Here is a 1153433-nt window from a genome sequence, read left to right on the forward strand (position 1 = left end):
GTGTGTACGCCATTATAGTCTCAGTGTTGCTCTCCATGGTGTGTCTTGCTTCTAGTGCCTATCCTGCCTGATCTCCATGGTCATCTTGCTGCTCCTGCCCTGCCGCCCTGCCGCCTTGCCCCCAACCCCCTGTTTTCATGTGCAGACCCCTATTCCCTCCCTCCTGGCTTGTCTGTTCCACTGTAGTGCCCCTCATCCGTCCCTCATGCCCTTTATGGTCCATTATGCTGCAGCCTTCTCTCCTGTCTGTCCATTCTGGTCAGCTAACTACCATTGCCTCTTTCCCCTCTGTTCTCTCTTGTCCATGTACATGGTCCTGTCCCCTTCCAATTGCTTTCTATGGATTGTGGTGCTGCAATCCTGTTCCGCATGCCCTGTGTGGTGTATTGTGCTGCTGCAAACCCTGATGCCTGCCCTGTAGGGTCAGTTTGGTGCACCTCTCCATGTCCCTCCTGTCCCCTGTTACCCGAGTCCATGTCCCTGACCCAATTCCTACTGCCTTCCAGGATCCAATGTATCATACTTGCTAACATTTTGAACTTGGTAAGGGAGATTTTGAAAAAAAACTGGGGTATTGATTTTCCCCTTTGACTTACATTGAAAAAGAGGAGATTGTAGACAGGAGACAGATCAAATAAAGCCCATTTGGTCTTAAAAACATTGGATGTTTTTTGGCTGAATCGGGTATGTTGGCATATATGGTTGTACTACCACTGCCTCTTCCTTCTGCCCACAATGGTCTATTATATTGCCACAGCCTCTCTTGCCAGTCCTGTATTGTTGGTTTGTTGCCTCTACCCTCCTTTCCACTGCCCTCCATAGTTTGTTGTGCTGCCACTGCCCTTCCTGCCTGCCCAGTGTGGTCAAATTGTTGTCTCTGCAACCTCCTACCTGCCTTGAATTTGCAGATTCCTTGCCCCTGGCCTCTGCCTCTCAACAGTATCCTAATGAACAACTAGATTTCTAAGATTCTATATTTATTACAAAAGTGTGGAACGCCTGATGTCATCTTGATGTAATCAAAACTGTAAATCCTAGAGCATTTCCTTTAGAAATTACATATATGAGAGGGTCTTATTTGCATCAAAATTATGGTTAGTGCTCTAAAAAACTAAAATGAGGACATATTTTCAAACAGCGACAAAGCACTTTTAAATTATTTGTTATCTTTATGTTTTTTATTCAGTTGACCACTTGATTAAACGTTGCACTTAGGGGCGAGGTTGTGGTGTTGCTTCCAGAGCTGCAGACTTTGCAACTGGGGCACCAGGTTGGAGTTTCTGCTTGAGCTCGACATTCTGTGATTCTGGTAAAATCACTTAATCTGCCCATGTCTAAAACCAAAATGAATTTGTTCTTGTGTGATGTAACCAATGCTCATGTAAAGCACTTCAATACCAGACAAGTCTGCACTATATAAACCTGCAAAAACACAAAAAAAAATAGTGTTTTGCACACTTCTGTCATTGGGCTACATGTGGGCTACATCTGGGTGATATTCTACATTTGGGCTCTTTTGTCTCTGGTGGCCAGTTTGGGAGATTTATTTGTTATGAAGTGTCCTAATTTCCTCATTTACTGCAGTCTCTTCAGTAGGAAATGCTTTCAGTTTTTTACTTTGATTCCATCAAGAAGGTATTCAGATATGTCACACATTTGCCATACATTCTGAATGTTAGCACTGTAGTTGCTCATTAGATCAGGATTTGAGAAGTCACTCAAAATGTGCCCTAATTTTACTTTCCTCAGCACTAATCATAATTTCTATGGCAAAATGAACCCCCTCATTGTGGTCTTTTTTACATTAAATGTTTTAAGTGTTACCAGTTTATTCCAATTAAGATTGCTTCAGGTGTGCCATACTTTTGTCATAAGTAAGACAGTAAGCACTCTAGTTATTCTTAAGAACACTCTGGGACATTCTGTCATTGGGCTATACTTGGGCTACATCTGGATGATATTTGTACTACATTTGGGATCTTTGTCTCAGGTGGCCATCTTGGGAGACTTATTTGTTATGAAGTTTTCTAATGTTCTCATTTACTGCAGTCTCTTCAGTAGGAAATACTTTCAATTTTTTACTTTGATCCATCAGAAGGCATTCAGATGTGTCACACATTTGCCATAAATTCAGAATGTTAGCACGCTAGTTGCTTATTAGATCACTGTAGTAAAGCTACTGCTCACCAGGGATGTCTGCTGCTGGTATTGAAAGTGCATGTTTCAGTCTGCATGTCAGAGTTTTTTTAATGAAATAGAAGAGGATTTGAGAAGTCACTCAAAATGTGCCCTATTTTTTCTTTCTGCAGCACTAATCATACTTTCTATGGCAAAATGAACCCCCTCATGTTGTTCCTTTTTAAATTAAATGTTTTAAGAGTTACCACTTTATTGCAATCAAGATGGCTTCAGGTGTGCAATACGTTTGTCGTAAGTGGGACTGTTAGTGCTCTAGTTGTTCTGTAGAACACTCTGGGAAGCTGCAGTAGAACACAAAGGAATCAACTGACAGTCTCTGCCCTTGTTGAATGTACATGTTTTACTGAGAATGTCACACTTCATTCTCACATGACTGAGAAAGATAATGTGAATTTACAGAAAATACGCTCTCACTTTAGCTTATAGATCACCTTCCAAACCTCTGTGGGAAAAGCATGAGAAAATAGTTTTCTCTCAAACATGATTCATGATATCCCAGCAGAAGGATTTTTCACATGGTAAAATCACCTTAGAACACACCACAATTCCTAAAATGATTATGGTACCATCAACAAATGATTTATAATGTAACTAAAGTCATAAAACCTTCTATTAGCTGCAATGCTGAGGTGCTATCATTGGTCCCAAGATGGCTGCCAACACTTCTTGGTTGAAGTGCTAACAGCCAATCAGATCTCACGATGAGATGTGTGGTTAGGCTCCGCCCCGATATATATATTTCTTTTTCCATTAATATTCTAAAAACTACTGAACGGATTTACACCATTTAACAAAAAGGGCTCTTTCTGAACCAAGGGCTACCTTTTGCCAAATTTAGTGTAATTGCGTTCCGCAGTTCGGGCTGTAGCCTTGTCTAAAGTTTCCTATGGATAATTGCATGGAAAAACACGTTTTGGGACCCCCTTTTTTCTCGGCCCTGCTTGCCGAATCACCCCGAAACTATCAAGATAGGAGCAGACCGAAGAGGGCCATTTGTTTTGAATATTTAGCGAAGGTTGGTCAATCGGCGCTAAAGTTATTGGGAATATATGTATCATATATATATATATATATATATATATATATATATATATATATATATATATATATATATATTACCTACTGGCGGTCGCCAGTAGGTAGTTATAGTTAGGATTTTTTTCAATGTTAAATCTCAAAATTCTATTTGGAATAACTTTGGCACCGGTTGACGAATCTGCCTGAAAATTTCCTGAAAATGGCCTCGTCGAGCTCCGGTTCTTCCTTGAAAGTTTGGGGGGGATACGTCAAGCGGGGGCCGAGATAAAAGGGGGGTCCCAAAACGCGTTTTTCCCATGTTACTTTCCATAAGGCGGTCGATTTCACTTTTAGCTCGAACGGCTGAATGGATTTCCATCAAACTTGGCAAAATTGTAGGGACTGGTAGCCCGATGTGCCTTTGCTATGTCTCAAGATATGTGCTCCAGTGGATTTTGAGTAATTTAGGTTCAAAAAAATATATATATCTATAGGCGCTCTCTGGTGCGCGCACCGGAGTGCGCTCCTGGCGCGACACGCGACTTGTGCGCAGAAAGCTGATTGGCTCTTGGGTGTCTGTAAACATTCTAAACAGTCTGGAGCGGCCGCCATCTTGTGTCTCGGTAAAATCGAGACACAAGGGGTTTGAAAAAAAAAGGGGCAAATGACCATAAGGGGGAAGAGTAGACCCCCTCTGACCCCCTAGGTTTGATGTGGGGGCTAAAATAGGGTCCTGCGGGGCATTACATTTTTTTTTTTTTTTCGTTTTGCGCGGGGGAAGCGCATGGTACGCGCACCGGGAAGCGAAGCACGGGGAAAATCCAGGACCATATTTATGAAGGCCTTGCGCTGCCAGTTTTGCGCCGCCTGTGCGTCAATTTTTGTGACGCACCAGTGGTGTAAATAAATGCGCATTGTTACGCTATATTTAAAAAGTGACGCATCTAGGTAGATGGGTCACTTTTTAAATATAGTGCAACGAGGCACATTTTTTTACACTGCTGGTGCGATGCGTCACTTTTCTGTGCGCACTCCTTATGACATTCCAGATGTGTCATATTTAATGTATGACGAATCATGTTGCAGAGAGTTACAGATACGTCAGTATTTCTGACATATCTGTAAACATAAAAGTGACGCGAGGCAGGCGCAAGATTTTGACGCAACAGCATCCTAAAAGTGACGCAGAGAAATCTCATAGATTTCAGTACGTCGTTATTACCAAGCTTTTTGCGGGGGAATGCCCCCTCTGCATACATTATACCTGACGCAGATATAATGTGGCGCAGAGTTTTAAAAAGTGACCCATGTACCTAGATGCGTCACTTTTTAAAAATAGCGTCAGGTATAATGCATGCAGAGGGGGTGTTCCCCCGCAAAAAGCTTGGTAATAACGACGCAGTGAAATCTTTGAGATTTCACTGCGTCACTTTTAGGATGCTGTTGCGTCAAAATCTTGCGCCTGCTTCACAGCAGACCTTTCACATGGTGCTTTTTCCATGTGAAAGGACACATTACTGGAGTTGCGTCACTTTTGTGACGCACTCCAGCAATGCGTTACTTGGAATGTCATAAGGAGTGCGCACAGAAAAGTGACGCATTGCACCAGTGGTGTAAAAAAATGCGCCTCGTTGCGCTATATTTAAAAAGTGACGCATCTAGGTAGATGGGTCACTTTTTAAAATCAAGCGCCACATTATATCTGCGTCAGGTATAATGCATGCAGAGGGGGTGTTCCCCCGCAAAAAGCTTTGTAATAGCGACGCAGTGAAATCTTTGAGATTTCACTGCGTCACTTTTAGGATGCTGTTGCGTCAAAATCTTGCGCCTGCTTCACAGCAGACCTTTCACATGGTGCTTTTTCCATGTGAAAGGACACATTACTGGAGTTGCGTCACTTTTGTGACGCACTCCAGCAATGCGTTACTTTAGTGTTTACAGATACGTCAGAAATACTGACATATCTGTAACTCCTTGCGACATGATTCCTCATACATTAAATATGACATATCTGGAATGTCATAAGGAGTGCGCACAGAAAAGTGACGCATTGTACCAGTGGTGTAAAAAAATGTGCCTCGTTGCGCTATATTTAAAAAGTGACGCATCTAGGTAGATGGGTCACTTTTTAAAATCCTGCGCCACATTATATCTGCGTCAAGTATAATGCATGCAGAGGGGGTGTTCCCCCTCAAAAAGCTTTGTAATAGCGACGCAGTGAAATCTTTGAGATTTCAGTGCGTCACTTTTAGGATGCTGTTGCGTCAAAATCTTGCGCCTGCTTCACAGCAGACCTTTCACATGGTGCTTTTTCCATGTGAAAGGACACATTACTGGAGTTTCGTCACTTTTGTGACGCACTCCAGCAATGCGTTACTTTTGTGTTTACAGATACGTCAGAAATACTGACATATCTGTAACTCCTTGCGAATTGATTAGTCATATATTAAATATGACATATCTGGAATGTCATAAGGAATGCGTCCAGAAAAGTGACGCATCGCTGTTTTCACGTAGCGATGCGTCACTTTTCAGAAATGAGGCCTCCAGTTTATTCACTGTGTCATCTCTACGACCCTTTCTTGCGTCAATACGTCCCTTTTGCATACATTACACCTGACGTAGGAATAATGTGGCACAGGGGTTTACAAAGTGATGTATTTACCAAGAAACGCCACTTTGTAAATATGAATAAATAAGGTGCATTTTTTATTGGAATGTTGTGTCACAAAAAGTGATGCTTTGGTGGCGTTAAAGTGACGCATGGCTTCATAAATGAAGCCTTCTACCTTCAACTCCAGCAATGCATCTTTTCTTATCCTTCAACACTCCTGTTCTTTTTCAACATTTTCATTGAATATCAACATTCCCCATATTCACTCTTCTTCTCATAACTTTCTTTTCTAACACTCACCTTCTTTCATTCCTCCTACTTCACTTCTTTTTTCCTCTCATACCTTTCTGTTCTTTCTTACTCATTCTCCTTTCAATTATCAATGCACTATATTTCACTTACTCTTCATTTTTTTAAGAATATAGCTCTTTGATGAGAATTGGAGGTAGTTCTGAAAAGAACTTTTGGTTTTCTTCTTTTAACTGAACAGGAACAAAAACAGGGAATGGAAACTGCTCAACAGGAGCAAAAAGAAAACAAAAGAAATTAGGGGTGGGAAGGGCAGCGATGGTTCTCCAATGCTCGAACCATGAGCTGGACACTTTGCTCCCCATAGGTGAGGAGTTGATTGCAGTATCTGCATCTGAGGACACCATGGTTAAAAGCAGGTTGTATGTTTGGCACCTGCTCCTGCGATTGCCCTCTCCCAGAAGAAGTTGCTCCTCCGGTTGATGTAGAGGCCCCATCTCTGGGAACCTCTTGTGCCAGAGCCCTGACACTTTCCCGGGCAAAATTCTGGGGGTGCCTCCTCTCCACATGTCGGATCATCGTAAAGTTCCCAAAAGAGTACTTTTTTTTGGGGTCACCCCGTGACAGGACCTGTTTGCAGATCCTGCACTCCACTTTTGGTGCATTCACCTTCTTCTGGTCAGCTGGAATCTTAAAAAATTTCCATATGAAATGTTCCTTCACCTTTGGGGTGGGAGGCTCTTCATTGATGAACTCAGGTTCATCCTCACTGCTGGATTCTCTGGCAGCCATGTTAAATCACAAAAGATCCAGGTGCAAAAAACAGGTCTTTCAGTCACAAAAGTGAAAGAAGAAGTGAAGGAAATGGGTGGGGATTTCATTCATTGTAAAAAAAACTGTTAGCAACCAATGAAAAGTGTTATTTTAGGGTCACGTGACCTGACGCGTTTACGCTGCGCGCTCCGGAGCACTTCCGGGTGCGTTTACGCAGCGCGATCGTAGGCGCTTCCGGGGCGCAAACGTGGCGCGATCGAAGGCGCTTCTGGGTGCTTTTACGCGGCGCGAACGTAGGCGCTTCCGAGGGCACTTACGTTGCGCGCCGAAGTGACGTCATCAAACTTTTACAGAAATGCATAATCATTTTCCTTATAAAAAAAACTGATTTTATTTGTATGGTACGAAATGTTTTGCATTATTTTTAACTTTTCATTCATATTTTTTTTCACGAACGACAGTAGCGCTCTGGGTGCGCTTTCAGGAGAGCTCACCGGAAAGCTTACCGGAGAGCTTAGCTGAAAGCTTCCCTGAGCGCGCACCCAGAGCTCAAAAAAAAAAAAATTATATAAAAAAAATGAATACTTAAAAAAAAACAGCAAATTGTAAAAAAAAAAAAAATGGTTAGAAACTCGATATAGAAAGGAATTAGCATTTAAAAAACCTATGAAATTCACTGAAAAAACCATAGGTTTCACACCAGTTATAGTTAGGAATTAGCATTTAAAAAACCTATTAAATTCACTGAAAAAACCATAGGTTTCACACCAGTTATAGTTAGCTGGAAATTTTACTGATATAAAACCATTGAAATTCCCACGTTATAGTTAGTCGGACTCACTATAACTTGCGCGTGCAATGCACTGCTGATGACATCACATATTACATCACTCATGACATGGTCAGTGACATCACTCATGACATCACTGATGACACCATCCTTGTCACACAGTGACAGACCTCCTTTCACTGTAAAGTAACATTTGAAACACATATTCAAAAATAGAAACTAACATTAACAAAAAAGTGGATATACCCATACCAGTTACAACAACCAATTCAGTAATTTCACCATCTATATACAAATTCACACATTCACCAACAGTTTTATGTATTCACTCATACATATACTCACTCATCATATGTAGTGATACCCCTATTCATTCTGTTACACACCGACAGTCATCAAAAACTTACTCATACATATACTCACACATGCAAATAAACTAATAAACATCCATTTATTTGCATATACAACTATACACACATTAGCACATTACTTCTAAGGAAACTTACACATACTTACTCTCTTAAACAATCACTTATAGAAACACATACTTATTTAAACAGGAACTCTTTCAATCTCTCACTCTCACATATACTTACTTATATACATCAATGCTCATATATACAAGATTAAAACATATGTAGTTACTCATAAAGACACTAGTGAGAGAGGCATTCACTCTCTAACACACACATATACACACTCATCCACCCATACAATCCTACACAAATGCTGTCTTCAAAACACATACAAACAGTGAGTCAGTCATTGATGCATCTATGTGCTAAGTAACAGCCCCACCAAACCATACAGACACTCATACTGATACTAAAAAAACATCTAATAACCCATATACACACACATGTAGCTACTCACCAACCCATGCAGCCACTTATACACAAAGTAAAACACTGATACATATATTTAAATATTTAAACATTACTCGCTAATATATGTATTCACTAAGATACACTTAATAAGCCAGTTAACCAATCAATTTTTTTTAAAAAAACATCCATTTAGACACTTATTTAAACATTTATTCTTCCATCGACCTTAACATATACATATATAAAATATATTTATTTTTCAGAAAGACACACATTCACTGGACGATGTCATCAGTGATGTCATGAGTGATGTCATCAGTGATGTCATGAGTGATGTCACTGACCATGTCATGAGTGATGTAATATGTGATGTCATCAGCAGTGCATTGCACGCGCAAGTTATAGTGAGTCCGACTAACTATAACGTGGGAATTTCAATGGTTTTATATCAGTAAAATTTCCAGCTAACTATAACTGGTGTTAAACCTATGGTTTTTTCAGTGAATTTAATAGGTTTTTTAAATGCTAATTCCTAACTATAACTGGTGTGAAACCTATGGTTTTTTCAGTGAATATATATATATATATATATATGCACTGACACTCCCACAGCGCACCGCACAAGCCAGCACTCTCCAGGAGAAAAACAAAAACCGATTGATTAATAGATGCAGCAGAGTTTTTTTATTTTATTTTCATCGTGTCAAGGGTGCCGCGATCTGACGCGTTTCGGCGAACCTGTCGCCTTGCTCACCAGATACAAGCGTTTGTGAGTGCATGGTTTTTAAACAGTGAAACACCAATCAGAACACATTCTGCCATATATCACGTGACCATCAGTCATAGCTTTCTATGGAGATAGTAAACAGACTCATTTTGCGTCTGCATCTTAACACCAACTGTTGCAATTGAATTTATAACAGTATAAATACATGTAAATTGCACGTGGTCTATTAATGGGAAAAGACAAATTTCACATTGTGATTTCATTGCTAAATTCATATTTAAAACAATAAATACTAAGATCATTATTAAAAAGCATAACAATACATAGCCGTGAAATCAAGTTTTCTTATATCCGCTTAATACAGTATAATAGTTTCCCAATTGATCTATCTCCAATTTATTAATATATATCCAACACGCTATTCGGTCGTGTGTAAAAAGACAAGCATAACGTTTTATCTAAATCCATGAAAGTGCTGTTTGTGCAAAAGAAAGTGCAGTGAAGTGAATAAAGTGCAATGTTATTGTAAAAATCTATAGGGGATCCCAGCCGGGAACCCTGTTCAACGGGTAAATCAGCATTGATGGTAATTAATTCAAGTCATGTATTAGGAAACAAATACATTCAGATTTTACGAGACTAAAGTGGTCAAGTGCATAGCAACCGGGCTTTCATATATTAATAACGGTGCAATCTATATCTGAACAAAATAGCGCCAATAAACAGTATAAAAATCATAAATAAAATTCATGATAATACACACATCACCGGCGATCCATTGAAGACAGAGGCAAAATACTGTTTATAAAACCCAAAACCCAATGTATGCTATATACAATTAGACAAGACGACTACAAATCTCACTGTATCCAAATAATAACTTGATGACGATTGCATATTCAAATTACAAATAGTGATACATGTCTTCGCACATACTTAGACCTTGAGGGCTCTCCGTGTCAAATTCTAGAATGTATTTGGTTTCCAATTGTCGCAGAGCTTTGTCTCTATTCCCTCCTCTTCTGTTTATAGGGACACTGTCAATGACAAAATAGGATAAAACATTCAAATTATTCCCATGTTCTGACTTTACGTGTTGTGCAACGGATATGTTTGATCTGAATTGACAGTTGCTCGCAAATGTTGTAATATGCGGGCTTGTACTGCGAGTTTGGTGCTTCCTACATAACGAAGACCAAAGACACAATTCAACACATAAACTGCATACTCAGTTTTGCAGTTAAAATTGCCCTTGATCTCAATCAACTCATCTGAAAATGCATTCTTGTAGGATTTAGTGTTTACACCAAACTTGCACGCTCTGCAACTGCTACATCTGAAGAAGCCCTTCTTAGTGGAAAACCATATATCTTTATTTAGTAGTTGTGGACTGTTTTTGACCAGATCTGATCTCATCGAATATGCCTTTCGATAAGTGATATTGGGTTTGATAGGCAAGACTCCTTTGAGAACACCATCTGTTAAAACAATGGGCCACTGAGCATTGATAATCTTTCTTATGGCATGTGATTGCTTGTTATAAGTAGTGATAAACCTGCACTGGGAATCGCTATTGCCACTGCTCCTGTCTTCTAATAGCGCTACAGTTGGTTCCACTTCTCTGCTTTGGGGAGTAGTCACTGGTTTTAATAAGGTCGCTCTGTCTTGCAAATTGACTTTTTGTAGAGCCAATTTGATCTTACGTGCCCCATATCCTCTTGCTAACAATCTGGCTTTCGCAATTTCCTGTGAGTCTTTCCAGGCCTTATCAGTACTGCATGCCCTTCTGATTCTCAAAAGTTCTCCATATGGGAGACTTTCTATGGTGTGTCTCGGATGAAAACTGGATGCATGCAACAGCGTGTTGCCAGCCGTGGGTTTTTGATACAGACTAGTTTCAATGACCCCATCAAGTACCGAAACTTCGATGTCAAGAAAATTAGTGATTGTCCTATTGATATTGCTGGTAAAGGTTAAATTAAGATCATTATTGTTGATGTCTAGGACAAATGAATTTGCCTGATCTATATCACCTTTCCATACAATAAAAACATTGTCTATATATCTCCACATATAGGCAATATGTGCATCAAATACAGCCTTGTGTTGCTTTCTGAGGACATGCTCCTCCCACCAGCCTACATGTAAACGTGCATAGCTGGGAGAGAAGCATGCCCCCATAGCAACACCCCTCTTCTGTCTGTAAATTTTAGAATCAAACAGAAACACATTATTCATCAGACATTTGCGTATCATTTCAATAATCATTTTGTTGTGGTGATACATTCCTATCTCTCTTTGGTCGAGATAGTACTTGACTGCTCTTAATCCGCCTTCATGCCTGATGCATGTATATAACGCTGTTATGTCCAGTGTTAAGAACACCAAATCATTGGACCATTGCACAGTCTTTAATTTGTTTAAAAAGTCTTGTGAGTCTTGAAGATAAGTAGGTAAGGTTGTAACAAATTCTTGCAGATAATAATCAACAGATTTAGAGGTGCTTTCAAAACAACTGTTAATAGCGGAGATAATAGGTCTCCCTTGCAGTGGATTCAGTCCTTTATGTATTTTGGGGATAAGGTAAAACAAGCATAAAACCGGATATTCCTAATACAAAAATTTGTTTTCCTCCTTAGTAATTAACCCTTTCCTCTGCCATTTAGATAATTCATTTTTGTAGTCATTATTGATTTTACGGACTGAAATACCATCACTGCGCTCATAACACTCTGCATCCGATAGTTGTCTAAAAGCTTCTGCTCTGTAGAGTTCTTTGTCCCACAGGACTATGTTGCCCCCTTTATCTGCAGTATTGATAACAACCTTTTTATTGTCTTTCAATTTCTTCATAGGTTGAAAATATTCCTTCGTCTTGCCCTTGTACCTAGGTCTCGCTCTGCAGACGTTTCTGTATAATGTTTTAAGTTCGTCAGTTATCGTCTCATGAAAAATGTTTAGGGCATCTCTTGGCATAACGGGCACAAATGTCGATGGTGGCTTGAATGGGCTATTACCCGGTAAGGAAATATTAATGCCTTCATTTTGTGCCACCGATTGTGAACTTTGAGTATCACTACTATCGTCCATCAACGTATGTATAGTAACTAACATTGGTATTGTTCCTGCCGATAGAGTAGATAATATTCTAGGTGTTGAGAGATTATCTTTGCTTGTGGTACTGCCCTGATTTTTGATCATGAAAAACTTGCGTAACTTTAATTTGCGGATAAACTTGTAAACATCCACACGTGTACGTACAAAGCTGAAATTACTTTCTGGACAGAAACTAAGGCCTAGCGTTAACATATATATATATACATATATATATATATAACGCTCCAAATCCCTCCAACTCCTGGAAAAGAATACAACAGCACTCGAGGATGAAGATTATAAACGCGCTAGGTTTTATTTAGCGGAGGGGTGCACACAGACGCGTTTCGGCGGTCTGCCTTCGTCAGTGTGTGATGCACTGTGTTTGCTTCCGACATTGTTATAAACAAATAATAATCACTCCCACTTCCAGTCAGGCATGGACATAAACAAGGGGACTTACACCTCGCAAGGAATAGGTGCGGCCATCTTGTAGTGTATAATATATATATAACACATAATAGCATATTGCGTGGTTAAGCCCACAAATGGGCATTCGCATTATTCCATGCGTGGCGTGTCACAATAGAACGTCATAAGATAGACAAAAAACATACAGCCGTGGATCGGCTAATGTCCCCATATACGATACATAGTCCAAGTCGCCTGTACACAAAAAGGAAATAAGTAACTTCCTAACCAGCAGCCATATGGTAGGCTTAACTTAAAAAGAGAGAAAAAAGTGGGATACATATGAAGTGAGATGCGTCGCATGCAACAACAGAAAGACATGTGTAATTATTCACAACATACAAATCATGTTTCATATAGAAATTATAAGGTGAGTCCATAATGGAACATATGTGATTAAAGTGCACCTTATATACAGTGGAAACTGGATATGCGGGGGACTCCTATAATGTACCCATGCGTTATTCCCAATCAAATTTCAATTCATTCGATCTGAATCACAAAGTATTTACAATGTCTCTTGGATTCATAATAAGAAGTTATAAGACAATGCAGGTACTGTGGGTCAAATAACAATATGAAGAGTCTCTCGCACAATTAATATATACATGACAAAAAGTCAAACAGAAGTTCCAGAGCTGTTATGTGCATTGGTATACAGTTATTCCATATACGATGATGGTAAGAAGTTCTAATTACAGTTTAATAGGATGGACTATCATCTTGGAATAATCTCTACCAGATGTTATTCTCTATTCATTTCCCTAGATGAAAGGCCATCTCCTCCCCACTGTTGAGACCTTTAGGATGTTTCGTACACAGATCAATAATGTATCGGGACTCAAGTCTCCTTAATCTGCGTAACCGGTCACCTCCACGTATGTTCGGGGGTACAATATCGAGGCCGAAATACTGAAGCTTATTCCGGTCTCGATTGTGGGCCTCCGCAAAGTGACGAGCCACCGGATAGGTCTGATCTACTTTATCGATGGCTCGCATGTGCTCTAATATTCTGAGCTTGGTCTCCTTGATCGTGCTCCCGATATAGCGTAAGCCACAGGGGCGCTGCAAGCAATAGACGGCGTACTGTGTACTGCAGGTAATGAATTTGTTTATATACATTTTGCTGCCAGTTTCTGTTATTACATAAGAGAGGACACGTTTACTACCCGCGCACGCTTTGCAGCGGCCGCAGGGGTAAAAGCCTCGTTGCTCCCTTAAAGTATTGGTTCTCAGGGGCACTTTGTCTAGATGGCTGTTCACTAGTATGTCGCCTAATGATCTAGCTTTGCTGAAGGTTAGGAGTGGCTGGGTTGGAAGATCTTCTTTGAGCACACTATCAGTTAAGAGAATATGCCAGTTCTTCCATAGCATTGCTCTGAAGCTTTCCGCTCCTGTTGAATAGGGAGTTATAACTCTGAATTTACCCTTATTGTCACCTGGCAAGCCTCTTCGGTTGACCTGTTCAGAGTTACTGGTCAGAAGGGACTGTCTCTCTATTCTCCTGACTCTATTGAGAGTGTTGTCAAGCATTTTCTCGCCATACCCCCTAGCTCTAAATCGGGATATGCATTCCGAAGCAGCCGCTTCGAAATCAGAGGGTTTGGAACAGTTCCTGCGAAGTCTCAGCAGTTCCCCATAGGGGATACTGTTGATTAGTTGTGGTGGATGGCTACTGCTGGCATGCAGTGTGGAGTTGCCAGCAGTTTGTTTCCTGAAGAGGTTTGTGTGGAGGTGTCTGTCTTCTACATATATTTTGAGGTCCAGATAGTCCGCTGCCACCGGACTCACTGTTCCCGAAAAATGTAGATTAATTTGGTTGTTATTTAGTACATTGATGTACTCCTGAGCTGTTTCAAGGTTGCCTTTCCACACAACGAAAAGGTCATCGATATACCGATGCCAACAGATGACCTTGCCCTCTTTGCCTCCTACCATACAGCTCCTGGGTACCTGCTCCTCCCACCAGCCTACGAACAAGTTCGCGTAGCTGGGGGCAAAGCAGGTACCCATCGCCGTACCAGACTTCTGGATGTATAATTGTTCCTCGAACAGGAAAATGTTATGTTTTAGACAAAATTCTACGAACTCTAGAATCATTAGGTTGTGTCTAGAGAATCGTAGTTGGCGTTGTTCTAGTGCCCATTTCACAGCCTCTAATCCATGATTGTGTTCAATAATTGTGTAGAGGCTAGTGATGTCCAATACCATCAAAAGATAATCCTGTTCCCACACCAAGTTCTGCAATTTCGTCAAAAAGTCTTTCGTCTCTCGCACATACGAGTCCAGAGTAGACACTAGAGGAAATAAGGTGTGGTCCACAAAGCGAGACATATTCTCTGTGAGGCTCCCAATAGAAGAAATGATCGGGCGGCCAGGTGGGCAGTCACGATTTTTGTGAAGTTTTGGGAGGTGGTAAAAAGTAGGAGTCATAGGGCAGTTAGTGTGTAAGAACAGATGTTCATCTCTACTCAGCATACGTTGATTATACCACTTAGAGATAAGTTTGTCATACTCTGTAATACTTTGCTGGTAGGTCTCATTAGTGCATTTGGTGTAAAAGTTCTCATCTGAGAGTTGCCTTAATGCTTCCTTTGTGTAGTATTCACGAGTCATTAAAACCACGTTCCCGCCCTTGCCAGAGGGCTTCACAATAATTTTCGTGTCCGTCGTTAATCCTTTTAGGGCTAGTCTCTGTGAATCCGTGATGTTGTGGTGGGGGTTTTGTTGATTGGTTTTGCGGTACTTCAATAGATCCTCGTTCATGGCTTCCGAGAACACATCTATAGCGTCCCAAGGGGATTGGGGAACAAAGGTGGACACTGGTTTGAATCCACTGCTTTCACTTTCTTGTTCGATACCCTGCATTTCCGCTCTTTGGGCGGTATCAAGGTCTGCAAGATTCTGTGTATATTCCAGTTCCAGGTCACTTAGTATCTCTACTGAGCGTAGATATATATATATATATATTACCTACTGGCGGTCGCCAGTAGGTAGTTATAGTTAGGATTTTTTTCAATGTTAAATCTCAAAATTCTATTTGGAATAACTTTGGCGCCGGTTGACGAATCTGCCTCAAATTTCCTCAAAATGGCCTCGGGGCGTTCCGGTCCTTCCCTGAAAGGTTGGGGGGGACTCGTCAAGCGGGGGCCGAGATAAAAGGGGGGTCCCAAAACGCGTTTTCCCCATGTTAATTTCCATAGGGCGGTCGATTTCACTTTTAGCCCGAACGGCTGAATGGATTTCCACCAAACTTGGCAAAATTGTAGGGACTGGTAGCCCGATGTGCCTTTGCTATGTCTGAAGATATGTGCTCCAGTGGATTTTGAGTAATTAAGGTTAAAAAAAATATATATATCTGTAGCCGCGCACTGGTATGTGCACCGGTACGCGCACCGGGCACGCCACGCGATGTGCGCACGGAAAGCTGATTGGCTCTCGGGTGTCTGTAAACATTCGAAACAGTCTGGAGCGGCCGCCATCTTGTGTCTCGGTAGGATCGAGACACGAGAGGTGGGCAAAACAAAGAGGGAAATGACCATAAGGGGGCAGGGTAGACCCCCCCTTGACCCCCTAGGTTTGATGTGGGGGCTATAAAAGGGCCCCGCGGGGCATTTAAAATATTTTTTTTTTCGTTTTGCGCGGGGGAAGCGCCCGGTACGCGCACCGGAGAGCGGCCCGGGGAGCGTACTATGAGGGAAAAAGATGACAGAGTTTTTAAAAAATTAAGCCTTTATTTAGAAATTGGAGGTAGTTCTAAAAAGAACTTTTTTTTTCTTCTTTTTGTTGTTTTATATTTTTTTTTGTTTTTTGAATATTTTGTACTTTTTTTGGCTTTTCAAAACAGTTTTATATTTTTTTTGTATTTTTTTAGGGGGAGAAACAAAAAAAGGGAATTGAAACTGGCTCAATTGGAGCAAAAAACAAAAAACCCCAAAAATTACTTCTTTTTGGGGCACTTGTGATTATCACCTGCAAGGACGATGAGCTTTATGCTTTTTTCACCATAGGCGATAAGCTTGCCACATGCAGAACAAGTGATTTTAAAATCGGCAAATCTTGGCTGAATACAAGGCATCATCTCTGATGTTTCTGGTCCCGATGAAGTGGGTTGGTTTCTTTGGGAGGTGGTCCTTGACGACTGGGGGAGGTTACTGGCCAGTTCCCTGAGCTCTGCACGAGAGTAGTTGTTTGGGTGCTTTCGGGTCATATGACGAATCATGGTATAGTTACCAAATGAATATTTTTTGTTTGGGTTGCCCCGTGAGAGTTCTTCATTGCAGATTAGGCAAGTTACCTTGGCCGCATTCACTTTTTTCTTGCCCTCTGGGATTGAAAAAAACTCCCATACAATGTGTGGCTTGGGTTTGTATGGGGTATTTTCTTCAGGCAGCCATCTTCTCCTCCCCTCCTCCTCTTCCTCTTCCTCCTCCTCCTTTTCTTGACCACCAATATAATCTGGAGCTGGTCCTGTTGGTGGTGGTGGTGGTGGTGGTGGGGCAGATGCACCAGCTGCTGCTGCTACTGAAGCCATTATTAAGAACAAAAAGGTACAGAGATGTACAAACAGGTCTTCCTCAGTCAAAGGACAAAGTCAGAATAAGGAAAAAAGGTGGGGCCTTTCATCATTTGGAAAAAAAACTGTCCTGAACCAATGAGAAGTGTTATTTTCAGGTCACAAGACCAGGGGCTTCATCATTATGAAACTAAAACTGTTATGAACCAATGAAAAGTGTTATTTTCAGGTCACATGACCCGACGCGCTTACGCTACGTGCCCCCGGGCGCGCCCGGGGGCGCTCCGGGTCGCGTAGCGTAAGCGCATCGGATGTTTACGTTGCGCGATCGTATTCGCTCGAGTACTTCCGGGTGCGCTTACGCCGTGCGTATCACACGGACGCGGCTACGTGATACGTCACGATCATGTTTTCGTTCGCGATATTGGCGCTTACGGGACGCTCCCCGGAGCGCGCCCGGGGCGCTTTATAAAAGTACGCTTTTCGGGGCGCTCCCCGGGAAGCGCACCGGGAGCGCTCCAAAGCAAAAAAAAAAAAAAAAAATTGGGAAAAATTGTAGGGATTGTTAGCCCTATTCTTAAGTGGCTTTTACGAAAATTAACTTTGAAAAAATATATATTGTGCTACATTGGGCTATATATATGCCAAAATGTAGCCCAAATGTAGCCCAATGTAGCCCAATGTAGCCTAAAGATGGCCACCAGAGACCAAAAAATCAAAATGTAGCCCAAATATCAGCTAGATGTAGCCCAACTGTAACCCAATGACAGAATGTACCAGAGTGTTCTAAAGAACAACTAGAGTGCTAACAGTCTTATTTATAAAGTGAGACTTATAGTTAGAAATTAGAATTAAAAAAACGTTTGAAATTCACTGAAAAAAACATAGGTTTCACACCAGTTATAGTTAGGAATTAGCATTTAAAAAAACAATGAAATTCACTGAAAAAACCATAGGTTTCACACCAGTTATAGTTAGGAATTAGCATTTAAAAAACCTATTAAATTCACTAAAAAAACCATAGGTTTCACATCAGTTATAGTTAGCTGGAAATTTTACTGACATAAAACCAATGAAATTCCACGTTATAGTTAGTTGGACTCACTATAACTTGCGCGCCTGCAATGCACTGCTGATGACGTCACATATTACATCACTCATGACATGGTCAGTGACATCACTCATGACATCACTGATGACACCATCCTTGTGACAGACTGATAGACCTCCTTTCGGTGTAATGTAACCATTGAAAACACATATTCAAGCAATAGAAACTAACATTTTCAAAAAAAATGGAGATACCCATACCAGTTACAATAACCAATTCAGTAATTCCACCATCTATATACACATCCACTCATACACCAACAGTTCTATATAGTCACTCATACATATTCTCACTCTTCATATATAGTGATACACATATACATCCTGTTACACACCGACAGTCTTACAAAAGTTACTCACACACATACTCACACATACTCACACATGCAAATAAACTATTGAACATCCATTTATTTGCATATACAGCTATACATACATTAGCACATTACTTCTAAGGAAACTTACACATACTTACTCTCTTAAAAAATCACTTATAGAAACACATACTTATTTAAACAGGAACTCTTTCAATCTCTCACTCTCACATATACTGACTTATATACATCAATGCTCATATATACAAGATTAAAACATATGTAGTTACTCATAAAGACACTAGTGAGACAGGCATTCACTCACTAACACACACATATACATACTCTTCCACCCATACAGTCCTGCACATATGCTGTCTTCTAAACACATACAAACAGTGAGTCAGTCACCAACCCATGCAGCCACTTATACACAAAGTGAAACACTGATACATATATTTAAATATTTAAAAATTACTCGTTAATATATGTATTCATTAAGATACACTTAATAAGGCAGTTAACCAATCAATTCTTTTAAAAAAAAACATCCATTTACACACTTATTTAACCATTTATTCTTCCATCGTCCTTTACAAATACAAATATAAAACATATTTATTTTTCATAAAGACACACATTCACTGGATGGTGTCATCAGTGATGTCATGAGTGATGTCACTGACCATGAAATGAGTGATGTAATATGTGACGTCATCAGCAGTGCATTGCAGGCGCGCAAGTTATAGTGAGTCCAACTAACTATAACGTGGAATTTCATTGGTTTTATGTCAGTAAAATTTCCAGCTAACTATAACTGATGTGAAACCTATGGTTTTTTTAGTGAATTTAATAGGTTTTTTAAATGCTAATTCCTAACTATAACTGGTGTGAAACCTATGGTTTTTTCAGTGAATATATATATATATATATATATATATATTTATTTTTTTTCGCTGAAAAAAACCATAGGTTTCACACATGTTATAGTTAGCTGGACATTTCACTCATACAAAACCATTGAAATTCCCTCGTTATAGTTAGTTCAGCTAACTATAACTCGTGCGCCCGCAATGCACTGCTGATGATGTCCCATATTACATCACTCATTACATGGTCAGTGACATTACTGATGACATCTCAAATGACATCACTGATGACATCACTGATGATATCACTGATGACATCATCCTTGTGAAAGAGTGGCAGACCTCCTCTCACCCTAATATAACCTTTGATACACACATTCAAAAATAGAATATATATATATATATATATATATATATATATACGCTCAAAACTCCTCCTAATTGCACAGGAAGAATGCAGCACTCGCAGTCCAAGAGTCAAGCAAGAAAACTTTAATCAGGGGGAACGGGTAAGCACAGACGCGTTTCGGCGTGAGCCTTCGTCAGTGTGTCACTGGTCAGTATCATGCAACCCATTGAAATAAACAAAGTTTTAAGACATTAACATAAACATAGGACTACACCCTATTGTGGCCGCTGTGGGCACCATATTGGAAGGGTGTTCTTTCCAAGTAGGGAGTTTGTCTAATACATGCGTGATTGTTCTCACGTTTGAAAATAGAGCCGTGGATCGGCTAGTATCCCATGTTATTAAGTACAATGCCTTATTTACAAGTAAACTTACAAACAAACAGTGCAGTTCTCGGCAAAAGTCGCTAGACACATTGTAAGACTGTTGGTACCCTTCATGTAAAAGTCATTCATAGTTCATTATTCGAATTCAGCATGAACATTGAGAGCTATTGTTCCATGGAATGCTAGACAGAAGGGTACTCTTACAAATTAGTGAGTCAGCAAAGGAAAAATTCTGTACAAGGAATATATACATACAAAGGAATCAGAAGAATCAAAGAGAATCAAAAAGAATCAAAACGCAAAGAAGAGGCACCATCCGGTGGGTATGTAAGTAGGTAGTCGTATCAGTCAAAAGGAGTCTCACACAATCTGTCATGATTTGCGTTAGCTGCTCCTATACATATATATGCAAAAATTGCTATCTACATATTTACATATTTCACACCTATGGTAACCTATCATCATCTACAGATGAGAGTCTCAGTTGATATTTTACTTGAAAAAGGAAAGAAGTTCATAGTCAAGATTCAGAGTTACAGGTTTTCAAAATTTCAAAATTTCAGACTTTCAAGGTTCAAGAATCTCGGTCGGCACCAGGATTAGACTTCAAGTAATATGGCAAAGTGTCATACAGAACATTGGGAAAACGTATTCAGACAATGCATTCAATGCAATAGTGGTACAATTAAGGTGCTGTCAGAAGAATGTACTTGTTATGATTGGACTGGCAGCTAATGTACCCTGCCTCCTACAATTTCACTTCTTCCATATATACATAAAAATATATAAATATATATCAAGTCCACAGTTACCGAAAGGTGCGGGGCACACTCCCAGTCAGCACGTTCAATTTGAGGCAAGAAGCAGACATCACCCAATGCCACCAGAGCCTGACGACGCTTCTTTTGACGCTACTCTGCATACTGAGCTACTGCCAACCACAAGACTCCAGTAATCCTCCCATTTTATTATTTCAACAATGAAACTCAGGTGAGTAAAAATAAGCCAATTGCATTCTGGGACCGGTAGTCTTATTCCATGACACCCCAGTGAGCTGGTGGCAGGCATCCAGTAAAATATTCAAAACATCACAGGTGTGTTTGCTGAGTTTCATTTCATTGCTATTTGGATGTTAGGTTGCCACCTCTTCCTCGACTCAGCAGCATTACGAAATCGTATGTGGTTTCCTCCTATAAGGGGTGGGTGAAGAATGCTTAAGACATGTATTTTGCCACTATTCAAAACTAGGCATCAGACACATTGTACTGATAAGCGTAGTCCTTTACTATAAATCCACTTGGCGTAATCCCTGTAACTATCTCTTTTAAATCCTGAATACATTTAAAGTACACAAAGTTAGACCCGTCGCTGTCTCACGTTCCTGCACGTGTGCATCTCTGTGACTGTGGTCGCTTAGCACAAGCTGTGGCTTCTAAACGCCCATCTCTGAGATCCTTTGGGGTCTCAGTGAGTGAGTATGCAGGAAGGAAGGGAGCTGACGTATGAATTTCCACAGTAAAAAAAAAGCCAAAACGCGACCTGCTTGTGTGACTCTAAAGTGAACTTGCTCTGCGCTGGTCTGCACGGCTTCAGCTTCGTGGGCTCTAAAGAGGTACGCTTGATCATTTATTTCTCTCTAAAGTGGATTTTAATCGGTGGGTAAGGTAAAATGATGCACCCTGCACCACCCTGCATAAATGGTGATGGACCCTAAATTGTCCATTGGCCCCGCATAGGCAGAGTCTTACACGCAGCAAGGCAGTCCTTAAGTCGTGCCAGGAGTTGCAGGCGGCGACATTGGCGCCGAACTTTGGGGACAATGATTTGTTTCCTTCATCAGACTGCGAACCAGAGCGAGAAAGACTTAAAAGGGAAGGGAGGGGAAGGGAAGGGGTGAACAGAAAGAACAGCAAAACAATAACAGGGAGAAATCGGGGACGGAAAGGAACCTGCATGAGTGAGATAACGAGGCAGGAAGTTTAGAGCAAAGGGAGAAAGAGCCATGAGATGGAAGCAATTCAAGACTTGGCAGGCATAGTAGTATTTGACGACCCGGCATTCATCACTGCTGGCGGTGCACTCCTAAGGAAAACTGTGGACTCCTGCGTATGTATGTATTTATGTGTTTTACAAATTAACATACATGCCAACATTGTGAAACAAAAAAAGACAGATTTTGAAAAAAAAAGGGGGGGGCATCATTTCCCCCATAAAATAATTTTAGGCGGTCTGTTGGCGTGTATGGTGCATTAAGCACTAGGGGGCGCCCCACATGTGCCTTCGACGGTGTCGTGGAGCCGCCCCACGTTACACGCTGCTGTTCACGCGGCTGGCACACCTGAGAACAAATTTTAAAAAGTGTGTTAGAGAAGGGCATTCATTTGAATCGTCTGACAAGACTCTGACGCAGCATGGATTTGAGAGGCGAAACCTATAATGTTTGTATTTGGCCTGTGTTTTGCTGACTGATTAGTAAAGGTGCCCGTTTCTTGCAGTGTAAACGGGAGAGCGTTATACTCTGGATAATAGCAAGCATTTAAATTCATTAGGGAAAGCTTAATGCTGAAAATATTTGTGTTTAATTAAATATTTCTCTTGCAATTCTAAATGTCTACTAATGTTGTTATGCTGCGTATTTGAGATATGCGCGTTTGCCTCAGACAACCCCCGATATTAGTTTCATATTTCCTGGCAACATTCTTGTTTTATGAGGTCAGGCAGTTTATCTGACTAATCAAGCTGCACAGCACCGGAGCGCATCACATGAGGGGATATTACAGTGGGTATGCTGTGAAGTGAGGAGAGATCCTCCCAATGCTATAATGCAATAACTCCGCCTGTAAAATATCGTTAATACCTCCCCGTGTTAACTGCCTTCACCCCTGTTGTAACTCTCCTCAGGGCCGCCATCTCGCTCTATGCTAGCAGGATGCCATGTGAGCTGGGGCCGGAGAACACTAAGGGGCAGATTTACAAGCCCTGTGCGCCGCCGGTGCATCACGTTGCGTGACGCACCAGTGGTACAGCCTGCTAAGGGATATTTACAAGCACAGGTAAAGTCACTCTGCGTGACTTAACCTGTGCTTGTAAATATCGCCCCTGTTCACGCAGCACTTTGCGTGTTAGGGGCGGGACATGGGTGCTGCTGTGGGTGTTCACACGCAACACCCATGTCGACTGATGCATTTCCAGATTTACGAGAAATCGCACACCTGGAAATTCGTCAGTTTGCTGCACCACTATAAGGGCCATTGCAGCATTGTGATTGGCTTAGGGTAGGGGAGGGAGGCTGCCGGCTTCCTGTGAGGAGCAGAGACACACAGGACGAACCGACACAGGACCGGACTGGGCCGACTAAGGTAAATTAACTTTATTTTTTTCAATCAAATTACACCTCCCCTACCCCCCGAGCGACCCCCGCAAGTCATGCAGGCAGTAACTGGACTGCACCCTATTGCTAGTTGCAGCTGTTGGCAATGTACAGTGGTGGGATCGCGGGGCAGCAGCAGGGGTGCGGAGGAATTAATAATTAAAAAATTTACCTGACACCGACCTGTCGGCCACCTCACACCTCAGTGCTCTTCTGCTCTTCTTGCTCCCAGCAGTCCCATCATTAACCCCCCATCCGATACAGACATTGATCTCATGGAGAGTAGCATGGGGATTGGCCTGAGTGGCTGGTTTAACGCTCGCTCAGACACAGGGAGTCTGTGTTGTTTCTCCACCCGACTTTGAACACAGCTGGGTTGGAGAAACCTACATTCGCTTGTCTGTTTGGCCAGCCTAAGACGTCTGGCCAAACAGACATGCACATTTACAAGTGCCCACCACTTCTCCTCCCAGTCCCTGGCATCAAAGGATTGCCCTGCTAGCCCTAGACTCAGCAGCATCAGCTGCCAGTGAAAAATAAAACAATAATAACGTTGTTTTATTATTGTTTATTTTTCCTTCTGGGCTAAGTGGGGCGAAGCTCTTCTGCTATTACAGAGGAGCCACCACTGCCTATTCCAGGAAAGGGTGCTGAGGCAAATGCAGTGGAAAGGTTCACTGACTGCGCACCACAAATATGTGGTGTACAGTCACTGCATACGAGTGCGAAGAGAGTTCACTAATATACTACCCCTAGGGCAGTCATGAGTTCATAGCATTTGTGGAAAAGGGCACACTATTCTAATCTGACCCATTTTAAGGCGTGGACAGACTGGCAAGCCGGGCAAGTGGGCAATTTCCCAGGAGGCTGGAGCTCCAGGAGGCTGTCGTTAACACTTGGAGGCTGGTTTCAGCCTCCAGGAGTGGTGGTGCACGTAAATGTTTTTTTTTAAAACCTTTATTATATCGTTCAACAAAAAGTACAGAAGTAGCCCTACAACCACAGGGGCCGGTCACCACATGTAAGCGATTCGTATCAGGAGTTCCAATAACACAGCTCTTCAGCCGGCAACCCTGGGGTCCGGCAGCGGTAAAGGATATACGGTGCATTGAAAACATTTCGGATCAAGGATATACATAAAGTTTTTTATTTTACATTTAACTGCCCCCCCCCCCCCCCCCCCCAGAGACAAGATAAAGAAGAAGATACAGGATATCCGGAGCTACACACTCAAAGGTATAATAAATGCGGGTAGGTGTGAGAAGGTAGTCGCGGATCAAGTTAGAGAAACAGTAAAGACGCAAGTGCTAATAAGTTCACTAAGGGTGAAGAACAAAACTACCGATCTCTCATCGTAGCCGCCCACCCCAGACCCCGCCCACTTGTATCCTTCAGGATGAAACCGAAAGTACTGCTACCGGACCCTGCAAGAAGAAAGAAAAAAAGGGGCCATAGAACACAACAAAGGCAAAATAACAAACCCCCCACGCACCCCCACCCTGCACCCCTGCAATGGCTACGGCCCACCCCACTAGCAGCGTGCCTGTCGCCCAGAGGAATACCCTAAAAAGAGAGAGAGAGAAAGAAAAAGGGACCATAGAACAAAACAAAGGCAAAATAACAAACCCCCCCTCCACCCTGCACCCCTGCAATGGCTTCGGCCTAACCCACTAGCAGCGTGCCTGTCGCCCAGAAACGTCCCTAACAGAGAAGAGAAGCGGAGGAGGAGAGACAAAAACACACTCCCGGACTCCCTTACCCCCCACCAGATGCGACCACCCCGAAACAAGATCAAAATAGAATGCAGCAAAATACACAATCAATCCGGGGAAGCATGATACGTACCACCCGACTCCCGCACTTTACAGGTCACAATCCCAGCAGCAGATTAAATTATTTTTCCAAACCCTAAAAAACCCCACAGGTTAACCCTGGCCAGTGCCATTCTTCACTAGAGCACTTATAACCCAGACCACAGCAACAATGAGAGAGGCAAAGCTTTCATAAAAGTTCAAGTCAGTATGAGCAAACCAAATAAAGGATAAAAGTTCACGATATCCACAGAGCAAGCGAGGAGAAGCGTGGAAGGATGATAAAACTCTCCAATAGTCACATGTGATCTTGTTGAGGCACTCGAGGTTGTCCATAGTGATAGTCAGCGGGATATGGCTCAAGCAGGGGACGCTGATAATGTTCACGGGCGCGTGATCTGTCTTGTAGGAATCAGCAGCGCACACGGAATCCAGCTTCCGCTCAGGGTCCTCAAAGTTGAGCATACAATGTTCCGTGGGTAGTGCAGCTGGCTGAGATGATGGCGAAAAGCCACCGTCCAGTCTCCGGCAAAGATCTTCCATTGTTACCGACAGTGCCTGGTAGTTGACGATGATCTGTGAGTGGAGCGCTCTAATGGCCGCCATTACGGGGTGCAGCGGTGGTGTGTCTTCTGCCCCCTCCATCTCCTCTCGCAAAGCGACAGATCAGGATGTGAATCCCGGAGGTCGACTACTCCGGGGTAGCAGGCACAACCAGAGCGGACAACAACAATGGGCGCTCTCACCTCACGATTTCTGCACCTTCGCCGCTGGTCTGGGCTCCCGTCCACATCCCCCGAAAGGCTTACGATGTCTCCCGGCGTCGGATACAGGGCTGCAGCAAATGATGTGTCACGCTACAGCGTGTGCGGTGCAGGCAGGATACGAAATCGCCGTTAAAAACAGGTAAAATGTGTCTCCGTTCGGGAGACCGGACGAAGCCCAAAGTTTACAGCCGATGTTGTTCAACTCCAGCCCGGATGGGTTGGAAATCGAGGCCTCGGTTTCCACGCTGAGATAGGCCGAGAATGAAACACGGCGTATCTTCGTCACCCGATGTGGTAAAAGGTTCGGGATTGCGCCTTCAGAGTCAGTCACTCCTCGTGTACACGGGAGTCCGGTGTGAAAACAAGATAACTTGCAGGATATACGAGCAGCTGGCAGAGGTCGGCGGAGCCGGGAGCTTATGCGGCCATCTTGCTTGCTAGCGTAGCTCCTCCACCAATTTATTTTTTATTTTTTGAAAAACATTTTTATTGGCATTTTCCATTATTACATACATCACATCTAATATTGCCGATGTTTTTGGCATACAATTGACCCCGAACGGGGACGTAAGACTGTGACACACAAGCATATGAATTGAGGCACTTTGAGCCCCATCACTCCGTTCATTACTTAGCAATGACCCTCTCGGGTCTGTGTCCATATATAGGTAACCTTTCCATATGCTGCTCGCCATGTCCCACAGGGGATGCGAGGTGCAGTGTCTCCCCGCATGCGAACATGGCGGGGCTTGGAAAGATCAGCCTTAGTGTCACCGTGAATAAACTTGGGATAAAAAAAAAACTAGGGTGCACTGTGTCTTATGTTGTAGTTGCGCGTAGGGGAGCGCCGGAGGGCTGCACGAATGCGGGAAATCATAACGTTATTGCGCCACAGCGGATTGGGGGAAGGGAGAAGGACAACGCTAGGAGCTGTCTACGTTGGAGTGTGGGGACGGGACTATGTCGGCCATTATGTCTGACCCATTGGGAGTTTGGGCCCTTTGCATACCCTCCCGAGCACCCCCTGGGGCCATAGGGGGCCTAGTGGAACCACCCTCCGGTGTTTCTGCCCCTGTCGCCGTTTCATGTGCGGAGGAGTGAAGCAGCATGGCCCACGGCATGGAGATTGGATGCTTGCGAGTTCCCTGGGCTTCCTCCCTCTTCCGCTGCTCCCCACTTCTTGACTGCGCCTACCAATGCCGCCAGGTGCTTTCCAGTGCATGGTTATGCACCGCTTGGCCAGGAGAAGCACTAAGGAGGCAAAGCGCATTTCGACTTTCATGTGCTTGTGACGCTTACCGATGCCGAGGGCGCTAGCTTCCCACTTGTAAAGGTCCGGGAGACCCGTGACTGCTCCCAAGGTAGCATGGACGGTACCCCAGTAGCTGTGGAGGGACGGACAGTCCCACAGCATGTGCAAAAAGGAGGCAGTGAAGCAGCATGGCCCACGGCATGGAGATTGGATGCTTGCGAGTTCCCTGGGCTTCCTCCCTCTTCCGCTGCTCCCCACTTCTTGACTGCGCCTACCAATGCCGCCAGGTGCTTTCCAGTGCATGGTTATGCACCGCTTGGCCAGGAGAAGCACTAAGGAGGCAAAGCGCATTTCGACTTTCATGTGCTTGTGACGCTTACCGATGCCGAGGGCGCTAGCTTCCCACTTGTAAAGGTCCGGGAGACCCGTGACTGCTCCCAAGGTAGCATGGACGGTACCCCAGTAGCTGTGGAGGGACGGACAGTCCCACAGCATGTGCAAAAAGGAGGCATCGGGCTCCTGACGTCTAGGGCAGGCGAAGGCACCATTGGGGAAATACTTCTGGAGCGTTGAAGGAGTGAGATATGCCCGATGCAGGATATGCAGTTGTATGTTTTTGAAGCAGTAGTTGCGGGATACTTTCTTGGTGTATGCTAGTGCTTTGACCCACTCCCTATCGTGTAAAGCCCTGCGAAAGTCGGCTTCCCATTGTTCCCTGAGGGACACAAGTGTGGGTTGCTTAAGGGATCGTATAGCTTGATATAATCAAGTAACTAGGTGTCGCCCTGGGCCCATCTGTAGAATGGAGTGGAGGACCGGGTGTGTAGGGGGCTCTTCCTCAACTGTGTGCCAATGTTTATGGCAGTCTCTTAGGAGCTGCCTGTACATCAAGAACTGTCCCCTAGGAAGCTCAAAGTCATTCACGAGTACCTCAAACGTCTGCAGTTGTCCGTCAAAATAGCGCTCCCCAACTTCCGTCAGGACGTGTTCCATCCATAAGTGCAGCATGCTCTCTATGTAGTGTGTGCGACCCTTGGGTAGCCCTACCAACGGCTGGAGAGGGGAGTACCGGGGTGCCACACAATTCATTCTATAGATGCGTGCAAGACAGACGTGCGCCATCATCAGCTGGAGTGGCCTTGCCAGGGGGGGGCGCATCTCCTGGTAGTAACATGCGATGGATGGCGGGGGGCGCAACTGCCCAGCTGCAGTGGCCAATTCACTTTGCGCCCGGCCCGCTGTCCAACGGGACACCCATTGTAATTAGGCAGCCAGTAAGTAAGCCTCAAAGGACGGCGAAGCCAGCCCTCCTTGGTCAAGAGATAACTGCAACTTAGCCAGGGTGATGCACCTGTGGCCAGAGCCCCAGATAAGAGCCCCCAGCAGAGCATCTATCTTGCTGAAAAACGAGCGGGGGGAACCACTGAGAGGTTGGAAAAGAGATATAGGAGTCTTGGGACTCGGATCATTTTTGCAATCGCTATCTTACCCGTGATTGCGAGTGGGAGATCCTTCCAGAAGTGTACAGATGATCTAATGCCTGCCATCAGATTTCAATAATTACCCTCGTAGATGTCAAGCGGGGTGTGGTACAGTTGAACTCCCAGGTACCGCACTGCCTGCGGGCTCCATGAAAGATCAACGTCACCCAGCCGCAGCTGTATTGGGGCATTGCCTGTACCAGGGGGTAAACTGTGGACTTGGACCAATTAACTCGTAGTCCTGCCACTCCTTCAAAGTCTTGTAGAATGCGAAGTATAGGTGTGAGGTCTGCTGCAATATCCCGGACATATATGAGAACATCATCACCGTATAATGACACAATATGGATGGAATTGGCAATAGGAATTCCCCACTCCTCACCCTCGGCACGAAGACAGGCAGCCAAGGGCTCCATTGCCATGGGGAAAAGGAGGGAGGAAAGCGGGCAGCCCTGCCTGGTGCCGCGGCGGACCGCAAAAGAGGCGGAGATGAGGGGGCCCAGTCGAACTCTGGAGGTGGGTGCAGTGTATATGAGCCTAGTATATGCCTGAAGGTGAGATCCTATCTCCATATGTTGCAAGACCTGAAATAGGTATGCCCATGAGAGAGTGTCAAAGGCTTTTTCCAGATCCAGGACCAGGCACGAGGGAAACGGTCAAGATCTGGTCCTGTACGTGGAACAGCCGCCGGATATTGGAAGAAGTGTTCCTGCCCGGCACAAATCCATTCTGATCCAGATGGACTAGCTGCGGAAGGACAGTAGCATAGCGATCCTCCAGGATTTTCCCGTAGATTTTATCATCCGCAGGCAATAGGGCTATGGGCCGGTAAGAACTCAGCTGTTGGTCCCTATCCGGTTTAAGAAGAGACTCTATGACCGATTCGCACATGGATTGGGGTAAGGTGCCTTCATCCAGGGCCGCTCGGAATTGCTGCTCCAGCTGGGGACCAGTTGGGATGCAAAGGTGCGATAAAATTCTAGTGGAAGGCCGTCCAATCAGGGGGCCTTGCGGGTAGCTAATGCTTTCATAGCGTGTCTGATTTCTGTCACTCGAATGGGGTCATCAAGATCTCGATGGGTGTCACGGTCTATCTGGGGCAGCTGGTGATGAACCAGGAATTGGCAGAGGGCCTCCCCAGATATTTGAGCAGGACTAGCGTATAACGATGTATAATGTGGACCATGACATTCTTCTCCACCGTGTCGGACAAGCAGGCATCCAGGGCCCTGCACAGGATTGGATCAAGTCCTTCCTTTCTGGCAGAGTGCAAACTGTCCATCTAGGCCCCTTCACTGCGACCCAGGTATCCACCACCTGTGGAGTCCCCCAGGGATCCTCCCTTTCACCCCTCCTTTTTAATTTATACCTCCGCCCGCTAATTCATTCACTCAGTAACTGGAACTGCACTGTCCTCAACTACGCAGATGATATGCAGATCATCTTTCCCTTAGACACCCCGGATGCCGCATCTAACTTCCAGGCAGTAATGCTGCACATCCAACAATGGATGATTTCTAACCAGCTTAAATTAAATCCGGAAAAAACGGAACTTATCCTGCCTGGTACCAGCTCAGCACACTGGGGACCTCAATTCTGGCCAGCTGAGCTGGGCACTGCCCCTATTCCGTCGAGTGCAGTAAAAAGCCTAGGTGTCACCATTGACAGGGACCTCACCCTCAAAACCCACGTCGGAGCTATCATCTCTGCTAGCATGTTCCAGCTACGTAAAATCCGAAAGATCTCTCACCTGCTTTCCCACGAGGCCTTGGTTCAAATCGTCATTTCCCTCGTCCTTTCCCGCCTCGACTTCTCCAACTCCCTCTTCTGGGGCCTATCCAGGTCCCTGCTGCACCGCCTCCAGATGGTGCAGAACCAGGCAGCAAGACTCATTTGTAAAGCCCCCAAATGGCAATCGGCTAGACCCCTCCTGGCCAAGCTGCACTGGCTGCCCATCGAACAAAGGGCTGCCTTCAAAATTGGATGCCTAATCTATAAAGCCCGGCATACCAAATGCCCGGCCTTTCTGAAATCCCTCATTAACCCACACTGCCCCACTCGCAATCTCCGCTCTGCCCATCTTCACCTTCTCACCGTTCCAGCGATCAAGTTAAAAAAACAGGGTGGCCGGAGATTTAGTTTCCTGGCACCCAAGCTGTGGAACTCCATTCCCCTACACATCAAAACCTCTGACACCTTGCTGAGCTTTAGAAAGAGCCTAAAGACCTGGCTCTTCTCGAACTCCCATTAGCTCTCAGCTCTACCTCAATTCCAACCTCAGCGCCAGGAAACCTCCGGTGTCAGTGCGCTCTATAAATTTAGCCTAACATTAACATTAACATTAACAATGTTCTTGAAAGGCGCTCAGGATAGAATCTTAAGAGTACAATAGGGTACCTCGAGTATTGCGAATGACTGTGACGAGTGGAAGGGTCGAGTCCTGCTCAGCCAGCCATGCCAACAACTTACCCGCCCTGTCACCTTCGCTGTGAGCCCGTGCCGCGTATGCCGGAAAGTTATACCTACGCAAGCTAACTAAAGCCTCTTCGTATGCTGTTTTTGCGGCAGCAATTTGGGCAGTCGTGGCTTTGTCTGGGTCAGCTTTTTTTGTTAGAGCGGCTAGTGCCTGCTCTGTTCTTTTTATGTCTCGCTCCAAGACTTGACGGACCCCTGCGACTTGTCGAATACATGTGCCCCGTATAACAACTTTAAAGGCGCCCCATTCTGTTGCACACGTGGTGGCAGTATCAGTGTTCTCTTGAAAGTACTGGCTGGTATGGTCCGCCTGTGTTTGCTTGAAAACCGGGTCGTCGATACATTCCCTGGGTAAACGCCATGTAGGGACCAGGGGGAGTGGCGGGCGCCATCGTATCTTGAGTGTATGTGCGTCATGGTCTGATATGGTCCTGCCCTGGTAGTCTGCATCAGAAATGAGGGACAAGATAGCAGGGGAGCAAAGGAAACTGTCCAAGCGCACTCAGGTCATGAGGCACTGAGTGGAATGAGTAAAGCCTAGCAGTGGGGTTACGCTCACGCCAGGCATCAGCAAGGGACCAATGGCGCGCCCGCCACAAATCGCTTTGCCTGTGCCGCTATGGGAGACGTCGGATGGGGGGATGGGATCTATCCAGTGTTATGTTTGGTACGCAATTGTAGTCCCCTCCTAAGATCCAGGGAACTTGTGCGTATGTGCTCAATAGGTAGAAAGTGTGTCCCAGGACTTACTTTGGTTAATATTGGGGCCCATATATATTCCCCACTAGAACTGCTTGGCCGTCCAGTCGTCCCTGCAAATGAACGTATCGGCCGTCTGGGTCAATGGCACAGGAATGTTCCTGAAATGGAATGCCGGGGCATACCCATATAAGGGTGCCTCGAGCAAAGGCCGAATAAGTAGTAGCGCATATGATTCCCCTCCAACGCCTACGCAATTTTGTCACTTCGCCTACTGTTAGGTGCGTTTCTTGCAAGAACGCGATTTGCGCATGGTAACGCTTGCTATAGGCATAGACTGAGTACCGTTTATGCGCAGTGTGCATTCCACGCACGTTCAGTGTAAGGATGGTGATGGTGCCTGTCTGCGCCATCGGTGTGGATGTATGATATGTAATGTTGTGTGGCCACCCCATTGCTCCGGAAGGCCCTGAGCTTTAGACCGCCCCTCCCACCTCCGCGTTGCTATGGCATCTGTGCTGCTACTCATCGGCACGTTAACGGGGACACAGTGCAGAGTGAGAGTGCTCAGTGGGGGGGGGGGGGGGGGGGGGGGGAACTGGGGTAGGACAAAACGTAGCCCCAATGCAGGGGACCTATCGACAAAAGCGATATGTCCAAACTGGCTCTTAGCAGGTACGAGAGCATCAACATATTGTGGGTTTGGCGGCCTGTGTCTGCAAGGTACCTCAGCTTGTGGGCTATGCTCGCAAGTGAATGGCTGCTCGCTGGTTTGCTTGAGTGGATAACTGGCTAACCAGGCCTAAGATGGGTTGCGGGCACGCGTGCAGTGAGGTCGCTCGTGCTGGTGCCAAAGAGGTATCTCCTCCCCCCCAGTACTTCCTTCAAGTGTCGAAAATCCATTTATATCAAGTCATCAGCAGACCTCGGGGTGATCAAGGGCAGGGCAACTGAGTCCACTCCAGATTACGTTGTTTCACTATCTCCTTCCTCTTCGGAAGTGAATATGTGAGGAGCCCATTCAATGTCCGTCGCTGGGGATGCGGGACGGAGATTCGCCACCGCCTTTAAGGCGCTCCGTCATTCTTGAACTATTTACTCCAGGTCTGGTGACCCCAGGGTGCGCAGTAGCGAGTTGGAGGCTACCTTTCGATTGCGTCGCCATGAGCCTTGTCTTCTGGGTCTTGGCGTTCCTGTGGGCCTCTCATGGGCATGCTCTGTGCGAGGACCCGTGGCATCAAGTTGGTCCATCCAGTCATGCGCCTCCTCCGGGTTCCTGAAGAAATGAGTGGTACCGTCCTGCATGACCTTAAGGCGGGCAGGGAATAGCAGGGAGTATTGTATCTTTTCTGCTCTAAGTCGCCGTTTCACGTCCAAGAAGGACGACCTTTGGTGCTGGACCGTTCGGGAATAGTCAGGGAATATCATGATGACTTTGTTCTCCACCCAAATCGGCCTGGCCTGCCGGGCTGCCCTTAACACTACATCACAGTCTATGAAGTGCAAGAATTTTGCCAGCATGGGGCGCGATGGAGCCCCCAGCCAGGGCAGCGCGCTGGGACCCGATGGGCCCGCTCAATGGAGAAGAACGCTGACCGCTCTGCATCTGGCGTGAATGACTTAGTCCAGGTCTCCATGTACTCCATTGCATCTGCCTTTTCAATTCCCTCTGGCAGGCCAAGGACGTGTATATTGCAGCGCCTCTACCGCCCTTCCAAGTAGTCGATTCGTTCTTCCATGGTAGACATGCGGCCTTTCAACGACTGTATCGTGTCTTGATGGGTCTGCACCATGGGCTGGAGGGAAGTGACAGTTTTTCCAATATCCGAGACCTTGTTGGACAATTTTCGGTGGTCGTCACGGAGGAGGCTAATGTCTGTCGTCAAGGTGCCCAGTTGCTGCTCCATTGAGAGTCTGGATTGCTCTATTGCCAAGAGAACCCTGTCCAATTTGGCAGAGAGGGAGACATCTGTTGATGTGGCATCATCCTTTGGGACCCCGTGGAGTGATTGTGGGCAGTGCTGATGTGGCTCCGTGGGCTGCCCTGTCACCCTTGGCTTGCCCATTCTTGCCGCAGGGATCGCTGAAGCGCGTCTGGCGTTGTCTCCCAGGCGAAGCACTTGGCTCGGCTGACCGTGTGTCTCCCTATGCCGTAAACAGTCGGTGCTACTTGTCGGTGGCATTGCGTCAGGAAAGTGCTGGGATGTAGGTAAGTCTGCGGATGCTAGTAGGCCGCCGTAGTGGAAACTCAACAGGCAGCTGGGACGGTACTTCTAGTTAGACATCATTGTGTAGTTTATTGTAATACTACCGGCTCTGCTTGGCGCCTAACGTGGACCATCACAGCCCTGATGGTGGAGCAACTCGCAACACTCCTTCCCCCGAGTGTCTACTTGGTGTTAAACCCCTCTGGGCGACTAGGATGCTGGCACAGTCACTGGCACCTATTCTACAATCATCGTTGTACACAGCTGTCAGTAGTTTTCGCACAATATGCCACCCTAGAAAGTTGCAATCAGCCTGTGTTCTCACAGTTCTCACTGCCCCTAGGGAGCCAATGGGCAGCCTTCCCTGGTGCTGGCTGGCCGGGTCTCCTCTTACTGTCGCTCATAGGAATGCCCATTAGTGGAGGTCCCTAATCCCTGGTAGACGCTGTTGTAAGCGCTAGCTGTGGGCCTCAGCACCGCGCTCCAATCTGTATCAGCAGCGTGTGTCCTGTGGGCGGCCATTTTAGAGTCAGGCAGGCCGCCTAATGATCGCGGCCTGTACTAGATTCCACCTGACACACCAGGCCTCCCGTCAGCCCTCCAACTTCAGCCACTGGGCTCGCCTGGGCATCACTGTCAAGCCACAAGCGTGGGAGGCTGGCCGCGTGGATCCCCAGCTCCGCCCATCCACGATGAGCTGTCACTGTCGAACGAGCCGGCAACTGCACCCGACGGGCCCTCACTTTCACCAGGCCGTGGGTGCTATCTGGGCGCGTCTCCCTTCGGCCCCAGCAGGTGAGCAGGGTGTCGCGACCGATGTTTGGTGGGAGGCAGGAGGAGGAACTGGTGGTGGGCGGCGGTCACTCCAGGCCTTCATTGCCGGTGTATTGCGGGCACACGGCGCTCACGCCCGCATGTAGCGGTCCACTTCCCCTCCCCCTCCTGTGGCTGCTGCTGTTTTTGCAGGAGCGCTATTAAGGTGCCAGACTTCCTCCTAGGGCCGCCGAAGTGCTACAGGTACTCAGCAGCTCATGCACCCCGACGAGGGCTGTCCAAGACAACGGTCACCATTTTGTGCTCCATACTGTTCCCCCTTCTCGGAGCACGATTTTGGCCACATTAATGCAGCATGGCCATCACAGGTGTCGGTGCTGGATGCCCTGCATGGTCCGGCGCCGCTGGACCCTATCTGCGATCAGCTAGGCTACTTGGAAATGAGGGAGGTGGGAGCCCTCTCCCTGAGCCTCAGCTAGGCACGTCCGCCCTGGTGGCCACACTCCCGGGGTGGTGCACATTATGCAATCCCAGCGGCAAATTGATAGAGTTGCTCCGGTTCTATTCAGCATTAGCACGCCTGCACATGGGGGCTGAATTTATAATTTTTGCCAGGGCTGTTTTAAGTTCCCAGTCCGGCTCAGTTTAATGGTACACCATGGTGCAAATACCGATAGTGAGGCGCATGGGGGACCCCAACCCTTCAACATATCCTCATTCAGCCTAAGATAAATGAATAGCTGTGAGATATGGGAGACTTAGGGGCTCCCTTATCACGTTCTGCGGGAGGGGCATTATTTTTCATAACTCCACCGCAGACAATGGCCCCTAAATATAGTGCAGACCCTGGGCTTTTGTGTTACAAATCATTGGGAGATAGGAGAACTGGTTTCGCACAGTGGTGGCACCGGAGGGGCTTACTCCTTTCTTTACTCTGGAGCGAGCCCACAGGGTGCCTGCTCGCCCACCAGGGCTTGGCCGCCCCCCCCGACCGATGGTGGCGCGGCTCCTCCATTATAAAGACCGGGATCTCCTCATCCAGCGGGCTAGGATGTCGGGCCCGTATGAGGTGGAAAACAGCAAGGTCACGATCTTCCCGGACTACACTCAGGCGGTCCAGAAGAACAGGGCATCGTTCCTAGCGGTGAAGAAGGAGCTCCGGGAGGAAGGCATCCAATATTCCTTGCTCTACCCGGCCAAGCTGCGGATCATACTTGATGGAACTACGCAGTTTTTCCAGACCCCAGACGAAGTTTGGCAATGGCTGGAGTCGTATAGAGCGAGGACGGACAGGTCGCATAAAAGTAGGCGAGATCAGCCTAAGCAGCCCCGGATCAGACAATCGCAGCGCATCAGGTCCCGCAACAGGCGCCAGCGGGAGAAACGGGAGGCTCAAATGGCTGCGGAAAAGAGAGATGCGCTCGCAGCGACGGCGGCCATTACGGGGTCGCAACAGAACAGTGACCGGGTGGAAACGGACTCGGGTGGAGAAGGCAGCAGAACGGGAGAAGACCTCTCAGAGGCGGAAAGCTCGAAGGGGCCGGTGGTGACCCCCCAGACTTCTGATGGAATATTTTGCGGTTGAGACTGTGTTGGGACTTGCTCGAGACCTAATGGTAGGGCGGTATCCTGTTGGAGATGAGTGGGTTGCCGGGGGGGGGGGGGGGGGGGGGGTTGAGCGCGCAGTAGGGGATGAGGGCGCGGGGTGCGGGCTCCGCTAGCTGGGGTCGGCGATAACTCACCCCCCTTGGGCCCTTAAGGCCAGCTGTGGTGGAGACCACAGGGTAGGAACATGGGTAGTTGGTTCGAGGTTTGGATTGGGGCTGACATTGGGTTTGTAGGCTCTGTCCTGGGGAGTGGGGTTTGGGGTGTTGCTTTTTTGTTCAGGTTGTGTTCTGGGGGGGGCATCTGCTTTGGAAGGGATGTGAACTTTTGTTATTTGGATCGGACTGCTCGATGTTGGTATGGGGACATTACCTAACCTGAAATGCCTGACGTGGAATGTCCGGGGGCTGCGAACTATGGTCAAACGCCACAAAGTACACGCATTCCTGGTGCGAAGAGGGGTACAGATTGCTATGCTGCAGGAAACCCATCTGACTAAAAAAGAGTGCGCTGCGTTGCAAAAAAGATGGCGGGCCAGGTGTTCGGCATATGCCAGGGGGGTGCTGATTTGGGTGAGAGCGGGGATACCGTTCCAGGTGCTGAATCAAGTGGTGGACCCTGATGGTAGGTTTGTAGCAGTGGAGGGGAGGTTGTATGGAAGGGATGTGGTTCTCTGCTGTGTGTATGCGCCAAATACTGATCAGGCTCGATATTTTGATGGTCTCTCTGGGTCCTTGGCTTCTTTCCTGGCGGGCCCGATAGTGTTAGGGGGGGACTTCAACTCGATTACGGATGTGGCTCTGGATAGGTCCCATCCCCCCCTAGTAGACTCTCCGGTGCGCAAGTTGACCATGCACAGGAAGGATTGGCAGGACAGATGGGGGTTGCTGGATGTATGGCGGGAGCAGCACAGAGACACCAGGGATTATTCCTTTTACTCTGCTCTCCACGCGCTGCATGTGAGGATAGATTCGGTGCTCTGTAGTGGGTCCCTAGCCCCAGTGATCTCTCATACGGAGTACTTGGCCAGAACCATTTCAGATCATAACCCCCTATTGGTGCACATCCAGTGGCAGCGGGAGCGCTCGGCGATACCAACATGGCGGCTTCGGCCGGAGACGCTAGAGGACTCTGTATTCCATGACGCTGTCCAGCAGGGTATCGGCCGATACTTTGATGAGAATGAGGGCACGGCCACGAGTCGGTCCACTGAATGGGATGCAATGAAAGTGGTGGTGAGAGGGGTGTGTCTGGGTAGGTTTTCGAATGCTTGTACGACTGTGTTGAATGCACGTATGAAAGCGGAAGAGACTTTGAGAGATGTGGAGCGCCGCAGGCCGGCCAGCCCGGACTTACAGACCCAGTTGTTGGAAGCGAAGGAAGTGGTCGCCACCGAGACGGAACGGTTGAGGTGTTACGACTACAGGCAGTACGCCATTAGAGCGCATGCAGAACGGGACAAGGTGGACACACTCTTGGCCAGACTTGCTAACCCGGAACTTAGGGGTTGCCCGATCCTTAGCATTAGCAACGCACAAGGGGAGATGGTGTATTCCCAGGCAGCGGTGTTGGAGTGCTTTCGGGTGTATTATCAGGAATTATATCAGAGTCAGTTGGGAGTGGAGGTCCAGGACATAGCGGAGTACCTAGGGGCGAGGCAGCTTCTGGTCCTAGATGAGGAGGACGCGAAGGAGTTGGGTGGCCCGATCACGCTCACTGAAATACGGGTGGCTATTAAACATATGGCTCGTAATAAAACGCCCGGGGTAGACGGGTTACCAATAGAATTTTATCAGCAGTAGGTCGACAGTTTGGCCCCCAGGCTCCTGGTGGTGTACACGGAGGCTTTTGAGACAGGAAGCTTGCCTGGGTCCATGCGCGAGGCCTTGATTGTCCCGCTCCTGAAGCCTGGTAGGGATGCGACGGACGTGAGGTCCTATCGCCCGCTGTCCATGCTGACGGTGGATTACAAGATCCTGAGCCGGATATTGGCAACCAGACTGGCCCCACACATGACGGGCCTGGTGCACAGGGATCAGGCTGGGTTTATCCCCACGAGGAGTACGGCGCTGTATATTCGCCGCCTGGTGGGGATAATGGGCACCATCCTGGATGGGGACGGGGCCCAAGCGGTCCTGTCCGTGGACATCGAGAAGGCCTTTGACAGCTTGGAATGGACCTTCCTGGATGGAGTGCTGGAGAGGTTTGGCATGGGTGAGGGGTTCCGCCGGTGGACGAAGGTCTTATATGCCTCGGCGACGGCGCGGGTGCGTTTGGGTGGGCTGGTGTCTGCGGCATACCCGGTGGGTAGGGGCACGAGACAGGGGTGCTCCCTTTCCCCCTTGCTGTTTGCCCTGGCGATGGAACCCTTGGCGGTCCATGCGAGGTCGGGTGACAGGTATGCGGGAATAGCCAGCAGCGGGCAGCAACATCATATATCGCTGTATGCGGACGACCTACTTCTGTATCTCGATGATACGGCGCGGGCCCTGAAAGGTGCGATGGACCTGTTGTCGGAGTTTGGCCGGCTGTCGGGACTTAAGGTCAACTGGACGAAGACCTGTGTGTTCCCGCTGAGAGCGGGGTCGCCCAGCCCTGCTCGTGACTTGGGGGTGCTCTGGGAGCCAACTTGCTTCACTTATCTGGGAGTCCGCATCTACCACGCGGCCGCGGACCTATTGGAGGGCAACATCGGTCGGTGCGTTCGGGCACTGAGGGGCAGCATGGCCTTCTGGTCGACCCTCCCACTGACGGTTCTGGGGAGGATAGCTCTTTTAAAAATGGTGGCGCTCCCCCGCTTTCTGTATTACTTCCGGACGTTGCCTATCTGGATTCCTCAGGGGATCTTTAGAGACCTGAGGACGATGATTATTGGGTTCCTGTGGGGGCATGGCCGCCGTAGAGTGGCGCTGAGCACGCTGCTTCGCCCCAAGGTCGAGGGGGGCATGGCTGTACCCGACTTTGAGCTATATTATTTAGCGGCGCAATTGCAGGTCCTCACGCAGAACGTGGCCAGGGTGTTTAGGGGGCCGGAGGCGGACCGAGAGCAGGGGATGCAATGCCATGTGTTGTCCTACATCGTTATGCAGCAGAGACTTGAGTTGCGGGGCCTCACTATGGAGGAACGGACACTCAGGCTGTGCTGGCAGAGGAGCCTTAGGAGAGCGAAGGCGACACGGCCTTATGCGCCGGAGATCCCGATCGGTATGCTGACGGCCTTGCCGCACGGGGGTGACTGGTCCCCATTGCTGGATTGGGAGGAGGCGGGCCTGCAGGTGGTAGGAGACCTGTACATCGATGGGGCCCTGGTACCCTTTGAGGTGCTTCGGGAACAGTTCGGGCTGCCTGATGGGGGGTTTCTCCTACACGCGGCGGTGGTGGCAGCTATACAGAAGCACTGGAAAGGGGGGCTCATGGAACCGACCACGACTATGGCGTGCCAGTATGTGGTGATGGCAGCGGGCACGTTCAAGGCTGTGACATGCCTCCATAATAGGATGCTGAACGAGGGACTGGAACCGCTCCAGGGGCTCAAGGCTAAATGGGAGGAGAGCGTGGGCAGACCCATTCCAGACACGGCGTGGAGTCACATCTTGCGGCGCACGTGGAAGGGCACGAGAAATGCGCGCTTCCAGCAAGTGCATTTCTATGTGCTCCATAGGGCCTACCTGACCCCCGAAAAAATACGGCGGTATTTCCAGGTACAGGACGCTCGGTGCCCGCGGTGTTCGTCTCTAGGAGCCGACATGGATCATTTGCTCTGGGGGTGCTCACATTTGGAGGCCTACTGGGCGGAGGTGGGGGACCTCTTAAACGAGGTGACCGACAGGGAGGTGGAATTTGATATGGCGGCATGCTTGCTGCTCTGGTTCCCGCACACCAAACACACCAAGGTGACGAGCAAATTTATTGATCTGGGTCTGATACTGGCGCAAAGAGAAATATCATGGCATTGGAAGTCCAAGGGCGGGCCGTCACTGCGGAGATGGAAGAACGAATTGCTGCGGTGGTCTGAATGCGAGAGTGTGCTCCGGATGAAGCAGGCTGTCAAGCTTGGTAGTGAGAAGGCTTTGGATGCAGCGCGTGCATGGGAGTTGGTGGTGCAGGCTTTGCGTGATTCTTTGGTGGAGGATGAGGATTGAGGGAATAGGACCAGCGGACACTGCGGGGCAAACGAACACAGAGTTGTCATTGACACTGTAGTGGATCAACCAACACATCAGCACGAAGCACACACCTTTAGCAGTTGCCAGGGTGGGGACATAGGGGGGGTCGTTTAGTGGGAGTTTGGGGTGGGTCGGCAGCCGGGTAGCTGGTTGTCTGCAAGGGCGACTTCGGGTTAAGTGGGTCAGTTAGGCACCGCGCGGAGCTAGAAATGGTGGGGAGGAGCGGCCAGGTATGATAGGCTCCATAGCGCTTGGGGTGGGCCCTGGAACGGACAGTAGCATTGATCACGCAAGCGGAATGGCTGACGAAGGTATTGTTGAGGGTGGGGGGGTAAAATGCGGATACGTAAAACGATCTTTCGACCATGGTCCCTATGGGACGCTCACCGTGATGTTTTCCTACCAAGTAGAGTATAATGCCGCCCGGCCTCCGGGATGCGGGCTGAATGGCTGTGTATGATATACGTTTTACTGTTGATCGGGGGGGATGTCACGAGTGGACTGGTTGACTACTTGTATTCTGTGGTTTCTAACTCTGCAATAAAAACAAATTTAAAAAAAAACAAAAAAAAAAAACAAATCATTGGGAGATATGGCACAAACACATCAGGTTATGTTATGTTAGCCATGATTTCTAGAGCGCACGTACACCCAGAGGTTTCATGGCGCTATGACTGAAGAGATGCGACCCGGATGCCGTTATGCGTAGGCCTGCATCAAAAGCCAAGTTTTCAGCCGTCCCCTAAAGCACAACAGATCTGTACAGCTTCTGATCTCGGTGGGTAATGCGTTCCAGAGTTTAGGAGCCAGAAACGCAAACCTACATCCACCTTGGCGTTTGAGCTTATAAGATGGTACCATCATAGGCTGAAGTTGGGCAGAGCGCAGGGGACGTAAAGGGGTATATCTAGAGACCAACTTGTTAATGAATGCGGGGCTGTTGCAGTATAGTGACTTAAATATCAGGCATCTGAGCAACCAGGAGCCAATGTAACTTCTTCAGGAGGAAGGATGCCGAGTGCCATTTGGGTTGATGGAATATCTACCTTGCCGCTTGGTTCTGGACCAGTTGGAGGCGTTTGGATAGAAAGAGTGGAAGTCCCAGATAGATAGCGTTAGCATAGTCTAAATGGGACAACACAAGTGCAGTCACCACCTGCACCAGTGCTCAGTGAGTGAACATACGGCAAATCTTTCTTATCCTGCGAAGTTGAAAGGAACAGGAGAAAACCACTGTCCCAACCTGTGTTTTCAGGGATAAGTCACTGTCGATGGTTACCCCCAGACTACGTACGTGGGGGGGCGGTTGCGGTGGATTACCCAATTCAGGCGGCCAATAATGAGGGCACCAGAACCTGCTGCTGTTCCCAGTCAGCAACAGTTCGGTCTTGTCTGGGTTCAATTTAAGATGATTCTGATCCATCCACTGACGGATAAACCGCATTGTCTCTTGAAATTGTGAGACTGAACTTGGGGTGCCATCAATCGTAAACAGGAGCTGCAGGTCATCAGCATAGTTGAAGGTGACTGTGTTAATTTCTTTCAATGCCAGGATCAAGGGAAATAGATAAATATTAAAAAGATAAGGTGAGAGAGAGGATCCCTGCGGGACCCCACAAGGAATGGAGGACTTGGCAGCCATAAAGTTCCCTAGTTGAACCGCTTGAGAGCGGCGGTTGAGGAAGGAGCAAATCCAACTGAAGGCCGAGCCCTGGATGCCGGCCTGCCCGACACGGTCGCACAAAATTTTGTGATCGACCGTGTCGAACGCCGCCGACAAATCCAGGAGAACCAGTGCCTGTGGTATACTCAGGTCGGCCTTCTGACGTAGGGAGTCAAGGACTGTCAACATGACCGCCTCTGTACCATGCGCTGGGCAAAAATCCGCTTGATGTGGGTCCAAATAGTGCTCATAAAGGGTTGCTTCAATGAGAAAATACACCCCGGAAACATCATGCTTCAATGAGAAAATACTCCCCCGGAAACATCATCCAGCACATAGCCTTGAAAGCTAAAACCTGCGCCCTCACTAATACAACAACTTCATTAATATCGCCACCCTTAAACCTCCCTGTTCGCACTGCTCTAGACACATGCACTCTGGAAGCAGCTACATTTATTACCAAGGTGCCATGAGCTGTCATCCAGCAAGGATGCATTGTTTGGGTATGACTATTCAAACTGCCAACCTGAAAAAAAGGAGCAAGACTACATCTCACCCAACAATCAACAGAGTAAGGGAACCTCTAACCAGTGAAAATAAACTAAGCATAAAAGAGTTACTCATAGTACTGCAGTTTTCGAGGCAGTCACAGGTTGGTCATCAAATCATATCAAAACCAACGCCCTCTTCTGATGGGCATTTATGGGTGTCGCATTGGGGTTCCATTTGATCCTTACCACGCTACACTGGGGTACTAACTTTCCTTACCTATTCCTCTTTTGAATGGGAACTGCACGCGAGCATCAAATTGACATGTCTGCGTGGACTGAGCATTTGTGTTGTTCTGCATGCTGCTCGTTTTCAATCAGGGTTCATCGCCACTTTTTCTGCATGTGGAATGGAATGTGCCACTGACAGAGAGGTAGTGGTGAGATGCTATTGTCACTCACTGTGCAATTGTGCTTGCTCACCTCCAAATAGTCAGATCTCTGGACCAGACACTCATTGTAAAGATGCCTTACAGGTTTGTGATGCAGAAGAGGATCTGTACTTGCCATAAGACACCTGGGCTTTGAATATGTTAACCAAGGCTTTGAATATGCAAACAAGTTGAGTGACTTATGTGGTCCCCAGAGCAAATGCTTGAAAGCAGTCCATGTTGCGGTTGCATCTGTTCTTCTAGTGATGATGTTGCCATATGCATGAGGCACAGTGAGAGCACGCCTCACAATTTGCACCCAACACCAACACTGCCTAGTTACAGTAAGCTTTTTAAGGTGGAATCTGAGATCATGAAAATGTCAGGACCATCACTTGATTCAGCCTTATAAATCTCACCAACTGCACCTTGGTATCCTTCATCCTAGACATCACTGTGGAAGACACCAATATCCTTAGTCTCTCCAGAGGAGCCTGGCACCTTCATGCTAAATAATTTAGCTTGCTGCAATGAACACACTATAGTCCTTTTCCGGTATGTTTAGAACATTCTAAGACATGCCCCAGACTACAGAGAACCCAAGGGGCTTACGAGGAGTGAGAAACATACCTTTGCAGACCCCACAAATGCTAGTTGTAGCAAGAGCAGTTGTAGTAACTCCTGTGACTCAGCAAACAACCAAACACTGGCCATGGACCAGTTCTCCTCCCCACTGCAAAGTCTTAATCTTTGGCCCTTGAGTCCCAACTCGAGAGAGGCAGTAGAGCAAGTAAGCTCACTCGTACATAAAAGAAGTGGCATGCGCAACTCAGTGTGCACCCTGGATAGTAACCTGGGACACAAAATTGATGACTAAATATAGAAAAAAAACTGACAGCCGTTAGTCTAGATTCTTTATACCTAACTCTACATATATGTCCCTACATAGTGCATACATCTTCAGGGTTCATAGATGTGCAGTTAGGAATAGTAAACCTATACTTCCCTATATGCACTCAACCTTCGATATTGTATTCCTTGATATTCTGTCCTCGATATTTGTGTATCACAATGTTCTCGGGGTCTATATTTAGTAGTACAATACTTCAATTCCTAGTTAGGGCCTAACCAGAGAAGTGATTCACTACAAGCTCTTTAAGACAATCAAATGGGTCATGGGACTATGGCTGGAGGACACAAAGAACTGGTTAGTGTGTTGATGGACAAGACTCTGTCATCTGAATTACTGGCAATATTAAGGACACCAAGCCAATTGATCGGGAGCCTGCAAAAATAAATGTCTGGGATGATATGAGTACTGGATGAAATAAATGAGAAGCTACAGATTCAGACAGCCAAGAAAGCCTCTACTCAGGCAAATTCTGGCAGAAACATTATGCATCCACATGTTTTCTAATGGCAACCAACACTAACCTGGACTAACCTCTGAAGCCGGGACGGGGAATGACAGTCTAGATGGGCCCCTCGTTTGGTCCAGGGAAGAGCCTCCTCACCGCCTGTTTTCATTGACGCCGCTGTGCAGGCCCCCTGACCTCTGGGGACCTGAACTGAGGTCAACCTGTGCTCTGACTGGTAGCGAGCCTGTCGGCGCCAATTTGCACTCTATATTTGCTCTCCTTATGCGCTACTTTGTTCCACATCATGATGTCCTTACTTCAAATGTCTTTTTATTCTTTCATTATCTAAATTGCACTTTACTAGAATTTTATCGCTGCTCGTACCCCAAGTCTTTTATTGTTACCCGATGCCTACCATGTCAATTTAATTTTTGCTTGTCCTTAATATATTGTGCATTCTTTTACCCTTATCCGATGCCTCCCATGTTAATATAATTATTGCCTGTTTTTGCATTTCACCCCAATTCTATCCCGCTATTTCTTGGCTACTGTCTCTCCATTCCCAAATGGTTACTTCCACTTCCTGATTCCATCCCATTATCCCATTTCGGTTCACCTCACACTCCCCCTTCAATTCTCTGTTCTCCATCTTATTTATCACATCCCCCCCCCTTTTTTAACCCAATCTCGTGATCCCCCCACCCGTCCCACCACTTTGTCTCCCTCTCCTCCCCTTTTGTGTTAACTCATTCTATGGTAGCTACCTCTAACTTTTCCTCTGTACTACAACCCTTCTCAATCTTATCCCTCGACAATTCATAATTCTGCCCCAACCTTTGAGCCTATCATCTCAAACTCTCGGACTTTTGTCTCTCCCCCTGCCCTCTCACCCCCTCCATCTTACACCCCAATTTTTCTCCTGCCTGCCCATTTGACCATACCAGCTGTCTTAATATGCCTCCCTCCAATCACACCATCACTCCACCCGACACTTTAATCACTAGGTTTGGCACCAACTCGTGGACCATCCTTTACCCTCCCAATCTCTCTAAAAATGCCAAGAAAAACCAGAAAAATAAACTCTTAATTCGTCACCATGAAACCCTTTTTGTAGATAATTACATTAGCCTTACATCCATTGTCAAAACCAATTACATCTTCTACTCTAAGCGTCCCTCTAAATGGAAAAGTATCTTCCTCCGCCGCCTACCCATAAAGAAATCCATCAAAATCCCATATGGCCTGAAACTATCCACCACTCCATCCCCCACATTCGCTGGAGAAATTGACATCTCCATTTTCAAATCAGGAAATATCCTCATTCAAGCCTCTGAAACCACCTCACCATCTTCGAACGTCACTTCAACCACCTATATGATCTACTATCCTCACCTTCTCATTCTTCCTCAGCCGTGCAAACACACAAAGTCTTCACAATGACACTGCTCCTGACTCCAGCTCCACCCCCGAATCCTTCGATATCTTTGAAATCTCCCAATCCCAGTCCTTGCTTCCCACCGCTAACACTACACCTGCTCCCGCGCTTGTCCCCTTCCCTGCTTATCTGACTCCCACCTCCTCCACTCCCTCGGACTCTCTCTCACCCATCCCCAACCTCTTACCTCTTACCCCTCTTTACACCTCTCCCCTGCTGCCCGATCCTTCTCCTCCTTTCCCCTCTACCCTCTCCAGTCTCTCCACCACCTCCTACCCCCTCACACCCAACCCAAACCTCACCCCTCCTACCTCTCTTTCCTCCTCTCCCTCAATCCCTGTTGCCCCTTCTCCTCCCCTGCAACACACTGAATCCCCTCACTCCTTCTCCATTACTGCGCCACAAAGTCCTCCTATTCCACCCGATCTTCTGGATCCTCAACTGCAAAGACATGATTGCCCCTCTCCTCCCCACCCACCCTTGCCCCCTCCCTTAGCATCCATCAAACCTCTGGGTTACTGGACACTCACACAGCCAGCCTACATCAGGTCGGAATCGGGAACACCCCTCTCATCCCGCCCCCTGGATTCCCCCCTCTCCCTCCGCCTATCCCTCTCCCCCAGATAAACTGGCACAAACCCCCATCCACACGAACCCCCTTTCCTCCTTATCTTCCCCCTTCTTAACTCAATCGCTTTTTAACATTGAACTCCACCTCTCTATCTTATCATTGGAACTCTCCTCCCTCAGGAAAGACTTGATCACCCTCCGTGATACTAAATCTTCCAACCATCCCATCCTTCGATGACACTCCTCCCAACTTTTCTACCCCTCCTCAAAGTTGCACCTCTTCTTATGACATCCTCTAAAATGGATTCCCCCGTAACTGCCTTCCCATCCCTCCTCTTAAGTCTACCTACCCTCCCTCCCTGGACCTAAGGATTTCAAAGAATTCCTACCCACCTACCCCTTTGACCGTTGAATCTCACATACCTCTTCCCTCCTTTTAGTCGTCCCCAGGGATTAACCCCAACCCTACCGCCACCGGCTCGCCCCAGCTCCCTCCATCATCTTCTACGACTACTGATAAGGATATTCCTCACTCCACTATTCCCGTGATCCTGGGAATTAGCCGCACCCCCATCTCCCCTCGTTCACCTAGGCCTCCCCCGCAACGCACCACTGTCTACTCTGAAACTACTCCTGCTTTCAACCCCAAACCCCTTAACTGCATGCTCATCAACTGTCGATCGGCTGCACGTCATGCCACGGAAATCTTGGAGACTATCCTCAGTGAAGCCATTGACATCGCCTTTCTTACGGAAACCTGGCTCAAGGCTCACTCCTCATCTATTCTCGACATGCCCTACCCCCATGTTTACTCCATCCTCAGAAAAGACAGGCCTATCAAAATGGGGTGAGGGGGTCTAGCCATCATCTATAAACATGACCCCACTCTCTCACTTGTCAAGAACTCCGACCAAACCACTTTCGAATATCTGGTAGCCGAACTTATAGTTCAGGGGGCCCCCCCTATTCGGCTCCACAATAGCTATCATCCCCCTGGTGACCCTATTCCGTTTGTAGATGAACTGTCTGACCTACTTTCCCAAGCCTTGATTTCCTACTCCAATAACATTTTTCTTGGAGACTTCAATATTCACTGGAACAATAATAACGACCCCTCGGTTTTAACCCTCAATGATCTCCTTGAGATTACTGACTTGACCCAACTTTGCCATACTCCTACACACGACAAAGGAGCGATGCTAGATGCCATCATCACCAGCAAAGATTTAGCCTCCCTCTCGCACATTGTCCCCTTCGATTGGTCGGACCATCACCTCATCCTCTTCACGATAAACAGATTAACTCCTCCCCCTCCACCTACAAACCTTAAACTTAAGAAACTAACCAGAAACCTTCACCTTATTCCCCCTGGCGTACTAGAATCTTCACTCAAAGCCAAACTTCAACTTCCCCCTCCCTCACAAAATGCTAATGATATCACCGAACACACCAACAAAACAATCACAGAAATGCTTGACCAAATTGCACCAGCCAAATTAAAACCGCAAAAAAACATCCCTTTCAAATCCTGGTTTAATGCTGAACTTAACAATTAAAGACGTGCACTCAGAGTGTCCGAACGCTCTTGGAGACAACACCCCTCTCCCTCCAACCTCGCCCTCCTCAGATCCGCTAGGTACAACTACAAAAAACACATCCTTAGTGAAAAGGCCTACTTCTTCTGCGCTCAACTGGATCGAGCCAAGAATAGACCCAGGGAATTATTTAACATTATCAAAAAACAATCTGCTTCCGCCACCCTCAAGTTGACCGCCACCACGGAAAATTGGGAACTAATTGCGAATTTCTTCTCCGAAAAAATTACCAAGATTGACGCATCCTTTGCTTCAAATCTCCCCCCCCCCCGCAAGGTGTCTCACCCCTTCTGGTCCTCCCACCCTTGACACCTTTCTCACCTTCGCCCCCTCTTGATCCTTTTCCCCCCTCTGATCCTGCACAACGCCCGTTCTCTGCCACCCCCCAAGATCTTTTCCCCCCTAGCGCACAGCCTAAAAACAATGCCTCCTGGCTTAATTTGAGCCCAGTTACAGAGCGAGAAGTTCTCGACATCATCTCCAAGCTCAAGCCCTCCTCTCATACCCTGGACCCTCTCCCTTCCAATATCGTTCAAGACCTAAAGCATGTCATCACTCCTTATTGGACTACCATCATCAACGCATCCCTGGCTACGGGTTGTGTCCCTGTTTCCCTCCAGTTGAGCCAAATTTCACCCATCCTTAAAAACTCTACAGCTGACCCTAACAACCTTAACAATCTTGGCTCCATCTCTAATCTTCCTCTTCTCTCTAAAGCACTCGAAAAATGCGTCCTGCTCCAACTGGACAAACACATTGACTCATTTTCCCTTCTGGAAGTATTTCAGTCAGGTTTCCGAAAGGGTTGTAGCACTGAAACTGCAATGCTCAACATTGTCGATGACATCCATCACTCCCTTGACAAGGGGGAGGCTTCCCTTCTCATCCTTCTTGACCTTTCTGCTGCCTTCGATACTGTCAACCACTCTACCCTACTCAACACCCTCAAAGATCGGTTTGGCCTCAATGGTACCGTTCTTGAATGCACTTCCTTCTTCCAGCACAGATCCCAACAAATCAAAATCAGCAGTTGCCTCTCTAAACCTAAACCTGTCTCCCTGGGTGTTCCCCAGGGGTCTATTCTCTCTCCATCTCTATTTAACCTCACCCTCATTCTAAAGAAAGCAGGTATCAACTACCAACTCTATGCAGATGACACCCAACGTTACTGTAAAATTAAATCCCATTCTGACATTCTGCACCTCAATGACACCCTGACTAAGATCCAACAATGGTTCCATCACAACCACCTGAAACTCAACCCTAAAAAAACTGAAGTCATTCTCTTTGCCCCTAAAAATAACCGGCTCCCCATGCAACACTGGCTCTCTGACCTAAATGCTCTCAACTGCTCCCTTTCCATCTCTAACTCAGTCAAATCTCTCGGAATCAGCATTGACCAAAACATCAGCCTTTCCCCTCATATAAAAAGTGCTGCCAAAGGAGAACTCTTTTCACTTCTTCACATCAAAAAAATCAAACCCTTCATATTTGTTGATGACTTTAAATCTGTCGTACAATCATTAGTAGTCTCCAGACTCGACTACGGCAACGCTTTGCTCTTAGGTACTCCTAAAGTCCATCTAGCCCCAATCAAGTCAGTCTTTAACCTTGCGGCCAGGCTTATCACGGATTTTAAGAGGCGGGATCACATCTCTCCCATCCTCAAAGATCTCCAATGGCTTCCCCTGAATGGCAGATCCATCTACAAGAATGCCTGCATTACGCATAAGGCCTTGCACCCTCAAACCCCACTGGATCTCTCCCAAAAACTTCACAAAGCCGGCTTCTCCAGAGAATTGAGAAGCTCCAATGCCCTCATGCTGGTCCCTCCCTTGGTTAAAAAGAAATCAACTCAAGCACGCTCTTTCTCCTGTAACTCTCCCAACATTTGGAACTCTCCCCCCAAAGATCTACGTTGCAACCCCTCATACTTCAGTTTCAAAAAAGATCTCAAACAACACCTTCTCCTCAAATATTGGGGTCCTTAATCCTGTTTACCTCCCAGGTGTCTCCTAACCTCCCTTTTATATTACCTTTTTCCCCTCTGCTTCTTACCTGACCCTCCAACCCCGCTTTGCTCCCCACATCTTCCTCCTTCCTCCTTCCTCATGTTCACTTCTTCCCACTTCATTCCCCTTCTTGTTCTCTTCTCTCCTTACTTCCTCCATATCCCCACCTCACCCCTATTCCCTCCCCCTTCTACTCTGACCTTTCCCACTTACTCTTTCATCCAATGCCCTGACTGGTTATTAATGTTACTGCCTATGCCTTGATTTATACCTATTGTTTATTTACTTTTTGTTCTCATAACCTGCCTTTCCTTTATGTTTGAGCTGCTTATTATATTCGTTTTTATCTTTTGCCTGTAAAGCGCACTGATACCCTTGGGTCCTGCCAGCGCTATATAAAACTGTTTAAATAAAAAAAATAAAAAAAAGAAAAAAACCTACATATGGTATCATGCAGTAAACCCTCTCTGATCATCACAATTGGTTGTGCAACCTACACGGAATCAAAGGAGATCACTGAGCAAGGTGGGCAGAGCAATAAAGAACAACAGTCAATAGATCTTCAACTGGATGGTAAAGAAAAGTGCATGGGTGGAGGTGGAAAATGCCTGTCATGGGTTTCCCAACCCCAAGCTGGGTAAAAAAGCATCCACCTTGAACTCCAACACTGAAATGCCATCAGTCATGGTCAAGAAGTTATGTTCCCTGGTGGGGGATAAGAGGATCCGAATATCATAAAAATCACCAAAACTACAAAGATTGAGCTGAGGGACGTCCTGCAAGAGTCTGCCATGGCTTAGGGGCAAAGCTGGCTTAAAAGGATCTTAAATGTGAAAGGAGGTTAACCATACCTGAAAGGAGCCCAGATAAGTCTGCATCATGCAGAGTATTGAGAGTGTAATTTGCGAACATGTCTAAAGAAGTGTCAAAGACACCATTGGGTGGTCTTAATCCCTAACTTCTTTTCCAGCTTGGCTCTTTACACCTATCGAAGTTGAGCTGGCTATGCAGTTTTCTAAAAGGTATAAAACCCTCATGCTCGTGAGTCACTCCACAATCTCGTGGCTCCTTTGTAGAGCAAGTTTGAGCTGAATTTCAAGTGTAGAAAAAAACACAGTATTTTTAATTAGAATATTCTAATTCCACACTTAATAGCTTGCTTGTTCTTCAATGCGCGACTCTAAGACAGTCCACAATCAAATGTCCAACTCTCTTTGTCAGGTTAAGATTAATTACTCAGCAGTGTACATTTTTATTGGTTTTATTGTTTTTGGAGCTCTAGTTATACTGACAATAAGCATGTTTTGGTGTATATGTTATGCTTTCCAACGTGTTATCATTTTTGTTGCATTTGAGGAAAACCTATACAATTAGCTTCAGTTGAGGTATTTGCATATTTGTTAGTAACACTAAAGCAAAAACTAGATGCTGGTATTGGAGAGCTTCACTATTGCAGCACAGGGACTGTAAGGAAATGCCTCTTTTTGTATGGTCACCACCAGTTTTTGTTTTTACTGATGCTATTGGTTTTTCGCTAAAAAGACAGTGCCAGTGCCCTGATCCCAAAACGTGTATGCTAAATTGGCTACACCCAATTGGCATGCGCAAACGTACTTGTAAGTCCCTAGTATGTGGTACCCAGGGCTTGTAAGTTACATAGTTACCCCATGAGTCTCCCAGTCTGCCATTGCAGACTGGAAGGTGGAGCTTTGAACTACTAACCCGACTTTGCCATTTAAAGCCATGCCAAACTTTGCCATTTAAAGCCATGGCAAAGTGAAATGCCCCAGTGAAACATGTGTAAGTTACCCCTATGGCAGGCCTACCAAGCCATAAGGCAGGGTGCAGCATATTTCATGGGTAGAACATGTATTTTATGTGTTCTGATGGTAAAAAAGCGAAAACGAATTTTTATTGTGGAGAGACTTGGTCACTCCGTTGGCTAGTGCAGGGTTACACTGTGACTCCTCAACTCCTGAACGATGCAACAAAATGTGATACTCCAAGGTATCACACAACTTGTTACATTAAGCCTGACTTGGTTCTCAAGTCGAAATTAATGTAACAAGCTACAATGTGTAACTTTTTCAAAGTTGCCACTTGGTTGTCTTCAATTTCCTGTGCCCTTAATGGTTGTACATGAAGCTTGTACCTGAGACAGCTTTCTGTCTTCCTAGGGAGATGTGTTAACGACTTCCTGGAAAGGAAACAATATGAGCCTGCTCTGTATAGCAGTGTTACCTCCCTCCTGCAGGAAGGCACACTGGTGTTGGCCCAAAAGGCGAGCTTCAAAGCTGAAGCTGCCTTTGAAGAACAAATTGGGAACACTTGGGAGTGAGGCGGTCCCATTGATTAGGCAGACTAACTGGCAACTGGGAAAGAGTGAGAAATTCTGTTGTCAGACCGTTTTCTTAGGGGCATATAGCCTCGTAGGTAGCCACACCTCTAGGTTGGTCTAGGGAGCTCTGTAAATCAAGAGAGGGGTTCTGCCATGTTGGGAGTGGGCAGAATGGCATCTTGGCATAGCTAAATTCCACACTACCCAGGAAGTGGTCATTAGGAGGGAGGGAACCTGGTAGCCCATTGGGTACCAACTGGATCCTGCTCTGACTGCATTTTCTGAACATAAATAGGACACCCAGAACTCAGATCTTGTTTGGACTGGAAGAAGGACTGCCCTTTTGTACCATGGGACCGGCAAAGGGAGGCTGCAACGGCGTGGACTGTACCTGCTGAACTTGGTGGCTAGCATAGGCTGTGCCTGCTGTGTCCTGCCCGAGGAGATGTCTCCAGAACCCAGCCAAGAGACTCCAAGGGTCAGTTAGCTGGCCTCCTACATACAGCACAGGACAACAACAGCTGAGAATCCTGCTGGGGCAAGTTGGTAGCCCACCACCAACAGCCACTGTGTAGCACCAGAGACCAGGACCCGACACCCGAGTTCATTGAGCCCAAGAGAGTAATCCGAGTGCAGCTCAGTTGCCCAGAAGCTAAGTTATTGCCCAGGGAAGGATTTGACTGTAACCACCATACTGGGTGACAGGTAGTTCAGTAGTAACTGGACTTCTACCAGCACTGAAAACACCTGATGGGACCTCGATGCTGTGACTAGGACCACCTAACCCTCTTTGTGGACCAAGGAGTAGCCACTGGAAGATCTCTGTTGACTGCATCACCTCCACAGCACCCTTGAACCTCTTCAGCAGCCCTCATCCCATGCATCAAGACCACTTCCATAGGAATCCATTTTAAAGGGGATAAAGTGCTTGGAACTGCCACAAGACTACTGCACCTGTAAAGGTAACTGATTCCGAGGACCTTGCTGGTCCTCCTGACTGGCTCCCTACTGGAGTTGGTTGCTAAAAGTGACTCTAAGTAACTACAATACAGCTAGCAAAACATTTTCTTGAACAAGTTTCTAAGTTTCAAACTCTTTGAATTTGCCAGTGCTAATTTGCAGTTGAATTAAATGGTTTGATTTACTATACCTTATAAATTCTATATCTCCGGAATCCACCGGTGGATCTTTTTCATTGTGGTGCCTAAAAATACAAACAAATACAGTCTATTTGTATAAATTGGTGTCGGATTTCTTCCTTTTTGGTTTCTTCTTCGATTGTTTTGGTGCTGTTTAAATGCTTTGCACTTGTTCCTTTGAGTAAGCCTTGCTGCTCAGAGCCACAGCTACTCAACGTCGAACTGAAGGTTTAACAAACAAAACGTATGGGTCCTATTGGGGTTGATAATGGTATTACACAGTGAGGTTGCACAACCACACTATACAATACACCCCTTTTCCTCACAGGGACATACTATCTTTGCATGGAACCAGGGTCAAATTGGAAGCCATAAAGAGTTACTGGATTTTGTTAATACCAATCATGCACTGCTGTAAGCCCAGACCCCTGCATAGGTGCTGGATATGTTCTCCCTCCGAGAACATTGCAATATTTTAGAGTCAACTACTTTACAGAGGAGGGTCTTTTCTCCTTAACACCAAATCTTACATGGGCCTACTTGAAAATTAAGTGTACCGATATTTACACCACATGAATAGCAGTACTTAGTTGATAATGTGAAACCCAATATTAAAAAAATGTTAATTGGAAATGCTATGACAGGAGAAATAACCATCATTATTTCCTTGCAAGTTGTTAGCCCATGAAAATGATGGATCAAATATAAAATATCAGGGTTTTTTTAAATTTGTTTTTATTGGCATTTTATGAAAAGTTGTAGACAATTTCTCAAGTAGAAAAATAACTCCATGACTGTAGCATGAAGTATCATCAAAACAGGAGTAAAAATGATCAGAAAAGACCACTGTGCATCTGTATGAATTTAACAGGGTAATCTATGTGCATCTACATGGGTTGCCCTGCTGACATTGTAATGTGCATAGGAAAGCTGTAAGTGCATCAGCAAGCCATTTATACAATGTCAGGCGCATTAATGCTGTGATACACATCAGGGTAGTTCACATACATGTCTTAGTGTAGTTTAAGTATCCTAGGGCTATGCTAATAATACAATTCATGATGTGCCTGCTTACCAGACAGGCTGCTCAGATATGACCGAGCTGTTCAGATGCCAACCTGTCAAGGGTGATTATTGTTATTGGCAGCTGCTGGCAACAGATAATGGTGGGGCAACGTGGAGGGAAAATAATAATAATAATAAACCCACTTACCTGCCGCTCCCGGTCCCGCTGCCAGCTGCCTCTGTGCTCCTCTGTTCTGGCGGCCACACAGCACAGACTCCCAGACTCCTCACCCAATTCAGAAGCTGCTCTCATGCTATTACCCAGCATGAGAGCAGCGCCGGGATTGGCCTGAATGTACTCGTTTGATGCTCGCTGAGGCACAGGAAGTCTGCGCATTTTCTCCACCCAGCTGTACAACTCAGCTGAGTTGGACAAATCTAAGAGCGCAAGTCCGTTTGCCCGTCCTAAAACGGCCGCAGGCAAACCGACATGGAGAAGTGTGGCTCACTGGTTAGAGCAGGCAGACCCTGAAGCAGAGGTCAGACCCGGGACCAGGGTTCAATTCCCGACGCGGCAGGGTCTTGAGCTCAAATGTCCACGAACTCGATAATTCTCGCTTCGATGCCTGACCTAATCATGGGTTCACACTCTGCAACTCTGGGCGTTAAGCTTGCTTAATCTCCACAACGGCACCCCGCGGCGGGATGCCTGGCTTTCACCTTGGGGATGCCCTGTAGGGGCTATCTCACAGGGAAAAGCCAGGATGGGTTCCCAAGGCAAGCGCTCAGAGACCCCTGGGTGATAAGCGCTATATAAATCCAATATACAATACAATACAATACAATACATTACATGCGCACTTACAGTGCCCCCCACTTCCCCTCCCTGCTATCTATGGAAGATGGCCCAGCCCATCCTGCTATACACTCGCGTCATCGGCTCACCCAGTCAGGGAATTAAAAATAAAATACAATTATTCACTATCATTTTATTTTCAATTTTCTGGCGCTGAGCAGTGGCATGATGCTCAACTGCCATTACGGAGGAGCCGCCGCAGGTTATCTGTATAGGTCATGGCATCTCACTGTTTCAGTAGAGATGTCCAGGGTGCTAGAATTGCTGCATACCGATCATAGTCGCTCAGACATCAGCCAGGTCTGTTTCCAGTTAGGTTAAATACTCTTACTTGACTGCAGTGGCTAAATTGGACTAGTATCGAAACCTAACACTGAGTTCCTATTTCTTCAGTGACTGAGTATGTAAAGCCCCACTGCTATGCCAATTTCCCTCTTTACTTCTAAATTGTTAACGAATTCACATCACATTGCCAGTTTCCGCATTTCCCCCATATATGTAAAAGGACATTGACAAGCCTCTTTCAAAATGGATCCAAGTCTTGGAGGATCTGGGTGTTTGTCAATGTTATACCCAAAACCTTCAAGCAATTTCTGCCATTGGTGGTGTATATAATCACCACTGTGGTAACTTGTCAGGCAGCGTCATCATTAGGTTTTGCTCCTAGGTACTTGCTTACCTAGGTGAGTACCGCCACCACTCGAGGAAAAGTACTGGTCGGATCTGTCTGATGGTGCCTAAAAATACCTCCTGTATTTTCAAGAAAAGTCTTTTAATGGGGTAAAAAGTACAGGTGTAAGATTAAAAAGAAGTGCCAATGTTCTTGGATGAGTTAACTATCTGTGACATTGTACAGGGTGGTCAACATGTTTTGGCCTCTAGTGCCCTATCGCTAAGGATTGTCTGGGGCTGGGCCTTCGACAGGACCTTATTGTAATGTTGCGGGTCCCCTACTAGTTATAGATCCTTATTTTTTAGCTTCTATTTGACCCGTAAGTCATTTACTTATGTCTTCAATCTGATTGTATATTTGGGAAAATAGTCGTCTTCTTATTGGCTATGAATTACAGAAAAAAAGTTTTTTAGTGTTTGTATTGGCGCCCTTGGGTTGCACTTGATTCTTCTTGTCCCATTAATGCGACTCAGTGGTGATTATATACGCCACCAAAAGCAGCGATTGGTTGAGGGTTTGGGGTATAACATTGACAAACACCCTGATCCTACAAGACCTCACTCTGAAAAGCTCGAAATTAGGTGCAAGTGGACCTAAATAGAAACCTGTTTGACAAAATCCCCATAAAAATGGGCTGTAACAGGGATTTGTTTTAGCTGCACTACCTTTTAGTTTGTTATTTTCTGATCTCCCTACCAACCTTTTACTGTCTAAATCTTTCTTCCCTAGAATTGAAGGCTTTCATACTTTCAATCAATCAATCAGTGACACTTATAGAGCGCGCTACATACCCGTAGGGTCTCAAGGCGCTGGGGGGAGGGGGGGGGGTGCCGCTACTGCTCGAACAACAGCCAGGTCTTCAGCTTCTTCCTGAAGGAGAGGTGGTCTTGGGTCAGGCGCAGGTCGGTCGGGAGGGAGTTCCAGGTCTTGGCGGCCAGGTAGGAGAAGGACCTTCCTCCTGTAGTCGCTCTTCGGATGCGGGGGACGGCGGCGAGGGCGTGGTTGGCTGATCGGAGGTGGCGTTTGGGAGCGTAGAAGTTGATCCGGCTGTTGAGGTAGCTCGGGCCTTGGTCGTGTAGGGCTTTGTGTGCGTGGGTGAGGAGGCGGAAGGTAATTCTTTTGTTGACGGGGAGCCAGTGAAGGTCTCTCAGATGTCTGGTCTTCTCGATGACTTTGGCTGGAAACGGGAGGAGCGAGATGGGGCGGAGGTTCTTGAGTTCGGTGGGGTCCGCTGTTGGTTTCTTGAGTAGAGCGCTGAGTTCGGCGTGTTTCCAGCTCTCAGGGAAGGTGGCGGTGTCGAAGGATGTGTTGATGATGTCTCGCAGGTGGGGTGCGATGACAGCGTCGGCCTTGTTGAAGACGTGGTGAGGGCAGGGGTCGGTCGGTGATCCGGAGTGGATGGAGTTCATCGTGCGGATGGTGTCATCGGTGCTGATCGGGGTCCAGGCGTGGAGGGTGGTGGTGGGGGGTGGTTGTTTGGTCATGGTGTGCGTTGGTTGGTTGTTGAAGCTGTTGTGTATGTCCGCGATCTTGTTGTGGAAGTATGAAGCGAGGGAGTTGCAGAGGTCTTGCGATGGGGTGATGTCGTTGTTTCCTGCGCTGGGGTTGGAAAGCTCTTTAACGATGTTGAAGAGTTCCTTGCAGTTTGTGTCACTTGTATGCTAATGATCTTGTCCTCATGAATTACAACCCTGTCGGCCTGCTTGTTTATAACACCATTCCAGGTTTCTCCTAGAAATAGGACTGTATGTACGATGATTTCTTCGGTTTCCTACACCAGGAGGAAGATCTGTTTTGTTTGTCTTACTCCTGAAATTTGTATTAGCAGCTATAATGTTTTTGTGGGTTGAAATATATGTTCTGAAGAGGAGCGTGGAGTGGGCTACATGTTTGAGATGGTAGCCATATCTCAGCCATGTTGGGGACTTTGCTTGGAATCTTTTGGCCAATAGCTAATTAAGAGGATGGGTGTTGCTATGTGTCACAAAGAATAGACTTTTCTGGGGACAGAGTGATGTTTGAGGTGAGATAGTTGGCTAGTGCTTTTTTGGAACTGAAGATTTCTGATCTTCGGAAACTTTCATTTTTATTGATATTCCTACATCTTTTCTTGGATGGTCTTTTCATGTAAATCGTTGTTTCAGCATAGCCTTGGCACTGTCTTTGCTGGGTTGTGTGCGAAATGAAGAGTCTAAGAGGCATCTAGATTTAGAAAACTGATTCCTTTTCATAGATGAGTTAAGGCAGTTTTAAAAAAAAATAGGGGATCTTTTCCAGGATCTATAAATGAGGCGCTTGGTCTAGCTGAATGCCCTCTTCATGGGCTAGTATTTTTTGCTCTACCTTCCATTGGTGTGGACCATAGATCTCCGTCCAGCAGTGTTGTTGCTGAGGATTGAGGTGAGGCGTATAACTTTTTTCAACCGGTGTCATGCCTGTGCCTCATATTTCAGCTCATGGTGTGTATGACTCTTCCTATTTTAGCTTGCCATACAGTTTAATGGGTTTGTGGGTGCACACATTTTGGTAAATTGTGAGATGACCATTGCAGCACCCTTAGCCTTGGCCAGTGTTTCATCAAGATGGTTCTTCCAGGTTAGTGAGTTGAACACAGGCACTGCCAAGTATTTGAATGTTTTTGCTGTGTTGATTGGCTGTTTTCCCAGTGTTATTGGTTTACATAGTGCAGTTTCGGGTCTTGTAACCCAAATCGTTACCTTAAACTCAATAAGATTTATATTGAGATGGTGTTTGTCTCAGTACCTTACCATTGCATTTAGTTTGCCTGGTAGGGCATGCTGCATCATTGCCCAGAGACTGCTATCACTCTAGTTGGTTCTTTTTCATCTATGCTTTCCACACTTGTCACAGTTTTGCTCTCTATCTGCTCCTCGTTTTTCTCCCAAAGTCTGATGATGAAAAATAAGTCCATATCCTCAAAAAAGAGTGCAGCGACCGGTACAGAATGGCCGCTGTGTAGATGATGGACACTGAGCAAAATAAACTTTTAAGCAGCTTTGTTGATCCTGAAGCATGAGTTCCCATAAAATCCAAGATGGGGTCTGGATCCAGACCCCCAACAAGGTTTTTTAAAGGCCACCAAATCTGAGTGCAATCCATTTAAGTAAATGTAACCGTCAGCCTCATTATCACACCTTTAACTTGTATCAGCAGAGGTCCTCTCATTGGTATGTTTTGTCACTCAGTAGACCTCAGCTTGGTCACCAAACATGTTCACAATATACAATATTCTTCCTGGATACAAACAAGTTCAAGGTTGGAGTCCTAAACCTCTAGCTGATCACCTTGAATGCGTGAGGGCAAATGGATGGTTATTGAGACATGGGAATGTCTCTGCCGAGCTCAACTGCTCATACATTTATCGACACCTAAATGTGAACAGTCTTTAGAAGTCACAGATGTTGCTCCATCCAAAAACCCAATTGAAACCTCAGGAGACCTTGAGCTGGACATCTTAATCCCTTATGGTGAGTTATATATGTTGTTGTCACCATGTTGCCAGAGCGTGCTAACACTGCCTTCCTTTTGATAAAACCTGCAAATATCTTGGGAGCTCTGAAGACTTCTGACTGTTCCTTCCAGTTGAATGATCTTTAGCTCTCTAGAATAAGCAAACAATCCTGAAAAGCATTTGATTCCAATGTGTCTCTCCATTTTAGAGCACTGGCATCCATTTTTACTACTACGCAAAGCATGTGTGGAAGATGTAGCGACCATGCCAACCGCGAACAAAAAGTTGACATCAAATAGATAGCAATGATGAATCGTTGAGAAGGAGGATGAGGTCTGGTCACAAAGTACTGTTGGCTCTTTCTCAAATGAGCAGACTACAGAAAACCCTGAAACAACTTACATACGCTGGAGCAACAAAACCCGTCATCTTGAGGTCCTTGGTCGAGCTCAGCCAGAACGAGACACCACAGATATTTATACTGCAAAATACATACATGTGAAGTCAAATATATCTTTTTTCGGTTTATGTCAATACATGATAAAAATTTAAAAGACAGAAAGAAATAAACATCCATATTCACGAAATGGGATAAAATAGTAAAAATGCCAAGTCTGCATGTTAAGAAATAATTGCTAAAATGTAAGTTTTAAGGCTCGGTTCCATTTCCTTCCAGTACATTACAGAAACCTTATTTCAACAATAAAAATAAAACAAAAGGGTGCATAATGAAAGCTTATCACATAGGCCAAATAGGTTAAATGAATTCACCTTCCATGGTATTCAAGTGGTACCTAGCGCACAGTACCTTAGATAAAAACATAGCAACCCGATGGCATACTATTACGTCTCCCAAGTCATACAGATACTGAAAGGCCTTATGATGGTACAAAATATTATTTCTTTAAAACAAAAGTGGTTTAAGGTAAAGTTTTTCTATGTGTCAAAGCGAACCTACAAAAAAGTGCAATATGCTGGTAGACTGCTCCGACATATTATCAGATGAGCATTTCCGAGTGAGGATACCCCACCCTTCCTTCCTAGGAAACGAAACCATACAATGGAAGATAAGGACACGAAAGGAAGTCAGAAGGTATCTATGATGATTATTGTTTGTTAGCAGAAGGTACAATTTACATCCGGGCTGCTCATTCAGTGGTATGCATCTTCCCACTGACGCCTTATGATTATCTGTCTGGGCTCTATTCTCAAGACAAGCTTTGAGTACATACTGCCTTGGGTCTTTTTTGGAGTAACCCGTGATGACCTCCACGAGCACCCAGGGGTCCCTTCTATCTGACCTAGGCCCTCTACTTATGTCTGACGTGCCGTAACCAGGGAATTTTAATGCGGTGATCAAGATCCATACAGTCCTTGATGATTGGCCTGATGAAGTGAATCTCTTCCTTAGACCATATGGATTGACATGTCAAAATTAACAGTTTAAATATTAGCAAATGTAATGAGAACATGATGCTTACATTTTGCTTCAGTGAATGGCCAGCAAAGTTACTTTCATTTTAAATGTCAACTTTTGAAAAAGCTTTATAGTATTTAAAAAGTCATACTTTGGCCAAGTCAGCCTTAAAGCGCTTTTACAGTCAAGAGGTTTTACACTGGGCCACGGCAGAAGGCGTGGCTCTGAGGCGAGAGGAATATGGAGGCCTTCCTAAGAAACCAATCTCGATGGAATGGACTCACTTGCTGGAGCAATTCCGGGCACATATATCTGACACTTAACAGGCGTAGGGAAAAGTTCATTCTCCACACCCAACTGCCATACATTGGGCACATAGCAACACACTACCATACAGAGACCGCTTATAGCCCCCCAGCATGTACACCATAAACCTAAACAGACCACTCAAGCTAGTTTTGGGAGGAAGGGAGGGAGGGAAGGGAGGGAGGGAGGTAAGGGTTGTTTACTCTTTTTGTTTGTGAATGTTTCTCATTTAGTAAAATCACGTACCAGAATATATCAATTGCCCACTGCCTTAACCCTGCCAACTGATATGTTATATCCAGAACGAAGTATAGACTACCACCATATTTGTGATAAATCGGTAATAAGAGCAGAATATATGTGTATATTATCTGGAAACTAGAAATCGATAAAGTATGTTTAAAAAAAACAAAAAAACACTTTTACAGTCACCCTGGTGTTTTGTTTGAAATTATAGGTGTTGTCACTCTTAGCTTGAGTTTTACCTCCTTAGTGGCTCTCTTTTTGTCTCCTATATATTCTTGTCAGTGGTCCCAGTCTGCCACCTATTTTTATTCCTCACACTAGCCATAGCAGACCATTGCCCGCTCATGGGTTTCAGTGTTTTTGCGAGCTATAATACAGATGCTGACAGTTCCAGCAATCAACTGCATCACATGATACTCCTAAGCAGTGCTTCTCAAACTGTGGGTCATGGCCCACTGGTGGGTAGTGGTGAAAGTCCCAGCAATAAATAAAGGTGCTTTTAAACTCTGTATTTATCTTGTCACATTTGCTGCACTTCAAAGACAGAGGTCAACTGTCAGGCTGTGTCTTCTGACAAATTGCTGCTTATGTTTTTAATGGCGATTGGTGTTTACAAACCCCTCTCACTTTGCAGTCAGAGAAAGTAAGGTAAAGTGAATTATGTGACAATGTTGCTATAGTACAAAGAGTGTGGAAGGAAAGGCTGTATAATGGCATTTTTGTAACATTCAACACCATGTAAATGAACTGTACACATTTCAGCAGTTAGGGACGCAAAAATAAAGTACCTTTTGTTTTGTATTTCTGAAATGTAATGGAAGCAAAGATTTTATTAGGATCAAAACAAATCATGACACTTTACTTGATGATGCACAAATGATAATTATTCACAGTAACCTGAATTTCACACATTATCATGTGGGAACAATATAGTTGCAAATGTAGTGGCCATTAAATGGAAAATGGGCTGTCCGTGAATGACAGTGCATTACCACACAATGCTTAGTTACATTAAAATATAGCATGCCTCATGTCCATTATAGCTATGCAGGTACGTCATTCGAAAAATTGGGATGTGGTTTTCCGAAGCATGATTCTTGAGACTACCCTCTATAGAAAAGTGATGCAGCAAGGGTTCCACTGGTCTAACTTCAAGAAAAAAAAATGAATCAATAACACCCTGCTGGGTAGTAATAAAATAAGCCCATAATTAGGGTATGGCGGGTCCCTCATACCCTTGGGCCTCAGTGGCACTGTACCTGCTGTACCAATGATACCTACGCCCCTGAGGTAGATATTTCTGTCTTGCAACTGAAGTTCAGTTACAAATGTCATGAGATGAATTACTCAGTTGTGAATCGGGCCCTTTGTCACTGGTGTAAATTACACCAGTGGTAAAGCTGCCTGATTTACAAATATTTTTGTATGCCACCTGTGATTCCAAAACCTTGACTCATCGAATTGGGATCGGAGACTTATGCCTACAGATGAATCTTAGCTATCAGAAGTAGCGGCCACCACACAATTCCAATGGGGGGCTGAGGTGGGGGGAGATGGAATAAAAATAAAACCTTATTGCGGCCAATGGATTGGTGCTCCTCTTCACTCCGGAGTGTTCTAGTAGACTCTGGGACACCAGCACCAGCACACTCAACCCAGACGCTGATCTGAAAGCATGAGTATTGGCAGGTAAATGTGCCTACAAGGGATTTTCTTACTTTTGCACAATTTAATATCGAATAAGCAAACAATGGTCAGCTCTATCTAGTAGCTCACATTAAGTTATTAAAATAATTGAGTCTCTAATAAAGGGTTTTTAGTGGCCAGGGATTATAGGCGCACTGCTGTATAACGCAAATTATAAATATGCCAAAAGGGTCAGATGGTGCTACTAGGAGAGGGGATGAGCCCTATAACCCCTCAATATTGTGAGGGAAAAAACCCTCACACTTTCTAAATTACTATCTAAACCTAGGCACACATCCAGGTAAATCAACAGTATGTATATTAATTACACAAGCTTAAGTATATTCAAAACAATGATCCATAAACATATAAGTGCGGTGTTGCTTTGTCTTTAATTCGGTTGTCATTAAGCCAAAACAGAAAACTGCCAACACGTGTTTCGTCGCATGTGGAAATAGTTCTGCGACTTCCACATGGTGAGGAAAAAGTATTTGCCATCGCACTGCCGGAGATAATTCCAACCCGGCTGGGCTAATCACTGAAAGTGGTTGAAATTTTTCTTCTATTAATACGTCGCGCTGCCGGTTAAGTTATTCTCCGGCTGGCCCCAACGTAGTCCTGGAGTAATGGACTCAAATGGTAAGATCGCCCTGAGAAAATCTCCGGCTCGCCTAAAAAGTCCTGGAGTGTAGGACTAAAAAGTTTTGAAGAAACCGTGATATAGGTTTATTTCATGATGAAGGCGCCGTGAGGGAGATCCGTGTGAGACGGCTATCTTATTCAGTGTCAGATCTGTAGCGTGAGTGCTCAGAACTCCTCACGGCAGTTCACTGTATTCCGGGTATGGCAGTTGGCGTTCATGAAGCGTGTCAGCCATCCCTCATTATATGAGCATGAGAGCAGCGCCAGGATTGGTCTGAGCATCCTCATTTGACGCTCAGACAGTGCCTTAGTGCCTGTTGCATTTCTCCAACCCGGCTGTGCAACACAGCCGGTTGGCAATACCTAAGTGTGCATGTTTGTTTGGCCGGCCTGAGAAGGCCTGCCAAACAGACACGCGCACTTTACAGTACACTACCCCCTCCTCCCTGGCATGCTCGGCCCCACCCAGGACTCCCTTGCTCAGTCAGTCATCAGGATTTTTTTAAATAATATTGCTAAATTATCATTTTGTTTTCCGCTGACTGACTCAGCAGGGCGATGCTCCTCTGCCATTACGGAGGAGACGGCTCTGGCTTTCAGTTGATCTTAGGCAATTCTAGGTTTAGAGTTAGGAGCCACAAACGGGCTTAAATGAGTGGGGAGGAGAGGGGGGGGGGGGGCGGCACATAACACACGTAAACTAGCTAGGCCCAATTTCCGTTTAATGTGGTACTCCTTCATAGACATTACTTCAGCGATCTGTAATTCCGGGAGGCAATTTTGCTGCAGTATTACAAGTTTATTTTTCCTGTGGAGAGGGAAATGGGATGGAAAATTGGTTTTATCGCACTGGTGTCTGTCAAAATCAGATTACAAGAAACTTGAAATGTGAGTTTTCACAAACATTTAAATAGTGTCACGCCATAAAAAATACTTACCTATTATACAGAAGACAAGAGTAAGTGGGTTTCCAGGGAGGTAGGAGGATGGACACTCAAAGATTGTATGGGTCTAAGGAAAGGGGCATCTTCACAGGAAAAAAATCCCTCCTGTGGAAAAAAAGAAAACAAAATTCAGTGCAGTGCACAGGTTCGCAAACTCACTCCTGCAGATTGTGTCGCATGTGAACAGTTTGCAGCACTAAGTGTAGAGGAGGAAAGCTCACATGTTATGTTATGTTAATTTCGATTTATATAGCGCCAAATCACCGACAGGTCTCTTAGCGCTTGCTTTGGGAACCCGTCCTGGCTTTCCCTGCGAGATAACCCCTACTGGGCATCCCCAAGGTGAAGACCAGGCATCCCATTGCGGTAGGGCCGGAGTGGAGATTAAACGAGCTATTGCCAGAGTTGCAGAGTGTGAACCCATGATTCGAGTTGGCACCGAGGCGAGAATTATCAAGTCCGCGGACATTTTGAGCTCAAGACCCTGCCGCGTCGGGAATTGAACCCTGGTCCCGGGTCTGACCTCTGCATCAGGGTCTGCCTCCTCTAACCAGTGAGCCACACTTCTCCACATGTAAATCTAATTTATGTATTTTTTCTTGCACAGTCTTGCTGATTTTTGGGAATGACTCCCCTGATATTCTTAAGTACACACAAATCCCAGGTGATGCTTTTGAATATTTGGTCTCAGGTTTTCTAAGAAATGTTTGTGACTCTGGCTCAATGTAGCCATTCTCTGACATAAGTACTCAGGATGACGCAGCTTGTACGGGCGTTTATTATTAGTAAATGGATACATTTTCACATTTCAGAGTCCTTTTCAGAAAATAAAATGGCTCAAATAAAGATGCTGGCCTTTAAACTGAGATGGGTAAAAGGATAAGTGATCAGGCAGGTGAAAATATTATATTATTTAACCAATCATTCATCATAGTCTATTCCATTCTATTGCATTCAAGATGTCTTGTATAGTGCACAGCTACCCCAAAAGGCCTCCTGGCGCTGAGAAAGGCACACCTGCAAGGCCTTGGCAAGCCATGCCAGAATTAGAATTGATGATTCTTTAGGAGTTTCCTAAAATATATTTCTGCCCAGGAAGGGCTTTCCACAGCTTAGCAGTCAGAAAAGCGAAGGAGCGGCCACCATATCTAGCCTTTTTGATCTTAGGAACGGTCAACAGAAAGGAGTTCTCAGAACGTAGTGAGATCTTATGCGAGTATGGGCAGAGTAGTCTTCAAATCAGAATGGGGCGTTTTCCGTGCATCGCTCGGTGGGCCATACTTAGGACCTTGAACTGCATCCTCTTTTGTATTGGGAGCCAGTGTAAGGCAGCCAACGCTGGAGTTTCTGAGTGGCGCTTGGGGAGCTTGAAGAGTGAGCGTGCTGCTGCATTCTGAATGATTTGAAGGCATATAAGGACATATTGAGGGCTTCCCAGAAATAGGGAGGTGCCATAATCAAGGAGAGAGTTAATTAATCCTTGTATAACTACTCTTTTGGATGGGTGCATAATGAAAGCTTATCACATAGGCCAAATAGGTTAAATGAATTCACCTTCCATGGTATTCAAGTGGTACCTAGCGCACAGTACCTTAGATAAAAACATAGCAACCCGATGGCATACTATTACGTCTCCCAAGTCATACAGATACTGAAAGGCCTTATGATGGTACAAAATATTATTTCTTTAAAACAAAAGTGGTTTAAGGTAAAGTTTTTCTATGTGTCAAAGCGAACCTACAAAAAAGTGCAATATGCTGGTAGACTGCTCCGACATATTATCAGATGAGCATTTCCGAGTGAGGATACCCCACCCTTCCTTCCTAGGAAACGAAACCATACAATGGAAGATAAGGACACGAAAGGAAGTCAGAAGGTATCTATGATGATTATTGTTTGTTAGCAGAAGGTACAATTTACATCCGGGCTGCTCATTCAGTGGTATGCATCTTCCCACTGACGCCTTATGATTATCTGTCTGGGCTCTATTCTCAAGACAAGCTTTGAGTACATACTGCCTTGGGTCTTTTTTGGAGTAACCCGTGATGACCTCCACGAGCACCCAGGGGTCCCTTCTATCTGACCTAGGCCCTCTACTTATGTCTGACGTGCCGTAACCAGGGAATTTTAATGCGGTGATCAAGATCCATACAGTCCTTGATGATTGGCCTGATGAAGTGAATCTCTTCCTTAGACCATATGGATTGACATGTCAAAATTAACAGTTTAAATATTAGCAAATGTAATGAGAACATGATGCTTACATTTTGCTTCAGTGAATGGCCAGCAAAGTTACTTTCATTTTAAATGTCAACTTTTGAAAAAGCTTTATAGTATTTAAAAAGTCATACTTTGGCCAAGTCAGCCTTAAAGCGCTTTTACAGTCAAGAGGTTTTACACTGGGCCACGGCAGAAGGCGTGGCTCTGAGGCGAGAGGAATATGGAGGCCTTCCTAAGAAACCAATCTCGATGGAATGGACTCACTTGCTGGAGCAATTCCGGGCACATATATCTGACACTTAACAGGCGTAGGGAAAAGTTCATTCTCCACACCCAACTGCCATACATTGGGCACATAGCAACACACTACCATACAGAGACCGCTTATAGCCCCCCAGCATGTACACCATAAACCTAAACAGACCACTCAAGCTAGTTTTGGGAGGAAGGGAGGGAGGGAAGGGAGGGAGGGAGGTAAGGGTTGTTTACTCTTTTTGTTTGTGAATGTTTCTCATTTAGTAAAATCACGTACCAGAATATATCAATTGCCCACTGCCTTAACCCTGCCAACTGATATGTTATATCCAGAACGAAGTATAGACTACCACCATATTTGTGATAAATCGGTAATAAGAGCAGAATATATGTGTATATTATCTGGAAACTAGAAATCGATAAAGTATGTTTAAAAAAAACAAAAAAACACTTTTACAGTCACCCTGGTGTTTTGTTTGAAATTATAGGTGTTGTCACTCTTAGCTTGAGTTTTACCTCCTTAGTGGCTCTCTTTTTGTCTCCTATATATTCTTGTCAGTGGTCCCAGTCTGCCACCTATTTTTATTCCTCACACTAGCCATAGCAGACCATTGCCCGCTCATGGGTTTCAGTGTTTTTGCGAGCTATAATACAGATGCTGACAGTTCCAGCAATCAACTGCATCACATGATACTCCTAAGCAGTGCTTCTCAAACTGTGGGTCATGGCCCACTGGTGGGTAGTGGTGAAAGTCCCAGCAATAAATAAAGGTGCTTTTAAACTCTGTATTTATCTTGTCACATTTGCTGCACTTCAAAGACAGAGGTCAACTGTCAGGCTGTGTCTTCTGACAAATTGCTGCTTATGTTTTTAATGGCGATTGGTGTTTACAAACCCCTCTCACTTTGCAGTCAGAGAAAGTAAGGTAAAGTGAATTATGTGACAATGTTGCTATAGTACAAAGAGTGTGGAAGGAAAGGCTGTATAATGGCATTTTTGTAACATTCAACACCATGTAAATGAACTGTACACATTTCAGCAGTTAGGGACGCAAAAATAAAGTACCTTTTGTTTTGTATTTCTGAAATGTAATGGAAGCAAAGATTTTATTAGGATCAAAACAAATCATGACACTTTACTTGATGATGCACAAATGATAATTATTCACAGTAACCTGAATTTCACACATTATCATGTGGGAACAATATAGTTGCAAATGTAGTGGCCATTAAATGGAAAATGGGCTGTCCGTGAATGACAGTGCATTACCACACAATGCTTAGTTACATTAAAATATAGCATGCTTCATGTCCATTATAGCTATGTACGTACGTCATTCGAAAAATTGGGATGTGGTTTTCCGAAGCATGATTCTTGAGACTACCCTCTATAGAAAAGTGATGCAGCAAGGGTTCCACTGGTCTAACTTCAAGAAAAAAAAATGAATCAATAACACCCTGCTGGGTAGTAATAAAATAAGCCCATAATTAGGGTATGGCGGGTCCCTCATACCCTTGGGCCTCAGTGGCACTGTACCTGCTGTACCAATGATACCTACGCCCCTGAGGTAGATATTTCTGTCTTGCAACTGAAGTTCAGTTACAAATGTCATGAGATGAATTACTCAGTTGTGAATCGGGCCCTTTGTCACTGGTGTAAATTACACCAGTGGTAAAGCTGCCTGATTTACAAATATTTTTGTATGCCACCTGTGATTCCAAAACCTTGACTCATCGAATTGGGATCGGAGACTTATGCCTACAGATGAATCTTAGCTATCAGAAGTAGCGGCCACCACACAATTCCAATGGGGGGCTGAGGTGGGGGGAGATGGAATAAAAATAAAACCTTATTGCGGCCAATGGATTGGTGCTCCTCTTCACTCCGGAGTGTTCTAGTAGACTCTGGGACACCAGCTCTAGCACACTCAACCCAGACGCTGATCTGAAAGCATGAGTATTGGCAGGTAAATGTGCCTACAAGGGATTTTCTTACTTTTGCACAATTTAATATCGAATAAGCAAACAATGGTCAGCTCTATCTAGTAGCTCACATTAAGTTATTAAAATAATTGAGTCTCTAATAAAGGGTTTTTAGTGGCCAGGGATTATAGGCGCACTGCTGTATAACGCAAATTATAAATATGCCAAAAGGGTCAGATGGTGCTACTAGGAGAGGGGATGAGCCCTATAACCCCTCAATATTGTGAGGGAAAAAACCCTCACACTTTCTAAATTACTATCTAAACCTAGGCACACATCCAGGTAAATCAACAGTATGTATATTAATTACACAAGCTTAAGTATATTCAAAACAATGATCCATAAACATATAAGTGCGGTGTTGCTTTGTCTTTAATTCGGTTGTCATTAAGCCAAAACAGAAAACTGCCAACACGTGTTTCGTCGCATGTGGAAATAGTTCTGCGACTTCCACATGGTGAGGAAAAAGTATTTGCCATCGCACTGCCGGAGATAATTCCAACCCGGCTGGGCTAATCACTGAAAGTGGTTGAAATTTTTCTTCTATTAATACGTCGCGCTGCCGGTTAAGTTATTCTCCGGCTGGCCCCAACGTAGTCCTGGAGTAATGGACTCAAATGGTAAGATCGCACTGAGAAAATCTCCGGCTCGCCTAAAAAGTCCTGGAGTGTAGGACTAAAAAGTTTTGAAGAAACCGTGATATAGGTTTATTTCATGATGAAGGTGCCGTGAGGGAGATCCGTGTGAGACGGCTATCTTATTCAGTGTCAGATCTGTAGCGTGAGTGCTCAGAACTCCTCACGGCAGTTCACTGTATTCCGGGTATGGCAGTTGGCGTTCATGAAGCGTGTCAGCCATCCCTCATTATATGAGCATGAGAGCAGCGCCAGGATTGGTCTGAGCATCCTCATTTGACGCTCAGACAGTGCCTTAGTGCCTGTTGCATTTCTCCAACCCGGCTGTGCAACACAGCCGGTTGGCAATACCTAAGTGTGCATGTTTGTTTGGCCGGCCTGAGAAGGCCTGCCAAACAGACACGCGCACTTTACAGTACACTACCCCCTCCTCCCTGGCATGCTCGGCCCCACCCAGGACTCCCTTGCTCAGTCAGTCATCAGGATTTTTTTAAATAATATTGCTAAATTATCATTTTGTTTTCCGCTGACTGACTCAGCAGGGCGATGCTCCTCTGCCATTACGGAGGAGACGGCTCTGGCTTTCATTTGATCTTAGGCAATTCTAGGTTTAGAGTTAGGAGCCACAAACGGGCTTAAATGAGTGGGGAGGAGAGGGGGGGGGCGGCACATAACACACGTAAACTAGCTAGGCCCACTTTCCGTTTAATGTGGTACTCCTTCATAGACATTACTTCAGCGATCTGTAATTCCGGGAGGCAATTTTGCTGCAGTATTACAAGTTTATTTTTCCTGTGGAGAGGGAAATGGGATGGAAAATTGGTTTTATCGCACTGGTGTCTGTCAAAATCAGATTACAAGAAACTTGAAATGTGAGTTTTCACAAACATTTAAATAGTGTCACGCCATAAAAAATACTTACCTATTATACAGAAGACAAGAGTAAGTGGGTTTCCCGGGAGGTAGGAGGATGGACACTCAAAGATTGTATGGGTCTAAGGAAAGGGGCATCTTCACAGGAAAAATATCCCTCCTGTGGAAAAAAAGAAAACAAAATTCAGTGCAGTGCACAGGTTCGCAAACTCACTCCTGCAGATTGTGTCGCATGTGAACAGTTTGCAGCACTAAGTGTAGAGGAGGAAAGCTCACATGTTATGTTATGTTAATTTCGATTTATATAGCGCCAAATCACCGACAGGTCTCTTAGCGCTTGCTTTGGGAACCCGTCCTGGCTTTCCCTGCGAGATAACCCCTACTGGGCATCCCCAAGGTGAAGACCAGGCATCCCATTGCGGTAGGGCCGTAGTGGAGATTAAACAAGCTATTGCCAGAGTTGCAGAGTGTGAACCCATGATTCGAGTTGGCACCGAGGCGAGAATTATCAAGTCCGCGGACATTTTGAGCTCAAGACCCTGCCGCGTCGGGAATTGAACCCTGGTCCCGGGTCTGACCTCTGCATCAGGGTCTGCCTCCTCTAACCAGTGAGCCACACTTCTCCACATGTAAATCTAATTTATGTAATTTTTCTTGCACAGTCTTGCTGATTTTTGGGAATGACTCCCCTGATATTCTTAAGTACACACAAATCCCAGGTGATGCTTTTGAATATTTGGTCTCAGGTTTTCTAAGAAATGTTTGTGACTCTGGCTCAATGTAGCCATTCTCTGACATAAGTACTCAGGATGACGCAGCTTGTACGGGCGTTTATTATTAGTAAATGGATACATTTTCACATTTCAGAGTCCTTTTCAGAAAATAAAATGGCTCAAATAAAGATGCTGGCCTTTAAACTGAGATGGGTAAAAGGATAAGTGATCAGGCAGGTGAAAATATTATATTATTTAACCAATCATTCATCATAGTCTATTCCATTCTATTGCATTCAAGATGTCTTGTATAGTGCACAGCTACCCCAAAAGGCCTCCCGGCGCTGAGAAAGGCAAACCTGCAAGGCCTTGGCAAGCCATGCCAGAATTAGAATTGATGATTCTTTAGGAGTTTCCTAAAAGATATTTCTGGCAGGGAGGGCTTTCCACAGCTTAGCAGTCAGAAAGGCGAAGGAACAGCCACCATATCTAGACTTTTTGATCTTAGGAACGGTAAACAGAAAGGAGTTCTCAGAACGTAGTGAGATCTTATGCGAGTATGGGCAGAGTAGTCTTCAAATCAGAATGGGGCGTTTTCCCTGCATTGCTCGGTGGGCCATACTTAGGACCTTGAACTGGATCCTCTTTTGTATTGGGAGCCAGTGTAAGGCAGCCAACGCTGGAGTTTCTGAGTGGCGCTTGGGGAGCTTGAAGAGTGACCGTGCTGCTGCATTCTGAATGATTTGAAGGCATATTAGGACATATTGAGGGCTTCCCAGAAATAGAGAGGTGCCATAATCAAGGGGAGAGTTAATTAATCCTTGTATAACTACTCTTTTGGGTGAGGGTGGCAGCCACTGTATGACTTTTCTTAATGTTCGCAATAGTCCGCAAAAGGTTGCAGAGAGTTTTTTGGCTTGGGTTTCCACAGTGAGGGCCCGATTCACAGAATGAACTTAAGACTTAATCCTAAACTTACTACTATTTTGGTATTCACAGAATGCACTTACTACTTTTGGCATTCACAGAATGAACTTACTACTTTTGGTATTCACAGAAGTTAGGATTTTGTCTTAAGTCTGTCTTAAGTCTGTTGTCTTAAGACAAACTTAAGACAACATCCTAACTTCTGTGAATACCAAAAGTAGTAAGTTCCTTCTGTGAATGCCAAAAGTAGTAAGTGCATTCTGTGAATACCAAAATAGTAGTAAGTTTAGGATTGAGTCTTAAGTTCATTCTGTGAATCGGGCCCCATGCTTACTGTCCAGCCAAAAAAACAAGACTTTTTACTGCAGTGGAGGGTACTGGTCGCTCCCCAAGGCTTTGAGGCCGAACATTTCTCTCCAACAGAACATGTTATTGCTGACAACCCCTCAGTCTTCCCAGTATTCAGTTTGAGGCTGCTGTCTGACATCCATTTTGTTACTTCCTTAAGGCAGACATTTAAGTCACTGGATGCCTGAGAATCAGGGGTGAGCGTGAGGATCAATTGAGCATCGTCAGCATCCAAGTCATGGGACTGTATTATACTTGCCAGCGGGAGGACATTTACATTAAAGAGAGTTGGGCTTAAAGAAGAGCCCTGTGGAACTCTGCATTCAATGGAATAGGCGGCTGAAAGACAGGGATCGTAGCAGGTCTGAAACCTTCTGTCGTTCAGAAGAGCCTTGAGCAATTTTAGGGATGAGCCAGAAACGTCAGCATTTTCGAGTCTTTGGGCCAGAAAACACTGAGAGACAGTATCGAAAGCAGCACTGAGATCCAGCATGACCATGGCCGCTGTCCCACCTGATCCAGGATAGCTTTCGCTTTTCAGTATTCACTAACAATACGGTCTCAGTGCTGCTTCCCGACCTAAATCCTATCTGAGTGGGATGAAAGACGGACTGATTTTCCAAAAGGTTAGAGAGATGTTTATTAACATGTTTCTCTAAAATGCTACTGGCTTTTGGAAGCAGGGAAATTGCTCTATAATTCTCAAATACCAAAGGGTCTGCATGCGCCTTCTAAAGTAGTGGTTTGGTTATCGCATGTGTCCATGCAGGGGACTGTTTAAAATCTTCATTAGAATTGGCAAAATATTGGTTCCTGCTTTAAATAGGACATCAGGTGTGGCTGTTTGGGTACCAGTTTTTATGGAGAATAGGATGGATCTAATGTCCTCCAAATTTAGAGATGGAAAGAAGGTCAGCTGGGCTGTCATTGTTGGTTCTTCAAGGGGGGTTGGACATGGTGATGTGCATCTAGGGAGGGAATACAGGATATTCCTTACCAGGGGCGGTTTCTGGTGTTGGGCGTTGGGGCTGTGCCCTTCTAGTTTCTGGCATTATGGATGGTAATTGCAAGAAGCAATAACTATCCATTTTCAAATATTAAAATAGGCATATATTGCCTTGGATTGTCTTTTCGGTTCGCTGAAATTAACGTCAAGCAGCAAAGCAGATTTAATCAGGCACATTCACTTTTGCGGCGCATGTGCCTGTTTATATGCTGGCTGGGCAGGTGGTGTATTTCACGCAGTTTACGGGCTGACATGCTGTCAGCCCGGGTCTGCAAAACTTGGGGTCCTCAGGGACTGCCCAATTATGATGCAATCAGGGGCGGCTCTAGGCTCATGGCGGCCCTGGGCAGGGGGTGTAGGTAGGGGGCCCCGGAAGAGGGGGTCTAGGCAGGACGGAGCGCGGAGACCAGTGAAGAGGGGGGGGGTCAGGGTGTTTGGAAGTGGAACAGAGCCGGAGGCCACCAAATCCCTGCCAGGGGCTGCCACGCAAATATGTATCCATCCTCAGAGGATTATTATAGTAAGAATATATATTGGCATGGTGGCCCCTGGGGTTTGATGGCCCTGTGCAGGTGCACAGCTTTCACATGCCTAAGGCTGCCCCTGACGCAATGCAGCATCGTATTTTGAAAGCAGCCCCAGGTGTGTACAGAATCAGCCCTGTACTCCTGGGGCTGCTTGTCAATTACAGAGCTGCCTCCCACCGCCCCAACCCTTTCCCAAACCGTCACCGCGTGACGAGTTGGGAAAGGGAGGGGTTTCACTACAGCCTTATAATCTGCGCATGAGCTGAAGGCATAATGGGCCATATGTATCAACAAACCCTTTTGCGATTCCTAAATAGCGATTTTTAAATAATCGCTATTTAGGAATCGCAAAATGGTATGTATGAAGAAATTCGCTTTTTTTAGCGATTCCTTAATCTTCCTTATTTGCAAATTTGCATTTTGAGAATTCGCAATTAAGGAATAATTTCCAATGCATTCCTATGGGCCAGGAGGCCCATAGGAATGATTGCGAAATAATTCTCAAATTGCGAATTCGCAATTTGCTAATCACAATTTGAGAATTATTTCAAGGGTGCAGGGGTGTCTCAAAGACACCCTGCTGCACCCCTGAAATGTACATGAGTGTGCATATGGCGCACATACATGCCCTGTGGGCATGTGTGTGCATCACATGCCACCTTCAAAAATGCCAAATTGTGCATTTTTTAAAGAATTCGCAAGTTACCATCAACTACAAGTTGGTGGTAATTTGCGAATTCTTAACCATAATTCGCAGCCCAAAAATGCTACATACATAGCATTTAAGGAATCGCAAAATTGCGATTCCTTAAATGCTATGGCAAAAAAAGGAATCTCGAGCTCGGCGGAGAAGGGTAGGTCATGCAGCCAAGGCACAAGAGATTGGAGTTTTGACCCATGGACTCATCCTTGATGCCTTATCCCGCCGACCCCTCTGGTGGCTGGTAGTTCTTAACTGATAGGCATAGGACAACCCCCACAGAGGTAATACACACACCAACTCACACATGACACCAGCATGTTGTAAATCACCTTTTTATAGGTCCTGATGAATCGCGGGTAACTACTGCCCACTGCGAGAAACATGTCGACCGTCTTCACCACTAGCCTCATCTAGGTTCACCTGACCTTACTTGTTGACTCCTAGTGAGCTAGCCCCCTGTTTTTAATTGCAGCCAGGGGACCCCCAGAATAAAGTTAATTCCGGTACCCTTAGCTACATTTTAATATCCCTTTTCACTATCACATACCACCCTGCCCACACACCCACACCTCACCATAAGGCTGTTGGAAAAAAGATCTCCGCCAAAGAGCCCCTCTTTGAGGTGAGCCCGTCGGGGATTGCACCGCCTCCCCGACGAGGAGCAACCGCCGATGATGAAGCATGACACTCTTCTGGGTGTGTGAGGCAAATCCATCCAACAAAATGGATGCCCTAGGGTGTTACACTTACACCTTTGGTCACGCCAATTAGTTCTTCCCTTAGTCACGCATAGGAACAGTCCAGCAACCCCTCCTTGTTGTAATCATTGATACGGGCACACGCTGCGACTGGACCTTCCACTCACTTGAGTGGTAAACGGTGTCAGTTGATCAAGTGATCACTTCTCCTTCCTCCCTCTTTTTGATAAAAAAAAGGAATCGCAAATCTTTGCTATTCCTTATTTTGTCAATATTTCATACATACCAAAACATGCAAAAAGGCCGAAATTGTGATTCGCAAAAGGCTTGATACACATAGCCCAATGTGTTTTCCCTCCGTGCACTGTGGCTGAAGCAGCGCGCACTTCGTCTTTTCTCTGGCTGCCATAAAATATTTGCTAAAGGCTTTATAGTGACTCCCCCTTCTGTCAGCTTAGGAGTTGGAGGAAAGCAAGCATCATAGTCAACTGAGGGGTGAGGTAAAGTTTTTACAGATAGGGTCAGTGTTTGCTGTTTTATATAACGCGAACTCGTTCCAAAGGTATTGAATAATTTTACATCCAATTCAGGTACGGGCTGAATACGTGATTTTGCTAATAATCACCGTATGCTGAGCCTATTCCGTAACTCGAACCTTGTTCAGCTCTTATCACGACATCCGATTGCTTTCTCCTGCTGGGGTATTGAGCTGATTTTTATCAGTAGCACTCGCCAATCAGCAATTTGCGTGTGGTGTGTAAATTGGGCCTGGAGAGGTGTCTGCAGCCCAGTGACTGCTTACAAAAGAAGGGCTATAAATGAACTGATCAAACTGAGGAAGTTAGGCAATTTGTTTGCCATTATATCTTACCACAGGGAAAAAGTGGTTCTTCGTTTGGCAAATGGATTGAGCAAAAGTGAAATTGAGAGGCTAGTGGTAATGGATAAAGCAGTTGTAGTGTGTGTCATCTCCCATTATCTACTAGCTACTTGGATGATAAGGAAAAGGCACATTAAATAATATGTTCTGTCACTCTCCATGGTTAATTAGATGTAATCATATTTATTTTGTAACTTCTTGATGTGGCAGTAAAATGAGATATCCATAAGTACAGTTTTTATGAAAGTGTGTTATTATTGTTTTTGCTTTGCTGTAATATTGGTTTTATGGGTTATAACCAAAAAAAAACAAATTTGACTGACTGACGGATAATTTGCGGGCAGGTCGCAATAAGGGTACCAAAAAAGGCCTCTAAGGAGAGAACTATGAATGAGGCTAAGGAGGTCTGTTCCTCCTTTGCATTTCATCAGTTATCAAGCCCTGGCATGGTGCATGTTACTGGTCCAGTGACCAAGAGATTTCCTCTCTGTGTGTCCGATGATAAGGGACAGCTAGAGCATAGCGTCCTCAGTGCTTGAGAAGAAATGGGGTTTGAACATCTTCCCTTTATATAAAAGCACTTTAGAAGTAACAAACCCTTCTCTGTATTTTCAATATCATACGCATCTCTCACTATTGCAGTTTCAGAAATTGGGTTTATTGAGAGTAGCCTCAGTTTGTAAAGGGATTTCAGTGATGACAAGCTGCAGAACAATTAATGCAAACAATGTGCAGTTAAACACAGCTTTTGGATTTATTTTTTATTATGCGAGACAATTAAAATGAATGGGAACACCTGCATTGGAGTGGCCCCTAAATCAGCAAGGAAGTGCAGGCACCCCTAAGCCTTAATGTCAGGGGCATGACAGACCTGGCATTCAGAAACACTAGAAGATGATGTGTTAGGCCATAGCTGCAGATTTTGGAACTCGAGAACCAGGTTCGAGTCCCTGCATCAGCTCAATTTCCTGTGATTTCTGGGGAAATCACTTAATCTCGCTGTATCTAAAAAAACTGATTTGTGCAAAGTGACTGGTTAGGCACAATCCTGTCAAACTCTCATCTTCCATTGTTTGAACAATACTGCTTTGAAGCATTTATCCAACCCTTTGCCTTTCATGACAAATATGAAGCTGAATTGTGGGGAGACAGAAGTATTAGGATGAACTTAAAGCAGCAGCCTGCAATTCACTCACTTCCTGCAGTTGCTGCCTTGCTCCGAATATCCCAACTGCAGCAGATAGTAGAAAAAATATAGTGAAATTTCCATTTCTACACATTTAAACATTTTTTCTGTGATTACACGAATCTCTCAAAGTGTAGGATTAGGTTCAAAACACAGACACAGCCTTATAAACAAATAATTTTTATTTCAATAAGTTCAGATCACAGCAGGAACAATGCAGGCAAATCATACCTGAAGCAGGTGCAGGTAATGCTTGCAAACCGGCAATACATTGCCAGGTATGTTTGTGCCTTCAATCATTTGTTGTGTTAATAACCAGCAGGCATATGATAATCGTTATGACCAAGCTTAGGCTTGACTAAGTCCTGCCAAAATTCTAGGTCATTAGTGTTAGGTGCGTATATATTCGTGACAAAGAATTCCGTGTTGTCCCTGGCAAGCTTTACTGTGACCCAGCGCCCCTTTTCGTCTGATGAGGAAGACAATAATTCTATCTTGGATCTTTTTGATAATAATATCAGAACCCCATTCTTTTTACCAAGTGCACTTGACCCCACAACCTCCGAATAAAACTTGTTGCACAGAGTATAGAACTGTTTGGCATCTAGTTTGGTCTCCTGCAACAGAACAATGTCCCCTCTGCCTACGCACATAGTCTAATATCTTCTGTTTTTTTATGGGTTGATTCAAACCTTTAACATTCATAGACAGAATTTTCAGTTGGTCAAGTGAGGTCGTCCCAAGCGGAGTGGAGAGTGTTGGATGTGACATTTATACTAGTGCATGTATCATGAGTGCTTTATGAGTCTCAAGAAGTAACGTGCCATGCAGCACTTTATGTGAGGAGCACCCTGCTTTGACCCATATGTGGCAAAACGGACAAAAACCATGAGCAGACGCTTGGGCACCCAGAGATAGAACATGAATGATCTGAGTGTGGGTATACAGATACAACATGTGAATGATACAACTTGTCCAGACAAGAGAAAAGGGATAGGCTAGAAGAGAAAGGAGTAGCAAAGAAAAGAGAAGAGGAATGAGAAGAAGAAAAAATGCAAACCATAACACACAACACACATCCCCCCTCTCCCCCACATCCCCCCACCCCACCTACCCCAACTGTAGTGCAGAAGCATGGCGACGTGAGGAAAACCGCAGTAACCCTCCCGTCTATACTAGTCTTGCATAAACATTGGAACAGCTATGCACAATGCATAATGCATATAACCATTTACGTAAGCAGTGAAACATTGAAATGGTGTGGTGTAACCAATATAGAACCAATAAAGCACCTCCAAAGTGCATTCTTGATAACCTGAAATAATCCGGAATACTCCACTAGATTTATAACAATAGAACGGTAAGTAAAAGCAATATAAAGTACAATACGGACCATTGGAAGGTATTATAGCCTCATATCCTTCATCAAGGGCCCTCAAGGGCTAGTAGACTCTAGGCCTATTCAGTAATGATAAGTAGCATAAGCAAAAGCAATAAATTGCCAGTGAGCATTCACTTAGTCAAAGAATCTCAGCACAGCCGCGGTGAGATCCGACCAACTCCGAAGCACCCTGCCTGTGTGCTGAGGTATGGACACAGTCAGATCCTTACGAATAACATCTCCTCGGTACCCGCAACAGTAGCAATCAAACAAGGCGAGTCAGCTCAAGTCAAAGAGTTTAGATCAGTAACAGCAGATCGATGTAAAATCGATAACGGGAGAAGGAAAGTAAAGAAACTTCCAGGACATTAGTCCGAACCCTTACGCCACATTACAACTCACGGTAGAACTTCCAGTGTCAGAAGGCGTCTGCGAGCTTGGAACCTTACCCTGCAAGTGACAAGCCCACTATGCCTGCAGACCTATCAGGGTAGAGATAGCCTGATGAAAGCACCAACGCCCAGAGATGATCATTTGTATCCTGAAGCTGAGGCCGCCAAATTGTCTGGGTTATTGGTTTCCATGTCACGTTCCATATCGCGTTCTTCCAATTCCTCAAGCATGCGTTTGAGCTTCATAGGGTCCGTGAAGTAGTGAGACGATCCACGTATTGTCACCCTGTACCTCGCCGGGCCCACAAAACCAAATTGATATCCCTTCAAAGACAGTTGTGGTCGTAGGGCTAGGAAGGCCTTCCTCATTTCTACAGTCTCCTTACTGTAGTCTTGAGAAATATAGACCTTGGTGTCCCTCCACAGGATATGATTGTGCTTCCGCACAAAGGCAAGGATTTGCTCCACATGTTGATAGCGTAACGGCTTACAGACGATGGGCCTAGGTCCTTTCTGCGTCTTAGTGATTCTTCCTGGCACTCTATGTGCTCTATCAAATTCAAGAGGGTTGGTAAAAGTCAGGTTTGTGGCTTTAGCAAACCATGATTCCAAGAACCGAGTACACGACCCTTCTGAATCTTCGGACCCTTCCGGAATCCCAAAAATGCGTAGGTTCCCTCTTCTATTTCTGTCTTCCAACTCGGCCAATCGTCTAGTAGTCTGGTCAGAAGAGATGCGTAGGTGTTTCAGAGCCGCCGAGGTTTTAACCTCTATGTCTTCCAGGCGACTGATCCTGGATTCCGTTTCTGTTAAGTGCGCATTAGTGTCTCGGATATCTTGACGGACTGCCACCACTTCCTCTTTAGTGACCTTGGCTAGGTCCTTCACTTCATCTAGCCTATTCAATATCATATCAAGTGCGTCCGGAGTAACTTTCTTTGGTTTATTTGGCGATCCCAGGTTCGAGTGGTCCGATTTAAGGGCCCGATGTAGGTGGCCAATACCGGTCGGAAACGGCCGAATTCGGCCGTTTCCGACCGGTATTTGGCCTTTTGAGATGTAGGGGACCTTTTTTTTCCGATTCGGTATTTTACTGATTCGGTAAAATTACCGAATCGGAAAAATACCGAATCTGTAAGTTTACCGATTTTAAAAAATCGTGATGTAGGCGGGACTACTTTCAGTCCCACAGGCCCTTCAGATTCGGTATTTTAACACCCAATCCAATTGGGTGTTAAAATACCGAATCCAGGTGTGCATGCACATGTGTGCATGCACACCTATGCCATGTGACAAACAGACATGCCCTTAGGGCATGTCTGTGTGCCACATGGCACACAAGCCAGTATTGGGGGTGCTAGAGGGTGTCAAAGTGACACCCCCTGCACCCTTGCAGAAATCGGTAATTACCGAATCGGTAAATACCGATTCGGTAATGCACATTGATTCCTATGGGCTTCAAGGCCCATAGGAATCAATGGGGGATACCGATTCGGTATTTACAGAATCGGTAAATACCGAATCTTACAGATTCGGTATTTACCGATTCTGAAATACCCACATCTCCCCCCCTCCAATTTACCACTTCTTAAATACCGAATCGGTATGATTCGGTATTTAAGAAGTGGTAAATTGGAGTTTACCTACATCGGGCGCTTCGTCTTTTAAGGGTACCCTGGTCTTTGGTATCCATCGTGACTGCTTAGATCCTTTTCTGAATTGCTTAGATCCTTGAGCGATGCCCTGAAAGCCCCCCTTCGGCAAGCACGTGGGGTAGATTAGACAGCACAGATCTATAGAAGAGAGTGGTCAGCCAGATCTCAGTTCACTGGTAGCAATAGCACTTCATCAAATGGGACCTGAGGTACAGGGCGTCACATGCATTCATTCAGGATGTGCACATGGTGCATGTAGTGTCATTGGAAAAATCACAGTGAAGAGATCACTGTCGTTGGAGAGATCACCGTGGATAGATTGCTGTGTCAATAGGGGGAAAACTGTGGTCTGATGTCAGGCCCTCCAGGCACTTACTATCATTGGAGATATCACTGGTGCATTGGGGAGCTCACTGTGGTTTGATGTCAGGCAATCCAGGCGCTCAGCGCAGCAACTTTAAGCCCCCATGACCAGATTGGTAGTCATTGTGGAAAGATCACTGTGTCATTGGGGAACTCATTGTGGTCTGATGTCAGGCAGTCCAGGCACACAGCGCAGCAACATTAAGCCCCCATGGCCAGATTGGGAATAAGCGCCTATTTTCCTCCCCAGGTGTTAGTACATTTGTCAGCATTGCTTGCCTGGCGTTTTATTCAGGCTAATTTGGGCAGAATCAGTGTGGAAAGTCACTTTGTCTCGAACTTTTAGGCATTACCGAGTGGCGGCCGCCATCTTGGTTAAGGCGAAGGAAGCCCCGACATGGCCGATCGCACGTTACTCATGCGATCATTGTCCTCGTCTTGCCGCTCAAATGTACATGTATTTATACACGCTTCAACCTACAACAGTCCCCCTCGTGATGGCAGATTTCACTGCTACGCTGGAGATTACTTCGTGCCTCGTTTCCTCTCCTCTGCTCGCGCTGCTGCCATGAACGTCCGGAGCTTCGCTCGGTGCAGCTCCCGCTCTGCTGCAGCTACGGCCACGTAGGACAGCTCATCGCAGTCAGGGAGTGATCCGGTGCTTTAATCCTCGGTCACATCTAAGCTGCAGGCTCAAAAAAGCGTCCCAAATCTCGATGGAGAAGCTTGTGACGGGAGGAGAGACGCTCTAAACCGCCATCTTCCTCGGCGTCCAAGCCACGCCCCTTCTTTAGGAGTTTCCTCAAAGATATTTCTGCCCAGGAAGGGCTTTCCACAGCTTAGCAGTCAGAAAGGTGAAGGAACGGCCACCATATCTAGCCTTTTTGATCTTAGGTACGGTCAACAGAAAGGAGTTCTCAGAACGTAGTGAGATCTTATGCGAGTATGGGCAGAGTAGTCTTCAAATCAGAATGGGGCGTTTTCTGTGCATCGCTCGGTGAGTTATACATAGGACCTTGAACTGGATCCTCTTTTGTATTGGGAGCCAGTGTAACGCAGCCAACGCTGGAGTTTCTGAGTGGTGCTTAAGGGGCTTGAAGAGTGAGCGTGCTGCAGCATTCTGAATGATTTGAAGGCTTATTAGGACATTTTGAGGGCTTCCCAGAAATAGGGAGGTGCCATAATCAAGGAGAGAGTTAATTAATCCTTCTATAACTACTCTTTTGGATGAGGGTGGCAACCACGGCATGACTTTTCTTAATGTTCGCAATAGTCCGCAAAAGGTTGCGGAGAGTTTTGTGGCTTGGGCTTCCATAGTGAGTTTACTGTCCAGCCAAAAAAACGAGACTTTTTACTGCAATGGAGGGTACTGGTCGCTCCCCAAGGCATTGAGGCCGAACATTTCTCTCCAACAGAACATGTTGTTGCTGACAACACCTCAGTCTTCCCACTGTTCAGTTTGAGGCTGCTGTCTGACATCGATTTTGTTACTTCCTTAACCCCTTGCGTGCTGATGACAGAACGGTTCCGTCATCAGCTACGGGTGAGCTGTGCTGATGACGGAATTGTTCCGTCATGACTCCGCCCGCGCAAGGCGGAGTCAGCACAGGCGGAAAATACGCCCCGCACGCAAGGGGTTAAGGCAGACATTTAAGTCACTGGATGCCTGCTGAGAATCAGGGGTGAGCGTGAGGATCAATTGAGCATGGTCAGCATCCAAGTCATGGGCCTGCACTATACTTGCCAGCGGGAGGACATAGACATTGAAGAGAGTTGTGCATAAAGAAGAGCCCTGTGGAACTCTGCATTCAATGGAATAGGCGGCTGAAAGACAGGGATCGTCGCAGAACTGAAAGCTTCTGAGGTTTAGAAAAGCCTAGAGCAATTTTAGGGATGAGCCAGAAACGTCAGCATTTTCGAGTCTTTGGGCCAGAAAACACTGAGAGACAGTATCGAAAGCAGCACTGAGATCCAGCATGACCATGGCCGCTGCCCCACCTGATCCAGGATAGCTAAAGCTTTTCAGTATCCCCTAACAATGCGGTCTCAGTGCTGCTTCCCGATCTAAATCCTATCTGAGTGGGATGAAAGATGGACTGATTTTCCAAAAGGTTAGAGAGATGTTTATTAACATGTTTCTCTAAAATGCTACTGGCTTTTGGAAGCAGGGAAATTCGTCTGTAATTCTCAAATAGCAAAGGGTCTGCTTGTGCCTTCTTAAGTAGCGGTTTGGTTATCGCATGTTTCCATGCAGGGGACTGTTTAAAATCTTCATTAGAATTGGCAAAATATTGGTTCCTGCTTTAAAGAGGACATCAGGTGTGGCTGTTTGGGTACCAGTTTTTATGGAGAATAGGATGGATCTAATGTCCTCCAAATTTAGAGATGGAAAGAAGGTCAGCTGGGCTGTCATTGTTGGTTCTTCAAGGGGGGTTGGACATGGTGATGTGCATCTAGGGAGGGAATCCAGGATATTCCTTACCAGGGGCGGTTTCTGGTGTTGGGCGTTGGGGCTGCGCCCTTCTAGTTTGTGGCATTATGGATGGTAATTGCAAGAAGCAATAACCATCCATTTTCAAATATTAAAATAGGCATATATTGCCTTGGCTTGTCTTTTCCGTTCCCTGAAATTAACGTCAGGCGGCAAAGCAGATTTAATCAGGCACATGCACTTTTGCGCATGTGCCTGTTTATATGCTGGCTGGGCAGGTGGTGTATTTCACGCAGTTTACTGGCTGACATGCTGTCAGCCCGGGTCTGCAAAACTTGGGGTCCCCAGGGACCGCCCAGTTATGACGCAATCAGGGACGGCTCTAGGCTCATGGCGACCCTGGGCAGGGAGTGTAGGTAGGGGGCCCCGGAAGAGGGGGTCTAGGCGGGACGGAGCGCGGAGACCAGTGAAGAGGGGGGGGGGGGGGTCAGGGTGTTTGGAAGTGGAACAGAGCCGGAGGCCACCAAATCCCTGCCAGGGGCTGCCACGCAAATATGTATCCATCCTCAGAGGATTATTATAGTAAGGATATATATTGGCGTGGTGGCCCCTGGGGTTTGGTGGCCCTGTGCAGGGGCACAGCTTTCACATGCCTGAAGCCGCCCCTGTCGCAATGCAGCATCGTATTTTTAAAGCAGCCCTGGGCATGTACAGAATCAGCCCTGTACTCCTGGGGCTGCTTGTCAATTACAGAGCTGCCTCCCACCAACCCAACCCTTTCCTAAACCGTCACCGCGTGATGAGTTGGGAAAGGGAGGGGTTTCACTACAGCCATAGTTCCCTCTAATCTGCGCATGAGCTGATGGCACAATGGGCCCGATGTAGGAGCCTTAATACCGGTCGGAAACGGCCGATTTCGGCCGTTTCCGACCGGTATTAGGCTTTTTGAGATGTAGGGGACGTTTTATTTAAGAATCGATAATTTTACCGATTCGGTAAATTTACCGATTCAGTAAAATACCGAATCGGTATTTTTACCGAATCGGTAAATTCCACATGTAGGTGGCACTGAAAACAGTGCCACAGGCCTTTAGGAGTCGGTATTTTACCACCCAATCCAATTGGGTGGTAAAATACCGAATCCAGGTGTGCATGCACATCTGTGCATGCACACCTGTGCCATGTGACACACAGACATGCCCTTAGGGCATGTATGTGCGCCACATGGCACACATGCCTGTAATTGGGGTGCCAGAGGGTGTCAAAGTGACACCCCCTGCACCCTTGCAAAATTCGGTATTTACCGATTTGGTAAATACCGATTCGGTAATGCCCATTGATTCCTATGGGCTTCAATGCCCATAGGAATCAATGGGCATTACCGATTCGGTATTTACCGAATCGGTAAATACCGATTCCTTCCGATTCGGTAATTAATTACCTACATCTGCCCTTCTCTTTTTTACCACTTCTTAAATACCGATTCGGTATGAATCGGTATTTAAGAAGTGGTAAAAAAGATTTACCTACATCGGGCCCAATGTGTTTTCCCTCCGTGCACTGTGGCTGAAGCAGCGCGCACTTCGTCTTTTCTCTGGCTGCCATAAAATATTCGCTAAAGGCTTTATAGTGACTCCCCCTTCTGTCAGTTTAGGAGTTGGAGGAAAGCAAGCATCATAGTCAACTGAGGGGTGAGGTAACGTTTTTACAGATAGGGTCAGTGTTTGCTGTTTTATATAACGCGAACTCGTTCCAAAGGTATTGGATAATTTTACATCCAATTCAGGTACGGGCTGAATACGTGATTTTGCTAATAATCACCGTATGCTGAGCCTATTCCGTAACTCGAACCTTGTTCAGCTCTTATCACGACATCCGATTGCTTTCTTCTGCTGGGGTATTGAGCTCATTTTTATCAGTTACACTCACCAATCAGCAATTTGCGTGTGGTGTGTAAATTGGGCCTGCCCTGGGGAGGTGTCTGCAGCCCAGTGACTGCATACAAAAGAAGGGCTATAAATGAACTGATCAAACTGAGGAAGTTAAGCAATTTGTTTGCCATTATATCTTACCACAGGGAAAAAGTGGTTCTTCGTTTGGCAAATGGATTGAGCAAAAGTGAAATTGATAGGCTAGTGGTAATGTATAAAGCAATTGTAGCGTGTGTCATCTCCCATTATCTACTAGCTACTTGGATGATAAGGTAAAGGCATATTAAATAATATGTTCTGTCACTCTCCATGGTTAATTAGATTTAATCACATTTATTTTGTAACTTCTTGATGTGGCAGTAAAAAGATATATCCATAAGTACAGTTTTTATGAAAGTGTGTTATTATTGTTTTTGCTTTGCTGTAATATTGGTTTTATGGGTTATAACCAAAATAAAACAAATTTGACTGACTGACGGATAATTTGCGGGCAGGTCGCAATAAGGGTACCAAAAAAGGCCTCTATAGCAAATAAAGTTCTTGAATCCAGTAAGTAAATGTAGGTTTGATTTATTGTAGATAAATCCAAGTTAAGTAACAATAAAATGATCTATAGATGTAATAATAAAAACCCCACCAGGAGCAGTTCTTCTCTCGCTCAGCCTGCCTGCCTTCAACTGCCTCTACTCAGAGCAGTCAGGTACCAAACATTCTAAGATGTCATCATACATTCTACCAGATGCAGTGGCTAAGCAAGGGAAAATCTATGCAAGTGAAATGCAAGAAATAAGCAAGATGTAACAGCCTCTAAGGAGAGAGCTATGAATGAGGCTAAGGAGGTCTGTTCCTCTTTTGCATTTCATCAGTTATAAAGCCCTGGCATGGTGCATGTTACTGGTCCAGTGACCAAGAGATTTCCTCTCTGTGTGTCCGATGATAAGGGACAGCTAGAGCATAGCGTCCTCAGTGCTTGAGAAGAAATGGGGTTTGCACATCTTCCCTTTATATAAAAGCACTTTAGAAGTAACAAACCCTTCTCTGTATTTTCAATATCATACGCATCTCTCACTATTGCAGTTTCAGAAATTGGGTTTATTGAGAGTAGCCTCAGTTTGTAAAGGGATTTCAGCGATGACAAGCTGCAGCACAATTAATGCAAACAATGTGCAGTTAAACACAGCTTTTGGATTTATTTTTTATTATGCGAGACCATTAAAATGAATGGGAACACCTGCATTGGAGTGGCCCCTAAATCAGCAAGGAAGTGCAGGCACCCCTAAGCCTTAATGTCAGGGGCATGACAGACCTGGCATTCAGAAACACTAGAAGATGATGTGTTAGGCCATAGCTGCAGATTTTGGAACTCGAGAACCAGGTTCGAGTCCCTGCATCAGCTCAATTTCCTGTGATTTCTGGGGAAATCACTTAATCTCGCTGTATCTAAAAAAACTGATTTGTGCAAAGTCACTGGTTAGGCACAATCCTGTCAAACTCTCATCTTCCATTGTTTGAACAATACTGCTTTGAAGCATTTATCCAACCCTTTGCCTTTCATGACAAATATGAAGCTGAATTGTGGGGAGACAGAAGTATTAGGATTGTGATTCGCAAAAGGCTTGATACACATAGCCCAATGTGTTTTCCCTCCGTGCACTGTGGCTGAAGCAGCGTGCACTTCGTCTTTTCTCTGGCTGCCATAAAATATTCGCTAAAGGCTTTATAGTGACTCCCCCTTCTGTCAGCTTAGGAGTTGGAGGAAAGCAAGCATCATAGTCAACTGAGGGGTGAGGTAAAGTTTTTACAGATAGGGTCAGTGTTTGCTGTTTTATATAACGCGAACTCGTTCCAAAGGTATTGAATAATTTTACATCCAATTCAGGTACGGGCTGAATACGTGATTTTGCTAATAATCACCGTATGCTGAGCCTATTCCGTAACTCGAACCTTGTTCAGCTCTTATCACTACATCCGATTCCTTTCTCCTGCTGGGGTATTGAGCTGATTTTTATCAGTAGCACTCGCCAATCAGCAATTTGCGTGTGGTGTGTAAATTGGGCCTGGAGAGGTGTCTGCAGCCCAGTGACTGCTTACAAAAGAAGGGCTATAAATGAACTGATCAAACTGAGGAAGTTAGGCAATTTGTTTGCCATTATATCTTACCACAGGGAAAAAGTGGTTCTTCGTTTGGCAAATGGATTGAGCAAAAGTGAAATTGAGAGGCTAGTGGTAATGTATAAAGCAGTTGTAGTGTGTGTCATCTCCCATTATCTACTAGCTACTTGGATGATAAGGAAAAGGCACATTAAATAATATGTTCTGTCACTCTCCATGGTTAATTAGATGTAATCATATTTATTTTGTAACTTCTTGATGTGGCAGTAAAATGAGATATCCATAAGTACAGTTTTTATGAAAGTGTGTTATTATTGTTTTTGCTTTGCTGTAATATTGGTTTTATGGGTTATAACCAAAAAAAAACAAATTTGACTGACTGACGGATAATTTGCGGGCAGGTGGCAATAAGGGTACCAAAAAAGGCCTCTAAGGAGAGAACTATGAATGTGGCTAAGGAGGTCTTTTCCTCCTTTGCATTTCATCAGTTATCAAGCCCTGGCAAGGTGCATGTTACTGGTCCAGTGAGCAAGAGATTTCCCCTCTGTGTGTCCGATGATAAGGGACAGCTAGAGCATAGCGTCCTCAGTGCTTGAGAAGAAATGGGGTTTGCACATCTTCCCTTTATATAAAAGCACTTTAGAAGTAACAAACTCTTCTCTGTATACTCAATATCATACACATCTCTCACTATTGCAGTTTCAGAAATTGGGTTTATTGAGAGTAGCCTCAGTTTGTAAAGGGATTTCAGTGAGGACAAGCTGCATCACAATTAATGCAAACAATGTGCAGTTTAACACAGCTTTTGGATTTATTTTTTATTATGCGAGACCATTAAAATGAATGGGAACACCTGCATTGGAGTGGCCCCTAAATCAGCAGGGAAGTGCAGGCACCCCTAAGCCTTAATGTTAGGGGCATGACTGACCTGGCATTCATAAACACTAGAAGATGATGTGTTAGGCCATAGCTGCAGATTTTGGAACTCGAGAACCAGGTTCGTGCGTGTCCCTGCATCAGCTCAATTTCCTGTGATTTCTGGGTAAATCACTAACAGCCTGATTCATCAATCATATTTACGCTCGCAAAGGGCCAGATTCTGAGAATCTGGCCCTTTGCGAGTGCAATTTTTGCATTTGGGATTCATCATCCCAAATGCAAAATTCGCTATTTAGAAACTCGCAAATTTGCGAGGAATAGCATTTAAGGAATCTCTACTAGAGATTCCTTAAATGCTATTCTTGAAACATTTTAAAATTGCGAAATCGCAATTTTCGGCCGCAATTTACCGCGAGGTCAACCCTCGTGGTAAATAGCGAAAACTTTGAAAAATGCTTTTAAAAGCATTTTTCTAAGTTGCATGTTACTTTGGACATGTGTGTGCGCAACATCTGTTGAAATGTGCATTTAAGGGGTGCTACAGGGTGTCCTTTGGACACCCCTGGCACCCTTCAAATCGCTATCTTATTTGCGATTAGCAAATTGCTAATCGCAATATAAGGAATACTAGTCCCATTTATTCCTATGGGCCTTTTGGCCCATAGGAATGAATGGGGAGTTATTCCTTATTTGCGATTAGCAATTTGCTAATCGCAAATAAGGAATCTGTAGGAATCGCATTTAATTTTGCGATTCCTACATGAATCCCGTTTTGCGAGTCTGTAATAGCGATTCCTTATGAATCGCTATTTCAGACTCGCAAAACGGGTCTTTCATGAATCTGGCCGTTAATCTCGCTGTATTTAAAAAAACTGATTTGTGCAAAGTGACTGGTAAGGCACAATACTGTCAAACTCTCATCTTCCATTGTTTGAACAATACTGCCTTGAAGCATTTATCCAACCCTTTGCCTTTCATGACAAATCTGAAGCTGGATTGTGGGGAGACAGAAGTATTAGGATGAACTTGAAGCAGCAGCCTGCAATTCACTCACTTCCTGCAGTTGCTGCCTTGCTCGGAATATCCCAACTGTAGCAGATAGTAGAAAAAATATAGTGAAATTTCCATTTCTACACATTTAAACATTTTTCTGTGATTACATGAATCTCTCAAAGTGTAGGATCAGGTTCAAAACACAGACACAGCCTTATAAACAAATAATTTGTATTTCAATAAGTTCAGTTCACAGCAGGAACAATGCAGGCAAATAATATCGGAAGCAGGTGCATGTAATGCTTGCAAACCAGCAATACATTGCCAGGTATGTTTGTGCCTTCAATCATTCGTTGTGTTAATAACCAACAGGCATATGATAATCGTTATGACCAAGCTTAGGCTTCACAAATTAGACATTAAGCTTCCCGCTTTCCTGCATGAAAAGAGTGATTGATCAAAGAGATGCTAAGGAAATTCTCCAGGAGTAGTTTTGCACCATTTATGACAAAAAATAGCACTGAAGATGGCACCACAATGCACCACTTAAAAAACAAATTGGGAGGGGAGAACCCCCGATTACTATCAGGCTCGCACGCAAAAATCCATTTATGACACTTGAGCCTCACCACTTTCAAATCCACCAGCCGCCACTGTTCCTTACTTTATTCATAAAACCAGAGGCAAACATGTTGCATCACTCAATGGAGGGTGGGGGACTGCCACACAAGTAGGATTTGTCATTAGAGAGTTAGCTACTTTGTATATTTGCCTAAATTAATTGCTGGCATTTTCATTAATTGTACTAAAGTAAGAAACTCTGGTCTGTCTTATGGCCTGTTGGTATTTTTTTGTAGCTTGTCTGTAGATTATTTTGTTACCCAAGTAATACACTTTTCTCCAAATTCTTTCCTTTTTCTTTGACTCTTTCCTAAGATTTCCAAACTCCGGAGTATACCATGGAGCTTGGCCACCATTACACATTGGTTTCAGGGATTTTAAAGGGATGAAAGGGTGAAGTGACTCGGTTAGCCATCAATCAAATTTAGTATACATTTCAGACTTATTGACCTCCTTGACTGGAGTGGTTTCTTTCTGGGCTTTTTGCCATTTGCTCAAATCGAGTGTATTCCATAATCTTCTGGTCCCATTCACTCGTGTTGTGGGGAGATTAAGCCAGGAGGAGACAATGAAATGATTAGACTATAAGACAGGACGTGCCTCTTCCGTGGCTAACTGTGAAATGCTAGAAAAGATTGGGTCCAATATATGGCCCTGACAGTGTGTCACAGATCTAGTGATTAATTTTAACTGTAGTGCTGCAATATCTTGTGCTAGTCTGGTTGTGATTCTGTCTTTATCATCCTCAAAGTGTAAGTTGAGGTTGCCCAGCACAGTGAAGTTTTTTCCTCTTTAGGCGGGTTTCAGTCACAATTTCAGGCAGAGCTAGTGCGAATTGAGTTGCTGACCCCAGAGGACGGTACAAAAAGGCTCCCTGAACATGTGAGAAACAAGGCATCTGGGGTTTTAGCAGCAATTAGAGTAAAAATCTCAGTTCTATGTTTAGGGAGCAACCTACAATTAAGCAGCAACCTGCTTATATTATTAACTCTGGGAATAGGTAGCATTGGTTCTTGGCTACTGCCATCCAGATCTTGAAGTCCTATGATGGTTTTACAAAGTTTTCAAGTAGTGGGAACTGCAACGCACCATCAATAGCACCTTCAAACCAGGCACCTTCCCAGACAACTGGAAGTGTGAAGAAGTTAGGCCCCTGCTCAAGAAGTCCACAGCTGACGCCACCAACCTCAAGAACTACCAGTCCATCTCACTCCTCCCCTTCTCTGCCAAGGTTGCAGAGAAAAACAGTCAACAGGGAACTGATACGATTCATTGAAGAGAACGCTGTCCTCAACCTTCCCAATCCAGATTCCGAAGCAAACACAGCACCGAGACCGCCCTACTTGCCGCCACATACGACATCCGCACCCTCCTGGACCAAGGCCACTCCACAGCCCTCATCCTTCTCAACCTGTCTGCGGACTTCGACACCGTCTCTCACAGCACACAAGTCGCCGGACTGCATGACGCCGGCATACAAGGAACAGCCCTGGACTGGATATAATCGTTCCTCACTGGAAGAAGCCAAAGTATCAGAGTACTAACCTTTCTCTCCGATCCCACGAAAATCACCTACGTAGACCCACAGGGATCATCACTAAGCCCAATCTTCTTCAACATCTACATGGCCTCAACATCGTATCCTACGCCAACAACGCCCAGCTCATCCTCTCCCTCACGAGAGACCCCACCACTGCCAAACTCAGCTTCCAGAAAGGAAAGCAAGATGTTGCAGTCTGGATGACCAACAGCTGCCTGAAGCTCAACTCCGAGAAGACAGAAGTCCTCATCTTTGGAGCCACCCCTTCAGCGTGGGACAACACCTGGTGGCCGACCGCTCTCAGAAGCCCACCCACCCACTCAGACCACGCCTAAATCCATGGCATCGTACTCGACTCATCACTCACCATGAACTGACAGGTCAGCCCTGTCACCTCCAGCTGCTTCAACACCCTCCGCATCCTTCGCAAGACCTTCAGATGGGTCCCCCCTGAGTCAAGGAAGACAGTCACCCACACACTCATCACAGAAACGCACTCTACGCCGGCATCAACAAGTCCCTACTCCGCAGACTCCAGACAATACAGAACACCGCCGCCAGACTCGTCCTCTGCATCCCCCGGCACGAACACATCAGCCAACACCTACAAAGATTCCACTGGCTCCCAGCGGAGAAAAGAATCACCTTCAAAATCCTCACTCATGCCTACAAATGCCTACACACCAACGGTCCCAAATACCTCAACAACAGAATTAGCTTCCACATACCCAAAAGAGACCTCCAATTTTCCAACCTTTCACTGGCCGAAACACCGCACATCTACAGAGCCAGAGCTTGCAGAAGATCCTTCTCTCACATTGCAGCCAAGACCTGGAACGAGCTACCAGCAGACATCAGACGCGGCCACTCCCTGAACACCTTCAGGAAAACTCTCAATGCCTGACTCTTTGGCTAAACAGATCTGTGGACCCCACCTCCTCAGCGCCTTGAGACCCTCACGGGAGAGTAGCGAGCTTACAATTCCCCTGATTGATTGATTGATTGGGAAGCCTCCATAGTGTCATAAAATTCAGGAAGATGATGCAAGCCAGTGGATATAATGCTTTCAGTTCTCTCTCAGAATAAGCAATATGCCTAGTTAAAAACTACCAGGGGTTCTGGCCCCTAGCCCCTAGCCCCGGTCGGACGGAGATGGGCTTGCCTTTGGCACGCCCGCTGCGCTTCTGCGCCCCAGATAGGTTTTTATAGGGGTGTACTTAAGCAGGCAGAGAACTAGATTGCTAACTTAAAAATGGTGGGTCTGGTTGAAACAATAGGTAATCTGGAAGTGACGCTGAATATGGCCACTAGGCTCGATCCTAACAAAGATTCAGTCCCTGTTACTGTCCTTCCACAATTAAAACAGTTAAAAATCAACATTATGAAAATTAACCCCTTCCATGCTGATGACGAACCCCAGCCGTCATGCACTACGGTGCTCGTGTGCTGATGACGGCTGGGGTTTGTCACGGCCCGCCCCTGTTCGTGCTGTTTACAGCACACCAGGGGAATCGCGGCCGCATGGAAAGGGTTAAACCCCCTCAAGTAAATAGCAAGTGGGCACTGCCAGGCAAACAAACAGGTAAAATTTCAGCCCCGTTCCCTCTTTGAACTTTTAAAACAGGTAAAAATACTGCATTAAAAGGCCTCAGGCATTTAGCAGCAAAATACAATAGTGACACAGTACATCGCTGAAAAGCAATTACCGGCATGTTTCTCTGCACGTTCATGCCCCAGATAGGCCTTTGTAGGGGTGGACTTAAGCAGGCAGAGAACTAGACTGCTAAATTAAAAATGTTGGTTCTAGTTTAAACAATAAGTAATCCCGAAGTGGCGTTGAACATGGCCACGAGGCTCGATCAAAACAAAGATTTAGCTCCTGTTCCCACTTTTAAACAATTAAAACAGTTAAAAATCAAAATTTAAAAAGTTACCCCCCTCAAGTAAATAGCAACTTGACACCATCAGGCAAAACAAACAGGTAATAGTCCAGCACGTTTCCTCTTTGAACATTTAAAACAGTTCACAATACTGCATTAAAAGCCCTCAGACAGATAGCAGCAAAATACAAAAGTGGCAGAGTAGATAGCCAAAAAGCAATAACAATGATAGAAATAAAAACAACATGTTTTCTAATAGTGCTCCCATTCTGTCTTTTACTTCAACAACATATAGAATTATAGATGAGTAACAGTGAATTACAGGGATGTTCTTTACCAAAGGGTTCTGAGTGACATCAAATGGACAACTTTTTACCCATGTAGAATTTTATGTTATGCATGGCCCCAAAATATCTTACCTGTCATCCTTAATAAAACCCCCATCCCCTTGCCTGTTTTCTTTCTCCTTCCTGAAGCAGTGCTTTCTACTTTCAGTGAAAGCAAACAAAACAGCACTGCTCTGACAGACTGTCAGAAGGCCTTTATGACATAGCACAGTAGGTAAGAGTTTTATTATTAACTATTGCTACCTCATTGCAGTGGATTTAGAAACTGGTGTAACCGATAGAGGATCTGATGGAAATGATACAGGTCTATACGCGAGCCATACATAACATATTGAATTATAGATGGGTAACAGTGAATTACGGGGATGTTTTTCACCAAGGGGTTCTGAGTGGCATCAAATAGATGGGAGCACAGCTTGAGTTGTGTGAGATGTCACTCAGAACCCTGAGGTGAAAAACAACCTAGTAATTCACTTTTGTACCCATCTAAATTTTAAGTTATTGTCAGGGGACTGAGGATGGCCTGGGAGAGGTGGTGCCTTTCTCCCCGATACGCAATAAGACTGAAGTACTGTTACTCCACATACAGGCTACAGATTGTGACTTTAAGTCTTCACTGAGCATCCTCGGGCAGGAGCCCCGTATGACTTACTGGATGACGCCTTCTTCTCGGGCTCTATCAAGAAGAAGCAGCGTAATCAGGGAGGAGGAGAACGCGTTTCGGAAGGAGGAAGCAACCGCAAATACAGGAGGAAATCGGACCCACACCGATCCTGTGGATGAGACCCCGGACATCTGAGGAAGAAGAAGCCCAAGCCAATGTCCAGGAGGACAAGAAGACTCCAGGAGGCCAATGAGACCAAACGTCGCCTCGCCACTCTCAAGGGGGAGAGTGGCTGGACAAGGTACGGTTCCGGCTCCGGGTCTCTCAGGACACTGGGCGGGGAAGGGAACATCGCAAAGAGAGGACACCGTCTCTCTACCTGAATACGAAGCTGGGCTGCACAAGGTGGTGGCAAATGGTGATACTCCCTCACAATCCCAACCCTGAATCTGAGAAGTGTTTTGGTTCCTCATACTGACCCGAGTTTTTTTGTTCTGTTTTATTCTTTACTTTCCGAGACAACAATGGAGTTCCGTGGTCCCCGGTGTGCATCTCTGGACCCTCGGTGAAGATAGGAATATCTCCTAAATCGGGACTCCACTTCAAGCTAAAAAATGAGTGTTACGAATTTTATTTTGTATCCCAAATAAAACGTAAGAAAAAAAGAATACAGTCTCTAGAGCTTCCTTTGAATACCCGTTCCTGAATAGTACCTTCCTGAGTGGAACCCATGCCAGTTATGTATGGCCTCCCGAAAGTCATCTGCCCTCCTTTACACTGCTGCAGTACTTAATATGAGCTGGTGGTTTCCGGTGCTCAGTACCGGTTCTTAATTGGTTTCTGGTGCTCGACACAGGCACTTAATTTTCAACACCACACTTATGACACTCTGCCACATGGTGGCACTGTTCATTTAATTTAGCGAACGGTTGTTTATGAATAGAATATACATTAACAAATACCAGTACCTGCCTCCCCAGCCATTCCTTTAGCTTTGGGAACCTGAAATAATCTGCACTGTCACACTTGCAGGTGAGAGAGATGGTTAGTAGTTGTTTTGGTACTGTCATTATCAGCGATGACGGGACAGTAGGTGGTGCAAGCTGCAGTGGCTTCCTGGTCAGGGTCCTGGCTCTTATTATTTTGCAGTGGCAGAGGAGTAATTGGGAACCCCTACATAACATGGTCTTTGTTAAGTATCCTTGTCCCAAATATAAAAAAATTACTTTAGCTGCAATCGTTGACCAGCCCCAACCATCTTCCCTGGGTGGCGCTGTTGAGCTGTGCAAGCGGCAAAAGCAGCGAGAGGAGCAGGCTGTGAGCAGCGAGCAGCGAATGGAGCGGCGAGTGGAGCGGCGAGAGGAGCCGAGGGAACCTGAACCCTGAACCTGAAACCTGAACCCTGAGCCTGCATAGGAGCCAGAGCCTGAGCGAGGGGGCACCTGAGCATGACCACCCGAGCGTGAGCGAGGTGAGGAGCAGCAAGTGGCAAGGGGGCATGGCGGGCAGCAATAGCGGTGAGGAGCCCGAGGTTTTAGCCAGTCCGTGGCTCACCTGCCACACAACTCCACCGTTACGCTGCGCCCCGCCTTGCTCCTTCTCGTGTGTGCAGTGCCAGTGAAAGTGAGTGGAGGTACCGCAGAAGCAGCAGCATGTCTAGCGCGAGGAGGACGCATATAGGCTGTTCCGAGAGCAGCCTATAGAGGTACATTGGACTCCTCCGCTCGCCCTGTTAAGTAAATTTCACTGCAATGGGTGATAAAGTGCCCTCTGCAGGCTCGGTTGTGTAATTTGAGCACTTCAGAGCTGAGTGAAGCGGAGCAGTGTTCTCTGGATTGCTGGATTAGCGGGAGAAACCCTCGACCCATCTCCCGCCCTGCTGGGTACTCATGTTTTGGTTGAAGTGCAGCTTGTCTCTAGAGCAGTAGTGGATACAGGTGTCCACAGTGTGAGTGGGCTTCTGGTCTGTTGTCTCTTGTGTTGTTGAGTCGCAACCGCTTCAAGTATTCTCTAAAGGCTTTATAGACTTTGTTCTCATTGGCCATTCTGTTGGGAGTCATCAAATGAATTAGTGCTAAATAGTGTCCGGTGCACCGTGTAGCATAAGCGGCACACTAGTGCATCGGCGCTCTGGAGCACCTGGCCTTGGGAGTTACTCTCAAACAAAGCTATGACTGCAAAAAAACTACACTCTGGTAGATTAGTGTATTCAAGAACCTGCACAAAAACCAGAGCAAACCCTCTAAGGAATAACTCACTGCAAATAAACTCTCTGAAATGTTTTAATACCATCGCGTCCTTTTCCCTGCCTTTCTTGCTCCGCCTGCAGCTGTGCTTTCTGCTTTCAGTCTAAACAGACAAGCAACAGACAAACAGTGCTGGCTGACAGGATCTCAGAGAGCCCTGTCAGCCTAGCCTGGAAGGCCTTTGACATAACAACAGTGGATAACCAGTTTTGTTAGCAACTGTTGCTATGTTATAGCAGTAGGTTATGAGATTCAGAAACTAAAATAAAGGATAGACGCTCTCTATGACAGCCATACATAACAAATTACTGACTCACTGAGACATCCTGCCCCTATATCGGTTTTATTTGACAACCATTACTTCAGCTCCTCCAGTATGAAATGCAGTGGTGCAAAATAAAATGGTGGACCCATGCAAAATGTGAAGGGGCGTGGAAGCAAGATGGCGGACTGAAGCCGCCACAGTGAGGACGCTTCTGCTGGACCTCCCGACCTTCATGCTAAGCTGAACCAAACGGCATCAAGAGAGCTAGGAGGATGGAGTAGAGGATAGAGATACGTTTCTTTTTCGTACGATTGTACGATTGTACGATGTATGCAGACGAGCAGATGACTTAAGAGCCTGGGACCCTAAGCAGCTTTAAACTTCTCTTCAGAGACACACTTAACCCGCTAGATAAACTCTTTAAAATTACTTACTTGCTGCTTGCTCGAGAGAGAGAAAAGACGCTGTACAAGCATCACGCTACGTGGAGTCAGCAGCTGCTTGCTCGATAGAGAGAAAAGACGCTGTACAATCATCACGCTACACGGAGTCAGTAGCGGTTAGTAACGGTAGCAGTGGCATGCTGGGAATCCTTGAGACGGCGGCAGCTGCAGCTGTGAGACAAGCAAGGCGGAGTTAGTGGAGCCTCAGCCAACCCGTCAACCCGGCAAGCGCAACTACGCGAAGCAGAGCCACGGTAGAGCGGAGCAGAGCGCTGCGGAGGGGAAAGCGTCAGGTAGGAGCAAGCCAGCGGTTTTCCCAGTTGAGAGCTCAGGGCGGCAGCGAGGGTTAAACGAAAGTGGCGAGGACCAGGAGTAAGAAGAGGCTTGAGAACGGTGCAGCGATGGCCCCTAAACAAGCACCCAAAAACCCCCCTCGCCCGAATAAACTGCAGAAGGAGACTAATGAGGGTAAAGAGACTGTGGTGCCGGCGGGGGTTAAACCAGCAATAGCAGCACCAGAAACTGTAACAGTAATAGCAACAGCAACAGCACTAACACCAATGACTGTTACCAAGCCTGCCTCTTCCCCAAGCGCTCTCACTCCCAGCATACAAGGAAAACAAGTCAGTAAACCAGTAGTAACCCGTCCGTTGGTATTTCTGACCTCAGAGGGGAAAGATACAGCATCAAGTGCTGGAAAGAGTGTAAAAGGAAAGAATGTAAATGTAAATGTAACTGTTAGCAATAAGGGGCTAGCTAGTCCTCTGGTTTCTTCTACTACTGTCCCCATGGCCAATAATCATACAGACGTTGGCTTTACCACCACTAATGGCGTGCCTATAACTACAGACGACACCATTACAATTTCAGTCAACACATGCCAGTCCGAGGCAGATGTGGCGCAGAGCTTCGTCGAAAACTGTCAAGGTCCGGAGGGGACGAGCAGGATGGCTCAGACCCCAGGATCTGATACGGAGAGAGTTAAACTGATCAACGATGTTGTATCTAATCAACCTGATTCACCAGCTAACTCAGACAATGATATTGTGATTACCAATTACATAAACACAAACATAGCAAATGCCTCAAATGGGACTGCAAACGAAATTGGAAAGGGGGAAGATCTAGCCAGAATTGACCTCTCAGCAGCAGAATCTAACGAGGATGAATATGAGGACCTAGGGGTTGGAGAGGGCCTCGAGGGTGAGGAGACTGAAGAGACTGAAGATGATTCTGCGATAGTGTTTAACGGTAAAAACACTGGTCTCTTAAAAAGGAAAGGGAAAGCTAAGACCAAGGTTAAGAAGGGCAGGGGCTTGAACTTTAACACTCTGCCATCGACATTGACATCTGCCAGTGCCCGGGAAAAATTTTTGAAAGATCAGAACCCACTGCGTAAGTGGATACAGGCAAAAGGAGGAGTTAAAACCATTGCTAAACGCCTCTCTGGCAATAATAACATGAATAACTTTAAGACTATATCTGCCAGTAATAATATACCTCCAGACTCTCTGCAGATAGCTTCACAGAATGTAATAGGTAATGGCTCCAGCTCCGCTACTACAGTGGGTGAGAATGCTGACTCCTCGTCTTCCTTTCACGTTGGCAGTGAGTCTCAGTCTACTCAGGCCACTCATACTGCATTAGACCTAGCACCGATACCAACCTCACCCCAACAACAACCATCTCAAGCAACTGCAGCCTCCCCCACGGGAACTTCTTTGGATCTAATTTTGAAGACACTCAGTGCTTAATTTGTAAAATATGAAGTACAGGTGCTCAAATTTTTGTCAGAGGCCACACCTACTTTCCCCCAGCTCCACCCACTTCCTCCACTTGCTTCTTTCTTACTACACCTCTCCTTCTCTACCTCTTTTTCTGTCCCTCTCGCATCTTTCTGTGCCCCTTTCCTAGTATCAACCCACTCTCCCTCACTTTCAAGACGCTCAGGGGCATCCCTCTACTTCTCCCTCTCTCCTTATGAACTTTTTGTATATCACCTCTTACTCTCTACCTCTTTACCTCAACCACTCTCTAGTTTTGTTTCACCTTCAGCTCTCTTTCACTACCTCACCTCTGTCTTTTTGTTTCACCCCTTTTCTCTCAACATCTCCTCTTTCTGCCCTTCATCAATCTTGCTCTACCTTTCTTTCTACCTCTCTTCTATTGAGGGCCACTCTTCTACATGTTCCCTATAATCATAGAATTTGTCCTACGTCGCCTCCAAGGGATTTGTTACAAGTCGAACAATGCCGGACTCCACAGCAAACAAGCTGTGAGGGGGGAACACAGGCAGCAGCCCGCATACACTCACCCACGAGGAGCAACCACTTAACACCTACTGTCAGGAAGAGCAGGCAGTAAGCACAAACTGAGCTCCTCCCCATGTGTACATGGGTAGCTCACTCCATGCTCACGAGTGTGGGCAACTCAGAAAGCATCAACAGGCACCCCCACCTAGGCTCTGAATTCACAATAGCATCACCGAGGCACAAAATGTGAGAGGCGCCGCCCACAGCCCGATGTGGAAACATACAAATGATACCAAGAAAGGGCCCACGGGTGTAAATCAGCACAACAGCCCCAGTAGGGTAGGAGGGCACACAAAGTGAAGTAAAAGGGAAGAGAGTACACTACATAAAGTGTGCTACTTAGCTGGGAGGTCTCTACCATCTAACTGGGTGCACAAATCAAGCAGCCTGTACTATGGGTGAATGTATTGGGAGTATGAGGCTCCATTACAGGAGGGGACACATATATACATATTGCACACCAGGCCGGGAGTGTAGGGGCACAGGGACTGCACTGGAGAAAGAAGGGGGCGCAATATCAAGGGCGCACACAGCTATATGCATATGCCAAGCTGGCGGTATGATGATGGCACATAGTGGGGGAGAAGCATATGCCAAGTTGGCGGTATTAAATGGCGGGGGTTACAGGGGCATAGCTATAATTAGTGCAGCAGGTGCAGTGGCACCTGGCCCCAGGCTCCTAAAGGGCCCGGACCCGGGCTCATGGCTTCATAACTACGGTACTGGGAAGCCGACAAAACCACAGCTGAATACACACTAAGGAGTTAACGTATCCTGGGGCAGGAGGGGTACATAACACAAGGACATGAGGGTCACAGGTACATGTGCACAAACCAACATGTGGCTGGCAGGGCACCGCGGGGGCACACATACAGCTGTCCACCGCTGTAACACACTCGTTGTATACATCACAGTAAAGATCTCTTATACACAGAATAACACATGGCCGGGCAACCTAAGTCAGCACACAGGGTGAAGGCACCAGGGGAACACTCGGAGCACACACAGATGAGATCCTAGAGCCACCGAGCACAGCACCCTGGGTCGGGGGCAGCAGCCTGTGTACAGTGGGAGTCCAGACAGGCAGCAGCCTCGTCCACATCGGGGGCCGCTCGCACAGTGGACCAGAAGGGAAGGGGGCGAGCCTCCCACTGAAGATAGCACCGTCAGTGTTAGGTGCTCTGTTACCGCCGACCGGAAGTCAGATCCAGAATGTTCGGATGTCACCTGTGCCGGGCAGGTCCTTTAAATTAAACTCGGCCAGGCCCTATCTAAAAGTGCTTTTTTTTTTTTACAGTTTTGCACATTTTAAATACATGATTGAACCCTCGCCCGGCTAGGCTGTGGTTCACAGCTCTGGGGCAATTGAACCCTGTGCTGACACAGGCCGCTCCCAACCACCCTGATTAAATGTAAATGAGCCCTTACTCGTGAATTCAGCAATAGCTTTGTCTGTGCTGCACGCGCACACACACTTTAATCTGCCACACTTGTCAGTGGCAAAGTTAGATCAGCGCCTGCCTGCTCTACTGCACATATCAGAGGCCTGGGCCCACAGGGCGGGCATCGTCGATTCATTACGTGGAACCGGAGCTACCACTTTGACCATAGCATCACGTCCCGCCACCCAACTCGCAAAACAAAAGAAAGAAGTAGCGTTAGTTTGGAAATTGCTGCTACACTTACGGTTGGTGGGTGCCCGTGGTGCGGCCGTGCGGGTATGCTGGGGCGGGCGTGCTGAAGCAAAATTAAGGCAGCGAATGCGCGCGCATTCAAATCTGAGCACGCGTCGCTGCCTCTTCCGCGCATTGCCCCAACCCCCGCAGAAGAAGATCAGCCCACGGCAGCAAAGCCCTGCCCAACAACAACTATTACAGTGTCCCGCCCACTGGGGCCTGATCCGCGTCCAGAAGTCTTGAAGACAGAGTGAGGAGGAGGAAATTGAAAATCCGGTCACGTCACCATTTAGACAGTAAGTGTTTAGAATTTATCAGCCACTCAACAACCAGTATGATGCATCGGTAACTTAAACTAAATGACAGCAGCACAGCACTTACAGTACCACAGCAGTAGTGCCAGTGCCACGCATGACTCATAAGTCAATTACTGACGGCAGTGGCAGGTGCACTTAATGGAGCGAGACTGTAGACCCGGCCCTGATAATTAGGTGCCGGTGCTAAGCACCGGCAAGCTCCGGCTCAAATTAAGCCCTGAAGACACTATTAGAACATCGCCAAGAAGTTCAGCTCAGCTTCTCTCAATTAAGGGAGGACAACTGTAAAATGCAGAGCTGTCTGCAGGAGGTTAGAGGTAAACTGCACAATGTCACTGAGGAGATTGTTGAAATACAGCAGAGGATTGTCACAGTTGAGGAAACTCTTGCTACTACTGTAGTATCTTCAGATTGCCAGGATAGAGACATTCTGGTACTTAAGAATAAGGTTGAGGACTTGGAAAATCGCCAAAGGCGCCAGAACCTGCGTTTCTTTGGAATTCCTGAGGGGTCAGAAGGGGCAGACACCCGGGCATATATGGTCAAGTTTCTGCACAAAGCCTTCCCAAATCTATCCGATTGGGATTGGGATTCCCAAATACAAAGAGCTCATAGACTACCTTTGTTCACGAAGAAAAAAGATGGCAGATTTCCTAGACCTATACTGATTTATCTGGGAAATTTCTTATTAAGACAGGCTATTTCCATCAAAGCCAGGCCCAACAAACCGGTGACTGTGGATGATGTTACATTCTTTACGAAGTCAGACCTTAGCAAAGTTACAATGGACAAACGATGGGAGCTGCGAAAATTGATAGACCCTTTAAAATCTATGGGGGCAGTGGTCTATCTCCAGGAGCCCGCCAGGCTTAAAGTTATAAAGGCAGGCCACACCCACATATTCAATGACTTTAAAGATGCTGAACAATATCTTGCCTCATTGGCAACTGATCACTAGCTTAAAAAAATAAAAAAATAAAAAATGATTTTCGATAAAATATAGAGGGTTGGCTCTCTTATTTTATTTCATTTATTTTTTTGTCATTCTCTTTCCGTGTGTTTTTCACACCTTTCTATTTTTCTCTACTCTTCTAATAAGGCATTAAGGTACTCACGTATGATTTAATACGGAGGGAGGGGGTCCTTGAGGAGCTCCCACTGACTGGCTGCCCATCCAGCGGCAGCAGAAGATAGGGGTAGGCTTCTGGGTAGGTACAGGGTGTGGGGAGGGATGTAGGTTGAGGTTAGGGGGAGTTTGTGGGAGGGGTGGGAGGGACCAAGGGGAAACTGAAAAGGGTGATACAAGCAGGCACAATGGCAGGTACAAATTTACAATCTTAGAAGTGTTTTTTTTATTTGAAGCAATTGTTCAAGACATATCTGAATTAAGACATGTGTCAAGTTAGCTGCCTTGCTTGGAATGTTTCAGGGCTTAATAATAAAAGCAAAAGACAACTTGTTTTTGAAGAATTAAAAATGTACAACCCTCACTTTGCACTATTAAATGAAACACATATACGATACCAAGATAGGAAAATATTGGAGCAAGGGGGGTATGAGCTTATAACATGCACACCATTGAATGCCTCTATCCGTGGGGTGGCTATACTCAAGAGAAAGTTATTTAAGGTTGAAGTTAATAGGGTAGCATCGGATAAAGCTGGAAGATGGGTAATTGCTCAAATTACGCTATCTAATTTTAAATATACCCTATGCGCAGTGTACGGGTCTAATCACGATGATGCAGCAATATTCGACCGATTAAACATTGAACTACTAGGCTGGGAAGGGGAGATATTACTTATGGGGGACTTTAACTGTGTTATAAACTACGCAAAAGATACTACTAAGGGCATTCCCTCACAAAGAATGCGCAAGACTAGGGCATCTATTTTAGAACTAGCTCGTATACATACATAAACTGAAAGATATTTGGAGGCACCTTCACCCTATGCTCGCTGGATACACTTATCACTCTATACCACATAAAATGTACTCGCGCATAGATATGGCTTGGGCAACGACCCATATTTTGCAGTGTTGTAAAATGGAGATTTGCCCTAAGGTAACATCTGATCATAACCCCATAATGGTAATCTTCAAGATCGTATCTAAAAAGATAGAACCTAGGCTATTCTCCTTTCCCAGACATTTGATATCTAATCCGAGGTTCACTTCTCTTCTGAAAGAACATATAAAAGAATTTCTAGAGTTTAATATTGATACGGCCAAAATTACCTCAGATTGGGATTGCTGTAAAGCTAGCATCAGAGGCTTTGCCCAACAGTTTATTATACAACAGAATGCCAATCGTAAGGAAGAGATCCGTTTAATCACATCAAGGATAAGGGGGTTAGAAGAACATTTGGCTGAAATTACTAGAAAAGAAGGTGCGGGGGCCTCTCATAACCTAAACAAAGCTAAACTAGAACTCAAGCTGATAACGCTACGATGCAAGACTAAAACATTTTTAAGAGATAAAGTCATCACTAAACTACATAAATATAAATTTTTGCAATATGAGAGCGGCGACAGAATTGGTAAAATCCTCGCTTATAAAATTGCTGAAGACAGAGCCACTTCTTTAATTAAGAGCATAGAAAGTGCAAACAGTATTAATTATACTCGCCCAGATCAGATATTGCAACAATTTGTAGAATACTATACTAAATTGTACACCCTAGAAGGTGTCCCCCCTACGGAGCTAGTGGAAAACTATATCAGAAACAATTGGCGGCTAGAGAAGGATATAGTAGATATGGAAGGACTGGAAAATGACTTTACTCAGGAAGAATTAAAATTAGCTATTTTCTCTCTTCCCTCTGGGAAGGCTGCGGGGGATGACACTTTGCCGATTGAAATTTATAAAATTTGGTGCGAGGAACTACTTCCATTATTTTGTTCAGTCATTAATCAGATAAGTACAACAGATAGGGCCCCGACCTCTTGGAACACTGCAAAAATTATCTTTTTCTTAAAAAAGAACAAACCACCTTCGGAGTGCGGGTCTTACCGCCCAATCTCCTTGATTAATGCCGGTGCCAAGGTATTTGCTAAATTAATTGCCACAAGACTTTCTCCCCTCATGCCTAAGCTGGTTAGTGAACACCAGCATGGCTTTGTATTGGGCAGAGAAACAACTCAACATGTAAACACGGCTATAACCTTGTTTGACATAGCTGCCATTAATCCCTCCCCACTCGGAATGATACTACTCGACGCTGAAAAAGCTTTCGACCGAGTGGGGTGGGATTATCTCTGGGTAATCATTAAAGAAATCGGGTTTAAAACTAAGTTTGTAACGAAAATTCAAGCACTTTATGAGTGTCCTAATGCTGTAATTGGGTATGATTGTTTACTTTCTTCTAAATTTTCAATTTTGAGAGGGACCCGGCAGGGATGCCCGCTATCACCTCTATTATTTGCTCTGGCCATGGAACCTTTTATTAATGCTATACAGGCGCAGGTGATGATTAAACCATTTACATCTGGGACAAACTCGCTTAAAATTACTGCTTACGCGGATGATTTGGCAGTTTATACAACTGATGTGATTGAAGCTATGGCAGGAATTATCAAAGAAGCAGATGCATTTGGCGAAGTTTCAGGATACAAGTTAAATTTAGGCAAGACTCAAATTATAGCCAATTACAAACCACAGATACAGGTAACTGGAATATGCCACTCTGCTACCTATCTAGGTATTAAGATAACATCCAATATCAAGGACATATTGGCATTGAACTATGATGCTTTACTAAAAGAAACTCAGACTCTCCTTAAAAAATGGCATAAGGTGCCTTTAAACCTTATTGGGCGAATCAATCTTATTAAAATGAACATTTTGCCAAAATTTTTATATTTATTTAGATGCATTCCTTTGAAGATAAATAAAATATTTTTTAGGAAACTTGACGGCATATTGGGCAGTTTTATATGGGGCTTTAAAAAGAATAGTAGAGCACTTTCTTCCCTGAAATTACCTTTCATTAAAGGAGGGCTTAATTTTCCAGATTTCAGACTGTACTACTTTGCCTCATTTCTGGGACGGTTACAGAGATTGTTTAATTCTAGCGATCCATATTTTTTCCACCAATTTATGTTAGGATCAAATTCCTTACAATTCTTGGCCAGAAATAATGACCCGAATTACTTTAAAAGAGTTAAGTTCAAGACAGCGAAAGATATAATAAACATATGGAAGACAGTAATGACTCAGAATAAAGCATCATTCTACCATTCTCTTTTAACTCTTTGGAATAACCCGGGATTACCAAGTATTTTTAGCGATTCAGGATGTAAGATATGGGCGAACCGAGGCATAACAAGATTGGGGGACCTATATGGGTCAACAGGATTCCTTGACTTTGATACACTTAGGCTATTATATAAATTACCAGCAAATACTTATTTTAAGTATATACAAATACGCGACTTCCTTATAGGGAAATTAAACCTTAAAGAGATTGTTGACTCAGACTTTTGGCTATGTATGTATCAAGGAGTGGGGAACAAGAAAAATAACATTAGCCAAGGATACAAATGTTTTATTGAATGCAAGATAGATGACGGTCCCAAATTAGCACTGAAATGGGCTTTACGGTTTACTACCGGTATTTGTTCAAATGATATTTCCTCCTTTTTAAACAAAATTGATACATTAGTCCACTCTTCAAGCTTAAAACTACAAGCATATAAAATGATATGTCAACTATACTATACCCCTTTACAAATAAGTAAATGGGCTTCCAACCACTCTTTCAGTGATCGTACTAAATGCCCAAAGTGCCATACTCAGGCTACCGATTTAGAACATATGCTGGTTCTTTGCCCTGTTCTTGCTCCCTTTTGGGACAGTATAGAAAATATTCTGAGATCGAAACACCTAATTGAGGTAACATTATCATCAGATATGATTCTCTTAGGTCTGCAACTCAACACTTTTTTTATTTCAAGATCTAATTTTTATTTTACTAGCATGTGCAAGGCTGGTTATAGCTAGAGCATGGCTAGCAGAACAACCACCTCATGCAAACGAATGATGGTGCTTGGTGACAGAGATTCACCACATGGAACTACTGCTAGCTAGGAAAAGAGGTGCTAAAGCACTGGCCAAAATAGATAGAATATGGGGCTGCTTGTTTCCTACCTGCGAATTGAACTAGTGTGAAACTAAGCCCTGTTTTATCCTACTATTTTGCAATTCTTTTTACTCATTCTATTCTTTTGTCTTCTTTTTATTTTTATTTTTTTTCTCTTTAACTGCTTCTTGTAATATTTACACAGATGATGGAAGTTTTGTTAAATGAAATACTCTGTATGTGCTTCAATTGCTTGTGCCACCTTTAAATAAAAATGTTTAAAAAAAAAAAAAAGCAAAATGTGAAGAGGGGCCGATGTGTCTCCATACATCACACATATTCTCTGGACTTGGGTCTGAATGAGGCCCCCCTGGAAGGGTTGGGAGCCCCTGAAGGAATTCCAACCCCCCTGTGTTGCAGGTGCTAAAGGGCCCATGTTACGGCCCTGGCCAGTCCAGGGCTTCCTCTCGCCTCTCAGATGAGCAGTACTCCATGAAAGACACTCTCTCAGAGCAGCCCCTGCCCACCATTGACATAGGCCTTACAGACTCTGCCTGATAGAGAAACAACTTACCATTCTGTTTCTATTCAGCCTGCACGTAGCTCAGGGCATGCTGCTCAGCTACTTTAGAGAGAAACACACAGAGACACGTTTACTGAACAGACAAGATGGAGGGGGCTACCTTCACACACTTACATATGGGGCTCCTGCACTGTTGGGGCTGTGGGGGTGTCTGCTACTTTCCTGCTCTAATGCAGACTGTTGCTAGCAACATCAAACTGCTTTTTGTATTGACAGTCACAACAAGATGGTCAGTAATTATTTCATCAAGAATTTTCCACAATAATAGTGAACTTTATGGAATACTTTCAAAGTTTTTTGGTAATATGCCAACTTCAGTAAAATAAATATCATATATGATTTCCAGTTGAGATTATTGGGCCCTGATCATAAAGAAAGTGACAATTGTGCTCCTTTAGGGTCACTCCTATGTGTAAGGAACGTTTCTGACTGTCTTGGAATTCACAAACAATTCCAGAAATAGGCCTGGGAAGGTGTGACGGTAACATCTTTGCAAACATTAACATATCCTAAAACGTGGATATGCAAACATTTTTCCATGTGATGAAACTACTTGCAAACGTTTTGTGAATATTTTCTTTTCCTCCTTCGTTTAATGAGGAACTGTCAGATTTCCGTAAGCATTGTAAAAAAAACTTGGAACCTCTTGGAGAAACAATGATCTGTTCCTAGACAAAAAACGAATAAATGACGTTACAACGCAAACAATTACAACGCATGATTTTACAACGCTGTTTTTACATCACAACTACCATTACATCGCATGTTTTTACAACGCAAGCCATAACAAAGCATTTTTTAAAACGACCATTACAAAGCATTCCATTACAACAGATACCATTACAACGCATACCATTCCAATGCATAATACCTTTAGTGCAACATTAGGGTAAGAGTTGGATAGTGTAGCGGTAAAAATTACCATTCCCACTCCAGTGAGTGCAACGGTAGAGAAAGTGTTGGATAGTGTTGTAAAAATTAATATTCCCACTCCAGTGAGTGCAACAGTAGGGAAAGTGTTGGATAGTGTAGTGGTAAAAAATGCTATTACCACTCCAGTGAGTGCAACAGTAAATGTAAATGTACAGGAATTTATATAGCGCAAATCACCGAGCGGTCTCTAAACGCTTGCTTAGGGAACCCGTCCTGGTATTCCCCTGTGAGATAACCCCGGCAGGGTATCCGCAAGGTGAAAGCCAGGCATCCAACCGCGAGGGGCCGTTGTGGAGATTAAGCAAGCTATTGCCCAGAGTTGCAGAGTGTGAACCCATGAATTGAGTAGGCACCGGAGTGAGAATTGTCAAGTCCATGGACATTTTAGTACTCAAGACCCCGCCTAGCCGGGAATTGAACCCTGGTCCCGGGATGACCTCTGCTTCCAGGTCTGTCTCCTCTAACCAGTGAGCCACACTTCTCCACCCGTAGGGAAAGTGTTCGATAGTGTAGGGGTAAAAATGACTATTCCCAAATCCAGTGAGTGCAACAGTAGGGAAAGTGTTGGATAGTGTATGGGTAAAAATTATTATTCCCACTCCAGTGAGTGCATCAGTAGGGAAAGTGTTGGATAGCGTAAGGGTAAAAATTACTATTCCCAACTAACCCAAAACCCATACCAACCCTAAAACTTAAAAATGTCCATTACTTACCTTATAATACAGTGTAAAGGCATGTTTTGTCATGGTATGCGTTGTAATGGCATCCGTTGTAGTGACATGGGTTGTTATGGCATGCGTTGAAATGGCATGCGATGTAAAGGCAGTTGCGTTGTAACATTTGGTTCATAAAAGCAGTGTGATGTAATGACTGCGTTGTAATTGATGTTTCCCCCAAAAACACTATAAAAAAGCATTGAATAACTATCATGGTTGTGTCAAGAAAATTCGAGCTGCCATCTTTGTCAACCAAATTGCTAAATTAGGCAATAAATCTAGAGACTGCTTGAAGATAGTTACGAAAGTTTTTCCACCCTGATGCTCTCTTATAGGGTTTAGACGCATCCCCTAATCTGTGTGAGCAGCTATTTGATTTTTTTTTCTGTAAAATGCATACTATTGTCGAAACACTCAACCTCACAGTTCCCGATGGCTCTTCAGATTTCAGTCTAATGGGGGGTTTCGATTATTAACCTAATTTTGCTCTCTCTGTGAGTTTGCTACCATTTCCTCAGAGGAATCTGAACAAGCCTTGTAAGTATATAAGTCCGGTTCAACAGGACAGCCTTGTCCTCCCCGATTTCTGATTGCCAGTCCTAAGGGGGGAACATCCTTTTCAACGCGGATGTTACCCCTCAGTGCTTTTACGACGCGTCCTTTACAACGCAAGTCGTAACCACAACTTGCGCTGGAGGGCGCTAAAGGATTAAGAATAGTATATTTACTATTCCAACACCTTCCCTACTATCCACGGGGACTGGTGTTAGAATAGTAAATTATACTATTTACTATCCGCGCCCAACAACGCAAGTCGTTGTAACGAATTGTGTTGTTAAAGATGCATTGTAAAGGCACGCGGTGAAACAGTACGCGTTGTACCGTCATACATCCGTCTTAAGGCCATCAATCCTGCCTTTAACCTTCTTTTGAATATCTCCATTCAATCAGCAACTGTATTTAGCTGCTGAAAACAAGCCAAACTGCTACCCTTACGAAAAATGCCATCTGCAGACACATTCCTTTTTACCAATTTTAGGCATATCTCTTTATTGCCTGCATTCTCTAAGATACTGGAGGAGATTATTAATTACCAACTGTCTAACTGGGCAGTTGCTGTACCCGTCTCAGTCAGGCTTCCACCCCCTTCAGTACGGAGTCCACCTTGGTGGATGTCACCGACTCCATTAAGCTGGAGGTAGACCAAGGGAAACAGGTCTGGCTGATACTTATACGCAGCCTTTGATACAGCGCCTCACTCCATCCTCTTACAACGTCTGGAAAATATAGGTGTTGGTGGATCCGCATTCGCTTGGATCTGTTCTTTTCTGACTGACTGAAGTCAATCGGTTTAGATGTCACTGTTTATCTCTGAAACTAAAACATTAAAGTTTGGTATTCCTCAAGGCTCTGCTCTGAGCCCAAATATATATATATATATGTGACCAAGGCCGCAGGGACGGCCGAAACGCGTCATGACAAGCTGTTGGGGTGAATACATTTGCAAAACTACAAAAAGTGGTCCATGCCTTGTTTTTCGCCAGAACGGTGGAGCGCTGCGAGGTATTGCCGATATATATATATATATATATATATATATATATATATATATATATATATATACATTGTCGCTCCAAGGTTGTCCACCTTTGAGTAGCACACGAGAAGCGGATCCCCGTCCTCCCCTACACATAAAGCAAGCGGCTGTCCACCCAAAGGTGGACAACCTAGGAGCGACAATTTATATGTGGCCGTCCAGCCGCGGAGTATGCACCACCCCGTCATCCTTGGGGGTCACAGAAGTGAAACAGCAACCGTACACGGGATCGAGGACGGGCGCACCTGCTGGGTCCATACAGGACTTGATTGTGTGCTTTCCGCACCACACTTCCCATAATATACAGTCTCATTTGAGCCTCCCATTGGTGGGTGTGTCATATGGAAAATGGAGAAGTGGGTTAGCTGTTGCGCACACCACTTCCGTTAAAGCCCCTGAAGAGAAGCATATGGAGCTTTGAAACGCGCCGGGCAGATCCATTACGGAGCGGCATCTACAAGCGGATCCCCGTCCTCCCCTACACATAAATCAAGCTGCTGCTCGTGTTCTACTCAAAGGTGGACAACCTTGGAGTGAATATATATATATATATATATATATATATATATATATATATATATATATATATATATATATATATATATATATATATATATATATATAGATATATATCCATCCCCCTTGGCCTCACTGGTGGAGTCTTTTGGTGCCCAGATTGTGTCATAGGCCGATGATACCCAGATACTCCTTATCCTTGATAGGTACTCGTCCGGTGCCTCCAGCTGGTTCAAGACCTGCTTGACTGCCATTTTCCAATGGATGGGGTACAGTAACCTACAGCGCAATGCTAGCAAAACAGAGATCTTGTTATTTGGTTCTCCACCCTGAACCTGGGAAGATGAATGTTGGCCTAGTCATATCCTGCCCCCGTTGGCTCTGCCTAACGTAGTGAGAAATCTTAGAGTTACTTTTGACAATCAAACTTCCTTTGTCCCTCAGGTGATGGGTGTGGTGGGTTCCTGTTTTTCAATTTTAAAGTCTATAAAGAAATGTCTCAATCTACTTCCGATACAGTTTCAAAAGACAGTTATTTATTCCCTCATTGCTTCCCGTCTTGATTATGCCAAAGCTCTCTACTTGGGTCTTCCGACATATCAGCTGAAGAGACTTCAGCTGGTACAAAATGCTGCCGTCCGGCTACTACTAAAAGTCCCCAGACTGGCACATATTCGCCAACCGTTTAATGAGCTACATTGGTTGCCTATCAAAGAGAGGATATGGTTTAAATGTCTCACATTGGCTCAGAGAGCCTTCTATCAGGTTTCCCCTCTATATATGACCTATAGGCTGACTCCATATCATCTTGCAAGAACTCTCCGCTTTTCTTGCTCAGTACTGGCTGTGGGCCTGTGAATCAAGAGGGGAAGATGGGGTGGCACTTCTTTCTCCTTTCTTGCTACCAGGGCTTGGAATGCCTTCCCCTTGGACTTACGGGCAATGAAGGATGAATGCTGCTTCAGACACAATCTTAAAACTTGTTTTTTTCAATTGAGTTATCAGCAGACTGGCTCTTGTACTTGCTGTCAACTATTCTGTCCAGCACTGAGACTCTCTTCAAGCTACTGTGTATTTAAAAAATCCCTAAAAAATCCACAACCCTGGTAGTTTGTGCGGTTTACCAAATTTGACAGCTGTCAGAACCCTGGACCTCCGCAAACCGCCACCTAAGTGTCAGGTAAGTGTGGACATTGCCATTTGGTCTCTTCAAAAACAGTTCAGAAGATTAAGTTATAATCTGAAATTATTTTTATGATCTATTTGTTATCCTCTATGTTGCACGACTATGATTTTTTATTTATATACAACGCAGTATGGGTATTTGGTGTATGTTTTGTATGATGTAAATGGCCATAAGCAATAACACATATTATTACTTAGAAAAACACATATGAAAAGTTTCTAGATTTAATCTTCCCTGTTTCCCTTCCTCCTAGATATCTTCACATCACTGACGCCATTTCTTCACTACATCGCTGAACAGTACAATTTTGTTGCTAGAAATGTTGATAAGGGACTAAACACTCTGATAGATATTATTGACCGTTCCCTCAGCTTTCATGTTTCTGCCACTCAAATTCTCTCCTCCCTGTCACCCTTTACTTCCACGATGCGTACTTTTGATGCTACCCCCTGTGCTGTTGCTATGCTTGCGTTCCCGCCATTGTACTCTTGCCTCATCATTACGGCAGCCATTGTTGGATTGTTGGTGGGCATACCTCCTCATCCAGTCAGCAAGCTTTGATATTCTTTAACCATCCATGCCAACCCTCCTGATTCAGACAGGAGGCTACTGATTTCAAGGCTAGTCTCACGACTCCTGATTCCTATATTCAAAAGTCTGATTCCTCCGTGGGCTTCTGCTGACTGGGAATGGTCAAGAGACAAGTTGTATTTACTGCCAGTAACCTGCTCCTGCAGGCCAGTACATAGTATTTTTGTCACGTGGCCTCTGCCTGCCATAGCGCTTTCTCTGTGCTTCTGACAGATAAGGAAAAAATGTGTCTGCATTTCTGATATCCATTCCTGCAGCAGCACACTTTCAAGTCCCATACATGACAACGGACCCGATTCATGCCTCAATATAGTCAATGGGAGAAATACATTCTCCTGATTATTTTTCTAAATCTCTCACTTTCCTCTTCTTAATTGTTGGCATGTATGTATAACCACCAGGTTCCCCAGTTCCAAAGTCGGTAGCTCTAGCCTGGGTTATATCTCCTTCACATAATTTAGTTATCAATGAATGAACATAGTTTGACCATGTTTTTTTTTTACCTTAGACTTGCACTTAGCTTCCAGGATTGGACACCAACTTTTGCCCACTGCTTCTAACTTCAATCAACTGAAAGAAATTGAGGGGCCCGCCATGGTTTTATTGGCCTTTTCCTGATATCTCCTTACATCTAATTATGCATTTATTAGTCATTAGCCCACAGTTGCGAGAGGAAATGTATTTTCTTAGTGCCCCACTTTCACACTCTCCTAATAGAAAGATGAATGCCTTCTGCAATTTGTAGTTTGACATCATGGTGTTTTAAACTGATACAGAAAGAACAAACGACAGACCAAGTTCCAGCTCGACCAATCAACAAGTACAGTCAATACTAAGGTGGTGCAACACACTTCCTACACCTGTCGTTTAACGGTGTGAATCACAGTCCCAATGTTCAAGAAAAAGTGGAAGGTGCACTCGTAGAAAGTAGACACGCAAGCAGTGATTCCAAAAAGTACTTTTTTTATTCCGTCAATCTTTAAAAACCAGCACACAGCCAACGTGTTTCGTTCCCAGTTGTGCCAAAAGGGAACTTCGTCAGGGCTCTTTAATAATTTTCCAATAGGCGTAGCAGGTTGGTGATGTAAGACAAACAACGTCTAAAAGGACACAATATGCATGGACCATGGTAGACGAAGATCTCTCTATGTTATAACCAATCGGCGTTACAAAGTAATGTTTGAAACGATAGATCCTGGAATGCACACTGCGCCTGGACCAGAATTGTTAAGTGAAGATACCCCTCTAATATGCTCGGCATAATAGCAATCGTGAGGAATAGTACAGCTGATGGAGTCTTGAGGAGCACAAGATTTTTTTGGATTGAAGTAAATTCTAAATCTTACATTTTATATTGGTGGGAGGAGGGTATCACTAGGTAGGTCCTAAAAGTAGTGCATGATGGCGGTCACAAATAGCGCAAAAGGTCCTGATTAATACTCTCAAGGCAGAATAACAGCTACACGGCATGATAACCGGCACAACATCATGGTGTTTTCGCAAGATTGCAGGCCAGTTAGGTAAAAGAAAGTACAAGTCATATGCACAGTGCAATTGTGCAGTTTTGAATTTTGTGAATCGCAAAGCGACGTGTGAAAGTGGTTGATATACTGTTATTAAGGCAGCAGCCATTATGCTGTTGAAGTATTAATATTTTAAAAAAAGGTGGAGCAAACATTAGAAAACAATGCATTTGCGATACACAATTTTGCATTTATTCGAAAATGTGTTATTGCTTTCAGATCTGCTTGCTATTCAATTGTTAGCAAAAGCTAAAAGTGCACTCACAGGCCCAGGTTTACTATTAGTTCGACTAGCAACTCACGAGACGCAAAACAATGCAAATGCCAGCACAATCCACCATGGATGTCAATTCACCAAAATCCCTGGGGTAGCAGATGTGACAAGACTTGCCCTTTGACCAACCCCAGTTACATCACAGAAAGTGGCATCATGCAACCTTTTCCCCATCATGCAACCTTTCCCCTAATATCATCCTAGGAAGTGATGTCACAAGACATTTTACTCTGATGACACCATGATAAGGGACATCACTGCAGTTACAAATCATGCAATAAGTGCCAAGGCTGACAAAGAGGTTAGGTGCTGTCTTTCTGATCTCCCTCGTACCTGCTTCTCTCATCCAGCTGTTTCTTTCTCATCCATCTGCCTCTTTTTCGAAGCACCCACATCTTCCCCTCAGCTCTGTCTCAACTTGTTCCATTTCTGCTCTCTCCCCTCTCACCGCTGTCTGTCATCTACATCTCACTCTTCAATCCTTGCTACCTCTCTCAGCTATTTGTATCTAAGCATGAGCGAATTTTGCGGATCTCGCGTTCGCGAATTTTGCGGATTTGCGAATTCGCAATCCGCAAAATCCGCGAATTCCCGCGAATTTGCGGATTTTTTTTTTTTGTGTTCGCCCGTGTTTCTGCCAGTTCGCGAGGGTTTTTACAATTTCGCAATTTGCGAACTTACCTGTCGGGTCGCAAGTTTCGCGAACTTGTTGTTTCTACGTGTCCAGCCTGTTTGGGACACTCTTCTTCATCACTGCCACTCTCTGTCACCACTGCCACTCTCTGACTACTCATGCCACCCTCTGGCCCACCCTCTGTTTCATCACCACACCCTCTGGTTGTCCAGTGTACATTATTTTCGGCAAAGCAAAGCACACCTTCCCTGCCTCAAGTGACCTGAATTAATTTGGGGCTGATTAATGTGTCACAGAATATTTTTTTAGCTGGCACCTGCTTCCTTAGTGCGCCCTGATTAGTGATCTTTTGCACTTGCTAAGTGCTTTCATTGTTGCAAAATTAGTTACAACACCTGCCCTGCCCCAACTGACAATAATGAATTAGGGGCTGATTAATGGATTTTAACTTCCAGCCTGGCTCCTGCTTGTCTCCCTTAGCTGTAATTCAGGACCTTTGTGGCATATGTGTAACTATTCTGAGGTTCAGAGCAGGGTCACATAATAGTTGCAACTGGCAACTGAACTCTGGAGGGGCCCCTCAGGAAGCACTACAGGAAATGGCTACTAATGATGAGCCTGAACTTTTGAACCTGGCAAGTAGTTTCAGTTTTGCTAAGATCGTATTTCTGCAATTTAGCACTTATTCGCGGGGCGCGAAGTTGTACTGGGAAGCCGCGAACTCACGAGAACAGTGCGAGCAAAATCCGCTGCTCGCGGATTTGCGGATTTTGCGGGAGATTCGCAAATCTCGCGGATTGCGGATTTCCCGAAAATCCGCAAAATCCGCGAGCGAAACGGATTTTCCGCCCATGCCTATTTGTATCTAAGCTGCTATCTCTTTATCGGCCCTCACCTTCTCACCTGCCTCAATTTCCCTGTTCCCCTTCACCTATCTCATACTATCTCTTTTAACAAAGTCTTTGCCACCTGTCCCTCGATTTTTGCCCTTTCTCTGAATTGTCTTTTTCACCTGTCTCTCTCACCTGATTTCTTATTACTTCTCCCATCTTTCTCACACCTCTCACTCCTTCACCCATTTCCTTCCTTTGCTCGCTCTCTCTATATCTCATCTACCTTGCACCTGTACCTTTGCAAACCTCTCTCTCATCTGCCTTTTACCTCTCTATCACTTCTCTATATTATTTCCTCCCTCTTTTACAGTTCTCTTTATGAATTATTTCTCACCTGTCCATTCCCTCTCCGCTCAGTTGTTTCTGTTCCCTCCCTCTCACCTGTACCACCTCTTTCTCTTTGAGCTCTTTCACAGCAGTCTTTCAATATCGCCTTTATTACACCTGCCTCCTACTCTCCGTCTCTGTCTCTTTCGACTGTCTCCTACTCACCTATCTCTTATCTGTCTCTTAGATGTTTCTTTTTCACCCTGTCACATCTCTGAAGTGTTTTTCTGGCCTGTCTCTTTTTTAGCCCTTTTCTCACGCCTGTCTCCTCTCTGTGTCTCTACTGCGCCTTTCTCATGTATATGCCTGTCACATTTCTGTCTTTCCCACTCTGTCAGGAGTATCTTTTTGGCCCTTGTATTACAACTTATTTCTTGTCTCTCTTTCTCTCACACCTGTCTCTATTGTTCCAACATATATTGCTTCGTCTCGATTGTAACTTTCTCATCTGTATGTCACAACTCTGTCTTTCCCTCTGTCAGCTGTCTCTTTTTCGTCTGTCCGTTTTAAACTTCTCTCTTGTCTCTCTCACACCTGTCTATCGCTATCTCTCAACACATATCTCTTTATCTTTCCATCTCTCTTAGTTGTTGCTTTATTTTTCTTTCTCTCTCTCACACACAGGCTTCTGTATCTCACCTATCTGTTGTGTCTTCTTCCTCTCTTCTGTTCCATCTGTTGCTCCCTCGTTCCTGTCAACACTTCTTTTCTCTCTAATCTCTGCTGTTTTCCCCTCTTCCCTGACTGTCCAGGGCACGGAGGCGCCTTTTGCCGGGCCTACTCAACCAGCAACAATAAATTATGTTGCATAGTTTTTTGTTTTACTTCAGTTTACCACTGTGCTAGGTTTTTGCTGGAGATGCGCACTGCACAAGCAGCTCGGCCGATGTACCACAGGCCATAAATGGTAGCATTTAGTTTTAGTGCAGTTTGGTTTCACGGCTGAATGTTTTTCACGTTAATATTGAACACGAGTTAAAGGAAGAAAGTTCAGGAAGGCCCCGTTTAGCATTCCTGACACTACTTTAGCGAGCTCCTATGAAAGCGATCGCAAGGGTAGTGCCAGGGGTCGCAAGGGGCAAACTAGGGGTCGCAAAATTGACCCCTGGCGACGCCTAAATGACGTCCATAGCGCTGTGATGGTTCATTTTTGTATTTACTATTTTTTCTTTGACAGTTTATGCTTTCCACCATAAGACACCCCACTGTTACTTTTTTATTTCAAATATGTCAGTTTCCATTGCACATACTAGCACAACAGTACATTGCACGCTTGCTAAAGCCACACCAATAGCTCTACTAAAGCTTGCTTGATAATAGTTTGCAGTTCACTCAGACTTGAAAGAATAGCTGGTCTGTGGTCCCCGTCTGCAGTAATTGTCTTTACGTTGACTTTTGAAATCACTACATGTATATTAAAATCAATTGGTAAATTAGGAGGCCTTTTATTTATGGCAGCTTTAAGCATGGCAGATAAAGGGGAATGTCAAACCTTCGTGCGCATGCGTGGATGTCTCGAACCATAGACGTATCATTCGAGAACTGACGCGTATCCCCGGTACCCGAGGAAGAGGCCGACCTCGTTAATACTTGTCACTGCTCGCACATCCTTTCTGAAAGGTCAGACGCCTTTTAATCAATCTGAGGCTCCGATATGTTACAGAAATCGACGTCTTTTCATATACCTTCCACAGAGGTCTTGTGCTTGGAAGCCCGCCCTCTGACCAGAAAAGGTCACAGGTCAGAAGGCACACGAAAGCTGCCGATCAAACTGAACTGGCCGCCTGGAACATTTCGTGCACGGTCGACTGTTTCCAATGTGTTACTACTGCCCAGCGTCCTTTGAAAACTTCTAGTGAAGATAACCTACACGGCGACTTCTTGTACTTAACAGAAAGCACACAGGCACGATTTATATGGCAGAACCATTAGCCGCATGTCTACTTCTGAATATTTCATACAAAGGTAGAAGCTGCCTGCTCGATGTTTTCTCTCTCTCTCTCTCTCTCTCTCTCTCTCTCTCTCTCTCTCTCTCTCTCTCTCTCACACAGTTTATTTCTCTTTCTCCTCCTTCTCTTTCCTGTTTGTTTTGTCAGTGAATTATTGCATGTCCTAACATCCATCCATCTATCTATCTATCTATCTATCTATCTATCTATCTATCTATCTATCTATCTATCTATCTATCTATCTATCTATCTATCTATCTATCTATCTATCTATCCAGGGCTTTAAGTGGGCCGGGTCTCAAGGGGTCTGAGCACCGGCAGTTTTTTAAAGGGGGCCTCGAAACGGGTCTCTATCGGGCTCTGTTTTGAGCCCTGGCACAGGTGGTCCGTGTTTTTTCCCGGACTGCAGTGACAGCAGTCCGGAAAAAAGTGCCAGGGCGCAAAACAGAGCCCGTTAAAGACCAGTTTCGAGACAGCAGGCACGTCATGTGCGCTGCTCACACTGCTCACTCCTCACCAGTGGAGAAGTTACGGCATGACGTCTTGCCAGGTGAGCGCCCTGGGGGAAAGAAATCTTTTAAAGACTAATGTTCTTTATGGATTTCCCTTTTCTTTTTGAAAGAGCAGCAATATTATGGTAGGGTCTCCAGGGCTTTAAGTGGAAGCTTTTTCAATATTATATGTAACAAGCCATAGTTGCAGCTTATTTATCTTATGCAACTAATAACCATTGACAAAGCCAATAGTCCTTACTTGTCGTCAGTATGATGTGACTTGTTTTTATCACATATCTGGATGCACTGACAGAAACTGCAAAATACAATCCGGGTGGCACACTATGCTAAACAGAGATTTCTTGCGTAAGTGTTTTAAAGCCACTCCCTAATTACACTGACCACGCCCCTTTGAGAGACCCCCCAGTTTTTTCATCCCACTTAAAGCCCTGTATCTATCTATCTATCTATCTATCTATCTATCTATCTATCTATCTATCTATCTATCTATCTATCTATCTATCTATCTATCTATCTATCTATCTATCTATCTATCTATCTATCTATCTATCTATCTATCTATCGCCCTCACTCTATTGCCCTCACTCAATCTATCTATCTATCTATCTATCTATCTATCTATCTATCTATCTATCTATCTATCTATCTATCTATCTATCGCCCTCACTCTATCTATCGCCCTCACTCAATCTATCTATCGCCCTCACTCTATCTATCTATCTATCTATCTATCTATCTATCTATCTATCTATCTATCTATCTATCTATCTATCTATTTATCTATCTATCTATCGATCTATCTATCGCCCTCACTCTATCTATCTATCTATCTATCTATCTATCTATCTATCTATCTATCTATCTATCTATCTATCTATCTATCTATCTATCTATCTATCGATCTATCTATCGCCCTCACTCTATCTATCTATCTATCTATCTATCTATCTATCTATCTATCTATCTATCTATCTATCTATCTATCTATCTATCTATCTATCTATCTATCTATCTATCTATCTATCTATCTATCCCTCCGTCCGTCTATCCATCCATTGATCTTTTTTAATCTGTCTGCCCAGGGCCCGCCTTTGGCGTGTGCGGGCTGGTCCCACGCCCAGGGCGTCAACTCCAGAGGGCTGTAGGTGCTTAGTACAGCAATGTCTCTACAACTTAGTGTGTTTAAAAACGTTTTCCCCCCTAAGGTTTGCTGGCGCCCTTGTCTGCTTTTGTCTCTTATTCTTTTCATGACACTTTTGAATCTTGCCTTTGTCAACTTCCTCCTACTTCCCAAATGTTCAGTATATACAGTATATATATTTCAGTATAAACAGTATGTACACAATCAAAGAGGACTGGTTTGCCCAGCTAAGGCCAGTTCAGTGTCAGCTCAGACCGCCCGTCTGTCCGCTCATACCTATATATGACTGTCTATATTTTAAAAGTCTCTTGTGTGTGCTTTTCTACCATCCTGTCTGTACAAAATGCAAAGCACTTTGGCATCCTAGCCATTAAAGCCATTGGAAAAGCTTTCTCAGAGTTTGCAAAGTAAAGTGTGTGTTAGTGAGGCTGAGTGGTGTATTGAATTCTCATAAAACGCCTGCGAGGTCACGTGAACGCGCCTCTCGCTGGATATTCCTGTGCTTGCTTCTGGTGTGCCGAAGAACAAGCTCCAGGTATGCAGGGGACATTCATTTTTTCTTCTTCTCCCAAATGCAGGGGCTGAGGGGATAAAATGACGTCCGCTTCGTGATATTCCTGAAGAAGTCATCATGAATGGGTTTTTCAATCTTCAATCCCTCCCTGAAGCTGTAGTTTGATAATTACACCAGAGAAGCCACCTGGGACCTCACATTGGTCCTTCATTGCAGTCACAGAATCTGACTGGCTGGTGCTTGGAAGCCCGCGTCTCGCGCGCGCGTGGAAGTGATGAGTTTGCTTTGCTGGCCTCCGGAGCCTGTCAGGAGATGGGAAACGGTTTTACCGGCAACCTGGACCACAGCTGAGTGACGGTTTGCCCTCGGTATTCTGGTGCGGCCTAGCAGCTTTCTTGGGGTTGTGCTGGATCTTACGTCACAGAATCGTGATTTGGCGGGAACACTCGAGAACAGCGCGGATTGGCGGCACTTCCGGAAAAAGAGGAAGACACCAGACATGGCGCAGGAATTAAATCTGAACTTCCTCAAGGAAATAGAGCGGGAGAAGGTGTTGGATGTTTTATATCGTGATCAACTGGTGCGACGAGTAGAGGAGGAAAGAATAAGGTACGGTCTGTCTTTTTATCTGACTACACTTTCATAAACGCCCTCTTTTTCAAATTACTCACACTTAAGCGCTTCAACACTTCATCAGAGGTAGGAAGCGCTATATAAATACAAACCCTTCCCTCTTCTATCCCCCCACTATCCTTTTCAATCCAAATAACAGACTAACATATCCAGTGCTCTTATTAGTTTGATTTCTCACTATACTAATTCACCACTAATCCTTTTTGGGTTCCGGAGTAGCGTGCTACTCGCCAAAGAAGCACTTCGAGGCCTCGTCAGGGGTAGTAAGCGCTGTATAAATGCAATTACAATAGAATTCAAATACAAAACTTATAAAGCACTACCCAGCTAAGGGCCTGCATACATGAACAGCCCCATCAGCTTCCACACCCCTGCCAGACATTTTCGCTTCACCAGCCTGCTGCTTTCCCATGTCGCCCACATGGGAAGAGTTAGAGCCGGTGGTTGTGCCTTCCACTACCTAGCTCCTAAATTCTGGTATGGCCCACCCTGCACATTAGAGCTCTCAGCTCAGTGCTAGATTTCAGAAAAAAAACAGAAAACCTGGCTCTTTCAATAGTCCTCAGCCTGGGCAGCACCACTTTACTAGGCGCCAGGATACCTTCCTGGGTGATATGGAGAGCTGGACTGGCCGTAGTGGGCTTCATGCATTTCCCCGGGAGGCTGGAAGGGTAGGAGTGTTTTGTAGCAGTGTGGGCTGGTTTGGTTGCTGGGTGCAAGTTTTGCAGCGGTGCTGCAATATAGGCCCCCAGTAACAATAGTAGCAGTGTCTCACACTTGCACCCCTAACCCCCCACTACCCCCACCCCGATCCGACAAAACTGCCAGGGCTACTTGGGGTTCCCAGTCCGGCCCTGGTGATATGCACGCATTACAAAAATAGATAACTGCTCCCAGTTGTACAACCACTCATATTCTACCACTCCTAGTCCGCCCTTTGTATTCTACCACTATTAGGCTACATGTCGTAGGGCATCACTTAGACAATAACCACTTCCTTACTGATCCTCATACGCTAAAATGATTTTGCAGCACTTCCTGCCCTACTAATCATATGCACCCAGTTATGTACTGCTCTTTTATAGAGTCGTATTTCTCTGGCAGTATTATTTCACTGTTTTGTCATCTTAACTAGGGTTAGGGGATTTTTTTAATCCTGCTGGCGGAATTGGAGAATTTATTAATTCCACATTACTCATGTAACGTGGAATTACTAATAAATTCCATAGTTGTGCAGACGGAATTAATCAGCCCTGTAATTGGTTTTTAAACAAGACTGGAAAGAGAGCATTCCTTCTGTGTTTGAAAACCACTGCAGATTAAACTTTACTCTGCTGTGATTTAAACATAGAGAGACTGCTCCCTCTTCCACCCTGTTTAAACCACTGTACAGGAGTGCACACCCCTTGGTGCCCTTACATAAGTATGTAAGGACGCTGACTGGTATGCAGTGGAGTAACATAACATTACATGTGTATTTGTAAAGCACACGTTCACCCACGGGCATCATGAAAAACCAATTTTTATTTTTACCCAACTCAATGGTACTTATTTTAGCAACCTCTGAAGGATGAAAGGCAGAGTGGACCCACTGTGATTTGAACCTGTGACTATGAGGTCAAACACAAGTTCCTACAATGGACGTATTAGTCCACTAAATCACCTGACCCCCCTCTCGGTGGTCTTACATACTAATGTAAGGGCACTGAGAGGTATGCATTGCACAGCCCACTCTGCACCTTCATGGAATTCCGCAGAATATAACTCCACCAATTCCGCCCACCCCTAATTTAACACACATTAAATATGTCTGGACAAAAAGTAGCCTTATTGGTACCAGTTTAACACATGACTACCGTAAGTCGCAATTAAAAATAACTAATTAACCTTTGCAGAGAGCTTTCTAATGCATTCCACCATGCACTTGTAGCAGTTTTTAGTAAGCCTTGATCTGTTTGAAAGAGAAACTAAATTTAAATTTGTTGAAATTATGCAGCAGATGATGGATTATGTGGTGAATGTGGTAAATCCATAATTATACGGAAAATGCCACAACAGCAAAATCGCATAATTCCTGCCTACCGCTCACATGCTGTCATTTGTAGGCTAACAGGAATATTGTATTATACTATGGTTTCAATTTTATAGTGCTCCATGGCCCATACGAGGATCTGGGCTAATTTCATTCGTTGAATCAGTGCTTAATTTGAGCCAGTGATGTCTAGTGCTCAGCACCAGAACTTAATTGTCAACACCGGAAGTCATGACAGTCTGCCACATGGTGACACTGTTTGCCTAATTTGGAGACAAGCACAACAACAGTTGTTTCTTATTTCAATATACATTAAAAATGACTAACACCTGCCGCCAAAGCCATTCTTATAGCTTTGGGGGCTTGAAATAGTCATAACTGTCACACTTCTACGAGTGTGATGGTTAGTAGTTGTGTGTTTCTGTAATTGGCAGAGTTGACAGCGGCAATGGGCGGTGCTAGTGGAAGTGGCCTTCTGACGAGGGCCCTGGCATGTATTGTTTTATTTACCAAATAAGCACTGTTTTCATATCTCTCTTTGTTTTTTTGTGTTAGGTTAGAGGGGCGTGTGTTTATAGCATAACCTATGTGTAGGCTACCACTCATGCTTTGTCTTCCATAAGTGACTGTTACCTGTACACTGATATCTTAATGGTCACACCCTGCTGCACATATAGGTTACTTCCTATATGAACTTACTTACGACCTACTACTCATAGACTAAAAATCATACTCTTTTCCTTACTTGCTGTCTCTCTGTGCAGAACTTACCTCTCATGGGATGCATCTCATACACTGCCACATATTTGATGTCGCATACACGCTAATGCTCACATGCTAACCCACATCTTCATACATGCCACAGAAGCAAATCAGGTTGAAATCTTTCATTCTAAAAAATTTCACACTATTTACACGCCCTATAATAATATTTCATCTGCTGGCAATCAGGTTGTGAGAGATGAAGCTTGGAAACTGTGGCACTGGATTGAGAGGGGGAATGGTTTCAGTACAGGAGCAAGAGGGTGTAAGTAAAACATGTTGTCCTTACTATAGATGACTGCAGGCCCTGAGCATAAAACTGTTTTGTGTTGAAGAGGAACAAGATGGATCCACCCAAGGGAGATGTTATGGTTTAAGCATCATATACTGGGTCCACGGATTATAGTTTTTGCACTAGTTTTTAATATTGCTAAATAGGAAATGCCACAAACTGATATTGCTCAGTTTTTATGCTCATTACTAATCTGTGCAGAAAACTTCACTCTGTTAAGTTTGTGCATGGTTTGCTATGTTATATTTGTCCATGGTGCTAAAATACACACTATATCAGCATTCCTTACGCATTAAAACGTTCAGAATAACAAAAAAGTAATGTCTGTGTGAAGTCCAGAAAATATTTTACTTGGTGATAAATATTCTGTGTCGCTCTGCTCAGGCTTTTTAACACCATTGCTGTGCAGCAAAGAGCATGTATGTTAGACCCTTGGTATTTAGTAATACAATAAATTAAAAAAGAATAAAAAACAAAAAAGATTGAAAGCTGAAAAGTTCCTTTATGACCTTATAAACAAAAGAATGTAGAGATGCTTTAAAACAAAAAAATCAAAAATTCGGCTTGTTTAATGTTACGAAACTAGATGTGCCAAAACACGAAAAAAAGTTGACTATCTCAGAAAATTAAGCAGGGACAGAGAAAAGACAAAGAAAAAGAAGGGATAATAATGGGTTAATAAAGGAGTGGAGAGGGAAAATGCATCTGCCCCTCCCTTATACTCTAGTATCCAATGGTGTTTCTTAATAAAGGGTGCTGCACTCACGGATATGCCTTTGGAACACGGAGACTCTACTGAAATATTGAGAATGCCAAATATTAGAAATGGGGTCTCTAGTTGGCAGATGCATGCGCCCTATTCAAGTATGGTCCACAATCCTAGTCAGGGTAAGTCAGATACCCACTTAACCTGTGCTCTCCCTCTGGTAGCTTGGCACAGAGCAGTCAGGCTTGGCCTAAGGGGCAATGTGTAAAGTATTTATGCACACTTGGAATACAGTAACACAGTGAGAACACCAAAAAAAGACTCCACATTAAGTTAAACAAAAAAATAGTATATCTTTTACTGTTCAAAACCCCGGGCGGAGCAGGTGTAGTGCCTTTATGTGGAGTTCCACGGAGTTGAAAAGAAACTCAGTCGAACTCCGCTTCGCTTCGCTCCGCTCCTTCCCCCTCCCAAATAATTATATAAAGTAAGAAAAAAGGCACTTACCTGCCATGGCTGCCCCCTCCTCGCCATGGCTGCTCTCCTTCCTCGTCCTCACCGCCCTTCTTCTCTGATAACCCCTACGTTGTACGTCTTGCGAGTGTGTGCACTCTGTATGACATTTCTGCCATTCTATATCTGAAACTGAATTAGTAAAGTGCGGGGTGACACGCCTGGGTTGCACTATACATCAGCTCCTTGATCATTTGGTAGGTGTCCCTTGGTACCATTGTTCTCCCTTGATGCTTATGGGAGTGAGTATACCTCTCCACCATGGGGAAAGATAAGCGACTGCAGCCCTCCATACATGGGAAGATCAATAAATATACCAAACCCACTTCCTGAGCGGAACTCTCGCCCTCACCTGTTGGCACACAGTAGGCTGTTCCCCTGACCTCGGAAGACCCTCCCATCTTGCAAGCTCTCCTGGAACTTTGCACGTCTGTTGAAGGAAAGATTGGGGAGCTTTGTGTGGATCTCTCACTCATCCGCCAAGAGTTACGCAACACAGCTGACAAAGTCGCAGACCACGAGACCAGGTTATCTGTGGTGGAGGGCTCCCTACTAACCCATAAACTGTGGTGACAGCATTGGATTTGCGAAGCACGGTGACCCTGCTGGAGGCACGGGTAGAGTTTGTGAATGGGCACTCCCTGTGGAAAAATATAATTGTGGTTGGCATACCAGAGAGAGCGTAGGGTTCCAATATGACTGCCTTTGTCACTCCTTGGCTCTGGACCTGGGTGCCACTCAATTCAGTATCTCATTGTTTCATTGTAGAGCACGCCTCAGATCCCCAATGTCCGTACCCCCGCTGGATGCCCCTCTGTGGCCCATCATTGCCAACCTGCTGAATTATGCTGATCACGACGCCATCCTGCGAGTCTCTTGCTCAAATGACTAACTACATTGTGATTCAGCTAAAGTAATGGTTTTCCCAGACTATACTGTTAATGTCCAGCAGCAGCGCTGGTCCTTTTGGGGGATGAAACAAGTACTGAGGGTACTGGCAGTACAATACCAGCTACTCTTCCTGGCTCATTTAAAAGTGGTGGGACTGGTAACTATACCTATTAAGCAACACACCCATTCCATCACATTCAGACTTGGCATAACATCCAGGGCTCATATGTTGCCATTTGGAGCCTCCTTAGGGGCAAACCTTTTCCCCTCCTTGATGTGTATGCACCTCCCCACCCCTTGTCGGAGGGGTTCTTGCAAACCATACACACCACAGTTTTGAAGTTCCAGGTGGGTCCCTGGCTGCTTGGGGGGACATGAACTATGTTGCCTACACACAATTGGATCGATCTTCCAGGGGCTATGGGGCTCCCCCAACTCAGACACCCCTGGCGCGATATAGAGACATACTGGATCTACTAGGCACCTGGTGGTTTTATCACCGCCACAGAGAGGGCATACAAATTATTCTTGCGGTATACAGGGCCTTTTCTCTGTATGATTATTTTCTCATGTCTTAAAGCCAGGGTTGTGCGATCAGCGAGTTGCACAACAGACCACTCGGACTGTCGGACTACTAACCGGTTGAGTTGTGGGTAGCAAGAGGAGAGATGGAGACCCACCTTAGTGGTGGCTCCGTGACTGGACCCTGGTAGATGCCCAGTTTAAGTTGGCCTTTCATGACGCCACACGCAAGTATCTTCGCCAAAATGTGGGCTTGGTTGTATTTTCTGGCTCCTATGGGAGGCAATGAAGGCCACGATGCAGGATTTCATCAATAGCTATTGTGTGGCCCACTGAGCCCACACTGACACTGAGGTGTAGGAGTTGGAGGTGAGACTTCTTGAGCTGGAGCCCCAATACTTGGCCTTCCTTGACCCGGCGGTCCTTCAGAATTTGCTGCACACCGTAACTCTCTTACTTCAAACCCTGATGGAGGAGGTGTGTTTGGCATGGACGGTAACCCAGAGTCACATTTACTAATGGTGGGGGAAACATTCAGTAAAACCCTTTATTCGATTTGCTCTGCTGAATTCTTGCAGAACCACATCCCCTGCATCTTCAATGCCCTGTGACTGGCGATCAGCTGATTGCCGGTGCCTTTGCTGATTGCTACAGTGGGCTATTTGCCCCCCAGGATAATGAGAGTCCCTCGGACATGGAATTGTTTGTCTGTGACCTCCCTGCCTGAACTCTCTTGCCACATAACAAGGAATCCTTTGAGTTGTATATTACAGCGGAGGAGCTGGGGCAGCCTTGATGCAGCTTTAATTGGGGAAGTTGCCGGATTCAGACGGTCTTCCGGCTGAATTTTATAGGGCCACTTGGACACTCCTGGGCCCTCAGTGGTTGGGAGTTTTCTGGTGAGGCCCTGAAGATAAAACTGTAGCCTCTGACCATTAGGACTTCAAATATCATAGTTATTCTCAAACCACATCAACCACCGGAGTGTTGCAGGTCTTATCGCCTGATTTCACTTTTAAACTTCGAGGTCAAGCTGTGGGCCAATGCACTGGCTAATAGGCTGATCAAGCTCATATGTACTGTGATCGATCAGGCCAATCAGGTTTCATGCTGGGCCAAGCTACGAGGCATAATGTAGGGCAAGTGTGTAATGCCATCAGTCTCTCGCAGAGTCACCATGCCGAAAGTGCGTTCTTACAGGTGGACTTCTGTAAGGCCTTTGACTCAGTCAGAATGTTGTGGCCCCAATGTATTAGCTATGTGAAACTATTTTATAGAGAGCCATTCACTCTGGTGAGAGTAGGTGGGGCTACGTCCACCACCATTCCGGTTGAGCGGGGAACGAGTCAGGGGTCCCTCCTCTCTCCACTCCCTTTTGCTTTGACCATAGACCCTCTGGCGGGTTGGGCCTGTTTTGACAAGCAGCTGCGGGGTTTTGAGTGGAGGCGAGGGACGTAGGAGAAGATTGCGTTGTATGTCGAGGACGTGATAATCTCCCCGACTGACCACCATAATGCCTGCACTCTAAATACTGGATAGATTTTGGAAATTTTGGGGGCTCAGGGTTCCTCCCTGTAAGCCCTCCGTTTACCCAGTGAGTGCAGGCCTGGTGGTCTGTCCTGGGCATCAGAGCTCCAGGACCTTGCTCAAGGGTTTTGATACTTGGGGGTGCATGTTACTGCGGTCAAGGCCCAGATGTGTGCCCTAAATATACAACTGCAGTTGGACAGACTGACGGTTGATTTGAAGCACTAAGCGACGTTGCCCTTTTCTCTACTTGGCAGATCTGCCATCTTTAAGATGGGGGCCCTTCCCTGGCTTTTGTACCAACTCCAACTTTTCCTGTTTCCCGTACCTGCTACCCTCTTTTGCTGTATTGATTCACGGTAGCAGGGCATTTTATGGGATTCTGACCCTTCCAAAATCACCCTCTCCAATCGCTTTAAATCCTCTTATGAGGGTGGCATTGTCATTCCGGACATACTGTCCTATTATAGCGCTGCGCAGCTGATCGTCCTGCATGACTGGTGGTTTGGGAGCTTAGGTCATAGGTCTTCAAACTTTTGTCAGCCGAGCCTCCCAATCTAAACCTTTTTACAAGTCGAGCCCCCCTCACCGCCACCACCACCTGACAAAAAAGTTCTGGAAGCTGGTACTCTGCATCATTGATGGCCATTCCCTCCTGCAGAGCCCAGGTCATATAGGGCAAATAATATTAAATAAAGGTAGAGTATTTAGTAAATTGAAGTTTTTGTAGTCCATGTGCTTATTCTAAAGTTCAAATGAAAAGTCTCCAAGAAAAAAATTAGCACGAAACATTACATTGGTGCTTTATTTTTCACATAAAACACAAAATTTAGGATAGATTAGCAAAAACACTCCAAAAACACATGTGTGGGAGTGCATGTTTTTCTCCACAGAGACAATGTGTGGTGGGATTCTTGCTCCTGCCATTCTTAGGTTGAGCTCCACTTCCAGTCTTGAGGAGTGATCACAAAATGTTGTAATATATTTTTTGCAGTTTTATATAGTGCGAACATGACCCAAAGGTATTGGAGAGCTTTACAGGAGCATCTTTTACATTACGCAAGCATACATTCATTTTTTGTAAGCACAGGGAAATTAAGTGATTTGTAGTGTAAGCGTAGGAAAAACAGAAATTAAATAATATGCCCTCAAACTCAAGTTGCATAAAATTACACCGACGTTTATACAAATTTTGCACAGGCTGTTTAGATCTTGCTGTACCCTGCTAAGGCACATGCATGTACTGTTATCACACACTTTGTGAATAACAGGGTCCTATAGTAAGACTGACCCAAGGTCCGACAGAAAGCCATCTACTCAAGCTAAGCAAATAATTTAAAAGTCTCCATTTCAATAAATTCTGTACCCAATATCTACCTGTGCTAATTATTCTGGTCTTCTCCCATCCTTATCCGTCATGGTGCCCCTCATCTTGAGACATTCTGTTAAAAGTATAAAAGCAAAGTTTTACTCTGTGTTATTACATTCTGCTCCACCTTTGTGACTGGGATTTGAAGTCATGATCCAAATGTGGGGCAGAACCTAGATTGTCGCATGGCCTAATCAGGGAGGAGTGTTATTCGTAGCATGTGGAAAGATAAACTCCAAAAGCATTATTCACGAAAAATAGACTCCGAAATATAAGATACCCAAGTTTCGACCTTACTACAATTCCACCTACACAAATTTCAACCGTAACCTACTTCACCCTGAAGCACTTGCTTCCAAATACACTAGGATCGAGTTAATGTAATAATTTAACACAGTCGTAAATTGCAATTTACATATATTCAATTGAATTTAGCACTTTAAAACAGCCGCACCGAGTACTTCACAGGTCTTTAAAAGACCATTTCGCGTTAACGAGGCTTTGTTTTTTTCACCCCTACTTAGAGCCCCCTCTGGCCTCTGACCTGTGACTCCAGACACTCTCAGCCGAGCCCCCAGCAGCTGGAGCTGCAAAAGCCCGGGCTGAGACACACTGCTTGTGAAGGTGAAGTGGTGGGGTGAAGTGCGCGCCCCCCCTGAAGGGATGCTGCGCCCCCCCCAGGGGGGCGCGCCCCACAGTTTGAAGACCTATGGCTTAGGTGAACCTGCCTATGGGTCTGTGGGGTGGGCTCTCTCTCTCTCTGAACCTTCCTCATTAAACAGGGTGGCCATCACGGAATGAAGGGTGGCATGGGGGCCCATGGGGTGGGGGAAACGTTACACCAGGGAGACTCCCTTGTGGGCCAGGTGGCCGAGCTGCAGGGGTTTAGACACTGAGATTTAATAGGAATCTCCAGGTGGGGGCATTCTCAGTGGGAATTTGATAACATCTTTTTCTGCATTTTAAGAAGAGTTTCAACTTCATTAGACCCGATTTTATAAATACTTGCAGCTCCACCATGCACTTACACCATATATCCCACACACAGAGCCTAGCAGAATTTAGTTCCTTAGAAGCCAAAATACTATTGACTAACATGCCGCAACACAAGATCTCTACCATATACGGCACTCTGGTGGTCACTTGTCCCGGACACCTTTACCGCCCTCAAGCAGTCGTGGGTTTGTGACCTCGGCCCCCTGGAGAAAGAAAACTGGAGAGAGGCGTTAGTCTCTGCTCATGAGGCACCCAAAACTTCAAAGTACTGCCTCCTTCGGCTGCAGCAGGATCTATTACGCTAGGGAGAGATTGTGGAGGACAGGACTTATTGCACCCGCCAGCTGTCTACGCTGCCTAACTGAGACAGGAGACTTTGTGCATATGGTCAGAAACACACAGATTTCATGAAAGTCTACTGTATATATATATATATATATATATATATATATATATATATATATATAATTGTATGTGTATATCTATATCTATGTCTATATCTATATCTATCTATCTATACTATAATATTATAAAGAGAGAGCCCAAACCTTTGAGGCGGGTAATCTCAGGAACCACAGCACCAATCGCAACACCCAATACAGCATTGGAAAGGGCAGTTGCAGCAGATGGACATAGGCTATACAGCTGGCCACCGTATACATTTGAAGGGTAAAAGAACCTTAGGGGCAAAGTAGTCCCTTGTGGACGTGGACGTTCTGCTCGGAGCGTTCTGCTGGGGGCGTGTGCGTGTGCGTTGTGCTGGGGGCATGGCCAAACAGCGATGGGCGCGGCATTCGCTACGTGTTAGTACTTTCTTGTGGCTGTGTGCGTTGTGCTGGGGGCGTCGCCATACACCAATGGTCGCAGCATTGAAGCGGCATTCGGAAAAATGCTGCGCGGAAATCCGGTAAAACAAGCGTTCACATTCAAGCGGCATTCAGAAAAAATGGTGCGCGGGAATCAGGTAAAACAACTGTTTACAGGGCTCTGTTGTGGGCATGTGGGGGCCTGGCCATACAGCAATTGGCACGGCATTCAACGGGCATTCGGCAAAAATGGGGCGCTGAAATCCTGCAAAACAAGCGTTTACAGGACTCCGTTGTGGGCCTGTGTATACCCGGACAACGTCGAGATGGGCTGCTAGTATATATATAGACCTGGGAAACGGAACTTTCCTTTTGATGGCATTATGTGCACCCAGCGCTTGATGCAGAAGGTGAGACTTCGCCGATATCAGCATTGAAAACCAGTAACGAAGGAATGGAGCAGTTGTGTTGCATTGTGGGTATTGAAGTCCCAGCACAGAGATGTGAACATAATTGATTTCTTTTTGGGTCCACGAATCCCCCAGAAAAAGAATAGATGTTTAAAAGACCTTGCCATTGTGTTGAAATTATCACCTTGAATGAATTGAACTTTAAAAAAATGCGCAACTGTCTCCTTCATAATCTGGATATAATGGACTGAGTCCTTCTTCAATGTCTACAGAGTTCCGTTGTATAAATCTAACGAACCCACCTGTGAGCAGAAACCGGCATTTGAGGAAGAGTCTTGTACTCGAAACGCGTCATGCCCTGAAAATCCTTTTAAATAAAGAAGTAATTTCTTTGCAGTAACGCTGGTGTGGTCTGGCCTACGTGATTTATGTGCACGTGTTTTTGCATACAACTGAAGTGTCTGACACACTTCGAGATCCAGCCCCGGTCCGCTTGGGAGAGGCATCCCCTTTGTCAGACACCTGGAAGGAAGCGAGGAGCTTATCGGGAGCCCCCCGGCTGCGAAAGGCGTGGAAACGATGTGAGATGGAAGGGCCTCTGATGATGGCCCGCCTCGAAACAAAGTAACTGAACTGTTTAGCAGCCAGGATTTGTGGAAGTATTGTACTGAAACACGGCGTACTGAAGACTTTTTCTGCCACGGTGGTCGTGATCTACTTACCTGCGCATCAGACCTGGGAAACGGAACTTTCCTTTTGATGGCATTATGTGCACCCAGCGCTTGATGCAGAAGGTGAGACTTCGCCGATATCAGCATTGAAAACCAGTAACGAAGGAATGGAGCAGTTGTGTTGCATTGTGGGTATTGAAGTCCCAGCACAGAGATGTGAACATAATTGATTTCTTTTTGGGTCCACGAATCCCCCAGAAAAAGAATAGATGTTTAAAAGACCTTGCCATTGTGTTGAAATTATCACCTTGAATGAATTGAACTTTAAAAAAATGCGCAACTGTCTCCTTCATAATCTGGATATAATGGACTGAGTCCTTCTTCAATGTCTACAGAGTTCCGTTGTATAAATCTAACGAACCCACCTGTGAGCAGAAACCGGCATTTGAGGAAGAGTCTTGTACTCGAAACGCGTCATGCCCTGAAAATCCTTTTAAATAAAGAAGTAATTTCTTTGCAGTAACGCTGGTGTGGTCTGGCCTACGTGATTTATGTGCACGTGTTTTTGCATACAACTGAAGTGTCTGACACACTTCGAGATCCAGCCCCGGTCCGCTTGGGAGAGGCATCCCCTTTGTCAGACACCTGGAAGGAAGCGAGGAGCTTATCGGGAGCCCCCCGGCTGCGAAAGGCGTGGAAACGATGTGAGATGGAAGGGCCTCTGATGATGGCCCGCCTCGAAACAAAGTAACTGAACTGTTTAGCAGCCAGGATTTGTGGAAGTATTGTACTGAAACACGGCGTACTGAAGACTTTTTCTGCCACGGTGGTCGTGATCTACTTACCTGCGCATCAGACCTGGGAAACGGAACTTTCCTTTTGATGGCATTATGTGCACCCAGCGCTTGATGCAGAAGGTGAGACTTCGCCGATATCAGCATTGAAAACCAGTAACGAAGGAATGGAGCAGTTGTGTTGCATTGTGGGTATTGAAGTCCCAGCACAGAGATGTGAACATAATTGATTTCTTTTTGGGTCCACGAATCCCCCAGAAAAAGAATAGATGTTTAAAAGACCTTGCCATTGTGTTGAAATTATCACCTTGAATGAATTGAACTTTAAAAAAATGCGCAACTGTCTCCTTCATAATCTGGATATAATGGACTGAGTCCTTCTTCAATGTCTACAGAGTTCCGTTGTATAAATCTAACGAACCCACCTGTGAGCAGAAACCGGCATTTGAGGAAGAGTCTTGTACTCGAAACGCGTCATGCCCTGAAAATCCTTTTAAATAAAGAAGTAATTTCTTTGCAGTAACGCTGGTGTGGTCTGGCCTACGTGATTTATGTGCACGTGTTTTTGCATACAACTGAAGTGTCTGACACACTTCGAGATCCAGCCCCGGTCCGCTTGGGAGAGGCATCCCCTTTGTCAGACACCTGGAAGGAAGCGAGGAGCTTATCGGGAGCCCCCCGGCTGCGAAAGGCGTGGAAACGATGTGAGATGGAAGGGCCTCTGATGATGGCCCGCCTCGAAACAAAGTAACTGAACTGTTTAGCAGCCAGGATTTGTGGAAGTATTGTACTGAAACACGGCGTACTGAAGACTTTTTCTGCCACGGTGGTCGTGATCTACTTACCTGCGCATCAGACCTGGGAAACGGAACTTTCCTTTTGATGGCATTATGTGCACCCAGCGCTTGATGCAGAAGGTGAGACTTCGCCGATATCAGCATTGAAAACCAGTAACGAAGGAATGGAGCAGTTGTGTTGCATTGTGGGTATTGAAGTCCCAGCACAGAGATGTGAACATAATTGATTTCTTTTTGGGTCCACGAATCCCCCAGAAAAAGAATAGATGTTTAAAAGACCTTGCCATTGTGTTGAAATTATCACCTTGAATGAATTGAACTTTAAAAAAATGCGCAACTGTCTCCTTCATAATCTGGATATAATGGACTGAGTCCTTCTTCAATGTCTACAGAGTTCCGTTGTATAAATCTAACGAACCCACCTGTGAGCAGAAACCGGCATTTGAGGAAGAGTCTTGTACTCGAAACGCGTCATGCCCTGAAAATCCTTTTAAATAAAGAAGTAATTTCTTTGCAGTAACGCTGGTGTGGTCTGGCCTACGTGATTTATGTGCACGTGTTTTTGCATACAACTGAAGTGTCTGACACACTTCGAGATCCAGCCCCGGTCCGCTTGGGAGAGGCATCCCCTTTGTCAGACACCTGGAAGGAAGCGAGGAGCTTATCGGGAGCCCCCCGGCTGCGAAAGGCGTGGAAACGATGTGAGATGGAAGGGCCTCTGATGATGGCCCGCCTCGAAACAAAGTAACTGAACTGTTTAGCAGCCAGGATTTGTGGAAGTATTGTACTGAAACACGGCGTACTGAAGACTTTTTCTGCCACGGTGGTCGTGATCTACTTACCTGCGCATCAGACCTGGGAAACGGAACTTTCCTTTTGATGGCATTATGTGCACCCAGCGCTTGATGCAGAAGGTGAGACTTCGCCGATATCAGCATTGAAAACCAGTAACGAAGGAATGGAGCAGTTGTGTTGCATTGTGGGTATTGAAGTCCCAGCACAGAGATGTGAACATAATTGATTTCTTTTTGGGTCCACGAATCCCCCAGAAAAAGAATAGATGTTTAAAAGACCTTGCCATTGTGTTGAAATTATCACCTTGAATGAATTGAACTTTAAAAAAATGCGCAACTGTCTCCTTCATAATCTGGATATAATGGACTGAGTCCTTCTTCAATGTCTACAGAGTTCCGTTGTATAAATCTAACGAACCCACCTGTGAGCAGAAACCGGCATTTGAGGAAGAGTCTTGTACTCGAAACGCGTCATGCCCTGAAAATCCTTTTAAATAAAGAAGTAATTTCTTTGCAGTAACGCTGGTGTGGTCTGGCCTACGTGATTTATGTGCACGTGTTTTTGCATACAACTGAAGTGTCTGACACACTTCGAGATCCAGCCCCGGTCCGCTTGGGAGAGGCATCCCCTTTGTCAGACACCTGGAAGGAAGCGAGGAGCTTATCGGGAGCCCCCCGGCTGCGAAAGGCGTGGAAACGATGTGAGATGGAAGGGCCTCTGATGATGGCCCGCCTCGAAACAAAGTAACTGAACTGTTTAGCAGCCAGGATTTGTGGAAGTATTGTACTGAAACACGGCGTACTGAAGACTTTTTCTGCCACGGTGGTCGTGATCTACTTACCTGCGCATCAGACCTGGGAAACGGAACTTTCCTTTTGATGGCATTATGTGCACCCAGCGCTTGATGCAGAAGGTGAGACTTCGCCGATATCAGCATTGAAAACCAGTAACGAAGGAATGGAGCAGTTGTGTTGCATTGTGGGTATTGAAGTCCCAGCACAGAGATGTGAACATAATTGATTTCTTTTTGGGTCCACGAATCCCCCAGAAAAAGAATAGATGTTTAAAAGACCTTGCCATTGTGTTGAAATTATCACCTTGAATGAATTGAACTTTAAAAAAATGCGCAACTGTCTCCTTCATAATCTGGATATAATGGACTGAGTCCTTCTTCAATGTCTACAGAGTTCCGTTGTATAAATCTAACGAACCCACCTGTGAGCAGAAACCGGCATTTGAGGAAGAGTCTTGTACTCGAAACGCGTCATGCCCTGAAAATCCTTTTAAATAAAGAAGTAATTTCTTTGCAGTAACGCTGGTGTGGTCTGGCCTACGTGATTTATGTGCACGTGTTTTTGCATATATATATATATATATATATATATTGGATTAAAAGATAAACAGCCAGCATGTGTTTCGTCCATTAGACTGCCTCAGGGCTTTCATGTATGAAGCAAGGAAACCATCCAAAAGCTGGAACCCAAAAAGCCGTAATATGATGTAATAACTAATAGATATTATGTATAGTTACTTTTACTATAATATCATGGCACAAGAAAGGACCACTTTAAATTTTAAATTTCATACAACCAGCCGACAAACGCTATTTTAGTCGCAAAAACCAAAGTGGGTAGCGACGTCTTGAATGTCGGAATCCACATGCGCTTTATATTATAACTAATTTTGAATCTTTCTAAAACATATTGTTATAATATCTGAATATTATTATAACTTTTGGTGAGATTTAATCTACATGGTGTGCTGCAGCCAAATTTGAGGTGTCACATTTGCTATTAACAATTTCCATATTCACGCTCCTTAGCAGCAGGAGTGTTGTCCGTTATAGCACCTTTCTCTATTTTATTGTACTCATTTTTTTTATACTGACCCCATTTTGTGGGGGGATTGTGCGGGTACACTGTTCCTGCTGCTGCAAGTTGTGATAGTTGATATAACAGCCATCAGGTATGTTAGTGTAATTAGGTAACTAGAAGCAAATAAATACTAAAATACCCAGACTGCACAATGTTGTCACAGAAAAGCCTAGGATTGGAGAAAATGTCCATGCTGTTGTGGAGCAAGGCAGGGTATGCTCAGACGTGAGTCCCTTGCTCACTTTGTCACTGGATTCAAGCAAGCCGGGCTGAAGACGGCTGGAATGCCAGAAACCGGTCCTCGGAAGCTTGTTTCCGGTCCAGGGAAGACATGGCTTGGCAGTTCGGGCTGAACTGTTCCCATGAGGCACAGGGTCAGACTGATTTGCATATAGCCATGTCTGAACTGGGGTGGCAGAGTGGGCTAAAGAACGGTGATGGATTAAACCCAGATCTTTTGACTGGGTGTGAGTGTTTGATTGGTTCAGATGCTCCGTCCATCACCACCCCCTTTTGTACCGCTTTTGGCCGCCATAAGTGTGGCAGGGTATGCTCAGACGTGAGTCCCTTGCTCACTTTGCCACTGGATTCAAGCAAGCCGGGCTGAAGACGGCTGGAATTCCAGAAACCAGTCTTTGGAAGCTTGTTTCCGGTCCAGGGAAGACATGGCTTGGCAGTTCAGGCTGGACTGTTCCCATGAGGCACAGGGTCAGACTGATTTGCATATAGCCATGTCTGAACTGGGGTGGCAGAGTGGGCTAAACAACAGTGATGGATTAAACCCAGATCTTTTGACTGGGTGTGAGTGTTTGATTGGTTCAGATGCTCCGTCCATCACCACCCCCTTTTGTACCGTGGTGGAGCGAGGTGGCCAGCTTGATTCACAAAGCATCTTCTCTGTAAGTAGTTACATATTTCTCTTGCCCTACATGCTACTCATCCCAACCCTGCTCCTGCTTCTATGATTTCCTAATAAACACTTTCTAGACCCTTCCCTCTTCTATCCCTTCACTATCCTTTGCAGCCCAACTAACAGACTCCCATGTCCACCTATACTAATCCACCACTAATCCTTTTTGGGTTCCGGAGTAGCTTGCTACTCCTGGAACAGCGCTTCAATGCCTCGTCAGGGGAAGTAAGCGCTATATAAGTGCAATTACATGTGCCTACTCGTGAATGTCCAGAGTAAATCACCCTAATTAGTGGAAAAAGCCCATGCGAATCTCCTACCACAAGCCTGTCCTCAGTGGTGTTTAATGTGCATGTATGTTTACATATGTTCACACTGCGGATGAAACTTGAAGCCTCTTGCCCAGTAAAAGCTCACAGGCAAGCAATTGTTTGGTTCCTGAGGAAGTGGCGGAGATAAGCTGGGGCTCATCAGGGAAACTGCTAGGCCATTTGCGAGGGCGTTCACTATAATGTCTTTCTACCATGGCACAGATCAGTTTCACAGTTCCAGCCAGACATTTTAAACGACTGTTTCACAGCAGAACAATTACACAAAATAATGTCACGGTTAAACAGAGATATGTCAAAAATGCAGAACTGTTTAATGGGCTAATATCCGAAAGTAAATTTCGATAATAAACTTTTCGCCTGGGTCTCGACTCCAAAGAGCTTAGGGGTGAATGGGAGGAGCTGCCTGTTCCAAGCTTTAACTACTGTTTTCCACATTTTCCCTCCACTTTCTAAGCATGTTTGCACCTACTGCTCTGTCCCTTATGCCCCTTTTGTTATTCAAGGTTCTTCTTTAATGTTGCGCTAATTCAATCAACTACTGCCATGCTGTTTATTTTATTTCGGATGTTTTTCATTTTTTCTTTTTCCACCCCCTTAATTTGCGGTGGTGGCTCCTCTGCTAAGGCGAGGGGAGCGCCGCCCCACTGCTCCTTGAGAAGTGCAAAATAAAAATAAAATTATAATAACAAGGAGTTATCATAATTTAATTTTTTCTTTGCTCCAGCTAGGTAGGGCGGGGCTGGCTTGCCAAAGAGGGAGCAGGAGGGGTTTGCACACCCTCCCTATGTGCGCATGACGGCTTGAACTGCCCTCCAGGGCCAGCCAAACCGTCATGGGCACTTGGCATGTTCTCCATTGGGCTGTGTTGCACAGCCCTATGGAGAACATACCCAGCCTCCCCAGGCACTGCCTGAGCGGCCAAACAGGCTGCTCAGACCAATCACAACTCTGCACAGGCAGCGTCGTGATTGACTGGGAGAGTCCGGAAGCCTGGGTGCTTCTGGTGCTCCCAGCAGACAGAGGAGAGGCGTGTGGCAGCGGCGGAGAAGGTACGTACCCGCCCCACTACCCTGCCCCACAACCCTGCCTCACTCTTCCGCCCCCCTGCCCCAGTCCCCCGCCCCCTCCTGCCTCACCACCCCTGCCACATCACCCCATTCAGAGGCAGCCGCCACTGTTCATTTGTAGTAAAGGCAGAAGAGAGAGTGAAAGAAACACTGCGAACTTATGAGATGAGGCTTGTGCTGTCCCTTTACTTTTTTAATGACATAGAAGGTAGCAACAACAGGGTAATAACCAGACATAACAAATGCACCATCCATAGGGACAGCCATATAACATAGGGAACAATAGTAAGTACAAAGGGTAATCACTAAATATAAGGTGTAATGGTTAGTACATCGCTCCAAGGCATAATAGCTAGACATCAAAGACTAATATAAGTATATTTCCTAAGGGCCTAAAGCAAAACATGGGGCAAGGGAATAAATCACCTCTGGACATAACAAATATTGGGGGGGTGATAGCTCCATGATTCCAAGGGGTATCAAACTGGCATAGGGACCGCTGCTCTGCACAAATCTTCTAATCTACTAGCCAAATGATATTTTATCATTTTTTGATGGTCTTTTATGTAGCAAAAGACCGCTATTTTGAGTCAAGTTTGTTGCATTCTAGCATCCTGTTGTGACCAGGCCACAGGTGGGTCCGAAAGTCAGCTTCATATACAGTAGCCTTAATGTAGCAGGGTCCTGTATAGATGCACTCTTTTGGCGTATCCAACCCATTTAATACCCTACAAAACAGGACAATAAAAGAAGTTGTGTCAGCAGGAGCGATAGCAAGAAATATGGCAATGGGAGGTAGATCACCCAAACTGATATATCACACCAACGGGGACAATGGCAGGTGCACTGAGTCCACAGGTACAATAACAAGTCATGTTCAGAGAAGAAGGGATAGCATTCCTGGGCTACACTTCCATTAATGGCTTTAGTCAGATTATAAACTGTCTGAACCTATGGGTGGGCAGTAAGGGAGTAGCCCCCACTTTGAAATAAAATCTTTAATGACACAAAGGAAGTGAAGCAACCCCTCTCTAGAAGATCTTCCCTGTCTCTTCCATTCAAGCATCTATCTATTCATCTATGCACCCTCCCTTTCACCCACTGATATCCACTATTTCACATTATATTCTTACATGCATTTATTTTTTCATTCATCATACAATTTTTCCACATTCCATCAATCCATCCATCCTTCCACCATGCCATCCACCAGTCAATCCATCCAGCCATCCATTTCTTCAGGCTGTCATCCTTTCAACTGCCCATCCACCTAATCACCCATCGCTTAACATTGCCAACCTTTCACCTGTCCATCCGCCTATCTCTCCCTTGACTCTTCCATCCTTTCACCATCCTCTGATCCATTCACTCATCCATCCCTTTATTCTGCCATCTTTTCAAATGTTCACCCACCTATATAAACACTCACTCACCCAACCATCCATCCCTTCACTCTGTCATCCTTTCACCTGTCCACCCACCTATTCATTCACTCACTTACTCATCCATTCATATTTCTATTCATCATTCTATCTATCTGCCCAATCACTCATCTCGCCCATCCATCCATCTATTCACTCATTCTTTAGCAATGTCGGAATACAAGGAAAAGCATTAGACTGGATCATCTCGTTTCTGGCCGGAAGAACCCAAAGAGTCCGCCTCCTCCCTTTCAGATCGGAGCCCACCGAAGTCATCTGCGGCGTACCACAAGGATCTTCACTCAGCCCCACCCTCTTCAACGTATACATGAGCCCCCTCGCATCCATCACATGCCAACACAACCTCAACATCATCTCCTACACAGACGACACCCAGCTGATCCTTTCCCTTACCAAAGACCCCGACACCGCCAAAACCAACTTACACGAAGGAATGAAAGAAGTCGCCGAGTGGATGAAGAACAGCCGGCTAAAACTAAACTCTGACAAAACGGAAGTCCTCATCCTAGGCTCATCCCCCTCCGCCTGGGACGACTCATGGTGGCCTCCGGCCCTGGGAACCGCACCTATACCGACGGACCACGCACGTAACCTGGGTTTCATCCTGGACTCCTCCCTCTCGATGAACAGACAAGTCAACGCCGTCTCATCCTCATGCATCAACATCTTATTCCAAGAAATTCTTGCTGTCTTGTTCCTCCATATGAATGAGGTGATGTCACTCTGCATCTTTGCTATCATTTTCTTTTCAAAGTATAGTGGTAAACTGTTGAAAATAAAGGTCAACTTAGGTAAAATTGACATCTTGACCAGATTAGAACGGCCTAGGAGCGTCAATGGAAGATGACTCCAAGAGTTCATTAACCCTTTCGATGCTCATGACGAGCTCAGCTCGTCATGATGCACAGTTGAGCTGTGCTGATGACGAGCTGAGCTCGTCATGAATAGAGCCTAAGTGCAATTTCCAGCACAGGGGGGGAAAACACCTAGCAGCCAAGGTGTTAAGTGCCTACAGTCTTTGGCTGCTAGAGTAAAATTTGTGTGGGCAATCTGGTTGATATCTTGTAAGATTTTTATACCTAAATATCTCATGCTGTCCCGAGTTTGTACTGGGAGTGGCGCATTTATGCTGTTCCATGACATGATCTCAGTCTTTGTGGCATTAATTTCGTAGCCTGAGATGTTGCCGAATTTTTGTGCCAGGTTAATAACTGATGGAAACGCAGTGTTGATGTCCGATGTTAAAATCATGAGATCATCAGCATATAAGGCTACTTTTTGTTCCCAATCTCTATATCTAAATGGAGCGATGTTGATATCTTCACGAATCAATTGTGCGAAAGGCTCCATATAAATATCAAAAAGTAGGGGCGAAAGTGGACAGCCCTGCCGGGTGCCTCTTGTGATGGTAAAAGGTTCAGATAGTCCGCCGTTAACCAAGACCGAGGCTGAAGGTTCATGATTTAATAATTCCACAGCTCGGCAAAAAGCCCGCCCCGCCCCAAATTTTTCCAAGGCCCCCGACAGGTATTTCCAATTAACCCTGTTGAAAGCCTTGGCGGCGTCTAAGGTGAGAATAGCTAAGGGCTGTGATGAGTTAGTTGCCATGTCAATAGCGCCTATCAGGTCATAAATTAACTCGTAGAGTTGACGGCCCTTAACAAAGCCCTTTTGATTAGGATGTAATACTGAAGGACCTACTTGTCCCAATCGTTTGGCTGGTATAGACGCAAAGATCTTATAATCAGCGTTTAAGACTGAAATTGGACGATATGATCCACAGGCGGTGGCTTCTTTGCCTGGTTTCAATATTAGCGTAATAGAAGCTTTACTCCATGATGAGGGAGGTAAATCGCCTTCTACCAGTATTTGGTTAAATAGCTTGGTGAGAAAAGGAGCAATATCTGCTACAATATATTTATATAACTCTGCCGGTAGGCCATCCGGGCCCGCCGCCTTGCCAGATTTACTATTTAATATAGAAAGTGCTACCTCCTCGACCAAAATTGGGGTGTCCAATAAAGCCGCCTGTTCTTTAAAAAGTACTGGTAGGGAAATTCTGTTGAGCCAGTTTTCTACATCAATATAGGTGATGTTGTTATCCTCTCTATAAATAGCCTGAAAAAAATCTTTGAAAACTGACCTTATTTCTGCATCCGAAGATGCTGTACCAGAATCAGAAATTATAGAGCTGATGTTATTGCGTGTTTGGTCTGTTCTAGATTTCCAGGCTAATAATTTGCCTGCCCCTTCACCAAATTCAAAATTGGCTAATTTACTAGCTTCCCACTTCTGCAGGATACGCTGATTCAATACAGAGGCCATTTGCCCTTTAAGTTTTATTAACTCCTCCTGTTTTGCATGTATAACATGATCTGGACAGCAAGAATTTCTTGGAATAAGTTGAGGCGTCGTAGGGAGAAGGGGGGTTTTGCCGGCCCCGATATTCAAATCTATGCCTGGGCATTTCAGCTGACACATGCCCGAATTCGATTTAAAACTCCATCGGATCAGGGAGTCGGCCACATGTTTTCAACACTGCTAAAATGTGAAGGTTTAAATCAGACGGGATTCTTATTTAAGTTTGGAGACCCTACATTTTTTAAGAAAATTAAGTTGAAGACATTGCAGGGCCTGGCAAGAACTTGGTATAATATTAGAACCATAACCAAAATAGGTTATTACTCTTAACAGCTCTCCTATATGGGATCTTCCGGCTCCACCGGAGTGGACTAAAGATGCTCTGACAAGCCCGCTAAAAGACGCTGGGATCTTAACTTGGGGAGATCTGTTTTTTGAGGGGGAAATGCTCTCCTGGGAACATCTAGTGAGTAAGGTAGGCCCCAATCTCTCTAGACTTAAATATCTGCAGATCTCTAGCTGGGCGACTGCACAAAAATCCGGCCCCACTAGCCATCCACAACAATCATTGGGAGACAATAGTCAACTAGAATCTTCTCTACTGGATAGTTCCCTAACAACAAAACAGGTTTCTCACTTTTATAACCTAATTTTAGAGGAAATAGACAGAGTATTACATCTTCCCGATCAACTATGGGGTTCACTATTGCCGGCGGTAAATCTAAAAGAATTATGGAAGACATCCTTCACTGTTCTATGGGACATTATTAAACCAGCCTGGCTGCGAAGAAACCATCTCTTTACCCTTCACAGGGCCTACTATTCTCCTCAGAGGTTGTCCAAATTTTCATCAGGCACACTAGTAGTTTGCCCCCGTTGTGGTCAGGTGGCAACATCTTATTGGCAATCAATAAGCAACAAACTAACATCTTCAACAGGCACTACTGTGAATATAGATCTAAGCCTGGTAATTTTTAGAGTAACAGACAAAAAACGCAGTGCAAACAACAACCTTTTGTTTTACTCAATCCTGGTGGCTCGACTGGAGATTTGTATGTGTTGGAAAGAGGCATCCCCCCCGACACTACAAGACTGGAGTTCCTCCATACTTTCCATATCGAAACTAGATCTTTCTAGAGGAGGCAAACCAGAAAAAAGAGCGTTCTGGCTTAAACACGACTGGTCTCAATAATTAAAAACTGTTTTTTTTTTTCTCCCCAGTTCCAATGATTACGAAGCCATGTCGCACTCCTTTCGCTTATTCATGCTTGTCCTTCATAATTAAGGTCAATCAGTGGTATGAGCAGATGGTGGAATTTGGCTAATGGCAAGCACCATCCTAAGAGTATAAAAGGGTTGGTGTTTTATTGTGAAACTGACTTGGTTGTAGGGTCCTGGCGCATCCTCGTAACGATTGACCCCTACCAGTCCTGCACTGAGACAGCATGTCTATTTCTCAAGTCACACCTTTCCTAGTCCTCGGTACTGATGGACCTGCCATGGTTGAGATGAGGAACAAAAAAAAAAATGCTTCAACATCTTACGCATGCTCAAAAAAATCTTCTGATTGATCCCCACCGAAACAAGAAAGACGGTCACCCACGCACTGGTCACAAGCCGTCTAGATTACGGAAACACCCTTTACGCCAGAACCACAACCAAACTACAGAAAAAACTCCAACGCATCCAAAACGCCTCAGCTAGACTCATACTGGACATCCCCCGTCAAGCTCACATTTCCGGCCACCTGAAAGACCTCCACTGGCTTCCCGTCAACAAGAGAATTATGTTCCGTCTCCTCACCCACGCACACAAAGCCCTCTACAACTTAGGACCCGAATGCCTCAACACGCGACTGTCCTTCTACACCCCCACCCGTCTACTTCGATCATCCAACCAAGCCCTCGCCGCAATTCTTCGCATCCATAGATCAACCATGGGAGGAAGAACCTTCTCCTACTTAGCGGCCAAAACCTGGAATTCTCTCCCCACCCGCCTTCGCCTTTTACAGAACCACCTCTCCTTCAGAAAGCAACTCAAAACTTGGATGTTCGATAAGTAAATATATCCCCCCTCCCCCAAGCGCCTTGAGACCCTCTGGGTGAGTAGTGCGCTATACAAATTTCTGAACTTGAACTTGAACTTGAACTTGAACTTAACCTATCCATCTGTCGCGCTTGACCCCTGAAATAAAGACTCGGGAGTCGGAGCAGTAATATCTACTTCTTACTTTATTGCCTGCCAGCAACTAACTGGCTCACAGACTAAAACTCTTTCCTGTTCCTGTTTCAGGTCGAGTTGCCTGTCCTGTCTGAACCCAGGGTCAGGCACTACGACACTACATCTCCCCCTTTTGTACAGAGTCTTTCATACCTCACATTTCTTCAACTAGGCGTCGGGCCTCCTCGTCATGCGCCTGGGGCGGCTCTCTCGTTCTGTCGCTCGACTGCAGTGAGGATCGGTGTTAGCAACAGTTCGCGGAGGGCTGTGGTTGTCCTGGTCCGCATTGTCACTCTGACTTGGTGACTCACTGGATGCTTGACTCGAGGAAGCTCGCTGGTGATTGTGTGAGCTGCATCTTTTGAAATATGATACGTTTCGTGTTATTTGCTTGTTGTCAGTTTTTGCGGTGGCTATTGTCCCTTTTCTCTTGCTGACCTGCAGGGGAACATCCAGATATCGACTGTCTGCTTTTGCTCGTCGATCCTTTCGGACTATCACCCAGTCTCCTTCTTGTATCTTGGAGTCTTTGGCGTGTCTGCGCCGATCGGCGTATGTCTTCATTTTGAGTTTCTTTTCACGATCTATGTTGACTAGAGTTGTATGGTCAACAGTGATGGTTCGAGGTTGCGAGGTGACGTTTGTCATGGGCAACCGAGTACGGGGAGTTCTCCCTAACATAAGGGTGGCCGGGCACTGATTCGTGGTGTTGTGCGGAGTGGTCCGGTATGCCCTTAGTACTTCATTCAAGGTCTGTTGTATGTCTCGGTGTGTTAATTCAGCTTGCTGGATCGCCTTTTTTAAGGTCCCCATGAATCGCTCCACCATGCCATTGGCTTGAGGCCATAGGGGAGTAATCTTTTGGTGCTTGAAGTTAAGGTGCGTCAAGTCTTGACTATTGAATGGGGGTCCATTATCTGATTTGACTCGGAGGGGAATGCCCCATGCGGCAAAGATTTCATCCAGGATTGGAATGAGTGCCGTGGCTCTTGTCGATGATATCAGGTGTGCGAACGGGAATCTCGAATATTCGTCCATTATGACTACAATATATTGTCCTGATTGTAACGGTCCAAAGAAGTCAACTGCGACTTGCTGCCAGACTCCATCTGGTAGTTCGGACATATGGAGAGGAGCTGGGGGTTCATCTTTGCTGACAAGTTGACAGGTCATACAGTCTCTTAGCATTGTCTCCACCATCTGGTCCAATGTGGGGAACCACACACGTTCCCTCAACGCTTTCTTGGTGACATTTATCCCTCGGTGGCCTTCGTGTGCCAGGTTAAAGACTCCTTGACGTAGCTTGTGTGGGATCACGATCCTTCCCCCTCGCAGAAGAAGACCAGAGTCGCTGATAGAAAGTTCGTCATGAACCCGCTGGAATAGAGCTAGGTCGTGGAGGAGTTGATCTGACTCTTGCGACGTGCTTTTCAGGTGACACCAGGAGTTAGAGCGGACCCGGGTCATGACAGCCTGGATCTGAGGGTCACTGGCGGAAGCATCTTGGATAGCTGCAAGAGGAACTGTGGGTGGACATGCTGCATCGATGACAAAATGGATGTAGTCATCAGCTACTGAGTGAGCTGGGGCCATGGTATCCAGCGGATGGCGAGACATGAAATCAGCCGGGTTCTCGGCTTTGCCAGGTTTGTGGATAATTGTATAAATGTAGTCTTGGAGACGCAGTCCCCAGCGTTCGATGCGAGGTGGCATCTTGGCATTTGGGTTTCCGAAGATCGGGATGAGGGCCTGATGATCCGTGATAATCGTAAAGTGCTTTCCATAGATGAATAAGTGGAAATGTTCGCACGCCCAAACTACAGCTAGGCTCTCCTTCTCCGGCTGGGAGTATGCCTTTTCAATGTCTGTGAGGCTGCGACTCGCATATGCGATGATGTGGCGCTGGTCTGAGTTGTCGCGATACTGGGCTAGGATGGCGCCTAGGCCCACTGGGCTGGCGTCAACGGTGATCTCGGTCCTTTTACTTGTGTCGAAGTAAGCAAGATTGATGGCAGAGCCGACGGCCCGCTTAATTGTGGTGAAGGCTTGTTCGCATGCATCTGTCCTAACAAAGGGCTGACCCTGGCGTGTGAGTTCCCGTAGGGGATAGCTGATTGTAGCATAATCGCGGATGTAGCGTGCACAGTAGCTCGCCATGCCAAGAAAGGAGCGAAGGTCACTGACATCGTGGGGTGTCGGGGTATCAGCAAGTGCGACTACCTTGTCCGGGTCAGGCTTCATCCCTTCTCTGGAGAATATGTGTCCATAGAATTTCAGGGTATCTTTGTGAAATTCACATTTGGCAGCGTTAAGGGTGAGATTGGCGTTTAGCAGAGCATGGCATACTCTGTCCAGGGCTGTGTCGTGTTCTGTTTGGTCTTTCCCGAACACCAATAGGTCGTCACTGTGGTTGAACGCATTTGGTATGCCTTGTATGACCCTCCGGATGGCTTCTTGAAAAATCTCGGCAGCCGACGAGATGCCAAAGTTTAGGCGCTTGTATCGGAAGAGGCCTTGATGGGTGGTGAATGTCGTAATGTATCGGGATTGGTCGTGAAGCTCCAACTGATGGTAGCCTTTGTTAAGGTCAAGTTTGGAGAAAACGGTGGCGCCATTAAGTTTGGTGATCATGTCGCGTATGTGTGGCCCTGGGTGGCGTTCTCGCTCAATGGCGGTGTTGGGGGCACGCATGTCGACGCATAGTCTGACTTTGTTGTCTTGTCCCTTTTTGGGGACGACTACAACTGGGGACACCCATGGGGTGGGTCCCGAGGTACGCTCAATGATGTCGGATTGTAAGAGATCTTGCAGCTCATCGTCCACTGCTTGCTGTAGATGGAAGGGCACTTTCCGGTGGTGCTGAGCAATGGGCGTCACGCGCTCATCGATATGCAATTTCACCTTGAAATGATTTAATTTTCCAAGTCCTGTGAAGAGTTTCGGGAACTTCGCCACGATGTCGGGGGCATCTTCCGTCATATAGAGGAGTTCCACCAATCTCAGTCATTCTGCTGTTGGCAGACTGAGTAGGCAATCTGCTATGTCTGGTCCTTCCACGACGTGGATGTAGGCTTGAATTTTTCTGTCTTTAAATGTCAAGGTTGTAAGGAAACGACCCAGGCACTTGAGGGGTTTCCGTGACATCCATGTGAAGATGCGAACTGCCGCTGGCTCCAGTTTGGGTCTTTGCTTCATGCTGTGGTATTCCAACACACAAATGTAGTTGAGTGAGGCGCCTGAGTCTAGCACAAATTTCGCCGGGTGGTTACCCATCATGATGTCGAGCTTGGGGTATCGTTTCAGGCGATCTGGATCCGAGACCATGCAAATGAATTCATCGCTGTCTTGTGACGTGTGTGTGTGCGAAGAGGAGTCACTGGATGTGGGTCTGTGTGACCTGTGCGAACTCACGGTTTGGTGTCGTGAGCGGTGAGAGCCTGTGATCGATCTCTGGCGTGGTATGGACTCACTGAATGACAGCTGGACCTCGATGAGCTGAATGAGCGGTCTTCTTGTCCTTTTATGGCACGGGCGTGGTGCCTGGTGCCACGGCGCAGGGGCGATGATTTCCGTGTGAATTTTCGGGCTTGGCACGCCACTTCGAAATGGTTATCTCTCCCGCAGCGGTGACATCGTTGTCCGATGGCCGGGCATTGTCCTGAGTGCGGATATTCTTGACCACACCTGTAGCATGCGGGTGATGATTTCGATGGCTTGTCTTGTCTTGAGTCTCGTCGGGATGAAGATTTCCGGGAGTAGTGCTTGGACTTGTGAGAGTCGTGAGAGCTCGTATTGGGGCTGGATGTTTTGTGTGCTTGTATCCGGAGAGCGTGATCTTTCCGGTCCAGCTTGAGAGTTCCCATGCGCTTGGCGTAATTTTCCGCCTGGTCATTGATTCTGGTCAGTTCTTCGATCTCCTCCAGAGAATATGATTTCTTCAGGAGTCTTCGGCGTAGAGATTCTGATGTGCAACCATCAATGATGCGGACGCGTAGCGCGTCTTCCGCTTTGAAGTTGTCGAATTCGCAGTATTTTGCCATCTTTTTAATGCGAATGATGAAGTCGCTCATGCACTCATCTTTCTCTTGAGTTACTTGAAAGAACATGTGTCGTTCGTAATCGACATTGCGTTTGTGGAGGAATCGCCTGTCAAGAATTCCTTTGACTTCTTCATAGGTTGCGGTCGCTGCGTTGGGTAGGTCCTTGATGAATTGTGCTATGTCTTGGCCTATGAGGTTTCTTAGGGCCACCAGTTTTTGTTTTGGATCTTGTACTGACGAGCCAACCATGTAGTCCTCAAAGTCTTCACTCCAATTTTTCCAGGCAGGTCCCATGGTGTTGCCTGGTGTTAGCGTCCGTGGTTGCGGTTGTCGCATGAACGACGCTCCTATGGGCCCATGAGGCGTTGTGGCTGTGGTGGCTTGAGGTGCTGGGTCAGTTGTGGCATTTCCGTCAGTCGTGCTGCTGGTAGGCAGGAGGGACATCACGGCTTTGTAATGACTTTCCGTTAGTTATGATTATTAATGTCTTTAGGTTGTCAGCAGGTTTCTGTTTTGTGTTGCTGACTATCTGTTATGGTGCGTGATTCCTTGGTTTGTGCCTTACTTGCGCCTTCCCACTCTTTATTGTAGAGGTCTAGTAATTTGTAGGTATGTTCTTAGCGCTTTCCTGCTTATTATTGTAGAGGTCTAGTAATTTTAGGTATGTTCTTAGCGCTTTCCCGCTTATTTCTGCAGGCTTCCCGACTGTTTGCAGGGTTTTGCCTGGTTTAAAGATGGCCGCCGTCGTTGTTTCGTGGGTTACCCAATGACCGGCGCCTGACCTAGTAATGGCCGCCGTGTGGGACGCTATGACTCGGGTCTGGGCTTCACCACTTTGCCTTTCAATTTCACTTGCGCGGCCTCTTCAGGACTCACCCCGGCTTTCTGCCGCTCTCGTCGATTTTCGCCTCAGGGTTGGATTTGCTGCGTCTTCAGCGACGCGCTCGCTCAAAGTATGTTTACCGCCGCGTGGACACGCGCGTCATGCGCCTCTTGTGCACGCTCGGTTCTTGCTTCGGTGCCGTGTGTGTTGACGCCTGCTGTTCTGGCTCCTGCTGTTCTGGCTCCTGCAGTCTCGGCGCCGATTTTGAATTTCGCGCTTCTTTCGCGCTCTCGCACGGCAATGGCTGCGGACTCACTGGTCGGGCCGGCTGCTTCCGGCGGGGTAGCGGGACTGTGTGGGGATATTTGCATCCCACCCTCGTCGCCAATGTCGCGCTTGACCCCTGAAATAAAGACTCGGGAGTCGGAGCAGTAATATCTACTTCTTACTTTATTGCCTGCCAGCAACTAACTGGCTCACAGACTAAAACTCTTTCCTGTTCCTGTTTCCGGTCGAGTTGCCTGTCCTGTCTGAACCCAGGGTCAGGCACTACGACACTACACCATCCACTCATTCTTACACCAATCCATCCACTCTCCCATCCTTTCAATTGTCTAGCCACATATCCATTCACTAATGCTTTCATCCATTCATCTATCCATCCCTTTATTCTGCCATGCTTTCACCTGTCTATCCACCTATCCATTTACTAATTTTTCCACCCATTCATTCACCCATCCATCCATCCATTCACCACAGGTCTTACTTTGCTTGTACCACCATGGTAAAAATGGGGAGGGCAACTGACGCAAGTTGCTGTAGGAAGTGCGGCCAACATGGTACTTTCTTTCACATCACTGGGAGCTGCCCCGTGATACAACCCTTTTGGGAATTAGTGGTTGCATGCATGAACGACCTGTGTGGGAGCAACATGGCAACTTCTGCTAAATTGTGCCTGTTGAACATTTGGGATACAACTGACCTAAACCGTATGGAGAAAACCTGGATGACCTGTGACCTGGCAGTAGCAAGACGCAACATTGCTCCACTATGGGGTGTGTCGCAAGCACCACAACTGAGGGACTGGAAGCGGGACATGGACGGATGCATGTTGCTGAGATGGTCATATATGAAAGCCGTGGCTGTCCTCGGATATGGACAAAAATCTGGGGGAAATTGAATGACGACAGAGGGGTCTCTCCGCTCCCCTCATTTGCGCTGGCTCGGGGGTCTTGCCTTCTAACTGCTCCAAACCAAATATCAAATACAAAAAAGAAACTAAAGAATCTGGTGAGACTGTAAAATGCACTTGTGTATTTCAAGAAGACATTTTAAAGTGGGTGAGGTGGGTTTCCAAAGAAAGTGAGAATTGTATCCGATTGTGTACTTAAGTAAAAATTGTCAACACATTTTTCTTCAATCTCAGAAACATGCATTGGAGGATGGTAAAAAGCAAAAGTAGCATAGAGTGGCCTGGTTTTTAACAAATATTGAGAAATACATAAGACTGCTAGTAATTATAGATCAAACTTTAATTTAGGTACTTCTTGTTCATGTTCTCATTGTATACCAAAGAGCATCTAAAGACCAAACACCTTCTAAATCAATAGTCTCCAGGACAGGATACAATCAAATCATCAGGCACTGACTGGAAAAACCTTTTGCAGGTTGCGTTCATCATTTGAAGAGACACCTAAACCTTCCAAATTCAAATACAAATAATTGTGAGAGATCATTTGAGATTTGGTCTGGTATTTTAGTGTACTGGTAATACATGATTTGATAAACTGAGTTTAAAGGGCTGTACCACCTACAGGTGATATCACCGTGAGGTGATTGGGATCTACATCAAATGACTACAATATTGTGTCTAGTTTTAGCTGCACATTAATCAAATTCAAATGTAATATTATTGATTTTAGATCTCATCAGAGATCCACAATATAAAATTATAATATATACAGATAATAGAATTATTCATAGATTTGACATATTTAAAACAGTGGTAGGGGTTTTAGGAAATGTAAACAAATTATAACATACAAATTCACCTGGTGAAACTCTTTTCAGCTCGATCAAATCATTAGCTCTAAAAATTATTATTAAAAATATATTGTGTTTAATACATATATGATTAATAAAACAGCTACGAGCCTCAACCAGAGTTTATTTGGGCAAATGTAAAGTACATGTACCATATCTTGAGCGCCTCATCCACACAGATCACAAGAGCCTGATTTATCAAGTGTGCCGCCCCAATTTTTGGTTTACTCTTTTAATGGAAGAGTCCTTAATTGCAGCATCAAAATGCAATGCCTGACTTTATGTTCTAATGTAAATGTAAATCTAAAATATTTTGACTCACTTTATAGTCACTTTATAGTCTACGCTAGCTATATACCCCTAACAAAGGGATAGCTGTGAGCAATGTGCCTTATCAGAGTCAAAGCTCAATCTCAGGGTAGATATATTCAGGAAAAACTTCAAAGGTACTGGTGACCAAGACTAGTAGCTTAAAAGAGCATTGAAAAGACTCCAAACCAGTCTCTAGGATTTCTTTAAAAGTAATTTCCCCTGAACCAGCCTTAAAAGGTTTCTGGCTTAAAAATGCTCTCAGTGAAGCAGATTATAAGCCCATCTAATAAGGTTTGCCAAGGCTCTTCTGTATACAAACACTATTTCTAAGTCTAGTCGTAGACTAGATTTAGAATGGACCACTTTTTTATAGGAATATTGTAGGAAAGTAGGATCTGCTTTTATGTTTACCCCCACTTTTTGCTGGATGTAATGCTGTTTCTGACTAGTCTGACAGGATCCTGCTAATCAGGACCCCAGTCTCTGTGCTTTCGCCCCTAAATTGGTATGGTAAGTACTTAGGTACATCCTAGATTGGACACTGATGTACAATTATCAGTTCATAGTTATGGTACTAAGGTACCCAGGGCATAGGTTCACCAAGGGTCTCCCATAGGCTGAAGCATGTATTATGCCACCCCTGGGAAACCACTCAATTTGTAACTGCAGTTCTGCCATTGCAGCCTGTGTAAACTGGTGCTAGCTCCACTTATAAAAGATAAAAGTTTCCCTATATCTAAGGTCACTGCACTTAAAACCTATAAGTCACCCCTCAGGCAGGCCTTACAATCCTGAAGACAGAGTCCTCGGTTCTAAGTGAGAGGGTGCTCCTGCATGAGCGGGACACCCCTACAGTCTACGGAGTCCATTCTCCTGGGATGTAAGTGAGACAGCCATATAACATATAGAGGGGCACTGCGTCATTATGCAATGACCACCTTGAAACTTTCTGGAATGAACCCTATCAGGTTTGGTATGGTGTGGGAGGTATGATTACATGTACTGTAAAGCTCCTCCGGGAGGACCTCAGTGTCCCTGGTACCAGTCTTCTTGACCCAGACAGCACAACATGGTTACTGCAGACCAAAGACATGATTCTGCCCTCCTGCGAGTGAGCCAAGCTCAAGAAGGGGAAGGCAGAACAATAGATATTCTTTCACAGGGAAGCGTGACCACCACCATGACAGGGTTAAGTGTATTGGGGCCGGGTGGGAGCACTTGCTAGTGCCACTCAGTCTACTTGAAGGCCACACTTGGTGCCCTCCTAACATAGTCCAGTTCAAACCAGCTCAGGGAGCCTTTAGACAAAGGACATGAGAGTACCCTCCCCACTGTCTGACCCCTCCCCAGGGAGGGAACCCTGAATCATCCCAACCCTTTCCTTAGGGTACTTAAGGAGTTACATGAGGGTGGGTCGCTAGATTTGTTGTGGGGCAAGAATATCTTCAAGACACCATTTCTTCTTCGACCATCTGGGTACTCTGGACTTTGCTGGACTTCGCTCCGGGCATCAAAGCTGCAACTAGGAAGACTCCTGCTGCTCCTGATCTCTTCACCCGGCTCGTCTACTGCAACATCCATGCCTGTGCACCATGCAGGAACCTTCCTAGCCTGTGGGAATCCAAGACACATGAAGGAATCTCCCTTGAAGTGAAGGAGTCACTTCCCTGCATTTACAGGCACCCCAACTAAGCTGACTGGTCTGCTGATCCTGGGATTCCATGGACTCCAAAAGGTTTAGCAACACAGGTGGTAGTTCTTCACATCTCTCGAGGCCAGCCCTGTCCTCTCACCCAGTGTGAGGCCAGTATCTCTTGTCAGAGCCGCAGGAACCAAACCCTTGTGCACAATGTTGACTTGCAGTTGCAAAGTCTTGCTGGATTCCTTCTACCAAGATCTTCAGGCTTCAAGTAGCTCCAACCTCAATTATCTTCTGTGACTAAAATCTTTGTCCTCATCACATCACTTGCATCGTGGGCTTGTATCTTGGGGGAGCTGCTTGAGGCCTTTTCGCGCCTCAAGTGCCTCTGGCCTGTAGGTCCCCTTGAGGGTCATATTTGAATTCTTTGGGCTCCCCTGCTTTCTTGGGGACTGCTCTGACTCCCCTGCTTGTAGTGAGTCACTTGGTCCTGACATTGCACCTTCTTTGCTTTCCACATTGTTTGCAGTTGCCAAGGCTTGTTGGTGCTCCCGACATACACCGACCCCTCAAATCTCGACATCTGACATGGGACAGCTTGTGAATGGCTCCTGGTCTTCCACAGAGTCGCCTGGTCCTCATAGGCGCAGCTCCAAGGTCACCATCCTCTCACCTGCAGCACTCGACATCGGTGGGCATTCGTCTTCCGTGCCTCCTGGTCACTCCTAAGTGGCATAGACTCTGTCTCCTCTGCTTGCAGGTACTTCTCAACTTGAATCCAACTTTGGGTTTCACTGGACACATTCACCTTCCCTAGCAGCGGCACTTTCCTGTAGTCCTCCATTGCGTTCGACAGTGGTTTCCGATGCCACTTCACATCATTGCACCCGGCTTCCCTGGTGTAGGTATCCTGGTTCCTAGGATTTCCACGGGTGGGGTGGCTCTCCAACCTTCTGTCTTCCACTGGGTTTCTTCATGGTCCACTGGGAAGGGTCCTTTTTCTTTAAAATTTCAACTGCGACTTACCCATTGACTTGCATTGATCCCGCGGTCGTGTTTCCACTCTGCACATGGCCTCTGTGGGGCTCCTGGTTACTTACCTTGGGTGGCTCCTTGGTTCCCCAGCACTTCTACGTCTTCTGGGTATAGTCTTGACTCGAGTCGTGGATCGCATTCCACTATTTTAGTATATGGTTTAGTCTCCCTCTGGTGACCACTGTGTATTACGTGCTACTTACCTGTTTCTATTGAAAAGTATTGTGTGCATTGTGTATATCTCTGGCTAGGAGATATCTGTAGGTGTTAGTGAGTGTCTTATAATAAATACATCTTTTTATAAATACACTGTGTGTTTCTTTTTTACTTAATCTATACCTATAAGATTATGTTCTGGTAAAACAAGCTGCTTTACACTCCTTCTGGACTAAGCCTGAAGGCTGCTCCCCACAGCTACCACTTTGAGTGATTTCTAAGGTTGTCTAAGACCACTTTAAAACATCATAAGGGTTGTCTGGATTGGTGCAAGGTGCCCACTTACATAAGTGTACACCATATACTTAGCAATCTTCTCACAAATATGCTCTAACTCTTAAATTAAAATAGGATTGTTAGACCTGGCACCATTGGCGTGGGTCTCCCTTCCAGCTTTCACTTTTTGTCTCCTCTGTGTTTGCTGGTGTTAGATGCTCTGGGCGCAGTGCCACTGCCATTCAGTGCCACAGCGCGAATGCTCCCTATTGTAAATTGACTGCATGAATTGGTATTCTCATAATTAGCTAATTTGGTTTACCTGTTAGTCCCTAGTATAGTGCACCGTGCGTGCCCAGGGCAGGTAGACCGATTGCGGCTGGTGGGCCTGCAGCGCTGATTGCGCCACCCACCGAAGCAGCTTGTGAAGTGGACCGTCAAATTTAGAATGCCTGAGCTCAGAATATTAAAGTATAACTTTTAGTGAGGATTCTTTTTATATTCTGTGTTTGAAAATACCACTTGTAGAAAGTAGGTATTTTCTTGCCTAAGCCTTCCAGCGTGCTCTGCTGTTATGTGTATGGGCTGTCTGGTTTTGGAGGGACAGGGCAGGCTGAACCCGACCTGGAACGTGTTGGAGTATGGGGAGGGGTACCCCTTTGATCTGAGCAGGGCTGTGCCTGGCAAGGTGAATAATGGCTCTACCTCCCACTGTGTGTCTGATGGCAGACCCCCTTTTCCTGAAAGGCAGGATGCAGCCTTGTCAACAAAGTGCTCCAGGACGACACCAAACTGGTTCTGGCTGGGTTCAGGGGTTGTGACTTTTGAGAACAAAGACTTTTTGGGGTATAAGTATCTGTGCAAAAACCACTACATGTGTGATACTTCTGGATGTCAAGACGAACCTCTGTCCATGTAACTAGAGGGAAAGGACTTTGAAACTTTCATCCATCTTGCTGAAGCAACTACCCAAGGGCCTGATTTGAGCTTGCCTCCTGCTGAAGTCTCAGGGACATTAGACTTCACCCATCAGCCGTCTGGATTCCTATTTGAGAGGGATTCTACTCGCAGGTGAGGCCTCTGTTGAGAATTCCAGAGCCTCTGGTTCTACTGTGGGGAACGCGGGCTGAAAGTCATCGTGATCGCTATTGTGGGCCACTGCAGCTGAAGAGCTGTGCCGCTGAGTGCTCGCATTTGCCATCCTACAAGAATCATCGCTATCGCTATTGTGGGCCGCTGCAGCTGAGGAGCTGTGCCTCTGAGTGCCCGCATTTGCTGTCCTATGAGAATCATCGCTATCGCTATTGTGGGCCGCTGCAGCTGAGGAGCTGTGCCGCTGAGTGCCCGCACTAGTCACCACTTCAAGGATCTTGTTACCACCTGCGTGTGCCGCTGAGTGCCCGCCTTTAAGCCCGTTCCAGGATTTTCGTGGGTGCACGCCATGGACCGCTACAGCTGGGAGCTGTGGCCGCTGCGAGTCTGCCTGTCATCAACGCGGCTTCTTTGTGAGGCTGCGTGCCATGCCCCTTTGAATCTCAGTTATATTGTGCATCCCCGGGTTGCGTGGACCCTGGCCTCAAACTAAGTCCGTTCCCCACCCTTTTCGAGTACCTTTATTGCTTTTGAAGTAAATCTGTAATTATGTGCATTGTGGCTCCTTGAGTGCTTTTAGCCTTGTGTTCAGTCTAGATAAAGAGAACTATTTTTCTGTAACTACTTGTGGTGTCCGTTTCTAGCGTCTCTCCTGCGTTATTGTGTATGGTCATAAATGCTTCACACACTGCCTCTGCGATAGGCCTGTCTGCTTGTGCTAAGTTACCACAGGGTTGAGCAAGGGTTAAGCCCCCTTACTCTGACTTAGGAAGAAGGATCCCTAATTGGACCTCAGCACCAACCGCTGCCAACTAGAGATCCTAATTTCTAACAAGTGGTAATCTTAGTGCGATAAATTTCAAGGAGGGCTGTAAAGTTTAGGTTATATATAAAGCTGCCCGGTTTAAAACCAAAGAGGGCTCCTAGTGTATTATAACATCCCTGAAGAAGAAGGGCCTGACTGAGTCAGCTAAACACTCAATTGTCCTCATCAGTTATGAATCCACAGCTCCTAATTGCTGTTTAGACCTGTTAATAACTTAGTTTGATTGAGCACTTGCTTCTTTGCTGGATGAGTCTCTTTTAGATGTGATTAGTCATCAGAAAAATGTCCTCTCTTGAGAACCACTCAGTAGATAGTGATTATTCAGATACCATTCTGACAAGGTTGTTTTCCTTGTATGGCATGCAAACATAGCATTAAAGTATGGGTTTAGGAAATCCGACCAATTAAAAAGGAGAATGTGATCGCCAAACTGCTTAATTGAAACTCAGAATTTGTGATATATTGTCTCGATTGCCCATGTGAGAAATAATATGTAGGAAGCACCTTGCATCCAGTGAAGAAGCGAGTGCTTGAATAAATGAGGGCCATTGCTAATCTCACATATCCGGTTGCAAGGCACCTTGAGACCAAGCATGACAGTATACAGAACCTATTAAGGTTCTTCTGCTTGGGTCAGGTATGAAGAAAGGAGTGGGCAGGATTCACAAACGTAGGCAGCTAGAATATAAGTACATTATTGAGCTGCAAACTAAGACACTAACAGGTCTAAACAGCGATGAAGAGATGTGGGTTCGTATCGGATGGCTACTGGCTAGGTATAGTTAGGTCAGTTGTTCCATAAGAAAAGCGTTTTTTGTGTTGCTAATAACTTTGGCTCCGTTTGATGAATCTCCATTAAACTTTCAAAAAAGGTGCTACTTTTTGACTAATTTGTGCATGGAAAGATTCAGGGTGATTTGTCAAGTGGGGGCCGAGAAAAAGGGGCGTCTCAAACACAAAATCCCCATGCGTTTATCATATTCCTCTTTAGACAGGGGTACAGCAAACACTGCTGAACAGAATCACACCAAATTTGGTAGGAAGCTAGATCTTAGTCCTCAGATTGTGCTATTTGGATTTGGTTTAAATCTGTTCAGTAGTTTTTGAGAAATAAAGGTACACATCTATTTGCATATCTGGATGGTGGGTTCAAGAGTCCCTCGAACACAATTTTAAAAAATAGAGCACTCTTATTAGCCCAAGGAGCTTTTTTTCTTGGGCTATCTTTTATTTATTTATTTTTTATTTTGAAGGTTTTGTATAGCGCAAACAAGACCCTTGCGGGTATCAGAGCTCTTTACAGGCATATATAGGAAACAAACAGTTCAATGAGAGCACACAATAGAAATACAAGTTGAATACAGGGTTCAAGTGAGTTTAGATAAGAGAATAGATTTCACTTCTTTTTTGAAAGAGAGGAAGGACGGATTAAGTCTGATTTCTGTGGGGTTTCTAGTGCTTGCACCACCAGTTTGAAGTCGTTTGAGGGAAGGAAGGGTTGAGTCTTCTCAAGGTGTTCATCTGAAAGTTTGCTCCTTTTCTTGCGGTGCTGATGTGTTTCTGCTTGTTTAGACTTTTATCAAGAGTGACTCCCAACGATTTCGCTGAGTCGATTACGAGGGGTTGGCAGTTGAGTGCTGTTAGGTGTTTCATCCAGTCTTGAATGATGGTCAATTGGTTAGGGGGAGCGATTAGTAGGATTTCGGTTTTAAGAGTGTTTAGTTTCAGATGGTTTTTGGCCAGCCAGGTCTGTGTTTTCTGTAGCGTTAGGTTGAGAGATTTGATGTCCTCTAGTGAGTGGGTTTTCAAATAGATTTGTGTTTCGTCTGCATACTTGTGCTGGTGGACATTAGCGGAGCTGTGAATTTCGGTGAGCTGTTCCATGAATAGGTTGAAGAATGTTGGTGAGAGGGAAGATCCTTATGGGATACCTAAAGTGACTGTGACGGGCCTAGACAATGACTGATTAACCTTGAAACTTCGAGATGTATTTGTAGGAAGGAGCTGAACCAATTTAGAACTGATCCAGATAGTCCCATTCTTTGTTTCAGGAGGTCTAGTAGGTTGTCATGTTTGACGGTGTCAAAGACTGATAGGTCCAGCAAGATTAACAGACAGGCTTCGTTTTGATCAAGGATTTTAAGTGCTTAATCTATTATGTGGATCATAGCTGTTTCAGTACTGTGGCCTGCCCGGAAGCTGGATTGGTATTGGTTAAGAAGATTAAATTTGGTCTATGTGGTTGTTAAGCTGTATGTGAACACATTTTTTAAATAGTTTGGCCAGAGTCGGAATGTTGGAAATTGGGTGGTAATTATTTAAATCCGAAGGGTCAGCCTTTATTTTCTTTAAGATGGGAGACATGTCCAGATTTGAGGATTTCTGGATGATTCCTTGTAGGAGAGAGATATTTATAATCTTGTTCCAAAGGGGCAGAAGAAAGGAATGTACTCTTTTATGCAGTTTGAGGGAAGGGGGTCTGTGAAATGGTTGGAGGGATTGAGAGATGTGAGTGTTTTTAGTATAACTTCTTCGCTGTTGGTGTTAAAGGAGGACCAGGAGGCGTTATTTTTTAGGTCGATCATACTGAAGAAAGATGCAAATTCTTTGCCTGGGTTAACTTGGGGGGATGAGTTGTATCCTTTGATTGAGATTTGATAAGTTCAAATAGTTTTTTGGGGCGATTCTTAGCTTGGTCTAGTTGGCTCCTGAAAAGGTCTGTTTTTGAGCGTCTGATCTTTCTATAGTAGTAGTTTCTCGTGTTTCTTAGGAGTGTGAGGGGTTCGGAGACGGGAGCTGACCTGCAGCATCGTTCAATTAGTCTTATGGATCTTCTGTCCTCATTGAATCTGCCGTCATACCATGGTTTAGAATCTTTTGTGAAGGATCTCTTCAATTGTAAGGGAGTGATTTTGTCTACAACCAAGTTTATGGAATGGAAGTAGTGATTGGTCAGAACTTGAACATCTACTAGGCCTTCAGGAGGGAGCAAGATGTTGGGGCTGGAGTTTGTGACTAGATCTGCGCTGACATTTTTTAGATTTCTCTTCCATATTTTAGTTTGCGTGGGTTGATCAGAGAGTAGTTTTACTGGTTCATTGATGAGGAATGTGATGATGTGGTGGTCAGACCAATCGCATGGGAGGATCGATTTAGTCAGAGTGGCTTCCGCCTTGGAAACAACTGAATCTAGTAATGAGCCTTTCTTGTGTGTGGGGCTGATACAGATTTGGGTGAGGTCAAGGTCCGAGAGGAAGATTTTGAGGCTATTGACCGCTGAGTCATTGAGGTAATTCTAGTAGAGATTGAGGTCTCCGAGGAAATGTGGGCAAGTTGTTTTTGTTGGATGTGGGCAAGTTGTTTTTCTTCGAAGAAGTATTGCGAGTCACGAGGTATAGCAAAGCCTCCTCTTGCTGGTAATGCTCATGGTCATCAGCTACATTGGTAGATTGTTTTCCAGCACGATGGGTGATGATGCAACGTGAAGGTGTGCCTTGTTGATGTGCCCGTGGACTAAGTAGGAACTAATTTGGCGTTTCACTATTCTTGCCTGGAACCCTAGTTTTCTGACGACAGGAACAGATCGGAGATTTAGTGCCAGTGATGTTGCAAATTGCATTGTAATTCTGCCTTCCGTCGCTCAACTAATCATTCTGGCCACGAGTGTTTGACGTTTTGGATTAACTTCAGGATAAATTCCTTTTGGTTGAATTTAATAAAAACAACATTGGATTAGTATCAGGCACACCATAGATGGGTCGTCCTCATTTATTGCTTGGACCCTTGTCTCACATTCTAACCTTGGTACATCCCTGCCCCTCTTCCCCATTGTCCAGTCCTGAAGAAGACCCACAGCAGAGGTGTCAATTTACCCCGTATTGCGCCAGGGTCGAAACGTCAACGGTTTATTCCCCGCCATATTGAGGCCTGCACCTTGTTCCCATGTTCCCTTGTCCTTGTCACCTTCCAGATTCTGCCTTTGTTTAATTGGTCTTTGAACACTGTTTGGGAAGGCCTCTTTTGTAGTTCAACTAGAAGAATTACATTTTAGTTGAGCTCAAATTATCTGAATTTTCCCTTTCAATCCTTTCCTTTTCAATTCACTTGAGCACCTTCTTTTCACAAACTTACTGCATCTGGCAGTTTCTTTCATTTTATTCAATTGTAATTGTGTACATATGTTTTATATATAATGTAAATAAATTGAAATATTGTGAATGATGAAAGGATTTATTCTTTAATAAGGATGTTGGGTACTATGAATGATTAATACATGTATCTGGCTGTTTATTGTCTTTCTATCTCCCCTTATTTTCCAACAGGATTTGTTCCTTTAAGTGTAAATAACAATTCATACATTAATTTGTGTTTTTTGAAATATGTCTAGGACCACCTTGTTTTCTTATACTAATTGATACCCAGGTCCTTTGACGTATAGGGTTAACCACATTTATTGAATGGTGCAACGTGAAGCAAGGCAATGTATAGAGATGGCCATGCGAAAGAGGAAAAAATTATAGTAATGGATACTGCAACGATCATAGGCATCAGGGTAGGATGGTAGGCACATGTGAATTTACAGCCCTACATGCCACGAACAGATGCTTAGAAGGTAAGTAACATTTTCCATTCAAGGCTTGAGTGGCTTTAGATACACATGCCATGCATAAACTGGAAAGTAGTCCTCCCAAAATCCGGTGGCTAGCCTGTGGGTGTTGCAGCAGGCTGAGTGTACGGAGCACTGCTTGACCAACATTAGCTTGTTGGCGGGCTAGCACATCCACACAGTAATGTTTTGTGAAAGTGTATTGTGTGGACCAAGTAGCTGCTTTGCAACTGTCAGCCATTTGGATGTTCCCCACAAGACCATAGAGGCTTCTTTCTTCTTAAGTGGGGCGGCTCTAGCAGGAGTGAACAGAGTCCTCTAAGCTTTTGCCTAGCATGTCTGGGTGAACCTAATGACCCATTTGGCAATGTAAAACTTGGATACAGCCTTCCCTTTGTGGGGTATGGAGAAAGCAACTAAGAGTTGTAATGTCCTTCTAAATGGTTTGGTTCTGTCAATGTAGCACATGAGGGTTTGTTTTACATTCAAAGTATAGAGAGCTCATTCTGCAACTGAATCAAGTTGTGAGAAAAAGACAGCAAGTTCAATGGACTGGTTATGGTGGAAGTGAGAGACAGTGGAAGTGAGAGACCACCTTAGGGAGGAATATGGCGTTGTTGCGAAGGACACCCCATTCCTATGAACTTGGAATACGTGTTCTTCCAGGGTTTAATACCAGTTGCTTGCTGACTCGCCTGAGTGAAGTGATTGCAACCAGAAATGACACCGTCCAGGAAAGGAACTGAAGGGGCCAAGAGTTGAGAGGCTCAAATGGAGGGCTCATGAATCATGTGAGTACAATGACGAGATTCCATGCCAGAGCCGGTGGGACCATAGCAGGAATGATTCTTTTGAAACTCTCCATGAAAGCTTTAATGACCGCAATCCTGAAAAAGAAATGTGATGTCTCTTCTGAAGGAAGGTGCCAAGTGTAGTTGTATGGAGGTGAAGGCTAGAAACTTGCACGTGGAGGAAGTATTAGACAATGTCCTTCAATGTGGCTTTAAAAGGATCAATGGTTTTTGGGTCACAGTAGTACACAAATCTCTTCCACTTGGCCACATAGCAGACCTGAGTGGTATGTCTTCACGCTTCCTTGAGAATGCTCATGCATTCAGTTGGAAGATTAAGGCAGCCAAATTCTATGACCTCAGGAGCTGGATCACAAGGTTGAAAGACCTGGGGTCGGGATGCCTGATTTCTCCATGGTTCTGTGTGAGAAGATCCAGCCTGTTGGGGTGCCTCTCGTTGCGAACTAGGGCTGGCGGGATCATGTAGGAGCCATCAGGATGAGAGTGAGGGATGTATGCAGAAGCCTCCGAACCTCAAAAGGAATGCAAGGGAGAAGCGGAAAAGCATGGGCAAATATCCCTGACCAGTTCATCTATAGTCACCTCAGCTGAACTGTGGGTGTGGGAACTTGGAGGATAAGTTTTTCCGTTTTCTGCCATTGGCAACAGGTCTATTTCGAGGAAGCCCCATCTATGGAAGTAGCAGAGGGGGACTTGTGGGAGGAGTTCACACTATTGGACTTTTTTTCGACCTCCTCAGCAGGATGCAGCAACATCATTGTCCATCCCCGGAAGGTACTTGGCTAGCAAATTAATTTTGCTGGTTCCACCACTACAAAGAGTGACAAGTGCGGGGGCCAATCAACACTAGATCATTCCAATGACCCTCCGCACGAGACCTCTGTTGTGCTAGGCATTCCTGCAACAGACGCTTGAGTAACTTGGCATTGGGTGCTATAGCAATGAAGGAAGCCATCATGCCTAGGAGATGCATGACTGTTCTGACCGTGACCTGTTGATCTGGTTGGAAAAGAGAGAGAAGTGCCTGAAAGAACTGGATCCTGTCAGGGTTTGGATAGGCCATACCTAACTCCAAGCTGAGATTAGTCCCCTTGTAGCATTGGATCTGGAGAGATTGGAGGTGAAATGTTGTGGCGCTGATGGTAAACTAATTTGTGGAGAAGGTCTATTAGGAACTGTGGGTGTTTGAAGTATTGCTGGCGGGTGGCACTTTTGATCAGCCAGTCATCTAGATAAGGAAGGCGTGGACACACTGTCTGCGCAGGTGTGCGGCCATCATTGTAAGGCACTTGGTGAACACCCATGGTGCAGTAGTAACCCCGAAGGGGAGCACGTTGAATTGGTAAGGTTTTCCGCTGACCCCAAGCCTGAGATATTGACAACGGGCCTGCTGTGTGGGTATGTGGAAATAGGCGCCCATCAGGTCAAGCACGGTCATGAAACTGGCTTGCTGGAGAAGCAGGCTGACATCCTGGAGAAAGACCACATGGAAGTGCTCTGAAATGACCCATGCTTTTTTGGGTTTTAGGAAGTACAGAGAGTAAACTCCAGTGTCCTGCTGATGGTAGGAGACGGGTTCTGTAGCACCTTTGAGAAGAAGTGCTTGGACCACATCTCTAAGTAGCCTTTGGCATTCCTGGGAGAATCTGTGTCTGAGAAGTGGAATGGTAAACAACAAATATTTAATTGTAGTTACTCATAAAACCTGTTTGCACTGTGGATAGTCCCAGCATCAAAATGCAGCTATCAGAGATTATATATATATATACATTTCCACTGAAAAAAACATAGGCTTCAGGGACGTTATAGTCTCACTCCAGAGGGAGCGAGCACTCTGATTGGCTATCAGCAACATCAGAAAAATGTTGCTGGCAGCCATTACAGGACTAGAAGACTTAGGGGGCACATGCATGATGGTTTTAAGCGGTCACAGACAGAGAACTGGGACGTTTGTGAAAGCTAAATTGGCTCGTGCAATGTACCGACCCTATTTTGCGAGTTGATAACCTATTGCCGAATCGCAAAATAGGGTTTGCGAGTTGCTAATAGGAAGTGGTGTTTGTTATATCCTGGCTTTGATGATATTCATGTATCTCTTGCTCTGCCAGTGGAATGTTCATCCAGTGATGTGTTTCAGAATGTTGGGAGCCAGAGATGTCAGTTGAGAAGGGCTGAACAGCATTCTGTCTGCTCCTGGTGTGGTCTTATACCGGATTGAACTGGATGACTTGTAACTTACTACAAATAAACATCTAAAGATCCCACGTCTGGACTAAGTTACTACAGTGTGTCAAAGGCTTCCCATCCTAATAGTGAGTTGCAAGAACATGTACGATTGTTTGGTGACCAGAATGCTGTCGCAGAAAATCGCAGTTTACTGCCTACTTCAAGTAGGTGGTAAGCCAGTCCCAAACGGGAAGAGGTCCCCAGGGTACCCCTTCCCCTTTGTGACTGACAATGTTTTTTAAGAGCATAAAGTGATCCCACGGACTACTGCCTACTCTCAAAAATGAAACAGAAACATTTCATTTTTTTTTATGAAACACATTCCATTTTCCTTTAAGGAAAAACCACTGCATAAAAAAAAAAGTTGCTTTACTTAAAAGCAAACACAGACATGGTGGTCTGCTGTCTCCAGCAAGCCCCCATCCCTGTGTTATAGCCCATTCCCGATGGGTCACAAATTGTGACCTACCTCATGAATATTGATGAGGCAAGTCCATTGCGACCCCATTGGGAATCGCTGATGTGTTGGAGATACATTAGTACCTCTCATTTTGAGAGTCTCTAATTGAGAGTCGCAAAAAAAATCACAATTAGAGACTCGTACAATTAAATGGTCGTACATGTGGCCCCTAAACCCCTGTCCTGCAGTTTAAAAAAAACATTATATAAGGGGGAAGGGTAGGGAAGTCCTGTTCCCCCCCAAAACCCACGGGGGCCAAAATTGAAAAAAAACTTGGCGATTTTTGTCATGATCCTGTGGAACTTCTGTGGGATCGACAAAAAGAAACTGAAATGGCAGGCTGGGGCAGCCTGTATTGTTCATTTATGGAGAGTGGGGCACACAGATCCCATCCCCAGGCCATTTTGCACCCCAGGGTCTCCATGCCTCCAAGCTCAATTTATTTATTTATTTTTAAAACCTTTATTGTGCAACAGTAGCATACCGTTACGGGCCTACAACCAGTCTGGCCGGCCTCGAAATCAGTTTGTAGCACGTAAAGCAACCATAAGACAGCTCAGCAGTCCCCAAAGACGAAAAACAGCAAATATTCCAAATATCACTTAAGTTGAACGCGACCACCGAGTACAGGATTAAATAAGGTTCATTTTTAAAATATAAAGTAAGAAGGATCAGACGCCATACAATCCACCGAAGGCAGAGAGTGGGCAATGCACACAGCAGGATGTCAACAAGGCGGAGAATCATAATCGGAAGAGCGGCACAAAAGTACACTTATCAGGATAAAGGAGCATATATTCACATTTCGTACCAGTCATTACGCACCCCATAACCGTGGAACAACCTAAATAATGTTAGCGGTAACACAGAAAACAGAAACGGCAAGCGGCACTACACCTAGCCTCCATGCTGACCCAAAATAAGGAAGAAGAAAGATAAGAAGAACTAAGAAAAGAAGAGAGAAGAAATAAGGGCCCATAGAAACTAAGAAAGGACAAAACAAACCCCCCCACCCTCCACCCTGCACGCATGCAGAGGCTACGGCCTACCCCCCCCTAGCAGTGTGCCTGTCGCCCAGAAAACGAGTACCCGAAATATAGACACAGAAAAGAGAAAGAAGAGAAAGAAAAAAGTTATATAAAACCGGAGAAGGGCCATCCATACAGGCTCCCGGTCTCCCCTTCCACAAATTTATTCTCCACCCCAAGAGCAACAGTCAACAACAGTAATCAATTAATACGATAAGAAATGGGGAGAATTATCACATACTGCGCAACTAGGTGTGTCATAAGAACACGCCAACCCGCTCCCCCTCCAGCCAAATAGATGTCAACCGTTAAAGAGAACCACTTAGCCTTGGCCTGTTCTTGTAAGTCCCCCGAGGCATGCCCGCCGAGTAAATCCTGTCTCAGCCGACACAAGAGAGCAAAATGTCCACGCAAGGTAGAAGAGCAACATGCAAATACAAAATGGACGTCGCCGACCACCGACAGAGTCATCTTCACTTACGGCCATCACCCCCAGTTCCGTCCCATGACACGTATTCCATAGCAAGGATATAAGGGCGAGGAAAGAAGAAGCAGTCACAGGAGCCAACAGTTGCTGAAACAGTGTCTGGGCCATTAGTGGCGATACAATGGACGAGGCCACCGTCCTCTGCTGAGAAAGGAATCCTTCAGTATTGTAGAGGCATACAGACATCTGTCTACAGGTACCAACACAGTCCGGGATCATCCGTTCCCCTCCGCACCCATGTGCAACCACAGTACCCCCCTCAAAGACAGTTAGGGGCAAATCCTCGCGCACCTGGGAGCCATCCGACCGCAATCGCCCCAGTGTGAGCGCAATATCGTCAAGCTTTCTTCCCAACGCTCGGGAACCGTCCTTCCAAACGGACTGTAAGTCACCAAGAGCAGCAAGAATGTCACCGCAAGACAGCGTAGGCTGTATTTCCCACACCACAGCACTACTCGGTGACTCGCACTCCCCATCACACAGTACTTCGATAGGCAGGTTAATGTACTTCTTCTCGTTCAGGCAGCCATCAGGCGTTTCCACCTTGTAGGGAGAATGAAGGTAGGGCAGGGACGAGTCCGGCTCGGGCAGACTACAATTTGAATCACGGGGGCCTTCAAAGCACACGTCTAAGGAGCGGTCTCCGGTAATGGCCATCCTCTCTCCGATTCAGCGCTGGCGGCAAATTCGGGAGCGGCCCGCGAAAACCGGGCGGAATCGAAGACAGAGCCGACACAGCTCACCTTCAGCGCTCCGCAGTTAGACAGTATTTCCACTGAGCCCCCACCTCGAGGATGCACTCCGGCCGCGTCGTGTGACAATCAGAGCTCCCGCAAAAAAAAATTCTCAGTAGTTACTTCGTCCCGGTGGACCGACTCCGCCCAGGCCCAGCTGGCCGCTGTTGATGAGTCAGCACCCGGCCATGTTCGCGGTCGAGGTCCCGGCACCAGGGTCGTTGAGGCCGCCAATCGACGTCGTGGATTTCTCCGGCTATAAGGCCGGCAGAGACTTCGGGATCGTGCGAGCGATGTCTGCGCGCATTCACCGTCACCCCGCTGCAGCACAATCACAGGATCATGAACAGGATTTCCGTGCAGGGCTCGGAGGCTTGCGGAGCCGGGAGCCTACGCTTCCATTCTGATCGCCATCTTGGCTCCTCCCCCTCAATTTATTTATTAAGGGGAAGGGGGTCCTTCAGCCCACATCAAAGCTGTTTTTGGCCCAAGTGACCCCATCTCCTGGGCCCTGATTTAAAAAATGAGAGGAGGCGGGCTGTGCAGCCCCGCTCCCTGAGCCGCATTCGGCGTCAAGGATCGCCTACCCTGAGCCCACAGTATTTTATAAGGGGAGGGGGCCATGAAGCTCCACTCCTGAGCCTTTCAATGGCCGTGGGTACCCCATTCCCAGGACTGTCACTAAACTCTAAAGGAAGGGGGGGGGCGTGTGGGGCCGTCACACTTGCTGTGTCCCGGGGAGCCCACCCAGCACCTGCTCTGGCAGGAAATGTGTTTACTCCCGTCTGGTGGTAGCATTTGAAAAACTCCTACCAAACTAGAGCAGACAAGAAGTCTGCCCCAGTGGGCAGGAGCTTTAAAAATTCTGCCACCTGCTGGGAGCAGACTTGATATCTGTTTCCCTGCCCACACTGATGTGGGCATGGAAACAGATCAAGATACTGCATAAATAGCTGCTCCCTTATGAGCAGGAGCAATGCCAGTTCCCACAACATGTGGGCAGCCAGCTGGTGCCTCAGAGTCCCTGGGATCCTACAGTCACCAACATCTGCATGGTGGGTGCCCTGGGTGGGCACCCACCTATATAAAAAGGAAGCCTCAGGGGAGGGGGTCCTCCAGGCCAAGTTAGGGTTCGGGAGAGGGGCCATGAGGCCCCATCCCCTTTGAATTACATGAGACCCGGGGGGATGGGGTCCCCTAGAGCCTAATGATGCTCAGGAAGTGGAGCATCCGGCTCCCTTTTCCTTTAAAAAAAAAAAAAAAAGAACAGCCCCGGGGGATGGGGTCTGCAGATTCTAATTAGGCTTGGGGAGGGGGGCCACAAGGCCCCCTCTAACCTACATAAGGCCCAGGGGGTCCGTAGGGCCTAATGAGGCTCATGCAGGGGGGCCACGTGGCTCCATCTCCTTTAAATTACATAGGTCCTAGGGGGATGGGGTCCCTAGGGCCTAATGAGGATCGGGGAAGGGGCCAGGCGGCCTCTCCTCTAGGGTCTAATGGTGCCTGGGTAAGTTGTCCAATGCCCTCTTCCCCTCTAAAATACTTAAATCCCTGGGGGATGGGGTCCCCAGGGCCTAATGAGGCTTGGGAGGGGGCCACACAGCCCTCCCCCTTTTTGAAAAATATGGCCCTGGGGGATGGGGTCCCCAGAGCCTAATGAAGCCTTGTCAAGGGGGTCACACGACCCCATCTGCTTTTTTATTGGTTTGACCCTAGCTGTTGGAAATCTTGGGGCCTAATTGGCTTGGGGAGGGGGCTGTGCAGCCCTCTCTCCTTTTTTATTATATTTGCCCCTGGGGTATGTGGTCCCAGGAGCCTAGTAAGGCTCTGGGATGGGGGGCTGCACGCCCTCCTCCCCTGTTTAATTGTTTTGTCCCTGGATGATGGAGTCGCTGGGCCAATTAAGGGTCTAGGAAAGAGCTACATGCCCCCTCCCCTTAATATAAATGTTTTGGTCCCAGGGCATGGGATCCACCGTGTCCGAAGTACAACTCTACACTCGGCACGTCAAAGGCTATGTGTGGCGTTGGCAGCCAGCTGGGGTTTGGGCCACAGGGCCTGGTGGCAGCCCATGCCGTGACCAACTCCCCACTGCACATGGCTGAAGGCTGTGCATAGTATGGGGTTGGCTGCCTGAGGGGAGTTGGAAGGAAGGCCTGAATGCAACACATGCCCTGTGGCTAACCCCCATACCACTCATTAGCAAAGGGCGTGCATGGCGTGGGTATGGCTGCCTCTGGGTGTCTTCCTGCTGGGAGTTGGATGCATGGCCTGGCTGCAGGTTAGGTCCTGCGGCCAACCCCACACTGCACATGAAGAAAGGCAGTGCACAACATGAGGTTGGCTGCCAGTATGTAGGGCACGGTTGTCTGCTTCTGGGTGGACTGGCAAACCCACTGCTGGGCACAACTCCACAGTGCACTGCAGGGGGTTGGCTTTGCGTATGGTAATAAAATATTACTCAACATTAAAAACTAGAAATTAACTGAAAAAGCAAAGGTTAAAATAATTGTACATTTAGGTGTGATAAAAATCTGTATTTGGTTAAAAAAACGTATAAAAACCTGAAACAAACTAAAGGTTAAAGTAACGTTCTAGTTAGGTGAATATGTCAGTGACAACATTAACGTTTTGATTAAAAAAACTCAGAAATTCACCAATTAACTATAACTTGCGTCCCTACCTTGTACTGCTTGTGACCTCACATATTACATCACTCATGACTCATGTTCTATGACATTATTTATGCCATCAATGATAACATCTCAAATTTCCTCATTGATGACATCACTGATGACCTCTGCCAAGCTTCTTTTGAAAACATTGCTCTATAAATTGGTTTGGCATTAGAGCTATGAAAGTAAGTACGAAATAGCTCAGAATAATATGAAGCATCATAACTGATATCATGTATATAATCCCATAGGTGAAGCAAGCTTGTGTTATGTGCAACTTTGACCCTACACCATGTATGTACTTCATGGGCAGCCAAGCTCATGTTGACTATAAACCACAGATGAAAGGGAAACCTGTTCTGCACATGGTGTCCAATCTGTATACAACTGTTCATGGAAAACCAAGTTCCTCCAGATATTTAAGCCCTGTTACATAACTAATGCCCTACTATGGAAAGTCTTGCCTGTGTCAAACCCCTGACAGTCGCTGAACCTACATTAGGAAATTAAGTGGATATGAGCAGAAAAGTGGGTACTGTTAACACTGTTTAATCTATTGGAGAGAGTTTACTCTGTACCATACTGTTTGCAGACAATGAAACTTTAATGAAAAATACACCACAGAGTAATAATAATAATAATAATAATAATAATAATAATAATAATAATAATAATAATTAACTTTATTCGATTTGGTGAACAAATCATGAAAGCATATAAATAGCAAGTCATTCTTAACAAATCTCACAAGGATACATTTCACTAAAACAGGCTGTGGGAGGGTTACCACATACATAATGTAACCACTTAGAGTAGGTATTGCGGGGAATGACAAAAATACTTCAAGACTTCAATCCCCCCTCGTGATTCTTAGCTTTACAGCAGCAGAGTAATAAAAAGTATCTGCTAAGAACAGCATACACGCTCTGCAAAACTTTCCCAAAGAGTGACTAATCACTTAAAATATTCAAAGTATGAAGGTGCCAAAGACCATACTACCTGCAGCCTTCATACTGTGGTGAAAACTTTACAGGTAACCCATCTACTGGAGCATAACAAGCACATGTACATAGGTTAGTCCCTGGTGCACACAGTCTTCTATATTATATAGAAATTGTCATGCTGATATGATTCTGTCTAATAACGCAATGCTGCTTCCAATTCTTAATATGTTTTACGTAGAATATTTGCCCTGTTGGAAATCTTTTCTGCAGGGTCAAAAAACCTGTGGGGAACATGCTGAACACAAGTCTTCAATCGGCACCTGCACACAGAGTTAATCTTCCATACAAAGATTTATAATGTGTACAATATCTCTACACACCTATGTTGCATTAGAAGCACATGCATTTTGTAAACACTTACACCAACTAGCTGAACAGAGGTTGATAAAAATTAGGTAGAAAAGTAATACAGTAGTAAAACAATCCAGCACACTAGTTGGAGGAAGTCATCAGTGATTTCATCAGTGATGTCATTTGAGATGTCATCAGTGATGCCAGAAATGATGTCGTAGATCATGTGGTGAGTGATGTAATATGTGAGGTCATAAGTAGTGCAATGAAGTCTGCTAACTATAACTGGTGAATTCCTGTGTTTTTTTCTATTTCAAAATGTTAATGTTGTCTAACCCTGGGCGAAGTACTACGTTACACTCGCGTAGTTTGCGAAGTTTGCGCTACTTCGCACTACGCGAATTGCACGTAGCACAGTGCAAACACGCGTAGCGGTCATTTTTTGCTTGCTCGCGGTCCTCAATGTCAAATTGGCGACCGCGAGCGAGCAAAATGACATCCCGGTGAGACTTTGTCCTCATTCATGATCAGCAACATCAAGTTGCCAATCACGAGCGTGGAAAATAAACCTCCCGGCGAGATTCTCAACGCGGGGAGGTCAGGTTTCTCATTGTGAGTGGTCGAGCATGCTCCCGACCGCTTGCGATGAGAATCTACCAGTCCGCATTGAGAAAGCTGCCGCTCCAGTAGAAATCTACACAAGCAGCAGAAAATGACCGCTTGCACTGTGCAAGATGCGGTTGGCACAGATTGCCCAGTGCGGATAAGCATCCAGCACTGTGCAATCAGTGCGAACAGCATTTTGCACAGTGCACTACGCAGTTTGCGTAGCTATGCTTAGCTCGCGTAGTGTGAAGTGCACTTCGCGTAGTTATGCGTAGCGCTACTACGCAAACTACGCCCAGGGTTAAATTGTTGTCACTGACATAACAATACTTTAACCTTTGTTTTTTTCAGTGAATACCTAAGGCATTGCTAAAAAAAAAGTATAGATATTTTTATCATACCTATTATGTTACTTTGACCTTTGTTTATTTTGTGAATATAAATATATAAATATGTATATGTATGGATGCATGAATATATATACATACTTACAAATATATATTGTTATATATGAATAGCACACTATCATAATGTGAAAAACAATTAATATGCTATATATAACACAAATATATTCACTCAAGAAAACAAAGGTTAACGTGACTTTATAGTTGGGTCGTTAAATGAGATAAAAACGAATGTTTAAAAAAAATAATCTATTGAAATTTGCTAGGTATAATTTTACAGAGCTAACTATAACTTTTGTGTAGGTGCATAAAATAGAAATAGCATAAGCCCTGGAGGCAAGTGTCATTCAGCATGTAGAAAGGTCCATGGTGCACCATTTAAAACCCAGAGAAGTTTGGGGTGTAAAAATTACTGTTAAACAAGGTAAAATATGAGTTTACCTGATGTGACAAGCAGAGGCATGTTTCAAAATAGCTTATGGCTTAAACCCAGAGGGCCTCATTTACAATATTTTGACGCCTGGCAACAAGCCTTCCTGCTACATTGTTGGGCGCCAAAATAAAAGGGCAGGAATGCGCCGTATCTACATGATACAGTACATTGCTGTGCTTCTCCCCTATTACTGGGCACAAACAGCAGCTGTGCACTAGCACAGACATCCATGCATCATTTTGCAAGGATGCCTGCCTTGAAGGGATGATTGTTTTTGTGCAGGAAAGGACACCTTCCAGCACAAAAACATTCATTAAAAGCATTTTACTCTTCCCATGCATGCTGCAAAATGCAGCACACATAGAAAGAGGAAAAAATGAGGAGAAATTAAAGTATTTCTCCTTGTTGTGCCTCCTTAACCTCCCCTGGGGAGGCGTAGGATTCTGACGCATTCACAGGTTTAAAAAATGTTGTAAATCCGGGAATGCATCAAGTTCCATAGAAGATTCGTGGGAACACCCACAGCAACAAACGGAAACCACTTCCCCTTGCATCATTGGGAACATTATGTATACAAATAACCTGTATATGTTGTATATCTATTTAAAGGAAGAACAAAAATCTTTTTATTGTGTTGTTTAATTAATCATTATGTCAATGAATATTTTCATGACACTTTTATCAAATTTATTAAATTGAATCCTTTGTGCTATTTCAGTGCCTTATTCTTCATTATTATTCTGTTACTTGAACTTTGCCAGCATTTGTGTTTTGCCAGGGTGTGTTTATTTGCCATAAACACCCACAGCAACAGCCATGGAATGCCCCTTTCACATAGAGTATGTGTGAAAGGGAAACATATTCACAAAGCCATGAAAAGTCACGCAGGGTGACTTTACCTGGCCTTATAAATATGGGGAAGCCCATTGTGTTGTCCTGCATCAATAAAAGTGACACACCAGCAGTGCAATGGGGTTGTAAATAAGCCCCTCAGTGTTGCTTGACTCCTTGGGTGCGGCCGCGATTCTGCACCTGTGCGGCGTTTTTCAAAGTGGGCGGGTTCATGACGGCCCCCAGCCGTCATCAGCACACATGCACCGTAATGCATGACGGCTGGGGGCCGTCATCAGCACCGAAGGGGTTAACATCTATTAAAAAAAAGCCAAGCATTCTGTTGACTATAGATTATCGTAAACAAAAAGATTCTATCAATGTGTAGTGGTTTATATTTTTATGGGTGGTGACAATCTAGTAAATAGACTCTCTCTTTGGGTTGCAAAGATGAGAGCACAATGTGCTTTTTAAAATACCCCTCACACACTAAAAAAATCCAGTAGTGTCATGCTTCATCATTGGGGTCTTCCCGTCCCTCTACGGGGCGGGGCGTGCTACGACCTGACCGACTACGCGGGAGCACTAGTATGGTGACAGGACTATGTGACAGTGCAATGTGGGTGATGTCAGTGAAGTGTAGGGACCTAACGATGTGTGGGAATAAAAAAATTTAAAAATCCTCTGGCTAGTAGAAAAAAACAATTTATTCACTTCCCTAGCTGGGGATGTTAAGAAGGGGGTTTTGAGGTGGAGCAATTCGCTACAACCTGGTCTACATGTTTCGTAGGCAGTCCCCTACTGCCTACTCATCAGGACCTTCTAGTGGTCCCTACTAAAACAAAGCTCAGTTACTAAGTGTAATGGGCCTGTCGTCCTAAAAACCAGCAGTAAAAATCCACTGTTGGTTTTAGCTTCTGGGCATGAGCTGGCCCTTAATGCCACTCTTCAGAGCGGCAACGCGGGTAGAAGTAAGGCTTAAGATTATGCGGACAATAGCGCCGCGGTGATTACCTACCGATTGCCAGCTCATGGGGCATATCACATGCGCCACAGGAAGACCACTATCAGGTCATCATTTTTGAAATTTTTGCTTCATTAAGGGCCAGCTCATGCCCAGAAGCTAAAACCAACAGTGGATTTTTACTGCTGGTTTTTAGGACGACAGGCCCATTACACTTAGTAACTGAGCTTTGTTTTAGTAGGGACCACTAGAAGGTCCTGATGAGTAGGCAGTAGGGGACTGCCTACGAAACATGTAGACCAGGTTGTAGCGAATTGCTCCACCTCAAAACCCCCTTCTTAACATCCCCAGCTAGGGAAGTGAATAAATTGTTTTTTTCTACTAGCCAGAGGATTTTTAAATTTTTTTATTCCCACACATCGTTAGGTCCCTACACTTCACTGACATCACCCACATTGCACTGTCACATAGTCCTGTCACCATACTAGTGCTCCCGCGTAGTCGGTCAGGTCGTAGCACGCCCCGCCCCGTAGAGGGACGGGAAGACCCCAATGATGAAGCATGACACTACTGGATTTTTTTAGTGTGTGAGGGGTATTTTAAAAAGCACATTGTGCTCTCATCTTTGCAACCCAAAGAGAGAGTCTATTTACTAGATTGTCACCACCCATAAAAATATAAACCACTACACATTGATAGAATCTTTTTGTTTACGTATATCAGATTGGAGGGTGATTCTGTCAATACCTCTTCACTTCCTCTACTGTTTTGGGACTATAGATTATCGACCAGTGGATGTCTGGGCATGTGTCCAAGTTAAATAGTTGTAATACACTGCTCTAGACAAATTGTATGCAACAAGGATTTTTATGGTGTGGATTTTTATTTACAAAAATGTACTGATGATTTTAAGGCATTGCAGATTGCTGAATAATGTAGATTGTAGGAGTAAGCCCCTTACAGGTGTTTTAACTCACACTGGGGTTGTAAGCGTGGCTCTACGTTTGTGTGCCATTTTCCTCATCTCAGGAACGTGTCTAGTGTATTTTACCAAACAATGGATGGGTGTCCATAGGGCCTGGCAGAAAGTATCTTTTCAGTGGTAAATTCATATCTGCCAACCTTTTGATTTGAAATTGCGGTTCATGTGAAGTCTTTAGGAGAATAGTCATGTTAAGATGAATACTATATACACTCTTTTTGAAGATGTTCAAGGTTTATAAAGTGGTTGGACTTCAGACATCAGCTCTTCAGTGCGCTTCAGGATCTGTGGAAACTCTGCCTGAAAGAAGGACTGCTGTGCTGCTGACAGGACTGCACTTTGCTTGACTGCTGCTCTGAAGGAACTGCTGCCCTGCTGTGCTAAACTGCTGCCTACTGCCCGCTTGTGTAGGGAGATAGAACTGGACCTGCAACTTCATCTTGAACCCAAGGCTCCCAGAGTGACTCCAATGGCTAGTCTGCTGGCCTCCTGATCTGTTCCTCAGGGACATAAAAGGCTCCCTAACATACTGCACCAGCCCCTGGACACAGCTGCAGTGTGTTCCCGACCCCCAAATGATGACTCACATGCCCTGGACCCTTGGTGTGGCTCAGTGAGCTGAAATCCATCATTTGGCCTCTTCGCAACCACAAACGGGCCATTTCCCGCAGAGATTGCGTTACTCGCACCACGATTCAGTACTAAGCTCCGTCAGCCCAACTTTCAATACTCCAGCTTTGAACGCTTATGGATCGCCTGCACAAAGCTTCAGCCACGCCCACCTGTGACACTGACTGGCTCTTCGTGCTATGGCAACACCCTCCCATGATGCTCTCCCTGCTCCTCGCTGCCCTCCATTCATTGCACACGGGACTCTTGACACAGACTTGAGAAGGTAAACTTTGGTGGGCCTAACCTGGTGACTGTATACAACCTGCGCTCTATCGCGGTCAGCCTGAAAGTGTGACTTTGACCCGGTCCAGTGTGACCAGATAGCTGAAGTTGCCACTGTGTGCGATTTGGCACTATTTTTACTAAAATCTTTTAAAAATTCATAACCCGAGTTCTACTGATAGCATTTTTAACATTTTTGTCTTCTTTTATTTATTAACTTTTGCTCTAGTTTTCTAATTTGGTGTGGGATCCTTTTTGTGCTGTGGTTTTCACTTTGTACTCCTTGACGTATTACACAAATACCTTACACATTGCCTCTAAGTTAACCCTGACTGCTCTGTGCCAAGCTACCAGGGTGTTGAGCACAGGTTAATTTGAAGTTTGTTTGTGCCTTCCCCTGGAAAGGATTGTGGTTACTGTTTGACCAAGGCTCTCTCCCCTGTCAACCAGTAACCCAATTTCTCATACTTGCCAAATATGCAATATGCCCAGCATGTGGTCAAATTTTATGCCCATTATCATATTATTGGTGATAGAAAGTTGGGAATAGGTGTGGCATGTTGAATTTTTTAAATCATATTTATACTTGAACATATACGCAACCTCCTTTAGGCAACCTGCAGCCAAAACTTTGGCTCTGCATTGCCAGCGGATGCGTTGGCCGCAGGGATGGCTCCACCCAGGCCCTGCGCTTAACTCCTTGCATCTGCAGAACCCCACTGCAAATGTCTTTTGGCCATGTACAGTGGGTGAGGGTGGCTTCCAACGACCCCCCCCCCCATATGCAGGAAATGACCAGGTCCTGCACCCAACCACCCTGGGGGTAGCCAACCCCCTGGCTGTGCATACCCTTTGGCCAGGTGCGGGGGGAAGAGGGGGTATGCCAGAAGAGATACAGAAAACGTTTTTTTCTCTGGATAGTCAAGGTGCATTTTTCTTATGAAACCGTTAATAAAAAGCCCTAAAGGGATTTGTCACTGCTGAGATGTCACTTTTTAGTAGGTGTTTCTGAACAACTCAAATGATTTGAAAGTGCATGGGTAGGGGTAACAACTGTGGGATACCTTTGTGTAAAAATGACCTCAGTAGTAGGGAAAATTCTTTATTTGCAGAATTTGCATAAATGCATCTTCCATTATTTGTAAATGTTTTTCCGCGTATGAATTTTATTTTCGTAATTTAGAGTGTACACTGCTTTCCTATGCATGTCCTGAGTTCCCTACTAAATGTACTGCACAGAAAATGATAAATTCAATCTAGAGTTGTTAATAAATTTCTGCAGATTGAGTGTGACTGTGGCACAAGCAGGACTCAGGGGCAGTGTGCAATATTTTGTGTATTGCACTTACAATTACAGTTCTTTTGGTCAGAGAGTAAGTGTGTGTATGATGACATAGAATTGACATTATTTAGGAAGTACACTCCTTAATTATGATATTTTTATTTAACTTGATGTTTAAATTGTATCTTTTAAATGTTTTTCATTACGTAAATGAAGAATTTACTTTGTATCTAATTTGATTCACAAACTGTATCTCCTGAATGTCATTCTTGATGTAAATAATAGCTGTAACTCAAAATCTTGTATCTGTTACTTTACCACTATTTTTTTATTGTGGTTCAACTAAAAGGTATTCCTAAATATCTGCCTTTATTCTTAGGAGTTGAGAGCTCTTTGGGTGTTATATATATCAAGCAGATCATACTTTCATTGGGTTGAGACAGTATTTTTAAAAACATTTTTAATCTGTTATCATTTTTAGGGTACTCAAGATATGAAATCCATGTCCTGAGGATGGTCTCCTACACGAAAGAATAGAGACCGAAACGTCGACTATGGCTTTATCTACCATTGAATATTTAATTAATTTTGTGTTAGGTAGAAAAGCTTGAGCAATTGATGTAGCAAGGGCTGTGTGGATTAATGGTTTTACCTTTTTACATCTTTGCTGTTTATCTTGTACCCAACTTTTTAACTTGATTTAAAAAAAGATTAAATACTCTTTGTTTATATACACCCATTTTTCAATCTCTTTTTGCTCTCTCTCCTGACTGATTACTCACAAGTAACAGCTTTGAATATATGTCATTTCTTCTGTTGCATAACCAGCATTAGTGGGTCCAAATCACTAAGCCCACATGATCTCATCCTTTAAGTGATTTCAAAATTCCTGTGTCTATTAAAATCCCTTGAAGGTATCTTTACCCCATCATACTCTTTGCCCAAACCCTCAAGGGTATACTGGGTTGCCCACTATCAATTCTCAGTCACCAGTGCAGCACTTCCATTGACCATGACTTTTGTTTGCTCCTTGTGCAGGAAATTGAAAATGCAACTGCAGCAACTTCGGTGGAAAGGGGCAAAAAATGCCGGGAAGGAATACAAAGAGAGATCGTGTGCTCGGTGCCAGAAATCACTGGGACGGATAATGAACCAGGGCGCGGTGTGCGTAGGGTGCAGCCATCGAGTGTGCTCTGATTGTCGCGTCTGTTTTGGACTCCAAGTTTGGAAATGCACTGTCTGTCATGCAGTGGGGTAAGAAACACGGTTTTGTCAATGCTTTTGTTTACATTCTTGTTTCACCAAGATTATAACACTGCACTATTGAGATGCGATTCAAAGTACATTCAGCCAACAAACAAAATGTATGACTATTTGTAGACCAAAAGGGATATTTATTGATTGTCACACCTCCTCCAGTCTCTAATCCAGTTTTCACTAATTGTTTTATAGTTTATCTTATTTGCACAGTTTTTATAGAGTGTACCAGACCCTTGCGGGTGTCAGAGTGCTTTCTATTTATGATATACTTTATAGTAGTATATGCAGATACGCAAAAAGTGATTGAAACAAATAACTTGGGGAGATGCTTCAAGGAGAGGAAAAGGGAAGAGTCAGTTATAAGGTAAGGCAATATAAATACAGTATTGTTTCAAAGGAGCAAACCGTATTGGCTGACAAGAGAGTCTGAAAGGATCGCAATCTTTTAGAAAGTCAATGTAAAAGTGATGAGATCAACTACAAAACTGTCGGAATACATCTTCAATAAATCACTCAAATACCACTCATTTTGCTGGAAAGGGACCCCATTTACTTCTTAACAGACAACAAAACTGGGGTACCACGGTTGACCTTTGCCATAGACTACTGCTGAAACAGAGGGATCTTAGGGCTCTGGCCAGGGCCGGCTCTAGGCTCATGGTGGCCCTGTGCAGGGAGCGTAGGTGGGGGCCCCGGAAGAGGGGGTCCGGACGGGGCAGAGCTCAGGAAGGTGTTTTAATAATAATACGTCCAGAAAAGTCGTTAGATGATTGACCATACCTGCGGCTGCTCCTACCCTTCCGAATTCGTCTCAGAACGGTACAATTTTGGAGGAGGAGGGCATTGTGACACACGACATGAGGGACTGGGCGCACAGACAGCTGCAGTGCCAGGGCCATGACCCCCCAGAGAAATAATCGGTGGCTCTTTGCCCGGAAACAGTAATATCGATGCCATATCGAATATGGTATAGAAACAACAATGGTCCCTAGCAAGGAGACAGAGGATCGAAAATGAATATAGACTCAGTCAGTTCTATATTAGCGAAGACATGCCCAGCCGGGCAGAGGTCCTCAAAGTTTATATTTAAATCAAAGTTTGCAAGACAAAATAACACCTTCGACAATTCACGTGCGTGGGGCACAAGCCTGTACCCAACCACGACAATACACAGACACAAACAACATACAAAAATAAACTAATGTCTATTTCCCTTCATAATCGCTGCTTTTCCCTTTCATTTTTAGATATCCCAAATAATACGGATAAGTCATCCAATTCTGGTCCTGGTTAAATTATTCATCCCTAAGCTCGCCTGTGAGCTCTCAAACTATATGCCCCTTTGGTGAGCTCAACATTCTTTTTCTTGTAATTTAAGTGTATCACTGCGCCGTCTATCACTGTATCTTTCCTCCTCGCAATTCAATCGCACCACTGTGTCGTTTTTTGCTTGACCATGCTGTCACCCCTTGGTTTTAATCTTGAGAACTATTCACTTACACCCCTCTTAGTTTGTGCATAATAGCTGTATGCCACTCACCAAGTCACCATCAGTATGTGTTTGTTCACTCAGTCACTTGCCTGCTGACACTATAATGTTAATACCACTCGCTGTCTCCGCTTTGGAAAGAAGCGAATTAGTTGCATAACCACTACACAATGTCACCAGCCTTATGCGTGTAGTTAAATTTAATGTAATTTTTGTCCTCCCTTCTTCTCCTTAGGCTAAAGAGGCTTATATTTAAAAAGGCAACCATTGTTTTGTCCTGATGATGGACCCCATCATTTAGTAAGGGGGTCCGAAACGTCGTCGACTCACTGTGTACCATATACTTGCATAATGATTTACTATACAAAACTACGTAATGGTACCTACAAGAAATTCTCTGTCTAAAATTTGAACTTTACAGAGATTGTTGATTTTGCCTTACAAGCCCTTTTTGTATGTTTTTTGTGTCTGTGTATTGTCGTGGTTGGGTACAGGCTTGTGCCCCACACACGTGAATTGTCGAAGGTGTTATTTTGTCTTGCAAACTTTGATTTAAATATAAACTTTGAGGACCTCTGCCCGGCTGGGCATGTCTTCGCTAATATAGAACTGACTGAGTCTATATTCATTTTCGATCATCTGTCTCCTTGCTAGGGACCATTGTTGTTTCTATATGATAAAGCTCCCCGAGGTCCCTCGCTGATACTATTTGGGGTCCCCTTGTTGTTTAAAATAGATATCGAATATGGTGTCTTACGCTTGGCGGATGGCTTTATGGACAAAATGTGTGAAAATAACGAGCGCTAAAATATGGATCTATGTCAGAATGACAACTTCATAGGAAGTCTATGACAAATAAATGAAATGGGAGCGTGGGAGAAAGGGACAGAAAAAAAGAACTTGTGCGTTTTTGAGTGTGAGGCGGAGCGAGGGAGAGACAGAGAGAAAAAGAGAGTGTGAGAGAGAGAGAGAGAGAGAGAGAGAGAGAAAAAGAGAGATAGAGAGAGGAAATGGGAAGATGAATGTAGACGAGGAGACGACGAGGAGCTCGTTTTGTAGGCAGAGTTGCTAACCTAAATACATTCTGTTGCTTTTTTTGGTTTCTGAAATCTCATTCAGCAGATCTTGCAAGATTAGGCACACTGATGTCTCAGAACCTTGTCCTGCAAAAACTTCAAATAATTTGGTAACAGCATATATTTATCAGCTTTAAGAGGTCTGCACATCATCACCATGGACGCTGTGCTTCCTTACACAAACTCAGCTTGAGAAATGCATTCAGTTATCCAAGAGCAGCTATTATAATCCACTTTCTGGAGTACAGGACACACTACACTAGTAACTTGATGCTGGACTACCTTACTAGAGAAAGCACAAGACGCAACGTCCGCCATTTTGCATATCGTAAGGGAATATTTCATATTATCCCTGCATGAAATAAGGTCTGCAGTGGGTTTAGTTTCAGTTGAGAAAACGAGGTTGTTTTAAACGAAGAAATTAAGAAAAACGCGCATGTAGCTAAGGAAAGAGCTTCCAACTATAAAAATATCTGCATCGGAACTGATTGAAAGACTAAGGCAGTGCTTTCCAAACTTTTCATGTTGGTGACACACTTTGTAGACATGCATCATTTCGCGACACAGTAATTTCGTTTAACAAGCAAACTGGAGGTTAAATTTATTGCATTTTTAGACATGCATCATTTCGCGACACAGTAATTCAGTTTTACCAGCTTAATTCAAGCAGCCTATAATATTTAGTTCAGTAGCTTCAATGCCCATAGTGATTGATAAAACATTACTTTAAAATTGTAAAACACGGTATGGTAAATATTAAAAAAGTTGTTTGTAACTTTGAAAAACACATTTAATAAAAATTCTTCTACAATCAAAAAGTCTCTTCGGAGTTTAAGTAGCTGGACTTTTGAAAAGGATAAATGTTATGTATAACTTTTGTCAACTTATACCAACTATATTTAAGTTAATGTACCTGCTGCTGAACTATGCAAGTGTACTGCCGGGATTAGGTTTGAATGTCTGCACCACTGAACTAGAAATATAACATCTTTTTTTAAAGTCTCCAAGAGACAATGTAGTTATCCAGCTACAACCCAGACTTGTAAATTTTATACAAAGTGCACTGCATCCGGTCCAACCTTGCAAAGTTATTTTCCTAAAACCTACGGTTTCACTGTATTATGTCTACCTAGCAATAGCTAGCACATTTATTTTCCTCAAATCTATGGTTTCACTCTTTTATATTAGTGACTGATATCATGGAGTTATTAGCCTACCAGCAAGAACAACTACATATGTTTCATCCAATGGGGCTAGGTTCTGTCACCCAGGCATCCTTCAAGCTAAGTATGCATGATGATTTGAGTTTTAATAGCAGACTAAACATTCAAGTATACCTTGGTGTGCTAGTGCTTGCAACAGCAATAAAGTTCTGTCTCATATGCACGGAAATCAAGCATAGTAGAGTAAACTTTTTTTTAAACTAGCTAAAATAATGCTTTTTTCGAAATTAATGGCTAACATACTTTTTCTTATACTTGGCCTGTTTCCTTGCTTGCCTTCATTGTCTAACAGAAATACGTCCATTAGAAGATACCAGAACAGTAGTTATTCTGTCACTCCTCGTTCTTGTATTAATAAATGCCAGCAGCCCATTCCTGATCTTGCAGAAATATCCTATCAATCCAATAGGTTTCGGGGAACGGTCTTAAACCTCTGGCTGTGCCTGTAACCCAGAACGGGCCCAGAACCCCTGCCTGGCTGTGCCAGTAATGTCCCACTGGAGGGCAGAAGCCAGGCACCCCCATCCCCCAACACCACAAGGCACAATGCCGATTCGGGGAACGGGCCTAGACCTCTAGCTGTGCCTGCGGCGTGACCGGACCACTGAACGGGCCCAGGGTGTGCCCGTAATGGCACAAGCTAACACAGCTCCATCCCCCATCGTAGCAGTATATTATTACTGACAGCCGAGCCTGTGGGAGAACAGCAGCGCAATGCTCCTGCTTGCTTTCCACCTTCTGCAGACACAGAAAAGCCGTTGTCCTTGCTTTTAGAGGTCATGCTAATTATCGGGTGCCTTGCCTAAAATAATTCATTGACTTTGCCTTTGTTAAAGTAGTGTCACTTGCACACAAGTTCACAACCCCTCTTCATCCCGAACGCATGCTGTACATGATCGCCATTCGCCTCATTGTCATACAAAAAAAAAAATCCAATTTGTTTTACATCAGCCTCAGACAAGGGCCTGCCAGCAGTCAGGGAAAATGAATTATTTCAGGTTTCTTTCCAGTTTATCCAATCTTAATTCTATTGGACTCTCAGCGGCATTATTTGAAGGGTCGGGACTAGTCGGACTCGGGGAAGTCGAGATAGTGCCGACTAGTGGTCGGACAGGTGTTCTCTGTCTGTGAATTCGATGATCGTGGCGACAGGACGAGTCCGACGTTTATTAATTGTTCTTTATGAGATTCTCTCAATCTCACACGATGACGATGTGTGACGACGCACCACCACTCACTGACACACTCTCCATCCCTGGCGGAGCTTGACCTGACCACACTGACGCGTCACTGAGCGAGCGGCTAAGAGCTTAATAGTTGTGCGCATTGCGCTTTGCGCACAGCGCACGGGGGCTGTCCCTGGGCCGTCATCACGTCGTCGTAGGGCTAAGATTGACGGCCCTGGGACCCAAACTGCTGCTGGCTGGCTGCCTCCTAGGCAAGCCAAGTGAAACCAAAAACGGTTTACTAAAACAACAACAACGCTCACGCGTCGCTGCCAAATGCCATTGCCCGGCGGAGGCCGCCAAATCCAGGGGGCCGCCAGTGATCCAAGTTCTGATCGATCCTCGTCTGTCGTCGTGGCGGCCCTGTGCAGGTGCACAGCTTGCACATGCCTAGGGCCGGCCCTGCTCTGGCTGAGGGAGAGGCTCGGGCCTACGCTCTAGCCACGCAGCATCGGATCTACGATGTGGATGACAAAGCACTGAAGCTACTGGCTTGGCTAGAGCGCCAGGACAGGGAATGCTCATGGGTGTCCGAGGTTAGGAATGCATCTGGCTCTGTCTGCTCGACCAGCACGGACATAGCGGAGGCCTTTGTGGCTCATTTCGAGCGAATTTACTCCCCGGTCTGCACAAGATCAGAGGAGGACTGTGCGGAATGTATGCGCGACTTTGCCCTTCCCACATTGACCGCGGAGATGAGTGAACGGCTTGAGTCAGATTTTACGGTAGAAGAGATTAGTAGTGCCCTGAACTCCCTGCAGTCAGGGAAAGCCTCCTCGCCCAATGGGCTTTCAATTGAGATCTACAAAAGAAAAGCTATGATTATAACAGTCCCCCTTCTCAAGATGTTCAACGAAGTGCGCAAGCTCAGGGAGCTCCCCCCTGATCAAAGGGAGGCTATGATTGTAGTGATTCATAAGGCAGGGAAACCTGCAGACCAGTGTTCTTCATACCGTCCTATATCCCTTATCAATGTGGAAGCCAAGGTCCTGTCCAAGGTCCTGGCGGATAGGTTGATTTCTGTCATCACGGACTTAGTGCACGTCGACCAATCCGGGTTTATGCCCCGTAGAAGCACCCGCCATAATTTGCGACGACTGTACGGAGGCCTGTACATGACCGAGGATGTGGGGGATACTCAGACGGCATTTATGGCACTGGACGCCTCAATGGTCTTTGATAGTATAGAATGGCCCTATCTGGGGCAGTGTAGAGGGCCCTCTCCCTGCGGAGAGGCATCAGATAGGGTTGCCCCCTGTCTCCTCTCTACTTCGCTCTAGCTCTGGAACCACTGGCTCACTGGATCAGGAGGGATCCCACGATCTGGGGACCGGCGGCAGTGGAAGGGTGGGAAGAGCATATCTCCCTTTACGCTGATGATATCATTCTTTACCTGGCGCGGCCATATCATTTGATAGCCCAAGTGCTCCACATTTTTTAGCTGTTTGGCAGCTACTCTGGCTATACCATTAACTGGTCGAAGTCAGTGGTTTTCCCACTGTCGGTTTCCCCCCTCGGATCCCATCTCGGTGCTCGGCACCAGTGGTTACCAAGGGATTCAAATACATAGGCATCTATGTCACGCGCGACAAGAAGGAGTTTTTCATCTGAAATCTCGAACCCCAACTAAGTCGCCTGAGTGCGACATAAGCCACTGGCGTACCCTCCCACTCTCCCTCATGCGTAGGGTGGCCATCTTTAAAATGCTTACACTACCGAGGCTCCTCTATATTCTACAGAACACACCCTATCCGGTTCCTTTGCATGGTTTTAAACGCACATCACAGGAGGTGCTGACCTTGCTGTGGGACAGAGGGTCCCCGAGGATCGCGATGCACAAGGTCCACCGGGGAAAATACGATGGAGGACTGGTGCTCCCAGTTATCAAACTATACTACGGGGCCTTACAGCTCCAGGTGATTAAAGATTGGGTGTATACGGATAGTAATGAGCCGGCTTACAGGGTGGATAGGATGGTCAAGCCCGGGGGCAATTATGAACCTCTTCTTTACACCCGAAGGCCACGGGCAACGTGGCCGGAGCATACGAGGGTGCTACTGCAATGCTGGAAAGAGGTCAACAAACTCCTCGACTGGGCGGCCATATTAACTGGGAGAACACTTTTATACAGCTGGGAGGGTTTTTAGGTGTTCCAGATGAGGACAGGCGCACAACCGTGTGATCGCAGGGTTATATGGTAGGCTCGAGTAACAGATTCCAGGCAAAGGGGCGGGCGGTAATCCCTCGTGACCGCTCAAGGTGGATAAATCCACACAAGTAGACACAAATAGCAACAAATACCCCTGCTCTAGGAAAAATTGCAGTAAAGTCACAGTAGTTTCTGGTTTTTGGAAACAGTAGTAGAATAAGCACATCAACATAAATCAAAAGTCAGTAGATGGCGGTATGCCAAAAAAGAGGTTTGATAAGAAGTAAAGTTCTTGTTGTGGGAAGCAGTTTATTGTTTCTCTTGTTATGGCCAACACGTGTTTCATCGCAGGGAAACCAGACTGCGAATCTTCAGGGCCTTTTAAATAACAGAAACCGGGATTTGGTAATCAGACCAACGCCCAGAAGGGCGAGTGTATGCCGGACGCGCTGTACACGCGTGGTAGGTTAGCTCCTAATCAGGCTCATCTGGGTAACTATAACCGGGAGGAGAATGGGTCAAAACTGTTACGCTTGAAATGGCTGCAATCAGGCGGGTACACCTGTTGCCATAAGTTCCCCCTCTTGTGGTTCCCGGCGCCGTTTGTCGAAGACCGTCTTCGACAAACGGCGCCGGGAACCACAAGAGGGGGAACTTATGGCAACAGGTGTACCCGCCTGATTGCAGCCATTTCAAGCGTAACAGTTTTGACCCATTCTCCTCCCGGTTATAGTTACCCAGATGAGCCTGATTAGGAGCTAACCTACCACGCGTGTACAGCGCGTCCGGCATACACTCGCCCTTCTGGGCGTTGGTCTGATTACCAAATCCCGGTTTCTGTTATTTAAAAGGCCCTGAAGATTCGCAGTCTGGTTTCCCTGCGATGAAACACGTGTTGGCCATAACAAGAGAAACAATAAACTGCTTCCCACAACAAGAACTTTACTTCTTATCAAACCTCTTTTTTGGCATACCGCCATCTACTGACTTTTGATTTATGTTGATGTGCTTATTCTACTACTGTTTCCAAAAACCAGAAACTACTGTGACTTTACTGCAATTTTTCCTAGAGCAGGGGTAACTGGGAGAACACCTCTGTAGGTAGGTGAGAGGCTGCGTGAAGTTACTACTTTGAGGGGCTTTTGGGGGTGGAGACTGATTGGCATTGAGTACTTAGGGGATGTCTGGAGGGGAGATTCCCCTCGTTCCTTTGAATACCTCCAGAAGGAATACACCCTACACCAGTCACAAAGTTACCATTATCTGCGGCTCATACATGCCCTACTATCCCATATACAGAGGGGAACTACTATTCCGAACTATTCTCCTATGGAGGATAGGCTGTTGCTTGACTCCATAGTGGAAAAGCCCCCATCTACAATCTAAATTAATAAACAACATACCTGACCTTCTGGTCACTCTCAGAGAAGCGTGGGCCAAAGATTTGGGAACTCTAGACAACGACGACTGGCAGGACGCGCTTCAGAGTCCTAGAGAGATTGCAATCCGTTCACGGTTCAGACTAGTGCAGCTTAAAATCCGCACCTACTACCCCCGCACACACCTCTATGCATGGGGCAGGAGTCTATTTGCGTCCTGCGATAGGGGAGGGGAAGAGGAGGGCTCTTTCTTTCATATCTTATGGGAGTGTCTGGAGATCATCCCCTATTGGACGAGAGTCACCGATATCATGTCCAGGGTGGTGGGAGGGACAGTGCCGATGGAGCCAAAGTGGCTATTACTGATGCTCAAGGAAGATACCGACAGGTCTAGATACGTGGAACTCTGGCTGGCCCTAGCAGCAGAGGTGGCGATACAGAATATTGCTAGAGGGTGGGGGGCACAGTCACCCCGCGATGGGGAGACTGGCAGCGTGACTTCGACTGGTGCCAAAGAGCAGAGGAAACAGTGTAGAAAAGTCAGGGTGTACTAAAAAGTCGAAAAAAGTGTTGACACCCTTGCGCAGGTACAGAGAAACTGGTTCAATCATGGAAGGATAGGAAGGTTGGGATTGGATTATCGTCCTTGTTGTTCCCTACTGACAACGGCAATGTCAATGTTGTAATATGTCCCAATGTACTATTTTGCAACTGTGTGGTGCTTTTTAGTCTCATGAGCATTGTTAATAAAAACTATTTAAGAAACAAAAAAAAACTGGGGTACCCTATTCTTTGAACACTGGTGTTATCTGTTTTCCATCAGTTCTACACTAATTTATAATCTGGGCTAAAAGGCTGTATATACCCAGCAAAATGTACACCATTTACTAACGTGAACCTGAGTTGTGGCAGCACAGTTCTAGAACCTTCTCTCCTATCATCACATCCCTCTTAAGTAGGCAACACACTGATGAATACAACCATCTCCATAAAGAAGGTATTACCTGAGTGGACAAAATACCAACCACAAAAATATTGAATGGCAGCTATTTAGACTCCAAAATATCAACAGGTTCAATATGGTCAAAGTGAGCATGCATAGGGGAGTGTGCACTAACACAATATGGTCAAGGTGAGCATGCATAGGGGAGTGTGTACTAATACAATGTGGTCAGGGTGAGCATGCATAGGGGAGTGTGTACTAATACAATGTGGTCAAGGTAAGCTTGCATAGGGGAGTGTGCACTAATACAATATGGTCAATTTACGCATGCATAGGGGAGTGTGCACTAATACAATATGGTCAAGGTGAGCATGCATAGGGGAGTGTGCACTAATACAATATGGTCAAGGTGAGCATGCATAGGGGAGTGTGTACTAATACAATGTGGTCAAGGTAAGCATGCATAGGGGAGTGTGCACTAATACAATATGGTCAATTTAAGCATGCATAGAGGAGTGTGCCTATACTAATAAATTATGGTCAAGGTACGCATGCATGGGGCAGTGTGCACTAATACAATATGGTCAAGGTAAGCATGCTTAGCGGAGTGTGCACTAATACAATATGGTCAAGGTAAGGATGCTTTGGGGAGTGTGCACTAATACTTTACTTTTGAAATCTTTATTTCGGAGTGTTCCATAAAAGAAGGACAAGAGCATATACAAAACAGAATGCATGGATGGCAATTTTATTAAGACATGATGGATTAAAACCATTGCTATAAACCACTGTAGAATTAGAACAATAAAATAATTTGATATAAAACCATGGAATAAAAAGCTTGCAAGATTTCAAAAGAAAACAATATCTTTCAGATCACTATTGCTCAATAATCATAAACTGGCAATTAAGCGCCTTAGCTTGTACCACATGGCTGCCAGAAATCGGGAAAGAGCAAATACAATGGGTCTGCTGATATCTGTTTTTAGTACTCTAAAAGCATGCATACACTGTACAAAACCCAAGTTCTTGCACAGGGTTACAAGCCAGAACCTCCTAGGCCTAGAGTATGCTGGACAAAAAAAGAGAACGTGCAGTTCGCCTTCCATGTCACAGTTACACCCAGGACAATTTTTCAGAGCAGCGGAGGACCATCTGCTGGTAAAGGCTCTCAAGGGTAGAGTACCATTTCTCCACTGTACATACAGTTTCCTTGCTAGAGTAGGATAGATGTCATCCATGAAATGCTCAAAGTAATAAAAATCTTGATTGTTAAAAAAGTGTCTGTTAGAATGCCGGTATGGGAACTAGGCAAAGCAGCAGTAAGTTTACTATCGGTAAATGACCTCGTAAGTGACTTGCGTGTGACCATTTTGCAACCTCTCTCAGGATCAGACCATCGGACAGGTACTCCTAGCCTTGCACATTCATTCTTTATAAACATAAGCCAAGGAATTTTCCCTGCCCTAGGAAGAGTAAGTATTTCTTTAAGTTCCAGCCTATAGTTTAGCAGCTCCGGTGTTACCCAGAGCCTGCGCCAGAACCTAAGAGGTTTGAGCGCTAGCTCCTCATCAATAGGTCTCACCCCCAAATCAAGCCTTAGGGGAAGAAGTGGAGTACTGGAAGGTAGTGCTAACAGCAGCTGTAAGAATTTATTTTCTATCTTAGTAATTTCGGCCCAGCAAGAGTGTGTCCATAATTTTCCGCCGTACATAATAGCACCCCTTGCTTGTGTTTTATATATCTCCAAAGGCGGGCCCACAGGTTTAATAGTCGACTTATTGGATAGCTTGAGGATTCCACCAGCAAGTTGGGCCAATTTCAATTGTGACTTGATTTGCTGGGGGCCCCATGTCATGGTCTCATTAATGGTGACCCCCAGGTAATCAAAAGTCGAGACCCTTTCCAGTCTTATACCTAGACTGGGATTTGTCCGGGTAGTTGCAGGGGGATTAAAGATCATAAATTTAGTTTTAAAAGCATTTATCTCTAGCCCCCGACCTCTGCAGAATTCCTCAAAGCCGTCCAAAATACGCTGCATCCCCATTGGGGACTTCGACAGGAGAAGGGTGTTGTTGGCGAACATGATCGCGGGGACCCTACTGCCCGCCAGCTTTGGAGCATAATTGTTCTGTACTCCATTCAGGTGCGCGATTACCCCGTTGACATAGAGGCAGAACAAGGTAGGTGCGAGTACGCACCCCTGCCTTACCCCCCTGCCAACGGGGAATCTAGATGACAATGCACCATTTTCCCCACATCTGACTTGGGCGAAATTTGCCTCGTGTAGGTTCATTAATATGGTTAAGAGTTGAGTCGATATACCCAACTCGAGAAGCACCGACCAAAGTTTCCCCCGAATAATAATAAAATAAAATACGGTCAAGGTAAGCATGCATGGGGCAGTGTGCACTAATACAATATGGTTAAGGTAAGCATGCTTAGAGGAGTGTGCACTAATACAATATGGTCATGGTAAGCATGCATAGGGGAGTGTGCACTAATACCATATGGTCAAGGTAAGCATGCATAGGGGAGTGTGCACTAATACAATATGGTCAAGGTAAGCATGCTTAGGGGAGTGTGCGTTTACTAATACAATATAGTCAAGGTAAGCATGCATGGGGAGTGAGCACTAATACAATATGGTCAAGGTAAGCATGCATAGGGGAGTGTGCGTTTACTAATACAATATGGTCAAGGTAAACATGCATAGGGGAGTGTGCGTTACTAATACAATATGGTCAAGGTAAGCATGCATAGGGGAGTGTGCACTCATAAAATATAGTCATGGTAAGCATGCTCAGGGGAGTGTGCATTTACTAAAACAATATGGTCAAGGTTAGCATGCATAGGGGAGTATGCGTTTACTAATACCAGATGGTTAAGGTAAGCAGGCATAGGGGAGTGTGCGTTTACGAATACAATACGGTCAAGGAAAGTACACTCAGGAGAGTGTACTTTAACAATTTGGTCAAGGTGAGCACATATAGGGGAGTGTGCATTCTATTACAATATGGTCAAAGTAAGCTTATATAGGGGAGTGTACATTTACTATCACAATAGGATCAAGGTAAGGGCACATAGGGAAGTGTACATTAACTATTACAATATGCTCAAGGTAAGCGTACATAGGGGAGTGTGCATTTACTATTACAATAGGGTCAAGGAAAGCATACATAGGGGAGTATGCATTTACTAATACAATAGGGTCAATGTAAGTGCATATAGGGGAGTGTACACTTAGGGGGTCATTACAATAGCTGGCGGATCGCCACCGCCCTAACGGCGGTGGTGATCCACCCGCCATAATACACTGCAGGCACCGCACTGTCAATAACCCTGCCACATTTAAATGCAAAAACTTAAACGTGAATGCCTGTTTCTTAGCTTTTCATTTCTTTTCCTTTCTGTTTCTGTTACCAGCATGTTTCAGTACTTGCTTTTACCATTCATGTTTGCACCCAACTCATCGATACTTTACTGTCCTCAAAAGATGTCACGCTGAGTTGGCCCTATCATCCTTCAAACCAGTAACTAAAAGACAAGCCCTTCCTGACCCTGACAATTCTCGTCCTCTGATGTTCCCAATCTGTAGGTAGCCCATTTGCTGCAGGAAGAGCCGAGCTGACCCAGCCACCACCTCCCCATTAGTGTGTGGTCCATGCCACACCCGAGCCGTGCTCCTCTATGACCTCTTGACTTAAACACTTGACTTGATGGACCTCTCTGCTCTGCTCTAATCTGAATTCACAGTGCATCTGACAGGAAAGGGCGGGCAACCTGTGTTAGAGTCAATCTGTCCCTAAATAGAGTTCGTACTTCAGCATTGCCAAAGCTGATTGTGAGGTGTCACTCCTACCCCCTCCCCCCTCCAACACACGCTTCCTGAGCCGATAACTTTTGTTATTCACGTACGTTTTTTGGAGTGTTAATTGTAACTGATAGGGCGCGCAGGTCATCCAACTAATTTTATTACCAAATATGCACACTTGGGCCCATAAAATATTTTCCTTTTATACATTAATCAGGTAACCTACACACTATTACCAGCAATTCAGTTCCTTTCTATTTAGTTTCAGTGTACCTGACTTACCAATACTCGTCACAGGTACCTAAGATCACACTGGATGTAGGAGCTAGCTGTGGGACAAATAGACAACACAAATACCATATACACATTGAATAATGTTTATACTCTTTATAATAACCACAAACTCAGGAAGTTTTGAAAACCTTTATCTAATCATCATCATCATTATCATATGCCATGAGCCACAAATTTACACAGACCAAACTGTCTATAACTAGAATTAGAAATATCGTATAACTATGGATGAGGCTAAGAATCATTTAGGAATCGAAAAAAGGGAAGGAGAAATAAGGAACACGCTAATTTAGATTAACAGACTTTCACAATTTCACTAAAGGCGGGTAAAGAAAGGGAACATACTAATCAAGTAACGGTTCAGAGGAAACAAAACTTAGGCTATTTGTTTATCCAGATGTGCTTCTTTTCTATAGGGAGGGTAAGAATGGAACATACTTTATATGTAAACGATTCAATATTTGACTAAAGGTAGGGAGAAAAGTGGAACATGCTAATAGACAAAAATGCATGAAAATCTTATATATAGAGAGACAGGAAAAAGGGACGTAGGCAATTAAGCTTTATTCGAGACGAGAGAGAGAAGTTTAGAAAGACAAACACCCACGTAGAGTTTATATTTACCTAGGACAGAATGAAGACCAACCCTGGCCACGGGTCAGTTGGAAAAGGCGGGAAAGGACCCTCAAGGACTTAGGCTGCCGGTAGGCGAGCAGGTACGGCTCATGGACAGTCAGGACAGGATAACCCCAGGATTCGGATCGGGACAGGGCTCATCAAAGGATACGACCAACACCTGCAGCTTCGGTTGCAACGCCTGCGCTACACCCTCTCTGCAAGGAATCTGCCAATAACCCTGATTGGGTTCTCGAATCTCCCAGCAAAGTGCTTCGCCAGCACTTAAGGTTCCCAAAACCCCGACTGGGTCTGTGGAAAATACGGACAGAGTGCTCCGCAGCTCTCTGTATCAGTCACCTACAGAGTGCGTTGGGTCAGTGACAGGTCAGCTATTCAGACAAGTCGGACAATTTCTCTAGCTAAACCTAGGCTAGTTATACTGATTTCGGGTCAGTGTACCACCCCCCAATGCTGCAAGTGAAAGGATCCCCAAGTTCTGATTGGTTAAAGGAGGAGGTTAGGTCATCACACCACCTAAATGTTAGACTTTCTCATGCTTAATATTCAATTTTCGTACCCACCCCTTAAATTCTAGCTTCCCATGACATATGATTTACAGTGAACAATAGAGTATACAGAAGTTAATACAATTGTATCAAAATTAGGTACAAGTCAGCTTCGTCTTGCTGGGTAACAGGTAGATTCCCAGGAGCATCTTGGCTTCGGCTGCCAGCTGGCTGGGTTCCACTGCTGCAAGGTTCATTTCCCTCATCACATGACAAGTACCATACGGGCTCTTCAAGATGGAGTAGCAAGTGCCTCCCAGGCTCAAAGAATACGATACATGAAAAGCATGCGAAAACAATTTAGAAACACAGAATAAACGATTACACTGTATACCATGAAATGGCGATACTACACCCCTTACTTTATAACAACTATTGCATTTGAATTTGAATTTTGAATTTAAAATATCTTATAGAGCGCACGTATACCTGCGGTTTCTTGGCACTATTACTAACAGGGTCCTACGTTAAAGAGCTGGAGGAACAGGAAGGTTGTTATTCGAAAGATTTCGTGAACAGATAGGTCTTGAGTTGTTTACGGAATTGTGGGTAGAGGGTGATGGTGCGGAGTTCAAGGGGAAGGGAGTTCCAGAGGGTAGGGGCGAGGGTGGCAAATTTGGAGCCTTCCCACTTCTTTCTCCGGTAGCGTGGGATGGTGAGGAGGGACTGGGAGGACGAACGAAGTTCCCTGGTGGGAACATAGGAGACGATCTCAGAAGAGATGAACGTAGGTGCCAGTCCGTGTCGGGCCCGGAAAGTGATGGAAGCAAGTTTGAATTGAATTCTGGCTCGCACAGGGAGCCACTGAAGTGTTTTCAGGAGTGGGGTAGAGTGGTGGAATTTGGGGAGTTTGAAGGCCAGGCGGGCCGCCTGGTTTTGAATCTGTTGTAGGCGACGCAAACTGTAGGCGGGGATGCCGGCATACAGGGCGTTGCCATAGTCCAGGCGGGATACCACCATGGCCAAGATGATGAGCTTTAGAGCAGAGAAAGTGAAGAAACGAGACACCCTGCGTATAATGCGCAGTGAAAGAAAAGAAGAAGATACCACAGAGCTAACCTGGGAGTGAAGGGTGAGTTGAGAATTAAGTTTTATACCAAGTGTTTTAACTGAGGAAGCGGGGGTAGGAGAGGGGCCAAGAGAAGAGGGCCAGAAAAGAGGGGACCAGGGGCTGGATGGACCACCCGTCAACACCAGCTCGGTCTTGTCGGGGTTGAGTTTAAGGTGATTGTGGTTCATCCAGTCCCTGATGTGAAGCATAACAGATTGAAAGTTTAGAACAGAGGAAGGAGAAGATAGATTGAAGACAAGCTGGAGGTCGTCCGCATAGTTAAATACGTCGACCTCCATCTGTTGAAGAGAGAAGATTAGAGGAGCAATATACAGATTGAACAAGAGGGGAGAAAGAGAGGAACCTTGGGGAACCTCGCACTGAACTTTCCGGACGTCCGCCGTGAAGTCGCCCAGGCGAACAGCCTGGGTGCGGTCGCTCAGGAAGGAGGACAACCAGACCAGGGCAGTCCCCCCGATCCCCGCCGCTCCGATACGGGAGAGTAGGATGGTGTGATCCACCGTATCGAAGGCGGCTGAGAGATCGAGGAGCACAAGGGCCTGGTGCTGATTAGTGTCCATGCCCTCCCTGAGGGTGTCCAAGACCGACAGGACAACGGACTCCGTAGAGTGTGCGGGGCGGAAACCGGCTTGACGGGGGGCAAGAGCACCATAATTCTCCACAAAGGAGCTCAGAGCGCAGGTGACGTGGCGCTCGAGCACCTTGGCCAGGAATGGTAGGAGGGAGATAGGACGGAAATTGGCGGGGACAGAAGGATCTGCCCTGGTTTTTTTTAGGATGGGCACAATTACCGCAGATTTCAAGGGTTTAGGAACGATGCCTTGGGCCAGAGAGCTGTTAAGAAGGTGAAGGGGAGGGTCAGGGCAGGAAACAAAGATATGGCGGAGAATGTGAGCGGGGCAGGGGTCTAGTGGAGAGCCGGATTTGACCAGGGGTACCAAGGTAATCAGGCTTTCCCGAGAGATAGGTGGAAGGGCGGTGAGCACGCCCTTGGGGGGGGGGGGGGCATTGGGGGTCAACAAAAGAGGGGGAAGGTGGCGGGATGTTAGCCTTGATGGTAATGATTTTGTGAATGAAATAATTGTTGAGAGAGGAACAGAGTTCTTCGGACGGGGCCGGCTTAAGAGTAGTTCTGTCCGAGAACGCCAGGTTGTGGACGATGGTGAATATCTCCTTGGACTGGTTTTCCGCGGCTAGGATTTTGGAGGAGAAATAAGATGTTTTTGCCTCCAAGATGTCTTTTTTATACTGGATAAGGATGTTAGTATATTCCAGTTTCAAAGTGGGGCAGTAATTTCTCCTCCATGCCCGCTCCGCGCGGCGTACTGTTAATTTGGTGGTCTTAAGCTCTTCGGTGAACCACCGATTGGCGTCCTTGTCGCGTTTGGAGGTAATGCGCTTGAGCGGGGCAACAGAGTCGCGGCCGTGGGAGAGCCACTGATCTATGGCGTCGACCTGGGAGAGGGTGGGAAGACCCTGTAGGGAGGGAAGGGAAGAGGTAAGATGGGAGGAAAGATTCTCCAGGTTGACACGACCCCATGATCGGACCCAGGTGTTTTTAGGCCGGGGGGGCTTAGCTGGAGGGTGGATGGGAAGAAGGAATGAGATTAGGTGGTGATCAGACCAGGAACAAGGGGTAATGGAGAGTGATTCCACAGGGCAGTTCAGGGACCAGATCTGATCGAGTATATGACCTTTGATGTGGGTGGGGGAGTGGACATGGGAAATGAAGTTAAGGGAGTGAAGGGTTTCGGAGAATTCCTTGGAGGATGGGCATTCAGCGGAGTCGGAGGGCCAGAAATTGAAATCGCCAAGGAGCAGAACGGAGGAGTTGTTGACTGTGATGGTGGCCAAGACCTCCAAGAAGTCGGGGAGAAACTGTAAGGGGGACTGAGGGGGACGGTAGGTGAGGAAGCAGGTCAGGGGGGGAGGTGGAGACTGTGCGGATCACCAGGAATTCAGTGGTCGCAATGTCAGGTAAAGATAAAATTTGGAAGGGAAGATTGGTACGTGCGATGACCGCCACGCCACCTCCGGCCCTGCCTGAAGGGCGGTCCGCCCTGAGGGCATAGTAGGTGGCCGGTAGGGTGGATAGTAGGGCAGGGAGGGAGTCATCGCAGAACCATGTCTCGGTTAAAAAAAGAAGGTCGGGAGCATGTAGGGTAAGTGCAGAACCAAACAGTTTGCAAAAGTGGCAATGCAAGCTCGAAGCATATGAGAAAACAAAGCGACCATTTTAGCTGTATTGCGCATGAGCAACAAATTCCCTCCAGAACTGCGAGTGCGTCACATCACATGGGTATGACCGACGCATGCGCAGACTAAATTCCTGCAAAGCAGCGGCTATTTTAAAGGCAAGCGTATTAGTGTTAGTAAACACATAAGCAAGCTTCACTGGGACACCCCGTGTAGTGTAAAATGTGCAATATTAGTAAGACAAAACAGATTGATTACAAAGTTAAAGTTATTTGAGGTTCTTGATACAAGCAAGTCGCGTAACATGCGAATACTTGCTCCATCAATCCCCTCTTTGATGATATTTACTATCATCACTATTAATGGAACCAGATGCCAACTTTTCACATTTCACCCAATTCAATTTCTTCAAACTTTTTATTCAGCCTTTTCCCTGCATCCTTATTAGGATGGAAATTCTTTGCTCTTTTGTAAATTTGATTATTCAGTTCTTCTAATTCGAGTTCATCAACATTCCGTTTCATTCCTCTCTTGTTCACAGCATACTTCTTTTTGTGTTTTCGACATTTGCAGCAAATTATTATGATAAGCACGAATAAACTTATTCCTGCTATTGGCATCAGTATTTTACTCACAAGACTTTTACCTAGGTTAGAAAACCAACTATCTATAGAGGAGAGACCATCAGTTAGTCTCTTTCAGGCACTGTCAACCTCCAGTGGTTTGAGCTCTTTTTCCAAATTAGTTATGTTTCTCACATATTTCTTAATTTCAACTCTTTTGTCAGGAATGTAAGTGCAACAATGTTGCGCCTTCAACATTCTGCAGACTGCGCCCTCTTTTGCTAATAGGGTGTCAAGAGCAAGTCGATTCTGTAAAACCATAGATCTGATCGCAACCATTTCGGTATTGACCAGAAGGAAACCTGCAGCAGTGTGAGTTGATAACCGATCTACTACTGTAGATAATTTACAGATTCTGTGTGTATTCAGAGTCACTCCCACTGCAGGTATTAATGCACTAAATATATCACCCAATATTTCTGCTACACTTTCTCTTTTACTATGCACTAATCCCTTAGTATTTTCATTGCTTCCAGCGACTTCATTCACATGGTATATTTTCGGGAAGACAATTCCAAAATAACAGCTTCCATACCAGTGATCCGGCAATTTGAAATAAGCCTTGTTTCCACATATATAATAAATTCTGGGAAACACAGGTTCTGACCCATTTTTGAAACCCCAACCTCCAATTACCTTGTAATTGTGTTCGCATTCACTGGAACCAATGAATATGTTATTATAATAACTAGTCTTTTCTCTGTGAAGACAAAGCTTCCCTTTCTTTTCGAAATCCAGCAACAAAGCAGGATTAGCTCCACCATTTGAGGTGCTCCCCATGTTTTCTTCCCACTTAGGAGTTTTCTGTCTTTTATCATTCGCTTTTCTTTGGAAACTTTCTCTTCTTTTCTCTGCCATATTTAGAAACATTTTCTCATGTTCATGTAATGAACCGGTTAAGGTATCTCTATGGGCCTCACCTAAATCTATTGTACCTATTGTTAGAAAGTATTCTCCCATATAACGTGTAACATCACTTTTAGTATGTACAGGATTTAGATTTCCACGTATAGGAAGTTCAGAAAAAATTACGTCTGAGTTAGAGTAATAGTACTGTAGCGGTCCTCTTTTATAGAACAAACTAGCTAAAATACTACAGGAAATTCCATATGTTAGTGGTAAATGATGATAAGTCATATCTTCAGCTACTGAAGTAGGTAGCTTCATACAAACGTAACAGACCTCTATTTCCATTGCTCTACGTAGTGTACTAACAGGTTTGCAAATACATTTAAATGAGTTCTATTCTTAATTCTGTGATAGTGTAGTCCTTCCTCATCTGATGCATCTAAGTCCATTCTAGTTTGTCTAAGGCTAAGTGTTTTCTGAGGTCTTTCTACACTTTGTGGTGTCTCTTTCATTTGCAGCTCTTCTGTGTCCTTTGTCACTATCTTCGTAGGGTACAAATTAGTATCTTTACTCATCATGTAAGGAATAGTAATTGTTAGTCCTATCCATAATATCAGTACTAAAGCTATACTACATACACATACTTTGCATTATGTTTTACAACAATTGCGTCTAGGTCTTCCATTCACAGTGGAATCAGACATTTTTGCTTAAAAGAAGTTTTTCAACCCCTCTTTGTAACTTTGCACAGGTTGCTTACACAGGGTAACGTTCAGGTTGGTTCCTCTTCTTCGGAAGTCTGGTCAGCAATCAGTTCTTCATCACTTTCATCACTTATATCAAGATTTTCAAATTCCTCCAACACCAGATAAGTCCATTCAGGATTCTGATACTTATTGTTCAGTCTCTTTATTCGGGCACTTCTTCTCTTAGGTTTTGGTCCAGACTGCTCAGCTTCGCTGGAGTCTTGATTCTCATGCTCAAGTTTTTCTTCTACAGTTTTTAATCTCAGTCTGAGTCTTTTGACAAATCTCGGTTCTCTATTCTTTTTCTTGAATCTTTTAACTGGCACTGTACTTAACTTTGGCCTTCTTCAAATGCTGTTTTATTTTCGTTTAGTTGTGGCACATCTGCTTCAATGTTTTCTTCTTCCCTATCTGTCTGACTAGTTCCAGGTCTTAGGTCAATTTCTTCTGCCTGGTCACTAAGCTGGCCTGGTTCAGGTATATGCTGGTTTTTGCTTTGTTTTGTTTCAATTTCTTCTTCCTGAACACATTTATCTATTTCTATCTGATCCTGTTCAAGCACTTCGAACCTTTGATTTTCTTCCGCTTGAACTTCCACCCTATTTTCTATCTGTCCCTTTTCAGTCTCAGGACTCCTGTCGATAACCTGTTCTGTCCTTATCTGACCTTCCTCCTCATCAGATTTGACATGGATTTTGATGATCTGATTATCTCCTTCTATTCCTGTCTCGTCCTCACTATCCCACTCTCTATCTAAGTAGGTTTGTCTTCTAGTTCTTATTGGATCGAATGTCAGGTCGATTACTGGGACCCAATCATCTTGACTAGTGCTCGGTTGTTCTTCTTCAGCTACTTCAGGACCAGCTTCAGGAGACCCCTCAGCTGCACAACCTTCAGCCTCAGCCTTTTCTTCATCTTCTGTCACCTTTTTCGTATGGCTGGCATGGATCCACCGTGGCATACCCGCACACTTCACCACTGTTGTGGTAACAAGAATCACCTGTCTTTTCTTGCCCCACTTCGGTGCAAGGCAACTCGACCGGGTGTGTTTCTTAAGTACAACCCAATCACCAGGGTTCAGATTATGGGCTGGAGTTGCTGGCCTGGCGACGGCGTCTTCCCCAATCTGGTGAGAGATAGAACGCACTTGGTCACCCAGTTGCTTGCAGTACTCTAGCACCAAATCATCAGAAATGTTTATCAGTTTGTGTCCTGGTACCCATGCTTGCCGCATTACTCTTCCCATCAGAATCTCGTGGAGTCTCAGGCCTGTCTTCCGATCCGGAATACTTCTGAGTCCCATCAAGACAAGGGGCAAAGCATCTATCCATTGCATTCCAGTAGATTCACACATCTTTCCCAATCTGGACTTGATAGTGCCATTCAGTTGTTCTACCACTCGAGAAGCCTCTGGGCGATATGCACAGTGTAGTTTTTGTGTAATTTTGAATGCTTCACAGATTTGGCCTATTATTTCATTCTGAAAATGCCCACCTCTGTCTGATTCAATTGTGACTGGAAAACCGTACCTAGGTATTAGTTCCCTCAGTAACAATTTAGCTACAGTGATGCTATCGTTCTTTCTTGCAGGATAAGCTTCTACCCATTTTGAAAATAGGCAAACAATGACAAGGACATACTTCATTCCTCGACAGGGGGGTAACTGAATAAAGTCAATTTGTAATCTGATAAAAGGACCTTCTGCTTTCCCAATTTTACCTTGTAAAACTACTGTTTTCGTTCCGGGATTCAATTGTTGGCATGTCAAGCACCTCTGGCAGAGTGCCTCTGTTATGTTCCTGAATTTTGAATTGAACCATGTCTGTCTAAAGACGCGGACCATTGCATCTCTTCCTACATGTGCATCTCCATGTATAAACCTAGCCATAGGAGCAAGCAAGCTATCTGGCAACACAGGCATACCATCCGTGTAAACAATGACACCATCCTCATTCCTTTGCTGACAACCAAACTTTCTCCATCTTCTCTTTTCCTTTGGTCCTGCTGCTTTCTGCAAATCTCTTAGTTCTTCCCATGTTTGTATATCTTCAAACACCATAAGTTGGCAGCTGTTTCCGCTTCCCCCCAATTTGATATTGACTGACATTTTATGTTTTGCACAATGTTGGGCCAGTTGGTCAGCATATCGATTACCTGCTGTCACATTGTCATCGCCAGATTTGTGAGCAGCACACTTGACCACTGCCAATTCTTTAGGTAACTGGATTGCTTCCAGTAGTTCTTGTGCAACTTTCCCGTTTCGGATAGGAGTACCCGAAGAAGTCATAAATTCTCTTTGCAGCCACAACTGGCTGAAGTCATGCACAACCCCTTAACCATACTGGCTGTCAGTGTATATGGTTATTCTCTTGCTTTTCCCAAATTTACAGGCTCTTGCCATTGCAACCAATTCGGCTACTTGTGCAGACTTTACTCTAAACAAATAGGATGCTTCTACTGGACGTTCTAATGTACACAGAGCATAGGCAGCGCTTAGGCCTCCATCCTTGTGTCTCAGACATGAGCCATCTACAAACAGCTCAAAATCTTCTACAGGCAGGGGCATTTCCTTGATGTCTGGGCGTGGTTTTGTACTAAACTCAGTCAGATCAATGGAATTATGCTCGACCTCTCCCTTTGCTTATGTTACAAGTGAATTTGGCAATAAGGTAGCTGGATTCAAAATATTACATCGGGTAATGGTTACATTTGCTGCACCTACTAGAATTCTCTCATACTTAGTCAGCCGACTATTTGTGCCCTACTGTGTTTTGGTTCTGGTCAGTAAGATTACAACTGCATGTGGAACATACAGTTACAGGATGTCCCATAATAATGGATTCACTCTGTTCAAGACTCATGCAAGTTGCAGCCACAGCTTTCAGCCATCCGGGTAATCCAGCAGCCACTGAATCCAAAGTAGCAGAAAAATATGCCACTGGACGTCTAGTCAAACCATGCATTTGAGTAAGGACTGAAAGTGCACAATTGTCTCGTGTGTCACAAAACAGTGCAAAGTCTTTCGAGTAGTCAGGCATTCCCAATGCAGGAGCTGTACACAGACATTCTTGTAGCTTTGTAAAGGCTGACATGCTTTCATCATCCCACTCCACTGGGTCTTTTGCTCCTTTCTTTGTCATTTTTATTAATGGTTTGGCTAGGACTGCAAATCCCACAATCCACTGTCTACAGTACCCTACAACTCCAAGAAACATTCTGATTTCTTTCTGAGTATTTGGTAGTCCCATGTTTCGAATTATTCTAATTCTTTCTGTGGTAACCTTCCTGATATCTCTTTCTATCTGGTGCCACAGATATTTTACTGAAGAGGTACAGAACTGTAATTTGTCTGGTGATACTTTATGTCCTCCCTCACCTAAATGGTTCAGTAAGGCAATGGTGTCAACAACACAGTCTTTCCGACTTTTAGACGCCACCAAAAGGTCGTCTATGTATTAGACCAGGACTGATTCTCCAGGTAAGACCAAAGATTCAAGGCATTTTTTCAGAATTTGATTAAAAATCGAAGGACTCTCTGTGTACCCCTGAGGGACACGATTCCAGATGTAAACATGATTGTCGAATTCAAATGAGAAAAGAAATTTGCTGTCTGGATGCAATGGAATTGAAAAGAATGCGTGACATAGGTCAATGACAGTAAACCATCCAGCATTCCATGGGATTTGGTACAAAATCACTGCAGGGTTTGGCGCAATAGGACAGCAAGGAAAGACAATTTTGTTAACCTTGCGCAGGTCCTGCACTACCCTGTACTTACCACTAGGTTTCTTTATTCCAATAATGGGCGAAATACAAGGACTGCTCATTACCTCCTGTAAGATGTTTGCTTCTAACAATCTTTTTATTTCAATAGCAACCCCTGCTTTCACTTCTGCACTCATTTTATACTGTTTAGTATTCGGGTAAACTGCATCTTCTTTTATGGAGATTTTAATTGGGTCAACATTTGCCATTAGTCCTACATCTTTTCCATTAAAATCCCATACCTCTGGTTTCACTGTCTGTTGGAGTTCTTCAGGTAAGTCTTGTATTGTCAGTCTTTTGATTTCTGAGTCAGGTCTTATTAACATTAATTTGTAAGTTCCGTCTTCATCTGGAGTCTGAATTTCAACGCCTTTTGGTGTTCAAAAGATGGTGCAGTTCATTTTGCACAGCAAATCTCGTCCTAGTAAGTTCACAGGACTAGAATCACAGACTACAAATCTGTGCATTTCTTTAAAATTCCCTATTGTGATCTCCATGGGCTCTGTAACTGAGGTACTAATTAATTGATTAGAAGCACTCACTACTTGGATTGCTTCTCCCGAGAGGGGTAGGTTTGGAACGTATGCTGTTCTCACAGTAGAACGGGTAGCACCAGTGTCCAACAGAAAGGTGACGTCATTTCCTTCAACCTTTCCTTCAATGTATGGCCCTGACTGGTCTACCGGCAAGGAGGCGCCAAGCACGCACTCCTCGTCCTCCCCCCTCAGGCACCGTCAGTAAGGTTCATCACAGAAGAATGTGTTATTCAACAAAAATTGCGAAGTTGCGGCATTTCTATCCTCCCTTCCTTCCCGAACCTCTGCTTCCTCACTCTGTTGTGCTTTGCTCCTATAGTTTGGCCTAGGTGCACGAGGCAACTGATTCTGTTTTACCTGTTGCTGTGTCTTCCGTGGTCCCTCATTCTGCGCCTGCGGATTTAAATCATTATTTGGCACATTATCGTTCTGCACAGCCTTACACTCGTCCCTCCAGTGCCCCATTTTCCCGCAACCGTGACAAGGGAATTTCTTGCGTTCCTCTTCTCTGCTCATTTTTACTCTGGGCTTTCCTCCACCCCCAGGGTTCTGATTCTGAGTATTTGTCATTTTGCTCAACTGCTGTTCTTGGTGCTCTGCCAGTTTTACTTGTGCCCACATAACCTTTTCTTTTAATTCTTTTCGTTTATTTTCCAGCTCATCTTCACAATATTTGGCATACCTCAGGACCTCATCAATAGGTTTAGCTTGCCACAGATTTTATTATCTTTGATCCACTTGGAAATTTCAGGTTTTAACCCTAACACAAATCGATAAATGAAGTGGGTCATGTCCTTCATCTCAATGTTATCTAGTCCACTGTACGTTTTGAACACCTGTAACAGCCGTTCATAGTATGAATGTACAGTTTCATCTCTATTCTGGGTAGTTCTATCTATTCGGGTCCAATCTGTTTCCTTTGCAGGCACCTTTCCTTTCAGGTATAATATTACCTGGTCATACTTCCTCATCACTTCAGCTGAAGGAGCTCCTGTCTTTTTGTCTGTGGCATATTCTTCACTTGGCCAATCAACAGCAATTTTACATTCTGTCCACAAATCTACGGGAACTACAATGTCAATGAACCCAGCTAGATCTTACAGGAGACATTTTTGCACTTTAATAAATCTCTCGACCTGTCTGTACCATTCTACAGGTTTCTCTCGTAATTTTGGGAAATCATTTGTAAAGGACACAATATCCTGTCTGGACCATGGAACATGTACATATCCTCCACCTGGCACTTCTCTCATAGGATACAATATTTCTGCCTTGTCAGCTTCTTTTAGGACATATTCAGAAGTCACTTGTCTGGATCTACTGTCTTCCTTTTTCTTTAGCCATCTGGCTTTCCATTTTTCTAGGTCTCCCCATTTCTGTAACAAATTCAATAATTCTCTTATCTGAAACTTTTTCCCTGACACGTTCATGTTTTCTAAATCTTTGTCAGAAAATTCTGCTCTGTAGGGCTTTTGCAACACTTTGGATCTGCTAACGTCTATTCCCATGTTAGCTGCTGTGTCCATTAGTTTCTCATGGAACACTTCGGTGTTTCTGGTAATACTTTTGCAAATGAATAGTAACTCTTCCTCACTAAGGGTGTTCAATCTGTCTAGTCCCACGTTCCCAGCCATCAGTTCTTCTAATTCTATTCTTAATTTGTAAATATCTAATGGTTTTGGCTGAGGATTTATTTTCTCTAATTCTCGGGTCCATCGATCTATTCCTTCCGGAGTCACTACTGTGGCACTTCTAGTACCTGAAGATGACTCGATCTGGACTTCTCTTGCACCAATCTGAGTTTTCTTTCTCTGGGAATTACCTTCTGGTTCCCTTATGGGCAGATCCTTTAGGGAAATTACAGAATTGCATTCACTTGCCTGGTCATCAACTATTAAGGGCTCTCTTCTCGGCTGCACCACAACTGGAGTACTAACTGGAGCCTTTGGACTAGCCTGTTTGTCCCCGTAAAGAGGAACAACTGGGCCAATAGTTACTGGAATTGTCAAAGCCTCAGGACTCGTATCTAACTGTGATATTTTCTGGATAAGTTCAGTTCTCTGTTTAGCTAGGGCTTCTCTTTCTCGGTCCTGTAAAACTTTTTCCATGGAGGTTTCATGTTTTACTTGTGGAATTAAGGGAGGGTAAAGATTCGGGGCAGTTGGAATTGTCATACTTGGTCTCTCACCAGAAGACGGCCTATAATATGGAACAGTTGGATCGGGCATGCTCGACCCCTCATTACCACTAGGCCTATAACCTGGACCTGTCGGATCAGATGCACTGGCCCTTCTATTACTGGAAGGCCTAAAGAATGGATTTCTCGTACTCAAGGACCTGGACTCCTCATCATATGGCGGTGGATTTTTCATTAATAAATCCTCCAGGTATTCATCCTCAGAATCACCAGCAGTCATTAAGTGTCTGGTTTTCTCTGTCCTTTTTCCTCCTGCGGCTTCATCTACAGTACGTACTGGGAACAGCCCTTCTATCATCATGTTCTGTCTCCACTGCTTCATTTTTTTCTCTTTTGCTTCTCCATGCATTTTCGGATACCATTTGCTTATTCCCTTGTCAATTATAGGTCTATCTCGCTCAAAGGCCTCAATCTCCCATTCTTATAAAGCCTCATATTGCGTCAATCTTGGTCTGGGATGTAAGTCATTCATTCAGGTCCTCAAATTAAACAAAATTCTACCATTAAAGGTACCGTCTAAAGGAAATGCTAAAATTCCGTCATCTTTGGTATATTCCACCCAATTTTCGAACCGCACACAGGTATGATACCCTCGGTCAAATAACATAAATGATGCGGGAGTATTAGGTGGAGGAATGATTATACCCTCTCTAGTTTTGATTGGTTTATCCTTTTTGAAATAATTTTTAACTTTGTCTACAAAAGTCATCTTTCTCTTGTTTCCGTACATATTGTAAGGTATACCTTTTAACATCTGTTCTTTCGCAAACCCTGAATATTTCGGATCAGGTAAAAATTCGGTATACTACATATACTTCACACTCCTGTTTAGTATATTCTTCCAATACTAGCGCGTCTTTCAATTTGTCAACAACCAATCAACACTGTGGTTGCAAATAGTTTCGACCAATGGGAGCGCGGCCTTTCCGTGAGACGCATTCACACGCTCCGGCGCTCACCCCTCCTTTACAATACCAGATCCGTTACACACCCGCTGTTTCGACCAATACCAGCGCGGCACAGAGAGACGTCAACGCAGCTCCGCAACTGACTCCCTCCTTCACAAGGTAACAGACACTCTCTTTCTTTCTTAAAGTGCAAGTGCTCTATTTAATTTACAACGTATAACATTCGCCACTGTACTCGAGTGTCTAAAAAGGAAAGACTTGTTTCACTGCAAGTAAACCTTTTCTGTCTACTTTTCATATACTGCAGATAGACCCTTCTGCCTACCCTTCACGCAAGCATTAGAGAACCTGCTACTTCTTTGACTCATCCACTCTTTTCGGGATATATACTAAGTCTAAAGTTTCACTAGCGAATTCTTTTGCTGTCACTCAAGCTCCGACCAACCTACTACTCCTTCTCGTGTGACCCTTACTAGGTTATATCACAACTGAAGCTTCATTACCGAACGCGTTGCTATCATTTATTCAACTATTCATACAGAAAACCCTAAGTAGCGCTTCCAGTTCTGCCTAACCATGCACTAATTTTCCTCAACGTAAGTGACCTCTCTGCGAGGTGGATTCTCCTCACCACCCGCTATTCTGCCCCCGGGGATTCCAGACAACATATAACAATCACTAACAAGTTGTTAATACATAAATCAATATAGCAGCATTTCATCAAAATTATTTCAAAAACATTTCATAACATTTCAAAGCAATATTTTTACATTCGATCGATCGATACTTTTAGCAGCAATAAAAAATGTTAGCAGCAATTTTATTTTACACAGTTATCAGCAAGTAACCTATCTACCTGTCTTAACTAGTCCTTAACCATTCTACTGCTACCAGAAAATTACTGATAGAGCGCGCAGGTCACCCGACTAATTTTATTACCAAATATGCACACTTGGGCCCATAAAATATTTTCCTTTTATACATTAATCAGGTAACCTACACACTATTACCAGCAATTCAGTTCCTTTCTATTTAGTTTCAGTGTACCTCATCACAGGTACCTAAGATCACACTGGATCAAGGAGCTAGCTGTGGGACAAATAGACAACACAAATACCATATACACATTGAATAATGTTTATACTCTTTATAATAACCTCAAACTCAGGAAGTTTTGAAAACCTTTATCTAATCATCATCATCATCATTATCATACGCCATGAGCCACAAATTTACACAGACCAAACTGTCTATAACTCGAATTCGAAATATCGTATAGCTATGGATGAGGATAAGAATCATTTAGGTATCGAAAAAATAAAGGGAAGGAGAAATAAGGAACACGCTAATTTAGATTAACAGACTTTCACAATTTCACTAAAGGCGGGTAAAGAAAGGGAACATACTAATCAAGTAACGGTTCAGAGGAAACGAAACTTAGGCTATTTGTTTATCCAGATGTGCTTCTTTTCTATAGGGAGGGTAAGAATGAAACATACTATATATGTAAACGATTCAGTATTTGGCTAAAGGTAGGGAGAAAAGTGGAACACGCTAATAGACAAAAATGCATGAAAATCTTATTTATAGAGAGACAGGAAAAAGGGACGTAGGCAATTATGCTTTATTCAAGACGAGAGAGAGAAGTTTAGAAAGACAAACACCCACATAGAGTTTATATTTACCTAGGACAGAATGAAGACCAACCCTGGCCACGGGTCAGTTGGAAAAGGCGGGAAAGGACCCTCAAGGACTTAGGCTGCCAGTAGGCGAGCAGGTACGGCTCATGGACAGTCAGGACAGGATAACCCCAGGATTCGGATCGGGACAGGGCTCATCAAAGGGTCCGACCAACACCTGCAGCTTCTGTTGCAACGCCTGCGCTACTCCCTCTCTGCAAGGAATCTGCCAATAACCCAGATTGGGTTCTCGAATCTCCCAGCAAAGTGCTTCGCCAGCACTTAAGGTTCCCAAAACCCCGACTGGGTCTGTGGAAAATACGGACAGAGTGCTCCGCAGCTCTCTGTAACAGTCACCTATAGAGTGCGTTGGGTCAGTGACAGGTCAGCTATTCGGACAAGTCGGACAATTTCTCTAGCTAAACCTAGGCTAGTTATACTGTTTTCGGGTCAGTGTACCACCCCCCAATGTTGCAAGTGAAAGGATCCCCAAGTTCTGATTGGTTAAAGGAGGGGGTTAAGTCATCACACCACCTAAATGTTAGACTTTCTCAGGCTTAATATTCAATTTTCGTACCCACCCCTTAAATTCTAGCTTCCCATGACATATTATTTACAGTGAACAATAGAGTATACAGAAGTTAATACAATTGTATCAATATTAGGTACAAGTCAGCTTTGTCTTGCTGGGTAACAGGTCGATTCCCAGGAGCATCTTGGCTTCGACTGCCAGCTGGCTGGGTTCCACTGCTGCAAGGTTCATTTCCCTCATCACATGACAAGTACCATACGGGCTCTTCAAGATGGAGTAGCAAGCGCCTCCCAGGCCCAAAGAATACGATACATGAAAAGCAAGCGAAAACAATTTAGAAACACAGAATAAAAGATTACACTATATACCATGAAATGGCTATACTACACCCCTTACTTTATAACAACTATTGCATTAGGGTAAGTGCAGAACAAAACAGTTTGCAAAAGCGGCAATGCAAGCTCGGAGCATATGAGAAAACAAAGCAGCCATTTTTGCTTTATTGCGCATGAGCAACAAATTCCCTCCAGAACTGCGAGTGCGTCACATCACATGGGTATGACCGACGCATGCGCAGATTAAATTCCCGCAAAGCAGCGGCCATTTTAAAGGCAAGCATATTAGTGTTAGTAAACACATAAGCAAGCTTCACTGGGACACCCCGTGTAGTGTAAAATGTGCAATATTAGTAAGACAAAACAGATTGATTATAAAGTTAAATTTATTTGAAGTTCTTGATACAAGCAAGTCGCATAACGTGCGAATACTTGCTCCATCATAACCACCTGGTACAATACAAAGAGCGGTTGAGTAGCACACTCAGCTTAAAACATAAACAAATTGACTTGCATTCATCATTAAAATTCTAGAAGTCACTGTTGCAATTGTATGCAGTTAATTCTCAGTAGATTAGATTTATCAATAGTGGCAACACAGTTGCTTCCTCACTTTGAATATATTAGAAACATTTGCCAAAAAGAGCGGTGCTCAGGATGAAAGGATGAAGGGTGGGATAATGGTAGTGATTCAGGAGTGGAGGTAGTGGACAAGGACAGGGTAGTGTGACATATATGCATCAATTATATGGTAATAGTACTGGTTCGGCCTTGGTACAAGGTCAATTGTTCCTACGGTAACACATAGCAGTCAATGGACACTATCACATTCGCTTAGAGTTGTCCTGGCTTGTGAGATGGATGAAAGTCGACGTTTCGACCCCTATTTAGCACACTAGATGAGTCCAACTTAGGGTGGGGTCTTCCGCAGGACTAGCAATGTGAAGAGCACCGGAATATGAGTCATCCAGCATGTTTCATACGAACTGGGAATGTTTGTCGCAATGGGGCTCAGCCGAGCTCTCAATGAAAGGGTAGACGTACGGCCGTACATGTACAGGCGTAATGACAATGCAAGTAAATAAATCCCTGTCGAATTCCAGATGAATCTAATCGTATCTGCCCAGCTCAGTTATTGTGGCATCAATTAATTGTACCCAAGTACTAACTTTTACTCCAAGCCGGTATATTTATTAGTAGCCTTTTTATCAAATTTAGCAACCCCATTAATTTCTCCTGACCTAACATGTCCGTTTGAAAGCAACACTTCAACAATATGCATTCTAAATCAGCCCTGTTCTAAATGAAGGCGGGGTTGATGGCTGAGGTTGGAGGGGGGGGTCGGGGGGAGGTAAAGTGGAGGCAGTTCATTAAGAAGTGATTTTACATAAATTTACCTTTCGCTGTTAAAAGTGCATCACAGGTTGTTTTTTCTTTCATCTTGTTGCCAGTTTACATCTAAGCTCACGAGATGACAATAACCGGAATAGTGGGCTAAACTACTGTCCCCAGGGAGATAGAGGGGAGGGGAAGCCGGAGGAAGTGGCAGAATGAGAAGTGGAAAGCGCAGAGAATGAGACCATCACAGTTTAACAGCTTTTTGTGAAAAAATGGCAGCAGCTGCAAATTCGAATGTGGTATGCTTTTTGCGTGCCATCCACTGTAATTATAATTAAAGACTTCAGAATTGTTCTGGGTGTGCTCCCACGCCGGCTTACCTGCTGCTCTGGTGAAGGTAAGGTGGCAGGCTGTAATGCTGAAAAGGGCAGATGGCCCTGGTCCCGGCAGTTCTATACTGCTTGTGCGACCGGCAAACAGCTGCTCTGCCCTGCCACTCCTAATGCAGCTCCGCACCAGCACCATCCGCACTTGTGACTCTCACAATGAGCGCAGTACCCGTGAGGAAAAGGCAGGGGGTGCATAGACGCCTGGTCACAAGGTACAAGAAGACGCTGATCTGCGTAGGAAGGCGAGGCACGCCATCCTCTTCGGCCCGGCCTGCCCCGCTCCAGCTAAGCTCAAAGCCAAACTGAGCAGCTGCTTTGGGTGAGGGCGGGCAACAGAGCCTGCAAACAACCTAAAAAGCCCAAACAACACTAAACGGGCTACTAAATTCAGTCGCAAGCATCACAAGCTTCTCACAGGGTCTTGGCGAGCTACCAGTAGCTCGCGATCGACCGGTTGGAGACCCCTGGTCTAAGCGATTCGATCTGCCCATACTATCTGTGCAGTCGGAATGTTTCTTATATCACTTTAAAGAACCATACAGAAAGTCAATCTGCTCTATCCCTATCGTAGGTCACGTCTGGGATGAAGGGTTCAAGGTTATGAAGACGCCTGACACAGTCATACCTGTTCTTTCTCATCTAGAAAAAAGGTAAAGGCCCCTGAGGATAACCCAGCTTGTCTTGTCAGCCAGCCTAAACCAGATTCCGTAATTTCTCAAGCGGCCCAGAGAAAGTGTAAAAATCAGGCGGCCCCTCTCACTAGACCTCCGGATAAAGAGGGCAGGCGGTTAGATAATGCCGGGAAGAGGTTATCTTCTAGGTCTAGCCTCCTTGTCAGAGCAGCCAACTCCTTGGCAATTCTCGGAAGGTATAATCGCCAGATGTGGTGTGATTTGTCCCCTTATCTGGACCAGTTCCTGGAAGATTCTAAGGTGGAAGCTAAGAAGATCGTCCAGGAGGGAGAGAGAACATCTTCAGAAATAATTGACTGCGCAATGGATATTGCCACAACAGTTTTCCGTTCCCTGGTGGGGGCAGCAGTCCTTCGGTGCCAAGGATGGCTTTGTGCTACTTGGTTTCGGCCTGAAGTCCAAAATAAGATCTTGGACCTTCCCTTTGATAGTGAGGCTCTCTTTGGGAAGCACATTTATGATGTGCTGCAGGATATAAAAAAGGACATGGAAACGGCAAAATCCCTTGGGACTTTACAATACCGCTAGGTCCCCTTCCGTGGAGCTAGGGGTAGAGGCCTCCCCTTCTAAAGAGGCGGATATCAGCAGCAGCGCTATTCCTCTTATTCGCAGGTTTCTCAATCATACTGGGCGCAATATACTCAACGGCAAGGCCAGTCGTCTTCTTTGTCTCGTTCATCATCTAGAGGACGACAAGGGCGCCAGGGAAGGGATTCCTCTAAGGGCCAGTAGCTGCTTGTTGGCTCTTCCTACTGTTCCTTTGTCCCCTGTAACACCAGTGGGGGGCAGGATATCCCAATACTTCCACAGCGGTTAACTAATAACATCAGATCAATGGGTTCTGAATATAGTTCAGTCGGGCCATACTCTGGAGCACCAACTACTCCTCAAAGGAGTGATAGAACCGGTCCCTCGATCCCAACGAGGAGAAGGATTCTACTCCCAGTTCTTTCTTGTTCAAAAGACTGTAGAAAAATGGCGCCCTATTTTAGATCTGAGGGAGCTAAACACCTATCTCATCAAGCTCTCGTTTTGGACAGTCTCCTTACAGCACATTTATGGCTCCTCAATCCGGGAGATTACATGGCAACTCTGGACCTCGAGGACGCATACTTTCATGTCCCCATCCACCCTGCCCACAGGAAATTCTTACGCTTTACAGTAGCCAAGAGCCACTTTCAATTCAAGGTCCTGCTATTCTGACTCAGACCCGCTCTTCAAATTTCGACAAAGGTCTTAGACCCTGTGGCGGCATTTCTCAGGAAGCAGACGCTCCAGGTCTTGCCTTACCTGGACGACTGGTTGTTAAAAGCTCAGTCTCATCAAGCAACGGAAGAGGCTGTCAGGACATGCACACAGCTCTTGCGTCACTTGGGGCTTCAGCTCAACACATAAAAGTCAGTCCTGTGCCCGTCCAAATCGGCCCGGTTCTTGGGGGCCATTCTGGACACATCTTGCTGCAAAGCGTTTCCTTCAAAGGAAAGACAGACAAAGTTGATTACCGCTGCTCTTCGGTTGCAATGAAGAGGGTCACTTTCAGTTCACCTCAACAAGTCCCTCCTGGGGTCAATCTTGTCCTGCATTCCTTTAGTTCCCCATTGCAGGTTGCGAATGCGCCCCCTCCAAAAGCAACTGGATTTGCAGTGGTCCAGGCGGAAGGCTCTTTCGAAGACAAGATCATAATCACTTAGCCTATGAAAGAGGCTGCAACATGGTGGACAATCAAAGACAATATTTCCCAGGGTCTCACCTTCAGGGTCACTCCAGCTCCTCTAATAATAACAACAGACGGCTCACTAGAAGGCTGGGGAGCGGTCTTACAAGGCCTTCATGTAAGCGGCACTGGCTGCCTCAGCATCGGCTATGTCACATTAATCTGTTGGAGCTCAGGGCGATTCGTCTAGCCTTGCAGGCCTTCCTTCTGCGTCCTGGTCCGTACGGACAACACGACGGCCATGCATTACGTAAATAAGCAGGGAGTAAATAAGGTCTCGTTGATTATCCAAAGAGGCTCAGGAGATTTGGTACTGGGCAATCCAGCGGGAGGTATCGCTCTCAGCGGAGCATCTTCCGGATGCCCTCAACAAGACAGTGGACACACTCAGTCGCCTGAAATGAGTGAGCCACGAGTGGGAGTTACACCGCAACACTCTGGAAGAGATTTTCAGACCGTGGGGCACTCCTCCCATAGATCTCTTTGCCACTCTGAAGAACAAAAAATGCAGACTCTGCGCAAGCAGGCATCACCATCCGGGATCATTGGGGAATGCACTTTCGATGGCCTGTTCAGGTGCCTTTGTTTATGCTTTTCCTCTGATCCTACTAATTCCCAGACTTCTCTGGAAGCTCAAGGCGGAACCCTGCAGAATGATTCTGGTGGCCCCACCAGTTTTGGTTTACGGAGCTTCTTCTACTCTCCCTGGACCGTCCACTTCACCTACAGCCAATTCCTTCCCTGCTGACGATGTCCCAGGGCCAAGTGGTACACCCGAATCCGAGATCTCTTCAGTTATCGGCGTGGCTCCTGAGCACCGAGAATTTCAGGATCTGAAAATCTCGTCAGAATGTAGAGAGGTGCTTGCTGAAGCTCAAGCCCCGAGTACAAATAAGACACATCACTTGAAATGGAAGCGTTTCTGCCTTTGGTGCCGGCAAGAAAAGATTCATCCCGTCTCTTCTGCACCACATCAGATGTTGCTGTACATTCTGGCATTGGCTAAATCAGGTCTCGCTCATTCTTCTATCAAAGTGCACTTTGCGGCCATTTCTATATTCAGACGGACGTCCTCTGGACTTTCCCTCTGGTCGGCAAGGATTGTGAAGCTATTTCTTAAAGGACTTTTTAGGGTTTTCCCACCAGTTTGGCCTCCACCGCCTCTGTGGCAGCTTAACTTGGTTCTTACTCAACTCATGAGGCATACGTTTGAACCGATTCATAGGGCGGACCTTAATTTCCTCTCATGGAAGGTGGCCCTCCTTCTGGTCTTAACATCGGCCAGAAGGGTGGGTGAACTGCAAGCTCTCACTATTCAAGAACTGTTCTTACAGTTTAAAAGAGAGACTTTGATACTAAGAACAAATCCCAAATTTATTCAGAAGGTGCCCTCAGACTTTCACTTGAATGAACCAGTTATTCTCAGATCCTTTTTTCCTTGACCCACTACTCCAGCGGAGAGGGCTCTCCACTCTCTGGACGTTCAAAGATGTCTGAGGTTTTATCCACAGCGTACCAAAGACTTCAGGAGGTCAACACAACTCTTTGTGGCCTTCAGTGCTCCTCGCAAAGGTTTCCCTCTTTCAAAGCAGGGTATTGCTCACTGTATTGCCAGTGCGATCCAATATTGTCACCAAGCAGCTGGTAAGCCCCTTGAGGTGCGGGTCCGGGTGCACTCTGCGAGAGCTATGTCTTCTGCAGTTGCTCTCTTTGCCGGTGTGCCTTTCAAAGACATTTGCAGAGCAGCGACCTGGAGCAGTGCTCATACCTTCACAAGGCATTACTGCTTGGATTCCTCCACGCCTAGTGGCGCTGCAGTGGGACAGGCAGTCCTGAGGAACCTCTTTCAATGAGTGGTGAGCTTTCCCTTCTAACCATCCTTCCTTTTTATTTGCTATTCACACATTTTGCATGTCTAGATGCTTTTATGTTTCTTCTCTAATGACTGATTACTGTTCTATGGCCCATTCACTGTGGGTGATTTTTTTTATTTCTACTGAACACGATGCATCTTGCAATGTTTTATAACACTGTATTGTTTCACAACATGTGCGTTCTGACTGCTAGCTATTCTGATACAAGCAATGGGAATATATGAAAGTTCCGAAACTAGAGTAAGAAAATAAGTTACTTACCTGTAACATTGGTTCTCCAGTATTGGTAACTTTCATAGATTCCTATGTGCCCACCCTCCTCCCCTGGGAAAGCTCAGCCTTCAGCATCTTCTGTTATACTGTTACACAACGGCTATGAAAATCCGAGGCTCTGAGGCTCTCTCAAGAAGGGTCTATGGGGTGAGGCTGTTCTGATTGGCTGTTCATTTTATTTGGTCTCTTTTACAAAAAGAGGTGAATATGCTACAAAACGATATGAGGCATAGGCCTTATTCTTTTTTTGTACCTATTTCTATGGTTATTTTGTATATACCGGGGACTTCCATTTCGACGACGGGGAATGATACAAGCAATGGGAATCTAGGAAAGTTACCAATACTGGAGAACCACAGTTACAGGTATGTAACTTGTTTTCTTATTTATTAATTGGTTGTTAATTATTATTAATTGGTAATTATGTTAATTGTGTTATTTTTTTAGGAGTGGGTTGTGGGTTGATGGGGGAGTAGGGTGGGAAGTAATTTAATTCTAATTAATGAACTAATTAATATTTTTATTAATATTATTTATGTATTTATAATGTTTTATTATTAATTGTGCTAATTAATTTATTATTAATTATTTATTAATTGGTTGTTAATTATTATTAAATAATTGGCTAATTATGTTAATTGTATCATTTTTTTTAGGCGCAGGCTGCGGGTTGTTGGGGAGTAGGGTGGGAAGTAATTTAATTTTATTTTTTTAAAATATTTTTTATATCTTTATTTAATTGTATTTTATAGTGTTGTGTGAATTAATTTATTATTAATTGTTTTTATTTTGCTTATTAATTGTTATCAATTAATTAATTAATTGTTTAATAATTATGTTAATTGTGTCATGTTTTACAACATTGGTGGTGTCATTTATAGGGGAATGTGGTGGGAGGTAAATTATTTATAATTAATTAATTATTTGTTAATTAATGCTAATCAATGTATTAAATATTAAATATGCTAAATGTGGAATAATTTTGATGTGAGTTGTGGGGTTTATAGTTGTAAATGTTGGGAAGAAAGCTTTTAAAAAAACATGTAATTAATGATTTGTTGTTAATTGTTATTGATTTATTAATGTAAAATTAGTTATGGAAATTGTGTAAATATGTTTAGGTGTGTGTTTTGGTGTTAATTGGGGTAGAGGGTGAAAAGTAATTTAGTTTAAATAAATTAATCATTAGTTGATCATTAATATTCATTTATTAATTGATAAATATTTTTGGTAAAAAAAGAAGGGCATCAGTAATAAAAATCTGGGCCCCTCTAGAACGATGGATGGAGGGGGAATTGGGGTAGTGGTTCTTGTGTTATTAATTATAATCCTGCCTGGGGCTGTTTTCCCTCCCTTATGCATAACCCTGACTGGAAAATTTTGTTTTCTTCTTTTATGTACTATTTACACAAGAAATTCTCTCTGCTGTCTCTATGCTGTTTTTTGCTTTAAATATGTTTGCACCCTGACCAACTTGCAATAAAAAAATAAATAAAAAAAAAGATAAATATTTTTGGTAATTGTTTTGTTTTTATTTTGTTTGGGGATTTAGGTTCAATAGCTGTAATCTTTGGTTTTATCCCCTCCGCTATCCAACACTTTCCCCGCTGTTGTACTAATTGGAGTGGGAATAGTCATTTATTCCCCTCCACTATCCAACAATTTCCCTACTGTTGCACTCTCTGGAGTGGGAATCGTAATTTTTTCCCCTTCGCTATCCAACACTTTCCCTACTGTTGCACTCATTGGAGTGGGAATAGTACATTTTCCCCTCCGCTATCCAACACTTTCCCTACTGTTGCACTCGCTGGAGTGGAAATAGTAAATTATTCCCCTCCGCTATCCAACACTTTCCCTACTGTTGCACTCGGTGGAGTGGGAATCGTAATTTATTCACCTCCGCTATCTAACACTTTCCCTACTGTTGTATATATGTATGTATTTATAATTTGTAATATATTTCTAACATTTTACAATATATAAAAAGAATGATTTATTAATTATTATTAAGCAAATATATATTACCTTTTATATATGTATGTTTAATTTATTTTTACATTACATTTATTACTTATAATTGTTAACATTTATATGTATTATTTAGTTTATTTTATATTATTATTTATAAAAAAACAAAATGATATTTTTTACTTCGATATTTTTAACAACTATATATTTTTTCTATATATTTTAGTACTTACCATAATGAAGATAGGATGCCGATATTTTTGACATCAAATATTTATGTCCTGATGTTTTGGGAACACGATATTTTGTCACTCAATATTTTGTCAGTGATCCGCGTTTACTACTACAATATGGTCAAGGGTAAGCTTATATAGGGAAGTGTACATTTACTATTACAAAAATATTAAGGTAAGCAAATGTAACAAAGTGTACGGGTACCAGTACAAATTTTCAAGGTAAGCATACATAGGGGAGAGTAGAGTTTTTTTCTATGCACTTCAAAACCTCCACTTCACTGGTCGATGATGGTACAGTGTTAAAGAAAATACTCAGGGGCATATTCTCAAGGACTTATCGCAGAGTTAGCGGCACTGTATCGCAGTCAAAGTGGTGATAAATGTATCGCCCTATTCACGAGCTGGTGCTAACAGCCGATATCACCAGTTTTCCTGCAATAGCAGCGCAAAAAACATCGCCACACATAACACCGGCAACTAACGCTAATGAGATGCAGAGCAGGCGTTCCCGTGCAAAAAGCCGCTTCAACACCACTTCTCAACATTCTCAACGACCAGCCAGAGCGGCAATAAGATCCCAAAACATGCGATAAGGCACGTTAGCAGCAGGGATTTAACACCTGCTCTTACCTGGTGTTAAGTTGGATGACAACCTGCACCATAAAAGGGAGAACAGCCCAGAGCCACACCTGAAGAACAACAGATGCCATGGAACTACTGATCATGCAGCTCGGAGCCCAAGAAGGCCACAACACCCACTGCCACCACCCCCACGACCGCTATACCCTTTACCCCCACCCCGGACTATCACAGAGGCAGCACAGACAAAGACAGCAGACCTTCATTTAGGAAACGCACCAGCCTCACAGACCTAACACCAGAGGATGTCATTGCCCACTACAGGCCCAAAATGACAACCATCCTCCGCATCCTGACCATCATTGCCCACAGGCTGACGGTACCAACACAACAGACAACCAACATTCCTCTGCAGACAAAGCTGCTGGCTGTGCTGCACCTGTTGGCCTCTGGTTCCAACCAACAACCGCCAGAGTCGGAGGAGTCTCACAGCCAGCCCTATCAAAGTTCCTCACACCTGTCTTGGATGGCATCATCAGCTTGGTACCCCAGCACCTTCACTTCCCCCACACTGCACAGGAACAGCTGGAGACAAAGCAAGGCGTCTACGCCATAGCTGGCTTCCCGCACAAGTTGGGGGCAATCAACTGCACACATGTACTTCTCGTGCCCCCTGCCGCCACTGCACACAATCACCGCAACAGGAAGCACACGCATTCCATCAATGTGCAGGCAATAGTAGACCACCTGAGACTTTTCACCAATGTCATCGCCAACTACCCAGGCAGTGTGCATGATTCCTTCATCTTCCGACAGTCCATCATCAACCAGCGCTTTGAGGCTGGCACCTATGGGAATGCGTTGCTCGTTGGTAAGTACCAAATGAACCCACCGTACACTTCAACTCCACAATCATGCAACTCACAACTCTGGGAATGCACACGTTACAAACTCACATACAACATGCCAAACAACATGCCCACCTACCAGATACAACAGCACAACTGACTGTGGTAACCTGGGCTAGCCATTTGCACAAGCCATCAACGGCATAGCACCTCAGCCACACAATAGCAGAATGTGGGGAGAGGTGGGAAACAGGCATGTGCGAAAGAGGCAAGTGACCCATGAATGAGAATGCACACAATGCCAAGTGTGGCGTGGATGTGCTGGACAGATAGCAGTATGCAGACCACTGACATGTCAATGTCGACATACACTGCTGGTGTCTGGAGTGTAGTGGACAGTGGACGCAACCATGTTACCTCAGCCAGTGGGGAAGATCACGGAAATGTAGCTTGTTACGTCCCCCCTGTAGTTGTGAGCGGAGTGGGCAGGGCCGGTGTGAATAAAAATCATGTTGCTCTGGGTGTGGTTCTCTTCCGGAATGGTCAGAGTGTCTTCCAGGGCGGCGCCTCTCACCCCGCCACCAGGCAAACGCTGTGAACGGTGGTGCCGGGGAACCTGTGCACCGGCTGCACCCCAGGCCGCAAGTCCCGAGTCCCATCTTGGCCGCCCCTGCGCATCCTGGCCTCACTGCTCACCTGCCGACACTGGGGTGTGTCAAAGAGGGCCCACCACGTGCTGGTGTATGCTTCAAGCCCAAGGCCCGTGACCTTGACAGCCTCCTCAGACCATCGCTGACATCCGTGACACAGGCCTGCAGTACTCCTTGCTTGTTGACATACTCCACTGCTGCCTCCGGCCCACACAGCGGTCTAGTGGGTCCCACATTTGCAACTGAGTCTTGATATCATGATGGCAGAGTTCATATGTTAATGGGATGTTTGATATCACTGTACTCCCTTCGATGTGGTGCTACCAACTCTGTGCATTGCATTTCAATGACTTTAGTGGCATCTGAGTATATGGCCTGGGGGTTTTCTTCATATGCATGTAGCTGATACAGACTTGATGTTAAAAATGAGTCTGTAGCATTCATCTCCTCCATATTGCCTGTTTCTGCTTGATTCCGCCCTCTTCATTTTTTTTTTTTTTAGACCAACGGTCCCAGATCTTATTTAATTTCACAAATCAAAACGTAGAACAAGCCAGTAGATCATACAATGTCATATAAACGACAATCATTACCCAGTCGGTAACAGTTTCGACATTTCGGCCGTATATAGGTGAAAATAAACAGTAGCCAGGGAAGATGCATTAGTCCGCAATTCTCAGTCTCAGGAGAAATCTTAGATTGCAGTGCCTGCAGCGTATGTAACTGCAGAAGGGCCAAAGTGTTCATGATAGTCAACAGCAGTTGTTCCAGGCTGTGTTCCCTGGGTGGCACGGACGATGTCAGAGACAGGAATCACATCCCACATTACCATATGGGATACAGGGCTATAGTCGTGTGATCATGGCAGTATTTAATAAACATTGGAGAAAAGTTAAATGGAACGGGAGAAATCAACATCATCATGAGCGCAGCAGAAACAATGCCAACTGCCAATCAAGAGAATAAAGGAGAAAAATAAATAAATAATAGGGAAATAACGGAAGTAGGAGGGAAAACACATCAACAACAATCGGACTAGTGTATGCGTGTAGAGCAGTGTATCAGTGACACTAATGGTTTATGTAACGCTGTATGTGGACAGTGTGGGGACGGGAATGGTCATGGGTTGAGGATCGCTGTGGCCATGTGGCGGTAGGGGGGAATAATAGCAAACAGACTTTGTCGGGCATTACCCCAGCGGCCGGGGGGGGGGGGAGAGGCATGTCGGGGCGGGGGAGGGGAGGGGGGGAAACAACAGGGGGGGAAGGGGTCTGACTCCGGAAATGTAAGGGTGACGGGTCTATCACCGCTCCATAACTAAGCGTTCACGTGATACCAGCCTGGATACAAGCCTGATGGTATGTAGTCAGAGTAGTGTCCCAACCTTGGGCAATTGGGTACATTCGAAGTCCCGCCGTCTCCCCTCTGTGTAATGTCACGCTCTCTGCGCTAGCCCAGTTGGCGAATGAGCGACGCCAGTCCACCGGTCGCGGGGGGGCATTATTCTTCCAGCGTTTCGTGATGAGCCGCTTGGCTGTTATGAGCCCCAGCGTCAGGGGGTGGAAGAGCGTTAGCACCTGAGTCAGGGTCAGGGTAGTGTCTTCCGTGGCCGTGTCCATCAGGTTCCTGCCACTAAGCCAATAGGCAACCCACTGCAGTTGGTCCGCTAGGTAATATAGTTCCTGATTGGGAACCTTCAGGCCTCCAGATTCCGTAGGCGCGTAGAGGGTCCTCAATGCCACCCGGGGGCGCCCTTTATTCCAAATCAGGCGCCTGGTGAGGGCTTCCAATCCCTTGAATATACGCGTCGGCACATACACCAGAAGGTTAGCATAAAAGTAGAGGAGCCTGGGGAGCATTATCATCTTTGTCAACGCTACTCGAGCCGGCACATTCAGTGGGAGGGAGTTCCAGAACGTGACCTGGGCCGACAGCGAGGAGATGGCTCTCACGAGGTTGCCCTCTAGGAGATCAACGGGGTCCCGATATATGAGGATCCCTAAGTACCGGAAGACCGTTGGGTGCCACCGAAGCTCCTCCCCCATCATTCGCACTGCACATTGCGGCATAGTTTCACTGAACGCATAGACCCCTGATTTTGACCAGTTGACCCGGAGCCCGACATATCCCCGAACACCCGAAAGATGTCTGTGAGTGCCGCAGGTATGCAGGTGAGGTCCCTGACATATAACAGCAAGTCATCGGCATATAGAGACACCGAGTGTGTCCCATCCGCCAGTGGGATGCCCCAGGTGGCTCCGGAGGTCCGGAGCAGCGCTGCCAACGGCTCCATCACGAGAGTGAATATCAGGGGAGAGAGGGGACATCCCTGTCTGGTGCCTCTCCCACTCCTTATTCTGTCAGAAAATAGCCGCCTGGTCCGGACTCGCACCTCGGGCGCTTGGTACTTGATTCCGCCCTCTTCATCATGCCCTGGAAGAACACCTTCCACTGTCCCCGAAACACTCCGTGACATTCACCTACGACATTGACAAGGACCCCCTTGGTTCTCGTGGGCCTACCTCAGTTCACCGCAAGTCACCGTCCCATGGCGGTGTGCCTGTACCGGCCGCAGTTCATCCGGGGCCACTGACTCTGTGCAGCTCAAGTCATGGACCCTTGCTGTTTGCACTTTGAACTTCTGATTGTCTGATCACTATTGTTGTTGTTGCCAGCCCCAACCACTCCCTGAGGGCTGGCTTACACTCACCCCACACCGATCCAGCACAGGCGTCACTGGACATGTGACCCTGGCAATAAAAGGGGCCGGCTGCACGTGCCCGTAGCCAGGCCCACAAACTAAGTAAGTTTGTCCCTCTTGACTCCTTGGCCTTCCCCGACCCCGAGCTTGCTGGTCATCTGTGGGGCTTGTGGGGGTTGCGTTGTCCTCTGCACTTGGTCCGGGTGCATCCATGGTGCTACCCAGTTTATTTATTTTTGCCCTTATTTTGTTCTACTTTTATAGTGCCTTTCCCCGCATGTCGCGTGGGAATTGCAGGCCTGTCGCTGGTTATCGCTGATTTTTGTATTGCGATTTGTGGCATCGCAAATTTTTGGGCGTTCGCGTTTCGCATTTTTTCAGCGTCGCATTAATTTTTACGCGGTCGTTTGACGCGTCATTGTGAGACTATCGCATGGTGCCGCCGGGTTGAGAATACAACGCTAGCACCGCATTATTTTCCAGCGAGAGACTGCGATATGCAAAGTTGCATTGAGCTAATTTTACGATAATTATCACACGTTCTGTAGAATATCCCCTCAGATTTTCAATCGAGAAAGAGGAGCGATAGGTAGGTTCAAGTACAACCTGTTTCTATTAAAAACTGTTACCTGAGCAGAATGCACTTTGGCGCGGCAATGTACCAACCTCCAACAGCTATGACAGATGTGTATGGTTTTTACTCAGCTGGACATTCTATCTGCTCAGAGAAAACTTGCAATTCTATTTGCAGATTGAACTTAAAATATACACAAAGCACGGAGGTCAAATAAAGCAAATGTTTTCTTTTTACATGGATGACCAAGATACGGCGGTGTTAAGCATTAATTGCCATAGGTACTCAAAAAATGCAGATGATCCAAAAAGATCTAGGGCCCGGTGAAGCTTCCAGTAAGAAGCGATTGCACAGTTTACAAAGCTGTTCATTTAAAAGGGTCGCAACCAATCGAGAGTGAGCAACGCACCTTGGTGGAAATTGAAACAGTGTTGTGTTCATTGACAATTCTTGGTAAAAGCCATAATGTAGGGTGCATTATACCAAGGTGTTTTGCAGTCACCATCCTGTAAATCACTAAAAACAGGCTTAGAAAATTTAGAACACCCATTTACAATGTACCAAAGCCATTTTAAAAGCGTTCGATGAGCAAAAGGGCTTGTGCACCAATGCTTGTTTTGTTTGTAGCTGGAAGGATTATGTCAGCGACTGAGTCACATATTATGTTTCTTTTCAAGGCCATGCTTGTTTGATGGCATTCCCGAGGGTGTTCTTATCAGTCGGACTGTGTCCTATAATCACTTAGAGTTTTTTTGTCTAAAGGGACCTTGTCACCATGTAATGAATTCCACCATTGAGCACCTTGTGTTTTTTGATGTGGGCTGTCCCCTCATTTTGCCTATGACTTGCAGTTTTCCGCCTGCATTTGTGTGTATTAGCCGTTTGTTCCTCATGTGTAGTAGTGTCTGTTTTGTTTTTAATTCTTCATTGACATGCAGAAGTCAATTTCTGCTGGATAATTACATCATACATAGAGCTATGGATCAACGGTCAAATCCAAAGGAATTCCTCAGGTCTATGTTGGAGGATTCCGATTATTTGCATGCATAAACCAAGTTAAATCTTTTGTCTCTGAAAATTTAGATATTTGAAATGGGAACGTTAGCTGAAATGCCAAGAGTGGTCATTATAAGAAGCCCAAAAACGCAGCTTTAATTTCTGTTCTTCATGCCACCAGCCAGCCAGCATATGATCCTCAGATACACCGGGGCCTATTTGCAAAGGTAAATCTACATGTTTAGATTTACAACTAGTAAATTTACTACTACATTTTGAAGTAACTTTACTACTTTTTCCCAAAATCTGAGTGTAAAATTTCTCAAAAGTGTAAACTTACATGTGTCCAATGCCTGAAAAGGGATCTAGCCAACTTAACACTGTAAAGTGTAAAATGAGCAGTAGTAGGTCCAGCACCACACATGGCCAACTTCTGATACTGCAACACCCTTATCCAGATAATAATGGAGAGAGAGACTTAAAATAGAACTCAATAGAAACAATGCTAAATTTAATTATTTAAAATATTTACACATTGCAATTAATATAATTTAGTAAAACATGTGTTTGTATTTTATTTGACATTTTATTTTTTATCTCATACTGCTCCCTAAGATAAACAGTGGGTAACATCTGGAAAATGTTTTAAACATGAAAAAGTTAGTAAAATTATTTTTATGTTAATAATTAGTTTTCTATATTTATTTGAAATGTAGATCACAATAAAACATGTTACCACTAATAAATACATTTTAAATGAAATATTTGATTTATTTAAAAGTATTACATTAAATTAAAATGATTTTTCTGAAGTTTAAATTGTGAAAGAAATAACACCTACAGTAAAATAAAATGTATTTTTTTATTATTTATTAGTAATTATTACAAATGATGTATACAATTAATTAAAAGTAAAAGTAATTGAATTATATTTTCATTAAATGTTACATTAAATGCTACATTTAAAAAAGTTGTTAAATAGGTTAAAAGAAACAAAATATGTTTTATTGTTAGATTATTTTTTAGCAGTCCACAACCATATGGACATTTCTATACATTGGTAGGATTCACCCTCATGGCGATTTCTATCAATGTTGGAAAAGTATGACGGATGCCCATCAAACACTTCCGAAATTTAAAATTTTTAAAAAACAAGCCCCCACAGCAGGAGTTTATTTTTGAAAAATGTAAAGCCAATGGTACCCACACCAAGTTGTATCCCATGTTGTGGCCATCAGTTTTAATGTTTACTGCCCTCACATCCAGCTTTTACCTGGCAGTGACGGGCAGCAAGAAAAGCTATCCCACCACCCACTATAAATTTGGCGGATGGTCGGAAAGCTTACCTCCGAAGACGTGCACTTTGTTAATCCGTCAAAGAAGTATGTCGGCAACGAAGCCAGAGTTGGGTCTGTCATCAAAATATTGTTGGTCTTCGCAGCCCTATTTCGTGCAGTTGGACCGAGAGTCTGGCAAAGAGGAATCTCCGTCGCAATAGCGATTGAGTGTCCTCTCCACTTCTAAAATGTTTTCTGAGCGACGACTTCATTGCATCAAAATGCCAGGGATTGCGGGAATGACACTGTAGGAAGGTGGACACCTGATTATTGTTACCTCAGATTTTTTGCCTTGTGTTTAGCTAGTTTTCGACTTAGTTGGCCTGGTTTCCTGCTAATCAGGGCCCCAGGCTCTCTGCTCACTCCTTAAAATGGACTCCATGCACCCTAGGTGCATAACCAAATTGGTACTGGACACCTTGTCAGACCCTATACAGTGCACTATAGGTGCCAAGGGCATAGGTGCATCCAAGGCCTACCAGGGGCTGCAACATAGCTTTTGCCACCCCTGGCTGGTTCTTAAATTGACACAACTGGCTGATCACTCAGCTGGGGCAAGGTGGTGTAATCACCCCTTGCTTAGATATAGTAAATCTATATCTACACTTTAAACTGGACACATATATACCTATAAGTCACTCCTATGGCAGACCTTAACAATCCTGGAGGCAGAGTGCTTGGTTTTATGTGAGATGGTGCTCTAGCATGAGCTGAGCCTGTCTGCAGCTGTCGGGACCAACTCCCTTAGCTGTTCCGGGATATTGCCATACCATATACTCTTAAGTGCATTATGATCCATCGCGGTTATGTGCTAACTTTGGTTTGGCTTTATCAAAACATGTTGTGTAAGGTGTCATACGATTTGTAATACTATTCCCTCGACAGTACTGTCGACGGGTATAGCATTCCACCCTTCTACAGGGAGAAGACATGTTACTTTGCTAAAACGCGGTTGATTTCTAAAAGGGCCTCAGCATCACAAAATGGATGCTGCTGCCACCGACACAAGTCTGACCTCCTGCTGCTGACCGAAACTTGGCAGAGGAGGCCTGGACAAAGGGTTTCCTGTCGCAGGGAGGTGCTACACCTCCCCAGACAGGAGCTAGTGTATTGGGGCAGGGTGGGTTGAATGAAACCAGACAGTGCCTGGGGCGTACAAGGCTTCCCCTTGCATAATCCGGTCAAACCGGTTCTGGGGCACACCAGCCCCAGTCCCCGCGCGACCCTGGACAAAGGGAAAGGGGTGTAACCACCCCCTTCCTGGGTCCCACCCATAGGAGGGACCTAGCAGGTAATCCAGCCCCCTAGATTGGTATAAGAATGGGAGCAGTGCTAAAGCATTCAGATTATCCTGACTGAAACTTATGAAACGAAACTCTGGACCCTTCGACATCCTACACGACGTAGAAGACTGAAGAATCTCCCTTGTGGTCAAGGAGTGACCACCCTGTGCAAACAGGAACCATCCAGCACCTCGACGTTTGCTTTGTTGCAGTTCCCGCCGGAACTCGAGCGACAGAGTTCAATAAGACCAAGCGTGCCTGCCTTCTAACAGCCCGATCCACAGTCCCTGCAAAGCTGAGACCCGTGAAGGCGACCGGAAGCGTGGGGCCTGCCATCTTGGAAAGACCACGAGACGCTAACCGTGCAGCCCACGAGTGATCCTCGAAGCTGTGCATTGTGGTTTGAGAAGCCCCAGCCCTGAGCATCTCTTGCACCGAAGCTCACCCCTCTACACTCACCGAGTGCTGGTGGGGCCCTTCTGCATCTTTTGGCTCAACTCGTTGGCCCGGTCACTTGCCCGTTGGTTTGTGGCCCCTGTGCCAACGAACTTTGAAATCTAACTTGTGAGTCTGGTTGCTCTAGACTTGCCCTCGCTCCCCTGAAAAGGAGCACCCGCTCTGACCTTTCTGGTCCGAGTACTAAGCAATCTTCGAATCCTGCGTCGGTTGCGCTTGCCAAGAGTTGTTTGCTCCAATCCAGAAGCCGACACCGCCAACAGCGAGAGCCTGTGTGGGACAGCTCGTGATCCACTCCTGGACGCCCTCAGTGCCCCAGAGTCCACGTGGCAGCGGAGACAAGCTTCCCGTCAACGACCTGATTGCGCCCGACATTGCCTGGTTTCTTCCTGTTTCCACCCTGGTCACTGCTGAGTGACCCAGACTCTGTCCCCTCTGCTTTCAGATCATCTATATCTTCGATCCACCCTTGGATCACACCGGACACTTCTCTTCTCGACGCCTGCAGCATCTTCAGCTCCAAGCACCATTAACCTGCGTGACAAAACCCGACACTACTTCGCACCTGTGCACCCGCTTCCTGTGGGTGAGGTAACTCAGCAACGCCGGTGTTCCCACACTGGTACACAACTCTAGTATATGTGTCTAAAGTTTCATCCTTCTAGGTTAAGCGGAAGTCTCCTTAAACAGTGACTTTATAACTTTTACGCACCATTGACTTTGCATTGGTGCATGCCTGTGCTTTAAGCGCTGCACCCGAATCCCGCGGGCTTTTCCCGACTTCAGCATTGCTAGTCCCGACTTCTCCCAGCGATTACCTAGGCCCTAGGCCTAACCACTGTTCGATTGGTATCTCTTATACCACTTTCTTAATATATGGTTTGCGTGGCCCCTGAGCCTCATCCATAATTGAGCAACTTTCATATGTTTAACTGTGCTTTTGTTTAAACGCTTGTGCCTCTGCACTCATAAAGAGTACAGAGGATTATTCTAGTAATAAATACATGTATTTTTATAATATATAACTTGTGTGGTGTCCTTTCATTTGATATTACAGGATTGTGATTGGTAAAACAGCTTGCTTAACACGACCTCTTGAGTTAAGCCTTTAAGGCTGCTTAGTCCATGCTACCCCTAGGATAGCTTGTCTTTAAGGTTGACTTACAACCATCACCATAAGGGATTGTTTGGACTGATACAAGGTGCCCCCAGAATTGGAGACATCATATATCAGGCCAACTTCTCACAGACACACAACAACTTTTGACACTCAGTGACGTCACAGGCTGACTTCTTGTCCGTCGTGCAGCCTGTTAAAAGTTTCCTTTTTGAAGTTGATTGGTTCTGGGAAGTCAAGGAGGGGGATTCGACAAAGTAAGCACAGCTTTCTAAACTTTCTGTTTCTACCCATGAACGTCAATTCACTAGAATGGCAGGGGTAGAGGAAGTGACTTCGCACGACATGGGACCTTTACTTTGACTCACAGACACATGCTTAAACATACTAACGCATTCACACACTCTCTCGTACATAAACACACTCTCACCCGCAAGGATGCATACAACATACATTTAACAGCATTTTTTGCTAACCTTAGCTTCCAGATAGGGTCATATTCCAGCTAATGTACTCCATTTTGTATTACACTGATAGTGAATAATAATATTCACTATTTGTATAATAAAACATTGACAGAAACCAGGCAAGAGGAGCTCCAACCAGCGTCCATTAGGAAGAGCTGCCCCTGTGTTCCAGGCACTGATTTTACCACGTTTAAGGCCAGGTATCGCAAAAGCAGTACCAGAGGTAGCAAGGGTGTTAGCCGGAGGTCGCAGCTGTGCACCCTAGCACCCCCCTAAATGACTTCCATGTTTCTGCCATTACCCATTACGGACCTTGGGGCGAGCAGTAGCCATTGCAGTTCCAGAGCTACCAATGGGCAAGCCAGTGACGTAGCAAATGATATCCCGGGTGAGCCCTAACCGACGTTCAGGTATCTGAGATTAAACTTAAACTCTGCATGTCCCCAGAAATAAACTTTACATCGCTATCTCCACTGTCTGACTGACAGTGAATTGTTGTTTTTTTTCTTTCCAGGGAAGTGAAAGTGAAAACAGGGGATTGGTTCTTTGAACAGCGGGCAAAGAAATTTCCAAGTGCAGGTATTTAATTTGTTTATATAATTCGATATAGTGCATTGTGCTATATCAACAGTGTCTTATAATAAACTCGATGGAGTGGATGATGGGATAAAGAACGAACAAATTAGAAATATTTCCTATGGGTAGTATTGTTGCCCTTACTAATAGTAATAGTGCTGGGCTAATTCTATGAGTGATACCCCAATGCACTAATAATGCCCCCATAATCGGAAACCATGATATGTAGCACCCATGAAAGTTATTGTTTCTATGTACTTTATTTATTTATTCATTCATTCAATTCGTTATTAATGATTTTTATGCAGTGCGGGTATGAGTCGAAGCTGACAGAGCTCTTTACAAGGTAGCAAATCTGTGTAGTTAATATAAAAAAAATCGTTTAGAAGTGTAGAGCATCTCAAGGTGATATTAACAATCACAAATTCTGTAGCAATTTTCAACACTGAGACAACATCATTAGTCATGTAGAAAAATTAATGAAGTAGTGCTGCATAGCTTACCTAAGATCAATGTCAATAACATTGCCATTTACACCCATAAGGTAAAAACGAGAGCAATATAAAGCTATACCAATATACCAAGTGACCGATGCTACTGACATTAGTGCAAGGCATACAATTGTCCCAGCAATGGGGAATAACATGAGTGATGGTATTTGTTCCAGTTTTGCCCGTATTATCAGTAGCAACTGGCAAGGAATTAGGTTGGTGGTGCACCTCCCTCCCAGCTTCCCCTCATAAGGCGCCAGCTGTGCTGTGAGGAGAGCGACCCTTGACCTTGCTTGGTAGGTCACCCCCCCCCGCTGCAGCTCCTCCAGCGCTTGTGCCAGCATCCTTCTCTCTGCCCTCCTGGGCGCTGTTTTTCCCTTGCCCCCGCCCACTGCTCAATTTCCCGCCGTTGCTGCCCCTGCGGCCCCGCCCCGCGCCCATTCACAGTTCCCTGCCTCCCGCCTCCCAGCTGCTCCTCCCTCCCAGTTCCCCTTCAAATGGCACCAGCTGCGCGGCCGCACAGCTGGCGCGCCTAAGGCAAGCCCGTTTGCGCCCGTCCATGCCTGGACCGTGCCCAGGCCAGAACCCCTGGACCCCGCGAACGCCACAACACCAAACTCTACTACGACGCACGCAGCCTCCACGCACTCAACGCCAGCCGAAACCACACCTGCTTCCAGGCCACCCCGAAACAGACCCACGGACCCTTCTCCTGCCACTCCTGCAGCTTCACCTGCGACATAACCACCAAACCTCCAAGGATTGGACCCAACCACCTCCTCTGCATACTCCTCAACACCCGCTCTGCACGCAAACACGCCGTCGAGCTTTGGGATCTGCTCGACACCTCCGCCCCAGACGTGGCCTTCCTGACCAAAACCTGTTGGAACGACTCCTCGGCGCCAGACATCGCCATAGCCATCCCGGACGGCTACAAGATCACCCGCACGGATCGCACCAACGGAACCGGAGGAGCAATAGCCATCATCCACAAGTCCACCCTCTAAGTCGCCACTTACACACACACCCTCCACACCGCCGAACATCTGCACTTTCGGATCCACACCGACCCAACACCACCCTCAGAGAAACACTCGTCTACAGACCCCCCAGCCCCCGGGTTCAGTTCAGCGACTCCATCGCCGATCTCGCCAGCACCCACGCACTCGCTTCCACGGACTACATCCTCCTCGGGGACCTGAACTTCCACCTCGAGAACAACAACAACGCCAACTCCGCCACCCTGATCGACAACCTTGGGCTCAAAAAACCCGTCACCATACCCACCCACGCCGCCGGCCACACGCTGGACGCCGTGTTCTCCACAGGCACCCACGTCACCTTCCACCACACCACCGAACACCACTGGACCGAGCACTGCTGCATTCATTTTACCTTCAAGAAACCAACCACGCACCACCGCACCCAACAGCTGTCTCGCAGCTGCTGGAGCAAAGTCACCAAAGACCGGCTGATCACCACCCTTGCCCAGAACCCACCCACAGACTTCACCAACCCAGACGCCGCAGCCCGCAACCTCAGACAGTGGATCAACGGCTGCGCTAACACCCTCCCCCGCTCAAGAAACCCTCCAACAACCACGCCAGCAAGAGAGCCACCTGGTTCACCGACGAGCTCCAGACCTCCAAACGCGCATGACGGAAACTGGAGAAAATATGGCTCCACGAACGCACACCGGACAACCACGCAGCCCAGAAGGACACCACCCGCAGACATCACGACCTCATCAGATTAGCAAAGAGATCCTCCTTCAAAGATCGCTTGGACAACAACGCACACGACAGCAAAGAGCTCTTCAGCATCGTAAAGGCACTCTCCAACCCCTGCGCCAACGACATCCCACCTTCACAAGAACTGTGCGACTTACTAGCCATCTTCTTCCACTGCAAGATCGCTGACATCCACGACAGCTTCAACACCACGACCACCCCGACTACGCCAGATTCCACCTACCCTGCGAACACCACCAGCGCCATCCGCCTGACCTCCTGGTCCAACGTCAACGACGACGAGACACGCTAGGTCATGAACTCCATCCACTCAGGATCTCCGTCAGACCCTTGCCCACACCACTTATTCAACAAAGCAGACGCAGCCATCGCACCCCAACTACGGAAGGTCATCGACATCTCCTTCGAAACAGCGACATTCACGGAAAGCTGGAAGCACGCTGAAATCAACGCCTTCCACAAGAAGCCCAAGGCGGACCCCAAGGACCTCAAGAACTTCAGGCCGATCTCCCTGCTCCCGTTCCCGGCAAAAATCATCGAAAAAATCGTCAACAGGCAACTGGTCCGCCACCTGGAAGACAACAACATCTTGGACCCGTCCCAGTCCGGAATCAGATGAAACCACAGCACCGAGACACCTCTCATCGCCGCCACAGACGACATCAGGCGCCAACTAGACAACGACAAAACATCAGCCCTCATCCTCCTGGACCTGTCGGCCGCCTTCGACGCGGTCTGCCATTGCACTCTAAAGAAACGCCTCCTAGAAGCCGGATCCAAGAGAAGGCCTTTGACTGGACCACATCCTTCCTCACCGGCAGAACCCAGAGAGTCCGCCTCCCACCCTTCCAATCCGAAGCCACCGATATCATCTGCGGTGCCCCCCAGGGCTCATCCCTCAGCCCGACGCTGTTCAACATCTACATGGCCCCTCTCGCACAAGTATCCCACCAGCACGATCTCAACATCATCTCCTACGCCGACGACACTCAGCTCATCCTTTCCCTCACCAAGGACCCTCACACCGCCAAAACCAACCTCCACGAGGGAATGAAGGCCGCTGCCGACTGGATGAGGAGCAGCAGTCTGAAGCTGAACTCGGACAAGACAGAAGTACTCATCCTCGGACCCACACCCTAAACCCGTGATGACTCCTGGTGGCCAGCCACACTGGGAACAGCACCAACACCCACCGACCATGTACGCAAACCTAGGATTCATCCTCGACTCCTCCCTCACCATGGCTAAGCAGGTCAGCGCCATCTCCTCCTCCTGCTACAACATCCTCTGCATGCTCCGCAGGATCTACAAGTGGATCCGGACCGAAACAAGAAGAACGGTGAGACAGGCCCTTGTCAGCAGCAGACTGGACTACGGCAACGCACTCTACGCAGGAATCCCAGCCAAACACCTACGACGACTACCACGCATCCAAAACGCCTCCGCCCTACTGATCGTCAACGTCCCCCGCCGCAGCCACATCACCCCCCACCGGATGTATGACGTTACAACGCATGCTTTTACCACGCTTGCTGTTACAACGCCAGTTTTACAACGCAAACCTTTATAACGCATAGTGCTTTGGGGTGCTGGATAGTGAATAGTTTAATTTACTATTCCAACTCCAGTCCCCGTGGACACTAGGGAAGGTGTTGGATAGTAAATTAAATCTATTCCCTATCCTAGAGCACCCCCAGCGCAATGCGTTGTAATGGTTTTCGTTGTAAAACCTGCGTTGTAATAGCACTGCGTTGTAAAAGTTTCGTTGTGAAGGATGTTCCCCCCCCCCCCCCCCCCTGAGAGACCTACACTGGCTCCCCGTCGACAAGAGGATCACCTTCAAGCTCCTCACCCACGCACACAAAGCACTCCACAACGCTGAACCAGCCTACCTTAACAGCAGACTCAGCTTCCACACCCCCACCCGCCATCTCCGCTCTGCCAGCCTCGCCCTAGCCGCTGTGCCCCGCATCCAACGAACGACCTCCGGCGGCAGATCCTTCTCCTACCTCGCCTCCTAGACCTGGAACACCCTCCCTACCCACATACGGCAGACCCAAGACCTACTCGCCTTCAGAAGACTCCTCAGGACCTGGCTCTTCGAGCAGTAGCAGTACCCCCTCCCCTCAGCGCCTTGAGACCCTCACTGGTAAGTAGCGCGCTCTACAAGTACTCTGATTGATTGATTGATTGATAATACTTAACACCAAAAGCTGCATTGCACCCAGCACCAATGTAATAATGCTAGGTATAAGTCTCCATGATGCCACATGATTTATCACTATTTTAGAAATGTACACATGTTTCTTCAAACCTCATTCTATGAGTTCTGAAAATGTGCACATTTTCTTCTCAAATACACTCTCTCCATTTTAGTATGCTTATTATTCCAACCAAGCAAGAGCTTAGTAGGGTGGGCTGCACCCAGGAGTTGGGACGGCTCCTCCGTTGCAGCAGAGGAGCGTTGCCCCACTTAAAATCACCCCCCCATAACCCCAGAGATGTAAAATAAAATGACAATTTATCACTAAACAGAACCTCAGGACGGGGGCAGGCCGCTGCTGAGTGACAGCAGCAGGGAGGAGGTTAGGCTGTCTATGCACTGTTTAAAGTGCACATGTCTTTTTGTCTGGTCGTCTTGCGACAGCCAGTCACACATGCGCACTTTCAACATCTCTAACCCAGCTGTAGAGCAAGTACAGCCCTCCAGAGCGCTGTGGAGCGCAGATTGAGGCTGCTCTCTCCAATCAGGACGCTGCTCTCATGCTGCATGAGAGCAGCATGAGAGCCCCAGCCCATAGATACCAGCCGCCACTGCCCAGGAGAGCTACCTACCAGTAGCTCTCGAGCTACTTATTGTAGAAGGCTGGACCTTAAAGAAACTGTTATATTTCCACACGTTGGTAGGAGTGAGAATGGGTATACAGAAGCTTATGCAAGTAGAATTTTAACAAGTAGTGGATTAAAGCACTGCTGAGTTTTGAGATCCAATGTTTTGTAAAATAGACTGCCAGAATTTTCAAATTCTCGGACTGGAGCAAATTCGTTACTTCCAACTCTAGCTCTTTAGAGTTATCTCTTTTAATGTGTACCCGAGGACATGGTGTCATTGTTTCAAAACCCCCGACGTTTACAAAAAAAATACTAGATGGCACAGTTTAATATAAAACATGAATACAATGGAAAAAACAAAAATTATGACATTTATTTTTTTAAATGTTTCTGTTTATTCAAAAGTTCAAGGGAATTTCAAGTAGTGATGCTGATACACACATTTTAAACGTCGGTTATATCACAGGTGTAACTTCTATGCTAAAAAGACAGCAAGCAAAGACCATAATAACAAGTGACGACCACACAATAAAGAGCTACTGCTCTGTAACCTGCGATCTGATAGGACAAAAGAAGCCAGAACAAATAGAGAAACTAGTACAGGATGCAGGACCCCCATTTGGTTTTCGATGCAATGAGGAGGTTGTAATTAAGGAACATATATGCTGGTAAAATGGAAAACGCAGTATGTGGTGCTACCTAGTGGCATTCCATGTTACCTGCATCACAAAGTGATAGGCCAGGCCTCTATTTTGTTTTGTAAATGTAACAGGAGCACAGGGCCCCCGAGGAGTGTAGGGCAGTGTGAAATGTACTCCACCTGCCCTCCACTTTATCAGCCCTGACGGGATGTAGCATTGCTTGATCAAGTGTAAATCAAATGAGTGAAGCCTAATATTAATATATAATCTTGCAAGCAATTTACTACATTTGTACACATCAGTACATAAAAATCATTGTGGCCCTTCCCATGGGTAGCAATAGCTTTGTAAGTAATGCTGAAATATTCTTAGATATGTTCTTATACATCTAAATATAATATAACAATATTACAATAAATTAAACAGAAAAATAATACTGCCCTTGGATGGAAAATTGGTATTTAATTAAGAAACTAAAGACACATAATAAGAGAAGTGAGACCTTGCTGGATTCTTCTAAATCATTGTTAACATCATAGATTTCAAAATATAGTCATGTTATGAATAAAACACGTGGGCTACCGAGAATGAATTTTTCTTGGTTTTCGTGGACGACAAACTGGAAATCATCAAACACAATGCATTTAAGATCAGCCTTTGATTCTTTTATGGCGTCGCGAGGCACTCAAAGGCAACTGATAGTGCTACGAGGCCTTACTGGTGGCAGAAAATGTGCTATACAAGCGCCAGTAGCATGGCAGATGCCTCGAGCCAAACATCTGGAGACCATTGCTTTAGGATCGGTGCCTGTCATAAAAGCTCTAAGTTGAACCCAAAGTAAGACAGGAATGTATTGTAACATACTTGTGGTTTTCGAACCAAAAATAAATATCCCTTACTGAATTAACATCTGTGTCGGATACTTGGGCCTGGACCCTATCTGAGAAGGCCTGCAATGAGCTGAGTAAGGTACTACGCTTCTTATTAATGGGCCGTCAATAAACTCTCTCCACTCATTGTGTCTAAAAAAGTAAGTTTTCTATCTCATGATTTACACGTGTCCTAATGTCTAATTCTGGCCAGCAACAAGATATTTAGAACATAACCTAGCAACCTTTCGTGGTACTTGACAACCGAAGCTGAGTGTCAATCGGCTGTTGGAAAAGATTCTTTAAGAACTGTGTAAAAGAAGTGAAATGCTGAGCACTGATCATACATCAGACACACAAAAGGTGATGGGAGGAATGCTTGCAATAAGTCTAACCCCTTGCAATTGCTCGGGGTAACACACCGGCCCGGTGTTGTTTTGTCCACCATGCCACCTCAGTTTGTACCCAGCCATATGCAAATCCAGCCCGAGCTGCCAGGCCAGGTCCTCTCTGAACCAGAACACAAGCAACCCAAGACTGGTTTTGCCCTGATTGAGTCTCGTCAGTGGGGTGTAGCTTGGTTCCAGTGGTACAGTGAGCATGGTACTCATGTCTGAGCAAACCAGGGTTGGCTCCTCCGTAAAGGCGGAGGAGCTTTGCCCCACTCGTCAGAGTAAGTCACAGAAAAATTCAATCATAATAAAACAGTATCATTTTATTTTTCTGCTACTGGCTCTGGCTTAGGCATGCGTGTAGGGTGGGGCCGGGCCATGACAGGGAGGTGTGGGCACTTAGAAGTGCGCTTGTCAGTTTGGCAGGCCGTCTGAGGTCGGCCAAACAGGCATGAACACTTCTATTTCTCCAGCCCTTCTTGACTGCACAGCTTGGTTGGAGAAACGCACAGGCTCCCAGGCATTGTCTGAGCGGCAGACCAGGCCTCTCGGACCAATCCTGGTGCTGCTCTCGTAGCATGAGAGCAACAACTGGATTGGATGAGGAGCCTGTGTTTTCCCAGAGACTGTTGAGAGGGAAGCACTGAGGTCACCGTCGGAGTCAGAGGCAGCAAAAGGTACGTTTAAAATGTTTTTATTTTCCCCTAAATTTCCCGTCCGCTACTACCCAATCCCTGCCCCCCCCCCACACACTTTTGTGGTGGCCGCCAAGGGGGCATACCCTTGCCACCCAGGGTCGTTCATCAGTCACACTAAAGGTGGTGGGAGGTAAGCTTGCGATAAGTGTAACCACAGGCAATCGCTTGGAGTAGCTTTCCAACTCATCGTTCTTTTTCTCACTATGTGACCTTAGTTTGGACCCAGCCATATGCAAGTTGGTTGAGGAGGTCCTGGCCTGATAGTTTAATGCCAGACTGCTTGTATTGTAGACGGGTCAAGACTGATTTAAGTGTGGCTGGGTCCAAATTGAGGGGCCAGGGTGGGCAAAATCATAATGCGTTGGGATGCTTCCCCCGAGAGATTGCCATTGGTTAGACTCATTGCAAGCATTCCTCCCATCACCTTTTGTGTGTTTGATGGAGCATTGACCTTACTGCAGAGCTAATCCATGTACACTTCATTTGAGGAGCAAAAGTGAAGGCACACTGGGGCTCTGTACATTTAGATATTCTGCAGCTTTGCTTGGTGTTTTCCACGACATATTACATTTGTGTTCCTAGTTTTTACCCCCTCATTATTTATTTTTGAAGTTTCTTCCGAGAATGCTGTTACCTTTCCTGATGAAAGTAATGACGTATGTTCCAATAGTTCACATTTCATGGACTATTTCTATTTCCTTTTTTAATTGGTTTTATTCGGACTCTCGGAAGTATACATTATTACTACATTAGGAAATCATGCAATATGATTCAATACAAAAAAAGTAATTTGAGTTTAAATAAAGAAGAAAAATAGAATTTCTGTCTACCATCATTCCTAAATTATATTTTAGCACCATGAAAGAGTTTATTAAAAAGAAGAAGAGTCCTGAGCTTGATGATAGTTCTCAAAACACCACGGGGCATATTTACAAGTGGTTATTTCCACCAGAACTGCCTTGTAAATGATGCCCCTATTCATGCAGCACTTAGCGTGAAAGGGAAGGGCAATGGGTGTTGCAGTGGGCGTTCCGCCACAACTCCTATTGATTTTTTTCGCTGCCCCCTATTTACAAGGGTGGCGTAAAACATAATCTTAACCTGGTGCAATGAGGAGAAATGATTCATTTCTCCTAGTTTTTGCTGTTTCTATGTGTGCTTCATTTTCCAACACACACAGAAAGAGCAAATCGCCATTAGTGATTGTTCATGTGCAGGAAGGTGTCCCATCCTGCACATAAACAATCATTATAAAATGATGAGTTGCAAATTCTATATGTGCTGCGTTCTGCACTAGAGTACAAGGATGCCTGCATTGGCGCTAGGCACCTAAATTTAGCACCAGCGCTAGGGGAAACGCAGGGGTGCTCCGTATTATTGCAAATATGGCGCATCGCCACATTTTAAGAATGTCGGAGTATGGAGTTACCAATTGTGGCGTAACACCATGTTCCACCATTCAATTGTAAATATGCCCACCTAGTTTTTTTTTAACCTATAGAATGCGTTCATTCGTTTAAAATATATATTTTTTCAAAGCAAACACCTTTTTAATTTTTTAACCCACAGTTGAAAGTATGGGAGACTTTTGCTGTCCATAGAACTGTAGCTATGGATGTAGTTACTACAATGGCAGTATACCACCACCTCTGCATCCCTACAGGTGATATTTATTAATGACAAAAAATCACAATGATATTAAAACAGCATCAGGATTCAGGCTTTTGCATAAGGAGTTAACTGCATAAGATAAAACCGTTAGTCTGTATTCCTAAAGCAACTGGCAGGTCAATATCACGTGGGTTCCAAGGCCTTATCATATAGGGTGCCAGTCTGAAACATGCTAATTGCATTCATGTAAATACACAGGAGTGAAATAGATCATCCTCTGGGCACACATCTGCGCTTTTTAATTACCTCCCCCCCCAGTGCTCAACATTTTAAATTGCAGAATTGATATGGAACGTTATTTTTTTTTAAATTTATTTTTTATTTTTTTGGAAAACCTTTATTGAAAAATCAAGGCACACAGCTATTTAGCCTTACATCCCGGAGGCTAGGCAGCATGTTTGGAAGAAGGATGTTTAGTGTACACAGTACATGTTATAAAATCGTACCAGGTTTAGTTTTATGTTATAATAACGACAAACCTATGAGGTAACGAATCTAAAGAAACACCAAAAACCAGTGTGAAAAGGCAAGGAAGAAGTATGTAAATGCGACAGTACCCAACGCAGGAGAGGGCAGGGCCATATGCCCACATGGTGTGACTAAAGGGCTCTGGGGTTCTGGAGGTGATTCTTAGAAAATCAAAGACAGACCAGATGGGGAAAGGGGCAGTGATCCAGCTGTCCTCGGCGCCGGAGACTCTTATTTGCCCGGTTGCATGCATGCAGTCTTACATAGCCATCCGTCCAGGGGGAAAGAGTCAGGCTCTGTTCATTCACGAAGGTGGTGAGTGTGTCTCACAGTACCAATTCAAGGCAGTACTGCGGTTGGCCTTAGGAAGTCTGGGACTGGGGGACTCAGGTTACTCGTCCCATTCCTTTAGGATAGGGGCCGCTACTTTGGCAGTAGAGGTGGGGTTGTCATCCAATGCTGTGAAAAGAGTGGGCCGCTGGTCATCCAACTGTTATAGGCGTTATGTTAGGCCTGAATTACTTTGACTTCCATCGGTACCATGCCCATGCTTGACCTTTCTATTTCTTTTCCAATTATTAGTATGCCGAGGAAGGTGGTGTGGGTGTTGGGTCACTCGTTCGTGCGGCGGGCAGCAGTGCGATTGCAACAGCGGCGAGTGCGGAAACCACCTAGTCTGGATGGCATCGAATTCTTGTGGCATGGTGTGGGAGGAATGCGCATCCGGCACCTGCGGCGGCTCGTGGATGACATCCGAGAACGTGAGGGACAGAAGTCCCCTGATTTACTCATCATCCACTTGGGCGGCAATGATATGGTGGACAGAGGACGCCTAGCGGTCAAGGAAGCACTGCTCACTGAATTTGCATGGCTGGGGAGGACCTTCCCGCAGGCCAGGATAGTGTGGTCCTGCATGATCCCACGACAGTGGTGGGGCAAGGATATTCGGGCAAGGACCATCAATGTGTCAGTACGACGTCTAAATGGGGAGCTTGCGAAGTTGTGCTCAGTGAAGGGCCGCTTGCTGCATCTTCCACACAAGATGATCTCAGGACCAATCATGTTTCACCAGGATGGAGTTCACTTATCTGACATTGGCACAGACACTTGGATCAATGGAATATGGTCTTTTGTGCAGAACTTGGCCGGTTGGGGGAAGGGCGACGGACCCTTGGGCCCTAGTCTCCCTTGTGGCGGAGAAGAGACATTTGAACACTAATAGATTGCCAGAATGGACGGGAGTCCGCCTTGCGCACTCCCTATGCCAGCACTGAGGGGAGAGAAGGTAAGCTCTCCGCAGGGGGATGGAGACCACTGGCTGGGGAGGCTAGGGCGACAGGTACGAGCCTCCTACGCAGCCTGGTGGATGAGAGGTGGGGCCCTGGAAATGCCGGACAAGGACCCGAGGGCTGGGGCCCATCGCTCAAGAGACACAGGTGCGCGGCACCTGGTGTGGCCATCTTTCCTGGGGGGAGGCGAACCAGAGGGCCCCTTGGTGCTGGGAGAAAGAAGATGAAGTTATGAGCAATGAGAATTTGAATGATGCTTTAGGCAAGCTGATGAAGATGTTTTTAATAAAGTGATAAATGTTGCTCATAATTTTAATAATTTTAATGTTTGAATAATCTTACGTCATGTTTATGAAATGCTATTAAACATGGCCTTTTTACACCCACCACTTCTCTCAAGGTGAATATTCTTTGGTGGGTGAGCGGGCGTGGAGCATGCTGGGGGATCCGGGTCCTATGCAAAGGGCGAGGCTAGACGAGCCCGCCTCTAGGGCCCGGCCCCCCGGCCCACGCCGCGCCCTCATTGGAGGGAGCTCCTGGACGGTAGCCCTATGGGCGACCGGCCAGGGGAAGTACTTCCGGGTCTTGCAGGTGACGCACGTCCGGTGGGGGCGTGGGGCAGAGGCCATGACCTATTTAGGTCAAGACCACGCTGCCCTCGGCCTCTTTCCCCGCCAGCACCGGACCTGCCCACACCCCCGCGACCCATTGCTGCCAGTCACCTGGCGATTAATTTCTGTATTCTCCCGCCCACCCGTCCCCTTAAGGCAGTAGTTAGAAGAGTGTGTTGCGGAGAAGAGACATTTGAACACTAATAGATTGCCAGAATGGACGGGAGTCCGCCTTGCGCACTCCCTATGCCAGCACTGAGGGGAGAGAAGGTAAGCTCTCCGCAGGGGGATGGAGACCACTGGCTGGGGAGGCTAGGGCGACAGGTACGAGCCTCCTACGCAGCCTGGTGGATGAGAGGTGGGGCCCTGGAAATGCCGGACAAGGACCCGAGGGCTGGGGCCCATCGCTCAAGAGACACAGGTGCGCGGCACCTGGTGTGGCCATCTTTCCTGGGGGGAGGCGAACCAGAGGGCCCCTTGGTGCTGGGAGAAAGAAGATGAAGTTATGAGCAATGAGCATTTGAATGATGCTTTAGGCAAGCTGATGAAGATGTTTTTAATAAAGTGATAAATGTTGCTCATAATTTTAATAATTTTAATGTTTGAATAATCTTACGTCATGTTTATGAAATGCTATTAAACATGGCCTTTTTACACCCACCACTTCTCTCAAGGTGAATATTCTTTGGTGGGTGAGCGGGCGTGGAGCATGCTGGGGGATCCGGGTCCTATGTGACCTTAGTTTGGACCCAGCCATATGCAAGTTGGTTGAGGAGGTCCTGGCCTGATAGTTTAATGCCAGACTGCTTGTATTGTAGACGGGTCAAGACTGATTTAAGTGTGGCTGGGTCCAAATTGAGGGGCCAGGGTGGGCAAAATCATAATGCGTTGGGATGCTTCCCCCGAGAGATTGCCATTGGTTAGACTCATTGCAAGCATTCCTCCCATCACCTTTTGTGTGTTTGATGGAGCATTGACCTTACTGCAGAGCTAATCCATGTACACTTCATTTGAGGAGCAAAAGTGAAGGCACACTGGGGCTCTGTACATTTAGATATTCTGCAGCTTTGCTTGGTGTTTTCCACGACATATTACATTTGTGTTCCTAGTTTTTACCCCCTCATTATTTATTTTTGAAGTTTCTTCCGAGAATGCTGTTACCTTTCCTGATGAAAGTAATGACGTATGTTCCAATAGTTCACATTTCATGGACTATTTCTATTTCCTTTTTTAATTGGTTTTATTCGGACTCTCGGAAGTATACATTATTACTACATTAGGAAATCATGCAATATGATTCAATACAAAAAACGTAATTTGAGTTTAAATAAAGAAGAAAAATAGAATTTCTGTCTACCATCATTCCTAAATTATATTTTAGCACCATGAAAGAGTTTATTAAAAAGAAGAAGAGTCCTGAGCTTGATGATAGTTCTCAAAACACCACGGGGCATATTTACAAGTGGTTATTTCCACCAGAACTGCCTTGTAAATGATGCCCCTATTCATGCAGCACTTAGCGTGAAAGGGAAGGGCAATGGGTGTTGCAGTGGGCGTTCCGCCACAACTCCTATTGATTTTTTTCGCTGCCCCCTATTTACAAGGGTGGCGTAAAACATAATCTTAACCTGGTGCAATGAGGAGAAATGATTCATTTCTCCTAGTTTTTGCTGTTTCTATGTGTGCTTCATTTTCCAACACACACAGAAAGAGCAAATCGCCATTAGTGATTGTTCATGTGCAGGAAGGTGTCCCATCCTGCACATAAACAATCATTATAAAATGATGAGTTGCAAATTCTATATGTGCTGCGTTCTGCACTAGAGTACAAGGATGCCTGCATTGGCGCTAGGCACCTAAATTTAGCACCAGCGCTAGGGGAAACGCAGGGGTGCTCCGTATTATTGCAAATATGGCGCATCGCCACATTTTAAGAATGTCGGAGTATGGAGTTACCAATTGTGGCGTAACACCATGTTCCACCATTCAATTGTAAATATGCCCACCTAGTTTTTTTTTAACCTATAGAATGCGTTCATTCGTTTAAAATATATATTTTTTCAAAGCAAACACCTTTTTAATTTTTTAACCCACAGTTGAAAGTATGGGAGACTTTTGCTGTCCATAGAACTGTAGCTATGGATGTAGTTACTACAATGGCAGTATACCACCACCTCTGCATCCCTACAGGTGATATTTATTAATGACAAAAAATCACAATGATATTAAAACAGCATCAGGATTCAGGCTTTTGCATAAGGAGTTAACTGCATAAGATAAAACCGTTAGTCTGTATTCCTAAAGCAACTGGCAGGTCAATATCACGTGGGTTCCAAGGCCTTATCATATAGGGTGCCAGTCCGAAACATGCTAATTGCATTCATGTAAATACACAGGAGTGAAATAGATCATCCTCTGGGCACACATCTGCGCTTTTTAATTACCTCCCCCCCCAGTGCTCAACATTTTAAATTGCAGAATTGATATGGAACGTTATTTTTTTTTAAATTTATTTTTTATTTTTTTGGAAAACCTTTATTGAAAAATCAAGGCACACAGCTATTTAGCCTTACATCCCGGAGGCTAGGCAGCATGTTTGGAAGAAGGATGTTTAGTGTACACAGTACATGTTATAAAATCGTACCAGGTTTAGTTTTATGTTATAATAACGACAAACCTATGAGGTAACGAATCTAAAGAAACACCAAAAACCAGTGTGAAAAGGCAAGGAAGAAGTATGTAAATGCGACAGTACCCAACGCAGGAGAGGGCAGGGCCGTATGCCCACATGGTGTGACTAAGCAGTACAAATTGAACGACAACGGGGGGAAGAGAACCAGGATGGCAATGAAATGACGAGTAGGTTGGAAATGAGGGCTAGGGGGAAAGTCGTATATCCAATGGGGCGGTGTCGGGAGGTAGACAGATATCACCCCTGTATTCATTCCAGGCCCCCCAGATCGCACTCCATTTCTTGGGCTTGCCCCGGGCCACGTACACCGTTTTCTTGCGAACCATACACCAATCCATGTTGGTCTTCCACAGTTCCACAGAGGGGGGCGACGGAGCGCCCCACTTCTGAGCGATGTCACGTTTGGCCACCATGTTGCCCAGGGTGACCCATTGGGTTTGTGCGTTGTTGTAATCCGTGGGGCCCCACACATTCAGCAAACAACGCCGGGCCTCCGCCAGCAACTCCACACCAGTCACCTCACGCATCACCGCATGAACACGTCTCCAGTATGAGGCTATGGCGTGGCACTCCCAGATAATGTGCATGAATGTGGCCAGTTCACCACATCCGCGCCTACAAAGACCATCCACCGAGAGTCCCATATGAATCAACCGGGGGCCGGTCACATATACTCTATGGAGAATTTTCAGTTGGACCAGGCGTAGTCTAGCTGGAATTGCCACTTCCTTGGGAGAAGACACCGCATACTGCCAATCCTCATCATCCAATCGACTCCATCACGCACCCACTGGTCCCTCACACTCAGCAGAAGATCCGTTCGGACATTGATCAATTTTTTGTAGACCAATGAAATGGCACTGTCCGGCATATGACCATCCAAGACCCTTTCTTCCAACGGGGACGACTCAGGGACTCTCTCACCTTCCGGCAGCACCGCCGTAAGGGCGTGCCGTAGTTGGGCATATCTAAAGAATTCCGTCGCTCCCAGCTGAAACTCCGCTTGTAAAGTGGCGAAAGACTTTATCTCGCCTTTAGCCATCATGTCGTCTACCCTAGAAATGCCAATAAGGTCCCACCGATCAAACCCCTTTGTGTGCCACAGTTTGCCCAGTAGGTCCGAGTCGTAGAGCGGGGTGGCCAACGTAAGCCTCCCCTGCCACCCCTGTGCCTTTGTGATAGCCCTCCATATGTGCACAGCTGTCCTAGTGGGGCCTGTCATTCCTCCATCCAGAGATCTCGAATATAGCGCTCTGTAGTATTTCCCGCCATCGAGGAAACCACCGATCCATGGCGTGCCCCGGACTATCAGCCGGTCCATAGAAACCATGGTTAAGAGCAGCCAAATGGGAGGCCCAGTAGTACCGTCGGATGTCTGGCAGAGCGATGCCGCCATCGTACCCCGGAAGCGTCAGTTTGGTTATAGCAATCCGTGGTCTACCCTCCCAGAGGAGGGTCCGCTGCAGACCTTCGACCTCTCTAAAATACCCAGAGGGGACTGGGTCCTGAGTGTTCTGGAGCGCATACAGGAATCTGGGCAGAGACATCATTTTGAACAATGCCGCACATCCGAGCAGGGAAAGCGGCAGCTTGCGCCACCCCTCCACGTCGCGCCGAAGGCGTGCAAGAGGAGGAAGCAAGTTATTCGTATATCGTGTCCGGGCATCGGTTGAAATATAAATGGCCAGATATTTAATCCCCTGCCTCGCGATCTGTATGGCGCAGCCCCTAGGAAGACGCGGAGTCTCACCATTCAGTACATAAAGGTGAGATTTTGACCAGTTAATAACCAGGCCCGAGTATCTGCCAAAGGTATGCAGCACGTCACAAGCCACAATCAGGGATCTACAAGGAGAGGTGAGGTAGAGCAAAATGTCGTCTGCGTATAAAGACATGCGGTCTTCGAAGCCAGACGACCACTTTATCCCATTGATATCAGGGTGGGCCCGTAACCAAGCAGCAAGGGGTTCAAGCGCCAATGCAAATAGCAGAGGTGACAGGGGGCAACCCTGCCTGGTTCCTCTTCGAAGGGCAAAAGATGCAGACACTCGGCCATTGACCGTGACATTGGCCAATGGGTTAGCGTATAGGATCCTGACCCATCCGATAAATTCAGGGCCAAACCCAAACTTCGCCAGCACCGCCCACAGGTAATTCCATTCAAGGGAATCAAAAGCCATCGTCGCGTCCAGAGACGCCAAGATGGACGGCTCCCGGAGCGTATTGACCCTTGCCATGACCGCATGGAGTCTCCTAAGGTTGAGGGCAGTGTTGCGATGAGGAATAAAGCCAGATTGGTCCGGATGGACCAAATCGCTAATCGCGCCCACCAACCGATTGGCCAATAGTTTAGCCAGGATCTTAGGCTCGGCGTTCAACAAGGAGATTGGGCGATACGACCGGCAGAGGTCTCTGGGTTTCCCGTCCTTGTGGATGACCACTATGGTGGCCAATCATTGGTCCGGGGGGAGCTCACCCATCTCGCGCGCCTCAAGGAACATGTTCCGCAGAGGCGAAGCAATGGTGTCGGCCTTTATTTTATAAAGCTCCACCGGGAGGCCATTAGGGCCGGGAGCCTTGCAAGACCTTAAGGAGCGTATCGCAAGCGCAACCTCGTCCGCCGTTATACCTCTATCCATGTCGTCGCGTTCGGTGTCCGACAGACACGGAAGGTCAACCTCTTCAAGGAGGGCGGCAGAGTCCGCCTCGGTCATGTCAGAAGCCGAGGTATATACGGACTCAAAATAATCGGCGAAGACCGTGACTATAGCGCTGGGGTCGGTGACAGCCAGTCCATCCTCCCCCAGCACCTCGGGAACCACACGGGAGGCCATCTCCTTCTTGTCAAGCCACGCAATAAGCTTGCCCGCCTTATCCCCGACATCGTAGATCCTCCCTTGCTGTTCTCTGCCCATTGCCTTGGCAGCGTCAGTAGCAGTGGCCCGGTACTCCGACTGCTTAAGTGAGAGAGCGTGGAGCAGGGCAGGCGTCGGACCAGTCTCCAATTGAGAATCAAGGTCTCCAATCTCTGATTCCAGCCGCACCACTTCCTCGTCTCTACGTCTGCGTACCTCGGCTATTAAGGAGAAGGCTTCTCCTCTTAGGACAGTTTTAAAGGCCTACCATAGGGACATGGCCGACACTACCGAGCCCGTATTTTCAGAAAAATAAAGCTCAATGGCTTTAGCCAGGAGGTCACGAGTCTTAGGATTACGGAAGTACCACAGATTGACTGGCGCTACTCTCGAGGCCACTACCATGTCAAAGTCAAAAGACACCCAGACCGGGGAATGGTCCGAGATGCCTCTGGCCATTAAACGGGCCTCAGAGACGGCCGACGCGTGGGCAGCCAATGCCAGAACGTAGTCAATCCTGGAGAAGCTACCGTGCGCTCCCGAGTGGAAGGAGTACTGTCGCTGAGCGGGGTGGAGTAGTCTCCAGCAATCGATAAGCCCCATGGTATCCAGGAAATCAGGAAGCCAGGACTGCGCATTTCGAAGATCTCTGGATGGATGACGGTCTAAAGTCCCGGATCCAACTGCATTGAAGTCCCCACCAACTATAAGCAAACCTTCGGGCAAGCCCAAAATGGCGCCCCAAGATCTTGGAACGTAGTCGTTTGCAGACCAGGGGGGACGTAAACAGAAACCAAGACCAGGGTACGCCCCTCCCACCTACCCGTGACGGCGACGTAGCGTCCCCTCTCATCGATCACGCTAGATTCCACCTCAAACGGGAGAGACATGTGCACCATGATCCCCGCCCCACGGGACCCCGAAGAGATCCCTGAGTGTGCCACCATTTTGAAGCCTTTTCTATTGAATGCGTGACACGTATTCCCAATCAGATGTGTTTCTTGTAACAGGATGACATCAGGCATGCATCTTTTAAACATTTGCAGCACCACCCCTCGTTTAATGCGGTCACCCAGCCCATTAACATTCCAACTCAGTACATTTAACTTCTTACCCCCAATCGTCAATGTAGAGGCCCATGCCGCCCCTGCAGGGAGGAGTCGCTACAGCATAATCATCATCAAAATAGTTACCTTGCCATGAAATAGATAAAGGAAAGAAAGAGAGAACACACAAAAACCAAACAACCCATCCACCCCCCACCCTGCACCCCTGCATTAGACTATAGAGCCCCCCCAACTAGCAGTGTGCCTGTCGCCCCAAAAACTACTCTACGAAAAGCCCCTAGAGGAGAAAGGAGGCCACCCTATCCCCCCCGTTTCCCCCATTCATAGATAAAGGATAGCAGCAAAAGTACAGTATTCTGTGACTGACTGCCTGAGCAGACTCATCATCTGAAAATGGCCCAAAGGGTCCTTTTACTCCTGAAGATCGGGGCCACCAGCCGCCCCCCTCCGACTGTTCCTCGGGTGCGCTCCGACGCTGGGGCAAAGTGTCCAACCAGTCCCCTGCCGCTTCTGGCATGTCGAAGAACAATGCACGGCCATCATGTTCGATGCGTAGTTTCGCCAGGAACAGCATGGAGTACTTCATCCCCAGCTCTCGCAGTCTACGTTTCACGCCCGTGAAATTTTGCCGTCGCCTCTACACCGCTTGGGTGAAGTCCGGGAAAAAGTTAATGTCAGCGTTTTGGAACTTCAGCGGCCCACCTCTCCTCCATGCCTTTAGGATAGCGTCCCTATCCCTAAAGTTGAACACCCTGGCGATGATAGGGCGCGGAGGGGCCCCCAGCTTCGGGCGGCCTCTGGGCAGTCTATGAGCTCGCTCCACCGAGAAGAACTTGCTGAGGCCGCCGGGGGTCAGATGGTTCTGGACCAAGTTCTCAACAAAGAGATCGGTGGCGTCCTCCTCGGCCCCCTCCGGGACACCAACAATGCGGACGTTCTGGCGCCTGGCCCGTCCCTCAAAATCATCAAGCCTGCGGGCAAACAGCGAGTTCGTAGCTTTTAGGTCGCGGATCTCTGTTTGCAGGTCCGTTACGTCCGAGGTCAGGCTCGACGATTTTATGTCGAGTGACTTGACCCAGTCATTAGTCTTGCCGAGATCGGCTCTGATCAAATTGATCTCGATGGCCAGCGTGTCGACCTTGTGCGTCAGCACCTCATGTTGCTTGTGCATCTCTACCTTGATGCCACAATGGCGCCCATGACGTCCAGGAGGGTTGGAGCCGAGTCGTCCGGCGACACATCCCGCTGCATGTCTTTAGGCCTCGCGGTGACTCCGGGCGATCCCTTTGGGTGGGCGTAGCGATCGGAGTTGGTGGACTGAGAAAGAGATGTTTTTCTGCTGACCCGGGGTTTCCCTCTGCCTGAGTCGCCTCTGCCAGCCATGTTGGGCAAGAAGCCCACTCAATCGGGAAGACCCCCTGGTCCTCGTCGGGCTCCCAAGTCGGCAGGCGGTAGCATCCGCGTCCACCGCTCAGTCAGTACATCAGTCTCCAGAGTAACCCGGGTGACACCTTGAGGTGAGGCAGTCGTTCACTCCTAGGACCACCACCGTGCAGCAGCCCCACAGTCGCCCATGTAAGCCCGGGCACTGATGGCGTCGTCGTCCCCAATCTTCAACACGGTGTAACTCCACCTGGGGGTCTCGGATCTTCAATCGGAAAACGAGTCCCGCATCAGCAGCAGTTCAACAACATGTTCCCACTTCTGTGAGACAGGATAGACAACAGGATTAATTCGGAGGATCGGAGGGTCTTCGGAGCTCTGAGCTCACGCGGCCATCTTGGTTGCCCGTGAAGCTCCTCCGGAACGTTATTTCTTGCTTCCAATTAACTAATATTTTATTCAACACAGTTTTTTTTAATAAATCGAAGACATTTAGCCCATTGGCCAATTCAATTAATCTCTCACCTTTTTATTTCGGTAGGGCTTATGTTTATGCAGACTCTCCTAAAGGTTTCTTTCTCCGTGTGGACATGTTGAACATGCAACTGTCTAAGTAACTGGGATTGACGAGTATCGAGCAGAAACTAGCTTTGGATTTTGGGATACTTGTGTTTTTATAAGCCAAGCAATTACATATCTTTCCTTACATCTAATCGAACAAATGATTATCAAAAGACTCTTTTCCTTAACTCTAACATGAACTTTTAAATAAGATCCTGTGTACTGAGTATAAGGTTGAAAGGCAGGAAGGGTTGTCGTTTTTCTTTAAGTAGTAATACCTCGGTTTTAGTGATATTTGCTTTCTAACCTTCCAAAACTCAATACAGTTGTAAATTATGTTAAATGCAGGCTTCATATTTAATTCACCTGCAAACCAGAATAATTCCAAATTCTTCGTGTTAAGTTTGGGTCTAGGCCCCTGGCAGTATGTAGGTTTAATGAAATTATGTGCTCTTAAAACAGCTGCTAATAGATCAATAAGTTGTCTAAAGAGCACTGAGGATATTAGACAGACCTAACACTATTTCACAGCGCCTCAAGACCCTAAGATTGATTGTTATGAGACAGACTTAACACAAATCTTTGAAGAGCCTAATATTTAACCCCTTCCCTCGGCTCGTCATGAGGCACAGCGGAGCTGCACTTCGTCATGACCACACCCGTTTTAGAACGTTCAGCACAGCGGGATAATTATCCCTGCGTGCGAACGTTCCAACGGCTGTGAGGAGCTCAGCTTGTTATGAGTGCAGCTCAACCATGCCTCATGACGAGCTGAGCTCATCATGAGCATGCAACAGGTTAATACCAAGGATGCTGAGGCGTTTTCGTAGAGAGAAGCGAGTGACCCCATGAGCTGGGCAGGAAAGACCATTGCTTATAGGGCCTTAAACAAAAATTGCCAGCTCACAAGTTCAAAGGCCTTCTCTGCTTCCAGTAATATAAGGGCCTCTGGCCTACTGGTGGTGGGGATATGATCAGTGCTTCTACCACAAAATAGGTGTTTGTGTGTATTTAGGGAGGGAACAAAGCCATTTTGGATCTTGAGGATCAAAGAGGGGTCTTGGGCGATTATTCACTGGGCTGTCAATTTAGGCCAATTTGTTTGTAATTGGGGTTTAATAAAGTTAGTGGATGGAAAGAGCTAGAGTTGCTGCTTCATTCATGTGAACTGCTAATTTTTGTACTGGAAGCTGATGGTGGCACACAGAAAATGTGGGGAATGTTACTGAAAAATACGTTTGACAACAAATTTATGTTCAAACTATTTTTAAAAGTGTCAAGTTGAGCTATGCTCAGTACATTAACATTTTCTAAAAGTAATTAATCTTATCCAATAATTTAGTCCAATGCGTTGGATTCCTTCCTATGAATTAAGACAGTTAATGTATAGTGGGCGGGAGGCCTATTTGAGTCATATCATATTTGATTGGCCCTGCCAACAGCAGCACTTTATGTGCCATACCCCTTACTCATGCTGGAAATATTTTGAAGCTTAACTAAAAGGGCTTTGTATACCAGTGTTTGTCTTGAACCATATGCATTATTTTAGCAGAAGCCATTGGAGGTCTTGAGGGTACCAGAGCAATGATAAGTTTGGAATTTTATCATCAAAAAGTTCAAAATCTTTTGAAGGGAATGTGGTGTAGTCACCATTTACACAGTTGGAGAGAGGGATGATGGGTCTGAGTTATGCTAAAATACGGATTTCATGCATTGAATTCACCATTGAAGAGGAGGGAGCTTCCCCTAGATGTTGTCATGCTCAGTGTTGCTTCTCTTGTCTCCAGATCTAACTTAGTCCATCGAGGCTATTCCACACGTCCTTCTAGGATCTGAGCTTTGATGGGCTGCAAAGCAGGTCAGTTCTGCTTCCAAGGGCTCCTCAGCTTTTCGACAGGCAAATAAGTGTTCTTTCTTCCACAGGTTCAGCAAGGCAGCTTCACAAGTTTTTTCTGGATTTCGACCCAGACTGTTGGGGTAGTTCCAGGTTCTGGTTGGAGATCCGCCGTCACGTACCTTGACCGAGAGCCATAGCTGGCCGCATTCATCAATAGTTACGAAAACAGGAAAAATAAGCTGCCCCTGACTCTCGGTGGATTGTCTCACGAGCTAATTAGGAATACATCTGAGCATTTATTTCTGAGCCTTTGAAACCGCGCTGAATACCCGACCCTGTTAACAGTGACCGCGCTGAATACCCGACCCTGTTAACAGTGACAATACGGGATTAACATCAAGCCCGCTACAAAGTTACTGTAAAGATCTACAAGGGAACTGATACTTCACTAAACTATGTAATATCACGTCAAAGGAATTCCAACCTTTAAAATATAATTTCTGATTCAAGTTTAAAAGGACGTGTTGCCTTTCTTGCAACCTATTTTAGTGCAATATATGGCCACCTGAAGAAGGCTAGCCAGCCGAAACGCGCGTTGTGAACTACCCTGCCATATTGCATAAATCACTTGTTGTGTCCTATGTTTGTCTGCTAATGGTTTTTAATGTCTATGAATTATAAACAGTTTCACTCTGAATTATGTTATAAAATGAAAAAGATATATTTGTACACAAAGAATATTTTCAAAAAAACGAAAAAAAGAATTTCTTTTGACTAAATAAAAGTATATATTATAATGCTTATACATTAGTGGGTGGTGAGTTCATCTATTAGTAATTATTGGTGTTTATATTGTCTGTGGTTCATTATCTTTGTATTCTCACTTGACTATAGACCTTTACCAAACGGGGTAGTAGTATTTATTCATTTATTTAGAAAGTTTTATATAGCGCGAACATGACCACCGAGGGTATCAGAGCGCTTTACAGTTTATACATCAGGCAGAATACAAGCAATCAACAACATCAACAAAAACAACAGATTAACAGTCTAAAAACTGGCCGAACATTCTTGTGAGCCTAGCAGCTGGGCCCACAAATCTACATTTCTGGCCCCGAATTAGATGGGGAGGCCTGACAGAGGCAAACATTTCTTCATCAGGAGCCCTTTGACCTCTTTTTTGAAGAGGACCGTGGAGGAATTCACCCTGACTTCTGGGGTAAGGTAATTCTTTATCCTCTGTGCCACACCTGAGAAGGCTCTATTGTATGTCTTCTTTTTCTTACATTTTTGTGGTTTGAGTAAAAGGGTGCTGGTGCTTCTGGAGGCTTTTAAATCACATGAGAGCTCCAGTTTCTGAGTGAAGTACAGTGTGGTCTTGAAGTGTATGGTTTTTTGTGCCATGCATGCAATTTTTGACTGTATCCGCGCTTCATAGGGAAGCCAGTGCAGGGTCAGCAAGTCCAGAGAAATATGGATGAATCTGTTAGTGCCCCTTATAAGCCTAGCAGCGGAGTTGAAGGCAACCCTAAGAGTAGCTATCTTTATTCTAGGCAATCCGCAAAGTGGTGTGCTACCATAGTCCAACTTGGAGATCACTAGTGCTTGCACAGCCACCTTTAGGCCCTGAGCCGGTAGATAGAGTTTGAGTTTCCTCAATATACTGAGTTGGTAGTTAGCTCCTTTGGTAAGGTAGCTGGTGTGCTTCTGCATGTTCAGGCTTTTGTCTAGAATGATACTCAGAGAAGAAGCCGAATCAACAAGGAGAGGTCTGCAGTTTAGAGCCGTAAGTTGGTTCAACCATTGTTCCAAGACCAGAGAATGCGTGTAGGGTGAGATTAGTAGGAATTCAGTTTTTAAAGCACTTAACTTCAGGTGGTTACATGTCAGCCAGCTTTGTGTTTCCAGCAAAATTGAATTGAGGGTTTGGATGTCTTCAGGGGAGGCAATCTTCAGGTATAGTCGGGTATCATCCGCATACATGTGATATTAAATGCTGGATGATTTCAGAATTTCTGTCAGAGGCTCCATAAACAGGTTGAAGAGCGTGGGAGACAGTGCTGAACCTTGGGGGATCCCCAGCGTGACCAGTGCAAGATTGGTTCACCTTGAAACTTTGGGATCTATTCTGAAGGAACGAAGAGAACCAGTTAAGTACAGGCCCAGATGGCCCCATCCTGTGTTTCAGGAGGTCAATTAGGTTATCTTGTTTGACAGTATTGAATGCTGATAAGCGGTCAAGAAGGATCAGTAGGCACGACTCATTATGGTCCAATATTCTTAGCGCATCATCAACAATTTGCGTTAATGCGAACTCTGTACTATGACCTGGGTGGAAACCAGATTGATATTGGTCTCGGAGTTGAAAATGTTCAATTTGAGAACAGAGTTGGGCGAGCACACATTTCTCCAGGAGCTTTGCTAAGGTGGGGATATTAGAAATTGGGTGAAAGTTATGAAGGTCAGTGGGTTCCGCGGATGGATTCTTTACAATATTGGCCACTTGACCCGATTTAAGGCAATCAGGAATTGCACCATGCTGAAGTGAGGCATTGACGATCGTAGTCCAGAGTGTTAGTAAGGAGGCTCTAACCTCCAGGAAAAGGTTTGCTGGCAAAGGGTCATTGTAGTGATTGGAAGGTTTCAACATCCCCAGCATTTTGCGAATAGTGTCTTTATCCAGGGTTTTGAACAAGCTCCAGGATGTGTTATTTTTGGGCAGGCAGGGCTGTGCAGGGTCAGTGAAATCCAGGCCTGGGGGATAGAGGGTGATCAGAGGACTAATCGAAAGGTGATCAAAGGCAGAGCGTAATTCAGTCTCAATCTTGATAGTCTTATCCGTGAAGAAGACCGCAGTTCGGCAGAGACCCTTGACCCAGTGACGAGAGATTAGGATGGCTGTTAGCTTGGTACTTGATGAGTTTGAACAGTTTTTTTGACGGTTTTCTGCTTGGTCTAGTTGAGATCTGAAAAAGGTGGCCTTCGAGCCTCTGATGCGTTTATTGTATAGGCTTCGCAGAGATCTCAAATGGTGGAGATGTTAAAGGGAGGGGTTGGATAGCCTTGACCTTTCTGCAAGCCTTAAGTTTCTTCTATCGGAATTGAGACTTATATTAAACCATGATTTGGAGAGTTTAGCGGATATTCTCTTAAGCTGTGGTGGAGCAACGGAGTCTAGTACATTTTGCATTGAGCGGTTATAGTGGGCTGTGAGGTCGTGGACGTCTGACATGTGCAAGGGAGGGGGCAGACTGTTATCGCAGAGAGCAGTCAGATCTTGTGAGTTAATGTTCCGTAGACATCTTTTCTGCTTTTTTGGGTTCTTAGACTGGGATCTATTATTCTTACCCAATCCAAAATGAGGAAGGTGATGCAAAAGTGGTCTGTCCAATCCCACGGGAGAATCGACTCAAGGAGGATTGAGTTGGGCTTACCAATGACAAGATCTAAGGTAGCTCCTTTGATATGAGTCGGGCTGTCACATATTTGGGCTAGGTTGAAGTCAAGTAGGAAGGATTTAAGGCTATTAACCAGCATATCATTTGTATCATTCCATCGGAGGTTGAACTCACCCAAGAAGATCTGCGTACCATGGAAGTCAGCATTAGCAGAGATAATGTCCATGACCTTTTCTGTGAAGGGAAGATTTTCATGTGGGGGTGGTAGAATGTGTGCAGTCTACATGAAATGTTGTTGCCACCAGTCACTTCAATGCAAAGGTATTCACAAGACGGCAGGAGGTCGGCATAAAGAACTTTCACTATTAGATTGCTGCGGTGCAAACATGCTATGCCTCCACCTTGACCACAAGCTCTGTCCAACCTAATGATATCATATTTGGGAGGTATTTAAAGGTCCAGGGAGACAGCAGCTGATTTATTTTGTCAGGTTTCCGTCAACATTACAAGGTCAAGATCCTGGGCAAGGATGATGTCAGCAATGTCCGCTGCATGTTTAACAGCCGATAGGCAGTTTAGGAGTACACATTTGAGTCTTATGTTGGTGTCCATTGGTGCAGGAAGAATGGTGGTGATCCTCCTGAGGTTGTTCACATTTAGAGTTCTGGTGTTTGGCCTAGGTTCTCTGAAGGGATTAGTGGGGAAATTAAAACAAGAATAGGGTGTGAAAAAATCAGTATCAATAGAGAAATCGCTAAAAATCAAGTAGTTGACACTGACGTTTGCCAGTTCTGTTCTACAGTCTTGCCCTAATGATCTTCAATAATAATTAAACAGATTTTTTTTTAATACCAAGGACTGTGAATGTAGTTTGCCTATCATTTATTTTTAATGTGGGTGATGTGTGAGACTAGTAGTCTATTACAGACATTTTGCCGATAAATACTGTTTACGTTTCATGCAACATCCTTAAGAAAGTTCATTTTTGATCAAAACAGTACCACACATATGAAAAATGGGAGGGTGTCACAGAGATTATTTGCATGAATATTAGTGAGCTGCTGTTGTGTTACAATACTGAAAACACACGTCATCCCAATCCATGAATATAATAGAATTTTGGAGGAATGGCTGTGCACTGTCAGTGATCTGGTCAAAGAGGGCATGAAACAGCTGAAACTGGTCTATATATTCAAAGCTGTTCCTAACAGGGGCCCCCTAATTACGTTTGGCACAGGACCCCCAAAATCCGTAAGATGTCCCTGGTGGTGCATGCCAGCAGGGCCTAGCTTCAGAAACATACATTTCTATCTTGTAGATTGAAATCTTCCTGAGGCTAAGAGCATTGGCACACAGGTTGTATGCTTCAAGCAGGTACCTATGTTATCATATGACATCGCTTTATTAATGTAATAACTGTACTTTCTCAATTGCTTTATTAACCTTCTGGCTTTCTCAAATTTGCTTGAACATGCACCATTTGGCCAGTCTTTTGTCAAAATGTTCTCAGTGGGCGAGCCTCCCCTGAACCCTGCTTAGATTTTTGGGGTCGCTTGCTACGCTCTTTCACCACAGTGCACTCAGCAACAAATTTAACGCCCCCCCACTTTCAAATGTCACCAGCCACCTCTGTGTGAAAATATTTCTGTAAATCATCATCACATCATGTGATTTGCACTGTGTGTGAAGTGCCACTAGGCCAGCAGTAACGCTGGGGCCTGTGCAGCCTTCCTGTCCATAGACGGTGGTTTCTGCTGGTTCAGGAGCCCCGGTTTTATGTGTTTCTTAGGTATACAAAACACTGCAAATTGCGTTTACCAAACAGGGACAGCAATAATTCCAGCAACCATTAAAAATTGCCCAGACATTCTTTATTTTGCGACGGGGTTAGAGCCATTGTAGTGGGGGTTGTTTAAATGCCCACGGTAAACATGAACACAATGCTGCCGTTAGTGAAACATGCCTCTCTTCAGCCCATACTCTCACCCCAGCTCTGGGGAGGACCCTCATCATGAAAACAGACTCCACAGGAGGTGGATGGATATTGCCCAATCGTTGGCAAGTGCGAGGTGAAGCAGGCTTTGAGCTCTGATGGTCTCAGAAAGCCGGCCTAACAGCTAGGGTGATGTTTGCCAAGAGAACGAAAATAACACTGTGATTCAGAACTATTTGTTAGCTACACAGCTCGGGGCAAGAAATATACTGCGCTTTCCAATGAAAATGGGGATATCAGTAGACAATCTTCATTTTTTGTTCGTTAAAGTTGTGTAAGACGCTTCACAACTTTTGCATAGAGCATGCTTGAATCTGTGCATTCCCTTTAAAAAAACAGAACTAATGCCTGTCATAGCAGCAAGTGTCTGTGGCATCAATGAAGTAACACCAGTTCTAAGTCTCCCCAGCTCAGCTGCATGGCTTTAAATATACACAAACTCACTTCCTCCAAACAAAAATATGTAATTGTCTGAGAAACACAAGCTGTGCCATAAGGTACAGTTTTCATGTTGGTAAATACTGTATATTCGACTTCCACATTGCATGCTATTTAATCGAGTACACATATGTACTACTCCCTTACAGAACACATTGTTTCCCACAAGCATAGGTATTACCATCAGATGCCAGAGATGGCCACCATAATGCCAAGGACAACACAATAGGCCAATAATGAGTACCATTGCGTGGATGCCACGCTTGTGTCAGGTCTTGACACTATTAATACTATGGATGCCCAAAATATATTAAAAACGGTAATAAGGGTGGCTCCATAAGTTCAAGGATGCCCTCAGTTTGTAAATGGTGGCCACCAATATACAACATGTGGCTACCTCAATTTGACAATGATGCTAATATCCGAACACTGGCCACTACCGTGTCATGGCACCATTATGCCAGGGCTAGGCATTATAATGCATGTGAGTATTGTCTTTTTCATAAATCGGCACTTAAAGCACCGGAATGTTTCACATGTCATTTTTCAAAGCACTAATCATTTTAGCTAATTTATTCCAAAATTGTGCTTTAAATGCACTTTTAATTTGACCTTTTTCATAATGTTCACAGAGCAGGGGAACCTATCAAAACCTTACCCAGAGGAAAGCTCCCTTGCTGAAATTCAGATTGGGTATTACATCTGCCTTTCATCAGTGCCAGTTGAGGATGTGGACAGAGCCAACAGAGAGTGAGTGGCGCAGTGGTGGAAGTGGGTGAAGCCAGGTGAAAGTGGATGTGGCTTCCGACCAATATTTGAGCACCTGGACTTCATATTTTACAAATTAAGCACTGCCCACACCAATGGTGCCAGTTCTAACAGTCAGGTTCACTGAGATTTCTGCAACAGTTTGAATGCCCCACTCGTCTATTATGCATAATGCATAGTGCACATCCATACTATGGACTTCTGCGATATTTTAACACCTACCTCATTTAATTTGCTGTGATAAGCACTAAATTCTGTGTCTTTCACGTGTAACTTGTCTGAAAACAAGCTAAAAGCAGGTTATTCTAAAAGCTACACAATACATCCACAGTTCCCCTCGTGGTTGTGTGCTGAGGGTATTTGCAATAGGGCCCAAAGACAAGATCAACTGGTTTTAAATGCTTGTTTTTGAACTCTAATCACAAAGAACATCTTTTTTGTATTGAATAATTGAAACTAAGTAACACCAGGGGGCGCCCTTGGGAAACATTTCGTTTGTGTCCTTGGCGAGTCTTGTTTACGCGTTGTTTCAACTTTAATTTGCCCGACGTATGAAGTACAAAGAAGCGATTGAACTTTTCATTTGAGGGATCAAACGTTCGTGGCGCCGGAAGGAAATGTTAAATACCATCGTTGTATCTTATATGTGCTCCAAACGAAAAGTAGGAAAACTCTTTCCAAGAACACAGTTTGTGTGCAACTGAGACCATTTTTAGGTCTCGCCTGTCGATGCGCATGCGCATCGAGCAAGGCGAGAGTATTGCGAGTTATCCACTCTTTATCCACACTGCAAGGAATCGTGGCGATTCCTTGCAGTGCCCGTGACTTTTAAGGTCAATGCGCATGCGCATTAAGCTTATGCGCATGCGCATTGACCTTAAAAGCGCGTGCGCGTGCACGTCCGTCTATGTTTACCCGCTCCGCCCCCTCCCGCCGTGTCGCATTTCTCCTCCCCCTCCCCTCTCTTCCTTCCGTCTTCCTGCCGTGTCGCACCTCTCCCCTCTCTGCCCCCTCCCCTGCCCGCCGTGTTACGTGCTCGCCCAGTTCCACCCCCTTCACCCGCTCCCTCTTGCAATCCATCTCTGCCTACATGTTTCTCTCGTTTGCATTTCATTCCCCTCATCTCCTTCCAACTCTACCCCTTGCTTACCGTCGACTGCTCTCCACAGGCCACAGTGTACCGACGAACGCATTTCCCAATAGAGGCAGTCTGAGTAAAACACACTGATAAATCAAGCCCTTAATATGTCACTCTTTATGCCCCAGCCCCTGTTACTCTGCAGTCTCGCTCTGTTCTTCTTTATCTTGGACATGATCTACCCCCCTCCCGCCGTGTCGCATTTCTCCTCCCCCTCCCCTCTCTTCCTTCCGTCTTCCTGCCGTGTCGCACCTCTCCCCTCTCCGCCCCCTCCCCTGCCCGCCGTGTTACGTGCTCGCCCAGTTCCACCCCCTTCACCCGCTCCCTCTTGCAATCCATCTCTGCCTACATGTTTCTCTCGGTTGCATTTCATTCCCCTCATCTCCTTCCAACTCTACCCCTTGCTTACCGTCGACTGCTCTCCACAGGCCACAGTGTACCGACGAACGCATTTCCCAATAGAGGCAGTCTGAGTAAAACACACTGATAAATCAAGCCCTTAATATGTCACTCTTTATGCCCCAGCCCCTGTTACTCTGCAGTCTCGCTCTGTTCTTCTTTATCTTGGACATGATCTACCAGCTTTTCTTTCCTTCATTGTATCTCTCAGTTTACCTCCCTTCCTCCTCCTCTCTCTCTCAGTGTCGCTCTTTGCCTCTCTCTCCCGCTCCATGTCTCTTTCACCACCCCGCGCTTTTTGCAGCCTTGCACTGCCCGCCTTTGCCTCTCTGCCATCACCCGGCTCCCCTTCCTCCACTCGCTCTCTTCCCAAGCAGCTGGTTGTAAATCCGAGGCCTCTCTGGGACTGCGCTCGGCACTCCCGCGCCTTTTCACTCGATTGCTCGTTGTTTACTCCGTGATTATTGTCGATGGAATTAACCTTCATTAACCTTTTATTTCCCTCTCCCAATAAGCTGGAGTTTACAGTATTTCTGTTCCGTTCAGTTAGCCTGAAAGGCATCAGGGCTGCGCGCATGCAGTCTTAGGATGGGTTGACCACCCCTCCCCGCATACTAGCCAATGCCACAGCAAGCCCCCTCCCCCCCAGTTCAAGGGACGCTCGAGAGACCCTCAAGAAAGCTGTCCAACCATCCATCGGCGCTATCCCCAGATGCAATATGCAATGGCTTCTTTCTTCCTAGAGGGCAGCCTGGCCGGAGGTTTTTCAGGCAGCAGGCTCAAACTAAGAAGCCTAACGCAAACTGGCACCTCTCCACCCTACAGAATTGGTCGAGGGACTCCCAAGCCTCCCGTATCTTTAAGATTTATGAGACCGTCCTTGGCTGAATAGGGGTCCCCTGAATGGAGCAAAAATTAAACCAAAACCACCAGCTGGGGCTGTAAAATCACACAACAGCCAGTCATCGGCAAGCAGTCCGGAGCTTCCGTCTTCCCGGTGAGTCTGCCCATACTTTGCATGGCAGTGCATCACAATAGATTACAGTGGGCTCACATGAACACACCACACAGGCCGAGCAAGCAATATATTTCATATGTTGTACTCTGGGTAAATGTGAATTACTTTTATGTTTGGGTTGCTTTGCACTTGAGAGTGTTAGTTATGAAACTTCGGTCAATATTGTATCGTTAAGTCCAGATCAGTCTGCTACACAGTCTTTTCACACAGTTGTTTTTTGCAGTCAAGCTGGATCGATCTGCACAGATTTGCCTCAACCCTCAACCCCTCACCCTCAACCCCTCACCCTCAACCCCTCACCCTCAACACCTCACCCTCAACCCCTCACTCACCCTCACTCACCCTCACTCACCCACCCTCACTCACCCTCACTCACCCTCACTCACCCTCAACCCCTCACTCACCCTCACTCATCCTCACTCACCCTCAACACCTCACCCTCACCCACCCTCAACCCCTCACGCTAACTCACATTCACCCTCACTCACCCTCACCCTCACTCTCACTCACCCTCAACCCCTCACTCACCCTCAACCCCTCACTCACCCTCAACCCCTCACTCACCCTCACTCACCCTCACTCACCCTCACCCTCACTCACCCTCAACCCCTCACCCTCACACAGTGCAATAGGTCTCGGAGGATTTTTAGTTAGAGCTTTTAGAATTGTTTATGGCTTTTTTTATTTGTAATTCTTTAGCATTGGCTACAGGAAACAAAAATGCTAAAGATTTACAACAAAAAACCCATAAACAATTCTAAAAGCACTAACTCTAATGCTGCGAGACCTATTGCATTTCCAATGCTTGTTTTTAGGTCTCGCCTGTCGATGCGCATGCGCATCGAGCAAGGCGAGAGTATTGCGAGTTATCCACTCTTTATCTACACTGCAAGGAATCGTGGCGATTCCTTGCAGTGCCCGTGACTTTTAAGGTCAATGCGCATGCGCATTAAGCTTATGCGCATGCGCATTGACCTTAAAAGTCACGGGCGCGTGCATGTCCGTCTTTGTTTACCCGCTCCGCCCCCTTCCCGCCGTCTCGCATTTCCCCCTGCCGCATCAAAGGCTTTCACGGCCGGCCGGCCATGCTTTCAGTTTCACGACCGGCCGGCCGTGTCAATTACATTTCTCTCCCCGCTCCGCCCCCTGCTGCGGCCGTGTCGCACTTCTCCTCCCCCCCTCCCCACAGCAATGCCCTCCGTCTTGTTTGTTGCAGTCTGTCTTCCTTTTGTCTCTCCCTATCCCTCTTACTTCACCTCATTCTCTCCCCTTCCCTCTGCCTCGCCATCTCTTCTTTCCCTCTCGATTCCCCGTGTTTCCTCCTTTCCCCCGCCTCACTCTCTTCACTATATGTCACATAATTTCCTTTCCTTTCCTTTTAACCTGATTTTCTCCTCTAAATCCATCTTTAAACTCCACACATATGGTATCTGCCAAATGACGTGGGAACAACCCACTGCTGCTGTCTATGAAAGGCTCTATATTGTTTTGCCAATTGCCATTTACATGCTTTGAGTTGTAGGCCGATACGGATAATAGTAAATATGAACTACAAGCCCCGGAATCAAAATGTTCTGGCTAAAAACCCAGGATTACTTGAATGTCACTTTGAGGACTTAGGGTCAGGTGGCAGTTGTCCTCAAAGCCCCCCTCCCCCCCACCAGCAGTTGAACCCCATTGTGAAGGGGCAAACAGAAACTGTTGACCTGCACGTTTTCGGCAAGGAACTTTGCCAGCGCTTGTAGCATTGAACCTGCTGCCTAGGGTTCAACAGCCTCCTCACTGCCGAAGCTTTGCTAATCGTTAACGTGCAAGCACAGTCCTGTCCGGGGAGAGACGGCTGCTGCTGCTGCGTCTCAATGTATGCCTCTCGGCTCCAGCACATTCAGCAACACCTAAGGCACGTAGAGGTAAGTGGGGCCCCCAAGCACCCCTCAGACACCGCCCACGAGGAGGACAAGGCCTCTGCTGCTTTTGAGAGTTTTCAGTGCCTTCATTCCGTGACTTGTTCAGGCTGTCCCCCTCGAACATGCGGCTACAAGTCCCGAGCATGGTAACACTGTTGCCTGAAAACCGGTCTCGCTTCTGTGGCACAGGGCCACTTGGCAGCTGTGTTGCAATCGTTAACTAATTTGTGCAAGGGAGTCGCAGTTCGGTAGTTAATTGTAAATGTACCACACACACAATTCTGTGAATATTTCTACAATAGGTAGGTCCTGGAATTCGTATTTTTTTTGTCGGCGTGTTAAACTCTTCATTTTCTGCACGTAAGAAATTCGAGCTTTCCCACACAATTCAACCCGACGGTCAAGTAAGTAAAACATGATTTTCAGGAAAGCGTGCCTTCCCTTCCGTCCTCTTAAAAGTGCAGCAGATGAGGCTTTGCCTAACGGAAAAGGTTTTTCTTGGGTGTTGTTAGTGAAAGGTAGCCTGTGTCCTGAAATCTGTTGCTTCCAAACTTCGGTTAAACATTTACCCTGCACCCTGACTTATGAACAGATTAAAAAGAGTTATCCGGGGCTAGACAAGCATGGAGCTAGAAGAAACGTAATGCCTGACTGCAGAGTCTGCTCCAGGCCATTAGGATGGAAATATGCTGGACAGCCACTCTAACAATGCTTGCAGTATTCTGCCAAACTGGCAACCACCCTAAAACTTCGTCTTCCCAGAATTGTATTCAATTTTTTACAAACCCAGTAGAACTCATAAAAAAAATAAACCATCTTCTTTCTTGCTCATAAAAAGGCCTCTGAGAGTTGCTGGTGCTGTTTTCCAATTATAAATCACAGATCGTGTGTTTTAGGTCTCTTCATGTGCACATATTATATATTAGAGGGTGACTCCCAGAGGAACAACTTGCACTTGGACCTTAACTTATCCTTAAGGCCTCTTCCAACCAAGCCTCGGATAACAGTTCTAATTTCGGATCAGACACAGGCCATTTTTCTAGTCTCATAACTTGAGGTAATTGACGTGCACCTGAATATTAAGAATCAAAGAAGTGATGTCACTTTTCGCAATCTTACTAGTACATATAAATAATGCTTTGGGTACGGTGTGAAATCCTAATATATACGGATTCTATGCCTTATGAAACAATTAAAATGTGTCTGATTGTACAGTAAATTATATAACCAATACAACTTCTAAAATAAAATGTGCTGTTTGCAGAATTTTTTTTATTTAACTCGAGGGTGGGGAATACCTGAATTGCAGTACGTCTGACCACTGCATGGTTCCCCAATTACTTGAAAGATAAGCTCTGCAGCTTTAAGTAGCCTTAATTTATCATACTTCATTATCACACTTTTTTTAAAAAGAAAGTATGATACTATTAATCTTCAATATATTTATCAGATGCTCACAATATTGGCCAGTCAAGCATGTTATTTGACTGCAAGCTCTAGTCTTAGAATCTTAAAAAAAAAAGTTGGTTGTCAAAAAATGCTGAAGCCCATCAGCTACCACAGGAGTGTTTTAGCGAGAATGAAGGCACCACAACCATATAGCACACCCCCGCTCCGCCCCCTCACTCTCTCTGCCCACCCTCAACGCCTCACCCTCACTCACCCTCACCCTCACCCTCACCCTCACTCTCACTCACCCTCACTCTCACTCTCACACACCCTCACTCTCACCCTCACCCTCACTCTCACTCACCCTCAACACCTCACCCTCAACGCCTCACCCTCAACGCCTCACCCTCAACGCCTCACCCTCACTCACCCTCACCCTCACTCACCCTCACTCACCCTCACTCTCACTCACCCTCACTCTCACTCACCCTCACTCACCCTCACTCTCACTCACCCTCAACACCTCACCCTCAACACCTCACCCTCAACGCCTCACCCTCACTCACCCTCACCCTCACCCTCACCCTCACTCTCACTCACCCTCACCCACCCTCACTCACCCTCACCCTCACTCACCCTCACCCACCCTCACTCACCCTCACTCTCACTCTCACTCTCACTCTCACTCACCCTCACTCTCACTCACCCTCACTCTCACTCACCCTCAACCCCTCACTCACCCTCACTCTCACTCATCCTCACTCACCCTCAACCCCTCACCCTCACTCACCCTCACTCACCCTCAACCCCTCACCCTCACTCACCCTCACCTTCACTCACCCTCAACCCCTCACCCTCACTCACCCTCAACGCCTCACCCTCAATCACCCTCAACCCCTCACCCTCACCCACCTTCACTCACCCTCACTCACCCTCACCCTCACCCTCACTCACCCTCACTCACACTCACCCTCACTCACCCTCACCCACCCTCAACCCCTCATCCTCACTCACCCTCAACCCCTCACCCTCACTCACCCTCAACCCCTCACCCTCACTCACCCCCACTCACCCTCAACCCCTCACCCTCAACCCCTCACCCTCACTCACCCTCAACCCCTCACCCTCAACCCCTCACCCTCAATCCCTCACCCTCACCCACACTCACCCACACTCACCCTCACTCACCCTCACTCACACTCACCCACCCTCACTCACCCTCACCCTCACTCACCCTCACTCACACTCACCCTCACTCACCCTCAACCCCTCACTCACCCTCAACCCCTCACCCACCCTCAACCCCTCACCCTCACTCACCCTCAACCCCTCACCCTCAACCCCTCACTCACCCTCACTCACCCTCACCCTCAACCCCTCAGCCTCACCCTCACTCACCCTCAACCCCTCACCCTCACTCACCCTCACTCACCCTCAACCTCATGCTAAAGATTTACAAAAAAACCCATAAACAATTCTAAAAGCACTAACTCTAATGCTGCGAGACCTATTGCATTTCTAATGCTTGTTTATCTTGTCTTCTCGAAACTTCTCTTAATTTAAGAGTTCTGAAACGTGTGCCCTAACGTAAACAGTTAACTTTACTCACATCACTAGCATTCACTGTTGCTAATATTCTGTGTTATGAGTCAGCGCGCGCCAGTCAGAATGCGTGTCCCCATGACCTCTGTGTGTTCTCTCTCCCTGCACAGGTAAACAAGAATCGACCGGAGCAGCGCTCCTGAAGTCTTATCAAAAACCGAGGTGAGACTCGTGAAAGGGCAAGGTGCCCTGGTGCCGCAAAAGCTCATGAATCTACCGGACAATGATCAATAGTTAACAATTTGGCATTTTTACAGGACTTTTTTAAATTAAATTAAAAAAACAATCCTTTACCTAGAAAGAAAGGCCTGAGGTGGATACTTTTTTCAAGTTGCCTTCTTGTGGTTTCGAACATATATTGCCTAGATTTTTATCATCAGAATAATTGCCTTTTACCTGTTTTACACATAGGCAGTCCTGCTTTTACGTTCATACAGTAAGAAAAAAACTATGTTGTCAAAAGGCTATTGTCAACTTCCCTCATTCTCTTTCAGAATCAGCCCAGTCTTTTACAGGCACATGCATTAATGTTGGCTTTTGCGATTCCTTAATTGCGATTTTTAAGGAATCGCAATTAAAGAATCGCAAAAGCCTATGCATGTAGAAATCGCATAAAAATATCGATTTCTTAACATTCCTTAATTGCGACTCGCAAATTGCGAATCGCAATTAAGAAATACCTCCCCATTTATTCCTATGGGCCATAGGAATGAATGGGAAGACATTCTCAATTTGCGATTCTCAATTAGAGGATCGCAAATTGAGAATGCAATTTCAAGGGTGTCAAAAGGACACCCTGTTGCACCCCTGAAATTGATCTGTGAACATATGTTGCGCACACACATGCACTAAGGGCATGTGTGTGCGCAACGTAAAACTTTGAAAAATACACAAAAGTGCATTTTTCAAAGTTTTTGCAAATTACCATGAAGTTCAACTTCATGGTAATTTGCTACTCCTATTAGCGAAATTGCAATTTTTTTTACTTTGATGTATTGCATTTAAGGAATCTCAATTTGGGATTCCTTAAATGCAATCGCAATTTAAGGAATCTCAATTTAGAGATTCCTTAAATTGCGATTTTTGCATTTGGGATGATGCATCCCAAATGCAAAAATACCGGTCGCAAAGGGGCAGATTCTGAGAACCTGCCCATTTGTGACCGGTTTTTAGCTTGATGCATGTGGCTGTTAGTCCCTAACGAGGGCAATGACCATTGAGCGCTCTTGATGCTAACAGTAATATAACGCAAGCCTAGATCTTCTGTCCTATAATCCATCTCAGGATGTGACTGTGGGGTTTAAGGTTCACTGCCATGAGCCTGGACACAGCATGTACACTGCCCTTTTTTTGAGGAAAGTATGAAATGGAAAAGTGTTATGTTAGCACTAGACTCAGAAGCAAAACCATCAGAGGGAGCTGTGTATACAAGATCACGCCCAGGTCACAGCTCTGGGGTCATAGAGAAGATTGGACATACACATATTTATTCATGGGGTTCGCGGGGCCTATTAAGGCTTGGGAGTCGGGTCCCGGGGGTCTCCCAGAGGCTCGGGAGGTGGGGCCATGAACACCCCTCCCCATAATAGGGTTTTTTGTTCCCCAAGCCATAGCCCACCCCAAGGGGGTATTTCTTTCAGTGGCGCAGGAGCCCATACTTAAAAAAAATTGTTGCAGATTTGGGATCCTCTGCGAATTGTTAGCAAAATGTTTAAAACAAGATTTTGGACCCCAGGTGGAGTCTCTCTGGGATCTCCCCACCATGCCTAGGGGGTCAGTGTATCCCTACTCTGCCCCCTTATGTTATTTTCCTAGGACTCGGCTGAGTCCTAAGATGGCTGATGCCACATTCTTGCATCCGCAGAGTGAAATATACTATGGGCCCGAGTCACAAAGACAATCTGAGACAAAAGTCTAACTTTATGACTTTTGGTATTCACAGAGGTAATTTACGAGTCATTTCTTCACATCTGCAGTCGAGACAGACTCTTCGGCTTGAGCTGGAATCTCCACACCCAGCACAGAATCTCTGGCTCGGGTCGAATAAAGTATAATCAATGGGCGGGAATGCAATTTTTGCAATCAGGAACATTAGGATCATGAGGTAAATCGTAGCGGAGGTCATGAAAATCAGTTTGGGCAGGGAAAAGGGTGTAGCCAGACGCTACATCAAATCCCAGAAAAGTTTGCTCTTTTGCATCATGGTACATGCAGTCCACAATCTGCACTCCCGGAGATTCCGGCCCGACTGCGGACGTAAATATACGACTTGTAAATGACCTCTGTGAATACCAAAAGTTGTAAAGTTAGACTTTTGTCTCAGATTACTCATGTGACTCAGGCCCATTGTTGTTAGCCTTAATTGCTCATAAACTACAGAACTGATTATACACCAAATCAGAAAAAGAACACTTTCTGGACCAAGATCTATCTTTCTGCCAAATTTGGTGTAATTCTGTTCAGCAGTGCTTATTTTTTCTATGTAAAAATAAATTGAAAAAAACTCATTTCGGGGCCCACCTTTTTCATGGCCCCAGCTTAATGGATCACCTCAACACTTTACATGTACATGAAGGAGCTGATGTGGATGGGACTTTTTTGAGGCAAGATTTATGAAGAATCGTTAATAGCACCAAAGTTAAAAGGAAAAAAAATGCTTTTCCTATGGAAACGCACACCTAACTATAACTACAAAGTGTCAACCACCACTGGGTAATGGGAAAGTGGAATAGTGCTTCTGAATTCTGTGGCATGTGTTAAAGTATTAGATTGTTACATGAACTTCTCATCAGAAACCAATATTCTTTGAGTGCCCAATTCACAAATGTATTTTTTCCCCTAATTTAAGTTTAATTTACAAGCATACTCTATTTTCTATTCACAAAACATGAATATACGCTAATAAATACATTTATCCATATGTAATATTACACCAGCATGCTGTAGTATAATTTATGTAGATCGGCTCACAGTGGTGGATTGGGAGTGTCCCATAATGAGGATGCCTGCGTAAGTAGATGATCCCCCAAACCTTGGTAGGTGGGTTTATGGGTATTCAGAAACATTTGTAAGGTATAGTCTCAACCTAGATATGTTCAAAGATTTTCTCTTTCAAGTGTGGGAGGCTCAAGCAAAGGTCTCTTTATTGATGGAAATGCAGCGGGAAAACATTCAAAATTGTTGCAATGTTGGTGGAAGTTACTTGTTGATGAGTCGAAATATTGTCCCTATTGAGAATCAAAAGAAATGTCATCCTGTGCAATTTCACTTGAGCATTAGATTTATATGCTTGTAAATGTACACCTGTCACATTTATGTATGTATAAACAAATCAGCATGCGTATACCCTGGCAAGCAGCAACAGTTACAGCTTCTCATGAGAACTCCTGTAATTATTGAAAAATGCAGTTTATACGCAGACGTAAGCTTATGGGAGTAGATTTCTTCATTTTTGTAAATGAACCTCAAGCTAATATAGATGGAAACGTGCTAACATATCCCATTTAGTTCAATTTATTAAGCGGTGGATTGGTGTGGCTCACTGGTTAGAGGCGGCAGACCCGGAAGCAGAGGACGGCCCGGGACCAGGGTTCAATTCCCAATGCGGCAGGGTCGTGAACCAGGGTCAGCGGACTCGATAATTCTCACCTCGGTACCCACTCTAACCAGGGATCACACTCGGCAACTCTGGGCATTAGCTTGCCTCATCTCCACAACAGCCCTCCACAAACGTCAGGGATGCCTGGTTTCACCTTGGAGATACCCAGGAGGGAACATCTCACAGGGAAAGCCAGGACGGGTTCCCCAGCGGTCTACAGCGCCAGGACACCTCCGGGTAGCAGTGCGCTTTACAAGACACACACATTTACATTTACAATTGTGGTATCTTGCTCAGTCACTTACTAACTCACCTGGTCACAAAAGCTCACACACAGCAAAAAAAGACTGCATGCAAACGTGACATGTTTGATGGAGGCACAGTTGGTTCTCCCTCATTAGTATTCATCTGGCCTTTCGGGGTGCATCGCACTATGGTGTAGTCATGCTAGGTAAATTGTTTTGTTCCAAAAGATGTTTATAAATGTACCATTTTGACTCGTTGGTGGCCCGTTGCTCTAAGGTAAGAGTTTATATGTTGTGAAGAAGCCACAAGATAACAGTGTAATCCCAAGCCTTTTTTGTTTGAAAAGCTTTATTGAAGAAAATTATAAATGAGGAAAGACATTAGCAGAAACAGGAAATATGCTCAAACATAGCATAGAACATTAACAGTGCTAATATCAATGAAGGGGAAGCAAAAAGCATTTTATAGAAATTTTAAAGATAAAGGGAATGGAGAAGAAGGGGAAAAATAGGAAGGGGGAGGGGGAGAAACAATAGTAGTGCAACATATTAGCTAGTAGTCCAGTCAGCTATCCTCTCACGACTGGACTACGCAAACTCTCTACTTGTAGGAGCGAACCAGGCCGAAAAATCCAGACTTCAACGAGTCCAAAATGCAGCGGCTAGAGCATTGACAGGCCTCCCTCGTTGCAAATCTGCGAGTAGCACGCTCATTAAACTTCACTGGCTCCCGGTGGAGAAGAGGATCCATTTTAAAACCTTATGCCTCACATTCAAGGTCTTGAAAACTACCTCGACACCTATGCTGAGCCCTCTATTAACAGCATACTCACCCCGTCGTGCCCTCCGTTCGGAGGGCCAAAACTTGGCAGTCGTCCCCCGTTTCAAGCTGGCCCGTATGGGCGGTCGCTCCTTCCGGCACCTTGCAGCCAGGCTCTGGAATGCTCTACCTTCTCAAATTTCCAGACTCAACGACTTGCTGTCGTTCAGAAAGACCATAAAAACCCACCTTTTCTGCTAAAATTTTCTAGGTGTGTAATCCATGATCTCCTTCCGCTGTTGCTTACTCCCCTTCTTTATGCAAGCGCCGGGACGCCCCTTGGCTGGGGCAGCTGCGCGCTATATAAGATCCCATAACATTAACATATTAAAACTAAGGATACATTTGGCAGTTATGGCAGGTAATCAAATGGTACAAATGATCAATTCAAACTGTACAGCATAAAAAGTGATATTAAAAGAGTAACCTGTAAAAGATAACAAAACAACAAAATAACAAGAAGGAGAGAGTTGAAGTCCTTCATGGAGGCTTAACATTTTCTGAGTTAATATGAGCAGTTTTCTTCAGAGCCAATCGATCCAGGTATGTAGTAAGAGGTAACCAGTAAAGATCAGTAGTACGTATAGGTTTGCAAGAGGAGGCAAATGCGACATCAAGCCTATGAAAATGACGTAAAGTGTTCCACCAACCTTGTATGGATATGTTTGTAAGGGATTTCCAATTGGAAGAAATGTGCTGGAATGCAAGAGCAAGCATGAGATCAAAAAGACCATGTGAGTGTGCAGGGAGTCCCAAAGAATCGAAAAGACTACCCAGAAAGGGAAGAGTGACTGAGTATGGAATGGAAAGTGTAAAAATGCGAGAAAGGTATAGCCAAACTTTTTCCCAAAAAGTAGAAACAACAAGACAGAAAAAGAAGAGATGTAGAAGATCAGCATTTAAATGCCACAGGTCCAGAATTTAGAATCAGAAGAGGGTATGAAACGAGACAAACAAAGAGGAGAAAGATAAAGTCTATTATATAGGTAGAATAAAGATTGAGTGAGAGAAGCAGTACTAGAAATTTTTAAGGATCTACACCAGAGTTTGTCCCAGAGAGCAACAGACCAAGTACAATCAAACTCCGCTTCCCAAGCAAGCTCTAATTTGGTTTTAGCGCGATCTGGAGTAGGAGAAGAGAAACATTTATAAATAAGAGATGCTTTAGGGACGGTAGAGAGGAGTTTAAGAAGAGGAGATTGAGGCATTAATGTTGTTGAAGAAGGAAGAGCATAATAACGGTTAAGAATTATTGCCATGAGAGTAGTACATTTCTGCAAAAAAATTCGGGGACAATGAAATAAAAGTTGAAACTGGGGAAAGGAGCAATGTAATAATCCATCAAAGAGATGGTTAACCCAAATGATACCTTTTAATCTCCAAGAATTCCAAGAGATGGGTCTATTATTTAAAAGGATAAGAGAATTATACCAAATGGGGGTATTTAAAAAAGATTCACGTGTGATGGTAGTCGGGAGAACCAAGGGTTTTAAAAGAGAAGAAGTATGTTTTGAATAAGGGAAGTGAAGTATAGGGAGATTTGGTAGAGAAACGCACCACTTCACCGAAAGAAAAAGGTAATAATAATGTTTGTTCATTGAGGAGCCAAAGCGGAGTAAAATAGGTCGGCTCTAATGAAAGCTAGCGTGAGGCCTGGCGTAAAAAAAAGGATTTGTGGTAGAGACGGAAATCTGGAAATTTAACTCCATCAGGTTTAGACGTACGAAGGTTTGCAAGAGAAATTCTAGCTTTTTTATTTTTCCAAAGAAATTTCGAGAGGGAGGAATCGATACATTTAAAATAAAGGGCAGGAATATGAACAGGTAACATGGAGAAGATATAAATTAGAATAGGGGCTATCGTCATTTTAATTGAGTCCAATCGGCCCCATCAGGAGAGAAAAAGAGGGTTCCAAGTGGAAAACAATTGTTCAATTCGGGACAAAACTGCAGACATATTTAATTTAATTGAAGAAGAAATGGGGTTAGAGAACCAAATACCAAGATATTTAATCTTTGAACTATTCTAGACAAAGCCAGTCAAGGAGAAAAGATGAGGAAGACCGGTTTTGGTCAGAGGGAGGATTTCAGTTTTGTCTGATTTAATCTTATATCCAGAAACCAGAGAGAATGAGTTGAATTCAGATAGTAAAGGGAGAACAGACACTTCTGGATCGGAAATAAACAAAAGGATATTGTCTGCATATGCAGAAAGTTTCAATTGATTGTTGCCATAGGGAAAGCCAGAAATGGAGTTATTGTTACGAAAGGAGGACAAAAATGGTTCAAGAGCTAGGATAAAAAGAAGTGGGGATAAGGGACAGCCCTGACGAACACCCCGCCGAAGAGTAAAGGATGAGGAGAGCTGACCGGTTACAAGCACTGAGGCCTTGGGCGCAGAATATAACAGCGATATAAGGGATATGAATTTGGGACCAAAGTCATGCCAATGTAATGAAGCAAACAAAAATGACCAATCAACCCTGTCAAAAGCCTTTTCCGCATCAACAGAAATAGCAGCCAAAGGAATTGAAAGAGAGGGGGCTTTATTCAAGACATTAAGAAAAAGACGAGAATTATCAGAGGCGAGTCTGCCTTTAACAAAGCCACATTGGTCCTTGCCAATGAGATGTGGCATAAAGGGGTCTAAGCGTAACGCAATTAATTTAGCAAATAATTTATAGTCCACATTAACTAAAGAAATCAGACGATAATTTTTACAAAATTTGGGATTATGACCATCTTTCGGGATAAGACAAATGGTGGCATCCTGAAAGGTGCCTTCTGCCTTACCGGATGAATAGAAAGACTGAAAAAGAGTTAAAAGTTTGGGCAATAAAAGATCAGAAAAGTGTAAGTAAAATTCAACAGGGAAACCATCAGGGCCCGGTGTTTTACCTTTAGTGAGGGATGTCAGAACTACGTAAAGTTCATGTAATGAGAGATCAAGTTCAATGTCTGGAAAGTTTAGATGAGAATTAGGAGAATTAGGAAGTTTCTCACAATAATTCTGAATAAGAGAAAGGGGTTGGTAGGAGATTTTGGGGTATAGAGCTGTTGATAAAATAATTGGAATTGGTCAAGTATTTCCTTGTCCTTATGTAGGAGAGAGTTATCAGAAGAGTAAATAGATTCTATTAGAGTACGTTCTTTACGAGATTTAAGATAATTAGCTAAGAGTTTCCCTGACTTATTACGATCACCATAATAACAAGCACTACTACGAAAGAGAATTGAAGATGCGTTATCAGTAGTAAATTTGTTAAATTCTATTTTTGCTCGTAAAAGATCTGGTGACTTATATTTACCTGAAGAGGGATACAATTGATGCTCCAGAGATTTTATATGCGCTAAGGAGGTTTCCCGTTCGTGAAGATAGTTCTTTTTTTTCCTCGAAAGGAAGTCAATAATGAATCCTCTTGCAGTGGCTTTGAAGGAATCCCAGAGGATATGAGGAGGGGTATTAGGGTCAGAGTTAAATAGAAAGAAATCCATAGTAAAAGAACAAAAAAAAGAAGAAACGTTAGGATCAGTGAGAAGTGCGCTATTAAATCACCAACGAGATGGCTTGGAACGCAGTGGAAGCAAGTCAAGATCTGTTACAATAGGGGCATGGTCCGCAATAACTATAGGTTCAATAGAAGAAGACAGTAAACTTTGAGATAGGGGTTGAGAGAGAAAAATGTAGTCCAGCCGAGAAAAAGATGTGTGAGGAGGAGAAAAAAAGTAGTCCAAAGTATCAGGATGTGAAAGTCGCTAAGAGTCAATAAAACGTGATTGTAAAATGGTGTCAAGAAATTGTTTATGAGTTTTGTGATGTATGAAGCGAACTGTGGATTTACGATCAAGGAATGGGTCAACAATCTGGTTACAGTCACCACCTAAAATAAATATTTCATGTTTATGTTGAATACATTTGCTTGTAATTAAAGGCCAAAAAGAGCAATCAGGTTGAGTAGGGCCATAGACATTAAAAACAGTTAAAGGTATAGAATTATTTAACAGCTAGTATCCATCTACCATCCGGATCATTTTCTTGTGACAAAACTTTACATTTTATGTTCTTATGACATAAAATGGCACCACCATTCTTTTTATTGTCGGAGGGTGAAAATAAAACTGTACCAACCCAACTCCATTTTAATTTAAGGGATTCAATTTCAGCAAGGTGGGTTTCTTGCAGAAGGACTATATCAGGGTTACAGGAAGCTAAATGGGAAAGGACTCTCTGCCGTTTAATGGGATTAATAAAACCTTTTACATTCCAGGAAACAACTTATGAATTTACTAATAGCATAAAATCAATAGGAACAAAAACTGCAAGAATGTGTACATGTAACAGACAGCCGAAAAATGAGAGAAGTAGTAGAAAGAAATGAATATAACAGATAACTTCAAAGAGGGAGCAAGGGTGAAGTGAAGGAAAGAAAAAGATATTCGTAGAAATGTGAAACTGAAGGAGCAAAAAGGAGGGAAAGATGAATGGAGCCAGAGAATCAAAGGTAAGGAAAGGGAAGGAAAAGAGGAAGAAAATACAAGAAGAGACAGTACATATCCAAAAGGATGACTGAGAAGAACATACCTGGGGAAACATACAAGAGGACAATGAGCCAATAGCGGCACTCAGCAAGACGGACCTTCTGAAAAGTGTGAGTCCAAACCACACCAGGACGAAAATGAAGGAAGGTAACCACATGAGTTGAAGGGAGGTGGGCTTACGAACCTACATAAGGGAACATAAAAGACAATTAACAAAGGGAAGTACATTAGAATATTTATGATAAATCAAGAAGCTATGGGAAGACGAAAGTAAGTTAACCTCTTCGCCGCTAATGACAAGGGTAACTCGTCATGGACTTTCCATTGATTTCAATGGAAATTGCAGCAGAGGAGTAATTGTACCTTAGCACTAAAGGGGTTAAGAAACCTCAATATTAAATTAGAGAAAACAACAGGTGAAGAATAAGCAATGAGAGAAACCATATTAAGACTTGTAAACATTTAACTAAAGGAGAACCTGAAAATAAAGGAGAACTTGAAAATAAAACATCATCAGAAGTGCAGTAAGAAAGAAGAACAAGTTTAAACAATCAATCAGCCACTAGAAGGAGTGGAAGTATCCATGCTGCTGTTAGATTGGATGTGAATGAAATTCTTGATTTCTCCGGGGTCTTGAAAAGTCCATGTACGATTTTGATGAGTTACTTTAATGATATATGGATGAAATACACCATAACGAGCACCAAGAGAATGCAGCGGGGCACGCAGGTTTAGAAATTATTTTTGTCTTGCTGCTGTAACGTTGGAGATGTCTTGAGATAAAAACACTCTTTGACCCAACCAAGATACCTGACATTTAGTTCTAGCTGCAGAAAGTACTGAAAGAAGATCTGTGAACTTCAAGAAGAGGATGATGACGACTCGTGGTTTGGCTGAAGCCGAGGAGCGTGGACCAAGTCGGTGAGTTCTTTGGATACTGAGAGATGTAGTAGGTGACATGTCTAGAAGTTTTGGAAGAAAAGATGTAAAAAAGTCACCGGATCATCACCTTCCAGAGATTCCGGCAGACCATAAATACGTAGGTTATTTCTCCTATTCCTGTTTTCTAAATCCTCAGTGTGTTGTTGGAGAGCAAGAACCGACTTTTCAAAAGAAGAAATGCGCTGGGCATTATCTTGTATTCCTGAAACTTGTTGCTCCACAGACGTAAATCTGTTGTCCAGAACTGACCATTTCTCCTCGAGAAATTGCATTCTATTATTAGTTTCTTCTAAAATTGAGAGTAAAGCTCGAATCTCTTCTAAAAGTAGTTCCTTAGAGATGGAGATGACGGTTTATCTAGAGATGGAGGGTCATGTTTTAAGCGTTTAGTAGAGGTTGTTGGAGGCAAAGATTTGCTTGAGTTAGACTGTGTTGAGGAAGAATGATAAGGAGCAGCTCCCGCCATTTGAGATGTGGTGGAGGAAGAATCTAATGTTGAGGAAAGTGAAAGCGTTGTCACCGGGGTATTCTTGAAGGGAACAAAAACAAACTTTGGCGTACGCAGTTTGCCCATAAATACCAATTTCCTTCAAACAATGGATGAAGAGGAACTAATGGTGCAGAAAAAATAGTAATTAACACCTCAAATAGTCACTGCAGGGTAGGCGAGCGGATGGACACCGCACTAAAACACAGTTCCGTGGGCAGTCAAAACGCTCCTCACAAACGCAGAATAAATATGTAACAACAGCGACAAGAACCTTCCAGAGATAAAAAAAAGCATGAAAACCTGCAAGATACAGGTGGCATACGTGTGAACCTGCTGGCGTGAAAAATGTATCCACAATGAAAATGGGAGAAAAAATTAATTTAGTTTATATCTAACGTAGCAACCATTCAGGTAAGACATATCTTCAAACAGTTACATGCTAATCGCTAGTCTGCCACCATGAATGTATATTGTTAGAATGACAGCGAAGTAGGCAATAAACGAAACTTTGACATGTCAGATGTTAAATGTTGACAAGGAGGCTTGACTTATTCAAATAAATAACTGTCAAGCTTAAGCATGAGGTACTACAGAGAGTAGGTGTGGGGCATCACTTCAGAGGTTGCAGTAGCTGGAGAACAATTCCAAGCATAAATAAATGTCCATTTGACTTCACTACAATAAAGGTGAGAGTTTGTCGTATTTGAGGGAAATAGTGCAGGAGAAGGGCAGATTTGCACAGGAATAAAGGCTGCAGCGCACTTGAAGAGTTCCCTGAGGTGAAGTTGAGCGCCGTAAGAGAAACGCGCCTTCTCCAAATGGCGGGCACTGTGACAGGGAAATGCGGCAGCGGCAATAAATCAAAGGGCGCGGGACGGCAAAGTGCAGGAAAGCGCTCACCCGATGCCAGAAACGTTCCGGTTTGTGATTATCTCATTTTTATTAAGGTTGCCGCAGGAAAACTGCAGCAAAGGTCCGGCGTCCATCTTACGCGGCACCGTAGCCATGCCCCCGTAATCCCAAGCCTTAATGACTGATTCTTCCTCGCCGCTGCTGCACAGGTGGCCAGTGGGCCCATATGCAGCACTGGTAGAACCCCTCGAAAATTGGGGGCTCTCGGTTTATTTATTGATTTTTGTTGTAGAAATTAAGCAATAATTGTCACAGGGATTATTGCCCAGTTGCCCCTGAACTCCTCAGGCCCTCGAGAGCTTGCATGACAAAGATCACCAACTTGGCCCAAAGTGAACTGGAGCATTTCAGCAGTAGAACATCCTCTGTCTCAGTCAGTACATCCCTGTATTCAACCGAAATGTGACATCTTCTCTTGAATCTCGCCACTACTGGTCCAGACCCAACCCTCCTTATGCAGCTTTAGCATGCAGGCGTTTTGTTCTCCTTGCTTCGAAATGCTCCTGCGCTGGATTTGAAGGCCCACAAACAGTTACTCTCCTACGATTATCCAACACATGGAATTATCCCTGCCACTCCTTAACTTTAGCAAAAGGAACAAATGGTGGATGGAATGCTGAACAATGAAAACATTCACCCCCAGTCACAAAGAGTTGGGTTTAATCCATTGTTTTTTTGCTCACCACGCCACCCTGATTTGGATCCAGCTGATGAGGGGTGATGCCCCGAAACTGGCCCCCTGATGCATGTTTCCGGTCCAGGGAGGACCTGGCTTGGCAGTTTGGGCTGGACTGTTCACATTATGATTAGGATCAAGACTGATTTGCATATGGCTGGGTCCAAACTGGGGTGGCATGGTGAGTAAAAGAACGATTGATTAAACCCAGATCCTTGGTGACTGGCGGTGAATGTTTGCCTTGTTCAGCGTTCCATCCATCATTTGTTCCTTTTGCTTTTGACTCCTTAACTTTTAAGAATCACACTGAAAGTCTGTGCCAGTGTTAAGAACGGAGGAGCATGCCGGCAATAGTTTACCCAGTACATGACTGAAGCAGGCATACTGGAAATCATGCTGCAGCCAGCCATTTATGGACCTGGACTTAATATGGCTTCTATTCAATGTAATTCACACACTGGCTCGGTAATCTTTGTAGGTTCAGAATCACTGGTTCTAATCCTAGCGAAGTTGTCTTACCATCTGTCCTCTTCAACTGAACAAATACATACCCAATCTAGCAACAATAGCATAGAAGGAACAGTGATGCCCTTCCTCAGTGCAAGCAGGATGAAAGCGGAATTTCATTGCATTAAAAACTCTGGAGTCGCTGTACTGGCTATTGCTGACTTCCCCTCCAGGTTGCTTTCCATTAGCTCAGTTGTGTTTTCCGTTCCAGTGGGCAATTTAAGGATAAACATGTCATCTAGGAATCATGGTTTAGGCACAGGTTGGCTGCAAATCCATCTATCAGGCGAATAGTAGTCCTGTTTCTCTCTTCGTCCATAATCAACATTGATCATACATTGCAGTGATTAATTTTAAGATGATTGCATTGATTTCTGTTTCTTTCTTCGGTTTATAAAAAAAAAGCTTAACATATGAAAACTTCAAACTAGCAATGGCAGTTTACAAGTACAATTTAGTAAATTTGTAGTACAAGTGAGCAATAAACAAATAACACCACTGGGGGCAACACTTGGCCCTGCAAGATGGCGTCTGCTTTTTAGAAGAACCCCTGACTAAGCCCATATCATCCTTGCCAATCCTGTAACTGAGACGCCCTATTCGGTGCCTTGTCCCTATAGATGTACCCTTCAAGCCTTCCTAAACTGCCCAATCCTGTTTGTCTGTTGTTTCTCCATCTCAGGGGGGCTCTCCGACCGGACCAACCATGAGCTGTCTGTAGCCAGGTTTCTGGGCCTGGGCATTCGGTTTAGGATGCAGACACTATCCAGCATTAATCTTGCCTCTGGAGTATATGCTGGTTGATCCCCCGAGCAGAGCGATTGGCCATCCTCGTTTGCTGCTCCATCACCCTGCTGCTGCTTTCCCGCTGACCGGCCTGTCCTGCACCCCACTCGTGGCTTTGCCAATGAGGTGGAATCGTGGACCTGCGAGTGCATGCCTTTCCAGTGTTGTCTACGGCTAGCTGGGGGTTCAGGGCAGTGTTTGAACATTGTCCCACAATGATAAGTGGTGCATATCCTGCCAGCTAGGACTAACTAGTAAGTGGCCAGTCCCTTTCTATGTGGAAGGAAGACAGTGCCTACACATCATGCTGCTATCTCACCTTGCTGGATAACCCCCTGCTCCTGAGGGACACTCAGGGCTTTCTGACACTGCCTTTGAGGTCTACACAGGGTTTGCAGGGCATGCACCTGTTTGATCTTTGACACTCAGCCCTCCTAGTGGATTGACATCTGACCTCTGGCAAAAATCTGCTTCATTTTAGGAAATCTCTGTGATGAGACATGCGCTGATCCTGGGGACTACATATCCTTGTTTCTGATACTGGGGCGTGACGCAGGCCCCTCTTCACACTGCTGCATTTTGTCAGAGCTCTGGAACTACAAAACCTAGTCAGCTTATTGATCTGTCAGTATGGCCTTCCATTTACTCTACTGTAGTAATGGCAATTGTACACTCCCATCTCTGTCACTTGTGCCTTTAGAGGGATCCATTAACACCCTTTGTCGCCTATTACAAAACAACAACTGCAGTGGGACAATACAGCAGGCATTGGAACCCCCCCACAGGTTGTAGACAGTAAATGGACATCTCATGTACTAGAACAGACAGCACTCCTGCTGCATTGAAGTGCAATCATAGATATTGCCCAAAGATAATGCCATATGCAACATCCAATTCAAGTCTGGAGCACAAATCAATTGTCATTGTAACTCGGTGCCACAGCCCTAAAGAGACCCTCCACCTGAAGTGTACAGAGTGCTGCGACCTGGCAGGCGCAGACAGGAGCACCCGCTCTCACAACGAGGCCCTTCCAATGCGCTTATACCGATCCAAGCCCAATTTGAGAGAATTTCGGCCCTGCCGATGGGTTTCCAACTGCATATTTCAACCAATACAATCTACTCTGGTGACTCCAGCTCAGCTTCATCGGGCAAAGACTCACTGTTGAGCGTAAGTGCTTGTTGAGTTCACCAGCTGTGACCTTACTAGTTGTCACTCGACAAACAGCAGATAATAATTATGCATGCACATTATGCTGTTACAGCTCCAATATACATCTCTGAGTCTTCGTATTCATATGTTGCTGACTTTCTTATGCTTATGCAACATTTATATCAAGGATTACTTAAGTTGCCGGTTGTTCCATAGAATATTATTATTATAGTCTTCCACAATGTTCATTTAGGTTGCAAAATGTTCTGTACATTTTTATGCTATCAGGTGCTCTTTCTGATAATGAATAATCAATTAATAATAATGATGTAAAAATGAATAATAAAGCCGGGTCTGGTGGCTCAGTGGACTAATACCTCCACTGCAAGGGCCTGTGTTTAACCTCATGGTCACCGGTTCAAATCCTTGCTGGTCCACTCAGCCTTTTATCCATCTGAGGTCGATAAAATGAGTACCATTGAGTTGGGTAACAAGAAACAACTGTTATTCAGTGCCAAGTTATCTAAGGGAGAACGTGCGCTTTACAAATACTTATGTTATGTTATTATAATACTTGTAAGAGTGGCTCATGAAGTATAGTTCTTGAGACCCCGCTGATAAATGGATGAGAATTAACTTCCTCTGGCATGTACACTGTATTAGTTAACTTCTCCCTTAACAGCTCATACCACTCAGTATACGTGAGGTGTACCAGGTCTATATACGTATCCTGGATACCCCATTACTGTTTTTCTCTAACAGACCTAATTGACCCTACAGGCTTTACAGTTGAACGCAATGGTTAATTTTATTAGTTTCTTTGGTTTTTTTTTTGCTGACCTGGAAAATGATTTGGGAAATGCTCACAACCAACCCTGTTTTTCTTTATCATGAGGAACTACAATGGAGAGACACTAGTTGGAGAATGAGATTGTCCATACTGCTGTCTTTGGTGTGTTGCTTTAATGTTATCTATCATCACCCCTTTTTGCTTCCATTATAGAATGGCTAAGCTAACATTTCTGACATGGGGTGTCCGATGCATTAGCTCTCCCAAGAAACATTATAACATTAACTCCTTCCTTAAACTTAGAGGTATTCATATTGCCCTATAAGAAGAAACACATTTGTCACAAAAGGAAGGGACTAAACTGCAGAAGTGGTGGAGAGGTCAATATTATAGCACAGATTATTCTCACTCCCCCCAAGGCAAATTAATACGGGTAAAGCTTGTGGTTCCTTTTAAACATACCAAAAGGGACATAGATAAATATGTCTTTGTTGAGGGGCTATTAGATGGTGGGTCCATACTCTTGGGTAATGTCTACTTCCCTAACGTGGGTCAAACTGATTTCCTGGCGTGTCTCCCTTGCCTTTTTCTGTGATGGTCTCGCCAACAATAGATTACCAGTAGTGATTATAATAGTGTGCTAGATATCAATTTAGACAACTCTCATCCCCTAGTGCCCCACATGCTTACCCTACATAACACTGAGCAATTGGTGCAAAAGGTTGCAACTGTTGATTTGTGAATGTCTGGAGGGCTTTACACCATACTACACAGGAATATTTATTCTCCAGTATTAGGGGTGTCTTTCATAGATTCACATGCTTGAATATTCCCCGTCGTCGAAGTGGGAGTCCCACGGTAAATAAAATAGCAATAATGCTAATAATATATATATATATATAAATATATAAAGTATCATATAAGTAGTAAAACTGATAAAATATGTACTGAAAAACCTTTACAAAGGTTACTACATAGGAATGCATTAGAGAGAAAAAACTCATTTGCAACATATCAGTGTCATTATGTTAGTCCAAACTGCAGCCAATCAGGCTCAAGCACCCTCTAGAACCTTCTCCTCAGAAGCTCAAGCCCTCAGATTTTCTACCGCACGTCGTGTGAAGGGAGTCTCCCTGAGCTCTGCTCAGTTCTTTTCAAACTTATCTACTCTTCTCAGTTTGTTCACAAAGATGTCAAGTAAGAAGTCTTTATTTAGACCTTGTTCCTCCTGTGGGAAATTACGTTTATTTGAGAAAGACCCTCATGACAAGTGCATTTATTGCTTGTATCCTGATCACAAAGTGGTTGATTGTAGGTTATGTAGAACTTTCAATCCTAAAACCCTTAAGGACAGGGAGGGTCGCCTCCTATTATGGCTTAAGCGCCTTCAAGATAAGGACGCTGTTGTTTCTGACGCAGAAAGCCTTCAGTCAGCTCCTTCTTCTGTGGCTTCTAAGCGTGGCAGTGTTCAGGAGTTGCCATCTCCTTTCCTGAAGAAAAGAAAGCTGGCTTTGACTGTGGCTACAGTTCCACCTACTGCTTCTATGCCTGTTGTAACTACGCCCACGAGATCTGACTCTCAGGCGTCGTTTCCAGCTTCTGTTAAAGTGGTTACACTTCTCACAGCGCGGTCGTCGACGGGCCCGTCGACGACCACTCCGACGACGAGATTGGCTGCTGTGGCCTCGTCTACGACTACAGTCACGACGACATCGGCGTCGTCATCGTCGACGAGAATCTCGACGACGGCTCTCTCGTCGACGAGAGCCTCTGTTTCTTCTATCTCGTCGACGATCCCAATCATATCGTCGACGAAGAAGCCATCGTCGATGAAGAACCCATCGTCGTCAATCCCATCGTCGACGAAGGCCTCGTCGACGAGGCTCCCGTCGACGGCAACGACGAAGCTCCCGTCGACGAAGATTTCGTCGACGAAGGTACCGTCGACGAAGGTACCGTCGACGAAGACACCGTCGACGAAGACACCGTCGACGAAGGCATCGTCGACGAAGACACCGTCGACGAAGGCACCTTCGATGTCTAGGATGCCGCCTGCAATACAGTCACCGTCGACGGCCCAGACGACGTTTCCTGCATCGTCGACGACAGCGTCATCGACGGGCTCGTCGATGAGCAAACCAGCGACAGTGGGTCCTAAGCCTTCTACGTCCACGGAGGCACCTGGAGATTTACCGTCTACGGCGACAGCAACTTCCAGTTCTTCTTCCTATGCCAACATGCCTTTGGTGGCCATGGACACTTCAGTTTCTACTGTTCAGTCCTCATTCAATAAAGAGGAAGATTCCGCATTCCACCTTCAATCCCCTGCTCTACAACCACCACTTCAGTTGTTCGTGTCTGACCATGAGACTGAGTCAGTTCCAGATGACACTGTTTATGGGGATGCACGGAGTCCATCAGAGTTAATCATTAAATGCCAGGACACTTCTTCTGAAGAAGAAGAGGAAGAAGAAGTTGAGCAGGTAGATGAGCACGAAGGCCAATGCGTGCAAATCCCTATGACGTCTATTCCAATGACACTTTTCTCTAACCTCCAACATATGTTGGACGATTATAACAGACGTTTTCCACCTACCCCTCAGGGTACTCCGGTTCATGAGTCTACTGATGTAACACTTTCGCATCAACCACTACATACTCCTCCAAGACAGTCGGCTCCGTCAGTACATTTGAGTGCTCCCCTGTCTACTAATCCACTTACTGATACTGATTCAGAGCCAGAGAGAGAGGAAGGAGAGGTGTGTCAGGACTCAGAGGGTGAGCAGGATCCTTATTTGGCGGAGTTTGATGATTATCGAGTGCAAACACCTTCGCCGCAACAGGGCCCTTCAAGTGATTCACCTCCTGTGGACATTGCTAGTTTTCATAAACTTATGGACAAGGCGGCGGACCGCTTCAAGTTGACAAGGGTCCAACGGGATGAAGACTGTTTTCTGTATGATTTCAAAAATCAGCCGTATAAACAGGTGCATACAATTCCAATTATTGAATTTATTTGGAAGGAAGGGCAGAAGATTATGAAGGCTCCTAACTCCTTGCCGGCCCAGATACCTAGATTGGAGAAAAAGTACAAGGCTCCAACTGGCTCACCTGCTTGTCTGCTCTCTCACCCAAAGCCAGATTCAGTTGTGACTCAAGCAGCACAACGTCGTGCACGTAATCCTACAGCGCCTGTCACTTCCCCTCCCGATGGAGAGGGACGCCGATTGGATGCGATCGGAAAGAAATTTTCATCCATGGCTTCAACTTCAGCCCGTGCTGCGAATGCTCTTGCAATTTTGGGTCGTTTCGACCGACAAATGTGGTCAGACATGTCCATCTTTCTTGCGCAACTTCCTGAGTCATCGAAAGTGGAAGCGCTCCAGGTCCTTCAAGATGGTCAAAGGGCTTCGGAGGAGATTATAGACTGTGCTGTAGATGTGGCAAATACTGCATTCCGTATCCTTGCCAGTGCGGCGGCGCTCAGACGCCAGGGATGGTTAAAGTCTACTTCTTTCAGGCAAGAGGTCCAGTCAATGATAATTGACATGCCATATGATGGCGAATCTTTGTTCGGTTCCCAAATCGATGCTTCTTTGGAAACCATAAAGAAGGATACCGACACAGCGAAGTCGCTTGGGTCATTACAATTTAAGAAACAGCCCTTTCGTGCTGCACGAGGGCGGGGCACCTCGTCCAATTTTAACAGAGGAGGACAGTCTCAGTACCGCCAGTACAATCAAGGAAACCAACGGTACTCGAATCCTCAATCTGCTCGCCAACAACAATCCAGACCCTATAGAGGGAAGTCCAATTATAGAGGTGCCAACAACACCAACAAACGACAATGACTTACCAGTTCAGCAGGATGTTGGAGGTCGAATCTCGCAGTTCTACTCCCAGTGGTCTCAAATAACATCGGACCAATGGGTGTTGGACATTGTGCGCAAGGGTCACGCCTTGGAATTCACAGAGTTTCCTCCTCCATCTTCGCCTTCGGGTCCGCCACCTCCCCATCTCGAAGAACTACAACATCAAGTTCAACTATTACTAACAAAGGGTGCAGTCGAAGTGGTTCCTCTATCACAGCGGGAGAAAGGCTTCTATTCGAGGTTCTTCCTCATTCTAAAGAAGACGGGGGAGTGGCGTCCCATTATGGACTTGAGGTATCTCAACCTCTTCCTGAAACAACAGTCCTTCCGCATGCTAACATTGTCAGAAGTCTTGCGGTTTCTCTGCAGCGGCGATTTTTTGACTACAATAGACCTGCAAGACGCCTATTTTCATGTACCAATCATTCCTCAACATCGAAAGTACTTGAGATTCAAAGTAGGACGCAACCACTATCAATTCAAGGTCCTACCGTTTGGCCTCAGATCAGCTCCCCGTGTGTTCACGAAGGTTCTGGCTCCGGTCATGGCTTACCTGCGTCTTCAAGGAGTCCAGATATTTCCTTACTTGGACGATTGTCTGTTGAAATCCCAATCCGCAAGTCAGCTACATCACGACACACGCTTGTGTCTCACCCTCTTCAACTCCCTAGGGTTGACCATCAATGTAAAGAAGTCACATTTCACTCCTCTACGAAGCAGGACATTCCTCGGAGCTGTTATAGACACGGACGTGTCAAAAGCGTTCATCTCCCCCGAGCGGAGACTGAAGATAGTTCATCTGGTCTCCACCATCAGATCAAGAAAGTCAGTTTCAGTGCGAATGTTAAAGTCATTTCTGGGGATGGCATCATCTTGTATCGCACTGATCCCGAATTGCAGGTTACGTACCCGTCCTATTCAGGAGGAAGTGGACCTACAATGGCGACAGGTGTCGGGGTCGTTCAACGACCAGGTGACAGTCACAGCTGGCATAAAGAGCAGTCTACTCTGGTGGGAGCGACGGACCAATCTGAACCAAGGGGTCTCTTCCTTATCCAGACTCCAGATCTGACATTGACCACGGATGCGTCCATGGACGGATGGGGAGCCCATATCCTGGATCTTTCCATCAAAGGAAAGTGGACGGCGACTCAGAAAACCTGGCATATCAACAGGCTGGAATTGCTGGCGATCTTCCTAGCGCTGAAGGCCTTCTTACCGGTGGTACACGGAGAATCGGTGCTGGTTCAAACGGACAACACCACCAGCATGCACTACATGAACAAGCAGGGAGGCACGAAATCTCAGCCCCTGTCTTGTCTTGCCCAGAGGATTTGGGAATGGGCACTTCGTCATCACATTTCTTTGACAGCAGTCCATTTGCCAGGAGCGTCAAACATACTAGCAGATTCCCTAAGCAGGTCTGCGTCATCCACTCACGAATGGGAGTTACACCAGTCGACTCTGGACCTCGTGTTCCACCAATGGGGTCATCCCAAGATCGACCTATTTGCAACGCCAGTGAATCGAAAATGCCAGGCTTTTGCCAGTTGGCATCCACATCCGGAATCCAGCGGCAATGCCCTACTCATGGACTGGACCGGCCTATTTGCATATGCGTTTCCACCACTCCCACTGGTACCAAGGACGTTATGGAAGATGCGCAGGCAACCCTGCCGCTTGATCTTAATCGCCCCACGTTGGCCCAGACAGGCGTGGTTTTCAGAACTCCTTCTGATGTCCCAATGCAAACCAATTCGCCTCCATCCACGTCCGGATCTTCTGACTATGGACGGCGGACAAGTGTGTCACCCAGATCCGTCAACGCTTCAATTATGGGCTTGGAACCTGAATTCATGGAGTTTGCCTCTTTAAGTATACCTCAGGACTGTAGAGACATTCTAGCGTCAGCTAGAGCTCCATCAACAATCAAAACATATAGGCTAAAGTGGAAGCGCTTCTGTCATTGGTGCGCAGCATCCAACGTACATCCTATCAGTTCCACTCCAGAACAACTGTTACCGTTCTTCTTAAGTCTTGCTCAGTCTGGTCTTTCACATGCCACATTGAGAGTCTTTTTGGCGGCCATCTCACGCTACCGTCATGACGGCTCTACGTCTCTCTGTTCATCCAGAATCATCAGACAGTTCTTTAAAGGACTTTTCAGGAAGTTCCCTCCGTTAAGGCGCCCTCCTCCAGCTTGGCACCTCAACGTGGTGTTATCACAACTTATGAAACCTCCATTTGAGCCAATTCATCGGTCAAACCTCAAGTTTCTGACCTGGAAAGTGGCTTTGCTTTTAGCTTTAACTTCGTCTCGTCGTGTAAGTGACTTACACGCTTTCACCATCAAACCTCCATATTTGCAGTTCAAACCTGATGGAGTGTCACTTCGTACCAATCCTTCTTTTCTCCCTAAAGTACCTACTGACTTCCATTTGAACGAGCCAGTTTTCTTAAAGACTTTTTTCCCGGATCCTAAATCCCCTGCGGAACAGCGACTACATTCTTTAGACATCAAACGGTGTCTAAAATTCTACATTTCTAGGACAGCCCCTTTCCGTAAATCCAATCAGCTATTTATAGCATATGGACTACTGCGCAAAGGACACTCAGTGACTAAACAGACAATAACACGATGGCTCTCTTCAGCCATATCGTTTTGCCATCAGCAGGCTGGCAGGCCTTTACCTACTCCAGTGAGAGCACATTCTACGAGAGCGATGGCGTCGTCCATCGCATTGTTTGCCGGAGTGCCTCTACACCAGATTTGTCGTGCAGCGACATGGTCCAGCAGGCACACCTTTACCAGACATTATTGTTTGGAAGCTGTCAACGAAGCGGATACCGCAGTGGGGCAAGCAGTGCTTCGTCATCTTTTCAAATAAGGTGAGCCTCTTTCCCTCCTCCATTCTTGAGATTGCCTTGCTTTTATGCTATATATTGTTCTTCAATTGTTTGGAATTATTGCAATCTCAGCTCTAGGAGGTTACTGCTATCTATTCTATTCAAGCATGTGAATCTATGAAAGACACCCCTAATACTGGAGAAGAACAATTGTTACTTACCTGTAAACAGGTGGTTCTCCAGTATTGGTGTCTTTCATAGATTCACATGCGACCCACCCATCCTCCCCTCAGAGGCTCATTTCTCCTCATACGCTATTATTACTAGTGCTACGAAAATCTGAGGGCTTGAGCTTCTGAGGAGAAGGTTCTAGAGGGTGCTTGAGCCTGATTGGCTGCAGTTTGGACTAACATAATGACACTGATATGTTGCAAATGAGTTTTTTCTCTCTAATGCATTCCTATGTAGTAACCTTTGTAAAGGTTTTTCAGTACATATTTTATCAGTTTTACTACTTATATGATACTTTATATATTTATATATATATATATTATTAGCATTATTGCTATTTTATTTACCGTGGGACTCCCACTTCGACGACGGGGAATATTCAAGCATGTGAATCTATGAAAGACACCAATACTGGAGAACCACCTGTTTACAGGTAAGTAACAATTGTTCTTTTACTCTCTCCCCTGTCATCACCTCCATGTTTCTCTTGACCACTTCTTGTGCCCAATGTCCATACAACTCCTGTCACTTAAAACTCTATGTATTGGTAGGTACATCTCAGATCACAGCCCTTTATTATTTCAGATAGGCTACGGTAGATATAGACCACCATTCCCAACCTGGAACCTCCAACAATCATCATTGGAGGACACTGCTTTTTGTGGACAGATCAGAGAAACCATTACACATTATTGAGATGAGACACTACCACCACGTGACAGATTCAGTGAGACACTCTCAAGGCGGTCTTGAGAGGGCAATGCATACAATAACTCATTAGAGCACTTCAGACACTAGAAAGGGAATTGGAAAAAATGGAAAATTCACTGAAAGAGTTAGAGCGGGCAACCCAAATCGTCACTGCCACTAAACCTGCACTACGCATGAGCAGATACATCTGAGGATTATTAGCAGGGGTAGCATGGCTCTTTAAACAAGATAAAGCCACTTCCCCAGTTCCTGCAATTCGACTCCTGCCAGATAAATTGGTGTCCTCGCTGGAGGCTATCAATTTTGGGTTTTGTAATCATACAGAGCACTATACAGCCCTGTGACTGGCCTTGACCAGACTCACATTACAGATTTCCTGGAAGGGCTGAACTCATGGCAAATATTAGCAGACCAGCTCCAGCTGTTAGAGGGCCCGATCCCTGAGTAGAAGGTCCCTCATGATATAAGATTTTGCAATATGTAATACCCCTGGGATTGACAGGCTACCAACTGGGCTTTAAGGACCCTATTCTGACCTTTTGGTCTCTAAGTTAACAGAGTTGTATGATGCAGCGATTGAAAAAGGAACCCTAAATCTTACTTTGTATGAGGCCCTTCTGGTCTCCATCTCAAAATCAGGTCATGACCTGCTTGAAGGCACCTCATAAAGACCTCTGGCTATTTTGAACAATGATTACAAAATATTCTGAAAGGTCTTAGCATCGTGCTTATTAGCTCTTCTTCCTATCCTAGTCCAGTCAGACCAAACTGGCTTCATTCGAGGTCGTTCTACGTCTCTTAATATATGTTGATTACTTCAACATATGGAACCAGCTCCACTATACTAGCCATACCCTGCCTGCTTGGTCCTAATTTTGAAAAGGTGTTTGACATGTTAGATTGGGAATACATGTTTACTGTGTTGCATAAAATGGGCCTAGGTCAGAAAAAAATTACGTGGATGATCACGCTACTATACACTAACCCAACAGCGAGAGTGAAGATCAGTCAACTCATTTCTGAACCTATTACCATTAGGAGAGGTACGCGTCAGGTTGCTTAGTCTTCCACCTCCTCTTTCTGCTTATGAAGGAGCCATTAGCAATCCGACTTCGTCAGTTGGGAGATGACTGGGGGAATAAGCTTGATGGAGAGACACATATAACGTCTCTTTATTCTGATGATGTCTTGATGTATATTACAGATATCTGCAAGAACATGTCAATACTGACACAGCTGCTGAGTTCCTTTAAAATGGCCTCCGGGCTTGGAGTGAACTGGACCAAGTCCTGCCTCTTTTCCCTAAGTCCAGAAGGCCCTATACATGATGCTATCATAGACGGTCGCCATATTAAATGGGAAACAACTATTTTCCAATATTCAGTTAATATATACCACTCTACGAAAGGACTTGATAGACGGCAATGTGATGAGAGTAATATCATCACTCAGGTCCCAGATTTTGTTCTGGAGAACACTTCCCCTGTCAATAGCGGGCAGTGTATTTATTTATTTATTCATTTGAAGAGTTTTATATAGCGCTGGCTAGACCCGGAGGTATCAGAGCGCTTTACATAAGGATTAGCGTGTTACATGATTACATCAGTTACTGAGGGGTAGCATTACATAGGACAAAAACAATGTTACATAGTTACACAACAAGACCGGTGGGGCAAAGAAGGTAGTGGGGGAAAGTAAAAGGGTTGGAATGAGGATCGGAACAGGAAGAACAGGCAAGTGTGAAAAAAAAACTTAAAGGGAAACCAGAAAGTCAGCAAAACGGCTAGTGACCCGCAAACAAAAAGTCCAGAGTCTAGCTCAGACTCTGCATCAAATCATCTTGGACATGGAAATGGGTTAGATGGGTGGGGACCAGGCGCAGTCCAGGGGCATTCATTGACCAGTAAATCCATTGAAGCCAGAAAATCCATCGAGGCTCCCGTGATGGTGGATCAAGTTATAGACCCCAGGAACATCATTACAAAATGGCGGTGTTGCGCGAATCAGTTCGGAAAAACCACAAAGGAAAATCGACCACATGGGGCAGGAGTGGACGGGGGAGACGGCCACAAGAACAGGCGGGAGGAAGGCTGGTGAATGCCGATCAATCTCAGGTCGTCATGGGAAAAAAACACTCGGTCTATATGGGCAGCAGTGTTACCGTTCAATATGTTATGATGGTAGGAGAAGTCTGCTCAGGAGCCCATCAGTAGCCCCTGATGGGGGAAGGGGGAGGCTGCGGGGTCAGGAGGGCGCTCTCACAAGTAAATGCAAGGGAAGAAAAATAAGCTCGATTGCATAGGGCAGCAGCGTCACAGCATTCACGCTGTATTCCTCTCCGCAGATCCGGAATGCGAAGCGGGAAGCCAGGCGACCGTGAGCCCGGAAGGCAGGTGACAGCCAGAGGGCTAATCCCCAGCCCATCTTCTCAACAGCTGCCAAGGCAGGTCAGCATCGGCTGTGGTGAGATGGATCCGTAATCGGTGGAGATTCTGTTTAGCATCCGAGGTGCACCGGGCATCAGCTGCGCAGAAATAGGCACCGCCATAGGCTGATCCTCTATGGTTCGATGGAGGGTGGGGAGGGAGAGGACATAGCGGAGAAACGAAGATATTGTGTCCAATGTCCGGCTGGGTAGGTGACAACCGAGGGGAGATCCACAGCCAATCTCCCCCATAGCTGACTGGGAAGCTCCATCGGCCATGATTGCTCGGACTCCGTGGTTGGTAGAATGTTTGTCAAAAGTTGCAGACGCAGGTTTCGAGTTCGATCGTGGGAATAGGAGGATCGAGGGATCGCAAGCCAAGGAAACCCAGGTGAGTTTAAAGGTCCAAAGAGGGGGTGGAATTCAGGGGATTTAAGCCAAAAAGGCAATCCCTGGTGGGGAGCTCTCAGCCGCAGCTCCTCACCTGTCGGCTATCTTGAAATTTTGAAATATTCTAACTCAATAATAATAGAAGCTGACGAGCTCTCCACCGAAAGAAGGTCAGTTAGATCTAAGCCTGAGAAATTCAAAAGCAAAGAAGCCCAGATTCCGCCAGCACAGCCCAATTTTCATGGGAAGGTCTCCAAAAGATCAACTCCCTGTCCACCACACTCGACACGTGACACCTCAAAGGGGAGTAAAATACATCTTTCCACTGGTTCAGGTGAGCGAAAACGAGTTTCAGGGAAGTTTGTGGTGGTTTTTTATAGAGAATCGGCAAGCTCGGAGGATGAAGGGAGGTGCAGTTCCCCAGGAACCAATGACGAGAGTGGGGCTACAGGCTTTGCCCAGGTAGCCGAGGAGGAAATGAAGAGTGATTTTCAGGGCGAAGTCAGGCAAACAAAAGCAGCGTGTAGCTCTCAGCAAAAGGGACAGGCCAGATGGCCCGAGGAAGAGAGGCGTGAATGGAGACTCGAGAGAGAAAGTGCATGCAACCGGGAGTTAGATTCAGTGTACATAACAGCACACACTCCTCATGAGGAAAGAGGGGTAAGGTTCAGGGCACAGTGCTGGGAAGACTTAGAGGTAGAAGAAAGGCTATTGGCAGGGCTCAGAGCCACCTCGGTCGGTCAAAAAATGAAAAGATTGGGTGGATGGTGGCGAACATGTGAGCGAAGGACAGGGAAAAGGCACTGCAACATACATACATCACCCGCACATAGCACAATACCCTTCCGGCCCAACACAGGTCAATTGCTCCTGAATGTACACACAGCTCCCATGCGCACATTTACAAGCAGTCTGTCCCCAGAGCCTGTAATAGAGTTGCATGTTGTGGAGTATTCACCCCTCTTTATGTATACACTCCCCATTCTGACACATGTCTCAGCTTTGTCCTGATGAATACCCCACAGTGAGGACTGAACTAACCCTCTATTTCAGGGGTTGAAACGTTGACAACACACAACTCTAACACAAGCTCCAAGGACAGACCACTCACAAATATGCGCACTAGAGCCATGTGTACACCCAGGAAAAACCAACCTGTGCCAGGCCGGAAAGGTCCCACACCATGTACAAACGATGTAGATATGTCACAACACCTCCTCCCCGTCCCTCACCCACATGTCCACCACCATCCACCCAATGCTTTCCCTTTCTCACCCTATACTGAGAGCACTATGAATGTTTACCACACTTTTATATATTAGAGCAACTGTGTTGCCATTCAACAAATGCTTTGACTTTGAATCGCATTTGATGCTTTTGACTTTGAAATTAAATTTGATTTGAACATTCCAAGAAAAACGTGAGTGGTGAATGCAATTTCTTCCTTCTTGTTAAATAAGTTGCTTCCGTGACCACTATCTTATTGTACTGTAATACTGACCCAGGTCGGGTAGTTTTGGTGGGTTACCCCGTTAAAGCTCAACACACTACTAAAGAAAGGCACAGCGGTAATTATATGCGTGCCAAGGGCACAGATGAACTAAGAGGGGTTGAGGACAAAGTTACCATCACTGTTGGGTGGGGCAAGGAAATAGATAACATGCTTCAAGAAAAACACAGCAGACATCAAACTTGTGAAAGGAGACATTAAGAGTCTGCTAAGCAGTCTAACTGGGGAGCAGACCAACAAGGTGTTCACCCAAGCTTGCATTCCAGCAATCATGCTACCAGATACAATCAATCAATCAATCAATCAATCAAAGCATTTATATAGCGCACTAATCACCCGGAGGGTCTCAAGGCGCTAGGGAAGGGGGGGTCCGCTACTGCTCGAACAGCCAGGTCTTGAGCTGCTTCCTGAAGGCAAGGTGGTCCTGGGTCAGGCGGAGGTGGGTCGGGAGGGAGTTCCAAGTCTTGGCGGCCAGGTAGGAGAAGGACCTTTCTCCTGTGGTGGCTCTTCGGATGCGGGGGACGGCGGCGAGAGCGTGGCTGGTTGATCGCAGCTGGCGGGTGGGGTTGTAGAAGGTCAGGCGGTCGTTGCGGTATCTTGGGCCTTTGTTGTGGAGAGCTTTGTGTGCGTGGGTGAGGAGTCGGAACGTGATTCTCTTGCTGACGGGGAGCCAGTGCAGGTTTCTCAGGTGTGCGGAGATGTGGCTGTGTCGGGGAATGTCCAGGATAAGGCGTGATGAGGTGTTCTGAATGCGCTGGAGTCTTTTCTGGAGTTTTGCTGTGGTTCCGGCGTAGAGGGCGTTGCCGTAGTCCAGTCGGCTGGTGACGAAGGCCTGGGTGACCCTCTTCCTGGTCTCGGTGGGGATCCACCGGAAGATCTTACGTAGCATGCGCAGGATGTTGAAGCACGACGAGGAGACGGCGTTGACTTGCCTGGTCATGGAGAGGGAGGAGTCCAGGATGAAGCCCAGGTTCCGTGCGTGGTCTGTTGGTTTGGGTGCGCTGCCCAGGGCAGGGGGCCACCAGGAGTCGCCCAGATGGAGGGTGAAGATCCCAGGATGAGGACTTCCGTCTTGTCCGAGTTCAGTTTCAGGCGGCTGTTCATCATCCACTTGGCTACGTCTGTCATCCCTTCGTGTAGGTTGGCTCTGGCGGTGGCGGGGTCGTTGGTGAGGGAGAGGATCAGCTGGGTGTGGTCGGCGTAGGAGATGATGTTGAGGTTGTGTTGGCGTGTGATGGCTGCGAGGGGGCTCATGTAGACGTTGAAGAGGGTAGTGCTGAGCGAGGAGCCTTGAGGAACGCCGCAGATGACTTCGGTGGCTTCTGATCTGAACGGGGGGAGGCGGACTCTCTGTGTCCTTCCGGCGAGGAACGAGATGATCCATTCCAGTGCCTTCTCCTGGATTCCGATGTTGCTGAGGCGCCGCACTAGGGTACGGTGGCAGACAGTGTCGAAGGCTGCGGAGAGGTCTAGGAGTCTGAGGGCCGCTGTTTCTCCGATGTCGAGCAGGGCTTGGATGTCATCGGTGGCTGCGATCAGGGCGGTCTCGGTGCTGTGGTTGGCCCGGAAGCCAGACTGCGAGAGGTCGAGGGATCCGTTCGTCTCGAGGAAGGGGGCCAGCTGCTTGTTGACGGTCTTCTCGATGACTTTTGCAGGAAACAGGAGCAGCGAGATGGGGCGGTAGGTCTTGAGGTCGGTGGGGTCGGCTGATGGCTTCTTTAGTAGAGCGCTGAGTTCGGCGTGCTTCCAGCTCTCCGGGAAGGTAGCGGTGTCGAAGGAGGTGTTGATGATGTCCCGCAGGTGGGGTGCGATGACAGCGTCGGCCTTGTTGAAGACGTGGTGAGGGCAGGGGTCGGTCGGAGATCCGGAGTGGATGGAGTTCATCGTGCGGATGGTGTCTTCGGTGCTGATCGGGTTCCAGGCGCGGAGGGTGGTGGTGGGGGGCGGTGGTTCAGTCGTGGCGTGCGTCGGTTGAGTGCTGAAGCTGTTGTGTATGTCCGCGATCTTGTTGTGGAAGTAGGAGCCGAGGGAGTTGCAGAGGTCTTGCGAAGGGGTGATGTCGTTGTTTCCGGCGTTGGGGTTGGAGAGCTCTTTAACGATGTTGAAGAGTTCCTTGCTGTTGTGTGCGTTGTTGTCCAGTCGTTCCTTGAATGCAGTTTTCTTGGTGGCGTGGATCAGTTGGTGGTGTTTTCGGGTGGCGAGCTTGAGGGCAGTCATGTTGTTCGGTGTTGGGTCTCTGCGCCAGGCTTTCTCGAGTGCTCGGCAGTTCTTCTTGGAGCTCTTGAGTTCGTCGGTGAACCAAGGGGCTTTCTTGCTGCTGGGTCTGCTAGGCGGGGTCTTCAGAGGAGCGAGGTCGTCTGCGCAGTTGCTGATCCACTTCGCGAGGTTGGTGGCCGCCTGGCTTGGGTTCGTTGCGCTGGTGGGAGGGTTCATGCTCAGGGAAGTCGCGAGCTGGTCGGCTGTGATCTTGTTCCAGCTTCTGCGTGCAAACTGTTGCTGGTGGTGGTAGATCGTGGTCCTTCTGAGCTGAAGTGGACGCAGCGGTGGTCCGTCCAGTGGAGTCCGGTGGCGTGGCTGAAGGTGATGTCCTTGCTGGATGAGAACACGGGGTCGAGTGTGTGTCCGGCGTTGTGGGTGGGGGTGGTCACCAGCTGCTTGAGACCGAGGTTGGCGAGGTTGTCCAGCAGGGTGGTGGTGTTGCGGTCGTTGTTGTTCTCCAGGTGGAAGTTGAGGTCCCCGAGGAGGATGTAGTCAGCGGAGGGGAGGGCGTGCGGGCTGATGAAGTTGGCGATGTCTTCGCTGAATTGTGTGCGTGGTCCCGGGGGTCTGTAGATGAGGGTGCCTCTGAGGGTCGTCTTGGGGTTGATGTGGATCTGGAAGTGCAGGTGTTCGGCTGGTGTTGGTCGTGATGTAGATGGTGTTCCTGTGGATGATGGCGATGCCTCCCCCTGTCTGGTTGACGCGGTCCCTCCGGATGATCTTGTAGCCGTCCGGGATGGCGATGGCGATGTCGGGTGCTGAGGAGGCGTTCATCCAGGTTTCCGTGAGGAAGGCGACGTCTGGGGCTGTGGTGTCGAGCAGGTTCCAGAGCTCGACGGCGTGTCTGTGGATGGAGCGGGTGTTGAGCAGTATGCACTTGAGGTGGTTGCTGCTGGTGCTCGGCTTGGTCGGTGCTAGTGTAGTGCAGGTCCGGATGCAGGTGAACTTGCAGGAGTGGCAGCAGAAGGGTCCGTGGGTGCGTCTCGGGGTGGCTCGATAGCAGCCCAGGATTCGACCAGCGTTGAGTGCGTAGAGTTCGGTGGCATCGTAGGTCCGGCGGGTGGGCTGGTGTCTGCGGGTGCCAGGGGTCCTGGCACTGGGCGCGGTCCAGGCGCGGACGGGCGCAGACAGGCTTACCTTTGGCGCACCTTCAGCGCTCAATCGGCGCTCCCGCTGCGCGCGTCCGCTGCGCGGTCGCTCTGGGGGCGTCATAAGTAGGGGGACGGGAGGGCGGGTCAGCTGGGTTGGCGGGAGCGGGCGGCCAATGGGCTGATGGTGGGCGGGGCCGCAGGGGGGCAGCGGCGGGAATAACTGGCGGCCGGGCGGCTCAGCTGTGGCTGGGTCGCTCGGGTGCAGGGAGGGCCGTGGCGGCAGGAGCAGGTGTGCGGGAGTCCCAGCAGGATCGGCAGGAGCAGGTAGCGGCAGGAACAAGGGGGGTGACCCGGCCTACTGAAAGGCGCAGTGGTCACTCAGCATGACGGGGCCTCGTTTAATATGCACAGGCACTAGATCTGGACCGCCCTGGGAGAAATATTCCCTGACCGCCCACATGTAGGAGGGCTACTGGCAGAGACCAAATCCACTCTGCGCCTGAGCTGGAGTCTCCTCTGTACTTTAGGTAGCATGATTTAGGTAGCATGATGCATGATTATATATGGAACAATAGCAGACACAGGGTTTCTTGGTGAAATTGAAGCTCCCTATGGATCACGGAGGACTGGGAGCCCCAAATCTTGAACAGTATTATTTGGTGGCACAGGTTCAATTGCCTGTATGTATGAATCTTCTGTGTATTATTTGACATACAATGCTCCTACCTTTGTACAGCAGAAGTCATAAACTGTTTATGATTAATTATCTGTATATGATATCATGATTACTATTCTACTTGTTACCAACAACAATGTAATAAAATGGAGTCGAGCACACGTGCCCGTACCCACTTCAACTATCTATCTATGTCTGTGTATATATTGTGTTTGTAAAATTCTGCTCCACCGCCCTACCACATTATATTGTGCTATAAATAGCGTATGCAACAACCTTACCTGTGTGGGCTATTCCTCCTTTTTTTAGCATATTTATATAGCACAAAATCAACTCAAAACGAATACATTTTCAGGCATGCGTACATGACGTCATTACTCTACAATAACAGGATGTGGACGCTACTCCGATGCTCGAACACTAATTTCCAGCACCAAGTTCCAGTACAGTGTACCTGAATAACCACTCGCTGGCTGAATATATTTCATTTATCTTAGGTGATTAATGAAAACAGACTTGATGATAAAGACAAAATCCAGGAACTATTTATTCTGCTCTTTGTCTTACCTAAGTCATCTAACAGAGTAGTACATATAGCTCATATTAGCTGCCACTGGGCATTGAACTTCTCCCCATGGACTATCCCATATGCCCTTGAATTACCACTGATGAGTATCCATTATTTTAGACGAGAGATTTCTGTAAATACAGCAGAACCTAGGAAAACTCAGGGATTACCTGCCTGGGAGACCTCTTTCAAGACAGCCTTCATATTCTGTCTGAAATGTTATTCAAACAGTTTGGCCTTCCTCCAGAACAATTTCTCCTTTATAAATGTCTTACTCTAACACTCACCTCCACGTAGGCCATTCTAGACACAAAACCTACTCACTCATTGGTGCAGACATTATTTACTGTAGGCACAGAACGTAAGCCTGTATCTTGGTTAGTCAAATCCACTCCAGGTCAGACTGAGGACTCATTGGCATCATTGCGATTTAATTGGGAAACTGATACAGGTCTCTCATATACACCTAGAAAAGGGAGAAACTGCTTGCTCAACCACACATTTTTTTAATGGCAATTTTCAATACATACAACACAAAATGTTGCCATTGTGCCTACTTTTCTCCAGACAGACAGGGTCAAATATACACAAATGCTAGTTCTAACTGCCCCCGCTGTTTCTCCCCTGGAGCATATCAAAAGCATGTGTTCTGGGATTTCTCATGGGCTGCCACCTACTGTAGAGGGGTTTATACTATGTTATCGACCATTACTGGCAATCAAGGACTTTATAACCTAGCTGTATATTGGCACTTTATAGGTGTCCCAAGTTTACTAAATTTGAAAACACATTTTTCGACCTGGCCTTCCTGTAGCTCGTCTCTCCATTACCATAATTGCTACCAGTGGTGCCCTGATGGCTTGCTACTCTATTACACTGAGTTGAAGCAGAATCTACTTCGCTGAGTTTAGAGGAAGCTGGAGGTTTGCAATAGCACTATATTGCCAGTTTATGGGATGATCTACTGTCCTCCTTTAAAGAAAGTCATAGCCACTTAAGTGCTAAGGACAAGATGGTCTCATCCTCCGAGCAGCCAGCACCATTGTTGCTGAAGAAGATGACACCATCTCATCTGTAGCACTCAAAGGCTTTTTAAGTACCATACCAGACCCCCATGAATACACAAGTTGTTCTCTCATGTCAAACAAGTCAAGTCAAGTCAAAAAAGTCTTTATTGCGATTCTTCATCATAAAAGACATTCTAAAACAGTAATTCATGATCCATACAACATAAATAATCATCATATACAAAGGTATTTCTAAATACCAGACTACACTGGCACTTAAATATTAAAACGAGCTAAAAATAGAATTAAATATGCAATATGCAATAGACTTAGACATAATAGTAAACAATCAATTTTAAAAACTCAGTGTGAGCCGCTAAACCTACATTTGTACCCCCCTAATTCCCTCAAACCGATAACCATAACATCAATCACCCTATAAACTAAGCCCCAGTTTTTTTATCCGGAGGACCCATGCCCAGCTCAAAAATTTTGCAATACTAATTACAACTATTTTAGTGGTATCATACCTCAATATTCTACTGGCAACCTGCGCCGAGCTTGTGCCCATAAGCCTACACACAGGTTTTAACCATACCACCAACCTAGGTTGGTGGTACGCGTGGCAAACAAATAGAAAATGATCGATGGATTCGATGTGATCAGAACAAAATACACATTTTTCACTACCATCAGAATTCCATCTACTGGATAGCCATCGTAGAGGTAATGAGCCTATTCTGAACTGATGATACAATTTACGGTCTAACGGCTTTGTAATAAGGTCCCAATACTCTTCCAGGCGGGGATCGTCCTTAATGTCAAGGAAGGTTGCTGTCATAGAACTGCCTAACTGGGACGAGTACCTCTTAGTTTTAATCATATCCCAATACACAGAACTAAAAATCTTTTTGGAGGGGAACACAGCTGTATCCGGATTAGCCCAAAGCTCCCCCATCCCCATACTTGTCAGTAATAATTTAATTTCAGCCAGCCATGAGATCTTATAAGAGCCACCCAGCCCCTTAACTTCCTGCAAAGCTTTGGCATATAAAGAGAGTTCAGGAGTGGTCCATAGACGTCTCCAAAACGCCAGGGGTCTATACCGTGCCACGTCCTCCACTGCCTGGCAACCAAAATCCACAAGTAGGGGAATACACGGCAAGGATTGGGGTAATCCCAAGGCCGACCTCAAAAATGTATTCTGTGCAACCGTGATAGGGGACAGGTTACTAAAACCCCAGAGTTCGGCACCATACAGTATTGCGGGCAGAATCTTAGAGCCATAGATTTTAATAAGTGGGGCTATTGGTTTAGTAAGAGACTGCCTATGCTCTTTTAACAATGCACCTTCTAATTGAGTGTGTTTTAAAGCTAGCATATCAATGTGTGGCTTCCAACTCAGTTTATCACTATAAGTGACTCCCAAATACGTAAAAATTGGTGTCTGCTCCAGCCATGTAGACCCTTGCACTAACCAGCCTAGACCTATGAAGCACCATAAACTCAGTTTTTCCCACGTTAACCTCCAGCTCATTTTCACGGCAGAACACCTCAAAATGAGACAGTGCTAGTTGTAGTCCCTGTCTCGTCTTGGATATAAGCAGGGTGTCATCCGCGAACATGAGCAGTGGGACTTTCATGTCAGCAAGCATAGGTGCGTCAGTCGGGTGGTTGGCAAAATATTTAACCACCCCAATAATAAATGAAGAAAAATGGGTGGGAGCCAACACGCACCCCTGTCTGACTCCTTTACACACTTCAAACCTATTGGTTACCTCCGCAGGTTTACCCCAGCGGACCTGAGCATAGGTACGCTCATAAAGTTTAACTAAAATTGCTACCAACTCCTTAGGCATCCCCTGCCCCAAGAGTACCTCCCATAATTTAGCCCTTGGCACAAGATCAAAAGCGGATCCTAGATCCACAAAGGCCGCAAAAAGCATGCCTCCCCCTAAAAATACCTCTTTCCAGTACAAAAGCACAAATCGGAAGGCCTGATCCAGGGTCCCTATATGTGCCTGAAAACCAGTCGGAACCGGAGTTAAAATGTCTGCTTCAGTCATCCAACACTGTATTCTCCCAAGTACTAGGCGTGCGATTATTTTCTGCAACGCGTCTATTAGGCTAATCGGCCGATAATTGTCCGGAGCAGAGCGATCGCCTTTCTTGTAGATCGGTAGGATCTCTGCTCTGAACCAAGAATCTGGAACTGATGCGCCACTAGCTAAGGCGTTGGCTAATACAGTAATGTATGGGACCCATAAAGCAGGCTCATGCTTAAATAGGTCTGCAGGAATGCAATCGGGCCCTGGGGCTTTGCCACTTGGAATCATTTTCAGCACGGACTCGACCTCACTATGTACAAATACCAGCGGAGCATCACTGCTGGGGGGAAAAACAACCTTGGCGTTCCTATCCAGGATCTTAAACTGGTTTTCAAAATAGCTTACCCATTGCTGGGGCTCAACATGGTTAACAGGTTTCTGTAATTGCGGGCATTTCCCCCATTTAAGTTGGTGCCAAAATTGGGTCATATTGCGACCATCACATGCCTGAAGCAACTCCCTCCAGTGTTCTTCATCCCACACTTTCTTAGCATCAAACTGCGCTGCTTTATAACTTGCCCTACAGCTTTTAATAGTGTCAGGAGATCTAGATTTAATGGCTGCCACAAGGGCTTTTTGGGTCAGCCTACAACTGTTATTAAACCATGAACTGGGCCTCAACACTTTGTCTTTGTTACTTGGAAGGCACTAAATAAAGTACTTTTTGAGGCCCCAAAGAAGGTCATTATGGATTCCCAACATTTTATCATTAATATCCTCTTGTGTTACACAGCCATTGAGTTTTGACATGGAGTCTAAGACAATATTCCGAATATCGCACTGAATCCTTTCATTAGTGGCTATCTTAGGCCTACTAACCCGTCTTTGGTCATTCGAAATAATCACCCTCTCCTGGACTGTTGCTACTTCACTTAGGGGGAGACCACTAAAGCTACTATCTTTGATTGACAAGATCAGGGGGTTATGGTCGCTTTCCGGCCTACTCACCACCACCATATCAGAAATAACGGACCACATCTCCACATTAACTATAATGTAATCAATACGGCTACCTAATCTACCGTTGTTAAACGTTAATTCACCCTGCTTATCAGACTGTGTCCTACCATTAACCGGCCTCATGCTCTTCTCCAGGCACAACCCCTTTAATTGCAGGGCGGCCATGGCCCATCTCCTAATGGGCTTTAAGTCCTGCTGTGGAATACCCCAGTCCAGCTGTGGAATACCCCAGTCCAGCTGTGGAATACCCCATGTCAAACAACTAAAGTACTGATAACTATTGCACCTAACTCAGCCTTCACACATGCGCTGTTGCTCTTCGGCTCGCTACTCTCCCATTGAACATCAGATCAGTTCCCTCACTCTCACAAGTACCTATACTTTTTTATTTCACCATCAGGTCCGTCTTCACTATAACTTTGTTCTGTTCTTAGTTTAATAACGTATGGATCAACATTTCTCACTGTGGTTGAGCAGCATACTGAATATTCAACTCCTTATCAGACAGCTTTAATGATTCTGCCATGCACCTTAATACATATTGTTTACCAAATAATATTGTTGTCTCCAAATACTATCTTTAATATGTATTGTATGTATGTAATATGCTTTATTATAAAAAAAACATTTAAAAGGAAAAACCAATAATACCATTAAAATAACACTGAAGCCAAACATTTCTCAAAGTATCGGAAAAAAGAGAAGGGCACTTCTCATTAGAGCTCTAAAGAGCATGTAGAGCAGTGCCTGGTTGGGATGGTTGCAAGGCTGACAGCAGCTTGATTGGATGTTCTTGAAGAACATTAGCCAATTGTTTGCAGATGACAAGAACTTGGGTGGCATCTCTTGGTCCAAACGACAGAAGCAACAGTGAAGATTTAGACTGCCAGTTCTTCCACTTGCTGATCTTGTCCGTTGTTCAGATATGACCAAACAAATCAAATATGCGTTAAGGACTCAAGTTGATCGAGGGGTGCACATAAGGTGCCTGCATCCGTCGGTCCCCAGAAAGACTCGGTAGCGGGAATGCCACAGGTCAGACTTGCGGACCCCTCCCCCTCTGGCCGTATTTGCTCGTCACCAATAATACAGGCAGGCAGCTTGATCGTTGAGGCAATCTTCTCCCCCAGGGGGCCAGCCGATAGGTCTGCGCTTTGGGTGGAGGGTAGGGGGGTGCGCTACCGGGTGCCTAAGCAGAGACCAGCGGCCTTGCGGCTCACATCTCCTGGTCCCCAGCTTCAGCTCCGAGCAGCCATCATGGTCGCTGGCTCCTCTTCCTCCATACGGTAAAGCTGCATATAGGCGCTACCCCTGTATGTTGACGTCTGTTCCATTCTTTCCACTACTTCATGCCTGGATCCAGAGCTACATCCCTATTTTTGTCTTGTCAGTTCCTAAAAATTCCTATTTTCCAATGTGCAAGGGAATATGCCCGCTCCTAAAAATACAGGGTTTAAACCTTGTAGGGACTAATGCAAGCATTTATCAGTGATAGAATCCCAGGAGATGTGACTCTGGTGTTGAGCTATTACTCCCAATCATGCGAGAAGTGTGCCCTAATGAATCCTATGTGATTCAGGAAAGCTAAAGACAGGATTAGGTCAGGATTGCAATCCGCAATCCTGACCTAATACATGCTAAATAGTCAGATATCTTGTCATTTGTTTTATATCTGGCCCAGCAATGACTTGCAGTGGGCACCATTAACGGGTATTTGTGAACTCTTTCGTCTTTTTGCATTTACTGGACCAGTCATCCTTGTTCAAATCACCTGGTGTGATGAGATTTCTAAAAGGTTTGACTCATTTGTTTCCTCCCAAACTCTTTGTGATGCCACAGTGGGACTTGAATTTGGTCCTCACTTTCCTTACGTGCACACAATATGAACCTATGTCAAGCTGTCCACTATGTCTCCTGACTCTGTTTCTGGTCATAGTGACTTCATCTCATTGAGTAAGTCAGCTCAAAGCTCTCCCGTCTCAGTCACCTTATGCCACTTTTTTCCAAGGGAAAGTGGTGCCGAAGAACACGGTCGCCTTTTTGCCAAAAGTCATGTCTGCTTTTGAAGTTGGGCAGTCCCTCACTCTCCCAACATTCTTGCTCTAAAGAGGGGGAGAGACTTGATTGACGGTACCACAAATGAGCGTTAAACTTTGACATAGATTGCACCAAAAATCTTCGGAGAGGTAGAAGGCCCATTTATCTAGGGCAAAGGCTGCTACCACTGCACTGGAATGTCGAGTGCCAGTTCTTGACACTTGTCGGATGCAATGTGGGTGTCAGTCCATACATTCACAAAGCACCATTGCCTTGGCAACCAGGTCCGACGGGAAGGGCATTTTGGTATGAGCTGTTTCACAGGCCCACCATCTTCTGAGGTACTGCTTTGGTATCCGTTCTAAAGGTGAGGAATCTGCAGTTAGAAGTATCCATCAGAAGAACAAGTTAGTTACCTCAGACAATACTCTTTCTTTTGGATACTTTATCTTACCACACACCCTCCTTTCTGTTCTTTGGAATGCTCTCTTTTATTATCTAAAGAGGTCCCAAGTTGGAGATGTGCAAACTGGTACCTCTGATTCTTTTTGGGCTTTGCGACCAAGGGTGAGGATAGAGGCAACAACGAAACTGAAGTCGACAGGCATGTGGGCTGCTTATATGTTGCTTCATCCTCGCTTCCAGGGCGGAACGAAGTCAGTGCGGAACCATGCAGCGCCACCTACCGGCATGTGGGAGCAATGCTCTTGAAATCTTACAGATCCAGTCTTGTGCCTACGGATATTTTAAAGGTGAAGAATCTGTGGTTAGATAGAGTATCTACCAGGTGAGCGTTACCAAAGGTGAGTAACTTGTTTATCTATTGGAACTGGATTTAGACAACTTGCAAAAAAGCCAAGGTAAAAAAGTGTCACATGCTGTGTGAACGATTGAATGTTGCCAATTTAAGCTAGACTTTATAGCAATAGCCACTTAAGATGTCAGGCTGACTTACTAGCTGATTACTTGCAGGGCTGTTAACTTCCTGAGATCGAGAACTAGGAATCTGCTCCTTATCTGACTCTAAAAAAAAATCAATCAGAGAGTTAGTACAGGAAACCAAATGAATAACCATACATTAAGAGTGAAGCAGTATTAGCTAAATACACTTTAGTCAGAGGGCCTAATGATAAACCCCATGATGCAAATGAAATCTCAATCAGTCAATTTTGTTTATTTTGGTTATTACTCATAAAACATTGCTGTCTTCTCAGTCCTCAAAGTGATGGTTTATAAAGTGAAGAGAGTTCACTAGGGAGGCAGGTGCTTTATATCCTGTACTTCTAAAAGATAAAATTATCTTCTTGTTTTTTTTCTTTACGCATTATTAGAAAGGCATCCCGGTTCTTTTCTCTTTCCGCACTTAAGCTGATTGTCATGGCCATGATCTTATCTAAGATCGATTACGGGAACATCATCTATAACGGTACCCCCGCCTATGCACTTCAACGCCTTCAGATGGTGCAGAACCAGGCCGCTCGACTGGTGTATGGCCTACCTAAATTCCATCACTCCACCCCTCTTCTGATAGCCCTCCATTGGCTTCCTATCAAACAAAGAGCTCTCTTTAAACTTGGTTGCCTTACCTTCAAAGCTCGGGCAGGTACTGCCCCCGCTTTTATCAACTCTGCTATTACTAACTACAGCCCTGCCAGAGACTTACGTTCCTCCTCCAAATCTTTGCTAGTCATCCCCCGGTTCAGAAAAAAACGATCTGGTGGCCAGAAATTCTCGGTACTGGCACCCACCTTCTGGAACTCCCTTCCCCTCCCTCTCAGATCCTCTCCTTCATACATGGAGTTCCGCAAAGCCCTAAAGACTTTTCTGTTTGAGCAAGCTTTTAGCCTCTAGTCCTCTCTTCCCCCAGTTTGAAATCCTATAGCACCAAGAAACTGCTTAGTGAATGTGCGCTCTACAAATTACTCAAAATTCAAAATTCAAATTCTTCTTTCTTTGAAGAAATGTACAGATCTTCTGACTTTCAGGAAAGTCCTGAAAATAATACTTTTTAAGCAATAGCGTTTTCTTCTTTCTCTGTTGAATTTCAAGTTGAATGTATTCTCTCTCAATTATATGGTAAGTGCCCTGCTGCCTATTTAGCTAGGTCCACATAATTTTTTATATACAGAGTTTTATATAGCGCAAACTTAACCCAAAGGTATCGGGTATCAGAGTGCTTTACATGAGCACCAGTTGCTTGGCACCGGAGATTAAGTGATTTGCCCAGAATCACAGGATGTTGAGCGTTATTGCCAAGACTTGAACCCGATTCCCCCGATTTGAGACCGGCCACCCTAGCCATTAGGGTACATCCCCTCCTGAAATATATAAATATAAATATAAAACGATATAAATATTGCTAATAAATAAATACATTCATGCCATTGTTCCCACTTTATGCAGGCAGTTTTGAATTAGTTGTCGGGTGGATTTGTTTCAGCAAACAAATTACTTTTTCTGCTTGTTATGAAGGCAATGCTTGAGTTAATGGCCTCCACAAGCGTGTTCTTGTTGGTAGAAATTTGTGCTGTAGTCACCTAGACTTTTTTTTGTCTAGATGTACCTTTTGGCCACCTAATGGGTTTTACTGAATGGCTCCTTACCTTTCTATCTGTCTTTCCTCAGTTGACTTGCAGTTTGTCACCTACATTTTTGATCAATAGCCACCTACTACTCTTGCTTAGTTGGGCCTGTGTTGGTTTGTGTCTGTACTGACATGCAGAATCCAATTTCAATGGGGAACAATATCAAGTGTAGAGTTATGGCCTAATAGTCAAATCTTCAGGAATTGCACATTTTTCTTAGGGCATTCAGACTGCTTGCATGTTTAAACCTCTTCAAGTCTTTGGTCTCTGCAAAGTAGGTGTTTGAAATGGCAAACATCAGTAGGGGGTTGTATGACATTACAACAAATGTCTTTGCTACGCATGCCTATACCATTCATACCTTACTCCGCAATGCATTTACCACACATTGCATTTACAACAAAATGGTAAGTATATATATATATATATATATATATATATATATATATATATATATATATATATATATATATATATATATATATTTGAAAGGGCTCCCAACCAGAGTTGTTTCCTCCCAGGAACCACACAAACGACTCGCACACCAGGGTCAGTGTTCAAATTGCGTTTATTGGCGATGCATTTCGACCAAACGGTCTTCTTCGAAAGCCAACCACATGTAAACACAATCACCATTTTATACACCTAAAAGTGCTCCAGGAGATAGAGGAAACTGAGGTAGGACTACATTGTAAGTCAAGACTACATTTTTAGGTGAACTACAAACGAGGTAAAAGACAGACTGTGTTGAAAAGAGGTCTCAAATAACAAGTGTAGCCATGATTTCAGGTGCACATTTAAACACAAATGAAATACTTTCAGCTTGAGATAAAATTAAGTTTAAAATTAAACAGAAGCATGGACAATTATACAATCGTTCGATTTGTAATATTAAACAATGCACAGTTCATGTGCATTTCAAATTCATGCCTGAAATTAAATAACACATGTGCACAGGAACATATATTTTTTAAAAAGTTTTTAGAGACCACTTATTACTATCACAGATATCTGTCTAGTTTGTGCCAGCCCCACATCAGGTAAAATAGAACTGAAAAGGGAAATTGGTTGCGCGCGTCACGGCCAAGTGGCCAATTCTTGTTGCTGCAGACCAATTTTATAAATGGTAGTCTAGGAAAGGGTTGAGACTTAACCAATTACAGTTCACAGTCCTCTAAGAAGGGGGGGGGGTTCTCCACAATCAGTGACGGATTTCTCCAATGCCATGTAGGAGCCGTTCTATAAGAAAACTAAAATCAATTTAAAGAAAATAAAAGGTGAAAGGGTGCCGAAATTCTTCTTTCAGCCCCGTGAACTATACAAAAAGTGAACCCTGTGCTGCCTGAGATTTGCCTAGCCAGACAAGCCATAATCAGACACATAGGTGTGATTGTGAAAAATAAAAATTTGTGGAATTTAAAGGAAGTGCCCATAAGGGAACAGGAAAGGTCATTTATCATATTAATAGTGCATAATTGATCCCGTGTCTACCACAGGATGGATTCGGCAGTGATATTAGTTAAGATCTAATATTCAAAGTTGAAATGTGATGATGAAGTTAGCTCACTTGCATCAGAGAGAGCCCACTCTGCGCAGGATTCATATGAGTGAGGGGAAAATGCAAACACAGAAAGCCCAGGTTTAGGGATCTGGGTAAAAGCACTGACTAGGACATGGGTTGAACTGGTGCAGTATAAAGGCAGATCTTCCGGCTTAACATAAGGTTTTTTAGCCAATGTGCACGTACAGTTCCTCATCCTCGTTCAAACCAAAGGGGCTTCTCGAATCCAGGCGAATAATATATTGAGATTCCAGGACACGCAGCTGTTTGAGACGGTTACCCCCTCTGGGGTTCGCTAGGACCCTGTCAATACCAAAAAAGGAAAATTGGTTAACATCCCTGTTGTGGACACGCAACCAATGTCGAGCAGTAGCATAGGACATATCAACATTTTTGATTGCTCTCATATGTTCAAGAATTCGCTTTTTTATCGGGAAAATGGTACTCCCAATATAGAACTTTGAGCATGGACATACAATTACATATACACAGTGATCAGTGTTGCAGTTCATGAATTTACCTATATTCTCACTTTTCCCCGTGGGGAGAGGATAGGACTTAACATTCTTACTGGTAGCACAGGCCTTACATTTGCCCCATTTGTAGAAGCCTTTTTGTTCTTTTAACCAGTTCTTCTTCTTCACTGGGCCCTCAAAATAACTCTTCACCAGCATGTCTTTAAGAGATCGTGCCTTTCTGTAAGTAACCTGAGGTGAGCTGTTGACCAATTTTCCTATAGTGGGATCACTTTTGACAATGTGCCAATGCCTCTTCAAGATTTCTCGTACTCTTCCTGCTTCCACACTGTATGTTGTTATCATCCTGACGTTGCTCGATCCCGGGCTATTGGGATGTTTAGTTATTCTCTTGCTAAGAAGTGACTCCCTATTCCTGGCTTTCACTTTCTCCCTGGCTGTCAGTAATGCCTGGTCTGAGTACCCCCTGACTCTGAATCTCTGAATCATTGTGTCCTGTGCTCTCTCATAGTTATCATTGGAGCTACAGTTTCTCTTGGCTCTTAAAAATTCTCCATACGGAATGCTATCCTTCAAGCTGCTAAGGTGGTGGCTTTTGGCATGTAAGATGCTGTTCCCGGACGTGGGTTTCCTATACAAGTCTGTTTCAATCATCCCCTCCACTACTCTGACCGTGACATGCAGAATCCAATTTCAATGGGGAACAATATCAAGTGTAGAGTTATGGCCTAATAGTCAAATCTTCAGGAATTGCACATTTTTCTTAGGGCATTCAGACTGCTTGCATGTTTAAACCTCTTCAAGTCTTTGGTCTCTGCAAAGTAGGTGTTTGAAATGGCAAACATCAGTAGGGGGTTGTATGACATTACAACAAATGTCTTTGCTACGCATGCCTATACCATTCATACCTTACCCCGCAATGCATTTACCACACATTGCATTTACAACAAAATGGTAAGTATATATATCAGGTAAGTGAAACCTATATATATATATATATATATATATATATATATATATATATATATATATATATATATATATATATATATATATATATATATATATCTTTGCAACAACTCGGCAGGTCCCACCAAGACTTCCACAGCACAGAGAGAATCCACAGCATGGCAGTTTCCTTCAAGGTATTTTTTCTCTGCACCATGTGCAACACAAAGGACGGTTGACGCGTTTCGGCTGATGCCTTCAACTGGACCATAGAGTCCCACCGTCTAAACAGTCTACCTAAAGTGACTAGTGCAATTGATCCCTTGTTTGTTTCCATTAAAAAATAGACTAGACCACTAACCCACTTGCAAGAGTCTATAACTCAGCAATAATTGACTGACATTTTCTAAAACATTCTTAAGCATATTTTCACAATTTAAGACAATTTTGGTGGTGTTCTCAGTAAAGTACTTTTTTCTTTTCAGGAGGTCTTAGAGGGATCATTAAGCAAGCCTGTGATATTTACTAAATGTTATGAGTGTTTTTTAGCGAAGGGCTGGATAAGAAATGGTAAAAAATGATAAAACATGATAAAACATGATAAAATGTGTTAAAAGTGATAAAATGTGATAAAGGATACTGGGTTCACTCTAGATTTTTTCACATAACATGATATTTGTCTGATTATCCTTTGATGAATGTAAGGGTATGTGTCTGAGAAATACACATCCACAAATGTTGGAGAGAGTCATACTGGTCTATGTAAAGTACAGTGCATATATGAACAAAATACCCTGTTCTTGCATTTACTCTAAGACAGACTAAAGGTAGAGTGTGATCAGGTTCCAGGACTTATGTTGAATAGGAATTGCCCCAATTAGTTACAATTTTCATTATTATCAGGAGAATGAACAGTGGCATGTGCTCAGTGCAAAATATGCATTAATAGGTCTTAGAGAAAATCCATTAGTTCAGTGAGTTAATATAATTTGGAGAGTCAGGCAGCAAAGATATTGTTATTCCAAATGCAATAGTGAAGTACGTTGTGCATATTTACATTTCAAAGTCCTATACTCTAAAAGTTGGTAACTATCATGGTATATCTTCCAAGACCAAATACATAAAGTGACTAGTGCATTGTGCAAATATATTGTGCAAATTCGCAATTATCAAAAAATATATATAATTCTTTCTCCAGAGATTCCATTGTTTCTTTAAGGTCAAGAACATGGTGATGAGGGGGCATTTATTCGAATACTTGCCCAGTTCATATTTGGTCCTGGATAGTCTCTCTACCTCTTAAATAAATCAGTGATAGTAGTTTTCTCCTGTGTTCCCAGGTTTACCAGTTCTATGAACCTTGTCACTCATTTCTTCTTTCGCAAATTGTTCAAAAAACATATTTGGTGCATATCCAATGGTTCAGTTGGGTACCATAACAGAAAAGTGTTTTGCTTCTTTTCTTTCTTCTCCACTCTTTTTTATCAGCATCTATTTTCTTGGTTGATTCTGATTCTGAGCAAGTCACAGCAATTAAAGTTCCATGATTCTTAAAGCTGTACGTGTAATTCAACATCCAAATTGTGGCCAAATGGTTTTTCAGTACCAAGAGCCAAAATGAACTTGGACTCTGCTCTTCTGAGTTCCAGGGTTTTATCCCCTCCTCTTTCATTTTGTTTTATAATTTTGGCTCCAAAATATCTCAGTCCTTGAGTATTTCCTTGATTTTTTTCGGAAAAATGCTTGGCCATTGGATATGCCAGATCTTTGTTTTTTATTGCTCGGAGGTGCTGCAGAATCTGTAATTTTAATTTGTTAATGGTACTCCCAACGTAGAGTTGTTTGCAGGGAGATTCTAAGACATATACCACGTGCTTTGATTCACACGTGATATGTGCTGTGATCCATTCCTTTTTTCCATTGGACAGCACATAAGATTGTGTATTTGTCCCATGTTCACAGGCCTTGCATTTGGAACATTTCCAAAATCCAGGAGTTGATAACCAAGTTCCTTTTCCTTTTACCGGTGCTTCCAGATGACTGTGTGTTAGGCTATCGCCTAGTGACGCAGTCTTCCTGTATGTTATTTTAGGAGTCGATGGTAGCTTCCTTTTTAGTGACTCATCAAGCAGTAGTATATTCCAATGCTTTTTCAATATGTTCCTTAAACATATAGGGCCAGATGTAGGAGACCAAATACCGGTCGGTAACGGCCGATTTCGGCCGTTACTGACCGGTATTTGGGTTTTGTAATGTAGGGGGCCTTTGATTTACAGAATCGGTAAATATACCTATTCGGTGAATTTACAGAATCGGTAAAATACCAAATCGGTAAATTTACCGATTATGTAAATCAATATGTAGGGGGCACAGTAAACAGTGCCACAGGCCCTTAAGAATTCGTTATTTACCACCCAATACTATTGGGTGGTAAATAACGAATTCCTGTGTACATGCACATCTGTGCATGTACACCTGTGCCATGTGGCACACATACCTGCCCTAAGGGCATATATGTGTGTCACATGCCACACAAGTCAGAAACAGGGGTGCAACAGGGTGTTAAAGTGACACCCTGTCCCCCTTGGCAATTCGTTATTTTTACCGAATCGGTAATTACCGAATTGGTATTTGCCATTGATTCCTATGGGCTTCAAGGCCCATAGGAATCCATAGCAAATACCGATTCGGTAATTACCAATTCGGTAAATACCGAATCTTACTGAATCGGTATTTGTTACCGAATAATTACCTACATCAGATTTACCGATTCATGAATACCGAATCGGTAAAATTGGGTATTTATGAATCGGTAAATCTGATTTACCTACATCTAGCCCTTATTCTCCACATTGAAATCCAGAATGATTCGAATTGTGTCATCATCTTCCAAATCTACTTGCTCTTCCAATAATTTAGATCTTGGTTTCTCCATTACTTTCTCCTTAGCATCTTCAATTATGTTCAAGGGATAGCTTCTTGCTAAAAATCTAGTACCAGTGTCTTCCAGGTTTTTCTCTATGTTGCTGGTTTCCGAACAGTTCCTCTTGATGCGGAGCATTTCTCCATATGGAATTCTCCACTTCAGATGTTGTGGATGTCCGCTATTTGCATGGAGGATACTGTTGGTAGAGGATGGTTTCCTGTGTATTCTAGTATAGAGTATCTGATTTCGGACAAACACTTCTACATCCAAATAGGTTACTTATGTCTTACTCCAACTGGATGTGAAAGATAGGTTGTAATTGTTTTGGTCCAAGCTCTGGATGAATTCTTCAAGTGCCGGCAAGTCTCCTTCCCATATCACGAATAAATCATCGATATATCTCATCCAAGATTTGATGTTCAACTTGTACCCACTCTGTAAGATGTCCTCTTCACTGACCGCCATAAATAGATTGGCATATGTTGGGGCAAATGATGTCCCCATTGCCGTCCCTTGCTTTTGGAGAAATGTCTCTCCATTAAAAAGAAAGACATTGCGTGATAGGCAGTAGCTCAACATATTAATAATCATTTCTGAATGTTCCAAGTAGCTCAAAGATCGTGTTCCCAGGAATTTATTCACTGTTGCTAGGCCATCCCTGTGAAGGATTGATGTGTATAATGATGTCACATCAATTGTGACCAAGATCTGATTGTTATTCCAATTGGTGGCTTGTAGTCTGTTCAGAAAGGCTGTGGTGTCCTTTAAGTATGAGGGGAGCATCATTACATATTCCATCAGGATAACATCAATGTAATGTGATGTTCTTTCAAGAAGAAAGCCCATGGAGCTGACTAGCGACCTGCCCGGGGGTCTGTAAGTGACTTGTGTACTTTGGGCAAAAAATATATTGTTGATGTCACTGGATTTTCCACCTTGAGGTACATATATTCCTCAAAGTTAATCAGTCCCCTTTCTTTCTAAGTCAGTAGTTGTAAATGATATTCTTCAGTCCATTGTTCCATTGTGTTCTTTTCCAGTTTTTGATAATGGTCCTCATTCCTCAGCTGTCTGTAGGCCTCAGAGATATATTGTTCTCGGTCTTATAGGACAATAATCCCGCCTTTATCGGTAGCCTTCATGATGATTTTCGGATTGCCCCTAAGTTCTTTTAATGCTTTTTGTTCTCTCTGAGTAAGATTCCATGATTGTTTATAGTTTTTCTTTCTAATGGCAAGCTGGTTGATCTCTTCTACCACAATCTCATGAAACAAGTCAACTTTATTCCCTGGGGGTAGTTGGGGACAAAATTTAGACTGCAATTTTAGTCCACTTTCTCCACCATGATGGGTGTTTATGCCTTCTTTTTGGCAGAATGTTACATCATCTTCACTGTTGAAATGTTGACTCCTACTACTCCTACTGTTGTCCTGAGTATTAATCCCTAAGATGGACATTGTTTTTAAAGCAGGTAAGTCATTCCGATTTAATGGGGAAATCTCCATAGGTTTTGGACCAAATTTGCCTCCTACTGTCACTGGCTTTTCTTCAAAGTATTTCTTCAATTTAGCTTTACGGCAACATTTGTACAGGTCAATACGAAAGTTTGGAATGTCCATGCTTGCATAAGGACAAAAGGTCAGTCCTTTATTAAGGAGGCTGATATGATGAGGATTTAAGGTCATACTTGAGATATTAATGACCAGATCTTTATTGAACGACATCTTCTTTATTTTTGCTTTTTCTTGTCTTCGCCTCTTTTGGTCCTTGCTCCTTCTTTTGCTGCGTCTGAATGGGGTGGGTTTTTTCCCCTTCCCCTCCCCCATGTTGTTCCTCTCGCCCGACCTCGCTGTCACGTCTCCATCCGAGCCAATCTAATTTCCCCGCAAAAATCTAATTTGTAGATTTCGGTATCTTCATCCGCCGAGCTCAGGTCAGAGCTATCATACATGCCCTGAGCATCATAGCGAATACATTAATCCATGGCTGCTCTATTTCTCAGGGAGTCATATTTTCTGGGGAACGTATAAATGCGGCCATTAGCATAATCCATACGGTCGCGATTGAATTTACTAGCCTTCCTTTTTTCCATATCAATCTCATGTTTGGTTATCTTTTTCTCCATAGCCTCAATCAGTTCCTTTTTCTCAATATTATTTGGTAATTTCTCTAGTTCCTCCTCCAGGCTTTTGATTTTCTCTATGATCCCTTCCAGTTTTCGTTCAGCATGTAAAATAAGTGTCTTCATCAATCTCAGGGAACATTCATTTGTATCCATTTGCCATTTTTTTATTAGATCCATATCGAGATCATTAAGTGTGGGCATAATTAAGATGCGTAAACCTCTGGGCACCCTTTTGAACTCAATATACTTCTCCAAAGTTGTTTTCTCACACCACTTATTTAGTTCCACTATTTTCGCCTGTTGTAAATCTCTGACAAGGTTTTGGACAGTTTTCCTTCTTCCTTCAGGTTGCGTGCTGCTAGAGCTGGGAGGTTCTTTGGACGCCATCTTATCATTCAGGAGCTCATTAGCTCGCTGAGCCCGGCTCGGATTTCTTTCCGCCATGTCTTGTTTGTTTTGTTCTGAGAATGTTTATTCTTCTTTTTTTGTTGTTTTAATATTTGTATTTATTTATTTTAGTTTTCATTTGTTTTCTTTGTTTCTTTTAGCTAGTGGGATTGAATATATATCCTTTTCCTGGTCGGGTCATTTAAAGACCGAGCCCTTTTGCCAGTTGGTGCATGACGCTGGTTATGCCCGAAAACCGGCAATTTTTATAAATCCAATATTCTTGCAATAATGCACACTTCCATATGTGGCCCGTATATATATATCTATATATATATATATATATATATATATATATATATATATATATATATATATATATATATATATATATATATATATATATATATATATATATCTGGCTCGAGTTTCCCTTCTTAGTGAGGAAAAGAATAGCACTCACGAGGTTTCTTTGGCTCAGCAGCAGTTTATTTCAGACAAACGCGTTTCGGATTACATCCTTCGTCAGTGTCGTAGTTTCCAAAACTTTTTTCAGGCGGCCATTTTTTATTGAAAGAAAACCATGTCACGTGGGGGTAATGGTAAAAAACGGACTTTGTTTGCCCTTAAGTTAAACGGGCGCCATCTTTAAACAGTAAATACAGGATTTATATTCATATCCTTCGTCAGGAATCGGTTTGGTATGCCGATCTAATGACAACGTTTAAACATGTTTTTAAAAACATTACTAAAAACAGTTTCGTTACAAATAATACATTTCATATTATCACACATTAACGTCGTGAATCGGCAATGCAGCCTTGTATTCATAAAGCTGCTCATCTTTGATTACCAAATAGATTACGCCGTGTATCGGCCCCTAAACTCTGGTTTTCACTTATACATTTTATTCTGGTTGTAAGGATCACATTTAATAAATATTTTCATTTTTGCTGTGTTCTGCTTATTTGTTCAGGTGGATTGCCAGTTCCTCCCCACCATTCAACCCATTCGGTATCTTGTTCCCTAAGTCAATAATATAGCGGGATTCAAGTCTTCTTAGTTTGAGGACTTGATCCCCTCCCCTAATATGTGGGGATAAACAATCCAAACAGTAATATTGCAACAGGTCCCTGTTGCTGCTGTGTTTTACTGAAAAATGGTGTGCTACAGGATAACTGAAATCCTTGTTTTTAATAGCGCGCATATGTTCCAGTACTTTAAGTTTTACAATGTTGGTGGTGCTTCCCACGTACTTTAATCCGCAGGGGCACACTAGGCAGTATATTGCAAAAGAGGTTTGACATGTCATAAACGTGTTAATTTGTTTATTATATTCCAGACCATCAATTTTATATGATAGAACTCTTTTGCTTGGTACACAGGCCTTACATTTTCCGCATGGGAAAAATCCTTTCATGTCTTTTAAGGTACCTTGAGTTTTTGGCATGAGTTTATCTAGGTGACTGGATACCAAACTGTCCCTCAGGGAACAAGCTTTCCTGAATGTCATCAGTGGATTTGCAGGGATATCTATTGCTATTATAGCATCAGTTTTTAGAATGTGCCAATTGCTTTTTAAGATATTTCTTATGGTGTTAGATTCATTTGAATAAGTTGTGATCATTCTAAATTTCCCACTCACATCTTTCTTAGATTTATCCTTTTTAGTCAGTAAATCTTTCCGACTGAGATTCTTTACCTTACTGAGAGTATTTTCTAGGAGTTTGGTATCATATCCCCTGGCCTGAAAGCGCTCTATACTTCCCTTTATCGCTTCATCAAAATCACTGTCTTCGGAGCAGTTTCTTTTTATCCTCAGAAATTCCCCGTAGGGGATGCTGTTTTTAAGTTTCTGAGGATGTCGGCTCCATGCGTGTAATGTGCTGTTTCCAGCAGTAGGCTTCCTATACAGGGATATGTTTATTCTTCCATCCTTGATGGCCAGTCTCAAATCTAGATAATTAACTGTTGTCATGCTAACCTCCCCTGAGAAGTGAAGGTTGACCTCATTGGTGTTCAAAATCTGTATATATACCTCAGCCTCATGTTTAGGACCATCCCTAATTAAAAACAGATTGTCAATGTATCTGTACCATGCTACTGTCTTATTGGTCCATTTTTCATTCGCCTTGGACCAGGACACCTGCTCCTCCCACCAACCAACGAACAAGTTCGCGTAGCTGGGGGCGAAGCAGGTGCCCATCGCGGTCCCTGACGTCTGTCTAAATAAGTCCCCATTAAAGGTAAATATGTTGTTTTGCAGACAGAATTCAATGAGTTCAAGTAGCATTGAGTTATGGGTGGCAAATCTTATAGACCTCTTGTCTAAGAAATATTTTACAGCTGTAAGACCAAACACATGGTTAATGCACGTATATACACTCGTGATGTCTAGTACCACCATACAATGTGTGGAAATTCCGAATGCTCTCTTGGTCGGATGTTTGAGTACATATTTCATACCAGTCTGAGTTCTTTAGTTGTCTATATGCTTCATCCTCTTAATATTTCCGTGTCATCAGGACTATATTCCCCCCCCTTTGTCCGAGGGTTTGTATATAATGTCCTTCTCTTCTTGTAGTGTTTTCAATGCTTTTCTTTGATCCGAATACACAATCTTATGTGCACACCTTAATAAAAAAATGGCACGATAAACTAATGCTAGATGGTGACAAATATTTGTTCTTAAGTACTCCAGACCCAACTATACCCACGTTTTACCACCTACCCAAGATACATAAGAATGAGAAGGAGCCCCCGGGTAGACCCATTGTGTCTTCATTAGGAAGTTTAACTGAAAACCTTTCTAAGTTCCTTGACCATTTCCTGTTTGATGCCGTTATAAACTTAAAATCATACATAAGAGACACCACAGACTTTATATGTCGTATTGAACAAATTGAATGGCAACCCACATATTGTATGGTGGTACTAGACATCTCAAGTTTATATACGTGCATTAACCATGTGTTTGGTCTTACAGCTGTAAAATATTTCTTAGACAAGAGGTCTATAAGATTTGCCACCCATAACTCAATGCTACTTGAACTCATTGAATTCTGTCTGCAAAACAACATATTTACCTTTAATGGGGACTTATTTAGACAGACATCAGGGACCGCGATGGGCACCTGCTTCGCCCCCAGCTACGCGAACTTGTTCGTTGGCTGGTGGGAGGAGCAGGTGTCCTGCCTGGTTCAAGGCGAATGAAAAATGGACCAATAAGAGAGTAGCATGGTACAGATACATTGACGATCTGTTTTTAATTTGGGATGGTCCTAAACATGAGGCTGAGGAATATATACAGATTTTGAACACCAATGAGGTCAACCTTCACTTCTCAGGGGAGGTTAGCATGACAACAGTTAATTATCTAGATTTGAGACTGGCCATCAAGGATGGAAGAATAAACATATCCCTATATAGGAAGCCTACTGCTGGAAACAGCACATTACACGCATGGAGCGGACATTCTCAGAAACTTAAAAACAGCATCCCCTACGGGGAATTTCTGAGGATAAAAAGAAACTGCTCCGAAGACAGTGATTTTGATGAAGCGATAAAGGGAAGTATAGAGCGCTTTCAGGCCAGGGGATATGATACCAAACTCTTAGAAAATACTCTCAAGAAGGTAAAGAATCTCAGTCGGAAAGATTTACTGACTAAAAAGGATAAATCTAAGAAAGATGTGAGTGGGAAATTTAGAATAATCACAACTTATTCAAATGAATCTAACACCATAAGAAATATCTTAAAAAGAAATTGGCACATTCTAAAAACTGATGCTATAATAGCAACAGATATCCCTGCAAATCCACTGATGACATTCAGGAAAGCTGAGGGACAGTTTGGTATCCAGTCACCTAGATAAACTCATGCCAAAAACTCAAGGTACCTTAAAAGACATGAAAGGATTTTTCCCATGCGGAAAATGTAAGGCCTGTGTATCAAGCAAAAGAGTTCTATCATATAAAATTGATGGTCTGAAATATAATAAACAAATTAACAAGTTTATGACATGTCCACCACTTTTGCAATATACTGCCTAGTGTGCCCCTGCGGATTAAAGTACGTGGGAAGCACCATCAACATGGTAAAACTTAGGGTACTGGAACATATGCGCGCTATTAAAAACAAGGATTTCAGTTATCCTGTAGCACGCCATTTTTCAGTAAAACACAGCAGCAACAGGGACCTGTTGCAATATTACTGTTTGGATTGTTTACCCCCACATATTAGGGGCGGGGATCGAGTCCTCAAACTAAGAAGACTTGAATCCCGCTATATTATTGACTTAGGGACCAAGATACCGAATGGGTTGAATGGTGGGGAGGAACTGGCAGTCCACCTGAACAAATAAGCAGGACACAGCAAAAATGAAAATATTTATTAAATGTGATCCTTACAACCAGAATAAAATGTATAAGTGAAAACCAGGGTTTAGGGGCCGATACACGGTGTAATCTATTTGGTAATCAAGGATGAGCAGTCTTATGAATACAAGGCTGCATTGCCGATCCACGCGTTAATGTGTGATAATATGAAATGTATTATTTGTAACGAAACTGTTTTTAGTAATGTTTTTAAAAACATGTTTAAACTTTGTCATTAGATCGGCATACCAAACTGATTCCTGACAAAGGATATGAATATAAATCCTGTATTTACTGTTTGAAGATGGTGCCCGTTTAACTTAAGGGCAAATAAAGTCAGTTTTTTACCATTACCCCCATGTGACATGGTTTTCTTTCAATAAAAAATGGCCGCCTGAAAAAAGTTTTGGAAACTACGACTCTGACGAAGGATGTAATCCGAAACGCGTTTGTCTGAAATAAACTGCTGCTGAGCCAGTCAGTCAGTCAAAATACTTTATTGCGATAACTTAATATCATATAAAGACAATGGCAAAGTGCGGGTTATTTAAAGTGCATATACAATAAATACATAGTTTAAAAACAGTTAAGATGCTAAAAAGATAAAAATCATACAACATGTCTATATATATAGTGCAAAATGCGAAGTACTAAAAAGCCCCTGAGTAAGACATATCTAAAATCAGATGTATCCCTGTTACAAGTCCTATTATAGTCACAAAGTGCCTTTTATAATACTCAGTTTTTGCTATTATAGGGGAGTTATTATGTTTTTTAGCCTAATGTTCCTGCTCCTCATAGCACTCACTAGGAAACTAGCCACATAGAACATGATCCTAGGAGTCTGCAGAAGCTGTAAATAAATAAGAGCAGGTTTAACTTGAGTAAATCCAGCCTCCTTTAGGATGGGCACAAGAAACTTCCTCCTCGCCTCTACGTAATGTTCACAGAACATCACTAGGTGCATAGTATTTTGTTCGGAGAAAAGATCACAGGAACATGGTAACACCTTTTCAGGAGTACTCCATACAGGATAAAAACCAAGATTAAAATGTATCACGTTAAAACGAAAACGAGTTAAGATAAACCTGTGGTAAGGGTGGGTCACCATGTTCAGGTAGCTTTCTGGGCCGTCAGGTATAGATAATATTAGACTGACCCTAACACTTGGTTTTTTCAACTCACTCTCTTCTCTTTCCAGGGATAAAAGCTCTCTCATTGCACACTTTGTTAATGCAATATCTTTGGGTGTTATAGACTCCGTTGCTGAGTATAACTCTGGCCTCCCCAACTTGGTAAAGTTTTCCTTGATGTAAGTCAACCACTTAATGTTATTAACTTTATCCAAACACAGACAATCTTTCATGATAGCGTGATTTAGGGGAATTTCTTTGTTGAGCCACATCCTCAGCCAAGCTACTAGAGGTGCTGTTTTTATCAGGTCTGTGATGTAGCCATCCCCAAGTATCAAGTGTGCAGTGTAGGACGGAGTCGACTGTGGAACACCAAGAACAGATCTGAAGAATTTATTTTCCATGATCTGTAGGGAGTCTAGACCCCTGTAACCCCAAATTGAGCTGCCATAAGATGCAACTGAAATACATTTTGCCTTATAAATTTTCATTATGGCTGCAATTGGCCTGGCCCCCAGTTTCTTAGAGAACCCCTGGAGAGCTGAAGATGTTCTTGCTAACAAGATTACTCTGTTCTTTAGCTTCGGTCCCCAGTTGCCCTTTTCATCGAATGTGATCCCTAGGTAAGGGAAGGAAGCTACTCGAGCAAGCTTCTCCCGTCCACAAAAAAAAGTTTTATGACAGTTTTTCCTTGCTGCACTGCCCATAAGCATAATTTGGGACTTCTTCGCGTTTATTTTTAAATCAAGTGAACCCATAAAAGTTTCAAAGGCGTCCAGAAGACGTTGGAGCCCCACCCCGGTACGTGCAAGAAGTACCGCGTCATCCGCGTAAAGGAGAACAGGAATCCCCTGCTCCCCTGCGCGCGGAATTTCGAGGGTCACATCCCTCAGGGCGGGTTCTAGAGCATTCACATATAATGTGAACAGTAGGGGTGCAAGAATGCACCCCTGTCTGACCCCCTTTTCTGAAGCAAAGTCCTCCGTACACCGTCCACCCGTGGTGACTCTAATTTTAGCTGTGATGCCCGAGTGCAAGTCTGCCAGTAAATTAACCAATGTCCTGTCCAAGCCCATTTCTAGCAATATGGACCAAAGCTTTGATCTGTTAACCAGATCAAAAGCAGAGGAGAGGTCCATGAAACCAAGGTACATGGACCCCGCCTTGGCCTTGGTGTATTTCTTTATCAGCAAATGCAAATTGAGACATTGGTCCTGAGTGCTTCTTTTGGGTCTAAAACCATATTGAACATTGGTCAGGATACTTTTCTCAGTTGCCCACTCATTTAGTTTTGCTAATATGACTCTTCCTAAAATTTTAACTGATGAGTCAATCAATGAGATCGGTCTATAACATGCAGGATTCTGCCTATTTCCCTTTTTAAACACAGGGATGATTATTGATGTTTTCCATGACTCTGGTATGTTATCATGGCTTAAGGCATTAAAGACCCTACAAAGTAATCTAGACCAAAACTTAGGGAAACATTTAAAGGCGTCAGCAGGAACTCCATCAGGTCCTGGCGCCTTTTTCTTCAGAGTACAATCAATTGCTTGTAAAACTTCTGTGACCTCAAAGTTCACATGATTTCCATTGGCTATACGGGCAACCGGACCCCCGGGACCTCCACTACTGTGGTCAGAATAAATATCGCTAAAATGTTTTATCCAACCTTCATCAGGTATGTTAGTTTCTAAAGGAGAATTCTCCTCTCCTGTGAATAAAGGTTGGTTAACAATTTTCCAAAATTCCCCACTATTTTTCAATATTGCTGGGTCTGATAGCTGGGACCAAGCTTCGTCTTTGATCTCTTTTTTCCTATCTGCTATGGCTTTTTTATACCGGGCTCTACAGATTGTGATAAAAGCCGGGACTTTTGGGACGGCCTTCAAGGCACTTAACAGCGCACAGTGTGCTTTTGAGCATCTCTTATCAAACCATCTTTTGATGGGCAGTGTCTTGTTTTTTGGACCAGCAAGCAGTCTTTGATTAATCTTGCTGCAGATGCTACCAAAGGCAAGTACCACTTCCCTATTATGAGCCTCACTAGATAAACACACACCAACCTCGTCCTCAGCGTCGGAGAGTACCTCTTGTACAAGGGGTTCTGGAATTATACTATCCCATTTCAATCTGCGGCCCTGGTCTTTAACTTTAAGTGCTAACCTATTATTGCGAGGACCATCTTTTCGCACTATAAGATCAGTAATTGCTAGATCCATGGTGACAGGATTATGATCGCTAAAAACAGAAACCACAGTTTTATACATTAAAACTTTACCTAATAAACATAATGGTATAAATATATAATCAATAATTGAGCCATTGTCTGTACCCTTAAAAGTAGGGACCCTAACCCCCCTCCCCACACCCAGACTCATATAAATTCCATCTTGCTAAAAAGTTTTTTAAACATTCCCCCTGTTTATTATGTTCAAGGTGAATTGGCGAGCAATTAGGGGGGATTCTTCTTCATCGCAAACACACATTAATGTACAAGGGTGGATATTAAAATCCCCCATAAAGATGATTTCAAAAGAATTTACATTTTCACTGTAGACTGACAAAAACTGATCCAATCTATCTAGACTTTGCAAAGTACAGTCAGATGCGTTGGCATTATAAAAATTTATAAATAAAATGTTAGGATGTTCTGCTAAAGAAAGTTCAACAATTAAGCAGTGATCAGAGCCCGAGTCACATTTCTTCAAGCGACCTTTTATGTCTAGTTTAAAAAGACTTAACAGTCCTCCCTTGGCTCTTCCTGCAACACTGGGCATTGCTGGGATACAGTAGTGACTATAGCCATCCAATGAAAAACTATTTTGTGTGTCCCAGGTTTCTTGTAATGCGATAATGTCGAACTTACTGATAATTTCTGACCATGCCAGGTTTCCTGCTTTTGCCTTAATTCCTGCGATGTTCCAAGTAAGTATACTAAATACAGGTACATAATGCCCATCATGGCTGTTTTGTTTGGACGAAAGTCAATCATTTTGGTCCAAAAAGGGTAAAGGGGTATAACGATTAGACAACAAAAGAGGTTGTGCAAAAGGATTTTGATAAACTGGATGATTTGCTGTATTACAGCTTCGGTCTTGGCCCCATCTGTTATTCATATTCCAGTTGTTATCCCACCCAGGTGTGGGGGTCCTTGGGTAGGTAACGTTCTGTTGTTCTCCATAAAAAATTTTTTAGAGTTAATGGGACGACAGTACCCTGTCTACGTTGGGGCGGGAGTAAATTAGTAAGGATTTTTGGCAGGACGCCTGGGTGTGAAAAACTCACTGCCACACAATCCCCTTTGAATTTTTTAGGACGATTTCCTAGCCAGGGAACCCTTTTTGCAGTCTTGATGTCCCGAGCCAGTTGCTGCTTTCCCCCTGGAGCTAACTTCATGTTGTTTGTTAGCCATTGTAATGCCTTGTTTGACAAAGAAGTGGATGATTCGGCTATACCACCTTCTAAGGGGGGAACATTGGCTAATATTAATACAACTGGCGAGGCTTCAACTATAAATTGTAAGGGGTCCGTTGCCTGGGCTTGTACTGGGGGGATATTGACTGTTAGTAAGCCGTCAGTTTTACCTACTATCTGATTAACGTCCGTTATCGGTAACTGCACTGGGGGGTTAGTATGCAACAGTTCATCTGTTCCCTCTCCAGCAACATTCCCCCCTGTGTTGTTGCCCAAGTTAGCAATCAACGTGGTTATATTTTCAACCCCCCCCACTACCTTGTTCTACAGTCCTCCCAGCTTTTTGACCTCAGTTTGCAATTTATCTATTTTAGCTACTAGAGGTTTAATGATAGCTTTGATTTTACATTCAATCAACTCAGCAATTTTTAAAAACAAATCATCATCAACAGTCTATTTTACTTCCCCTCTCCATTGTCCTTTAGTTTTGCCTTTGGGGTAATTGCCCTCTTCCTCTTTGCCCCAGACCGCAGCCCTCCCCGCTTTGGCTGGTTCTTTACACATGAACGTTCTGGCCGAGGGGCGTGATCTGTGGAAGACTGTTCTTCATCAGAAAGACACACCTGTACCTCCTGTTCAGAGTCAGTATCGATATCATTCTCAGGGTCCGCAATGAGTACCTCGGGGGCAAGCACTTCATTCACTTGTAAATCGCTCTTACCCTGATTAGTAAGGAGGCTAAGATGGTCATCGGAATCAGTCTCCGGGGGTGGAATATCATCAGTAAGGGGAAGTATAGTAGGGCTCAGGCAGCGTAGGTCTGGAGATTGGCTCAGCCCCAGAGATTCTCTCCTTTGTATGTTTATTTTTTTCACAGTTTGGACCAAATAATTTTCCATAGTGTTAGATGTAGTAACAACACCTTTTTTCGGCATCGTGCCGCTATACCCAAAAGTCTACCACTTAGAGATTGAAACTAGGGACTTTATCAAGGGCAACTATATCTTACTTGGATGTTGGGACTTTTTCGTCTGTCCGGCAGCGTTTCTGGCCCTGTCCCTGTCGCTTCCTGCCGATGAGGGCCGTAGAGGGCCCGCCCTTTGCCCGGGCTTAGCCCCATGCTTGGTCCCGCACGTGTCCCGCTACGCGGAGGGGGTATTGGTGTCTTATGCGCCACCGGGCGCCTGTTGCGCGTCACTGGGAGCGCCCCCGCAAAGGCTCCTGGGGGTTGAAGTCCCCCCACTCGGCGGCCGCTCTGGTGGTGAAAGGCGGCGGCGGGGGGGACTCTGCTCCTGCTGCTGGTTTCGTTCTGGTCTCCTTCCCCGGTCCTTGCAACTCGGACACAGTGGTGAGAAGTGTGGCAAGTTTGTAGATTGTGGCGTTTGGTCTCCCACAGCGCTCCGGGAGCGCTGCTGTCTTATGCGCCTCCGGGCGCCTGTTGCGCGTCACTGGGAGCGCCCCCGCAAAGGCTCCTGGGGGTTGAAGTCCCCCCACTCGGCGGCCGCTCTGGTGGTGAAAGGCGGCGGCGGGGGGGACTCTGCTCCTGCTGCTGGTTTCGTCCTGGTCTCCTTCCCCGGTCCTTGCAACTCGGACACAGTGGTGAGAAGTGTGGCAAGTTTGTAGATTGTGGCGTTTGGTCTCCCACAGCGCTCCATGAGCGCTGCTGTCTTATGCGCCTCCGGGCGCCTGTTGCGCGTCACTGGGAGCGCCCCCGCAAAGGCTCCTGGGGGTTGAAGTCCCCCCACTCGGCGGCCGCTCTGGTGGTGAAAGGCGGTGGCGGGGGGGACTCTGCTCCTGCTGCTGGTTTCGTCCTGGTCTCCTTCCCCGGTCCTTGCAACTCGGACACAGTGGTGAGAAGTGTGGCAAGTTTGTAGATTGTGGCGTTTGGTCTCCCACAGCGCTCGGGGAGCGCTGCTGTCTTATGCGCCTCCGGGCGCCTGTTGCACGTCACTGGGAGCGCCCCCGCAAAGGCTCCTGGGGGTTGAAGTCCCCCCACTCGGCGGCCGCTCTGGTGGTGAAAGGCGGCGGCGGGGGGGACTCTGCTCCTGCTGCTGGTTTCGTCCTGGTCTCCTTCCCCGGTCCTTGCAACTCAGACACAGTGGTGAGAAGTGTGGCAAGTTTGTAGATTGTGGCGTTTGGTCTCCCCTGCTGAGCCAAAGAAAGCTCGTGAGTGCTATTCTTTTCCTCACTAAGAAGGGACACTCGAGCCAGATATTTATCGCGGAACGCCACCGCGTACTTGCACCCGACCACATAGTGCCCCGCTGATGGCTAACGGAGGAGAAGGATATATAATATATATATATATATATATATATATTACCTACTGGCGGTCGCCAGTAGGTATATATAGTTAGGATTTTTTCTCTATGGGATTTTTGAAAATTCTATGTCTAATAACTTTGGCGTTTGTGGACGGAATTGGCTGAAATTTTCAGGAAAATGGAACATTTTGTTTCTGAGCAGCCCCTGACAATTTGGGGGGGTTTCATCAAGGGGGGGCCGAGAAAAAAGGGGGGTCCCAAAACGCGTTTTTCCCATGTTAATTTCCATAGGGCGGTTGGCCTCACTTTTAGCTCGAACGGCTGAATGGATTTGCACGAAACTTGGCAAAATTGTAGGGACTGTTAGCCCGATGTGCCTTTGCTAGGTCTCAATATATGTGCTCCAGTGGATTTTGAGTAATTTAGGTTCAAAAAAAGATATATATCTGGGCGGAGCCTAACCACACATCTTATCTGATTGGCTGTCAGCACTTCATCCAAGAAGTGTTGGCAGCCATCTTGGGACCAATATACATGATAGCACCTCATTAAAAAGCATTGTAGTTAATAGAGGGTTTTAGGACTTTAGTTACATTATAAATCATTTGTTGATGGTACCATACTCGTTTTAGGAATTGTGGTGGGTTCTAAGGTGATTTTACCATGTGAAAAAACCTTCTGCTGTGATATCATGAATATTGTTTGAAAGAAAACTAATATCTCATGATTTTCCCACAGTGGTTTGGAAGGGGATCTATATGCTAAACTGAAAGCATATTTTCTGTAAATTCACATTATCTTTCTCAGTCATGTGAAAATGAAGTCTGACATTCTCAGTAAAACATGTACATCCAACAAGGACAGAGACTGTCAGTTGATTCCTTTGTGTTCTACTGCAGCCTCCTAGAGTGTTCTAAAGAACAACTAGAGCGCTAACAGTCCTACTTATTACAAAGGTATGGCACACCTGAAGCCATCTTGATTGGAATAAAGTGGTAACTCTTAAAACATTTAATTTAAAAAGAAACAACATGAGGGGGTATATTTTGCCATAGAAAGTATGATTAGTGCTGCAGAATGAAAAATTAGGGCACATTTTGAGTGACTTCTCAAATCCTTTTCTATTTCATTAAAACATTCTGACATGCAGTCTCCCAAAATGGCCACCAGAGACAAAAGAGCCCAAATGTAGCCCAAATATCACCCAGATGTAGCCCAAGTATAGCCCAATGACAGAATGTCCCAGAGTGTTCTAAAGAACAACTAGAGCGCTAACAATCCTACTTATTACAAAGTATAGCACACCTGGAGCCATCGTGATGGGAATAAAGTGGTAACTCTTAAAACATTTAATTTAAAAAGGAACAAAATGAGGGGGTATATTATGCAATAGAAGGTATTATTAGTGCTGCAGAAAGAAAAATTAGGGCACATTTTGAGTGACTTTTCAAATCCTCTTCTATTTCATTAAAAAATTCTGACATGCAGTCTCCCAAAATGGCCACCAGAGACAAAAGAGCCCAAATGTAGCCCAAATATCACCCAGATGTAGCCCAAGTATAGCCCAATGACAGAATGTCCCAGAGTGTTCTAAAGAACAACTAGAGCGCTAACAGTCCTACTTATTACAAAGGTATGGCACACCTGAAGCCATCTTGATTGGAATAAAGTGGTAACTCTTAAAACATTTAATTTAAAAAGGAACAAAATGAGGGGGTATATTTTGCCATATGAATTATGATTAGTGCTGCAGAAAGAAAAATTAGGGCACATTTTGAGTGACTTCTCAAACCCTCTTCAATTTCATTAAAAAATTCTGACATACAGTCTCCCAAGATGGCCACCAGAGACAAAAGAGCCTAAATGTAGCCCAAATATCACCCAGATGTACCCCAAGTATAGCCCAATGACAGAATGTCCCAGAGTGTTCTAAAGAACAACTAGAGCGCTAACAGTCTTACTTATGACAAAAGTATGTCACACCAGAAGCCATCTTGATTGGAATGAAGTGGTAAGTCTGAAAACACTCAATTTAAAAAGGAACAACATGAGGGGGTTAATTTTGCCATAGAAAGTATGATTAGTGCTTCAGAAAGAAAAATTAGGGATCATTTTGAGTGACTTCTCAAATCCTCTTCTATTTCATTAAAAAAATTCTGACATGCAGACTGAAACCTGCACTTTAAATACCAGCAGCAGATGTCCCTGGTGAGCAGTAGCTTTACTACAGTGATCTAATGTGCAACTAGAGTGCTAACATTCAGAATTTATGGCAAATGTGTGACACATCTGAATGCCTTCTTGATGGAACCAAAGTAAACAAGCATTGAAAATGCAATAGATCTCGCCCTCGTTTAAGTTAAAGCCATTCTGTTTGTAATGAGGTGGCTTTTTAGCTTTGCTTTTATTAGTGTTTTTTCAACTTTCATGTAAATAACATGCATCTGTATGCATATAAGTATATGTATGCATGCATTTATGTTTGTATTTATATAGATATACAGATGATATATGTTTATATATGTATGTATATATATATATATTCACTGAAAAAACCATAGGCTATAGACCATATATAGTTAGGAATTAGCATTTACAAAACCTTGAAAATTCACTGAAAAAACCATAGGTTATAGACCATATATAGTTAGGAATTAGCATTTACAAAACCTTGAAAATTCACTGAAAAAACCATAGGTTATAGACCATATATAGTTAGGAATTCGCATTTACAAAACCTTATTTTACTCACACAAAACCATTGAAATTCCATATATAGTTAGTTGCACTAACTATATATCGCGCACCCGCAATCCACTGCTGATGATGTCACATATTACATCATTCATGACATGGTTAGTGACATCACTGATGACATCACTGATGACATCTCAAATGACATCACTGATGACATCACTGATGACAACATCCAGTGACTGTATGTTTCTGTAAAGTTAAAATATGTCTTACATATTGAAGAATGAGTGGATGTATAAGTGTCTGGATGAAGGATTTAGTAGGTGCATGACTGACTGTATGAGTGAGTGATTAAATGTGTCTCACTGAGTGCATGGGTTAGTGACTAAACTGTCTTAATTTGTGCATCATTATGTCTGTTGTTCTGTAAACTGTTGCATGTGTTGATAAGTAGCTATATGAGTAACTATATGGGTTATTGATTGGTTGCCCAAGTATTTGTATGGGAGACTGAGTGTGTGTGTGGGTGGCTGGGAGGTGTATGACTACATATTGAAGAATGAGTGGATGTATAAGTGTCTGGATGAAGGATTTAGTAGGTGCATGACTGACTGTATGAGTGAGTGATTAAATGTGTCTCACTGAGTGCATGGGTTAGTGACTAAACTGTCTTAATGTGTGCATCATTATGTCTGTTGTTCTGTAAACTGTTGCATGTGTTGATAAGTAGCTATATGAGTAACTATATGGGTTATTGATTGGTTGCCCAAGTATTTGTATGGGATACTGAGTGTGTGTGTGGGTGGCTGGGAGGTGTATGACTTTGTGCATAGATGTGTGAGCAGTTGATTCACTAGATGTATGGTTTCAAAAGTGCATGTGGAAACAGCTGTATGGGTGGTTGACTGTGTGCATGAGTGTATTGGTGAGTGAATGGATATCTCAGTGCTACATGTCAAAGTAAGTACATATGTAAAACACAGTACATGTGAGAGTTGACATATATAAATAACTGTGCATAAGAGCCAGTGAATGTGTGAGTGGCTGTATGGATCATTGTGAACTTGTATCAGGGATTGTATAAGAGAGTAAATATGTGTTAGTATATGTTTGAATAAGTAAAGTTTGTATAACTGTATAGTTGAGGAAATGGAGGTGTGATTGATTCTTTGCATGACTGACTAGGTGTGTGAGTAACTCCATGGATGAGTGACAGTCTGTGAGTGTCTGTTTACACTGATTGTATCTAAGGTTATATTAGAGTCTGAAGAGGTTCATCGTATTATCACATGAATGATATGTCATCAGTGATGTCATCAGTGATGTCATTTGAGATGTCATCAGTGATGTCATTTGAGATGTCATCAGTGATGTCATCAGTGATGTCACTGACCATGTCATTAATGATGTAATATGTGACATCATCAGCAGTGGATTGCGGGTGCGCGATATATAGTTAGTGCAACTAACTATATATGGAATTTCAATGGTTTTGTGTGAGTAAAATAAGGTTTTGTAAATGCGAATTCCTAACTATATATGGTCTATAACCTATGGTTTTTTCAGTGAATATATATATATATATATATATATATATATATATGTATTCCAAAGCTATCTTCTTTTTTCAAAGTAGATGAGGCGACACAGCGGGGATTGGGTTACATCCATTTATTAAACTGGCATGACGCGTTTCGGATTGCTTCCTTTTCCAAATGCCTGTTAGTTTAAAAAAAGTTCCACTGGTGCTTGCAGCTTCTCTTGTACGCTCAATCGCTAAAGTAGTGGTTTTTTTTTTAAAACCTTTATTATATCGTTTAACACAAGATACAAAAGTAACCCTGCAGCGGCAGGGGCCGGTACCACATGCATGTAACACGGATCAGTAATGCCAATAACACAGCTCTTCAGCCGACAACCCATGGGTCCGGCAGCGGTAAAGGATAGACGATGTATCGGAAACATTCCGAATCAAGGATATGAATAAGGTTTCATTTTATATTTAACCCCCCCCCCCCCCCCCCCCAGAACGAGATAAAGAAGAAGATACAGGATAGCCGGAGCTACACATTAGGAGGTATAAAATATGCGGGTAGGTGTTAAAAGCAGTCGTGGATCAAAATAGGCCAACAGTAAAAACGCAAGCGCCAGTAAGTTCACTAAGGGTAAAGAACTAAGCTACCTATCTATCATCACAGCCACCCACTCCATACCCCGCCCACTCATATACATCAGGATGAAACCGAAAGTTATCGCGACCGGACCCTGCGAGAAAAAGAAAAAGAAAAGGGGCCATAGAACACAACAAAGGCAAAATAACAAACCCCCCTCACACCCCCCACCCTGCTGCCCTGCAATGGCTACGGCCTACCCCACTAGCAGAGCGCCTGTCGCCCAGAGGAATACCCGAAAGAGAGAAGAGAAGAAAAAAGGGGCCATAGAACAAAAAAAAGGCAAAATAACAAACCCCCCCACCACCCCTGCAATGGCTACGGCCTAACCCACTAGCAGCGTGCCTGTTGCCCAGAAGCATCCCTAAAAGAAGAAAGCAGCGGAGGAGGAGAAGCAAAAACACACACTCCCGGACTCCCCTCCCCCCCACCAGATGCGACCCCCCGGAAACAAATTCAAAAGAAAGGGCTGCGAAATACACAATCAATCCTGGGAAGTACCAAACATACCACCCGACTCCCGCAGTTCACAGGTCACAATCCCAGCAACCGATTACATTATTGTCCCGTGCCCTGGAAAGCCCCACAAGTTAACCCTGGCCAGTACGAGTGTTCACTGGAGCAATTGTAACCCAGGCCACAGCAGCAGTGAGAGCAGTAAAGCTTTCATGGAAATTCAAGTCAGTACGAACAAGCCAATTAAAGGATATAAGTTCACAGTCTACACAAAGCAAGCGAGGAAAAGCGTGGCAGGATGATAAAACTCTCCAATAGTCACAGATGATCTTGTTGAGGCAGTCAAGGTTGTCCATAGTGATGTTCGGCGAGATAGGGCTCAAGCAGGGAACGCTGACAATGTTCACGGGCGCGCGATCTGTATTATAGGAATCCGCAGCGCCAAAGGAATCCGGCTCCTGCACAGGGACCTCGAAGTCGGATATACGATGTTCCGTTGGTAGCACCGCTGGCTGCGATGATGGCAAAAAGCCACTGTCCGGCCTCCGGCAAAGATCGTCCATTGTTACCGACAGTGCCCGGTAGTTGACGATGATCTGTGAGTGGAGCGCTCTAATGGCCGCCATTACGGCGTGCAGCGGTGGCGTGTCTTTTGTCCCCTCCATCTCCTCTCGCAAGCAACAGATCAGGATGCAGACCCCCGGAGGCCGGCTTCTCCGGGGTAGCAGGCAAATCTGGAGCGGACACCAACAACGGGCGCTCTCACCTCACGATGTTACTCCTTCGCCGCTGATCAGGGCTCCCGTCCGCACCCCCACGGCAAGCTTACTGTGTCTCCAGGCATCGGATACGGGGCCAGCAAACGATGTGACACGCCGTAGCGTGTGTGTTGCAGGCAGGATATGAAATCGCCGTCAAGAACCAGGAAGATTATATCTCCGTTCGGGAGACCGGACAAAGCCCAAGGTTCCAGCCGATGTTGTTCAATTCCAGCCCGGATGGGTCGGAAATCGAGGCCCCGGCTTCAGCTCCGGGGTAGGCCAAGAATGAAACACGGCATATCTCTGTCACCCGGTATGATAAAAAGTTTGGGATTGCGCCTTCAGAGTCAGCTACTCCTCACACATACGGGAGTCCGGTGTGAAATCAGGATAACTTGCAGGATATACGAGCTGCTGGCGGAGGTCGGCGGAGCCGGGAGCTTAAGCGGCCATCTTGCTTGCTAGCGTAGCTCCTCCACCCGCTAAAGTAGTGTTGAGGATACCTGTAAGACGTGGCACAAAGTCACTGGTGCTTCCGCTATTCGGACTGCATAACCCAGCATGCAGTGTTTTCAGCTTGCTGGTTGGTGGTCCGTTCCATCAGCGTTTTCATAGTGTTCCAATTTGAAAAGCCGAGTTGCCGCGTGAACAGGATGAAGCTGTGGCACTTGTACGGGGAAATGGACTTCACATTCCTCACTCCCGAGCCTCACAGTCCCTTCAGCAGACAGAGTCGGGGACCTCGGTAAAGTAGCGATTTCCCTCCATACAGTATGGCTTGCCATTGGCAACGTGATCTCTGCTGTCTCCGTTGTGCGAGGCAGTCCGGGTTAACCCATTAACACCCTTCTTCAGACACTTGTGGGAGGGCCATCCTCGCGTGTTAGTGGGAACACGCATTATATTCCAAAGCTATCTTCTTTTTTCAAAGTAGATGAGGCGACACAGCGGGGATTGGGTTACATCCATTTATTAAACTGGCATGACTCGTTTCGGATTGCTTCCTTTTTCAAATGCCTGTTACTTAAAAAAAAAATATATATATATATAAATCCCAAATCCAATATCCTTGCAATAATGCACACTCGGAGTCACAGGTATGCTTAGCAGCCGTATTTAATGTTGCTCATTACGCGTTTCGTCCGTAGACTATCTCAATTATCTAGAACTTGTTCCCTAAGGAACACATAACTAGCGCCCTCGCCATGCATAGTTTTCTTGTCAATAATTTCACTGCAAATCTTGCAGTGATATTATCAATGATGTCATCGAAGATGTTATAAGTGATGTAATATGTGGGGTAATTAGCAGTGCATGGTGAGGGCGCCACTTATCATTATCTTAGAGCACAAGTTATAGTTACTGATGGATTACTTTTTTCACCTAAGATGAAGTGTAAACCAGGAAATCATGGAAAGCATTCTTTTCAAATCCTTTGCTCATGTTTCCATATGATCAGGCGACTGAGGAGATGATGCTGTGGTTAGTGCTTTGTACAGTGAGCATAGTGGCTCCAATCCTCCAACCCTATCAATTATAGATCAAAGATTTTCCCCATTGTAATCTGCTGTTTATTTTTGAGTTATCCAGTTCCTAATTTGGAGTTTGGGTCCTACATTACAACCGCTATTGCTACATTTATCAGAAGAGTGTTTCAGCATGTGTACAAGCAAGATTTATTAACATGCTCCAACCTCCAGTGATTTTAATGCTATCTCTTTGTGGTAAAAGGGTTTGCTAAGTTACTTCCGCTCAACCTATGATTGGACAAAATTACACCATAGACAGCATATATATTTATTAATATTTTTGCATGGCTATTGAATTTTCAACAGGCTAGCATATCAAATATAAATGCATTGGTTGTTTTGATTGGTACTTCAATTGATACAGCTGATGGGAACACAAACAGTAGTGAGTGAAAGGGTGTACATTGTTGTACTGCTCAAGGCTTACACAACGGGAAAGCCACATAAACGCAATTCATAATCCAGGTAGAATGGATGCCCCTTTGTTGGTTGTGTGCTGTGGAGTGCTTTGAGGATGCACCTATCTGTTTATGATTTTTTGATGGAGACTTCAACATAGTTGAAGAGAGTTATTGGTACGCTGTGGTGTAGGAAACTCCCCCCCCCCCCCCCCCCCCCACTTAAGCAGCTTAAGTTGGGGGCTGCACTGGTCTCCAGGGGATGATGAACTGTGTCCCAATAACATTAAATAATTATTAATGCCTGTCTTCTTCCAGCAGGTCTGCAGATAAAGTTCTCAAGAATAATACTGTTAGGCAAGACACAGCAGAGGGTTGTGGTATGGAGGCTGATGCAGAAAGAAAAGTTGTACAGGAGAGAAATGTCAGAAAGTAAGGACGAGATTGAAGATGATTAGCTAGAGGAAAGAATGGGAGAAGTAAGGAAGGGTCATAGGAAGGAAACAAGGAAGAAAATGTAAAAGGTAGGATGGAAGGTTGAACGAGTGAATGAAGGGATGTCGGAAAAGATGGATGGATGAATGAATGAAATTATTGATAATTCAAAGGGTGAATGAATGGAAGGACAAAGAATGGACAAATTGGTAAGCGTGAAAGGGGTGATGGGTGAAAGAATGGATATGTGGTTACAAGAATACAATGATGGGTGGGTTTTTCAACAGATGAATGTATTTATGAAATCTTAGATGTATAGATGGATGGCTGGATGATCAAGAGGTGAAGGTAACTCTCCTAAGGGGGTTGGTTTGCGTGCTTCAGAAACTCATTTGGATTATCGGTATAGGTAAAGTGGGAGTATTTTAATTTTCTTGCTACTCCCTTGTTGGTAGCTACTTAATGACCAAGTTGTAGAACAAGCTGAGGACATTGTGTAGGTTGGTTCTGTGAATGGTGAGCCTGCAAGTGGCTGGCTGGGGGAGGAATGTGATGATTTACCACTATCCAGATGTCAAAGGTAAGCACTTTCTCCAGGGCGAGAAAGCAGCAGCTTGGAAGGCTAGCTACGATACTGTTAGAATAGTGGAGTTTGGTCAAGGATCAGGGAGTTGATCAAGTTATTTGAGGAGCAAAGTTTCAGGTTGTGGTTGATCCCACAGATTTTGAGAAGATGCTAGCAGCATAAATGCTGCAAGAAGCCAAAAGATAACATAATACTGGGAAGGGGTATGGTGCACAGGAAGGAGAACAGACCAACTGGCTGAAAAGTGAGAGAAGGATTGATAGAGCACCCAATGAAGAAGCATGTGCTGTGCTCAAAGTAAGTGGTGAACCACTCAGGTGCTATGCCGTCAACGATTGAGAAGACTGCACCGTTATTAGTCTGTTATGGTTAACCATGTTAAAACTGGGAGAGAGATCGAAGCGGATCAATTCAATGAAACTGCTGCATATGGGCACTCAAAGACCATTTAGCTTTTGTAGTGCAACAAACATAAATGGAAAAAACATATCGATGGCATGGTACTACAGCCGCAAATGTAAATTTAAGGCACAGATTAAGAACCTAGTTTTCAATGTCTTCTTAGTTACTGTGTCTGTATCAGCTGATGAATTTTATTGTATTATTTCTTTATGTTTATTTTTTGTCGATAATAGCCATATAAATTCTGATTACATTAGAAGTACAAATTCTTTTTGATTTTTTTGTTAATTGTGAGGAGACGTTATGATTGATGTATACTTGTTTTTTCGATGTTTTGAGTTGCTAAAGTAATTGATATTTACACGGTTGCTGTGGGAAGGTGGATATCTGACTATGGTTACCCCCAAACTTTTTGCCTGGTGTTTAGCTGGTTTTTGACATAGTTGGCCTGGGATCCTGCTATTCAGGGCCCCAGGCTGATTGCTCTCTCCTTAAAATGGACTCCATGTACCTTAGGTGCATTACGAATTGGAACTGGTTCACCTTATTGGCCCCTGTAACAGTGTACCCTAGGTACCCAGGGCATAGGTGTTTCCAAGGCCTACCAGGGGCTGCAGCATGTATTGTGCCACCCCTGGCCTGGCCTCCATATTTGACACAACTGGCTGATCACTCAGCTGGGGTAAGTTGGTGTAATCGCCTCTTACTTAGGTATAGTATCCCTATATCTAACCTTAAACTGGACACATATGTTCCTATCAGCCACTCCTATGGAAGGCCTCTTCAATCCTGGAGGCAGAGTGCTTGGAAATATGTGAGATGGTGCTCTAGCATGAGCTGAGCCTGTCTGCAGCTGTCGGGAACCACTCCCTTAGCTGTTCTGGGATACTGCCATACCATATACTCTTAAGTGCATTATAATCCTCGCGGTTATATGCTAACTTTGGTTTGGCTTTATCAAAACATGTCGAGTAAGGTGTCATACCAATTGGAATACATCCCCTTGACAGTTCTGTCGACGGGGATAGCATTCCACCCTACTAGAGGGACACGACATGTGTGTAGCCTTAACCCCGGTTAAAGTTAACCAGAGCCTCAGCATCACAAAATGGATGCTGCCACCACAGACACAAGTTTGACCTCCTGCTGCTGGGAGTCCTTCCACCGAGGGAGGCTTGGACAAAGGGTTTCCTGCCTTGGGAGGTGCGAGCACCACCCCAGACAGGGTTTTGTGTATTGGGTAGGACAGGGTTGAATAGATTGAGACATGCCCGGGGCACACAAGGTGTCCCCGTGCATAAGCCAGTCCAAACCGGTCCTGGGACTTTCCAGACCCAGGCCTGGCGAGGAGCTGGACAAAGGAAAGGGGGTGTAACCGCCCCCCTTCCTGGTCCCACCCAGAGGAGGGACCTAGTAGGTGATCCACCCCTCAGATTGGGAATAAGAGTGGGAGCAGTGCCATTGCACAGCAGATCACCCTGAAATCAACTTGAAACTAAGAAGACGACTGGACTTCGACATTCTGCTGCACAGAAGACTGAAGAGCATCTCCCTTGTGGCCTAGGAGTGGCCACCCTGTGAACACAGGTACCAACCAGCGAATCGACGTCTGCTTTGCCGCTGCCTCCCGCCGGAGCCCGAGCCCAGAGCCTGACAAGACCCAGACTCCCAGACTTCTCACAGCCCGATCCACAGTCCCTGCAAAGAAGGGACCCGTGGAGGCACCGAGAGACGTGGGACCGGACATCTTGGAAGACACCCGAAGAGCTGACTGCGCAGCATCAGAGGCATCATCGACATTGTGCTTTGGGGACTGAAAACCCCCACCACCGAGCAGCCCTTGCACCGAAGATCAGCCCCGCAGCATCTCCACGATCTGCGTGGGGCCCTTTTGCATTGTGCCACTCGACGCGCCATCCCGGCCACTAGCCACGTGGTCAGCGGCCATCTTGGCAACGAAACCGAAGAACTACACTGCGGGTCTGATTGCTCCAGACTTGCCCTAGCTCCTGTAAAAAGGAGCACCCGCTCTGACCTTTCTGGCCTGAGTAACAAGCCTTTTTTGACTCCTGCGTGGCTTGCATTAGCCAAGGCCTGTTTGCTTCAATCAAGTTGCCGATACCGCCAACAGCGAGAAGCCGGCGTGGGACAGCTCGTGACCAACTCCTGGACGTCCTCAACCCCCGGTGTCCACGTGGCTGCAGAGAGAAGCTACACGTCAATGCCTGTTTGCACCCGACATCGCCTGGTTCCAATCTGGTTCCACGGTAGTCACTGGCTAGTGACTTTGAACATTGTCCCCTCTGCTTTCAGGTCTTCACATCTTCAGATCCACACTTGGATCCACCGGAACTCTTCACATCGAGCCGCCTGCAGCATCTTCAGCTCCAAGCACCATCGACCAGCGTGACGAAACCCGACACTACTTCGACCCTGTGCACCCGCTTCCTGTGGGTGAGGTAAATCAGCAACGCCGGTGTTCCTACACTGGTACACACCTCTAGGGCCTGTGTCTCAAGTTTCAGCTTTCTAGGTCACTCGGAAGGTTCCGAACTATCTAACTTTGTACTTTTTACGCACCATAGACTTAACATTGGTGAGTGCGTGCACTTTAAACACTGCACCCGAGTCCCGTGGGCCTTTCCCGACTTAGTCACTGCTAGTCCCGAACAGCTCCAGCGATTCCCAAGGCCCTAGGCCTGTTTCCTTTTAGATTGGTATCTCTTATACCACTTTCTTAGTATATGGTTTAAGTGGCCCCTAGGGCTCATCCATATTGTGCAACTTTTGTGTATTTTAAACTGTGTTTTGTTTAACGCTTGTGCTTCTGTGCTCATAAAGAGTTCAGGGGATATTTGTAGTTAATAAATATATATATATTTTCAATATATATCTGTGTGGTGTCCTTTCATTTGGTATTCAAGGGGGTTGTGTGTAGTAATACAGCTGGCTTCACATGCCTTTCAGAGTTTAGCCTAAGACTGCTTTGTCCACGTTACCACTAGGATAACTGGTCTATAAGGTTGACTTACAACCGATCATCATAAGGGTTGCTTGGCATGGTACAAAGTGATCACTAGAATTAATGAGCATTATATACCAGGCCAACTTCTCACAGTTGCAACCAAGAATAAACCATTAAAAAAATAGTTAATATCTCTACCAGTCAACTGCTGTCGGGATATAGAGTAGACTGAAGGCGAATTTTGTTTTTAGCAGGTTGCTATTTCTAGAACACAAATATGGGAAAATACCATTCACCAATATGTTTATGTATTTATTATTGAAACTATGTCATGTGTTCGCTCACTGTTCTTTGTGTTTATTTTTTCTCCACAACTCTAGTGTGATTTCCGTTGAGCCTCCGACTCCACCTCCTTTTTCTGGATCCACATGCGAGAAAAATCCAATGGTAACATACATTTATTTCTTTTTACTTAAAGTTACTTTGTTGGTAAATATTGTTCATAAAAACAAACCATTCTGAAGTAATCGTGATATGATGCATAGACGGCAAAGAGTTTAAACATTGTTGACTCTTACAGCGGAAATCCGGCCAAGAGCAGAATAATTAAAATGGCAGACGGATAGCCTGTGGGGCTTGGCATACCTGTATTTGTTCCTTCAGTTATTTGATCAGGTTGGTGAAGTGCATTGGCTGGATTTGGGAGTCAGGTTGCTAGGTATAAAAAACCAGTTAAAACACACAGTGTCATGCATTCAAGCACATACAAGTGCCATACAGGTACACACAAACAGCTGCTTAGTTTGTAAGCTGTCCCACATCATGTGTGGCACCTTCACCATACCTGTGATTTTGCCCAAATGCATTCTGCATGGTAGGGTTTTTAAGTCCATACCTGTAATCTGAAAAAGCAAAAAAATGCAGCGACTGCAGGCTAAAAAAACATAACTGGTTGAAGGTGTCAGACATAACATGGGCCACCAGGAAGCAACGGTCGTGCTCACCAGGAAGCAAGGGCCATGCGCACAGAGTAGGTGGATGGAAATTATTTTTAAATAGGAACTACTATAAAATAAATGGTTAACTACGATGATCATTTCAAATACTCATTTCGTTATTTTTCTGTGCAATTTTTGGGAAAACTGAGGTAAAAGCTACTGCCACTCTGGAATGTGTTTGTATGATTATCCTTGCTAGTTATATTTTGGGAAGTTCTGCATTTTTTTGAAGATTTTACAAACTTGAGGTTGCTTTAAGACACTATTTTGATCTTGCAGCCTCTAATTGTATTCCTAGGCAACTGACTTTCACTTGGAAGCAAAGGGAGCGCCATTTTGACCCAGAATGTAAAGTAAAGCACAGCACAGTAAGCACATTTTCTGTGCCACACCCAAGGAGAATACACCGCGCAAAGCCATATCTACTGACATTGACCTACTTCTGCTGTCATCCTCTCCACAACCACTCTACATAGATGCCTTGAACCATGTTCAACCACACACCATGGTGCAGATATGAATGCACACTTCCTAGCATAGGATTTATAATGGAAGCGCACAAACTAAGGAAGTTTCTGCATTATTAGATGTGAGCTGTGCACTGCAGCACGTGTGCAATGCATCACCTTCTTTAGAAGCAAATACATTGGCACTTATTCGTTTTTTATGCAATGTTTGGTTTTGCTGTCTTAGTAGGTTGGGCTTTGCATTAAATCCAATGGACGTTTTCGCAGATCCACTTCATTAACACCCCTTTGGCGCGAAGAGACATAACAGTGCAGCACAAAGTAGTTTTGTGCTGAAAAAGGGACATTGCGTCAGCATTGGATAGTAAATACCATACGCTACTTATCATTAATTAGCATCGCTTTGCTTTATGCTGGTGCAAAGTCTTAGCAAATTTGGACCTTAGTGATATGAGCAAATAGGCCGGAATCCATTTTGAGAAGCTTGCTCTTGATCCTGTGTGCAGTATTTAAGTTTGAACTTATTTTAGTCCCATTTAAGTCTCAATCAGTATTGAAGAGCTAAATGATGATCCGCTAATAAGCCTCATTAAGTGCGCAAACCAATAGATAGACAAGCCAACTTGTAAAAGAGTAAAGTTAAGTATAACTTTATTCGGTTTAAGCCAGTAAACCATAAAAGCGCCACATCAATACATAATACAAATTACACAAAAGGATAAACATCCATATTCACAATATAAGATGAAATAATAAAAATGTCAAATCTGACCGGTAAAATACCATTGCTAAAATTTAACAGTTTAGGCGCCTTTTTCTTTCAATGCATTAGAAACAAGTAGGGTACATGATCAGTGCTTATCGCATAGGGTATGTAGGTTAAATGCATTTACTTTCCATGACATTCAAATGGTCCCTAATGCGAAGCACCTTGTATAAAAACAAAGCAACCCAATAGCATACTGTTACATCTTTCAAGTCATACAGATGCTGGAAGGCCTCATGATGATAAAGCATTATTTCTTTTAAAAAGAATGATTTATAGTGAAATGTCCTGTGTACCAAATAGAACCTACAAAAAGTGCAATGTGCTGAGTTGACTGCTTTGACTTATTATCAGATGGGCATTTCAGATAAACGAAACCATACAATGGAATGCAGGGAGACAAAAACGAGTCAGAAGGTATCTGTGATGAGTATTGTATGTTAACTTGGGGTTCTGTTTACATCCGGGTTGTTCGAAGCTTGTAAGAGTCAATAGTAGCTGGGCCATAACTTCGTCATTTCTTTTAGGGTATTTACACGATTAATTAAGTAGGGTGTCCTTTGTGTTTTATAGTATACTAGCAGCCCATCCCAACGTTGTCCGGGTATGAATTGCTGCCGGCCAGTAGTGTATTGTTTTGTCGGATTTCGTTTTGATAGCATTTCTTATCTGTGACAGGCCTGTGAAATGCTCCCATTCACAGTGCACTGCTGATGCACTTAAGAGTGCGCGTTCAGTAGTGTGTGAACTCGAATTTCCCTACTTTATTTTTGCTTGCAATATTATATAGCGCGAACTCGACAACATGGCATGAGCACAATTTACATTACAGAGGAACACATTCATTTGTGGAAGGCTCGGGGAGACAAAGCAATTTGCCTGGAATCACAGGATGTTGAGCTGATGCCGAGATTCGAACGTAGCTCCCCAGCTCTAAAGTTCGCAATTCTAGAACTTGTGGCGGGAGGTGTGTCTAAAAGTGTATGTCGGTGGTGGCCATCAATGAGAGAGCGGGGTACAGCGTGCTGCGACCTACGGAGACGTGGGAGCACTTGTTAGACTATGTGTGCTGTTGGTGAGGGGGTATTTTGAATAAATGTGAGTGTATCACACTTGCATTAACGAGAAACTTTTTTGAGTATGAAGGGACCCTCTTCCTCCAACACCATGGCACCAGTATGGGCAGCACTTTCGTGCCGAGCCTGGCGGGCCTGTATGTCCACCACATGGAGAGCACAAAAATCCTACATACCGACAACCCATACAGACATCACATACACACATGGAGAAGGTACATCGATGATGTGCTTGTGATATGGCATGGGGACCAAGAATCTGTATCTGAGTTTATGGTTTGGTTAAACCAGCAGAACCATTTCTTAAAGTTCACTCATTCAGTGTCAAGAGAAACATTGGTGTTCCTGGATCTTAACATCTTCCCAAAAGACGGGAAACTACATACCAATACCCACTTTAAACCAACGGCGAGGAACTGTCTCCTTCGCTATGACAGCTTTCATCCACGGCACTTACGCACCAATTTGCCGTATGGTCAGTTCCTACGCCTGAGACGTAATTGCACACAAATCCAGGACTACAAGGCACAAGCAAAGGATTTAAAAATCAAATTGCAGAGAAGACAGTACCCAGAGAAGGTCATCAACAACGCGATGAAAAGGGCGAGAAATAACCATCGGGAGGCACTACTGGAAAACAAACCCCAGAGCAATCAGGCATCAGCCAGACCCATCTGCGTGACTACCTATAGCCCCCAAACCAATGAGGTTTCCAAACCTCCGAATAAACATTGGCGCATCCTGACAAGTGGCAAACTAAACATTGAGAAACCCTTATTTGCCCACAAACGAGGCACAAATCTCAAGGACATGCCAGTGCACACACGCCCAAAACTGCAACAAATGCCACAACTCCATCCACAAGGACTGGGAGGCCACTACCCATGTGGTAACTGTGCGAGCTGTCACCTGACTCAGAAAAGTAAGAATCTAACTTTTACTAACGGAACGAGGTGGGAACAACGGAAACTAACCAACTGCAACAGCAAAAATGTCATTTATATGATAACCTGCCCTTGCAATTTGGAGTATATTGCCATGACAAAAAGACCAGTGAAAACACGAATCAGGGAACATAAGAGCAATATCCGTTGTAAGAAGACGACGACAAAAATGGCCACACATTTCAATGAGAATGGACATTGTGTGAATGACATCAGGTGGACAGTAGTTGAACAACTCCCATCTGAACAAGGACTCTTTGAGAAAGAGCAGAGATGGGTTTTTAGACTGGAGACTAACACTACAGGTCTAAATGACAATATCTCCTGGGGTCAGTTAACCTAGATGATGCCCTGATGAATGTCCTCTTCAACGCGTCGTAAATACAATTTATGTAAACAGAGTGTCTCATGAAGATTTCCAGACTTTCCCCACATGAGCATCTACCAGACGAACCATAATATGCCCGGGGGTCTGCATCTTTCGTTCATCCTTAGAATATATATCCACTCATCCTGGTAATATGTATTCTCTGCCCCTTGGCAAATGAAAACAAGCAAACAATGAAACGCAGTATTATGAACAAAGTGGGTGTTTTTTCCAACGAAACGCCATGCACATTGTGTCCGTTAGGAGGAAAAACATCATTCGTATTGTCATAACTAACCATCATGAGATATGAGACAAGCTCAGGATAGCGCATGCGCATAACGTGTAACAAAGACACCCATAACAGCGCATGCGCAGCAGGACAAAACACACCGCATGGACGCATGCGCGAAGGAAAGACGCGAGAAAACAATGACCGCGAGCAAGGAACCGACAATGACCATATATGGCCATAAGGAAACCACAATCATGCAATTAACTAACTAAAACCGACAATGACCATATATGGCCATAAGAAACCAGAATCATGCAATTAACTAACTAAAACCGACAATGACCATATATGGCCATAAGGAAACCTTAGTCATATAATTAACTAATTAACTCCAACCCGGGAAAAGGTATAAAACCCCGGTTTCAAAATTCCTTCTGGCATTCTCACTGGAGCCACGTAGGGATCGATCGGGAGGTATTTCCTCATAGAAATCGTGAGTAGAAAGGTCTGATGATTGTGAGCACTGCCACCACTACATGAATGTAAGTTAAACCAAGACCTGAATATGCCTTTCTTTCTCAAACAGGTGCTAGTTAGCACACCAGATCCTGACGTTTTGGCTCATGAGGTTTATCTACAACTCCAAAACAGTATGTTGTAAATATGTAATGGAATGAAATTGACATTTTTCCTCCTCACTTTACAGGGATATGACACAAACTTTGTCCTTTCCCTCTTTACCAACAATAGTGTTACGACCAGGAAATGATTTGAAAACATCTGATCAAAAATTTCCTCATTAAGTGTGTGTGCTCTATGTTGTGTGTCAGTGAGTCTAGTGTGTTTTTTGTAAGATATTTTTATCCCACTATGAGCACTGGAATACAGCTATAGTATGTCACCTGTAACCACTGGACATTTTACCTATGGATATGGAGAGAGAGACCACCAGACAAAATGTTTTTGTCTTCTTTCCTTTACAGGTTGATCAATAGACAACGTCTTTTTTTGCTAGGTACATTACTTTTACCTGCACTGTAATTTTTCCTCACTTTTATTAGAAAATTCTGGTATGAGTTAGAGAAACGTGAGTAAGGTGGGGATTTGTGCACCCCGTCCTGAAGAAGGTGCTTCTGGCACCGAAACATGTTGACGCACACAAAAAGGAGGTAACCCACATTGTCAGCGTAGTGACCTCCCACCGCCATTTTTAACAGCACCAGCCCGGGGGCTTATTAAATAATTTTTAGTCACCCCACGAGCCAGGTTCTTTTTAACTATCACTATTTCCCAAACCCCACAATACACTCACATTTATTCAAAATACCCCCTCACCAACACCACACATAGTCTAACAAGTGCTCCCACATCTCCGTAGGTCGCAGCACGCCGTACCCCGTAGAGGGGTACGATGACCCCGATGATGAAGCATGACACCAAGGGGCCTGTTGGTGTGTGAGGGGACCTAAAAACATAAAGGTGTTCCCCACTGTGGAGGAGACACCCTTAATCTCAAGGAGTTGATTCTAACTGTTTATTTAAATATGCCCAGGGAGAATGAATCCATTCTGATTTCTCTCTCTCCCCCCTCTGATTGTTAATTACATCAATGAGAGAGACCTGTGCATTTTTCAAATCGATGGTGAAAAAATATGAGTATGTTGCTGGAGATGTGGGCCGCGTGCCACCAATGTACTTACCGGGGGAGGGTAAACACCCATTATTCCGCAACTTTCTTTCCGCATACCATCACTCCGCATACTTTCATTATGAAAGTACCATGACTCCGCAATGCCATTATAAAGCATGGCATTACATTTTATATGCTTTTACCACGCATACATTTACAACGAAATTCGTTGTAAATGCATAATTGGTAAAAGCATGTTTTTTTTAATGTTTGGATAAGGTAAGTATGGGTATAGGGGTGTATGTTTTGGGGTACTGAGGTATATGTTTGGGGTGTTTGGGTATTTTAAGGGTTCAGATATAGTTTTGGGTTATGGTTTACAGGGGTAGTTTTAGGGTTCAGGGCTAGCTATGTTTGGGTTTTGGGGTATAGGGGTATTTTTAGGGTTCAGGGGTAGGTTTGGGTTTTGGGGTACAGGGGTATTTTAAGGGTTCAGGGCTAGGCTTGGGTTTTGGGGTACAGGGGTATTTTTAGGGTTCAGGGGTAGGTTTGGGGTACAGGGGTATTTAAAGGGTTCAGGGCTAGGTTTGGGTTTTGGGGTACAGGGATATTTTAGGGTTCAGGGGTAGGTTTGGGTTTTCGGGTACAGGGGTATTTTTAGGGTTCAGGGCTAGGTTTGTGTTTTGGGTACAGGGGTATTTTTAGGGTTCAGGGGTAGGTTTGGGTTTAGAGGTACAGGGGTATTTATAGGGTTCAGGGCTAGGTTTAGTTTTTGGGATACAGGGGTATTTTTAGGGTTTATGGATAGGTTTGGGTTTTGGGGTACAGGGTATATTTATAGGGTTAAGATGGGTTAGTGTTTAAGGGTGTTGGGGTACTTTAAGGAGTAAGGGTGGGTTATGATTATGGGGTGCAGGGGTATTTAAAGGGAGCAGGGTGGACAACTGGAGCTGGCATGTACAGAACCTGGGAAGAAACAACAATGACATTTTGGGCACAACGCTCGCTTTTTTTCCCCGTAATCCCGCGCCCCGCACACGCCGATGCCCCCAGCACACGCCCACAGCACACTATATGAGACATGGCATGAAGGGCGGAACATACCACACGCCCCCAGCATTTGTCACGCCCCAGCACACGCCCACAGCACAACGCAGACACGCCCACAAGGGACTACTTTGCTGGCACGGTTCTTTTACCTTTTAAATGTATATGGTGGGCGTCTGCATAGCTTATATCCTTCTGCTGCAACTGCCCTGTCCAACGCTGTATGGGGTGTTGTGATTGGTGCTGTGGTTCCTGAGATTACCCGCCTCAATGGTTTGGGCTCTCTCTTTATTATGTTAGTATAGATATACTCTAATGGCATGATTGTTAAGTATTCTCTTACTTATATTCTAAAATGTTTCTGACATAAAGTGAAAGTGCTCTGTCTCCTGACCTTGGGCTCTGGACAGGACACCACCTGACCGGTGGGGGCTCTTAGTGAGAAGTAACATCTCGCCCATGACTATAGTGAAATTTAGAACCCTTCAGTAGACCAGCAGGAATAGTGCACCAACAGCAAGGAGTCTGATGGAGAGTGGCGGCCCTCAACATGGGCATCGACATAGCTGGGTATTTGGATCCTGCATCACGGCTGTGGTCTGGGACGTAGTCCTGCCTAGCCAGCGGTGGACTATGTGTCTACATTTCCTCTCCTGAGTTACTGGGCATTGATGCAGGGGGTGTAATAAATTATTCTAATATGGACCACTTGGGCAAAACAAACAAGATTGCTTTTATGTATCTTGAACCTTGATGTAACATGATACTGTGTTTAACCTCCTTGGCAATGTAATTCAGGTAAAGCTGTTTTTATGTATACAACTGTTTTTAAATACAGCTCTGTGCCATCTATTGGATCTTGTCTCCTCTATATAAAAATAATAATAAATATATAAAAAAATAATGAATGCATAGGTAAATATATACAATCTAAATGCTTATAAATGTCTCCTGGGAGCACCATATTTTCTGCATCTAGTTTGCAGTCAGCACCTCAGAAATTCCACTTGTCTGACATATTTTCCACTATAGTAAGTGCCATTCAGCAAATCCTGATTCAGAGAACCAGAAGGTACACTTTGCACACTCAAGTTGCATGTAAGTGCTTTCTGTATTGACTCCCCTCAGCTCCAGATTGAGAGATCTCTTGAATATCTAGGTCTAGCAGCAGTGGAAATGCAGCAGGCACTGCGCCCCACCTAGGGAAAACAGTATGCACTGCTTCAGAGAGACACATTTTGTTTGTAGTTAGCAAAATCCTTTTGATTTTACAGTTCTATCTTCTATACTAATATGATAGAGAGCCCGAACCTTTGAGGCGGGTAATCTCAGGAACCACAGCACCAATCACAACACTCAATACAGCGTTGGAAAGGACAGTTGAAGCAGAAGGACATAGGCTATGCAGACGCCCACCATATACATTTAAAAGGTAAAAGAACCGTGCCAGCAAAGTAGTCCCTTGTGGGCGTGTCTGCGTTGTGCTGTGGGCGTTTGCTGGGGGCGTGACAAATGCTGAGGGCGTGTGGTACGTTCCGCCCTTCATGCCATGTCTCATATCGTGTGCTGTGGGCCTGTGCTGGGGGCGTGGGCGTGTGCAGGGCGCGGGATTACGGGAAAAAAAAGCGAGCGTTGTGCCCAATATTTCATTGTTTTTTCTTCCCAGGTTCTGTACATTCCAGCTCCGGGTGCCCACCCTGCTCCCTTTAAATACCCCTGCACCCCATAATCATGACCCACCAGTACTCCTTAAAATACCTCAACACCCTTAAACACTAACCCATCTTAACCCAAAAAATATAGCCTGTACCCCAAAACCCAAACTTATCTCTAAACCCTAAAAATACCCCTGTACCCCAAAACCTAAATCTAGCCCTGAACCCTATTAATAACCCTGTACCTCTAAACCCAAACCTACCCCTGAACCCTAAAAATACCCCTGTACCCCAGAACTCAAACCTTGCCCTGAACCCTAAAAATACCCCTGTACCCCAAAACCAAAACCAACCCCTGAACCCTAAAATACCCCTGTACCCCAAAACCCAAACCTAGCCCTGAACCCTTAAAATACCCCTGTACCCCAAAACCCAAACCTACCCCTGAACCCTAAAAAAACCCTGTACCCCAAAACCCAAACCTAGCCCTTAACCATAAAAATAACCCTATACCCCAAAACCCAAACCTACCCCTGAACCCTAAAATACCCCTGCACCCCAAAACCCAAACATAGCCCTGAACCCTAAAAATACCCCTGTACCCCAAAACCCAAACCTAGCCCTGAATCCTTAAAATACCCCTCTACCCCAAAACCCAAACCTAACCCATAAAAATACCCCTATACCCCAAAATCCAAACCTAGCCCTGAACCCTAAAAATACCCATGTACCCCAAAACCCATACCTATCCCTAAACCCTAAAACTACCCCAGTACCCCATAACCCAAAACTATATCTGAACCCTTAAAATACCCAAACACCCCAAAACATATACCTCAGTACCCCAAAACATACACCCCTATACCCATACTTACCTTATCCAAACATTAAAAAAAACATGCTTTTACCAATTATGCATTTACAACGAATTTCGTTGTAAATGTATGCGTGGTAAAAGCATATAAAATGTAATGCCATGCGTTATAATGGCATTGCGGAGTCATGGTACTTTCGTAATGAAAGTATTCGGAGTAATGGTATGGTTTACCCTCCCCTGGTAAGTACATTGGTGGCACGGCGGCCCACATCTCCAGCAACATACTCATATTTTTTCACCACCGATTTGAAAAATGCGCAGGTCTCTCTCATTCATGGCCAGCACCGACATACACTTTGAGACACACCTCCCGCCACAAGTTCTAGAATTGCGAACTTTAGAGCTGGGGAGCTACGTTTGAATCTCGGCATCAGCTCAACATCCTGTGATTACAGGCAAATCGCTTTGTCTCCCCATGCCTTCCACAAATTAATGTGTTCTTCTGTAATGTAAATTGTGCTCATGCCATGTTGTGGAGTTCGTGCTGTAGGAGAGTAAGGTCTGCTTTCCTATAGTCACCCCACTTTTTGCTTTCTGCTTCACTGGTTTTCGACTTAATGTGGCTGTGGGCCTGCTAATCAGACCCACAGCCCAGCTGCTCTCTCTCTAAATTGACTACAATGTACTTTACGTGTATTACCAATTGGATACTGGGTCACCTTATGAGCCCCTGTACAGAGTACTATAGGTACCCAGGGCATAGGTGCATCCAAGGCCTACCAGGGGCTGCAGCATGTATTATGCCACCCCTGGCTGGCCACTTACATTGACACAACTGGCTGATCACTCAGCTGGGGCAAGGTCGTGTAATCACCCCTTGCTTAGATATAGTATTCCTATATCTAACCTTATATCTAGACACATATATACCTATAAGTCACTCCTATGGCAGGCCTTAACAATCCTGGAGGCAGAGTGCTTGGTTTTATGTGAGATGGTGCTCTAGCATGAGCTGAGCCTGTCTGCAGCTTTCGGAACCATGTCCTTATAGCTGTTCTAGGATATTGCCATACCATATACTCTTAAAAGCATTATGAACCTCGCGTTAAATGCTAACTCTGGGTTGGCTTTATCAAAACATGTCGAGTAGGTTGTCATACGATTTGGAATACTACCCCCTCGCCAGTTCTAGCGACGGGGGTAGCATTCCACCCTTCTAGCCGGAGAAGACATGTTGTTCCTACTATTCCCGGTTAAAGTTAACCAGAGCCTCAGCATCACAAAATGGATGCTGCTGCCACAGATACAAGTCTGACCTCCTGCTGCTGGGAGTACTTCCAGCGAGGGAGGCTTGGACAATAGGTTTCCTGTCTTGGGAGGTGCTAGCAACACCCCAGACAGGCTCGTGTGTATTAGGGCAGGGATGGCTGAAAGAAATGAGACACTGCCTGGGGCACACAAGGTGTCCCATGCATAGTCCAGTTCAAACCGGTGCTGGGGCACTCCAGCCCCAGCTCTGGTGCGAAACTGGACAAAGGGAAAGGGGTGTAACCACCCCCTTCCCTGGTCCCACCCATAGTAGGGACCTAGCAGGTAATCCAGCCCCTAGATTTGGTATATAGGTAGGAGCTGAGTCCCAATACTTTAGATTTATCCTGACTGAAACTTTGAGACGAAACTCTGGACCTTCGACGATCTACTTTGCAAGAAGACGACTGTAGAATCTACCTTGTGGTCAAGGAGTTACCACCCTGCACAAGGAGGCACCATCCAGCGATCAAGGCTTGCTTTGTCGACGCTCCCGCCAGAGCCTGAGCAAAGAGCCTGACAAGATCTGGACTTCCAGACTTCCAACAGCCCGAACCACAGTCCCAGCAGAGCTGAGACCTGTGGAGGTGACGAGAGACGTGGGACCGGCCATCCTGAAAAGTCTGCGACTTGCTAATTGTGCAGCACTCGAGACACCCTTAAAGCTGTTCATTGGGGATTGAGAAGCCCCAGCCCGAGCATCATCTGCACCGAAGATCATTCCTGCACACTCCACGAGTTCTGCGTAGGGCCCTTCTGCATTTTCCTGCTCGTCGCGTCTGCCAGGTCACTTGCCCGTTGGCTAGTGGCCATCTTGAAGACGAATCTTTGAATTTCCACCGCTGGTCTGGTTGCTCCAAACTGGCCCTTGCTTCCCTGAAAAGAAGCAGCCCATCAGAACTTGCTAATCTGATTAAGAAGCCAACTTCGTTTCCTGCGTGGGTTGCCTTTGCCAAGGCTTCTTGACTTCAATCCGGAAGCTGACACTGCTGACAGTGAGAGCCTTTGTGGGACAGTCCGTGCCTGACTCCTGGTTGTCGTCGACGCCTCCTGGCCCATGTGGCTGCAGAGACAAGCTTCACGACATCACCTGATTGCTTCGCGACACCGCCTGGTTCCTTCCTGGTCCCTTCCTGGTCACTGGCTAGTGACCCAGACTCTGTCCCCTCTGCTTTCAGGTCCTCTTCATCCTCGCTCCGCCCTTGGATCCAACCGGACACTTCTCTCCTGGTCGCCTGCAGCATCTTTCTTCAAGGCTCCATAGGATTCAGCGACGAAACCCGACACACTTTGACACCTATGCACAAGCATCCTGTGGGTGAGGTAACGCAAGTACTCCAGTGCTCCTGTGGGTATTGACTATCCAACAGTCTAGGTTTCAAGTAACTTTCATCGAGTCCAGTCAGAAGTGCCCTAAAAGAACTAGTTTCCATCTTTTACGCTCCCATTCATTCTTTATGGTAACTCGCGTGTGTGTTTAGACACTGCACACGCATCCCGTGGGCCTCCTGCTTCCTAACTCTTGGTAGTACAGCGTAGCCCCAGTGATTCCCTAGGCCCTAGGCGTATTCACTTTCCGTGTAGTGGTCCTTATACCACTATTTTAGTATATGGTTTAGCGTGCCCCTAGGGCCCTACTGTATTTTGTGCAACTTATTGTATTTTAATTAAGTATCTTGTAATGTGCTTGTGCCTCTGACCTCATAAAGAGCTCAGAGGGTTTGTCTAGAAAGAAATACATATATATTTTATATATATATCCTGTGTGGTGTCCTTTCAATTGGTATTAAAGGGGTTACATATGGTAAAACAGCTGGCTTTACATGCCCTCTTGAGTTTAGCCTAAGACTGCTTTGTCCATGCTACCACTAGGATAGCTGGTCTATAACGTTGACTTTACAACCATCACCATAAGGGTTCTTTGGACTGGTACAAGGTGCTCACTAGAATAGTGAACATCATATACCAGGCCAACTTCTCGCATTGGTGTGCAGCGGTTGGGATTTGAGCTTGCTGTTGTTTTGCCAATTGTAATCTTTGCAATATCATTTGAAAGATCACACAGGTACCTATAGGTACATATAAAACAAGATTAGAATACTTAAGTTCTACTGAACTTAATTGTTGTAGAGCAAAGGGCCTAGCACACCCTGACTACAACTCCTAGAGAGGTTTAGTAGGAAAACACTTAGTGTAGGTAGGTGCATACATCCACACCTCACTAGAGCAATGTCTGGCACAGGAGAGTCCAGTGGACTTCCACCTGTGGAGAGTGACCTTCCAAGGGCACCATCCAAATTTGCTATCCTCAGTTTCAAGGAGCTGAGACACTTGTGTACCACAAGAAGGCTGGAACAAGGGTCTAACCCTACACTTCAGCAACTCCTAGAGCTCTTAGACGAGTCTGAAGCTCTAAAAGCCTCTGACACAGACCCTACAGGGAATGCAGATGAGGTCCTGCCATCTTCAGATGATGCCACTGACCCCCTATCATAGATGATGATGAGGATGGGGTTGAGGAAGAGTCTGAGGAAAAGGTAGACAGCCAGGTACCAGTCAGAAGACTTAGCCAGGCTAACCTAAGCCACTTTGGGGCTGAGAATGGGACAGCCCCATTCTGGCCTTCAAGTGGGCTTAATCAGAGGTATAGGAGGAACAGATCTCGCTCAGGTGACTCTTTTCATTCCAATGCTTCTAGGGATTCTCAGAGGGGAATGACTTCTCCTCAGAGGAGAGAACACCAGGCTAGGATGAGGAAAGTCAATCTCAGAATTGAGAGAGAGCAACTTGCCCTAGCCAAGGAAAAACTTGCTTTTGAGAGAGAAAGGAAGTTAGGTGGGCTAGAGCCCACTGGTGGCAGCAATATCCCTAAGGATAAAGACAGGTCCTATGAAAATAGAAACCTGAGTAAGATTGTGCCCCCCTACATAACTGGGGATGACATCCACAAATGGATAACTGCTTTGGAGAGGGCCTGCAAAGTACAGCAGGTACCCCAAGTCAGTGGGCGGGAATCTTGTGGCTCTCCCTTTCAGAAAACGGTAGAGATAAGCTCCTCACAGTTAGTGGTGAGGATGCTAACAACTACACTGTCCTGAAGAGTGCTCTGATTGATGGGTTTGGCTTAATCACTGAACAGTACAGGTTGATATTCAGAGATACCCAGAAGACACAGACTCAGGACTGGACAGATTTTGTTGATTGTGCCACTAAGGCTCTGGAAGGCTGGTTGTTGGGAAGTAAAGTTAAGGACTATACTGGATTGTATAATTTGATCATGAGAGAGCAAATACTTAACAATTGTCAGAACCAGTTTTTGCATCAACGCCTGATTGACTCAGATCTGACCTCTCCCCAAGAATTGGGAAAGAGGGCAGATAAGTGGGTCAGAACCAGGGTTAAGCAGAAAAACCAGGTCCAAGGTGGTGATCAGAAAAAGGCAGACAAGAAGGGTGGAGATCAGAAACAAAAAGACCAGAAGTCTTCTACAGGGCCTCAAAAGTCCAATGAGGGGGGTCCCAAACGTCCAAGAAGAAGAAGAAAGATGGCCAAAGAAAACCTTGGTGTAATGTATGTAAATCCACTAGTCACTGGACCAGTGACTGCACCAAGAAAGATCCAGCCCCTACCACTGCTGCCCCTAAGGCAACTGCATCCCCTAGTTCAGCTGGCAGTGGTAGGTCCAACCCAAGGCTATAGTAAGGTTAACCCTGGGAACTGAGATGGATTCTGGCCTAGTCAGAATACCAACTCAGGCTGTTCTTGTCTGTGATGGGGACATGGATATGTCCTTTACTGTGAGTCCCAGTACTCTGGGCAAGTACAGGCAAACACCTTTGATAAATGACAAAGTGGCTCAAGCATACAGGGACACATGTGCCAGTGTCACCATGGTGACACCTAACTATGTGGACCCTGGACAGATTGTACTGGGTGATAATTACCTAGTGACCAATGCTAGCAATGTCACTACTACCCATAGTGTGGCAATTGTTCACTTCTCCTGGGGAGGGGTAACTGGCCTCAAAAGAGTTGTAAGTGCAGATCTCCCCGTTGAATGTCTGTTGGGCAATCACCTTGAATCCTCACAATGGTCAGAAGTGGAGTATAGGACTCATGCAGAGATGTTAGGTATAGCATCACATGTCCTTGCTGTGACCAGGTCACAGGCCAAAAAGTGCCTCACTGAACAGGCCTTGGATCCTGAAACTATGGACCAAATGCATCCCTAGAGAAAGAGCAGTAGTGTAAAGGCAGTGCCTTCCCCCCCTGCCTACAAGTGAAGATCAGCCTTCACAGGAAGCTGATTTTGAGACCTCTGAGGGAACTGTCCCAGAAGAGCTTGAACCTGACCAGGTTGAGTTTCTTGGGACAGGGGGACCTTCAAGGGCAGACTTGAGGCAGGCACAGTTAGACTTTTCCTCTCGTGAACCCCTCAGACAGCAAGCTGCTTCTGAGGCTGCTGGGAATGTTACAGGTCCCAACAAAGTGTACTGGGATGAAGGACTCCTTTATTCTGCGGCTAGAGACCCCAAGCCTGGTCCTTCCAGGAGGTTGGTTATACCTCAGTCCTTTAGGGGGTTCCTTCTTACCTTAGCCCTTAATATTCCTTTAGCAGGACACTTGGGCCAGAACAAGACTTGGGACAGGCTTGTCCCTCACCTTCACTGGCCCCATATGTCAGAAGATACTAAGGAGTTTTGTCGTACCTGTGTAACCTGCCAAGCCAGTGGCAAAGCAGGTGGCACCACATAGGCCCCCCTGATACCACTACCTGTGGTGGGGGTACCCTTTGAAAGAGTTGGGATAGACATTGTTGGACCAATGGATCCGCAAACAGCATCTGGGCACAGATTTATTCTGGTGGTAGTGGATCATGCCACCAGGTATCCAGAGGCTATTCCCCTAAGGACCACAACAGCTCCTGTTTTCTCAAGAGTGTGCTTTCCGAAGAAGGTAGTATCCGACAGAGGAGTAAACTTTATGTCAGGATATTTGACTGCAATGTGGACAGCGTGTGGTGTAAATTATAAATTCACTACTCCCTACCATCCACAGTGCAATGGGCTTGTTGAAAGGTTCAACAAGACCTTGAAAGGTATGATCAAGGGTTTACCTGAAAAGCGTAGGCGAAGATGGGACATCTTCTACCCTGCCTTCTGTTTGCTTATAGAGAGGTCCCACAGAAGTGGGTTGGCTACAGCCCTTTTGAACTTTTGTTTGGACATCCTGTAAGGGGACCCCTATGTCTGGTAAAGGAATGATGGGAGTTAACTCTCAAAAAGCCTAAACAAAACATAGTGGACTATGTACTTGGTCTCCGCTCCAGGATGGCTGAGTATATGAGGAAGGCTTCTAAAAACCTTGAGGCTAGCCAAGAACTTCAAAAAGCTTGGCATGACCAAAAGGCTGTGCTGACTGAGTACCAGCCAGGACAGAAGGTGTGAGTGCTGGAGCCAGTGGTCCCAGCAGCACTCCAAGACAAATGGTCTGGACCCCACACCATTGTTGAGAAAAAGGGAGAGGTTACCTACTTGGTGGACCTAGGCACTCCCAGGAGCCCCCACAGGGTGCTCCATGTCAACAGACTCAAAGCATATGTTGACAGGGCAGACATGGGCTTGCTCATGGCTACAGATGAGGGGCAGGAGGAAGAGAGTGACCCTCTCCCAGACCTGCTGTCTCAGAACCCTGACGATGGTTCATTTGATGGTGTGGCCTTAGCTGGCAGCCTCACTGACCAGCAGCAACAGGACTGCAGACAAGTCTTACAGTCCTTCAGACATATGTTTTCATTAACACCTAGTCAGATTAACTGGTGCACCCATGAGGTGGACACCGGTGACAGTCTGTCTGTGAAGAGTAAGATCTACAGGCAACCTGACCATGTCAGGGACTGTATAAAGACTGAGGTGCAGAAAATACTGGAACTGGGAGTAATTGAGCCATCAGAGAGCCCATGGGCCAGCCCAGTAGTCCTTATACCAAAACCTCACACCCAAGATGGTAAGAGAGAGATGAGGTTCTGTGTGGACTACAGAGGTCTCAATGCTATCACTAGGACAGATGCTCACCCAATTCCAAGGGCAGATGAGCTCAATGACAGATTGGCTTCTGCCAAGTTTTTGAGCACATTTGATTTGACAGCTGGCCATTGGCAAATCAGGTTAGCTGAGGATGCCAAGGCCAAAACTGCTTTCTAAACCCCAGGAGGTCATTATCAATTTGTAGTGATGCCCTTTTGTTTGAAGAATGCACATGCCACTTTCCAAAGGTTGGTGAACCAAGTCCTCACCTGGTTGGATGAATTTTGTGCAGCTTATCTAGATGATATTGCTGTCTTCAGCTCCACATGGGAGGATCACCTGATCCACATGAAGAAGGTTTTGGAGGCCCTGCAGAAGGCAGGCCTAACTATCAAGGCAACAAAGTGCCAGATAGGGCAGAGTAAGGTTGTGTACCTGGGCCACCTTGTAGGTGGGGGTCAGGTTCAACCACTGGAGAGTAAGATCCAGACCATCAAGGACTGGGCTCCTCCAACCACCCAGACACAGGTCAGAGCTTTCTTGGGCCTGTCTGGGTACTACAGAAAGTTTGTTAAGAATTATGGGTCCATTGTGACACCACTTAATGACTTGACTTCCAAGAAGATGCCAAAGAAGGTTCAGTGGACAGTAAGCTGTCAAAAGGCATTTGATGACCTGAAGGGGTCTATCCTGCCACCTGGAAAGACACCCTTCTCAAATTTCTTTTGAAAAACCTCACCTCGATGCCGAAGACCCCAAAAACTATAGGCCTATTGCCAGTTTGCCTTATGCAGCAAAACTAGTAGAAAAACTGATGAACATACAACTATCACAGTACATTGAATACCACCTCCTATTAGACGACATCCAGTTTGGCTTTCGTAAACACCACAGCACCGAGACAGCACTTATCAAGGCCACAGACAAGATAAGAACAATCCTAGATCAACGAGGGAAGGCAGTACTTATCCTGCTCGATCTGTCTGCGGGCTTTGACATGGTCGATCATAACATCCTGATCGACCGTGTCAATGCCATAGGTGTTCCGAACAAGGCCAAGGATCTTCTTCTCACCTCCTTTCTCCCCAACCGCACACAAATGGTGCAATTGGGAAATTTCAGCTCTGCCCGGATGACACTTCCCTGTGGTGTCCCCCAAGGCTCATCCCTAAGTCCAACGCTATTTAATGTCTACATGACAGATCTAGCTAGGGTTATCAAGGACTTTGGGATGAGCCTAACATCCTACGCAGATGATACCCAACTGATACTAGCCATAAAAAATAACGGAGATAAAATTGCGGCTAATTTTCAACAAGGAATGATGACTATCAGCAACTGGATGACGACCAACTGTCTTAAGTTAAACTCTAATAAGACGGAGGTAATGATCTTTGGAAATCTGTCCCCCAATTGGCCAGGAACATGGTGGCCCAATGAATTAGGCTCCCCGACTATACCTACTACCAAAGTTAAAAACCTGGGGGTACTACTAGATGACAAATTAAGATTTGCTGCTCATGCAAACTCCATAGTTTCAACTGCTTTCTATAAACTTAAATCTATCAAAAAGATTCTTCCTTTTCTCCCTCCCGACTCAGGTAAAACATTAGTTACGGCTTTTGTTATGTCAACCCTGGACTACTGTAATGGACTTTTCATTAATGCTCAACAGAAAGTCATTCGCAAACTACAGTCTGTGCAAAATGCAGCTGCTAGAATGCTCTCTGGGACCCCAAAATTTAAATCTATCACCCAAGTGATTAAAAATTATCTTTGGTTGACGGTAAACAATCGAATCAAATGTAAGGCACTTTGTATAGCCTATAAAGCCTCCCGTAAGCTAGGGCCTCGCTTTCTCATCAACTCTTTGGCATTCTATGCCCCTAACAGAACACTACGCTCCATGAATGCCCTGTTGATGACTGTGCCCCGAACCAAATCAGCTTCATGGGGTGACCGCCGTTTCATTGTTGCCACATCCAAACTGTGGAACTCACTTGATGCGAACATCAGATCCTGCCCTACTCTTACTCTCTTTAGAAGGAAAATAAAGACCTGGCTTTTTAACCAATAAACCTTTGTTATCTTCCCGTTCTGAGCTGTCATTATCTAGCGCCAAGATGCCTTCGGGCAATTGCCTGCGCTTAACAAATTTCATTAATAAAGAAATAAATAAATAAGAAGGCCATGTGCTCTGCACCTATCTTAAAGAGTCCTGACTACTCCAAAGAGTTCATAGTCCAAAGAGATGCTTCTGAGTTGGGGGTGGGAGCTGTGCTTTCACAACTTAATGTAGATGGTCAAGACCAGTCCATTGCTTTAATTAGCAGAAGCCGGATGTATGACATTACAACGCAGGCTTTTACCACGCATGCCTTTACATCGCAAATTTTACAACGCATGCTTTTACAACGCATAGTGTTGCGGGGGTCCTGGATAGTGAATAGTTTAATTTACTATTCCAACCCCAGTCCCCGTGGATAGTAGGGAAGGTGTTGGATAGTAAATTAAATCTATTCCCTATCCTAGAGCGCCCCCCAGCGCAATGCGTTGTAATGGCATGCATTGTAATAGTTGCGTCGTAAAGGCTCTGCGTGGTAAAAGTTACGTTGTAAAGGATATTCCCCGCAGAAGGCTGACCCCTAGAGAGAAACGTTGATCAGCCATTGAGAGGGAGTCCTTTGCTGTGGTGTGGGCCCTGAAGAAGTTGAGACCATACTTGTTTGGCACTCACTTCAAGATTCAGACCGACCATAAGCCCCTCTTGTGGCTAAATCGGATGAAGGGTGAAAACCCCAAACTGCTCAGGTGGTCCATTTCCCTACAGGGGATGGACTTTACAGTGGAGCACAGACCAGGGACTGACCATGGCAATGCAGATGGTCTCTCCAGGTACTTCCACTTAGAACATGAAGACACAACTGGTAAAGGTTGGTCTAATGTCCCTGCATTTGGGGGGGGGGATTGTGTAGGAGAGTAGGGTCTGCTTTCCTATGGTCACCTCACTTTTTGCTTTTTGCTTCACTGGTTTTCGACTTAATGTGGCTGTGGGCCTGCTAATCAGACCCACAGCCCAGCTGCTCTCTCTCTAAATTGACTACAATGTGCTTTAGGTGCATTACCAATTGGATACTGGGTCACCGTATGAGCTCCTGTACAGAGTACTATATGTACCAAGGGCATAGGTGCATCCAAGGCCTACCAGGGACTGCAGCATGTATTATGCCACCCCTGGCTGGCCACTCAGATTGACACAACTGGCTGACCCCTCAACTGGGGCTAGGTCGTGTATTCACCCCGTGCTTAGATATAGTATTCCTATATCTAACCTTATATCTAGACACATATATACCTATAAGTCACTCCTATGGCAGGCCTTAACAAACCTGGAGGCAGAGTGCTTGGTTTTATGTGAGATGGTGCTCTAGCATGAGCTGAGCCTGTCTGCAGCTTTCGGAACAATGTCCTTAAAGCTGTTCTAGGATATTGCCATACCATATACTCTTAAGTGCATTATGAACCTCGCGGTTAAAGGCTAACTCTGGGTTGGCTTTATCAAAACATGTTGAGTAAGGTGTCATACGATTTGGAATACTACCCCCTCACCAGTTCTGACGACGGGGGTAGCACTCCACCCTTCTATAGGGAGAAGACATGTTGTTCCTACTATTCCCGGTTAAAGTTAACCAGAGCCTCAGCATCACAAAATGGATGCTGATGCCACAGACACAAGTCTGACCTCCTGCTGCTGGGAGTTCTGCCAGTGAGGGAGGCTTAGACAATACGTTTCCTGTCTTGGGAGGTGATAGCACCACCCCAGACAGACTCTTGTGTATTAGGGCAGGGAGGGCTGAAAGAAATGAGACACTGCCTGGGGCACACAAGGTGTCCCATGCATAGTCCAGTTCAAACCGGTGCTGGGTCACTCCAGCCCCAGCTCTGGCGCGAAGCTGGACAAAGGGAAAGGGGTGTAACCACCCCCTTCCCTGGTCCCACCCATAGGAGGGACCTAGTAGGTAATCCAGCCTCTAGATTTGGTATATAGGTAGGAGCTGAGTCCCAAGACTTTAGATTTATCCTGACTGAAACTTTGAGACGAAACTCTGGACCTTCGACGATCTACTTTGCAAGAAGAAGACTGAAGAATCTCCCTTGTTGTCAAGGAGTGACCACCCGGCACAAGCAGGCACCATCCAGCGATCAACGGCTTGCTTTGTCGACGCTCCCGCCGAAGCCCGAGCACAGAGCCTGACAAGAACTGGACTTCCAGACTTGCAACAGCCCGATCCACAGTCCCAGCAGACCTGAGACCCGTGGAGGCGACGAGAGACGCGGGACCGGCCATCTTGAAAAGTCTGCGACTTGCTAATTGTGCAGCACCCGAGACATTCTCGAAGCGGTGCATTGGGGATTGAGAAGCCCCAGCCCCGAGCATCATCTGCACCGAAGATCAGTCCTGCACACTCCACGAGTTCTGCGTGGGGCCCTTCTGCATTTTCCTGCTTGACACGTCTGCCTGGTCACTTGCCCATTGGCTAGTGGCCATCTTGACAACGAATATTTGAATTTCCACCGCTAGTCTGGTTGCTCCAGACTGGCCCTCTCTTCCCTGAAAAGAAGCAGCCCACCAGACCTTGCTGGTCTGATTAAGAAGCCAACTTCGTTTCCTGCCTGGGTTGCCTTTGCCAAGGCTTCTTGACTCCAATCCAGAAGCCGACACCGCTGACAGTGAGAGCCTTTGTGGGACAGTCCGTGCCTGACTCCTGGTTGTCGTCGACGCCTCCTGGTCCACGTGGCTGCAGAGACAAGCTTCACAGCATCACCTGATTGCTTCGCGACACCGCCTGGTTCCTTCCTGGTTCCTTCCTGGTCACTGGCTAGTGACCCAGACTCTGTCCCCTCTGCTTTCAGGTCCTCTTCATCCTTGATTCCCCCTTGGATCCAACCAGACACTTCTCTCCTGGTCGCCTGCAGCATCTTTCTTCAAGGCTCCATAGGATTCAGCGACGAAACCCGATACACTTTGACACTTATGCACCCGCTTCCTGTGGGTGAGGTATCACGAGTACTCCGGTGCTCCTGTGGGGATTGACTATCCAACTGTCTAGGTTTCAAGTAACTTTCATCGAGTCCAGTCAGAAGTGCCCTAAAAGAACTAGTTTCCATCTTTTACGTTCTTATTCATTCTCTATGGTAACTTGCGTGTGTGTTTAGACACTGCACGCACATCCCGTAGGCCTCCTGCTTCCTAACTCTTGGTAGTACAGCGTAGCCCCAGCGATTCCCTAGGCCTATTTACGTTCCGTGTAGTGGTCCTTATACCATTATTTTAGTATATGGTTTAGCGTGCCCCTAGGGCCCTACTGTATTTTTTGCAACTTATTGTATTTTAATTAAGTATCTTGTAATGTGCTTGTGCCTCTGACCTCATAAAGAGTTCAGAGGGTTTGTCTAGAAAGAAATACATATATATTTTATATATATATCTATATTGGTGTCCTTTCAATTGGTTTTAAAGGGGTTACATATGGTAAAACAGCTGGCTTCACATGCCCTCTTGAGTTTAGCCTAAGACTGCTTTGTCCATGCTACCACTAGGATAGCTGGTCTATAAGGTTGACTTTACAACCATCACAATATGGATTGTTTGGACTGGTACAAGGTGCTCACTAGAATAGTGAACATCATATACCAGGCCAACTTCTCACATGCGCTATATAATATTGCAAGGAAAAATAAAGTAGGGAAACTCGAGTTCACACACTACTGAACGCGCACTCTTAAGTGCATCAGCAGTGCACTGTGAATTGGAGCGTTTCACAGGCCTGTCACAGATAAGAAATGCTATCAAAACGAAATCCTACAAAACAATATACTACTGGCCGGCAGCAATTCATACCCGAATAACATCGGGACGGGCTGCTAGTATATAATATACTTGCAGATTGGAATCTTTCAGTCGGCTCTCTACTTCAGTACGTCTGTTGTGTCATTCATACCCACTACAGCATACAGTATGTGTCAGTTGGTCAGCCCATTTTAGCCATTGGCTAACTTCACTGTGAGTGACAGCATTCTGCTCTTTCAAGGAATGAATCCACACAAAAGTAGTTCCCTTCAGTGCTAGGGACCACAATGGCAATGTGTGCTTTTTGAGAGAGTTTTTTAAAAACTTTTGGCCAATACTTCTTTTTATATTGCCATAGACATTACATTACATTACATAGACCAGCCGGTCACAGTAACGTTTTAAAAAACGATGGCAAAATGAAACAAGCATAGACAGAGTGAAAAGGCCAGCAGCAAACACCAGACCTATTGGCTTTGCCAATACTTTTGTACTTTGGCGTAAATATTTTCTACTGTGTATCCAGTTTTCTTTTGCATGCATTATTTCTTGACGGGCAGATAAATATGTTTTGTGCTCTAGTGGAGTATTACTCGTCGGTGTGGTAGTCTGGGTTTAAAATGCTGGATTATTTAACGAGTTCCTCTTCAGAAATGTCCATGGAACCCCTGGCATTTTAACTATTAAAGTAGTGAACATATGCTTTACAAAGTATTTGGGCTGTATCTTTTCATTGTTTCTACATGAGAGAGCAGAGCCCCCCAACTTAAAGCCACCTTTGTTAGGACTCGACTTGTACTTCTGAATCATCTTAGCTAGGAACACATGACTGTCTCCTCCAGAGCCAACTGACTGTATACTTTGGTACGTAGTTGGTATTTGGCTTTGTTACATTTAAACATCTGAGGATTGTTTTCTGTAGGCTCTCTGGTTGTTGAAAGATAGTTAATAGCAGTCTACATTCTCGGCTACTGCTTGCTTCTGAAGATTGTGTAAGTTAATATTGCTTCGGGATTCTTTGGCGGATGGGCACCCTTTTGTTCAGTCACTGGAGGTATAAACATGTAATATATCCAGTTACTATTGAAGGTGGGCTGTCTTTCTGACAAAAGTGTTCTCTAGCTTTACATCTCAGTGACAGCGTCTGGCACAGTGTCCATGTAACACTCGGTTTCTCAACCTGACCAAGCTGGTGTGGTTTCCTGTGCAGGAGGCTTGGACCACGAGTCCCCTTACAAATGCTGTACATGGTGTGTCTGTTGTCTGTCGCTCACCAAAAGAGTACTAGTATTCGTTGGAAACAGCCTTCTGCAGGCCCATCTCTAAAACCTTTTGCCTTCCTCCTCCCCTTTATGCTGACTTCATTTTTGTTGGCCTTAGGACTCTGTGAACTTTACCACTGGTAACAAGGGTTAAAGGGCTTGTGCTCGCTTCTGAAAACATGGTAGAATTGGCTTATACCCAAATGGCTAACTTAATTTAGTAAAGTGGCACTACCTGTGCACAGGACTTGTAAATTGAATGCTAGTAGTGGCCCTGAAGCAGTGATTAGGCCACCGACTCAAGTAGCTCTTTAAACACGCCTCAGGCCTGCTATTACAGAGCCTGTCTGTGCAGTTTTAAGCTGCCATGTCAACCTGGCAAAGTAAACCTTTTTCCAAGCCCAAACCTTCCTTTTTAATACATAAAGTCACCCCTAAGGGAGGCCCTGGACAACCCAGAGGCCTGGGTGCAATGTATTTAAAAAGTTGGACCTGTACTTTTAAGTTTTACATTTTCTGGTAGTAAATCACTTACATTTGTTATTCCCTAGTGCAAACCTATCTTTCCCATTTATTTTATTTATCTAGCGCCTAAGTCGACCCCCGAAGGGTTATCTCTGCGCTTCGGATGGGCAACAGGGAAGTAGAGCTACTATAGCAAAATCAGAGACAGGAAAGAGTAGTCTTAAACTGCTTTCTGAATTGTAGGTGATTGGGGCATTGCCTCAAGTGCGGAGGGAGTTTAATCCAATAGCTGGGGCCGAGATGGGAAAAGGCCTGCCCACCCAGTCTAGCTTTCCTGCCTTGGGGAACCACAAGAAGAGACTTAGATCCAGAGCAAAGAGACCTAGAAGGCAGGTAAGGTATGAATTTCTCCAAAAGATAGGTGGGACCAAGGTTGAATTAAACCTTATGGATTGTACAGCAAACTTTGAACTTTACCCGTTCGCATATTGGAAGCCAGTGAAGCTGACAAAGAAGAGGGCGGGAGGCAGTCCTTGATGGGGCATTGAGGACCAATTGCGCCGCAGTGTTCTGGACTACCCGCAGTCTGCTAAGCGAGACCTCATTGGCGGAGACCAGCAGACCATTGCAATAGTCCAGATGGCTTAATATAAGTGCCTGAGTCAGAGTCTTCCGAGTTGAATTGGGGAGCAAGGGAAAGACTTGGCGGAGTAAGCCCAGTGTATGGAAACAGGAGCCAGCTGTCTGAGCAGCATGTGAGAGCTTGATCCAGACAAATGCCTAAATTCTTCACAAGGGATTTAGGGGCAGGGGGAGCACCAAGATCGGCAGGCCACCATTCAGGAGTCCATAATAGGGGGGCATCTCCGAAGAGCAGAATCTCCATCTTTCCAACATTACATTGGAGGAAGTTGCTCTTCATCCTGTTTGAAATAGCTCTCATGCCAGAGGAGAAGGCTGATTGTACCGATGGGTTCCTATAGGATAACATTGGAGTTGCCTTATTAGTTTATAACTGTAATTTCCAAATAGGAATAGATTCATGGTTCATGTTTGGTGTCTCTGGAATCTTAATTCAAAATCCTAATGTTTGATGAAGTCGGATTTTTAATTATCAGTCTGAAAATGGCACTTTCAGAAAGTTGGCATTATCTTATCTTAGCCATTTGGTGCCTGCAGCCTATCTATGGACGCATGACTAGGTGTAGATGGCAGTTGGGCTTTGTGTATTCCTCTTAGACATCCACACACAATGGGCGCTTTTGTGTGACTGGTAGTGCCATCAATGGCAGGATAGTAGGGAGGAGCTGGGCCACTTGAATAGACTGTGTCCTGTCTCCACACAAAGGGCCTAACAACCCCACATTGTTACTACAGCCAGCTTGGAGCCAGGTCAGGGGAGGTAGGGGATTATGCACTTCAAAGACACTGTCTAGAAGTTTTTCCCACCTTCCAGCACCAGTGTATAAAAAATGACCTCAGCCACCAACTCTGTAGTAGACATCTGGACCTGTGGATACTTTGCCAAGGAAGAAGGACTGTGTGCTGTTGAAAGAACTGTGACTCTGCTGGATTTACACTCTGAAAGATCTCCTGCCTTGATGTGATAACCTGCTACCTTCTTGCCTGAGGAGGAAGAACCGGACCTGCAACTGATCTGAACCAAGGACCCCAGAGTGACTCAAAGGATCTGCCTGCTGGCCTCTGGATCGGAGCCTCAGAGACATAAAAGGCTCCCCAACAGCTCCTGGACAAGTCTTCAATGAGTTCCTGACACCCAATTGATTCCTCTCAAGTCCTTGGCATGGCTCAGGGGTTCTTATAATTAATCTTTTGGGCTCTTCGTGACCAGAAACAGGCCCGTCTGAACCAAAACTGCGCCGCTGTCAGCGCAAATCAGACAAACCGCCACCAGCCCATCTCCTCACACAGCAAGCATTAAATGCTGTGGAGGACCGCCAACGTGAAGCTCCACCCCTCACCTATCTGAGATACCGAGCCTGCTCCTTGCGCCATGCCAACCACAGCCTGTGATGCTTTCATTGCTCCCTGCGGCTCTCTCTAACGCGAACGGGACTCTTGGCATAAAAGTGGAGAAGGTAAACTTTCAGTGGGACTAATCTGGGACTGTATCTGATCCACGCTCCATCGCGGTCAGCCTTACCTTTTGACTTTGACCCAATCCTCCGTAACCAGAGAGCCACGGTTGGTGCTTTAAGATTTTAGTTTCTATATTGCAGTTTATGCTTTAAAAATTAATTACTCAGGTTCTATTGATTGGAATTTTGTCATTTTGGTCTTATTTTATTTATTAAATTAAGCTCTATTTTTCTAACCTGGTGTAAGATATTTTTGTGTGGCGTTTTCACTGTTTTACTGTTTAAAATGTTGCACACTTTACACATTGCATCTGAGTTAATCCTGACTGCTTTGTGACAAGCTCCCTGGGGGTTGAGCATAGGTTGGTTTGGGATTTGATTATGCCTTACCCTGGTTAGGATTGTGGTTGCTGCTTGACCAGGGCTCACACCCATTCAACCAGTAATCCAATTTCTAAGAGTACTAGAATCTGTTAGGTGAATAAAGGTACATCCAAACAGGTACTCCTATTAACATGGGTGACAACTGTCCCCAGGAGGAGGCCATGATGCAATAAGTGGTTGGTGACACCTGATTGAGAGTTGTGAGGTATGGGCCTTTTTAATTGCTCCCCAGTAGGGTATCTGCCTATTGGCTGTCCTGGTGTAAATCTTTGTAGTGTGTCATGATGTGGGGGTGAGCCTTTTCAGGGGCCCACCGGAGCAGGCGTTCGCCCTTCTTTGCACACTGGTCCTTTAGACTGACAAAATAGAGATTGGCACGGAAGCTGTAATATCAAAGAAATTGTTTATTAGGACTCATGAGTGAAACTACATCGATACATAACCCTCAGGCAATGTATGAGGCAGCACATGAAGTACAGAAACCATGGGCCTTTTATACTGTGATAGTTGCAGTGTATGCATGGAGGTTCAAAAAGAGGCAGTACAAGTGTACACACAAATAGCTAGTTACATATAAGGGTACGCAAAAATCGCTTAGTCAACAGAGTGGGAGGAGTTACAGGACTGCAGACATCAGTTAAAATAGCTTGACAGTTAAATCTGTAACAGGTGCATTCTAGCAGCAACAGGTATTTCTGCGCATGCGCAATGCTCAGGCTCAGGGCTGCAGGAGTTAGCTATACATGATGACTCAGACGTAATAGAGAAGCAGGCAACAGCGAAGATGGGGAAGTACATGGCAAACACATGGCTAACTAAAATAGACGCTACAAACAAAATGGCTTCAGCTCATGCTAACAGTGATCTCTGCCAAGTTTCCACAATGATGGGTCACCCTGATTCCCACTGACTGTGTGTGGTGAGCACGAGTAGCCAGGTTAAACTTAGGTTGGAGTCCTTTCTGTGGATACGTAAGGTCTTCGGGTGTTGTGAAGTGTTTCTTGTTAGCCAAAGCTTTTGCTTTCCCTTTGCCCTGCTTGTCCCCTTGCACTGCTCTTTTCCTTCCACCCTGCCTGCAGAACCCACTGTAAAACCAAGTGAATGTGAAGGAAATTGCATCTGTTGTTTGAATGGAGCAGGAATTCCTTTGTGTTCACATTCTCTGGGTCACCATGATTGCAGCAGGCCGGCCTGAGGCCTGAGAAGAGCAGCATCTGAACACAGACTGAGGCTAAGGCATGGACAGGGTTGGACACCTTGGCAAAGAGACATGCCTGCCTGCTCATCTTGTGCATCCTGTGCATTGTCCTAATGAAGAAGCCAGGACCCGGGAACGTTATCATTTTCGGTAGGAGTTGTCCTCTTCAGTCAACAACCTGAGAGTGACAGTTCCCATTCTGGCTAGTTGCCACAGCTCTGTAGTCCACCACAAGGAAATGCACTTTAAACTAGTTGGCTTCCTCCCAAGGTTTGTTGGGAATTTCAAATTTCAGAAGAAAGGAGGCTACCTGCCATAGTACAGTTTTTAACCTGGTCGCTGTGTTTTAGTCGGTGCTCACCTTTTACTTCAAACAGATCGAAAAGAGCTACTCACATCTGTGGAAGAAAGCTGGAACAAGAGGCAGAAACAAAGGGGGGGTCACCTCTACAAGGGTAGAGTAAAATACTGCAGGGCTGAGAAGACTATACTTCAGCAACCCCAGTAAGCAAATATGTTAGACTGACTGACGTAGAGAGGCCTTTTCTTGTATCACATCCTGAGTTCAGCAGCCACCGCATCAGTTTAAGGATCTTGATAGAACATAATCCTATTAGACTGGAGACTTGCAATCACTGCCCTGCCCACTTGCAATCCCTGTGAACGATATTAACCCTAGTCTGAGGGCCGGTGTGCCTCTTACAGCTGTAAGCAACCGCTACCTCAGATGGAGTCCTCTGTATTCATTGATGCCAGGGAGCTTCTTTGATAGACCCTACACCAAAGTGAGGGGCCACATGCCTCTGACTCATCACTGTCCTTATGCCCTGAGCCCTAGCTCATGAGCCTGTGGTCCTCCTCCTGGTGCCACAGCATGCCTTTTTTTCCATCCTCCTTAGCAACACCAACTCATCATGAAGGACCATGGGTCTCAATCACTCCCATTAACTTTCTGATCTTCCATCTTCAGAACTGCAAGGGCTAATTTCTGAGATCATGTGGAAAAAGCCGAAACGATATTGCAGGCGCAGGCTGTGCATGGGATGCGGGCCCTCCCCAGGCACAGCACCACTGTGAGCAATAAGTGTGCTCCATCCATAGAACTGAGTAAGATGCCTGACTGCATGGTGGTGACTACTATTATCTGAAACTTCACTTTGGCTGAAGCATGTAGACTACCCTTTGCTGGTGTATCCCTGCTTTAACTACCAGTAGCACCTGATAAACACAGGAATAGTTACGTAGTAACTGTGATGCTTGCAGAAATAGAGAAGGTGCCATAAGACACTCCTGAAGTTACTGAACATATTTCCTGAATGGTGAGTCTTTTCTTTTTTTCTTTCCGTATTCGAATAACAATGATTGGTATTTTATTTACTGTGAGTAATACATGTACTAGCTGAACAAGATGCTCTACCCTACACCACAGTCCAGAGTAAATCTTTACAGTTAACCTCTCCTACCCTTGTAATACAAAACCCAAAGAGGAGATGCATGTAATTCCTCAAGCTCGCACCAGTACCTGTCTCCTATGGTTCTAAAGGCAATACTACTTGTTAGCCTATGTGACGTAAGGGCAATTATGCAACCCCTGTAGCAAGTTGTTACAGGGGTTGCCTAATTGCCCTTAAGTCACATCGGCCCAGGCACCCAGCTTGCCACTCAGCTTTTTTGATTAAAGTCTGGGGTCTCACATTTACCTCTTCATTTTTGTCTGAAGTAGTTATATATCAATAAATGGATTTCAACTGGAAGATCCATCAATGTCATTGGTTTAGATGTAGCCCCTTACTCCCCCTCTCCATGCTATATAATGTAATCATCTCAGTGTGGCACCATGACATGACAAAACATAACACAGAATAGACCAGCACAGCAGAATATTATAGTAAATGGGGTATCAAAACATACTTTACCACAGCAATATGTTATAAAACAACATAATGTAGCATAATGTAGAAAAACACAATTTGTTAGTGAAAATAAACGTGGCGTAATAAACCATGTATTGTAAACAACACAGATTAATTAATTTACTATTATGGTGTAAAAATCAAATTAAGTGTTACTGTCATAGGGCAGCCATATGAATTAGAGAACTCCCTCCTCCGCATTTTCTAGGGCAGGAGCTTTTGTTTGAGAGAGATATTATATGCAACAAGTGGCTTGGAGCTGGCCATTACTTACCATTCGCAGGCTTCATTGTCACTCTTATTTCTAATCGGTCAACATGCGCCGGCTTCACTTCCTCATCTTTCATGGACCAAGTGCTGATTGCTCCATCTTGATTGCAGTCCTTCCGCACTGCTTCAGCTGTGATTGAGGTACTATTTTTTAATATTTGTTTTCCTTTTTCCCTCCCACCCTCTGTTGTCTGTGTTGCTCTTTCACCCTCCAGCCCCCTCGTCCGTGTTGCTTCTTTCCCTCCCATGCAACCTTCTCCTTTCCCACCCTTCTGTTGTCCTTGTTGCTTCCGACCTCCCACCCACCCCAATTTTGTCGGTGTTGAGAAAAGAAAAAAAAGCGAAATGACACAGCCAGCACCGGCCTTGTCATAGTGATTTTTTTTTACTGTCCCTTTGCCTGTTTACTCCCACCCTTTTCTTGTTTGTGTTGCCCGTTTTCTCCCACCCTCCCTCACGTTGTGCCTGTTGGCCATCCATCCCCACCCGCAATAAGAAACAATGATGCTGCAGGGGTTGAGCACCAATCGCTGCAATTCCTAGAGTATGTTACACACTGCACAGTATAGTTCAACCCTGTTGTACGTATAATGAACACACCATATTACATTGCAAATTATGTACTGTCCCTTGGTGGACTATGCATGCTTTTGCAACGTAGAGGTTAGTGAGCCAACAAATTAACAGGAACAGCCGAGCCAAGGGTATGGCTTGGCTCTTATAGCCAGTGCATGAGCCAACCCCTGAAAATGTTTGCTATGTAAATCGTACAACAAACCACATAAAATATAATAAAGATACTTCAAAATTCAAAAAAGTGTATTTTTTTAACATGTGAAAGCTTGAATTTATTACGCCACATTATAGCACTGCACTGAGTTTTAAAATAAAATGATAATAAAGCAGTTTTATTAACTGCTTTATTATCATTTTATTTTACTTGGGGCGACCCTCCTCTGCCATAACGTAGGAGCCGCCCCTGCCTTTCCACCTCTATTGTAACGTGCATGTCGTTCCCTTGCAGCAGACAAACTCTGACTAAAGCTAAATGCACAAAAAATATGTTTCAAGGTAACTGCAATGTTAGACAAAAGGGAAGGCCAGAATAATTGTAAAATGCACTCAATTAAACTTCTAAACTCAGTGAATCCACAGGCTCGCTTGGATTGAGGGTTACCTGGCACTCTAGACAGGTTGTCACCTGTTCAGTGTCTGATAAAACAGGTGGGAAATGGCAGGCGTAAGGCGTACCGGTATGACTGCAATCTCAGTGGGGATTCCTTTGTCTTTCTTCACAACACACACTGGCCAAAAATGAACCGCACAATCTCCTAGCCCCAGGCTGTGGCCCCAAGTGCATTTACATAACGAGATGACGCAGATCGCTGCGCACAGCCAAGTCACCTTTACTGAAGGTCCAGCGAGACTCCCCAAAGCACTTTAAAGGCAGTAGGCCACTCGCCTCTGAGTCATGCAGAAAACACATATGTACTTACTACAAAATACACTGCAGATTGTGCACATCTGGGAAAGTGGTATCAATTATTTGAGAAAAGCAAACACCTGTGTTTTGTGTGGGCACATTTTTTTAATTTTCCAAAGTCATAGAAAATACTGACGGACCATTGCAGTCCACTTCAATCACTCAAAGCAATTACAACTCAGAAACCATCCACTCAGATTAATGTACAGGTGGATACCATAGCATGCCGTATCACAGTAAACCTCACCGACACATTTAGAGCAGCAGTAAATGGGCTAAACTTTGTTTTATAAGTAGTAACATATGTAAGCGTGAAACAACACTGAACCCGTCAAAATCTCCCTTTTGTTTCAGGACACGATAGTTCAACAAGCATTGGCAAAGCAAATATGTTTAATCTCTGTGAGAGCTATTGCCTTTGTCATTGTTTTTTAGACATGCTGTAGAGCCGGATAGCATGGCTAAAAGTTGAAAAAAGAGCTAAAATGCGGCCAGTGTTGGCCAGTTCATATAATTTTTTTTCTTATGGCGGGTATTACTTCTTTACCCACCCTCTTGTTGTCCGCGCTGCTTCCTCCCTCCTAAAGCCACCCTCCCATTGTCCGTGCTGCCCCCCCACCCATAATAAGAACAAAAAAAAGCACTATGATGTAGCCAGCGCTGACCCGCCATAGTGATTTTTTTTACTGTCCCGATCCCTACTTCTGTTGTTCATGTTGCCTCTTTCCTCCCACCTTCCCACCATGTTCCTGTCTACCACCGCATCATAAGTAAAAAAAGAAGTGCTGGCCATGTCTTAGCGCTTTTCTCACTTTTATTCTTGCTACACTGCAGGCATACTGCTCTACAGCATGGCAAAACACATTTGCAAAGCTAATAGCTATTGCATAAGTAAGACCTATTTGCTTTGCCAAAGCTTCTTTCCATTTTAGAGTCACTTTACAAGGAAAGAATTGGACCATGTCCAGAAGGTCTATTGAGAAGAGGCCCTGGCCAAGGTCAATTACCTTTGTTTATCACTTCTATACATGAAAAACAGTATGCCATAAACCATATATGCATATCAGTTGAGAGTGATATAGTATGTATTACCAATGTTGAGGGTGGGAGGGGAGGGACATGACCCACTCATAGTTTGCGTCTTATGAGTCATGACCCCACACTCAACAATGTAATTAAATAACATATGTAACTACTATGCAAAAAAGAGCAGCATAATTTAGCATTAAATGATATAGCATTACATGATGGTGCATTAAAAAATATAGCGCTGTGTAGCCTTGAAATACACACAAGTACATAATGTAACAGAGCAGTGCAGTGTTGCATAGTGTATTCCCTACTGGCGGTCGCCAGTAGGTAGTTATAGTTAGGACCTATTTTCCATAGGAAATTCGCAACATTCTATTCCCAATAACTTTGGCGCCGATAGACGAATCTTTGTGAAATTATCAGAACTTATGGCCCATTCCGGTCCGCTCCTATCCTGAAAGTTTCAGGGTGATTCGAGAAGCGGGGCCGAGAAAAATAGGGTGGTCCCAAAACATGTTTTCCCCATGCAATTTCCCATAGGAAACTTTAGACTAGGCTACAGCCCGAACTGCTTAACGGAATTACACCAAATTTGGCAAAAAGGTAGCCCTTGGTTCAGAAAGAACCCTTTTTGTTAAATGGTGTAAATCCGTTCAGTAGTTGCTGAGAAAATCAAAAATCTTTATATATCTATAGCCGCAAAGAATCCGTGCACCCTCCCGATCACGAGCTGTATGCTAATTGGCTGTCAACACTCAAAACCAGGAAGTGTTGGCAGCCATCTTGTGCCGAGGCACAAGAAATCAGTCAAACAAGTGCGCAAAAAGGAGGCAGGGTAGAAACACCCTGAACCCCTAGGCCTGCTTAGGGCGTCCCACAAGGACCCCCAGGACCCCCCCAACATTTTTTTTTAAATCGGCTAGATGCGCAACGGATCCATGGATCCGGCAGCGAAAAAAAAAAAATTAAGTGCGGGCTCCAGTGCTTCGTTGCTTTTTAGACCCAGGGTGGGCCAAGTCCCGGGGGCAATATTTTAATTTTAATGGGGGGCCCAGAGGGGCCCCCAGCCCTGGGGACCGCCACCCCCTGGAGCTTCAAAAATAAATGGGCGGGCGGGCTCAAAGGCCCCCCTCAAGCGCCGGGACCGCCACCCCCAGGGCTTTATGAAATTAATTGTGGGAGGCTCAAAGCCCCCCCCCTCAGCCCAGGGGACCGCCACCCACTGGGGCTTCAAAAAAACATGGGTGGGGGGCTCAAAGGCACCCCCAAGCCCTGGGGACCGCCACCCCCCAGGGCTTTAAGACTATATTTGCGGGGGCTCACGGCCCCCCCGCAGCCCAGGGACTGCCACCCCACAGGGCTTAAAAAAACCTGTGTGGGGGTGCTTGAGCCTCCCACAGACCACGGGGACCGCCACATCCCCGGCGCTCTAAATATTAAAATAGGGGGGTCTGTGACGGACCCCCCAACCCCGGGGACCACCACCTCCCCGGGGTTTTAGGAATGTTGGGAGGGGGGCCACGGGCCCCCCTCCTGGAGCCCTGTCATGGCCCTGGGGACCGCCACCCCCCAGGGCCGGCTCCTGCAGTGTCCCGGGGTGCCCACCCCAGGGACACCGTAGTTTGCTATGTCAGGGCGGGAGCCTTGCGACTCTCACCCTGCCATAGCAAACTGCTTTGGTTTTTGGAAGAGAGAGCAAGGAAACCTGCTCTCTTTTCCAAAAACCAAAGACAATTGCTTTTCCACACGGGGAGCTGCATCTTAGCAGCTCCCCATGTGGAAAAGCAATGCCGGCTCCCAAAGGACGCGGGGAGACGACGGGACCATGGGGGGATTGGGATCCCCCCCAGTCCCCAACGGAGAGGGCCAGACCCGGGGATGGGGTCCTCGGGGCTAGAAGTGGCCTGGGAGGGGGGCCAAGGGCCCCCCTCAAATTTAAAAAACAAAGGCCGGCCCCGGGGGATGGGGTCCCAGGGGCCATAAGTGGCCTGAAGAGGGGGGCAACGCAGCCCCCACCAAAACAATTTTTTTTAAAAAGGCCATGCCCCGGGGGATGGGGTCCCAGGGGCAGATCGGGGCGGGAGCCTTGCGACTCTCACCCTGCCATAGCAAACTGCTTTGGTTTTTGGAAGAGAGAGCAAGGAAACCTGCTCTCTTTTCCAAAAACCAAAGACAATTGCTTTTCCACACGGGGAGCTGCATCTTAGCAGCTCCCCATGTGGAAAAGCAATGCCGGCTCCCAAAGGACGCGGGGAGACGACGGGACCATGGGGGGATTGGGGACCCCCCCTTCCCCAACGGAGAGGGCCAGACCCGGGGGATGGGGTCCTCGGGGCTAGAAGTGGCCTGGGAGGGGGGCCAAGGGCCCCCCTCAAATTTAAAAAACAAAGGCCGGCCCCGGGGGATGGGGTCCCAGGGGCCATAAGTGGCCTGAAGAGGGGGGCAACGCAGCCCCCACCAAAACAATTTTTTTTAAAAAGGCCATGCCCCGGGGGATGGGATCCCAAGGGCAGAGTATGGCCTCGGGAGGGGGGCCACGCGGCCCCCTTTCAAATGTTCTTATTTTTTTTAAATAGGGGGCAGGCCCTGGGGGATGGGGTTCCCAGGGCCAAAAAAATAGGAAAAAAAGGGGGGCCACACAGCCTCCCTTCTTACATGTTTTTTTTAAAAAGTCCGGCATTGCGCAGGAGGCCCCTCTCTCTCCTTGCAGCACGCTGCAAACGCGCCCCTTTGTGCATTTGCAGATGGGGAACTAATTCCCCTTGAATACTGGAGGTCCCTGGGGGCCAACTAGCGCACCAGTAACCTCCAGTATGCGCCAGGGAGCTGCGTTGCAGAGAGGTGTTCTGAGGTCACGCCCATTTTTACACCTCTCTGCAACGCAGTTCTGTGGCGCTTAATGGAGGTACCTGGTAGGCTAGTTGCACCCAAGGGACCCTCAGGATTCATGGGAAGTTTATTCCCCAACTTAAAATGTGCGACCGGGCGCGTTTGCACAGTAGTGAAGGTAGGGGCGGGGCCTGAGTTGACATGTGTGCAAACACACCCTGTGGTACGGTTTAAGTTGGGGAACTAATTCCTCCTCCATCCTGAGAGTCCCTGGCGGCCAACTAGCCCACCAGGTACCTCCAATAAGCGCCACGGAGCTGCGTTGCAGAGTGTTGTAAAAAGGGGCGTGGCCTCTGAACACCTCTCTGCAACGCAGCTCTCTGGCGCATATTGGAGGTACCTAGTGGGCTAGTTGGCCCCAGGGACCCTCAGGATTGAAGAGGAATTAATTCCCCAACTTAAAACGCGCCACAGGGCGTGTTTGCACACGTCACCTCAGGCCCGCCCCCTCCCTTCACCGTTGTGCAAACGTGCCCCCTGGCGAGTTGTAAGTTGGGGAATTAATTCCTCTTCAATACTGAGGGTCCCTGAGGGCCAACTAGCTCACCAGGTACCTCCAGTATGCGCCAAGGAGCTGCGTTGCAGAGAGGTGTTCAGAGGCCACGTCCCTTTTTACTCCTCTCTGCAATGTAGCTCTTTGGCGCTTACTGGAGGTACCTAGTAGGCTAGTTTGACCCTAATGACCCTCAGGATTCCAGAGGACTTAATCTCCCAACTTAAAATGGACACAGGGCTCGTTTACACTGGGCCAAAGGGAGGGGACGGGGCCTGAGGTGACGTGTGCAAACACGCCCTGTGGCATGTTTTAAGTTGGCGAAATAATTCCTCTTCAATCCTGAGAGCCCCTGGGGGCCAACTAGCCCACAAGGTGCTTCCAGTAAGCGCCATTGTGCTGCGTTGTAGAGAGGTGGTCCAGGCTGTACCCCTTTTTACACCTCTCCGCAACGGCGCTTAGTGAAGGTACCTAGTGGGCTAGTTTGACCCTAGGGACCTTCAGGATTCAAGGGGACCTAATCTCCTGACTTAAAATGGACACAGGGCGTGTTTACACAGTGGGAAAGGGAGGGGACAGGGCCTGAGGTGATGTGTGCAAACACGCCCTGTGACGCGTTTTGAGTTGGGGAAATAATTCCCCTTCAATCCTGAGAGCCCCTGGGGGCTAACTAGCCCACCAGTTTCTTCCAGTAAGCACCACTTCGCTGCGTTGCAGAGAAGTGGTCCAGGCTGTACCCCTTTTTACACTTCTCTGCAACTCAGCTCTGTGGCGCTTACTGGAGGTACCAAGTGGGCTAGTTGGACCCAAGGAACCCTCAGGATTCAAGGGGACTTATTCTCCCAAATTAAAATGGCCACAGGGCGCGTTTACACAGTGGTGAAGGGAGGGGAGGGGGATTGAGGTGACGTGTGCAAACACGCCCTGTGGCGCGTTTTAAGTTGGGGAAATAATTCCCCTTCAATCCAGAGGGCCCCTAGGGGCCAACTAGCCCACCAGGTGCAACCAGTAAGCAACGCTGTATTGCCGAGAGGTGGTCCAGGCCGTGCCCCTTTTTACACCTCTCTGCAACGCCGCTCTGTGGTGCTAACTGGAGATACCTAGTGGGCTAGTTGTACCCAAGGGACCCTCAGGATTCAAGGGGACTTTATCCACCAAATTAAAACAGCCACAGGGCATGTTTGCACATGTCAGTTTAGCCCCCCCCCCTCCCTTCCCCAGTGTGCAAACGCGCCCTGTGGCGCATTTTAAGAGATAGTTTTAATCCCCCTGCCCTATTATGTACTAGGGTCTTACAGAGGAGGCCATGATTATCACAGGGGTACCCCAACGCATAATGTTTCCTAGTGTATGTAGGTGTTTTAACTGTATTCTAAGGGTCTTTTAGCATAGCACTGGCTCTAGGACTGGTTAGTGAGAGTCAGTTACCACCAATATCCATCTGAAAAAGTTGAGGGTACAGGATGATTTTGCAACAAGGTCTCTTTCTGCTCCTCTGTTTGTTCTTTCTGCACGTCTTCCTTCTTCCTGCACTTTTCTTCATCTTTGAGGACTTCTGTTGCTTCTTTCTGCATTTCTTTTTCTTCTTTCTGTGTGTTTTTTCTTCTTTCTTCACATGTCCTACCTCTGTAGGCATAGTTAGACACTAGCATTTAAAACACCTTAGAATTTAACTGAAAAAACCATAGGTTTCAGGCACGTTATAGTTACAAATTAGCATTTAAAAAACATTAAAATTCACTGAACAAACAATAGGTTTCAGGCACGTTATAGTTAGGAATTAGCATTTAAAAAACAGAAGAAATTCACTGAAAAAACCATAGGTTTCAGGGGCTTTATAGTTAGTTGGACATTTCACTTCACATTTCAGAAAACCATTGAAATTCCCCTGTTATAGTTAGTTCAGCTAACTATAACACACGCGCCCGCAATGCACTGCTGATGACGTCACATATTACATCACTCATGACATGGTCAGTGACATCTTATGACATCACTGATGACATCTCAAATGACATCACTGATTACATCATCCTTGTGATAGAGTGGCAGACCTCCTCTCACCCTAATATAACCTTACATACGCACACTCAAAAATAAAAACTAACATTTTCAAAACAATGGACATACCAATACCACTTACAACACACCTAGTTAGTAATTCCAAGATCTACTCACACATCCACTCCTTCACCAACAGTCCTATACAGTCACTCATACATGTACTCACTCATCATATGTACTCATACACCTATACATCCTGTTACACAATGACACTCATCCATAGAGTTACTCACACACATAGTCACACATGCAAAGTATCAAACATCCATTAAATTGCATATACAGTTATACAGACACCACCACACTTACTGCTACAGAAACTTACACATACTTACTCTCTTAAGAAATCACTTATAGAAACACATACTAATTTATGCAGGAACTCTTCCAATCTCTCACATATACTCACTTATGTACACCACTACTCACATATACTAGTTTAAAACATATGTAGTTACTCATAAAGACACTATTGAGACAGTCATTCATTCACTAACACACTCATCCACCCATACAGTCCTGCACACATGCTGTCTTTAACACATACAAGCAGTGAGTCACTCATTCATGCATCTATGCACTATGTAAGACCCCCCCAATGAACTATACAGACACTCATACTGATACTAAAAAAAATAACCTATATAGACACTCATGTAGCTACTCACCACACACACTCATCCACCCATACAGTCCTGCACACATGCTGTCTTCAACACATACAAACAGTGAGTCACTCAGTCATGCATCTATGCACTACATAAGACCCCCAACGAACCATACAGACACTCTGATACTCAAAAAAACAAATAATAACCTATATAGACACTCATGTAGCTACTCACCAACCCATGCAGCCACTTATACACAAAGTGAGAGGCTGATACAGAAATGTATATATTTAACATTCATCACTAACCCATGTATTCACTAAGATACTCTTAATCAGTCAGTTATACAATCAATTTTTCAAAAGAAAAATCAAAATCATCCATTTAGACACTTATATACCCATTTACTCTTCCATCGACCTTGAGATATAAAACATATTTAATTTTCAGAAAAACACACATTCTCTGGATGATGTCATCAGTGATGTCATGAGTGATGTCACTGACCATGTCATGAGTGATGTAATATGTGACGTCATCAGCAGTGCATTGCGTGCGCATAAGTTATAGTTAGCTGAACTAACTATAACGGGAATTTCAATGGTTTTGTACGAGCGAAATGTCCAACTAACTATATCGCCCCTGAAACCTATGGTTTTTTTCAGTGAATTATCATATGCCTACGTCTTTTTCGAAGGAAACAACCGCAAGGTCTGCCTTTCTTTACCCGGGCTGATATGCTTCTGCTGATTGGTTGTTTATACGTACCATTGTACATGTTTATTGGAGGAGGAAATTATATTTCTATTGATAAGAATTACAATCTACAAGTTATCTGTTCTTTTATGTCTTTTTCAGAATCTCTTTCAGTCAAAAGGGTTCAATAAGTCCATGGAGAACATGTTTCTTTCTCTTTCCACGCATATGAAGAGTAAGTATTCCGCATGGATTCTTCTCCTTAGATTGGTTTATGATGTTTTCCTTTCAAGATAATCTATCCACCTGCACTCAAATGAAGTGGCTTGATTTCCTAATAATCTCTCTACTTGTACAAATGACACTGATTATCTTTAAAATTGAGGCAATTCCCTTACACGTGTTTGAAACTGAGACAAGTGATAATCAGAGAGGCTCATGTACTTGTCCTTTGGTAATGACAAAAGCCCCGATTGCAAGTGACCCACTAACACTGCCCAATAGAACCACACACAATATTATTGATACTGGGTGGTATTACCGTAGGTGATTTTACTGAGCTATTACCACTGGTTACACATCCAATTATGTATAAAATCCTGAAATTGTTGTTACTGCACCTGTTTCCCATGTTTCCAAAATTTTGACCCATTTCTTGGTCACATTTCTACCTACTTTTAGCCGGTGGATATGTGCCAGAAATTCCAAGCCACTTGTAATCCCTTTACGTCTGCAAACTGGATTACCACACCCTTATAGATTGACCCCTAGTTTGTTTCCTGCCTCACATTTTGCCTGAAAAGCATTTTCCAACCTACAATACAAAAAAGCACAATGCAATGAGCCTCATTTACAATATTTTGATGCGTGGCAGCACCGCACGTCTTCCAGTTGCGCTGCCGTGCGTCAAAATAAAAGGGCAGGAATGCGCCATATCTACGATATATGGTACATTCCTCGCCTCTCCTGCGCGGGCGCAGGGGAGAGTAGCAGTGCGCCAGGGCAGACACCCTTGTGTTGTTTTCCAAGGGTACCTGCGCTGAGGGGATGAATGTTTTTGTGCAGGAAGTGCCATTTCACTTTTTTGTACTTCAACATTATTTTTCAAACCAATTGTATGCAAGTGAAAGAAGCCTGGCGTTCTGACAGAAATGGAACATTCCGAAGTTAGAAGGCTTATAAACGTGACCGACTTTAACCGTGGCACTCAATTGTCCCTGCTGAACCACAAATGCTCAAAATCTTCACGATAAACTTGTTTGTCAAAAGCTAGTAACAACTGCGATTTGAATGAACTGTTCAGTAATTGCTTACGGCTTGACGCGAAGATGCCCATCTCAATATCTCTAGAGATCGAAGTTTTAATTGAGGACCTTGTGAGGCTTTGGCCTGCTGTGGTGTCTCCTTACCAGTTTCCTTAGGTTCGCCCTGTATGACTTCACTGCCATTTTGAGTTAGGGTCTTTTGTAGTCTGTAAAAAAGAAAAGCCAACAATAAGTTAGCTGTTTTAGGTTGAGGCTCTCTCTTGGGATCAGACAGTTTATGTACTGCAGGGAAAAAAAGATTTCTTTGTGTTGAGAAACCATGTGTTAGATAAAGGTTTAAATGTGACAAAAAAGTGTGATGACTCCTTGTTCTTTTGAGATCTAACATACCCCCAGATTCATCATGTTCCTCTTTTGCGAGTCTGTAATAGCGAATTTTGCATTTGGGATGATGAATCCCAAATGCAAAAATTGCGCTTGCAAAGGCAGATTCTCAGAATCTGGCCTTTGCGAGCCAATTTCACAATGATGAATCTGGCTGATAGTCCCTTGAGTGTCTCATGCATTACAATGTAGGTACTCCCTAAGAGGCGGAATGATACACAAACCAGCAACCTCCATGATGGTGAGAGAGAAACCCTCTAGAGCTTACTCTATGTGTATACTGTTTACAAAAGCAGATCACTAAAGCCATCAAGCCAAAACTAATTAGTGGTGGAATGTGGACGGGCATGCTGAGGCATGTGGTGAGCAGGGCCTCATTTAGAAGGAGTATGCAGACAGAGATTAGAGGGCATGAGTGGTTCTGAGCCTCTTCCAGTAATTAAATGTTCAGATTAGATTGGACGACTCGAGCTTGGTAGAGATAAACTCTTTCAAGAAAAATAGGGAAGTAGATGAGAAACACACCGACAAAGGTATTTAACAAGGACACAACTCGATCAGAGCTGACACATGAAAAACACAGAACCCTTCTTGTTGGAATGTAGAACTCAAAAAAACAGAGCAGCATAATAATACATAGCTCAACCTTAGTAGAAGGCCTAGCATCAGTCTCAATACTCTGTTGATAAGACTGAGAAATGTTATATTTCAGATAGTGTTGCAGAAAACAGATACTAACATGTCTGACAACACTTAGCAAGATAACAACAGCATTTTCATAATGCTATTTAGAAATCTCAGGTAATCTCTGATAGGGGATAGTTTACGCGTGTTTTACCCTGAAATGGATATAAATGCCTGCATTTCTACAGCTGTTAGGGGGATCACAAATGGAAAAGCACAATATGTGCAGAGGTTCTTGACACTTGTGAGCTAATCACAATGCATACATCAGCAACTTACAAACTATCATCTAAAACACAGAACTAGGCCATGGTTTATGTATGTCTTTCTTACCTGGAACATTGTCAAACATAGATCTGTCATGATGAGGGCAGAGTTTCGCGGAGCATCCTTTTACTAAATATCAGGGGACACATTTAAACCTTTCATGCAAAGCAGTGCAGCAAGGCAACTTGCGGCACAACATTGCGTGAAAAGAAGAGAGCAGAAATGTGCCACGTCTACTAAGATATGGTGCACTTGGTGCACTTCTGGCAGCCTAGCACATAAACAGGCACCCCTACACCATTGGTGCAAGAGGGCCTGTGCTACAAGAATAATTGATTTTGTGCAACGAGAGATACCTTCCTGCACAAAAACAATCCCTTGAGGCATTTTCCTCTTTCTATGTGTGCTGCAATGCGCAGCAGACATACCAGGAGGAAATAACAAGGAGAAAAAACGTTTTTTCTCCTCGTTACATCATCCTCTGGGCGGCATAGCGATTCCACACGATCCCATATTTACAAACCTTTGTGAATCTGGGATTGCGTGAAATCCATGGGTGAATGCACGGGAGCGCCCATGTTCTACCATGGAATGCCTCCCAAAATGATATGTAACGTAATGCAGCGCAAGCCCCTGTACTGATCAAGTCGTACCTTATGTGGCTTTGTAAACATCTACTAGCATTTTACGCCATGGCTGCCCCACAAAAGTGGCACGATCATGATGCAAAATGTTAGTAAGTTTATTCCTGGTACAGCAAGCAAAATAAAATAAAACAAATCATATACCCTCTTTTAGGAAAAAATGAAAGACATTCCAGATATGTGAAGGCTAGGCACTGCATTTCATCATTTGTGCTCTATGTAAAGTGGTATTTTGTCAACCATTGCTTTTGAACACATATGTAAGGCCCACTGTATGCTCTGTATGTTCCCCTTGTTTATGCATATGGACCAATGGTGAGCTCTGCCTATGAAGTATTCATCACTTACAACATGCATTCATAAAGCTAGATTTAGTAAGTAATGTGGTGAAGAAATAATGTTGTACATAACTTTGTCAGTTAGACATGCATTGTTGGGACTCAACAAAAAGCATAAACAAATATTAAAAAAATATATATTTTTAGCAACAAGTGCACAGTGTCTGCTAAACACGTTTGATGTTTTGAAAAAACTTCATATTCCACATGCTCCATCGAAAATGTTTATTGAAACGAAGTGTCATGATCCGTATTCCACTAAAAGCAACCTACATATAAAGGTAAGCATGAGATGAAAGTATTAAGTTCACCATAGAGCAATGGCTCACCTGCTCCCCCTGGGGGTCTAATTCTAGCTGTTGAAAGTTCTTGGGCAAATTCATAAAGTGAGCACTAACACTGTAAGTATTAATTTATGGCATGATATCTGACACCGTTTTTGACTGACTGGCCTTGTGTACCCTGAATAATAATGGGGCTAGTATTGCACTGTATGCAGCATAGAATTATACTTGGAGAACGTTAGGTCCCTAGGCCCTGGCCATTTGTGTGCCAATTGGATTTCATGCGATTGAAGGCTTTTGCTCAATTTTAGTCGTGTGTCATTCACTGTTAAGAGCAGTAGGTTTTCAAAATACTGGATCATCTTACTCTCTCGTGTGTCCCGTGGGGTTTCGTATAATGCTTCTTAGTATCCTCTGAACACTGTGGTGATGCCTGTTTGGGTGTTAACTATATCTCGCTATAAGCACAGAAAGCTCCAACCACCATTCTGGGAATCTCCGCCTTTAGGAGCCACGATAATATCCGTTCTGCCATTTTCACCTCAGCATGCTGTCAGGTGGCGAGTTCCCTCTAGTTTAGGTTGCTCAGGTGTTCCAGACGTATCCGGTATTCTGTCCTGGCGTGTACCAGTTCACACCTGAGGTGTTCCTGTTGACAGAGTTAATCACCAGTGTGCGGATTCCTCTTTCTATATCTCTACTTTCCGGAGAAGAGTCTGTTTCATCCCGGGATTGGTTTGTAGGAAATTACCTCTCATCACCACTTTGAATGTGTCCCATTCCAGTAACCCTATTGTTGCCGTCCTGTCATTGTCAAAGAGGACCCTTGTGGCCCACCAGCTCGGATTTGATCAGAGGGTCATGCGTTAGTGTCGGAGAAAGACACCATGGGCCACAATATAGATGCGGTGCATCTTCCTTCATTGCGCTGGGTGTACCTTTTTAAAAGGTTTCCCTTCATTGCACTGGGCACACCTTTCTAAAAGGTGCGCCCAGCGCAATGAAGGGTAATTTGCCGCATTATGGTGAATGCGCTGCGCTCAGGGCAGCCCCAAACTCACGCTGCCTTGAGGGCAGCGCCATCATGTGAAAACTCGGTGCAGGTGTGTCTGCACCGGCCTGCAAGGGGATGTCTAGGGGGTCCATAGGACCCCCTTTCTCCCTGCCACAGAGCTGCCATCACGGGGTGCACTGACAGTGCGCCACCTTTGAGTTTAAGGGAAGCCCCCATGCAAATGATGGAATGCCCCCTGCAGATAGCGCTAGCCCTTTAAGTGTGCCTGGGTTATCGGTATTACAGAAGGGGACGCAAAAGCATCTGCGGCCCCGTCTGTAATACCAGAGTACCCTGGGGACACACAAAATAGGCATAAATGGCTGATACGCCCCGTGGCACTCCCCATAATACGGCCCCAGGTGGGTACACTAGGAGTTGTTCTACCCCACCTTAGCGTTAGGCTCAGGGGATTATGATTCAACAATGTGTGGCCACAGGTACTCAGAGTCACCCACATTCATGGAAGCGTCTGCAGTACAATAAAATAAATCTATGCGAGTGTGGAGATGGTGAACCCCTGGATAGAATTTGTATTCCCAGGTAAATGGATGCAACACATCCATCACTAGGGAGTCTCTTGTCCATTTTGGTAAATGGCGGGAGGTAGCCACAGATTGGGTGCCTTGTAGCGGTGGGGTTGATCTGTCCAAAACTACATTGGTGTTGGTCTTGATGTCACCTCCCCAAATATATGGGATGTCAACAGTGGAGAGCATGGACCAAGTGCGCAGTGCCAGCAAATCTATCACATTGACTTTTGGAGAGTGTACAGCAACTAAGGACAGCGCCTCCCCATCCAGCAAGCCTTCCAGCCTGCATACCTTTCATCTGGGTAAACTTCGTTTCCTGTGGTCACAAAAGGGACTGATTTGAGGACCCAGCTGAGGAAACTCTGTGCATAACTAGAGTACTATGTCCCTACTATTAACCCTTCCTCTTCTTATGTAGCTTGGTAAGTTCACAGGCCTTTAGGTGTATTCCCCGTTAACATGCGAAGTGAATGTTCCTTTGTTTACAATAGACATGAATGCGATAGCTTTTCACCGGTGTGGCCATTCTCCTAACCGTCCAGGTCAAGACAATAAACTTTCAGGTCCTGGGTCTAGAGTGTGTAACCATCAGGTGTGGTTTGTGGATCGACTAATGCTGGAGTCACCTTAGGACTCGACATATGTTGCACATCAGCAGTTCCCTTGTTGCAACATTAAAAGTTTCTGCAATCGGGCTATCAACTGTGTAATGCCCACCTCCCCTTCACAGGTCAAGGTTTATGGAACTACATTGCCATTGAACCACCACTTCTAGGGTGAATAACATGCAATGTCCAGCTTGGTGATTGTGAGTAAGCGAGGAGACAGGTGTCTGTGGATGTGAGCTCACATGTAAGCAGCCGTACCGCCATAGAGACCCACCAATCCGTCCCCCTTGGTTTTGTCCCCTTCCCCACCCCAATCTCTATTACCATTAACAAAACATAAGCAATTCCTCTGTTATATTGTGTTCGCTGGAAGAGAAAAAGGGTAAATCAGTGAGGTTAAGTGCATATGGTCTGCCGTCATAGGGGGCACAGCAGGCCCTTATCAGAGATCTTGTGCCAGATCTGTCACTTTGTCCATTTCCATCTCTTCCTGTGAGTCAGTGGCACTGTGTATTTGTTCTGTGCTGGAACAGGCTCATTGTTCTAGCACCTCCACCACTAGCGCTCTTTCCCTTACTGCCTGTTCCTGCGAGGGGCGACTGTTCAGTTTACTTTATGTTCATCGACCCTGCCGCTTCCACTGTGGTGTTCCATGATTCCATTCGGACCAGTCCATTATCACATTCTAGCCATAGGCGGGCCTCTGTTGCATTTTTAAAGAAATGGGTTGCATCACCATCGATGACCGGTAAGTTTTCTGGGCATAACAATGAGTAGCGAAAGTTTAATTGGCGCAAGTGATGTTTAACCTCCTGGAAGGAGGCTCTTTGGTTTTGTACCTATGCTGTGTAGTCGGGTTAAATATTCACTGTGCTGTTCTCTACTGTCCATGACCATTTGTTACTGGCATTTTCTACAATGTGATCCGGGTTCCTTTAAATATTTTTATTTATTGCAATGGATTTTATCTTGAGATCAATTAAAAAGCAATAGCCAAGCTACAGCTTGTACAGAATGTGGCTGCAAGACTGATAGTTGAAACCCCTAAATATCAACCAGTCTCTGCAGGGATTTCAAAATTGCATTGGCTACTAGTGAACACACACATTACCTTTAAAGCATTATGAACTGTTCACAGGGCTTTGCAGAATACGAAGCCCAGAAGTCTGAGAATCATGTTCCAGGGGTACAGCCTCTCTAGATAGCTCTGGTTTGCTAGTCATAATCTTGTAGCTGTTCCTAAAATCAGGAAGACCAGGTGGGGAGGCAGAGGCTTCTCTGTGGCTGCAGCAAAACTTTGGAATTTCCTTCCATGCTCTATCAGTAGCCTGCAGGCTCACTATGCTTTTCGAAAAGACTCCAAGACCTGGCTTTTCACCCTTTAATCAATCTGCAGCTTGGTTCCTTTTCTGATCTAAGACATTTTCCTTTTTATGATTCTATCTTCCTTATGGAGCTCTCCCTCTTTAGCACCTTTACACCTTGTGGTATTTGTTGCGCTCTTATACATTTTTGTGATTTTATTTCATATTTACCAAGACAAGCCACTACTCAGCTCGGCAGTGTCCTGAGGGGAGTACATATTCCAGCACTCTACGGGCCCCTTCCGCTGAGCTGTACGTTTACCCGCCAGAACGGTTTCCATCAGCCTGGGGAACTCCCTGTAACAGGGGAAAGCTCTTAGATGTATGTGCGTCTTGTGTAACCTGGAACCCTCTTGACAACAGGAAGGACATCATCTAGCACAGGGACATGCCCCTAACACCACACAACACTAATCTTTGGAGGAGGAGGCCATGGGAGTTGGTGTCAAAAGCTGCACTGAGGTCCAGTAGGATCAGAGCAGCAGTTTGACCTTTGTCTGCGTGCTGTCTTAGGGTTTCCCTAGCCAAGAGGAGGGCTGTCTCTGTAGAATGTGCAGCTCGGAAACCTGATTGTGAGGGGTGCATTAGGTTGTTTCTGTCAATGTGATTGGTCAACTGTATATTCACTACTTTTTATGCTATTTTTGCAAAAGAAATGTAGCAGTGTGATAGGGCTTAGGTTCTGTAGTACCAAATGGTCAATTTTCTTTTTTTTCCTCAAAGGGCATCCAGATTTGATTCCATTAGCTAGCTTCCTCAACTCATCTGGTTCTGGCATCTTAAACTTCTCTAGGGTTTCTCCCTTAAATACTGTGGTCAGAGTGCAATCACTGCTTCTGCCCTGTAAGGACTTGTCTCAAACAAATATCTGTCCCAGAGTCTCATCAGATTTGCCTGTGGTGCCTCTGGTCAAGTCATAATCATAAGGCCTGAAGTGATTGTGCTTTGAAGTACCCAAAGGCAATTGGAGACCACAGTGCCAAACTATACATTGCCAAGCACCAGAAAATTCTGCAACAAGACCAGTCCAGGTCGAACGTTCAGTCCCGTCCTGTTCCAGGTCCTGAAGTCGCAGGAGTCCTTCCAGAGGTCAATCTTCTTCTCAATCAAAGTTGTTGGGTAAGTCAAAGAAAAAGCACAAGAAAGCTAAGCAGTACTCAGGCCCTGCCCGCCACCCATACTCTCCTAAAAAGGTGAGGGGGCACCATACATCTTGATCTCACTCCCAAAGTAGATTAACTTCAGAGCCTATCCCACAACTTGTCCCAGCATAACCCACCGCCACTCTGAACTAGGATTGTGAAGTTCCACGAGGTCACATTCTGACTTTTTGGATTCTTGCCAGCTTCCTCATGTGCACTTTCGGGCTCCACTGAGCTGAGAGGTTCCTAATCTGGAATACCACCAGCGGCTACACCCTCAGCACCTGTTGGACTCTCAGAGACCATCCCGAGGCTGCCTCTGGCTCCAGTTCCAACTCCACCTCCAGCTCTGCAACCACGCTGGTTCCTGGCGTTTCAACGCCATGGTTCAGCTCCATTGACGGCAGAAGACGAGGTAACTATTGTCTTCTCTGAACTCAAAATCTGCACCGGTTCAACCTTGATCAAGGCCATACTCCGCCTTTGTGTAGGCACCACTTCCTCCTCTCAATCTGTCGTCTCCACAAGGGAGAACACATACCCCACATTCCCTGTTCGACTATGATTCAGGATTTGATTATGATGCGGGTGAAGAAATTGACCATCCATATAATGAAGAGAATTGCTATGATGACCTACAGGATGCTAGTAGTACTCTTAATGCCTCCCCTGAGTCAGAGCTTCTCTCAGCCACTGGTCCTGCTACTGAGGAGAGCATTTCTTAAGCCTAGTTGATGCGTAGGGTGGCAGAAGTCCTTGACCTCCAGCTCCCCACCTTGGAGGTCAAGACCAATGTTCTGACTGAAGTCCTTCAGCTGGGGCCATAAACTACTGATCCCCTCTCGTCTATTAATGAGGCACTTACGGATACCCAGTTGGGGGCATGGGCCAAACCATGCTCTGGCCCCTGGTCCAAAGCTAGATCATCAAAAGCCACTGCGCTGCCCCGGGAATTCTGTGTTTTTATCTCTGCACCGTTCCCCTAAAATATTGGTGGTCCAAGCAGGACAAACCCAAACACATTTCAAACTACTCTTCCCAATAGCGAGTAAACACGGGTGGAGATGCTTGGAAAGAGAGTCTTCTTGTCCACCTATTTGGCTCTTAGATCAGTGAAATCCAGCTGTCTCCTGGGGTGCTACTCCCAAGCACTTTGGGATTTGGTGGCTCAAGTCATCCTAGGTTTTCCTGAAGATCTCCGACCTGTCTTCGCCCAGGCTATACAGGACAGTTGTGATGTGGCCAAGTTCACAATGAATTGTGACTTGGACGCAACCAATCCCATTGTGTGGGCCATTGGCATTAGGGTTGTCACTTGGTGCCAGCTTGACTGCAGTCCACTGTTTCATCAGGTGCAATCCAGTCACCCTTCTTGGAAATGCCCTTTGCTGGCACTTGCCTGGGTGGGAACAAGGCAGATTCTGGTCTAGAGTGGTTCAAGGAGAGTAGGGTTACGGTACTACATCTAGGCTTATCTGCCCCTACCAAGTCAACTGCATCAGCCTTATCGCTCCTTATGCTGCTTCGGCAAAGGTATCTCATACCATCAGCCCATCCATCCTCAAGGTGCCCAGCAATTTCACAGTCAAGGCTGTGATGCCCACCATCCCCGTGGTAAAGGCCCATAGGACACCTAGTCCACAGCACCCTCAGAAGCCCCACCTGCCAAATTCCTTTAGCGTGCCTTAAAGGGAGCACTGCCACCCACTGTGAGGCAGGATTGGACAATTCTTGCCAGGTTGGTAGACCATAACATTAAACAGGTGGGGCCTACACCCTCTCAAGGAGTTCCTCCAGGAGGAAAAATTCAAGATGCTTATGCCAGCCTATGTCGAACCTGGAGACTGAATGGTGGCATTGGACCTGCAGGATGCCTTTTCCATATACACGTCCTGCAGGCTCATCGGCGCTACCTGCAGTTCGTAGTGGTGGGACTCTGTGAATCAACCCCTATATTTAGACCACAACATTTTTGTCAGAGTCCTGTGACAGTTGTGCTCCCACTGATCTCTAAAGCATAGGCTAGTGCTGGAGACGGCAGAGGCTTCAAAAGGAGACCAATCCCCCAGTCTCTTTACAAAGCAGTAAATGAGCATGGGAGACCAGATCACCACTTATGGTCACCAGTCCTCGGGTGAAAGAGCCGAGTTTGGATCCAAGAAGTGCATCCATTTGAAGGGTTCCAGCAATTTGGCTAGGCAAACAAAGCATAGTCTTCCCAACAGAAAGTTTTGAACTTGTCCGTCTAAACAAATGACTGTTGGACCCTCCTACTGTATCACATAGTTCGTAATATGTCTCATTGCTTACTGTTTTGCGCCACTCTGTGAAGTAAAATGAGACCCCCTACACCAGAGATTCTTAACCTTTTGACTTCTATGGACGTCCAGTTAATCCTTGCTTCAATTTGAGGACCCTTATGAAGGAAGTGACCCAATGAGGGCCATGCGGGTCACTTGCGAACATCTCTCAGCCATCCTCGCAAATAAAGAGTTGGTCAGACAGTAGAGAATACAAACCAAAGGTATTTATCAGAAGTACACTCGAGTGGAGTCCGCTCTGACCAGCCTCCTTAGATTGCTGCAGAGGGACTGACTTCTGCCAACATAGTAGCACATAATGTACATCTTCAGAACCACTAAAGACATGCCCAGACTGGAAATTTCCAGTTGGTAGCTGGTGAACAACGGAGATACAGATAAAAGAGTTGCAATCCTGGGACCAGGTACATGCTATCTCAGCGTCAAGGTTACTCTGTCTGGGCCCTCCGCTGTAAGGGTGATGACAAAAAAGACAGTCTATTCCTTAGTACAGCGAAGCTCAACCTTGGAGAAATATGAAAAAAATATTGCAGCTGTTTTCTGTTGAGGCATACAGAGTGAGACACAAGTTAATTTCGATCATGGCTCAAAATGACGGCTGAATAAAAAATGGTGCAGCGAATGCCAACTCAAGTCATACAATACATAGAGAACTCGGCTGAAAGAATTTTTATTCCAACACTTATTGTGTCATTATTGGAACCAATGGACCTCGGTCTAAGCAATTTCCATGATTTGACCCTCAAAACAATGCAAAACAATACAGAAACAAGTACACATTAAACAAATACACAAATGTGGAGATGTTTTATTTCATTCACAAAGAAATAAAAAAAAAAATTTAATTTTATGTGAAGGTTGAAGCTTTTCAAAATAATTTTTTTAATTATAAAAGATAAAGCGATATGCTGGATTCTAGTATATCGCTTTGCTTTTTTTGCACCTATTGTATACTTTATTTTTGTTGGGTTATCAGTTGAGGCCACCCATCATTCATATTATATTCTGTTTGCTGTACTTGTGGTGCGCCCATAAATTAGGCTCATGATACCAACTTCATTTTTAACTTTCAAATTCAAATTCCTTCAGATTTACAGAAGGTTTTAAAATGTCAACTGTTTCATTTGTCTTCTTTATGTAAATATACTTTATGAATCAACAAATAAAATTAAATTTTATAAACAGTCCCAGAACCTATGAATAAGCGTAGTGGACCCCCTGGGGTATGCAGACTACAGGTTAAGAACTACTGCCCTAGAAACTCTGCTCTGGAAAGGAGAGGATACCCTGTCCCAAAGGGGAGACATAAACGCAACATAGGGGTAAAAGTGGTGTCTCAGGGAAGAGCGAGGACTAATAGGGCTTGGAGAGAATGTGAATTATTGTGATTGCTTTGGTGTTGTGTGGCTGTGATTCACATACATTCAAATGGCCATGGTGTTCATCCCCAATATCACATTTACTAATTTTAACCTTATTGTCAACAAAAAAGGCCATGTCTTTATGAAGAATGCAATTTCTGTTTAAGGACCCCCAACATGGCACATAGACGTTTAGGTGTAAGTATTTTTTGTTTTGAAAATGGAAGGAGAAATTGATCCTAGGACAGACAATCCAGGTGGAAACACTCTGTTTGTAATTAAAAAAAAGTCTCTTGACCTGTCCCTGCAACTTGCATTACTTATACTAGCTCCCTTATCTTGACTTGCAAACATAGGTAGAATGTCCTCTCCGCTGTATGGTTAGGTATTATTCACTTATAGCAGTTGATACCACAAATAAGTGTGTTTGTTGGAAACAGAAGAAAAAGGGTGTGTATGTGGTAATAATCTTAATTGAATAAATATTCGTCAGGCACACTCATTTTTTTTATCAAAAAATCTGGTTTGGCTTGTAGTATTTGGTCCAACAACAAGCGCAGCACTAGTTATCACAATGGGCCCTATTCACAAAGGTAAACTTACACTTTTGGTGTAAGCTTACTATTTTTTTGCTATTTACTGACTACAAGTGTAGTTTTACATGTAGTATCTTGATGACTGCACATAAAAAGATAGGCCATTCTCTTCAGTCGTAAAGATACTGCATGTAAAACTACAATCGTAGTTTGTGAATAGCAAAATAATTGTAAACTTACCCAAAAAGTTTACGTTTACCTTTGTGAAAAAGACACATTGTGTCTTGATGTTTTCTAGTTCAGCCTTAATGACAACAAACTAAGCCTCAATGGATGACTTCTAGAATCATAGGTGGACAGTCCCTTAGTATAGTATCAGTGCCATCATTACATTACCCCAAAACAGGTAAACATAAGTGCTGGTTATTATTAAATACCCGATAATTACAAAGGTCCAAACTGGCTATGAGGGCTGGCACTATTGGTTTGACTAAAACTGGTTGTGCGTGTAATAGGGATTACCACTAGGAGTGACCCTTATGCCCGGTGTCACTTTATTGTGATCATGAGTAACTTGATTGAAGACCACCTTTTACTGTCTCACATTCCTGGATCAGAGAACTTTGCCAGGTGCCTGAAAATACAATAATACATTATGTGGACCTAATTTTTTCCAATTTTGACAGTGACAGACATTTCTGGCTGTCTAGAAAAAGGTCAATGGCTGATCTGCCTGGGCAAAACACATTGTGTGTGAATATGCCCAAGAAGTGACCCAGTTACTAGTATGATAATAGTTATCGCACATGATAAAAGCGACTCAGGGTGTTTGGAATTTATTGCATGCAATAATCATTCTCAATACAAGTCCTGCCACCAGAATGGGACGTACCATGGATTTGAGTGTTCACCGAACCAAAATCTGCATGTCCGAGCATTTTTCCTTGGTAACTATCGGTAGGTTTGATGAGGGCTGCGGATTTTGGGTGTGATACAGTCCCCCCAACTCAGAATTCTGGTATGTGTAGTAACAAGAACTACCACACTTTCTGGAAATAAACGGGCCATTTGTAATGAGGTTTGTAATCCACGCGTGCTTGAAATTTAAATATGTTCTTTTTGAAAATACCAAAGTGGAGTTGTAACAGGATACAATTATTTTTATAAAATGCTACTTTTATATAATATGTGAGCCTACATGATCATTATTTGAGCGAACTCTCTATAAAAAAGTTCCAAACTATAAATGATGCCCAGGCAATAGATTTAAGGAATGTATTAAAGCCTGATTTAGATCTTGGTGGACGGCTTACTCCGTCACAACAGTAACGGATATCCCATCCGCCGAAATATAAATTCCAACATTTCCTATGAGATTTGTATTTCGGCGGACGAGATATCCGTCATCGTTGTGACAGAGAAACCCATCCGCCAAGATCTAAATCAGGTCCCAAGACTTTACAAACCATTTTAATCTTTCTTAAGTTGATCATTTAAAAAATGCCAACCTAATAATAATAATGGCATATTGTAAGAAAAGGCTCAACCAGCATATATTAATAATCACTCATAATATACTGGAAAACAGTGTGTCTGAAGTGGGCTCCAACTCTTTCGCTACCTGCGCTTTTACCTCTTAGTTTATTTCTACCATCTTTCTCTTGGTCCCTTCCCTTCCATTTTCTCAAGTCCTTCTGTTGTGCTTTCCATCGCTCATACTTTTTATTATTTGATGCAAGATCTTAGCATAACTGTTCTTGGTGCATTTATGGTGCATGAGCACTATAGAAATATGAAAAAACAAATACAGTTAAAAAAAGAGATTGCTTCGAAAAATCAACAAACAGGTTGGCCATTAACCCCTTCACTGCGGGGCTAATTTCCCCGCGGTGCGGGGGGGAGGGGGGCCGCGCACGGCGCTGCTGTGCTCATGACGAGCCCAGGCTCGTCATGCAGCACGGTGCTTGTGTGCTCATAACGAGCCTGGGCTCGTCATGAACCCGCCCGCGCAATGGAACGCTCAGCACAGTGGGGAAATTAGCCCCGCATGTGAGCGTTCCACGGCTCATGACGAGCCCAGGCTCGTCATGAGCACACGAGCACCGTGCTGCATGACGAGCCTGGGCTCGTCATGAGCACTGAAGGGGTTAAATCCCCGAACCCCACACTTATCCGGATTCGAGCCCAAACAGGAGATAAGAGGATTGGAATTACCACATGTGTGGTGATACCACACCTTTTTCCTGGACAAAAAAGTCTTGACAAATATATTGCAAAATTTGGTTTAATGGGAAACAAGCACCCCTAACCAAAAGGTCACTCCCTGCAGGAAAAGTGACTTGCAAAAAAATGTTATCAAGGGAAAGTTATATCACAAAACCTTTTCATTGAGATATTTGCCTGAAGCCGGTGAAGTTTTGCATAGTTGACAAACTTTACAAGTTTATAGTCTCTTGACTGGGTAAAAAATAAAATTCCGCACAGCCATGAAGATATATTACAGGTTTCCTAGAAAGTAACATAAAAACATAGACAAGCCCTTTGTATATCTGAGGAAAGAAAATAGAGGGCGAAAGCACTGTTGCTTCACTAGGAATCACTGGAGTCATGGTTTTATTTGAGAGCATTGTTATTGTGTCAATCAACTGTAGATTTGACTGTGCTTTTCCTCTGAACACCTAATACAGCACAGCTCTACTTAACACTGATTGTCTCTTGCAGAGATATCTAGGTCCCAGAATGACATGACGGACAGGTTTCATCTCACTGCGAATTATGGCCAGAGTGTAGAGCGGCGAAGAGAGAGGCGAAGTCAGTCAGACACCGCCATCAGCATTTCAAGCAGGGTATGTTGTCACCTTACCAAGTATGTCATGATGTCTAACGTGTGGCACTGGTAGTCAAGATTCAGGGCTATATTATCATTGTTGTTGAGTTGTCCTTGTGCCACACAAGGGGGCACAAGAGCGACACAACAACAAAGTCAGATTTATCAAGCCGCGCAAGGCCACCTTGATAAATTCAGAATAACATAACGCAGCGCAAATCACTGAGTTGCATTAATATGCCCCAGGGAGGCATTCCATGGGTGCAGGGTGGGTGTTCTCACACATCCCCCCATGGATTATGGTGTATTCCTAGATTTACCATTACTGGTCAACATGGGAATGCGTCAAAATGCTATGCCTTCCCAAGTGAGGCGTAATGAGGAGAAATATCTTCTTTTCTTCTTGTTGTTTTCTCTTTTTAGCAGCACACATAGAAAGAGTAAAACATCACAGATAATTGTCTTTGTACAGAAAGGTGTCCCTTCCTGCATAAAAACAATCCTGCGCACAACGCTGGCCCTCTGGCAGCATGGTGCCAGGGTGTCTGTGTTGGTGCAAGGCGGCCAAGAGTACGCCAGCACATGGAAAAGACAGAAATGTGCCCTATGATGTTAAATATGGTGCATTCCTGCCCTTTCCCTTAGCATAGTAACTTGGCTTGCTGCACTGCCTGAAAATGTGATAAATGTGCCCCATAATATTTACACTGTTGCATCTACTGATGGTCATTGGTCCCCTGTCACCTTCGAATGATTTGAGGGTTTACTCCCTAGGGTGACTACCACACACTTATGGCCACTGTTGTCAGTCCTGGACCATTGGATGCTAGCCTGATGCATTCTGGGTGTTGTAGTCTTGTTTTGTGGCATGTAAATAATTAAACTAACACTCCTGTAATCAATGATTTGTAGGTGAAAAGTTCAGGTCTGGAGACAGTCCGAAGTGACATGGAGTGAAGTGGTTACCATATTAAAGCCAAATCATGTTTCATTAATTGAATACTGATCTTTATCAACACATTCCTCTGTACTGACGAGGCATTCCTTCAGGAATGCAACCACCTGGCCTCTTACAATATAACGTCACTCTGTCAGCTAATTGGCTCGATCCCCCACGCCCCCAACTCTCCATTTTATATTATGTTGAGCGATAACTAGATTGCAGTTGACTGGAGGAGGAACTGATCTTGTGATCCATTGATGTCTAAACCTACTTGTTTACTGGGATTTATTACGAGGTGATAGGCCAAATATTTACCCCTCCATTGGAATTATTGATCCTGGGGGCATCCCTCACACCCTGAATTGGGCGTGCTGCTGCAAATCACCGAAGACCCTGAGAGGGGAGAGAACCCATTAGAAGTGATATACACATTGTCCACCCATGATCGAGAGGTGAGGGCCACGAGGGCCCGCGCACGCGAGACCTGGTGTATTTTCATGTATGACTGAGACATGTGCTCTGTGCGAGACCCTGCTCTCTGGATGGTCTCGTGGTAAGTGTACATAGGTTAGATGTGATGCCCCCTATGTTGCCAGTACAAATAAATCCACACAACATGACAAAATACCTGTTGCGAAAATTGCCAACAGAACATCTGTCTGCCTTACTTTATGTATTTGGTATATTCATATATAACAATTTGTTCTATTTGAGGGAGGCTACATGACTGCAAGCAAGGCTTCTTATGATGAAATAAAGTAATAAACTTCGGCCCTGTTTATGAGCGCACAGTCTCTGGTTTGAGCAAGGGTTAGAATTCTAAGGTATGCTGAGTTTCCCACATCCGGCAAATACCAGAGGGATAAAGTCTGAGCTCTCTGTTAAATTTGGGTAGGTCAAACCAGCCAGAAATTAAAAGCGAAAAAACAGACAGCAGTTACAGTAACATGCAGATTTTGATTTTGATGAGATAAACTCTAAAATCTTCATTTTGTTGCTGAAAACACTTGACAAGTTCCTAAATCTGGCGAGTCGAATTTAATTCGGTGGCCTAAATAGCATCTTCCCTCCGGGGCACCCTTAATCAGCACCTACCCCCCTGTTTACAAGCGGGGTGGCATATTCCGATATGTGCGGGAAGTTGTGTTATCACACAAATCAGAATTCAGAATACCATAGTACTTACTACTTACCGTACCTACCGTAATTTCCTCTGATAAATTTCGGCAGGAAAAAGGCGAAGAAATGTATCCTTTGAAAGTGATACATGAGGATGTCAGTGCTGAAAGCAGCATTTCACCGTAATGGAGATGAGGCATTTACTGCACCAGATAAATATTTCACCCCATGGTGTTGGTAAATACCAGGTATGGTCAATATCTCAACTCCATCCTGCCCACTTGTAATTGGGGCCTAAATGTTCTTTCTAAACCCCATCCTACCCAGATATTGTGTTGTCTATCAGGAACCTGTACTAATGATCCCTGCTACACCCCAAATGCAAATACATCAGTGGAAATCGCTACACCTGGAAGAATGGGTCACTAAACATTACAAATGAATGTGTGCCTCATGTCTAATAACATATCTGTTGCAGATAGAGAATTCGCCACATCTTCTGCAGCTGGTCAACAGAGCTAAAGAAGAGGAGGCATTTGCAAGGCGACATTCCATTCAGGGCGGAGAATCCAAACCCCACATCAGCACCATATTTTCTGAAGGCGTGAAACATGTAAGTTTTTTATATCATTTAATTAAAAAAAATAAATGAAAAATAAGCAAAGCCCTGATATCCAATGTTATTTAGTTACCAAAGCAGTGCATTGATGGGGGAACTCGGTGGCTGTGTTTACTACTATCCTGCAAAAAAGTTGTATAATGAACTGTGGAAACAAACAAAGCAGGCACGCTCTTGTTTGGTATTTGACGCATACATAGGCAGAAACTGTTTCTTATCTCATCTCACCTAGTAACAAAAAGCATATTTTGAGGTTAAAATGTGGACAAATGGTTGAACTGATTTAGATTGCTATAAGTTTTGTTGGCTCAAAACTAATCGTGGTCACAGATATTAAGGTACAACAGTTTTCTTGTTTCTACTTGGGATTATGCCATTAAACCATTTAGAGGAAGTGTCTCCAACCTCCTTGTTTGTAGGTGGATCCTACCAGACAGTACAAGCTATGTCGATGGAAAAGATATATTGTAGGTTTACCAGGAACATACAGGGGCTTGCAGCCCACCCATTGCTTATCATTGGTTGGCGTTACTGTCACTCTGATTTGTCTACTTCTTATTTGATGGATTTTTATGTCCCAGCTTGTCAAGCTTCTGTTTGTCCCTCCTGTGGATCGTAGCCCATTTACCATCTCTATGAGTTGCTGGCTTCTATGCTTCTATTGCGTGCCTTTTAGGAAACAGTTTTATCGTTTTCAGCACTTCATAAAAATGCATGCGTTTATAGTTGTTGCCCACATGTAGCCCCTCCCCGTGCTCTGTATTGCTCTCGCTCACGTTTATGTTTCTCCCTCAACCCATGCATTGCTCACTGTGTCCTGTGTGTTCCCCGTGCACATTTCGCCTTGCTTCTGTGGTTTTTTCCTCTGTCTCCCAGGCCTCTCTCCCTGCCCTATGAGCCACCCCTGTGCTTTTTTTAACTTCCTACACCCACCGTCCTCTATTGTTACTTTTACGTCCACACCCACGATCCCCAACTCGCTCCTCTGTTGAATCACCAACCCACTTGGTGTTTTCTTTTTAGTAATATATAATATACAATTTGCTGCTGGCCTCCCTCTCTTTAAAAAAACAAAACACTTTCATTCCACTTCTTTTTTTTATGACAACCCATTGTGGATCAGCTAATTAAAAAGTCAGCCACATCATTTGGCTTATACATCATCACACATGAGCGCACCTACAAAATGACACAGCTACTGGAGGCCGCATCTTTGCCTCTTTTTTCCCTTTTGGCCATACTGTATAGCATTAGCCAGAAATACTTTTTTATACAACTTTTTTTTTGTTTTTCTCTTTTGAAGCAAGTAGTACAGTAAACATTAGGCAATCAACAGAAATAGTGTAAGAAAGTAAAATACAATGGGCCTCATTTATGAGACCGTGCGTCACTTTTACGCAGCTCGTGCGTCACTTTTTGTGACGCACCAGCAGCGTAAAAAATGTGCCCTGTTGCACCATATTTACAAAGTGACGCATCTAGGTAGATGCGTCACTTCGTAAACCCCTGTGCGACATTATACCTACGCCAGGTATAATGTATGTAAGGGGGGCGCTTCGATGCAAGAAAGGGTCATAGAAGTGACGCAGTGAAATCTATAAGATATCACTGCGCCACTTCTAGGACACAAATGCGTCAATTTCTTACACCTGCCTCACAGCAGGCATAAGACTGACGTAGGCCTTTTCACATGGGGCTTGCCCCATGTGAAAGGACGCATTGCTGGAGTTGCGTCACTTTTGTGACGCACTCCAGCAATGCTTCACTTTTGCGCCTACAGATACATCAGAAATACTGACGTATCTGTAACTCCTTGCGCCATGATGCGTCATACTGTAAATATGATGCATCATTGGTGTCGCAAGGAAGGGGCAGTGAAAAGTGACACATCGCTGTTTCCACGCAGCGATGCGTCACTTTTCATAAATGAGGCCCAATGAGTCTCCCACGACTCCTATTCAGCATATGGCAAACAACCGTGGTGAATGTTAGTGCCAACCTCCCCTCCGCCAGAGGTGGCTCTGAAGGTACAGGTGTAATTGTTTGTGAAAGTTCAGCTCTGTGATGGTGTTGTCTCTCAGTGGTACGATGGAGTGGAGGATACAGCAGGTTCACGTATTCTGGGCTCCAATTTCAGGGCAGGCGGTGTGCCATAAAGTACTGGAAGCAGTATGTGTAATAAAAGCAAAGCGTAGTATTTTTGATATTTTTTCATTTATTTTAGTGATGGTACTGTGTGGTAAGGTGATGGTTATCCAAATAGTAAATGTATAATTCGTTAACAAAGCAATACATTCGCCAGGATACCCTCCCTGGGAGACTGGAGACTTTTCTATTCAGACTCAGTGAGGCTGGAGTGACCTGTTAAGTACAGGTACTTTTGCCTGCAGCACACACAATTGAAACGCTCAGTTAGCAGGATTAATGAAAAAACTGTGGGAGATCCAATCAAAACTCTTGGGCCACAAGCTGCCACATTTCTTGTGAGAATTGTTAGACATGCGCTGGGAAGGAGAAAGTATACTTGGATTGAATTTTCTTTGGTATGTGATAGAGCGGTTTTATCCCTTGTTGGAAGCGGGTTGTCTGTACAGTTCATTAGTGCCAAAATGGTGGCAACCTTTCTCAAAGAAAAATGCTAGCCATATGCTAAATGTTTGAGAGTATAAAGGGGCCAGGGGCTGGTACATGAATAAAAAAATCCGTAAACCCCTCCCTATCGGTTTTAGCATGGCATTCCCCTCTCCGTATGTTTCTATAATCAATTAGCAATGGTTTAACCAGGTCCCTTTTCTGACATCATACACAAGTGTGCGTATTGGTTTCTCCTGACACCGTTAAGGAATTTTTTTGGATGAATCTATGTGGACCACCCCTGCCATGTTTTCTTTTTTGAGGGTGTCTTTTTTTTACATGGTTACGTAGCATAACAGGTGAATTTTAAGGCTTTTTATGTTTGCTGAATCAATACTAACCCCTAACTGTGCTTTTCCAGTGAATTTCATGAGTATTGTATGATGTACTGCATTCACCTGTCATGCACCTACTATGTACTGTGCATGGTCTTCGGTCAGGCCCTGCGCCCAATCCACTTTGGCCATACACAGCTTGCCTGGCCTTGCACCGGGCGTAGTTTTCTGTTTGTCAAATTTTATCCAGATTTATCAAAAAGTGCCAGAGTTTTTAGTGAAGGAAAATGTAATTGCCTACCCATTTATCGTTGATACCCTTTGCTGTATCTGCTCAAAATATGACACACAAACAGAAAGCTAAACCTGCTAAACATCTACCAAATTTTGTGTGGCTTCACCAACCTGTGACATTTTTCTAAGCAGATGTACACTTTTTTACCCATCCTTTAAATGTGCCCCTTTCACACACCTGCTAAGCCTCTGCCAAATTTCGTGTAGATTTAGGAAACTGCCCCAAAGGTGTTAGTAAATCGAACATGTTTTTTAGGTTTGTCCTCCCTATGGAAGCTGCACGAAACCTCTAGTACCTGTACTTGGAATAACTTTCTCATTGCCTGCCACATTTCATGGAGATTCATCATACAGCAGCCTCCTTTTTGTAAAGGTTTTTATTAACTTGTACAATAAATATTTACCAACTTACTTACTTATTCATACAGCAGCCACGTTATTAGCAAATTAAAATTATTTTGCCCCCTCTATGACTTTCCCTTCCTTCCCCTTGATAGATATTAAAAAAACATGGCATACGCTTAGAGAAATAATTTTTCAAAACTTCTGTCAGATTTTGTTCAGATTGGTCATACGTTATAAGGAAGTCAATAAATCCCTTTTCAAATCTCAATTTATAAAGCATGTATCAAACCTTTCAAGCCCACCTTTCACCCTTTTCTAATGCGAGTGTCTCAAAAACTACACAACAGGTTTCCACTAGTCAGCAAAAGCAGAATTTCTAAGTAAAGTTCTAAATTCATGCCAAATGTGGCATAAATCTAATCAGGGTTTTTTTCTATGGAAGAGGCCAAAATTCCTCATTGAAGATAAAATGGACAAGCATATGTTGTTTGACCGTCTAATTCTTTTTTACCAGCCCGAAGTGGCATGAAAATTGGCACCTTCCTGCACAAAAACAATCCTCAGAGGCATTTTCCTCTTTTGATGTGCGCTACAGACTGCAGCACCCGTAGAAAGAGGAAAAACTGAGGAGGAATACATTTCTCCTCTGTACGCCTCACCTGGGGAGGTGTAGCATTTTGACGCATTCCCAGATCTACCACTAATAGTAAATCTGGAAAATGCACCAAAATCCATGTGTGGATGTGTGGGAACACCGAGGCTCCACCCATGGAACGCCTCCCTGGGGCAGAGTAACGCAAGGGAGCGATTTGTTCTGCCTTCCGTTACTCCAAAATCATGAAGTCATGCAGGGCCTGCAAGGCGGCCTTGGGTGACTTGAAAAATTGTGCTTAGGTTTTGCATCACTGTTGTACCCCCTTGCGTGGAGCAAGGGAAAAGCAAAACCTTGATAAAACTGGCCCTAAGTGAGTACCAAATCTGGTGGTGATCCATTTGTTGTAACGTTGACATAGACAAATGAATACCTGCCTTTTCTAGGGAATGTGTGGTTGAACCTTAACTACATTGGTGACTGTCACTATGTAATATATATTGTTGTGGTTATGTTGATGTGGAGTTAAGAAGAGTAAATCTATATATACCTGTCAGACTTCATTCAAGGGACCACGGGACAGGCAGGGTGGACCACAGATGTCTTGTCTTACTATGGCATTCAATGGTTGTGATGGTGAGTAGTCACAGACGTCTATGGGATGTTAGTGTAGGAATACACAGGCTCAGCACTCAGCAATCACTTAGTAGAACACTGATGTGATGGTCCATCCCAGTGCTTCTCTTTTGGTAAATAGCAAGTACTTTATTCTACAGCAAGGAACAATACTACATGATAATGTCTTAGTGACCTTAGGAAATCCACCCTCCACCTCTACTCTAATGGTCGAAAGCTCAGTGGCATAAGGTCTAGAGCAGGTGCAGTGCTTTGCCCTCCTAGCATACAGTCTTTCCCAGATGGGGAGCCCAAATAGTCTTTCACCCTTCTTTTCCAGTGGTAGTGACCCCGGTAGGCCTTCCTCTTGCAGGCGGGTTCACCTGAGTTGTTCTGGACGGTGGTCACAGTTTGCATCAGACTGCTCAGTTTGGAAGAGAGCAGGCCTCTGGATGAATCCTTGAGGGCAGCGGCAGGAGTGGCTTGCTTTTGGTGCCGGCCCTTTTCTAGGCTACGGTGGTTCTTGGCAGCAGAAGAGCCTTGCAGTCTCGTGGGCCCAATTCCTCCACTTTTTGTGAGTCACAGTGATTGTTGCACTGAGGCATCTCAGGGTTGCAGCAAACTTACAGCCCTTTCCTCTAGCAACCGGGCTCTGATGGAGACATCACAGCACAGTGGCAAAAGTCAGATCAGACGCCTAAACCTTCTGCTCATTTGCCAGGCAATACTTTGGCCTGGAGTTCCTTGTGGCAGCAGCCTTGTGCTTCCAAACAATATAGTCCATTTGGCACCTTGTGGAGCAGTGCTAGGCTAGGCACTCAGACAGGATGGTGGGGTATCCTGGATTGAATACCACAGTTTTGCAGACTTCTACTTTGGGACAGCAGGGATTGCAAGGAATCAGGAGTGCCGCTGTCACACTGACTTCGATCATGGGCATACAGAAGGTGCCATGGGGAAATGTCTATCTTGGCTTCATTTGGGCAAGCTTATTTGGCACACTTAGGCACGTGCCACAGCTCTGATGACAGGGATGACAGTCCAGACCACTTGGGTATCCTTCGGATTGCTGTGGTTCCTCCAAAGAATTCAGGGACTGGCTTCCAATCTCGAGCACACCAGTCAAACAGGTTTTGAGTCTCTTCTAGATGGGCCACAGAACCAAGCCAACATCTTCTTGCCCTCACCACTAGTCACATCCTCCTGCAGGGTTAGATTGTTCTTTCTCTTTACTCAGGCGGAATTCCTTGGCAGGGCTGGACTGAAATTGCAAACCAACCCTGGCAATTACATCCGACTGGCCGGTGGGTGGAGGGGGAGGGGAAGGGGAGGGTGGGATCTGGCGGGAACACTGCTGCTGCTTTTTTGTTACAAGGGGCTGATTTGGGATTGTTCTGTCAAACCGGCAACCAGTGACAAAAACTGCCACACCTGGTGCAAAACTTGCCCCCACCCTTGCGGGCCACCGGGGAAATGCTGTGTGCCCACTATGGCCAGTCCGGCCCTGTTTCTTGGATTCTCAGGACAGGTCAGACAGTTCTTTCACCAGATTGGACACCAAGTGATGTCCCCTCACCTCTGGGAAGCTGGCAGTCAGGCAGACTCCAACCATGGTTGTGCAGTAGTCCTCCGGGTACTCCATGGAGCCCTTCCGCCTTGATCAAAGAGAACTTGTAACTAGAACAACAAGTGAGCCAGCAGCTCCCTCTCTTATACAGGCGTGGCAGAGAGAGGATGGGGATAATCTTTCTGTTTTCTGGAACTGTTTTAGGTTGGTTCTCTTTTCATGTGTCCTTCTCCAGCTGTCTTTTTGCCTCAGCCTTTGTCTCGAGTGATGGTCTTCACAGCAGGTGAGGTTCCGTGATTCTGAACCCATTCCGTAAAGGTCATGGTATCGTTATGATTTTGGTAGTAGCGAACGGCAAATGACGAGTGCGGCAAGTACGAGGGTTTTCGTCATGTCCAATTGATGGATTCACTATGTATTTAGGGATTTCGTTCTGAACCTTCGGGTTCTATTTTGTGTACGGCAGCCATTTTGTGGTTGCCCTCACATAGGCCGATGACTACGGCCGAACAAGTCTTTTGGGACACGTACACCTTTAGCTGACTTTTAGATGACCTGAGCGAACTGACTCTGTTGCCCGAAGCTAACCTTGCTAAGCCAGTTCCTTGTTCGGCAGCTGGTCAAGATAGAAATCAAAGAGCAGAACATTGCTGAGTTTATGGTACACACACACACCCTTCTATCTTGCTACTCATCTGTTTCTGTTCCTTCTTTTATGGCCTATTTATGTTTGGGTTGTGGTCCTTTTATTATGGGTTCGTCCGGCCTGTCCGAGCAAGAATGTTGGGCTTTCCCGTGTAATTGATGTTGGGCTAGACAACTGAAAAGTGGGTTTGTCGTTATATGATACCTTTTGCAATGTCACCTGTGATTGGATAGTTTGTATATAATTGGTGTTTGTCAGGAATGTGATTTTTAGCATAAAAGACGATGTCTCGCAATACAAAAATTGAGCAGTCTCTAGCGAACTACCCGTGTCGTACTTCGTAGACTTCTGTTCCTGGTTGCAGCAAATAAATTTGATCTTTGACGTCACCGAGAAGTATCCTGTGTCTCTGTATTCTAAGACAGGTGAACTCGAAGACTTTGGGCGTGCCCCTGGCGCCGCTGGGTTCTAAAACCCGGTTCTTCACAGGCTCATCTCCGGGGTGAAACACCAACAACAGCGACACAAAGAGGGAGGTGTTAGCAGTCTGTGCTTATCAACAGCCACGCCTAACGGTGATCAGAAAGAGAGACAGAGGGCTGATTTGCGTCGAAAAGAGACTTCACACCCTGACAACAGAAACAACAGTGCCATCCTTCACTCCTACAAAATGGCAGTCTCTGTGTAGCCGGGAGGATCTAATTTAATTTCTACGGGGAAGCTTGCCTCCTCATTCCCTTCTTCAGAGTAGGAGTCTGGGTTCCATCTCTCCAGTCTCAGGAATGTCAGCAGAACAATTCCGCTGTCTGGGAAAGCAACTTCACTTTCATCTTGTGCACATGAACAGGCCAGGAGTTTCCAAAATGGAACCCACGGGCCTGTGTCACTTTGGGTCACGGAGGCACCCATTCAGTGTATCCCTCACTTTAGTAGTGTGTGTCCATTCACACAGGATCTTAATGCTAGGATTCTTGATTCATCGACCAGTGGGCCAGTATGTTCCCATTCATGTAACACAGGTTAAAAGGCCTTGTCACACTAGAATCACTGCATGACACTACCACACTACATGTGTGACCCCATAACAGAGATACTAGTCCTTCTGCCACTAAAGAGGTCTCACTTGGTGCACCACTTTAGGTCCAGAACAGGTCCAGGACCAGTCCCATATCCACATGTTAGTTTAGCATGAGGATGGGACCAAAAATCCAGAAAACAGGGTAACATAAACTCACAGTTGAGCATGCAGGAGACACGATTGTACACCATCGAGAGGACATTTCCGTTCCCACAAGTCTTATATATATATAGCTTTTTGATATTGCGGTAGTCGATATTGAAAAGCTGATATTTTGGCAGGACGATATTTAAAGCTCCATATTGTGGTAGAATGTACGTACGTCACTGATCTCCTTAGCTTACTGAAAGCAAGGCTTACTGCTTTGCACTAAAAGGTACTGAGGGTGACTTGCTTGACATCAGGTTTCTCACGAGGGAGAACACGTCATGAGTTCTGAAAACATTATCTGAAAAAACACAAAAGATAAAATGAACACGCCGGGCGAGCCAAGGTGAACATAATCTACAGCACGCACCAGGCGGCGTCTTTTGTTGTTAAGTCAGACAAGAGATGATTGGGAGAGCAGTGACGTATTTGTTCTGTCGCTGTGAAATGTGTTAGTGCTTTCTGCTGTTAGTCCTGCCTGAGGTACTCCGAACACTGCTGCAGACAATGTCCTGACATTGACTTATTCACACGGAAAGGTTGTCTTCTATGACTGTGTGACCTGAACCAGAAGTGTCAATCCTTGTTGAACTTTACAAGATAGTATGTGAATGCCACAGGGCCTAAAGCCAAATAATGGGCCAGGCAGTGGCTAACTTGTAAAGGAATGAGCGCTGGTGCCCGAAGCTCTGCTCAGAAGCTCAGGCTGGTGCAATCAAATGTCAGTGTTCTGAATACCAAGGCTGCATAGGCTTAATTAAATCCACCTCATATCTCTTTAATCTACTAATAGACACTCCCTACCCCTTTATCTCACTCTTAAAGGTTCCTGCTTTCTTCCTTTGTGACAGTTTTTCTGACTTTCTCTTCTTCTGTCTAAATCGTTTTGTGTGTTTTTCCCTCTTTTGCGCTCAATCAATATCTGATGTGTCAAAATAAGTGCCTGTCCCCAAAAATGAGTGCCCATGGTCCCCACCGGCAACCGCCAGTCCAATGAAGCACTGATGGCCCCTTCCAAATCTGGTTAGGGGTCTCTAAAATATAAAAGAAACTGGCTGCATTACAAATATACAAACATGCATGATATTGACTAAATTATTTATGGGAAGTTTTCATAACTTTGATTCCTGCTTCTTTGTCACAGTAGCTATGTAACTGCCCTTCTGCCCGAGAGCACCTCAGCTGTGGTCCTGGGCCATCGGCTTGGTATCATCAGACTGTCTTGTGGGTGTAGACGACAATTACGGTCCAGCAGGGGATGGGTCATGGAAAGGAGTAGGATAATCAAAAAGGAACAATGTTGTAGAGCAGCGGCGGCCGGCACAGGTAAATGCAGTGAGGCGTTAAGTCGACAGACGATGGTATAGGTATATTTAAATAAATAGATAATACCTGGTCCGTCGTCTATCGACTCCCCACGCCTCGCCCTGCCCTGCCCTGCCCTGCCCTGCTGCGCTTACCTGTGCCGGCCACCACTGTTTTAGAACCATGGACAGACAGTGCCAATCTGGGTAGCTGAGGCTTTATTAGAGTGAGAAATGCATTTTTTTTCCCAGATTTGTAAAGCGCGACTTATCACCCCTAAGGGCATCCAGGCGCTAGGGGCTGTCTGGGAGATTAAGTGAGCTATTGCCAAGAGTCACATGAGGATAGTGATGATAGTTCCACTGACATAATCTCTTGGCTATAGCAATAAACTAATTGATGGATATTAGGGAGCTCATGTGAATCTAAGTAAATTAAGGCATTTGATTCACAGATCCATTCCCCACAACTAGTACTAAGTTAATAGGGTAGAATTTCCCTTATTCTTCTAGGCTGATAATGTATTTATTTTATAGAAGTTTATTATCAGTTTGATTCAAAGTGGGCGAAAAGTTCTAAGGAGGGGAGCAATTATTTGCTAGCAAAGGCATTTATGAAAGTAACAAAAGATGGAAGGCTACGATGGCCATGACACTGAACTTTGCAAACCTACATATCGTCTCACTAGGGACCCCAATTCCTCTGTGGTGGGTTAAATGGAATTTAAAACTCTTTTTTTGCAGTTTTATATAGTGCAAACTCGACCCGTAGATATTGGAGCGCTTTACATGAGCACCAGTTACTACACAAGGACGCGTTAGCTCTTAAGAACTGTGTTTGGTTTATGTAGACTCTAACCTTTGTTTTTTCACAGATTTGTACCTAACTATACCAACCCCATGCTGTACATTGCAGGTGAAGACTGGGATTAGATGCAGGACCTGGCTTGTGGCCAGGCCCTGTGGCAATCCCCCTCAGGCAGCTGACCCTGCACCTCACACGTCCTTTGACTGCAGGGCCTAGCCATCACTGTATAAGCAGGTGTAATTTTAAATAGGCCTGGCTAACACATCATAAGGGGCAGTCATGTTAAATAAGAAAGACCTACTTGCTTTGTCAAAGTTTTAAAACATCAGAAAGGGAAGGCCTGTTGGTTTTGTCAGGCATTCAGAACTTCAATATGTATGGTAAAGAGACAGAATTTTTATGTTTTTTAATGTATGTGTTACATATTTTGCAGTTTATTAATTTTATTTTAATTAAGTTGTGTGTTTTTTAGTTCCATAGCGGGTTGCGGGTTTACAGGGGAATAGGGCGGAAAGTAATTTAATTATAATACATGAATGCATATTTTTTATTTATTAATATTTATTTGATTGAGATATTATCATGTACATTGTGTTTTTAATTTTTTGGGGTAAATTCTAAGTGCGGGTAGTGCGGTTTATACGCGTGAAGGGTGGGAAGTAATTTATTTATAATTAATAATAAATAATTAATTAACATTAATTAATTAAATGCCAATAATTAATTTATGTGCTGGGTGTGGGGTTAATAGGGGTAAAGGGTGAGAAGTTATTTATTTTTAATTAATTAATAATTAGTGATATTTCATATTAATTAATTAAGTGATAATTAATTAGGGTAATTGTTTAATTATTATGTTTTGTGTGTGGTTTTGGGTTTATCCAGTATTATGGGTGTCTTTAATAGATTCACATGCCTGAATCATTCCCCGTCGTCGAGACGGGAGTCTCCGGTATATAGAAAAGTAATGTCCTATAGACATATATAGAGAAAAGTAGGCCTAAGGGCCTTAACTTAGTAGCCTATCTATGTCCTTTAGTAAAAAGGACCAAGCTCTAGAAGAGAGCCAATCGGCTATCACCTCCCTCGAGAACCTTCCTGTCAGGAGCCTCAGTCCCTCAGATTTTCTAGTGCACGTTGTGCTAAGGGAGTCTCCACCTGATTTCCCCTCAGGTTTCTTTCTTCAATCTTATCTCTTCACAATTTTGGATTATTTTAAGGAAAAAGTAGATATGGCTGATCCTCAGAAGAAAGGTCTATTCAGAGCATGTAGTTCTTGTGGTAAAAAGAGGTTACATGTTGAAGACCAGCACAAGACCTGCTTATATTGCCTGTATCCAGACCATTCACCAAAGGATTGCAAAATTTGTAGAACATTTTCTACAAAAACGCTTAAAGACAGAGAAGGACGTCTTTTACTCTGGCTTAGCAGGCTCAAGGACAGAGACAATTTGGAATCTTCAGAAGAAGGTGAGAATTCTTCAGTTTCCTCAAAACTTTCTTTAAAAAGACCAAGGGTGACTTCCCCTAGCCCTCCAGACGCTCCTCCAAAGAAGGCTAAAAAAAAGTCTAAGCTTATAGGGGTGAAGGGTGGGAATAAATTCATTTTAGTTACTTTATAATTAGTTGTTAAATACTTTTAGTTATTTAATTGTTTTTATTTATTGTGTAATTATTTTTTATAGTTTAATTTTAGGTGTGGGTTGTTATGACCATAGGTGGGGACTGAATCCCTGACCGAATCCCAGAGTCCTAAAATAGCTCCCAAACATCTTGACTGATGTTGACGGCATCCATTACACAACAGGAGCATAGAGGGAAAACACGGGTGCAGGTTACCCCCCACTCACATTACTATTATCAACAAAACCTGCCCCTCGTTTGATAGGGTTTTTCAAACAGCACCCACCTCCTTAATTAGTGAGGATATTCAGAGTAGGCAACATGTCAGGGTGTATCTATCTCCTTTCTTAAAAATGCTAGAATCCTAACTCTGTCTGTGTCCCCACAAATTCCAAACACCATCCAAATTATAAAGGTGTTCTAAAAAATGTGTGCAAGGTGGGAAGAAACCTCACGGAAACAACCAACAGTGAACTGCTGACAGGTACTTATCAGTGTGTTCCACTTATCATCATCGGTGCCTTCCCCCCAAAAAATTAATAACGTGTGGATAATGTGTGTAACTTAGCAGTGAAACTAACTACACAAAAAAACACTACAACACGACCCCCCTAGGCTAGAACACCTGAATTCAATGTTCCAAACCACTAAAACTGAGATAGACACCTCTAGCACTATAGTCAACTTTATTTGCTGCTGGGTATCTGCTCACATTAAAAACCACAAGCTACTGTTGAGCTTTGTTTTAACAAATACGAAGCCAACATGTTTCATTGCCTATTAGTCTTTATCGGCAACTACTTCAGGGCTGGGGGTCAGTCCACACCCTGCCATGACTTCACAGCAATAGAACCTGGTGGTTGCCACTCTCTGGCATACCTGCAGCCACCAGTATACAGAACATGTATGCATCCACGTCTGATAGTCACAGTCGCACTCCGTCAACCGGACCTTTAACCAGCGCGTACTCAATTAAACTTCCCGCTCAAGCTAAATCTACCGTTTGCTTCATAATTTGCAAAATTTGTTAAGACAGTTGGCTCCTGGCACAATGGTTCAAAGTTACTAAACAAAAAGTCCCACATGTTTTTGCAAAGGTTAACTGGTCACCTCTTTTAGTTGCTTAATGCCATAGCCACTGTTAAACCAATACTATTGAGGTAAAACATTGGCCCAGACATTATAAAATGAAAAAAGAGCAGAATAATACCTCTACAGAACGTTTTACGTTATGCCAGATATTTGGACTTTTCTTACAGTATAATTTGTCAGCCCCACTGAATAATTTGGCCCTCTATTATTGCATAATTCCAGTGGCCATGCCTAAAAAAGCATACTGTGATACAGATGATAGAGCTGCATCAAATCGCCTATGATTATTTCTCAGCGTCCCCCAACATAACTGAAAGTAGGTTAATTTGGTATGCCACCTTAATATCCACTCTAAATTATCAAAATATCGTTGATAACATTTTTTGAAAGTAAGTATATTTCTTTGCTATATTTCTTTTTTAACTTTGTTACAGTAATATAAAAGTATTGTTTACTATAATGTTGTCTTTTAGTATAATGTTTAGGTGTTTTTTATTATGATTATCTTCCTTTAATTATTTTTGTAGTATTTCGTTTTAATAATTTTTATTTAAATTCTAGTAATTTTAGGTTATTTGGTTTATTATGGGATTGGGTGTGTAGTTTTTGTAAAGTATATAATAATTAATCTTATTGGTTAACATGTCAATTTTGTAATTCTTGAAATTGTTATGTTTAATTATTCCTTTTTAATGTATTTTATTTTCAAGTTGTGCAATTTAGTGGGGACTGGGTAGATGGTATTATATTTAAAATATGTAATAATGTAGATTTTGTGTTATTCACACAATTTATTAAATTGTTACTTGAAGATGGCGGTCACACTCTAGGAGTGCTCCGGACCCCTCTACTATACTAAGCCATCCTGATCCAGCATATCCTAACCAGTGGGGGCACCTCTACCCTTGGGGCTCCCATACCTACAGCACTACTGACTCCCAGAACAAACGCCGGCCAGGATCGTGAGGGGGGCCAAAGGCGATTGGTGGGGAGAGACGGGCTACGACAAAATGGCAGCCGTGTAGCCTGCGGGGGTATCCGGGTGCCCTGTGCAGACCACAGAGGACCTCTGTGAAGTGCTCCGAGAGGTCCAGCTTCAACTACTGCCCGGCTCCTGTGGTGATCCACACCAGCCCTGCAGGTGCCAGGTGAGGTGCTGTGCCAGCACCTGGAGTGAGGAGGGGGTGCCTGCGGAGAGCGGTGGGGGTTGTAGGTCCTGCTTGATTGTGTGCTGCTGGTGGTGGTCCGCTATGTGGACGTCTTCGGCCTGCTGGTGTTGGGTCCCCGGCGAGGCTGGTAGTCAGCTGTGGACCGTCTGCCGGCAGACCGCAGCTCCCTCTGCCTGCCTGACTGAGCCAAGTGGGATTTTGGTTGCCATGGGGTAAGGGAGTCTGTTGCCCCTGGTTAGTAAGCACTGTTTGGCCCGCGACCGGCGGGAGTTTGCTTCCACCCAGGGGGGGCCCTCCACCTTGGACAGACACATCGAGACCGGGGCGGGACCACACCGTGAGTGGACTGCGCCGGGGTATAGGCTGTAGGTCCCAAACTAAGACCCGATAAACTTGAAATCACTCCCAGATACTACTGCACGGCAATGCTGATCCTTCAGGACTCTTCAAGCTTGATAAGGAGACCGCTCTGAGGATCTGGTACCCTAAGATGGTTCGGAAAGGCCCCCTGACCCTCGGTTGGTTCTCACTTAGCTGAAATCTCCTGCAGGGCTACTCTGGAGACTACTATGACGGTCCGTTTTGCAACGCCACCTGTCTCCCTAAAGCCACCCAGCGAACCAGGAGCTTGACTGCGATGCGCACGGCGAGGTTGGGCTGACCCTTCTGGGACTTTGAACAGTCATGGGAAAAGAGGGGCAAAACCAAAGTCAACCCAAACCTGCATGGAACAGTATGCAGTTGGTTGCTCCAGCCACAGCAGGATGGCACCTCCCTCAAATGCCCACCCCGAGGTTGACCTAACTAGCTTCTATCCCACATGACTGGCCTCCTCTAGTGGGCAGAGAATGCAGAAAACCGGTCACATTGGAATAATCTCCGCCTGATGGGCCTGCCTGAGGGGACAGTAGCGGCACAAATGACCACCTGGAGACTGGATAAAAGCCTGGATTCCCTCAAACGCTCTGTCATCGTGGTTTGTCGTGGAGTGGGCCCACTGTGCGCCTGTGCCCAGGCAGCCGCCGGCAGCCCCACACTGACCAATAATCCCAAGGATCCTAAATTTCAGGGACCGCAATGCCATCCTGCAAGAATGCCACTCCCGACCAGAGTTGTTCCACAAAGACAACAAAATTATGATCTTCTCAGACATTACAAAAGAAGTGCAGGTCCAAAGAAGATCTTATATTCACGTAAAACTGAAGCTGCAAGCCCTCAATCTGCTCAATAGACCCCTTTTCCCGGACCGCCTCAGAGTGTTTGTCCACAACAAATCCTACTTTTTCGACACACCGGAGGCAGCATGGACCTGGGTGACTGAGGAGTGCCCCACCTGCCCACTGAAAGGCACCCCCTAGTCAGACCCTTAGAAGGTGCCACGGACGGGTACAAGTGTGGCCCAAGTGGCCCAAGTAATGTACCTGACTGCAATTTCCTTCTCCTGGGCTCCTGTCATTTAGTGCACCTGGGCTTGTCAGACCTCCTGCCTCACACACTGCCAGTCTGCCACAATGCCACAGCCCTATAGCGGGGGTGAACCCCTTAGAGTCCTCACGTGGAACATCAACATACTCTTAGATCAAATTAAACGAATTGCAATTTTAAAGCATGCACAGAGAAATACCCCAGAGGTCCTTCTACTGCAAGAGACGTACTTGCTGGGAACTCAATGCCCCTTTTTAGCACTGCAGGGCTTCGACGGAGTGTAGCACACAGGGTTCTCAAGAGGGGCTCAAGGAATGGAGATCCTTCTGCGGCGCTCCCTTCCCTTCACACCGACCCACACATTTAGCGTTTGTCACCCTCACGGGTACCCTTGGACACACCACTCTCAATGTGATGTGGTTATATGCCCCACTAGCGAATTTGAGTCCACTCTCCGGGGCGCGATAGGGACCATATCCTGCCTCCCCAGGGCCTGACGGTGATTGGGTGGGGACTTCAATGCTGTCCCAGAGCCAGCCAAGGATGCCACGGACATACCATCTTTCCTTAGAAGAATAGGTGCTAAGCGGCTTCGGGATTGGGCCTCTAAGTTGGGCCTCTGCGATGTCTGGTGCACCTGGCACTTTAGAACACTACAATATACACACACATCTGCTGCTCACCATACTCACACTCCCGAATTGACCTTGCCTTTATGCCTGCCCCTGACTTTAGGACAGTTACCGAGGTCCAAATCCTGGCACGAGCCGTCACAGACCACTCCTCGCTCCTTCTACAACTAGAGCGTCTCACAGGAACTCAGTGCCCTATATGGAGGCTTAATGCCTTGTTCCTCCAGGATTGAGGGAGAACTGAAGCACTACTTCCACACTAACGAGGACACTGTCCAATTTCATAGCATACTGTGGTAGGCAGGTAAAGCCACGATCCACGGATACCCCAAGGGGTTCCTTAAACAGAGGCGGCAAGACCAGGCTCGCCATCTCCCCCAACTCAAGGCCAAGCCCTCCACTTAGAGATGGTGGTGGCTAGGGCAGAAGGGAAGGCAGAGCGCCGGCAGACCATAACTAATTCGCAAAGATATCAAGTTCATATCCATCGAATCTGCTAAATTGATATGGTGATCCTCGATGGCCCGGGTCTATGGGTGGGGAGACAAAAACAGCAAGTTGCTTCATTTGTTCACTGCTCATCCCCTGGCCAACTGGATAGTTCCTGAAATTCAAGACCTGCATGGACCAGTCTTCCACACCCCTGCTTAAATCTCGTGGACCTTCGTGAACTATTATGCAGCCCTTAACTCAGCAGATGTTCAATTACGCAGATGATTTTAAGCTTATTTTTTCTGTTAGCAACTCCTCCGAGTCAGTTTATGTTTTTCAGTCCACTATGCTATTCATCAGCCAATGGATGAATGAGAATCAACTTAAACTAAACCCGGATAAAACAGAGCTGGTTCTGACTGGTGGCACCAATAACAATCCTTGGGGGCCCCACTTTTAGCCTAGGGAGTTGGGTCAGCTGCCCACTCCTTCCAGCTCGGCTAAAAGTCTTGGAGTGGTCATCAGTCAAGATCTTACTCTGAAGCCCCAGATTAGATCACTGATGTCCACCTGCTTCTTTCAACTCCGTAAAATAAAAAAGATCTGTAGATTCCTCACCTACGACGCTCAAATTCAGGCGATTTTCGGCTTGGTCATGTCGCATGTCGATTATGCCAACTCACTCTATTTTGGCATCCCTCTCTACCTTTTAAAACGTCTACAGATGGTACAAAATCAGGCTGCCCGCTTCATTGCCCACCAACCCAGGCATCATCACATTACTCCCCTCTTGAAGCAACTTAATTGGCTCTCAGTTGCTCAGTTGTGCGCCTTTAAGATTGGATGTCTCATCTTTAAATCTCTTAATGGAAAGAGCCCGAAATTTGTCAAAAGTATGTTTAACAAATATGTTCCCACACGCAACCTTCCCTCTGCTCATAAAAATCTACTCCTCATTCCCCATTTTAGACTAAAGCGAACCGGTGGTTCCAGATTCTCTATCTTAGCCCCCAACTTCTGTAACTCTATCCCTTCTGAAATCCGCTTTTGTCCCAACCTCCTTGGCTTCATAAAACTTCTGAAAACTTGGCTCTTTCGACAGGCTTTCTAATTCCTCTCTCTGAGTCTGGGATTTCTACCAAACTAGCGCCATGAAACCTCCCCGGTGTACGTGCGCTCTACAAATTCTTATTGACATGAAAGATTACTCACACACGCCTGTCACCAGCTCCCTCTTCCTACAGGGTGTCCCCCTCCCACAACTCTCTGAGAGGGAAATCGAGGCCATAGACAAACCCATAACTATCAAAGAAATTGGTGAAGCAATCTCCTCACTTGCGACTTGTAAGACCCCTGGTCCAGAGGGTCTCCCCGCAGAAAACTACGTGGCATTTTGGGACATCTTAATCTTGCAACTCCACTCCTTGTTTGAGGAAGTTCTAGAATGTGGCGTCTTTCCCTCTGACACAGACACCGCCACAATTGTGGTTATACCCAAAACGAACCCCCCTCCACCTATTGTTCCAACTACCCCCCATCTCCCTGATTAATACTGAGATCAAAATATACGCAATGATTCCTGCCACCGATTTAAAGCATGCGATCCACACCCTTATACACCCAGATAAATTTGGCTTCCTGCTGCACTGCGCCATGAGGCACTGTCTGAGACATCTCCTCGTGGCCCTCGCTTACCGACACCTCCTCCCCCCATACTTAGCCCTGGTCTTACTCGACTTTGGGAAGGCCTTTGATAGAGTCGACTGGCACTATTTGGTGCGAGTGCTTCAGAGGGTGGGCTACGGCCTCTAGTATGGGAAACTGATAGGTGTTCTTTATTCTCATCCATCTGCCAGGGTCCCCATAAATGGGGAACTATAGGAAGCCTTCCCTGTTAGAAGGGGAACTCGACAGGGGTGCCCGCTCTCCCTTCTCTTATTCGCTCTAGCAATAGATCCTTTGGCTTGTCTTATTCAGACCGAAGAGTGGGTCATGGGGTGGCGCAGGCAGGGCTCCCACGAAGACCGGATCACCCTATATGCAGGTTTTCCTTGCTGATCCGGTCCAATCCGGACCAAGCTTCCTCCATTTCCTCCATTCCTTCGAGCGGGCATTGGGCCTGTGCCTTAACCCAGAGAAATCTACATCGGTGTCCCTCCACTCCTCCAGAGAATATTTGAACTGGCAAACAACAATACCCCTGCGACTAATTCCATTCAAATATCTCAGTATATAGGTGGCGCTTCTTCCAGAGCGGACTTAGTCCCTCAATGTCGCCCGTTGCTCAAATGCACAAAAGACAACCTCTGTTGTTGGCAATCCCTCCCCCTCAACCCCGTTGGCAGGATTGCCCTTTTCAAAATGATGATCCTGCTGTGATTCCTGTATGTACTCCAAAACCTTGCACTCCACCTCCCTCACAGTTGGTTCGGGGGACTAGATGGGGTGATCACGATCTTCCTTTCGGTTGGATCGAGACCAAGGCTGGGCCTCCAGTGCTGACAGCGGGCCCCATACGATGGGGGAATGGGGATGAAAAATCCCTTCCTATACTATCTCGCCACCAGTCTCCTGGTGATCCATGACTGGTATAATCGGGGCTGGTTGGATCCGGCCAACTTGCTGCGGCTGGAACGCCTCGAGTTCTCCTGGATCCAGGCCGTGCTCTATGGAGCTCCAATTCCTCACACCCTACTCGCAGTCACTAGCACGGCCCTCCTCGCATGGCGCTCTGAGCTGCAACACACCCAATGGGACACCAAAATTACACTTCAGACACCTCTTTGACAAGGCACCTGGTTGGGACACCGGAGGGCTTCCAGAAATGGGCTTGATAGGAATCACTCACCTGGGGGATGCATGGAGGGGTGAACATTTGTGCTATTTCCAAGAGCTGCAGCACGCATACTCCCTACACTCTAACCAATTCTACAAATACCTCCAATTGCGGCATGCCCTTACCCTCCATGTCCCTGACCGCACAGCTATCCCGGAATTCAGTCAGCTGGAGGCTAAGATCCTTATGGGTAACCTGCGGAAAGGGGGAATATTCCAAATCTATTGTTTTCTATTCAACACTACTCCGTCCACAGTAGACTCTCTTAGGCCCCGTTGGGAGCAATGGGTAGTCCCTCTGGAAGCCCTAGGGTGCTCACTACATCGGCCAGACTTCGCCTCATTCAAACTTACTACCTCCATTGCGAATGTCTGACCCCTGTACAAGTACACAAAGCGGGTTTTCTCCCCACCCCCAGGTACCAGCGGTGCAAGGCAGAGCCAGATGACTTTTACCACATGGTCTAGTCCTGCATCATCATTTCTAACTACTGGGCATCAATTGTGGCTGGACTAAGGCATATCCTGGGCTGGGTAGTCCCCCTTAGTCCTATTGCCCTTCTCCTGGGGGTGGTGGAGGTGTTGGATGGTTCCTCCGAAAGACAGATTGTTCCTGGGGACAGCCAGCTTGGTGGCCAAAAAAGATATTGTGGCGGCCTGGAAGAGCTCGGCATCTCCATCTGTTGCGAAGTGGGGTAATGGTGTGGATTGGTGCCCACTCAGGAAAGAACTATATATGAGGCCATAGGCTGCCCGGCCAAACATGAACGCAAATGGGGTAAGTAGCTGGTGGGCAGGCTCCTGAGGAGCAATATTGTTCTTGACTACTGTATGGCCCTTAAGGTAAAATCTTGAAAGTGTATTCTCCTCTCTTGTAGCATAACAGTGCTGTACTGTTCACTTTATTGTCCATAAAACCAATAAAATTGTGTATAAAAAATAAATTTTTACTTGTTTACATGTTAAATTCATTTTTACTTTTTTACTTTTAGATTGTGTAGTTTATTGGGGGATTGGGAAGGATAGCATGGTAATATATATTATTTGACATCAATGGTTTATTATATCATTCATGTATATATTGTCAAATTGGTAATTATTTACATGGTTATTTATTTTTAAATGATGTATTTTTTCCATTGTTATTCTTTTTTCGTTGTGTGACTTATTAAGGTAAGTTTATATTGAAAACAATTATTAATATTTTTTTAAATACATGTACGTTGATTAAACTATTTATTTGTATAATAAAGGTTAAATCATTATAGCAATTCTTATCAATATTGCACTTTTAACAATATTTTTTTAATTTGAGTTAGAAATGTAAATCTGACCCATCCCCAACAAATGCACTTTCCCCAATAGTTATTGCACTAAAGTTAGAATAATAAATCTACCCCCCTAAATATATGCAGGTTCTCCTATGTTAGTTGGACTGGGGTGAAGACAGTATATTCCCTCCGCCCCCTTCAATATATGCATAGTTTTCAATTAAAATGGTAAATCAGATCCTTCACATATATGCACTATCCTCAGTGTTTATTTGACTGGAGTTAGAATAGTAAATCTGACCTCCTATAGATGCACTTTCCCACGGTGTTAGTTGGACTGGAGTTTGAAAATGAAGTGCTTGGTTAAGAGTTTGGCAGATGGATGACTCGGTCACAAACATGATGGATATATTGTCTGCCTTATTACAATTACATTATTCTTATGGCACTTATAATATGGTGGACGGGATATCTTCCCATTTCTAACAGAGTATCCCAATGCCAAACTCCTAATTATGGCCTAAATCTGACCTTCGGAATATATGGACTTTTCCCAATGTTTGTTGGACTGCTTTACAATAGTAAATCTGAGCCCTCGAAATATATGCTCTTTGAGTTATGTTAGACTTGAGTTTGAATAGCAAATCTAACTCCCCACCCCCAAATCAAGGCACTTTCCTCAATGTTAGATGGATTGGGGTTAAATTGGTAAATGCCACCCTGTATATAGGCACTTTACCAATGTTTGTTTGGACTGGATTTAGAACATTAAACACGCCCCCCCCCTTCCCCCGGAATATATGCACTTTCCCTAATGTTAGTTTGACTGGATTACAACAGGTAATCTGACCGCCATACATATATGCACTTTCTACATGGTTAGACTAGAATTAGAATAGTAAATACAACCCTACCATCCATAGTAAGCAATGTTTGTTGGATTGGAACATGCCCCCCTCCAATGAAAGCACTTTCTCTTGTGTTTGTGAGACTGGAGTTAGAATAGTAAATCTGACACTCTAATGTATGCTCTTTCCTCAATGTTTGTTAGATTTGAGTCAGAATAGTAAATCCTACGCCCGTCCCCAACCTATGCACTTCCCCAATATTTGTTAGACTTAAGTTCGAATACTACATATGACCCCCTCCCAGAGTATGTACTTGAGTTAGTTGGATTGGCGCTAGAATGGTAAATCTGCCCCCCGCCCCGTTTGCCATAATGCACATTCCTCAATGATTGTTAGACTGGAGCCAGAATAGTAAATATGACCACCCCTATCCCCTCCCAGTGTGTGCACTTTCTCTGATATTTGTTATACAGGAGTTAAAATAGTAAATCGGACCCACAAAATATAGCTATTTCTTGAATGTAAGATGGCCTGGAGTTAGAATCATAATTTTGACCACCCTACATATAAAGACTTTCCCCAGTGTTAGTTGGACTGGAACTAGAATAGTAAATATTAAGTCCTCCCCAAATAAATGCACTTTCCCCAATGTGAGTTGGACTAGAGTTAGTTTAGAATTAGAATCCCCCCCCCTCATGGATCTATTTTGCTTAATGTTTTTGTATTAGAGCCATTGTAGTACATTTCAAATATTTTGGATTTATACTATTTTTATTATACATTTTAGATTGGAGTTAGATTAGTATATAGTGCTCACTCTTTACTTTACAAATTTTCTGCATGTTCAATGTAAATGCATATTTTTAAATATGTGTTTCTTTTTCATATTTTTCAGTTGTTTTTTAATTATTCATATTTTTAAATGGTTTTAAGGATTTTAGAAATACTCGTTTTTCTGTTCTATTTCTTTAATTTTTCTTTTAATAGTTTAACAATTGTGAAAATATGGGCCCTATTAACCAAGGTAGGTTTGCATGTGAGATCTTCTCTTGTGCGGATCTACAGTTGCACATAAGTGTAAATCACCTCATGGATGGAACGTATCTTTTCCTCATGTAGACTTACTACTAGATGTATGAGCCTCCACCCCTCCATACAATGGAGTGGAGACTTTCAGTACTAGGTTTATGGCAGTAGAGTTACTACTAGTAACTTTATCCTCGTATTTTATCAGCCTCCAGTTTAGGGAGATCTCTGGCACCGGAGCAGACATCTATACCAACGAGCAGATATTTCCACCAACCTGTGGGCACCACCCAGTGGAACTGAACAGAGAAACAGTCTAAACCTGAACTAAATCACATACATCTGATACACATTTGCACAGCAAACCCATACATCCATCCTGTATGTTAGAATCTACCCTTTTAACTCTCGCTTGCTTCACTACGAGGACCCAAAACTTCATAACGCATCCAGCCCCACTCAAGAAGAAGAGGAACTTCATTGAGGGGGTAACAGGTCTTGCACTTAATTTTGTTTTTAATTACCACAGGTCTACCACGGTCTGCCTCCAGACAACTAAAGTGGAGCAGAGAGGGCAGCCTTGTCCAGGAATAGTTGACTCGGTTTGATGAACTGAGGGAGGATACATGAGAAGAAATGGCAGAATGAGTGGAGGTGGGCGAAGGAGAAGTTCACCAGGATGTGGAAAGTAAAGGCTATTTCTGGAGGTGAACCTGTGTCCAGTCCCTGACTGAGCACCCTTGAGGACGGTGTCACATGCATCCTGACCGGCTATATGGTATCCCTGTTCCTGAGATCCCCAACATCAGACCAGGTAAGAAATCTACACACCTCTACTGAAACCATTTCTCATTTAACTACTCATGCTACTTTGTAATGTTCCTACCCTACACAGATAGCCTCATATCACATGCATATCCCTCAAAAAGAGGCAATTAGGTCCCCACTCTTAAGCAGTAAACTGCATTAATCTTCACACATTCTTTCTTTCTCTTATATAGCCACGTAACAAGTGTTTTGGTTGATACAGCAGGGGCAATAGTAGTTCTTTTCATTTCTAGACAAAAACATATTTCAGGCTTGTAAACACATCCATACCAGACACACAGAGGTATGTTATTGAGCTATGGGGTAGTACTAAAATATATCTTCTGATAGAACATTTTTGCAACATATAAAATAAAATGTCAGATAATCTCTTGGATGTTTTAATGTTTGAAAAATAAGGCAACCACACCTTTTATTGTTAAGTAATGTAACTAATAAATATTTGAATATTATTTTTCTTACTCTACTTTCCAGGCCCTGTGTTGTCCTCCCCTCCACCACCTTTCATCTTATTTACTTCTGCTCCAAGCACTGTACCATCACATAGACTGGCCGCAGACAGATGGCAGGAACTGGTAAGTCTCCCACTTGCTCATTTGTGTTTGGTATAACCATATCTCTATATATGTGTTGTGATATGTGAGTCCCACATTAATGTAACATAATGTGGACAACACATTCTTCATGTTTCAATAAGTTATCTAATGGACAGTGCAACAGTAACCATGTCTGTTTACTCATGTCAGCATATGTATCTGTCGGTTTTCTACCTTCAGGTGCAAGGGTATGTTCATGTCTCCTTTCATAAAACCCAATATCCACTCATGTCCTTGTTGTGCTCAATGATTTAATGTGTTTTTCTTTGTCATTGTATGTAGTCATTGACATGCCATTGCAGTGTTGGCACAATAATATAATCTTAATTCCAGCTGTTGGTGATGAATTTGTTGTTAAGGTTATGTATATCTAACTATCATAATGTTCATGTTTGATGCCGCATTTCTCTGTATATACCTCTATTGTCAGCTACAGTGAGACAACAATCCCTAGTGTCCATGCTGCAACCAACACCACAGATGACATCAGGGGACACTTAGACAGCAGCAATTTGTAACTCTACCATTCGTTTGTCGTGTACAGTTATGAACTTACACTACTCTATGTTCTATTTTCATCTTTCTCAACACTTGACTCATGTTCATCTACTTGCATTGACGTCATTTGTGTCAATTCTACCTGTACTTAGTTCCATTCTCCTATAACTATATTACTCTTCCCTGCAGCTGCTTTATCAGGGGAGATAGTACCACCACTGGGACACTGAGCCTGACAATGGTGCTGCACCATCCACAAGTAGAGGACAGCAAGCAATCCCAGGAGAAAAACCTATACTGCTCCATAACTATCCTAGGGGTCAACACTGAAGAGAAGGCATGTTTGGAGGAAGAGGACATTGTTGACCCCACCCAGAAATCATCATCAAAGACAACCTCAGGGTCAGCCAGTAGTCCTCATCAATGACTCTCTGGAGAATTACTATTCCCTTGCCACCTGCTGAAAATTCTTGGATGCTTGTCCCGAATATGCAGAACTCACTTCCACATAGCACTAAACTTACTAGTACTTCAGTTAACTCACCTATAAACTCCTGTTATGCAAGTGCAACTCCAGTCTTCCCTAAGTCCTCTGAGGAATTGGACAACCTTTTGAGGAGCAACTCTCCCCTACACATCAACCCCCCCACCCAACATCCCGGATGTCAACGCTCTACGTGATGGGCGACTTGCCTCCCATGTTTGATAGACACACATAGTAGGTCGATATGGTTGAATTCTATTCTCTGGAAAGATTGATTTTTTTCGGAGAGCAGTCAACTATGTGGGGACAGATTTGTGACATTGGTGTCACGCTGGGTAAGATTGCAGACTATCTTAGAAGAAGCCCTCGGGTGTTTGACATACAAATTTGTGCCTTGGAGAATGTTAAAAAATAATACTGAGACATGGTAAAGCTGTATTGTGAAGGGGAGAGTGCCAGGTAACATGTAGTCACCATGGAGAAGTTAAAGGCAATATCAAAGAAGTGTCAGTGTCAGACTTCAGGGCCAAGGTATGCACAGGACTCAACTGAGGCACCCCAAAAAAAACCTCATGTCCCCACACCCACGACCACAAATACAACCACAAACTCAAATGCACCATATTTTGTATAGCTAGAGATGTGGACGACTCCCTCATTATTTTAATAACATTCTTCAAATTGCAATAATTCGCTCAGTACACCATACTCACTTAAACACGTGTTATTGTACTTTTGTAAGTGTCATTCACTAATCCTTTATTCTGTATAGGGCTTAACCTCCACTTATGTGTACTTTGATGTGTGTGCAGTTAAGTAATTGCTAGTGTAAGTTACTAATGCACACTAATGTCATACAGTTGCACACAACTACATGCACACCAGCATTCTCAGAAAAGAAAATGTAATCATCCAAGATAATTATTTTTGTATATAAATTATGGAAAAAAGTATTATTCTTTGTTAAACTAAACATGTTGGTAATAGTCTTTGTATCTAAGTAAAATGAAATTAAATAAAATCTTTAAACAGATGGGTAAATATACGTTTGAAAGTGTGAAGGCAAGTCTTATACACATGTCAAGAAATAAATCTATATACAAAAAAAAGAAAACATTATTAAAAATGAAGTCTAACCTAAACTGCCCTAATAAACAGCAAATAAACTTAAATTTGATAACAAAGTTAGTTGCCCAAATTTGTTTTTAAATGTCACCCCTCCAAACCAGATGGCGCATGTTCACATGGGCGCTGTGTTGGGTTGAAAAGTGCCTGTCCAGCTTCGGGTTCTAGCTTCTCCATAACATTCATCTCCTTCTCTGTTGCAGACACAGGGCGGCTGGGGCAGGATGGGACACTACATGTGAATTTTGATAAACAGGGGTACTATTTGGACATAACAACAGGAGGTGGGGAAGGTATTGGAGGCAGATGAGACATAATGCATGCAATCAAGGATTGAACATTGCTTTCTATGTTGTTCAGATATTGTCTCTCGACTGGCCCTAATTTTGCAAGTCATCGCCTGCACCTTCAGAGGAAGTGCTAACTGACACCCAGCTATGCTGCTCATGGCCTCCTTGCGGGCAGCTATTTTTACATATTGATGGGTTTAACACATGAGGGCTCAGGGCTTTCTGAAGAGAATTCCTCCATCTGCAGCTGTTGTTCCTGGCAGGCACCTGGAGTAAGAGATGGAGCAGGGGGAGGCAGTTAAAGACCCCCTTGTTATGAGGATCTCTGGAGAGCTGGAAGGGGTTGCAAATGACGGTGAGACCTGCTCCTGTGATACCAATGTTTGTTCTTCCGCTTGGTCAACCAGAATGCCATTTTCCAACTCTTCCTGTGGAGAAGTGTGGCTCACTGGTTAGAAGCGGCAGACCCTGAAGCGGAGATCAGGCCTGGGACCAGGGTTCAATTCCCGACGCGGCAGGGTCTTGGGCTTAATGTCCGCGGACTCGATAATTTCTCTCGCCTCGGCGCCTACTCTAATCATGGGTCCCACGCTGCAACTCTGGGCAATAGCTTGCTTAATCTCCACAACGGCCCCTACAACGCTGGATTGCCTGCCTTCACCTTGGGGGTGCCCAGGAGGGGCATCTCACAGGGAGAGCCAGGAAGGGTTCCACAGCGTTATACAGCGCCGGGACGCCCCGTTGCTGGGGCAGCTGTGTGCTTTACAAGTATAATACATTTACATTTACATTTCCTGTCATGTGTTGTGCATTTCTTTCACCCCTCTTTGGTATCTACATTTGCTGCCTGAAATCCTTTTGGAACGGAGCGAGTTTTTCTCAGGGAGGGGGGCACTCTCTCTGCTGTTGGAAGAAACCTTCTTTTCACTGTTTGTAGAAAGTTCACAGACACGCCTAACACCCAAGGATCTTGTCGTTCTTTGCCCTGGGTGCTGCTGCTCTGATGCTTGACCAGCTTTGTCTGCTTAAAAGGAATGTAGACAAAACAAGTATATAATGAGTGCTGACTTCCAAAATGTATTAGACATACAATACCTTTTCAAGAATAAAGTAACTTAAAATAAGGCAATGCATTGACATTGTTAATCATTGAACTACCCTTTTCCATGATATCATCCTACAAAAATACAATTTTTTTCTCATATAAATTACGTTTTTCATTAGTTAGGAGTAGGCCTTCAATGTAGGACATCTTAGACGCACATAGATATGGTGGGTTATTGTATCCATCCCACCTCAGGGAACTGTCTCCCTAGCATGCTTGCTATCATGGTAATGTTTGGGAGAAAATATTGGGAGTGTGGTTTAGTTTTTTTGAATGGAAAATGAATATACGCCTTAAGGACAACTTATGGTAACCCTATAAATGTTATTAGAAAATATTTCCGAGGTGGCCAAATAATACCATTTCTGATGTTATAGATGAATAACTTATACTATGTCCTACTTGTATAATCTTATATTGTCAAAAAATAACTGTAAAATTACATCAGAGGATGCAAATATATTTATGTTTTGAAAACATTTGGTTTGATAATGTAAGTGACAATTTAAAGTTATGTAATTCATAATGACTATCGTGAGTATCACGCTATGTCAAAAGGCAGTGAAATTACAAAGTACATCTGTATGAAGTGAGGTTTTTGAATCCCATTTGTAGCACAATAATTAGTATTACTTTACATACTCAAAAATAGCTATTGGAAAGAAGACTATATGTGTTTACATGATTGTTATTAAATTTGGATAAAGTATGCCTATGTTGATGTTTATTTTTTTTTTAATCTTTTAATAATATGCTTGTCAATATAAAAATAATTTCTATTTTTATAAAAAAAATTATATATGCATTAAAATGTAAATATTTATTTTATTATTTGTTAAAACAATTTAGTAATATATTTATTTAAATACAATCATTTTTCCTGTTTGCTTGTTTGAGTTATATATATTTTAAATGTATACAATTATAATATAATTTGTTTTTGAATAATTTACTATATATTTTACATTTTCTTTAATTGTTTTTACAAATAAATATCTAAAACATGTTTTTATTGGCAACTGATTGGACGGTAAGGCACTCAGACAGAGCAGGGGCAGCATGGACCCTCGCAGGACGACCACGTGCCTGGCGCATCATTCAATAGACTACAGAATGATCAAGGAATTAAATACACAATATTAGCAATACACCAACAAATACAACTGATACACAGAAATTGTACACTAAACTAAACAGCAGCTTAAAAATAAAATTGCGGCATGTCACAATGTAAGAGATTGTCCCGTGTATCTCTCCTAGACACAGTGGGGAGAAGCGAAGAGAGAAAGGTTCGAACAAGTCTACAGAGGTAGACGAAGGGCAGGAGGGGGGCAGGGGAAATCAATATGGGGGACAAGGGGGAGTGCAGGCAGGTTCAGCACCCCCCATACACCATCACCCATCCTACGAAGCCTGTATAGGTAGGGACTCATCCAATCTAGAAGTTGACACAGCCCTGAGCCAGTGGTGCTTGGTGCCCCCTGTTCCTGCCACTTCCAAAATAGGGGGGGGGAAGCTCGCATTAGCAAATCAACCTTCAACAGGCCATTCAGCATATCCTTCACCATTTCTACATTCTGCTCGCAGATGTCTCTCTTCTGCCACACCCCACTCTTGCACATCAGCCAGCCATTAACCACTTGTCGTAGCTGCCGGTTGTTTACAGTGTACGGCCCCCCTCTGTTTAGCCAACACCAGACCGAAGAGAGAGAATCTATAGCGTATTCGGGCTCTACATTTAGGTGTCGAGAGTACCTCAAGCAAGATGTGTTCCATGGAGACCTCAACTGACACCTGTGTGACTTCCCGTAATGTTCTCAGCACTTCCTCCCAGTACCCTCGTAAAGCGCCACAATCCCAAGTCATATGAAGAAAGGTCACTGGAGTTACACTACAGCGTGGGTAATCTTCAGAGCGTGCACTATTAACCCTGTGTAAGTGCAGTGAGCTCAGGTAGGCTCGGTGTAAGTAATAAAACTGTATAAGTTTAAACTGCGCATTGCTTGATACTTCCCTAACTTGGGTAAGTGCTCTCTTCCATGCTCCCTCTGTGAGGGGCACCATCAGTGCCAGGTGCACCGCCAGTGCCCCGCCCACCTATGACGAACCGCTGCCATGTCGGTATGGCAATCCTCCTTAAGGGCTCTATAAAAACGCGAGACGAGGCCTTGGGTTGACCCCCGGTTCCAGTATTATCTGTAGAGTCTGAGACTCTGCATGCTCGGAGGGGAAAGTCAGCCAGGTCCTCGAATTGGACGGGATACCAGGTGTATTGTAGGAACTGACCTTGGTGAAGGTTCAACACATCTTGAGCTACCGCCATCGTCCGGAATATACTAAGAACGTGTAGGTCGCCAACGGTGTTGCAACCGCCTGTAAACCATTGCTTTAGGTCCATTACCAATTGAATTTCATGTATGGGATTCAGCCAATGCAGGGAAACGGTCTAGCATAGGGGGTCCGACGCAACACTTGCGCTACCATATGCTCCCACGTCACAGCCACTTGCCTGACAATAAAGGGGTGGTCATTGAGGACACCCACTCCCAGCATAAAGCAGTGCGCGAGGTCTGCCCCAGCACCCCACAGTCCCAACAGATCCGTCTCCATGTTCAGGCCATCAGAACACCACTGAGCAGCATATTGCAAAAGACTCACAAAGTAGTAGAGTCTGAGGACCAGTAGACCCAGACCCTCCAGGTCTGTGTCCAACTTCAGAAGATCCAGCTGAACACTGCTGCACTTACCCACCCACACTAGGGACACTAAGAGTTTTTTGAGTTTAGTATAGGTAGATGGCGGGCTTAGAGACAGCGGGCATAAGAACAATATTGCTCAACGTGACCCTGCCCATCGCTGACAGTGGTAGGCATACCCAGAAACTGATCGAGTCCTCCAGTCCCCAAAGGAATTTGCCCATGTCAAGGTTATAGCAGGCTACCAGAGTAGTTCCTATCTGGATCATAGATACCGGAAGTGGTCCCTCTCTCAATAAATCTCAATGATGGGAGCTCAGCTGATCGCATCCTTGCCAGCCGGCCATTGGGAACAGTACCGTCTTCTGTTTATTGGTCTGAAGGCCCAACGCCATGCTGAATTCAGACATGATGCACAGCCGTATCTGCACTGACTGCCCTTGGTGGGAGATATACACTAGCTCGCCGTCTGCATAGAGCGAGAAAACGTGGGTGATACCCCCAACCTCAACCCCCAAGTCAGCCATGTTGTGGCAAAGTCGTATCACCATCGACTCAATCGCTAAAGTGAAGAGGACTGATGGCAGAGGACATCACTGTCTTGTACCCCTCTCGATAGGGATCATTTTTAACCCCACGGGGACTGTTCAAATCCTTGCAACTGGACCAGTATAGAGTAGCTTCACTCAGGACAGAATTACTGGTTCAAGCCCCATTCTCCAGAGAACCTGCCAGAGGTACCCTAAATCGAGGATGTTGAATGCTTTTTTGACATCTTAAGCAATACACGCCGCTTCTATGTCACTATCAGCGACTGAGTGCATGACATGGGACAACCACCGCCGATTCATGTGGACCCGCCCCCCCGGCATAAAGCCACAATGGTCCGCGTGTAGCAGGATAGTGACAATGCCTCACAGTCTCATGGCAAAAGCCTTCACAAGAACTCACAGCATGGATAGTTGGCGATAGGAACTAGAAACTAAAGAGTCCTTACCTGGTTTAGGGAACATAACTATCTGAGCTTCACACATGGTCTGCAGCAATATTCCTCACTACCGCACCTTTAGGGGCGTTTCTAGTAAGTGGGAGAGGAGTATCTCCTAATATGTTTGGTAATACTCCACCGGCAACGCATCCGGGCCCGGTGCCTTACAAACGGCCATCTCCTGAATCGCCTCACCTAACTTCTCCATCAAGAGCTCTCCCTCGAAACTTTCATTCTGTTTGGCCATGAGGCAAGGGAGTGGCAATAGATCCAGGAGGTTGCGTGCCCTCTCCAATCTGGCAACTCCTTGTGCGCCGCAAACTGATGCAAGATGGTTCCGCAGAAGGAGATTAACTGCAGCCTGTGACTCTGCAAGAGTGCCCTTGTGGTGTCTCGAAGGAAAAATCACAGAAGAGGGAAGATTCCCAGATTAAGTAACCACGGCAGTAGGCGTCCCGATATATCACCTCACTGTGTAGTAACTGGTGATAGTCTTGTAGAACCAGCCTGTCCAGCCTATCCCAGGTCTCCTCCACTGTTCTCGGGGCTATCAACAGCAGCCCTCGCTGGACTTCCATCAATGAGGGTCCCGCTAGAGCAGAGGTCTTCAACCTTTTGTAGGTTGAGACCCCCAGCTGATTTTTTTTAGATGTTGGCCCCCCCCCACCTCACAAATTTCTGGAATCGACCGCCACGCGCACATTCCGGGCATATCCAGCAAATGTTCAATACAATAAGAGTGTTTAGTAAACTGCAGGTTGTGAGTGAGTGTGGTGAAATGACAGAGGCTTATTACACAGCGCAAAACACCACTTTCCAAGATAAAATGTTCACAAATTGTTTTTACTAAGATGCTTTGTTTTACACAAGACATGGATTGATAATAACACCACCAACATAAATGTGACAGGTGTGCTTTTCAGAGACGGTCAATCTGTGGATGGATTTTTGCTACTGCCATCCCCAGGTTGTGCTCTACATCCAGTCTTGAACAGTACTTAGTCTTTAATATTGCAAGTGCTGAGAACCCAATCTCACATAAATAGGATGAGCTGAAAGACAAGAGAGTTTTGAAAGCAGTTTCTCCCAAAGCTGAAAATTCTGCAGACATTTTCAGTCAAGAGAGGGACTGTAAGGGAGACAGTGTTGTCAGATTTTTCGAGCACTCCCTAGCTCAGAGCTGGTACACGAGAAACAAATCTTCTCTAGAAATCATTAACAAACGTTTTAGGCAGCATTATAATGGGATAATTGCCCACCAACCAGTTATGGATCCGAAGACAGTTGAAAGCCCACACAAAAGGTGCTGAACAAAAACCTAATTGAGAATTTCTTAGTGGTACGATAAGTTGCTTGCCTGAAGCAGTGGGGGACACGTCAGGCTTATGTTTAAAAAAAATAGAACTAATAATAAATGAATGATGTTGTCTAGTTTACTTCAGAGTAATGTTGTCTGACAGATTTTGGGATGGCAGGGACATGTTAGGGATTTTGGGTGCCCTGGGACAAAACTATTTTGGGGGCCCCTGTTTCGTACAGCTTTGAGTTTAAATTATTTACTTTCAGCTCTGCCATACCCTTTTTAGCCAGGCTACTGACGGTGCACAGGCACTATAGGTGGAATTCTAAAAACGTTTACATCTAATATTCAGAGATAGTGATATGTTTTCACTGTTGTAACAAAGCAGCAGCCCACTAATTATACAGTGAATAATATCTGTGATATCCTCCAGTTTCTCATATGTGATAATCCGCTTGGATCTAACTTTTTTATGGTTAACTTTTTTTATGGTTGTTGCATGAAACAAACATATTTCTCTGCAAATACTTAGAGACTCCCTCAAATCAATTACATTAAAAAGAAATTAAACAAAACTGTATTTGTAAGAATCTGTTTAGGAATTATTCCAGTCCATCGGTGCAAAAACAGAACTGTCTCTATCAAGGGGCCCCTGGAAGGCTGGATTGCAGTGCATTTAGATGTCTCCTTTTGTAATTTAGGATGAAAACCTTAATGGGGCACGACATGCCCATACTTGTGTACAGGGGTGGGTGAGGTGACCCTATGAATTTGGGTGCGCATGTTAGTGCAGAGTGGGACGAATGAATGTATGGTTAGTGGTGGGCTTATTTGAGTGAGATTGCAGATTGAGCAGTGAGGGGGACAGGTGAGTAAAGTGTCATGAGTGCAGGTTGAGTGGTGTGCTCTTGAGACTGCGGGGTGAGGTACAGAGTAAACAGCGCTGGTGCATTGTGAGTGCAGAGTGATCAAGGTGTAGTGTAGTTCCTAGTTTCCCACTAGGCCCTGCGCATTGGAATAACATAAACAGTAGTATCGACGTGGAACTGCGGATATTCCAGGCCTCCACTGACTATGCTAAACTTAATTGGGTTGTGTTACCAACTAGCTCAGAGGTCACTGGAAACTTTCTTCTCTGCATAGGAAGTGATCAGCTTCCTTGGCACAGACAAGAAGGGATTCAGTTTTCCAACAACCGTGCAACATGACAACTTTGCTCCTCAGATCAAGAGTCGATCTCTAGGGTCGTGTGAAACAATAGACATAGATTTCACTCAGTCAGTCTAGTGCAGTTTACTTTCACAGTATGTAGAGAATAAAGAGACGGGCGTGTATCAATAAAGGGTTAACATTTATTGAACAGTCTTTCTTCTCGTACAAGAGAAATGTATTGCCACAATTGCAATAACTGTTATTATAAAAAGTACGTACAGTAAGATAAGTATTGCGAAATAGAACTGTAAAAGCATTGATATGGTTTCTTAGCCATACAATGGTTTGAAAGTAATAAAACATATATACAGTCATATATACATTAGGCTAACATACTCAACTGGTGCTTCTAACTAAGCCTACCCCAGTGTGCCTGACCTAAGCCTAACACGTGAAAGGGGGAGTAAGTAAGTAGCTTAAGTTAAGTTGGTTTTGCCAAGGTTTGTTTCAAGAATTCTCTTCTAAGGGTTTAGTCAACACCATACCTCTGAATAGAATGATGGAGGATTGGTATCTCCTTCAGGGGTCTCTCTCGATATCCCAGTCACCTGCGAGGGTAAACTGGAAGCGCCGGGACTGGATTTCTCTGCACGAGAAAGGCAGCGGCTTCTCTCAGCACGTCGAGGAAGGAGGGGTGACAGCGTCCGCGGGCAGCTGGGCTGGATGTCTTCGCAGAGGACGGCTGCACGGCTCCTCAAGCGTACTGCACCATAGGTCGCGCTGTAGCGGCGATAATGGTAATCAGCAGCTTCACCACCACAGGATAGCAGGCTGCAGCGACAGAGTGCTAGTTTTTACCAACACAGGGTCATGCAGGCAGCTGGCATCAGCAACAGGTTCGCTCACTGCTTAAGGCAACGTTGGTAATATTTATACCTGACAGGTGCCGGGTTTGACGCAAGTTTGCTGGACATAAGACGTCAATTAAAGATGTCACTAGGAAGTGACAGTTATCAGTTGCTCATTAGAGTTCCATTACTAATCAAAACATAGCAAGCGGGGATTTCCAGGTTTGCTAAGTTTTTATCTTGTTGAAGAACTCGGAGTGTTATCTAGGAATATCAGATAGTGACTGCTGCTCTGTCATTGCACTAATTGGTCGCAAAGGAAGTAGCAGAGAGTCATGCTGGAATGTGGCTCTGTTCGTGTGAGGCCAGAGATGACTTTTCAGAAAATCGCACTTGAACGGTTATGCCAATATAGGGAATAAATGGATTTATAGCCGAATAGGGGCATAAGGTCACAGTATCGATCAGGAACCTAGATAAGCACGCAACACCCACTCCACGTATACATGTCCATCAAAATTACTAAAACTAAGCAATTAGATGCATGTGTAACATTGCCCACCCCAAAATACATAAATGCATTCGAAATAGGCGTACTTGTAATACATGGAATTTAGGTACTGTACGTTTTTTAAAGCATAGTAATCATTCAAAAAATTATTGCATATGAAGTCAATGAACGATTATGCAAAAAGAATTACACATGAAGTATCTCTGACAGAAGAAAGGCGAGATAAATCATCACATAAAATGCATTGTAATAACATGTGTGCTAGAGGCTGGTGTTATGTTGTTATGTCTCTAGATGTGCTTAGAAATGGAAGTGTGAAGCTTCTGTTCTCTAAGAATAGTTTTTACGTTAAGCAAAGAATTGTTCGTGCCAAAAAGAGAGGGTCAATATTTAAAAAAATTGTCCAATTCAAAGAAAAATATATTTCCAAAGCACTTGGCAGTTTTTTGTTGATCAAAACTGAAGGCCGAATTCAGAGTTCATGGGAACGCTGTGTGTCGGAAAGCTTTTCAAAAGTTATTGTTTCTCTATGGGTGAGAACATCGTATCAGACAGGCTCGCAAAGAATTGGTCTACAAAATCAGGTGATAGTTCAACCAAATTAGATAGCGCTGTAACTTGGCAGGTGTGAGAATGATTGCTGTCATCGAAGGCAGGACCAGCAATGCTCACAGAACGTTGTACCTGGATGATGTTGCTTTTGTCACTCGCTCCACTGTTACCACTTGGCTGTAGTACAGGAGTCTCCACGAATGCCGTCATCAGGATTGGTAGCCGCTGGGGACAACACAATGCGTGAGCCGTTATTGGACTTAGCAAAGTATCGACGTCCATTGGTACTGCTGATGGAAGTGAAAGACAGATGTCCAACACGCATTCCTCGCCGCAAAGCATACACCGTAGCACAGGTAAAATGCAATTTTGCCATATCGGTCTGAATGAAAGGAACCAGGTCATGTTTAGATCTCTCAGCCTGGCCAATCCGAGGACGTTAGTTATCCTGTCCCTGTAGCGCATTGCTAGGATTGTCTCTTCCATTCCCATGGGAGCTATGTCTGAGCCGAGGCTTGCCATAACGTAGCAGGATGGTCAAAAATAGAATCCCTGCGATAAGTCCCAAAAATAGTGGTATACCACCAAAAATGGAGTGCACAAAATTAGGAAAGATTCCCAAAATTGCCTGGAAGGGTGTTAGCAGTCCCGTAAAGACTGTCTTAAATATGCCTGGGATGCTTGTTGCACTAGACATGTTAAGGAGTTGGCTGAACATTTCTACGAAATGCACGGGGCAATTTGTTGATAAAAGGTCATGGACTTCAGTAGCCGTCCTTGCGACTAGAAGATCATACGTCTCTTTAGATGACGTTATAGGCACGGTTGTCTGTAAAAGCACAGATTTCATTTTGCTTAATGTATCAATTCGTATAGAATAGAGATTCAGACGAGGCCAGAGGGGAGTCACTATGTCTGGAGGCCCGCTCGGGAACAATGCTTGCATACAACATTTGACCATGGACGTTACTTGTACTAGATAACTTTTCCCTGGCGCGAGGCCGCAGCACCTGTGATCCGTTCTAAGAATGTAACTCCCGTTTGCGAGTTGCATAAAGAAGGGCTCTATCTGAGTTGCAGGTGTGACTAGCTGGTGGCATGAGAGGTTGTTTGAATTTCCATCACATGCTCCGTGTAAATTAATACCCTGACACAAAAGTATACCGCTTAGTGAGTGTTTACAGTTGTCACCACTAAGAAATACATTTTTGTCGCTGTCACTATAGCAAGAATGAGTGTATGGTAATTTCCATTCGGATTTTACATATCCCTTACCCAATTGTTCATACTGGCCAGCAGGTATGTACTCAAGGCATTTATGAAATCGGAAAGTTGTTATCGGAATTGTGATAATTCCGTGTATTATCCATTCAATGACAGGTCTCTCTGACATTGTCAATGGTAATCTCTCGATTTCTCCAAATTAATACGATCAATTTCTCGTATTTTTTCAGCAGTTTCAATTTGCTTTACTTTCCAAGCCTCGTTGTAAGCAGCATAGATACTGGTCGCTATGAAACGCTTTTGACGCTGTTTGCGTGGTCCAAGAATGAAGTGGCGCAAATCAGCACCATCTTTTAATAAAGACAAGTGTTGCTTAATTTCTGCCAGTGTGGATGTAGTTAGCCATTCTAGGCAGAGTTTCCCTACACTGTATGTTGTTATAATCCCTGGATGTTGTCTCTGGGAATATCTTGAGTCTAATCTGGTCATTTTTAAACCCTGTGTTTTATTCAGGAATCTATCTTGACAGCTATTTGTGTCTGTAGGCCAGATTAACCACTTTTTCCAATCAGGATGTGTTCTGTTGAAATTTAAAATGTGTGACACGTCTAACTCAATATCAGCTGTTGCATTTTCAGGTATTGGCTTTGGTATAGACGGTGTTTTCATTTCTTTGATCTTAGCTAGGCCAAGACAAGATGTTTGGTGTACAGTGTCATTTAAAAATAACATTTGTTCTGGTATCATGCAGGTTCTAAATAGTGCTTCTATGCCTTGCACCTGCCAATCTTTTGTACCCCAAATTGTTTTCGTTTCAATATTATTTTTCCAATAATCAAAACCAAATGTCATCATTTTGTCATAAAATGCTTCTGAATATATCAATTTAGAATTTGTCAGCATTGTTTTCATTCCTGTTTTATCTAACAGTTTATAATAAAACGTTTCTGCATCACTGGTGTTAAACCCTGAAAAATATTTGAATTTCTCAAAAAATGCTTTAGAACTGCTTTTAGGTGGTGTAGAACAATGTTCCCATTGATTATACATAAAAACATTTCTAGGCTGTGCAGATTTATGCAAGTAATGATCCCCATAGTGGGTGTAACAGAATAACTGCTCATAACTAGATGAACCTTGTAAATAATCATGATCTGTGAATCTAGCTGACATTACTAAATCAGTCATCATGTCATTAATACTGTTAAAGTCCCAATCATCAGAGAATGTACTTGGTGTCACAAAGTCACTTAAGGAAACCTTTAGTTGATGAGGATACTTCAGGATTTCGACCGGACCATAGATCTCATAGTCTGTTTTCTCCCATACTACCCCACCAGGTATTGGAATTGCTGTGACATTTACAGTTGACAGTTCTCTTTTCTTCACGTGGGATGATCTGTGTGGTTTCAGGACTAGGTTGATGTTCTGACTTGCTGTGTCCATTGTAATATATTTTCCTTCAATGAATTTTCCCAAACACAGTACCATGATGAGCCAAAGCAGGAGGAAAAATACACCTAGACCGAACCAGAACTCTAGCCAAGGGGAAATTAGGTAGATTTCCTTCAGTTGATGAAAGAGTTCCGTTGCTTTTTCTTTAAAAGACTTTTTTGTTTCTGGCATCACTTCGGGGTCGTTTAAATCTTCAGAGAAGTTGTCGAAGTTGATAAAATAACCAGAGGCAGTTCTGTCAATTGATGGGATTGTTCTTTCAATCTGTCTCTCGGTAGCATTTTCTGATGCCACATTAGTGTAGACTGGTGTTGTTTCTTGACGAACTGTTTCAATCTGTGTTTCAAGAGGCACGAGTTCCATGGCTGTATTGCATAGTCCTCCATTGTGCACTGCAGGCTGATCGAATGTGATTAGTCTTTCAGTTTGAACCTCTTGGATTGTTGCAAGTTTGGGTATTCTGTTGTTTCTTGGGAGTCCACTGGGCCTACTGTTGATTATAGGCCACATGCTTGTGGTTTTACCAGATCGATAGACACGACTCTGTTCTCCTTTTTACCAGCAAGGGGCGGTAGCACAACTGATCTTGTTTCGGTGACTGCCAAGACAGGTACTGCTTTTCTGTAAGAAGGCCCAAATTCCTTCTTCACCGCGATCTTTTCTCTGACTAGATCCCCAATCTTTGGAATCCAGACAGACCTTGCTGGGGCTGTTGCGGGTGGTGCCTCGTCAGTGGTACTTGGCTGTTGCTTTAACTTTATGTTGCTTAATGATTTTCTTGTTTCATTCAGTTCCTGTAAAACAGCCAAACGGTCTTTTACATCAAACTGCGTTTTTTCTTCTTGTACCACTGACATCTGACTATCGAGGTCCTGAATGTTCATTCTAATTCCGAACAATAGTTCGTATGGGCTGAAACCTTTTAGAGAATTTCTTGGCATGTTGTTAAGACTAGTCCGGACACTTATTAAATGTTTGACCCACCCAGCGCCTGAACCTAATACCTTCGCTGTTATAGATTGCTTTATGTCCCGGTTTTTTCTTTCTACCACACTATTCCCTTCGGGATGCGACGGACAAGAATACCGCAACCCAATTCCCATGCCGGCCATGGCCTCCTTATAAGCTTGAGAGCTGAAAGCAGGACCCTGGTCAGAATGGAACGTGGTAATTGCGTATGTGCCGATATGGACTCGCAAATCTTTTATAACCGTTCTGGCGTCAGCCGAGCGCTGGAGACCTCATTTTTTAAGTGCTTTTCGTCTTAACTATTAATAGGACGCAGGATGGGGTGTAGGCAGCGTGACGCTCTTTCTGATTGGTAGCCGGTAGCAAGGTTCGCTACTGCGATCCCTATTACAGTTTTCACAGTTGTTTGCATATATTTGGTGTTCTACACTCATTCCCGGCCACCAGAATACTGATTGTAATTCAGTCAGTGATTCCTTGATCTCTCTGTGCCTTAGACCCAAACCCATGTGTGCGTCTGCTATTAAAAATATTCTCCTGTTCATGTTTGGAATTACTCTATCCCCCACTCCAGGGATTCGAGCAAAAGGAACGGAGTTTGCATCGATGATGTATGCATAATTGAGTGGATAGTTTACGGGTAGTGCTGCACAGTCGCCTTTTACGGTCGTTTTTACTGCCAGCATGGTTTCCCCGTCTATGTACTTATCTGTACGCTTTTTTGTGGCTACGGAAGCCGGTTTAGTTGCTTCCGCGGTGGCTGTATTAGCCAATGAATTCCCTGCAACGTGAACGCCATCACGCTGAAGACTCTGTGCGTGAATCACGTGAGTCTTTTGTAGTTCTTTGTGTAAAAGACCTACCTCGTTCCAGAGCAATTTATGCTTTATTGTGGCACCTGTGTCATCTTTGTAGTCGTTTTCGATCCAACTCTGCAGTTTATTGTTGTAAGAGTTGACGCAAAAATGAGAATCGCACACTATAAGTGTGGGGAATTCGCGTTCTGCATTTTCGAGCGCCATCTTTAAAGATCTGATTTCAGTTCTCTGAACCGAACAGTTTCTTACAGATTCAGTTTTTGTTACTTTCGGTCTGAATTTACCGCACAGCCAACGACCTTTAATGATCGCACATGCTGCATCGTAGGATTTTCTCTCTACGTTGAAATGCTGTACAAAGCTATCTGTATAGATTATACATGCGTATTGTGGGAGAGGCAGGATTTCGATTGGCAGAGGATATTCTTCTTCATATTCCAAATCATTCAGTTCTTTGTATTGCGGGGCGAAATAGTATTTCACGTCTTCCGCTCCAAGAGAATCTATGTACTGTATCCATTTCGGATCTAGTGACACTGTAGGCAGGTTTACTGGGCTGAATAGCGCCTCGAAGGCGGATTCCGCTATAAGGATATTAATCTGTTTGCCGTGTGCTAGTTCTCGTTCATTTGCTAATGCGATTTGCACTGCGTTCACAGTTCTTTCTGTGGGACTGAATGTTTTTTCTGCTTGTGTGTACAAGTGAGATTTAATTGAAATTGGTACCTTTTCTCCCTCATTAGAGGTTAGGTACGTGAATCCGCATCTTCCTGGGATGACTCGGATTACAAGATCGATCGTGTTGTCACGTGTATCTAATTTTGTTTTTGCTAACATGTCTGTTTGCAATGATCTCAAAATTTCTGTGTGTTTTTGAGTCCAATTGATTTGTTTCAAATCAGGTTTAATTAGTTCGTAGAGAGGTTTAACCCTCTCTGCGTAATTTAGAATGTATGTTCTTCCGAAATTCAGAAAACCTAGTATTGATTGTAAATTCTTCAGCGTTTTTGGAGCTTGGAGTACAGCGCACTTCTCTAAGAAGTTGTCCGCTAGGCTTTTCCCTTCACTTGATAATTCGTACCCTAAGAACAGTACTGTCAGATGGGCAATTCGGGACTTTTTAAAGTTGAATTTGTAACCCTCTGCTGCAAACCCAAGTATAATGGTGTTCACTCTTTTCAAGTGAGTATCCAAGTCGTCGTCTGTGAGATAAATATCATCTACGTAAGATAATGCTTCATCATCATAGATTTGTAGTAACTCTGTTACCCTAGCTGAGAATAATCCTGGGCTGTTCTTGAACCCCTGTGGGAGTCGACAGAATTTTTTCTGTGACCCAAATGCGGAGAAAGCGGTCAAGTATCTGCTTTCTGGTGCAATGTTTTGACAAAAGAAACCATTAGAAATGTCTAATGTCGTTTTATATTTTTTCCTAACTATGTTATTCATTAGGGCTGCACTATGCGAGTTTTGTACTGCAAAAGTTTTGCAACATGTATTAAGATGTCTGTAGTCCAAAACTAGACGATATGAATTGTCTGGCTTGGAGACAGGAAACAAAGGATTGTTCATTTGAGAGGTGCATGCTTCAATCACCCCCTGGTACTCAAGTTGATCTAAGATCTCCCTGACCTGTTTTTTAGCTTCTTGCTTTATGGGATACTGCCGTTGGGCAGTTGGTTCACTTTTTAGTTGGATTTTGTGAGGCGTTGAATCCTCATCCCATCCTACATGATTTTTATATAATGCAGGTGCCTGGGCTACTGCCCATTTCCTTGCATATGTGTATTTTTTATGAATCGGTATGTGATTCGAGAAGGCAGGCATAATCACTTCTTCGCCACGAGGGCACTCCCTGACAAACTCCGGGGGCCAATCTTTTTCAGCTAACAGAATATCATAGCCTTTTGAGAGCTTATCCCAAAATAGACCCTTAATTTTCCTAGTTTTATCACCCTCCATACGCAATGTTATTTCGTATATTTTATGGGGCTTGCTAAGTCTGGCGTCGGCAGTTTCAACCTGAATGTATTCATTCGTGTCCACTGTCTCCAGATGACTCATCAAGATCTTGCGTGCTATACTGATTTCTGCTGCACTGTCCAACATTGTCAATGCCCACTTCCCGTTTTTCAACTGTGTCCTCAGTATTCTCGGCATGGTTGATTACTCTAATACTGGCTACCTTCTTTTTAGGAAATTGAGATTTCTTATTTTGAGCAGGTTCCTTGTCTTTGGACTTGGTGTGCTCTCCTGGGTCTGACCGTCCTCTTCTTTCCGAATTCTGTGGAAAAGATCGAGAGGGACGTGTATCAATACTTTGATATCTATCAGGTTTTTTTATATTATCCCTATTTCTAAGGTTATATCTTTTCTCAGAGGGCTCCCGTTGGGGAGACTGGCGTTCTCGAGTCGGAGTTCTTTCCCTCCGTCGAGGAGACCTTCCTCTGGACTGGAAAACTTTTTCCTTAGGACTGGATTGTTTATTTCCATCCCAGCTCTTTTTAGGAGTATTTGAATTATTTTTAATAAATAATTTTTCAGGATTTTCGAGCAGTTGGGGCTTAACTGGTTTTCCACCCAAGCTGTCTCTACCTAATTCTTCATAGCATTTTTCTATGATTTTTGCTAGCTCAACAGGATCTTTTATATCTGTTTCCCTCAACTTCTGGCGAATCGCCACAGATGCTGCTTCTCCCTTTATGTTGGCTAATAATATAGCCGTGACCTGCTTGAAGTCTTTCAGTAATTTCATACCTAGATTTAAAGCGGGTTCTGGACCGAATTCATTTTGAATCTGTTTTAGCACTTCTGGTATTACCGCCATAGACGGAACACCGTGTGTTTTTGTGTAAATGGAAGCAAAGACTGTACCCCAAGTGTCACAGTCCTCCACGTGTGGTGCGATTCCCATAGGAAGGCAGATGGTCAAGATTCTGTGTTTCTCAATAGGGGTAGTATCAGGAAATACTGCCTCTATTTGAGTGATTTTCTGGGCTAACCAGAAAGGAATTTGTTCCAGTTTTACGGGTGTTTTACCAAGACATGACTGTATGTTCTGTGGTGTAATTTTATTTGTGTTCCCCTGATGAGGGGTCAGCTGTGGTGTATTAACAGCTGGCTGGACTGTTGCAGTCCGTATTACATATTGGACTAATTGCCTATGTATTTTTATTAATGTGTTTAGCTGTGCTAACAGCTCTTCTCTAGACATTCTTGCAATGTCAGGATGTGGTGTGTAGCTGGCTAGAACCGGCCACGTGGCTCCTGGTCTACCTAGTGGACCGAGCCTGGTTATGTGATCATTGTGTTTTAGGGCGCCATTAAACCAGAGCAGGTGCTCTTGAAATTTAAGTGGAATTTCAACCTCCTCGAAAGGAGCGTACTCATCCGGAGGTTCCTCTATTTTGTAATAGTGAAACTCTTGTGTTATAGCGTTTACCGCTGGAAAGTTTATCCATGAATAGAATACCTCTGTCTGCCGATACTCGTGAGCCTCTATCACGAAAATTACTGTACCACCTTGAGGTGTCAGTCCGTGTTCTATAAGTTTTAAAGTTATAGATCTTCTTAACTGGACCGGGATGATAATAGCACCCGGGTCTGTGTATTCGGGACCTTGCTGAGTCGCATCTGCTGCGGCCCCAGAGGTTCCGTTTTCTGGCATTGTAACAATGCGAGGTTTGCAGAGTAGGTCTCCAAGGAGACAAAGATTAGATGCACAATATTTTGGAACACTGTATCCTTCAACGTTGAATAAACCAGAGCTTTACATAGGAATCTCTTCCTACTAAGGTCGGGCGGATTTTAACCTTTCACCCACTCCAGACGTCTATTGGAGTATTTACGGGAGAAAGGGGTGTGAAATATGCACGACTGAGTTACTCTACAAGTCTTGCGTTAGTTTATCGCCTTACCAAACGTTTGGTCGCCATGTAGTGTAGTTCCTAGTTTCCCACTAGGCCCTGCGCATTGGAATAACATAAACAGTAGTATCGACGTGGAACTGCGGATATTCCAGGCCTCCACTGACTATGCTAAACTTAATTGGGTTGTGTTACCAACTAGCTCAGAGGTCACTGGAAACTTTCTTCTCTGCATAGGAAGTGATCAGCTTCCTTGGCACAGACAAGAAGGGATTCAGTTTTCCAACAACCGTGCAACATGACAACTTTGCTCCTCAGATCAAGAGTCGATCTCTAGGGTCGTGTGAAACAATAGACATAGATTTCACTCAGTCAGTCTAGTGCAGTTTACTTTCACAGTATGTAGAGAATAAAGAGACGGGCGTGTATCAATAAAGGGTTAACATTTATTGAACAGTCTTTCTTCTCGTACAAGAGAAATGTATTGCCACAATTGCAATAACTGTTATTATAAAAAGTACGTACAGTAAGATAAGTATTGCGAAATAGAACTGTAAAAGCATTGATATGGTTTCTTAGCCATACAATGGTTTGAAAGTAATAAAACATATATACAGTCATATATACATTAGGCTAACATACTCAACTGGTGCTTCTAACTAAGCCTACCCCAGTGTGCCTGACCTAAGCCTAACACGTGAAAGGGGGAGTAAGTAAGTAGCTTAAGTTAAGTTGGTTTTGCCAAGGTTTGTTTCAAGAATTCTCTTCTAAGGGTTTAGTCAACACCATACCTCTGAATAGAATGATGGAGGATTGGTATCTCCTTCAGGGGTCTCTCTCGATATCCCAGTCACCTGCGAGGGTAAACTGGAAGCGCCGGGACTGGATTTCTCTGCACGAGAAAGGCAGCGGCTTCTCTCAGCGCGTCGAGGAAGGAGGGGTGACAGCGTCCGCGGGCAGCTGGGCTGGATGTCTTCGCAGAGGACGGCTGCACGGCTCCTCAAGCGTACTGCACCATAGGTCGCGCTGTAGCGGCGATAATGGTAATCAGCAGCTTCACCACCACAGGATAGCAGGCTGCAGCGACATAGTGCTAGTTTTTACCAACACAGGGTCATGCAGGCAGCTGGCATCAGCAACAGGTTCGCTCACTGCTTAAGGCAACGTTGATAATATTTATACCTGACAGGTGCCGGGTTTGACGCAAGTTTGCTGGACATAAGACGTCAATTAAAGATGTCACTAGGAAGTGACAGTTATCAGTTGCTCATTAGAGTTCCATTACTAATCAAAACATAGCAAGCGGGGATTTCCAGGTTTGCTAAGTTTTTATCTTGTTGAAGAACTCGGAGTGTTATCTAGGAATATCAGATAGTGACTGCTGCTCTGTCATTGCACTAATTGGTCGCAAAGGAAGTAGCAGAGAGTCATGCTGGAATGTGGCTCTGTTCGTGTGAGGCCAGAGATGACTTTTCAGAAAATCGCACTTGAACGGTTATGCCAATATAGGGAATAAATGGATTTATAGCCGAATAGGGGCATAAGGTCACAGTATCGATCAGGAACCTAGATAAGCACGCAACAAAGGTGAGTGGAGGGTAATTGAGTGAATGGTGTGAGTGCATGGTGATCAGTGTGATTGCAGGGTGAGCGGGTGAATGGTGTGCGTGCATGGTGATCAGGGTGGGCGCATTGTCATTACTGTGAGTGCTGAGTGATCACTGTGAGTGGAGGGTAAGTGGGTGAATGGTGTGAGTGCAGGGTGATCAGTGTGAGTGCTGGGTGAGGGTGAGGGTGAAAGTGAAGGGCGAGAATGAGGAGTGAGTGGTCTGAATACAGGGTGCATTACCAGACACATGAAGTAACTAAGCATGTTATTGGTGGCAGCGTAGTGTTTCAAATGTGTTAAACTATTGCTATTATGGCAGTAACCAGGGATCAGGGTGGAGGAAATAATATGCTGATCCCTCAACAAACTTCTAGTCTTATGATTAGGGTTGCCAGCTCATTACTTTGATGTCACAGATGGTATAAAAATAAGCAGTCACCTAAAGCTGTATTTTCAGCACTTGTCTGAGCATACTTTGACCAGCAAATATAAATAGAAAGAACTTTTAATTGTTTTCTAGAGCTGCCTAAATGATCCATGACTGATAATCTATACTACTATTATAAAGGAAGAACTTTAAGGCTTTGAGGCGGGTAAACTCGGGAACTACAGCGCCAATCCACACACCCGATACATCGTTGGAATCCTCATGGTGTGCAAGTTAAAAAAGACGTTATATTTAAAAAAATTACATTATAAAAAAAGTAGTCCCCTCGAAGTAGCGCCAGCCGCGACTTGCGTGCTGACGTCAGGAGCACGGAGAGGAGCGGCGTCCAGGACCGGCGGACATGGCACGGGGAGGACCAGTGACGAGCGGCGAGGAGCGGTGGACTGAGGAGCGGCGGCTGAGGTAAGGCAGCGGGGGTCGGGGTGATGTAAGGCTCCAAACTACCACGATCACGCTCATTAGTTTTACCTCAAACACAGCTCAGGAAGTTGAACTGCAGAGCGCCAGCGTTTCAGCTCTAAGGGTTTAGGTTGACACGCGGGCATTGTGTTACCATGCTGGAATCTCGGCACGCCGAGCTCCGTCAAGGGTAAACTCCGCTCAAAGAGACCACACAGGCGAAAGTGATCCATCAACCTCGGAGCCGTGTTTAAATGTGCCCTCTTTTCGTGGTACTTTTCATGTGGACGGGGAAAGCAAACAGCCCGAAGCGCACTACTGTGACTATCATATGTCGCCTTTTTAAGGCTCCGGGGGACAATGTCGGTGCAGGCGGGGGTCGGGGCAGGCGGGGGACAGGGCGGGCGGGGACGGGGAAAGCAAGCAGCCTGAAGGAAAGCCAGGAAATCTGGTTCAGGTTATCCCCACTCTAAACACATGGAAATGGTAATTTCCAGGCAAAGGCTGGAGTAATAGCTGAATTACAGTAGGACGGTTTTACATTATAATGCACTGCTGTGACTATCATATGTTGCCTTTTTAAGGCTCCGGGGGACAATGTCAGGGCAGGCGGGGGTCGGGACAGGGCGGGCGGGGTCCCGAAATGCTGGACAATGTCGGGGCAGGCGGGGGGTCGGGGAAGCCTGATTGCTCCCGGACAAGGTCGGGACAGGCTGCTAGTAAAAGGGAATAAAGACAGAAAAGTAACATTAAAAATGAATACATACTTCATATTTATAACCATATTTAGCAATTTGCAGGCTGTTTAAACAACACATGGCTGGCTGGCATTTTGCGCCCTTGCCAATTTAATTTTAAAAGAAACTTTCAGGGACGTTATAGGGATTTTGGGGGCTCTGGGCCAAAGTTATTTTGCGGGCCCCTGTTCGGACCAGCTTTGATTTTATGATCCAGTCTCCGCTCTTTCATGCCTTCTTTGGTCAAATACTAATGTGTGTACATTGGATATTCAGGGATAGTGATGTGTGTTTTCAGTAGGAAACACAACAGCAGTTCACTAATATTACTGCAAATAATCTGTCACACCCTCCCATTTCTCATATGTGAGGTCCTGTATTGAGCGAAAATAAACTTTTTTAATGGATGTTGCATGACACAAACACATTTTGTCTGCAAAATGTCTGTAATGTTAAAAATGAATAATAGTAAAACGCTTTTTACAACATTGTGTTTAAAAATGATTCAAGGTAATGAGTGCAAGAGCTGGCTCTTTCAACGCCCCCCCCCCCCCAACCTCCCACCCCCTTTGAAAATGAAAAGCTGGGGTCCTGGCCCAGAGCCCGCTTTGCCCATGCCTTAAAACTTCTATGGAAACTTTGTCTCCTTTCTGGGAAGATAACTCTCCCAGGAGGGGGTTAATTCATACAGCTGAAATGCTTCAGTTGCAGTGGGCGGCAAGGGGTCTTGTCTGCTAAAACTGAAAGCGTGTCTGTTTCTTTTCTTTCGGTTTTAGCAGAGGAGTCATCCTGCCTCCCACTGCAGCTCAAGCATGTCAGCTACGAATTAACAGTCCTGCCAAGTATCACGCATCAGGCGTGATACTAACACATTTCGGTGTGGTGATCAGCATCACCGCACTGAAATGCATTGTCACGCATTTGCATACTCAGCAGCCCTGGCACTGCCTAAATATCATGGAGTCAGTAAAAGTGTGCCAGCTGGCAGCAGGCCGTTCCTGACGAGCGTGCGCTGTTCCCCATGCAGGCTCGAGTCTTGCAGAGAGTGTTGAGGCTGCTGTAAGGCTGGCTAACTGTACAATGCAACAATGTTTCAGGTGATTTCCGCTGCGCCGCGCGGCTTTCATGCAACCTGAAGTCAACAGTGGTCTAGTTTTAGTCTGGCGCCGAGTGGTTGGGAGATGTTAATTCCTGGTTGCAAGGCGGGGAGTTTGTTTTGGGAGGAAACGGTTTTGGCTGGCTAAAGGTGCGCAGGCGCCGACGCATTCTTGGCGTTCGCAGCACTGCCTGCTGCTCACCTGCCCAGGCCGCCATTGCGTGCTGTACCACCACGGTGAATCAGGACTTTCATTTGACCCGAACCCTGGCGTGACCATAGCTGCCAAGGTTTCAGATTGCTAAGTGTGACATTTTCAAAATGTCAGTGCAATTATGAGTGACATTTCAACGACTAGGAGTGACACTTTCTCACAAGCAAAATCAAGCAATGAAGATGAGGGAAACATATAAATATCAGAAATTAAACCCACTTGGGCAACAAGAAACTCCAAGAAAAAGTGCTGCAAAGCATTAGAAATGGTCTCTATCCACATGGGACCTGGCCGAACAGGAAGGATTGTGAGGCTCCAATATGAACAAGTTATCCACAAAGCCAAGTGTCACACTGCCTCAGCTGACACATGCACAGACAGACCATTCTGCATTATCTTCACAGGTAGGTGCAATAATCTCCCATACAACATAGATGATAGCTTATTGCTGTCAGAAACCTGTTTTAAATTACCCCCTGCAGTTTCGAGAAATAAACCGCAAATTTAAAGGAAGGCACAGAAACGCACACTTGGTTACGGCTATTATTGTATTTTTCAGCAGAAGGCAAACAGCCTTGAGGCTTCTAGATCAGCTGCTGGCAATTCTAGGCCTGTGGCAACCCAGGGACCTGAGTGCAGCCTGATCGGCTCTGTGCTTGCGAGATAGGAGAGCTCGGGGACAGGTCGGAAGGTACAGAGAGGTCTTCCCACTGAGCTCCCCCCCGTGTGAGCAGGGGACCAACGCTTCAGGCTCCCCCCCCGTCGTGTGTGTCAGCCCGGGCTGATACAGCTTCCCGGGCAGACACAAGCCGCACCCAAGTACTTCACAGGTCTTTAAAAGACCATTTGCTTCTTAATGAGGCCTTGTTGTTTGTCAGCCCTTCTTGGAGCCCTTGCATCTCGACTCTGCCTCTTTCTGGAAGAATCACCCCCCCACCCTCCACCCTCCCCTCAATTTGGATCTAGTTGCGCCTCTGGGTGTGAACAGTCGTGGAGCAGAGTAAAATTAAGGTTATTTACACAGTGAAGGGTTTCAACATCTTTGCCATAACATCAGCGCATTACATTTTTCACTCCTACGTTTGTAATCGAAAGAGGCCCACTTCACCTTTCATCCCAATTAGGCAGACAAGAATAGTTTCAAACAGGGTAAATAAATGCTAAATAAATTAGCAATAGTGCAACATGCAGCCATGCTAGGACACTACAAAACTTCTGTGAGAGTTGCAGTGAGTTATGTACACGACAGGCACCCACTGTGGCAGCTACCGATGATCGCATGCTCTCTGAAGGAATAATTTAATAATCACACGCACATAGTCCGGTGGCTGCATTGCAGCTCTGCTCTCTCACTTACTTCTCTAAGTTGCAGGAGCTCGAGCCACCACAGCATTTACCGATTGCCGCGTCACGTGCCTCCTCAGAGACAGTCTTCTGGGTCTTATTAACCCCCTCCTGGGAGAGTTATCAAAACAAAAGAACAGGTCGCGACGGACGCAGGAAACAAAGATAAGATTGGTGTGGAGTGCTTGCCCCCCCTGGGATGGTGTCGAGCCCCCCCCAGGGGTGCGCGCCCCACAGATTGAAGAACTCTGCGCTAGAGGACCGTCAGCTGCCTTTCCTTCCCAAGCAATTGCGCCTCCAAGCGACTCCTGTAGCCTTGCCCAACATATTTAACAAGTGGAGAGGTAGACCAAAAATATGAACTGCCTAAGACTAGTGCATGCAAATAAGTCTAATAAAGGCCGTCTTCTGCGCCTTTGGGAAAAGATCAAATCAAATAAAACAAACTTGTAGAGCGCTCTACTCACCCGTAAGGGTCTCAAGGCGCTAGGAGGGGGGGGGGGGTCGCTACTGCTCGAACAGCCAGGTCTTGAGTTGTTTCCTGAAGGAGAGATGGTCCTGGGTCAGCCATAGGTGGGTGGGGAGGAAGTTCCAAGTCTTGGCCGCCAGGTAGGAGAAGGATCTTCCTCCGGCGGTGGCTTTGTGAATTTGTGGGACGGTGGTGAGGGCGAGGCTGGCGGATCAGAGCTGGCGGGTGGGTGTGTAGAATGTGAGGCCGCTGTTGAGGTATTTGGGGCCCATGTCGTGGAGAGCCTTGTGTGCGTCGGTGAGGAGTCTGAACCTGATCCTCTTGCTGACGGGGAGCCAGTGCAGGTCTTTCAGATGGGCGGAGCTGTGGCTGTGACGGGGGATGTTCAGGATGAGTCGTGTCGAGGCGTTCTGTATGCGTTGGAGTCTTTTCTGGAGTTTAGCTGTGGTTCCAGCGTAGAGGGGGTTCCCGTAGTCCAGACGGCTGGTGACGAGGGCCTAGGTAACCGTCTTCCTGGGTTCGGTGGGGATCCACCGGAAGATCTTTCGGAGTATTCGCAGGGTATTGAAGCAGGATGACGAGACGACGTTGACTTGCTTGGTCATCGTGAGGGAGGAGTCCAGGATGACGCCCAGGTTGCGTGCATGATCCGTTGGCTTGGCTGGGGTGCCCAGGGCAGGGGGCCACCAGGAGTCGTCCCAGGCAGAAGGGGATGGTCCCAGGATGAGGACTTCCATCTTGTCTGAGTTCAGTTTCAGACGGCTGAGCTTCATCCATTCCGCGACGTCTTTCATTCCTTCCTGGAGGCTGGCTCTGGCGGTGGCGGGGTCTTTGGGGAGGGAGAGGATCAGCTGGGTGTCGTTGGCGTAGGTGATGATGTTAAGGTTGTGTTGGCGTGTGATGGCTGCGAGGGGACTCATGTAGACGTTGAAGAGGGTGGGGTTGAGCGAGGATCCTTGCGGGACGCCGCAGATGACTTCGGTGGCCGCGGATCGGAACAGTGGGAGGCGGACTCTCTGGGTTCTTCCTGCGAGGAAAGAGATGATCCACTCCAAGGCCGTTCCTTGGATTCCGGTGTTGCTGAGGCGCTGTATCAGGGTGCGGTGGCATACAGTGTCAAAGGCTGCTGAGAGGTCCAGGAGGATGAGGGGAGCTGTTTCCCCGTTGTCGAGCAGGGACCTGATGTTGTCGGTTGCTGCGATGAGGGCGGTCTCGGTGTTGTGGTTTGCTCGGAAACCGGACTGCGAGGGGTCGAGGGAACCGTTTGTCTCGAGGAAGGCGGAGAGTTGTTTGTTGACAGTCTTCTTGATGACTTTGGCAGGAAAAGGGATGAGCGAGATGGGGCGGAAGTACTTGAGGTCCGTGGGGTCCGTGGTGGGTTTCTTCAGGAGGGCGCTGAGCTCGGCATGTTTCCAGCTCTCCGGGAAGGTGGCGGATGCAAAGGAGCTGTTGATGATGTCCCGGAGTTGGGGTGCGATGATGGAGTCGGCTTTTTTAAAGATGTGGTGTGGGCATGGGTCGGTAGGGGAGCCGGAGTGGATGGTGTTCATCGTGCGGGTGGTGTCTTCGGTGCTGACCGAGGTCCAGGTGCAGAGGGTGGTGGTTGGGTGTGCTGGTTCGGTGGTTGGGTACGTGGTCTGTGCGCCAAAGCTGTTGTGTATGTCGGCGATCTTGCGGTGGAAGAACGAGGCGAGTGAGTCGCAGAGGTCTTGTGAGAATGTGATGTCGTTGTTGCAGGCGCTGGGGTTGGTGAGTTCTTTGACGATGCTGAAGAGTTCCTTGCTGTTGTGGGTGTTGTTGTCCAATCGTTCTTTGAATGTTGTCCTTTTGGTGGTGCGGATCAGCTGGTGGTGTTTGCAGGTGGCGTTCTTGAGGGCTGTCATGTTTTCTGTTGTTTGGTTGTGGCGCCAGACTTTCTCGAGGGTGCGGCAGGTTTTCTTGGAGTTTTTGAGGTCGTTGGTGAACCATGAGGCTTTTTTGCTGCCGGGTCTGCTGGGTGGGTTCTTCAGTGGTGCGAGGTCGTCGTCGCAGTTGGTGAGCCACTGTGTGAGGTTGTGGGCTGCTTCGTTGGGGTGGTGGGAGGGTTCTGGCTGAGGGAGGTGGTGAGCTGGTCGGCTGTGATCTTGCTCCAGCTTCTGCGGGGAACCTGTTGCGGGTGGTGGTGGGTCGTGGTTCTCCTTAAGTCGAAGTGGACGCAGCTGTGGTCTGTCCAGTGTAGTCCGGTGGAGTGGCTGAAGGAGATGTGCTTGCTGGAGGAGAAGATGGGGTCAAGCGTGTGGCCAGCGTAGTGGGTTGGGGTGTTCACCAGTTGCTTGAGTCCGAGGTTGCGAGGTTATCCAGCAGGGTGGTGGTGTTGCTGTCATTGTTGTTCTCCAGGTGGAAGTTGAGGTCCCCTAGGAGAATGTAGTCTGGGGAGGTTAGGGCGTGCGGGCTGACGAAGTCTGCGATGGCTTCGCTGAATTGTGTGCGTGGTCCCGGGGTCTGTAGATGAGAGTGCCTCTGAGGGTAGTCCTGGGGTCGGTGTGTATCTGGAAGTGAAGGTGCTCGGCGGCGGTGAGGGTGTCGTCGGAGTTGGTTGTGATTCGGATGGTGTTTCTGTGGACGATGGCGACGCCTCCTCCGGTTTAGTTAGCGCGGTCCCTCCGGGTGATCTTGTAGCCATCCGGGATGGCTATGGCGATGTCGGGGGCTGAGGAGGCGTTCATCCAGGTTTCTGTGAGGAAGAGAGCAATTGAGTTGGACATTCAGACTTAATGGGGTGGGAGGGAGAGTGGAAATCCAAATTTGGTCACTATGTGGAAAGGCTAGTCCTGCTTAGATGCTTCAGCAATATCTGTACAGGCCTGACATATTGAAGTCACCAGCAGGTTTTACGCTTCTGACTGACCTGATAACTTGGTCTGAAGGCAGTGGGCATTCAAATAATCACGAGAAAGCAAGACTACCCATGTGCCAGGTTGAAGACGTTTTTTATTGACTTTCTGAATTTACAGAACTCATTTTTCAGTTTCCATGTAACTGAATCTTACACTGAGTTTCTTGCCAATTTTTGCTCATATGAGGTTAGTCCATGACTACTGTCTTGGGCTTTTGTGTGGTAAGAAAGGGTTAAACATCTTGGGTAGGTACCCCAAGGAGCTGCCTTGTACCAGTTTTTGGAAGAGGCAGAGAGCTTTGGCCCTCATTCTTTCTTCAACAATGAATAATGAAAGCGATTTCAACACTGGCATACTATGGCCATGACTCTCAGGACAACTAGGAGGCAAACAACTTGGGTCTGAACTTGGAGTTTAGTAAGCAAATTGGTTGGGGCACCTGTAAGATATTGTTACAATACTCCAGGTGGCATGTAGCTATAGTAAGAATTTGGTCAATTTTCTAATAGAGATGCAGGAATGTTAAGATTCCACAAACCGTGCATAAGTAATTTAAGCCTGATTTTTAAAAGGTGTTTATTTGTGGAGATCAGTGTGAAAATACTCACCCAGATTATTGACTTTATCTACTGGGACAGAAGAATCTTCAGAGACTCAGGCAAGTTATAGGCACTAAAAATGGGTTGACAGGGCCTATGAGCAAAATGACAGTGGGTTCCACATTGAAGAGGCAACAGTTTTTCTGCATCCATTGAGGCACTATCCTCAGGAACATTAGGTAGGTTATCAGAATCATCTTGTAACTTCAAATGAAACTGAGGGGCATATGTATAAGAAAGTGGTGGAGCGCGGGTTAGCTCCAAACTTGCTAACACTGTGCTACGTCACTTTAGAAATGCAGTTGTGTGCGTATTTACAATAATATGGTGCACCCCTGCGTTTCTCTCTGCAGTGGCACTAGATTTAGCTGCCTAGCACCAACGCAGGTACCGTTGCACCATAGTGCAAGGGTGCCTGCATTGAGGGAATAATTGTTTATGTTCAGGAAGGTGTTCCTTTCTGCACATAAACAATCCAGAATGGTGATTTGTAACTTCTATGTGTGCTGCATTGTGCAGCACACATAGAAGTTGCAAATCATCATTTGTTAAAAGATTTTTTATGTGCAGAAAGGGACACCTTCCTGCACTTAAAAACAACCCTCCATGGCAAATTGCTCTTTCTGCACAATGCAGCGCACATAGAAACAGCAAAAACAATGAGAAATAAAGCATTTGTACTTGTTTCGCTATGTTAAGACTAGGTTTTTCTTTGTCTTAATTTTGGTGCTGCCTCCTATTTACACCTCTCTTGTAAATAGGGGGCAGCATCAAAATCAATGGCGGAACGCCCACCACAACACCCATTGTACACCCCTTTCATGCTAAGTGTAGCGTTTGAGGGGGCATTATTTACAAAGCAGCGTTAAGACAAGTTAAGTGGCTTAACGCCACCTAGTAAATAAGGCGAAGGGTTTATCGCAACAGGAACATCACTAAAAGGCAAACGAGGGTCCTCTGGCAAACAAGGGTCACCAATTTTGTCCTGCATTAGGGCAATGCGCCGATTGGTGCAGCAGCTGTCTCCTCACACCTCGCTAAGAGAGGCCACTGGACTTGCTCCCCACTGGACCTCACTTCCTCCAACGCTCTCCTCTTCCTCACAGGGTGTACTTGTCTTAGCAAGCAGGCAATTCCTGGTGCTCCAGGCTCTAGAGGTAGGTGGTCTTAGATTCCCTAGCCGATATCCCCTCACCTAGCAAGGAGACAGGCATGCCTTGACCCCAAGTTGGGGTCAAAGGCAGAAGTCTTGCAGAGATTCCCCTTCCCACATAACCAATCTGTCTGCTTGACTGATTTTGGTGTTTCACGCTCCCCTTCTTAAAGTTCATTTTCAGACTCCAAATATGATTTAGAGTCTGAATCTTTGAAGTTTATGTTGGGAGTAGGCCTGGGCAGTAAATTCCGTTCCACTGGCGGAATTTGCCGAATTTGGGTAATTTCACGTTCCGCAGAGAATGCGGAATTGCCAAAAATTCCGCAATGAGCTGCTTCGCTGAATTTTTTGCTTGTTCCGCTTTCAAAATGCGTGTTCACAAGATATTTCCCCCGAGCATGCAAACAGCGTTCGCAAACAGGAAAAAAGCGTCGCGAACGGGCGGAACAACCAATTCTGCGTGTTCACGGAACTCTGCATGCTTGCAGAGATTTTTTACCATTTCCTGGAGCTTTGCGTTGCGCGACTTCGCCAATTCCACCCACCCCTATTTGAGAGTCTGCTTCCTTTGAAATGCCCACTCTTCTATCCTCTCTTCTTCTTGAAAGCAATGTGCCACAGCAGGAATGACTCGAAAGCTGAAAGCCCCCCAAGACTGGACATGGGAGTGACTAGAGTTCACACTGGATGTCAGCCAAAGTGATGTGTAACAAAAGGTTATCCAGGCCCCATACCTACACCTTATGATTCTCTTTTCTGCCCCAACTCCTTCCTAAGATGTTCCCAGGCCTCTTCCTTCTGACCTCTCACTAAATCAAGGAACACCATGTTAAGTGTTATGGGGAAGCCTGAGCTCTCCCCTCTCCAGTGTGTGGCCCACCAGCTTTCAGAAATGAAGCTATACACAAATCTGTCTGAGAGGATTTCTCTACCCCTCGCCATGTTTCACCATGCAGGCCTGGGTCTCCAAAAATAGAACCCAGTGTCCTCCATGTATAGTACTATTCCCAGGCACACATACAGCCAGTGCATGTATATAGCATACACACACTGCACAGCACCTTATCCCTACGGTACCACTCATAGGCACACATAGATCCAACCCATGCAGTTGCCATGCATGCACTGTACAGCACTACATCCTTTATGTATTGTAAATGTACCACTCTTAGGCACACACACACATTTCCATGCATGCGATGCACAATGCTACAACCTTCATGAATTGTACCCCTCATAGGCACACATACATCCAGCACATGCATTCAGCATGTACATACTGCATTATTCCTGTATTGTACCCTTCCTTCATCAGTACACATCTCTAAATTAGTGGCCCGTATTAGATATAATATTCATCATTAAATTTTTTGCAGAGGACGGCAAGCCAGAGGCGACAGACTTTGCTGTCCATATTTCTCAAATACCGGTTACACTACATAATGAGTATTATATTTGATTTCAACTAGTAAGTCAAACTTGGTTCAGCCTTCTTAACTGTGTGGCTATTCTGTTAGATATCTAACTTTAATAATCTTGTGAGCATGACATGTATGAAATTCTGCAAATTAATTTTCGCTTTTGTGTCACCTTTTTAGACATGTCTGTGCATGGCATGATGTGGTGTTTTCTGGGATACTTTTCTATCTTTTCTGCCTCTTTCACATTTCTGAAATTTCCTGGGTGAGCAATCTGCCAGGAACCAGGTTATATTATTCTTGCATGGAGCACTTACGGAGGTACAGTCTTGAATGGGCAATTTCTCTTGTGTTCTTTTTCTTCTTTCGTCCTTTAACAATAATATGGTCTGGTCAATTGTTTAGAGTAATCCTTATACTAAGTATGGGTTGATAAAAAATATGTATTGTTGTTATTCTCTAGGCACCCCCACTTTGAATTGTTTTGGCGACACTATTTTATTTAGGTGAAGTCCTGATGAAGGTGGTTAATGGTTTTGCTACCCCACCGAAAAGCGCGTAGACCATGTGCGCCCAGACCTTTTGGCTTTTGTCATCGAATATATATATTGGAAACATTTTACATCTTTGTGTTCCTTATACCCAAATGTGCATAGGTGTCTTGTATGACTGTGAGTGTCTGTGAGGATTGTATGTGTCTGACCTTTGGTTTATTTACCTGTTGGGGATTGTCATAGTTATTTCACACTGTATATAATAAGGTGTATTTATCTTTGTACCACAAAATAATTTTTTTTTAAATGTGTTTTTTTAATGAACAGAAAGATATAAAATAATATGTACTGATAAACAATAGATCAACACTTATAAGAATCAAAAATAAAATTAATTTCTATAAAAAACAGAACATGTACATGTGTATTTGAATGTCAAAATAATGTAAAGTTAGATTTGTATCTCAACCCATACGAGATTTAATCTTTGGTAAAGAAATATAGGTTTTAGGGGAGCTGTTTTTGTTTCAGTTGTACCTTTCCCAGACACACATACACCCAGTGTAGATACACCACTCATGTGCTGTGCATCTCTACACATTAACCCGATGTAAGCCAAGGGTGACGCTCATAGCAGTGGAACATTAACCGAATGAGCCTGTAGGCCTCACTCCAGTGATGCAGGCTAAAAAGGACTTTCTCACTCCTACTAATCACTACACAGTATGCTGCCACCACCATGCTTGTGCTGCTTAACTCCTGGTGAAGGCAGTAGCCTTCCATCACAATGAGGGTAGTGATTGGACACCCCACTCTGTCCATTAAGGCCGCTATCCGTGGGACAGGCCTATTTCATGGCACACGTGCATGATTCCTGTTTGCCTGTGACAAAAAATTAGCCTTAGGGATTCAGACAAAAGAGAAGTTTGGAACTCAGGGCAGAAGTGCACGACTTTAACCATTCAAAGGACTTTCCGTCCTGACAGACTCCCCTTCCAGAACACCCCGTACCAAATCCTAACCTTTAGAGGTTGGTGGTAAGATCTGTAAAACCAGCAGGAAAATCAGTCAGTATTCCTGTGGCTCAATCAGGCTCCGGGCTCTACTGTAAAGTCTAACCCTTGCAAAGAAATAGACAATCTCAGCTTCTTGGGATTCTCTCCTTAAATAGCCATCAACCATTTCAGTGGCTTATGATCTGTTTGCACCACAATTAAATATGGACGGAAATTATGCAAAGCCACCACACTGTGGCAAATAACTACTTCTCAATGGCCACCCAGTCTGCTCTCTCTGTATTAATCTCCTACTAATAATGACTACCGGATGATCTCTACCTTTATCATCCTGTTGAGTTAACTCCGCTCTAACTCCTTTGTCAGAGGCATCCATATGTACAATGAAATGCTGGCTGTAGTCAGGCGCTTTCAGTACTGATGCACACCGTAGTGCCTACTTCAGTCCATATTACCTTCTTGGGCTGCTCCCTAGTGGTGAGAGCAGTCAATCGGCAACTATACTTCCAAAGTTGGCCACAAAATTCCTGTAATACCGGTGAGTCCTAAAAAGGCCCTCACTTCAGTGTGTATAGTAGGTACCTCCCACTCCAAAACAGACTGAATTATGCATCCATCTGGTGAATCATCCCTTAACTCACCTCATGCCTAAGGAGAGTACAGAGGACTGTCCCACCCAGCACTTAAATTAGCTTCCTGTAACCTAACAAACACCTGTTCAGGTGCCTCAGGTGGTCCTTCCATGAATTGCTGAACACTGAAATATCATCCAAGTAGGCCACATAGAACTCTTCCAACACTGCAAGACCATGGTTCACCAAGAGCATTCTTCAGCCCAGAGAGCATCACCTTAAACTGATGGAGCCTATCTGGTGTACAAAATGCCACTTTTCCTTAGCATTTGGTGCCAAAATGATCTACCAATATCCACTGGTCGGATCCAAGGTGCTCAAGTACTTTTCAGCACCTAACCAATTCACAGGCTCACCCTCTATGGGGTTTGGATTGGAATTGGATTTGTTTAGCACAGGTAGTCAGCACAGAACCTCAAGTCAGTAGACCCTTGCCTTGGCACCAGAACCACAGAACTAGACCAAGGACTATGGGATCTCTAAATCATTCCCAGGTTCAATATTTTTGCAAATTTGCCTTAAAGCATCTCTGACCACAGTCAGGCATTCTGTACATGTGTAAACCCTGGAGTCAGCACGAAGAGGTTGGCAAACTGTTCCATAACCTCTCTACATTCTCACTTCTACTCAGGCATTTACTTAAGACTTGCTAACTGAGTTCCTTCTTCAGTGCCATCCTTCGTGTCACTATGCAGCAAGTCAGAAAGAGGCAAACTGTGTGGTATCTAACTCTCATTTATGTTTAGTCCTTTCTCTGTATTCTGTGCCCTGCTGCTCAGCCACTGTGTGAGTGATGTCATAGAGTGTTCCTGTGTGTCCGATTGAGTGAATTGTCTGTTGGTGTATGTGTGCTGAGCAGCTGGGATGTTGCTCCCGGTGGGGCTGATACTACTACAACTATCATATCATCTTATGTTCCTGTCCTTATTGAACTGAAGAATAAATCTACCTTTTGGATGTAACATCATCCCAGCATGCTTTCTTTCTTGCTTTTCACACACTGCCTTACTCAACTTCCTCTGCCATCCTTGACATTCACTGTGTAGTCTAGTCAAAGGTGAGGCTTCAGCCAGTTCACAACAAACACCCTCTTGGATTTTCTTGTGGCACCTATGTCCACAAAGTAGTTTAACATAGACACTTTCTACACTACTTTGTATGGCCCACACCAGTTACCCTCCACAATCCTTCAACAAATATTCTTTAGCATCAACACCTCCTGGGCTTCCTGATACCCGGTCCACATAGCTTTCTGGTTGTACCATTCCTCCATCCATGCCTGACTAGCCTGAATGTTTTCCCTTGCATGACCTATGTATTGGACCACCAACTTCCTCACATAGTCTACCACATCATTCTGTGGAGACCCTGAGGTTCCTTCCCACCCTTTTCTAACTAAGGCGAGTATACCCCACACCGGGTGTCCATTAGAAGTTCAAAGGGACTGAAACATGCCATCCCTTCTTTGAAATCTCTTGCTAGGCAAACAAGAGGCATTGCAGGAGGAGATCTGACTTTCTCCTGAGGTTCCATCATACTGTTCAGTGTTTTGTTAAACCACTCCACCAAACCATTGGTTTGTAGGTGGTATGCCATGGACAAGGACAAGTGGTATGCCACACCAGCTTGCTCTCACATCTCCCCATGTAAGAAAGTTGAAGTTGGTTCCCTGTCAGAAATTACCATCCTTGGAAATCTGATCCTAGAAAAAATCCCGAGGAGCGCTTTTGCTACCTGTCACTCTCCTCTGTGGTACATCATCAGGCAAGAACAAGTAATCCTGAAAGTACTCTTAATGTCTCTCCACCCTATTTGCAGAAATAATGATTCCTCTTTGTTTCTAGTAATGGCCTTTTCTCCAATGTAGGTCCTTTTCTGCTTATCGCCAGTGTGAAAGGCATGATACACCAGAACCAAGATATACTTGTTGCCAGACAGTGAGGGGGAGGGCCAAAGGGACCAACTATGTCTATTCCCACCCGCTCAAATGGAACTCCTACAGGTGATAAAGGCACCAACAGTGCCTTAGTTTTCCCTCCTGTCTTACCATTCATCTGGCAAGTTCTACAAAACCTCTCTCTGTCTCTGTTCATCCCTGGCCAACCGAGGGTTCAACCTAGGTTTTTCTAATCTCTAAGTTTCCTGCTAAGTGCACTTCTTGGCCAGTGGCAACAGGAAGTACCTGTGACCTAATGAAGACACTAGCCTCTTGCTAGTTTCTGGCTCAGGATGTACCGGTTCACTATAAAGTAGACCATCCTTCTAGCCAACATAGTGTTTTCTGAACACTACTTCGCTGATATGTTCCTGGGCTTCCTTCCGAAGTCCCTCAAGCATAGGAAACTCCTCCTATGCCTTGCAGATACCTTCCCAGGTATACCCTCTGGCATCTAACAAACCGTGCACCTCAGAAAGCAACCCAGACTCCAGCAGATGGTCTGCTTCAGGAACCTCATCCTCCTGTCCCTCTGGTTCAGAAGTGTTGTCCTCCAAGGTCACTGACTTCCCAGAGTCTCCACTTTCCTGAAGACTACATAGTCCTGGCCCTTGCAAATCAGAGATGTTTCCAGCCTCTTTCTGAGAGTGATGTGTAGCCTCTGCTCTGTTCAACACAGCTGCTGTTGTCCAAGCCATAAAGGCTTCTGGTCCTGGCACCAAGCTTCGGGCAATCAAATCATTGCCCAAGAGACATCTGGCTCCCTGCTTTTCCCTTTCCTCAACATCAATCATGGCTGCCTTGTCATTAAGCTCACTCACAGCCCTAGTAAGTGGATGCTGCATGCCCTTAACACTGGCTGCCAATCCTGTATCATTGGTTCTAGTATCTCCTCAGCAGCGGAGGTTTCTCTGCTATGGTGGATGAGCGCCCACCCCACCCGCTGCCAGCAGCCTCAAAACTTGAAAAATGAAACGATAATAAAACAGATTTTTTGTCATTTTATTTTTCAAGTTCTATGGGTCGGGCCATGTCTTGGGGGAGGGGCCATTGTTGGGGCAGTCACGAGGGGGAGTGGTTGGCAATGCTATCAGTGGGCAAGTCGATTTGGCAGGCCATCTCAGGACAGCCAAACTGAAATGTGCACTGAGCTGTCTCCAACTTGGGAGCTCTGGGAGCTCAAATCCATGGCGCTCAGGCCAATCCTGATGCTGTTCTCATGCATCAGAGCAACGTCTGGATTGGCCACAGGGAAGACTGGTAACCTGTGCTGCAGTGAGTAGCAGAAAAGCGGCAATGTGGCGGGTAGCGGGTAAGTTCTTGTTTATGATTATTTTTTTTGTATTGTCGTCTCTGTCTCATCCCTGCCACTCTGCCCTGATACCAGCCACTACGGCTCCTTAGGCCTAAGGTTCTACCTCGCAAACATAGTGCAGAAGGCTCCAGTATCCCTCAGGGCAGGCACTTTCTTCCCATTGATACTAACTTCCTGCACAAATCCCATTGTTTTAGGATGAATTTGCTTCCGAGCATTTGGTTCCCTTTCCCAAATGTCCATAGTTACTACGTTGAGCGCAACTGATCCCACTCAAGTACCTTCACCCACTTGAACATGCTTGCTAACATGGGTGTTACCAATGCAAGTTTCTTCTCTTGACAATCTCTATTACAGTGTTCCACCTTGTGGCACTTAGAACAAGACACCACCTTGGACTTGGAAGGGCTTCCTTGACTTCCCTTCTCATGATGCTTCTTCCCAGATACACCATTACCATTACCATGTTTCCTGGGCCCTCCTCAAGTCCCTTGAGTATTACCCTGGTCCTTACCCCCCGGTTTGAAACCAGTCTGTGGAGAGTTCTTCTCCCACTTTGACTTATACCTATGCTGCTCCAACCCTTTGTCAAACCTGTTAGCCAAAGACTCATCAGCTAACATTACAAGCTTTGTTGGATGCCGCTCTGTCAGATCAGACAGGTATTGCCTAAGTAGGGCAGATCACTCCTGCTTGAGTCGCTGCGTCACTATCAAGCGGTTAGGGGACTGAAACTACTTGGTCTCCATCACTTTTACCCACTCATTCCAATCACGCAATACACCACAAATCCAAGTTTCAAATGGAATACCATCCACTCTTTTGCAGTCATGGAATCTATGCAGGTATTGAGCTGGCTTTTTCCTAAGCTTTAAAATGAGAGCTTCCTTCATTCGCGCATAGACCATTTGGGACTGTATCACAGTAAATGTGCATTTTCTTTGTTTAAACCGGGTGCACCTTTAAAAAGGTGCGCCGGGCGCTAGCAGTGAAAATGTATTGTATTACCATGAATGCACTGCCCCCAGGGCAGCCGCAAACTCGAGCTGCCCCAGAGGCAGCGCATTCCTGTGATAAATGGAGTGGCTGCTTTACAGTCGCCCTTAAGGCAGCTCTTAAGGCAGCTGCCTTAGACACTTCTTTTAAGGCCTACTCCTTGTAACAACTTCAAAGCTCACAAACTATTCCAACATATTGTGACCTTCCACTTACACATGATATTTTGGAACCCTGGCCACAACCTGGCCTGAACTGGATGCAGAGTCACTCATCCCAGATGAAGTTGTCATTGCTGCAATCCTAAATTTCTCTCTCGCAAGGGCTGACTTCTCCTTTTCCAGCTCTCTTTCCTAACAAACAGGATAAGGACTTGTGAGCGCCCGCAGAGAGGGCACTCGCTGCATCTGTACCTACGGAGAGGGAAAGACTAGAACTGGGCCTGCAAGACTTTTGAGTAAATCCTTAAGAGTCAAAAGGGAACTCTTGAGTACTCCCTATTAGTGGGCATTTCAAGGATGCAGCTACTAGTAAACAGGGAATAACCCTAACCATATTTTAAGGAAGAGGGTGGACAAGGGTTTGCATGACAACGTCTAGAGACCCGACCTCAAGGGATTGTGTTGCTGCTCACGAATGTCGGTATTCCTTTTAATGTGTAAAGTTAGAACTAAAAATACTTATTTTTCTTATAAAAGGAAGGATTTGACTGGATAATGATTTATTGTTTGTATTGTGTGCACTTTGAGTTATGAGTCATGATCACTGGCCTGTATCCACACTTCCCCTTTGAGGGAGTCTTTAACTGCTCATCCTCAGCTACCACTGAAACTCAAGTGCAGAAGTGGTACTTGGCTGAGTTGCTCGGGATCCATAGTAGGTAGGTATGGGGCCATCAGAAGTAGAAGGCCTCAACACTACAGTTGGGCCAGTAGCCCCTGTTGCACCATAGCCCTATGAAAGGGGCTCGGACATTGGCAGTAAATGGTGGAGCGCTTAACAATCAGAAGCCAAAGATACAGCGGTGGCATTGGCCATTTCCAGTTTGCGCATGTACTGCTATAAATCTAGTTTCTTTTTCTTCTATTTTTTTTTTTTTTTTTTTGAAATATATTTTTATTGCAGGAATCAGTAAAAAGTTACAAAGTGGACCAGCATTATAAGTTCAATCGAAAATAATAGAACACATTCCCTCCCCTCTCAGTAAGACATCCCGTTACACGGCCATTCAGCCCACAACCCGAGGGTCGGGCGGCGAGTACCAGTGAGGGCCCGCTAGGGGGGCAAGGCCGGTCCGGATGATCTATAATCCGTCATCTGCTTTTCTAAACCATCCTACAAAAAAGGGAAGCAAAAGGAAAACCCCCCCAAAACTCTATGAACTAAGCAGAACCCTCCCCAACCCCGCCATCAGTGTATGGTAAGAGATGTAGAAGGGATCATGGGAGAGTCTCCCGGGAACTCTACAGACATAGAAAGTATAACTGTCTATCGGGACTCGGGACGAGCTGCATCCTCACTTTCAGAGTCGCTGGAAGCGCAATAATCCCTGAGGGCCTGCACTAATGTCTCCCATTCTAGCGCTGCCTCCTGCGCCTTCTCGTTGTGTTGCCTCCTAGCTAGCTGGTATCGCAGCGTGCTTTCCCCTGGCGCCCACTTCAAAAGTTCGCTGTGCCACCGGGCCCACGTAGGGCCAACTCTTGCCTTCCAGTTCCTGGTCACCTCCCGCTTAGCAAGGAGAAGCCCTAGATCGATGAATTTACTAGAAATTTTATTTTTGGGGGTATGTGGAAACCAGTGCAGGAGTCCCACTGCCGCATCAACCGATAAGGACCTCCCCGTCACCCTCTTCAGGGTGTCGCCCACCTCGAGCCAATAGGAGGACAATCCCGGGCAGGACCACAGCATGTGGAGGAGGTCTGCCCCAGGCGCGCGGCACCTGGGGCAGTCCGCAGAGTCCGTGGCAAAGTATTGTTGGATCTTCGCCGGGGTCAAATATGCTCTGTGGAGTACATAGAAGTGGACCAATTGAAAACGGGCGTGGCGCGTGCCCTTCCAGGCCCGCCTCATGAGTTGTGACCAGGTCGTCTCCGGTATCTCTTTCCCTACGTCCGCCTCCCAGCGGGTTCTTAAGGTGGTGAGGGGGGTTAACCCCTCGTTGACCAGTCTGTTATACAGGCATGTGACCGCCTTGACCGTACCCGCGGACATCATGACATACTGGCATACCGGGGATGTAGGAGGTTCTTCCACTCCGTTCTTCCAGTGCGCTTGAATCGCTCGGACCAGGGCTGTGTGCAGAAGAAAGTCGCCACGAGGAACATCGAAGCGGTCAATGAGCTCCTGAAAGGGCAGTAGCGCCCCATCCTCGTAAAGGTCACCCACCAGCTGCAGACCCGCGTCTTCCCAATCCGCTAGTCGTGACTAATCACCGCCGTGAGGCAGGGCCGTCAACATACCCAGAGGTATTTCGGGTGCGTACGGCAGCCGCAACCGTCCCCGGGCGCGGTTCCAGCATAGTCGAATGGTCTTTTCCTCGAGCGTCAGGTCCTGCAAGGCCAGACGTTGACGCAGCGCAATGAAGGAGATAACATGCCTAGCCATCCCTGTGCCCCTCTCGGTCTCTGGGCCTCGGAATTCCCTGGCGACTTCCTGAGTGAAGGTCTGTAGCTGCGCTGCCAAGTAATATTTCTCAAAGTCCGGTACCGCTAGACCACCCTCAGCTTTCGGCCTTGTCAGGGTCTTGAGGGCCACTCTCCGGCGGCCCGAGCCCCAGAGGAATCCCACCACCATTGATCGTAGCAGACGAAAGGTGGCCGGCGGGATCCAAACCGGCAGCGCACGGAAATAGTACAGCAGCCGAGGGAGCGCCACCATTTTTAGCAGAGCGATTCGCCCCGCCACCGAGAGCGGCAGGGTAGCCCAGAAATCCATGCTACCCCGCAGTGCGCGAATGCTGCGAGCTATGTTCCCATCCAGGAGGTCAGTCGGGTCGTGGTAGATGTACACCCCCAGGTACTTGAAGCAGTCAGGTTCCCATCTAATCTCCCTACTGATATCGGGGCTGGGCGTGCCCCTGCGAACCGGGAACAGACAGGTCTTGGCCCAATTCACCCGAAGGCCCGAGATCTCCCCAAATGCCGTGAGCGCCAATGCAGCCCCATTCAAGGCATCAATTGGGTCCTCAAGGAAGAGCAACAGGTCATCAGCGTACAGCGAGACATAATGTGGGCCCGACGGTGTCCGCAAACCGCCAAAGTGGGCTCCGGATCGGAACAGCAGCGCCAGTGGCTCCACCGCTAGCGCGAAGAGAAGCGGGGACAGTGAACAACCCTGCCTCGTGCCTCTCTCTACCGGGTATTGTGAGGAAATCAGCGGGCCTGCGCGTACCCTGGCCGATGCCGAGGCATACAGTACCGTAGTCCACCTGACGAAGCCCTCACCGAGGCCGAACCGCAGTAGGACACTGCGCAGGTAGTCCCATTCTAGGCTGTCAAAGGCCTTTTCCAAATCCACCGAAAGGACCACCGGGCACGGGGCGTCAACAAGCGGTTCTCCCAGCAAACGGAACAGCCTGCGGATGTTCATAGTCGTGTTTCGCTTGGGAATGAATCCGGCCTGGTCCTCGTGCACCAGAGTGCGCATGTGACTGAGCAGCCTCAACGCCAATATGCTGCTCAGTATCTTGTAATCGACCGTCAACATGGATAAAGGACGGTAGGACGCCGGGTCGGATGAATCCCTGCCCGGTTTGAGAAGGGGAACCACTAAGGCCTCACACATCGAGCCGGGGAGTCGACCCAGCCGCTTTGCCTCTCTGTAAACTATCAGCAGCCTCGGCGCCAGGAGGTCAACGTAGGCGGAATAAAATTCAATCGGAAGGCCGTCTAGGCCCGGGGTCTTCTTCCTCGCCATCTTTTTAATGGCGCTGCGGATTTCACCCAGTTCGATATCGGAGCCCAGAGCTTTCGCTACGTCCGGCTCCACCGCTGGGAGCTCCAGGGGTCGCAGGTAGTCCTCAATCAGGGAGGGGTCCCTGGTTGAGCAGCTGCGGTACAAGCGTTCATAGTAGCGCAGGTAACAACTCAAGATCTCAGGTTGAGTGTGCACTTCGGCCCCTTCCGCCGTGCGCATGGACGTCGTTAGGGAAGTTTGGCGTGTGGGGTTAGCTAACCACGCCAGCAATGCGCCCGATCTGTCCCCCTCCGCAAGCGACCTAGCAGTATAGGCCTTATAGTCGAAGCAGCGCAACCGCTCGACCTCCGCCGCCACCGCCTCTTTCGCCGCCGCCGTGCGCTCCTGAAGTTCCGGTCGCCCGGGGCGGCGGAGTTCCAATTTACGGAGCTTCCAATCCGCCACAGCCAAGTCATCAAGGATGACTCGCCGCATGCCCACCTTTTTAGCAATGCAGTAGCCCTTGACCACCACCTTAAAGGCGTCCCATTCCAGCACCCTCGATCCCGCAGTACCCCCATTGGACGCGAAATATTCCGAGATTTTATCTTCTAGGTCCGCCTTAAAAACTATGTCCTCCAAGATCTCCCGTCGCATTTTCCAGGTGGGCACAGCGGGAACCCCGGGAAACCAGCGAAGGTCCAGCAAGAGAGGGTTATGGTCTGAGATAGTCCTGGTCAAATATTCAGACCGGACCGCTGATGAAGTCAACTCCACCGAGCCCAGAAACCCGTCCAATCGGACGTGCAATTCGTGCAGGCCCGAGAAGTAGGAGTAGTCTCTAGTATCGGGGTGCTGTGCCCTCCAGATGTCCGTGAGCCCCCAGTGCGTCTGCCATTCTCTCCTACCTTTAGCCACACGGTGAACCGGAGAGTCAGGGAGGGGGGGGTGCGAGCGGTCGGCCTCCACGTCCACTATTGAATTGAAATCCCCTCCGAGCAGGAGGGGCCCAGAGAAGAAGTGGGCCAACGAGCCCGATAACCTGGAGAGGAAGGCGAGTTGGTCCACATTAGGCGCATAAACACAGCAAACGTTCAGGTCCCTCCCCCCCAGTGTGCCTGAGATGGCTACGTAGCGACCCTCCGGGTCCACCACGGATTTCGTAACCTGGAATGGAACCCCAGCCCTGATCCAAATCAGCGCCCCCCTGGCATACGCTGAATACGAAGTACAGAAGACCTGCCCCCTCCATCTACGCTGTAGCGCCGCCCCTTCCGCCTTGTTGAGATGGGTCTCCTGCAGCAGCGCCATCTGCACCCCTCTACGCACTAAATAAGCGTGGACTTTGTGGCGTCTAGACATAGTGTGAAGCCCTCGTACGTTCCAAGTAATGCATTTCACATTAGCAACATCAGCCATTGTCCCATATCGTTCGTTCCGGGTCTCTCCACCCCGGACCCAACAAAGAAAGAGCAACAATCAACCCAACACTGATGGCGGCCATTTTCCCCAACCAAAAAAACAACAACCCCCGTTCGGAACAAATCCCTGCCCACCCTCCCCAGAACAGGACCCAAATAGTACCATCTAGTTCCCATCCAAACCATACCCCTAACAATCCCACAATCCCCGACTAATCCTGCGGTCGCCACCGCAGGAAGGCCTTAAGGGCTAGGTGCGGGCTGGGCGCCGGTAATGGGCCCTCGACTCTCGGGCTACCGAGACCAAAGTGAGCCCAAAACAAAAGCTATGTCACGAGCAGGGCACCCCTCCCCTATTCACATCGGAGTTCATGGGTAATCGCCTACCCCTACCACCCCCGCTGCAGACCCCCACCCAAATGGAAGTAGCTCACCCCATCACCCCTGTCCATCCAAAAGGTCCTCAACCGAGTTAGGAGTGATCACCGGCAAGTGGACACTGTCGGTCACCGATTCCTCCGAGTCCGTTGGCGCCCCCTCGTCTCCAGGGTCCGTTTCCTCAATAATGGGGCCTTCTCGCGAACCAGACAGCGTAGACAACATCTCCAACACTCCCTTCCGTTCCGCCGATGTCTCCACGGTCGAAGGTCTGCCCGTCTGGCCGCGGCGACTCCGAAGCCTTTTGGACCGCCGTCGCTGTCCAGGTACTGTTGCCAGCTGAGATGACGAGCTGAAACCATCTTTACCAGCCCTATAGAGTTCGAGCCAGTTGCAGACTTCCTCCGGGGAATCGAAGAACTGAGTCTTGTCATCAACGATTATGCGGAGCCTGGCGGGAAACAGGAGCGAGTATTGGATGCCCTCGCTCCGGAGCTCGCGCTTGATCGCCAGGAAAGAGGACCGTCTGCGCTGGGTCTCATACGTGTAGTCCGGAAAAATGTTCACCTGGCTATTCTCCACCTTGTAAGGGCCATTATGTCTGGTGGCATTAAGGATGAGGTCTCTGTCCCTAAAATGCAGCAAACGTGCCACCACCGGCCGTGGGGCGCGGCCCTGCTGCGGCAGCCTCGCTGGCACCCTGTGTGCTCGCTCCAGGGTGTAGAAGGAGGACAGGCCTTCCGGAGCCACCGTGTCCCGGAGCCAGGCTTCCAAGTAGGCCACCATATCGCCATCTTCAATCTTTTCCGGCAGGCCCACCACTCGAATGTTGTTTCGCCTATTACGTCCCTCCGCATCCTCCGCTCGCCGCTCCAGGGCCTCAATTCGGGATAGGGCATCCTTCATCGTCGCGGCCAGGGTCTTCTGCGCGGGCTCCAAGGTCTTCACCGAGCCTTCCACTTCCTTGACTCTATCTGAGAGCTTGCCATGGTCCGCTCTAAGGAGGCCCAGGCTCGTCGCAACCTGGGCAATGTCCTGCTGGAGGGCCGAGCGCGTGGTCGCTATTGCTTCCAAGACCCGGTCAAATTGTTGTTGCAAGTGAGGGCCTCCAGAGCTCTCCGGGTCCCCACGATCATCTTTGTCCGGCGCCTCCGAATCCGAGGCAGCTGGAGTGGTCCCTTTGGGTCCTCTCGGTTTTCCCATGGCGCTGGAGTCCCACGGTGGAAAATCAGCCAGAGGCACCACCGAGCGCGGGCGTCGACTATGCCCCTCCCGGCAAATTGTCGTGGAGCCGAGGGTCATCGATCTCTGTCTCCAGGGCCTATTGGTCTTCCGCAACCCCGGGCCGCGCCACCACCGTGTCGTCGGAGGGCACCGAGAAGGAGGCGGGGACAATCGGCGCCAGGACGGGTAGGCCCGCTTGGCCGATGAGGATCTAGAACGAGAGTCACCAACGCCGCCGGAGACTCTGTGGCGCCAAGGCGCCGTGCTGCCCATGAAGTTCAGTCACTCGGCGGGGTGCAGCCGGGTGCGGCACAGGGGGTCGGTTCCACACACAGGGTCGCCAGACGTCCGTGTTCCAAAGTCAACGATAGTCCGGACCTCAGACCGTCCGGGATCGGTCACCGTGCTCAGAGTCTGAGTAAAGCAACACCCAGACCATCACATCATAGGGAGATAGGAGGCGGAGGGTGCGCCGTGCCCAACGATGCTCCTCCGGATTAAGGGTCCCGGCCAAGGAGTCGAGAAGGTCCGGGCGCCATCTTGGGTCGCACTCCGCGGGTCCCCAAACTTCGATTTTCCGTCGGATCAACCGGTTTTCAAGTTTCACCGGGTGTCCCAGTGGGTCCCAATCAGTCCGATCGTCGGTTTGCGGGGACTAGGGTGCCTCATGGACTCCGATCTGCAGGGATCAATGCGGGCTCAGTCCCGGAGCCGAGCTCTCAGGCGACCATCGCCATCGGCGTCCAAGCCACGCCCCGTTTCTTTTTCTTCTATGCACCAAGGTGACACGCATAAGCAATTGGGGCAGCGCATTCCTGTGATAAATGGAGTGGCTGCTTTACAGTCGCCCCATGTTTTGTTGCCTGCGCTTTTGAAGGAGTTTAGAGATGCCCTTTCAGGTGGGTGCAGTCAGTGACTGCACCAACCTACAAGTGGATGTCTGGGGGGTCCATGGGACCCCCTTTCCCCCTCCAGAGGGCTACAATTAGGATGTGCACTGACAGTGAACCACCTTTTAGATGGCTCAGTGTGCCACCTGAGGGCTTCTTTACCACTGCGTCCGCGTCTGTAATACGGCACACCCCCATGCAAATGAGGGAATGTCCCCTGCAGATAGTGTTGGCGATTTATGTGCACCAGCGCTTTTGGTATTACAGAAAGGGCCGCACAAGAATCTACAACCCCTTCTGTAATACCGAAGTGTCCCGGGGGTACACAAAGCGGGTGCAAACACCTGTTGTACCCCCGGGGGACTTATGTAATATGGTCCTGGTCAGCCACAGGTATCCTTCCAATGATGACTGTCCCTTCCAATACCAGGTGCTCTCTTAAGGCAGCTGCCTTAGACACTTCTTTTAAGGCCTACTCCTTGTAACAACTTCAAAGCTCACAAACGATTCCAACATATTGTGACCTTCCACTTACACATGATATTTTGGAACCCTGGCCACAACCTGGCCTGAACTGGATGCAGAGTCACTCATCCCAGATGAAGTTGTCATTGCTGCAATCCTAAATTTCTCTCTCGCAAGGGCTGTCTTCTCCCTTTCCAGCTCTCTTTCCTAACAAACAGGATAAGGACTTGTGAGCGCCGGCAGAGAGGGCACACGCTGCATCTGTACCTACGTAGAGGGAAAGACTAGAACTGGGCCTGCAAGACTTTTGAGTAAATCCTTAAGAGTCAAAAGAGAACTCTTGAGTACTCCCTGTTAGTGGGCATTTCATGGATGCAGCTACTAGTAAACAGGGAATAACCCTAACCATATTTTAAGGAAGAAGGTGGGACAAGGGTTTGCATGACAACTTCTAGAGACCCGACCTCAAGGGATTGTGTTGCTGCTCACGAATATCGGTATTCCTTTTAATGTGTAAAGTTAGAACTAAAAATACTTATTTTTCTTACAAAAGGAAGTATTTGACTGGATAATGATTTATTGTTTGTATTGTGTGCACTTTGAGTTATGAGTCATGATCACTGGCCTGTATCCACACTTCCCCTTTGAGGGAGTCTTTAACTGCTCATCCTCAGCTACCACTGAAACTCAAGTGCAGAAGTGGTACTTGGCTGAGTTGCTCGGGATCCATAGTAGGTAGGTATGAGGACATCAGAAGTAGAAGGCCTCAACACTACAGTTGGGCCAGTAGCCCCTATTGCACCATAGCCCTATAAAAGGGGCTCGGACATTGGCAGTAAATGGTGGAGCGCTTAACATTCAGAAGCCAAAGATACAGTGGTGGCATTGGCCATTTCCAGTTTGCGCATGTACTGCCATAAATCTAGTTTCTTTTTCTTCTATGCACCAAGGTGACACGCATAAGCAATGCAGGAACACAGTGTTGGGAATTGACCTCAGCACCATGTCCATAGATCCAATGAAGTACTGATGATGAGACAAGAGTGGAGGATGTCCAGGAGTATAGACAGAGATGTCCTTGCTCATTTCATATGGGACCAGTTTTGGATACTGGCTAAAAGGGATGAGGTTGTAGTTGACTCTGGGGAAGGATCCATTGTAGCAACCGAAGAAGAGAGCACTGTGGATTCAGGCTCTAGGATCCGCTTAGCACAGATATATCCCAGACACCCGCCATTACAGATGCACCTAACATTTACAGCACCTAACCTATCAACAAGCTCATCCGCTCTGAGGAGTGGATGGGTATCAGTTTTGGTTACCTCCTTGAAGGCTCTGATTTAAGTGAGGCTTAGAGAGGGGAAGCTTGCAACATAAACTAATTTTAAATGTAGCTAACTCATGTAGTTCTGTGTTCCCATTTTTAAGCCATGCTGACTGACTGAAGTAAACCTCCCACAGCTGTCACTCAAAACAGTCACCTCATAATAAATTGTGATTCTCAATCTCTGCAAAAATAAAGCTATTTTCCCAACTGCAGTAATACTTCGGCAGACAGTGTAGCATAGTGGAGAGACTACAACAGCAAAGCTCTCAGACAACTCTAAACACCCTGTAATTCAATAGGGCTACCCCCCTGTGCAGTTTGAAGACCCAGACCATGGAAGACCTTTGTCCTCCATATCTGTTCCGAGTCCACCTCCTTACCCATACGAAAGATGTCTCTCTTGTCTGACTTGTTATAAAGCTGTACTAGAACTAAGGGGCATATTACCAACAACTAGCGAAAATTATCGCTAAATAGGCTTAGCGACAATTTTTCTATCGCCAAGCATCTCCAGATTTTATGGCTGAGATAACGTGCTATTAGCAATGTTTATCTCAAAAGTGATAAAATACCTGGCGATAGCGGCGAAATGCGTGAATATCGCTGAGAATACAGCGATATTCACGCATTAGCGCCGAAATGCTCTTAGCCATGTTATCCACCTCCCATTGGATAACATGGCTAAGAACTAGTCTGGGCAGGTGTTAGTATTTGGAGATATTCGCGCTTAGCGCGAATATTTCCATCGCTAGGTCTGCCTTGATAATAGGCGATAGCGATGTTAGCGACTGCTTTCAGTCGCTAATAGGTTGGGTACGCCCACTTTGCATGTCATTAGCAATAAATATCGCTGACATGCAAAGCGGGCCCCAAACCGCTCGCTATCGCCTACAAGCTGTCGCTAACTGCTGTTAGCGACAGCTTGCTAATAGCTTGCTAATAGGACGATAGACAATTTTCGCCGCTTTAGCGGCCGTTTTCGGCCGCTAAGCGGCGAAAATTCTATCGCCCACCTTGATAATATGCCCCCCAAAAGCTATCGGGTGCTGAAGACATGAAACCAGAAGACAGGGGGAAACAGAACACCAAGTCGCAGTACCAAAATGAAAATGTCTTCGGTCAAACAGGAGTTAATCATTTCGAGCTGTGAGTGCGTTCTTTTTCAAAGCCTACGATACAGCACTAGCTCCTTGTCTAGGGCGCATCAAAAATGCAATTTCATTTGCAGAATCGTCCTTCTCACCAGGGGCGGCTGGTGACATTTGAAAGTAGTGGGGCGTAAAATTACTGTCATACTTCACCTTAGCGAGCGAGCGTAGCGAGCGAAGCCTGAACAACCTATGGAGGGTTCGGGGGGAAAATTTTGAAAAAAGAGTGGACAAATGATGCATTTTCAAGCAAATTTGAGAAAGCAGGAAGGTTAATAAAGCAATTGTGAAAGTGCAGGTATTACATTAATAACGAGATGTCATATAACATAGGTAGTTTATTCAGTATAGGCAGCTACTTATTCAGTATAACCACAGATCTTCATAACAGACTTCGAGATACAATGCATTTCTGAGTACCTCACAGATGTTTTTTATTTAACAAACAACTAAACATCTAAACATCATGTGCAGTTTGTGATCTGCAACAGGTACAGGTTCTTTGCAGCAAGCACATTAACCTTCTGCACTACCTTTCCATGAGTCAAAACTTCCACTAGACAAAACTCTGATCTCTCTCTAGGATAAAGATTAACCATCAGTGTTATCATGACATCTTTATTATTTCTGTCAATACAATCAATCTAGCCACTTTGCAAACACTCTGACTTGCTTTATTTTGTTTTTTATTTATTTTTCATTGTTTGAACCTTTTATTCACAAAATGCACTGTGAAAACAAAAATGTTGACCTCCCCCTTCCTACTTCAAGGAGACTGAGGCCTGTTGCTATATAACAGCGTTATAGAAACAGCTCTCTTTCATAAATGAGCTCTTTAAACTAATCACAACCAAAATAAAATAAAATCAACCTCATACTTCCCACTGACACCACCCTGTTAAGAAACGCGCATACCGGGTTAACTATATCTTCTGATTGGAAAACTTCTGAAGTGCCACATATAACCCCAGCTAAAGACCTCCTTGTGAAGCTTAGAGTCCAAATTCAAGCTTCAAAAGGCTCAAAGGTTCTGAAATGCACTTCCATACATTTTCCTCCCTAATTAATATCCCATCACCCCAGTCGGTGAGTCAGAGTGCTGTGAGCTCAACCGTGGCAGAGCTAACACTGATTGGTGTAACACTGTACAGCAAAGCACAGGCTGCTGGCCATTCCTGTATAAATCAATAGGGCGCAGTACAGTGCAGCAAGGCAAGTAAAACACCACAAAGTATAGTGTAGCAAAGCACAACACAGTCCAGCAAGCCTCAGAACTGTGGAGCAAACATAAGACTGGTATAGAAAGCACAATGCACAATGTTACCGCACAATACAGTACAGAAAACTATAGCATACAACAGTGCAATACAGTGCAACATAGCACACGACAAAAGCACAAATCCTGACATCCGATTCAATACGGGAAACCCCTTGGTGCTCGATTAGAGCAGTGAACATCAAAGCAGAATATAATACAACACAACAATACACAGCACATTAAAGTACAGCGCTGTACGCAATGCAATGCAAAACAGCAGAGCTTAATAGAGCACATCCTTATTGAACCCTTCCACAATATGTAAATGCCTTTAGGCCTATTGCCCCGGAAAGCGATGGAGAGAGAGCGAAAGTGATGGAGAGAGACAGAAATAAAGGGAGAGAGAGAGCGAAAGTGATGGGGAGAGAGACAGACAGAGAGAGAGAACGAACAAAAGTGAGAGAGAGAGACAGGAAGAGAGGGAGAGAGAGAGACAGGAAGAGAGGGGGAGAGAGAGAACGAAAGTGAGAGAGAGAGAGGCAGCGAGGGAGGGAGAAAACGAAACCAGAGAAAGGGAGAAATGAGGAAAGATGGGAAAGGGAAGAGAGAGCGATGGATGGAAATGGAGAGGGGATGGAGGGGGAGATAAAGATGGAGAAATATCGAGTGGGCCAGGTGGATGAGAGAGGGAGAAGGGAGAAGCTTATGAAGAAAAAGAGAGACAAACAGGAGTGACAGAGAGAGATAGAAGAGAGGGCAAGAGGTGGAGAGAGGCGAGAAAGAGTGACAAAGGCAAAGAAGGAGAAAGGGGGAGAGGAGCACATAATGAGTAAGAGAGAACCAGATAAAGGTGTGAGAGGGAGGAAGAAAGGGAAGAGATGAGAATGGAACGGGGAGACTGAGAGAAAATGTGAGAGAGCACAAGAGGTCGAGAAATGGGGAGGGAGCGAGGGCGCGAAAAAGAGGAGATGAGGAGCGAGAGAGACAGAGTGAGAGGGGTAGAGGATGCGAGAATGGAAAAGAAACAGAGAGATCAAAGAAATGAGAGATAATATAAAACAGGGTGCTGCACCCGTCACCGATTTTATAACATCATTCCGAAGTCATGTTTTATCAAATGATGATTTCTAAAGCTTAAGGGAAAAATACCCAGCATATAATCTTGAGAAATGATATCTTTATCTATCACATTTTGAGTTAGGTGGATTTTGAGCGAACAGAAGTGCCTAGTTCTTCCTTCGAGGGTTTGTGATTATGAAATCTATAAACACTTGGGTTAACCGAATAAAGGTTTATCCTCTGGAAACTGAATTATTTATTTTTCAAAAATACAAACTGATTTCCACGTCTGTCTATGCTGCAGCGCCCCCTGTTCACTCTGGGTACAATCAATAGTTTCTATGGATCTCTCAGACTCCAAAGCCCCCCATCTAGTAGGTCAGCGATCGCAGCCTGTCTCCTGCGCACTGGTCTCGTTTCCTGCGCACGCTTTTCATCCTGCCTAGAGGTCTTACTTACTTTGTCTCCTATGAAATTGTCAGGTTCTCCTAAAGTGCTGTCTGCAGGTTGAGCAAAGGCCACTGTCTCTTATGCCACTCTCTTCTTCCCGTCTCATCCTCAGCGCTTCCCCCTTGCCAGTGAGAGAGCGCAATTTGAAAAAAAATATATATGTACCATATTCACAAGCATATAACGCAAACGTGGAATCTATAACGTGAAGTTAACACTTGTAGCGTACAATTAGCCGATGTAACCAATGTAATAGGAAATGTATCTGTATCTGCTCTATAAAGTATTAGAATTAGAAAGGCCCGTATACATAGTGGACTAATATAGAAATGTATAGAAATGCTTAAGGACAGTAGAACGTGCAAAACTGAATATACGTGTGTAATTATTAAACGGAGAAAGAAGACGAAACGTAAAGCGAAGAAATGTGCAGAGTATATATAGCACTATGTAAGCACGAGAATAAATGTTGTGTTATATGTAAAATGCATTCGCGTATAATCACCGATTTGCTAAATTCGATTATATATAAATGTGTGTTAAAGGTTATACTGTGTAGAAGAGTTTGTAGGAATGTTAGAAAGGTTTGGTCATGTGTGATTTTAACCTAACTGACCAAGAGTTCGCAGGAGTGTAGTCCGCTGTATGTAATTTAGTGGGCTCACAGGAACAGGGGATAGCCTTGATCTGAATGTGCGAGACAAGAGTCAAAGGTCTTGCTAGATTTAAGGTGACAATGTTGAACGAAGTTTATGGCCTAAGTGAGATAAGAGACGCTTGGAATTTGGGTCTTGTTTAGAAATGACCGTTCACAGGACCAAATGAGGTTACGAATACAGTCGAAAAGACTAAAGGTCTGTTGAGGTGATAGACTTTGCTCTGAAAGTGTCAATTGGAATGTCAATGAAGTCACCAGCAAGAAGATGAAGATGGTGCCTACGAAGCAAGGTCAACTTAACGGACGACGCGAAGAGATGAAGCTATGGAAAGAGCTAGAAATGACATCATGTGAATGTGTACGTGGTGGGCGTCAAGGGGCGTTCCACCCATACTGAGATTGTGTATTTAGGGACAGCACCCTGGGGAGGAGAGGTTAGGAGCGCAGAACAGAAGAACAGAGCGCGAGAGAGCAGTAGGCCGAGGACCCTTAGAGAGCGGATGGGTAGGCAGAGAGGGTACTGCTTCTCGATATAAGTTACCATTAGAGGCTAAGAGAGTTTGAACTTCTTTGGAAGTCAAACTGCTGACACCTTTTTAGGTAAGGAACTTGCGAAGTAGGGATGTCACCTAGTATAGAGTAGGGACAGAATTAACTTGTTTATTCTTTTTGTAGATGACGCAACGGAACCACTTTGTGTCTATGCTTTTTAATCTGTTGATTCTTGAATTGATTTTAATTGTATTCTTTTGTAGACTGAGGTTCTTTAGGGAATTTATGTTCCTTCTAGTTCCTGTATACTGGTTGAATCTTATCCTGAGAGGATTGTATATGCAACTTATTCTGATTTTATATTAAACTTTTAAAACTTCATCAGTCGTAAGTGGTTCTTCAGAGTTGCGTCAGTTAATGGGGTTTATTTAACCTATGCGGGGTTTGTCTTTTACTCAATGACAGAAAATAATCGATCCAAATAGAAGAATGAGATAGGTATCAAAGTGATCAGAAAAGGTATCAAAATCTCATTCCCCGCAGTTGGTAGCAGAGAAAGATGGTTTTCTTCTTGAGGAAGACAACCTAGGTCAGGTCTAGATTACCCCAAGGTCCCTAGTCATCGGCGGCCAGAAGAAGAATCCCTGCTGAAGAAGGTGCTGACGGTGTGTCGAGAGAAAAGCAGCAGAGTCGGTCGAGAGTGAGTATAAGGGTCATGCGTTGCCAGATTGCGGTGTTTTATGTTGTACCTGTGTTGTAATGTCAAGCGGAGTTGAATGCCTGTAGTGTGATTGAGGGAAGGTTGTGAGCGCGCGCAACCGGATAAAATCTTAAGTTCAAGGAGAGCTTAAGTGGTTCGGGTGTATCGAACACCCAGAGTAATTGTCTACCATTGTAAAGGGGGTCATGAGGTACCATTGATCGACCGCAGGACCGATGATAGGGGGAGTGACAGAGTGAGTGTATGAGTAACGGACGCTGGTCGGACGTTTACTGTGTGTAAGTAACCTATCAGTTAAGGCGAGCGTCTGACCGTGAGAGGAAAGACGTCTCGTCAGTTGAGGTGACAATTACAGTTAGACTGTGGACGTACAGTCAAGAAAAGTGATCGCTTGGACGGAAGTAGTCATTTTTCGGCGTATGAATGAAAACGCATGCAAGACCGTGAAACGAGTTGAGAAAGGAGGGGAACTGCTGCAGAGGGGACGAGTGACGTCAGCGTAGAGCCGCGCTGAGATTGGTCGGTCAGTGTAGAACCGCGCTGGGATAGGCCGATTAGCGAGAGCCGCGTAGGGATTGGGTGGTTTGTCATCAGGACGTAAACAAGGAAGAGAATTAAGGAAAATCGTAGATTCTTGAAAATGAAGTGTTTTAAACGTTTAAGGGCGATCTTTAGGAGAGATAGAGGAAACTTGTATGCAGGAGAAGAAGCTCCACCAGAGGGCACACCAGCTTACCATATGGCAGTGAATGTAGGCTTACACTCAATACTATGGATCTCTGAGTGGAATAAGCTAACAGAAGGGAATAAGGAACTGACGTTCCCGAGATACGGGACGTTTAAGCTAGAAGTATTAAACCAACTGAAAGCAGTAATGCTTGCAACGAGACCTCTACCGAGGCCAACACAATTCGAAGCCCTTAGTGCATGGTTTAGAGCGGCACACGAAAAGAGCTTGAATAGGCGCCAAGAAAGAGTGAGACGATCGGTAAAAGCAGTGCAGGATGCTAAATGGGATGATGAAGCTAAAAAGTGGAGGGTGCAAAAGATAGAAGCAGACAAACTGTTCACAATGCTAGAGACTACGGGAGAAAAGAAACCCCTAGAGGAAGATGAGGATAGCGAGCCAGATGAGGATCTGATAGATAGGCTACTATTAGATAGACCACCTCCGTACAACAGAGAAGCCGAAAGTCCCGAACTACAGCAAGGGGACGGAGCTAGATGGGGGGAATATAAACCGCTCCCAGTAACAGAGTGGGATCCCAAGAAAGGTGAGGAAGTACCTCAATCTAGTCCCGTACAGAGAGTAGTAGGAAGATTCGTGGTCCAGAAGGTGCCAGAAACGCAGCATGCAAGGTCGTATCAATTGCCAGATGCTCTACAAGTACCCGTTACCATAGGTCCTATAGTGTCAATCTACAACCCAGAGGGAGTCCAGCAGGAGGAACAGGCACGATGGGACAGGGAAAGGGCAGAGATGGAGAGTAGGAATAATACGATCAATTCCCAAAGGCAGTTGCTAGGACCAAGGAGTCGGAGTACCCCATTGGATTCAGCAACGGGTCCCTGGATAGAACAGAGGGAGAGAGGACAGATGGATTTGAGGGGACCGAAACCGAAATCCTTTAAGGAATTAAGGGAGTACTTGAGAGAATGGGATGCTGCCGAAGAGACTCAGAATAAAAAGTTAGAAACAGAAGCAGAATGGAGAGATCAGGATAACAGGATCCTCTCTCACTGCGGAGCTGACGAAAGCAGCCCTGAGTGGGAGAGAGGGAGTCAAGGAAGCAAGGGAGATACTTGCCATACCACTAGCGGCAGTAGACAAATGTGCGACGACAGGAGTGCAGGGTGTGGGGGAGTGCCTCGCCTCATTCTTAGTGAGGGAGAATGAAAGACGCAGGAGTACCGAGATAGCTTCAGGTGCACTCACCATGCCCCGGGAGAAAACGTGCGACATTGGAGTCACGAGAATATAGAGAGTCGCGAAAGGTCTCGCCATACATCCAGTGATCACGGACGGGATCGCGGGAACATGGAGGACCGTGAAGGACCTTTCCATTTATTAAGTGACACCAGACAGCAAGGAAGTTGCAGTGATGTGGAACAGAACGGAAGATCCTATCTCGCATCTAGAGAGACCGAGCCGAAAAGACAGAATGTAGTAATGGGGAATAGATCAATGTTCCACCATACCCCAAGGGAGGATGGGAGAGCTTGGGATCTAGAGAGGTGGGAACAAAGAGAAACAAGAAGGACGCCTCATAACTCACCTGCACCGATACGTAGGGCTCGTAGTGGGGGTGAGAGGGATGTAAGCGAACCACCTAGGACTGAGGTACTGAAAGCTGAGATAAAGGCAAAACGGCTCGATGTAATGAGTTTAAAATCAGACTTGGATGAAATAATAGACGGCACATTGCCAATGGAAAGGATAGAGCTGTATGATCATGATGAAATACTGTTTATGTCTAAGGACGTTACTCGAAAAGCGAGGTCAGTTCATGAAAAATTATCTGAGTTGGCGGACAGGTATATGATAGACATGTCACGAACTAAAGCGTTACAGGGTAACCATAGGCTAAATTGCACGGATCAAGATCTGGATGATCGTAGGACGATTGGGCTGAAAGTACACATAAAGGAATTGATCCTGAGTATCAGAGTATGGAGGGATTTGGATAAATGGGAGGAAAGATGGTCTAAGAGGGGATCCGTCAGAAGGAGTACACTTGCGAGGTCCCAAGATGGAGAGCTAATGCGAATGGAAGCTTTTTCTGTGCGAGAAATCGCGAACGGAAGCTACGTGCATGTGCCCTGGAGTAGGGGGGATTTAGCGGCATTTACCAATTCCTTTCCAAAGCTCAGGGAGAACCCCGTCGAGTGGTATAAGCAGGTAGAGAGGTTCGTGAAGATCTCTAAGGTACTGTGGATCGATTTGAACACTCTGTTTGATATCGTAGTACCCGGAGATTTGTGGACGGCATGCAAACTTAGTATTGAATGGCCCGCTTGTGAACCCCCGAGGGATGCCCAGACAAACGGTCCATCAGAGAGAGTAATGGAAAAGTACGAGAGGGTAATTGCATGGTTAAAAGAGAAAGTACCGGTGCAGGACATAGACTGGGTTAAGATAGATCGAACAACTCAGGAACCTAAAGAGACCGTTCACGAGTTCTATGAGAGATTGCTGAAAGCATTCAAACAGTACAGTGGGTTGGATGTGATGGACCCCAAAGACATAGGACAGTTTGTGTCGAAGTTTGTCCTAGGATTGAGGCCAGACATAAGCCTGATGATTCAACAGCATTTGATTTGTTGGCAGAACAAACCTTTAGATGAGATTCTGAGGTATGCAAGGTACTGTAGCGATGAAATAGACTCAAAAGCAAAGAAACTTAAGGAAAAGCTGATGTTGGTGCAGATGCAATCAGCTGGAAAGGGTGGACAGCGGCAACAGGGAACAGGAACACCAGTAAAGAAACAGAATAATCAAAGCAGAGATGAGGAAGAAAGACCGAGACCGAGGGTAGATATCGCGACACTGAAAAAGACAACGAGGTGCCATCAGTGTAACGAGGTAGGACATTGGAGACGCGAGTGTCCCTATAATGTCGAGACGGGGGAAATAGAACAGGAGGAGGATGAGGTTCAAACCAGCATGGTTAAGGGAGCAGCAGTCCCGAAGGAAAAGTTTATCAAAGGGGGGACTCAGACTCCTCGAGCACCGTTCCCTCAACCGCCTCGCATTGCAAATGGAGGAAAAACCTATAGACAACTGCCACTGTTCGTAGGAGGAGAAGAATGCTACTACGTTGATCCTCTTACGGGGCAACGAGTGAATAGGGAAGAAGACTGTACTCTAGGAGCAGCCCTGGAGATAGACCAGAGAGGACCATACGTAGAAGCTGAGGTGGCTGGACGTCCTACGACCTTTTTGGTAGACACGGGGGCCACTCGATCCACTTTGAGATCGGCGGTAGTCCCAGGTTTGCCAATGTCGGGAGAGACGATTCAGGTGGTAGGAGTCGCAAATAGGAGAATGACAAACCCTCTGACAGAACCAGTGTCAGTGAAGATAGGAAATTACAGTGATGAACATCAGTTTGTGATTTGTGATTCTAGCCCTGTGTGTCTGTTAGGAAGAGATCTGTTGTGTAAACTAAATTGCACCATATATTGCACGCCTGAAGGAGTAGAAGTGCAGACTAACGATGATGATGCTGATTTTAAGGTTGTAAACTCGCAGGAATGCGTGGAACTATATCCTACCCTAACGGTGGAGGAGCTTCCACAAGACTTGAAGGAGACAGTGTCAGCTGAAGTGTGGGATTTTACCGGAGAAGAAATAGGACTGATAAAAGGGGTAGAACCGGTAAAGATCATGGTAAAACCCAATGCTGAGTATCCAAGAACACCCCAATATAAGTTGACACCGGAGACAATTGCAGGAATAAAGCCTGTGATCGAATCCATGATTAAACAGGGAATACTGAAGGAGATCGTGGGAAGTCCATGTAACTCCCCGATCATGGGTTTGCAGAAGCCTAGTGGCAAATACAGAATAGTGCAGGACCTTCGAAAGATTAATAATATCGTTGTTTCATGTTGTCCAGTGGTACCGAATCCATCAGTAATATTGTTTCAGATACCGTTCCAAGCTGAATGGTTCACAGTGATAGACTTGTGCCAGGCTTTCTTTTCGATTCCTTTAGATGAGGAGAGCCAGTATCTTTTCGCTTTTAAGCTGGAAAATCGCGTTTTAACATGGTGTCGTATTCCCCAGGGGTATACAGAAAGCCCATCGATTTTCAACCAGCTGCTGAAGAAAAATCTTGAAAGTCTAGTATTGCCCAAGAACTCGGTTCTAGTCCAGTACATAGACGACCTCCTAGTGGCGTCAGAAACTGAGGAAGCTTGTAAGGTAGACACCATCACCTTACTAAATCACTTGGCCGAGAACGGACACAAGGTGTCTCCAAGTAAATTGCAGTATTGTCTCACCGAAGTGCAATACTTGGGCCACAGAATTGAAAAGGGAAAACGGAAGGTGTCTCCAGACAGAATAGAGGCGATCATGAAAATGAACGCGCCTAAAACACAGAGAGAAGTCAGGATGTTTCTAGGCATGGTCGGTTATTGTCGGCAGTGGATAGCCAACTTTTCACTGAAGGCAAAACCTTTACTACAACTGAGGCACAAAGGAGTAAGTGATCCGGTACCATGGGACAAAGATTGTTTGATGGCATTTTTGCAGCTGAGGGAGGACTTGTGTCGTGCCCCGGCTTTAAGAATGCCTGATTACGAAAAGCCATTCTTGCTTTACTGCTGCGAAAGAGAAGGTTGTGCTTTAGCAGTTTTGGCCCAGATACACGGCAATGCGCGTAGGCCAGTTGCTTACTTTTCGGCTACATTAGATCCGGTAGCCGCAGCGTTGCCCGGATGTCTCAAATCCGTAGCTGCAACGGGTGTCAGCTTTGAAAGATGTGAAAATGTGGTCATGGGACATCAGTTAGTGGTGTGCGTACCGCATTCTGTGGAATTGTTAATGACCAGGACTAAGACTCAGCATCTGACGAATAGCAGGCTCACACGCTACGAGCAAGTCATATTGGCTGCTGAGAATGTGACCCTAAAGAGATGCTCCGTCTTGAATCCTGCTACTTTGATGCCACTTCCAAATGAGATTGATGATGAAATTTGTACAGATCATGACTGCCTTGATGTGACTGAACTATGCACCAAACCGAGACCAGATATCGTAGATGAGCCATTGACTGACCCTGATGAAATATTCTTTGTTGATGGTTCATGCGTAAGAGACGATATCGGTCAGCTGAGAGCAGCTTATGCAGTTTGTACAATTACCAGAGTTGTGGAAGCCGCTTGCCTGGAAGGAGTACATTCCGCTCAGGTAGCTGAAATTATTGCTTTGACCCGTGCCTGTTTAGCAGGTAACAAAATTCGAGTCACCATATACACCGATAGCCAGTATGGTTTCGGGGTAGTTCACGATTACGGGCAGTTATGGTCTCAAAGAGGTTACATGACCTCCTCGGGTTCTCCTATTAGGAATGGAGAATTCGTGAAATTATTGTTAGAGGCATTACAAGGTCCGACAGCCATAGCGGTTGTCAAATGCGCCGCGCACACGAAGAATACTGACTTTGTGTCGCAAGGCAACAGATACGCAGACGAAGTTGCACGTTATTGTGCAGAACAAGGTTATTCTCACACCAATGTAGAAGTGGGGGGAATACAGGAAAGAACTGAGTTGACTATGTTGTTAGACACTGTAGATACGTGGGACGAGTTAAAGTGTGTTCAGGAAAATGCACCAGATGATGAGAAAAAGGGCTGGGAAACAGCTGGATGTACTAAAAGTGAAATGAATTTTTGGATTTCTGCAGATGGGAGAGCAGTTTTACCAAACGAACTTGTTAGTCCAATGGCAAGGAAATTGCATGGATCAGCACACATAGGTAGAGATGCTATGGTGAGAGTATTCAGACAAACGTGGTTTAATCCGAAGTTTAGAGTAGCGGCAGAAGCAGTATGTCAGCGTTGTGCGATCTGTCAGCAACTAAACGTAGGAAAGAGAACACCAGTTACTTTGAGTCACATAGGGAGGTCTGGGGGGCCTTTCAATAGAATACAGCTGGATTTTATTGAAATGCCCAAGTGCAATCGACTCAGATATGTCTTAGTGATTGTCTGTATATTTTCTAGATGGGTTGAAGCTTACCCGACACGTAGGTGCGATACACTTACAGTAGCAAAATTGTTGCTTAGAGAGTTGATACCGAGGTTCGGGGTGCCATCCTCTTTGGAATCGGACAGAGGAACTCATTTCAACAGCGAAATAGTGAAGATGCTATGTTCAGCTTTGAGTAGCGATCAGAAGCTCCATTGCAGTTATCGACCAGAAGCTTCAGGGATCGTAGAGCAAATTAACAGTACGATAAAATCCAGACTTGCCAAAGTTTGTTCATCGACATCTCTGAGTTGGCCTGATGCACTTCCATTGGTTCTTATGAGCATACGTAGCACACCAGATAGAAGAACAGGTCTCTCTCCACACGAGGTGCTAATGGGAAGAGCTATGAGATTGCCATCGGTTCCGACTGCAGCGTTGTTAAACATCACAGACGATTTGATCTTGGACTACTGCAAGGGACTATCTGATGCCATTCATTCTGTGTCCCTCCAGGTCCAGGCTGCAGAGGTTCCATCAGCACAAGACTTGTGCCATGACTTGTGTCCGGGGGACTGGGTCCTGGTGAAGAAGCATGTCAGGAAAAATTGTCTAGACGTGCGCTGGCGAGGACCGTTCCAAGTCATACTAGTTACGAACACTGCAGTAAAGTGTGGAGGCTTGCCCAACTGGATACACGCCTCACACACCCGAAGAGTGCCAACACCTCTGGAAGAAACAGCTCCTCTCTCGGATGAGAATCCAGCAGAAAGCGGAGAAGCCACAGAGGGGGAAAGCCAAGCTGTAGAGGTGATCGAAGAGGCTGAGCCTGTGTCGGAGCAGGCTGACGACGGTCAGGACACCAGTGAGACCGAAGTCGTCTCAGAAGAAGAGAGTACCTGGGTGTTCGAATCAGATACCGAACAAGCTGTGAGTGATCAAGAAACAAGTCCAAGGACAAGGAGTAGGAGGACAAGGAGTGACGAAGCTAGTTGGCCAGAGAGAAGGAGAAGGCCAAGCTTAAAGGCAAATCAAGAGAGAACCCTTGTCCCGATTTCTGAAGGGTCGGATCAAGAAGAAGAAACTACGGATTCAGGCTCTGAGAGTCCAAGAAGATCAAGAAGGGTACGTGTGCCCTGCAGAAGGTACGCCACCCCAGAGTGGACTTATCTAGCAGATGTCTTGGGGACAGAAATCTGGGAGAGTGAAAGAAGTGAAAGTGATCAATCTCGATCCATTTGTGGCAGTGGAGATATGGATGTTGACGCCTGGACTCGAGACTGAGGGGTTACTGACTTTCACACTTCCCATACCCCCTTACTTGAGTCGGATCCGAGATCTAGTACTAAATCGATTAGAGTTTCCGACTTTTGGTCATCAAATACCAGAACAAGAAGAAAAAGTCATTCGTTTAGAATTATTGGAACATGTTATTAGAGCTGCAGGTACGAGAATCATTATAGATGCATAAAGACTTTTGTATTTAAGCTATAAAGAAGAAGATAACCTAGCGCCGAGTGGAAAGAAGAATAAAATTAGGGATTACATTTAGAGGACGGAGAAGGGTTAGGGTTGTCTATTGCTGAAGAGAAAAAGACATTGTTGTGAAAAGAGACTTTTTGTTGCTAAAGAGCACTTTACAGACTGAGAAAGCAAATAAAGCAAGACAAAGACTTGAAAAGAAAACTTTTCTTCGTAAAGGGAAGAGCTACGCTGTTTTGATAACATGGAGAATGGCAACCCAAACCGAAAAGCCAAATGCATAATAGGTACACTAATAGCAGTAGTAATTTTTCTTATTATTACAGTAGTTACCACATCATACATGGTAGGACATACAAGCGTAAAGGAGACAACAGATGTAAAGCCTGTAACGACTTTGAAACCTGCTCTTGTTGGGAAGAAGGAGGAGAGCAATGTCATCCGTGAAAATACGTTACTGGCAAATGAAGCTCGTAGGTTACACGTAGACGAGTCACAGGGGAATTTTAGGTCAAATGCATATGCCAAGTTATTGTATGAGTATATTGATGCCATGGAGGCCAAAGAATGTTATGTATGTATGCAATTGCCGGCTTCCGTAGATGAAGGCATCAGATATCATCATCTCCCACTGACTTATGGGATAACATGTAGTTTATTGCTCAGTATATTTTATGGTAGAGAAGGGTTCGAGTACTACTTTTCAAATTATGATTCGGTACTGCCTGAAGTCCCTAATTATAAACAAATGAATAAGTGGGACTATTATAAAAAGGAAGACAGATTAACAAAGTTCTTTCTTCCTTGGGATACATTAGATACTTCATATGCACGCAGAAATAATCTGACTTGCAAAGTGTCAGAAGTTGAGAAAAAGTTCATAGGACAAGTAGATGACCGATACAGAAGGCAGAAGATTCTAAAAATGTCAGGACAATGGAAAACAGATTGGACCGAAGAAGAAAAAGCACACAAGAAGAAGGGTAGCAATGGTCCAATAGCTTTGGATAGAACGCAGAAAGGAAAGTTATGTTTAACTCGAAGCAAGACGTATTATGAGAGTGTATTTGTAGGTGAAGTAAATTGCGAACATGCTTTTAGGTTAGAGTACTATACGAAAGATTTCATGAAAGGGATGCAAGCGATTCCTAATGTATATTTTGTATGTGGAAGAAATGCCTATGTAAAACTGCCTGACAATTGGTATGGTTCGTGTTACTTGGCAATTGTCTTCCCCAAAATATATCATGCAAAGGATTTAGCGATCATAGAAGGAAAGGCTTCGACAAGAACGAAAAGGGAAATAGGAGATGCTGAAGTAGTTGGAGACATATTTGGAGCGATGTTTCCTCTGTTAGGTTTAATACTTAACGATGTTAAGATCAGGAGACTAGCTACAGTTGTAGATAGATTATCTGCAAGTACTGCAAGGTCATTGATGCTAGTAGAAGGAGAGATGCAGTCGATTAGAGCAATGGTTCTTCAGAACCGTCTTGCTTTAGATGTACTGCTAGCAAAAGAGGGCGGAGTCTGCAAGGCTTTGAAGGTCCAAGAATGTTGTACTTACATACCAGATAATTCAAAACCACTTGAGAAAGTCATACAAAACATTACAGAGATACATAAAGAAATCGAAGATTTAACAAAAGTAAATGTTTGGGAAAAAGTAGGTCATGGAGTAGGAAAGGTTGGAAGTTGGTTTGCCAACCTTGGTAAAAGCATTGTGTGGTACATATTAAAACCTGTATTAATAGTATTGATTTGCATAATCACATTGTTAGGGTTAGTGAAATTGTATAAATGGTATAGGTCGAACCGGTTACAAAGATCCATGAGAGAGCAAGAAAGGAGATTAGCTGCTTTACAAGATCAACAGTACAAAAGTTTAAGAGCTCTCGAAACGATAAAAAGAGGGAATCTTGTAACTAGTTCTGTGTAAGGTGTTATCCAAATTGCATTTAGTGATGACTCCTAGAGGTCATCAAAGGGGGGAACTGAGAGAGCGCAATTTGAATAAAAAGTATATATGTACCATATTCACAAGCATATAACGCAAACGTGGAATCTATAACGTGAAGTTAACACTTGTAGCGTAAAATTAGCCGATGTAACCAATGTAATAGGAAATGTATCTGTATCTGCTCTATAAAGTATTAGAATTAGAAAGGCCCGTATACATAGTGGACTAATATAGAAATGTATAGAAATGCTTAAGGACAGTAGAACGTGCAAAACTGAATATATGTGTGTAATTATTAAACGGAGAAAGAAGACGAAACGTAAAGCGAAGAAATGTGCAGAGTATATATAGCACTATGTAAGCACGAGAATAAATGTTGTGTTATATGTAAAATGCATTCGCGTATAATCACCAATTTGCTAAATTTGATTATATATAAATGTGTGTTAAAGGTTATACTGTGTAGAAGAGTTTGTAGGAATGTTAGAAAGGTTTGGTCATGTGTGATTTTAACCTAACTGACCAAGAGTTCGCAGGAGTGTAGTCCGCTGTATGTAATTTAGTGGGCTCACAGGAACAGGGGATAGCCTTGATCTGAATGTGCGAGACAAGAGTCAAAGGTCTTGCTAGATTTAAGGTGACAATGTTGAACGAAGTTTATGGCCTAAGTGAGATAAGAGACGCTTGGAATTTGGGTCTTGTTTAGAAATGACCGTTCACAGGACCAAATGAGGTTACGAATACAGTCGTAAAGACTAAAGGTCTGTTGAGGTGATAGACTTTGCTCTGAAAGTGTCAATTGGAATGTCAATGAAGTCACCAGCAAGAAGATGAAGATGGTGCCTACGAAGCAAGGTCAACTTAACGGACGACGCGAAGAGATGAAGCTATGGAAAGAGCTAGAAATGACATCATGTGAATGTGTACGTGGTGGGCGTCAAGGGGCGTTCCACCCATACTGAGATTGTGTATTTAGGGACAGCACCCTGGGGAGGAGAGGTTAGGAGCGCAGAACAGAAGAACAGAGCGCGAGAGAGCAGTAGGCCGAGGACCCTTAGAGAGCGGATGGGTAGGCAGAGAGGGTACTGCTTCTCGATATAAGTTACCATTAGAGGCTAAGAGAGTTTGAACTTCTTTGGAAGTCAAACTGCTGACACCTTTTTAGGTAAGGAACTTGCGAAGTAGGGATGTCACCTAGTATAGAGTAGGGACAGAATTAACTTGTTTATTCTTTTTGTAGATGACGCAACGGAACCACTTTGTGTCTATGCTTTTTAATCTGTTGATTCTTGAATTGATTTTAATTGTATTCTTTTGTAGACTGAGGTTCTTTAGGGAATTTATGTTCCTTCTAGTTCCTGTATACTGGTTGAATCTTATCCTGAGAGGATTGTATATGCAACTTATTCTGATTTTATATTAAACTTTTAAAACTTCATCAGTCGTAAGTGGTTCTTCAGAGTTGCGTCAGTTAATGGGGTTTATTTAACCTATGCGGGGTTTGTCTTTTACTCAATGACAGAAAATAATCGATCCAAATAGAAGAATGAGATAGGTATCAAAGTGATCAGAAAAGGTATCAAAATCTCATTCCCCGCACCAGCAAGGACAACATGACTGTGACTTCTGTTTGAGTTTCCTATTCCTCGTGCACAGTGAAAGTGCCTGGAAGTCAGGGAAAGGAGACATGTGTGGGAGAGGGACGGAAGTGAAGGTGGCGCGGGGGAGTCCTGAGGGATGCGGACCAAGCCTCAACTGTAGGAGACAGTGAGCTGGGCCCAGACTCTCCACGGGGCATACCGCAAGACATCTGTGGGCGGATATCAGAGGGAGAATTCATCTCCGTGCCTACCTACAGCCCAACACGTGTGCACACTGCAATAACGTTTTGCCCTCAACTCAACTACACATTACTACTGGAGGACACACCTTCTGCCTGACCGGATTAAATAGGCCTACGGTAAATTTGCATCACGTGTCTTATTAAGTGGCATAACGGTAACCTCCCCCTCCAGAGGCCCTACGAGATGTACAGATACGGTGTCTGGTGGTGATTTTTACCTCACTGTCCTGTAACACATTTAATGCAGTGCTGTTTGAAATGGAAACGTAGTGGTGCTGATACTCGCTAAGTCGCTATCCCAGACCCAGAATCTCTTTGAAAAAATGAAGGCACGCACTACTGTACCGGTCCCTCCCGCGCATTTTAAAGGCACAGAGGAAAAGTAATATAGGGTGGTTGAAATTGAAAAGAAGGCTATCCTACCAGTGCCACAGAGTCAGACACCTTTCTCTTATTAGTACTTCCGAAACACTGTCCAGTTCTGCCAGGGAATGGAGAGTGAGTGTCTGAACAGTCACGTGGTGAGTCGGACTGCACTGCACACAAGTCCTAACGATACCGACCTGGCTATACACACTGCTAGTACAGCAGCCAGCCAGCGGCGCGCGCATCGCCAAATGGCCAATCACTGCATGGCTTCACATGAAGTCACACAGTGATTGGTTTAAGTGCGGCTGTGCGCCAGGACCAGCCAATCCTGCGCTGCATGCAGCGCCAGGATTGGCTGGGGGGGCACAGTCACTACTCGCCCTTTGAAACCCCGAGGGCTGCGGGCTGCTGTGAGAAGCAGCACCCCCCTGGTCCATCTCTAAGGGGAAGGTAGTAGAGGGCTGAACCGCGCATGCTCGGGCAAGTTACAGCCCAAAATTTCACATGCGTAGACTGTTGCAGCTGAGTGTGGACTGTCACTCAAGCTGCAGCAGCCCAGCCCCACCCCCATGCGCACTCCAGATTGCCTCGGGTGTGTCCCGAATTCCCGGCCATACTAGCTATGCTGCGCTTACATTCTTTGCCACCAATGAGGCCTTTAAATATTTTTAGTGTGCAGTGCTTGACGACGGTGCATCCAGGATTAGTGGGGCTACGCCCCTACGCCCCAATGGACGCACCGCGGCTGCTTCTCACTCAAACCAGTTCATAAGAATTTAGAAATTAGTCTAAATGTTCTAAATACTAGACAGGCCACATGCTGACCTGTCATACCAGCCCTTCTAGCACTGCTGGATTGCCCTAGGGGCTACACACTAATTATACTTACATTAATGTAATTAACAGAAAACCATATGTAAAGTCTGAGTGAATGCATTAGGGACAGAAACCTCTCAGGGCAGGGCAATGAAGGAGCATGTTTTTGATAGATGATTCCTGGATATCACATCTCCCGCACTCATCAGTGCAAGCTAGCTGTTTTCTATTTAACTGGGTGCCATGTGGCATGATAAGGATAGAACTATAATGACTAAGTTGTTGACATTTACTTTGAACATTTAAAAATGAATTCCATGTGGTGTAATTGACATTACCTTGAAGCATACGCTACATAGAGCGGCTTCAGATTAGCCAAGGTTTTGGTTGAGATGTATGGGTTCTTACAAAGGATGGGCGTAATTCCATTCGAATTTTACGGAATTCCGTGGCAGTTCGGAGTGGGCACCCTCACATCAAAGAATGGGTGTGAGGATGCATTTGTGCTAGGAAAATAGTGCAGCCGAATGCCACTCAGCGCTAAGCATGGGCGAATTTTGCGAATCTCGCGTTCGCGAATTTTGCGGATTTGCGAACTCGCAATCCGCAAAATCCGCGAATTCCCGCGAATTTGCGGATTTTTTTTTTTGTGTTCGCGCGTGTTTCTGCCAGTTTGCGAGGGTTTTTACAATTTCGCAATTTGCGAACTTACCTGTCGGGTCGCAAGTTTTGCGAACTTGTTGTTTCTACGTGTCCAGCCTGTTTGGGACACTCTTCTTCATCACTGCCACTCTCTGTCACCACTGCCACTCTCTGACTACTCATGCCACCCTCTGGCCCACCCATGCCACCCTCTGTTTCATCACCACACCCTCTGGTTGTCCAGTGTACATTATTTTCGGCAAAGCAAAGCACACCTTCCCTGCCTCAAGTGACCTGAATTAATTTGGGGCTGATTAATGTGTCACAGAATATTTTTTTAGCTGGCACCTGCTTCCTTAGTGCTTCCTGATTAGTGATCTTTTGCACTTGCTAAGTGCTTTCATTGTTGCAAAATTAGTTACAACACCTGCCCTGCCCCAACTGACAATAATGAATTAGGGGCTGATTAATGGATTTTAACTTCCAGCCTGGCTCCTGCTTGTCTCCCTTAGCTGTAATTCAGGACCTTTGTGGCATATGTGTAACTATTCTGAGGTTCAGAGCAGGGTCACATAATAGTTGCAACTGGCAACTGAACTCTGGAGGGGCCCCTCAGGAAGCACTACAGGAAATGGCTACTAATGATGAGCCTGAACTTTTGAACCTGGTAAGTAGTTTCAGTTTTGCTAAGATCGTATTTCTGCAATTTAGCACTTACTCGCGGGGTGCGAAGTTGTACTGGCAAGCCGCGAACTCACGCGAACAGTGCGAGCAAGCCATAAAATCCGCTGCTTGCGGATTTGCGGATTTTGCGGGAGATTCGCGGATCTCGCGGATTGCGAATTTACCGAAAATCCGCAAAATCCGCGAGCGAAATGGATTTTCCGCCCATGCTTACTCAGCGCCCTTACATGCACTACAGTGATTACTGCAGAGTATGTAAGGGTGCCACTGCAGAGTGGTATGCAGTGGTTCCTAAACTCTAAAAACCACTGCATATCACTCTGTTGTGCATACCTCTCGGTGGGTAGACAACTAGACACTGCAGTGATTTAAACAGGGCGGGAAGAGTGAGCAGCCCCTCTATGTTTTAAAATCCCTGCAGTGGTCTTTAAACATAAAGGGACTGCTCCCCCTTCCCGCCCTGTTTAAAAATCACTACAGTGCACACCCCTTTGCACCCTTACATACTCTGCAGTAGTTTCTGCAGAGATTGTTAGGGCCCTGTAGGTTGTGCCTGCAGTGGTTGCTTGTTTCAAAACAAGGCTGCAAGAGGGAGCAGTTCTTCTATGTTTAAAAAGCACTGCAGAATATACTTTAATCTGCAATGATTTATAGATATAGAAGGACTGCACCCTCTAAGAAACAAATAATTACTGTAGATACATTTTGTTGGCAGAACGGTGGAATTTAAAAGTAATTCCAAGTTACAAGATATTCATTCCACTGGCGGAATGAATTATTCTGCCTAGGCCTAGTTTTTACAGAAATAGAGAACATGAAATCTTGCCACTCAGTTGTTCGGGAATATGATCACTTTATTTGACTTGTTTTGGTTAATTTGCTTGCTCTTGAGAAAAAATTCTGCTGACTTCTGCACTGTAGTGTAGAACTTAAATTTTCACTTTGAATTCTTATTGTAGATAGGAGAAAAGAATCAGGTGTTCATCAGAAAAAATACCCTATTTCATTTTAATGAGGCCACATTTCATTGATTATTTCCAGTTCCAGTTTTTCTTAGCTATGTTTATCTTTATTTTCCCGTTAACCAGATGAAAAAGTTGATCAACTTGGAAGAATCATTTCAACTAGCCTCAACCATCAATATCAATCAGTGCCTAATGTTGATATTACTTGCATTGTGCATATTGTTTTTGGCCAATTTTTATCAAGCCTGCCCTTTGTGTGTATGTTTTTTGATTGAGGATGCTAATGATGAATTAATGTAAAGTTATAGGCAGTTTTGCCCAATTATATTATATGTATAACATGTATATGCTTTTACATCCTCTAAATATTTTTGATATATTTATCTAATAATAAATGAAAGAACATCATTTTTGAAAAAAACTTCAACTTTCCTTTTCGTCACGTACACTCTGTGCCTAGTTTCCTCACAATTGTTCTAAAATGAATTCTCATTGCATTGATTGTGTGGATTTTTAGTATATACTCAAGAGTAGCCCTAGGTTGTTCTGCATTAAAGTTGATGAAACTATCATCAGATATATTATTACCTTTCATCAAATCTTGCACGGTTTGCTTGGTAAAATACGCCACTTTTGTAGCACAGACTTCCGATTACATTGCTTATGAGCAAATGCAGGAAGTGTGAATGAATTGGCCTATCTGCACCGAGTGTGACTGATGATGGAAGAAGGTTTGATCACCAATGCAATACCACACTGATGATGGTTGACATGTAAAGAGTTTAATAAAGACGTGCATTACAGTTGAAAGGTATGGAAATAACACTCTATGGATATGTAATACATTTCAAGTTCATCCACGAAAACCCTGGCCTATTACCTGAGCAGAACAATTTCATAAGGGTTTTATTAATATCCAGAGATGTTTTAAGGCATGGGCAAAGTGGGCAATCGCCCTAGTCCCCCACCTTCCAAGGGGTTCCCGAGAAAGTTAACGTTCTTCCTTGCTCCCATCTATCTTTTTCTCGATCTCTAACTTTAAAGTATTATTCAATATTTTTTGACATCATGGGGCTTGCATTAGCAGAAAATGGGTAAAGAATTTTAAAATTGTTCTAAACAGGGGCCCTTAAAATATAACTTGCCTGGGGCCACTAAACTCCTTAAGATGATACTGTTAATATCTCTGAAGAATTTTGTAGGTTCAGGTAGATGAAGCACCAAAAGAAGGGACACAATTCTCAGCACTGCTACCAAACAGCAAGGACCATCTCTGACGGCCAGGCTTGAAGAAGAACCTATCACATGTCAGCATTACCGCTGTCATGACTGAGCATTAGTTAGTCACACGCCAGTATCCACTGTGAACAACTAGTAGAACTAGTAGAACAAGATGAGGGGAATTGGGAGCAGAATTACTGAATCCTCTGGCCATTCCTCAATCCTGAGACACAGTCAGAGTACACCTCTTTATACTTGGCAATACCCCCCGACCCCCAGAGTTACCTAAGCATCACTGTAGATAATCCAAGGGAATTTGGGAGGGGGAAGTTCTGGGTTCTTCTCCAGAACACAATCAATGTTCTTTTGCATCTGGTTTAAATTACTTTCAAGTGTTTTATTAGGGTGGAAACCTGAGTGAAATTTGAGACCATAAAGTGTTTAGGGAATCTTTTAAACAATAGTTGACAAGTGAAATGATTTCAGGGTGTGCCACGAGTTTCTGACCAGAAGCTCGAGTAACACCATGAATTTCTTAGAGTTGTTTGAATCGAAGTACTGGATTCGATATTTCTCAGTGTGATGTTTATGAATTTTGAACAGTACAAATAAGTAATTTCTCATGTTTCCACACTGGAGGCTTCGTCTTCTGAATTTAAAAGGCTACAACATCAAATACTCCGTATTTCTTTCTTTTTTTTCTTTCATTATTTCTTTATTTAAACAGCACTAGCATTTCAATTAAAAAAATCACAATACGTAGCTCAATGAGGGTGAGGTGGTTAACAGAAAAAATGAAATTCAACATTTACAGTATCACTCAATCATTTAATCAAGAATTTATGAAGCACACGCTGGTACTCATCATAGTGTCATGGCTCTAAATAAACTGCAACAATGGAATAACATGGAATATAGAATAATGTTGCTGTTATTGGTGTGGAAGAGATAACTGCAGAATACAGTCTTATCAAATATGACATTTTTATGTATAATTAACCGTTCAGGTATGAAATATGCATATTTCATTAGCATGGTGAGCGTGGAGTACTCAACTTGCATCTTTCAAGGAGTAAGTAATAGGTGTCCTTTCAGTTCAGTATTAACATAAAGTTAACATCTTGATGAAGAGTAGAAAAAATGTTTTTACAGAATGCTCTTAAATTATATTAGAATTTTGATTTTCTAGTTTTATAATGCAAAGTTTGGATTTTTTATGTTTTCTCCCCCTTTTCAGGGCAGTGAATGCAGTATCTCCAGCACATGTAGCGATGGAGGAAACTTTGACAACACCGTCGTCACTGGAGAAATAGAACTGTCAATCAAATTCAACTTCAAAACCAGTAATTTAGAAATCTGCATTAAGGCATGCAAGAATCTAGCATATGGTGACGAGAAAAAGAAAAGATGTAACCCGTAAGTATGTCAAAAACAGAATCTAAATCAAAAATGCCTAGATTTCTATAGTTTGCCCTTTATATCAGGATTTGCGGAATGGAGGTAAAATAGGCGTAAAAGACCAAGGACCTTATAATGAATTTGGCAGGTTAGATACTCTGTTAAAATGTGGTTAATATCCTGTTCACTATATTACAAATTCTATTGGCTATATTGAACTTGTAATACAGCTGTCGGGACATCCACCATTTTTGTGACAGAGTATCTTGTCCACCAAACACTAAATAAGCCACTAAGTTGATTTTTGTTTTATGAGGTGCATATTTTTAAACCTTTATCCCTTATTCACATGCGTTGCAAGCATGAAATTAGCTTTTGTCAGGAGGAAGGAGAATGCAGTGAAGAAAAAAGTGAATGTGAAATTCTCCAAATGTGATCCATGTCTCTGCCCTGATCTAAGATATATATATATATATATATATATATATATATATATATATATATATATATATATATATATATATATATATATATATATATATATATATATATATATATATATATTTTCCACAGCTCCCTCACAGGAAACAAATGGGTCGCACTCCACGGGTTATCTTTTGCAGTTTTTTATTTTTCCATTACATTCCACAGGCAGATGTTCCGATCTACGCATTTCGGTATTTCAAATACCTTGCTCACGATCAACCGCTCACTAGACTCCCCCTTCAAGATATACTGCAGTACATTGTATTCAATACATCACTTCCTGTTAGGGGTATGTCAGTGCCTCTAAGCTTTATGGGACATGTAGTTTTTTTACCAAAGTGTTAACATTACTCCATGTTTGCCCAATTTTTACCACATTTTGCATCTCATTGATTGCGATTAAAAGTATTGTGACATACTGGTGATACTAGGATCCCTCTGGTGGGATTAGTTAACAGTATTTTGTGTTGTGTATGGTAACTAATTTAGCTCCATTCATACATAAGCAGCTGCAATATCTACTCCTGATATTTTCCCTCTAGTGGGATGACATTATATGTTTGGGAATCATGTTTTAGAACCAGTACAATTGGTATCACTAATTATTCAGGTATAATTTTGTATTTTCACTTAATGTAATGCTTTCTAGGTACCACGCATTCACCATAATGCTTTATTCTCGGTTCATATCATAGTGTTATCGCCCGCTTAAGTAATTTGACCATTGGTAGTTTTACATTTTCATCATTGCTTTCTTTCTCTGCTCATATTATCACCAGTCACGAAAGTGTGGGTATATATTGGGCACCAAACAATTTATCAAAGCGAAACTCTCACAAATGTATGTAAAGCTCTTCAGATTGATTCAGCCCATAGGGCGTTAAGGTTCGTAGGTTTAGGATATGGCGGGATTCCTTTTGTCTTAAGATCCTTTCTCTGTCTCCCCCTCTTTCTTTCTTGGGGACACTTTCCAAACCAAAGAATTTTAATTGGCTCCAGTCACTTCGATGATACAGTTCCATGTGCTTGGCTATTGCATTAGCCTTGTCTTTGTGGGTGGTAGCACGCACGTGTTCAAGTATACGTTTTTTCAGTTCACACACTGTGCTGCCCACATACCTCATGGGGCATGGGCACTCAACGACATAAACAACATGTGTTGTTTTACACGTAATCAATTCCTTTATCTCCCAATTCTTTTTGTTTGACATTTGTACTTGTTTAGTTGGTTTGGCAATCTGACACACCTTACAGGCATAACACTTCACGAACCCCGTTGTTTTTAGCCAATCATCTTTTTTTGTTTTCTTAAAGTGGCTGTGGATCAGGTGATCCTTGAGGTTCTTTGCCCTTCTGTAGGTGATCGTTGGATGTGATCCTACCATGTCTTTCACAGTTTCATCCAATTGAAGTATTTTCCAATTGCGTTTGAGGATGTCTGCAATTCTTTTGCTCTCATTAGAATAGTCCATTATCATGCGTATTGGTTCTGATTCCTCTGTTAATTTTTTGGGTTTTCTTTGGAGACATTCCTCTCTGCTTTTTTGGTCTGTTCTTTCCCAGCATTTTTTCACAATGCCATTGTTGTATTTGCGTTTTTCGAATCTCTTCGAGGTTGCAGTGCTGTGTTTTTCCCACTCTTCGTTTTCGCTGCAAATCCTTCGGATTCTCAAAAATTCCCCATATGGGATACTGCTAATCAGGGATTGCTGGTGGAAGCTGGTTGCTTCTAATGTAGAGTTGGTGGCAGTACATTTACGATGCAATGTTGTATGAATTTGGTGCTCTCGTATGTAGATCTCTGTGCCCAGAAATACAATCCTCTCATTGCTGATAACATAGCTAAATTTAAGGTTTGGTATGCTATTATTCATGATGTCAAAGTATCTCTGGAATTCTTCTTTGCTGCCATCCCAAATGATGAGTAAATCATCTATATATCGAGTCCAGCTTATTACTTTGTTCAGTGCTGTTTCATTGCTGTTGCTCCAAGCGATTTCCTTCTCCCACCATCCCATCGCTAAGCAGGCATAGCTGGGACTGAAGGAAAATCCCATCGCCGTCCCGCTGTTTTGGGAATATAGTTCATCCCCGAACATGAAGATGTTTCTGGTCAGGCAAATCTGGATCATATCCAAGATCATTTGGTTGTGGTTTGCAAATTCCATTTTTCTTTCTTTGAGGAAATAGTTGCACGCTGTTAGGCCCATGTCATTCCCTATGTTGGTATAAAGGGAGATGACGTCCATGGATACCAGATTGTACGTGTCTTGCCATGGGGTATTTTCAAGTTTCCTGAGCAGATCACTCGTGTCTTGTATATAGGAATCCAGGTCTAATACAAACGGATTTAGAAAGTGATCGATATAGTTGGCAATGGGTTCCAGGAGTGAGCCTTTAGCAGATAGGATAGGGCGTCCCGGGGGCATTTTCGGGTGTTTGTGCAGTTTAGGTAAGAAATATATGGTTGCGGTTACTGGATGCGCCACCGTTAGATATTTTCTTTCTTCTTCGTCAATTAAGCCCTTTTCTGACCACTCTAACAGTCTTGCATCCACCATTTCCTTTACTTCCATGGTGGGGTTTTTTCTCAATTTGTCATAATACTTTGTGTCTCTTAATTGACGGTGCGCTTCCGTGATGTATGCTGTTTTCTCCAGTATTACCACATTTCCGCCTTTATCGGCCATTTTTATTTCAATTTGATTGTCTGCAGCGAGCTCCACGAGCGCCTTCCTCTCCAATTCTGTTAAATTGTCTTTGTATTTAGTGTTCTTGAGTTTGTATAAGTCTTGGGTTACAGCCTCCTGAAAAAGATCAATTTTGTTTCCAGGGGCCAATTGAGGATAAAACTTGGATTTGGGTTTCATCCCGCTCAGTCCCGCACCTGTTTGTTTGCAAGCTTCTTCCAGGGCGATGTCATGATTCACATCATCATTTAAGTTTATCAGGGTCAGCAAGGCTTCCGAGTCTTTAACTGATAAGGCTGTGTCCCTTTCCTGTGTGGGAACTTTGTTGGTCCTTCCAGTTTTCTGCTTTTCCGCGAAGTATTTGGCTAGCTTTATTTTCCTGATGTAAAGGTAAAAATCTATCCGGACTTGGGCTAAGTTCATTTTTCTCTTTGGACAGAAGTTGATTCCCTTTTTCAGAAGTTGTTCTTCTGTTGTCGATATTGCCCTTTTGGATAGATTGACCACCTGTAGTTCGTCCTCTATAGGTTCATCTTCCTGCGCATGCTGCGCGTTTCTGTCCCCACTTTTGTTCCTTCGTTGCTTTTTGCTCCTTTTTCCTCTCCTTTTTGGTCTTTTTGGGGCCATCTGCGTCCTCTCCCTCTCCCTCTTTGTTGTTGGCGAGGGGGTAGATTCTGCTCCCACTGTTTTTGGTGCAGTACCAGTCGCATGTCCCCTAAAAAAGGCTGTTGTCCTATAGCGGCCGATGTTCCAGGCTCTCCTTCGTTGTTCTCCGATATCAAGGAAGATGCGCTGCTTGATAGACTTATGGAGCTGGTGCTCAATACTTGTTGTCTCATTTGGTCAAACTTTTTTGAAAATGAGAAGATTCGACCTTCTGCGTAATCTGTTGCATCCCTGATAAATTTCTGATGCTTGCGTTCTCTCACAGTATCTTCATGCTTTTCAATTTGTAGTTCTAGTTCTTCCTTGAACTTTGTCATATCGGCATTTAGCTTTAATGTTGCAAGCTCTTTCTCCATTTCATGCAGTTGTTCTTTCACTTTTTGTAGGCCGATTTCAATATGCTTGACTAGAATTGCTACTAGTCCCAAGGATGACTGTAAGATGAACTCTCCCCATTCTTGTAATAACTCGTTAGAACTGTCTTGGTGACTCGGCATGAGCATGATCCTTAATCCTCTGGGTACCCGTTTTACCTCTAGGTATTCCTTTAAGGTGATCAATTTCCAAGACTTATTAATTTCCTTTCTGCTCAGTTTCTCCCAGTTTTTTAGTTTCGATTTGATGTCCGTTTTAACTTGCACACTTGCCCCGCCAATTTCCTTTTCCACAGAACCCTTCTCAAACATTTGGCGTAATAAGTCATTACGTTTCGCTTCCCTTTTCTCCATCTTGCTGCCTGTCCGATTTCTCAATTATTTGTCGTGTTGGTGTTTTCTACTGCACACCCGTGTACTCCCTTAGCAACATATATATATATATCCAGTCACAGAATTTTAAAAGTGGTACATTTCACTCAACAAGTTTTAGTATTGATGCCCAACAATAAATTATCACCGAAGCATCCAGTCACTGTATTGTTTACAATGCAATTTCTGTTACTTATTCCAACTTCAACAGCAGAAAGCTAGCGTGCGGCTGTTTCCATCTTTTTCCCTCCTCCTCACTTATATGAAACATTTCAAGAGCAAGAGAAGCCTGTGATACTTTGTTATTTTATGTAATTCCACAGACATGAGTGCTCCCATAAAGTAACAATGTAACACATGCCTCCTCCACTTGAAAAATGAAAGAGAAAAGCAGAGAGAGAGAGAGAGAGAGAGAGAAAGAAAGATTGTGACTGCCATCTGCTATTTTTCTGCTGTTAATGTCGAGAAAAATAACAGAAATTACATTTTAAAAATATAACGAATTACATTTTTGGGGGAATTTTGAATTACGGGCCGTTCAATGCACAAAACATATTTTGAGGGGCACTTTCTCTTTAAAAACCTATATTGTAAGTCAGCATATAGTATGTTTTTTGTTTATTACTGACAAATGGTTTGCTGGATACACAAGTGTATACAATTGCATTGTCTGCTCAGCAATGTGAAAGTGTGCTGAGAGAAAAAATCTATTTCCTTGGTTGGGCTTGACAGAAAACACAATCACAATCAGTGTATGTGTAGGGGACAGAGCTTCTCAAAAAGTTGGCAACTGTCCTTTTTTTAAATTACCTAAATATACATTAGGTAGATATATGCATGTGTTACTGTCTATGCTTGTGAGTCCTGAAAAACTGAGACTGCGGCATCTTCCAATGAGTATTCTGGAATTCTTTGACTTATAAAAAAAATCGTATATCTATCTGTACAGCGGTCTACTTAGTTGTAAGTGCACAGGTGTAGACTGACAACGTTTTGCTGAACCACGCCCTTATTGCCCACAGAGCAATATCCATCAAACATTTTCAGTTACACAATTGCTGAGAAATATGAGATCTCATCCCCCTTGGCCCAGCTAATAAAAGGTGGGTGGCGTGGAGCCTACCCACGTCACCCACTGTGTGTTTGTTGCCCCCCCCCCAATAACCCAGCATCATATACATACACACACAGTCAGAGCATTGTGAAGGGCATGCACTGAGATGCAATAATTGCCTTATTGCATTGAATATGTGTGCTGTCCCCACACGTTTTGCTTCTTCCATGCAGACTTTCGCATGTAAGTGTGTGGTACCAGCAGCGTTTTGCGGGTGATAACGGTCATATATTTATGTGATACAATGTGGAATCAGTGTATATACACATCAGAACTACTGTATTAGAAATGTTAAATATGTCACACGTGCATAATTTTGTTTCCACACATTTTCAACCTTTTCGAGGTACTGTACAAACATGGCGGAAATGATGAAAAAGTCTGTGGGCATGATTCACAAAGTTTTTTCTATGTCTGCGTCATATTATTAATTTAGGTGTGATTGAAACTTGAGGTTCTAGGACTTGGAGCACTTATTCATGAACCATAGTTGTTGAAGCGTTAGTTTAATTGCCAGAGTGGTCGTGGTTTGAATCCCCAACCACTGGCGTAACGAAACTTGAGGGGGACACCCTGCCAGGGACGTTGAGGGACCGCCTCCGGACTCAATCAGGGGCTTCTGGCCAGAGAAATCTGTTGCAGGGTCCCCCTGGAACTCCCCCCTCCCCCCTCTGCACCATGGGGGCTGCAGGGGGCCTGTGTTACGACATGGTCCTCAACTTTTGTCAGCTTGAGCTTTTATTCATCAGTAATAGTAATTTGTTGTACCAAAGTCTACATCCTTTCAGCATGTGTTTGGACTACCATCCGTAAATCCATGCAAGCTGTATGTGCTTTAATGCTCTAACAATTGTGAGGCTAAGCGCTTTGCAGCATGAAAGTTGCTGATCACTGAGAATGGCTCAATTTGCACCCCCAAAAGCTTTCCGCAAAAGAATACCTGCCTGGCGTACATACTAACTACTGTGAAATTGTATGCCACAACATAACACAATCACAAAATAGTAAAAGCTACACTAGGGGCGGTTAATGCTAGTTTCAAGACATGGTTTGCTGTGAGAGCTTGATAAAACTGACAGACTACTGCGTTTGTTGACATTCACAAACTTCTCGTATGATCCTTTCCCACACTGGAACTGGTTGGAGATTTACTTCACCAAAGAGTGATGCCCCTTCCAGGGTGAAAATAGGAATAAACCATACCTAACTTTTGCAGGGGTCTCTGGGAGTTCCAGGCATACTATCGAGAATGTGTGTAAATTCCCAAAAGATGTACCTTTGCCCTTGTGCATAGGAGTACATATACTTGTGCAAAAGTACACTTTTTTTGTGACTCATGTCCTCAAAGTCCAGGAGGGAAGCGGATGGCTGTTGGAGCTGCCAAGGTGGTTGGAATCCACAGAGAGGTACACAGTCTGTGATCTGGTAGATGTTGCTGAGCAGCTCCACCTTGGTTGCTTTTTCTTATTGCTTGTGTACTTTCAATAAGTTTATTGCTCTTCTCCTGGTCCTCATGTCGTATTACAAATCTCCAGCCTGACAAAATGTGTGGATTGTCCAGAGATCACTGTTGTAAGCAATAGTTTGGAGGAAATGGAGTTCAGATTGATATGAGATGCTATACAGTTTCTGGGAAAAAAATAAAAATAAAATGTACTGTGTATGTGTGTAGTTTTTGTAACTGTTTGTCAAAGTATCTGTGTTAGATCAATGGATCCCTACATTATATGAAAGGTGCATCTAGTCAGCCATGTCTTGGTGTGCTGTAGGACATGAAGACATATATTTAGTTATCAAATGCATTGTATAATCCCAACATCTAATAATTGTATCCCTCTACCTCCCTCAATCTGTCTCTTTCGCTTGCTCTCGCACCCTTTTCATGTCGTTCTCTTTTTCTCCCTCCTTCTTTCTCTGTTTCACACTCTTTCTCATTCTCTCTGTCTCGGTCTCTCTCTCTCATGCTCACCTTCCTAGGTATGTAAAGATATACTTGCTTCCTGACAAATCTCCCCAGAGTAAACAGAAGACAAGTCTCAAAAAGAACACAGTGGACCCATCCTTCTATGAAATCTTAAAGGTACACATCCAGAGTTGGATTATGTGAGTACTTTCTGGGATAGAACGGTTGAATGACACAATCCTATTTCTAAGAAATGACTTGAAGCCGAAACATTTCTTATGAAACCACCACATTGGCCAAGGACAAAACACATGTATTTTTCTTTAGCTTGACACATTGGTCACTTTCTTTCACGTCAATCTATAAGGGAAGGTCAAGTGATTCTGTTGGCACATCTTTTCTTTGTAATTATGGATTTACCACACTAGACATATAATCCATTATCTGCGACATGGTTTGCAGAGACTAACTGGTCACTTGTCAGTCGGTGATTGCTTTATTCGGGCATTAAAATGGTACGAAGTAGGTGAAACCTCTTGACCAGACAGTATTTATGTGTGTAATAGTGACTTAATATGGTATTAATTCTGCCACAGAATGTTTCCTATTATAGCACAAACTATCCCTTTTCTTACTAATTAATTTAGTAAACACTGGCATATAATTCCGTTCTCCAGTACCGCATAATTTGAGTGGCCCTGGCTCTGGATCGGTTAAGGAGCTTGTTTTCTGTTTGCTGACTCTACCCATGCCTCTGAGAGTCACGCGTTAAGAGAAGGACCAAGGAAGTCGAGTCCCACCTGGCTCTGCTCCCACCATGTTGCAGGATGGAGCCAGTTTGCACACATCTACACAGTCACTACTTGAGTTCCCCATTCCAAGGGTGAGAAGCCTCGTTGAGGTCAGAGGGGCGGAAACATTTTGTCTTCCACTCCTGGTGTTCTTTGTCCCCTTTGACTCACTTCAGCAGACAGAGTGAAGGGCATCTTGAACCCAGGGTGAAGAGGTGTGGTTCCCACCATCAAGGAATCTTCCGAGCTCCACATCGAGTCCATAGATCAAAAGATAGCACTGTAACCCCTGGTTCCCAGGTTGGCACAGTGTGGGCATCGTACACCATCAGTGTTAGGAGCTTGCCTGGCCATCAAGGTGAGAAGATACCCCAACATCTTCTGTTGGCCATGCAAGTCAGCGAGGGGGCAGTGACACACTCATGGAGCAATATGTACTTCTTCTGCACCAGACCTGCTAAGAAGACTCCAATTTGGATTCAGGGCAGCTCGTGCTTAATCTTTTTAGGAAGGGACACAGCAGCTTTTCAAGGTGGTGGTCTGCTTTGGTTGTCTCTCAACTTTTCACCTCATCTTAATCTTGAACATGTGGAAATGGCATTGTGTGTTCTGGAATGATCCTCCTTGCTATGTCACCCTCCGGACATCACCAAAACACTAGTCTTCCCAGAAGACAGGGGCTCCCTGTAGTAAACTTGGTAACCACTGTTCCCAGCTTCTCTTTATTCACAGGGATAGGCTGTCTCCTCTGGGGAAAAATCCTTTACCATGCAGTCTAAACAACACTGTGCCTTTTTAATGTGGGCACTACAACGAACACGTCATTACCCTGTGTTTCTTCAGCACGCAAGTCATTACAATGACTTGCTTTAGGGAATGTGTTGTTGGACTGGTGTTGGATGTGAAGTCCAACACCTTCACTACTGTTTCACAGACTGGAGTTGGAATAGTAAATTATACTATTCCAAAGTCCAGCGCTTCCCTAAGGCAAGTTGTTGTAACGACTTGTGTGCTAAAGTAACGTGTGGTAGTTATGCGTTCGTTGTAATACCTGCATTGTAAAGGCATGCATGGGTCCATCATTCAACCTCTCCTCTGACATTCTGGGAATAGGAGAGCCTAAAGGATCAAACATTCTTGTTTTTTCTGCACTTTAAATTGCAGGGGACCAGGTTTCTTCATACCCAATCTGTGCCACTGATGCCTGCAGCCATGCATCTTCAAGGTATTCAATTCTACTGAAATAAAGCTCTGTTGGCCCTAAAAAAGAGGAAAAGATAATCCATCCTAGGGGCACTCCATCCGATCTCTGAGGAAGAACTAGAGCTGTTGCTTAAGAACGTTGACTTTTGAAGGAGTTACTGTGCTCAAATTGTGATTACTTCTTTTCCCTGACCTTGGCTCTCACCCCCTGCCATCTTCAGGAGATCAGCAAGCAATATCTCACTAGAGACACTGCATGGTTGTCAATCTACATAAGGAGCCCCTCAAACCTCTTTTCACCCATTCTTTTGAAAGTGCTGCCTCTCTATCCTCCAGCCAGTACACAGTCTTAACATCTCACCCAGCATAAACTGTTTTTGGATTTCTAGGGATCCGACAGACTTACATCCCTGTGTGATACAATCATGAACCTCAAACAATCTATTTATCACTGTATCTCCTGTGGCACTCCACAAGTTGGTCTTTGCTTAGCCTGTTTCTTCCAGGCACAGGAAATATTCCTGTGCTGGATTACTTATTTTTTGCTCAGTATGTGTGTTGCACATAATTCTTTTTGCTTGCTCACTGAACCTGTAGGCGACATACACTCACCTACATACATCCACACATCTCAACTGGAGACACTTGCAGTGGATCCTGTCTTTCTAGGCTGAACTCAGGTTGCCTGCTTTTCACTAGGCTCGTCAAGCTCAGGCAGGACTGAGCCAAGGAAATGCATTATCACTAGGCGGCTGATCAAGGTAGTACCAATCACAAGCATCAATCAAAGATAACTTTATTTCACCAACCAAAATGGTGGCATAAAAAGTATTCGACAACATTTACAAGAATACAACACGCTAAGATTACAAGTTTTACACATAGTACACATTAAAAAGCGAAAACTCAAATATGCAGAAAATTAGTTACACTGTTGATTTTTTTGATCCATAAGGTAGATGGCAGATTGAGAAATTGCTCTTCTCTTCTTTATATCAGACAGAAAAAAAGACACCAATGAAAAACATGTAAAAGGATCAGGTAATAACTGTAGATAAAAAAGGGCCACACAACACTGATTAAATTTCAACTTGGCATAAGAGGGAATATGAACCTTTTTCTTTGTTCATGATAACATTTACAAAAAAATAAAACATTAAAATCATTCTTAAGAGATTGACAATCACATGTTCAAAGAGGCAGTTCAGAGATTACATAGGTTTTAGCAGGAAGACCTAACATCAGGGAGATATAGCTTAACCGAAATCTCGCAAATATGTATCTGTGTTGCAAGCTGGTAACAAGTGATAAATAGCTTGCATTCGCATCCATTGACATAGAATAGAATAGAATATCTTTATTCGATTGTTTTCATGAGACAATCATAAAAGAGCATTTCATACAAGTTAATCCGTACAGTAATAATAAAATAGGAAGAGTAGTATTACAACAAGACATTCACAAGCATATACACAATAATATGGTTAAAAAGAATAAAAGACATTAGAAGTAGGGGTACAATCAGCAGCTGAGTTAGTTACCCTTCCATGCTTTTTCTGTGTTTAACTGCGAGTTTTAAGAAGCTACATACAAACATGGTACATTCACTATTTAACATTTGAAGGTGACACAGTGCAGGTCTGTATTGTACAAAATTCAGGTGCCTAAGTAAAGGTTTTAAAAACAAGTTACGGGGGAGTGTATAAAATTGACAGAAAAATAAAAAGTGTGCCAGATCTTGCGGAGACTTATTGTCGCAGCCGCAAGCTGGCAACACTTGTCCTCTGTGCGCTCCACTAGGTACAGCTAATAAAAGATGGAACATGTTAAATCGGAACCTTGTTAATAAAAAACGGTCATAACCGGACATGGGCCAGGACAGGTAGGGTTCCATGTATAAACAGGTTTTGGTTAAGGCATACTGTCTCACACTGCTTTTCTTGTATTCGTTTTCCTCCCGTATCATACACCTGGACAACGTAAAAGTGTTCCTAACAAAGGTTACATCAGTTTTGGTTATTGTTTCGGGGGATAAAAATAAATCTGGTCGACCTAGTTCAAAAAGCCACATTCTTACGTATTTTAACCATGGGATCTTAAGTCTACCATCCCACTGTAGTGCCTCTTGAAGAATGTTTCTGGTGAGAGGTATGGCTGTGTTTAGCCAGCTATTCAGCCAGCATAACAAAGGATTCACGGCCAGCTTATCACTTAGATGTGGGATGCCAAGTTCCTCGTGTACCGGGAAGTTGGCCGTCCCCCTGGGTAACCTTAGGACCTGTTTTAAAAAGTTATTCTCAGTGACTTCAAGGGCACCTAGTGATTCTGATCCCCATATTTCACTTCCATAGCGTGCAATTGCGGTGCTTTTGGCTTGATATAATTTCAAGACAGCAGCCACCGGACTATTGCCCATTTTTCTAGTGAATTCCAGTATTGCTGCGTTGGCCCGCACTACCTCGCCCTTTTTCTTTTGTATTGCTGGTGCCCAAGTTAATTTGTGGTCAAAAAGAACACCAAGGTACGAGAAAGTCTTTGTAGTGGGTATTTTATCTCCATTTACAAAGTGAGGATATACTTTTTTTGGAGATACGCCTGTCGTCATTGTAAAGGATTTCGAGTTATTAATGCTCAGGCCACGGGAGTTCATGAAGTCATTAAAAGAATCTAGCAAGATTTGGAGACCGAGCGCCGTTCTAGATATTAAAACGGCGTCGTCCGCATATAATAGGACCGGTAAGCCCTTCTTGCCAATGTAAGGAAAGTCTGTACCAGTTTTTAGTAGGTGCTCCTCCAGCTCATTAATATAAAGATTAAAAAGAAAAGGGGCAAGGATGCACCCTTGTCTGACACCTCGAGTTATTCTAAAATCTCTGGTTACCTTCAAGTCATGGGTGTAACGGACGTTTGCTCTAGTGTCCGAGTGGAGGTCAACAAGAAGGTTGACCAGGTTTTGTTCCACCCCCATTTTTAACAGCACCTCCCATAGCCTGCCTCTGTCTACACAGTCAAACGCGGACGATAAATCCATAAAGGCCATATGGATCGTCCCTTTTCTTGCTAGGGTGTATTTACTGTTTATTAAATATAGATTCAGACATTGGGTTATCGTGGAGTGGCCTGGTCTGAATCCATATTGTATTGGAGACAGTATGTTATTGTCGTTGGCCCAGGCTGTTAATCTGTTTAGGATAATACCCCCCACCACCTTTGTGACTGAGTTGATCAGGGATATGGGTCTGTAACATGTAACACTACCACGATCACCCTTCTTAAAAACAGGGACAATGGTGGAGGACCCCCAGGCTTTTGGGCAACCAGCCAGAATACCTGCATTTACAACTGCGGTGATAACTGGTGCCCATAGGTGAATGTTTGATTTAAATAGGTCGGGTGGTATACCATCGGGGCCAGGTGCTTTGTTACAGGTTAATCCTTGTATCCCCTTTTCTACCTCCCCCACTGTGAAACACAACACATTTTCATCAGAAGATTTAAAAACAAAGTCTGCTTGCAAATTATCACTTTTAAAAATTGTGCTGTAATGTAACATCCACTCTTCCTCCGGTATATTGGTCCCGACAATAGAATTTAAGGGGACGTCAAACAAAGGTTTGTTTACGATGCTCCAGAACTTGGAGCTATTACCCAGAATTGCAGGATCGCATAGCTTCTCCCAAACACCGGCTTTTACTTCTTTTTTTCCGGGCTGCCAGCACTGTCTTGTAGTTAGATCGCAATGACTTAATAAGAACAGGGTCTCTTGGGGTAGCCTTAAGTGCTTTTTTTAGGTCTTGTCCGGCCTTTGAGCAGGCTTGGTCAAACCACCCTGGTTGGTGTTCATGTCGTCCCTTTGTTGGTATTGACAGCATTTGGCCAATTTTCTCAACAACAGCAGCAAAGGCAATCAGAGTCGCTTCGGGCAAAGTAGATGGAGAAACACAAAGATCTAGGTCATTACCGCAACTAGTGGTAATTGAGTCATACAGAGAATCGCTGTTAACCTTTGACCACTTCAGACGACGATTTCCGTTGATGGGTTTTAAGACACCGTGATCAGGTAGGGGCTTCCTATGATCAAAAAGGTCACCTCCGATCCTGATCGACAAAGGGTTATGGTCGCTGTAGATGTTTGTTAGAATTTCAAAGTCAGTGGCTAAATCAACTGGATCTCTTGAGAGGAATATGTGGTCTATGTAGGAGCCTTTACCGTGGCCTTTGTACGTGGGGACGTTAAACTGGTGTGAGTCCTCCAGTGTGGTCATGGCGCCGGTTAGATTCCTTCCATCTATTAAGTTATTAATACTGGTGCCTCGGGGCGAGTGATCAAAATGAAAGCCAGACCTCCTGTTGCAGCCTAAGAGGCCAATAGGTGTCGTTTCAGGGTTGCCACAGGGGTAGGCGTTAAAGTCTCCAGCGATAATGATATTTCGAGGTAGACTGTCCGCTTTTATTTCTAAAAAGTTTTGTAATTTGAGAATGTTACACTCCTTGTTTAATAACACGGCATTATAAAAATTAATAAGTGTCAGTGCCTTTTTACCATTCCTGAGCACTAAGGTTTGAATATGTTTGTTGTCCGATGCTCTGATTGTGACCTGGCAGCTGAGTGCAAGGCTTATGTAAGTTGCCAGGCCCCCTTTAGATCTTCCGCTATTTGATGGGGTTGCTGGTAAGAAGAAACTTTGAAAGCCCTCAATGTATGCATTTTCATCTGCTAGCCAGGTTTCTTGAAAACATAGAATGGTATAATTTTTTACATAGGCTAACCACACAGGATCATTAACCTTAACGGCTAAGCCGGCTATGTTCCAGGATAAAAGATGTATGGAGCGTTGTTCGGTGAGGCCCAAGCCTGCTATCAGGGCCTGATCTGCGGGGGGAGAGATTGCTTGGGCCCCATGATCCATTATTAAGTGTTCTTGCGATACATTGCTAATGGTTACTATGCGTTGAGTTAAATTGGTGGAACCTGGGTGGCTGCGCCCATTCGCGTTCAATGTGTTTACTTGGAGTTGTACTGAAGGGGCTGCCCTAGGCGCTTCACTGGCCTCCGGGGAGGAAACACTTATGCACTCTGGACAGGTGCTTGATGCTCTATAAAGGGGAGCTACCTTAGTTGGGGGCTCAACAGGGATAGGGTAGGAGGATGGAGATACGGTTTGTCAATCGATCTCGTCTAAGTAGTCGATATTATAAAAAGCATCAAACCTATTAGAAATAGGAACCCCATATTGTGTGTCTAAATATTGGGGATGTGAGAAAAGCTGCTGCTGGGGACGAGTAAAAAGCTCGCTTCTCTCCTGATATCTGCTAGGATGGTTGCTAGGTCTGCTCTGCCATGGCTGTTCATGCCTATAGTCGATGTGATTTGTTCGAGTATATGGGCCAATAGGCAGTGTATGGGCCCCTGATTGGTTATCAACTATTGGCTCAAGCAGCCCCTCCTGTCCGTAGGTTGACTGCACTTGTGTGCGACGATGACCACGGTTATTTGGATAAAAGTAACTTAGAGCCATGGTACGGATCAAGCTATTTGTCACTCCGCTTTTCCAGCTACTTATAAAGCTGGCAGCACGGCTATCCCCAAAGGTTACCACTATACAATCACCCTCGGTCGATTTAAATCTGTTTCCTACCCAGTCTACTCTTCTTACCTGTGCAATATGACCATTAATATGTTTAGGGATCGGTCTATGAGTTGTGAGCCAATGGCTCACCTTATTTTTTAGGTCCCCATGTGTTTCTACCCTGTCCCCCGTTAGTTTAGGTACACCAATCATTACAATGGTGTACGGGCTACATTCAGGCGGGAGGTTAACATGAGGTGGGCTCTTTACTACCACCGATTTTGTCGTGTTTGCACCTGATTGATTTGAAGATATGCCCTGTTTGGGGTTTTTGGTTGGTCTTGTTTGTTCTACCTGGGTAGTTGCTATTTTGATTGGGGAACTTTCAGCGGCCCATTCACAATCTTCTGTCTCTGCATCATGTAAGGTTTGAGAGCTACTTGGTATGGCTGCCACTGGGTGGGATATGATGGTACCTCTATCTTGAGTTGTCGCTGGGGTGGTTAGAGGAGTCTTTGGCTGATTTTGTTTACTAGCAAGGGTAGGGTTAGCTATGGCTTTTTTTACCCTGGGATTTTTATTGCTAATCAAAGTAAGGGAATTACTGGCTGGCGTGAAGGTAGAAATTGGTTGTGATACCTTCAATGTTTTAAGCAGGGTGGATGTTGCGTCATTTTGGGCACTTTCAAACTTCCCTAAGGCATTCTCAATGTTAAAGACTCTCTCACTGATAGGTAACAGAAGGGACTTGATCAAGCTCTCAAGGTCACTCAGAAGTGATTTTGTATTTATCATTGTATGATCAGCCCTTCCTGTGGTGTGTATAGACGTGTTTGTGGGTGCTGTCGTCTCTTTATTCAAGAACAGGTCTGGGTTTTGACTGCTTATGAAGGGACATAAGGTCGCCTTTTCTGGGGCAGGTTTAGCCAGTCTAAATGTAGACCAAATATCTTTAGCTGAGCTGAGGTGTTTGGCCTTGAGGTGAGATTTTTGTTTTTTTACAATAGATGACTTGGGTTTGCCTCGTGTGCCAGTAGACCTAGTTTTGCTCTTTATCAAGCGACTGACTTTAGTAACCGGTTTCGTAGTTGTAGATGTAAAGCCACCCGAGGAAGGGGCTACTGAGTGTAAGTGAGCTATAGGTGACATATGGGTGCTGCTACTGCTTTCACCGGTGGGTGCAAGACTATTGTTCCTGCTGTTGCCTGAGGGTGAAATAAGCAAGGCTGTTTGCGTGTTGTCTCTTGTTTGGGGGCTAGGAAGCCCTGTAAATGACAACGTTAGAATAGACTCCTCAGAGTTTATAGTGTTATCCAGAATGTTTATGTTACCTGTGGTGTGTAAAGAGAGGTCGGGGAAACATAAATCTGGAGTAAGTGAAAGGCGTCTTTCGGAGTCCTGAATAGCATCCGCCACGACATTGATCGTTTTTTGTAGCATTAAGTCTATGGCGGTTATTGTGGGAAGAGGGCTGTTGGTGACATCTTTCAATCTGGTAGCTGATCTTGTGGTCACGGGGGTATTTCGACTTTTACTCATCCTCGCAAAGTTATTTTCAGTTGTAGGCAATATTGCTGAATAAAGAGGTAATAGCTTGCGAGTGCAGATGATTTAGATTAGCATTGGGCGTTTACCTTAGTTGGTGTCAGCTGGGCAGGATCTCAGGGGGGTGGCCCCGTCCCGGGCTCCTCGGTCCCCGGAGGGCCACAGAGGGCCCGCCCTTTGCCCGGGCTTAGCCCGGCGCTGCCCCGCGCGCTCCCGCGACGCGGGAGTTGAAAGCTGCTTTTAAGCGCCTCCTGGCGCGCTCTGCCTCAACGCGACTTCCGGTCGCGGAGGCTGCTGGGAAGTGTAGTCTTTCCCTCACCCCCACTCGGCGGCAGCGCTGTTGTTGTGAGGCTGCGGCGGGGGGGGGAGGTACTCGACGGTGGAGCTGCAGCAAGGTTGGCGGTAATGGTGCTCCTGGGACGGCTCCGCTGGCTGGGATGGCGACTCTGCTCCTGGTCAGTTTCTGGCGTTTTGGATATTACCCACTCCTTTGAGGTTTGAAGGCTGCTTTTAAGCGCCTCCTGGCGCGCTCCACCTCAACGCGACTTCCGGTCGCGGAGGCTGCTGGGAAGTGTAGTCTTTCCCTCACCCCCACTCGGCGGCAGCGCTGTTGTTGTGAGGCTGCGGCGGGGGGGGGAGGTATTCGACGGTGGAGCTGCAGCAAGGTCGGCGGTAATGGTGCTCCTGGGACGGCTCCGCTGGCTGGGATGGCGACTCTGCTCCTGGTCAGTTTCTGGCGTTTTGGATATTACCCACTCCTTTGAGGTTTGAAGGCTGCTTTTAAGTGCCTCCTGGCGCGCTCCGCCTCAACGCGACTTCCGGTCGCGGAGGCTGCTGGGAAGTGTAGTCTTTCCCTCACCCCCACTCGGCGGCAGCGCTGTTGTTGTGAGGCTGCGGCGGGGGGGGGAGGTACTCGACGGTGGAGCTGCAGCAAGGTCGGCGGTAATGGTGCTCCTGGGACGGCTCCGCTGGCTGGGATGGCGACTCTGCTCCTGGTCAGTTTCTGGCGTTTTGGATATTACCCACTCCTTTGAGGTTTGAAGGCTGCTTTTAAGCGCCTCCTGGCGCGCTCCGCCTCAACGCGACTTCCGGTCGCGGAGGCTGCTGGGAAGTGTAGTCTTTCCCTCACCCCCACTCGGCGGCAGCGCTGTTGTTGTGAGGCTGCGGCGGGCGGGGGGAGGTACTCGACGGTGGAGCTGCAGCAAGGTCGGCGGTAATGGTGCTCCTGGGACGGCTCCGCTGGCTGGGATGGCGACTCTGCTCCTGGTCAGTTTCTGGCGTTTTGGATATTACCCACTCCTTTGAGGTTTGAAGGCTGCTTTTAAGCGCCTCCTGGCGCGCTCCGCCTCAACGCGACTTCCGGTCGCGGAGGCTGCTGGGAAGTGTAGTCTTTCCCTCACCCCCACTCGGCGGCAGCGCTGTTGTTGTGAGGCTGCGGCGGGGGGGGAGGTACTCGACGGTGGAGCTGCAGCAAGGTCGGCGGTAATGGTGCTCCTGGGACGGCTCCGCTGGCTGGGATGGCGACTCTGCTCCTGGTCAGTTTCTGGCGTTTTGGATATTACCATGGTACTTGGGACGGCGAGGAATGCCCTACCTGTTGTTAATCTAATGTTAGAATTCTTCCTCCTTTCTTTTAATCTAGAGAGTAAATGATTTTTCGGATCTTTTTTTGAGATAGACCAACATGACGATGGATCTACAAAGAGATGATGTAACCCAGCTGCCTTAAGCATAGATTCCACATTGTTTAGCTAGCTGATCTTTCTCTCATCATCTAACTTCAAGACATGATTAATTATATCTCTAGTTAACTAGAGAGTTTCCTTTCTCCAAACCGAATGCCACATTAGGATAGGTAAAAATTCTAATTTTATCAATGATGTAAGGGACCCCCAGTTCTATATGGCAATTAAAATTAGAGCATGGAAACTAACTTTTTCAAAAAAGTCTCTTCAGTGCTTTGAAGTTTAGGGCAGTCCACAATGCCCCACACCGCTGCTCCATACATGGCTGCGGATACACTTTTGACCTCATAGATTTTCTTTATTACTTCAATGGGTTTTAGTCCAATCTTTTTTACAAATTTAAAAAGAGCCCCGATATTATTTTCCATCTGTGAACCCCTGTTAGAGATCACACATATCCAGTTACTTAGTTTGTCAAACATGATCCCTAAATATTTAAAACAATCTAAAACTCCCAGCTTGCCCCCTTCAGTATGGATATAAGGCTGTTTCCTCTGCTTTGCACCTGTCACTAAAACAAAGGACTTGGAGTAGTTGATTTTCATATCCAGATCATTTATGAATTTAGTATACTCTGTTACAAGCCTACGCAGTGCATTACCAGTGCGAGCTAGAATCACTATCTGAAAGAAAACGGTTAGTATTAGATTCCTTACCTTAGAATATCATCAGGCGTCAGTCTGGATCCGGAAAACTTTTGCGTAGCAGTACCCTTGCGCGTCGGTAGGAGTCGTCTGCGGCTCCGCGACTGTCATCTGCGTTGTTGGCGCTGGGATGACGTCGCCGGAGTACTTAGACGCCGCCCTTGCACGCTGACGACAGTTCTTCTTTTTTCCGCGCCAGCAGCGCAGTGAAGAACCGGGTTTTAAACCCAGCGGCGCCAGGGGCACGCCCAAAGTCATCGGATTCACCTGTCTTGGTATACAGAGATACGGAATAATTCTGGGTGGCGTCAAAGACCAAATTTATTAGCTGCAGCTAGTAACAGAAATCCTAGAAATACAGCATAGCGTATATTCTCAGGAGACTGCTCAATTTTGTAAGGCGAAATATCCCTTTTTATACCCAATATTCACATTATAAATGCACGTCCACTGCACAAAATTTTAGCCAATAAGGTACATTATCAAACAAAGTATCACATGACAGAAAACTCAGTTTGCAGTAACCCAACCCAAAGTTAATTATTAGGAACGTCCCAAATTCAATCTCCACAAGCCGGACAAACCCATAATTGAAAGCACAATGCATGTAATGAAGAAACATAGAAAGGAAACAATGACAGATAACGAGCAAGATAAGGCATGTGTAAAGAAACTAAAAGTTAACGATGTCCTGAACATTGATTGGCAATCTCAGACAACGATCAACCAAGGAAATTGGCTTAGCAAGGTCAGTTTCAGATGAAGGGGTCGGTTCCTTACAATTCACCTTAGAGTCAAGAAGAACCTAGTTAATGTATACCAATACGAGAAGGCCAGGTCCCTTTATTCGTTCGACCACATTCATCGGCCTACGTGATGGCAACACAAAATGGAGGCACGGACAAAATGGAACCCATATTCGAGACAAAGTCTCTGAATACGTAATGAACTCGCTAGTTAACGTGACGAATTCACTCCATATTAGCCGTACTTACTAGATACGGTACAACATCACCAAAATCGTGACGGAACCATAACCTCACAGGACAAGACAGAATTTACAGAACCTCAGACGCTCCTTTTGCCATTACGTAGGCAATAACCCAAACTCATGTTAATCTGAATCTAGATCTATATCAATATTCATCAGATCATCAAGGTGTTGCTGGAGCATCATCCTACTACTCTCCACTTCTCTCGAGACTGGTCTCGGCACACACAAGGTAGCACAAAGACTACAAATGGCGGGACCACACTGGATGCAAAGACAGCAAGAGAAAAGGATAGCTAAAACCATACCAAATAATGTCAGAATCTTCCATCCCCATTTAGACAGTAGTCCCCAAAACCATCCAGTCAACGACCAGTCTCCTTCGTCCACAGGAATAGACTCAGAAATCTTATGCAGTCTAGAGATGGCTTGGTATACTGTAGGGGCATTATCTGGTATGAAAACACAGCAACTAGATTGTATCAATTTACATACCCCTCCTCGATCTGCAAGTATGATGTCTAACACCATACGATTCTGCAACGTCATAAGACGATCCGCTTGAAGCTCAGTGGTAACATTACTAAGGGCACCTGCAGTTTCATTTATAGAGGCCTCAACCACTCTCGTAAGTTGTTGTATATTCCTGCTTTTGGCCATAGGACCCCAAAATGGTAGGGAACCCTTGAAAAAGTCTCCTACTTCCTGTGCTGCCGTATCTTCCTGATCGAAGACACCTCTACCATATCTTGTCCTATGATAGTCTGGAGTTGTAGTGTATGTAGGGGGAAGCAAAAATGCCACATAACAAGTTCCCGAAAAATCAGGCGGCAACCATGTATAGGCTCTGTTGTGACAAACAAAATATGTGCCTTTAGCTGGCATGAACAGAGGAGAAGTCTGAGATGAATAGACATAGGTTTGAACACACACACTATTGCCTAGCTGAGCTCTCGGATTTCGACCACTACCTTGCAAACAAAAGTGGCCTCGATGGGGTACAATCCAAATCAGGGGAGACCTTTTTCGTCTCTCCTTCTCTGTCAAACTGGTACTGTATCCAGTCACGTTCCAACCAACGTAAGCCTGCACCTCATCCTTAGGGATAGCATTATATGCATCAATATCTCGGATCATATCTACTATTCCCTTTATCAAGGCACTATTACTCGGATTGTCTTTCATGGAACGTAAGGGATATACCTCATTTACATAGATGAACATAGTCTGAAAAGCCCATACAGACCCCTTGAAAGAAAAAGGCAAAACCAAATAAGGCATACCTCTATCTGTCGTATGAGGCATAAGACCACAGACCCAGCAATTAGTGGTATTTACTACCAACTGATGTTGATGCAACAGCTGTATAAACAAATTGTTAACAAATTCTGACCTCCTTGTCTGTTCATGTTCAGGCAACGTGTAAAATTGGTGCAAAGTAACAGTAGTAAAGGAAAGCATAGGTTGGGAAGTGGGTGCAGATTTCAGTGGTGTAGCATAAACAATCCAACCCACACAAGCTAATGTGATACTTAAAAACATAAAAGAACACCATATGATAAAACATTTGCTACGTATTAATGTATAAAATCTTGTCTTAAAATCCATTTCCTCAACAACTCTTTCAGTTACCAAAAACTCCATCCTCTAACGTGCCGCTCACGGCAATTTTCCTTCTTCACTTAAGTGTGCGTCTAGGCCTCCTAGACGTCCCTAGAACCGCAGACCTTTCGTCAATACGCGGGTCACCCCTTAAGAACTTATACCGTGACCCTGCAGCTGAGCTCGGATTGTGGCTCGAAAAAGAAAAATAGAACAAAAAAGTTTCTTGTCTGAAAGAGTATAATTCTCAAAAAGATTCAAATGTATTTGTCCATTTTAGACCGCAGATTATAGCGTTCTATACCAGGCACCGTCTGATCCTGGAAAAGTGTATCTGGTTGCGTAGTGCCAAGTGTCAAATGCGATGGCACAGCTTCTTGCAGAACTTCGTCATCCGCACCTTCCGACTGAGTCCATTTCAAACGTGCGTCAGTAAAAGACACAAATCTCAGAACCCTTTCAGTCTCAGAATCAGCAATACCGTCCTTGACCCACTGATCGTATGGTAAGGGTAAGGGTACCCTTTTACAATGGGTGCCGTGCACCCAGTTTTTCTTGCCGCAAACCTCGACGGCAGTCCCAGTCGCCAATAATACTTGATATGGGCCTGTCCACCTCGGTTCCAGATTCTTTGTCCTTTTGAAAGTTTCCACTCGCCAGGTTGAATCGAGTGACCTGCATCCACAGAGGCTGAAGGTAAAGTATCATGCACCTGTTGGTGAAGAACACGCAATTTCGCAGTCAAGTCATGTAAGTAGTCAACCAACATAGGGTATTCGATGTCACTGTATTTATTCGGCCTCGGCACACCCCAAACATTTGCCTGGCGTCCAAAAACAATCTCGTATGGGCTAAGTCTCACACGAGAATGTACTGTTGTTCTAGTGGACAAAAGTGCCAACGGTAAAGCCTCAGGCCATGTAAGGCCAGTGCTTGCTTGTATCTTGGCCAATTTAAGTTTAAGAGTGCCATTGTAGCACTCGACCAAACCAGCTGACTGAGGGTGATTCGCAGCGTGGAATTTCTGCCTGATTCCCAAACCCGCACACACTTTCTTCATAATCTGACCCACGAATTCACTTCCGTTGTAACTCCATACCATGCTCGGCAAACCATACCTCGGGAAATACTCTTTGAGCAAAACCTTGGCTGTAGATAAAGCAGTATTATCCTTGAGGGGGTAGGCCTCTATCCATCTGGAAAAGACACAAACAACCACAAGGACATACTTCAGGTTATTGCATATTTCCATGTGAATAAAGTCTAGCTGTAGCACCTCACACGGATACGTTGGAGGAGCAAAATGACCCGCTGGAGTTGGGGTTCCCTTGCCAGGATTATGCATCAAGCAAATCATGCAGTTTTTAACCAGATTCTCAGCACATTTAGGAATTCCAGCATTCTGCCATACCGGAGCCAACAACTTACATATCCTTTTTGAACTGATATGAGCCAATCCATGAGCCATTGTAACCACTGGAAGCACATACGCATCAGGCAACAACCATCGCTGGTGCTCCGACAACTCAACCCAACAGCCAGTCAAATCCAACATTCCCGTAGTCTCTCTCCACACACTCAATTCTTTCTCAGTAGCTTCTGCCTGAATCGATTTCACACTTTCTATTGTATCTTCACACATTCCTTCTCTCATAACCCATCTAGCAGGACCTGCAATATACATACGACTCGTCACATCTTTCGCCATTTCTCTCGCTACTTCATCCGCAAACGCATTGCCACGACCAACATCAACCGTAACTTTCCTATGTGCACTGCATTTTACAATCGCAACTTGTGTCGGCAAAGTAAGTGACTCAAGAAGTTCATTCACTAATTGTCCATGCTGAATTTTCATACCATGGGAAGTAAGAAATTCTCTCTCTCTCCACAAACGTCCAAAACTATGAGCCACGCCAAATGCATATTGGCTATCAGTATACACATTCACTCTCTTTCCTTTCGACAACACACACGCTCTCGTCAGTGCAATCAACTCTGCTGCTTGAGCTGAATTCTGTGCAATACGTGCAATTTCTACAATCGTGTGCAAAGTCGTAACCACATACGCTGCAGTCGTATCGCCATTCGGAAGCTTAAAGCATGAACCATCTACCCATAGGGTACCATCTGGATTCGAAAGAGGAGTATCTTTCAGATCAACTCTACCTTTCGTTTCCTCCTCTGTCCGGAGAAAACAATCATGCTGTTCCTGAGCATCTGTCTCTAAAGAAATCGGCAACAATGTAGCTGGATTCAATGTGTTGCACCGCTTAATGTGCACATGACTAGCCAAAAGCGTCAACTCAAGACCTGACAAACGCGCACTAGTAAGATGCTGAGTCCTCGTTCTATTCAATAAGGTATCCACTGCATGTGGGACCATCACAATCAATGCATTATCCAATACCAAACCAGCAGACTGTCGGATAGAAACAGCCGCTGCCGCTGTAGCTCTCAAACAACTAGGCAATGCCCTAGCTCCCGGATCTAAAGTAGCTGAAAAATACGCACATGGGCGCTGCTTGTCTCCAAATTGTTGCGTCAACACTGACAACGCACAACCTTCTCTCTCGTGTACGTAGAGTGTAAAAGGCTTACTGTAGTCAGGAGTACCCAACACCGGAGCAGAACACAACGCATCACGCAATTCAGAAAAACTCTTCTGACATTCGGCAGACCAAGGAAGAGGGTTTGGTGTGTCCTTAAGAGTAAGTGCCAACAAAGGTTTCGCTAACAAAGAAAAATTTGGAATCCAATGTCTACAATACGAGGTGATACCCAAAAAGGCACGCACCTCTCTCTGTGTGGATGGCACAGTCATTTGAGCAATCGCTTGAATACGCTCTGGGGTCAATCGTCTTCCCTCCTTCGACAAGAGATGACCTAAGTAGGTCACTTCTTGGCGGCAATACTGCAACTTCGAAGGTGATACTATATAGTGAAGGTCAGACAAATGTTGCAACAAAGAAAGTGTAACTGCTTTACAAATCTCTTCATCATCAGCAGCAACCAACAGATCATCAACATACTGTATAAGAGTAGCACCAGAAGGCAAGACAAAAGCATCAAGCTGAGTTTTCAAAGCCTGACTATAGATGGAGGGACTCTCACAATATCCTTGAGGAGCGCGCTTAAACCTGAAACTTCGGCCTCCTAAAGAGAAGCCAAAAATATCCCTACTTTCTTCGGCAATTGGAATACTAAAGAAAGCATTCTTCAGATCGATAACAGAAAACCAAGCAGCTGTAGCAGGGATCATAGTCAGTAAGGCAGTAATGTCCGTAACAACAGGAAACTCTGGCACAACAATCTAATTGACCTCTCGAAGGTCGATCACAAACCGATACACAGGTGGCTGGGAAGAGTTAGTACGCTTAAGAACAGGCAGAACAGGACTATTACACACATTACCTCTCGTTTCTTCAATCACACCTTTCTCAACCAAATCATAGATAATCGCTAAAAGAGCTCTTTCACCATCACTAGAGATCTTGTATTGAGGAATGCGAGGTAGCTTAGCATTCGACTTGAGGGTAACAACATAGGGTGGAACCTGCAAGAGGCCAACATCATTGGGACCTGTAGCCCAGAGAGTATCAGGGAGCGTACACAATTCCAGTGGAAGCCGATCTTTAGACAAGTACATCGAAGAAATCACTTTCTTACCCAACGTAAGATGTACTCCCGAAGGAGAACAATGTAATGTCGCATGCAACATTTTTAATAAATCCAAACCCAACAGATTCTCACCACAACCTGTCGTTAGAATAAGGGGTGCTTGCAATTCACAAGGCCCAATAGAAAGAGGCAAAGGACAAGAAACCGGATTACGAACTGGGGCGCCAGAAAATCCTACTGAGACATTCATCAAGCCAGACAAAGGTGCGCCAGGGAGTTTAGAGTGCATGATAGAACTCTTAGCCGCACCAGTATCCAAAAGAAAAGGCTCTGCCACACCTGATGTAATTACTTCAACATAAGGTCCACTCTGGTCTACTGGAACTGACACTACTCCCTCCCTTTGTCCATGGCTGTCCTAGCTATCATTAAAACCAGCACTCTCGCTTCAACATAATAGTCAACCGTGTGGTACTGAATAGACTGAACAATCGGAACATTCTGTTGATCAAAATAATTCATAGAATTCTGAGGGGGAAAGGATCGTTCATTCTGAGGAATAGTACCACGTCCTCTACCCCTAGGTGCTTGTTGAAAACCACCACGACCTCTCAGATCAGACATACCATTCGTACGTTGTAGCAAAATCGGACAACTATTCTTGAAATGACCTTCTTCCCTACAATAAGCACACTGATTAGGGCCTAGCGGAGGAAAAGACTCAGGCTTCTGCAACATTCTCTGAAACTGTGGGGGCTGCTGAAACTGGGAATGTTGCTGCCCCTGATTAGGGCGAGGTGGATACGCCTGTTGTAGAAGAACCTTTGTTTTTAATTCTTTAGTCTTCTTCTCTGCTTTATCCTTCTCATCTTTATCTCTATTCTCGTAGTATTGTGCAGTAGCCAATATCTGGGCCGAGGAAGAAACAGCCCATGAACTCTCGGAGTCCTTTAACTTATTAGAAAGCTCAGGGAGAAAATTAAAAACAAATTTATCTACGAACAACCTTTGACCACCTTCTGTACTCATGTCCTGACCACTGTGATCAATAAATGTTTCCTCAAACCTAGTGAAGAAATCAGACACACTCTTGTCTTTCTTTTGTTTGCATGCTGCTAACTTGTCCCAATTCACCCGCATAGGAGGCATCAACGTTTTCATTAAATTAATATTCCTACTGGGTAATTCTGCAACTAAGGGTTCAGGTTTGGCAGCTCCTACCTGTCGACCATCTGCAGCAACAATATTAACCCACGTATCTCCTAACTCTGCCGCATGATCCTCGTGACAGATCTTCGCCCACAAGGGTTGAGGAACTACATTACCCAACAACATATCCACGTCAGTTAAATTCATAACACACGCATCAACTGTCTGAGACAACTCCTTGTAGTAACCAGCAGGATTTTTACGGGGGTCAGGCAAAGTCTGTTTAAGAGCCAGGACCTCAGCTCTCTTCCAAGGAACATATACCCACACTCGCTGAAAATGAGCCGGTACAGCCACAATACCCTGATTAATATTAGCCACAACTTCCTCTCTCCATACAGGGGGAACCTCTCTCATCGGGTACTGCTTCACTTTCCTCCTAACAGAAGGGTCAGGTTCAAACAACGACTGAGAAGGAAGTCTACACCTAAACTCAAGAAGCGTCTGTACCGCTTCCTCAACATCGGGACCCACTATCGTCCCTTTAGCAAATTCGGACTGAACATCAAGCACTTCCTGCGGAATCGGACCCAACTCATTATTTTCCCATTCTCCACGAAGGAAAGTACACATTACATAAAAAACATACCTTTGCTTAGGCGGATCCCACTGTAAGAAAACATCCATAACTGCTTGTAAATTATACCTAGAAACATTTAAAACCCATCTACGAGCCAAAAGATCCAACACTGCCCGCTCTTCGGGACCAGGAAGCTGACTACGACTCTGCTTAGTTCCGAAACCGGGGTCATATTCAGTGACCCAAAGAGTGGAGACAAAAGACTAGCAACAGTCTCAGTCATTCGCTTTCGCGCAGAAGGAGAAGAAGTTGACATGAGGACAGGAGACAAAGTGTTTTGAGGTGACAGAGACGTAGGGTCAGTAGCAAAGGAAGTCGAAGGTAAAGGAGAGGAAAGCAAAGGAGTTTGAGGCAGAACTGTTAGCAAAGTTGGCGGCCCTAAAGAAGGCTGCGCCAATGGAGGAAGAACTAACTGTGGAGGGACGGGTGGCTGGACAACACCAGGGGGTTGAACAACTGGGGGTCGCGGAGGTGCCGTAGCACTCTGCACATAAGGGGGTGGTAATCTCAACAAATGCGATATCAAAGGATCCTTTTCACGGTCATTTGTCGCATTCGGAAAAAGAGGTGGCAAAGCCGGATAACATTTGTCAATGGCCATGCAATGTTGTCTATCTGATACCTCAATTGCACGATCTTCTTCATCTTCCTTAAACTGCCTAGCAGCTTGTAGTATCGATATATTCTTTTCTTTCCTATCTCTCTTAGCTTGTTTAATTTCTCGCTGTTTGGCTTCCTTACGCCAGAGGCAGAAAGAGTCAAAAATCGCCGGCCGGGCTTTCTTCTTAAATAGCGCAACTTCTAGGTTATCTAAAACCTCTGATTCGAAACTACCATGTTGGGGCCATCGTAAGACACCATCTTTCTTTGTATAGCGGATCCATACTTCATTAAAAGTAATTGGACCCATGCCATGCTTTGAATAGAGCTCATAAGTTGGAGTTCCAACCGGAGGTATCGGACACGAGTCCTCCAATCGGGAATCCCTGTTACAACTATAACAAAACCATTTCCTAAATTTGCTAAGACCAGGTATCTTATAGCTCACTAATCTAGCTTCAAACTTCAAGGGGTTATCAAAAAACGATATACTCGCAAATATACGAGCCCCTCTGCTTTGGTAATTGCAATAACCAAATCAAAACCAAGAAACCAAACAAAGTCGTGGGAGCGACCCACTTGTACTTAACCAAAATGTCTGTCATGCCACCAGAAGACCGTCTAACGTCTCGCCTTACAAATCATCCCAAGAGGGTCCAAGACAGGGCGACAGTCAGGGCAGCAGTCCTTCGTAGCCGTCGGAAAGGGGGAAGCCTCGCAGTAAAAACCTTCGGTCCACAGTCGACATACAGGGGCCGATGAAGTGGGGGCCCTCCTCCAGTATTTCCTCACGAAGCTCCTCACAATCTTCGGGCTTGGACCGGTACCGCTGAAGTCGCCCCACATTGGGCGCCAGTTGAAGAACAGGGTTTTAAACCCAGCCGCGCCAGGGGTACGCCCAAAGTCTTCGGATTCACCTGTCTTGGTATACAGAGACACAGAATACTTCTGGGTGACACAAAGACCAAATTTATTAGCTGCAGCTAGTAACAGAGATCCTAGAAATACAGCATATCGTATATTCTCAGGAGACTGCTCAATTTTTTAAGGCGAAACATCCCTTTTTATACCCAATATTCACATTATAAATGCACGCCCACTGCACAACATTCTAGCCAATAAGGTACATTTTCAAACAAAGTATCACATGACAGAAAACTCAGTTTGCCGTAACCCAACCCAAAGTTAATTATTAGGAACATCCCAAATTCAATCTCCACAAGCCGGACAAACCCATAATTGAAAGCACAATGCATGTAATGAAGAAACATAGAAAGGAAACAATGACAGATAAGGAGCAAGATAAGGCATGTGTAAAGAAATTGGCTTAGCAAGGTCAGTTTCAGGTGAAGGTGTCAGTTCCTTACAATTCACCTTAGAGTCAAGAAGAACCTAGTTAGTGTATACCGATACGAGAAGGCCAGGCCGCTTTATTCGTTCGACCACATTCATCGGCCTACATGATGGCAACACAAAATGGAGGCACGGACAAAATGGAACCCATATTCAAGACAAAGTCTCTGAATACGTAATGAACTCGCTAGTTAACGTGACAAATTCACTCCATATTAGCCGTACTTACTAGATACGGTACAACATCACCAAAATCATGACGGAACCATAACCTCACAGGACAAGACAGAATTTACAGAACCTCAGCAGATCCGGAAAAAGTGGTACCCATAGTCAATTTTTTACTAACTCTTTCGATCCTTTTTGATCATTTTTCGAAGTCTTCTCGACTCCGAACGGGGCCAGTAGGGATGCCTGGATTTGAACCCTGTGAGGACTGCGACCGACTGATGTCAGTTACCGACCCTCACCGCCGGTGCCTTCACTGTCTCGGCTTCGACCACGACGACAGGGCCTGCCCCGACTGCCGAGCCCTGACGTCGAAATCTAGGCGGGAGCTGTCCCGCAAGTGGCTCGAGCTCCGGCAGTCGGCCCCGCGCCGTGAGAGGTCCCGGTCCGGACAGAGGTCGAGGGACCGGTCGCGGGGTCGGAGCCATCATAGTTTCGGGAGTCACCATCAGTCTTCGGGCTGGAAGTCGTCAGGTAAGCACAAGAAGTCGAAGAGACGTCATCGCTCTTCCCACTCCCCCCGACGCTCGCGCGTTCAGGTGACACCACCCACGCGGCTCCGTTGGAGTCGCAGGTGTCGCGGCCTGCTTCATACCCTCCGGTCCCTGGGCAGGACACGATGCCGGAGGAGATCGAGCGTTTCCTCATGGCCATGAAGTCGCTCTCTCCTCCGACGGGCTCTGCGGCGCCTTCGAGCCCAGAACTGACGTCAGCGCGCAAGGGCGGCGTCTAAGTACTCCAGCAACGTCATCCCGGCGCCAACGACGCCGAGGACGGACGCGGACCTGCAGACGACGTCTACCGACGCGCAAGGGTACTGCTACGCAAAAGTTCCCGGATCCAGACTGACGTCTGGGGATATTCTAAGATAAGGAATCTAATACTAACTACTGTTTCTTACATATATATCGTTACCGAAGGTAAGTAACTTGTTCGCTTCGTCCGCATAGAGAAGTAACAGTACCTGCAAGGAATTAATATAAGGCACATCTGGCATAATACCCACTAGAGCGGATTCAACAGCATTAGTGTACAACGAAAATAGAAAGGGGCGAGAACGCACCTCTGCCTTACACCTCTAGCAATCACTAGCACATTTATTTTCTTACTGGAAGCCACACTGAACTATCAATGGATCTGAGAGTCAGTAAAGGTGGGCCAAGATTGACTATATGGATCACAGGAAAGTAGACCACAGCTCAGACATGAGAGGCATCTCAGCATGAAGTTTCAGGACCCAATTTCTGCAAACACTAGAATCCCTCACGTATGTGGTTGCCACTTTTCAGGAATTCAGACAGCAGAGACTCCTAATACAAGTCATGGATCCCGAGAAGCTGGCAAACCTCTTTTGGGTGGAAGCTGAAAGTTCTCTTGCATTCCCCGGCTGTAGACACAGGAAGATTCATTACCACTTTGGGAGCATCAAGTCTATCTTTATTTAATTCTCTGCATAAACAGAACCATGTAGAATTTCTGTAATCATTACTATGCCTGTGTGTGAGAGGTTATTTTTTTACTTATCTGAATCAGTCAAATAATTTTAATTGTTTTTTGTATCCTCTCTTCCAAACGTTTTTCTTTGCATTTTTGTATAGTGTCTTTTAGGAAGTATGTTATGGCAGAATGAATACAAGTAGATAGGTTTGAATGTTATGTATGTTCATTTCATGATTGAAACTTTTGTACAAGGTAAAAATCGATTTATAATTGTATCTGAAGACAGTGTTCATTCCTTATATATCTCGATTTTCTATTTATCTATATCACTCATATTGTACACAAAACCCATCCAACCTCGTTCTTTTCATCAGGACTACATCCGCTCCAGTTCTAAGATCATTTTTGGAGGACACCACTCTTGCATCACACCACATGCAACAGCGCATGGCTACAGCTGCCTCTTAACTGACTTCCAGTTGGAGCCTCCCTCAGAGACTGAGCGGTGCTAATTTACCTTTTATCATATTCTTTTGGGAGTTCATTGTCCTTTCACACCAAACAATTGATTCGGACCAGAGTGAGACGTAGCACACATGCCTCAATATTTGCCACACTGACGGACAACATGCAGTCATTAAACACAGTGAGGGATCACAAACCTCTAAATCTTCAGTGTGCATGCATAATACCTGTAAGATATATCACATCACTACGAGAGACTGAACATATGCCAATCCCTAAGATGCTCATTCAAGCTGTAACTGTAACAGGCATGCCTTTCCTGCGGTCTGGTGACCACGACAGAGACTGCGACCACATTCTCTTGCTCTTTTTAACTCTCTTCATCATCTTGTCTTTCTATCTGACGTTGACGTGGACTGTCCTAGTTCAGTATACAGCATGGGGAATACAGTAGCCCATTGGGGAATGCCTTGTGTTTATTATCTGTTTTATTCAATTCCCTGTGATCTTACAGTACAGTATCGATTATTGCTTGCTGGAGACTCGAATGCTGCAGGTCTCTGTGTGGCACGCAGGGACACTGAGGCGTAAAGTCTTCCTTGGAGAGGTGCTGATCCCGCTGGAGTCTTGGAACTTTGAAGACAATTCCTCACAGTCCTTCAGCTGGTACCAGCTGAAAGCACAGGCAAGTGCATAGCACAGGTTCATTTTGTTTCCAATGGTTTGACATTCACCCAGCCACATGCATATTTATATATTGTAATGATGTGTAGCTTGGCAATGAACATTACATGCTTGTCGTTCTTACTGAACTTTCCTACTTGTTAATAACCCAGAAACCTATATGTGTGTTAGCCAGCATTGTTTCTTTCTCATTCAGTAGTAAGCTGTTTTTTTCCGCTCAGTTTTATTTTTTATTGCGACCATGAAGGAATAGTGTTTTCCGTGCAGTTCCTTTTTAGGTCGAGCTGGAGAAAGCAATGCGAAGCATTGCGTCCAGCGAATTATTTAATGTTGCCCGTCTCCTGGGAATCTGAGACAGGGGTCGGGCACGCGCGGAGATTGGTGTTTGTGGACACGCACGTCCAGGCCGGCGCCGTGCACATCTCCTGTCTCAGATTCCCTGAAGTGCGCAAACACACACATACACACATGCACACACACACACACGCAGGCAGGCACACACACGCACGCACGCGCGCACACACACGCGCACACGCACACAGACAGACGCACACACACACGCGCGCGCACGCACCCCCCGCTCCCCCACACTTACCGGGGTCTTTCCGCGTGTCCCTGTCTCCCTCGGCAGCCAGCGGGTCAGTCTCGGCAACAGGCGGGGCTCTCCACGACCACGGGAGCCCCGCTAGCTCACACGCAAATCTTCCGGCTGGCTACAGGAGCGCGGGGTAGGCTCCCGTCTGCTTCCTATTTGCGGCCCGCCCCCGTCCCAAAACAGGTTGCCTGGCTTCCTTTCCAATCCGGGCTGCGGCGGTGAGTTTTTTTCAATACGTGACTTGTTTTGCTTGTCATCCATGTGTGGAAAATCAGCATACTCCGAGCCTACAGGAAAAGCGTTATAGCCACAACCTATGAAATACATGGTTCCTGTTCCATCGCAATGGTGTGCGCTCTGCAAAACAAAACACGAAGCAAATACTGTGATTCGAAGATCATGGTTGGTTTAGAATGATTTGCTTTATTTTTCTAAATGCAGTTTCAGATCTAGGATACATAGCAAGAAAATCAATCGGAGAACTGTACAGATGCTCTTGTTGCCTTTTGGGTAGGTCTGCACAATACCGCAAACATACATACAAGAATATAGAAAATTCCACCAACGTTCTGTTGGGTTCAAAATATGCAGACCTGTTAGGTGCATCAATCCGGCATGTCCTAATTGCTGGACATAGGGCGGAGTAAAGTTATATCTCCGAAACAAAGGTGGTTGAGTTTAATATAACAATTTCTAAGGCTTTTGACTGAATCTGCAGTAGCAGTCATTGATAGTCCAAACATTAAAACAATGTTGTGGGCTATATGTCCTCACGACCTATAGTGGGTAGGGAAATCTTGTAGGTAGCTAAACACTAGCTTATTCGTATTAAGATGCATTTTGCAAGGTGACTGCAATCAATAAATCAGCTGATCCAGGAAGAGCAATGTCTGTTTTCATAAGTGTCTCTTTTCATAAGTGCCTCTTCTACCGTGATGTAGATAAAACAGGAGTAGGGTACCCGTCAACCGTGTTGGGATTGGGGCGTAATAGTATAAAAAACAACAATGTCCCAACTGGTATTAGTTAAAGACAATTAGTAAAGATATGTAAATACATTATCTGAAAGGAAAGCAAGGAGTCTCTCTCCTTGTAATTCTGACAGGTGCTAAAAGCATCATTTTATGTATAAAAGATTTTTTGAAAAAGGAACAAAATTATAATTAACAGTTATAGCAGCACTGCAGTATATAAATCACAACAACTGAAAAAACAACCCAAATTGTACGTGGTGCTCTAGGTGTCCACCATCCATTCCCGCGTTACCCTCCCCCTGTCCAACACTGCTCTCTTTGTCCTCTTGCAGCACTGCCCACGACCCAGTCCTGATGAAGATCCTATAGTAATCTGGATCGAAACGCCGTCGACCTTTCAGTGCAAATATTGGCGCGAAATACGAAGAGGTTGAACATTTGAATACTTGTAAAATGAATTTCTAATCCATCTGGAACCGCCGTATACTCAGGAATACACTGTATATTTATTCACCAGTCACCTTGTGCCATTCACGCTGTTGCACATTGTCACCTGCGTCGCTATATTGGTTTTCACTGTCACACCTAGAGCACCACGTACAATTTGTGTTGTTTTTTCAGTTGTTGTGATTTATATACTGCAGTGCTGCTATAACTGTTAATTATAATTTTGTTCCTTTTTCAAAAAATCTTTTATACATAAAATGATGCTTTTAGCACCTGTCAGAATTACATAGAGACTCCTTGCTTTCCTTTCAGATAATGTATTTACATATCTTTACTAATTGTCTTTAACTAATACCAGTTGGGACATTGTTGTTTTTTATAATATTCTTCTACCGTGAGGCAGCTGCTCCCAACCCTTCAGTATAAACCAATACATTTCAATCGTCTTCTAACTTACCACTCCATCTGACTCCACCACATTCTGTATTCCTTGTAGTTGCTCCAATAATACCATACATTGTCCCCTTTATAATTCCAAAAACATTCGACAATAACAAAGGGAGTTACATTTTACCATCGTTCCCATTAGCCTCTCATGATGTGAAATTGTTTTTTGTGGGGCTGCAACATTTTGGCCGATCAAACAGCTCTCTTCTGGGTCACTAACCAGTGAGGAACATATCAGTCACCAGATGCACTTGACAGTCCACCAACTGAAGCACTTGTCCTGTGGGTAGGTTGTCTCATATTTACTACTGCAGGTACCACAATACTCTCACATACTCCCTCAGTGGGAACCAGTGCTTCTTCAACTTTGATTACAGAAGCCACTGAAGAGCCTGAAATCTCACATTTCCTTATAATGCCAAAATAATGCAAGAGATAATTAGCCTAAATAACCTGTGGACTCCTTTCTTATTCAAACATCGGAATATTCTTTACTACTTCTCTCTTTCTGGACACTAAAAATTGTTTTTAAAGTGTATTACTGAACCGCTAAATTGACTTTTTTTGCTGTTTTTGTAGAACGAAGCCTAGCTCAAAAGCATGAGTACGGTACACGTTTTTCCCTTTTTAGGCACAGGGAGATTTAGCCATTTGCCCAGGATCAAAAAATGGTGACCAAGACATTCAAATGCGGTTCCCCATATTCCAATGCCAAACATTTTAGCCACTAGGCCCATTCCCAACACTTGCAACATACACAGTCTTGCAAAGTAATACAATTCCCTTTTTTTCCAACCTGTAGGGTTAGATTCGTGATAAGGACGCTATCTCACTACTTTTAATTGGTAAAGACACTTCAATAAATATCAAAATCACCTTGTGTGAACCGCTAAAAAATGAGATATGAAGTCCTATCAATTGTGAAGTTTATAAGATATTTTATAGGTGTTTACACGGCGCAAACAACTAGGAGAGCGGCAGAGAACTGTACAGATCACAGTGTTTACAATGGTTAATTTAAACATGTTTAGTTGGCTTCAGATGACATAACTGTGGCCTACTCTGCATCTACTGACATTAAGTTTACAGTAACAGGAACAATAAATAAATTCAAACTACATCAAAGAGTTCTCTTCAACCACGTATCTCTTCTGCGCATTTCAATTTTTTGTTGCACAATTGTCATGTGCTTTCCCAAGTTGCCCAAGTACACCATTCTATAATTATGCACACATGTAGGTGCTCCTAAATGTTCCTTATTTGACGTATCATAATGTCTTGAAAAGTAATAGGTTTATGTATATTTAACTTTATTAGTGCAGCCTTATTATGTCAGATCCCGCCATGTCGAACGTGTGGCTTTCACTGGCTAAAACCTATAAAACGTGCCCTTTTTGGTAGAAAAACCTGCACCTTAGTTTACTGATTTATACTTTGACTCTTCTCGACTTCAAACTGAGCAGATTCTGTGCTTGTCCTGTCGTTGTTAAAAAATACTATAGTTCTCGCTATATAATTCCTGTGTAAATCACTTTATGTAGAGCCTCTTGCATGTGCATGATTTGCTGTTTTATTGATGCTGAATTGAACTTGACTAACTCCTTTTTGCAACCTGTACTGATTCTTAAATTTGAATAAACCTTTATGATTTTCAATTTGAATTCTGTCCTCAGAAGGTTTTGAAATGCAGCCCTATAGGATTTATTAACTGAAAGGGTTAACAATAGACACAGCGATTGCACTAACACAGCACAATAAACAGCTGATGGTAAACACAGAATAAGGGGCCGATTATGATCGCGGACGGACTTGAGTCCGTCCGCGACCCCTGAGGAGGAGGGAATGTCCGCTGGGGCTGCGGCGTTCCCTCCGAGCAGATTAGGATGTGACCGCCAGGGTGGCGGTCACATCCTCTATCTTTAACATTGCGGCGGGTGGAGCTTCAAGCTGCACCCGCCGCAATGTTAAAAATGCATGCATCTCATTTGCATGCACAAAGCGTCAGGCACCGCGCAGTGCCTGCTGCTTTGTGCACGCAAATGCATGGTACCCCCATGTGCCTTTTAAATTTGGTTGGACTTCAATAAATGCTGCTCATTGAAGATCTTAATAAACGCACACAACACATGCCGTAACTCACTGCGCCCACCATGTTGTTCTTCTGTTATTTGTTTTTGTGTGTCTGTGCTATTGGCAAACTGGTGTTTTGTGCATAGCAGATGCCATGAATTATGGCGCGTGTTATGTGTGTTCATGACTGTAACTGGTGAATTTCAGTCGTTTTACACATTTGAGCCAGAACATCACCCAGTTTGCCCAAACCCGGCTGTACAATGTCAGCTGCAGGCCCTGCTCCCAAACCTCATTACACATGGCTGAAGGTCATGCACAGAGGGTATAAGGCTTGCCCTGAGACCAGGTCCTGTGCAAACCCTCCTGCCATTCAATCAATTCAAGGCCAGACAATTTAGGTGGCTTTGCTTATGTTTTGATTTGACACTGCCCGGAACTTGAAAATACATTTACCTTGCCGCTGGGTCCCGCATCTTCGCTCCAGCTCTCCTCTGTCTCGGACTCCACACAGCCAGGCACCACTGACCAATCACAATGCTGGATCCGTGATTGGTAAGCACACAGGCTCCCCTGACCAATCACAATGCTGCAAAGCAGCGTTGTGATTGGTCTGAGCGCCATGGTTCGGCGTTCAGCCAGGAACTGGGGGCCTGGGCATGTTCTCCATACAGGCTGTAATGCAGTCTGCATCTGCATGGAGAACAGGGAAAGTGCGCATGATTGGTTTGGGTGGCCCGAGAGGGCTGTCCAAACAGTCATTGTGCAATTAGGAGGGTTGTACCACTCCTACCCTGCTCTGCAGCCCCGCCCCATCACACAAAGCTCTGCAACAGGAGGACAAAATAAAATGACAATCCCATTACGTTATTATCATTTCATTATTTTGGTGCCTCAAGGCAGTAGGGCGACGCACTTCCGCATCAGGGGAGGAGCCACGACTGGTGTGGAGTGGTTAGTCCCAAGATTTTACCAATTTGTAATTACTTATCAGGTTCCTTTTTGATTTCCTGTCTAGTACTGTAATATATAACTCCATAAAATGTCTTATTTTTTTTTCTCAGAAGCACACTAGAATCACTTCCCAATCAAATCTTTACCCGCCACAAATAATGATTCTTGGTAATGAGTAACTTTATACATCAGTGTGCATCAAGGAATGTCATAGCATCATCAGATGAACCTGAGGTTGTAGAGCTTCATATCCACCCTTGGCATTAACTCATGTTCCCATCACACTATTATAGTATTACTTTTTTTATTGGTGTTGTTATTAATGATTTCTTTTATTAACTGTGCTGTTACTTAAAATCTTTACAGTATAAAACACATGAACAGCGCCCCCCCACCAACCACCCTTCCCCCAGGAACAACCCGGTATTCAGCTTTAAAATAGCACTGTGGCTACAAGGGCTCTATTTACTACTTTATGTCCATTTAAAACTTCAATTAAAAAAAGAGTTAAAATATTGGGTTACCACCCTTTCGCATTTTTACTCCTATAGGGATCAATGGCTATATAAAAATCCAACAGGGTCATTCCCTTTGTGAAATTACTTGTCATTAAAAAAAATTCTTAGCATGCCCCCTGATGGGCCCCAAGTTTAATTTATGATTCCAGTGACCTTGCGAAAAACCCCTGGTTTAGGTGACAACCAACAGGGTTAGGACACCAGATGATTTTCATTACAAAATGACAGGAACCCTGAGTTCTGCTGCCTTTTGATGGGAATCAAGTGCAATTCTAATTTGATGGATAAACTTGCCAACTCTGGCAAGTAAGCAAGTTGTGGTTTCTGAAAAGCACCAGTCCGAGGCCTCACTGCAAGTTCTGAAGCCCATGTCCCTTAGGGCCAGGCGCAGCAAACGACGACGATCGCTGGCCAGCTTTGGGTAGCAGCATAAGAGATGTAGCCAGAATTCTCTGTGGTAATTGCATAACCGGCAGGAGATGAGGCTGTCAGTACGTGCCCATTTTGGGTTAAAATCCGAAATCTTGAGGGCCGTGAGGAGCAAGTACAGAATTTTCTTTCTTGCTGGGGCTGAAAGTGAGTCTCGCAAATACAGTTGAGCTTTCCCAGGAGTATATGACTTATCCAGGACCAGTGTGAGGGCGTTGTACCGGAGTGATGAACGATCCAGTTCAGACGAGATGGTCTGGACTTGGCGCTTCACAGCTTTGGTCCAGGCAGAATAAGGAATTTCGTGAAGGGGCATGCTCTTTGCCTCGATTTTCAGTTGGTCCATTGCTTGTTTCAACTTGGAGTGCCATGGGAAACCCGCTTCCCTGAAAATAAATTTTAGGAAATATTTAAGATTGTTTTCAGGGGCTTTAAGTACTCTGATGTAATATTTTAATATGTCCTCCTGTAGTGCCAAGTCTGGTCTGTTTAATCCTATTTCCAGCCTTAGCCTGGTGGTCCTTTCTTGCATAGGAGCTTGTAGCATGGTCTTGTAAGCTTTTATCTGGGCTGCATTGATGACTATCTCAAGTGCCCCTGGGAAGGCTAAGTGACTGTAAGTGATTGCGGGAATTAGTTTTGCCCTAAGTACAGTCAGCATGGGTTCTATAGATGGACTTACTAGGCGATGGCTTAGACGTCTGAGAGACAGAATTATTTTAGTAATTCTCTGTGTTAACTCCTTTATGTGTTTGGCTGCTGTGGCCCTCTCCGACACCCATACCCCCAAATAATTGTAGGATGAAGCTGTCCTGATTCGGTGCTCACCCAAAGACCATGTTGCTTGTTTTTTGTGAGGGTATTTACCAAAGATTACTATCTTGGTCTTTCTCACATTGATCTGTAGGCTATTTTCCTTGTTGTATACTGCAAGACTATTTAATGCTTTTTGGAGACCCACCCTGGTGTGGTCCATGACCACTGTATCGTCCGCAAACTGGAGAGTCCCAAGGCCAAATTCCCCAATCTTGGAGGTACTAGGCTGGCGTCTTTCAAGGCTGGCCCCAAGTCTGCCGTGTACAAGTTGAATAGTAGGGGGGCCAAAACACAGCCTTGCTTTAGTCCGGTGTTATTTTCAATTCTTGGTGTTATGATTGTTGGACTTTGTTTGACCCGGACCCATGTCCCCTCGTTAAGGGCTTTTTTTGCTTTTAGCAGGGTTTCCGGGATTCCCCAAGTCTTCGATTGACTTGGTCGAAGGCTGTGGAGTAGTCTATGAAGCAGCAAAACAGAGGCAGCTTATTACTCAATAAGGCTTGCTTCGAGAGGTGTGAGAACGCTAAGATGTTGTCCATGGTGGAACTATTTGCCCTGAAGCCAGTCTGAAAAGGCGGGAGGATACCGTTCTTGTCCACCAAGCCTCTAGGTCCCTTAGTAATAGGCGGGTATAAACCTTTGCTTCTATGTCAAGCAGTGCTATGAGCCTATAATTAGCGGGGTTCGAGTGGTCTCCCTTTTTGTGTTTTGGAAATAAGACCGAGCCTTTCCAGGATGTTGGTAAAATTTCTGTGAATAATGAATGATTGTATAGCGAAGTAAGTATGGATGCAAAAAAGGCAGGAGCTGCTTCAAAGACTTGGGAGGAATGCTATTTGGGCCAGGACCCCAGCTGTTCTTATCGCCCTAATGTACCTTACAGTCTCCTCCATTGTATAAGTGACGGGCTGACTGGGCTCTGTAATTTCTTTCTGCGCGCTCTGAGTTTTAATGGTTACAGCTGCCACCTGCGATCGCTCTGAGCTGAGAGAGCCCATCTTGATTGCTCCACTAGTGTACAGACCCTTCACGTTCTGTTCCCACACGTTGCCTGCAACACTATTGTCTTTGCGCTGGCTTCCAGAGCTCAGACTATTGATATATTGATATGTTGTCTTTTTCTTTAATTAGTGAGAACCCTTTAGGCCAGTTCTTTTCTGTCAACTGTCTTTTCAACTCTTATATAAGGCACTCAAGGCAGGGATGGAGGTCATCTGTGACAAGTAGATACCTTTCTTTGTTGCCTTAATTGCCTTATTAAGGTCGCGTTTACTTTGTGTCAGGCACCTCAGTTTTTTTCGTTCCGGCAAGGATTGATTTGAGTGTGGGCTGCTTCTCGGTTGGTTGGTGTTACCAATTTCTTCTGCAAATCCGTTATCAGTGTTTCCCAAAAATATGTGATGTTCTTTATATCTTGTGTCTTTAGTTCCGTCTCCCTTTTGGCTACATACTCCAACAGGCTATGACTAAGGCTGGCCGTTCATTTTATTATTTTGAGGGCTAGATGATGTTCATCGCCTGTGTTTGCGCCAATTGTTTTCCTTGGCTTCCTTCAGTTCCCGGGCGAGATTAAAGGAGGCACAGAGAGGTCTGTGGTCGCTTTCATCTCTGTCGTCCACAGTGAAGTCACATAGTTTGTGAGCCTGCCCTTCATTGACGAAAATATAGTCTATGGTGGAAACATTCCTGAAGGTCAACTTAGGGATCCAAGAGGGAAGGCTGATTTTTTTTACTCCATGAGTGGAATGTAGGTTAAAATTGGTGAGGAGTGAGATCAATGGGCCAGACTTCTTCCCATTGCTGGGTGCGGCAGGGATCTGACCCAGACCTCTCGTATTGAAGTCTCCCGCAATTATCACATTATGATGCTCAAAACTAATGAGTATGTCTTGCAGGATGCTGGTTAAGGATTCCATGGCCTGTTGCGTTTGAAGTTTAGTTGGGTTAATGTAACAATTAATTAGTAGCAGGGGATGAGGCTGTTGACCCCTTTTCAGCCCCTCAATTGTAATGGGTTGGAGGTCAGATGATTCTACTTTTATTTCTGTGATTTAAAATTTGCAAGCGTGACTTAGAAAAATGTATAAACCCCCAGACGGCCAAAGATGGTCTTTTTGGTTACTGATGTGTGATGTTCATAGAAGCCACCAATTGGAGTGGTTGACTAGGCCCAGGTCTCCTGAAAGCATAATATGTCCCCCTTTGCTAGATAGTCTAGTGTGGCTTTATCTCTAAAGATGTTACTTAACCCAGCAATATTCCATGAAATGAAGGTTAGCTTACGATCTTGGCCACTAGTTGAGGTTGAGTATCCTCTGTATTAATTGCTGTATATTTGATTAGGGACACTCTTGCCATATATCCTCCTAATGGGCCAGCACTTGCTGGAGCGACTGCACTCTACGCTGCGTATCTCTGTGCGATATATTGGTATTTAGCAGGGTTCTCAGTCTCCCTGGTTTCTCTCTCCCACTTAGACTTTTTTTCATTGTACCTTTGAGGATTGATGTAGGTTCATGTTGATCATAATTGGGTATAAGAACGTGTGGATATTTCGGCTCACTGAGGGCAGTAACCTCAATACCCCATTGTGCGAGATGTGAAGCTTTGCTGAGAACGGCTGTTTTATGGATCCGACCAGGGTGGAATAACCGTGGGTGTCCCTCTCCAGACTTCTAAATTGTACCCACTCTATGTTATCTGAAGTGATCTGTGCCGAGGGTTCAATCTGGCCAAAGTGGCGGACGATGGTGGAACTGTTCAGAATGTCGAAAGAGCCTTTGGCTGTATATCTGGGCGTGAGCATCACCTCATGGATTACTGATTGACTATTATGCTTGGAGGTGCGGAGTGTCTGTCCATCGCCCCAGGCGGTTTACCTCTGGAAATTCAGGTTTGGTGAGTTTTTATGGACATCTCCTGCCTGGTGTCTATTTGTTCTTCTTGCTGCTCTTCTTAGTTGCGTTTAAGATATATAGCCATCCTGTGTTGGGGCTCCCGGTCTGGAGAGCTAAAGGCCCTAAATTGGATGCTGGCGGCCTCCTGTAGTGTGCGCTGCCGAACTACTGAGGTAATATTTGCCCAACTATTTGTGAGCCCTCCCACTGAGTTTTCTGATGACTTCGATCCTCCCCTGATACTGAATTTTCTTCTCTTGTCGTCTTGGCCTTGCTTACCTGTTTGAAGTTGAAAATGGGGAAAAGTGGCTTTGAATTGTTGTTGTTCTCTCTAGCTCCAGAATTTGGTAGTGCTGGTAATATTGGTCTTCTTTTAGCTTTGGATTTCTTCAGTTGTTTCTTCAGCTTTTTTTGGCCTTCCTTGACAGCGGGGCTTCTGCCCCTGCTTCTGCTTCATCCACCTTCTCTGCCGGGGATGCATTACCCTCTGAAACGTCGATAGTGGGGACAAGTGGTCGGGCCTCAGAGTTCCTGTTCCCTTGTGCTTCTGGGATGTTCTTATTGCTTGGACGTTCCTGCGGCTCCTTGGATGCACGGCCATCTGCTGGGAGAAAGTTGATATTTTCTGGTGGCGTCGTCTTCACTGCTAATGCCTTTTGGATTAATTGTTCTAGTGGGAGCATCTCCCTCTGTCCTTTGGCTAGTGCCAGCATGTCCTTTAGTACTTCTGGTAGCCCTGACCATTTTTCTATGATGGTGGCACAGGAGCTCATGTGATCTTCCATGTGTCATTCTTTAATCCAGTTCACAAATGCCCGAGACTTGCAGCAACTCCTCTGCTTTTAGTGCTGAATGAACATACTGAATACAGGGTGTAAGATATTTTGGATTTGGTGAGGGTGCGGTGATGGGTGAAATACCTGGTGTCCTCAAATAGTTAGTTGCTGTGCTCTAGGACAGAACATGGCAATCAGTTAGCCACATCCATGGACCTAACCAGGAACAGCCACTGCTTCCAGGCTGTTTCCTCATGACCTTCTCGCGGACCAGTCCGGATGGGGTTTTTAGACATTCACCAGGGAGTGTGCTCTTGATTGTCTTGCTGGTAACTTCATTGATCCTGTGAAAACACCCTTTCTCACAAAATTACCTCAAATCCCTCAGGAGCAGTAGTCATCTTAGTTACTCTTTCTGCAATTTGGTCTTGTTCATTGGTACGTTTTGGGGAGACTAGCAGCTTCATCCTGTGATTTTTTCTATACATACACCTTTGATGTCATTTTTTGGAGGCTGGTTTACTGTAAGTGCTGAACAACATGAACAGTAATGTGCACTTGTCCTGACTGAACCTGCTTTAAAAGCTGAACTTTGTATTGTAGCCATTTGTATTGTAGCCATTTAGTTTAGCCCTAAGACCATCTTTTTACTTTGTCGTGCTCTGCCTACAGAGGAAAAGAGAGCACCAGAGGCAGGACTCTTGACTGTCTCGTCTGAAGGAGTAGCAAACATTCCTGAGATCTGAGAAAAAGACAAGCTGTTCTTCAGACTTGGAAAAAAAAGGATGTTGACAGCCTGGTACGCTGACAATCAGCCTTCTTAAGCTTCGAAGACCCAAATACCCTTTGTACCTAAATGATGATTGAAACCTGTGAAGAATTGACAAAGATAGTACCTATCCCAAGCCAAAGATGGTGATTTACTTAAACGGAGCTCTCTCCGATCTCTCCACATCTCCCTCAGATGTGGACAGAGTCATCATGAAACCCAACTACCGGGTGAGTAAAGGAGGAGCGTAAGATCCTACAGGCACAATGTTGTTGAATACACAGGCTGCCTGCAGTACTCTTCGCCCTTCTTGACAATGGTTTGTTCTGTGCTCATTGATCACAGTCTTTTCCTCTTTTGACTTTCCCTTGTAGCTCATGGGGCTATTTACTGAGTGCAACGGTTGCACTGGATCTGTTCCTGAACAGCTACTTTGCTAGAGGTGTTCATTCACAGTTACATTCTTTCTTAGCCGCGACAGCCACTTCTCCTGCAGTATGCTACCTCAAACATCACCTTGGTGATCAACCGTGAATGACGGCTCAGGTCAAGGATGCTTTCAAACTGGATTTTTCTCCAGTAGTCAGTAAGACTTAGCTGTTCATTGAACTGGATGCTCTGTCGTACTTGAACAGACCAGATGCTGCACTTAGGGAGCATCGCACAACTAGAGCAGCAGCTGCCCTGATAAATGTGTGGATATGTGGAGGGCAACCAGAGTGATCCCTGCAAATTTAGTCAGAAACTAAAATTAGCACTGTAAGCTTACAGAGCGATATAATATCACTAGGCAATAGATTAAACAAAAATAAAAGTTGTATCTTATTTCTAAAGAATCAACACTCACTGGACATCACAGTTACTCCAGAATTGGAGCTTTCATAGATTCACATACCTGAATCATTTCCCGTCGTCGAGACGAGATTCTCCGGTACATAAAAAAGCAATGGTTAGCAGTATAGCTAACTGAAAAAGGCCTAGGCCCATTTCCCTTTTGCAACCCATAACCTTTGTTATGTAAAAAAAGGACCAAACTTTTCTCTTAACCAATCATAGCCACTAACCCTCTAGAACCCTCCTGAGCGAACCATCATCTACGGCGACGACCAAGGTACAAGAGCTACCATTAATTGTATTGGAGCCAGCGTCGACGGGAGCGTTGACGGAACGTCAACGACGAGAGTGTCGACGACGGGAGAGTCGACGACGAGAGTGTCGACGATGGGAGCGTCGACGACGGGAGTGTCGACGACGAGAGAGTCGACAGAGTGTCGACGACGGGAGCGCCGACGACAACAGCGTCGACAACTGGAGCGTCAACGACAATGTCGAGGGCGGTGAGAATGATGACGGCGGTGTAGACAACGAGATCGTCGTCGACGGTGATGACAATGAGGTCATCGACGGGAACATCGACGACGATTACTATGTCGTCAGCGAGAAATGGATCTACTGCACTGACAACAGCTTCGTCAACGGTGGTATCGACGACGATCTCGTCGACGAGCTCGTCGACGAGACTAACTCCGGAAAAGAACAGTAAGAAGATCACGCCAGCAGTGACTTCCCCAAGTAAAATTACTCCATTGGTCCCGTCGCACCTTTTGGAGGAGGAAGAGTCAGATGATGAGGAGAATGATGGGCCCTTTGGGTATGCCACAAGCCCATCTGAGCTCCATGTAAAATGGCAAGAAGATGATGAAGAAGAAGGTTATGAAGATTATCACACCATCTCATACCACCGCTATCAACAAGAGCCTCAGGAAGAGACACTTTGAAGGTGTTGTCGCCGCGAGTGCACACCATTCTATCCCGGTTCTAGGCTTTTCGAATACTAAACCAACACGGAGATTTATAGACAGATGCCATCGTACAAGACATTTTGAAGGTGCTGCCGCCACGAGCGCGCACCACTTTCTCCTTGTTTCAGGCTTTTCAAAAACTTAAACAACACGGAGGTTTGTAGACAGACGCCACCAAATAAGATTGATACACACTATCGGTTGAGGTCGTTTCAATCTAAGTTTCATTTCTGCATGTAACGCCAAGCTAAAACTAGCTCTAGGCGCAAGTGTCACGCTGTTTCATGACTGCTGCATATGCCGTCACCTTCATCCTGGTATTCATATAGAGGGTCCACTTGGAACACCTCTTTCATGAAGGCACAAGAATATGATCTATCCGCTTAATTGGGCAATTATTGATATAATCTCCATCGCCCCCTTTTTCAGGTTTATCCTGGAAAAATTAATCATGGCTTCCTAATGAAGGCTGTAAGCCGAAACACGCTTAGGATCAATCATATTGTTTAGCCATGAAACTGTTTGTCTTTTGTGTTTATTGAGAAACTATATTTTTATGATTAAATGAACTGTATAAAAATCAATGTCCAAAGAGTAACATATAATACTATATCAAATTAAATAATCAATAAAAGAAAATATTTTGAAATTCTTCAAATATATTCTTCTTGATATTTATATGAATTGTTGGATTGCTATCTGCTTAGGACCGTGATGATATCTTCTTTCCTAAATGTATTTTTTCGCAGAGATGGTAGAAATGCCATCATCCATGTTGATGGATTTGCAATCCATGTAAACGGATTATAAAAAGAGGTTTCCTACATCAGAGGTTCCTCAGGATGTTCCGCCTTCACGTCCTCGTTCAATTCCGGCCAGTCCAGTCCGCAGTAGGGAGAGCCTGATAGACACTGCTCCGCTGACACCTCAGGTCCAACAGCTGCAGGATCCTGGGACCACAGATGATGAAGACCACGAAGAAGGTGAGCTAACGGAGCCTCACTGAGAATGGGATGATTACCTGATCCCAGCTCCACCATCACCCACCCAAGTACCGGCGGATTCTCCACCAGTGGATATTGGTGGATTCCACAACTTAATGGAGAGAGCGGCAAAAAGATTTCAGCTAACAATGAAAACTCAAGCAGAATGTTTTCTGTATGACTTTAAGGAGCCCTATCAGAAATCAGTTAGGTCTATACCAATTATTGACCACATATGGAAATAAGGATTACAGGTCATGACAACTCCAGCAATGGTTACACTGGTACTGGCGAGGCTGGACAAAATTTATAAGGCGCCAGGGGACGCCCCGGCGTGTTTACTGGGCCATCCTAAACCGGACTCAATCATCTTGCAGGCAGCGTAGCAAAAGTCAAAGAATCGAGCAGCACCTATTGCAGCACCTCCGGACAGGGAGGGACGGCGTTTAGATAACGCAGGTAAACGATTCCCCTCCATGTCAGCGCTCCTGGTCAGAGCTGCTAATGCCCTTGCCATCCTGGGTAGATATGACAGACAAATGTGGTGCGGTATAGCACCCTATGTCGACCTCCTCCCGGAAGACTCTAAGCAGGAGGCGAAGAAAGTTCTGCAGAAAGGGGAGAGAACTTCGGCTGAAGTTATTGATTGCGCTATGGACATAGCTACCATGGCCTTTCGTTCCCTCGGAGGAGCAGCAGTTTTGAGGCGCCAAGGGTGGCTGAGTACCACTTCCTTTAGGCCAGAAGTCCAAAATAAAATTCTGGCCTACCCTTTGATGGGGAGGATCTTTTTGAGCGCCTGGTGGATGAGAACCTTCAAAGTATAAAAAAAGACAACGGATACAGCGAAATCCTTGGGTGCGTTACAGTACCGAAGGGTACCTTTGAGCCGCCTGTGGAAGAGAACAACCCTCGTATAGAGGTGGCTACCAGCAGGGAAGATACACATCCTACTCTTCCTCTTCGCAGCCCTATTGGCAGCAATATGGACAGAAAAATTCTGGGGGCTACTCTAAGTCCACTCCCAGAGGACGAGGAGCTCGTCTGGGAAAGATAATCATAGAAGACAATGACAACCTACAGATTGCAGATCCTTTCCCTTCAATCTTTTCAAATATTCTCCTGGGTGGAAGAGTGACTTATTATTTATTTTTTTTTTTTGTTTATTGCTTTTCATTAAAGAGTACAAACTACAATCATATTGCAAACAGTAACTCAGACCATTACATTTCCGCATTCATTATCCATGTGAAGACATTATATGCACATTTTCTTGATCAATATAGTAAAGGTGATCATTGCTGCCCATCGTCTGTGCATTCAGTGAGCGACAGTTGTGGAATTACAGTACCTCATCCATATCAATGGTGCCTATATAGTCTGTAAAGAAACACCAGTAATCTTTCGGTCTAGATCTGGTTGGCAGTTCCTCTTCAAACGTCAATAGACGATCCCTACAAGAAGACATATCTCGAAACCATTGGATCACCTTTGATGCTTTTGTGCTCGCCAACATTGAGCAATTTGACGCTTTGCTAAAAGTAATGCTATGGCACAGAACTTGCGCTGTTCCGCTTTTACAGTTGGCAATATACCTAGCAAACAGCATTTTATCGTGCATGTTATTTCAGTTCCTACCATCTTAGTTATGTTTGTGGACACTTCCTCCCAGAACTCCCGTACTCTCTCACAGTTCCATGCTAGGTGAAGGAAATCAGCTCCATCTGCTCCGCACCTTTTGCATGTCGCCTCTTCTTGTAGGCCATATCTACGTAGTTTAACCGGTGTGTAATATGTTTGGTGGACATATCTGAAGTGTATGATGCGTAGGTTGGCATTAGGCGTGAGTAATTTTACTAATGCACATGTCGTTTGCCATTGCTTCTCAGTTAAGGGGTCAGTCAGCCATGCATCCCATCTCGACTTGGCCTTATCAGTAGTGTACGGGATTTCCGCCTGTGCTGTTTTATAGAGTCCCAATACCAAATGTGTAGTGTTTGAGGTCGTCAATATAAGTTGGAGTGTATTTAAACTTACTGGTTCAGCTGGGTAATCTGGATATAACTTCTGTATCGCCCTCTGTAGTCTATAGTAAGTGAATTTGAGCATTAAGGTTTGGTTTTGAATGTATGTTAGGTCCAGAGCCTGCCGGAATTGCCCCTCATGAAACAAATCTCCCATTGTGTCGAATCCTACCTGCCTCAATAAATCCATACCGACAGCCTCCTCAGTCACCGATAATTCCGGATGGAGTGTAGAGGCAAAGCCGGTGCATACAACGGCACTTTATGCGCTAGATGTCCCAGCTTCTGCCATGCTTTCACCGTAGTGTCGATAGTGTTTATGTCTTCCTCATGTAACGGTGGACATGTATGCGTTATTATGGCTGTGAGTGGCACCGGTAGTGCATCTCCCTCCTCTACTGCAGTGTGTGTGAGATGTGGTATTTTGTGGTACCAGTAAATTGCAAAATGCGCTTGAGCGCATAAGTAATATAGTAAGAAGTCTGGGACACAGAAACCTCCTTTCTCATAGGGTAACGTTAGCGTTCTAAGTTCTACGCGTGCCTGTTTTCCCGCCCATATTAATTTAAGTATCAAAGACTGTATGCTTTTAAAAACTGCACTCGGGAGAGGTATAGGTATATTATTAAAAAGGTATAGGAATTTAGGTAGGATATTCAATTTCACTATCCCAATCCGATCTGCGAGTGAGAGCGGTAGCTGTATCCAGCGGTCTATTCTATCTTCTAGGGTAGAATTAACCCTGCCGTAATTCGTGCGGATTACCACTTCAGGATCTGTATGGTACCAGACCCCTAGATACCTTATCGGCTCGGTCTGCCATTCCAAGGGAAATTCAGTGTCGTGTGGCGTAGTCGTGTTCGTTAAGGGGATTATTGTTGACTTGGCCCAGTTTATTGTAAGGCCAGAATGTCCACCAAATGTTATGTTTTTCCTCAATAGCGGTGCCAAGTTTTGAGTGGGGTCCCGGACGTATAAGAGCATATCATCCGCGTATAATGAGATATGCAGTGGTCTTGAAGGGAACTGTAGCGCCGACTATATGTGTTTCTGCCTGACCAGGCAAGCCAATGGCTCCAAGGCCAACGCGAATAATAAGAGGGCACCCTTGTCGTGTCCCCATCTCGACAATAAACATGTCTGAGATATACCCATTGATCCTCACCCTCGCCACCGGCTTCGTGTATAATAACGTCACCCACTGTATGAACATCGATGGGAATCCCATTCTCCGTAGTATCGTTATTATGTACTGCCATTCCATTGAATCAAATGCCTTGGCGGCATCCAACATAACCGCCACCGCTTTGGTAGAGAGTACTAAATAGTGAGACAAGGCAAATAGAGTTCTAGTATTATGGGAGGTCGCTCTACTGGGTATAAAACCTGCCTGATCCGGCAGAACCAGATTCGTCATCAATGGCTGCAACCTGAATGCAAGGATCTTAGCTAATATCTTGGAGTCTACGTTTATCAGCGACAAAGGCCTATATGATTCGCATATCTCTGGGTCCTTTGCTGGTTTTAGGAGGGCTGTAAGTGTTGGGGGTAGTACTGATTAATATATAAGCTCAAATACATACATACATACATACATGATTGATCGAAGGCCTTCCCATACATCGCTACTAGGTGGGGGGCTAATATATCCACATATGATTTATAAAATTTGCACGTGAATCCATCTGGGCCCGGCGCTTTCCCATTGGGCAATAACTGTATCACCTCTGTCACTTCTTCCACAGTTATAGGTAGTGACAAATATTCCCTTTGATTATCTGACAGCCACGCAATTGCCACATCTTCCAGATAGCTCACAACTTCTGAGGGAGGTGCTGTGTGTTTTGATTTGTATAAAGCGCTATAATTATTCACAAAGCATTGTAAAATGACCTCCATATGTGTTATTAGAGTGCCATCCTCTGCTTTTACTTGTAAGATTGTCTGTGGACTTCTCCCTTCACATATCTTGGCTGCCAGTATTCTGCTTGGTCATCCCCCTTCCCCAAAGCTCCTAGCTGTTTGTCTTTTTGTGATATACTTGAGCTCATCTTCGAGAAAGGTTTGGTGTTCAGTGTGTGTTTGTCTCAAATCTCCCAGCAGTGCCGTGTCATGTGTGTTTTCATATAATGCCTCTAGCTCTGTCATGTGAGATTCACACCTCTGGATCTGTCTTCTTATGTCACGTAATATCCCCACCGATGTGCTAATACATACTCCACGTATAGTGGCTTTAAACGCCTCCCACAAAACACCCGGGTCTTCTACTGTAGATTAGTTTAATTGAAAAGAATCCCTTATTGCCTGTAGGATAGTGTCAGCGTAGACTGTGTCCTTGATGGCCTTGGCATTGAATCTCCACGAGAATGGAGGCGGGGTTTAATATGGTATCTTGAGTGCAAGCAATATTGGGTTATGATCTGAAAGCATCCTAGGTAGAGTGCGCAATTCCTTCATCCATAATAAGGTGTTATCCGATGTCAGCCAATAGTCAATGCGGGACCAGCTATTATGAGCCATGTTTATATGTGTTGCTCCTATAGTAGCCGGGTATCTTTGCCTCCATATATCTCTCAGAGGTACATCTGCCATAATATCTAGTATTTTCGCTCTGGCTTTCTTGTGCGGTTCTATAGAGTTCGCAGAACGATCTACTTGATCCACCAGTGCCACATTGAAGTCCCCTCCCCACAATATTTGCGTATCGCGCATCTTGTGCATATGGTTCCATAACTCTTGGAAGAATTCCGGTGTGTCTACATTGGGCCCGTATACATTAACTAGTGTTATCTTTTGCCCCCTTAACAACCCTGTTAGTATGACGTACCTCCCATGCTCCCATTTGGAACCAATATCACCTCACTCGTTTTGAAATTCGTTCCCTTCCGTATTAATGTTATGACCCCTCGTGAATATGAGGAATAATTAGATGAGTGAGTTGATTCCGCCCATTTCGCACCAATAGTTTTATGTGTGTTAGGCGCAATATGGGTCTCCTGCAGGAATGCTATATCTATTCTTCACCTATTTAAACATGCAAATATCTGCCTAATTTTTTTCAGGTTCGTGAAGCCCCGTACGTTCCATGTTATGAGGTTCAGATGTGCGTTCCTATCAACTTTCATTGTCTGAGCCATTCCAGAATTTGTGGCACTCCAATAGCCTTTTTGACATTATAGTGTCTATGTTCAGCACCTACACGTCCTCTAGACAGCACATCACCCTTTACAGGCAATCTTCTAACAACATGAATGTCAGCAATGCATCTTAAATGCTTTGGTCTTTGAACTTGAACAATACCCCTTCCCTACCCATCCCCACCCACTTCAGCAACCCAATCCTGCCGAAGCCGCTGCCCCCATTTAACAACCCTTGATAACATAACTTGTACGGGGATCACCCATGTGGAGGTCCGCCAAGGGTACACTGCACCATCCAACTTAATGGGTGGGGGCAGATCCTCACTGTGTTAAGTAAACGTTTCCATTGGGAATTAGGCCCGTAAGCTATCATATCACAACAGTACCTGTGTTTTAACAATATGACAATAACACGCAGCTGTGCCACTCTATTACTACATGTAATAACTAGCAATAAACAACCCCCTTACTTCATTATTTTAAACATTAGGCTTGTAGTGCAGATCCGATGTATGACTAGTATCAACAAGTTACATTCATCAGACTTGTGAGTTCAATCTCCGCGTGCAGTCCCATATCTGCAACACAGTTAACAAGCCTGTCAGCATGCGCCATTATACATGTAACATTTAAACAGTTCCAGGTGTGCTCAAGAACTCTCAGACAATGTTCTGCACAGTGTTGTAATACTAATCCTGCGCTTCGCATATGTTTTGCAGTCTGTTCATATCTATATGGTTGAGTTCATTACCTAGTGTCCTATGCATGCTCGCTGTTCCAACTGGGCAGTCCAGAGCACAACTCAGGCCTTCAGTTTGGCTACACACTTACCACTTCCTTCACCATCATCTCCATCAATGTCTTACCCCGGTGAAGCTTACCCAAGTCACATATCGTTAATTCTGCTGGTCGGCCATCACTGCTTACATTCACCATTGTAGCACCAGTCCATTAGTCCGAGTCTTGCCTCCGTTCTCTGCTTTCCGCAGATTTATTCTGTTTTGACCCCTTCTTTATAAAATCTTGAGCTGCTTTGGGACTGGAGAGAATAGTCGACTTCTCTTCCCACGTTACCTTCAAACGAGCAGGATAGAGCATTGCATAGTGTATCTGCATTGTTCGTAATTTGGCTTTCGCCGCCACGAATTCTCTTCGTGCTTGCTGTACTGCTATAGTGTGGTCAGGATAAAACTCCAGCTTGTTCCCTTGATGACTTATTGGCCCTTTCTCACGTGCAAGTCGTAGAATAGTATCTCGATCCCTATAGTTTAGCACACGAGCCACGATTGGCCGTGGTGCAGCGCCCGGAGGTTGTTTTGGCGCGAGCGACCTGTGCGCCCTTTCGATAATAAAGATCGACGATAATGCTTCCGCTCCAAAGATGTCTTTACATAGCTGCTCGATGTAGGTCTCCATGCGGCCTGTATTTGTCGATTCTGGTAGTCGTGCTATCCTAACGTTATAACGTCTGGAACAAGCTTCCAACTCCTCGGCCTTGGCTTGAATCACGTCGAGGACTTTTTCCATACCATTACACTTGCTCGTCGTAGCTTGTGATTCGTCCTCGACCGCCCAGATACGCGTTTCAGCCGTGTCTAGTCGCTCCCCCTGTTTTTCCATGGTCGCCGCCATGCTGTCCATTCTACATGTTAAGTGGTCCAGCTTTCCGTTGATTTCTTGCAGATTTGACTGTATGGCTTTGAGAATGGCTTCCATATTACTTTCTGCCTGCACATCCGAAGGTCGACCGCCCTCCGCCCTCTCTCCAGCTCCCTTCGGTGTCTTTTTGGCTTCAAAAGTGATCTTGGGTTGCTGCCTGTCTGGCCTCACCATCGTGAATTGGTACGCGACCTCGTCTATTTGGATGGGTCGTTCCTACGTCGTGCGCAGCGCTATGTAAACCACTGCGAAGGCCGCTTGTGCTCGTAAACAGCACCCCGTTTATACTTAAGATGGCGGGGTTGAACGTTATAGCGTCACGATATGCGCCTCCTACGCAGGAAGTTGGCTTTTATGTATACGATTCTGGGCTGATAACGACCAGTCTCACTTAGCCCACCACTTCATGTTTTTCCACCTTTCGTTGGGACCTCGTCATTGTGTGTTCAATCAGTGGGGTTCCCAGGGCAGGTGACTGGGAATCCGACCATTAACTTTACCCACATTTCCCCCTGGGCCACCTCTAGCTCTATTAGTCAGAAGGTACTGGTGGTGTTCTCTATGTGATACCGAATCTCCTTCATCGGTCACCAGCATGTGAAGAATTACGCTTGTGCACGCACCTGTTTGTCCCTTGTTTGTGTAAAGGTGTAAGGTTTATGCCCAGGATTCTGATAGTTAAGCTTTGTGCCTCCGATTACTGCCGGTATTGACTCTGGTGGGGCGTTCCATGGCCGCCATTTTGTAGTCCCAGCCGACCTAGTGTTCAAATGGGGTTGCGTTGCCCACTGCGCGCTGTCCTCTTACACGCTCGTTTAATGACCCAAATGTTCCACAACTGCTGTCCCTATACATGCCATACTATGTGGAGAGTGTAAATTGCGCAGTCTTAGACTCACATCACCATCATAATCGTGTTGTCTCTGTGTCTATGGGCGCCGCCATTTTAGGTCTCGCTGCCCTTACAGTCCTGTTTTCTGCGCTTCCACATTTAGCATATATGCGCCTTACCGCCACTTCGCAGTTTTCCTCGCATATATCCGATGTTTGATGTCCCGGTCAGTGGCCAGGTAGTTGCAGTAGTCGTTTCACCTTACGATGTCAGGAGAGCGTTCCGAACCTTGCCTTGCTGGCGGCCGCCATCTTAGCCTCCGAACGCTATCGGCTGAAATCTCCGATTTCTCCTTGAAGCGCGGTCCTTCAGTTACGCAAAGTATTTTGTCCTAGTCCCGGCAGCTTCCCATTTCGTTTTTTATGCTTGATACCTTATAGACCTGACATTTAGTGCTCAAACTCCCGCAATGTTGGTGCCTGCCCGGCGGAGCTGTCACGTCAAACAGCCATTCCGCTGTGCGCCCCCTAGCGCCTCTCAGAGTGACTTATTATTTACCAAAGTGGCACAAGATAACATCGGACAAATGGGTCCTCCACATAATACACTTTCCTCCTCTCACGCCACCTACATATCAAGAAGCAAAACACCTACCTCAAATGCGTCTGGAGATTCGAGCAATGCTCCGAAAGGGAGCAATAGAACTGGTGCCGAACTCCCAAAGAGGACGAGGATTTTATTCCCGTTTCTTCTTGATCAGAAAATATGCTCTCAGGTGGCGTCCAATCTTGGACCTAAGATCCCTAAATGCCTATCTCAAGAAACAGTCATTCAGATATTCTGCTACTCTTATACCCAGGAGATCAGATGACCTCCCTAGATTTACAGGATGCATATTTTCATATCCCCATCCATCCGTCCCACAGAAAGTTCCTTCGTTTTACAGTGGCCAAAGACCATTACCAATTCAAGGTGCTACCATTCGGCCTAAAATCGGCACAGAGAATATTTACAAAATGTCTGGCGCCAGGGCTGCCTATCTAAGAAGACAAAAACACCAAATATTTCCATACCTGGACGACTGGTTTGTAAAGGCACCATCGCAGGAGCTAGCTCAAGCTTCAACTGCGGCTTGCATGGAGTTATTTGCGGACCTGGGCCTGACCTTAAATGTGAAAAAATCATCTCTACAGCCATCCAGGACGATCAAGTTTCTAGGTACAATCCTGGATACATCACAAAACAAAACATTCCCATCCATAGAGACACAATTGGGACTCGTTTCTCTAGCCAAGGAATTCAGCAAAAGAAAGTCTCTTTTAGTCCGAAGATACAAATTGCTTCTGGGGACAATGTCCTCATGCATACCACTCATTCCCCTGTGTCGCTTACGGATGCAGCCATTACAAGAAGAGATAGACCTTTAGTGGTGCCAAGCAAAGGAATCCTTCGAGGACAAGATAAAAATCACGCATCCAATGTTGCAGGTAGCAAAGTGGTGGACTCGCAGGAACAACATCTCGGTGGATCTCTCCTATCTGATCGAACCAGCTCCATTGGCAGTTACCACGGATGCCTCTCTCGAAGGATGGGGAGCAGTCCTACAGGAGTTACAGGTCAGTGGCGGATGGAACAAACAGGAACAACACCTTCACATAAACCTATTGGAATTAAGGACAATAGGATTGGCATTGTTGGCCTTCCTGCCAAGAATAGAAGGGAGATCAGAACTGCAATGCACTACCTGAACAAACAGGGAGGCACAAGATCTCTCTCTCTGTCAAGAGAAGCTCAGAAAATATAGAAATGAGCAATAGATCTCTGTGTGATTCTGAAGGCCATACATCTTCCAGTGGATCAAAATATAACAGCGGACACTCTCAGCAGGCAGAAGTCGACCTGTCACGAGTGGGAGCTAGATCAGGGCACACTGATGACCTTCTTTGCCAAATGGGGAATACCAACGATGGATCTGTTTGCCACAGCCCGGAACAAGAAATGCCGATTCTTTGCAAGCTGGCGTCACCAAAGGGGATCATGGGGGAATGCGTTTTCGTTGGCATGGTCAGGCGTCTTTGCCTACGCCTTTCCGCCGATTCCCCTCCTGCCACGAGTACTCCCGAAAATGAAGAAAGAACTGTGCAGGATAATACTGATGGCCCCTTGGTGGCCCTGGCAGCATTGGCTCACAGAGCTGCTCCTTTTATCAGAGACTGAGCCAATACGTCTTCGGCCAATACCAGCACTGCTAACTATGGAGAAGGGACAAGTGCGGCATGCAGACCCGACATCATTGCAATTAGCGTCCTGGCTTCTGACTATGGAGAATTTCATCACTTTAAAATTCCAGCAGAATGCAGAGAAATCCTGGCAAAGGCAAGAGCAGAAAGCACTGATAGGACATACAGGATGAAATGGAAAGATTCTGCTTCTGGTGTCAGGAGAATGACTTGCATCCTCTGAGGGCAGAGGCGCATCAGATCATCCCATATTTACTGAGGCTAGCGAAATCTGGATTAGCCCATGCCTCTATTAAAGTGCATTTGGCGGCGATTTCAAGATACAGAAGAAATTCAGCACGTCCTTCTCTGTGGTCGGAAAGAATTGTGAAGCAATTCATGAAGGGGTTTACCCACCCATCAGGCCTCCACCACCTTTATGGCAGCTGAACATTGTCTTATCACAACTGATGAAACCACCATTTGAGCCACTACACAAAGCTGATCTGAAATTCCTATCCTGGAAGGTGGCTCTATTAATAGCTCTAACATCAGCCAGAAGGGTGGAAGAAATACAAGCCCTTATGACGCAAGAGCCTTTTCTCAAAATTAGAAAAGACAGATTAGTCCTCAGAACGAATCCAAGATTCATCCCGAAAGTACCAACAGACTTCCATTTAAATGAGCCCTTAATCCTAAAAAGATTCTTTCCTCAACCATCGAAAGGACTCTCCACACTCTAGATGTCCAGCGTTGCCTAAAGTTTTATTTGCAAAGGACAAGACCTTTTAGAAAATTTACACAGTTGTTTGTGGCTTTTAGTCCCCCCAGGAAGGGTTTTCCGTTATCAAAACGGGGAATCGCACGATGGATTTCAAGTGCCATTCAGTTTTGTCATCAAGCAGCGGGAAAACCATTGACAGCACGTGCTCGTGCACATTCCACGAGAGCGGTATCAACCTCAACTGCTCTATTTTCAGGCGACTCCATTCAGGACATCTGCAGAGCAGCCACCTGGAGGAGTACGCATATCTTCACCAGGCATTACTGCCTAGATGCTCATGCAAGAAGCGATGTAGCAGTGGGACAAGCAGTACTGCGGAACCTTTTCCAATGACGGTGAGCCTCTTTCTCATCCCTCCTTCCTTTGTTTGGTAAGAAAAGCACATTTTATTGTTGATTGATATTGGATATGTCTTGGAGGAGCAATATGTCTATGTATATATCGATATGGTTACTACTATGTGCAAGTATCATGGATTGCATATTTGTGAAAGGAAGGTGACAAAAAATGTGCTATCATTTACTGCTCGCTATTCTGATTCAGGTATGTGAATCTATGAAAGCTCCAATACTGGAGTTTGAAAACAAGTTACTTACCTGTAACTGTAGTTCTCCAGTATTGGAAGCTTTCATAGATTCACATACGCCCACCCTCCTCCTCTGAGAGGCTCACCTCGGATTTGGCACGAAAAGTATTATAGCACAAGTGCCCGAATATCTGAGGGGCAAAAGGTTTCCTCAGTAGGGTTCTAATGGGTGAGTGGCTCTGATTGGCTAAGGGAAAAGTTTGGTCCTTTTTTACATAACAAAGGTTATGGGTTGCAAAAGGGAAATGGGCCTACGCCTTTTTAGGTCGAGGTACTATCCGGTTCGGCAGAACCGGAAGTAGCAAGATCTTATGTTTCTTAGAGGGGCTCTTTATCCCACCTCTGATTTTGGCTCTCTCCCATTGGCTGGCTTCCTAAACGGAGGCCAGCCATTGGAGGAGAGAGCCGTCACTCCAAATAGGCTCCGTCCTTTTCGGATTTGGAGGTGTGTTCGGTGTTCTTCTTTCCACTTTTTGGCCACGCCCCTTTTTGAACACCGAACACGCCCCCAAATCCGAAAAATCTCAGAGCTTTATGCTGCCATTTTGTTTTCTTCCTCGCTGTCCTCTTGTTCTTGTCTTGCCTTCTGCCCGCGCTGTGTCTATTTCCCCCCCTCCCGCTGATGAGGTCGCAGCTCTCACAAGAGCCGGGCACCGGCCTTCTGCTTCATGTGCGCCGATAATAAAGTGGAATGTGGGAGATTAGATGCCTAGCGGGAAAAAACCTGGAAGCTTCTGCCCGTCAGGCACCACAATCAGGATGGGGAGAGTACAGGGGCGGCCGGGCTGCAATCCCTCGTAGAGTGGAGCGCTCTCAAGTCAATCTAGGGAGAGCCTCCTCCACGCAGCTTCCAGGCTCCGAGTCTGGCCCCCGCTAGCCGAGCCCCGGGCAGCCGCAAACGTCTTCAGCAGGCTATGCACACCGGAGCCGGCGCCCCGGGGAACCAGAGCCAGGACCACCAGCACTGCTGCAATCTCTCCTTACCGGCCGATGCAGCCCTCATGGGATCACCCTGGTGCTCAGTCAGGGCCCCACCATGGTCGGCTGGGCTTCGGGATCTCCGGGCACGCGACACGGATAAGCAGCAGCGCTGCGATGCGGGGCCCAGTCAACAGTCACTCCAGCGCAGGGAGAGCCACAGCGCGGGGGAACGTGTGCTGAGTGGGCTGCAGTCCTCCGATCCAGAGTTTCGCACAGACGCCTCACTCCTTCACCCGGTCCCGGTCGGGGCTCTTCGGTCTCCTTGTGCTGCAGACCAGCCGGCTGTTGTCCCGGGGGTGTGGTCTAGGTGGATGGAGTTCTGCTACAGTGCTTTAGATGCGGTGAGGATGGAGCAAGCTAGAGGAGCTAAGAGTGTTCACCCAGTACTTGTTCCACAGGGGCTCGAGCCACTTGCGATCCAAAGACGACTTGAAATATGTGACCACTAAAGCATAATACCTAAAAAAAAACAGAAACGCAGATGATGGGTCATCAATCGTGTCATTGTTCTTGAGGGGAAAAGGTCAATGATAACTGATCGGGTAGAAAAAGGGGTGAGTTTCCAATTTTATTTGCTCAATACACGCTTTTAAGCCAAGCAGGGCTTCTCCATCTCGGGGATAACCTGCGTTCATGCAGCCGCCACCTCTAAGTTAATGATACACCAGTTTCTCTTAGTGTTATGGGACTTTTAGAATGTTCTTAAAATATTCACATTCATTGCCCATTGTTCGTGTTTATTTTTACATGTGTCACACCAGATGTATACCTGATCAATGAGAGAACTGTCATTTTTATTATTATAACCTAGAATAATGCGATGGCCATTCTGAGCGCTTAACCAGCAGGAAACGACTTACCCTGGTATATGTTGTTTATTACATTTTTAATAGTTTGTAATGTAAGATTTGAGGCAGGCAGGTAAGGCTTGATTAGGTGATTATACCCCTCCCAGTAACGCTAAAACGGCACTCGGATCTCCTGAGGCAATTGTTATTAAAAATCTGCTATCACCTGTATTTCACTACTCCAAGCAGCCAGTGGAGTTTGAAAGGATTGGGTGAGATGTCATAATGTAACCGCAGTCTGGTCAAAATTCTTGGTGCTGCATTTTGTACCAACTACACTCCAGTTAAGTCAATTTAGTACAACCTCAAGAACAGTGAGTGGTAGGTGTCACTCAAGGAGATAGCAAATACTTTTGAGGACTATTGTGATATTTTTGAAGTGAGGGGTGAATGTGAGTTAGCCATAAAAGATTTCACTCTGAGATTGTGTGGGCATTTGGTCGTGTGGGAGAGGTGAGAAATAGGTGTTAAAGTCAGTTGAACAGGCATGACTTGAAAAGGCATGACTGAGACACTTTGAAGACCACTACCCCTTCCATGACCCCGACATGTTTAATTTGCAGACTCACAATTTCAGAACTGAAACACTTTCGATATTATTTCGAACAAAATCATGGTTACTCTCCATTGACAAAGCCAAAAGTCCTGTCTGGTTTAAAATGTATGTAAGTTGCTGGGTTATATATCTGGATGCAGACACTTTAACAACTGCTTCTTGCTTTCTCAAATATGCTTGAAAATGCACCATTTGCCCGCTATGTTTTCAAACTTTTCTCAGGGGAAGAACCCACCCCCAAAATCCCTTTATGATGGTGTGCTCACAATGCTCGCTTGCCACCAGGCGCTCACTCAATCTTTTACGCCTCACCACTTTCAAATGTCACCAGCCACCATTGTGTAGCTGTGTGTGTGTGTGTGTGTGTGTGTGGCTCTGTGTGGATAGCTTTTTTGTAGGTGGGTCTATTTTGTTGCAGACTTACAGGACACAATATATTTCCATATAAACATTATATCTCTGCGCTTCAATACATTATTTCCTGTTCAATTCTTTACACAGCCTTTAGGCCCACATCCCGGAGGTCGGGCGGCGATATTTGTAGGTGGCTCTATGTGTGGGTGGCTCTATGTGTGGGTGGATCTGTGTGTGGGGGGCTCTGTGTGTGGATGGCTCTGTGTGTGGATGGCTCTGTGTGTGGGTGGCTCTGTGTGTGGGTGGCTCTGTGTGTGGGTGGCTCTGTGTGAGGGTGGCTCTGTGTGAGGGTGGCTCTGTGTGGGTGGCTGTATATGAATGACTCTGTGTGGGTGGCTCTGTATGTGTGTGTGTGGGTGACTGTGTGTGTGGCTCTGTGTGGGTGTAAATGCAATAGGTCATGCATTTGCGAGCGATTAAGCAATTGGCATTGTAAATGACAATGCCATTTATTTAATGATTACGCTATTGGCAATGTAAATGACGATGCCATTTATTTATGATTTTTTTTTAAAAACACCCCAAAAAAAGTCATGAGCAATGCCAATAGCTCTACCTTTAATAATGCCGAGACCATTGCATTGTAAATGCTTGTTCAGTTAGCTATACTGCTAACCATGGCTTTTTTATGTACCAGAGACTCCTGTCTCAACGACGGGGAAATGATTCAGGTATGTGAATCTATGAAAGCTTCCAATACTGGAGAACTACAGTTACAGGTAAGTAACTTGTTTTCTTATTGATTGTCTCAATTCAAGTTGAAATGAATGTTCTACCCCAGGCCGCCTTACAAAAGCAATTTTTAATTGCTTGAGTAGGCACTGAAGAAATTTCAGTCAATGACGTTATAATTTGCGTAATTTCAGGAATTTTGCATTACCATTGGTGCTGAAAATTCAATTAATTACGCCATGCTTGTGGGAAAATTATAGCACAGGAACAACTCAAACGTTTTCGACACTTCTGTTTTTCGTGTTTTTGCTTTATGCAAAATGCTTCTTTGTGTCCAAAATGAAATGCTTCTTTGTGTCCAAAATGGACACAAGGACACATTTTATACTAAAATATAGCACAAAATGCCAGCTTTACATTTTGTGTAATTCTTGCCAAATTTTACAAAATTATGCGAAAGTAAGTTACATGAATTTCTTTTCTGGTCATCCTCGTAAATTAGAACAAGGCGCTTCTGTTTTTGTGCTTTTGTTTAATGCAAAATACTTCTTTGTTTCAAGTATGGACACAAGGGTGCTTTTTGAACTGAAATATAGCACCAAATGCCAGACTTGCATTTTGTAAAATGTTTCCCAATTTTCACGTTATAATGCAAAAGCAAGTTACACAAATGTATTTTCTAGTCATCCCCGCTGCCTAAAGTCAATGCCTAAACACAGCGTGCTCCCAGTGGTAGCTGGTTCCTGCGGTGCCAAGAACATCAGATAATATTTGTTCTTGGGGTTGCACAGCTGGTCAAGAGAATTGGCCACATAGTAGTGATCTCAAAGCCTACGAAAAAGGCTTTAACTAGAGCCAATCTCAAAAAGACCAACTGCTGGGGAGAGCCTAAATCTGTTGTATTAGACTCTACAGGAAACAAGCTCAAACTCACGCAGTTAAATTCGTGCGGCAGGCCTCGTGACAGCTTGTGAGTCATGTTTATTTTAGCTTCCTTGGTTGATTTTCTTTCTCCTGCCAATTATTTACTGTTATTTCCTTTCTACTTCCGTTGCAAAGCTGCAAATCTGCCAAGATTCAGGCACCTAAATGAAATATGTTGTTAATTGTACTCACTGCAAGTAAAAAAAAATTGAAGGAAGAAAGTGGTGTTTGCCAAATATTTTCCTCCATAGTCCCAACCCAGACAAGTAGGCATATTCATTTGTTTGCACTTTTCGGAGGTAGATGTTGCCTGTAGGTGTAGGAAAGTGCCACTTTTGACACAGTTAGCCCCCAACTTTTTGCCTGATGTCTGATGTAATTTCAAACTGTAAGTGCTAACCAGGTTCCCAGGGCAAGATCTCCTTCCCTAAAAACTGTGCCATGATTGGCACAATTCCTGTTTCCCATGTAAGCCCCAGTAAATGGTACCTTTGGTACCCAGGGCATGGAGACAGAAGAAAATCCCCTTCGGACCCCTCACCCGGATCGGGCAGTGCTGCTATCGCAGGCTGCGTGCCCAGGTGCAGGACAAACCAGAGAGTTGACATGGTACACAGCCCTGTGTTCTATGCCACCATTACCCTGCATATGACATAAGTAAGTCGGCCAGCCTTCCACCATAAGGCAGCGTGCAGTGTATCCTATGTGAGGGCATATTAACAACATCCAGCCCATCCTGGGGGTTGTAAGTGAACAGGGAAGCCATAAAGAGCATATGGGCTGGATACTTGCTCCAGGTGCATCTCAATTCCTTCTGTACCTGAGTCCTGGGCCTCATCCAGCCGGTCAAGAAGACCTCCAACCGTCCCAGGTGCTGTGGTCCTCCGAAACTCCCTGGTGGAGTCCTCCTTCCAGCGACTGCAAGGGTAACTGCATTGGCGGTATTCCACCATCCAAGACTACACCTTAATTTCAGCAACCGTGACCTCTGGGGTTGGTGGTGCTTCCCTAGAACTACGGTGACCTGCTGCCTGCGACCATGACGGTAACTATGTTGGCAGTCGATTGAACTCCATTAAAGCTATACTCATTCTGGGCTTCCTCCACTGAACGCAATGGTAAATATTTGACGGTATCTACTGCCATGTTCCTAGATACTAAAAGTACGGCATACTTTGAACTGGATTGCCTTTTCTTCCTAATACCATAGCCTACAAAGTATTTATTGAAGTATTTTAAAACCTACAAAGTATATCTCCGATTTGAAGTCTTGCTTCTCAAATATGTATAAAGAAACTTGTTATTTTTATACAAAATTGTTCTTGGATTTATTCTTGAGTGCGTGTCTCATTTATTGCCTCTGTGAGCACAACAAATGAATAAACACTGTCCTCTGATAAGCCTAGCTGCTCGCCCACACTACCCAAAAAGAGAGTTCGTATTATCTTCTTGCTGCCTCTGTCTTCCTTTGGGGTTGTCACGCAGTCTCTATATAGTGTACTTCATTTTAGTACACTGTACAGAGAGGCTCTATCTTACAGAAGGCATTGCTTGCACTGTAACAGGCTGCCAATGCAACTAATGACCAATGTTTAATTTGTAAAAAATCGAGTGCCAGCGCATAAGATATTTCACACCAGTCCCCTGCAGCTGGCACCACCCACGTCACTTAAACCACAGACTTAAGTCCCAGTATTTTAACATTTATAAGCTATATTAAAAAATTAAACGTTTCATTAAAGAACTTTGCTCAAAAATACACACAGCACCACAATGTGGTGGATTCTTAGAAAATCGTGCCAGTGTTTACAAAGAAGTGCCAACGCTGAGCACCCGAAAATACTGGCACAAATTAATCACTGATCACGCCTATCTCCCAGAGTGTATAATCTAATTCAAGGATTGAAACAAAGCATCCACTTGAAATAGTATTATGTGTTGATCGATGAATCCTGCTTAGCTCATGTCTCACTCTCTTTCAGGGGCACTTCAATTAAGAAATTGTGCAGCCACAGCATTTTCCACATGGTTATGAATTTACAAAACTTGCCTCATAATCATCTGCTGCAAAATTTATAAATTTCAATTTCAATAATATTTTGCTTCTTACTCAAAAGGATCAAACGTTACAAAAACAAAGTGCCACATATGGTGATATTAAGTAAAAGACATTTTGCAAAGGTTGAATGACCACTTTCAATTTCTGAATGTTGTAAATTCAGGTATTAAACTAGTGCTAATAAGGTGAAATTGTAGGCCCTGATATTATATAGAATTACTATTAAAAAAATATTCATAATAGAACTGTTTGTACGAAAGAGAACGTGTATATTATAAGAATACACAAACCTGTCATTAATTAAATTTTAGGATAAACTTCAAGCTTATCTTATTATTATTTTTTTTCATCTCACTCAGATGTCCTATATGTATGCTTTTCAATTGCCCTTTCACCTTGGCCCTATTTCTTGGGTGTCGTTTTTGAAGCAATGTGTTTGTGTGCTAGCACAGAGCACTTCTGTTAGAATTTATTGAACTCTTCCTGGTTTATAAAGCACTGCACGCAGGTGGAAACTAGCATCACAGCGAATTGGAGATTGAGGTGAGCAAGTTATACAGACACTTAAGGGAAATGTTGGTTGGTGTTGAATTGTCAGACAATTCTCAATCTAACTGACTTTGTATGCAGATGTGGTGGTAACTTAGTAATAGGGCAGCACACCCATGATATTGCTGATTTGTTGTAATTATCTGTGTTGTTCATCCCTTTGTGGAATTTGAGAAGTTTTCACCTTTTAGAACATATCTCTCATGATGACGCTCAGCTTTACCTAAATGTGCTATCTTATAAAGACCTTTTTTTCTGAAAGCAAAAGACACTCAATTGATGGATGGAATGCAGAACAAATCAAAACATTCACCCCCAGTCAAGTGTTCTTTGTTAAATCCATCATTATTTTGCTCACCACACCACCCCAGTTTAGACCTAGCCATATGCAAATCAGTCTTGATCCTGGGCCTCAGAATTCTGCAAAATATGCATGGTGTGTTTGAGAGAATCCTATTTACCTTTTAGTGTTAAATCCTTCTTGAATGTCAAATCCTGCTTTGCAGGTATGCTGGGGTTTATACATATAACACCTGGGGCACACTTCAAAGGCACCTCTCATATCACAGGCAAACCCCCTCAACCAGCAACGCCTTTCTCCCCAAAGCCAAGCAGACTACAATCACAGTGGGCCTATTTTTGACATTACAGTGTCAAGTTCCTGCTTGAGGGTGAGGCTGGGCAAGATGTCTGACAGTACATGAAATCCCGCAGCCCCTGCCAGCCTCCCTGTAATCCTGCTACATCCTGCAGATGCCATTGCCCTTGAGGGGAAAAAATGGCCTGTCAAGTACCTGCTGCACAGCGCTGAGTCCTGAGAGCACCCATTGTGCTGCAGGAGTAGCGGTGCAGAGCGCAGTGGCCCCAGTGTGTGAGGCCTGTGGGACGTAGTCTGGGCCTAAGCTGCAACTCCTAACAAGTGGTGGCGGCTCTGATTGCATTGGCGGGTCACAAGGCCCTAGAGGGTGCAGTCCTATTGTGAGGTGGTCCGACTGGGGCAGCTGTTGCCCCCCAGGGATGAGTGCTGGGTGGTGGATCCCTGGTGTCCTGGCTGACTGGAGCAGGGGTCGCCAGACGGTGGACTCCAGGGGCTTGAGGCAGCATCTGAGCCCTCCAGATGTACTGGAGGAGTGAGGGCTCCCCTGGGTTGAGCCAGGTCAGCTTTAGCGGGGGCGGCCAGGCGGGAAGCAGGCCGCACCGAGTCAAAGAGTGCTGGGCTCCGGAGCATGAGGCTGTCTACAAGCCCTGATGATGGGCTGAGGGAGAGACAGGGCCCACTCAGGCTATTTTGGGGGAAGCTGGGAGTCTGCTCTGCAGAGACGAGACCTGCCGAGCAGACAGGACATCTCAGAGCTGCAGTGAGTGCTGTGTCCCAGCTGATGTGAGGAGGTCTGGACGGGGTAGCAGTTGCCCCCTACTGGAAGTGGAGTGGGGCCTGAGGTCTCTTTCGGCCAGTTGGCTGGAACAGGGGTAGCCATGGCCAGGAGGGCTGGAGGGGGCACACGTGTGCTGGGCCCCAGGGGAATGCCATTGGAGCCCAGGACTGCCAAGACACACAAGAGCCTCCTGTAGTGGGCCTGGAGGGGCCAGGAGAGTGGCCCACACTTTCATAATTGGCTGAGAACTTGCTGGTGTGACTGGAGCTGCACAGATGGAGTGGCCCGAGTGGAGGCTGGTCTCTGCTGTGACTGGAGGTCCTTGGAGCATGTGTGATCCAGTGGTGGCTGGAGTGACCTTGAGGAGCTGCGGTGGTCTGCTGAGAGGCTACTGGAAGAAAGGCGCAGCAGAGCAGAGGAACCCCGGTGGACATATCATGGGGAAAAACCGGCTCTCAAGGGCGGCCGCTAACACCATTACCCAATAAACAACCCCACAGCAGTATTCAATTCGGGCAACTTGCCAGAAGGGGGCGGGATCCATGGCCACATCACTGGAGCATGAGGGGGAGCCCTCTTGGGCCGATCTGCTGGTGGCCATACATGGGTAAATGTAAATGTACAGGAATTTATATAGCGCAAATCACCGAGCGGTTTCTAAGCGCTTGCTTAGGGAACCCGTCCTGGTATTCCCCTGTGAGATAACCCCGGCTGGGTATCCGCAAGGTGAAAGCCAGGCATCCCGCCACGAGGGGCCGTTGTGGAGATTAAGCAAGCTATTGCCCAGAGTCGCAGAGGGTGAACCCGTGAATCGAGTAGGCACCAGAGCGAGAATTGTCGAGTCCATGGACATTTTAGGACTCAAGACCCCGCCGAGCCGGGAGTTGAACCCTGGTCCCGGGCTGACCTCTGCTTCCAGGTCTGCCTCCTCTAACCAGTGAGCCACACTTATCCACAACTCACTGCTCTGGAGCATAATATTGAAACAGTGTCCATTGATGTCAATATGCTCAGGGTGGATCTGCGTAAAACAGCAGAAAAAGTGACCACAGTGGAGGATAACATTGAGACGCTGCATGGGGAGGTGGCAGTTCATAAGCAGCAAATGGCCAGAATAACCACAGTAAAGGGGGATTTGTAGGCTAAGGTAGAGGATGCAGAGGGCCGATCCCACCGCAGCAACATGCGTATCTTGAGCTTTTGGGAATGGGTGGAAGGGATGTCAGTTGAAGGCTTAGTAGAACAGTTGTTCTGGCAGCCCTTGAAACAACAGGGACTCTCAGATATCTTTTTCACTAAACGAGCGCGCCGCGCTCTGGTGACTCCGCCGCCGATGGGTCCCCACCCCCCCGAGCCTTCATAGCAAAGACCCTAAACTACAAGGACAGGGATTGCATCCTTAGGGCTGCAGGAAACAGGCAGTTCCAAAGATTGAAAATTATTTGAACACCATTTTCGCTGTCAACACCAAGAAGGTACAGGAGCAGCGCAAATCATTTTGTGAGGTAAAGCAGAAGCTGCAGAACATGAACTTTAAATACATGCTGCTATATCCTTTCAAGCTCAAAGTCCTAGTCAATGCGAAGGCGCACTTCTTTGAGTACCCTGAGGAGATTTGGGTCTGGTTGGAAGTGTGGAACAAGATCCCTGCCCGGAGTGTGGATACTGGGGCCCGCCCAAAGTCACAGTTCGAACGTGGCACCTCGAGGGGCCTCTTCAGGCAGGACAGATACCAGGGTTCTGCTTTGGATGGGCTGAGGGTCACAATCCAGGAAGATGGTACAATACAGGTGACTGGGTCAGGGGATTCGCAGGTGACTAAGCTGGGCCAACAATTACCCACAACAGAGGCTTGGGTGTCAGATAGTCAATCCACACATGTCAATGCCATATCAGACAAGAACTTCAAAGTAGAATGATACTGCAAAACTCTGTTGGGGTCTGGTTAGGTGGGGCTGCGGTATGCTGACCTTTATGTGGACATGTAGATGGAACTCAGGATCCTTAGCGCAAGATGGCATACGCGATTAGGCGGTGCTGGTTGGGAAGGTGGGGGTTATTATCCTGGTTGGATAGATTGGGGTATATATGCATGGTCCTGGCACATGTGAGGTGGACCTACGTAGAAAAATAGTTACACTATGTGTATTGTTTTATTTCAATTGTTATGGCAGTTTTGGTTATTATTATGAATACATGGTCTGATTGCCACACACAGCACTGCAGGAAAGCATACAGCTTTTGGACGAGGTGCATTTATGAGTGGAGGCCTTAAGATATTGACCTAGAATGTTCAGGGATTAAGCACGTACATAAAAAGACAACAAGTGTTGTTATTTTTGAAGTGCCATGGGGTGTCCATGACTTGCCTCCAAAAAATACACCTCAGCCATGAGGGTGCAGAAGAAATGGAAGGGGTAGGTGTTCCTCACGCCCTATTCTACTTATGCTGGGGGGGTGCTGATAGTGGTCGCCCCAGGACCTCTTTGTGCTTACATAGGTGGATATAGAGGGGAGATATGTGGTCCTGTAGGTAAAACTTGGGACGCTTGTATCCTTGGTAAATCTGTACACACCAAAAGTGGACGATCCCTAATTGTTTTAAAAGCTTCAGGAAGTGACAAGTGTGGGTCTGGAGGGTTCCATATTGTGGTTGGGGGAATGTAATTGTGTCTTGGATGGGAAGGTGGACAGGCTACCCCCTAGACTCAACACGAAGCCTTGTATGTCTAAGACGTTACATGAGGCGATGGATAATCTAGGGCTTTGAGATCCCTGGGGGGCCCACTGGCTGCATGATAAGGGCTTTACCTGCTACTCATTCACACACAAAATCTACAGTAGACTGGATAGCTTCTCATTGGCAGATGTGCAACCAGGGGATTTGCACGGGGTGACTCATTTAGCACAATTTGTGTCTGATAACTCATCTCTGTGCTATGAGCTGGCTCTGGGTGGGTTTGGGGGGTCGGAAAAACAGGCTAGGCTGTGTAAACTCCCAGCTGAACTCCTGACTGACGCAGTGGGCAAGGAAAAACTCTTGCAAGCTTTGACAGACTATCTGGAGGTAACTGCGGGACTGCAGGGTCTCCACAAATCGAATGAGAGGCCGTGAAGAAGGTTTGGAGAGCCCACTCTCTGGGGCTGACTGTTGGGGCTGCGTAGGCAGCCCCAGTGAGACTTGCATCAGGAGAAGAGGGAGCTTGAGTTGTTGCAGTGGCGCGTAGCTCTGGGCTAGGATGCCCAACCAGAAGATTTGTGGCTGTGTATGAGCATTGCAGGCAAATGGGATAGGCTGGGTGTATTTATGCGCACCCACTATAGGCAGTGCTTTGACTGGGTGGGGAACAGGTCTGGTAGACCTTTGGCCTGGCTACTGCGTAGGGAGACTAGTGCTCCATTTGTTCTCCATCTGAGGGATGAGGTGGGTGCGCTTGCGACCCTGTGTGCGGTAGTAGTAGCAGTGTTTCAGCATCACCTGGAGAGGGGGTACCATGGTGGCACCCGCAACAATCTTCTCTGCTCACTATGCCACCCCAGTTTACTTGATTCCAGTTCAGATAGGACCTGGCCTGCGGTTCAGGCTTTACTGTTCCCATGAGGAGCAGGGTCAAGACTGATTTGCATATGGCTGGGTTCAAATTGGGGTGGCATAGTAAGCAAAAGAATAATGGATTAAACCCAGCTCTCATGGCTGGGAGTAAGTGGTTAAAAAGATTCAGCACTCCGTCCATCATCTTGTTGTGTTTGCTATGCTTGCCCTAAATGGCCATGGGTATGCCCAGACGTGAGTCCCATGCTTGATGTGGCACTGGATTCAAGCTAGCCTGGCTGTTGAGGGCTGTTAGCCCAAAACCGGTCCCAGGATGCTTGTTTCCACTCCAGGGAGGACCTGGTCTGGCAGATTGGGCTGGACTGTATCCATGAGGAGCAGGTACAAGACTGATTTGTATATGGCTGGGTCCAAACAGGGATGGCATAATGGGCACAAGAACAATGATTTAGATTAAGAACTCTTGACTGGGGGTGAGTGGTTGAGAAGTTCCAGCACTCCTTTCATCATCTGTGTTTGCTGAATTGCTGAATTGCAAGTATGGTCAGGAATGCATGCAGTAGCTACCACTTGGTAAAGAAAAAGTGTAAAAGCATTAGTCCTTATTTTCAAAATGAGAATATGCTTGTGTATGGACTTGAATCCAGAAAGTGCATTTTGTGTATGAGTGAGAACCTTCTGGTTTACACTGGCAAAAAAGTGATGGAGAATTGCACTGTGCAGGTTTAGCTTGTCTCCGGTACATGCCAAAAAGAGTGAGTGAAGGCTGACCGAAGGCTGACCAGAGCATTTAAATTAACCCACTTATTTAGCAAAAATGCTAGTGATGAAGGAGTGGCTATTAAGAAAGGCAAATGATTGCAACACCCAAAAGAGAAAACGTTTCTTTTGTTCCCAAACTGCCCCTGCTTCAAAGACTACTCAAAACCGTAATTCATCACCAAAACTGGTCTAGTATTTCCAGCCTTTTTCTGTATGGCTAAACATGCCTTGTGCAAATGTTCATATGCAGTGTCTATGAGGACATTTCAGATGTTTTTATAAAAGTGACTGACTAACAGGAGTGATGCTAACTTACTTCACAGGAATGCCATTATCAATAAATCGGACCGATTTCAGTGACTTTGTCTTGTTTTCCTAAGTTGCCCATCTCAAGGGGTTTAAACTGTTTATCTAGTTGACATGTCTTTGTGTGTGTGCTGTTGCCTAGAATCTCTCGGTGCCATATAAAGCTGAAGACTTCTGTGGTGCCATCAATGGAATGTCAAAGCTGGTGCGGATGTGAAAGAGAATGTTTGCACGTCGGGATTGGAGGCAATGAGAGTAGGTGTTAAGAGCTGAAGAGAGAAGGGGTGAAGGATAGGAGTTGCAGACTTTACTAGGGGTGGGCGGGACTCACGGAGTTTCACTCTGCGGAATTCCACAGAGCTACATGAAAACACTGCGAGATTCCACGAATACCACGAAAGGGCGGGAAATTAACTAATCGCACTGATTTTTAGTGCCAGGAGTTTGGTCTGCTCTGCAAAATCTGTGTAAATGGCACAGCGCAGTGCACCGGAAGCTGCTGTTTCTTGGTCCAGCTCGAGTAGATTTTGTACTCGAGCAGCAGCTTTCTAATCACAAATGGTTGTGACTGCCTGCGATGACAAAAAATCTCGCCAGGTGCCCTCCTAGCTGCAGAAAATCAGGCTAGGGGACGGCAATTATCGCTCGTGTGAGAAAAAATTCTGCCACGCGGCAGTTCGCGAAATTTGGCTGGAACTCCACATTACATGCATAACACAGAGAAGCTAAAACCCCGCCAACTTTGCCGGCTGAGCGGAATTTATTGCCCACCCCAAAACTTACTGAGGTAATCCTGAAGATACCCTTGCACTCTGGGAAGTTCATAACTTTGTGAGTCACCCGCATCTCTCCCCAAACTATCATGAGAGAGTTCCCCAGTACCCAAGAGCATAGTTTTACTGTGAACTAAGCTCCAATACTCATTATGGCCCTGATTTGTAGTGCAGGGCTAAAGTCCGATCCCTGTGCAAACAAGAGTATGTACAGGAATGGGAATCATGAGTTCTCTGATAACTATCTCTCCCTCGCAGTTTCCCCTGATAAATTCCAGTTGGTCAAACCTGCCAAAATGTATGTGGGGAAAAGACCTGTAAAAAAAAGCGAAACATGCTGAATTCAAATTGGTTAATACTGGACCATGTTATGTCTCATTTGCAAGTTAAAAAGTCTGAATAGCAGGTATTTAAAACACGTGTGGTAAATACCTCACTCTGGGTAAGGGTATTTTCCATGCGTGGTAACTACTACACCTATTCCACCAAGTTTGTAATGTGGAACTTAACATGAAGCTGGTTGAGAAGTGGGATCAGTATTGAAATATCGAGGGACAAAATATCGAATTATCAAAATATCGATGCCAAAACATCAAGGGACAGAATATAGAATGCCTATCTACAAACAGGTAAGTACTAAAATAACGATTCCAAAATATAGAATGTTAAAATATAGTTAGCTAAAATATCGAATTTTTAAAATGTATTAAAAATTACTACACGTGTAAATAAATAATGAACATAATTAAATAAAACATAATTAAAATAATGTAAAAAAGCTTAAAATGTAAAAATAATAAATGAAATGTTACATATATTTTTTAATATAAATTTACTTAATAATACTATAAAATAATTACTAATCTTAATTATAAAATATTTAGAACATTATTAAAAATATATTGACATACATATATAAATAAACATATTATATAGATATAAAAAATAAATAAAATAAAATAATTAAATTAATTTGAAAAAAAATGGTAATTAATAATGAGTGCAACAGTAGTGAAAGCGTTGGATACCGTAGGCGTAAAAATTCCTATTTCCACTCCAGTGAGTGCAACAGTAGGAAAAGCGTTGGATAGCGTAGGGGTAAAAATTACTATTACCACTCCAGTGAGTGCAACAGTAAGGAAAGCGTTGGATAGCGTAGGGGCAAAAATTACTATTCCCACTCCAGAGAGTGCAACAGTAGGGAAAGCGTTGGATAGCGTAGGGGTAAAAATTACTATTCCCACTTAAGAGAGTGCAACAGTAGGGAAAGCGTTGGATAGCGGGGGGGGGGCGGTAAAAATTACTATTCCCAATCCAGAGAGTGCAACAGTAGGGAAAAAATGATTTAATATTAAAATAAGATTACATTAATTATCAATACCAATAAAAAATTAATTAAAAATAATGACCAATTAATAACAATTAATTACCAATAAAAAATGACTACCAATTAATAAATTAATTACCAATAAATAATTAATTATCAAGTAATTATCAATACATATAAATAAAAATAAATATTAACTTTAGTACAATAAAATTACTTCCCATCCAATTCCCCTATAAGCCCACAACCCGCTCCTAATAATAAAAAATAAAATTAACATAATTATCAACTAATCAATTAATAAAAATTATTTACCAATTTAATAATAATTAATTACCAATTAATAAACATTAACCCCTTTGCTGCTCATGACGAGCTCAGCTCGTCATGAGGCACAGTGGAGCTGTGCTTATGACGAGCTGACCTTGTCATGAACAATGGGGATTGAGGGAATGCAGCACAGGAGGGGAAAACCATTAGCAGCCAAGGTGTTAATGACCAATTAAAAATAATTATCAATTCATTAATTATTAATACATATAAATAAAATGTAATATTTAATTTACTATAATTAAATTACTTCCCACCCTAATCCCCTATAAACCCACAACCCGCTCCTAATAAAAAATACAATTAACAGAATTATCAATTCATCAATTAATAAAAATGACTTACCAATCTATAAAATGTAATTGCGAATTAATAATTAATTATCAATCAATTATTTATCAATACATATAAATTAAAATTAATATTTATTTAATATAATTAAATTACTTCCCACCCTATTCCCGTATAAACCCACAACCCGCTACGGAATTAAATTACGCAAAAATTAAATTACATAACATTCATTACTTTAAAACAATTAAACATACATTAGAAAAATAATACATAATTTTTACACAAATACTACCATACATAACACCAAAAAGAAATCGATATTATGGGAATCTACATTATAAAATTTGATTTTGTGGGAATCTATATTATAAAATTCGATATTGTGGAATTCGATATTTCCTACCCCAATTTCGATATTCTGTCCTATCTATATTTTGATTATTCGATATTCTGTCTATTCTATATTTTTGTATCAATATTCTGGCCATTCGATATTTTGGAATCAATATTTAGGGTGTTCACCTGAGAAGTGGAAACTGAGGTCATTATTATTCAGGTCAACTGTCAACCTTCCAAAATTTAACAACATTGAGGTAAAGGGTTTGTGTTCATGTTGCCTGATCATTTTGAAAGACTGTCATTTGGGCTTCAGAGTGAACAACAGGTGTGCTGAGTGGGTTACAAGCAGCATTAATAGTTAAAATTCTTATTTAGAAATTAGGTAAGGCCTGTATTTAGCTTTTAAAAAGGAACAATGCTCCTCTGGGAGATTTAACACATTGATTAAAGTCAATGATTGAAGTAGGTAGGAAATTCGGAGTGTGTTATTTCTCAAATAAAATTACTTGTAAGACTTGACAGTAGTTGCTTGAAGTGGAATGGTGTGCTTGCATAAGGTAAGAACTACTTAACTAAAATGAAAGATGTAAATGAACAGTTTCTGTGGTATATTTTACTTGTCTGCTAAAGGTAATGCTTTACATTCACTGTGTAGTGTACAGTATTCAATTACTAAGTTGAAGAGCAGTTTACATGTTCTTCAACACTGAGGTTGCTTGTTTTGCATAGTGAAGTTTCGAAATAGTGATTGTTACATATATATATATATATATATATATATATATATATATATATATATATATATATATATATATATATATATTAATACAACAAGTTTTCTTCATCAAAGAAGACGCAGCACACCACTTCAATGCTGTTTGGTTGTATTTATTCTCCTGTAGGTTTCTCCCACCTAAGCATTTCGGACTATACAAGTCACTGGTCACGGTTTACAAACATTAGTCCTTTGTTTGTCTTGCATATTTATACTGAAACTCTCACATGGCAAGTTACGGTGCATTGTGGGAACAGTAGGCAATTGCAGTTGCGTGCTATTTCTCAGCTTTATCGCTGTGTTGCTGGTCTGCAAGTTTACGCTTTGCAAAGGATTTTTGGGTGAGCATAGGTAATGAATTACCAAGAAGATGTGAGGCCTTTGTTTATGACATATAGTATGTAAAGAACCGGTTTAATTTTGTTACAATTCACAATGACAAGTGGAATTGATAATAATATGCTCTCACATTAATGACCAATAGTCATTGGGTATATAATGGCTAATTGCCGTATTTATCCTTTCCCAATTGTGCATGCGTTATTACTTGCAAACCTTACACACTTTGATAAAAAAAAAGGTTTTAACTGTTTTGCTTAAATTACATGTCTTTATAATGTGTCATTTGAAAAATTACTGAAAATACTACATCTTTTACTTTTTAAACAAATTTCTAAATTGTCCAGCTTGGTATAGTTTTTGCTTTCATGTTCATTGTGCCTTATAGTTCATATTTACAGGTGCACATACATCTCATCATCCCCGTTCAATCCCATAGGGGTTCTGGGTTTAAATCTGATTATTAATTTTGATTCGAGACGTCGTAGTTTCGTAATTCGGTCACCACCTCGTTCATTCTCATTAATCACAGCTATGCCTGCATAGGTAATATCCTTCCAGGTTTTACCAGGATGTGTTTTTAAATGTTTGGCAATCGCATAGCTAAAATCATTATTTGTGATTGATCGAATGTGTTAGAGTATTCTCTTTTTGAGAGCACAAGTTGTTGAGCCAATGTACTTTTTCCCACAGAAACATTGAAGTTGGTATACAACGAATTGTGACTCACACGTGGTTTTCTCTTTAATTTCGAATTTTCGTCCTTTAGGGTCTTTTAGGCTTTTGAGGTTTTGACCAATTTTACATGACTTGCATGTTTGACATTTTGTTAATCCATGCTGTCTTTTTTCCAACCACGTCAATGGCTTTATTATTCGGAAGTGGCTGTTGACCACAGTATCTTGTATTGATGGTGCTTTACGAAATCAGCAGTCTTTATCTTATTAGAGATCCAATTTCTGTATCTTTTTTCAGCACACTCCAATATTTGGTCAGGATTTGTCTTATTTTGAAACTCTCTTTAGAATAGGTGAGAATCATTCGTGGTTTGTCATCATCCGTTTTCGATTCTTTGTTTTTTAGTATTAGTGTTTCTGTTCTCGTTTTGTTTCTTGCTCTTTGCTCCCCATGGGCAATGTCTGAGTGTTTATATCCACGGGCAGTGAATCGTTCTTTTGTTTCATTGAACTTTTTTCTATCTCTTCATCCTCAGAACAATTTCGTCTCATGCGGATAAACTCTCCATACGGAATGCTTCGCTTTAAGGAGTTGGGATGAAAGCTAGTACCATGCAGAACACTGTTTGTAGAGGTCTTTTTTCTAAAGACTGTTCTCTCAAGTTTGTTGTTTTTTATGTAGACCTTGGTGTCTACGAAGTCTATTTCATGCTTCTGAATGTTGTAGGTGAATTTCAGTCCTACTTTGTTTTCGTTCAGAGCACCAATGTATTCAATTAGTTTTTGCTTAGGACCTTTCCAGAGGACAAAGAGATCGTCAATAAATCTCAACCATAATACCACATCCGCGGTATACTGTTCATTTTCCTCTCCCCAAGCTATGTTTTTCTCCCACCACCCCATGGTGAAATTGGCATAACTTGGGGAGAAGGAAACGCCCATTGCACAGACACATGTTTGGGCGTATATGTTTTTGTTGAATAGGAAGATCTTATTGGTCAGGCAGAATGTTATCATGTCGATCAACCTGTTTGTGTGTCTGATTTCTGAGATTGGGCGTTGTTGTAAAAAGTATTTAATTGCTTTCAGCCCTACGTCATGTTGTATCGACGTATATAGAGATACAACATCTATTGTTGCCAGCCAATATTCCGGATGCCAGTTAGTGTTCATTATGTTTCTGAGGAAATCCCCAGTGTCCTTTATAAACGAGCTGAGCAATGGGACGATGGGTGCCAGGAAGTAATCAACATAAGATGCAACGTTTTCACATAAAGATCCACAACTAGAAATTATTGGTCGAGCCGGTGGATTGTGTAGAGTCTTGTGGATCTTGGGTAAAAAGTATATTGTAGGTGTTATTGGGTGTAGTACTGTCAAAAAATCTTTCTCTTCCTTGGTTAGTAATCCCTTTTCATACCATTCACTGATATGTTTGTGCAACGTTTGCATCATTTTGACACTTGGATTAGTCTGCAGTAGTTTGTAATTTGCCTCGTCATTAAGTTGCCGATTAGCTTCCTTTACATAGTCTGTTTTATTCTGGATGACTATGTTCCCCCCCTTATCTGCTGGCTTGATTTCAATTAGGGGGTTTAGTTGAAGAGCTTTTAGAGCTGCTTGTTCCTGTTCACTCACATTTTCTTTGCTGTTATTCACATTGATCATCGTTTCAGGTTCTGCCACTATTAGGTCGTGGTATACATCCATATGATTCCCAGGGTGTATTATTGGGCAGAATTTTGATTTTCTTTTGAAGTTGGTTTTGGAATGTGATGCAATAGGGATTCCCATGTCAGTTATTACTTGAGTGTTACTCAGATCTGTCTCGTCTATCTGATGTATAAGTTGATATGCAGTTTCTAGTCTTGCAGCATCCGCTACTGTGAATGTTTCTGGTTGCAGTGTAGTTTGCTCAGTTGTCTCTCTTTTCTTTTTAGCGAAGAATTTCTTCAATTTTATTTTGGGTATATATTTATATACGTCGATTCTCGTTTCAACTTCATCTTGATGCTTATCAGGACAAAATGTTAGTCCTTTGCTTAGAACAGCTGTCTCTGGTTCAGTTAGTTGGTAATCAGATAGATTGACAATAACCTTGGGATCCTTTTTTGGGACTTTAGTTTTGGTTTTTAATACTTCTTCGGTAAAGCTCTGTTGCGCAGTGGGTATCTTCGGCTTCCTGCTTCTCCTGGTTTTCCGCCTTGGCTTGTGTTCACCATTTGTCCTCTTCCTCCTCCTCGTATTGTCTGGTTTCCTCTGCCTCTTCCACCCATTTTACACTGGAGTTGTTATATCGACAATCTCTTTATTGTCTGGAGAGGAACCGAAGAATGAGCTTGAGGTTTTATTAAAAAACTCCAGAACAATTATTTGATTTTGAAATTCACTAGTAATATCAGTGCCACATCATAAAATTTCTTAGACCTAGCAGTGTTTGTCAAAGACTCCAAACTCCATTCAAACATGTATAGGAAACCGACGGCAGGAAACACGCTGCTTCATGCAGCAAGTTTCCATCCGAAGAGTCTGATAAAAAGTATCCCTTATGGGGAGAGTCTAAGAGTCATACGCAACTGCAGGGAATCAGAACTCACTACACTTAGCTCTAGGTTCAAGGAAAGAGGATATACAAATGACAATATACGTAGCTCTATCATCAAAGCAAAGAAAAGAAGCCGGGAAGACATTCTGTTTAATGACAGCAAAGCACAAAACAAACGCAATGGCCCAAATAATCAAGTCAGAATGATCACCACCTACAATCGGAAGCATTGAGAGGTCAGAAGCATTCTAAATAGACACAAGCACTTGATCTATAATGATCCGATATTGCAACCATTAGTACCAAAAAGACCGGCAATAACGTTCAGGAAAGCCAGATCTTTTAAACAGATGGTAGTTTCCAAAATGCTTACACAAAAATCTAACACAGGGGGCTCTACCTGGCTTAAGAGAAAACCGGGGTTTGTGAAATGTTTGAAATGTAAAGCCTGTAGGCAAGGGAAAAACACACAGTCATACACACCGGGCCTATAGAAAAGAGTGAAAAAGATAAGAGGCTGTTTCACGTGCAAAACAGAATATGCCATCTACGTCCTTCAGTGCCCATGTGGCCTGAAGTAAGTGGGTAGCGCAATTCATCCTGCCCACATAAGGATCTTACAACATATGAGGGCAATACGGAATGCAGATAAAGCATACCCAGTCGCTCGCCACTTTGAACTAGAACATAATAAAGATGACTCAGGCTTAAGTTACTTTGTTATAGACAGTGTGCCGCAGAGTATCCGAGGTGGGGACAGGGAGAAAAAAGTAAGATGCCTTGAATCTCGATACATTGTCGAGTTAAACACTAAAGCTCCGACTGGTTTGAACGTAGAAGAGGACCTAATCACTCACCTGTAAGGGTTTCTGTAATAATTTAGCATTTACTAAAATAATGAGAGTATTTATGAAATGGCTAGGGTAGTCACAATAAGTTCGATTTTAAGGTTTTATGTATGATTTTTATGTAATTTTTGCACTTTGTAACAGGGGAGAGATTGGGGGTTCGCTTAACAAAAGAGAGATACAAAAACTGAATAGTAAACAAGCCCACTGGGGTGAGATATACTATAAACAGTAGTTAAACACAAAGTGTAAACAACAGGTGTTTATTTAGCCTATTGGGGCGGTATACTTGTGGTTAATACATAGAAGGGCTTTAAAACACTTAGGCGCACTTGCGCGCATGCCCTATTAAATAATATTAGCATGATTAAAAAGCTAATGTTAGACAGGAATTTGAGACAGGACAAATAAAGTTGCATTTGAAAAAAGCACCTCCTTTTTTAAAAAAAGAGCGAGATAAGTACAAGGATAATGCGAGCTGTGAAATATGTACACAATTGTGTTTGAATTGTATATACAGCAATGCTTAATTCCTGGAGTTTGTCTAAAATGCATGGTCCTGTTTTATCAACATGTCTCGATACGAGTTTGTGTTATGAACTACAAGTCTGTTATCCATGCTACTCTCCTTGTAGTTCTAATGTCACGTGATTGGTTGTTTTTTGCACAACGTTTATATTGGCCGCTATGAGACATAACATTTCGGTTATCAAGCCTGCGGGTCAGGCGAAACGCGTCCGAAGGGCTGACTTTAATAAACTATTGGCCAGCACATGGTGTCGTCAAAGCGTGGTGTTTGCTGCGTGTTCGAGTGTTAATATTTAGGACCTGACTACGGAGGTCTTTTACCCACGACGACACCCACGCTGATAAGGCAGGCGACGGCGTATCCCGTGGTGAGGAGTTGGGGAGGATATATATATATATATGTATGTCACAAAAAAAACCAAAGGTTACAAGGATATTATAGTTAGATTGAAGTTTTACCCACACAAAACCATAGAAATGCAGAAGTTATAGTTATCCTTATAAATATACTTCTGAAAAGAAACTATGACTCTTATATTAAAGTAACTTAATAGCATGAGTTATAGTTTCTTCAGATAAATATAACTATAAATATAACTATAACTTATGAATTTCTATAGTTTTGTATGAGTAAAGCATCAACCTAACTATAACGCCCCTGTAACCTTTTTTTGTGCGTGAATTCCTATGTTTTTTAAACGTAAAGTAAAATATAGTTACTGTGCGTTAATACAATTGCCACTGTGCACGCCTTTGGCTGTGGGCAGCGGGTGTTGGCCGTAGGAAAGATGCTACAGCCAACCGTCCCGCATACACCCAACTCCATGCTGGGCATGGCCTTTGGCAGGGCGTGGGGGGGATTTGTGTGTTAGTAGGTAAGGGTTAATTTTCCCATTGGGCTTTGGACCCGTAGGTTCTTGTGGATCCTCAATTCATGCCCAAAAAGATTTTTGGGGCGATTTCCTGTCATGTGATATTTGTATACTGACCCCATATGTGTTTTGGCACTTTAATTTTCTCTCCCCTGGGCCAAGCCAAAAAAACAAAATGGGAGCTGCAACTTTCTTTCCAGGTTGCAGCCTGCCAATTAGAGCTTTGCTTTTCCCCTGGAACCGCGGGTACCCACAGGTGGATCCGCAAAGTATCTGCGTCCCTAGATATCTATAAATGTCTTTCTTTAATAACTCCCAAATTACTGAACGGATCTACACCAAATAACAAAAAGATCACTTTCTGGACCAAGATCTACCTTTCTGCCAAATTCAGTTCAGCGGTTCGGGCTGCAGCTCTGTGTAAAAATTGCAAAATTCCTACAGACGTTGCATGGGGGAAAAAGCATTTTCGTACCCTCCTTTTCTCAGACCACCCCTTGAGGAATCACCCCAAAACTTTTCAGACAGCAGCTGATGTAAGTGGCAAACTAGTTTTGAAAATTTTGTGAAGATTCATCAAAAGGCTCCAAAGTCATTAGCAAAACAAAAAACACTTTGTCTGTGGGAAAAGTTGGTCCTACCTATAACTACCGACTATCATGATTACCTGTAGGTAGTTATAGTTATGACCTAGTTTCCATAGGAATTTTTGTTTTTCTTCACTAATAACTTTGGTGCCGTTTCAGGAACCTTCACGAAATTTCCAAAACTAGTACAAAATGTTTCGGGGTGATTCATCAAGCAGGGGCCAAGAAAAAGGGGGGTCTCAAAACGTGTTTTCACCATGCATAGAGATTTAAGACATCTACAGCCTGAAAAACTGGTTGGAATTACCCCAAATTTGGCAGAAAGCTAGCTCTTGATCCAAAAAGAGCCCTTTTTGCTATTTGGTGTAAATCTGTTCATCATTTTTTTAATTCTAAAAGGAAAAATAAATTTGTACATCTAGGGACATGAATCCACGCACCAAATCAAGGCCCTGATTGGCTGGCCGCAACTTGAGAGAAAAGTTGTGGCTGCCATTTTGTTTATCGGCTCTGTGCGAGGGGGGCAAAATAAAATTGAAAATCAACATAAGGGTCAGGATATAGGTATCTTGACCCCATAGGATAGATGAAGGGCTCCCAGAGGGACTCCTCATGGGTAAAAAATGTGCTAAACATTTTTGGGGGCTGATCCACGGTTCCGTGGATCCATGTGCTAAAGCAAGGCCGTGATTGGCTGGCCGTAAGTTGAGAGAAAAGTTGTGGCTCCCATTTTGTTTATCGGCACAGAGCGCGGGGAAATAAAACTGAAAAGAGACATAAAGGGTCATGATATAGGTATCCTGACCCCAAAAGACCGATGAGAGACCCCTCACGGGCAAACGTTTGTCCAAAATTCTTTTTTGGGCTGATCCGCAGATCCACCGAGTTCTCAGTGCAGCCTGAGTGGAAATCCGTGACGGATGCGTGGGATGCAGAGCTCAATGAAAAAAAAATACCCACACTCAGTCACCAATCCTGCATGAGGCTGGGTGCATTCAGCCAACCCTCCACCACGCACGACTAAAGGCCTTGCGCGGCAGGGCGTTGGCTGCTTGCAAGGAATTGCCGCAGATCAGGGCCTTCGGGCAACCCCTGCCGTGCAGGGCCAAAGGCCATGCGCGGTGTTCGATTGGCTGCATGCATGGAGTTGGCCCCAGGTCCTGCAGCCAACCCACTGCAGCGTTAAAAAAACCCATAGAAATTCACTGAAAAAGCAAAGGTTACAGGGACGTTAGAGTTAGGAATTACAAATTTGAAAAACCTTAAGAATTCACACAAAAAAACAATGGTTACAGGGATGTTATAGTTAGGTTCAGAATTTACATGCACAATACAATAGAAATTCAGCTGTTAGAGTTATTTCAAGTAACTATAACTCATGCCCTCGCCGTACAATGCTACTTACAACACATATTTCATCACTCATGACATCTTGCATGACATAATTCATATTATCACTGCAACATTTCCACTGAAATTATTGACGATAAAACTGTGCTTGATGGGGGCACGAGTGATAGTTACCTTAGGACACAAATTATACTTACTTGAAATAACTTTAACTATAACAGCTACATTTCTATGATTTTGAGCTTGTAATTTATGAACTGGACTATAATGTCCCTGTAAACCCTTGTTTTTTTATGTTCCCGGTCAGAGTTTAAGTGTATAACAGTTGGATTTGTGTGCATTGTAGGAGTTATAGGACAATGGTTAACTTAGCCTCAGGCAAATTGAGAGTGAAACCCCCATCTCCAGTTCTTACCACATAGCGCCAAGAAGTAAAATGGAAAGGACTCTTCATGTCCTGAACTGGTAGCACGTTTAAAGTCCCAGTAAACTACAGATAGAACCCAGGTAGAATTTCTTTCAGGCACATCATTCTCAACATATAGCTTTGATAGAAGGAAGGAAGTTGCTGCACATGTACAAATTATGCCATGACATTTTCCAGAAATACTTTCTAATTAGCATCTTGACCACGATCAAAATTAGCCCTTTTTAGATATGGCTTGATGAATGCTCCTTCTTGCAACCCTCGTTCAGGTCAATCTTTAGAGGATGCAAAACAATGACAGTTATGCCATGATACGATTTGAATTGCTTTCGTCACAGTGAACATACCTCAGCTGGTCACTGGTGTAATCCGACTGCCTGACTCATAGAACTGTGTATGTGCTTTCCTTTTTCCACAGTAAATCAAATGTGCTTGTCTTAAAAATGCCCATTCAGTATACAAGGATTGGTAGCCATATAGGCTTCAATCTACTTTGAACGCAGGACTTGTTTTACTCTAAAAAGAAATACCCCCCCACCCCCCCAAAAAAAGCCTCAAACAGAAGTTGCTCGTGTTCTGATGATTCGCATTGTTCCTGTGTGCACATGGTGAATGTTTAGTGTGAATAGTTTGTAATTATGCCTAATTGCGTGATGTGGCTCAAAAGCATATTTTTGTGAATTTTGTGTAACAAATGTAACACAAAATTGCTGAAATAGTGTGAAATTAGACTGGTGTGCTAGAAATTTCCTCCAGGCTTATATGAAAGTTGTCTGTGGATGCATATGCATCCCTGTTTGTATATATGGTTTATGTGAATGTGCTTCCTGTTTGCATCAGTGCCTGTATATGTTTTGTCTTTGTGTATGGTGTCTATGTGTGTGTTACCTATGCGCATGTGCCTTCTCAGTGTACAAGAACACCTGGGTGTGTGTTGCCCTTGTACTGAGGCTCCTGTACGAATGCTAGTCTGGATTTGCTTGGAAGTCTCTATGTTAACTTAAAGGTTGGCAAAGGAGAGTGAAGACCGCTGCGGAATAGTAAACTTGGGCATTTGCTTCTTTCCTTAGCGCAATACTTGTGAAGAGGGTATAGAGCAGTACAACGGGGAGCTGGAGATCCAGGCAAAACTAGTGATATCCTCCCTGGATGGAAAGATTCAGTATGTGGCTGAGACATCAGAAGGTAATGTACACTCCATTAAAATGTAGGATTGGGACTGCCCTGTTACAGACGTCCATGTGTGCAGAATTTCTGCTTTTTTAGAAGGAATATGTGATTGTAGGAGTTTGTGTTACTGCAAGATGATGAAACGGAATAGTCTTGTCACCAAAGAAGGATTGTTGAATGTTCATCCAGGATACATTTCTCAGAGCCCGTTTTGTAAGTGGAAGAAGTTCACATGTTGGTTCCTCACTCTGAGTTATTCGGGAAAATTGGGTGTAAAATCTATCCAGGGGAAAAAAACACTGCTATTGCACGGCCTGGGTCGGCTTTTCAAATTCCAAACCGACAATAACGGTCTTTAGGAATGGTATTATGGCATGATATTCCAGCTTTGCACACTGCCTTTACCAGACAACTTCCTCCAAGTGACAACTGGAGGATCTTCCATAGAAGTAAACCAGGATGCTTAATTTGTACAGATCTCAAGATGTGAAATCTTAAAAAAATTCCATTTGCTACAGATTTCGAAGCCACTTCTGCACTCAGAATGAGTGCAGAAGTGGATTGTGGATTGTGAAGAAGACAAATCTGAATAGATGTTGTCCCAAAGGGTATGAGAAGAGGTAAAAAAAAATGAATATGGTGCCTGCCCATCCCCAAGTCATGTGGTCATCTTTGGCAGGAATGTTGAAGCCTAGCAACAAACCTGTAATGGCTGAAAGACTTTATTGGAGAAATGCACATTCGCTGGTAGTATTATGGGGTGTTGCTATCACCACAGAAGTAGAGTCACTGTGAACATTATGGAGTGTTTATTGCCGTGAAATGAAACTGACAGCACCAGTTGTCATATCTGAGCATATTTTCCTTAGGGCAGCACAATGCCTTTGTGAGGGCAGATGGTTCATTACACTAATGCAACATCAGATGTCAACAGCAGTAACATGCAGTATGCAATGATTAAATGAGAATCCTGATGGATGTTGTTTTTCTCCAGGTTGCACACTGTAATTACTTTTTGGACAGAAAAAGGCAATGCTTTATATAAATACTATATTGTAGTTAGATATACACCCATAGGCAGCCACACAATCACTTTCCTTTCCAGCTTAGTTATTAACTTGGGCATTTAGTTGGATTATTGTGTGTTTTTTTCTGGGGCTAATCAAGAAAAGGATCTTCACTTATTTCTAACACTGTCCTCTATCAAACTCTAAATATTTTTTCTAGGCCAGTATGACATGAGGAGGAACTACAATTTGTATTTTGGGTAGACCCGTCACCTTAGTAGTAAGAGCCTTCTCTGGGGTTATCTTGTGTTTTTTTATTGTTTAACAATGATTGAGATACCAGACTGATTACCAGTCCCTAATTGTTTCCCCTGAACAAGACTTCACAAAAAGCTTCACATGTCTCTTCCTTAAGGAGGCCTTATCAGAGAGTATATAGGCTAAGACTTACCGACACACTCTGCCAACATCTTCATTTTTGTGGTCAACTTTTTTACATTTGTAATGAGCGTGTATACTGTTATGCTTTCATAAAAGGCTCTTTTGAAAAACTATGTCTAAAAGTATTTCATTTGAGGAGAGGTATATGAATAACATGCGGTATGGTATATTTTTCTTAGTCTCAAAGAATATTAAAAGGACGGTTTAGCATAGCGTTTTGCAAGTTTTACATTTTATTTCGGCATGTAGAACCACCTCCATACACAGTGCTATTTATCGTGAGTGGAAGGGGATAGGCTTTTGATTTGGGGCTCCTAATTTGGCCTTAAAGAATGCCTCTGATCCTTTGTTGGACACTAGATGTTAACGGAAACATGCTGACCACGTAATAGGACAAGAGGTACAATACAAATCCTTGGTGTCCTCCCTCTGATTTTAATTTTACAGCAGGAAACATTAATAAAAAGTTTAATTGTTCACCTTCAGATCATTTTACGGTATCTTTTGAAGGTCCCCTACTCTTAGCATCACTCCCCAATTTATGGGAAAATGTTTCCTAAAAGATGTACATCAAGAGTTCTAGCATATAGCAGCCCATTGAGATGTGTACCATTAACTTGCCCAACTAGGAGGAATCCCGATGATGAAGCATGCCAGGCAAGCGGAAGATGGTTTCATGCCCTAGATATTAATACTCCTAGAACTTGGAAAATAGAAATGTATCCTCCCACTAAGTTTGGGGGAATATCATACATTGTAGTTTTAAGAACACAGGTGCATTGTGAAATCTAAATAAGAAAGTCTTGCCTAATGCTCTGTCTTTGCCTATCACCCCATTCAATTTACAAATAAGTTTGTAATCTGGTCTGAAACAGCTAGGGAGATACTGGTTTCTAAAGACATTTTAGAGTGACTCATTAAGGAACCATAAATGTAGGAGGACAATTGTAGCATGAAAAAATAAAAGATTGTATGTACCAATAAGATATGTGTAGCATGAGGCCCTGAACAAGGGTTTAAGTAGTGACATAGTTTCACTTTCATGTAGACAATACTTGGGTAAGGAAATCACAAGTATACAGGGCCAAGAGAAGTATTTATATAAGACAAACTTTTGGCAGAAGTTCTATATGTACTATCAATATTGTTACTTATTCCTAAAGAACCTGAGCATACAGTTAACTTAGCTGTTAACATGGACCTGCATCTATCATCGCAAGTACCGCCTTCTCTGAAAACTCATTATAATGCCGGATTACCACCCCATTCATAGTTGGCACAAGTGGTTAAAAAACAACTAGATCAAATTGAACTGTTTTTATTCAACATCTTATCCGCTGTCAGATACACAGATAGAAATAAACAGTACTATTTTTGAGTAATATCTATGAGGTTTCAGCAAAGTTCTTGAGGATAGTTGGTCTGAGTTATGAGCTATGGGTGAAATGGCTTACAAAAGGAGGGTGTAAGAATTGGTTATTACCATGATGTCCTATTTCTGGAGCAAAGGATGTTGTAGTGGGGCTGAGTCTTGCATTCATACAGTGTTAAGTTAGCATGAGCTTATTAGACGTTAAAACGCCATTTTACCTTATCCTTTCTTTTGCACACGGCACACAAGTTAGATATTGTTTCGCGTTAGGCGGAATATTTTGCTTCACATGAGAATAACTTGTTTTTCTACATTACTAGACTTGCTTCGTAAGCTTAGTCTGAACAGTGAGTGCCGAGGCCTTCAAGGTTATCAACACTGTTGCTGTTGTTCGAACTGATCAGCGCACGTTCTAGACATAACATATATTCAGCTGTGGACAGCTCAGATACTGGCGCCTTTAATAATACACTGTGTAGGCATGATTGAACACACTTGGAGAGCATTCGTATGCTGGGAGCTTGTGCAGAACTCGATGTGATTCACTCCTGCTAATCTCTGAGGTATGGAATCGCCTATGCAAGCCCAAGAGACCTTCTTTAGTTATAAAATAACCTAATAGCAAGTGAGGTTAAATATAGGTATATATTTAACCTGTTTCCATTTAGCATTATAACATGCTTTCTCCCTTTGTATTTTATGGAATAGTAACTATGATGACAATCTTATTTCTTATCATATGTCTGCTTGTATTAGCTAAGATGCTGCACCCGAGATCATGCCATTAAAATAAACATTTTAAACTTGCTCGTGTCTCTCTTTACTCCCTGTTCTGGACTGGTATGAGAGTATAACGAAAGAGAGCTCATGTTTCCCAACTTACCTGAGTTATCCTAAGTGGCCTGTTCTGGGTTGTCTAATCATTAGTGAGTTTGCTATAGGATGAAGAGCTAATGAGACACTGATGCTAGTCTGGTAGGGGATGTTGGGTACTAAGGTGAGTTTTTGGTACACCCTAATTCACTGAGGTCCTGAGTCTCTGTGCACAGTTCTGTAACTGAGCAGAATCCCAGCAACATGGCACCCATACGTTGGTGGTCTTATTTCATGACGCTTGAGTAGTGCTTATATCAGTCCTTAACACCTTCACTATTGTTTCCGGTTAACAGTGGTGACGGATAAACCTACATATAGTTAAATAGTTCTTTTCAAGCTTGAATCTTTCAAAACGGGTTCCTTTTGAATTACTAACCAGTTGTGCTACATTGTTTTGCATTGTACCTTTCTTAACTGTGTTGTTATGGCTGATGTTGATATACCGCAGCATAGTCGCATTGAGGTCCACAATCATTTGCAGGTTTATAACGTTGGCTTGGAGGGCATGGCGGTTATTTTAGTGGTGAGTGCTGAGGTAGCTTACCCGTTTGAGATTTTCTACTCATGGGTGACATTTCCAGCTATGGATGCGGCTACTCAGATGTTTCACACTTACACTCACACAGTGGTGCCCGGGGAATATGTTCCTTATAGGACACAGGAAATTACGATTTCTGCATGTCAGCACTGTGTTTTGTTTAATGGCGCCCTTCCCCACAGATTAACGGCGATTAGATTGGGTCCTTTGTCCATTCCAGGCGCTTCTTGGCCTGTTTTGGCTGGATTTACCCTGCATCCTCATGCAGGGGTAGTCCCCGTTGCTGACTTGAGGCCCCTATACAACTCCGGGATTGGAGTTATTAGGGCCTTGGTTCAATATATTACCCGCAATTTCCAGGGTGGGGCTCCTGGTGTTGCTGCGCCCCCAGCTGGACCGAGCAGGATGAAGCTTAGTCCTGTCATGGTTATGCGGTTATGGGCAAGCGTCCCCAGGATAAGGATGATATGCCTTTCTGACCTGCCAAGAAATTTGACCAGCTGGAAGCAGTTTTTCCTAATTTGAGTCCTGTAGAAAAGCACAGGATTGTTACAATTAGTTTGCCCAAGGACTTGGTACCGAAGCCAGTGACTGGGAGTCATGGGGTAGAATCTTTGCTGCAGTGTACACGAGGTGCTTCGACAGGCCGTCAATGGCTGTCCTGCCGACGGTCATTAAACGCGTTCAAGATGAACACGGACCTGAGGCTGCGGTTAAATTGGGAATGAGACTCGTTGGCTCATTTGATGTGCTTCCCGATCTCGTCCTTTCTAATATAAAGGGAGATGCGGTGAACTTCCAAGTGTCTAATGCCTTACGCGAAGTCCCCGGTGCCGATAAACCCCGTCAGTTACCGAGAATTATTATCACAGCTTATAAGACCATAGGCCGTAATAGTTTATGTGTCAAGCCTTTTTCTGCTAAAGATAAAAACAAACTCAGGGATCAAAGTCTGAAAAAGACAATCAGCCCAAAGCTCCAAAGCAAAATTGGAACAAAAACAAAAAACAGGGAAAACAACAACAGAAACAGGAGTTCCGTCCAGCATCACCCGCGTCTACTGAGCGCTCTTATGACTTGCGCGACCGCGCTACGATTAAGTCACATGATCGATTTCAGGTTCCTGAACAACGTTCTCCTCATTCTTTACAGGACACATCGGCCTCATTGTCCGGTGGTGGAGGAGGCGGCAGAGGAAGGGATGGCCAGCAGAGTCGCGACCAGCCTCGCCCGAAAGACGGACAAAGCAAGCAGGACGATTCCTCCCAGAAAAGACCTTAGTTTCAGAAAAAGAAAGTTTCCGCTTCAACAGCAAGATATGCACAGATAGTGAGAACGCAGCTTCGGAATCAGACGTGGGTGCTGAAGCTGTTGGACAGCGCGGCGGAGATTACCATAATGCGAGAGGCCCTGCGTCCACTACTGAAGGTGACAGCGACTGACAAATTTGTTGTTGTTGAGACAGCTGATACTAGAGTAGCTCCCCTTGATAGGTTATTTGAAATCAGCCTATTAATTGAAGGTAACATACAACATACCATAAAAGGGGTATTTTGGGAAAATCTTACAACTACGTACGACATATTGTTAGCGGAGGTTGACTGGCCCCAACCTTTTGTTCTCGCAGCTCAGAGAGGGAAGGAGGGGATCCTCCCTAGTTTCGCGCACACAATGTCAAAGGAGCATGGGCTGAATTTTGCAGAAGAGTGGGCTAAGACCCTTGCGCCTGCTTTGTACCGTACTCACTGTGGTTGGGATAAATTCTCCCCCAACATGATATTCCCTTGCGGTCTATACCACAGCCTTAACCTCAATATCCCATGCGGCGTGAAGCGAAAGCTTCAGTCGCAGAGATCCTTGAACAATTGCAATATCAAGGTGTGAATGAAACTTGTGTGTCTCCGATAAATATCCCTTTTTTTACTGTGACCAAGCCTGATGGTTCTTACTGTTTGGTAATGGATTACCGGCATCTAAACTCGCATTGCCGTACCTGTGCAGTACAGAATACCCACGGCTCTGCCCTAGTGGATGGTCTTGTGCGTAAATGGTTTAAAACCACATTTGACATATCCAATGTTTTTTTTGCCCACAATCTTTCCGATTTAAGTTGTCAATGTACCGCTTTCACCAGTGGTGGCACACAGAAAAAAATCTAGCGTTTGGCAATGGGCTGTAAGAATAGTCCAGGTGTGTTTGCTGTCCATATAGTTTCTCTTTTAGAGAGAATCGACCCAGGTGCAATTTTGCGGACTTCGAGTACAAATAACTTTACTTTGCTAAATCTCACATTGCAGAGTACTCAGTGTTGTTCCTGGGCTATGACCTCAACAATGAAGGTCGAGGATTGGCTCCTCATTTCTTGGAGAAATGGGCACAACTGCGCGCTCCTACAACACTGAAAAAATTGCGGGCATATTACCAACAAATAGCGATAATTATCGCTATGTTGGCTTAGCGGCGATATTTTTATCGCCGAGCTGCGGCGATTTTTATTGCTTAGGAACCTTGCTATTATCAAGGTATATCTCCTAAGCGGAAAAAAACGGCAAAAATGCAAGAATATCGCTGAAAAGTCCGCGATATTCATGCATTACCGAGCTAATGCTCTTAGCCATGTTATCCACCTACCATTGGATAACATGGCTAAGAACTGCTATGGGGCAGGTGTTAGCTTTTGGAGATATTCGCGCTTAGCGCGAATATCTCCAAAAGTTGGTATTAGGAGATAGCGATGTTAGCGACTGTTTCCAGTCGCTAACAGCTTGGCACGCCCACTTTGCATGTCATTAGTGATAAATATCACTGACATGCAAAGCGGGGCCCAAGATGGTCGCTATCTCCTACTAGCTGTCGCTAACTGGTGTTAGCGACAGCTAGGTAATAGGGAGATAATTTTATCTCCGCTTTCTTGGCTTTTAAAGCCAAAAAAGCGGAGATAAACCCACTTGATAATATGCCCCTTTAATCCTTGCTGGGATTTTTACATTTTTGGGCGTACTTACATTCCCGAATATGCCCAGTATATCAAGCCATTATATGCTTTGATACAACCAACTTTTACCAAATCGTGCTTGCTGCCTGAACATTCAGCCATTTTGCAATCTTTGCAGACTGATCTTCTGGAATCTAAATTCTTAATGGCTAGTGATAACCACACCAACCTGGTGATAAGAATCGACCCTGGGGCGGTGGGTTTCACATACCTTACTTTTAACGAAGGTGACACAGTACCTATCGCTTACAAGTCACACTTGTACACTTCGGCTGAACTGCAGTTTTCCACTGCGGAAAAAGTTTTGACAGAAGTGCAAATGGCCATTCTGAAGGAGCACGCACTGTCGCAGGGAAAACGCATGTTGGTTGTTACTCCGTATCCTGCCTTGGAGGCAGTGACGAAAGCCAGTGTACCTAATTCCAAAGCTTTGCACCCACAGTGGTTACAATAGGCAACATCATTGACGTCTCCGGATGTCACGTTTATTTTTGATGCCTCCTTACGGTCGCAGGAGTATTTGCAGGATGAATTTGTTCATTCTGCTCCTTTGACTATGCGCCCTTTGGAGGATTTCCATTGTATTATTTAAACTGACGGTTCTGCGCAAGTTGCGCATGGGTTAAGCACGCATATGTCTCAGCTTGCGCTATTGTGGTTGGTACCATGGTGGATGGAGAATTCAAGACCGATGTCGTGCATACACAGACATTTGAGGAATATACCGCCCAGTTAGCAGAGCTCCGTGCTCTGATGCTTGCATTGGAGTACGCAGACCCTGGTGTGACTACTCTTATTGTGAGTGACTCTTACTACTGTGTCCAGTCTTACAATGACAATCTGTTCTTTTGGACTCAGAACGACTATCGTGACTCCAAAGGTAGCACAATAAAACACAAAATGATCTGGGTTCGAGTGGCTGAACTTAAAGAGTAACTGCCACTCGTGTATGTAATTCATACTCTTGGTCATCAGCGTGTGGGAGTTCGCACTGTTGGCAATAGTTTGACCGATGAGGCCGCGAAGACAGCAGTTTCGACGTATTTGGTTGCAGCAGTACATGTTCCAAAAGTAAGATTGATGATGACATCTTGGCAGCAATTGACGCTACTGAGAAGGGAAGTAAATATCCTACTGGATTTCCTTCAAAGTATTCTTATCATTTAAGTCCTGATAAAGTTCCTTATGTGAAAATACCAGACGTTGGTGAGAGATTGATTCCCAATGCGGACCGCAGGTCAGCGCTGATTACAGCTGCCCACGAGGGTGTTGCGTCTGCACATGCGGGCGTTTCGGCTTCTGTATCTAAGCTACAACTTCGCTTTTGGTGGCAGGGACTGTATGAACAGACGCGTGATTATGTCCTTCAATGTGACATTTGTCAGCAAATCAAGCCTTCGTCTGCTGCACGTCCGCCTCAAACACAGTTGTACATTTCCAATAAACCACTTGGTTGTGTTTATTTGGATCACTGCGGCTGTCCTGTTTCCTCTGATACTGCGTATAAATACATCTTAGTTGCAGTGGATTCTTGCACGCGCTATGTATGGATGTGGCCCCACCGAAGTACTGATTCACGAACTGTCATAAGAGATTTGCGTGTCTTTGTGGGATTTTTTGCGTGTAGATGAACATTGTAATGTTTTACAGAATATGCAATAGACAGTCTTGCAAAGGAACACTTGCCCTTCACATCTGAACCTGTGTTGCAGATTCCGGTAGTTGGCTGGCTACCCTGAGGTGGAGAACTGGTCCGAGAGAAGAGCGAGAACAAGAAAGAATTTGGTCTCTCAGGGCACAAGAACAGTCATTTTACCTCCACTTCCAGGTCAAAAGGAAAAAAGGGTTCATCTCCATTGACAATGTCAAATTACACAGAGTGCCGATTCTTCTTAGTATGACGTGGAGAGGTGTGGCTCACTGGTTAGAGGCGGCAGACCTGTAAGCAGAGAACGGCCCGGGACCAGGGTTCAATTCCCGGCGCGGCAGGGTCGTGGACCAGGGGTCAACGGACTCGATAATTCTCGCCTCAGTGCCTACTCTAACCAGGGAACACACTCGGTAACTCTGGGCATTAAGCTTGCCTCATCTCTACAACGGCCCCCCACAGACGCCGGGGATGCCTGGTTTCACCCTGGAGATAACCAGAAAGGGACCATCTCACAGGGAAAACCAGGACGGGTTCCCCAGCGGTCTACAGCGCCAGGACACTCGGGTAGAGTAACAGTGCGCTTTACAAGAATCCCACACATTTACATTTACATGACACCTGCGGTCTCCTGTCCATCGATACTGAGAAATTCTGTTTTTGGCTCCAGCTCCTAACAACAGGCCTGACGGTGCCTTCGAGATGCCTGCAGTTTCTAGTCCCTTGCTGAGTACCCCACCTGATGCTCATCTTGATGAGACTGAGTATACTTACCCCACAGACTTGTCGATGCCCGATTTACAAACCTGTTTGGCCACTGAGTCCAGATTTTCATTTGACACTAACTCTACCAAATTGAAGTCCCCTTCAAAACTTTCTGTTTTTCCCCCTTGGACTTACATTTGGTTGGTGCTTATTTTAATTTTTTTGTTTATGTCGATTGGATTTGTGGTGTATTTTTTCCGTATTGTTAATGGACACTACGTTGAAGAGAGGACAGCTATTCGACATATTAATGGAACATTGGCACCCCATTCCTCATCACACAGATTGAAGAGAGACCTGAGTTTTGTAAACATTACTGCATGGCCCGTTTTATATGGGATTGTATGGGATGCAGTAAAATTTCAAATACATGGTCCCACAGGGGTTATAAACGTCCCAAACATACTAAGAGTTTCTATGGGGGATGTGGTTTAACAAAATATATGCTCTGATGATTGGGATGTTCAAGCCGTAGAGGCTTTGTATACAGATTTGAAGTATTATGGTGCTTTTGATGCTGAGGATTTATATTTAGATTCAGCTAATTATGGTGACTTGTTTTGTTATCAACACAATGGCAATCACTACCTGCATAAGGCTAACACAAGGAGGAATATGGTTAATTATACACAATTGAAACATTGGCCTGCTCCTGTGGAAGGCAGCTCAAATTCTCTTCTAAAGGGATTCACTTATTTTACTGATTTTAATCAGTGAAATCCTAATGCATTTTATTTTAAGATGACCGAAATGTCCTCTTCCAAAGTTAGACTGACCCACACAAAATTATTATATTCCAAGTCCTTACTTGACCAATTGGCTATTGGGGGCTATGAACTGTGGAAATATACTATTGATCTTAAATCTGTTTGGGGTTCTAAAAGTTGGCAAGTGCAAGGCACAGAGGCTTTGCATCATGCATGTCTCATCTCGAAACATATGTTGTTTTTGAATTTGACTATTTCACAAACCACCTGCTTTGGATTGGCTACAACTAAAAAATTACCCCAGTTGGGATAATAATACCAACATTACTATCAGAGAATTACAGACCCTGTTGCTGAATTCTACTTTTAACATATCCAGTTTGTATCCTAAGGGTTAGCTGTTGCGGCAAAGAAGTGCAGATTCTTGCCGACATCGTTTTCTGGGTTTAGCCCCTGGCTACACACAGGTTAGGGTGGATCCCCGTTTTGAGCGTGACCATTCTGTAAATACCCATTCCGTAGGCAAGCAGTGTCAGAATTGGCTCAAACACTCCACTTTAGCATCAGTTAAGCTTCATTTGTCTAAATTGACTGACGATGTTGATCTGAATGACTTTGTCAAGGGCCCTGCTTCTGGCATATCCAAAAGGTGGATATATGCTATTTACAACGAAGTTTGGAAACTGTCCCAAATTGAGGCTGCTTCCGCTTCAGAGCTATAGATCAAGCTAATTTTGAAAAAGTGCTAGCAGTCGTAGATAACAGCATTAACACGCTCTCTTCCCGCATTTACACATTAGATAATATTGTTTTGTCTGTTGTTGATATTATGCAAGAAGATGTCTCTGTTTTGTACCATGGGCAAAATAAATTGCGTTCCATTATGCAGTTTGCATGGACTTTACAAACATTAAAGGTTGGGAAAGTGCCTTGGGATTACATGAACATGTCCTCATTATTTGCCACTTTTAATTTGACTGACAAACAGCAATTTATGTCTATGAAAGATGCAACTTTTTCTATGTTACATATTGAAAAGATAGAACCTTTGCCGTTTTCTGTGGCCGAGACAAATTCTGCTGTGTGGCTCGTACATGGGCTAATAACGTTACCTTTCCCTCTGTTCAAGTTTGAGGCTTGCATGAAGTACTATGCTTTAGGCAGGTTTGACCCTCTGGGTACCGTTTATCTTCATGAAGCTTGGTCACTGCCATTTACCTATAGGTGCCGAAGGGAGGGAAAAGAGGTTTATTTGAATGGTGAAGATTGCAAAACAACACCTGATCACTTGTTAGTGTGTAGGAATATCCAATTGCATGGTTCGCGTCATCAGAATGCGCCTAATTGGACCTGTGTCTTAAAAGGTACACCAACACCTGCTATCACACCCACATTCACACTACTAGCAAACGGTAGTTATTTACTTTTAAATAATGAAGATTGTTGTGGGATGCTGGCAGGAATTCTTTACATCGTTACGGTCTCCCAACGTGTAGTTTGTTGTAAAAGCGCCATGTTTCCTCCTCCACATGGGTAGCTGGATGTTTCCATCTGGCCGTCGATTCCGATCTTGAACGCAGAGTTCAACAAGATGAGTCGAATAGGAGCTATTTTGTCCCAGAAAGAAGTCACTCTTACTTCTGCCCGTGAAACATTTGTCCTTCACGCGGCTAACACCCGCACAGAAGTGCATGCCTCATTAATACCGATCTGCCCCTACATTTTGGGGAGTTCATTCACACTATCTTTAATGCCTCCTCAACAACAGGGCTGGCTCACTTTTTTAAAGTTGTTAGTAGTTGCATTGTGACTTCTTTCCTAACTATATTCGGTGTGTTCCCGGCATTTTTTCATTCGATTTTTTCCAGCCTTTTTGGTGGATTTCCGTGGATGCTCACTCTGGTTGCCGGAGTGCTTCTACTACTTTGTTTATTTCAGAATCAATGCACATCCTGTGCCACAAGACGATTTGCCCCGGCTGTTGCTGCTCCGCAACCAAATACTTAATTTTTATGGAGCGCTGCCTCTTGCTACATTGAGTGCAGTTTATGGATTATCGTTTCGATTTTCCTTTTTCACATGCGTCCAGCCTGTCTTTCATTGCCTGAGCTGCGATTTCGAATGGGCTCTGGATTTGTGTCTCTGCAGTACGGTGTCTCCCAACGTAGATTATGATCAACTGATGAGCCCCTTAGTTGCTCATGAATTGCTTTGTTCTGGCGGCGGGATTATGGCCTTTGCAGCGATGCATGGAGTCCTGGGACGTTGGAATATTTTTGCAGCGGTGCATGAATTCTTGACACGCAGTTATATTGAAGTAAATCCGAGTTGTCCTCTGATTGTACTAGAGGCTCCGGTACATGAGGAACATGTATGTTCATTCTTGTTACTAAATTGAATGGCTGAAATGTTTTCAGTTGCGAACAATGACTTCCTGTTGGAGACTGTTGCAACGTACTGTGCATATACACTATTGGAATGAAGTGCATTTCCTGCTCTCTCTTATTCACAACTGGAGTCACGTGTTGGCCATGCGATTTGTTACTATTTTTTTTGGGCCTATTGGCTTTACTCTACCCAAATGTAATTACTAATTTGGAGTTTTTTCAAAATTCGTAGTTTGCTCCTGTTTTTCCATTATGGCAAATTTGAACTTGATTCTATCTCTCAAACTTGAACTCTGTGTTCCTGCTTTGCCCACATTTCTTATCCGTGCTCTGATCAAGGGAGGGTGTAGTGAGGCAGAGCCTAGCATTCATACAGTGTTAATTTAGCATGAGCTTATTAGAAGTTTAAACGCCATTTTACCTTTTGCTTTCTTTTGCACACGGCACACACGTTAGATATTGTTTTGAGTTAGGCTGAGTGTTTTGCTTCACATGAGAATAACTTGTTTTTCTACATTGCTAGACTTGCTTCGTAAGCTTAGTCTGAACAGTGAGTGCCGAGGCCTTCACGGTTATTAACACTGTTGCTGTTGTTCGAACTGATCATCGCACGTTCTAGACATAATATATATGCAGCTGTGGACAGCTCAGATACAGGCGCCTTTAATAATACATTGTGTAGGCATGATTGAACACACTATCAGCCAGATTCATCAAGCCGAAATCGGCTCGCAAAGGGCCAGATTCTGAGAATCTGGCCCTTTGCGAGCGCTATTTTTGCATTTGGGATTCATCATCCCAAATGCAAAAATCGCAATTCTAGAAATCGCTAAATTGCGATTCATTGCATTTAAGGAATCTCAATTTGAGATTCCTTAAATGCAATTCATGAGCCATTTTAAAATTGCGAATTCGCAATCTGGGGCCGCTATTTACCGCGAAGTCTAACTACGTGGTAAATAGCAAAAACTTTGAAAAATGCACTAAAGTTTCATGTTGCTCACACACATGCCCTAAGGGCATGTGTGTGCGCAACATATGTGCACACATCAATTTCACAGGTGCAACATGGTGTCCTTTGGACACCCCTGCACCCTTGAAATCGCAATCTTAATTTGCGAATCGCTAATTGCGATTAGCAAATTGTGATGGTCTTCCTGTTCATTCCTATGGGCCTTTAGGCCCATAGGAATGAATAGGGAGATATTCCTTAATTGCGACTCGCAATTTGCAAGTCGCAATTAAGGAATTATTAGAAATCGCTATTTTTAAGTGATTTCTTGATGAATAGCATTTTGCTATTCCTTAATAGCTAATCGGTATTTTTCACTATTAAGGAATCGCAAAATGTGTTCTTGATGAGTCTGGGGGATTGAGAACATTCATATGCTGAGATCTTGTGCAGAACTCAATGTGATTCACTCCTGCTAATCTCTGAGGTATGGGGTCGCCTATGCAAGCCTAAGAGACCTTCTTTAGTTATAAAATAACCTAATAGCAAGTGAGGTTAAATATAGGTATATATTTAACCTGTTTCCATTTAGCATTATAACATGCTTTCTCCCTTTGTATTTTATGGAATAGTAACTAAGCTGACAATCTTATTTCTTATCATATGTCTACTTGTATTAGCTAAGATGCTGCACCTGAGATCACGGCGTTAAAATAAACATTTTAAACTTGCTTGTGTCTCCCTTTACTCCCTGTTCTGGACTGGTATGAGAGTATAACGAAAGAGTGCTCATGTTTCCCACCTTACCTGAGTTATCCTAAGTCGCATGTTCTGGGTTGTCTAATCATTGGTGACTTTGCTATAGGACGAAGAGCTAATGAGACACTGATGCTAGTCTGGTAGGGGATGTTGGGTACTAAGGTGAGTTTTTGGTACACCCTAATTCACTGAGGTCCTGAGTCTCTGTGCACAGTTCTGTGACTGAGCAGAATCCCTGCAACAATGCCATGACAGAGTTACAACGGGTTGATTGTAATTTGGGAGAGCATGCTTGACTGCCAGGCACCAGTATTCTTATTCTTTACATCAAAAGTATGGTAAAAACCAGGAGACATGTATTTCCATAGTACATAGCATAAAACAATGCCATCTGAAATAGCTATATTTGTCCTAATTTACTTCAGAGAAGCTTGCACATTATGTAACAACTCTATAGTTTATCGAAAGCTTCTATCAGAATTCAATGGATTCAGTGCATTTCCTCAGCATTTCATCAGCAGAGGCCTACTTAAAATGTACCATGCCGCCCCTCCTTGGTTAAGAACATGTGCAGTTTTCTTACTGAGTATGTTCAATTGCAAGACTCCTAGTGCCTTAATCTTCACTTTAGCCCCAAAATGCTGAGATAGAAAATAGTGTCAGTTTATTAAGTATAGACCATATATATAGGTTCTTTCGGGCAACCCTCTTCATCCATTGGTCTGTTCAGGTATCATTCACATTTTGCTCCTCCCCACCACAGCATCAAGCAAAGTTCAGTGGGCTAGCCTGCTTTAGTTGTTGGTTTTCTTCACTGTGAGTGACGGCAGTTTGCTTGAGAACATGTGAACAGCCACCTAAAGGTAGTCTTCTGTGTCAGGGCTGGCAGGCGAATTTTTGCTTTCATTCAATGTTTCTTTATCATTCATTTTTGTTGTGAGGCATTTTTTACTTATTGTTTTGCAAACATATACATGTCACCTTTAGACAGTGGCGTTTTTACTTTTCCGCCCACATGCATCAAGCATTTTTGGAGTCGCAAACGGTGCGATTCCTTAAAATCGTCCGTTTGCGATTCCAAAAATGATTTTTCAGATGCATCATTATTTTTTGATGAAAATCGCTAATTTTGCGACTTTCCAGAATGCGATTGCATTTAAGGAATCGCAAATTTGCGATTCCTTAAATGCAATGCATCATTCTTAAATCAAATTGAGAACATGTGAACAGCCACCTAAAGGTAGTCTTCTGTGTCAGGGCTGGCAGGCGAATTTTTGCTTTCATTCAATGTTTCTTTATCATTCATTTTTGTTGTGAGGCATTTTTTACTTATTGTTTTGCAAACATATACATGTCACCTTTAGACAGTGGCGTTTTTACTTTTTCGCCCACATGCATCAAGCACTTTTGGAGTCGCAAATGGTGCGATTCCTTAAAATCGGCCGTTTGCGATTCCAAAAATGATTTTTCAGATGCATCATTATTTTTTGATGAAAATCGCTAATTTTGCGACTTTCCAGAATGCGATTGCATTTAAGGAATCGCAAATTTGCGATTCCTTAAATGCAATGCATCATTCTTAAATCAAATTGCGAATTCAAAGTTTGCAAGTGCAAATTACCACGAGGTTGAACCTTGTGGTAATTTGCGAAAAATGTTTAAAATGTTCTAATTTGCATTTTAAACAATGTCATGTTACAGACACACATGTCCTTAGGACATGTGTGTGTGAAACATCCATTTAAAAATACATTTCAGGGGTGCAGGTGGGGGGTCCTTTGGACCCCCCCCCCCTGCACCCATGGAATGCATCAACATTTGCGAATTCAAAATTGTGAATTCGCAATTTCCATTGATTCTTATGGGCCTTTTGGCCCGTAGGAATCAATGGGAATAGCGAATTCGCAATTTTGAATTCGCATAATATTTGCGATTCGGTAAAAATTGCGATTTTTACCGAATCGGAAATATTAAGCACTTTCTATGATGCATCCCGTTTTGCGAATCCTTATTTGCGATTCGGTAAAAATCGCAAATTTGGAAACGCAAAACGGGAGTTTGATGCATGTGGGCATTTGTTTCTTTTACTCTTAATTTTTCTGAAATTTAACAGCATTAAATCAGAGGTTTCAAAGCCAGTGAAAATTTCTGTTAATATCTAGAAAATGGTGACGTTGCTCGTTCCCATCACACTTACTTCTCTCCTGAAATACTCAAGTTAACAAACAGCTTTTAATGTTAGGTTTTGTTTGTCTTTACCCAAAATGTTTAAAAGACTATGTATATAATATACATTTCTAGGGACAGAACGAAAATCATCAACTTCTGTTGGAGAACTTCATATCGTAGTAGACAGCGCCAAGAACTTACCACTAAGGTCTGATGGGACATTAAGTTCATTTGTAAAGGGGTAAGTATGGCAGTCTAGAATCCCTAGAATTTGCATTGTATTTATTTTGTATTAACTTTTCTAATTTTCTTTCACCTAAATGTGTAATGTAGAAACCCACTTAATGAGGAAAACACTGAGTACTAATTGTAACCAGAAGCAGTTACTCCTCTTGCTCACTTAATACACTTGATGTAATACGTTTCCAGTTTTTAGTATATGTTTACTACATTTTATGTTTAAATCTCTTTACTTGAATTTATACACAACAAGAAAATTCAACATAGCAGTTACCAGACAGCAGGCATTATAAGCATTATAAGGCATTACAGAGGGAGCAGATGTTTTTTTTTTTCTTAACGCACATTTATTTACAATATATACATAAATGCTCCATGGTGAACTGTGGAAAATGAACACATGACTGATGCTTTGCTCAGAAATAAAGTCCACATATTAAAAATAAAATCTTCTTCAGTTCATGTTTTCAGCTGCATAAAACAGTAAGTGATGGCTCATTTCGATGGCTCAGAAAATACAAGCTACAAAGGTCATCGTTATACAGGGCCAGTGGGATGCATTGCCGGAGAACAGGCGTATATATCCTAACAGAAGTTGGGCTGGAAGTTATTAATCTGTGCCATAATACCAGCGAGGATCAGGTAGAATGCATCGTGCAGATGTCTGCGGCTGGACTAGCCGGGTGGCCACTGTATCAGAGCCAGCGAAATCTTGGATAGCAAGGATGGGAACAGGTACAGTACTCAAGAGGTCTTAGGGAGGCACACATGTGAGGTGTAGCAAGGCATCTTGTTATTCAATGTTACCGATGAGCTCAATCCAGTTGCATGTAGATCTGGGAGCCTTGGTACTGTGCAGTTCCTCGCTTGAGATTCGCCTAGAGGTAGCATATGCCGGCTATACTTGCCCTGTCTAAAACCATTGGCGCATAATGATGTCTGTGGCGCATACAACTAAGTGACACGGGAAGCCTCAGAACTGCTGGCCTGCAGAGAACAAAGAAAAGAAAAAGAGAAGAGCAGAGGAAGTAACACCTCCCCAATCGGAGGTCAGGTGGAGGAAAGAAGAGAAGGGAGAGTGAAGAGAAGATAAGAGAAGGGGAGAGAGCATAGTGTGTCAGCTCCTTGGACCAGAGGGAGTTCGGGAGGGCCTTACGTGAGGAATATGTGGCCGTATCGTAATGAATGACAAGAGGGGTACGAACTCCCTCCTCTTTCAGCTTGTGTCATCTTCATAGGTTTCCCCCTTGGGAGTATAGGTTCAGCAAAAGTTGATGGGCTCTCAAGCCAGGAGGGACAGATCAAGCGTGTTCCAACCTAGAGAGATGTGAGATCAAGGGCTGCCAGGTGCGTTCAAATTTAGCATCAGTGTGTGCCAATCTGTGGGAAAGAAGTTCCATCGCCATGACATGCCAGAGTTGTGTAAACTAGAGATTAAAATCTTTCATGCACTGGTCAAATGGTTTAAAACTTCCTTTATCAAACAGTTGTTCTATGATACAGCACTCACTGGCAGTTCACGCCGGACAGGATGCTGGGTGCAAGGCCGGTGGAAATTCCGGGTTAATGGTGTATTGGGAGAGGGGAATGCAGTGAGGCCGCGAGGCACCCTGACTCTATCCCAAATTTCCAAAACTGTCTTTGTTGGAATGGCTATATAGGCACTACGATGCTGAGCGCTTCTCTGTAACCAGGCCAAGTACCCCAATGGACGGCAGGCCATGGCCCTATCCATATGGAACCAGTGTTTGTCGCTTTCGTGAACCACCTATTCCGATATGTAGCGTAGGTGTGATGCCCAGTAAAAGACAAGCAAGTCAGGGGGGGCCAATCCTCCCCGGTATCGCGGCAGCAATAGAACCCTCGCAGAGAAGCGTGGTGTACCTCCTACCCAAATGAAGGCAGTAATGTCCCGCTGGAGGCTTAGAATATCCCTATGGGGGATCGGTGTAGGGAGCTCCTGAAAAAGATACAGGACTTTTGGTAAGATTGTCACTTTGACTGCATTAAGGCGATCCAACCAAGAGATGGGGAGCGATTTCCAGCGATGGAATTCAGCACGTATTGAAGCTCTGCAGGCCGACCTGTTCGCCTGTGTCCATGTGTCTAGATTAGCCGAAACATTAATACTGAGATAGCGGATTGAAAGTGGGGCCCATTGGAAGGGATTAACATCCATCAACTCGTCCAATTGCTGGGGGGGGGAGGGTGAGGTTGGGCGATCTTATGTTCGGTCCTGCCATTCCAATGCCCTGGATGTTCTCCGTTTGCCGGATGGCGATCGCCAGGGGTTCCACAACAAGAGCAAAAAGTAGAGATGAGAGCGAGCATGCATGATGCCTGCCCCTACGAATGGAGAAGGATGGGGTAAGGAGAACATTAACACGAATGCGTGCTGAGGGCGCTGCGTATGGGGCCATAATTCGCACAATCATAACCGGCCAAAGACCTATATGCTGAAGGACTGCCTGGAGAAAAGACCAGTCAACCCGGTCAAAGGCCTTCTCAGCATCAAGGGGGAGGAGGAAGGCAAGTATATTGTGGTGTTGAGCCTTTTGTACTAGATGAGCTATTCGGGGAATATTGTCAGCTCCCTGGCTCTCCTGTATGCAGCCTACCTGGTCGGGCTCGATTAAGCCTGGGAGATGGGGAGCAACGTGGCGGGCGAGGATTTTGGTGTACAGCTTGGCATCTACATTCAATAGAGAAATAGGCCTATATGAGGCGCATGTAGTAGGGTCCTTCCCTGGTTTGGGGACAAGCGCAATCTCAGCCTCGGCCATCGTCGGAGTTACAGACCCGGTCTCTGCAAAGGAATTAAAGAGGCTCAGCAAAGGGGCCTGGAGCTCATGAAGAAAGAGGCAATAAAATGCCAGCGTTAGGCCATCGGGGCCTGGGGATTTTCCCACTGGCATGCTCTTCAATGTTTTCTAAAGTTCGGTTGCTGTGATGGGTTCCTCCAGCTGCTGCTTATGAAAGGAAATTAATGGTGGCCACGGACAGGTTGCCAGAAAGGGGTCTATCTGATCCACACAGGTATCTCCCTGGTTATACAGATTGGAAAAGAACGTGCGAAATTCCAGCTGTTTATCTCGTTCTGAAATGGCCCATCCCCATCCAGGCAAGGCAGTCTTAGGGATGTGGCCACGGGCTACCTGAAGACGAAGGCGACACTCCAGCAGAGAACCCACCCTGTTACCCCCTCCATAAAGTCTTTGTTTTAGCGCCAAGAGGGAGTGCTCCGCTTTATTCATGCGAAGAGCTTTGAGCTGGCCCCGGAGCGAGGCAAGCCTCTTACGTGTTGAAAGAGAGGGCAACCTATGGCCTTGCTGCTCCAAAGATGTAATGTTGCGGGTAAGGTTATCTTCTACTAAGCGGGATTACCGCCTGCGGGCTATAGAGATAAAAGTAATGGTACCCCTGATCGTGGCTTTAAAAGCATTTCACAGAATGTGTTTGTGAGTTTATGGGAGGTCATTTGTAGAGAAATATGATTGTATGGCCTGTCGTAATTCAGCCACGTCAACTTGGTCGCGGAGGACGTGCGGGGGTAGGCGCCACCGAGGGATGGAGCTCGGGTGTCTACCCACACCGGACAGGGTGAATTCCAAGTAGTCTGAGATAGATATGTCTGAGATCATCGCAGAGTCCAAGTTGCGAATGAGCGATTGGGATATAAAGAAATAATCAATACTGGAATAAAAGCGGTGGGCATGGGAATAGAAGGTATAATCCTGTGCCACCACTCCCGGAGAGAAGGTTCCGAAATTGGTCACGGAGAAAAGCATTGTGTGCTTGATCAGGCACGTATATATTAAGCAAGTTAAGTGGCTTGCCCTGCAGTAAGATCGCCAGCTTGAGGAACCAACCTTCCTTATCCATTATGGTGCGTGTGATCTGTACGGGAAGACCTGCTTTAAAAAGAACGGCTACCCCCGCCGTCTTAGTATGTCCAGAGGCTCAGAATTGTATAGGAAATTTAGGGTGAGAAATGCATGAAGTATCAGTGCGTAAGAGATTGGTTTCTTGGAGAAAGATGACATCTGGCTCTTGTAATAGTTGGTAGCGCCAGATTTGCCTCCTCTTGTTTGGGGTGTTTAGGCCTTTAACATTCAGAAAGAGACATTTAAGATGAGCTATTGGTCGTTATGGATGAGGACATGCGGTGGCAGGGATGTAGATCAGCACATCTCTCTCCCGCTAGACTCTGGGTCTTAAGTGTAAGCAATAGTTGTAACGGGACGTAGGGGAAGTGTATGAGCCTGCCCCAACAAGGAAGAAGTCGGACTTCCTCATTGGTTCTCATAAGTTCTGGCCAAGGAGCTGAGTTGTCGTGATGAGCGCGGACCCTCTCCCTGGGAGCCCAGGTGGAGAAAAGGAGGAAAGGAGAAAGTATAGTAAAGAGGCAGGCAGAGAGAAAAGAGAATACCAATATACAAAAAGGCCAACTTGGCCAAAAGGGACCCTTCCAGTCCAGGATCGGCCCAATGGTGGGAACGAGGGCGGCTCTGAGGGAGTCACTCCTCTTGGGGACTAAGGAAATGGCAGGGTGGGTCATGGAATTGCACTGGGTAGTCAGTGTCCGTCCTCCAGGGGCTGGCTCACTTTACTAACAGTGCGGAGGTACAGGGGCCTTCTCATGGGTGTTGCCAGGGTCCCTCAACGCGATATGGAGTTAAGCGCCTGAGGTGAGAAAAAGGGTCATGAACTGAAAGTTACAAAACAGGGTAAAGGGAAGCATGAATGTATAGGTCGCTGGAGGAGCGCAACATATTTGAAGTTTCCATAATAACATCCAGCTATGCAAGCATACATTGTAGTTAAACAGGGTATCTTGACATTGCTCGCTAGAGCAAGTAGCCTCGGAAAAGAACAGGTCTACGTCAGTAGGGTAAGGAGGGAATTTCCCTCCTAATTCAATGAAAATACATATAACAGTGAATCAGTCCCTGGCGCCTGAGCCAGTAAAGGAAAGGGGGGCCGACCGGGGACCTCCCCCTGTCGAGGATTGTGAGGCCTCCAATGCTTTTAAGTGGTGGATGAATTCTTGTCTGGCTTGGAGGGCGGATGCATCGGCTTTAGAGGATCTAGTACGGGGGCTGCACCTTCAACCATTCTGGGCGGAGGGAAAACCGGAGTCCGAGTCGGCACGTGTGAGGAAGGAGGGCCAAGAGCCAGGTGAAATGCGAAGCAATTGAAGGGCCTCCTTAACGGATCTCAAGGATCTACATTTCCTTTCCAAGGGGAAAATCAGAGCGAAAGGGTGGCCCCACTGGTATTTAACATTGGATTCTTTCAGTTTATCAGTTACTGGCTTGAAATCCCTACGGCGGCGCAGGGTGAGGAGGGATATATCCTGACAAATTTGAATACTGTGCTCTTCGTATACCTCGTTCCTAGCTGCGCGAGATGCCCAGAGGATTGCCTCCTTCTCCGTAAAGAAAGGAACCCTGGTCATGATGTCAGGGGCCAGGTTGTTGTTTCCACGCGGGGGAGGGGGTGACCCGGTGCACGCGGTCCAAAGTTGGAGAAGAGTCGTCACCCCCCCTGACTGCTTGGAAGAGGTCTGCGACATAGGTCATTATGTCCTGCCCTTCCGCTCCCCGAAACAACCCCTGGATGCGGAGGTTATTCCGGCAGTTTCTGTTTTCTAAGTCCTTCTGCTTAATTTGAAGCTCTATGTGTTGCTCTTCAAGGCTGAGACCCGGCGCCAGAGCTCCTCCTGGTCTTCCGTGCGCGAATTGAGGGTGCGTTCCAGGTCGTCCACTCTAGTGCCAAGATTAGTGACATCGCGGCGAATGTCTGTAAGGCAGGTTTTAACCTTCAGCTTGAGAGAGGAGATCTCAGATTTTATTTCTTGGAGAAAATTGGACATGAACGCCTGTGTGATAGGGTTATGTTCAGCCGCCTCCAGCTTGCTGGCCTTCGCGGTAACCTCCTGTGAGGGCGCTGGGGTGTGTTTATTCCACAAGTTTGTCACCGACGTGTCTTTGGATGTTAATTGTGGTGCGGATTTCCCTGTTCTGGGTTTGGTCATAGCTTTGGTGGAGGGGGGTGCAGCCCGAATGTTCACCTGTGGCCAGGCAGTAGGCTCCTCCGCCCATGCGGTAGTACAGCTCACGGGTAGGGGTTGCAGACCAGAGTACCACCAGGCAGAATCAAGTCCAGTCAAAGCCCAGTGAAGCGCCAAGCAGCCGTTTACTAAGACTTAAGAGGGGAGGTTCTAAAATTGCTGTGTACAAGTCTGGTGGGCTCACCGGAGAGATCAAGAGTCGGTCCGCTAGTTAGCACCAACAGATTAGGTGGTCAGGCCACGCAGGGCTTCGATGGTAATTGGGAACCCCAGGAGTTAGGGAGAGGGGGTGCCCGGGCCCTTCTTCACTCCAGGTCTGGGCACGGACGCCAAGCACAGCAGGGGCCCACGTCCCTCGTCACTCCAGGCCCAGGCCAGGGTACACAACTTTGCAGCTTGCAGGCGTTTTATCCCCCCCCACAGGAGGTGAAGGCCGTGGAGGGCAGCACTGGTGTGGGTTGATGTAGTAGGTCAGGGCAGACAGCTTAAGTGGCGATTCTTAGTCCGGCTTCATGAGTAGCCCAGTCGTAAGAAATTTGAGGCGGGACATGGATGTTGTATAGTCACTGTCGGGGTCAGATTCAACAGTAGGGAGCATTTATTTTCCACCCATCGCCAGAAACAAGCGTGTCGCACCCGCTCGCACGTGGCCCGGGACTTTGGTCACTCCAGGTCCAACCGAACGCGCAGGCCGCGCTCCAAGGGCACCCCATAAAAGGCAGGGAGGCTCCCGAACCCACAAAGCAAGAGGTGACGGGGCAGAAAATGTTCAGGCCTGTCTCCGGCCCAGGGCTCCTGCAGCGTGGAAAGATATATCGTCGTGGCACAACAAGGCTGGATTCACAGGCCTATCTAGGCCTCAGTGCCGGCAGAGTTGCCAGAGGAAGCTATTGGTCCCCCCCACTATCCCGACTGTCCGGGGAGGAGAGGGCAGCAATGAAGCATCACCAAGTACGATGGGGCGCAGGGCCCCGGAGGGTACCAAGGCCGATATAACGTCCCTCGCCCCCTAGGGGCATTTCTCCTCCCCCGGGGCCAGTCGCTCCTCACCTCAATACTCACACCCCCACCCGATCTGGTGGGCGATTAGGGGGTGTCGCAGAGACCAGGCAGGCACCTGATACTGGGGTCCGTGCCAACTGTCCCGGAAGGCTGCCGCCGAACTCTCAGTGCCTCCCAGAGCCCCCAGTGCAGCTCACTGGTAAGAGTGGGGGCCATGGGGTGGGAAGACTTACCCAATAAAACAAGGGGACCCCTGAGAACAGGTGGAGGTGCAGGGGAGAGAAATAAGTACAATAAAACACAAAAACCTCCACCTGTATTGAATCAAAAAGTGGTTTTGAGGTCACTTGATACAAACGGTCTCCCTCCAAGGGCACAATAGATAAACACCAGAACAAAGAATTATGAATACATAAATCAGTTTTAATCAGAATTCATGGGAAAACATGGTTCATTGTGCAAAATTGAATGGCAAAATATAATCAAAACTGAATTAGTAATATCCCACACGACAATAGAGCATTCAAACAATCACAGTCACGCTCACTCATTCATTTGCAGATGTCCAGTTACTGTAAAGGTACATTAATTCAAAGGAACAGAAATTCGGGGGACGATCAAAGGAAAGGGCAAATACCTAAGGGTCGAGTGGTGATCAGACTTACCCCAACAACACCTGCATCCCCGTCGCTCAATGTCGAGCAGGATTCAGGCTCCCAGGCAGGTGGGGATTACTCCTGCGACTCTGGCAAAATGGCGGGCGAAGTCGTTGCGGCCGTCCGCCTCCACAGGGAGCCTCCCAGAACAGCTCAGATTGGCCAGCATGGCTCGCTGTCAGGAGCGAGGACGGCGGGGCAGGAAGATGCACCCCAGCAACACCTGAGTGCTCTGTTCAGGCCTGCCCACAGGCTTGCTGCTGGTGAAGATCGTTCCCTGTGGCCTCTGACAAAATGGCGGGCGGGATCACTGCAGCTGTCCGTCCCCTCCGTCTCCTCCGTCTCGGGATTGACTGCGGTTCCTGAGCCCCCACGTATGGTCCAGAATCTGCAGAGGGCTATGAGCGGATGAGGGGGAGACAAACTGTGCCCCCATGCATGTGAGTGCTTGAAAGAGCCCTAGGCCGACCCTGGAGGACGGAGCTCGAGCTGCGTGCGTCCTACTCCATCGAGGTCTTGTCCACGCGCCATATCATGTTTACTCCATTTTAATTAGACAGGATCCTTCATGATTATACAGCAATCCTTTTCTCTTAGGAGATATCAAAGAAAATCAACTGATTATAGAAACTGCTAATTTTACAGGTCTATTGCTTACATTATGAACACAGTAAAAAGATGATAAATAGAGTAATAGTCAATCAATTACAGTGAAACCCAGATTTCTGTTTTGTGCGATCTTGATGTCTACTTATTGAAGACTGATCTACTACTACCACTCAGAAATCAAGGAAATGCAATTTGCACAATGATTGGTTTGTAAATTAGAATTCAAATTGTTGTTTGAACTATGAATTGATGGGTTTACCTTGCACATTGTTCCTTTACAGGGGTCAGAAAATATCCTGCTTATTGAATATTAATTTGGTAGGTCGATACAAACCTGCTACCCTTAAGGTTTGTCAAAAGGGGTAACCAAAACCAAAATCCTTCCCTATGAAGGTAGTCTGGGATATTGCATGCAACAAAATCACTGACTGCAGGTTTTAGCACAGAGCAAAGATAATACACCTGTAAAACCCTATCGGTTTTAACATATGTGTCACATAGTAAATAAATCAGGCCTACCTCTTTTGTCATAAAGTTTCATGATAGATAGATCAAACCTGTGGCATCTTAAATACCTTTTTCCTAGTGAGCCAATCAGGCCTATAGCCGTTATCATTGAGTGTTCACCATTACCAACTTAGACCTTCTGTATTGAGCTAAAGCTTTCCCACAAGGCAACCATCAGGCATGCAGCCCTAAAATTACAAAAGTACACAAAATTACAGTTGATAAAACAAAATACTTTCTTTCCTAACAGGGTCTAACAAGGATTCTCACAATGCAATACATTTACCTACTACATTGATTCATGCGATTCTGTGTAACAAAATACCTGCCTACAGGCTTTACAGTGTAAAAACAATCCATCCTTGAAAACCTATTGCCTTTAACATATGCTCTTCACAGTAAGTGCCTCAGACCTACAAGTTGTGTTATAAATTTTCTTTATAAACAGATCACATCTAAGTATTCTGACATAAATTTTCAAGGTAAACCAATAAAACCTAAAGCTTTTAACAATAGCAGACTATAACCACCGCAAGCCTACTGAAATACACATAAACTGGCAACCATCATAAATAAAGTTACAAAATTACAAATATATACACAATAACTTTTGGGAAAAATAATATACTATCCTTCTCAACTGAGCCTAACAAGAATCCTAACAGCAAATAGCTTTTACTCTCAGGGTTTGTAAGAGTGGGTGACCAGCACTATAACTCTAGCCTACTATGGTAATTTGTGAGGTTACATGTAAAAGAATACCTGTCAACAGCCTGTAACGTAGGACCTGGTTTAGAGTTTGGCTGATGAACAGTACTCTGTTGGGATGGCGAGAGACATTACCTGTGCCATCCAGAGAGAACTCCACCCCTCAGGATTGACCCCTAAGGTTGTCTGCCAGTCTTATGGACAACTCAGTACATTGACAGGTACCACTTCACAGCAGGACCTGTCACTGTATAAAAAGTTTGAGGATGGTACCATCCATCATGAGGGCTAGCAGTCAAACTTTTCAAGAGTTTTTTGGGAGTTTCTTTTAGAAAAAAAAGGAGGTCCCTCCCAGGGTGTGGGGGCATCATTATGTTTTTTTCCTGTCCCTTACTGCCAGGTTTTTCCGGCAGTGATGGACAGGAAAACAATATTACATGTCCACCATAACTAGTGCATATGGTGTATAGTCCTCTTCCTCTAACGGCCCCTACTCTATTAGACCATCGGAGGAAGTTTTTCGTTGACAGAATACTGACGGTCCTCCTGACTCAAAATAGGGGGGTTGAACTGAGAGCTTGGTGGGCAGGGTACTCCGGTGTGTTCGCGATAGAGAACCCTTTCTGATGAAGACTAAATCAAACTCTTAGTGTGATAACAATTCACTCTTAGAGGCCTATTGTCTTCAACAAATCATTTTCACAATAAATAAGGCAGGCGTACAGCCTTTGTCATATCTTTTCATAATAAACAAACCAGACCTAAGGCATCTGCCATAACTTTTCCAGCTGCACAAATCAGGCTGTAGCTGTTAAAATTGGCTGGTCACCATAACCAACTCAGGCCTAATGTACTCAGCATAAGTGGTCCCAGAAGGTAGACATCGGCATACAGCCTTAAAAGTGCAAATGGATACACCATTATACTTGACAAAGCACAATCCTATCTCTTTTAAAAAGGCCTAAAAAGGATTGTCACAGTGCAAATAGTTTATGCCTACAGTTAGTTTGAGGGGGTAGCTAGTACCATGTACAAAATTACTGTTGTAAAAGCAACATATAACCCCTCCAAAGAAAACCTAATAAAGATTGTGATAGTGCACACCTGCTGCTTACATGGTCTGTTCAGGTTTGTCCCCAAAACCAAAACTTGTTCGTACTACAGTAAGCTATGAGATTTTATGTCACAAAATACCGGCCTAAAACTTTAGCACAGTGTATTAACAATCCATATTTAAATGCCTATTGCATTTAACACAGGCTCATTGCAATAAGTAAGTCAGGCCTGCTGTATTTGTCAGAAAATTAAATATTAAACAGATCAGTCCTATTGAATCTGGCTCAACCGTTGCAATGAACCAAAAAGGCTTACAGCCTTTACCATTGGCTTGATTCCGTGACCAGAACAGGCCTACTCAAGTGCACTTAAACCTACAACCATCATGTAAATAGTTATAAATTAAAAATTTGCAGAAAGAGACAGTTTGCAAAACAATTTAAAACCCCTCTCAACAGGACCTGACAAGAATCATCACAGTGAAAACTTCCAGGTTTGTCTGAGTGGGTAGCCAACACCAAACTCTTGCCTACTGCTGCTATCTGTGACATTATATGTAACAAAACACACAACCTGTCGGAAATGGGGTTACTGGTGGGGGGTTAAACCTTACTCAAGCATCAACCACAATCGCTGAAACACAAGAAAACCTAAAATTAACCTGTTCTTACCCCTCTGGTAGTTTGGCACAAAAGAAGTCAGGCTTAACTTAGAGGCAATGTACAAAGAGTTTATGCAGCTCTTCAAACAGTAATAAAGTGAAAATACAACACAAGAAAATCTCACACTAATTTAGAAAAATAGAGTGAAATTTAATAAATAATTTGACAGAATCCGATCAGTAGAACCAGAAATATGCAATCTCAATGTTTTAAGTAAAAACAGTGTCTATAAGCACAAAGCACCAACTGTGGTTATCTGGTCACACCGACCAGGACAAAGTCACAACTTCAGGCTGACCACAATGGAGTGCAGGATGGATACAGGGACTAAGTTAAGCCCACGGAACAAGGTACTTTAAATCCTGGTTTGCGGATGCATTGCGCAGCGGCAGTTCCCAGGAAGGTGCAGGGCTGCGATGTGGAATCCTGCATCGTCATCAAGGATACCATCGACAAGGGGCACGCGATGCGAAGTCCTTCATCAAAGATGCGTCATTCACCGGTGGTTCCAAAGATGTTGTGGGGCTGCGATGCAAAGTCTTGTGTTGTCAAGGATGCTGTTGACGAGGGGCTTAGGATGTAAAGGCCAGCATCACAGATGCATTGCACACCACTGGTTCTGAGGAGAAGGTGTGCTGAGATGTGAAGTCCGGCGTTGAGGAAGTGCTGTGATGTGTCAGTTCTGATGCAGAACTATAAAGCGATGTGTCGCACTGCATCAGTTCTGCCTACAGGACCACAGATGGGCTGGCAGAGGACCTCAGGCCCACTTCCAAGGGCCCAGGACTGGGATGGCACCACTTGGAGGGTATGACTCACAGCAGGCAGAGTCTAGGCGCTGGGTTCAAGGTGGTTAGAGCCTTTTTCGGTACCTGAGGCTCTGATCAGGAAGCCAGCCAACTAGTCCTTGGAGTCACTCTGGTTGTCCTGGGTTGAAGATGCATGTCCAATCCTTCTCACTCAGGCAGCAGGGCAACAGAGTAGCAGTACGTCTTGCAGAGCAGCACAGTAGTAATTCTGAGTTTTTCACAGATCCTGAGGTGTACTGAAGAGTTAGATTTGAGTGTCCATTATTTATACCTTTGTCCACCTTGAATAGGAGAAGGTTCTGGAGTTTTCCATCCTCAGAGGTGCTTGGATTTTCTTGCCTTCCTACCCTGCCCTGCCCTGGCTGCAACTTGTCCTGAGTAACAAAAGACTAGTTTAAAACCATTTGTGAATGTGCTCAGGCATAACCTTTGTGATGTGCAAGTGTGGTAGGTGACAGCTCCTCACCCTCATCAAGTCAGGGAAGGCCCATCCTGCCAACACCTATTCCTCTTAATCTCACTGTCTGCAATACATAAAGCCCAGCTGCCAGCTACACCTAGTCATGTGGCCCAATACACAGCCTGCAGGCACCAAATGCTTAGGACAACAAAATGTCACATTTCTAAAAGTGTCATTATCTGAACTGTGACTTAAAATCTGACTTTACCATTACCTAGGGTTTTAAAATGGAATTTTCTAGACCCCAAACTTGATACTCTTACTTGCTCCCAGTTAACCTAAAGTTATCCTATGGGAGAGGTAGGACTTGTGGTAGTGAAAAACAAATATAAACGCTTTTTACTACCAGGACATGTAAAAGTACATATCTAACTTTTTAAATACACTGCACCCTGCCCCATGGGCTGTCTAGTGCCTACTCTAGGGGCGACTTACAGGTATTAAAAACTTTGCTAGGTTGAAATGGAAGTTTAAAACTGCAAACAAAGACTACAATGGCAGACCTGAGACATGTTTAAAATGCTATTTAAGTGGGTGGCATAATCAGTGCTGCAGGCCCAGTAGCAGTTTTAATTTACAGGCCCTGGGTACATGCAGTACCACTTTACAAGGGGCTTATAAGTAAATTAAATGTGCCATTGGGTGTAAGCCAGTTTTACCATGCAAAAAAGTCAGATGGAAGGCAAAAAGATGACCGGAAAACCACGTCAAGGATGTCTGGTCCAACATTTGTCCCTCCAGCTGAAAGCAGGGAGAACCGCCCACCAATATGGGAGTTCTCATCGCTAAGGTGGAAAAACCTGGATAGACCATCAGCACTGACATGGTCAGCTCCAGGGCAAGGCTCCACCTTAACGTCCATTTCATGTAAGGAGATGGACCACCTCAACAGTTAAGGCTTCTCCGCCCTCATCTGCATTTGCCCTCTGAGGTGTCTCTGGTTTATCTGAACCAGGAAGTGAGCACCAAACTGGCATGTCTCTACTTCTTCAGTGCCCAGACTACTGCAAATGTTTTCTTCTATTGCACTCCATCTCTGTTCCCTAGGAAGTAGCTTCCTGCTAATGAAGTCTACTGGTTGATCAAGCCCCTCGTCGTTTAACTGTGAGAGCACAGCCGCTATGTCATGCTCTGAGGCATCTGTCTGCACGATGAACTCCTGGGAGAAATCAGGGACCTTGAGCTTGGGTTCTGTGCACATGGCCTTCTTCAAGGTGTCAAAAGCAGTCTGGCATGCCTCCGTCCAGATCACCTGTCTGGGTGCTTCTTCGAAGTCTGCTCTGTCACGTGTGCAACAAGGGTGTCATACACCTTGACAAATCTCCTGTAGTACCCAGGAAGGCCCTTGCCTATGTCTGGGTTTTGTGGGGTTCCCAAGCCAGTATGGCTTGAATCGTGGCCTGGGGGGAGGGCTGCACCTTTCCCCCTCCATCTTGGTAACCCAAGTAGACCACTGAACCCTGCCCTAGTTGGCACTTACTGGCCTTGATAGTCTACAGAGCCTGAATCACCTCTCGGAAGTGGTACAGGTGGTCCTCCCAGCTGGAACTGATGACCGCAATGTTGTCTAGGTAGGTGACACTCAAGTTCTCCAACCCAGCCAGGACCTGGTTGACCAACCTCCGGAAGGTGCCAGGGGCATTCTACAGCCCAAAGGGCATATTATGAACCTGGAAGTGGCCTTCTTGGGTTGAGAACGCAGACCTCTATTTGGCCCCCTCAGTTAAGGCGATCTGCCAGTACCCAGATGTCAGATCAAACATGCTGAAGAACTTAACAATCCCTAACTCTTCAATGAGCTTATCAGTTTGGGAGATGGGGTGAGCGTCAATCGTAAGAACTTCATTAAGCCCCGATAATCTTCCCAGAACCAGAGTTCAGGGGCTGTAGCTGGAGGGGCAGCCTAGGGGACAAGCACCACTGGGCTGGACCAAGGGTTGCTTGAGGGCTCAATTACCCCTAGCTCTAGCATTTTGGTGACTTCTTCCTTTATGCTGGCTCTCACCTTGTCAGATAGCCTGCAGGTCTTATTCTTCACAGACATACTGTCCCCAGTGTCAATATCATGAGTACACTATGTTATGAGCCCTTGGATTAGGAAGAAGCAAGAAGTGAACTGCCCCAACAATTGGCAACAGTCCCTCAGTTGCTCTAGGGTCAGGAGAGGGGAGAGATTGGCACCCTCCACTGATCCATGCTGCTCCTTGGATGAAAGGAGGATGAGGAGAGGCTCACTCTCCTCCTTCACTCCATCATCCATGGGCAGGAGCATAGTAATCTTGGACCTCTCAAAGTGGTGCCTGGGGGTCTTTAGGTCCACCAGATAGGTGACCTCCACCTTTTGCTCTTTCACCTCATAGGGCTCAGACCATCAGTCTTGTAAGACCCTGGGTTGCACAGGCCCAATCACCCACAATGTTTGGCCAGGCTGAAACTCGCCCAGAGTGTCCTTTTGGTTATACCTATTCTCATAACCTCCTGGCTTGTTTCCAGATTCTCCTCTGCCTTTTTATAGAAGCGCTTCATAAGGGTGTTGAGGACCAGCATGTAGCTGGCCATATCATGGGGAACTTTCTTGAGTGCTTGCTCCCATCACTCCTTCACAAGGCTGAGAGGCCCCCTGACAGGGTACCCATACAGAAGATCAAAGGGACTGAATCCAAACCCCTTCTGTGGTACCTCCCTGTACACAAACAACAGCCATGGCAAGAGGACATCCCAGTTTTGCCTCACGGGCTCCCAGAGACCTAAGATCATGCCTTTAAGGGTCTTGTTGAATCTCTCAACAAGCCTATTAGTTTGGTGATGTTAAGGTGAGGAGAACGTCTATGTTAACCCACACTTTTCCCACAGGGACTTCATGTAAGCTGACATGAAGTTGGGATCACAGTCAGATACTACCTCTTGGGGAACCCCACATGGCTAAATATCCCTATCAGTGCCCTGGCCACTGTGGGTGCCGTCACTGTCCTCAGAGGTAAAGCCTGTGGTTACCGGGTGGCATGGTCCACCAAAGAACCTGTTGCCCAGGGCTGTCGTGGAGTCTATAGTCCAACAAAGTCAATGCCTATCCTTTCAAAGGGGAGACTAATGTATGGAAGCCTTGCGCATCCCTCCTGGCTTCCCACTGGCAAGTCAGGTACGACATGAACTGCAGAATTCATCTGAGGCCATCTTCATCTAGGCCAATAAAAGTGGGTGACAAGCTTGCCAAAGGTATTTTTCTTCCCTACATGATCTGCAAGGGGAACATCATGGGCCAGATTCAGTAGGAGGGTTCTGGAGCACTGAGGGACCACCATCACCTGGGTTACACCAGGCTCAGGAACCTTTGGCTCTCTGTATAGGATACCATTCTCCAAGTAACTTATGTGATCACCAGACCTGTCACCAGCTGCTTGGGCCTCAGCACGCTGCCATTGGCCCTCCAGAGTAGGGTACACCGTCTGCACTCTACAGAACTCCTCCCTGGTGGGACTGCCTTACTTCAGCCAATTAGTCAGTGCAGGTAGGTTTTCTAGTGCAGCAATGTTCTCTGTAGGTTCCGGGGTCCTGCCTTCCTTCGGATGGTGGGAGTTTCAGGAGCAGGGGTTCCACACCCCTTGCGCTTTTTCTTTTTGGCTTGTACCTGGGCCATTCTTCCAGACTCCAAGTCCTCCAGACTACCCTCTCTGGTCAGGCACACGGCCTCAGGAAACCCCATCTCCAGGTGGGAACGGAGCTCCTCTATCACTTTTCAGATGGTGTGCTCCAGGTCATTACTGAGCAGACAGACCACAGGCATGGATGGACTCACTTCAACCCTCAAGGAACCTGATCCCCCCATTGAAAGGGAACCAGAGCCACTCAACAGTGAATTACGTGGCTGTCAGCTACTACAGCCTGATGGACTACATAAGGGACTACATGCACTGAGAGCACCAGCAAAAACCTGAAGGTTGTCATGCTAGCTCCTGCTTCTCTCAGAGCGTATACCCACTGCCCATTGATGGTCACCCACTGCCTGTATTTCTTAGCATTGCTAGGCATATGGATTCTTGGCACCATCTGCAACAAAGAGACACTAGTGTAACCTCTTCTCTACCCCCCTAATGTAACTGGGGTAATTTCCTCACCAAGTGCTACACTATACAGCCCCCATGTGGGCCAACCAGAGGGGGGCTGTGCCCTGCTTGGTACAGTTAGTTTGATTTGATGACACTCATAGGACTTAAGGGTTAACTTCCCTAAGGACTTACGGTCAGGGAACATACTCTTTTGCTGTTCCTGTGTGGATAGGGAATCCTGCCCCATGGAACTATTTTGGGGACCTTAAGAGAACTCCCTGTCAGGTCAAACCTAAGCAGCGCAAGCGCTATCCCTTGGAGACATGCTGTATTCACTCTGTGGACTTACAGGCCGCCCATTTCCTTTTTATTCGTCCCTTTGCTTTTCATTCAAAAATGCTTGCTTGCTAGTGGTTAATCCTTCCTCTTTGTCCCTCCTTTTTGTATATGGTTTCCTCCCACATAGACCACTAAATTGCTGTTAACATTATTCTTCTGTATTTATGTGTTTATTTGGGGGACTATTTTTTCTTTGATTCTTGCTCGTGTCACTGTTTACCTTTCTCCGGTGGACAGTCTTCGGCGGCTGTCACTGAATCTCCCAGTCCTGTTCGAATAACGGAATGAAATGTCAGGCATTTCAGAGGCTGTTTTCGAAATTGCCTCTTTAATTTTCTCTGACTTCAAAGTGTGAGAATTTCCCCCAAACTTCTCTCACTTCACTGTTTGTTGTTTTAGCAAGCCTTGATCACCGGACCTACAGCAGCCGAACCTTGCAGGATAGTTAAGGTCAAGACTTGGGCAACTCTAGTCGCATTTTCTCTGACGTTTGTTTATATAATGTGAACCTGAGGAACCCAAAGGTGTTGGCATGCTTTACATGAGCGCTAGTTACGTTACACTATGTCATATTACTTTTTGGGGGCATTTTTAGAGCGTGGGAACTCGACTGACCCAAAGGTATTTAAGAGATTCACAAAGGTTTATTCATTATTTCCTATAAACAGGGAGCTGGGACAGAGGGCGGGGACTTGCTGGTAAACGGACAGTGCATGCAGTGTCTTGAATGAAAAATTCCGGAGAAGGCTGCCTGCTGAATAGAGGCCTTGGGGAGGAAGGATGTGAAGTATCCACCATTAGAAAATGCTTCCCTGCTTTTTTTTCATAGGCTGTTCAATACTGTAGTGATACAGCCGCATACAGAATGTTAGAGAGCTGTTAACTTGCATTGAGGTACTTGTCTTTCTGTCTGTGCATCTAAATGCCTTGAAATTTGCCCATACATGTTTCCTGAGCCAAGCATGTACTCCTGAATCACACTGCATGGCCCGGTGTGTAGTAATTGTATAACTCTTCAAATTCTGGTGGCACAGCACCCAGGATAATGTGCAGCATGGCTAAACCCTTATACGGTCCCAATGGCGAGACCTATTAGCTATCCCAATGCTTATTTTGTATCTTCCCCCTTCTACTTCTGTCAGGGGCCCTGCCCAAACTTGAGGCACATCAAGCCTTTCAGTATAAAACTATTTTTCCGTTGAGAGCAGGCGAAGAGCGGCAGCTACACAAACCATTTTTCAGGTATAATATACCAAGAATACGTGCATTAATTTATGCATCATTTATAACGAAATGTACATAAAATAAGAAAACAGAAGCATACATGTGAATTACCTGCACATAATGGACATAAAATAAGAGTAAATTACTTCTACATTTTCAGATTCTGAGAACCGGCAGATATGGAGATAGTTCCTTTTCAGTGGCAGCAACAAAGCATGGAATGGTCTCCCCTTATCTCTCTGTTCTCAGGTAAATTTATTAAAATGTAGAAAAGTTTTGAAAACACATCTATTTGAAGCCTTCCAATTCTGGGTGTGGCCCATTAATCAGTTTTTTCGGTACTCGGTGCCATGATGTTTCGGCAAGCATGCGCTTTACAAGTATTGTTCCTTAGGCCACATTTCTGAAAGGACATAAAACAAGAATTTGCAATGCAATAGGTATCGCATTTACGCGAGTTTCAGCTATTGGCTTTGCAAATGACAATGCCTTTTATTTATTATTTAAAAACCAAAACATAAATAAAAGACATTTTCATTTACAATACCAATAGCTCAAACACGTGTCAATGCAAGACCCTTTCCATTACAAAGGCTTCTTTTGACTCGCTAAGCTTCGCCCCCTTATGCGAGGGAGAGAGGGTGCCAAAAATAGGAGGCAGGCACAGACTGGCTGAGGGGAGGGAGTGGGCAGCAAAGAAGCCGAAGCTGCTTCTGGTTCAGCGTGGTGTCCCTGAAACCGGTGCAGCCCTTAACATGAAAGTAAAAAAAAAAAAAGAGAGTGCGGCACATGCTTTAGGGACACCGCGCTTAGTATTACAGCTAAAAAACAATGCAACAGAGCGCGGTGTCCCTGAAGCCGGCACTGCACTTAGAATTAAAGTTAGCAAAACAAACAAAAAAACTGCACTGTGTCCCTAAAGCGGGCACTGAGCTCAGCATGCAGATACAAAAAAAAAAGCAGCTGTCATTGTCTCAAGTGTCAATAAATAAAATAGTGCTCAGCCACTTATAAGGCAGACCCTGTAACAAGCCAAGGAAAAGGTCCAGTCGTTATGGGTTGTAACTAAAGGAGAGAAGGCGGTACCAAGGCAGGACTAACAAGCCTTTCTACGAATCAGAAGCCAGCCTTTAATAGGTACAATGACACAAGCCAATGACAAATATGGGCGGGGAGTGGGCGTGGCTTTCACTAGGCTTGACCTAAAAAGATAGGTTTAGATCTAGCAAATGGATTATTTTGCCAAGTAAAAACTGCTGTTTAAAAGTGCACTACAGCCTGCACTGGCAGGCCCAAGACATGCTTTACAGAGCAACTTTAGTACGCAACACAATGAATGCTGAAGCGCACAATATGGCATTTAATTAGCCGGCCCGCCCAAAGAATATGTTGTACCATAAACTAGGGACTTATAATTAAATTAAATGTACCAATCTGCTGTGGGCCTATTTTACCATGTTTTCAGAAGACAGAACAAGCATGTTGCCACTGGGCAGCAAGAAAAAAGTGCAGAGTCCTAAAAGCCAACAAAAGTGGGTTCATGAAAGGACAGCAAAAATCTGGGATGGCCCTGCAGAAAGGACCAGGTCCAACACATGCGATGGACGATTGCTGCACTGGGTGACTGCTTTTATCACACTATATACAGGAGGGGATCTGTCTGCTTACTGTGATAGTTCTTTCTTTCCACATTTGTTGAGATGTCTTGAGCAGAGCTGCTGTCCTCGCATCACCAAAAGGAAAAGATGACCACAGAACTCAGTGATAAAGCAGGCAGGAGTTTTCACCATAAAACTCATAGTGTGGTGTCCCTTGGCCCAGCTCCCTCATTACTGATCACAATAAAACCTCTAAATCAGTTCTATACCACATCAGTCAGATTCCAGCAAGGTTCACCCACAAATTAAGACTCCTTCGTTAACACTGTTCATCGATCTACGCCCAACACATACACTACTACTTTTTAACCCATGAAGTAGTATAGAAAGCATTCATTTTTCCTGTTAATCTTTCACCTCGTTTTCATGCCTAACCACTAGCGAAAGTGTGTCAAACTATCACACATGAAGTATGCAAATCTCTCATATAGGAACACTACAAACATTGAAATGTCATATATAACGATACTGAAAACCTGTCATCTCGATCTAAAACCTTCAGTAAAATCAGACCAGTTGCCCTAGTTTGAGGTTTCCGTAATATCGAGGCGTGAGGAAGTTGAATCGTGCAGCTCCTGATCATTAAGTGAATAATAAGTACACCGTGTATTCCGGTTTGATCTCCCGACCTAGTGGCAGGATTCATACGAACAGTCTGCTGTGGGAAGATTTCTGCCCAGTTAAGCCTTGCAATCACCGGCTGATGGTGCTTGATATAATTGTGCAACTGGTCCTGAGGATGGTCCTATGGAATTAATTAACCGAAGAAGGACCGAAACGTCGACGCTTAACACCGTCTTGCTGATATTGATATAATTTTTTATGTCAAAGAAGAATGTATTATCAGGAGAAATTCTATCATACATGGTATTTTGTATGATCCGTGTGTCTAGTATGAGGTGTTGTATACTACGGATAATTATCAACTGTTGTAGTATTTTTGTTGCCAAGCTTAAATTTTGACGATAAAATATTCTAACAAATTAAGTTGTTGGAAATAAAAAACAGTAAGAAACTGTATCTACCTTGCCTTGGATGAATGATTGATCACTTACAGTAACATTACGAATTATTGAAGAAATGTATAAATTATTCCTTTGAGGACAAATGTTTATCTGTTATTGAACATACCCAGTCCTCATGGGATTAATGGGTGGCTCTGTCTTTCTTGAATACTAGTTTGATGTATGCAACCTTTTCAACGAAATCAAATAAGTCATAAAACATGGGCATTTTAGTCATGAAAATAACTATTAACGTAAGATCCTAGTAACCAATAACTACAAATGTAGGGGCATATTACCAAGCAATAGCGATAATTATCGCTATTGCTTGGTTATAGACAAAAATTTACCGCTGAGCTGCAGCGCTTTTTACCGCAAATAAACCTTGGTATTACCAAGGTTTAACGCAAATGCGATAAAAATCGCCGCAAAGCATGAATATCGCTGAAAAGTCAGTGATATTCATGCATTACCGAGCTAATGCTCTTAGCCATGTTATCCACCTCCCATTGGATAACATGGCTAAGAACTGCTCAGGGCAGGTGTTAGCTTTTGGAGATATTCGCGCTTAGCGCGAATATCTCCAAAAGTTGATAATAGGAGATAGCGATGTTAGCAACTGTTTTCAGTCGCTAACATCTTGGCACGCCCACTTTGCAGGTCATTAGTGATAAATATCACTGACATGCAAAGCGGGGCCCAAGATGGTTGCTATCTCCTACTAGCTGTCGTTAACTGGTGTTAGCGACAGCTGGGTAATAGGGAGATAATTTTATCTCCGCTTTCTTGGCTTTTAAAGCCAGAAAAGCAGACATAAACCCCCTTGATAATATTCCCTGTACTCTCATCTGACCACACCTTCTACTCCTCCCCGTAATCGTGGGCTCTTCCTTAATAAATTAGCACAAGTAAACTACATTCCCTAGCATGCAAACCTCTCCAGGGAACTCCACTTGACTTCTGTCCCGGATTTCCCTACCTGATCCATCCTTAGATATCTCAGGTACCAAACATCCTGTGCATACTGACTGAATGCAAGCAGGGCAGAAGGCGCGGCTGCTGTGGGTGGCCCTTACACAGGCCGCAGCTCTCCACCAACTGCTGGTCAGGGCCCTAGGGGCGTCGCACCCTGGGGGACCCTGCTGAAGCTGTCTGGCAAATGCTTCCTGCTAAGTCTGCACTGCGCCCGCCTCTATTTTCAGTTTGCTAGGGATGCCCTTAATACTGTCTGGAGAATGGCGCGAAAGAACAAAAGAACCACAGCTTGATTAACGGTTATAGCAACGTGTTGTACCCGCAGGATACTAGGAAGAGAAGTCACTGACACCTGTTGAGCATTACCCAATGTGACAACGAGCGCAATATTGCGTTAAACAAGCACTGGCAAAGCCAAAAAGTCAGACATTTACAGCCAGCTTTTTGGCGCTGCCAAGGCTTGTTCTGCTAAGTCACGTTTTTTGTACACCTTTATTATTAAGCTAGTCCCTTACAATTATAAAAGAAGAGGATGTGGTCTCACGGCCAGAGCTGCCGATTTTGGAGCTGGGAAACCAAGGTCTAGCTTCGGGGTCGAGTCCACAACCTGTGATTTCGGGCAAATCACTTAATCTCCCCATACCTACTAAAAAACAAGCCCAATCCTCCATAATACAAAGCCCAAAACCAAACTAACATCCTACTAAAAAAAGCCCAAATGACGGTTGACAGCAAAAATTGCTAAAAGTCTAAAAAATATAACAACGAAGAGGGAGGCATGTCGAAAGAAGTACCCCCAATACAACTGTGGAATTAGGATGAGGTGGGAGGGAGGAAAACTATATTTAAATGTAATCAGCTATGGTACCAAAACTACACACAGGCAAACACACAGGCAAACAGAAAAAGAGCAGGAAACAAAGAAATAAAGTAGTCCCCCAGAGAACAGACAAAGAACTTGTTGGACCCGGCCCTTTAGGCAGGTTCACCTCTAGACTTCTTGCTTTTTCCTAGCCTGTTTATGGAACCTGGTGTTGGTGATTTTAGGCCTCTGCGCACTTTTTCACTGTGGTACAGTGTAAAGTGCTTGAGCTCTCTGTGTATGCGTGGTGAGTGACCTGCCCTCCCATAGGAATGAATGGGGAATATGTATGCCCATGGTAGTTCCTGATGTGTGGGGAGTGCAGGGTCGAGTTTGATATATACAAACTTGTGAGAGTGAAAGCTGCATAATGGTATATGCGGCATGATTGTGTCTAGTCTAGAAGCGCCACTTTTAGAAGTTGGCATATTTGTGTAAGTTGGTTCTGGCGTGTGATTGGCTGGTGAGCCTGGCCCAGAGTGCCTGGGCCTGCTGTGGATTAACTGTCTGGTTTGAGGGTGACAGGAGTTGCAGAGCCCCGGAGGTTGTCTGAGTCAGCCCGTGGATGAAAGGCAGCATCTGCTGCCAGGGAAGTGGGAGGAAATCAATCAATCAGTCGCATCTGATAGTGCAGGGCTGTGCCTGCCTGACCACCCTGCTGGCTCCCCCTCCTGCTGGCCAAATGTCACCTCTGACCCTGATACTGACAGGCTGAAGGAAACCAGAAACATCCCAGTGCTCCAGCAACCCCAGAACTGGTTTAGATCGGGCTCAGGGCCCCCTTGCACAAAGACTTCAAAGGACTTCAAACACTTTTCTGTGTATAAGAAGGGGCTGTGTCCCCTTCCAAAATGTTCTTGTTTCTAACTTGAATCTGCCAGGGGCATGCTGCTGCTGTGGCTCAGGGGAATCCCTGTACCCTGCCCAGCCCCTGGACACCTGATGGACTGATGGAGGACTCTTCCTGACTGTCCCCCTGCTTACTGGACTCCTGAAGGACTTATTGCTGGGACCTGCTGTGTGCTATCCTTACTGGGGGCTGACTGGACTCTGCCCCCTTTGTTCCAGGGGGGACTTTATTGTTGGACGTGCTGTGTCTCTGGGACCCTTCTTGATGCAGGGGTTGTTCCTGTGGGCTTGTCTATGCCCCTAGCGCCTTGAGAGCACTCTTTGCGATATTACGGGTGTTTTTAGCGTCTCACGCCCGATGCGTGAGACTTGGCAGGTGCCTACACTGCCAGGGACCTTGCCGCGATATTGGTTACTTTCCACGAGGGAGCCCACTCCTCCGGAAACGGTGCCTGCGCCTGCCTGTCTAAGGAAAGGGCCGCCGCGCTGCCCGCGCTGCCCGCGCTGCCCGCGGCAACCCGGAAGCGCTTGGCCGGCCGGCCAATCCGGTCGCGGCCGGCCGGAAGTCCCGCCCCCGCCCAGGGACGCGTGGAGCTGCTGCGCCGTGTGGGGGAGAGACCGGAGTGGCGGCGAGGAAGAAGATGGCCGGTGAACAGGGCTCCCGTGTGTCGAGGGAGCCCTGCAACGAGAGGAGAGAGAGCGGAGGGGGCGCGGGGCACATTGTCGGTGCCCGCCCCCGCCGCCGGTGAAGCTGCCGAAGAGCGAGAGGAGCGGCATGAGGAGACGAACGGAGGGGGCACGAGGCACATTGTCGGTGCCTGCCCCCACCGCGAGCGAAGGAGGAGCCCGCCCTTGAGAGCCCGGTGAGTCAGCAGGGCTGGGGGGGGCTCCGTGTGGCTACTGTTGGTGCCGGTCGAGGCACTGAGGAAGGGCGGCCCCGAATGGCAATGGGTCGCCCCACCGTGGTTGCAGAGCCCGCGAGAGGCTCGAGGGCAGGTCTGTTGATGCTCCGCGAGGGAGCAGATGGATTTCGGTGGTGCCGGTGGAGGCACTGTATCAAGAGCGGCCCCGTGTGGCAGTGGGCCGCTCCAACGAGGAGGATGGGTGCTCGGGCCTAGAGGGGCCCACGCCTTGTTAGTTAGGGGAGGATGGTGTCGGGGCACGTTGTCGGTGCCCGCTTCCTCCCTGAGAGAGGCTCATGGGCATTTTTAGTTACTGAAAGCCTGAGAAGCTCCAACGTTTGGGGCATGTGATGCCCAGAGCCTGTTTGGCTCCAGCGCTTGGCAAATTTAGTTAGAGGGGGCGTCGGGGCACATTGCCGGTGCCCGCCCTCTCCTACCTGCGAGGAATGTGTTTTTGGAGCCTGTGTGGCTCCCACAGTGGGTGCAGTTTGCGCCCAAGGGTCAGTGAGGACCCTGTCGCAGTTTCCTTCATGATTCCAGGTGCCCAGCATGTAGTGGGCACCTGCTACGTTTAGGCTTGTTCTTGGACTGGCGCTGCATGGCAGCGCGCCCTGACATTGAGACTCAGGGCGTCTGAGCCCCAACAAGGCCAGTGGCCTAGGGACTGCCACAGGTAGTGGCTTATGTGAGTTTTTGCGCAATTGTATGGTTATTGCACCTCTGAATGTGTTCTCTTGCATCATGTGTTATTACTGCACCTCTGAATGTTTTTAGACATCATGGGATTTTTGCGCTATTGTATTGCTCTGGCACCTCTGAATGTTTTTAGGCATTATGTGTCTTTCTTTTCATGCACGGCACCTCTGAATGTTTTAGGCATCATGTGTCTTCTTGCGCTGCACCCCTGAATGTATTTTATTGCATCATGTGCTTTATTCTTAACACCTCTGAATGTTTTAGGCATCATGTGTTTCGCTTTATTACTCCTCCGAATGTGTTTCATGCATCATGGGTAATGTGTTCTTGTGTATACCCCTAAATGTATTTTATTCTTAGGTGGTTGTTCTTTTTTTAGTACAGGTGGTCCTAGTGAGGTCCTGGTCCCCTGCGTGACATGCTCCTAAGGTGTTTAGGGTTGCGTAGGTGGTACTTACCTGTTACCAGTAGATACTGGCTGTGATTTCTAGCTGTTACATTTTGTGCTACAGTGATTTTATATTCTTTTATTCTAATTTCTGACAGTATTTCATTTCTACTAAGTGCTGATTATGACAGTGGCCCATGTGGCCCTGTCTTGTGAATAATCCCATGTGAATATTGCCCGTGCCAGTTGGCACAATGTATATGTGTGATTTTATCTGATGTATTTTTACAATACAAAAGTTATTTTTATAATAACCTTGTGTGGAGTCTCTTTTGTGGTGTGCCTAGTATGTTGTTGCTGTTGTGCGCTGGCGCAAATGCTTTACACATTGCCTCCGAGTTTAGCCTTACTGCTTGTGCCAAGCTACCAAGGGGGTGAGCAGGGGTTATCTTGGCGTGTGACTTCCATGCCCTGACTAGAATGGTGGTTTCTGCATGGCTTTGGCCTCAGCCTTAGCCTACCAGAAATAGCCAGTTCTAACAGAACTGTATTGTGATGAGACAGTATTTAGTCACTGCTGCATGGGAGGAATAGAAGAGAGAAAGGAGGGACACAGAGGCAGGATTGACCACTGGAAAGCAAGGATTTTTGAAAGATACTGAAACAAACAAATAAAAAGCTGTGGGATGACTTTAACCCAACATAAGAAATTACAATAGGCCTCGAATGCTCAAACTAAAAAGGTCAGCGCACCCATGGGCTTTCTGAGAAGAGGCCAAAGACATGCAATACAAAGTTTAAGAAATGCAATTGGGTACACTTATCCCACACCACACCCAAATGAATCTGGGATAAGTAAAGCAGACAGCGATCTGAGTTAGTGCAATATTTCCATGTTGGGTGTAGCATGGGTGACATGTAAGAGATATATGCTGCACAGTTAAGAAAGAAATGTAAAGAGAAAATAACTATGAAAATTAAATGGTGAATTTTACGAACTCTGCACAAGTGAGATATATGTTAAGACAACCTTAAGCAATCATAGAAGTATGGAAAATCTGGGTAATTCACCACTCTGCATATATTTTGCGAAGTGCATAGGTTATGCAGTGAGTCACTGTGGAATGAATATGTAGCAACTAAAGCCATAACTTACGCATAATATTCCTTTTACTCAGACCTTTGTGATCTGACCCAGAAGTGTTTTCCTTAGTTTTGTGCTAGGTTTTGTATTTGAGAAAGCTTTTTGATTCATCGTCATTCAGTGCTTAATTTGAGCTGATGATTGCCAGTGCTTGGCACCGGCACTTAGTTGTCAACACCGGCATTTATGACAGCTGCTACATGGTGGCCCTGTTTGTGTAATTTAAAGATGAGCAGAACAGTTTAATATTATTTCAATATACATTTAACACAACTAATATCTGCCGCCATATCAATCCTATTACTTTGGAGTCCTTGAACAGTCTGAATTGTTACACTTGTAGCAGTGCGATGTGTGTAGGTGTGTTAATTTTGTGATGGCCAGAGCTGGCAGAGGTAGAGGTTGCTGTAAGCTGTGCTGGCCTACTGTCGCCATTGCACTTTTATCAGATTTACTGATACTGGTGCATGTTCCGAAACAAAAAAGTCTAGAAAAAGTCAATTAAAAACAATGAAAGGAATCTCAAGTACCACAACTTGTAGGGAAATGTTACTGTAGCACAAACACATAGGATCAGCACTATGTGAAAATCAGCAGCGCTACATGGTGTGAAGGTTAAAACCAGTGCTTAATTTGTTAAATAATAACTTCCAGGACTCTCGTTAAAAGGCCACTGCACAATACACCACACATTCTCCCTGCAAGGCTGCTAATGACAGTAACAACACAACTACCAACCATCGCACTCCTACAAGTGTGACAATTCTGACTATTTTAGGCCTCCAAAGCTATAAGAATGGCTTGGGCGGCAGGACATGGTTGTTTTTATTGTATATTATATTAATTTACCTGTTGTTGTGGTCATCTCTAAAGTAGCCAGACAGCGCCACCTAGTGATCAACTGTCAAAAGAGCCGGTGTTGACAATTAAGTGCCGGTGCCGAGCACTGCAAACCACATGCTCAAATTAAGCACTGGGTAAAACAATTGTGCAGCACTATGTTTAGTCAGAGTTACATGCTGATATCATTGGCTTCGCTTGTATTAATAAAAGCTGTTTTAGCTCGACAGTGAGCACTGTGTTATTGCGCAAAAGCGAACCGGTGCTGCTTTGCATAAATTTTTTTCCCATAGTACACATTCCAGTACAAATTTCAACTCCAGATCAACTGTCACAGGGTAAGACATGTAAAATGTGTAAATTTTGCAAAATTATAGGTCACTCCTAAAACTATCATGCAATATTCTGCTTGTTACCTTGAATGCACATGGTTTTCCTTGGTACTAAGTTTTCCTGCAAAGCTAGGTCACGTGATTTTAGTAGGATTGCTCCTTTGCCACCAGTGGTGCTGGAACAGTTTTCTGACTGGGGTTGCTATTCAGGGGCATCAGCTCACTAATATTATATGTGTTAAAAAAATTCCTGGTGTTACTGGACGAGTGAGTGCAACAAACAAGCTAAAAGTTAAAGGGTGTGTTTTTGAGAAGGAAGGAGGTGAATTAGAAGGTTGTCCCAGACATTTTTTAGGAAAATGAGAATCTGATAGAGACTACTAGCCGCAGATTCCTTCACGTAGAATTATCCCCAGGCATGAGACTGGATCCGGAAACTTTTTGCCACAGCATCCCTGCGCGCCGGGCGACATCACATGACTCCGCCCAGGCGTCTTCCGCGCACGTGACGTCAGCGAGGTCACATAAGCCCCACCCCGGCGTGCCTACATCAGTTTTTTCCTTTTCCTCATGCAAAGCAGATCCAGTCTTGCTGCAGGCCCGTTTGGGCCCTTTTTTCTTCACCAATTGTCTTCTCTCTGGTGGAACAGTGTGTGAATGCCTTCAGGCTTCAAAACTTGCACGTCGTGTGGGTGTCTTATGTCGGCGACAGACGCTCATCTCATTTGTATGTGATGTTTGGGGGAGGATCATGGCACCACTGATTGTGAGGCGTGTCAACAGTTGAAGCCGAAGTTGCGGTGGGAGCGCTGCATGAAACTTCTATCGACACGTCTCTCCAGGTCAACCTACTCCCCTCAATCAGCTTCGGCAGATGGCTTCAGATACGGCTGTGGTTGTCGTCCCCGTCCTTCTCCGATGTCGCAAGAGCGTCGCTCCCCGGTGGATAACTGTCGCAGTTTGTCCCCGGGGGCTGGTGTTCGGCCTTCCTGGGGCGTGGACTCCCCACGGTGATGCAACCCCACGTGTCGTCCTCCTAGCCACCGTTTCCCGGTGAGGGGGCGTTGAGAGTCCCGATGGAGACATACATGGTGGCTTTGCAGGCCTTGCTGGCGTCTCCTCCTCCTTCCCTTCCTGGGGCATCGGCGGATCCCTTGCCTCGCGCGCGGCGGCAGCTCCACGCCGACGGTTTCGGATCCAGGCTTGGAGGATGTGGTGCTGTTGGGGTGCGGCCCCTCTGGGGTCCCTCCTTCGCGTCACGGTGCCTTTGCCTTGCCGCAAACTCTCGCAGAGGTCCCTGTGGTGTCGCCGGGGCACCGGTCGCATCCCTGAGCCCCGCTTGGCCCTCTGGGCAGGCAAAGGTCTTGTCCAAGGCTGAGCTGATGCCGTCCAGGCGCTGATGTCTGCTTCGGGCAGCGCCACAAGGGTTGGTGACCTTTTCTCGTCCCGCTCTGGGCCGAGGTGGGGTGGGGACTCCTCGTCCCCCTCTGGGCCTTTCTTGTTCCTCCCCGCAGGCGGCTGCCTTGTCGGAGGGTGAGTGGGAGGTTGAGTCGTCTCTGGCACCACCACATGGGTCATCGGACTGCCTCTGCAACATTCTGGGCCGAGGCTGGGGGCGAATTTCGGGTTACTCCCCCGGTCCCTCTCGTCCCTCCACGAAGGCGACTGCCTTGGCGGAGGTCGAGTCGGTGCCTTTCCGGCAACGCCCTTTGGCCACTTTGACTCAGGCCCCACTCCGGTCCCCAGTCCGGTCCCCGGTGCGGTGTGACTTGGAGGAGCCCTACATGGTCTCTCCTTCGGCGTCGGAGGGTGCTGGCGCCCTACCTCAGGGTGCGGACTCCACGGCTCCACACAGAGGTTGGGCAGCGGATTCGTCTTCGGAAGCTCCCTCTTTTCCAGAGGCTGGCTGCATTTCGGTGTCCTCTTTCCTGGAGACTGGCGGCCGCGTGGTGTCTTTTTCACCAGCGTTGAAGGGTGGCTCCCCGCCCTTTCTGAGGCCGAGGTGCCTGTCGGAGGAGCGGCAGGTACCCCATTCTTCTGTGCCTTCAGGCTTTCAGGTCTGGCCCTGGCCCGTCCCGGTTGGCTTCGGGGATGGCCATCTTAGTCTACAGCCGTCACCCACGAAGGAGCTGATTTCTTCTCCGCAGGGCCCTATGGAGGCGGGTGTGGCCTTCGCACACGCGGGGTCCACAGCTGTGGGCATACTGCGCATGGGGGAACCGATTGCTAATTTTCCGGTGAACCATTTCTTGGAGGTTCTCCACCAGGTCTCTGGTGGGATGGAGATCTTACTCCACTTTGAGGGTTCGCTCCTTTCTTCCCTACAAGGAGCTTGGAGGCATCCAGCTTTGGGAGACCAGTGCCTCAACACCTACTGCATCGTCACCTTCCGGCGCCACGTGACCCGACGTGCCTCTCCCTCCACCCCTCTGCTACCAGTCCACTCTAGAGGACAGATTTTCCCTCCCTGCGGCCACTGTTGACTCCGCCGTCCCGGGAGGCCCGCTGGCTGGACTCTTGGGGGTCGCAACATTTTCGCCTCAACCAGTGCTGCCCTGCGGGCCCTTAACACCTTGTGTGTATTGGCGAGGGTCTCCTCTGGTTTGTGGGACTCAGCTGAGTCTCTGGGATCTGCGGCTTCCCAGCAGACTGATCAGGTGGACTTACGGCATCATGCTTTGGATGGCCGGGAGCTGGCGGCGTATATTCTCTGCTCCGCTCTGGACATCTCGGAGGTGTTGGGCCAGGCCATGACTTCCTCAGTCGCCCTCCATCGCCCTCTGTCGCCATGCTTGGCTTCCGGACGGCGTGTTTCCTGAGCATATTCGGGAGCAGCTCATTGATCATCCGTTTGATGCCAGCTTGTTGTTGCATGCCCCGGCTGATTCTGCCATCCAGAGGTTCCTGGGAGGGCTCCGTCCTCCCCTGCCTACTACTCCTCCTCCTCTGCCTTATTCTCCTCCTCCTCCTTCCCCTCCTCAGTGACTGCTGAGTTGAGCTGGGTTTGGGCTTTTTGGATGCCCTGGCTGCAGATAGTGTTTGCTGGCCATTGAGTCCTCCTTGCTGGGACTTTGGAATTGTTGGCTGCTGTACGGCCCTTGTTGCCTGTGTGTGTGTGTTTTTTGCTGGAATAGTACACAGATTTGGCCCTGAGATTAGGCCTTCAGTTTTTCTTTGGGCTGATGTCAAGCCTTCCGCTGGGCTGATTTTTTTTCCTGTGACGCTTGCTTTTTCCTCTGCTGCGGAAGTTCTTCCAAAGAGGATTCCCGTGTTTTGGGACTTACCGTACCCTATGTGGGGTAGTGGTATCTAATATATAGCTATGCTCTGCTGGGGAGTGCTGCTTGCCTTCGGGTGCCTGTTCTCCTTGGCGATCTGTATGTTGCTATTGCTTCTTGAGCTTGTAGAAATAGGTCCCGCCATTTCCTCACCTTCCTGCTCTTGTGCTGAGAGCTGGGAAGCTTCAGTGTCTTTCATGCTCCTGGCGACTTCTGGTTATAGCTACCTTTCTGGCTGGCCTGTTCTCTTCCCTCTGGGTGGACTCGCCTCTTTCCTTGGTTTCCTTGGACCCTCTGGGCTTCTTCTTCTTGTTCCTCTATCTGTCCTGGCGTTGGGTGGAAGCTCTGTTGCCCTGGGGTGAGGTGAAGTGGGGTGATTCGGCCTCTCCGGCCTTGCCCTAGGTTCCTCTGTTTTGAGTGTGTGGGCCTCCACTCTTCCTACTTCCTCCTACATCCCTTCTGGGGCTGCTAGTGCTTGACTTGTGGGGGTCCTCTCGCCTGGTAGGGACAAGGTTACCTCCCTGGTCCACAGATCTGATCCCCTGTGGGCCTTCTGTTCTGTCCAGTCTGGTGGGGTCCTTTCGCAGATCCTCCTTCCCCGGGGGTATTGCTAGGGTATCTATTCTACGTAAAGGAATCTGAGGTTAGCAGTCTATCAGATGTACGAGTTACTTACCTTCAGTAACGATGTATCTGGTAGAGACAATTCTAGCCGCAGATTCCTTGACAGCCTGCCCTTCCTCCCCGTTCTGCGAGGACCCCGGGCTGGTCCTTGGTACTCGCCTTCTTGTGGGGGGCCATGTCTTCTGTGAGTACCTTCTTTTGCTCTTGATGGGAGCTCTGTCTGGATGCTGTTCTTCCCTCCTCTTGGTTCTGGGAAGGTAGGGTTCTGGGGCTCCTATGCCCCGCTGTTCTGGCTGCTCCAGGTCGGGGAGGTTTGCCTCCAATATCTCCCTTCCCTCCCTTCCTCTTGCTGCTAGGGGCCTGGCCCCTCTACCTCCACTGAGTTGGGGCCCTCTAGTCGTGCCTTACCCTTGTTTCTTGGGGGGTGAATGCCCCCTAGGCTGGGGTGGCTAGAGGTTGGTTGTTCCTGCCTGTTGGGACTGTCTCCCCTTCCTTGTTTCGGGGTGTGATGTAGGCCTGCTACATGTGTCATGCCTTTATGCAGGTTACCTGTCTCCGGGGGTGAGGTGGGGGTTGCTATCTAGGTAATGGCGGGGTGGCTGCTCAGGGCTCTGCTCTGTTCTTCCTCTCTTTCTCTGCCCTTGGATACTGCGGTGTTGCACTGTTCTTATGGGGTTCCTTTTTGTATACTCTTTCGCACACTGTTCCCATGCTCCCACAGTTTTTTGTATGGTGGTTCCAAGTTGTGGTGCGGAAAAGTTCTCTGAGAAACCTGCCGTAGGCGCGCCGGGGTGGGGCTTATGTGACCTTGCTAACGTCACGTGCTCGGACAACGCCTGGGCGGAGTCGTGTGATGTCGCCCTGCCCCCAGCGCGCAGGGATGCTGTGGAAAAATGTTTCCGGATCGAGTTTCACCTCTGGGGATAATTCTACATGAAGGAATATGTGGCTAGAATCTTCTCTACCAGATACATCGTTACCGAAGGTAAGTAACTCATACTTCAATTGTGCATTATGATGCAATATTTTTAAATATATGGATACATTGTGTCACTTTTATTCTAAAGAGGAGTTGCTTAGAAGAGAGTATGAATAAGTCAGAGTGGTTTTATCTAAGGGTGAAATAAATGTGTAGTGGGTTGTTTTCACAATTAAAAGGACCCCGCAAGCTTCAGTTTTATTAATATTTGTAAATTTTAAAACTGAGCAATTTTTACATTGGTGCCTTTCACCTGGCTCATTTATCTCCCATAGACCACCATCACAAGAGTGCAAAGGGTTTGTTAGCTAATGCCATCCATTTAAAGTCACAAAATGTAATCTTAGATGAACCTGACAGGGAAATGTGCAGTGTTTTTCACAAGTTCTTCTCTGGGCTCTCCTTAATTATTTATCAGTGACTTTGAACTGAACTTGAACAAACAGTTCATTCCGTGCAAACAACAAGTGATTGAAAGTGAAGAAAAGTCAATTGCTGTCCTGTTGTATAGCATTTTAGGACCTTAGTGTAATTTTCCCGATTCATGCCCTTATATAGGTATAAATCACCATATCCTTATATAGGCATAGAAATCATAACCATATTCAGACATAGCTCATGCAGTCCAAATACGGCATGGCTACTTCCACTAGTTCCGAAAATCCACAACAATTTCTTGGAAAACTCGACTTCAGCAGCTAGGGACTTCACCTTGCTTGAATATTGATTTGTCCAAGAACTCATGGAGTTTTCAAAGAACTGAGACTCTTTTATGACGTTATTATGTCCACCTTTACATCAAACTCGGCACCTTCAAGGTATAAATATGCCCACACTTGCCTTACCAAACACACAGTGATTTGTAGCAGTTCGACTATCTACTTGCCCAACGCATCCTGCTACAGCACGTGGTGAAGGAAGCCGACCCTCCAGCAGATGCACTGGGAGAGACGCTGTCTTTTCTCCTGGCGAGAAATCCAGCTCCAGTGTTTCCAAGCTACCCTTGCGGGTTGTTGGGAAATCGAGTCCTGAGACTGACCTCCTTCATTCTAAACCAAGGTACGGAGCTGATTAGACCCTAAGAGAAATCTTGGCTAGATTCTTGACAAAGAATACTAAATTTATGCTACACCTCACTTCTTCCCTCGTACTAGACTTAGGTTAGGTACATCGGGGTCGGCGTATTTTAGAAGTACCAGTTGAGTACTTTTTAGCCTTTGTTATTTATGTATGTATTTATCTATGGTCTGGGAACCATACAATGCTTTTACAGTATTATTTTATTCTACTCTTCTTACTGTACGCATTATACTTTGCAACCAGTATCACGATTGTAGCAGTTAATTTCTTCTGCTTGAGAAAGAAGACTGTTCAATAAATACTTTTATTGAAAACGCCTGTCTATCTATTTCTCTGCACCTCTAGTGAAACGAAGCATGCACAAATAACTGAGTAAAATATCTATCTATTGTTTCCACGACTCTCAAGATCAGTTTTATCTTGGGGAAACAAAGTTGTCATGTTTATGCGGTTGCCAGAAACTAAATCCCTTCTTGTGAACTGGAGAAAGTTTCTAGTGACCTCTGAGCTAGCTGGCACTCACAATTAAGTTTAATATATTCGATAGCGACCTAGTAGACATAAGTCCTACGTCACATCTATAGGATATATTATTCCAATGTGCAGAGCCTATTGGGAATATAGGAACTACACTACAGTCCTTTGTGCTGCTGTGCTACAGAAAGCACCGCATGCATGGTGTGAGCGCCCGCTAAGATGTCGTAATTCTGGAACACGGGGCACTCGGATATTTCGGATACAGCAGGGCTTCCAAATATTTGACGCTAGACTCGAAAAAATGGGGAACATTGTCCTTGGCCCGAGAAATGCAGCAAAATCCAACACCCAATGCAGTAAGTATCAGACCCCAGGACAAGTAGCAAAATTTTCGTTTTATCCAAAGGAAAGGGTTGAGGCAAAATAGATGCACCTGCTTTCACCTGTGGCTTGAGAGTAGTGATGATGGTGCTTAGAATCCAAGGAACACAACCCTGTCTGTTCCTTCAAGGGTAAAACCCAAAACGCAATGAGGAATAAGGAATCAGCACCCATCCAAGAAATGTTTCATTCATTAATTTCAAAGGTCCATAATATGTATGAGAGTCCTGTGATAAATGAGTCCGGAATTTAGTAAGATTTTTCTTTTCCAAAGTTCTTTATTTTGACAATACAGGTCAGGAAAAAATCCAAGAACACAAATGGATTCCCTTCTTAGCCGACGCGTTTCGTCTCACACATTGAGACTTCTTCAGGGCTCCAAAAACGAGTAATGGTCAACATTCAGTACATCTTGTTGTCGTTTTCTTCAAAGCAGCAAGTAAAGCTAATTTCTTGGAGGCTGCAGAATAATCTTTATAACTTGAAGATGTGATTCAACAGAAATGTGGTTCATAAAGGTACAGTAGTCCCTGTCTATAACCTCCTCAGGCCTGTGCTGCTGTTCTTGTCGTGCTTGAGCTTGTTAAACAGAGAAGGGCATGGTGGCCAGCGCAGGTTTAAACATCACAGGTAGGACAGCATCTCAATATCGTGACACCTCCTACCTTATGAGGTGAGAGTGGATGGCATAGGGTCGGTGTTATCTAACCACAGAACGCACAAAGTCATGTTTAATCCAGTGGGGTAAACAGGCCCCAACGGCCCTTGCAGTGCAGGGAGCCAAGCTGCAGTCCCTTCCCCCCTCAGCACAGTACTCTTGCTCCAAAGGTACTGATTAAATCGGGCAGCGGCGGCCCATCCATGAACCTTACAGAGGGACCACCTCAAGTTTCGTTATGTTACTGGTTTAATCGCTTGTCCAACAAACTTCTTAACACAGTAGGACATTCAGTAGTTAGGTTACCTTGCTATGAATCTAGACACAAGGTAGTAATATAAATCTCAGCAAGTCTACATGAGCAGCAATCCTGGGTAGCAGGCTAGGAGAAGAAGGTCTGTGCGGAGCATTGTGAGACCACCGGTGGACTGTTTCTGCTGCATTACAGGCATTTCTTTGGTGGTGCGAGGGAAGGCACCCCATAGGGAGATGCAGTGTTGAAGCTGCAAGTTAAAGATAAAGCATGCCGCTCGTGAAGCGCCTACAACACAGAGCAGTATTGTGGCGCTTTACAAATCAAGTGCGTACCTTAATCTCGTACCAAACGTGAGCAGTGTTTCTAATCTAGTCAGGTCCACTTCCTTTCGCTATAAATCATTACAGAACGGAAATATCCAAAGCATTGTTATAGGACGTCACTTCTTGCACTTCTCTCACAAACACCGAAACATGATGTCACATTATCTGGTGGGTAAAATTAAAAATATACGTATATTTATTCTGAGCTTCGAATTAATGAATAAAAGAAAAATAGCTACTGGAGATGCTGGGGATTGAACCCGGGCATCATACATGCAAAGCATGCGCTCTACCACTGAACTACATCCCCTGGCTTACGAAACTCTGTCTTATAGGTTGTGATATAGCAAACAAGTGCCCCATGCTGGGACTGTACATCACTTCCTTTAGGTTAGGTAAAAGTAGATGTACTCCAACTTTATGAAATCAATGCTGTCATTAACCCGGATGTCAACTTGCAAAATAATTAGATTAATTCTTGGATGTTATAAGGATGAGTACTTTGGGTGAAATTCAACTAGGCAGTCTAACTATGCCTGGTGGCCCCTTATCACACACATCTAGGTGTTTTGTGCGATTAAAACCAAACCCTCTTGCACTGCCAAGGCGGAGAGTTATCAGCCTGGCCTTTTTCAAGTTCTGAACTCTTAAACAGCAGCTAGTTGTGATGACTGTCAAAGGACTGTGTAGCTCAGGAAAATAGTTTTCCACATAGATATTTGAATCATTAGGTGAATAGTTGTAGCTCGCAACCCGAAGGTGTGGTCTTAAAGTTATCTGAACAGCAGGGCTGCAGCGTGCCAGAAGTACAGGAGAGGCACCTCTGAAAGTAAGCATCTGTGAGCAGCAGGATGAGAGGGAAGTGTGAGCGATGGAAAATGTGCGGAGGTGGTGTCTGGGGGCTGAGAAGCAGACAGATTCCCCAACTCATACCCCTGAAGGAGAGTAGAAACCATTCCTGCACCACATCTCTTGGCCTGGTATTCACAGTTTCGAAAGACAACTGTTACTTAGGCAATTTTATTAGGTTATGTTCCAGCATATTTCTAAAGCGCACATACACCAAAAAGTGTTCATGATGCTTTAAATGGTTTCTCTCAGTGAAATACTGGAGGCCTGGCTTCCTCCGGCATTATACGCCACTGCGTAGCTACAGAGGATGGAGCAACAGATAGAAACCAGTGCAGGAGTCCAGTTGGCATGGAACCGGCCGAACACAATTGCACGATCCTTGCATCAGAAGTGAACAAAGTCCGACACTCCCGCCCAACCCTAAGTTCTCACCAAGGAGCCCGACCTCACACTCCCGTAACCGCTACAGCGTCTCGGCACCACAAATCCGCCTCCCAGCACCAGCTGCACACAGAAAGCCACTCATGTTATCACAGTGCCAGAAGGCCTACACTCCATGACTAACACCTCCAACAATACGTGCTGGATTTATTGTACACTCAAGAGCATTTTGACTCGTTCATATCACGCATAATTACCCTGACACTTCTGTCACTGGTCACGTCAAGATGCCTAACATGCAGCTTTCAGATTTCAGAATTAAACTACACATTTGCTTTGTGTTTTAGTTAAAGGTGAGATATGTGCCATAAAAAAAAAAATGACGGAACACGCATGATCATACCGGAGCTCGCGGCGCCATACAAAGTACTTCAGAAATATGCCAGCTGCGTTAATGTGCACGAAAAAGTTATCACGTTGATTCAGAAAAAACGCATCAGAAAGCAGGAAATGAAGAACTGTATTACAATGGCTAAAATGAGTCCTTCTCACAAGATGAATAATGAATGTTTCCTCTTTGACAACACCGCTGCTTGTATAAACAAGTGATGCAATATCACTGACACCGGGTAAAATTTATTGAAAGGATAGTTGTAAACATGAATTTGAAAGCAGTGAAGGCCACTTTTTACCAACTGCAATGCCCGAAGTGAATAAGGATGTATGTGTCCGTCTTGTAGCCTAGATGCCCACTGGGACCTTTAGCACAGATAAAGTGAGGCTGTGTCCTTGGACACTATATGGGAGGAGTTGTTGTTGTACATGTACTTCCTAAGTGAATTAGTTCCAGTTTTCTATGTGACTGAGAGCTTCTTAAGGAGCTTTCCCGTATCAATAGCGGGGCAGCAATAGGGAAGCAGCCATGAGGCATAGCACGCCTGGCGTGGTAGTGTGTACGTTAGAGGAAACATTGGCATTAGGGAGCTAGTCTGGCTGCTGATGTGCCCATGTGCCGTCCCTACCCCGTGGCTTCTTAAAGCTGCCAGGTTTGCCCCTTGCTACTCTCCATGCTTTTACATAAGGTAAACGGCATGGTGCCGGCATCGCTTGCACCAACGTTTTAAATAATGGTTACATAGTTGCTGGTAGCAAAATATAGGTAGATAGGGAGCCATTATTTTTAATACAATTGCTAGTTTTCTCACTGTTAACGCCTCTATATTAGCTGTGACCGGGGTAAATGGAAAAAGATCAGGCAGATTGGTGTGCGGCCGCCATGACTATGAGGCTTTGCACACAGCACTTTGTAACCAGCGTTTTCTTTTTGTTAGGGCAGGCGGGGGGAGGGAAGCAATGATGGAGACAATGGGAGAAGGGAGGGCAAATGGTGCAAGCAAGGACAGACAATGGAGGGAGGGAAGGGCTCAAAAAGAGAATGTTTTACCCATGGATGCTGCTCCTCTGACTTCTTTTGTGCTGGCACAGAGACGAGCACTATTAAAAGGACTCTGAGTTGGAAATTAACTGTGTGGGCTCGTGAGTGAACTCTGCCAGGCACGCAAGGGAGGGGAAGAGAGGGGGAAGGGAGGAGAGCACAGAGCACGATAGAGCCTCTAGACAGGGCGAGTCGGCGAACTGCGTGCGTGCGCATTCTGAGATAACAAGCAGGAAGTGGGATAAGGGAGGGGGTGGCAAATGGTGAGCACTTTCGCGGCCGCTTTGATGTTCTCAGTGGCCACGCCCCTCACTGAGAACATCAAAGCGGCCGCAAAAGTGCTCCCAAAGGCTGCATGCTGACAAAGGGTGCGCGCGCAGGCGCACATGCACTGTACCTCATCCGCCTGCAGCCTTTGGGAGCACTTTTGAAAGCCCCTTACTAAACTCTCGCAGAGCAACGCATGCGCGTTGGCTCAGCGAGACCTAAAAATCAGGAAGGACGGGGTGGTGGAAGCAAGAGGTATAAGGTGCAATGAGGACTGGGCAGCCTTGGAATTCAGCAACCCTAGCATTACCTCCTCGTCATTCTACCCGTCCCATTCCTTACCAAGGAGCAGCTTATCTGCTCTAAAGAAACATTTTACCTAACAACGCCAAATACTTCCCCCACTTTGGCGTCGCCTAGCAGGCCAGGCATGCATAAAGGGGGAAGTGCATCACACACACACACTGAGAATACCAAAGAAAACTCAAGAAAAATGAAAAACGCAAATCAATCATCCAAACAGAAACAGGGAGTGGGGGGACTGGTCCAGGAATGGACCGGGAAGACCAGGACTCAGTGTAATGAAGATTACCAGTGAAGAACCAGGCATTCTGCGGTGCTGGTGACGGACTCTTGGTAAACACTTTTGGCCCGTGCTCTTATTTTTGTAACACATCAATCCCTGAGGCATTGGAACTGTATGAATTACCACAAATACTTTGACAACTGCAGTAGGAGAGAAAGAATTGAGTCTCGTGGAAACTAAAGAAGGACGTGCACACAGAGGGCCCTATGTTCCCGCCCAACCAGAATGCTTCGAGACAGGAGCCAGCTCAGTATTGCCAGTTGTTTACAAAAAGGGAACGTTTAGATTTCAGATGGTATCTAGCTACCACATCCATGCATGATATCTTGCACATTGACTGAACATAAAGTGACCTTTATAGAGGAAACAGGAGCCTGTTCTGCAAGTGGGAGTTTTTAGCCGGCACGCACCTCGACAGTCATGAGATCGAATGTCTTGGTGAGTAAGAAGCCTGGAGGGAGAAGGATCTTTGCCACGAGTCCCCGATCAGCTTAGAGACGATCTATTCAAGGGCAGCCGGAAGCATGGGTTTAAATTCCTGAAAACAAGGGATCCCTGCAAGCAAAGGACATATGACAGCTTAACTGCAGGGAAAATGTAAAAATAACGTACTTTCTGCTTCCGCAAACGTGGGAAAAATTAACCGCAAAGATTTGTGAGGATAGAGTTTTGTTACATACATCAGACTTAGAGTGGGTCATGGAGGGTGGGAGCAAGTGAGGGGGGTGAAGAGATGAAAGGCAACAATAGTAGAAACGGAAATGAGGAGCGAGGAAAGACAAGATAGAAGAAGAAGAGAAGAAAACAGAAGATAGAGGAACAAAGAAGTGAAAGAAAAGAGAGGTAGGAGGAGCCAGATGAGAGCAGAGAGTAAATGCAAGCAAGGCAGAGAAGTGAGAAGAGAGACTACCAAGAGTAGGTAAGGAAAATAAGTAGGACAGATGGAAATGATCAAAGTAAAAGAATTGAGGAGGCATACGTTGAGAAAAGAGGAGAGGAGACACGTGAAGAATGATAGAGATCAGTGAGAAGCAAGAAGAGAGGAGAGAGATGTAAGCAGAGTGGAAGAGGATGAGCGAGGAGCAAGGAAGAAGGCAATACAAAATTGTAAACAATTAAACATGGACCAAAATCTAAAAACAAAACAGCTAAAAGAAAGGAGAAGGCACTGGTACGTATGACAGTGAAAGGAAAAAAAAAAGAGAGAAGAGATGAGCAATGGAGATTAGCAAATAAATAGGAAGAGAAAACTGAGGCCCGAGTGAAAAGGGAAGAAAGAGAGAATTATGGAAGGAGAAACCTAAGATGGTGGAGGCTAAGGCAGTGAAGAGCATGGAAAAGGAAAAAAAGAGAAGAGAGATGATCGAAAAAAAAATGAATAGGGCAGGCGATGGCCAAAATAGCTGCAGTGTGATAAAGGGCTACTGGAAAATGATGTCATTATTATAATAAAATCCGTTTTAGGAAGCCCGAGGAGGGTAACATGACCATGTGGTTTCCTGCTGATGGTTTCTTCTACAGACTAACAGTTACAGCAGTAGATGAGCCCTTCATGCCTGCACAGCCCCTGGTGTAACGTTCCTTCAGTTGCAAGCAGGTCGAGATAAAGCAGGAGTCTCTAAGAAGAAAGGCCTTATGACTTGCCCCTGTGCCCACACTCACTGGCACCATGTTGCCCAGGCAGGGCCTGCCTTTAGCATGGGCGAGCTGGGCCCAGTCCCAGGGTGCCAATATTCTGATGGGGTACAAAAGGGGGTGGTGATGGACGGAGCATCTGAATCAGTCAAACACTCACACCCAGTCAAAAGATCTGGGTTTAATCCATCACCGTTCTTTAGCCCACTCTGCCACCCCAGTTCAGACATGGCTATATGCAAATCAGTCTGACCCTGTGCCTCATGGGAACAGTCCAGCCCGAACTGCCAAGCCATGTCTTCCCTGGACCGGAAACAAGCTTCTGAGGACCGGTTTCTGGCATACCAGCCGGCTTGCTTGAATCCAGTGGCAAAGTGAGCAAGGGACTCACGTCTGAGCATACCCTGCCATATTCTGATGGGCGCATGGAGATGTGTGCTCAAAGGTAATGCCAACAGCAGCATCCCATCTTCCTCCAGCCTTGTCTGTTGTCCCTGCGTGCTCGTTTCTATCTTATCTGCCAGTTTAAAGTGTTTTTAATCCTTCACTATCACACCGTGGGCACTGTTTTTTACACCCCATTCCCCCCACCGCCCTCCCTTCACCGTCTCACCACTGCTGACACACACCAACAAAGCCATCACTAGTGTGAGGCAGCTAAGCTGTCGGTGATTAGGTGCGCTGGGGGAGGTCCGGAGATGTTTGTGTTCAGAGGCCAGTCACTGCTCTGCCAGGACATGCCTGTATCGTGAAAGTGGTACCCTACTGCCTCATATAATTTGCTAGCATTAGCAAGGGCGCTGTGCGCCATGCACAAACCTTAGTGCCATAGCGTTAAGGTGCGTGCCTGAGTTTAATATAGGTTTTGTACAGGAAAGGAATCCTTCCTGTACAAAATACTATGCAGTGGCGGCTCCTCCGCTAAGGCTGTAAGCAGTAGTTAAAGAAAACAAATGTTAATAACGCTAACTAGCGTTATTATCATTTTAGTTTTCCTTTCCTGGTGCAGGGCGAGGCGGGGGTGGACTGCCAGAGCAGGGCAGGGGAGGAGTGGCTTGTTCACTCCAAGGCGCGCAATGACGCTTTGACCGGCCCTCTCACGCCGGACAAACCGGCATACTTTGCATGTTCTGCAGCTAGGCTGCATTACAGCCTGTGTGCAGAACATGCCCCAGGCTCCCATTCCCTGCCTAAGCGCCGATCCACAGCGCTCAGACCAATTGCAGCGCGCTGCAATTGGCTAGGGTAGTCAGGAGCCTGGGTGCTTCCTGTTCACAGGAGCCTGAGGCGACGGCAGCGAGCGGACCGAGAGGCAGCGGCCGGTCAGGTGGCTGACCAGAAGGTAAGTGGATTTTTTTTCCATTTACAATCCTCCCCATCTCCTCGCCTCGCTACCCCCGTTAAATAGCGGCCGCCACGTATACTATTCCTAGACAAGTTCAAACACTTTTCCCACTTTGTATGTGTGATTCACAGTGCAGCACACATCCAAAGTAGGAGAAGAAAGGAGAAATGAAAACATTTCTCTTCTTAATGTCTTCTCCTTAGAGAGGGCATTATCGTTTATAGCTAAACCCTGTCTACCATTGTTTGTAGATATGGTTTTGTGTCAAAAGGCATGGGTGGGTGCATGGCAACGCCCATGTACCACCCATGTAACCCTCCCTTAGTGCTAAGTAACACAAAGCACTGCTTTGCTATACTTATAGGGTACTTTCCACTCGCAACAAGTTTTGCCCTGGGAAACAATTGTTAAACAAACATTTTGTGCTGGTTAACGTCACTTTTCTGACGCTAACTCAGCGTGAAATTTTTGAAAATCTAACCCTTGGTGTCTTACTCTTTCATGTTCATTGCCGATAAGAAGAAAAAAAACAGAATCTGTAACGCGAAATGAAACATACCAGAAAGCTGTTCGCAAGTTTGCAAGAAATGTTGCCAAATGTAAGTCAGGTTACAATATGCTGCACACCAGAATGTATAGAAACCTGCAGAGATTCTTTCTTTCCTTTAATGACCTATAGCATTTAAAAATTAAACATATTGCAAAAAAGATCTCCTTTCTGCTGATCGTTTTCTTTTTAGAAAAATATACCAGAAGAAGGAAAGGCCAGTTTCCGTTTTCCTTGTTTAAACTGCAGCTGTAATTATGCTCTGTCACGTGCTTTTAACCCAGTCTGCTGGATCCGGCAGCAGGCTTTGTGACGTCAAAAGTAAACTGTGCAATTGCACAGTTATGTAATTTCTTTATTGCAGATGACTAAAAAACACCACACAACACCTGTAATGAGGAAATTAGAGACAGGCTTTAATACAGAGTTTTCAGTCTCACCTATACCATGGAGAAGTGTGGCTCAATGATTAGAGTTGCAGACCCTGATGCAGAGGTCTAGCCCGGGACCAGGGTTCAATTCCCTGCCTCGGCAGGTCTTGGGCTCAAAAATTCCACGGACCTGATAATTCTCGCCTCGGTGCCTATTCCAATCATGGAGTCCCACTCTGCAACTCTGGGCAATGGCTTGTTTAATCTCCACAACGGACCCCACAACGCTAAGGATGCCTGGCCTCCACCTTAGGAGTGCCCAGGAGTGGACGCCTCACAGGGAAAGCCAGGATGGGTTCCACAGCGGTATTCGTACAAGCGCCTTGAGACCCTTGCGGGTGAGTAGTGCGCTATACAAGTATCAATTTACTATATCATAATCCAGACTAGCCCAGCATGTACAGCATTATCCAAATTAAACTCTGTAGGGACGCCAACTCTTTATACATCTAGTGCCGAAATCAGAAAGCCATTTTTGGTTGTAAAGGTAGGCTTATGCCACAACATGGCTTAATGTACGCGGGACAGATCTCCACAAAAGAACCCAAACAGGCATAACTGCTTTTGCTACTTTGTAGTTATACGCCACAAATGCACACAGTTATCAAGCCAGAAATGACTCAACCGGGGTGGAGACCGGGCAGATCAAGGTGTAGTGTGCCTTGAGTGTTTGTGAACGCCCATATACTTGAGAGTTTGTCGGTGTTCATAAATTTCTCTCTGAACGTTTCCCAGCAATGAAAAAAAGTACTTGCCTGAAAATTTTTAGGAATCCATTTTTGTAGCTGGGTGCTGACGAAGGGAATTGTATGCTTACCACCCACTCCAGAGGACTGAATAACATCCCTGACAATGCATTACAGATAGAAATCCCTCTACACTTGTGCATGAGGTGGAAAAAGACAGAATACATGGTGTTATTTCTGCTTCGAGCTCCATGGAGGGAGTCAGAGGGAATGTCTGCTGGCACACCGTGGGGTGTGGTTCACGCGTGGTTGGGATCAGCAAGCTTCTCACCAGCTGGCAGATCCCAATGAGACAGGTGGATGTTCCCACAGGCACACCCAAGATACAAAAGGGCTGAACTTGTATTGGGTGGTATATGCCCTGTCATGGTGAGCTCATAATGATGACTAGGTATATATTTTGGGCAGTAATTATGGCCAAAATCAGTATCATTGGGGTGCTCTCATGCAAATTAGAATTGGTCTACCCACCTGCCATGCTTGAGTCCTCCACTGACAGGTGATTCTTGTCAGCAGGAGTGCCCGAATGTCGCTGGGGACCTTTCTGTGATGGTGTGTTACACCCCACCTGGCCTTAGTAAAATAACCCTTTCTAGACTCTTCCCCCCTCTAACCCTCCTTGCATCACGTCAAACCTCCTTTACAACTCAGATCTATCAAACAAGCCTTTCTAAATGCTTCCCTCTGACTCTTCCCATTTCCATCCCCCCTTTACTCATCCCAAACCTCCTCCTTCTGCTATGATCTCCATTAAAAAACACACTTTCTGCACACTTCCCTCTTCTATCCCTCCACTATTCTTTTCAATCCACTTAAACTCCCATGTCCATCGCTCAAATTAATTTTATATTTCCCTATACTAATTCCCCACTAATCCTGTTTGGGTTCCGTAGTAGCGTGCTAGCTGCCGAAAAACGCGTTGACACCTCATCAGGGGTAGCAACCACTATATAAATACAATCCCTTCCCTCTTCTATCCCTCCACTTTCCTTTTTCAATCCAAATAATAAAGTCATATGTCCACCGCTCAAATTAATTTCATATCTCCCTATACTAATTCACCACTAATCCTCTTTGCCTCCTCGAGAAGAATTCTACTCACCGCAAAGCACGTTGACGCCTCATCAGGGGTAGTAAGTGCTATACAAATGCGATTACAATTAGTTCTGCCCCCCACTGTGTAAGCAACTGCATTCTCCGGGTTGAAGGTCATGAGTTTTTGCTACTTCCTCAATGCTCTGAGGGGTTGTTACTTTTTATGAAGAAGCGAATGAGAAATTGATCACAACAGGCAAGATCTAAATATTCGAGTGGAGAAAACTGGGCATTTAATATGTGCAGACAGAAAGCTATCAGGGTAAGGAACACTTAAAAGTATTGACGATTGTAGGTGATTGTAATATCCTGCTATTCTCTATGTAATGCCTTTCTACCACCAATGGAATGTTCATTGATGTAACTATCAGAATGTTGGTGTTCTGCCTGAGATGTGACAGTTGGATGGGCTGAGCACCTAGATGGATGCTCCTAGTGGGGTCTCCCTATTGTCTCCTGTTGAGCTTGTACCTGTCTTAACTTAACTGCTCAATAAATCTACCTGAGAACTGTCTACATGTGTGGACTTAATTACTACATTGATATATATGTATATAAGTAACCAGGTTCAATTAAATCTCTGTTTCCAGCTGCCTTATGCTTCCGAACAAGCAGGAATTGCGCGTGAGATGCCCTGTTATAAAGAAACAAGCCTGTCCTCAGTGGAGACATACATTTCTTTTTAACGATGTGACCATCATGGACCTAGAACAGTCGAGTTTGGTTCTTACAGTCTGGGATCAGGCCGCCTTTGGGATCAATGACCGCTTCCTGGGTGGAGTCAGACTCTGCACAAGTAAGTATTTTCCGATATTTACTCAGCTATTAGATAGGTTCAGCAAATTCAGAAAATTCAATATCCTAAAAGATAAGCTGCTGCATACAAAATTAGGCTAAAGGCTAAGAGGTGGAAAATCTGCTTAATACTGGAGATAGCCCCAACCAAGAAAACTACAAACATGGGGCATATTTACAAGTCCCTATCCTCACAGGAATGTCACTTTTAATGCTGTTCCTTTGGTGATAGGGGCTTCACCTTATTTACAAGGCAGTGTTAAGCCACTTAACACTACTTAACGCCTCCTTGTAAATAAGGCCCCCTTTCACGCTACACCTAGCGTGAAAGGGGTGGGCAATGGATGTTCTGCAACTGCACCAATTGATTTTGATGCTGCCCTCTATTTACAAGGGTGGCGTAAATAGCAGGCAGCACCAAAATGAAGACCATGGAAAACCTGGTATTAACACGGCCTAACAAGGAGAAATGCTTTATTTTGTTCTCGTTTTTTGCTGTTTCTATGTGTGTTGCATTGTGCAGCAAACATAGAAACAGCTAAATGTCATAGATTATTGTTTGTGTAGGAAGGTGTCTCTTCCTGCATATATTTAGTTATTTAAAAAATGACAATTTGCCACTTCTATGTGTGCTGCACAATGCAATAGACATAGGAGTTGCAAATCGCCATTCTGGATTGTTTATGTGCAGTAAGGGACACCTTCCTTCACATAAACAACCATTCCCTCAATGCAGGCACCCTTGCACTATGGTGCACTATGGTGCAAGGCATGCCTGCACTGGCGCTAGGCAGTTTTTTTAGTGCCAGCGCAGAAAGAAGCGCTGCTGTGCACCATATTTTTGTAAATACGGCACATCCCTGCATTTTTAAAGTGACGGAACACAGCATTAGCAAATTTGGAGCTAACCCGCACTCCGCCACTTACTTGTAAATATGCCCTCACGATTCAAGTTTTCTCGTGCTTGGCCGAGCACTTTGCCAATGCCGGTTTTGATTCCCAGTCCGGCCCTGACAGCTTCATCTACTCTGCCCACTTCCCTGACTTTTAGCCGATAATCCTTTGCCTGACATTAGCTCTGGCTTCTCCCACAATCTTCCTAGTACGCATTTTTAAATGCACACATGTACCCGAACACCTAACACGGATTGCTGTCAACATTTAGAGTTGTAGCCCCCGAGTTCCGGTTGTTTATGTCTATGGTGCATATGGATGGCCTACCAAATCAGTCACCATTAGTTTGACATACATGGTTGCCGGTGATGGGAGTGTAAATTGCTGCATTAAGATGTCAGTGGTGATCCACACCTTATGATGTGAAGAAATTAGATATATTTAGAACCTTGGTCTTTAAAATGTCTTACTCATATCAAAAGTTCTTATATTCACTACATCGCGCTAAAAAACACATACGTCTAAAATTCATAAAATTTCCCCCGGCAGATAAAACCATCAAAAATCTGCCAACAGCGCAAGTCACCTCTAAAAATGTCACATCATATCAAAATCTTATTGCCTCACAGCTAGAGTTAATCCCATATGTAATAAAAACAGGTTTAAAATGCAGCAGCTCAAATCTAAAATATATGAACAATCACAAAGGGGCTCAGTGACGCTGCATACTCTTAGGCAACAAGAGAGGCCCCTGCCTCATTTAAAAATTACTTCAGTGCCTCACTATAAGTAAATAAGGTATCTAAACCTATCCTGAATCTTAATACAGTTTTTTGTATTATTTCTTTTTGTTTAAATTTGTTTATAGAATGTGTAACATTTTGGTTCAATTTAACAAGCATCTTCACATGCCACATGAATGCCCCCACTGCATAAGAAAGAAATTTAGTACAGTTAACCTACATAGTGAGGGCATGTATGCCATATTGTTTGTGCGCCGCATAATATGTTTCGCATGTGATAATGTATTGATAAACAGGGGAAGTAAGAACTGGGACAGGGTTGTATTGTACCGCTCAACACATGAGCATACAAGGTGGTGGCAGCTCCTTGGCAGTTTTTGGTATCAGAGCTCGTGCAGATTGCGAGGGGCTCCTCCTCTGCACGCTGGAAAGCATTATTGTGTACCTTTTTAAAAATCGTATTTCTACTCTGTTTTAAACGCGCTCTCAATTGAACAATAATTGTTTGCCTAAGACGCTTAAAATACATGCATTAATTTACTGTATTTGTGGACCCCCAGCCCCGTTCCATCGCGGCTTTGTGCCGATTGTGTGGAGGGCAGGGTGAGTTTCAAAATTACAGACCCGCCTCCCCGAGCAGAACGGAGTTAGCGTTCCAGCTGGGGGCGGGGCTGAAAGTATAAATACAAGCGTGATTGAGGGCTCTGACGACTTACAAGGTGGTGGCAGCTCCTTGGCAGTTTTTGGTATCAGAGCTCGTGCAGATTGCGAGGGGCTCCTCCTCTGCACGCTGGAAAGCATTATTGTGTACCTTTTTAAAAATCGTATTTCTACTCTGTTTTAAACGCGCTCTCAATTGAACAATAATTGTTTGCCTAAGACGCTTAAAATACATGCATTAATTTACCGTATTTGTGGACCCCCAGCCCCGTTCCATCGCAGCTTTGTGCCGATTGTGTGGAGGGCAGGGTGAGCTTCAAAATTACAGAGCCGCCTCCCCGAGCAGAACGGAGTTAGCGTTCCAGCTGGGGGCGGGGCTGAAAGTATAAAATGGTCACTCTGAAGTGCAGCGGTCGAGCGCAGCGGGAGCGCCGACACCGCGCCGAAGCCGTGCCAAAGGGGTGCCAGTCTGCGCCAGTCCGCGCTGGGTCCGCGCTGCGCGCCAGACCCCCTGCCTCTTGCAACATCCACAATATTCCTAAGGTAATAACCTACACCCGATCCCAACTTTTGTGTATAGGCAATACTTTAAATGATAAAAGATGTTCCCATTTTTCTGCTGACTCTCTGGCCAATCTGCCTATTAATCCTTGTCCAAATTGCGCTTTTAAATCTACTTCTCCTCACTCTAATGTAGCTGCCCCTAGGTTGCCACTAATCCCTGAAGAATATATACATTGTGTGCTTATAAACGCTCGCTCCCTTGTCAAACATAGGTATGAGGTCGCTGAACTTATAGCCACCCAAAATCTTGACATCCTGTTTATTACAGAGACCTGGGCAGACTCTGCTTCTGGCCCGGATTTTAAGATAGCTACTCCTGATGGCTATTATGTCACCCGACTAGATAGATCCTCTGGAAAAAGAGGGGGTGGTTTAGCTATCATACATTGTGCTAACCTGGCTCTAAAAACTGAGCCAATGATCCACGATTCCATGGAAGCCTTATGTTTCACCTTTACTCTTTCTCCCACTCAAACTTTTAAAGGCACATTACTTTACCGACCTCCCACCTCACGCACATCTTTCCTGGAAGCTCTCAATCCTCTATTAGAACCAGTAGCTGCCTACACAGAATACACAATACTGGGTGATTTTAATTTTCATCTAGAAAATCAGGCTGATAAAGATTCCATCAAGATTATCTCTGATTTTCAAGCAGTAGGCTTAGAACAACGAGTCTCCTCAGCCACCCACCAAGCTGGTCATATCTTGGACGGGCTATTCACTAATAACTCATGCATGAATCATCCTACGGTGATTCCACTCACTTGGACTGATCATTCGGCAGTCGTATTCTCTATACTAATCAGGAAACGTAAATACTGCGTACCATCTGCACGCTCACAGATTAAATGTCGTGATTGGAAAAATATTGACCACCATGTTTTTAATAATGTACTTAAAGCCACTAAATGCAAAGACTCAAATGACCCAGGTGAAGCATCCAATAACTACGTGCGTACGTAACTCTCGCCTATGGTTAAATCCGAACATAGCATCTGCATACACTCGTCAGCGTCAGAAGCTTCTGACGCTGACGAGTGTATGCAGATGCTACGCCGGCAATTCCTTTCATCAATTGAACCTTGAGACTAAGCACAAGGATATTACCTGTTCGGATTTAACCATAGGCGAGATTTGGCGCTCCCTTAAGGCTATGACCCTCTGACATAGAACACCTTCGATTTGGCTGAGTTGCAGCCATCGTCATCCATAGCTTTCTTTGTATGTTTACTAGAAGGGACTTCTACATTGCATAATACTTTTTGTCCTGATGATGGTCTTTGGATACAACCAGTGAGACCGAAACGTCGACACACCAGTCCAAGTCTTCATTCCTTTCTTTGACTTTCTATTTTATTTTTAAAAAGAAGTCAATTTTATATATATCTGTTCAAAGACTGGATTGTTTCTTATGTACCAATGGATTGTTTTGTTTTTTCCACGTACCTAAGATTTACATGCAATTACCTTTGATTATGTACCCTTATATTTGAATGCAAAATATAAATAATAACTTTTCCATGAAATCATATTTGTCCGTGTTGCTTTACATTGTTTTCCACTGTTTGAGTTGGTGAATAATACTACATTGATTGTTTAAAAAATTTTCAACTGTTCAATTCCTATGGGGCTAGTGTGGTAGTCTTTATGGAGTTTTGAAACAGCTCACAATACAACAAGAGCAGTATCTGATTCATTCAGCTTCTAAGTCTCAATAATAGAGACTGTGTCGTACTGCAAAAAGTTATACTTCTAAAAAAAAACCCTTATAGGCATCCTTTCTGTAATATTACGATTGCCCAAGCCCACAAGGGTTTATTGGGTTACCCACCCCCTACAATCAGTGGATCACAATTAGGCATAAAACACATTATGCATAAACCTCCTAAGCATAAGCACATTACGCAATAGGCATCAGAAGCATAAACACAATATGCCACAATCACGTTAGGAAAAAATCAGCAGTGCCCCACAGTAACACTACTACCAGGTGCATACATCACCTTCCAAACTGACCCCAGGCCAACTGGCCTTTCACTGGGGCTCAAAATGCCCTTTGTCCATAATGTCAGGGCTTCATGGGGGCCTTCCAGATGACCCCCTGGCTGCCTCTGCAGCGAAAACACAGTGTGCAGATGTGCTGGGGGGGGGGGGGGAGGAGTGCAACTCACCCCTTCCTCAACGAACTAAATGGCCCCCAAACGTTGCAGCTGCCCGCGCTCTGGTAGTGCAGCTAGGGCAGGCACAACAGGCACCAGGGTGCCTGGGGAGCCCCTCCGTCTCTGGCCTCCTCTCTCTGAAAAATGCCCCCAAACTTAGAGCACACACACAATAAGTGATTCTGTTAATGGCAGCTGCCTTCTGTATGGGCCGTGCCTTCTGAGACACCCACTGGGACTTCTACAAACAATTTGCCCCTCGGTGTAGCTGCCCGTAACTGCGGTGCAGCTAAATAATGAGCTGTGGCACCAACTGTGCCTTGAGAGCGTTCCCCTTCACAAGTCTCACTGCAGCAGGTGAAAGGCACTGGCAATGTGCCTCGGGAGATCCTCTTGCCCTGGGACCACTGCTGACTTCACCCGGTCCCTTTCCTGGGATACCGGACTTTCACGTGGAGCCCGAAAGGCAGCGGATGATCGAGGCTGCTTGCAGGGCTCTCCTCACCAACACCGGAGCCCTGCCTGTGTTGCGCTGCCTCTTCCTCTGCCAGTCACCCGCTTCTGTTTCCCGGCCCCACCCACAGTCTGGCAGCTTGCCTGGCTTCCGGGTCACTCTCAGAGCAGCGATTTTCCTCAGCACAGAACGCAGTGTGGGCTCCCGCTGCAAAGAGCATGCAAATGGGGGGTGGGCACCCGCTCTCAAATAAGCATAGAATGTGGGGTGGACTCCCACTACAAAGAGCACGGAAATGCGGGGTGGGCCTCCGCTCTCAAATAAACACCAGTGCGGGGTGGGTTCCCGCTAATTCCATGGCATAAAAGTAGGGTGGGCTTCCGCTCTTAGATGAGGAGCGTGGAAGCACGGGGGAATCCCTACGCAGGGGTTCCCTCCAGGCACATCGCAGCCTTGTGCTGCAGACACCAGCTCCTCTCTCCTTCTTGGCAATAAGGATATAGCACTCATGAGGCGCTAAGAGTCCTTAAAGTTCAAGGGGCCTAGGCGGGCCCAGGCAGGCCTGCACACAGGGCCCTCCAGTAGGGAGGCAGTCCCTTGTGGGGCTTCCACCTGGGGCCCAGCAGCAGGAAGCCCCACGTCACAAGGAAGCACAGGAACAGCACACTTTCATGGGGTCACAGCCCAAATATTTATACCAACATTTGCATTGTCTGCCCTGGCACAGAGCTTGGGGGAACCAGCCTAAACTGGTTCTGGGGGGTTTTGGAGCACTTTGTTGACAATGCTCCTCTTACGCTTTGTCAGGTGGGGGCTCGTCATCAGACACACCACAGGGGGCCGAGCCAACATTTACCTAGGCAGACACAGACCTATTCAGGGTCAGGGGACTACTCCTCCCACTAATCCAAATGCAGAGCCCCTATTCAGCCTAGCGCTGACTCACCCTGCCCTCCCTGGAGCCACACACACCTCACCAGCCCCTGTCATGCCAAAGCCAGACATGCAATCCACGTCAGACAGGCAGACACATAGCACACAGAAATGCCATCTTCTAAAAGTGGCATTTTTAAAATAGGTATAATAGATCTGCGCACACCATTGCGTAGCATTTATTATCACTATTCCAAATATACCAAACATGACCACGCTGCTCCTCTCATATCAGGAATTACCACTGAAAAACGTATCAGGGAATCCCCAATGCATTCCTATGGGAGGGCAGCCTCACAGCAAATGGCTGTTTGTCACCATCAGGACATGTCACACACTTAAGGTACATGTCCTACCTTTCACCTACAATGCACCCTGCCCATAGGGATAGCTAGGGCCTACCTTAGGGGTGACTGACATGCAGTAAAAGGGGGTTCACAGACTTGTCACACACTTTAGCTGCCACGTCACAGTGACAGTAACACTGTGCGCACAGGCCCTGCAATGGCAGAGGCCTAAGATAGGTTTGAAAGGCAACTTTGGTGGGTGGCGCAATCAGCGCTGCAAGCCCACCAGTAGCATTTAATTTACCAGCCCTGAGTATCTGAGATACCATTTTACAAGGGACTGACAGGTAAATTAAATGTGCCAAACAGGTGAAGACCAATCCTTACCATATTTAACACAGAGAGCACAGGCATTTACACTGAACAGCAGTGCTAAAGTGCCCTGAGTCCTAGAACCACCAACACCATGTCAGAAAAAAGGCTAGGAGGAAGGCAAAAAGTTCAGGGATGACACTGTAAAAAGGGCCAAGTCTAACACAGGTCCTGATATAGGTCTCCCAAGGTCTGTAGCCCTGCAGTCTCCCAGGCTGTGAGCTCTGCAACGGAGGCTGCACGATGTTGTCTTGGCGTGCCAAGTATGGGTAGGAAGAGAGCATATGGGATAGTCCCCTTCATAAGCTTAAGGCTGTGGCAAAACCATTTGTAAGTGACTGACACCAAGAGTTGAACCGAAGTTGCTCCCCTTCTGCCGGGGTGGAACAGGGCCTTGATTTGGGGCTGTGTGTAGCCGGGTTGCTGTGTGGCAGTGCCCACTAAATGTATACCACTGACCCAGGGAGCCACCCATTGTAGCTGCATCGCTAAATACTATTGTTCCATGTTAGGGACGGATAATCCACCCCTATCACTAGGCAGATAAAATGTCGCTAGCGCTACCCTGCTACGCGTAATGTGCCATATAAATTGTCTCAGGTCTCGCTCTAGTGCGTGGAAAAGCGAGGGTCTAATATGTAGTGGTGGGTTTGTAAAACGGTAAAGCAGCCACAAAAGCACCACAATCTTCAGGAGCGCAATGCGGCCCATGGTGGCTAGTTGGAGGGTGCGCCAAAAAGACATCTCCAACCTCACCGCCGCCGTGGCCCACACAAGTTTGCCCTCCAAAATGTCTTCTGATTGGCGGTAAATGCGGATGCCCAGATAGCTAAATGCTGACTGCTGCCAGGGCACTGGTACACCACCCAGCACCAATTCTGGATCACGGGTCGACGAACGGGTACAGGCACGACTTCCCCCAATTTACCTGCAGCCCTGATAAAGAGGCAAACTCCAACAGTGCACTCTTATCCGCCGTGCATGGCCTACGGACATTCTGGAGGTATACCTGCTGTTCGTCAGCATAGAGAGAAACTGCGTGCATGCCATTACCCAAGGGATACCCCACTCCCCATCGGTCTGATGAAGAGACTCAGCTAGTGGCTCGATGGCAAGGGAAAATAGCAGCGGGAAGAGTGGACACCACTGTCTAGTACCAAGTTCGATTGGGATCGCCTTAGGCACATAGGGACCTGTCTTACTTTTGGCTGTGGGTGGCGTGTACAATCCCTTAACCAGCCCCAGGAATTTTTCACCCAGCCTGTATTTGTTAAGGGCAGCGAATAAAAAGTCCCAATCTAGAGTGTCAAACGCTTTCTCCAAGTTGAGAACTAGGCAACCTGAGAGTGCCCAGCTCCCGCAAGTTCTTCGTATTATATAGCTAAGTAGCCTTGCCAAATAAGGGAAAGCCGTAGCTCCTTGCCAAGTTACTCTCATATACATTGTGGATTTCTTTGCTGATACATACACAAATCCCTTTCCTCTAACTCTCTCATGTTTAGTTCCTTTTTGGGAGGCAGCCTAGACACCTCAGTATTAATCGTTTCGAAGTTAAGACATCTTGGCATCATATCTAGGCGCCTCTCTACTTGCCTGGCCTATTCTAGTTCCCTGTCAATAATTTCTTCTATGCAGTAGTTTGAGATTTTTGGATTGTTGGAGATTTTAATTGTTTATTCCAGGAAAGCAAGCATACATTAATTGCTGTAAAGTTCCAGGCTTTCAAATTGACTTCTAATCTTATTGCTCAGAGCATGGCTCATTAGGCAGGCTTAGTAGATTTTTGAGGCAACGCCTTTCAGGAAAAAATCCCAATAAACTTTTGTCCCTAAACGTCTCTAAACACAGACCTTCTGTTCCATAAAATATTTTGGGGGAATCAGTGTATTATATGTAGTTAGCACAGGCTGTAATGATGATTCCCAAAGTCCCTTTTAAATTTCTTTAGCGTTCCTACTATTGAGGCAGCTTGGATTCTTAACCCCTTGCGTGCTGCCGTTGGCCAACGGCCGACGGCAGCACTACCTCCCTAGTGCTGCCATCGGCCATTGCAGCCCTGCCCACTCTTCAGAAAGCCCGCACCGCGGCAGAACTGCCGCGGTTAAGGCGTTAAAGTGTCCAAATGCCTTTTCCACAATAGTTTACTATCAAAGATCATTCCTAAATAATTATACAAGAGAACTTCCTGAACCACTTGGTTCCCGATTGACAATGTAAAGGATTTACTTGTATTCCCTAAGGCTAATATTTTAGTAATATCCACATTAATCACTAAATAATTATTCTCACAATATACTGAACCCTTTAAATTTCTGTTAGAGTTCAAAATTGTCAAATCGTCATTGATCCAGTGCTCTAATGAAAAACTGTCTCACAATCGCTACTCCACAATACTCACCATTAACCACAAATCACTACCTATGCCCATAAACTAAGGAGACAATTTTTGAGCGACTGAATCATGTGACCTAATTAAAACGCTCTATTCATAAACTATTTACAAAATTATATACAACTGCAGTTTATCATATCTAACCATAGTTTTCAATCATATAACATTAATTATGTCACATAGGCGAATGGATCTAATAATGATAACTAGACCATGAATAAACAAGACCAGCTTGTCGATTTCAAAAATCTAATTTATTAACTTTATTTTATTCAAAGTAAGAGCATTCTTTATTCAGAAATCATTATTTTATTAGCAGTTTGAAAGCATCATTCAAGGATAGGCTTATTAGTCTGATATTTCAAAGTAAATCGTTTAGCATGAACTAAAACAAATAAAAGTTCCCATTCCCTAATTCTATTCTCTCTGTCTAAAACCTTCTTCACCTAAAATATTTAATAAAGACTGCTATCCTTACGTGCGCCAAAGAGTCCAACAGCACGTCATTCAGGAATCGGGAAGCAAGAGCCCCCTCCTGCCTGTAAGGCCAGATTTTATACCTTTCTAACTAGCTAATCTTCTCACAAAGTACACTTTTCCTTGCCATCAGAGTTCCCATTGGCTGACGAATGTCAGACCATCCTTATGTCATTCTTTTCCGACGAAGTCCGGGGCACATCATAAGCCGTTATTGTACTTAGATTCCATCCTTCTAGCTTCCTCAGAAAAGAAACATTTGACCGAACATAAAACTTTTACTTCCTAATCTTGGCAGACGATTCAGGCTTTTTGTCCTTGGTGCTCTTCTCCAAGAACACTTACAACTCGACCATAACAGTTCTGCTTATTATTCCATTGTTTAGCAAAAAGCTCTTTTTTCTGCATGTGAGAGAAGGCTTCACTCTGGTCAAGTTTCGCATTTTCCAGCACTGCCAGTCAGCCATTTTCTTAGGCCCACTTCGAGAACTAGTATTTAAACAAACACAAGACAGTAATTAATTAAAGAATTGAAACCCAGTCTGTTACCCACCCCTTTGCTAAATATTAACCCGTTAATTATTTTTTAACCAGCAAAAGCACATAAAGCAGCATGTATATTAACCTTCTTCTTTCAGGTCACTGGGTTTCTCCATGAACCTTTGCCACAGAAAAGACACGACAAAACAAATGCACACAAATATAGCACATGCCATTAATAAAACAGCCGCATTTAATACTGACAATAACAATAGACAAGGTTAGTTTATTATTTTTCACACTCCTGCAAGTGCAACATGAAAGCACATTAATCCCGCGTGTAATGTATGCAATTTTAATCTAGGTTGGTTAATTATTTCAACACATGCTATTAGTACGGTTACATTATTATGGAAGTTTAACTTTGCGAGTTTGAACAAAATTTTATTCAACATCTCGCTCCATCAAATCCCTCATCTGGTGATTTCTAAATCACCAAACAACACCCAAAAATTTTCAGCAAAAATGTTATCTATATTGACCATGTTTTGAACATTCACTGTACTAGTTTTTCTAAAGCTTAGATTCAGCAATTTGTCTACTACTCTCATATTGAGCTCTTCGAAACTCTTCCAGTTCAATTTCTTTCTCCTGTTTTTTTCTGAGCTTATACATCCTTTTCTTTTCTCTCACAAATTTCTTTCTCTTGTGTATCATGCAACTAATTTTTAACAAAAGTATCACTATAGCTATAACTATTACAGGATAAAGTATTTTCCCAATGATTGAACTACCAATCTCTTGGAACCAGTGTCTAATTGCTGTGAATCTTTTAGCCAAGCGCTCTGTAAAACTTTCATCTTCAACAGGTTTAATTTCAGCATGTAATTGTTAAATTCTTTATATACATTTCTATATCCCTACTCTTATCAGGAATAAAGGTACAGCAGTGTTTGACATGTAATATCCCACAAACTCCTCCCTCTTTTGCCAACAAAATGTCCAAAGCAAGACGGTTCTGCATTACTATGGATCTCATGGCAACAAGTTCAGTGTCAACTAATTGAAACCCACTTGCAGTGTCTGTTGACAATCTGTCAACAATTGTAGATACTTTTCTGATTTTATTTGCGTTCAGGGTATTTCCCACCATAGGTATTATTGCACCAAATATATCTCCTATAATTTCTGAAAAGCTTTCTCTTTTAAATCTACTCAGATGATCGCCAATTTCAAATGAACCCTTTGAATTTCTATCTACATGAAATATCTTAGGAAAAACTAAACCAACGAAACAGGTCCCATACCAATGGTCTGGGAGACTGTAGTAAGCCTTATTTCCACAAATGAAATAAATTCCAGGAAAAATTGGATCTTTGACCCCTTTAAATCCCCATCCCCCTATAATACGATAGGTATCTTCACATTGACTTGCACCCACAAAATAATTGTCATATAATGTGTTATCTCTCCTAATGCAAAGCTTTCCTCTATCAGGTTTATCTATGTTAATAGCAACATTTTCATTTCTTCCATTAAGTTTCTCGTCCTCCTTTTGCCAAAACTTAGACTTGGTATGTTTCGTCATCATGTTTCTCTTATAAATTGCTCTTCTCTCTTCCACCATATTTAACAACGTCTTTTCTTCTGTTCTCAACTTACATGTTAGATTATTTCTAAAAGCATACTCATAATTGAGTTCACCAGTCACTAAGAAAAAATCCCTCATCTGCTTCGCAGGTTTTACTTTGTTTAACCCCTTCGCTGTGGCGGGAATTCCACCGCAGCGCTAAGGGGGTGGGGCGGCCGCGCGGCGCTCGCATGCTCGTGACGGAGCCGCTCCGTCACGAGCCGCGGTTGAGCTGTGCTCGTGACCGAGCGGTTCCGTCACGAACGCGCCCGCTCAATGGAACGCGCCGCGCAGGCGCGCCGAGCGGGCCATGATGGAACTGCTCCGTCATGAGTACAGCTCAACCGATGCTCATGACGGAGCGGCTCCGTCATGAGCATAGAAAGGGTTAAACTATTTACAACTTTTAAATTTGCAAAAATGTCATCATAGTCAGAATAATAATATTCCAACCGACTGGTTTCATAAAACAAACTAGGTATTACACTACAAGTAATGCCATAAGTAAGGGGAAGCATATTATACGTAACCCCTTCTGAAACTGAAGCAGGTAATTTCACACAAATGTAACAATCCTTTACATTCATCACTTTGATGTATTCAGAAAGAAGTCTAGAAAAAGTATTACTAGAAAAATCACCAACAGATCTATCTTGGTGGATCTCTGGTTTGTGCTCAATTACTCTATTAGTCTTGCCCACTACATCATTAATAACTTGTTTAGTTTCAAGTTTACTAGTCATATTAGCTTTGTACATTTCTTTGTCAATTCCAAAAGGGAAAATGACAGCTAAAATTAACCAAACCAAAATTATTAAAATCACACAAATAGAAGACATTTTGTAACATCTTCTTAAAATAAAGCATCTCGAATTATTATTAGAATTAGGCATCTTTTACTAGAGACAAGAGCCTTTCAGAAAAAACAAAAATTAAAAATATTAATGATTAATATAATGATTAATATACACCCCCCTTTTAATTATTTTTTTTTAAAAGAATCCACTAACAGCTTTTCTTCGACCTTACGTCTTACAATGTGTTTTTCCAGCTAACACAATTTCTTCGACCTTGTGTCACCTAACACATTTTCTTTGACCTTATGTCACTTACAATTTTAACCTAATAAGAAAAACAGACTCAATCATTGTCACTTGTGTCTTCAATTTCTTCTTGACTACTACTGCTCACTTCTACCACTGGTGGAAAAATTATATATGTCCACTCAGGAGACTTATACTTTTGATTTGGTTTTAACACTCTTTTTGCTCTAATGCTAATCACTTCTATTTACTTTCCTGGTTTATTTTTCTTTACAATTCATTTTTCAAACTCGAAATCTCATTATTTTGTTCTTTTGATTTATTCACTAATTTGAATTTTAGACCTTCATTTTCATTTGGCCAACTATCTCCTTTTCTGAATAATTTCTTCTTTGGCTCAGATTGGTTACATTCAGTTCTCCAAGCTCTTTTTCTGAATTCTCTCACTTTGGATTCTTCATCACTTTCATCAGTTTCACTTTCTGTTTCTGAAATCTGAAATCTTGATTCAGGTACTTCTTTACTCGGCAGCTTCATTCCGTTAGGAACATTATCCTTATAGTTGGCACTTGGTAATTCGTCTTCTTCTTCTTCTTGAATTACTTCTAATCCACCAGTTTCAGAATTTTCGTTCCTTCCTTCAGAGCTTCCAGTCTGCTTTTCAATACCGTCCTGATCTTGATTCACTTCTTTTTCAGACTCTTTTTCTGCTTCCTTTTCTAGCAGATCTGCATCATTTTCAGAGTCTAGTATCACAATTTCTAGATCTTTTTCATTTGACGCTTGATTCACATCTGCATCTTCCAGATCTCGACCTTCTTGTCGATCTTCAGTATCTGGATTTTCAGGTTCTTCTTCAGAGTCTGAATCAGTTGTTGTATCACCTTCTTCGTCAGAATTCTCAGGTGGTGGTACTCGAATTGTATGACTAGCATGTATCCACTTTTTCAGACCTCTACACTTTACTGCATTTGTTGTGATTAATATCACCTGTCTTGCTTTCTGTGACCTGGGTACCAGACAATTTCTTCTTCGATTAACCTTTGTCCTCACCCAATCTCCTGGCAAAAGATCATGAGCCTGTTCTTTTTCTCTTGTCAGTACTTCAGTTCCTACCTGATGGAACACAGAAGTCAGTACGTCAGAATGTTTTTTACAATACTCCATAATTGCACTATCATTAATGCTAAGTACTTTTCCAACTGGTACAAATGCTTGTCTCATTACCCGGTCCATGAGGATATCATGAGGGCTTAAACCAGTTTTTCTATCTGGGGTACTTCTCAGAGACATCAAAACAAGTGGAAGTGCGTCAGTCTACTTCATTCCTGTAGCCAAGCACATTTTGGCAAGTCTATTTTTGATAGTACCATTGACTTGTTCAACAACGCCTGATGCTTCTGGTCTGTAAGCACAGTGTAGCTTTTGTTTTAAACCAAGTGCTTCACATATCATCTGTAACAATCTGTTTTCAAAATGTGTGCCGCAATCAGTTTCAACCGCCACTGGAAATCCATACCTAGGTATGATCTCTCTCAAAAGCAATTTTGCCACAGTAACTGAATCATTGTGACGAGTTGGGAAAGCTTCCACCCATCTTGAAAACAGACAGATTATCACTAGGACATATCTCAATCTGTTGTGTGGAGGCATATCAATGAAATCCATCTGTAACCTGGTAAAAGGACCACCCTCCCGTCCTATGGTTCCCAGGCTTACAACTGTTTTTCTGTTCGGATTAATCTGTTGACAGATCAAGCATCTTTGGCAAAAAGATTCTGCAATGATCCTAAATTTTGGGTTGTACCATGTCTGCCTAAACAACCTAATCTTCGAATCTCTGCCTAAATGACCTGGACCATGATACATGTGTGCCATGTCAGCAATCATGCAGTTTGGCATTACTGGTCTGTCATCTTTGTAAACCCAAATGTCCTCTTCTTCTCGCTGTCTGCACCCTGCTTTTAGCCATGTGTCTTTTTCCTCATCATCTGCCTCATCTTGTAAATCTTTCACTCCTTGCCATGTCTCCACTACAGATATTAGCATAAGTGAGTTCAAAACATGATCATTGTCTTTATCCCGATTAACAGACATATTGTTTTTCGCACAAAATTTGGCGATTTCATCCGCGTATGCATTTCCCTTGGTCAAATAATCATTTCCCTTTTTATGAGCTGTACATTTTACTACAGCAATTTTCTCTGGCAGCTGAATGCCATCGATCAGCCTTTTGATCAATTTTGCATTTCTGATTGGTGTTCCCGCAGAAGTTAAATAACCTCTTTGAGACCAGAACTGACCATAGTCATGGACTACGCCATATCCATACTGACTATCAGTCACTATGGTAATTTTCAATCCTGTTGCTCTTTCACATGCACGAATCAAAGCAATCAATTCTGCTATTTGAGCTGAACGAATTCCTCTGAGACAAGAAGCCTCAACCACATCTGCAACTGTACAGACTGAATATGCTGCACTTAGAACAATTGATCCGTTCTCAAGCAAGAGCCATCAACAAAATAAACAAAATCAGATTCAGGCAATGGAACATCTTTAATGTCCTGCCTTGGTTTGGTGCAATATTCTAAAACATCCAGACATTCATGATCAATGTCATTCTCATTTCTGATTTCTGTCACAACACCATCAGGCAACAATGTGGATGGATTCAAATTCACACATCTTGCAATCGAAACGTTATCTGATCCCAGAATAACTTTTTCATATTTTGTCAATCTGTTACTCGTTAAATGCTGAGTTTTGCTTCTGGTAAGAAGAATCTCAACTGAATGGAGAAAATATACTTTTACAGGAAACCCCATTATTTTTCCTTCACTTTGTTCCAGACTCACACTTGTTGCAGCCACTGCTTTTAAGCAACCTGGTAATGCTTTTGCAACAGGGTCAAGAACTGCTGAGAAGTAAGCAATTGGCTTTCTCAGTTTTCCATGTCTTTGAATCAAAACTGATAATGCACAACCTTCCCTTTCACTGCAATACAGCTCAAATTCCTTTTCATAGTCTGGCATTCCCAATGCTGGTGCTTCACACAAACTTCTTTTTAACTGCTCAAAAGCCTCTAATTCAGTTTCTGTTAGGGTAATCGGGCCTTTTATGTCTGCTTTTGTCAGTCTCTGCAATGGTTTCGCAATTACTGAAAATCCACTAATCCATTGACGACAATAACCTACCATTCCTAGAAACATTCTGATCGGTCTCTGTATTTTTGGAGGTTGCATTGCTTGAATCATTTTTATTCTTTCAATTGTAACTTGTCTGATTCCTTTTGCAATCCTGTGACCAAGATATTTTACTTCTTGTTTGCAAAACTGTAATTTTGCAGGTGAAACTCTATGTCCCTCATCTGCCAAATGATTCAAAAGAATTATTGTATCTGTCACACAGTTGTCTTGTGTTTTTGCAGCTACAAAGAGATCATCAATGTATTGCACTAATGTTGATTTACCAGGCAAATCTAGATTTTCCAGAGATTTCTTTAGCAACTGATTAAAAATAGATGGACTTTCTGTATACCCTTGTGGGATACGACACCATGCTAATATACGCTCTTGGAATCGGAACGCAAAAATTTGTTGGCTCTCTGGATGCAATGGAACAGTAAAGAATGCGTTACAAAGATCTATAACTGTGTACCATTCTGCATCATGCGGAATCTGATAAAGAATTACCGCTTGGTTTGGTACAACCGGGCAACATGGAACAACTATTTGATTAACCTTTCTCAGGTACTGAACAATTCTGTAAGTTCCGTTTGGCTTTTTGATTCCCATAATCGGTGAATTACATGGGCTGCACACAATTTCTTTTAAAACACCTTGTTTGATGAATTTTCAATTACAGGAATAACTCCCTCAATTGTCTCAGCTTTCATTTTATACTGAGGAATATCTGGATAATCTGCTCCTTGTTTTACTGTAATTTGTACTGGGTCTACATGTTTCATCAAACCCATTTCATCTCCAGTTAAATCCCAAATTTGAATATTAACTGTTTATTTTAATTCTTCTGGTAAATAATTTTTGTCAAAAGCAGGAAATAATTTGCTTTCATCCGCCTCAACCATTAACATTGTTAATTTATAAAGGCCATCTTCTTCATCAGGAGTTTGTAACTCAATACCATCAGGTGAGCAATATATTTTACAGTTCATTTTACAAAGGATATCCCTTCCTAACAAGTTTACAGGACTATTATCACAGACTACAAATCTGTGTTTGTCTTTAAATTTGCCAATTTCAACTTTAACTGGTTCTGTCAAATCTGTTTTAATTTGCTGATTAGCTACGCCAACTACTTGGATGGTGTCACCAGAGAGAGGCAGGTTTTCTATTTCCACTGATATAACAGTAGAACGGGTAGCACCTGTGTCCACTAGAAAAGTGATTTCTACATCATTCACTTTACCATTTACAAATGGACCAGCCTGATCTACCTCAAGAGTGGCTCCAAGCACACACTCTTCTTCCTCTCTCAGGCACCGTCATAAGTAATCATCAGACTCACTTCCATCATTCTCTTTCAACCAATATTGTTGAGAAATATTCGACACATTCACTCGTGGTGATCTGTTTACCTGTTCACCTCCGCAGAATCCTGTTTCTGTATTGTATCTCTGCACATTAACACAATTTGGAAGTGGCGGTTGTGGAATCTGACTCTGCTGATTCACTAACTGTCGCTGTAGCTGTTGCTGCTGATTTATTTCGTTTAACTGCCGCTGTAGCTGTTGCTGCTGATTTACCTCATTCTGCATCTGTAGATTTAATGATGTATTTTTGAAATTTCTGGGCGGATTCTTACACTCACGCTTCCAGTGTCCAATTTCGCCGCAATTAAAACATGGGAGTTTCTGCTTTAATTCTTCAATATTACCCATTAATTTTGGCTTATTAAAATTACCCTTAAATTTCCCTTGATTCTGGAAAACATTTTTATTTTCCAAAGTTGCAATTTGTTGTTCAGCTACTTGTGCCCACATTGCTTTTTCTTTCAGCTTCGTTTGGTTAGCGTCTATCTCATCACTGCAGTATTTTGCTTTTCTCAGGATGTCATCAACTGTAAGAGATTGCCAACCAACTATTCCTGATCTAATCATTTCACCAATTTCAGGTCTCAAGCCAGATACAAATCTGGTATATAAAATGGCTCATATCCTTCTCACTCAGTTTTTCATAACCACTGTATTGTTTAAATACCAGCAGTAATCTTTCATAGAAGGAATGTACTGATTCTTTTGGCTCTTGATTTGTTCTATCAATTTTAACCCAATCTACCTCTTTCGGAGGAATTTTATTTTTAAGCCACACAATTACTTTGTCATACAGAGTTATAACATTAGCTGAAGGTGCACCTGTTACTTTATCTTGGATAGGTTCTTCCTTGGGCCAATCTATAGAGATTTTACATTCTGTCCAAAGATCTGAAGGAACAACAATTTCAAAGAATCCATCAAGATCAATCCACAGAACATTTGAAACTTTAACAAGTCTCTCTACCTGACGATACCATTCCACAGGTTTTTCTCTCAATCGGGGAAAATCATTTGTAAACAGCAAAATGTCTTGTCTTGTCCAAGGAACATGAAAATACCCCCCACCAGCTATTTCTCTCATAGGAAACTCATTTGCAATTTCCCCTCTTTCTCTTCTTTCTTCCTCTCTTTTCTTTGTCCATTTCACTCTCCATTTGCTTAATTCACCTATTCTTTTTAGAAACACTATTAATTCTTTTATATGAGCTATCATTCCTGTGGTATTCATGTTTTCAATATCTTTTTCAGAGAAATCTACTCGGTTTTGTTTCTGAAAGTTTTTCTGTCTCATCAAATCTATATCTAATTCACCAGCTATTTCTTCTAACAGATCATATTTATTTTTCGTTTTCCATTGTATACTTTTACAAATGAATAATAATTCATCATCCTGATATAACTTTAAACTGTCAGGACCAATTGTGCCAATAATTAATTCCTCCAAATCTGCTTTCAATTTTGCAACATCAAGTAATTTATATTCTGGGGATTTATTCATACTTCTTTCTGGAGTTCCTGAATCAGATTCTGCAACAAATGGTGATTGACCATTTGAAAATTTTCGATTAAAAGTTAAGCCTGGCATCCTTTTCTCTCGGTGAATTTCTGATAAATCCGAATAAAATTTTTCAGCCACTTTCTGAATTTCTGCATTTAAAGGGACAGTCAAAGCTGAATGTCTAATTTCTTTTTGATCAAAAACTGGAACAACAGGTCCAATTGTTACTGGTACCGTTTTTGATTCCATGCCTTTAGTTAACTGCTGTATTAACTCTTCTTTGATCGAAGATATTCTGAAATATCTGGATTATCCTCAAGTCTTTCTGTTCTCATTTCATTTCTTGGGATCTCATTTCTTTGCATTGGGGTTTCTGGATAATTTCTACTTTCTCCAGATGTACTAGAATTAGTTCTTGTTTCCACTCTTTCAGGAAATTTTGTATTTTTCTGATTTAATCTAAATGGGGTTTCATCAATAATTTCTCTAGGAGGAGCATTTGGAGAAGTTCCTTGAGGAACTCTCGGGGTAGACCATGAACAAACTGGTTGATAAGGTGGCGGTTGTTTTGATTTCGTCATGTAAATCTCTTCTAAAACTGGATCTTCTAATTCACTATCTTCACACATATTATTTTTCTTTGCAGCACTCTTTTGACCTGACTCTTCACTAAATCTTGCTGGGTACAAACCAGTATACATGTCTGCACGTCTCCAACGGCGCATTCTATCTTCATTAGTTTCTCTGTTAATATTCATTCTAGTGCCTCTTGTTACACCTCTGTTCCCCCGTTCTAAATCAAACATCTCATCCTCCCATTCAGCTAAAACCTCAAACTGTGTAGGTCTGGGTTTTGGTACGAGAGTCATCATTTTTTCCCTCAAGTTTTTCAACACCTTAATGTTAAATGACCCATCTTCCGGCCAGGCTAATACACCATCATTCTTGGTATATTCCATCCAATTCTCCATCCAAAGGTAAGTATGATTACCAAATTCACCTTCCATATAGGCTGCAGGTGTTTTATACTTATGAAGTAATTTTCCACCTCACGTTTCAATTTTCTTGTCACTTTTGAAAATATTTTTTAATTTCTGAAACCATGAAGGCTTCTTTTCATCATACATGTAGTAATAACTCATGTTTAAAATCAAATCCACTTACTTCAAAAAGATCGTAAATATTTTCTTGTTGTTCCGCTACTCTAGCCAATCCGTGCGCGAAAGTCACCAAAAAGCCAATCAGGTTAAGACACGTCACTTTCCTGTTCAGCGAATAGAATTGCTGAATTTCTGGATGAACCAATCAGGTACTAGCTTGTCTAGTCACATGAGCCAATCAGTGCGCGAATACTGTGACGTATGCTAGCCAATCACAGCGCGAACCTTGTGGTGTATGCTGCCACTGCAGCTTCGCTGTCTCCGTTCTACTCCTAGAACTGACCCCTCCTTTACAAAATATTTTCACAGCGCCATATTTTTACAAATCTTTCAATGAATTTCAGTTAGTAACTTCACAAATAACAAACCATTTGTCTGTTTCGCTAAAATAAAGAGATAGTTTTCTCAATCGTTCAAGTATCTTTTCGCTTGAAAATAGACAACGCTATTTTCACAAAACTCATACAATCATGCGGAAAGAATCCCTAACCATTCATATATGAAATTTTTGGTAGGACTTTAACCCGCTCCATCATACAGCAAAAATGGAATGTGGAGTCCCCCCTCCTCACGATGTGGTTCTAGAATACTATCTACAACTAAGGATTCAATAAACATAGGCAAAATAAGCATTAGTTTAATACGGCACTTGCTCTTTTGTTGCAGATCTATTGGCCATATTATTGGCTATTTATATTAACTGTTATCACGCAGATTCGCATGGGTCTTTCCCTAATAACTTGGTGTACATTAAAGTATCAAGAGTTCATTTAATATTGATACGTACTGATAACGTAGCCTATCCTTACGTAACAAGAGTCTTTATAGTGTATTCTTTAAAAAAAATATATCTTTTTTATTGCAGTTTTCATGAAATATATCACATAGACGAATATTAGATAACAGACGTGCAGGAAATTCCGAACAACTGCAAGTCTAAAACAATGACAATGCACAACCCCCAACCCTGCCACCCCCTTCCCTTCCCCTCAACATCCGACAAGGCCCTGCAATAGCGTAGTGATAAACTAGCACATCGAACAGCAGGCAAAATATTAACAGACATATACCCAGTGTCTGTTACTATGCCCCCTCTCAGTCTCAGCATTTCTTCTTCCAGTACCTCTTCCAAAGAATAGTATGATATCCACTTACCCCATACTTTCTGGAATTTCTGTGGGCAGCCCCGACTAGAGTTTGTGACCTTCTCAGCTACCATATACATATCCATCCCCCTTTCCAATCCTGTAGTGTATGACATACTCCGATCCCCAGTGGTGAGCCACATCTCTCATTGCTAATACTAAATTGAGGTTGCAGAACAACAATTGGACACGGGGCAAGTTGACATTGTTGTGTTTAGTGTATTCTTATCCTAGTTGTTTTCAAATATGATTACAGTCCCAGATGGGATGCTGTCCCACAAGATGATTACTGGAGCTTATCAGTTAATGTTGTTATACTAGATTGTGAAGAGAAATGTATGACCCTAACTGTAGCGCATTAAAAAGTTAATTGTTTATTCTTATTTGTTGTATGATTGTGATTTTGACATGTGTTTGTCTTCCCTTCTAAAGTGAAACGTTATTTAGAGGATGATGATATTCTTTACAGTAATTGGATGAGGGTGTACTAATTTTTGGAATCATCATACCTTACATGGCTTTACATTGCATGTTGTTTAAAAATTGGTGCTCTCCATGTGTTATAGATATGATAGTATTTTGTTTTCAATGTTTTCAGCCTTCACAAAGTGATTAGAGGGATCAAAAAAACATGTAGGGTGAACTGGTGGCTGAATTGTTTGAATACATAAAAATTAAGTATTAGTATTGGAACACTGTTTAATAAATATACTATTGAAATATAACTTGAAATTATTTGAACATTAATGGAGATTCTGGTGTCTCAACATTTTTTTTTATATTCCTTGTTAAAGTACCTAGAAGTAAAGGTTAATGTAGGAGTGCATTACAGGCACTAGGCTAAAACATTGCTCTATTTCTTATGAGGCACGTCATAATTGTGCACTTCTGTAGTGCTAAATATTGTTTTGTGGCTGTTAGACCTGGCATCCTTTGTGTGGTTTTCCCCTTAACATTTTACCTTTCGACCCTCCAGTTTGCTGACTTCGTTTTTGCTGGCTTTAGGACTCTTCACACTTTACCCCGCTAACCAGAGCTAAAGTGCTTGTGCTCTTTCCTTAAAACATGGTAGAAATGGCTTATACTCAAGTGGCATATTTAATTTACTTGTGCGACCCTGGTAAAGTGGCACTCTGTGTTCAAGGGCCTGTAAATTAAGTGCTGGTAGTGGGCTTGCAGCACTGGTTTAAACATGTCTCAGGGCTGCCAATGCAGCCTGTGTGTGCAGTTTAAACTGCTTTTCAACCTGGAAAAATAAACGTTTTGCCAGGTTTAAACCTTTCTGTTTAGTACTTATAGGTCATCCCTAGCGTAGAACTTGAATAGCCCAGATGACAGGGTGCATTGTATTTAAAAAGTTGTAAATGTACTTTTAAGTTTTAAATTAGTTTTTCTCTACTGCAAAGCCTGACTCTCTCATAAGATAACATTTAAGTTACCTTATTACATTTAACATGTAACAATTTCCAAATGGCAGGATGTAACCAGCTCATGTTTGGTGTCTTTGGAACTGTACTGAAAAATCCTCTTTTATGGTGAAGTCAGATTTTAAATTAGAATTTTGAAAATGCCACTTTTAGGAAGTTAAACCAAAAGGCACGTGCATTGCGCGCCACCCCTTCCCACTGCTAGAAATCCGGGATTGACCCTAATTTGTTTTACCAATATATCATTCTCCATATTAAACTTTTAATACTTCAATACGTAGTCCATTATTAATCCAAACATTTAGTGTAGTCGCTCGAAGACATTCAAAACCACTGCGAGGACAGCTCATTTCTCAAAGGTCTTTTATTATGTAACCTTCAACTGCATTCAGTGTGCCCATCCGGGCCTCAACTAAAGCATGTAGAGATACATAGTTCATACTCTAGAACCGCATAAAATTCCATCCAATGCATTTCGGTCTCTCATAAGTCCTTCGTCAGGGGTAACTACAAAAGACAGAAACAGACATTTCAACCTGTAGTTCAGAACCAAATATATATGAATACAAATAAATCCCTCTATGCGTTATGCCTTCAAATTAACTCAATTTCAGTCATTGCACCCCGCCCAAGTCTCTATGAAAATATGCCCATTAATGTTTTTTCCTTTCTGCGTATGCTTTAAAAGTGCTTAAACTTGTGATAGCAAAGCGAAAATTGTGTCCATTAAAACACCAAATGAATGTCAAGAAAAAAACATTTACTAATGTGTGCATTTTTTAGAGTATGAACTATGTACCTCTACATGCTTTAATTGAGGCCCGGATGGGCACGCTGAATGCAGTTGAAGATTACATAATGAAAGACCTTTGAGAAATAATGCGCTGTCCTCATAGTGGTTTTGAATGTCTTTGAGCGACTACACTAAATGTTTGGATTAATAATGGACTACGTATTGAAGTACTAAAAGTTTAATATGGAGAATGATATATTGGTAAAACGAATTAGGGTCAATCTTGGATTTCTAGCAGTTCTATGGGGTGGCGTGCAATGCACGTGCCTTTTGGTTTAATTTAAGTATCCATGACTGGGATAGGTCACAGCACCTGGACTCGCATGCATCTACTTTGAGACAGATAAATTGGTAAATTAAATAGAAGGAAAGGAGTGGATCTTGTTTCATTTAAACTTTTAGGAAGTTGGCATTTTCCTGCCTTAGCCATTTAGTGCTTGCAGCCTGTCACTGGGTCACACTGCTGGGTGCAGTTGTAAGTTAGGTTGTGTGTATTTGTCCTGGACAGTCACACAAAATAGAGAGCTTAGGTGTGGCTGAACGGGCAATCACAGACAGGATCTGGGCACAGCCCTACTTACACTTGAATAGATTGTGCCCTGCCTCCACACAGATGGCTGCATAACCCCTGTAATTAGTATGGAACAAGAACAAGAGAGGAAGGAAACCTGTACACTTCAAAAGTAAACCTCGAGAAGGTGCTCCCAATTCAAAGAAGGCACCTGGTATAAATAATGGACCTCAGACACCAACTCCTTAGTGCACTTCTGGACCTGTGGAGACTCTGCCAGGAGGAAGGACTGCTGAGCTGCTGAAAGGACTGGCACTCTGCTGGACGGCTGCCCCGCTGAACGAATGCCTTACTGGGCTGGTGCCCACCTGCCTGAGTCAGAGGGTTTTGGACCTGCACCAGAGCCCAGAATTCCCACAGTGACACCAAGGGCTAGTCTGCTGGCCTCCTGTTCAGAGCCACAGGCACAAAACAACATGCTCCCAACCACCAGCACCCAGATCCAGCTGGAGCAAGCCTCTGACCTCCAAGTGGGGCCCTTCAAGTCCTGGACCACTGGTGTGGCCTCAAAGAGCTGAATTTGAGATTTTGGGCTCTTTGAGGCTGCAAATGGTCCTGTTGGTGCCAAAACCTTATAGTTCGCACAGTCGGCCAGCATGATGTTCTGTTAACCCAACTCTTCCCCTACAGCATCAGCTGCTCACGGGGAGAGCCACCGCAAATGTCCAGTCCGCCCACTCATGATGACAACAGGATCTTCACATTACAGTGACGACTGTCCGCAATGCCAGGCCTGCTCTTCATGCTAAAAGTACAACTGTCCGCGATGCATCTCTGCTCCTCGCGGCAAACTCCACCAAGAACAGGATTCTGTGCTGGACTGTGAAGGTAGCTTTTCAGCGGGGCTAACCTGGTCCCTGCATCTGACCCGCACTCCATCGCGGTGGGCCCGGATTTGTGCCTTTCTCTTGGTCTCGCACGACCTGATAGCTTCGAGGGAGTTTTGCACTTTTTGGCTCTATTTTCACTTACATCTTTAAAACTTCTTATCTCTGGTTCTACTGGTTGTATTTTTGTCGTTTTGGTCTTGCTTTATTTATTGCATTTTGCTCTATTTTTCTAAATTGGTGTGGGGTTGTTTGTTGTTCCCTTTATTACGGTTTGAAGTGCTGCATAAAAACTTTAAACATTGACTCTAAGTTAATTAACCCCAACAGTTCTATGTCAAGCTACCAGAGGAATGAGCCCAGGTTAATTTCGGGTTTGCTTGTGACTTGACCATGATTAGAATTGTGGCTGCTGCCGGAGTAGAGTCTTTTCCCCCCTCAACCAGTAACACAATATCTCACTGTGGCCAAATCCCTGCTGTTTAGTAATCTTTTCTAGATTTTTTATAAGAACTGTAGACATCATGCTATGCTTTTCTTTTCTTTCTATCTGATGAAGGCCAAGCTATTTCTCCTCTTCCAGTTAAAACTCCAAAATGTGCCTTTCACTGCTCTAGAGGGGTTGTTGTTCTCACACACTTCTATAAAATCCTCAACATGCACTTGTCTCCTGGATCCATTTTTTGAGCCTCACATTCCACTCATGTGCCAATGACCTCCAGATCCTGGTCAGTATATACAAATCCCCTTGATTTTACTGTAGATGATCTCTACAAGAGCTTTAAGACATTTACCACCTATGCATGAAAGTGGCGTTCATTCAAATACAACACCTTGAAATACCTAAATATCTAACATGCAATGTATGCAAAAAATAGCAAAAGACACAGCAACATAAGATTTATGTGTACATTTATAATGTTTAGCCTCTTGAATGCTCATGACGAGCTGAGCTAGTCATGAGCCACGGCGCTCCGGTGCTCATGACGAGCTCAGCTCGTCATGGCCCGTGGAACGCTCACACGCGGGGATAATTCCCCCGCTGTGCTAAACGTTCCAGGGAGCCAATGCACCTGTGACAAGCTGAGCTCGTCATGAGCACAGGAGCACTGTAGCTCATGATGAGCTCAGCTCGTCATGAGCATGCGGGCGCTGTGCGTGCCCCCTCCTCCCCAGCACAGCGGGGGAATCACCCCCGCAGCGAAGGGGATAAAGCACACCTAGGAAGGTACCCTTGCACAAAAGGCAGCCTAAAGTCAAACTAAGCTCACCAGCAGGCAAGTTAGAGAGACTAGAGCAAAGCTTTCTAGGATTTCCTGAATGGCAAATGTTCCTTGATGGAGGGGAGGGAGCGGGGAGGCTTGTTCCAGAGATGGCAAGCTTGGAAAGAAAAGGATCTTCCCATAGAGCATGGCATCAGAGAAGCACAGCAATAATTTTGGGTGATCCCGAAAAAAAATATTTTACAGATAAGAGGCCTGATCTAAAGAATTGCCTAATGCACAATGTAGAGGGATTTGAAAATGTTCATATTAGGTATTGGAAGCCAATGCAGTTTGTTCAAGGCTTTAGAAGCAGAGGAATACTGTTGGAAGTCTTGCTGAAGCAGTTTGGATCCTATGTAGGCATTTAGGTAGGTAGTCAGAGGATGCCAAATACAGAGAGTTCCTATAGTGCGACCTGCTCAAATGTGTTGACTAGACCACTAGTGGGCATATATTAGTGGGAAGGAGTGCAACAATATTCCATAAGATCTTCAGTAATACTCAACAAGAAGAAGAAATATCGTTGACCTGACTCGTCAAAGATAAATCCTTGTAACAAAGAAATCCAAGGTTTCTCACTGCCAACAAGGCTGTGGGAGCAGCTTGCAGGTCAAGGTCAAGTCTTAAAGGAAGAGAGCATTCAAGGTAAGCCAAGCTGTGATCTTCCACATGCAGATGTGGAAAATCCAAAAAGAAACTGGAGAGTTATGACTGACGGATACGATTAGCTGAGTACCATCCACATAATACATGAAGGTGATGACTCTATGATTGCGTATTCACTGAGTAAGCATCTGAGGTAAATAATAAATAAGGGAGGGGTCAGTGATGAGCTATGCAGTACACCTTGATCAATGGTCCTAAAGTCTATGAAAATGGGGGAATGTGCATGGATTGACACCTATTTTCAGGGTAGGAGTAACAGCAGCTCAGTGCTGAGCCCCTGATTTTTCTTTCTGCCACCATGAAGATCAAGGTTTTATGAGTGACCGTGGCTGACAGATCGAATATTTTCAGGGCCACAAAGTTGCGCTTGTCAAAAGGCATTCGAAGGTCATCCAGAAGCGAGATAAGGACCAATTCAGTACCATGTGAAGCACGGAAATCAGATTGAGCTAGGTCAAGCAGATGGTTGTGCTCCAGAAGTTCTGATAAAATCCTATTTGCAGGTTTTTGTTAGGATTTTTACAGAGAAAGGTAAAAGTGATATGAGCTGAAAATTGCTCAGATTAAAAGGGCCAGCAGTAGGTTTGTTTAGTTGGGGGACTACCATTACCTTTTTTCCTTCTGATGGAACTGTACCGGATGAAAAGTGAAAGGTTACAGATGGAACGTAACAGATCAGTTACTGAGGTGGCAATTTGTTTCCTGATCCTAGGGGTTAAAGGATCGAAAGGCAATCCTAAACAGATGGAGTCAGCAAGTTTCGTAAAAGTTTATGGGTCGATCTGTTTACTGTCAGAAAGCAGAGGTGGAGCTTTCCTAATCTTAAGGGTAGGGACAATAATAGCCACCAAACTTCAGTTGGGAGTAATGCTTGAGTGACACTTTAATAAGGTGAAAATTGTTGTTTCAACTGGCCCGAACTCTTGCTCAAAAAGCAATTTGCAGCATGTAATTCTTAAATGTGTGCGATTTTGAATGGCTCCTATACAAGTCTCTGTAGGAGGGTAGGGTCTGCTTCCTAAGGTCACCCCAACTTTTTGCTGTGATTTTCTGGTTTTTCGACGTTAGTGTGGCTGTGGGCCTGCTAATCAGACCCACAGCCCAGCTGTTCTCTCACTAAATTGATACCATGTACTTTAGGTACATACCTGATTGGGAATTGGGTCACCTTTGTGAGACCCTGTATAGTGTACCATAGGTACCCAGGGCATGGGTGCATCCAAGGCCTACCAGGGGCTGCAGCATGTATTATGCCACCCCTGGCTGGCCATCCAAACGGACACCACAGGCTGATAACTCAGCTTGGGTAAGGTGGTGTAATCACCCCTTACTTAGATATAGTATACCTATATCTACCCTTATATAAAGACACATATATACCTATAAGTCACTCCTATGGCAGGCCTTGACCATCCTGAAGGCAGAGTGCTTGGTTTTATGTGAGAGGGTGCTCTAGCATGAGCTGAACCCTTCTGAAGCTTTCAGAACCATCTCCTTATAGCTGTTCTATGATATAGCCATACCATATACTCTTAAGTGCATTATAATCCTCGCTGTTAATGCTAACTTTGGTTTGGCTTTATCAAAACATGTAGTGTAAGGTGTCAAACACTTTGGAATACTACCCCCCCCCCCCACCCCGCCAGTCCTGGCGGTGGTGGTGGCATTCCACCCTTCTAGAAGGAGAAGACGTGTAGTTACTGCTTTACCTGGTTAAAGTTAAACAGAGCCTCAGCATCACAAAACGGAGGCTGCTGCCACGGACACGAGTCTGACCTCCTGCAGCTGGGGGAAACTCCAGCAAGGGAGGCTTGGACAATAGGTTTCCTGTCGAGGGAGGTGCTAGCACCTCCCCAGACAGCCTGTAGTGTATTGGGGCAGGGTGGGTAGAATGGAAAGATGCTTTTCCAGACACTGCCTGGGGAACACAAGGTGCTCTATGCATAGCCCAGTTCAAACCAGTTGCTGGGGCACTCCAGCTCCACTCTGGCGCGAAACTGGTCAAAGGGAAAGGGGTGTAACCACCCCCTTCTCAGGTCCACCCATAGGAGGGACCTAGCAGGTAATCCAGCCCTTAAAATCAGTATACAGATAGGAGCTGCGTCTAGAGACTTTAGATTAATCCTGGAAGAAACTTTGATACGAACTCTTGGACCTTCGACGTTCTATATTGACTAGAAGACTGAAGACATCTCCCTTGTGGTCAAGGAGTTACCACCCTGTGCAAACAGGCACCACCAGTAACTTGCTGGTCTGCTTTGTTGATGCTCCCACCGGATCGCGAAGACTCTGCGACACAGGAACTGGACTCTCAGACTTCTCTGACTCCGACCCACATCCACAGCAAAGCTGAGACCCGTGGCGGACACGAGAGACGTGGGACCGGACACCCTGGAAATCCTGCATTTTGCTAACAGTGCAACTACTGAGGCACCCTCGCAGTTGTGCATTGGGGTTTGAGAAGCCCCAGACACGAGTGCCATTTGCACCAAAGCTCAGACCTCCACACTCCACGAGTGCCGCCTGGGGCCTGCTCCCGCATTTCAGCTCGACGCGTCTTCCCGGTTGCAAGCCTGTTGGCTAGTTAGCCCCCTGAAGACTTCCTTTTGAATTTACACTGCTGGCTTGGTTGCTCCAGCTTTCCTCCAAAGGAGAAGCTACCCAGACCTTGCTGGTCTGACTCGAAGCCAATCTTCACTTCCTGCATGGATTGCGGTTACCAAGGCTTGTTGGATCCAGTCCGGATCCCGACACCGCAGTCAACTAGATCCTTCATGGGACAGCTTGAATCCAGCTCCTGGTCGTTGACGATGCCTCCTGGTCCTCGTGGCTGCAGAGACAAGCTTCACCTCTTCACCTGAATCAACTCGACATTGCCTGGTTCCTTCCTGGTCACTGGCTAGTGACCCAGACTCTGTCCCCTCTGCTTTCAGGTTCTTCTGATCTCCGATCCACCCAGACACTTTTCCTCTGGTCACCTGCAGCACTTCTTTGCAGATCTCCATAGAAATCATTGACGAAAGCCGACACGAAAAGACACCTATGCACCCGGCTTCCCTGGGTGAGGTAACTCGAGTACTCCGGTGCTCCCGTGGGTGTTGACTCTCGAAGTGTCCTAGTTTAAAGGGGTTTTACCGTAGTCCATCCGTAAGTGTCATTAATCAGTAACTTTGTAACTTCTTCGTTCTCCATTATAAGTCAATGGTAACTCACTACTGTGTTTAGACACTGCACGCGTCTCCCGTGGGTCTCCTACTTCCTAACCTTTGGTTGTCTCGTGTAGCCACAGCGATTCCGTAGGCCCTAGGCCTATTCACTATTCCTGAAGTTGTTTTTATACCACTTACTTAGTATATGGTTTGGGAAGCCCCTAGGGCAGAACTGTATTTGTGCAACTTGTAGTATGCTTAATGAGTAACGTGTGATGTATTTCAATCTCTGACCTAATAAAGAGTTCAGAGGGGTTTTGTTAGAAATAAATACATATATATTTGATATATACCTGGTGTGGTGTCCTTTTATTTGGTACTCAAGGGATTATAATTGGTAAAACAGCTTGCTTTACATGCTCTCTGAAGTTCTAGCCTAAGACTGCTGGTCCATGCTACCACTAGGATAGCTTGTCTATAAGGTTGACTTAACCACCATCAATAAGGGTCGTTTAGAATGGTGCAAGGTGCCCATTAGATTAGTGGACATCATATGCCAGGTTAACTTCTCACACTCTCTCAATACACATCTATGAGCATTGAATGAATAAATGAACGATGGAATTTGTAAAACGCCAGAATCACCTCAAAGGGGTATCTATGCGCTAGAGGTGTGGGAATTCAAGGCCTGAGAGATCAGTTACTGAAAAGTTCTGTTTTCAGGAGTTTCCTTAAAAGGAGGAGATCTGAGCACTCACGTAGATGTCCAGGTAAAGTGTTCCAGTAAAGTGGGGCGAAGTATGAGAAAACGTTGCCCCCCTCACGATGTTTTCTGTAACGGGGGATAACAAGAAGAGCTTTCTCCCCTGAACAAAGTTATTTGCCAGGCTGATAGCAATTACGTTTTTTGCGAGGTAGCTTGGACCTCTGCCCTTAAATTCTTTATGGACAAGACAGCTAATCTTGAACGTACTAATTTGGCTGATGGGTAGCTAGTGAAGATGTCTCAGCAATGGCAGGGAAGCTATTCTGGGGGGCATGTTAAGTGCCAGGCGGGCTGCCATATTCTGAACCACCAGCAGTCTATTCAGCAAGGATTCATTTTCGGCATCTAAAAGGACGCTACAGTAGGTGAGGCGGCTGATTACCAAGGCTTTGATCAGGGTTCCACGAACGAATAGAGAAAGAAGATGGAGCACTCTACGGAGAAGACTCAATGTGTGGAAGCAAGTACCTGCAGTGGCCATTACTTGGTCTCTCCTAGTAAGAGAGTGGTCCAGACAGACGTGCACATTTGTTGCCACTATTTTCGGGGTAGGGGCTCAGCCCAGCTCCAGAGGCCACCAGTCTGCGGATCGTTTGAGCGCCGCAAACAATAACATTTCTGTTTAATCAGTATTAAGCTGCAGAAAGTTTTCCGTCATCCAGCCAGAAATTGATCGCATACTCTCAGCAAAGAGAGATTTTGTTGAAGTCGTACTGTTATCAAATGATAAGAGAAGTTGAATATTGTCCGCATAACAAACAGGAGTGAACCCAGGATCTCTAATGATCTTCGAGAGGGGCCACATACACATTAAACAGGGAGGGGCTATGACAAGAGCCCTGTGGTACCCCCTTCGTGAGCTCCATGATGCGGGAGCGGAAAGGGCCAGGGTTAACAGTTTGGGTGCACTGGTCTAGAAAACTAGCAAGCCATTTTAGCGCAAGTCCATGGATTCCAACTCATTCAATCTTTGAAACAGCTTATAGTGAGACACTGTGTCAAAAGCTGCGGACAAGTCCAACACCACTATCAGCTCAGCCTTATTGTTGTCAAGGGCAAGTATGATGTAGTCAGCGACACCTAGGGTGGATTTAGTGGAATGATTAAGTCTGAAACCAGACTGTGATGAATTGGGGCATCCTTGGGATTCTATGTACTTCATAAGCTTTGTGTTAATGTGCCTTCCAAGAGTTTACTCATAAGCAGAATAAGTGAAATAGGGCAATAATTTGCCACCTCTGGTACGGGTACATGAACCTTCTTAGAAATCGGAAGCACTTGTGCCGCCTTCCATTCATGTGGAAGTTTCCCTTCACTCAGATTTCTTTAATATAGTACAAATGGCGTAGGCTAGTTGCGTAGCTAAAAGGGCAAACAGATTAGCTGGCATAATGTTGAGGGGTGAACCAGATTTGACTGTTTTCAACATCTCTTCCATTTTTTGATACTCGCAAAGCAGGGAACCTCTCTAAGCAGACGTCTCTCTACCTAGGAGATGTAGACAGTAAGGCAGTGATAGCCAGTGATTCAGAGCCTCTGGGAAATTAATCATATATTTTATCATTTGTTTTCCTCAAAATAGTTGGCAATATTGTCACATAAGAGGAGGATGGATCTGGTTAATAAAGGCAGTTGGGTTGGTGAAGGAATTGAGAACTTTAGAGTTCCTTATTAGACTTGCCTATTTGGTTTAGCCTAGAGTTAATATGGGCTTGCATGCTTTTTTAATATTCTTGTGGTAAAGTGCTAAGGTATTTTTATACATTACTTTCTCCTTCACAATTTGTGATTTCCGTCATGTCTTTTCCAATTTTTTTTTTAAATTAGACTTTTTCCTATGAAGTTCATGTGACTGAAACGGTTACTTCAACAAAACTGTCTAATGGGCAGGAGGCAGGATATTCTCATGGAGAGAATGCGAGAAGAGCTTGCATTTGAGGAAATTATGCATAACCAGACTCCTGATTTTCTAAAAGAACACTTGCTTCTGGTTGCCAATATTGAAAGTGAGGCTATGCATTACTACGAGATCCAGGAAATGTACTACCTAAAATAAAATGGCATTAGGCTAAGAAAATCATGACACCAAGCATGCACGCCTGGGGACTTGCCATCCTTGAGCTGGTTGTTTTAACCATTGTTCCAGGCCTGACAATTTCAACACTGGTCAAAACTCTCAACTTCTGCCTGCATGCTAACCTCAGTTTAAGTCCCAAGTTAGCTCAGTGGTTTTCTCTGTATTCTGAAACAAGTTCTCCCTTATCTGTCCCTCCAAAAAGTGACTCAATGCAACATTTATCACTGCTCCCCATCATTCTTCTTTATCAGTAGGCACTAAAGAGTTCTGAATACAGAAGCTCACTTTGCATCACTCTATTACATGTAGTTATTCATGGCGCTGTAAAGTTATAAAGAACAGTCATCATGTATGCATTTTGCAGGAATGAACAATAATATTAATAAAAATGAATTGCCATTAACGAACCAGCAGCATCCTGTGTGCTAGTATATTTTTTTGAATATTTATGTAGCACAAAACCTATCTTTAAAGCAACAGATAGAAGGGGGTACAAAGTGAGGGCAAGAAAGGCTCCTTACAGAAGGAAATGCCGTCTACGTTGTCATTCACGTGGGTTAAGACATCCAAGTGGTTCCTTCAGGACAAGGCATCCATTGAACAGAAGTGTCTTCAGCTTCTTTATGAAGTGAAGGGTGGAGGTGGTTTGTTGGATCTGTGCTTGGATGGGGTACTTGACCCTTTGGGGCATATTTACTAAGAAATCGCGCAGCGCAGCAATCAACCTTGCTGTGCTGCATGATAGAGAAAGGGCAGGAATGCACTGTACTTAACAAGCCAAATTCCTGTCTTTTTCCTGCGCTGGCGCACCCACCATATGCTGCTTAGTTCCAACGCAGGACCCTTTGCACTATGATGCAATAGTAGTGCCTGCGTTATATGCAGCATTGTTTTTGTGCAGGGAATGACATCTTGCTGCACAAAAACAATCCTGAATGCTGGGCATATTGGGCCTCAGCTAAGCAAAAGGTTCTGTGGACAGGGGCAAACTGCTCATGTGTAAGGAATGGGGTGGGAAGACGAACGAGGAGGTAAGGAACAGGCTGAGCGGAAGATAGCACTCATTCAGCACCAGATCTTGCCAAACCTTACAGAATTAAAAAGGTGACAGAGGCATGCATAGGACAGATGAATTCAGGGGATGCAGCGTGTCATTGCTGAGTATTTAGAGAGAATGAACAAGGGGGGCGGGAGTACGGAATTTGGACTAGATGCTAAGCAAATGTGCCCTTATTGTTGGTATTTCCTCAAGATGAAGTCCCTTTCTGAAACTCGGAGCAAAAGAAGGAGGTGATAGTTTAAAAAATCTCGGATTAAAAAAAGAGATAAATGTACAATCGAAATGTATTTGCAGACTATCTTCGGAAGACCACAGTGGAAGTGTTCTTCAAACACATATTATTGTCTTGGAATAAAACAATTGACTTTGCTTAGTTCTAGCATGGGACAACAATTGTCACTGAATCCACATTTATATCCTGTACTGATCAGCTTGTCCTTTTGAACTTATACTCACATCCTGCTTCTCTGTGCTTCTTTTCAGGTGATTCAGCCAGCATGTCCGACTCCTGCCCTCAGACAAACCTGGTCTGGCAGAGGATACTGAGAAAGCCAAACCAATGGACAGAACACACCCTCACCCTGACTTCCAATGTCAAGGCCTCTGAGCTCTAAAGCCAACAATGGAAATCAAACGTTTGCTGTTGTAACCACGGAATCGAGCAGAGCAAACACACTGATGAATGGTCACAGAAGTGGAAAACCCCAAATGGGCACCAATCCCAAGTAAACATGCCAACCAAGAGACGGATCTAATGTTTATTTGCAAATGTACTTCACCTTGACACAAACTGTTAACTCGCTGCTTAATTAACCAGCGAGTGCACTAGGAGTACGGCCTACTTCTATAACCATTTTTTGTTGTTTTCCTTTTGAAAATGTAACTTTGAAAACAGAACTGTAAAGATCTTAAAAACTCATGAAGTGGTATACCATTAAGAATTGTTAAATTGATTAAATGTATCAAAAACAAAAGTATCACATTATTATCATTTATATCATATCTCCATGTATTACCAGCATGCTCTGCTGGACACCTTTCTCAAGTCAAGCTTCTAATTCGTAAATATTAATTTTGTCCACAGCTGCAAGAATTTAGCATAAATCTGTATTCCTTCTAATGAGAGGGTTGCTGTTATCTACAAGGCCACAACTGCTAATTTACATGAGGGCGCTAACTGAAGTCTGACAGGGACTGCTTGCCTCCTATCAGGGGTCAAGAATAAACTTCTTGAGAGCCATCAAATTCGCAGAATATTAATGTTATGAAATTGTGAGTAAAATAAATATGAAAAAGGTATTAGCTGTAATATGGGGCACATACGCAACATTTACTATAATCAAAAGGACTTGCAGCCCCTTCCTGGCACTATTTCCTCGATGTGTTTCGGACCCAACGAATCAGGGCCCAAGCAGAGGCTGGAGTTTCACATAATGATACTGAAGTGTAGTCCAGAGGGCAAGGTTAGGAGGTGTGGCTTGTCGGTCTTGGTTGCCTAATTTAGAACTGGGGAACCAGGATATACCCGGATTTGTCTTAATATCCTGCGATTCTGGGCAGATCACCCCGTGCATATGTATAATAATGTATCTGACTTTAAGTAATGTAATCTGTTGCTGTTCACTCTTCTGATCTCTAACAATAATCGCATTGAATTGGAAACTATAATGCGATCTAATATATTTACAAAGTTTTCAAGATGCAAACCTCTAACAGAAAGCGTTATGTTAATGATAGAACGTTATTTATATTGCTATAACACACATATTACGAAAATACGGTATCCTGAGGTGTTTCTTTTCCATGGATACAGCACACTCTTATTATGGCTGCAACAATTGGTCAATACTGGTAGCTTTACGTCAAACATCAACATACACACAATGTTAAAGTAACGATAAAGGACGCTGAACATACAACGGAATGGGCTAATTAACCAAAATGAACTGAAATACCGAAAATGACCGATCATTTTATTGCCAAACGAAGGGGGGAGGGGGGCAGGGTTCCAGCACTGCCCAAGGTATCAGGAGATTTCAGAAGCACTAGACAAAGCATGTCCCTGAAACATTTGCAAAAACTACATGAAAAAACAGGTCGAAATTACACTTCAGATGCCGAATGGCTTCCTTACAGAACTTTTATTTATGTAAGGTTTTGCAAAGAATTGCACAACATGAAGGGTTTTTTCTTCATAAAGCAGTATACAAGTTGTACAGGATGGAGCTGAAACCGTCAGACTCCGCCAAAATGATTAAAAAAAGTTTAGAAAAATTAAAAGTAATCCAAAGAAACGTGCTTCCTAGAACTGAAAGCAGAAAAGGCTATACAAACAGGATTAAAAAGTCCCTTCATGCTTGGAGTCTGAAATGTTAATAAACATTGCTTAATAAAATTGCTAGAAAACAAATCAGCTGATGCGAGTGTAGAACTCCACGCAAGTATTACATTTCCTTTAAAAGTATTGTAAAAAAACAGATCAACTTTACTTACAAGTTTTCGTTTGTATAGTAGTAATCTTTGCCAAATACTGCTTTTGCAGTACGCCATACTAATTTATTACACAAGAAAATTTTACATAGGTAAATTTATTTAATATTAATCTGTAAATATGTCAAAATATACAAAGCAAACAGCATTTCCCTTTATCTAGTGTAATAACCCATTTATATCACTCATATTTATACATAAATACTACATTTTCTACCTGATCCGTGATTATACTGGCTTATATTACACATAACGTGTCTGGGAGGCTGACAGAATATACACCTAGGTTAGTACTGCAAATAAGGTGCGACAAAGAACTCAGGTAAGTTCTCAGTGATTACCGCAGCAAGTTTACTATCATGGAGGGTACCAAGAAAATCCAGGCCCGGTTTTAATGCATTGACCAACAAGCTCCCTTTAAGCACTGCATGTGTACTTCTTAAGAACCAAGCACGCGCCATGCATGCTCATCTTGCGAACTTGAAATCAACGTTCTCACAGATCTGATAGTCTTCTGGATATGATCCGTGGTGAACGTTTACCAGTAGGTATGGCACAATATGCGGCCAGGAAGTACTTTATTTAACTTTATGTCTGTGGATCCTATTAAAATCATTCTTCGCATACTCGCCTGTGTGACGACTTTACAACTAAGGTTTGAACATACTTAAAAATCGTGCTTGCAAATATGGATATCATAAATTCCTTTAACTCTGAATAAAATAAGGCCTTTTGGCACTAAGACATGAACGGAAGAGTCGAGAGCATATACACTGTTTCGAAAGGGCAAACATAACCGAGAAAGTGGCGGTATCACAAAACTGGAGCGGGTTTCAGAAAGGTGGGGCCGGAGAGGAGCAGGAGCAAGTAAGGTTTAGGGAACAGTGAAGGTTGGATACGAAAAACTCTCTTAAAGTGACCGCTCAAAGTCCACATGTTAAGTTCTGCCTCCCACATGACTCTTGCTTTCATGGCAAATTTACATGGCTTCAAACTCATCGATTCTTTGCTTGGTATTTCCCTGTCTGATCTGCCTCAGTGTCTTGTATTTGTCACGTCCCATTCGCGTGTTTTCATTGTGGAGCATGTCGTTGTGAGTCTTCTTGGTGTCATCTCTGGCCTGGGACAGCTCAGAAGTCAAAGCCTGCAAAGCAAAGGGTAAAAGATGCTCAGGACAGTCATGTCAATAGTTGAGAGGCAGTAAAGTCATAAGAATTTTTCAATCCACATTTCACATTTATTTTATTGCAATATTTATATAGCGCTTCTTACCTAGTATGAACTACATTCGGCTGCCTGACCGTAGAGTGTATGGTATTAATATTAGTGTCAGCCAAGTCGGTTATACATTGTATAGTATTGTAATTAAATTTATATTGTACTAACCTTTGCAAGGAAATATAAAGCTTTAAGTTAGGCAGTACGCAGCTCAAATACCCAAGGTTAGTGGATTTTTCAGTGGATATTGGGACTAATCTTGTTCTCTGAAGGAAGCTATTCCATGCTTTTACTTTAGTTTCAATGTGGAAGATTAAAGTATTCGGAGATAGGTGTGGTCTTTAGGGTAAGAGTGGGTATATAAATTCATACAAATGGTTGGTGGTATTAATATATGAGACTAGTTTTTGTTCAGTTACAAGGGGATGACTATTAAAGGATAGTTAGTGATCTTCGAAAATACGTTTGGACAGTTTGCAAAAATACAATAGGGATTAAGGCAAACATGCATGTGATTTACACTAAACTGTGGTAAAAATAGGAGATGCATAGAGGATGGAAATACACAGGAGGCTTTTTTGTAATGGCATGCAATCTGAAGATGCAAAACTGTCGAAAGAAATAATAATTGCATGTGAGTCCAGTCATAGAATCATGCACACATGCTATTTCCTGAAAGGCTACCGCAAAACCACCACTTCAGTAAGAACAACTGATCGGCTCAATGTAATGTATTCAAAGTGTTTTCCTACTGCAAAATGAGTGCAGCATTGCCCCTGTATGCTCCAAAACTGGTAAAGTACATACTCTCGACATTCACTCTGGAACCCTGGAAGCAAAGTGGGGTAAAAGTAAGGTACATCGCTTCACTAGCTCAGTATCTGTCTAATCACAATTCTCCTGACAACCCAAGAGGTTAGAAAAAAATTAAGGTCATACTTGTAAACTGAGTTGTCACAGGAACTATATGTGCATCATTTGGTCAGACAGTCGCATATCTTAAAACCACAGTTGTTAACCTAATGCACAGCAAAGGGAATCATGAGGATCAGGCACAATGATAGGTATATAGTACAGCTCTTTTCAGAATGCACAAATGTATATCTAGCAGGGGTGGATCTCTGTCAGGAAAATGAAACCTTGTGCCAGTTCTGTAGACCATCTCAAGTCAGAAGGTTCACTTTTGAGACGGTTTTGTTAACCTCATGGGCGCTATTGTAATTACGGCCGTATGCTGAGATTTTTAAAAACCCATGTTACATGACGAGCTGGGCTCGTCATCAGCGTGCGAGGAGGCTACACCATGACGAGCCCAGCTCGTCATGAGCGTGGAAGGGGTTAATGTTCCTCACACCTGCCACGTAGACCAGCAAAGCAGCCAAGACGAGCTTTAGGACTCATACCCTGGCTGCTAATGTTTAAGGAAGGAATGGACCATTGCATGACCTGGTCACTGGTGATGCTTGATGTAGAGTTCACTATGGTAAACTGAATTATTTTATTTCATGCACACTTCACAATCAGAACCAATAGATTTAATTGAACTGGTTTTACCAATGTGATCTAAGTGAACGTGGATGGAAGTTGGTAGAATGTGCTGTGCAAATTGGTTTTTCACCATTCCGCCTGCTTTCCACAATGGCAACATTTTAAATTCAATGTATAGTACATTTAGTTCATTCGTGGGAAAGAACGTGTGGTAAAGAAGGTTTCCTATTGAACACTCAACCTTTGAGATCATGCAGGGACAAAATACACAACCAGGTGATCAGCCTTAAAAAACAGTGCTTGTGGCCCCTTCTGTAACAGGAGGGTTTCCTGGGGGCACAAAAAAAACAGAAGCAAACACCCATTGCTCACCCAGGGAAGCCCTGTGTAATAAGGCCTGAAGAGAAAACAACAAAAAGTACTTTAAGTCTAATTATTTTCTTTATCACCACCATTGCATGTTGCCAGACTTATCCCCTATGGGCGTTCCAATGAACATTTTTAATGAAGGGTACACCAAGAAATGTGTGACAGTCTACAAGAGTGAAGGGCTCTCACCCCAGCCTCCAAATAAAAGTGACACGCTGTTTTCCAAGGGGACTAGTTCTGTTTTTAGTAAAATAACTAAGGGTATCACTGAACCAATATTAGTGTATTATGTTTAAATGATGCTACAGTTCAACTGCAGTTCTGCCCTCGGTGATACCATTTCCTAATAACCGCCAACTGCATGGATGGCCTTTTCCTTATTAAAGTAGACAGAGCTTGTGTGCAGCACGCAAGGAACCTTGCACTCTAGGTCTTGCCCACGTTATTGTTCTGTCATATTCTGTAGTTATTGCTTGGTGTTTTATTTTTTCGTGACACATTTTATTGGATTTTGTTGGCATATTTACATGATGGCCAACATGGCCAAACAAAAGATCACAGTGCAGTAACACTCCGTCACCCACCCTCCACAATACTGATGTATAATTTGCGGGCAGACCGTCCCTACCCTCACAAACAATAGTCTCATGGGCTCTATTCAAGGAATACAACTGTGTGTTAGTATATGCTAGAGGATCACGATCATGACCAACGCCAGGTCAACAAAGTCGTCTCTTTGATGTTTCTAACATTAAAATCATCCACAAAGTACGCACCTTCATCCCCCCCCCCGAAGCAGTAAAACACTAGTGATGGTCCTAGCCATGGCTAGACTGGACTACAGAAATGCCCTATACTTAGGCCTTCAAAAACAGCACATGGTCAAACTTCAGCAAGCACAAAACGCGGCCGCCAAGAATGCTGCCCCAAATTCCAGTCCATCTCAGAAGGCTTGAAAAAAACTCCACTGGCTTTCTATGAAGAAAAGAATAGATTTCAAATCCCTATGGCTGGTGTACAAAGCTGTACAAGGAAATGGACCAGCATTAAGAAACAACACCTCACCTGGTACCATCTCCCTAGACACCTAAGCTCAGCACAGAGCAAACTCCTTCAGACACCAGAATTAAAAAAAAAAGCTTGCTGGGAAGGACAAAGCTTTGTCCTGGGTACAGTGAAACTGTGGAACTCTCTTCCGATAAATATTAAAAGCTGCACAACATTGCTCGGATTCAGAAAGCTACTAATGACAGGACTATTTTCAAACTAACATAATCCATCTTCAACTGGAACGCTGGCATCCTCCTTCGCAGAGTGTCTAGACGCCCCTCTGCATTTGTACGCTATATAAATTCCCACAATCAAATCAAATTTGTTAAATTGTCAAACCTCTGTATCAAGAAGGGAGTCTACTGACGATGTATTGCTTGGTATGTTGAATACCCGTAGTTTTACATTGATTTTCTTTTGCAGTTTCCTTGGATTTTATCCTTTTCCATATTCTTTTGGGCTCTAGTTCTGTCTGCCACGTTACTTTGTTAATAATGAAGCCGTAGCTTCCAAATTACAAATTCACTCTAGACTGCACATTTATGTGATTTTTTATATTCTTTGCTTCTCATCTCTTGTTTTGTATATTAACTCAGTAGTGGTGTGTGTTTACAGACTGCCACACTGAGTCCATCATCTGTAATATCTCGGTTTGTGTTATTTCAACACACCACTAGCTTGTTTTAATTGAAAAGCCCCTATGATTTCACACACCACTTTTCTTAATGGATGCGCATTGGTGCGCTTTTTCATAAACTTCCATTGCACCCATGAGCAAAAAAAATATGTGCATTTTCTATAGAACACAGAGTTCTATGTAACCGCTATAAAATATTTGTATAATTCTTACCATCAGCTGCCTCTGTACGCGTTCATTCTTCTCTGCCTCAGTGATGCGCTGCTCCTCATTGCGGTCGTCTGAGATGTCTTCATTGGTGAATTCTGCGCTGTAGGTGTTGTTGAACTCCATGTCATCATCGTACGAGTTCACATGGAAATTATCCTTCACCGGCTCGTACACTGGTGGCGGTGGTGGTGGCGGCGGTGGGGGCGGTGCGCTCATTACCATATGTAGCTCCTCCCTGGTTTTGACCAGATCATCTTGGGCTTCTCGAGCCTTTAAATAAAAATAAATGTATATAATGAACTCACACGGTTTTTACATGCTCAGTGCTGAAAAACTCTGTCACAATGTACTCTGTGGCTATAAAGGAAGCATTGACGCCTAATAAATACAATAGATCGAGCACACTGGCCTTGTTTAGGAAAATTAAAAATGAAAAGTGATTCGCAGAGAATTTCCTGCGAAAATATTTAACAAAACAGACGTTATTTCTCATATACCCAAAGGTTAGTAAATTAGAAAAAAAAAAAAAACTTAAAGTGTCTTTTCTGATGACATTACACACTCAGGGCCAGCTCAGAGCTTTTATTGTCCTAAGTGAAAAAGCTCAACTGCACCTTGACACAATCAATTTTGACTGTTGTAAATCACATATGTCTCTATAACGCATTGAGGAATAAAGTAGCTTAGAACTCACTCAATTGAAAACATTAAGAAACAAGTCACCTAGTTGGCACAATTAGTGTCACTCAGTAAAAAAAATGAAGGTAAAGGCTTTACATGTAAAAAATAAGGGATGGCATAAATAATTATTACTTTTTTTCCAACAAAAATCATGCCGCACATTTTATTTACTTAGTTACAGCAGGCAGAAAGCTGTTGTTTAGAGTCCTATAAGGGTATTACTTCGCTGTGGTGATATCGCTATAGATGTTCTTTGAGAAGCAGGCAACTTGCAACAGAGCAATAAGTCTGGGATAAAATGATTTTTATTGGATGAAATATTTAACATCTAGGCAGATGTGTGGGTGTGCCATGTTATAGTGCCAGCCCTGTTGACAGATGACTTAAGTGATCACCGTCCGATTACTACACAGTGACTGGTATGGTGGAGAGGGATACAGAACAGTGGTGAGATCATACATCGGAATGATTAGGATGGGGAGGAGATCCAGAAAATCGGATTAAGCAGTGTGAGAATGGAAAACAAGGAATAAGGGCCAGATGCATCAAAGGGTTTTGCCCATTCTGTGTCTATGGGAAATTGTGTTCATCCATATGGCCCAAAATCACCCCGTTGCAAAAGAAACAGAACAGAATGGATAAGGATAGTCAATTACATTGACTAGAACTACATATAATGACGCTTTTAAATGTTTGGTCTATTCATTCTCCTGTTGAAGTTATTCCATTCATTTGAGTTTTACATAGGTTCTCAGTTTTAAACTTAGAGTATTAAAGGAGTGTACGATCTATATACTACAGAGAAGGGATGATGACTGTGGTAACGGTTGAGGTGAAGAATTATTAGCAACATTTGTTTTTCTAGAATACATTTTGAGCACTGTGTACAATTCGATTCATTTTCTTTCGCATAATTAATCAAAATGCTGGAAAATTATGCAAAATTACGAGAAATGCAAATCTGGCATATAGATTTATATTTTTGCAGTGAGTTTGAGGACATATTGTGCGCTAAAAATTAGCACAAAAAAACCCCACAAGTGCCACGAACAACAGATACTCGCGGTCTGTTCATCTGCATCGTTCCTATGATTCCTCTTTAGGTTTTTTTTTTACCCAAACACACTTCAAATTACACAATGGGGTGTAATAGAGTAGTTGCAGGAATTTCGTGTAACAAGTGTAATGCAAAAAGATGGAAATGACTTGGGATTGTGTCATCGTAACAAACAATGTGCCTGGGTTTATTATTGAGCTGGTCAACAAATCTGCACTTAATTTGTCAGAGAACCTGTCTGTTTACATCTGGTGCTTTGGCCCAACATTGTCACTTGTTGGTTATGGGATTCAAATATTAGTTTGAAGGTGTGTACATGAAATCCCATGTTAAATTGTGCTCCTTGCCAGAGCTCATACCACTAAACTGATCTATACCAAAAATGGCTTGAAAACAGATAAGCCATGCCACGACAGGTCCCACTGTGTAAATCTTTTCATTGTTTCTGGGCCATTCACCATAAGCTCTGCACCGAGCCCTCTTGACCCCAGACCCTGCAGTACACCACCTTGGGTCGTGGCCACAGGGCAAAGCCACTCTGGGGCAAATTTATGAAAAAGTGGCGCAGGTCAGTGCAGCAAGTCACCTTGCTGAGCTGAACTGCGTCACTGGGAAAGCGCAGGAATACGCCGTAATTAAGGCATACGGCACATTCCTGACTTTTCACCCTGTGCTGGTACACAATGGGCTGCCTAGCACAAACACAGGTACCCTTGCACCTTGGTGCAAGGGTGAATGTGTTGCGTGAAGGATTGGTTTTGTGCAGGAAGGGACACCTTCCTGCACAAAAACAATCAAAGTGGCTTTGTGTGGCTTCAAAAATCTCACTTAGAGGTTTGCGGCACGAATGTACCACATTCCGTGGTGCAAATGTGACACAAACCTCTCTGTGACCATGTCCCAGAGCCTGCTATGTGCAGCTGAAGGCACTTTCCAGCAAGCTCTACATGCAGACACTTACGCTAGGGCCTTTGAATGCAATTAATGTAATCACCTTTTACTTAGTTCCTTGTGTTTTTGTTCTTCTTATATTAATGATTTTTAAAGTTCAAGAATATTTTTTTTCGTCTCAAACATTATGTAGAGATGTTTTTGTTGGGAGTAAATTGCAGATTCCATGTTTTTGAATTGTTTAATGTTCCCTCAGGGGTTTTAAGGGAAGGCCTGCATACTCTCCCTTGGACTAACCCTGGGCGTTGTTCACGTAGTAGCGCTATGCGTATCTAAGCAAACTGCGTAGTGCACTGTGCAAAATGCTGGATTCTTGTCCACAATGTGCAATCAGTGCAAACCGCATCTTGCACAGTGCAAGCGGTCGTTTTCTGCCGTAAAGTAGATTTGTACTCAAGCTGCAACTTTCTCAACGCAGACTAGTAATTTCTCATTGTGAGCGGTCGCGAGCATACGCGACCACTCGCAATGAGAAACCTGACCTGCCCATGTTGAAAATCTTGCCGGGAGGTTTTTTTTCCGCGCTCGCGATCGGCAACTTGATGTTGCTGATCCTGGGTGATGAGGAGGAAGCGGTCAGTTTCATCTATTGGCTAAACACCCATGACCCTTTCCTGAAATTCTGTCATACTATGAGTAGATCAGAGCTTGTGTTCCTGGATCTAAACATTTTTGCTAAAGATGGTACCTTGAAAACCACGACCCATTTTAAACCCACTGCCAAAAATTGCCTCCTACTGTATAACAGCTTCCATCCGCGCCATTTGAAAGAAAACCTCCCTTTTGGCCAGTTCCTTAGACTGAGAAGGAACTGTTCGGATACCAAAGATTATCACACACAAGCAACAGACCTTGCAAAAAAACTGCAACTACGCCAATATCCAACAAAAACCATTACGAGGGCAAAAAAACGAGCAAGAAATAACCATAGGGACTCCCTACTGGAATCCTTTGATAAGGAAAACAAAGAGGAAGAGAAAAAAAACAATATGTATTGCTACATTCAACATCGCATCAACCCAAGTAGAAACATTTGTGAAAAAACATTGGCAAATAGTCAACAGTGGCAAACTAAACATACCGACTCCTATGTTTTCCCAGAGAGGAGCAAAACAAGACACCCAACAAACTATGAGCACCCTACCAACAGGCCACCACCCATGTGGCAACTGTAGTGTGTGCCACCTTACAAACACTACAAAAAAAGTGGTTTTTAATACAGGTCAATCATGGGAACTGCGAAAATTCACCAATTGTAATACTGTAGGAGTGGTATACCTCATTACCTGCATTTGCAAGTTACACTATTGTGGGAATGACCACCAGAAAGGCTAGTACCAGAATGTGCGAGCATCGCAGCAACATACGATGTCACAGAGCAAGCACAAAGATGGCAGCTCATTTTAATGAGAAAAAGTACACTCCCAATGACTTACGTTGGGTAATTCTGGAAAATATCAAACAATGTGAGAACCTTGAACAAGCCCTCCTAGAGAAGGAACAAAGATGGGTTTTTAAAATTACAGGCAGACAGCATAGGACTGAATGAAAATATACCGTGGGGACAATTCACGAGATAACCCACCCACATCGATGTCTGTGGGACCCAAGAACCTGTTCCACCCCAGCATTCTTTGGGCTATTGTAATTCTCTGTATCTAAGTAATTTTCGGGCTGTAAAATCCTGTTGATAACCGACTATGCTCTACATTCAGAATTTTTGTTCAAAATTAGTAACCTAATTTGGCCGTTTTTAGACCTTTACGAACTTGCCCACCGTGCCCCTACATTGTTCTATAGCCCAATCCGAAATGGCACCCTTTATATGAGAAGAGACCGGGTTCTATTCTCACCCGGTGCTCCTACCCTTTTTTCAAACAATGGGGGTCATTAGGATTGCAGATTTTCCGCATCCTCTGGGCCGGCGGAAGCCACCGCCGGCCCCGAGGATGCGGGAAATCCTTAGCGGACCCACCAAAGACCCACCGACACATTAGGATGGCTGGTGGGTCCTGGTTTCGGTCCGCAGTTTTTCCGCCGCAGCTGGCTTACAACCGCGGTGTAAAAGCTCTAATATGGTGACGGTGTCTGTCATACACCGTCCGCCATATTAGGATGGCCTGTTTCAGATGCTTTTCCGCGGCGGGTTTTCCGCCGTGGAAAAGCATGTGTAACTTCACTGCGGGGGCCCATTGTGGGCCCCCTAGGTGAAGGAGGGGTGGGGGGTGCACATGGGGGGTACCTATGGTACCCTCCTGCATTTGTATGCGCGGTGCCTGCCTCTTTCTGCATACAAAAGCAACACCTGCATTTTTAACATTGCCGCAGGTGCAGCTTGAAGCCGCACCCGCCGCAATGATAAAAATAGAGGATGTGACCGCCAGGGTGGCGGTCACATCCTAATTGCACAGGAGGGAACTCCGCATGACATGCGGAGGTTCCCTCCTGCTCTGGGGTCGCGGACGGACGCAAGTCCGTCCGCGATCCTAATGAGGCCCTAAGTGTGCACAATTCATAACAAACTACAAGTGTGACCACAAACACTTTTGGAAGAATTACTGGAACCCTGGCAAGTGAATGACAATAACAATACGGAGAGGATCACGCGCCGAGTAAAATACAGCGTTTTAGTCGTTTTCTCAGTCTGTGGTTCCCTCCCAAGTGACCCCAGAACGAATCCGGACACACTCATAACTAACCGGCACCGGCTTAACAGTAAGATACCGCCGCCCGAGGTGTGAGTAGGTTGAATCGGTAGGAGGGAAACTGAGTCAATGTAAGTGATCCTAAACCCCCCCCCCCTTTTTTTTTACAGGGAGTACTACCACAAACGATCTCGCGCTTAACAGCGGCCACGCATAGATCGTGAATTTGCCAATTTCAGCAGTCATTTTTTAGCATAAAAATACTCCGTGTTGATCGACTATTTAGAAAAACGAGTCACTGTTTTTTCCACATGTACCTTTCTGTAAAAAGCTTTGGCCATCAAGGATACTTCGAGAGTGATTGTGAGACGCCCCAACCTAATAGTCTTCTTTTTCGACTTTCCAATTTTTCATTTCTGGTACCCTGATCTTCTCCGATTACAGTTTCGCTTTCTATTTAGAATTCCTTACATCTCACTCATAGCGCATTGACATTCGATCATCGTTTGGCATAATTTGTACCAGCTACAAAGTGTATATATATTTTTACTCCCACAGGATATACAGGCCCCTCCACCCAGGCGGACCATGGGGCATATCACTGCTAATAACTAAGTACGTCCACTGAGTGTTCAAACACCCAATGTGGGATGTAATTATATGTTTCTTGTCATGTATTCTGTCTACTGTACTAGTGTGCTAGATGAATGAGTTTACTCAATGTGTACTTACAAATGATTGAAGTGATAGATATATATATATAGATATGTATTTTTTCATCCTCTGTACAGATACTATATGCACAGATACGAATGAAGGATCACCAACCGTCACGTCACTATCTTTTTTTAGGCAAACCACGATACGCACTAAAATTATTTTCACTTTCGAGGTATAGTCCACGAGCAATGACCATTATATTGGAATCAGGCCTGCCCCAGTGGGCAGACCACATGTACTAATGATATCATTTCTTCCCCAATACAGATACTACGGATTCATCAGTAACCGTATGTATATAAGATACACACAATAGGTGTATCTTTACATGTGTTTATTTGAAACCCTAATATAGGTTCACAATCAGAGTGGCACACATTAGGCTGGTCCTCATGCAGTCCTGAAAAAAAGGTGTAGGGGATACCTTGAAACATGTCGACTAGATAGTTTGGTTTTAGACCACATTATAGGATCTAATTCCTACATCTACCCCTTTTTACTATACCGGCTAGAAGCAGGAATAAATGTGTAGGCTTACTAGTTAGGTATTTTTAACTCACACTTAACACCAATCCACCACACACCGCACCACACAGTGTCACTAAAAGTGCTCCTACGTATCCTTCGCAAGTCGCAGCACGCCCCAATCAGTAGATGCTTGGGAAGCCCCAATGATGAAGCATGTCCCCTAAGGGCAACCTCTGGTGAGTGAGGGGACTAAAGAAAAGAATTTTCTTTTCCAAGCAGGTATTCCAATTGGTAAAACCTGCCCTCTTTTTTCAGATAGGCTAATTTTTCGTGACCCGTGAGATATGGGTTACAGTATGATACTTTTATGATCACTCTTGGTCGAATAAAGTTTATGAACGAATGACTGACTGAGTATTTTATGGACATTTTATCTGTTTACATTGATGATGTGCTTGTATGGTTTCTTTTTAAGGCGAATACACATTTATTGAATTAAGAATGGGATAGAGACATTAATAAACATTTGTGATGTACTAAAATTGACTGATGTTGGCAGAACCTTACTGCACAAAGGGTGAAGCCACATTGATCAGAGTGATTTCTCGCTGGTCGAGATTTCACTAGCCACTGAAAAATATTTTGTTTGAAAAAGTTAGTAGGCGTAAAAACCTTAACATTCTGATTGGTGACGTACCTTTGGTTTTCTTTAGCAGAGCAGACAAACATTTATTTTATTGTTTACTTTCATTAAAAAACTTGTGAAGTTGTATGTACGAGAGAAATTTAAATAAGACTGAACTGCTGCAAGGAGTGAGATCATACGTCATAGTGTGCCGCACTGGGACACGTTGGTTGGTGTACTGTTGTGCTGTGATTGTTTGATCAGGAAATAAAGTGTTACACTGTGATAGGTCAATTGCTGTTGTGAATGCTGCATTAGGATTTGTTGAAGATCGTTCAGAATAGAAACTGTGACAGGATAGCAGAAGAATATTTGACGTTTAGAGAACAGAATCAAAACAGTGAGTTGAGCTGCATTTATTTGCAATGGCTATTGCAAAATTTTGCTGAAATCATGAATGGTTAAAAGAATTTAAGAGTTTTGTGAGAGGTAATGTTACCATTCTAGTATGAGCAGGTGAAGAGCCACATTCTGAGGGTACACCTCCACATTACATGACAATTGAATTGGGATTACATACATGTTTAAGGCTTTGCCAATGGTGCAAGATTAATGAAAAAGAGTGTTCACAGAGTTTTCCAAAACATGGTACCTTTGAGCTTAGAATTATTGAGAAATTGAAGGAGAAGCTTTACGACATGAAGCCACCATCTAGACCCACACAATACAAAGCTTTAAATATGTGGGAGAAGGTAGCCCAAGATAAAGAAAGGGAAAAATACCAGAGTAAGACTAAAAGAGCAATGTGTAATTATGCAGATGCTCGATGGAATGAAGCATGGCAGAGATGGAGAAAAGCAATAGTTGAGGGAACTAGATTGTATCCAGCCATTACCACTGACACATCCGAGAAATAAAAAAAAGGATAAGTTATAAAACAGAGAAAAGGGCAAAATGAGGAAAAAGGAGGAGACCAACAGAAATTTCGAAGCTGATATTTTGGAAAAAATGTTAGGAGCATGTCCTTTACCTTATGAAAGCACAACCACCAGTACTAACAATATGGTAACTGAAAGTGTTACAGTGGCTACTGCCCCTGTTGAACTGAGTACAATACAAACTGAAAGACCATTGCAAACCTACTAGATTGCCCACCACCTGTTGTCCCGACACCAACAGTTATCCCATATGTTACCACATCCATAGGGTCTGTTCCAGTACAGTTACCAGATATTGCAACAATCAGACAGTGGCTATACCACTTGCAACTCCCCCTATTGTCACTGCCTCACAAACGACAGCCCCAGTAAATATTGTTACAACTCCAGACGCCCAGGTGGTTGTAGGAGGATAAGATGCAACAGGGTTTATCCCCCCATCCTAGAATTCAAAGATTTTGCCTGGAAGCCAACCCAAATGATTTAGTCATTGAGAGATGGGGGAGGATTGTGTTTACAACAACAATAAAACGTAGAGATACATTTATTTGAGGATGGGATTTTTTTTCCACTATGGTTTGAGGAAGCAGCAGAACTTAGAAAGACACAAAGTACAGAATGACAAGTTACTCCAGATTCAATTCAGTTCTTGAGCAATATATAGATGACCTACTTGTGGCATCTGAGATACAAGAAGCTTGTAAGCATGATACAATTGAACTTCTAAACCACCTTACTGAGAATGGACATAAAGCGTCCCGAGGTAAATTGCAATACTGTCAAAAGAACGTTCAGTATCTGGAACCTGACGTTGAGAAAGAAGCGAGAAAAGTGTCAGAGAGAGTGCAGGCAATTCTTCAAATTAATCCACCTCTTACTCAAAGACAAGTCAGGATGTTTTTGATGATGGTTGGCAACTGTAGACAGTGAATACCACTTCTTTTCCTAGTAGCTAAGCCTTTACAGATGCTGACACACAAAGATGTGCCTGAACCTCTTCCTTGGAACAGTGAATGCATGAAAGCTTTCCTAGAGCTGAGAGAAAGTCTCTGTCCTGCCCCGGCACTACGAATGCCTTGGTACAATGAAGATTTTACTCTATTTTCAGTGAGATGGAGGGCTGTGCTTTTTCAGGGGCTTGCTCAGCTGCTTGCGGGTGTTCAAAAACCTGTGGCCTACTTTTCCATCACCCTTTACCCTGTAGCCGCAGAACTGCCCGGCTGCCTTAATGCGGTTGTTGCAGTGGCTGTGAGTCACAAACAGAGTGAGAGTATTGTAATAGGACACCCTTTAGCTGTAATGGCCCCATACTCTGTAGAAATATTGCTGACTTTTACAAAGACCCAATACATGACCCATAATAGACTTACAAAGTATGAACAGCAGATTCTGGCTGCCGAAAACATTACAGTGAAGTGCTGCCAGATTCTGAGTCCATTTAATCTGTCAACAATAAATGATGATGTTTGGAATGAAGTTGAACATAATTGCCTGAATGTCACAGACTTATGCACAAAGCCAAGACGCTAAATTAAAGATGAACCCCTGTATGAGCCCGATTATATAATATTTGTTGATGGCTCATTTTTGGGAAACATTGAAGGTATCCGGAGAGCAGCTAATTCTGTCTGCACAATCAATGGTGTTGTAGAGCTTTATGGCTTTAAGATATTACCTCAGCTCAAGTTGCAGAATTAATTGCCTCACAGGAGCTTGCATATTGACAGCCCAATTAAAAGTGACTTTATTCACAGAAAAAAATATCAACTAGAGGGGTAGGGATATAGAACACTCCTATTCCCCAATTCAATATTGAAAACAACAAAGGAGTTATACATATGAGAGAAAAAAAGTTCTCCAATGTCCACAACCATAAAGTCTGGAACAAACACCTCTACGAAGTAAGGTGTTAACTATAATACAGGGAAAGTGAAACCATGAAAACAATCATTGTTTGAAAATAAAACCTCACTCACCAACATAGTTGAGGACATGCTTCATCATGGGGTTTTATTACCAAGGAGACCAGATATCTCCTCAGAGTCAGTATGCTACCACGTCTGAATTACAGCAGAGCAAATTTCAAACTAATAAATGAAGTGAAAGTGAATATTAGTGAGTGACTTAAAAATGACGTGCTGTCCTCTAGATACGAAATTTTAATAGAGAGACAGAACATCATTATTAAAATATTGGCGGACATATATGACCTTAATTTTGAGTCCGTTGTGTCCTAAAGGAAAAGGTCAACATGTTTTTGCTTTGGAATTGCTTATTCAGCCAAGCTTTCATCAGGACCAAGAAGTGTTAAAAAAATTCCCAGGCGGTATACGCATCCTAAGGCGTACCCTAACCTTGGGAATGTGTGTGCAAATGTGTTCAACTCACGGTATTACCCGGTTGATGTAAAGACTTTATGGTCGTGGACACTGGAGAACTTTTTTTCTCTCATATGTATAACTCCTTTGTTGTTTTGAATATTTATTCACAGAAAGTCAGTATGGCTTAGGCATTGTTCATGATTTTGGGCAGTGATTGTCACAAAGAGGTTTCATGACCTCATCTGCCACGCCAATGAAAAATGATGAACATGTGAGGAACCTCTTTGACTCTCTCCAATTGCCTGCTGAAATTGCAGTTGTTAAATGTGAAGCACACCGGATTGGCAGGGGTTACATTGCCATTGGTAACAGGTATGCCGATGTAGTAGCACAGTATTGTGCACTAGTGGCCTAATATTTAATGGAACTTTCGCATTTGAATCTGAAGAGGACACTGCCTATTTTAAGTTGATGCTTCAGAAGCAGAACAGCAAGGTTGGACCAGAGCAGGATGTGGGAAAAATGAAAATGACATCTGAATGTCAGCTGATGGTAGACTAGTGTTGTCTGATAGTTTGTTTAAGGAGGGATGCCATGACCCGAATATTCAGATAAAATTGGTTGAATTGGTACACTGAGACACATAGAAAGGCCAGGTGGTCCCTTCAACAGAATGCAGATGGACTGTATCAAGATGCCTGGGTGCAACGGTTTGAGGTATGTCTTGGTCACAGTGTGCTTCTTCTTGAGATGACCAGAAGAAATGGCAATCTCACAGTAGCAAAACTGTTATTACAAGAATTGATTTCCCATTACGGGATGCTGGTTTCTCAGAAATCAGATAGAGGTACCCACTTCAGCAACAAAGTCCTGAATACGATTTGTACTGCACTTTGAAACTGAGCAAAGACTGCACTGTTGCTATTGAACTGAAGCTTCTGGCGTCATCGAGTAGTTGAATGGCACAATTATGTCTCGATTGACCAAGATTTCTGCCTCAACATCACTGAAATGGCCTGATGCTTTGCCTTTGGCGCTGATGAGTATTCAAGGTATCCCAGAGAGAAGAACAAGTTTATCCCCTCATGAGATTCTCATGGGACAGGTTATGAGACTGCCTTCTAACCTGAAAATGCACTTGTGAGCATCACAGATGATATGATACTCAATTACTGCAAGGGATTGAGTGATGTGGTGTGTTCTGTCTCTCACCAGGTTGCAGCTGCCACACAAGACCCACATCAAGAACAATGCCACAACCTCTGTCCAAGAGACTAGGTCATGATCAAGAAGTACGTTCAGAAGACTTGCTTTGAACCTAGATAGAAATGCCCCTTCCAGATTATCTTAGTCGGAAAAACTACTGTTGAATGAGCGGAAGTTTTAAATTGGGTGCATGCTTCTAACACTAGGAGAGTGAGAAAATCTGTATGAAGAAATTGTGTTCTGTGAGCCTGAAAGAAGAGCACCAGTGACTGCACCATCAAAAGATGAGCCTCAGAAAAGAACAGTGATACCAAGATTGCAACAGCAGCAAGAAGAAGAGAGGGTGACTGTAAACTGTTCCACAAAACTAAGTGCCTGTCATCCCACAAGGTGCCATTGAAGTCTCTGATGAAGACGAGCCTTAGCCTCAACTTGAGAGGACTACTAAGACAGCATCAGTAAGAATATAGGGTCCTGCTGAAGGAACAAGCACTGACACTGGAAGAGTCACCCATAAAGTTGAGTGGCCACAAAATAGTAATCAAAGAAAATTGAGAGCAAGTGTGTCAGTTGATCGAATACCACCGACCATCACAGAGAAGACAGAGTCAAGCGGTGGAAGTGACACGGAAGGGGATCAACAGTGACTGAGGAGATCCAAAAGAGCAAGAGTACCTTGCCTGAGGTATTGTCCACCTGAATGGACATACTACGTGAGTAAGGTACTGAATGTATCAGTGGATGAATTGTATGATGTGAAAACTGAACTGCTTGTAACCTCTATGATGTCACACTAAAAACATTTTTGGTTAAACGGTTCGATAAAAAAAAGACCTTTGGAAGGGAAAAATATTTGAAAAACAAAAAAAAAACAGCTTGAAAAGTGCAAAAGGAGACTGAAATGTAATTTTTAAACTTAAGACAATTACCACTGTTGCAGTAGAAGAGTAGGGATAACATTTTAGAAGACACGGAGTAGGGTTAAGGATTGTCTAAATTAAATCTCTGAATAAAAGACTTTCAGAAAAGAATTGAACTCTTGAGCTGCTGTATACTTTGCTTGAAATTATCTGGTCACAGACAAAACGTGTTTTGCCTTAGAAATAAATATTAAATCATCATGTGTTCATTTCATAATATCAGCATTAATGATTATTGTAGTGTTAGTAGAGGTTTATTTCATAATCAAGAAAGCTGTAGGTCTGCAAATGTCACTACCACATTTACACAAACAGCAGATGAAGAGCAATTGAAATCATTGTTTGCCAGAAACATGAAGGATGATTCTACAACAAATATCTTTCTAGGTTAGTATAGGAATAAACACAATCTATGGACGCAAAAAGTATTACATCTGTGCCCACTTACCATCATCTGCAGCTAAAGAAGTCACACATCACCACATGCCACTATCATATGCAATCACATGTAGTATATTGCCTAAATTTGTATATAGATGAGAACACTTTCTTTGATATTTTTACTCAAATTATGACTTTCGGAAGCAAACTTACGCCCATTTACCTGCTGATTGGGAGGGTATTTACTATTTACCAATATAGTTTCCTAAGATGTATCATGTATATGGTATGGTTGCATTAACAATGAAATCTGAACACAGACACACCCATAGTGCGGAAAATGGAATACAGTTAGCAGGAGACTTTTTTGGAGCAATATTCCACCTGTAGAAGTCATAATTAATGACAAAAAGGTTGTTGACAAGCTGGCAACTAGCATTTCTGGAGCTTTATTGGTGATAAACACTGAGCTTGTAACAATTAGATCAATGGTTTTGTAAAATCGTCTCGCTTTCGACATTTTACTTGCAGAAAAAGGTGGAGTCTGGCAGATGATGAAAACTAAGCATTGCTGTTCTTACATTCCTGATGAAAGTGAGAAAATTCAAGAATTTGCAAAAAACATTTCAGCACTGAAACCAGAATTAGACAAGTTGGGGACTACCAGATACTAGGTGTACTAGGTGTATTATAGAAAACTTTGGACAGGGAATATGCACAATTGGAAATTGGTTTTCAACTGCAGGGTAGGGAATCCTAAAAGCTATTTTTCTCCCTATATTAATTATAGGGATTAGCTTACTTACCTTAATTGCATTATTCAAAGGCTGTAGCTATTGCATTAAAAGATTAAATGAAAGAGCAAAGAAATTAGAAAGAGAATGGAAAAGCAATTTGAGAGTTAAATGACCGCCTAAATGACGAATACAAAAATTCATTAAAATTCAAAATTTTGAAAAGAAAGAGACAAGATTCAACTAAGGATGTGAGTGCCCTCTGAACGGACATTACATGTAAATGTTGATGGCTAAGTTAACCATCGGGGGATTGAAAGGGTGTTTTATTACAATATAAAATTAGTATAGTAAAGGAGGCATGTGCAATATTATCATGTAACTTATTTTGTACTGACATGACATTAAAATGTGCAATTTCGTTGTACCCAGATATACCAATTGGTGCAAGGCCTCATGACTTTAAAGCAAACTTCATTATTTTAGCAGCAAAACTGAATGGGCCGAAATGTGCACATTATGCTTAATAGTTGACCTTATTTTGACATACATTTTTTGTTGTTGTAAAGTATCACACGATAGTGCATTGGAGAATATATTTGATTAAGAATAATGTTCTGAAATATTTAATGCTAAAAAACAAAGTCATTGAAAAGAACGGCTTCATATTCTTTCACATGTTTAATACAATGCACGAGTAGAAAATGTTAATAATTTAACCTATTTCTTTCCTGATTTATAATGAAGAAATGTGGTGCTGAATAATGTTCATTGCCAAAGATGTTTTGTTTTACATAAATCTATTGCGTAGTTTAACTTTATTAGAAAGTTAGAATGTGCTCATGCCCATGAGAAAGGAGGTGTAAGAATTGAAAGGCCCCATTCATAGTTCTAGTTTAAAAGTTTGTTTAACATTTCAAAGTGATCCTTTGCAAGGTTGATAAGAAAGAACATGGGAAAGAACAGAACGAGACTGTTCGAGAAGAGTCAACATTTTACTGGCTGGAGAAAATAAGAAGACACAGAAGTGTTGCAAAATGATTTTCAGCTGTTTATATTATTGTGTGTTCCTAGAGTAGGTTACCCCAGATCCTCCCAGGCCCAACTCTTATGGCTTTTGCCATTACTCTTCTTTGAGGCTCCTCTATGCCATTTGCCCGCATTGAAGTTGAATACTAATGGATTTATGTTGATGGCCGAATGCTGATTTACAACCATGTTGTTGATTGCAGACACTACTGCTGCATAGTTATTTTGCTTTGTGAACAACTCTTTATGGGAAGTTCAGCTGATTTTGACGAATTGATCTTGAGTTTTGTGCCCCATCTCACTAACTTGAACTCTTCATGAGTTCTTGATAACACCCATTTTTGCCCCTTTTTATTGATGATTTGTTCTAATCAATAATCTTTTTACCATCAATTCTGAAAATTGATTGATAACTTTAACTAATGAAATCTAAAGTAAAATAAAAACTTTCTAACTTTTTAATGATAATAACACCCTTAAAACTGATCAAAACCTCTCTATTGACTGAACTTTCCAGTATTCTTGTGATTGGTAAATTCAAATGTATAGCTCCTGATCTTCTCAAATCACAGCAGAGGTCTGTCCCAGAGAAGTGAATGGAAACTCATGTGTTTAATTCTAGAGTGGGGATCTACCCTGTTTTGGACTGAGACAGAGATACTAAACCATTTTATTTAAATTAGGTTTCTGCTCTATCACATATGATTGTGAATTCTGCAAATAAGAACCTAAGCACAACACATCAACCATGTGCCTAGATGCAGTTTCATCAACCAACATGAAAGTTATTCGTAAACCATAAAGTCCATTTCCTTTAAACACATCAACCAACATGAAAGTTATTCGTAAACCATAAAGTCCATTTCCTTTAAACACATCTACAAAGTTGCTGTTGTTGACATTTTCCTGACAAGGTCTGGTCAAGGCAGTTGCATTGCTGTTTCATTTCGGAGTACCAACCTAGGTTTGGGTTCTCAAGGAGCAGCCATATTTTTACCAGACCAGAAATTAGTTCTTGTACACATCTGGAAGGCCCTCAAGAGGGTAAAATCATACAATAAAACCGGATTTGTTCTTTTAGAGCAGTGGTCTTCAAACTGTGGGGTGCATCAGTCCGCTTCCTCCCAGTGACAAGCAGAAGTCCCAGAACACACTCACTAATGGTTTTGATTGAAACATTTTGTAGCCTGTTTACATTATTGTGTGTTTTTGGCCTATTTTAAAGGCAGATGAGGTTTTACTGAGAAAGGCTTGGATTCATGTAAGGAAAGGCAGGAGCAGCCTCTGAAAATCATAAGTAGCGAAGGGTGGTCAGAGAGACGGAGCATTGCACATTTTACAATTTCTACTGTCTGGTTTGGAGTCACAAGAGGGGGGCTGGTTTGGGTTTTAAAAAAGACACCCCAGGGGTAGTTTGCAGAAGTGTTTTTTTGGATGGGTATTTGAAGAGGAGTTTTAGATTGGGGTTTTTAGCAGGTCTGGTGGTGCTATGAAAAGGGGCACTGAATGATGTCTTACAAAGTGGGTTCTGTGTGGAGTTTGGTAAAAGATGTCTGAATTGTGCTTTCTAGAAAGGGGCCCGGGTACTGCTTTTACAGGTGTGATCTGTTTAGTGCTTCTCATATAAAATCGAGGTACGGCTTTGCAGAGGGGGTCCATAGTGGGCTTTCTAGAGGACGTCTTGTTAAGAACTCTGGAGAATGAGTCTGGTTGCCCTGTCAAGTACCACGCATGGATGTCATTAAGGGATAGTAGGTTAGCGACCTTCCATTGCTGATGGTTTTCAACAGTTTCTAGACCTTTGCTTAAAACGGCGTAATTTCTGAAATCTAGCACTTTTCATGAACTTCATTGCTTGTTTTTGTTCATGGGAGTGTCTTACTTTAAGTGTCACACACTAGGCCATTGAATGTCACTCCTAAGCACACTGAAACAATGGAAATGTGGCACATAAGTATTCACAAAACTCAGCAGCTAAAGGCCTGTGTGCGAATTTCCAGGGCTTTCAGGATAGGGCATTGTACGCACAGGTCAGGATGGTGCTCTGCAGAGATCTGAATGGGGCTTTTGTTAGAGGACCTGGATGGGTCTTTTGCACAGTGGAAATCTCAATATACTGACGATTTAGTTAGCCTTCTTACCCTTGTCTCGATCGGCCCTTTCATATTTTGAGAGGGGTCTGACCCCAAAACATTTTTGCTCATGGGGGGCTCGGCATACCAAAGTTTGAAGACCACTGTTTTAGAGAGTGCATCATTTGCATGGGAATAACAAGGGTACCAGTGAAAAATTACCAACATTGCACAGGTTTCAAATATCTATCTGAGGGTCAACATTCACAAAATCTTGAAGGCATCCTTAAAGTGTGTCACTTCTCAAGTGCAGATTGCTGGAAAAAGAGCTAGGTGGCATCAAATAATTAATGACTTGCATGGAATGAAACAAGAAGGGAGCAACAAAATTCAGTACGTAGTCACAAGAAACAATACTGGGAACAGGTTGAGAAAGCCCAGAAAAAAAGGTCAAATGGAATCACATTTATTGATCACTGGTTCACACTTATTTATCAGAAAGAAATCTAGTCAGCATCAAGCCCACCAAACCTAAGAGCATTATCACAGATAATCTGATTGGTCTTTAGTAATGGTAAATCAGAGTATCTTGAGCTGTTTGTCATAATTTTGATGGACACCCATTACATTATGGCTGGTTAATAATTGACACTATTATGGTTTTAGTGCTATGTTTATATGAATATGGAGAACCTAAAGTACTATTTTATGGTCTTAGCTTGACTTGAAAATTGTAAGCAAAACCTGTTTCACTGAGAATACGAGGAGCCCAAAGAGTTTAAATATAGTCAAAGTGATAAACCTAAAATAATTACAGTTGCTGCTGCCACACTGGTATCCAAACAGTGCACAGAGAATATAATTCAGGCATTCTTACCCTGTGCTGCCATTCACCAGCCTCTTCTTCTTTACGTCTCTTTGCCTCTTCGAGCAGCGAAATTCTGGCAGTAAATTCTGCAAGCTCAGATGCCTGTTGAAACAGAAGTCAAGACTGGATGTATCTTGTTTCCAAATGACCAACCTAGCGCACACACATTGATAGCAATAACACAGTGGCACGGAATATCAGGGAGGGTCAACTTCCTTAGTCAGAGACAAAAGTGTCCCATTTTACTGAAAAAGAACATCTAAAAATACAATCTTGGTTCTATTATGCCCAATCTTTCCTTTTCTCTATAAAGGCCACAAGTGAAGACAATTAAGTGAAGTATATTGGTTGACAGCTATCAAAATAGGTGACCAAAATCACTGCATTATTGATGGTATGAAGAACCAAAGGTTGCCTTTACCAGCTGCTCCTGGCTCTTCATCTGGTCAGCAGCTTGTCTCTCCAGGTCTTCCTTGGCTCGGATAGCGGCCAGGCGATCAGCCTCCAATCGTTCAGCCTCTAGCTGGGCTCTCTTCCGCTCCTCTTCCAGTTGGATGGCTTTCTGAATCTGCTCAGAGAGCTCTGTGAATTCAGAAAACTTGGTTAGATAAAGGTACGCAAACCAAACTCTTCGATCACACAGCTTTTTCAGAAACATGTCAAGTGCCAATACCTATCAAGAAGGATACCTGGCCAGAACATTAGTATCAAGGGTGTCTAAAGCGTGCTGTTTGCACATATACTTGTTGGGTAAGAAGAAGCTCAAAAGGAAAAATCTGCACCCATGCAATATTACCAATTTGCATTTAATAATGCATATGCAAGGGTCTCCTAACTTTACAGTTAACTGAAAGCTACATAGCACCAAATGATGTAAAAACAGGAGGAGTTCTACTAATAGTGGCTGTTGGACCCGGCCCTTTTGGCAGGTTAGCCCCGAGACTTTTTTCTTTTTCCTAGCCTGTTTCTGTGACCTGGTGGTGGTAATTTTAGGCCTCTGCGCACGTTTTCACTGTGGTAAAGTGTAAAGTGCGTGAGCTCTCTGTGTATGTGTGGTCAGTGACCTGCCCTCCCATAGGAATGAATGGGGAATATGTATGCCCATGGTAGTTCCTGATGTGTGGGGAGTGCAGGGTCGAGTTCAGTATGTTCAAACTCGTGAGATTGAATGCTGCGCAATGGTATATGCGGCATGATTGTGTCTAGTGTAGAAGTGCCATTTCTAGAAGTTGGCATATTTGTGTAATTTGTGTCTGGCGTGTGATTGGCCGAGGCTGGTGAGCCTGGCTCCAAGAGTCTGGGAGGGTCTGCCCCGGTGGTGAATGGAGTGTTTAGCATGCTGATGTGAGGGGAGGAGTGAGCCTGGGCCTGCTTGTGGATTGACCGTCTGGTTTGAGGGTCCTGAATGAGGCTGGGTTCAGGGCCGGCTCTAGGCTCATGGTGGCCCTAGGCAGGGAGCGTAGGTAGGGGGCCCGGAAGAGGGGGTCAGGGCGGGGCGGAGCGCGCAGGCCAGTAAAGAGGGGAGGGGGTCAGGGAGTTTAGAAGTGGAAAAGAGCCGCGGCCGCCAAATCCCTTCCAGGGGCCACCACGCAAATATGTATCCATCCTCAGAGGATTAATATATTAAGGATATATATTGGCGTGGTGGCCCCTGGGGTTTGGTGGCCCTGTGCAGGTGCACACCTTGCACATGCCTAGAGCCGGCCCTGCTGGGTTTCCCCACACAATGCTGGCTCCACCCCCTGGGGTGCGTCTGATGTCCCTAGCCTGGCCAGTGAAAGGAATTCCCTATAACCAGTTCTAGCTGGTTCTCACACTGCCTGCACCCTGCTAGACACAGGATTTCTCTGTATAAAAAGGGGCTGTGTCCCCTTACAAAATGTTCTTGTTTCTACTTGAATCCTGCCAGGGGCGTGCTGCTGCTTGGGCTCAGGGGAAGGCTTGCCTCCCTGGGCCCTGCCCAGCCCCTGGATGCCTGATGGAATTGTCCTGGACCCTTGATGGACTTATCCTGGACCCCTGAAGGACTTTTTGCTGGACCTTGGTTGCCCTAGCGCTGAGAGCGCTTCTTGGGGGTCTGCCTGATGCTTCTAGCGCTTGGGAGCGCTTCATGTGCTGCCTGGGTCCCTATAGCGCTTGAGAGCGCTGTATTTCATTTATCATATAAGCTAAATGTCCAGGTAGGAATCATTCACAGTATAAATTTTTAATCAACAGTGTCATAACTATGATCACTCAATTCAGGAGGGTAACCAAGGGGTTTCAACAACAACAAAAGTGAATAGTATCAAAAATATATTTTTATTTTTTCGTATAGTTTTATATATTTATCACTTTTTGTACAGAAATCCAAAAGTCTGGCAACATTAAACCACCGACGTCAAATATCACAAATCATAGGGTGGTATACAACACCTTTACCACATAATGTGGACACAATGAACAAGCTGTGCATCCACCACAGGGGAAATGCCCGACAATGGGAGCCAGGCCCCATAGGCTAGTTAGGGTATTGATCTTGGGTTCCCTATAGGCTTTGACCAAATGATCACGTAGATTCTTTCCTCTTTTGAAGGCAAATAAATCTCCGTGTACCCTAGGGTTTCACTGATAATGTTATGTAATTATGTTTATATTAGATACCCCTGTGCAACGTTTTTTGTCCTGAAGATGGTCCTCCGGATCTTTGTGACCAACACGGACCGAAACGTCGACGCCTAAACACCTTTTATACAACCATACTGTATATATTCACTTGAAACAACACTGTGTGAATTAGGTTGCACATATAAGATTGTGCATGTGGTCCTTTCATTGTGTCCACATTATGTGGTAAAGGTGTTGTATACCACCCTATGATTTGTGATATTTGACGTCAGTGGTTTAATGTTGCCAGACTTTTGGATTTCTGTACAAAAAGTGATAAATATATAAAACTATACGAAAAAATAAAAATATATTTTTGATACTATTCACTTTTGTTGTTGTTGAAACCCCTTGGTTACCCTCCTGAATTGAGTGATCATAGTTATGACACTGTTGATTAAAAATTTATACTGTGAATGATTCCTACCTGGACATTTAGCTTATATGATTTACATTACCCAGTCCTGGTGGGACTATTGGGTGGCTCTGTTCTAGTAGTATTTCATTTATAGCGCTGAGAGCACTTTTTATCTTGCCCCCCAAGCGCATAGTAGCCTTTCATTGGTATTATCGAGGGTGCCCACCCCTTATGTTGTGCCTCGAGTGGAATCACCGCCGCCGGCCCAGAGATCGTGTGAGGGGGCGCTGTGCCCGCCTCCCTGCCCAGGGCCGCGCTGCCATTGGCGGCCCTCGGCCACAGGAAGCCAGGCACTCTCGGCCAAGACATGGGCGGGGCCGGGAGGAGGTTGTTGCCGCTTCCCCTGGCTGAGGGAAGCCATGCGGCGCCCGTCCGGTCTCCCGTGAGGAGAGGGAGACCGGAGATGCTGTGGTCAAGGGAGAAGTGAGGCCAGGAGCAATCAGGTGAAGTCCGCGGGGCTCCCGTGCTACGGTAGAGCCCCACCTTCTGCCAAGTCCCGCCTGCGGCCATGAAGGAGACGCGTTGCACCGCCGACCCGAGAAGACTGGCGAGAACATGGAGGAACAGCCGGTGAGTGGGGCCAGGGGTCCGTTCCCGAAGAGGAGGGCGTCGGGGCACATTGCAGGTGCCCGCCCCTCCCCTCTAACGTGTGGGGACATTTGGTAGTTCGAGCCTGATAGGCTCCACCGCTGTTTGGCCCCGCCAGTATCTTCAAGCCTGAGAGAGGCTCTTGGGGGCATATCCTTGGTTTCGAGTCCTCCAGAGAGGGACTCCGACCGGCCGCATTCTTGTTTGGGCCATGAGGGCCCCGGGGGCATTGTTGTTGGTTTCCTAGCCCTGAGGGGCTCCGTGGCATTTCTTAGAGCCCCGAGGCTCCAATGAGGGGCATAATTGTTTTAGAAGCCCCGAGAAGCTCCGTGGGGGGTGCAGAACGGTGCCTGTGTAAGCACAGCGTCTGGGGGCATGTTTCTTTTCAGAGCCCCGTGGCTCCCACGATGGCCAGTAGTTGTTGAGTCCCTGTGTGAGGGGCTCCATCGTCGTGAGGAGGCATATGTGTGTTGTTAGAGCCCACGAAGCTCTAAGGGGGCCATATTTGTTTTAAGGAGCCTGAGAGTCTCAAGGGCATGTTTGCCTTAAGGAGCTAGATGGCTCCCTCGCCCCCATTATTTCCCAGAGCCTGGGTGGCTCCAACGTTCTGCGCAATGTGCCACAGTTATGACTGACCCAGCTGCCCAGCAATTAGTGGGCAGCTGCACCGTTTAGGTGCTTGGGATTGTCCTCAGGTGCCCAGCAAGTAGTGGGCACCTGCAACGTTTAGGTTTGCGCCGGTGGCGCACCCCTGACTGGCGCTGCATTGGCAGCGCGCCCTGACATTCTGGACACAGGGCTCTTTAGTCCCTTTATTAGATGGGGGCTGGTATGTGATCTTATTTAGGCGCAATGTGATTATCTATGTGATGGTAATTGCCTAATGTGAGTTTGCACAATGTGATGTGGTGCTAGAAATGTAATGCATTTAATATGATTACGCACCTTGGTCTTACACCTCTGAATTTTTTTATGCATCATGTGTCTTCCTTGTCATTACACCTCTGAATGTGTTGGTTTATGCATCATGTGTTTTTCCTGTGCTGCACCTCTGAATGTGTTTTTGATGCATCATGTGCCTTGTTATTACACCGCTGAATGTATGTTTTATGCATCATGTGTTTTCCTTCCCTACACCTCTGAATGTTGTGAGGCATCATGTGTAATGTGTTCTTGTTTATACCCCTAATTGTATTGTGATACTTAGGTGGTTGTTCTTTCTAGTACAGGTGGACCTAGTGAGGTCCTGGTTCCCTGCGTGACATTCTCCTAAGGTGGTTAGGGTTCCGTAGGTGGTACTTACCTGTTACCAGTAGTTACTGGTTGTGTGCTATATTTGCTAATTTGTGCTACAGTGATTTTATATCCTATACTCTATTTTCTACTAAGTGCTGATTATGACAGTGGCCCACGTGGCCCTGTCCTGTGTAAATAATCCCTTGTGAATATTGCCTGTGCCAGTTGGCACAATGTACATGTGTGATTCTATCTGATGTGTTTTGACAATACAGAAGTTATTTTTATATAACCTTGTGTGGAGTTCCTTTTGTGGTGTGCCTAGGATGTTGTTGCTGTTGTGTGCTGGCGCAAATGCTTTACACATTGCCTCCCGGATAAGCCTGTCTGCTCGTGCCAAGCTACCAAGGGGGTGAGCAGGGGTTATCTTGGCGTGTGACTCCCTTGCCCTGACTAGAATGGTGGTTTCTGCCTAGCTTTGGCGCCAGCCTTAGCCAACCAGAAATAGCCAGTTCTAACAGTGGCGCTATGTGCTGATGCTTGGAAAGGGGGTTATGCAACATATTCTTTCAACCCAATGTCACAACTTACCTCTCTCTGCCCTCTTGGTTTGCTCTTCATACTCCTTTAACCTCAGCATTAAATCCTCTTTCTCTCTCAGCATCTGCTCCTTCTCCTTTTCAATGGCTTCTCTTTTCTTCTTTTCGCCTTCCAACTGTTGTCTGCATGGGACACAAACAAAAATGCACAGGTCAAACAAAAGGTAAGCTTTAAGATGTCAATTCAGCTGCTGGTTGGAGGAGGGGCCCACAGGGACACGTTTTGGGGCACCAGGACCTATGTTTCATCATCAGACTTTGAACAAAAGAGAGAAAAGCTAAAAATGGAGAAGGAGAAAGATGGAAAAAGGGTGACAAAGGGAGAAAGCGGTGATTAAAAGGACCTGCAGGGTTGAGACAATGTGACAGGAAGTATATGGTGGTGGATGAAAGCGGTACAATGAGATGAAACATCTTTGGTATTCAGAAACCCCGACATTTACAGGCAGTCTTCTTAGAAATCCATTGGACCCCAGCAGTTATTAAGTATTTCTTTGCAATTCAGCACAGACAGTAACCTTTTACTAGAAAACCAGGTAAGGCAAAATTTCTTCTTTATTTTGTGCCAATTATGGTAGTGAAAAGGATCTCAAAGCCATTTTGAAAATGCTTTTCTGGGGATTTGTTTTGTTTCTAATTTCGAATCAAAAAATTGCTTCTTCCCCAAGAAAACCGCAAAATGCACCACAAAACCTGGCTTCAGGAAAACAGGTTTGATGCTTTTTTTGTTACCCAAAGAGCAAAAAGATATTTAATGTGAACCTGCTCCATTTGAACAATTATGTCAACATATGCACAGTTCTATAATTGGAAAATTACTATCAGGGGAATTTGTGATGCATCATGTCCCTCCCTCTACTCCCCACCTTAACATTTGGAGCTTTCTATAGACCGTTTCCCCATAGATGGGAACTGCAGACTATTTTGAAATGGCTGACATTATATCTCTGTGACTTAAAGCAAATCGTTAAAATGCCTCATCCCAGCCCCCACTGCTCTCTGTCCCTTGCAGTGTGGCAGTGATCCATACTCACTCCAATGCTATTTAATCTGTACATGGAGCCTTTGGGACAGCTAGGCTACGTAGCCAACAAGACATTAGTGTTTTTTTAATATGCTGATGACATTTACCTTTTTATTCAGTGTAAACCTGCTTTACTGTTTTTACAACTGTTGGAATCCCCTGAAATCATGTTTTGTGTTGCGAGCTTCCTTGCTGCGTCTGTTAGAAGCAGGAGGGTTAGACAGGAAGCTGCACAGGAAATGTACTCCTCTTAATATAATGTCTATGTATACTGATCACTGGCTTTAATCATGGAATTGATTGTTAACAAGTTTTTAAATGCCTTTTATATTGTGTTTTTACCTTGTATATTATATATTTTTTTTTAATATTTTTAACGTTTTGTATATGTATAGCATACTTTTATGATTTTAATTAATTGAATAAAGTGGTTTGACTTGACTTGACATTTACCTTTACATCAGTATCGTCAACATCACAAAGTTCATGTTATGGTGAAACACCATTCTAACAAGGATGACTGTCATTTACTTCAAATGTAAAACAGCTAAGACAATGTTTAAATGGAGGTCGGAATTGACACTCTAAAAGTAAAATTGACACTTGTTCTCTAAAAGTAAGTTTTTTCTTGAGTTTTGAAGACCAATCTAGAGGATGGGGGAAAAGGAATTCTGCTAAAAAACCAGCAGAAGTCCTTCACTGCTCTGCATTCCACTGTCATATGGGGTTAAGGGAAGACAGCTTTCCAAATCAGAGAACTACTGCTTGCTCTGCCATTGGGAACACCGTGTCTACCAGTGCAGACGCTGCAGAAAATGGTGATGGCCCAGCCATCCAGTTTAGGTCAGAAACCATTTTCATTGATGCCTCCTCCTTGCAAAATCACTAAGTGAGCCTTAGCAGCTTTCCATGTCACTGAGGGCCAGTGTCCTTTACAAGCAGGAGATTAATTAAACGTATATCGAAAGTGTTCCGAGTCACACACGCTCAGGCTGTATTTTCTCTACCTGCCTATTGTTATAGCAATTTCACCATGCCACACAGGAATAGGAAAATTGACATCACAGAGTTCTTTCCCTGTGCCTACTCCTACTAGGACATTAGAAACGGTCTTCGGGGATCAGGCATTGTTTACAAAGGGTTGACCAATATTGTCTGGTGAGGAGGTAGTAATTCCTTTGCAGCCAACTCGTAGGTCTAGCTGCCAAATGGTAAAACACTTTAAACTCTTGGAGTAGTTAGGTCACACACACAAGAAATTCAGCTCACCTTTCCATCACTTTCTGGTGTTTCTCTTCACGGGCCTGTGCTTTCATTTGTTGCACTTCAATTGTGTCAGGCTTTCTTCGTCGCATGTACAGCTCGTGGTTTCCCATGCATAGCTGGAGGATGCGCTTGTTGATTCTTAGTCGTGGTGCATAAAATACAAAGTCCTGTAGAGAACACAAGTACACAAAGACAGAATGAACCACACAGGTCAAGAGATTCATTGACTGTGTGTACTATTATGTTACTCAACATTTATAGCACAAGGACCCAAGATAGGCTTCATAACATTTACAATTTAACAATTACTGGAATACGCTCCCACTGTCATTGAGACAATGTTCTAACCATCTTCGTTTCAGAAAGAACCTGAAAACGTTTTTGTTTAGCTCATTTTAGCTAATTTCCCTGTCTTCAGGCTCTGCCCTAAATCAATAAATTTAATTTAATATCTTTGCTACCTCTACAGTTTCTCAGGCCGGATGTCATAAGCGCGGAGATACTCCTCCGGGAGTCTATTCATAGCGCTATAAAAACCAGCAAATAAAAATAAATAAATAAACATTGACATGGAATTGGACCTTCGGTGGTACGTATTTGAGGACCCAACAACCTTCTTTTGAATCTACTCTATCTTTGCAGAACTATAGTCTCCCAGACCTCAAATAGATTATGGAAAGGAGGTCAATAACTTGGTGACTTGCACAAAAAAAGCTCTTCTCTCACTCATGCATTCATAGAATGCACTTCAAATTTACCGGAGTATATTTTGAGAGTGCACAAATAAAGAACAAAATTGACACACAACTTGAAGATATAGGATTCATTGGAGGCCACTTTTAAGGACCCTGTTTCAGCAACTGTTGGCAGCCAAGATCAACTTAAAAGTCCACAAAAAAACGATCACTGAGCCCAATAGGCCAAATTAATTCTGACTTTCAAAATGTATTTGCTGTCGGTTCTGGAATGGAACAGGTTTATTATCACACTAGCAAGCAGGGAGAACATAGCTGCAGTGCCGACATCAAACAAAAAAGAGCCCCATCATACATGGATTTGATTTATTTATTTATTTATGTAATTTTTAAAGCGCAACAATTACCCGTGGGTGTCTCGGCGCTAGGAGCTAGATCTATTACCAGTGTTTCAGAGAACAGATGCAGAGCTCTATATCTGAGGTTGCTAGTTAGTTCATTGAGAAAACAGCCATGTTTTAAGTTGCTTTCTAAAAATAAGCAGTGTGGGGCTAGATTTAATGTTGAGAGGAAGAGAATTCCACAATCTTGCTGCTGCAATGCTAAAACGTCTGTCTCCCCAGTTGACTTTCCTTGCTCTAGAGATTTGAAGCAGGTGGGCGGTGTTGGAACGAAGCGTTCTGGGGGTTGGTAGAGGCTTAAGGGAATTTCTAAGAAATTTGGGTCCCATGTTGTTTATTGCCTTGTATACAATACACAAGGACTTAAACTTAGTGCGGCTCCTCACCGGGAGCCAATGCAGTTGAGCTAATTGTCTTGAGACAGAGGTAAATTTTGGGATACCAAGTAGAACTCTGGCGGAGGCGTTCTGAATCATTTGCAGTTTGGAAATTACTTTTTCTTGAGCGTTGAGGAAAAGGGCATTGCAATAATCAGTACGAGAAAACACTAGGGTTGAAATAAGAGTTTTGCCAGCGGTGGTAGGAAGGTATGGCAAAAGCTTCTTAATTTTTCGCAAGATGTTGAATGACGATGAAACTACAGAGTTCACATGGTGATGGAAATGGAGTTTATCATCGAATATAACACCCAGGTTTCTCACTTTGCTGACTGGTTCAGGTGGAGTGCCCATTTCCTCCGGCCACCATAAGGGAGACCAGGCCGGCTGAACCTTACCAAACAGCATAACTTCGGTCTTAGAAGAGTTCAATTTAAGACAGTTAGAGGCCATCCAGCAGCTGATGGCCCACATGCCGTCTTTGAAGTTAGCCGCTATAGTGGGTCCGTTTTTGTGAATAGATAATACCAGCTGGGTATCATCGGCGTAAGTGGTCAAATTAATATTGTACGCTTTTATTACCCTCGCCAAGTCCGACACGTAAATGTTAAAAAGGGTCGGACTCAGCGAGGAGCCCTGTGGAACACCGCAAGGAAGGGCGAATGTCGGGGAAGTAAATGAGCCCAGCTTAACTGCCTGTTTACGGTCGGCCAGGAAAGATGCTATAAGGTCTTTGGCCTTGTGTTTGATACCGATGGCCTCGACACGGCCGATCAAGGTAGAGTGATCGACTGTGTCGAAAGCCGCCGACAAGTCCAGCAGAATCAAAACAGCCTGTCCATCGTTGTCCATAGTGGTTCTTATTTCGTCAGCGGCCTTAATCAGAGCCGTTTCTGTCCCATGTCCTTGACGAAAACCGAACTGGGTGTCATCTAATAGGTCATTGGCTTGAATGTAGTCAGATAGTTGTTCGTTCATGACCGATTCAAAGATCTTAGCAGGAAATGGCAATGATGCAATGGGACGGTAGCTGGATGACTCAGATGGATCAAGCGATGTTTTTTTTAGGAGTGGTTTGATTATGGTGTTTTTCCAAATGTTGGGATAAATACCTGATGAAAACATAATATTACAAATATGTGTCAATGGTAAAGTGATAGTATCTGGAATGGTATGAAGTATAGAAGGGTGAAAGGGGTCCAGAGGGGAACCTGATTTGATTGACGAAATTAGTTTGTGAATACGACACGAAGGTACCTGGGTGAATTCAGTGAGAGTAACTGAGTTCAGTTTATGTTTTGTATTCGTAAAAGACATCTTGTCAGAGTTGGGAGTAAAGTCCTTAAATATAGATGTGACCTTATCTGAGAAATAGTCAGCTAGTGTATTACATAAAGTTTGTGATGTTTCGGTGGGAGGGTTTGCTGGTTCTGCAAGGTGGTTCACTACTTCAAACAGTGTTTTCATGTTACATTTCGCCTGGTCTATTTGGGTGGTATAATAGATGTTTTTTTCCATAGCTAGTTTGTGCTTGTAGTCCATGAGTGCTGCTTTATATGTAATTTTGTCTGAAGGATTGTAATTTTTTGCTCCAGTGACGTTTTAGATTGCGGCAATGTTGACGCTGTAACCGAAGTTGCTCTGTGAACCATGGGGCTGAAGGAGTTTTCCTATTACGTTTGGAGGTTCTGGAGGGGGCTAACATTTGAAATGTCCTTTCCAGGATAGAAGTATATGTGGTGGCCGCAATGTTTGGGTCCATTTCCCCATCAGTATCCGCAAAGGCATCAGTGAGAATCTGATCTAGATGGTTATGATCTATGTTTCGCCAATCTCTGGTGGTTAAATAGGAATTGTGCAAGATATTTTTATCTATATTTGATCTGGTTTTGATGTCAAATAAAATAGCAGTATGATCACATACTTGATGCTTTGCTCATGATTCATGATCTAGCTTGAGTCAACCTGCTTCACACATAAAGTGCATTTCAAGAACTAGCTAAATATTCAATGGACAATAAAAAACACTTACAGGTGATTTCTTGTCAATGGGTTTGATAATAAACTTTTTGTCGTTGAAAGAGATATTCCGAATTTCGCTCCATGGGAAACCAATCTTTGGAGTCAACCTGCAAAAAGAAAGAAAAAGTGTTACTAGACATAAAGAAGGGTTATAGTTATGAATGCAATTTAAAGGAGGTTGCTATTTGTGGTGTGGATGAGGAATATTTCACACCACCTACTGATTCCGATCACCTTTTATCATGGTCTCCAATACATATTTTCTAGAACAGTGGTTCTTAACCTTATGATTCTATTGACTCTGTCTTAATCATTGCTAGAATCCAGGGACCCTCACTAAGTCAATATTGGAATCCAGGGACCCTCACTGAGTCAAAATTAGAATCCAGGAACCCCGGTTTAAGCTATTTCGATAATTTGAACTGCCAAACAACTCACAAATTTACAGACACAAGCATTCATCAATCAAATCCATATTTTGCTTCTTCATGTAAATACACATTTAGTTAATAGTTAGTTGAGGATGTGTGTGTTTTCGGGAAATGAATATGATACTGACTACAATATTGAATGCTTACTTGTGAAAGCAACTGGGAAAAGATAAAGGTTTCCCACACAGCATAGTTTTGAAGAAAAACGTTATCCGGTCAGGGTTAGGTCAAATTAAAAATCTCTCAGAGTTTTCCGGAAAATCAATGGGAAATGGTTTTCAGAAGGAAATATCATTGTGAAAGAGTATTGTTTTGTGCCATCGATTCGTACTCATCTTAGTAGTAGCTTATTTCTGCCAACACCCAAATTTCTTAGTTTATTATATCAGGTCAGATTTTGTTTTATCCCACTCAACCTGTTATTAGTGTGAGTATTTATATTAGGAGTGCTTGTTAAGTTGTGTTTTTTATTAGTTGTTCTATGGCCACAACAACCCATAAAGAAGTGCATGGCACCGTACATATAATTGAAGCAAATGTCTACAATTCACCTCCTGACAATTCAAACAGGTGGCGTTTCTTCCCATTGTGTCTCAACATTCAAGAAGATGGTCAAAGAATGAATAGTGCTGATGCTTCTTAAGGATAAAAGCTGCCTTAACCCCTTGCCTGCGGTCGGAATTCCGCTCCTGTGCGGCACATTCCGTTCGCGGGCGTGGTCGTGACGGCTCCCCGCCGTCATCAGCACACGAGCACTGTGTGCCATGACGGACGGGAGCCGTCACCAGCATGCAAGGGGTTAACAACACCTAAAACCCTATTACACTAAAGGATTTTTTACCCAAATTGCATCGGTAGCTTTGCAAATCTACCAAAGAGATTCCATCACTTAATCATCAAACAGTGAAGTTTTTGTCATAGGAGCCAATTCATTTTAGTATTTTTCTGCATGGAATTTTTTTTCAAAACACAATTTTTATTGAGTCAGCAGACAGAGTAACCATATTTCTTAGAGGATAATTGCAATAAAAACTGGTCAGTATTGAAGCATAATATCCGATGACTTCTATTATAATAGAGCGACAATTATAATGAAATAATATATAATCGCCAGCCCGCAAAATTGCAACCATTTGTGCTATGTACTTTATAATGAACCATGTACTATTCACATCAAGCCAGTTCACATGTGACTTAGTCCTTTGTATCATTATCATCGCCCAGATTCCTTTATCACATAGCCTCCGCGTCTGCAGTTTGCGGTGGGGGTTTCCAAGCCAAGACCTCTAAAGTCTGCCCATCATTTCCATATTTTGAGGTGCTTCTGTGGGCATCCCGTGCCTTTAATTTAGGTTGTTCCTGACCATGCACCAATCAAGACCTGCCTTCCAGGCTCCAAGCTAGGGTGGAGCCTAGGACTTCCATGCCTTAGCTACGTCTCTTTTTGCCAAGGTGAGGCCCAAGAACAACAAATGCCTTTTATACCGATTACCACCAATTTCTCACCCCAACACTTCAGACAGACAAGTCGTGACTCCCCTCCAAAATCTATTGAGTGCAGTGCATTCCCAAATTGTGTGCATGAATGTGCCCTCTGCACCACCACAGCGCAAACAGGTAGGGGAGGGTATCAGCCGTGCCCTCACAGCGATGTCTGGTAAAATAAGCGTGGTGCAAATACCTAAACTGGATAAGCTTGAAGCTATTGCAACACCCCACGGAGATTCTAGCGCCTTTGTCCAATCGTCGCTATCAAAGCGGTCAAGGTCTGCCTGCCATTTCCCCAGTAGTGAGTCTAATGTGGCGGAGAGATTTGTCACCAAGGATTGATATATCTTTGTAGTCTTGTGGTCTCCTTAGTCCCCATGAATACTTTAGCTTCTATTGGATTAAACTCCGGGAGAGATTTTAAGTACACGATATAAGGGGATGGAGCATGTCGAAATTGCAGGTACTTCTAGAATTGTGAATATGGCATATCGAATTCCTTCATGAGCTCCTGGAAGGAGTTTAGGGAGGTATCATGCATAACAATTCCCAGAGTAGAAATGCCAGTGGCATCCCAGTCTCGAAACCCCGACAGGGTGGACATCTGTGGCAGAAGACCACTTTGCCACAGGAGCGTCTCTCCCGTCAGTCGTCCCCATTACCCCATTTTGTGCAATGAGCCTTTCCATACCCTGCAAAACACATGTGTAGCAGACAGAAGGCATCAAAGCTCCCTTGGTTTACGTAGGAGTAAGTGCGGTAATGTGTCGCTCACCAGCCACTGTTCCACTTGATACGCTGGGTCGCTTCTATTCTCATACCACCAATCGTTCAAAACCAAGAGATGAGATGCTGCATAAAACGATGTCGGGGGTCGCTATCCCCTCGCAGTAGGTGGATTGGAAGCACATTTTCAGCACAACTCTAGCGGCTCAATCAGCCCAAAGGAAGCGACTCAGCCCCGAGTTAATCTGACGGAACCAAGTGGGTGGAATCTGAAAGGGATGATTTTGCAGCTGGTAAAGGAGCCGGGGAGTGACACCATCTTAAACATTGACGATCTCCCAAGAATAGAAAGAGGCAAGCGTGCCCACGACTTCATCTTGTCCAAATGGGGGTCATATTTTCTCCCAAGATATCGATTGACATGATGACAGATGGACCCCAAGATATGTAAACCCAGTCGTGGCTAGCATTACCTCCCCAGCCCAGGCACTCAACTCGGATTCCCCCCGCAGAGGCCACAGTATAGACTTGTGTGTATCCATAAATAGTTCTAAAGTCTCTCCAAACACTTGCATTATGCGGAGCAGCGGTGGTTTTGTCCAATGTGGCTTCAAAAGGAAGAAAAAAAAGAGTACATCGTCCGACTACAGGGCGATCCGGTCAGATACACCTTCAGGCCACTCAAACCCCTTGAACTGTGCTTCAATTCTGACCCATGAGGCCAATGATTCCATGGCCAATGCAAATAGGTACAGGGACAGGGGTCATCCCTGGTGGGTACCGAGCCCTATAGAGAAGGGGTCAGAGACCGCACCCGTCATCCTAACTGAGGCCGTGAGGTCGGTATATAACAAAGTAATATAGGAAATAAATTGCGATCCCATATATAAAATCGGAGTAGAAGGGCAAATATGTATGCCCGGCCAGTGAATCGAATGCCCTATCTATATCAGCTAGTAACAGCGTTGCCGGACCTTCTAAATGTTCAATCGCTGCCACTGCATTGTGGGCGCACTGAATGTTATGGCGAAAGGCTTGATGAGGCATAAATCCGGCCTGGTCTGGATGGACCAGATCTACCATATGGGGAAGAATACAATTGCCAGGGCTTTGGCCATTCAGCAGCGATATTAGGACGATATGATGTTTAATGGTCTGGAGGCCGGCCAGGCTTAAGAAACACAGCAATTTTGGCTTGTGGCCAGTCTGGTGGGAGTGGACCCTCTTTGTCAGCCACATTTACAGCTGCAAGATAGTGGGTAACGAGCTGGGACTGAAATATCTTATAGAGTTCACACTGGAAGCGGTTAGGGCCCAGTGCTTTACCTGTGCACAAATCCATAAGGGCTGCACCCACTTCCTCAACCATCAGAGGGGCATCTAGTTCTGCACGTGCCAAATCTGACAGAGTGTTTGGGGATAGGTCGTTGAGAAAGTCTTCTATCGTGGATTCTGGCCGGGCATCTTTGGAAGTATATAAATCAGCGTAATAGGCTGCAAAGCTGGATGCAATTTGGACTGGGTCTGTGTGTGTTTGGCCATCCGCACCCAGAACACCAGGCGTGGCTGGTGGGTGAAGTGCATGTTGACACAGATGATGTAGGAGAGAGCTCGACTTTTCCCCCAATTTATATATTCCGCTGTGGGAGGCCAGCCATGCTTGCCTGGCTTCATCCAGCAATGAGCTACCGTGTATTTGCTGCAAATGAAGCAATTGATGTCGTATCTGCGTCCCATCCTCCCCCTACTGCGCTGCTCTAAGTCGATTAGCTGTGTTACCGTCCGGAGTAATGTTTCCCGACATTTCTTACATTGGGCAGTACAGAAAGATACATCTACACCCCTGAGGGTTGGCTTCATGGCCTCTCAAATGGTCTCCGCCAAGTTCACCGTTCCAAGGTTATTAGAGAAATAGTAGTAGTAGTAGTAGTAGTAGTAGATGAGCTTTATCCGATAAAAAGTTTATCATAAAAGCATAAGCATATAAAATCCAATTTGTATAGACATGGAACCTTAAAAAACCATCATAATATACATTAAATTCCAAGTGGTTAAAAAAACTACAATATATAAAAGTTAAAAAGATACGCAGTAGAAAAGTGGAAATCCATTTTCGCAAGACTAAAAAAGTAGAATAGCAGTTTTTACATTATTAATCTTTAGGACATTAATTTTGTCATAACTATCGCCCATACATATGTTAGATGTTAGGACTTATTGCATTTTTGCCTGAGAATTTGTTCGTATCAACCAGGCGCATCCCAAATATTTAGCTACTCCACATATCAAGGAAGTATCAGTTTTTAGGATGCGTAATGCAGCACAATAATTCTTAAGGCCTAACGTTTTACAGACTGGCTTGAGCCATTTAGCTCTAGCCTTCCCGTAGGCCGGGCATGTTAGATAAAAGTGGGCAATGGATTCATTGGGATAGGCACAACTTGGGCAAGGGGCTGGTATTGAATTAGGCCCCTTCCATGATGCTATGAGAAATAGTCTGTGATGGCCTGATGAATGTATGTGTTATATTGTGGGTCATGTAGGTGCCACGTCGACAGGCACAATCGGAGGGGGGGGCGACGCCCAGTCACAGTTCCAGCACCACTGGAGAATGATCCGACAGGCCCCTGGGCAGTATGCCAGTTGGCGTGATCCTATAAAAGTGGTTGGGAGGCACAAAGATATAGTCTAGACGCGAGAATGAATCATCAACTGTAGAGGTATATGTGTAGCTTTGTGCAGTCGGGTGTAAATGCCTGCATGAGTCTATCCAACCCATGTCGTGTACCACCGTCTGTAAGAGCATTTCTCGCATCGCTCCCAGCACTTCATTCAGTCTCAAACTATCCTGGGCCGGATCTAACACATCATTCCAGTCGCCACTTATTATGGGGAGGCCTTTCGCTACTTCCAGTATGATCCCAGTCAAGCGTTCTGCAAATGTCTCGGACAATGGGGGGGGGGGGGGGGGTCATAGATACTGCCTATTATAACGTGTTCCCCATATATTGTCCTAGCTACAATAACATATCTTCCCTGGGATCAGACCATGATTTACCATGCATAAACAGGACCCTCCAGTGGATCAGAACTGCTACCCCACGTGAACCCCTGGTAAACCTGAAGTGAAAGACAAGTATGTAACCAAAATGGGAGCGATATGGCGCCTTGGTGCCGAGAAGGTGGGTTAACTATAGTAACAGGACATCTGCTGAGGTGCGCTCGGCCCTTCTCTTTATCTTGTCCAGTGCCCCCGCACATTCCAGCTCAGTATTTTGAGCCTACTACTCGATCTCATCATAGGGCTGGGTTTGGAGCATCATGTCAATGCGTGACTTGATGCGGGCCATGGTGACAACATGTATGGTAGAGTATGACATAGCATATTCAACAAAACTTAACAATCCATTCCCTCCCCTTCCCTCCCCACCCAATACCTCAAAAAAGCTGAAGCATCTGTCGCGGTTGGGGTTTTACTCCTACTCCAACAGGGACAGGGCTCAACCAATGGAACCCCACTGAACTATTCCAAAACTTAAATAAAGTTCTCAGATACTGAGAGGAGAGTTTGGGATGGGGTGGGGGAAAAGCCCCGAAGGCCCCAAGTCTTGGTCTTCAGCCGAACATTGATATTGTCCATTATGATCCTTAGTCTCCATGTTGTGACGGGGTTGAATCGAGGCGATCTTCATCTGCCCAGAAGCTGGATGCACCTTGTGTCTTGGAATGGTCTCTTGAATGCGATGTGTGGTTTGTTTTCCCTTTGAGCTTGACAAGTTTGTTTGTGTGAAGCTTCTCCAGAGGATGACTCCGAGTCGAATAGCAGTAGGGTGTGCGGCTTCAGCTTCTCCCTTTCATCTGTCCAGGCGAATAATTCTTCAGGAGTATCGAAGAAAAGTGAACGTGACTGATAGATAACCCTCAGCCAGGCCGGGAACAGCAGAGCATTTTGGATTTTTAAGTCCCGCAGCCGGGCCTTAGCGACCGTGAATGATTGTCGGCATTGTTACACCATTTCTGTATAATCTGGGAAGATTGAGTTATGTTATGAATCATATTGAAGTTTGCCTGCTAGCCTGGCCTGTGTAAGAATAACATCCCAATTATGGAAATTCAGGAGCCTGGCAATAATGGGTCCCGGCCTTGACCCCAGCGGAGGCGTTTGTATCAAGGCACAGTGCATGCGCTCAATGACAAAACATTGAGACAGAGAATTCTGAGAAATCTATCCTGCTATCCATTTTATAAAGAAACTGTTCCATGTTGCTGCCTGCGCAGCCCTCGGGGAAGCCAACCAATCGAAGATTGTTCCTAGGGGCCCTGCCTTCTGCATCTTCCACCCTGATCGCAAGGCCCTTTGTAATGGATTCCAAAGAGAACACCCTCTTTTGGAGAGATGTGACTGTCTTCCTGGGTTGAGATCCAGGTTTCTACTTCCGTTATCCTGTCTAAAGCCTTACGCAGGTCCTGGCAGATCAGCATGACATTCGACCCAATTGCCCCAATCTCTGCCTCCAATGCTTCTCAAGTTCGGGTTATTGCCGCTATCAATGCTGCATTACCCTAGTCCACTGACTGGGCTCCTGCACCCATATATCCATCCATTGAGCTTTGTTTGGTGCCCTGCAGCTTATCTCGATTCATCTTCAATTGGAGCAATTGGGTCCCCTGGGCCCGGTCTCTCTGCGTTGATGCTAAGACTGTAGGGCCAATGAACCAGCAAGCAGTGTAATCCAACCCGGGTCAGCGGCCGTAATAGTGTTGTTACTTGAGGGAAGGTGGGGGAGGCGTGTCGGTCCATCTGGATTCTATTCTCCTGCGAGGCAGGTAGGAAGGCAGGTGAGAAGGCAACCCACACACAAGCTGCACCAGGGCTTGGCCTGGCCGCCTCCGCACACAGCCCCCCCCCCCTAATGGGTGCCTCTGCTCAGCCACAGCTCCACCAGTCACTATGCGAGGGCGCCCCTCCCCAGCCAGTATGTAGAGACAGTATTCCAGCTGGGAGGCCCTATCCGGTGCCTCGATCTTTCCCGCGGCCCAATCCGCCAGTGTCACATTTAAATCTCAATGAGATGTTCTTGCCGCATGGCAGCCAGATTTTATACAAGCCGTGTTCTAGGCCCAGTGTGGGCCGCACACCCCGCACCGCCTTCTCTCCTATGCTGTGGGTGTGAGGCAAGGTCTCGCAGGGAGCCCAGGCAGGCCCTGCCGCGTACACAGGTCCCAGATGGGGGCGCTCCGGCCCAACGAAGAGTCCAGGGTCCCTGGCTACAGTTCATGCCGGGGGGGCTCCAGTCAAAGGCCAGGCCTTATACAGGGCGTTTTCTAGGCCCCACGTGGGCCCGCATCCTGCACCGCCAACACTCCTGTGTCGGGGGGCAAGGTGAGGTTTTGAAGGGAGCCCAAGCAAGCCCCGCCACGGAAGCTGGTCCTAGATGAAGGCGCACTGGTCCAATGAAGCATCTGGGGCTCCGGCTACAATTCACGCCTGGGGGCCACGATTAATGATTTGTGTTCGTCCGATCGCCCATCAAATATCCTCGGGCATGGCCAGGGCACCACGTGTTTTCCCGCGCGGCGCAAGACAGGTTGAGTACCCCTGGCACTGCAAGACATTCACCGGCGCACAGCGACCCCCCCAAACAGGCTTCGGCTCTCGCTCAGCCTGACCCCTGCCAAAATCCTGCCGGACAGCCTCTCGTCATTTAGCAGCCCTCCTCCACAAAGTAATCTGACCTTATCCCGCAGGAAACGGGGTAATTTCTCTCGCAACGTGAACTCCAGCTTCTTCGCCTCAGCCCACAGGGGACACCTCTATATGGCTGTCCCAGCCTCAATTCGGAGTTGTTTTTTCTGTCGCGGTAATGTTGGCTTGTATATCATATTCCAAGGACAAAAAGATATGTGCAGGAAATTAAACGGGGGCTCCGGAGCTCACTTAAAGCGTTTCTGCCATGTTCTCTGAATCCAAAACTATAACTGAGCTAATGATCTCAACAAAAACTAAATCCTTGGCACTACCCTCCGAAAACCAGTTGAAAACCTGAAATCTTGGATTCAGGTCATGCCACTCAAACCAACGTCCATCTTTATGCTGGACTACGGCCTATTCCTAATGGTAACCCAGAGTGTAGTAAAGAAAAGTCTATGTGGAATCCTTAGTACATTATGGTAAAAATGTCAAACCTTTATACCGAACTATCACCATTGGAACAATATTTGCATCAGCCAGTGTCAAAATTGTGGAAAAAAACACAATGCTGGGCACCCAGAACAAGTACACTCAACTCGGATTTATTTAGCTTTCACACAGTGCAATGCACGCTGTGGGAGTGACAGCACCACTGAAGACATATGTGGCAATATCGCCCCAAGGGCCATGACTGCTGGCATTCGGAAGCAGTTCTCAGCTTGGTCATGAAGACACAGCCCGCAAATCTTGAGAAACCAGTTTACATTACCATGGCGACACCAACAGGATCCAGTCATTCAAGAATTGTAGCCTGCATTGGATAACCTTGCGCCTGGCACACCTACAGCTCCCTGTGATGGCAGGCAGTCAAGGGCTATATTGCCAGTGGCACTAGCTGCCTTTGTACCACTCGCTTCTGCTCTTTCCTGTATTCAATAACACGTTCCCACCCAGATTGCTTCACATTCAGTCGCTCTTCTGAAGACGACTCGCCACGTCCTCAAGCGCTTTCACTTCATATTTGGGGTGTTGTTTTGCCTAACCCTGCATGTCAGCTTTATGGAACAACTCCAAACGCACCGGGAAAATTCTTAGTTGAGACACCCTTTTATAAGCAGACAAAATAATGTGCTATGTAAATCGAAGTTACTGATTTCTTCTCTAAATGACAAAGAAAATGGTTCTTTAGAAGGTGAGAGAACACTGGTTACTAAAACAAAGATGGTAAAACAATTTCTGCAATAAAAGCTTAACGAACTTCATGGCAATTAAATAGTTTCTTGCACATTTACCAATGCAGAGACGATGGTGAATTTAACTAAATTATCTGCTACTGTACTACATATAATGAGTGTGTGCAGTCAGCAGCTTCATAATAGCCAAGAGCCAGACCAAAAAATAATTAGAAGTGTGTGTTTTGTGTCGGTGTTTGTCTGCATTTGCGTATGTGTGTCTGTTGTTGTTGGCCGATTCCTGAGGAGTATATTGCTACAAGTCAAAAAACGTCCCATGTTTGTAGCACCATTTTATTGCAGGAGGTACAATCTGGTTTACAAAAAGGGGCACAGTAGGCTTGCCATATTAGCAAATGGGCGAACATAAAGTGCACCAGCATATTTTGGCTACAACAAGTAGAAGTAATATGCTTTGTTTCAGGCAAATTAACTTTGCTGCCCTACGCAATTGGCACATGCGCCAGACAACCTTGCCCCGGGAAATGTCCATAAGTGGCAGACCACCTTATAGGACATCTACAGGTTGTACGTTGGCCCAGACAGGGTCTGTATAGGAGGCGAAAACTTTGCCAGTGTGTACTAGGAGACTGCACTCTGCCCAGTCCCTTACAGGAGAGGGCAGACATCTGACTGCACTTTGACCAGTCCCTTACAGGAGAGGGCAGATATCTGACTGCACTTTGACCAGTCCCTTACAGGAGAGGGCAGACATCTGACTGCACTTTGACCAGTCCCTTATAGGAGAAGGAAGGCATTTGACTGCACTTTGACCAGTCCCTTATAGGAGAAGGAAGGTATCTGACAGCACTTTGACCAGTCCCTAATAGAAGAGGGAAGGCATCTGACTGCACATTGACCAGTCCTCTATAGGAGAGGGAATGCATCTGACTGCACTCTGACCAGTCCTTTATAGGAGAGGGAAGGTATCCGACTGCACTCTGGGCAGTCCCTTACCTCGCACACCAACTGGTTTGAGAGATAAACTTTCTAGGGCAGCTGAGCATGGCTGCCACTGATTTTGTTTTCTCCAATGCCCGACATCACCAATCCACAGAGTGTGTGAGCAGCAGGGACTCGGCCATACTTTCTGACTAAATACTGTAGCTATTGAACCAGTTGTGTACCGCATTAAACCATGCACTGCAGTATTTGGTTGCAAGCATCATGTCCACAAAATTAACTGTGCATAAACGTGCGCCATTTGCAGTGGGTGTGCGACCACAATGTTCCTTTCAGCTACACCTGCTATAGAACCTGTTGCGCAGTTGGTTGTATCAACACGGAGACCCAGTGGCCTGCACCCAAAATTTTTGTGGGAGTTAAAATGAAAAACCCGACTTTTAACCAACCCCCATTAATCTTAAACGTTAATAGATATGCACAGAACTTGATTTTACAAAGCTGTGATGACTGGGCCATTATTCTGCCAGATTTCCTGCAGATCAGTCAAACAGTGTAAAAGTTATTAACAAGTCAAAGAACTATGCCCTGCCCTTAATGTATCTACATGAACTTAATACAGAAGTAAGCTACAAGTACCAAGTGTACTTTTGTGGCCAGTTATGACACCTAAATTATAAGCAACTCAAAAATACATGTTTAACGAAAACTGAAACTTAACTGTAACAGTTGCATTTCTGAAGTTGTGATGATAATTAAAAATGGCGATTTTGAAAATGTATTCCTTTTTGGATTTTTTCCAGATATCTGGGGTTTGCCCTTACCGTCGCTAATCTTAAATAAATAACACTTCATACCGCCCTCCCCGGCCAGAGATTGTATCTCCACCACAACACAATTGGAATTTCAGGGTAGCGGAAATAACAATATTCTGAAGCTTTTCACCAGCCAATCCAATTGATCAAGAACTGAAACGTGATTGCTAGACATTGTGACTTCAAAATCGCGATTTCGACTGCAAAGCAGGATTTAAAATAATCCAACCTGAAATCAGAATCTGGGGAAGCATATCCTTAGTGCAGAAGGATTCTAGTAATTTAACAGACTAGAACTACTTTGAGTGTCCTAAACATACATGGGTCTATTCAAGATGATAATTTTTCTATAAAACAAAGATAAAGTATTGCTAATTCTAAAGTAACTTTTGCTCATGCCCTCAAGTAACGATAACTCGTGCCCTTGCCACCCACTGATAATTACCTCGGATATTACATCACTTATGACGTGTTCTATGATATCACTGAGAACATCCCTGCAACATCTGAAATTACATAAATTATAATAATAATAAATGTGGTTTATAAAGCACGGCTACCTCCAACAGAGGTGTCCCGGCTCTGGGTTGCAGAGGGTTATCCACTTTGGCTCCTCAATGGAAACTTTCGAACATCATGTGAGGACAAAGGAAAAGGAGGTGGGGGTGAGGGGTTCACAAAACGTTAATTTCCCATTTTAATTACCATTAGAAAGTGTGCCCTCCAGTCCAGAAAAAAATGGCTCAATGAAACTACACCAAATTTTAGAGTAATGTAGAACTTTACTCAGAAAGTGTGCTTATAATTTTTCGTGTAAATCTGTTCAGTGATGTATGAAAAATTAGCGTTTATAAAGGTGCTTAGGTCGGCACTAAGGGGTGACCCACCAGAAAATAGAGTGACAGCTGGAGCATTGATGTCCAGATATATTTCTATTGGACAATTTAAAGAGCACTGGACAATCCTGATGTGCTGGGTATAACATGAACACTATGTTGCAGCTGCAATTAAAAGAGTCATGGGTATGGTCCCTGTGTCGTGAAAATGAATTAAATAATACTTATAAGGGGCAGGTTGAGCACACCCTGACCCACAGGGGAGTGTGAGGAGAAGTGGGGCATCAAAATGGACCTACCTTGATTGTCTGGCCGCAACATGGACAAAATGTTGTGCTAACCATTAGAGTACTCGGAGACAAGGTCCCCATAGAAATGCATTGTACACCTTAAATGGCAAAACAGGCCACAACTTCACTTAAACTATAATCTCAGCTATCCAAAAAGACAATAAGGACCCGTTCGACACCAAAAACGACAGACCAATTTTTCTACTCAATGTAGACTGCAAATTATATGCAAAAATCCTTGCCACAAGATTGAAAAAACTTCTCCCATCTCTAATCCAACACGCTCAAACAGGCTTCAATAAATGGAGATTAGCCTGTGAAAACATAAGATTATTTGCACACTAATTTGAAAAATCACTCCTCGTAAGCTCTCCTGCAATGGACATGGCTCTAGATGCAGAAAAGGCCTTCAATAAAGGTCTCCTGACCTTTTTTAAGATCAGTAATCTGAAAATTCAACCTTGGTTCCACCTTCTAACAAATGATATTTGTACTATATGATAACCCCTCAGTCAAGGTTAGGGTCAATGAGTCCCTCTCGGAAAAATGTAATTCCTAAAGGAATAGGCAAGGAAGTGCCATTTCACCTCTAATCTTCCTCTTAGCAATAGAAACTCTTTTTTTGCAAATTCATCATAACCCCATCATCACAGGTATCCCCTTTGGTCCCACAAACCACAAAGTAGCAGCCTATGTGGACAATGCCCTCATCTCAGAATACGCAGAAGCAGCTATCCCGGAAATCCTCAAGCTAATCAGTGCCCATTCCTTTGCCAATGGCTACACACAAAAAAACTGAAGTTTTTATACTCAACCCCACCTGCTCTCTCTCAATTATGAAGGACACAGACGTCAAATGGCAACGTCTCCACCTGGAATGCTTTGACCGACACCAAGGCAAATCCCTCCATGAATCACACACACTTATTGAAGACATCCTACTATAAAAAAATCCAGGACTGATCGATACTGGGCTCCACAAACACAGAATGTGGTGGTATCAGACTCCTTCAATATGTAAACAAATCCACCAGTCAATTGACCTGGCATAATAAAAAGCCTTGGATTGCTTCCAAAATCCTAATATTCAGCAAAGAAAAGGGAGGAGTGGGCCTATTCAACTTCAGTAGGATGCAGGTTCTCTTTACTGCTTATGCAATCCATGCAATGGTTCTGCACAAACCCCATACTCCCAACCCCCCTGTGAACAGAAATCGAGACAGACCTCTTATGACCCTTCACACCGCTTGGAGCTATGTCTATGGACCACTTTAAAACTCAAAACTCTTTAAACTTCTTAGAGATACAATACTTGCTGTAAAACACCTGGACAAGAACAGCTAGATCTGAATTAAATATTCCCAATACGCATCCATCTGGCACAGTCCATTAATAAAAATTGACGGTAAAGCCCTCCGTTGGCTCAACTGGTCATCTCGTGATATTCTATACATCAAAGATGTAATCAACAGAGATGACCCAATCTCGTTTTCCCCACTAAACTTCACCTCAGGTATTGCCAATAAAGAATTCTAGAACTTCCTATACCTCAAAGTAGCGATTAACCACAATCAATATTTCAGAAACCCTCAACTCTTCAGTATACTTAAGAAACTTTCCTCACTCTACATCCACATTCACCAAGAATCAAAAATCTACAAGATTCTCCTAGAATCGGCCTCTAACCCCCCTTCATAAATACCAAAAGAAGTGGCAAGACTCCTGCCTTAAGGAAGGTTACTCCTACCTTACTGAGAATAACTGTTCACTGATTTGGAAGCATGCCACCAAGCTTAAGATATTTCCGATTATACTTCAATGACATCATCCACTGCAGGGTATCGCTGGATCCAGTGTTAATCTCCTTAGGCAACTGGGCCCTCCCCAACCCCCCACCACTAAATACAACTGAACTACTTTCATTCGACCTGTTACTCACACTGGGTGTAAAAAAGATTCTCTGCAACTGGAAAGATTTCAAATCTATCTCTTACCACACTTGGTGGGCCTGGGTTTGCTTCCTTAGAAGTGCAGACATCATCCTTAACCAAAACATTGATCATTATAAATCCAGACTACTCTGGGCCCTATTGGACACACCCATCCAAAGAAAATCCACCTAACAAACCAACTTGGTGGGTTATGGGATATCCCCTTCCCCTCCCACCCTACAAACAGCCTCCCCTCTTTCCTTACTCTTTTTCCCTCACATCTCAGTACTCCCTCTTTCCTTCTATTATTTCCCTTTCTCAACGAGAAGTAAATCACTTTCATCCACAGTATTTCATTGCCAATATTGAAAACCTTGCAATCGGACAATGATACCTCTCTCTGACCTACACTACACTATGGCTCATACCACCTCAATTATAGGAATACTTCTCTCTCTTGTTGGACGGAGACGTGATAACTGAATTTAATGCGGCGTACTTTACTTCTCGTCTTTCCTAAACATTTGTTTACTTTAAGTTTTATTTTATTGAAATGCCTAATAAATGTTTAAACAAAAACAAAAAAGGAAGTATTATAACAGATTTTAGTCACAATGTGAACCATTTGTTCATTGCAATGTACTAATTTTAGGAATTATGGGGTGCCCTAAGGTGATTTTACCCTGCCAATTCTGTGCAGGGCTTTGATGAACCATGTTTGAGTAAAAGCATTTCTCTCATGATTTTCCTAGAGAAGTTATGGGAAGAGCTCCAGAAGCTAACATTTCTACAAGTTCACACGAACTACCTCAGCCATATGAGAAGAAAATTTGACATTCTGAGTAGAATATGAACTTCACTTCCAATAGCAGCAGCAGCCTGTCAGCTCTTTCTCCAGGGTTCCGATGCAGCTTCACCACAATATCCTATTAAACAACTAAAATACTACCATTCTCAATTGCTGCCAAACGTGTCGCACACCTGATTGATGGAATATGCAAGGTCATAAGCATTGCATTGCGGGGGTGTAAGTTACAGTCAGCTCGGGTAACTATAACTGCTGAATTTCACCGGTGGTTTTGTTCGAGTGAAATTGGACCATAACTATAAAGTCCCTGTAACCTTTGTTTTATTTCAGTGAATATATATATATATATGGTCAAGAATAACACTTGTCTTCCTTATTCTGAAGTAAATGTAAAGCTATGCAATGTAAACACACTCCTGGTGTAAAATCATGCGTTGTATAAGCACTCCTGATTATCGCCTTATTACTACTCCTAATGTAAATACTTGCAAAGAAATGACTAGCAATCATAGATGAAAGTTGCTAACTGTAATAAAGACTTTAACAATGTTCACATCTTTTTCTGAAGAGAGGAACAATATAGTACACATATGAGATACCCGTTTAAAGCAAAAATAGCTTTTTCTATTGTCCTGTCACAGTTTATGGTCATTCACAGGACATTTTGGACCTTTTGAATAATGAACAAACTGAGTTATCTTCTAACTTAATCAGACCACAACTGGTAGCAAAGCTCTGAATCAAACTTCAATGTAATGAAACTCAACTCAAAATGTGATATTGGCTCTCTACTGTACCTACATTGGTGTTGTCCAAAAAGAACAATGTTAAACTTCTTACTTTAGTATCTTGGCACCTTTGGCGCTTTATAAATGTTGGTTTAAATTGATTCTCACCCTGTTCAAAAATACAGTGAATTCTTACGGGTTGCGCATAATAAATTTAATCTTGAAGCGCACAAGAATACAGATGCCCCAGAGGTATATCGGACCACTCATCCTTGACTACAGTGGTACAGATGGGTATACTGAGGCTACAGGGGACATGGAGACTAGGAGCTTGTGAAGTAACAGACAAAACTATTAGATAACCGATTGCTATGTTGCAGAGAACAAGGGGTCCGTTCAATCCAAAACGTTCATAGGAGAGGCTTATAAAGTGGATCTCAGAGGGCAAATTATAGTGCACAAGACAGGGAAGAGTCGACAGCTAGAAGAGGAATATAGAACGCTTAAAGAGAAGCTCACACAGTTGGAAGACGCTTACATTACCTTTCCTTCCCGGGACCTGACACAATAACTTGAGGAGGTGAGACAGGAATATGTGAGCCTTGCTTGCCGAGAGGCTCAGGCTCAATTCCGAATGACAAGGTAGACTATGAGGTGGGTAACAAGGCTAGAAAGATCCTGACCTGGTTGGCAGAAAGAGAAGAGGGGGCACTGGGGTACGGGGAATCAGGTCAGGGGAGTCAGGGAAGAAGGAGACCCCTTTGGGAACTGCAAAGGCATCTGCATATTATCTGGAGGGGCTATATGCGGCGCACACAATAGCTGACTGGGGCAATCTAGCTGGCTTTATTGCCATCCTTCTGACCCTTGGCCTCCACCCTGAGCAGAGAGACCTACTGGAGAAAGAGGTCACTGAGTGAGAGGTGGCAGGGGCCATATCCCAGTTACGAAGTGGCAAGATTCCCAGCCCTAATGGTTTCCTGCCAGAATTCTACAAATGTGTCAAATCCAAGGTTCTAGGACCGCTGCTCAAAAAGGTCTCCAAGGCAAGGGAGCAGGGTACTCTGCCACATAATCTCAGAGAGGCAACAATCATCCTGATACACAAGGAGGGAAAGTCTACTGATGATTGTGCCTCATACAGACCTCTCTCCCTGATTAATGTAGAGATGGAGGTCTTGCTGAAAAATATGGGAAACCACCTCACGCAGGTGTTGGATTCTCTGGTCACCTTGAATTGATCGGGTGAATGCAATACAGAGCCACGCAACGCAAGTTACGTAGATTAAGGGTCTGTCTGCTAAGTAGCTCTAGGATTGAAGAACTAGTAGTCCTTCTGGCCCTGGATGCGGAGAAGGCCTTTGACTTTGAGTGGCCATATATGATGACAGTGCTCCTTGGGTTTTGGGCTGTACTGCCTCTCCTGGGTAAAGCTTCTGTACGTGGATCCGGTTGCAAGAGTTAGGGTGAAAAGGTTGAGGTCTGGCAAATTTGGGCTATTTAGGGGCACCAGATAGGGATGTCCACTGTTGCCACAACTGTTTGTGGCAGCCTTGGAGCTGTTGGAGGTCTGGATATGTATGTATTCACAGCTTAGCGTTCTCTGCTGGGCCCTGGAACAGGAGGATAACATCTCATTATATGCTGATGACATTCTGCTGTATCTGGCAGATTTCCACACCAAGAGCTCTACATATCCTTGACGACTTTGGTTCATATGCAGGACTTCAAATCAACTGGCACATGCCCATGGCATTTCTCATTGGGAAGGTAGATCCAGATTACCCTTTTGGCGGGCAACCGGCAAATTTCAATACTTCGGTATTTTCGCAATCCTGGACCAGGACCATTACTTGTTCATCAACAAGAACCGATCGAAGGTTCTCAAGGCCTACGATCACAAGGCAGAGAAGTGGAGGAAACTCCCTCTGTCCCTGCTGGTGCTGACGACTGTGTAAAAAATGATTTATCTATCCAAATTTCTTTGTGATGCAAAACACCCCCTTCCTGATACCAGATAAATTATTTCAGAAGGTGGACCAGATTATGAAGACACTCCTCTGGAATGGTGGAGTTCCCAGGATTGCCTTGATGCTCCTGGCAAGACGACAGACAGGCAGGGATATTGCTCTTCTGAATCTACACCTTTATTATTGGGTGACACAGCTGTTGGTGGTTAATGACTGGGCCTTCTTGGACCAGCAGGAACCGTCCTTACAGGCAGAGGGATGCTATAGCCCCTGAAAAAGACCTGTGGAGACTTTTGGGGGAGGGGGTTGCCTACCTTGCCACATCCTACAGCAACAGTAGTGTCAGTATGGAAAATGGCTACACCCCAGTTGGGATGGCAAGGAAAGTTGATGCTGGCGACCTCCCTGTGGGGAGCCAATCTTATGAGTGGACTGTGAAAAGTTGATGGCCATTGAAAAAAATGGGACTTATTGGCCATCTCCAAGTTTGGGGATACTTGAAAATAAGGGATGGTGATGTAATTTGCCGATTTGCAGTCAGAATATGAATGGACGGGTAGCCAGGTTTTATGATACCCCTAGATAAGGCACATCCTGGATAAATGTGGGTTCCTATGAGACAAGATAGAGGAGTGCCTGCTTGAATACAGAGTGCTGAATGCCCCACTGACAAACAATGCAGTGTCCTAAATTTTTTTCACTTTACTAAAAAAATAGTCTTCCGCCGCTTGACCATCTGAGGGAAATATGGGAGAGGGACCTGGGCAGACTTGAGGAAATTGATTTGAGCCAGTCTTGTAGATACCGGAGTGAAGTGGCATTCAGGGCAGGGTTCCGACTGATTCAGTTGAAAGTGTTACAGACGGTGTACTATACGCAAACCCGCCTGTTCTGTATGAAGAGGGTGACTGATGATCTCTTCCTGTGGGCTGCCAGATGATGGGTACCCCGATACAGCAATTTTGGCAGTGCCCGAAGATCTGGGACTATTGGGAACGGATAGGTGATCAAATATCTGAAGCTCTGGGGTACAAAGTGCACCTCACACCCCAGCTAATGTCCCTGGGTAATTGGGGGGCACAATCTCTGGATCTACATGCTCTGTTGTTTAGCAACCTGATAGTGGCCAGCAGAAATCTTCTAAAACACTGGGGAGAGAGCACGCAGACAACTAGATGGAAATGGGAGGAAGACATGGATTACTGTATGGGTAGCAGAGTGACTGATTTACCATGCGTGGGGATGTCCCTGCAAATTCGAGAAGATTTGGAGCACATGGATGGAAATGAGAGCAGGATTAGGGTAGGATGGCAAGAGAAAGAAATGACAGGGGTTGAAAGCTGGGCCCGACTTGGGACTGAACACAGCCCCTTGGGCTCAGGGTATGATGGAAGAATGTAATGAAGTTGTTGAAACAAAGGTCCAGTCTCGTTTATGTGGTTATATTCTCTGTGAGCGGATGAAAACTTGTCCACATGCCCTTTGTGTTGGTGGGATTATTTTGTTGTTTGTTACTTGTTTTGCTTTCCCTGAAACACAATAAAAATATCCCCCCCAACTCAAAAAAAAAAAAGAATATAGATGCCCAAATTAAGTGCGATAGGAATGAATACATTGATGTTTTAAATTATCAACAGTGCCAATGTTAATCCTCAGATCCCTATACTTTCACAAAATGCTGCTCTTATCGATGCACTACACTTCCAAGTAAAACCCAAGGAATATTTATTACAACTGAGTTTACTGTTTGAAACATATCAAGCCAAAAACATCTAATACCCTCACCATTTAATTTCCTGTCCCCCTTTTTTATTTTTCCCTTTTTTTTTATCTTAAACGTAGTTTCATTTAGTTTGCAGACCTTTCCTTGTGAAATTACACTTTTAAGGTGGTCTTAAATTTAAATATCACTACTGCAGAATGCGGCTAAGCTTATAAGAATATTATTTGGATTTCTAAATTAATAAAAGTGTTGTTTACGATAAATTACACCTAACAGTCATCCAAAGAAATGCATTAGGCACAAGTCTTTATCTGCTTCTTTGTCGTAATGTGGGTGAACACGGATGCAAAGAAAGCAAATGTGAACAGCAGAACAACCTGTTGTATCTCAGTGACCGCAGATAAAATCCTTTAGCATGTTCAACCATCAAAAAACGGTTCCAATAGAATGTAAAATGCAGAAATAAATAATGAATGAGTGTGCACCTCACCGCAGTATATCCAGTGTCGAATGTTGTGAGCATTTTATTAAGACATTCAGCAGAGTTGATGTACTTCAATGTCCCACTAAAATGTTATCACTAAAATGTCTCCTCTGTCCTTCAAGGTGCATTTGGACTCAATTGCAGCAAAGCAATGTACAAATACCCTTCCTAATCAGAACAGCATAAAGATATTACATTGCACACAACAATGAAGTACAAACAGTGATAAAACCAGAAGCTAGAGCGCAAAGTTTGTGACCAGGAAGAAGGATCTGACTTTATTGTGTAGCGTAATCAAAGGGTTTCTGCAACAGCGATTAAAAACATGAAAGCCGCACGTACTTGTCATTGTGTTCGTAAATGTTCAGTCCCAAGGAGTCCACTCCCAGCCAGAGGTCGGAACCTTTCTTATTTTTTATTTCAAAGTAGTTGATTCCATACATTTCCAGGTCCTGGGCGATCTTCAGGTATTCAAGCATGGCATCCTCTCTGCATGGTGGGGGGGGAAAGATCAATTGAGGTTAGGTCCGGAAGTTTCGTTGTATATTATAAAATCTAATGCCCATGAGGACCTCAATATTTTAGGAGTGAAGCACGGTAAAAGCATTCAATAGAAGCGATCCTACATGCCTATTGTGACACTAGGTCACGAAGAAGGGAAGTCGAGGCAGAACTGATGCCAGAGCGTAGGTTATTCAAAAGGACTTTGAAATGTTTATACCTCTAAATTTATAGAATAAAGACCATAGACTGTTTCTTCTGTACTCTGGTTTCAAGATTAAAAAATGCCTGTGCTATTTTATTCAGACATGTCGAGTTAGACCAATGTCATTTTACTTTACAAAAGCAGAAAATAAATGTTTAATGTCTTAGAGGCATCCCTGATTCTTTTTGCGCCTTGTTTGCAGGGGAAACCCCTGTAATTCCACATATTGGGGGAAGAACTTCATCATCCACACCATGCCCACCCCCAAAAAATGCCCCATCCTTTTCTACTCTTTTGTCAAATCCCCTTCTGCTGCCACTCCCAGATCCAAACCTCTTGAAGTCTTGAAAACTCACTTTCCTGCTCCTGCTGCACCATCCAGATGAATCCCGTGTCTTCATCTGTCAAAATCCTTCTTCTGCTCTCCCGCCACCTGATTGTTCTTCACCCTATTTCTTACCTTCAGCTCTGCCCGTTTGTGTACTCTCACAATGCCTTCTTTTTGTTTCCTGGCCAACTTGCGTCTCCCTCCTCCCACTTCCAAACTCCCATCTCCCACCCACTTACTAGCTCTCGCCATCCTCCATCTCTTTCCCTACTCATGCAACAGGTAATCTATAAGGCATAATGTACCCGTTCCCATATGAAGGCATGTAATAGAGGGCATTATAAGTTACTCTAATAGTGTATTTTGGGGTACATTATTAGAATATTAGGATTACAGAAAAGAGCAACAATGTAATGTGATGTGAACATGTTATCGAAGGTCCTTGGACAGAAATCTCTCAATCACTTGTAATAAAGATGCTTAATTTGGGTTCATTTGAAAGTCAGAATTTAGAAAGCCAAACTCCAGGTCATGGTTTGTTTCAAGCTTTGAGCCCTGTACCAACAATGCCATACTCCACCCAGACACATCACAATCTGGATGTACATAAAAGGATGATTGGTGCTGACATTCTAAGAACTTACCTTTCCCAGTCTATTATATTAACAACCTGTTATGGAAAAGTTCTCTATACAATTTCTCAGCCCCAAGTATTTTGCTTAAAAGAGTCTACATTAAGACCCCACAAGATTTCCTTGGTATGTGCCTGGATATTACCAAGGCGATAAATCGTTTATCCTACACCATCGACAAACAATATGACACTCTCTAGATCACACCAACTTAATTTACTTAGTGAAACCTTTCAGTAAAAAATAGAACACTATTTGGAGTTGGAAATGTTCAATCTAGGGGACTTCAAAATGTCCTCAGGTATAATTTTATCAACATTTATGTGATACCAGCTACTGGAATGGTCAGGTATAATTTTATCAACATTTATGTGATACCAGCTACTGGAATGGTCTACAGTATCGACATTAGTGAATGTTTCAAATGTTTTGCGATTCAAAATCTAGCAGTATCTGTAAGTTCATGCTAAAAAACAAGTATCACATGGAACGAATTGCTGCAGGAATATGACGCACTCGGGATTAGACACCCCCCCCCCTAACAAGTCTGGGCGAACAGCTTCATACATACAAATTGAGTACTCTGGTACTAATGGAGAGAGGTCTGGATGTTAAGAGTGCTGGTGCAAATATACATATAGTTAAAACGACATTTTGAACCATTATTTTATTAATCCAACCTTTTTGTGAAATGCAATTCTTGATTTACTTAATTCATTGGCTCTGAGAGTCAAAACTCACTACCACCATCTTGCCAATGTAATCTGAAGGTCGCCACCCAATCAATCCTAGCAGGCCCAGCTCAGCTTTCCTCCTTTCCGACGTTAGTAGATGGAGGAACTGACTTTTATGACAGGAATACCTGGTATTTATAGAGCTTAGACGATTGCGGCTTTAAATGACAGATAAAACACATTATAGTTGTTGTGAGTCATGTTGTGTACTCACTTTAGCATTCCACGGTGCTCGGTGTGCCAGACCTCTATCCTTTCTTCCCACTGCTCTCTAGAAAGTTTGTGCTGATCCAAAACCCTGAAAAGCAATGTGCAGAAAAAAAAAAGAATATTGTGATTTTCATGCTCCAAATCATGCTGAATAACTTTTTCTTCTTACATAATATTTCCCTGCTGCACCCCTCTATTGACCTCTTGAAAGAGTGCTCCGACACATGTATCAAAAAAAGCACTTTGGGATTACTAAATAGCGATTTTTACGGAATTGCTATTTGTGGTTGTCTCAAAATGCAATGTATGTAAGGAATTGCCAAAGATTTTGATATTCCTTATAAATTACCTAATAGTGATTCAGTAAATAGTGAATCGCTATTAGGTAATATTACTCCATTTGTCCCTATGGGCTAAAAGGCCTACATGTGTGAATGGTTTTGTATTAGCTAATTTGTGATGACCTAATTAGCAATAGCAAATTAGGTAATGCAAAGGCATGGGTGTCCTGAAGCCTAAGGCCCCCCTGAAGCACCCCCAATTAAATAAATGTGCACATGTAAGGGGCATATATACCCTAGGGGCATGTGTGCGCTACTTGGCACTTTGAAACATGCAGTTTGTGCATTTTTCAAAGTTTGCACATGGTTACTATCGACTTGAAGTCAATGAGAATTGTATTTTCCTAAATGCACAGTTTGCATTTGGAAAATGCTTCATACATGTGCCAAGGGAATCGCATATTGTAGGTAGCTGCAATTTTTTGCAATTACATGAAATTGGACTAGAAAGCCTTTCATACATCATGAAAGGCTATTTTGCATTAGCAAACAGACGATTTTACTGAATCATCATTTGTGAATGCAAAAAACGTTCATACATGTGGCTCCACATGCCTTAATGAAGTAGTAAAAGCCACTCAAGCATATCAGAAGCTTGCGTGGGACCGAGGGCCCACATATTTGCGGGGCCTTTCTTTTGTACCTGAAAAAAGAGCAAAGATAGTGTTCTCTGGGAAAACAGAAGACACATTATTTGGTGCCGCCTATCAGTGCATTAGCAGCATTAAGTAGCAATAGATCAGGCCTTCCGTTTTAATACGTAAAACATGTTGCTACAGTATAGGAGGGGCTCAATATGAGTATGGCGTGGGACAAACAGAACTGACTTTCCTCCCTTGTAACTACAGCCATCTTCCTTAGAGACATATTGGTTCTCACTTCGGCTGCTGCAGGTGAGTAGACCGCTAGGTAGTGCTCTCCGGCAAATAGAAAATCTCAGGCCTGGTGGGCAGTGTCTCTCATTGACAGGCTCCCCAAGCCATGGTGGACACTGTCTACCATATTCGTGACATCTCTGGATGTCCCTCATTTCATGGGGGAGATACCCATGTAAATGAGGTTATCTTCCTACCATGGCTGATTTCTATGTTGCTAGAACCCCCTACTCTCGCTACTTCAAGGCCAGCCCCCTTCCACTGACATAAGCAAAAAGGGCCTGGCATGTTCCTAGCATGGGATCAATCTGCTGTGTTTCACTGACTATTTAACTGGAATTTTGGATTCCGTAAAAATACTTAGCACTCACCAAATAAGGGTGCACGTTATATGACTGCTGCAAATACAAAACATATGCCTTTCCCACAGTGGAAGAAGCCATTCTCGCATTTCTTCCAAGTGCATGCAGGAACTATGAGGTGGGTTGAGCTAACACAGAGCTTCCCAGGTGACAATTGGCATGGGCTACTACTCTTCTTCCACAACTTTAGGGGCCTCATCTATAGGGCCATTACACGGCCGGTGCATCACTTTTTTTGATGCACTGGTGGTGCAGTGTGCCTGCCTGCTTATATTTACAAGGCCACATAAAGTCACACTGCATGAATTTTCATGGCCTTGTAAATAAAGGGCCCCTTTCATGCATTACTCTGCGTGAAAGGGGCACTCCATAAGTGTTGCTGTGGGTGTTCCCAAGCAACATTTATGGAACCTGACACATTTCCAGATTTACAATGTTTTGTAAAGCTAGGAGTGTGTCAGAATCATATACTGTCCCAGGGGAGGCGTAGGAGTGGACAACAAGGAGAAATACTTTTATTTCTCCTCATTTTTTTCTCTTTCAATGCATGCTGCATTGTGCATAGAAAGAGGTGAATGCCATCAGTGATTGTTTTTGTGAAGGAAGAAATCCCTTCCTGCACAACGTAAGCACCCTTGCAGCATGACACAAGGGTACAACCTGCACTGGTGCATGGCATCCAATCGTGGGCCAGCACAGGGGAAATCACATGGCTGTGTCGTATTGTTGTTAATACGACCCAAACCTGTGTTTTTAAAATGATGCAGCTTAGAGCAGCAAAATGGCTTGTGGCGCCGCACCATTGTTTTGTAAATGAGGCCCTAGGTTTCTTACAGTTTTGTATCACTTTTCAACTTTCTGCATCAGCATCAGTGAATTAACATGTCTTTATTCAGCAAATCCCCATAGTATGATTCCATTTTAGGCCGCTGCATATCTGATTTCAGAACTTTAGTGAACCTTTTCTGCATAGAGGTATGCAAACTTTATCAAGATAATCATGCTGTATTTTAAGACAAATGTGTGATTTTCTTTAGCACAATTTCCTGCATTTTTAAATGTACATAATTTTCCTGGCTAAACATATGATTTTTGAAGCCAAACTTACATTTTAAATACAAAATTACAGCTGTTTTGGAGCAAATGAAATATTTGAAGCCAAATGCAGCTGTATTAAATTCAGGTGTCCACAGTGGTGCTGGAACAATTTTCAGAGTTAGGCTGCTGCCATCAATGTTACAGCACTGAACTCATAGGAATTGTCAGAAATCCGCGGACCACGCAAACAACAAGTGTAGCAAATGAACCATGTCCAATCAGCAGGAGTGTGGTAAGGATGTGGGATGTTGCTGGTAGTGCATTTTGGACACATTGTTGCAAATATATTATTCAAACATGGTGTACTAGAACACTGCTGCTATTTACAGACACCGCATTCTCCATTGAAGCGACCACTAAATTTGCAAAGATATGCGGTTTTTCTGATAAAGCTATATATAGCATAAACGATAATGTGGATTTCAGGGAATGTTTGTCATTTGCACAACAACAAGTAAAGAGTCTTAATTTGTTTTGATCCTATTGAAATCTTTGTTTCCATCACACTTCAGAATGACAAACAAAGCTCTTTATTTGAGCTTTCCGGACTGCTGATATTTTGAAAGATTTATGTAGTTCAAATATAGTTTTTACATTTTGGTGTGTTTTTGAAACAAATGACATCCTTCAGCCTTTACTTTCACACCAGGAAGATTGTCACATAGTTCATTGTACAATATCCTCTTGCATTGGAGTCAAAGTAAAAAAGTGAACACCAGTTTCCATGTTAAAAGAATAAGCAGCAATTTGTCAAAAAACCTATCCGGACATTTGACCTCTGTTTTTGAACACACAACAAATGCGACACGATAAAAAATCAATTTAAAGGCATCTTTATTGCACATACACCTCCAGAAATCTAGTATGTTATTTGGGGTGCTGCAGCTTCCACGGCATATCTGTGTCCTAGTGGGGTAAAATGGGTAATCAAGAGGTTTTGTTAGGGGACAAGTTTGTAGGAAGGACTATGGGACAGATGTGCTAAAGGGCTTTGTGTGCAACTCGCGAAATGCCGGTTTCTTATGTACAAATTCCATTTTCGAGTCTGGCTTGTAAAATGAGGTAGCAGTTCATACCGATTGGATTCAACATTCCTTCCAAACTGCAATTTGGTATGCAATGTTTCAATAGTTTGCATGTACAATTTAGGTCACAAACCATTGAACAATTACCAACACACCAATGGTGGTATTAACTGATTCACAATGGGGAAGGGGTCAAACTGGGACCAACTGCACTTTGGGAATCATGTTGGCAGCCACAGGGGGCATGCACCAGACTCTAAATCAGGCCCTAAGTATTTAGTTTCCATGGGGACTGAATAGAAGCTTTTTGCTCCACAATTTACAGAATTTTTGGGGAAAAATATTTAAAATTTTGGGGCCCTGATTAAAAAATGTATGAGAGGTAAATTGTATGTCTATTTGTGGGCTAAACGTACACATTTTTTGGATACAATGAGGTCTCTTTGGAGATCGAAATTGTGGCTTTTTGGCATTAAATGCAGTATGGGGACAGGTGCTTAGTGCTTTTATGGTCACAAGCACATGGTCTGTGATGCTAAATGTATAGCATCTTTTAGGTCAAATGAAGAGTCATGTAGGTTGATCATCAACCGTTTTTAGGTCAAATACACACCGTATTATTGGCGAGAGGACAGAAATGTTCAATTAAATGTACCGCATGTGTGGGGCTAAGCATATGCCATGGCACGCAGATTTAGAATAATAGACAGAAATTTGGTAAAAACATCTAGCATTTCTGGTAAAAACATCCACAGTTTTGGAATCGTAACATAGACTTGGCAGGATGAAAATAATTGTGTTGCTTGGGTGAAACATAGGGCTTTCTGGGAAAACATGCAGCAAATTGTTCTAATTCTTCATCTTTTACTTCCTCGTCAGACACCATTCTTGCAGCAAGTAAAAAATGTTTATCAATGAAAATGTGCACACTTTAAGGAAATAAAGTCAAAATACACCTTTTGTTTTCTCTTGCAATGTGTTGCGCCTTGAAAGCATTGGAGTGATCGCTGTGGAAAACACTTACCGCTGTGGCAGAAGGCGCTCAGAATTGAGGTATCCAGATTTGTGCACTTCTTTGGAATAGTCTCCAAACTTGGCCTGCACTGCGTAGGAACCGAGCAGCACAGCGGTCTCTGGAGGGCAGTAGATCTCGTCACTGAGAATGCCATCCTTCACCTGCAGGAAGAACAGCTTCTGAGTGATGTCCTGAATCAGTTCCTCAGAAACATCTTCGGGGAAGAATTTGGCGCGGAACTTGAACTGGAGGGGGTTCTCTTTCCTGACCTCCTGAGCAGACACCTGTGCAAGATGGGAACAAGAAAGGGAAAATCAAGATGGAGGCCAACTCAAGAGGATTCAAGAAGGTGATATATTAGGAGAAAACAGTGACGAATGGAGTGAAACAAGTGAGTCTTAGAGGTCTGTAATTTATTCTGGTTCCTGTAACCACAGCATGTACACTGTGATCAAAAACATTTCTAGCGTTTTAGATCAATGTTTTATTGCCAACTGTGTGTTCACAGGACAAGATATCAACACTGGTAACAGAGGAGGAAAGATTTGACCCACCAAAGCAGCTGGGGTCCTCCATGAAAGAAGAACAACATTAACTGTCAATGCACCGTTCTCCCTTGCTTCTACTATTTCAATAGTGAACCATCCTAATTAACGAAGAATGTGCTCTTCGATTGCCCTCAACAATAAACCTACATCTTGTTAATAAAAAGGCAACCCACACTGACCTGGTTTCTAATAGCCAACATACAACATGCAAATATTTTCTCCAGAGGTTGCTGAATGCAGTGGCGGGGGTTGACCAAATTATGTGACATAGTTGACTAAACTATGTGGCAAGCAAAGGCAACATGCTATACATTTTTATTTGAACTATTTGGCCCTGAGGAAGGCTGCTATAATTTTGGGGCACCAAGACTTCATCACAGGAAGTAAAATGGATGATTAGAGTGGTTGTATCCAACCCTAGGCAGAACACTATGCAGCACTCTATCGATTGTCGCGATGTTTGACACTTTCCTATCCAAGTAGTGATAGGATGTAAATTGGACTGTATGGCGATTCATGGGTATTTTGGTTCATGCAATTAACATTGTTTTGTGGGAACTGTAACGCCTGGGAAAATGTAAGTAGATGCATCTTTTAAGTGGGATTTCTATTGGTTTACACAGTTAGTGATTTTTTAAAATATTTTCATAGGAGATGGGTATCAATTACAATAAATAGATTATTGTATATGAAATTGAGGTTTTCCTTTTGATGTACTGACAATAATAATAAACAAATAGGTTGTTTACTTAATAACAGTAATAATAATGATATTTATGGTGAATGAACAGGTTGTTTAGTTAATGAATGGAATAACACGTTATATTGGTTACTTTAAGAAAGAAGTTTAAAAACTTATTTTGTGTAATACCTTGTAATTTTAACTCACTCACCCCTTCAAACGAACAGCGGATCTAGCGCTGCAACGAGTCCTGCACTTCGCCATCACTGAGGGCGAGGCGCCACGTCTGACACGCCCACCTCAGCTGGCCACACCCCCATGACGCCCTTCCCCACGGACATAAATTATGTGTCTCGCTAGGAAGCGCAGCGGACGGGCGCAGCGGGCGCGCCGTCAGCGCGCCGAAGGCGCGCCAAAGGCAAGCCCGTCTGGGCCCGTCCGGGCCTGGACCGGGCCCAGGGCCAGACCCCCTGCCTTTTCCACGGATTCTACCCGTACGTGTTGGACCAATACCCAACTACACCTACTAAACTCCTCCCCTTGCTCGGCTATCACCCGCTGCAACCCAGACCACTTAGAATCTGTTCCTTTTCACTGCCCTCAATGCAACTTCACTCTCCCGCCCTACCAATCTTGCCTGCCTCCTCGTCTCACACCGCAGCACCCCTCGTCTAACCACCGGACTCTGAAAACTGGCTTGATCAATTGCCGGTCTCTCCCCCGTCATGCCAACGACATCTGGATGTCTATCTCCTCTGATGAGTGGGATATTCTATTCCTCACTGAGTCCTGGATCACTGATTCCTCCTCTCCGGATATCTATCTGGCTATCACCCCTGGATACGATATAAAGTGCATGAACCGGGCTGGTGGTAAATCCGGAGGCGGACTAGCCGTCATCCTCAAATCCCATCTTCAGCTGACTTTTACCAAACTCACTAATATTGGTATTATCGAAGCCTTGTACTTCTCTCTATCTGACTCCGCGGCAGTTATACTGGCTGGCACATTAGTTTATAACCCCCCTACCGCCACCTCCCCTTCTCTCACTGCCCTCACCCACCAACTGGCTGATCTATCCCTCAAACACCAATATTTTCTAGTCCTAGGTGACTTTAACCTCCACGTAGACAACCCTCTCTGCGCGAAGGCGAACAATCTGCTGGAAACTATGGAAAGCCTGAACCTCAAACAATTAGTCACCGGTCCCACTCACGTGGCTGGTCACACCTTGGACCTCATCTTCTCCAATTTCTCGACTATCACTGTCCTCTCACCCCTTCCCCTCACTTGGTCCGACCATTATCTTATCCCCTTCTCTCTTACCCTCGGCCGGAAAACTGTCCCCCTGGCCCCTAGGAAGGAGTTGGGAAGAAAGTGGCACAAGGTCACATGTGCCACCTTGGACCCGGTATTCCACTTCCAGACGGAGCACCTCTCCTCTGATATGGATGGAACTGTTTCCAGGCTAAATGCTGCCCTTGTCAATGCTATTGACGCCATTGCTCCCCAGAAAGTCATAGCCTCCGCAAGATCTCGACCCTCCGCCCCCTGGATCTCTACCTCCCTCCGTGAGGAGAAAAGCAGATGCAAAGCACTCGAACGTAAGTGGAGACTAAACTACGACCCTGAAGCTAAACTTACCTACAGATCTGCACTGAAAAAATTCCTCAAACAAAAAAAAAAAAAATCGCTATGAAAGATCATTTTTCTTCTCAAATCACCAATGCCAAAAACTCGTCTAAAACCCTCTTCACCATTGTCAAAGACTTTATCAATCCTCCGGCTAGGGCCACTCAGAACACTGCGAGTCAGGCTCTATGCGAGGGACTCTCAGATTACTTCCTCGATAAAATAAACAAACTTTGTGTCTCCTTCCCTAAAGGGCTAGTTCCCCTGCCTCCCCCCTTCAGTCCCCCAGCTTCGTCGTCTTTTCTCTCCTTTAATAAACTCAACCGGGACGATGCTATTAGGTTACTCACCCAGTGCAAATCCGGCGCCCCCTCTGACCCTGTCCCCGCGAAACTCATGGGAGAACTGGCGCCTTCGCTAGCCTGCTCCTTCCTTTCCATCTGGAACGCCTCCCTTCACCATGGCTTCTTCCCTACCACCTGGAAGGAGGCCATGGTGATTCCTATTCTAAAAAAGGCGGATGCCGATCCCACTGTTTTCGCCAACTACCGCCCCATCTCCCTTCTCCCCAAACCCGCAAAGGTCCTGGAAAAAGCTGTGCAGTTGCAACTCACGGAATATCTGGAAAACCACTCTCTACTGCACGACTCACAATCCGGATTCAGAGCGGGATTCAGCACTGAGACGGCACTGTTGGAAGTTTCGGAAACCATTCGGGAATGCGTGGACAGGGGCGAGGAGGCCATGCTGGTCCTCCTCGACCTGTCAGCAGCTTTCGATACGGTCTCCCACCCCATCCTCCTTGACCGACTCAAACAGATAGGCATTGGCGGCACTGCCTTCAGCTGGATCGAGTCCTTCCTTTCGGGAAGAAGTCAGAGGGTACTGCTACGGCCTTTTAAATCGGATGAAAAACCCCTGTCATGCGGTGTGCCACAGGGCTCCGCCCTCAGCCCCCTGTTCTTTAATGTCTACCTTGCCCCACTGGCCGATGTTGTGGAGTCCTACGGAGTCAGGGTGGTCTCCTATGCTGACGATACTCAGCTGGTATTTTCCTTTAGAGACCACTCGGACTCCTCATTCAGCAACTTCCGCCAGTGCCTCAACAACATCAGTGTCTGGATGACTGATAACCACCTCAGACTAAATGCAGACAAGACGGAGGTGCTGTTCTTCAATCAGAAAGATCCCATCCCCTCCTCCTGGTGGTGGCCCACTGCACTTGATCCCGCTCCCTCTCCTGTTCACTCTGCTCGTAACCTGGGCTTCCAGTTTGACGATTCCCTCTCATGCAAAACTCAGGTCAATAAAGTGACCTCTGCCTGCTTCCTGAAGTTGCGCATGATCAAAAAAATACTCCCCTATCTCCCTCTGGACTCCCGCCGTACAGTTACCCATGCCCTCATCACGTCCCACCTGGACTATGCTAACAGCCTCTATGCTGGTGCCCCCCAGTATCTGTTAGACCGGCTTCAGATCGTCCAGAATGCGGCGGCCAGATTGATTGGTAATATTCCCTACCGTCAATCAGTATCCGCGTATCGTAAGGAGCTTCACTGGCTACCAGTGGCCAGCCGTATCCAGTTCAAGATCCTTACCCTTACCTACCGAGCCATCAACGACCTCGGACCCAACTACCTGAAAAAACGTGTCTCTATATCTCGCTCCATCAGATCCTTGAGATCCAATGACCTCCGCCTCCTGATCTCTCCCCGTTTTAGACTTTCTAGAATGGGTGGCAGAGGGTTCAGTGTCACTGCAGCAAAACTGTGGAACGCTCTGCCAATCGATCTGAGATTCTGTCCTTCCGAATCCATCTTCCGAGCCAAACTTAAAACCTGGCTCTTCTCTGGACTCTGATTTCTCCCTGCTGCTCTCCCCATGCTCTATGTACCTTCTTCCCCCCTAGAGACTCAGGTTCTAGCGCCGGGACACCCCTCCGGGGGTAGCTGTGCGCTCTATAAACTACATAAACATAAAAACATAAAAGTTAACTTTTTGAGAGTTATAAAGTTGATTATTCTGTAACTTCCGTTTCTGGTATCCAGAGTTAGGATAACATCTGTTAAACTGTTCACTGTCTGTATTAAATATTTATGCCAAAGACTGTGACCACAATAGCTTTCAGTATCAACTATAGTCACTACATGATACGTCATGACTCTGTATGGTTGCTCCTATAAATCCTGTGAAGGAATAATTGAGAACACAGACAATCATCCCTAACTGTGCTGGTGCTGCAACATGCATCCAGGGATCTGGATAAAGAAGCATGTTGGGAAGTAGAGCATGTGCATAGGGGGATGAATTCAGTTCGGTCAGTCAGCCTCTGCAAAAGTTACACTTGTTGTACCTAGCAGTTGTGAAGATCCTAAAGAGGTACAAAGTCATTGGAGAGAAGGCAGACACTGGGCGAGTTGTCAGGGTGCCAGGTGCGACTTTAAGGAATGGGTGGCAAGTTTCCACACAGTTTGGGCATTCGTCCATCCTAGGTTTTACACTAGCCAACGTAGTCAGTGGGTAGCATTTCTTATGTAAACATGGTAGTCCATTTGAGGGGTCTCCGTTTCTTATTTTGGTGGCATGAGTGAGGTGCTACAGATTTGATCTTAAATACTAATATTGCAATGACAATTATGTCACATTTGTAAATAAGATAAGGCTCTTTGTCAGGAACATAAAATGGTAATGCATAGAATGTTTAACTGTGATCAAAATGGGTATAGATTAAAGGAGATTTAAGGTCCGGTACCACAGACCAGGGTAGGCAAGATGCAACACTACAGTGTTAGTTAAGGTACAGCTCCAGGGATACCATGGCGAGGTCACAGAAGAATGTTAAATGAGATGTAAAGGCCACATGCCCAAGGGCTTAATTCATGCAGAAGGGATGCATAGAACAGAACATGGTCTATGGCAATGACCTTGGCAGTGTTGGAACAGGGGGGTCAATTTGAGTCTAGAATAAGTTACCTTTACAGTCAAAACCAATAGGTATGCTCACACCTGGTGGATGGGAAGATGAAAGGGGGTGTGAGTAAGAGGAGTCACTTGATCACATTTATTTCTGACAAGGTAGATACTCATTTTCGAAAATACAGTACTAAAATGAGAGAGTTTATACTGCCTTTGTGCTCCACATACCACCCTCCTGGTGAAAAATACTAAAGTGGGAAACACTAGTGTGAGAAGTTGGCCTGATATATAATGTTCAATATTCTAGTGAGCACTTTGTATCAGTCCAAACAACCCTTATTGATGATTGGTTGTAAGTCAACCTTATAGACCAGCTATCCTAGTAGCATGGATACGAGCAGTCTTCGGGCTAAACTCTAGAGGGCGTGTTAAGCCAGCTGTTATACCATCACATATACCCCTTGAACACCAAGTGAAAGGACACCACACAAGTGTTATGAAAATAAACAGTGTATTTTTTTAAATCACAACAGCCCTGTACTCTTTATGAGGACAGGGTACTAAGCACACAACAAAACTCTTACGAAAATACTTTAAGTTGCACAATTTACACAAATGCCCGAGGGGCACGAAAAACCATATACTATGAAAGTGGAATGCGAAATTACTAGCAGGTAAGTACTGGACTAATAGGCTTTGGAATCGCTAGGACTACATTACTGAACCTTCAGATTACTAGTAGGAGGCCTAGGGGACTCGGGTGCAGAGTGTGCACTCTCACGCGGGATGCGGGACAAAGTCTATGGAGGCTAGTAAAAGCAAAGTTAGTGTTCTCGGGCGAACCCGACTAGGTCGGCTGAACACGAAAGTGGATCTGGACCCTTGGATAGTGAGGCTATGCTGGGGCACCGAAATGCCGAGTTTACCTAGCCCAGGGGCTGCGGCTGCATAGGTCTGAAAAGACGTCGGGAATCCTCGTTGACGAACCAGGAGCCTGAAGAAAGAAGTTGCTGGCAGGCGACCAGTGGAGATTGTTCGATGGATCCAAGCCTGGATCTAAGATGGATGACACCTGAAAGCAGAGGGGACCAAGTTCTTAATCACTAGCCAGCAGGGCCGTTTCTGCCATTAGGCAGGGCTAGGCGGCCGCCTAGGGCGGCAAAAGGGGGAGGGCGGCAAAAAAAGTGTGCATGAAGGTCAGGGTCCCTTGGAAGGCCCCAGCGCGCTTTGGTGGAGTCCTGTCTGAGGACGCAGCATTCACAGCACTGTGCCCCTGTCTTGAACACAGGGGCGGGTGCCTCGAGTCCCCGGCGAGCAGCCGAGGAGCTAGACGAGCAGGGGGGCATCATCAAGCAGGGTCCATGGCTCTGCTCGGAAGGATTTTAGTTACAAGATGCTGAGACCTGCACGCCCGTGGCCTCAGCCTTCAGCAGGGCCTCCCTCCTAGTGCCCGCCTCTAAGCACTTGGACAGCCTCAGGTCGACAGCTGTGGGAAATGCACAAATATATCTACTTACGTTAATGCCGAACTGCAGGTGAAGATGTTACTTGGAACTTTGAAGTGCCTAATTACATTTTTGTCATGTTGGTTTCTTTTAAAACATAAAATACTGACATAAAATAATTTCCCATTTTCCGAACTGGTAATGGAGGTTTACAATTCCTATGTTTATAGCACAAACTATGTGGAGTTAAGCCAGCCCTTTCATGCCAATCGTTAGCAGGGCAGATAGCGGTTATTTCAGAAAGGGAAGGAGAGCGTAACTAGGAGCTCGATTCTTCCTTCAGTAACACCTGCCGCTCCCACCCCCACCAGGCACGTGGATGCAGATGTTAGGCAGGCAGGCCCAGAAAGCCCTGGCCAGGTCCACAGAGCCTTTCAGTAGCTCCGCATTTCATCCATTCCACAGATCTGGATGGGGTGAATCTCCCATTAGAAAGGATCTTTAAGCCGGCACTCATGAAAGGCATCCTCACGGTCCGTTTCTCGCAGGGGCTTGAGTAAATTGGCTTGGCAAGAAGGGATGTCTGTCCAAGCAAGAACTAGACATCCTCCCATGCCCACCGCCAGCTCAACACTGTCCTCCCTGCAGGCCCCTTCTAGTGAGTAGTAATTGTGTAACGCTGCAGAAGACGGATGACCACGGTCCTGAGAAAGCACTAGAGACAGGCTTCATTTCTTAGCGCCGCCTAGGGCGTTCTGTGGTACACAATATGAAGCTTATTCCAACCAAAATTTTTATTTTTAATGGCGTTGTCTTGAAAATGTGCTTCTGATCAGTTGTTTTATTTTTGGATCAACGTCTCCCCCTTTTAGCCCTACTCCTGGTGCCAAGGGGAGAGGATGTGGGGTAAGGGCCAGAGATGCCAGCATTGGAGCTGGGGTACCAGGTTCGAGCCTCCGTGTCGGCTGAACATCCTGTGATTCTGGCCAAATCACTTAACCTTCCCGTGCCTACCAAAAATAAATGTTTCCTCGTGTAACATAAGTGGCACTCATGTAAAGTGCTCCAAAACCTTTGGGTCGAGATTGCCAAAATATAACTGCAAAAAATAAAGGTGCATTGGGTACAAATCTGGCCTCGCTTTAGACCCTTCCACGTGACTGAAGGTGTTCAGAAAATTACAGTAGAGGTCACCCCACTCCAAAATAGTGGACAGGCAGCTCAAAGCTGTAATTCTCACGGTCGCTATTTTGGAGTGGGGGCCAGCTGAAGTGGACAGATCTACAAAATGCACCTGCCCGATCCCGAGGAAGCAGACACGTCTAATCTGATGGCGCTCCCCAGCTAGGACTTTTGGATGAAACAATATGAGGTCAAATTCACCCCCTGCTTTCACTGCCCCCTCGAAGTCATGTAGTGTTTCTTAGCCCTGGGGCTCCACTTGGTAACCAAGTGTCTTGGTTTCAAATTGCAGCGGTTTTGTACATGAATCCCTGACCCCAACAGAGCGCAAGAACAGCAGGATGTGCCCAGGGAGGCTAATCCTGGGACTTTTCCCAGACTTGTCGCACTACTGTTCTGTGCTTTTGCTATAACTTTAAAAGCAAAAAAATCTGGACACGGGAGGGGGCAGCATAATTCAATTCTCGCCTAGGGTGGCAAAACACCTAGAAACGGCCCTGCTAGCCAGTGATTGTGTGGGCACCAGGATGGCACCGGGCGAAGTCACCTCGACCAGGTGAGTGGGCGACGCTGGGCTCTGCAGTCTCACGGACCAGGAGGCGTTGTCGGCGACCAGGATGGAGGTGAGAGCTGTCCCGCGATGGTTGATGCTGTCGACATCGCTGGACCCAGGATTGGGGCAACAAGACTTGGGAAATTCAAGCCCACGCGGTGGACCTAAAATGGCGTCTGGAGTGGACCAGGAGGGTCCGGGGCGCTCTTCTTTTGGAAGGGAGCAAGGGCCAGTCTGGAGCAACCAGACCAGCAGTGTTGTCGTCGTTGATCGTTGTCGGGAAGGCCACAAGCCAGTGGGCTACTAGCCAGACAACGCGATGAGCAGCCAAAAAGCAGAAGGGCCCCACGCAGATCTCGTGGATGCTGGGGGGCTGATCTTCGGTGCTGGAGCTGCTCAGGGTCGGGGCTTCTCGGACCCCAAAGCACTCACCAGAGGATCCCTCGGCGGTCGTGCTGGATAGAAGCCATGCAGTTCTGATGATGGCCGGTCCCTCGAGGTCTCGTCGCACCTACCGTTCTCAGCTTAGCTGTAGAGGTAGGTAGAGGTCAGAGGTGCCAGGGAAGCCGGGTCTCGTCGAGCTGGTCAGTCGGATTCCGGAGGAAGGACATGCAGCAAACCGCAGAGTTCTTAGATGGTGCCTGCGGATGCAGGGTGACTACTCCTTAGCCACAAGGGAGAAATCTTGAGAAGAGTCGAGAGTTCCTTTCGTAGAAAGTAGTTTCTTGAATCAAAGATGATCTAATTTGGAAGGGTCCCCGCTCCTGCCTTTATCCTAAAGAAAGGGGTGGGTATGCGACTAGGTCCTGCCCTAGGGGTGAGACCAGGAAGGGGGGTGGTTACACCCCTCTCCCATGCCGGACTTTCCCCAGGCCAGGGGCTGGTGTGCCCCTGGAACTGGTTCTAGCCGGCAGATGCGTAGTGAGCACCGGGGTGCCACTTGCAGTCACCTTCCTGTAAAGCCCTGCCTACCCAGGATACACAAAACCCTGTCTGGGATGGTGCTAGCACCGCCCCTGACAGGAAACCCTTTGCCCAAGCTCCCCTCGCTGGAAGGACTCCCAGCTGCAGGGGGTCAGACACGTGTCTGTGGTGGCAGCATCCATTTTGTGATGCTGAGGCTTGAGTTAACTTTAACCGGGGTTCACAGTTACATACATGTCGTGTCCCTCTAGAAGGGTGGAATGCTAACCCCGTCGCCAGAATTGGCGAGGGGTTAGTATTCCAATTCGTATGACACCTTACTCGACATGTTTTGATAAAGCGATACCAGAGATAGCATTTAACCGCGAGGATTGTAATGCACTTAAGAGTATATGGTATGCGTTATCATGGAACAGCTATCAGGACTTGGTTCCGCAAGCTGCAGACGGGCTCAGCTCATGGCAGACCACCATCTCACACGATTCCAAGCACTCTGCCTTCAGGATTGTCAAGGCCTGCCATAGGAGTGACTGATAGGAATCTGTGTGTCCATTTTTAGGGTTAGATATAGGTATACTATATCTAAAGCAAAGGGTGATTACACCACCTTGCCCCAGCTGTCGTGCAGCCAGTTGTGTCAGATTTAGATGGCCATCCAGGGGTGGCATTATACATGCTTCAGCCCCTGGTAGGCCCTGGGTACACCTACGCCCTGAGTGACAGGGTCTGATGAGGTGGCCCAGTACCAATTGGATAATGCACCTAAGGTACACATGTCAATTTAGTGAGAGAACAGCTAGGCTGCGGGTCTGATTAGCAGGCCCGCAGCCAGAGAGAGTCGTAAACCAGTGAAACAAAAGCAAAAAATCTGGGTGATCATAGGATTGCAGACCCTACTCTCCTACATCTAGTTTAGGACTAAGGGCCGGATTTAGAGTTCAGCAGACGGGATACTCTGTCACAAATGTGACTGATATCTCGTCCACCGTACTACAAGTGTATTATATCTAGGGTTTCCCGATTTATAGTATTTTTTTTTTTTTGCAATTCCATTTGTATATATATCCATATTTATTTTTGGGCCATTTTATTACTAATTATCCTGATAAACATGCACTCATATTTTGATGCCTGTTGCATTTCAGCAAATTAAGCAACCAAATATAACAAGACACTACTACGACAGGTAAATATTAGCATTATATATAAATATTTGTTAACCTGTGCCTGTATTTAAGGGAGACTCATCCAGTTTTACATTCACCATGGTGTCTTTGTACTCAGCAGTTGGTCATGAATTCATGAAGGGCAACAAGAAGAGTTATTCACAAACAGCACCATTTTCTGTATTTTTCTGCTTTTAAAAATAAATACAGACAGGAAACAGATAGCTTTCTGTCTGTAATTATCTGTAAGAATCAGTAAAAACGGAAAATTGGAAGCCTTAATTATATCCTACGGCACTTGTAATACAGCGGATGGACTACCCATCACGTTTGTGACAAGAGTATCCCATCCGCAGAACTCAAAATCAGGCCTCAAGTGTGGCATGAGAGGAAAGAAGGCACCGCAACAAACAAAAGAAGCACTATCAGGACAGGCAGAGACATGACATAACCACAAATGACTTCGCAAACGCTGAACAAATGTAAGATACGAAAATCTGTGTAGAAAATATAGAACCTTCACGACCCAATCAAGACCCCTCTTGATTCAGATCAGGTTTTGAAGCAGTGTTTAAGCCCACCTACTCGCTTTCATACCGGATCACAAGTGCAATGGGAGAAATGCATGTACATTAGTGTGTGACAACCGATATTAGAGAAATTAGAGGGCGGCAAAGCTGCAGTGTTCAGCACAGAACCAGAAATCGTCATTTTCAGATGACGCATTTCATACATGTGTCTAAAAACAATTTGAGGACCGCCCCCTTGTCGCTGAATACATGAAGGCGCTTGGGATTCCTCAGATCATGTAGTCCTGCAAGCTGATCTTCTCCTTCAGACTGTTGGGGCATTTCTGTGTTTCATTTGGCAAGTCCAACCCCAGCTACTTACTTGTTTATCAAAACCAGATGACAGCCTGCCAACCAACAGTACACTAACAGTGCCATGCACACAGCCAAGTTTAAATCAACGAGCCACTGTGCAGCGAGTAGCTGGAGGTAATTCTGACCAAACAATAAGTAACTTCTGTGCCAGTACATTCCCGCTCAGCCACCCACCCCTCCACTGTCCCAGCAGCACACCCCAAAAGTGGAATCAGTCACTGGGTTGGCAGTGAACTGTGACCACACGGTGAAACCTGATGCGCATCCCACTCACCTTTTTTTCAAGTTTCAGCCATGTCGGGAATCCTTTGCTATCGACATACTGAAGTCCAAAGTACCAAACTTCACGCAGACCGACCGTCTTCACCACCTGAATACAAAGCACAGTCTGTTGTTACACATTTCAAAGACAGGCACATTCCAGAGGCATGCAACTATCTGAACACCTCAGATCTTTACAGTACACAGGGTAGGTTTAGAAACATTTACAAAATCAGTAGTGTAGTATGTAACCAAGCAGAAAATAAAAAGAGAATTCCGAATGCACACGTGTTCATTTCAGCAATGATGACCCACATATTAGCCCCACCATTCTGTCTGCCAAACTTGGACTTCTACATTGAATGTTTTTTGCCTGCAACTAAAAATGGATATAGTTGGAATTCTTTTAGCTTTGGCTTATTTCTGTGCATCTCGTTTTTCAACGCAGTTAAAAGGATTGGCTTCAAAATAAAACCCCACCTTTGCCAGTAGCATACCAATATGGGCGTTAAGCCTGTTAGCTGCTACCCAACATCGTTTTTTTGCCTACATTGCCACCTCAGATTAGACCTAGCCAAATGCAAATCAGCCTTGATCTTGACCCAATAGGAACAGTGTAGGCCAAACTGCCAGGTCAGGCTCTATCTGAACCAGAACACAAGCAACCCAAAGTGGCGTTTCCCTGATTATCCCACCTATCACTATTTTGCATACTTCAGTGAGAAATTAACCGCCTGGATACCTTATTGGGTGATTAGCCGTGCTTTATAAATCCGGATTGATTGAGAAATGCACCTTAAACTCAGCATACAATCAAAATATGGACCTTGAGTTTACAGCAGGGCAGCTAAAAAAAACTTGAGTGACGCAGAGGTGTTGATACTTTAACCCTCATATCGAAAGAAGAAAAGATGAAGACGAGGAAGGTGAGCAGATCAAGAAGAGGAACACCAAGCCACATTTCAGCCAGGGCTCTGTAAGGGAGGCATAGTTGTCTGGGTAAGCTAGACGTCAGAACCGTGACCAACTAGGTGAAGCAGACGATGGCATGGTCACACCAGAGAAGGATTTTGTCTTGGAACACACATCACAAATGAAGGATTAGGGGAGGTAAGTACAGCTTGTGGCAAGCGGTGAATTGCAAAGACTGATGGCAAAATAATTCAAAAGTTTCAATGTTTTATACAATTGCATCTCCATGGAACCGATGCGACCAGGAACATTAACTAAAATGATGTGAATGAACTCTGAGCATGCAGACTTCCACATATTATTTTTCTAATCCACTGTGTTCTGGATCTATTTCAGAGAAAAAACACAAATATTTAAATCTGTCTGAAAGTGGATTTAAATTTGGAGATAAGAGCTAGATGTAGTGTTTAATGGTGGTGATTTGGCATATAACCGTGTTTATAGTAATAACAAAGCATATAAATTAAAAAGGTGAAAGATTGCCCCTTCATCTGGATCCATCAATACCAGTTCAACGAAGAAAGGAGGGAGACTGGGGTACAATCGACAGAGGCCTGGAATAAAAAGAACAGCAAATCCCCCATATCCAGGGAGTCCCAGCGTGGCTGTGAACTACTGTATTCAATTAGGCTGAATCTTTACAAGGTTTTCAAATGTTTTTAATGGTGTATATGGTTTAATAATTTATGTATAAAAGGTTGAGTGATGTGTATTTGTTGAGGATATATAATTGAACATATATCGGATTTGAAATCAAGATGGGATTAACAAAATAATCGTGTAAACATTACATCACAGGAGAGTGCTTGAGGAACAAGGAAATTAACAAAATAAAAGAAATGAAAAAGTTTACAGTCGATGAATTAATCTTCATTGCAGGGTTAATTAAAACCGTTGCAAGAGATTTAAAACCGATTCATGAAAAAAGAAGACAAATACATTAAGCCTAATAAAACAAGCATTTGAGCAGCGTTTGTACTCCTGCAACAGCTAATCATGCTATTTGCCATATCAAGTAGCAAAAGAATTACAAACATTGGCTACAATTATATCTAACAGGCTTCAATGACTACTTAACCCCTCCTATGCTCATGACCAGTGGCGTAACGAAACCTGAGGGGGCCCCCCTGCAAAGTACATGGAGGGGGCCCCCTGACCCACCGCCCACCTCTTTGCCCTACTGCCCAAAAATGTGGTATATTTTGAATTGAAACCTCTAACATTTAATGAAATGCCCCTATATTTGCGTACTCAAAATTTTAATAAGAAAGTAAGAAACACTGTTACCATATAAGCTAGACCATTTGTAACAGTATTGTCAAGAGCAGATTATTTAACTGAGACAGGAATCAGAGCAATGCCAAGGAAAGGTTGTATTGTTTTCGGAACTGTATATCGCTGAGAAAAAAAAAAGAACAACTGCATTGGGTCTGAATTAGAATTGACATTGATGGAAAATAACTTGAAACTTTGAAAGACAAACCCAAATCTGAAATTTAACAGACTTGACTGACAATATACATGAGCAGTACACAAGATATAACCCAGTATCCTGCAAGCTCCAAGAGAGATAAACTGGTGTGAATTGTCAGCGATTTTGTTCACTGTATAGTATTTTAAATGCACTGAGGATGCAATTTCAATATCTACCATCAGGGCATTATTAGAAAGCAGGGCATAAACAGGCAGGCACACAAGGCTGAGGATGAAAACTGCTTGGATGCTTCAGAAAATTGATGCAGATGTGTGTCTGTATTTATCATTTCTATATTGTAAACAAAGCGAATTCCACAATTTCAGGTGCACATATTATAGACCAGTGCAAACAACACCATCAATACTGCATCATATAGGATAAAAACAAACCATATATGCAAGTATCTAATGACAGAATCTATACTAACTGTAGCTGGTGAAGCAAATAAAAAAGTGCAAATACTTTCAAAGTGCATAATAAAATAATCAGCAATCCAGCAGTATACAAAACTCAAGCGTGTTTTGCAAAGCTATCCCCCTTTCTTCTTGCATCAAGGTGAAAACACTTTCAAATTGTGTGATAAAAACAAGTGACTGGTCAAACAATAACATGCACAACAGCATACAAAAATCAAATTTAACCGGTTTAATCAGACTATGGCCCTTTGGTTTGTGAATGAAGGCGCAAATATTTCACATTGACGTTTTAAACAATAACAAGTTCAGCAGGCAGCAGCATACAAAAATCAAACCAGTTTAGTCAACCAATGCCCCTTTGGTTTGTGCATGAGGGTGCAGATATTTCTAAGTCACTGTTAAAACAATAATAAGTACCGTAGGCAGCAGCATTTTAAAATCCCTGTACTGTACCCTTCCCAGGCACACACACATCTAGCGCAGTCACTGCACCAGTGCAGCACTGCACATTTACCTGAAGTAGACCAAGGGTGAGTCAAGCATGCAGCAGCTGAACTTTTTAAAAAGTGAGTGAGTCTGTAGGCCTCACTTCCGTGACAGGGTAAAAAGGATCTGTTCACTACTACTGATCACTACACAGTATGCTGTCCCCACTGCCCTTGTGCTGCTTAACACCTGGCGAAGGCTGTAGCCTTCCACCACTATAGGATTCCCTCACTATCACCCCTTAGTTTTATAGCACCACTCATACCAGCGTAAGGTGTCGGAGCACTTTACACCACACACAATGCACAGAGACAATCATATGTGTGTAAATCAGTGTAAATCAGTGTATAGGAAATGTTACATCAGACAGGACTACAAGGTGTGGTGTGGGAGTGACATGTCATTGATACTGGTAGGCAGTATAGTTTGAGTCCTTATTCTGGAAAAGCAAAAATTCTGAATTTAAAACGTAACATTATTGTTAGGGATTCTCTTTCACAATAAGAATTGTTTTCTTCCCAAATGAACCCTTTTTGTAAGATCAGGATGATGAAAGACTGGTCAAAAAAACATATAGCTCTGATATATACCTTGCAGTTTGCATACAGCTCTAGGATGACAGTTAATAGCTCAATGTTCTATATTAGGATTTTGCCTTAGAAACAACAAGTAACAAAAGGAGCTCTCTGACAGAAACAATTACCCACTGACCTATTTACATTATATGCACTTCGTTATCTGCATGATACACGTTCTTAGCAGCAGGCATCTTAACCCTCAGCACACTCTTATGATGAGTCAAAACTTCCACTAGACAAACCTCTTTCCAGGAAGATGATAAATCATCGGAGCTATATTGACATTTTAATTGATGTCTATAAATTGCTGGAGGCCAGGGACACAGCAACAGGTGCTTTTAAAATGATAGTATACATTTTGTTTTTAAAAGACGCCCCCAACAGTGAAGTAGTGTGGCTCACTGGTTAGAGGCGGCAGACCCGAGAGCAGAGGACGGCCCGGGACCAGGGTTCGATTCCCGGCGCGGCAGGTTTCTGGACCAGGGTCAGCGGACTCGATAATTCTCTCACCTCGGTGCCCACTCTGATCAGCGATCACACTCGGCAACTCCGGGCATTAGCTTGCCTCATCTTCACTAACGGCCCCACCAGACCGCCGGGGATGCCTGGTCTCACCCTGGAGATACCCATTAAGGGACCATCTCTCAGGGAAGCCAGGAAGGGTTTTGCAGCGGTCGAAGCGCCTTGGGACCCTCCGGGTAAGTAGTGCGCTATATAAATGCCTATACATTACATACATTACATTACATTACAACCCAAGTCAATGACCGGTGCAGTCACACCGATCGCACTGCCCTAGAGCCAGCCCTGCCACTATGGAATGTGTAGACAGGCCGTAGCACAAAAGGCTGTGCTTAGAGGTGGGGAGACAAGTGAGAGGCCAGTTTTGTGGCTGTAGTTGTGGGCCGTCTTCACCTTAGCCCAGACCCCACAAGAAGTGCTATTCCACATTCCTTCCTGCCAGTCCATCAAACTGTGCCTTAATAGATGTGGTCGGGGTGGGGCAGGTGTTCCTCTGGTCATTAGGCCATTCACAAATCGGCCCCTGTGGGACACGGGGCTCAGTAGGTGGAACAGCTAAAACCAAAAGCAGTGTCTTTGCGGTACTCCTCTGCCAAGCACTCCTCGCACTGAGGCCATGGCAGGCGGGGGAGAAGAGAGTGTGAAGAGGCTGAGAAGCACCACAGGGAGGCCAGGCCAGGTGTTGTGGCCCTAGGGTCGTTCGGCAGCCTAAAGGTTGTTTTTTTCCCATGCTCCCTCCCAGGCAGGCGCTTCACATTCATCCCGGGGTAGGCGGGGAGTGCAGGTATCATTCCGAGGCCTTCCCGAAAGGCCAGGTTTGGCTCTACCTTTTGGGCCGTTCCCACATCAGCCCTAAGGGGCTAGCCCAGTGCAGAAGCAATTTGTTTCAGCTGACCTCTCTGCCAAGCCATCAAATTCAGGCAATGGTGGGTGTGGGAGTGTGCAAAGGCGCTGAGGCCTCGCTGGGAGGCCAGGTGTGGTGTTGGCGCCATTGGGACATTTTATGCTCGACCCCAGTTTCAATAATTAGGTTACCTGCACATGTTCCGTTTTCCAAACACCAACAAAAGTACTTGCCAAAAAGATCTGTGCTTTATCTGATAACAGTTTTGACTCATCATAAGCTAGAACAGAGGGTTCATGTGCTTGCTGCAAAACACAACATGCTAATCCCAGATTTGTATTTTATGTACATAGGCCTGTGGGTTACTAGTTTTGCACACCAATTAAATATCAATCAAATCAAAGTTGTGCCCCTGACCGGGTCCCTTAGCACTCCATGTAGCCCCGCCCCATAACCTCCCCTCCGCCCAAGCCCCAACCCAATCACATCTTAATATGGTGAGTACCTGCACTAATTTTTCTCCATTTAAAGCACTGCATATATATATGTACATCCATCTATGTCAATAGTATGATTTTAATTATCTTGACGCCCTGGAAAGCTACATTGGCCAAAAAATACATAGTAAGCCAAAACCCAACATTGTGTTGGATGTGGAAGCATAACACTGCAGCTTTAAATAGTATTTTTTTTTTTTAACCATAGCTCATGCTGGCTTGTTTTTCAGCCCTTAGTAACAAGGTCACTAAAAGCTGGCCTGGCTCAATATTCATTAGCCTAGGCAGAGAAGAGGTTAAAGTCAGCAGCACATTTCAGAGTCCGTCTGTTACACATTTTGCACAAAAGCATATTTGTTCTCAAGGCAAAGCGTACGAACCTGCGGGCACATGGCCTCTTGTTTATTATGAGACTGGGTAAGCATCATGCCCCAGACATACTGTATACCCTTATTGCAAACCACAATGAAGTTTAATTTCAGCACCCCTTCTTCATATGCTCACTTCCACCCCACTCTCAGCTCAGCACCCTCTTCACTTGAGGTTGCCTCCACCTCTTTCACCTTCGTTCCAAGAGTGCGTCCTGGGACCTGGGCACATAGAGAACTGAATAAGAGGAGTGAGGGGGTTCGCAGAGGGGCCTCTCTAACAACGGACTGCCGACTCTCTGCACAGGAGAGACATTCGGCCGTCGCCAGGCTCCTAGTGGTGCCCTTAGGAAGTTAGAGGGGGGGGGAGGAGCGCAGTGCAACATGAGGCAGACAATAAAACTCAAACTGACAACAAAAAAGACGCATTTCCCTGCATTAATGTAAAAAATACGTGTGTTGCTAATGCGTTTCAGGAGGTTCTGGCTTTCTAATATACCTCCCTGTTTTTTTGTTGTAGTAGTTTGTGTTTGGAAGTAAGTGGGGGATGCACACAGGGCAAGCACCACGTGCCAGTTTTGCTTCAAGCAAATACGCCATCACTGCGTCGCCTGCACAAGCTCAGTGGCTACAAACGGTGGCACGCCCAGGGCACAACAGGCCACAATGCCAGCAAGGGATGTGTGCCTTCAAACCCCTATTGGGTAATAAAAGACAAACAGTACTGGGGTGCAACTGCCCCATTACACTCTGGGGCTCCGACACCAGTACACCTGCTGCACTATCGATAAGTACGACTCTGGTGACTAAGGTTTAAATCGTGTTATTGAAAACAAAGGTACTTAGCTCATTTAGAATCAATACAATAAAGTATAGGAACACAATGGAATACTATACACTGTGGTTTCCTAACCCAGCCGGGTAAGGAATTTATTTCCAACAAACAATGTCAAATATACAATGTAGAACAATAGCGTGACACAAGCCTGTGCCGTACTAGAAAGGAAAAGGAAGAATAAGAGTAGAGTGAAAGGGGTGCTTTTCAGGCAAAGGAAGAGAGCAAAGCAGGGTACTGTAAAGAAATTAAAGAGTACTGACAGTATCGCCTGGAATGGAGCATACACAATTTCATAAACAATATTGCGAGTGTAACCCCACTCGTGGGTGTCGACGTTTCGATCCCTATTGCTCAATTAATTACATGGGATCATCATCAGGACTTAGAGATACACAAGACATGCCTGAAAGTAAAAAAGCCTCTGTTTTCGAGGTAAGAAGCCTCTATGTGAGGTTTCCTGCACTTCTAGGTATCAAGCGCGGTGGTTACCGGCGCCAGGCTGGGACCATGGGAACAAAGAATGTGAGGGAGGTCCTTAATGGGATCCAGTTGAGAATTTTATAATAGACGTACAGCTCGTTTCCCGTTTTTGTTTGCGTGTAAAACCGCACTTTCAAAATTGAAGGAGCGGGAAACGGGATATGCAGTATCGGCATCAATGGCCGTTCAAACAGTCCACCGACGATGCGGTGCTTCGGTGCAAGTCAAGATATCGACTCGCCTCTGCTGCGGATACACGGTCGATGCCGGTTCCCTCTCCTACAATGTATATTTGACATTGTTTGTTGGAAATAAATTCCTTACCCGGCTGGGTTAGGAAACCACAGTGTATAGTATTCCATTGTGTTCCTATACTTTATTGTATTGATTCTAAATGAGCTAAGTACCTTTGTTTTCTATAACGTAGTTATACCCATGGTCCTTAGCTATCATATGGGTTCCCCTTGTTTCTAAAAAACAAATAAGGTTTAAATCATAGCTGCAAAGGTTACGGATTGCTTATGTGTGACATTTTCATAACTTCAGTGTAATTATGAGTGACATTCAATGACTATGAGTGACACTTTGTCGCGAGCAAAATCCAACAAGGAAGATGAGAGAAATATATAAATGTCAGAAATTACACCCATTGAAGCAATGAGAAACTGTAAGATGAGCTTAAAACGGCTACACAGCACCAGAAATAGCAGCACCCCTATGTAAGTGCCCTTACACAGGGGTGCTGCACGGAGGGTATGTATCGCTGCACCCCGGTTCCATATTCAGGGGTTTTGAGGGAAGGAAGAGGTGTGAGAAGGATACATGGGTTTTCTGCCTGCAGATTGTGTTTCCCGGCAGTCAGTCCCCAAGTTCAGGGGTCTTAGGAAAGGAGGTGGTGGGAGAAGGCTCCATACATGGGGGTGCTGCCTGGAGACAGTTCTTGCTGCAGCAAGGCCCCAGTTTCAGGGGTTTTGAGGAAAGCAGAGGGGTGTGAGAAAGCTTCATACACATTGCAGGCAAGTTTTCAGACTGTGTGACATTTCCATAGTTTCAGTGCATGAGTGACACTCAACTGCCAAATGTGTGTCACTTAGTGTAACATTTTCCTGCAAGCAAAATCTAGCAATAATGTGGTTGTAAGACATAAATATTAGAGATTACACTTTTTTGATCAATAAGAGGCCCTAAAATATCTTTCAACTGCAGCAAAAGCCCTGAATAGGAAGGTTAAAATACTTATACAAAGCTTTTGTGTACTAAGAAAATATAAAAGTAAAGCAATCATCATAAAACATCTCATATCGCCTCCCCCCCCCACCCATGTCATTGCACTCCATTGCATCCTAATAGTACAGTTAAGTACCTGCTGCAGAGATCAAATAAACACAGGGTGGATTTTTATAGTCTGTATTATTGCCATTACTTATCTTGATGTTTTCTTTTGCTTGTTATTTTCTTTGTCTTAATTTGTATACTTTGATCATTTTTCTTCAATAACATTTTTCAGAACTTAAACACAGGGTGGATATTCTGATTTTCCAGCCAGTACAAGACAAGCAAAATCACAGCTTGTACATATTTTTACAGTTTATTTGTACGCTTCACAGAAGAAATATAAATAGAAAACACGTTTCAATGTGTTATAGGGACTAATACTTAAAATAAACGAACGATAAATACGATTTTGTTTCCAGCTAGTATGTCATGTCCAGGATCCAGGCCTTTGAAAACTTGAAAATACAACTAATGGCTGGTAACTATCACTCGGAAAGAGGCCAACACTTAACAGAAATGCATGACTCACCCGACCCGAGTGCTGCAATTCCACAGTCAGGTGCAGTAAAAAGCTGTCTCAGAGCACAAGAGCACACGGCGAGTCACACAGAGGCAGCTCTCAGCAGTGTCTCGCTCTGGCTGGCAATAGCTTTTCAAAGATGAGGGGCCCACCTGAATGTTATTTTCCGGCGGGCCATGCGGCATGAAGCTAAGAGGATAGCAAATCAGGGGGCGCCAGTGACGTGCGCCAGTGATGTGCGCCAATGACCCTCTGGAGGCTCAAGCGCACACAGAGGGCATTGACAATTTCCTGTTATGTGAACCTGAGCCTCGCACACGTTCCCAATTTACGGCGGAATAAGAAAGTGAACGTTTTGCTCCACTCATTTATTGGCTCTAATGATACCAGCACAAACTGACAACAGTGCCGGCTGGGTGGCGCCAGTGCAGAGTTTATAACCAAGGCACACCCCGCCTCCCGATTCATTCAGTAGGTCTACAGCGGATGATTTTCTCACCTAATAGGAATTTACAAAGGGGCCCCCTGGAGCTTTGGGGCCCCCCCGCACTGCGTGGGCTGCGTGGGCCTGTGTTACGCCTCATGACGAGGTCAGCTCGTCATGAACCACGGTGCTCGTGTGCTCATGACGAGCAGAGCTCGTCATGACCGTTGGAACGCTCGCACGCTGGGGTAATTACCCTGCTGTGCGTTGGAACGCTCGCACGCTGGGGTAATTCCCCTGCTGTGCGAGCATTCTACACAAACGGGTGTGGTCATGATGAGCTCAGCTCGTCATGAGCACACGAGCAAAGTGGCTCATGACGAGCTGACCTTGTCATGAGCACCGGGGCGCTGTGCGGCACAGCAGGGGAAACAGCCCCGCAGCCAAGGGGTTAATTAGTGAAAATGTGCTTTGCTGAATGAAAGTCTATAGAGGTTTCAGTTAATAAAATACCAGCCATCATAAAAGGCATACACTGCTACATAACAAGCATTGGGAAAGCAAATAGGTTTCGCCTTTGGACCCTATTAGTGTCCGTAAAGATTTTTTGTGATGCTGTCCTGCAATCCCAATTCTGAATCAAAATAAAAAGTAAAAAAGGCAGAGCAAAAGTGTTTTGTTTTATTAAGCGGGTCTGGGAAACAACACAAAGGGCACTGGATGGAAGCAGCACGGTGGGTGCAAGTACAAAAAAGCAACACGGAGGGCCACAGTGGCAGAAGCAACATGTTGGAGGGAGTGGTACAAGCAACATTAAGGAAAAGGGTTGGGTGGAAGCAAAAGGGATTGCAAAACGGAGTTGAAGCAATGTGGCAGTATGGGAAACAGGCAGCGATGACAGGTATCAAATAAATTTAGTTTTGTAGAAACGTACATTTCTGCAAGGTTCCCGGTTTGAAACAAGGATAGTGATTGGACAGTTTTAGCAGGCACAACGGCTGTTAGATCCCAAAAATTACAGCAAGCATAGACATCGATGCGAGAGCTGGCACAGAGAAAGAAGATATCTGGGCGTTGTTGCATACAGAGAATGCCGGTACCCATTGTTCAGGCAGCCTTCAACTCACGCGTCAACAACAGAATCACAGAAGATCATTCACTTTAAGAAGTGCCCATTTCACTGGTACAGCCATTCAATGATGGCATGCACATGCATCGGAACCAGGTCCACAGGATACAACCAGTACTGTGGGGAGAACACACCGCCTGCCACCGGAACTCCAAATGACTGCATGAGGCACAACGTGTGCAGAAACCCTGTAGCATCTTACAGGGTCCTGTGCTGCATCCAAAGAGGGCACGTGGAGGGCGAGATAAGTAAGTGTGCAAGGGTGGGTGGGAGAAGGAAGAGTACAAGGGTGAATGAGAGAAGGAAAAGTATGTAACCTAACAGCTAGGGCGGTCAACCACAAATCTGGGGAACCGGGTTCGAGTCTCTGCAACAACGTTCAACATCCTGTGATTCAGGGCAAATCACTTAACCTCCCCGTGCCTAACAAAAATGAATGTGTCCTTCTGTAACGAAACTGGTGCTCATTTAAAGCGCTCGTATACCCGTTACCTTTGGGTCAATTTTGCGCTATATAAACCTCAGAGAAGAAAAAAAAAAAGAGTGCAAGGGCGAGAGAAGGACAATTGCAAGGGCGAGTGGAGGCAGATTGCAAGGGCGAGAGAAGTAAGATTGCAAGGGCAAGAGAAGTAAGATTGCAAGGGCAAGAGAAGTAAGATTGCAAGGGCAAGAGAAGTAAGATTGCAAGGGCAAGAGAAGTAAGATTGCAAGGGCGAGAGAAGGAGGAGTGCAAGGGCGTGAGAAAGAAGGAAGCTTGCAAGGGTGGAGAAGCAGATAGCAATCGGAAAGTAGTAAGAGTTCAAGGAAGGGGAAGGTTAAAAAGTAAAATTGGGGTGGTAAAAGATTGAAGGCATGGGGCAACATGCAAGAAGTAGGGCAGTTGGAAGGTGCAGAATAGGATGAAACTCAAAGGACAAAGAAGCGCAACAGCACTAGAGGAATGTACAAATAGCATGATCTTAAGGTACACAGTACTGGAGCTGCACCCACCTCATCTTCTGAAAGTTGATCTACCAGTTCCACGATGTTCACCATGGAGATTAATCAAGAAGGGGAAATGTTACCTGCCAAATACTATACACGCACCAAGTGACGAATGGGGGAGAATACCCCAGACAAGAGCATCTATCCCACGAGTAGCCCCACTGAGGAATGGGATCAAACAGACAGCCGTCGACCAGAGGAGGTCGAGTCTAGCCAGACAAATAGAGCCCACTTGCAGACCGTCAAGGATGGCCATTCTCACCCCTCAGCAAAGCGTGCTACCATTGGACGGCGAGAGTATGAAGGGTGCCACTTATTGGATGCCCCTTTGGAGGCACCATACCCAGGATCGTAGCACTGAAGGAGAAACCTTCATCCACACTACCAAAATGACAGAAAAATAAACAAGCTCCACTCCTCTGGGAAAAAAGCCCAAACATGCATATATCCTACCAAAAGAAGCCCAAAACACACTTAACCATTGAATATCACAAAATATTTAAGATATCATTTAAAATGAAAATATAAATGTCACATCCTCAGGAGAAGAAGCTGTGGGGTATTTCTTCAGCTGTAAGGGGTCGGGGTGGGAGGGAAGATGCAATGAAATACAGGTGCTGAAGCTGAATATGCCTCCACAGTCTACCATGAGCAGGAAAGAAATTAAAAAAAAAAAAGTTACCCAAACAAAACAAACAACCAAAACGTAACTATACAGTACTTGGTTGCTGCTCCATGGGAGGAAACAGAAAGACAAAAAGGAGAGACAAAGCAAAGGACTGACCACTACCTAACAAGGATTTTTAAAGGACACGGAAATAAACAAATGAAAAGCAGTGGACGGACTTGAAGTCCACAAAGAAGTATATACTAAAGTATACACAAGAGGTCTTGAATACTCAACCTAAAAAAATAAAAAGAAATTAAACTAACATTTGTCAGACACTTACGTGCAATCAGCAACAATTCACACACATGCACAGGGCAGAAAGTGTAGATGTGCTTTAAAGTGCCTAGCAGCATTAAAGGGCACTTATGTGCAATCAGCAGCAATTCATCTATACAAACAGAGGAAAAAGTGCAGATGTGCATCAAAGTGCTTAACATTCATGAAAAATAAAATGCGGGGCTCCACCTGTATACATTAAAACAAGCCATTTAGCTGGCATAATTGGTCGGCACTACACCTATATACCATTTTTTTTAAATCACCATTGCTTACAGCAATTCATTTCTTTTATTGACAATTTCATAATTTAAAAAAAAACCAGTTGTCAGCTGTCCATAGTCCCCCTTTAGGCAGGAGGCAATTACTGCAGATGAAAAAGTTCTAATCGACAAGCATCTAAACATCGGTATTAACCAGAATTTTCAGAGGAGTGTTAGATTAAGGCAAAGACAGGTAACATGGATTAATGATTCAGAGACTGCCCCACAGAGCCGACATGAGCAATCTTGACCAGAGGCAAGTCTGCCATACCAAAATTATTTTCATCCTATAAGCCCAAAACGCAATCCCAATAAGTCACATTTCCTCTCTAGTGACCGAGGATGTTTCAAATAGCATGGGGCCCCTAATGGATCATAAAGTGGGAGAGTGTATTTCGATTAGGATTTTTTCTCTGATACTCAAAAGTTCAATTTGGACAGCAGTTTTGCCTGCTTATTCAGGACTTTTTGTCTGTGCAGGCCTTATTCCAGTGTTTGGTAGCTTCTAAATGCATTAAGGATTTTTTTGAAGTTATAGACTGGTGTTCATGAAATAAATGTATGCTCTTATAGCAATATTATGTTAATTGTGGCTTATAATTAAAGTGCTTAACAATCCCTCAAGCCCTGCCATGCTGATGGAGAAATGACAGCGCTCATTGGCAGGTAGGTAAGGAGTAGTGGATATTATTGGTGGGGAAAAATCTGATTTGTAATTTACCTCCTGAGCTGAACATGGTGTTCAAGGGCATGGAAGCTGTGAGGCAGAGGATCCATCAATGAAAGCTCTCTGGGAATTGTGGGTAACGAGGAGAGAAATATCTAAAAACCTCAAACATATTCTTGGGAAACACAGTAATCTTTTTGATAAATAATCTGGTTGTAGCATGACTAATGTGCAACACAAAGTGCTTATGAGGTTGACTGGATATACCATGGGAAGCCTTTGAAGGAATCAGCAACAGGAGAACTGCGATCACTGGATTGAGGTATGTGCAAAAAGTAGGTTATCACATTCTGTACCTCACACAGCGTCCCAAGATAATAAGCAGGGAGACAGGGGAACAAGATAAAAGGTGTTTGAAAAATGAGCTGTGGTACTATTAGATTAGAGAAACAAGAATAATTTACAACAGTGAATTATGAAATCAAAAAGCATTCTTTACAAAAGGATGTGCATAGGTTCCAAGATCGCTGCCTGCACCTTGCCACACTGCTGGGGGACTCCAAATCCCAGAACACTCTTCTGCATACAAGGGAGGAGCGGACAAGCGCTCAAAAGCGCGCCCAAACACTCACGACACGGGATCCAAGATTGCTGCCTGCACCATGCCACGTTGCTGGAGGACTCCAAATCCCAGAACACTCTTCTGCAAATAGGGGAGGAGCTGACAAGCGCTCAAAAGCGCGCGTAAAAACCTGTGACGCTGGATCCAAGATCGCTGCCTGCACCTTGCCATGCTGCTGGGGGACTCCAAATCCCAGAACACTCTTCTGCATACAGGGGAGGAGCTGACAAGCACTCAAAAGCACGTACGAACACCCGCGACGCGGGACGCGCCAGGGCAAAGCCCGGGCCAAGGACGGGCACGTCCTTGCCCGTCACTGACAGGATCTGACAGGGCTGGGCCATTTCCCTTTCGCCCGGCGACCCGGAGCGGACCTACATTGGCTGGTGAAGCTTAAGGACTGTCTTGCTGGTGGATTGCCTTTTGACTATTTTGGGCTCGCCCTGGGTCTCACAAACTTACGTCTATCGGCTCTTCTATCAGGCATTGAACATTGTTATGCCCTTCACCACCTAAGTAATCTACTCCAAGCATTTGCTCAGTGTTTTCTTTTAAGCATCTAGGGCCAAGAACAAGTAGGATTGATAATGCATCAGACCTATTCCCCGTTTAGATATTATAGGATTATCTGTATTCAACCCAAATGGGGAAAAGGAAGACTTTGGAGGAGAGTGGGGAGGGAAGTGAGGTAGGGGTTAGACGTGACACTAGGAAGAAAGCAAAAAAAACAACGGAAAATTGCGGTTAATAATTGTGTCATGGACCGAATAGATACCCTTATTAATGAATGTGAGGTCATCTTAGAGTCATCTCCCCTAAAACACGCTAATAGCGCCAATAGCAGAACTAAATCTAGGCTAAAAGGAATGGTAAACGTACCATTCCTGATATGTTTTGCAAATCAGGGAAGAAACAAATACCTAATACAACTAAAGGGATGCAGGATCTCAGTGCTTGTTTACCGACTGTAACTGAAAATGGGGAGCCTTCACCAAATGACGAATATGTAGCCCATATAGATCCAATAGTTATTTGTACAAATAGATTCCAACCACTCGGTGATTTGCAAGGGCAGAATGGGGATGAAGAGGATCCACCAAGGCGTGAACAAATCCAATTGTCTCCAACCCCACACAGTCAATCTAATATCCCAGGTTCGCATCTAGAATGCCATACTATGTGTCAAGAAGTCACTACGCTGAGAAGCGATGTGCGGGCTATGAAGGTACCTTAGAGGAGATACTATCTATGGTTACATTTTTGGCATCTGAGGTAGAGTCACAGGGAATGGATGGCCCCCAGTGTGCCATCGAATCAGTACCATCTACAAGTTTAATTTCCAAAGATTTGGCGGCCCTCCCGGCTACTATGGGTTCCGTTGGCAATAAAGTAGTAAGAGGGGTGAATTTTACTCAAAATCTATCCGTAGTTAAGAAAAGTTCAGGTAAGGCAACCCCCACAGTAGCAAAGCACCAACCCCCCACTGCTGTTAATAATAGTACCAATTATACAGTCCATTAATAGGCATTATGAACAACCCACTCCCTGGTCGTAAAACTCTACCTTTTGGGGGCTTATCGAACAAAGGACCTGGCTTGGGGCCTAACAGAGTGTGCACCTAATCCACCTAATCCTTTTAAAATTTATATGGCAAATGTTTTAAAATGTGATCCCAATGGAAGCACTGCGAATAGGCACTCCTTAACTAACAAAGCTATCCATTGGATCAGGCATGTTAGAGGTTGCTGTTCAATAATTAGAGACGATATAGCAGCTGCACGTAGGATTTCCTCCTCTGGTCACCTTTATGATTGTATCGAACTTACATTGAAAAGTATAGATCTTGTTGAAAATCTCTTTACGCTAGAGTTTCGCACTAGCCCCCAGGAGAATTCAAATATTCAATTCAGACCTTCTCCACCTGGCTTTGATACTAGGGCTACACAGAGACCACCAAGACTGCAGGGAGATTCCACAGTTCAGAACGATTGACTAGGGCCAAGAGAGGCACTCAGTGCATCTATTGCGCCTAGTATCACATCAACTAAGGATACACTTGTTAAGCGGGCACCTATTGCTAAGAAGTTGCAGGTTTCATCATCTCAAGCGGTAGGTGGTCAGGAAATGGTTGCCTTTTCAGTACAAATAGAAACAATGCCCCAGTCCCTAGATCTACCATCATCTGAAAATAGAATTCTGAGCAGGAACATTGCAGGCCTTAGCACGAAGATGGGTTCCCAAGAGTGGAATGTATTCATAGAGGCATATGATATATGCCTCTTTCAAGAGACCTAGGCTGAATTACCCCAGTTCAAGGTCGGATACTTGAATTATTTTGTAGCAGCAACTAAGGGAGCTAAAGGGAGGCCCTCAGGGGTTTGACTATATGGGTACATCAGGAGATCGAGGTTGACATCCGGGTTCTACTATCACAGAGCGAAGACATACAGGCCATTAGACTGTCCATGCGAGACCATCTAACAATAGACATATACAACATCTATGTCAGGGGAACAAGAGGGAAAAGGTCGAGAGTCATGCTGGCTCTTGAGGAGCTCTTGGATAAGCATTTAGATGTTTTATACACACTTATAACAGGGGACTTTAATACAACGTATGAACCCCTTAATGTGGAAGATGGTTACGGGACAGAAGCCGAGGATATTAAATGCTGTGTTCCATCACTAGAGCTAAGTCCCGTAAGGCGATGGACATATGTGGTCATCCAACTTAACAACATTTGTATGGAACAGGGGATTAAGAGCCCTAAATGGGCGTACCAAGGCATACAGACACGGTGCCAATACTTTCAACAATGGCTATCATGCCAGTAGAATTGATTATATTCTGGTGAGATTGGGTCTATGGCCCCAGGTGGTGGATATGATGGTAACAGACAGGATCGAAAGTGACCACAATCCTCTGTGTGGCACTTAGGACCTGTACTGTCACACGACGGGCTGCCTAGATAGGGAAGGCCAATGTATAGGTGAGATTGTTCCAACTAACTATCTAAGGCGGCTTAAGTGGGTAAAGTTAGTAGAGTTGCCGGCCTTACTAGATAACATATTGCAGAGCCTGGATCATGCGATAATGGACTTCGAGATTAATGCAGCGGAAAAAAGAGATCTAGATAATTCAATAGGCGTACATAACACCTTTTTTAAATGTCTACACACCCATGTTTTGAAGCAAGGGAAGAACACAAAGGCACCTGCAGTGAAGGAAGGGCAATGGTATAACACAGATTGCCGGGTGGCACGTAAGGCTCTATGGGAAGCCATTAAAGGGGGTGATCCCAAGAAGGTCCGCGAAGCAAGGTAATTTTATAAGGGCACACAGTCTAAAGCTAAGAAATTATGGGATGACAACAGATGGCAGGAACTAAAGGACGCCTGTGCCATGAAAACCCCCAAATATTTTTGGAACGTTTATAAATGGTCCAACAGGGGCCAGGCAGTCCGTCCCCAAAATCATGTCTCCCAAACCGACTGGGTGAACTATTTCAAACCCCAATATGCCTCAATCCCACTAATTGGAGAGGGGGAAATTTTGTGTGCCCTCTATCAGCATAATACATTTACCAAGACTGAGGTAGACACTGCACTCCAATCTGTATTAGCCGGAAAGGCACCAGGGCCTGATGGCATACCAGGGGATATTTTTTTTATATGATAAAGATAGATGGTGCAGGTATATCCTATTGCTGTCTAATGCCATTGCACAGGGAGCCCCCATACCGAATTCCTGGAAGAAAGCCGAGATTATCATTGTTTACAAGAAGGGGGACAAATCAAGCCCAGGGAACTATAGGCCCATCAGCCTAATTGATTGTTTCCAGAAAATAATTGGGAGGCTTGTGCTTAACAGGGTGCAGGAATGGATCGAGGAGTTTGATGTCTTGTCACCCCTGCAAGCAGGATTTCGCGCCTCCCTTAGCACAATCAACCAGGTGTTTCCATTTGTTTTGATACACTGGAAGATTGTGACTCTAGGCAAGGGTAGCCTGTATGCCGCCTTTGTAGATCTCAGGGCGGCATTTGATCTTGTCCCGCGCAGAAAGTTATGGCTAACCTTACGAGAGCTAGGACTCCCTCCTGAACTCTTGACTCTGATTATTAGATTACACAAGGGCAATAGTGCGCAAATTAGGTGGGGCGGGCAAGGAGAGGTTACTGAATTGTTCCCAGTAGAAAGAGGTGTGAGACAAGGCTGCATCATGGCTCCTACGCTATTCACACTATATATTAATAGGATAGTTAATTATATGAGTGTAATGCCGTCTGACGCCCCTACACTAGCTGGTGATAAAGTGCCTATACTGATGTTTGCCGATGACACGTTGATCTTGTCCAAGACCCCTAGCGGACTCCAGAGGGCCCTCAAAACCTTTGAGGCCTTTTGCTCGCAGCGGGGTTTGGAGATCAACATGTCAAAGACAAAGTTAATGGCATTTAATGCTCAAAAGACCTTCAAAGGGGGCAACTGTATGTATGATAGCCCTTTGGATCTGGTGAACGAGTTCACCTACTTAGGGGTGAACTTCCAAAATAATATGAGGTGGGATCACCTGGTGGAACTAGCTTCCCTCAAACACAGAAAAATAACAGGGATCCTGTTCCAAGAGCATAATTTATCATACATTAAGCTCTTAAGCCCGGTTTTAGAAATTTATAAATTGAAAGCAGTTAACTCAGCCTTATATGACTCAGAACTTTAGGGATGTGAAAATCTTGCAACTCTAACTACATCGGAAAACAGGTTTCTGAGGAAAATTACTAGACTGCCACAGAGCACTCCTACCAGCCCCCTACAAATAAAGGTAGGGATGAAACCGATCGCAGCAGTAGCCAAACTTCGACTCATCCTCTATTGGAGGAGACTCTGGTCTACACCAGAGCTCTTAGGCTATGCAAAAGGCTTCCTCGAATTAATAAGGGCTGATGTTTCACATCGTATAAAATGGCTTTGGGCGGTCAGAGACCTTTTATCCGTTATAGGCTTGGCGGATGTGGGTGGATCCCGTAAACTCAAACTTTCCTACTAAGGAGATGCTGAAGGCCAAGTATTGGGAATGGTTCTGGGAGAATAATAATATTAGGCAAAGTGAGTCTCTCACCCTCACAAGCCGATTCCTGGAACATAAAGACCGCCTGATGCTGGAACCTTATTGGGATCTAATCACAAAACCATTGGACCGTAACATTTATTTTCAGTTTAGGGTGGGCTCACTATCAGTGAGATCACTTACTGTAAAATGGAGTAACCACCTGCCCAGGTTGCGGGTCTTGTAATGAATCCTTGTCCCACCTCCTCTTTGTCTGTGCGGCTTACGCTGCCACGCGTCGGGTCTGGTTGCTTCCAATTTGTACGCTACTAGGCACCAGAAGGGCAGCTGAAACTGAACGCATCTTGCAGACTGATACATCTCAGCCTTTGGCAATAGCCATGGCAACATTTTTAGGATGGGCTTGGGTATTGAGGGCTAGCAGGATATCTTAAAGCGTGATTAAATATCAAAACGCTCGGAATTAATCGGCTCATTGCTGAGAAGGGTGGGTCCTGATATCAAGTACTAATGCCTATACCCCATAAAATACTAAATGTAAGAAGGTCGTGTGAATTGCTTTTTGTATTTTTGAATGTGGTGTGTTTTGTATATGTTTTAATTGTACGATGAACCTCTTTAAGGAGCTTTTTTAAAAATCTTTTTATTGTAAGTAAATTCAGTATACATTAGACACAAAACTAGGAGCCCCCTTAGGGGGTCTGTCTTGGGGTGCGTATTTTACTTCTTAGTTTTTACTAATGAACTGTATAAATTAGGACATCGGAGCTGCCTTTCTTTTTATTATCTATTTAAATTATGCTTCTCCTTCAACAGCTCTTTTATGCATATTATTCTTCAGTATTTTTGCAAATGCTTTTGTGACTGCAAATTGTCGAATAAAGCTGTTGAAAAAAAAAAGATGTGCAACACAAAGTGCTTATGAGGTTGACTGGATATACCATGGGTAGCCAGTGAAGGAATCAGCAACAGGAGAACTGCAATCACTGGATTTAGGTAAGTGCAAAAAGTAGGTTATCACATTCTGTACCTCACACAGCGTCCCAAGATAATAAGCAGTGAGACAGAGGAAAAAGATAAAAGGTGTTTGAAAAATGAGCTGCGGTACTATTAGATTAGAGAAAAAAGATTTATTTACAGCAGTGAATTGTGAAATCAAGCATTCTTTATAAAAGGCTGTGCATAGGTTCGTTATGTAAGCAGGAGATGAGGAGGTCAAACCCCTCAAAGGTTTGGCCAAATAGAGGAATTCCAGGATTTCAGGCAAATTCCTAGTGCAATACCCAGTTTAAATCGGGTTAATTTATTAGCCAACATTCATAAATCAATGTGCTGACTCGAATTTTGAGAGAGCCAATTCAGAGGAAAACAACATTTGATGATGATCTGGGTGTCACCGGCATTACTACACCTGATCACTCTTAGAGAAGCAAATGGCACAAGTAAATATTTCAACTGTATTGGAACAGGATCAACTGCAGTGAGATTATGGAGTCATGATTTAACTACAGTGATAGAAGTCTCTAAAGACTAGAGAAATAGAAACAGATATTTAATATTTGTAAGATATCGTTTTCTGTCATAGGATTGTATAAGATTGTACAGTCGATGAAGATAATGTGACGAGTAGGATAGTGGTAGCATAGGGAAAACGAAGAGGAAAGGTGTCTATGAGCACCCGTGAGCAACAGAAACATGCAATGGCCTTCACAGAGGAGTAAGTAAATAAGACACAGGTAGTAAACCACCATAAAACACATTGTCTCTGGACCTTTCCAAGCTCAACAGGATGGATGTGCTTTTGATATGGAGCATACATTGGTAACAAGGTTGTTTTTAATGAGGAAACAGATGAACAAGGAGAGTAGTGACTTTCACAAACTAGGAAAGCGAGGATTATAATGAGGGTTTCAAGCTTTCAAAGCTGCAACTATTCTTGTCCGTGGCTTGTCAGACCATGGTACAACGGAAGCGCTGACCAATTCCTATGCATGTTACCTGTTACTTTAGAGAGCACAGATTTTACCAGATGGATCAGATACATTCTCTAATTTATAGAAAAGGGAAGAGCTTGTACTTGTAGCTCTTCATAATATAAGTTGTGCTTTATGCAGGGTAGATAACCCACATTAGAGATCGAAATAATATTTGAATTACAATATCAACAACAGAACGAACCCAGAGGATGTCCACTTCCACTTCCCCGCCTAGACTATACTCTGCTTTGAAATCAGAAAAGAAATTCACAGGCAAACTCCGTTTAGTACACTTTAAAGGGATTAATCAATTTTTTACTAGGAAACGAGCCTCCTCTATTCATTAACATTTTGAAATGGTCAACATTTTGTAATTTCAACAATGGTATTGAGAAGCCCTGAAAAATGGGTCCTCTGCAGGTCACTGCTTCTGTGTTCATGCTTCATTAGGCTTACACAATCTATGGCAATGGTCCAAACAGGCAAGAACTCAAAGCGGGAATCAAAAAATCATCACAAAGCAGCACATTTTTTTATGGCTAAAGAAGCTAATGTCTAAGATGCACTAGAAAAGGCATCAAGAAAAGAGCACAGTCTCGGTATAAAGAGTTGCTCAACAGAAGAATGGGTACTTTAAGTGCAACATGTATCCTTTAGTACTCAGATTACCGCGCTCACATCTCTATGCAAGAAGTGATAAGTGAAGGACACATTTCCTTTGACAGTTCCAATAGCACAGGTGCAGGTGCTGTGATGCAGGTTCAACACCACCTTGATGGACCAATCATACCATGTGCTAATAACCAACGTGACATTCCCAGAACTGAGGGAAGATGGAGCTCATTAACCCTTACACTGTCCCAAATTCCCCTAAAATAAATAGCCATATACAGTCATTTAAGGAGTTCACCCTTGTACAAACACAAAGGGGCATATTTACAAGGGCACTGCACCACCGGAGCTGCACTTTGTAACCAATCACAGTCTCACTGCGCTTTGGAAGACAGATGCATATGGGAAGAAGAAAAGTAAAAGAGAAAGACCTGGTGGACGATTGGATAAACAATCAATGGTTCAGTTAAAAAACTGGGGTCCGACGGCAGGATCCCACCTTCTCGCAAACAGATGATTGATGTTTTGAAAGTAAGCATGGGCGAATTTTGCGAATCTCGCGTTCGCGAATTTTGCGGATTTGCGAACTCGCAATCCGCAAAATCCGCGAATTCTCACGAATTTGCGGATTTTTTTTTTTTGTTTGTTCGCGCGGGTTTCTGCCAGTTCGCGAGAGTTTTGTACAATTTCGCAAAACGCGAACTTACCTGTCGGGTCGCAAGTTTCGCGAACTTGTTGTTTCTACGTGTCCAGCCTGTTTGGGACACTCTTCTTCATCACTGCCACTCTCTGACTACTCATGCCACCCTCTGGCCCACCCATGCCACCCTCTGTTTCATCACAGCACCCTCTGGTTGTCCAGTCAGTGTACATTATTGTGGCAAAGCAAGCACACCTTCCCTGCCTCAAGTGACCTGAATTAATTTGGGGCTGATTAATGTGTCACAGAATATTTTTTTAGCTGGCACCTGCTTCCTTAGTGCTTCCTGATTAGTGATCTTTTGCACTTGCTAAGTGCTTTCATTGTTGCAAAATTAGTTACAACACCTGCCCTGCCCCAACTGACAATAATGAATTAGGGGCTGATTAATGGATTTGAACTTCCAGCCTGGCTCCTGCTTGTCTCCCTCAGCTGTAATTCAGGACCTTTGTGGCATATGTGTAACTATTCTGAGGTTCAGAGCAGGGTCACATAATAGTTGCAACTGGCAACTGAACTCTGGAGGGGCCCCTCAGGAAGCACTACAGGAAATGGCTACTAATGATGAGCCTGAACTTTTGAACCTGGTAAGTAGTTTCAGTTTTGCTAAGATCGTATTTCTGCAATTTTGCGCTTATTCGCGGGGCGCGAAGTTGTACTGGGAAGCCGCGAACTCACGCGAACAGTGCGAGCAAGCCATAAAATCCGCTGCTCGCGGATTTGCGGATTTTGCGGGAGATTCGCGAATCTCGCGGATTGCGAATTTACCGAAAATCCGCGAGCGAAACGGATTTTCCGCCCATGCTTATTTGAAAGCCTTACTGTAGAAGCTCCCATCAGTCACAGCAGCTCAGGCTGATGGATTCAAGTGTAGGCTAGGAATTTCCCTGAAAGCCTGGATAAGTAGATACATTTACAAGCTTTACCTACATGCGAGGAAGTCATTGTCAAGCCAAGGTAGAGAATAATGTAGTCCATAATGATTAGCCCTGAGCGTGGAGAGATGTTGGTTACCGATAAGGCACAAATTACTTACTGAGGTTTGCTAGATGGCACCCATGTAAAGCTGTGTGCACATGACACAAGTGAACAGATATACATACTCCAAAGGGAAGGGAAGAGGGCAGCCATGCAACATATTTTAGAGCGGTCAAAAGGTCAGAAATATTGTGTGATTCATAATAGTTTTGCACTTAATTCCAACTGTGCAGAACTCCTGAATAAACCAGACTGCTTGCCGAGGGGGAAAGAATCAAGGTTCACCCACATATGTTACGTGGGCACCTGAGCAGATACTGCTCCAGAAGGATAATTCCTTCATGTGGGCAAAAAAAGGATTATTAAATGCCCTGTTCTGCCTACTTCTAAATACCTGGATTACGTTTGGCAGAAAAACCACCAGGTGCAGAGATAGCATTTCAAAGCAAACTGCTGAAACCCTGTGAGAGGTAGAGATTTCGGGAGTAAATGCTTGGAAAACACTAAAAATTAAATTCACAAGAAGATTAGAATTTAAATAGTTAAAACACTTTCAGGTTCTCTTTCTTTATTGTTGCATTTGTCGCAAAGCGTGGAAGGGCCCAATCATTAGCTTTTAATTCAAAACTTTTCAAATCAAATATTAATTTGACAGGGCAGTTTCAAGCAATTCGCCACTGCTGGTTTAGAGGCAAAGGTTCATCTAAATATGAGGCAATGTTATAATGCGCAACAGCCCTTTCATCTGCCTCTTGCCATTTTACGCTGCAGTGCAAACAAATTGAAATTCAGCAGTCAAACATTGAGAGTCACTGACCTGGTCAAACAGTTGTTTGCCTGTCGTGTTGGGCTGGATGGCAAACTCCAGCTCTGCATCCATTGTGATGACACGAACATTGATCTGAAAAAATGAAAAAGAGGACACCACGTCACGAAATGAGTGCATAATATCAAAGCCATTCACCTGGTTAAAAAACGTAATTATAAACGCTCAATTCAAAATCTTATGGGACGTAACAAAAACGTGAACTCCAAAACAAGATTTGTGCTGTTCCCCAAAAGGCCAATATGGTGCTTTATTCCAATTGAATGTCATTGAAAATGACATTTTCAGGAATACATTTGCCCCTAATCATTAATAGGAGTGTGATTTACAATAGGCTGGTTAAAAGGCACAAATGCAGATTGAAACCCCCCGCCCCAAGTGCTATGGGTCTTTCTTCAAGTACTTAATACTTCTTATTACTTTTAGAATGTGGACATTCAACTTCAGTTTGTGTTAGGTTGCTAAACTTTGTGATCGTAATGGCACCTTCAATTTGGAATGTTGTCTGTTTCGTTCACGTGCACAAAATGTGGCAATCGCTTGTTGTTTTGTATAAGTTTTAAAGACAATTGTTTTTAGTGGTTCTAGAAGAAGAGCTGAAATATATTTTTCAGAAGAAAGGTTTAACAAGTTACACATGTGTGAATATAGAGACTATTGTACATCCAGGAAATGGTCATTGGTCTATTTCCTCCTAATTTTTTCGGGAAATGATCCATTTACTTCCAAAGATTTTTGATCAATGATCCATTTAAATTTGAGGGTGTATAAAAATCACAATAAAAACACGAGAACGGAAAATGTCTGAACCTTCAACAATACCCCCATTGATGTCTACCGGTGACCAGAACCTATCTGGATTATTCTCTCTTCACAGAGATACAACTTTACATATCTTTTTTTAGTGCATGCCATTTGCTGCAGTTTACAACTGAGTGAAGCGTCCCATTTTATCACCTCCCCATTCACCATTCTTAATTCGACATAAAGTGAGATACACCCTCGACTGAAACATAATTCAAACAATAGGAAGGTCACGCAGGTTATGAGATACAAAAATGCCAACGAGTACGGAGAAGGTGATGACGATTGGCCAACTGATTACATCAACTTGTCAGAAGGAGTATGCTACTATGTTAAGTTTGTAACCTCTGAACCCAGGGAAACCCATTACAGCTGAACATTTGAACAGCAGACTGCCTGGGGAATTCAAAATGAGTTCATATACATTGTTCCTTCAAATTACCCATAATGCTCAGGGAGCTGCAGCATAAAAATGCCTTTTATTTAAACTTGCTTCTATAGACCTTTGGAAGTGGGATGCAAACAATCAGGGTCTTATTTATGAAGGGTTGCTTTGCTTTAGCAGGGTGCAAAAGTGAAATAATGCTTGAGATGCGATTTTATCAAGCCACACAAGCCCACATGTGTGGCCCGAGTAACTTGATAAAACCATTGTAACGCAACGCGACGCAGTGCACATCGCTGCGTTACTCCGCCCCAAGGAGACATTTCCTGGGTGGTGTGTGGGTGTTCCCACAGAAAACCCATGGATTTTGAGGTTTTCCCAGATTTACCATTAGTTGTAGACCTGGAAATGCACCATAATGGCTACGCCTCCCCAGGTGAGTCATAACGAGGAGAAATAGGTTTATTTTTCCGCGTTGCTGCAATATGTAGCACACATAGAAAGAGGAAAATGCCTCAGGAGATTGTTTTTGTGTAGTAAGGTGCCCCTTGCTGCACAAAAACAATCCTGCTAGCAATGCAGCCACCCCAGCACATGGTGCACTAACACTAAGAAAAGGCAAGTGTGCACCGTATAAGTTAAGTATGGCGCATTCCTGCCATTTTCCGATCACGCAGCGCAACAAGGTGAAGTGTGGCACTGCGCTGGGTGACATAAATATAAATATGGCCCTCAATGTCTTATCTGCCCATGTCAAACACACAAATAATGATGGGAAGAATGCTTGCAATAAGTCTAAGCACTGGGTAGCATTACAACCCAGCCATCCTTTACTCCGCTTGCTACCTCAGATCAGACCCAGCCATATGCAAACCAGGCTTTCTCCAATAGGAACAGTCCAGCCCAAACTGCCAAGCCAAGTCTTCTCTGAACTGGTACACAGGCAACTCAAGACCAGTTTTGAACCAATTGGACCTCTTCAGTCATGTATAGCTTGGTTTTAGTGGAAGAGTGAGTAAGGGACCCACATCTGGGCATACCCTTGGCCATTTAAGGCATTGCATCAAACACACAAAAGGTGATGGAAGGAATGCTTGCAATTTGCCTAACCACTGGCTATCGCCTAGGGCAACATTTCAACCCATTCTTCTTTTGCCTATCTAGCTACCTCAGATTACATGGAGCCATATGCAATTTAGTCTTGCTCCTGCTCCAATAGGAACAGTCAAGCCCGAACAGCCAACTCATGAACTCCGAGAACCAGAACACAAGTAACCCAAGACTGGTTTCGGCCTAAGTCTATACACTCCACCAGAGACAAAGAAGATGCTTCTCATATGTCGACTCACACATCGTAGACTAGAGCAAGAGTAGACTTGGCAAGTAAAGCATTTCCTTCTGCATACATTTTTGATCAATTTTAAATGAGATAGACTTACAGCTTCGCAACGAAGGAAGCCTAGAACTTTAGGAAATCAACTTGTCTCTTGTTTAAGTTACAACTATCCTGTGTATGTGTGGCTCCACATATATCAACAACCAATCAAAAAAACGGTGATCGTAATATCTCAAGTGGTAGGAGAACTATATAAACGCAGATCATTCAAATACAATTGTGGAAGGACAAACTGAAATGGGGAGCAAATGTTTTTAAATAGGTCCGCTTTGTATTTCCCCGCCTACCTCGCTGTCACTCCTCTGGCTTCATCTTGAGTTGTTCATACCAGATCCTATCCACAACGCACTTGAAGAAACCACAGTATTCACAATAATACAATTTGGACTGACAGAGACTTATTAGAACCAGTGGCAAAAAAAACCCAAAAAGAAATGTGGCCTATGAGCAAAATGTGCTGAGGAGGCTCTGAGATTCAGGCATTTCACAAACATGCAAGGGCCTTGGAATGTTGCAGTATGACGTTAAAGAGAGCTCCCCCTCCGACTTCTTCACAGCAGGGATTTAATAGGATTACATAATGCCCCGTGGCATAGCAACGCGGACATGACCCTAATTGCTAGCAAGGAAAATAGGACTCCACCCCCTGGTTTTCTAGTAAAACAAAACTAGCTACAATTCGGATGCAGTGGGTCCATTAGACTCCTGTGCAGCTGCACCTGCAGCACTCTTGGTAGCAACGCCACTACTCTAATTAACACAGTGTGTTCCAGTTGCATCTATATCTACATGCAACCTTTTATTTAACATACGTATGGTGGTCGTTAAAAATCAAAGTGCACTCTTGTGTGTGGGTCTAACCCTGCATCCTTCTGGAAACAGAGCTTCACCTGAAAATCATGGGTCCGGGAGGAAACCTAGAACACTAATCATATCTACATAACATACCATGTATTTGTAAAGCGCATGTTCACCCATAGGTCTCTTGGCGCTACATAACAGATGTGTATTGTTACCCAACTCAATGGTACTCATTTGATCTACCTCAGATGGATGTGACCATGAGGTTGAGCACAGGCCCCTGCAGTGGATGCATTAGTCCACTGAGTCACCAGACCCGGCCACCAGACCCTAGAACGTAGGCAGTCCTTGACAATAGGGCAGGAGTCACTTTATTTACTCATGTAAGCATTTTTGCTCCTGAAATCCTGATACTGTTACAAATCCAATTTTTGCAGAGAATTTCAGTCCAACCTCTCCCAAATATGGCACAAAGGGAACCCACTAATTCCAACAAAGACATATGGATTGAACATAAGCTAAAAAGTTTAGGTAGTATCACATGTACTACTCAGGTAATGAAGGCCACATCCTGCCGGATGCCAACAGCTACATGCCACTCGCTCGGGTTTAGATGTACTGTTTAAAACAGGGAATTACCAATTGATTAATTAGCTTAAATTGCCCTTTTAAAATTATAAAGGCTCAGATTCCATTAATTGTTTTGTGTGTCACCTTGGACAGTGACTTACTCCTTGTATGGGGCCACCAGCCATTGATAAACAGCAGACTATCCCACCTTCCTCCCAACACTCCTGAATTACACCTGCATTCATCATTTATGGAAGGCCAGGCTCGCTCCTCCCTTCGAGTAAAGCCATTACTACAGAATATGGTTTCTCCTTCTATCCTTTGTGGATCATGGTGTGATAATGTTGCTTACATAACATAGTTACAACACACATTGCTCCACATGACAACGTCAATAAAGGAGTGTCTTTACGATGCTGTAATGTTTGTGTGACGTAAAGAGAGTACTAAAAAGCATTTACTCTGTGCATTGTATTCAATTGACGTGTCAACATTACAAGAGTATAATTTCATTGGCAATTTCGCTTAGTTTTTTCATTGGTCCCCCAAGGAAAGCTTGAAATTGTGATGCACTAGCATACTGTATTAAAGGAATAGAACAAACTTCCTACTTAAAATGTCTCAAATCAAGCAGAATTGTCAATGATCCACCAAGCTTTTTATGGGCTCAAAGTAACTTGAACTCATTAAGAAGGGTAACGTGCATGCGCAAAGTATGCATGGGTCACTGTACAAAAATAGAACAAGCATTGGCAAAGTTCTGGCCTTGGCAGTCTATTCTGTTTCAATGATATTGCATTATATAGTAAAAATAAACGTTTTTGTCCCTAATATCAATAAAAACATAACAAACTGCCCCGACACTGACCACCAAAGACAAATGAACTGTTTTGTTGATTGTGAACAATGTGAAGAAGCAGAGTGGAGCCACTCAAAGTTAAGTTAGCCAAACGCTGACCTGGTCCGGACTCATATTCCAATACTGTATAAGGATGCATAATCTGAATGACAATTTAACAGAGCAATGAATGAAGAGTGCTGCACAGGGTGTCACTGTGCATCACACAATATTGGATTCCTTCACACGATCGCCCAGTGAGGAGCTGATATTACACATTAGGCAATGGCTGTGCTGGGGACAAAAGCCTGGAACATCCTGCCCACCCAGCTGAGACACACACAAACGGAACTTACGTTCAGGAAGCTTCTAAAAACCTGGATTTTTGCCACCCCAGATAGCGCAAAATTATGGGGTTCTCTCGCATTTAAGACTTACTCCTGTTCCATCCAAGTTCTTCTCCACTACAGATCTTTACTTGTTCTTCCGCTAGCGCCAAGATGCTCCTTGGAGTGAACGCTGCGCTTTACTAGAACCTTCATTCATTCATTCATTCATTCATTCAATGTGAGAAATAGGGTGCAGGTAGCGAATGTGTGTTTCCAGCTCCTGTGAGATGGAGGATCACCACAGCGGATGTCCATTACAGGGGTTTAAACCTTCCAAGGACATCAGGAACAGCCTCTGAAGCATATGTGGCGTTTTTTGGGCGGTAAAGGGCACTGATGGATGGTGTAAGAGTGCTTGCCCAAAGCTCCGCCCCCCTCCAAAGTCCCACCCCTTCTCATGGGGTGGATATTTTTGAAATGTAGCAGGTCTGCTCTCTCTGGACATATATTATTTATGACTATTTGTGAAAAACAATACTTAGATGAAACATCTGATGCACTCAAAAGCCAGACCTAAACATAGAAGAGGATTGTAGCTTTGCAACTGGCGCTGTGCGCGCCATTTTATGCTGCATGTGTATAACTTGAACATAGTGTCAGTCCTGCCAAGTGCCACGCATGTCGTGTTAGCGTAACACAATTTAAGTTAAGATCCCACATTACTGCATGAGCGGTAATTTGGCACGCAAACAAGATGCAGGGACAGCTAAGCAGGATATCTCTAATTCCCTGACTAGTTGTGGATGGCTCTACTCTTTATAATTAGCTGTCAGACAGTGACACCTGGTGCCAGCCAGCTCCATTGGGCAAAACAGCTGTATGAACTCTGCTGACCAAGCTTACATAACAGCCTGAGAAGATGCACTCTTACCCGACTGGGCCTGAGCGTGTTCCAGGACTATGTTGCAACTGCTGGTAAGAGTATTCGGGCCACGTAGATGGGGCGGCTTAACACTTGCTGACTGTAGTGCGTACGTGGCAAAAGAAATCCAATACATTAATATTTGCAGGTCCAATTGAAGTAAATCAAAAAAATTTACAGATCTGAAATTCCTCCTCCTACAGCTAGGAAATGCCATTGAATGAGAAACACTATTTATAGTTTTGCTGGGTTTTTGTTTTGCAGGTGAGGCTGTGGTTGCCAAGTGGCCTTCTGTCGTGTTAGACTTTCTACCAATGCTGACTTTGCAGTTCGATTGATTATCCATTAACTGGGTCCGTTGGCTACATTAATAGTGGTTTAGAACATCGACAATGCATGAGACCGCATGCCTTAATAGTGTCAATAAATATAAATAGTTTGAAAACAGCCTTGTGAATTGCATTAATATGCAGGCACTGGTATATCCCATACTACAATCAATACATTTTGGCCCATCAAAGGCATATCAACACAACTTAGCTGAGCTGCACGTATGTCCAATGTGTGTAGAGGGTGGTGGTATGGGCATACGCTCATATGGATAAAACCACTTGATTACACTAACCATCAAATATTGCTCAAAGAGTCACACATAAGGCATTCAAATGTCACAACTAAACACTATGAAAGCACATAAATGTTACACTTAAGGAATCAGAAAACTTGGCAGCTATGTATTGGTTGATTTTGCTCTCGAGAAAGTGTCATTCATGTTCGTTGAATGTCACGCATAATTACACTGAAATTATGAAAATGTCACACATAAGCGTCTGAAACCTTGGCAGCTACGTAGTCAAACAAAGTGAACATTTACGAAGCGGCCACCATGCGATACAAATGTACCCACTCGTAGAAAGGAACAAATGTTTCAAATGAATATATTCATTAACGAAACAAACGGAAATAGTTAGCCTGGTCATAATTTGCCCATGTTCGAACTTGCCTCAAGTCAGTAATTGAAATACGGCACATAAACAAATGACTCTTTGTAGATAGCGCGAATGCAATATCGTTGCTGTACAATAGCGTAATAGCAGGACATAAATTAAAACTCTCCATGGCAATCGGGCATGACCGAATTCTTTGTTCAGGTTCACATTTCCATAAGCAATCTACGCTTAGTGCAATACATTGTGTGGATCACCGAAACATTCATATTTTGGAAACTAACAGGTGTGTTTTGCATTTACCGCATTTTACACCCACCTCCGCGGTAGGCCTTCACAGAAACTACCGACGAGTCAACGTGCGCTTTGCATACTAAACCTTTGTTTGTTTACCTTTAAACGTCTAAGAAGCAAAAGTCGCTCCGCACTCACTAAACCTTTATGGTGTTCAAAAATGATACAAAGGCTTTGGAATATTTCCGGCCACAGTTCCGGTAACCTGGACGTCTAACGCAATAGACACAGATAACTGGCACGCCCAAAGATGCAGAGCTTTCAAGTTTCTCAGGTACACGTGGAGGTAGCTCAACCAATTCAGATATTTATTTCTGAGTAGTTTAGTATTTACAGTTCTGTTTATCCCAGACTAGAATTAAATCCAGACTACAAGTCCCAGAATACAAAGAAAAAGCCTGGACTGGATGAGCTATTCACAGGTGAACTACAGAAACTTGAGAGCTCTACAGAATTTAATTTGCAACATTCTCTGTGCACATTCTGTGCAGAAATCCCACTTGATCCCACAGGATAGATACTGAGACATAAAATCAGTGTCTACGGACAGTTATCCTTTGAGATGGAATTTACTACCACGCGAAATCTGCAGCTATGGTAGATTTCCTGCTCTAGTAACTTTATATGTGTGGGAATATGGATGCACAGCAGAGAGGGGAAAAAAATAAAAATCAGCCCAACCCTGTATATTTTCCCTTTATAAATTTAAAACGGTAAGTACAAAAAGTAATAACTTTAGAAGTTTTTACTGCCTATACGATTCCAAAATGATTGTTTTAGAAAACAGGGTCAGATTTGCCATGTTTAAAAAAAAGAATAGAGCAGAGTGCCACATATCCTTGTTCGAGTTCTAGCCCCTGGATCTCCAAACATGAAGAAGGGAAAGGGGGGGCAGCTCGGCGCTCACGCACGTATGGCGGGGCCCAGCTTCCCCCCTCCCCTGGATCCTTGGTGGTGGGGCGTCCCCCCCCCCTTTCCGGTCGCATCTGGATGACGCGGCTGGGGGGCGCCCCACCACCGATTGGTCAGGCCCCCTACGTTGACCCGGAAGCACTAGAAGTGCTTCCAGGTCAAGGGGAGGGGCCAGGAGGGGGCGGGACAGCGCGTGCTGGCCCGCCCCAAGCTCCTAGAGCTTAAAAGGTATGGAGAGCACGGGAGGGGCCCTCGGTGAGGACATGAGATCGTGAGTATCGACGATCAGTCATTTGAGATTGCTGTGTGACGATCGTCAATGCTGATGGCAGCCCCTGATTAGGGCTCTCCCCCTCCCCTCGCTCCTCGCTCTCTCCCCACTCCTCCAAGGGGCTGGGCCTGCGCTCCCTGGCTTGTCCGGGGCCAGGCTGCGCACTAAGGAGGGGACGGAGAAGTGGTCGCCCCTACCCAGCTAGCCTCTCGTGGGTGCTCAGACGTCGGCCGCCATTTGCTTCCTGGATCGAGACGGCCCCCAGAGGACTTGATCTGACCAGCGGATTTGCCGAGCCGACCACGGACGACTGCATCAGCTGATCCCAGAAACACAGTAGGTGCCATTTTCTATCCTTTGTGATAGATCTGGCCTTTTTCATTACTTTAACAGCCTTACACTGAATTTCGTTTTTTCTCGCTCTGCTTGTTGCTTGTTACTTTTGCTGCTACTGATTGCAATTTGACTTGCTGAGCCCTGCCTGACTGACTAATTTCCTTACTTTGTAATTGCTGCGCTCTGATTGCAATTTTGCATTGCTGCACTGTGTCCAATCCATTTCCAAAACGTGATAATAATTACAGTTTGTGCCTTGAAATTGTAATTGCTGCGCTCTGCTTGTAGAATCATTTCCACTGCCAGATTGCTTTGATTTTACTTTTCAGATTCCAATTTGCTCGCCTGCGCTCTGCTTGCCTGCTTAAAATTTTCGCTGCTTGACTGATTTTATCACTCCGAATACAGCCTAGTTAGCCGCGCTTTACTTGATTTCTCGCTCATCGACACTCGGCCCCGCCCGCTCTGCCCTCCCTCCCGCTCCTCTAAGGCACTGGGCCTGCGTCTCCCTGGCTTGACCGGGGCCTGGCTGCGCGCCAAAGAGGGGAAGGAGAAGGGCCCTTAACTCCCCCATCCAGCTGCACCAATTGATCATGGAGGAAGACATGGCTCAACCCAGCTCTGCCACCGAAGATGACGGGCAATGGCAGATTAAAGCGAAGAGGGGACGCGACTCGTGCCCAACATCACCAGAGAAAGCATCAAAGCTTCCCCGCCCTCCCCCTGCAGAAAGCGCAATTCCAACCTCAAACCGTTATATGGCTCTCGGAAATATCCAGGACAGGGACGCCCCCCTGCAAGACCCCAATGCTGCTGACCCTGAGACCTCTCCAGCCCCCACCAAGCGACTAAGGATCCCACCCATCATCCTGAAGAACCTAACCACCCACAAGGCCCTGGTGGAGATACTGGATGAATACTGCGCCTCCCCCTACACAATCAAGCCCAGGCAGGACCATGCCAAGATCATGCTCACCACCCCAGAGGACTACAGGTGCTTGACCGACGTCTTTACCACCCAGAAAATGGAGTATTACACCTTCCCAATGACCACTGCAAAAGCCCAGCGCTTTGTAATACGGGGGCTCCCAACAAACGCATCCCTTGAACACATCTCTGGGGATTTATCTGACCTAGGCCTACCAGTCAAAAATATTGCGCAGATTACCTCTCCAGCGGATAAGAACAAGAAATTTCCCCTCTTCGTTGCGACCCTGTCAGCAAGCCACGATGGGAAGCCAGCTGACCTCTCGGGAGTCACACGTCTCTGCGGCTGCGTCATCACCACAGAAGCACCTAGAGGGAAACGAGGACCAATCATGTGCTACAACTGCCAGCGCTTGGGGCACACCTCTGCCTTCTGCAAGCAGAAGCCAAAGTGCGTACGCTGTGGAGGAGAGCACACCTCCAACCAATGCACTAGGAACCGGGAAACCGAACCAGCAAAATGCGCCAACTGCGCAGGACCACATCCAGCAAGCTACCGCGGCTGCCCCTACCTCCAGAAGGCAAAGAAGGAAGGCCAGCGCCAACCCCCACAACCACAAAAGACTTCCCCACACTCAACAACGACGGGTCAGGGGCCAAGGAATACTCACAGACCCGCAATGGCACACAGGATCCCAAATGGAAATCCAACCAACAGCCACAGCAGCGCGTGTGTGGATGGAAGATCATACGCAGAAACAACTAAACCCAAGCAGGACAGCCCAGCGCCACCTACCGCCCCAGCAACATCTACCACCCCAGCACCAGCGACCACCCCAGCACCATCCTGTGAGTTAGGCTCAGCCATCAACTGGCAGGAACTCATCGCGAAGATTGCAAAAACAGTCGCAGACATGAACATCCACCCAATGGTGACAATGGTGGCGAGCCTTATCGCCGGACTTTTCCAGGGCGAAGAAAACACCAGCAATGGCAGCAAAATCTAAAAGAAACTCTCTCTTCGTGATGTGGAATGCTAATGGCATTCAGAAGAAAACTGCAGAACTCCTGCACCTGATGGAAACCATGGACATGGATATAGCGCTTATTTCCGAGACCCACCTCCAAGGAAGCCAGAAGCTCAACATAGCAAACCACAGGGTATACCGCACGGATCGCACCACTGGAGCCAAGGGCGGAGGAACAGCGGTGATAGTCAGCACAAAAGTGAAGCACCACGAGATCTCTCTACCACCAGTCGGGAGCATTGAAGCAACTGGCATACAGATCCAGACATCTGCAGGCCCGCTGCGGCTGATCGCTGCCTACTCACCCCCAGGCAAGCTAGCCCCAAAGGACCTGGATGCTTTATTGGACCCCAGCATCCCAACACTAATTGGAGGAGACCTCAATGCTAAGCACAAATGCTGGAACTCTCGGACGGGAAACAGCAAAGGACACGCCCTACTCGCCCACTCAAAGAAGGAGGACTTCGTAGTGGCCGGCCCGACTCAACCAACACACTATCCAGGATCTGCACTGCATAAACCGGATGTTCTGGACATTGTGGTCATGAAGAATCTCTCCCAGTCTATGGAGCTTGAAACCCTAACAGCGCTGACATCCGACCACAACCCAGTGTTGATCACAGTTGGAGACGTACTTGAAGACCAGCAACAGGGCACCAGGCACAACTTCAAGAAGGCGGACTGGTGCCTATACAAGAGATGCCTGGAGGAGACACTGGTCCCTGGTCCCCTACGCAGCATTGAAGACATTGACCAGGCAGTCCACCACCTCACAGCCTCAATCCACACAGCTATTGCGCGCAGCACTCCTGAGCAGAAACTCCAACGATGCTCTATCTACGATCTCCCAAAGGGCATCAAACAGTCAATAGCTGAGAAGAACAGAGCCCGCAGAGAGTGGCAGAGGAACCGCACCCCCGACCTGCTGAAGAAGTATAATGAGCTGACAAGGCAGCTGAAGATACAAATAAGCCAGCACAGAGGAGAAAAATGGGAAGCAGCTACAGCTAACCTAAAGGACTCAGACAACTCTCTCTGGAGAATGACCCGACGCCTGACTGGAAAGAAGGAACCAAACCCACCGATCCAAGGGAAGACTCACCTGGCATGCAGCAACAGGGATAAGGCTGAGGTCTTCGCTGACACGCTGGAGGAATCCTTCAGGCCCAACCAGGCAAGCAAACTGGCAACAGAAGTTGAGCAAGAGGTCGCCATGCATCACCAGGAGCACCCACCGGAAACAGAAACTGCACACATTGAGGAATGCTCAATGGGCGAATTACTGGCCCTGGCAAAAACACTGAAAAACGGCAAGGCACCAGGGAAGGACGGAATAGTCAACCAAGCCATCAAGATGCTCCCAGATAACGCAGTGGATCACCTTGCTGAGATATTTAACGCGTGCATGCAGCACCAGTATTTCCCAAACGCCTGGAAAGAAGCAAGAGTTGTCGTATTCCCCAAGGCTGGGAAACCACTGCGAGACCCTGCAAACTACCGCCCCATAAGTCTGCTATCTGGCCTATCAAAACTCTTCGAAAAAGTTATCCTTGCCCGTCTCGTTGACTTCGCGACAAGCAACAACCTACTTGCCAAAGAACAGTTTGGGTTCCGGAAAGACCACTCAACCAATCACCAACTCCTCAGAGTGGTGGACATCATCAGCCACGGATTCAACATCAACAAGTCTACTGGAGTAGTCTTTCTGGATGTAGCCAAAGCATTTGACCGAGTATGGCATGAGGGTCTGCTCTACAAACTTATCAAGCTCAAGTTTCCCAGCTACCTGGTCAAGTTGCTGACCAGCTACCTGACAAAACGGACCTTTCACGTGGCGGTGCGAGAAGACTGTTCATCACCGCGCCCAATTCTAGCTGGAGTGCCTCAGGGTTCAATCCTAGGACCATTCCTCTTCAACATATTCACAAACGACATACCCACTGACCTAAAGAAGACTGATCTTGCCCTTTACGCGGATGATGTTGCAGTCATCTCCCAATCCTTCAGCGACAAAGAAGTGGCGAAGAACCTGGAGGCATCGCTTTGCAGACTCTCCGAATGGTACAGCGACTGGCAGATCACCCTGAACACAAGCAAAACCACAGCAACCTTATTTACCAGGAAGCTGAACAGGAAACACCCGCAGATCCTCCTCAATGGGGATGAGGTCAAATGGGAAAACAGCAGCTCCTACCTGGGGGTGACTCTGGACTCTAAACTCAGCTGGAGAAACCACATAGAGAAGACCTGCCAGAAAGCAGCATCCAAACTGGCTGCATTATACCCACTCCTGAAGTCTAGGTCGATGCCCATGCAGAGCAAGGTGCGAGTAATCACCGCAATAATTCGACCAACTATGACATACGCTTCACCAGTTTGGAGTGGCTGCCGCCCACAGCTGCGGAAGGACCTACAAATACTTCAGAGCAAGGCCTTACGGATTGCAGCAGGTGCTCCCATGTTCACACGAACAGCAGACCTCCACAGAGACCTAGGCATCGAGATGCTGGACGACCATCTCCTCAAACTCAACAGGACATTCTACAAAGGACTGGATCAAAAAGAAAACCCTCTGATCCGGAAACTTGCAGATATCGCTACAAACCCATTTGACCGCTATCCGCGTCCCATTGAAGCGCTAACCTTGCGAACCTGAAACAGCAACGCAGCATCCAAAAACTCACTACTGCCTGAAGGCAAACGCCGGCAGATACGCAAAACTCACCGCTGCCCTGATGGCATAACAGCCTCGGCAAGCACCTAAAACCCGCTCACTGCCGGCTGGCATTATAGCCGCGGCAGGCACCCAAACCTCAACACTAACAGAAGGATCTACACGGACAAAGACGAGACTCTCGAAGGAAACATGCTGACAATTCTGCAAACACTACTGACCGCTACCCGCGGCCCATCACTGAGCTGACCATGTGATGCAACCTCAACTGTGACAAAGCGTCACACACCAATAAGACAACCTAAACAGCGACTACAAAATTCCAAACGAATATGGAGTAATGAGGCTATTGCCTCGGTATCCAAAAACTCACCACTGTCAGAAGGTATCTGACAGGAGAAGACAAGAATCAGGCCTTGGGAGGGGCCCTCTTGTACCCTCGCTCCCCAGACTCACTCCTTGCCCCTTGGCGAGGGGCTTATTAATTTTTAACTTTGTATTTTACAAGGCTGCCGGTTTCGTGATCGTGGAGCAGATCTTTTGTGCCAGGTGGAGCAGAAATCGCGCTGGTGCAGCGGTAATAGAAGAAGCGGGCCCCCGTGCATCGGAGCGGGACGTGGCATCAGCGGGACGTGGCAGTGCAGCGGCAGACATCTGAGTCGGGATCGGCCTACCGGCGGCATCGGGACGCGGGGTGCAGTGGCAGAGATCTGCGAGGAGGGGCCGGCGGCAGCAGACAGTGCAGCAGGGCGGAGCACTAGAGGTCGGCGATGCGAACGGGGCGAAGTTACCAGCGATATTCGGGAGCGAGCGGCGTGGATTGAGGTCAGGTGCTGTGAGGCGGGATATCGGGCCGAGGCCCAAGTCGGGGGTGTAACGGAAAGGGGCCGGGCAGCATAGAAGTGACTGTCAGCATTAGTTGGTTCAAGCGTAGCCGCCAGTTTTGATAATACATTTGGGACGTTGGATATACCGTGTGGGGTGATAAAAAGCGAATGCTCTAGAAGTAAGGAGCAAGAATTTTAATTCAGAATTGGATAAAGGCGGCTAGATACAGTCGGGTGTTTCCCCTTTTTCAGAACGAGGTTGGGGAACAGCAGGCAGCGAGGGTTAAGAGCTTGTCGGTGAATCTGAAGCAGGGTTTGACCTGGTTAGTATCTGGATGGGAGACCACATGGGATATTAAAAGGCATTCAACAACAGCGTTTATAGGACACCACAGGAATTGCGTTGCGACCCAACAATTGTGGGGGATTGTTAGTAAAAACTCTAGCATTACGCTGCTCACGTTTGTAATTAAAGACCAGCGTGAGTTTTTAGTAATTTAGTCACTGCGCTAGGACTGCCCATTGTTAAATTTGTGCAGGCTTGTAGTAAGTGTGGTTTAAATAAGTGAGACTGGCTTGGAGTTACAAGGTGACAAGTACTTCGACATCCAATACTGTGTCTAACATTCCTTTCATCGTAGGCCAATCATCCCAGTAGCAGAAGGGAGGCTCTGTGGAGTTGGACGGACGAAGAGCACAGGGGACGTCGCGATCTGAGGACTCAGGCAGGCCTGCATTTCACTGCTTCTGGCGGGCCGCCGGGCTAGAGTACGCTCGCCCAAGCACCCAGGCTAGCTGGTGTGTTGCAGTCACAGTTGCGTGGTGCTTACGGCCAGCCTGGGAGCCTCCAACACGGTACAGGTACAAGGCACATTGTGCCCATTGGTGACATTGAGTAGCTGTTTATTGACAAGGGGGCAGTACAGATAGCGGAAGTACTCCCCTGGCTGGGAATACGGGGGGTGTTACCTTTCGCTGAGGACCCAGCCGCGGAGGCGCAAAGGTTGGTTGCTAAAATCATGCTGGCAAGGGGGAGTGAAGAGGTTTCAGATGCTACAATTTCTCCTCAGCCCGCAGGGTCAGGCAGCGACGAGGGATGTGACAAGAATGATGCATCAACGAAAGGCGCTAACAGTGGTAAGGAGGTGTCTTTGCCGGTACAATACAGTCTAGGAAGGAAAACCTGGCCCAGCATGTGTCCCAGGGGGTGAAAGAGATGATTTGGGCGGGCAAATATATCAATATCTTTTCCCTCCTCATAGATAGCAGGGAAATGGAGTATGCCATATCACAGAAAGAATGGATGTTTCCTAATGAATGGCAGACTCAGTTGGCCAAATCCAGGACAGAGGAGACATTGATCAATTGGATCAGAGCCTTCTCTGTCTTTATGGCGGTCACGGCCGAGCGGCCCCCTAATGTGCAAGCAGAGATGGCGTGTTATCAGAGTAGGATCACAACTTTCAGTGACCAGCACGGGGGGATGGAAGGAAAGAGTATGACATAACGTTCAGGAAAGCGAGGGAATTTGACCAATCATTATCTTGGGATAGGGTTGATTCCATCTCTTGGTATGGCCAGTTTACAGGGGGTCAGGCTGCAAGACCAAGCACAAGCTGGGAGAAGGGGTACCCCAGCAAATCCCAGCAGCCCTTTCGGCCAGCACAGGGGGGAGACGCGGCAGAAAGGACCAAAAACAGTGGGGAGCGCAAGTGCGTGTGTTGTGACTTTAATAGACGAAAAATGTACCAGGGCAAACATGCATGTTACTTATGTGGCCACCCTTCCCACCCAGAAACCGCTTGCTGCTCCAAAGGTAATAACTCGGGCAACAGGGGAAGAAAGAAACAGGAGTAGGGAGGGAGGCCTGCGGGTCGCTCACTCACCAATTGATGTGCTGGCTATGATTCCTTGGCTGAACAGGTACCCAGATCACAGGGTTTTAGGATCCCAGCGGTGGGGTATACTGGGGCGCCAGAGTGCAGAAACCAACTCTCAGTTAGACACAACCCAGTGGTAGTGGCGACAAAAATTGACAAAGAATTGCGCCTGGGAAGGATAGCGGGCCCGTTTGAGGTAATCCCCGTACCTGATTTTGTATGCTCTCCACTCGGGGTGGTCCCAAAGAAGGAAAAGGGCGAGTACAGACTCATTCACAACCTCTCAGCAACTAGGGGGACATCATTAAATGATGCAATCAACAAGGGTATTTGTAGTGTCAAGTATGCATCCTTTGACCAAGCGGTGGAGATGTTGAGGACCCTTGAGCCTGGGGCTTTAATGGCAAAATCAGACATAGAATCCGCTTTTCGGTTGCTGCCAGTCCACCCCCTTGATCAACAACTGCTAGGTTTTTCCTTTCAAAGCAAATTCTATATGGATAAGTGTATGCCCATGGGTTGCTCTGTGTCATGTGCCTACTTTGAGACATTCAGTTCCTTCTTAGAATGGGTTTTGAGGCAGACGACTGGTCACCGGCATGTCATGCACTACCTGGATGACTTTCTTTTGCTGGGTGTGGCGGGCTCACAGGAGTGTGCGTGGGCATTGCAGGAATTTTGCATGCTCATGCAGGCTTTTGGGGTCCCATTGGCACCGGGAAAAACGGTGGGGCCAATGACATGCTTGGAATTTTTAGGCATTGAATTGGACTCAGTGGAGGGTTGTTTCAGGTTACCCAAGGAAAAGATCACGAAATTCAGGGCGGCCTTGCGACAATGTTTTGTCAAGGAGAAGGTGACTCTACAGCAGCTCCAGCAGACTGTGGGTCAGCTGAATTTCGCGCTAAGGGTAATACCTATGGCGCCCTCTTTTTCCTGCTCCATCGCGCAGGCCATGAAGGGTGTGCGGGAGAGACACCATCGCACTAGACTGTCAGTGGAGGTTCGCCGGAACATGCGAATATGGATGGCATTCCTGGAGGATTTCAACGGCAGAATAGTGTGGTGCGGCCCCCCCCACTACGTCTGCAGAGTTAGGTCTATGGACAGATGCTGCAGGTAGTGTGGATTTTGGTGCCATACTTGGAAACAAGTGGGTGGCACAGCAGTGGCCAGCATGGTGGGGAGAAAGTGGTTTAACTGCGAACATTGGTTTTTTGGAGTTGTTTCCAATCTGTGTTGCTTTAACGGTCTGGCCTGAACAATTGCGGAATCATTCTGTGATCTTCTGGTCAGATAACATGACTGTAGTTGATTGTATTAATCAGCAGGCAACCCGGTGTAAGTTCATACTCCGCCTCATGAAGGAGATTGTGCTGAGATGCTTAAAGCTGAATGTACAGTTTAGGGCAAAGCATGTACCTGGGGTCTTGAATAACGCAGCTGATGCAATCTCTCGCTTGAAGATGCAGGTATTCAGGGAACATCTACCATCTGCAGAAGCGTCACCGGCACACTTCCCTGCAACACTTTGGCAAATTGGTGCCCCCGATTACAGAACCTCGTGCCAGCCAGCCTAGCGCCCAGGACCAGGACGGCTTACGAATGGGCATTTATGTCTTATTGCTGTTTTCTGGGAGGTTAAATGGGACCAAGAGGCAAACTTTTCCTTGTACATGGACACATTGCACAGGGAGGGGCGCTCAGCGGCGACAGCTAGCAGACACAAGGCAGCAGTTTCTTTCTTCGCACAGCTAAAGGGGGCCAGGGATCCCACACACAGTTTCATAGTGCAAAAGGCATTAAAGGGGGTGGCGGCGCCTTCAGGCGAATACTGCTGACTCCAGACAATCAATAGGCCTTGAACGGCAGGCAGGGTTATTGGAGGCCTTGTCTGTCACTTGTAGCTCCCCAGGTGAGGTCCTCCTGTTTAAAGCAGCGTTTTCTTTGGCATTCTATGGGGCTCTAAGAGTGAGTAAACTGGTGGCTAGCAACAAGTTGGACAGGCTAGGGGGTCTACGACTCGGCAACACAAATATCATGGAGGATAGAATGTTATTAACCATAGTAAAATCAAGAATTGATCAGGAGGCCCGGGGTGATAGCTTGGTGCTCCATCGGGCGCGGAATAATCCTTGCTGCCCTGTGTCTCACGTGGAGGCATTCATCAGACAACGGGGGGCGGAGCAGGGGGAGCATTGTTGATGCATGCAGACGGTACCCCATAGACCAGCTTTCAGTTCAAAAGAGTGTTGGCAATGGCAATCAGCAGGGCGGGTTTGAATCCTAAGGATTTTGGAACACATTCATTCAGGATAGGTGCAGCCACTGAAGCAACAGCAAGAGGGTTCCATGCTAGCAGTGTAAAGAGGATTGGGAGATGGGCTTCCAATAGCTACAAACGTTATGTGCGGCTGCACATGTTGTAAGGTGTACTTAAACCACCTGACGCCTGCCTTGTTGTTTTATTTATGATTCAGTTTCTCGAGCCTGTGATGCAGGGCGGGAACTGGTATCAGGTCAGCAACAGCATCCATCATCAGCACGGCGAAAGCAAGAAGACAGAGGAAAGACACGAGTTGTATGGATTGTTGGGCATTCTTATGTTACCCGTGCTAAATCCGTTTTCCTTGCAGGTGAATGTAGATGGAGGGCGGAGCAGGGGGGTTTCAAGGTTTCCTTCCATGGGAGGGGGGGCTATGCCTCAGCCAGTTTAGGGGGTTCTTTTTAGAACTACTTGGCAAGCACACCCTGCCGCCCGCAGTGGTTATCATACACCTGGGGGGTGATGATTTGGTAAAACTGGGTAGGAGGGTCCTGGTTGAAGAAATTATCTCGTTGGCGGGTTGGCTGGCAAAGACCTGTCCAGGCTGCACCATAGTGTGGTCTCAGTGGATTCCTCGACTACAGTGGAGGGGGGCGGACTCTGTTAAGGCGTTGAATCACTCGGTAAAGGGGATCAACAACTAGATAGAGAAACTATTTCGAACACCTCAATTGCAGAGTATTCCACATGGGTGCATCTGGGGGGACCAGTTCTATTTGCGGGATGGGGTCAACTTGACTGGACCAGGCAATGAATTACTAACGAAGAATATGTTGGCATGGTTGGAGGGTTTTGAGAGGTGGGTATGACCTTTAAGAGTAGGGTTTGGGGGGGGGCCAGATTGTCGGTCAACAATGCTGGCCTGTGGCGGTAAGGCCATGATCGGTGAGCAGCAATTTAAGGTCCTTAGGGGGCGTCTCCATTCTCGAATGGGGTCACCCAGGGGGAGGGGCCAATGGTCTCTCCTAGAACTTCAGGGGCAGGATATCCGCTTGGTTGGAAGGGTGCGGGGGAGGGAGTCACGCTTTCCTTGGGCTGTTAGCCACCCTGCACATACACTGTGACGTCAAACTGAGCGAGTGAAAGGGCCCTCCTTTTGGTTTAATGGAGTTCACGGAGCGTACAGGGTAATCAGGAGAGGGACTTACTCTCCCTGTAACCGGGCCCTGTCGCGCATGCGCACTCATACGGGAGGGCGTAGCTAGATAATAAGGATCTGACACCGGTTAGCGACCTTGCCGTAGGCCCAAAATGTTAGGATGCAAAATTCATACGTAGGATGTTAGATTCGGTTAGGAACACGCTGTATTACACATTTGTTAAGGGTAGCCCTTTTTCATACCTGTCTACATTGCTGTAAATCTAATGTCAGAAATTTGCATATTGTTGATTGTGTAAATAATGTTTTATTTTAACAATTTTAATTTGTTTTCATATTTTAATAAATACGGCCGGGGAGTCGTGAGACCCCCCGCCTTCCAAAGAAAACTCCTCGCATGACTAATTACTTTTGGGGTTGATGTGGTGGTTCGCACGACAGGTGGGGGGTGGTCGGTAGTCCCAGACCATAAGGAAAGGGGGGCCGCTCGGCCCCCACGCACGTATGGCGGGGCCCAGCTTCTCCCCTCCCCTGGATCCTTGGTGGTGGGGCGTGCCCCCCCCTTCCGGTCGCATCTGGATGACGCGGCTGGGGGGAGCCCCACCACCGATTGGTCAGGCCCCCTACGTTGACCCGGAAGCACTAGAAGTGCTTCCGGGTCAAGGGGAGGGGCCAGGAGCGGGCGGGACAGCATGTGCTGGTCTGCCCCCAAGCTCCTAGAGCTTGAAAGGTCTGGAGAGTGCGGGAGGCGCCCTCTTGTACCCGCGCTCCCCAGACTCGCTCCGTGCCCCTTGGCGAGGGCCTTATCAATTTTCCCACCCACCATCCCTTGAAGCAGAAGTTCAGTTAAAGCATTAGTCGGTCTTGCCGTGGGTTGTACTATGTAGTTGTAAATAAGTGTGGTGAAGTTTCCTTAGGCCTTTTTTCCTTTACAGGCAGTAAAATGTGGAATGTGGACATTGTATTTGCAGTGTATATATTTGTTTTGTCCTTAGGCCTTTTTTCCCTTTTTCAGGTATGTGTGCAATTTGTGTGCATTTGAAGTGTGTATATATTTTGTCCTTGGGCCTTTTTCCCATTTACAGGTGAATTAATTGTTGTATTTATTGAATACTAGGTCAGGCGGTAAGTTCATGATCGGTGAGCAGCAATTTAAGGTCCTTAGGGGGCGTCACCATTCTCGAATGGGGTCGCCCAGGGGAAGGGGCCAATGGTCTCTCTTAGAACTTCAGGGGCAGGATATCCGCTTGGTTGGAAGGGTGCGGGGGAGGGAGTCACGCTTTCCTTGGGCTGTTAGCCACCCCGCACATACACTATGACGTCATCAAATGGCGCGAGTGAAAAGGCCCTCCTTTTGGTTTAATGGAGTTCACGGAGCATACGGGCTAACCAGGAGAGGGACGTACTCTCCCGGTAACTGGGCCCTGTCGCGCATGCGCACTCATACGGGGGGCGTAGCTAGATAATAAGGATCTGACACCGGTTAGCGACCTTGCCGTAGGCCCAAAATGTTAGGATGCAAAATTCATACGTAGGATGTTAGATTCGGTTAGGAACACGCTGTATTACACATTTGTTAAGGTTAGCCCTTTTTCATACCGGTCTACATTGCTGTAAATCTAATGTCAGAATTTTGCATATTGTTGATTGTGTAAATAATGTTTTATTTTAACAATTTTAATTTGTTTTCATATTTTAATAAATACGGCCGGGAGGTCGTGAGACCGCCCGCTTTCCAAAGAAAACTCCTTGCATGACTATTTACTTTAGGGGTTGATGTGGTGGTGCGCACGACAATGAGGGGGTGGTCAGTAGTCCCAGACCATAACAGTGGAGATTTTTCCCTGAAGAAACATGGCGACCTTAACCACGCCCATGTGGTTTACAAAAACTGACAACAGTGAGCAGCACAGAATTAATTAACGTGCTTTACTAAATGCCAGCAGCTGCCTTCTCAAATGAGCAGCAAAAAAAATCCTAACTCTACAAAAGGATGCAACGTAATGCCTCGACCAACCCATGGCGAGGACGTTCATGTACTAACAGTGTGTACTACCAAAGCAATATCAATGTGGCGGTGACGTACCTCATCACTAAAGTAAGGCACAGGAAAGAACCAATCCATTCCTTGTGATAACTAGTAGACAGGACTTGAAAAGCCATTATCAATTCGTTCACCAATGCAGAAACAAGGAAAGCTATGGTGTGTATGACCTCACAGATGACTTGATAGAGCTAATTAGACCAAGCACAAACATATGTTGAGATTCACCAAGAGGCATGGGGTGGTGGAAGTGACATCATGCACCCCTTGTCTCCCAATGATATTGCACCTTTAGTCCCCTGACTGCCTCCTCTTTTGCTGCTGACGAGCCAAGGTAAAGATATCAAGTGGAAACAACGGAAAGTCAACAGAGAACACAGAGTGCTTGTACTTTTTGTGGAGAAAATGAAGTGAATGTGGATAAAATGAAGTGAATGAGCGCATCCTTCTCAGACCCCACATATATCCAAAGTGTGACGATTTGGGGGAGGTGAGATGGCTGGACTCGAAACTAAAAGTAGCAATGTGTAATACCAGCCCCATACTGCACCAAGCAAGAGAGCAAACGAATCCGAGACTAACTCTGTTACTGTGTTTGATGAGATTCCTTTTAGAACCAAATTCCCAAAAATGGGGTAAAATCTGCCTTTTTACAAAGAACTATTCACAATATTCCTCTGCTACAGCAAATCAAAAGGGGGAGAGGAGTTGGCCTAACAGCTAGGGCGGTTGACCTCGAATCTGGTGAACTGGGTTCGAGTCTTGGCAAGGACACTGAACATACTGTGATTCTGGGCAAATTACTTAATCTCCCCGTGCCTAACAAAAATGAATGTGTCCTCATGTAATGCAACTGGTGCTATGTAAAGTGCTCCGATACCTGATTCGGGTCAAGTTCGCGCTATATAAAACTCTGTAAAAAAATAAATCAGCCCACATTGTGGAAGACCATCTGAAAACCTCTTGCATGCTCTGAGCCACAATCAAACCCGGAGAAGAAGACAGCGGCAGCTCCTCCACTAAGGCGGAGGAGCATCGCCACACTGCTCTGCGAGCAGTTTATAAGGGTAAATTAAAATGATAATAACTAATGTTTATCAGCCTGATTCATCATTCTCCCGTTTTGCGAGCCCCTAATAGCGATTCATAGCGAATCGCTATTAAGGACTTGCAAAACGGGATTCATGTAGAAATTGCATAAAGAAATGCGATTCCTACATAATCCTTATTTGCGATTAGCAAATTGCTAATCGCACATAAGGAATAACTCGCCATTCATTCCTATGGGCCAAAAGGCCCATAGGAATGAATGGGGAGTATTCCTTATTTGCGATTAGCAATTAGCTAATCGCAAATAAGATAGCGATTTGAAGGGTGCGAGGGGTGTCCAAAGGACACCCTGTAGCACCCCTCAAATGAAATTTTACACAGGTGTTGCACACACACATGTCCAAAGGACATGTGTGTGTGTAACATGCAACTCAGAAAAATGCATTTAAAAGCATTTTTCGGAGTTTTCGCAATTTACCACGAGGTCTGACCTCGCGGTAAATTGCGGCTAGAAATTGCGAATTCGCAAAACAAAATTGGATGATGAATTGCATTTAAGGAATCTCAAATAGAGATTCCTTAAATGTAATTCCTCGCAAAATTGCGAGATCGCAATTAGCGATTTTTGCATTTGGGATGATGAATCCCAAATGCAAAAATCGCACTCGCAAAGGGCCAGATTCTCAGAATCTGGCCCTTTGCGAGCCGATTTCGGCTTCATGTATTAGGCTGTATATCTTTTTCGTTTTTCTTCCTGCTTAGGTGGGGGGCAGGGCGGGTAGGGCTGGACGGGCCTGAGCCGGGGGCAGGGGGAGGATTGATAGGCACACAGTGTGCAGGAAGGTTTGGCGGCCAGCGGCCCTCGCACTTTGCATGTTCCCCACCAGCATGCATTACGCAGTCTGGTAGGGAACTGGCACGGCCTCCCTGTCCCCGTCTGAGCGCAGAATCACGGCGCTCAGACCAATCACAATGCTGCCTTGCAGTGTTGTGATTGGCGTAGAGATTCTGAAAGACTGTGTGCATCCTGTTGCGGCGCGGAGAAGACATAGAAGGAGAGGCGGTGGCTGGCAGCACCCAAGTAAGGCATTTTTTTTTTTTTCAACCACCCCCCCCCCCCCCCCCCCCCATTTGCTCCCCCCTTCCCCACCTCCGTTCAGTAGCTGTCACTAATGGAAGAAGTGTCAAGAGTTGGTCTCTTTGTAGGAGCTTCAACTGGTTTTCCAGATCCTTGGTACCTGGAAATCCACAGAGCCACTTTTTCACCTTTCTACTTTGCAATTACAAACTTTGTTGGGTGCTGGCTAAGCAACAACCCCTTTGCCTTCATTTACACTACTTCGTAATCCAGGACCATGATTTGCAAATTCTCTTCACAACTAAATAAAACATATGACTAGGATGTTGTCCTCCATCTCCTCCTTACGCGGGTCTGTGCAACAGCTGCAGTGCTCAACCTACTTTCACCACCTGGACCGGACTGGCTCTAGCGTGAACTGGGCATTTCCCCAGTGGGCTGCCAGGATGGGGGCCGGTTTTGGGCACTTAGAGGGAAGATTTTGTTACCTGGGTCAGCAATATCGCCCCTCTAACAAAATCGTCTGAAATGAGCCTTAGCAAACAACTCGGCTGCACCCCAAACCTCCCCCTGGGGGGCCAGCTGAGAAGTTTGCCAGGGCTGGTTTCGGTTCCCAGTCCAGCCCTGTTCACCACCATACTTTTTGTAGACGTGAACCCCCAAAACTCAAACTCTCACACCTCCTACCTCTTTGTCGTTCTCTCACACCTCCTACCTCTTTGTCGTTAAAACTGTACCTGATACTTATCAAAACCCACACATTTCCAAGTAACTAGGTCCTATTTACGCAGAACGTAGCTCTCAAAATATTAACACAAAGACTAAGGGCAACAAATTGATGATTTCATATTGTAAACAAGTCATGAACCCGCAGCATAAGCCTGAGACCTCACAATTGGCTTGGGAAAACGAGCAAGGTGTACAAAATACATCCTAGAAAATGACAACCTTAAAAGACAGTGCTTACCCAGGCAAGACAGTGTCCGGGCAGTCTTCGGCCCCTTAACACATAATATTAGGATACTACCTAGGCCCTCCAAGTCTAAGCCTTGACTGGGGCGCACAAGATGAACCTTCAAATGTAGTATGGCAGGGCAGTTGATTACATGTTGTCTAGTGAAGCAGCCTCCCTCCCTATATACATTTTGATGAGGGAGTCACTTTTCTTTAAAAGGGTAGTTATCATGCCAATTCCTTGTGGGCCCCGAACCCAAATAGGTATTGCACCCTCTATGGGAATTAGTGCAATAAATGTGCAGTTACCCAATGAGATGAATTGAGGAGGGCAACCCTACCACTGTACAGCTTTCTAAAAAGTGCTGATGTGTTTTGCCCGTGTCCTCTTGTCTGCCCAGGCCTCAATTTTCTTGCCAGATACACATCCCTATATTTTCTGTCCAGCTCCATCTTTGCTCTATCATTAAAGATCACACTTGTTTCTGTCCTAAGTCCTACTGATAATTGGTGCTATTATTCACACCGGCCAGGATACAGTGCAGCTGCAGGCAAATCATGCTCTTTTTTTACATGTGAAATTTGGCTTTCTTCACTTGTGTATCCCCCTCAACCATACTGGAACAGGCAGTCTTTCTTGTATGTATTTTAAACCCCGAAGTATGGAAATGCCTATCACAGCTCCCTGCAGGTTGCTGGATAAGACTCCTGATGTAAACTGTGCACTATCTTGTGAGCTCTCAAAGAGCACAGTATGGGAGGGGAAGCCTAACCAACGAACCACAAAGTGATAACACATTAAAAGCCTCTTGATACGCACTTAACACCACATTTTTACACCTGTAAAGCAAACAACAAAGATGCAAGAACATTTGGATTTCAGACTACCTGAATTTGTTTAGGTTTGATGCAAAGACTGCATCTAGTTCCAATGGGCAATGGAGAGCTATACAGAGACCAATTTTTCGACAGGATGAGTATCTCAAACATAAGGTGCCATACACTGAAGTTTGTGTTTGTGTGTCTGTGTGCATGCGTAGATGTTTGATGGTGTGAGGTCATGCTCGAGAAGAGTGTGTGTTTGTAACTGTGCAGGGAGAGGCACCAAATTGAGACTAGATTTACAGAACTAAGGTGTGAAGGGGGTACTGGTGCAGGTAAATGGAACAGAACATGTATATGTTGTAGTTGTTTTTTCCATCTTTCCACGCCTTTATGACTTGATGCACAAGAGGTGTGCAGTGGGTTGCACATAAACACATACTTCCTCTCACCAAGAGCCAAAGCATTGATTAGGAACCAAGACTTGCATGGACTGCAAAGGTTCAGACCACTGGCACAGCCATATTTGATCCTCTCCCCCTGTATGGGCACACAGTGCGAAGCTACAAAACGTTCAGAGCGGGAACAAAGTCCAAAAGTCAGCGCGAGTGAGGATGGGCCGGTTAGACCTAAACATTAATGTTTTAACAAAAAAGTGGTGAATTTGCAAGCATGAGACTCTTTAAGGTTAACAGGGCCATTGAGATGAAGAAGCGACTACTGAGACCTTGGTACAAAGTGGGAGGATTGTGGTGGATGCACTGCATGTGACAGGCGCTCACTTTTCAGACCGGTGAGGAAGCATTTAAAGCTACCAGATCTTCCAGTGATTTTGCCCATCAGTACCAGTACAGTAACCTATACTGGCTCAACGTGGCCAATCACACAAGGATCACATGTCTGTTTCTGCCACATGAGTCCCTCTGTGGACCTTCACCACACTGCCTTAAACTCGCTCTTCCTGGGAGTAAATGGTGTCTCTGATCCAATGATAAGGGCATTGAGCATAGTACATGACGAAAACACCATCATTTGTCTGCATCAAAATGGAACTCAATGGAAAAGAGGGAATTTCAAAACTTTGTGAAGATCTGTGCAGCACCAAATACAGTGCGACTGTGGCACACGCGTAAGTGAATCTCGGTGTACATGTCACAAATGATCAGACTGGACCGGCAAATAGTGCTGATGGCTGTGTGGAGTTCAACACTAGGCACACTCTCCATCATGAAAAGGTCAGTTACACCCTCACTCCTACAAACTCATTGACGTCTCAGGGAGCGAGCAAGAAAACCCCAAACTCTACCAGGCCCATCTCGAAAAAGTGCTTTGAGGCTTACCTAGTCACTTATATTCCCTTGAAAGGGAAAAATAAAACCAAGCACAGTTGGAAACAGAGTTACAAACCATGAAGTTACCCCATAGGTACTGCGCTTTCACACGGCAAAGTTTGATTTGTTTCAAGTGAAAGCGTGCCCAGGGTGCAGGGAACCAGCAGACGTGGACAATTTTCCACCAGAAAAGTTGCACTGGTGCAATTCACAAAGATTGTAAGCTCTGCCTTCATGTAGGCACCTACGAGTTTTGATATTGAAAAATACAGTGTCTCTAGTTCTACGGAAAATAATTTTAATTGAGGTAAACAATTGAAAATAGCTAGCAGCTTCTGTCTTTGAAAGCATGCCGTGCAATAAAAAAAAAAATCTAAAAATAAATATCTTCCTACCCTGAATGATTACTGCTTCAACAAGGTACTTATCATTCTGCCTCTCACATGTACCAGCTTCACCACAGTTGGAGGTTGCTGCTGAAATTCACCGGACTTTGCCCATAACATAAAAGGCATAAAAAAGAAAAAGCTAGCGGTCCCAGAACCCAACCCTTGCACATGCTTTGAACACCGCAGGAATCATATACAAATGATTTAAGAGAAGTGTGCTGTTTAGCTACCTTATGTTTGTTGCCTGCTATCTATCTAGGCTCACTTATCCCTTGCATGGCCCCAAAAAAAAAAAAGTCACTACTTGTCCAGGCGTCTTAAGGAATTGTCGTAGAGCTAAGCAGCTTACGGACAACACCGTGGGCGGGGTGTCTTACAACAGCAGGATGGGCCAAGTAAAGGTAAGCTAGCAAGGAATGTATTTCCAAGTTAATAGAGACTAGAAGCTGGATATACTGCGGGAGAGATGTACTCAGATTTTGCGCCACATTTACGTCACAAAAGTGAAGCAAATCGGCACAAAATCTTTTTTCCCAATTTACATTCCAGAGCGAAACTTGTTTATCGCTAGAAATAATTTAAATGTAACGTAAAGTGGCGCATAGCGCTGCTTTGCATTACTTAGCGCCAAGGGGGCCTTACCTTGGGTGGTGCATGGGCCTACCCATGAAACCTCCCATGGTTTCTGACTGCTAAACCAAATTTACTAAACAAGGAAGAAAGGATTTAGCATCAGAAAACTGTACCCTTTTAAAGTAGGCGCAAGGAGGGAGAAATGCTTTTATTTCTTCTTCCTTTTCCGACTTTGTACGTGTGTTGCACTGTACAGCACACATGCAAAGTCGGACAAGGGTTGAAGTCAGTCTATGCATGGTATTTTGTACTTGAAGGCCTGCTTTCCATTACAAAACCTACGCTACACTCAGGGCCGTACTGGGAAGCAAAACCACCCCTAGCAAAGTGCACGACCGGCCTCTTTGCCAGGGCCGGTTTTCGGACGATTTTGTTTATCAGGGCCGATTTTGCAGCTATGCCGCAAAAACGGCCCTGTAACAAAAACGGCACCCAGGGGCCCAAAACTGGCCCCCACCCATGCGGTCCACCGGGGGATTGCCCGTTGCCCGCAACGACCAGTCCGGGCCTGGCTACACTCACAAAAACACCCTTGCACCATGATTTCACCGCCAGTGATAGGAAAGCGGAGGAGAGCAATTATTTCAGTACATTTTGTGCTCTCCTGCTTTCCCCTTCTCAAACAGTGCAGCATTTACAGCTGCTGCACTGCGCTGCATGAGAACGTAGTAAATCTGGCCCTACGAGTCAAGTCACAAATAGTGGGTGAAAATGGCACACTGGATTTTTGCAACTTGTCTACAATGCTGCAATGTACTAATGCATACTAATTGGGTGCCGTTTATTAATTAGTCAGATCGCTATCTGTGACCCAAGGTTGGCTACAAACCCTGGTATGGTGGTCTTGAAAAACATCTAACCACTGTCTCGCCATTAGCATTCCCAAACAAGAAACATATTTTTTTCAACCAGCCGGTGTCCCTTAAAGGACCAAGTGTTTTTTAAAAGCATCTACTGTTCTCGAGAGAAACAGGTGCCGCTTTTAAAATAAAAAAATATTTCCAGTTTGGGAACATGTAGGAGGGTCAGACAGTGGCTCCTGAAGAAAGCTTCTTCTTTGTAAGCCAGTTACCACCTCTTGTCTTGGCAAGTTTTAATTGTTTGCGACCACAATTTCAGTCACAATCCATTGATACATTCCAATGCCTCGAGTACTAGTTTTAGTATTAGGCAGATTGTGCATAGGGTGTTACTCAGGGCCGTCTTAATAGCATTATAGGTCCCCGGGCAAAGCAGTGCACTGGGCCCTGCCTACACTACCACTCACAGGAATAAAAAATGTTTAACAGAAAATTTGTGTTCAATTTTTGTCTGCATGGGGCACCTATGTTCGTGGGACCACAGGTCAAAAGCCCAGCGTGCCTATCAGGGCCGGACTGGGAACCAAAACTGGCCCTGGCAAAGTGCTCGGCGGAGGTGGGGTGCGACGTGCTCTTTGCCAGGGCCGGTTTTCGGCCGATTTTGTTACAGGGCCGTTTTTGCAAAAACGGCATTGCAACAAAAACGGCACCCAGGGGCCCAAAACCGTCCCCTACCCTTGCAGCGCCAGTCTGGGCCTGGTGCCTATGCGTTAAGATGGCATTGGTGCCACCAGCAAAGAGTGCCAGATTGGCCCCTTTGCAAGTAAAGAATGCACCAACGAGTGGCAAAAAAGCACAGAAGGCTCTTATTTAGATTCCTTATTCTGTAGAACAGCGTAAAAACACGATTTAATCCCTTCATATTGCAGCACAAAATACTCACAGATCCATCTAAAGTTTCACACACAGGAGAGCCTAAGTGAGAATTCCAAGGAATTAAAATCCACATAACACGTTACTACCCAGAGTGCAACCTCAGACATTGCAGTGTTACAGTGAAAATATGCAAACAGAACCAAAGTAAGGATGCTTGCAAAGTTAGTTCCAAACATTATGAACACAGGCAAAGAACAAGCTTTGGTAAAGCCAATAGGCCTCGCCTTATGGAGTTGCCTTTTGGGGATGCTGTACTGCATCGCTAGGATGGTGTACACCATGGCCAAAAGCAAAACAAAATAAATAGGTGGCAGCAAAACAAGCATTGGCATAGTCAATAGGTCTCGCCTTTGGGGTCTTTTAAGTGTTTAGCCATGCAACACTTGATGTTGCACCAAGGATATTGTGCTGGACAACAAAACACTTATAAGGTCCAAAAAGGAGTCCAATTGGCTATGCCAATGCTTATTTTTTTACCCTGTCAACCACATTGTAACGGTGAGACCTATTGGATTTGCCAAATGTGTTTTTCTACACTGGCATTCCTCTTGATCTTTTGCATACCTCCCTTGTGGCGTGCTTTACTCTGTTTAAAACTTCCAAAATAAATAATATATTGATTGTTTATTTTATAGTTGGGTATTCAGTTGTATAAGGTACCACAGTGTATGTATATATACATTTGTTGTTGAATAAATGAACTGAGCTTGAAAAATCAACACGTTTCACTTTAAAAAAAAACGTAGAAAACATTCAGTAAATCCAATTGACATAAACATTGTCGTTCTCTGTTGTCAGTGCAAGGTCTTTTAAATTCAACTGTGATGTTTTGGGCCAGTCGTGGCGGTTGGGTTACAGGGGAGAGAGAGAGAATGTGTTTCGATCTGGCCAAAGCCCCATGATTCACCACCAGTGTGGAGAAGTGTGGCTCAATGCTTAGAGCGGCAGACCTTGATGCAGAACGCTGGCCAGGGACCAGGGTTCGATTCCCGCCTCGGCGGGTTTCGGGCTTAAATTCCTCTGACCAGATATTCTCGCCTCAGTGCCGATTCTAAGCATGGGTCCCACGCTGCAACTCTGGGCAATAGCTTGCTTAGTCTCCACAAAGGCCCCCTGATACACAAGGGATGCCTGGTTTCACCATGGGATGCCCAGGAGTGGACACCCCACAAGGAAAAGCCAGGAGGGGTTCCCTTGTGGTAGGAGTACAAGCGCCGGGATGCCTCCGGGTCACTGTTCGCGCTATACAAATACGCCACATTTACACCAACCTTTGCCTCCATTATCTGTGTGTACTAAACTGACAATGAAGCGATTAAATTGGCATGAAATGAGCTGAGGCAGACTAGCACTGAAAACAATGGCGCAGATTGTAGAGGTTAAGTAGGGGCAGCATGGTGAAAGAAACCGGGGTGCATTCGTTACCAAGCACTGGCGCTAAAAAAAACCAGAATGGACGGGTGGAAGGATATTTCCAAATAATCGTTTCACTCAGTCACCAAAGGGGAAACTTGAGAAAAATATCCCCAAAACATGGTGCCGCCTCACTTTTCTCTGCAGTGCTGAACAGCATCCGCGAGGGTCCCTGCAAAGAGGTGACATTTATAAACCGGGAAATAACGGGTAGTTGTGTCGTGTGTGAAATGGGGCGGCCGCGGCAGTGGAATGGTGACCCCAGGGTCAGCTTAAGGCATTTGAAGAGAGGCGAGGTGCACGCACAGAAGCCCGTGTCCCCTGACTCGGCACATACTGTGACCCGAGGGGCCTGGTACCTCGGGGCAGCTGCGCCATGTATGTGGCAAGCTCATGCCTCGAATTATGACAAAAGAGGATCCAGTGACATTAGACGGTTGGGAGAGGAGGAGGTACGCACAAATCTGCAAGAATAAGATGAAGTACAGATAAAAAAAGGCTCGCTCTTAAAAAAGAATACCTGCTTTTGGCAGTTTTATATAGCGCGAACATGGCCCACAGGAATCAGGGCTGTTTACGCCAGCATCACAAGACCAGCTTCCTATTTTTTAATGATTTTAGGCATGGGGGAATAAAGTGATTTGCTCATCCAGAACAAAATATGATGCCCGCGCCGACTCCCAGACAGCGGCTGCGACCTCCCCGCTCGAGCCGGTGCAGAGAAGACCTCCCTGTGAGGCGGAGGGGACCAGACGTCTCCCCCGCATGAGAGGGCACCGGCCGCACCACCAGGAAAAGGGCGCCGACTGACTAAAAAGACCGCCTCCTCTGCAGGCGGGATGTAAGAACGCAGTGGCTAATCAGCGCACAAGCGGCGTGAGGTACGGATGTAAACTTCCCGAGACCTTTCCCTTGAGGGAGCGAACAGGGACACCATCTGGTTGCAAGTTAATTACAAACAGATGGATTCAAAGCTCACTCCCGCAAGCGAATTGCCAAACGTGCATGCGCTGCCATTCAAAGCAAAGCAAAGCGTGCATGTTTTGGCTGAAAAACTGAATCGATTCCTAAAGGTCTCCTCCTATGCAACGCATGCGCTGCGTAGGCGAGACCTAAAAAGGATTGATTATGAAGTGGCTATGTCATTTGGTTACCATGTACCCGCATGACGATGCTCGCCAAAGTGACAGGGTCTCATTTTTGTTAGGTCTTGTGGCGTTTACCACACAAAAGCGCGGTCTCGCCAGAGACCTATTCTCACTGGCTCAGCTTCCCAGGAGACAAGAGATGGCCACGCGCATAATTGGATCGGAGCGTGCCGCGCGCGCGTGTTCACATCTCCTGTCTGCTGGGAAGCTCTAACACACACAGCCACACCTCCCCCTGCTTACGCATGCGCACACACAGAGAAGCACATACACGCACGCACACATACAGAGACAACCCCCCTGCCGCCGCACACATACACACACACACAAGCGCACCGAGACACCCCCCGCCCCCCTACAACTCACTCCGGACTTCTTCAGCTTCTGCGGGGTTCTCCCTCGGGCATGGGAGCCCCGTGTCACCACTCCTCCTCTGGGCAGCTACTCCCTGGGCACGGGCTTCAGAAGACGGAAGTCCCGCCCACGACAGGTTTCGGTTTCACTCACGTTGTAACAGCTTTCCTTAATGCTTGTAAGTTTTCTGGAAGGGGGACATTAGTGGGTAGAGTGAACCGTCATAAATGAGTTTGTGGTGTCTGCTGTATAAAATAAACTCCAGTGTTTGATTTAATAGACTAAACTCTTGCTCAATGAATAAAAAAAATGTAGTCCGCAAACAATGCACTCATGGATCCTAACGTGCCTTTTAAGATCGTTGTTCTCAGGGACAAGAAACTGCACGCTGGTGCATGTAAGATCCCGGGGGTTGGGGGCGTCGCCGCCGACAAATGACAGAATATGGAAAATTAAAAACCACTCGCCTTGCGCGTGCCTTAATACTAGTCTGTCGACTCCTCCTTGTCCTGAGCCCAACGCTCTTGCCTGCACCAGAAATAGTCTGCCTCCGGTTGGTGCTGTCCAAGCACCCTACCAGGGTCCATGTAATGGACGAGAGTCCCCACGCATGATCACCAGCACCGCACCACAGCGAACTGGGCACCTTTGATTGCGGAACTGTACATGACTGGCTCAACCAAGGGAGCTACAGCGGAGGAACAACTGCCATAACTATTTAAATGGATGCAACCAGTAGGTATCGACCCCATCCTTGGCCCCTCCCGGCCCGCACCTACATTCTACTCCTGCGCTCCAGCAGGGAACAAAGTGACAATCACTCTGTACCCAACTATGCTCAACCAGCCCAACTCCTTCAACATTGCCGCCAGGACACAAGTCCACTCTCACGTCGCCTGGTGCCACTCCTGCTTTGCCAACCCCCCTACAAAACATGCCCGGGAGCCGTGGCCCCATGGGCACACTCAGCCCCGAGAGAGAGCACACACTCACCAGACAACCGGAATAAAAGATACCAGAGTAAGACTCTCCCTCACTCTGACTCAACTGTGAGGAAGGGTTGAGGCCGCCTGCGGTGCTCAACACTTGCATCACCCTCTCTCTACCCGCGATTGCGCTCTGTGCTATTGCCTTCCGGTACCTCTTTGCCCCAGTGAGCAAATGACTCCTGCCATTGTAATAACTGCCGCCCATTCCTGCTCTCTGCCATGCCTGGTGGAGCAGCCCCCGTCTGCCCCGTACCGACCCAATTCACCAGCCAGCCCCATATACCATAACCGGCCCTCCCTGTTCTCTGATAAATTCTTTTTACTCGGACAGCCCCCTTTCCCCCGTGACTAAGCCCCCCACACTGTGTCTTGTCTGGCTGCCTAGGTTGGTGCCCCCCACCCCCACTCCCCCTGTCGCACTTTGCCTCCTTACAACCTTCGCGCTGCGACTTCACCAGAGCCAGTGTACTGCCAAATCCCAGCCTTCCCCCACCGAGGTGGATGGGGGGGGGGGCCCCACCGTGCAACGCTGCACTGCGCACTCCCAAATCCCCCAACCACTAGGCCAGCGCCCCTCCATCCCTTCTGACCCGCAGCAGCCCTAGGACTCTCCCAGAGTCTCCCCCGCCACCATGTCCATCTCCTAGACTGCATTCCACTAACCCCTCATCTCCGCACAGCCTGCAACATCCCAGTTCTCCCCACCTGGAAAAAAGTTTTTTCTTCTTTCTTCTGGATGCCCCCCACAAGTCCCCCTGTCACCTCATCCGCCCAGAAACAACCCCCAATAACGCCATGCCTACCCCCAACGTTCTGCTCAAGCGAAGGCATTATGCCATCCGCCACCTCTCCATCGCCCAACTGCACCCAGACCCCGTCCCCCCAGAGATCTGCCAGGATCAGTGCGAGCTGACCGCAGAGCAGTGCCACACGCTGGTCCGCCGTGTCCAAAGCATCACCCCAAACTCTCACAGATAGCCACCCGCTAATGGGCAGCGCCCAGCAGCCGCCTCCATCTTCTATCAGCGGCGCCCAAACCCTTATCTCCCAGCACTTCTGCATGGCCATGACAGCACTTTGCACAAAGGCTCATACAGCACTTTTACACCAAGAGCTCAATCGGCATCCCGCACAAAGGTCGCCTCCACAATGTTGCACAACCACATCCAGCACTTTTAGACAAAGTGCTCACAGAATTGCACAAAGAGCACGTCCAGCACTTTTAAACAAGGGACTCAGCACTTTTGTGTAAATTGTTGCAGAGCAAACCGATCACTTTTACACAACGTGTCCACCCAGCCTCCTGCACAAAGTTCATACCCATGGCGGTGCACGGAGGCCACAGCCACACTTTACGAGTGAAGCATGCTTGGAGTTTGCTGAAGGAGCCCTCCTGCACATTCCAGAGTGTGGACTCTGTCACTTTCACCACGGGCACGCTAGCCCGCAATACAGCTGCGCCCTTGGTGCGCTGGAAAAAGAACCCTTAATTAGAGAGGTCTGCACTAAGTAGAAAGCAATCTCTTTCAGTGCCTTACATGCTATAGCCACCCCTCCTTGCTTATACAATGTCACTTCGTAACAATCCACACTTGAGCCACCCCACACATGCCCATGACATTTGAAAATATCTCCCAGTTCCTTTAATCCAGCAATCTTCACTTTATGTGGCGTACCATCACTTGCCTTTTCCCTTATGTGCCCTCTTTCAGCTCTTCTCCCTTGCCCCATCTGTGATTGGCAGACCATCACAACCTTTCGCTTCCATCCTGTAACCCCAAGTAGACTATTTTGTTCATTGTTTGGCCGAACCCTCTTGTCACCTCTTCAGCTTGTTGTGTGTATGTCTTTGTCTTAGTGACTGAAGACCTGTTTGTGTGTACATCTATTTTTATTCCCACTTAAAGCCCTGCCTTACCCTGCATCTCTGACTGCCCATAGTAATCTTGGCCTTCCAATTCACACGAGCTTATGTTTTCTGTAGTGTTTCCATCCAACCCCCCCACTCCATCCATCCATCCATCCATCCCCCCCACTCAATACATCCGCCCCACACTCCATCCCTCGCCCCACCCTCTGTCTCTCGCACTCCCTCTGTCTCTCGCACTCCCTCTGTCTCTCGCACTCCCTCTGTCTCTCGCACTCCCTCTATCTATCTTTCGCCCTCCCCCTATATATCTATCTATCGCCCTCCCCATCTATCGCACCACCACAGCATCACTCGGGGGCACCACAACATCACTATGCGCTACCAAAATGCTTATAACTACAACAGAAACTTACAATATTGTTATAATATAATATTATTGCCAACATTGCTTAATATTTTTCAACAGCTATCATCTTGAAAATCATCTTTATACACCAATACAGACTTTGCAAAAAATGTAGTGCAACACATTGTTATATACAATGCCAATAACTCAAACTTTAATGCTGCAGACCTATTGATTTGCAAATGCTTGTTTTCATTTACCAGTCAGAAATGCTCGATTCTTCTACCTCCCCCCCCCCCCCCAAAAAATAATAACAGTGGGTGTAGGGGTCCAATGTAGAAGTGGTTAATAGAAGCAACATGAAATGGGGGTGGGGGTGAGGTGAGAGAAAAGTTGCACATGAAGGAAACATGGAAACACATGCACTCTTGTAAAGTCGTTAAGCAAAAAAAAAAAAAAAAAACGTAGTGCCCCAAAGGTGAGCAGTTGAAGAATCCAGTCAGGAGATAGGAAGAGGTTATATTTTAGGGGAAAGACATACACATGATGGAAAAGTTGGGAGAATTGCTTGCCAGAGGCAGGGCCGGACTGGGAACCAAAACTGGCTGTGGCAAAGAGCTCGGCCAGCCCCCCCTGGGAGCGGCCCAGCTGTTTGCCAGGGTCGGTTTCGGCCGATTTTGTGACAGGGCCGATTTTATGCTGCAAAAAAGGCCCCCGGGGACCCAAAATTGGCTCCCACCCTAGCGGCCCACCGGGGAAACGCCTAGTGACCGCTACGGCCATGGCCAGAGCACGCTAATGAGTACCACTAAAATAAAACAATGGTAAACTTGTGCATTTGTGGCAAGCTCACAATAGTTCTTTTGCAACCAAACAGCTTGCGCTGCAAGACTCCACCTCTATCAGAGGGGCCATTGCTGCCTCTTAAGGAGAAAACGATCTGTCTTCACTTATATAACACAATATTCATTTGGGTCCAAACTGATATGTGCAAACTAGGCAAAGGACACTTAATGGATAGACCTAATTTACTACTTTACAGGTATGCACGTTCATTCTATAGCAACTCACACATGAAGCATGCATCTCATTGCACGAGTCCCTGAATGTATGGTATTCACTTACAATGCGATTTACTTCTCCTTTTCCACAACCGTACATATGTGAAATGCAGGCAATGGCTACAACACGCACACAAATTGTTTGAAAAAATGTGGACAGTTTAATTTTTTTTTCAGTCTTCCTTTTACATGTTGTCTCTTTAATCAACATATGACAACCCTCCGTAACATTTGGCCAACTATAAAAAAAGTAATTTACTTCCACGAACTTTCTGCAGAAGTCAAAAGAGATCCATATGCGTATCCTGAGTTCTCCAGATAAATGTGAAAATAGTACCTACTTTGCAATTGCCACTGGCCTTAAGAGTTTTGCATTGCACAACCCAGTCAAATCCACCACGTAGCGTGGCACATGCCCACATTGTAATCTAAGTCTAATTGTACGTGTGTGTTTGCAAGCAACTACTGTACCCATGCACACAGTAAACCTTCAAACTAATGTTTAAAAATGCAGAAAAACAATAATTCACGACTTACTGGTCACTAAAATTAGGTGCCTGGACAACACAAGGGAGGCAGGTTTTTTTTTTACACAGACCCAGAAATTGGCAGTACAATGTCTGGGAACAATACTTATTTCCAAAGCAGCCCTTGCCATTGCCCTGAAAACATCGCAAAACAATGGGGAAAACCCCCATGAAAATTGTGGCCATCATTCCTGGCCCTGTGTGCACAGCGCTGACCTCCGTTTAGACGAACAACCTCTTCTCGCAACACCTGTTAACAGAGTTACACAGTAATTGGCATCGCTTAAATATTCACAGACCATAAAACTGGTCTCATCTGTAGAATGCTGCTAGGAATGCTGTTGCATCAGTTTCAAAAGAGCTAAATCAAGACCCGGAAGGGGAAGTGCTGGATGAGATTAGGAGCCATAGGTGAACTGGATGGGCCAAGAGCAGAGAAAGTTTAGCTACACGTGACAGGCGACTCCTGCGACATGAGTATCACCTGCTTGGCTCTGTGAAAAGCATAACAAGGGCAGACCTGATATCAACAGTAACAAGGGTTAGCTATTATTACCCAGTTCGATGGTAACCTATTGGCTAGCTTAGAAAGGCCGAGTCAGCCTTGCGAGGAACCGAACTCGTGACCTCCAGGTCACCACAGGCATCACCAGTGAACATTAACTCTCTGAGCCTTTGTAGTAGCGGGCACAGGTGTGGCAGACCTGGAACTCTAGAACCAGATGCGTTGAAGGCTTGCTGCAATCCCCATAATAACTACACTTGGTTGTCGTGGAAAGTAATCGGTTTTGGAAAAAAGTCTTCACACCAATATACAAGTGTCTAGGAAATACAGAGCTTCATGCCTCACTATGAACATGACCAATAAAGTTAAGACCAGTATTATGAAATGTTTATGGACACATCATTTGGGCAGTTTCAATGTATTGATTGGCGGCCTTTGCTACTAGTAATCCCTCAAAAGATCAACTCATTGAAATGGCTGGTGTGCAGTACCAGAAAATGTGCACGTTATGTACCTCGAAATGGAACCTAGGAGGAGACAAACATTGCACGGTATCAGAATCACAGTGCCATCCATAATTCTCTGGTTACTGGGAGCAACACATATCTTCAACCCAGATGGCACCTGGGAGGGAATCCTATCGCAGACAGTAGCTCTTCACAGTTTTGCCATCAGTATGACATTGCAGGGTTTAGGCACATTCTTCAATCGCTATATTTGAATTTTGTGTAATCGGATAACTAGTAGCACAAAGCTGGCTTTTTTTCCAGTGGAACATCTTTCGATTCAATACTTTCAACTAGCTTGAAAGGCTTGTTCCATGTGCGGATTGAGATCCAGCACCTGCGTCAAGCACAGTAATCGGAGGACAATCTCATCACCATACCTGATTACTTAGAAAAAACCTCATTGAAGGCTCCAATTATTCCCTTCTTTATATGTGCCTTGTCAAATTATCAGTGAACCAGTTTGCTTACACTACCAGGCAATAAGAACCAGAGCAGATGCTTACCAGTAGGCAGTGACTATAACACAAGTTAAATTAACCAATATGTTATACTACATTGTACTTGTGTTTATATACTGCTTTCTAATATTAACCCTGCAGCTCTCGCCCTTCACCAGTGCCGTAAGCCCAGCCTGCGCTGAAGCCATCTTGGTGAGGGTAGGCAAGTGGGTCTCCTACTCCATGCCTGATCCTCGGTGCCACATTTGAGACACAGAGTTTGTTCATTGTGCACCTTAAATCTCAAACCAATCACTTGGGAAGAGCCGCTTTCTATCTAGGAAAACATGCAACATGTGCTAATGGTAATAACCACTGTTCACAAATTAAAAAGATTAACAAACCTCACTTGCACAAAAAAATGTGTGACTTGAAACTAAACATGATACAGGTGATAGAGAACTCCATCAGGTGAAAACTACACACTACTATCTCTCTCTTCGCTTATATCTGATAGCTAAGAAATAGCTCCCCTGGCTACTGACAGTACTTCTTTGATATTTTCTGAAAAGTTGATAAATGCTTACTTAAAGTGTCATCCTTCAGCAAAAGTAATGGGTTCTTCACATACAACCAGCCCTTAATTATACAAGAAGAACACAATATCTAGAGCAATGTCCAGTACAACAAAAATAGTAGGTTTGAAACACCATAATCCTAAATAAATTGTCATCTGCTTAAAGTGAGTGAGAACTTTATAAATAAGAAATTGCGGAGTTGAAAGTCCAATAGCCGAACGCGGGATGCCCATCACCAGAGAAGCTCTCTGGACCCCTCATGCTTGGGTGGGCTAATCTAATGCAAACAACTGTTGTAGTGCATCTCATTTCCTCTTATACCTCACACATACACAAAAAGGAGAAGTGAAGAGTTTCCTTCGAGGTATTTTTATATCCTCTTAATTCATTTATTTTCTGCCACTACTCACTGTGTTAATCAAAATATGGTACTGTCCAGTGAGGTGCTATCTTTTGAGAGCACCAGCACGGTTAGAGAAGTGACAAATAACACCCTCCTCCTGGCACACTGTCTTCTTACTGAGGTACGGGAGGGTGTGGTCTGTGCTGTGAGGGTCACTGGTAGAGGACTGGGCACCGCCCGCCTCAGCATGGATGTTTCTGATTAGTGGAAGTTGGATCAGAAGTGTTTTTATGACTTCTTGTTTCATGTCCATTTCCATGTACGATGTCTGAGATCCTCAGGGGCCAACCTTGCCAAGATCCCGAGGTATAAATATAAAACCAGGGGTGGAAAAACTTTCACAGTCCTAGCAGCAAGGGCTTGGAACAACCTGCCCATAAACCTCAGACTGATCGAGACTGAGGGTCTCTTTAGGAAACAACTGAAGACTTGGGCCTATCAGCAATCTGATACCTATGTGTTGGCAGCTATTTAGATCTTTCACCACCTATCTCCCACACGCATGCGCAGCGCCAAGATGCTCCTTCCGGAGCGAAAGTTTGCGCTTAACAAATACCCACAAATAAATAAAAAATAAATAAAAAATTCGGCAGGACTACCCTGCTCAGACACTGGGTGACACTTCAGCTAACCTAAGCCACGCAGATTACCTAAGCAGCAGCTCCTCCACTACAGTGGAGAAGCATTGCCCAACCTGCCAGCAGCGGAAAAAAATGAAAAATAAAATAATAAACTCATGTTTATTATTGTTTTAAGTTTTTTCTTGGAGTCGAGTCTTGGGGGCGGGGCCGGGGGATAACTTGCGGGAGTGTTGAGCAATTCAGTGCGCATGGCGGTCTGGCCGGCTGTCTCAGGCAGGCCAAACTATCATGCGCATTGAAGCCCTCTCCAACCCGAGCTGCGTTGCTGGGTTGGAGAGAGCAGGCTCCCAGTCTACCTGGGAGTGCAAATCATTGGCGCTCAGGCCAATCCTGACAACGCTTTCAGCAGCATGAAACCAGCGTCAGGATGGCCGCAGTGCACTCTGGGAGCAAAAGAGGTGTGAGGTGGGGCGAGCAGTTGCTGTCCCCCCCCCCCCCCCATTTTCACCCACCTCCCCACCCCCATCACTCTGTCAACATGCCAGCCTCTACTGACCCTGTCCTGAGGAGAGTTCAGTTGCATGTCAGTAAGAGTCAATTACATATTAATGGTAAATAATTATAGAAGACCCTTTGGAAATGAGCTCTACATCAAATGAATCCAACTCATGTTGGGTTACTTAGTGTGAAATGCCAGTGTTACTAATATACTAGAATTGATCAGGTTCTAATGCTGGTGTTTGACGTGTGTCCCCACTGAAAACAGAATCACGACGTCAGACAGAACTTTGCATCTAATATACATGCAAAGCCGTTTCAGTTTCGGAATTTGCAAAGTTTGCGTTCTCTGGTGGTTTAAACATGCACTTGCCACTCGACACGCATCCGAGGGCCCAAAACTGAAACAAAAAGCTAAATTTTAATGAGGGTACACCATTCTAGAAAATAAAGTAATTTGGTTAGAAGGGATTCATTGTCAGTTAAAAGTAACATTTGATGTGCTGTATGTCTGTCAGAAAATGGTATTAAGAAATACCGTCTAACATCAATATTGTGTCCTAAGAATAGTTTACAAAAAAGGCTGCCCCACTGAGTGTAGATTTTCAATAATAATTTACAAGGGCGCAATTTTTGGTTTGACGATATTTAAGAGACAGTGCATATAAATATTAAAAAGAAAAAAAAATCCGCGTGCCTGAAGGTCATAACATTTAATTGCTGTCATTTCATCTTTCTTAGACTGATAAAGCAGATGGCAATAGAAGGCTCTGCAATAATACCCATTTATCAAGGACCTAGCAGTTTGTGATTTATGTTATAGTAAACAGATGCTTTTTGGTCTTTTTACCTTCTTACAAAACAGCCACATTTATCAAAACTAATTGGCAATGTGTTGATGTTCCTACATGGTCAATCTACTACTACAACTAATGGGTGGAAGAATTGTTCATGGGATGAACAATTAGAGGACAAACTGAATGACAACTGTAGCCATAATATTCATGTCAAAGTCCCTGAAGGTGTGAATCATCCCATTTAAGTAAACCCATGGCAATGTTACTTCTGTATGTGTGGAACTGCATAAAATATTTGCATGGGACACATGTTGCAAAATAAAAACAACAGCATTAAAACCAAAGGAGAAACTGCAATCCTTATACATTAGTAAACCACACTATCACTAGGATACTATTGTAAACAATGCTACCCACCAGCATAGTGTCTTGATGCTTTACCAGGAGTAGTAAGTGCTACATAAAACCCCATACCATCCCACACAAATCCACCAATTCAAAACAAAACCATCACATCCGAGTTTGACTTGTGGTGGCTCATTTGTGCAATAGAGCCTCTGGAAACTCTAAACTGTCCAGGCACTTTCCTTACACAATGCCAGAAGATGTACTGAGCAAGCTTATTTATGCCTTGTCTGAAGCTTTCAAAACTTCAAATGCAGTGTCACAAGAACATGCCTTAATGAAGCGCCTCTGTATCCTTAGAAATTTGATTGCCAACAGCATGAATATAGCTTACAATGGTTTACAATTACTCCAGCAACGACACGATCATGACACGCCAGGTAGGGAAACACTATCTTCAATCAGAAAGAGCAATATTTCACATAACCACTTTATCTTTAGTACACGCAACTGATCTGGTTAACAGTTATCCCGCTGGAAATCCAAACTGTTGCTCTGTAACGTGGTTTACTACCAGAATATAATGTTCGAAATGTTGGCTTACCAAGATATTGCGGTCAAAATATCTACTTCCAAAATATTGAGGCAATAAGCTTCTATTGGTATGCCTGGGTTTATGTAACTCCACACTGTAGGTACTTAGACAATATACATATCTTACAGGTACACGAATGAGGAAAAGAAGAGTAAATCTATACTTACCTGTTGGACCCGGCCCCTTTGCCAGGTTCCCCCCGAAACTTTTTGCTTTTTCCTAGCCTGTCTCTGTAACCTGGTGTTGGTGAGTTTAGGTCTCTGCGCACTTTTTTCACTGTGGCCCAGTGTAAAGTGCGTGCGCTCTCTGTGTGTGTGGCGAGTGACCTGCCCTCCCATAGGAATGCAAGGGGAATATGTGTGACCATGGTAGTTCCTGATGTGTGGGGAGTGCAGGGTCAAGTTTGGTATGTGCAAACTCGTGAGATTGAATGCAGCGCGATGATGCATGCGGCATGATTGTGTCTAGTGTGGAAGTGCTGGTGAGCCTGGCTCCAGGAGTCAGGATGGGTATGCCCCGGTGGGGAATGGAGAGATTAGCATGCTGATGTGAGGGAGGGGTACACCTGGGACCTGAATAGGGCTGGGCTTTCCCCACACAATGCTGGCTCCACCCCTGTGGTGCGTCTGATGTCCGTAGCTTGGCCAGTGAAAGGGGTTCCCCATAACCAGTAGTAGCTGGTTCTCACATTGCCTGCACCCTGCTAGATAAAGGATTTTGCTGTATAAATGAGGGGCTGTGACCCCATGTCAGTGTTCTTGTTTCTGACTGGAATCAACCAGGGGCGTGCTGCTGCTGGGGCCCAGGGTAAGGCTTGCCTCCCTGGGCCCTGCCCAGCCCAGCCCCTGGATCCCTGGATGCTGGAGGAATTGCCTTGCTGGGAGCTGCTTGGCTTGATGCTCCAGGACTTCTTTGGACCCTTCTTGCTATAGGGGTCATTTCCTGCTCTGGGGCCTGTGGTTTTAGCGGTGTCCTCTTTTTTTTAAGTCCTCTGGTTACACTAGCGCCTGGGAGCGCTTTATTTTGGCCCCTAGCACTGTAGAGCGCTTTATTTTACACTAGCGCCGGTTAGCGCTTGATTTTGCCACTAAGCGCTTGGTAGCGCTTTTATTCCTCCCAAGCGGCTGCCCACGCCGCACATTGCCGCGTTCCGTTATTATTTGTATTTTAAACGGGAGCCTACCCCGTAGTTTGCCCACCGATCATCAGCCGCTGCCCCGGGCCGAGAGGAAGCAGCCGCCGACGTCACAAAAACGCCGTGCTGGGATTGGCCCAGCTGGCAGAGACTCCTCCCGCGTCACTGGTGAGGAGCTCCGTGATTGGCTCTTCCTGGGAGGGCTTCCCCAGTCAACCAACCGGAAGCCCCGGCCGAGAAGAAGCTGGCAGAGGAGAGCGGAGTCCCCGGAACCGCCTGGTGAGTCAACAGGGCTGGTGGGGGCTCGCGAGTGCCCCCCGTGTAGCCGGTCCGAACCCGGTTCCCGTTCTGAGAGGGCCCGCCATTGCGGGCCGCTCCAACCAGAGAGGCCATTTGTTTAAAGCCCAGAGAAGCTCGAGCGTCTTGTTGAGCGCGACTCCCCGAGGAGCGCTCCCCCAGTGAGGCCCCGTCTGGGTAAGAGCCTGAAGGGCTCCGGGGGTCTATTTGAGTTACGAGCCCCGAGAGGCTCAGGGCAGTGTTTTGGTTGATTAGAGCCCACGAGGCTCTGGGGGACATTTAGTTGATACCGAGTCCCCCGGGGGGGACTCCACCGAAGGTGCCAGCATTTCTGAAGAGCCCACGAGAGGCTCAGGGCATATTTTGTTCAGCAGAGGACGAGCCCATGGTGGTTTACAGGGCGCTAGTGTGCGTCACAATGCTTGGGGGCAATTTCTTTTTCCCCAGTGGCGCAGAGTTGTTGTGAGAGCTCGTGTGCTCCAGGAGACCTGGTTAGTGGTTCCAACGTGGCCTATATTTGTTTGCCGGGCCCAGGTTCTTGTCCCCATGTTTTGCCTCATTATGATTATAGAGCCTAGAAGGCTCCAAGGTGCACAATGGATTTCAGAGCCAGATGGCTCCAACAGTTGGCACAGTCCTGTTCTAGGGTCGGTGAAGACCCTGTCGCAGTTTTGTTGTTTCCCAGCTGCCCAGCAATTAGTGGGCAGCTGCACGGTTTAGGCGCCAAGGGAGAGAGAGTCCCTGTGTGGGACGGAGATGGCACAGAGGTGCCAGGCTTTCTACAGCTGCGCAGCACTTATTGCCAGCTGCAACGTTTAGGCCCTGGTACTGTTCCCAGCTGCCCAGCAATTAGTGGGCAGCTGCAACGTTTAGGTTTGCACCGGTGGCGCACCCCTGACTGGCGCTGCATTGGCAGCGCGGCCTGACATTCTGGACACAGGGCATTTGAGCCCCTTCTTGAGATGGCCAGTTGGCTGGTATGGGGGTAGGGTACAAGGCCCTAATGTGATTTTTGCACAATGTGATTTTACTACGTTATGATCGTATTTGCCTAATGTGTTTTATGGGCTAGAGTGATGTGGTGCTAGGAAATGTAATGCATTTAGTATGTTTTACGCACCCTGTATTGATACCTCTAGAGATGGTTTTTCCTGTGGTGGTTTGTGTTAGTGAGATTATGTTTCACTGTGAGTTACGCCCCTAAATATGATTTATTCTTAGGGGGCAGAGTCTAATGTGTTTAGACTAGTGAGAGATTGCCTACTGTAGTTATACTGTTTAGGCCTAAATGTGATTGCTGCGTAAAGTGCTTTGCCTTTATGCTTGTGCTATACTTCGAAAGGTGCTTATGCTTAGAAGTTTGCTTTGCCTAGTATGTTATACTAGAGAGATTATGTGTCCATGCGTGATCTATGCCTTTAGTTATTAGTATTGCGTAGTGTGTACCTACCTGTTACCAGTGGTTACTGGTTGTGATCTATAATTGTTATTTGGTGTGACAGTTATTCTAAGTGCTAGTTCTACTAAGTGCTGATTCTGACAGTGGCCCACGTGGTCCTGTCCTGGTGTAAATAATCCCTTGTGAATATTGCCCGTGCCAGTTGGCACAATGTATATTGTGTAACTACTATCTGATGTGTTTTGGCAATACAAAAGTTATTTTTATATAACCTTGTGTGGAGTTCCTTTTGTGGTGTGCCTAGGATGTTGTTGTTGCTGTGTGCGTGCACAAATGCTTTACACATTGTTTCCGGGATAAGCCGGTCTTCTCGTGCCAAGCTACCAAGGGGGTGAGCAGGGGTTATCTTGGCGTGTGACTCCCTTACCCCGACTAGAATGGTGGTTTCTGCCTGGCTTTGGCGTAAGCCTTAGCCAACCAGAAATCCCAGTTCTAACATTATCTATGTACGCGAACACACATTTGCACATTCTAAATTTCTTGGCTATAGCGGTAAGGATATACTAAATGCAGGTTACTCCTTTTTTGCTTTTTCCTCAGCAGCATGTGCAAATATAAATTGGGCCTAGAAGATTTACTAAAGACTAAAAAGTCACACGATCCACTAACTAAATAACTTCACTTTACGTTTGATTTAGCAGTCTTCTGGAATTAAATTACCTTCCGGTAAACTAAGACACTTTAGAAATTTGCCTCCTGTCCTGTGGAATTTTCCGCCTATCCTGTGGAACCTGCTGGTCTAAGTTGAGCACTGTAAACAAAGACTAAACTGAATGTGAACCTCTAACCAACCAGCACTTAGGTTAAGCACCAAGAAATTGGAGAGAGAAAACAAGCACTGGCAAAGCCAACAAGTCTAGGTTTAACGTGCTACCGCAAGACACAGAAGCAAGCAAGCAATAGTGGAAAGTGAGGGCTATAGTAGTGAAGTAGTCTCTCATTCAGTACCGTGGAACAGCTAATAGTGTTAGGAGAGTGTTGGAGAGTGTTGAATACTCCGCTGGGCAGAACCAAGACCTGATTGACAAAGGCTCAATCTGATCACTGAAAGAGGCTGGTCAAAGAAAGCCAATGGTCGAAATGGGTTGACCCAAAGCTCACCTTATGCACATGATAAAAAAAAAAATTTTAAATTAAAAAAAGGTCCGTTTACAACTACGCAGTCAATCCCACACAGTGGCGTAGCTAGACCTAAAGCCGCCCATTGTGTACCCTGTGGCCTGTATCCGAAGAACGGAGAGCGGGGGAGATACTGGCAATTCATGCACCCACGATGACCGAAGGTAAGAGTGGGTGGGTAATGGGGGGCTGGCCCCTGTCCCCAAAACTCGTGCCGCCTGGGGCGGTCCAACCCCCCCGCCCACGCCACTGATCCCACACCTGAAAAGGGCATGTGACACACTTTTGTCAGTAGATTCGGAGCTTTGATACACACCTGCAATACCGGGTGGCCAATTGCACACAAACCAATTAAACAGCTCAAAGAATACAAGATGAAAAAGTATACTTGTGGATCAACAATATTATTACTAAAGTCAAATTTAAAAAAAAGATGGATCACATTTGTTTTTACGTATTTTAGATCTTCTATTAATGTTCGTTGTTCCTGGTTTAAAATATAGAAGCTGCAAGGTTACAAGGATGCAGTGGTAATAGGCCTAAACAACAGTCTACATCTCCACTTAAAATGTCATCTATACTTCCTCTTGGAGCTGAGGTGCACAGAAAAACAATTCTTTATTTTACTCAAATTCTGAATACACCTTATCCTATATGAATGGAGACAGGATTGAGACAACTAGGTTTGCCTCATACTGGCACAGTAACATTTTGCTCCCCTTCTCATTGTGAGACCCAACCGCTCTATAACCCCTTTCCAAGTGGTTGGAGGATGACCTCAAAAAAGTTTCTCAAAATAAAATTCAGATGGTGCAACTTCACCAGTAAATACTTTATTGTAGGATTAATTAAAATCTTCACAATAATAAAAAGAAACATTACAATGTAACAGATACATCAAACGTACTGTGTGGTTACAATGCGAGAGAAAAGAGGTAACACAGTTATTCGCATTAGTTGATTTTGTGCCCGTTGCTTCCACCGAACATGTGCGACCACCCAATATGAGTGCATAATTGCACATGTTGCCCACAATGCAAGTTGCATAAATATAAACTCAATTGCACGAGTATGATCAACACTGTTAATTCCATAGGGCAGTAGCAAAAATAAGGAGAGGCTAAATGTGAGATATGAACAGCAATGGCAGCTGGCATGTAAATACAGAGGTAGGTCACGGAAAAATACGGGTGATATTAAAATATATATTTTTTTATGCCACTTAGCTTTCACACTTGCTGTGCGATGTCGTCTTCCCTCCGGTGTCATCTCTCCTGAAGCACCAAACCAGGAAACTGCACTACCCAATCCTGGCGCTACTCTCACAGCATGAGAGAAGCATCAGGATTGGAGGGAGCAGCCTCTCCGCGTGCTCTTAATAGCGCCGGAGGCCTGTGCTTTCTATAACTCAGCTTTCTAAAACAGCAAGTTTAGAAAAGTTTATAATGTGCGTGTCCGGCTGGCCATCACAAGAAGGCTGGCCAAAGGGACATACGCACTTCAAACATTAGTGCACAGCTCCATGCTGCCACTCAGCAGCAATTGCCACACCTGTACCGACACTTGTTTCAGGACGATTTACTGAAAAATTTAATGGTAATAAATAAACGTTATTACCTTTTTATTCTGAAAAATTATTTAGCAGAAGAGGAGCCGCTTCTGATGAGCAGAGGTTCAAGTTAAGCCCACATTGATGGCTCATGCAAAGCTGCAGTTTGCATTAATGTGCATCCTTTCAAGTAGCTTTCTAGGGAACTATTGAAAAATGTGTGGGCACTGTATTGGCCTATGGTGCAGAGACTTACCCTTTCTACATCCACTTGTTCCATTTCACTTAGTGCACCAATGGGAAAGATATAAAGTGCAATTTAAGCTCTAAGGTACTGAGTTATAACAGCATGTCAAGTTCAATCTCCTGGTCCGTACCACTTAATACAAAATAAAGGAGGAGTAAAATGCAAGGTTAGATCTAAAAAACAAATATTAGGGCGGCATTTCATGCTGAAACCAAGGTACTGTGTGCCTAAGGTGCAGAGACTCAACCGAACGGGTTTTCTACAATCACCTGTGCCATGTCACTTGGCGCAAATATGAAGACAGGATAAAGTGTGAGGTTAGTTCTAAAATGCAGTGTTACAGCAACATATCAGGCTCAACCGTCAGTTTCATATCAGTTTGTATGACATGAAAAAAGAATAAAATGCAAGGTTGAATCTAAAATACAACTGATATGACAGCATTTCAAGTTCAAACCAAAGTACAGAACGCCTTGATGGAGGTGGTTCCTATCACATAGTTCTAGAAATAGATAGTGATATGGCGGCATTTCAAGTTCAAACCTAAGTGAAGGATGCCTAGATGAAGGTGGTTCCTATCAAAAAGTTCTGGCAATTGACAGGTGTTACATTCCCTTAGCCGGTCCCCATACTATGGAATAATATTTTGCCATTCTTGCCAATTCCATTGGGACTTCACATGTATAGGCGTAGGTAAATACTTGCCTACAAGTTCTTAGCTCATGCTTTAGGAATAACGGCTTCAGAAAAATGCGTCTGTCAGTTATCAATGCAGGGCAGAAGCACAGTAGATGACTCAGAGATTCTGTTTCATATGTGCACAGGCAACACAGTGGCTGCCCCGCACTTTTTGGCTTCCAATGCAGTCAAAATTCCCATAGTGGTAAAGCCAGGAGTCTCATGTAAAGTATGTTTTTTAGAGCAGAACTGCCCAAGGGGGTCTTCAGGTAAGGCTGGAGAGCAACTGCCTTATGTGATTGAAGCAAACCTGGAGGTCCCAGTGTGCATAGCCTCTTGCAGGTTAAGCACTTTGGACAATTGCCTTCCATGAGTTTTTAGGATGCACTTCAACAGTTGGTAAGTTACCACCGTGTGAATTGAGAGTCCGAAGTTCAGGTTCAAAATGCTGAGAGCATTCTGCAGGTAATTTGACCAGGGGCTTGAATCTATTCTGAAGATGACCTGCAATGCACTTTTCATTGAACCTTCTTTGGCAGAGGCGACCTGATAGTAATATTTTACAGTAGCCGTTTTGCACTTCATTTCTTGGCATACCAGGCCAAACTCCAATCGCAGTAAGGTGCGTCGTGTGCATCTCAGCAGGCCAAAAATGTTCCTACAAGCTGCGGATTGGCACTGCTCAAGGACAGTCGATAACATACCTGGGAAGGCAAGGTGCCCATAGTTTATAGTCGGAAGCAATTTGGCCCAGATGACTATACAAATTCCTTCTTTAGTAGGACTATGTAGATTTCAATGAGGTTTTGCCAATGCTAATGTTTTTGCTGCCTTTTACATTATTGCCCTGGACTGTAAGAATGCTTTACTTGTGTCAGACAGCCATACACTAAGGTTAATATATTTACTTGCTGTTATTATATTAAGTGCCCTAAGGTTCAAACTCTGTTGATCTTTTTATGCTGCCCAAATATCAGAACGTTGGTTTTAGCAGTTCTAGCTGTTAGACTGTTATTGGTGTTCTAAGAAGAACACAGAATGCTGAAAGCCTTCTGTATCCCAATGCGGGTGTGGTCCAGGATGTCAAAACCATCTGAATATTCTATAACCAGTATTTTTAATTACCCGATTTTTGGAGAGAAAAAGTTCCCTTTGGACAGTGTCCTAGATCAGCAGAATAGAGGTTAAACACCTTGGGTGCAATAAAACAGCCCTGTTTTAAACCTTTATTTGTATTATTTTTGAAGAGGCATGGGTTTAGGTCAGTTTGATTTGGACCCAAGTGTCCATGTATATGGCGATGATTATATTGAGCAAGTTATATGGTATCCCTTACTCAGCAAGCTTTGTCCATTAGATGTTCTGGTTTATGTCATCAAACGTCAAGCTATAATCTACAAAGCAAGCGTATAACGGACATGACCCTTTTTTTGCTGCTTAACTTGCCAAGGACATATCTGGTACATTGCCCATGGGGGACCCTTTGGGGCGAAACCCTGTCTGGAATTATGTTATTTTCTGTTACCCAGTCCTCCAGTTCGTGCAGTAGGTAGGACCTTTGCAAAGGCTTCCCCCTCAACGTCCAATAGGGCAGCTGGTGCAACTTCGAAGATCTTGAGAATCAATGTTCGCAAACTAAACAATTGGGAATAAGGTGAATCCCACCACCAAGGAATTTTCAGAACGAAAGACACAAATCGTGTTATTTCCAGTAACCAGACATCTGTCTTTCCTTAAAAGAGAAGAGTCGACGAGGGAGCACCAGCCATCGCCAAATAACACTAGTACTACGTGCTGAGAGGGCATATATTTTCTAACTGGTTATGACTGCCCTGTCAAGAGCTATAGATTAATTTTTATAATCACATGTTTCTTTCAAATAAACCCATCCCTTCCAACACAGAAATGCACATCTCGGTCCAATTTTGATGATTGGACACTGGTTCAGGAAAAAAGATGGAAACACTTTAAGGCAGATGCATGAATGCTGTTGCTTAGATCACATTCTGCTGCACGCAGGTGGTGGTAAAGTCCCAAATCACAGAGCAAATCCTTTAGGTTCAGTGCTCTACTTACTCGTCAATCTATCTGGTTTGGTTGTAAAACAATCCTAACTGTCCCTGACCTATTCTAGGACACTTCACCGAGAACAACTCCCTACAAGGGCACATAATTCTGTGGTTGGAGTTGTTCAGGCAACTTGAAGAAAGGTACAAAGCAGTACCAGATGCATAATTAGAGACTATGTGAGCTGTGATGGAGTGATGCCAGATGTTTGAAGATTTCTCCAGATGTTAGGGAGGGGTGCTCAGAAGGTACTATTTGAGTTATGTTTAAGCTTGAGCTAACTACAGTTTCTCTGCCCCATTTCACCCACTCACTTCTCTCCCCATTAAGGACACTTTGCAGGGTATGCTAGAGAATATATATGGTGAAGGCCTTAAAATGATTTACTTTTTATTTAGGCCAATCAAAAAAAGTAAACAAAAAAAATTGATAAATATTTGTGATATAGGATATTTGGTCAGTCTTATTGCTATATTTTGTGCAATGTATGTAGGACAGCTCAAAATAAAATCACTACCACTCAACTCTCTCTAATATTAACTAGTATGTTTTCTATGAAAGTCGCTCAGCAAGATTTTGGCAGGAACAAGCTTACTTAAGCAGCAAGACAGCAAAATACTGGCCTTGTAATGCAATAATTACTCACAATTATGCATTATAATGCAGCATCCATAGTGCAGGAGTGTAAAACAACTCTCTTTATGTAACACACAAGCACACATGTGCAACTCACAGCCGGCTGGCAGTGAACAACCATATTACGTGTGGTTGATGAACCGCAGTAACTTTGAAGAGACGCTTGCTATAAATTAATCTGGTTTGGTCAGTTTTCTGTCTACTGAAAGCCTCAACCACACCAATTGAGATTAAATCCAGTTTGGAATTATGTAAGGGTACCAGATGACTGTAAGTCACGTTGAAAACAATGTTCAAGCCCAGAGCATTCATTTAACAACACAATTCATTCTGGAAGTTGGGAGTCATGAATCAGCTCAACTGAACCAGTTCTACACAGCACTGCAGCCAGTGTACCAGCACCAGGGCTAGAGGTGGGTAGGGCCAAGTCTGCTTTGCACAGGTAGTAGTTACCCGATCACAGTAGTTTTCAACATAGAGCCTCCTTGTAGTTGGCTTTGTTTATGCTTTGCGGAAGGTGGGGTCGGGGAATAACTGATAAAGGGGAAATGGAGGCAAGAGAGCAAATGGGCGTAAGAAAAAGAATAGGTGGCAGAGGACAGAAGAAAATGAAAAAGTGACAGACTGAGAGAACGGGCTAATGATGCGAGAAGAACAGAAAGGAGATCAGGCGGAGGAAATGGGGTAGTGGAAGAGGAAACCAAAGCGGACAGAAATATGTATTCCAGGAGAACAGCGAGGGAGGATATAGGGAAGAGAAAAAGACTAGATGAATGACAGAGGAGGAGGCCAGGCTGGGAAAAGTGAAAGGGAGGAGGAGATAAGAGGCGAAAGGGAGAATGACAGGCAGATTGAATGAATTTGGAGAGTCATACCCAGTTTAGCTATCATTGGTGCAGAAGGTGCAGGGACACTGGGATCCGGGGGTTTGAGGTCCCACGTCCCACTTATGCCATTGTATTTCAATTTTGAGCCAGGAGATCAGATGTCCCATTTTCTTTTCTTGCATTAGGCCCCGTGGTACATATTATACGATGGTTCTACAATGAAATGCTATACTGGAATACGGCGTTCCCTATGCCATGCAGTCTTCTGGTCACCTCTGCCTCGGCAAATAGAGGGCATCAGATTTAGTTCCCATCATAACCCCGATTAAAGGTTTGAGGCAATATTATCAACTAGACATGTGGCTCAACAGTTTCCTGAAGCCCCTTTGTTTCCTTTTGGCATCCACTTTACCGAGCGCGGGCACGGTTTCCTGCAGTAAGGAGCTCAACAAAACGCCCGGGTGTTTAGCATAACAATGCCCCCTCGCGATGACACAATGGCGCCGGCGGACAGCTCGCTGGCAGTCTGCCCTCTGCGTCGCCCACACTCCGCCCCAGTCCCCGTATGCAATTTCCAGCTCCCACCGTCAAGTCCCTGTCCTGCCGCGAGATACACACGTATCCAGATACACAACTTAAGCAACACCACTAAAACCCGTTTTCAACTCGGGCAATTGAAAGGCAGCTGTGAAAATATCGGGGTTCGGACAGAGCAGAGAGGCCCGGATGTCAGTTGGTCTTTGGTACGGAAGCCGCTCCTTGGCAAAAGAGTCCCGTCCCTCCTTATCGCTTCCACCTACATTCCATGACCCCGAAAGGCCTCGTGACGCAGGACGCCCCGTTCCTGGGCCGCACCTTAGTGCCACGCCGCAGTGCGTCAACGCAGACTTCCCAGCACCCTGTTCCAAGTTATTTATTTGTGCATTTAGGTATCCCAAGCAAAGGCCACGACAGCGAGCATTCCCAAGGACAGAGACTGCAGGCAATTAAACGCTGCAATTGAGAAATTACTCTTCGCGTCGAAAATAGTAATTAGGCTGTGGAACCCGAACCTGTTACCATGAAATGAAACAAATGATTACCCTTATGATAAGAAAAATTAACAGATACGTCTCCGTTTTACCACATGCCTATGCCCACCGCTTGTTAATCATTCTACGATGTTTAACCATCAATAGACTTCTTGGAAGCATTAGCTCCAACGAGTTGCTTTTAACGCTTGCCAGGCTTACTATTGGGTAAACTACTGCTGTTGGGTTACAAGAAATCAAGGCAGTAACTAACTGGAATCCTCGCACATATTCGAAGCTTGATGAGAAAAGTTTGCCTTTCAATGCTTTGCATTCATGGTCGGCCCAGTACTTTATGTATGTTGAAAAAGGTAGAGGGTCTCTAAAAGGGGTGTGGACAAACAAGAGTAGCTAAGAACCATTTCAGACAGGTGTGTCCTATGTAACTAAATGCGTAATTCAAAATCCTGTACCTCACACAATGTGCCAACTGATCCTCTCCTGGGTGCCTCTCTGTAAGATTTGATAATGCATCCAACACACACAACAATCAACTCACACAATTAAAACAAGTCAGACATATTGGTTCTGCCAAAAGTTGGAAGCTTTATCTACAACAATGATTTAGCTGCAAATAATTAGAACTGAAAATGTTCAAATGCAAAAAATTTGAGACTGTGAAAAACATTTCTAAGATCCGTGAAAGGGGCAGCGGCCTTCCGAATGTCTCAGACATTCCCTCTCGGCCCTTCAAACCACAAACTTATATAGGCGCCCTCTATTAAACACCTTTGCCCTTTACTGCCCACATCTTTCTGAAATCCTTCAACTGTATATCACACAATTCACTGTGTGAACTTCAAAGAGTCCAAGGACTGAATGTGCATGCAAACTGCATATTTTTATGGCACACTGACAAGCAATATGATAAATTTACACTGCCATCTGGCTCATGATTTCAGAGCTCTCAACCATGTGCATTCATAAAACACCCATAACCTCAAGGGGGAGTATTGTGGACTGGATGCATCTCCCCAGTAACCAAAGGTACATTCCGGGGCCTGAGTGCCCGATAACAGTGACTGCGCAGTTCCAAGTGCAGCCACAAACTTGCTTCTATACTCTGAACAATGCACTAGTGAAAGGTGAACCAGCTCTTAGAAGCTGCAGGCCTGAGCTTTAGAGAAGATGGTGACCCGGCCTCCCATTTAAATGGGGCAAAGGGGGTTCAGTGAGTGACTGCGCCTACCACCATGGGGATGCCGGGCGCTTGGGACCCATGTGCCCACTCACTCTTTCTGGCACATTCAGTGCGCCTGCTCACAGCTTCTTTTTCCGTGCTTGTAATATGAATCGGGAAGAAATAAAAAAGATTGCCTCATTTGCATGGGGATATGGAGACTGTCAGAATTAATTGACATGCTAGAAAAACCAAGACTAACCCACCGGATGTAAAATGGAAGACTTGTACTGAAATTCAGGCAATATTTCTACTGTGGTAATCCATTTGTTGGCACTCGCTTTCCTCATAAGTATGATTTCTAAGATTAACTCTCCTTTTTATTGGAATTAATATCATCAGAACAATTACACAGCATGCTGCTAAATATGATTTTTGAGGGAATCATTTCAGTTTACTTTCACTAGTGCTCACTGGGCATGTATGTCCAGATTCACCTATACGTACAAGTGTCCTGGGGAGCGCTATGCCCAACACCACCCATAAAGTCACTGTTTTTCTATGCCAGGTACACTATATTTCTTTAACCACTTGGCCGCGGCGGTAATTCCGCTGCGGGGCTATGGGGGGGAGGCGCGAGGCGAAGCCATGCTCGTGACGGAACCACTCCGTCACGAGTGCGCTGTGCTAATGACGGAGTGGTTCTGTCACGGCCCCGCCTGCTCAATTAAACTGCTGCGCAGGCACGGAATTGATGCCGCGTAGGCGGGGCGGCCGCGCCGTGATGGAACCACTACGTCATTAGCACAGCGCGCCCGTGGCTCGTGACGGAGTGGTTCTGTCACGAGCACGGAAGGGGTTAAAGACACTATAATATCACTACAAATGAGCATAGCCAAGGATCATACTGGATGTTAGAGGGTACAGAATCCTGCAGAGGATCACACATGGTGTTGAAAAATACAGAACCCTATTTTTACAATCAAACAGGGAGCAGGGTGTCAGGTAATACCGTGACCTGCTAATGATCAAAAAATGGTGTCAGAAAACAAACATGAGATCACCAAGGGCGTCAGAGCGTACAGAGTGGGTCTTCTTATCACTGCACTCTGATGCTCCTGCCCTCTATGCTATCTTCATCAATGCCACATCCATGGTGAAAGTTGGGTGACATGATACATGCAACATGAACTGAATAGATAGTTCCATTTACTCTGGCTGCCTGAGAGAGATGCTTGCACTTTTCACTATACAAAGGCCAAAACGATTTGTTTTGACAATGCTTGTCTTTAGGATTGGCTCAATGGCAAATGCAGCAATGGGGCACATTATTACAATATACAAAGAGAGGGGAAACCGTGCTTAATTTGAGCTGGTGGTTTCCAGTGCTTGGCACCAGCACTTAATTGTTAACATCGGCACGTATAACAGTCCGCCACATGGGGGCGCTGTTTGTTCAAATTAGTGTAGAGCACAACAACAGCTGTTTATTAATTCAACCTGCTTTTAAAAGGACTAAAACCTGCCACCTACGCAGCGCTATTCGTATAGCTTTGGGGCCGGGAGCCGTCTGAAATGTCACACTTGTAGGAGTTTGATTATTAGTCGTTGTGTTGGTACTGTCATAGTCAGCACTGGCAGGAGGAATGGTTGGTGCAAGCTGCAGGGGCTTCCTAACGAGGGCCCAGGTATTTATTATTATTATTTTTTTATTTACAAATTAAGCACTAGGGGGAAGAGGTTAGTCACTTCGAGACATTGATCAGCCAACATTCCATACGCAAATGGTTATTTGTAATGGCCATGTGTGAGACAGATTTCCCTCTTCTGTAGCATTTCACTAAAAGAGCAGCTTATGAGCCAGCATACTATCTTTTCTTGTGTGCCTTGCATGAGTAATTTATGACAGTTTTGGTGTCTGGAGGTCTTCACTAGTATGGGCTGCATGCATGGTACCCAATCTGTGGTATACCGCAGCGAACATGCCAGCAAGGGATGTTGCCGGTCTCACGTGGTGGTGCTTAAAGTGAGACAGCACCTGATGTTCCCCTGCGGCGACACAATCAAGCGACGGGTCACACCAGTGCACCTCAACTCTAGAGTGGCTCAAAACTGAAGTGCCCCTCTTCCTGAAGGGGCTCTGGGTGACAAGCCCAATGGTGTGGTACCGATAAAAGCCATGCTCCTATTGCTTCCTTGTGGTTTATTGCTGACAGCAACCACCGAATGTTCATTACTTCTTGTGGCCACTGATGTCCATTACTGCCTCAGGTTACTGACGTCAATTACTGCCTCAGGCCACTGATGTTCAGTACTGCCTGTGGCTACAAAGGCTCCTTCTGCCTCAGGTCACCAATGTTTATCACTGCCTCGGGTTACTAATGTTCATTACTGCCTCAGGCCATATATGTTCATTTTTACCTGTGACCATATAGGCTCCTTCTGCCTCAGGTCACTAATATTCATTACTGCCTCAGGCCACTGATGTTTCATTACTGCATGTGACCATAAAGGCTTCTTCTGCTTCAGGTCAATCGGGCTCTTTACTGCTTGGTTAAATAAGGCTTGTTATTGCTTGTGGCCATGGAAAGTCATTTCTTCCTGTTACTAAGTTAGATACTCTTCACTAATTGAGGCAACTACTGCGCGTATTACCGGAGGCCATTAAAGGCACCTAAATAAACTGTTGACCAAACCCAAAAGTTGCATACACACAGCAAAAAACAGACTGCATATACATTTATACAGCATAACCCTGCCAAGTGCTCATGGAGATTAACAATATTAATATCCCATCTCTCCTGAATGGAATGACTGTTTTGTGAAAAAAATAAAATGCATTGTTTTTACTCTTCTGTATCAGGACTATCTTTTCAATATCCAAACCCCTGGTCTCAATCTCAGATACACATGGAGTTTGGGTTGACAAATCAGTCTTGAGCAGTGCAGGCATTGTATCTAATGTTCCTGCTTAGGCTGAGAGCTGTGCCAAGGGGGCTTAGTTTACAAATGATCTTGGCTGGATTTGATGGAGGGTTGAGGCAGGGCGGAAAACCCTTGAAAGGGACACCTGATAATGCTCAGGACAGGTTGGCATTAAGTGATCTATGACATGAGTTACTGAAAATTTAAAACCTAGAGAAAAGTGGGGGATGACGAATGTTTCAGTTTCTTATATGAGCTTTAATATTTTATTTAAGCTTCAATTTCAGAACCGTAAAATTACCTAATTGATCTAACTGCAGAAGGTCAGACCTATTGGACTCACCCAGCGGCTTTGCAGTTACACAAAAAACTTTCACTTTCATTTGCTTCCAAACGCCGAGGTTAAATTATCTTGGAAAACGAATGCCACCAAGTCTGCTTGTTTCAGACTGTGGTATTAATGGAGAGGACTTTGCCTTCTACTTTGTTTCCGTAAGAGTCTGCTGGTTGAGCCATAATGGTGGGTCTGGCCTTTGCTTAGATCATTGGGCAGTTACGCACACGGAGAGGCAGTAAAGACATGCTTTAAGGGTGCAAACATTGAACGTGAATGAATGAATTGAAATCTTCATTTGATTATTAATCATAGAAGTACAGGGAACATGATAAAACCCCCGGACATAATAAATAAAACACAATATAGAAACAACATTGAACTTTGTGCAAGGATCATTAATTCTAAATGCTATGAAATGGTTGCTTGTGTTCGAGTTTAGGGTATATTGGTTTTATAGTGGACTTGTTTTTTGCCTTATTGCAATGTTCTTTACTGCCTGGTGTCTTTGGGGTTCATATTGTCTGGTGCCTTTGGGGTTCTTTGCTGCCTGGTGCCTTTGGAGTTTATTCTTCCTGGGCCTTTTGGCTCATTATTGCCTGGGGCATTCGATGTTCAACGTTGCCTTTGGCCCAATTATTCCATACTGCTAATGGAAGTGAGAATGGTTACCCCCATGGCTGTGTGCTTTTGATTACTTCTTCTTTCTTAATTTTTGAAAGAAAGAATTCACTTTGCTTTGAATATTTATCGAGGCACAATCACATACCTGCACACTAGCGGCGGGACATGCGTACCTTTTTGAGTGATAATCCTTTGACTGTCGATTAGCACAGCTCGTACACTTGGATGAGGGTCGGTTTCATTTCTGGTATGTTTGGGTCTATCCCTGGTACTGTCTTAAGTTGATACACATTGTTATTACGATTTTAGCAAGTATATATCTGTGATTCTAATGTTATCATTTTGTTTGTTTCTTTGAATCTACTACCTAGTTGTTTACTTTATGAATTTGGTTTTGCTCATGGTCTGTTCTGACCTTATAATTAATTAAAACATTTTGTTCACTTTGTAAAGTTTTTGTATTGGCCCTGAGGAAGCGACTTTGTTTTCGTGAAACACTTGTTGGCAGGTTGTTGTCCAAAAATAAGAATAAAAAGATTTGAATCGAAAGCTTTTCGTGAATGATCACCTTGACTTCAGACCTCAATTCAAGTCTGGTTCTGTGTTGCTTAGGTGTGCCTCGGTCTGTGTGACCTGCTGGTCTCTGTGCTGGCGAGTTGGGCTGTGTGCCCTTCAATACCTGTGGGTGCACTAGCTGCTCTGCCTGCTTAGCTGCAAGAATGCTTAGTCTATGCCAAGGTATCCATGGATATTGTATGCCTATTCAGAACACAAATCAAACATTGTGACCTGGTCAATGCTAGGAATTTGTATGGTGCAAAGGGGCATTTATATATTCAAAAGAAACATAATTTTGTGTGAGAAGGCCCATTTTTGACTTTGAACCTGCTTCAGCTGCTGGCATCATGCTTCACATGTTTGGATTTCTAAATGTATTGCTTTAACGGTATGTGATGTTTTCAGTGTTTTGTAGTATACAAGAAATTCAGTGTTCACTGGAGTCCACGAAGTCAGGAAGGACCCCGCTTACAGCAACATGGTCCACTCAAAGTTTCTTTCACGTGTCCCATTACAAAGATGAAATCTAATTGCCTGAGATCGATTGTATCTTAAGCACAGTAAAGGAAAAGACCCCAAAAGGCTCAATTAGAAACTCATTTTTGTTAGAAAATATGTTGCATTGAAAAAAAAAAAGAAAGGTAAAGGAAGGAATAAATGAAATGGTCATCAAGAGAACATTCGTATTATTTTCCTTGAATCCATCCATGGGCATAGATGATAAGTGGCCCAAGTTATGCACGACGCTTTCAGACATTTATGGTTTTTAGACAATATAGTGTTTACATTCTAGGACTTTTAGTTTTGCTTATATTATTCTAAATACAATATTAAATACCCAGTATAAAAAAGTCTCCTATACATATATAAATAAATAAATAAAAACAGGAGAGGCGTGAAAATGTAACCCATAACATTGGGCACATCATCATGTTACCCTAACTCTACTTTGTCAGTATGTGCACTCATGTTGAATGAAACTATGGTTCTACTTTGTCAGTATGTGCACTCATGTTGAATGAAACTATGGTTCCTCTTCCAAGTCATGGGTTATTCTGAAATGTGTATTGGAGTACATGAAGTAAAACTCCTGTAGTATTTTTTCCATGTACCGTACTCTTACATATCTCTGAATTGGTCCAAAGGAACTAAAACAGGAATAACATGAATGTTCAAGGACTATGCACATAAAATAAGTTAAATATGAAGGCCTGTGACCTTTACACGTTTGCTAATAAGGAGATAGATGGGCCTTCCAGGGCGGCTTCCAAAAGGGATGTAAGAGTACATAGAAGAGAACTCCTGCAGTGCAACTGTCCAAGATCAATCATTATTTTGTGAACTGGCCTCAGAGACTCTAAATACATTTGATATTACATTCAATACATCAGGAGGTATATAATGTGCTGCCAGTGCAGGTGTACCATATGAGGTACAGATCTCAATGCAGAGGTGTGTTACAAAAATAGCGTTAATATAAGTCGAACAAAGACTTAAAAATGCGGGCGCCTGGATGGATGGATGGATGGATACCGCTCCCCCTATTGAGGCGCAGGCAAAATTGGTGGCAGGTGTATGTTTTGGACTCCAACGTGGGCTAAAATCCATTCTGTAATTTTTTGATTCCCAGACTCGTCAGGTTATTATCCAGTCAACCATACTATCTAGGCTGGACTACTGCAATGTGCCATGGATCCAATATGACAGCAAGCAAAAGACTACAGGAATCCCAAAATGCTGCAGCATGAGTATTAATTGCCATCCCTAAATGTTGCTGCTTCCAGCTTTATTCATAGGCTGCATTGGCTCCTTGCGGGCAAGAGAATTAATTTCAAGGTTCTATGCATGGCTCCTAAAATTCTGAACTCTCAGGGCCCTTCTATTCTTTCTAATCTGCTCCACCCATGTGATCCTTTACAAGCCCTACGCTCAGCCAATCTTTATTTGACCTGTGTCCTGCGTGTCAAAAGAGTGCTAGCAGGAGGGCGCTCTTTCTGTGTCAAAGCCCCTACCCTCTGGAATGCCCTTCCTCTGTCCACCAGGAGCACTCAGAATCATTAGGGCTTTCGGAAAAGCCTTGAAGACCTGGCTATTTCCCACCTAAATGCCCTGTCTATTCTCTAGCCGGCTATTCTAAGACTAGCGCTGGGATGCCCCGTTGCTGGGGCAGCCATGCGCTTTACAAATTTCCTATCATAACATGACATAACAAAGCGAGCCCCAATTTCAAAATAAGTGGCAAAGACAATCTGGGAGGCTGGGTCAATAATCCAAATAACACGTTTTAGCTATAAAAAAGGTATGCAATAACATTCTGAAGAGTTCTGCTAGCCTAAAGTAGATATTTTGACCCAGGCATGTGAATCCATGGGAAATAATCAGGACAGAGGTGTAGTGCATAAATAATGTGTATCTGAGAATAGCAAATAAGGAAAGGATGGAATAAAAAGTCCTTCATGAGAAAATTGTCAACCAGCCACAGCCCAGATGGTGGATACCTAGGAAAACAGTATACCTGCTAAGACAAATCAAGTAAGGGTAGGGGTCCAACCATAGACACAGAAGCAGTTGTGTACAGGTATGCCCTATCCAACTTTGGTTCTTGAAAACTCGCTCTGCTGCAGAACGGCAGAACTGCCACTGCCTGTTTCAAAGTCCAATTGCATAACGCACTCAACGCTGTTCCTCTGAACCTTACATGCCCAAGTGCTGTGCTGATGCACAACGTAGAATGTTAACTTTATGAACAACAGACACTGTCCACCCTAATGCAAAACACCTTATCACTCCCACTGGCACACCACCCAGTGCTCCTCAGACGTTTCAACTCATGCTCCCATAAGGTGCACCACTTGGTCCGCTTGTTCTCGGCTGCCTCGCACCACCTTGTGCCGTTTGCTGAACATCAGCCTGTTCCCCTTGTAGCACACTGATATGTATTACTGTGGGTCTATGGAATATTGGTGCCTCCATGTTTATTGGACTCTGAAAATGGGTGTCTGAGGTGTGCTGGCTTGAATGCACATTTATACGTGTACCATATGATGTGAGTGTCAATGTGCATGCACTAGTCAAAACCCAACACCTATTGGCTTTGGCAACAAGTGTTATTGAACGTTTCCCAGTTCCATATTTACATCATGAAGGCTCAGCCATATCCGTGACAACAGAATACCTGCTTGTGTTTGCCATGGATACAAACATTTCGTAAGCAACCTGGCACAGTGATAACTTCTTGTTGACAGCATGGTATACAATGGATAGGAGCCGCGTGGCTTAAGATCTGTACATATATAATGCATCAAGGACAAAAAGCTTCTTTGTCCAGGGACAAATGGAACCCAGCAGCTATCTGAGAGCACACTCCATACATAGTTAATCCACATTTCATCATGACAGCTGTGCAATAACTCTGTTTCCTCCTGGTCACCCCGCCACCAAGCGAAGAGGCAGGCTTTCATCGATGGCAGTTTCAGCGTTGATCAATCATATGACACAAGCAGACTACTCCGACCACACTATATAAACATTTTACAATTTAAAGCAAAAATGAATATGTGCGTACACGTAACATAGAACCAAACTGGTTGGAAACACACACTTTAAACATATTTACAAATATCCACTATGTCTACAAAGATCAGTAATTTCCTAACATAATAACAAAACGAAAAATCAACAACAATGTCTGCACTTAGGGTGAGAGTTCCCCTTGAAAGGCCAAACAGGGGAACTATAGCGAACATAAGGGGCCTATTGGACAACGAATACATATTCAAAAAGTGGTGCCATATTGCATGCTGACTTTTTGTGAACACAGCTGTATATTGAAAACCGACCTATGTTCTAATTGGTCGGTTGGCAAAATACTGAATGGCAAGGGGTCAAAGGATGACCCTACTATTTGTAATATTAATTAGGCAAGTTGGAATTTGCAACGCCCTGCGACATGCCACCATTGCAAGGTTGGTGGCCTGCACTCAGGCGTGGCAGACACAGGTAAGAGTGGTGGGGTGGAGACAGGGGGGGTTGGAGTCGACAGAGGACGAGATAGGTAAATTAAATTAAAAAATAAGGGTGCAAGGTAAGTGGTTTATTTATTTTATGTTTCAATTTTACCTATCCTGTGGTCTGTCGACTCCCTCCCCCCCCCACCCCGGCCCCTCCCCACCGGTCTTACCTGTGCAGGTCATGTTTGCGTGCAATGGTCAACAGGCCACCACGCCTGCGACTGTTTAAAAAAAGAGATTTTTTATTTTTTTAATGCATCTCGTTTACCATAGAGGTAAAATGACTCCGTTTTAAAAAGTTTCAGGTACTGTATGATGGTGGGTTTGTGTTTTGCAAGGTTAGCTTTGGTGAAGGCTGCTTTGATTTTTAGGAATTCATAGAATTCCTTGTTTGGTAGTTTGTGCATCTGCTGTATTGCGTTGTAAGTGAGTGCGTTGCCTCCTGCTTCTAAGTGTGATGCCTCTGATGTACCACTCTTTGTTGTCTCACAATTGTCAGAACTGCCAAGAAATTTGTCAAATGGCCTGTTTATTTTTTCTGTATATGGAAATTTATTTTCAATAAAATATTTTGAAATAAAAAAAAAGTTACACTCAGAGTTGGCAGTAGTTCATTGCACCACTGCATACTCTCTCTGAAACCTTTTTCAACATCCACAAAGGGGAAAGGATTCCAAACCGATCCTTTGCATGTCAGTTACCACCCCAACTTTGGATTCAACAACTAATCAACGGTTTGTGACTGGAATTACAGTTGCAAATTATACATCAGGGTACAATTTGCAATTTGGAAGGGATGCCTTCCACAGAGTGTTTTGTAATAGATTTCTGAACCCATTTACTAATTAAGAAACACTTTTCTGAATCGTTACATGTATTAAGTCAATACAAAGTCTTTTAAACAGTTGCTAACATTCTGATTTAGCAAATCGGAGGAACTGAAACCATTAAAAGGTTTTGTACAACAGAGCCATTTTCCTTTGCTTTCTTTTCTGTGCACTCGATTTACTCCAATTGAAATGTTGTAATTAAAATGGATTAGCTTTCACAATTTATACACCACCATAACCTTGTTAAAGGTATACACATTCTGCCTACTTATCCTCTTCTACAGACTGCCATAATACAAGAAAATAAGGGACAGAGAAGCAAACCGAAAAGGAAGGTTATTTTATAAACTTGTAACATACAGCGTAAGATCAGGAGTCTTCAAAGCCTCTGTTGCTTCTTTTTATAAAAAAAAAAAAAAATTGAGGTGCGAGACAAACACATGCAGCCAACGCGTTTCGCTCTGAATATGGCTTCCTAAGGCTAGTATTTGTATATATTCAATAAAGGAGCATCAGCTTCTTAACAACGTCATAACATACTCCATTTGTAGGTACATAACGTATCCAAAATGACGAGATAAAAGCAGTAGCAACCCTACGCAACCAAGTAGAATTTTACTCTGATAGGTGAAACATGGCGGTGTTTGCCCAAATCAAGCTGACATATTTCCAAAAGACGCCGACTGTGGTATACGCAGTCCGCCTCCCATCGCTCTATGCCTAGCAAGTTAGTGAGGCTTTAATCATCCATTGCTGCCTCTTTGTATATATTATCCAGATTGCCATAATACTCTGGTACATGCTGTCCACGAATGAAAAGCTGCGTTTGAGGCCTCAAAGAAGAAGCTTTCTATAGCCAAGCACGGACCAATCCAAAAATACGACCTTGGTGTTAAACTATGATCATTGGCGTAACAAAACTTGATGGGGCCCCACTGCAAAGTAGATGGGGCCCCCCTGCAAAGTACATGGAAGCGGACCCCTACATTCCGGATCCAGTCAGGAGCTCTCATGCCAGGGGCCTGCTGCCCATGCCCAGTACCAGAGGGGGGCCCCTGGAGCTCAGGGTCCCTGCACCACGGGCTATAGTTATGCCAGTGCCTATGATCACTGGATTAAATTCTCTTCTAAGTTTGATATTCTTCATAGTTGTGGACTTTTACCTCCTACCACTAGAACGTGCAAAAACACCATACATGACTACTACTAGACCCACACTTTTCCTAAATATTTTTTTAAGTGAATTTATGACACCACCCTTTCCTTAAAAGATATAGAAAAAAATTGGTAATCAAAGAAAACAGATAAGTACATTTTAAATAAATAGTTTCTAAAGTAAGGTGTAGCATTTCAATGTAGCTTGAGAGCAGCCCCTCTCAGAAATACAAGAATCTGGTCTTTAGCATCCAAAGGTCACAAATAATGTATCTGGCTCCACAAGCTTATGATTCACTCCCAAAGCAGTGTGTCATTTTATAGAAGTGAGCAATGAATTTCGGAAATAGTAAAGTAAGAACAGCAGAATGCAGAAATAGGTATAAAGGAAAGGAGGGATGAAAAGAATTAAAAAAACTAGAGACATCAGCAGATATAGGCTTCTGCTCTCATGCCCAAATTACATTTCTTGCAAGGAGTTGTTCATTTTTCATTACTCAAATGTTCTGCTAGCCTCATACGTAAACCAATCAAGCCGTGTACTCTAAGAACTCTCATCAGACTCGGGCTCCACAACAACCATTGGATGTGGAGGCCTTTGGACAGTTTGAAGAGATTCAAAACTTCTACAAACGTGTTTTGGTCTTTGATACTGAAAGATTAATTTAACAAATTCTTTGAAGTGGAAAAAAGTAATCTGCTTTGTAGCTACAGAGATTGAACCAGTGGGAATTATATTATACTAATCCATAGTTCATAATACCATAACACTCAGGGTGTTCCCCATTACCACAATGTTCCTTTTAACATATACAATCTAATAAAATAAAAAAAATAACAGAAACCAAGAATCCCATCAAGTAACAATAAAACTGCTGTTAAAAGATGAACAGATGAAATGTAAAAAAATAGACAATGGGAAAGGATGAGATTTAGAGCACAGTGATTATGGCATAGTTGCACAAATTTGCACAACATTAATTTGGCTTAGACTATTGGCTACTGAAGAACAGAGTTGCACACAAAGAAAGCATTCACTGTGATTTTAGATGCGAGTCTTCACAAAAATTGTGTCAGACTCTAGCTACGTCCTGTCCAGTTTCAGTTCACACCAACTACAACAGTGTCAAATAAATAGGAGGGTGGAGTTAACCATGATAAATTACAACAAGCCCTTACAGATAGGTATATTGTGCAACCTATAAATATATTTCAATATTGTCTTTCAATTATAATTTACCTCAATTTAAAGTCTCAAGACTTGAATCACTTTCCTCCTATGTCTTGGTAGACTTCTCACACATTCAGACCCTACAAAAATATAGATGGATAATACACAAACAGACTATTTACCCTCTACGTGGAGAAAAACTTTCACTTACTTCAACCAAACAACAGAGAATATACACAAATATCTAGACGGATTCACAACAGGAAAGATGAAGGCAATCGTTCTTAAATGATACCCAATTGTGGGTTTAGAGCATAGAGCACACCTGAAGAAGGATGTCCCAACAGAGTCATTGAGAAAACTTCCTGGAAGACTCAACAGAGATGCTGAAGACCATTTCACAATGGATGTCTCAAAAGGCAGGAAGACAGCGGTTTATAAACGAAAAACTTCACACTAATTTGTTACCCTAAATGTTTTCACATCGGAATAGATGTTGAATAGATTGATGTATTAAATGTAGTTAAGGGAAGCATTTTTAATATGAATAGAGATACGGTGGTAACATTACTGACAATTTGTCCCTGTTCCAAATGACCTAATTTAGGGATATCACCCAAATAGATATAATTTAGAAAAACAACAGTTTTTGTACTTAAACTAAGGAAGTACCATTCCTAAGTCAGTTTTGCAGAGGTTTAATTGTACGGTGTCCTCTTCAGATAGTCAGCTCTAAAATGTATCAGTTTCAATTTGGCCGTGGAACATTTTGACATGGCTGTGCCAATATTGCAGGCATTACAATACTTTGGAAGAGCAGCAGTGATATTAGATATGTGGTAACACACAAGTCCTTAACATGTATAACATATAGTTAAGCACCTCCATTACCACCCCAAAGTTGTTTGTCATAATATAATTGACAAAAATATCTGCTCACATAAATGTTGTGCCTGATTTGTCAGACGTCAGTGAGTCCACTAGGTGTTGCTACCACAGCCATCCCATGCGCTTAGAACATACCACAAACTCTCATGAGTTTGATCTACTGTCCCACCATTCAACAGGCAAAACACACAGACTTCCAGCAAAGAAGGCTTGGGCCACATACTTCATTATTATATGTACGTTCAGGTGAAACAAAGTTTAAACTAAATAACAATTAATTTAATCTAACAACTTTCCCATCCAATTTCTTGAACAGAGTCAAAATTCCCAAGCCTAGTTTTCAGAAAAGCACACCCAGTTTAATTTTTAAAAAAATTCTGAGTTACATATGTTTGTAGGCCTTAACTTGCCTTGTACTCAACATTTTGTCTGAAAGAAACTTTTACCATGATACTGTTGATATCATTACCCAAGTCTGCTTGTATACCTTCATGTAATTTGGCTATTAAGTACTAAAAAAATCTAGCATCCATGCTCCAACGAATCTTATTCAACAATACAAAATTAATTCATTTGCATTTAACTCCTGTTGCTTTCAACAGGGTGTTCTGCCTTTTTTAATCCCTTCGACGCTCATAACGAGCTGAGCTCGTCCTGAGTTACGCCTGTCGTACGCTCATGACGAGCTGAGCTCGTCATGTGACGCAGGTTTTTTTTAAAACTCAGCGCACAGTGGGAAAACGGCCCGCACGCATGAGGTTAAGAACATTTCTGGATAGACATCTGTGCCAAAGATCTTTTCCTTGATGTCAGAGTTCCTAGGGACAAGCAGAACAGGAGAGGTGCCTGCCATTCCTTCGCCCACAATAACATAGAGCACCTTTATTTTGACTATCATTACACCAACCTACTCCTTACATTGACTAACGTTTACTGCTACTGACTAATTAATATTGTAACTTTGCTTCAGAGGAAGCTCTAGACTATTTAGCAGAAAGGTGCACCACAGGCAAACAATGTAATCAGTGCTCCATAGCAAACACCTTTTTTTCTTTTGTTTTTTTTCCTAGAATGTGTTGCCCCACACGACTTGGCACCATCAACGAGCACTTAGTTTCCAAATATGGACAGACCACTTATGTCACGTCCTAGCCAATTAAGTTGCAAAAGCCACATACAAGATAAGCTCAGTCTAACAAAGGGTGTTTCAACTAATGGTGGGCAATTTAAAATGGGGGAGGTAATACAGGTTCACTAAAAATGTGGCATTTTCATGTAACATTGAGAGGAAGGGTTCACCAGTTCTGTTTTAAAGCACCTGTAGTTGCGACTTCAACCACACGCCCAAATAGATACATCAAGTTTGCTTTAACTTCCTGGATTTTAAAAGTGGAATTTAAATCAGACAGCCAGGAGCCACATGGCAACATTGTGTTCACAGCATCACTGGGACACTGCTACATACTTGCCTCTATTTCTAAAACGATTCAGTTTCAAAAGAACTTACTATTTCTGTACTGACACAATAAAAAAAAAAAATAAAAAAAAGAATACGGGGCACAGTTGGAATATTGCTCCACAATATTTCGATGGAAGCGAGGGGAATCTCTTACAGCATCTAAATGTGTGTACTACTCTAATGGAGCACGAAAATAGCCATTTACAGGATCAGCTGAAATAAGCGAGGCACTTGATGCAAAATAACGTGGCATGTAGGGCTGCAAGTACTAAAAGGTGACACACCTGCAATAATAGATCAGAGAAAAACACTAATCCTGGAGACAGGAAAAGCCATTACCTCATTCTGCAAGGAAATGACCAGTCACCAAAGTCATCAACATTACTCACCCACAGCCAGGCTCAGGTGCAGCTCTCCACTAAGTGGAAAGATTGTGCAAACTAAACAACGACAAATGGTGAAAGGCCATTTTACAATGTAAACAGGGCGAGTTAATCTATGTTTGGAAAACAGGTTTCATTTTTCATGATGTATATATATATTAGGTTATGTCATGAGCTTTGCTTTCTGCTTTTCTGCCATAACCAGATGTTTGATTCTGCACCTGAGGTCGGTGATGGGCCTCTTTGCGCTGTATGGACTTCATGAAGTGGGTATTATATTCCACACTTGCCTCTGATTTGAAATGCCATGTTCTACAGCTGTGACATCACCAAGAATCCTTTTTGTATATTTACAATATGCATATGAGTGGACAAAGGGGGACAACCATCACTGACCGATCTATTTATACATTATTCCTGGAGATTATACGCTCTCTATGAAGCTTTTGAGAGTTAGAGTTGCACTCTGACACTCCATGAGACAAGAAAATGTAGGATACATCTGCAAATGTAATTAACAAAAGCTTGGTGGAATAAAGAAACATGCTTTGACAAAGATCTGACTTGGAAGTGCCAAGGCATGTAAGCCAGCCATTCATTCATTCACAAATGCTGCTTAAATGCACTGCACACACAAATGCTGTTTCTCACATTACATTTAGGTCTACTTAATTTGCCAATGCAGGGAATAAAGTGGCTGAAAATGATTGCTTCCTCTATAGGGGGCTTACAATCGATAAAGAATTGAGTGTAACAATAGCATGATGAGCGAGGTTTTTTTTACATGTAAAAATAGTCCTTCAACTATTTCAATACAAGCACTTCATGGAAGGTGGAATGGAACACCAAATAACTAATAGCATGAGGGAGTGATACATCTTTGGGTGGAGCCAAAGTCCACTGTAGCCACATTTTAAAGAATAGGTAGCAATGCATTACAAACACTGCTGCACTACAAAGCCAGATCTATTAATACGTCCGCAGACACCAGACCTAAAAAGGATGAACGTCCCTGCTTCTGATGGTGGGTTTGGACAGTAGAAGCAAGAAGGCAAGGTCGGCTCCTCGATGTTGTGGGGAGGGGAGCTGGGAGGTAATTTTCAAGCAGGAATTTATGACACCTCTCCAGTTTATGGCCTGCAAGCAGGGCAGATGCAAGGCTGCTGATAACCTTAATGAGGGAAGGCCATTCTAAACCATGGTCAGGGTACACAAAGCCACACCTTTGAACTTAAACAGAAACATTACAGTGCCCCAAACAATGCTGAGCTACTGGGAAGTGCTGTGCATGGCACAGCACAGCACAAAGAAAGGACATTTCAGACAATTCCAAGCAGAAAGCCCCATAGAACTCACATTTCTTTGACGTAATTATTACTAAATAATCCAGTCTAGTTTTTGCTCTTCCATTCTGCTATTTGCACCTTTACACTTCTGATGATGGCGCTGATCCCCAACGACGTACACATTCCTAAAGGATAAGCCTAATACAAGGAAAGATCCTATTTGCAAACCCAAATATAACATTTTCATGGTCTCCCTCCAGTATTTACATTTGCCATAATTCCTTATGCGGACTGCCCACATCAAAGAACATGCAGAGGGTTAGGGCTCTTGCTGTATTTCAGTTATTTTTCACATACAAAATTATTTTTTCATATTAAGCCTCCCTTTCTTCTACACAACATGAAAAATGATAGTGCTGCATGTACTTTCCCATACCAACTGAATCACTTATGCCCAGTCCACGGAAAAGAGAGTATGACAGTGCACGCAAGTGTGGGAAAGGTATTGCCATTATTTTCGAGTACCCACAAACTTACAACTTTGTACATGTTTAGACCATATGGCGTACCGCGAGGGAACACAAATGTATCCAACGCTTAACTACTGCAGAGAAACTTGCAAGCTCTGTGTGAAAAATCTGCACAGATAAAATCCCAGATCATGAGTTAGTGAATTAGAATATAGAATTTATGTGCTGCTGTATACTTTTTCCACATGGAGAATTGGGCCACATACATTTATAAAACACAAGCACCAAAAGGTAAGGACTGGATAAGCTCTTCACTCCAGACATGCAACTCGCTGAGGCCTCCGACCTGGTCTGCTCCCCAGAGGTCTGCCAGTCTTTCTCATCTAATGTGGATCACTCAAAAGCCCACTTTAAAATGGCTGCCACGACCCGGAATTGTAGCAGAGTGGGAAAATGCATCCATACCGAAGGATACAAAGAGGACACCAGCTTTGCCTCCCTCTGCTACCTTGTGCATATGTTCTTTCCTTTTGATGCACCACAGTTTCATGACCTTGGTTCGCTTTTCCTTTAAAGTGGCCATTCAAAAGCACTGTGTTAGTCCATGAGGTGTAGGTTTATTTCTGCAACTTTTTTTTATTTGTTGATAACAATACAGTGCCCCGTGTAACTTTACTGAGCATTGTACAACACACTAGGTAAAGAAGCACTTTTAACCTTGGCTGGATTTTCCATTTCCTGGTTAGTGACACCTTTGTCCGTTTAGTTGAATACAAGTATCAGCTGATCACAAGCTAAAACGTGCTTACATGAATGGAACAAAGTCCAATGCAGGAATTTTAATGGCCCATATATGTATTCCAATAAAGAAACAAATAACTAAACCTTTTATGTGCTCGGTTGGTAGAGGTAAAACCCAAGGAAGGTGACTTTGGGGGAGTTTCAGACCCCACAAAATATCAGCTGACCACTGGGTTTAAGTTGTAGAAAAATATATCTAATACATTGTCAGCGGCCCCAAAAGGTCATTTATCCACACAGGTAAAAAACTGTTTTAACAATTGATCAGCAGTTGTGGAGGATCAGGTTGAGGTGCAATACTTCAACACAGTGTGGATGATGGAGTCCTAGGGCCGTTCATGACGGGCTCCGCTGCCTCAGTGCAGAGCTTGACACCAGTGTGTATGTGCCTATGGTGCATACAATTAGTGGAATATACACAGAATAGCTCCGCACCCTTCTAGTGGTTCAAATACAAATATTTATGTCAATGGTTATCTTTATAAAAGACATTTTAAATGTTCAACGCTGTACACTTGTTTTCCCAAAGTGAAGTCAATCAAAGGCTCTTGAAGTTAAAATGTATTCTTTATTCAAGTTCTTGTCAATGGAATAGCCAGGGCGTTTCATCCGCTATCGGACTTCTTCAGGGCTATAAAAATATACAAAACAAAATACTATTTACAATACTGTTGACAAACATTTAAAACATATTTAAAAAACTAGATACTTCTAAATGTGCATGTACATTATACTACTAGCACACATATATTTCATCTAGGGAAAACTTTCTTGCAATATAACTTTATTAGATCATGACAGTAACTAATTGACTATAGTTAAAGAAATTCTGGAGATCAACATCTTTTAAATATCACAGTGTTATTGCGAACAGTTGTATCAGAAGAAATAAGAACCGGTATGCATTTTCTATAAAATAACCCAAGTTAAATGATTCTTTATATAATAACATACCATAACATGTTTTTAGTAGTCCTGATTCATGGACCAGTTGTCATTCATTAGAGCCCAGTAAATCTGTAGACAAATTGATATACATATTTACACACATGTAAGGTCTACTATTTCCATCATTGAACCGAATAAAATATGTACATCATTGCTGGATAAAACACCACCTATAGCACAAATGGTATTGTCCTCCTCTACTTATATGTGAGAAATAACATTGATTTAGTACAACAATCTTAACGTTAGATTAAAAAGTACTTTGCCAAACCCAGTATTTGTCAGTTTGTGTTAGTTAATAACACTTACGATTCTCACAAAATAGAACCCCGTGTGTTCTCTAAGCTCAGTTTGTTTAGTTTGTAATTCAACTCTAAAAGACATTTCATTCAATTAAAAGCTTTTTATAAGTTACACATATTCTATCTGCTATATATTAGGACCTCAAACTTACTTCAAAATGTGCCTATGTGTCCCAACGGAAGTATAAAAACAACAGTAACTTTCAAGGATCAAGAAAAGTATATACTAGAAAAATGTAATTAGATGAGACTTAAATTAAAACCAAACTCTTTTAAAATTCCTAATATAAATGGATTAAAAAACATGTTACAGTTATCTTGGGAGCATTTGGCATTCATTTGGTAGTTTGCTATAGGATTTCAAATAATATGTTTAAGACGAAATTCCTTAGTCCAAGCTCACTATACGTTATGACTTTCTTATGGAAGCAGTGTCAATCCCAATTTAGTGATGTCTATTCAGATACCTTGTGATGTTATCCAAACAGTGGTGTCCAGTATGTGAGCCTTACACCAGAAATAGCTTTCCATAAGGGGTTCCCAGTTTCCCTACTGCCATGCGGTCTATACCGCCATCTTTAAACATAGAGAACAACCATTTAGGCAAGCAGTAGGTATACACCTAAACCCACCCATTCACATTCTCACACTCCTAAACCTCCTGATAACCTGGTAGCAAAAAAATTAGATTGTTAATTTTAGATATAGTAACAGACATTAAAGTAAGCAGTGAGAGTATGCTATTAAATAACACCCCACATTACAACATCATTATATCAACAGGTATTCGGGCAATCTGAAATTGTAACGTGTGACTACGATCAATAGCCGTTCCAGGCTCCCTCAGCGTGAAAAGTGCCTCCATCACATCGCTCCAAAGATGCAGATAAATATGGCGGCCATCTTAAAAGGATCGCACACTGTTTCTATAGTGCAACGACTCCTATAGGAGTTGGTCAATTACAGGATTCAAAAGAAAAGAGATACCACCCTGTACTGACTCACGCATGCCATGTGTTATATGGCCATATTACTGCAAACCAAAGCTCGCTATCTTAACCCTTTTGCTGCGGGGGTAATTCCCCCGCTGTGCTGAGGGGAGGGGGGCGCACAGCGCCCACATGCTCATTACGAGCTCAGCTCGTCATGAGGCACGGCACTCCTGTGCTCATGACGAGCTGAGCTCGTCACGGGTGCACCGGCTCCTGTGGAACGCTCAGCACAGCAGGGGAATTATCCCCGCATGCGAGCGTTCCACGGGTCATGATGACCTGAGCTCGTCATGAGCACTGGAGCACCATGCCTCATGACGAGCTCAGCATGGAAAAGGTTAAATGTGCTATAGCAGATACTCACCGCAAAAGTTTGCGGTTCGTCTTACATGCGGTCATCTTGTTAAAGCAGCTTCACAAGGAGTGAAAAAGACGCTCACTTTTATATGTTGAGACAATTGGATAATTCATCAATTAATCCAATTAAACTACTCTATTATCGCGCGTCGCTTTACTGATGACATGTCTACGCTATTGCCAGCGCCATCTTTAAGTGGAGTAGTATTGTTAGTATCATCATACTTTTTCTAATATTCTACACATATTGGTGAAAAAAGAAATAAATAACTTTATATTCCTTAAAAATAGAGACCACAATAATCCGACAGACCACGTTGCAATGTCTAGTTAACCCCATTAGATGGTCACAATGTACCATTCTCTCAATTCCCCTAGTGCGCACCATCTTGGGAGCACTAGCCTGTCCAGTCATTGTATATCACAAAATCGATGATGCGTGTCACGTCACCAAAATATGCGCCATCTTTAAATTAAGTATTTACCGTATATAGCAATGCACAAATAATTGCGGTTGTTAATTGCGGAGTCTATCGGTATACAGACATTCCCAAAAAAGCAACTGTGTAAAAACCAGACCATGGAGCAATTTCTAGTTAACCCAGTTATATAATCATAATGTAGCATTCGCTCAAATCCACTAGCGAATGCCACATTATGATTATATAACGGGGTTAACTAGAAATTGATCCATGGTCGGGTTTTTACACAGTTGCTTTTTTGGGAATGTCTTTATACCGGTAGACCCTGCAAATAACAACCGCAATTATTTGCGCATTGCTATATAGGGTAAATACTTCATTTAAAGATGGTACATTGTGACAATCTAATGGGGTTAACTAGACATTGCAACATGGTCAGTCGGATTATTGTGGTCTCTATTTTCCAGGAATAATTTCTTTTTTCACCAATATGTGTAGAATAATAGAAAAAGTAGGAGGATACTGGCAATACTACTCCACTTAAAGATGGCGCTGGCTATAGTGTAGACATGTGTCATCAGTAATGCGACGAGCGATAATAGTGCAGTGTAATTGGTTTAATTGATTAATTATCCAATTGTCTCAACATATAAAAGTGAGCAGCTTTTTCACTCCCTGAGAATCAGCTTTAACCAGATGACCGCATGTAAGGCGAACCGTGAACTTATGCAGTGAGTATCTGCTATTGCGCCTTTAAGATAGCGAGCTTTGGTTGGCAGTAATATGGCCATATAACATATGGCATTTGTGAGTCAGTACAGGGTGGTATCTCTTTTCTTTTGAATCCTTTTATTGACCAACTCCTGTAGGTTTCGGTGCACTATAGAAACAGTGTGCGATCCTTTTAAGATAGCCGCCATATTTATCGGTATCTTTAGAGTGATGAGATGTAGGCACTGTTCACGCTGGGGGAGCTTGGAACGGCTATTGATCGTAGTCACGTGTTACAATTTCCGATTGCCCGAATACCTGTTAATATAATGATATTGTAATGTGGGGTGCTATTTAATAGCATACTCTCACCGCTTGCCCGTTATCATATCTAAAATGAGTGATCTAAAATACTGCTACTAAGTTTTCTTTGCTACCAGGTTATCAGGAGGTTTAGGAGTGGGAGAATTTGAATGGGTGGGTTTAGGTGTATACCTACCGCTCGCCTAAATGGTTGTTCTCTATGTTTAAAGATGGCGGTATAGACAGCATGGCAGTAGGGAAGCTGGTAACCCCTTATGGAAAGCTATGTCTGGTGTTAGGCTCACATACTGGACACCATTGTTTGGATAACATCACAAGGTATCTGAAGAGACATCACTAAATTGGGATTTACACTGCTTCCATAAGAAATTCATAACGTACAGTGAGCTTGGACTAAGGAATTTGGTCTTAAACATATTCGCAGAAATCCTATAAAAATCTACCGAAAAAATGCCAAATGCTCCCAAGATAACCGTAAAATGTTTTAAAAAAAATGTATATTAGGAATTCTAAAACATTTTGGTTTTAACATAAATCTCATCTAATTACATTTTTCTAGGATATACTTTTCCTGATCCTTGAAAGTTACAGTTTATTTTATACTGCCGTTGGGACATATAGGCAAATTTTGAAGTAAGTTTGAGGACCTAATATATAGCAGATGGAATATGTGTAACTTCTAAAAAGGGTTTAATTGAATGAAATGTCTTTCAGAGATGGATTACAAACTAAACAAACTGAGCTTAGAGAACAAGCGGGGTTCTATTTTGTGAAAATCGTAAGTGTTAATAAGTAATACAAACTGACAAATACTGGGTTTGGCGAAGTTCTTTTTATTCTAATGTTAAGTTTGTTGTACTAAATCAATGTTATTTCTCACATATAAGTAAAGGAGGACAATACAATGTGTGTTATAGGTGCTGTTTTATTCAGCAATGATGTATAAGGATATAGAATTATGAATTGTTTGTAGTACATATTTCTCTTCAGTTCAATGATGGAAATAGTCGACCTTACAAGTGTGTGAACATGTATATCACTTTGTCTACAGATTTACTGGGCTCTAATGAATGACAACTGGTCTTTGAATTAGGACTACTAAAAACATGTTAGGGTATGTTATTATATAAAGAATAAATTTCACTTCGGTTATTTTATAGAAATGCATACCGGTTCTTATTTCTTCAGATACAACCGTTCGCAATAACACTAAGACTTGTTATTTAAAAGATGTTGAGATCTCCAGAATTTCTTTCACTATAGTCAATTAGTCACTGTCATGATCTAATACAGTTATATTGCAAGAAAGTTTTCCCTAGGTGAATATATATGTGCTAGAAGTATAATGTAAAGGCCCATTTAGAAGTATCTATTTTTTTTAATTATGTTTTAAATGTTTGTCAACAGTATTGCAATTAGTATTTTGTTTTGTATATTTTTATAGCCCTGAAGAAGTCCGATATCGGACGAAACGCGTTGGCTATCCCATTGACAAGAACTTGAATAAAAAATACATTTTAACTTCAAGAACCTTTGACTGACTTCCCTTTTAGAAAACAAGTGTACAGCGTTGAACCTTTATAATGTCTTGTATAAGGATTACCATTGAGATAAATATTTGTATTTGAACCGCTAGAAGGGTGCGTAGTTATTCTGTGTATATTAGGTTTGAGAGATAAGAGGATTTGATTCCTTTTACTCTTTATGGGACATAGGGGATTGTGTCTCAAGCTACCTGCACCTTCTTTTTGTTGCGCATGACTTTATGGGACGTTAGACTAGTGCAGGAATTTATGCTTTGATCTCCATCTTTGCTGTAGTCAATTAATGTAACCAGGTTTTTCTCCAAGTTAAAGCTTCATTTTCAGACAGTGTCAATCGAAAACAGTGCTCAACGTTTGCCTCTTTCTGTTTAAGACCTGTGCTTGGGATTGCCACCTCGCTGTTTTTTTTACCAACCTGGCATGTATTTTTAAGACCAGGTCAGTAAAAATATTGGAGAAAGAAGTTAAGAGGCAGATGTATGAAATCGCATGCTTGTGATTTACTAATAGCAAATTTTAGCTATTCGATATTAGGGAATCGCAAATTGAGATGCACAACAGAGTGTTTGACACTCCTAGCTATTTGCAATAGAGCGCAAATGGACCTGCCTCATCAATATTCATGAGGAAGCTCGCAATTTACGGCCCAGTGTGAATGGCTACAATCACATGGATGGTGGTCGTTTGGGTTCAGCAGACCACCGTGTCTGTGATTGCTTTTTAAATAAAGCAATATTTTTTTTGTAATGCAGCCCGTTTTCTTAAAACGAAAACTGGATGCATTTCATAAGAACAATGAAAAGCTATCTTTTCAATTTTTAAGAGTATGCAGTGGTCCATGGGACCACTGCCTGCTCTTAAAAAATGGTGGTGCCCACATTCAAAAAGGGGAAGGTGTCCCTTGGGGACCCCTTCCCGTTTCTGAATGGGTTACCACAAATTTGAAGTTGGTGGTAACTGCAAATATTTTGCGACTGCATTCCCGGTCGCAAAACATTCATACATACCAGTGCTATTCGGCATTAGGAAGGGACACCCTAAACACGCCCCTTTCTAATACCAATTCGCAAAAGCAAAATGCGATTCAGTACAAGTGACTGAGCCACATTTTGCCTTCTATACATGGCAAAATGCATTTTACCAGAAATGCTTTTTGCATCTGCCCCTAAATCTGCAATTTTTCTCTTCCAAAACATAAAGCTAAAACAGTAAAAGCCATTAAGAAATTGGTCGCGTTATCAAGCGGACGTGATGCCAATACTCCAGAATGCAGAGGTGATGCCTGACTAGCGACACGACTGCTACTATTACCGAATATTCAACTGTTGTGCCGTTCTCGTTTCCGATCTAACATGAAGTTCACTAGGCCCACACTGCAGAAATGATTTTCGGCGCTATTCATACTGGTTTCATTTCTTTCTTATTGACCCAAACACGAGTCAAATGGGAGCATTCTACCAATAAATTCTCTTCAACAATAAGGGACAGATCAGTTACAGAACAGACAATGCTACCAAACAAACAGCCCCCCTGCCTTGGCGCGAGCCAGCGTGCCCAGGGACCCATGGGCTGGTTTTGACTTTCCGTCCCACAACTTCCATGGCAACGTTCAAATACAATCACAGCAGTCGTATATGTAAGGGTCGGTCAAGCAAAAGCCCGAAGGAGGGAAATACATAATTTAAAAGCAGACAGAAGTTACAGTGAGATTCCAACAAATTTGATTTCGACAAGAATATTTACTGTAAATAACTGTTTAAATCAACCTAGTACACTTTACACATTTGTGAGCATTGTTACTTCCAGTGCTTTAAGGTAGTGTGGAGAAAATTTCTAACGCTGGATGAATAGGCGACTGAACCAGGATGACACAATTTTGGTTCTCAGGAGAAGATGGAATTAAAGTTCTGGGCTCAACGGTCACAATGAAATGTAGCCAATAAGCCATACAATTTATTTTCTAATACACCAGACACTCTCTAGGGAAACCGAAGAATGTGCCCAAGATCCCACATACACAGGCTAAAAATAAGCATTTTAATATCATCATATGTCACATGACCAAGAGTCACCACCTTCTGTGCTCATAAGCAGAGCCACTGGCATTATGAAATGTTACAACTGTGTCGTTTTCCGCATATAGATTCGCTGCACTTGCCACATACTCCATCATCTGCTGCGTAATCTTGAGATTTTAACAAAAAAGTTGTTTCTAGCTCAAACAGATCAAAAGTTCATAAAAATTCAGTAGCTCATATTTTTAAGGCCATTCGCAAGTGTTGACTGGTCACTTGTCTGTTACTTATTGATGTATGTGTGCATTAAACATGTACTAAGAGGATGAAACTTTTGCCAGGACAGTTTTAAGCTGTATAAAAATACCAAAATAATGATTAAATACTACTACATAATGCTCTGAATTATTTGCTTTTTATTGCAACACAATTTAGTCAAACTCTGCCGCATAATTTAATCCTCCTCTCCCGCATAATTCCAGTGATCCTGCTTATAACAAATACCAGCCCATGAGATTGTTAATTTTCTTTTGGCTGCCTAGAATCCCTTTCATAAAGTTTAGATCAGATGCAGGTTTCCTTTGTTTATGGTCATCACTCGTGGGCTAACTTGAGTGTGGACCAGAATAATGTACAGGTGAAGGGAGCCACTGCAGAACAAAGAGAAGCCAATTATTAACAGCATGTACCAGAATAAAAAGCCTACAACACAAAGGATGCGTCTTGTTCCAGCACCCGCTCATGGTGAGTTGGACCACAACCAGCATTTGTTGTCCTCGTGAGCAACACAATGCATCTACATCAAGTTCAAGCTAGGTGATCATACGGGAGCACATTTTGCATTTCTACTCTGACAAAACCTACCATGCTTCGACCAGCAGAAATCTAATGGTAAAGTAATGTTAAGATGATGCTTCTTGAACTGATGTTCTGGACAATGCTTAGTGGAAACATTTAGCCCTGGAGTGGTAGGAGAGAATAGGCCATCCCTCTGTGGGAGCTTAGGTGCCGAAGACTTGCTTGCTGCTTAAAGTTTGTGTAAGGAAACCAACCACATCTTGGTGGGTATTTGTCCATTTTCTCTGTTTGATCTTTATGAAAGTAAACAAATAAAATCCTTGTATCCAAACCATAGGAAAAGAAGGATGAGCAATAAAATAGTGGCACCATCTCTGCTTCTTGCAAAAAGATGTATTTCTATTCACTGGCTGTGGAGGGAACGGCCATATTTTGAGGGGTGGTTGGCTGGCTTACGTGAGTAACTATTGGTTAGGGAGCTCTGTACAGAGAAAGCGTGAATCGATTAATAAGTGGTTGAAGTCTTCAGGGCCTTGAGAAAGTTGTCTAGCAAACTAATTGAAAAAGTAGTGTGCGATACATAAAAATGACGGAAGGCTATCATGCCTCTTATTATTTTGAAAAAATGTAGGAGGAATTAATGTGGATGCATTAAATGCCGGTTCTCCTACACCAGGTAATGTGTTGGCTGGGAATATAGAATCCCAAACATTGACGGGACAAAATATAATTTCCACAATATCAAGTGCATCGAAAGGTAAGTTCCAATTCACTTTCCATACCTAAATCTACATAAACATACCGTGGTGATATATATTTCTTTACGGTATGTGGATGTAAAATCAAGAACAGTAAATACTTACATCCCTCTGTGCACATACCTCCCAATATTTTGTCCCTCAGTATTATGCTAATTTTCTGTCTCATCTATTATTTAATGTTTTTTTTATTTACCTATGGCTTCATTGGCTGAAACCCATTTGGTTGTTTGTCGATTTATGCAAATTAATGTTTGAAAAAAAAGATCATTATCACGACAAACTATGTATGAATATGTATTGTAGTGTGTTGGCACTTGGATGTGAGTCAATGTGTACGTCCATTCAAACATAGGCTATTGCTCGTTTACATCTCATCAACAAAAGGACTCGTGGGCTGCAGGAAACCATTCTGTTTCGCTTCTCGTAAACATTTTAGTGTATGTATTGGATGTAAGAACACAACATGGTTCAGTATGACACATTGCTAGGATTATGTACGAGTATACTAGTTACATAACCAGACAGCGATCACACCCTTTTCATTATAGGTGTCAGCTCACATCAAGTGATCTTGATCCTGTTCAATCTCTTCCACAATGGCTTCATAAGAACAAGGATCCTGACAAATAATGAACTTGGAGGTCGGTGTTCAAGGTCAGTAGAATATTCGTCCAAAAGAAAGGAAATTTACACAATCTCACACAACAAATTAATGGTTAAGAAGGAAATAAATAGTGGCTTCCAGTCTCTTCCTAGCTACGCTTGACCACTACAAATAGCCATGCTTCCTACAGCATCAGTTCTGATGGAACTTGGGTGTCTACTTAATAGTCTCTGGTCAGAACCTTGATGAGACACTAACATACAGAGGCACACGTTTGGGTGGCCTAGTTATTGGTGTGCTCAGGTTATGACCTACACCAACGATAGGCTGGTGAGACCAAACAAAGATCTAAAGGAATCCTGTGAGTTGCCATAATTGCTGCTGAAATTAATTGTTGGGCTTACATGCCAACATAAATAGGTCCACTACATCAATAGAGATTGTACTGCTCTTGTCTCTCCATGAAGAGTTAATAAGATTCAATTTCTTCTTTTGAGCCTTAACAATATCGTCTGACAGAAATATTGAGTTGCAAGTATTCCTTTAAAAATATTACTACAATGGATGTAGGTTTTCTATTATTAACTCAAACGTGGTGATACTTTTTAAAATAATATTTAGGACAAATGTTTCTGCCAGACGATATTTCATTGTGATTTTCTGGCCATATCCAGTAAAAATGCATTCAAATGTTTGGAAAGTGCATTTACAGAGCATGAATAAGGGTTGTAACTTGCTCCTATATGGTAACTCTCCAAGGTTGTTCATAAAACTTTGACTCTCTTTCAAGTCAACACTGAAGAATCACAGGCTCATTAGTTAGTACCGGTGGTAGAATTCTCATCACTCTAGCAAAACAGAATCTTGTCAGATGAAGCACCCCCCCCTCTGCTCAAAAGGATGTTTTGAATCGTTGTTCAATCATTGGGTAACACCACTAAGTGGCTCAGTAAGAAGAGCTGACCCAGTCACTCTTCAGCCCGAAGGAGTAAAGCACACAACATTTACTAGCCCATTGAGAAAGAGGGAGGATCATCTTTGGCACACCCTCAGAGGCACCCTCATCTACAGACCCCCGGGACCACGCACACAATTCAGCGAAGACATCGCCGACTTCATCAGCCCGCACGCCCTCCTCTCCGCTGACTACATCCTCCTCGGGGACCTCAACTTCCACCTGGAGAACAACAACGACCGCAACACCACCACCCTGCTGGACAACCTCGCAAACCTGGGACTCAAGCAGCTGGTCACCACCCCCACCCACTACGCCGGACACACACTCGACCCCGTCTTCTCATCCAGCAAGGACATCGCCTTCAGCCACGCCACCGGACTCCACTGGACGGACCACAGCTGCGTCCACTTCAGCTTCAGAAGGACCACGATCCACCACCACCAGCAACAGGTTGCACGCAGAAGCTGGAACAAGATCACAGCCGACCAGCTCGCGACCTCCCTGAGCATGAACCCTCCCACCAGCGCAACGAACCCAAGCCAGGCAGCCACCAACCTCGCGAAGTGGATCAGCAACTGCGCAGATGACCTCGCCCCTCTGAAGACCCAGCCTAGCAGACCCGGTAGCAAGAAAGCCCCATGGTTCACCGACCAATTCAAGAGCTCCAAGAAGAACTGCCGAGCCCTCGAGAGAACATGGCGCAGAGACCCAACACCGGACAACATGACAACCCTCAAGCTCGCCACCCGAAAACACCACCAACTCATCCACGCCACCAAGAAAACCGCATTCAAGGAACGACTGGACAACAACGCACACAACAGCAAGGAACTCTTCAACATCATTAAAGAGCTCTCCAAATCCAACGCCAGAAACAACGACATCACTCCTTCGCAAGACCTCTGCAACTCCCTCGCCTCCTACTTCCACAACAAGATCGCGGACATACACAACAGCTTCAGCACTCAACCGACGCACGCCACGACCGAACCACCGCCCCCCACCACCACCCTCCGCGCCTAGACCCCGATCAGCACCGAAGACACCGTCCGCACGATGAACTCCATCCACTCCGGATCTCCTACCGACCCCTGCCCTCACCACGTCTTCAACAAGGCCGACGCTGTCATTGCACCCCACCTGCGGGACATCATCAACACCTCCTTCAACACCGCTACCTTCCCGGAGAGCTGGAAGCACGCCGAACTCAGCGCTCTACTAAAGAAGCCATCAGCCGACCCCACCGACCTCAAGAACTACCGCCCCATCTCGCTGCTCCTGTTTCCTGCAAAAGTCATCGAGAAGACCGTCAACAAGCAGCTGGCCGCCTTCCTCGAGATGAACGGATCCCTCGACCTCTCGCAGTCTGGCTTCCGGGCCATCCACAGCACCGAGACCGCCCTGATCGCAGCCACAGATGACATCCGAGCACTGCTTGACAACGGAGAAACAGCAGCCCTCATCCTCCTAGACCTCTCCGCGGCCTTCGACACTGTCTGCCACCATACACTAGTGCAGCGACTCAGCAACGTCGGAATCCAGGAGAAGGCACTGGAGTGGATCATCTCCTTCCTCGCCGGAAGGACACAGAGAGTCCGCCTCCCCCCGTTCAGATCTGAAGCCACCGAAGTCATCTGCAGCGTTCCTCAAGGCTCCTCGCTCAGTCCAACCCTCTTCAACGTCTACATGAGCCCCCTCGCAGACATTGCACGCCAGCACAACCTCAACATCATCTCCTACGCCGACGACACCCAGCTGATTCTTTCCCTCACCAATGACCCCGCCACCGCCAGAGCCAACCTTCACGAAGGGATGAAAGAGGTAGCCGAATGGATGAAGAACAGCCGCCTAAAACTGAACTCGGACAAGACGGAAGTCCTCATTCTGGGATCCTCACCCTCCGCCTGGGACGACTCCTGGTGGCCCCCCGCCCTAGGCAGCGCACCCAAACCAACAGACCACGCACGCAACCTGGGCTTCATCCTGGACTCCTCCCTCTCCATGACCAGACAAGTCAACGCCGTCTCCTGGTCGTGCTTCAACATCCTGCGCATGCTACGTAAGATCTTCCGGTGGATCCCCACCGAGACCAGGAAGATGGTCAGCCAGGCCCTCGTCACCAGCCGTCTGGACTACGGCAACTCCCTCTACGCCGGAACCACCGCCAAACTCCAGAAGAGACTCCAGCGGATCCAGAACGCCTCAGCACGACTCATCCTGGACATCCCCCATCGCAGCCACATCTCCGGACACCTGAGAGACCTGCACTGGCTCCCGGTCAACAAGAGAATCACCTTCCAACTCCTCACCCACGCACACAAAGCCCTACACAACCAAGGCCCAGGATACCTCAACAGCCACCTCAACTTCTACGCTCCCAAACGCCAGCTTCGATCGACCGGCCACGCCCTCGCCGCCGTCCCCCGCATCCGAAGAGCCACCACAGGGGGGCGGTCCTCCAAGACATGGAACTCCCTCCCTCCCCACCTCCGCCTGACCCAGGACCACCTCGCCTTCAGGAAGAAACTCAAGACCTGGCAGTTCGAGCAGTAGCAGACCCCCCTCCCCCAGCGCCTTGAGACCCTCTGGGTGAGTAGTGCGCTATATAAATGCTTGGATTGATTGATTGATTGAAATAGGTCTTGGGCAGTGGTAAATTTGTAAAATAATAAGTGTGGGTGGGTCTCGTTAGGAGGCAGCTTACACCAGCCAATTTCTTCTGTTGGCACCGTCTAAAACAAAACCAACTACTAACCATTAAAGTGGGGATAGGATGTGGCAAAATGGCCAAAGCTGCTGGCTTTGGAGCAGGGGAACGAGGTTCGAGTATCGACGTCAGCTCAACATCCTGTGATTCGGGGAAAATCATTTTCATCTCCCCAAGCCTACCATAATTGAATGTGTCCTTAAGTGGTGCATATGAAAAACACCGGTTTTGATGATTAAGTGCCGGTGCTGAGCACCGGAACTCACAGGCTCAAATTAAGCACTGGTCTCAGACAATCTTAACCCTCAGCCAGGTCTTCAGGCTACGTCTAGTTGTGTCATGTAAGGAAGAGAGGTCTGAAAAAGCAGAATCAGGAAGGCTAGATGATTCATGTTGCGGCCTCTGAATGTGGTATGATTTGAGGCATGTATTCTGTCTTGACTGGTGCTAGATACTTTAAGCTTTCCAAAGTCATTGAAAAACGACCGACTGATAAAGTGGTATAGAGAAAGTGACCTGTGAGGGAGATGAGAGAGAGACGGGGAGAGCAGGAGAGAGAAGATGGATGGAACGAGTGAGTGAGATTGTGTGAGGAGGTGAAGGGAGCACGGATTGCTTAAGCATTTTTGCTAGGGCTGCTTGTGGTTCCCCAGTCCAGCCCTGCCCACAGCAGACTCCTCTCAGGACTCTATCATGATGCCGTCCAAGGTTTAGAGGACAGACCCTATAATTGTGAGCAGCCATGTTGAGGTTTACTGTTATTGTTGTGTTCTTACAGAAAGTAGACACAGACCTTTAAAAAACAGCTTCTGATATTGTGCGATGGAAAAGCATATGCACTGGCCTTTTCAAGGAGCTTTATTTGTCTTTAATTAGAAATTTAGCAGTTAATATTCTTTAAATAGCTGCCACAAAACTGTACGTCATCAGAGACATCAACATAAGAAATTGAATAACAACCATCCCTGTAGAAACCATTAGATTTGCCTTCGTCTCATGGTTTCTGTCACCCTTGAGTTGGACATACAAAGATGGTGTCCCACAACAAGTTTTAACCAGCTGCAAATGGGCCTGTACCACACATCTGGAGATACTGTGGCAAATGTGGATTGAGGGCAAAAGGGTTTAAGCACCATTTTGCATGCAAAATTCTGACCACGTATCCAGTCACCCGTTGAGAACCAAGCTTTGCTCAAGATTAATCTTTAAAAGAATTCAGAGCGGAAGGCTCAATGGCTAAACTTGCGTGTTTGTGGTGAGATATACACAGCATACTAGAAAGGGCAAAGTCTAAGCTAAACTAACATGGACAAGTACGAGCAAGCAATGACTGTAAAAAATGAATGGTTTCTTTCAGATAAACCCTACTGTAAAATCTTAAAGCATTCCCACCTTTACTTATCGTCTACACTCATACATTCAACTTAACCTTCTTAAAGGAGACCTTTACTTTGGTTTCTGTGCGCTCTCACTTTAAAGTTTTATCGCAGGCTTCCAAGGTTATCTTCTCTCTAGCAACTAATATCCCAATGTCAAACTACTGTTGCCTACCCGGCTTCTTTTTTACGAAATTAAACATTAATAGGAAAACACATACTCTAAGTCGCACTTCAGCATCAGGAGAATCCGTTGTTTTAAAAAAGTAAAAGAAAGCCAACAGATCAAAGATTAAAATGTAGGAGTCTAACTTGAGTATTCAGTAGACTTCTTTGTCAAATGATTGTAGTCCGTCACTGTGAAACGGCCTGTTAACTAGGGAGCGGATGTGGCCTAACGGTGAGAGTGGTCGACCTCGAAGATGGGGAACCCGGTTCGAGTCGCTGTGGGGACACTAAAGATCCTGAGATTTTGGGCAAGTCACTTAATCTCCCTGCACCTACCAAAATAAATGTGTCCATCTGTAATGGAACTGGTGCTCATGTAAAGCACGCCAATACCTTTGGGTTGATTTTGCGCTATATAGAAAGTTTTAAAAACTCTAAAAGTAAGCGCAGTATAGGCTCACTGATGTCGGCAAACAGTAGTCATTAGTTTTTACATAAAATGAAAATGCCGCAAGAAAGGTTTTTGCTCCTCATCAGTGAAGTGCAGTATTAGTCCCACAGCACACTGTGCTCCAATACACGCATCTGGGCGTTGCTGTCTCACTTAATGATTAACACTGATTAAACTGAAAAAGTGATGGGGTGGTATTTTTGATTTAACCTCAATGACTGTCACATAGGACTCAAGCTCCTACTCAGTGATGTGGCCCAGTGAAGCTGAAACTAGTCTGGGGTTGACTGAAAATGAGTGGAATGTTTAAATTGAGGTAAAGTTTGATTTTCATAGTGATGCGGCCCAGTGAAGCTGAAACCAGTCTGGGGTTGACTGAAAACGAGTGGAATGTTTAAATTGAGGCAAAGTTTGATTTTCATATGATTGGTCCCTATCCGTAGGGGGGGGGGGGGGGGGGGGGGGTTGTATGTCGGAATCCCGCATGCCTTTAGCACACATGCCTTTCCAACACCGGCATTAGAATGAACGTGCAGTTACGATATGCTCCTTCAGCACGCAGGTAGTTAGAGTGACTTGCCTTAGAGGGGGGCACCGGACTTTGGAATAGTATCATTCATTATTCCAACTCCAGTCTGCGCAATAGTAGTAAAGGTGTTGGACTTAAAATCCAACACTACTACACAAATGCGCCCCCTAAAGCAAGCTGTTGTAACGACTTGCATGCTAAACAAATGCATGGTAACAACTCGTTTGTTCTATGGCTGGCGTTGTAAAGGAACATATATTCGGGGCGGAAACATAAATCTACTATTTTCAGCAGTGTAGGGAAAAAGCATAAGCATGGACCAAAGATCCAGTGCTCTCATGGCCCTGTCACACCATTTGCCTTCACCACAGCAGCCCAGTGTGCCCAGGCATAATATTTATTAAGTGTAGTATGGTTAGCTAAAAAGAGCTGCACAATACCACTGGGGAATAAAGAGAAGACAACATAACAGTAAATGTATGGGTTCTAATGGGGAGCTTAGGTTTCCTTTCCAAGTTGCTCTTAATCCCAGATCGGGCCAGTAACCGGGTTTACCAGCCCCATTGTGAGTCTCAGTTTGTGCTAGAACACCAGGGGCTGCTGTCTTTCGATCAGGCATTTCACCTGTGGCAAAACATCCAGGTGCAAACTTCAGAAGTAAATAGAGAAAAAAAATGTCTAAACGAAGAGATAACTTGAGAAATTATCTATGCCAAGCCAGTCCAGCAATTTCAACTACAAAACCGCCAAAGTGAATGCAGAGTAGACATTTGTAGTTCTACACAACACAGCAATATACAAATTCCAGTGGCAGAGAAGGAACAATGAGCTCAACCTAGGCCTGTCATTGGTATACCTGCTTTGGTATTATCAACATTAATTAGCCATTAACCTTTGTTCTTCTCCATGTGACTTCTCCAGCTTCACGCCAGTATCTTTTAGAAGCCATTGCAAATTCTTTAACTGATTGGGTACACACAATTATAGCCAAAGTGCACCGACATGCACTGGCCAGCCCTTCTTCAATGAAGAACTACGGTATGCCTGTTCTCGTGACAAACTTTACTTTGTGGCCGCCCCTTTAACTAAAACCTCACCATCAACAAATTATTATCACCTTGATTGCGTGTATTATCTGAGGTCTACAAATGCCCACACCATGCGTCCTATCAATTCCAGAACAGATGTCAGGTCTAGCAGCTCTGCCTAATATTTCTGGCACTCACACCATCATGCCAGTGCTGCCCTGCTCTATCTCTACACATCCCCTATGCTGAGACAGATGCCGCCTCTCAATATACAAGGTACTCCAGAGGAGGCATCCCCAATGATTCATATTGTAATAAACCAGCATTCTCCCTTCTGTGGAACAAACCTCTTCCATTGCACCTCTATTTGTGTCTGCCACACTGAAGCGCCCCTGATGGACCAAAAATTGCATTGCATGTCTTACCGGTTTCGGCATGATTGCGTTTTCTTGCTTCTGTTCTCTGCCTTGTGAAAAATTGTCTTCTCTTTGGCTGATTGCTGTGCTTTACTGGTCAATGCCTTGAAAGAGAACAAGAAAAATCCAAATAAGGCACCAAGCACAGGGTTATGGGCATTGAAAAGACATTTTGGTAAACACTGAGCAGCTTAAGCATGTGATGTTTTAGATTATTAAATCAGATAAAAGTATAAAAAATTCAACAGTTCCCACTCATGTCTCCCATTGTGGTGGTCTGGTGACCAGGTTAAAAATAAACCTCGCCAGTTCCCACAGCCTGCCCTGTTGTCAGTAGCATCATTGTTGCTTCAGACTAGTGGACTATACATGAGCATAGACCCCCTTGGTATTGCCAGCCTATGTTTCATGTAATGCTATACAAGCCCTGAGCAATAGTGCTCCATCTTATGTTTTGTTCGATGGGTTGTGTTTTTGTTTGGCTTTCTAGAAAAAGAAAAACAAAATTAAGATAAAATGTACACCAGAGCAACAAAAAATGTACACCATTTCTCCCTTTAAAAGACAAATGTTTGTAGTGGCTGAAAAATGGGCACCACCAACAACAGCCTTTTCAGTTGATTTCTTAGGCCTAGATTTACTAAGGTTTAGAATGGGTGCTCCCGAGAAGCAAAACAGAGCAAAATCTAACTTGATCAACTTTTGCACACAACAGTATTCTTATGTCAAAAATGATCAACTGCGCAGCACAAAAAAGCATTGTTTCACAAAAACACAATAATAAATAATATGCAACATGTGTATCATGGGAAGTGAACCGTGCTAACACCCTTGGGGCTTGATGGTAACCCAAACACACTCAAGTCATACAAATGAACTAGACTTAGCGCAGCACGAAAAACTCATGTCAAATAAAAAGTGGATCAAAAATTGAGCATGACTCAGGGTAGGCAACAGCGCATCAATTTTACTCTGTACTTTATGCAAAAGTTACACATATTATGTGGGTCAACCGTGGGTGGTCGTATGAGTGATGATCCCTCCTCAAGGGTTTCCTTGGAGTACACAAGTTACGCAATAAGGCTCAGTGGTGTGCCCGCACCAGACTGTTTGCATGATCAATGAAATCCTAAGCGGGTAACACTTTGTAAATATTAAGCTGCACTCTTTCTTACCCCATTCGTGGTATGCAACAAAATATTTTTGGACTCTGATGATATCAGAAAGTCTGCACTAATTATGCTGGCTAGAGGAACTTTCTAAACATACCAAAATAGAGCTTAGTTGGGATCATAACCAATTGCACAAAATGGACATGCGTGGTCTGGGACCAAGAAACAGAGGTTTTAGCTAAAACTTACTAAAACCTGCCCCACTACAAAAGGATCAGGACCACCAGAATAGAAGTAGAAAATAAGATCTAGCCCAGACTTACAGGACATGTACACCTTTTATTAAAGACTCCATCCAAAAGAAAGATTGGTAGTAAGCGCGAAATCCAGTTGCAAACTTGCCACTGAGTCAGGTTGTGTAAACACACATCACTCATTTCCAAGCAAGGGGAGTGCCTCTCCAGGAGCTGCACACCTGCCAACCGTTGTCAGTGACCTGAACAAAACTCGAGGTTGGCGTGGCCTTTCTTGCAGTTAACTCTAGCAGCTCTCAAGGGAACAAAAGTACTCATTGGGTAAGGGTAAGCAAAATTGTCATTAATGGCTTTGTTAAAGACACAGCGCCGGACACAGTGGAGCCGATCCGGCAAATCACACTGAAGTGCACTTTGATAAACATTGCACAACTGTTATCAATTCACGGAGACAGAAAAGTCCAAGTTGTCAAAGCAAAGATCAAGAACATACAAATGACTTATGCACTACGCAGACGAAAACTGCGCTGCTTCAGTGCTTCATTTCTAAAATAATAAATGTGAGGGCCCTCATCAGGAGGCCAAGAACGCTTGCACCACCAAATGCCCCTGCCAGCACTGCCAATGACAGTACCTATACAACTACTAACCATCACCCTGCTACAAGTATGACTTTTCAGACTGTTAGAGACCCGCAAAGCTATACGAATGACTTGGGCTGCAGGTATTAGTTGTTTTTAGTGTATATTGAATTAGTAACAACTGTTGTTCTGCTCATCTTTTAATTGCACAAACAGTCCACCATGTGGCAGCTGTCATAAGTGCTGCCGTTGATAATTAAGTGCTGGTGCCGAGCACCGGAAACAACCACCTCAAATTAAGCACTGCGTAGCTTACACATGACTAGAATGCAAGTTAGTGTGAAGGGGAAGAATTGCAAAGGATGCAAGTTTAAAACAAAAGGGTTGGTCCAAGATAATACAATGCAACTTTTGGAAACAAATCCAAGAAAAGTGGGGCAGTGGGCCTGGGTCATGCGGGATGCTGTTACCTAAGATAAACCGGAATCAAGAAACAGTTTCAAGTGTTGTAATTGTCAAATAATTGTGCTTCATTCAAAGTGAACTTAGCCTTTGTGAACGCCCACATTGTAGCAGACACTGGAGGTGTTCACAAACATAGAAATGGGCTTGTGAATTTACTGAGCCATGTAATTACACCTAGATGGATCTGGAATTAAGCTGGTGAAAAGTTAAAGTCCATTAATCAGTTACATAGAAACGCCAAAAAAAACAGCAGGCATCAGTGTAAACTCCAAACTATGCTTAAAAGATCAAGTGCCAGTGAAATTGTAATTTAGAAAAACATTACAATTCACTCAAATTAAAAAGTGCAACTTAGAAGTTTTTGCTTTGGTCAACAGCTTTGCGAATTGGACGCTGCACGTTTAAAGTCAACTCCACAGCGGTGGGCTAATCCTATATTGGCATGAATCTGATCAACTTAAGTGGCCAGGAAGAGCGTGGAGGAAAATATTAAACGAAATTCCAAATATGTAAAATCCAAAAACCAGGGAGAGTGGTTGTAAGTAGAAGGCAACTGCCAGGGCTTAGGAAACTGTGTTCCAGAGAAAGCTGAATCACACAGCAGGTATGAGCAAGACATTCCTAGTTTCGAAGGCGTTGCCTCGCCCAGTGGCATGGAGCCCAGCTTCAAATAGGAAAAATAAAGATCATTTTAGCGACCACACCCATAAAACCGAACACACTCGAGTGCCACCTTCCCCAGAGGGGGCAGGGACGTCTGGGCGAAGGAAGGAGCAGGGGGGCAGGGCCAGCTTCCAGCACAGGCCCTGCCACTGCCCCAAAATCTACTGACAGGGAGCCATGAAAGTGGAGGCCGCCAAGGGAGCTGCCTGAACAAGTGGAGACAAGTCACCTGCAAAAGAGCAACTGCCTCCAAGATGATATCAACAGTAAAAACCCAAACGTCTCATTTTTTTTAATACAGTGCTTAATATTAAAGATCTTTCTATGTGTTCCCAGTTTCTGCAGAATTGGGAAGACAGGGCGTGATGAAGTAACGATGAAAAAGAGATGAAGTGATTTAAAATAAAACAAAGTTTGGCCAAGGAAGCGCGACTGTAACTCAGGCACATGGTTTCAAAGTCAGTGATGGAACCACGAGGCCGCGTCCTATGCCCGCTGCATTTGACTCCTCCTGAGAATAAGGAGCGGGGCGTGCCAGGACAGTGGGCGGAGATTATATTGTGGTGGGAGGGCATCATTCTGCATTTCTACGGACAGTATGATCATTGAAAATTACTTAGACCTGATGTACCCCTCAGGTGATCCTAGGCCCTGCACCAAAGTACTCACAGCAGCCCCCCCCTCCACTCCTTCTCCACAAGGGATGCCTAACTGGGCCCAGATTTCAATGGGATACCAAAGCAATGGCCGCTGAGAATATCTGATGGCGTGGTGTCAGGTGGGGAGCCCCAAGAGCGTAAATGCCACTAACTGCCTACATACCAAGCGCCTACATGATAAGATATCATGCTCAATTCAAGCCGTTTTTCAGAACTGGCTAATTTGTAAATGTTTGTGACAAACATCTGCACCATGCTGATGCAACAAAAACCTAAGTACCTTGTGCTACGGAAAGCAAGCAATGAAATTAGCTGATATCACAATGTGCCTTGTTAAGCTGCCCACCCAAAAAACACATCCCTCCAGACTCCAATAACAGCTCAACTGTACAGTGTCAAATCAAACAGACAGCTTATACAATACAGAAGAAATACCAAATACACATGCAGCATTACAAAATGAAATCTATGTGTTCAATAGCATGGCCAAAAACGCCCCACAAAAAATGATTTATGAATAGGCAAAAGACACATGCATTAATTATCCATTCACTAAAAGAATCCAAATGACTTGAAATAAAGCACCAAATACTAAATAATGTCTAACCTCAGGTAGAAGGAATATATGTCTTGCTTGGCTGCTGCCTATCTACCAGTCAAGAGTTAGAACGTGAAAGGGCCGTACTTGGGGCATAGCATTCAACTTAGAAAAGCAAGGCCCTACCCTGCTGCTGAGCCAGTATCTAATGGCAGAGACCCAGCGGTGAGTGGGAGGGACGGAGGGCCGAGCCACACAATGCAGACCTGGGCCGCACCTGGAGTTGGGGTACCTCAAGAAGCACGCCCCTCGAGCCCACCAACCAGGCCAAGGATATAGGCAGAAAGCAAATATACTGTGTGTTCAGAGAAATACATCGTAATATCATCTTGAATAGTTCAGTCAGTCTAGTTTTCTCCTTTTACATTCTGGCACTAGTCAGTTTACGTTCCTTATTACAAATGAGGGACTAGATGCACCAAGATGCAAAGAAAATCCCAAAACGTTTTGAGTTACTCATAAATGGGGTTAACAGCGGACTCCCAGCCACAGGGAAGACGACCTTTAATGTCACGAGCTTTCAGTTTACATTCGTGGAGAGCTACTGGAATTATACGATTTTGCAGCTGCAGTTTTTTCTTAATGATTATTGATTTGCCTCATTTGCCACACTATCCATCATCTGCTGCATAATCTGCAGTTTTATAATTGCAACAAATTGATTCTACCTCTAACTGGTTGAAAGTTACTAAAAATGCAGCTACGCACATTGCTGCGCAGTCGAATGCCCTTGGCAAAGGTAGACTGGCCACACTTCTGTTGCTTATTGTTATTTCTGGGTGTTGAGCTGGAACTAATGAGGAGACACGTATGCCCAGGCACAGTTAAGAAGTGTAAAAATCACAAAATATGCTGCATTACTGTGCCTGATATGCCTTCTTTTGCTGCGCAATTGAACCAACCCTTCTCCATAATTTGATCTTCCCTTGCCGTATAATTCCAGTGGCCTTGAATGTGTCATTAGTACCAGGGGTGACAGCAGCACCTGAGCTATACAGCGGAAACAAGCAACCATTCCCAGAACGAATGGATTGTTCGCCAGACGTCCATTGCTGGATAACTGTCCCAGTGAAAGGGTGTCAAGTCACGTGGTAACACTCCTCACACCTTGCATGAGGCAACATGAGATGGCACACCTTTACACCACTTTAGGAAAGAAGAGGCCCTCGCTGAGGCTCCGTCTTCCCTACAATGGAGGTAGTGAACACTCATTGCAGACTCTTAAATCAGATATCCGTCGAAAGAGGCTTAAATTGAACATACAGCATAATTTGGACCACAATATACAAGCTATTTGTACATTCCATGGAAATAGTTAAATAAACAAGGATTTAATCTTTTGCAGAATAGCAGGAAGTAGTTGCCTGGTAATCGCACTACAGGTAAAATACAAGAGAAAATATGTCCCAGCGCTGTAACTCGGATAGAAAACTCGTGTGGCAAGGACAGGTTTTTCAATTTCACTCAATACACACACATATTTTTTTTGTAAGAATCTTCCGGTAGCTGCTCGGAAAAGTGGGTGGTGTGCTAGAATTTCAGCGCGACCTTTCGCAAAGAGTGCGCTCTCTCTCCTGTTCGAACTTTGTGCCCACTTCTGTCTCATGTCACCCCGCAGAATGGCAATGACCCCCGGGCGGCCAATGTCAATGGTCCGAGGGCCGAGAGTGGGGCGATGACCCTGCGCTCGCACGGAGCATTACGTGTCCTGCCCTGGGAGCCGGCGCGCGGACACACACTGCGCACCACTACCAGGCGACCACAAACAAATGCCACCGCACCCAGGTGCACCTGGGAACCCCCAATCCACACGAATAACACACAAACTGAAAACCTTACAAAAAAATCATGTCTTCACAAGAAAGCGCGGAGTTCCAACAAATCTCAGCCAGTCAGACCTCGCTCCCCGGGCCATCCCAGGGAGGGGCAGCAGCCGGCCGGAGAGCGCGCGGGTCCCGGGGACACCGGGCACAGGTGCAGCGCGCGAGCTCCTCTGCAACGAGCCCCTCCCCCGCCCCCGTCCTCGAGGCAGAATCCATCCCACGGGCTGGTAATCCTCAGAACACCTGTTGTCTGGAGGAACAAGTGCGGAGGGAAAAGCAACTTCCTATTTGTTGCTGAACGCATCCCGGCTTCTCCTTTACGGGGCCCTCCCTTCCCCTGGTGGTCCTGAGGCGAGGCGAAGCCCCCGGCTCGGCTGCTCACCCGCTGTCTCGCGCCCGCTGCTCCCTCGGCAGGACCCCCTCCTCCTGCTGCTCCTGCGCGCGCTGCGGGCTCTCCTCCCCTCTGGCTGCAATATGGCTGCCTGGCTGGGAGCAACAGGTCGGTTTTATCCTGCCTCCCGCCCTCCTCCTCCTTCACCGCCTGTCCCCTCCCTGCTTCGACTGAACACGCACTGTAAAGGCGCAGCAGGCCAACAAACAAACCCTTCATGGCACTGCCCTGCTCGGCAGCTACACACCCTCCGTCCGGGCGGGAGAGCTCCCTGCTCAGCAGAGGCTGGGCTGTCTGCAGCCATCACTGCCCTGCCACTGGCAGGAAATCACACCTGCCCAGTCACCCTCACCCACCTTGGCACAGCAAAACTGGTATTTGGTGGAGGCGGGCAAGTCAGAAAAAGCAGAGGGAGAGTCGAGCCAGAAATGGCCCAAGGGTCTAGCGAGGCAGTAAGAACAGGTGAGACAAGCCATCAGAAAATGTGGCATGTAAAAATGTACCAAACTTCATGAAATAAAGCCTTTTACAGATTAAAAAAATAGAATGGAGTGCTTTTGTTTCTTTTTTTTTGTCAAAGGTGTTTTTATTATTATTTGTAGAATAAAAAGAAAAAGAAAAACATGCGACAGTCCCGCACAACTTCCCCGCAGAGGGCAAGTGTAAATTCAGGCCGTAGAGATGGCATGGACCAAAGGAAGCACGTGCACCGAGGCTTAGTAGGCCACTAGTCAAAGGAAAGTACATGAAGCATAGCCCATTCCGGAGATAGGGTAGAACAGAGTTAGGGCTATCGGCTGGAGAAGGTGCTACTGCATAGTCAAAACAACGAAAGAGGCCTGCACTCTCCTCCGCATTGTCCATCTCACCGCCTCAGCCATGTGTCGGGGCATTGCCAGATCCTGAACGAAAACCCCCCACACCCACCCACAATCCCTCCCCCCTCCCAAGTGGTGGTAGCCATATTCACACATACACAGTCAACTGGGTGGATAACACTCCAACTTGAAATAAATGAAGGGCTCGCACCGTAGGCGGGCAAACAGCAGATGGAAAGCCTTCAGAGAGAAAGCGAACTAGGGGGCCCCAGCGAAACGTGAAGTTTCGAAAGTCGCCTAGAAAGATACCAGCCATGTGTTCCATGCTCAACAACTTCCATAATCTCGCATGCCACAGTGAAAGCGCTGGGGCTTCCGTCTTCTTCCAGGCCGCTGCGAGGGTCAGTTTGGCCGTTCCAATACAAAGCCAAAGTATCTTTTTGTCTGCCCTAGTTTGGTGTTCAAGATTTGGATCCCGAAGACCCAGCAAAATATGGGCCATAGAATCTGCAGTCGGGTAGCCCAGAATCTCCTTAATATGGGATAGGATCTCCTCCCAATAGTGACGGATGACAGGGCAGTCCCACCAGATGTGCCTGAAGTCTCCCAGCAGGCCACAGCCCCTCCAACATCTATCCGAGGAGCCCGGAAAAATCCGACTCAACTTAGCCGGATATAAGTACCATTCCATCATCGTTTTAAGATGGGCCTCCCTAAACTCCACCGAATGATTTTGTTTAGCTATATCATGCCACAGGTGGGACCACTCATCATCCGAAATATTACGTCCGAGGAGATCCTCCCAAAGGGACATGTATCGCGGTCTAGGGAAGATGGTCGTAGAAAGCAGGAGGCTATAGAGGAAGGAAATGACCCCCCGCATGGTGGAAGTCCTAGAAAGGAAGGATTTGAAGGGGGAAGGCGGTCTGGTGGCTGCATCTCTGACCGAGGGGGACAGCGCCCAATGGAGCAATTGGGTATGGCGGAACCGCTCTGACCGTTGGATCTCGTAATCCTGCATACAATTGTCAAAAGTGAGCGGGGCATAGCCATGGAACAAATGCGTGAGAGCTATGCAGCCCCCTTCCCTCCAGGCATCAAAGGGGCCTTCACGTGTAGCAGGCGGAAAGGCAGGATTAAAGTGTATAGGCGTAAAGGGGGACGGGAATGACGTCCAACGTTCATCACCAGAGACCGAGTCCCATACCTTCAAAGCAGTGCTGGTGGGAGTACTAATGTAAACGTTCAGGGGCCTATCACCTTTGGGCTTCCATATCAAGTCCCATATCGTTCTCCCCGCTACACTCCTATCCATGTGTAACCAATGTTTCTCCGAGGTAGGCTGGGACCACTTCACCAATACCCGCAATTGTGCCGCCTTGTAGTATAACTGCATGTCGGGAAGGCCTACCCCTCCCTCCTTCCTCGGGCATTGGAGAATGTTAAACGAAGAACGAGCGCGACCCCCTGCCAGATAAAGCGGAGCATCAGTGTTTTGATACGATGGAAGAAGTCCCTCTCAAGAACAATGGGAAGCGCCTGGAAGAGGTATAAGAGCCTAGGGAGAAGGGTCATTTTGAGCACATGGATCCGCCCCAGCCAAGATATGTACAGTGGCCGCCAACGAGCCAAGTCACCCTGCACGCTCTCCAACAGGGGAGGGAAGTTAGCAGAGTACTGCTTCCCAATCGTGGGAGTCAGACGGATCCCCAGGTACAATATAGAGGAGAGGGTCCACGGCAGAGGCGTGAGTGACCGGAGGCGGTCCATCTCTGCCGAAGAGAGCGTGAGGTTAAGAATATAGGATTTATCGTGGTTAATCTTAAAGCCCGCCACTTCTTCAAAGCGCAATAGAGCGTCTTGAATGTGGGGAAGGGAGTGAGCGGGGTCCGAAAGGGACAGCAGGACGTCATCGGCGAACAGGGTGATCTTGTGTTGTTCCCCAGTGAAGGGCAGTCCCCGAATATCTGGGTTCTCCCTCACAGAAGATGCCAGGGGTTCGATGCTCAAAGCAAAAAGCAGGGGGGAAAGGGGGCAGCCCTGCCTAGTACCTCGCGAATGTGGAAAGAACGCCGACAGATGTCCGTTAACCGCTACTCTAGACCGGGGGCTGCTATAGTTCGCTTTGAGCATCTCTAGGAATTTGGCCGAGAAGCCAAACACCGTCAAAGTGTGGAATAAGAAGCCCCAATCCACCCGGTCAAAGGCCTTCTCGGTGTCAAGGCCCACGAGGACCGCTGGAATCTTGAACCTGTTGGCCTTCTCTATCAGATGAATCACTCTCCTGGTGTTATCATGAGTTTAGCGCCCTTTAATGAACCCCGATTGGTCCGGGTGAATGAGTGCCGGCATCAAATCCTGGAGTCTGTTAGCGATGATGGAAGAATATAACTTGGCATCCACGTTAAGGAGGGCTATCGGTCTATACGAGGAACACTTAGACAGGTCCTTCCTGGTTTGGGGATGATCGATATGATAGCCTCCGCCATGGACCCCGAAGTTATGCCTGTCTCCGCCATGGTATTAAAAAGTTGCACCAAAAAGTCAGCCAATTCAGAGGCAAAGGTTTGATAGAAGAGAGCTGTAAATCCATCCGCTCCCGGAGCTTTATGGGGCTTCAGAGCTTTAATGGCAGTCAATACCTCCTCCCTGGTGAAGGGAGCAGTGAGCAGCTCGTTCCACTCCGCAGACACCCGAGGGAGCGGGAGCGCGTCCAAGTAATCTCTTTGCCTCCCGGGGTCAAGAGCATCCCCTGAGTGCTGCGTAGAATTCACCAAAGAGGCCAGCCTTGGCCTCATCACTATGTATTAAGGTCCCTGCAGCATCTCGGACCCCCCCCCCACGTAGTCTCTCTCCCTCTTAGCCCAGAGTTGGAGGGCCAGGTGTTTCCCTACTTTGTTCGCCAGTGAATAAGAGAGGCGTCGCAATCTCAGCAAGGAAAATTCCGCTCTGTTATTATAATGAGCCCTGAGTTTGCCCCTGACAGCCGTCAGTGGTCTCAGCGTCTGTCTGGAGGGGTTTTGTTTATGCGCCAGCTCAAGAGCGGAGAGCTCCCTCTCCAGCTCCTCTCGTTCCGTCCGTCTCAGCTTATTAAGGGCGTCATTAAGTGCCAACCAGCTGCCCCGTATCGATGCCTTGAAGGCGTCCCATCGAACAAAAATAGAGGTGTCGTTCTCGTGATTAAAGTAAAAAAATTCGCGAATAGCCTTCCATACTGCCTTACAGGATGGGTCGTCCCGGACTAGGGAGGCCGGAAAGTACCACTTGCGTTGAACGTTGCTTCCCATCGCCCAGTGTAAGCAAATCGTAAGCAAACTATGATCAGAGACAGACAGAGGGAATATCTTGGAGTCGCGCAGGTGCCCCTGAAGGGATTGACTCAAAAAAATGTGGTCCAAGCGAGAATAAGAATGATGAACATGGGAGAAGAAAGTAAAGTCCCTAGACTGGGGGTGGAGAAAGCGCCAACTGTCTATAAGACCCATGTCCCCCATCCTCCACTGTGTCTCAGCGGAGAAAAGGCCGGCGTCGGATCTCTGGTGATGAGAGCTGTCCAATTCTTTATGCCATACCAGATTAAAATCCCCCATCACTATCAAAGCCCACTCGACGAAGTCCTCAACAATCCGCAGCAGGCCTTGCACAAACCCATTTTGCCCCACATTGGGAGCATATAGGACCAGAAACGTGCTCAACTTGCCGAGGAGCATACCCTTAACCATGAGCCAGCGACCTTCCCTGTCGCCTCGCACTTCCATGGGTTGGAAGTGTAAGGCCGAGTGGAAAAGAAGGGCCACTCCCCTATGTTTCATGGGGGCTGAGGACCTATAAATAATGGGAAATTGCTTATGCTTAAGGCGGGTTTCATCCTTCCGTGCCAGGTGAGTTTCCTGAAGGCCCACCACGTCTAATTGATGATCAAGGATATGATTCCAAACCTTCTGGCGTTTCTGGGGAGAGTTCAAACCCTTCACATTCCAAGTACCTAATGTGAGAGGCATCACGGAATTAGAACCCCACCCCGTTCAACAATCAGTATCATTCCGGCAGACCTCCCCCTCCCCAGCCAGGACCAGTGCCCCTCACCATTCCCTCCACCGTAAGTGTAAGCAGTGCACAATAGCTTAGGCCCAAGACTGCACCACGTTTTGCCATGACCAACCCCCATCCCCCACCCCCCCAGGCCACCCATCTCAGCCCATCTAACGTCTTCCATACACCATGACTCTCGCACACAAGGCCTTCCGCTACCACCACTACCCTCCCACCCCTTCCCCCCACCCTTCTTCCCTCTCTGCCCCCCAAACTTTTAGAAAAAACAGGACTGAAAAGGTCGTGTAGAATAAAACAACGAAAGGCACCGCAAGGGGGCCATCCAACAATGACCGTAAGGGTCGGGGTGGCGAGACCAGGCAGTGTCCACCCAAAACACAGGTCTGGGGTGACGCACCAGAGAGTCATAGGTCATTCGTGGTACCTGACAGAAATGTGTCCCTCCGGCTTCCCCTAAGCTCCATCCTGGGGCATCATGCCGCCGATGAGGTGTCAGTTTGTGCCGCCTCTGTCACCAGCGCAACCGAGGCCACTGCCGTTCCCCTCTTGTGCAGGCGAGCCAATAGGTCCAGCCCCCCCGTTGCTGCAGACCGTCCCACTCTCTGCCAACCCGGGGAGTGCGATCGATGCCTCGACGGGGAGCCCCCTTCCCTGGAGGTCTTGGTGGTGTCATCTAGGCCAAGGAGCTCCCTGGCTGCTGATAAAGATTTGACCTGGACAAGTCTGTTCTGCCAACGAAAGATGAGGCGAAACGGGTGGCCCCAGGAGTAGGCCACATTCTGATCTCGTAGGAATGTGGTCACAGGGCGGAAGTCTCTCCGTTTCTGCAGTGTCAAAGCAGCCAGGTCTTGAAAAAGCTGAGGACGGTGGTCACGAAACTGCAGGGGAATAATTCCTCGTGCCTTCCTAAGTATGCGCTCCTTCAGCTGGAAGTCGTGGACACAGACCAATATGTCAGGGGGTGGAGCTCTCTGGCCCCGCGGCAAGCCCACCCGGTGGACCCTGTCCATACGAATTTCTTTGAGGTCGTCTTCCGCCAAAATCTGTAGGAAGAGGGCTTCCACATATCCTCTCAAGTCCCCCCCTTCTCCTTCCCAGGGCACTGCTCGGATCCTGATATTGTTTTGGCGCGACCTGTTTTCTAAGTCCTCGGCATGGGCCTGGAGGTCCAGATTCTGCTCCGTTAGTCTAAGCACTTCCTGCTGGAGCTGGTGCACATCTTCCGCCAGCCCCAGGTCATGTTCCTCCAAGGTCGCCACCCGCTCTCCTATGCCGTCCACATCCCCCCTCACCTCACGCAGGTCCGATGCCAGTTGGGAGCGGGGCTCCGAGATGTCCTCCTTGATGGCTGTAAAGAGCTCAACCATAAAGGCCTTGGTGGCGGGCGCGTCATCGTCTCCTTGCGGGGGCCATTTGCTGAATCCAGGGGACGATGCAGGCGGCGGGCCCTTCGGTACTCCATCTGTGCCCGGTTTGTCCTTACGGGGTCTGGTCGCCATACTTCCAATCCAGAGGCCCACCCGGGTACAGGAGAGCTAGCCTGAACACCCCCTACACAGTGCACACCCGGAGGGTTAAGCAGGCATCTCCAATCAAGTCGCTGCAGCACCGCCTGTACCCCCGGAGACCGGTAGCCTGGAACTCCTGGCGAGCACTCACTCCGTCGCACTCAATGCTGGATCCTGGAATGTAAAGGCACCGTTGTCCGCCGCCACTGAAATGCCCCACAGATCGCAGGTCCTTCGTGCTGCAGGACAGGGTCTCCACCACCCGCCACTCCTAGCTACACCTCCAGTTATGGGTGGCCACTCCGGGTAAAAGGCCCTCAACGAGACCACAGGTCGTTCGGCCGCTGCTCCTCCCCTGGGGCAGGCAGTGGAAGGTCCAGGCCCCCCAGAAACAGTCCAGGCCTCAGCGCCAGGGCAGCACTATGCCAGGTGTCGGTCGCTCTACTCCCCCGTCAGCGGCCGATCCTCCACTGACCGTTCTTCCTCCTGCTAGGCTCAGCCTCGAGGGTCCCCTGCAAGCCCGCAGATCGCCACGGCACCACCCCGGCCGGTCTCAGTGCCACGTGGAGTTGTGGCCTCACTGGCGCCCAAGGGCCCCGGATCCAACTGGGGACCCCACGTAGCTCTCCACGCTCCTCTAGGCACAGGGCCCCTTCAACGCCGACTCCGCCGTCCTCGGATCTGGAGGCGCAGGAGGACCGTGAATCACGGCAGGGCGCCCGGCTCAGATAGGCCCAAAAGCACCGGCCTCGATTAGCGGGCGCTGGCCACCGGGAGAGGCCCAATCACCGGGTGTGGCGCCACACCAGGGGTCTGCGAGACCCGGCTCCGGCCGAAGTGCGAGGCCTCCTCACAGCAAGGGGCCCCAAGCTGTCCGCGTGCAATCACCGGCAGTCCGCACCAAGCTGTCTCGGCCGGGTCGGGCGTGGGAGTTAGGATCAGCCCGATCGGGCAGAAGCAACGGAGGCCGCAGAGCCAGGCCTCGATCCTCTCCTCCGCGAATCGCCAAATATCTCACCCCAGGAGGCAGAAAAGTGACACTACTCACTCCCCTCTGGCCACGGGCATCAGCAGGCACAGGATAGAGCTTGATGTCGGCCCCAGGAAACAGCTTCTCAACACTGGGCAAATTGTGGCGCCGGAGGGGCACAAAAGCACGTCTCACTCCGTCGCCATCTTGGCCACGCCCCCCCCTTTCGTTTCTTTTTAATACATTAGATTGCACAACTGCTTTGAAAATAGTTTAAAAAACTGAATTTACCCCAATGCTCTGAGGACACTGATATAAGCGAACAAACAGATGTCAGTTAGTTTGTTCTGTGCATTGTTAATCTGGCCACTATATCAGGCGTCTACAACCGTTTCTGTACTCAGAGCTAACACAAACCTGCTCTCACCCTACACACCCACTCGCCATTTACGATCTTTGGGCCAGCATCTTGACGTTGTTCCTCAGGTGAGGAAAGAGCCAGCAGGTGGACGCTCATTCCACGTCCTGGCTGCGAAACTCTGAAAGTCTCTCCTGGTTCACATTCGTAGTATCAACAACCACACCTCAAATCGTGAAGCTATTAAAACTCATCTTTTCCCTTCGCTATTTTATTTATTTATTTATTTATTTCTGATTTTGTAAAGCGCCTGGTTACACTGTCAGTGTGTCCCCGCGCTGTCAGAAGAGTCAGTTGCTCCGACAGTCAGAAACAGGACGGGCTAATCTTTAGGAAAGAGGAATGTTTTCAGTTTCCTGCGAAAGATGAGCTCCGATGATTCCACTCTTAAGCTCGGGGGGAGAGAGTTCCATTTGTGTGCCACCAGAGTACGAAAGGATCTGCCTCCCATTCTGGCTTTCTTGTGTCTGGGGACAGCAAGAAGTCCTGCTCCTAATGAGCGGAGTTGACGGGTGGGCGTATAGGGGCATAGCAGGTTATGAAGGAAGGCCGGACCCTTGCCATGTACGATCCTGTGGCCAATACACAGGGCCTTAAAGTCGATCCTTTCGTTAATCGGGAGCCAGTGTAATGTTTGTAGGGATTTTTTAGAGGAGGCTCTTCTGGGCAGCCGGAGTACCAGGCGAGCTGCAGCGTTCTGGATTGTCTGCAGTCGCCGCCGACTAGAGACGTTTGCACCTAGATACAGGGCATTTCCGTAGTCCAATCTTGACGTGACAAGAGCATGGACCAGGGTCTTCCTTGAGGATTCTGGGAGCAGGTCGATGGTTTTGCGGAGTTTCCGTAGAATCGAAAAGCAAGCACCAGCTACTCGTCTGGTGTGGTAGTCGTAGCCAAGCTTTGAATCCACCCATACTCCAAGATTTTTCACCTGATCGCTGGGGGTAGGGAGGGGCCCCAAGGTCTGCGGCCACCAGGCAGATGTCCAGACTGAGGGGGGTTTTCCCACAATCAGCACCTCAGTCTTGTCACCGTTAAGACGGAGGCAGTTCTTCGCCATCCATTCAGCCATCTCCTGGAGGCATGCTGAGAAGTTTGCAGCGGCTAGTTCAGAGGGTTGGGTCAGAGCGACCACCAGCTGGGTGTCGTCTGCGTATGTTACTACTTCCACCCCATAGCGTTCCGCAGTAATGGCCACGGGGGTGACATATAAATTAAAAAGTGTTGGACTGAGGCTTGATCCCTGCGGCACTCCTTGACCAAGGTCAAAGGTGTCGAATCGTGCTCCTCCTTGCTGCACCGAGAAGCTGCGGTTGGTAAGAAAAGATTCCAGCCATAGCCAGGCCATGCCTGTCACTCCTCCTTTCTTCAGACACTGTAGCAACGTATGATGTGCCACAGTGTCGAAGGCTGCGCTGAGGTCCAGGAGCACCAGTGCCGCCACATGCCCTGCGTCCACGTGCTTCCTCAGTGCCTCAGTCGAAAAAAGGAGGGCTGATTCTGTGGAATGGCGGGCTCGGAAGCCCGATTGGTTAGTATGCAGGAGGCCTCTGGACTCTATGTGTGCTGAGAGTTGTTGATTGACTAGTTTTTCTGCTAGTTTAGAAAAGAAGGGCAACAGCGAAATGGGGCGCAGGTTACTAAGCTGGGACGCACTGATGTGGGGTTTTTTCTTAAGAGGTAGCACGACTGCCTTTTTCCATCCGTGGGGGACCTTGCCAGTGTTAAAAGAAGTAGACAATATATGGCCAACATAAGGTGCTAGACGACTCATGGCGCTGGCCAGGAATTTGGCAGGGGCAGGATCGTGAGGGGAGCCTGATTTAATTCCTTTAGCCATGGCTATCAGGAGGTCCTCCGTCGGAACCTGGAATACTGTGAGGCAGTCTTCGATCTTTGCCTCCCAAATCGCTTCTTCCTGAGGAGGAAGACGGTTGGAGCCAGTTCTGGCATCTTCAGGGAAACTGGTATAAATGTCGCGTACTTTTTTGTAAAAACATTCCGCGATGGCATTGCAAGATTGAGCTGAGGTCTCAGCCTGCTCTGAAGAGGGGGGAGGTGTAGTGATCTCTTTATAGATCCTAAAGAGTTCCTTGGATGAGCAGTTAGCGTTTTCTATTTGATCAGCGTAGAAGGTCGCTTTGGTTTTCCTGATTAGGAGATGGTAATCTTTTAAGCTAGCTTTATACACATCTCTTGCCTCTAGTGAATAGTTCTTTCTCCAGGCGCGTTCGAGCCTCTTACAAGCTGCCTTGGTTTCTCTAAGAGCTGTGCTGAACCAAGGTGCAGTTTTAGTTTGTCGCTCCGGACCCTTATTGGCCCAAGGGGCAGTGATGTCCAGGGCTTTAGTGATGTTTCCGTCCAGGGCTGTGCAAGCCCTGTCAACATCTACTCCTAGGTCTATGGGAGAGCCGTTTAAAAGGAAGTGATGTTCAAAAGAGTCCATGGAAAAACGTGACCATTTCCTCTGTTGTTTGTTGTCGCTATTGTGAATTTTTTTATGTTGAGTCTGGATTAGGAAATGAAAGGGGACAAGGAAGTGGTCGGTCCACAGCAGGGGAATGGGAAGGTCCTGCTTCAGATCCTCCATATTGTTGAAAATGGGGTCAAGTAGGTGCCCCTGCCGATGAGTGGGGAGGAGGGAGGCTGTTCCTAGTTGTAAGGTTTGCAGCTCTTGGCACAGTTCTTGAGCAGCTGAATTATTGAGGTCTTCGAAGTGGAGGTTAAGATCCCCAAGTACTAGGAACCTCCTGTATCTCATGGCCAATGGGGTAACATATGGATGAGACTATCCGCAAAGTTTCTGCTACCTCCCGGGGGTCTGTAGATTAGTAGGCCTTTAATTACCGTATTTTTGTCTATATCGATAGAGAATGACCCAGTTTCGCTATCTGATATATTTGCAGGTTCGAGGGAGCATGTCATATTCACTCTATGGATAATGGCGATGCCACCACCCCTTCCCTTAGGTCTATCCTGTCTGCAAATTGCGTATCCCGGGGGAAGGGCCTCTCTGACTTCAGGGTCTGAGTCTTCGTCCAGCCAAGTTTCCGTGAGGCACAGTATGTCCCATTTGTTGTCTGTAATCAGGTCGTATACCTCTAGTTTGTGTTTTTTGAGGGAACGACAGTTGAGCAGTGCACCAGTGATTTTCCTACTATGCTCTGGTTGGGCGTTGTCATTGGGCGTACTTGTTTTAGGATGCTTATTAAACATGAAACCACAGTGTTCGCAGGGATACGTCGGTCTACTTATGCTGAGATCAATACTGTGCTCACATACCTTTAAGTATTTGTTACGAAGGCTGAGGAGCTCCTCTTTGTCGTATCGGGCATCTGGAAGGTGCGGACCAAGGGGGCCTTGATTCTCTCTTTTCAGTCTCCTCCTATCATCTGCTACAATTAACGCCGGGAGGCCCCTTTGCTAGGGCAGCTGTGCGCTTTCCAAAACCCTTAACATAACATAACTATGAACATTGTTGAATTAGTGACCACCTAAGAAACAATCACAATAGTGATCACACTTTCAGACTTACTAGTAGTAACCATCCACATGTATGTCACAATGTCGAGTTACACTTGTTTCTGTCTGTTTTGTCTCTTTATCATTATTGCCCATTCTTTTCCTTTTTTGCTTGTTTCCTCTCTCCACCACATTTTACTCTTTTTGCTTTTTCTGTGTGCCAGGAGGGAGAGCTTCCTGCTCTGCAGAGACTGGCAGTTGCCCTGACTGCCTTCACATTGGTTGAAAATCACACCTGCCCAGTCACCCTCACCTATCTGGGCACAGCAACCGGTATTTATTTAGTAGAGGTGGGCAAGTCAGCAAATTTATTGGGACAGTCGAGCTAGAACTGAGCCAGGGGTCTTGCTAGGTCCCAAGGGCCAGAGAATGAGACACGTCATCAAATATTTGACATGTGAATGATGTAGCAAACGCCATGAAAACATATGCTGAAGCCTTTTGCAGATTGAAGAATAGGTATCTTCTTGAATGCTTATGTTTAATCTTAGTTCATTAGATTACACAACTATTTTGAAAAAAGTTTTTACTCATACATTTAATTTACCCCAATGCCATGAGGTCACTGCCATGCCATGAGAGAGTCAAAATATATCAGATTGTAGTCTGTTATGTGCACTGTTCATCCAGCCAATATCTACGTGAGCAACATTATTGTCTTTGAAACCCTAGGTTATGAACTATATTGCTCAGTGGCAGTCACCTCTGTGAAGCTATAGTTAAATCAGAGTTTCTATGGGAAGAGTGTTTTTTTGTTTTGGGAATAACTTTGGCATATTAAAGAATCTGCATGGAACTTTCCCAAACAAATGGCTGGCTACCTCAGCTCCTTCCTGGAAAATGTTGTGTTGATCCGCCAAGTGGGTGGCAAGAAAAGGGGTTGTCCCCAAACATTGATTTCCAATGTCAATACCCATAGGATATTTTGCACCCCATTACAGAAAAAGAGCTGGAAGGAATTACATCAAATTTACAAAAAGTTAGAAATTTACTCAGAAACTGTGCTTTTAGTGATTTGATGTAAATCTGTTCAGCCGCTTTTAAAAAATACGCATTTTAAAAGGTTCTCGGGTTGGGCCTGAAGAGGTTAAAATGTTAGGCATATCTAGATTGTTGGTCCTTGGGACTCCTGTGGGAATCCAGCATTACATTAAATGAAACAAATAAGGCTCTCTGATTGGCAGAGGGAGCTTTGTCTCCTATTTGCCCTTTTGGTACCATGGGACCGGCGGCTCACCGTATCCCAGAGAAAATTGTTGCAGCAGCCATTTTAAAGGACCCCGGGACTCAGTCCCCATGTCCTAAAAATGTAAAAAGAATAGCAGCGTGGAAGGTGGCAGGATAGGGATACCCTGACCCCTTGGCACTTGTGGGGTGGGAAGGGCAGGCAGACGAGAGACTCCAGGTGCCCCCCAAAAAATTCCAAACTTTTTTTGTCATTTGTTAAAATGACACAAACAACATAACTATGCATCACAACAGATCATGAACAGTTGATTACTTTCCATCATTCAATCTCTTCATGTATATCCCCCTCACACTCTCTCGTCTAATGGTCGACCCTTGACTTAACATTCCCAATCCATGTCCTTGTTCTGATGGGGAGGTGCAAATATTCCCCCGATATGTGTTCCTTTTCCCCCATATCTTGTCCCACTTCTTTGGGCATCCCCTATTTGTATAGACCGCCTGTTCAGCTAGCATGCACCAATCTACGTTTCTCCAATCGCCTTATAAACCTTCTCAGTATGTCTGGATCAAGGGGCAATACCAAAGTGTGTGATCAAAGGCATCAATCACCCAATCAAGAAGAGGAAAATACTCGACTATATACACAAACAAAAGGGTGATATAATATTATTGCAAGAAACTAAAATTGACTCGCCACAATTTAACTCAATGAAGAACAGATGGTAGAGCGAGGCAATTGGTTCTGATGCCCTGGGGAAAAGAAACGGGTTATTAACTTTAATTGCAAAAAGAGCCAATATTGACGTCTTGCAGAGTACAGCTGACACCAAAGGTATCTACAAAATTGTGGAAGGACAACAAAGAGTTTTATGTAACTAACGTCTATGTCCCCAATAAGGACGACCCAAGTTTTTGGAAAGAGCTATGCGATCACATCAACACGATTCCAGACAATACAACACATGTCTTTGGTGGTGACCTCAATCTCCATCTGGATCCTCTTTTGGATAGAGACTCTCGCTGTCCCTTCCATCCGAACAGCTCGCACAAAGCACTCCTCAATCTCTGCTCCCGATTCAATTTGATCGACTCCTGGAGATTGATGAATCCAACAGGGAGAAATAATACTTTTTATTCTCCTCCACACAACTCATACTCACGGATAGATTACCTCCTCGCTTCTGGTCACTCCTCTGCAGACATTGAGGAAACCTCCATTGAACCGCGTGCAATCTCTGATCACTCTTGCATCACGATGACTCTGGCAGTGCACAATGTGGTTAAAAAATCGAATCTATGGAGATTCAACAATGCGGTCTTGAAGAAAGACGCAAATAGAATTGCTATTGAGGCAGCTATACAAGAGTACCTTGCTCACAATAAGAAGGGGGATACCACTGACCTTACGAGATGGGAGTCCCTTAAGACCACCGTTAGAGGGGTATTAATCAAAATTCATGCAGCCATGAATAAGGACGCCAACAACAATCTCACACGTCTAGAGAAGGAGATCTCGACACTAGAAAAGAGACACATAGTTTCTAAAGATCCTCTGGTCCTAAATGACATGATGAACAAAAAATATGAGTATAACAAAATAGTCAGTGAGAGAGCTGGAATCTGGCTTAAGAACCACAAAAACTTCAGCCTCTGTCACGCTAACAAAGCAGGTAAGAGCCTTGCATCTTATCTGACATTTAAGTTGCGGCAAACAGCTATTAAGAGCATAGTAGACAAATCAGGGACGCCGCACTCAGACCCCGCTAAAATTGCTGACATCTTTAAAGACTTTTATAGTGACCTGTAAAGTAAAAACAAAGAGCTTGATGGCTCAAAATTAGGGAAATACCTAAACAATTGTGATCTTCCTTCTCTTTCGCCGCAAGACCAGGCCGAGCTTAACCTTCAAATTTCCACTGCAGACATTGATCATGCCATCAAAACCGTGAAAGCTCCGGGCCCAGATGGGTTCAGTGCTATGTTCTGTAAGAGCTTCTCCTCAGCCCTGGTAGAGCCTCTCAAAGACCTATACGAACACTTCACCAATGGTGGTCAAGTCCATGGTACGCCTGCAGAGGCTATTATAGCGGTTATCCCAAAAGATGGGAAGGATCCAACATCCCCGAAGAATTACAGGCCAATATCGCTGATCAACCTTGACTGTAAAATGTATACTATGATATTGGCCAAACGGATTCAGAGGGTTTTGCCCAAACTCATTCATCCGTCACAGGTAGGGTTTCTTAAAAACTGATTGTCTAGCGACAACACTCGCACCCTTGCACGTATTTTAGAAAGCGCAAAGTTAACTACCTCGCCAACTGTGGCCGTGACTTTAGACGCCGAGAAGGCCTTCGATAAGGTCGACTGGTCTTACTTGGAAGCCACTTTACATAAATTTATGTTAGAGGCAGATTTTTTTTGAATGGCAATGGCCTTATACTCTCACCTCTCAGCGACAGTACGAGCAGGTGGATGCCTTTCGTCCTCATTTAACCTGGAACAAGGTACAAGACAGGGCTGCCCCCTCTCTCCCTCCCTTTTTCTACTTGCCATCGAGCCCTTCCTCTACTCTCTCCAGAATAATGACCAAATTAAAGGAATTTGCTTTGAAGGATTCACAGTAAAAATTTCGGCCTATGCGGACGATGTATTAGTAGTATCCGAAAACGCAGAGTTGGCAATTCCGGCCCTGTTGTCCTCTATTGCAGACTTTGCAGAAGTGTCAGGCTATAAGCTTAATAAAGATAAGACGGAGGTGAAACTACTCAATAACATAGGTGACAAGAGCATTATGGGTGGATCTGGCTTCTTCTGGATTGTGCGCTTTACAAATGTGGATTAAATACCTAGGAATAAAATTTGAAAAAGATTTAATTAGCACTCTCAAAATTAATGAATTTACCCTTCATAAAAAGATATCCTCCCTTTTGGACGGTTGGTCCCCGAAATTTTTGTCATGGTGGGGCAGTGTAGAAACTCTGAAAATGATGATCACACCCCTTGTCAATTATCTTGTAAGTATGATGCCTATGCTGTTATCTGAAGAATTCCTCACCAAGATATACAAACTCTTCAATACTTTTCTGTGGCAGGGCAAGAAACCGAGAATCTCCTTGCAGAAACTCCAACTCCCAAAGGATAAAGGAAGCATAGGTCTACCAAACTTCAGGTGCTACCAGACTCCATACTTATGTAAGCAAGGTGCGAATTGGTTCCAAGCTCACTCAGACTACACTCCTGTATGGGTCCACATCGAAAAGGCTATAGTTAACAATTTACCGTTATTCACTATAATGACGACGGATGCCGCTGTCTTTCCTCACTCCAAATAAATATTTCTTAACACTAAAAGGGCTCTTCCTAACCTAGAAAGACACTGTAAAGTTAAATTCAAAATAAACAAATCCAACTTAACCTCGTTATGGTTTAACCCGGCCTTCAAAGATGAAGGCAAATATCTTTATTGGGAAAACTGGTCTATAAAGGGATTGAACTTATTAAAAGATCTCTACGAGGGGTCCTCGCCTCTGCCTTTTTTGCCACTTTACAATCCCGGTTTGATCTTCAACCTCTTGACTTCTATAGGTTCTTACGCCTCAAATCCTTTGTCTCTGCCAGAGCCATCTCACCGCACGATTCTACACTTTGCAGTAAATTATCTCAACTCATGTCACTGGGCCACATGGTATCTAAGATCTAAAACTCCTCTCCCCTAACCCTCAGAAAACACATAGGAAATGCGAACTCGCTTGGGAAAATGAATATAACTCCTCTAACATGCTATTTGACTGGGATAAGATACACCTTACCCCTTTTTCCAATAAAATATCTCCGATACTCTCTCAGACCAAATTCATGTTGATAAATAGAGAATATTGGTCTCCGGACAAACTCTTTAAGCTTAAACGTCTTGATAGCCCCCTATGCTGGAATTGGAAATCCCACGTAGGTGACCTAGCTCATATGATCTTTTACTGCCCGTTGCTCCAAACCTTTTGGGACAAGATTTATAACTACATTCAACAAATCTTTCACTACCGCCCTGCTAGGGACATCGCATATGTCTTATTGGGGGCAATAGACCCGAGATTAGCGAATGAACATGACCGATACCTGCTGGATCTTATGCTTACACTTGCATGTAAAGTCATCTTGAGTAAATGGAAAAGTGCCTCTGATGTTTCCTTTTAAATTTGGCAGGAGTGGCTGACTTCTTTGAGGGGTGCAGACAATAACGTACTCCACTCCTCGCCGTGACGAAAATCACACACCAAACTCTGGAGTTCACTTGATTCACTGGAACTTTGCTACGACCCGCCTTAGGCTTGATCAGTAGTCATACCCTCTGATGCATAACTCGTTTTTGTCACCCATATGGACACATATATAGGCGCTGAGACTCCACTGTCTTGACTCAGGTTACCTAGCATAAGTTTACGTTGCTGCTGTTCTCGTTTTCTTTCTTTTTAGCCCCGCCTTTTCTTTTTCTTCCTTCTTCTTTCATGCCTCTGTTCTTCTCTCCCTCTCTCCTTCCTTTTCCTTTCCTTTTCTTTTCGGGTCCTCTCATACTGCAACCATCCTTTATGATCAAGATTTCACGTGAATGTATAAGATGTTCATTGTTTTATTGATTGAGAACCTTCTGTTTATATGATTTTGACATATTTCTCCCAAGCTGTGTATCTTAGTTTGCATTATTTTCGTGACTGTACCTCAGTGTATTTCCTTGCCTTTGTTCTCTGTTTTCTTGTTTTTGTAAAACCTGCTTTTCTTAATAAAAAAGATTAGAATTTTTTTTAAAAAGGTGCCTGTCCCTCCAAATTGCCGCCTACAGTCCGCAGATCAGTCGCAGCCCATCTTAACCAGCGTAGTGCATCTGATATAGGATCGGTGTAGTACTTTCAATTGGGCAGTCTTGACGGAATGGCCACCTCACGCGGGGAGGTCAGCGCATCACGCTAATCTTCTTCCTCTAGGTCGCCAACATCAGCCTGAAAGTGCATGAGTAAATATTTCAAGGGATCTGGTGAAATGTTAATTAGTTTTCGGTATGTGAGTAAAATTGATTTACTGCCCAAGGGATTTGCAAGTAATCTATCCTCGAGTGGGGTAGTTTCTGGGATCTCCTCTGTATCTTTGGTTGCCTCCAGTAAGGCATGTTGTATCTGCAGGTATCGGAAGGTCTCACCTATAGCTAGTTTATATTCTTTTTGTAGTTCGGTGAATGTCAGTATATTGCCTTTCTTTACTAAGTCACCTACTGTGATATACCAATAGTATCACATTCCTCAAAACCTCTACGATTGCTCAAGTTACCTAGTTTTTCTGCATGCCACAGGGGCGTCATACGCTTCAGTTTCTTACCCCATCCGAGTTTTCCAGTGGCGGTATGCCATATAGCAATCGTTAGCGCTGTGGGGTCAGTGAGTTGCTGTCTATTCGTCCTGGTGTAAGGAGCTTCTCTGTACCCTCCCCGGCCCATCAGCCACTTGTCCATCCGACATGCTGGGCCTTGCTGCTCACAATATACCCATTGGTTTATGATTGAGAGGTGAGCCACTCAGTAGTAACTACGGATGTCTGATAGGGCAATTCCACCATTGTACCACCCATGCACCAGCTTGGGCCCAGCAATACATGGCAGTTTCCCGTCCCAAAGCAGCTTCCTAACCTCCTCATCGATCGACTTAAAATAGGATTCAGCGACTCTATATGGAGTGTTCTGCAACGCATATAGGAGTCAGGACAGAGCCATAATTTTATACTGCGCAGTCGAGTTAGGGGACCCAGAAGATTGTGTTTGTGAAATAGCAGTAAATCAGCAGTTACATAAATACCCAGGTATCGGAACCCATCTTTAGTGACTGCAATCTCACAGTCTGCCAGAAAGGTCGGCGCCAGCCCGTGGAACATATATAGAACTGACTTGGACCAATTTATATTGTACCCAGAATACTTGCCATGGTTAGAGCAGACCCGGAGTATTCTATTGATTGATGCTTTGGGGGAGGCTACATACAATAAAATATCGTCAGCATATAGCGAGATTCTGTCTTCTCATTCATTAGCCCATCTCAGTCCCCGTATCTGTGGATCCTGACGTATCCAGCATGCAAGAGGCTCTAGGACCAGGGCGAATATAAGGGGGGAAAGTGGGCAGCCTGTCGCGTCCTGCGTTGCAGTGTGAACATTTTAGACATGTGTCCATTTACTGCTACCTGAGCAAGTGGCTCAGCATATAGGAGTTTGATCCATTCCAGGTAGGTTGTCCCCAGTCCCATGCGCTTAAGGACCCCAAACATATAGGGCCACTCCTCCCTATCAAAATCCATGCGCTTCCAGTGAGAGCATGGCCGCATCTTCTCTTATAGTGTGTTTCCTAGCTATCACCCCATTTAGGCAACATAGATTCATTGCTGTGTTGTGGCCCAGCACAAACCAGGATTAGTCCAGGTGAATCAACTTCATGATTAGATGGAGGAACCTGTTGGCTAGGACCTTTGCAAGGACTTTGGCCCCAACGTTCAATAAAGATATTGGTCGGTATGAGGAATATTCCTCTGCCGGCTTCCCGGCCTTGTGAATTACGACAATGGAGGCCATTCTCTGATCACTGAGCAATGCCCCTTCGGCTTTACTATCGAGGTACATATCGAGGAGGTGGGGAGCTATTTTGGAGGCCATTATTTTGAGGAATTCGTTAGGGAGACCATTTGGGCCCCCTGCTTTTCTGGACTGTATACCGCATATGGCTGTTGTGATTTCCTCACTAGTAATGTCTGTATCTAATTGTTGCAGATTATCGGTGGTCAGTGTCGGGATTTAAATGTTGGATATTGACCCTTGCACCTCATTGATGGTGGCTGCTGTGACGGTTGAGTAGAGATGTTCATAATATTCGGCAAACCCATCAGCTATGTGCTGTGGGTCTCACAGATAAGTCCCTTCCTGCCCCCTTATCCCTCTAACCCAGCGGTCAGATCGCTCCTTATTATCCAACCATGCTAGTAATTTACTATTTCTATCCCCCAGCTTGTATATTCTATATATTTTTATGCAGTGTTTCTCCCTGGATTTGTCCTGTGCTAGGTCCCTGTATTCTAATTTTTTAAGTTCTAGATTCTGATTTCCAGTCTCGTACCAGGTATCTCGTAATGTCTGCTCCCTTGTGAGGATGTCTTGCTCGAGTTCAAATAGCTGTCTTTCCTTCTCTTTACCATGTCCAACTGTGAGGGATAAGACCCGGCCCTTTATCACGGCTTTGTCGGCCTCCCATAGCGTCTGTGAGGACTGGACCATCCCCACATTTTCAGTAAAGTAATAGTCAATGTCTTGGATCAGGGTATTTTTAATAAATGGTCTAATCCTGATTACCCTGCTGATCGGGGCTGCATTCACTGTTTATTGCGCCTTTATGGGAGCGTGATCCGAGATGCCCGTGCTAAATACTGTACTTCCATAAAGCAATGTGCTGCGTCAGTCAGAGTGAGTATATAATCAATATGGGAATGACTCTTGTGGACCGCTGAGCAGTAGGTGTATTGCAGTGCATGTGTGTGAGTCACCCGCCATATATCTGTCAAACCCAATGCTGTTCGGAACTCAGCCATTGTGGTTTGGGGACATGTGGTATCTCTCTGGGGATGTCTGTCAATCTGGTCAGAAAGTGTCATATTGAGGTCACCGCCAATTACTACTTCGCCTTCCGGTAGAGCGAGGAGAATTTTACTCAGTTCCGGCAGTGCCATGCTGTGCAGTACAGGGGGTATATATACGGATAGGATGCTCATATGTCTTCCCACTCAGGTCCCGGACATCACAGCTAATCGCCTGTAACTGTCCATGTGGGTCTGAGTTACTATAAATGGAAGATTTTTCTTCACTAATATCCGACTCCTCAGGACCCAGTGGTGAAACTGGCATGGACTGTAAGTTTGCATCCCCATCTGTTCTCCAGGTGCCAAAATTAAGTGATTTTTTTGGATAGGATAGGATAGGATATGAGTTTATATAGCGCTCGAATGCCGAGGCATCTTGGCGCTGATGTAAGAGGAAATGGTGCGATCTACATTATCTGATTATATTGAAGCAAACAGCCATGTCTTCAATTCCTTCCTAAAGAGTCATCTATTAGATTGAAACCGAATGGATGTAGGCATTTCATTCCATAGCTTTGCAGCACAGTGCAAGAAGGTCCGTCCCCCCCTGCTGCAGGTATCACAGAACTCCCACTCAGTCCACCATTGCCCTCCCTTGAGGTATTGAGGTAGTCCCGTGGGATCCGCTGCATAAGTTTTACCCTCCCATGGTACAGTGGTACTATGCATGGTTCTCGTAGATGCTTGCATAGTATCACAGTACCATGTGGACAAAGCTGGAGTAGTGGAATGTCAGGAGTACTGTGGTTCCTGTGAAACCATAAAAATTAAATGTGAATTGGATGGCCATGAGAGGACGGGTGCTCATGTGGGTTGGAGCTGCGACCAGTCCTCACTATGTGCAGCTGAAGGCCATGCACATATGAAGGATGTGCACAGCGTGGGGTTTGGCTTTCCGTGGTTGGGTTGGTCGCATGTCCTGGCCAGAGGCCAGGACGTGCGAAATACCACTCCCAGCTGTGCACAACTGGGGGATGGTCGCCGATGAGGAAGGGAATTTGGTGCAGAGCTTGCTTGATTATGATCAAAAAGCCCCAGAAACTAATTGAAAAAAACAAAGGTTACAGTGATGATAATAGTTAGGTATGGAAATAAGATCTTAGCAGGGCCAGCTCTAGGGTAGTGTGATCAGTGCCACCACACTGGGCGCTGACTTTAGGGAGGGGGGGGGGGGCACTGTGTTTTCCAGTGCAATATGGTGTTAAAAGCACCTGCTGCGGTGTTCTTTGCCTCCAGCAATTTTCAAGCAGCCATAAAAATGTCAAGATAACTCTGGTGATTGATGTACCTGCTGCAGAGAGATCAGAGTTTTGACTCAACACCAGAGATTAAAATGCCTGCTGCAAAGCACATGTACCATGCAGATCACAGAGTGCATACACTGTCAGTGTTTGCTGCTTCTGTCAGAGAGCCCCTTTTGTTACTTGCAGTGTTTACGTTTAAATCATAATATTGAAAAGATAGCTATTAACTATCATCAAAGAGCTGCATGCAAACTGCAAGGTATAGTTTAGAGCGCTATGATTTTCCCCCAGTCTTTCATTATCCTAATGTTGCAAAAAGGGTTTTCTTGGGTAGAAATCAATTCTTATTAGTAAAACAAACCCCCAACTAACGTGTTATGTTTTAAGTTTTGAGTTTGTGCTTCTCCAGAGCAAGCACTCTTAAACTATACAGTCTACCAGTAGGAATGACTTGTGACTCCTACACCTTGTAGTCCTCTGTCTGATGTAATATTTCCTATACCCTGATTTACACACTTAGGATTAATTGTCTCTGTGAAATTTGTATGTGATGTAAAGTGCTCTGACACCTTACACTGGTTATGAGTGGTGCTGTAAAACAAAAGAAATGCATGAGAGAGATAGTTGCAATGGAAACTTAAGGGGCACTGTTAAAGGTTGGGTGAGGATATCTGTGGCGGAGGTGGTCATTAGGGGCGCCAATAAACATTGTCGCACCGGGCGCCACCAGTGCTAAAGCTGGCTCTGGATCTTACTTTATGTTAAAAACACATTAGACATTCATTGAAAGAAAGGTTAAAGTGACATTATAGTTAGATGTTCAGAAAGGATATATCCTAATGTTTAAAAAATAAAACGTAACTTCACTGTTTATAGTACGTTGGGCTAACTATAACTTGCACCCGCCATGCAGTACTTATGACTTCACATATAACATCACTCATTACATGTTAAATGACATAATTTATGACACACTCATGATATCTCAGTAACATCAACAAGGAAGGGAGTAAGCGGCATAAGGGATTCTTGGCTCTATTTTGTTTCGCTAGTCCCTGTGGGACAAGAGCTGAGCAAGAGACAGACATTCAGCTCAAGCCAGGTGCTCAACTTGCCTGGCTTGCCCACCTCTTGAATTTAGGAGACATTTATACAGATTTCTCTTTCTCAAGGGAATTGCAGAAGTTCAACAATAAATACTCAACGCCTCCCCAACTTTTAATGGGAACACTATCTCTATTTATATTTTTTGATTATCAGAGTAATATATATTATGTGCAACTGTTTTCCCTGAGAATCATATACCACAAGGCAAGATCATTTTTCAGAAGCATACACAAGCCAGCCATTTATTTGTTTCAATGGTTCTGTTTGGCACCGATCATGTCACTTTTAGTCTTTTGCTGCAGATATGTCATCACACTACTTTCAGTAGTCCGCAGAGACTTTCTACATGGTTCTGAGGTTTTCATTGCAGACCTGACTCACTGTGGTTGGGATTTTCAAGATGTACAGGAAGTAGATAGAATGGTTATGCACATTGCCTAGCAGAAGTATACATGTGTACTGTAATTGATGGCAGCAAGCACTGTTTGTTGTAATAATAGCCAATTATTTGCATTTTGTAGCTCTGCTGGATGTAAGTTAAGATCTCTGTCCTACTGTCTCATGTTGTACGAGAGTGCATGGTGGGTTGTTGTCAATGCTTAATTTGAGCCAGTGGTTGGTGGTGGGGCTGACTATCACTAATTTTGGGAAACTGATACTTATTTTTCCTCATCAAAGTTTGACGCAGAGAAGGAGAGTGAAAAACAAGAAAAGGGTGAAAGAAGGAGGAAGAGAAAGACAGAAAAAAGTGACAAAGAAGGAAACCAGGGATGAAAAAAGAACCTATCATAGTGAGATAAAGGGACATAAAGTGTATGGTGGTGGATAAAAAAAGCATGAGGTGGAATCAAAACTACATAGCCTTGGTATTTGGCACCCGAGACATTCAATAGGACCAGCTGCAGGCTGCTAAGCTACACTTTGGGTACCTGCACCATGAGTTAAGCACTGATTGTTGGAGGCAATGATATCCTACTTTATGGCATATATGTTCCGTGTTGGATGTGTGTGCAGCGTTCTGTTCGGCATGCCCTATTAACAATTTTGTGTGTGTTGTCCAAGCTCAGAATTCTTCTGAGACATCAGGAGGGAAGTAGTGACCAAGGGGAAAATAGAGAGGATAACCAGTGGACAGTAACTTCAAAAAGGAGTTTGGCAGGGACTGGAGAAAGAGGACATGATCAAGGCCGCTACAGCTCCTTCAGTGCAGGGGGAATCCACCCTCCAGGGACCCCCATTTTAACAAAAACCTATGAATATCTGTGAGATTCAGTAGTCTCAGAGGCCCACACCATATTCTGCAGGGAACTGAATTATTTAAAGGTCGCGCCTTGACAGCGCATGCGCTGCTCTGCTCTGCGAAGCATGCTGTATGCGAATATGGAGTTGAATCTACGCTCACTGTCCGCCCATATTTTTCATTGGTTTGTGTCATTATTCTCTGTCAATGCTGGCTTCCGATTTATTAATACACTTGTTAGTCTTTCCACAGTACCACCTTATCTTCATTTGTAACCTCACATGAGAACTGGCCTTTTTATTTCTTTTGTTATACAGTATGTCTTATTTAGTCTGTAAGGACTATTTCCATTAATTAGTTTCTCCAACGGCAGGCACGACATGCTTTTCTGCAGCATTCAGCACTCCATGCGCGCTTTCACTTTCCAAGCAGCCCGGGACAATGGCGGCCACTTATTTGAAATGAAACAGGTCCCGCATTTTCAAGAGTTTCAGCTATGTGCATTATAAATTACAATGCCTTTTATTTACGTGTTAATTATCAAAACAGATAAATAAAAGGCATTGTTATTTACAATGCCAATAGCGTAAACTCTCTCAAATGCAAGACCTATTGCGTGGCGAATACTTGTTTTGCTATGCTACTGGCTCAGAAAGCATGTGGGCAGAGGTGCAGCATGCGTTGTCAGTGCCCAGGGCAAGGCAAGTGGTGTCTTGCGCAATTTGCAGCCCCAATTTTGCACCCCAAATAATTTTGTGCCAGGGACAACCACTTTGTGGTCCCACCCACACTACGCCACTGCATTTTGGCTACTAGATGATAAAGGTAAGGCCTCTTTCCCAGCCTATATCTGCTGCATTGTCCTCCTCCACATTTACTGCAGTCACTAACCCTGTGATCTTAGCTCCTTCTTACTGATATACTTGCAGTCTGTCTTTGAGATATTTCAGTGATCTGCCATAAATTGCTTTACGGACCAGGATAGGTTGAGGCATTTAAATTGAATCCTACCTTTTATGTGCAAATAGTGCACATCTTTCACAACCGGTGAGATATGATGTCCTTACGAGGAACTCTATTACAACCCTGGTTTCTGTATGTTGGCAAACCTGAAAGGGTCCCAAAATGTCCTGCTGGTGGCTTACCATTACTGTAACTAGCCCCCTCCAGGTCATTACAGACAGTTTCCAGTCCTGGAGTTTTGTGTAATAGCCTAAAGCATTCTGGGTTCTACAATCTTGTATTGTTTCCATTGACACAATTAGACTGACACACCTGAAAACAATGATTTGTAGGTGAAAGGTTCAGGACCAGAGACAGTGTCCATGACAACCTGAGGTGAAGTAGTCACTGTACTTACCATATATTGACTTTTGCTTACTTAAGTCTATATTGGTGTGAATATTGGAGCCCTGGGTAGAGTTAATTAGTGCACAAATGTGTTCAGAGAGCTCATCCCTCCTCTTACTCTTGTAGTAGAAGTACAGAGGATATAAAGTTGTTTCCCACACAAAATGAAACTTTTCATCCCTGAAGTAATCCAGAGGAAAGAAATGCCCAAAGATCAGTCGTGTCTGTGTTGCACGCTAACATTTAGACCTGGGGGAAATTGTGGGGGTGTGATGTTCTGTGCACCTGGTAAATACACCAGGGAGAAAACAAACCCCACCGTGAACAGAATCCTGATGCCTGAGCAATACATACTCAATTTTGCACAAGCATTGCAATATTGAGCTACCCCTAGAATCTGGTCCATTTTCTACTTAAAAATGAGTTGTGGGAAGCTCCCTATTTCATTTAATTTACTTTGCTTGGAGAACTGTCCTTCTCTGCACCTTTGTTATGTAATTGTAAGTGCAAGGGTTTTGTAGAAGTTATCAGAGTGATGAATGGGGCTATCAACTTTACCTCACGAAAATCTCAGGGACTGTGCAATATCCAACTGTCACTCAAAGAACAAGTAACTAAATAAACTGAAAACGTTGATGAGGGTCCAAAGATGCGTTTTCACACATAGATGGCTACATTTGGTGTGATAGAGTGTTATTGCAGATTACAGAAAGCCAATTCCCCACACAAATGGCGTGTGTGTTATTAACTCACCAGAAAGAACAACCACGCTGCCACTAATCCAGATGTGATTGGGAAATAGCAAAGTCTTAATTGCTTTTGGCAACTTACAATGGTCTTAAAAAAGACAGGCCTGGAGAACCCTAGTGTTTTAATGTGAATTCATATGTGCAAGCCTCCCAGATTATTTCTCTCGCTCATTTGTGTTATTCCTTTCATTTACATCAAGCAAAACACATAGTAAGTCTTGCCTTAAGAATAACGTCATCCTTGTATAGTAGGCAAGATGCAGGGTCCCTATTACCTGTTGGACAATCTGCTTTAATATTTAGGAGAGGAGTCTCAATTAACCCTTGGCGTGGTACTATGCTACGCTCATGGATCGTGCGTGGTTTGTGCTACTACGTGAATTGCATGTAGCACAGTGCAAAAACGCGTAGCGTAGCAGGCATTTTTTGCTTCCTCGCATTCCTCAACGTCAAGTTGGCGACCGCGAGCGAGCAAAATCAACATCCCAGTGAGACTTTTTCCTCGTTCACGATCAGCAAATCAAGTTGCCGATCGCGACCGTGGAAAATAAACCTCCTGGCGAGATTCTCAATACGGGGAGGTTAGGTTTTTCATTGTGAGTGGTCACGTATGCTCGCGACCATTCACAATGAGAAACTACCAGTCCGCGTTGAGAAAGCTGCCACTGGAGTACAAATCTACTCGCCCGGCAGAAAGCGACAGCTTGCACTGTGCAAGATACAGTTTGCAATGACTGCACAGTGCAGACAAGCATCCGGCACTGTGCAATCAGTACGAACAGCATTTCCCTACTGCACTACGCAGTTCGCGTAGTTACGCGTAGCATGCGTAGTGCACTTCGCGTAGCTACGCGTTGCGCTACTACGCAAACTACGCCCAGGGTTAGTCTCAATATAATTTACACAAGTATTAGAAAAGTTAATAGGACAGGCATCGCAAGGCTTTTTAAAAATGTTTTTGTAAAAAAATTGCCAACCTCTGTGTGCACAAACACACATACACACACAAAGGGAGGAGACTTAGTGTGTTTGTGTATTAAGCTTCACAAAAACATTGAAAGATGACTGCCAGTGTGCATGTGCATGGGCAGCCATCCTTGAAAGGGATGATTGCCCATTCACAAAGATGGCCATCCCCGCATACACAAGTAAGAACCCCTTCGAATGGCACAGAAGCTTATTCACAAAGATGACCAGTCGTGCGTGGGCACCCACTTGGAAAAAAACCTGCAATTTTTGTCTCGATCTCACAGGACTCCAGTGGGATCGGAAAGAAAAACAATATGGCGGCCGGGGACCATTGTTGAATTAAGGGGAGGTGGTGCACAGCCCCCTTCCCTGAGCTGTATTCGGCTCTGGGGATCACATCACCCGGAGCCTGATTTACTAAACACGGGGAGGGGTGCCTGGCCCCCTCCCCGAGCGTTAGTCAGACCTGGGGACCAAATCCCCTGGGACCTATAGTATTTTTTAAGGGTAGAGGGGCCTCATCCATTAGCCTTTAAAAGGATCTGGGGATCCCATACCCCAGGGCCATCACCTTTTCAAAAATGGGGAGAGGCAGCGTGGCCCCATTACTGAGCCTGTAAAAGGATCTGGGGACCTCATAACCCAGGGCCCTCACCTTTTGAAAAAGGGAGCGGGTGCAGCCTCCCTTCCTGGGACTTTTTTTTACCCTAGGAACCCCATGCCCCATGACTGGCTTACTTGCTGTTTTCCTGGGAGCCCACCTACGGGACACAGCAGTTTCAATGCCCATACAGGCATGGGCAGGGTAACTGATGATTGCTTCCTCCTAGCGAGAACATTTTTAAAACTCCAGCCAAACAGGAGCAAACACAAAGTCTGCTCCAAGCAGGCAGGAGTTTTAAAAATGCTCCCCCTGGCTGGCAGTAGACCTGAGACCTGCTTCGCTGTCTGCACTGATGCGGGCAAGGAAATAGATCAACAGATTGCTCTTGCCTGGAGGGAGCAGCATACTTAGCTCCAGGGTATGGGATCCCCAGGGCCTATGTAAGATCATGAAAGGGAGGGGGGGGCGCACAGGGTCCCCTTCCCTTTTTTATACAGGGAATGGTATGTCTAGTGCCTATGAAGGATCGGGAGGGCACAGGTTCCCCTTCAATTTTTTGTACAGGGAATGGGATCCCTAGGGCCTATGAAGGATCAGGAAAGGGGGGGGCATAGGTTCCCCTGCACTTTTTTATTGGTCTGATCCCTAGGGATTGGATCCCTGGGGCCTAATAAGGCTCGGAGTTGCCCGGCCTCCCTCCCCTTTTTGATTAGATGTGGCCCCTTGGCATGTGTTCCAGGGCCTAATAAGGCTAAAGGGAGAGGGGCTGCATGCCCCCTCTCCTTAGATATTGGCCTGGGGGAAAGGGTATCTAGTGCCCGAGAAAGCTTGGGTGGGGGAGGACGCGTGGCTCCCCACCCATTTTTATTGCAATTGGCACAGAGGTGTGGAATCCTTATCGCCAATAAAGGGTCTGGGAGTGGACTACATGCCCCCTCCTCTTAATATATATGTTTGGCCCCAGGGATGGGGTCCCCAGTCCCAAAGGCCAACTCTATGCTACACATTCCAAAAGCTGTGCTCGGTGTGGGGTTGGCAGCCTGCTGGGGGTTTGGCACATGGCCTGGCTATAGGCCAAGCCCTGCGATCAACCCCAGTTGCACACGGCCAAAGGCTGTGCACAGCGTGTGGTTGGCTGCCTGCAGGGAGTTAGAAGCAGGCCCTGGTTGCAACACATGCCCTGTGGCTAACCCCACACCATGCACGACCAAAGGCCCTGTGTGGTTGGCTACTTCTGGGTGGCTGCCTGCGGGAAGCAGGGCGAAGGGCTGGGCTGCAAGCCAGACCTCAGGCTAACCCTGCACACGACAAAAGGCAGTGTGCAGCCTGGTGTTGGTTGTGTGCAGGTTGGATGGCCACATGGACTGACCTCAGTGCAGGCCCTGTAGCCAACCCCATGGTAAGCATGGCCAAATGCCGTGCGCAGTGTGGAGTTGGCTGAAATTCACTGAAAAAAACAAGGGTTAAACTAACATTATAGTTAAATGTGATAAAAAGATCTGTTTTTGTTTTTAAAAAAACATAGAAATTCACTGACAAAAACCAAAGGTTAAAGTGATGTTATAGTTAGGTAAATATGTCAGTTACAACATTAATGTTTCCAACTAAATAGAAACCACAGAAATTAACAGCCATGCACTGTTTATGACCTCACATATTGTATCACTCATGACATGTTCTATGAAATCCTTTTATGACATCACTGATGACATCTCAAATGATTTAATTGATGACATCACTGATGACATCACCCAATGAGTGTGCTAGTTTATAGTTTACATGGTGGCTGGTAACTAGCATATCACTTTTTTACCTAATTTGTACAGCCTGTGTCCAGCTAATGGGTGTAATTGTTTACAAAAAGCATGTTCTCCTAATGCATCATAGGAGTGTAGAAGTATTGAACATGTAATAAATCTTTGTATTGAAGAGTAACTCTGTGTGTGGATGACATTTGATGACTTGTGTCCTGTATGTTACGCACAAGTTTTTTGATTCTGCAGAAAAAGTTTAAAACAGAGGCCCCAAAAAAAGGGTTTTTTTGAAAGCCACATGGGACACACGGGAGTGTGGCATAAAAAAAACAGAAGAGAAATGCTGGCCAGTGATTTTTTCTGTTTAAAGTATTGGACCCTGGGGGGGGCCTGGTCAAGGGGTTCTCTATTTCATAATATTTAGGAAGAGTTGGTGTGAGTGGGGCACCACTCCCCGAACAACTCCTGACCCCAGGATCCCATTCCCTTTGGCCGAAATCACAGTGAAGAAAAGGGGGGCTTGTAAACTCCTCCCTGTGCCTCTATTGGGCTCGAGGACCCTATACTCTGGGGCCGATTATTAAATAATAGTGAGGGAGCATGCAGTCCCCCTCCCCATGCCACAATTGGGGCCCAGGGACCCCATCCCCAGGGCGGATTTCTTTAAAAAACAGGAGGGGGGTCTGCATCTCCACTCCCTGAGCCACTTTTTGGCCCCAGGGGCCCCATAGCCCAGGGCCAAATACTTGTGATGGTACCAGCCCTGGTGACCCCATCCAGCGGGGCATGATACTTCACAGTATTCCACGGAGCCTACCCCCAGGACACTGTGGTTCCTTATGCCTTGGAGAGTACGGGTATACCCTGCCCGCATTCTCCTGGGCAGGGAACTCCAAATTGCTCCCACTCTGCATGAGCAGTAAAAAACTGCTGCTACAGCCTGTGTGGGAGCAAAGGAAAGGTTTTGGCTCCTGCCAGCCCCAGTATGGTGTTCGCTGGCGAGCTGACTAATGCAAGTGGACACCGCGGGCTCCCGGGTCCTTGGGGTGGACACGGGAACACCCACCCAAGGCTCTGAGGGAATGGTGTCCCCATGGCCACCATTGGATAGGGCCCCACCTTCACCTTAAAAAAAAGAAAGGCCCCTGGAAGGAGTTACGGGGCCCGAAGTAGCTTAGGGTGGTGAGACATGCGCCCCTTCAATAACACATACAGGGCCTGTGGGATGTGATCCTGGAGGCCAAAATGGCTTGCGGAGAAGGGTCACGAGGTACCCTCCCCTTAATTTAAAAAAAAAGGCAACGGAAGATGGGGCCCCTGGGTCAGTAAAGGCTTGGGTAAGGGGGAGGCGCACCTCCCTCCCCAATAATGTTTTTAAAGAAAAAGGGTGTCCAGGGAGGGCACAGAGATACCAAAAGGAATAACAAATCACTGACAGAAGCCTTTCCTTTATTATTCACTGCTCTTTCTTGCGGTGCCCCGTAATTTCCTGTGAGAGCTTTTTTGTTTATTACATTTTTAAAGTTTTAAATGTTCCCCTTCTTTTACACTCATGAGATTATTAGTGTATTAGCACTCTAGTTCAACTGCCACGCCTCCCTTCAGGATGGAGGGTGTCAAAAAGGATGGTGCTGCACATCCACACAGCAGGCGCACCACTGGTGCATCAAAGGCAAGCCCGCCTGTGCACGTCCATGCCTAAATCACACCTAGCGCTAACCCCCTGGCTGTCCAAAGTCCAATATTGTCCACAACTTGAAAGAGCGGCACTCCTCTCATTTCGCCATACGGGTAAGTGTAAGCTTTCCGATTAGATCCTCTAAAACAGTTGTATGCCCCATATGCAGCCTAGTTTGTAACCATCCACCCCAACATGGTTTATATTTGCCCAAGGTGACAGAGCTCAATTCCATTAATGAAGATGAGCTCTTCAAATTTTATCGCATCAATGTAAGGCCCTTTCCCAAACACAAACTCTCATCAAGGACCTTGATCCTGACACCATATTCCTCAAAATGACTTGGATAAAGTAACACTATGTGCCATACATAGTAGAAGCAATTCCCTCTGGCTTCTCAATTTTACATCTAAATCAGGAGGAGAGTAATGGCAGTGGACATGTCATTTTTTTACGCAATCCTATTCATCTCCATAACCCCTTTGTGTGACTTCACGAACGCAGAAGCCTACCTTTTTTCATTGAAACTAACTCCCAATTTTATTCTTTCTGGGGCATTAATATATAGACCTTCGTGTTCTGCAGGATCTTTTTCTAAAAAAGTGTCAGACTCATTATCAACTTACCTCATCAAGCCTCTACCTTTACAATTCTCAGTAATTTTAATTATCACATAGATAAAGTGACGAACACGGAACCCACCTAACGGTGTAGGGAGTACTCTCCCAGAAAACAACCTATATACCATTCTACAAGAAGAACTCAAGGATAAGGAAATGAATAGAGTTCAAAATCCTTACTTGAGAAATCACTGACCTCTGGAACTGGCGCTTATATTTTGAGATGTATTACTCTTATGCCCTGAAGAAGTCGTTTGACGAAACACGTGTTGGCATTTGTTTTCTATTGGCTACGTTTTTATATGAATTTGATGAACTTTGAAGATTAAGACTATGATGAAGAATTCTCAGATGTATGAGGAGAAAAGAAAAAGAAAATAAAAAGAATTAATTCAATGGACTTTGAAAGAATATTGATTTAATTGGAGACATCTTTCCTCTAGTCAGGGTAAGTGAAATACTCCTTAGAAATAAACCTTGCTCACCCTCTAGGTAGTGTGGCGTGAGCAGACAAGGCTAATCTTCTGGGCGATAGTTAAGCATTTATGACCACATACAGTAAAATCACAGACCCACCTCAAATGGACACCAATCGTAAGTTTTGTTTCAAAAATGCATAGGCTTTATGTAAAAATAGATTTCTTATGCAGGCTTATTCACGAGACCATATAACGTTGTTACCATGAGGCCCTTAGATTGGTTAAGGCAAAAGTTCTTTAGTCTTTGGTTTCAAGGCAATGCAACCCGGTTCTACGTGTGGACCGGCAGGAAAAACAAACGTTGCGGACCCTGGATCCGATGCGAACTCTTGGTGGAGTTGGCGTGTCACAGTACCTTGTAGTGATTGTTCGCGGTGTTCAGGTGCGACCTAGTGAGGGCGGTGTGCAGCTCACTGGGCAAGGCGTCCTTCAGGCCAACGAGGTGTACTTCTTCCGTACGCTGATGGATGCGGGTCTATCTTCGGGTCGACGGGGCTGACTTGATCAGGCGTGGCACAGGGCTCAGTACTCAGGGTACCAAGAGGGTTTTGAGCATGCGGCGCGGCTCTGCGAAGGTCAAGGCAACGGAGCGGGGCAGCGGCGTATGTCTTCAAGGTACGCACCGTCCGAGGCTCAGTGTAGCTCTCGCAGGGAGTTCCGGCGGGAGGAGTGCGATGCGCCCAGCGTGCTCCGAGCGAGGTGAACCAGATGCAGGAGGCCCTGGACAGCGTAGAGAGAGCGACTCGGGTTGAGCGGGGCTCTCAGTAGGCAAGGGTGGCTAAGCACGAGACATTGACGGCTCGGGGAGGGGGGAAAAGCACAATTGTAGGCACAGCTCCGGCAGAGGGGAACTCTCAGAGAGTCAGCAGTCAATGAGCGAAAATAGAATGAGCCCAATGTCCTGGGGCCCAGTTCAGGGGGCACGCTCGAGATCAAGCCCTTGGAGATCGTTTCAGGCACACGTCTGCAAAGTCCTTTCTGGCCTTTTCCTCTCCTGTCTCAGCAAGGCACCAACTGCAGGCCTTCAGCTTCTCCTAGTCCTTCGAGTCGGGCAGAGGTTCTTCGTGGTCAAAACATGATCTGATTTGGTAGGAGCGGAGCTCCACTTTTTATACACCGTTTCTTTTGTCTTTTCAGGCCAGGGGGGCCTTTGCATAGTCCATCTCAGCTCTTGAGCACTTTGTTTTGCGAAGTCTGGCTTTTCCTTTCAGTTAGCAGGGCAGGCCCCGCAGACGCTCTGCAGGAGGTGGAGCCAACATTGTGATGACAAGTACAGTCCAGGAGTACTCCGTTGACGGTCTTCCCCTCTCTCTTTACAAGGTGTAGGGCAGAGTCGTCAGCCGGTACCCAGGGGGCAGAGCCGGCATTGAGGTGGCAGAGCACAGGCCTATTCAGAGTCAAGGGGCACTCCCCCCACCCATTCTGGTGTAATCCTTCTATTCACCACCTGCCTTCCCCCAGCCCTGTCACTCACGCAAACAAGACAGCAGATACACATAAGAGCAGAGGCGGGCTGAGATGGTTAGGCAAGCAAATGCTAACTTTCTAAAAGTAGCATTTGCAAACACAGGGTATTAAAATAAACTTTACTAAAAGAAGTATTTTATCATTCTGAGTTCAGCCATACTAAACTTTACTTCCTACCATGTTCCCTGAGTCTACTGGGATTATAGAGTTTAATAATTCCAGCAGCCCATTCTGGCCTACGAGAACAGGTAGCCTTGCAATAGTGAAAAACGAGAATGGCTGTAATTCACTATTAGGACATGCCACACACATCAGGGCTGGTCCTACCTTATGCTTACAATGCACCCTGCCCGTGGGCCTACAAAAGGGGTGACTTATTTGAAGTAAAGGGAAGGGTTAGAGGCTGGCAAGTGTGTGCACTTACCCAGCCAGCATGACAGTACCAGACTGCCCGCAGGTTCTGCAGTGGCAGACCTTAGACATATTTTACAAGGGGGCTTTTGTGAGTGGCAAAACCAGTACTGCAGGCCCACTAGCCGTATCAGTATTTACAAGCCCTGGCACTCCGGGTGCACTTTACTGGGGACTGATAGTAAACCCAATAAGCCAATCATGGACATCAATTACATGTATAGACTTTTACAGTAAGGAGAGCATATGCACTTTAGCACTGGTCAGCAGTGGTAAGGTGCCCAGAGTCATTAAACCAACAAAAACAGGTCAGAGAGAATATAGGAGGAAGGCAAAAAGTTCAGGGATGACCCTGCCAAGAGGGCCAAGGCCAACACAACCCCCTTCCAGCCAAAACGCAGGGTAGACCAATCACTACCGTGATGGGCTTCCCTGCTTAGGGCGATAGAACATGGACCTGGCCCGCAACAGCAGGGGCATATTCCAGTTCTACGCCAATCTGAACCCATTTTAAATCCTCTGTCCGTACTCTCAGGGTCCACCAGGTCAATCCACGGGGAACCCTTCTCTTCACCTGTGGACACCACCTGTGCAGCACCTAACCTTAACTTGCTCACAGGTGTGTCCCAACAGACAGAAATCAAGTCACAGTGGCCACTGACAGTAGTCAGGGATGAGAGGCCTTATGCCTCTCAGGGCTCTCAAGCCTCTGTGGTGTTAGAGAGCGGGGGCAACAGCCCCAGGTGCTTGGTACCCTTTGTCCACTCTCCCTCCTGTCAGGTAAATGTAAATGTAAGTGTGGGTGTACTTGTAAAGCGCACTGCGACTCCATGGAGTATCCTGGCGCTAAAGACCGCTGGGGAACCCGTCCTGGTTTTCCCTGTGAGATGGTCCCTTTCTGGGTATCTCCAAGGTGAAACCAGGCATCCCCGGCATCTGTGGGGGGCCGTTGTAGAGATGAGGCAAGCTTAATTCCCAGAGTTGCCGAGTGTGTTCCCTAGTTAGAGTAGGCACCAAGGCGAGAATTATTGAGTCCGTTTTGACCCTGGTCCTCGACCCTGCAGCGTCGGGAATTGAACCCTGGTCCCGGGCCGTTCTCTGCTCAGGGGTCTGCCGCCTCTAACCAGTGAGCCACACCACTCCACTAGGTCAGGTATGACATCCTTGCACTGACCCACCAGCACCAGGCCTGTACCCGGCGGCTGGACCAGAGACTGAGGTGGGCTCTCCCACACCCGGTCCTCCTCCTTGGGGCTCTGTACCCTCCCACCTGGAGTGGTACCCCCTTCCAGAATTGTCAGGGCACCTGTGGCAGGTGACCTGCACAATTTGCCCACCAGTCCAGGGGTGCTATCCTGCAACTGGGGTACCAGGTCAGGGGGGACACCCTGCACCTGGCCCTTAAACCTAGGGTATAAACCCTTAAGCTGCACCAGGGTCAGAGGCGAGGACTACCTCCATCTGCACCCCCTTCCAGACGGCTGTACCCTCCCACCTGGAGTGGCACACCAAAAAGACAGACTGGTAGGGACACTGATTACAGATGCCCCTCCCTCCAGGTCAGGCAATCCCTGTACCTGGCTTCCCAGCTCAGGGACCCAACCCTGCAGTTTAACATTTGCCTGGTGCACCAGGACTTCCTTGGGAGCACACACACCTCCCCTGAGGGTAACACATAACTCCTGTGTTGTGTGACAGTCTGTCTGGCGCAGATCTCCCGTCCCCTGTCAATCTGACTGTGTGCGAAGATCTCCCAGGACAGAAGTGGTGTCACCATGGTCATTCCCTGAGGACGCAGCCCTGCTGGCTGGCCTCTGACCCACTGGTTCTCCCACTGGGGACTCTTTCCCCCTCTCACCCCTCCATCTGGACCTCTGCACCCTCCCAACTGGAGCGGTGCTGCCAGATACCAGAACTACTGGAGCTCTGCTTACAGAGTCTCCACATTCTCTAGCCACTGGGAGATCCTCCTCAAATAGCCTACAAGTACAGCCTAGGCCCCCAACCTGATGTTCCCTTAAGAAACCATCCAGGCCCGGAGACTGGGTTTCGGGTACCTTAGGACAGAACCCACACTCACTCCTTCTCCTCTGAGACAGAACGTGAGACCCTACACCCCTCCCGCTATACTGGGACCTAGCTGGGCTACGCTGAACCTCTTCCATCCAACAGGACTGGAAGTTACCTGAGCCACTCTTGTTGGAATCACTCCCCAATGCTGCTTCAGACCCTCTGGAATCCACCAAAGGGTCAGCCTCCAGTGTGAGCTCCCTGGGGTCAGAGAACTCACTCTCTAACAGGTGTTGGCATAGCTCTGGAAAATAGGGACTTACAATATGCTCTCCCAGAATTGTATCACACTGCCCCCTACAAGGGTTAACCAAACTATCCTTCACCTCACCATCCAGTGCCTCACACACATACTCCACACCACTCTCCTGAGATTGGCAAAACAGTATCTAAATGTCTCTGTCCCACAACCCACACTCTTCTGGGCGGTTTCCATACTCACATTCCAGGACTTCAACTATGGGGGATCCCCTCTCCCTGTACTTCTCATCTAGAGTCAGTAGAGTGTCCCTCCTACTACTAGGACCATGAACCCCTACACCAGTTACCCTATTCCCTTCAGGGACACTGCGCACTACGGGAGCTATCTCATGTCCTTGAACCTCCTGGTGTATGTTAACCCCCTTCAAGTCAGGTGCCACATCTCTGGGTGTGTGTACTACTCTCTCAGCACCAGATACCTGAATGTTGCTGCCACCATCTGAGCTGGACTCCTCCTCCAACTCAGCAAAGCTCAATCTCTGAGCTACACACATTCCTTGTTGCTGGGCTGAAACACTCATGGCCTCAAGCCCTTCGAGCTCCAAATCAATTTTCCTCATTCTCAAGTCATGCTCAAGCTGAATTTTCTTTTCTTCCAGGGCCAATCTTTGCCTTTCCATTGCCATCTGTCCATTAAGTCTTGCCATCTCCCTTTCATGATCCCGGGTTGCCTGTCTGTCTTCCAACTCCTCTGGCGACGGACCTCGGGTAGAAACACTGCTACCCAACGGGGAGGTTGCACCCCTCCCTTCTGGACCCAGTGGTCCCTTCAGCTGCTGTACTGCATCCCCAAATTCAATCTCATTTCGAGCGGCATTCCTTGCCTCGACCCAGGCCCTCAGCCCCTTTTGGGACTACTCCCTTCTGGAGAGTCCGGTCATGGAAATTTTGAAATTTTTGCAGATGCTCCTGAGCTGTTTGTTGGTGTAGTTTTCTAGTTTCTCCCAATCGCCGTTACTAGATGAAATGGATGCTCCCTTTTCCATTCTCACTGAACCAAGCATGACTTTTCAAAAACACATGGAGCTCTCTCAGCAAAATTTAAAAAAGACAATAAATCTGTGGCTGCGTTATAGGTCTGCTTTCACTATGTGGTGATCAATAATTTACTGTACATAAATCATAAATGCAAATCCGAAATCCTCACTGCTACCTCCAATGTTAAATAGGGGTCTCTGGTTGGCACAGGTATGCACTTGTGACAAACAGGGACCCCTTTCCTCTAGTCAGGGTAAGAGAACTACTCCTTAGAAATAACCCTTGCTCACCCTCTAGGTAGTGTGGCGCAAGCAGACAAGGCTAATCTTCAGGGCGATAGTTGAGTTCTGCATTTATGACCACATACAGTAAAATCACAGACCCATCTCAATGGACACCAGTCATAAGTTTTGTATCAAAAATACGTAGGCTTTATGTAAACATATATTTCTTATGCAGGCTTATTCACAAGACCATATAACGTTGTTACCATGAGGCCCCTTAGATTGGTTAAGGCAAAAGTTCTTTAGTCTTTGCTTTCAAGGCAATGCAACCCGGTTCTATGTGTAGACCGGCAGGGAAAACAAACGTTGCGGACCCTGGATCCGATGCGAAATCTTGGTGGAGTTGGCGTGTCACAGTACCTTGTTGTAGTGATTGTCCGTGGCGTTCAGGTGCGACCTAGTGAGGGCGGTGTGCAGCTCACTGGGCGAGGCATCCTTCAGGCGAACGAGGCGTACTTCTTCCGTACGCTGATGGATGCAGGTCTATCTTCGGGTCGGCTGGGCTGACTTGATCAGGCGGGGCAGGCGCGGCACAGGGCTCAGTATTCAGGGTACCGAGAGGCCTTTGAGCGTGCTGCGCGGCTCGGCGAATGTCAAGGCTACGGAGTGGGGCAGCGGTGTACTTCTTCAAGGTACGCACCGTCCGAGGCTCGGTGTTGCTCTCGCAGGGAGTTCCGGCGGGAGGAGTGCGATGCGCCCAGCGCGCTCTGAGCGAGCGAGGTGAACGAGATGCAGGCGGCCCTGAACAGCGTAGAGAGACCGACTCGGGTTGAGCGGGCTCTCAGTAGGCAAGGGCGGCAAAGCACGAGTCGTTGACGGCTCGGGGAGGGGGGCAAAGCACAATTGCAGGCACAGCTCCGGCAGATGGGAACTCTCAGAGAGTCGGCAGTCAATGAGCGAAAATAGAATGAGCCCAATGTCCTGGGGCCCAGTTCAGGGGGCAAGCTCGAGATCAAGCCCTTGGAGATCGTTTCAGGCACACGTCTGCAAAGTCCTTTCTGGTCTTTTCCTCTCCTTTCTCAGCAAGGCACCAACTGCAGGCCTTCAGCTTCTCCTGGTCTTTCTAGTCGGGCAGAGGTTCTTCGTGGTCAAAACAGGATCTGATTTGGTAGGAGCGGGGCTCCACTTTTTATACACCGTTTCTTTTGTCTTTTCAGGCCAAGGGGCCTTTGCATAGTCCATCTCAGCTCTTGAGCACCTTGTTTTGCGAAGTCTGGCTTTTCCTTTCAGTGAGCAGGGCAGTCCTGCAGACGCTCCGCAGGAGGTGGAGCCAGCATTGTGATGACAAGTACAGTCCAGGAGTACTCGGTTGACGGTCTTCCCCTCTCTCTTTACAAGGTGTAGGGCAGAGTCGTTAGCCGCTCCCCAGGGGGCGGAGCCGGCATTGAGGTGGCAGAGCACAGGCCTATTCAGAGTCAAGGGGCACTCCCCCACCCATCCTAGTGTAATCTTTCTATTCACCACCTGTCTTCCCCCAGCCCTGTCACTCACACAAACCAGACAGCAGACACACATAAGAGCAGAGGCGGGTTGAGATGGTTAGGCAAGCAAATGCTTACTTTCTAAAAGTAGCATTTGCAAACACAGGATATTAAAGTAAACTTTACTAAAAGAAGTATTTTATTATTCTGAGTTCAGGCATACTAAACTTGACTTCCAACCATGTTCCATGAGTCTACTGGGATTATAGAGTGTAATAATTCCAGCAGCCCATTCTGGCCTATGAGAACAGGTAGCCTTGCAATAGTGAACCACGAGAATGGCTGTAATTCACTATTAGGACATGCCACACACATCAGGGCTGGTCCTACCTTATGCTTACAATGCACCCTGCCCGTGGGCCTACCAAGGGGTTGACTTATATGAAGTAAAGGGAAGGGTTAGAGGCTGGCAAGTGTGTGCACTTACCGAGCCAGCATGGCAGTACCAGACTGCCCGCAGGTTCTGCAGTGGCAGACCTTAGACATATTTTACAAGGCAGCTTCTGTGGGTGGCGCAACCAGCGCTGCAGGCCCACTAGCCGTATCGGTATTTACAAGCCTTGGCACTCCGAGTGCACTTTACTGGAGACTGATACTAAACCCAATAAGCCAATCATGGAAATCAATTACATGTATACACTTTTACAGTAGGGAGAGCATATGCACTTTAGCACTGGTCAGCACTGGTAAAGTGCCCAGAGTCATTAAACCAACAAAAACAGGTCAGAGAGAATATAGGACGAAGGCAAAAAGTTCAGGGATGACCCTGCCAAGAGGGCCAAGTCCAACACATGGTCTTGTATGATTGTACAATTCTGAATTCTTTCATGCACTCATCTTCGGTACCAGAGAATTGTAACTTGACGCATGTCAACCCGATCATCAAGGATACCAATGCTGATACTAACAGTCCAGTGAACTATAGACTCATCTCATTGCTTCCTGAACCCATAAAAATGCTGGAAATTCATATTTCACATTCTATCCTCATTCAGAGACTTCGAGAAATAGGTATGGAAGGTTTTGTCCTAACCTGGATCTCAAATGTCCTCACAATCAGATTCCAATCAGTGTGTCTTCCCCTTTTTGCAACCATGGGCTGCATTAATTAACACAGCATCCAGGTCTGATTTCCAGGGGTCTTTCATCTCAGATACCTCTGGTTATTCCCTCCCTCCACCCCTCAAAGAGTATACTTTCCATCTATCTCCATATTCGAAAACAACTCCTGTGCGTGTGCTTTTTATGCTCTTCAGGGCATCATACTCCACGACAGGCCCACAAAATCCTTGCAGTTTAACATCTATTGAAGTAGTAGAGCTTTGCCATCCCTCGCCATTTTTGGCACTCTTGTTCGCCCTCTTTTCTGCCTACACTGGTTTATCAGAAGCTGACTGGAGGTGGGGGGTTAAAAATATGAAAACTGTTGAGGCACAGAATTATTAATGCGTTGCTTCTCTTACCTGGTTCTCTGACACTTACTGCTTATGGTGGCTTTAATGGCTGGAGCTTCAGCTTGTATAGTGCCTACATTAGCTTCCTCTATGCCAAGCATCCTAAGTAAAATATTAGATCGCTTAAACATTACAGTGATGTTGAAAGGCAGCGGCGCCATTTTTACTTCCATCCTGCCCAGGCCTTCTTTTTGTGGCCAAGCAGCTCCTACATTTCTCGAATCAAAATATCAAATGCCTATAATCCTTCTCAGGAGGCATATTCAGCCCCAGATTCCTTTTTTGAGGTTTAATTCATATAATGGACTTTGAGTAGCTGTATGTTTCCCTACAATCTTCATTTTTCAAATAAAAATTCATTAAAATGATCCCCAAAAAATCAGCAGTCAAAGGGTTTAAAAAAAAAAGAGAAGGGGTACCAGTAACTTCACCTACAAATATTAAGGGGGTGCCGTTGCCCTTCTACCTTTTGTCTTTGATGGAGCTGGGATCCACCAGTCCTTTTTCGGGCATTGCGCGGGCTGAGCCAGTGGAGTGATGATGCTGCCTGTAGCCCGAATTTCAATTTAAATTCTATGCCCTGCCCCTAACTACCCCTGGAGGGCAGAAACCACTCTAACGTTGCCCAGGGTTGCTTCCTGGGACTTGGAGTCTCTTCCCCTTGGTCTGTCTCCAGCCCTCTGAAAACTGCTGAAGTCTAGTCTAGTCTAGTCTGGAAATTTGTATTGCGCAAAACATATCACATCCCGCGAGGGAGTTTCATGGCGCATGCGGACAGTCCCAGAGTAAAAGGAGAGAGATCCTGCGAAAAAGGCAAGACCTAGCTGAAAAGCCATGTTTTCAACAGTTTTCGGAAACTTGTGTGCTCGATCGTTGCACGGATATTCAGAGGAAGTTTGTTCCATAGGAGAGGTGCCATATGTGAGAAAGCACGTCCCCCATTCCTGACTGTTTGTACTCTAGATGGCGTGAGTTGGAACTTATGGCTAGATCTCAGTTCTCGTCCGGGCTGGTACCAGGTCAATTTTTAGTTCCAGTATTTGGGTCCAGTGCCATGCATATGTTTGTGAACCAGACACATGGTTTTAAAAATGACTCTCTTTTTTATGGGGAGCCAGTGTAGATTTTTTAGGCTAGGGAGGGAAGGGGATCATTTTGGAAGTCCCAAAATCAGACGAGCAGCAGTGTTTTGAACAACTTGCAGTCTCTTTATGTGGCACTCATTTATGGCCAGCAGGATGGAATTGCAGTAATCTAGCCTATTTATAATGAGGCCCTGAACTAGAACTTTGCGTGCTTCTTTTGGTATCCATTTGAAAGCTCTGCGGAGGCTTCGCATGATTCCGAAGCAGGTTCCAACAGTGTGGTTCACATGGTCCTTCATGGATAATTTATTATCCATGTGGATTCCAAGGTTGCGGACGGATTCTTTTGGGACCGGACATTCCCCCGGTTCCGGGGGCCACCAGTCCTGAGACCAGTGTGCACTGGCTTGACCGAAAGTCATTATTTCGGATTTTGCGCCGTTTAGTTGTAGGTGGTTCAGACTCATCCAGTTTTTAACCTCTATCGGGCACTTTTTAAAACGTTTTTTGGTGTAATTAATATCATGGCCAAGGGTAACAAGTATTTGCGTGTCATCCGCAGAGGATAACACGTCAAATCCATGTGCCCTAATGAGATTGGCCAGGGGGGCCATATAAACATTAAAAAGTGAAGGGCTGAGAATAGAGCCTTGTGGCACACCCCTTGTAACTGGCTATGTGCTGGCTAAGGTTTCATCTGTTTGCAGTGTGGTGGTTCGGTTTGACAGATAGCTAATGAACCACTTTAAAACCTGCCCTTTGACACCATACTCCCACAGTCGTCTGACTAGGATATGATGGGAGATGGTGTCAAAGGCAGCCGATAAGTCTAAAAGTACCAGAATGCATGACTGGCGTTTGTCAAGGGCACCTCTGATGTTATCGGTCACCTCGATCAGGGCTGTCTCCGTGCTATGTGCCGCACGGAAACCTGACTGTGAGGTATCGAGTAGATTGTTCCTCTCGAGATAGCTTATCAGCTGCTCATTTACAAATGCCTCCAGCACTTTCCCTGAGAAGGGCAGCAAGGAGATGGGGCGATAGTTTGAAAAGGTGTTTGCATCCGCACCGGGCTTTTTTAGTAGTGGTTTTACTCTAGCCGCTTTCCAGATTTGAGGGAATTCCGCTTCTCTCAGGGATGTGTTTAGGAGGCAAGAGAGGGGATGGGCCAACACTGGAGTGAGGGTAGTAAATAGTTTGGATGTTAGGTGGTCACAGGGAGATCCGGATTTTATTTTATGTCCTAGACGTAGGATTTTTCATCGTCTAACAATTCAAAAGTGGACCAGTTGGGGGAAGAGACATCTTGGTTCATGTGTAGCTCTATGTCAAGGTGTTGGAGAGATGTATTTTCTGCATTGAATGGTTGACATATTTTTGTGATCTTATCGTCTAGGAACATTGAAAGGTCTTCTGTACATTCTTTGGTTTTTGGGGCCTCTGGTGGGCTTTTAACGGACGTAAGTTCTTTTAGTATGTGATGAAGCTCTTTAGACGAGTGTTTAGCTTTACTCATGCGTTCAGCTATATGGTTTTTTTTTGCCGCTTTGATTTTCCTCATGTATTCGGTATGTAGGGTTTGGTAAATTTTGCGATCATTGGGGTTTTTTGTTTTACGAAGAACAAATGAAGGAGTATTGCCCGATGAGAGATGAAGGCTTTCCAAACGTGGAAACAGTGTTCCTTGTTAATAAACCCCTCACTCACCACCTAGTGGTGACTTGCTTCATCATCGGGGCCCACCCAAGTGGCCTAGCGTCACTTGGGTGTGCTTCGACACCTGAGTTACAGTGGAGCAGGTTGTGAAGTGTGGATGCAAACAAAAAAAGTGTGAGTGTTAAAAATTGTCCTGGTTTTTGACTTTATATTACAATTTTATTAAAAAAGCAACTGGACAATGTTAAAATGTGGATGAGATACTGGAAGGGGAGTTACGACCTACGTATCTCATTTATGTGTTGGTCAACATGTTTCAACCATTTGGGGTGATCCCCGGTATTCATCAGGACCAATGAAGGAAGTGGGAGGTGTGGGTCCCCTAAAAGACGCACCCTGTCCTAATTCCTTAGTCATCCAGAGGAAAAAATGTTCCACTGGGAAGACACTCCTAAGTGTGTAGGGTGCCAGAAAAAACCTGTGGAAAAAAGGGAGAAAGGAAAAGGAAGTGATTACTATCCTGTAACGTAGTGCAGATTCTTAACGTATTTTACGTGCAGTCGTACTTGCATTCCACGGTGTTGTTTTGGAAATAGTGCCTTCTGGAGTAGAGGGTGTGCCTACTTAGCTAGAAGTGTGCTCCTATCGTGAGAGTGAACGCTTCATTTGGAGGATTTTTAGGCTGTGTAGAAATTAATGATGTTGTTTTCAGTGCGTGCCTGAGGAAGCATGCATCAGCGCTATATTCAGTAACGAAGGATTTCGTGCTCATTACTTAAATGGCGAAGAGTTGTGAACTAAGCCAGATGGCTACTATTTGTAGCAGGTGAGCTAAAAGATGTCCTAATTGGGACTTGTGGTGCTTTAAGAAAAAGAGACATACCAGACTCACAAAAAAATATATAACACGAAGGATGTCACAGAACGTGACATGACAGAGAGCAGGCTTACTAGAGGGATTCTCTTGTTAGGCTTCAACGAGCAGGGGGTAGGTGCTTCACGCGTTACAACATATTCTAAGTGAAAAGAGGTATATCACATGGATAGGTCTACGGAAGCAGGCCATGGGTGGCGGCTCGTGAATTTAGGCAATGGGAGATCCTGTTTGGAAGGAAGGTTACTTACAGTTGGCTGTCGTGGAGAGAGGCTAATCACCTACGTCTACCGTCCACCGCTCGGCTATGAGAAATGGGTGAGCGTGGGGATTATTTAACTGCTGGCTGGCTTCCGGGTGTGGTCATGTGACTACTATGGAGGCCCGTAGGGAAGTGAGTTGTCATGGGGACATTGAAAAGCTACGCATGCGCGGAGTTGGATTTATCAAAAGATTTCAGAAGGATATGTCGCGCATGCTTGTTAGGTAAGATTATACAAAGGGAAGTGAATGTTATAAACAGGTGTGCTATTTGAACACAGAGCCCAATGGGATGTTATCATTAAGACCCTTTTTATGTGTGGAAAGTCTGTATATCCATCTCTGTTCTTTCTCGAACAAACGGGCTTGGATGTTGGGACCTGGTTGTAGCTGTTAAATGACTGTCCACCTCATGTCATTGGTGGTGTGGTTGACCGTAAGGAAGTGATCCGTGAGTTTTGTTATATTCTTTTTGCATCTTATGGTACTTCTATGTTCGCAAATGCGCTGTTTGATTTTGCGAGTCGTCATGCCCACGTAGGGTTTTCCACAGGTACAGGTGATGAGATAGATCACATTACTGCTGTTGCAGTTAGTGTGGGACCTCTGTTCCCACACTTTGCCGGGTTCCAGGCTGAGTGTCTTGGTGTTTTCTGTAAGGTGGCAGACACTACAGTCTCCACAACGCGAATGACCTGTTACTGGGGGGAGGCCCCATATTTGTGTCAAGGTCAGGTCGCTGGTGTTTGTGCTGCTTTTGGGTCTTGTGTTGACCAAAGTGTTTTTCAGACTGGGGGCTTTCTTGTAAGAGAACAGCGGTTTTTCCCAATTAAAGGCTCCAGAGTTTATTATGGACCAGTGTTTCCTAATACTTTTGCTGACTTGGTTGAAAATCGCGTTATATGTGGTCACACATGTTAGGGGTGTATTGTCATTGTTTTTGGTGGTTTCTTCTAAAAGAGCTTGAAGCGGCTGATTTCTGGCTCGTTTTTGGCATTTGTTTGTGATCTTTTTTGGGTAGCCACGTTGTGCTAGTTTCACCGTGAGGTCTTCAGCCTGTTCTTTATAATCCGTGAGTTTGCTGCAATTCCTACGTAGTCGTAAGTATTGTCCATAGGGAAGATTCTCCCTCAGTGGTCGTGGGTGAAAACTCTCGAATCTTAAGAGGTTGTTTTTTGCTGTAGGCTTGAAGTATGTTTTGGTGGTCAGGACTTCTTGTTCTCTTTTGATCTGGATGTCTAAGAAGACCATTTCATTCTTATCCATATTGTGGGTGAAGTGAAGGTGTTGATCACAAGTGTTGAGCCAAGTTATAAATGTTGTTAGAGTTTCTTGTGGGCCCTTCCAGATTGCTAGCACGTCATCAATATATCTGCGCCAGAATTTGATGTTGTCTAGGTATGGGTTGTTAGGTGAGAGGATGTATTTTTTCTCAAAATCATACACATACAGACCCGCTACGCTTGGCGCAAAAACACTGCCCATTGAAGTGCCCCCTATTTGCAGGTAGAGGGACCCGTCGAACTCAAAGAAATTTCTTTTGAGGGCTAGTGTCGCGCATCTGATGATGAATTCCTTAGGTGTTCGATATTCCCATGTGGTTTGTTCCAGAGTGTCTTTAAGAACATTAATGGTGGCATCCTGAGGAATATTAGTGTAGAGGCTTTCAATGTCAAAGCTTACTAAGATCATATCTTCCTCCATTTTGATGGTCTCCAGGAGTGTTAGTAGGCTTTTAGTGTCTTTGAGATAGGTGGTAGTTCCTTGCACAATAGGTTTTAGGAAGAAGTCACAAAACCTGGAGAGAGGTTCCAGAAGCGAGCCTATACCAGAAACTATTGGTCTTCCAGGAGGTGGTAGTCTGTTTTTGTGCATTTTAGGGACCACATAAAAGTATGGTATTTTAGCCTCGGTTTTTGATAAATAATCTGCTTCTTGTTTTGAAATGTCACCTGCATGTTCTGCTTCTTCTACCAGATCGACAATCTCTCTCTGTAGGTCATCTGTGGGGTCATTGGCGAGGGGTAAGTAGTTGTTTCGATCATCAAGTAACCGTTTGCATTCTTGTTGGTAATCTTCTTTGTTCATGACTACTAGGCCTCCGCCTTTGTCAGCAGGTTTGATGATAATAGTCTCATCACTTTTGAGGTCCGATATGGCCTTCTTCTCAGATCTGTCGGTATTTTGATATCGAGAGGGAGTGGTGGTAGATTCTATGTCATTGAATACTGCCTGTTCAAACGTATTTATTTCCACTGGAATGGTGTGTGGTGGTGGGACAAAGGTAGATTTTTTCTTTAGTCCTGTTTCGTTGGTGACTTCATCATTGTTATCAGTGTTAGTTTTTTCAAAGAAAGCCTTTAGTTTAAGTTTTCTAAAAAAGGCTGCTAACTCACAGTGCAGTTTGAACTTGTCAAGGTTGGCTGTGGGGACAAATCCCAGTCCTTTGTTCAGGACTCTCTTTTCTGTGGCTGTTAGGGCGCGTGACGACAAGTTTGTCACTAGGTCCTCTTGTTGCTGGGCCCTGCTCTGTTGGCTGCGGTTTTGTTCCGGGTGTTGCTGCTCACCATTTCTTCTTCCTCCCAGTGAACGTCGTTCCCTCGTTTGTTGCGACCTCTCCCGCGCCTGCCTCTGTTCTGAAAAGGAGGACGGAACTGGTTGGGCTGGAAAGGAAACTGTTGAAATGGTGGTTGCCAACCATACATTGGGAAATGTTGAGGTTGTGGATAAGGATTTTGAAAGGGGGGTTGGTTGTATTGCGGCCACTGGTAATGTCCGCGGTATCCCCCTCTTTGTCTCTGTCGTGGCGTGCTCGTATTAGAACCTCCACTGCTGTTGGAACTATGGGAAGTGTTGCTTGATGCATCTGAATCTTGTTCCTGTGTGGTAGCTGCTTTGAAGTCCGGGGCCGAATATGGGTAGGCTTTTACAAATGAATATTTTTTTAGGTCTTTTTGAAATTTTGATACTTTTTGTTGTGTGAGATTCTCTCTGTATTCGTTCATCTCTTTGTTTATATCATCTAATTTCTTTTTGTATCCTGTAATCGTGGCTTTTATTTGGCTCTCAGTCGCTTGGATTTCTATCTGGATTTTATCTGATAGTCGCACTGCTGTTTTCAAGATGAGCATGATCCAGTCGTGCGTGCAGTGCCACGCTATTTGGGCCCAGTCTCTTCTGAATTCAGCATCCTCTAGGAAAATTCTTGGGGCATTGTTCACCAGTAGTCCTTTTGGGGCTATGTTGTTGGTAACATATTCCTTTAGTATGGTTCCATAGTAGTCACATGACCACACCCGGAAGCCAGCCAGCAGTTAAATAATCCCCACGCTCACCCATTTCTCATAGCCGAGCGGTGGACGGTAGACGTAGGTGATTAGCCTCTCTCCACGACAGCCAACTGTAAGTAACCTTCCTTCCAAACAGGATCTCCCATTGCCTAAATTCACGAGCCGCCACCCATGGCCTGCTTCCGTAGACCTATCCATGTGATATACCTCTTTTCACTTAGAATATGTTGTAACACGTGAAGCACCTACCCCCTGCTCGTTGAAGCCTAACAAGAGAATCCCTCTAGTAAGCCTGCTCTCTGTCATGTCACGTTCTGTGACATCCTTTGTGTTATATATTTTTTTGTGAGTCTGGTATGTCTCTTTTTCTTAAAGCACCACAAGTCCCAATTAGGACATCTTTTAGCTCACCTGCTACAAATAGTAGCCATCTGGCTTAGTTCACAACTCTTCGCCATTTAAGTAATGAGCACGAAATCCTTCGTTACTGAATATAGCGCTGATGCATGCTTCCTCAGGCACGCACTGAAAACAACATCATTAATTTCTACACAGCCTAAAAATCCTCCAAATGAAGCGTTCACTCTCACGATAAGAGCACGCTTCTACTAGCTAAGTAGGCACACCCTCTACTCCAGAAGGCACTATTTCCAAAACACCACCGTGGAATGCAAGTACGACTGCACGTAAAATACGTTAAGAATCTGCACTACGTTACAGGATAGTAATCACTTCCTTTTCCTTTCTCCCTTTTTTCCACAGATTTTTTCTGGCACCCTACACACTTAGGAGTGTCTTCCCAGTGGAACATTTTTTCCTCTGGATGACTAAGGATTTAGGACAGGGTGCGTCTTTTAGGGGACCCACACCTCCCACTTCCTTCATTGGTCCTGATGAATACCGGGGATCACCCCAAATGGTTGAAACATGTTGACCAACACATAAATGAGATACGTAGGTCGTAACTCCCCTTCCAGTATCTCATCCACATTTTAACATTGTCCAGTTGCTTTTTTAATAAAATTGTAATATAAAGTCAAAAACCAGGAAAATTTTTAACACTCACACTTTTTTTGTTTGCATCCACACTTCACAACCTGCTCCACTGTAACTCAGGTGTCGAAGCAAACCCAAGTGATGCTAGGCCACTTGGGTGGGCCCCGATGATGAAGCAAGTCACCACTAGGTGGTGAGTGAGGGGTTTATTAACAAGGAACACTGTTTCCACGTTTGGAAAGCCTTCATCTCTCATCGGGCAATACTCCTTCATTTGTTCTTCATAATTCTTGACCAGGGGATCAGGAGTATTCCCCGTCCAAGATCTACGGACGCAATTCCTTACTCTCCTTATGTTTTAGGTTTTTTGTTTTACACCAGGTTTTTTCGGCATTTCTTGTTTGAGTTTTGAAATATTTTAGTTGGTCAGTAAACCATGGTGAGGTTTTATCCCTACAGTACACCTTTCGTAAGGGGGCTATTTTATCTAGTGTTTTATGGATGGCAGACTCCAGATGTATAGCTCCAAGGTGTACATTTTCCTTGAGGTTTATGTGATCTATTTTGAAATTTTCTGAAAAAGAGACCTGAGTAACATTTTTCATGTTCCGACATGCTTTTAGCTTTTTGTTTATTATATTTTTAGCTCTATGGCCACTTATAGAGAATTTCACCAGAAAGTGGTCGGTCCATAATAATGGAGTAGGAGTCTTTAGTGAGACATTAGGCGAATTTGTGAATAAAAGATCAAGAGTGTGACCTGCTAGATGGGTGGGACCAGTGATCATTTGTGTCAAATTAAGGGTGTTCGTTGTGGAAATCAGTTTTTCTGTGTCCGCTTTGGACTGATCGTCCACATGATAGTTAAAATCGCCTAATAATAGGAAATTGCCTGACGTCAGTACATGAGGGGCGATGGTTTCTAGTAAGGTATTGGCAAAATCTCCTTTGTTTCTTGGAGGGCGATATAATAAAGCCCCTTTCCAGATATCTTCCTTTTCTAGCTCGTTAACTTTAAAAATTAAAATTTCTGTGTCACTTACCGCTAGACTGTCTATGATTTGAACATTTATGTTCTTTGTAGCTGCTATAAGTACTCAACCACCTTTGCCTCCTATTCTATCTCGTCTTATTATGGAGTATTGTGGGGGAAAGGCAATATGGAGGTCTGGGGTTGCATGTTCATGCAACCAAGTTTCCGTAATGAAACACAGTTCCGGTTCTTCACAATTTCCCTGCCACAGGTAAGTACTGTTGTTTTTTTTAAAATGTATTTTCTTTAAATATTTTTATTTGCATTTTATCATATAACAACAGTACAATCATGTCATCATCGATCGCCACACCCTCCCCCTCCACCCCCCCCCCACCCACGAGCATCACCATCAGAATCAGTACACTCTCCTCCATTCCAGGCAACCTCGCCAGAGCCCCTCCCAGGACAGGTAAGTACTGTTGGCGACAAGGTGAGCGAGAGCAGGTGGGGAGGAGGCGACAGCAGGCCGCAGTCGGGGTCGCTACTGGCAGCGGTACTCCTAGGTTGCAAGAGGCCTGACTTTAGCTTAAACCACAGGCCCCACCTACCTGGAAACTGAAGGTGGAGACATTGTCATGATGCCTGCAACTGCTTCTTGGTACTAGTGAGTCTCTTCATCTTGCTGTGTCTCCAGCCTGTGGAGAACTGCTTCAGTGCTTCTCTGTCACTGGTAATAATAATAACATTAACAAAAATAATAATAACTAAACAACACTACCTTTTGTCTGGTGTCTAATATTAATAATTAAAAATAACATAATGTACTTTGAAACTATATGGCACGTACAAGTTCACACAGATACGCTGAAAGTATCACAATGCTGTTCATTAAGAGCAGAACACTGTGGGCCTGATTACGACTAATGCCCTGCGTACATAATGCATGCTTTCATGAGTTGATTTTGCTTTATCTGATTCAGTTTTTCTGTATATCTTTTTTTTGCATGCAATTATTTCATTTGTTAAATTACCATGCAATAAAACAGTATGCGATTTCAACATGCGGGAGAATTGCATGCTGTAAAGGGAAACAGTTTTTTACAATTTATGAGAAAACCTTTGGCACATGAAGAATTAGCCCTTAAATTTACCATGTGCCCAAAGCAGGTAAATGTCGTTTTAAAGGTTAAATTCAACCAAATATTGTCAAAACGATTAATTAACATTTTAAAAAAAGTCTTCCATCAAATACATTTATTTTTTTAATTGTGAAACAGAGCAAATAACAGGCGTACGCACAGGTGACTCTTATTACTAACTCCATCCATCAAGGCAGCCAGCACCCACTGGCAACCTTTTCACTTGGATGCTGATCAGAAAAGAAGTGCAGATAGTTCAATAAATTGTCGGGCCTGAGGTTCATTAGTAAGCCCATTAGTGTGAGGCATGTGGTAACAGTGTGCGGTATAATTGCAACCATAGTTAACAATAAAGCATGGTAAAATTGATGACTGCTTCTGTAATTATGATGTTTTTACTGCATTAAGGGGTTTCAGATTTATTATGGAAAAATGAGACTCATTAGAATGTTAATGTACTTTTTACACTCAGAAAATATGCACCAATTATTTTTTAAAGTGGAATGACATATATTGCTATGTAAAAGTATTTTTCACTTGCAAGTGATTGATCATCATTGGAATATTACATCTTGTGTTAAACATGATTCTTGTAAACCCTTATCTAAATCCACACCCACATATATTGTTCTTTGATGCCACAATGACGCCTAAAATTGTATTCTATAATATTGTTTATTATTTCTCTGGTAATGTTATTGTTTTCATAGTTGTATTGCTTTTCGTAATTATCCTCAATTATTTTAATACATTATCCCCCCGAAAAATTCTTACATTTATTGAATGTGCTTCAAAGAAGTATCATTTTCATGTTTATTTTTAGAATTAGTTTTTTATTGTCCTTATTAATATTTATGTTGAGGGAGGATGCTTTAAAATAAAGACTTTAGCATATACACAGAGATAATTATGCAAACAAGTGGCATTGTTAGTTTGTATGTATTGTCCAATTAACACATGTACTCACAAACATTTCCCTGGGGGCCGCAAAGTACTGTCTGTGGCATGTGGCATGCCTGAGGGCAACACCGATGCCAGCAGGGCTACGGTTGAGGTGATGAAAGGTGGACATAGGGGGCACTTGAAACAGATGCATGGTGAGGAAAATAAACCGAGCCTTCGCGAGACGTCTTTCTGTCACATAAGCTCTGTTGTCATGCACTTACAATTAAAGTCAAAACAACGCTTATGAATGTTAATAAAATAAACTCTCTTCAAACTTCAAAAAAGTGTATCAGGTTTTTTTATATGTTTAGTACAAGATGTCTTCAAAACTAAAGCTGATCCTAAAGATAAGTTGTCTAGGACACCTTCTTTTCTTTGTTTCCATTACTTTGATTAAGGTGTAAACAAAGAAAACCCATTTCTTTCACAGTTGTCTGAATGTTGCTGCTCTATCAAGTGAACAGCAGCCCAGTGCTGCTATTCACCAGGGGGCTGCAATGAAAGGTCAGGAGGGCCGCATGCGGCCCCCGGGCCTTACTTTGAGTAACCCATGTCGAATATATATGTTAATATGTTTTTTTTCTCAAATTATTTACAATTTAAAATAAAATATTTTTATAATAAATTTACTCTTGCCGATTTCTCTACATTTAGAGAAAATAAAGAAAGTAATCTTATACATACTGTATTAAAAATATTTGATTGACGAAGTATACCTTACACTGTTTAACATGTATTTGTACCATTTAAAAATACCCATATCATAGATGGATTTTGATGTTTGCACATTTACAAATATGGCAATAACATTAAGTGCATTTCCACAGGCTTGCAAGTCCCCACCGATTGTTATTAACCTTCCTTTAAAGCATTTATAGTACTGTCTCTGATCCTTATTTCATTTACCACACTGCCAGCTGAGTGATGCATCTCAGCAGTGGTGTAACAAAAAGTAAGGGCCCCCCTGCAAGATGTGCTGAAGGGGCCCCTCACACTCACACCACTAGGGACTGAGGGAGCCCCCTTCAGTATGGGTAAGCCTGCCCCCCCACCCCCCAGGGGCAGCGGGTGCCTTTTTACGCCACTGCCTCTCAAGTTATGATTGAGGGGCTCACATTGCCATCACACTCCGATTCAGCAGACCCAGGTTTTTTTGTTCTGGACATTTAGACATCCTGATGTACAGAGTGGTTTAATATACCCTTGTAGCCCGCCGTAGTGGGCTATACCAGCTATTAAAGGCCCGAGCCGAAGGCGAGGGGCTTTCACAAGGCATCAGGACTTTAATATTCGGTATAGCCCTGCTCCGAAGGGCTATAAGGCTATGAGAACATTCTGCCACTAGAGGGCAGATTGTTCTAACAAATTAAACAAATGTTTCAGGGAGCGTGAGGGGATTGAAATCCCCTCAGGCTCCCGGAAGCCTTTGTTCACAGCCACAAAGAAGCATTGGAATGTTGGAGCTCCGGGCTTATACCAGCCATTATAAGCCCGGAGCTACTCCATTGTTTTCAATGGAGCTTCCAACGTTCCAATGTTCTAATATAACCAGATGTCATTATGTTACAAGCTGCAGCATATGTTGAGCTTGTCAATGTGTGCCACACAACATTATGGCAAATGTACCAGATCATTATCCTAGTCATTTAATATCATAGTTGTTGTTTCTGTTGCTACTTTAATCACTGTTGAGGCTGAAACTTCTGCTTTTCATAATCCTTTTGTAGGGATGGACTCTGTACCCTAAACATTCCTCCCAGCAAGTTTAGTGACTGGTCATTGTAACTTGTTGAGACCCCTTGTCATTCTCATTCTCTTGGATGAGAGTGTCTGTAAAACTGATTATTATTTTGTTTTATTAATCTGACACATTTATATTTATATTTCAATATTCATAATGTAGACAGTGTAATACTACCATTTTAATGTGCATGATATTAGATGCATTAATAACATTAAATAATTGTCTAATTTTGTATACACAACTTAAATCAGCATGATAAACTAAAATTGTACATTTTCATGATTTAACTAATGTAATTGTTTTAATAGATACAATATTTCAATGTTATGTATTACAAATTATTATCTTTTGCTACAAACCTATTAAAAGTCAAGGTATTACATTTTTAAAATGTATTTGAAAACCCTTTTCTGCATGTCCTCCTTCCTCAGCAGCAGAACTTTGTTGTTGGCTGCTTAAAAAGCTATTTTGCGTTCGCAAACAGTGCGATTCGCAAAAATCGGCCATTTGGAACGCAAAATGACCTTTCCTAATGCATGAAAGGTTTTTGCTTTTGCAATTTAGCTGATCGCAATTTTTTGAGATTCCCTAAATTGCGAATAGAAATGGGGAATCGCCATTTGCGATTCGCTAATGCACATGCAAGAAGCCTTCCTAAATGTGAACTTTGCATTTAAGAAACGCTAATTAACATCAACTTCAAGTTGATGTTAACCATGTGCATACTTTGAAAAATGCACAAAACTGCATTTTTCAAAGTGCCATGTGGCGCACACAGGCCCCAAAGGCATGTATGTGCCTTAGATGTGCACCTATTTTTAGGGGCGCCTCAGGGGGGCTTTAGGCCGCCGGGCACCCTTGCCTTTGCATTACCTAATTTACGATTACCAATTAGGTAATTGCAATTGAGGAATTGCAAGACCATTCTCACCTAGGCCCATAGGAAAAAATGGAGTTGCAATTGCAAATAGCGATTACCTAATTACGTTTGCGATTCTTAAGGAATCACAATTAGAGAATCTCTATTTGCTGCCTGTTTTGTTGCATTGCACTTTGCGATTTCTCAAATAGCGATTTCTTTAAAAGTCGCTATTTGGTAATCGCAAAATGAAAGTTTCATACATGTGCCCCTTGGTTCTTTGTAACCTGTGGCACTGTGTTCCACCTGTTGCTTTAACATGATGCCTCACACCCTTCTTTTTAGATTCCTAAATCAGTTTATTACATCACCGACCCTTCCATTATTTCCCGAGACAGTATTAACTTGGTCTGCTACTGACAGCCACAATTGGCCACGTACGTTTGCACCAAATGTTTTCATTCCCTTGTCCATCATCTATGGTTCTTCTTTCATTAGTGCATCTGTAAGAGCCTACAGTTCTTTCTTTTTGTAATTTATTTTTCCTGAACAATTTTGGTGCCATTTTCTTTTTAGTTTTAATTTACAGAAATTGCAAGAAATATGACATATCGTTACATTTTATAATTGAAATCTTATTTTGGAAAAATTTTACCTTTTCCTGTATTGAACTGCAATCAGGCAATACATTCTCAGGAAACACACTTTCTGTGATGTATTTTCTGTTAGTGAGATCTTTCGTGCATTCATAGTTTCCGACTGGTGTTATTGGTTCAAAAAATCACATGCGGAAAATTGTATACAAATAAATCACATGCAATAAAATCGAACACAGTAAAACCATTTTTGTGGGACCTGGAAAATCCTAGCAATCGAATGATTTTTCTGGCATCTTGGATGATTTCATAAACTGGTAATGGTAAAATCGGGTGCAATTTTACTTCACCTGAATTGCTATTCAGGGCCTAAATCGGGAGGTGTAACCCAAATAACAGAGACACCTTTATTCTGGGCGTTACCTATTTTTCTAGTTACAAATTAGCGATGGTGTCTGGTAGCAAAAGTAAAGCAGTTTTTTCCCCATATTTTTATCTCTGTATTTACCACATGCATTTACCTGGTGATAATGCATAAAGATCTTGTATGCTGTGATGCAGAATTACCAGGTCAATGATGCAGTAAAACATCTTCTCACTAAGGGCTTTACCACTAAACAAAACACATGTACAAACTGCTATATGTGTGAAAATTGGGTTGCAATGCATATTTGCCATTTGCATTAATCTCTAAATAAGTACCAATCATTAAAATGGAAAAAAAGTCATATTGAAAGCAGGTAATTCTTTGTATTTTCTTTTTATCTAACTCTTTGGGCTTGCTGCAAGTTTCTGCTGTTTCTGTCTATGTATATTAATCAAATCTTATTCCTATTAGATTAGCAAGTAATGGGATAAATATGTATTCTGTGCTGTGTGCTGTACTGAGGCTTAGCGCAGGCTCCCACAACCTCTGCAGCCCCTGCTGCGTAGGGGGCTGCCACCTAGTGAGGCTCTGTAATTCTCGAGACTGACTCCATTTTATATTGTGCCACCATTTTGTGTTGCCCTCACGTAGGCCTGTGAAGGTAGCCTGGGGAATAAAGTGGCCTGGCCTTATTAGTCCATGTATACATTAATTAAGGTTTCTTTTTGACTCTGAAATGAACTGTAAGAAACTGACCTCTTCACCTGAAACTGACCTCCCAAAGCCAATTTCCCTGATCGATCTTTGTCTGAGATTGCCAATCAACGTTCAGGACATCGTTAACCTTTAGTTTCCTTGCACATGCTTTATCTTGTTCATCATCTGTTACTGTTTCTTTTTATGTTTCTTCATTACATGGGATATGCTTTCAATTATAGGTTTGTCCGGCTTTTGGAGGTTGAATTTGGGACATTCTTAATGATTAACTTTGGGGTTGGGATACTGTACATGTAATCATGCCATGCCCTGCAGTGCCATCTAAATCAGATTAACCTTTGTGAACTATGTAATTATAATGTTTTGCCGATATCCTGCTAAAACCCCAAAGGCTACTCATCTGCTGATCCTCCAGATTTTCCATTTGTTTAGGAATGTAATTGGTACAACTCCCTTACATGCCTGGGGCAGGATAAAGAGTAAATACTATTTGAAGTGAGACCATTCGGGCAGACTGCCTCATTCAGTTGCTAAGGCTTCTGTGTGACATAGTCTCACTCATTTGAGGTTCATAAAAATGTACCTTTATATTCCAGCTTCTGTGTCAAGTTCTTTGTGAGTTTAAAAGGACTAAGTATCAGTGGACCCCTGAGAAGTGGATTTCTGATTTCTACAAATGGCGCGGCCAACGCGGGCCTCATCAGAGAAGTGGCTGTCTGAGGGAGGGATCTTGTCAGAAGACAGAAATCTACTGAAGAGGACAGGACAGGACTCTACTAAGGAGGTACTCTGTGCACGGAGGTTCTGGGGATTCTTTGTCTCTGCAGCCCAGTATATTTCTGATCTTCCTGATTTTGATCCTCCACATGATGTCACTCCTGACTGAGAACCTTTTTGGCGTGAGTATTTTAAAAAAAAGACCGTTAGGTCATTTAGAACTTGGCAGTTAGAATTTGGACAACCATTTGTTTGGTATAGTTTTGGAATTTTGGAATTTGTGTTGGCCAACTTTGGATTTGTATAGGTTTGTATATGCAAATTGCAATTTGTGTAGGCAGGTAATGAGGAGATTTTTCTCTATCTGATTTTGTTGAACGGTGCACGTACGAAGAGTACTTTAAGCACTACTTTGGGTATAATATTGTATATTCTGCAATATTTTTGGCATGCCTGTTTTCAAGCTCACATCAAGGAATGTGTTGCTTTTTTGGAAGGTACTATAGTGAGATGTGAATTAAAATGAGCTAGCTCCCCTAGAGGGAATACCTGAATAGGTTTGGGTATAAAAACATATTTCTTCCTTGGTGATTTTGTATCCCCAGGAAATTAAAATTTGGACATAATACATATAATGATCCTTTGTTCTGTGCAATTTTATGAATGGAGATATGACAAAACTAGTGAATTGAGTGTATTTTGGCTTCTTGGACATACCGCAGTCTGTTGGACTGTTTTTTTTTTTAGTCTTTTGGAACACTATTGAGAAGCGTTTCTTGTAAATATGACTTACAACTAGTATTTACAAATGGTTTGGTTTAAGTACAGTCTGTGGGCTGTCCTTTGTTTCAGTCCTATGTGTTGATCTGTGGGTTAAATGTGTGTTTAAATGTCTATGTGGTTTTTCCCATTAGTGTAACTTCTGTAAGTAAATAGCGATGGTGCTATTTATGAAACAAATGGCTAAAGCGCTGTATTGTGTGTCCTGAGTGTTTGAACCCTTTCTGTTTATGTCTGAAATGAGCTCAATGTGTGTTTTTTTTTTTATGTTTTCAGTCTGTTAAGTAAAATGTCAGATTAATTATATTAAGTAGAAATTAAATAAAAATCCAGCAATTTACCATGTGATATGCTAAAATAGCTATATGTTGCTATTTAATTTATAGACTAAGTAAAAACGCATATGTACAAACTGTTAAATGCTTAAAAAGATAACATTCAAATTCACATTCACTAGGAATATGAAAGGCCTTAAAAATAAATTGTGTGTTTTGTAGAAAAACGAACTTATAGCATTTTTTTACTTACATACATTGTATTACATGTAAACAGACAAACACTTCAGCTAAAGTGAATGTTTGCTAAATTTAGATGCATATTATTGCACACGCATTTTAAAACTTGAAATGTCTGTTTTAAGTAAGACTGCCACCGTGCTCAGGTTTCAACACTGTGCAGGGCTCTTACTGCCGTTAAGGAAGCAGATGTTGTTTTTTGAAGGCCATGAATAACATCGGAATCGGAATGTTTATTTAGCCAGGACTTCGCCGTTAGTTAATCACGGTTTGAACTTTGCATTTCAGAATAGTGTTTTACAAGGTTACAAAAATAAGGTTCATTATTTTGTATCACAGGAAGACATTTCAATTGCGGTTTTCCTCTCTTTAAGCATTTTTTGTAAGAATATTCTTGGTTCTGCTGCTAAATAATGATTGTCCTTTTTAAAAAAAAAGTGGCGCGAAAATCTGTCAAGTTTTAAGTTAGGCGACTGTGCTTAGGCTCATAAATTAATGCGTCTAAAAATGATAGGCAAGGGATTCAGCTTGCTTTTTTTATGTGGAATTATCAAAAATGATTGGGTTTAGTAAAAATAATTATTAATTATGAAAAATAATCATAAAAATAAGTGCTTCTAAATTCGTTTTTTAATATTTATAAAGCTTAATACTCATACTATGACCTCCTAGCATTACAATTTAATTTAAGTTGTGCTTTACTGCATAATCATGACATTTGCATGGTGATTTTCACTTGGCGCAGGCATAAAAACTCATTTTTTCTAAGGAATTACAAGAGATATGTCTAATGTCCAATCTCTGCAATCTGTAAAGAACATTCTGAGGATGATTAATAAGTAATGCAATTGTAGGATATTTATTTTTAAGTGCCCCAGAGATCAAAGTCGAAATTGAGTTAAATAGACTTTTAAACAGCATTCTTGCCATTTACAATATCTTTAAAGTGTCTCAGCCTTCAGTAAATGCACACATTTGTGTATAATACAAACTTGCAGGTTGTTACCATTTGAGGTTGCTTTTCATAGCTCAGTGAGCCAATGTGCCTGGTGCAGAGGTTTGTGTTTAAAATCAGGATTGAAGGTTCTAACTTTAGCTGGACCTACTGAGACGTTCATCCATTTAAGGTTGATGAAATGAGTACCATTGCATAGGGTGGTAGCAAGCATTTGTTCTAAAGCTGGTATGTTGTGTTGTTGTGTTCTGTGAATTGTTCACAGTAGATGTTTTTGAGTCTGGGAATAGGAGTGGGTTGTGGCCCCTAAAGGGAGTAATATATATGGTATGTGGTTTTGGATAGGGTTGGCTATTGCAAGTTAGAAAGAGTTAGGATGGCTTTTTGTCTTTGACAGCTTCAGGGTGAAGAGAGAGAGGGATGAGGAGAGGCAGATTTTGACCTTGAGGTCAGTAAGGTGGGGGTTAGCAGTATGTTGAAACAAGAAGAGTTTTTGTATGACTCCTTTGAAGAAAAAATGTTTGTGTGTTTTTCACGTTTTTGCATTTTGTCCTTCTATGAACTGTTCCTGCTGGTCCTGTGTGTCAGAAGCGACACAGTAAGTTGTATTTGACAGCTGATCTCCACTGACTGGTGATCTGCTGTCAAACGGAGGGCGAGCAAAGTAGAAGAAAGTAATTTTGGTGTAATTTCGATTTTAAGCCTGACAAATTAAGCAGGCCAGAATATTGGGTTTTGGGCTGTAGGTTCACAGTGCATGAAGTGCATGCAATGGTGTTGTGTGTCACCGCTTATTTACATATGCTATTGTACTTTGTCTATGCTTTTTGTGCTTGATATACAGCGCGTATATCTGATGGCTTGGCATGTGTGTGTTTTTTTTAATGTTATTACATGTTTTTGTTTTGTTGTTGCTTTTGGTACTATTACAAGTTCCCCTATGTTGTGAAGGGATTTTTCATGACGATGCAAATCGCTGCACAACAGTTGGGTAAATTTGCGCTGATACTAAATTTCACAGATATGATTTTTCATGTTGTGAACAAGACAGACAACACTTCACCAGTGTATGTCAAATTTGGCTTTATAATATGGAAGAAAAATAAAAGAGATATACAGGATCAAATTGTATCACCTGCAGTTAGCTATGACTGCCCTTTCCCTCAAGGAACAGGTAGCCCTAGATTTATGTTTCCTTGATTGGACCTAAGGATGAAATTATAGATTTGTGGCTCTTGCTAAAGGTGACCTAAACGTTTCATTTTTTTTTTCCTTTGAAGAAGGAACTGGAATATTAGCTGAGATTACCATATATGGTGTAGGGGCCAGCGGTAGAGTTAAAATTTGTGTACTATTGTGACTTTTGTGTATCACCCATACTCTTGTGGAGAGGTGTGGCTCACTGATTAGAGGTGGCAGACCTGTAAGCAGAGAACGGCCGGGGACCAGGGTTCAATTCCCGACGCGGCAGGGTCGTGGACCAGGGGTCAGCGGACTCGATAATTCTCGCCTCAGTGCCTACTCTAACCAGGGAACACACTCGGTAACTCTGGGCATTAAGCTTGCCTCATCTCTACAACGGCCCCCCACAGACACCAGGGTTGCCTGGTTTCACCCTGGAGATACCCAGAAAGGGACCATCTCACAGGGAAAACCAGGACGGGTTCCCCAGCGGTCTACAGCGCCAGGACACTCGGGTAGAGTAACAGTGCGCTTTACAAGAATCCCACTTTTGTTTTTTCTTGGTATTATGTCACAAACTTGACTATCACCCGAGTAATTTTTTTTTGTTCTTCCTATAGATCATGGGTACTCACAAACTTTCTCTAAGGGGCCAAATTTACAGTGTAGTTTGTGGCCGAGGGCCGCACCGGTGGGGGTGTGGTCAGTGAGAGAGTGGGCGGGGCTAGAGACAAAAAAAAACCTGTGACCATGAGGTTGAACACAGGCCCTGGCAGCGGATGTCTTTGTCCACTGAGCCACCAGACCGAGCATACACACATATCTCTCTCTCTGTCTCCCTCCCTCTCTCTCTTTCTCTTCCTCCCTCCCTCTCTCTATTTCTCTACCTCCCTCTCTCTCGCTCTCTTCGTCCCTCCCTCTCTCGTCTCCCTCACTCTCTCTGTCTCCCTCGCTCTCTCTGTCTCCCTCACTGTCTCCCTCACTCTCTCTGTCTCCCTCACTCTCTCTGTCTCCCTCCCTCCCTCTCTGTCTCCCTCCCTCTCTCTGTCTCCCTCCTTCTCTCTGTCTCCTTCCCTCTCTCTGTCTTCCTCCCTCTCTCTGTCTCCCTCCCTCCCTCTCTGTCTCCCTCCCTCTCTCTGTCTCCCTCCCTCCCTATCGGTCTCCCTCCCCCCCTCTCTCTGTCTTCCTCCCTCTCTCTTTCTCAACCTCCCCTCTCTGTCTCCATCCCTCTCTTTCTCTCCATCCCTCTCTTTTTCTCCCTCCCTCTCTTTTTCTCTCCCTCTCTCTCTGTCTCCCTCACTCCCTCCCACTTCCTCCCTCCCTCCCTCCCTCTATCTCCCTCCCTCTCTCTGTCTCCCTCCCTCTCTCTGTATCCCTCCCTCTCTTGGTCTCCCTCCCTTTCTTTGTCTCCCTCCCTCTATCCGTCTCCCTTTCTTTCCCTTTCTCTAACTGTCTCCCTCCCTCTCTCTCCCTGTCTTCCTCTCTCTCTCCCTCTCACCCTCTTTCTCCCTCCCTCCCTCCCTTTGTCTCCCTCCCTCCTTATGCCTCTGCCTCCCTCCCCTGACTCTCCCTCTCTCTCCCTCCCCGACTCTTTCCCTCCCTGCCTTCCCCTGACTCACCCTCTCTCCCTCTCTGTCTCTCTCCCTCGCCCTCACCTGACTCTCTCTCTCTCCCTCCCTCTCCCTCCCCTGACTCTCTTCCTCCCTCCCCTCACACTCCTTCCCTCCCCTCACACTCCCTCCCTCTGTCTCTCCCTCCCTCGCCCTCCCCTCACTCTCCCTCCCTCTGTCTCTCCCTCCCTCGCCCTCCCCTGACTCTCACTCTCCCTCTCCCTCACCCTGCCCTGGCTCTCCCTCCCTCCCTCCCTCCCTCCCTCTCCCTCTCTCTCCCTCCCCTGACTCTCCCTCTCTCTACCTCCCTCCCCTCACTCTCCCTCCTTTCCCTCACACTCCCTCCCTCTGTCTCTCCCTCCCTCGCCCTCCCCTCACTCTCCCTCCCTCTGTCTCTCCCTCCCTCGCCCTCCCCTCACTCTCCCTCCCTCCGTCTCTCCCTCCCTCGCCCTCCCCTGACTCTCACTCTCCCTCTCCCTCACCCTGCCCTGGCTCTCCCTCCCTCCCTCCCTCTCCCCTGACTCTCCCTCTCTCTCCCTCCCCTCACTCTCCCTCTCTCTACCTCCCTCCCCTCACTCTCCCTCCCTCCCTCCCCTGACTCTCCCCCTCCCTCTCTCACTCCCTCACTCCCTCCCTCGCCCTCCCCTGACTCTCCCTCCCTCTGTCTCTCCCTCCCTCGCCCTCTCTCTCCATCTCTGTCTCCCGATCTCTGTCTGGGCAAGGTGTATTAATTCTATTAGAAATATCACGAAAAGCAAGAGCCTCCTTTGTGGCAGGCCAGCCCGGGATGAGTCAGCTTGCCTGGCGCGCACACAGCCGGAGCATTTCACAGGTCTTTAAAAGACCATTGAATCGTTAATGAGGCTTTGTTCTGTTTCACCTTTTCTGAGGCCCCTGCAGCTCCACTCTATGGCTGGAATTTCCCGGCCCCCCTAGAGCAGAGCCTCTCCGAGTCCAGGCTGCTGCAACAGGCGGTGTTTACTAAAACTCTTGAATTATTTTTTTTTTAAATTGGTACATGTCTGCAAGGTCCGGCGGGCCGCCAGGGAAGGCTTGCCGGGCCGCCACCGGCCCGCGGGCCGTACTATGAGTACCCCTGCTATAGATCTTTCTTTCGCCACCTCCCCTGACTGATGTTGCATTTTGCCTAGTTATTGGGGATTTTAACTGTGCCCTACTCCTATTTTCCTTTTCCGTATTCCTTTCACCAGTCAGCCCATTTATTATAATTGGTGTATTGTTCAGGTTCACACTTCCAGACTGCAGTGATGTACCAGGGACCCCCATATTATGTATAATTCTCTTTTGTATGACCAGACTGGTTTTCAAGAGTTTTCTTTAGGCCTACTTCAATGTTTTCCAGTCTGACTGTCAGGGTAGTGATAGACTGGTTAACTGACTTAATATTATAGTAAGACAAGTTTTCCATCTCAATAGGAGATACCTTATGTTTATTATTTTTTGAATATGACAAATCCAATGCCTATTCTAATTTGGTTTTCAGTTTCTCTTTTTTTCTGCTGCTTTAATTTTTGATAGACCAGATGTGTTTTAATAATGGAAACACCAGGGCTCTCTAGTTCTTGTCTTTTTGTTTCCACATTTTGATCATTAGCCTTTGTATTGCATAGTACACCTGATGCACAATTATTAAAAGGGCGGTATCTACATGTCCCTGATAATCTGTATTAAGTGATTTCGCTTTTGAGGAGTTCTAGATAAGGAATTTAGGAACACTTAGACTTAATCATTGAGAAAAAATGTTTACCGCATTAGATGATGTCACTATGTGTGAGGACATCCATTCATATAGAATTCTCATGTAGTTATCTACCCTTTGATGGTTGAGGATATGCTCTCATATGGAAACCCAATTGAAGAGGCTAGAGTCACTGTTTTGCCGACTGCCCTTGTCTTTGAATTCTATGAGAATGACAGTGTATTCTAGATCATAATAGTCCCATGGCGTATGGCCACTCCTTTGAAGATTGCAGGCCACCTGTTTGCAGTCCCCTTGTTAAATATATTGAACTGTTTTTGTACTAAATTGAAGGAAACTAACAACTGTGTCACATTTCCTACATCACTAGGTTCTGCGGGATCTTCCAGAGTCAAAGGGAGAATGATACCCTGCAGAACGGTGATAAAGATGAGCCCTAATTCTCATCAGTGTCAGCTACAGATGAGGGTTACATACCTTGGCCCTACAGTCCCAACACCCAGAAAGTGCTTCATCAACTGCATCTCCAGAGTATTGTGCTTGCTTCATCAGAAGGCGTTGAACATCAGAGAAAACGGAGGATCTGGTTTTGTCAAGGAACCAGAGTTTTAGTGCAAAAGAGCAAAAGCTACCTGTCATGTGCTGGTAACCTCTGACAGTGTGCAGTCCCTTGAGCCCCTTGAGTTTTGGCCACACACTTCCCCTTTTTCCTTTGCTCCAACGGAAGGGCAGTGCACCGGAGGATCCAAGATTGACAAAAGGCACTACATTATGGTGCCCATGAAAGAGCAGCCTGAGCGTCCTCTGACACTGAATAATGAGTGTTGGAGCCTGAGAATGTAGACCCAGGTGAGATGAGATGATCTGTGCCAATGATCAATGAAGAGCACACTATCTGTAGTGTCTGCCGTAGAGGAGAGATACTGGTGCACTGCCTTGAGACATTGAGACTTTCGAGTGAGCTGTGTGTGTTTGCCAGGAGGGCACTCCAACGGATACTGAGAAGATCTATTTTCATGGAAGGCCTGAATCAAGAGACCTAATGCGGAAGAAGACAATGGAAGCAGATTTGATGGACGATAGAAGCCTGCCAGAGAGGCTTTGAACGGACTTTGGGCACAGTTGCACAAGCGATTCCAGTGCAATTGTATAAAGTAAATGTTAATTAAGTTCTCATTTGACTGAATTGCCATGGAAGAGGAAGTGGGTCTGCCTCTAGCATCCAAAAATGGTCCACCAGAAGTGAGTCTTTGTGCTCCTATGTGTGTTCGGAGACCTGTCCCGAGAGAAGTAGAGAATAATAAGATGATGTTACATCAACACCTTGACGACCTATTGAATATCGATGTAGACCTAGATTCAGATTAACATGAGTCTTAGGTTATTGCCTACGTACTGGCAAAAGGAGGGTCTGAGGTTCTGTAATTCTCGAGGCTGACTCCATTTTATATTGTGCCACCATTTTGTGTTGCCCTCACGTAGGCCTGTGAAGGCAGCCTGGCGAATAAAGTGGCCTGGCCTTCTTAGTCCATGTATAGATTAACTAAGGTTTCTTTTTGACTCTGAAATGAACTGTAAGAAACTGACCTCTTCACCTGAAACTGACCTCGCAAAGCCAATTTCCCTGATCGATCTTTGTCTGAGATTGCCAATCAATGTTCAGGACATCGTTAACTTTTAGTTTCCTTGCACATGCCTTATCTTGTTCATCATCTGTTACTGTTTCTTTTTATCTTTCTTCATTACATTGGTTATGCTTTAGGTTTGTCTGGCTTTTGGAGGTTGAATTTGGAACATTCTTAATGATTAACTTTTGGGTTGGGATACTGTACATGTAATCATGCCATGCCCTCCAGTGCCATCTAAATCAGATTAACCTTTGTGAACTATGTAATTATAATGTTTTGCCGATACCCTGCTAAAACCCCAAAGGCTACTCACCTGCTGACCCTCCAGAGTTTCCATTTGTTTAGGAATGTAATTGGTACAACTCCCTTACATGCCTGGGGCAGGATAAAGAGTATTTAATATGTGAAGTGAGACCATTCGGGCAGACTGCCTCATTAAGTTGCTAAGGCTTCTGTGTGACGTAGTCTCACTCATTTGAGGTTAATAAAAATGTACTTTTATATTCCAGCTTCTGTGTCAAGTTCTTTGTGAGTTTAAAAGGACTAAGTATCTGTGGAACCCCTGAGAAGTGGATTTCTGATTTCTACACTAGAACCAGGAATCTGGGAACCAAAACCGGCCCTGGCAAAGTGCTCGGCCTGCCCCCCTGGGGGGTTGGGGGTGCGGCCTTAGCTTTTTGCCCCGGCCAGTTTAGTCAGATTTTGTTACAGCGGTCGATATTGCAGGTATGTTGCAAAAGCGGCTCTGTAACAAAATGGGCCTACAGGGGCCCAAAACTGGCCTCCAACCCTATCGGCCCACCGGGAAAATGCCGGTGCCTGCTACGGCCAGTCCAGCCCTGCCGCCACTTTCAAGGTCCCCTTTCAACCTAGGGTACGAGTTTTGGTGAGACAAGGGAATGTCAGGGACCCTCGCCACATGATGTAGGTGACCATCATGTTTGGTCACACCACTGGTTGGACAGCCTACTGCACTCTTGACCTTTATTTATCACAGCAAGTTATGTTGACTTTTAAGATCAGTCAAGGGGTGTTCTTCAATGAAGAGATTTGGGAGGAGGGCTGTGGTTCAACAGTTGCACTTTCAGTCGGCACTTGAGACCTAGGAGAATGGCAGCTCTTTTGGTGAATTTTCCTGTGCATACGGTGAGGTGTGGCAAACTGTAGGGGCATATGGCTGCTCTTTGGGTGATCAGTGAGGTGCGTCAGCCAGCAGATAGGCCAATTTCAGGCGCTAAATAAAATGCAGAGGCAGGGTGTGCTTTCTGACTCTACGCCTATCTGCATGGGTGGGGTCTCTCCCCATTTATTAATTGCTCCTGACCTCTAACGTGGGGTGAGATTATGCGTATGTGTTTGCGTTACGCCACAGAATATGACCCTGTGCCCCATTACATTCCTTCAAAACTTCCACCTAAAAATTTTTTCAACGCAACCATTATATATAGTGTTTATTAATAGCCAGGGTTCTGTCATGTACTGAGGATGAAACTACTCTCGCATCAGTCACACACATAGTCCTCCAGTCTCCTGTGTCTCGCAAAGTGGGTCTCTTTCAGCACAGGTTTCCTCGAGTTGCCATGGGCATGGTGTGAAGTTCTGGTACTTGTGTTGGTTGGGCGACCTCTGGGCATGGAGGGGTTGCTGCTTGTGATGGGGACTAGGTGATGAACTGTCTTCTGTTTGATCAATTTCCAGATCCTCTTTCTTCTATCCTGCAAAGTTGTGCATGGGGTTCGTGTGTTATGCCCATTTGTATTCTGCTGATGCCACTTGGTAAAGGCGGACATGTTCTTTGTGATACTCTCAAAGTTGTTCTTGTCTGTCAAAATTGTGTCTCTTTGAACAATGATTTGGAAAAGTTGTGTTTCTAAAGGGAGCCAGAACCTCCCACTGGGGCATAGATAATGTACTAGAACCCAGTCCCCTACATGGATGTGCCACTATTTGGCTCCACGAGCTGGGCTGAGATTGTTTTGTGTTCTACTTCTGTGGCTGCCATATCCAAAGGCTCAGACGTCCTTATTGCCACATGAGGGATGTTGTCTCGGGTGGCTCTTCTGAACAGTATGTCCGTGGCTTCTCTTTGGGTGGTGCTGTGTGGAGAGCTGGTGTGTGCCAAGGTACTTGTGGTCGACATCCTCTACATCAATTTATTGTTCATTTCCAGTTCTGATGAATTTGGTGAACATGCTAATCAGTCTTTCAATTTCAACATTGGCTTGGGGACAGCTGGGTGCAATTTTCCACTTCAGTGAAAGTGATGGACTACAAATATTCCTAGAAGTCTTGACTCTAAAATTGGGGTCCATTGTCGCTCTTGAGGGTATTTGGGACTCAAAAAGTTGCAAACGTCTTGTCCAGGCAGTTTCTGGTGTGTTTGAATGTGGTCGCTTTCAGCACCTCTACAATGGGGGATTTGGAGAATGCTCCTGAGACAACCAGCATGGGGCGCCCGTTGGGTAAAGCACTAAAATCCACATTAATGCTGCACCAGGAACATTTGCTAGGGCTGTCAGTCGTGACTGGAGAGGACTGGTTGGGCGACTTGGTTACTTGCCACCAATGGCAACTGTCAAGGATCCCCCTCGGGAGAGAAGGCTGTTCGTCCACAGGAGCAAAGTTGAATGTCCCACACACTTCCAGACAACAACTACCAAAGCGAGAAGGTATAACTTCGCTACAAGGCAGCTGCTACCAAAAAGTGTGGGGGGAATTTTCCCAGGGAGTATACCACTCTCCCCCAGCAAGGTGACGTAGCTGCAGTCTTGATGGCAGGAGACTGGAAAATAAATGTACAACAATACTAACCTCACCAGTACTTTACAGGGCTGATACACAAGTGTTCAACATAACATTCCACTTACCTCACAGGTGAGTGTCAGGGCTTTAAGCTAGAAGTCCAGGCAAGAACCAGGAGATACAGCAGAGAACCTGGGGGACAACTAGCAAGGATATCTCCAAAGTAGAATGCACCCAATTCCAGTCCTACTCATAAACTGAAGACAGAGCAGGACTGGGGGCCACAAGTGCAGCTGATGACACTAGTTTCACTTATAAAGCTAACGACAAAGTGATACTGAAATTCCCACTTCCAGCGCATAAACTTAAGACAGCGTGGAGCGAGTAACAAACATATAACACAGACAATCCCCTCTTCCGGCTCATAAGCTTAAAACAAAGCAGAGGAAGGGACCAAACAACATGAAACACGGACAATAGACACACCCCGTCTGACTTGAAACTGAAGCGCAGAACGGAGTGGGCGTAACTACAACAAGACGCGATAGACCAGACACGCTCCACTCGTAAACTTAAGACGGAGTGGAGCGCAAACATACACAAAACCCCTCCGATCACAAGAGTGACAGCGGAGCCAAAACACTGAGATGAATTGCCAGCAAGGAACTGACACCAAAGAGGAGAGAAGGGCAGGCGGGGAATCCAGGCGGAAGGGGACGCTAGGCACCGGGGAAGGGCGTGCCGAGAAGAGGAAAGGTAACGGAGCAGGGCGGGAGGAAAAACAACAGGCAGGACACAGACCAGGAACAGAAAATACCGTGACCCAAAGGCGGAAATCTCAGGAGCTGGAAAAGAGCACAAACGGGATCAATAGGGCAAAGCAGGATCTCAGAACTCTACGGGAACCTCACGGAGCAGAACGCTGAGTAGAGGGGGCGTGGTCACTAACCAAACAGTAAGCCAAGCATTGATTCGCGGGTGAGCTTCCCTTTTCAGCTACCTAGGGAGCGTCTCAAAATACCATGACTTACCCAGTAAGAGGTTTTAGGGAAAGGTACAAAAGTCTCACAGGGACACAAGAAGGTTTATAGAACTGAGCATTCTACGCCCTGTGGAATCTATATTGAACACTTATGAATGGGGTCAAATCCGACCACCCCTAACAGCAACTTGTGACCATGTCATCAACTTTGGCGTCTACGGTGGAGAGCCAGATCTTCTGCCGAGGGTGTGCCTTATTTTGGTGGTTTCTCTGTGACCTGTATTTGCTAGGGCTAGCAAGGCTGCCTGCAGCAAGCGTGGGACAACAATTCGATGGCCGCATAGGAGGAACCCTAGTTCGGTAGTGCTGAGTTCATGGTGGATGTTCAATCAAGCAGAGAGGTCACACTGAGGGATGTCATCATATTTTCCAGTTTCTCAGATGAAGTCCTGTTAACCTCTTCTTCCTCAGGATCAGTATGTAGTTTACAAAGGCCCCCTCCAGATCTATCCAAACCCAGCGTGCTATTAAAGCCTTGGGCTAAAGACGGATCAGATGAGGGCTGCAGGAACAAACGGGAAGGAAAGGAAGGGGACAGCGGGGAGGGAGAGCTGAATAACAGAAAGAGGCTGCGATACTCAGGAGATACTTCTCGTCTACTGAGAACAGGCCCTGTCTGAATAACGGGAACCTCCCCTCCTAAACTCCTTCCTTTCAGGGTTTAATGTGGGGGTCTCTGAAATACACCTTCACAGCAGCCATAAACCAAAGTAGAAAAGGAATGGGTTACGTCACCCGAATAAAGTAAGGTTAAACGAATACCTTTGAAATATGGAGACAAGCGTCAGCGGCCTCCAGAAGATGAAGGGGTGGAACACTTGGTTAAACTCCACCAAGAACTCTCCCCCAGTAGTATTTGACGAATTAATCCTCTGCAATAGCCGTAGAAAGAAGGCTCGCCAACAGAGGATTAACCAGAAACAATGAATAAGCACAAAAACCCTTTCCGCATTAGCCGATGCAAGAAGGCTTTCCAACGGAACAGGGTTACGGAAATATGAAGGCACAACAAACTCCGTTTCCGCATGAGCCGATGCAAGAAGGCTCGCCAACGGAAACGGGGCGAACTAGTTGGGCACTGAACATGAAAGTCCTGACCTCCGCATGAGCCGGTGCAATAAGGCTAACCAACGGAGGTACAGGGAATGATGCGCACAACGGAGACCCAAGACCGCCTTCCGCATGAGCCAAGGAGAAGGCTCGCCAACGGAGGGCTAGGAAGAAAGCGCACCACAACTATCAAGGCCACTGGCTCAAACGGGCAGCGGTAAAACTCTCCAGCTCCTCTTGAATGCAGAAACAAACGAACGTGTAACAGAGCAATCACACGTAATCACGAAACAGAATCTGGTCACTAACCAGCCGGGTCAAGCGTCAGAATATCCGACACCGGAAACATGAAATTCAAGCCTTATATTCCCGCCTCCATGCCGCTAAGCATTCTGGACCATGTAGTGTTAATTCCATTGCGTCTTTTAGGTGAGGCGCGAGTCGGACCATAACAGTACATCCCCCCTCACCTAGAGCGCCGAACAGGACCTGGACACAAAGGATGCAGTCTATGGAACTCGGCAACCAGACGGGGGGCATGCACACCAGACGCCGGCTCCCATGAGTTCTCCTCCGGTCCATAACCCTTCCATGCCACCAGATAACGCAAACCTCTTCCATGCCACTTCGAGTCCAAGATACCACTTACTTCTAATTCATTTCCATCCGAAACAACCAATGGTGGAGGCAGACGTTGGACGAACCGCGCCGCGGGCTTCAGCAAGGATACATGGAACACAGGGTGGATCCGGAGATGTTGAGGCAACCGTAGTTTCATGGCCACAGGATTGACACATTTAACGATAGGGAAAGGTCCGATGTAACGAGGGTTGAATACACTGTATTTTTTGAAACGGAAGTTCTTAGTCGACAGCCACACTTTGTCCCCCAACTGATACAGTGGGCCAGGACGACGTTTCTTATCTGCTGAGGTTTTATATGCCACCTTAGAGGCCTTCAAATTGTTCTGGACCCTCACCAAGATGTCTTTGAGCTCACCAATCCTCCTAGCCGCCTCTGGTACCGAGGACTCTTGAACAGGCTGTAAAAATGATAAGAACCTAGGATGATGACCATACGTTCCATAGAAAGGGGATACCTTGGTGGCCGAATGTGTGGCGTTATTGTACGCCACCTCAGCTAGCCACAAATACTCCACCCAATTGTCTTTCCCTTGGGACACAAAACACCGCAGGTATTGTTTCAACGACTGGTTGAGACGCTCTGTCTGTCCATCAGTTTGAGGGTGGAAGCTTGTAGACAGTGACGTTTCAATGTGCAGGGAGGAACACCAAGACTTCCAAAACATAGCAGTGAACTGGGAGCCACGGTACGAAACTATGACCGCAGGGAGGCCATGTAAACGCACGATATGCACCATCAGCAACCGTGCCAACTGACCCGCTGTGGGAACCTGAGGGCAGGCGATAAAGTGGCCCATCTTGGTCAAAAAGTCAATGACCACTAACACGGCAGTACATCCCTGGTCCTTGGGCAAACCCACCACAAAATCCAAAGAGATTCGTTCCCACGGGACTGATGGAGTGGGCATGGGACAAAGAAGACCAGCAGGACGCCGATGATCCGACTTCGCGGCAGCACACACAGCACACAACGAGATCCACCTCTTAACATCAGACCGCACTGACGGCCACCAAGATTTACGCGTGATCAGATCCACTGTCTTTTCCACCCCCATATGACCAGCACTTGGGGAAGAATGACACCACATGTACATTTGCTTGCGAAGAGGTTCTGTAGGGATCAACAAACGCCCCCGATTAACGGGGAAGCCATCCCTCATTTGCCATTCTGGATGTGATTGCAACCACTTCTTCCACTGCTCGGTAGTGACGCCTCTGAGTATACCCTGCAAAAAGGCATCAGGTTGGATGGCACCTATCACCTGCGTAGGTTTCACAATGGAGGCATCTATTCCCATTGTAGACGTCTTCGAGGAAGACTGGCGCGTGAGTGCATCCGCTTTTCGATTATCCACTCCTGGGCGGAAAGTAATAACAAAATCGAATTCCGAAATGAAAAGCATCCACCGAAGCTGTCTAGGGGTCAAATGGCGTGCTGCAGTCATAAATTGCAAGTTCCTATGATCTGAGTAGACAGTTACCTTATGCCTGGCACCCATCAGAAAGTGTCGCCATTCTGTGAAGGTGATCTTTATCGCCAAAAGCTCCTTCTCAGCTATACAGTAGTTTCTTTCGGCCCTATTGAGTTTCCGTGACATGTATGCCACAGGATGCAAGAGCCGAGTCTGCTCGTTACGTTTGGACAGAACTGCCCCTACTGCCACCTCGGAAGCATCTGCCTCAACAATAAATGGCAACTCAGGATTGGGGTGAATTAGCACTGGCGCTGACACAAACGCCCGCTTCAAGGTCACAAAGGCGGCCTGAGCTTCCGTATCCCAAACAAACCGCTGATCCTTGTGCAACAATCGTGTAATGGGTGCCCCTACTCTAGAGAACTGATCAATGAAGCGGCGATAAAAGTTAGCGAAGCCCAAGAAGCACTGAATGTCTTTAACATTCTTCGGGACTGGCCAGTCACGAACCGCCTGTATCTTATGCTCCGCCATTTCCTGACCCTGCGGGCTAAGCATAACCCCCAGAAACTCCACTGTAGACACGTGAAAGTCACATTTGGACAGCTTGCAGTACAAACTATGTTGACGCAGGATTGACAAGACAGATTTCACGTGTACTTCATGCATGGCCTCTGATTCGGAATAGATTAGAATGTCATCGATATACACTATGACATATTGATCCAAGATCTCCCGCAGCACATCATTAAGAAAGAATTGGAATGCTGCGGGAGCGTTGCATAGTCCAAACGGCATGACCAGGTATTCAAACAACCCATACCTGGTCTTAAATGCCGTTTTCCATTCGTCTCCCGACCTCATCCTTACTAAATGGTATGCCCCTTTGAGGTCCAATTTAGTGAATATCTTGGCTTGCTTCACTTGTTCCAACAAGACGTTGATCAAAGGCAATGGGTATCGGTTCTTTACCGTTATCTCATTGAGAGCTCTAAAATCTACGCATGCCCTCAATTCCCCATTCGCTTTAGGAATACAAAAAAGAGGGGACGCAGCAGGAGACTTGGAAGGACGGATGAACCCCAATTTCAACAGTTTGTCCAAATATTGTCTCAAATGAATGTTCTCGGGTTCGGTTAAAGCATACAGGCGTCCTGAAGGCACCACGGCCCCGGGCACTAAATCAATCTGGCAGTCATACTGCCTATGGGGAGGGAGTCCTTCTGCCAACACCTCATCAAACACGTCATGGAACTCGGTATATACGTTTGGCAATACCACGTCTTTTTCAGCCGCAGTAGCTATGCTATTCCCATTAGCGAGGGCAAAAGAGGGACTCTGAGTACAACTAAAACAGTGCTCCCTACAGTACTGCGAATTCATGGTTACGATGTTTGTACCCCAGTGAACCTCGGGGTTATGCCTCTTTAACCATGGTAATCCTATTATGCCATACTGGGGGGCGTGTATAACACTGAAAGTGACCCTTTCGCTGTGACTCCCGTACCTCATCTCTGTTTCAGCAGTCTGATAACAAACGGGGCCTAAATCTAGCTTCCTCCCATCCACAGCATATACCTCATCACCATGATCCTTAGGTATCAAAGACATTCCAATCCTTTCTGCCTCAGCCCTATCTATGAACATACCCGTAGCCCCTGAATCCACCATAGCTCGTGCAGGGACTTGCACCATGCTGATCACCAATACTATATTGATAAACAAATGCTGCGCCCCCAATACCTGATTTACCATCGAAGGGATACAAACACGACTCCAAGGACCCCCTTCATGCACCCTAGAGTCTATTCGTTTTCCGCCGGTTTCTCTATCGCAGCGGATACCCCTCTGTTGGAACGGAACTTGGAGAATTTGGGTTTCACAGGACATTCCCTAACAAAGTGTCCTTTTTTCCCGCAATACAAGCAAAGGCCATTCTTACATCTTTGTTCTTTTTCCGAAGGCGTAAGGACGGCGCGTACTGCACCTATCTCCATAGGTTCAGAAGTGGAAGCGAGGGGGCTATCAGAGGATTTAGTAGGGCCAGATACAGGTATGGTTCTAGATTTGACCTTGGAATCACCCTTTCTATTCTTGAGACGGTGATCCAAGCGTAACACCAGACTGATTAAGTCTTCACAAGTCGTCGGCTGGGGATCAATTTGAGCGATGATGTCTTTCATGTCCTCTGTTAAACCCTGATGAAACAGAGACGACAGTTTTGCCTCCGGCCACTTGGTCTCAGTGACCAACCTCCTAAAGGAATTCAGATATGTCAGAATATCTTGATTTCCTTGCCGGAGCTCCAACAATTCCTTGTCGGCCGTATAAGAGTCAGCTCTTCTGTCGAAGACTTTGATAAACTCATCCCGGAATGACTCCCAATCATGCATCAGGGGATCGTTCCTTTGAATTAGTGGAACCGCCCATTGAGCCGCATCCCCAGCTAAATAGGATATCACGAACGCAACCTTAGTTTGATTCGTGGGAAAGGAGCGTGGTTTGCAAGTAAAATGCATCAGTACTTGAGACAAAAACACTTGTACAGAACCGGCATCTCCTTTAAAACGTTCGGGGTTGGCAAGAGGGACGCTAGTAGGGATTTCGAGTACCACTGGACTGGGTGGATTAGAACCAGGAGCCCCGGCATTAAAGGGGTTCTTCTGTATGGTATCTAATCGATTACGTAACTCCGTGGTCTCTTGTCTAGAGGAAAGTAGTTCTGACTGAACTACGACGAAAGCAGCCAACACGTCATCTAGGGTGGCCATGTCTACACACTGACCGGGAGGAGGTATAACCGTGGGTCGGATATTCTGTTAACCTCTTCTTCCTCAGGATCAGTATGTAGTTTACAAAGGCCCCCTCCAGATCTATCCAAACCCAGCGTGCTATTAAAGCCTTGGCTAAAGACGTATCAGATGAGGGCTGCAGGAACAAACGGGAAGGAAAGGAAGGGGACAGCGGGGAGGGAGAGCTGAATAACAGAAAGAGGCTGCGATACTCAGGAGATACTTCTCGTCTACTGAGAACAGGCCCTGTCTGAATAACGGGAACCTCCCCTCCTAAACTCCTTCCTTTCAGGGTTTAATGTGGGGGTCTCTGAAATACACCTTCACAGCAGCCATAAACCAAAGTAGAAAAGGAATGGGTTACGTCACCCGAATAAAGTAAGGTTAAACGAATACCTTTGAAATATGGAGACAAGCGTCAGCGGCCTCCAGAAGATGAAGGGGTGGAACACTTGGTTAAACTCCACCAAGAACTCTCCCCCAGTAGTATTTGACAAATTAATCCTCTGCAATAGCCGTAGAAAGAAGGCTCGCCAACAGAGGATTAACCAGAAACAATGAATAAGCACAAAAACCCTTTCCGCATTAGCCGATGCAAGAAGGCTTTCCAACGGAACAGGGTTACGGAAATATGAAGGCACAACAAACTCCGTTTCCGCATGAGCCGATGCAAGAAGGCTCGCCAACGGAAACGGGGCGAACTAGTTGGGCACTGAACATGAAAGTCCTGACCTCCGCATGAGCCGGTGCAATAAGGCTCGCCAACGGAGGTACAGGAAATGATGCGCACAACGGAGACCCAAGACCGCCTTCCACATGAGCCGAGGAGAAGGCTCGCCAACGGAGGGCTAGGAAGAAAGCGCACCACAGAAATCAAGGCCACTGGCTCAAACGGGCAGCGGTAAAACTCTCCAGCTCCTCTTGAATGCAGAAACAAATGAACGTGTAACAGAGCGATCACACGTAATCACGAAACAGAATCTGGTCACTAACCAGCCGGGTCAAGCGTCAGAATATCCGACACCGGAAACAGGAAAGTCAAGCCTTATATTCCCGCCTCCATGCCGCTAAGCATTCTGGACCATGTAGTGTTAATTCCATTGCGTCTTTTAGGTGAGGCGCGAGTCGGACCATAACAAGTCCTTCCATTTCTCCAACTCAGCTGCTGCCAAGGTTTTCTCGAGGTATGGGTATGAGATGGTGGTGTTGCCAATAACTTGTCTCAGGGCAGCTCACTTCCGCAATGCAGGGAGTGCATTCATCCACATCGGGCTGTGAGGGGCTATCAGTAGGTTGGTGTGGGTGTCTTCGGAGATAATCAGTAGGATTGTCATATCCCGGTCTGTATCCAATAGTCAACTGGTATTTCTGAAGTTGCAGGGCCCACTTCTCAATGCATGAATTTGATTTGGAATGGTGCACAAATAAACTTCTGATCCAAAAATTAAGAAAGTAGTCGTAAGGATATCTGTTCCTTTTTATTTTTTCTTTTCTGATGATTTAATTCCATACAAAACATCCAGCCAATGCGTTCCATTCAATTGGATACCTTGAAATTAATCAGGGCTGTAAACAATACAGATATATACATATAAATATACACCTATAACACCAGATAGACATATGGCATGTATAGTATAGATAAAGATTCATAATGGACATACTGTGTAACACCAGAATAAGTTTTGTTTAAAAACAAACTTTTACACACATATAACTGGCACAAACTCTTTTCACAATTCAACAATGATACACATATATATTTAGAAAACATGAATGGTCACCATCATAGTGCGATAAGAAGCTATTCTACCATTATATCACTAAAAGCAACTCACAACTCTTTGGACAAATGTAATACACAAAGTACACACAACACAGACCTAGAATTGTGAAGAATAAACATGAAATCCCAAAAGCAAAAAATAATGCTAAAGAATTATATCAATAACATTTTGTAAAAGAGCCCGAGGCATGCTACTAATATTTGTGCTAGTAGTGGAAAGTTAGTGAATACATCCAGTTATGACCAAAATTGTGAAATGTAGAATAAAACAAACTTGGGGGTCTATTAGGATGTTGGGTGGATCGCCTGACATTTCCCTCCGCCTGCATCCCAATTCCCCCCACCATATTACAATGGCGGGGGGGGTCTGCGGCGAATGGAAAGACCGTCCGCCGCTTTTCCACTGGTCGACTCGTCGCCTGGGCAGAAAACATCTCCAATATGGTGGCAGTGTCTGCAAGACACCACCATCCATATTAGGATGCAGGCGGAGATCAGCCTTACCATGGCAGCATTGCCGCCATGAAAAGGCATGCGGTCTTTGGCATTGGGGGGTGGAGGGTGCACATGGGGTGGTACATATGGTACCCCCCTGCATTTGCATGCACAACGTGGCAGGCACTGTGTGGTGCTTGCCATATTGTGCATGCAAATGCACAAAGTGCATCCACAGCATTGTGGCAGGCGGTGCTGTGAGCACTGCCCGCCACAATGCTGGGAATAGAGGATGCCATCGTGGCAGTGGCATCCTAATTGCTGGTGCGGGACTGCCGCACCACTAGCGGCTGGTCACAGCAACGCTAGAGTGGCGGGCGGATGTAAGTCCGCCCGCCATCCTAATAGGCCCCTAAGTGTCACAAACCTGTACAAGTGTGAGTGGTAAGAAGGCATACCTTTCAAAGTATCACTGGGTTGTCGGAATGATCACAATAACATTCGTATGACACGTTCATGAGATTCCTCCTTCATGTAGGGGAAGATCAACCTTCAATAAGACCTTCCTTTAATAATACCCCAAATGTAAGGCTATTGGTTTGATACCCTGTCAGTTGTGCCTAAGCGAATAAATTGAAGGTGTAAACATAAACCCAGTGCAAGGCAGCAAAGAATATAAAAATCAATATTTGTATGGTTGTAAAATCATCTTAATTTGATAAGGGGATATTGTGACGATATTAAAAACCCACAACAATAAGTCTATCACACGGGTCAAGGTATAAAGCCCTAGTCACTAATGCTAGATCAAATCGCAATGTAGCAGTCTTGAGAGATTTTTAACTATTATAAAAACAAATGAATTGCATTGAGTGCAGTCAAATGAATTAAATACAATAAACATAAGGTGAGAGGGGTTAAGGGGCCTATATCATAGAGATAAAATTCGAGTGGAGTTCAATGATAAGTCGAAATTGATTAAATACTTAGGAAAAAATATATATCATCACATGAAATTCCCAATACTTGTTCTAATAGACAACTTCGGATGTATGACATCACAACGCATGCTTTTACATCGCATGCTTTTACATCGCAAGTTTAACAACGCATGCCTTTACAACGCATAGTGTTGAGGGGTGCTGGATAGTGAATAGTTTCATTTACTATTCCAACTCCAGTCCCCGTGGATAGTAGGGAAGGTGTTGGATAGTAAATTAAATCTATTCCCTATCCTAGAGCGCCCCCCAGCGCAATGCGTTGTAATGGTTTGCGTTGTAAAAGTTGCGATGTAAAAGCACTGCGTGGTAAAAGTTGCGTTGTAAAGGATGTTTCCCGACAACTTCACATCCTGTCCAGTTTCCAACTCTGACAAACAAAAGTGTGCAGTTCCTATGGAAGGTAGGTCGGAAGGATCCTGACTGATCACGTCCAAGTATCTGATCCTTCAGGAGCATGAGACCTCACACACCCAGAGCGGTGTCATGCGTCATCATTGGGCAGCTCCTCGTTGGGCCGGTGCTGCAATGCCTACGGGCCCCACGAGGGGGCTCTTTGCCAGAATTCTTTTGAGCTACCGTCTGTGAAGCGTAGGAGTAGTGGTGAGGGTGTAGTGTGTAAGTAGAGTGCAGTAGAATGTTGAAAATAATAACACGTACTAAAGGGACAGGTACATACACATGTCTTGCTTAGTGCCGTACTATCCCATTTGCAAAAAAGATATAGAGTATACCTTGATACTTTCAACAATAATGCTGACCTGGAAGGGGAAGAGGAGGGGTAGGGAAGAAAGGGATGAATAGGCACAGCAATAGTACATACAAATTGCAATAACAGTGTCTGTGCCTAACTAGGTAAGCATGCCTGGTGGTCGCATGCTCAAGTCACGTGCCTGGCTGAGCTAGTGGTGCGTCTGCATCAATATCCAGGGATAATGGTCATGGTGGGTGAGAGGTCTCGAGACAAAGCAGGCTAAAGTCAAGACATGCAGGACCCACATATCCTTAAAGCAGATCATCATGCGCCTCAAAAAAAAATAATAATATATTACACTTAAATGTTGGTGTGTGGTGGTGGCCACAACGTTGACATACACACATCTCTCCTCGATATATAACGCTAATAAAGAAGAATGGTGCCATACATGGTGATGGTGATATGTGCCTCTATGATGTTCACGGGCTGTGGCATAATGTGACAAAATCATAGCGTTAAAAAACTTTTTGCATTAAAAACTTGAAAACCGGTGTGGTGGGTGCTGGGAAAAGGTGAACAACCTTTACAATGAAACTTTTACAACGCACTACCATTACATCGCAGGCATTACAACGCAAACCATTACAACGCTTTGCGCTGGGTGGCGCTCTAGGATAGGGAATAAGTTTCATTTTCTATCCAACACCTTCCCTAGTGTCCACGGGGACTGGAGTTGGAATAGAAAATTAAACTTTTCACTATTCAGCACCCCAAAGCGCTATGCGTTGTAATGGATTGCGATGTAAAAACCGCGTTGTAAAGGCATGCGTGGTAAAAGCATGCGTTGTAACGTCATACATCCCTGGGAAAATGACGACTCTCATGCGCTATGTGGGATATATTCAAAAGTAAAGATTCTTACCGTTGGAGTTGGGGTAATATGCTCCAATGAGCCGATGCGGAGCTGTGCAAAAGTGTCCTCCCACCCCACCTGTGGAAAGAAGGGCAAAGGTAACTGTACAGTGCCTAGAGACCTGGAAAGCGGTTCGGGAAGGGAAAGTGAAAAATGGAGGTACTTATGATTACCGATTGTGGCGGAAAGCGTGCAACCTACCCGTATGCTCTGCTCGGCTCGGCTCGAGTGCGGACTTTTTCGTGGACCGGGAACAAGTAGCGTTACATGAGTCAGGATGGTTGTGTTTCTGGACCGTGTCCAGGATCTGTAAGTGGAAAAAGATGGGCTCCTATATTAGGTGTAGTGGACTGTTAACAGAGGGGCCATTTAGAATGGTAAAGATGCCGAAGAGGCGGGCCATTTTGGAAGGGTAAGTGTACCCAAAAGGGGACTATGTAGCTCAGGGAGATAATATAGTACCTCGAGTCAGTCAGTCAAACACTTTTATTCGATTATTTAAAATCATAAAAAGACACAGGTACAAACAATTCATATCGAGTCATTAGTGGTATATATGGGCCTCGTAGAGCACATAAGAGGGTGCATTTTAAACGCACATGTAATGGTCATGTGGTCATGGACATTAGGTTGACTGCCAGTGTATGAGGTGACATAGAAGCTGGGTCAAATTGGTATCCCTGATTACCCAGTAGTTGTATTTTAGGGCAGATCAAGTGGCAGTATATCAGCTATGGATCTCTCCCCAGGGGATGTCTTCATTTAAACCTGTGATCTGGGTAGACAGGTGGAAAATCCATTGTTGTTCCTTCTGGAACAGGTAATGTTTAGTCGCATATGGGTGCATTTCCAGGATTGTCCAGGGGAGATTGTCGTGAGAGTATGGTGTCTCAATGAAATGTGTGCTCAGCTTGGTCGTCAGTTTTTTACAGCGTATGTGGCTGCGATGTTCCATAATTTAGGTTTTTACCATACGTGTGGTCATACCCACGAACTGCATATTACATGGGCAGGTGATCATGTATATACAGTGCGTGGAATTGCAATTAGAGTGGGACCGTTGTGTCCATGTCTGGTACTCATTCACTTGCACGGTTTTGGATACTTTAGTTAGAGCACAGACCCCGCACAAACCGCACGGAAAGTGTCCAGTCACGGGAGATAGACCCCACAGGGATAGTTGTGTTTGTCTTTGCACAGTCTTGGGTCTGGTGTGGACTATGGTGTCTCTTAAATTCCATGAAGGAGAATCTAAGAGAGGGGTACTGTCGCTTCCCTGTCTGCAGAATACCCCAATGTTTTTGATCGCTTTATTTATCAGATTTGATTGTGGGGTACATGATGTTACATTTGTGAGAGTGTCTTCCTGTGTTTTGGGGTGTGTTTCCACAAGTGAGGACCTATTATTGTTACTTGCCCTCTTACGTGCCATCTTGACTGTGTTGGCTGGGTATTGGCGTGTTTCAAGATTTTCAGCCTGTTCCTCGAAATCAGCCAGAGGACTATAGTTACAGCATAGGCGTAAGAATTGCCCATAAGGTAGGTTATCACTCAGGTGTTTCAGGTGATGGCTGTCGTATTATAAGAGACTATTGCGGTTGGTAGGTTTCTTATATGCGGAGGAGTGACGGTGACCATCCTGAAGGGTGATAAAAAGGTCTAGGAAAGGTAGTTTTTCTTTGGACACAGTCTTTGTGAACCGAAGAAATGGGTCAAGAGTATCGATCCAGTAGTAGAATGTGTCGCATGTGGCCATCTCCCCCTTCCGGAGAAACAGAATTGTTGAGTATGGGTTTTGGTCACCTTGGATGATATTTATGAATTAACCATGTATAGACAAGCCGGACTTGGGGCAAAGGTATTCCTCATGGAAGTAACTTGTGTCTGATGGTAGATTTTGTCTCCAAACTGGAAGAAATTCTGTTTCAGTGCTATGCTAGAACACTCCAAAATGAAGCTCACAGGTGTGGTTTTAGTCCATGTTACAGATAGTACTATTTGTTCCACTACTTCTAGAGTGGCGTCTTGCAGGATGTTAGTGTAGAGGGCTTCTACATCAAGGGTCACTAGAAGGTTTATCTGGACCTCTGACTCATTGATCTCTGTAATCAGGTTTAGAACGTCCCTCGTGTCCCTAAGAAAGGAGGGAGTCTTTTGAACCAGAGTTTTTAGGAAGTGGTCACAAAAAATAGAGAGTGGGTAAAGTAGGGAACCAATTCCCGATACAATCAGTCTCCCTGATGGTGGCGTGACACCCTTGTGTATTTTGGGGAGAGTGTAAAAATACGGGATCCTCGGGTTGGTATTGACCAGAAAATCAGCCTAATTCTTGGTCAGCCAGCTTTGTGCTGTTGCAGAATCAACCATAGGGATGATAGTGGTTATCAGTCTCTGAGATGGATCCTGTATCATGGGAGTGTAGTAATGCTTGTCAGACAATTGTCTCTGGTACTCTGTGTCATACTCAGTGGTATCCATGAGGACAATTGCCCCACCCTTGTCCGCCAGTTTTATTGTTATAGTATTGTCATTAGCCAGTGCAAGCATAGCTTGTTCCTCCATTTGTGACATGTTGTGGAAATGTGAGTCTATGGGGAGTGCATTGATTTCTTTAAGCACTGCTTGTTCGAAAACCAGGATTTCTGGGGACACCATCCCCAAGGAGGGGGTAAAAGTGGATTGTTTTCGCAGGCCAGAATCACAGGCCTCTAGGTTAGGTTTATCATGAAAGTAGTCTCTCAGGCTGATTTTACGGAAGAACTTCTGGAGTTCGCAGTTTGTCCTGAAGTGGTCTGTCTTGGGTGTGGGTATGAAGCTCAAGTCCTTTTGCAGGACCTTTGTGTCTATGTCAGACAAGGTTCGGTGTGACAGGTTCACTAATAGGTTATCTGCTTTTGGTTGCCGGTCTGGCTCCTCGTTTGTCGTTGCATGTCCGCCTGTGGGGTTTGCCAGTGTACTCTTTTTTGTTGTTGTGGTTGTTGTTGGTTGGTGCCTCTCCTTATTCTTGTCCTCTGCCCCAGCCTCTGCCTAAAAAAGGAGGGGGTTGAAAGGGGCCCTGGAAGGAAGGGTGAGGGCCTTGAGGGTACATTGGGCATGCTTGTGAACACATCAGGGTTGGTCCCTTATATGTGTTCATCCCTATATCCAAAGAACGGTGGGTGTTTTGGGTTATAAGGGGCATGACGAGTATCCTCATTGCCCCAACTCCCAATTGTTTCAAATGCTGCCCAGATCTAAACCTGTAAGCTACGTGACTATCCAAATACTAATGTAGTCACAAGTGTGTAGATATTACGATACCTCAAGAGAAGAGACGGATAAAAATCACAACCGTTCTGGGCACCCATATATAAATGAAAAAGATTTATATAGGTCTGTCACCCATACAAGTGGGCAATAGTGTGGGCCTGCCCATGAGACGTGAATATTGTATATGCGTGCATATTGAAAGAGTAAAATGAAAAAGAAACGTTCCGGCCACTCATGAACAACTAAATAATGTCTATAGAGATGGGTCACATATACGGATGAACAAATAGAAACAGCAGCTCATAAGGGTTCAGTCTTCGAACGCACGCGCTAGTGGTGATTAGCTGTCAAATATGTGTGCTACCAATGCGTAAAACACGCCGTAGAACTCCTACTAAATAAGTAAAGTGTCCCCCACCACGAATCCACAGCAAGCGGTCACAACACCAACTGTGTAGAAATCAACTGGCCAGTTAGCACCAAACACGATCAGGACGCCAGACAGCTGAAAAAGGAGGGCACTGACAGGTCAGTGCTGTTGCTAATGGTAATCGGATGCAGGAAGTGTGAAACTGTCGAATAGAAGTGTCAAAGAGGCAGTTTAAACCAATGGCACCAGACAAAATGTAGTAGTCATAAGAAAAAGAAAAATTTGAATGGTCTGCACCGTCAAACGTGGAGACATTGCGCAAGGAAAGTGAAAGAGGAACAGCAGCCATGTTTAAATGGTCTAAAAAATGTGTAATTTAGAAAAGGACCATTCCTAATTCTCTCAACGCTAAGGTATAATACGCCTTAGAGACTAATACAATTCAGAAATGGTCAAATTATCCCATATAAAAACATAAAGGGAAATAACCATACTGAGTAGGCAGGAGCTTGGTGACAACGATCGATGCCGCAAAACAAAAAAGAAGAAAGTATACGAAGCGGCTACCTGATAGGGATGATGATGGAGGAGACCACGCAATACATCTTTGGTGCTGTGGGGAATAGGCAAGGTGTAAATACTGTTCAGTGAATACCACTGTCCCCGTAAGCACTATGGAAATCGTGGTGGCCATGATGGAAAACTCCAAAGTAATTTAGAGTGAGACATGGCTGCAGTCAAAACAAGAACTAAACCATCACGTCTATCCCCAGGTCTACTAACGTGATTGGATGCTGGCAGTAAAAAAGCCTCATTCTTCCTACCCATGCTGCGGGGTAGGAGGCCATATAAATAACTACTACCAGTGCCCGGTGTCCAGTGGGGGTCAAAGCGAAAAGATAAGGGGTGTATAAAAGCGTGTAAACGCTGCCCCAACCATCAGATGGTAAAAACACTATTCAGGAGCCAGAAAAAGGCACCTCATCATACATGCATATAGCCTATGAGATCCTGTTATGTGGATAGCCTAAGGGGTAATAAATCATCACTGAGCACCTTGAAGTGTAACCCAAATAAACTAACCATAAAAAAATGCCTGACCAGACAGAATGCCACCAATCACATAATGACCTCATCTCAGGAAATAATGGAACTCATTGTTTGAGTTGTGACACTGAGAGACAGACCATAATCTACAAATCCATTTAGCTTCAGTCTGCCTCAACATAAGTTCTCTGTTGCCACCTTGTGTATTGGTAGTGATTTGGTCAAATCCCCAAGTACCAAAAAGAGGAATCTCCAGCATGTGCTACCCTATAATGAACAGTCATGGGATATCTAGAGTCCAAGTTGAGTAGGACTCTGTGGTGTTCCAGAATCTGTGTCTTGAGACTGCGCATGGTACTGCCCACATATATCAAGTTGCAAGCACAGCCGATGATGTACACCAAGGGTCTCGATGCTAACCATGTTTTCCTTGCAGACCTTTTTGTAGTTACGTAACTAGGACAAAGCAAGTCCCAAAGTGTACATCCTCTCCTGTACACTATATTGGGGTCATTGTTGATAAATGGTCATAATGCAGGGACGTCCCACAGCAAATTCCAGTGTTTTCTAAATGATTTGAAAATCTTGTCACTGTGTAAGGTATATTTGGTGTAAAATGCCAACTTCCTTGTAATGTGTGTCTGGGCAGCCCTTTTGCTAGTAGCACTTTTGCCCCAGGCATGCTCCCTCTCATATCATCCCATAAAAAGTCAGGCATAAGAGGGAGCAAAGCCGTAGCCCATGGCAGGTCCCTACAATTGATGATACCATTTCTCATCCTGCTTGAAATAGTTCCTAGATAGGATTAGATCCATCATATCTAATATCATGGCAATCATATCTAATATCATGGTATTGTATGCATAATGATCCTTCTCATCCTTATCCAAGTAGTGGCGTATTGCCATCTTGCCAACTTCTCAATGCAGGATGATAGATGTGGAGAAGTGTCATGTTTGTGGTCTATTATAATTTGTAAGGGACGACCATAGAGATGGAGAAGGAATGGTGGCAGCCCCACTTAATGGCAAAGGCTTCCTTCTCAATATGAGTATAGCACTTTTCAGTGTCTTTGATGGCATTCCTGGCAAATGTGACAGGTGCCCACTGGTTGTTGCATGCGTGCAGCATCAGCACGTTTCCAGAGCCCAATGGGGCTGACGTCAACCACTGGCTCAGACTCTTTCAGGGGTTGAAGTAGGCCATCACTGCATCTTGGAGGAGCGCCTTTTTGATGGGGTTGAAGGTGTCTTCCTCAGTTGTCTCCATGCCCATGGAGTGAATGTTTTTGTGAACCTCCCACAGTATGCCGATAGGCCAATGAAGATACTAAATTCATACACAGGTATACTAAGACACTGTCACCCGCAAATAAGAGACACCAAGAAAAAAACACATTGCAGGAAGCTCCAACAGCTGCAAGGAGATCTTATTGATTGCCAAGGATTTTACCGCCACTATCAACAACATTGCTGCCCTCTAACATCTCCGCTACAACCTATCCAACTTCTTCCACAACAGAATTGTGAACATCCAGAGTAACTTTGCACACCACACCAACCCCAGATAACTCATCGCTAACCTACCCACCACCAACCAAGACGCTCAACTCCCATTCAGGACAACACTCACACAAAATGATACCGCAACAATCATGTGGACCATCCAATCAGGGGCCCCAATGAACCTATGTCCACCTCATCTACAACCTGTCAACTTCATCAATCAGCACCACCATGACCCACATCATCAACACCTCCATCATGTCAGCCACTTGCCCAAATGAATGAAAACGTACAGAAATTAACTGTCTCCTCAATAAACCCACAGCTGACCCAAATCCAACAATTCCCTCGACCCCTCACAGTCCGGCATCCGAGCCAAACACAGCACCGAAACCGCCCTCATCACTGCTACAGATGACATCCGAACGCTTCTGGACAACGGAGAAACAGTTGCCCTCATCCTACTTGACCTCTCCGCCGCCTTCGACACAGTCTGTCAAAGCACCCTCATACAACGCCTCAGCAACGGCGGAATACAAGGAAAAGCTTTGGAATGGATCATCTCGTTCCTCGCCGGAAGAATCCAGAGAGTCCGCCTCCCCCATTCAAATCAGACACCACCGAAGTCATCTGCGGCGTACCACAAGGATCATCACTCAGTCCCACCCTCTTCAACGTTTACATGAGTCCCCTCGCATCCATCGCGCGACAACACCACCTCAACATCATCTCCTACGCAGAGGACACCCAGCTGATCCTCTCCCTCACCAAAGACCCAAACACCGCCAAAACCAATCTACACGAAGGAATGAAAGAAGTAGCCGAATGGATGAAGAACAGCCGTTTAAAACTAAACTCGGACAAAACGGAAGTCCTCATCTTAGGATCATCCCCCTCTGCCTGGGACGACTCATGGTGGCCACCGGCCCTTGGTACAGCACTCATACCTACAGATCACGCACGTAACCTGGGCTTCATCTTAGACTCCTCCCTCTAGATGACCAGACAAGTCAATGCCGTCTCATCTTCATGCTTCAACATCCTACGCATGCTCCAAAAAATCTTCAGTTGGATCCCCACCGAAACAAGAAAGACAGTCACCCACGCACTGGTCACTAGCTGACTGAATTATGGAAATACCCTTTACGCCGGAACCACAGCCAAACTACAGAAAAAACTCCAACGCATCCAAAATGCCTCCGCCAGACTCATACTGGACATCCCCCGTCAAGCTCACATTTCCGGTCACCTGAAAGACCTCCACTGGCTCCCCGTCAACAAGAGAATAACGTTCCGTCTCCTCACCCACGCATCCATAGATCCACCATGGGAGGAAGATCATTCTCCTACTTAGCGGCCAAAACCTGGAATTCTCTCCCCACTCACCTCCGCCTTACACAGAACCACCTCTCCTTCAGAAAGCAGCTAAAAACCTGGCTATTCGATAAGTAATGCACCCACCCTCCCTCAAGCGCCTTGAGACCCTCTGGGTGAGTAGCGCGCTATACAAATGCCTGAACTTGAACTTGAACCATCTCCCTGTTCCCCTATCCTGCCAACGTGATTGAAAAGTCCATCAACAAGCAGCTCACAGCCCACCCCAAACTTCACCATCTTCTAGACAACACTTAATCCGGATTCAGATAGAACCATAGCACTGAACCAGCACTCATCACAGCCGACAAAGACATTCGCATCATCCTGGACCAAGGAGAAACAGCGGCCCTCATCCTGCTCCACCTCTACTTGGCCTTCAACACTGTCTCCCACAACACTGTCATCAGAGGACTTCATAAGATTGGCATACAAGGATCTGCACACAAATGGATCTGTTCCTTCCTCACAGGAAGAACCCAAAGAGTCAGGCTGCCACCTTTCACATCAGAGACAAAGAAACTGATGTGCGGAGTCTCACAGGATCATCCCCCAGTCCCACCTTTTCCAACATGTACCTGACACTGCTTAACAACATCATCCGATCACAAGACATCACCATAATCTCCTATGCCTATGACACCCAACTCATCTTCTCCCTGAAAGACAAGACAACCACCACCAGAACCAACTTCACTAACTGCATAACCATGTTAGCAGACTGGGTGCAACCAACTGTCTGAAACTCAAATCCCTCACGAAATGAGAGAGGGACCTAAACACCAAATGAGAAGGGTATCAGAAAGGACCTTAGTCAGTAAACGCCCCCTTTGGGTAAATAGACATACATAAATCCACACTTACAATAGGAACCTTATGTCACCAATATAAAGACAATGAACAAAGGAATAAAGAAACAAATTCAATTCTAAATAAACAATACAAATGTAATCAGTACATTTATATGCATAACAATATACAGTGTTTACTCTCAATAAAATGTACATTGAAAATTCATCATAACAACAATTTAGAAAACATATGGAAACCAATATGGTTAATACAAAAAAAAAACATACAGACAAAAATTATTATATTTTGTGAGAGCAGCAATTGAAATGGGGGAGAACAGGCAGGAAAATGATTCCTAATCACAGAAAGAACTACTAAATCTTGCATAGATCAATTGTCATATTATAATGAAATAATGATTTTTTTCTTAATAACAGTTGTCCACATAAATTTACAGTAGGCTTTCCTTTATCAGTGCATCGGCACGTTTCAGTGGGCACTATATTTTGACCATCTCCTTCTTCAGGAAAGAACAATAACTCCCAAGTATTAAAAACTGATTCTTAATAGTATTCAAAATTGGGCTTGATCAGCCTCAATTAAAACTAGAAAAGAAAATTCTTCTTTTTCTTGCTCTTACGCATATCTCAAATGTAGTGTCAGCCCTAATACCAGAGCGCAACTCGCTTCAGACTTCCATATATTTACAAATACGGTCCAGATTGATGTATAGATATGACCTGTACCTCCAAATATATGGCCCAAGTACGAGGCTTGTTTCTTCCTCCGACGGAGGCGTATACTCTGTGTGTCGCTCAACATGATACAGAGATCGGCACTGGATTACTATACCCGAATTCCCCACAGGATTGTGAAAAGTGGATGTTAGTACAATTGAAGCGATCCCTTAAGCCCTTGAGCTAGCTGAGGAGTACTGGATTTTAGAGAAGGAACAAGCCATTAGTGCCCTGCACTTGGGCCATATAATTGGAAGTACGGGTCATATCTATACATCAATCTGTACCGTGGATCTGATTAAGGGTAAGGCTGGCTGCACCAATCCTCTTGAGAGTAGCGAGTAAGTGACTGTGATGGCTATCAAGGATGGGTGCGTGGATGAGGTTGTCATCACTGACATTGATGACCCGATCGAGGGTTTAGGGTTGCTCGCTACTACCACAAGAGATACCCATGGGGTAGGATGTGGATACCTTTTCAATGACTCAGGCATCTTCAAGGTTTTACAGCTCTGCTTCTACTGCTGAAAGAGGTAAAATGGAATCCTACGGTGTCTAAGTGCCATCAGGCGGACTGTGGGGTCGATATAGAGAGACACTGGAGGTCCCTTCAGTCGGTCCAGGCCAGTGAAAAGGCATGGGAAACTGAAGGGTAGGCGGCTGATGTCGCTGGGGGAGTACCCGTACGACTGCAGTAAAGTGAATGAATTGGAAGCGCTCCCCAGTGTCACAGTTGAGAAGCGTCTCAGAGTCTGAAGAGATGACGAAGAATTTCGTTGGGCAGGAGTGGATGCCATGGAACATGGAACTGGTGAAGGCTCCTGCCAGCGGTATGGGTGTTAAACTGGCTAGGCAAATATGAAAGCTGCTGTGGTAAGCAGTGTCGGTCGCAGGTCCTGAGCTTTGAACCAGGCTGGTGACATTGACTGGTGCTCTCATGTCTACAAGAGGTGTGACTGGTGTGCGCTCAATATTGACTTGACAGGTAAGGCGGGTCCATTTAGAGGACTGCCCCGGTTCCAGGCTGCATGGGAACATCTCAGCACTTGGCACCCTGCAGTCTCCCCGGTCCACCAAGACTAAGGTAGAGCATCGAACGCAGGTTGAGCTGTGTTTTTAACCTCCAATCATCTAGCGGTAACCTTTTTTAGCGTATCATTTATTATCGGTTTCTTACTTTGCGGCAAACTTTTATTTTCTTTGCGCACTAAACATACAGTTTCTAATTTACTCACCCAAGTAACGTGACAGCACTTGGCGCCCTGCAGTCTCCCCGGTCCACCGCCAGTCATTAGCGGACTGTTTGATGTGGAGGGAGACTACGGGGGACAGCCTATTTTTTCTGGGTGCTTCACTTCTTGCTAGGGCCTTTCACAGCCACCATCTTGGCTAGTTCAGTGGTCTAGTGTCTCCGCTACAAACCAGGCCGGGCACTATAAGGGCAGCAAATGGTGTGGATGTGCCGCTGGCGCGCCGAAGGCAAGCCAGTCTGCACCCGTCAGCGCCTCGATCGGGCCCAGGGCCCGTCCCCCTGGCCATTTAAAAACAACTTCAAGTAAAAAGGTACTATCTTACACTAGCCTTCAGCTTATGGATTTAAACAATACTAACGACAATCTTTATTGCTCTCCTTTAAGTGAGGATGCACTATTTTAAGAAGCCACTCTCCATATGCCCAAATTGTATGTTTAACATAGCGCCAACTATGTTGTCCCTCCTCCCTAACGCTCATACCTCCCTCTCTAAACCTGATTTTATTTACTTCGCACTCATAAATGCTCGCTCCCTCCCCAAGCATAAACTCGAAATACATAACTTTTGACCTATCATAATTTGGATCTTTTATTCTTGACTGAGACGTGGGGTGATTCCTCTTCTGGTCCTGACTTCTGCGCAGCCACCCCTGAAGGATAATGCGCATTTAGACAGGACAGAACTTTTAAAAAGGGTGGGGGCTTGGCAATTATCTATCGAGACCAATATTCAATCAAAACTGATACCATTAACTCCTCAGTCTGTGAAGCACTGACCTTCTCTGTCTTACTCTCAAATACTCAATCTTTCAGAGGAACCCTACTATATCGCCCACCAGGCTCACGAACAGACTTTCTTGCAGAACTACACACTCTAATAGAACCAATGGCAGGAATTCCTGATTACACTATCCTGGGAGATTTTAACTTTCATTTAGAATGTCTAAATTATAAGGAATCCTCTTCCCTCATAACAGACCTCCTATCAGTAGGTCTACATCAGTTAGTTACCACACCCACCCATAGGGCGGGTCATACACTGGATGGACTTTTCACTAACAATAGCAACATTTCTTTATCCTCGGTTACACCCCTGATCTGGACAGACCATTCTATAATAATCTGCACCATTCAGATCAGGAAACCCAACTGTAGGGGAACTGGCTCCCGTACACCTAAACAGATTTGGGCATGGAAGAACATAGATGTTCCACTTTTGCAAACAACTCTTTTCTCTACCCAATACATATCCTCAGTAGATCCCGAAATAGCATCTAATAATTACTCTGCCTGGCTACATTATGCTTTTACTACTTTAGTACCACCTAAAAATGTCTCTACTAATCGAAGGGTCTGTTCTGCACCTTGGTTCTCAGATGAATTAAGACTTGAGAAACAACGTTGCAGAAATTTAGAGAGACATTGGCGTAAAGATTATGATAATAATGCCAAAGCATTATACAAAGAGGCAATGATTAAATACAAACATCTCATCGTCAAAGAAAAATGTAAATACTATCTCACACAAATAGAGTCGGCCCAAAACTCCACCAAGCAGCTATTTCAGGTGGTAACCAAACTTTCCACACCCCGACGGGTACTTCTATTGAAATCTCACCGGCCCTTTGTAATTCCCTTGCCAACTTTTTTGAAGATAAGGTCAGTCAAATGTATTCAAACTTTTCAACCCAGGCCAATTTAGATCTTCCCATCTCTAACAATGTAATCAATACCCCCACCACTGTATTTGCAGAATTCAGTCAGGTCTCATCTGAGCAGGTACGAGAGCTCATCCTCTCTATCAAATCAGGATCCTCCCTGGACCCCTGTCCCCCTTCTATTTTCAAACTCATCCAGGACCCCATTGCCACAATCCTCAGTGACATTTGTAATCTAATGTTTCACACTGGTGCTTACCCTTCGGTTTGGAAAAAGGCCACCATCAACCCCTTACTCAAAAAATCTAACCTCGACCCCTCAGAACCGAAAAATTATAAACCCATAGCCTGCCTCCATTGTCCATCAAAAATCATTCAAAAAAGATAATGAACACACAATTAGCCCAATTCATCGACCATAACAATCTGCTTGATGACACTCAATTTGGGTTGAGGAAGGGGCATGGGACGGAGACGGCCCTCATTAAGGCATCAGACGAGATCAGGATGGTCTTAGATAAAGGTGGTGCGGCAGTCCTGATCCTATTGGATCTGTTCGCGGCCTTCGAAACGGTCGATCACGTCATCTTGGTCGACCGTGTCTCTGCCATTGGCATTGAGCAAAAGGCCAGCGCTCTATTAACCTCATATCTCACCAATCGCACTCAGTCTGTTAAGCTTGGCGAATTCTACTCTCCGGTCTTTTCTCTCCCTAGTGGGGTGCCCCAAGGATCCTCCCTAAGTCCGACCTTATTTAATATCTACTTGTCGGGCCTGGCCAGGATCATTAAAACCCATGGGATGAGGTTAACCTCTTACGCCGATGACACCCAACTTGTGTTGGCAGTCCACAATAATGGACAAGAGGGGATGCAAGACATTGGCTCCTGGATGTCACGTAACTGCCTGAAGTTGAACTTCGATAAAACAGAGGTAATGAGTTTTGGTAGTTTAACCCCCAGTTGGTCCCCTACTTGGTGGCCAACAGATTTGGGACCCCCTCTTCAACCTGTTACTAAGGTCAGGTATCTTGGAGTGATGTTTGATGGCAAGCTTTCGTTTATCCACCATGCAAACTTGGTGGTTTCCTCATCCTTCTTTATTCCCAAAATTATTAGGAAACTCCTTCCTTTTCTCCCTCCGAAGCGCAGGAAAAACCCTCATGTGCACATTGGTCATGTAGAAGATCGACAATTGTAATGGCCTCCTCTTAAATGCCCAGGAGAAAGTCCTGAATAAGCTGCAACTTGTTCAAAACTCAGCGGCCAGAATATTGTCTGGCACGCCTAAGTTTAAATCTATTTCTTCAGTTATACGCCAACTTCACTGGCTGCCGGTCAGGAGCCAAACTAAATTCAAAGCACTCTGCATCGCATACAGGGCAATTAACAACTCCGGACCCGAGTTCCTAAGCAGCAGATCATTATGCCCTTACATTCCCAGCAGACCCTTGCACTCCTCTTCAGCTTGCTCCTTAACTGTCCCACGAAATAAGAACTCATCATTGGGAGATAGAAGCTTTACAGTTGGTACGGCAAAATTATGGAACACCCTCCCTTTTCAGATTAGGGCCAGGCCCTCCCTCCTGACATTTAGTAAGCTAGTAAAAACTTGGCTTTTCAACCAGTAATCACTCATTCTAACTGTCTGCTCTACTTTCTATTTAAACGCAGAGACACCTCCGGCTAGTTGTGCGCTATACAAATTGCATAAATAAATAAATAAAATCTTTCCTGTGTCTGGGCACATGGGAAGCAGGTGCAGTGAGAACCCGCAGTAGCTACCAAAGTCTTTTGGAAGGTCCCTTGTTGGAGTGGATCTGTGAGTGCAACAGCTTGGAGGCCCTTTTCAAATTACAGCAGCCGTTTCTGTTTTGATTGGTAACAAAGTGGGTTTGGGTGTGGAAGAGAGCTTCTGGAATACCATTTCAATCTAGTCCACTCAGTCATTGGACAGTTTGTGAGAGCGGACGAGCATTAGAATCTCATCAAGCGGCATGTTGGGTTGGTGGAGGTTGTGGGGACTCAGGGCCTTGTATGGTCTGAGTGTTCACCTTCTTTTGTGGATCATGCTCCATGCAGGTGCTGTCTAGCTCCCATTGATGGGCATAGAATAGATCAATGGATTCTCCCTCATGCTGATAGGCTTGCTGCAATTTGAATTTTGGGAAATCTTGATTCATCTGTGGATCAAATATGCATTGAGGGAGTGATGGCTCCGTCAAAGTCGCGATCAGTGTCAGCCACGGGGAGGTTGCTGAAAAGCTTGAAGGTCTCATCCCCCACGTAGTGTAACAGCAGAAAGTGCTTGGTCTCGCTGTGTCTCTTTTGTGGCTTTGAAAACGTTTTCCAGGCATACGACCCAAGTATGCCAGTGAGGGGCAGCCGTTGTGAGGTCATTGAGCTCACTGAAGAGAGGCAACGTATTGGATGCACCACCAATGGCATGGGCAGGCATGAGTTTCTGTGGCGGAGGTGTAATAGGGCTGGTAGAGGGTGGACCCTGTTGGTGGGGCATGGCTTGTGTGTTCATCTGCTGCTCCACACTTATTTTGAAGAATTGTGGCACTCAGATTTGGGTGCTGGTGGCCTGGGGTCTTGTGTACTAGGGCTGGAGGGCATGACCTCAGCAAGAACAATATTGTGGTACTGACACTCAATGTGAGGAAAACAGCAGGGGTGGTCACTTGAATGGCAGAATAGGCTGATGAGTCAGGATGGTGTGGCACCATGTGGCCTGGTTCAGTGCAAGGAGGCTGAGGTCAGCTTGGAATGTCCCTCAGTGGGGGCCCCTGCTGGGGCAGTCTTAGTTTGGCCAGGAGCAGCAGAGATATGGATGCTAGGTGCAGGCGTATTGTTCAGTGGAGGCTGGAGCTGGTACTTGGGGTGCAGGTGGGACGGCTCCTCCTCGTTGACACTGGTGCTGCAGACAGACAGGCATGATCGGAACAAGTGCGCCCACTAAGTAAATGCAGAGGCAGTGTGTGCTTTCCGACTCTTCAAACATATGTCCATGGGTGGGGTTTCTCCCCCTTTATTAATCATCCCTGACCTAGAATGTGGGGTTAGGGCACACATGCATGTTTGCGTTATGCCGCCGGGCATGCCCCTGTGCCAAACTACTATCATTACTCAGGGCCGGTTCGAGGATTTGCGTGGCCTGGGCCAAAAAGAAATTTAAATAAGTGACCTCTTGAAAGGAGGCCATTCAGAGACACTGTGGGAGGCCCATTGTCCAGCATTTTAGCGCCCCACAGTTTTAACTTTCAACCCAAAAGCAATTCTCACACACTCAGCCCGATAGGTGGGAGAATTGCTTTTGGGTTAAAAGTTAAAACTGTGGGGGCGGTAATATGCTAGACAATGATCCTCCCGCAGTGTCTCTGAATGGGTCTCCTTGCAATTGGGACAAGAGGAAGCATCTCCCTCCCCTAGGCCTTCAGACAGGCCCAGAGAGAGGGAGGGCCCCACCCTGGACCCTAATTGCAAGGAGACACCTTTCTTCCAAATTGATTGCTAGGGAAACAACAGGACACATCACAGGTGCGGGCCAGTGCGGGCCCCATGCTGGTGGTCTGAGTGTGAGACCCTGGGAAGCTGCCCACGCTCCCCATGCCTAGCGCTAGCCCTGTCAGTACTTATTGCCACGGATGAGGCGGTATTGCTCCTTGTACACAGAGCAAAATGGCCACTAGCTGTGTAGCTAGTGGGGGTAGGGCAGTGCGGCGCAGCCCGGGCGTCACTCTTTGGGCGTTGGCAGCGAGCCCCGAACGCAAGGTATGTTTTCATTTTTCTTTATTCTCCCTCGTCGGCGTCGCTAAACTCCCCCGCTCGTCGTGGTTTTTCGCCAGCCCCCTCCCCCATCTACGCCATAAATGAAAGGTGTTCATTTAAATTGGAATGGTAATTCTGGTACTAATAATTGCCTGATGTGATGTGTTCTGCTCACCACCCCCTACGAAGCGTTGAACTCACCGGGTGCAAGTTTGAGTAGTAAAAAAGAAAAAAAAACTTGTGCGAACAATCAGGGGCGGATTGGCAAGGCGGGCATTCGGGAATGGGCCGAAGGGCCGGTGCCTCAGTGCCCTCTGTGGGCCGTCTTTTTTTTCCCCTGTCCCAGTCCACAGAGAGTGGACTAGGAAAGGGGAGAAAAAAAAACGGCCCACAGAGTGCACGGAGACAGAGACTGAGAAAATGAGAGCAGCCTCGCAGTGCGGCCAGACAGCGATTGTCAGCTGTGGGCTCTCCTTCACCCCTGCCCTGCCAAGCAATCAAGCTGAGGCTGGGCTGGGGAGGGGAGAATGTTTGCAATAATCGGCCTCCCTGGGGGGCAGGTGTTTCTCAGGCCTTTGAGCCATTTGCACCTCGGCCCCCTGGCGCCCATGCAGCCCAGAAAAGGTGTTAGTCTTAACACCTCGCCCACAGCCCTTCACATTCAGGGCATAGTGGGCGAGGAAGAATGGGTCTTGCTGTGGGGGCCTGGTGATGTTTGGAATTTTTTTGTTTTATTTATTTATTTATGCGTTTTTATATAGCGCAGACTTTACCCGAAGGTGTCAGAGCGCTTCACACTAGGAACAGCAATGATACATGAGGAGAAAAATTACAAGTGGACAAATTACAAAAGCGAACGTTAAGTTACATGAATCAAAAGTGACAATAGTGAGCAACCAAAATACAAGAGGAGCAAACGATACATTACAGGAGGAAAAAGAGATATGTGTGCAGGTTACAAAAGCGTACAAAGCACAAATAGAGGTATAATACTGCAATAAATGGCAGACACTCCAGCACAAGAACAAACGTTACGTAGGCAATGGTGGCACTTGTGCAAGTATCTAAAGCAAACAAAAGTGAGAGGTAGCAAACAGTGTGTTACAAGAGAAAAGTGACTTGTGCAAGTTACAAAAGGGTACCATACACAGGTACAAGGGTAATACTACAGTAATAGCAGGGGCTTTGCTGCTTTTCAGGTGCTCCTGTGCTGGAGGGCTGGAATAATTTTGTGACAAAAAAGGGGCCTTGCTATTTTTTTTAGTTGCTCAGCATGTAGGCCATTGTCACCTTGGCCCTGTGTCGTGTGCAAGAACAGTATCCTCCCACTTTCATTCCTTGTCTGTGCAAATGGTGTTTCATGAAAGGGCACGCCCCTTGAATGTGGGCCACGCCCCTTAAATATGGGCCACGCCTCTTGAATGTGGGCCACTTTTTTCGTCAGTGCCCGGGCCGAATTGTGATCCCAATCCGACCCTGCGAACAATGTAACCGACTTTTTATTGACACACATTTATACCACTAGGCTTCTGCTTGCGGTAATCTGATGCCATGAAGCGGTATACCAAATAGTGTTTACCACATTGCACAATTAGGCACAAAACAGTAAAATGAGTGGGGTGCAGTTTACTGTACAATTTCTCGTTTCCAAAAAAGCAGGTAAATATGTGCGATCCTTTTCATATTTCAATCATGTGTTGCAAATACTGAAAGAGCAATATTGGAAACTGAAGATCTGCAAAGAAATTTCGTGAGCGCACACCTTCCATTCATATGGACATTTCCAAGGAACACCATGTAATTTATGACTTGTGCTGCTGTTGACCCAGGAACACGGAGTCACCAGCAAACAATACTGGCGCAGGAAAAAGGGAACGGAACTAAACATGTTTTAACAAAGGCGCATGACTGTATCATTACACTATTGAATTAGTTTCAATAAAGGAAGTTAAAACGTAGTAAAGTTGTACATTTTCTAGAAATAACAAGTACCCAATACTGAGTCAGATCAAAACAAGTTTTCATCGTTTCCGGTCAAAATGTGCTACCATATTTGTAAAAAGTTGTTGCAGTAGGAAGGAGCGGTGGGGGCTTGAGGGGATATGGGTGTAGGGTGGTGCTGGCTTTGATGGGTTCTAGTGGAAAATATATTTCAAGATCCTTTGGAGACGTTTAGTAGAGAGTTATGTGGGTTCTAGTGGAAAATATATTCCAAGATCCATTGACGACGTTTAGTAGAGTTATGTGGGTTGTAGTGGAAAATATATTCCAAGATCCTATGGAGACGTTTAATAGAGAGTTATGTGGATTCTAGTGGAAAAAGAGAGTTATGTGGGTTCTAGTGGAAAATATATTCCAAGATCCTTTGGAGACGTTTAGTAGAGAGTTATGTGGGTTCTAGTGAAAATATATTCCAAGATCCTTTGGAGACGTTTAGTAGAGAGTTATGTGGGTTCTAGTGAAAATATATTCCAAGACCCTTTGGAGACGTTTAGTAGAGAGTTATAATATATTCCAAGATCCTTTGGAGACGTTTAGTAGAGAGTTATGTGGGTTCTAGTGAAAATATATTCCAAGATCCTTTGGAGACGTTTAGTAGAGAGTTATGTGGGTTCTAGTGGAAAATATATTCCAAGATCCTTTGGAGACATTTTGTAGAGAGTTATGTGGGTTCTAGTGGAAAATATATTCCAAGATCCTTTGGAGACATTTTGTAGAGAGTTATGTGGGTTCTAGTGGAAAATATATTCCAAGATCCTTTGGAGACGTTTAGTAGAGAGTTATGTGGCGGACGACGGGAGATCTAGATATTGCTGCAAAATGAGGAGCATTTAGATTCTGTACCTCATACAGTTTATATTCTAGGAGAGTTTGCATACAAATTCGTAAACCACTTGAGTATACGCATCAGGCAACTATTGAAGACCCTGAAGGAAGATACTTGCTAGTTCCTGGAACTGTCTTGGTATCCCGGTTACCCTCATTAGGATATGGAGCCCTAATGCTGACTCACCAGGACACTATGATCAAATACTCTCTATTGGTAGGTAGTAGCCAGGGATGATACTGTGGAGAGGGAACTTTAATTTAGTGCTGGATCCAGCGACGGCTAGCAATATGAAAATATGGTGGCGCGAAAGGGTAAACTCACCATAATTGCTAGTCCCTCTCAGTGCAGCACTTCTCTCCTGGCAATCCTGGTGTCCACGAGCTGGTGAGGGAAGGACTTCCTTCCTGCCCAGTGGAAAGCGAGTCCAACCAATCTTGGAGCTGCTCTTAGGCTGTTTTCAGCATGAGAGCAGCTCCAGGATTGGTTTGGGACAGGCTAACCATGGGAGTGTGCATGTCAGGCTAGCCATCGCAAGAAAATCGGCCAATCCGACATGCGCACTGGCAAGGGTAACAGTCATCCAGCAATTTAAGGATTCAGCCCTCTCCCTGCCCTCACACTTGCGCTGTACACAGCATGAGTTGGTGGCAAAATAAAATGGCACTGTCATGGCATTTTATTTATGTGTTTGCCTTGCTTGCAGCAGGTGCGCAATGTTCCGCTGCCCTTTGCGAGGACCCGCCCAAGGGTGGATCCAGACAGATCTAAACAGGGACCTGATTTGTTTTAAAAAAAAAACTAAATAGGGACCTGATAGAATGAAAAAGCAGTGATATAGCAGAAACTTGATTTTCTGGAGTTGGAGGATGTCTAGCGGCTCAGATGCAGCACCGGAAACAGATATTCCTTTTATTCCACAGTGAAGGATACCCAGTCATGAACAAATTATTTCATATGTTCAAAAGAGGTGGCTAGCTGGATGACATAGGTGATCTGTTTTCCTGTAGGAGCCGAACCTCAATATTCACCTGAACCCCAATATTTGATCACCCCAATAGCTTTTCACCTCCAGAATTCTTGTCTGAGCTACCAGTTAGAGACTACACTTCTCATTAGGGAAACAACAATTTAGCAGAGTTAAATAGAGTAAAATATAGAGCACATAAAGTACTGTGTTCTAGATAAAAAAATAGGCGAAAGGATTTTTTTTATTGCAGAAAAGATAAAAAGCGGTACAAAGGAGTATAGGCAAAAATCATCTTAAATAAATCAGAGCAGAAAAGAATGCAGTATCATAAACTTAGCTAGGCATATTCTAAGTAAAAATATTCTATATTCCAAATTCATAAAGAGTTCTGATAGAAATATGGCAAAGTTTCCCCAAACGAGCTTGCAGAGAGTGCACGGGCCAACTAATAAGCAAAAAGAAGAAACCCTGAGAGGCAAAAGGCAAATGCACAAAAGAGTGAAAAAGGCAAAAAATGCCAAAAAACAGAACTTCTGGAGCACAGAAGGTTTTATAGCAAAACACACAACTATAGAGTCTGCAATTTCAGCAGAGCATGATCATGGCAAGGGTCGCATCTGGCAAATCAGAAACAACAATGTAATAATTAGGACTTACAAAACCAATTAAACATTAACCCATTTCTTAAGGTCAGAGAAACCCTCCATTGCTTCCTCAGCAACTGCACTCCGGAGATTGTAAACACAAACTTTTGTTGAACAATGGCACCAATAACTCACGTCTCCTCCGGAACTTCCAGTGGAAGTCATTGGAAATTATACTATAGGTACACCATGGAAACCTCATTCACAATGCTATGCGACGCAATATTGTTTACGCAATGTGCTCAGTTTTTCCCGGAGAAAGAGGAGAGTTGGTTTAGCAGAGGTAAACTTATTGTGAGGGAGAAGGTGCAGAAGCAAGTTAAACAGAACACAGACAATAGCATCCATTTTAAAATTAATGGGTATACACAAATGTGGTCCGTTTCACTCATAGCATAATCTAGACTAGACTAGACTACGTCACCTATTTTGTTTTAAGAGCATTCTTATCCATTTATCAGTTGCAACTCTATGCACCATTAAATTGATAACACTTCAAGACACATTTTTAATGACATTTGCACATTTTACATATTTTGAAAAAAATCACAACACTCCCTGAACTCTTTGTTTGATCACTCTCCAGGGGTAAAAGTCTATAGTTTCCAGTTAGAGACAAATAAGCCTCAGGAGGACTTTTCCCATCTGCCGCCCTACTAGACTCAGTCTTCTGCAATGAACTGTGGAAGGACATTTCAGAATATTGTAGTATTAATGCCAGGACTGTGACCACACAAGTGGCCATATGGTAATCCTTCAAAGCCTAACCAAGAGGAATGGCTATTTCCAAATAAGCAGGCATACTAAGGGATATGCAAATGCAGCTAGAGCACACTGAAACAGATATTAAACAGCTAAAGGAACCACAAGGTGACTTATGGGCAGTTGTTCAATATTAGAAGAGTTTACGAGATTTTACACACAACTTTATGCCTTATGGGGTAATGGCCAATGAGTTTATAGAGAAATACTTGGTTGCCATGGCGTGGCTAGAAAACTCTTCATAGGAAATATCTCTGCGAACACATTACTGTATCTGAGATCAAAGATGTCATAAATGAATTGACAAGAAGCAAGGCCCCTGGCACAGTCGGCTTTGTGGCTGAATTTTATAAAGTCCGCTAGAACCTACTGGCCCCTCACTTTCTAGAAATGTATAATGAAGCAATCGAAATATTGATCGACATAACGATCGACATAAGGCTACCACTACTAACCCTGAGAGAAGTTGTCTTAATGGCACTGCCTAAATCCAACAAAACACAGCAAGGTGCTGCTTCTACAGACCACCTTCATTATTAAATAATAACAATACATTTTACACTAAAATACTAGCCACCTGACCAATCAGGGTTCGTACTTCACATGGTAACTACTAGCATTATATAATATTCATAGTAGTACAAAGGCTGATTCCTGAATCAGGGGCAATCTTGTTTATGCTAGAAACCAAGGATGCCTTAAATTCCATAGAATGGCCTTTTTTTATGACAGTTCTTAAAAGACTAGTCGTAGGAGCACATGTAATTTGCCTTATTTACAACAGTCTACTGGCCTAAGGGCCTGATTACGATGTTGGTCGGAAAACCTCTGACAGACAGTTGGATTGTCCTAGACCGTGTCGGAACCCTTCCGAACGACTGGGTCAGAAATAATTCCGACCGACCGATTATGATGCTCGCGGTCAGAAGGGAAACCGTTCGGTCATTCTGAATCAGTTCCGACAATCTGAGTCGGTCAGAGCCGATTCATGCAGCTCTACGGACAGTATTTCCAACCAACCAATTACGATGTCAGATGCTGACAACCTTTCAGACTTGGTCTGTCTGACACAAAAAGGCTGTTGGAACCTGACTTTGGGGGCCCCTAGCAGGCCCCCCTTATCCTGAGTCCTCTGGTTTGGGTTCCAGGGGGTACCCAAGGGACCCCCAGTAAAACCATGCACAGTACGGCAGGCACCATGGGATGCCAGAGACAAGGTGCAAGGTTTTCCGCAGACACCCATTTTCCCGATAGGAGCCCTTGTTGTCAATCGAAGCACAGGCTCCCATTGAAGTCAATGGGGTTCCTTCAGGAATGATGTTCGGAAGCATCATAATCGGTCGGGAGGAACCTCCGACCACGAGTCGGGTGGAACTGAATCCAACAAGGAGTCAGGCGGTTTAGTTTTCGACCAACATCATAATCAGGCCGTAAATCTGAAAAACTGGGCTTATAGCAGCATTCATCTTTGTCCCACATGGAACTAGGCGGGGCTGCCCGCTTTTTTCATTATCGTTTGCACTAGCAATGGAAGCATAAGCCTGCTGGTTATGAGAGACTGCATATATTGGGACATAACCTTCAAGGCAGGGAAATAATTAGTGATTCTGTATGATGATGACAGTTTGATATTTGTGAAAAATCGTCCCATATACCTCACACCTTTAATATAGAAATTAGTCAGATTTGGAGAATTCTCGGGTATTTCCATCCATCGAGACAAAACAAAAATCTTCCCACTTATGCCAGGCTCTAGACCAATAGAAGTAGAATGCCTTATCAAATGGTCTACAGATACTGCAAGACACCTAGGAGTGAAAATACACAGGCACTGTGAAATTGTGATTTGGGAGAATTGTGACAGGACACTAAATAAATGACCTGAAAAGTTGAAAGTCTGGATGAAGATTCCCTTCTCCATCTTGAAAATGGTTGTGCTCCCCAGGTTATTATACCTATTTGGTAACATATATACACCGCTGTTTAAACAGGCCTTCACGTCAATTGAGCAGTGCTGACCAGGCTGATCTGGGAAGGCAGACAGCTGCACATCCACCAGGATATCCTTATGTTACTAAACAGGAAAGGGAATGTGAGGTCCCTGCTTTGGAATTATATGACTATGCCATGCAGGCTCAATTCATAGTATTCTGGTACTGACCACTTGCTCGATCACCCAACTTAATTTTGGAGGAGGAACAAGGAGCACTAAAAATGTTACAAATTGGTCTATTCTCTAAGCCACGAAGAAAGCACTAAGAGGTAGACATGGGAGCCTCAACAAGCAGGGAATGGAACCGGCAAAACAAAAAAAAACAGGTCACACAGGCCTCTAACTCCCAAATCATCCCACTGCAACGGAACCCAGCATTCCCACTGACATGTCAGAAAACTGTCTTGGAGTCATTAAGAGCGGGCCCGACTAGACTAGAACGACTAAATAGGGAAGGGATTTGTCAGACTTTAGAGCAACAGGCAAAAAAGGGTCTTTCTTGGCCCTCAATTTCTTTCATATTTTAGAACATGGCATACAATACATACAAACTTCCCTACCTACCTAACAGTACCAGCAGAAAATGTGCTAATGACAAACTCTATACAAACCACCACTATATGATGATGGTTCTCCAGAATGTATGCGCTAGAAAAGCCTGTGAAATAACATGGACACACAAAAAGAGTGGGCATGGAAATAGATGACCAAACTTTGGCCTTTTACTGCTCACAGACACACTTTGTGCCGCTGAATTATTATCACAATATGGTACTTATTAGGTATATACCCCAAAGCTACATTACACTTATCCTACTCCTCAAAATAGGTCCCATTGTAGCTCTAGTTGTAGGAAATGCAAAACACTACGAGCAGACTTTATATACCTGACATGGACATGACCAGTTGTAGATAAGTGCTGGGAGCAGATTATATTTACCTTGTCTCACTGATTGAATATTAGGGCCTGATTCGATGCGGTTAGGAACGGCTCCAACCGTCGGTCAGAGCTGTTCCGACCGCATCGGAATTGCCCATTTGAATTCCTTTCCAACCGACCCATTTTGATGTGGTCGGTTAGAAGGGAATCCAAATTGGTTTTCCAAATGGCCTCCAACGGGCTGGGAGATCCCAACCACCATTTGGAAAGCCTGCAGTAATCCCTCGGCCAGCTCTTTCCGGCCAAAGGATTACAATAGCAGCTTCCCACTGCCCTTCTGTGCCAGCCTTTCCAACACAAAAATGCATTGAGCCTCTGTCTTTGGGGGCCCCTAGCAGGGCCCCCATGGGTGCAAGGCCGCCGAATGGCAGCCTGCTGATCCCTGCACTCAGTGGCAGGCACCTGGACGTGCCTGCCACTGGGTGTAGGGCTGAACGGCACCTCTGCTCCTTACAATGAGAGCATGCATTCTGATTGGAATGCATGCTCCCATTGTAAAGAATAGGATTACAACTGAACCCTCTACTTCCTGGACTGGAACCGACGACAGGAGGTCATTTGGTTCCAGTTCCAAACCCATGTCGGACGAACTCTGGTCCGTCCGACATCACAATCGGGCCCTAAGTGGAAAAATATTTCTTAATTGTACTGCTTGTCTACATGAAACATATCTGGAGTAAGCGTGGGTGCAAAATTCGTTTTGTTCGTGGAATTTGCGGAAATTTGGCAAATTCGCGGTCGCGAATCGTGCGAATTTGCCCCAAAATCCGCAAATTCGCAAGCTGGTGAATTGTTTTGCTTGGTCGCGCTTGAAAAATACAATATCGGGCGCGCGGCGTTGACTTACCGTGATTCTGTGTTCGTCGAGTTGTTTTTCTCCCGGTTTGCGTGTGCTGCTCCATTTTGGATCTTGCTGTGTGATCGGGCAAGAGTTTTTCGACCGCGATTACGTCATCGCGGCCCGCCATCTTGCACAGCGAGAGTTTGACAAGGCAAGTACGTCATAAGGGCCCGCGATCACACATCGCCTTAGATGCGGCGCGCAGTTGACTTCCGGCGGGAGATTTGAACATCTCGCGTTCCCGAACTTGCAAAAATTGCAATTCTGCACAAGAAATCCACCGCAGGCAGCATAAACCTTCTGAAAATCATGATTTTGATCAGAATAACTCCTCAGATTGACATTTGGTTGCACTTTTTTGTGCAAGGAGTCCATTTTTGGGGGGGTGGGAGGAAGGAAGTGCCCCAGAGTCTCCAACTTCCTGTTCCTGTCCAGCAGGCTCCTCCCAGTGCTTTGTCCATGTCCTGGTCACTTTTGATTTGGATCTGAAGCTGGAAGGATTACTTTTTGTGGCTGCTGCTGGATATTTGTATTTGAGGACTTTTTGGACTTTGGACTTTGGATCACTTTTGGATTTGAGATTTTACAAGTAAGTTGGTGTTGTTTGTTTGGGGCATTGCAGTCGCTGCAGCTAAAATGTTAAAACTTTTTCACAACTTAAAAAAATATATATTGTGGGTAGCCACAGTATCCAGTAGGCTCAGGGTTAGTCATGGGTGCATGATACAACTGTTTCTGTGAGTTTTTTTTTAACTTACATCTCATTTATGTCATGGAATTTTAGCTCACTGTTATATGTGGATTTTTTATTTTTTTATTTTGGGGTGCCTGTAAAGCCTCACTAGCCAGTAGGCCCAGGGGTAGTGAGTGATACATGGACCAAGTCTTTCGGTGGGGTGTCTTGAATTTAAATATCATTGAGGGCATGGATGGCATTGGATTGTGGCAATTTTTGTGTGTTTTTCGACTTTGTGGGTGCTGTTGGGGCCTGGCCATGTGCCTGGGGGCCATTTTGAGGCCTGGTCCAGGCAGGGTCTGGCCATGTGGCTGGGGGACAAGAGGCCATTTTGAAGCCAGGCAGTGTGCTTTGTGCCACAGGAAATATCTCCAATCTCGCCACACCTTCAAATATATGATTATACAAATGTACTGTTTGAAAAATGTACTTTTTATTGACAAATTTTTATGTGGATTTAATGTATTGTGTATATTACAATTGAATGTCATATGCATTGCATTTTGTGACATATATAACTTTTTATAAAAAAAAAAAATCTAAAACTTTTTTATATAGCTTTGTTTGTTTGACACTGTATTAGTTTGGCCTTTGCATGACACACTAACATAATATTCTGACTGTCTAGGAAGATACCCACACAGTGCTTTGAGCCATAGGCCTGCACCCAGCCTGCCCTGCTTTCACCCATTATGCCCAGGGGTAGTGAGCGGTGCATGGACCAAAGGTTTCTGTTGGGCCTCTTGACTTTAAACATAATTGAGGGTATGGATGGCATTGGATTGTGGTGTTTTTGTGTTTTTTAAAAAACGTTTTGTGGGTGCTGTTGGGGCCTGGCCATGTGGCTGGGGGACAAGGGGCCATTTTGAAGCCAGGCAGTGTGCTTTGAGCCATAGGCCTGCACCCAGCCTGCCCTGCTTTCACCCATTATGCCCAGGGGTAGTGTGTGGTGCATGGACCAAGTCTTTCTGTGGGGCCTCTTGAATTTAAACATCATTGAGGGCATGGATGGCATTGGATTGTGTATTTTTTTGTATGTATTTCGACTTTTTGTGGGTGCTGTTGGGGCCTGACCAGGTGGGTGGGGGCCATTTTAAGGCCTGGTCTAGGCAGGGCCTGGCCATGTGGCTGGGGGACAAGGGGCCATTTTGAAGCCAGGCAGTGTGCTTTGAGCCATAGACCTGCACCCAGCCTGCTCTGCTTTCACCCATTATACCCAGGGGCAGTGAGTGGTGCATGGACCAAGTCTTCCTGTGGGGCCTCTTGAATTTAAACATCATTGAGGGCATGGATGGCATTGGATTGTGTTTTGTTTGTGTTTTTTGACTTTTTGTGGGTGCTGTTGGGGTCTGACCATGTGGGTGGGGGGCATTTTTAGGCCTGGTCCAGGCAGGGCCTGGTCATGTGGCTGGGGGACAAGGGGCCATTTTGAAGCCAGGCAGTGTGCTTTGAGCCATAGGCCTGCACCCAGCCTGCCCTGCTTTCACCCATTATGCCAAGGGGTAGTGAGTGGTGCATGGACCAAGGCTTTCTGTGGGGCCTCTTGAATCTAAACATCATTGAGGGCAAGGATGGCATTGGATTGTGTTGATTTTTGTGTGTTTTTCGACTTTTTGGGGTGTTTAACTAATGTTCCTCTGGCTTCCTTTGCTTTTAGGTGCACAAGAGAACCACCAGTGCCAGGAAGACGTCCTTCAGCGGTGTGTGCAGCACAACGTCACGTGTGGCCACAGACAACTCTGCAACTCGTGCAACTACGGCCTGCTGTTCTGACATCTGAAGAAGATGGGCCAAAAGAAAGGTGGCTGTAGCTCCTCTACAAAGAAAATTGCCACTGCCAGTAAGAAGGAGCAGAAGAAGCAAGTGGTGCCACTTACCAAGTAGACTGGTGTGCCCACAGACACTTTGTTCGTGAAAAAAAAACCAACGCCTGCAGCAGCGGGGTCCGCCGGGGACCAAGCTGGGAGCAGCACCTCCGCTTCATTGGGCTCAGTGCCACCACAACAAGTTAGGTCCAAGTCCATGTGTGCTGCAGAGGCAGCCACTTTGGTTGTTCAATCACCATCGACCAGTGATGTTGGCTCATCGCAAGAAAGTAGCACCCAATCAACGCAGGGTGTAACTCAGCTGACGAGTGTTCAACAACCACAGCCGCAACGACAACCACAGGTGCAACTAGTACAAGCGCAACTACATGTGCAAGGGGAGGCGCAAGTACATGCGCAAGGAGAGGCGCAAGTACATGCGCAAGGAGAGGCGCTAGTAGGGGTGCAAGGAGAGGCACAAGGAGAGGTGCAACTAGAGGCGCATGGAGCGGCACAACTGCCCACAAAGCTTGTTCCTCCAGAAGTAGGGGCACATCAGGAAATCGATATTCAAGCGGAGGTATCATCCGAGGAAGCCACTCCTCCTGGGGATGATCCATTGTCTTCCAGATCCCCAGCAAGAAAAAGGTCAAGGAGGACTACTACAAGTTCTTCTTCAAGCACCCTTCCTTCTGATGATCTTGATCTTGATTGGAACCCACAAATGCAGTCTGAGGGGGAGGCACGCCATGAGCCGACAAAGGTAGCTAAGCCTAAAAGGAAGGTTCCTGCAAGGCTTTCACTTATGGCTGATGATGACGATGAGCAAGAAGTGGTGTATGCTGCTGATGAACAGTCTGACGACTACTTAGTCATCACAGACGTCACTCCAGCCCCAGCGGGCATGCAGCAGACAGACATTTTTACCCTATCCCGAATTACTGCTGAGCGGAATGTGGGCAGCGTGGCACTGGTACCACCACCAACGCATTTAACTACTACACCAACACGAACTACAGCTTCTATATTTTCCCTTCAGAAGGGCCGACAGGGACCTCCATCCAGCTCGACCTCCATTACCTCAAGTAGTGGTGCTGTAAGTGCACAACAGAGTCGAATTCAGCCACGCCCATCCTCCACTTCATCTGGCATTGAAACTGAAAGTAGCACTTCCACCACCAGCAGACATTTCCAGTCCCCAGTTTGGGGCTTCTTTAGTGTTAGTCAAAAGGCGAAAAACATGGTTGTTTGTTCGATTTGTAGAACTGTAGTTAGTCGGGGTAAGCTTGGTACCAACTATGGTACCGGAGGCCAGAGAGGTCATCTCCAAAAACACCCACTCTCATTTGGGAGGCGCACCTAAGGAAGATCCAGGGAGCCAAAAGTACAACAAATCCAAATGTATGCATTCATATTGCATCTGATGATGATGAGGGGCTGATCATGCAGGGGGGAAGTGAAGAAGCAACAGACATTTTTTCTGGTACACCCAGTACCCCTGGCAGCAGCACTGCAGTGGTAGCGCCCACACCCTCTACCCCTGCAACATGTATGAGGCACACTAAGAGTCTGGGAGAGACACCAATGCGAAAAAGTATATCAATGAGTCTAACTGGTTTGAAGAAGTCTGCATCATCATCATCACATAAAACGGTCCAGACCACCATTAGCAGAATGTTTTGGTCGGATGCGCCATTTGAAAGCAACCACCCAACGGTACGTCTGTATAACGCAATGCTGGCTAAAATGCTAGCGCTGGACCTTCTCCCTTTTTCTTTAGTGGAAGGGGTGGGTTTTCTAGAATTTGTGACAACAGTCTGCTCTAAATGGAAGGTTCCTAGCCGGTCCTATTTTGCCAGGGTTGCTGTTCCAGCACTACATCAAGATGTGCTGGAGGTAAGTGGCGCAGCTATTCAGAAGAGTGCTGTTCACACTATCCACCTGACAACAGACATGTGGACCAGTTGCCAAACCCTTGATTACATGTGCATCACTGCACACTGGGTCTCTTTTGCAGGGGTTAAAAACAAGTTAAAAGTAGGTGTTGACACGGACACAGTTTTTCAAGCTACTTGGAAACATGCAACAATAGTCATGTTTGCCATGGAGAAAACTCATACTGCACCTAACCTTTTGGAGGAGTTTGATAGGAATGTCAATGAATGGCTGCATCCAAGAAATCGCATAATTGGTTATGTTTCCACGGATAATGGCAGTAATATAGTTAAGGCCATGCAAGATGGTAACTACTTCAGAGTGCCGTGTTTGGCGCACAGTATTAACATCGTGGTGCAAGATTTCTTGAAAAAAGAAAACACAGTCAGCAAGTTATTGACCACCTGCCGAAGAAACTGCACACATTTCAGCCATTCTTTTAAGGCCTGGAAGGAGCTGAGGAGCATTTAACATGAACGTAGACTGCCAGTCAAGGGACTCATCCAGGAGGTGGCAACACGTTGGAACTCAACCTTTTACATGCTTGAGCGTCTGTCTGAGCAGTGGGGGGTAATCAATGAGTATGTCTATAAACTGGGTTCTACTATGAAAGACATGAGGCTAGAGTTGGAGGAATGGAAGCTAGTTGCAAGCCTGACAGACATGCTTCGCCCTTTTGAGGTCTTCACGCGTCAAGTCAGCCGGGAGGACTGTTCTTTGGGCAAAGCTATCCCATAGTTGTGCATGCTAGAGCACCAACTGAAGGCGGTGTCTTCAACGTTCCGAGATGATGCTGAAAAGCAAGACGCATATCAGTTGGCGGAGAGGTTATTAAGCCGCCTAGTTGCCAATGAAAGGCTTCAAAACATACATAGAGAACAACATTACATTTGTGCCACTATTCTGGATCCACGGTACAAAAAGGCAGTGGCCAGCAAAGCATTCATTCCTTTTGATGAAGCACATGTTTCAAAGTACAAACATTGGCTAGCTGTGTCAGCCACTCGGTTCGAAAAAGAGGGGCAGAAAATTGAAGGAGCCGGCAGAAGTACAACTGAATCAGCAGGCCATCCGGCGTCAAGTTCCACTTCTGAATCTGTGGCCGAAGGGAGTCACTTTCCCTCACAGCCGTTAACGACACCAGCAACCGTATCATCATCCTCACATGCACAAGGCCCAACCATATTATTGTCAGAAGCGGATTGGCTAACTCATCAAGGGTGTGCTCGTTCCAGTGATGCAAAGGCCACAAATGGTACGCAAAGTGGAGCAACCCTGGAGAACCTTGAGTCGATGGTGCAGGCTATCTGGATGACCCAACAGAGAGCTTTGTTAATCAGAACCCATTTGTGTATTGGTATCGGAAAAGGCCTCATTGGCAACTGATCACCAACCTGGCTCTAAATTATTTGTCTTGCCCACTCGCAAGCGTGTCTTCTGAACGTGTTTTCAGTGCTGCTGGTGCCATTGTAACTTCAAAAAGGACCCGCCTCTCACCCAAAAATGTGGAGAGGTTAACACTGATCAAGATGAATCAGCACTTCATACCACCAGATTACAAAATACGTGAATGCACGCAGGAAGAAGAGGACACCGACTTAGGTGACAGAAGTTCTTGTCTGTTAGCTGACCTACTCCCGTCGCAATTCATAGAGTTTGAGGATGAGCTCTACTTCCCTGACATCGAGGCCTGAAAATGACTTCTTTTTTTTTCGTCCTTATTCACTTTTATCCCTGTGTGTCTTTCTTTGTTTTGCAACTTTTACCACAACAAGACTCTAATCACCTAATCACAACAAGTCCATCAGCAGCACTGTCTTCATCTTCTTTCCTTATTGATTTGAAGGTGCTGCAGTCTGCATTCCTGAGGTTCACAAGTTCACAACTCAATCATGCTCCTCTATCCTCCTCCTCCAGACTCCCCCTATCCATTTCCCTCAAGGCAGATGGCTGGATTACGCAGAATAAATAAACTTTGTCTTCGTTCTCGTAGACGAGTCCCCTCAAGTGGGGCTGGAATTATTGACTACATGCTTGCTGATTGCTGACAGTTACTTCTGAAATTGATTGACAGGAGAAGCTGCCCTGTGGTCCCGCACTTTCAGAAGAAGATGCCAACAAAAAATGGAACAGGTAATGAATAATGAGAAGAAGATGGCATGCAGTGGACATCAATGGCTGTCTGGCTCCGATGAAAGCATTTGTTGTGCATGAAATGAATAATATGTCTTCTGTTATTATTTAATCTTTTACACACTAAATGTAACTCAAGTCTACTCTGATTTTTTTTACCTTGTTTAATTCAAATTGTACTTCAACTGCAGGGGCCACTACGTTGCATTTTCCAATATGCAAAATGTCCTTGGACTTACTGTTTGCCAATATACCATGATGATTGATTAAATATTATATCTTTTTTCTTTACAGTCACTCACTGGGATGGATGGATCATCAGCGTCGGTTTAGGGAAGAACTATGGCCAATTCGTCAGTCAAACCAGGATGGAACAAGTGGAGTGGGTTGCGGTCAGTGCTTTTCAGCTCTAATCTATCTCTGCTGCTAAAACTAACGATACCAGAAGCGTGATTAATACGTTTGTTATCTGTATACTTGCATACTTTTAAAAATCCTGCACTAGAGATTTTATTGTTTTAAATCTGCACAGTACAATCGTTTGCTCATTTGCACATTAGAGGATCATAGAAGCGTGATCACTACGTTCTTAAACTTGTGTACTTGCATATTTTTATAACCTGCACTAGAGAGCCTATGGTTTTAAAACTGCACATATAACGTGTTTGCGCATTTGCACAATTGATTAATAATTGTACCTACCCATTGACGCCCCATTCCTCGTTCCGCCGCGGGAAGTCCCGTTTGCTGAGGAGGGAATATCGGGCTGTCTCGTCACCAGCAGGCCTCATAGCTGCCATCTTAGGTGGGGAGGACTGGTGCCACGTGCTCTAGTTGCCGCGACTTCCGGCCTACGAGCCTATTTAGACAAGACTCGGCAGGCGAGGCAAAACTAGGACGGTACAAGTGGAGTGGGTTGCGGTCACGCTTCTCAGCTCTAATCTATCTCTGCTGCTAAAACTAACAATACCAGAAGCATGATTAATACGTTTGTTATCTGTATACTTCCATACTTTTAAAAATCCTGCACTAGAGTTTTATTGTTTTAAATCTGCACAGTACAATCGTTTGCTCATTTGCACATTAGAGGATAATAGAAGCGTGATCACTACGTTCTTAAACTTGTGTACTTGCATATTTTTATAACCTGCACTAGAGAGCCTATGGTTTTAAAACTGCACATATAACATGTTTGCGCATTTGCACAATTGATTAATAATTGTACCTGCCCATTGACGCCCCATTCCTCGTTCCGCCGCGGGAAGTCCCGTTTGCTGCGGAGGGAATATCGGGATGTCTCGTCACCAGCAGGCCTCATAGCCGCCATCTTAGGTGGGGAGGGCTGGTGCCACGCGCTCTAGTTGCCGCGACTTCCGGCTACGAGCCTATTTAGCCCTATGCTGGTCCGGACGCGCAGCGGGCGAGCGCAGCGGGCGAGCGCAGCGGGCGCGCCAGCGACGCGCCAAAGGCAAGCCCGTCTGCGCCGGACCAGCGCCCAGGGTCCAAAGCCCTGCCCAAACTCCTGCAGCTCCCCCCAAACATGTTTATTCAAGAGAAACACTAATGAACTTAAGACGCAACGACTGTCTACACCAGGTACTACTCCCTGACAGAGGTAAGACGCACAACTGCATATGTCGGGCATGCGGTGTTATAATACCACATCCTGCACCCAACGAACTCCATACAAAAACAGGGACCAACCTTTCTCACTCTCCAGATCAGCCCTCGAATTGCCGGCGTAAGCCACACATCAAAACTTTAAAAAATGTATTCTTAAACGTTAGGTCAATGCCAAAGCATAAACATGAAATTGCATCCCTTATCATAGATAATAAGGTTGACCTGGCTTTCCTAACTGAAATGTGGGTCGCAGACTCATCTGGGCCGGACTGGCACACTGCAGTACGCACCGACTAATCCCTAGCAAATATGGACAGGCAAGGAACTATCGGTGGGGGGCTAGCCATTATTCACCGGTCAATCTTTAAAATAAACGTCCTCCCACAACCCGAACTAGAAGCGGAGGCTATATCCTTTTCGGTCAAGTTTAACAACCAAGTAATATTCTCTGGCCTCCTGTTATACCGGCCCCCAGGACCTAGAGGTCCTTTCACTAACGCCCTCCTAACCTTTCTGGAATCCACTGCAGACCAACCCACCTTTACTGCACTAGGGGATTTTAATTTCCACCTTGAGGATAACAGCTCCACCGAATCCACTACCCTTATAGAGAACTTCCGTAGCTACGGACTTACCCAACTAAGGGCAGGACCCACCCACACTGCTGGCCATACCCTAGATGCCATCTTTACCAATAATCGCCATATCAAAGTCACGTCCACTATTTTGCTCCCTTGGTCGGACCACGCCGCTATTCACTTTACTCTTAGAACCACATTGAGAAATGCCAGGAGAAAGGACCTTGCACTTCCGACTAAAATCCGTCCATGGAAAAAGCTTGAAGTCACATCCCTTACTAACACACTCAGAAGAAATATGCCTTCCCTCGCTAGCACGGATAGCAACAGCGGAGCAAACAAATTCCACACATGGCTTACCCAGGCTATGGACGAACTAGCCCCGGAAGAAACAAAAAAACCCAGGACTCGCTCAGCCACCTCACAATGGTCAAATTGATAAAGCTAAAATGTAGAAGGGCCGAGAGGTTATGGCGAATTGACTACAGTCCCCAGTCAAGAACAGAGTATACAGCGGCCCTACACGAATATAAGCTAATGATAGAGCAAGCCAAGGCAGTCTTCTATACAAGGAAGATACAAGAATCCTCAAACTCCTCAAAAGAACTGTTTAAAACTCTTACTCACCTAGCAAAAAGTCCCAGAGACACTATCTTTAAACCACGTCAAGATTTTGTGGAAAACATAGGAAAACATAGCCCAATTCTTTCAGCAGAAAGTCCAGACAGTCTACAATGACCTCAGCCTGTTACCCACCTATAAGGAATCCCCCCATGAAACAGATCGACAGGTAGCAGCTCCAGAATTCCACAATTTTCCCCAGCTCAGCGACGTCCAGGTCGCCACTCTGCTCCTTCACACTAAATCCGGCTCCCCACTAGACCCATGCCCCCCTTACGTACTACACCTGGTTCCTGACACTATCAGTCAAGCTCTTACCCCACTCCTCAACACCGCAATCAGCTCCGGGCAGTTCCCTAGCAGTTGGAGAAAGGCCTGCATTAGGCCCATCCTTAAAAAGGAGACAATAGACCCCAATGAAGCAAAACACTACCGCCCAATATCGTGCTTACCCCTTCCCGCCAAAATTCTGGAAAGTGCAATGAACCAGGAGCTAACCAAACACCTTGAGGACAGCCATTTACTAGATCCCACACAACACGGCTTTAGGGCCTGTCACTCAACTGAGACAGCTCTGATAATAGCCTCGGAGAATATACGTCAGACCATGGATAAGGGAGGCAGAGCCGCTCTGATCCTTTTGGATCTGACCGTGGCGTTTGACACCGTCAACCATAATGTCCTCATAAACAGACTAAAGGTGTTAGGTATCACACACACAGCCCTAAACCTACTTGAGTCCTTCCTAGAGGCACGCATCCACCAAATTCACTGGGATGGTCTCCAGTCTGAGGAGTTCCTTCTACCCTGTGGAGTCCCTCAGGGATCGGCCCTATCACCCACCCTCTTTAATCTCTATGTTACCCCTCTGGCTGCACTGATAAAATCCCATGGCCTGCACCTAGTCTCCTACGCTGACAACACCCAACTGGTAGTCTCACTTGCGCAGACGGTGGAAGCCACCACCACCAGTTTTAAGAACTGTCTGTCAGACGTAAAGAAGTGGATGAACGATCACTCCCTCAAGTTAAACACAGAAAAGACGGAGGTGATCGAATTCGGCCAAAAACCCTCCATCTGGAATGATCTTTGGTGGCCCCCAGAGGCGGGCACCTGCCCTGTTCCGGCCAACAAGGTCAGAAACCTAGGTTTCATAATGGACAAGGACCTAACCTGTACAGCCCAAATTAGTCAGGTCACCTCAGCTTGCTTCTTCACACTGAAGGTCCTCCGTAAAATCCTGCCCTACATCCCATTCGCCCTGAGGAAAACGGTAGTGGGAGCACCGATTATGTCCAGGGTAGATTACTGCAATGTCCTGTACATAGGCGCTGGAGAAAAACAACTTGACAGACTCCAGTCAATCCAGAATGCTGCGGCCAGAGTTTTGCTTAACCTCCCCAAACAACATCCTACCTCCAAAGCAATTCGTGAACTCCACTGGCTGCCAGTTAGGCGCAGAATTCAATTCAAGGTTATGTGCCTGGCCCACAAATCCTTCTATGGGCAGATATCCAAGCAGCTCTCCAACCTTCTCCTTCCATATGTACCTGAGCGCTCACTCAGATCCAGCTCCCAAAATCTATTGCATACCCCCAGGATCAAGAGAGTTCGCTGGGGCGGCAGATCCTTCTCTCATCAAATACCCAAGCTCTGGAACAGTTTACCATCTGCACTTCATTCCGAAAAGAGCATAATAAAGTTCAGAAAGGACTTGAAGACCTGGCTTTTCGCACTGCCCTAAGCCTACACCTCTCCTTCCGTCCTACAGCGCCAAGACGCCTCGGCATAAGAGCGCTCTAAAAATAGTTCAGTCAGTCAGTCAGTGTCAAACAGGTAAACCAGTCTACAACAACTACTACAGCAGAACTACATGGCTGTCTAGTCGTGGTATGGAGTGGTCGAGGCAGTGTAGTGTTGTTATGCCAGGCAGATTACAGAGTACAGCAGTTCATGTAAAATTGGGGCTATGTGGCTTGCTGCATACAATTAGATATGCTTTTTCTGTCTGTGTCAAAGAGCCTAGGTATGCTACATCAGGTTGCTTCACTCAGTGGTGCCTACCTTGACCGTCTGCATGGCCCTACTGCAAGCATGGGTGAAAAATCTGTTACGCTCAAGAGTTTGCGAATTTTCGGCAATTTCGTGAGATTCTCGGGTTGTGAATTTGCTGCCGAAAAACAGTAAATTTCGCGAGCGGAATGGATTTTTGTTTTTGGCCCATGCTTGTGGCAGGGCCATGCAGACGGTCAAGGCAGGCACCACTGAGTGAAGCAACCTGGTGTAGCATACCTAGGCTCCTTGACACAGACAGACAAAGCATATCTAGGGTTTAAGGTTCAGTGCGGTTTACAAGGGTTTTTGGGTTTAATTAATAATTTGGTAGGGTTCCCGGAGTCTAGGGCTCAGGGCCCGATGCAGGCTCATTCATAATGATGTTAGCAAGGTTTTAAGGGGGGTTTGGCGTTTTTTCAGAATTGGCCGAATTGTGGCCTTTTTTTGGTGTTTTGCGGGCGCGTGTGTTTGGGTGAACTAGTCGTACACCTTACAGTGGATCGATTTTGTTCTGCCTTGCTGAGATTCTTGGGAATCACTGGAACAAGTGTCCTGGTAAGTTTCAAGAGGATCGAAGTAGTGGAAGTGCTGAAAACAGCACTTTTTTGTCAAGGTGCGATTTGCGATTTCCCATGTTTTGGGGACAGCAGTATTGCATGTTTTTGGGGGGCTGCTTCGTGGGGTTCTAGATGTTTGGGGGTGGGTTAAGGGGTCTGGGAGCACTTCTGGGAAGGTCTACCTTTGATTGCAAGTGGTTTGAAGAAAATCTATGGTGGAAAAGGGGGGTTTGGGCCTAGTTGCAGACAGCGTTTTGGCACAATTTAAACTGAGGCCTAGCAGTATTGCATGTATTTGGGGGGCTGGTTGGGGGTGTTCTTCATTTCTGGGGGTGGGTCAATGGTTCTGGGGGCACTGCTGGAAAGGTCTAATTTTGACTGCAAGTGGTTTAAAGAAAATCCATGGTGGAAAAGGGGGTTTGGGCCCAGCTGCAGAGCGCGTTTGGCACGATTTAAAGGTAGGCCTCGCTGAGGATAACACTCCTGCGCTTTTTTGGGGGGCTGTTTGGGGGTGTTCTCCATTTTTGGGGATGGGTCGAGGGGTCTGGGGGCACTGCTGGGAAGGTGCAGAGCACGTTTGGAGCGATTTTCAGGTAGGTCTCTGTAGATTTTCTAAGTGTGGCATTTTCGATTTTTGCTTTTGGCCTGTTTGGGGGTGTTCTACTTTTTTGGGGGTGGGTTGAGGAGTCTGGGGGCACTGCTGGGAAGGTCTAATATTGGATGCAAGTGGTTTGGAGAAAATCCATGGTGAAAAAGTTTTTCTTTTTTAGCTCACTTGCGTGTTTTTGTGGGGCTGTTTGGGGGGTTCTAGGTTTTTGGGGGTGGGTTGGGGGGTCTGAAGGCACTGCTGGGAAGGTCTAATTTTGACTGCAAGTTGTTTGAAGAAAATACATGGTAGAAAAGGGGGGTTTGGGCCTAGCTGCAGAGCGCGTTTGGCACGATTTAAAGGTAGGCCTTGCTGAGGATAGCACTCCTGCGTGTTTTTGGGGGGCTGTTTGGGGGTGTTCTCCATTTCTGGGGGTGGATCGAGGGGTCTGCGGGCACTGCTGGTAAGGTCTAATTTTGATTGCAAATGGTTTGAAGAAAATCCATGGTGGAAAAGGGGGGTTAGGGCCTAGCTGCAGAGCGCGTTTGGAGCGATTTTCAGGTAGGCCTCTGTAGATTTTCGAAGTGTGGCATTTTCCATTTTTGCTTTTGGCCTGTTTGGGGGTGTTCTACTTTTTTGGGGGTGGGTGGAGGGGTCTAGAGGCAATGCTGGGAAGGTCTAATTTTGACTGCAAGTGGTTTGAAGAAAATCCATGGTGGAAAAGGGGGAACTGGGCATAGCTGCAGAGCACGTTTGGCACGATTTAAAGGTAGGCCTCGCTGAGGATAGCACTCCTGCGTGTTTTTGGGGGGCTGTTTGGGGAGACTCAGAGTACGCACTTTCGAAATGAAGCTTGTATGTAATACTCTTGACTCTGAAACAGAAAGTGTTATTTTTGCACTACACAGCGTAACTTATATTTGTTTCGCCGTGGTGTTAATATCACTTCCTGTTTTTCCATCATTAATTACAGGCCGGCTTTTACCCTGTGCGATTGGGAAAATGTCGATTAACTCAGGCTTACCATTAGCGATCCGCAATTCCGCATCCGCCAGGCAGACAGTGGACAGTGTGTCTGGTCACCAAGATTGATGGACGGAGCGTCAGATGGAATGGAGGAGTACCGCGAATAAGAGGAATGGCTGGATGCACGCAACTTCCCAAATTGAACAGGACAACTACAACATACAGTTATAGTATCCTTTACACTTCTCCTTATCTTTTAAATAATGTTATTGTTGTGAACTTCTATGAGTGTGACTCTCTGTGCATTTGTTTGCTCTCTGCTTCAAATTCATTCCTCCAGCCATTGTATACGTTTTTTGTTTGCTATTTTTAAAACTGATTTAATGTACTAAATGTTGTTTATTCTCTCTGGGGGCAGATAGGCAAGTGAAATTGCGTAATTACTGCAGCCCTGTACTGTCAAATTGTTTCTTCATAGTTAGTAAGTTGTAGAAAGTACTACTTAGTTTAAGTAACCTAACCATCCATTTAGCAATCAACTTCATGCATGCAGTAGTGCATGCACTTCCTTTATGTCCCTTAAAAGATGTATGGATATCTTCATATCCAAAGATTTGTTTATCTTCATGTGTTGTTTGTCCATGCTGTGTTTTTTTTCCTCTCTCCACAAAACTTTCCCCAAAAACCCCATTCCCATCCAATTTTCAAACCCTAACCCTCTTCCCCCGGGCTGTGTGGTTTTCATTGAGGTGTGACTAAATGACAATAATAATTCCACACACTTGCTGGGGAGGATAAGGTCAAAGCAACAGAAAATTAATTTCAAGGCTGTTGAAGGAATCCAAGGATATATTCTTACTCAGCTTGACACACACCCATGACTATTTGCAAATCAAATCTGATTTTCATGTGCGCCATCAACTGGATTGATCATCAAGAACATACTACTCCTACACGTGGTGAATGATTACGCTGCTGTGTCCTTCACCTTCAGTACTATTTCTTGTAGTAGCCAAAACCAAACTCCACACAACTAGTAGTTATACTTTGAATTAAATACTTTAGCATTTGTTAGGCTAAATTATGGCACTGTTCTAGTGTACTGTGCTATCTATCGTACTGTTGTAATGCTCCGCTCAGGCCACTCCAGGTTTCAATTTCTTTTTTTTCATATGCTGCTACTGCCACTGTGTACCAACACTACTACCACCACAACGATGCCATTTCATCCGCCCAGGATTGCCAACCTTAATCCCATTTGCCATGCAGCCAGCCCTGTGCCTAGCCCTATTCTCAAACACGAATCACAGGTAAGCTAAGCGTTTGGGGGAGGAAGAATAATGGAGTAGGAGGAGAGAGGAGAGACTGACGGTAGTACTAGTAAAGTAGTAGGACAATTGAATTAACCAACTCTGTGAGTGGCACTTACTTTTGTAAACATTTGGCCGATTTCTTAGGCAATTTGAATCAAGCAGCCAGTTAAGTTTCAGGAAAACAAACGTACAGTTACCCCCCGCCTCCCCCGCAAAACAGTAAAAATGCGTATGCTATGTTTCAGTTGAAAGTAAATAATTATTTTTATCCCTAACAAAAATAAACTATCCTGCAAGACCTGACCCACCCCCCCTCCCTAACCCCAAAGAATGTCCGTGAAATAAAAAGTCCCCGAAGTCCAAAAAACCCAACTCCCAATTCCCCCCCCCCAATAGTCTTTAAAAAAGGGGCAAGGGACAGTCTCTCCTCCTCTACTGCCGCCGGCGGTGTCCTTTGGCCAGGTGGTCCTGTTGCACCCTGCGGAGGTTCTTCTTGAGCAGGGTTTTCACTCTCTCCATCTTCTGCTCAAGGTTGGACACCCTGAGGGTTAGGCAGTGGATGCATGCCTTGTGGGGGGGCAGCTGATTTTCTGGCTCCTTGGTGGTGGCGGGTGGCTGCGGTACCACAGCTCCGTACCACTGGAGGCTTGCGCTGACTGGCTGACCCAGGGTGCATGGAGGAGGATGCAGCTGTCGTGGTGGATGTTGTTGTGGACTGAGACTGCGTGTCCTCCTCCTCCTGGGCCACCAGCCGCCGATATTCTGCGACAATCGCCTCCAGCTTCGTTTGCCGGGCCCGTCTAGCCAGATCCTTCCATGTTGGTTTGGAAGGAGCATCTATATGAAGAAAGAAAAACATACTGTAACCAATGCTCTTTAAGATTAACACAAAATAATTCACCAGAAAGTTGTGTCACAGTAGCACTAGCAACTTGCATGTACAGTACATAACATTTGTGGCCTGTATCTGTCTAAGCTCCCACTTCGTCGGCCTCTGCTCTAACATTAGTGGGAGTTTCAGGAATCAATTCTACTAGCACTATATGGACTCACTACATTAGACTCAGACAGTACACCAGTCTTCTTCTTCTTCTCTCTTGTTTAACGAAATTGGTACGAAAACTTCTGGAAGCCGGCGTAATGCCAGCGCAGTCAACTTGCACCCGAGAAAAACAGACGCAAGCCATGATGCAACAGACTTGCGTTACTGTACCACTCTAGTAGATGCAGGTGGTGAAGCTCGTACTTTTCTATTACGGGTGGCACTGGCCATACTCTGTTACAAGGGCTACTGTGATTGTGAGAAGCATTTATATAGCGCATGGCTACCCGGAGGTATCCCAGCGCTTGATTAATTTAACTTTCACCCTGCAGTGCCAATGACTACTAGAAAAGAAAAATGAAGAAGATAAATAATATGATTATCTATCCCTTCACAGGATATTTGCTTACATATGGGATGCTTTGTTTTTTATTGAGTGAACACTGATAGGCCACACATGAATGACAGAGTTGTAATAAAATTATTAACAGAGGTAGTGAGTGGCCCCCGTAATGGCAGGATATATGCTGCACTTGCAAACTACTGTTACTAGTCATGGTAGTATTCTGATAAATTACATCTTATTTTCCTCGCCTTTGCTAAACTGAAACGGACATGCGGGTGCAGTTTTAAATGCTCTTCAAAGTAACACTTACTTCATCCAGTGACTGTCTACTCTGTCTACATACACCTATGCTATCTATGAGTAAGATAGTACCATGATCCAGGCATCCATCTATTCAAAGTAAATGTCAATCATTCTTCTTAATGTCTCAACTGGACAAAAGTTAGTTTTTCTCACGGAAAAACTACCTTTTTATTTTATATTGGAAACCGCCAGCCATGCATCCGTGCTTGACTTGCATTTGAATTTGAACCAAAGGATATATTGCGCACACATACAGTTTCTGTTTCACCCACCCAGGCAGTCCTCTTCCCTTTCTCCTTCCACCCATCTTTGCTTCAGCCTTCAACCGGCCATGCATCATATTCCCAGCCACCTCGGGCAGCATTCAAAAACACGTATCATTCTTTGCCAGTCATTACTTTTAACTCGCTCGTCCTTCCTTACACCCTTCTTTCCATTTGTTCATCCCATCCATCAACTTCATATCTGATCTGACTTGGCTTCTCGATAAAACTTTCACAGCTGAGTTGAAGTCAAATTTAGAGGAGTCCATTGGTTACTCGTCAACTCGTGCCGCTAATGCTATTGCTCATGCGAAGTCAAGGGTGAATGTCTTCTACCTGGTTGACAAAAACTTACTTCTAAATTTGTAAGTCTCTTAACAGTAAAATGTACTTGTACTGTACAACATATACACCCGTGCAGAGAGCACACTCTGCAGTCTGCAATCTCAATAAGTAAGGAATATAATAGCTTACCACTGCCCGCTACTACCGTGGCATCCCCCACAGCAGTTCTGGATGGCTGTTCCACCGCCTCCGCCCCAGGAGTGCCCACCTCCGCGCTGGCCCCGGCAATGGTGGATGGCTGTGCCGATGTTCCGCCTAGAAAATACATTTCATATTCTTAGATGCCATATACACCACTCCCTATTTTTTCGAGGAATGAAAAAATGTTACTATTACTACATAAACAAATTTAATAATTTGTGACTCTCTAGTCTCGAAACTACAAATTTCCCTTTCTTCAGGGAAAAGTTGTTTTTATTTATGCTTAGCCGTAACATGTCTTGCTACACTTTTTGGCACCGTTTGTTTCATAACAGACAGAAGCTTCCCTTCTAAGAACAAGAGCAAGATCAGATCATCACTTGGAGTCAGCAACGATTCATCCCCACAAAGAAGACTTGAAGTTCCAACCAGGTGAGGGCTCTCCCACAATTAATGTGTGAAATCAGCCTCTTTTCAGTTTTGAATCCTTCACCGTTTCTCTTATATGATGACGTTGATTTTAAAAAATGTTTTTACTTTTATTAACGCTTTAAAACTTACATAGACTCTGTGGTTTTTGGTCATGAGTGAGTGAGCGAAAGGGTTTGCAATTTGCAAGCATGAGTCCGTGGCTCAGAGAGGTCGGGACTCTGACTCCGTAGTCTTATGTCCTAGGTTGTATAATCATTGGGGATCAATCATCGCTGCATTCGGGAGCTAAAATAATGACTCTGACACACTAGCTAGTCAGTAAGGAGATTGGGGGTTCAACTTCTGTTATGACTGAGGTATGTGGAAAGTCTAACTGCGCCTATTATAATTAATAACCAATGCCCTATTTCTTGTCCATAGTTCTGTTTGTGCGGAATAGTCCCTGCAACAGTAGTAGTATGGATTGTCCTCCTATCCAATCAAAAAGTAAACTAGTATCTTATTCTTTGTGGCCATTGACATTTTATTGTTGGGAATTGTCAAAGCATAAACATTTAGAAGACTTCAAGACAGTAAGGACAACCCAGAGGACTGAACTCAGTGCGTAGAGCTATTGCTGAATAGAATAGGAGTTTTGTTTAACACCTTTTGCCAACTGTGCAAGCTTAGTTAGCTACACAGACAGACTAATAATAATCTAGTAGTACCACTGGGAGTCATACTAGAGGCAGGATAAGAATTTAGAAACAGTCTACAAGAAGATCAAAGACGATTTAGGAAAAAATAGAATGAGGAAAGTTTGGAAAAAATACAGGTGCTGTAAAAGATAGAAAAGTATAATTATTAATATTAACAGGAAAACTTACTGGGGCCAGCAGAGGAGCCTTCGCCGGACCGATCCTGGCCTTCCTGCTGTTGTCCCTGCTCCGCCGGCGCCGCTACCTCCTCCTGTGTCCCCTTGCCCCTGGGGGAAGCTGATGTACAACATGAAAGAAAGACACAAACATGGATGATTGTTGTCAACCACATCAAACATTTCAAACAAATAATAACAAATTATTTCGGGGAAATAGACAACAATTGCACTAAATTTATTGACCTATCTGATGTGGTCTAATAGGATATTGCTGGATTCGCGGACCCTCTACTTGGAAAGTTATGTTACTCACTAAACCAACTACAAAAATGTTCTACTAGGACTGGCAGGCAGCACTCCGCAGCACGTGAAGTGTCAGACACAGTCTGTCATGATCACCACCACTACCTCTTCTTAGTGGCAGGAGTACAAAGGAAGGACTGGACTTGAGTCTCTAATGTCTAGCATTACGCAGTTCTATAAAGTACACTGATACATAATCATCACCCAGGCCAAATGAACACAAAATTGAAAACAAGTAAGCATAGTAGCAACGCCAGTGAGCAGGCCAGCACCTGCAATCACAGAAGCTTTTGAAACATAATTTACCTGCAATGTAATCAGCAGCATTCTTGCTCTTCGGAAAAAACAAACAATTGCAATATGATAACATAGAGCAGGAGAAAACAGAGTAGTGATTAAATAGCTACTACTACTCTCCAAGCCCAGGGATCTCGATGCCTAGCAGGTCGAGCAGGTCGTGTTCAGGACCTCGGACCACAGGTGCGTCGCCTGGCTGTAGGTGCGCCGGACCCCAGACTCACGATACATGGCCGGGCACACCTTCCCCCATAGGTGGCGACACTCCCAGAGCCTGTACCCGGCACCAAGCCTGCCGCATGCCGCAACGGTTTTGGGGAGGTGGCGCTGAACGAAGAACATCAGTGCGGCCACCTCCACCACGCTGAAAATCTGCCGGGCTATAACTGCTTCCCCCCTTAAGTGCCCACATGGGGGCCAGGTACGGGGTCCAGGACCCTTCCCCTTGCTCTTCCTGGCTCCCTTTGCCATGGTCCTGGACAGTTGCAAAAAAAAAAATAATAGGAAAGAATAGGGAAAAAGTAAAGAAAAGAAAAGAGTTTAAAAAAGTAGCTTTAAAAGTAACCGAAAGTAGAAAAAAACACAAAATATAGATGTAGAAAAAGAGAGGGATAGATAATGAGTACAAAAGAATAAAAAAAAGTTCAAAGAAAAAAAGGATTGCAAAGATTAGGAGAGGATTGGAAAAGCATGCCCAGAACCATAGCAATGAGTGAAAAACAAGATGGCCGCGCCCATTGAGGACCGCGTGGGTAAGTTTGCGAGATATTTCCCCCGCGAGCATGCAAAAACGCACAACGCGAGCATGCAAATAGCGACCGGAAACGGAAATATGCAACGCGAACAAGATGGCAGCACCCATGTACGACCGCATGGGTAACTTCACGGTCGATGCGCTGCAAGCGGCCCGCAAACACGCAAAAAGCCCCGCGGAGGCGCGGACACGCAAAAATAAATAAATCGCAAATTTGCACGAATTCGCGGATTTTGCGGATTGCAAATTCGCTTTCGCCCATACTTAATCTGGAGGGCAGGTAGGAGGTTTACAGATTTGACTCTCCTATTGGTTAAATGGAGAATCGTAGTGACATGGTTCAGAGGGCCACCTCCCCTGAAAAAGGGACCGGATCATAGATCTAGTAACATGTAATATTGGAGCAGAAACATATGCTTCATTAAACCACTGACCTTCAGAGCCATAGACATTTGGGGGCAATTGAGAACCTACCTAGCAGGAAAAAAAATGGAGACACTGCCCCAGAAGAATTAGAACAGACAGTGAGACAACTGAGTACAGATAATGAGATACCTAAAGTTTGCAATACAGATGGCTACCCAGATTTGATACAGATTGGGAAAACCTAGGTTGGAATACAAGCCTATACAAATTACCATCAATAGTGAATCATCAAACACCATGTCACAGAGGACCAACTCTTGTGATATACTTATTGACAATATTGTGACCTTATGCACAAGAGGATGTAATGCATGGTAAAGGATTAAATGTGAGTGTAGATTATGTGGATTTTTTATGTAATAGCTGATAGTTGAAAAAGTCAAGAGATGTGTGAGTCAAAAACAATGGGCCTGACACACAAATGTAAATTCAAACTTTTGTGTAAGTTTACTATTTTATTGCTATTCACAAACTACAAGTTAATTGTAAGTTTATGAATAAGGACACTACGCAGTCCAAGACAGAGAACTTCCCACATAAATAGATTTGACAGGTCTATCTTTTTATGTGCGGAGTTCTCTGCCCTGATAGTGGAGTCCTCGCTGTCATAAATTTACAATTAACAAGTGGTTTGCAATAGCAAAGCATTTGTAAACTTTCACAAAGTGTATGTTCACCTTTGTGAATCATACCCAAGTTGTTTTTTAATTTTAGCTCACACTGGAATTTTAGTGCAAATGATATCCATGCAATGCATATTTTGGGACTCTGTACCGGGTCCTCCCCGCCGCTGCACCGCCAAAGCCGTGGTTCGGCCACCTGCCAGATTAGGAGTTTACTCTTGTCTGGCAGGCTTTTTTGGGGGCGTTCCCATGGTGGTGCCTCTAAAAATGGGCACCGCAATGGGAACGCCACACAGGGGAGCACATGTTATTCCACCCTGTGTGCAGCCACATGGCGTGAGGCACCAGGTTGCCCTGTTGGGTCCCCTTTGTTTCATCTCCACCATGGTTTTCATAGAGGAGAAACCGCCATGAAAACCGTGGTGGAGATGAAGCCTGTAATATGCTTGGGGGGACTGCCGCAGTCCCACCAAGCATACCACTGCCTCTATAGCGCCGAACCATGCCAGGGAACAGCGGTTCACTGGCGGCTGTGGTAAAGAAATGGAGGTCGGATCACCCTGATTGTAATAGAGCGGTCAGGAGACCGCCACCGCTGCACCCCACGAGTCTGGCGGTCCATGGACCACCAGACTCGTAATCAAGCCCTAAATGCCAATCCAACCTTGAAAAATGTTTTTGTTATTAAATACAAAAATAGTTCTTTAATGAAAAAATAGTGTTACTTTCTACTAGAGTTGTAAAAACTCTGAATGTCGGCTGTCTCACTTATAGATCCAGAATGCGAACCAGTTACATTATTATGCCTCATTATTGTACGTTAGTATTATTTATGCGAGAAATTTTATGTTTTATTCAAGAAAACTATATTTAATAAATTATTGTAATAAACATATCAATTGTGATTCAAATGAATAAAGTATATAAAATATTATGTATATGTTTATACTAAAGTGTGAACAGAAAAAGAAAGAAAAGAGGTTGGCACCAAATACAACCTTGTCACCTGTTCTTAGGGATATACATATTCTCTGCACAAGACGGCTCACTGTGGATATCCGTTTTGCTTTGTTTTTCACTAATGCAGGAGCAATATTTGTGGTCCTGAAAAAAGCCTGGGACTATTGTGTCAATTTTTGCGCTGAAACATGTCGACCCTAAGTTTTCACTCATAGGCAGTCATTTTTAGGTCTCGCCTGTCGATGCGCATGCGCATCGAGCAAGCGAGACTATGGGGGCTTATCGACTCTTTATCTAACTTGCAAGGAATCGTGGCGATTCCTTGCAGTGCCCGTGACTTTTAAGCTCAATGCGCATGCGCATTGAGCTTAAAAGCGCGTGCACGTCCGTCTTTGTTTACCCGCTCCGCCCCCTCCCCTTCCCGCCCCAACCAGGCTCTTGTAGGGCGACGCTTCACCAGCGCTTCCCTCCCACTCGCTCACTTCCCTTCTCTCCCGCCCCCCACCCGACTTGAAATTTCATTCGGCCCGCTTCCCTCCCACTCGCTCACTTCCCTTCTCTCCCGCCCCCCACCCGACTTGTTGTCTCTGTGGTCCTTTGGTTAGGCGACTCCTGTGCCACTAAAACATCTGATGAATGCTCTTCGTATAGTAGGTTCCCACCGGGTGGATATACGGCTACATGTACCCATATTCCGGGTTGTTTTACAAGGGATAGGTCCTGCCCCGTGCGCCTCGTTGCGCAGAGCGACCGACGGCTGGTACATGGGCTCAAAATAATTATGACAGTATTTTAGACATCTTTTTAATTATAAGCACATAGTTCAATGTACTGTTTGTTCAAACACGTTCGAAGGGCGTCCAAATATTTTTTTCTTAACCTATCATATGCACATTCCCACACCGGCTGCCAGCAGACTCGCTTCAACTGGGGTGTGTGGTTGCAAAGTAGGCTTAGTTTAAATAAAACGCAGCGTCCATAGACTGCCTTGTATATTTCGGATTTCCTAGTGTGCGCTACGGGAAGGAAAACTAAACCTCACTACGAGAAATACATTCTTTACGACCACAAAACCCATGAAGACGATCTGCTTCACAGGGCCGATTTACAAGGAGCGTGTGTTTTTAAGATCACTGCATATGAGCCATCGCTAGAATTAGACACCGAAAAAGAAACTCTTGAATTAGTGTTTGAGACCTAACTTTTGCAGTTACCCAGGGCTTCTTTGCTTGCGTGTTCCTCCGAGCAGGTACTTACTTATCGGGGCCTTCAGCCAACCCCCTGCCCCCTCCCCTTCCCGCCGTGTCGCATTTCTCCTCCCCCCTCCCCTCTCTTCCCTCCAGCTTGTTTTTTGTTTATTTGACCCGCTCCGCCCCCTCCCCTTCCCGCCGTGTCGCATTTCTCCTCCCCTCTCTTACCTCCGGCTTCTTTTTTTTTCTTAACCTATCATATGCACATTCCCACACCGGCTGCCAGCAGACTCGCTTCAACTGGGGTGTGTGGTTGCAAAGTAGGCTTAGTTTAAATAAAACGCAGCGTCCATAGACTGCCTTGTATATTTCGGATTTCCTAGTGTGCGCTACGGGAAGGAAAACTAAACCTCACTACGAGAAATACATTCTTTACGACCACAAAGCGCTTCCCTCCCACTCGCTCACTTCCCTTCTCTCCCGCCCCCCACCCGACTTGAAATTTCATTCGGCCCGCTTCCCTCCCACTCGCTCACTTCCCTTCTCTCCCGCCCCCCACCCGACTTGTTGTCTCTGTGGTCCTTTGGTTAGGCGACTCCTGTGCCACTAAAACATCTGATGAATGCTCTTCGTATAGTAGGTTCCCACCGGGTGGATATACGGCTACATGTACCCATATTCCGGGTTGTTTTACAAGGGATAGGTCCTGCCCCGTGCGCCTCGTTGCGCAGAGCGACCGACGGCTGGTACATGGGCTCAAAATAATTATGACAGTATTTTAGACATCTTTTTAATTATAAGCACATAGTTCAATGTACTGTTTGTTCAAACACGTTCGAAGGGCGTCCAAATATTTTTTTCTTAACCTATCATATGCACATTCCCACACCGGCTGCCAGCAGACTCGCTTCAACTGGGGTGTGTGGTTGCAAAGTAGGCTTAGTTTAAATAAAACGCAGCGTCCATAGACTGCCTTGTATATTTCGGATTTCCTAGTGTGCGCTACGGGAAGGAAAACTAAACCTCACTACGAGAAATACATTCTTTACGACCACAAAACCCATGAAGACGATCTGCTTCACAGGGCCGATTTACAAGGAGCGTGTGTTTTTAAGATCACTGCATATGAGCCATCGCTAGAATTAGACACCGAAAAAGAAACTCTTGAATTAGTGTTTGAGACCTAACTTTTGCAGTTACCCAGGGCTTCTTCGCTTGCGTGTTCCTCCGAGCAGGTACTTACTTATCGGGGCCTTCAGCCAACCCCCTGCCCCCTCCCCTTCCCGCCGTGTCGCATTTCTCCTCCCCCCTCCCCTCCCTTCCCTCCAGCTTGTTTTTTGTTTATTTGACCCGCTCCGCCCCCTCCCCTTCCCGCCGTGTCGCATTTCTCCTCCCCCCTCCCCTCTCTTACCTCCGGCTTCTTTTTTTTTCTTAACCTATCATATGCACATTCCCACACCGGCTGCCAGCAGACTCGCTTCAACTGGGGTGTGTGGTTGCAAAGTAGGCTTAGTTTAAATAAAACGCAGCGTCCATAGACTGCCTTGTATATTTCGGATTTCCTAGTGTGCGCTACGGGAAGGAAAACTAAACCTCACTACGAGAAATACATTCTTTACGACCACAAAACCCATGAAGACGATCTGCTTCACAGGGCCGATTTACAAGGAGCGTGTGTTTTTAAGATCACTGCATATGAGCCATCGCTAGAATTAGACACCGAAAAAGAAACTCTTGAATTAGTGTTTGAGACCTAACTTTTGCAGTTACCCAGGGCTTCTTCGCTTGTGTGTTCCTCCGAGCAGGTACTTACTTATCGGGGCCTTCAGCCAACCCCCTTCATCCTTTTATCTGTTGTTGTGCCATTCACCTTTTTCTTCCACCCACAACAGCGTCCAACCTGGGTGAGTGGATCACTCCACTTCAGCCATTGGCTACCTTCACTGTGAGCGGCCGTACTCTACACTTTCCAGAGGAGCACATCTGCACACAAACCAGTTCTCTTCAATGCCAAGGACTGATATCATATGGCAATGTGTGCTTTTCGAGGGCAATATAAATATTTTTGCTTTTAGACATTTGCTTCCTATTGATTAGGGTCCGGCAGCTCCTTCTGCAGTGAGGTTCCACAAAAACCATGACTATCATGACAAAACAACGATTGAAAATGCCAAAAAGCTGTCAGCCAAAGCCAGACATATTGGCTTTGCAAGTGCTTGTTTTCATTGCTGCGTACGCATTCTTTGCCAGTCAGTTAGGATGGAATTCCGTTTGCCGGGCAGAAATGAAAGGACAGTTAGAGGAACATGTTCAACCCGGGAACTAGAGACCCTCATACTTTTTCAGGAAGTTTTAAGGAATGCATCCGCAGATATACCATGAGTTGATAGTTCAGCTGCTCGAAGAATGTTTAAAACAAACAAAGATCAATCACTTCATTGCTGGAAGATGAGAACATGTCTTCTCGAAACATGATGCAAGACATCTGAAAGTAAGGCCTGGCATTCTCGAGCACAGAATCTCATCTGCATGTGACAAATGCAATGTTTTACTGTTAAACACCTGCTGGTGTTAAAAAAACAAACAAAAGTCAGCCTCAACCCCTCACTCACCCTCACTCTCACTCACCCTCACTCACCCTCACTCACCCTCAACCCCTCACCCTCACCCACCCTCAACCCCTCACCCTAACTCACCCTCACCCTCACTCTCACTCACCCTCACTCTCACTCACCCTCACTCTCACTCACCCTCACTCTCACTCACCCTCAACCCCTCACTCACCCTCAACCCCTCACTCACCCTCACTCACCCTCACCCACCCTCACCCTCACTCACCCTCAACCCCTCACCCTCACACAGTGCAATAGGTCTCGGAGCATTTGAGTTAGAGCTTTTAGAATTGTTTATGGCTTTTTTTATTTGTAATTCTTTAGCATTGGCTACAGGAAACAAAAATGCTAAAGATTTACAAAAAAAACCCATAAACAATTCTAAAAGCACTAACTCTAATGCTGCGAGACCTATTGCATTTCCAATGCTTGTTTGAAAACTGTCTTTGCACTGTTTTAAGCTTGCACATTGAGAGATTCCTTTTAAAGTTTTTTCCCTCATTGCTCAATTTTAACTCACTATCACTCTTTAGCTTGCACTGCACTTATCATCCCTACAAGAACTGTTTGCTCACATCTGTAGGATCCTACACCGCTGAAAAACAGAAAACCATCAGCGAGCTCCCCTTTCCCTTTGAAAGGGTTGTAGCCCATAGTGACACTTGCGTGTCCCTAGGAGGAGACCCAGATGATGAAGGATGTCACCAATGGTGAATGATGGGAATCAGTCCTCTTAAAATTATTTTCCTAGGATCTGCCCAGTGGCAGACAGCTTGCGGTTTCTCTAGGTCATTTCCAGGCTTCTATGTACGTCTGAATGAGGGAGGCCCGTGGATATTGTGGTTTGTATAGAGTGGCCCAAGTCACCACTGCTAGCTTGCCTGCTGAGACAGAAGTGAGAAGATTAGGTCGGATGCAAATTCTCTTGCAATGCTATCATGGAATGTGGTAGATTTTTAAAAAGGTGCTACAAAATCAAGAAGCAATTGTCTTCTTAGCAAAATGGAACATAATCTGCCTCTAGGAAGCATGGTGCAAAGTCCATGTTCACGTTTATTTCTACCAAGTGTCTGCAATTACAGCTGTTTCCTGTAGCAAGTATGGCAGGACATCAGGAGGCATGTCAATATATATTTCCACAGCCATAGCAGTTGCTGTAAATCCCCTAAAGGTGACCTTCCCATTCTTTCAGGCTTTTAAAATTGAAAATGTTGTACTCAATAAGACACTGCACAATATTATACTGATCTATGTTTACCTAAATATACACAATTCAGTCCAAAAGACAGTAGCCAGGCACTTCTTTGATGCTCTTTAGACGCTTGTTTAAATTTTTGCGGACTAGAGGTGATCATAACTGGGGACTTCATATAAATATTGTATGATAAAAAGCTGAATCCACCTGCAAGCTCAACATGCAAAAGCTCCATTGGTCTCTCAGAACGACACTCCTTGAAACAAGACCCACTAGGAAAATTAAGCAATGAATGTTTTATTAGCCTGTTGCTGGTCCCTCTTATATTTTGCAATACATTTGCACCAACCTGTAACATTCACAGAGCTCACATGGCACAGGCTCAATACAAGATTACACCTATGTCTCTCACTTTCATTATTGTCAGTTCCATCATTTCTCTGTCCTATTGCGGCCTAAAAGGTATCATTTACCAACCATAAAAACTCTAGAGTTGGATTTGTCCAGAACTAATCACCTAGTTCATATTGGACATGGCTTTGTTGATAACAAATTGAGAAGGATAAAATGGGATATAAGAAATGCAGATGAAATAACAGCATGGAAAACATTGGATTACATTAAGGCCCTCATTACGATGTCGGGACCAGTTTTGATGAGGGAACCATAGGTCAGCGGTTCCGCATACCGAATGGATGCGACCGCACTATGTGCAGTCGCAAACTTCCACTTTACAATGTGAGCTTATGTGGCAATCTGAAGCTAGCAGTAGCACAAGCTCCCATTGTAAAATTTAACTTTTTGCACATCTCTGCACCGTGTGGAATACATGGTGCAGGGATGTGAAGGGGGGCACCAACCGGAAGACCAGGGGAGAAGGGGGTGCTGCTTGGGCCCCCCAAAGTTGCTCTCTGACAGCCTTTCCATGTTGGAAAGCCTGACATGGAAATCAACATCATAATCCCGACAGCGAAAACGCCATCTGTAAGAGATTATGTGCGGCTTCCGACTGGCCCATGGGCCCCTTGAGCCCGTTGGAACTCAGTCGGTTTCCCCAGCCAGTTTACACAGCCGACATTATAATTTGGTGGTTGGAATGTAGACCTACCATGTCGGTCGGTAAGCCTTCGATCAGCGGTCAGGGGCTTACCGACCGACATCGTAATTAGGCCCTAAGTCTCTGAAAGACAAACCCTCGAGGTTGGCAGCACCAGATAGCATGTTAACACTATGGTTGGAAATTGCCTCATCTCTACAAGACGCATAACTAAGGGATATCAAAACATTGGCATACTGATAGGGCACTGAGGGCCCAGATTAACAAATGGTTTACCCCAGAATTAAAGAAACTTAAAAATAGCTCTTAAAAGTAAAAAGAAGTCTAAGGAACAGAATCAGAGATCATCCCACAGTGAGGATTGTAGAAAACTATGCTGAATATCCTCAAACGTTCACAACTCAAAGACCAATTCTAGTTCTGGAACTATATCAGCAGACTCGAGGGAAATAAGCACCCACAGAGAGAAAACGGAGCAAATCCTAACAATAAGAGAATTTCATCCATCAACTTTACTACGATAAAAGAGCCACTTTGGAAAACATAGTTGTACATACAGCCTGCTCAGCTAAACCGAACAACCACATGAAGGGACATGATGACCATTGCAATCATAAGACGAAACATCCTAGTTTTAAACAAAACAAGATCAAGCGGGGGCTCCAGGTTGTTTAAATCCAATATAGAATACTCGGTGTCCTGGCTGACACCTCTGTTCAGGGCTTTATTCCTGAAAGGCACTGTTATTGACTCCTGGCATGGTTCTCTTTCATGCCCCCTCTACACAAACAAGGGCAGCAGGTCAAATTCCTCCAATTGTCACCTAATTGTGTTGCTAGATGTTGAGGACAACTCGTATGCAGGGATTTTACTACAGCAGCTTAAAACCTGGTTATATGATAACATCGTAATTTCCTTTTTAGGTCTCGGCTCAACGCGCGGAAGCGCGTCTCGCCGAGATCTTTTGTTAGCGAGTGTGCTTCCCAGGAGACAGTTTCGGCCACGCGCATCCTTGGAGCCGATTTGAAACGTGACCGCACGCTGTGGCCAGGCGCTGTCTCCTGGGAAGCTCAAGCACCACACACGCATGCGCATACACACACACAAGCGCCCATGCACGGACATACATACATACATAGACACCCCCCCTGACACATACACACACACACGCACACACACAAGTGCACAGAGGCCCCCCCTCCCTCCCCCGCCATCACCGTCGCACACATACATACACACACGAGCATACACGCACACACACACACACAAGTGCACCAAGCCCCCCAGCCTTTTGGAACTTACCTGGCCAATGTCGGGGACTCTGCTCTCAGCACGCGGCGCCCAACCTCCTGCTGGCGCGGCCCCGGGGCTCCACACCGCTCACAGGAGCCCAGAGCGCGAGACGCATTTGACTCCGCCTGCCTCCTCTTCCGGTCTGGACGTGGCCCCGCCCACGTCACAGGCGACCGTGCCTGACTTCCGGGGCACAGTGTTCATTAATACAAATGTTTACAAATGTTTTTATACCACGTGTGACATTCGTTTTCTATTTTTTGCTCGTTCTGCTTTTCCATTGACGGAATATTTATACAAACGAGTAAGGGAATGCAGTATGTACTTTCACAGTGACACAATATCTGAGTCATTCGAATAGGGTCCCATGTATGCCAAAGGGAACAATGCCGTTTCTGTAGGTTAGCTTAAACTAGTTATGACATGTTGGCCTTTGTACGCTAGGTATTTTAGTGTTAAGCCATACCCATAACAGCATAGTTATAATATGCCTCTCAGTCTAACGTGCTGTAAGCTCGGGGCTCGCTGGCTCGCCACGTGCCTGTCTGGCAGCTCTGCTGTGCCTGTATTGGCAGCGTCGTAAAAGATTTTTTGAAAACTTTCACAGATGGGTGGTGGTCTAGAACATATCTTGACGAATCCATTTCGCGGCCCATCGAAAAATACCGCGTGTGCCACCCAACTGCATTTATCCAAGAGCCCCTCTCGGAGGAGCACGTGTGCCTGGGTACTTGTTATGATGTTTCTGGACACGGGGCACTTTTTACGGTTGACCCGACGCGCTGGAGATGATGCTGATGCGGCGGGTTGCTTTGCAGAATGTGCAGTAAAGCACTGCTGCCGCCGACCCTTTCCTGTGAAGAGACATGCGTCCCTTCCCTGTCACAGCGCCAGGCGCGCTGCCCGAAGCCCCCCTCTTAATAAGTGATGTGTTTAATCAAACGGAGAAGAGAGGATAAAAGCACAGTGCTAGTGCAATGAGTGAAACAAAACTGCTATATATGTCCTCCTACATCCAACACACAGTCTTACATCGTAGGTGCCAAGAAATATATGAGAGTACCTACATACTGCATCCGGCCGTGAAGGGCATTTACACTACGGAAGGGAGAATGCAGAGTAGTGAGTGCTGAGTAGTGTGTGCAGAGTAGTGTGTGCAGAGTAGTGTGTGCAGAGTAGTGTGTGCAGAGTAGTGTGTGCAGAGTAGTGAGTGCAGAGTAGTGAGTGCAGAGTAGTGAGTGCAGAGTAGTGAGTGCAGAGTAGTGAGTAGTGAGTGCAGAGTAGTGAGTAGTGAGTGCGGAGTAGTGAGTAGTGAGTGCAGAGTAGTGAGTGCAGAGTAGTGAGTGCAGAGTAGTGAGTGCAGAGTAGTGAGTGCAGAGTAGTGAGTAGTGAGTGCAGAGTAGTGAGTGCAGAGTAGTGAGTGCAGAGTAGTGAGTGCAGAGTAGTGAGTAGTGAGTGCAGAGTAGTGAGTGCAGAGTAGTGAGTGCAGAGTAGTGAGTGCAGAGTAGTGAGTGCAGAGTAGTGAGTAGTGAGTGCAGAGTGGTGAGTAGTGAGTAATGAGTGCAGAGTAGTGAGTGCAGAGTAGTGAGTGCAGAGTAGTGAGTGCAGAGTAGTGAGTGCAGAGTAGTGAGTGCAGAGTAGTGAGTGGGTGCAGAGTAGTGAGTGAGTGCAGAGTAGTGAGTGAGTGCAGAGTAGTGAGTGAGTGCAGAGTAGTGAGTGCAGAGTGCAGAGTAGTGAGTGCAGAGTGCAGAGTAGTGAGTGCAGAGTGCAGAGTAGTGAGTGCAGAGTGCAGAGTAGAGAGTGCAGAGTAGTGAGTGCAGAGTGCAGAGTAGTGAGTGCAGAGTGCAGAGTAGTGAGTGCAGAGTGAGTGTGCAGAATGCAGAATAGTGAGTGCAGAGTAGTGAGTGCAGAGTGAGTGTGCAGAATGCAGAGTAGTGAGTGCAGAGTGAGTGTGCAGAATGCAGAATAGTGAGTGCAGAGTAGTGAGTGCAGAGTGAGTGTGCAGAGTGAGTGTGCAGAGCAGTGAGTGCAGGTGCAGAGTGGTGTGTGCTGTTGAGTGCAGAGTGCTGTGTATTGGCAATGTAAATGACAATGCCATTTATTTATGATTTAAAAAAAAAAAAGAAATGTCATGAGCAATGCCAATAGCTCTACCTTTAATGATGCCGAGACCATTGCATTGCAAATGCTTGTTCATACAGGCTTCAGACCTAACTGTGGTACAACAGATAACATTGTGACATCATTTTTGGCCCACTGTTCCATCAATCAAAAAAGGGCCCTACTGTTCGCATGCTTTATTGATTATACAGCAGCTTTTGGCAAGGTTGATCGTCAGATTCTGTAGAAAAAACTGGCGACTTGGAGTATACCGTCCCGTTTACTTCGGTAGTATGACAGAACAACGCAGGGAAATACTTCACATGCCTTTACATCGCATTTTCTTCCCCACATTTTTTTAGAACGTATATGCTTTTGCAACATATTCCTTTACCACGCATTGTTATATATATTCACTGAAAAAACCATAGGTTTGACACCAGTTATAGTTAGCTGGAAATTTTACTGACATAAAACCATTGAAATTCCCACGTTATAGTTAGTTGGACTCACTATAACTTGCGCGCCTGCAATGCACTGCTGATGACGTCACATATTACATCACTCATGACATGGTCAGTGACTTCACTCATGACATCACTGATGACACCATCCAGTGAATGTGTGTCTTTCTGAAAAATAAATATGTTTTATATATGTATATGTAAAGGTCGATGGAAGAATAAATGTTTAAATAAGTGTCTTAATGGATGTTTTGTTAAAAAAATTGATTAGTTAACTGGCTTATTAAGTGTATCTTAGTGAATAAATATATTAGCGAGTATTGTTTAAATATTTAAATGTTTGTATCAGTGTTTCACTTTGTGTATAAGTGGCTGCATGGGTTGGTGAGTAGCTACATGTGTGTGTATATGGGTTATTAGATGTTTTTTTAGTATCAGTATGAGTGTCTGTATGGTTTGGTGGGGGTGTTACTTAGCAAATAGATGCATCAATGACTGACTCACTGTTTGTATGTGTTTTGAAGACAGCATATGTGCAGGACTGTATGGGTGGATGAGTGTGTATATGTGTGTGTTAGTGAGTGAATGCCTGTCTCACTAGTGTCTTTATCAGTAACTACATATAAGTGAGTATATGTGAGACTGAGAGATTGAAAGAGTTCTTGTTTAAATAAGTATGTGTTTCTATAAGTGATTGTTTAAGAGAGTAAGTATGTGTAAGTTTCCTTAGAAGTAAGGTGGTAGTGTGTTTAGCTGTATATGCAAATACATGGATGTTCAATAGTTTATTTGCATGTGTGATTATGTGTGTGAGTAACTTTTGGATGACTGTCAGTGTGTAACAGGATGTATAGGTGTTTCACTACATATGATGAGTGAATATATGTATGAGTGACTATGTAGAACTGTTGGTGAATGAGTGGATGTGTATATAGATGGTGGTATTACTGAATTGGTTGTTGTAACTGGTATGGGTATCTCTATTTTTTTGAAAATTTTAGTTTCTATTTTTGAATATGTGTTTCAAGGGTTACATTACACTGAAAGGAGGTCTGTCACTCTGTCACAAGGATGGTGTCATCAGTGATGTCATGAGTGATGTCACTGACCATGTCATGAGTGATGTAATATGTGACGTCATCAGCAGTGCATTGCAGGCGCGCAAGTTATAGTGAGTCCAACTAACTATAACGTGGGAATTTCAATGGTTTTATGTCAGTAAAATTTCCAGCTAACTATAACTAGTGTCAAACCTATGGTTTTTTCAGTGAATTTAATAGGTTTTTTAAATGCTAATTCCTAACTATAACTGGTGTGAAACCTATGGTTTTTTCAGTGAATTTCATAGGTTTTTTAAATGCTAATTCCTAACTATATAAGGCCTGAAACCTATGTTTTTTTCAGTGAATTTCAAAGTTTTTTTTAATGCTAATTCCTAACTATATAAGACCTGAAAGCCCACCAGGAATCTCCAGTATGCGCCAGGGGACTGCATTGCAGAGAGGTGTAATGAAGCCACGCCCCTTTTTACACCTCTCTGCAACGCAGCCCCCGTGCATGTTTGAAGAGGGGGAACTAATTCCCCTTGCATACTGGGGGCCCCTGGGGGCCAACTAGCCCACCTGGAACCTCCAGTAGGCGCCAGGGGGCTGCATTGCAGAGGTGTAATGAGGCTATGCCCCTTGTTACACCTCTCTGCAATGCAGCCCCCTGCTGCGTTTGCAGAGGGGGGACTAATTCCCCTTGCATACTGGGGGTCCCTGGGTCATATCTGCCCAAACACCAATATTCCGAACGATTGAAAATGACTTTTCTTGAGAAACATTTGGATTTGGATTATCATGTCCTATACTTTGGAATTTTTGAAAGACTGACTTTGAGGATGCTATAAATTACTCAAGTCTGCCCGAATTGTGTGGGTAAAATTGATACCTAGTCACTTTGAATAAGAATGGACTTATGTCTCGTCTAACATTTGGAAGAAATATCTAGTTATATGACAACAGGATACCGACATAACTTGAAGGAAATAAGAACGCCATGAAGAAGTTCTGTTGTACAGAACGAAACGTTTCGGCTGGCTGTGGTACATAAACTTAAGGAAAATAAAAGCATTTGAATATACACCAAGATTCAGCGCTTCAATAAGGACTTTTAAGTGATATGATTTGATTGGACTTATTGTGCAAGTGGTGCTGTGCCAAACTTTGGAATATTCTCCACTACTCTCTACTACTTACTCTCTCCTACTCCACTACTCTCAAATACTCAATCTCTACTACTCATTCTCTACTACTCTACTACTCTCTACTACTCTCTACTACTCACTCTCTACTTCTCACTCTCTACTACTCTCTACTACTCACTCTCTACTACTCTCTCTCTACTACTCACTCTCTACTACTCACTCTCTACTACTCTCTACTACTCACTCTCTACTACTCTCTCTCTACTAGTCTCTACTACTCACTCTACTAATCACCCTCTACTACTCTCTACTATTCTCTCTCTCTGCTACTCACTCTCTACTACTCTCCACTACTCACTCTCTACTACTCACTCTCTACTACTCTCTACTACTCACTCTTTACTACTCTCTACTACTCACTCTCTACTGCTCTCTACTACTCACTCTACTTACTCTCTACTACTCTCTACTACTCTCTCTCTACTACTCACTCTCTACTACTCTCTAATCCTCACTCTACTATTCACTCTACTACTCACTCTCTGCTACTCTCTCTACTGCTCTCTACTACTCTCTACTACTCACTCTCTACTCTCTATTACTCACTCTCTTCTCTCTACCTCTCTACCTCTCTCTACTTCTCTCTCTACTAGTCTCTACCTCTCTACCGCTACCACTCTACCTCTACCTCTCTACCTCTACACCTCTACCTCTCTATACACGCACACATATACACATATATATGCATATATATGCATATGCATTTATATATATGTATGTGTATGTATATATATATATATATGCATACATATATAAACATATATAATCTGTATATCTATATAAATACAAATATAAATGCATGCATACATATACATATATGCATACAGATGCATGTTATTTACATGAAAGTTTAAAAAACACTAATAAAAGCAAAGCTAAAAAGCCACCTCATTACAAACAGAATGGCTTTAACTTAAACGAGGGCGAGATCTATTGCATTTTCAATGCTTGTTTACTTTGGTTCCATCAAGAAGGCATTCAGATGTGTCACACATTTGCCATAAATTCTGAATGTTAGCACTCTAGTTGCTCATTAGATCACTGTAGAAAAGCTACTGCTCACCAGGGAAGTCTGCTGCTGGTATTCAAAGTGCATGTTTCAGTCTGCATGTCAGAATTTTTTTAATGAAATAGAAGAGGATTTGAGAAGTCACTCAAAATGATCCCTAATTTTTCTTTCTGAAGCACTAACCAAACTTTCTATGGCAAAATGAACCCCCTCATTTTGTTCCTTTTTAAATTAAATGTTTTCAGACTTACCACTTCATTCCAATCAAGGTGGCTTCTGGTGTGCCATACTTTTGTCATAAGTAAGACTGTTAGCGCTCTAGTTGTTCTTTAGAACACTCTGGGAAATTCTGTCATTGAACTATACTTGGGCTACATCTGGGTGGTATTTGGGCTACGTTTAGGCTCTTTTGTCTCTGGTGGCCATCTTGGGAGACTGTATGTCAGAATTATTTTATGAAATTGAAGAGGATTTGAGAAGTCACTCAAAATGTGCCCTAATTTTTCTTTCTGCAGCACTAATCATACTTTCTATGGCAAAATAAACCCCCTCATTTTGTTCCTTTTTAAATTAAATGTTTTAAGAGTTACCACTTTATTCCAATCAAGATGGCTGCAGGTGTGCCATACCTTTGTAATAAGTAGGACTGTTAGCGCTCTAGTTGTTCTTTAGAACACTCTGGGACATTCTGTCATTGGGCTATACTTGGGCTACATCTGGGTGATATTTGGGCTACATTTGGGCTCTTTTGTCTCTGGTGGCCATCTTGGGAGACTGCATGTCAGAATTTTTTAATGAAATAGAAGAGGATTTGAGAAGTCACTCAAAATTTCCCCTAATTTTTCTTTCTGCAGCACTAATAATACTTTCTATGGCATAATATACCCCCTCATTTTGTTCCTTTTTAAATTAAATGTTTTAAGAGTTACCACTTTATTCCCATCATGATGGCTTCAGGTGTGCTATACCTTTGTAATAAGTAGGACTGTTAGCGCTCTAGTTTTTCTTTAGAACACTCTATGAGGCTGCAGTAGAACACAAAGGAATCAACTGACAGTCTCTGTCCTTGTTGGATGTACATGTTTTACTGAGAATGTCAGACTTCATTCTCACATGACTGAGAAAGATAATGTGAATTTACAGAAAATATGCTTTCAGTTTAGCTTATAGATCCCCTTCCAAACCACTGTGGGAAAATCATGAGATATTAGTTTTCTTTCAAACATGATTCATGATATCACAGCAGAAGGCTTTTTCAAAAGGTAAAATCACCTTAGAACACACCACAATTCCTAAAATGAGTATGGTACCATCAACAAATGATTTATAATGTAACTAAAGTCCTAAAACCCTCTATTACCTACAATGCTTTTTAATGAGGTGTTATCATGTATTTTGGTCCCAAGATGGCTGCCAACACTTCTTGGATGAAGTGCTGACAGCCAATCAGATCAGATGTGTGGTTAGGCTCCGCCCATATATATATATATATTTTTGAACCTAAATTACTCAAAATCCACTGGAGCACATATCTTGAGACATAGCAAAGGCACATCGGGCTACCAGTCCCTACAATTTTGCCAAGTTTTGTGGAAATCCATTCAGCCGTTCGGGCTAAAAGTGAGTTCAACCGCCCTATGGAAATTAACATGGGGAAAACACGTTTTGGGACCCCCCTTTTATCTCGGCCCCCGCTTGACGAATCCCCCCACACTTTCAGGGAAGGAGTGGAGCGCAGCGAGGCAAATTTAAGGAAAATTACAGGCAGATTCCTCAACCGGCGCCAAAGTTATTCCCAATAGAATGTTGCGGATTTCCTATAGAAAACAATCCTAACTATAACTATCTACTGGCGACCACCAGTAGGCAATATATATATATATATATATATATATATATATATATATATATATATATATATATATATATATATATATATATATATATATATATACACACAATGTGTATTTGTGAGAGGAGACCGCCCCCGAACTTACCTTAAATGCGTGGTAAAGGCATAAACGTTGTTAAAAGATGCATGGTAAAAAATGTGAAGTAAAGGCACAACGTGGTAAAAACCTCATTGTAAAGGCTGTTTCACGTTTACTTCAAGCCATTATCCTTCTGTACTGAGATACTTGGGTGCGAGTTTGGTAATGAGCTCACAGTTTCGAAGGAAATTCGCACTGACAGGGATTTTAAGCAAGGTTGCGTACTTGCCTTCCTTCTTTGCACATCAGACATCAGGGCATCCTCAGAAAAGCCAGATAATTTCCTCCAAAGATACAAAATCTTCGACCGCAAATATTGCAAAAGGCAGATGATATTGTTATATTAGATCACACATACAATGGCTTGCAAAGGGCCACACATTCATTTAATAATTTCAGCCTTGAAAACAAATTAGAATTGAGTCAGAAAAAATCAAAAGTTATGTTCTTTGGCAAACACGCGAAACAATCTGAAAACATTTGGAATCCTGGTCGTTTTACCTTGAGATGTTCTGCTTCCTACAAATATTTAGGTATCTGGCTTATAGAAGAAGACACACCAAGATACCAATTATCACAAAAAAATGAGACACAGAGGAGCCACAGTAGCATAGGGCATCTGCAGCCTCAACACAAAGCTCAACAGCCCATCAGCCAGTGCGACACTGAGAGCAACAAGAGCCCAACTTTTACCATCTGTGATATATGACCACCAAGGGTCCGACATTAGAACTAATACAATGCAACACGTTTTGAAAGCTTTTTCACTTACCTTGGAGTTCCCTGAGACCACACATTCGACTAGAATCTGGCTTAGTACGTCAAGATCTTGCATGCAAAGTGAACTTTTTGGCATACTGCTTACTGGTCAACAAATCAAAGAAGGGAACATTAAAATAAGTCATCAACCCAATTAAGGCAGACAACTGTCTTGTTGAGAACCCTTGGGCCACATATTTAACACACTTTATCAGGGACCCGGAAGCAAACCCAATATGAGAAAGCAACCTCTTGTATACAGAATTTAAATTCCCAAATCTGCAATACAAACACTAGTCATGCTACTCATTTAGACTGCTGAAATCCTAGATTTGGCTAAAAGTAAACATGTGTACTGCACCTTGGAGTAATGCAAAATCAAGAGACAATACACAAACCAGTGAGACTTTTGACCGTTTGCATGCGGTTCTTGTTGTCCCCAATGAAATAACTGAGGCTGCCATTGAACAATCACCAATTCCCAATTTTCAGGTGCAGAGTATGTGACTATGAGAGGGAATCTATATTGTACATCTTCTGCTATTGTTCCAAGATGAAAAGTGAATCAAGCACTACTCAAGCACTTTTTTATGCTAAATAACATCAAACAATGCAAGGACGCCTTAAAACATTGTCTTACCTCACAGAGTTATACTCTGCTGAGCGGCCAAATGTTTGAAGGAGTGTACACTATATTTTGTACACTAAATTTTATGTATCTAAGCTTGATATTTTTGAAGTCAATATTTTGACATTGATTTGCAGCATATTTTTATGGTTGATATTCTAATATACAACCGTTTCTCATGGCATGTAAAAGATGAGCAAATAGACTTAAATTCAAATGTGTGTCTTTTGAAAAATGGAATTGATTTCCTTTCCTTTCTTGTTTGAGATTTTTAGATCTGAATATTCAACTTCCAAAGCACTAGAGCTGTATGAATCTCTGATGGAGACAAGTGATGTAGTCTAACAACTCTGATTCAGTTGAACTCCAGGGGGCCGATTCACAGAACTAACTTAAGACAAAAACCTAAATTTACTATAATTTTGGTATTCACAGAAGGCACTTACTCATTTTGGTATTCACAGAAGGCACTAACTCATTTCGGTATTCACAGAAGTAAGTAGTCCTAACTTTAGGACTCCTAAATGCCTTCTGTGAATACCGGAAGTCTTAAAGTTAGGATTTTTCTCAGTTTAGGATTTTGTCTTAAGTTAGTTCTGTGAATCGGGCCCCAAATTAAGAAAAAAAAACATCAACGTATAGCTACTACAATTAGGCATGTGTCATTAATCTGTCTGGCTCTGGGCCCCATGCATTGTGCTTGTGTTAGGAATATTTCCATGTAATAGGATCCATGATGCAGGCCCATATGAAGGAAAATACAGCCATGCCTTTAGACCATACTGTTTACTGATTTAGGTATATGGTGTATTGACATGTAGACATACAAGCAGCCACTCATTTTCCATTGGCATGCCTTTTAATTTGCTAATAATGTATTTGGTGTCATGAAGAGTTGATGGCAAAGACTTGACATAGAGTAAAAGGAGATGATTAACAAACTGAGATGTGTGTATTACACCATGCTGCTCACTAGTGGTGCTGCCATTATAGTAACATATTTTCTATTACCTCTAATAGGTTCACAGTTGACTCGCCCTCTATCCAACTAGCAGAAAACTCTTTCTTAAGATACATTCTTACCGTTCTTAATGGTACTTCAGCATGTATATGCCATGCGGAGTTGGGGCTACCCTTCATCTCCGATCTAATCAAACTTGAGCCTGTGCTATTATGGCATAGGCTCTGGACTAAAGAAGAGGCTAAATTGAACAGAGATATCCTCCTGGATACTCTGAAACTAGAAGGGGCTTTGAAGATCCCATGGATTAGTTATGTAATATATAAATAAATAAATAAATATATATATATATATATATATATATATATATATATATATATATATATATATATATATATATATATATATATATATATATATATATATATATATATATATATATATATATATATATATATATATATGTAGAGAGAGAGAGAGCGAGAGAGAGATATTACCTACCTGTGGTCCCCAGTAGGTGGTTATAGTTAGGACCTAGTTTCCATTGGACAATCGTTTTTTCTTTTTCCGAAAACTCTGGCGCTGGTTGATGAATCTAGCGAAAATTAAATAAAAAGTGCCCAGCTCTGGTCAGCTTCTGTCTTGAAAGTTTCGGGGTGATTCGTCAAGTGGGGGCTGAGAAAAAAGGGGGGTCTGAAAATGCATTTGTCCCATGTTAATTTCCATAGGAAACTTTAGACAAAGCTACAGCTCTAACTGCTGAACGGAATTACACCAAATTTTGCAAAAAGGTAGGTCTTGGTTCAGAAATAGCCCTGTTTAGGTCTCGCACACCTGCGTTGCAGCTGTGAGGCTTCTTGTGATCAATTCACTTTCATAAGCGGAGTGTAGGCTCCGCCCCCTGTTCCTATTGGCTTGCGTCATCATTCATGCTAAACGATGCCTTCACATTGTAAGTGAGGCTTTTTAGTCCCTCCTGGTTACCACCCTGTCCAGTTTTAGCCACGCCCACCCGGACTGTATATTTTACTGGCGGGGTGTCACTCTCTTCGTCATTACTCCGTGTAGGCACTTTGTTTACATCATGCTTTCTCCGTAATAGAAAAACAAACGTCACTTTTAATTTTCAGCTGCGTTTCATCACAGCATGGCAGCTGCTTGCGAAGGTCGCGTGCCTTTCTTTTTTTCCTGGCGTTCCGCAATGGCGAGATCTTGTTTTCTAAGGGGGGAGGGGAGGGGTTTGCAGTAAGATTATGTTAAAAAGTGCCTTGTAGTTACTTCTCGGCACAAGGCCCCAGCCCTTCATCACACGGCGAGGTTCTTCAAATTAAAAAGATATGCACGTGCGACAATGGAGATTTTGTGAAACAAAAGTTTGAAAAACAGCGACCCTTGTACTATATCATCACAAGGAGAAGTAGACCATCATCGCGCCCGCCCCACTTTGCTTCTTTGCTTTCGTGTAAGAGTTTGTGGGGAGTGTAAGCTGCATGTGAGCCACAGGGGCAGCGACCAGCGCAGAACCGCAGAGAAACACTACTCTCCCTCTGCTTGAGATGGGAGATGACCTGTGGGAGGCCTACGGGGGCCTCAGCTTGCGCGGTAGAGGCCAGAATTCAAGAAGAGGCACTAGGGGCGGCTGCCCTCGGGAAGAGGCAGGAGCTAGCTGACAGCCGGTGGGCCACCCGCAGTTGCTGGCCCGTTCGTAGCAGAGTATTCCTTCCACCAGATTGCTTTCTTTTCAGGCCTCTTCAGCACTCACTTCCCACACATTTATGACTCTTCTCTTCTTTCAGTCTACTCTTACCTTTCACTTACTTCGGGATGCCACAGCAGTTTCTTTCTTAGGGTGCTTTTAGCATTCTGTACACCAGCAGTCATAGAGAATCTCCTCTTCTCTGTGCTCATTATTGGTGACAACTAACCCTGTGTTATAAACATAAATTTCAGCCAGCACTATTTCTTTTTTAGCCAATATCACTTAGCATACAGTGACTTATAAAGTAAACTACGAGTCCCAGAATGGCTAGTACTGTAGCTTAAAATAGGATTCGCTCAAAGCAAGTCTTATCAATAAGGTAGCATCTATGCGTAGGGATCTTGGAGCCCCCCCACCCTTTGGGTTTGGAGTATTTCCAATTGCAGAACTTTGCTGGCAAACACTCTGACCTCTGGGACAGGTCATCAATTTTTTGCGAGCTTGCGGCCTCTACGAACATTAGTACTTTAATAGTAGGATCACTGAAGCTGAACATCATGACGAGCAAATGTCGTTCGCTGCTAAAGTAGAAGCATGTGGAATTTACATCCAGATGTGTGTGCGTTAGACCCATAGTCAGTGACTGATTTACCCTTACAGTACACCGACAGAAAGGCTTGGTGGCGCTCGCCGAGCGGAGTCACTAACACTCTCGAGTTCCACATCTTTGAGTAGGCTAACTCCTGAGCAGTCCCTCTGTATCGCTGACTTTAGTCGACTTTCACCACTAAACAAGCATTTGGAATGCAATAGGTCTCGCATTTGCGAGAGTTTAAGCTATTGGCATTGTAAATGACAATGCCTTTTATTTATGTTTTAAGAACCAAAACATAAATAAAAGGCATTGCAATTTAAAATGCCAATAGCTCAAACTCGCGTAAATTCGAGACCTATTGCATTGCAAATGCTTGTTTTAAATGGTGTAAATCTGTTCAGTAGTTCCTGAGAAATTAGAAAAAGAATGGGTTCGATATCTGTCCTCCATAGGAAACTTTAGACAAAGCTACAGCCCGAACTGCTGAACAAAATTACCTCAAATTTGGCAACAAGGTAGCCCTTGCTTCAGAATGAGCCTTTTTTTAAATGGTGTAAATCTGTTCAGTAGTTGCTGAGAAATTAGAAAAAGAAAGTTTCAATATCTGAGCACCGAGGAGGGATCGTGAACTCTTCCGGGCACAAGCTTCACTCTGATTCGCTGCCAACACTCCAAACCAGGAAGTGTTGGCAGCCACAGAAAACAGTAAAACAAATATAAAAAACAAGAAAAGGGGGCAGGGTGTAAACACCCTGACCCCCTAGGCCTGCTCAGGGGGTCTCACAAGGGTGCGTGAACCCCATCGAAAATTAAAAAAATGAAGCACAGGCTCGTTTTTTAAAGCCCCCGGGTGGGCCAGGTCCCTGGGGCAATCCTCATTATTGTAGCAGCCACCTCCCTGGGGTTATGTTGAATATGTGCGGGGAATTCATTAAAAGAGGGTTTGGGGGCCTCGCTGGCCCCCCAAGCCCGGGGCACCGCCACCTCCCCGGGGTTGTCAAAATGAATTAGTGGGAGGACTTGAGCCCCCCCACACTACCCCGGGGACCACCACCTCCCCGGGGCACTTTACATTTCTTACCACAATGTCATCAGTCATGTCACTGACCATGCCATGAATGATGTAATATGTGACGTCATCAGCAGTGCATTGCGGGGGCGTGAGTTAAATTTACCTGAAATGACTATAATAGCGGAATTTCTATGGTTTTGTATGAGTGAAATGTCCAACCAACTATGATGACACTGAAACGTATGGTTTTTTTCAGTGAATTTGTAAGGTTTTTTTAAATGCTAATTTCTAACTATAACGTGCCTGAAATCTCTTTAATGGGCTTGGTAGCACGCCGACATCACACATAAAATCCTCATAAGCAGCCAGACGCGTTTCGGGCTCTTCCGCCCTTTTTCACAGGCACCGGAGAAAGCGAATGACACCATTGCAGTTCACCTTATTTAAATGTTCATAGACTCCGCCCACTCAATTACGGGAATTCTGGTCTAGGTAGTCCTGCCATATCAAACCACAGTGGGGTGTGTCTTCGCTTTTCAATAATCCAAAATAATGTTCAAGTGGATTGATAAGATGTGGGTGAAGGCGGGCATTCCATACTACCGCTCACCAAGTGTTACCATCTGTTCCTCAGCGGTGGCTCGCAACACAGGCCATCGCGGATCCGCTTCCATGCGGCGGGCGTTTTCCGCGACCGGACCAGCCACAAATATTCAAACGAAAAGGTTGCCCTTGAAGGAAAACACCTCTCAGATGCATTTCAACCTCTTTAACGGGCTTGGTAGCATGCCAACATCACACGTAAAATCCTCATAAGCAGCCAGACGCGTTTCGGGCTCTTCCGCCCTTGTTCACAGGCCCCGGAGAAAGCGAATGACACCATTGCAGTTCACCCTATTTAAATGTTCATTGACTCCGCCCACTCAATTACGGGAATTCTGGTCTAGGTAGTCCTGCCATATCAAACCACAGAGGGGTGTGTCTTCGCTTTTCAATAATCCAAAATAATGTCCAAGTGGATTGATAAGATGTGGGTGAAGGCGGGCATTCCATACTACCGCTCACCAAGTGTTACCATCTGTTCCTCAGCGGTGGCTTGCAACACAGGCCATCGCGGATCCGCTTCCATGCAGCTACCTAGACCAGAATTCCCGTAATTGAGTGGGCGGAGTCTATGAACAAATAAATAAGGTGAACTGCAATGATGTCATTCGCTTTCTCCGGTGCCTGTGAACAAGGGTGGAAGAGCCCGAAACGCATCTGGCTGCTTATGAGGATTTTATGTGTGATGTCGGCGTGCTACCAAGCCCATTAAAGAGGTTGAAATCCATCAGAGAGGTGTTTTCCTTCAAGGGCAACCTTACATTTTTCATAGGTAAACAACCATTACAATGAATCTTTTACCCCGCATACCATCACCCCGCATACCATCACCCCGCATACCAAAACAATGCAACTACCAATACTCCGCAATGCCATTACAACGCATGGCATTTCATTTTATATGCTTTTACAACGCATGCTTTTACAACGAAATTCGTTGTAAATGCATGAATGGCAAAAGCATATGTTTTTTATATGTAAGTATAAGGGTTTGGGGTTTGGGGTGTAGGGGTATATGTTTTAGGGTTTTGGGCTAATTTTAGGGTTAGATGATTTTTTGGGTTTTGGGGTGCTTGGGTATTTTTAGGGTTTAGGGTGGGTTTAGGTTTTGGGGTACTGGGGTATTTTTAAGGTTTAGGGTGGGTTTCGGGTTTTGGGATGTCGGGGTATTTTTAGGGGTCAGTGTGGGTTAGGGTTTTGGGGTGTAGGGGATATTTTTAGGGTTCAGGGTGGGTTTAGGTTTTGGGGTACTGGGGTATTTTTAGGGATAATGGAGTGTTAATGTTTTGAGATGTAGGGGGTATTTTTAGGGTTTCGGGTTTTGGGGTGCTGGGGTATTTTTAGGGGTCAGGGTGCATTAGGGTTATGGGGTGCAGGGGCTATTTTTAGGGTTTAGGGTGGGTTTAGGTTTAGGGGTGCTGGGGTATTTTTGGGCTTCAGGGTGGGTTTAGGTTTTGGGGTACTGGGGTATTTTTAGGGGTCAGGGTGGGTTAGGGTTTTGGGGTGTAGGGGGTAAAATTAGGGTTCAGGAGGCGTTTAGGTTTTTGGGTACTGGTTTATTTTTAGGGGTCAGGGTAGGCTACGGTTTTGGGGTGCAGGGGTATATTTAGGGCTTAGGGTGGGTTTAGGGCTTTGGGGTGATGGGGTATTTTTAGTGTTCAGGGTGTTTTAGGGTTTTGGGGTGCAGGGGGTATTTTTAGGGTTCAGGTTTTGGGGTGCTGGAAGATTTTGGGGTTCAGGGTGCGTTTAGGTTTTGGGGTGCTGGGGTATATTTAGGGGCCAGGGTGCGATAGGGTTTTGGGGTGTCTGGGTTATTTTTAGGGTTCAGGGTGGGTTTAGGTTTTGGGGTGTAGGGGTATTTTTAGGGGTCAGAGTGGGTTAGGGTTTGGGATGTAGGGGTAATTTTAGGGTTCAGGGTGTGTTTAGGTTTTGGGGTACTGGGATATTTTTAGGGATCAGGGTGGGTTAGGGTTTTCGGGTGCACAGGTATTTTTAGGGGTCAGTGTGGGTTAGGGTTTAGGGGTGCAGAGGTATTTTTAGGGATCAGGGTGGGTTTGGGTTTTGGGGTGCGCAGGGTAATTTTAGGGTAAAGGGTGGATTTGGGGTTCCATGGGTAATTTAAGATTAAAGTGGGTATGGGCATTGGGGTGGTATGGGTAATTTAACAATTTGGGGGAAGTTTCGTTTTTGGGATGCAAATGGACATATATGGGTTTTAGTGGGTATTTAAAAATAATTACAATATATATATATATATATATATATATATATATATATATATATATATATATATATATATGAATAATGTATATATATATATTTGTAAATATATACATATATATACACACACACACACACACACACACATATATATATATATATATATATATTGATATATACAACATGCAGGTGAGTCCAAAGAAAGAGTGAAGCCTCTCGGAAATTTGCATCGCACTTCATTTATTTGCATCCTGCAAGCAGGCAGCCTTTCGAGTACAAGCTTCCAATGTTAACATCAGCCAAACACGTTTCAGGATTTCACAAATGTCAGCCTCAGTGGGCGTGTCCATCCCGTGGCACTCTGGGTATTGTAGTGCTACAGGTTTTCCCCATGTGGGGCGACTTCAGATTCCTGCGTAAGCCAGAATCACCTTGCTGTGACCTTGTAGCTTAATTCCTCTCATCTCTGCCAGCAACAAATGAAACCAGCAATGAGCCCGCCTGGCAGCGGTGGGCCTCTCTCCACGGCCGGACCAAGCCGTAAATTATCCAACATGCAGGTGAGTCCAAAGAAAGAGTGAAGCCTCTCGGAAATTTGTATTGCACTTCATTTATTTGCATCCTGCAAGCAGGCAGCCTTTCGAGTACAAGCTTCAAATGTTAACATCAGCCAAACGCGTTTCAGGATTTCTAATCCCTTCTTCAGTGGCGTGGTCAATAGTCACTGAGACCACCAATTTGTAGAACAATTTATTTCACAAATGTCAGCCTCAGTGGGCGTGTCCATCACGTGGCACTCTGGGTATTGTAGTGCTACAGGTTTTCCCCATGTGGGGCGACTTCTCAGAGTCTTGTATTATGACACTAATAACCCCCAGTGGGTCGAAGTCTTTGTTCTTGAATTCTGCCTGCCCTGCTTTGCCGATGCAGATTCCTGCATAAGCCAGAATCACCCTGCTGTGACCCCGTAGCTTAATTCCTCTCATCTCTGCCAGCAACAAATGAAACCAGCAATGAGCCCGCCTGGCAGCGGTGGGCCTCTCTCCACGGCCGGACCAAGCCGAAAATGATCCAACATGCAGGTGAGTCCAAAGAAAGAGTGAAGCCTCTCGGAAATTTGCATCGCACTTCATTTATTTGCATCCTGCAAGCAGGCAGCCTTTCGAGTACAAGCTTCCAATGTTAAGATCAGCCAAACAAGTTTCAGGATTTCTAATCCCTTCTTCAGTGGCGTGGTCAAGAGTCACTGAGACCACCAATTTGTAGCACAATTTATTTCACAAATGTCAGCCTCAGTGGGCGTGTCCATCACGTGGCACTCTGGGTATTGTAGTGCTACAGGTTTTCCCCATGTGGGGCGGCTTCTCAGAGTCTTGTATTATGACACTAATAACCCCCAGTGGGTCGAAGTCTTTGTTCTTGAATTCTGCCTGCCCTGCTTTGCCGATGCATATATATATATTGATATCTATGTATATATATATATATATATATATACATATATATATTCAGTGAAAAAAACATAGGTTTTAGGGGTGTTATAGTTAGCTGGACATTTCACTCATACAAAACCATTGAAATTCCTCCGTTATAGTTAGTTGTACTAACTGTAACTCTCGCGCCCGCAATCCACTAGTGATGATGTCACATATTACATCATTCATGACATGGTCAGTGACATCACTGATGACATCTCAAATGACATCACTGATGACATCATCCACATGACAATCAGATACACCTCATCATACACTACTATAATCTTCCATAACTCACTGTAAAATACAGAGTATCATATTTGAATCTATTGACACACCAATACAAGTATCTAAAAACCCACTCAGTGATTCCTCGATCTACACACACTTCTAATCAATTACCTATGGATGCACTCATACATGCTGTCAATGATCAATATAACACTATCTGATATACTTAAACACCTATATTGACTATAACAGAGGAATTTCAATGGTTTTGTATGAGTGAAATGTCCAGCTAACTATAACACCCCAAAAAACCTATGGTTTTTTCAGTGAATTTCTAAGGTTTTTTAAATGATAATTCCTAACTATAACCTGCTTGAAACCTATGTTTTTTTCAGTGAATTTCAATGGTTTTTTAAAAAGATAATTCCAAAGTATAACCTGCCTGTAACCCAAGGTTTTTTTCAGAGATTTTGAAACATTTAATTAACAACAATTTTTTAAATCTATTAATTGTTATATTTATTTATTTGATACTGATTTACAAATGTATTTTAAATATATTTATTTTTAGATATCTTATTTTTTAGATTACCTTACACATTTTTAATATATATTTAAAAAAAAAATGTAATATATATATATTTTAAAATATTTGTATAATATTTAGTGTTTTCTTTTTTTACAATTTCGTGAGCAGTCCCGCACCCAAAGCGCACCTCTCTCGATTGCTGCGCAGAACTTAGACGCCATTTTACAATTGTTCTGTAGGATGCGCGTAGGGTGTGCGATGGGTGCGTATTTTCATGCGTGATTCCTATGTGACCCGTACGTGACTTCAAGCGCATACGCAACATATGGATATCACGCCACACCGCGCGCGTTTCCGCATGACGTCATGTAGATGTTCAACGTGGTGGGTGCACGACTTCCACAAAATTTATCGATATAAAAAAAGATATATATATATATATATATATATATATATATATATATATATATATATATATATATATATATATATATATATATATTTAATATAAATATTAAGGGGAACAAAATAATATTCTTTTCGTTTTAATAAACTTATACTACTTTTAAATGCAATTTTCAGAAGTCGCGCTAGATGCGTGTACGCACCCAACGCAGATCCCATGTGACCAAAAAAAAAGAGATTTCATTGGTTTATACCACCCATTTCAATTACTCTTCTTAGACCTTCCTTACGAGAAGACCTATCCTGAAAAGAACGTCACTTTTTGTTCATTGGAACCCTGAACTTCTTTTTTGGAATCAAAAATGGCTACACCACTGCAACAATCATCTGATTCTGATGATTTTGTTACTGAACAATTTCTACCAGAACCTCACCCTCCCAAAAGATACACATCCATCGTGTGGAAATTTTCCAGAGGGGCAAAAGAAATGTAATACCACCAAAGTAACATGCAACATTTGCCAGTGTGAGGAACGGGAGAACAATGACGGACTTACCAGGGTGTCACCATGGGGAGAGTTGACAAATGAGGCTGCACCTGGACACCGGAACTTGGCTAAAACACAACCGTCCTGCTCTCATGTTTACCCACAGCCAACCACTGGTGTCGACTATGACCTGGAAGGACCACCTACAGAAACCGGAAACACTTCAAGGGGACCAATGAAAGGAGGGCACCAGCAAGAGGAGGCGTCAGAGACCGGAAACGCGCTGGAGGCAGGAAGCACGCTGAGGAGGGAAGACGGACCCTGTGCGTGGACCCCAGAAAAGGAGACTTGAGGCCCGAGAGAGAAGACGCGAGGCCCAAGAGAGAAGACGCGGGACCCAAGAGAGAAGACGCGGGACCCGAAGGCGTGAACGAGACCCTACCAGACGAGACCAGAGAACAGGACGAAAGCTGGTGCGAAGACTGGTGGTGTCCGGAGGATGCTGGGGAGCGGCCGCAACTCTGGAGAGTTGCGGCTGAGCCGGTGAGTAATAGCGGCTTGTGGGAAGTGGAAGGTGGGTGGTGGGAAGCGGGTCGTGGAACCGGGGCAGGGTTTGGATAGAGGGAGAACGTACCTGGAACTCGTGGCACAGGGGAGTCCGTAGGAAAACCCGGCAGCAGTCTGACATTACTTTGACTCCAAAACGTGCGCCAGTCTTTATAACATCCCTTCATAATACGTTGCAATAAGTCGCAAATCACTTTCTCCAAAATACCTTTAGGCACTAAATAAATACCCTTCCCTTCCTTCCCTCACTATCCCGCCTTCAGGAAAACACGACATTCCGCACAAAAGGTGTGGTGAAGGGTTAAATTGTCACATTAGCAGAAAGCCCTTATCTCACGTTTCCTCCTCTTTTTTCTCCTATGAGCCTTCGGGGAGACCACCCTTCCACCGAGAAAGAGGAGCAAACACCAACATCCGTGGGATTACCGTCCAGCTCGGGTTCTTCCCATACCTCTTCGGACGAAGAGCAGGAAGAAAGGACACAGACCACCCCTGGCACTTCAACTAGTGAAAATAAAAATCTTTCTTTTCGCAAACTCATACAGTCTCCTCACCTATATATCAAACCCGCCCTTCCACAGCCAGGCAGTACTGTCCAGAGGAGATCCAAACAAGAAATACTCTTGTGGCACTGCTAGTATGCGCAAGCACCTCCAATCCATGCAATGCATCCTGCCAATTATGCTCACGAAGAATGTTGAAGACTGCGCCAAAATGTACCTCCACCACCGGCAATACCAAGTACCTCTGGGGCATCACCTTCAACATCGCCACCAGACATACGTCCCCAATTTGGGAAAGTTAGAATGCACTGCGTGAAGTGCAATCGTTTAATTTGTTATGGGAAGCAATCAGTAGACCTAGTTTGTAGAGCAATTGATAACCATCAATGCTAGTTCTTTTTTTATTCCCTCAAAGTTCATGGTTTTGTTCGTCCTGTTGACTTTTTATTTCTTTTTTAAAAAAAACAAAAAAACGTTCTAACAATCCAAAAAATATATAAAAGTACAAAAAAAAAGTTATTTTCACAACTAACTCTTCTGGTTAAAGAAAGAGCTAAATGTATATGCTAGTGAGTTTACATAAATGTATAATTGACTAAAGAATGCATTTGTCATATCTGGTGAATGTATAACTGCAGAACTATAAGGAAGTGCTGTAGCATGGCACTGTAAGCTCTTTAGCTACAGCCTGCTGAGCTACTTCGGAAGCACAGAGATGCAACATATGTACATAAATATGTTGGAAGTCTGTCCTTCCCTCTGCACTGCTGCTTAAACTGCAGGCATGTGGTGATACAGGCACCCTTGCACCATGGTGTAATAATATCTGTGTCGTGTGTGTGAGAAGTTGGCCTGATATATGATGCTCACTAGTTCTAGTGATCACCTTGTATCAGTCCAAACAACCCTTATGGTGATTGGTTGTAAGTCAACCTTATAGACCAGCTAACCTAATGGTAGCATGGACAGAGCAGTCTTAGGCTAAATTCTTTTGGCATGTGAAGCCAGCTGTTTTACCACATATAACCCCTTGAATACCAGATGAAAGGACACCACACAGGTTGTTATGAAAATAAACAATATATTTATTACTAACAAACACCTCTGAACTCTTTATGAGATCAGAGGGCTAAGCACATAGCAATACTCTTCAGAAAAATACAGTAAGTCGCACAATTACAATGGTGCCCTAGGGGCACGACAAACCATATACTAAGTAAATGGGTTAAATAGAACAATAGAAGAAATGAGTATGCCCAGAGGCTGTAGAATCGCTGGGGCTACACTACCATAACCTTAGGTAAGGAGCAGGAGGCCCACGGGACGCGTGTGCAGTGCTAGAACACACACGCGGGTTTCAATGCAAAGTCAATGGGCACGAACAATTTACAAAATAGGTAAGTAAGGACAGTTCCGACTGGTTGAGACCAAAACTACAGGATACTTGGACACTAGGAGAGTCAATCTACCTATGAGCACCGAAATGCTCTCGTTACCTCACCCACGGGCTGCGGGTGCATAGGTGTGAAAGTGTGTCGTGTTTCTTCGTTGAAGTCAATGGAGCCTTGGAGAAAGATGCTGCAGGCGACCAGGAGGAAGATGTCCGGAGTGATCCAAGGGCGGATTGAAGAAGATGGGGACCTGAATGCAGAGGGGACAGTGTTCAAAGTCACTAGCCAGTGACCGGAGTGGAACCAGGAAGGAACCAGATGATGTTGTCGCGATCAGGTGAAGAGGTGACGCTTGACTCTGCAGCCACGTGAACCAGGAGGCGTCGTCGACAACCAGGATGGAGGTACGAGCTGTCCCACGCAGGCTCTCGCTGTCGGCGGTGTCGGTTCCAGGATCGGAGTCAACAGGCCTTGGCAAATGCAACCCATGCGGCAAGTGAAAATGGCATCTGGTGCCGACCAGGAGGGTCCGGGGTACTTCTCCTTTGAAGCAAGGGAAGCAAGGGCCAGTCTGGAGCAACCAGACCAGCGTTGTAGTTTCAAGATTTCGTCGTCTAGGAGGCCACTAGCCAGCCGGCAAGTGACCAGACAACGCATCGAGTAGCAATCAAGCAGAAGGGCCCCACGCAGATCTCGTGGATGCTGGAGGGCTGGTCTTCGGTGCAGGAGATGCTCGGGGCTAGGGCTTCTCAATCCCCAAAGCACTCACTCGAGGGTGCCTCAGAGGTCGTGCTGGAAGCGAAGTGCAGTTTCTTCAAGATGGCCGGTCCCACGTGTCTCGTCGCACCCACGGATCTCAGCTGTGCTGCAGATGTGAGTTGAGGTCGGAGAGGTCAGGAAGTACGGGTCTCGTTGGGCTCTGAAGTCTGGTTCCGCCAGGAAGGACGACAAAGTGAACCGCTAGGACACTTGATGGTGCCTGTGGATGCAGGGTGGTCACTCCTTGGCCACAAGGGAGATTTCTTCAGACTTCTGTGGAGCAGAACGTCGAAGTCCAGAGTTTCTTCTTTGTAGAGTTGTTCAGGATAATCTAATTTGGAATGGGACCAGCTCCTACCTTTATTCTGCTAAAGGGGGCTGTACTAGCGACTAGGTCCCTCCCATGGGTGGGACCAGGAAGGGGGGTGGTTACACCCCCTATCCTTTGTCAGGTTTCGCGCCAGATCTGGGGCTGGGGTGCCCCAGCAACTGGTTTGAACCGGGGTATGCACAGGGACACCTTGCGTGCCCCAGGCATGTCTCATTCCTTTCAGCCCTGCCTATCTGGATACACAAAGTCCTGTCTGGGGTGGTGCTGGCACCTCCCCAGGCAGGAAACCCTTTGTCCAGGCCTCCCTTGCTGGAAGGACTCCCAGCAGCAGGAGGTCAGACTTGTGTCTGTGGCAGCAGCAGCCATTTTGTGATGCTGAGGCTCGGGTTAACTTCAACGGGGGTTCTAGTTCTGTACATGTCGTGTCCCTCTAAAAGGGTGGAATGCTACCCCCATCGCCAGAATTGGCGAGGGGGTAGTAATCCAATTCGTATGACACCTTACTCGACATGTTTTGATAATGTCAAACCAGAGTTAGCATTTGACCGCGAGGTTCATAATGCACTTAGGAGTATATGGTATGACGCTATCAGGAAACAGCTAAAGGACATGGTTCCGAAAGCTGCAGACAGGCTCAGCTCGTGCTAGAGCACCATCTAACACATAACCAAGCACTCTGCCTCCAGGATTGATAAGGCCTGCCATAGGAGTGACTTATAGGTTACTGTGTGTCCTTGTATGGGTTAGATATAGAGATACCGGGCCCGATTCACAGAATGAACTTACTACTTTTGGCATTCACAGAATGAACTTACTCATTTCGGTATTCACAGAAGTTAGGACTACTAACTTTAGGACTCCTAAATGCCTTCTGTGAATACCGAAAGTCTTAAAATTAGGATTTTTCTCAATTTAGTAGTAGTAAAGTTAGGACTCCTAACTTTAGGATGCCTAAATGCCTTCTGTGAATACCGAAAGTCTTAAAATTAGGATTTTTCTCTATTTAGTAGTAGTAAAGTTAGGACTACTAACTTTAGGATGCCTAAATGCCTTCTGTGAATACCGAAAGTCTTAAAATTAGGATTTTTCTCTATTTAGTAGTAGTAAAGTTAGGACTACTAACTTTAGGACGCCTAAATGCCTTCTGTGAATACCGAAAGTCTTAAAATTACGATTTTTCTCAATTTAGTAGTAGTAAAGTTAGGACTACTAGCTTTAGGATGCCTAAATGCCTTCTGTGAATACCGAAAGTCTTAAAATTACGATTTTTCTCAATTTAGTAGTAGTAAAGTTAGTAGTCCTAACTTTACTACTACTAAATAGAGAAAAATCCTAATTTTAAGACTTTCGTATTCACAGAAGGCATTTAGGCATCCTAAAGTTAGGAGTCCTAACTTTACCACTACTAAATTGAGAAAAATCCTAATTTTAAGACTTTCGGTATTCACAGAAGGCATTTAGGAGTCCTAAAGTTAGTAGTCCTAACTTCTGTGAATACCGAAATGAGTAAGTTCATTCTGTGAATACCAAAAGTAGTAAGTGCATTCTGTGAATGCTAAAAGTAGTAAGTTCATTTTGTGAATCGGGCCCACCATATCTAAAGCAAAGGGTGATTACACCACCTTGCCCCAGCTGAGTGATCAGCCAGTTGTGTCAAATAGTAAGGCCAGGCCAGGGGTGGCTCAATATGTGCTGCAGCCCCTGGTAGGCCTTGGATGCACCTATGCCCTGGGTACCTAGGGTACTCTGTACAGGGGATCACAAGGTGATCCATGTTCCAATTGGTATGTACCTAGAGTACATGGAGTCCATTTTAACAGAGAGAGCGGAGGGCCTGGGGTCCTGAATAGCAGGGTCCCAGGTCAACTAAGTCGAAAACCAGCTAAACACTAGGCAAAAAAGTTGGGGGTAACCATAGTCAGATGTCCACCTTCCTACAGTGTGGAGTTTGTTTTAGTGCAGGAAGACACCTTCCTGCACAAAAACAATCAGTGAAGGCATTTTTCTCCTACAATGTATGCTCTGCATTGTAGCATATATTGAAAGAGAAAAAATGAGCAGAAGTGAAAACAATTCTCCTAGTTAGTGCATTGGTCTTTGTGTAGAGTAAGGGGCCGTGTTGGTAGTAGATTTAGCATTTAGGGTAGTACACTGGTGTTTGTGTAGTGTAGGGGGTCGTGCTGAGGGTACTGTTTTAAGGTTTAGGATAGTGCAGTGGTGTTTGTCTACTGTAGGAGGTACTGTTTTAGGGTTTAAAGTAGTGCAGTGGTGTTTATGCAGTATAGAAGTTCATGCTGGGGGTGGTGTTTTAGGGTTTAGGGTAGTGTTTTAGGGTTTAGGGTAGTGTAGTGGTGTTTGTGAAGTGTAGGGGTTCTGCTGGGGGTATGTATTAACATTACACTATGACCACCCTAAGCACAATTATCAGTGGTAACCAAAAATTACAGGTGAAGTTATCAGCAGAATGCTAGGAAAACGTTTATCAATATTAAATGCTTCTAATCAAGTACAGTTCAAATCATCACATGCAGTGTCCCACAGATGGTTTTACCACAGCAGTAAGTCTCTCCAACTTAGATTTAAAGTGGATAAATGTTTCATATGACAGACCCATAGGACAACACTGCAGCTTCCACATGCTTCAACACCCACCACTTACTCAGCAAGACCTTCAAATAGACCCATCCCCCGAATCAAGGAAGACCATCACTCAAGCACTCATCATCAGCAGGTTGAACTACGGGAATGCCCTCAATGCCGGAATCAACAAATCTCTACTCCATAAACTCAGACTGTCCAGAGCACCACAACCAGACTCATCCTCAGCATTTTACGACAAGACCAGATTACCCGTCATAAACTAGCACTCCACTTGCTCCCTGTCGAAAAAAGAGTGACCTTCAAGCTGCTCACACACACCTATAAAGCCCTTCACAACTCCGGACTCCAATACCTCAATCTCCTTCTACACCCCCAAAGAAACCTCCACTCCGCTGACCAGGCCTTGGCCCAAATCCTCTGTATCCACAGAACCAGACAGGAGGCACACCCTTCTCCTACATCATGGCCAAGACCTGGAATGAACTCCCCCTCAGCAACATATGAACCCCCACACTAAAAGCATTCAGGAACAGCCATACGACCAGGCTTTTCGAATCACCAAAGCTGCACAAATCCCCCCATATATTCCCCCAGCGCCTGGAAACCCTCACAAGTGAGTACTGCGCTCTATACATCCTTAATTGATTAATTGATACTCCACCACAGTGCGTGTTTGAGTTTTATCAACAGCCCCTGCCTTTGGTTTGGCTGTCTGTAAATCTTAAGGGTAGTGAAATGAGCAGTACTACCTTCTTTAATATACACTGAATCTCTGAGATTGGCTTGGTTTCGCTTCACCTCTGAGAGCTACTTTCAGGGTGCTGGTGAGCTACCAGTAGTTCCCGAGCTACTAGTTGGAGACCCCTGGTATGGATAGTGAGTGGGGAATTGTAGTCCTGAAGCACAAATGTGAAGGTTATTACACCACTACATGCATAATACATAGCACTTTGAAACACTCCATTCCCTAAAGCCTGGCTCACAGCATGAGTACATGCTTACTGACTGAAAGATTACATTAATATAAGTGAAGACACTAGGTGAATTCTTAATTTGTTGACTTCTACTTTAGTGAATCAATTACTGCATGGTACTGAAAGACTCATTTTGAAATTGCAACAGAAGTCAAACCGTGTTTGCTGGAGTATAAAGATAGTGACTGGGGAATTGAAGGCCTGAAGCACAAGTGTGAAAATGGTTACACCACAACATGCATACTGCATAGTAGTTTGAAGCTCGGCATACCCTAAAGCCTGGGTTACTGCAAGAGTATATGTACTTATGTAACTATAAACACATCAACCAACCAAATCATTCTCTCTCAATCTTGCCAAATGAACACTGATTCATAGTGTGATTCTAGACAAATAACAGTATCCCTTGCAGTGTATAAAGAAAGATTACAAATATTAGATAAATAAATGTATTAAAACTTGGAGTAATGGAATTAAATAAATTAATAGTCGGATATAAATTAGAATACTCAAAGTTTAATAGAGAGTATCTCTGGCACGGGATGGAGGGAAAATAGGGGTTTAGGGTAATGAAGAATATTAAAAAAAGTTTTACAAAAAAGGGAAGTTACTAGAATGATAAGTCTGAAAAAAGGGGAATGAATGTTAATACTCGTATTAAAAAAAAAAGTAACCTATAGAAATGCTTTAATAAGAAATACGGATTTAAATAAAGCATTTTAGAAATCATCCGAAAGTTAAAAAGTATGGAAAGAGGCACGTTTACATACACATGTGACGTACTAAAACAGTGCAAATGAGAACACCTGTCAACTGAAAAACGTGACTTAAAAGTGGGAGGAGCAATAAATTGATCCCATAGAGTGTTAAGTAACCAAAAAAGTATATAAACCACACCCGTGGGATAATTAGTTTTGTTTCAGAGAATCAATACGGGCGAAGAAACTACGATCATGGTAATGATTCGGGGCTGCGGAAGCATCTTGAGAATATCTTTCATTTCCTCAGAGGGAACATATTGTTAATGTATGTTTAAAAATACATTAAACATCTTCCTTCCAGAGGAGTTGGATGAATTTCGACGGAGGAAGGAAAGGGATCATATTGTTAATGTATATTTTAATTTATATATAACTTTATGATCCTTCAACTTGAGTTGGATGACTTTCAACAGAGGATTTCAAAACATAATAAATAATATTTTTTCAGTATGCAAGTATTTCTTAATTATTGAAAAATGTAGTATAAATAAACTATCAACGAAAAAACGAAATACTTTGGAATAAAAGAAAATACTCTTTATCTTCTAGAGTGAAAATGGGCTAAAAGTATTTATATTGAGTAGTGCTTTCATTAATTTTCACTCGGGAAGAACAGGAGGATTATCTTCGCAAGCAATTTTTTGGAAAACAATAATATAACTGTGGCTTCAAATGTTAATAATTCTTTCCATTTTTAAAAATGATTGTTAAATGTAATATTGAAATGAAATGTACATAAAAAAGACAGATGAAGTAGTGAGGGAGTGTTTGTCGTAGAACCTCTATTCTACTTTATCTGAAAGGAAAAAAAGCCCAAACATTTAAATAAAAATGATGGGGCAACACTTATATAAAGTAAACATAAGGAATAAGTGCTTATGATAAAATAAAATAAATGTGGTCCAACGCGTGATACCAATGAATAAAAAAAGATTGTGCATTTCACCCATGTGATGAATATAAAAGACTCAATAAAAATATTTTTAAAACATGTGCATTTTTCTTTCAAGGATGGTTTGAAGAATTATACATTTAATGAAAGGACAAAGGACTCCACGCTAAAGGAGAACAGTCAGCACAATTATGATAGAATAGAAAATAGAACATTATTTTTAAATACCTTCACAGTCAACAAAATTGTAAGCACAGTAGACAGTTTAAATTAAAAACACCCTACCACAACTGGGGGCATATTATCAAGAAGGGTTTGAAAAGCATTGTAAAATAAAATGCGTCACAAAATGGGCCACATACATGGTGAGGGTATCGTAAGGTCACATAGAAAAAACAAGCCAATCAACATTAGGATCAGGAAGTTAGATTTAACCACACAACAGCCAATCAAAGTTTTTTCAAAATCTGCGCGGGATTGGTCGGTAATACGTCTTCTTACAATGCTTCACAACCAATGATAAAGAGGTTTAGAAAGTTTCTGTTTTTAACATACGAGCAAATCAAATGACCTTGCGAGTACACGCAGCGAGAGGCAATTATTAAAGATTACTTGCTTTCTAAAGACCCCGAAAGACTTCTTGCAGAATAAGTACGCACTTATCTGCCAGACCCCATTTAATGATTAACCATGCTCTCAAGCCTAAACACGTCGGAAATCATCTCTCGTCACCTTCTCTTCTTCCAGGTTCACCGTGAAAGTGCATGTCTCCTTCTCCTTTAACTCCTTTCTTTTCATAGTAATTGTTACTCATACACTATCTAACAAATACCCCACAGATGCAACCCCCTGGTTTTGCAATATTAATTGTTACTCATACAGTATCTAACACATACCCTACTGATGCACCCTTCTGGAGGTAGAATAGTAATTGTTACCCCTACACTAACTTGCACTTATCCTACAGATGCACCCCCCTGGACTTAGAATAGTAATTGTTACCCCTACACTAACCTGCACTTACCCTACAGATGCACCCTGCTCTCTCTTTCAAAATCCAAACCAGATTTGCAACACCCTTGCACCACTTTCGCGTCACTTTTCCCATCTTAAAAGTAATGCAATGAACTTGTAAACCTGCCCCTATCCACATTACGAGCAAAACAAGTGCACAAGTGTCAGAATCAGATTCTTGTTGAGTCTCTTAATGTACAGGAGCAGAATTTCGCAAGTTCCTAATTCCACCCTGAAACTCCTCACCCCACACTCTTACATGTGAAGGCGAAAGAGTACCACGGGGGAAAGGGGATGGGACAGAGAAGAGACTGCCACACTGTGTCTTTTCTTCTTTAAACTTTCTCAGGCTTCAGTTCTGGTATGCCTTTCTCGTGGGCTGCTGGCTGTGCGTGCTGCAAAAGAAATGTTATTAAATACAATTCTTTCTATACCTCCAAATTTTTTGGCTTACTCTACTCATCAACCTACCAGCCTACTATGTGGCTTAAGCTCTTCTTCTGTAATTTATATGTCTTCTGTATTCTTCTTTTCTCAAAGATTGCTGTAACTAAGGTGAAACATTTGTTATTTTTTTTTTGTAATTTCTTTCCTATGACTCACTTCTGTTTTCTTCTTTTATTTTACGGGTTCCTCACCTATTTGTTACTGCTAGCGTCGTTCTCTGCAAAACTCGGGTAAGTGTAGGTTTGCTTCACCTTACTATTGGATTGCTGCTTAGCTCGTGTATCTAATATCTTCTAACAGTTGTGAATCACTGCTATGAAGTAACTTGTGCTTTCTATATTTTGCCTTACTAACTAAACAAACATTATCTAAAATTGTTCTTTCAGGAATTAACGTAAATTTTTTGACAGTCTACGCTTCCTTGACAAGCCCTACAACTTGTGCTGACTCTAATTGTCTTTTTTCTCCTCAAGGACGATACTGCGCATGTTCTCTGATACTCGATACCACTACTGCGCAGTCTCGTACCAAACGCACTACTTTTAACACATGTAGAATTAAATACGGAACGGGCTTACTTTAAGTTTTCTGCTTCTGACGAACTCTCTATGCAATGTCCTCTGAATCAATCGTTGAATTGAAGCGCGACGCAAGTTTTGCCCTAATACTACGCGACGCCTCCAGGATACACCTTCCTCGTCTCAAAATTCAGGTGAAGTGCGCCTGAGCTCAGGCGCCTCGCCTGTTTGTTCGTAATTTTCCTCAACCACTGTAATGCTGACCTGCTGGGCTGGACAAGGATTCCTGGTGGCCATCTTGTGGTGGTTAGTAGTAGCGCTGACATCTACTCTCTTGCTGTATTTCTTTTTAGCATGTAATTTGTGTGAGACTACTCTGATTTGTTGCTTGTGGGGTTTATGGTTTCTTGTAACCCTGACAACAAGTCATTCACTTCTTTATCGATCACAATTAGACAGTGTTGTTTCACGATTCACAATAAGCTTCAATAAATACTTTGTGCCTATTTAAATGGAAGACAATATTGTCGACATTACAAAACTTAGTGGCATATTTACAAAGAAAGACCTAAAATTGTCGTTGCTTTAATGCCTGCAAAGTACAACAAAAACACCAAAAATGGACTTCAAAATCCTTTGTTATCTTACCGAAAGATTTTCTCAACATTGCTGTTTCCTATACAAGACTGAGAGCCACCAGCTGATGCGGCAGTACCAGGAAGACCGACAAGCCTTCGGTCTCTCGCCCATCGAATCACACTTGTAATCCAGGGACAACGTACGGTAGCAGTAGTGTCATGGCTGCGGTATGTTTGGTCCACAAGAGAGCTTTACAAACTTACTACCGCTGTGACTGTGCCACCAGGTCATCCTTGCACGGTGTAGCATGCACCATGTCGTGCATGCCACAGAGTGCACCCACAACCATGCACTTTTGGGGAGGAGATTCATGTGACCCCCCATGCACCCCCATGGGGAGATTTGGCCTGGGGCCCTGTTGGGGGTACCTTTACAGTCTTTCCGCCAAGAATTTCATGGTGGCGTTGCCGCCATGAAATGCTTGGAGTAAAGGTGGGTCGCAATCTGCACGGCGGTGCCGGGATCGGCACAGCTGTGGTAGACTTCTGCCTTCCCCACCGCTGCCCCATCAGGATCGAGGATTCTGGCGGTGGTCTTCTGTTGGGTTGCTGGCAGTCCCACCGCCACCATCTTAATAAGGCGGTCGGACCGCTTGGGTGGTGGCGGTCAGAATGTCACTTCAAGAACGGCTATCCCAGGACCGTTGTACTCGTAATAAGGCCCTAAGTGTCTTACTTTTCTGTGAATGTATGTGTTATATGAGCCAGTCTCTTCTTAAAACCCTCCTTCAATTTCCTCCAACCCCACCCATTTTGTAGCAACAAATCCTCATTTTCCCACCACACTCTTTTTACCCTTCCACATTTGCTACTAAATCCTATGCCTATGTGTGTGAAAATATCTGCCACCGGGGTGGAAATATCCGCATAGAAAACATAGGAGAGGTGGAGGCCTCCATCTGAGGGTTTGTGAATTGCATATTGGAGTATGTAAAGTAGTTTACGCTCTCCAAAACAGCTTTTGTGAATAGGTGCCTGAACTTGTGTCGGAGAAATCTGCAATAGTAAAATGGACTTAAGCCTGCCAGAAACCTCTCTGTACATTCCGGCATATGTAAATAACTAACGTAAATCCAGGCATGAAGTTGTGCTTTTTAGTGAATTGAAAGCTGTTGCTTAAGGTAATAGTGCTGGCAAGAGTTGGCTTACTTATTATTCACAATTGTTTTTATTAGGTGGTATGGTGCATAATTGATTGTAAAGTTGTTGATGCATTTTTTTACATGATGATCTTTATTGTTTACTATTATAAATAAACAAATGATGATGATGAGCTATATGAATGAATGAATGAATGTGAATTTGTATGGCGCTACTTGACCCGGGGGCATCAAGGCGCAGATGATGGAAACAGGCTGAATGGTCAGGGGCACCCAAATGAGACAGCTTACTGGTAAGACTCTGAGAAAAGCCAGGTTTTAAGATTTTTTCGAAAGAGAGCAAGAGACGGCTGGGCCTTAAGGTTGGCTGGAAGCGTGTTCCACAGTTTGGGGGCAAGGGACAAAAAGGTTCTCCCTTCCCACCTTGCCTTGGCAATTCGAGGTGTAGTCAAAAGATTTTTATGAGCTGACCGCAGGTCCCTGCCAGGGGTGTAGAAGGATACAAGAGATCCAATGTCCTCAGCACCCAAACCGTGAAGGGCACGGTAGGTGAGGACAAGAACCTTAAAATTGATCCTTGCCTGCACTGGCAGCCAGTGGAGATCTTTTCTGATCCCTGAGACGGAGACACGTGTGGGGGCATCCACAACAAACCTGGCTGCAGCATTTTGGACAATTTGGAGGCGATGAATTAACTTTTTGCTTATGCCAAGACAGAGGGCATTACAGTAATCCAAGCGAGGGGAAATGAGGGCCACTGATATCTGTTTCTGAGCATCTGGGGAGAGGTAATAAGCGAGTTTCCTGAGGATCCTTAATACCCCACAGCAGGTGGAGACGGTCCTGCCAACTTGCTTGTCGAAAGCAAGAGTGGTGTCAATGGTAACCCCCAAATTTCAAGCAAAAAGGGAAGGCTTGGGGCAGGTACCAAGAGCAGGAGGCCACCACTGCTCCGACCAGAGATCCAGTTTGCCCCCAAAAACAAGGACCGCCGTTTTTTCCCCGTTGAGTTTGAGGAAATTCGAGGTCATCCAGCCTGCCACGACTTCCATGCAGTTCTTAAAATTTAAGGCCGTGGACTCCACAGAATGAGATAAGGAGACCATTATCTGAGTGTCGTCGGCGTACGACAGGACTTCCAATCCATAAGATCTAACAAGTCTTGCAAGTGGGGCCACATAAATGTTGAAAAGTGTGGGGCTCAAAGAAGAGCCCTGCGGGACCCCACAATGCAAAGACTTGGCCGGAGAAAAGAAGTCACCCAGTTTGACCTTTTGGGCACGCTGGTTAAGGAAAGATGTCAGGAGACCCAGAGCTGGTCCTTCCACTCCCATCTCACCAAGTCGCATGGCCAAGATGGAGGGGGACAGGGTGTCAAACGCGGCTGTAAGGTCGAGCAGGATAAGAATAGTAGACTGACCTCTGTCGACCTTAGCACAGATGTTGTCGACTGCCACTGTCAGGGCCGACTCGGTGCTGTGAGTCTTCCTGAAGCCATGCTGAGAAGGATCTAGCAGGCTAGCTGTATCCAGGAAGGCACTGAGGTGGTGATTAAGGTGGGCCTCAAGCATCTTAGCGGGGGCAGGGAGGAGGGATATGGGACGGAAATTTTTTAGAATCCCAGGATCCAAGGTGGGTTTCTTTAATAGAGGTTTAACAATGGCCAGCTTCCAGGCTGTGGGGAAGACGCTGTTCGTGATTGCCAAGTTCATCACATGAAGATAAGGGGGGGTAATATCTCTCTGCAATTTTTCAAGACTTTAAGAGGACAAGGGTCTAAGGGAGATCCCGATTTAAGGTTGTCAAGCAGGCCATTTAGGAATTCATGGGACAATAGGGGGAAATCGGATAAGCTGGGTCCTGAAGGAAGGTCGGATGAGGAGGGGGAGTCCCGAGTGGAATTAAGGGCTTCTAAGTCGGAATAAATGTCTCCGATTTTGGTGTGAAAAAACAAGGAGATCTCGTCACAAAGTTTTTGCGATGCAACAACGGGGTCAGGAGATGGAATGAGACAGGGAATCCATAATATTAAAAAGATCTCTAGGAGAGCAGAGGGAAGTAGTCAGATTGGTAAAATATGACTGTTTGGCAGCTAGAATTGCGACCTTATATCCTATAATAAGGTTCTTGTGTTTGATCCTTTCTCCAGGGTCAAGATGGGCTCTCCAGAGTCTTTCTTGCCTCCTGTACTCCTGCCTGCGTAGTCTAAGAGCGTCAGAAAACCATGGGGCTGACAGACGTTTCCTGGCACAGTAATGGGGTTTAGCGGGGGCAAGAGTATCAACTGCCTCCGAGATGATATTGACAAGCTCCTGAGCGGCAGTATCCGTATCAGATTTAGAAGAGGACGTAAAGTTTACAAGAAAGGGGCTAAAGGCCTCATTGTTAAGTCCTTTATAATTCCTTTTCAGAGTCCAGATGTTATTATCCTTTAAGGACATATCCAAAGACCCAAATGTGAACTCCAAGGGGACAGCCTTATGGTCAGACCATGAAAGGGGAATAGGAAGGCCTACTACCAGCCTAGGGTCATTAGTAAAAACGCCGTCTAGAGTATGACCCGCAGAATGAGTTGAACATCCCACCTTTTGTGAGAGACCACAGGAAGCCAAGGACTCCACAAGGGATAATGTGTCAGGTGAATTAGAATTTTCAAGATGAAAATTAAAATCGCCAAGGATGGTGAAATTAGGTTTGTCGATAAAAGGTTCAAGAATTTCTAAGAGACTGGCGGGGAAGGCTGGTCTGGGACCCGGAGGTCTGTAGATTAAAATACCCGTGAAGGATACTGTGGGTGAGGGACTAAGGGAGAAATGAACGGCCTGGAAGGAGTTCTGAGGGTAGGGGAGGGATTCGATACGGCAAGTTGAAGACGTTTTATGTAAAATGCCAATTCCCCCACCTTTTTGACCTGTTCTGTCGAGTCTCGCAAAGGCATATCCTTCAGGGATGGCGTTAACCAAATCAGGACCAGCTGATTCTGAACCCCATGTTTCAGTAACAAAGGCCCAAGAGGGCTTGTTTTCTGAGATGAAGTCTCTAAATGCAATATTATTTTTCACTAGTGAGCGAGCATTTATAAGGAAACCTGATTCTCCAGAATGAGGGGAAGAGGATTGAGTCTCCCTAACTAACGGAATAACTAGAGGCGCGGGGTAGGAGGTGTTGCAAGTAGTGTTAGAACACCGACAGTCCAAGCCATATAGCAGTTTCTCCGGTACGTACTTATAATGACAGCAGCGCCAAGGGGGTCTAAGTGCTATCATGGTGCTGTAGGAGTAAGCAGCGCTTGAGAGATAAGAGGGGTCCGACACATCAGTCGACCTGGCCCCTGGCACCTCCTTGGCGCGGATGGGCGCAGACGGGCAGGACTCTGGCATGACTCCGGCGCAGGTCCGGTGCGTCCGCTGCTCGCGTCCGCTGCGCGGAGGTATGCCCGTCCCCTTTTAAGTGCGACTAGAGCGCGTCAGAGCACCAGAAGCCACCCAATATGTCTGCCGTGGAATTAGTACCCGGGACCTACTTGTCAGCGTCTATACTCGGCTGAGAGTGGCCCAGGCAGCAGGGAGGGGAGGGAAAGACTAAAAAGCTTTTTTAAATCAAGCCAGCAATTGTACAATAGTATTTTTAAAATAACACGTTTCACGAAAATGTCAGGAACAGAACCTCCCGGCTTCCGCCTCAAGAGGGATGCAAAACAAACAGCTAATCAGGCGCAGGGCTCTGAGAAACCCCTTTTAAGCGCGACTAGAGCGTGTCAGAGCACCAGAAGCCACCCAATATGTCTGCCGTGGAATTAGTACCTGGGAACTACTCGTCAGCGTCTATGCTCGGCTGAGAGTGGCCCAGGCAGCAGGGAGGGGAGGGAAAGACTAAAAAGCTTTTTTAAATCAAGCCAGCAATTGTACAATAGTATTTTTAAAATAACAAGTTTCACGAAAATGTCAGGAACAGAACCTCCCGGCTTCCGCCTCAAGAGGGATGCAAAACAAACAGCTAATCAGGCGCAGGGCTCTGAGAAACCCCTTTTAAGCGCGACTAGAGCACATCGGAGCACCAGAAGCCACCCAATATGTCTGCCGTGGAATTAGTACCCGGGACCTACTCGTCAGCGTCTATGCTCGGCTGAGAGTGGCCCAGGCAGCAGGGAGGGGAGGGAAAGACTAAAAAGCTTTTTTAAATCAAGCCAGCAATTGTACAATAGTATTTTTAAAATAACAAGTTTCACGAAAATGTCAGGAACAGAACCTCCCGGCTTCCGCCTCAAGAGGGATGCAAAACAAACAGCTAAATCTATGATAAAGCTATGGAAAGCCAGCTCAAGAAGCACAATTGTGTAAAATGTGAATTATGAGGGCCCAATGAGAGGCGTGGAAGGGAAAGAGTGTAATGAGGGAGAGTCTAAGGGGAACAATTCTGGGGGATGCCCTCCGTACCACTGAAAGAAGTGACCCCTTTAGGGCCACCTGGGTCACTCGCGCCTACCTCTCAGCCTTTCTCACAAATGAAGAGTCGGTCAGACCATAGAGAATACAAACCAAAGGTATTTATTGAAAGTACACTCCAGTGGAGTCCGGTCTGACCAGCCTCCTTAGATTGCTGCAGAGGGACTGACTTCTACCATCAGGACAACATAAATGTACATTTTCAGGATCACTAAAGACACGCCCAGACTGGAAATTTCCAGTTGGTAGCTAGGGAATAATGGAGATACAGAAGGGTGAATTGCAATCCCAGGACCGGGTACATGTTATCTCAGTGTCAAGGTTACTCTGCCTGCACCCTGCCGCTCTAAGGGTAGGAGCAGGCCTATCTAGTAAGAAAGCTATGCGATGACAAAATCAGTCTATTCATTAGCACAGCAAAGCTCAACCTTGGAGAAATACAAGGAAAAATAATATAATATAGCAGCTGCTTTCACTGAGGCAGACATACGAGTGAGACAGAAATTAGTTTCAATCATGACTCAAAATTGCGGCTCAACTTAAAATAGTGCAGCGAATGCTAACTTTACATAGAACAATACACTAGCAAAATGAATGCAAAAGTTTTACATTTCAACACACCCTCCTTTTAGCATTAGCTAACCATTGAAAGTTGAGAAAATAGACAGTGCAGCATAGCGTGTATGCAACAAATAAACTTCAAAGTTCTGAGCACTCCCAGAATTCAGCATCTAGGGAAGAGGAGTCTTCAAATATACCCTCATCTATTTGCATAAAGCTATCTATCTCCTTCTGAGTCATAATCACCGCATTAGTATCATGGATGGGCGCCTTCTGCTTTGGGGTAAGGAGTGTGATACAATAAGTGCAACAGGCTGGGAGACATTGTATACAGAGGCAAAAGGTAAGGAAAATACCAGCCACTACCGCTAGGAAAGCAAGGATCTTCCAACCCCAGGACCCAAATATGCCCCAGAACCATCCAGAGAGTGTCCAGGTACCATTCTCTTGGTGTATGTCAGATGAAAGCCTATGCAACTTCTGTACGGCAGCATATACGTTGGGGGCATGGTCTGGGATGTATACACAACAGCTGCTGCCAATGACGTGACAGGCCCCTCCCCGGTCAGCAAGGATATTGTCCGGTTTTGTAAAGCAACAAGCCTTGTAGGCTGGAGCTCAACTGTGATATTTGTCAGAATCCCTGCTGTTGTATTAATGACCCCTTCTACAACTCTTGTGAGCGGACGAATATTAAGGCTGTTAGACATGGGGCCTCAAAAGGGTACAATACCTTTCATGGTGTCTGTGAACTGTTGCAAAGTGGTATCTGTCTGATCTTTGTCTTCTGTATTAATAACTCAGGGCAGGTATGCACTCCTAGGCTGCAATCGATGCTCCTTAGGGTAATCGGACAGTGCTATATACACTGGGGGAAGAAGAAAAGAGAGAGAGCATATACCTGACCATCCCCTAGGAAGCCAAACATAAGCTTGGAATCCACAAACAATATAATCATTATATGGTGGGAGCAAAGGTGGGCTACTAATTGTACTCAATGTATATGTGTAATTGCAATTACTCTCTCCTACTTTCACCTTCCCAATTCCCTGAACACAGAAACCAGCTGTGGTGTTGACTACTCGCATTGGCATCGCTTTATCCTTAGCAATATTGCGTGTTTGGAAATATCGGAAACATTCAGTAGCATTTAACCCCTGAAAATCTAACATTTCATTTCAAAGCCATGTTGCATTATTTACATGCTCATATACATTCATTCAAGCTGTTGGGGACAATGTGCCAGGGGTCCCTTGTTCTCCTAACCCCGCGGGAGTAAACCCATGATGGAAACATATATATTCTGTCACAGTGCGAGAGTCAGAAGATGTCATATTAATAATAGAGAATCGAAAGTGATAATACACCATAGTGCACAGTTCAAACCACCCCTCACAGCTTCCGACATAGGATAATGGCATAGATAATAGAACATCACTCATGTGTAACTGAGGGGCGCAATCCACAGATCCAGCAATTCGTAGCATTGGAAGTATCATGGGCCTGATGCAACATCAGTAAAAATACTTTGCCTGCGTACGTTTTTCGATGTTCTCCTATGTGAGGGGCCAAAGTAACAAATATGTGTTCAGTGGGGACAGGTGTTGTCCCAATCAAAGAGCGTGCAGGATACTTTTCCTCCAAAATCCAAGATATCCCTAACACAGTTATCAATGCAATGACAACTATGGATGCGAAAACTATTTTACTTTTGGTGGACCAACCGTGCTCTGGGCACGGAGGTGCAAATGGCGCTTCTTCCTCTGTAATGGGTTTACCAAACGGATACATTTTGTAACCACAGAAAAAGGATAGAATAAGACTAATAGCAACATACACGAGTTCCCAGTGTTTGTTAGAGCCTCACTGGCAGGTTCCTATTGTTCATCACCGTTGGCGCATTTGAGCACCGGCGGTGGAGCTGTTCAATCCTAGCTCTTGAAGAAATCCCACGTCGCCAGGATACCGTACCTCCCTACAGGGAAGCCAGCTCAATCGATTATGTCCAATGTCAGAACAATGCACCAATTTCACCTCTCCCTAATCTACTGTTGGTGCCATAGGTAAGGTACAAAATGACTTGCGCAGTCCATCCCTGCTAATCTGACTTCTCCTTTGGTGCACTTTTCCTCCGTCGGGAAGCAAATTGTACCTAGCTACTCCAGGCACAGATGGGTTAGGAAAAAGGTGTTCCGACACAGAGGGGCCAGTTGAAGGGGGCTCTTGAATTGCTTTAATCTCCGGGGGCACTGCTCTAGTTAGTGCCTTATCATTCTCAGCCTCTGCTTGGGTCCACGTAAGCCTGGCATCCAAAAAGGGGATGAAACGAGGGACTTGTTCCCACTCCATGCCCCCAATCCCATTACTGACCCACTGATCGTAGGGCAAGGGAAGGAGCACTCTGCGGCAATGCTGGCAGCGTATCCAGTTCTTTCGGCCGGTGACCTTGATGGCAGTGCATGTCTCATGGAGCTCCTGGACTGGCCCCTTCCACCTTGGCTCCAGACTCTTCTTTCTCTGGAAATTACAGACTAACACATAATCGCCAGGCCGAATGTCATGGCCTGATCCCTCGTGCACTGGTGGAAGGGATTCTTGAATCTGTTGGTGAATTGAAAGCAGACTTTTAGTTAACTCATACAAATAGTCCACCAATAGAGGATATTCAATGTCTGAGAACCGACGAGGTCCGGGACGCCCCATTTGCCAGGTGCCCAAATACGACCTCGTAGGGTGACAGTCCTGTTCTAGAATGGGCTGCCGTTCTTGTGGACAAAAGGGCTAATGGTAAAGCATCTGGCCACTGCAACTCCGTGTTCTCCTGAATCTTGCCAATTTCAGTTTGAGAGTACCATGGTACTTCTCAACCAAACCTGCGCACTGGGTGTGATTTGCATCATGATATTTTTGTCTGCTATGTAGTCCCTCACAAACTAAATGGATAACTTTCCTGTTGAAGTGATTTCCGTTATCACTCCAAATCAAACGGGGCAAGCTGAAACAAGGAAAGAACTCCTTCAGGGGTACTTTTGCAGTCGCTATAGCTGTATTTTCTTTGGTGGGGTAAACCTCAACCCATTTACTGAATGCACAAACAACCACTAACACATATTTCATATTATTGACTCAATCCATTTCTATATAATCAAGCTGGAGGACCTCAAAAGGAAAGATGGGAGGTGCAAAATTACCTGGTGGCTTTCCTGGATTGTGCATCATACATACCATACAATATTTAATCAAATGAGGGGCTGTCTTCAGGATGTTATCATTTTGCCTTACAGGGTCTAACAACTTGCACATACCTTTAGCACTGACGTGAGGTGGCCCGTGCGCCATGGTGACTACGGGAAGAACATATGCATCTGGCAGCATCTGGCAGCATTCAGTTTCCCTGACTTATCAGTCCAATACCCATCCTCATCCAAATGATCTGTTCTTTCCTGCCACATCGCTAATTCCTCAATAGTTGCCTCACTTTGTATCTCCTTGACATTTTCCATTGTATCCTCAAACATGGTGACCTTGGGCACCCACCTAGTGGTACCTGCCACATGCATCCTTTTCATCTTTGTTTGGACTCTCTCCTTAGCTGTCTGGTCTGCAAAGATGTTCCCCTTACCTACATTAGCAGTAATTTTTTTGTGTGCACTGCACTTCACTATCGCTAATTTATTGGGGAGATTCAAACCCGACAAGAGCCTATGTATAGGGGGGCCATGCTGGATCTTCATCCCATGAGAAGTAAGAAACCCTCTCTCTGCCCAGAGTCGTCCAAAATTATGGGCGACTCCAAAGGCATAATGACTGTCAGTTTAGTTATTGACAGCCAGTCCCTCGCTCAACTCACAGGCTCGAATAAGGGCAACCAGCTCTGCAGCTTCAGCCAACTGATAGGGAACTTGTGACGTCTAAACTACTGTGTGCAGTGTCGTGAATACACATGCAGCTGTTGTAGTGCCATCTGGTAACTTGAAACAAGAGCCATCAACATATAGTTCCCCTTAGGGGTCAGATAAGGGAACATCAGTCAGGTCTACCCGTCTTTTCATCTCTTCCTCTATTCGGAAGATACAATCATGAATGTCAATTTCCCCACTTTCATAAGGGAGGGGTAGCAACGTGGCTGGGTTCGGAGTGGCACATATTTTGATCGTGACATGTGGTGCAAAGAGAGTTAGCTCATAACCGGTCAGACGTGCACTGGTGAGGTGCTATGTCTTAGTCTTTTTCAAAAGGGTATCCACAGCATGGGGCACCATGACTGTGAGAGCAGTATCAAGTATGAGCCCAGCCGATTGTCTTATTGAGACGACCACAGCAGAGACATTTAGGAGGGCTCTTACAAAAGGGTTATGAAGCATAGAAAGATAAGCACACAGCCATTGGTTATCTCCAAAGGCCTGTGTTAAAACAGAGAGCGCACAAGCAGCTATTTCGTGTACGTACACCACGAATGGCTTCGCATAATCTGGCGTACCAAGCACAGGCGCAGAGCAAAGCACAACTTTTAATTGTTCAAAAGACTGCTGAAATTCAGGTGTCCAAGGCTAGGGTTCATGCACATCTTTAGTGGTTAATGCTAGCAAAGTCTTTGTTAGTAACGAATAGTTAGGGATCCAGTGCCGACAATAGGAAGTATGGCCAATAAAAGTGTGCACATCCTTTTGAGGTTGAGGGATAGGCATTTTAACAATGGTACTGATCAAGTTGGAAAGGCAGGCCCTCATAAGCGAAGATCCTGTATTGCTACGGAGAATGAGGACTCTACGCCAGGAATAATTGGCTATGGCCAGGGATGATGCGCAACAGGCGATTCAGGCTATGCATCGGCACCTCTACAATGTGGGGGATAAGGCAGGTAGGCTGCTAGCATGGCTCAGTAGGAAAGAACTGGACAGTAGATGGGTAACCCAGATAGAGACCGATTATGGCCAGAGGTATGTGACCCCCGTGAAGATAGCGGAGGCCTTCGCTCATTATTACAAGGTTTTCTACGCCAAGCGTCCCCTGGTGGGACCATCACAGATTGAAAGCTATTCAGAGGTGATAGAGGTCCCCAGACTAGGAAAAGAGGATGCTCGAGCGTTGGAAGCTTAGATAACACTGGAGGAAATAGGGGCAGTTATCAGTTACCTGAAGTCTGGGAAAGCTCCTGGTCCTAACGGACTGCCACCAGGACTCTTCAAACAAACTATGCCTTATTGGGCCCCCACCTGTTGAACTTATACCTGGAGGTGCGAGACATGGGTAGTTTACCAAAAGACCTCCACACTGCCACAATAGTGGTGATACCCAAGAAAGATAGACCGCCACAGAAGTGCAGCTCGTATCGCCCCATCTCGCTTCTAAATATAGAGACGAAGAAACTGGCGCGTATTCTCACTGGCAGGCTCACAATAGTTATATCTAGTCTCAGTTACCATGACCAATCTGGCTTTATGCTAAGGAGGTCCACGAGATTAAACCTGCGAAGAGTACACAATTGGCTTGAGAATTCTCTCAGTCGATGCTGAAAAAGAATTCAATACTGTTCACTGGCCTTATCTCATGTCCACATTAAAAATGTTTGGTTTTGGTCCCAAATGTAGGCAATGGATAACTCTTTAATACGAGAAGCCAATGGCCTTTGTACGGGTCAATGGAGCGCTCTCTGAGGAAAATTTCCAATAGAGCGTGGGACAAGACAGGGGTGTCCCCTGTCCCCCCTTCTTTTTGCTCTTGTATTGGAGTCCCTTGCATGCATCATTAGAGCGCATCAGGATATGACTGGGTTTCGGTGTAACAACACTGAGATTAAGGACGAACGAATATTGTCATATGCGGATGACATTCTTCTCTATGTCACGATTCCCGAGGTAACACTCCCACTAGACCTAGACAGTTTTGACTGCAATCTTAGATACGACGGGTTTAAAATTAACTGGGAGAAATCTTGCTTATATTCAGCGAATCAGGGATGCGGACCTCTTGACTGTGTGAGTCAGCTCCAGGTGGAACGAAATGGGATGCAATATTTGGGTATTTAGGTGACCACCAACAGACAGGAGGCTATGCACCGTAATCTCCATAGAGTCCTCAGAGAGTTCAAAATAGATGTTGAGAGGTGGAAGACGTTGCCTCTGACACTGCTAGGTAGAGCCGCCCTATACAAAATGGTAGTACTGCCCAAATTCCTGGATATCCTTCAAAACACGTACTACCCAATCCCGGAGGACGTCTTTGTTAAGATTGATGATGCTCTACGTACATTCCTCTGAGATGGAAGGACCCCCAGGGTGGCCTTTGCCACCCTTCAGCGTAATCAATATAACAGCGGAATATTGCTACCAGATATTAGAGCCTACTATTGGGCCTCCCATCTGATAGTGATTAACGACTGGGAACATATGCCTGGGGATCACTTGACCTATGCTCTAGAGTGCACGTAATTTGGAAAACGCCCACACATGCACTACATTTACGGAGGGAAGGGAGTCGCAAAATAATTAGCAGCCACGGTGGTGGCCGCCTGGAAAAAAGAAGAAAGGCAAATTAAATGGACCAATATCATCACTAGAGAAACCCCCCTTTGGTTGGGAGGGAGACTCAAAGAATTCACAAAATTGACTGCGTTTAAAAAATGGGATCTGCTGGGTATCTCCCAAATCAAAGACATACTAGATCACAACAAACTTGTCATCTTTCCCGCCCTCCAGAATGAATACGACTTGCACCAGACGCAATATTATAAATGTCTGCGGTTGGCCCGTGCTTGGGAGGCGCAACGTATATACATGGAGAAACTCCAAGAATATGCCCCATTAGAGGACGGACTCCTCATGGGCGAGATACCAGAAAAAGCAGTCTCATGAACGTTTCAAACTATAATAAATAATCAGCCAGATACACTCCTAAAACTTAGGGTTAAGTGGGAAACCGAGCTAGGGGTCCTAGAAGATCTAGACTGGGAGACTCCGCTGATGCATCCATGGGAAGTCGAGGCTTCGACCTATTCCGTTCAAATACCTGCAGAGGGCTTATTACGACAGATCTCGTTTACATAGAATGAGGAGGGCAAAAACCCCTAATTGCCTCAGATGCAATGAGGAATCTGGAGCATATTTCCATACAATATGGGAGTGTTGGGAGATACAAGCCTAATGGGCGAAGGTACTGACTGAGCTGGAGGCTGCGTTGGGCGATACTATACCTAGAGACCCCACATTTGTGATATTGGGCATTCATACAGACGTAGACCTCACAAAGCCAAAGCTACTACCAACTAACCTCGGCCTGGTGGTTGCCAAGAGAGATTTGGCACTTAAGGTGGGGTTGACGCAGGGACCTACGTTGGATGAAGGGAAGAGGGGGATGGATATGTATATGACAGGAAAAAAGACCACATATGCAGCAAGGGGTTGCCCAAAAAAGTTCCTGAAAATATGGAGTGCGTGGATACAATTTTATGGCCTCCAGCTGGAAGTTTCGCAATTGGCCACCCAATGCTAGCATAAAAGGATGCTGGGGGTGGGGGGAACAGAGATGTGGTGGAGTTGAGGAGTACAAAACTATGACTCAAGTATCGCTGTCGCAAGTATCAATGCCTCTATTTGTAAATGTTATCAAGATTTTGCCTCCAACACCTGCAAACGTTAATTGTATTAATGTTGCTTTAAGGAAAATGTTAATAAAGATTTTTTTTTTAAAACAATGGTACTGATGCCCTCAGGCGTCTATCTCCTACCCAAAAACAACAGTTGATGGACAGAATGCAGAACAATGTCATACATTCACCCCAGTACAGAGATCTGGGCTTAAATCCATCGTTTTATTGCACTCCACACCATCCCAGTTCAGACATGGCCATATGCAAATCAGCCTTGACCCTGTGCCTCATGGGAACAGTCCAGCCCGAACTGCCAAGCCATATCTTTCCTGGACCGGAATCAAGCATCCTAGGACCGGTTTCTGCCTATCAGCCGTCTTCAGCCAGGATAGCTTGACTCCAGTGGTGTGGAGAGCATGGGACTCACATCTGAGTATACCCATCCCACTCGGGGATGGGTATGCAAAAAAACGATGGATTTAGGCCCAGATCTCTGTACTGGGGTGAATGTATGACATTATTCTGCATTCTGTCCATCAACTGTGGTTTTTGCGTCTATCTCCTTCGACAGTAGGTGACCTAAGAAGGTGACCTCCTGACGACAATATTAAAATTTGGAAAGGGACACTTTATGTCCCTGGTGTGCCAAATGCAGCAACAATTTAACCGTACTGTTTGTGCAACCCTTTTCAGTGTCAGAAGCGATGAGGAGGCCGTCTACATATTGGAGCAACACATTACCTTAGGGGAGCGTGAGGGAGTCCAATTGGGCTTTTAAGGCTTGATTATATATACTAGGGCTCTCAGTATAGCCCTGAGGAGCGAGCAGAACCTAAAGCTTCTGCCAGCTAGCACAAAACTGAACAAGTACCTGCTTTCTGGATCAATTGAGATACTAAAGAAAGCATTTTTTTAGATCAATGACAGAGAAGAATTTAGCAGTAGAAGGAATAATCGTTAGAAGAGCAGTAATGTCAGGGACCACCGGGAACTGAGGAACCCCAATTTTATTAATTTTGCGCATGTCAATCACAAAATGATAAACATCTGGATGATCGTCATATGAGCCTGAAGGTGTCCTCCTAACAATGGGAAGAATGGGGCTATTACACACATTCACAGTCGTCTCTTCGACAAACCCTGACTGAATCAAGTCTTTTATACTTTGCAACAAGGCTCGCTCCCCTGCCTGCGGTATCTTGTACTGAGAAATAAGGGGCAAAACAGCATTGTCTTTAACTTTGAAAGAAACTGGGGGTATCTGCAATAGTCCTACGTCCGTGTCAACTGTTGCCCACAATGTGGGCGGTACATCTTTAAATTCAACAGGGAGGGGCACATCTTTGGACACACACTGCTTAGAGCTGACTACATTCAGGCCCATAGTCATATAAACACCTTCCGGGGAACAATACATGGTAGCATGCAGATTTTTTTTAAATAAATCCAAGCCCATTACATTTTCTCCACAATTAGACGTCAACAAAAATGGCGAATCCACAGTAAAAGGACCTATAGTCAGTGTAAGAGGTTTGGAAATGGGGTTTACAACCGGTACACCAGAAAATCCTACCAAAACATTATTAAGGCCAGACAGAGTTGCCCCGGGGACCAGTGAAGGACATAGAGCTATTCATAGCACCTGTATCCACCAAAAATTCCTTAGCTGAGCCATGAAAATCTGCGGTAACGTAAGGGCCAAACTGATCTACAGGTATCTGAACTGATCCCTCACCTTGTGCTTGGCTGTCCTAGCTGTGAGACATCCCTATCACCTCATCCATGTCATAGTCATCGTGATAATACTGTCCACCCCTAGTGTTGTCAAAGTAGTTACTACCCGAAAGATCCTGTGAGGCTGCATCATGCTGAGCTCTGTCCAGTCCACCAGTTCCATGACCCCATCCACGAGAACCCCATCCTCTAGGGTCCACAACCTTCTGCAACAGCACCAGGTACTCACTATGCCAATGTCCCTCCTCTTTACAATATGCACACTGATTCAGCCCTACAGGTGTAGTATTCCGGCTAGTACGTGGAAGCTGCCGGTCCGAACCACCACGTCCTCTACCATTCCTCCTAGAAGCCAGCTGCAACAACACCTTCATCTTTAATTCCTTATGCTTTTTCTCCACCTTCTGCTTCTCCTCATTCTCCCTGTGCTCATAATACTGCGCCATACTCAAAATTACTGAAGGGGAGTAAGTAGTCCAGGTGCTCTCGGAATTCTGTAACCTAGTCACAATCTCAGGAAGCAAGTTCGTAACAAATCTATTGACAAACATTCGGACACCTCCCTCCACCGACAAATCCTGCCCGCTGAAATCCAAACATACCCCTACAAACCGAGTGAAAAAATCAGACACCCTCTCATTTTTCTTCTGAAGACAAGCTGTTAACTTGTCCCAATCTACCCTTCTCGGTGGAATAGGAGAGCGCATGTACGTAATGATTCGACCAGGCAAAGCTGGTAGGTCAGCCTTAGGCTTCTCCCCAGGCTTCCTCTCCTACTCCTTTGCTTTAATCTGATCCCAGGTACCTCCCAATCCCACGACGTGGTCCTGTATGTGCACTTGACTCCAAATATCAACGGGCACTAGCACACCAAAAAACATCTCAATGTCCGCAAGCGTCATCACTGTTGTTAAAGCAGCCTCAGTCAATTCATTATAACAAGCAGTAGGATTTTATCTAGGGTCAGGTAGCTGAGTCTTAAGGGACAAAACGTCACTCCTTTTCCATGGAGTATAAACCCACTGTTCTGGAAACTGTGCCTCTACCCATGGTCTAGTAACATTATCATGCATATCCCGCAGCTCAGAAATTTCAGGGTGATATATGGGATCCACTTTCCACAACTTTAAATGGGATACCGTCTTCGGGCTCTTTTCAAGCAGCCTACTTCGATAAGCGACCAGTGTTGTGACTTTACTAAAAACTTCACCTGGTGCCATACCAGCAGCATATACATGATCCCTAATATCATAAATAATTTGGGGTGCTACATCATTGAAACACTGTTCCCACAGTCCAATCAAAGTAGCCAACATGTGCTTAAGGGCATGCTGCAGCACAAACGGCTTATAATCTTTCATCACACGCCACACATCCTCCACATTGTAAATGGGGTTACGAGCCCACTAGGCTGCTTGATTAGCCACCACCTGTTTTTCAGCTTCCCTCACATCACATCGTATTATTGTCCGTCCTAACCGGTCCTTGAATTTCGTCAGTCCCTATCCTCAGGGATGCGTACAAGTGTCTCAAGATTCTGCAACATTGGGGAATAAGGGAAAACAGTGTGAGTGATAACAGAGACCCCAGGCAAAAACGTCGCTGCTGGCTGGGTCGTGGGGGTAAAAGCTGGTGAAAGGGATACCGATACAACATGTGTTGCCGAAGTGGTAACAGTTGTAGTTGCTACAGAGGGAAATGACAGAGAGAGGACAGGAGGTGCCATGGCCAAGGCAGATGGAGCAACAGTAGCAGAGACAGAGACAGCAGAGACAGAGACAACAGAGACAGAAGAGCCAGGTAGCTGGGGCTGTGGGGGAAGTACGGGGAATACCCACAGCAGGGCTAACAGAGGCGGGGGTCGAGAATCCAACAATTCCTCCACATAATGTATCATTCTCTTCTCAGGCAACATAAGACTTTTCACATTGTAATCTAAACTTCCTGTCAGCACACTCTATTCCCTTTTCTATTTTCTCTCTATCAATCACTACGGCTTTCTAAGTCAATGTCTGCATTCTCCCCTTCCGGGCCTCTTTCTCGGCTTTCATTCATCGCTTTTTAGTTTCCTTTTGTCACGTTCTGAGGGAATCAAAAATCAACTGCCTACTCCTTTTCGCAAACAATTTATCCGGTAGAACATTAACTTTATGTTCATCAAAAGTGCCCGTCAACGACCACTGCAACTCAGCATTGTCCCTCGTATATTTGTGCCATAACGTACTAAACATAATAAGGCCAAGGCCATGTTTTACATACATGTCAAAATTTGGAGTGCCTTCCGGAGGCGCTGGCTGACTTTCTTTCAATCGAGCATCAGCAGAACAACAACGACAACCCAAGCAAAACACCTTACAAAGCCACTGCATCTTTCAAAAGAAAGGACATTCACTATTTATGCCGAGCAGATATTTACAAATATATTTTTCAAAGTCGGTCCTCAGACAGCATCAAATACAAATCAAAATGGTTCCATGTTCATAAAAAACTCTAACAAATTCAAGCGCTTGTCCAAAGACAGTCCTCAGACCGTGCCAAATACAAATCAAAATGGTGCCATATCCACAAAGAACCAAAGCAGACTCACCTGGTGTACACAGGTCAAACAAGTTTATTCTCCACTGCCGACTCTTCTGACCAAACGGTCAGATCCAAGGGTTTCGCTGTTCAGGACCCCAGTCTGCATGACCACTGGACGAGGCATCGCTCGGTCAGACAGACAGGGCAGCTGAGAGCACAAGACTCTCTTGTGCAGTGATCCCCGATCCACCCGTCCGACCTAACCTGTCCCTGACCTCCTCACCCAGCATGGGCCACCCAATGGATTTCCTGTTCGGGCGCCAAATGAAGGAAGTGAACTGATTAGGGCCACCCGGGTCACTTGCGACCACCTCTCAGCCTTCCTCATAAATGAATAGTCAGTCAGACAGTAAAGAATACAAACCAAAGGTAATGATTGAAAGTACACTTGAGTAGAGTCCGGTTTGACCAGACTCCTTAGATTGTTGCAGAGGGACTGACTTCTACCATCAGGACAACATATAATGTACATTTTCAGGATCACTAAAGACACGCCCGGACTGGAAATTTCCAGTTGGTAGCTAGTGAACAATGGAGAAACAGAAGGATGAGTTGCAATCCCAGGGGCAGGTACATGTTATCTCGGCGTCAAGGTTACTCTGACTGCACCCTCCCGCTGTAAGGGTGGGAGCAGGCATATCTAGTGAGAAAGGTATGCAATGACAAAAACATTCATTAGCACAGCAAAGCTCAACCTTGGAGAAATACAAGGAAAGATAATATAGCAGCTGCTTTCACTAAGGCAGACATGCGAGTGAGACCGAAATTATTTACAATCATGGCTCAAAATGGCGGCTCAACTTAAAATGGTGCAGCGAATGCTAACTTTACATAGAGCAATACACTAGCAAAATGAATGCAAAGCGTTTACATTTCAACACCTCTAAGCTCAACGAAAAAAAAGAAATTGTTTTGACTGTTACAATGCAAGGGCACTATTTGTCTAAACTATTTTTAAAGTGATTTTTTTTTAAGTGCTATGCAGAGTAGGGCAAAAAGTCATTTAGAATGACGATACATATCAAGTCTTGAAAAATGAGGCAGCTGAAATGACGTGTGCCTAAAAAAGACTACCTCACTGCTCTGTATGTAAGTATTATTTCCAGCGGCTTACGCCTCATCCATTACTTATGGCATTGCGGTAGCAGATGTGGCCACTTTTCTCTAAATGCTGGTTCAGGCTTGGTGGGCTGCACTATTTTTATGATTTTTGGTGGCTTGCTTGTCAACCTCCTCATCTCTGCTACCTATGTTGGTTCAGGAGGGTTGGTCTGCCCTCTGTGGTGACAAGTCTGACTTCCAGTTGCATCACCGGAAGTGAAGATCACTGGAGCTCCTTACTGGAATTCGCCATCTATGGGAAAATCTCATGTGAAGCAGTGTGGTCTCCGGGCCTACATCCACTGTTCAATATGATAGCACTTCAGGCTTGAGAGTGTCTGGCAGGTCTTTGGTGAGTCCCACACTACCGCTGTAACCTACACAACTGCCATTCTGAGGCAGTTAACCATGGCAGCCCTTTCTGCGTGGCCGCCGTCCTAGTGGGAGCTGTTGCCCAGGTCTGGCTTTAGGGTGGTGCGAACAGTGCGGCTGCACTGGAGGCTGACCCGGAGTAAGGGCACTGACCTCATGGGGGGCGCTGTGTTTAGCAATAATGTTTGATTTAATAGCACCTGCTGCTTCGACCAGCTTTCCGGCAGAAATAAAAGCGTAAAGATAACTCTTGCAAAATATGTTCCTGCTAGAGATGAAGTTTTGTCTAATGGCAGCTTTGACTCGCCAATAAGTAGCACAGAGGGTTAATATGCCTGCTTCAAAGAGCTGATGTGCATTTTATGTGGATAGCTGAGTAGATGAGCAAAGCCAGCCTTTACCAGTGCTTTAAAACAAATTAAATGTATGTGAGAGAAGGGCTATGGAGAGATGAGGGACACTTTTCGCAGGTGGTAGTGAGGGAATCTGGGGAGGCGGTCATGTGGTCTGTCCTGTGGCTCTTTCCTGAGTTTATTATTCTGCGTGTCCGGGAATATGTTGGGCGGCACCTCGTGTTACTGGGCTTTGGAGAAACCTCGCTCCCATGGATCTGTGTTCATGCATCAGAGCTGTTGTTTCAGACTTGCTGTGGCTTACAGTATGTAATTAGCTTGGATCTACTCACCCTCCAAGCGTGCCAGTTTGTTACTGCGTCAGAGTCTCTCTTCAGTGTTCATCAGAACCCGAGTCAGCTGCAACTGTTCCCACCGATTCTTGGACTGCGGCCTCTGCATACACTCTTATCTTTCATCAAAAGCACTGCAGAGGATGACCCAGATTTTGAATTCTGAAACTGCTTTAATGTGGCCAAGAGCACTACTCAGCTCTGTCAGACGTGTATGTTTATACTTTGTTCAGTTTGAGGGTTATTTCTGGCACATGCTACAGTGCGTCGAGTTATTTTTGTTTTCCAGCCATTAAAAACTCTTACTTCCACTTTTCTTGAATGAAACAATCACTGCCTATTTTTGTTATCAAAATAATTACACGGTCCCTCCTTTCATCTGCACGTAACTTTCTGAGGGTTATTTTACTTTATACATCTGCACAATAGCTCTAATCTTTAATCAAACAGACGAAGATAGGTGTAGATAAAAAAAATTGATCAAAATGTCTATTTTGAGTCGTCATACAGACCCAGGAGTGTTCGTGAGGTAGCCGAGTCAATTTTTGCAATACGCTGGGATAGCGCAAGCTGTAAGAGTAAAAGTAAGAATACATTCCCAGAAGCTCCACCAGAGAATAATATTATGCTACAACTCTTGGGACTGGAGGACTGGAGGATACTCATAACACAACTATACGCTGCTGTGAGACAGAGAGGGGGGAGTATGGAAATGGCCTACGCTATATGGGTGGAGGACTGCCCAGAGCCACTGACGGACGGAGCCTGGAAGAAGGCCTGTGAGATTTCCCAACAACCACCCTGGTATATCTTGTTAGAATACATTACGAGGAGCAGGGCACGAGGGGAGCATGGTAGTCAATTCACCAAAATGCCAGGGGTAGCAGAAGTAACATTGCACATCCTTTGACCTTTACTTTGACTCAAACACACATGCTTACAGATACTAACACATTCATACACACACTTGCACACTTGCACACATAAACACACTCTCACCCACAAGCAAGCATCATAATATGCATTTAATAGCATCTGTTGCTTACCTTAGCTTCCAGATAGGGTCATATTCCAGCTAATATACTCCAATTTTTATTACACTAATAGTGAATATTTTTATTCACTATTTGTATAATAAAAAAATTGACAGAAGCCATGCAATTTTAGCTCCAACTGGCGTCCATTAGGAAGAGCTGCCCCTGCGTTCCAGGCACTAATTTTACCACCTCTGAGGCCAGGGGTCGCAAAAGCAGTGCCAAGGGTAGCAAGGGGCAAGCCAGGGAATGCACCTGCGACCCATGCTGACCCCTTAAATGACATCCATGGAGGGGGGCTTAGGAGGCTGTGGAAAGAGAGGAGTGTGGATTGTTAGGGGTGCTTAAAACACAATAGTTTTCAAACTAACCATATTTTAAAGCAGAGACAAGTGAGAGAGAGTGTGTGTTTTTGTCAGTGTGAGCATGTAAAAAACATCCAGGTTGAAATCCAACAGACTCCTTACCATACCCAAATGAAAGCACCTTCACCCAACTATTTACTACAGAATACAATTAATTAGAGGGATGTAACACCCCAAATACCCTCTTTGAAGCTACTCCCCTGTGAGCAGGGAAAGGGCATATATCCTAATGCCCTCTCCACATTGATGTAATTTCATTTCTCACACAAGACGTAACACACCCCTAAGCGGTTGCCATGAGTATACCGAAATACATCATAAGCATGTGGGAGATGTGCTCAAATGGGTGCAGAATTTCTACATATGATACGGCCCTGCCTAGAGGTTGAGGTATTTTGAATAGAGGTCATTGTTAGTTTGACACACATAACTGGAGTAGGTTGGCTCATGAAAAAGAGTTGAGTTCCTCTACAAAATTTACTATGGAACTCTGGGTCAATGGAACTTTATTGCCTGCTGAGAAGTGTAGAAGGGAGAAACCAATCATTAAACACAATCTCCAGAAGCAGAACGCAGGCAATTATTGCCCTCATGTCAAGTTTGTTCTTCCTCTGGATTGGATAAAGGAATAGCATTAGTCTGTCCCTACTCTAATGCTACTGCAACATCCCTATTTAGCACTCGCCAGGCAAGATAAGGAAAGAAAAAGGTGTCAGCAAGTAAAGTCTTCCTAAGAAGTACACTCACGTTGTATGGGTCAAGTAGCCAATGCTACAGAGCTCGTTCTAGAATGCTCATTCTGTCTCCTTCGATCTCCTCCCCCTTCTCCTGACTCCTTCCCAGGACACTCCCCTAATACAAAAAACAAAAACATAAAACACGTCCACAAATCACCTCATCTCGCTGGACATTTCTCATAGGTGATTTTCCATGCGGTATCTGTGCTTCCAGCTCCTGGCTTGATGACCTTGATCCCCAGGCCTCCCTCAGTGAGAAAGCCCCCAATTATCAGCTTTTTTCATTAAAATGTAACGCATCCTCCCGAGCCTAGCTTTCCTAAACAAAAGGCATTATTCTAACTAACAAAGATGACTTTCTCCACCTGCAACAGAAACGTGAGAATAGAACAAATCCAATGTAAACACAAAATTTCTCTAAAACCCTCACTACAGAGCCCTCAGGGAAAATACATTTCAGGACTACAGAAGTCGGCCAACATAAGAATGAAACACACAGGCCTTTCAAGTATACACATAAGTGAACATGTCATTTAGTTCTTTCTACATCTTTGCATCACAAAGCACATCAATGTACATTAGCTGCAACCACCTTATGCAGTCCTTCACATTAAATGCAACCTTGTGAAATCTATTTGCAACTTTAATATGGCCCATGTTTAAACATTCACATTACCACATAAAAGCAATGTTGTTAAGCAAATGGCATCAACACTATGAATTACTGTATTAGAACATGAAGAATATATTGCCCCTTCTACATAACACAACACTTTCCCTACCATTTGTACTTTCACATGTTATTACTGAACACTCAAATGATCAAAAGTGATTACAACATATAAATCAATCAAGGCATTTATAGAGCGCACTACTTACCCGGAGGGTCTCAAGGCGCTTTGGGGGGGGGGGGGGGGGGGGGTGCCGCTACTGCTCGAACAGCCAGGTCTTGAGTTTCTTCCTGAAGGAGAGGTGGTCTTGGGTCAGGCGAAGGTCGGTCGGGAGGGTGTTCCAGGTCTTGGCGGCCAGGTAGGAGAAGGACCTTCCTCCTGTTGTCGCTCTTCGGATGCGGGGGACGGCAGCGAGGGCGTGGTTGGTCGATCGGAGGTGGCGTTTGGGAGCGTAGAAGTTGAGGCGGTTGTTGAGGTAGCTCGGGCCTTGGTCGTGTAGGGCTTTATGTGCGTTGGTGAGGAGACGGAAGGTGATTTTCTTGTTGACGGGGAGCCAGTGCAGGTCTCTCAGATGTCCGGAGATGTGGCTGCTCCGGGGGATGTCGAGGATGAGTCTGGCTGAGGCGTTCTGGATCCGCTGGAGTCTCTTCTGGAGCTTGGCGGTGGTTCAGGCGTAGAGGGCGTTGCCGTAGTCCAGTCGGCTGGTGACGAGGGCCTGGGTGACGGTCTTCCTAGGAATATATGCGGGTGCGGACTATCAATGATTATGATGCACCCCTACAATTTTTCAGGACATCATCACGCTCCATCCCCCACATCATTAAAACAGTGCCTTTTGGGAATATTCCACATTCTCTCCTGCCCTATTACGCTATCACCCAAGAAGTATCATGTTGACAATGTCAATACCACAGTGACATATCTTCAATGTATTGGAACTGAATATATGTGCCTCATATTGTACTGTATGGATCCTATGAATCCCACATGACACTACAATTAATAGTATTACTATCAATGACTAAGACGGTTCATTCTATATATTAGTCCCAGATAGACCGTTACGGTGAGGCTGCCTTAGCTAAAAGGACACATGTAGCAGTGGCCAGAGGTCTGTTTTACAAGGCACTCACCCCAGGACAACAACCAAGAAACAAAAGACAGCAGCAAAACTAAGACTAGCATAGGGCTGGACACATGATGGTGGCACTCCAAATGCCACATTCTTTTTATTTATTTATCTATTTATAGAGTTTATATAGCGCTGGCAACACCCAAAGGTATCAGAGAGCTTTACAACATTGACACAGGCAATAATGTCAGACAGCAATAAGTAAAAGTAAATAACAGAGTCAAGCGTTACAGCTGAATTGGTGTTGAGGGAAATAAAACAATCTAGCTCCAGAGTGGAGGTTGCCAAAATGCGCTATCATTTACTGTCCAGAGGGTTAAGCTGCCGATTGAGGAGGAGATCCTTTAGTTTTCTCCTAAAGATAATGAAGTAGGGGTTGGTCCTGAGATCTACTGGTAGGGAGTCCCAGATTGATTGCTGGTTTTATGGGCTTGAATGGTATGAAAGGAACATTCCATTGAAGACTTTGAGTTTGAGAGAAGTACCTGTTAAATCTTGTTTTCTATATTTGTTATTGAAATGAATGAGGGTGATATATAATTAAAGACGCGTGTTTAATTAAATGACATAGGTTAATCATGACTGCTCTGAAATGTCATACAATGGATGTTCTTATGTCCTGTATCATTTTCACTGACTTTGTAAGTGGCGACTGTAATAAATTACGTTAAGTGGATTGTTGCATGGTCAAAATCAAACAACACTGACACCTACAAGGGTGTGTGAGGGCAACACTTCCAAATAAGAAAGATCCCCCTGGAATAATATGTTTCAATCACACCTTTTCTTTAACATTTTCTATACCCTCTCCATATAGGAACAAGTACCCACACTGATTAGACGAGGAAGGGAATGTGACATAGTTTTTCTACCTCCACAAAGTCAACTCAACTCATAAAAGAAGAAGTGAGAGAGGTAGGGTGTTGAGGAAAATAATAGCTCAGCCACTTAAATTCAGAATTGTCAGACTACCAGAGAACTCGTCACACTAGCAAAACAAGATGAACAACTTTGCACCTTCTACAATAAAGCATCCATCTTATTGAATCAGTGAATGAATTGGTAATTTCCCAAAAGACAGGAATGATACAAAAAGATTGCGGCAGTTTATGAAAACAACACACCAGCAATCAACTCCAGAGCATAAGTCTCCACTCTCCATATTACTCACTAATAATACAGAACTCTTGAATGTAGAATTATATGGAGCAAGTAGTTGCATGTTGTCTTCTTTTCTATGTATACTTAAAGAGGGACTTGGTGCTTTTTGTTGGGCCGATGGTTAATATCATGATGGAAAAAGATGTGGAATGCACTTCAACTTTAAATAATTTTTTTTTTAAACGGATATTCTAAATTCTCAAATACCTGCACCAAGAAAAATTACAGAAAAACAGTATTCTCTAATTTACCTTTACAAATCAGAATAAATGTGAATAAAGAAAATAAAAAAGTATAAAAGTGGCCAAGCACAAACATAAAAAAATAAACACACCAACAACATTGCCATATCTGAAAACATGAACAGTCACGGTGCAAGTGATCATAAACTAAATGCAGGCACTGAAATAACCGCAGGGACCTTGTTCTCACTAAACCATTAAGTACAGCAGGAGCCCAATTGCAAAGGCTAAATCAGATCTCCAGTACCACAAAGGCTATGAGAACACATTGACCAACTTGTGTAAGTGTCTCCATCTGTGAAAAAGTAGTTATGTTTTTGGTAATGCTCCATGTTTTTATTCATTCTGAACTACAAAACTCTGAAGTTTGTGCTTTTTACCCAAACACATTTTACCAAGTTTGGCCGGCTGAAATTAGTGCAGGCAAAACCAGGCCCAGGAGAAATTTAAGTTACAGGAAGTTAAAGTTTCAGGAATTTCGCACTAAACTTGTAATGCAAAATTCTTGAAATGATGCCACATCCATTGATCATGCTGCTTAGGCTGAAACGTTTTAGCACAGAGTTTTAGAACAAAAAGAATTACCAAAATCAGAGCAGCTGGTATTTGTGGAACTTGTGTGTTAGCTGCTATGTTTTAGTACTAAATGTTAACGTGCATCCAAAATGGACACAAGGGCGCATTTCACACTAAAATATAGCACTTAGGGCCAGATGTAGGTAGGCAAATACCGGTCGGTAACAGCCGAAATTCGGTAATTTCGGCCGTTACCGACCCTTATTTGGAAAATGAGATGTAGGTGGGCATTTTACTGATTCGGTAATTTACCGAATCGGTATTTTAAGGAATCGGTAAATTACAGATTCCTTAAAATACCGAATCGGTAAATTACCGATTTTGCTATGTAGGGAGCACTCAAATGAGTGTTTTTCCCCTTTTAGGATTCGTTATTTACCACCAACTACAAGTTGGTGGTAAATAATGAAAACCTTGGAAAAAGCATTTTTTTTGCTTTTCCAACAGTGCCATGTTGCAGACATACATGCCCTTAGGGCATGTATGTCTGCAACATGTGCACCCATACACAATTGAGGGGTGCAACAGGGTGTCAAAGTGACACCCTGCCACCCTTCAATGTTTCCCCCTTTTACCGAATCGGTAAATACCGATTCGGTAATTGGCATTCATTCCTATGGGCCTCCAGGCCCATAGGAATGAATGGCAATTACCGAATCAGTATTTACCGATTCGGTATTTACTGAAACTTACCGATTCTGTAATTTTTTCGGTAAAAATACCTACATCCCATTTGCCTGTTCTTAAATACCGAATCGGTATGATTCGGTATTTAAGAATCGGTAATCTGGGATTACCTACATCGGGCCCTTAGTGCCAGATTTGCATTCTGGGTAATTACGCATAATTTCCCCCAATTTTTGCATAATTGCATAAAAGCAAATTGCATACATTTATCAAGACCCTAGCGAAAACAACCAGGTCTATGAGAATTCTGATACAAGCTCAATCGCCTGTTTGAGCCTGAATCAGGCTTTGCACAAATGAGGGCCCGAGTAAGAGAATTGGTTCTTCAGCAATAGCTTTGAGGTGAATGTCCTTCTGGCTGGTGTATTGTTGGAAAATAGGCACTAAGGGGTGATCTAGGAACTCAGTTGTTATTACGCTCTAGAATAGGATTCTATTACAGGTTCAGAGAGTTAGCAATTGTGTTTTGGAAATAGAGGTATATGGTTCAAGTTCTAACTTAAACAAATAGATCAATAAATGCAAGTTCCATAAAACAGACTGTAGGAGGCTGGCTTAGTATATGATGCACACTTATTTAAGTGGAGTACCTTGCATTAATCCAGACAACCCTTATGGTGATTTTAGTGGTCTTAGACAACCATAGAAAGCTCTCTAAGAGGTAGCTTGGGAGAGCAGCCTTCATGTTGAGTCCAGTAGGAGTGTGAAACAGCTTGTTTTACCAGTACTAATCGTATGGTGTAGGTTAAGTGAAAAAGAACCCCACGTTGTAGTTATAAAATATGTATTTATTATGAACAATCACTAACACATTGCAATATCTCCTCCCTGGAGATATAATCACAATACAAACAATACTTAAGTAATACAACGGTTAAGTAGCACAAATACATAGTGGTCTCCAGAGAAAGACCAAACCATTTACTAATACAGTGGAATGCAGCCCACAGCCGAATTCGACCCTGGACCCAGAAGACTTAGAAGAGCTGAGGACCCAAGTAACCACCCAAGGTAAGTACCCAGGAACCCCACGGAGGTCACGTGCAGAGTGGAAACACGACAATGTACTCAATACAAGTCAAAGGGGAAGTCGTGGTTGCAGTTTTCAAGAAGAAGGGACCTTACCAGAGACCCTGAAGAAACCCCGTGGAAGATGGAAGGTTGGAGAGTCACCCCACCGTGAATGCACTGGGAACCAGGATACCTACACCAGGGAAGCCGCGTGTATAAGTGCGAAGTGACATCGTAAACCGCCATAGACCACAATGGAAGACTTCAGTAAAGATGCCGCTGGCGAAGGTGAAAGAGTACAGTGGAACATAAGGGTGGATTCAGGAAGAGATGTACCTGCAAGCAGAGGCGACAGAGTCAATGGCACTCAGGACTTACCATGAGTCACGGAAGACGAATGCCCACCGATGTTGGAAGATGCAGGAGAGTTGATGTGACCTTGGCGCTGCAGCTGTGCGGACCAGGCAATGCTGTGGAAGACCAGGAGCCATTAATGAGCTTTCCTGCATTGAATGTCAAAAGCCAGGGGCTCGGTGTCCGGCGGGAGCACCAACAAGCCTTGACAGCGGCAACAAACATGGCAGATGAAAAAGGTGCAGTGTTGAGACCGGCAAGGTCCAAGGGACTCACCAAGTGCAGGTAAGCCAGAGTAAGCCCTGACAAAGCATAAGAGCCCACTGGAGCCAAAGAAGGTCCTCCAGAGGACCCACAGGCCAGAGGCACAAGAGTCGCAAGAGGACCTCAAGCAACTCACCAATGATGCAGGCCCACGGTGCAGAGGATGTGATGAAGACAAAGATCTTGGTCGCAAGAGATTGTGGAGGCTGTAGAATTTTGGAGCCTAAAGTTTTCTGGAGAAGAAAGTCAACACGCCTTGGCAATGGCAAGTCGATGCTGTGCACAGGGGGTACTTCTCCAGCGGTTTCGATGAGAAATTCTGGGTACAAACTTGCTGTGAAGACAGTGCAGGCCTTGAGGGAGTTGTAGAACCATCACCTATGTTGCTGAACCTTTTGGACTCCATGGGAGCTCAGGAAAAGCAGACCGGCCAGCTTTGTTTCAGTGCCTTCAGATGCAGAGGAGTGACTCCTTCACTCCAAGGGTGAATCCTTCGGGTGTCTTGGATGCCCACAGGCCTGGAGAAGAACCTGTATGAAGCACAGGCAAAGACAATGCAGAAGACTGGCAAAACAACGGGACCAGGAGCAGCAGGAGTCATCCAAATGCAGTCTTAGTTCCTGAAGCAAATTCCAACGAAGTCCAAAGTGCCCAGACGGTTGAAGATGAAGTGGTTTCGGATCTGAATCTTGTTCCACAACGAAACTGAAGAGCCACCCACAGGTAAGCCCTTAAGTACCCGAAGGAAAGGGTTGGATGATTCAGGGGTCCCTCCCAGAGGAGGGGCTATACAGTGGGGAGGATACACCCATGTCCTTTGTCTGGTTTCCCGCCAGAGCTGGAGCCAACGGCTCCCTGAACTGGTTCCAGTTGGAGTACGCAAGGAGGGCACCAAATGTGTCCTTCAAAGCAGTCTAGTGGCGCTAGCAAGCACCCCCACCCTAGCCCAGTACACTAAGGGCTGTCTGGGAGGTGGCCACACCTCTCTGTGACAGTAAACCTTTTGTCCTACCTTCCTCCCCTGCTTGAGCTTGGCTCAGCAGCAGGAGCGCAGGAATCGTATAGCTTGCTGTCAGCCTCTGCAAGACTGGTATTGAGAGCATGGAGGGCTTCCCAGAAGATCCCCACAGTAATATATTTGATACCAAACAAGCCAGGGTTCGTTACAGCCAGTTTAAAGTTAGCCATTACGGAATGATCCATGGCCACTCTATGTATTGTAATGGCTGATGCACTTACAGTGCCTGGAGAATGGACTCCGGGGTTTGTTAGAGTGTCCTGCTCAATCAGGGACACCCTCACACTTATACCCCAGCACCCTGCCTTCAGGAATGAAAGACCTGCCTTAGTGGTGACGTAAAGGTTTTAAGTGAAGTGACCTCAGATATAAGAAAGCGTATATCTGGCGTATGTGGTGCTAGCACCAGCTTACACAGGCTGCAATGGCAGGCCTGTAGTCACAACATTTTGAGTGGTCTCCCATGGGTGGCATAATACATGCTTCAGCCCATGGGGGACCCCTGGTGCCTATGCCCTGGGTACCATAGTACCATATACTAGGGACTTACAAGGGTAAACCAGTAGCCAATCTGAGAGGGAGGAAGCACAGAGACTGGGGTCCTGATTAGCAGTCAGAATAGTCAGAAAACAGAATGACACCAGCAAAAAGTGGGGGTAACCATGAAAGCAGTTCCTAATTTCCTACCCAGACGTTTTGGAGAAGGTAAATACTCAGCAAAATCATGGCAACATGAAAATTAAATGAACATGCCATCTCTTTTCAGGCTGGTCTTACACTTGCATAATATACTTAATCCTGGAATTACAGTAAAAAAATGTGGAATTTCTTACCAAGGTTGTGTGGTAACATTTTTCTCCTGATCACTTGCTGCTGCCTCCTTGGATGTGCCTGCATTTTTTAAAAAAAAGAACAGGTTCAAGATCCTCCCACAGGTCTGCTTAACAGACCAAGTGACTTCATCCACATCCTGGACTATAGTTTCTAATGTTTCTTGCCAGTATTTTGATCTAAAAGAGTATTTTTCTTTGTCACAAATATTTTGCTGCCATTTTCAATGGTTTATAGAAATAAGTTAGTTGGTGGCCAAGTGAGCTAAAGAATGATGATGGATTCAACCCAGATCTGTGACTGGGGGTTCCTTGTGTTTACTTTGTTCACAGTAAACCCAAAGCCAGAAAGACAATGAAAGGTTGTTTCAAATGAGGTTGAGGACATTTAAAATAAAATGCATCAAACGTCCAGGGGGGACACTCCGAACAGCCTACTCAAAGATGTTTTCTGGCTGAGTTTTTGGAGTATGGATTACTAATCTATTCTCCATATCAAGCAGACATTGACATAAGGAAAAACCATTAATGAAAAAGATTTTTTCATACTGGGGGTAGAAAAACGGCTGACACGTGTTTCACTGTTTTTGGAACTCATCTCATCAAAGAGGTGCAGCAAGACCACACACCAGGGGGCAGCAACTGCAGATAAACCAGTTACACACAATGTTAAGTCCAAAGCAGGGGAAGATAAGAGCTTTGCCAGTGGCAAATAGTGAACCTGCATTGATAGCCCTGTAAGCGACTATTGAGAAGATTGTGTAATTCCCTTCCGACAGTAGGCAGCAAACACAAGGAAAGCATATAGGGTGCTAGCAAAGGATGATTGTTTGTGAAGAATTCCATTTTCAGGTTAGTTGTCTAGTGTCAGGGCAAAGGTAACTGGACAAACCTTGTGTCAAATGTTGCCTACTCATGCAAACACAGGAGCCAAATTAAGCAGTGGACTCACTGAGTCGTACAAATGTCCATTTTAGGCATGACTTTCTGGTGGTAGAGATGTTGAACTGTCAAAGCTTACTATTGAAGGTGGTTATATGTCTAAGGAAATGTTGATGCAGTAAGCACATAAATAATATACAATAAAACATATTGTCCTATTCGCTCTACCCTTTCAGTAAAAATTAAATGATCTTTATTCTTTCATGTTCAATTGCTTATTATATGTGAAACCGCTGCAGGAAAATGCTATTGAAACTTGTGTTGGTTGGGTGCTCACCTTCTCCAGAGTACAACCAATCTGTTACCAGGATAGTGGAATCTGTCGGCATGTTCCATACTATGTTTCCCGTTTGGCTAGAAAGTTCACCAAGTTTGGGCCTCATTACGAGTTTGGGGGTCCATCTGTTGGCCCGCCACTGCCGTGCCAACAGGAGGACCGCCATGCCAGTAGTGCACCAACTGCTGAATTACAAGTGTAATCCATGGTGGGTGGTGCTCCGACAGTCTCATGGCGGTCGTCTGTTAGGCTCATAAGAGAACCCAACATGCACGTTCCTGTATGGTGTGGCATGCAACATGGTATGCTTGCCACAACATGCAGAAAGAGGGGTGCAATTCCAGGGGGGAACAATATGTGCCCCCTGCATGCACCCTCAGGCCCGGGAGCGGCAGGGGACCCTTTTAGGGCCCCCTGGTTGCCTCTCTGCCACCCTTTACATGGCGGGCTCACCGCCATGAAATGGGCGGTGGACAGGCAACTTGTAATATGCTCAGCAGTGCCGCAGCAGTGCCACCAGTATTTTATTGCTCCTGACCACTGCGCCACTGCAGCAGGATCCTGGAACCCGGCAGACTCGGTGGTCCTGTGGCGGTCAGACTGCCACACTCAAAATACTGCAGGCGGGCCTGCAGTAGTATAAGTGGTCAGACCGCCACTACAAGTACGGTCATCATGTGGACAGCTATGCTCCTAATAAGGCCCTTTGTATGTGCCCATGTGTCCTTTAGGCATTTACATTTACGTGGGCGGTCAAGGGAAAGAGTTTGTTTTTGTGAGTGAGTAATTTAAATGTTTGCGGTTCTACACATTGCCCAGGAGCACTGTGGCCGGTGAGGTGATGCAGCAGAAGCAGAGTAAAGATTCCATCTTAGAGGGGAACAGCAGAGTGCCTCTGTTCACCAGGTGTGCCAGGATTACCACCACATAGGCAGGAAAAGCAACTTCTTGAAGCAATAGTCACATTTTGGAGGTGGCATCCAGTTGGAAGGCAAGTGTGAGGCCCACAGCCTGTCAGATGTTATGCAAAGAAAGGAGTTTAGTGGTATGAGGAAGAAATACACAAAAGTTAACGATGAACAGCAGTCCACTCCCCAAGCATTGTTTGCAGAAGAGATCTCGATAATGCGGGGAATGGTCAGAGAGACTCGCATTTAATTATGTGTTGTGGTGCAGTCTATGTGATCAGGCTAGGGAGTAGCAGTGGTGCTTTGATGTCAGGCAGTTGTTTTTCAGTCAGACAGTGGCTCACAACAGCTGAGCTAAGCAGTCCTTCCAGTGAGTGTAGGCAGTTTTGCAGCTCTCAAGACTATCTATCTCAGTTTCCTTGGGTGTTATCAACAGTAAGTGCCTCATTACGATGGTGGTCAGACGAGTGTTTGACTGTCATCAAATTGGGCAGGTGTCCGACCAACTATATGCCAGTGGTCACACCTGCCCAATTACAATGCCTGCGCCGTGCAAGTGGTTGGAAAACTGATCTTTTCCTTTGCGGCTTCTGCTATGGCCCTGGAAAGGGCTGCAGCACAAGCCGCAGTGAAAAAAGGCAGGCCTCAAACATCCATGCACCATGTGCCAGGCATCATGTGGTACCTGGCACACAGTGCATGGATGTCTGAAGGGGTGCCACATGTGCCCTCAAGTCACATTCCAGTTGCCTACCAGGGTATGCGGGCCCTGCTTGGGGCTCCCAAAGTCCCTTTCCGTCTGCCTTTACATGGCGGTGGGAACGCCGTGTAAAGGCTGAGGGAAAGGGACATCCTAATCCCTATGGCTGTGTCTCCTCAGGCTCTAACCCCATTGTAGGGAATAGAATTCCGACCGCTGCCCCAATGGGCACCTTGAGCCTGTCAGCGGTAGCGGTCCTTTCCCCTGCCCAAATCACCTTGACCTCCGTAATTGTAACCTGGCAGTCTGGCCGATACACCAGATGTCACGTGGACCGTCACCAACGGCCTGAATATGGTGATCCGCCCGGCATCGGAATCAGGTCCCAGGTGTTTCTTACTCCATCACAGAGTATGATCACATTTTAAAAATGTTCTTCTACATTTAAAATAAATATGTAAAAGTAATTTACATTAATATTCATCATAAAAATATGTTTACTATTTTTGGGGTGCAAATAAGCTTTTTTACTTTTCCCTATGCGTTATCCTGGGAAGATTTGGAGATCTCCCTATGGTAAGGTACAGGGAAAATAAAAAAACTGTATTAAAGTTTACAATAAATTAGTAACAATATTTTTTGTGTTAAATATTAATGTAAATGAATTTTATATGCTTATCTTAAATGTAGATTAAAATTAAAAAAGCTAAGCACTATCAACCTAATTTTGAAATAAATCTGTTATTAATTTAAATATATTAAATTAAAGACAATTATTTTGATGAAGTTTACAATAAAAAATAAGTTAGCACCTAAAGTAAAAAAATAACATACTTTTTTATAACGCATTAATTAGTATTAGAAGAAAGGATTGTAGAAGGGATTAAAAGTCATGTAATTATGTTTTAATAAAAATTAATGTTACATTAATTAATATATTCAAAAAAGTGGTCAATATTTTAGAATTAAGTAATAAATATATTTTATATTTAGATTTGTTTGTCACATTAACATATATTTATTTATATTTTTATCTATTTGAAATAAATTAATTTAATGAAACATTATTACTTTTATAGTTTCATTTTAAGTCCCTACGTCCATTATTATCTACAGGAGGGTGTTGCAGTACTAGTGGTTGACCGTGTGTGGTGTTGGACCAACTACAATTTAATTTTTTGGCAGTTGTAACTCACACTCGTAAATTTGTCTCAACTTCCTTTTTAGGGGGTGGAGACATGTAAGTCTGAGCTTTTGAGGCACTTTGCCAAAAATACTAAAGCTACTCAAAAGTGTAGGAGTAAATTGCACCTGCAAATTACTCACAAGTGCAAGATACCTTTGTGAATACCCCAACATGTATTTGCTTGCTTAAAAATTAAGGCGTTGCTAAACTTTCCTGTATGGAAGTTTAAATATCAATAAATGTAGTGCTGAATGGAATGAGACCTACAGGGGATTCCAACCTCACAAATATTCTTGATTTGAGACTTCCGCACCTCATTGAGCATATCCCCATTGTTCAGTGCTGAAAAGGTGCATCTTTCCCAGTGCTTACTAGGGAACAGAGCAACACAGTGCTGTGGCTGCATTCAACTCTGGCCCGAAGTTTGTGTTTTGTAACATTTGTTTTTCCTTTTAACCTGCTTCTTTATGCTATATGCTGTTTATAAATTGAGGCCCTCATTAAGGGAGCTGCATGACAGTTCCAATATTATAGTTGGCAGTGTCAATGGTGTAGTATTACTGCACCATTACAACTTCCCCCTCTGGAATGGGGAGTAACAACAGCAATAGGCGTTAAGGCACCAATTTCCTCAGGCTATGTTATGTTAAGAAGTCCTATAGAGCTCTGTTACACCCAGGGCCGGACTGGGAACCAAAACCGGCCCTGGCAAAGTGCTAGGCCGGCACCCCCCTCCCCACTCGGGGGGGTGGGGGGGGGGGGTTGGAGGTGCCGCCGAGCGCTTTGCTAGGGCCGGTTTTTGGCCGATTTTGTTAAAGTGGCAGATATGCTGCAAAAACGGCCCTGTAACAAAAATGGCCCCCAGGGGCTCAAAACCGGCCCCCCTCCTTGCTGCGCACCGGGGAATTGCCTGGTGCCCGCTATTGCCAGTCCGGGCCTGGTTACACCAGGGGTTTCTTGTCACTCCAAGAACCTGCAAGAAAGACACAGTCTGATTTGTTAGCCCACTTTTGGGAAAAACAGGTCTCCAGGTGGTTTCCAAAAGATTTGTGAGTGTTGATGGCAGTAGGGTGACCAACCGTCTGTAAATTTCACCGACTGTCCGAAATTTGGACCTCACGTCCGTTGTCCGTGAGGATCCCTCTTACGGACGCCTTTTTTCTGTAATTTTGGCCTTGCAGGGAGCAGAGCTGTTCCCCTGGGAGAGGCCTCAGCTCCCTGATGGGGCACCTCACACTTATGCTCCAGCACAGGAGCAGCCCCACCCGCCATTGTCATTTTGTAAGGGGCTGATTACCACATATAGAATGACAATGGGCTAGCTAACATCGCCTTCCATTCCTGCTGAGTTCAAAGATGTCCTCAGGATCTCAAAGTCTACCAAAGCCTTCTAATTAGCATGAAAGTTGAGCAGAGAGTGGGGCTGCAGGCCCATTTGAAGCATTTAGACACAAACCAACAGAGGCATTTGCACTTCTGAAAGGAGTGGGCTTGAGGGCTCCTCTGCCCCTCCCACTCTCAGAACTCTGCCTGCTTATGAAAATGAAAAATAAGAGGCTTTCAAAAGCTCATTTAAACCATTAAGAAAATGAAACCTATAGTGCTCAATTTATAAAGAAAAAAAAAATGAGTGCCAGTGCTTTCTTCAGGAGGCTTCTGCAGTTTGCACCACACATTGCCCCTGCCATGCTGCCGGTGTTAATAACAACGCATCTACTACCCATCACACGCCTACAACTGTGAGAAATTTTATATTTTAGGCCCCCAAAGTTATAAGAATAGCTTGAGCTGCAGGTAATAGCCGTTTTTAATGTATATTGAATTAATAATTAACTGTTGACGTAATCTCCAGGTTAACCAGACAGCACCACCTTGTGGCAGACTGTCACAAAGCACTGGTGTTTACAAGTGCGGAACCCAGCACTGACTGGAAACCCCTGGATCAAATTAAGCATTGCGTCAAGTACACTGACAGTTTCTTTAATACTTGTGTTCCTGTTGCAGATACTTGGTCCAAAATTAGCACAGGATTACAGTGTTAATCAGTCTCTCAAGATTCGCTGTGAGACCCCAATTCAAACAAGAAGATCTCCACCCCTTTACAACTCTTCGTTGTTTAGGGTGGAAGTGTATTGAGCACATGGGGCCTGATTACAAACCACTCAGAGAGTTATCGTGGGGGATTGGAGGAAGGGAATGACATTGCCCAATCACAAGTTATGTCTTATATTAAAGCTCCAGCAGTTCACCAGAGACCCTGAAGGTGCTAGAAGAAGTGTATCACTGCCTGGACACAGGGAACACGTCTTCTTCTTCTTCTGAGCCTCTTTTTGTTCTTTGATCCGACCATTTTGCATTGATGTGTTGACAGGGAGGTTTCATATTTTCATAGTATTATTGATTGCTTTCTAGTCTTTACCAACTGGTGAGAATGGATGCATCCAAATAATTATACTCCGTATTACCTTTTATATACCCCAATTTTCGATCCTATCTGTAAATCTTGTTATTTGATGTAGGTGCGAATAGGGGGCCATTCTGTCACATGGAAGAAATTTACAAAAACAATGTATGAAAACACCCATGCTGCTATGTGCCAGTTCATGAAAAGAAGCTGGGGAAAGAAGTTAAAGAAGAGGTTATAGTTCTTACACAGTCTCATCATTTCAGAGCTGAAGCATATTTAATATTATATATAACGCAGCCATAGTTGCTGCTTCTTTATTTCTTTTATGTAACTAAAACCCATTGACAAAGCCAATAGTCATGGCTTGTTGTAGGTCTAATGTTACTGGATGCAATGATAGAAACAGCAACATACCAGTTGGGCGGCACCTTATGCTTAGCACATATTTTTAGCTTGGGTATTTTAAGCCAACACCCATTGGAGAGACCCCCCTTGGTCAGACACACCCCTTGGAGAGACCCACAGTTTTTTATCCCACTTAAAGCGCTAGACACAACCCCATGTCACTGTCGCCTCATGTCCTGGCACTGTGCCTCATGCATGACTCATGACTTCCAAGTTGTGAGATTGCCTATGTGCAGGGACATAGTGAACTCTCCCCCAACCCACTGCACCCCTTGCTTTAGGAACTAAAGCAGGGGTGAAGTTCTTGATGGGCCTCTTCTGTCTGCAACTCTGCAGACAAAGGCTCAGCGCATAATTTATGTGAACAGGTGGGTGAGTAAGTGAAGGAATTGGTAAATGGCTGGATGGATTAGTGAAAGGATGAATGAATGAGTGAAGGGGAGAATTGATGGATAATGAGAGAGGATGGATGGAAGAGTGAGTGGAAGGATGGGTTTGGATTGAAATATATTGTGAAAATCTTTATATGGGATTCAGGGGAGCTCCAACCTACGCCAATATCTTTATGGCCCATTTTTGCATACACTAGAAGTTGAAATTTACAAGAACAACTGAAAATCACCACAAAACCCAGCAATATCAACCATAAAGGGATGCGTAAGTGCAATAATTGTGTACACTGCAACAACGTCATGCAACAAGATTTTGTAACCCATCCAAGAACTGGAGAAAAAATTAATTTGAAATTTACAGCTGATTGTAACTCTAACTTTGTACTTTACTGCATAAAATGCCCCTGCGGGTTAATGTACATAGGCAAAACGGAAAGAAAACTCAAAATAAGAATAGGTGAGCATAAGAGTATGATACGCAACAAAAATTCTAAATCTAATTTGGCAGCTCACTGGATAACTCACAAGCACAACATTTCCCAAGTGCGGTTCATGGCTGTGGAAAAGATTGAAATAAGAGAAGGGACTGATAGTCGCAAACTCTTATCCCAAAGGGAAGTGATGTTAATCAAAAAATTTCAAACGATGGAACCCATTGGGTTAAATGATAAACTTGATTTAGGATGTTTTATTGAAATGTTTTGCACATTAAGATTGAATAATGTATCACATGGATAGCACATTGTTGATAAAGATATATATTACATGATTTTTGACTAGGTTTAGAACATTTGCACATGGTTATATATTTCTCTATAAACCAGACAGCACCTACACTCAAACTTTTCGCCCTGTGTACAAACAATATCCAGCACCAATGTTATGGGTACAACTATATATGTACTCCTGTTTACTCTGTTTGAGTTCTTGAACATTAGGCGACCCACAATATATTTTTTAGTATTTTTTCGTAATCCGAGCGTTTCTGTTGATCTATGGATTACATCCCATTCAGGTTAATGTGTATTTCCAGCATCGTATTCTATTATGTTATACCGTGATCCAGTTAACTGATCGGTATTCTAACATGGCCGACGCAACCACTCACTAAAGTTTAGTCCGCTCTTTGTGTTTGACGTTCCAGTCAAAACACACACAGCATGTCTATATATTAAACACCTGCGAAAACGGCTCGCAACAACCAAACTTTCGGTATCCAGCCGATCATTAGACCAAGGAAGAGGAGAATCGCCCGCGCTAAAAACTTTTGGTAAGCTTCCATTCTGAAAGCGTTTCACGATTCTCTAATGTCGCTTGCAACAAATCTCCTACAGACACGTTTTTTTAAGATGGGTTTCTCCGTTTCTTTCGCAGATACGCTGCCAAGCATTACGAAGCGCAGCTAATGAAACGCACTGCCGCAGTTAATCAGACCAGTCACAGTATTAACTCGTTAACGCACGATAGCAGTTTCTCATCACATTTCCCTCATTTTTTTATCAGAGTTTAAACACGGACGAGTCTTTCATACATAGAGATGTTTATACCCACACTTCAGCAAATAATGTGAGTGTCTTTGCAACAATGTACTTCTTATTATTGTTTAGCTATTAGCAAGAGTATTACCATGAAGTAATAGTAACTCATGTCAAAGAAATTTAGCGTTAATCTTTGTAGCAGAATTCAACGCAATGTTTATTTTATAATGCATGCCAGTTAGTACCAACATTAGAAAGGTGAACTCGGAACTGAGTAGTGGTATATGTACAAAGAAGTAGTAATGTAGAAAGTTGAAAATGTAGAATTAATGCAAACATTGATTTCTTACAGAGGCCCCTGAGGAAGGGACGTGGGTCCCGAAATGCACCGGGCCAATCAATTCAACGATCGTCGAAATACAAATCACAATATAAATTCATTGTTTGTATGATGTTTAATACAACCTATGTATTTCAAAGTGTATCTAGGTGTCATAATGAAATTAAAATGTATTGAAAAGTGATTATGGACGTTTTGAACAAATGTTTCAAAATAAATGTGACAATCAAGTAAAATTTGAAATGATTGAATTACAGAAAAGCATTGAAAACTATTGAATAGGTGGAAATACTATATATTAAGCTGTGACCTCGGCAGGGTCGTGATATTGTTATCACGCACCATTCCTCAAAATAATCCTTATATTCTTAGGGACAGGCAGCCCTCAGCTACTGAGCAGCACGCTAAAGGAGGACTTTAACTTTGCTGCAAGTTTATACAAAAATAAAGCAAACAACAAACAATTGGAGTGCCATAGGCCTAACACTATATTTTTTTATTTAATAGCAGTACCTTGTCGTTATCTTGACTCAGTCATTGATCCTCCAGTTTGCCCGATCAATAATGTGGCCCTGCCCAGCCTCCTTCGGGCTCTGACGGGCCCACACTTGGCCCGGGCTTCGTCCGTGCGCGTCCCGTGCTGCGGAAAGCCTGTCCCCCTTTTGTGCGCCTCCCAGCGCTGCTCCTCAGGTGTGCAGGTCTGCTAGGGGTGCTGGGAGCTGTAGTCTCTAGTCCGTGAGACCAGCTCCACTCCCCAGGTGACTCCGATTTTACGGCGTTGAGCAGGCAGCAAGCTAGTGTCTGTAGCTGCGTGGGCAGGCAACGGAGAGATAGTGGCGGCGTGGGTAGACAACAACTGGCAGTAAGCTACGGCGTTCGACGCTACGGGAAGCCTGTTTCCCTTTTGTGCGCCTCCCGGCGCTGCTCCTCAGGTGTGCAGGTCCGCTAGGGGTGCTGGGAGTTGTAATCTCTAGTCCGTGAGACCAGCTCCAATCCCCAGGTGACTCCGGTTTTACGGCGTTGAGCAGGCAGCAAGCTAGCGGCGGTAGCAGCGTGGGCAGGCAATGGAGAGATAGTGACTCGCCTGATACTGTCGGAGAAGCCGTACACGGCTTGGTACACATTCAATTTGGAACCGCATCCGGTTTCCCCGCATAAGAAGTTAAATCGCATTCTTTTCGATAACGGAGGTTCCAAAATTTGGTGAAATATATCGAGTGTTTTCCGAGCCCCGCTTACACTTATATGATCTCTAGATTGATAAATAAAGACATTCACCGCTGCTGGACGCACTCGAACCAGTGCTACTAGTCGAAGGCCCGGCTGGGTCGGAATTATCACCAGCTAAGCGACCTTCCGATGTTGACACGGCCATCTAGCTCTGAGGAATCGCGAAGGCGATGAAACACGTGTCGGCTGGCTGTAATCTTCATTAAAGACTCCAAGATTTACTCATCTTGTGGAACTTTGGTCACTTCTGTCAAATTGGTGTTCTTGAATTTGCTTGTATATTGTCATTGAACAATCGTCTTTACTCAACAGAGTGCTTCGGCAAACCATTTAATGGAGAGATAGTGGCGGCGTGGGCAGACAACAACTGGCAGTAAGCTATGGCCTCCTGCGCTTCGGGAAGTCTGTCCCCCTTTTGTGCGCCTCCCTGCGCTGCTCCTCAGGTGTGCAGGTCCGCTAGAGGTGCTGGGAGCTGTAGTCTCTTATTCGTGAGACCAACTTCACTTCCCAGGTGACTCCGATTTTACGGTGTTGAGCAGGCAGCAAGCTAGCGGCGGTAGCAGGGTGGGCAGGTAATGGAGAGATAGTGGCGACGTGGGCAGACAACAACTGGCAGTAAGCTACAACGTCAGAAAAACGACATAACATGGCCTTTGCTTCTGATGGCACCATGGAATGGGTTGTCACTGACAGTAACCTATAATAAGTGTAAGTTTATTCATTTTAAAAAGAGCCTGTTTTACAGTTCCGAATAAACAAAGTAGAATTTGTAGTTGCTACTTCGGGTTGGGAGATTGGGCTGGACAAATACACAAAATGGCAGTCAGATCATATACAGAGTTTAACTTAAAGAATATCTAATATGGGGGAGTCAAATCAAATGTGGTCCAACGTGTGTCCTTTGGTGTGAGTAGCTTGTTTAACCTCCTGGAGTGGAGTTCTGGACTTTTTGGTTCCGTCCAGAGGTGTCAGGGAACAACACCCAAAGACCCCGGAGTTCCACTGCCTTGGTGCACAAATGAACAGAAACACGGGCTTCTCGATGGTGGCGTCAAAGACCAAAGGTTTATTACTGCAGGGACACAGAAGTCACAGAAACTACGCATGGGCAGTAACCAGGAGCCTGTTCGAATTGTACAAAGAGGGTTGCTCCTTATATACTAAATTTTGGCCTTTAGGCGAATTCTTCACATGTTAGTACATTCCCAAACCTTTGTGTCATAAACAATAAATATTTGGTGTACACAAGAATCGTCGACAATATCTGATGTCAAAACATTACGAACGAGGGGTTCCCACTTTTCCATCATAATCTCATGTCAACTTTTCATTCAAGACCCGGACCGCCTCATCGTAAATTTCGTTACCTCCCCCTAATAAAGGCCCAGAAGGAAAGGAGCAGAGCCAGGTGCAGAAGATAGAAAAGCAGGATAAGGGATGTTTGTGGGTTGTAAATGGGCAAGGCTACTGGCTTCGGCCGCCTAATCGTGATCAGGACAATGGACACGAAGACCAGTTTAGCAGGACTAGCCTCGGGCAGAGGAGGCAGCCTTTGTCGAGTCATGCAGCTACAGCGTGATCTGGTTTAAGGTGCACGTGTCATGAAAGAGGTGAATCTCCGGCTAAGGCTACGTGTCCTTAATCGAAATGAAGTGATCAGAGGTTATTGCGTATGTGAGGGCAAGAAACACAAAATGGCGGCCATGATCTAAGATGGATGCCGTGGGTAGATCAGAAATGTGTTTATAAAAGGAGTGCTCTTGCTCGTAGCGTAGCGAAAACACCAGGATATGCTAAATGGATCATTTGCGGTTCGCTGATACCAATATTATGTATTTCCGACAATATTGAAAACACGAGTTCAAATCGTCACGGAACCTCAGACCCTCCTTTTGCCCTTACATAGGCAATTACTCAGTCTATGTCAGAATCTAATTCTATGCTCATCAGGTCAGTGACATGCTGTTGTATCATCATCCTTTCTCGTGCCTTTTCTCCAAACGCAGGTGGTTTTCTAAGACAAGTTGCAGCACAAAGACTACACAGAGCAGGACCACACTGGATAATCAGGCAACATGAGAACAAGAATACTAAGATGACACCAATGACCATTAGAACCTTCCATCCCCACGCTGAGATCAGAGTCCAAAACCACTCCATGAAGGACCAGTTTCCCTTGTCTACGTGAATAGAGTCGGAAATCTTGTGTAGCTTAGAGATCGCCTCATAGACTGTTGGAGCATTATTAGGAATAAAGACACAGCAGCTCGATTGGATCATTCTGCATACCCCACCTCGATCTGCAAGGATAACGTCTAGAACCATACGGTTCTGCAACGTCATGAGTCTATCCGCCTGAAGCTCAGCTGTCAAATTGCTAAGGGCACCAGCAGTTTCGGTAATAGTAGATTCAGCTACCCGTGTTAGCTGACGTATGTTTCTACTATTGGCCATAGGCCCCCAGAACGGAAGGAAGCCTTTGAAGAAGTCTCCAGCTTCCTGACCAGCAGTATCTTCCTTGCTGAAGACACCTCTCGCTACTCTGGTTCTGTGGTAATCAGATGAGGCAGTGTATGTCGGAGGCAACAATCGAGCAATATAGCATGATCCTGAAAAGTCGGCAGGCAACCATGTATAAGCTCTATCTCTACAGATGAAGTAGGTACCCCTAGCAGTAAGAAAGGCAGGGGAAGAGTTAGCCGGAAACACATAAGTCTCTACGCACTCACTCCTCCCTAGCTGAGCTCTCGGATTTCTCCCATTCCCTTGCAAACAGACCTGACCTCGGTGAGGTACGACCCAGATTGGAGTTGAGCTTTTACGCTTGCTTTCTCCTAAACTAAGGCGATACTCTGAAGTATTCCAACTTAAATACACTCGCAATTCGTCTCTAGGGTATGATGGAGTATTATTGACGTCCTTGATCATGTCAATAATTCCCTGGACTAAAGCTTTGTTGGCAGAGTTATATTTAGTGGAACGTGGTGGACGTGGAGGATAGGTTTCAAGGGCATAAGCAAAGATGGTTTGAAGGGCCTGAAATGATCCATTGTAGCTGAAAGGCAAAACCAGATAAGGAATACCTTTATCCATAGTGTGGGGTATCAAGCCACACACCCAGCAGTCTGTAGTGTTAACTACCAGTTGGTGTTGGTGCAAGAGCTGTACAAAAGTGTTATTAATGAATTCTGAGCGTCGGGCTTGCTCATGTTCGGGAAACGAATGAAAAGAGTGTATAGAAGAAACAGTAGAAGTAGCAGGATCAAGGGGAGGTACTGTAGTAACTGGCACAAAAATCAAATTTATACTGAAAACGATTCCACCCACCAACGTTATCAAAACAATCAAGAATGTAATGGCGCATTGCATCAAAAAGCATTTGCTGTGAAGAATTCTATAAAGTCTGTTTCTGCGAACATAAATCACATTTTCTCGTTGCAGCGCAGGAAGCTCCATCTTCTACAATCCGCTCGCGACCACTGATGATGTGTACGTAGATGAAAATGCCTCTATCAGCCCTGGGAGTTCCCAGAACCAACAGAAAGATCAACCTTGTGTCAGACCCCTGCAAATTCAACTAGGCACACAGCCACGACCCTACGGCTACCCAGACGGCAAGGCAATTTTAAAACAACAAAATAATAGCAAACTTCCTGGCTGAAGGCAAAAGTTCAAAATTTCAAAATATCACAATAGACAGTTGCCTGCTTTATTTGTCCATTTTACGGTTTCGTAAGTTATATCTTTGCTTCGCAGGTACTGTCTGATCAGCAAATAGCGTTTCACTGGTAGCTGTTGCAGTGTTCAACTTCGCAGATGACAGAGTTTTTTCTGATGCAGGGGACAAATGTTCAGTGTTCAAAGGAGTCTTTTCTGGAGGAGAGTCAGAGCTTGGAGTGTCAGTGATCAATTCGGCATCGCTGAAAGGGATGAATTTTGGCGTGCTTTCAAATTCAGAGGAACCAATTCCCTTCTTCACCCAGTCGTCGTAAGGAAGTGGCAAAGGTACACGCTTTACATGGGATGCATGCACCCAATGCTTGCGGCCAGCCACACGAACTGCTGTTCTCGTTGCAAGTAGGACTTGAAAGGGGCCGACGAATCTCGGCTGAAGGTTCTTCGTCCTCGCGAAATTTCTGATAACCACAAAATCTCCTGGTTTCAGCTGATGCCCTGGACTCTCCGGAGGCTTTGGCAAAGCATCGAAAACCTGTTGGTGAATAAGACTCAATTTAGCAGTCAAGTCGTAAAGGTAGTCTATCAACATAGGATATTCTAGAGAACAAAACTCCTTAGGCCTCGGCACACCCCAAATATTTGCCGGGCGGCCAAAAACGATTTCGTAGGGGCTAAGCCCCACTCTAGAATGTACAGTTGCTCTCGTTGATAACAAAGCCAAAGGAAGTGCGTCTGGCCAGGCCAAACCTGTGGATGCTTGTATTTTAGCTAGTTTCAGCTTAAGGGTACCATTGTAACCCTCCACTAAACCAGCAGACTGGGGATGGTTCGCACTGTGGAACTTTTGTTTCAGACCTAGGCCGGCACACACACTCTGCATAACTTTCCCTATAAACTCACTTCCGTTATCTGACCATACAATCCGTGGCATACCAAATCTAGGGAAATATTCTTTGAGAAGAATCTTGGCAGTTGATAGGGCAGTATTGTCCTTTAGTGGATATGCTTCGATCCACCTGGAAAAAGCACAGACTACCACCAGGACATATTTCAAATTATTACAGCGATCCATGTGAATGAAGTCTAACTGAATCACTTCAAAGGGGCAGGAAGGAGGAGCGAAGTGACCAGCTGGAGTTGGAGTTCCCTTGCCAGGATTATGCATCAGGCATACCATACAATTTTTAACCACTCTCTCTGCACACTTACTGATCCCATCATTCTTCCAGACTGGAGCCAACATCTTACAGATTCCTTTAGAACTTATATGCGCTACTCCATGCGCCATTGTCACCACTGCAAGCACATACGCGTCAGGCAACATCCATCGCTGCTGTTCTGTCAAATCAATCCAACACCCATTCGAATCCAACTTGCCCGTACTTTCTCTCCATACACGTTTTTCTTCCTCAGTTGCTTCTTTCTGAATCTCTTTCACACTTTCCATGGTATCCTCACACATTCCAGAGTCAGCAATCCATCTTGCAGACGTAGCAACATACATTCTGCTCATCGTGTCTCTAGCTGTCTGTTTAGCAGTTTCATCAGCAAAAGCATTCCCGCGACCAACATCATCCGTGCTTGCTTTATGAGCACTGCACCTTACAATCGCAACTTCAGTCGGCAAGGTTAGAGATTCCAACAAGTCGTTAACTAGCTGACCATGTTGAATCTTAGTCCCATGGGACGTAATGAAACCTCTTTCTCTCCACAAACGGCCAAAACTATGGGCCACGCCAAATGCGTACTGACACTCTGTAAAGACATTCACTCTCTTTCCCTTAGCTAAAACACACGCTCTTGTTAGAGCTATTAATTCTGCAGCTTGGGCAGAATTCTGACTCACTCTTGCAGTCTCCACAATCGTCTTCAAAGTCGTTACTGCGTAAGCAGCAGTCACATCACCATTCTCCAATTTAAAACATGACCCGTCCACATACAGCGTGCCATCTGGATCGGATAACGGAGTATCCTTTAAGTCAATGCGTCCTTTTGTCTCTTCCTCCGTTTTAAAACAACAATCATGTGGCTCGGAATCACTCGACTCTTGATCAGTCGGCAACAGCGTTGCTGGATTCAATACATTACATCTTTTGATCTGAATATGACTCGCTAGTAATGTCAGCTCGTAACCAGATAGTCTCGCACTGGTAAGGTGTTGTGTCTTCGTTCGATTCATGAGTGTATCCACCGCATGAGGAACCATGACCACTAGCATGTTGTTCATCACCAAACCAGCAGATTGTCGAATGGAAGCCGCAGCTGCCGCTGTAGCTCTCAAACAACTAGGCAACGCTCTAGCTACCGGATCTAATGTTGATGAAAAATACGCACAAGGGCGTTGTTTGTCACCAAACTTCTGTGTCAGAACACTCAACGCGCAACCTTCTCTCTCATGAACATAGAGCGTGAATGGCTTACTGTAATCAGGTGTACCCAATACAGGAGCTGAACACAATGCTTTTCGTAATTCAGAAAAACTTTCTTGACATTCATCAGACCATGGCACCGGACTCGGAACATTTTTCCCAGTCAAAGCTACCAACGGTTTTGCTAAAAGAGAAAAATTTGGGATCCACTGCCTACAGTAAGAGGTAATGCCTAAAAAGGCACGCACTTCTCTCTGTGTGCGTGGAACACTCATCTGCGTAATTGCTTTTATTCTCTCTGGGGTCAACTTCCTTCCCTCCTTTGACAAGAGATGACCTAGGTAGGTCACTTCTTGGCAGCAGTATTGCATTTTTGAAGGTGACACCTTGTGATTCAAATTAGACAAATGATGCAATAACGAAATTGTAGCTGCTTTGCAAGTTTCCTTGTCATCGGCAGCCACTAAAAGATCGTCTACATATTGTACTAGAGCAGAACCTGGAGGAAGGACAAAGGAATCTAACTGGCTTTTTAATGCTTGACTGTAAATAGATGGGCTCTCACAATAGCCTTGTGGAGCGCGTTTAAATCTGAAACTTCGACCTCCTAGACAGAAGCCAAAAATATCTCTGCTTTCCTCGGCTATCGGAATGCTGAAAAAGGCATTCTTCAAGTCTATGACTGAGAACCAAGTGGCTGTAGCAGGAATCAGTGTTAACAAGGCAGTAATGTCTGGGACTACAGGAAACTGCGGGACTACAATCTTATTAACTTCTCTAAGGTCGATAACAAACCTATAAACTGGAGGCTTTGTAGGATCAGTTCGTTTCAAAATCGGTAGTACAGGACTGTTACAGACATTTCCTCTCGTTTCTTCAACCACACCTTTCTTAATCAAATCTTGCACAATCAATAAAAGTGCACGCTCACCTTCACTAGATATTTTGTATTGAGGAATTCTTGGAAATTTTACATTTGCTTTCAAAGTTACTACATATGGTGGTATTTCTAAAAGGCCTACATCGTTAGGACCAGTCGCCCAAAGAGAATCAGGGAGTGAACGTAGCTCTGGCGGGAGTGCATCCATTGACAAGTACATCGGAGAGGTGATATTTTTACCCAACGTAAGCTGTACTCCTTCCGGAGAACAGTACAATGTCGCATATAGTCGTTTTAACAAATCTAAACCAAGCAGATTTTCATTACAACCTGTCGTCAAAATCAGAGGTGCTTTCAAGTGACACGGTCCAACAGAAATAGACAAAGGACCAGATATCGGGTTGTAAACAGGGGCGCCTGAAAAACCTACAGAAACATTTGTTGAGCCGGACAAAGGTGCGCCAGGGAGTTTCGCATGAATGATAGAACTTTTTGCGGCACCAGTATCCAACAGAAACGGTTCAACTACACCTGATGTTGCTACTGCGACATAAGGCCCACTCTGATCCACTGGAACTGATACTACTCCCTCTCTCTGTCCATGGCTGTCCTAGTACCCATTTTGCTGAAATCCCTCATCCACTTCACAATAATCTGCAACAAGATATTGTTGAGATCTATTTTGCTGGGTAGACTGTCCATTTCGTTGATCAAAGTGATTTGAAGGACGATCATTCGTTTGTGGAGGCATAGCACCTCGCCCTCGACCTCTAGAATTTTGCACAAAACCACCACGACCTCTCTGAGCTGCTGCTGCATTATTTTGCGCTAAGATCGGACATTCATTTTTGTAGTGACCCTCTTTCTTACAGTACGCACACTGGTTCCACTGATATTGAGGTCTCGATGTACTATAATCTGTCCTTTGATACGGACCCTGTTGCATATTAGTCTGATTCGTGCGAGGCGGATACGCCTGCTGCAAAAGAACTTTAGTCTTTAAATCCTTCGTTTTCTTCTCTGATTTCTCCTTTTCCTCTTTATCCCTGTTTTCGTAGTACTGTGCAGTCGCAAGTATTTGCGCAGTTGTGGATACAGCCCACGCACTCTCTGAATCCTTTAATTTATTGCATAATTCAGGTAAAAAATTATGCACAAATTTATCGACAAACAGTCTTTGCCCTCCTTCTGTGCTCATGTCCTGACCACTATGATCTACAAAAGTCTCTTCGAACCTCGTGAAGAAGTCGGAGACACTTTCGTCTTTCTTCTGCCTGCATGCTGATAACTTGTCCCAATTAACACGCAATGCGGGCATCAGAGTCTTCATTAAATCAATTATTCTACCTGGAAGGTTAGCAATTAGGGGTTCGGGTTTTGCACCACCTACTTGCTGACCATCCGCTGCAGTGATAGCTGCCCAGTCACCACCTAAGGCAACTTGATGATCCTCTCTACGAATTTTAGCCCACACTGGTTGTGGAACTACGTTGCCAAATAACATATCGATGTCTGCTAAGTTCATTATACAAGCCTCAACTGTCTGTGTTAATTCCTTATAGTATCCAGCAGGATTCTTACGTGGATCTGGCAAGGCCTGCTTCACTGCTAACACTTCAGCTCGCTTCCACGGTATGTGTATCCACACTCTTTGGAATTGGGCTGGAGCGGCTACAATACCATTATTTTGATCGGCTTGCACAGCTTCGCGCCAAATAGGAGGAACCTCCCTCATTGGATATTGGCAACTTAATTTCGTCTTGCTTTTCTCTAAATCTCTCGGTGAACGAAGTGATGGATCATTCCTATAACTTAAAATCAGTTCCATTGCTTCTTCTATATTATCACCCACTATCATTCCTGCAGCAAACTCTTTCTGAACCTTAATTAAGTCTTCTAAATTTGATTCAACATCGTCTTCTTCTATCTCCTCACGTAACAACGAGCACATCTCGTCAAAGACATACCGTTGCGTTGGTTCTTTCCACTGCATAAACGTGTCTAGCACATCTCTCGTACTATATCTCCTACTCTTCGAAATCCATCTGAGAGCCGTGGAATCTAAAATTCCCCGTTCCTCAGTACTCGGAAGCTGACTACGTCTCTGAACAGAGTCGGAAGTAGGAGTCTTGATTAAAGTTTTATAGAAAGGGGACAGCATGTTAGACACAGAATCAGTGATTCTCCGACGAACAGAAAGTGGAGTCAACATACTCGCAGATGCAGAGAACACAGTAGAGGTAGGAACAGATAACGGAACAGTAGAAGTATCGAGGAAGATAGTTTGTGGAACAGTAGGTGTAAGCGAGACAGATACAGGTATAGAAGTCGGCAATCCAGGAGGAGGAGGAGCCGTAGGAACATTTACATTGACCACAGGAGGTACAGGAACCTGATTCTGAGGGACAGGAGCAGGAACACCAGGTTGTCCAGCAACCGGCAATTGTACATTCGGTAAAGGTGGAGCCGTAGCACCTTGTGCATACGGTGGAGGTGACCGTAACAAATAAGATAGCAGAGGATCGTTTTCGGAATCCTCCAGTATCTTAGCTGTTTTCGATGGCAAGGCAGGATAGCACTTGTCAATCGCTAAATTGTGCTCTCTAATGGCCACCTCTATGGCTTTCTCTGACTCGTTAACTTGCAGCTGCTTAGCCGCTTGCTCCAGAGTCAACTCTTCTTGCTCTTTTTGTTCTTTCTTTAACCTTTTCATTTCTCTCTGTTTGGATTCTTTTCGCCAGTAACGGAAAGAATCAAACATTGCCGGCCGGGCTTTCTTCCTAAACAATTTCGCCTCTAAATTGTCGAGAATTTCGGGTTCAAAACTACCATGCAGTGGCCAACTAAGGACACCATCTTTCTCAGTGTATCGGACCCACAGCTCATTATAAGATATAGGACCCACACCATATTTACAATACAAGTCATACAGGGGAGTCCCAATCGGAGGAACCAGACATGAGTCCTCCAATCGTGAGTCACTGTTGCAACCGAAACAAGACAACATACAGTTTTTCCGACTTACCATTTTCAGTCCGGAACACAAAACAAACAAAACACGAAACAGATATGTGCACTCGAACCAAGAACTTAGGCCTACCAAAACGAACTGATGTATCGATACCCAAACTAAACCAAATAGATTATCGTAACCAGAACAACCAGTGATAATCTTACGAGACCAAACCAAACCAAGAACCAAAAAGGATTTTAACAACCCTCACAAAGTAACCAGCTAGCTATCACTAAATACTTAACTGAGGCACTGAAGACGTCACCACGGAGAAACCCGTCACGTTTCGCTGTACTAAGGACTGCACCTCGGGTCCAAGACAGGGCGACGGTCAAGGCAACGGCCCACTGCAGCCGTCCTGAACGGGAACCCTCGTGGAAGAGAAAGTCGGGCCACTTTTGCGATATGCCGGGATCGATGAAGTGGGGCGCCTCCCTCAGGAATCTTCACACGAAGCTTCTCGAACTCTTCAGGCTTTTGGACCGGTACCGAATGACGTCGCCCCACGTTGGGCGCCAATTGGAGTTCTGGACTTTTTGGTTCCGTCCAGAGGTGTCAGGGAACAACACCCAAAGACCCCGGAGTTCCACCTGCCTTGGTGCACAAATGAACAGAAACACGGGCTTCTCGATGGTGGCGTCAAAGACCAAAGGTTTATTACTGCAGGGACACAGAAGTCACAGAAACTACGCATGGGCAGTAACCAGGAGCCTGTTCGAATTGTACAAAGAGGGTTGCTCCTTATATACTAAATTTTGGCCTTTAGGCGAATTCTTCACATGTTAGTACATTCCCAAACCTTTGTGTCATAAACAATAAATATTTGGTGTACACAGGAATCGTCGACAATATCTGATGTCAAAACATTACGAACGAGGGGTTCCCACTTTTCCATCATAATCTCATGTCAACTTTTCATTCAAGACCCGGACCGCCTCATCGTAAATTTCGTTACCTCCCCCTAATAAAGGCCCAGAAGGAAAGGAGCAGAGCCAGGTGCAGAAGATAGAAAAGCAGGATAAGGGATGTTTGTGGGTTGTAAATGGGCAAGGCTACCAGCTTCGGCCGCCTAATCGTGATCAGGACAATGGACACGAAGACCAGTTTAGCAGGACTAGCCTCGGGCAGAGGAGGCAGCCTTTGTCGAGTCATGCAGCTACAGTGTGATCTGGTTTAAGGTGCACGTGTCATGAAAGAGGTGAATCTCCGGCTAAGGCTACGTGTCCTTAATCGAAATGAAGTGATCAGAGGTTATTGCGTATGTGAGGGCAAGAAACACAAAATGGCGGCCATGATCTAAGATGGATGCCGTGGGTAGATCAGAAATGTGTTTATAAAAGGAGTGCTCTTGCTCGTAGCGTAGCGAAAACACCAGGATATGCTAAATGGATCATTTGCGGTTCGCTGATACCAATATTATGTATTTCCGACAATATTGAAAACACGAGTTCAAATCGTCACGGAACCTCAGAAGGTTTAGGGAAATCAGGAAGTCGCAAAATTCACTATCCGTGGTATCATTGCGGCCATCAGCCCAGTAATTAAAATTGCCAACAATAAGCATTTTGGCAACCGTAGTAAATATGGAGCAGACAGAATCGTAGAGTACCAGAGGGAAGATAGTCATGTAAGTGGGCTGGCAGTAGGAAGTATGGAAAGCATACAAAAGGAAGTAATTCCAGGCGGATTTTCGTAGATAAATGCCCTCAAGGTCAGACTGATCAAAAAATAGGCTTGAGCCCCAAATTAAAAATGGCCACCCTAGCGAATTAGATAGCTAGGAAAGCGTCCCATAATTATATTTCAGGGCAACTTTAAACTTGTAAGCACTCTCTGTATAAGAGCTTTGCAAGATGAGCAACGGCAGGAATTTGTGTTTGCTGCAGACCATGTTTGTGGTCAGTGCTTCAAATGGAAATACAGAAGTGCAGGTACTCACTCTCCAGAGTAACCGCCTGCGTCTGAGCAGTGCAGCACTCTCCTAATAAAAGTATTGTACCATAATGAGAAGTACAGGTGCTCTGCTTTTCAAATGAAACAAGTGCAGGTACCCAGTAACAGACAGTACCTGCCCATTTAACCCCTCCCCTGCTGATGACGGAACCGCTCTGTCATCAGCTGCGGTGGCGCTGTGCTGATGACGGAGCGGTTCCGTCATGGCCCGGCCACCGCGCCTGCGCGGCGCTGATTTTGCGCCTGCGCGGCGCGTTCTATTGAGCGGGGCGGGCCATGACGGAACCGCTCAGTCACGAGCACAGCTCAACCGCGACTGGTGACGGAGCGGTTCTGTCACCAGCCGCGCCCTGTTAGCGCTGCGGCGGAATAGCCGCCGCAGCGAAAGGGTTAAAGCACAGTTTGTGGTAATATCAAAGAAATCAGCAGTAAAACCCAGCCCAACAGATTATAAAGCAGGCCCACAAACAGCCCATACACTGATCTGTGAGACAAACTGTGGTATAGCAAGGGTTGACCTCATACCCCCCCCCCCCCCAGCTCCCCCGCCTCTTACCTGTGGCTGTCGCGAGGTGGCCTCCGAGGATATCGCCAGCACCCCGTACACACTTCTGTTGCTGCAAATGCAGGGGCTGCAACGGGTGGCCATAGGTCTAGCTACGCCCAGGGCTCGAGTCGAGGTTCCACGCGGGTGGACAGCGTCCCCCCACTTATTTTACCGGGAGCTTGATAACTGGAGCAAATGGAGCACACATTTACTCTTTGGTCTCTCTGGGGCTATAACTCCCGCACCAGCCCCACTCTCTCCCCCTTTGTGTTCCTTGTGAACGGTAGCCCTCTCTTTGTAAATAAGCCAACATACACATTTCTTGTGGTGGTCATTTGTTGGCCGCAGTCTTTTTATTAGGGATACATATCAATTTCTGGGTACTCAGTCCCGCCTTTATTCAGCTTTCTATGGCAGTGTGGCTTGACATATTTGCAAACGTTATTTTTCCTGACAGGTGATTTGGTTGGGTTTGCTTTGACATCCGCATGAAGGAGGGGTGTAGCCGCTGTCCCGGAGTTAGGCCCAACTCGCTACCTTGTCGGACTCCTGTTGTGCCCTGCCAACCGGCGGGGGGTTGGGCTGCGAGTGCCGCCTCCGTTTGCTACCCCTCTTGCTAGGCCGACTAACGCAGCCATGAGACATCGTAAGGTGAACGGTCCTACCCACTGTCCTTCGGTCCCCTCGCCCAGCCCTGAGGCATCCTAAGGCAAGTGGTCCTGTCCCAGCACACCGCCCTCCGGTGTGCTTCTGTTATAACCATTGTCTCCGTTGTTTCTCGCCCAGTATCCTGTCTTTCCCGCAGCCCTGCGACAAGGCTGCTCATTAGGTGTGGGTGGGCGGGTCAACAATTCCTTAGTTCGTGCTGCTCCCCCCGCTCCAAATATAGGATTCACCCTGGTGGAAGCAGGCTTATATCCCCCCCAGAGAAGGTTGCGGCGGTTCACGCCATACCCCTACATTGGGCCATTCGAATATTGCATGGGGACCCATTCGCCGGTGGGTAGGCACCGCCGTGGCTACCAGGTAGGGGGGTGTGGGGGCTCCTCCTGCTTTCGACACACTTTTCGCACCACAAACCGGTTCTGGCTGGAGGTGTGGGGGGCTCGGCGTCTGTTATAGCGCCGGCCTCTGATGCCCCCATTGGGAGCTGGCTTCTGCAAGATTGGAGCTCATTCAGAATGCTGCTCACATGCAGGCTTCCCTGATACAATCGCATCTAAGGGGTGAGCGAGGGGAGGCAATGAGTCTGATGGTGCAAGCCACCTTTCATGACGTCACTTCCTGTCGTGACATCAGTGTCCCCCACTTCTTTTTTTTAGGACTAGTGCCCTATCTACGCCACTGGAGTCAACCTCTTCGGGTACTGTCTGATTGCCTTATAGATAGGGTGATCAGGCATCCCGGATTTGCCGGGACAGTCCCTGCTTTCACCAGCTGTCCCAGCAGATTTCGGGAAATTCAGCTAACATCTGGATTTTTAGAGACGGTCGACTGAAAACGGTGGCAGGTGCCTTTCCATGTTTTCCATAAGCAAGGATCATTAGCAACTGTTATAAGAAAGCAATTAAACATTTGCTAACATTCGTGCCAAAAATTTTCAATTCTATTAAGGACAGGAGGCGAGGATTATGCTTACTCTATTTCTTTACTGGAAAAACAGCAGCCAATCAGTACACAGTAAAGAAGAAAACTACAATACCCATGAGTACACCAACAGTATAAATAGGGTCACAGAGGTCATAACTTCCTCCTTCTTTGTCAGTAACATTAATAACGAAAAGTCAAAATTCGTAGAAGAAAAAACCAAGGATCCATGAAGAACATCTGGCCGTAGGTCATCCATAGATCAAGCAGTAAGGCAAATTCAAGGACCAGAGGGACGAACCAAAGAAGCAACAGAAGACGTTGAATCAAACGATCATTTGAGGTCGGAACCTGAAATATCTAAACATAGCCGTAATACCTACACCCACAACACAATGAAGGAAATAATTATGAGAGGGCGGGATACATTGCATAAAATATTGTTTACTAAAGCAGAAACAACAAGTTATATTACAACTGTACAGAACAATGCAATCATTACAGAATAACAAGGGTGGGATAATCCTCGCCTCCTGTCCTTAATAGAATTTAAAATTCTTGGAACGAATGTTAGCAAATTTTTAATTCTATGGCAGGACGGAGGCTCCGATTATGCTTGTTTAAAGCTTATCCACCACGACAGATGCAACATCAATAATTGGTTTAAAATAAAATGACTTGAACACAGATTCAGAGGACCAATCCACAGCCTTCATGATGTCATGAAGGCTAGCACCCATGGAAAAAGCTTTGAAAGCCATAGCTCCTCTTGCGGAGTGAGCACCAAACAGGGAAATATCAATGCCCGCTTCCTGCATGAGCCAACGTAACCAACGCGCCAGTGTAGCAGGAGTAACAGGCTTGAAAGGCTTTTGCAAAGCAATAAGAAGTTGACCCTGTAAATCATGTCGTAAAGATGCAGTGCTTACCTCGTAATCCTTGATACACTGAACCACACACAATTGAGGATTGTGAGGAAAAGAAGGATAAGAAACGGAGAAGGTATTACATTTCGTCCGCTTAGAAATAACAAAAGTGACACCCTCAGGGGAGAACGAGCGACCGGCGAGGTCCAAGGCTCGCACATCAGAAACCCGTTTGCAGGATATCAAACACAAAAGCATCATCAGCTTGGCTGAAAGTTGTTTCCGGGTCAGCAAAGCATTAGAAGGCCAAGAAGCAAGAAAACGTTGTACAACAGACACATCCCACAAGGCAACATACTTGGGGCAAGGAGGTTTTACCATCCGAATGCCTTTCAGCAATTTAGAAATCAAGGGATGTTCTCCCGCTGGTTTGACATCAATAGGAAAATGACCTGCCGAAATGGCAGAACGGTAGTTATTCACTGTTCTGAAAGCTAGACCAGAAGAAGCCAAAGAGGTCAAAAAGTTGCTAATCAAAGCGAGATCTGCTGAGATGGGATCCACCGACCGTTGTGAGCACCAATCACACCAACGTTTCCAACTTGACGCATAACGCTTGTGTGTGTTGGGGGCCCAAGCTTCATTGATAAATCGGGTAGCGTCTCCTGATAATCCCGGGACTTGCCAGCATCCCCCGAACTCCTCCAGGCCACCAAAACGAGCTGACCCGACACCACCAGAGGATGAGGCTCATGAAGGGGATCCAAAAGAAGGTTCCACATGTGTGGAAGAAGGAGCGGTGTCGAGCAGCTCATCTCCAGAAGAGCTGGAAACCACACCTGAGCCCTCCAAAGAGGAGTGATCAGAACGAGTTCCGAAGAGAACTGGCGCGCCCAGCAAGAACTCGAGGAATCATTATGAAAGGAGGAAACACATAGCACAGGCAAGGAGGCCAAGGCTGGAGAAACGCGTCCGTAGCCAGGGCCGCCGGGTCCGGGTGCCAACTGTAGAATTGGGGAAGTTGGGAATTGAGACAGGAGGCAAACAGGTCGAGATGACAAGACCCCCAAATGTGAGTCAACCTCCGAAAGACCCGAGGGTGAAGCCTCCAATCACTGAAGTCTCGTAGATGGCGGGAATTCCAGTCCGCAATCTGATTGCAATAACCCGGTAGATATTCTGCAATAACCGTGATCTTGAGTTGCAGACATAGATGCCAAAAATCCTTTGCAATCTCCGACAGAAGTCTGGACTTTGTGCCCCCCACTTTGTTCACATAACGAACTGCAGAGATGTTGTCCATCCTGAGAAGAATGCAACAATTCGCCTGTTGAGGGGAAAGACACTGAATTGCGAAAGAACCCGCCAGAAGTTCCAGGCAATTGATGTGCAAGGACAGTTCCTCCGGGGACCAACAACCCCCCGTCGTCACCGAACTGCAACGGGCCCCCCAACCCCAAAGGCTGGCATCGGACTCAATCACAACATCTGGAGTCTTCCCGAATAGCGCCCGACCGTTCCATGCTTCCATGTGGTCCAGCCACCACAGCATCTCCGTTTGGGCATCCTCCGAAAGGGGAACATGATCGGAATATTGCAGACCCTTCTGAAAATGTCTGATCTTGAGACGCTGAAGCGCTCGATAGTGTAGTGGACCCGCAAGACCTCAGAGACTCCATCACAGGACGAAGAAGCTTTGTGAAACACCACGGAGCTGAAGAGAGGCCGAAAGGAAGGACCTTGTACTCGTACCAACTCCCGAGCCATTGAAATTGAAGATAACGGCGATGAGGGGCAAAAATCGGCACCGAGAGATAGGCGTCCTTGAGATCTAGCCGAAGCATCCAGTCGCCCTCCTGAAGTAGGTCTCGAAGAAGATGGATGCCCTCCATCTTGAAATGGCGGTATACCACCCGCCGTTGAAGTCCTTCAAATTGAGGACCAAACGAGACCCTCCCCCTTTTTTCTCGATGAGAAAAACATTGCTGATGAAGCCGCTGGGATGAGGAGTCGTGGACACGATGGCTCCCTTGGCCAGAAGGGAGGCGATCTCTGCGGAGATAACCCTTTGATCTTGTAGGGAAAAAACAAGAGGTTGAGGCCAAAGATGCTGGTGAGGGCGAGTGTAAAACTCTGTCTTGTACCCCTGTACCATCTCCAGCACCCAGGCATCGTTTGAGATCAAACGCCAATTGTGGAGAAAAGATTGCACTCTGCCCCCCAACACCACATTGGAAGCGAGAATTAAGCTCACCTGAGGCGGAATCCTGTCGACCTCCTTGATTACCGTTGTAACCACCTTTGCCGTAGGTACCTCTGCCCTTCTTGGAGGGGTAGGAACTCGACTTTGTATTGGAGACATTTTGATTTCCTCTCTGGGACTTGTTGCCCCACTGCGAGGCCTGATCTGTGCCGCGGCCGGACGAACGTCCCCTTCGTCCGGCCCTGCCAAAAAGTGGTCGAAAGGCTCTGCGCAGATTGGCCTGGGCCTTATCCAACCCACTGAATGTGGAAACAAACTTAGTCAACTCCTTAAGGAAAGGAGCTCCGAAAAGTAAGCCTTGTGCCTGGGGTCCGGACTCTGAAGACGCCAAATCAGTCAGTCTGGAATCCAACTTCATCAAAATGGATTGACGACGTTCTGAGGATAATGCGCAGTTCGCATTTCCAAGCATGCACACAGCACGTTGGGACCACTCCACCAGTTCATCTGGATCAATCAGAGCTCCAGACTCCTTGGCTCTGTAAGCTAAATCAAGAATCTTCGTAAAAGGCCCCAACAAATCCAAAAGTTTATCCTGACACAAACGCCAAGAACGATCCAAACCTTTAGTTGGATCCTTTGAATACTTCTTCATGTAGGTAATCATTGTTGGATCTACCTCAGGGGTGACAGCCAGTTTGTTGGGAAGATCAGGGCGAGGACACTCAGAGCGCAACCGCGCCTGCACATCCTTTTCGAAAGGGGTGCGAATGCGGTCCTGGATGTAAGCTGCCACTTCTGGAGAGGGCATCCATGAGGATGAGTTAGGGTGTATGATGTCCGACGGGTCAAATGTCAATACTTGTGGTGTGGACGGAGCATCCACAAAGTGTTCATTTCTAGCCTTCTTGGAAGGAGGCGGCCTTGCAGGCTCTGAGGACGAAGTTGAAGAAGAAGATCCATTATCTGAGTCAGAAGTAGGAGAATTATGAACCGGAGCAGGGCGTTTCTTAGCCGCAGGCGTAGTAGATAAATTCTTTGCCAACTTCACAAAGTCGGCACGATGAGGGTTTTTGGGCGACTTCTTACTGCGGCCTGAGGAAGGAGGCAACCAACCCTGTTGCGCAGCATACTCTGATAAATGCCGCTTCAAAGGCGCAATCGCCTGGAATAAGGCTTGACCCATGAAGTCGTCCATGGAAGCAGAGGGCTCTTCCTCATTATAATATTCCTCATCATCATAATACTCAGCCATGACGAAAAAATCGTCTAACAGTGCCCACTGGAAGAAGTTTTAAAGAAAATCCAAAGATTTTCAAAGTTTGCAAAAGGTCAAAGCCAAAAGTTGGGGAGGGGTACCCCTCAAGCAAGCCAATGGTACAGGAACAACCTGACAGACCAGAAAAAATAATGTGGAGGGAGGGCTTGCAGAGAAAACAAAGTTATGCCACTCTAGGCAGAGCCTGTGCAACAATTTATACAACCCTTTAAATATTTGTGAAAAAGGGCGTAATTGGGGCTCAAACGGCAAGCGTCGACAGGGCACAGCAATCGAAATTCTTGAAATACCTCCGTGAGGGACGAGCGCCTTTCGGAATGCGCGTCGACACCAAAGGTAAACAAACGCCGTCGCGCATGCGCGAACGGCGACTTGCCGATAGGAAGGGAGGCGCGAGACACACGCGTCTCTCCAGCCCCTGAATCTCCGCTCCACGGGAAAAATAAGACGCCGACACAGCGCGTCCATATCGAGAGGTGACACACGCTCTCTAAACACCGCGGCTGGAAAGCCGACTGAAACACGAAAAAGAAACCGCGGAAGCGGAGCACAGCCGAGAAACGGCAAGCGTCGAAGACAACAAGGTACAAAAGTCAAATAACAAATAAAGCAGCGCACAAAGCGTAAACAAAACCACAACAGTAGCGCAAAGGCAATACAAGAAGTAATAGTAAATGCACTTAACTGGCTGCGAAGCAGCAAAGAAAGAGGAAGTTATGACCTCTGTGACCCTATTTATACTGGTGGTGTACTCATGGGTATTGTAGTTTTCTTCTTTACTGTGTACTGATTGGCTGCTGTTTTTCCATTAAAGAAGTAGAGTAAGCATAATCGGAGCCTCCGTCCTGCCATAGAATTTAATTAACAGGCGTGATATTGGCTTTACAAATGACATTTTATTTATGTTCTTACTGCCTCTTCTGTAATGCTTTGCTGATGAGCGCTGTCATTCTGTCTGCTCAGTTAAAACACAATTGTAGTCCCTCTTCTATTTTTGTGAAATGAAATGCCCCGGTTTTTGGCTTTAAAATTCTGGTAACCCTACCTATAGGCCACTCTGACCTAATGCCACTACATTTTACCTGGAAAAATCTGACCTCAGAAAACCCGCCGGATTCAGTAACACCGCATGCGAAATGACAGTATATATATATTGGTTTACTGATATAGTAGCATTTATTTAGATACAAAATTCCGAGATACTTGGAATAAGGGCCCGAGAGTTGTGAAGACCACTGACTCTTTGTTGTCAGGGTTAATGGGCCGGACAAATTGAAATTCAAGATGATGCAAAGTTTCAAGAAAGTGCAGAATTATTGCCCCCGAGCCCTTTAAAAGAGTGATGGTACCTACAGCCACTACGTCATGGCGCGCAGCTAGCGTAGGTAACCCGATCCTGTCACTGTTGCTATCTAGTGAGAATCCCAGCAGAGAGTAAACGAACACGCTGGCTTCAGGATTAACACAGAATGATCTGAGACACTGGGTTGTGTGGTTAAAAGGGTTATCTTCCCTTCTTTCTCCTGCCTGTCACCAAACACAAACAGACATGAAGCCAGTAAGTAGATAAGTGGTTGATAGGCTTAACCATGCCTGAAAAAGAAAATAAACAGGTCCTATCGGGTGAAATGCAAGTGCATGTTTATCTCCCTTACCTTTCGACCTATCGGAGAATACAGTGGCTCACACCTACCTGATTTAACGCCATCTTGAAATGAAACAATTCGCGGCTCCTTTAAATGACTGTAAACACATGACCTGATGCAGTCCTTAATCGTGTTTATATGGCCAGAACATTTCTGCTGTCATCACGTGGAACACAGTGGAACCTCCCTTTCATCATGGAATTTCAAATACTGTTCATGTTATTCTAGCACAGCAGCTAGAGGCGAGAACACATTTTTGATCAGATAGACGGAACTAATGTCCCTTTTGCCCTGGATAGTTAGTGCAGTTGTTGTTTTTGCACTTTTCAGGCAACGCGAAATTTGGTGCAAAACCTACCTGTGAAACCCGAGTGCAAAATGGTACTGGCAGAGGCGCAATCTGTTCTTTGGACCCAGAGCTATAGCAAAGGCATCACACACACCATAGAATCTGTGGTGGTGATAGGTCTCCACCCATGTATATGTTATGCTCCATGTAAATATATTTTTTTCTACAATAAAAAATTACAGAAATAAAAAAATAAATAAAAAAAAGAAGTACTGGGTTGGCAAAAACACCAGCTATATTCCTCACAATGTGTTTATTTATCAGCAGTTTTGTTTTATAAAGCACTGACAAGATACAATGAGTGGTGGCTATATGTCAGAATGAGTAGTGGCTATATGTCAGAATATTGACTGCAAAACATATCACAGCCAAAACAGACATATGACCAGGGCACAAGTCCTAAAAAAAGAAGTGGGGGGGCGCTGACGTCACAACAGAAAGTGACGTCACGAATGGCGGCTTGCACTCAGTTGCAGTTTATAGTTATCGAGCTCCCGGTAAAATAAGTGGGGGTGCGCCGTCCACCCGCGTGGTACTCGAGCCCTGCATATGACCAATATAGTGTGACTGTAGCACATATAGCTAAGTATACATTTATTACTCTTAACTTCACATGTACGTATCTTAAAGATATATTCATTTATTGATTATTTAATTAGAAAGTTTTATATAACGCGAACATGACTCTTGCGGGTAACAGAGCGGTTTATGATTGTTCAGAGACGAATAGAGTCAATAATATAGTCAATAACAATACAGGATATGGCATCTCCCCCCGATAAGGGAGGGTACATTACAATGTCAGGATCACCCAATCAAAAACAATCTTTAGTGCAATAAATTTGAAATCTTAGTGCTCTCTTAGGGTCCAAACAATAGAATGGAAGGTAGTATTGATAGTTATACACTCAATTTAGCATAACATTAGTTTTCCCCTCACCAAGCAAAACAATAAAGCAAAACATTAGAGATAACTACTTTTTTGTCTTATGCTCAGCATTCTGAACATGTGAGCAATCTATACAACCCTGAAACTCTACCATATAGATTATACTGCTAAAATTCCCATTTTGAGGCCAAAAAAAAGAGGGTTACGTTTCTTATCATTGGCTAAGTGAAAAATAAAACATAAAAAAAAGAAAAGAAAAAAGAAGGAGTGAGAGAATATAAAATACAGACCAACATGAAAGAATAATTAAAAAAATTGGAGGCGCACTTATTTATTGCTGCACATAAAATTATAGCTAAAGTGTCTGGTAGTGCTTCACGCCCTGGAAAGAGAAAACCTCTAAACCTTGGTTACTGCAGAGGCAGGCTAATCCACATTCAACAATATACAGAAACATACCATTGACTAAATGTATATCGTCGAGCTACAGATGCTTAGAGTTAGGTGTAGTCGATCTATGCTTACCTTTATACACTTACCTTCACAACATTTTGGAGTTGATATTTTGGCTACGATATTTTTCAAGCACAATATTTACAAGTGGATATTCCACTAATACACATGAGTGGTGGAAGGCTTTACATGCAACTAGTCAATTGAATTTGTGCCACTCTTCTGATAGTGTTTTGCAAATGTTGTGCTGATTGATTCATTCATGATAATGTGTCATCATTATAACAATTTTTTTAATCTGTTTTCAGTATGGTTGTGAGTTTGTATGATGGTTATGAAAGTGAATGAATGATTCAATATACATTTTCTTTCATGGTTCAAAAACTTAATACATGTTAACCTTTTGTATTTTTGATAAATTGATCGTTGTCTTTGGTTCTTTCTGACAATTATTACATATGCAGGAGTATCAAATGGTCTGCATTTTGGTTACCTTAAATCTGTACACTCATTTACATGCAAACAGTTCCATAAGAATACTAAATGCATATAGTCGAGTTCAATAGAGCTACTAATAGTGGTCTCTGGCATTTTCACGTCTATGCTGTTCTTATATTGGAGGCGATTACTCTTTCGCTGGGGATGCTGTAGATCTTGTGCGGTCTGCTCATCACTGGGGTTGAGTTGTATCCCTAGAGAAGGTTCCCAACGTCTTTCTTGGACATGGTTGTGGAGGTTCAACCAGGGTGTGGGTCTCGGTTGCTCCTTGGTCTGGATTCTTCTACTACGTTAGTGGAGAGAACTTTGGAGAGACATGTAAAACTATATAAGGGATGTTGATTCAGTCAATTAATTGGGGGAACACTGAAGCAAACGAGCGTGTAAGGTCAGTGGAAAGTACTCTCATCTCTGGTATCCATCATGGAAGAGATGCTGATTAGGTCTGCTAAGAAGTGAGGCTCACTGCTGTACTGCTTCATATCTGTTAGGGGCCTTCTGAGTGAGACTGCATGGAGGAGATGTGGGGGGAGTGAAATCACTTCGCAGCAGGAGCAGCCGGTGCAGGTAAGTATGGTGGGGCGGCGTGGTACGGAGTTGACAGACGACAAGGGAAAATAATATAAAAAAGAAAACCACTTACCTTGCGCTCACCGAATCACCGACTCAGCGATGCGGCGAGTGTAAGGTAAGTGTTTTTCTTTTTTTTATGTTATTTTCCCTTTTTGTCACCTGTCAACTCACCACCCATTCTGCCCCCCCATCCTGCCCCTCCGCTGTTACCTGCACTGGCCGCTTCCAGGGCCGGACTGGCTACCCGGCAGTTGTGTGTGCTGCCGAGCTAGGGGCTAATTTCTCTGTGGTGGGGGCTTATTTTGTTGATGGGGACCTGCGTGCGATTTGAAATAAAAAAAGCAAAACGAATTTCGTTTTGCACACGCAGGTCCCCATCAACGAAATTAGCCCCCAGCACGGCAGCACACACAACTGCCCTGTAGCCAGTCCGCCCCTGGCCGCTTCTGCTTCTCAGTAAATGTGCCATGGACCCTGGTATAAGTAATGAAAATGGGAAAATAGGACCCCTGACTGCTGGTTGTTTAGTAAAATACAGCAATAACCAGGATTATGTGTACCCCCTAAGGCCACTTGTCCCTGGTGCAACTGCACCATATGTACCTGTGCCGTGCACAAAATAGAATAACACTAACTGAAAGATGACTGATAATGGAAGGAAGATGCAGTGAAGGACCCGAAGGCAATAATGTGAAAAAATATATTTCCTAGGCAATTATGAGTAATGAGGACAGTGCTCCATGGAGGGCTCAACAAAAAACACGAGAAAACAAATGTCTAAAAAGTACAGCGTATTTTATTATATGTTCTGTACTAACTGTAGTGTGTAGGATAGATAAAACAAAACAGATAAAATCTCATTTTTACATACAATACATAATATCCACATAATAAATCATATAAGATTAAAAATACAAAATACAGTAGTAAGGACCCGAAGGCCACCCATAAAACCTTAAAGAAACAGTGTTATTTACCTTTGCGAAAGATTACAAAGGTAAAAGAGGATATTTTTCAACTAAGAACATTCACTTAGTTGTTTGCATTAAGTCAGGATTGAACTTATTATCATTCATTGTTTTCAGAAAAATGAGGCTTGCGGAAAGATATACACACTTCCACCTTATTCAATGGAATCTACGATAACTGTGAGCACATTTTAGGAAGCAAACACAAGTGTTTGCTTTGTTCACTCAAAGTTGGCAGAGTATGCCCAGACATGGCTCCAGTGCTCACTTTGCCACTGGATTCAAACTAGCCTGGCTGATGAGGGTTGTGAGCCCGTAACAGGCCTCAAAATGCTTGTTTCCGGTTCTGTGAAGACCTGGCTTGGCAGTTCGGGCTGGATTGTTCCCATGAGGCTCAGGGTCAAGGCTGACTTGCATATAGCTGTGTCTGAACTGGGGTGGTGAAGTGAGCTAAAGAACGATGATAGAATCAACCCAGATCTGTGTTTAGGGGTGAGTGTCTGAAAAGTTTCAGCGCTCCTTCCATCATCTCCTTGTGTTTGCTTTGTTCGCCCTAAGTTGGCAGGGTATGCTCAGACGTGGGTCGCTTGCTCACTTTGCCACTGGATTCGAGCTAGCCTGACTGATGAGGGCTGTGAGCCCGAACCAGTCCCAGGATGCTTCTTTCCTGTCCAGGGAAGACATGGCTTGGCAGTTCGGGCTGGACTTTTCCAATGAGGCACAGGGTCTAGACTGATTTGCATGTAGCTGTGTCTGAACTGGGGTGGCGAAGTGAGCTAAAGAACGATGATGGATTCAACCCAGATCTGTGACTGGGGGTGAGTGTCTGAAAAGTTTCAGCGCTCCGTCCATCATCTCCTTGTGTTTGCTTTGTTTGCCCTAAGTTGGCAGGGTATGCCGGAACGTGGGTCCCTTGCTCATTTTGCCACTGGATTCAAGTTAGCCTGGCTGATGATGGTGGTGAGCCCGAAACCAGTCCCAGGATGCTTGTTTCTGGTCCAGGGAAGACATGGCTTGGCAGTTCGGGCTGGACTGTTCCCATGAGGCACAGGGTCTAGACTGATTTACATATAGCTGTGTCTGAATCGGGGTGGTGAAGTGAGCTAAAGAATGATGATGGATTCAACCCAGATCTGTGATTGAGGGTGAGTGTCTAAAAAGTTTCAGTGCTCCATCCATCATCTCCTTGTGTTTGCTTTGCTTGTCCTAACTTGGCAGGGTATACTCAGACGTGGGTCCCTTGCTCGCTTTGCCACTTGATTCCAGCTAGCCTGGCTGATGAGGGCTGTGAGCCCGAAGCCGGTACCAGGATGCTTGTTTCCTTTTCAGGGAAGACATGGCTTGGCAGTTCGGGCTGGACTGTTCCCATGAGGCACAGGGTCAAGACTGATTTGCATATAGCTGTGTCTGAACTGGGGTGGCGAAGTGAGCTAAAGAACGATGATGGATTCAACCCAGATCTGTGACTGGGGGTGAGTGTCTGAAAAGTTTCAGCACTCCCTCCATCATCTCCTTGTGTTTGCTTAGCACATCTTACGAGCCAGAGACAATATATTTTCAAACTGAGATAGTATATAAACAGCCAATACTGCTCTTTTATTTACATAGACACCAGGGGACTCCTCAATCCTGTGGAAAAGTGGAAGATGTTCTTCAACCACTTAGAGGCCATAAAGGGGATGGGCTACAGACAAGGGCAAACATTGACTTATTTACAACATTATTGGGTGAAAGGGTATAGGAATTCTATGATAAGAGGGATGACATTTTTTTTGCTTCATTTTTAAAAATGTATTGTATTCATAGAGTGCTTACACCAAAGTCCTGTACAGAGCACATTTTACAAAAAACAATATATCAAGTGCAATGATAAGATGCATACAAAAGCATTTAGCCATAACTAGCAGAACTAAAAAACTATATGGGAGTGTCTCATGTGCTTCAGGGGAGCACAAAAGGAGATTAAAGAAAGGAAAAGTGTAGAGCCATAGGCAATGAGTTCCACAGCCATGTAGAAAGAAGGGACAAAGATCTGAAACAAGCTGGCCCTCATGAAGTGGAGCATAAGAGGCGAGGTTGGGCAAGGGAGGAAAGGAGGGCTACAGCATGGCTACATTTAAAGGCAATACAAAGAATACAAAGAGAGCAGAACTGAAGCCAAGGAGGGAATGGAAACCATCGAAGAGATGTGAGGTAAGTAGAGAGCCATGTCATGGGGGAGAGTCTGAAGAAAAGCCAGGAAAAAGAATAGGCAAAACTGGCTGGCAGCAGAGAAGAGGAGTAAACAAGACAGGAAAGAATGAGATTGAGTAAAAGAGTTTTCGTGGTGTTATAGGTCAGAAAATATAAGGTATTAACAAAGGTTTTAAAGCTGGTAGTGGCAAGAATGGGACACATTAGACAAAGGACTGGAATAGAAAATGAAGCCCCACATTGTGGGCCTGGAAGGGCTCATAAAAATGAGGTTGGAAATAAAAGGAGACGGTAAGGAGGAATGAGGGAAGCAGCAAGGAAACAAGGATTCCAATTTTTGTTGGAGTACATGAGAGGCCATCCATGAATTGACACCTGCAAGACAACACATGATGTCACAAAGAGATGACGTGAAATAAGAGAAAAAGATGTGAAGTCCTTGAATTCAACTGCTTAGAGATGAAGAAGAGGTTAAAAAGAGTCAATGATCCAAAAGAAAGGTGAAGTGTAGATAGAGGGTACCATGTATCGGAGTGCACAAAGAACCATTAGCCCAAAAAACAGAATAGATATTATCTGAAGGATCAGAAGAGTACCAAGAAAGAACTGTGCCAAAGATGCTGACTGATGTCAGGTTGGAAAACAGAATAGAGATGTCCACTGCTGCCAGAGCAGAAGACAAGTCTATGTGAATAGAAAGAAAATTCACAGCAGCAAATGGACTGAAGATGGTTTGAGAAAGAGAGAAGAGATTTCGTGGTTGAATGGACTGGCTACAACTAGATGGAAGAGGACTAGGTAAGGAATGGGAATTCAGGACAATTGAGAACAGATGAACTATAGTATAGAAAGAAAAAAAATACACCTGTATTGTCTTGGAAGATTCTGTCTAAAAACTACAACAGCATTAAATAAAGAACGTGTATCTTGTGATTTTCAGGCATATATCCTACATATTGCCTCAATGCAAGGTTAAAAAAAGATCAGTTCATAACAAGCTGACAGCTGCTCCTGAATTTGGAATTAATTAGGCATCAATTAAGGATTACTTGATGCATTGCATAGTTTAAAGAAAAAAATAGATACAAAATCCCACCCTCCATCAAGCCATCAAGGTAGTTAAATTCCAGAAAAAAACAATGTACTTTATGAAGTCACTGCATTAAGAAGCTGGACATGAATGTAGAAAGAACTGCAATATTGTTAGTCTGGTGAGAAGTAAATATGTATAATATAACATGACATAGAGAAAGATAGATACAGAGAAAGGCAACAAATAGAGAAAAAGGCTGTAAAACATTGCAAAAAGGCCAAAACAACTCCTACTTGGCACTGAGCGGAACATGTCCTGCTTTGGAAAGAAAATACTCCATATGGGCGATAAGGACATTTTTCTGAAATGTGCAAGAACAGATGTAAGGGGCTTCAGTAATGTTAGCTGTATAGATTCTATGGAAGAAGAACACAGCCTGCAAATCACAGTTTATACATTATTTGTGGATATTGTGAAAACGTATAAAGACGGAAAAACTGAAAGAATCCCTATGTAACAGAGTATTTGATTGTAATAATGTAGCTGTGGGGTGCATTCAGTATCACTTTTAAATATTTCTTTCCAAATCTATGTTCAAAGAAATATGTGAAGTTTAATGGTGGAAAAATGGGTCTATATTTAGGTCTTTATTTAGCTGGAGACAGCATCATGACCCATCTATGCCACTGAAAATAGCCTTCTGGGAGCAGGTGGGTACATGCATGTCGTGTTCATCAGCCCCAGGAATACACAGGACGCGATGGCTGCACAAAGGTACTCTTTATTGGCTTACCATTACAGCTGGTATGATCCCTGACCTCTCGCTTCTGTTCTGTCTTCTCATTGGTCAGTTCGCCTGACTTCAAAATGGCTGCCGGTCTTCTGGCGAGATCTCGCGCTTTATTCTATTCAATGCGCGCGCTCGCTCTGATTTTCAGTCTGCTTACCGGGTGTTGTAGACGCTTCTTTTCTCTGCTCAATGACGGTCGGGGTGGGCTCCCGCGCCGTTTCCTCCTGCATACACAAGACAGGGTGGGCTCTTGGTCTCGATGATGATGTCGGTCGTCCCTCGACGCGACGTGCAGCAGCTCTTCTTTTCTTCGGTCCTGCTGGGCACACGATAGCACGCCTTGTCGCCAGTTGTCGTGTTCATCAGCCCCTGGAATACACAGGACGCGATGGCTGTATAAAGGTACTCTTTATTGGGTTATCATTACAGCTGATATGATCCCTGACCTCTCGCCTCGAGGTCCTCCTTGGAATGTCCTTGTCCCTTCCTGTCCTCTCCCCTAAACCGGAAGTGGTGTCCCTTGGCCTCTGCCCTTTTCCCAGGGACTAGTGTCCCTGTCCTGGGCATGACATCTCCCCCCTTGTTGCAAAACAAAACATTTCGCCTGATGCTGCCTGTGGTCATAGAGAGAGAGAGAGAGAGATATATAGATGGTGAGAAAAGTCTCCACAGGCCTCCGTCTCTTTACATCTCCTCAATCAGTCTTTTGGTCTTCTTGCATTCTCTTCTTGGTCGTTGTTCTCTGATGTCAGCATGTGCTGCATCCTCTTGTGTGTCTTCCTTCAGTCCATGTGTCGGCAGCTCATCTTCTTTTGTTTTCAATTCTCTGAAGTACGAACTATTTTGGGTGATGTGGTATTGTCCTGCTGACGCAGTTATCATTGGCCCCTTCACTTCTGTCACCGTCAATGGGTCCCTTGAGAAGGCACTATCTGATTTCCGTGATTGTCTTTGCCGGACTACCACGGTGTCCCCTTCTTTTATTTTGGCGTCTGTTGCGTGTCTCCTCCGATCAGCATATTCCTTCATTTTTCTTTTCGCTTCTTCGTCTCTCGCAGCTATGTCTTTTTGCTCCACAATTTCCACTTCTTTAACTTGTGGCAACCTCGTTCTGCTTGATCGCCCCAACACTAGTTCAGCGGGGTGTGTTACTGCTACAACGCATCTTTTACAACGTAATGCTGTTACAACGCAGCTATTACATCGCATTTACCATTACAATGCATGCCATTACAACGCATGGCATTACATAGCAGATGCTATTACAACGCATACCATTACATCGTAAGTATTGGTAAGTATTTAATTTTTTTTAATTTTATTTAATATTTTATAATTGATTTAATTATTATTAATTATAAAAAAATATTTATTTCGTTTTTAAATATTATAAATTAAATATATTAATTTAAGTATTTTTTAAAATAAGTATGAGTATAGGAGTATATGTTTTGGGGTACTGATGTATATGTTTTGGGGTGTTTGGGTATTTTTAGGTTTTAGGGCTGTGTTTGGGTTTTGGGGTACAGGGGTGTTTTTAGGTTTTAGGGCAGTGTTTGGGTTTTGGGGTACAGGGGTGTTTTTAGGTTTTAGGGCAGTGTTTGGGTTTTGGGGTACAGGGGTGTTTTTAGGTTTTAGGGCAGGGTTTAGGTTTTGGGGTACAGGGGTGTTTTTAGGTTTTAGGGCAGGGTTTGGGTTTTGGGGTACAGGGGTGTTTTTAGGTTTTAGGGCAGGGTTTGGGTTTTGGGGTACAGGGGTGTTTTTAGGTTTTAGGGCAGGGTTTGGGTTTTGGGGTACAGGGGTGTTTTTAGGTTTTAGGGCAGTGTTTGGGTTTTGGGGTACAGGGGTGTTTTTAGGTTTTAGGGCAGGGTTTGGGTTTTGGGGTACAGGGGTGTTTTTAGGTTTTAGGGCAGGGTTTGTTTTTTGGGGTACAGGGGTGTTTTTAGGTTTTAGGGCAGGGTTTGGGTTTTGGGGTACAGGGGTGTTTTTAGGTTTTAGGGCAGGGTTTGGGTTTTGGGGTACAGGGGTGTTTTTAGGTTTTAGGGCAGGGTTTGGGTTTTGGGGTACAGGGGTGTTTTTAGGTTTTAGGGCAGGGTTTGGGTTTTGGGGTACAGGGGTGTTTTTAGGTTTTAGGGCAGGGTTTGGGTTTTGGGGTACAGGGGTGTTTTTAGGTTTTAGGGCAGGGTTTGGGTTTTGGGGTACAGGGGTGTTTTTAGGTTTTAGGGCAGGGTTTGGGTTTTGGGGTACAGGGGTGTTTTTAGGTTTTAGGGCAGGGTTTGTTTTTTGGGGTACAGGGGTATTACGACTTTATATAAATTAAATTAATTAAATTAATTTTATTTAATTTAATTACATTAATAACTATATTTACAATTATTAATTTAATTGTACTAATAAACGGTTATAATTAAATTATATTATTTAAAAATGTTTAATTAATTAAATTCTTTTAATTATATTAAATATAATTATATTATGTATTATTTATAATTTAATTAAATTATAATTATATTTATTGTAATTAATTACATTATATTATTTACTATTTATAAATTTTTTATATTTCATTAATTATATTATTTTAAATATATTAAATTAATATCAATTTTAATATTAATTAAATTACTATAATTAAATTACTTACTGTTTTAAAAATGTTATATTATTTTTATTATTGTAAATTAATTTAATTAACTTTATTACATTTTTTTAAAAAAAGATATACTTACCTATACTTACGATGTAATGCCATGCGTTGTAAAAGTATCTGCTATGTAATGCCATGCGTTGTAATGGCATGCATTGTAATGGTATTTGCGATGTAAAAATCGCGTTGTAACGGAACGCGTTGTAATACATCGCGTTGTACTGACACCAATCCGTTCAGCGGGGCACCTTCCTGTGGAACTGTGAGGGGTGTTCCGATAGTCTCTCAGCACTTGGCATAGTGCTTGTCCAATTGAGATCTGCGTTAACTTGGCCCTCTGTATTGCCTTTTTGATGGTTCCCATGAACCGTTCGGCCATTCCGTTTGCTTGTGGCCACAGAGGTGTTATTCTTCGATGGTGAATCCTGAGGTATTCCATAAATCTTTTGAATTCTTCGCCAGAAAATGGTGGGCCATTGTCTGTCTTCAGTGTCTGTGGCGAGCCCCATACTGCGAATATGTCATCCAGAACTGGCAGAGTTGCATTTGCCGATGTTGATGCTACTTGTCTCACTATTGGGAACCTGGAGAACTCATCTATTATTACCAACATGTAATTTCCTGTCTCCAGAGGCCCATGGAAATCAGCTGCCAGTTCTGTCCACACTGCCTTTGGAAGTTTGGACATTTGCAGTGGCTCCGGCTTTGATGGGGGCCCTGTTATTTGGTAGATGTGACAGTGCATCACGGTTTCTTCTACCATGTTGTCTAGTCCCGGGAACCACACTTTTTCTCGTAGCATTTTTTTGGTTGCTACAATCCCTCGATGTGACTCATGTGCTAGTTCTACCGTCCTTCTCCTCAGCATTCGGGCATTACTATCCGGGTGCCACTCATCACTATTCCATTCTCGCTTTCTGAGAGCTCTTCACTGATGTTTTTGAATGCCAACAGCTCTTCTTTTATCACTCCTTCTTCCCAGCTGCTGTTGTTGTTTACGTGCCTCCACCTTTGCTGTTTTGTCACTTGTCTCCTGTTCTAGCTCTTCCATTGTTATGGTTGCCGGTGTGTTGTGTTTGAGTGCAAAATGTAGGTATTCCTCTGCCATGGTTGTTGTTGCCATGCTTGTTGATACGTAGTCAGCTGGATTATGTTCCTTCCCTGGTTTGTGTATTATTTTGAAATTGTAGTCCATTAGCCTTATCCCCCACCTCTCTATCCTGGGTGGTATTTTTGCATTTGGATTTCCGTACATTGTTATCAGTGCTTGGTGATCTGTTATTATTATGAACGGTTTTCCGTAGATGAACATGTGATAGTGTTCACATGCCCACACTACCGCCAAGCTCTCTTTTTCTGGTTGGGAGTATCCTTTTTCTACGTCCGATAGACTTTTGCTTCCTTATGCTACTACGTGTCTTGGGGAGTCTTTTCCTGGTTGGTGTTGTGCCAATATTGCTCCTAATCCCACTGGGCTGGCGTCTACAGTCAGTTTGATGGAGCTGGGATTCGCGGGCAAGCGCCCTGCTCTCATACAAAACCCTTGCCTAAACCGTATAATCATATTAACACTATTGTTCGTCATTTATTAAGTGTTTTCCCAAACACGCGGGTGTCCCCAGGATGCTTGCTTGTATGTCTTTTCTCATACTAACGAAGCTTGCACTAAAAACGGCTGCTTCGCTGAAATTCAGTCTGCGCATGCGTCGGTCATACCCATGTGATGTGACGCACTCGCATTCTGGAGGGAGTTTGTGCTCATGCGCACTGTTGCAAACATGGCCGCTTGTCTCTCACCACGCTCTCCGCTTGCTACCGCTGCTTCAGCCTATCTGCTTTTTCGCATTAAACCAATAATGCTATAGTCATTATAAAATAAGGGTTGGTTAGTATTTTATCATGGTATACAGTGTAATCATTTTATATGTGATTTTAATTCGTTCTCGCTTACTTTTCATGTACCGCGTCTCTGGGGCTGGGAAATCGGGAGCGGAGCCATACTTGAGGCTCTGCTGGGCACCGTCACATGAGTGGAGAAAACCTCCACTGCGCAGAAGCTGAAACAAGCCAGCTGGCTCCTGAAGCACAATGCGCCTGGGAACATCTCTGGGAAGACGAAATCTTACCTTGGAAGAAGCAATACTGTTGCTACCTATTGTGAACTTTTTCTATATTGCTGTACTCTATGCATGGGAACGTGAACCCAAGGGGCGGGTAGGAAAATTTGAATATTTGGGATGAGAAAATTGAATTCTAGGAGGTGGTAATGACCGCACCACCTCTCCTGACCAATCATAATGTGAGAAACTGTCACTTGCAACATTAGTGGGTGGTCTAAGGGCCCCCAAAACAGTATAATTGCCCTAGTTTAGCTTAGGAAAATTGTCCGACTTGTCCGAGTAGCAGACCTGTCACTGACCCTACGAACTCTATAGGTGCTCAATCTGAAGTGCTGCGGAGCACTCTGTCCATACTTTCCACAAACTCCTAAGGGGTGGAAATAATCCTAAGTACTGGCGAAGCACTTTGCTGGGGAATTCGAAACCCAATCGGGGTTACTGGCGGATTACTTGCAGAAAGGGGTAACGCTGGCGTTGCTTCTGAAGCTGTGGGTGTTGGTCGTACCTTGGGGAGCCCAGTCCTGATCCCAAATCCTGAGGGGTATCCTGTCCTTACTGTCCGTGAGCTGTACCTGCTCGCATTCTGGCATTCCTTCCTGAGGGTCCTTGTCCCCGTCCTTCCAACTGACCCGTGGCCAGGGTTAGTCTTCTCTCAGACCTAGGTAAATATTAACCTGTGGGTTTGCGTCTCTCTCTCTCTCTCTCGTCTTCTCTCTCTATTTTCTTAAATAAAGCACTCTTGACTGTGATATTGCTCTATCACCTTGAGAACGAGTTATATGCAATTGTTTTAGAATTGTTCCCTTCTCTCCCCTCCCTTATATAATTACCAACTGTTATATTGTATTAGTATGTTCCAATTTTTCCCTTACCTTTAGCCTGATTGCGGTGAACATAGTAAGAATAGTTTAATCACTTAGGTTAAGTACGTGTTCTAGGTCCCATCCACATCCTATGTTCTAGTATAAAATTGCAGTGACTAGTTTTGTTCTAAAAGTCCTACCTTTTAGTCTTCCCATATACTCAAATGGTCTTAGCATTAATCTATAGCTATTTTATGGTGTTGATTTTGATGTTAGACGCATTATTCTGCCTATCACTTATTGCCTTGTCATATTCTCTCTGAACTTTACATAAAGTTTTAAACATCCTCAGGTGTCTGTGGTCATTTTACAGAAATTGTGGATAAGTATTGTATTGATTATAAAGAGTATCTGATTTTAGGCCTGTCTGCTATTTCCCTTATAGCTCCAGATCCGTCATAAGAATTGTGCCTGTGGTAAGTCAGGTACATGGTATGCAGAGGTGAAACCAAACCTTAATTACTCATAGCAGCGTGCAGGAGGAGAAATATAGAAATCCTCTCCCGGTTCACCCAAATTATTAGTGTGGTGTTTGGAAAATTCGCACGCCAGGGCCCAGTGCGTGTAAAGAATTGGTAACCCAGGTGGCCCGGGAGAGCTGCGCGCTCTATCAGTAATTTTCTGGCAGCCAGAGGATGGTTTGGACTAGTTAGATTAGGTAGACAGGATAGGTCATAAACAAACCGTGAAAATAAAATGTGCTGCTGATTTTCTACTGTATTGGTTCAAATATTTTGAAATGTTTTAAGGATTTATATGTAAATGTATATGATTTTTGCATTGCTGCTATAAATGTTATATTAACCATTGTTTGTGAATGTTCAGTGTAGTCCGAATCCCCGGGGAAGTATTTAGCTAACGGTGAGCAGAATCCGGTTAGCTGTTGAAGTCACTAGGTTTGAGGTATTAGTGCAGGGTTAAGGAGAACTGGAAGCACTAATTAGGACCTTTGTTTTCTGGAGTGAATGATAGCTACGAGTCCTTTATAAAACTTTCATTGCGATATCACCTAGTAAGGGTCGCATACGGAAGGAGTAGTAGGGTCTCCGAGGCTTGTCTGGTAAGTAAGATAGTTCGCTGGTGAAATCCTGGCTCAGTACATATCCCCGACTAAGGTGGATGAGTCAGAAGAATAACGGGTTCTATGTTACTAGTGTGAAGGGACAGGCAAAGAAGTCTATCCAGAGTGAATGAAAAGTAGACAGAAGTGGTTTACTAGTAGCGAAAGAAAAGTCTTTTCTCTCTTTAGAACACTAAGACATAGTGGCAAACGTTGTGTGTTGTTGACTAAAACGTGCACTTGCACTTTAGAGAGAGTAAAAAGTTTCCGTTACCTTGTGAAGGAGGGAGTCAGTCGGAGAGCTGCTCTGACGTCACTCCGTGCCGCGCTGGCATTGGTCAAGACAGCGGGTGTGTAGTGGAGCTGAATTTGCAAAGGAGGGGTGAGTGCCGAAGCGTGAGACTCTGTCTTGCGAAAAGGCCGCGCACCCATTGGTTAACAGTATTTGTATTCTCTGACCTGATTGGGTGGTGCGAAATATAAGTCGCGCTAGCATCGGAAGCACAAAAGTAAACAAAATTAATCAAGCCGAGTTAGAAGCGAGTCTGGAGAGTTGTATGTGGTATCCAGATTTCATACCGAATCCAAAGCACCTAGGATTTCATAAGGAGCAGCTTATACGAGGTAGACCGCACATGATGTATGGAGTAAAGAGGAAACTGTCATTTTCTGATAAAATAAAGAATTTTTTCAAAACCGACAAGCCCATTAGAACGAGGGAAGGCGTGCTCATTCCCCCGCCAAATACCCCTGCTTCTTTCATGCTGTTTGATAAAGGGTACCACACTTGTGTCTGGTTAGAAAATTGGGCAAAGTATACTGTAGATGACGGAGTCCTAGCATTTCCTGTTGAAGGCACATTTAATGGTCGGATTCTGTTTAACCTAAGGACCCGCATGAATGAATTACACCCTAGACCTAGGTTGACACAGTACGAAGCCCTGGAGGAATGGGAGATTAAGGCTGTAGAGCGAGATAAACCCCGGATGGATAAGGGAGTGAGTAAATGGTATCCGAGGGTTCAAGCTCAGACCAAAGAGCAGAAAATGAAACAGTGGAGGCAATCTATGTTGACTGAAGGGCTATTCCCTATGATGGGGGTATTGGAAGAGAGAAAAGGAAAATGTAAAGAAAAGACCCATCACCTAATGCCCGTGGGGGACTCAGAAGATGAGCACCTGGAAGATTTGTTAATGAAAAATCCACCTCCATATGTTGCAGAGTCAGAGCCTATGCATTCTCCAAATCCCTTTGCCAAATATCCCAGAAGTGGGAGGGATAGTGATACAGATGGAACAGGTACAGACAGTAAAGCCAGTGAGGGGGATGGGTTTTGCAGACCTAGACCCACGGTCCCAAATTATCAGCCGTTCGGAGAAGGTCCACCCCGATTGGTCACTCCAACTGCCCCAAGTATTTATCCTTCCTTGGTACCTCAGGTATTGCATGACAATTCTGCAGAAAAGGTGTTGCGGGAAAAAGAGAAAGAAGCCCTGGCTAAACAGCGAGAGGATTTAGTTCGAACCATTGCCCAGATACATCCCCATCCTGATTCCCTGACTATTCCAGTAACTATTGGTCCAGCTATTCCACGGTATAGAAATGACCTGACTAGTCCCCATCCTCCTGTTATCACCCCAATTCTGCCTACTCCTAGCATCCCGACCCCGAGGAAGGAAGTATTCATAGATGAGGATCAGGAAAGTGAGTGTGAATCTGTGGTTTTGATGGATTTGCCCATAAGAGAGTCTAGAACTAGTACGTCGGGGGCAAGAAGCCAGACAAGACCAAAGGAGGTGTTGATTGAGGGTGCATCCGGGGTTAGGAGTGCCACCGTAGTTTCCCCAGAAGAATTAGACAGATGGACAAAGGAGCTAGAGAAGGAGACCACTCCCCAACCTAAAGCATTAGAAATATATAAATTAAGGATAGAAATAGAAGAAATGATGGCTGGGAATGTAGGAGTTGAGCGCCTAAGCTCGTACAGTGAAGAAGAATTACTGTTTATCAGCAAAAACCTTACCCGGAGTGCTAGGTTGCTCCATGAAAGGATAATGGATACAGCCACAGAAATGGGAATTGATGTTAGTCGCTCCAAAATTCTTCAGAAACCCTACAGAGTAGATTTTTCAGATAAGGATTTAGAAAGCCTGAATGTAATGGGAAAACAGATCCAAATAAAGGAATTATTGAAGCTTCTGCAGAAATGGGGCGAGGTGGGAAAATGGAGAACCCGGTGGGCAAAGAAAAAGGAAGACAGCAGGGCTAAGTCACAGGCTTCAGAATTCGTGTTAAAGGAAGTAACACCAACAGAAAAATTGTGCCCTATGAGAGAGGTCCCGGGAGGAAAATATGTCCATGTTCCTTGGTCCAGACAGGATATTGTGTCATTTACAAATGACTTCCCGAAATTACGTGAGAAGCCAGTTGACTGGTACAGGCAGGTAGAACGCTTCATAAAAGTTCAGAAATGCCTCTTGAAAGACCTGGATGGGTTTTTCGACATTGTGGTCCCTGTAGATTTGTGGACCGACTGTAAAATTGAAATTGATTGGCCTAATGATGAATATCCCAGAGATGAGAAAACCGGAGCTCCCTCACCTGATGTAATGAGGAAATATGACCAGGTCATACAGTACCTTAAGAAAAAGGTGCCAGCAAAGGAGACAGATTGGACCCGAATAGATAGAACCACCCAGGAACGTGATGAAACGGTGCACTCATTTTATGAAAGGTTACTACAGGTATTCAAAACTTACAGTGGTATCGATAACGTAGACATGAAAGACATGACCCATTTCAGTTACAGATTTGTGCTAGGATTAAGACCTGAAATTTCACAATGGATTCGAGATAATAAAATCAGTTGGCAGGGAAAGCCCATAGATGATGTCCTAAAATATGCAAAATACTGCGAAGATGAAATCGAAAATAAAAAGAAAGCCCTCAAGGAAAAAGTAATGTGGGCACAGGTGAAATTAGCTGAACAGCAGGAAAAACAGTTAAGTAAATTGACTTCTAGTAATAATGCTCAGAATGCCACTGCTGGGGGAGGAGGAAAGCCCCGAGCTAAAATGAGTCGGGAAGAAGCCATGAAAAAGTTTCCGTGCCATGGGTGCGGCCAGATAGGGCATTGGCGAGACGAGTGTCCACACCTGCAGGCCGGTAATGCCCCTGTAAATGGTTTAAATCCACAGGTGCCGAAAGAGGGGACAAGAAAGAACCAGCAACAGGTAAAATTACCCCCCGTACCTCGCGCTCCTAGACAGAATTTTAAGAGTCAGGGTCAGCAGAATGAGAGGGCGGAAGTATGGGAAGTTGAGAGTGAAAGAAACGCAATCATTCCACAGTACTTGCTAAATGATACCTTCCTCTGTGAAGATCAAGATTGACGGGGCCTGAGAGGGGAGGATGAGGAGTGCGTGCTTGGCGCCTCCTTACCGGTAGACCAGACTGGACCATACATTGAAGGAAAGGTTGAGGGAAAAGACGTCACCTTTCTGTTGGACACTGGTGCTACCAGATCTACTGTAAGAACAGTGGATGTTCCTAACCTACCCCTCTCGGGAGAAGCGATCCAAGTAGTGGGCGTCTCAAATCAAATAATAAGTACTCCAGTAACTGAACCAATGGAAGTTTCTATAGGAAATTTCAAAGAAATGCACAGATTTGTAGTCTGTGATTCTAGTCCTGTGAACCTGCTAGGACGTGATTTGTTGTGCAAGATGAATTGTACCATCTATTGCACAACAAAAGGCGTCGAAATTCAGACACCCGATGAAGATGGTGTGTACAAGCTGATGTTAGTCAGACAAGATTCTGATATCAAACCTTTAACAGTTGAAGATTTACCTGAAGAGCTCCAGTTAAGAGTAGTTCCAGAAGTGTGGGATTTCACAGGAAAGGATGTAGGTTTAATGGCAAATGTGGACCCAGTTAAGATAGCAATAAAAACAAATGCTGTATACCCCAAAACCAGACAGTACAAAATGAGTGCAGAAGTAAAAGCTGGAGTAGCGACTGAAATTACCCGGCTACTCGAAGCAGAGATAATAGAGGAAGTAATGAGCAGTCCCTGTAATTCACCAATCATTGGGATCAAAAAGCCTAGTGGAAAGTACCGGGTGGTGCAAGATTTACGCAAGGTAAACCAAATTGTTGTGCCGTGCTGCCCTATTGTACCCAACCCTGCCGTGATACTATATCAGATTCCCTGGAATGCAGAATGGTTCACTGTCATCGACTTGTGCCATGCATTCTTCTCCATCCCATTGCATCCAGAAAGCAAGTTCCTTTTCAGTTTTGAATTTGACAGCCATATCTATGTCTGGAATCGTGTCCCCCAGGGGTACAGCGAAAGTCCATCGATTTTCAACCAGATATTAAAAAAGTGCCTTGAATCCCTAGTGCTGCCCAGAGAGTCTGTTTTGGTGCAGTACATAGATGACCTGTTAGTAGCATCTAAAACCCAAAATGACTGCGTCACTGACACCATTGCCTTGTTGAATCACCTAGGAAAGGGAGGACATAAAGTGTCACCTGACAAGCTACAATTTTGTAAAAATTCAGTGAAATATCTGGGGCACCAGATCGAAAAAGGAATCAGGAAAGTTACTACCGAAAGAATCAAAATAATTAAAGCAATGGAACTGCCCAGAACTCAGAAGGAGGTGAGAATGTTCTTGGGAGTTGTGGGTTACTGCAGACAATGGATTGTAGGATTCGCAGCTCTAGCCAGACCCCTGATAAATATGACAAAGAAAGGCGTAGAAGGCCCCGTCAGTTGGGACAGTGAGAGCATGAACGCTTGGGTGACTTTGAGAAACTGTCTATGTTCTGCTCCTGCATTGGGTATGCCTGACTACACCAAGCCCTTTGAGCTATTCTGTGACACAAGAGAGAATTGTGCTCTTTCAGTCCTGACCCAGGAGCACGGACTAATTAGAAGACCAGTGGCCTATTTTTCGGCCACCCTAGATCCGGTGGCTGCTGGATTACCTGGATGCTTGAAAGCAGTTGCTGCTACTTGCGTCAGTCTGGAACAGAGTGAGAACATTGTCATGGGACATCACGTCACTGTATATGTTCCTCATTCTGTTGTCATCCTACTGACTAGAACTAAGACCCAGTACCTCACACCTAGTCGGCTGACTAAGTATGAGAGAATTTTGATTGGTGCCGAAAATGTCACTATTTCCCGGTGCAATGTCCTAAACCCTGCGACATTGTTACCTATCCCTCTGGATGTAGAAATTGAAGAGGAAGGGGAGCATAATTGCATCGATCTAACTGAGTTCAGTACCAAGCCCCGTCCTGACATCCGTGAAATAGCGTTACTTGATGGGGATAAAACAATGTTCGTGGATGGCTCGTGTTTAAGACATGAAAGTGGGAGCCTGAGTGCTGCCTATGCTGTGGTTACATTGACAGAAACCATAGAAGCATCTTACATGAGCGAGGTGAAATCTGCACAAGTGGCAGAGCTCATCGCGTTAACCAGAGCATGTAGGAGGGGTAAGAACAAGAGAATAACTGTTTACACAGACAGCCAGTATTGTTTTGGGGTTGTTCATGACTTCGGCCAGTTGTGGCTGCAAAGAGAATTCATGACGTCCTCAGGTACCCCTATCAGAAATGGAAAGGTGGTGCATAACTTACTGGAAGCTATCCAATTGCCCAAAGAATTGGCTGTGGTCAAGTGTGCGGCTCACAAATCTGGAAATGATGATGTGACTGCCGGTAATAGGTACGCTGACCAAATTGCACAGTTTTGTGCCCGATACCATATGTCACTCCAAATTGCGCTGTGGGATGGAACCAGCTGCCAACTTATGTTGTTTGAGAATGTGTCAACGTGGGAGGAATTAAAGGATTTGCAACAGGCAACAGACAGGCAGGAAAAAGGAAGGTGGGCAGCAAATGGATGCAAACTGAGAGATGATGGTGTGGTGGTAAACTCGACTGGGGTGCCTGTACTGCCTGATAGCTTGGTCGACCCCATGATCAGAATGATACATGAACCAACACATATGGGAAGAGACGCAATGTGTCGGGTGTTTGACAAGGTGTTCTGTAATTCAAGGTTCAGGAACCAGGCGGAAAGGCTTTGCCAGAGGTGCCTAGTGTGTCAGCAATTCAATGCAGGGAAAAAGACTGTAGTAGAACAGAGTACGGTTGGAAAGGCAATAGGTCCCTTTGTCAGAATGCAAGCAGACTTCATAACAATGCCTAAATGTAAAGGGTATAGATATATCCTAGTCATAGTTTGCCTATTCTCCAGGTGGGTGGAAGCATATCCAGCGAAGAAAAATGATGCTCTCACCACAGCCAAATTATTGCTTAGGGAGTTGATACCTAGGTACGGAATTCCAGAGACAATCGAAACGGACCAAGGTGGGCATTTTGCCAACGATGTCCTATTGGAACTCTGTAAAGCATTCAAAATGAAGCAAAGACTGCACTGTGCCTACCATCCAGAGGCTTCTGGGGTAGTAGAGCAAATAAATGGCACCCTGAAATCCAGACTGGCCAAAATGTGTGATTCCACAAAAATGAACTGGATAGAGGCTTTACCCCTTGTGCTGATGAGTTTGAGAAGTATCCCGAACAGAAAAACTGGCCTAAGTCCCCATGAAGTGTTGATGGGAAGAGTGATGCGACAGGCTTGGGTACCCGGACACAAACTGCTAAGCATTTCTGATGATATGGTATTAGAATACTGCAAGCAGCTGGGTGACCAAGTGCGTTCTCTCTCTCAGCAGATTGGAGAGACTGAAGACGAGTGGCCAAAGACTCCGGCACATAAACTGCAACCAGGAGATTGGGTGGCGTTAAAGAAACACACCCGGAGCAGTTGCCTGAAACCAAGGTGGGGAAAGCCACGACAAGTGATCCTCGTCACTACAACTGCTGTAAAGTGCGCTGGTGTACCGAAGTGGATCCACGCCAGCCACACAAAGCGGGTATCTGGAGAAAACGCGACTGGAGCTGAAGGCAGCTCAGCTGAAGAAGCTTTTGAGGAGGAGAGTCCGGAGCTAGCTGACATTGAACTGACGAGCACAAGTCGAGACGTTGAATGGTACCCCGCCGACGACCCGGTTCATGACCCAATACGAACCAGGAAATATTCCTATTTAGACAGTGAGTGGGATAGTCCAGGTGAGTTAGAAATAGAGGAAGAAGGTCAGGTCAACGAAAATCACAACACACCTGATCAGGACGTAGGCCAAGAAGGGTCAGATCAAGACATCAAAACTTCTCCTGAAACTCCAGAAGTTGGAAAGGGACAGTTAGAAATTAGAGCTGACGTTCATGCAGAAGAAAGCGAAGAGATCGAAGAGCATGAACAGGAACAGATAGAATTAGATCAAAGTGCTCAGACAACGGAAACAACAATAACTAGAAGTAAAAAGAAAGTACGATTTGAATCTGAGCAGGGACAGATTAGGGACCAGGCAGAAGAAATAGACGAAAGACCTGGAACAAGTCAGACAGGCAGGGAAACAGAGGTGCCACATCAAAAAGTAAAAAGAGTGCACGAAGAAGGCCAAGTTTCCTCAACGACTGGGAGGCACGGAGGCAGAAGTGCACCCCGATACGTCAAGAGACTGAGGCTCAGACTAAAGACAGTCGAAGAAAAACTGAAAGACCGAAAAAGGGCTGAAAGTGAAAGAAAGGCAGCCCAAGGCAAATCGCTAAGAAAAAGCGACAGACTAAAGAAACAAAACCGACTGTATCGGAGCCCTGAGTGGACTTACTTTGTGTTGGAGGAAATAGACGAACCACGCAACAGTGGCAACAGTGACGAAGAGTCCATCGCTGATCGGAGTTCTGACGAAGACCCTCCTTGAGAGAGCCCCGAAGTGAGCCTTTGGTGCAAAGAAACGAAGAGGGGTAGCAAAAGCCACCTGTAAGCTAAAAATGTCTGATCCGAATGTCTCTGGAAGATCCCGGTGTGGGTGTCTTAAAACCTGTTGTAAAATATGCGTGTGTAGTGTAGCAATGTTAATAGTAATGTGGATAGGACTAACAGTTTTTCTACCTTTTATGATAAGCAAAAATCCCAACTTGTCCCCTACTGAACCCGAAGCAGTAGACGTAGGGGTTGTGCAGACTGCAGAAACACCACGAAGCCTAGAAAGACGCGACAAACGAGTAGGACTGACACACACCCGACCTAATTTAGAAGCATCAGATGAGGATGGACTACACTTTCACAGAATGAGAAACAAGACGCATCTAAATGTTTTTGCCAACTTGTTAGTGCATTATGTAGAAGCTATGGAAATAGAGGACTGTTATGTCTGCATGAAGCTACCAACTTCAGTGGCTGAAGGTGTGACATATCACCATCTACCTTTAACCTATGGAATTTCCTGTAGCATATTAGCTAGCTTGTTTTATAGGAGCACTTTGCAGTATTATTATTCAAATGCTGACGTAGTATTTTCTGAACTTCCTATTAGAGGACACTTGAACCGTGTACATATTAAAAGTGACGTGACCCGTTATATGGGAGAATATTTTCTGACTATAGGTAACATAGATTTAGATGAAGCAAGGCAAGCTAATCTGACCTGTTCTCTGCAAGAGCAGGAAAAGATGTTCATAAAGATGGCAGACAGAAGGAGGGAAAAGTTTCAGAAGAAGGCAAATGACGAGAAGGATAGAGTCCCTAGGTGGGCTGAGCACATGGATAACACCTCGGAAGGCGAAGCTAGTCCTGCCTTGTTGCTGGATTTTGAACGAAAGGGGAAACTTTGTATCCACAGGGAAAAGACAGAGTACTATAACAATGTATTCATCGGTTCCAGCGAGTGTGAACATAATTACAAGGTAATTGGAGGTTGGGGTTTCAAAAATGGGTCAGAACCTGTGTTCCCCGGAATATATTATATATGTGGGAACAAGGCTTATTTCAAATTGCCGGATCACTGGTATGGAAGCTGCTACTTTGGCATTGTTTTCCCGAAAATATACCATGTGAATAATGCAGCTGGAAGCGATGAAGAGACTAATGGCTTAGTGCGTAGTAAACGTGAAAGTGTAGGTGAAATTATAGGTGATATTTTTAGTGCACTGATACCTGGAATGGGGGTAGTTCTGAACACTCATAGAATCTGCAAATTGTCTACAGTAGTGGATCGGTTATCTACTGACACTGCTGCTGGATTCCTGCTGGTCAATACTGAAATGGTTGCGATCAGATCAATGGTATTGCAAAACCGTCTTGCCCTTGACACCCTATTAGCAAAAGAGGGCGGAGTCTGTAGAATGCTGAAAGCGCAACATTGTTGCACCTACATTCCTGATAAAAGTATCGAACTAAAGCAATATGTGAAAAACATAACTAATTTGGAAAAGGAACTCAAACCATTGGAGGTTGACAGTGCTTGGACGAGACTGACTGGAGGTCTCTCCTCTATAGGTAGTTGGTTTACTAACTTAGGTAGAAGTCTTTTGTGGAAAATACTGATGCCAATAGTTATAATAGGTGTAGTTGTATTAATCATTTTTATCTGCTGCAAATGCCAGAAGTGCAAAAAGAAATATACTGTAAATAAGAGGGGGGTGAAAAGAAATATTGATGATTTAGAATTAGAGGAGTTAAAGAGTGAAATTTACAAAAAGGTGAAAAATCACCACTCTCATAGAGAAGCTGCAAGAAAACTCAACGAAAAATGTGTTGAAATTCAGATGAATGATATGGATGAATGAGAAAAGTTGGCATCTGTTTCCTTCTATGTGGTGATGATAGTAAATATCATCAAAGAGGGGATTGATGGAGCTGGGATTCGCGTGCAAGCGCCCTGCTCTCATACAAAACCCTTGCCTAAACCGTATAATCATATTAACACTATTGTTCGTCATTTATTAAGTGTTTTCCCAAACACGCGGGTGTCCCCAGGATGCTTGCTTGTATGTCTTTTCTCATACTAACGAAGCTTGCACTAAAAACGGCTGCTTCGCTGAAATTCAGTCTGCGCATGCGTCGGTCATACCCATGTGATGTGACGCACTCGCATTCTGGATGGAGTTTGTGCTCATGCGCACTGTTGCAAACATGGCCGCTTGTCTCTCACCACGCTCTCCGCTTGCTACCGCTGCTTCAGCCTATCTGCTTTTTCGCATTAAACCAATAATGCTATAGTCATTATAAAATAAGGGTTGGTTAGTATTTTATCATGGTATACAGTGTAATCGTTTTATATGTGATTTTAATTCGTTCTCGCTTACTTTTCATGTACCGCGTCTCTGGGGCTGGGAAATCGGGAGCGGAGCCATACTTGAGGCTCTGCTGGGCACCGTCACATGACTGGAGAAAACCTCCACTGCGCAGAAGCTGAAACAAGCCAGCTGGCTCCTGAAGCACAATGCGCCTGGGAACATCTCTGGGAAGACGAAATCTTACCTTGGAAGAAGCAATACTGTTGCTACCTATTGTGAACTTTTTCTATATTGCTGTACTCTATGCATGGGAACGTGAACCCAAGGGGCGGGTAGGAAAATTTTAATATTTGGGATGAGAAAATTGAATTCTAGGAGGTGGTAATGACCGCACCACCTCTCCTGACCAATCATAATGTGAGAAACTGTCACTTGCAACATTAGTGGGTGGTCTAAGGGCCCCCAAAACAGTATAATTGCCCTAGTTTAGCTTAGGAAAATTGTCCGACTTGTCCGAGTAGCAGACCTGTCACTGACCCTACGAACTCTATAGGTGCTCAATCTGAAGTGCTGCGGAGCACTCTGTCCATACTTTCCACAAACTCCTAAGGGGTGGAAATAATCCTAAGTGCTGGCGAAGCACTTTGCTGGGGAATTCGAAACCCAATCGGGGTTACTGGCGGATTACTTGCAGAAAGGGGTAACGCTGGCGTTGCTTCTGAAGCTGTGGGTGTTGGTCGTACCTTGGGGAGCCCAGTCCTGATCCCAAATCCTGAGGGGTATCCTGTCCTTACTGTCCGTGAGCTGTACCTGCTCGCATTCTGGCATTCCTTCCTGAGGGTCCTTGTCCCCGTCCTTCCAACTGACCCGTGGCCAGGGTTAGTCTTCTCTCAGACCTAGGTAAATATTAACCTGTGGGTTTGCGTCTCTCTCTCTCTCTCTCGTCTTCTCTCTCTATTTTCTTAAATAAAGCACTCTTGACTGTGATATTGCTCTATCACCTTGAGAACGAGTTATATGCAATTGTTTTAGAATTGTTCCCTTCTCTCCCCTCCCTTATATAATTACCAACTGTTATATTGTATTAGTATGTTCCAATTTTTCCCTTACCTTTAGCCTGATTGCGGTGAACATAGTAAGAATAGTTTAATCACTTAGGTTAAGTATGTGTTCTAGGTCCCATCCACATCCTATGTTCTAGTATAAAATTGCAGTGACTAGTTTTGTTCTAAAAGTCCTACCTTTTAGTCTTCCCATATACTCAAATGGTCTTAGCATTAATCTATAGCTATTTTATGGTGTTGATTTTGATGTTAGATGCATTATTCTGCCTATCACTTATTGCCTTGTCATATTCTCTCTGAACTTTACATAAAGTTTTAAACATCCTCAGGTGTCTGTGGTCATTTTACAGAAATTGTGGAGAAGTATTGTATTGATTATAAAGAGTATCTGATTTTAGGCCTGTCTGCTATTTCCCTTATAGCTCCAGATCCGTCATAAGAATTGTGCCTGTGGTAAGTCAGGTACATGGTATGCAGAGGTGAAACCAAACCTTAATTACTCATAGCAGCGTGCAGGAGGAGAAATATAGAAATCCTCTCCCGGTTCACCCAAATTATTAGTGTGGTGTTTGGAAAATTCGCACGCCAGGGCCCAGTGCGTGTAAAGAATTGGTAACCCAGGTGGCCCGGGAGAACTGCGCGCTCTATCAAGTTCAGTGCACAGCCTCGGATCAAAATATGCTAGGTGGTGTACTGCCGTCACAGCATATCTGATCTCTTCAAAGGCTTTGCTGCATTCTTTGGTCCATGTGAAACTTTGGCCTTGTTTTGTCAATTCCCCCAACGGTGCGCTTACAGTGGCAAAATCTTGAATGTATCTTGCACAGTAGCTGGCAAGGCCGAAGAATGACCTCACTTCTGCCACATCGCTTGGTTCTTTCGCTCTTTCCAGTGTCTTTACTTTGCTGCGATCCGGCCGCATTCCTTTCTTGGAGAAGATGTGGCCAAAAAATACTAATTCGTCCTGCTCCAGCTCACATTTGTCTTCATTTAGTGTCAGACCCGCCTGCTCTAGGTGAGAGCATACATTTCTCAATGCTTTGTCGTGCTCCTCGTTCGACTTTCCAAACACCAGAATGTCATCGCTGTAGTTTAGGATATTTTTCACTGGCCTTATTACCTGTCATATTGTCTCCTGAAATATCTCTGCAGCGGACGATATTCCAAAGCTCAAACGTTTATACCTGAAGAGACCTAGGTGTGTAGAAAACGTTGTGATGTATCGAGACTGAGGATCTAGTTCTAGCTGGTGGTATCCCTTGCATAAGTCTAGTTTGGAGAAATGCCTTGTGCCTGTTAGGCAGTGTAACGAATTGAGGAGGCAATCCAGGAAGGACGATTCACAGGTGCAGGTAAAATCCAAATAGGTTTTATTTGAGAAAATCACAGCATCTCACGGGAGCGCCACCGGCTCTCAGATAATACGACAGCTTAATTAATCTTACAACAACTGTAAAGTTAAACTGAAAGAGCATCCTCGAGAGATGCACCTTCAAACATAAACATGTTTGAAGGAACAATCTCTGCGAGGATGTAGGAAATAGAACGTGGGAGGCTAAGAACACATTACCTAACAAAAGCATTATATGTTAATGGAAGTAGAAGAAAGACAATACCTTACATCATCTCCCTTCTTATAATAAACAAAAATCCAAATCAAACAAGAGAACTAAGACATATAAAAATCCTTAAACCTTGTGGGAATGGAACAATTACGATTTGGCCTAACAGGCTCATATACTTCACTTGAAGTAGAAGACATTTGAGAAGACATTGGTGAAGATTGCAAAACCATACCTGAAGACGAAGTGGAAGGTAAAACAGGTGAACAAACATTGTTATGAAGATAATCAGAGGGAGTACCTAAAGGAAAATGTGAACATTCAACATCATTGGAATCAGTTTTATATAAGAATTCTTTTAGCTTGATCATTGGAAATTTTCACAAGAGCTCTTTTACTCCACCACCCCTTTCCTTCAAGAAAAACTGACCCTTTTGAAGTCTTCACAATCTGAAAAGGAGAAGAAAATTTTGACATTCCTTTTTTACATTTCTTTGGATTCCTAAACAAAACCCAATCACCCACCTGAAAATCCTTCATAACAAAATGGGAAGAAGCATCGAAGTACTTCTTTTGCAAAATTTGCTTTTTAATAACATTCTCCTTAAAAATACTCTTGTCGTGGCAGGAAACACAAGAAGAGGTGTCCTTCCTTAAATCCTTCAACCAATTTAGACAAATCACACCATTCGGATTTCTTTTCTTTAAAAGTCTAAACGGAGAAATCCTGGTTGTTGAATGTGGTGTGATTAAATAAGACCACATTTTCTTCTTCAAAAAATCTTTAACTGGGAAATTACTAGCAAAAGCTGTTTGCACACCCTCTTTTAAGAATCTATTAAATCTTTCAATTAAACCATTAGCAGCAGGGGAATAAAGTGCTACCTTTAAATGCTTAATGTCATGTGCTTTACAGTATTCTTGCATAGCCAGGAAACAAAAATGTGAACCATTATCTGTCACAATTTCTTTTGGATAACCCTCTGCAAGAAAAACTCTTTCCAAAAATTTGATAACAGATGAAGAAGATGGAGAGTCACAAAAATCTACATCCACCCACTTGGAATGGTAATCAATTAAAGCTATTATAAACCGATCACTGGCTGGCAATAAATCAAAAGGACCAGAAATGTCCAGGGCAACTTTAGACCATGCCTCATCTGGAACAGACACAGGATGAAGAGGCAATTTATTGATTCTCCAATGTTTATCCGATAAGAGACAAGAATCACATTTATCTATAAATAAGGCAACATCCCTGTCTAATGGAGGCCACCAAAAGAACTCTTTTAGTTTCCTGGAAGTGCTTCCAATGCCTAGGTGACCTTCATGCGCACATTCCACCAATTTCATACGTGTAGAAGAAGGTGGAATGCATTGATCTCCACGCATCAAAATCCCATTTACAATCGAAAGATCTTCAGAAACTTGAGAATATGATTTAAGGGAATCGAGTAATGAACATTCCCTTGGCCACCCATTATTAACCATGTTCTCCACAGCCTGTAAAACTTTGTCATCACTATATGCCTTAAACCACAAATCTTGAGTTAAAAATGGAAAAAAGCTCACTTGAATCAGAAATAGATGCTACTACACATTCCACATCACTAAATTTTGTCTCTACGTAATCCTCCTGAAGCGAAAGCCTTGAGAGACAATCCGCTCTGACATTGAGACCACCTGACACATGACGGATTGTAAAATTAAATTCATGCAACCTAGACAGAAAACGCACCAAACGTGCTGAAGCCTTCCCAGTACCATTACCATTCAATAAATTGAGTAACGGTTTGTGGTCACTCAGTAAAACAAAGTTCGTGCCCCAAATATAACTCTTACATTTCTCTACAGCCCACGAACAGGCCAATGCTTCCCTCTCAATGGTCGAATAATTCCTCTCTGAAGTGGAAAGAGATCTAGAAGCGAAACCTACCGTACGTTCAAGAGAACCTGTGTGTTGACACAAAACTGCGCCTAGACCTAACTGACTGGCATCAACTGAAATCGTACACATGATTCCTGGGGTAAAAGATGACAAAGCTGGAGAATTTAAGATTGCTTCCTTGATTGTTACAAATGACTTATTCACAATATCAGACCACTCAAACTTAATATTCTTCTTAAGCAGATCCCGTAAAGGTTGTACAATCTGTGAGTAGCTTGAAACAAATCTAGAGTAATACTCTGTCATGTCAAGAAATTACCTCAAAGAATCTTTGTTACCAGGAGCTGGAACATCTGAAATGGCCTTTGTGAGTGAGAATTTTGGTTTTATCCCTGCTGAACTAATGCAGTGACCTAGGTAATCAACTTCTGACTTTAAAAATTTACATTTATCCCTTCCTAAAGTAATACCAACATTCTTGAAACACAACAGCACCTCCTTTAAAGTACTAACATGGTCCTCAATGCTTTTAGAAAAAATAAGAACATCATCCTGATATGCCTGAACATTTCTAATTTTGCCTAGCAAAGAATCCATAAACTTTTGAAAGACGCTTGCGGCTGACGCCATCCCAAACGGCAACCTCAAATACTTATAAGCATCAAAAGGTATAATAAATGTAGTCAAATCAGTTGACTTGGAGGATAAAGGAATTTGATGGTAAGCACTGCACAAGTCTAAAAGCGTAAAAAACTTACATCCATCAATACCAGTAAGGAGATCCTGAATTCTAGGAATGGGATGACAATCAATCAATATACTTTTGTTTAAAGACCGAAAGTCTGCACACAAACGGATACTAAAGTCCTTTTTACGAACGACCACAATTGGACTGACCCATTGTGATGAATTTGTGGGCTCAATAATTTTGTCAGCAACCATGTTATCCAATAATTTTTTTAAATCATCCCTAACGCTAAGGGGAGTTGACCTAAGTTTGTGCACCACTGGAATTGCACCAGGTTTCAACTTAATAAGATGTTCAAATTTTTCAACTTTTCCAACATTTGAATTAAAAACGTCTGGAAATTGTTTTATTATATCATTAATAAAGGAGTCACTAATTCCTTCCACTAGAGAAATGTCAACGTCATTCTATTGAACTGTATTCTTAGACCCAGGGACAAGTTTTAAGTTCATCTTAGCTAAATCCTGCCAACCCACTATCTGGCAGATGCATCAACGTAGCCTTTTGCTATTCCTAAATAGCGATTTTTAAGGAATCGCTATTTAGGAATAGCAAAAGCCTATGCATGTAGGAATCGCTATTAAAATTGCGATTCCTAAACATTCCTTAATTGCTACTCGCAAATTGCTAGTCGCAATTAAGGAATGCTGTCCCTTTCATTCCTATGGGCCTTCAGGCCCATAGGAATGTATTGGAGATTGCATGAGCAATTTTCGAGTACCAGTAGGTACTCGCAAATTGCTCATGCAATTACAAGGGTGCAAGAGTGTCAAAATGACACCCTGTTGCACCCCTGAAATTGATCTCTGCACATATGTTGCACACACACATGCCCTAAGGGCATGTGTGTGCGCAACATGGAACTTTGAAAAATGCACAAAAGTGCTTTTTTCAAAGTTTTAGCAAATTACCATGAAGTTCAACTTCATGGTAATTTGCTACTCCTATTAGCGAATTCACTATTTTTTTGACTTTCATGCATTGCATTTAAGGAATCTCAATTTGAGATTCCCTAAATGCAATCGCAATTTAAAACATCTCAATTTAGAGATTCCTTAAATTGCGATTTTTGTATTTGGGATGATGCATCCCAAATGCAAAAATACCGGGAGCAAAGGGGCAGATTCTAAGAATCTGCCCCTTTGCTCCCGGTATTTACTTTGATGCATATGCCTGTATACTTTTTCCCTTAATATCTACATAAACTTTAGTGTAAGTTTTCCTACCCAAACATGTTATCTCATCTATAAAGAAACCAAGCATATCAATATCCTTGTCTCCGTATGCTTTTGGTATAATGTCAACTTTGCACAAATCAGTTGAAGAAGCCCATAACTTGTCAAAAATGACATCAGAAACAATTGTGACTGGTGCGCCAGAATCAGCCATCATGTCAAGTGAGTGTTTACCAATAAGCACCTAACAAGTAGGATCAGGAACACGTTCACCATCAATTAAATTTCCACATGAGTCAAATGCCAAAATTTCTTTAACCTCACTTGACATTGTTGGCAATTCTATGGTGTTGATGTTTAAATGTTGCATATCGGACTCTAATGGAACAACATCAAAACCTGATAAACCATCAAACTGATCAGGTTCGTGTGTTTCAACGGTTCTAACATGCACAGTATGTTTAGCTTTACATACACTATTAAAATGACCAAACTAATGACAGTTTGTACACTTCTTACCAAGAGCATTACATACTGGACTATTACTAAGATGTGTCCTTGATCCGCACCTGAAACAAAATGTGTTAGTTCGAGCTTGTTGAGGTTTGCTAAATCTGTTTCTAACTGACAAAGCATTAATTGATAAATCATTTTGTACAAAATTAACAGGCACAGTGTTTTCAGTCACAATACATTTTGAAGAAACTATACTTCTTTCAATGCTTTTAGCCATTTCTATCACTTCAGCCAATGTAGGATCCCTGCAACTTAAAATCCTTTCTTGAATTTTTTTATGGCAACAACCATAAACAAATTGATCCCTGATGTAAAGGTCTAAATCGGCTCCAAAGTTGCACTCAGCTGACATGTTCCTTAACACTGAAACGAAGTCCTCTACACTTTCCTCCATGTTTTGCTTTCTCTTCCTAAAATTAAAGCGCTCCAAAATAACATTTGGCTGTTCCAAAAATTTTCTGTTTAGTCTATGAAAAGCATCCCTGTAAACATTCCATCCCTCACCCCTTCCTGGAGGTGGAATAGCAGGAGGTAAGTTATCATAGATTTCTCTTCCAGCTCTCCCCAAATGGCTGTAAAGAAGAGCTAATTTTCTTTTAGCCGTGTATTCTTCAGCATAAATTGCCACCAAATAATTCTTGAAGCTTCTAAACCATATTTTCCAGGGTTCAACTGGTTTTACATTAACAGGTAAAAACGTATTTAAAATAATCACTTGTTGATTACTTGCCATGTTTAATGTCTTCTTTGTATTTAAATAATTTCCTCAAGTTTAAAATAAATTATGTTCAAATACGCTTGAAAGTATTTAAATTAGATTTAAGCTCTTTCTGTCTTTCAAAACATTTGTGAAAAGACAATTAAAATGTACATACCATTGCCAGGTTATCCAATTTTCTTTTATGAACGCTTGCACAACGACTTTAAAGTGAGAAATGAGAAAATAAATTGTGCGCGTAGCGTTTTTCTTTAGAAAACGGCTTAAGGAACGAAATAACTCCGTTGCGCGATGAAGTCATCGCGGTCTGTTCTCGCGTGGTTTAAGCTGAAAAAGCTCCGTCTGAAATCACGGAGTTAGTGTAAAATCCATAATACCATGAAATCCCCACCTTAAAGATCCGTTCCAAAAGGTAAGTAAACACACGCGTTTCTTTTTAAAAGTGAGCACAGTGGAGCAAATATATTCTTGGAAATGTATTGTTACTAAGGAGAGTAACGTCCAAGAAATTTGTGAAAATGCTGGAAATCGTTGGATTTGGAGGCACCATAAACATGTTTGAAGGAACACTCTCTGCGAGGATGTAGGGAATAGAACGTGGGAGGCTAAGAACACATTACCTAACAAAAGCATTATGTATTAATGGAAGTAGAAGAAAGACAATGCCTTACAGGCAGCTGATCATATCATCAAGATGAGGTCCGGGATGCCTCTCACGTTCAATTGCTTTGTTTGGTATCCTCATGTCGACACATATTCTTATTTTTGACGTGTCTTTCTTTGGTACGGCCACGATCGGTGACACCCACAGCGTTGGTCCTTCTTCTGGTTCTATTATGTCTTGCTTGAGGAGTGCTTCAAGCTCTTCCTCTACTTGTGACTGCAGGTATATTGGCACTCTCCGATGGTGTTGCGCTGTTGGCCTTACTGTTTCATCAATGTGTAGCGTTATTTACCGCCCTTTCAATTTCCCTAGTCCCTGCAGTAGCTTGGGGTATTCCTTCAGGATGCTTCTTTGCTCTGACATGTTCTAAGTCATTTCCAGTCTACCCATCATCTGAGCCGTGATGTTGCTCAATAGGCATGGTGCTGGGATGTCACCCTTCAACACGTGAATTTCCTCTTTTGTCTTTTGGTCTTTGTATGTCAGTTCTTCCATAAATTTTCCCATGTTTGTTACTGGTTTCCGGGACCCCCAGGTGAATACTTCAACTCGGGACGGCCTCAACGTTGGTTTGATCTTCATCTTTTCGTATTCCGACACACACATGATATTACATGTTGCACCGCTGTCCTGGACACACTTTGCTTTGTGTGATCCTAGACCTATGGTCACAGACTCTGTCTTTTTCATTTTGTTTTTGTCTACAAGACATATTCTGTCTCCTTTTTCGCCCTCATCAGCTGGCTCTGTGGTAACATCTGACATGAGATAGAGTCATTCAGTCTTTTCCTCTTCCTCTTCTTCACCTGACTCTATTGATGAGCTCCTTGTTCCTGTCTCAACATGTCTGACGTGCCTGCTTGTTGACATTCGTGGTCTTCCCGTTCTTCCTCTGTCGTTCCTGAAATGCATTCCATGACACACACTGGCATGGTGGTTTCTCCCATTGCATTTCCTGCACGTCTGGCCAAATGCCGGGCATGGGCCTTGATGTGGAAATTCAAGTCCACACCTGTAGCATGTTACTTCCGGTTGTTCTTTGCTGTCTGTTCATTTCTGTCTTTTTTCCAGCTGCTCGTGCGATTGTTGTTTGTCATGCGGTATGCTTGTTCCACTCGTCTTTCTTTTCCTCATTTCCTTAGCGTGTGTTGTCGCTCTTGCCTCCGCTCTTGCTAATGACAGGATATTTTCTAGTGATGTTGGTTCCTTTAGAATCCTAGCACGGAACTCCGTGTCACGGCAGCCCTCAATGATACGCAGTGTGATTGCTTGTTCATTATCAAACTTGTCGGAACTCACAGTGTGTTACGAGCTTTCGCAGTCTTGTTGCAAAATCATCTAGCGTTTCATCCGGTTGTTGAAACACAATCGTGAAGGTGTATCGCTCGAAGTCGACATTTCTCTGTGGGTCAAATTTGTCTGTTAGGCACTTTTTTAGTTTGTCATAGGTGGCAGTCTCCTCTTTTGGCAGTGTCACTAATAGGTCTTCAACTTCATCACCTACTAAGTTTAGGAATAAGCCTAGTTGTTTAGCGTCAGTCACATCGGGCGCTTCCATGTATCTCTCGAAACGTCTGACCCATTTCTCCCATCGAATTCCTACTTGTGGCTCAGATAAGTTGAATGGTAGTGGTCTTCTATATTGTGCACTTTGTCTTTCTGGTTTGGTATCTTCCATCCTTTCCTTTTATTGGTTCCCTTTGTCTTGCTTTTTAAAAAAATTTTTTTACTTTTGTGCTCTTCCTGGCACTCTTTTATTATTTCTTGTTTTATCCTGTCTTCTTGGGTCTTTAGTTCTTTATTATATCTGTTCTTAGCACTTTCTGTTCTTATTTTCCTTTGTTTTGGCTTTGCCTGTGCTTATTTTTTATTTTTGGTGCTCTATTTAGCACTTTCCATTATCATTATGCATTGGTCTTGCCTTTGCCTGTGGTTATTTCTTTTCTGGTGCTCAAATCGGCACTTTCCTAGTTTTGCTCGTGTTTTCCTGTTTTCAAAATGGCCGCCGCGCTGTTCTGTCTTCTCATTGGTCAGTTCGCCTGACTTCATAATGGCTGCCGGTCTTCTCGCGAGATCTCGCGCTTTATTCTATTCAATGCGCGCGCTCGCTCCGCTTTTCAGTCTGCTTACCGGGTGTTGCAGACTGTGAGAAGTTGGCCTGGTATATGATGATCACTATTCTAGTGACCTCCTTGCACCAGTCCAAACGACCCTTATGGTGATTGGTTGTAAGTCAACCTTATAGACCAGCTATCCTAGTGGTAGCATGGACAAAAGCAGTCTTAGGCTAAACTCAAGAGGGCATGTGAAGCCAGTTCTTTTACCATATGCAATCCTTTTAATATCAAATGAAAGGACACCACACAAGTTATATATTATAAAATATATGTATTTATTACTAGAATAATCCATATACTCTTTATGAGCACAGAAGCACAAGCGTTAAACAAAGAACTTCATATAGCATACAAAAGTTGCACAGCTATAGACAGGCGGGGTGGCCCGTCAAACCATATATTAAAATAGTGGTATAAGAACCACGTCACGAACAATGGTAAGGCTTAGGGCCTTGAGAATCGCTGGGGCTACACTGGACTAACAAAGGTTAGGACATAGGAGGCCCACAGGATGCGGGTGCAGTGTCTATAGGCAACCGCGTTTACCATACAAGTCAATGGTGCGTAAAAATTTGAAAGTTATAGGTTTGGGAGTCTTCCGACTGGACTAGAACTTAGCCACTTGAAACTAGGACACTAGGGATGTAAATCACTACAGGGGCCCCAGAGTGCCCTCGTTACCTCACCAACAGGAAGCGGGTGCATAGGTGTCAAAGTGTGTTGGGTTTCTTCGTGGAGTTCGGTGGAGCCTGGAGGAAAAGATGCTGCCTGCGACCAGGAGAGTAGAGTCCGGTTGGATCCAAGGGTGGATCGAAGATGTAGAGTACCTGAAAGCAGAGGAGACAGAGTCTAGGTCACTAGCCAGTGACCAGGATGGAACCAGGAAGGAACCAGGCGATGTTGGGTTGCGATCAGGTGATGTCGAGTAGTTTGTCTCCGCTGCCACGTGGACCAGGAAGTATTGATGACAACCAGGAGTTGAACACGGGCTGTCCCACAAAGGCTTTCGCTGTCGGCAGTGTCAGTTCTCGAACCGAAGTCAACAGGCCTTAGCAAATGCAACCCAAACAGGAATCAAAGATGGCTTCTGGATTGGACCAGCAAGGTCAGATTGGTGGCTCCTTTTCAGGGGAGCTAGGGCCAGTCTGGAGCAACCAGACCAGCAGTGTAAAGTTGAAGGATCGTTGTCTCAGAGGCCACTAGCCAACGGGCAAGTGACCGGACAACGCGTTGAGCAGGAAAAGTGCAAAAGGGCCCCACACAATACTCAGTGAGTGTGGAGAGGTGATCTTCGGTGCACAGGCTGCTCGGGGCTGGGGCTTCTCAATCCCCAATGCACAGCTTCGACGGGGCCTCGGGAGCTGCACAGGAAGCACTTCGCTGGCTTTCCAAGATGGCCGGTCCCAAGTCTCACGTCACCTCCACGGGTCTCAGCTTTGCTAGGACTATGGATCGGGCTGTTGGAAGTCTGGGAGTCCAGGTCTTGTTGGTCTCTGTCATTTGAGCTCTGGCGGGAGCAACGGCAAAGAAAACCTTTGAGCGCTGATGGTGCCTGCTTGCACAGGGTGGCCACTCCTTGACCACAAGGGAGATTCTTCAGTCTTCTACGTCGAGTAGGATGTCGAAGGGTCCAGAGTTTCGCTTCAAAGTTTCAGTCAGGATGATCTGATGTGCCATGGCACCGCTCCTACCTTTATTCCAAATCAAGGGGCTGGATCTCCTGCTAGGTCTCTCCTATGGGTGGAACCCAGGAAGGGGGTGGCTACACCCCTTTCCCTTTGTCCAGTTTTGCGCCAGAGCTGGGGCTGGAGTGCCCCAGCACCGGTTTGAACTGGACTTTGCATGGGACACCTTGTGTGCCCCAGGCAGTGTCTAGTTTCATTCAGCCCTCCCTGCCCCACTCCACTATCTCCTGTCTGGGTTGGTGTAACACCTCCCTGTGACTGGAAACCTTTTGTTCAGGCCTCCCCTGCCAGAGTTTCGGTCAGCAGCAGGAGGCCAGACTTGTGTCTGTGGCAGCAGCAGCCATTTGGTGGCTCTGGTTAGATTTAACTGCGTTTAAGGAAAGTAACATGTCTTCTCCCTCTAGAAGGGTGGAATGCTACCCCCGTCACCAGGACTGGCAAAGGGGTTGTATTCCAAAGCGTATGACACCTTACACGACATGTTTTGATAAAGCCAAACCAAAGTTAGCATTGAACCGCGAGGTTCATAACACTTAAGAGTATATGGTATGGTAATATCCCAGAACAGCTATAAGGACATGGTTCCGAAAGCTGCAGACAGGCTCAGCTCATGCTAGAGCACCATCTCACATAAAACCAAGCACTCTGCCTCCAGGATTGTTAAGGCCTGCCATAGGAGTGACTTATAGGTGTATATGTGTCTAGATATAGGTGTAGACATAGGTATACTATATCTAAGCAAGGGGTGATTACACCACCTTGCCCCAGCTGAGTGATCAGCCAGTTGTGTCAGTTTGGATGGCCAGCCAGGGGTGGCAAAAGATATTCTGCAGCCCCTGGTAAGCCTTGGATGCACCTATGCCCTGGGTACCTATAGTACACTGTACAGGGGCTGATAAGGTGACCCAATATCCAACTGGAGATGTACCTAGGGTACATGGAGTCCATTTTAAAGTGAGAGCAGATAGCCTGGGGTCCTGATTAGCAGGATTCCAGGCCAACTAAGTTGAAAACCAGCTAAACACTAGGCAAAAAATCTGGGGTAACCATAGTCAGGTATCCACCTTCCTACACAGACGCTTCTTTTCTCAGCTCAATGACGGTCGGGGTGGGCTCCCGCACCGTTTCCTCCTGCATACACGAGACAGGGTAGGCTCCTGGTCTCGATGATGTCGTCGCTCGTACCTCGGCGCGAACTGCAGCAGCTCTTCTTTTCTTCGGTCCTGCTGGGCACACAATAGCACGCCTCGTCGCCAGTTGTCATGTTCATCAGCCCCAGGAATACACAGGACGCGATGGCTGTACAAAGGTACTCTTTATTGGCTTATCATTACAGCTGATATGATCCCTGACCTCTCGCCTCGAGGTCCTCCTTGGAATGTCCTTGTCCCTTCCTTTCCCCTCCCCTAAACCGGAAGCGGTGTCCGGTGTCCCTTGTCCTCTGCCCTTTGCCCAGGGTCCTAGTGTCCCTGTCCTGGGCATGACATCGCACTGGACAGATATTTTGAGAACATACTACACATGTGAAAGGGAGTGCTTTCTGACACAGTACGCTGTGCTAAAAGTATACAAAGACCAAATAAAAATGAAGGAGGGTGCAATTCCAGTGAAATACCAACTATTGCCAATACTATTGATTGTGAGGAAGGAGATTAAGAACATGCAAAAGAATGTGGAGTAGTCTGGTATAGGTGGGCAGGAAAAATGGCTATCGCCACTTGTTAATCGAATTTAGGTAAATGCAAGTTAAGACTGGACTAGATCTTTGGAGAAGACATTGAATCCACTGTAGCAAGTGAGAATCCCACTGACTCCCTCGGTCGTTTTAATAGTATGTCAAGGTCAAAAGGGTGGTAGTTAGCAGAGGGATCAAGGAGTATCAATAGTGTGTGGGGAGGTCTTTGTTCTGGGTTATAAGGAGATCAACTTGTTGTTAGCTAGTGCAGTTTCTAAATTCTTATGGGTGGTCATTAAACAGGCTGTGGTGTTTCAAGTATTACTGAAGCTGTCTGCTTCATTTTCTTTCGAATGTGTTGCTTAGATTTATTTTGAGTCAGTCTGGAAATAACCTGTAGTTTTCTGGTACTCGTGCTGTGCAGCCAGTGTTGTCGGGAAGTGGTAGTAACTGCATGCTTCAAGTGATCTGGAAATATGCTTTTAGACAGGCACCTGCACAGTTACAAATTCCTTGATTTATGATAAAGGACCCAGTTAGGCAAGCATGTTGGTCTACTTTATAGGTTTATAACATTAATAATCTTCAATGGTTTTAAACGCAACTGAAGAAGAGATATATGGGAAGGCATATAATGTGTTGTGGGGATTTGAACTTGTGTCTAGAGTGCTCTATGTTGTCACATACAGATTTTCTAAATGTTATGTAACAGTCTCTCTCTCTACAGCGCACTGATACCCTTGGGTCATATTCACGCTTTATAAAACTCTCTAAATAAAAAAATGGGAATGGTATAGGATTTTTTACTTTAGCCTCATGAAACTCAAGCTATCCTTTAAGGTAAAATTGTTGGGAGGTCAGAGTAGTGTGGTTGTGTTTTTTAAGGCTGTGGGATTAATCCGTTCACAGAAAGGGTTAACTATTTATTCTGACTAGTTGGTTGTTTCGCTCATTTCTTTGGCATGTGTTTTCTAATGTCATCTTATTTGTATTCTGCACCAGGATTTGTCTACAACACTCCTTCACAAGTGCTAAGATTTTTTTTAAGGGCCTTGTGAAAACCAGTCCCTAAATTTCATTCAGGTGCTATCTGATTTGTTAATTACCAAGCCACATGTTTTAGCCTGCAAAATTTCTACAAGTTTAAACTTGTATCATTACCAGCGTATGCACCTCAGTCAGAGAAAACCCATGGTATTATTTTAGTTCTACCCATTCAGGATGTGGAAATCCCAATGCAGTAAATATTGACTTGGCAAATATAGCACCCTATGATCTCAGCATTTACTTGGAGTAGGAGTACCATCTAGACTAGCATGGGAGTCGTAATGAAGCCCTTAGTGGGGATTTTCGTATTCAAATGTATTATTTTCTTTTTGAAGAGGACTCATTGTTCAGAGTGTTTGTTTGTTGTAAATTGAAAATGTACCTCTGAGTTTGTACCTCTGAGTCTGTTTAGGATTTTATGTTCTGATTCCCTGGGAAGACATTTTTGATAATAAATGTTGCTTTTTTATAGTATCTGTGGGGAATTGGGTGAAGCTGAACCTCGTTACAGTGTCATCAACAGTATTTCCCAATGGAGATTTGGGGCCATATGTAGGTGGCCAAATACCGGTCGGTAACACCGAAAAAGGCCCTTTTTCGCCGTTACAGACCGGTATCCAGCCATGTGAGATGTACGTAATACCGAATGCAATCGTTAATAACGAATCGTAGAAAAATTACCGATTCCTTATTTACCGATTCGGAAATACCGAAACAATGAATACCGATTCGGAATGAAAGAATCGGTAAAAGCCCCAAAAATGCGATGTAGCAAACGTCGGAAACACCGAATACGAGCAGAATCGGAAATAACGATTCGGTATTTACCATGTTTCAAGAGCATGTGGTAATGGGGGCAGTGCATAAAAAGCGGCCCAAAATGCATCTGTGTGACCACAAATGGCAGCCCTCTACGTCATTGCAAGGCGGCTACGCTTGAGAGCAGCAGGAGTGAGGATCTGGAGACGTGAAGAGCGGGTGTACAGAGTACGCATCACATTGTTCCAATTGACAGAAGCAGAAATCCATGAAAGATACAGACTGCACCCAGACACCATCCTGGACCTAATCCGTGACCTAAGACCCTATCTGGAGCATCAGACACCAAGGGCCCACGCTATCCCCACCCATGTCCAGGTACTCTGCTGCCTGCACCTCCTTGCATCAGGAAGTTTCCAGGGTGTGATAGCTGCAGTGGGTGGAGTGTCACAGAGCTGTCTATCCCGTTTCTTCCAGACCTTCCTGGATGCCATGATGGACAGAATGGAACATTACATTTCCTTCCCCAGTACACAGGCGGAGCTGCAGAGAACCAAGCTTGAGTTCTACCAACTTGCACAGTTCCCACACGTCATTGGATGCATCGATGGGACACATATACCCATCTGCCCACCTGCAGCAAGTGAATACATATACAGAAACCGCAAATCCACCCACTCCATCAATGTGCAGGTGATTTGTAATGCCAAACACATCATAACTGACATCGTGGCCAAATTCCCCGGGAGTAGCCATGACGCCTACATCTTCCGTAACAGTGGCATCCATACACGTCTGCTTGCTGGCGAATTTGGAGACGGATACATACTAGGTAAGTAAATGTGACACACCCTGATGTACACCCTGGCTCAAGCTGTTGTTCACAGTAATCAATGCCACTTACTTCTGCACATAGGTGACAGCGCATATGCCCTCCCGCCTTATCTACTCACACCATATCTCAACCCAACCACCCCAAGGGAGAGGAGGTACAATGTGGCACATAGGAGCACACGCAACGTGGTGGAGCGCACATTTGGATTGCTCAAAAGCAGATTCTGTTGCCTCCACAAAACTGGAGGTGCACGTCTGTACAGCCCCATGAAATGTTGCAAGATTATGCTACATGTGCAATGCTGCACAATCTGGCCACAAAAAAAGGTACAGCAGTGGAACTAACTGACTCAGAGGACGAGGACGAGGACAACCCTCAGCCAGAGCCCTACGCAGCTGGTGTTGCAATTGAACATGATGGGAGACAGAGACGGGCCGAGATTACGTCAAACTTTTTCTGAGTGAGTAACGACACTGAGCCATTACCTGTTACATGTAAAGGTGTTTATTGTGCACACCTCCAGTATTGTGAGCAATGTCCAATTGGACATGGGTTACATCACCCATCTAATGCATGGAAACAGCCATAGCTCTTTACTTCCTGCGTCCACGCGCTGCACGTCCACGTTCCCTATCGACACTGTCCGGTGTGGTCGAATGTTCATGTGCATGCATGTTGCGTTCACTACGCCTCCTGCACTCAGTGGGTGAGGGCATGATGCCACCACGGTTGGTAGCCTCTTCACTGCCCCCCCCCTTCCATTGTGGCCGCCTTAGCATTCTGCATGAGCTGTAGCACAGAGGTCATGGACACCATCCCCCTGGCCACATCCCTGCTGCAATGCGCCATCTCCTCCTGCATGGCGATGGACCTGCGACACATCAGTGAAGTTGTAGTGGCCATCCGGTTCACTGACTTGGTATATGCCTGGAGCCTCTGTCTCTCCCCGCGCCTGCCAAGACGGTCCTGATGAAGCTGGATGCAGAGGTTGTCCACTGAGGTAGCTACTCTCTCCATTCCCGCACACAAGTTCTCACCCATAGCACTGATGCCCTTCTCCATCCTGTGCATATGCTTGTTCATGTGTGCCACCTCCCTGTGCATTGACTTCATCTCCCTCCATTGCAGGCGCTGGACCTTCAGTATGTTGCCTTCCAGTCCAGCAAACACACTGTCACCCTGCTCGGATGCAACTGGACTGTCCGGCCTTACCCTGCGGCGTCTTGATGTGATGTGGGAGCCCTCGGATGCTGAACCAGCCCTCTCCCTGTGGTATCGATCAGCTATGGGACTTCGTTCGCCCAATCTGCCCTCCTCCTCCGACCCCTCCATCTGCTGGAGGCTGGGCACGGCATGCCTCCTGGCTGGCTGTGGTGGTGGTGGTGTCGGTGATCGTCACACAGGGGATTGCGGCCCTCCCTGGCGCGGTGGTGATGGCTGTGGTGGAGGATTGGGTGGCTGTGATGGCGCCATGCTTGCGGGCCCTGAGGGCATGCTGTCATCCTCATGTTGGCTCCCCTCTGGCCTGGCTGACTTGCCTCTGCTGCCCTCTGCTGCACTGCGAGATGACTCGCCTGTAATGACACAAATGTAGATATACTCAATGCTCTGTCAGCAATGGAATTGCATTAAACAACATGCTTATAGTGCACAGTGGTTGTCCTGACGTAGCCAATTCCTGTAGCAAGGTATTGTAATTGCTAGCCTGAATCACCCATTCATGTGTTCCCTTTGACTACATCACCCATCATGCATTGCAGGTAACCAGTAAGACATGGGGTGGTGTGGGTGTCCCTTTGCCACTATGGGGATTGGGGTTGGGGAGGGGGTAGCACAGCATGCTGGGCATGCTTCTTACCTTGTTTTCTTGCTGCTCGGGTGGAGCTGTCTGCGTCTCCCACGCCACTCACACTCTCCGGCTGGATGGTGGACTCCACCATCAGTTCAAGTGGTGTTGGTGCTGGGGCTCGGCTTTTCCCTACACCTGTTAGGCCAGCCTGCCGGTGTCTCTCTGCCATCCTCTGTTTTGCTGCTTTCCTGAGGTCGTACCACCTCTTCCTGATGTCCTCTATGCTGCTCTGGGTCACACCTATGGCATTAATTTTGTCATGAATGCCACTCCAGATTTGCCTCTTCTGTGACTCTGGCACGTGGTGGGACTGGGCTCCAAACAGCTTGTGGTGCTCTTGGCTGACATCCTGGATCAGGACCTCCAGCTCCTTGTCACTGAACTTCAGTTTTCGTTTTCAGTCACCTCCCTCCTTCTCCTTGTCCTGGCTTGCCATTTCACTGCTTTCGGGTTCTTCAGTCTTGCTTGTGGCTGTGTGGCTGTGTTGCTGCTGCCTCCTCTGCTCTCCTGGCTGCCTGCCTGCCTGCCTTACAGTCAGTTCCGGGTCCTGTACACCTGGCTGGGTGTGGCCACTTCCTGTTTGAAAGGTAATTGGGTGAATCTGGATTGGCTGATTCTCCTAAGTACGATTTTTTGAATTACCGAATCGGTATTTACCGATTCGGTTATGGATTCTGTAACACCGATTCGGTATTTCAATATTGGATTTTTGGTTTTTTTACCGATTCTTTCAGATTCGGTATTTAATACCGAATCTTAACGAATCTGTAAACTTTACCGATTTTTTATCTACATCGTGTTTAACGAATTCTTAATACCGATTTGGTAAAATTCGGTATTAAGGAATCGGTATTCTCTTTTTACCTACATATGGCCCTTGGAGGATGATCAGTGAACTGCACCTATTGCTTGAACAGCACTGCAGGATGAAATGGATTTGTGGACATTGTGCTGTGGGATTCACACCTATGCATTGAATCCACCTGTGTTGCCCCGTGGCAATTTCTCGTCTCCTCAGTTGATTCCCTCCCCCGTTTATCCGTGTAAGTTTTTTAGGTCAAGCTCCAGCACCATGCGCTGTCTGCAAGACCTGCTGTAATCGATAATGCAACTTTTAGCCCGCCTGCTACTTACCATTGGTTCACTCCAATGTCGCTCCTCTTTTCTGACTCCTAACTCGTTCGCTGTGCTGATACATCACCTCCCATCAAGGCTGAGGCAACTGGTAAAATACAGTTTCCTTATGCTTTCGTTCTTCAGCTGTTGTGTGGGCGAACAATTTCTTTACGCCTCCATTCGTCACTGCTTATTTTTAATTTGTTGCCGATCTCTCATGTTCTTTTGGGAAGAGTATCTTCTTTTCTTCTTTGTTTGGAGGCAGACTGTGAAGCAGCTGTTGACATGGATTACTGTGGTCTGCCTTTTTTTTAAGATACTCCCCCTGTCTCTGGCTTTTTCTTTCCCTGGATGGGTGGTGTCCCCAGTACCCCACTATCTTATGGGGTGCCTCCTCACATACCAACTTATTTATGGCCTGCTCCATACACTTTCATGTCTACTGCTACTGCAGTGAGTTGTGTAGTTGTTGCAGTGCAGGCAGGTCTGCAACAGGTTTAACGTGGCAAGAATATTGATTGTATGAAATCACTAGGTCCAACAAGTGGTGTTTGCATTTTTTTAACTGTTTGTTTAGGGCTGAATGCAAGTAGCCTGTGATCAAAGGATGGTAGTTCCCCCATTGCATTATATTCTATGCTTCTGGGTCTGGAAAGGGAACTAACACACATGGCCCGAAATTACTGGCCTGTTTTTGTGTAAGGCATCCCGGATTTAGCCTTTTTCACACAGGAATTTCTTCTGCCTAAAGAAAGAGGAAGTGCTGTACAGAAACAGAAGAGGAGACACCGGGTGCATGTCTGTACCCGGTGTACTCATAATCAGGCAGGGCAGTAATCACCCACCTTATGATATCACTCAGAAACTTAGTAGGAATGCAGTGTCCAGAATTTCCATTATGTCTGATGCTCGTCTGCTCCTAAACAATATAGAGTAGAGGATAGCTACAAGGGATTTTGTTTATCGAATACTTCAGTTGATTTACAAGTGAATATTGGAGGTTAATTATCAACAATCTACCTCAAATGTATCCATAGGATAACCACAATCAATGTCGGACAATGAACAATGAATAAAAATCAAAAGACAAAGTAATTGAAGAAGCACACGGCGAATCCTATTTATATGAAAATATATTTGTATTATTTCAGTCAAGAAAAATTCAAAGGGATACAGCAAACAATTCGATGTAAGCAATAATTGTCATGAACATATCTATGGACAAATCAGAAAATCAGTTCATAACAGGTCATCAGCTCCTTAAAATTAGGAAGAATAACTGAGTTCAACAATGTACAAAAGTTACTCATGAAGAAGTAAAATCCTTGGGAGATGATGACAAAGTCGACGTTTCGGTCTTTCTTGCAATTGTCTATAAGACCATCATCAGGACAATTATATATTGCAGAGGAAGCCCCCTATGTGGAAACAATATAATAAAATTACCAACTTATTCTGTGTGTCAAATAAATCCAGTGATATCAACCAACAAAATCATATATTTACATAGGATGACCATGTGTGCAAAACCAAAATTACAATTCTAAGTTGTTCGATAGTGCATATTTCAAACAATTCTGTTACTTATTGCGATATGTTTTCGATGTGTCGGATTCAATATTGACATCCATCTGATACATATTTCAAAAAGTTCAGTCACTTATTGCGAAGTGATCTCAATTTTTCAGACTCCATATTAGCATAGTCATATAGCTTGTCTATTTTCAGGGAAGATCCCACCAACGTTCATTATGCCATTTTTTTAAAAAAAAGGTTTGGACTTACTGGTCAATGGAGAAGGATTTTTTTTAAACTGAACCAGGCCGCTAAAGGTGAGATCTATTTCGTCGCAGGGATCTGTCAAGTATAAAGGAAGGTATTCTATCATATTGTGTTTATATAGCTGTCTACTAAATAAAATACAAGCTCGGGTGTTGTCATATCTGCAGTTATTTTTGAAAGTCGATAATTGTTTAGATTTTGGTCCGCGATCCAGCGTAAATGAAGGAAAACTTCTCAGGTCGCTGATAGTCTCTGTTACTACAAATAAATCAAAATAGAAATCGTGGCTAGCTTAAGATGGTCTGAGTAAAGATTCTTTTGAGTATTAGACTAAACAGTTATTTATTAAGATAAGGGGGTAAATACCTCCAGGTGGTAAGGTAAGGGGCCGTAGATTACATCATAAATACTGCCTCCTTAGCCTATGGATTGCACTGCAGTTAAGTCAATTTTTTTTCAATTTTAATTCGCTTTATTCGAGATTAACTCATAAAAGCATTTACAAACAACATTAAAACCATTACAAAACATTTATGTTTAAAAATAAGGCTAAAAAGTTAATAAAGTACCTCAATTACAGTTAAGTCACCTAGTACGCTTGCAATCTTGTGTATAAAAAATAAATTATGTATATAGAGCACAATATTTTCTGGTGTACAACGTTATATAGCAGGGTTCTTCAATCTGTGGGGCGCGCCCCCCTGGGGGGGCTCGGCGCCATCCCAGGGGGGGCGCGGGCTCCACTTCGATCTTCCCTTTGTGCCGTTTCTTTGTCTGGTTGATTCTCCCAGGAGGGGGCCAATTCACGGAGTCTACAGCTTTGGCTGTGGTGCGAGGCAGGGGTCTCCTCTGCTAAAAACGAAAGCAAACAAACACGCTTTCAGTTTTAGCAAAGGAGACCCCGCGCCTCCCACTGCAGCTGAAGCTGTCAGCTCTGTGAATTAACCCCCTCCTGGGAGAGTTAGCTCTTCCCAGAAGGGACAGAAGGTTTCACAGAGGTTTTGAGGCACAGGCAGGGTGGGCTCTGGTCCAGGGCCCCAGCCTTTCAAGGGGGGTGGGAGTGAGGGGGAGTTGGGGGGGCGGGAGTCCTTCAGTTATTTTGGGAAGGGAGGGAGAGGTTGCAATCCGGGTTTGGGCCATGAATCGGGACAGTGGGCTCTGGTCTGCGGTCCTCAACTCATGAGGATCTTTGTGTGGGCACCCGGTGTTCAGGGATGTTGGTCTGCAGATTCGAATTTGAATCATAAAAGGTGTGAGGGTGGAGTGGTGGATGTATGTGTGGGGGGTGGATGGATGAGTGAGGGGATGGATGGTGAGTGAAGGGGTGAATGGATGGTGGGAGAGAGGATGGATGCATGAGTGGAGGGATGGATGGAAGTGGATGATGTGTGTATGGTTGGAAGGGTAGATGGATGGGTGGAGGGGTGAATGGATCAGTGAAACGGTGGATGGATCGATGGGGGGGTGGATGGTGGACGAGTCGGTGGGTGGATTGATGAGAGAGGTGATGGATGGATGTATTGATGGGTGAAGGGATGAATGGATGGATGGATGAGTGAAGGGGTGGATGTGGGGATGGATGGGTGATTTAGGAGGGTGGATGGACGGGGGATGGATGGAGGAGTGAAGGGGTGGATGAGTGGTCAATGGATGGATTCATGAGTAGATGAGTGGATGGATGAGTGGGTGGATGGGTGAAAAATGGATGGAGGGATGGGTGGCTGGGTGAGGGGGGAATGGAGAGAGAGGGGGAGGGTGGATGGATGGATGAGTGATGACATGGATGAATGATTGGCAGAGTGGATGGGCAGGTGTGTGCATGGATGGGTGAGGAGAGGAGCATGGAGATGGATGGGTCAGGGAGTGCATGCATAAGTGGGGGGGAGGGTGGAGAGCGGGATGGATGGGTGGATGGATGAGTGGGGGGTTGAGTGGGTGGACGGATGAGTGACTGTGGATGGATGAGTGACTGTGGATGGATGAGTGGGTGGGGGGATGGCTGGATGGGTGAGAGGGTGGGTGGTTGGATGGATGAGTGGATGGATGGATGGGTGGAGGAGACGATGGATGGGTGGAAGAGTGGAGGGATGGGTGGAAGAGTGGATGGATGAGTGGAAGAGTGGATGGATGAGTGGAGGAGTGGATGGATGAGTGGGAGGATAGCTTGGGTGAATGGTTGGATGGATGAGTGGGTGGATGGATGGGTGGAAGAGTGGATGGATTGGTGAGGGGATAGATTGGGTGAAGGGATGGATGGATGGATGGATGAAGGATGGATGGGTGAGGGGGTGGATGGAGGGATGGAGAGGTGAGCTGATGGATGGAGGGATGAAAGGTGGATGGGTTTGCAAGTGGTTGAAGGGGTTTGGATGTGGATGGGGCTCAGATGGAGGGACGGAATGAATGGTGGGGGAGTTGGTGGATTACAAGGTGTACATGATGGATGTGATGACTTCCTTTGCTTTCTTGGTGCCATGAGAGCTGTGGTTCAGAGTGGAAGGTATTTGAATTGTTTGGCTGCTCCCTTGCCTATGTGTTACTGTTCTGTATTCTATGTGTGCTCATGTGTGGGATCTATGCATCATGCGTGTGACATTTTGCGTGACGTCCAGCTGCTACTTGAATGCGGGGCCCCCATGGGCAAGGTCGGGTTCCATGTTTTGGGTTCCGCTTGGTGAAGCACCCATGGTGTGTTCCCTATAGTGGGTTCATCACGGCGGTCCTCCCTTTGGTTCACTTGTGCATGGTGCTTTACATCCTACAATGTATTTGTTTATTTGTTGGGGAGTTTGTGAGATTTGGTTCTCAGCACTTGCGGTGTTGAAGACTAGGTACCGTTTAGAACTGGATGTGGAGCACAGCCTGAGGATGGCAGTGGTAGGGATTCACCCACAGATTGAGAGTCTAGGTGTGGCTGGGCACCGGCACACCCGTCACATTCGTGTTGGTGGTGTTGTTGTTGATCTGTGTTCTGTGTAAGGCAGGGCATCCTAGTGGGGAGAATTTGCGCACATTTTGTCTTGGAGGATTGTGTTTTGAGCTGTCTGGTACGCCTCTGTCGTTTCGTCACACCTACTCACAGGCCTGCAGTTTGCTAGGCACTCTTGTGTTGAGCATTGTTTGCCGGATATGGCCCGTGGTGTGCGCGTGGCAGTCGATCATGTGGTGTGCCGGATTCCCGAGGTTTCTGTCCGGTGGTGGGGGGGGCCCAACATCTGGGGGAATTCAGCTGGGGGGGCTCAACCTGGAAAAGTTTGAATACCTCTGTTATATAGTAAAACATAGTGTGCACAGAAAATGTTCAGACCGACACAGAGGGCCCGATTCACAGAACTAACTTAAGACAAAATCCTAAACTTACTACTTTTGGTATTCACAGAAGTTAGGATTTTGTCTTAAGTTTGTCCTAAAACAGACTTAAGACGGACTTAAGTTAGGATTTTGTCTTAAGTCTGTCTTAAGTTTGTCTTAAGACAAACTTAAGACAAAATCCTAACTTCTGTGAATACCAAAAGTAGTAAGTTTAGAATTTTGTCTTAAGTTAGTTCTGTGAATCGGCCCCAATATGTCATGATTTTATAGAAAAAGGAGGTCAGAAAAACTCAGTCATTTATATCAATCAGTTATAAAAAATCAGTTGAAAAACAAACTCATGTGTATAAACTCAGGAGACTGTAGGTATTACGGACTTCTTTGATCTGCCTTTTGTTTAGAAAAAGCCACAGGTGGCCCTAGATAGTACCTGGGAAATTTGATAACCTCATAAGAAAAGCTTTGCGGTACCGCTAGGTAAATAAGGAGGTTAGCTACCCGGTTGCTTTTATAAATTACACGGGCGCATATTTAATCTGTATTTATGAGACACGAAAACAGTGTCTCCTGATCTAAATGGCCAGTTAGTGCTATTAGGCTTTTACAAATTACCCTAGAGCATGTTTAATCTATATTTGTGAGACACGAAAACCGTGTCTCCTGATCTAGACGGCCAATTAATACTGTTAGGCACATCGTGAAAAAAGCTTAGCTGCGTATGATGAGCAAAAAATTCCCTCTATATTGTTCACTGCCCAAGCCTACAAGGGTCTATTGGGTCACCCAAAATTCTTTGCCGTCTGCTCCTGAGGCACTCAATCCTTAAGCTGAAGACTTTCTGGGTCATGTTTGTAGATTTAAATCTTTCTTGACAATTATGTCCAAGAAGTAGGCATCCTGAACTGGAGTGCAGCAGAGCACTTCTGACACTTTTTAGCTGAGGATCAGTCTGCTTCCATCCAATGTATCTGAAATGGTTTTGTGTCTTTATTTGACTGCTAGTATTATTTTCACATTAATTACACACCAGGTGATCACAAACACAACCTTTGCGAATGCTGTTTCTGGTGGCTAATCTATCTCACTGTGCGGCTCCACATCGACTCCGTACTGCCGCAGAAGTGATGGGGCTGTTCATCATGTAAGTACTACACCATGCAGAATGATGTCAGTGTCTTGCTTATCCCTTTCAAGCCCTCAGTCATGGAATTTGAACAATTGGTAGTACCACTGATCACATTTCTAGCTTGGGAGCAATTGGATGTTAAAAGAACACCACTCCACAGAACTGGGCAGTGGGAGAGCAGTGGGCAATCTAAAGTTAGACAGGGTGTCCATCAGAAAGATTGTTACCAAAACTTGTTCTTCTGATGGATACTTCTTACTGCAGATTACTCACCTTAAGATACTGCAGATTCCTCATCTTAAGATAGATACCAAAGCACTACCGCCCCAGGTGGAGGGTCTGTAGAGCCAGCTCAGACCAAAAGTCTTGCAAGACCAAGTGGGCAAAAATGCCCTTCCTGCAGGCTGTCAAGGCAGTAGTGCTTTGTGAATTTATGTTCTGATGCATACCTTGCAGCCTGACAGATCTCAAGGGCAGGCACTCGGTGTGCCAACTTAGTGGTCACCACCTTAGATCTGATGGACTAGACTACCAGGCCTTCCAGTGGCTGCTACTGCACAGCCTTCCCTTTTTTTCACCCCACAAAACCCAACAAACAGCTGATCATCTACACGGTATTCCATAGTACAATCAATATAAATCTTTAAAATCCTCTTGTGGTCCAGCCAATGAAGCCTCTCCTCCTCTTTTGAGGAGTGAGGAGGGCCAAAAAATGTAGGCTGGTTGATAGATTGCCCAACGTGGAAAGGAGTCACAACGTTAGGCAAGAAGGACGCTGGAGTTTTTTAAAGCAGTTTTTCTGGAAAAATTTGATGTACAAAGGATTCATTACCTGTGCCTGAAGCTCACTCACATGACAATCTGACGTAATCACCATGAGGAAGATAGTCTTCAAACTCAAGCAAGGCAGAGGACAGCTATCTATAAGTTCAAAGGGCATTCCCATGAGAAATGAAAAGACCAAATTAAAATCCCACTGTGGCATTACAAAGGGTTTAAGAGAAAATATATATGTCAAGTCTTTTATAAACATCATCATGATCGGTGATTTAAACAAGTTCGGTCCGGCAAATGTAAAAAGGACAAAGAATTTCCGACACATAACCTTTAATAGTGCCCACTGCAAGGTCTTGGTGGGCCAACATGAAACAAACAAAAACTCATCCAGAGTCACTTAAATGACTTAGAGCCTATCATTCCTGATCTTTTTCAGAGCTCTGGGAAAGAGAGGCAGAGGCGGTAAGGTGGACAGGAGTCCCCTGTTCCATTCCATCTGAAACGCATTTCCAAGTGAGTGTTCTCGCAGAAACTCCAACCTGCAAAATGTTTGACTGAGGTGAAAAGAACTAGTCAGGTTTATCCCCACTGCTAAAAGATGCCCAGTGCCACCTCTGAATGCAGTCTCTATTTGTAGTCTGCCAAGCTCATCTGCCCTGTCATTCAAGGATCCTGCCACATGGTTCATGATCAGGAAGATGCCATGACTCTCCATCTCACTTCAGAGGTGCAGAGCCTCCAGTCACAGGGTCAATGACACCACTCAATACTGTCTGTTGTAATACCACATGGCAGTGGAGTTGTCTAGGTGGCGCACTAGCCCCCTTCAAGGCCAAACAAATGGCTCGTAACTCCAGCTTGCTGATATGGAGTCAGGCTTCCATCTGAGACAGAGTCCTTTGATTTCCTCTACCCCAGATTACCTCCACAACTCAGCAGTGAGGTGTCCATCACCACCATCAGCTCTGGGTGGGGAAAGGAGCAGACCTGCTGTTGGGCCCTCTTATGGTTGAGTAGTCACCACTGCAAATCATGCATAGTCTCCTTCAAGGCCACAATGGCTATCTGGCGTAATCAACAAGTAAGATTGCTGGAGGCTAACAGACCAAGAAGCCTCAAAGCTGCTTTAAGTGAGATCCAGGAAATATCAAAATCAAAGCTCAAATGTACTGGACTCATTTCAGTGGAAGGAAGGCCCTGAACTGTGCAGTATCTAGGATAGCTCCAATAAAAGTAAGCCTCTAGGATGCTGGATTTTTTTTGATTTTTAGGAGTTGTCGGAGGCCTAAAAAATTGGGAGGAGAGGTCTGAATTTGCATCTGAAGATAGATGTGGATAGAAAGGAACTGCTGCCGGCTTGCATGGATAGAGCTTATATGTGGCTCCGCCACTTACTGGGAAGTGTTGTGCCACCAATGGTGTGCAGGAGCATTACAAAAGAAAAGTTTTCCTGATCCTGTTTGGTGCCTGGGGAGTATTCTGAGTTGAGGAATCTATGACTGGAATCCATTAGAAGGATTTCTACATTGTCTGTTTAATCGCTGTGCCAGCCTGTTCTTCAGAATACCACACCTTCTCCACGACCCCTCCCAGACTCTCTAGGGCATATTTACAATGAAATGGCACAGCACAGCAAGCAATTTTGCTGCACCAAGCTGTTTCATTTAAAAAACAAAGTGATGCACCATATTCACAAGAATATGGTACACCCCTGTGCTCTCTCCTGTGCCGGCGCACAAACAGCAGCCGTGCGCCAAGCAGGCCCCCTTGCATCATAGTGTGAGCGTGCCTACGTTGCAGGAATGATTGTATTTGTGCAGGAAGGAACACTTTCCTGGACAAAAATCTATAATGACATTTTGCTCCTTCTATGTGTGCTGCAGAATGTGGCACACATTGAAAGAGCAAAAAGGATAAGAAATAAAAGTATTTCTCCTTACTGCGCCACTTTAACGCCTCCCCTGAAAAGGCCATGCATCGTTTTTGGCGCTGCCTCAGATTTACGAATCCTTGTAAATCTGGGGCAGTGTCGAAAATCCATGGGTGTTGCATGGGAACACCCACAGCAACACCCATGACATGTCCCTTTGACGCAGAGTACTGCGTGAAAGAGGGCCATATTTACAAGGCCGTGTAAAGCCACGCAAAGTGGCCTTGCGTGGCTTGTAAATATGGGCCAGCACACAGCGTCACCAGAGCGTCCAAAAAAGTGATGCTCCGGTGGTGCTAGGGGCTTGTAAATGTGCCCCTCTGTTTCTAAGGGTAGGATGTAAGCCAATAGGAGTAGCTCATACAAATCAAGTTTTGTGTAAATTTGACTCAATGAATGCTCAACAGTGATAATGGATTTATTAGTCTTTGAGTTCTATGTCACCCGGTGGTCCAAAGGCATGGATTTAGAAGTTTTTTTTGCCACAGTCCTTAAAAGGAGTTTCCTCAGCAGGTAATATTGGACAATGTAATACTCTACTGGTTGTTTTCTAAGTATGGTACAATGTAGAAAGAATTATACAATATGAGACTTTTGCAGGCTGGATGAATACTGAAACATATAAAATCTCTTTGTGGATCTGGATTTATGATATGCTGGAGTTGGTCATTATGGGGCCGATTCACAGAACTAATCTGAGATAAAATCCTAAACTTACTACTTTTGGTATTCACAGAAGGCATTTAGTAGTAGTAAAGTTAGGAATCCTAACTTTACTACTACTAAATGCCTTTTATGAATAAAAAAAGTTGTAAAGTTAGGATTTTGTCTCAGTTTAGTAGTAGTATAGTTAGGAGTCCTAACTTTACTACTACTAAATGCCTTCTGTCAATACTAAAAGAAGTAAGTTTAGAAATGTATCTCAGATTAGTTCTGTGAATCGCCCCCTATGTGAGGATTCAGTAATATGCTATACTCTATTCATAGTAATTCACAATCATATGAAGAGTGTTCGTGACTCTTTTGCACCTGCTTAATGTTCACGTTTTAGGTCTGGCTTGACAACACACCTGTCTGAATACCGATTGTTACCGATCCTTTAACATATGCAGAGAGGTGGCTTTGGTTCTGCCCCATGAGAGTATTACCCTCTCACCTCATACTTTTGGCTGTTTGCTGTATCATTTTTCCCTCCTAGGAGTGCTTAAAATTTCAATTCATGAGGGATTGTTGATTATATTACTGGAAAGTACATTGAACCATCGCACATTATATTTTTTTATCCCAAAAATGCATTGTACAGAGAAAGGAATCTTTTGGGGTTTTTTTTTCACTGCAAGAGGCTTTTTGTTTGAACTTTTACTGCACCCGGACCTATTGCCCTAGGCAGTGCTTGTTTTGGTTTCTGTTTGTGCCAACGTTTTTGTCTGTATTCGTACCTTTATTTTTTCAGATTTATTGGAAAGTTGATGTATTGTTGATATCGTTTTTTTATTAATTCCTAAAAAATCAATACAATTTGCACGAATATCATGCAACTGTACTTTGTATTGGCACACTGTGTACCACCTCCCAGATAATGATTGACGATTTTTTTTAACTTCATGTTGGAAAACAAGTTCTCTTTGGTCCGTCCCCACCCCCAAGAAAAGAACCCTTAACCCTAATTATATGGTGTAGGTTTTCCACGGCTCACATAACAACTTCCCTTGACTAGTTCAATGCCTCTTGACTCTGTTTCTCACTAAATCTTCCACAGATATTGAAAATCACTATCCTCGAGAGCTTGCTGAAGAGTGCTAACGTTTTTGATTTACCATACATCTCACTTCCACAAGACCCAAACTGGCTAGTGGCTAGTAAAAAAATAGTTGCCAGAGGTGAAGACACTATTGTGACAATTATTAATAGGACTGCAAAGTTCAATGCGAATCATAAGTGAAGTTCACAAAAGCACAACAAAGTCCAGATGACGAAGGCACAATGGCACACCCACTAATTCACCCATCAGAATACACAGACAACATCATGCCTACAGGCATCTATTCACATTCATAACTACATCTGCCAGGCAACATTTTACAACAAACAAGGAAGGGCAATCAACAAATGGGATGCTCACATGCAAATATGGGAACTCAGTGCCACCTATTAGCAATACCTAAAACGATAAACCATAGCTATGTCACGGTATGTACTGAATAACAACATCCACATGTGGTCCTTCGGGAGCATGCGTGTGCCGTTAAGGCCAACAGATCTCACAACCACAAGCAGCTCCAACTGACAGGCACCAAAGGAAATGCTAATATTCAAAGAGCAACAGACATATTGTGCTGTTAATAAAAACAGAAGTTAAAAACTCATACAAAAATCCTGCAAGGCAGCAAAAATATAGTTAATCTCAACTCAATCAGTTAAGAATGCCCCATGGACAGAAATATACCACACACAAGTTTAACTTTGACAGACACACAGACTCAGTCATAAATGCATTCAAAAGCTTCACATGCTAGCACGTGCACACACATATTACACACGCACGCGCACACACAGACACACACACAAAAAATGACCTTAGCGCAATGAAACATCCATGGCTGAGCTACATACTTCTGTAACCGATCTTATCAATCCAACCTCACCTACTGACACAGAAACTACCAGGAGACACCCTTTAAGCAATTCCCTTAAATAATGCAAGTAACCTGGAGAATAAATCGCAATGGGGAAATCCCAGGAACTGTACTTACAACAAGCACTCACCAAGCTAAAAACCTACCTACTACAAATCTACTATGGTGTAGGCTCGCACACCAAGTTTGAAAGGAGGTGGAGGAAATCTGTTTGCTATGAACACAGTGGAGGGCACTTCTGACCAAATCTCAACATGATGTCTTACTCACTCTCAAGCAATGTAGTGTCAGCACCTTCACCCTCTTCGTTAACATTGAGGATAAAAATATACAGGAAACACCCCTACTGACTTCAACCACCCTCAGAAAACTGGTCTACCTCTTTTTCTCACCTGGTTACCACCACAACATCAGGCAGACTCCATACCTTAATCCCAACCTCATGAACTCAGGCATGTTTGCAATAATTCGAAATGCACCTGTGCCTGGTGAAGACTCACAAGAGGATGGAGAATGTCAAACCTTAATGGGCCACCACAATCCTAGCTCAGAATGGGGCACAAGAAGATTCACTGCCCAGAAAATTCCATATTTTGTATCCCATTAATATCAAAGTGCTTCCATAGCATAGCTCTCAGGAAAGTAACTTAAAGGCTATATATATATACACACATGGGCGGGGACTCAATACAATAAATACGTTCCAAACCTACCTGGATGCCTCACCCTGTTATTTGCATGCCATTGAGAAAGGGCTGATTGCTTGAAACGCGTCTGGCACTTGCAAATGGAAGCCACAAGTGCGTGCTGAGCTTGCTGCTGCTGGAGGCCGAGTGCGGTAACCACTCCTTGTGTGATTTCTCCTAGAGGACGCCTCTTTGTTGTTGGATATATATATATATATATATATATATATATATATATATCTGCAATACCTCGCAGCTGCGCTCACCTTTGGTGAATTACGAGGCAAGGACCAACTTGTAACAGCATACATTATTTATTGTCAAACAGACAGACTGCCATGACGCGTTTCGGCCGCCCAAGCGGCCTTGGTCACATGGCGTTACAATATGCTCAGCCCTATTTAAAGTGCAAAATGCAGTCACATGTCATTTGATGGATATAGAAGAAATACTATCAGTATAAATGCATATGCTTTGTAATTTTAGTTACATTACTAGCTGTATAAATACAAAAAAAACTTTATATTAATTTTAGACATTTTTATATATTATAACTAAAAATGTCTATAGAGTGTTTTGGAATAAAAATAGCGTGTTACAATCACATAGCGCTATTACATAATACCTGCATGAATGCTGGTTCCAATCTCCTAAACATATCTAAGTTATTTTATCCTCATCCATCTGACACTACATATCTTAGAATCCAAACTAAAACACGTGCGTACCAATACGTGCTCAAAATCATAACTAAGAAAAAAACTAGTATATTCTATTGTTACATTTAAATAAATGAAATCATAAAGTGATCAACTGATATCATAGAACTATACAGAAGATATGTTCAATTATAAATTGTTATCCAGTCACTAGGTATACTTGACAATACATATTCTAAACGATCATCTTTATCTCAACATTCAGCATATAACCGTATTTTGCTCATATACCTATTTTGCATATCATGCATTACCACGAGGGTAGCATACATTGAGTAGCTTATAAAGTGACCTCGTGCTATAGTGCAATTTATTCAAAGTGACTGGTGCATAGAGATTTCAGAAAACTTGACAGCGAGGGAAAAATGAGAAGATGAACGACTAGGGGAGAAGGAAAAAGACATTTTCATAAGTGTCAGTAGAATCTATTTCAAGACACAATTTTATGAACTAAATTCATACAGTACTTAATGTGATAAACAGTATATTAGAATTCATTACACCGGCATCCAATTAATCATGCCGTTAAAACGAATTACAACAACACTATAAAATCGATCTAATATAAAAAGGATATCGGTGACATAACTAAAACCAGCAATCATAAAAGACACTTGGGTAAAACTACCCTAATATCTAAAAGACGGCTAAAATCAATTATGCCTTTCGTATACATCGCAATTGTAAATATGTTTTCAATAAAAACAATATGATTTACACAATATA

The 1153433-nt window shown here is 44.8% G+C and overlaps 3 protein-coding genes and 1 non-coding gene across 5 annotated transcripts; 2 read left to right on the top strand and 2 right to left on the bottom strand.

The window, feature by feature from the left end:
- Window positions 1-21841: 21841 nt before the first annotated feature.
- Window positions 21842-675776, top strand: SYTL3 (synaptotagmin like 3). Its single transcript, XM_086927324.1, has 16 exons — window positions 21842-21920; window positions 121570-122114; window positions 180227-180442; window positions 230670-230734; window positions 267000-267051; window positions 340016-340082; window positions 379844-379916; window positions 395188-395312; window positions 397834-397968; window positions 493993-494171; window positions 501833-501935; window positions 525860-526030; window positions 577832-577946; window positions 594680-594788; window positions 640555-640760; window positions 675296-675776. Exons 2-16 carry the CDS (start codon window positions 122005-122007, stop codon window positions 675424-675426), a joined length of 1857 nt encoding a protein of 618 aa, XP_086783450.1. The 5' UTR covers window positions 21842-21920; window positions 121570-122004; the 3' UTR covers window positions 675427-675776.
- On the top strand, window positions 241086-241763 carry LOC147708668 (uncharacterized). Its single transcript, XM_086925132.1, has one exon. It carries the CDS (start codon window positions 241086-241088, stop codon window positions 241761-241763), a length of 678 nt encoding a protein of 225 aa, XP_086781258.1.
- On the bottom strand, window positions 630884-630954 carry TRNAA-UGC (transfer RNA alanine (anticodon UGC)). Its single transcript has one exon. It is a non-coding gene; the product is annotated as a tRNA-Ala (tRNA).
- Window positions 675777-676915: 1139 nt separating the features above from the next.
- Window positions 676916-871150, bottom strand: EZR (ezrin). Of its 2 annotated transcripts, none has more exons than XM_086927325.1 (14): window positions 870812-871150; window positions 864284-864378; window positions 775198-775281; window positions 750752-750847; window positions 738555-738829; window positions 733834-733917; window positions 731562-731708; window positions 711173-711269; window positions 707671-707834; window positions 705370-705500; window positions 700312-700472; window positions 699900-699992; window positions 682278-682544; window positions 676916-678446 (listed from the first exon to the last, which is right to left on the bottom strand). In XM_086927325.1, exons 2-14 carry the CDS (start codon window positions 864293-864295, stop codon window positions 678282-678284), a joined length of 1776 nt encoding a protein of 591 aa, XP_086783451.1. In that variant the 5' UTR covers window positions 864296-864378; window positions 870812-871150; the 3' UTR covers window positions 676916-678281. The 2 variants fall into 2 exon arrangements, with proteins under 2 accessions (XP_086783451.1, XP_086783452.1); XM_086927326.1 differs by having other exon boundaries at window positions 870505-870903.
- Between the last annotated feature and the right edge of the window lie 282283 nt (window positions 871151-1153433).

This window comes from Lissotriton vulgaris, chromosome 6 (assembly GCF_964263255.1).
Source record: "Lissotriton vulgaris chromosome 6, aLisVul1.2, whole genome shotgun sequence".
NCBI lineage: Eukaryota > Metazoa > Chordata > Amphibia > Caudata > Salamandridae > Lissotriton > Lissotriton vulgaris.

Bases quoted from the DNA above. Each gene is read 5' to 3' on its own strand.
- SYTL3 (XM_086927324.1), top strand. From the start codon at position 122,005: ATGGCGCAGGAATTAAATCTGAACTTCCTCAAGGAAATAGAGCGGGAG. The intron at 526,031-577,831 runs GCAAGTGCATAG...TTCTTTCCTTAG, and splicing joins GGTACCAGCTGAAAGCACAG to CGCAATACTTGTGAAGAGGG. The intron at 577,947-594,679 runs GTAATGTACACT...ATACATTTCTAG, and splicing joins TGTGGCTGAGACATCAGAAG to GGACAGAACGAAAATCATCA.
- LOC147708668 (XM_086925132.1), top strand. From the start codon at position 241,086: ATGCCCATGCTTGACCTTTCTATTTCTTTTCCAATTATTAGTATGCCG.
- EZR (XM_086927325.1), bottom strand. The intron at 750,848-775,197 runs GTCAGTGACTCT...CTTTGTATTCAG, and splicing joins GCAAACAACTGTTTGACCAG to GTGGTGAAGACGGTCGGTCT. The intron at 700,473-705,369 runs GTAAGTTGTGAC...CTGAATTCACAG, and splicing joins AACCAAGAGGGCAGAGAGAG to AGCTCTCTGAGCAGATTCAG.